Source organism: Nipponia nippon, unplaced genomic scaffold (genome assembly GCF_047370975.1).
Source record: "Nipponia nippon isolate SJK-2023a ecotype South Korea unplaced genomic scaffold, ASM4737097v1 scaffold_28, whole genome shotgun sequence".
Lineage (NCBI taxonomy): Eukaryota > Metazoa > Chordata > Aves > Pelecaniformes > Threskiornithidae > Nipponia > Nipponia nippon.
In genome coordinates, this window is record NW_028262345.1 from 2,101,057 (window position 1) to 3,154,196 (window position 1,053,140).

Sequence of the window (1,053,140 nt, forward strand, 5' to 3'; positions counted from 1 at the left end):
GGATATATTAGGCAGAAAAAACAAACACGGAGGAAAACGGACACTGAAAGATGGGGAGAACCTGGGCTGTGATTTTTTTTATCCCAAAGGCAAGAGGAAAAGGAGTGAGCAGGGAGAAAAGGAAACAAGAAGAAGAAAAACAAGGGAAACCTCAAGAGGGAGATGCTAATGCAAAGCAGCTGTTATCCCACCTGAATCCTGGGTTTTTTTGGCTTCTCTGCATCCCTGGAGCATCGTGGAGCAGCTGGAGACCCTCCGTGAATCTGTGCCTGCCGTGCTACGCCACTGGGGACAGGTAAAACACGGCTGCCGAAAGGTGATGGGGGAGGAAAGGAAAATCACTTTTATGTTGTTCACAGTGTGTTGTTCTTTTTTTGGGGGTGGTTGCATAAACCCATTTGAAATGTGTGTCTTTTTGAAAAGGAAATCTTTGGCTCATTCCCTTTTAAACTCTTTTTTTTCTGCTTTCGAGAAGGAGAAAGGGAAGCGAAAAGAGACAACATGTATCCTCCTTCCAGTCCTTAGGACCATCTCCTCAAGAACAAGGACCCGACATCTTGAAGAAACATAATTTTAAATCATTTAAGCTGCTCTTTATTTAAAAAAAAGTCCATCTCCAGTATAAATTATTGCATAATTCCTTGCATCCATCCTTCCTTCCTTCCTTCCTCCCATCCCTAATGCAGATGCAATTAGAAAGGCTTTAGGGATTTTATTTTCTGATGCAGCCAAAGGGTTGCTGGAAGTGTACAACCGAGGTGGTTTTCCGGCCACGGCCGATGTTTCCTATTTGGACCTGAAAAAAAAAGTCTGCTGTAATTACTGTGTCGCGTGCGTGTGCGGGGGAGTCAATGTTTTTGTTTCTTTTTAGGAAGGGAAAAAAAAAAAAGGCACAAAATTATCTCAGTTGCGAAGCCAACGAGTGGGTACAAAGTGATGGGCATCCAAGTGTTTTCTTCTGAGCCGCCCAGGGGACCGTGCAGGGGCTCCTCGGCCCCCGAGGCGATGCTGAGCATCCCACGCAGGCGAGCGCCCAGCCCCGGCACGTGCCACGCGCGAGTCCCTTCCCTCCACGCCCAGGCCTGGAAATTATTCACCAAATCCGGCTGGGATTCACTCCTTAAAATGCCATTTGGGGGGTATATATTTTTGGGGGGGAGGGGTGAATTTACACGGGAAAATGCTTTGCCCTTCGCTTTGCCCTGGGTACCAGACTGCACAGCTTTTCTCTCCCTGCGGCCTTGCATTTTATTTTTGCATTGTTTCTGCTGGTGGGAAGCCAAAAGCACCAGGGAACCTGTTTCTGATTCATCCTCTTTCTCCTCCCGGCTGCTGGGAGCTCTCAGCCCCCTCCATGGTGCGGGGACGCGGCTCCGGCAAGGGTTAACTCTTCCATCCGCCTTTTCACATTTTTCCTTTTTAATATTGCCTCTGAAGAAACAAACAGAGGCGAATCCCACCCTCTCCCTGGAGAGTCTTTCTTGGCTTGTTCCAGAGAACATGCAAATAATAATTATTTGTCCTATATTTTCTTTTTCAGTGCCTTGTTTCAGCAGCCTTGGGGATTGAGTAAACGAAATGACAAAACGAACAAGGAAAGCAATAAACCCAAATAAATAAATAAGTGATAAAACTGGAGTGGGAAGGAGATGAAAAAACCCGACAACATTCCCCTCACGGCGCAGAGCGTAGGGGCTGAAAATGTCGATAAACCAAACACCACGATGGGACAGACAGACAGGGGCTGCAGGGCTCTGCTGATGGATGCCAGCAGTGTGCTGCTGGGTGGGAGAGACGCAAGCACAGGCATCTAGGAAAAGGCCCTAAATCCTCCTTATTCTGGGTAGCGAGTCCAAATCTTTGGGGATAAATCCTTTACGGAGCAGTGGTGAGATATTTCAGTGCCTATGTTTGCTTGCATTAAGGTGAAAGTCCCTTGGGACGGGACCTTCTGGTTCTGCTTCCCACATTTCCGTTCCTCCATGCTTTCATGCACCTTTTGGTCTTCTCCGTATGGCTTTTTCATCCCTCAAACTGGTTCGCCTACATATATACCTTCTCTCCTCCCGTGGCTGCAAGGTTTTGTGTCAAGCGACCTCTGAAGCTAGAAGCAATCTTAAACTCTTGCTCAAATCCGGGCTGCAGAGGCTCAAGCCGTGCTCAAGCCGCGGCTGCCCCTGCGGGCCAGACTCCAAACCCATCGGAGCTGTGGTAGGGCTCGGGTTTGGACCGCCAGCCAAGGGCGAGGAGGAGATATGTAAAGCTCTTTGCACTAGACAAATGGGTATTTGCAAGAAATCACATTGCTTTGCTGGATAAGAGTCTGGCTGGCTGCAGGGGATACATAAAACTCCTCTCTTTACCCATTCACTCCTTCAGTCTGCTGCTTTGCCTCTTTTCCCGGGACCGACTTCAATTTCTATGGGTGCCTCCTTAAAAAAATAGATCCTGCCATACAAAAAAAAAGAACACTTTATTTTTCCTGAATGGAAAAAACTATCAAGTTGCTCTGTGCACCCCAAGATGCTGTGAAACTCCTGCAGTCTTGACACATTTTCCCCCCTTCCCCCAGCTGGGCTGCAGGTCCTGGTTGTGTCTGCAGCTGGAAACACTGTTGCCCTATGTTATATATACAAAGAGCCAATATTGTGCTTCTCCGAGTAGAAATATTTGGGGTTTGCTCAAAATATTGTGAAAAACAATGCAAAGAATGTGGCGAAATGAGGAAACGGGAGGAGCAGCGCTGTCACAGGTGCGGAGATCCTCCTTTCCCCACTTGCTGTTTGATTTTCTTTGCTCTAAAGCAACACTGGCAGCTGCTCATAGCCCACATCTGGTCACCCTCGTCACGGGTTTGGGCTACCTGAGTTCACATCTGGATGCAGCCAGTATTTCCAAGGCTTTTTCACATCTTACCGAAGAGAGATCCCGTATTTTTCTTTCCCGGAGCAGTGGATTTGTGTGCCTTTCCCCCTAATCTCTCATCTCCGAACTCCTTGGAGCCGATAATGAAAAACTTCCTGCCACGTTGGGACCGCTGCTTTTCTAGATTAAGAAATGCTCCTCAAGGAAGCCGACAACCATAACAAAACCATTTGCTAAGATAACATTATTTCAGGACTGTGGCTGCTTTCCTACACGTGCCGCAGCTCGGTTCCTACGGATACTAAATGGCTCTGACCGATAAACCCTCCTAAACCCCTGGAGCATGCCCTGCAAAGGTGATATCCATCCTGGCACATCCCATAGGTGATTTGAGTTGCATGCTGGGGCCAAACAGGAGGTACCAAGCACGTATGAGGGGTTTCAGGGGTGCTCCAGGCTGCACCGCTGCCTCCTGCATCCCACCACCCGCTGCAACAAGGGTCTCGCCCACCGAAAAGGGCCGGCTCCGGCAGCCACATCACCTTTCCCTCTTCGCCCACCGTGGAAAGAAACCTTTTACTTTACCCTCTTGGCACATCCCTGCCTGCTAAACATTAACATCTGCTGAGCATAAACCAGTTAGCTGGGAGTGTTTGTACAGCCTTTCCAATCTGCACTTCCATGTTTACTCACATCGGGCTTGTTTAAAGCTGATTTGACAGGAAAATGAATGTGTGCGGTTTTGTTATGACTCAGGGCAATCTGACATCTCCCTCCAAGCCCGACATCGCCTCGTTTCAGGGACAGCAGACCCAATCCACAGCCCACTGCTGTGCAAGGAGGGCTTTTGGCAGGGCTTAAATTGGGGGGTAAATAAAGCAGGGAGTGGCAAGAGGAAAAAGAATGGAGCAGGCAGATGATATATGTATTTTATTGTGAAGAGGGGAGAGGCACGTCATTCCCGGTTGGTGTCACCACCATTTATACCCATTGGTGATGAGACCTCTTCCATTGCAGGGTTGGGAAAATGGACAAGAGGGGAAACGATGCTCGAGGGCTCAGCTCTTGGCACTGAGTTACAAAATGCTCTCAGTATCCCTTTCCCTTTGGAAAGCAAAGTCCACAAATCCTCATAGGTGACACTATTCCCCTATAAAGGTGAAAGTGAGGGTGTGGGAGAGAAGCAAGAGGGAAAGAAATATTAATGGAGACCCTCTCGGCATGGAACCACAAATCAGGATGCTCCTGAGCTTTCAGCAACTGCTTAGGGAAGCTCAAAAAATGTGCCTTATCCTAAATTGTGCAAATCACATCCCAATGAATCCCATAAGTGCCTGGTGGAGGAATAAAGCAGGGATCTGATCGCACCTGATGACAACAGGATGGTTTCCCAGCAGGAGGCTTTTTGGGGCAGAAGGATGGTGGGAAGAGTTGCCACCATGGGCGGTTGAATGGGTTGGCCTTGGACTTGCATTGCTGCAGGGGGAAGGGAGGTTCCCCAGGGAGGAGGGAAACAGGAGGCTCGGAGTAGGGAAAAATTCCTCTTTGTTTGCTGCTTTCTTCAGAAATCCAAATACCGCAAATAGCCTGAGAAGGAGGCTGCTCAGCAGATGGGATTTGGGCCCTTTTGGGAAGCTTTCTGTCTCTGCCGCTGGGAATCCATCATGGGAATCTGATCTCAGGAGGCTGCAAAGCTGCAAACCCAGGAGACTTGGGTAGCTTGGGAAATTCAGAGTTATGCGTTGCCCTCAACCTTGGATGGGAGCCCAGCTCTGATCTCACTCCATTTAAGCTGTACCACTAAGCCCCTTCCCCAGCCCGCATCTCTAGACCTTGCCCTGGTAAGCCCAGCTCTGCAAGGCCACCCCGAGTCCCACAGACCGGAGCTGGACAGATTAAACAACACCAACCAGCCAGAGAAAGCCACTTTCTGTCCCAAAGCCATATCCTCAGCCCCTTGCTTCTTCAAAGGACTCTTGCATCCAAGCCAACGTCATATCTGCTCTCATCAAAGACTTTCCCAGTGTCCTTTCCTGGCACTGCTGCCTTCCTCCAGCCTTTTCTGGATGTCCCCTTTCCTGGGGACATCTTGCACTCATCAGTGCAGTGCAATCCCAGCCCTCCCGCTCATTGCACAACCTGGGTCAAATGCCGAGACCTGGGAACTGGACGGCGTTTCTCGCTGGACTGTTCCAAACAATCCTTGTGGGCAACTTATTTATCTCCTTTGTGGTCCCTTGTGCAATTTGTATAAAACCAGGGCGCTGGCCTCCAGCAAAAGACAGAGAAATGCTGTGGCTGCTCAGATTTCCCCAAATGCCAACATTTTGACCAGGGGAAAAAAAAAGGGGGGTGAATTTTCCATCAGTTTTAGGAAAATTTCGTGAAGACTGCAGGGATTCTGTGACCAAAGCTGCGATGGGACACTGGAGAGATGTACTTTGGTGCTAGCTCGGGCAGTGACAGCACAGGAAAGCTCATGGAGATGGGCGAGGCTGAATCAAAGGAGAACTCCACTTGGGTTTTGAGCTGGAGAATTTATAAATCTTTCTTTTTTTCTCCCTCTACTATCTAAACCAAAAGACAGCGCCTCATCAGCGCACGATCCAGGCACTGTGAGATCCAAGAAACAGCAAAGCATCCTTGTATACAGCATCTCCTGCACAGTATTCGGCAAAGGCTCGGGGCAATTAACCATAAGAATGAGAGTTTTCCAAGCGCTGTGACATTTGGGGATAGCTGCAAGCCACTGAGCTCTGGCCAGCTTGTTCCTTTGGGCTTACTTTGAAAAAATCCCAGTTTAGCACCTGCTTTGCAGAGCTTTGCCTCCTCCCAGCTCCCCGTGAAGCAGGGAAGCAGGGGTTGGGTCGAGCATTTGGTGAGTCCCAAACCCACGCCACGGGGTCCAGTCAGAGGTGCTAAAATAAGGATGTAGTTTTGGGTTGTGCTTTAAGCGTCTCTGGATGGAGAGGAACGTGGGTTGCCCTTATAGTGGTGCCTCCCCAGAGCATTGGTTTTCACTCTCGAGTGCTTAATGGCTTGTGTTTACGAGAGCTAAAAATATTTACTCAGGGCAGAGGGGACATCGCTTGAAGACTTTATAGGCCCTGTTTTGAAAAGAGGCTTATATAAAAATAACATGGTATTAAAGATAAAAAAAAAAAAAAGCGCAACCAAACAACAACCCAGCGCCGAGCAGAACAAAGTCTCTGCATGACCCCAAGGATGGGGCTGGACGATGGAGACCCCGACAGGAGCCAGTCCTTTGGAGCCCTTGCCCATGTTTCATGGCCAGGAGGGTTTATTTTGTTATTGAGCTCTCCTCAGCATTTCACCCAGCCTTTTACAAGGCCTGGGCCCTACCCTGCACGTTCGCTTTTACCGCCTGCTAACAACAGTTCCTGGGAGGAGGGAGATTTGGGGGTGATGCCGATGCCGGCGTCTCTCCAGGGAAAAGGGCTCAGATGAAACCCAAATGGGGCTGCTGGCGAAGAGCAGGAGGAATTTCGGCACGGGACAGCAGCAGCCTGGATGTCAGCCGGCCAGGCTCTTGCTCCCGATTTGCATGTTAGAAATATGAAGTGCTAATTCCCTTCTCCCTGGGGGCCTGGGCCAGCGCGAGCCGGGGTTATCGGCACGGGCAGGGCACCCTCCAGAAAAGGCCATGCAAAGGGGAACCAGCACTACTCAGAACGAAGGCATGGCCAGTTCAGCTCTTTTGCTTTATTTTTAAAGGGCGTTTTTATTCCGGCGATAAAAGGGAATAAATCAATGACATTCATCACCCTGAGAAAGGAATGCCTGTACCCCGCCACCATAAGACCCTTTTTGTGCCGCTGATCATCAGGCCTCCAATGACATTGTATCGGTGCTACGATGCTCCGACGTACACAGTCTGTGCATTGTGTGAGGCATTTCCAAGGGCGGATCAGGGCCTGGCGACACTGCAGAGCGTCAGCACGGCCCTCTCCGTTGGCATGAGCCCCTCGGGCAATCAATGGGATATTGTCTGCTAAGAGCGCCGGGCGGCATATAGCAGCTTGGAGCGGTGGCAGAGAGGTCAAGAACATAAAGATGACCCAAGAGTCTTTCACTTGCGCTTTTTAACACTACACACGTTGTTTCAGTTCCAGCACACCTTGCATTTATGAGCTGCTAAGCACCAATATTCAATAGTGAAGCCTGACAAGATCTAATGAAGGAGCCTGGCGTACAAGAGAGGTCATCTAGCACAGGAATGGCTCTGTCTCTGGGGTGGCAAATGGCAGCGGAGGCACAGGGCAGCCGGAGCTCCCATTGCTGCTCCGTCAGGGAGGCATGATGAGTGTGGTGGAAGAAACAACGTGGTGCTCAAGGACTCTGGGAGTGCTGCCAACCCCTTCTCTTCGGACCAGGACTCGTAGCTGGTTTGCAGGAAGGCACATTACTGGGAACAACTCTGCATCGCAGTTCAAGAGCCCAAATATAGGTCTGATCCAAATTATGCCACTTTGCCCTGGTTTCTGCCATGAGTTGAAACCAAACTTGGGACTGAGGCAGGCCCAAAGCACAGAGAGGTTAGAAACCTGGAGCTGTATTCACATCTGCCATTTCCAGCTCGCACCCAAGCCTTACAAGCCTCTTGCAGAATTGTTAGTGCTGGTAATGAAAGACCAAGAGTGAGCCCTGTGTGGTCGTCAGCTCCTGGCTGAGCCTGCAGGCTTGGAGCTGAAAAATAACCTCTCCACTTGTAAATGGAGCAAGTTTTCCTCTGGGGCAATGAGTACAGAGGGATGCCCCTTTTTTACAGCCAGAACCAGGAGAAATCGCTGCTGAAGTCCCACTCTAAAGCCAAACTTCAGCCTTGGTTTGCGACCATACTACACCCCATCTCTGCAGCTCGGGTTTGATCACGTAAACACCAATGTGGGGTTCGGTGGCTGGCTGGACTCTGCCAAATTACTCCCTTAATGTCAGTATTCATTCACCAGCGATGCTCGGATTTGCTGTTGCATGTTCGTGCACGAGCAGAAATGAGGAGTGGAGCGAGAGCAAGGTCCTTGCATGGGGTGACAACCTCCCTGGTTATTTAGGAGCCTTGTGCCAGCAGGTGTTGGGGTAATCGGTGACAGCAGCTACATTTGTTGAATCTTTTGGTGTTTTGCAAGCCAGGAGCGTGGTGAAGTCAATAGAAACCTCCTGCGAGTTTCAACGGGAATGGGGTTGGGGCCAGAAGGAATCTGCAATCTAAACACCCACAGACCCTGCGGACATCTGGACATGGACCTGACCTCCTCCCCGGTCCTCAGCCATGGTTGAGGTCACGTACTGCGGGAGGAATAAGCCTGAAATATCCTCGTGGCAGCTGAGGAGTGGGCTTGTTCAGCAAAACCCTCCCCGGTCGCAGGGTGCGATCACACCAGGAGAGCATCTGTCGTTGTGGGCACAGCTATGGGGAGCTGGCATGTCCCATTGCATCTGGTCACGTGCGGGGTGATGGCTTGATGCTTTGCTTGGCCTCCGAAAGAAGAAAGCCTGGGTTGCTGAGGTTGATGATATCCCCAGGTACCCCAACACGGAGCTCCGGGAGAGTCTGATTAAAGGATGGGGTTTTCAGTAGATAACCATGAGAAGAAGGAGGCAATGTTGGTACGGAGCGGCTCTACTCTCAAATTCCTGCTTTATGCACATAGTATGATTTTCCCCGCTTGAATTCCTCACATCTATTCAAACCACATCTGACTTCTATCGCCAGCACGTCTGGACAACTGGTTAGAGAAAACAAAAGTTGAGAGGATGGAGATAAGGTTTCTGATACTGGAAATCTGTTTATCCCCTCGGTCCTGGGGGGCTGCCTGCAGCACGTAAGAAATTCTCTATGAAAAATCACAGGTTTCTCCAAGACTCCCAGGAAAACCCTGCTTTCCTGCCTATCTCACAACGCATCGATGCTTTGCAGACAAAATCTCCCTCTGTGCCCAGCACAGATGATTTTTTTTGTATGTCTCGGCCCCACCAAACAGCCAAGAAACCCCGCCATAAACAATGAGTCAGCTAATCCAAACCACACGGCAGTAAAATGCTAGAGGTCAACCCAGTGCACGGTCCTGATATTGAAAAGCAGAATTACATCTCGAGCAAAACCAATAATAATCAGACATTGGTGGAGAAACACCCTCCTGCTTGCATGGCAGCAGAGTCGAGGCCCCGGGAGCGAGTAGAACAGCACCCGGTGTCACCGAGGATGGGTGGGTGCCACGTCTGGTGGCACCCACCTGGGAGATGGTCCCCGGGGAGGTGTTGGCTTCCCCCATCCCCCGGACTGCCTTGCTTTGCAGATGCTTCCCACTAGGCAGTCCCTGGATCAACTTCTCCACTCCCTTGCTGCTCCACCCCTCTTCCTTTGGGGGTTATTTCCATCCCCATTTTGCTGGGCTCCCCTTTCTTTTGTTTCCCCTTTCCTCACCTTTCTCTCTTCGAAAGGCCTGGCTTGGACACACTTGCACGGAGAAAAAAAACAACCTCCAGCCAGCTGCCAGCTCTGCCTTTGGCCCATTGCTCCGGTTTCGTGTTTGACTCTAATTCCACAATTTATACAGCGGAGAGCTCTGGGCCAAACCGAAAGTCTCAGGAACCTGCCAGAAACCTCAGCTTTTCCTAAGCCCTATAAACAGTTTTCTGCCTCCATCCCTGCACCTGCTGCCTGTGCCGCACTGCCGGCCGGGGATGCTGCTCCAGCCGGGGGGACCGGGATGCCACCGGGGTGCCCCACGCCGCCCTATCTCACCGCCTTCCCTGGCTGCTTGGCAGCTACTGCTGCAAACGCTTCGCTTGCATCGAAACCAGCTGCTCCCCGCACCGATGGGAAATGAGCTAATGACGCTGCTCCCCTGGGACAACACCGTTTTTCCTGGCAGGCTGGGCACCAGCCCTGTCCAAAGAGTGCATTCCTGCACTAAGTTGTTTGCATGTTGTTTTTATCACATGGCATTTCATGGGCTGGAGCATCCTTTGAGGGCTGGGTGCCCACATGGCCGGTACCCCGTCCCTGTGCCCAGACCCCAAGGAGGTCTGGGTCTAAAGGAGGAGGATTTGTTGTCACCAGTCCCTTCCTGCAACATCTGAGCATTGTGAAATGCTCGCTCGAGGCCAGAGCAGTGAAGAAATTCAACGTCACAGGTGGCTCCTGCGTGACCTTGGGGCAGTCCGGGAGGAGGGAACAGGGACGGGGACAGGCGTGCAGGTGTCCCAGGCAAAGGGACATCCAGGAAGGTGCCAGCATGTAAGCCACGGAAAGAGAAGAAAGGAAAACACTCAACTCCTGCCTCCGAGGCCACTTGCTCATCTGAACCACTGCGTTTCATACTTTTCCATTTGCACATGAGAAAAACCAAAGCACCCTCTGCAGCAGTTTAGCGATGGCAATGGAACATCCAAGGCAGATAAAGCGAATGATATGATTAGGAGTTTTATCTTCCTGCGGCACCAAGGGATTCTTTTGAAACTGCATTGCAATGTCTTTTTTCACGTTATTTTTCCCTCCCATATGTTTTCTCAACAAACAAAACCCCGGGGATGCAAATAAGCAGCAGGCTCAGGGTCCGAGGCACTTGTGTCCGACTGCAATAAAAAGCTGCTTTCCTTGCTAATGCTGCGATGTGTTTGTAATTAAGTCAGCACAATGCAAGAAACCATGCCTCAGCTTGCTCTATTTGCAGTGGTACATTTGGTGCAACAAATGCTTTTTGATTCTCTTTCTGAACAGCCTTTTGCTGGGGACGGACCACGTCGCCCCAGCAAGGATGCTGCAAATTATTGAGCACCATCTGCTGGCACCTTATTCATTCACTCACTACTTACTTGTGTGCGACACGGGACGTCCTTTTCCTAATTCACCCGACTCTGTTTTCCTGAACAGCCAAACACCCCCTCTCCATCTGGTCTTGCTCATCACTGCAACATCCGTGCACTGAGGCATTGCAGAGGCTTTTTGTGGCTGTTATACAAGGGCGGTATCTAAAATATACGTAAAAGGTGGGATAAGAAAAACTGATGGGCAGCACGTGCTGGGTAAAATGTTTCTCGGCAGAAGACTAAAGCAAATCTCTCACTGAGGGCAGGACTTCACCCATAAACCTAATCATATTGGTGAGCTCAGAGCCTAAATTCATTAAGTTGGAGGTGTCCCTTCCTGAGCGTGAGATTAAAACCAGGAGATTTTGCAGGTCTTCATTGGCAGGAGTCAGGATGCCAGTTGAAAAGGACATAAAGCCGTTTCCTCCTGTATAAATCACCTGAATATTTTAGCTCACTCTGAGGCCTAAAACAATGATTTCAGACTCAGGTTTGCTGCTTGGTAATTCCTCCTGGCAGCTGGCTCCATCAATCTCCGGCACAGGCACGTAACTCAAGCCTCTGACAAGTGCTGATTTATGGCTTTGGCTAGTAAATCACCAGAAAATCATCGTAGTGCTCGCTAATATTTTTCCAAGCGGAGCCTTCCCACGTGCAAGGCGAAAGGTCCTGGGACTCAGTGCGGCAGCCCTCGCACTCATTTTGGGAGACAAACTACAGGCTGTTCTCACCCGTGTCCTAGGTCCTACAGGCAAGGCTCCTGCTGCCCCGGTGTCACTGCAAAGGGGGTGTCTGAAACAAATCCCTGCGATGTGGGGGATAGAGATGCTGGGAAATGAATGCAAGGGTGTTTTCTGCTATGGAGGCAATTTGTGCATGCGTTAAGTTGGCATTGCACTGCTCTGGGAGAGCAGAGTGGATGGATGCAATATTATTAATAGGGATTTAAGCATGCGGTCTATGGTAGTGGCAGTCCTGAGGGCTCTCTCAAAGGCCAGGAGGGAATCCATGTAAATCCATGCAAGATCCAACTCTTATTGCAGAGGAAGCAGAGGGTAACGATGCCCTTTAGGGGAATTAAGTGAGTGTGTAATGTTATATGGGATGACGCTGGGCCAGGGTCTGTGTTTCCCAGTGTGTATGTCTCTCCTGTGCGCTGTTCTGCTGGCAGTACGGGAATGTGAAAGTTTCATGACTTCAAAGCCCCTCTTCCAGTCTGGGCTGTGAGATCCAAGCCAAAGTGCCGCCCTAATCCATCATCCAAAAAAGGGATGTTTGTATATTTGTGTAAAGTGACAGATTGGAGAGACCCAGAGCTGGAAACCAGATGCTTTCCCAAGAAATTAAAAGGGCTAAGGATTTAGAAATGCAGGAATGCAGAAAGAGCCTGTGAAGAAAACATCGTTGTGGCTACTGTCTTTAAAAATACTAATCCTTGGCTTTCCGTGGGGCCTTTGGGCTGGAAATGGCAGCATCTCCATGAGCATCACAGGCCGTCTTTTATGGAGGAGAGAAGGGAGATGAAACAACATGACCGAGGTCACGCAGTAAAGTCAGTGCTGGAGTGGAAAGCAGCAACCCGTCGTCCCTCTGGACTAGAGGAGGTTCTTTTTCAGTTCCCAACTGTTTCACCATAAATGAGTATTAACGGGGCCAGTTAAGCCAGCGAGTTCAAAGAAACTGCAGAAGTCAACATCCACCATCGTTTAGAGCTCACTCTTTTTCCAAACAAATATCCATCAGTCAGGGTAGATGTCTGGTGAAAAAGTTTGTTTCTGTAAACAGCGTCTTCGTCACACAGTCCCACCGGTTCCTCCCCGGTCGAAAGTAAAAGGCAAAGGACAGAAGGGCTGAAACCCATCCCAAAGCCCTACCAAGCTATGGTGATTTCGTTCCTGGCTTGGATTTCATTTCTTTCTTTCTTTTTTTTTTATTTAATTGTTTGGATTTGGTCATAAGCAGGAAAAGCTGATCTCATTACAGCTGAAAATCCCCTGTGAGAGCCAGAGCCATGAGGTCTGATGTCAGGCTTGGGCTGTGCAGGTGGAAAGGAAACCTCCTGTGTGAGCCCAAAAATATGGGCAGTTCCTGCCGCCCTCCGGCATCTCGTGGGCGCAAGCCAAAATCCTTCGTACCCTCTGTTGAAAGCTACCCGAGTTGGATTCAAATCCATCTGTGCATTTCTGCAGGGCCTCCATAGACCTCAAACAGCCCCTGGGAGGAGACGTGTCTCGCCAGTGCATGGGCATGTTAGGAAAAAGCATTGCCATCGCTGATTCAGCAAAGGACGCTGCTCCGGTCGTCGCTGGGGACACGGTCCCGGTGGGGTGGCGACTGAGAGCCAGGCAGGGTGTTAACAGTTTGACAAAGCTGCTAAAAATGCACACGGGAGGCTGGCGCACAGGCTGAGTCTATAAAAACAAAGATCAGTCCCCAGGTGCTATCCGGGAACAGGGGAAATTGCTTTTTTCAGGGTGTTTTGGAAGTGCTGGGAAGCTTCTCAGCCATCAAGATGGGATCAGCTGCCGGCTCCTGGGTCCTGCTGGTCCACGGGTGCTGGAAAACCAGCAGGATTTGTTGCACTGCCTTGTGCTGTGCACAAAAGAAGGGGTTTCTGCACTGACATGCCCAGTGGGGAAGCATTCCCTGTACAGCACAGGCGCTGGCTGCTGTTCCCAAAAGCCCATGCAAAGAATCCTGTTTCATTTTATATGCTGTGATTAGCCACGTGTACGATGGGGTTGACCACTGGTATGCGTGGCAATGCCAGAAGTAAATGAAACTCCTCCCTGGGGAAAAGGGTCAATTGCTTTTGGCTGCAAAATTTGCGAAATTTTCATTATTTTTTCCAAAATGTCTCCTTGGAAAATGCCTCTGCATTTTGATTCAAAGAAAAATAAGCCCACGCTTTTGATTGTGCAAGTTAAAAAAAAAAAAAATCATTTATATTTTTGAAAGCTGGATAATTTTAGCCAAAGATGGGGAACAGAATTTGAATAGGATCCATGGCCATTGGAAAGCCTTAAGAGAGTTTTGAAGACTCTGCTGACAAGGGAGTATTAGCCTGTTGACACCTTTCAGATACAATGAGTTGAGCTCACAGCTACAATACAAATAAGCAGTAGGGAGGATGACAGGCAAGCCCTTGCAGCGATAGGTGCTGTGAAAGCACGGATCCAGAAGACCATCAGACCATCCCTGCGTTAAACTGCTCGTGCGCTGGGATCTGGGGTGCTTCTGCCTTACCCTGAGCTTTTAGGCTGCCGAAAATAAAGGTTGGAAGAAAGCGATGGTGGGGAAAAAGAGCATAAAAGATAAAAGGACAGAGAGAAACACTGGTTTTTACAATTTAATTTCCTTCTTTGAGTGGAAGCTGCTTTAATAATATGCACAAGGAGTGAATAAGACTTTAAAATATTCCCAGAGAATGAATAATATGTAATAATATTCACAGGGCATTTATTTGACTAATTTCCCCCAGTGTTTTTGGACCAAGATCTAACAGCCCTGATTCTTAAAGGGGAGATCTGCGTTTGACTGGCTGGGGTCTGGATCAGGCCCCGAACACCTAACGAACCCGTGTTCAAGCAAGCATCACCAAAGGGTCAACCAATATACCTCCAGTAAATGGTTGGGTCGCTTTTCCCTGCTGATCTGCAAATAAATTATCTGCCAATAAATGGAACCAGAAGTGGCTTGGCCAGATGTTCCATGGGGGCCCCAGGGAGTCGTGGTGCAGAAAGGGTAAAATGGGGTGGGGGGGGAGGGAAGAAAAAAAAAGGCAATAAAAAATAAAATATTAACATCCCAACCTCGTTTGCTGCTTGGTGCCTGCATCGCACTCCCCTCCCCAGCTGCAGCAGCTGTGCCCACGTTACAGGGCGAGGTGCAATGCCCCAGCTAGGAGGACGTGCCAAAAGCAGGCTATGGGAAAAGACTGTTTTCAAAAACAGATGGATTAAACCTTTATTCCTTTTTAAATTACATTTTAATGCATTGGCTACTCTGGAGATGTTGGCAGGACATTCTGGGCTTGAATAGGTTTGGGGTGAGTGTCCCCAGGGCACCTTGCTAACCCCATCCAGAGTGACTCAGGTGGCCCTGGCAAATCTCTGTCCTCCCCAGCCCCCCATTCCCCGTCCTCCTGTTATTCGCAAACCCCTTTTGGCAGCTATCGCAGCACCCAGTCCTTGTGCCCTGCATCACCTCTAACTCCTCCAGGTCAGCTTCGTCCTGATTTCGGTGCTGTGGGTGTCACCAAAGCAGCTTGCCTTCCAGGCGGTCGGACGCCTCTTGGGGTTTGTCCCATGGGTACCTGCTCAGCTCCCATCTCCCATGGGAGAGGCACGCAGGTTGAATGTCTCTTCACATCCTGCAAGGCTGGGCTTGCTCCTCTTCCAAAACATGCAACCACCTCTTGGAGCATTTTGTGTCCTTAACAGAGCTTCTTGTGTTGAAGAATGACTGTGAATGAACCATGAATGAAAAGGCTTGGTTACTTTGACAGCATCAATCAGGGCTAAACACGTGCAATGCATACCTTGAGCCCCCTCTGCCCCGCTGGGGGTAGCACCCTGAAACCCCAGACCCAGCTGGTGACAGCTTGGTGCAAGATGCCACCCTGCAAATAAAAAGAAACGCGTAGATGTGTTGTTGAGCAGTATGGGTGGAAAGGGGTCTCAGCACGTTCACAGCCTGAAACTTCTTGGGTTTTCTGGTGGGCAGTTTGCCTGAGAAGATGTGGTAGATGGGCTGTTTGGGTACCTTGGTCGGCATTTTTGTACGGGTGGGAGAGCTGGCAGAGGGACTTAGCCCTGACCTGCAAACCTCAGCCTCTGTCTCAGAGGGCAATGGGTTCAAAGGCTCTGTAACCCACCAGAAAGTGGAGATTTACAGATAAAGCAGAAAGACTTTTCATTTTGTTTTGTTTTTCCAGCTGGAAAGAGAAAGAGAAGGGAATGTTAGGGAACATTCCCACAGAGGAAACACCGTATTTACTTTCATTTTTTTTCTTTTATATTGTAGTTGAGCTGAACTGTACCAAGTCACTTCAGCTCTCTCGAACGCAGGATTTTCTCACTTTCCGGTAAACTGCAGTTACCATGGAGAGGGCTGAGACAAGCCAAATGCAAAACATTGGAAACTACACCCAAACTCACCGCAGCCATATCAAACAGTTAATTAGAAAGACCGTCCATGTGTTTCCCATTCCCTGGAATGGTTTGAATCAATCGCCCCGTGATTTATCACCTGTTTTCTGTGCGAACGGTTCAGCTCTGCTCTCGTGCATGTGTTGGAAAGGGGATTTGTGCTGTACAGTGAAGGAGGAAAGGGAGATATTAAGGACTTTTTAAAAAAAAAACCAACCCAATCATCAAATAACCAATTCTGCCCCTTCCCCCAGTAGAAATCTCCCACTGGAATGATACACTTCGGATCTTGATGGGATTTCTAGCCCTTGGCAAGAGGGAAAAAGGAGAGACAGCTTTTGCCTTGCTTTGATTTTGGAGAGTGGAAGATCATAGCGTGCCTGGCCATTCCCGGGGCCGTGTTATACTGTGCCCAGATGGAAATTCAGCCCAGCGTGTTTCCCCGGGGCTGTTTCCTTTCCCACTGCACGTGAAGTTGGGCGGGTGGGTGGGAAGCGGGGAGGGGGTGGCTGGAGGGGAGAGGAGAGAGGGAGAAGAAGAAGAAATCCAAACTTCCCACAAGATCTCCTCTCGATGTGTGAGGCTGTCCACCCACTAAGCGGTAACACCTCGTTGCACAGCTCATCCGTGGCAGAGGTGCTCCAGTGACATGGCTTGCGGCTGGAAAGTCATTTGGAGATGGTCCTGCGCTGCCAGGTGGGAAGCAGAGTCTGTCTGTCTGTCCAGAGACATGGCTCTTCTCCAGCCTGCCCACGGCGAGCCGACGGCTGCGAATCCTCCTTCCCTGGGTGCCACCTCCTTTTGATGAATGCATTGGGGTGGCCCCTCAGCGGCCCACACGCGTCCCATCGCCACCATAGAAAGCGGGTGGTCGGCCAAGTGGGTAACGGCAACAGGTTGATGGGAAAGCACCCAGAAAGTTTCATTCCTGAGCCTGCTGCGTCCTCCCCGCGCAAGCTGGGGCTGCAGCCCTGCTGTACCTCCGCTCCCCCTTCACAAGCCAGGGGGGAAAAACCACATCTCGGTCTCGCCTTGCGTGCAAGTGCTTCGAAGCTGGGTTGGTTCCTCCCGCAGGGACAGCCCTAGCATCCAAAAGCAGCAAAAAATATCTTGGAGGAGATCCCTCTGTGTTTCAGCTCTTTCTAAAGCAATCTGACCTGGTTTTATCTCCGCCATCTCCTTTGCATCCTAAGCTGCCAAGCGGCACCTTTGCGGTGGATTCACGAGCCGGGATTACCCGAGATGAATGCGGCATTATCAGAGTCGGCCATTCCCCCACATCCATGCTCCGGTGAAGTCTTCTGGCTGGGATGTGTGGGGCTGATTGGAAATCCTGCACATTTATCTAACCCCATCCCCCAAAGCAGCTGTTGGCCTGAAAGGTGGCTGCTCCTCTCACGATCCACATTCCACCTTTCCTGCCAAGACCGGGGGAGAGAGAGAATAAAAGTTGCTTTCCTATCATTAGCAGATGATTGAAAAACCTTGCAGCTCCCCCAGCCAAGCGTGAGAGATACCAGCCCCTTTAAGAGAGACCCAAAAGAGTTTGACCGGGGGGGGGGGGGGGCTCGGGGGCTCGGGTCACACCTAAAAGGGCTGGAAATAGAGATTTGTGTAGGATCCCACAGATTCCTTCTCGGAAACAGAGAAAACCTCTATTCAAGGGGAAACTGAGGCAGTGACAAGCAAGTAGAAGCGGAGCAGAAGCGCATCAAAATTGTCATTTATCCACACCCCTCTGTTCCCACAGTGAACATATAATGCATGGGCTGGTTTAGATTGAACTAAATTTACCTCTTCATTGCTCTGATTGCAGCCAGTCTCACTTCTGCCCTGACCCTGGACACGTAAGTGCTGCAAAATCCCCGCCTGGCACATGGGGGTATTTGCCCCATCTCTTCAGGTCATGCAGCGGTCTGGAGAAGGTCTCCTTCAAAAGAAAAGGTTGGGTCTGTGCCTCAGTTTCCCCTCTCATTGCAAAGGAAATAGCTGGTGGCAGGGGATGCATGGTACTGCCTTGGGAAGCTGTGAAGCAGTGACCCCCGCCGTGAAACGGCTGAAAGACCTGGAGGGACAGTTAGTTCTAGCTGGCAAGCTGCTGTTTGTATTGCCTGGGATCCTGCTATCTGCAAGGAAGGAAACTGACCTCAGGCAGCTGGAAAAAAGAGAAATTTCCCAGGAATTTCCAAAGGTTTTTCCCACCCTGGGAAAAAATTGAAATGGTGTATGTGTGCCCTGAGATTGCTGCAACCCCTGGCACTGCCCTAACTGATGAGACCCCAGCCCCGGCGTGGCAGCCCTGGACCAGGGTTGGGATCCTTCAGGCAGCAGGGATGCTTTTGGTATAATCCTGCTGTATTTCGCCAACGCTCGTTGAGCTGGAGGTACTTCTTGTTGCCTCCTCCCAGTTTTGCTGGAGCTGCTCCCTGGGAAACTTCTGGGCTGGATTTCGTCTCAGCCTTGCAGCGGTGACCCTGCAAAGCCACAAAGAAACCACCGACGCCTCATTTCGGGGCTGCGGGATGCTCACCCCAGCCTCAGGCTGTCAGCAAGAGCGAGCTCCGCTCGTCGCTTCGGGCCCCTATGATGAAAGCAGACCTGGTTTTTATGGCTGCCGATGGGCAGAGATGCTCGTGGGAAGTTTCCCAGCAAAGCTGAGCAAAGAGCAGACGGTTTTGTTGGGGAAAAGGAGGAGAGGGGCTCTGCTGAAGGCCCTGAAACCTCCCAGCAGGAGGGAAGAAAATGGCAGAGAGATTTGCAAGGCAAGAGGGAATGAGGCTCGCAAAGAGGAATGACCTCTGCAAAGCGCCCTGAGGAGAAGCAGTTTGGAAAGGAAGATCACAGCTACAGATGTGTGAGTGACGGATCCAAGATAATTCAGCTGGGATCCAGCTCAAATGGGCGGCTTTTCATCGGCGCATACGCTCCCTTCCACGACAGCTCCTCTTCAAACGCTCTGCTCTGACAGATTAAAAACCATTCCTCCTATCTTTGTTATCCAAATCCAGAGTCAAGTCACTGTTTGGTCGTTTTCCTTTCAAAAACGTGGCCGTGAAGTGTTTCGGCATTCAGGCGACACTTTCCCCAACATGGGGGGGGTGAAGCTTTGCATCAGGTTGCATTAAATTCTTTTGGTCTTACCCGTTTCGGTGAGCAGGTCTCTTAGGACTCTGCCAGCGCTGCACAAATCGAAAATCAGGGCTGCCAAAACTAGAAGCCTACACACATCCCAGGGGCTCGCAGGGGTTGGCAACAGGGTGTTTGTCGCCCCTGCAACCTGCAAGAAATAATAAATATGGAGGAGCAGAGCCAGAATTTGCTCTGCAGGCATACATATGCCTTATACAAAGGCAAAAAAAAAACCCCAATATGCTTAAAAACATTAAGAGCTAAACCTGCTTGATCTGCAGGTCCTGGTGTGACACACGCAGGCTCTGCACAGGTGGGAGTGATGGTAGCGGGCGTTGCTGGCCAAAACGTGTGCGCTGTGGGATCCTGGACTCGAGCCTCGTGATCTCAGACTGTGAAATAGCTTGGGTTAAGGATAATCACCCAGGTAAGCGCAGGGCACGCTACATCCCTGCTCTGGGTGAATGGCAGGAGGCAAATTTCTGTGTTCGGAGTCTAGGTTACACTGCCTTTCCATTTATCAGGGAGATGCTGTGGTTTTTGCATTTTATTATATTTAATGGGGTATTATTTTTTTCTCACTGGCTGTTTGTTTGAGAAATTTCTCCCAGGGGAGCTTCTTTTGATCGCTCGGTTGCCAGACAGAATGACATCAGACAGACGCTCAGAGGAATGATAAAAAGGCAGAGCCTTATTTCTTAATAACAGTCTCTGGCAAAACACAGAGTGAAGTTAAACACACTGGAGAGCACCAGGCCCTGATGCTGCTTGGGGTACAGGGCAGGGGAGAGAGGAGGAGGCTGCTCTCCCCCAAATTGTGCACCGACATCCCCACGTTAGCCAAGAATACTACCAAGGTATCATATTCTTCATCAAGCAAAGGAGAAGGGACAGCAGAGGATGCTAAGCCAAGTAGGTTTTGCCCTCACCTAATTATCCCTTATCATTTCACACGGAAGCTGTGCAAATCTCCTCTACCCTGGTTTAGCCCAGATTTTCTCTTTAATCCTTGCACCCCATTGTAGCACTGTTACTGATTTCTCCAGCAGCCACAGGGACTGGCCCCCCAAAATGGTACCAGTTCAAGGAGATCTGAGCCCTTAGTTACAAAGGGGAAATCCTGTGCCTTGAGCATCTCTCAGCCTCATCCCTTACCCCTGTCCTGGTTGACAGAGGCTTAGCCAAGGATGTCCTCCCCAAAGGAGCACTTGACAGCTTGCTTGTGTTGCAGGAGCTCACTCCAGTTACTGGCGGGTGGTTTTCTGCTTTGCCCTCCTCCTCAAGAGTCACTTGCCCCCTCTGTGAGCATTGCACCTTTCCTCCCATAGCTATAGGTTTGCTTGTGTTTCCAGATCAGTTCATGCAAGAGTACGAGTATGTATTGAAGTATAACATGTGAGGCATTGCTTACCTGATTATTTTGAATAATTTTCTTCTCTGGAGCCAAGCCCCTGAGATGTGCCTTCAAGAGGAGCGGCTCTCTGCACTGCTTGGGGTGTTTCACAGCTCCCGAGTCCAGGATGTCACAGCATTTCTGTTGATTCCTGCTCCTCTCTCCCTCGTAGCAGCCTCTAAAAGCAAGAGGATAATAAGAAAGTCAGATACTCCCTTCTGGAGATGGGCAGAAGACCTCAGTCTTGGCGCCAGCTCATCAGTTAGGAAAAAAACTCATCCTAAACTCCCATAATCATGTCTAGTCCCCAATGCCCGTGTATTCCCCAACTAATACCCTGCTTCTTGACAACATGCAAAAGGTGGCATGTGAAAATGCTAAAACCCACTGTCCTCTACACATTCAGGGTGAGTTTGTGCTCTCACGACTGTAAGAGGTGGCTGAGATGGTTTCAGGTAAACACGAGTCTAGCACAAGCATCATCTGACAGCCTGGGTATACCAGTGAGCTTCCCTTAGTCTCTGTTTCCTTGCTATGCTCTTATAAGCAGGCTTCACGGGGCACTCCTGAAAAGTAACCAGTAAATAAGGCTTTAAAAGAATATTTTCCCTCTCCTCTTTTTTTTTTTTTTAATGTGCTGAATTATTCAGGAGCAGTAAGAAAATGCAATGCAGCCAGCAGGAAGATCAAAGCAGGGATTGCCTGGGGTGGGAGCGCTCCCTTTGCCCAGGAGCTGAGAATTTGCCAGGGGAACAGAGAGCCGGTTGTCAGCTCAACACAGGAGATCATTTTCCATTCATGCTCTGTGGCCATTGTCTGGACCACAATGGCCATCCCCGGCCTCGGGCAAGACGGTGGTACCACGCTCCGGTGGGTGTCCTGCCCTGGGGAGGATGGCTGTGCAGACAAGAGATGCAGTGTGGTCGCTCCTGGGTCGGGGAGGAAGGGGATGCACGCGTTAATTCAGACATACAGAGGGGGGTTTGTAGGAGTCTTCTATTTTCTGCTTTTATTTGTGCTGATGCTTTCATCCAGGCTCAATTCCCACTTTTCTGGTCAAGTCTGCAGAACATGGACATCCCAGTTTAACATGTAACACACAAATACAGAATTTGCGTAAGTAAATCCACCAAAACCTAGTCCTTATAGATTTACTGGATCAAATTTCTCTTCCAGTTTCTTCAACAGCACCTGAAGAATCAGGATATGAATCAGGATTTCTCAGACCGAGGGCAAGTTTGGGAAGGGTCTTTACATAATTTAGATGATTTTGCCTCACTTAAATGACTTTGCCTCATCTGCAGATGCCTTAAAGCAGCTTAAAAATTGTGGTTTTGTCTCCAAGCTTTGGAGACAGGGCAGGAAAAGCTTTACCCCCTCAAGGATGCTCTCAGAGTAGGGATCCTGTATCCACACCCAGAACTCTCCTGGCAGTTGAATTAAGGTCCTTAATACAGCACTTGTCTTCCTTGTCCCCTTCCAAGCCCTTTAACTCGAATGCAAACGCAGCTTTACCACCGTCACGAGCACACAGAGATACCTTGACCCTGTGGTGTTAATAAATCTGGATCCGAGAAAAAAAAAAAAAATCTAAGGGAGAAAAAAATCCCAATCAGACCCCAGTCCCAATGCCCAGTATCACATCCCCTGCTGCTAAAAACCATCCGGCTCCAGCCGAGATGGACACTGGGCTGCAGGTGACCGGCCTCATGTGAAACAGATGATCTTGAGAGGTCTTGGAAGAGCCGGCGGGGCTGGAAGCATCCCTGGAAGAAGCGCTCTGGGGCGGGGACGGGCAGCGAGAGGGTGGGACGGTAAAGGCTTCTTCCAGGAAAGAGCCAGCTGAGATTATTACATGCAGTTTGTTGTAATTTCCAACAAAAAAGGGCCTGGGAAGGCTGGGGTGAGAGACAGGCTTTCCTGGAAAGAGGGGGGGGCTGGATGGCTGTAATCTGGATGACACATCCCCCCTTTGCCTGTGTGAACCCCCTCTGCTTTCTCCCCCCCAACTCCCGATTTTCCAAAAAGGTGGAAAGTTTCCACCCATGCCTGCTCCAGTGCCTGTGGGCTTACGCTGCCCTCCAACTCAGCACCCCATGCGGAACAAAGTCACTGGCCAAACTGGAAGAAACAGGCGCCCAGGCGCTGGCAAGGAGAGCCCCTCAAAAGCAGACCTCGCACCCCCTGCCCCAAAAGAGCCAGGTGAGCAAACACATGCTCCCCAAAACCACAATTCCTGGATCCGGCGTTGCCCAGAAACATTGCCTGGGAGTTAGGCTATTAATAAAATGCAGCAATAATGCTTAACATGTGGACTGTGGCTTTTGCTGTCCAACTGCCTTTCCCGCATTAACCACCTAATTAACTGATAAGGGAAGGAAGCGGGCGACAGCTTTTCCAGTTGGAGCCACGATGCGAGATGAAGGATGCAGGATATATTTACCCAAACTTAAATTTGGCCCTTTTTCCTCTTGCCAAAACAAGCAAACAAACAAATATCTGAAAGCTCGGTGTGGCTTTTTGTGGGACTATAAGCGATGGGGACAATGCTAATTTTAAAACCCATCTGCAAGATCGCTTTGCTGGCAGCCTGCAGGGACAGAGATGGGAGGGTCGGCTCCAACGGAGGACCACTCGCTGATCCACGTACACGGCTGCCCCTGCCCTGGGGACAGCGTGGGTGACAGGACACAGAACAATGGCCTGGGACAGAGCTGAAAGGTTTTGATAGCAGCTTACATCGGGAATCAGCAATGCTCTTTCCCCTGGAGGTTACTGTGGCATAGATTAAAGGAGGACTAAAGTTCAAGGAAAACACAAGCCAGCATTGCACAATGCTGGCAAAAGGTCCCCTTTCGTGGAGAACACTTTGAAAGCTTTGAGGATGTGGGGAAGAAGAAACGCTACCCCTTTTTTAGCTTTTTCTCCTACCGCCGTGCCACCCAGATGACTTCCAGCAGGTCCAGGTGGATCTGCTGGCCTTTCCGACAGCAGCCCTGAGATTTGTCGGTGCGAAGGGATGAGGCAAGGTGATGGAGGGGTTAGCTTTCTCTGACAGCCCTGGCTGTCACACAACCTGTCCCGGGGACACGCAACTCAGGAAAAACCAAGGCAAGAGGCTGTCACCCACATCTCCTCTGTCAGACCACTTGGGATGCTGATATAGTTTTGGGCTCCTTGGCTTCAGATACAGAAAAGGGGCTTGCTTTCAGAGCAACATAGCACTCAACCAAAAACAGGGATCCAGAGCTCTTTGCAAATGGCTCTACATATCCACCTGCATCTTTGGGACCTAGCCACCCATGAGTGCTTGGCCCTGCATCCCTGTCCTGGACTCATGGCACCTAGTTTTCCATCAGAGACCATGATATCTATTTTCTGAACCAAAGCCATCTCAAACCCATCCTGCTGTTGCTAAGGGGGATTTGGGTTTCAGCTGCCAGAGAGATTACTGCCTGCACCTCCTCTGAGCTTTTGGTGCCTTACAGACCCTCGTAGTGGGATGTAAAGCCTGTGGTTCCCTGCTGTGAACCTCCTGGTTTGTGCTGGGTCACTTGATCCTATGAAAGGGGTTCGCAGCCCCGAGAGGGCAACGTGTCCTAGGTGGTTTAGGGGAAGAAGGACGTGGAGCCCAGACTAACCTCCTGGTGTCCACTGCAAGGAAACATTACAGGAAGGAGACTTTCTCGGGGGGGGTTACAGTTTCTTGCACGCAGCCCTCCATCCTGCCCTGCTGTCAGATCTGTGCAAGTCCCCAAGAGCACCCTACACCGACACACGTGCAGGCACGAGGAGGTGCCACAGATGAGGCCTCGGGTCTCAGCTCTTCCCCTCCCCTTGCTGCTGGAATCTGCAAGCTCAGCAGCAGCAGCCGCACAGCGCGCAAGCTGGGAGCTGCTGGCTCCGGAGGAGATGTGGAGCAACCCCAGCCCGGCACCATGGCCGGACAGAGCCAGGGATGCTCACGCCTGGGCATTGCATGCGATCCAAGCTGCAACGCACCCTGTCACATTTTCCTGCAGCAGCACGATGGCCTGGACCTGAAGCATGTCCAAAGATTGCAGCGGGGCTCTCCACACCATGAAAAAGTCATCCCTGGCAGAGCAGGCAAGGAAGAAAATAACATGCCCAGCATAGCTAGAATTAAGAAATTCCCTTCTCTCCCTGCAGACCAAGACACGAGCCTCTAACACGCAAGACTGCTTCGCTTGCGCCTGCAGTTTCACCACGGCCAGATGAAATCTAGGAGATAGGCTAGGAAAGCAGAGACCTGGCTTTGATGTACAACCACTGCCCGTCTTCTCTCTGTTATTCCTTCTCCCTCGTGCCAAGCTGCTATAATAGATGCTTCCCCTCTGCCCCCACGATTCGGGGGTCCCTGGGCAGATGAATTCATCACTCAGATAACTATCCACAGCCACAAAGCGGGGAAGGCCAAGGTAAACACGCATCCATCCATCAGCAGGGGCATGATGAAGCTCTCCCCCTCTTTGAGGGATTCACCCTGGGAGTTCAATCGCGAAGTGATGGCGGTAGCGAGGCAAGGCGGGAAGGAAGCCAGCGCTCACCAAGCCGGATCAGCCCTGCAAATCCCATGGAGCCACAGAGGATGCTGCCAGCATCCCTGCCAACATGATTCATTGCAGAGGAGCGCTGCCCACCTCTCAGGTGGTCCCAGCCTTTGCCAGCCAAACTGATCTTTTCCTACAAAAGTCACCGAGGGGAAGGTGTTGGTGCTGCATGTGCTGGTAGCTTTGGCAATCAGGCAGCAAGGACAGGACAGATGCCATCAGCTCATAGACATTGATGTTTCTGAACTGTAAAAGAACAAAAACGGCATCCTTGTGGTTTAAAATATCCCCCAAAAGGCAAAAAAAGAAAAGGAAAGCGAGACAAATTCCCATGAAGACAGCAAAGCCCTGAGTTGCGCCTTCACCATGTCTTCCCATCTTGCCTTCCCACGGAGGCACAGATGGACCCTGGCTGATCTCCAGACCCCAGCTGGGCGAGCAGCAAAAAATTTCCAATGCAACAAACTGGCTGATCCCCGTGACACAGGGATCTGCCTCCTGAGCAGAGGGGCACCGAGCAAGACGCTCCCTCCCTCGCCCACCCCCATCGCAAAGGAACAGGAATTTGTGGCCTGCTGGGCTAAGTGAGATAAAAGGTGTGCCATCACCATCAAGCACTGAGCGGCTTCTCTGGGGGATGCTGGAACTGAAGGGATGGGGGGTTTTTTTGGCTAAGCTGGGAGGATGAGCCAGGTTCGGGGGTCACAGCCAGCCCAAAGGCAGATCGGGGTGGAAGGGGCTGGCCTGCCCCATACCAGGCATTAGCAGAGGGAGAGGGGGGCTGTAACCACAACCCCACGCACGTGTCTCATGGCTCCTGACTGGCCCTCCCGGCTGCTCTCATCAGGATTACTTGATAAATCCATTTTTCCATAGGTTGTTAGCACATGACATGCCTCAAGGAGGACTCCTCCACCTCCCATCTCATACCAGTAAAGCCAGCTGGGTACGAACCCCTCAAAGAGCTGCTCTACCTAGAGCTGGGTTGGTCCCTCTTCTGAAAAGGGTGACCGATGCTGGGTGCTACATTGGTCTTGCAGGGTTAATCCTACAGGAGCACAACTTTAAGACCTCTGTCTCTGGGATGTGATGGGAGCTTGTCTGGGCTGTGAGGAGGAGGAGAGTTCAGCAGACAGGTCCACAGAGCAGCGCAACCATGGGAGCAGTTGGCCAAAGTCAACAGTGATACTGGGAGAGGAGCTCAGGCACTAGCTGGGAGAACAAGGATCAGACTATGATGGATCTGAAAATGTACCATGTTTACCTGGAGCTGTCAAGGAAAAGAAATTTATGTGCTGACAGGGTGGTGGCAAAGAAGAATAAGAGAAACAAGAGGGTGTAGCAGGTTCTCTGTAGGCTTTGGTCCACCCTTCACAGTCCCACCCTTGGGTGGATTTGGGTCTCTTTGGATGGAAGACAGCGCAAAAGTAGAAATTTGGAGCTACGTCAGGATCAAAGCCTTAAGAAGTTGTTTTCACTGATCCAGTGTAAAAAATAGTACTACAACATTTTCCTACCATTGATGTCCATTTTCCCCTTACCCTTTGCACATAACTTAGAGCTCTGCCCTACAATTCCGTTGAGTTGGCTCCGATAATAAACCTAATTTACATCTGGTGGGAGCCCTGACTCTTCCCTCCCACCAACTCTGCGAGATACAAGTGCTCTGCCTCTAAATGCTGATATAAGGGAAACGCGCTGCTTGCGGGGAGCGCTCGATGCTGTTCCCATTGGCATGTGATATATCATGATTAACAGTCTCTCCTTCGTCATATTACTGGCCCCAACCCGTGATCTTGGGAAGAATTCAAAGTCTGGTTTATCAGTAAAAAAATAAGCTAGTTAAACTTAAAACAGCAAGACTCAGCTCAGGCTAGAGGATGATTTATTAAGAATCATGGACTTTGGAGACGGAGAGAGGGAAAGGAAGCCACAAACCCCACATACAGCCTGTAAAAGTTCCAGTTTATAATCTAACACGAGTGACTGTACAGCTCAGGCTGAGGAGTCGTCTGGGATTCATCACAAGGTAGAGACAAGCAGCTGCAGTGAGTTCACGGACAGGAGCGTCGCTCCCGTGGGCGCGATGCAGAATCCGGCTCCTCCTTTTGAGCCGCTCCTGCACCCTCCCTGGGTACCCCTATCTCCTGTGCTTCCCAGGCTCGGGGTACCGAGGGGGACATAGCAAATCCCTGGGGGTGCTTGCCTGATTTGGGCACAGCCTGGCTCTAATGGGACTTCACAGCATCCTCTGTTTCAGTTACAAGCAGCTGCAGTTCCCCATTTGGGCAGCATCCAGTTGTTACCTGTTAACTAGGCAGAAATATTTCCTTTTGATATCTATTCATTTGTTAAAAGCAGGCATCTCCATTATGAATATGCATCTGAATATAAAGTCTCACCTAAAACCAGGCAAACGACCTGCAACAATACTTTACACTGGGAGGGTTTTTTTACAAGAGCAAAACAAAGCGTTGGAAATAAAGTGAAAAGAAAATATCAGAAACAAGGTGTCATTTTTGCAAAGTCTTTTGATTTGCAGGAAACTCGCTTTTTCCACTAGGAAGCCATTACATCCCAAACCCTCGGCTTGCACTTACAGAAAGCACTGCAGGCGTTATTAATGATCGCTAAAATCTGAGAACCAAAGCATCTAAGCCGACACCTCCCTTTCTGCAAAAGGATTACGTTCATTCATAAAACAGAAAGAAACCCACCGCCTACCAATCTGATGCCATCAGCAGAGATGAAAATCATTCAGGAAACAATGTAGTGAGGCCGGATTTCTTAGCTTCAAGCCCTACCGTTCTCATTGAGGCCTTACATTTTAATGCAGACCCTGGAAACAGGCAAAATCCTGAGGTTCCCTCACGGGCAAAATCACAGCTTGGCTTTCAGCTGGGTCCTGATGAGAAGGGGACAGGTCAAATGTATTAATCAAATCAGAAATTATTACGGGAGCATTGATCAGGGGAAACCTTCCCTTCCCTGCCGAGTGCCCGAAAGGTGTTTTGCTGTAAAGCAGGTTATAGGGATAGGTGAGCTGTTATGTGGGGATGGGAATGTGCTTGGTAGGGCTGTTAAAGGCTGGGCTTTAATTCCTACCAGGGCCAAAGCCTGGGAGAACAGCTGAGCACGGCTGCTGGCATTTAATACCCAACATCTGTGTCCTTACTGCTTTGCCACATGAGGACCACCGCCGTGGGATGGAGACAGATGCGGGTGGCAGCGGGTCCCATCAAGAAACCTCCCCTGTGTTGTTCTTGGATGAGGCAGCTGCTCTTTGCAAGAGCTCCTGGGACTTGTTTCACCTTTTTTTGGCAGCCAAGTGCCAATCTTGGGGGGGGAGTTACTTTTACCAGTGCTTCCTCCCAAAGCTGTGAAAGCAGATATTGCTCAGCTTATTAGAGACATCCTACCCGTGGGGTACCTCAAACCTGAAGTCAACAGGGATGGTGAGCACCTGCCCATCTGGAAGAGGGGGAGAGGATGGGGGGCTGTCCCTGAGGAAGCAAAATCCTTCCTCCCCACCAGATCTGCTGCCTTTCAAGCTGTGAACATCAGCAGAGACACAGTTTGCTATCTGCTTCCCAGGAGAGCGGCAATAGCCCAGACCCTTGGCTTCCTCGTGTTTGATCTGGAGCTGGCACCGGGGGAACCAGACGGGGCGAGCAGATAAGAGTCGAGTGCTGCGCTCCAGAGCCGTCATCTCCGGCCAGGAAGGCAACGCGTCAGGGACGAGCAGGAAAGGCTCAGGGACATTAAGGGCATAGGACAAACTCCTCTCTCCTCCTCCCTGCGCCTTAGGGGACAGCGAGGGCATCCTGCCTCTGCCTCGTGCCTCAATTTCTCCATCTCTGAACCAGGGATGGAGCAAAAACTTCTCCTAAAGGGCTTCTGAGGTTTATCTCAAAAACCAAACAACCCTTGGTGTGCAGGGATGGCAAAAGCCCTCTGCTCCCTGGCTTGGCCCCCTGCTTGCTGGAACCCCATGCAATGCCCCTTTCCTGTGACGGGGGCCCTGGGCTGAGCTGGCGAGGGCAGGGAAATGTTTGCTCTCTGCAGCAGAGGCAGAAAAGCCTCCCTGTGAAGGTCATTCCCCTCCGGCCCCCTAACCCGCTCCCTTAGCATGAGCCTGTGTTTGTGCATTCTTGTTTTATAGGGAGGGAAAAGCCAGCAAATATAAACTGAGCAAGCAGGGAAGCTAACAAGCTGCTCTCAGGCCTCGCTGCCCGTAAAAATGGAGCTGCAAAAGGCAGGGTTAGCCTGGGGCGAGGGACCGGTGCCTGCATGGGGCCGAGGGTCTGCTAACCAGGGTTACCGTGCTGAGCTCGCAAGATGGCAGGCCCCACGCACAGAGCATTTCTACACCCAAACAAAAGAGTCTACGTGGTCCTGTTTGGGTGCTTTCAGGCTTGGTGTCTGTACTGTGCCCGCTCTCCATCCCGGCCGTCATCTCAAGCAGCAGAGCTTTTGCTGGGAGGATAGCCCGTCCAAGCAGACACATGCAAACCAAGCAAGAGTTAGGGCTTTGAAGTATGGCTCGCTGCAGCAGCAAGCCGGCTTTTCCCACCCCCCCCAAATCAGCCTGCCCAGGACGCTGGAGGAGACTGTTTCCTCCAGGCTTCTAATTTCTACAGCCAGGAATCAGCAGAGTCATGGGGCACCATGAACACCAGACCTCGATGAGATCTTTCCTCCCTTGAAATTGTAGCCAGGGTGGCGGAGCACAGAGGGGTCAAAGCGTCCTGCTCACTCGCTTTCTGCTGGGGTAACTCCAGTTATTTCCACACGGCGTTTATGCAACGTTGCCTGGGGGTTACAAGTTTTGAGCCCTGAGCATCAGGACGGTGCCTCCCAGGACCTGCCCCCAAAAGCAGCAAGGACTGAGCTGGGAGGTCAAGGCACTTTACCCCGCCGCATCCCCAACATCTTCCCCAATTCAGCTGGCACCTAAATTATCACCTCCAGCCCCAAACACTTATCCTCCAAGCCAGTCAAATCCTTTTAGCTAAAACACCAAAACCACAGGAAATGTGCAGTTTTACAAAAATTTCAAGCCCGCTGTGTGGAAAGCAGCCTGGCACGGCAGTGACACCCCCACACACACCCCCCAGACCCTCTCCCTCCGACCACGGGTGGTGCGATGCAATTCTGCCAAAGAAATCTTTCCAGGGCTTTCGAAACAGGGAGCACTGGGTGCAGTGAGCTATGCTCATTCTCAGCTTCACAGTTTGGTCTGGTTATGGGTGCCCTGCTTTCAAACACCAAAGCCCTGCTCTTCCACCAATGGTTTTTATTGCTTTAGTAGGTGCCGACGGCATTTTGCTTCTGAGACAGTCCGGTCCCTAAGAGCAACGGTGCGAGCCGACCCCCGGCCGGCTGCCAGCCCGACCGACCATTTCATTTCCAAGTTATCCCCATCGGCCCCCATGGTTTATGTAAATTCACTTCATGTGAAGTGGATCCACTTCCTTCTCCCCGGAGGAAGAGATAAACAGTAAGGAGGCAGCTGCTGAGCGGCACGGCGCCAAACCAAGCCCAAACCCAGGGGGGCTCGCGCTGCACCCCAGGACCCTTTTTGGACATTTAGGCCAGCCTGGGGTTTTATTCCAAGCCCTCGTCTACCCTAAAGAAATATGCTTGCATCACTCTGATCCAGCCAGCACTCTAGTGTAGACAAGTAAATAAATGACCAAAGCTAAGTAAACCTGCTGAACAGGAGTTTAGCAAGTGCAGACGGAAAACCAGACTCCTTTTTTCTGCCTCCTCCTCTTTTAAAACTGGTCAGAGGACGCTGGCAAATGCTCTCACTGTGGCCTAAGAGCCGGACGACATTTCTCGGGGACTTTCCTAAGAGGAAGCAGAGAATAGGCTTCGCTCCCCGTCACCACGCACTTTAACTCAAGTGGTTTGCACGAGAAATCACTTACACCTAAAATTAACATTCAAACACCAGCCCGACAATCCTGAGCCGCAACCCCATCCGACGTTAGTCCCCGCTCTTGGAAAGACCCAGATCTGAAAGAAATCAGCATTGCAACAAGAAATGGAAAGCTGTTGCATATTGATTCACACTGACCCCAGATGATTTTTCCCTTCTTCTTCTTATCAGGTCAGGAAACCCAAGCTGAGTCTTGATAAAATTCTAGAAAAACAGAATCAGCTTCCCTTGGTTTAAGCCTTATGACCCAGTGGCAAGCAAAATACAATCCCTCCTTAGAACTGGGCCTCTTACATCCCAAAACGGTGATTTGGGATCTCTCCTCACCCCTTCAGTATTAATTTTTGCTTTTTTGATGGCTATTCATCTCACATTCATAGAACACCCACCGCCTGGGCTCACACAGGATTTGTATTTGGGGGTAAGGATTCAGGTCAGCTGAATCAACTGAGGAAAAAAAAAAAAGCCCACCCCAGCCCCTAAACCTCTTCTTTCTCCCGCATTTCCAAATACATGCCGGTGGGAAGCGTGAGGCCTCAGCACCGCTGACCCCAGGGGCTCAGTGCTGGGAGGAGAGGGCAGAGGCATCGGTCCCCGCATCCTGCACGGAGCTGACATCAGTTCCTCATGGTTTTATTGACACGGTCCCAGCTCTGGCCTGATTTTTTAATTGCCTCGTAATTCCTGCAGCACTTAAAGTTTTTATAAGCCTCCTGCTTTCCCCAAGGTCAAGAATGAGTGCCCCCAGCTCCCCCGTTTTCTTAATCACCAAATAGCAAGTGAGCAGTAAAAGAGGAACGCGGATGCCATTTCCTCGCACCCATGGGGTATGCGCGCTGTGCGGGGCACTGCAGTTTAAAGGAGGAAAAATTACTCACGATTTAAGCAGCTTTGTGGCCTTTCTTGCCCCCTTCCATCTCTCGGTGCCAGGAGGTACCCAGAAAAGCGGAGATGATGTTAGAAAATGACAGACGTCCTTCACGCCCCAAGCGCTCAAGGCTCCCACTTCAGGGAGGGTTTTGAATGTTTTTTTGTCGGACTCTTTGGAAATGTCTTACAGGAGCCGGTAGCAATAAGAGGTGAGTTTAAACCTGCGCAGTTCACCGGGAGAAGTGGGCCTGGTGGACTGCCCGTGGGTGGTAGGAAGCAGGTGGGGTTTGGCTTGCTTTATGGCAATTAGGAACAGATCGAAGCTATACGAGACTCTCTTAAGCAGGGTGTAAGGGCTGGTTTGAGTCGCAGCCAGGTGGGGTTTTCTAGGGAAGGTTTCTCATTAAAACAGCCACCACGCAACAAACCCAAGCGCCGCTGAGCACAGCCAGCGCTGATGGAAGACAATCCCATCTCACACCGGTGATGTTCACGTCACGCACCAAGAAGCAAAAGTCTGTGCTCTGTTATCTGGCCAAGACAGAGAGAAGATGTTTTCCTCCCCAAACAACCAGGAGGATCCCCCAGGGCCCGGAGCCACCCCCTGCTCAGGGCAAAGAAATTCCTCTGCAGCAGACATCCAGCAGGCAGCAGCCCCAGGGCCTGCATTTGTGAACGCGAGATATAATATATGTTACTGGGTCACTTGGTCCTGTTTATGTTGGCTGGGCAACGTGGAGTTTGCACATCTGCCAGGATCGCCCAGCTCACCACACGGTCACGCTCTGCAGCCCTGGGAAAACCAGCGCCTTCCCTGCAGAGCGCTGCGGCGGGGGAAGCCGCAGGTTTATCTGCTGCGAGCAGTGCAAGAGTTATTTTAGTGAATGGTTTTGCAATGCGACTCCTTAAAGGTCACACATGCCGTATTGCGCCCTCCACCCGAGGCTTTATAGAACAGGTCCCATAGGCAGGACAGGGGCTGGTTTTCAGAGACACATAGAGAAAAGCCAAAAGCGAGTGTGTTTGGAGAGAGGCATATGCCAGAGGTGTTATTACCTGGCGTGAGTTCAGCAGGGCGTAGCTGTCTCTGCAAGATACTGTCCATCAGCATCTCACCTCCGGGAGAGTCAGCAGCCAACATGCGAGCCTGCACAGAGATAGACACTAATCTGATATAAAGCCAACACAGCAAACTGCTGCAAATGGGTCTAAAAGGCAAAGCTTGTGCTGGTTGCAGCATTTTCACTCCAGCACCACGAGCTCTGACGTGTCAACTCCTCCCGCTTTGAGCTCCTGTTCTCCCATCCTTTGGGCAAGTGCAACCGCTCCTGCAGAAACCTTCCCTGTATCAGAGGTGAGCGGTGGTCCCTAAAGAAGGGCAATACTCAAGGGTGCCTGCATCAGCTCAGCTCCATCACCTGGATGGGAGCTGGAGGGAGAACAAGCAATGCAACATCCCCTGAAAATATCCACTAAAGACAGATGAGTCCTTCTGACCTGCCCATCAAACCAGTTACCCAGACCGGGATAATGGCTGGCCATGTGAATCCTCTGCTGGGGCACTGGAGCTGCTGGCAACAGCTGATTGTGTTTGTTCAGATGAGAACAATTTTCCTTTTGCTTTTCCTTTGCTTGTGTTCTCTTGACAGACCCAACCTGGAGGCCTCCGAGCCTGCTTGCCAACAACAACATGAGGGCGGGATGGGGACCATATCTATTTCCAATTGAGCTGTCAGCTGGCCCTGGGGGCTGTTGGGTTCACTGGACTGCTGATGGAACCCCAGCCTTGAAAGGGAAACGTGCAATCACACAGCCCCCAGGACGCTTTGCTGGACCCCCAGCCTAATAACCCACCTTAGAGTGCTGTCACCCCATCACCGTGGTACCCGAGGCCACAGGGATGGACAGCGGGGGCTCAGCCAGGGCCAGCATTTGCCATGGGGGAAGAGACATCAGGGAGATTGCACATGCACAAACACACACAGGCAGGGGGTAATTTGGAGGCCTGGGCCTATTCAGAGGGGCCAAGTCCGCTCTTCCCGTGAGAAAGTCAGACTGGAGCTTCAAGTGAGCCGCGTTAAATTCAGAAATACCTCTTTATTCCTCAGCAAGCCCTCTGGTAACACTGGAAAGGGACACGGCTCCTCCTGACCCCTGCTTTCCCTGAGTACCAGGATGAACAGAAATAGCACAGGAGACAGGGACTGAAGCAGAGAGGTCCCAAACGGCCGCCCCCGTGTCCCGGGACAGGAGGCAGGGAGCCGTTTTCCTGCACACGACTATCTCCATCATCCCTTTGCACGCTTCCCGGGAGCGCTTGTGCCGAAAGCACTACAGACCGCACACGTGCACCGTCTCAGGGCTGCTCCCCAAGTGCTGCTTTTACAGACACCCCCCGTACCCTTCCCAAACCGAAGGCATAGACAGATAGGATTGCTCATAAAACAGCCTGCACGCGCTCCGAGTGCCTTCAGAGCCCACAAGACTAAGCAGACAGCCAAAACAGAGCCCAAGCTCACATACCATATGGTTTTGGGGTAACACCAACTTCTTGCTGTTGTCCTCTCACCCTACGCATAGACAGCCCTATTGCAGTGCTGATAAATTCAAAGATATCTAATGGTTGCTTGATTTCACATGCTGGGGCTGAATAATTTCATTAGCATCTTAAGTGCCAATGAAGAAAACACATTTCTAGCTCCAAGACCTACTGAAAAGCTCACACATATCCAAGAGTGAATCAAAATACAGGAGGAACAGGAGCAACAAAAATGAAATTAAAAAGAAAGCCCTTCATGTTTTTTTAGCAAGTCCCGGACGCTAGAGAGGCAAAATCGTGATTTGTAGATGCCTAGAGATGGAGAAGTGGAGACCATCTGAAAAGGACGTGAATAAATAAGACTTTGTATGAGGTCTAGAGAGATAACTTGAAGGGAGAGAGCGCCAGACAGTGTTTTTCCAGCTGAATAGAGTTTTGCCAGACAGCATTTTGCAGGCATGTTTTAATTTGATGAAAACACCGATTCAGGATTATGAAAGCATTGCATTTCAGGAGGGTTAGTGCCTTGTGCTGTGCCCTTATACCTCTCTCATATTCGGCCTTATTTGTAAAGACAAAAGGAAATATTTCTTCTTGTGATTATTTCTTTTTAGCTGAAATTCCAAACTTCTAAATTTAAAGATGACCCCGACAGTCAGAAATTTTTGACTTTCTGACAGAATGGAAATACTTTATTTCTTTAAAACTTTCTGCTGGCGGATAGCCCTCAGGGGAGACCAAAGGATCGCGGTGCACCAACTCTGGGACTCTCTTGCCTCAGTTCCCCCACGCACAAAGCAAGGACGAGGCTGTGCGTTGGGAAAGGGCGAACTCATCTCTGGCACATGCGTTGCATCGGGGCTGCTGATCCCCTATGGTTCCCCTCCAGATGGCTGCGGAGATCCAGACGGAGCCTCAGGCTGCTCGCTCCTGGCTGTACGAATAGCGGCGAGAAGCTAGACCGAGCAGCGAGGGTCGGCGGAGGGCTTCCCCTTGGCGCTTGCAGACAGGCTCTTCCTTCTCACCAGACGTCTTGGCCGACGGCTCGCCGCTTTGCTGGCGGGAGAAGCGCCAGCTTTGTCTCCTGGCACATGCCGACGGCGGTGATGGAGGGCGAGACACGCGGCGATTGAAGGGAAGCCGGGTCGAGCCGGCAGCTCAGCCTCCCCTAAGTGCATCTCCAGCACGCGGCCGCCCAGACCGCGCCGCTGCCTCTGCCGACAGCTTTATTGCTGCTGTGGGCTGAGAGAGGTCCGTAGGGTGACCTGGCCCTGCACCGTCCCTGCTTGACAGCTGCTCAGACAGGGAGAAGAGTTTGGAAAAAATTGGGGAAAAGTCTCCCAGAAAGCAGCTATGGGAATTCGGCCAGCCTTGGGGAAGTTTCTGCTTGGCCTTCCTGCAGCGCAGAGGAAGGTTAGCAGGAAAACCTCCCCAGATGAGGTTTTTCCAACAGGAAAAGGGAAAAAAAACCCAGAGGTTTGCTAAGGCTGCCCGTCAGCTGCTCTTGCCCCTTCCTCCACGTTTCTTCCCAGCCCTGACCCAGGTCCTCACACAGACAGACTCTCACCCTCTCGCCCACAGCAGAGCCCAGCACTAGCCCAACGCAGTCTTTGATAGCCCCAGCTGACTGGAGGGCCATTGACCCCCCCAGCCTGAAGCTACTGGCACAGCCCTACTTCACTCAGCTCCCCCCTTCCCCCAGACCTTGTTCCTTCTGGGATTTTAGCCAGGCAAAATGCAGGTTTCATTTTTTAAAATTAAAGATAGTATTTCACTGAGGAAAAGGTCTGTGAGGATGGAGAGAACCACCATCCTTGACTGGGCTTAGTCAAAGCCCTGATTTTTTTCCCCCTTTTCTTTCCGCATTGCCCATAGCAACTCTTGGGCATCCTTGCTTGCTCCTGCGGGCGCCTGCATCCTCCTCAGGCTCCTGGTACCCATCAAAATCTGTGCTGTGACCACCGTGGAGCATTTCAGATGGAGCCCATCACTTTGCAGACGATATATGAAGCAATATGGGGAAACATCTCTCAGAAAGGGAGAGCCAGGGCTGCAATGGAAACAGCCGCATTGGATGGGATCACGGGGAGAGACTGGAAAGGGGTGGCAGGTCTCTCCAGCCCTGCAAGCATCCCACCCACGCACCGACATCTGCCGCCGTGGGGAGGTCAGGGACGGAAATAGCACCTGGCGATGAAAATATTTGGCCGTGCCAGCAACCCAGGTAGCTGCTGGGTGCGATGAGCGCCGAGGCTGGGAAAGTTTATAAGGTGGGCTGCGGAAAACTGGCCGGCAGCTCCGCAGACAAAGCCTGCCTCCTTCCAAAACAAACAGCACCCGCTCCAAGCACCAGCACATGGGGCTGCAGGGCTCCCAGCCGCCATGAGGTGCGAGGGGGACACTGCAAAGGGACCTGGAAATAACTCTGTCCCTTAACCCTCGCTGCCCTGGCTGCTTCTGGGCTTGCAGTGCTGCTGGAGAAGGGTCCAGGGGGATGTTTCATTTGCACTCTCAGCAGCAAGCCACCAGCCCAGAGCACCCACACCCCTTCCCCCCATAGAAACATGCAAATGAACCAGTTTTAGGAAAACGTGTTAAAAACTCCATATCTGGCACCGGTTGTGCTCAAGCACTGAGCCCAGGACCCCTCTGCAGACACGGGGGCTGCCTCCCGAGCGCTGACCCCGTCTCCCCATCCTCCCTCTGTGTGCAATTCACTCGTGGTGTCCGACGCAGCCCGGTCCCGATAAATGCCAGTGCCCAGACGTGACCTAGGTGTGGAGGACGGTGGTAGGCGATGGCCGAGGGCCAGCCACCCCGTTATGAGATCGCCCACTGTTCTCCGCAAAGAATAGTCCCTTGTCCAGCCCCGACAGCTCCCCCTTGGCCAAGGGGGCCGGGGGTAGCGGGGCAGCATGGTGTTGGGGACAAAAAGCATTAGTTCGGAGACCCAGAGACAAAAGAGCTGCAAAAGGGGGTCAGACAGGGCTGCCCCAGTCCTTGGCCCGTACCCAGCGGTACCGCAGCGACAGCTTCACGCCAGGGCAAAAGGCAAAGGGCTGCTGCCCCTTCCCCATGAAGCTTTGCTTATTCGGCAGCGAGGGACACATCGCATGAGTGGCACACTGGGGGATAGTGCCGGGGGGACGTCGGGGGAGTGAGGGGGGTCTCACACACATCTGCCTTCCCTTGGCTCGGCATGGAGCAGTTTGGATGGGAACAAAGTCCTCCTGCTGCATGGCAGCATCTCACGCTAAGCAGGGGAGGCACCAGGCAGGCATTTGCTTCAAGCTGCAGCGAGGGTTTATTTTTCCAGCTAAAATAATTTAATTTAGTGGAAATTTTTCCCTGTCTCAACCTGCTTTTGCCTGTAACCAGCCCATCCTCAGGAATGGCTGGTCAGCTGGATGGGAACCAAGCTGGATGGCACATCAAGTCAGAAGGCACATGAAAAGCCAGCCCGGGTTATGTCATTTATTTTCCAACCGAGTATAGCTGGGGGGTGCTTGTTTTCTTCTCACCACCAGAAACGTAAGGCCCAAAATGTCATTGCCAATGGAATTTACTATTCCTGATGTCAGAGCAGATACACGGGAGGGGGTATGCACCGTGCTATGAGCTATGCAGTAGTATGTGTGCATGCGCTTTGTGCAAAGCTCCCGCTCTGCAGATGGAAATACTGCTTTTGCTGCCACACTGCATGCACGCACCAGAATAAGATATAATAGGTTTGTTTTAGCAGAGCTCGCCCAGCTACTGAAGTTGTAAGCACTGACATAGCTTTATACATGTTGTTTTGCTGCTCTTACGACCTGAACAGATAGCGTGGCAAAGGTGGAACAAGATGCACTGAGCAACGTTAAAAACAAACAGGTAGCAAGTCCCTGGCTGGAGCAAAAGCCCCTCACCTGCTAGGGTCTCAGCAAACCCCTCTCCTGGTGAAGGTCCTCGTACAGCAAGCGAAAGCACCAGCTGGGATCCTCGTGGGGCATGGTAGGGTCGGATATCTGAGCTGAGCCATCCACTTGTGGTTTTGCTAATATCTCCTGAGCAGCAGAAGTTAATGAGCCTGTAGGAAAAAAAAAAAAAATAGCTAGCAATTCTTTATAACACGGCTGCCAGCTATACATTACATTTAATAGGACAGTTATCATATGTTAAATACTGACATGATTAAAAACATATTTATAAAGGATTAACAGCTCTGTAAGGGCTATATGTCTGTTCCGAGGCCGTTAAATCTTCCACAATATGTTTCTAATCATCTATACAATAACTATCTTAATAAATCAGAATTAGAGGCGTATTTGGGTGAGCGTGGATTCCAGACTGCACCTGGTGGGTTTTTGTAGAGGGGAAAGGGGCAGGGGGGAACAACCAACACGCAGAAGAGGTTTGCAGCGAAAACCACTGCTGTTTGTGGAAATCCAGCAGTGCGTGAACACGGAGAGCGTTTGATGGAGACACAGCGATTACATCTGCAAGTGCCACCTCCCTAGATCGCTGCTGACCACAGGTTTGTGGGACCAAGGTGGAGAGGCATCCTGCCCGCAAGCTCAACCACGCTGCATCGCTGCTGCATTTCCCACCTGCTAAAAAACCAAGCACTGCAAAGACAGAAACCCTTTAGCTCCAAGCCCCAAAGCACCCAGGACAGACTACTACTCTGGCTGCTCCAAAATTTTTCTTGCACTTCTATCTACTGCGTTTCTCACCCGGCATCACAAGCTCGCGCTCCAGCCGCGCTCCTGGGGGTGGATTTGGGGCAGCTGTACCCTGCTGCTAGCAAAACGCCCAGGCGCAGCGAAGGCATTTAGCAAAAATAAACGCCGAGGCAGAGTTTGAAATGTTTATTTTCCAACTCCAGGCCATTCATCCAGTGACACTGCTCTGTTCCAGTGAGTCCCCCTCTGTTTATACCAGATGATTAATGAGACACAGATTGTCTTTAGCCCTGACGGATGTTGCAGTCGCCAGGGGTAAGTATGAATTTGGGCTTGATCTCCCCCTTTCTCCTCCCACCTCCAACTGCAGCCACCACGCCATCCTGATTGGCCTAGAGAACAGATTTTCTTTCCTTTCCATGCAATCAAACCCAAGATTTTATTACTTTCTTTTTTATGGTCTCTCCATCTACCCTCTGCAATCAGCCCTCTTTTAGCTGGAACCTCTGATAACACGGGAAAGGGGTCTGAGCTGCAATTAACTCAGAGAAAGCAAAGGGACAGATCAAACAACAAATAAAGGAGGGAGCCGGAGAGGTGAGGCAGAAGACAACTTGGGTTTAGCCTGCCCAAAGCACACTGCTGAATTAGGGGAGAGGGATCTGCCAGGACGCATATGGTGATGCTCGAGAGTGCAGCAACCACCGGACACTATAACCGATTATAACAAACCAGCCTAAACCCAGTGTGACACGTGGATGCCATTTCCAGAGGACACAGGGCTGTCCCTGCTCCTGAAAATGCTACTTACAACTCCAGCATCACCCACACACATTTTTCTGCTGGGCTACTGACCTGCTCAACCAGCAGCTTTCCTATCTGGCACCCATTACTGCATCTCCCGTTTTCCTACAGAGGGAAGAATTGGAAAGCAGCTCAGCTTTTCCCCCATCAAGAAACTACTGTGAAACACTCCCAACAGTTTATTTCTACCAGGCTTGCCACAGTGCAATGGAGAGGGACAGGTGAGCCAGGGCTGAAACCAGAGGCACAGGGTCTAAACCAGAGGTGCAGTGGCTAATTGGCCCCACTAATCAAACATCACGAGGGAATCATGCTGCACAGAGACAGGGAGGCTGTAAGAAAGCACAGAACATAAATTAATGAGCCCAATTAATAACAATAATAGCAAAGACATCTTTGCAATGGCTAAATAGGGCTGGATTGAAACCAGCTTGAATGTATCATCGCAACAATGCTTTTGCATCCCCCCAAAGTATGGCTCGGGGCAGGAACAGTTGACACATTTCTCCAGCACTCAAAGCCCAAATTGAAAAGCTGCCATTAACATTAAAAGGAAAAAATAGCTTTTTAAAAACTCCATACGTTTCTATTTTTTTCCCCCCTTCCCTTCCTTCTTTCTGATTCACCCTTCTGATATTTTGCTTGGACTCCAATCCTAACACATTCGTCCTTCTTAGCACATTTTTGGGCTGCTTCCACCATTGTTCTTGGAAACTTTTTTTTTTTTAAGGACATATATTTAGATATACAACCTGGTGTCCCATGTTAAAAAATCCTACCTCAGGCTGGAAAGGGAAGAGCATGTAGAAAAAGGGAATCAGGCCCCAGGCCAAGGCTGCTGCCCGAGGCGCACACGGCGCGCGCGGCAGGAGGCACGTGCTGCAGGGCTGCGCGAGCCCGTGCGAGGTGCGCGTGCAGCTGGGTGTGCCTTCGTGCACACGTGTGTGTGCGCAAGGGGTGGGCGGTAGCTGGGCCACAAGCACATGCTGGTGGCTACCTGGCTGTGGGTGACAGGGACCTCTTGGCATCAGCAGTGGAAGTGGCATTGCTGGTGGGACATTTGTCTGTGTGCGGCAGCTGAGGACTCCGTGTCCAGCACAGAAACATCTCCCAAAAGCTTTGCCGGCACAGATGGAGGGCTGGTCGCTGCAGATGTCCCCATGTCTTCCCCATAGTCCCTGTCGGGGCTTCAACACAACACCGCAGCTCCTAATCATCCCTCGCTCCAGCCTGGGTCAAGGGGACAGGAGCATTTCCTTAAATCAGGCACCACACTCAAATGTATTTGCAGCAAGGTTTTGAGGAATGGCTAGGGGTTGCACCAGCTGCCATCACCCCACACCGGTCCCCCCACACCAGTCCCCAGCCGGAGGGGGCTCAGGCCATCCAGGTTGCTGCAGATATCACGCTTTGCCAATGGAGAGGGTGGGTTTGGACAGGCTGGTTTTAATAACTCACGAGCGCTCAGCCCGCACCCAAACATCTCATTTGGAAAAGGCAGGTTGGAGTCCAAGAAGCACTCGCAGGCTTTTCATAAACACACTTTAATAATCTTCATCAAGAATTTTAATACAAAGCGAGCTGCCTGCCAGGAAATGCATTTACACTGTCAGCTGCCGAGAGAAATAGCACTGCACCACTGCTCAATACCAGAAACACCCTCTCTCCCTCCCTCCGAGCTTTTCCTCTCTTCCTTTTTGTACGAAATGCAGTGCTTAGGATATCGGAGGGGCTAAAAACCCTGGTGGGGAGCCAGGCAGCTCCCTGTAGCATCCCCTCAATCGGGGTGCAGCCCCATCACCTTGCCCTGCCGTGTGCCCACCACCATTCTGCTCCTATCCATCTCTTGCCAAGCTGGACCTTGGCTGGCCTCATGCTTCAGCTATTTATCTTTTTATTTTGGGGGGTTTAAAGGTTGCAGACAGCATCTTTCCTTCTCTCCTGTTAACCTGGCAACGGTGCCATCGCAGGCTCTGCATGGGGCAATGCATAGAGAAAGGCTAGGAAAAGACTATGGGAATAACAGGGGAGTTTGCTAGCTACAGATACAGTTACAAAAGCTTTTCTTTCCCAGCAAAGATTAACGGCATCAGAAAACATTTCCTTGCCGGCTGTGGCATTAAACAATTAAAGGGATTAGTCGAGGGCTTTACTATCCTCTGGCACATCAGGTTTTGGTTTCTGCCAGAGGCAAAATACCCAATTTGATGTACTCTGAACCCAGAGGGCTGCTTATGGTGGGAATCATATTTTACAGCCTTTTTCCCAACAGCTGAAAACGCTCCGGCTGTAACCACCCTCCATATGCTGCTCCAAGACACACGCACACCCAGCTAAGCCAGCTCTCCCCAGGTATGGATGGATGTCACCCCTCCGTGTCCCTGCACAGCTGCCCCAAAGCAAAGCGCCACCTGCATGGAAGGGCTCAGAGACCAGAGCGGGGTCAGGGGGAGGTTGGAGAAATACCCCAAGGTGACTTCAGCATCGGTAACTCCTTCCACACACTTCTTATCAAGTCTTATACTTCTCTCAGGGAGGATTTTTGAACACCAATTCCTGGCACGCTGGACAGTTCGTCTATTTATAAGTCTGTTCCCAAGTGACTTGACAAAAAGAAAGAATGAAAAACAACCCTCGATCCAGTGAAATAAAATGATGAGATTAGAAATACACGTACCAGATGGCCTCTCTGAACCTCATTTAGCAAAGGTGGGGAATGCCAGCTTTCCAACAGGAACGGCAGCATCACATCCGCTGCTTTCCCTGCCCTTGTGAAGTTCTTACCTTATTTATTTGCTTGAGATCAGAAAAGCTGGGGGAAGCCGCCCAGCAGAAATACCAGCTTTTTGCCAAGCATTTTGAAGTTTCAGCACAAATTGCTTTTTACAGGCAGGGGTGCGGGGCGAAGAGGTACAGAAAAGTTCATTTGTTCTTGAGGAAACCCCCAAAATGCTTCAGGGAGCTGAAGGGGCCTTTTCATCGTGCAGGCAGCTGGTTGGAGGGGGGAAGGTGCCGGATGAGTTTGGGGAAGCGGCGGTGGGAAGGATGGGTGGGAGAAAAGTGCCTGCACGGTTATGGCATGCACAGGCTCCAGCTCTTAGTGCCAGGGCAATACAGGCTGCAAGATATCTTAATAATACACAAACCTTAAAATCAGTAAGAACTTAAAAGATGCTGCCCCAGAAAACCTCTCCAGAGCAGATGGAAATCTCCCATGGACTTTCTGAGTGGCGGGATGTGCCTCAGCTTATAGATACTCATTATTCTCATTAATGCCCTCTTTCAGCTCTTTAAGGCATCCACAAAAGTCACTTCCACCTCCCCCAGGGCTCACTCCTTTCCCATGCCCGAGGGATGCTGCAGCTTTGGGTCAGTGCCCATCTACCTCCGTGTGCTCACACACCGCTGAGAGCAAACTCGAGGCCACAGCACAGAGGCAGCAAGATCCTGCAGTAGCTCATGCTTACAGGGAATGATAACCCCAGAGGTTTTTCCTGGGAGGAAAATAAATTTATAAAAACCTTCACCAGTGCCACAGGACTCTCCAGGCAATTGCATAGCAAGGAGCTTCCTTGGCTATAGGCACAGTATTTGTCCAGGCACACCCTTGCAGTGGCTCCTCCCGGCACCAGAAGCATCCTAAAGAAATCAAGCCCCGGAGCAATGTTACGAGCCGCAATCATGCACTGAGTGGCCATGGAGAAAATCCAGGTATCCCGGTGCCTCCTGTCAAGCTTGAAGCAGCGGGCTGCACCGCCGTGGAGCCGCTGCTCTCCGGGGGCTCAGCTTTCCACCAGCCGGTAGAGCGAGATGTTGTACCTTGTTTATGTTTCTATGGTATTACCCTGCCTGCTGGCTCCCATCCTACAGCCCCCACCGGCTAAATCTCTGCGAGGTTAATTTCGAACATGAAAAACGGCCTCCCAAGAGCAAGTGTGGTTGATTTAAAATAATAAAAATGGAAATCTCAGATTTGATGACTAGTCCCAGGAGACCAGCTTAAATTAGTGCTAACCAATCGGCCGCAAAAGACCAGAGGAAAATTCCTGCTGGACTTCTCTCCTCAGTCCACTCCCTGGCTTCATTTTCCATCCCCAGCTCCTTCCAGCCTGCAAACATATACAGCGTTGCCTCGGCAACTCGGAGACGAGATATATGTACATGAAAAAATGAGACAATCTCCTTCCTCGCTGATTGCCTGGAAGGTGGAAAATGTAAACCTATTCTAGTCTTAAAGCAACGTCAGCTTGTACCAGACACACTCACACCCCAACCTGCTCCTAAATGTGGCACCTCCAGCTCCCGCGTGAACATAAATAACCATCCTCTCACGGGCAGCCGTCCCCAGATGTACCTGCTCTCTCATCCCAAGGGAGGATGCTCAGGACACGCAGACTCACCAAAACACACAGGTCGCCCAAAGGGGTTTTCTCTCTTGCACGCACAAACCGGCTTATTCCTTCGGCTTCCAGGAGCTCGGGTTCATTTGTGAACCCTAGTTTAGAAGTAAGCATGCTTTCAGTCTAGCCTGGACCAGATGGACTCTACTCAGCACAGCTATCGCAGGCACCATCCATCAGTGCCCCATCTGCGCTACACTTGGTCTTTGAAAAGGTCCTGCATCTCAGGGCTTGCATGAAAAATAAACATGAATTACACCAGGAGCTTAAAGCAGAGTATCTATATTCTATCCTTAGCCATCCCGTTCTCATATCACCTTTAAATCCTGCTCTGAGTCCCTGCTGCTCTGCGCAGCGTCACCCTCGGCAGCCCACGGCCCCCTTGGAAGGGCGGCACGGCCAGCCGGGACGAGGCTGTCCTGCAATAACGCAGGAGCGCAGGGATGTGCCTGTAGATCTCCTGTAGGCTGCTGCAGCCATCGCCACCAGCCCCACCTGCCCGTGCAACCCCTTTTTGGTGCAGCACCCACTCTCTCACCGGTTAGTCCTCCTTAGCCTTGTGCTGAATGAATCCCGATACTGGAATTTTCATCTGCATTATCAGCATTTTTTCCTCTCCAACCCCATACCCTAAGGACCTGCCTGACCTGCAAGCAATTAAAACACTGGGTCTCATGAACTCCCTGCAATGTCTTGGCTGCAAAAGGATATGATGAAAAGACCAATTCCCCCCACTCCACCTCGGCATCAGTCTCCGCTTCCCTACGAGCTTTGTTGTGGACCGTGGCTATCGCAGCACTCCTTACTCAGACGTTTCCCATCTGGAGTCAATCGGTCCCCTCAACCGGCAGGATTCCTGCGGCATGTGCCTGATTGATTAAAGCATGAACAACTTATTACAAATAACAGGAGAGCTCCAAAACAAGGAAAACCGCTAGATGAAGAGGGCCGCTTGCGCATGCCATGGATACAATTGCCTTCCCTCCAGACATTTATGGCATCCTTCCCCAAGCCTACCCAGTCAGGGCTGGGTCCATGCAGTGCTATTTCTTTTCTGCCCAGCCATACAGCACCTTGACTGGTGTAATTCAGTGATAGCGGTGCTTTGGGAAAGCCTGGGCAGGCACTGCCCACTACCTGCTGATGCCCCAGCTGCAAAATGAGTTCATGAGTCTGTACCCAGGAGATATCCTTCTGCAGGGCTATGAGGAGGATGGGAAACACCTTTTTCCTACTGCAAGTGAGAAGTAGGATAGACTAGCCAGGGACAGAGATTCAGGGGCTGCTGTCACGATGGAGCAATAAAGATAAGACCCCCTTCACTGTCCTACTACAGCTGAGCATGAGTCGAGCTGGAGGCTCCTGGGGAGCCCTTCCCTCAGCTCAGCCACTAAGTCCTATGCCTGGGATGCTGTGAAAAGCTTGAAGTGAAATTCTGGCTTTCTCCAAAGCACAGCAGGCTTTGCTACTGGTCTCAGCGGAGCCAAGAAATCACCCCTTGCTCCCAGTCCCACCACCATCTTTTCCAATAAAGTTCCTCTTCTGACATTTGCCCCACCAAACAAAGGATGCGCCTGTTAAAACCCACCGCCCCGCCGCGCCAGGGGCATAACCAGATCCGCTCCCCAGCTGCTCCATCACTGAACCACCTGATATTAAATAACCTCATCTCACATTGAGACTGTCATTTGCAAAACCAGGATGGCAGCGTTACCACCCGCTGCTGAGGCGTCCGGGAAACTTCCTTCGAGGGTGACTTTGAAATGCAAAACTGAGATAGCAGAGGACGGCACATCATTATTCATAAAGACAAGGCGAAGCGTGCTTTGCCAAAGTGTGAAAAATATTTATATCCAAATACAAAGCGCCTCTCAAATTTGCAATTCCCTGCACACTCAGGAACCTGAGCCATATTTGTGGAAATGGCTGTGAAGGTAAGCTGATTTCTTCCATTAAAGTATGCCAGTGCTGGGGTGCAGAGACGACGAAGCGGAAAAAAAAAAAAAACAAACAAAAAAACAAGGGTGGGAAGATGTGATTTGATCTGCTTTTTAAAGCAATAACAGTTTCACTCAAAAGCCTCACAAACTGTAATGTGTAGGGTGGAGCAGGATTAAGATCATAAATAACTCCCAGAGAAGAAAAATGATGCCCTTTCACATGCTGGTAGCGTGTTATCTTTAAAGCCAAAGAAAGATAAAATAACTGTCTTCAAATATCACCACCTTTCATCCAGAAAGATTGTTTTTAACTTGTTTTACAGGGATCACTTTTTCTGCAGCTGCAGCGTGGCCACCTTTGGGCTGGAATGCAGCAGCGGCTTCCCCACGCAGGACCGTGCTGCAGCAGGGATAGGATATGTATCCCATTAAAATGATAAGCTGGCCTTGCAGCAGTTGTTAATAACAGCTTCTCTGGAAGGGTAATTAAACACAGTATTGCAATGCTGGCTGTAAGGCCAGTCTCTAATCAGCAGGGATAAAGGTGAGGCCTGATCCAGGGGCAGAGCATCTTCTATGTTAGAAACCAGCCCAAGGCATGACTGGAGTACGGATGCTGGACCAGACACAAGCTGGATCCCCCCAGCCCTGCTAGTCCTTTTTCCCCCTCCATATTTTTGCTAACTAAGCATCCTGGGTTTCCACCACAAGACCTGTTCCACCTCTGAACAAGCCTTTTCCCTTTAAAGATAAAGGCTTGAGATGCAAACCATACACCCTACCCCAAAAGCGAGGCTTTTGCTTCCCCCGAAGGGGATGAAAGCCAGACTCCCAGCTGAATCAGCTGCATCACTAAAGCAGTAGCTATTTTCTCACTGGTAGCGCTGATGAAGGGCAGAGGTACTATTCAGACCTATTGATCGATGGTTGGGAATACACATCCAGTACCAAGTTAAAATGCAGGTGGAATTTTAGATAGTTGGGATGCATTTCCTTAAACTGGAATTTAGGCAGAAGTCCAAGACTAACACCCCTCCGCCTCCTCTCTCGAAAATAGTGCCGAGGGCTCTTTAACAACCACGAGTGGTCTAGGGCGGGTTAATGTCTTATCCATAAGTTATTCAGTATTTCCTTTTAAAGGCAAAATAGTTGGAATACTTCTCTTTCTCTCTTCAAATTGCAGTTGCGGGGGCTACAAAAAAACCCCCACAGCCTCTGCACTATTTCCATATGCAGCACCGGCACTGGGAAGTGTCCATTTCATGGGAGTCCCACCTCTTGAATTTTTATGGGAACTCCAGCGTTATCACGCTTATAGTGGCGCTAATACCCCCAGAGATAAAAGCAGCCTCCTTGTTAGCATCAGAGCTTGGCAGGGCTGGGAAAAGAGGCTCCCCGGACTGCTGGTCACGTCTCAGTGTATCCCGAGTAGGTTTTTGGGGTAGGCGCAACTCCTGGTCCTTCCACCAAGGTGACATCAGGGGGGATGATGGCCGGGGGGGCTCCCCAGGGAGCGTGAGCTGCACCCGCTGTCTCCAACCAAAGCCTGCGGTAATCAGATTTTGCACCGAAACAGTGTCCCATATACAATCAGTGACCTGACTATATCCTGGTCCTGAACACCTTGAAAAACTGGGAAAAGACTCACTGCAGGTCTGGATGCATCCAACATCTCCAGCCTGCTCAGGAAATTACGTTTTCTTCCCATGGCAAAGTCTGATTAACATTCCCCCCCCCACCCCGCCCCTTCAAGTTTTTCAGGCCTTTGTTGAAAAAAATCAACACAGAAAAGCCAGAAACATTTGTTTGCTGGCACCAGAACTCCTCTTGGGATGCTAATTCCCACGTAATGCTTCTCATTGCTGGGGAGATACAGCTTTCGATACAGACAAATCGAACACGCAGACTGAGCACTGCAACGCCCTTCGTGGCACAGAGCAGACAGGGTTTGGCCGGGATGATTATGAAGCGAACCCTCTGCTAAGGTTTGAGGGCACAGCCTAAAAACGTGGCTTTTTTGGCTCCCAAAGGGTAATGTTTTCCCAAATGCCAAAGAGCCTTTAATCCTAACGGGATTTAGGGCTTAGTTTCTTCAGCAATTTGGAAACACGTCCCAGGAATGATTCTCACATATCAACTGCAGGGCTCCGTGCCTGAACTGGTGCGGATTTAGGGAACACCACCGTCCATCTCCTCTCTCGCAAGAATTATTTCACATGGATGCTTGCAGGTAACAGGGATCGGGTGTTTGCTTAGATGGTCCCAGAGCTACAGGGCCCCCCGCTTTGATATGAGCTGCTAATGGCTACTGTAACGTTACAGCCGCTACCGAGGAGCTGGAAAGGCCATTGACAGGAGAAGCTTTCCATCCATCCAGAGCAGAGACATCAACTACATTTTTTGAATAGCTCAAGCAATCGGGACTCCAGAGATATGTCATTAGGAGGGGAAAAATATGACATGAGGTTTGACGTCCTGCGCTGCACTCAGTGCTATAAAAACTATATATATCCATACATGCGCATACACATACAACAAAGGAGATTCCATACTTCTGGAAAAAGTGCTCAGTAAGCCCAGCTCCCCTTTAAGCACTTGGTAAAAACATCAGGCAGAAGGTTAGGCAAATTATAGCAAATAAGACTTCACACGAATTCCTGACAGTGTTTTTTTTCCCCCCACCCTAAAAAGGAGAGCCATTTTCTGGTCTTTCTAACCTCATCATTGTTAAGAGGAAAAAAAAGAACAAGCAGATTAAAAAAAAAAAAAAAAGGGTGCTCTGAAATGTCAGCCTCCGTGATTTACAGAGAAAACCTCTGCCTAATCCCTGCCTGTGCTGCCAGGCACAGCTGAACGTACAAGTGGCACACGGCAAAGGTGCTTTGGCACCAGCCTGGAGCTCAGCTTAACTGGAATGGGACAAACGTGGTTGAGTTTAAGACACTGCAGAAGACAACCCCTGGTAAGGTAACAGGGATCTTTTAATGCTGATGGTTTCTCTACAGGCGTGCTGAGAGGGGGTTTGCAGGCTGCTAGGTGCTATGAGTGCACACGTTAAGCAACCATTCCTGTACCAAGGGGCACAAACGTAAACCCAGCCTTCCTCATTTACAGATGGGGAGCTAAAACGGGAGGGAGATGCTTGCAGCACTCCCTGGAGGAACCCCCAGTTCTAAATGCCAGGCTTCGTATTTTTGTTGCACTCAGCATTGGCAATAAACCTTCCCAGTTACAGCTTCAGGTGCATTCGGAGTGCCTCAGAAAATAAAGCCGCATACAGTGCTTTAAGCCTCCGCTCTGGTTATTTACAAGTCATAACATCCCTCCGACTAATGGTGGGGGGCACCAAGGGCTAAGAGGAAAAAAAGTTGTCCGAGAGCACAGTATTTTAATAAATTTTCATGAAAGATGAATAAATGTTCATGTTGCTGCCCATTGCCTTCTTGCCTGCCCTACATGTTTCTAATCTGCAGCAATACATGAGGATGGCACATGGCAGCCTGGGTGGGGCTCCTCCATCTCCCCCTCCTACACAGCGTTCCTGCAGTCGTCCCCATTTGGCAGCACAGTTCACCGATGCCCAGGGACATATTGGTGTCGCTCCGCTTGTACCTCCCCAGCCTGCGCTGGTCTTGCCCTGTTTTCCTGGGATAGGGCTGCCCATGGTGTAACACAAACCTGCTGGGGCTCGGCACGAAGTAAACACGCTTCTGCAACCCCTTTGTGTGGGGACCAGCAAGGCCTTCATGCACAGTAGTGCTTCAGCTTATTAGATGGAGGATTATTGCTGATAGCCTGGGGAAAAAAGCCTCAAGTCTGGGGGAAGGAAAGGACTCACTCCAAAAGATGCTGGGGCAGAGTTCTTTGCAAAAGCCACATCCAGTCCACAAAATCCCATTTATTCCCCAACTTTGTCTTTTCTCAGGTTTTACTGCCGATCACAGTTACCCCATCTTCTACAGCACCCTCAAAGAGAATTTTTCAAAAGGACCTAAAAGAAACAGCGCTTAAATCACGGCCAAAATCTTTACCACCACAAGCCCTCCCATTCCAGCTAGCAAATACGCCCAGGGAGAGGGATGTGGAACAGCTCTTCTGAGGCATTCACACCAAAAACACACACAAGGAGGTATTTTCCCTACCCTGTTTTCACATTTCTTGACAGGAATGGCAGCAACTGCAATGAAAGGAAAGGCCTGGCCTAGAGCTCTTTGATATGTTGGTAAGCTCTCCTAAATGCCCGTTTGCATTTGGATTGAGGATCTGGGTCACTTCATAGTCTGTCAAGAAATATATTTTGGTTTTGTGAAAAAATGTCAGTGAAAGAAAAAAAATATTCCTTTGATATTTCTCTTTAAAAGGTTTTGGGCTTCCTTTGAAAAGAATATGCCAGAACCTTGCAAGAGGAGAAATACCAGTGTGGACATTTCTAACGGAAAACTTTTATTTGAAAATAGTATTCCCCCCCCAGGATCCCTCTCATCTTGTTTTCCCCCATCCCTCTGCTTGAACAGCAAATTGTTTCCATCCACTGATTAACATGTACTCCGTCCAGATTAATTCCTTCATTCCTGCCAGGTGCAGCTTTAGCTTCACTGCAGAAGCCCGTGGATCTTCAGGAAGATCCCACAGTTCACTGAAGACATTTCACCGTTCTAATCTGGTGCTGAGCATTTATCAGCACCAAAGGTACCTGTTGCTTTACCAAGTCACCCTCCTCTTTTCTAGTCTGGTAAAGAGGCAGATAATTACAAATTGATGACGGCACATCCTAGGATAGGGTCAGGATCCCTGCTTCAAGGATGCAATGTGCTTCTGAGCAAGTTTTAGTCCCAGCTTTACTATCATAAGGGATAGTAAAATCCCAGATTTACCATCATACTGGCTTAATCCATAAAGGCAGGTCTGGAGAGGTGTAATACTTTCTGTGGTTCACAGAGTCGGTCCAGGTTTAAGCTTGAGCTGCTTTCCTTCTGGCCCAGGGACTCCTCTGCCCCCTCCCTGGACACCTTGCAGATGCGCAGCCCCCCGAGGCTCCAAATCCTGCACCTTCCCTGGAATTTGCTGAGGTTTCTGCAGCCACCTTGGCACTAAACCCCTGGGGGAGCTGTCAGCGCCCAAAGGAAAACAGGTACAGGGTAGGGAGCTCTGTCCTAAGCGTCTCCCTGGTTTTCTATCCCACAACACGATGCCATGAGTCTCCAGGTTTTTTTTCTTGCTTGTGCTCACTGCCTCCTTTTCTCCTACCTAAAAGTCACAGTCCTGCCTTATTTTAGCAATTACAATTAATAATCATTGCTGTTATTGGTATAACACAACAATATATTGGTGCATAATAGCTTCTATAACCATTATAATGCTTTGGCAGAGCTTCGATGCTTTAGACCAAAGCAGAGTCTGGCCCAATCTACCCACATCCAGGCTGCTCCAGAGTGGAAGGGACAGAGATAAAGCAGCGGGTGAGACAAGGGGACAGCGGCTGTGGGCTGCTCCTTGGCCATGTCACCTCTGCATCCCCACCGAGAAACGAGGAACCCTCCCCTGTGAAGGGCTTTGGGCTCCCAGATGAATGGCACTATTGAGAAGCCTGTTACTAAACAGACCTCTGGCTCCAAATCACTACACCAATGATTTTTTTTGGATGTCTCAAGTCACCAGTAAAAGTTTCCCTTGTTTTCATCTTCCCAGCAGCTCCTAGCCCCAGCAGAATGCTCTTCTCCTGCCAGCTTAGCCAGAAAAACAGGAAAGGCCAGAAAAATCACCCAAAAAGTAGGTGTCACACTGCTCACAGCCACACTCCACCGGCACACGCAGGGTTTGCTGTACCCACCGGTTATCCTGCAGGCAAATCACGGATATTGGGAGACTGAAAAGGAGAAATCAGGGCAGGAGGAAGGCTGGACTTGTCATCTTGAGTACACCTGTACACCATTTTTTCCTGAAATGTTTTCAGAGATCTGCAAATAGCACAACACACCGCAAGTTCACGCTGGTTTTGCAAAGTGTTCCAAAAGGAAACAATTTTGAGGGAGTAAAAATAGTCCCTTTGACTTTTTCAGATGACCTAGGCACAGGTTTCATTTCTCTCACACCTACAATTTTCTGATTCAAAATAGATTGCCACTTCTAAATTTTCACCTTTTAAATTTAGCTGAAAGAATCAGAATGGAAACGGAAAAATAATTCCCTACTGACTGAAGCAAGTCTTGATTCGATAAGAAACCCTTCAGATTTTTTTACTAGCTGAGAAAAATCAACAGAATTATTTGGACTGAGCCACAAGGCACTTTCTTAATTATTAAGCTTTTAGGAACTGCCCATAAACCACAGAAACCATTATTCACACAGGTCAGGCTTTGTATTCCTGACCTGGGAACCTCGCAGAAAGCAGAATTTAAGACTTCCTGAAAATTTAATCGAGCCAAACTTTTCAGATGGGTCCTCGCAGTCACCGGGCGCTTGGGAAAGAGCTTTAAGCTCAGCCTAAAAAGCTGCGGATGCCACGAGGGGGTTTGGTCTGGGATTCACTTGTACAAGAGCTTGATGTTTAATGAGATGACAGTATTAGCTCAAGTTTATAAGGCAGTTTTTAAGCTGTTTTCACATAAAGTTTGCAAGTGTGGGAAGAGCAGATGGGCTGGGGACGGAGGTTCGGTCATCCTTGCTACGCGTGATTTGGATGCAGGCGAAGCGATTGCTCGCCCTTCGCATCCAAGCCCGGGGTGTGGGAATTGGCAGCGGTGGAGGTCGAGAGGGGAAATTTGGGTGGACCCCGCGCTAAAAAGGTGGACGGGCAGCCACCACAGGGCTGACATCACCCCCACTTACGTGGGTTGCGGATGATTTAAAGCAGGCGTGGGGCTGGGTGGGCCTGGGTGCTAATTCGGTGGGCTGCTGCCTAGAGGAAGCCTGCCCGAAATTACGCCCCGGGGGTTTGGGGCTGAAATACCACAGCAGCCTCCAAAACAGCCCCGGAGCAAGCAGCGAGCCAGGGAGGTAAATAAAGCAAGGGGCTACTTATTCCAGCCATCGATCGCAGGCTCTTCCCCAAAATATTTGGGAAATACCTAGCACTACAATAACTCAAGGTAGTGCCCATAACCAGGAGGTTTTTTGTTTGTTTTGGTTTTGTTGTTTTTTTAAACCATTAATGCCCTCAAAGTGGGTTTGCCCAAGCAGAAAAGAAGCTAAAACATAGGTGTGAGCAAGCTGGCTTCCCCTGAAGAAATAAAAGAGCAAACACAGAGCTCAAGGCTATAATTTGAGGGGAGCTTTTTTGCTGAACATAATAGGTTTGTGGCCTCAGTGGTTAAAATAGGGGAAGGAAAAAAATAACAAAGCAGAAGAAATTTGCAGTTTGGGTCAAAAGTAACCGCCACTTTGGAGAGTTTTCAGAAAAAAAGCCAAAATAAACAAAACAACTGCTTTGGGCCAACTTAATATTTTCTCTGATTTAAAACAGTATTCAGTTTCACTTTGATTCATTCTCTTAATTTGGCAGTTTATTCTTTTAGTTCAGTAGAACATTTTATTCTCTTAGTTTGGTCAATTTTTGAAAACCCCCTATACAGAAAGAAGGGTCAAAAGGGTTTATTTTGAAAAATGTCAAAGTAAAACATTTCTCCATCAAAAAAAAAAAAAAAAATCCCTTTCTGGCCAAAACGTACTTGCCAAATTAGACTGGTATTTGTGAGTAATTTCTCCACATTTTTTAGTGAATTTACTATTTGTCAAAAGGAAAAAAAAAAAGGTTAACCTTACTCTGATCAGAGCACTTAAAGACTGGGTTCACATAAATATACTTTATGAAGAAGAAAAGGTATTGGAAAGATCTTGCACTTACTTTGTATTTGTTTCAGCATTTGTCCCTGCACAAACTGGGTGTAAAATAGAAGCGCACAGATAAAATACAGACATAGACACCCCCCACCTCCCTTCATATACCTATTTCTCCAGCAAGACCTGACGAACCACAAGCTGGCCCTGTGCAACAAAGCGATGCAGGTAACATATTTCAGCAGATATGCTTTTAGGTTTACTTAAACTTCAAAGTGGGGCACAGTGAATAGAATCGTTCAGGAAAACAACACTGGTAGTGCTGGCATCTCTCTTCCAAAGGAAAGACAGTCTGGCCATTAGCAGGATCTTAATAAATTTTTTTTTTCCCCTCCCTTCCTGCACATTGGCCCAGAAGGTTCTTCTACTTTAGGGAGACTTTCTCCTCCCTCAGATGATTTTTTCAAGACATTGATTTAAATAAAACCTTCCGATTGCCTAAGATTAGAAGAAGAAATAGTGAGTCCTTACATGTGAGCTGTCAAGTGCCATACCTTAGTCCCTCTCACTAAAAAAAACAAAAAACAAACCAAACTCAAAACCGAAACAAAAAAACAAACAAACATTTTCACTCCAAAGTCTCTGCTTCTGAAGGGAAAAATAATGGTGAAAACAACAACCAAGAGCATCAAAAATCTAAGCATGTCCAGCTTCCAGACTTCATAAGCCACAAGTTTGCAGGCTTGTCATCTCCAAATAACTCTGCGCAGCTGCAGAGGATGAGATCAGCCCACGCTCCCTTGCGCAGGAGAGCTGCAGACCCACGCTCGGGGGTGTAAAAACGGACCTTTTGGTCCATTCCCATTCCCTGTACACCCGTCCAACTGAAAAGCATTTCTGGGGAGACTCTGCTAGCATTCACGGCCCAGGAACCTCTTCAAACCAGCCCAAAGCTGCACGGGATGGCACATGGCAAAGCCTCCAGCTCACCAGGCTAGGATTTGCCCCTGGGATTTACATGTGCCAATCTGAACAGTCTAGAAAAAAACCCAATGTGGGGACAATTTGACATCCAGTGAAGGTGTTAAATGCAAGAGCTGTAATTAGTGTCTTTGATAATTCCCCACTGTCCTGGAGTCCCCAAGCTCTGCTTTGCTCCATGTTTCTTCCACAGAGCTTCCTCCCTTCAGGCTGAACTACAAAAATCCCTGCTAGGACAGCTTGAAAAATGTCCATAAAATCATTTTTCCAAGGGAAGATTGTGCTTTCATTTAAATGGAAAAAGCTCACAGAATGCATCTGATTTCCTTGAAAGTGTTTGACTTGTTTTATTGGAAAATAAAAAGATCAAAACCTGAAAATTGAGAAATTCCATTTTGAACAGAGCACGATCAAGTTTTGGTCACTAATACCTGATTTCTTTTCCAACAAAAGTCAACATTTTCCTTCCCCCCCCCGCCCCCCGGACACATCACGAATTTTTCCTGGGCAGCACATGGACCTTAACTTTGCATTCAGGCATCTACATAAGACCAGAGACACCCAGGACTATGGTTTTCAACTGCCTGGACAAGGATCTGACAGCAATGCTTGAGCATGGCCATGTTCACAAGACCGCTGGAGCACATCACAAGGACAGTTTGTCCCCACAGAGATGCAATCTGCCCCAGGAGAAGATTTTAGCAGTTGTGCTAGGCAGTAACAAGAGGGACCACCAGGACCAGGTAGGCTGACACCAACATCGACCCCCAAAACAGGCAGCTCTTTAAAGCTTTTATGGGCGAAGGAGGAAGGACGAGACCTCGGTGCGTACAGCGATGCTGTGGACACAAACAGACCCTGTGCTGCTCTCCAACTCCCTTTCTTTCTCATCGACTAGCCCACCATATAATGCAAACCCACAGCCTTTCTCCAAATCCTTCTTCCTAGGACTCTTGTTACAGGACTGGAGGCTATCTTCACTAAGATTGATTAAACACCTCACATTTGCAGGGTTAATGGCATAAAAACTTTAGATTCAGCTGTTATGAAAACAAATTTCCATCTCCCCCACCCCCTGAAGCTCCCTCTGCTCAACCAGTACTTTGATCTCCCCTGAATAATTCATGTCATTTTCCAAGGTTGTTGTTTTTCTTCTTTCCATGAAGGCAGCCTATGAATACACCTGCTTGTTCTTGATTTTGTTAATGAATAATCCTGAATTATCCATGAAATGCTAAATGGCACCATGATCTCATCAGGCATTAACCATGCATGAGACAAGCTTAGCAACCAGGCAAAACACAGCAGCCCAAGCTGGAGACCACTTCAGACAAAGATGGACTTTCTGAGTATTCAGCAAGGCAGGAAACAAAAATATCTTTCCTGGCGATAAGGACATCAGCCCCAAAAGAGATGAAAGAGGCTCAGATGGGACTGGGGCTGCATGTATAGCACTTGGGGATTTCACTCCCACCCTGACAAGCTTCAGACTTGGTTAAATCCCATTTTTCTCTTCCATTCTTTTTTTTCCTTCTCCTTCCTGCTGCTTGTCCTATCTTCCCCATTTCTGGGCTGTCTGCTGCAGCAGAAGCATCTGCAGGACGAGACTAACCCTTTCAGTCAATGTTTTTTCAAGGGCATCATGGGTGGAACAGTCTCAACGCAGGGAAATTTTTTACTTAGAGTCAAGCAGCAGAAAAATTCTGATCACTGGAGGGGGGAAAAAAAAAAAAATCAATTAAACACCATTCTGGTCACAGAGCGAGTCAGTACCAGAGCCAGGATTAGGATTTAGGAGGTCGTGGCACCCACAGCAGGGCTCAGCCCACCCAGCCTCCTGCAGCAGGCTTGGGTTTCCTCTCTCAAGGCTCTGGGGTCCGAAAGGACCTCTCCCCCTCCTGTGGGGCATTAACCTCCCCCAGCCCTTCATCCAAGGAGGTCCAACAATGTGCAACGTGAACCGCTGCAGCCCTGGACCGTATCAGCCAAGAAATGGCATGTTATGGGCTCTCTAAATCCCTTACAAATACAGACACCAAATCTAAATGAAGTCGCAACAGCCCTGGAGGCTCCCACTGCCTCCATTCAGAGCAAGGTGCATCCGAGATGCTCTTCAAATTACTCTTTGCACCGATACACCACAGCAAAGAGATGGCGCTGGGGAAACTGAGGCACTGAGGGAGTCAGAGACTTGCCCAAGACCAGAAGCCAACCCTGCGGGAGGGTCGGGCGCTTCAGCTGCAATAATCCGAGACTTCATTTAGTCACACCACCATTTCTCCTCTCCGCCCCAGGAGCCTGGTGTGCTTCATTCCCATTCTGATCAAAGCCAGCATGAGCTGTAAAATAAGGATAGTTTACAGTTATCTAATCACCAGCTTTTCAGTCCCTAGACACACTGGAGCCAAGGGTTTGAGTCCCACCAGGATTCACAACCTTGTTTTGTTTTAGGAGGTTCTCTTCTGATGAGAGCTTTAAACTCCAGGTCTGCACTGCGGAGATGTTTCCTAAGAGGAAACAGACAGGTAGGTAATTGCAGCCTGGCCCCAAATTATCTCCTTCTGTACTGTTTTGAGGTCTATGATCTCCATCCTCTGCTCAACAGACATCCTGGCACTCCAGGTCCAGGGAAGAGGCTGCTAATTTCATATTTAAACGGGTCCCAATCCTGATATCCCATGCCCCGCACGCTGACCCAATGGCTTGCACAATACTTCTTGATCTGGAGGAAATGGAGTGATTAATGCTAAACAAAACTCTTTTGCAAGCTGTCATGAGAAAGTGATTTTGTGAAGGAGAAGAGCTTAACTAGTAACTTATAAAGCTCAGTCTTACTTGTGTTAACCCCACTCTACCAGTAAACCCTTGAACACAACCTGCTCTTTCTGGGCTGGGTATTAAGTCTGGTTTACAGCTGTGATAGCAAAGCCCAAGCAAAATGCAGAAAGCTGCAGCAGCTTTCCTACTTTAGGCCCAGCCCTAAAGACAAGCATGCACATGGGTGCACAAAAAGACGCACTCACAAACCAGTTATCCTCCCTCTACATCATTTTGGTGCCTGGGCTTACTGAGATACCTAGAGACAGGCTCTGGGGGGGTTTTCACACTCCAGGACTCTGTCACACAGCATCTCTGCCCAGAGCTGGTGGCATACAAGCCAGCCCCTGCCCCGGCACCCTTGGGACGAGCAGTCAGCAGGGCGGCAGCAGCGACTCTTTGCACAGACCTAGTCTCCTCCTAACACCAAAATGGGATTTGCAGGCTCGGCAAAACGGAATGAGAAAGTGGCTGTAAAACCCCCCGTCTCTTACCTTCTCCCTCTTCAGTGCAGGGAGGTCTTTTATTGTATTTGAACATCAGCCTGCACAGAGGGCTTTGATCTCTTTGAAGCCTTCAGCTGATACTTTAGAGCCTCACTAAACTCTCGTTGATCAAGAACACAATCAGAAGGGGGGGAAAAACCCCACCCATCAGGATGTTGTTTTTACAAAATATTTATTTTGTTATCCCCTTGATTTTCTGGATGGCTCAGAAGAGCAGGAGTGAGATCAGAGTCTAATGCCATGTCTACTTAGCAAAACTCTTCTGTCTGCTATTTAGGGATGCCATTCCACGCTTGGGCTTTTCTGCTGGAGCCAAATATTTATCGTGTCTGGAGTAACTAGTTTATAAAATACAGAGGTGGGAGGTTTGTTTTGTCTGTTGAATAGGCTTTGAAAGCAAAAGTCTACAAGTCCACCAGAGGTAAACAGCATTGGTGATTACAGCAGGATCTGAAAACATCCACATTTTAGCTGGCGCTGAAGGGGCAAACATACAGACCCAACACATCTTAGACTACAGCAGCAAAACTTAGCCCAGTTTCAAGCAAGGGAACTCATGCAAATAAACTCCATCTCACTATAACACTACAAATATCCTCAAAGTCCAGCCCAAAAGAGCAATACAAATAGCTTCAGTCAAAAATTATGGGGTTTTTTTTGTTGTTTTCAAGCCCTCCCCAAAAAGAAAATCACAGCTGATTTTTTTTTCCATTGAACACTGAAATATTCTGCAGAAACATCTCACATTTTCCAGCCAATTCAGACCAACGCTTGGTGCTAAAATGTACACAACCCCTTTCACCATAAAGTGGAATATTCAGGGAGCCAACTCCACCACGAAATCCTTATTGCTGGATCCTGTTCATCCCTGGCAAGGAGTCAATGAATCCAGGGATGAATCCGGTTCATTTTGTCCGGTCTAAGACAGAGACGTCAGAAGGCACAGACACAGCAACTTCACAGCCCAGTTCTCATCAGAGAGCATCATTTCACTGATTTCTGAGCTAGCAGAGAAATTGGGATCAGACCCTGTACTCGTACACGCTCGTGTGCAACACATTCGGGCTGACTTCGCTCAACGCATTTCTTAATTATATTCTTAAGTACAATCTGTATTTAAAACCCTGGAGATGCAGTCATCCACTTCAAGTGGAAGTAGAGAGAACTGGGAATGATGTTGATTCTCAAAAGTAAATTAAAAAAAAAAATAGCTGGAGAGTCAATGAAGCAACAAGACACAGGCAGGTCAGCCCAGACGGTAAGGGAAGCTGGAAAAGGGCAGTGAGGGCTGGCTGGGGACGCAGCTGGGGCTGGGAGGATTACAAGGCAGTGGGAAAGGAGCAGAGGGAGTTCAAGGGGTCCAGGTCAGAGGGACATGTTAAGTGGATTTAAGGGAACAGAGTTGATGCAAGTCCCATGCTTTGGGCTTGGAGGAAGGTCTGATTCATACCAACGCCGAGTCATTTTTCCAGGTCAGCCTAAGGTCTTTCAAAGCAGGCTGACTGGCAATCCCGACGTGCCTTTTACCAACTGTCCTTTGGTGCAGGGACACCGGGTACGATGCAGATACAGGAGAGGTCTGAGCTTCCCTGCGTTGGACCATCTCCAAAGTCAGCTCCATCCATGCAAACAGAGCCTTGGAGACACAACCGAAACACTGCACAGCCAGGGAGGTGCAAGCTGCTGCATTTTTGGGCTGGGTATTCCCGGGAAGGACTGGAGCTGATCGTTACAGGCTTGAAAGCCAGTTTGCAAGAGCACGCTGTGCGAGGAAGACAGTGCAAAACGGAAACAAACCCATCTAAGAAAGCAAATTGCAGAGCTCAGCAGTCACCAGGCGGCCACGAGGATGTAGGGGTGGTAAAACAGCAATGGGATAGGCTACGGTAATAGCTTTCCAACGGCTTGGGATTTTGTCGTAGGTTGTCCTGAGATTTTTCCAGCCAAACCCCTGCACTTAATGTACTTCGGATATTTGTGCCCAGGTGTTATTGTTATTTTACCATGGTTTTATCATCATCTAATAAAGAGTGGGATTCCTTTTTGGCATCCTTCGCTCCTGCCTGCTTGCCTGAGTCCCAAAGCGACGCATGGTCTCTGGCTTGCTTTCCGTACTCACTGCTTGCTAAATGCAAGGACAACCGAGAGGTACCCGAGCCCAGACTCGCAGGCCGATCCTGCAAAGACACACACAGCTCTGGGCACAGGAGCCACCCCCATGATTTTGGTAGGCAGGGGTTAAGCAGCAGCAGAAAAGCCTTTATCTGACTATTCAAGGAGCTGCAGCCCCCACAAGGAATCAGAGCAGTGTGGAAAAGGCCGGCTCAGTGCAATGCCCACCCATGGAGATAGGACTGCAAGGTCGGGACCTAACACCATGTTGTGACAAGCTGCAATTGCTAGAGGCAGGAGAGAGGGAGCCTCCCTCCTTCGGATGCTGCAGGGCGAATGGAGGAGAGGCTCCATGTCACTCAGTGGGCAGGATAGCAGGGCTAAAGCAGCCTCTCCCTCCTCCCAAATTCCTACCGCAAGCAAGCCTCAGACGATATTGCAGCAACCTCAGCCAATTTTTCTTCTTACCCTGCACCAACTACCCTCATCATGAAACAGGGGCCATTTCCACACATCCCTCCTCCAAAGGATGCTCAGGTGCCCCTGAAATAACTCCACTCAAATGCAGGAAGATCCCAGGGCAGGATCAGACCTGCAGGGAACGCATCTTTTTCCCCACAATGGCTTGCAAATACTTGCTTGTAAGAAGTCTTAACAAAAAAAAAGCTGAATTCCAGTCTATTCCATTACACCATATAGTCTCAGATTAAGGTTCCCAAGCATGCCTTTAATTTAAGCTTAATAAAGCTGTTATTGTCCAGTCATTAATGACTGCTTATTAAAAACATTTATTGCATATGGTGCTGAGAGATCTCACAGAGAGAGCCCGAGGCAACAATCCCTCCCTCCACCCCGTAGCGTTTAATGAGAGATACATGTGTATGGGGCCGTTGATTCACAGCAAGTATGTTTCTAATAAGCACTCGTGTCTCAGCTGAGGTAGCGTGCACACATACCTGTATGTGCACCGACACAAGATGGAAATGAAATGCAGATTTGGAAACCGTGTTTTGACAGCATTAGCAGTCGCTTTGGGACAGGATGAAAACACATCACAGCATGACACCTAGCAAAAGTCAGGTTCTGCCCTGTGTTAACAACAGTTTCTAAGATGTTCAGTTCAGTGCAGGTGATGGTCGGGGCAGTGTCCGGGGAGGGTCCAGACCCCACTGCATCCCCCCTGCTTCCCAGCATTGGTCCCTAATTAGACACTAGGACTACAGACCTGAAAATGGACTTCATCCTAAGAGGCTGACAGACTCGCTGAGATCCAAAGATAGTATCAATATCAGGGAAAAAGTCCTGCGCAAGCACCAGGCCTTTTGCTTTGTATAGACCAGGGATAAGAAACAATCTGATATTAATGTGAGATAGGCTGGCATCACTGAATTTTAGGAATAGGACTTGCAGAAAGCAAAAGCCTCCTGCATCCCAGAAATTGCATTTTCAATTCCATGTCTCTCAAAACACAGAGACTGCTGATTTTGCTACCATAATCCCAGTTATTCAAATATCAAGATCCTTAGCCACACCGCAGATAAGAAAAGTACACGAAGACGAAGAGGGAGGTGGGGTTACAAGCAATCTGCCAGAATAGCACCTTACCTTGGCACCCACCCCTCTGCTCTGTGCACCCAAAAGACCATGCAAAACCTGTGTCCTGAGGCACCAAAGGGGATGGGCCCAAACCAGAAGAACTATTTGGGATGAGGATTTATTGTGAATTTTATGGGTCCTCTGTGCCCAATGCTCTGCTGAACACCTTGGGATCCACCACCCAGGCTAGTCACCAGCTTATTTTGCGAGGCGACATTTGTCCCTCTTTGGGACTATTTACCCTACCAAATAATGATGTCTTGGATGCACAAGACACCGACCCCCATCTGCACCACTTCACCCCCCTCCCCAGGGCCACCCAGCCCACTTGTCCAGGTTTATTTGCTCAGCTCAATGAGCCTCGCTGTGTCTGTCAGTGGTTTTTTGGGGTTTTTTTTTGGTTTTTGGTTTTTTTGTTTTTTTTGTTTTTTTTTTTTTTTGAGGTCTGACTTTTGGAGCATTCAAAAGTGCTACCCCTCCCTCCGCCCCTTTCCCTTTCTGTTTTCCCTCAAAGCAGCTTAGCCAGAGGTTGGGGGTAGGAGGGGAAATGCTGCCAGAAAACCTCCTAACAACCCTCTTTGGAGACAGGGTTTATACGCTCAGCTGTCCCTTGTAAACTAAGCCCTGTGTGAGATTTTTTTTTCCCAAACCTTTCAATTCCCCCCCTCCTTGCCCTCACCCCTCCTGCTTCGCTCACGCTGCAAGTATGCAGAAAAAAATACTTTGGTACAAGAATGTCCTTTTGTGCTGCAGGAGAGAGGGGGCAAGAGGAAAAATAAAACAACCCAGGCTGCAAAAAGGCGGGGGGACCATCAATATCACCTTGGCCATCCTTTCCCAGAGGGTTTTGCTGGAAAGGGAGAGGTCCCTCTTCCAGATCCAGGTCCCCCAGACTGCAGTGCAGCCAAAAACCTGTTGCTCACCACCATGGCAACATCACCGTCACCATCTGTAAGCAGCAGTGACAGCACAGGGGGTTTCTGCTGGGGTCGTTTTCCTGCAACCTGTGCACTGGGGAGGGTTCAAATAATGCCTGAGCATGGACAAGGTCAAGGTCTACAAGAGGAGCAGCCCTTGGTGGGCACTACTGATCCTGAGATGGAGCAGGAAAGGGGAGTCCTGTGCAGGTTGGGGAGATATTGCTTCTCCCTGGAAGCGGGGATGTTTTTGGGTGCAATCTCACTTGTTTTAGCTGCAGAGGGAACCTGTCCCACTTGCATCTCTCTCCAAGGCTCTTGCTGCACATGGAGAGGAGAGAAGATAGCCACTGCCCCTGCAGGACCTGACATGGCCCAAACCCTTTGGAAAAGGGAAACACTAAGCACTTTCTGGCTTGGAGCTGGATTTCAAAAAAAACCAAACAAAAAAAACAAAAGAGAATTTGCTCTGTTGTGGCCAGAGCGGATGTGTCAGCACAGCAAGTCTCCAGGGTGAAGGATTTCTGGCTCTGGCTGGGACAGACTCGCAGTGCAGAAGAGAGGGTCCTTGGAAACATGTGTCCCTGCTGACCAGATGTGCATTCTCCACACACCCAGGAGAATAAACTCCAGCTAATTCGACCGAGCCAGGGAGCTGCTGTCACCTCCCCGCCTTGCCAGCCCCAGGCGGGATGAAGCACAGGGGATGGCAGCAGGTGCCCCGCAGCGGCGGGGCCATTCTGGGAAGCTGGCAGCACCAAGCATTACTCAGAGCATCCTTAGCACAGCCAACATCCCCCTGCCCCACAATGAGCTCAGGAAAAGCTCAGGGCTTGGTGGTGCTGTCCCAGGAGCCGTCACATCATGGGAAGGCATTGCCACTATCAAAGCAGGTGTGAGCCTCCACGCTGGGGTCTCGCTGTCCTCCCGGCCGCTCGTTGACACCGGGGTGATAGACGAGCACCATTACTGCAGCTACGCTGCCTCTCCAGCACAGCCTGGGCCCTGAGCCCGAGAGTTTCGCTCCCTGCGTTAATGGAAATATTATACACATGGATCTGGCCCCTTCCCAAAGACACTCCTGCCTCGCAGAGGGAGCCACTCCTCACAGCGCTCTGCTCTGCAGATGGATGCATTGGAGGGGACGGAGGGAAGAAGGAGCCAAGAGCCATTCGACAGGCAGCAGGACACGGCAAAGAGCACTTGTCCGTCCTCCTCGGTGCAGGCTGCATCTGTAAGGTAGGGGCAGGAAAACAACCGGCCATCTCCTGAATCCCAGAAAGGCTCTTTCCAAGCTGTTTGGGCAAGGAGAACCCCAGGGCTCACCCATCCCTTCAGGCATGAGGTGCAAAAGCAGTGAGACTCATCCCTTCCCAGGTTGTCACACACTGAGGTGCCAATCAAGAGAGATAAAACCCTCTAACATCCCATGAGTCCAAGCTTTACGTGGTACGACAAGCCAAAATTCAAGACAGAAGAGGTCAGAAGGATTTCTGCCATCACAGCATCCCTGACAGCTCCACGATGCCTGCAGCTGGTTTTAAACCACGTGCAATGCACTGGCCTTCCATCCCAGCTATGGAGTCCAAACCCGAGGAGGGTCTTTTTTTTATTAAAATGTTTTACATCTTTTATCATCTCTTTGCCAGCTGGACGGCTGCACTCTTAGGGCAATTATATGCATCATCTAAACATCATCTAAAATGAAAGGACTTCATTTAATTATGTTATTTAAATGACACGTTTGATGGAAAAAGCCAAGCAGACTTAACAGGATATTTAATGCTCACGTTAGTTTGCATGCATACAGAGCATTATCTGAAAGCCTCGGAAATTAATAGCAAGACTTCTGTTGACTTCAGGGGCTGTGAACCAGATGTCGGCAAAGAAATGATCAGAGTGATACCGGGAGCTGCCACCTGGAGAGCACGGGCACCGCTGACGCACGGGAGGTTGCCAAAGGGGAATTTTCACTTTGCTCAGAAATCTGCGGTTTTTCTCCCTTACAGAAATAGTACTGCCGCGAGTTTCACCAAATTGTTTTTTCCTCCTGTTTTTCTCCCAATTTCCTCTGTGTGGAAAAGAAATCGGAAAGAGACTTTATAAAGGGAAAATTCCTTCCCTTCAGCAAAACAAAACCTGAAAGCGTTTCTGTTGTTGAAAAATAAGAAATCTGGTATTTTATACCAAAACAAACAGAGGTGTAGTTCCGATTCTTTCAACTCCTTACTCCCAAATCTGAAAAGCTTAAACCAAAGCACAGATTTTAAGCTAATTTTAGAAGTGTGACAGAAAATATTTCCAATTTCATTACCCTCTAAAAACCTGCCTTTTGCACCTGCAGAGCATGAAGATGCACAGGGCATCTGCCGATAGGAAGATACAATCCCAGGCGTCACGCCGATGAGCATGGCATTAAAAATCTCTTTGCACAGACAAACTGCATTTAACCTTTTCAGACTACGATATCCATTCCGCTAGAATATAGCTAGCCGAAACAGCTTCTCTTTCGGCATACACAAACATAATCTATGCTGAGAGTTAAGAGCCAATTCCTCTATGCCGTGTTCAATATTACCCCTCAAACACAGAACAGCAACTGCAACAGAGAAAGAGAAAAGAGAGAATTGTCCTATATGGATCTTGAGAACCAGATAGGAAAGACACATCTGTAACACTTAAAAGGGGAATTATTGGAAAATTTTCAGATTTCATGAGCTGCGTAAAGTTTTAAAACATCTTTTTACTTTTTCCTAGCAGACGTTGCTTCTAACAATTCCCAGTTTCTCATGGAGAATGAGAAACTAAGCTTTCATCTTTTTCCTAGATGCAACCCAAAGTTATTACCATCAGTAACGCAGCACCTAGACATCCTAGTGATGGACCAAGACCCTTTCTGCCAGGCAGCAGAAGGCAGCTGGCATCCCTCCACGATGCCCTTCTCCCGCAGCCCCTTTGCCCAGGGCAGTGAGCTTTACACGGTGAGCAGCTCCTTTGCTTTTCCCTCAGCCCCTTCCAGCCCAGGAGGGAAGCCAAAAAAGTCAGCAAGTGAGTCACCAGCAATGGAAAGACTTGTGCCGCTAAGCCCAGCTCCTGGCCCTGGCTCTTACAAGTGACACAACCATTTTGGCACTTGGCCCTTGCTCTCTCTTTAATCTATAGATCTGTAGCCCCCGTCGCTTTGCTCCAGAGGTCTCTCGTAATGTCGTGTACACACACACTCCTTGGTCCCCTTCTCTCCCCACCGCTGCAGGACAAAATATGGGGCTGAAGGAAGAAAACCAGAGGTGCCTCTTGAAGCTGCAGGAGCTGGTCTTAAATCCTGACACTTTTTGCGACATGAAAAGCTTTGGGGGGGAAGAACCAAGTTAAGGAAAGTAGTAAAAGCCTCACGCTTGTCAGGAAGGTAGCAGGGAATGTAATGCCAGCCCTGGCAATTTCCTGGCCATGGGCAGCCTACAGCTGTGGGACTGCCCTTTAAAATAGGTACGAAAGGCACTGTGCTGGAGGCAGCCAAGAGCAAATGAAATGGGAAATGTTACACACTCATCGTTAGCAGGTAATCTGTGCAGGCAGGGAGGGCTGGGCAGGGGAGGGAAAGGGTATGGGCACAGCAGCAGTGCTGGAGCTGGGGCTTGTGGGGTGCGAATCCCCCCACGAGTAGCCTGGAGTGGGGTGCATTCGGCACCTGACGGCTGCCATGGGGTTTGGACTGGAAGCACAGCTCAACACTAACGGCAATGACATTAAGACTCCTGGCATGCCACACACTCCCTGTATGAAGACATTTAGACCCAGATGCTTACCAGTGCATCCTTTATAAAAGATAATTTCATTATCTTTCAGCATGCAGACCTGATTTGATGCACTACCCCACCTCATGCTGTCTACTTTCCTGCAGTTTATGACCCCCCCCGTCCCTGCCGAGGCAGCTATTCCCTAACTCTGGTTGCGCTGGCTTTAACTTCCAGCACTGGCTCTCCCTAGTCCATCTGTGAAAGCTCAGCATAATCTGTAAGGCCTGTGCATTTACACACAGCAGAGGTTTAAGCAAGGAGAATGTGTTTCCAGCAGGTTTGGGAGAATTCAACACGCCATCTCCAAAGCCAGCAGAATCCCGGGGAAACCTGTCCATGGCGCTTTGGGAGGTCTGCGGGGAGGAAAACAGCCCTGGAAAAAATAAAAGTCTGAGAAATTTACTGAGCTTGGCTTGGTACATGGTTGTGCATCAGAGCTGGGTAAATGAAGATCTCGGGAAAAGCTTGGTTTGGCTCAAGCCAAAACAAACTTTTTCCAAAAATGAATAAAGAAACCAAAAACCAGATCCACGAATAGCCTCAGTCCCTTCCCTGCTGTTTCCAAAACTGCACTTCTTTTGGTGAATTAACTTTTTGGACCTCCTACAATGAAACAGCCACTGCCGAATACGAACAGAGGAACCAAGAGCACATTCAAATAAACACTCTCCTTGTGTATATTTGAATCTTTCATCATGTACTAAGTTTCTGTGTAGGACTTATTTGTGTTTGTAAACTTTGAGATAAAGGTACTCAGAGGGTTTACTTCTTTCTAACATCACACAGCCAAATAACCAGGGAGCACAAATCCCATACAGACCTGTTTACCTTTTCCCATATTTCTTATTTCAATATCCTCCTGCCCAAAACCACCACCACCAAAGCAAACGAAGGAAATTGAACACAAACAACCTTGTTAGCGTGATGCCGGTCTGCAAAGTTCAAGGATTCAATTTACAAATCCAGCCATAAGACTCCAGAAACGATTGCAGGATTGGCAGCAGCAAGAGATTAATCATGTTTAATGATTCTTAACTTCCCCCCCCTCAAATTAATTTTGGTCTTCACGAACCATTTATTTCAAAATTGGTGAAGAAACCTGGCAGCAAGATATACCACAAATGGGACTGTTGGGTTCAGCGTAAGCCCACGGTCGTCGAGTGTTAGATCCCTGTTTCCTCACATGGTGCAAAACACACCAGCAGCCTAATGGGACATGGTTTTGAGACAGAAGAAATCCCAAGCAATCAGCAAATCGAGATGAGAGAAGGCAAAATATGTCCATCTACCTTTGCACCATGAAACACAAACTCAGAAAAGACAGTCTGCATATGCACATCTGTCTCTCCAAATTTTTCAGCCCAGCCTCCTCTGAAATGCAGACATTACCAAAAGCATCCCAAGAATTGTATCCAGTTATAATTTTACCTGTCAGCAGTGAAATAGGGCACTTTTTTTTTGTCCTGACAAATACTTAATGTAGAGAACAACGTCTGACAGCTGGTCCAAAAGGCAGAATATGTGCAGACCTATGTCAAGTGCTTCTCACCAGGGAGAAGTGATTTCCACCATTTACACCTCACCCAGGCTCCTACCGGATGGTTTTTAGGGGAAACCTATAGGGTGTAGGCTATGCACAATCTCCCTGAGCAAAGGGGATGCTTCTCCCATGATTGACTCCTTTTCTGTTTAATAGTGGAACAAGAAAAAAGAACACAGGGAAAAATAATAACCACATTCCTTCAAAAAACTCCTCAAAGAGTTTCCTTGTGAATTATACGCACAGAAAATCATTTGTGTGGGCTCTTATTTTATCAAAACCATCCCACTTCCTATGTCAATAAAGGGCCATTACCGGTTACATGATATTTCTGGCTTGTAACTTGATGTCTTGCCCATATTTCTTTGCACTGGAATCAAAAATGTCTTGTCTGTGAAGCGCGGGTCAAATAATCTGGGTTTTACAGTTGTTGGCAGCTCAGAGATTGGTTTTTTTTCCCCTTCACAATTGCTCGCTTTCTTAAACCAGTCAACATCTCTGCCCTTGGTTATCTCTTCTCTCCAGTAAAGCAAACCCCGCTAATGAAAACCCTGATATTACACACCACACAACCAGGACAGGTCTCCATTGATTGCAGCAGGAGCCATGGGCATGGAAACCCACCCAGCCCTAAGCACTTGCAGGCATTTTGGGGGACTGTCAGCAAGGAATACAACCAGGGACTTGGCAGGTTCCAAGTGGTTTGCAAACACCTTGTATCAGGCTGAATCCAGGGTCTGATCCTGCCTCAAGGGACCACTCCCTTCCTCTTGGATACACAAATCGAGAGTAATTTCCCCCAAACTGATGGGGTTACACTAGTGCAGGACCAAATGAGAAGGGGAAGAGATGCCCTGCTGCATCCCTGCTCCGGGATTAATTTTCTGACAGCTGACAGCTTTGCGATAGCTTCAGATCCTAGATGGCAGCTCTGCAATAGCAGAGCTTTGCTGGCTCGCAGCAACAAATGGGTCTTTGTCAAGTTTTATTAATTGCCCTGTAACTACCTCCGCATTGATGTTTCTCTTTCTAGTGATTTCTTGGTCTCTGGGAGCTGCTGATATCATGTCTCTCCTCTCAGGCTATTTGATATCATGATATATCTGATTCTCCTCAGTGCCTTTCTGTGCTTTTCCTGCTGATTGTGGTCCCTCCTATTGCCTTTGTAATTCTTTACCTCTGTGCATCAGCAGCACAAAGGCTTCCTCCGACTTTCAACCGAAGCCAAAATTGTCCTTGTCCAGCTGGGTCTGCCATTAGTTTTATTTTCGTTTCACGTCCATCTCACTCCACTGGACGGGGATGAGGCAGATGCTTTGCTCTGGGGTTGCAGTCAGGCTTCCCACTCCTCTCCTTAGCTTTGGAAGCACCGTAAGCAGGACCAGGTTATAAATTTCTCCAGATTGTTTTGAATCCAGAGCGGGGGGGAAGTGCAGAGTACCTGGGATCCTAGCTTTGCTGCTTCAGTTTACAGTTTAAGGGAGAAATAAGGACCCTTGTGTTTATTTCACAGCTCTCCAGGGGCTCTTCCAGTGCTACATTAAGTGAAAGCAGATGAGCTGAATACACTAACTCTTTTGGGACTGTCTCCAAACCTCTTGGAAGTCAACATCCTTGAAGGAGCATCCGATTCCCTGAAAGGTGAGGTTATTCCTAACAAATCTCTCCAGGGGAGCAAGAAAAGGGAGGTGGAATTTTTGCACATGCAACTCAAAATCCTGGAGATGGCTTTTGGCTGGGCTGTGCTAATAAATAAGGACTAATTTTTGAGAGTATAACTCATGCTGGTGGGAGATAAGAGAGGAATGCAAGTTCCCTCCGAGACCAGCCTAGGAGAGAGTTATCCTCTGAGATCAGAGCAAAAAACCTTTGAGTGAACAGCAGAGGCCAGTCACCAATAATAAATCCAGCCTCGGCAGAGCAGACCCCGAATCGGTGGAGCGAGGCACCGTCCCACCCGGCAGGCAGCGGGAAAGCAGGAGGCATGCCAAACTCTTGTCCCAGAGCAAGAGTTTGGTGTTTGCAACACAAACTCCATTTAAACAACAGGACGTTTATCTCAGTTATGAAGCAAATGCATTCCTCCTAGGTGAGGCAAGGGCCCCGCAGACGGGAAACGGTGCTAGTCCTTCCCGTAGTGGTTTCAGGGGCACTCCTGTTGGGGAACTGTCAGGGAGTCAGGTCCAAGTGGTTTAGAGCTGGAGAGGTTCCCAAGAAGCCCAGCACTTCTCTGCACCCTTAAGAGAAGCAAGCCTCCTGGTTACCCTGCTCTTGCACCACTTCTGCTCTGCCTGCTTCTCATTTATCAAGTGATGGAGGTTCAATCAGCATTTTGAGAAAGCACACCACTGCTTAGAGACCCTCATATTTCCCCTGAAAAACTACATCTTCCTTTGCTCTTAGTTAAGCTTTTGGATTGACTCAAATTATCGTCCACCTTGGATCTTGGAGATGTCAGATAACCTTTATCCCACCACCTCCAGGCTTTCCTACACCATGCCATTGATGTACAATCCCCATCCCTGATCACTCAGTTATTCAGAAACCCTGGATAATGTGAATTAAACTTCTTGCCGTTTCCTTCGTGCTCTGGCTGCCTAAATCTTCCCCTCTTTCACCAGAGGAAGGTTTTCACCGCTACTCGTCCTAACTAATACTGCAGTTCTGGACTGCACAGCCAGTTTACCCCACCCTATTCACTTAAAACAAGGCAGTTCTCAAATATGTGGCTAAAGTATGTCCTGACTCGTATCCATGTGCCCAGCATTCATTCTGTCATGGAGAAATTAATTTTTAGTTGGGAATCCTGACCCAAATTCTATAGTCTGAACAGCCTAAAACTTGGGAAATTCTTAGTGTCTGTCCTGACCCTTCCAAACCCAAATCTGGGTTTTAAAGGAATTAAGGTCTTCTAATCCTAGGTACACACTCAAAAGCCAGAAGCCTGCCAAATACAAAACCGCATCCAATCCATGGGTGTAAAAGCCATTCTGCAGGATGTTTCCCCATTCCTTGTGCTTTTCCACAGAACCCCTGTTCCCAGTCTCCGTGGGCTGCGTATGCATCTCCCTCTCCTCATCTGTTGTGACATTTTTTTGGCAGCCAAGCCTTCCCTGCGGCCAGAGAAACGGGCTGACAAAACTCCTAGCGCAGCCTGGTCCCTTCCTGGCGTTTTGGGACGCTCACTGGTTTCACTCCTGCTGCTCTGTGCCTCGTAATGTCGCTGCAGCCAGGTGACATCATGGTCAGGGATTATGAAATACTCTTCCCTGCTGGCCAGGCAGAGCATGACAGCAAAGAAACACATATTAGGTGGATAGAAATAAATGACAACTACACTTCACGGCAGCAGTCCTGCTGCTGGTACCACTATAATCCCACCAGCTACAGCAGAGCATCCTCACTCGACTGATGTATACATCCAGCCTCTGGGTATGCCACCTTGGTACGATATCTTAGAAAACAGCTCGTTCTTGTCTCTTGTCTTTGCTGTCAAGTGTGGTCTGGACTAAAGGGAGCTGCAGCAAAGCAGTGGCTTGTCTTGTTGGATGCCTCTTTCTTGCTCTACATGGAAGATGTTTGTCTCAACTGCTTGTAGGATCCTGCCCAACATCTAATAAGGGCTTGTTGACATGGGACACTAAGGAATAGTCATCTGAATCCTCCTGGATTGTATTAGCTTAATGGTATCAAACTCCTGTGTGGGGTTATGTTCAAATCTTCATCTGTTTTGCAAAGCCTGGGGTCTACACAGTCATCCCACATGCTCCGACTCTCTCACTTGGATTAACACCTTCAGTTAACTCAGGAAAAACTTTCTGAAAGTTTTGGCACAGTCAGGCCAAGATCTTTGCTTCCTTTACACAGTGTCAGAGACAGCAGGACACACGAGGACAGCATTAATTGAGCATTAGTCCTTGTGCCAGGTGAGACTCCCTCCCCAGCCAGATCTTCTCTCTGATGGGAGCAGGACCGAGCTGCAGTGAAGCCAAAGAGACAAGAAGTCTCGATTTAAAATTGGACACCTGCCTACTAAGGAAGACAGCAGAAAGACAGTGCTGCTCCACAGGACTCAGTTGTGCGGGGAGAAGAGGACTGGGGCTGAGTTTTCCTTCTGCTCCTCTACCCTAGCTGTACCGGGACAGAGGGAAAACGAGATCACAGATTTTGAAAACGGGGAGCTGAAAAACCCAACTCTTCCCCATGGATCAGACTGATGTTGGAGCGCTCGCTGCACCTGCTCTGTATTTATAGCTCACTCTAGTGGGAAAAAGTCAAGGCAATGGGACTGTGGAGGAAACAGGGTGGGAAAAATCAGATCTCAGCTATGCAACACTGCATTTTTCGACAAGCATATTAAAGAAAGTCTTCTATATTAAACCAAAGCCACATGAGTGAAATCCTAAGGGGCTAATCCAGTTTCCTATCTAATCCCCCATCTCCCCAGTGCATCTCCCAACAGGCTCTCAGAGATGTGCTTTAAGCAAATGGAAAAACATGAAAAAAAATGCAGAGCACTCCTTTAGCCCACACGTCTTAAGAATTATAAAGGAAAGCTTCCTTGAAAGTGAGATATTTGGGGCTTTGCTGGAGCTTTTTACACATCAGAAAACATGCTGTTGTAAGACAGTTACCCAGTGCATTGTCAAATTGGCGAAGACAGGCAGTTCTGCCACAGCCAGCACTGTGAAGTCTGTTTCTGCAATAGGGACGCGTGTATTAATGAAAGTCACAGCACCTATGAAGCTAACGAATTGAGTTTCAGCATCAGCTTTCCCATTTACTGGTGACCGTACCCTCTGCTCAACACCCAGTACTTGCTATCGGCTCAGTAACATACTTGCAGGAATGGCTCATTTCAGTAGAAACTCCAATGTCAGAGCAATGGGCTCTTCTTGGGACCTCAGCTCCCCGCAGTGATTCTCCGTGGCCAGATCTTGCAAGCCATCAGTCAGCACATCCCAACCGACAAGAAAGTCACCTGCATCTTTTACTGCGAGAGCCATGGCTCACAATAAGACCAAATAAGAGGAATAACCTCATGCAAGAAGGGAAGGAGGACATCTTGGGACACACATCACTTAAAGCATACCTTAGGCTCAATGAACTGTCTTCCCAGTTTCAAATCCACCTTGTTAATTCCAGCAGGACCGTGCCAACACAACTGAGGACCCAACTCAGCCCGCTACCCAGACTCCAATGCCTCCAAAGTCACTTTTTCCAAAGCCCATTTTCCCCATTCACCACCCTGCCATACAAAGCCTGCAAACACCCAACATTAAAAACCTGCTGGGAACACACTGGGATTTGAAGCAGCGAACACAAGCCAATGTGACAGAGACATCACCAAAAAGCTATGCAAAGAGCTCTATTTTTAAACCTTCGCCTTGGCTACCTGTTAACTCCTTTTCTCCTGGGACGAGGCGCAGAGATTCCTCTAAGTGTGCAGAAAGCAACAGCCCCAATTCCTGCCTTTTAACCTTTATGATTTGTTTTCATCTCCAGGAGGGAGAACTGCACCCCCAGGACTCCATTTCAAGGCCCGGCTGTGTTAGTTTTGGACAGGTCCTGAGCTGTTTCATACTTTATGCTGGCACGGACTTGTTATACCAGCTGCTTAATAACAACACACCTGTATGCAAGCTGGGGCTGGGGGCTGCAAAGTAACCAAGCAGCGGTCTTAATTATTGCAGGGTGACACAGTGATGTCGGCATGACCTCATGGTTTACTTTAGCCAGATGATCTGATGCAATGAAGAGCATATGTTTTCTCAGCTGTCCACAGCCCCTCCAAGAGACTGGACTGACCTGTGGGCTAAACCTCTGGTCTGGAGGTGGACACCTGTACATAGGAACCAGAGCCGTTCACCCATCCTTAATGAAGTTGCATCTCTTCCCTGTTGATGTATAATCAATTTTCCTCTTGGAAAGATTTCTTGGAAGTGGTTTTGGGTTTGGTTTGGCTTTCAAAACTGATGAAAAGACTCTAATTCTCTCTTTTGGAAATCTGTGCCTTACTACGGCTGCCTACGACGGGCCAGGAAGCTACAAACCCAATGGCATCCACATAAAGGCTGGGAAAACATCTCTGCGGCAAGCGGAAGGCTTGTGCAGGAAAATATGAGACATTTACGTAATAATTATAACTCACACTCGCACAGAACCTTTCAGCAGGGGATTAAAAAGCACTTTGCGAACATTATCAACCACAACTCTTCTACGAGGTAGGTATGATGCCTCCCTTCTCTACAGGAGAAGCCAAGGCAGAGAGAGGTGTTTTTCCAGCCCATATTTTCAGAAGGCAGCCTGCACACTTGGAGGCCTTGGTGTTTGGATGCTAAAAATGAAATCACAGGAGGCCTGACTTCCCCACTGGATTCAGCATGGGTGACAGCTTGGGTTGTGATTGATTGGTATCCTCATGAACAGCTCTGAAGTGTTTTGAGAAAGGCAACTAAGCACCAAAGAGCAGTGGCCGCTTTTGCAAATAAGAACATAAGAGACTTTAAAATTAGGACTAGAGTCCAGGAGCCGTCATTACCAAAGCTTGGGTATAAATGCATTATTTCAGCATTATTATTGTGCTAGCTAGGAGAAAAATAACATGGTTTTTCAGTTCTTCATGCTTTAGGGAACAGCCAGATGCACTGTGGAGCACGGTTCACCCCCACTTCATTAATATTCAGATTAATAGATTTTTGCTCTTCCTGCAAAAGCTAACTACTGAAGCGGAAGATACCAAACCACAATAGACAAAAAAATATTTGGAATGAACCCACTTCTAATGCTCTGTAAGATCATCTCCTTCCTCTTCCCTTGCAAACAAGATTTAGACTGGAGAGCACAGAAACCAAGAGCTGCCAACAGCAGAGGAAGGAGTCACAACCCCTCTCCCAAGCCACCTCCTAGAGCCACAGCCATATCACGGCACAGGGGTCTTAAAAAGGCCCGACACAGGCCCTGGAGAAGGAGTGTTTATTTACAGACTGCTCTTGGAAACCCTGAAAGGCCATGGGAAATCTGACATTTAGACATGTTACGGCCAAGAGAAAAGGTGGCCCAGAGCTCGCTGCAAGGGTTAATTCACTAACCCTGCTCCTAATAGAAACACGTACAGACCTCAATTATGCTACCCACGTTTTAAGAGGGCCATAAAACATATATTGCATTGGCAAGATACTCAAAAGCACCCCTGGGACTTGTGCTCTGACCTCCTTAAAGGGGTTTTACTTGATTCGATTTTTATTTTTTGGTTGGGTTTGTTTTTTTATTTTACTTATCCAATACATCTGCATTATTATGAGGTATGCGCATAAGCTCTGGGAGATTAAATAACTTCTATCTGTAAGTACTCTACCTATATAAATAGATCACACTGGACCAGAGGTATCATTTTCAAAATATCTGAGTACCTGCCATCCATCCCCGCTGACTGCCAGCACAGCATAAGCTCCCACGTCCCTAAAGCCGTGCTGAAATGAAAGCGGGGGCTCCCAGCTCACCGGGTGCTTTTGAAAGCTTTGCTCTAAACCACTGCAGTCTCAGTTTTTGCCCCAATTTCAGCACAACTGCTCCTCAGGCATGCAAAGTAGCCTTAAAATGTGGCTGTATTCAGAAAAGTAACTGTATAAAAATGACACCTCATTACCACAAACATCTGCCCCGCATGTTTCTGGTGAGTCATATTCGCTCCATTTACGGAGCAGAAACACAAACACATGTTTTTACTCCTCTGACCAACGCGGTGCCAGTGCAACTCGGGAAAAGCCCGCGAGGGTCTCCGCTGACTCGTGTTGTCATCACAAAACGGCCAGCTCCGCAGTCCGCATGGTAACAAAACAGCCTCCTTCCCCACACAACACCCTTTGCTCTGACAAACGCTCTTATTTCTTTTACAGGTAGGGAGACAGAGGAACTGGGATCCAGAAGGGTTTTCTTAAGATCAAGAACAGACTGATGGAAGACCTTTTCATGATATTCAAATGCCGATGTCTGCAGCAACAGGGGGTGCAAAACTTCAGGTACTCTTGATATGACCCTCCCCTTCATAAATTCACAAGCTCAAGGCATCACTGCTCTAGGCTTAATAGTGTGTTATTGCATTAGGCTAAGCATGAATAATATGCAAAGAGGCCTGCTGATTAGCTTTGGGAGCAGCTATTACTATTCCCATCTATTGAGTGGGGAAACTGAGGCACAGCACCATGATGAGGCCCACTGATTTAAGACAAGTTCGGAGCTCAATATACAGAAGTATCGAGTAACGTTAAACTGCGTAATTAAACCTATACACAGGCACTTCTGCTTGAGCAGAAGATGCAACCTTTTAAATTTAGGTGAAATAGAAATGCAAGGAGTCTCATAATCTGAACTGCCTGACAAAACCATGCTTTCCCACACTGCGATGCAATTGAACAAGCTCTGACCCCTTCCCAAATTGTGGAATGAATGATTAATGGTATCAGAAACCAAACTGAGCTCCCCATCCGCACCCCAGCAACTTCCAGAGGACTCTGGATAAAACACAGCAGCGTAACCCAGAGTTTTTGTAACAAAATGCCTTCTCCAACCTTAATCTACACCATGGAGAGACCAAGGAGACCAGACTCGCCAGCATGCATTGCCTTTAGCGAAGCTGGGAGATCTGCAAGGGAAACGGACACTCAAATTATGATTAGATTAATCCAGGCTGTTTCTAAACCTCTGCACAACACAAAACTGCGGGCTGGACCCAGACCTGCAGCAATTTAAGTATTACAGGTTGGGCCCACCTTGCTACGATGCCTCAGCAGTTGCCTGCTGATAGCATTCACGCTGCAGGGTTGCAGTCAAGCAGATAAGATACCCTCTGCTCGAGTTGAACTGAGTAACATGAGATTATCCATCACTAAAACGCATCCAAAGTGTCTGCTTCGCTCCTAAGATTGTTTTGTCTCACGGTGCCAGGAACTACAACATCCTGGAAAAAGCTTTGAGAAATAAGCTTTGTTTCAACAAAATATTTGGGACCCGCAAAACAAGCCCTGTTCAGCAACAAGCACATCCTCAAACGCTCTGCTGAAAACAAACCTGGAGGTCATTTAGTAGAGCACCAGCACTGCAGCATTTTGTCACAGCTTAACACATCAGGTCAGCTATTTGTTATCTGTTAGAGGAGCAAAACAGCCCTGGTCCCCCTCAAACTCTGTGCCAAGGCTCCAGTGCAGCTCCTGCCTTCCAGCTGCAATCGGACACAGCATCACCGAAGGGCAAGTTAGAGCCAGGACAAGGCAGTTTTTCAGGCTGGAAAGGACTGTAGTTGAAACTCAGAGGTTCTTCAGACCTGCACTTCATCATGTTTCTCATTTTGACCCTTCCTAATTTGGTACCCCCCTCCACTTGCCATGGAGGGTGGTCACACAACCTCTGAGCTTTGATGGTATCCAGAGCCCATCCGAGATCGTGCTTTGGCATCTACGTACAGTCTATCCCAGCCAAAAATGGCATGCAGGGCACAAGCTCTGATTAGGAAAAGCTGTTTCACAATGAAATGCAATTACAGGACAACTGGTGGATTCTGCCAGGAAGAGTTTGTTTTGGGTTTTTTTCAAAACAAAACTAAATGAGAAAAATGTGTGATTTTTATTGCTGGTGAAAGGTGCTGGATTTGCACTCACAAGGGAAGCGCAGGATTGTGAAATGAGCTGGGGAGAACTGATTTCCCTATCTGATGAAGTTTTGCAGTATCCTGAATTTCTTCACATCCACATCACAGGAGCAAGAACTCAGAATTACCTTTTCTTCTTTTAAGGATTTTTACATTAGCTTTGATAACAAAGTTATCAGCTTCCAACTGTAAATCAGAATAACCAACTTAAGAATTGTCAAAATAAACGTGTTCGTTTTTTCCTCCTGAGATTTTTCAGTAGAAAAACACATTTCCTACAGGAATTTTCAGAGACTGAGAAACAGTTAACCGAAATCCCTCAAGAGGAGGCTCGTAACCAGCATGGTAAGCAAGCCTCATGTGGGTTTGGATCCTAATTTTGCATCTGCAGAGGAGTACTGTTGATGAAGACCTCACCCTTGGCTTATATTGTCTTCCCACCTCTGGCGGGGTAATGGCTTGTGGTATTATCCCATAAACTGTTAAATAAGCCATCAGGGTTTTAAACACCCACCACCCTACTAGTAAAAGGGCATCAGCTAATAAATCATTTTGGGAAAACTGGAAGAAGGAAGCAAACTTCTGCACTGATAGTGGTGGTGAAGGTGATGGCTGAGAGGGAGGCAGGGTAAAGACAACCTCCAAGCCCAACTCCCCTTTAGCTAAAGCATCTCTGACTTCAACCTAAGAGCCTGCACCAGCAGCTTCAGCTGACAGCTCTAACAAATCATGGTATACACGTGCATTTTGACTTCCTCTTCCGTTACAGAGGCAAAAGAGCATGTAAGCAAATCCTGTTTTATGGGAAAGAAACCCAACATGTTCTGCTGGGCTTTCATCAAATTCTGCAAGTCAGGGAAGCATCCCCATTGCACGGTCTCTGCTGTCCCTTCGCCAACACCCATTGTGTTAGTCAACACGTGAGCACAGACCAAGCTCAGGGATCTATGGTTTCAAAGCAAACACACAAAGCTGGGGTTGCTTTACACCATCGGACATTGTTCTCTCCATCATTTATCTTGGCCAGTGAAGAACTTGCACTCTTGATTAATTTTGTTTAGGGGAGAGGCAGCGAATTCCAAGCCACAGTGCTCTGATGCAACACGTGGATGGAAACCATCATTGCTGAGCACGCAAGCGCTGCTAGGAGGTCTTCTTCAGAGAAGTCCCTAGAACTGCTGAACCCTTTCCAGGGCACAGCCGGTTGACCAAAGCTTCAGCATCACCCAACAAAAGCCGTGCTGCAAAGAATAGGGCTGGGAAAGAGTTTAGGCAGTGCCAGGATGCAATCGTTCCAAAGAACTCAGGAACCACAAAATAACTTCCCCAGTCATGTACAAAAACAATCATTTTGGAAGAGCCTCCTGTGAGTACATATACTCATTTACACTCTGTTGTTATTATTATACATGTTATCCTCCGCTGGTGATGAAATCCATATGTCTGCTTTTCCCCTTCTTTCTTTCTACATTACTATCTGAGGCTTTGATTTATTTCCTGGCTTTCTAAATTGATTATTCAGAGCCATATAGGAGGGAAAACATGATACTAGAGACACAGAGACAAAGTCATAAGCAAAAACAAAGGTCAAAGAAAAAAAAAAAGGCTACAGTGCCAAATATCACACATCTGTAGTGTCTCTCGACAGAGGTGGGGAAAAACATCGAGCTGTTCTCCGAAATGAAACAGACAGGGATTTATTGCAAGAACTACGGTAAACTAAACTTATTGGGCAAGGGTTAAGAAACTAAGGACCCAATCTTATAAACACTAAAGCACATACTTAACTTGATTTCAACATCAAAGGCGACTCACGTGAGTAAAGTTATTGAGCATGTGTTTGCAGGGCATGAGGGGTTAGCATTAGAGTCATAAAAGTCTGAAAAGGCTGGGATAGCGAGCGCAAATAAGCAAGGATTAAAAATAACCAAAATAGAGAAAGCTGGCAAGGAAATCTTGGCAGCTAAAATAGTAATAGTAAAAACTCCACATAAATTAAAACATTGTTAACGTTATATATGCAAGGGATCTTCAATCTGTTTGTTTGCCAGACTGAGCAATGAGATGGTCTTGCTGTTGGGACCTTTGTTCTTCATCATCCCTCTCGTTGCACGTCTAATATTGGAGCCTTGTATATGAGAAAACAGCTTTATTTGCTTAAACCTTCTCACCCAAATAAGACAGCCGGCAGAGCAGGATGACTGCAGGCTCAGCACTGATGGTTAAATCTTCCCAGCAGGACCAGCTCTTCCTTGTTGTGTTGTTTCTGCTCTAACAGTGCCCGATGCCAGTACGTAGATGGAGCAAAAGGTTGTTTAAAAAGCTACAACAACTTATCTACGTAGCAAAAGCCAAGCTGACCACCAGTCCTCTTACTTTTGCATCACTGGTAGACCATCTACAAGTTCTCATCATATATGAGGACCACACATCAGCCCGTCCCCAGTAACCTCAGCCTCAGGGTACACATTCACCGCATTAAGAGCGGTACAGAGCAGATCTAACCAAGCAAGCCTTAAATGTTCCTGCAGGTACCACAACACAGCCACCATGGGCCACCTTACCCTTTGAGGGGCCAGTTATCTTTTAGAAAACCTCAGAAATACAATACATTGCAAAAAGTTTATTATTGTTCAAAAATGCACTTTCAAATGGCGAACTCCTGCCTACTTCCAAATGGCTCTCTCCAGCAGCAAGGAAAAGCCTCACCCGTGACTGCCCTTGTCCAACTTCTGCCAACTCAGAACAAGAGTAACGCTTTGAAATGTCAAAGCTCGAGCTGGAAAGAGTTAGAGACAGCAAGAAAGCGAGGAAAAACCCACTTACCCGCAACTTGAAAGTTTCCTGTGGGAAAATTAGAAATTTTTTTTTTTTGTGGAAGGCTGTCAAAAAAGGGATTTTTCCCATAGCTTACTTTCTTTCAGGGGAAATGCTGGAGTTGCAGCCAGCTCTATTCTAAAGCTCTTAGGTTTCCAGTATTAGTGGGAATATAATAAAAATCAGCTTCTTTGGAAGAGTGCTGGTATTTCTAACTCCTACAAATAGACCTGATTTTAGGACCAGCATGAGAAGTGATTAGTAGTTTTTAGAAAACTGTCCATGGGAGATACAGCAGCACAGATTAAAAATGTCACTAGGAGCTTTGGAGTACAGTTTAGCTCCCGTTCCCTTCTCCAAGCTATTTCCTCCACCTTATTTCTCAGAGACAAATTACTAATGATTCTCAGAGAGATGAGAAAGCTTTTGCTGGTGTCTGTCTGCTGTTCAATGTCCACTTCAAGCATGGTCTACCAAACTTTGGCCAAGAAGCTTGATCACTTTGCTTCTTCAGCCACCTATTCCTCCGCACTGCTCCCTTTGCTCAGCTATAAACACCAACCCCAAACCACTCAGCAGCCAGACATCCAAAAAGCCAACCCTGACATACAAGTCCCCTCTTGAGAAGCAGTGGGAGCTGCTCACTGTTCTGGCTGCCGGCAGCAACCGCTCTCGTTAAGTCATCCCCCCTCCTTATTTCTTTACCCTATTTCAGATTGGTATGAGGTCCCACCAACTCGACATTGGGCTGGGAGAGGTCTGCTGCTGACCCCTTGGAAGCAAATGTGCAAAAGAGGCAGATTCTGCTGGTTATTGCACGTCAGTAATTGCCATTTCTGGGCCCTGCTCCTTCACCAAATCATCCTTAACAAGGCAGCAAGTCCCATTTTAAGTATTTAAGGCAGTTAAGGGATGAAGCGCTCCAGCTCAGATACTAGAGGACAATCCTTTCCGTTACTCCCACTGAAAATGAGCAGCACACTAACAGAGCAGGGGTTGACAAGAGATCCCCATTTCCTATATCTTAAGGAAAGTCACATCACCATGCTAGGAAATTAATCGAGACACTTGTTTAGAGGGTCCTTGCCACATTTATTCACTGGAAAAAGCTAGCAAAAGTAAGTGCAAAAAGCAGAGCTGGTCACAAAAAGAAATTAGCATTTGTTAAAGTCAAAACCTTGCTTTCCAGCAATAGTTGAAATACCAATCCCATAGCACTGCACTCCAGTAAAACCCAAGGCATGTTTGCTAGAGCAGTCGATCTCAGACAGTCAATATCTAGGGACTAGATCAGCACAAACTACATGCAACGAGGAACGTGGTGCATTTTTATCCCCAACTTCTTCCAGTAACCATTAACTTCCTTCCTCTACTCTTGAACTGTCTGGGTTTTCAGCGTTTGGTACCATATCCCATACTCGGAATTGGCAGGAAGATTAAAGAAGTCTGCAGCTCTTGTCTTCACGAAGCATTGCTAAGGGATCATGTCATGGCTAATCCCTACCCCCCCACCTATCACTTATTATTACAAGAAAACTAAATCGCCTTGGAACCAGGAAAGTCCTTTTTTTTCATCTTAAGATTGTCTCCACTTACAATCTACAGCGTAACGTTAAACCTCTCTCTCCAGTAACGCTAGCCCCACTGGGCATCTGATCTCACCAGCGAAGAGCCATCCCACCAGAGCCGCGGAAGTGCCGGCAGACAGAAATACAGGATCCAGACTTCGGCTCCATGGGACAGGGAGACTACCTCGCGCTCTGATAAGACACAGCAGAAGGAGGAAAGAGCCTTAGGGATTTTCAAGAGCCCGTGAAGCCTTACAGCTGGATGAGACAGAGCAAACATGAGGCTCAGTAGTTAGAGCTGAAGAGATATTGCAAGAGAATACATCTTTTCCCTTGGAGATACCATCTGGGTCAATAAACAGTAACCTGAGAGGGCTGTGGTTACTGAACTGTGCTAGATAACACCCTTGTACTGTCACCAAGACCTAGACCCACCCTTCTCTAATTGCTTTCCCAGAAGTCTAACCTTTTTCCAGGCATTGCTTTATTTTTTGCAGAAAAGTCTGCTTGCCATTGCCCTGCAGACAGTTTGTTGCAATCTACTTTTGTACCCGCAGCAAGGAGGGCATCCTCTCTGCTCCTAGTCACGGCCACTTGCAGACACCCTGAATAAAACCCTGCAGCATCCCTTTGCTTCTATAACCACTACGGGTATAAAGCAGTGGTACCAGCAGCGTTGAAGCTTACCAACACTTACCAAGGGAAGAACCATGACTAGATACAAGGTTGGGGTAAATAGAGGCAACCTATTTGCCCCCCTGTTACAATGCAGAGACATGAGCAAACACCAGGGACTCTCAAGCCCTATGGTCTGTCCAGCCTGGCAATACCAGTAATTTTGCCTGCTCTGAGGCTTCTTGCCACAAATAAAAGCGATCGTGCTTCAGGGGCTGCACTCCCTTCCCATAGACGAGCTGCCTCTGCACATTCCCAAACAAAGCATTACACGATGTGAAAAGAAGGTACAAGCCCTGCAAAGCCCATCCCGCTGGCTAAGACAGGAAATATCTCCCATCATCTCAGCTAATCCTCCACCAATACAATGAGAAATGATGTCCAACAGCCGCCAAAAGATTATTAAGTGAAGAACAAAAATACTGCACCGCCCATTGCAACGGAGCCAAAGGCAATAAAAGGGGAAATACAAACTGCAGCCAATGGCTGGAAAGAGGAGGGGGCGAGGAGAAGCAGCAAACAGCAGGCAATGCCTTCAGCAAAGCCCCAGCATTGGAGTACAGGTGGTTCGAGGACATAACAGCTTAACCCCAGCTCCCCAGGAGGCCGTATCATCCTTTTCGCTGGACCAATGCATCCGTTTTGCTGGAAAAACAGGCTTACGTTCTGACAAGTTGACAAATACACAGGAGAGGGCGAGAGGACTAAAGCAAGGCCAATGCACTGATGTTAGAATGGAGCAGACCTGAGCACGCTAAGCTGCCAGATACAAGCCAGGTAACCAGAAAGGTCTCCCTGGCCACGCAAGCTCAGGTAATACCACGTCTCATTGCAGCATGCCAGCTTGACATTGCACTTTCTGTATGCTTGAAAGCTTCTCCCCTTAGGTTTGGCTATAATAAAAGGACACACAGGCCATGGCTTGAGTCTATCATACATCCCGAGACCTGCCTCCAGCTAACGCAGAGCTGCTAGCAACAGGAGACATCACTAGCAGGGTCCCACCAGTGCATCCTACCACAGAAACACTACTTTTCCCCTTTTATCAGCACACTTGACTAACAGATTGGCTTTAGCCGCAAAGATGCGACTAGAACAGCCATTTGCAAATACTTTGCTAACTACATTCAGCAAGCTGACGCTGCTTACATATTTCAGCATCAGGATATTAAGAGCTCTGGGTTACCTGGGGTAATCGCGCACAGCCCAGCATTAGCACGCCAGCTACTTTTAGGAGTATGGCATTTGGATGCTCGGGACAAAATTCTTGCAATATCTCCCTACTGCTCCTCTCCCCGGTGCTCGAGAAGGTTTGTGAAATTAAACAAGGCATTTGGACAGACAGCACTGAGGGAAACTTGGCATCTGCTTCAATACCAGTCTCCAAAAAGCATTTCCCAGGTTGAATAACTTGTTTTTAAAGGCAGTATTCCTTGAGATTTTTGTTTTGTTTTCTGACAAGTGCATTTAAGGCAAATAGGTTTAACTCTTGCAGAAGCAGCACAGATAAGCTCCTTTCCCTTTGCTTCTTCCTGGAGAAAATCTTCCACACTTCTAGTGTTTTTACAGAGTTCACATACACAGTCCCATCATACAGCTGCCACGGGAAATCTTACTTTGGGGAATTTATCAGGAAAACACACTTATCCCACCAAGAAGGTTTAGACTCAATTTATTTTTTCTTTCCATGTGACAAGAAGAACAAAAACCTCTAATTGCGTGCTTGAATTCACATTTCCGGCTGAAAGTGGTGTGTTGAAGTTTCATGTTTCATCTCAGTAGAAAATATCCCTATTGTAAAGTCCACCCTTACCATTCAGATCTTCCATTTGACCTTCTCAACATACCAGAATGTTGTTCGCACCCTGGATAGCAAACCCTACCCACCACCAACTGCTCTGCCATCCTCGCAGCCAAGGCGACTGTGCCAAGTGATGCCAGAGGGTGCGGTGCTTTAGTCTCAATCACCTGCAAAGCTCTTGGTGACAGGGAACGTAAAAAAACATTTTATTTTTTCAACCTACAGCTTGCAGACACCCCCAGATACCCTTGCACACCTAATATTTCATCAGCATTTCTACATCTATGCACTTTTCCTTTAGCCAGCAATTCTACCACTGCCACAGAGCAGACCCCAGATTCGGAGGAGAGCTGTGCTCTGCAGTCGTTTGCAGTGACAGAGCAGTGCCGCTTGCCAATCCCCAGCAGCTGAAGCCAGACTTAATCCCCTGTATAGACAAAGGCCTGGGAAACAAACATAATCAGTTTTAATTTGTTGTTTGCTTGCATTTTTGATAATGAACACGGAGATCTTGGCACCCTGCAGAGCACAATCTCTCCTTGGTGAGCTTTTCATTGCTGTCTCATTTCCATGCAGGAATATTAACTGATCCCCTCGCTTCAGGGAAACATTTCTTTTGTGTGCTTTAGAGCATGCTGGCTCATATCCCGCTTCACCACACCACCGAGTACTCACTTTCCTTCAAATCATTTGGGAACACCTATGGATAACTTTGAGCTCAGAGACACAGGGTGAGATAGCATCAAGAAGTTAAGATGAATGGAGTTTGCATAAATCACACGCTCCTGCCCTTAAAGTAGTGCCTTAAACTCCCCAGGCGATTTTCACCCATCCAGATTTGAGGGCAACCAGGCATATTGCATTCTGTTTTGCAGTCAGATGCTTGCAGAAGCATTTGGGGAGACCCAGGGACCGATTGTCTTTGAGCACAATAAATGCCTGGGTCTCATTTTCAGCAAGGCAGAGCTCCCATTGATTCTGGTTAGAGTTGCACATTACTGAAAATTGGGCCGTTTCATTACGGTTCAGCAAAACACATGAATATGTGATAAAGTCTGTGACTGGGCCCCCTCGGTGGCACCACAATTATGCTAATAACGATAATAAAAAGAGGATGTTCCCCTCCCAGAAACTTTATAGTCTGAAGAGAGAGCCAGACAAGACCGGAGCAAAGGATTATCATTATCACTAGTTTCTGTGACTCAGAGGGGCTTACCCAGAAGTCACACACAGACTGCAACAGTGCTGGGAAGGAGTTCAGCATCCTAATTCCCACACCCATACCTCCCACGTGCTGTGCTTCAGCAGCCCTTCTCCCTACACCTTCCCCACTAGTGGGACCATCCAGGTTTAGAGACTAAAGCTATCTTCTAGAGGGAAGAGTCCTGCTCTTACTCAAGTTATCACCAAATCCTCCAGTTTCATAAATATCCAGGACACTTGACACCACCCAGCTCAGACATCTTAATTTCTGCACACAGGACACTGCAAATAGTTCTATAACACATCATTAAAATCCTATGGGAACACTAACGTGATTACACCAAAACTGAAACACCCAACACCTTCCAGGAAATCTTAAAGGTGTTTTCCTTAAACACACTCAACAAATCCTTTGCAACAGAGAGTGACCTATTCCACATTTGGGTATTATATTCCCACTGTGGACCTATTGCCAAATTTTCCACATGAGTAATACTGAGTAGGTGGCACAGAGGGAATGCACATCCTTGCTTCTCATCAGGTTTGAGATCTGCCACAGGCTCCATACTGGCAGAGTGGGGTAGGCAGACCCAATTCCCACCTCCGCTGTGCCATTGGAAGTCATCTGCCCTCCAACAAGACCCCGAGCAAACTGGAGTGCATCCTAGTGCTGATGCTTTGGGTGCTAGTGGATAACTTCATTGCTTGGGACTGGTCTGAGTTCAAATCCCACATAACTGTATCCTCACCTAAAAGCTGCTGTAACTGTTAAGCAGAATCATTTTCTCCTGGCGGTCTTAAAAAGAGGGTGGTTTCCAGTGGAGGTTGCTCCTATTAAACTGCCAGAGTTGTTCCAGGGCTTGCAGCAGTGAAATTGAGTTTGCTATGTGGGGATGGCTTTTATTCAAAAGCCTGATGACTAGGCTCCTCATGCAGAAGCTTCACCAGTTCAAAGCTCCCAGAGGACTCAATGGAGAGGTAAGGTGCCGCCAGGCAGCGTACACCATTGTTATTCTCCATCACTCCCTGAAGGCACTTGTACGTCTATAGAGAGCCTAAGATGCATGTATTCCTGACTTAGACACCGAAGCGCGTATGTACATGTAGCACACAAAGATAATCCCCCCCGCCATCCATCCCAGCCTACACAGGCAACTCCTACAAGTGACAGCTGACGGCATGCTAATGCCGAGTTTGAAGGCTTGCGAGAGCCCTGTTTGTACATCCCGGCACGATACTTGGCTGCTTTTATTTGCAATAGAAAACCACATGCAACCCAGGACTAGGTCAACTCCAAACCCTCCCAGGCAGAGCTGTTAGCTGGCCAGTCCTTCTTCCTCCTCTATTTATGCACCTGGTGATTTATGTGCAAACCTTGTCCATGACAAGTTATATCCAGGGCCTGTTCCCCACCCAGAAGGGAGGGTGTTTCTCTCCATTGCGACAGTCGCCTTAAATGCTAATCTCATCCTCCGGCAGGCTCGCAGCACCTCCCTGACTGGCAGCACTGACACACGTATTCCCCCTTCTATCATCCAGAACCTCAGGGATTATGAAACACTTTGGGTTTGAGTGGTTTTTTTCAGGCCTGGCAAAAATCTCACTTAATAAAGCTTGCTGTTTTGGCAGCGAACCATTAACAACTGTTCTGTGTCTGGTTTTCTCCTGCTTACATCTACCTTTTAGCAGCGGCCTCCAGACCGTGTTTCCCAAGTTCGAGAAAGGTTGTTGGCACTATGTTGGGGACCTTTGAGTCGAAGATACACAAGTTTACTCTTCCCTCACCTCATATCTGGTTACCCATCAGGAAAGGCAATTAAATTACCTGGTTGAAAATAAATCACCAGTAACAGCCATTATTCCTTGGCATTTACTTGTTTTCTTCTGTGTCACAGCAAGCACTTATGTAAGTAAATATCAGGCAAGCTACCCAATTCAAACATTCAATTTCAAAAGAGTTTCTGGAGTCATTGCAAGTAACACAGGTCACAGGGGTAGAGTTTCTCTGCATTAATACTGCCACATGTTTATTTGCAAGATGCTCCCAGGGCAGATTTATGTGAATTGGGCTCTATTTATGTTGAACTTGCCCAAAATTTATAACTCCGGATCTACTAAATGGGCTAAACCCTGAGGCAGCAGGTATTCAATTAATGTGGAATCAGAAAAGCCAACAGAAGCATGCATGGAAGCTCTTGGCATTTTTTATTCCCAAACCCAAGCAGCCCACCTGTTGCACTATAAAGCTTATATAGTCTCTGCGTATGCCTGCAGGAACATGCAAACAATTGGCACACAGGCTACTTTTAAACTGTCTGAAGCAGAGAGAAAAGCGTCATTATAGGAACCTGGAAGCCACCTCTGCTTATTATTGAGCAGTTATTGAGCTCCCATTCTGCACACAGTTGCTTTTCACCTACCAAGACTGGCAGAAAAAGATCTCCCACATAGGATACAGTACTCTATGTCAAGAGATTCAGAAAACGACTGTGATAAAGCGTAAGAAGTAGCAACAGAAGTGATCCAGCAGATGTTTCTCCGACACTTTTCCAAAATGATGCTCGTCTTTAACAACCACTTAACGTACATACGGAGCAGTCACACTGCTCACCAGTTTGGCCAGACAGTATCAGACACCAGTTAATATCCTACTTCCTATTTCAGGCAGGAATCACCGGGTTTTCCATGACCTAAACACCCACATCGTACCATTTTGCCTGCTTGCTCCCACTCCCTGTCTGTGGCCAACGACTTTCTGCATTCCACTTCTGCAAATCTTCCCAGCATGTTGCAGTAACAGCTAGGTCAAGCTCATACTCAGATGTGCAATGCCAGTTCCTCCACTGGTTAGCCAAGCTCTTCCCATCCATGTGGTAGCAATTAAAGGACGACTTCCATTCTGCCTCTGTTTTGCTGTTGCTTCCCTGGCGTACTGCTAAATCACTGTCCCTTTTCTCCCCTTCTCACCCTTTTATTTCCATGTTAGTAGCATCTCTCCTAGGAGAGTCTCCGCAAGACTTGCTGGAGTACTCTGGGTTAGGCTGGTCTTCTCTTTGCCTACCCCTTCTACGTGTGCAGATGCTTTCTTTTGTGCCAGCAATGCACATAGATCTCACCTCAGTGGCATCCCAGCTAGCCTTTTTACACCTCCTGCCTCCACCCGATCATCCTCTTGCTGTGATCTGAAAGCCCCTTCTGCTAGAGCCATGCACAGCCCACATCCCACCCCAACATCTCGCAGAGGTTTCCCCCGAGTCTGGCGATGAACATACCCTCCATCTTCCCACTACACTGTATTCTCCCCTGCAGAAAAGCTTCCTTGCCCCTCTTCCTTTTCTCTCCGGACCTGTGCTCCGTGCTATGTACAGTGCCTCACCTCACAACACTGATTATTTCCCTGCCTGGAAACAGGGACAATTTCTGCATCATTCTCTTCGGGATAGACACCTCAAGGAACTCTAAAGGAAAAAAACACCCCTAACAACAGTAGTGGCTCAATGAAGTAAGTACAACCGCAATTAGCCAAGCAGAAAAGGGGTATATCCACAGCTCCAAGGTATTGTAACCATACGAGCAGCCATTCTATATTCGAGAGAAAGCCATGGGATTTATTTGTATCATGCGATGATGAAATAGCCTCTAATCCAACAGTAACTAAGAAGGATGTTGAGCCACAGCTAGTAAATGAGGTATTTTGAAATCAGCAAGCCCAGAGAACTTGTATTCGAGATTTAAAAGGGACCTGGCCAAAGACTGCTCTGGATCATTAATGTTGACTTTTAATAAGGCCTCGGAACACTGAGGGCTGGAAGAAAGCTTATGTTGTACCAGAGTTTTAAGAGGATAGAAACAGGATGACCCACATAATTATCCACCTGTGACCCTGACTCCTATCCCAGGTGAAATAATGGAACAGCTGTAAAAGAACTTCATTAATACAGCATTAAAGGAGGGTAACAGCAAATGCCAACAGCTTGGGTTTATAGGAAGCAGATTTGTCACTGAGTTGAGAAATTTTTTTGGAGTTGAATATGTTCCTTAAGCTTGCAGGCTGGATGTAAGAAGAGTACAAGGTTTATACAATTTAAAGCCAGCTGAGGCCTTACAAAAACCTCTGCCTTCCTCTCCCTGTAGAAGGGCTACCAAAACAGTTACAGAAACCCTGACAGAAGCCAGGAAATTGTGGGCTAAGATGGGCAAGCGATCCTTGAGTCACCGCGTGCTGCAGAAAGGCACAATTGCATGAGCAAAGGGAAAGGAGCAGCCATCACAGGTATTTCCCTGGTGTGAAGCGCAGAACATCGTCACTCCCTGCTCTGGATTTCCTTGGCTCAATGCTTCCGCTGCCGAGAAGGCCATTGGCTTCTAATTAGTTTTGTCTTCAGTGCAACATCAACATGACATTCATAAAACCTTCATTTATTTGAAACCAAATCCATAAACCGAAGCACAAGCATGAATACCAGAGATGCTTCCAGGTACACAACAAAAGATGTGCCTCTGACACTCAAATGGCAGCAAGAGCCAGAACAGAACAGTATCCTACTGGTAAGGGACTAGTAAATTCATTACACATCATGAAGGCTTTGGGTCCTTGCCCAAGGGTAAGAAGAGAAATGTGGGGAAAAAAAGTGAAGTTGCTGTTCGTGTCATCTTCCAGTATGAAGCAACGGGCGAGGAACAGCCAAACTGCCTAATGCTTTTGGGTCCGATATTACACAAAGGATCCGCTTCATCTCCAGCAACATCTCTGCCCTGCCTGAGGCTTAGCAGCAGCCCTCCTCCCTCGCCCCTTCCTGGGAGGTCAGCTATGGTGTGACCTTTACGAAAAGGCCAGTTTTCCAACCCAGGAGCCAAAAATCTTCAGCCACAACCCTGTCATCTTCCCCTTGATTTATGCCTGCATGGGAGTCACTGCCAGCTCCAGGTGGAGCAGTGGTGAGTTGGGGAGGAAAGCCATTCTTCACTCTAAAATTTTTAGCACACAGCTATGCACATCAGACATCACTCCCGCTCTGCCAAACAGCTGGGCTACCCTGGGCATCTCAGGGACAGAGAGAGGGTCTGTGAACAATTTCAAAATCCCCCTGATGGTCATTGCTGAGCCTATATGACTTCATCCCAGTTACTGTTATGTTTTTGAGAGTCAAGAATAACATTCATTTTCCATATCTTGTGGTTTTTGGAGGGTGTGAATAAATTCTCTTGCTGTGAGTTACGTAGGTATCAGTAAACCCAACCCAGCAGTGGTGAAGCCATTGAGCAACACAGAAAGCCCACGGCGGAGATGTGGCAGGTCAAGACTCACCAGTATGACACATCATGAGGTCCTAAGTGTCAAGTCAGAACCATCAAGAAGAATTGCGCATACTTCTTAGGGTCACGATAGGTCTACTCAGGGGAGTTACCTAAATTCAAAGCTTGTGAAAAATGAATTTACCTTCCTTTCCTATGTTTGGTTTCATACCTTATACACGTGCGTGAATACAAAATGCCAAAAGACAACAGACTTGTGCCCTTTCAGACCACCAGGAATCAAGTAACCCCCCAAATCCTTCAGAAAAAAAGCTTGTTGGCTTATCAACAAGAAAAGCTATGCCTTGTGATCTCCCACCACCGTGCTGTCTTTTCTTAAAGATGTAACCCAGCAGGGGTTTTGAACTGAAGTGTCATTTGGTCCAATGGTCACTGAAAGTTAGGCACAGCCCAGAAGGAGTTAGAGCTATTATCTCACAGCCTTATTTGCCTGATGTTGCCTGCTTGAACTACAGAGCAGCTAGAAGCTAGTACTACCTGTTAGGCCACGTCAGAGGACTACAAAGCATACTCTGGAGAGCCAAAAATCAAACCTGGTTTTGGTCTCAGGTTTCATTCTGCTCATCTTCACGTTTGGGACTCCAGTTGCACGTATTCTCACCAACTGATCCTTGTGAATTCTCAGCGTTGCAAGAAGCAGGGAGAGCACAATGAATGCTGTACCCCAAAGCCTGAATGCAAACTTGTTCCCATGGCAGTTAGGGCTATTTCCTTCTCCCTCAGCTCCGAGTTTCCCTTCCTTCCCCCCAAACCATCTTTTTTTTTTTTAAATGTGTGCTCCTCAGTTGAGCTAAAGCCCACAAAAACACATGGAAAGCCTCCATTTTACTCAATGGATTTTTGAATCCAGCTCAAGAGGAGCAAGCCTCCTACATGAACAAGTGCAGGAACAACAGGAGGAGAAGGAGGGACCTCATTTAAGACTATACAAGGGGAAATTGCAAAAAATTACCTAAACCTTTAGGAACATATTTATATTTTGATTTCATGTAATATTACTTCCTGGTTTCCAGCACTTATTCCCTGGGCGTCCCCTATCAAATATCAGGCAGTATTAAATCACTGATCCCTGATCCCCGTAGCTCTCAGAAAAACATCTGTACTAATTTGTTGGTTTTCCTTAACACGAGGGCCAGATGAACTCCTCCAGGGCTCAGCCAAGTGAGATCGCTGACAGATGCAGAATAGAAGTGCAAAGATTTTTCCTTTATTAAAAATAAGGTTCCACACTCCAAGCCCTGAGCTTGTCGTTTGCCAGAGTGATGAAATGACACGCGGCAACCTTGATCCAACACTGTTGTGGATACAAAAACAGGGTTCTTACCTAATGCTACTCCACTAGCAAATGACTTCTGACAGCACATCCAAATTGGCACGGGCCAGCAAGGTGAGGGGTCTGGCAACTGGATACAGCCCTTTTTTACTAGGGGTCTCTGAAATGTCTCAGAGGCATACAGTTATTTCAGTTCACTGACCTGTGAATGCAGCAAATCTGGCACCCTGCTCACCACTTTCAGGACCCCGACTCCATTTCTGACAAACTTTGCTGCGGCAGTTCAACACAAAGCTGCCTTCTTAACAGGGGCAGCAGATGTGAAGGTAAGCCAGCGCTTTGTCCTTGCTGTTCACGACAAAGGCACCTCAGCTCAAATCACCACCAAAAGCTGCTGGACCACAAGGCCCCAGGGGGATGAGCTAGCACCATCTTTGGCGGGCAGTCCCTGGCACCTTCCAACTCTTTCTTTCTGTGCACATACAGTAAGTCACACTCATGCTAAAGGTGTACCAGGTAGCTTGCAGAAGCAAGCGGTCAGGAATTAAGAAGCACAAGCTGCAGTTTACTCCAATCACCTTAGCCATGATGTTTTGCATCCCAGCACTCCAGCAAGGTGTTCACACAATAGCATTTATTAACAATCATGTAGATATTCAGCTTAGCTACTTCAATTTTCAACCACCACAATAAGCAGATCTAGCCATATTCCTACGTTGCAGATGATGCTGCGATCTCTGCTACTTTTGCCCTGGCTTGGGAAAGGCACTGTACTCCAAAAACAGTTAATTGCAACTCAGCGGACTAACCAGCCTTCCCTTGAAACAAAGAGTAATTTTCATAGGAAAAGCTCCCTTCCAAGTTCAAAAGACTCCCAAGGGAAGGTGCTGTCTGCACACAAGTAACAGTACAAGACCTTGATTTTCTCCCAGTCTGGTGGGCTTTGTGATATGGATGCTTCTTTTGCAGAAGAACTTGGACACTTCATACGGGATGCTGAAGGGGTATCAGAGGCTGGCCTTGCACTAATAGGGATATTAATCTAAGTGCTAGCTAGCTGCCAGGGAAAGACTTACTTGCATGTATAACCTCATGCATGTGTTCAGCCCCAAAAGACTCACCACAAAACTTGTCAGCACCACATATCTCTGCACAGGAATGACTCACTCCCCTTTGCCAATGCTGGTGCTTCACGGTGGGCATTCCCCCTTCAGGAAATTCTCCCTGGCGATGACCCAGTCAAAAGTCAGAACAAAACCCACAAAAACAGATCCTTCCACCAGAAGCCTGAGGATGCATCCCAGCCAGGGGCATTGGTCAGCCCATTGACAGGCTGTATCTGCTTTCAATAAACTTTTATAGCCTGTCAATGCGCCGAATCCTACGCAATAAAATTTGTGTCATAAAAAAAGTCTTGCAGTGCCAGTGTCTTTTTTTCCTCTTTTTAATTTGAGGACAGCTGGGAGGGACTGATTCAGGGGCCAAGTTCATAAGATGTTTTTTTGAAGAAAAAAAAATCACTTTAAATTACAATGGGAATTTTCAGAGCCTCCTTCTGCAGAGAGCAGCCATTTTCAAAAGTGACTTCATTTCCAGAGCTGGCTTACCTCCCAGTATTTGAACAAGCAAGGAAAGAAAAGTTCAGAAAGTAGATAGGTTTCAAGTTTGGCTTGATTGGCTTCAAGTTTAACAGTCCTAAACCAGCCTTTAAAGTTCCAGGCAAATTCTAGAATGGTTCAGCTCATCAGGCTGCCAGTCCTGAACTTGAACTCACCAGAAGAGATGATCATGCACAGCATTGCCTTCAGTAGACATTTTAATGCATAAACCTGGCACAGACAAGGAACCCAAAAACCTGGCAGATCTGTAGATTTAACCCTGCCTGGCTTTCGCATGGACTTCTACAAGGTGCCAAGGTCTGAATCCCTTGGTTTGCATCCCTTCCCTGGGAAGCACTCTTGTGGCAATCGTTAAGGGCCATATTTAGCCAGCTTAAATCCCTTCCAAGTCCCTTCACCTAGTGATATGGGGAGCAAGGGACATTTAAGAGCCATTCAGAGACCCCAGTAAAGCACCAATTGGAGACACAGGGACCAAAGAGACTTTAGGGCAGCTAACAGTCTCTTTATGGCCTACCTTTAAGATGCAGATAACATTGTTTTCTTAACGAGCATGTTAGGAAGATAAATACACTGCCAGCAGTTAACAGGCTCCATAGCTCTCAGGATATGCAGCCCAATTCCCAGTCCCACTGATGGCTGTTTAGGGTAGCTTTCACCCCAGCTGATGGTTGTTTGTAATGCCTGGTTATCAGGCAGAGTTTTCCCTGGGAGGAGCAGGGCTTTGATAAAGCTCCTGCAAAAACCTATGAGTAAGCAAGAGGAATTTTCCCTGCTTGCATTGTTTGGACTGTCAGTCACCCCTAGCTTTGCTAGGAGTAATACATGAGCCTACGAGCGAGCCGTAAATACCATGTCCCAGCATGTGTCTAAGGGAGGGGGAATCACACATGTAGGGTGCAAACAGCTGGAGCTATAGACAGCTGTTCTCCACCACAGCACATTGACTGATGGGGTCTCTCGCCGAGATGTCAGCTTTCGCTAGTGTTTTAGGAAAGATAAGTCGCTAATGACCACTGTTTAAATGATTCTTGGCAGGAAGAAAAACACAGAGGTCCTTTATGAAGAGTTGCTCTTTATCTGTCAGAATAGCAGCGCCAGTTAACTTTTTTTTGTTTCCATGCTATATGTTGCCTCTGGGGTGGGTTGGGGGATGCACGTGGGGGAAGAACTGCTTTCCAAGTCTTCTAGAGTAGATGTTAATGTCTAAGACATGACGGACTGCCTGCTAGAGTCCCATGGCTGTATGTCCTAATATCACCTCTTCAATTTTTAAGTGCTTTTGTTTCTGGTGAAAGGTGAGGGATTGACAGCAATCAGTTTGAACAGCCACAGGAGAGGTGAGGAAAGCTGCTCTGGTCTGCTCTGACACAGAGGGACCAGCTCAGGCTGACAACGCTGCCTGGCAATCCATCCCAGAAGGGTGATTTATACTGATGGGTGGCTGCTGGTCAGACTGGTTTCCCAAAGGATCCCAAGCAGCAGCTCTTTGGGGAGTTCTGCTAGCAGCCTGGCTGGTCAGAAAGCAAATTAAATAACATAATCAATACCTATTCTCCAGGTGGCATCACAAGAAGAAAAAGCAAATACAACAAGCCATACCTTGGTGAGAGAAAGCTTACTCCAAACTTGCATGACTTCAGAAGTCACTTGGTCTTGCTTTCCTGTTTACCCTGTATGTCTCATACCGCTTTGGACTTCAGCCTCCATAGTGCACAAGCTTTTGCATGGCAGCAAATCCAAGTTGCATCCTTCTTGATCCAAAATAAGTGCATAGGAGTTACATTTGCCACATTCCCTCATAAGGAGGGGGGGAGGTGGCTACGAGGTCAGTGGCACAGTCGCAGTGAAAGGGCACTGTGTAACTGCAATGGGGAGAGCAGGTTCTGGAGAATCTGGGTCTAATCCCCTCCTGTGTCACCTCAAAAAGGTCACACTTTTCCTCCTCAGCCTCCGCATCTGCACAGAGATGGATAGCCAGACTGCCCTACCAAGTGGCGAGAATTAACTAGGGCCTGTAAAGCACGTTGAGAGACTCAGATGACAGGTACTATATAACTGCAAACTCTATTGTATCATTCCACCAACCCCTTTGCCAAAAATCTGCCTTTGCAGAAAAGATCCAGACACCAAATACATTATTAAGTGAGGATATCTGACAGTAGTTCAGCTACGTAGAGATGTTAAATAGTAATAATAATGAAACAATACTCAGCATTTGAGGATGCTGTACATCTTCAAAGCACTTCACCAAAACATTAACTGATTATACCCAAAATAAATTGCTCGCAGCTGTTAGAGATCCATGAGGTATTCAAAAGAAATGGATGGAACTTCATCCATCCTGGATCATAGAGGGGATGCATGTGTTATAGCGTAATCAAGAGCTCAAAGGAAATAACTCGCAGGGAGTTCAGCTTTTAGTGCTCTTCTCTACACCTCAAAGCACGGTTTATTGTTAGAAAAAAAAAAAGCATGAAGGCCAGAGCTACCTCCTCTTGACTGCAGAAGAAAGTTGTGACAGAGCCAAAGCTTTATTCAAAGTTCAATGTCATGCCATTAAAACTCCTATTTCAACGTAATCTTTGCAGGAATAGCTGCATGCCAGACAGCTTAAGGCATCTATGCTGTTTATAGCCACAACCAAGAGAACATAGATCTGGCCCCCTTGTAGTAAACACTGCAAGCTCATCCAACAACCCCTTTTGCACTCATCTGACTTAATTTAAGTGTAGACCTCACTACTGCAACTCCACATTATGCTGAAGAATTAAGACTACCTCGCCCCAATCAGTTCAGCTCCATGGCTTATAAAAGCATCACATCCCACACCTCTGCCCACCTCTCCCAGCCCCAAAGCAAGCAGCTGGGGAAAAGCAATGTCAGGTGCATACCAAAAAGCTTGTTGCTGTAACTGCCTGGTAGCACACATGCACTCAGAAGAGCACCGGGGCACTTGCATCTAGATAAACCCAGGAGAAGTATTATTTCCACATACAATTATTGGCTAGCTTTCCAACACTGGAGCTAGTTCCTGGCCTGTTCCCTGCCAGAGCACAGCATCTGCCTGGGTAGATGCCTGGAAAGACACGAGCAGGGACCTGGCATCTGCAATAACCATTAAGGTATAAAAGGTTGTTTGTTCACAGAGCTGCAGACTTGCTCATTTACAGCGCACGGCTGAACGCTGCCACGGCCCGGTGTTTGCTACTGACCCACTTTGCGGTTTGCCTACGTTCTCTCGCCGTCCCAAAGGGCAGAGCTTAGAAGAAAACAAGCCCTGAGAAGCCCAAAAGCAACCACCAATTTAACACCACTTTACTACGCATTAGGCTTGGCTTGTTTACTCTATCCCTTCCAAAAGAAAGGCAACCTGCTCAGTGCGGCATGAACATCTGATCTCTCATCTCACAGCAGGAGTGCAGCACATCAGGGCAGATGTGCTGTAGCACAGCAGTAGAGAAACTGGATGTAGCATGCCCCAAGTCCAGGCTGGAGTGCACACAGAGCACCATCCTTGATCAAACCTGCAGCAACCAGCACAAATCAAAACTGAGAGGTCCAGCAGAACTTCATTTTGGGGGATGAGGCTAGCAAAGGACAGAAGAACAGCGTCACCGTGGAAAGAGCATGCAAGATGCAGGTCGGGATTAACACACACAGGTCCAAGCCAGGAGCTTTCCAGATGCCAACGGCTAAGATGAAAGCAGAGCAGCCGTCCTCGTGTCTGCACAGGATTGCAGCATGCTGCAAGGAGCTTGTATCAGAAACCAGGGAAGTCAAGGCTTGCTAGGAAAGGGGAACAGCAGAGCAATAGTGAAGACACCTTGACACAGCCTGCATCTAGAGGAAAGAAAAGCAGCTCCTCATTTTCTTCAGCATTAAAGCTCACGGCATGCACAGTCTCAGAGGAGTTTCAGTTTCAGCCTTTTCTACCATTCGCACGCCGTGTACTGGAGATCATCCTGCCACACATCATCAACATCTCTGAAGAATCCCAAGGTGACTGCATTTAAAATGAAACCTCCAGTACCCTCCAGGAAAGCCGACATGCCCTCGGTAATGGAGACAACAACCTATTTAAAGATGAGCTATTTAAAAGCAGTACCCTGTGGTATTTTGCCAAACTCTTTGCACTTGAGGAGAACACCATAACACATTTCTCTGGTTTGCCCCCAGTTCACAACACACCAACTCAGAAGTGGCAGTCCAGCAGTTTGTTTTGTAAACCACGTTTTAGCAAGGGGTCACTGTCTATTGAGTGCTTTAGGCTCTGCAAGACAGGAATCACACCCTCGCACTGTGCTACAACTTAACTGGGCCTATACCGATTAATTGAAGGAAACTGTTTAAACACATACCCCATGCACCACATCAGCTTGAGATACACGCTCAAGGACACGAGCGTGGAACAGACGCCAAAAAGCTCCCCCCTGCCTTGTGCATGTAGAAAATATCCTCATAATATCACACAGCACGTCAACTCAAGATACTAGGTGTGGTCTGATATCAAGGGACAGTGCTGCTCTGGACAGAAGGATGCTGCAAGCGGCACTGTGGATCTTGGTCAAAAGAAACATCTTTAGATGCAGCTCTGTCATTTAGGATCTGTAGCATAAAACATAAGGCAGGCCGTCAGCAGGTTGCGTTGCTGAAGTCTGAAAGTACCGCTTAAAACATATCTTTGTGTGGGGCATCGGCGTGGAAAGAGCCAAGACCTGCTGCAAATCAGCACTGGAGTACATTGGCAGAGCTATGTGTGAGTTCCCAGGGCAGGTGTGAGTCGTGCCCAGAGCCACGTGCTGCAGCGATGGGTCAGACACAGGCTGGACTTAAAGTGTTTCTTGTGACCATCCCTCACCAAGCGCTGCAGGAGGGTCTGTGCACCCACCCACGGTCAAGGGAGGAGAAAAGTGGAAGGGCAAAGCACACACAGCACCTGCTCGGGCTGTGCCTGGATCCAGTCAACACTGTCAGCCTTTCACTTCAGGAAAAAAAAAAACCACCACAAATACAGTTTCTCCCATCCAAGCCTCTCTCCTTCCCCCTCTGAGCTCATTCATGGCTCAGGCTCCGGGACAGCTGCCGGGTTGCCAAGTCCCCCCAGCTCACTGAAGCACAGAGCAACACGATCGGGATGATAGCTGGGCCAGCTGTTAGAAATCACTGCAGGACTCAAAACAACTACAGAAAAGACCAAGCAGGGGGAAAAAATAAACCAGCAGAAAGCCCCTCACTCCTTCTCCTCTGCCTGGACATTGTGGTCTCGTTGTTACCGCCATCCTTAAATCGCCAAGTGAGCCCTGGCCAAAATGACAGCTCATTAAGAATATTTAAAAAATACACTGGGTGGGGACTAGGGAGCCCAGGGAAGGGGGACCAGGCAGTGGATTTTTTCACACCTAGGTGATTGTTTTGAATGCAGCTCAGGTCAACACAAGTGACCTTGATCCTGACTGGGACCAGTGCCAGCGGACTCCAGTGTGAAGTCCCCCCTGCTCCAGGCACCAGCAGAGCCAGGCTGAAGTTCACAGTACTGTGGGAAGGCAAGCTGCATGCCTGCAGGACCTGCTGGTACAGGAGTGCTCATATACATTTCTATAGAGGCTCCGCTTCTAAGAGTTGCCCAGCTCAGCAACCTGCAAGCTTAACTCAAAGCCAGACTCCTCTCTCTACAAAAAAAAAGCTCTTTCTAACCACAGGGAGTTACTGTCTCCTGCAACGAAATCCACCAAACTCACTTGAAAACACCATTTTGTTTAAATTAGAGCGCATTAAAGCAGGCAACAATGGCCTTGTCTATGTTTATGGGAAGCATGTTGCCTTCCCATGGTGACTTGCACAGTGGGCTACCAAACGTCCTCAACTGACACTAAACATCAGCAAAGGGACATTGAGAGGATGGAGAAGAGCAGGATCTCTGCTCCCAGAACATGCCAGGGCCAGGAACAGCATGAGCTCAATAGCTCAGCAAGGAAGATGGGATTTTGAGGTGCAAATACCCACAGGACCCCCACTGACAGCAGTTGGGCAGCAGCTCTGGCTTGTTCTCCCCAAGAGAACAAGGGGGTGGGGGGCAGCTGGTCAAAAATGTTCACGCCCAAGTGCCCGGCCCTGCATGGGATACCCCTCGCCAAGGGGGGACAGAGGTCTGTCCCTGCACATCAGGGTGGGATGGGGCTTGGATGCCATAAACACTGGCGATGGCGGCAGAGGACTGCGCGGGAAGCTGAGGAAGAGCAGCAGCACTCAGGCAGTTAAAAACATAATATTTTCTCAGCATATCACCTTACTGCTGCTCCACAGCCTTCAAGGCAGCTCTTCGCAGCCCCTCTGTTTTCAAGCAGGCAGGATGGGGCCTTGCAGCTGATTTCAATTTGAAGCCATCACCAGGGGATAATGTTATTGTTCCACTTTCCCTCTGCTGTCTGGCTGGCAGGGGCTGTCTCAGTGGCAGTGCTAGGCCACTCTCCCTCTACATCCCACTGCTTGCACGGGACCCAAGCCAAGACACAGAAGCCTGGCAATTTCCCTCAAGATTTTAGGTGCCTCTCTGCCTCTGGGGTGGGAAGGGGACCAGGCTAACAGGCTGCTCCATCTGCACTACCATTGCCAGCCCCACAGGTGACCAGATTTATCCTGAGCATCAGGACTCTTAAAACATGTCTCCAGACCTCCTTCATGCTGTGCTAGCTCCAGAGAAATAGCAGAGCCCCAGTCTGTCAGCTCTATTTAGCTTTGCTGCAGGCACATCTGATGAAGCAAAGCCAGAGGTTACGCTCCCCATTACAAAGCTGGAAATAAGGCTACAAGAAAAAAATCCCAGAGCGGACACAGTTCTAGGCTGTGCCTGTCATCAAGATGCCTCCTGAGCCGTTTCCACCATCATCTCCCTAACGCACAGCAGTGTTTCTGTGCGGAGCGTTTCTCCAGCACTAAACCCTCCCCACCATTACTCCCCTCTTCAGGGCAGCATATTAACCCTGGTGTGTGGCCATCCAAAACACCCTGCCCCTCCTGGCTGTAAGTTAAGCACAGTGATTCATGGGGGAAAGGAAGGGGACTGCACCTCCGCTGTTCAAGAGACTCTTGGCTCTTCAGAAGGAGCAATCATTGCACATGCATTTCAGCAAACCCATGGGCTCCCACATCCTCTCAGCACATTAAGAAACAGCTGACTAGTTAGTTATTAGAGCATCTGGTCCAGATGAACTCCTCCCTTCCTGTCCACTGCCTTCCAGAAAGCTGGTCTCTCCCTTTGGAGAAGTCTCTCACCTACAGCAAAGGCTCCGGCTAGAGAGCCCAAGGGTTTGTCATTGTTGGTGAGAACAGGAGCCACTACAACCTCTCTCCTGCGATTGCTTTTCTTCACCAAGCCTCCAGCAGAAGCATCCTGACAGCTTGCTACCCTCATTTCAGCCCCAGCTCCCTGCACCACTTCTTCCCATACCACACGCTCTCCCCCGCTGTCTCCAGGTGCATGATACGAGCATGTTTCTGCCTAAACACTGCTCCTGGGCAACTGGCTTCTTTCTCTTCTATTCCTGTATCCTCCGAGGCTTTGCTGCATGCACAGGACAGATGTACAGGCTGCTGCAGCCCAGGGTGCCCTGTGGGACAGTAATTGCAGGATGAGGTAAGGCAGAAGGACGTGGGTGCTCTAGGCTGCAGGGAAGGACAGCTGTGGCTGTTCCCAGGATCTGGAGCAAGTTAATTGATAAATACCAGAGTTGGACCTGAAGGAAAGCTGGGCATTCACAGCCAAGAAAGCCGAACTTCTTTGGAAGAAGCCCTGGCCTTTGTTGCACAATCTCTATGCAAGGCACTCACTGTACTCGGAGAGCAAGAGGCGAACTAGGGATAAGCAAACGTACACCCCCTCACTCAATCCTGCACAGCCCAAAACACAGCTCAGCACAGGCCTCCGGCTTCCCATCTACCAAAAACCACAGCCTCCAAAAGCCAGCACAGCAGCTTATCCTGTGCAGCTGCCCCTGGAGAGCTCAGGGTAAGAAGCAGCAAGATTTCAGCCTCCCTCAGGGCTTGGAAAAGTCAAAGGCACACACCATCCTGTAAAGCCAGTTTCTGTAACTCTCCGTGCTTGATGACCTTTGAAACCTCAGGGGAAACCCAGCAGCAACGAGGACCTCAAACATTCTTTCCAAAACAACATTAAGTATGCAACCAACTGCTAGGTACATAAAAACTGCAAACCCTTTCGTTCAAAGCTTCACAACATTCAGCAACACAACCTCTGGACACTTGCAGCTGACAATTCATTAAAAGAAAACTCCAGCTAGTTCCCACCATCCCGTCAGTTCACTCAAATCCTACCTTACCACACAAGCAGCTACTCAGATCCAGCCAGGACTTTCTCCACTGCACCAAGCTGCCACATACTAGCTCAGGACACTCTGACTGTTACAGAAAGGACCTAGAAAGAGGGGAAAAAGAAAGGTTTAAGTCTTCAGAAAAATTAGGGTATAACACACTCACAGCCTCCTTGCTACTCCTCAAGTCTTTAATCTCCTAGGTCACTGCAAGCTTCTTACCACAAAGAGGACATCAAACACGCCAAGAGAGCTGCTTCTCTCATCCTTTCCCTGAAAGCCTTAGCCTCAACTGAGCCTGATTTATATAAACTCCTTGCCCTCACACCCCTGCGAGGACAGGTTAATTGGAGCCACAAGGCTGACCTCCTTCTCTTCTGCAGGTGGGACAGTTTACCTCGTTAGCCCTCTTCCTCCTCCTTGTTTCCCAAACAGCCACAGATGGCCCAGGGAACTGCCTTTTAGATGCACTTTAAAGCCTCTGTAGCTGACCCATACTGACTTGGGAAGCCCTGTATTTTTCCACTTTATCTAAAAAGCTTCATAAAGCTTAGAGAAAGCACAGGGAATTACTGTGCAAGAGATCTTATCTGAATCACAGTCCTGCACCTGGAAGCACACACCTAAACCACCTGTACAACATGTATACATTAGGCTTCCCTTGTATGTGCCAACAGAGCCACAAGATTACACGTTCGTTTCAAACAAAAATCACCGACATGCGCTTCCAGCCGCAGCAGCGGGACATAAACAAAGCCTGCGTGTGTACACACACGCACATGTACGCACACACACGCAAAATACACGTGCACAGCCTTGTGTGCAAATTATCTGTCTTCCGTTTGTATTTGGCTTGGCTGCACAGCCGGCTCTCCGTGGGCTCGGCCAGTAGATATCCAGGCTAAGATAAACACCAGACAGCTGCTGGGAGCCAGAGATATTTTGGTGATTAACAGCTGTGTGGGGCTATACAACAGAGACCCCCCCCCGACCCCCGCGATCCCTCCAGAACAGGCTGTTTCATTTCAGATTTCTGTTTGTCAAGGCGAAGGCTGGAAGCGATCAGAGGAGATTCTCTGCTAAAGGCGCAGGTGGGAAACCTGGCGAGGAGAAGCCATTGCCCGAAATCCCATCCCTTTCCCGGCACGCCGGCCGTGGCAGCCTGCGTTGGCTTTGCCCAGCGCCTCTTGTGCAGCACTTGCAGCCACAACTGCAAAAAGGCGATTGCTTATTTCAAGGTTTCTTGAATCCAAGCAAAAAACTCACAGGGAAGCCTGCTCTCATGGCATTTATGGTTTGACATAACCGAGTACTTCAGAAGATGGTCTTGCAAGCGTTTCACTTTGCACCTTTTGCTAGTGGGCTCTTCTCCACTCATACAGGCATGCAGCAAGTGACAGTCTTCTCCTGGAAGAGGAGAAGCTGGGAAAAGGAGACAGACCTGCGCTTTGGAATAAGAATGGGGCCGATACACAGAGATATATTATTACCCTTTCGTACCAAGACGGAATAGGATGCATAGCAGTTGTAGCTGATCATTTCCAAAGAGCACAAGGAAATTCCCAGTCTGACTTTCCCAGTTTGAAAGGGGAGCCGCAGCCGCGGCAGTACTGCCGCATGGAAATCCATCCCGAGCAGCAGCAGTCTAGGACGCCTTATACACAACCATGGAGCTAAAGACGTTTTGACGGAGGAAAGGGGCGAAAAGTGGGAAGTTGCTCACAATGCGACTATAAAAACAAAGTCTAGGGATTAGTTAATAATGTGTGGTCTGAGAAAACAAACACATCTCCCTATAAAGACCCTACTTCAAATAAACTGGTGCTGTTGTCATTAAAAACCACCATCCGCATCTCTGTTTTCCACTGGGTCTAGTGTGAAATTTAAAGGGACTGCTGCGTGGAGAAGTAGTCCCCCAACACCATCCTTTGGGGCACTTCAAAATCCATATGTGGCTGAAAGACACTGTGACTTGGACTCATCCTTGCATAGCATTTGTATTGAAGCTAAACGTATATAGCTTAAAGTTCTAAAGCTTTTATGCAGGAAGCCAAAGTTGGAGGTGCTGCGTTACAGCAACGGCTTCTTGTCTTCAAAACGATGAAGCCCACAGACCCTAAAAAGCCAGCAAATGTAGGTGCATGGAAAGATGGCTGGTTGTGCCTAAGGGCATCGCATGCCCCGTGGAGCTCTCCTCCTCCTCCTCCTCCTTTCCCTCTCTGCTGCCAGCTCCCTCCCTGCAGTGCAATAGGTAAAGCCCCAGACCCGAGAAACCAGGTCTAGTCCTAAAGTCCCCCGAGCTCGGTGGGGGAGTGGAGGCCTCCCTGGCTCTGCTCAGATCGCACTTCCATGCCCAATTGCAGCTCATCAAGGCCCAAAGTCTAATAATGAAACAACCGAGGCCGAGAGCTCCCTCTGATAGCTTAACTGATGGTTGTAATTAGGGACTAGCCCACACAGCTTTTCATTAGTGCGCCGCACGGCACAAGACTTATTATGACTGCTGTGGAGAGACAGCGCTTCACGTCTGGGAAAAAGGCATCAAGGCCCTCAGCCTTCGGGGAAAAGGGGAGCAGAAAGGCTTGGTGAGCAGAAAGGCTTGCTGCAAATAGGGAGCTCTCTGTGCTCTTATGGATTCACAAATGGCCATCAGTGTGCATTTTCGGTGCAGAGCGAAGAGTTTGCATTCTGGGTACATCCAAGAACATTTTTATTTCATTGCACGTGGCACATTCATCATTTTTTAAACTTCTGCAGCACCCTGATTATTCCCCAGACATTCGTGACTGCAGGCAGTCTCTTGAGTCTCTGCTTCTTTCGCTCCAGACAATCTACGTATCCCTCAATGGGCCTGACCATCTCTTTCCTTAGTCATGGGTCACTGGCTTTGGCTACGATTCACTTACCAGCCTCCTCTGAGTACTGGCTCAGACCTCCCGCCGCAGTGGTGGTGATGCTGGGTAGCTGGGGTGTCTACATCACTCCCTCTGTTTTGCTTCCTGAAAAATTAAAACTATTTTCTTACATAGTAAAACACTAACCATACTAAGAAACACGCTCATTTTCTAGATGATAGGTAGAACAGAGTCTTCTGGGGTCCCTACTTTCTTCCCCGCTTCTGTCTTTCCAAGCAGAACCTGCTTCTCTCTCCGACACTGCAAACAAGATTTTGGGTTTTGTCAGTTTGATTCTGCAGCTTCAAGTTTTCTTACTCCTGGGCAATGTCTGCTCTTCTCAGAGCTGTTTTATAGAAGAACTTGCGATTGTAAATGGCAAAGTAAGTGAAGCAAAAGGAAGTAAACCGGTTATTGTGCCAGAATCACTCCTGGCACTCCTCACATTTCTGTTTTCTCTTACATTATAAAGCTGGAATAAATCAGAAGCGAGCAGTACACCGGTAAACTGATGAAAGGGGAGCAGAATCAGCACTCTGGTCCCTTGCACTGGTATAAAAAGGTCTAGTCCCATGCAGGCAACAGTTATCCTGAATTACAAGTGGTGGGGAAGGAGAATAGGCTCAGAGTGTTTATTAGCAGTCATAACCTTAATCAAATAACACTCAAGGATATGTAAAGAAATCTGTTCCACTGCAGCCTCCCAAGCCAAATAAAGGAGTAAATGGGACTTCTATCAAAAATCCCTTTTAAAACTCATGCATGTTGGGTTCTAAACAAAATATCCCAATTTCTTGGGGAACAGCCAAAGCTCCAGAGGAGCTGCCCTAGATCAAACCAGTGGCCCATCGCGCCAAGCTTTCAGCCTCCTGCTGTAACCAGCTCCAACGCACTGGAGAAAGGTGATGCCTCAGGATAAAGCTGGCTGCTTGGGCAACAGTGTCCGTGTGTGGACGGAAGAGGATGCTCTCCCCAAAGCATCGGCCCTACAGGCATCTCCCAGCTCAGAGATCTCGATCTACCCATTTCACCCTGCATACCAGGAGCCTCATTCGCTCCCTCTCCCCCATCTATGGGACTGCTTCAGTCAACGTTTACATATTATGTAGAATTACATGGGAAAAAAAAAAAGAAAAGAAGCAGACTCTGTGTAATAGAGGTGCATGTAAGTAATCACTGGCCTAATCCCCTTTGACAATGAAAGATATCCAACCAGAAAATGTTCACGTCTGTAACTCAACCTGAAATTTAAGCACAAGGAAGTCGTGTCAAAAGGGGACTTGGGTTCCCATAAAAGCCTCTCTGCTTCCAGACCCTGGGCCCCCTAGCTGAAAAACCAGAGCAAACTTCCAGACATAACATCTGAGAAGCGCAGGCCTCACAAAGGGACTTGCTAACCTCTGCCGGAGAGACAACCACCAGGAAAACAAGCAGAGCGGAGGAAGCCTTCAAGCCCAGATGAAGTGCCTGCCATGGAAGAGAGGCACGCTTTCCATCAGAGATCTAGCAGGCTGTGGTACATTATCCCACGAGGGCTGGTGAAAGCCCTCTCAGGGGAGTCATTTGAAACCAGACTGGACAAAGCCCTGGAGAAGATTCGTGGCTGGAGTCTGTTCTCCTCTGCTCTTGTGCAACTCCCCTGAAGTTGATGCATGACAGAAGAATCTAGCTCGGTGTAGGAAGAGGAGTCCCTGGGCAACGAGAGGCAGATTAAATAACCTAATTGTGCTTTCAAGTGTCTTGCTTGATCACTGCTATCTCACTAAGGACACACAATGCGTGAGGTCCACCAGCATCGCATGGGCAGGACTGAAAATCTTCCTGAAAGCAGCACGCATCAGCTGGGGAGTGGAGGGCACCTCCAAAGGAGCGGGTACTCATCTTTGTGGGAGGATGCCTGAGGTGAATGCCTCCTTTGCAGTCAGTGATGATAATAAAGAAAAGAAGCAATAAGAGCCAAATTTTGGGCTACTTTTAAGAGCAGAGGGCCAGGTCAGGACCTGCCTTCTGTTTTTTTCGTGAAGGAAGAGAACCCCTAAGATGGCAGCGTCTTTTCCAGGGCAAGCAGCTAGTCTGCTATATTCCCTGCCTCCACTACCCCTGCCTTGCCTGCCCACACCTCAGCAGCTCCTCATGGACTGCCAGAGCAGCACACTGCCAGAAACCCAGATCATATTCTTCCAGCCACGAAGCACCCAGGCAGGCACCTGCCAAGGGTGGGTCAGAGTCCGTGTCCCATGGCCCATCAGAAAGAGCCCTCGCGGGGGCAAGAGCCTGCCCTGTTGTCGCTCTGGAGGAATCCCAAACTTAAACAAGAAGAGCTGTCTCCATAGCACGTACAAATATTTCCTCCAGCCTGGTTAAGCCACCGGACTAAGGACCGGCTGGGGATATGTGATCACCGTACTCAACAAGCAGGACTGTTGGAGAGCAGGTAACTTTTCATCTCAGTTTCTCCCGTTATCTCGAACTGCATGGGCCCCCTGTGGCTCAAGACCCCTACCCAAGGCAGGGGGAACCACTGGAGCTTCAGCTTGTGCTCCCATTGCCTCCATGCCCCTAACAGGTCCTGCCTGTGCTGCCTCCGGTCTGCAGCGCTTGCGTGCTGCACCCTCTGCCTGCACAGAAAGCAGCAACACCCTGATAAATGAGAAATATTAAGAGGAAAGTGTTGGGAAAACGGGCAGCAGGCTGCAGAGAGCAAAGCTGCTCAATTGGAGGACTTCACGGTTTCCCCTCTCGCCGTGAGTGGTGCTGGCTGCATTTCGTCTTTCTTTACCCAGAGCCTCCAGACACAAGACTCCACTGGTATTAAATTCCCGCTGCGTGCGACAGTATCCCTCCCCTGATACACTGGGGAGTTTCTCTTTGCTGGTTGGGAATTTTCCGATGAGATGGTTTCTCATCGGAAAATGCCGATACACTGAAATCAAAGCCTTTTGTGGGAATGTACCAGTTTCAGGGAATTTTTCATGGGAAAATTTTCTTCAAACCCAGGCTGGAGCTTTCTGCCTGAGAAGCGTGAGCAAGGATGCTCCGCATCCAACATCCCCATCACCTAGCAGAGCCGGCGTTCCCCCGGGATGGGGACACCAACACCCCCCTCTGTATTTTCTTCTCCCCATCTCCCTAGGACCTCTCACCGTGAGGTTCGTGTTTCTGCAGAACAGAGTCATGAGATTTATTTCACCTCTTACAAATGCTGTAACCCTCAGGGACACGGACGCTGCAGCCCTGTGGGCAGGACATCATCTCAGGCCATGGGGAAGGGCAGATCTGGGTGTGAAGCCGCGCTCGCCAGCACATGTCTTTTCTAGATCACTTGTCAGCCGGCTTTTCCTGGGAAAAAAACAGGCAGAGCCTTGGGTTCACCCTGAAGGAGGGCTGGAAATGGGCTCAAATTTGGGAGAAGTTCCCACCCGGGAGCTGGGCCCTGTCCTGCACAGAGCTCTGTCCTGCAGGGCAGCGCGGTGGGATTCACCAGTGTCCCCCCTGCCCACGGTGGCTTTCCCATGTCCCTCGCAGGCTCTGCGATGGCTGAGCCGACAGCACCATCTTGTGCCTTAGCCTGGCCTGGGGAAAAAAAATTAAGGGACAGCCCCAAAGCTCCCTCTCGCGGCTCCTGCCTGGAGCAGGTCACACCAGCCAGGAGGAGAGGTTTTCTCTGCACGTCCCTTGATGTGCAGGCTTGAGAGTAGGTGTGAGTGCAAACCAGACCTTGCAGCTTGCCTGCTTCCCAAACCAAAGCGTTTCAGAGAAACCACTTCTGGGCATGGCAGGACACGGCATGTTCGTGCCCCGTCCGCCCCTAACTCCATCCACAGCAGCTGGGGTCCACGCGAGGACGTCGTGCGGGCAACGGTTTATTCTCTGGGCAGGCAAGTCTGGATTTGGCAGCTCAGACCTGCTGCTGCAAAACCTGGCGCATTACTTCAGGAGCTAACAGGTTTCGCTAAATTTGTTCCTAAAGAAACGTCTGAAGGGCTGCGGTCCTTCGAGAGATGTTCAAAGCCAAGGGAGGTGTCTCCATCTGTGACCTGCTGCCGCAGCGCTGGGGCCCGTAAGCCCTAACCTTACAGGCAGTAGAACTTAAACTGCCAACTTCTTTGGCAGTTCAAGGTTGTTTCAGGAGGATGCTCGCTGCAAACACGCTGTCGCAACATTGACAGTGGTTGCAAGGCTTTCAAGACCTGCGGTTTCAAAGCTGGCACTTTTAACCGATTCGGCGCAGAGCCGGGGGGCGATTTACTCATATGAAATTGTCCCTATTCTTTCCCAAGTGATTTCTTCCCCTGCTGCAACCACTTTCTCATTTCACATCGTGATGAAATCGGGTCCTTCTGAAGTTTTTCCCCCAGAATGATCCAGAAGGCTGACAGATTGCAAAACCTCTTAGTGCTGTCTTATCTGCCCATGCTTGTGCCGCACTCCAGGCTAAATACAGCTGCTGCCAAGTAGAAAAGATGAACTTTTTCTTAAGGACAATACGATCCACAGACCAAGCATAAGGAGCTTTTTAAAGGGTATTAGTAGCTTTAGATGTAGCTTTAGCTCCATCTTTGCCACCCAAGAAAGGCAATGACAGTAGTCCTGTTCCCTCATGCTAATCTTATATCTGGACGGTTCAGGGTGCCTCATCTGCACTCCTCTCTCTCACCCACATCATTTTCCACTCAAGCCACAATAAAGACGTGCAGTTTTCAGCCCCGTTCCCCTCCTTCCCTCCATGCAACGCCACTTTTTCATTCCTAACCACTGCTCTGCGCAACCATCCGCAGCCCTTCTGCCTCCCCTGCCTCCCACAGCACGGGGTCCTTGCCTACGCTGCTCTCCAACTTGACGGAGATCCTTCGCTGAGGCTGCCAGCCAGGATCTTACCACGCTTGACTAGCGCAGGCTTAGCATTGCGAGTTAAGCCTGCCTTCCCATGTCCCTCACCACGCACGCTGAACTTTCCAGGGAATATCGTGTCTGACGGCGTGCCAACCTTGTTGTTCGCTATCGATGAGATAATGTCTCTTAAATCTGGATCCCTGACATGAGGGCGTTGAACCCCCTTTTGCCTGTGGCTGCATTCCAGTTTCAGGACAGAAATGACCAGGAGAAATATGAGAGGTTAGTGACATTCTTGGCTTGGAAATCGTCAGCCTGTCGTGGAAAGGAATGTGATCAAAAAGAGACATCACTGGTGTTTATTTTCAAGCCCTTGATGTGTGATGCACTTTAATACACGCTGTTCTAATGCAGTTTTTGGGCTTCAGGTGAACCTTGCCGAAGGGGGTGAAACAGGTTATTTTTGTTGGTGGAGCATATTGGGTCAAGAACAGCCCTTAAAAAGGACCGCAGCGCATCGTGCCTATTTATACCCCGCACGTTGTCTTCCTTGAGACAGGAGAGCCGAGGGATGGACAGGCCCTGCATCCTGCTTTTCCACGCAGGTGGTGGTGGGAACGTTGCCAAATGCCATTTTGAGTGCCTGCCTCGAGGGATGGGGAGGGGGTCAGAGAGTCCATAGGGGCTGCTTTGGAGACGCACGTGAATCTGGGATAAAGCTCGCAAAACGTGCAAGGATGTGTTTGCTGAAGTGTGTTCACTAGTTTATTAGAATTTGCTTGCGTGGATAAAAATGAAAGCTTAATACAGCTTGATGGAGTGTACAGAGCCCAGAGCAGACTTGGTTCAATAAAAGCACATTGCCTTTTGAGATAGCAATAAAGTACAGTGCTGGGAAAGGCTCTTTACCAGTCAGTCATGCTGGGAAAGCTCCAGTTGCTTCGTCTTCATTACTTTGTCACAAAAGGAGCAACACGAAGCAATCTCCATCCTCTCAAAGTTATTCACTTGTTCCAACAGCCCTTTTTCTAGAGGAGCAACTTACTCTCCCCAGGCCACATCCAGAGGGGCATGGGAGGTAATCTGGGTGAGAAGCACAGCATGCTGTTTGTGTGCTGGTGTTTGCAGCACGTGCATGCTGGAGACGAGGGAGGAATCTAAGAATTTTTATTGGCCTAATGGGACAAAAATGTTGACGAGATCCCTACCGGCGCAGGAGCACGCTCCCGTCGCAGAAATGAACTCCTCCAGTGGCCCCGACTGTACGGGCAGCAGATAGCATCAGAGCATCTGTCGAGAACAGGAGATTACGGAGTGCTAATGCTTTAAAAGGCCGCAGCTCTCCCAGCAGCTGCAAAGGTGAGCAAACCAGAGAATAGGTTGCGGACAGACCATCCGACAGCGTTTTTGCCATAAACCAGTCACAAGCGCTATCAGCCATCAGATGGAGGGCACTAGCTGTCAGCGGGCAGAAAGCTCAGCTCGGTTAGCTGCGTCGCGAGCAGGGCGTCCTGCACCCTGTGCCAGCCAGACACAGAAACGATGAGCCACCAACCTGACAACCTGATCTTAAGTAATACAAGCTCAGCTCACGTGGCTCTTTCTCCCCATCCTATATTGCGATAGGCACCCAGAAATGGCATCGATTCTCCAGGGGACACGGCTCACAGCTGCCCTTACGGCGCTGCGCACGTCACCGCCTTGCAGCCGTCAAGTGAAGCTATTAAATATCAAGTACTTCCCATGAAGCTGACATTTCTAATCCCCGCGCTGCCTTCCCTTTTCACACACTGGTGGCTGGGGCCTTTCCCCACTGCGAGGGGCTTTTTCCCCCCGCCACCATTTCTCCAGCCTTATTGCTCCCTCCTGCTCGCAGCTGAGAATTAAAAGACATAATAAAGAGCCCTTGAACCGGAGGGGGAGCGTCTGGGGCGGGGGGGGGCGGGGGGGAAAGCAGGTCCCTTGTTTGAGCCCGGGATTCATCTGCCTCTCCCCGCGGAGATAAAGAGGCCCTTTCACCCCAGCAACCAGAAGGTTGAAGCTGGATATGTGCTTACCAGCGCGGCCGTGGCTGGGAGCTGCCAGCCTGGGGTCTGACGGCGGTGACATTTCTACCTCAGATTAGACGGTACGGTGCAAAAACGCATTAGAGTTGCTGGGGAGACTGCCCCTTCATAAGGCTGCACGCTTGGGAGCAAGCCGCTGTAGCTATGAAACCGGGCCACGGCGTGGCTTCAGCCCCTTTCTGCAGATTAAGGTTAATAAGAGCCTCCCCAGCCCGCCGTGCCCACCGCGCTCTCCCAGCGGAGAGCAGACCGGACGGAGGTGGGAGCCCAGCGCCTCTAATATCCCCACCGGCGAGCGCGCTGTGCCCCCGCTTTTGTTCTCCGCTTCTGCCCAGTGATTTTCATTACAAATATCCTCTTATCATGCACGCATGGGGGGAGAGGAGGGGGGGACTGGGCCCACACAAAGAGAAAGAAAAGGCTGCTTGCTGGAAAACCAGTAATTACAGCGCTTGGGCTTTCCTCGCGAAGGATTCATACGGATTCGACATGGCAGTGTTTCACACGTACGGCCCCTCCAGGGGTGAGCTCCTGTTTTGATTTCATTATCGGCAAGCTGGGCTGCTAGGGGAACTTTTGCCCCGAAACGAGTTCCCAAAAGGGGACAGTTGCACTTTTATTATTTACTTTGAAAGCAATTTCGCTGCTGCCCCCAGAAGCCTCCGTGTTCGCTCGGGCGCACGATGGGAGAGCACAAATGCCATGAGCTGGCTTGTCATCGCAAGGCTGCTGCAGCCGGTAAGTATGGGAAATCTTCTTAGATGTGGTCACCACCTATTTCAGCAAAATCTGGAGGAGCTGAATCAACCCTTCAAACATCTTCTAACCCCACGCATGACTTGTGAAGGTTGTACTCTCAAGGTGCTTATAAAAGATAAGCAAATTCTCTGTTTGCCCTTTTAGAAGGGAGGTAAAACATAACCCACGTATAAATGGATGCAAGTAAAGCCTTGCAGGACCGAAACTTGACCTTTTGTACTCACTTGCCGTAGGTATTGCGTGATTTTCTTCAGTTCAAGCTGAATGGGTTAGCACAGCACCCAGAGCTTCGCAGCGTTAGGACGTCAGGTTATCGACCCTCTTTTACAGCTGGCTGAAACAGTGGCTCCGAACAACCGGGCCAAGTTCATGCTGGAGGTCCAAAAGAAGAGGAAACCAAACTGCCTCCTCCCTGCTCAAAGAGCAGGCAACAGACACCTCCTCTTCACCAACACATCCTTGTTTATTGTACACAAACCCGAAAGGGGGCCTGTTTGGGGTAATTTTGCACTATTTCTCTGGGGAATGTACCTTGGGGCTGGTTTTTCACCTCCCTCGGTGCTTCGCCAAAAACTCTGGGACATTTGTGGGAGACCTCGCAGTGGCAGGACTGATGACGAGAGCCAGAAAACGCTGCAGGAAAGATGTTTCTGCCATTAGCACGCACAGTTTTAGGCAAGCTACCCTGATCCTTTGTGTTTTTACGACGTGTACAAGACAAGGACCAGCACGTGGACCTACTCTGCAATCTCAGAGGTGAGGTACAAGCATTTCATGACAAATACTAAGAAATCCCCAGTTGTGGGCAGAGCCCTGTAGTACTAGAAGTCACTCCTCTCCCTGAAAGCTCACAAACTCAACATCTACCTGCGTCCTTCTAGGTGCCTGGATCCATGACTCTCGGGCCAAATGCAAAGTGCAGAGTTGGACAGCAGCTTAGGTTTCAGGTAACCCCAACCTGCTACTAAAAAGGAGTCCCAGGTTTATGTGCTCCTCATAAAGACAGGACCAATTGCAAAACTCAGACCCAAGCATTTGGTTTCCAAAGACGCTGAATTTTGCTTTGGATCCGTCTCTTAAATTCCCATCGTCTTTTCTTTCTCTCCTTATTTACTTGTTCATTTCCATGGGTCTTAATTTCCTGCACCCCGAGCCCCGCTGAGTCCAGCCTCTGCCTACATGGGATTGCACGCTACAGCCCTTCCCTCTTCAGGGAAAGGTCAGGAACGGAGGTTTAGTGTGCTGAGAAGAAAGGCAGCAGCAGACAGACAGAGAGCACTCATAAAGATCCGGCTGTGAGCCTCTCTGAGAAAATGTCAGGTTGGGGAGGCTATAATAGCTTTAATCTGCAGTACAAGGGGATTAAAAGACTCGTTCTCACAGGACAAAAAAGAAAGGAGCGGAGCGGAAGGAGCGGAACAAGGGGAGAATGAAGGCTGCAAGGGGAGGAAGGGGGAAAGTTAAAGAGCTCAACTATAAAGAGCATCGGGATTTAAAGAGCTCCGTCTTCTAGCGTAATAAATGTGAAGTGGCCTGCATGGAAAAGGGGCTTTAGCCAATGGCTTTGCTTTTGCTTTTTCACACTAAGCACACGCACTTCAGCCTTCTTCAATCAAGGCAACTTGTTATGTTTGGCTTTGTTGATTTTCAGGGGCAAAGGAGTAGGAGGGGGAAACAGAAGGTTAATGAGGCTCTGCCAGATGCGACACTCTAGAGAAGCGGTGGGCATTATATTTTTTAAACAGTGGTTTATGGTCTTTGATCCTCACCCCTGCTGTCCCTCCTCCAGCACGTCCCTCAAACCCCCCCTTGTCCTCGAGGGCCATGGAAGAGCGAAGGGGCCTGGGAACAGGAAGGAAGTATGGAGAATTGCGGGATGCTCTCCTCAAGTGCTGCTTCAGCAGCCTTTTCAGCTGCTTGGCGAGGCCAGGAGATGAAGAGAGCATAATTGAAAGGGTAAGGAAAGAAGGCGACTTTAAATACTTTTCAAAGGGGAAAAAACAACCCAATGCATCAATTGCAGGAGATGTAAGGGCCAGCGAGCCACCAACACGGACGAGCAAGCTGCGCTGCAAAAGGGAAGCCAGGTACTCAAAGCCAGCTTTTCGCATTGCTCACGCACTGCAGGAAACAGGGCTTCTTAGGGCTGGATGCTAGCCTCAAATCAAGGCAGGACTGCTCCGCTAGATTAGCAGGGAGGCTTGGACATATTTACGTTAGGACACTGCCAATATTCTCCTCAAGGACAAGAGGACTCTTACCCCACCTGACTTAGTCTTCAAAAATTTTTGAAGAAATGGCGACATGGTTGGTAAGCCAACCACGCAGGAGTCCTGAGTTTCCCCCCATTAACAGACTCACCAGCCTAAGGCACTCTGAGAACAGAGAAGCGGGTTTCTAGCAGTGCACTGTGTTAAACAGGACTGCAACATTTGCTGCGATCTTTTATGTGATCCACCTTCCCAGCTCCGCAGGCTTACGAGTCAGGAGAGATGCTCCAGGACACCACCAGGCACAGTCAAATGTCTAAGGCAGGTTTGCTCGACTATTTTAGCAGCTCAGCAAAGCGCTGGGGGCTGGATAGCGCTCTGTGCACAAGTTGTACTCAGAGGGAAAAAAATAAAAAGACTTGGTAACATAATAAGCAAGTTCCAGACAGGAATCAGAGCATAGCATATCCAGTGGAGACAGGGGGCTGGAGTGGCATTAAGGTAGGAAGAATATAATTACCTGAACTGGACCGTGGCCAGGATAATGGTATTGATTTATTTCAAGAAACTCAGAAGTGCCAAAACCTGGATTTTACATTTAAATCCAGAAGATGGCAAATCACAGCACCCCAGTTCTATTCTTCCAGCGTTCAGCGGGAAGGAAAGGTCTCCTGATAGGTTTTTACCCCTAATGCCTACCGCCTGTGGCCACGATGAGAAAGCTCACCCATCCCAAATGAAAGCTTCATCTGGGAAGCCCGATGCCATCCCAGCGCACGGCCCTGTAGCTACCGATGCTCTGCTACAAGGCACACATCACTGAGGCAATGCCTGCACCTTGCAGGACAGAGAAAACTTTATCCCGCTCCCCATACCTTGCCCGCAGGCAATAAAGCCACACTCAGTCCCAGCTACAGGCACAAGCAAGGTCTCTCGAGCATAGCCCCTAGTTCGATCTGGTATTAATTATCCACTGATCTGCAGAGATAAATGCTTAATCCCCTGGCTGTTGACACTGGAAATGGACCAGTGTACCCTGGGGTGGCTATTATACAGGGGAACTTGGCTTCAGCTATGATCCCTGCCTCATGTGCTGTACAAATGTTCACCGGCTTGTAGGTAATGGATTTCATAGGGTGTACGGGCTCTTTCCGTGGCAGAGCTAATCCAGAATAATACATGACTTAAGCACTCATTGTATCACGTTTTTCTTCCTCCCTCTATTTTTTTTTCTTTGACAATTTCACATTTTCAAACATTCTCTATTTCCTTATAGCTTACCTCCTCCAGGACCGATATCAAGGTGAGTTTCCTAAGCAGCAGTGCCCAAGGGATGTGGAGATGGGTCTGCACAACCCCTGCTTCTCTGGGTGTCTTTCACGTTCTTCCAGGAGAAAGGCCAAAGATCTCCACATTGCTTCTCTGATTTCACACTCCCTGGAAAGCCTAAATCAAGAAGTTCCCTTACCAGGGAGAAAGAAGCAATGCTGATGGGAAAACCGTTCCCAGTTCTGACCAAGCTGCTAAGGACTTTGGTCTTTCCCGTGTCTGAGCAGTCCCACTAATGCCACTGCGTGCCAGGAGGGCAAATGACTGTCCCAGACCTATTGCCACCAGCCCTGCTGCCATTTCGGGACACTCGGGGAGATCCCTGCTCCCCCCTTCCCACTCCTACCTGGGCTTTCTTGCCTCTCCCCTACTTGCTCTTCCCTTCCCAAGGGCTGTCTTACAGGCAGTTTCTTGGCAAAGGCGAATTTTAAATCCAAATGCAGAAACAAGTTTGAAACGGAGTATTATTGTACACAGAGACAGAACATAAATCACAAGCACTTGGGAGCACCAGTTTGCTCCCCATTTAACAACAAAATAGGTTTTCAAGACAGCGCTCTTCTACACAGACTTGAACGGCTGCACCCACAGATGACCAATACAGGGTTTTGAACACAGGTAATATGACAGGGAGTCAGTACACAGTGGCAGCACTTGTTTTTCCTGAAAACATAATCTAAAAAGAAGCTCTGGCTCAACACAAAAACTACTGTTCAGCTTACAGTGCTGCTTTGAAGCTCTGCACCACTGTGCTCCAGGTTGTACATGCACACAAGCAGCCCCTGCTTCCAGTGAGCTTGCAGTTTAACTAGCCAGTGCTGGGGGAAACTGAGGCAGGGGGAAATGAAGGGCTTTCCTCAGCGCCACAGAGTCAGCAAGTGGTGGGCTGGAAGCAAATCTAAGAGCCGAGCACCCACCTGAACCGTGTGCTGCTCTGTACCTAACATGATGACAGAAGCCTGTAACTTTTTCTTGAGCTCAAATCTGGCTGCTCTCACCACCTTCCCTTTAGTAAGAGGTGGCTAAAGCCTTCTGTACAAATTCCTGCAGAAAAAGGGAGCTTGCTGGGAGTATTACACACACAGAGAGAGTTAACGTTTTTTTGTTGGCTTTGTTTGTTTTACCAAAGCAGTATTTCTAGTCTTAATCCAATGGAAATAAACTTTCAGCCCACCTGGATGCAGAAGTTTGCCTTTGCCTCCGTCGTGCTCAATTTAATCCCAAAATTACAGTGAGGCAAAGAACTGGCATTAGAAAAAAGGTGAACTTTTTATTGGATTTTGGATTCGTTAACAACAAGATACAGAGACAGGCTACTTGTTCCTACGCTGCTCCTGGGCAGCTTCACCTCGGCTGTGAGAATGGACTAAGATCTATGAAGGAGAGAATGGGAGTTTGAAGCCCAGCCAGTAAGAGCCTGAGAAAGGGCTCTGGCAGCCCTGGCTTCTGTTTTCCTCGCTCTAAGAAAAGAAAGGGGGTTCTGCAGATTAAAACAATCCAGACTCCCGGGGTCTGTTCCCAACTCTGCCGCTGACTTAAGAGCGCATGCAAGTAAACCTACTTCATTTCTCTGCCCCAGCTCCTCCCGTGTAAACACAGAGGAGATGCTGCTACTTCGCCACGTGAGCAAGTCTGCAAAGTGCAGGCTTCGAGGGCCCTGCCTGAAAGGAGCAGAGGATGGACAGACCAAGCAGTTGTCTGGTACAACCGCAAATCATTGTCGCACCATCCCAGCGAAGCACCGGCTCTCAAGCTATGCTCCTCGGAGCCTGCCAGTGGAAAAGGCAAATTATTTCCATCAGGCAAAAATGAATATTGAGTCATTCACATAATGTCACAAGTCAGGGCTAAAGGCAGGGATGCTAGGGCTTCCCAGCAAAGGAGAAGTGTAAGCTCATCCTTCCAATGCCACATCCAGTGTCTGTAATGACTCTGCTAGACCTCTGCGCTCAGGTGGAACTGGCAGCGTGTAGTTTGCTGTCCATCTCTGAATGATCTTTTTCAGCAAACAGTCTCTTAATGAGATCCCTAATCAGTGACAGATTACAGTCTTGCCGCTCCAAACCCATAAAATCAATGAGGAAGCAATAGCAAGCAAGCACACCAAGAGCATCTGGGAAGGCACCAAGCACGACGGGGCTACGACACATCATCCCTGGCTGACGGCTCCTGCTCCCACTCCTCAAGACAGCTGGTGTAGTAAATGGAAGTAGTAGGAAAAAGAAGGGAAACAGGAGCCTGGCAGTGAAGGAGAGGGTAAAGCGGCTACTCCAAGCAGATATTGTGCTTGAGGATATATGGGAGTCCTGCTTCCCAACTTGCTGCTTGGCCATTTGGGATTATCCCATATGGAGCATCCTCCACTGCTTTGCCTAATCTACTCTTAAGCTACTTAGTATACATGCTCCCTTCTTTTCCAAGCAGGTGGCAAGTCTTCCACCTCAAAAGCATCACTGCTGAGAAATGCTTCTGATAAGCGATGCAAAACTGCTTTGCTTCATTACGCTGGATTCTGCCTAGTCTTGGGATGTCCTTGGAGCTCCCTAAAAATATACTTGCTGGCAGCAAGCTAATCCTTCCCTGTATTTTCACACAACACACACACACCCCCACCCAGACACACCCATCCACCCACCCCAGAAACACAAAGCAGCACATGCTGCCGTGTGTCCATTATTAAGCGGCTGCCTCTGGAAAGAGCAGCATACGCTTCCAGTAGTACGCATGTTGGAGTTACATGACCTTCTCTCCAAACACGTCACAGAGCATCCAGCTCCAAGAAACAGCAGGCTGTATGAAATGCACCATTTGGTACTGTAACAGGGAATTAGCTGTGATCCTGCACGCTTCCCTCTGGTGAAGTCTCCTCTCCTGAGCGCTTTGATCAGTAGAGAATGCCAGGAGCAGCATTCCCTTGATCAGCAAAGTCCAGCGCTGGTTAGTTCGTATTTCTCCCAGGAAATACACCAAAACGGGTCACCAAACTGGTCTGTCGGTGCATATTCTCCGTGTCCGTATTCTCCATGTCCATCTGCCCTGTCACAAACCTGACAGCTGGGCAACATAAACTTGCAAAATCACTCGAATCTTGGATGACTTGGAAAAGCAGCTGCCAAATCGACATGCCGTTCTGTGCGACACTGGACATCGTGCCCCGACAAGCTTTCTAGAGCCCTCTGCACACAGCTGTTGCAATAGCAGGCACCGTAAACCAAAGCACGGTGACATAGCAATCAACAACAGAGCTAAGGTGGTGCTCTCAAGCCCATCGCTGTGGTCTAACTCGCTGGCTGTCCATGATGTGTGTCCAGTATTCCGCCTGGGCTCAGCGGTGCTCACTCCTCTTCCAGGGCTTACTGTGACAAGCACTTTTCTGTGGGAGCTGATTTACTTGCTGTGTGTCATACATCGGCCAGCTCCTTTTCTCCTGTGCCTTCCAGGTGACAGCCTCTGGGATTAAAATGTGACTCAGCAGGCAAAATACAAGGTAATCCTGAAGTCCAGCTCAGCTACCATTCCTCTTTAGCCTGGGGACAGTTCTCTTTTCCAGGACCACAGTCTACCTTACTTGCACCCTACTGCTCAGGCAGCAAAAGGTGCCAGAACAAGACCATGTCTAAGCAGTGGCAGCGGGAGGCAGCTTATCTTTGTCCCTAAGGCAGGACAGCAGCTTTGATTTCTGCACTGCTTTCGACCTCCCAGTTGTTTGGGCAGTGGGGATGGGTCCCTGATGCTGGCTTCAGGGATATTGCCACATCTTCACACTCCATTCTCTCCCCATCTTCCTTCTGGTAAAATGGCTGGTGTGGTGTAGGCACAGGGCTGGCTGCTTAGAGAGCAGGGACAGCATTTGGTCCTTCCTTCACCTGTCCTGAAGAAACAAGATACCATCACATCAAATCTCTGCATGCCAGTGTCAGGTGGAGCCTGAGGCCACCAAAGCAAATCTTGTGTGCTGGCTGCCTTTAGACGTTACAGATGTTCAGAAACGTGGGGCAAGACAACAGGGCTTGCATGCAGCCTGTATATGCTTCTCAGAATGTCCAGCTCAGCAAAGGTCAGGCATCTTCATTCCAGGCTCTCCATCAGGTCAGCAACGGAACAGACGCTACACAGTAGAAAAGCATCTTCAGCCCCTGACACTGGGTTTAATCCATCACCCAGCCAAAACAGAGAAGCCTGGAAGCAGCCTCATTTAGCACTGGCTGGAAAAATTCTTTACAAGAAGCTCCCAGACATGTTCAGTAAACACTGAAAAATCAAATCATCCCATGCCTGCGGCTGCTTCTCTCCTCCACTGCTGGCTACACCAGCCCTGGTTAATGTGCTGAAATGCCTGCTTTGTCCAGGCCACTAGAGGCAGACGGCGCGACAGCTGTGGTTTCAAGCTCATCACTGGAGCCCTTCAGAACCAAGAACTCCAGCAGAATGTCCAAGAGGCAGAAAACCAGGTGCCTGAAACAGAGAGAAGACAAAGTTTAGGCTGGTCAGGTCACAGTGGAGCTGGGAGATCAGCTCCAGACACACAGAAACCAAATCTCATGCAAGGAAGAAGTATTCTGACTGCCATCAGGGGAAAGATAAAAGCTCTCGTACCCTAGAAGAAATGTTTTAAGGGATGGTTCAGGTTTTTTCCCCACCCCCCAAACCAGTGGGTGTTTGAAGCTGCCGAGAAGCACAGAAAACACAAATGCATCACCTGGAGTGAGGTGGCACATGCATTTCTCTGCACTTCAGCACAAAAACAGTGCTTTCCAAATGCACAGTGATGGGTACACAGAAAAACACTATCTATACACATATGCAGCTCTCTAAGCTCTTCTGAAAACAACAAACTAAACCAGGATTTGGTCTTATTTCCTCTGACAGTCCCCTGACATCCACAAACTAAGCAGGCCCAACAACATAATTAACAAGACTGACTCAATAATCTCCAGCCAGACTGAGGTCCTAAACATGCACCTTCATAATAAGCAAGCCAGATGCCCTTTGATAGTATAAGTCTAGGAAAATTATCCAGATAGGTTCTGTGCCAAGAAGCTGGCAGTGTGAATCTCATGGCGAAGCCCTGAGCATAGCTTACAGGCCCCATCGCAAAGGCTATCAGGGTAAAGAGACTATAATCCACATACCTGTTTATCACAGGCTGGCTCAGGGACTCCAGTACCAGGTTCCAGCTCATCCGACATTTACTGGTTCCAAGGATTTCTTGGATCACATCTGTCAACGTCAGAGACAAAGCGTTACGAACTGCACATTTCCACAGTAGTAAAACAGGGTCAGTCTTCTGCTGGTGGGTACTAAATCAACATTTGTGATGGTGCTCTGAGCCGGAGGCATCTCATGCCCAACATTACCACAAAAGAAAACAGCCAGGGACAGGACTGAATGCCAGGAAAGCGTTCCAGCCTGGAAAGGCATATACCAGCAGCGCTTCTTCATCCCCAAAGGACAGTAAGGGGCCCTTACTCTGCAGCAAGGAGTTAAAAATTCAGACTGCGCTCACATGGATTAGACAGCAGCTGCTTTAATGTCAAAGGCCCCCCTGTCAAACTTGGAGAGGGAAATCCAGTGCAGCTGGGCTCACGATTTCAGTCCAGTGGAAAAGCCACTCTTCAGAGCGAGAAGCCAAAGGCTTTGCCTTATGACTCTTCTCAGCAATGGCCCCCTTTGGCAGCAGGTGGGAGCACAGCGTGGCACCGGCCCTACCTCGTCTGAGGTGGCTCAGTGGGAACTGCACCACCAGCACTAAGCACACAGTATGTGGCCGGTCTGCATCTGGGAATCACCAAGACACATGTCCTTTCTCTCTGAGCTGTGCTGCTTCCCAAATGCAAACTATCTACAACTGGGAAACGGTGGTTTTTGCTTGCAGGAAACCATTCAAACCTCAAAGGTCACGAACGTTTCCCATTGCCTTGGCACGAGCAGGCTCCATCTCTGTGTTTAACCACATTTCCAGAGATGCCAATGCGCTGGAGGGTTCCCCAGCCTCCCCCACTGCTCCTTTCTCAAGGGCGGCTGACACATCTCTGGGACACACTTACTAGGCAAGATCCCCATCAGGCTCTGCAGGGCCTGCTCTGCTGCTGCTTTCTTCTGTTCCTCTGTCCTGGCTGGTTTAGGCACTGCTGGTAAAACTCCTCCAGGCCAGATGGATTCCTGCAGCAACTGGAGGTACTGGACCCAACGCTGGGTGCAGGTCAGGTTAACCACCTGGACTTCCAGCCACCTGTGGGCATAGGGAAAGAGAGAGGGAGAAAGGTCAGGAAAAGTCAGGCTTGGTACCAACTCAGGAGCTTTCTGCCGATCAGAGGCCCTGGAGGAGAAGATCAGCCTGCTGGGTAAGCTAACATACAGTTTCCAAGTCTATACCTTCAACATTTTCACAAGTATTAATTAGCTGAGTTTCCCCATGCACCAGAAACAGGTATGTGTTCCCTATCTTATACACAGAAACATATATGTAAACTGACAGGGGAAAAGCAAAAGCCGTGAAAAGCTCCATCGCCCTGCTGCCCACAGGAAACCACGTGAGTAACTGGTCCCTAAAGGGAGCTCAGCTAAGGGATATGACTGGCCTTAACCTCCTAAGTTACGTCCGCGCACAAGCCGAGACAGAGCTGGAAAAAACACCAAAACTGGTGTTTTAACTCTAAAACAACCCCCATGACTGACTGGAAGGACAGGAGCATGTTCTGGCAACCACCTCTCCTCTCATCAGTCCCTCTGCTACCAAAAGAGTCAAGGGTGTCTCGCCTGGAGGCCAAAACGCACGTTCCCAGGATGGCAAGGCACAAATATCCTGCTGCTTTGCACTCCTCTCACACCCCTGCTTCCCTGCTGTCCAGCCTTGCTCCGTCGACCAGTGGCAAGCAATGAAATCATCGCCACTCCCATCCAAAACCCCGCGCTGCACATCTATTAAAAGGAAAGTTAGGTACCTGCCAACAAAACTGCTGGTCAGCCCTCCTGCTGGGCCAAGACTGCGCCCTTTATACGGTAACAACCTGCAAATCCCGAGGCCACGGGAATGCTGCTCCACAAAAGGGCTCGGAGGCGCTTGCAGTCTGCACGGGGGAGATGTGTCCATACCACCCAGGTGCTGGCCAGGGAAAGCTTCTAAATCAATCATGCGGACTTTCTTTCCCAGACGTGAAATCACTTCCCCGTGTAATAGCAAAAGCCACAGCCGTCAGTCAAACTTGCCACTGCCTAAAATCTTTCCCCCCAGAATAAGGAGAGGCCAGCGGACGAATCCCTGACGCCACAGAGGCCAACAGGAGGGTCTCCATCAATTTAGCAAGACCAGGACCCAGCAGTGCGGCACTGACGGTGATGGCCTGCTGCCACCGTCCTCATCAGCGGGAGGCTCTGGAGGAAACAGAGGAGCGTCGGGACAGGGTTGGGGTAGGGAGAAGCCTTGCGATTTTGCCAGTACTTCAAGAGTCCCAGAGGAGAGGAGTCCACAAGCAGGGCCAGGAGACCCATTCCTCTTGGCAGCTGGTGTTCGTGCTTGCAATTCTGTCACCACTACGCCCCGGCAGCTCATAGTACATCCAAGAGCATGGGCCCTGCCAAGGCAAACTTTATTTAACCTGCGCTCTGCCAGACTGTCTGCATTCTTCTCAGGCGAGGCATTTGGGCCAAGGGCGTCTTTCCCCACGCAAGCGGGACAACGTGAGCAGAGAGTCAGGAATAGCAACACCTAAAGGTAACCAGCGGCAAAGGAAAGGCAGGTAGCCATCATCGGGGCCAGGGCTGCAATGTGATGCTCCCTTCTTCAGCACGAAACAAGGTGCCTAGCTGCAGGTCTTTAAGAATGCACACCTAGGAAATGCCAGCTGCAAAAGCAAAGACCATTAAAAAAACTGAAAACGAGCCTTGGTACAGCAGTAAGGCCTGTTATTTCTCAGGGCAAGGTCTTATGGGAGTGCGGGCAACGGTCCTGGTGATCCCGGTAACAGCTCTGGAACCGGGAGACACAGCCTTTATGCTCAGCCTCGCCAGGGACCCCGAATACTGATGTTGCTACAAGATAGTGCCAGAGATCCAAAGCATAGCTTCTACCTGTCTTAGAGGACAAAATGTCACAGCAGTCTTGCCTGGGAAAAGGCCTTGTTTGAAATACAATTGCTTAAAAGGGTTTTTATCTCCAGCCATCAGTAGAGTTTAACACCCTGGATCACGTTAAACCCTCCAGCCATCCCCAACCAAATTAAAGTGTTAAACTGTGGCTCCTCTAGGGGCAAGAGCTTTCATTAACATGGTTTTTCATTAACATGTTTTCTTATACAACCTGCTTTCCTAATTGAGAAAACATTTGACAAGCAACAGAAGTTCAGAGACTTGGGGACAGAGCTGCAAACAGTACAACCCTGCATCTAGGGAGATCAGATTGAACACTGACTTGAAATTCATCTCAGCAATAGTCACTTACCATCTTTTAAAAGGTTGTAGAAAGCAAAGAACAAGCTTTCTTTTTCTTAGGAACGTTCCTAAAATAGCAAAAAATCAAGCAAATAGTGGGCAGAGTGAAAGCTGAACTTAGAGAAGACAGCACACGTTTCCAGACAGCTCAAGAGCGGACCGAAAACTGACGAATGCTGGAAGGCCCCGTACAAACAACTTACCATTTCTAGCTCATTTATTTCCATAAAGCCACCAGAACTAGGCAACGAGGCCTAGAAGTAACACCTATAAATCTGATGACATGTGCACGCATTGCGATTATGCAAGTGCTTACAGGTCTTAGTTGCAAAATATCGTTAATGGATTTTTTTTTTTTTTTTTTTACTTCGTCTGGCAGCTCGCTGCCTTCCACTTTGGGAAGTAAAAGGGCAGGATCTGAGAACAGCTCCGTCGGTTTTGCCACACCTGCGCTGATGCCTGCTACAGCTCCATGCAAGCTCCTGAGAAGAGGCCAGCTTGCCCCATCGCACGGTGCTCAGACAGCAGGACGCTCACTGCTAGGAAAGGGGGAAGAGACAGCCAAAACCACAGAGCATAAAAAAAAGAAGAAACTAGGCAGGAAAACGGGACAAGAAAGAAGAAAGAGAAACCAAAGCTGGGTGCAAATGGAAGGAAGACTAAAGTCACTGTGCTCTGGGTTCCCTTTTGCCAGTCTATCAGTGTGTGGACCCATCCCAAAAGCACCGGGAAGAGAGGAACTCTCAGACTGGTCCACCTGGCTCAGCATCCTCCCTGGGAGAGCGGCTGATGCTCACAGATGCTGCAAAAGAAAACATCAAAACAGAGTAACCTGCCATGAAGAGTTTTCCTCCCTACTCTCAACCTGCACCTGTTAAAGTCACCACCAACACTCACTTTGGGGGATGCACGCTGTGTTTGCACAACACACACAGGGGCATGCATGAGCAACAGTTATTAAATGGTGAGGAGAAAAGCAACTCCTCAGCTCTCACAACCGTAGTTGCAATTCACGGAGGGTCACACCAAGTTTTTTTGAAAAATCCTACCTGAGTAAACCCCAGATTTCTACGGCAAACTGACCTTTCCATCAGGCAGACTTGCTGCACCAGGATCAGGATTAGCAGCTCACACTTTTCAAACAGGAACTCCAAATATGTGCTGGTCCAAAGCTGACCTTTGCCAGCAGATCGCAGATGATTATTCGTACTATTAAAGGACTAAGCATTTGAGATCCACGTGCCACATCAAAAGCACACATACGCCTTGTCCCAGGTAGAAATAAATCCAGCAAGAAACACAAATAGACCTTTTTTTTTTTTTTTTTTTGGATGGCTGATGAGTTACTATTTCCATTCTGCTATTTCATGAAGAAATAGCCTTAATAAGAAAGAAAGAAAAACAAACCCATCACTGAACCATCTCCTTACACTTCAGCTGAGACCAGAAATAGACAGAAAGTGACCTCCTGGGCTCAGACGTTCAAATGCTTTGATAATGCCCAACGCAAAGAGACAGACTGCAAAGGCTACGAAGTCCTGGACGTTAGTCTGGAGGTGCATAACTTGCCCATGCTGTAAGGGTCCTCTGTTTGAAATAGCTGCTGATGGAGGAATGAAATGGCTGCTAAAAAAGAGCTGATTTAATGCCATGGCTTAAGCTGGAACTCCAAGGTCAGCTGAAGGGGTCCATTAAGACAGGAACGGCAGAAATGCCCTGGGAATGAAAAACAAGCCTGGGGGGTACATACCTTGGCCCTCCTCTGGCACCTAGAAGCAACAAGGGCTGCTAAGACGGAGCAGCCGATGGTAAAGGCAGACAGAGTCAGGAACAGGCAAAACACAGTGTACGGACCTGGGTTTACCTGCCTCCTGTGAGCTGGATGCACTCACTTAAGTGGACTACCCAGAGGGTTCACCTGCAGACAGAGAGAGCTCAGCTTAGCAAGTAAAGGTTGGACGGGTTGGATTTGCTTAGTCTGGAAAATAAAGATCGACCAGGAATGGACAAAAAGATACAGCACTCTCTTAATTTACAAACAGCTGCTAGAAGCTGGTAAACCTCTGCTTTTCATATCCATCAACGTTAGGATAAGAACTGCTAAGTTCACTTCAGCTGAGGAATGGTTGAGTTAAATACACTGACTGTAATTACAACCTGAAGCAACAGCAATTGTGATTCCCCCAAAATTGTGGATTTTAAGGATTTAGACAAACATAAACTGGAGACCACGTTAGGAAGACGACAAAGATGAGAAAGCCTCTACTAGTCTGCTTGAGCTTTATAAATACAAATAGCTCTATACATATACATGAGCTGTACATAACAGTAGCAAGTCCAGCTCAACATCTACTACTTTCCACCCCAGAACAAGGCCTCTGTTTCCCTGAGGTCAGTTAACACGGCATGGCTAACCAGAAGCTCAAAAAAGGCCCGTGAGACCAAGGTAGTGAAAAAGATTTAAGAGAAAAGCAACATCTGGAAACACGCAAGGCATTCAAGCATTTGACTTATGAAATCAAGAAAGGCTGGTACTTAAATCACCAGACCATCCCTCCCTTTGCAGTACTTGTCCCCCAAATTCCTCTCCAAATTGTACCTCAAACCACAAGAATATCCTTAACTCAAGGGCTCAGAAAGAGCAACATTTCAATGCTTTGACTGTAAAACATTTCTGAGCAAAGCTTGTAAAACCAAAGAAACAGCTGCAGCGGGCACAGTTAGAAGAATGGAAAAACCACAACTGGAGAGCTTTCGCCCCCAGGCTCGGCTTTTAGCACCTGCTACTTGAGCCCACGTCCACCTTCTCTGCACAGCCGCCAGCAGAAACACGTGCAGCCGACTGCTGGCACGCTCGGCTCAAACACCTTCAAAGCAAACCCACACTTGTACAGGCCATCGGTAAACCCTTCGCAGAGGAAGGAAACAGGAAAGAAAAGAAAAAAGCCCTCCATAAATCAAAGAATACAAAGCATCCTGAGTCCTTTTAAACTTCTGGCCAAAGACACACACGCAAAAAGTAAACTATCCTTCTCGCCTTACTGGAAATGTTCCTCTCCTGCTGCCCTATAAAACGTTTATGATTGTATATGCTATGAACAATACGTCCTGTACCCCTGCCCGAGCACACGGTAATGAAGTGTTTGACCAGCGAGGCAGCGGCCCCGTGGCAGAGTGCCTTCTCCTCGAACAGAGTGTCTTGCCAGCCTCGCGCCTCCCAAGCACAGCTCCACTGAAGGCAGCTGCACCGAAGGAAGCAAGAAACAAATCAAGCTGCAAGGAGTTCACGCCGGTAGCATTTGCATCTGATGTGCCTTGATTAGACTTACCCACACCAGCGCAGGGCAGTGGGATTTTTCTACCTGCTTGACCCAGGCAGTGAGAGGTGGAGCTGGCAGAAGCCCTGCAAGAAGTGGGTATGCAGGACATTTTACTGTGGGGCAGAGAGAAGGAGAAGGAAAACCAGATCATGCCCTACGGCCTGGAGGCATGAAACCACACCTCGGTGTTCAGATTTGGGGCACTGCTCTGTGCTGCTCCCTCCAAAACATACCTGCTGCAAAAAGAAATCACGTAAACACAAAGGGCTCCAGCTCTAACATCTTCTCCCCCTGGTGAATTAATCGAGCTGCTCTGCTGCGGTTTTTGCTTTTCTCAAGTTATATCTCCCTGAGACGCCACGGGGTTCAGAAAAGGGGAAGAAAGCTATGTGATTAAAAGAAACCATCCCAAAACCCCCTTGATTTTTAACAAAGCATCTCGGCTTTCGATAACATCTTCATCAAGTATTTATTGAGCCAATTAAGCTCTCAGCGGTGCCCCAGGGAGAGGCCAGGCTGTCTCAGCCAGGTCCTGCTCAGAGCAGATTGCTTCATTAGCCCACTTCAGAATCAAAATACATAAAAACACTATTAACCCTTCACAAGCCAAGGAAAACTAAAACCAACAAGGAGACATTATTTCCTCTCAATCCTTTACTTCTTTGTCTCTTCTATTTGAAATAGGAAGTTGTTGGGTTTTTGTTTTGTTTTGTTTTTTTAAATCTGGGAAAAATGTTGGCACATATTTAATTGCTGAAACAGAGTCAAAAGAAAAGAGAGATGCAGTTAAAATAATGTTGCAATTGTTATCAAAGCACAGAGTGCTTGCTTCATTCTAGCGGCTGTTTTTGGAAGAATGCTGCTTCTAGAAGATGAAAAAAATTTTGTTTGGGACAGAGATTCAAAGCTGGATCCAAAATTTCCAGGTGCTTGGAGACAACTGAATCGAGGCCCATTTCCAAGTTGATTTTTATTTACTTTACATACACACAAGAAGACACACACAGTCCCGAAGATCGCTTTTGCTGGCATACCACAGGCCCGCGATTTCTACTGCTCCTTGCAGCTACAATACAAATAGCCAAATCCAGAGATGAGGAGGAAGATGCCATAAGGTTGGTTCCTCTATATACAAACTCTGTTGCTGGCTTTCAGGCTGGGGTGCACACTTGCACCGCCGCGGGGGGACAGGACCTTTGCTGCCATGTACCTGGGCCTGCGACCACAGCCCCTCGATGCGCGGTTGCAAAGGTCCTTAGTAAATGTGCCCAAATCAACTCCCCCAGGTAACAAACCAGAACAGCAAATGGATTTAGTTGCTCCAGCTGCACTGACGTTGCAGTTTTGGCAGCTCGCTTCTGCCAGCAAAACACGGAGGTGCTGCCCAAGCCCAGAGTGGTGAGCTACCTGCCAGCTACAAAGCCAAAGGAAAGTGGGAGCAGCCACGCTGGGAACAGCTTTAGCATAAACCTTCCCGGCTTCTTCTGGTGCCTGAAAAGCTCCAGCCAACCCTCAGCTTTAATGTCTTTTTCAGAGATAACGCAGGGAGGGAACGAGGAGCCTCCACAGCAAATGCCTGCCCATGCACAGCCATGTCCCACCCCAGGATACCCCCTATGCTGGGTGACACACGTACAGTCCAGCTTTGTGCCAACCCCCAGTGCAACCCAGCACCGAGATGAGGTCTGGCTCACCATTTCGGCTGTCGGACATGGCCCCTGCGGGGCTCCAGACAGCCAGGGCTAGGCAGAATTGCTTGCCCAGGGGCCGCACATTCCCAGCACGCCCAGGGCTGCAGGTGCTTGGCTGCCCGAGAGGGCAGGTTTACTCAGGGACATTTAAGAGGGTCAGGCAACACTACATGCCGGTGGCACTTTCAAGTCAAAAGGATCAAGGAAGCTGCCAAAGGTCTTTGTTTTTGCCAGTTCTGTTGGCACAGAGATCAAGGAACAAAGAAGAGAAAAACCAGAAGAAAAAACACCCAGCAAGCAACTCCCTCAAGCTACGAGCTCCTTGACTCACACCAGCAGTTGCACAAGTGCCCGTGACACCTGGCCTGACATCGACAGGCTCCAGCACAGAACCCCAAAGCCAAGATGACAGCAAGAAGGCAAGGGCAGCCTGGGGTTGTGCACGGGGGTAACCCCCAGCAACAGCCCACCCGAACCCATCCCGTGCAATGGTCGGGCACCGCGGGGCATCCCTGCCGAAGGAGGGACGGGGACGTGCCGCAAGAGCAAGCTGCAGCACCCTTTGGACGGGCGCAGATGTCCGGACTGCCAAAAGGACCCCAGGCTTGGCTGCAAGGACCCTTTGTTACCCCATTACATCGACAACCCAGGACCTTTGTCAATCACAGGCCATGAATATCGGTCCGAGAAGTTTTCACTCGGTGGGGCTGGAAGCTGAGCGAGCCCCCGGCGTGAGGGCTAATGAAACCAGCCACACTGCTGAACATACACAGTGAAACAGGGATGGGGGGACATGAAACCTGATGGCATTGAGAGCCGGGAAAGGACAGAGGGGAGGCCGCAGCAATGCGGCAGTCGCCCTGGAGACCGCAGGCCCCATTGCTGGTGGTGGTTTTTACCTCTGCAGAGAGCAACCTCCATAGCAGCCAGCTCTGAGACCGCTTCAGGGACCAGGGAGACACATCCTGCTCCCCCCAGCCCTGCATCTCCCATCAAAGGCGCACGGAATTGCAGGACAGCATTGGAAAGGAGAAATTCTGGAATAACCCACAGCCCTACAGGCTCCATCTGCCTGCATAGGATGCAGCACCGTTCACATCAACCGCGTCCTCCCTGTACCCACCCTGGAGCGTGGCATCAGCTTCCTCCACATACCATTGCCACACCTTGCCCAGATCATTTCCATAGGCAAGCAGGGCCGCCTGTGTCAAGGCATTTGCTCTTTAGACCGGGACCTAGCCAAACGGTTTATCCAAACCCTAAGACTGACCCCCCTGCCAAAATCCAGGCTGCAACAAGAATTCAGATGCTGCAGACCTACTGCTGACAGGAGGAAGACGACCATGCCTCTGTGGCCTTGCCCAGCTCTTGACCCCCAGCAACGCTTGGCAAGATCTAGCGCCTCAGATCAAAGACAACCCCTTGCTGCCTCAGCCTTCCCAGGACCACTCAGCCCCATTTGAGTGTACATATTCAAAACCTGTCCTGTGCACTGCCCAAGTGCCCCTTCCCTCCTCTGCTCCCACCCCAGGGCTCAGTGTCCCTCATCGCAGCACCCAAGAGCCAGGCTCCCTGCAAGACCACAGCCCAAGACTCAGCTCGGGGGTGGATCTGAGCTCAGACAGACTTTTCTTTCCCATGATAGTTCAGCAGTGGCTGAAACCTTGGGAGAACCAGCTCAAGAGAGGAAACCCTACAAGGAAAACAAGCCAAAGCTAGCCAGACTTGCAAAGGGAACCAGAGCTAGAAGAACTTGCAAGAAACCGCTCTCATAAAAGCCTGATGATTATCTGTAATCAGTCTCAAAAGCATCCCTGGCTCGCCATCACGTCTCACACAGACTGGAACACCACTCAAGGAATGACGGGACAGGGGACAAAGCCTGGAGGAGCACCAGAGTGACCCAAAGAGAACGGCAAGCCAAGCGGTGCTGAGCTCCTGGGTAAGGCAGGGATGCTTTGCATTTATTTTAACTCGTGCTCGGCGGAACATGACACCATCAAAGCTGCCTGCGTAGGTCCACACACTCCCTTATATACACAGAGGCTCTTTCGAGCCCCGGCACGGACTCTGCGCCCCAGAGCCGCTCAGGTTACAGGGTGCAGACAGCCGGGGTGTGCCGAGACACCTTCCCTCCGCTCGGTGGTTTGCATTGCCACAGCTTTCTGTTGTGATGCACAGGAAGGAGCTAGGAAAAGCATACAGACCTGGATCTGCATCTAAAATCCTCCCAGGTCCATCCCTGGGATGCTAGAACTCTGCTGGGACTCCCCTCCCAGAAGGGGAAGCAGATGTGGGCCTGGGAGAACCCCAGCAGCAGCTGAAGGGCACAGCAAACCGGTACCCAGCGGCTGTCGCCCCGGCTCCACGGCTGCCCCCGGCTCGTCGCGTCACTGGCAGACTCCTGACCTAGTGACCATCGTGCCGTCGGGGACAGACCGAGGGCAGGGAGCGGGGTCACAGCCACGGCGCGGTTCGCGTGCTTGCCGTGTATTTTTAACACCGCTTTGACTCACAAGGCTCTAAAAAGCACACGGATTCTCCAAATGCTTTTTAGCCCTTCCACCAAACACCCCCAGAGCCCAGAATAGCCCCATCTACTCCCCTTTGCAAACAGGTCTCTGTTGCAGCCTCCCCAGGCAAGAGAGGAGGTGTGCGCTTCCAGCCCGTGGGAGGGAAGCGAGAGCCGGACAGAGGAGGGGTGCGGAGCTGGAGCAGGGCAGCGGGTTTGTTTACAGGCATGGACCCAGCGTGTGGAGAGGCTGCTGGAAGCAATCCTCGGCCCTGGGGTCGTACTCGCTCCCAGTGAGCCTCCCGGCCTCTCCGCCTCCCCTCCCGGCTCCAAAAAAGGATCACTCCCTGTTACATAATGGGATGAGCGCCGCATGGATGCAGGCTTGCACACGCGGCCTCCCTTTTACTTAACAATACCTTTTTCGGTCATACAGCCTTCCTCTCCCCGGCTGCCGTTAAACTGACAGTCAGGGGAGACGAATAGCGCCTGGCTCCAGCTATTTCAGCTATGGAGAAGAGGGGAAAGAGGAGTGTGGTGGGATGCTCTGTGCAGAGAATGGCAAACGGAGAAGGGCAGGGAGCTCCCATAATCAGCAATGCTGCAGTCACCAGCGGTCACTCGATGTCACCGCAGGGGATGCTGTGGGCACCGCAAGCCCAAGGGAGAAAGTCCCCAAAGGAGAAGGGGATTGGCTCTCCAGAGAAGCTGCACCTTGTTCTTGGTGTTTTTCTGTTGATTCTTCTGCTCTGGGATGAGGCATACTCGGTGCAGAGTGGTAGCAATGCCCATGAAGGCAGCTGCGAGCAGGCTGCGGGAGCAGCACGCTCCTCACCAAATACAAGCCAGCACAGAGGTATCCATCCAGCAGCGGCCCGCTTCCTAACACCCAAAACACTGCTAGGACACCTCCTTTCCACCACCCACCACCTAACCCAGCCACTGATGGGAACAGGGAAGGAATCATCTCATGGACGGATGATTCCTACTCGTATGTTGTCACCAGCAACAGTTAAGAGACAGGATGCGTGCGCATCTGCTGCCCCATCTTTGTCTGCCTGTTCTCAGAGGCGGGAGCAACGATGCCTTGTATAGCACATGCTCCCAGAACAGCTTCTGGTATTTTCTCCACCTGTAAAGGGTACCCAGAACGCAGTGCCAGCCAGAATGCCAGTGCCAGGGCTGTGCCAGGTCTGGCCGAGCAGCGATCGAGTTGCAAATACTTAAATGGAAGAGAAATGTCACCAAATCCACGCTGTGTCCCTGGATAGGCAGCTGGCAGCAGGTCTGAGCTAGAGGCTCAGGTTCTTGATCTGCTCAGGGCAGCAGTGGCCACCTGGGCCAGCCATGAGTACAAGTCTCAGCCACCTTTCTGTGCGGCTCAGGGACAGGGCACAATGGCAAGCCAGCATGGAGCGCCCCCCATTCCCAATTCTCCGCCACAGTGGAGGTAACTACATGCCTCATCTTGAATGTCTGTCTCGGGCACTGTCTGAACTCTGCTTTCACACCAGATCACAGCTTTCACGACAGGCAGACACTGACTGCTCTCAGGGCAGCTCCTGCACCCACTGCAGTATCCTGCTGAGCCCCAGCCCTCCACATGGGCTTCCAGGACCACTAAAAACCCACCACCCTTGATTTGAGATAGGAGAACCTCCACCCTAACACTCCTTCCTTTCAGGAGACTGAAGCGCTGTCCCAAGCATGGCTTTCTGGGTTGGGGTGGCAACTACAGCAGCAGAAACAGGGGAGGAAAGTGTTCCCTGCAGCAATCCATGAGCAACACCATCCTCCTGGCAACGGGTCAGTTCACGCTGTGCAACTCCTTCTCCTGTCCCCTTCACACCAGACCTGGGGACTCCTGACTGTCCCAGAACAAGAGCAGAGCCAGTGTCAAGATGTGGATTTCAGCACAGACATATACAGTCCCAGGGACACAGGGTTAGCTCGAAAGGTTGTATTTGCACCCTGTCCTGATCACGACCCTAAAGAGTCACAGGACTTCCCAACATTACCTCCAGCCAAAGGTTTGCCTGCAGCACACGTGGGTTCACCCAGGCCCGTTGAAGCGGAGCAGCTACAAACACATTCACCCTCACGCTGCTCCACTAACACAACTTACGGAGCTCCTCCACCTTCCAGAGCCAGGCATGTGCTGTGCGTATGACAGCTTCTCTAGTGGAAAATACCAATGCCACGTGTCAGTGCTGCAGGCTCCCCGGCCGACCGGGACACAGCTTATTAGAAGGTGATGACGCGCATATTCAAGCCCTCATACCTCTGTGCTAACACACAAGGATTGGGTTCCAGCTCATTCCCCAACAGACCAGAGCCCATTTTGGAGAAATGGGAGCAACACCCCCCACCTCCCACTCAAGGAAACAGACTCGGGAGTGATGGCCAGCAGCCCCTGACCTCAAAGCGCTCCAGCAACCTCTGCTGAGGGCAGCTTGAGTTACCAGCTCAGTTATAACGTGCAGCCCTGCACATTCTGACACTGGCTTTGAATGCCTGTGAGAGAAGAAGGGGTGCAGGAGTGGGAAAAGCACTGCTCCAAGGCTCCCCCTAGCTAAAGTCCTTCCAGGAAGGCTTTCCTTTTACTCTTAAGGACCATCTCCTCAGCTAGCGATAGTCACCGACCTACACAAGAAAACAGAAATGCTCTCTGTTTGTGTGTCTTGGCCTGGCGCCTTACCACACAGAGGCACTGGCTTCAGAAAAGCTTGGCAAGTACATACCAGCTGGAAAGGAACTCTCTCCCCGATACATCTGTGGGTCACTGCCCAAGGCACAGGCACTACTGGCCCACCACAGATCAGAGAGGGGTGCATCAGTGAGAGGAGAGGCCCTGGGAGGCCACATTCCGAGCTGTTACTTGACAAGTCCCTGTTCCCTGTGCCTGTTTATTCTCCTTTTGCAGAAAGAACAAGCTGTGCCCCTGGGTAGCGAGAGACCGGGAGGCCAGCAGAGGCCAGTTTCGCCCTGGAGAGCCACCAAACTGGGCACTCTTGCCCTTTCATGAGGCAAGAAGCCTCCCTTTCTCAGGGCTGGATCCTTCCTTTCCCTTGCTGTTAAAGGACAGGAGGCTGCCTGCTAGAGTTACGTTGCTGCTCACGGGGAAAACAGCTCCTACTGTAAATCTCCGAGATGTTTACTCTACATACGTGCGACATCTTTACAGAACCTTGTTGTTTCATGTGACGGAAAGCATTTATCTGCGTTCAGGCAAGAGCTCCATTTTAGACTGTAACTCCAAAGGCAATGCCCCCTCACAAAGCTGTGAGGTTGGTCGCTGAGGCCTTACCTTTGAATGAGGGTCCCGAAGAGCAGGTGGAAGACCTTCTGGATGTTCTCCGTGCACAGCCAGCTCCAGTGATCCATCAGCAGCAGACGAAGCACGTCCAGGGCCAGGTCAGCCAAAGCTGTCTCAGAATCTGCCAGGAGGAAGAGGAGGGTCAGATGAAGAAGCCAACTCAGCACCTAAACAAATCTGGTGGAAAGCATTATCTGAAACTCACTCTTTTCCCCAACGGCCTGCTTGACGCTCTTTTCCCCAGCCTAACACCTTGTGCCACACACAGATGACCTGCTCCGGCACAGCCAGCCTGGGGAGCCTGCCCTCCCAGGCTCCTGCCCCGATCATGCTCTTTCATTTCCACTTTCATCCAAGCAACCCCAACCTCCCTGCCAAGTGGCGCACCAGACCAGAACATGGCTGCTCCGCGTGCTCGGTTCCTTCTCAGTTAAACCAAGGGATTATCAAACTCCAGTACATGTGTGGGGATGGCAGTGTACCCAAAACAGGTGAGAAAGAAGGCAGTGACTGTAGCCAGGAGACAGGTACGTTGCTGAGGACTATTCTCCTAGTCTTCACCAACACTTTCCCCTCTTCCAACGTGCAGTTTTCCAGGCCTAAGACTCCGGTCAGTGTCTGTAGGCTGCCATCGTGTGGCAGGTCCAAGTCTCAGCAGGAAGACGGATGAACCACATCTGGATAAACCAGATGCATCAGTTCAGACAAAAACCCACACACATGTCCACATATCCCTGGCGACACAGGCCTGGGACAGTAAAACTTCTCTCATCCTCAGGAGGATGTCAAAGCCTACAGCGCAAACACATCCTACCTGCTAGAGAATTACTTTTATGTTGCTTGGCCCCAAAGTATCATAGGTGTTACGCAGAACAAGCTTATTAATGTACCACAAACCTGCCCGAGACAACCACTCCTAGGCCAGAGCCTAAACCTGAGGCTACTGTGTCCGCTCTGTTGGCAGAGCGAGCTCCTGTACAGCAGCTTTCCCTACTCTGGCCTTCCCTGATGCCTGATCTTTCAACCACTTTCTGCCAACGAGACTGTTCACACACGATTTACTGCTGGAGTTAAAAGAGGAGAGGGATTCTGGACCCCAGCATGTCTCCTTCCCTCCTCTTCCTCTCCCTGCTGCATACGAGCTGGACTAATTAACTCCAGGCCATTTCACTTGGAAAAGTCAGGGCACACGAGTGCATTTGCTGCCTCTTGCTCTGGGCCATGCATAAGTTACTCCTCGCTTGCTTTGCCCTTTGAAACTTGACTTCCCTGTGCAAAAACTGGAGCAGGCTGATTAGCTTCACCATAACCCCATACAAAGAGCATCGTCAGCAAGCTCTGTTTATTCTTGTAGCATCCAAGTCCCCTTCATCAGAGAGCTGCTGGCCAACCTCTTCCAAGAAGTCACCCAGTGAGCAGATATGGACACAGGTTGCCTTTTTAGCCAGCCGCTCCCCAGACATTCATTTCCTTTACCCTGGCAGACCAGCCTGCCCTGCCTCGGCTCTGAAGCATCGCAGACCTGCAGGCATTTGACATCATTTACTTTAAACTTCCTTAAGAGTGCAGCTAATTTGGTTTGCCTGTATCTTGTGCTCTGTGCAGAGCACTGGCCTCCAATTCCAGTCCTGCTCCCCAGCAGCCCCAAAACAACCCCCAAAGCAACCACAGGCGTGTTACAGGGAAAGCTGGTAGTACAGGCTAGGTTTCAGAATACCAGACCCATCCTGTCACAAGCACATGCTTTCAGTCAGAGCTTGCCAAACTTGAACCACTGGAGTGAAATTTTTGGAAAGCTCCAGCTGATACAGCTCAACTATTCCAAGACAAAGATTAGAGAACATATTTTCGCTAGCTTTCAGAATAATCTTGTAACTGCTCTGAGAGGCCACAGCACCCCTGCGCTTCAGAGGAGGGATCTACAATCAGAAAGGGAACATCATTCCTTGAACTGGGATTATACATTTGCTATTTCCACCAAATCTATCCAAACGTAACTGAATCTCAAAAGTTCCTTTTACAGAGCAAGGACATATCAAGGCTAATTTGAGACTACCAAGAAACCATAATTTGGCCATTTCTCAGTTTCTAAGAGCTTGATTTTATAACATTGGCAGTTTAAGCAGCGTGTCTTTAAGAAACTTATTTCTGCAGTAACTGTACTAAGGGGAAGGTCTACAGTGCCACAACCAAGCCAAGACCCAATTTGCTTCCAATAGCAATAAAGACCAGAGCAATCACTTCATAGGACTGGAAAAATCTCTGTTTGCCTTCCCTTTAATCAAGGTGCAACAGGCAGGAGACCAGATCCTCATACTGAAGACCTTGCAAGCTGATCCTGCAGACGTTGGAGCTGTTGCAGTACCAAGGGAGATACGGTGAAGCAGTAACAGAGGGGCTGAGCTCACCAGACTCTGTGTCCAGATGTGTCCCCTGCTCCAATGTGCTCAGCCCATCCATATCCTCCTGCATGGAGCTTTCTCTGCCTCCCTCGCCTTCGGGAGCTTTGCTGGGGACTGCCTCCAGCAGCTTCTCCTGCTTCTGGATGAAGGACTCCATAGCAGCCAGTGACAGGGTGCCAGAGACCTACAAAAGCACCAGTGTATTAGTACCACAGCAGTGAGCTGCACACAGCCAGAGTTGAACAGATATAAGAGATCTCCGCTACCCAGACAGCCTCCCACCACCTTGCTGCAGCCAACAGCACAACTAGGGCTGTTTATTGGCTTTCTGCAAAGACCTGGCATGCAGGAACAAGGCTGCAGCAGCCACAACCCCTGTGCACCTGGATTATTCCAAGCCAGCACCCAAACAGGGCAACGATTAGGATCATGAAAGGATTGCAAGAGGGATCTGAACTTACTGAACTGCCCTCCCTGATAGAGTACACAATCCTGTCATGCGCTTCACTCACACTCAGCACTGGAGCAATTTTACTGGATGAGAACCTCAGCCTAGACCTGAAGAGGAGAGACACGGTACAGTCAGGGTTTTCTCCGCAAGCTGTGAGCGATGAGTTTCCCGGCCTCAGCCAAGAATCTGGACCAACTGTCTTTGTCCAGTGCCATATCCAAGCTAAGAAGTCTGATTAGACCTAAAGTGGTTCAAAAAAAAGCATCTGCCCCCAGGATAACAGAGAAGTGGCAGTAAAACCACGCAACAAAAGCCTTAAAGCACTTTTCCTCAACTACGCATAGGCCTAGCCAAGGCTGTCCAACATCCATCACATACATATACCTTCTTCAGCACCCATGTTACATATAACCTTACATGCAGATGTAGGCATTTCTGTTCAGCGAGGCATGAGCATTGCAGCCTACACAGGCAAGTGTTCAGAAAAGCCTCTGAGAAGAAACATACTCAGCAGGATTGTGAAATCCAATTATAAACATGCATACACAGAAAGAAGGATATGAAAGGGCATTTGGGATTGTGGGACAAATTGTAAAGTAGCCTGTTTATCATTAAGGAATGTCCTTTTCAGCCAAGACGCTTCAAAACTTGTACTACTTTGGTTTGTCTTTTTGTCCAAAGCAGCTTTTTCTAGCAAAACATCACTTTTCCAGAAAAAAAGCCATACTCTTACAGAACTCTTACATACTCTTACTCTTCCCTTCTTCTGTAAAGGAAGAACCACTGATGGGGCTGACAATGGGGCTCGTCACTGCCAGCAACACCAAATAAACACTCAGTGAGCAACATACATGCAATGACCTTAAACACTACTCCTAAATAAAAATGCAAACATTTGCTGGGCAAGGCAGCACGCCACTGTGTGAAACACATGGGAGAGGCAGGAGTGAACCTCCAGGTAGACAACTTATAGCTGTATTTTGCAGTGACTCACCACATATATAAGTCATGCACATGTTTAAGGGTAAAAGGCAATTCTCCAGGAGCATCAACATCTTTGCCGGCAAATGCCACCATCTCACAGCTCCCTCAGGAGGAAGCCCACCTTCTGCAAAAACCTGAGCATTCTTAGAAAATCCTTTATCCAAACAGGAACTCAAATACCCTTGCTCAGTATGTGAAAGAGAAAGCAATTCAGCTACAGTATAATAGCAATGTGTTTCCCACAAAAGGTAAAGCACCAAGTCAGTACTTCCCCACGATGGAGTCAGTTTACGCATGAAATCTATGTTCCGCATAAAGCACAAGAAGGAGCCCTTACTTGTTAGCCTTCTTCCCGTCCGTCTGAGATTTCCCATCCACTTCAGACTCGCTAAGATCCTCCGTGGGGCTCTGGGGCTCTGATCTGGGGAATGCCGTCTTCAAAGTGTCCACAATGGCATTGACAACGATCTGCAAAAGCCCGCAGTGCCGTCAGTTATTGAATACATTCCTGTTCCTTGAATATGAATTAAGAGTTTTCAGATGTGCGCTCTGTCTATTTTCCATTATAACCCCCAGGCTCTTGGAGATGGGCTCTGACTCTTCCTAGCTTTATGGCTTTCTGGGCAAGCTGTGCCCAGCTACACAGAGAACATTCGAGTTTTTTTGGCTGCTACTGCAGCAGCCATATATGTAGGCATTGAAGCCCAAGAGGCATGTCTAGGTGCAGCTGTAAGTGGTTCAGATAACCAGTTTCCCACTCGTTTACCTTGTCTATCCTGGAGACAACAAAAGGCTTCTTGACGAACGCAATTCTGGCATCAGTGTTCAGGGCAAGGAACTCCTGCACCTCCTCGCTGTTTGCAATCTCAGGGACCGCACACAATTGCTGCAAGGAAAGATGCCACTTTGTCTTTTTCGAGTCAATTTCCCAGCTTGGTCATGTAAAGTGCAAGTGGAAGAGAGCTGATGTGCTCCACTCAGAGCTGTCCTGAGCACTGCTTTCTAGCTCCCAGGGGCACACAAGAAAGCATCTCACCTTCAAGAAAGATTCTAGCAGACTTTTTCTGGCTTCCACTTTATCACTGTCCATGTTTCCAAATGGGAGATCAGGGAACAGTTTCTTTGGGCCTTTGATATCTGCAAAGGAAACAAACACATTAGCAAGCTTGAGAAAATTGGAACAGTTGTTTTAAAATGTTAATGCTCTCATGCTTTAGACTACCACTACGCACTGCCCAGCATCAGCCCAAGATAATACACCCTTCAAACCAGGGCGGCTGAATCAGACCTTAAATCCATACAGAACTTGCGTTCTGCTGCTATTGTATCGCCTGTGCCTTTAACGTTGAAGAACCAAGAACACCAGTTTAGCCCAAGGACTCTAGATCACTCAAGGAGCCCAAAAATTCTCAACAAAGCAGTTTTCCAGTCAAAACCCCAGATCGGACAAAACCAAAGGATTACGGGGGAACAGGCTAAATTCAATGACGTTTTATACATAAGTAGCATAAGAAGAAACATAGTTTTCTTTTTAAAAAAGCTTAGTTCAACACATATTACTCTACTTTCTTTTATGCAAAAAAGACGCTTGCAGATACCAGTGTTTCTACTCATGGCTAAGGTGCAAAATTACAAAAGCAAACGTGATCTGTATGGCAACAAGGATGTTCTGAAACACTGGAATTTACTGCCAAAAGAAATAAGTTTCTCCTCTAGCCAGCTCTGCACAGAACAAGGACATGGGCATCACAAACAGCCCAGCATCCAGAGCTGCACAGGCAAGACAGGATACCCTCAGAGCACAGAAGCATGGACTGGGGTCAGAGGGAGAAGTATTTTCTCAGGAAGCTAATGCAGGCACTGACTTTTCAGGAACTTGCGGAGCTCGGGTTTCTCCTCCAGTCTGGTCTGGAGGTTGAGGAACTCCCGGTAACGGCGGTTCACGGTGTGGTAAGCCATTTGCTGAAGGCTGCCTGCGCTCTCACCCTCCAGGGCTGTCTCATACTGAGGAGTAAGGCAACAGTCAATAACCCTTACAGACCCCAAACCAATCCTGATGTGCTGTGGTCCCTGTTGGCCCCCCAGTCCCCAGACCCCACAGAGGTCCCATCCAGTAATTCCTCAGATCGACCCTTCCTGAGGAACAGGGGCTTCACAGCACGTGAATCCCTCACGATGAAGGGAAAGGTGAAAACAGGATACAAAAGACTCAACCAGCCCCACACAACTCTTGGCCAAGAGTGGCAACCCCTATCCCACACCCAAATGGCTACAGGGAAAATGCTGTGCCTGATATTCCCCCGCTGCCAGACAAAATTTGTTGTTGAGCCACACACAACACAAATCCTCATCTCCAAATACCAGCCCACGCTCCCCTGGCAGGGCAAGGGATCTTGGAAAAGGGGTGACCGCTGGGGGAGCCTTTACCTTGACGGTGTACAGGGTGTAGGGGTGGAAACCAGTCCCACTGTGCTCTCGGGCAGTGATGGTCCCGGTTATCCGCAGGTTCTGGATGACAACTGGCCCATCGGGGCTGCTGAGGGGCTCAAAGCTGAAGGTGCTGATGGAAGCCGTTGGGGAAGATGAGAGCACGGGCAGAGGCTGCCCCACATCTGGGGAGATTTGTTGTGGGCCCTCTGCTGCCCCCAGATCTTTCCCCAAGCTGGAGGGCCTCTGCGAAGAGGCCTTTTTGAGAACAGCCAGACTTTCCTCTTCCTTCTCAACTGCCAGGTCAATATGGATGTCAGGGCAGGAGCTCAGGGCAAAAGTAGAGGTGGGAAGCAGGCCACCATCCAAGCTGGTGGCAATGCCCTCCTCCAGGTCCCCCACACCATCCTCCGAGGTCGCTGGTCCCTCCAGCACAGTGGAGGTCTCCTGGAGGGGTTCACTGAGGAACTCAGCCGCAGGCGATGGTGCCAGCAAGTCCATATCCTGGCCTGCATCAGGTGCGGGGGACTCCAGCTCCAACCCCTCGCAGGGGAAGAGGGAACCCAGGGCTTGCGGGCAGAGGAAGGGCTCCTCTGTGTGGCACAGCCTGCTCACTGCGTCCTCTCCCTCCTCACCAGCAGCCCCTGCTTCTCGCCCAGGCACCTCCGTGGCCCTCGGGGAGGTGGGCAGCCCAGCAGGGGCGGCGTCTGTCTGCACTGTGAAGGGCAAGAAATCAGGCACTGGGGGTGCAGGGGGTGGCTCCTCACCCCGGGGCTTCTTAGAGAAAGCCCCAATGAGCAGCAAGTTGATCCAGTCAGGATCACCCATCTTCCTGATGGCTGGCAGCAGGACGTTGCAGGCAACCAGCTCCACCACCACGAAGCGTCCCGTCCGTGTCTCCAGGTGGGGCCAGGGCACGAGCGCCTGCAGCAGTGTCTCCACAGCAGCCCGGGCGTAGCCCACCTCAGCTGCTGGGCTGCAGAGGGCAGGGTGTGGCCCTACCAGCCGGCTGTACTCCTGCCACAGGGTCCGGCCGCCCTCTGGATCGCCCCTCAGGGCCTCACGGGCCTGCAGGTAGCTCTGCAAGTGATGGCCGCAGAGAAGGAGGAGGCGGTGGGCCAGGGCTTGGCGGTCCACTCGCCCCATCCGCCGCCTCAGCTCAGCAGCCAGGCCCATCATGGCCTTCTCCACCTCAGCCTCAAAGGCCGCCTCACTGCTGACTGTGCAATACCAGGAGGCGACAAAATCCCGCACCACTTTGTGGACAGTACCGGCGATCTCCCTCTCCAGCTGCCCCTCAGCTGCTGGACAGTGAGGCGGGGGCTGCAGGGAGCTGATAAAATGCTCCAGCCGGAGCCTCCGGCCAGGAGGGCTGAGGGCCCGGGGGCCCAGCCAGCCGCCCAGCACTGCCAGGGCCCCACAGAGCAGCCCCAGAGCCCTCAAGTCGAGCAGTAGCTGCAGGGCCAGCAGCCAGCCCAGCATGGCCACCAGTGCCACCAGTGCCCGACGGGCCCCTGACGGCCCCTGGCCTGGCATGACAGGGCTGGGCAGGGGGAGCCACCCTGGGGCTCTGCCGGCTTCTGCCTCAATGACCCGACAGCTGGGTTTGTCGAGGCTCAACCAACTGAGCTGCTCACCGAGCACCGGAGCATGGCAGAGCTCGACGGACCAGCGTCCTTACCGGGCACCAGGGCCCAGCCCACCGGACTCTAGGGCTCACCAGGGCCCAGCCCACCGGGCTCCTTTACTGGGCACCGGGGCTCAACTGACCAGACCCCTCACCGGGCACAGGGGGTCACGAGGGCCCAACCGACCGGACACCAAGGCCCAACCGACCGGGCTCCTCACCAGAGTCGCTCTAGAGGCTGCAGGCCTCACACTGCTGCGGAGCACCGTGCCGTAGCCAGCCAGTACCGACACAAACAGACCCACCGTGACAGACTCCACCATCGCAACGCGGCTTTTCCGGCACCAGCCGCCATTTCCGGCGCCACTTCCGGTACCCGCCCTCCCCGCCGAGCAGTAGCGCGACGTCCCACAGCGCCCCCTTGCGGGCCGGAGGTCTCGCGGCAGCCCTCGCGCCGCGTGCGCGGCGTGACCGTTAGGATTTCAAAAATCTCCAGAACGTTTGCAGCCGCGCGCGAGGCAGGGAAAAAAGTCGGTGTATGAAAAAAGAGAAAAAGTTTGCACCTCACCACGATTTATAATAAAAAGAGGCCGGTGGTGGTGTAAACAGGCAGCTGCGCTGCATTGGAGGTGCTGGATAACCTGGAGAACACCTGGGCCACGTTACCTCATCAAGCATTGCCAAAAAAGGAAGAAAAGCAATAAAAAAAAAAGGTGCTATGGAGTCAAATAAGGATGATTGCCTACAGCCAGTAATTAATTAGGAGCAAAGCACGGTGACGCTGCTCATCTGTGGTGGGGCTGGGGGTACAAAAGGGGCTGAGCGATCAGCAGCTATTTCGTGTTTCTCTATGGATGTGGGGGTGCTCCCTGTTTGCAACCTTGGTATTGGTGCTGTGCTCAGAGAAATATAGTCTGAAACGTTTTGTAGAGGTAGAAAATACACCTGAATTTCTATCCCTTGTGACTAAGGAGGTGTAGCCTACCTAGGGACCCCATTTTCCCTGTGTGAGGGGTTCCCCAAAAACACTTACGGAGCTGCTGGGGACGGCCCACGCAAGAGGACACACGGGATGGCAGCAGGAACGAGCCCTCTATGCAAAAAGGTCAGAGCAATTTTAAAAACCCTCTCAAAGCTGTGTCTGGAATGGGGGTGCAAATAGGGGCTTGGAGGGGTCCCCACTCTGTTGTTGGGGACCTTGCTGGGCCCATCGAGATTCTCGTGTTTGGAGCGATGGTGTTGCTACAATGTTTGTTTGTCCTGAGTGATAATATTTGTGTTGTCTGGTTAAATGTTGACGGGTTGTTTGGGGTTGATAAATATCCTGGCTGCAATGTACAAAATCTGACCAGGTTTTTCTGTTTCTGCTTCGTGTGTGGTTGCAGCTCTTGGGCACATGTGAAAAGGGAAACAAAACAAAAACAAAGAGGCATGGGATGTTCCTGTGTGTAGCAGCTGGTGTTGGGTGTGATTTTGGTGCTTCAGAGGGCTGCGATGGGGAGCATGGGGTGAAATTGCTCCTCCTGGGTGGAGAATTTTGCAGTATTGTAGAACTTACCTAAAATATGCCAGTTCTGAGAATGTCTTTTAGCTGTGTTGGGGGTACTGTGGGAAGATAGAGCAGTAAAGAAAATTTGGTTTAATCAAAGCTTCCCTCTTTTAGAAAAGTATCCTTTTTAAAGAAAAGACTCTTAAAGACTTTTAAGACTTTTAAAGAAAAGACTCTTAAAGGGGATATTTGCAGCCTGAATTCCCTGGGAAGTCGAGGTGTGATGCTGGTCTCTGTACTGGCTCGGTGCATCCGGGGCATCACTGCTCATTCTGGGGTGCTTCTGGTGTCAGAACTGCTTGTGTGCAGGGTTGTGCTGTGCCCCTCATTGCCTGGGTGCTCCTACCCTTGTTTTGGTGTGTGATGGTGTAAATACTTATGTTAAACAAGCCCCGGTACCTGGTACCATATGTTGGATGGGTATGAATAAACGATGAAGCAGGCCTGATTTTTTTGCAAGTGAGACAAAATCTGGGTCTTGCAAATTGCTGCCTCCTAGTCGTGCTCCAAAATACATGTATGCAAGAGAGAGCTCGAGCTCTTGGGGTTAACAGAGTTGAACAGCAAAGCCTGACTTCTGCTCCAGCATCAAACTCCAAGTGGTTTACAACCTCCTCCTCTCCTCTGCTGGAGCACACCACGCTTGCCACATTGTAGTTAAAGCTTTGTGCCTTGGTTTCCCCCTTGCCTCCAGCCTTCCCTGTCTGCTCTGGTTCCCCTTCCTTCTTGAAGAGAGATTTTGGGGAGAGGAGTTTCTGCAAGTTGTTGCATAGGCTGAGCAGCCTGCCCTTATGTTAGGGTACTGGAGCTGGAGGATGCTGAGCTGCCAGAGCGATGCCAAAGCATTTTAATCGTGATGCTGCTGGTGACAAACATCCCTGTTCCCCCATTGGCTTTTTTTTTTGTGGGTGGGAGAGGGGTGGCAGCATCCATTGGCAGGTACTAACTCTTTGGTGACACATAACTGTGTGGTGTAAGGGACCTGTGGGGAACTATTGTTCCCGAGTTGGGCTGGGAAGCATGGCCAATTAAAAGAGATTAATTTATAATGGGTAAGAACCAGGAATCTGACAGCTTATTATTAATGGATAAATGCAGAACAGAACACACAGCACAAGGAGCAAAGCACAGGAGGTGAGATGCTGTGTACAAACTAGCTCCTGCCTGCCCTTGGGGTTGAGGGTCCTCCTAAATAGCTGTATTTGGGGTTAAATTCACCTGCCTGAGATGCTCAGCCTTTCTCAAGCATGTGGCTTCATTCAGATCCCAAATTTTCCTGCTTGTGAGCATGGGGGTGGGATGGGGAAGAATTTCCGGGCTCCTTAAATATTTATGCCTATCTTAGTTAAGTAGTGCTTTGCTTAACAGGCCACTCTGAGGAAGGGCAATGCCTTTGAGATGCTTTATGAAAGTTAGAGCTGCCTGGAAGTTTTAATGGGGGTAGATGTAAATGATGCAGGAGAAAATGAACTGGCTCGAGTGTGCCATCTCCTAGAGCTCCTCCCAGGACAGTAAAACTCGCTCCTTCATCTCTAGTGATGGCTTTGATGCCACGGCTCTCTTGTTACAGAGCTGGGATGAGGAGAAAGATTTGCAGTTCCCTGTTTTGACAACAGTTTTCTATGTGGGAAATAAGGTGTGATTCCTCTTCTTCCAATTTGGATGCAAAAGAGGTGATGGCATGGCAAGGTACTGTCAGAGCAAGTAGCTTCATCCCCAGGCTGATTTCCACTCCCTTTCCCTCCCAAAAAATAGGCATGAACAGCTTGCTTGGATGGATGGGGAAGGCGGGTCGTGTAAATCCTGTCCTTGATCATTCCCCACAGCGAAACTGGGGCTGTTGCCTGTGTTGCTGTGCTGCTTGGAGGACGAGTATCTTATGAGTAGCGCTTCAGTGGTCTGGTCTGCCTAAGTAACTGCCAATAAATGGACTTGTTCATGAAAGTAGGAACTTGGAGGTCAATTATGGAAGACTTAGGCACCCAACTCTTCTTCTGTGGACTTAGAAGAAGGGTGTGTGAAGCTGTTGGGATGATTTTCACGACTTGAACTCTGACATGAGCTGCAAAGCATCCCCAGCACAGCTCTGGAAGGCTGGTTCTAAGGTTCTTTAGGTGCCTACATGGAATACTGGTGTTTTGTAAGCCATTGCAGAGCCTTCCCCTAGCTGCATCCCTCCTTGCTTAGGTATTAGAGCAGACTGGCTCCTTACATTTGACTTTGTGGGTGTTTTTTTTTTCTTTCCTGCCTTTTTGGGAAGCAGGGTTATTAATATGGAGACAGTCTGTACAGTGTCTGGAACAAAAAGACTATGGTGGGACCGTAGTTGCTATAGAAATGTTGTAATTTGGAAGGTCCTTTGCCTCCTATGTGAGCCTTTAAATGAACAAACAAGTGTGGTGTTGCTTTTCTGTGATGCTCCGCTGACTTTGAGCTTGGCTTTGTGCTTGCTGTCCTGTGATGTCAATTTTGAAGAGGCTCTTGGGCACTGGAAGTTATTCTTCACATAAATATCCTGAAGCTGGGAGTCTTTCTGCTAAGGATGATAGCTCTGATCTACCTGGTTGATTTAGCAGTGCAGCTCTCTGTCTGCCAGGGAGTGCAAGGCAATAAAAGAGCTGTTGTCATGCTGAGATGCTCAAGAGTTGGCCAGCCCTTTCCAGTGCCAGTTGGGGACTGTACAGGCTGGAGATGTCCCTGTGCACCGCTTGTACCTCCTGGGAGGGTCTGTGCTGATAGATGAGTTTGCTGTGCAAATGCATCAGGGCAAGAGGGGAAGAGTCTCTTTGTAGCCAGTCCTGACTGTGGTGGGATCTTGAGGTGTGATCAAGTTGTCTGGGTTTGAGAAGAATCCTGTGCTGGAGAGGTGGGAAGGGGCAGGATGAGCGTTCCTGTCCAGGTATATGAGTCCCCCTTAGAGGATTTCTTGTGCTCTGTGGTTTGATGAGCATGGATCACCATTACATCCAAGCATGTCCGCTGGACTGTGGCTTGGAAACCTTGCAGACATGAACCACACAGGGACTGCACTTTATCATATCGTATATCCCCACTTAAACCCTCCACCTGCTGGGAGGAAGCATCCCGGCTGAATCCTGCACTCGGGTTGATTAACATACTCCTAGCTCATAAATCTAAGAAAGTGGATTTGGGAAAGAATTTTCCTGCCTCCAGTAAAACTTGCCTTTAAATTATTTAACAAGCTTCTTAAGCAACTAAGCCATTTTGCATGGAATTTGTCAAGGTTCCATCAGCTATACACAGTGCAATGTGACAGCCATACTTTTATTATGAGCAGCGTATTAATCTTGGAATAGTGCTATTTGTTTTCCTCTCTTGCTTTTATGGTGCTTAAAAGCATGTATCTTCTCCTGAAAATCAATAACTAAAGCTATGAATAATAAAAAACACTGCAGTGAATGGCTCATAGAGATCCTATGGATGTAAGTTGCAGCAGTAATGACTCTGTTTGCTATCCATTAAGTATGTGAACTCAGAAGAATTATGCAGATTATAATAGCTGTATCAACATAAGTATGTTTTGCTGATAGACTTTCCTGATTGGATCCACGGGATATAAGCCTGCTAATCCCCTGTGCAGAGTACCTGATTATATTAGAGTGCTCTGCAGATCTGCAGATAGAAAGTTAAGAAACAATTAAAACAAAGAATGTTGGCCGGTGTGTGGGGTTTCTCAAAAGCACTAGGGTTGCTGCTGTATTTGGGTTTTTCTTGAAGCAGATGTGCATTTTCTCTGCACCTCTGGTGGAAGCCAAGAGCCCAGCTCCAAGCCTCGGTGAAAATGCGGACATGGATGGTTTATGTACAATAAGTGAAATTTGCCCCGCGCTGAGCCTTAAATGTCACAGCAGCTTTGCGCTGCAACCGCTCAGCCTGAGGCTTGAGCAGCAATTTGGTGCTGGGAGGGGACCTCAATCAGTGCACGTGTAGTGTAGCCTTGGTAATTGCTCATTTAAGTGGCCAACTACCATCGTGCACGCTGCTGGTGTGTGTAGCTGCTAATTGCACGTGGATGTTAGATGCATGCCTATGGACCCTTTTTTGCTCACCTCCTTGCCTGAAGCCTTCCAGTGATTTGTTGGCTGAACTAATGATGGAGCTGCAGTGAAAAAAAAAAAACCACACACCACCCTGTAATTAAAAAAATCATCTTGCTGTGCACTTGACACAAGGTTAAATGTCATGCAATTTTGTATGTAAAATTTTGTATGTAAGATCTGCTTATTAATATCACCTTGCTAATATAACATGTCACCTCAGTAGGTGACAGTATGCTCTCAGTAGATGACATTATGCTCTACAAAGTCTGCTCCGCTCTTTTTTTTACAATGCTTCAGCTTTCTTAAAGTTGGGGAAACTGAGGCTGTGCCGCAGGGAAGTGATGCATCCTGCTTGCATGGCTCATCCTTCAAAGCTATGCCGCTTCCTTGATGCTATATAATGACCTGAACCATTTCCATGGTATATGGGATGCACAGCCATGTGTAATGTGTCTAAATCCCCCATCCATGTGTCCACTGAGTCTCTTTGGTCCCGTCATTTCTTGTGCTGCGGTGGGCTATTTGGTTGCAAGCTCCTGGTGCCTGACAAACACCTTAGCTTCCCTCTGCCTTTTGCATCAATGTTTGGAGAGACTCTGGCAGTTGCTGAAAGGAGCGGTAAGGAGGTCGCTGTGTATTAGGACTCAGCAGAAAAAGACCCCCCCAGTCAGTAGAGATGCATACAAAATTTGAAACATGCTTTTTTTATTTTATTTTTTTGAGAAAAGGTGAAAGCACTTTTCCACCAGAATATCTTCCATCATCTGTGCTCCATGCTGAATGATTGCCTGTGAGGTAGGGGAGAGCGGCATTGCAGCTCTGCGGAGCTTTGGGTACTGCAGCGGGGACTTGTTTGCTCTGTGAGCTGAATGAGCCTGGGCCAGCGTTTGCAGAAAAACTCCTTAGGTTGTTGGGAGAAATCAGACCTGGTATGGATGGCTTCAGCTGTCCCTCGGTGTGGGTGAGGCTTGCAGCCAGCAGAAGTAGTAACTGGAGTAAAATTTTTGCCCTTGCGTCTGTCTCTTGGCCAGCACTTGACTTGAACTTTTTCCTAAAGTATGGCCAAAAAAATGAAGTTTAGGGGTTGATGGTGCATGAGGTTCCATAGGACAAACGTTTATAGCTTGCATCCCATCTGGGATGTGAATGCACTTAATTTTGGTTTCCAGGCTGTTGGGGGAGCTATAATGAAGGGTCCTGCATCTATATTATAACATCAGCCATAGGGTTAGCCTCAGCTTCCCCATACAGAGAAACTGGAAGAGCAATGGTATGGTTTGGGTTAGCATGAGGAATTTATTATCAGTGCTGGTTATTCTGTGGTTGAGGAACCCATTCTGCTTTATGCCATCCAGACCGGGAAGCCATTGCCTCATGCAGCAGCAGCAGCCTACCCTACATCGGCTAGCATCTCATTAGTAAATAAAATTGTTATTTTCGGGATAATGCTGCGAGTTAATGTGATGTGCGCATCACAAAACCCCAAACGTGCTGCATGCAGAATCGGGCGAGTTGCAGTGATGAATGTCATGCAAAACTCAGAGGCACTAATTGAAGGTGGTTTCAACAGAATATTCAATTAATGCTCTCTGTGTCGCAGACAGTCTGGAAAAAGGCGCTGTTTTCTCCCGAGGATCTGTGTTACTGTGCAACAAACAGATGAAAATGAACTGTTTTACAGCCTTCTAATTGAAAGTCGATGCACCGGTTTTATTAAAATTTTCATGGTGGGGGAACTGGATGCCTCAAGGGCCCAGCAATGGGATGAATAAGCTCCCTCTTCTCTGCTGCCTCGCATCCAGCCCCGGGCAGAAGCGACTGAAAATAAATGCCTGAGAGATCCCTAGTGGGATCTGTGGCCTCGGCATCTCTTCTTCTGCGCGTAGATCCATTTTATCTGTGTCCACTGCACCTTCAGCACACCCTCGAGAGGAGCGAGGATCCCTGGGAAAAATTGCTTTTATAGACTGTTGGATGAGGAGAGTGGAAATGATTTTTCCCATCCCTCTGTGTGGGCAGAAGGTTAGGTTTCTTCTGGCTTTGAGTCTTTTGCCCTCTTTCTTGGTGCCATGATGACACATGCTGGGGAGCTGAAACTTATTAGTAGGAGGATGGAGCAGAAGGAGCTTCTCCACTCTGCCCCGTCATCTCTCCAGGGCAGGCTGTCCCTTAGGGTGGGGAATGAAATAATTTAATGAATTTTTTTCCTAGTCTGGCCTCCTGTCATCCTGCAGCAAACCCTGCTTCTCTGCCTTTTCCAGCTGGTGTTGGCTGCCTGGCTACATGCATCTCTTGCCAGCCTGCCTGCGGAGTCATGGCATCTCTTGGGGGCATGGCTGGAAGCGATTTGTTTCCTCCCTCCATCGTTTTACCAGCTCCTCTGTTGCCTGACCTATCAATTCCCAAAGGTTATTGGTGTGAAGTTGCTAATATATTAAGCAAAATGCCCAGACTAGTGTGGCTGTCATTTCTGCTGTCTGGGTGCTAGGAAGCAGCAAAGGAAGATGCTCTCCGTGCAACTTGCAAAAAATCTGTGTGTTTGCTGGCTGATGCATGGAAGCTGTTAGCTGAGGCCTTCCATGGTGTTGCATATGGGTACTAATGTATGCTCTTGCATCCAATGATGATTTAGCTATTTTAAAGCATTATTTACAATGAGTTCCTACACCCATTTTGCCATGGTGATAGTGTTGTGATAATGGGAATTTACAGTTCTTTCCGACAAGAGACCGTAAACCAACTGGCTGGATATTTTTTTGTATTCCTACAGGCCTAATTTGTAACATAAAGCACTTAATAATTGTTATTAATGAACCTGCTGTGGTTGGTCTATAGACCCAGCTGGAAATCACATCTGCTATCAGATTTGCAGCAAACCCTTGTGAGTTGAGGGAGGTGTGAGCAGCCAATGTGGCCAGGAGGAGACGGCTTCAGCTGGCCAAAAGAAGTGCCTGCAGATCAATGGGAGCCATGCTCAGGCAGTACGGTTTTGGGGGAGGATCATGGAAATCTTAAAATCTGAATGGCTGCTGAGTGAGGTAGGAGCATTATAATAAAGAGGGGAAAAAAGAAACTGCAGGTTTCTTAGGGACAGGGTATCTGGGACAATTAAATGCTTGTTGATAAACAATTGCCAGAGACTTTAGTAAACATCCTTAGGGAATTTCATACCCATTCCTCACTTGAACGGAAAGCAGCGAAGATTTTTACAGCCAGTTAGTGATTTCTGACTGGTTCCAGTTTCAGATATCCAGCTTGGAATGGAAAGATAAAGGATTTTTCCCCACCTCTCCCACTGGGTTCTGTGTGACCTTGAGAAAGGTGTTTAATCTTCCTGTGCCTCGGTTCCTGGCTGAAATAAGGCTATGTTGCAGTCCTCTGGGATGCAGCCAAAATGGTGTAAAGATACAGGCAGTGCAAGCTTTATTGGCAATATCTTTTATTAAACCTTGCAAATCTCACTCCTGGTAGTTCCTCCTGTTTATTTAGATTTCAGGATATTCACTGACTTGGGATAATGGGCTCGGATCTGGGTGGAGGCATCTTCATTACCGGCATAGAAATGACAAATTAGAATATTTTTTGGAAAGCGTACAGATGCTTTCAAGTGATGATGTCAGTAATTAGATGACTTCAGAGGGTTTAATCATCCAAACATCCCCCAGCTAAGCCCTCATCTCCTGATTCACAGCCCCATGCCTTGTCCATGGTGGTTGAAATGAGGTAATGCTTTGAAGTATCATGAGCAGATCTTTGCAAGGAGGATATTTTGCATAATTGGTTTCTGACAAGGCCTAAAATACTATTTAGAGTTACATGGCTGAGTGTTAATTTATGCCTGCACTCCTAAGTGTAACTTTGTTACATGAAAGTGTTATTTACGATGCGAGCTCAGATCTATTGTGTTGGTGATAGCGCCGTGATAATGGAGATATATAGCTCGTTGTGGCAAGAAGCTATAAAAGAAATGGGTAGATGTTTCTCTGCAGTTATGGACTTAATTTTTTAATGTGAGATATGGTAGCGATTGTAAGTGATGTGATCTGATAGTCAATAGGAAGCAGGATGGCAGAGGGCTTTTTTTTTTTTGAGAAATAACTTTCTTCTGGAAGATGCTTTTTAGCTCATGCTGAGTCTGATCACTTCTACCAGCATTTTAAGTGACTTGAAATCAAAATAGTGTGTATTGACTTGTCGCTTCTCTTTGTTTCTCTTAAATATGATTCTCACATTTAATTAAAGCTTAAATCATATAAAAAATTAATCCTGTATATTTAATACGATAAAACTTAGCCTAGAAGAAGTGAAAAAAATGTGGTTTTCTGTAGTCATTTTGATGCTTCTTGACTATTTTAAGCATTTTCAGTTGGTGGAAAGGGTGACTCCCCTATCCTCATCCAAAGCATGAATTTTGAAATACATAGATACTTTTATGCCCTTCCACCAGTGAAATTCTGTCTTCAGTCGTGAGTTTCGGTGACGGTGGATTTGTTTTGAATGGGAGTGAAACGCTGGGTTTCCAAACTCCTTCAAAACATTACAGGCAGGAACATATCTTGGTTTTGCATTAGCTTATTTATGTCTTACTTGACAAAGCACAACGGGAAACAATTGAGGGAAAACAACTCTGAGGTTAAAGTTGTTTCGAAACAAAGAATGCAAATACCAGATTTTGAGGCGTATCAAAGCAGGATGACTCAAAGTTGTCGGATGTTATTTTTTCCCCCTCTTCTGTGAAATGAAATTTCTGCAGAAAAAGACCTGACTCTGCAGAGTGTTTCACTTCCAACAAATCTCATTTCTCTGACGGTAAGCTGTTCCATCCCAGCTTTTTCCAGTCAAACCTGCAACTTACCCTTTTCTGGGCCAGATTTATTCCTTTGCTCAACATGTTTCCTTGTAATCGAGACAGCCCCAAAGCTCTGGGAAGGGAATCAAAACAGCTTTGGGTACTTCAAAGGGTGGAAGTCACTCTAGCATGTCATGTTAGATGTCCTGCGACAACTAATCCAGTGTGTGATGTGACCCCTTTCCAGGTGTCCCTGCCTTTCTCAAAGACCTTGAAAAGAGCCCTGATAGACTGAACTCAACTTCTGCTTAAATTGCCTGCCTATGATACTTTCCCTGTGAAAATGCAGGGGACTGGGGAGTATGAAAGATGCACGAGCCAGATGAAATGAGAAACAAGGGGAAAGCAAGCAACATGCACGGGCAGGCAAGGTGTTAGTAAGATGGAAAGAGTAAAGGCTTTACTGCAAACAGTAAAAGCCGATATGAAGCTATCATGCTGGACATAAAGCTAACAATTTACCAACAGCCCTGTGGCAGTAAATCATGGTTGAGCTCAATCTGAATATAAGGAGCGCTGATGTGTGGACTGCATAGGCAGCTGGGGATGGGGGAGAAAAGATGTTTACGTAAGCAAGAAGGTTCATGTGCTGTTAGAGGAGAGTGTATGGGCCAAATGTGTGCAAAACTGAGGCTCATCTCGGATGGGTCCATAAAAGGCAAATCACTGACTTCATGGGACAGCCTGGGGAACACAGTGAAACTGCTTGTTCTTGACTTCCCCACAGGCTTTTCTGCATATTCATAATGTCCTGGGAGCTACTCGTGGGAGTAAAAACTACATCTGTGCTTTAGTGTATTGCGGATCAGAGTAATGCCCATGAGAAATGGAAGAAATCTATTGTTTAGTGTTGAAATCTCATCCCTAAGTGATGCAGAGGATGCTTGTTAATATTCTCTCTAAAGGCTGTTCGTGATGATTTTTCACTTTTCACATCGCATTTAAAAAATTTTCTTTAAACTGCTATCACTTAAAATCTTCTTAGCAATTATAGTTGTTTAAAAAAAAACTTAAAGAAAATCCCCAAGGTCAAAGCAGTCTCATCTTTATATGGATTGCAATAAATTACTTCAAGTCTATTCATAGGATAGGGAAGACCTTTTTATGTAGAAAGGATCATTATAGAGTTGCCAGGTCGTTAATTACATTGGGTTCTTCTACTTGCTATGTGAGTCATTTCCATGAAGCAGCTAAGATCGTGGTGAGAGATAATGCAGTAAAAAGTGCATTAAAATGCTTCAAATGTCCTTTTGCTCATATCTGTACATCAGTCAGAACGACAACTGATTCAAAAAGGGCACTGCCAATTTAAATCAATAAATTTTTACTGGTGTGGCTGTGGCCCGTATAGATATTTCGAGTCAAGGCAGGGGGCTGGTAGCATGCTCGTTGTTGATGCTCAGAAGTATTAAAGTTTAATAGACTCTCCAGTCCCATTCTGGCTGTCTGTCATGTTGGTGCAAATCCAGAGTTGCTCCATGGCAGTCAATGGAGGGATGCAGGTGCGAGAGCAGAATCTGGCCCTCTGTGCCTTATTTACCACTCCAACCACCTGCTTTAGGAGATAAAGCAGCTGCTATCTTTCTAGCTTTAAATGTGACATTCAGCCAGTTATATGCCTGGTCCCCTCATCACTTTAGATGCTTGTTGATTTTTCTTAAATGTCAGAAGAGTTTTTAAACTTCATTTGAATTTGGCTGCCAAGCTTCGGTGGCAGTGCTGTCACCTCTAGCACAGCTCTCCCACGAGGACTGTCTGCTGTGTGCGGGACGCCTGTTGGCATGCGGTTGTCTATTAAAATGTTGAGGTGAGGGGAAATTAGCCCTCTCCTTTACTTACGGGGAGAGATTTTTGCTGCAATTTACCTCTGTTAACGCCATCCCTTTTTGTAGGCATTGGCGTGTGTCTGGGGATGGGCTCTTTTCACCCTGTTCTCCTTCCATCCCATGACGGCCAGAGAGGGGACCAGTACATAAATGCAGCTTGGCTTTTTCTAAGGTGTTTGTTCTTTAAAATAGTTGCCAAAATAAGTGTTTTGCAAGGGAAAACTCAGCCACTTTTGTCTACATTTTTCTTCTCGAGCTCCATCAGACTAACTCCATGGTGGGGAACTGCCTTCACTTTCAAGTTGAGGCATGCTCTCCTGGTCCCTCTGCTCACCTCGGTGGTGATGGCTTCAGGAGGAAGAGGAGGCTTCATCTTCCCATCTTGCTTTCCAGAGGGATCCCTCGTGGTGCGTATGGGGGGGAAAAGAGTCAAGGGAAAGCTCTCTGAAGCTCTCAGCTCTGTCTCTGCCCGCTCTCTGTTCAAGTTAGGTGTCTCTTGAGAAGCCTGTGTAGGAATGCAGGCTGTCAGGAGGAGACTATTTAATTCTGGTTGGTATAAGAAAGAAACAGCAGCTTGTCCAAGCAGATCCAAAAGGCAGCATCGAACCATGGAGCTGCAAGGCAAACCCATTCTGGATCTAGCTCCCATGGGAAGGGTTACATAAGGTGGCTACCAGTGAACCCAGGCAGATCTCCTTCTGCCTTCATCAGCCCTGAGCAAGGTGAGATGTGGCTGGGAAGGCAATCCATCCCATGCCATGCTCTCCCAAGGTCTCTAAGCACTAGTGGCTTGTCAAACCCTCATTAATAGGTCTATGAACCTAGAGGAGAAGTTTCCTCTGCATGGAAAGGACCATTATCTTCATTAACATGGCTATCTAGAACAGTTGACACTTAAGATTATTGAGGTCTTCAAAACATGGAGCTGATCAGTAGCTGCTCTAAATCAGCATTGCTTTGTAGGCTTAAAGCTTTGTATCAGCTGGAGATCATCTCAAAGCTGGAAAAGGGTGGTTTTTCTAGGGCTGTGAAGACGGATGTGTGGGTTGTGAGTAAGGGGAGAAGGAAGCAGCACAGTGTATGGCCGTGGCATACCGGGCACTGCTCTTGCGCAGGTCGAGCAGTGTTTGCAGCAGCACCCAGGTGCCTCACCTGAGCTCTGCTCTTGAAAGGGGCAGAGTGGCTGTAGGGCAGGCACAAAGGTGCTGTGTCTAATCACGAGCTCAAAGCCTTCGCTATCAAACCTTCAGCTCTTCACAGTCTAATTACAACTTGCCTGGTGCATTGGTTACGATGAGCAATGAAGATATAATCACTGCTGTTATTTGTCCTTCCCGGCTCCAGCTGTTAAAACAATTCCTCCTTCATAGCCCAGCCAATTTCATGGCTTTAATGTGTCCCCACCGCTCCCGAATCCCGTGCATGAGGAGCGATGCACCAGAATCTCCATGAAAGCAGCCTATTTCCTGCATGAAGCCCGTGAAATTGGGGAAGATAATATTTTCAGAGCTGCTGGTACCCTGATTGCATGTTTGTTTGAAATGACAGTTTATGTTGTCTCTCTCTTTCATTAGGGAGGTTCAGTGATCGCGATGTTATTAACTAACAACAGCACTCACTGCATATAAACATGATTCCGCAGAGACACTCCAAGGAGCACTTGAAGGCAGAGGGGAGGGAGATGGAGAAGGAAGAGAGATGTGATGTTTCTTGCCTTTTTTTTTCCCCTTCCAGTGGAGAGAAGGTTTGGAAGAGGTTTTTAACTAGATTAGAAGCTCAGAAGGGTTTCATTTGGTACTGAATGCCCTGACAGTGAATGGGAAGCGTAGCACTGACTCTCCAGTGTAAGATGCATGACAGTTCCTGCAGCGCTGGGCTCTGCCAGGGCTCGAGGACTTCTAGCATGCCAGGAAGCTGCTTTCTGCATAGGCTGGTGTGTTAAAGATGGGTCTGAAACAAATCCTTACATCTCCAAATGCTTGCTGCTGGCAGGGTGCAGGCTTGATTAGCCACTTATGCCCCAAGAGTGGGGAGATGAGGGTCCTTCTGTTCCCCTAGCAGATCCTTTCCAGTCTAAATCATCCTACAAAGGGGGCTGAGCTGCACCTAGTGAGATCCAATGTGCCTTGCTGCAGTGGTATCTACCTTCCAGTGTCCGTAGCATCTCCTGAAGCAGGCCCTGCTTCCACCTAATACCCCCTCACAGCTCCACCTCTGCACAAGGCAAATGCTGTCACTTAATTAACAGACCATGACTACATCCCAGGCAGTCGCTAGCTGAAGCCTCATCACCAGCCCTGTGAAATCCCCTGTGACAGGGCTGCTTTGCATGGCATCTGTGAGGAAAGCCAGGGCTACAGGCTTGTCTTGATGCAATTTAGAGATGGGAATCAGTGTGGACTAATGGAACTATTGCTTAGTGGGGAGAGGAAAAGAGGAGGGACCTTTCAGATTTTTTAAGTTAAGGACATTCTTGGATGCTGAGTTGCTGGAGTTTTCATGGACATAGGCTTCTGCGTCTAAAATAGCCCTCTCAAAACACCAGCTAAATCTAGAAGCTGTAGCTTTCTGGGGTGCCTCAAAAGCTCCCTGCCCCCAAGTCTTGCTGTGCAACCTATGGGCAATTGGGCTGCGAGAAGAGCATCTTCCCTGGGGTCTGCTGGCACCATGGGCTCTGATAAAAAATAACCATGTCTGGGGACTGGAGGCTGATAGTGAGGGTGAAATGAAGGTGTTCGGCTATGGCAATTGCCTTGGGAAATACCCAAGAGGCAGCCCTAACAGTGGCGGCAGAGCGGTAGGAGCTGTGTCTGTTGCACCCCTTGCTGGGGTTGCTGAGAAAATAGGAGATGGTTATACTGTCAGGACTGGGGTTTTTTGGAGGGTTTTGTCCTTATCTTTTCTGTCTGTGTGATGGAGGAATAAGATGAATTGGTTTGGTGTGTGCATCAGCACCCAACCTGTGTTGTGGATGTGCTGCTGATTTCCCATGCTGCTGATGCTGTCTCTTATTAAACATAAATAGCTGTGAAATGGACTGGAGGGGGGGTTATCTATCTTGAGGTATGGAGCTTGCTTTAAATGGAGCCAGCAAAGTTGCTTATAGCCAAGACTGCCCATTATAAGATCCTGTTTGCAGCAAGTTAACTCTCTGCCAAACGATAATTGTTCAGGCTAAAAATTTCCATGCTGTAAGTCTGCCTCAGGCTATATGAAATTGTGGGAGAGGGGGTGGTTTTCTGTCTGGTTTGTTTTTTTTTTTAAAGTAACTTCACAATGGAGCTGAAGAGATCCAGTCTCTCCATGAGATGGAGGCAGAGACTCGGAGTTTAGCAAGGGGATGCGCAGGCTGTGCAGAAGCTGAGATTCAGTGGTGGGTAAGAGCCAGGGAGAGGAGCAATGGGTCTAGTGAGAGATAACTGTCTATTTTCATTACTACGGAGTCGTAAACAGGAGACTCCACTGTGGGTCTAATAGCTGCTGTCTTGTTCATCCCCATATGGGCTGGTTGGTTAATGTGGTTCTCCTGGCTAGATAGAGAAAATGTTCATGAGAGATTGTTAAAGGAGCTTGATTAAAGGTATAGCAATTTAGGAAATAGCAGAAGGCTTCTCATTCTGCCTTAATTTGGCCATTTGCATGGGTTTGCTCATTGTGATTGTTTTGAATGATGTAATTGGGTGTTATTTTCTCTATGGGAGCGCTTTATCTTTGCGAGGAAGTGCTAGCTACAGTGCAAACATCCCTCCCTGGGTTCTGGTTTGTCTCTGTCCTGCCTTCAGGAATAATCATCAACAAAAAGACAGGAGAGGCTGGAGATGTCCTTGGATGCTGGTTTCCAGCAGCCCGTGGGTTAGGGACTCCCCAAGCTAGATGTGAGATTCAGCTCCTGTTCCAAAACCCTTTTCTCCCTGAATTTGATATCTTACTGACCTTGCCCATACTTCTGCCTTTAACAGCACCTGGTTGCAACAAGTTTGAGCCAGTTGTGTACGTGCATGTGCACAGAGAGAACGCTTGCTTTGGTTTTGCACTGAAGCCTGCAAAAATCAGTGTCTGAACTTCAGACCTGCTCGTCCCACGTGGTGCTAGTGGAGAAAGCCAGTGAGCTGCATCCTTTCTCCTCTCCCCTGGGAGGGATGCTGGGGTGTGGTGGTACCCGAGGCTCCCTCCCCAAAGGTGAGGCGGTGGACTGGCGCTGCTGCAGTGGAGCTGGGTGGTGTGAATGCCTCCCTGCATGTGCCAGCTGATTAGAAAGCAGAAGAATGGCAAGAGAAAATGAAAATGGGAAGGAGCTTGACAGCCCATGGAGAGGTATTTCAGCTGCAACACAAAACATTTGGTGGTAATTATAGAATAACCTTCATTTAAATGCAAATAAGCCTGTAATTAAGATAAGGGCTCTGTCATTTGCCAGTATTCCTCCTTCCCTCCCTTGCCAGCCATGGGTTTCGAGATGCTCCCCATCTCACTGTGGCGCTGCCTGTTTGTCTGAGGGCTCCTGTGGTGAGGGACGGTGAGATGAGCAATAAAGGAAACAACTTCTGCTGCGCTTTGAGCCCATCCCAGCCAAGCAGAGGAGTCTGAGATGGGACTGCACGTCCTACTTAGCTGAAGCTGTCAGCCACAGGGTCCAAAACCCTCATTCTAAATGCTTCTCAACTCTCTAAGGCTTGAAAGCTGCATTTGGGCTGTGCCTGGATATTGCTGAGATGCAGATCTCTGTGGGCCACGCTGCAGTCTGTGCTGGGGTTGCAATGCTTGGCAGAGCATCCTCTGCCATGTCCTGTGGTGTATGGGAAGAGCTTGGGGGACGAGCTTGGAGCCCAGTTCAAATCAAGGCCAGGGCAGTCCACAGTTCCCATTGCAAAGGTGAGGCGCAAGCAGTGTTGTGGAGAGTACTTCCAGCCTTGCTTGTAGCCAGGACTTTCAAGAGACTGGTCTTCACTGGGAGAAAAAGATGTTACCCTTGGCCTCAGCCAAGGCACTAAGAACATGATAAAGACAAGTTGGTAGGTTGAGTTGGAGTGAACTGCACATGCACGTCCGCACAGAGCTGGTGGACAGGGTGTAATAACATAATGACAACATTTTGGCGCTTCATCCTGGAAGTATCAGTGTCACAGCACTGAAAAACACACAAGATGACTTGTAATGCTGGCAAAAATCGTGAGGCTGCATCCTGCCATTGCTTGCTGGGAGCACTTGCACGGGCAGCAGCTGGGCTTGCACCGGGTCTCCTTGCTGGGGAGGGAAACCAGAGTGCTGGAAACAGCCATTGCTGGAAAGGTTAGCCAGCAACCTTTGCTTAAACTGTCTCAATCTGTATGAAATGTTATCTCTCTGCTTGACTAAAGATATGTGAGCCGAGGGAGCGGAGATGCTCCCAGATTGTATTTATCTAGCCCTTTGAAAGGGCGTTTGAGGAATTAACTTGGCAGCTTAGGAGAACTTTAATGTTTCGATAAGTGGCTGGTGCCGTGTCTCCGCCTGCTGCAGCGTGACACCCACGATGGAGTGTCTCTGTGGAGACGTGGCCCGGTTAAGAGGAGGCAAACTCCTCATCCCAGTTGTGCAAAAGCTGCCAAACTCCCCAGTACCACTGGTGCCCCTTCCTTCCCAGCCTCTTCCCCTCCAGTCCTGCTGGGAGCAGGCGCTGCTGTCTGGATCCATCCCTTGGAGCTCTGGCTGAACTGTCTTCCCCAAGCCCATCTGCATTGCAGATTCCCATGAAAGTGATGCCTGGTATATTCATATATTCCCTTTTTCTTCTCCTTCCTCTCCAGAGGCTTGTGCAGGTGTCAGGGGAGGAGGAAAGACAGGCTCGACCCTATTGCGGTGGAAGTGGCGGCGACTCCAGCCTGTTCCAGGAGCAGGATCTGGGGTGCTTTCTTGGGATGATAGTGGGATTTGGGAATTACAGAGCTGAGACCTTGCAGCAGCAAGGTCCTGTTCAGTGGTTCCTGGGGATGGAGGCAAAAAGGGAACTGGAAGCAGTTGAAATAGATGGTGGTGTAGATGCTTTCCTCTGGACTTCTTCAGCCACACATCTGTAGGGGCAGAGCAGAAGAACTTGTCATATCTGAGATGCAATGCTAAAGAGGCCACATTGTTTTAAATACTGGCAGTGGGATTTGCTCCTGAGACTGCTGAGCTGAGCAAGGGAGGTGGGAGAGGCTGGAGTGTGCAGGTTTTCCTGGCTGGAGAGGACCAGAAATTTATAGCCTGCTGGCCTGGATGATTTCTGTGCTCCCAGCAAGGTCCAACCAGTCTCCATCTGTAGAGAGCGTGGGGGAGTGTAAAGGTGCAATTAAACAGCAAGACACATCAGCAGGCCCTCGGGCTGCTCAGGAAACAGTCCAAAGGAGGAAAAAAGGAAAGAGCAATTTACTGGTGCAAGTGTTCTTGAATATACAAAGAATATGTCAATATAACTCTGCTTTTAATATTTGATACTGGCCTATGAATAATTCACCTAAATGCACAGCCAATGTGGTGACCTCTGAAGTGATGGTGCCTGCACCGGGGGAGCAGAGAGTGTGTGGACTTGGGATAAATGCTTTATAATAATAAAAGGGACAAAGAAGCCCAGGGGGAACCCACTGGGGAAGAGTCCCCATGCTCTCTTCCCGCTGCCCACGAGATGGCAGACGGTGCCCACGCGGGCACCCGCACCTGAGCACCCACCGGCCGGGTAGGTGGGAGCTGGGGTGGTGGTGGTGACACCTCACCTTGGTCCAAGCTGCCTGACTTGCCAAAAACTCAGCACTTCGGGCTCTTTTAGGACATCTGAAGTCGTGCATTGCTGTTGCATCCCAAAAGGTGTGAGAAGCTGAAGAAGCTCAGCGCTTTGGTCCCCTGTAGGTGGGAAGGAGGGGATAGGATTACTTCTAGAAGGTAGACTTGCTGCTTAGCGAGGCCAAGCTCCTCAGAGCCACTCCTCAGCTGACACCTATGCTTGGAATCCTCCCAGGGACAGAAAGAACCCTCCATCAGTTGATTTTCTGTAAGATGGAGCTAATGCTCATTCCCTTGTGTAGGCTGGCAGATGGACCCGCTTATGAACGCTGGCAAGGAGCCTGTAGCATGGTGATGGACATGGGAAGGGAGCCCTGTTCCCCTGGGGAGGCACTGCCAGCAATGCTGGGGAGGAGGTTCTCACCATTAGCTGTCTAATTGCACTCCCAGGCTGAGCGGAGGTCTCAGTGTTGGGCTCCTGATGCTTTATTGATTACTGCCACTTTTAACACTTCATTTTCTTCATTTCCTCCAAATCCAAGCAGCTGATGGATTTCTTTTCTCCTGCCTCCTGTCCCCTCTGAAATCACTTTGAAGGTTTATTTGTGATTTCCTATGCGTTAAGTCTGTATTGAAGTTGAAAAAAGAGTGGTGAAAGGAACTCAACCCAATACCTGCCTGCAGAGGGGATGTGGGCAGGCTCTGCCTGTGCTGTGGGGGGTCCGCAGCTGCCTTACCTGGGGTGGGCAGGGGGAAAATTTGGCTCTGCAAAGTTTGCAGCAGGAGGAGTGTGGGTTAGTGCTCCCTGTTAGTGCCTTGGGAGTGCAACCCCATCCCCACCTCCCTCACCCATGCCAAAACTAGCAAAGGAGGCCACTGTCCCTTGTGCTGCCGCAGCACGGCAGAGGGCAGCAAGCCCCTGCCAAGCCAGCCTGTCCTGGTCCCCCTCCTGCATTGCCCCTGTTGCTACAATAGTTCATGTGCTACAAACAGGCCCAATTACAGTATTGATCTCCTACATGCTGGGAGCTGATGGTAGGTCCCTCCCCAGCTGGCTTGGTAAACAGAGCTCTCCATCAGCAGGTACTTCATGAATGTCACAGAGGAACTTTCTCATCATCCCCCTGCAGCCATAGCGGGCAGACTGCTGTACGGAAAAGGCAAACCACCTTGTGAGGAGTAGGAAGAAATTGGGTCACCCCTTCCCCAGCCACCATGTGTTTTCTGTGGTCCTAAAGCTGGATTTGTTTGCCAGAAAAATGCACATGGGGGGCTGCAAGCAGCAGGTGGACAATGATATCCTATTTATGCTGTGGGTTGCTTGACTTGTCAGTTGTACTTTATGGGGCTTCCCATTTTCTATGGGTTACTTAAATGCGTTGCTAAGAAAAGTGAATGCTGCCCACCAGTGAAACCCTTCCTGGAGAGGTGGGAGAGCTGGTCCTTGCTCTGGTTTAGGAGGAAACGTGCCCAGGTTTTCCTGTAATGCAGTCAGTGTGCGTTGCTGGGGGTGCGAAAAGGGGATGTGGCCCATGGTCCAAGTTGGGGGATCCAGCATTTTTTTGCCTTGCATCATGTACTCAAAAATGAAATGACTTGCTCTGGCCTAAAAGGATTTAATCACCATGAAACTTGTGTTTGTTTTTGTTTTGGTGAAGGAAGGGAGGAAAAGGAAAGTTTGTTTGGTTTTGTGTATGCCAGCCTTTATTGCTTTCATGGCGGAGCCAAAATAATCCATGACTTGTAAAGCCCTGGCTGCAGGGCAGGTCCTTGAGGATGGAGGAAATTAATATCCTTCCTGGAGTGCTCCGAGTTCAGAGTATATGTGACTAGACAAGTGTGATATGTAGTGATGGGCCATGGGTGGATGAGAGCTGCATTTTTTTTTTCTGGCTGGTAATGCAGTGTACTATATGGGAGGCCCTTACTGTGCAAAACCCCTGCCGCATACGGGGCATATTAATTTGCCAAGCCTCTAACTGGAAAGCCCTCATGCACTTGGGAGCTGGACCGCAGCTCAGGAGGGTACTGTTGTCTCTGCAAGCCCAGGGCGAGTGATTTTTCTTACTTTACCAATCTGGTCACCCTGTGTTGCTGATATGGGCAAAAATTATGAAAGTGCAATGTTTGCCTTAAAGCAGTTTCCTTGTACAGGTAGTCCCGTGGGAAAGCTGCCTCTCTGCTCTGTCCCTATGCAAGGGACACTGTGCTGAACCAGTGAAGGTTTCAGAGGTGTAGTGTCCAAGCACCAGTGGAGCTGATCACATCGCATTGACTGTGCATCATAGCCAACAAAAGCCATGTCCATTAAGAAATGGAGTACAGAGTATTGTTTTCACTGACTCCAATTTGAAATACTGTGGAAGGGTCCGGGGCATCATCATCTCCTTGGGGTGAGATGCTCAAAGAATGGAGAGGAGGATGCCCCTGGATGTACCTGCTGGTGGAAGCAGCCTCATGTCCCTGAGCTGTTAATACCCATTATCTGAGTGTTTGCGCACAAGGTGATAAGGACAAACGGGGAAAGGGACAGGAAAGCCCTTCGTTTTGGCTCCTGGGTGTGCTCTTGCATCGGCTGAATTAAGTGGTCCCCAGCTGGGCTGTGCAGTCCTGCTTGAACATGGCATCCTCATCTGGAATGGGTTGAGCTGACCTTAACTTGACTCCTGGTATGTGTCTGGCTTAAATTATTACTAAGCAACTGTAGGAAAACTGTCACAGTAGATGTGAGATGAAGTGGGTGACATTGTATATTCATGTCTGCTTAGTAATGAGGTCCTGCTTCAAGCTCCTTTGGGGTGGGAGTGTGCTGGCGGTCTTACTTAGTGTATCGTTTCCTACCTACCGCGGGGTGCAGAAGACTCTGCTCTGGCTTGCAGGCTCTGTGAGTAACGACAATAAGAGCAAGCCAACGGGACAGCTCGTTTTTTGTGGGGGGATTTACCAGGAAGGCTAGCAAGCTAGAAGGATTTAAAACCCTATCTGTGTTCGTCCAGTGTTGCAATTTGCAGCCAAATCATGGGAGTTGGATGCCGAGAGAAATCCATGGTTGCCATAACAACCAACAAACTATAATTAGTCAAAGAGTTGAGGAGAGGGGTCCAAAGAACAAATGGAAAAAGGAGCTGCTCTTCGAGGGATGCTGATAGAGATCAGAAAGCCTGGTCACAAGCGTGTTACAGGAGAACTAATCTCTCCAGAAGCTGTTTGGTCTTTAGGCCCCCAGTGGAGTTGTTGGAAGCTGTATAAACTCTGGATTTTCTGATGTTTTCACTTCTAGAGGATAGAAGGATTAGAAACACCCCATGTGTTGAGGCTGTTGCTTTTGAGGTGTGATTGGGTTGCACTGGCGGAGCCATGTAGGCTGATAAAGGGGTTGCAGAGCTTTTTCTTGACCTAGAGAGGTGGGTTGTAGGATGTGAGGAAGAGCAGAGCTTGAGGAACTGGGCTGAGCTGCGGAAAGTACTCCTTTAGCTTGGCAGACAGATGAAGAGTGAAGGTTTGACACTACCAAGTAACCAAAATGCATGTTCCTGCACTGCGAGACGGACAAAACTCACTGTAGCACGAGCAGCAAAGCTTTATCCACATTATTTCAAGCAGTTGGTTGAATGCATGCTGGAATACTTGAAATGAAGTGTGCGTGGGTAGGGAGGAAGGCACAGCCCATCCTCTGCCTGTTGAGCCTGCAGCTGTGCATGCAGCAAAATGCATCCCACCCTTTTATACAGGGCTGAGTTTGCAAGACGGACATGGCTGTAGCCCTTTTCTTTGCTTCCCATGGGCAGCATATGTGGCTGCTGGCTTGCCTGGGGAGGCTGGAGGTCCTGGGGTCATTGGTGCTTGTGTTTGCTGTTAGCCCTTCTCTGACACTCAGCTCAGTCCTTCTCAGTGTCGTCAGGGTGATGGGGACCCCCTTCTCGCTGGCTCCTGCAGTCTCGTGAGCCTCTTGCCAAAACTGGGTCTAGTATCCTGGTTTATCTGGGAAGGCGAACTGGGGTCTGGAAGGGCTGGTGGGCTTCCTCGGCTCTGCTCCGCTCTCCTACCGCAGGCTCCTGGAGCCTAAAACCCATTTTGTTCCTAGAAACCGCTGCTCCTCTTCAGTTATGCTCATTTGGGACTTTGCTGCTGTTAAGACTGAAAATTATTACAAGAAGCAGTAGCAGAAACTGCATTTAGCAAGGGAAAACAATCCCATGGCAATTTAGGTCAGGATTAGCAGAAAAGTCCTTTCACAGATCCTGGGACAGAAATCCCTGGTTGCCTTTTTTTCTGGTCTTATTTGCAGCCTGGCCCAGTATGAGCTGTTCTGCTATTTGGTGTCCCAGTTCTGCAAAGGGAGTGCTGGTGATAAAACCACATGTAGTGTGGGGAGAGAGAATTAGTTCAATCGTGATCGCGAGCAGTGCTGCCCCAGCTCCCTGCCCTCTTACCCCTTTGCATGCTCATTTCTGAGGAGGCTGTTCTCATGCACACAGGGGCAAGAGCAAGGCAGGCAGCATCCACGTGGGAAAAGTCATGCTGGCATGAAAAAAATACCCATGGAACACCTCACAGACAATATAGAACAAAAAAAAAATTATAATATGTCTGGAATACAATAGAAGCAAAATCTTCTGGCAGCAAACATTCATGCACTTGACTGCCAAGAAAAAAGGACCTTACAGAAGATGAGACATGAAAGGGATCCCTGCACAAAAACTAAAAGTCGGAACACAATAGTATATATTTCAGGCATATGAAAAGGAAGTGCGACAGTAATACTAAGGAGACAAGATACTCTAACAGAACTGAGAGCCAAGGAGAGAAGAAACTCAATCAGCAGTGACACAGGAGGCTTGGAGAAGGCAGCTTTTTGAATGGATCGGAGTCTTTTTTTAAAAAAAAAGGCATTCCTGCTTTTATTTTATTTTTTTTTCCCTGGGAATTAATCTTTCTCCATTTTTCTCTGCTTGTACAGCAACAAGGGAGCACATGAATAATACATTGCCAAGACCGAAAAGATACCAGGTGCTGTATGCACGGGAACTCACAGCATTGATAAAAAATTACACCGTACAAGGATGACGCTGCTGGCTTTTGGCAGTGGGAAGGGGTGTGCAGGGGAAATAAGAGCTGGGGTGAGATGAGGAGTGGGTCTGCTGCGGGGTGGGCTCCTCAGGGGAGACTGGAGGATGTGGAGAAGGAGCAGAGCAAGATGGGGCTGGGTCCCGGAAAGTGCAGGAGCTCACGCTTGCTTATCGCCTGGTCTGGTGCCTATCAAAAATAGGCTTATTTCTGTCAATAAAGGTTTGCAGTGACTTTTATTGCAGTCCCAAGGATTTTGCATCTGTGTGGGGCTTGCCATGATGCCTGCAGGAGCCTTTCTGATGCAAAAGGTGCCAGCACTGCTTCTGTTGGTGCTGGGGGGACTGCCGATGGCGCTGTGAGGGAGGGATGCTCAGAGAGAAATCCCTGAGCTGCTTCCTCGCTGTCATCCTGGTGACAAGGAGGGAATTCCCAGCTGGGCGTCTTGCACATCTCTCCCTTGTCAAACCCTAGTAAGACTTGCTGCCTAGCCTTAGAAGTTTTTTTTTTGGTGTGTGTATATTTAACAAAAGAGATTATTTTTGTCTCACTAGAGTGACTTAAGCTGGTGCTTCAAGGGGAAGAACCTATTGCTGAGCTAAAACTGCAGGAGTTGTCACTGCCTTGACTCTCCTGGTCAAATGAGTTGGTACAAGAGCTGATTTTTTAAAAAAAATTAAATATTCAAATACAGTTGAAGGGCTGAAGCCTAGAGTTTTTCTGTCCTTGAAAGGTATGAGAGCCCAGAGGCAGAGACCAGGGCTTTCCAACAGTTTGATGGCTCTATGAGAGGCTAAATTGCTTTTTAATAGGTTGTTCTCTATCCAAGATCAGAGAGCTCGCCTTTCCCCTCGCTCATCCCTGGCAAGGCCCTGCTGACTGCAGTTCAAGCATGTACAATATTTTTAATGATGTCCTGTAACAAGAAGCCTCCTGCAATCATCCCGTTTAGATCTAGAGCCTCTAAAGGATGGCTTGGAAAATCTGAAGTGCTGAAGCATCTTGGGAAGAAACAAAAACCTCTGCCAGGCATTTCCATGCTATGGCGGTGCTGGTCCTGCAGCCATGAGATTGCAGCCCTGATGCCACAGCTGAAGGCTGGGGAGGGAGCATCGATTTGATTACCTGCGACTGCCCCAATCAAGCATCATTTTAGAGCCCAGAGAACAGCGAGGGAGATTTTTTTGGTCTGACCCAGCGTGGCTCTGGTGCTGCTACTTGCCCTAAAGCAGGTGTTTGGCTGCAAACTTGTAGGCTGACTGGCCTTCAGAAACAAAATACTCAGTTCAAGGTAGCATCTTGTTATTCTTCATTTGTTTTGCAAGGAGTGAGTCTTGAAAAAAGAAAACTCTGGTGCTATTTTAGTTGAATTTACCCTACAGGGCAGGAGAGGGGTAAGTAAGGATGAAAGGATCATGTTCCCAGGCCAGAAATTCCCAATATCTAGAACTAAATTCAGCTCGTCTCTCTAGCAATAGGCTGGCCGGGGGTATAATCTTACACAGCTCACGCTGAAGATGAGTCTGCAGAAATGTGAGAGACTGGCAAAGGCGAGCGCAGCTTGCATGAGCATCCCGTCCCTGGGGACGCGTGGGGACGGTCCCCGTCTGCCAGCTGGTAGCGGGCTCTTCCCACGCCGGAGGGGAGCAGGGAGATGAGGGGCTTGAGGAGGACGGGACCTTGCTGATTTGCCTGGCTGTTACTTTGTTTACCTGTCCTAATGTTTTTTATGGGGCTGCCATAAAAAACACTCATTAGACAGTGTTGATTTTCATTAATGTTGATTCACCAAAAGCTTAATCAATCTTCTGTGACCAACGACCCGGTTCCCAAGGGAGAACAAAGCTGTTGAACAAATTAGCCTTACAGATTGGAGGCAGAGCTTGCAGATGCGACAGCCTGGGTACCAAAGCGGGCGGTGTGTGGATTCATGTAACATGCCCAGGAACAATGGCACTCAGCTGCCTTTTTTCTTTTCATTTCTTCCTTTTTTTTTTTTTTGTAATTTACATCTTGACTGAAGTGTGCTGGCAAGGCAGCTCAGCCCTTCTCTTGTTTTGCCTTCCCTGTTCTGAGCCCCGCTGTCTGCAGGCGCGGGGAGACGGAGCACGGAGAAGAGTTGTTAATGGACTCAGCTGAAATGCAGACGCTCTCCGTTTGCTACCTGGCTCTGCTGCAAAGTCCTGGTGTGGCTGTCAAGTCCCTCGTCTCTCGGTGCCATGGTGCCTTGCCCTTAATGATGAGTGCAATGCTTTTCCACCTCCTGGGAGGCTGTGAGGGTATAACCACATCAATTGGAGAGGGGTTGGTTTTGCAGTGAGAGGTTATTAAAAACAGCCGGCATCAAAGTGTTCTACTCAGCTCTGCTAGACCAAACTGCTTGCAGTGTGCTCACTGGGAGAGGAGTGTAAAGTTTTCGAGTGTTTTCCATAAACGAGGGGGGGATATCCTCAAGCTGTACCCAAGGAGGGGATGAGATGATGCTAAACATGTCTAGGAGCACTGATCTGGACCCCATGCTCTGGGAGCGAGGGTCTGCAGCATCCCTCCTGGCAGAAAGTGATGGGACTTGGTTGTGGGGAGCTGGGGAGGATGCTCTGTCCTGCTTTGACATCAAAGTGGTGTTGCTTTGAGGCTCTGCAGCCCATTCCTCAGGGCTTGCAGACCCACCAACTCATTTCACACCAGCCGCCGCCTGGCTGTCAGGTTAGTAATGACTTTCCTTCTCCCTCCTGGGCTGGATTTGAATGGCTGGTCCGGAGGTGAAAGGCCCCCGTTCCCATTACTGATCCAATTTCCTGGACTTTTACCGGCTAGATAGGAATTGCCAGAGCGGAACAGCCTGATGGGCCATCGAGCCTGGTGTCTCCTCTCTGACAGCAGCTTGTGTTTGGTGTGTAATTAAAAGCCTTTGTACTATTTGACTTGTAATTTAATATCACGCTGCCACATATGTATCTCATTCAAGTAAAAATAGGTCCTGACATGTGCAATGACAGAGACAAGACCCCTTCCTGGCATGCTGCATCTGGGGGGTTGCTTCTGCATCCATGCTGTGCATCAGTTGGTGTGAGTGACTCTGCCCTGAGCATGTTTCATGTGAGGTTCACACTAACAGGGATGCTTCCCTCTGGCTTAGGGGAAAAACTTTGGGAAGAGTGGAGTTTGCAGGGAGCAGTGTTGTGGCTGCTGCTGGGGGAGTTGCTCTGTGATTTATTGGATTCTGCTACAAACACTGAGATTAAGGAAAGTGACTTAAATGGTCCTTAAAAGCTGGCTTTGGTAGAAGAGATGAGCCTGCATGATTACACCCTGTCTGCCTCAGCACAGGCTTGCTTAAGCCCCTCTCGGCTGACATTGCTGCCTGACTTTGCGCTGGAGCAGATAAGGAGAGTGCACAGCCCTATCCATCAGCTCTGCAGCAAGGGCAGGACCGGGAGCGGGAAGCAGCACCGCATCAAGCCATGCTCAGAGGGTTTGCTGGCAGATGTGTGCCTATTCCCTTAGCCTTAACAGAGGAGTTGGGTTGCTCTGCCGTGCAGCGATAACCACGTGGGAGATGGGAATCTGTGCTGTGCGTAATGAGAAGCGATGCTGCTCCATATGTATGTGCTCTACGTGGTGCTTTTCTTCTAGCTTGCCCTTTGTTCTGCTGACGGGCTGGTGGCCATCCTCCCTGGAGCAGCTGTTGGTCATAGGAGTTGCACATCCAAAAATGCACGGGGGTATGGGGCCAAGGAGGTGCTGCTTGAGTCAGAATGAGGCCAGTTGGGTACAGAGGACTGGATGTGAAAGCCTCTGAAAGAAAGCTTTGCGCAGGTCTCAAATCACTCTGCTTTTGATCAGAAGCAGAGAGAGCCTCTGAAACTCCATTTTAGTGGGACTGAGATGATGCTGAAAACCTTGCACTGGCCATTTTGCAGAGATAAAGCTCACCTCAGTAGGGGTTCCTCAGTGAGGGTTAGCATCAGCACCAGGGCTTGCCAAGCCCCTCTCTACAGGGGGGCTCTACTTAAGGCTGATTAATTTGCCTACCTGAGTGCTAGTCCCTCTAATTGACTGAACCTACAAGAAAACAAACCTGGGCTGATCAATAGAGAAATAATTTTGCAAATTGTGGGCATAAATCATTGCCGATTGGCGTGTGCTCACGTTTGTTAATGAATAAACCAAACTGAATCAATTTTCTTTATTAAAATGCAATCGTTTCATCTATTATTACTTTAGGCAGGCGGTGTGAGGAGGGGAACAGTGGCTGCTCGCCTACAGCATGCTTGCTGTGCTAAGATATGATCAAGGAACCACTGGTTCTGGTGTGAGCATCGCACAAGTGGGTGCACCATACCTGTGGTCTGTGGCAGGCAAGTACAGTGGGGAGCATCTTCTTTTGGGAAGCTGTATGCCCAGCCAGCCAAGTGTTGTGGGGTACTAATTAGCCTCGTTACTGGGGTATTTCTACCTGCAAGGAGGAGCTCAAGGAACGAGGTGCCTGTGTCGGTGTTTTGTGTTGCTGCAGTTGCTCAGCCGCTGGGATGGGAGCCCCACAAGCTTTTCCAGCCCTGATCTCGGGTGCTGGGTATTTCAGGTGGCTTGTCCCACTGTTCGCTTCCTTCCAGGAGATCTCCCTTCTTGGTCTGTGTGTTTTGTGGCTGTCAGAGCTGGAATGGGCCAGCCAGGCAATCAGTGCCTTGCTCTGTCCTGGGCCTTTCCCATCATCAAACAGTGCTGATTTTCTCCCCATAAAGTGCTTTCAGGTCTCGAGGGACTCTGACCTGCATCTGGGCATCCAAACTGCTGCCCTACTCAGAGGTGAAAAGCAATTTTCTATTCCTTCAACAACAGGAGAAGGATCGGGGCTGCTTTGTGTCCTGATTTACAGCCTTCCTGGCCAGGAGGAGAGTTGCTCTGGGTCATTTGCCTCTTGTAGTATGTGATAACTGCCTTCGAGAGCCGTGCGGGTGCCCTAAGTGTCTGTTTAGGGAGCCCCATCTTTGTATCGATTTTTGAATAGTACAAATGAACGAATAACAGTGCAACAATAAAAATGGGGGGATAAATAATCTGGTACTTGGCACGCTCAGCTGAATGGGGCAGAGTGAAATGCAATGCAGACGCGCACCCAGAGAAGGTCAAGTTTTTAAATCTAAACTGGAGCTAAGTAAAATATTGGCTAACTAACTGGATTCCAAAGCTCATAAAATGTTTGTAGTGCTGAATGTCAGCTGGAATATATCTCCTCATCTTTTAGATAGGGAGCCGGTGCTTTCCTTGATCTCCTCTCCCTGGGGAAATTCTCCTCAGGAGCAGAATGGAGCCTGTCAAGTGGCTTGTTTTCCTCCATGTTGGCAGGGCAGAGCTGGAAAGGTCGCTTGGGTTAAGAGCAGCAGTGAAAGCTAAGCTACAAACGGTGCTTCAGGATGCCGTGCTTTGATTTCTTAAGCTGAGCTGCAGGCTAGGATGGTTGCGGAGGATGCCTGGGAGAGGAGCTCTGGGCTCAGACCCTGGCTGAGCATTTCCCTGCTGGTGTTGAGCATAAGGAGAGAGGGTTTGGGTGCAGGCGGTGGGAAGGTGTCTCTAGCGATGCGATGCAGGAGAGGACCCTTGTAGTTCACGTCTTGGACTTTGTCTGGCATGGACTTACCGTGAGGATGGATGTTGTTCCAGATGAGACCTTCCACTAGATCATCTATAATGGTTTAATAAACCAGAGACTTCAGGTTGGTGAAGAAACCACTTGTGCTGCCCTTTCTCTACCCTGGTAGAGCCTACCAGCTCCCAGGGAAAGGCAGGTTGGTACCGGGGGAACCCGCTGCTCACTTGGCTGCTGAAGCAGCGTTGCATGCACGAGCTTCAAAGCATGGAGCCTGCAAAGCTTCGGGCTGGGGCCTGAACCGAGCTGCTCCTGCAGTACAGAAAATAATAGTGCCTATCACAAAGGGGTGTTGGGAAGACAAGTCAGTTAATGTTTGTGCAATGCTTTGAAACGAGGAAGCTTTTGAAGTTGGGATTTGGTTCTTTGCTTTCTTCTTTGTTCCCTTCAATGCTCTCGAAGGAGTGTGGCTCAGTGGTGTGCCAGTATCAAGGTTTGATGGCCTCTTGCTCCCCGGGAGAATTACGTTCTCCCTCAATGGCTTCACTTCAAGGCAGCACGTTCAATTGGTATTCTCTGTATGGCATTTGCTCTTGCACATAGTGCATTTTTATTCAAATAATGGTATTGATCGTTGAAAATGTAATGGAGAAAGTAAATGAAAACAAATAAACACAGAAGATTTGTACAAAACTTTTTCAAGGTCTGGTTCTGAAAGTCAAGGAACTGTCTGTGTCCTCTGTAGGAGTGGTGACTGGTGATGCAGCTGGTATCTCATTAGCCTGTAGTTGCAGGATGCCTATGGCAGGAAAGGGGTGTAAGTATGCGACTGGTTGGGGTAGGCACCTGCCTGTAAATACTGATCACAACCATATGTGGTCTACCCCAGTTATGAAGATATGCTGGCAAATACACCTAGCAAATGGGGTATTGCACCAGCTCAGCTCATGGGAGAGGAGATGGGCTGCTGCATCTCCTTGCCAGGGTACTTTGTATGGCCTGCTCGGCTTGGTTTGGCCAGGCTTTTAGCTTGCAATAGCCTTGAAAGATCTAGACTTGTGTGTTAGGTCATGGTCTGTCTTCTGTCATTTATTGACTTGGAAGCTGGCATAACAGCCCTGCTTTTGCCTTTGATGCCAGGAATGTCATCGATAGCTTGAAGCATCGGAACCATCATACTCATCTCATACAACTTGATGAAGATGACTTCAGTGTAGAGCAGAACTACAGCTTCAAAAATTCCTCTTTCTTCCTTTGAATAGATGTCTCACTGATATTTCTTGCTCCTTTGAGAGTTTTGTGGCAGGGAGAGACTCATTTTTTGTTAGAAATATTTCCAAGCCTCATGGTTGATTTGAAGGCAAAAGGCATTGTCTGAAACAATTGGAAGTACTATAATTTTAAACTTGTGGGTTTTTTAAAACTAGCCCATCGTTAGAAGGGTGTTTAAAGGTGAGCTGCTTCAGCAATACTATATTTTTGCACCCAAAGGATAGGACTTCCTTCCTTGTTCATATTGGACTAAATATTTTTAGGTAAAAAAAAGGCAACCAAAGAAACAAAAGTGGAGTCTCTACTCGAAAGCACCGGCTGGGTTTAGGGATGCCCTTTCCCATTTTGGTGCAGAAAGGCTGCCAGGGTGCAGAGGTGGCACAGCACAGCCAGCAAGGAGCAAATGGCCCAAAATGGCACTCCAGCCCTTCATCTAACTCATTCCCCAGCCACAGGGAGCCATCCTCTCCCTGATCAAGTGTGGCCTTCAGGTGGTCCACGTGGGCTTTTTAGCAGGGTCTTGTGCGTGGCTCCCACAAGGGCTTGCGTGGCAGCATGTGAGTGATGGAGTGTGCCGGGGGAGCTGGCTGGTTCCAGCTGACAAGATAATGAACTGCCAGTAAGGCATGGGAGAAAGGGAAATCCATGATAAATCCACCTCTCATGCGCTGCGGAGGAGACGAATAAACTCCCTCTTTCCTCCTGACAGTGGGATTTTTCTCTCCCATGCCCACTGCAAGCAGCGTGGTGAGGATGCTTCTCCCACTGCCACCCCTTGCCGCCCTCCTGCGGCACCAGCAGACAGACAGACACATGGGGGTGTGTGCACATCATTACACCATGTTTCATCATGTTCTCCTGGAGGGCTGTGCATGGTTGGGGACAGCAGAGCCATCCCTAGCAGTGCCATGTCCCTTCATAAGGCTGTCTCTCCCTTCAGTGTTGTGAAGGGACTGTCAAACCCCTGTGCTTGAGGGGTGACAATTAATTTTGAGGCTGTTGGGCTCTTGTTCCCCTCCTTTGGAGTAGGGAGGTCCTTCCCCCTCTCCTCTCCCTGCGCAGTGGCCGAAGGTGCTTCCCCGCTGGATGCCACAAGGTACAAATCTAATCCAGCTCCCAAATCCAGACTCTGCTGCTACTGTTTCTTCCATTGCTCTCTTCATGGGGATGTGATGTAGTCTTAAATTTTCTCTGAAATCAGTGAAACGCATGTGCTGGTGAGATAAATTGGGGTCAGTGGAGCATTTGGAGGTGGAGAGCTGGGTGATTTTGGGTGCGGATCGCTCACTTCATAGGCTGTGCTGGCAGTGCATTAGCAGAGAAGCAGGGCAGGAGATGAGGTGCATCAGAAAAGCAATTTAGCACGTGGGCCACGGACTGGAATAACGAGGGCAGTGGCAGGTCAGCGTTGGGGTGCGTCGCTGGAGCCGAGCAGCCCCCAGCACAGTGCCATTAGGGATGTCCTGCAAAGCGTGATGGAGCTGTGCCGCCTGTGCAGGCTGGGGTCAGGCCGGCTCTCAGCTCTCCCCAGCTTTGCCCAGCAGCTCAGAAGAGGTCGGCCTCCTATTTTCAGTGCACTCACTCTCCCAACTCTTTTTTCCATGTATGATTAATAAATCATGAAGTTTGCCCAAGAATCCCTCCGTCCCCACCCAAATACAAACATTCCCCATCACCGCCACCTTGCAACTAGCAAAGCTGCTCCCTCTGACAATCAATTACCCTCTGGAGATGAAATTATTGTTTAATAGCTTTTGGAACAGGCTCCTGCTCTGACATTCATCACAATCAATAATGCATCAGCGGGGACAAAAGAAATTACTTGCCTCCTGCTAAGTGAAAGAGTCCATTCGTATTCTGCACAGCCCCTTCACGCCCACTGAGCCGGCAGCCACGGGTGGATCACGCCAGCGGCACGAAGGGCAGCTGCCTCCCGGCTGAACTCCACTGGAGTTTGCTAAAACTTCATTGTCGGTGCTTTTATTAGCAGGGCTGGGTGTGATCCAGATTGGAGGATGCCTAGGGAGGGGGGGTGCGGGTGAGGGTATGGTTTGGGACAGGCTTTCCTTAGGATAAGATTAAGATTTCGGCTGTGCCTTGCTGAAAATACAGCTGGGATAGAAAGACTTGCTGCGGGACTAATGAGGGCGTCCATGGTGTGGGATTAATGCATTGGGCAGGGTGAGGGGTGGGTGCTGGGGTGGCAGGGCTGTGGAGGCACTGGGAGGGCTGGAGGGGGTGCTAGGACCATGGCAGCGGAGCTGAGGAGGCAGCAGGTATCCCTGAACACGTGTGAAGCAATATGAAGTCTGGCCCAGTCGCCTTGCAGGCATCCTCTCCCTGCAGGGATCACTGCTCACTGTGGCTGTATTTGGTCCTTGTCTCCAATAAGGCAGGAAGCTGCTTTGGTCTGTGCTCAAAGCTAAGAGGGCAAAGCGTCCTCCGAGGGTTAGCTCTGATCTATCTAACTCATCTCCTGAGATGTAGTATGATATCAGTGTTGTCCCTGCAAAGGGATCGGCGTGATCGATGCATCTGCAATGTGAGCAGCGTGTCTCTTAATGTGTCTGCAACATGGTGTGTCTGCAGCCAGGCATCCAGGTTATTCAAGGTCCTCAGCAGGGGGGACCACCGGGTCCAGTGTGTGTTGCTGCAGCATTAGGGAGCAGTGCTGCATCCCAGCAATTTCAAAGAAACTAGTTGTTACAGCAGGCTGGGTGTCTGCAGAGAAAGTTTTGCTTTTTCTGCCTATAAATTTTCAGCTAAAAAGCACAAATACGCAATAGACAAGTGCTGCTTCCCTTAATGTGACTTTTAAGGTACCAGATCTCCAGTAGCATCAGTCTCCCAGCGTATGCCATGGCCCGTGCCCTGGAAGGTATCACGGTGATTAGGTAGCATTATTTTATTTTAAGTGGCTGTCCCAATTAGCGATGAAGTGGGGAGCCTCATCAGCTCAGGGCCTTGAACACTGCTTGCGTTAGAGCTACTTGATTGCTATTGTTTGTTTTTCCCACCTTAGCTGCTGCTTTACCCTAAGTGTAACTGTGGGAGCCGGGATCAAGGCGGTGACGGATCAGGCGGGACCAAGTGTGCCAGGCAGGCTGCCAAGGGCCCATGTTCCCGCGGTGCTCTGAGCAAGGCGAGTCCCTGCTGTTGGACTCTGGGGGGCAAAAAACCCCCCAATTCCCTAATTCTTTCTTTTATTGCTTGAAAAAGAGCATCTTTGATAGAGAGCCTGTTTCCACAAGAGTTTGAGAATTTGGCAGCCTCTAGGGCTTCCCAGGACATAAGCTGGATCCCACTGGGAGATGGTGTATGAGCAAAAGCAGATAACTTCTCAATTTCCCCAGTCTGGCTCTAGTGTTAGCTCATTTTGGGGCTCTTTGCTGCTGGGTTTGGCACATGGGCACCTTTTCTTGCACCAAGGGGTATAAGCCCCAAAGAGCATCGTGTGCAGCATCAGTGCTGCAGGGTCCCGAGTAATGCCACCCTTCTGCAAGAGGAGGATTGCACAGCAAATTGGGCTGAAGAGAAGCCTCCTGTGATTTTGGGGGGGTTTTTTTGGGACCCTGAATTGGCTCCTTGCTGAAGGGGGGTTGAGCCAAGAGGCTTGCCTCCCCGTTCGGCTCCAAACGCATTGCTTCAAGGGATACCTTGTGGTTTTGGGGCTTGCTGGTGCTCAGCCCTTGCTCTGTGATTCCCGGGCGGCAGCAAGAAGATGTCGAGTGAGGAGTGAGCAAACACCGAGGCCGTAAAAGGGGAGAGAAGGCAATAAGAGAGGCAAACGGCATTCACATCGGCACCGTGTTTAGCTGTAATCTAACATGACTTTCTCCTCTGTTGGCAAAGGGGTGCACATGATGTTAACATTCATTATCATGTCATATTCGATTGACTGCCAGAAAGCATTACGCTTTCTCCCATAATGTGCTGAACACTGACAAGCCCCATTCGCTCGCTCTGCAAAGGTCTGTGCCTCTGAATCGTCGCGGCGTGCCGGGGAGGTGGAAGGCCATCGATACAAATGTAATGAGTGTTGTTCCCAGGCGGAGGGTTCCCCTCCACTGCTGCTTATGGTGGGAATTACCGCTCCGTTGGGATGCAGCTGTGTGAGATAACTCCTTTGCAAAAATAAATTAATAATAAAAAAAATAATGAAAAGATAAGCAGGGTGCAGCAGGAGAGAGAACACTCTGTGTGTGTGTGTGTGCATGAGTGTGCTACCGGACTGTGGCTAGTGTGGTGCAAGGCAGGAGGGCGATGCAGCAGTCTGATTCCCGAGGCTCACGAATAGGGGATGTCAACTGCTGCCCAGCTGTGAAATGCTGCCTGCAATCCTGGAGGAGACCCTGTGTTTCGGAGCAAGCTCAGCTCAATATTCCCCCAATGCAGCCCTATAAAATAACCCCCTTATCCCTGTTTTCTCCTAGGCTGAGGTTTCTGCAACTCTACAAACTTCACCCAAACTTCCTATTGATTGACTCTGTGATTAAGCTATTGAATCAGCGCTGCCATATTTGTAGTGTCTAACTGTCGTTTTTCTCCCAAGATCTTAAAAGGATTTTTAACTGTCAGCTATATCCTGCATATTTGCTCCTAATAATCAATATTGATTTTCTCATAATACCGTCTATCTAGATGCCATGCCTTATTTGTTGTAAGATTAGAATCTCGATGAGCTTATAAAATAAAGCACATATTCTCCTCATGCATCTGCACACGTGCATATGCAGAAATACCCTGTTAAGGTAATTATCTTGCTCTGCTGGCAAAAAAGTTGAGTCACACCCTGCAGTTGCAAAAATATATCCAGCTCTGGCCACTTTGCTCTTGTTTTAAGGTGACCTGTCACTAACACAGGGAGAGAGAGACCCTGTCCAGGGGTTGCTGCTGCCTGTAGGCAGGGAACCTGTCGGGGATGAAAGTCCTGGCTGCTGTCCGTCTTGTATGTGTGATCCCATCTGGGGAAGATGTTGGCTGTTACACTGCAAGTCCAGGGTTTGTAAAGGCTTTTAAGTCAAGGTTTTCCTTCCATGAAGGGACTGGTTTGCATAATGATCATCTCTGACATTGAAGCCTGCTGGAAGTTAGGGTTTCTAAGTGTGTGTTTTGGTTTGGGTTGGTGGTTTTTTGTGTTGTTGTTTTTGTTTTTTTTTTTCCAATGGACACTGATGTGGTGTTAGAAACCATAAAACTGGATTTACTGGTCATGTTTAATCCCCCGGTGCCTTGGGGCTGGCCAAGAATCAAACTGTTCTGCTAAGCAATGAATACAAGACAGTAACGCTATCCCAAATATGTGGCTAATATGTTCCGCATGGCATTACCTGCTTAAGCAATAAATGGTATTCTTATGTTGGGTGGGTTTTTTGAGGATCTTAAAGCTTATTAGTGATTTTGGTCAGAGTATGGTAGGATTTGACTGGAGACAAGCTCCCGTTTCCTAGGCAGGAAAAGATTTTCTATAAGGAGACGCAGCAGAGATAACATTAAAACAAAATGTGATCGAATGCGACTAAAAATGTGCCTAGGAAAATACAGGTTTTTACCCAAACTGTTGGAAGAAAAAGTCGATTTTCCCATTTTTGACAGAGGACTGCCAGATAAGATGCTTCAAATCGGCTTATTGAATTATAAGATGCCGACATTTCGAAGCAGAACACTTTGCTTTGAAGTGAAATGCTGAGGTTTTTCATTCTGACATTTCCCAATTGATATTTTTGGTAACTTTCTGCACACCTGGTAAAAGTGAGATTGGGGGGAAAAAATGCAAAGCATTAAAATAACTGAATTGCTGAATGGGTAAAAAATGCCATTCTCTAGATAATTCTCATTAAAACCAAGCTGTTTGGTTTCTGCTTCATCTCTCCATCACTATTCATAATCATGGCTTGATGTACCCATCAGCCTGATCTTTTTTTACCAAGTGTGGTGAAGGTCCCATTGAGTTTTACATCTCTGAACTGTTGGAGGGGCTTTCTTGAATATGAAGATTTTTCTCTTCTTTTCCACTCAAAACTTCCTGATTATTGAAATTAACTCCTGGGGGGGGGGGGGGGGGGGAATATCTTCTGCTTTGTGATGATTTCATATTCCTTTTTTTTTTGGTTGGTATAAAAATATTGTTTCCCTTTAGGTTTGCTGCGAGGGGGATTTCTGGGAGAAAACTTGATAAATATTCTCTGTTCTGCACAATTCAATTTGGAGTTAAGCAGGATAATAAAGCTGTTGCTCTTGCCAGAAATAGCTGTTGCAGTTGAGGCAGAGTTGAATTGCTTTAGTTCATGTTGAGTTTTTCTAGTTCCCTGATGTTTGTCTAGGATGGAGGGAGCAGAGCACAAAATGGGGGTCACCACTGAGCCTGGAAAGTGTTTGGGGGAGAAAAACAGATTGGAGATCTCTGTGATTCCTCCAAGTAGTCCATTTGTGTGTGTTGGTTTCAAAATCTCTTCTGGCAGAGGATATGCAGCTGTTTTCCTCACTTCTCATCATCCCCTCTATGGGCTCTTGGCCATGGGATGGGATTTGACTCCCCCCCATTCCGCTACAGGGATGCTTTATGCGGCGACCTAAAGAGGAGAATATGCATGGAGAGAAGGCTGGAGGGTTGTAATATGCACCAAAAAGTGCCTTAAAAAAAAAGAATAAATAAAGCTAAGGAGAGAAGGAAAATCATCAAAAGAAATGGAAAGGCAGTGAAAGACAAAGTGAAGTTCTGCTTCTCAAGCGTCTTTTGTGGCGTGCTCTGCACATCCCGCTTAGATTTCCTCTCGGTTTGGGGGCCGGAGGAGGGGGGCAGAAAGCTGCAGCTGAGCAAAGCTGAGCCAAGGATGCTTCGTATGGTAATAACCCCTCCTGAGAGTCCCCGAGCACTGTGCACATGAAAGCTCTGCCCCTGGCACTGCTGATTATACAGCTTCTAATTGTCTCCCATGTCTGCTCACAACATAAATACTGGAGAAGAGAGAAACCTAGATACTGTTTGCTGAGCTGGCCAAGCCAGCCAAGTTGCTAAAATAAACGCCTGTTGCACTTGGGAAGGAAGAGTTGGGTAGAAGCGAGCCACAGGTCTGTCGGGGGGGGGGGGGGGGGGGGGAGACGACACGGGAGGGCTGAGCACAGCTCTGGGCTGTTGGTCGTGATGCCAAAGATCTTCCCAGCCCAGCGCCTGCGGGGAGAGGGATACGTGTTTGGGTTAGTTTTGGGTAAAGCTTCAGCTTAGCCGCGTGTGCTCAATAAAGCTTTTAGTTCAATACCTCTTAATGCTAAGCCTCAGTGTATTAACTCAAGACTTCCCCACAATCAGGGCATAAACATATATGAGTTCTTACTGCAAAGAAAACATTGCAAGCTTCCCTCAATATAAGATAAAAGCGGGAGGTATCTTCTCTCCTGCATATTGTCATATAGCCGAAGCTGCCCATTTGCTCTGACTCATGTCTGGGACCTTTTTTGGTCCCAGGAGGACTGGCATGGTCCCGAGGGTGATGAGGAGGGGGATATCCCCGTTGCTGTGTTGCCCTCCCTTGCTCTCAGGGCCTGTTTGCAAACTCCTAGCCAGACGCTCAGCTCCATGACAAATATTTCAGGCAAGTGTTGCTCTCGCATCGTGTGCGTTTGCAAAGGAGCAATTTATCAGAGCGATTTTTATCCTCATTAAGGCAAATTAAGCCCACAAAGCTGGCAACAGAAGGGGAGAGGAAAAAAAATTAAAAAAAATTGGTGTTCATGAAATATTTATTAAAAACAGCCATTGTAATAAATATTTGAAACCTGGTTATTAACGTTAAATCATATCAATGTCAAGTGCGTGTTTCACATCGTCTGTTCTGCTAATTGGGTGCAGGGGTCGGCGGACCCGTCGTGCCATGGGGTCAGCCGACGCTGGGTGCCTGGTGCCGATGGCAATGCTTTGCTTTCAGAGGGTGAGGGTGAAGCCTAAAAGGCAGTAGATGACAGAAATAAGTGGAAAGAGAGCAAACCCAAGGGCTTGCTGCAAGAGGTGTGGTTCCTTTGCACCCGTGTCCCTGCGTGCGTGCCCAGATCGTAACACAAACGCCTCTGAGAGCTGATGATTATTTTCCAATATGGTATAAGCACTGTGGTTTGCCAGTGGGGCAAGATAATTATCCCGAGGAGGTGTAAAATAAGAGTTTGTGCTGTAAACCACCCGTCTCCACACAGTGCAAAATAAGAAAATAAATCTCCAAACTGGGTTAATAACACAGGCAGTGAAATCAGTACTGATTATTAGAAGAGGGGGCAGGAAGCAGTAAAACTTGCTGCGGGGCAAGGGTAAGATTATTATGGATAGCCGCTGTTTAATTGATGAGCTGTAAGGTAGGAAGAGGGCTTTTCCCAGGGCACGCGCATGCGGTTTGGCTCTTTATCGGGACTTTTGAGAGACGAGTCTGTAAAGGATGATGGGGTAGAGGAGGGGGCTGTGTTTGACCTGGGAGGCTCACAGTGGGTCTGGGGTATCTCCCCCTGTACGGTGGGATGTGCCAGCATCGACCCTCGGATGGGGCTGGCAGGAACTAAGTGAGACTTTTCAGAGGGAGCCCTGCAGAGGGGAAAACCCAAAAGTTTTTGGCTGTTTTGTATGGGTTTCCCCAAGCTTTCGATGTCTGGGGAAAAAAATAATTTAAAAAAATGCATAAAAGTGTCAATTATTAACAGAAGCAGGCTTTGGTTCAATTGGCCTTTTGTTTGAAACATCCTTTATATTTATTAGAAAACTGAAAAGCAATAAAAGCTTGAAATGGAAGCAAAATGCTTCATTAAATCCCAAATCCAATTCCCATCTTTCTCCCCTTTCTTGTGATAGCTGCTGGAGATCGAGGTGCCTCATACCCGGTGCTCATGGATGTGACTAGGTAGAATAGAGAAATGGGCATCCTTTGCTTTTCTTGCAAACCTACAGCCTTACTAATGGCCTTTGGCAAGTAATGCTTTTCTGTGCCTCAATTTCCCTGCCTTGGATGTGGTTATTTAATGCATAATTATTCAGAGGCTAGTGGTAATTATTTAATGCCTAATTATTCAGAGACTAGTGGGAACATAAAGCATGCTAGGCAGCCGGACAGGCACCCAGGATCTGCAGGCATGAAGCTGCTGGCTCCACATCAGCCTGGTTCTACTCATCCCTTGCGGGCACTGTGTTGGGAAAGGAGGATCCCGCTGCTGTATTGGCTCAGCTCAGCCTCCTGCCGGTGTGGGTGGACTCATGGTGGCTCTGCTCCATCCAGTCCCCTTTGCAAAACACATTTTAGTGATGCCAGCCCTCCAATCTGAGCGGTAGCAGATTTTTTTTTTAAATATTTGAAGCAAGCAAATAAATAAATGGTAATTTAGTCGCGGACCCAACCCAGCCTACCATAAAAGCTGATGTAGACCAGATTTACAGCACTGTGCTGAGATGCTTTTATGTGAAACAGAGCTTCAGAGGGGAAGCCATCTATCAGGCAAGGAGCTGGAGTGAATGAGATTTAAAAGGCAGCTTCCTTTTGTTCCCTAATAGGTTGGACACTTTGGTGTGAAAGTGGGGGAGGCGGGAAGGGGGAAATCGGGAGGTGTTAGGAGTGACATTTATAATGGCAACACTGCGTACCTATTTTGATAATAGGCTTTAAACATTTAAGAAGGTGAATCCTCTTATTTCCTGTGTTTATTTTCTCCATTGCTGTAAATTTATCAGTCAGGGTTGACTCTGCTGCAAGCTGTGAGGAACCTGATGTGAAATGAGAGACCCTGGGTCCTCGTTAGTGTGGGGAACCTGTGATTTCCCAGGCTGTAAATCTCCTGTGTTAATTTGAGCTTGCTTTTTAAACTTAGCAATCACTGCCTAGTGACCATGGGCAGGTCTTCTCCTCTCCAGCATCCTGCTCTCCTCTTGGTACTTGGCTGGGGCTGGGAGGTGAGATCCCTTGGCTGAGTGCATCTGGAACTGGCACCAGCACCTTGCAGGACCTCTGATGCTCTTGCCATCTGTATATCTGGAGGTAGGGGCTAGCCAGTGGCCACTTCCCTCACCTCTCGGGTAGCCAGCCTTGGGCTGAAATCTCCATGCCGGCAAGCCGAGGCTGGGCTAGGCATCCCCCAAACCCCCAAATTTACCAGTAAAGCTCCTTCTCCTGCCTTTTAGCTGGAAAGCAGGGAGCTATAGCCTCGTTTTCCTAAGAACTAATCTTGCTCTGGGAAAACCAGGCCATTGCCCTGTCTCATTTTTGGGCTGAAGTTGGGGCAATGCTCATCCCCCGCTTCCTGAAGCCGCTGCTGCTCCTCTCCATGGTGCAAAGGTGATTTGCAATGTTATTTGCACTTGCTATGGGCTTTTTCTTTCAGAGGAGTACAGGCCAGTAATTCCAGTCTGCCGAAGAGAAGGGAAAAAAAAAAAATCATTAGCTTTAATCTTTGTGAAAGGAAGAGCAGGTGAGGGAACAAAGAAATGGGGAAAGCAGAAAAAGAAAAGGGTGGATGAGAGGGTGTGGAAGGAAAGTCGGCACGCGGAGAGATCAGACGGGAGAGATGGCTTTCAAGGGCGCAGACGTGAGGAAGAGGACAAAGGGCTGAAGGCAGGGGCTGACGGTGTGCGGGGAGGCAGAGCGCTGAGCGGGAGCCCCCTGGGACCTCTCATTTTGGGGGAGCTCACTACCACCCACATGGGTGCCACCTCCCTGCAGGGTCCACCCCTGGCTCCTTCTCCCCTGTCTGCGTGCACAAGTCTTTTCCTTGCTGTGGCATGTCCCCTCCTGGGTGGTAGAGCAATGGGGACACATCCCCCCCTCCTCACCCCTAGGCAGCCCTTGCTCTGTGCTCCCGCTGGCTCCTTCCCAGCACCAACAGGATCCAAACCCAGTGGTCACAGGCATTGCTGGTGACTCAGACCTGTTATAAAGCTGTCTGTAGGCTGTAATTCTCTAAAAAGCCTGGGCTCAAGCTGGGGCTATTTATCTCTCATCCCCTGGTAGAGCCAGAGGTTGGGGAGGAAAAAAGGAGCTGGCATTGTGGGAAACTGAGATCTTGCAGGAATTGGAGGCTGCAGCTGTTGCTGATGGGGGTTTTGCACTCTTTCCAGCAGCGATACGCTGCAAACAGACCATGTTGCTTTGCTGTCAGCCCTTGGGATGGTCTAGCAGAGCTAGGTCCCTCTGGTCCCTCCCTCCACAGAGCCGGGGTTCAAACAAAAGCAAAGTCTGCTTAAGCATGAGCATGGTGCCTGTGCGCCCCTCCCCAGGGAGGGCATGGGAAAACCAAGGTTTATCGGCTGTCATGTAACATCTAAGGCATGGCTGGAAGGTGCTCGGGTGCTTCAGCGATAAGCATGTTACAAGGGACTCTATTAAGGGGAAGGTGTACAAGATCTGCTGGGAAAATAAGTTGTCCCTACAATGCAATATCCAGGTGATTCAGATTGACACAAATCAGCCCCCTGAATGAGAAAACAGTTTCTAAAAGACAAAAAGCATTGGCTCTTTATTTTAGATTTGAAATGACTCAGCGGCGCAGGTGGCTGGTTTTTCCGTGCTGGCTAACAGATAAAAAGAGAAAACAAAAAGGTGGTGGAAATGCAACATTTTGGGGTGATCAGAGGCTATTCCTTGCTGCCCTTTGGTTTTCCCTTTCTCTCTGCTTAGACATAGGCCAGAAAATATTATTTTTGCAGGATGACTAGAAGAGTTGTGTGGTTTGGGATATCTCTGCCCTGATCTCAGGGTATCTGATGGAGAAGCAATTCCCCATTCAGCTCAGAGGCACAGGCTGGAGCAGTGTCTGGAGCGAGCGCTGGCTGAACGTTTATAGGATATGATTTCAACTATTATTATAACTATCCTGTATTGCATCGTCTAATAAAGACATCAATTTAAGCCCCTTACAAGTGGCAATTACCTAATAAAATGCAGTAAGGATCTTCCAACTTGGCAGTAAAATTAGCATTACTGGGTTTTAATTAATAGCCCAAGCTTGAATGGCTCTTCTATGTCCTATGTAAGAGGAATGGCTGCATGATCATGCATGCAGATGGGACAAGATTAGGAAAAAGTCAATTAGCCCTGAAGGGCTCCGTGCCCAGGAGACAGATGGGTGCTGGAGGTGTTGAGCAGCGGAGGGGATGTGTGGGGTCCAGCTTGCGGTACTGGAGCGAGCGATGGGACTGCTGTGCTGTCTCTGTGGGTCACTGGCTCCTGCTGCCGCTTCCCTGCGGACTGAGCAGCAATGCCGTCGGCATCGCAGCCCCGTTGCACGAGAAATCCATGCAAGAGCCCAAAAGCTCCTTGCAACCGAGCCAGTGGCTCAGGACTCTTTGCAAAACACTTGTTTGGAGAGCTGCATAGCTTTGCCATCACCCCTCCTCATCCCTGAGCGTGATGTTGTGCTTTTCCAGTATTTTTTTTTTCCCAGATCTGTTCAATATCATGCAGCCCCCACCCAGGCTGGATGCCAGCGGGGTCCCTTCCCTGCCGAAGCAGAGCTCTGCCGTGGCGGCGATGCCGTCTCTGGGGAGCTGGGTGAGATCTCCCTTGCTGTTAACAGCAGCACGCACAGGCAATATTTGATCCAGTGTAAAACAGGCTGCTACAAAGTCAACCTGTCAAAAACTGCTGAACAAATTTGAAATGGCAGGGTGACTCTATACCTCACCGGTGCTTTGTAATGTGTAACCGCAGGATTTTTGATGCGGTACAAGAAGCCCTAGAGCTAGGCTGACTTGTGCTGTTAAACCCCCACTCCTCCCTGTCCTTTTTCCTTGCTCCCCCTCCCGTTTTCCTCTCTAAATTGGGAGCTCACGGCTAGCCGGCAAGCTGCCTGGTGGAAGCAAATGGCAGGGGACGCTGTGCTGATGGAGGGAAAGACCCCCAGTGCGTTTCTCAGGAGGGTGGCTCCATCAGATGGAGAAATCGCAACGCTCTGGCAAGATTGCTTTTCTGGGGCGGGAGGAGAGAGAGCGCAATCTGCCTGCAAATGTGCATGTTGGAGATGGGGAAAATCAAGCTGCTGTGTTTAGCAAAGCCAATTTCCTCTCCGGACCAGGAGGCGGCAGGGCGAGGGAAGCGGAGGCTCAGATTGGTGCTTCCCGAGCTAATTGTATTGACAAAATAATGAAAGTATTTGTATGCACTTGTTCTTGTATATAAACTATAGCAAATAGAAATTCACAGGATTTTTTTTTTTTGGTATTGCTGTTCTCAGGCAATTTGGAGCTGGGAAATGATGGGAATTCACTGCACTGGCAGGTCAGCAGGAGACTTCATCTCCCACCATGCTCCTGCCCTCATTGCTCAGGGATGAGCAGGGGGACGGAGGGATGTGGTTTAGTCCTGCCTGTGCCACCAACAAGCCTCGTGGCCCTGCGAAAGTCGCACATCATATGTTGTCTCCCCCGATGCTCCTCAATTTAAAGGGTGGCTTTTGATTAAGGAGCATGAGCTGGGTTGATGCGTTGGCTCTGAGGCAGAGCCCTGGTGTGGCAGCAAGCAGCTTCCCAAGCCCTTGGGATCTGTACGAGCTCAGGGCTGGCTTCTAGCAGAGCTGAACGAAATGCCATCCCCAAACACATGGCTTCCATACCCACAGCAGCTGCGTGCCTACCCTCTGTCAGAAAACCTGGTCGCTTCTGCTGAGTGCATACTGCCGTGTGATTTTGGGGGGGGTGATCTTTCTTTTCTTGGCAAATCTGCTCTTTTAGCCTGTTTCTAGTGCAGTGTGGGAATCCCTTCCCTTCGGCTTCCCCTGTTTTATGGGGTGGTTTATCACATGCCTGTGTGTGAGCATGACAATGGAGAATGGTGCTGCATGAAGAGTAATTGCTTAAGGTGCTTGCTGATCCCAGATCCTGGGATCAAGCTGCCAATATTCGGGCAGTTTGGAGCCGGGGACAGATCCTGAATCTATTTGTGGCTGGTTCGGGGCTGTGCATCGCTTGGAATGTGGTACCGGAGCTGCAGGTGTAGCTCTGTGGGGCAGAGCCTGGCATCATCTGCTCATTCAGGGTTGTGGAGCCCAGACCTGAGACTTCTGGGTGCTGTTGCAGGATGCGACGAGATCTGCTCTGGGAAAGCCTTGCAGCCGCTTGAGCAAAGGGGTTACTGTGAATGTCTCCGCTTTGCTGATAGAGGGATGCAGAAGAGGAACTAAATGACCTGTGCTGCTTCTTTGCAGGCACCTTTGTGGTCTTCTTTCCAAGTGCTCAGCTCCCTCATCCTCTGCTAGTGCTAAGCAGGAGGGAGCCCTGCTGCTGAACAGCCCTTTCAGCATTTCCAGCTGCCCTCGCTGCCCGGCTTCTCCGGGGCAGTGCTGGCAGAGGAGGGACTGGTAACTTTGGAGACAGTAAAGAGAAGCCAGGAGCCCTTCATAAAGTGTCACTGATGTGGAAATACAGGATCAAATGAGTAGCAATTCGTGTGTCATCGCATGACAGAACAAAACCCTCTACCGAGGAATTAAAGCCATAAATATCCTACAGGGCCCCTTCCTGCTAACATGTTCCTGACATCTGGAGTGGCAGCCCACTGGAACCTATCTGCTGTCAAAGAGCTGTTACAATTAAGTCGTGAATGCAGAGGGGAGAAGGGGGAAAACAATTTTTTAAATGACTTGGCAGGTGATGGAAAACCAAAATACCCTTTTCCATTAACGTGAGCAAATTTACCTTAAAAGGAACTGGTTTAGAGACTAAGTGAGTTAATTGCTGGAGTCATTCAGTCAGTTTTTGGTCTCCTTGGGGCCGGCGCAGGAGCGATGGAGGGTCTATGGTTGAGTTCCCACCTAGGTCTATGCTGCTGCAATATTTAACACTTTCTCAGGCTTCTGTGCTCTGTCATGGCTTGATGGGCACCCAACGATGTGGAAATGCGGCTGTGGGCAGCAACGGGGAGCCAGGCAAGGGTTTTAGCAAGGCGCTGCTGGGGTTTGCTGTGCCAGGCAGGAGCTGTTGGGGTTTTTGTTGTGTGTGGGGGTACTGCCTCGTGCTCCCATTGTGTGGCAAGGGTTGGGGGGACTAAGATGATCTCCTGGGTCAGGATGTTGTTAGCTGGGACTAGGGGGGAAGTGGTATCAGGGTGGTGACTTGTGGTGCAGCTAGCTCGAGTTGTGCATTTAAGAAGCTGAAGGAGCATGACCATGTGTCTTGGGCCCTCCAGGAGCCTGGTGGGTGCCGAAAAAAAACCCACAACCCAGGGACCCTCTCTGGGTGAGCATTGCCCTGGTCCTTGCTCCAGGGTGAAGCTGAGGCTTAGTGATGGGAAGGACCACGTGGGGGTCACTGTGCTGGAGTACCTGCTCCAAAATTGCTGTTCTCCTCAAAGTCGGCAGGGTTTTCGTTTCTCTGCCAGCCTAAGGAGGTGCTATGCAGTCCCTTGCAGGTGGTCCCCATCCTGCTGTCCCTCCTGCACTGCAGGATTTCAGATGCCTCAACCAGGCATTAGCCACAGCATCCGTTCCACCCTGCAGAGCATCACAAACAAGGTCCTGTGCAAGCGGGGCATGCAAGGCTGCCCGACCTGTCCATCTGCCCCGGCCATTGGCAAACACTGCAGCAATGGTGCCTGCAAAGCCTCATTTGAATTCTGCGTGGCTGCTCGGTGCCATCCTGCTCGCTCGCCTTTCGGTGCTCTTCGCAGAGGTGGGACTGCGCTCGATGCAATTTGCATTTCTGGAGTTTACAGGAGGTGTCACGAAGCAGATATACTGGCAAGCTGTGTCTCGCAGAGAATTTATTTTGTCGGGGTTTCGCTCCCTCCTTTCCAATCTGGCCGGCTTGATTTCGATTAAAGCATCTAGCTGCTCTGCTAGATTATAAGACACCAAACCCAACAGCAGGCTTTGTGTTGGGTTCATTTTTTCCTCTTCCTTGCCCCGCCATTTGGCTCATCTCCAAAGGGCCAGCTGTTGTGAGACTGCCGTGTACATGTCTTCACTGGAAATTTTTCTCACTGGCCATCTAAAAATCAGGGAGCAGAATTGATCCTGTATGCCTCGGATGACCAAGCTGAGCTCAGAAATAATGAATTGCTATTAATCAGAGGCTGAGAAGTTCAAAAGTGCTCTGGTGATTTTGTGCAGTTCTCTTCGTCTTATTTAAGATACCTGTTTTTCAGAAGGAAAGTGCCCAGCCCTGTCTGAAGATTGGTCCTTTTAAGATACTGAAGAGGCTGTTTGAAAATTGCCAATAGCTTTTGGCTGCTGTTTGCTAAACATTAAATTATTCCACCCGCAGCTCGGTCTTGATCAAACTGTTTTCTGTAATGTTTTCCCCACATAATTTGCATGAATGGGGAGGGGGGAAAGACCCAAGCTGAATAACCTACAGCAACCCGTCAGAGCTGCTCTTGTGTTCGCTCCCTTTTGCTTTAAAAGCAGTGATATCTTCCCAGCCCCATCTGCTTCAGCATGTGCTCTCAAGGGCTCTTTGGGAGTGCTGGGGTTTCTTGTATCCCAAATCAGCACAAGGGCTGCGGCATCGCCTGGAGAGGAGGGTGGTTCTTGCTCTCCTCCTGGGGTTGGGTCTGTCTCTCAAAGGCCGGGGAGAAGCCCATCCTTTCTCCTTGAAGGAGCTCCTAGGATTCCTTGCCTCTCCTTCCCTGCTGCCCTGCAGGCAGCTGCTGAGGGCTGATGCACGTTGGACATTTCCATTTGCTTTAAAGATGGGCAAATTGTGGCCTCAAAGAAGTTTCTCGGTGGTTTTATAGGAGGAAAGGGGCTAGAGCAGCTCTGACTGAGCCCTGCCATGCATGCACATGGCATGGCAGGGCTGAGCGATGAGCAGGGATGGGGAGAAGAGAAGCAGCGCACTTACTTGCCAGCTCTAACGAGCAAGGCAATTGCGGGCTCGCTGCAGCGGTTTCAAGGGTAATGCCTCCATTACACACCATCCAAGCTGTTCCTTGCAGCGTGCACCTGACACAGGGTCCATCTCTAAGCTCAAAACACCCACTAAAGTCAGGCAAGACTTTGCCTTCTCTTCAAACCTCACCTTGCAGAGCCTGTGCTGGAGCATCAGCCAGGTTGCCCGGACTACCTGGCCATCCTTTCGTATTATGCTGGGTAAATAATGTTTAGTTTCTCACTCGGAGCGAGTGGCCTCTGAGTCCATGTGGTAATTTCGGGCCAGCTTGCAGTGTCTGGGAGTTTAACTCTCCAATTTGGCCTGCAGCGGCACTGGGCAAATTGCTCGCAGCAACTAGTTTATTCACCCCCGAACACGGTTTTGTGCTGACCCAAGTGGTCTACTCAGCGTGTGTTTTCAGCCAGGAAAAAAGAAATTAGAAAAAAGAGGCAAATTGTTTCCAAATGGTGCGTGTTTTCTATAAAGCCAGCTATACAGAATTTTTTTTTAAGGGATGGTGAAAGAAAAAAGCCATCTGAAAGCAATGTATTTCAGCTGGCTCAACTGTTCTGGTAATGTTTTCAGCCCTAGAAACACATGTACATGTTTTTAATTGACCCGTTGTGTTGGTGGCTTGTTCTTTTGAGTTTTATCAGGAGGCCAAACATCCTGTATATCTTCCCTGTATGGGAAAATTGAGGGGAAAGCACTAAAATAGGAATTATCTTATTTTGCACATGCTATTTGAGAACCCTTTAGACCAATTTTAGATTTAGACCTGGGTGATGCAGGGTCCCTACGCATCATCTTGATGCTTTCTTTCAATGTGAAGAACCACTGGCTTTTAAGGAATAGCTTAACCCTTTCCTTCAGCCCCAGAGACTGAGGTCCATTCCTGCTCCAGCTGTTTACCAGCTGTTTTCTGGAGAAGAACCTGCTTTGACTCTCTCAGGGTCGCTGCAGCAATAGTATTGAATGTTTTGCTTCCCCAGGAGCCAGCTTTGGATGGCTGTTTTGCTACATAAAGCTGAAGGGCATCTCTGTTCCCCCCCAAGCCCTCCTGGCTCATATCACACACCCCTTAAGCTGCTCGGGAGATTGGGAACTGGCAGCTCCCTAACAAGAAAGGACCTGGAGATGCACAGCGTGGGGACTGCGGTGTCTTGGCAGAGTTGTCTGGGCATGTTTATTGCACAGAGTCTGATTATTTATAGACAGCTCTGTAAGTCTTTCGCCATGTCTTACTAAGCAGACCTGATGTTTCCTCTGAGAAGGGCTGCTCAGATGCGTGCCGGAGCCGGCCACGCGCCGCTGCCCAGGGCACCTGCCTGCAAAATCCCACCTCTGGGCATGTGCTCTTGGTGCTGGGATGCAACTGCTCTGCAAGGGGCAGCTGACATGTCTGGTCACCCCCTAAAACATCTCATGGCCACAGCAGCTGGCACTGGGGGCCCTTCCCATGCCAAGGCATCAAAAATGCATGCCCGAAGGCTGTGACCCCAGCTCCTAGGCATCGCTCTCCATCCTGGGCCATGCTTCGGCTTCAAACACCGATCCATGGATTTATCTATGGGAACCTGAGTCTTCGGGGCTGCAGCTTAGCATGAGGGGGGCTGCCTGAGCAGCGTCTGCTCCCAAAAGTTGATGGGTGTCCTACAGCAGACAAGCTCCCAGGAGAGAGGTGGCTGCAGAGATGAGGCACTTTGTTTGAAATGGGTGAAACACTGGGACAACAGTTATGATTAAAAAAGGAGAGCCTCGTTGATGGTTTTGTCTTATTTAATGCTGACATCCTGAGGTCAAACTGTTCCTCTCCAAGGAAAGCACAGCAACATTAGTCAAACACAGAAATCTCTAGCTTTGTAGTTTTGCTGCATGATTTATAAGCCACGGGGGTAAAAAGAAGTTTTTCTCTGAAAATACGAGGGAATATTTCGATCCTTTAGTTTCCTTGTTGCGTTCCCTTGCTCATTTTAACTTTGCTTTTATGACATCAAAGCGCTGGAGTTGAGCTCTCCTGGTACTTGTTTGCAGGATTTGGTATCCTACCACGTCTGGCTGCTAGCTCTTGCCAATTGTACAGCAGTAATATATCGTATAGGCACTGTCCCATGTCCCTCTAGATTTCTTTAATGAGCACCTCCTGTTCAAAAATAGATGGTAAAATACTAGTAATGTTTATAATGTGTTGTGTCATCTGGCTCAGGAGCTAGAAATCCATCTTCCAGCCATTTGGCAATGAGTGGCATGAGCTGTGTCGGTGCTCAGAGCATGGGGTAGTTGAAATCCAGGTCTCTGCCAGCGCTGGGACAGAGGACTACTTTTCCAGCCCTGAGCCCCTCTGTGGTGTTAGGGAAATGTCAGGTTTCCCTCGCCTTCCCTGTGACCGTGAAATGGGTGTTGAAGGGACTAGGTAGTTATTGCTGCTCTCGACCAGTCCTTGCATTTCAGTTTGGAAACCAAATGGCACCATGTGAACTGCTGATCAGATCAAAAAGTAAAACTCCCTTTTAGTGAAGATTTCAAAATGATGGAGGGCTTTGTTTCATTTTGCATTTGCAACTCTAATGTATTCTTCCCCTGCACTCCCACCCACTCCTCACACTCAACCCCAGACTTTCTACTCACTTGGCTATCAGTGTCACTTCTGAAACATGTCTTTCCTTGGAAATCCAGCTTTTCATCAATTAAACATTTTTGACAGCTTTTCTGAAACAAATCCTCTTTAAAAAAAAAAAAAAAGGAAAAAAAAACCCACACTCTTTGCTTTCCTGCAAAGTTTTGGTGGTTTTACCTTAAAAGACTGCAGCAGCCCTACTGCGAAGGGGGGTGCTTTGGGCTGCTCCCATGGGTGCTGTGGGGCACAGCCCCATGCCTGGAGCTTGTCACCATTGCTGTTAATCGAGTGCCACTTAGTGCTTGTGCAAGTCACTGGCAGGACGGGTTGGAGAGGGTTGGGATGGAGGCACGTGTGCTGGGTGTTTTTGTGCAGTGCGTTGCTGATGTGTCCTCAGGTCCCCAGCTGGCTCGTTTGCAGGATGTTTTATTTTCCTGCTTTTGCATCTCTTTCTTTCCTCCCCTAAAAGCCCCCCAAGTAACCCACCCATCCTCCCCACATAGCCAAACCCTCTCTCCCCATCCCCTGCTGTGCACGTCTGCCAGTGCATTTGCATCACTGGTCTGACTGGTTGGTGTCTGGTCTTCTCCCAGTCCAGCCCAGCTCACCACTGGCTGCTTCTTGCAGCGACTTCCAAGCACAGACAGATAAAATGTGACTGCATCGTTTATAACGAGGGGCAGATTTCTAGATCCATGCTCCTGTGGCATGAACCTTGTGCAGCACAGGCTGCAGGCGTGAGGCTTGCACAAGGTGTTCCTTGCCTTGGCTCTAATCTGCTGGTGAGCTGTTTTTCTTGGAACAGCAGGTAAACCTCTTGCTTACTTAATCACCTGTATCCTCTTCTGCTGCCCGATTCGAGTCCTTCAATGTGACAAAAGAGTTCATGATCTGAAATCGGTCTTTCTCTTGAGTACATTCCACCCCCCCCGCCCCACCCCCCCGCTGGTTCCCTTTCTTGCTTGTATTTGCAGCATCCTCTATTTAGGGAGCAGGGCATTTAGGGAGCATCACAACCCGAACACACCAACTGCCTTATAAACCATAAATACAACAATTGCATCCTTTTGGTAAAAAGCAGAAAAGCTAGTAATAGATTTGCAAATCTAACCTCTGTGGCCAGCTTTGCCCAGACCTTGCCCTTTTGCCTCAGAATAGGTCCCATATGTTATATCTTCTATAAATGCAGTTTAAGACAGTCTACTCCCTTTCCCTTTACTGAAAATACTTCTCTTTCATATATCCTTCTCCTCCCATCTGTATCGAATTTAATTTTCTTGCCTAGTGGCACTTTGAAGCCCCTAATGAACAGAAGGTCCCATCCCTTAGTGCCACTCATACAAAATTGGTTTTGTGGGCATACAAATGCTTAAATGATAAGATTGAACTGGCAGGACATGATGGCTCTGCAATGACTTGCAGAATCCTTTAATTAAGGTGAACATGTTTAGCTGGAAAAAAGCACAGTCCATGGAAGTATGCTAAGCATGTTGATTTAATTGGCAATTGCTGAATTTAAAGTAAGCATTCAACTGTAGCCAAACCCCTTGTAAGACAAAGTCTTAGCCCAAAGTCCTCCGTGGCAAGCACCAAGAAAATCAGGCAGAGAAAGATTAAATGCCTTGCCCAAGGTCATGTGAAAAGATGTGCCAGAGCTGGAAACTGAGCTGGTTTTTGCTGGAGCAGGCTGTCCTGTGGCTGGCTGTCCTCCGCAGCATCGCTCACAACCAGGGAGCTTTGTCCTCTCTGCCCATCGAACCATGCTGCTCCAGCAGCATCGTAGAGCTTGAGGAGGCTTTTTTAACATAAACTTTTGTTAAGTTGGCTTTAATGACTTGGTGTTATTCCCTTTCCCCTTTCCAGGGGCGCTGGGAGTGTCATCAAGCAGCTGGCATGAGGCTTGCGGTCCGTCTGAATCTCTCTTTTGTGCTACTGGCCCAAAATGGTCTCCTGCCATCTTTCCCCTCCGAATGCATCAGTGTTTCGGTTCTGCAGCTCTTTGCAACAGCCGCAAACCAGCATACCAAATCTCGGCCCCCTTAACCTTGGAGGAGCTTGTGTTTTTTCATTAGCGGTGGGTGCAGAATTCTAATTACGCTCATTAGGGGTGTTTATGCTCCCCTCTATTTTTTGAGCATCCTTCTGCATTAAACATCCTTTACAAAGTGGGCGGGGAGAGCTGACAGTCACTTCCATTCCCTATAACAATCATCTGCCTCCTTCCCGCAGCGTGGGGAGCCCGGGCGCAGATGCGATGCTGTGGCACCAAGCGCGTTTGGAGGGACAGCACGTAAGGAGAGAGGCTGTGCGCAGCCAAGCTGGGACAGTAAGCCCCAGCCAAGGACTGACAGAGCTCGGCGGCGCTGGCCAGAAAGTGGCATTTGTGCTTTTTATTCAAATAAGGACATTTTTGCTCTAAAACGGACTTATTTGTGAGTTTTCTTGAGGTTTTCCCACAAGCTCACTCCAAGCTCCCCTTTGGGGAGGAAATGTTTCAGTAGGAAGATTTTGGGGAACCCCAGAGCTGTTATGCTGAACCCTTTTTTTGCTGCAAAGGATCATTTAAATTATGCTTTTCTAGCAGGGGAATGTGCACCTTGCAGCCAAGCATCTGAAACAGCCGGTGTCTCCCTGAGCGTTGCAAAGGAGGAAAACTCCCTCCTGCAACAGGTGCCCTTTACTTTGAACCACAGCGATGGTTTCTGGGGCTGCCTTAATGCTTGCTAAAGTAAATGTAAAGCGTTGCTAGTGTGCCAAGGCACGGATCAGCCCCTGCACGGCTGCTCCCCTGCACTTCTGACCTTCCCCACTGAACTTCCATTGAGGAAACGCAGAGAAATCAATTAAATCCAGCACCGTTTAAATTTGCTTTCTTGCACCTCCAAACAGTGATAAGTTGCGGCGCAGCTGGGGAAAGCTTTTTGCATTTTGAAGCTTTGCATCCTGTATCTGGACAGCGTGGGACTTGCAGATAGTAGCAAGCAGTGAACATAGGTGTTGCAGAGGTGTGGAGCAGGCTCATGCAGGGACAGGGATGATAGAAAAGGCTTCTACGATGTAGCTGCTTCTGCAATGAGCTACTTGGGACCTAAAGGAGCGAGGGATTTCTGTGCAAAGTGCTGAACTATAGAGGAGATGTTGCCATGCATGTGAAAACTGGCTGGAAGCCAGGCAGGTGTGCAAGGAGGGAGAAGGGGCTTTGGGCAGAGCCAGAGGGACTTCCACCTGGCCAGGAGGCGTGCCAGGGAAAGGGGCCAGAAATCCAGGGAATGGGGCCAGGGCAGGGTGGTTATAATTCCTTGGAGGACTGATTTGCCAGCTACTAAAGCAAAAGAAAGCAGCACCCTGAAATGGAGACTAGCTATTTTCCAGCGATTAGCTGTCGCTGTTGGCTGCTGCTGTTGGAGGGGAGTCAAGGGCAAGGCAAGGGGCAGGGGAGGCCAGTGCCTGTGTTGGTTTGGGGTGGGCTGCTTGCACCCCTTGCTGCCATGTTGGGATATCTATCAGCCCCTCGTGCTGTGAAGCTGGATGCATGCATCGTTTGGAGATAAGGGGGTTGTTGCTGTTGTCCAAAGTGCCTTGTGGCCGGGAGCTGCTGTAGGATGCTGGATGACATGATTTTGGGTCCTTGTGGGCCTATAAAGGCACAACAGTTAGTTATGGCGGTCCTCAAATTAATAAATCAGACCCTGCTTGGTGAGGCTGTGGGCATCATGGTGTGGGAAGGGACAGTGTTCCCTGCCAGCCTGGAGGGCAGCCTGCAAGGGTTCAGCCCTCTCCAAAGCCCCTAAAGCTAGGAACTCCAGCAAGCGAGGAGTTAAATGGACACATGCATTGCTATGAGTGCCTGTACCAATTGCATGGTGTATTTATATATGGGCCACTTATGTTTTCACACGATGACTGTGCATATAGCACGTGCAGGAAGGTGCACACGCTTTGCAAATATCTGCTGGGGATGCCGGCGCTGTGCTGTGGGAGAGGGAAGTGTGGGACGAGTCACTTGATGGGGGCGGGAGATGATGGCAGGAGTCTCTTCTTTTTACAGAAAGTGAAAAATCAATCCTTGACCTTTAAAGGAGTTTATGAATTCCTGGCTTAGGGATCGATGCACATTGATTTTTGTGTGTCTGCGTGGGCTCGCCATGTACACTATCAGGTGATGAAAGCTGAGTTTTGCTGAGTCTGGAGCGGGCAGAAGCAGGTGCTGTCTCTGCCGAGCTGCCAGGAGTGAAAACATTATTTTTTCCTCTTTCCTCCCTGTCTTTTTCTCCGTGGCAGCCGGGAGTCTGGGGGTCGAGGTCACTTGGAGATACTGCGTTTGGTATTTTGGTGACATAGCACCTCCCTGCCTCCTGCCCTGCTGCACGGAGGCTCTCCATCACACCCCAGAGCATCCAGCAATGCTCTTTTCACCTCCTGCGTCCCACAGACCTGCCCAGGGATGTTGCAGGCTGTCTCACCTTGTTATTTAAAGGGTCTTGCAAGAGGGGGAAGCTGCTGGCTTGTCCTGGGGGGCAGCACCACTGTCTGTCCTCAATCATTCAGGATGTGGCCGTGCCTGCTTGCTCGGGGGCTTGATTCTTGGCAGCGTGCAGGCATGGCTGTGTTGTGGTGGTGGAGGAGAGGACAGAAAGCTGGTCCTGTGGGTGCCTTGGCATTGCAGAGACTTAATGTTGTCACTCTTGCGCTAACCCTTGGATGACATGCCTTGAGCCCAGGCTAGCAGAGGAGGTGCTGGTGCAACCCAAATTCTGGTGACGACTGCCTGGGTAGCAGCAAGCAAAGCTTTCACATTTCTACCCCAATAAAATAGCACTGTTCTCCAAGACTGCAGACTCAGCCAGCACTGAAGTTAGCTTAATGAATTAAATCTGTGTGGCTTGGCCTCGGAGGTGTGACGTTCCTCCTTGTGAATGAGGATTTAAGGGAGGAGATGCGCTGGCAACCCATTTCCCGACCTGCTCCCATGAGACGTGTGAGCAGAAGCAAGGTCCTCCTGTGCACATTTCTATATATATTTGGTGTATATTCATGTCCACCCACTGATCTCCCGAGATGAAGCTGTGCGAGCTGACAGCTGCAGAGGAGCCGAGAGGTGCTGGGAGTGGGATGGGAACAGAAGGCTCTGAAGCCTGCTCAGCTGCTACGGGCTGGGGAGGGGAGCAAGGAAACAGAAAGGCTGACGTGCCTCAACTTAAAAATGTTGAAGAAGGCATGGCATGAAATATCAGCACCCAACAGCACAGGCCTGAGTCAAGACTCTGGCATAGCATAAGGATAATAGCTGTTTTCTGCAGCAAGCCCTACTTCTTAATGGGTCAAAAGCACCAGCTGATATTTAAGAGGACTATGCTGGGGTTTGGCACAAATGGGTTTGAAGAGCTATTTCTCCATCCCATGAAGTGGGGGAAAGTGAGGTGATGAGGCTTGCTCTTGTAATGGGGAAACTGAGGCACAGAGAAAGAAGTAACCCAGGGAGTTTGCAGCAGAGCCAGGAAGCAAATTCAGGTCCGTGTCAAGACATTTTTCAGAAGATCCATCTTTTTTTCCCCCTTTAGCATCATCTCTCTCGGGGCTTTTTCCAAATCTTTGATCTACAGTGAAATTTGGTAGGAAGTATACTTGCCTCCGCTGTTGTAAGATCTACCTTTATTAATTGGTAGCATAATGGGGTGCCAGAAATGTCCTGAAATGTTGCAGCTTTTCTTGGTTTTAGCCATCTTCGATACCTGTGGTGGATCCATAATGAAAGGCAGAGGCTCCCCAGCCTTGTCTCTGACATTTTCCTCTACTGTGGCATGTATAACGAGAGGAAGATATTTTCTTCTGGTGGTTTTCTCACCGCATCCGCAGATCCTGGCTAATGCCTGCTCCAGGGCTTGGTGTTGGCAGTGTCATGCCTGATCTTCTCTTGCAAAAACCCACTGATTTCCCTGCATCCTAGAGCTACCAGACCTGATGTGGTGGGAAAGGGGTGGAAGGAGCAAATGGATCAGGAGATGGGAGGTGGGTCCTGCTGACACTGAGGGCTTTATTCCCCACCCTGCTGGTCTCTCCCTGGTCGGGCAGGGCTTTGGGGTCCGCAGGGTGGGAGCTGCAAGGAAAAACAACCTGCCTGGTTGGCGCCGATTCTGATGCCACTTTATTTAATCCAACAATTTCTCCAGCCTCTCCTACTGTCTCTTCTAATGTATTCGTATTTGTTTGATCTCCTACAAACTTCCCCTCTCTGATCTTCTGATGAAATAAGAAATCTGGGGCCCTTGAAGACACTTCGCTGCAGGAGAGTCTAAATGAAAACCCTTTTAAGCATTTAGAGTTTTTTAATGTGACAATCCCCTCCTGCAAGGGTACCGTATATACTGGATTGCTCGTGGCTGCTCCCTGTGAAATACAGGGCCCTAAAACCTTGTTATTTCCAAGGCTGGATCGGCTTCCCTGTCTGTGGAAACACAAGGATGTGGAATATCCTCCTGCCACATGGCTTAACAGCTGATGAGCAGATGCAGAGGATGCTTGTACTTACCTTTGGAAAGATGCGCATCTGCATCCAGGGTGTGCTAGGTATAAGGCAGGCTTGCTGTACATACAGCATGATGGGGAGGAAAGAGATGCTTGAGGGAAGGCATTGCTTATTTTTGTTCCTTCGACTGCTTTAAATGATTAAAAAAAACCAACAAAATGGGGAGGAATGGTTTCTCTGGTACCTGGCTGGTGAATTAAAGGAATGGGGTAATTATGGGCAGCTCTAATCATTACAAATAGTGATAACAGCGTATGTACAAGCTGTGGTCTGATCTGTTTGCAATCCTTGTGATTCCAGTTGTAAGGCAGGAATTAATTAAAACCAACAGCCTGGGAAATGCAGACAAGTTGGATCCAGGTCCTGAGTTTTACTGGGAGCTTCTTAATGGCATGAAAGCTCTCTGAGTGCCCACAGATGACACTAAAGTCTCCTTTTATTTGACTTGACGCATTAGAAAGTGCCTGAGTATAAACTGATCAGGCTGCCGCAAGCATGCCGAGCGCTCGGTGTCCTGCCGCAGAGCTCCCTCCTGCCCGCGGTGTGACAGAGAGCACCTCTGCCCTGGATTGAAATGGAGTTTAAATGATGCTGTTAGAGAGACGGCTCTGCGCTGCTCTGCCGAGGCTGCCGGAGCCGTGATCATTAGAGCTGCTGAGCGGTGACCCCAGCTCGAGCATTTTCCAGCACTCGGGCACAGATGCTCTGCAAAGCCTCTCCTGAGTCCTCTGCACTGAGCCTGCAGCGGTTTGTGGGGTCTTTGCAACTTCCCTGCAAAACCTGAGCCTTTCTTTCCAGCTGTTCCTATAGGCACAGCCTGGGAATGGCTGTCTTTTGGTTTAATGTTAATATTTCAGGAGTGTTATGCCATGCTGTCCTTGCACTTTTCTCCTTATGCCAACTCTGGGAAGCAAAGCAGCCTTCCCCCTTGCTATTGCAATGGTAAAAGCCGTGTTGCGTCTTGCACAGCCAGGCACCACTGGCTGAAATCAGAGGGCTCTGGAAAACACAGGGCTATTGTGTGGCTTTGCTCCTGGCACCTGCTTGCAAGGCAGGGATAGAGGCTTGGCGTCCCCATGCAACTCTGCAGACCTAGCCCTGGGATGTATTCCCTGCTTCTTATGTCTTTACAGTGTGTAATGACGTTTTGTCTGTTTAGTGGTTTCGGACGCTGCTGCTCTTCATTGCATTGGATCCCTCAATCTGCACTATCTGATTACATCAGTGTCTGGGAGCCCCCTAATCATGTTTGCTAGTGTTTAGGTTTTGCTGAGGAGGAGGGCAGGTTTGGGGAAGCCAGCAGCAAAAGTGCATCTAGTGCTGGGAAATGAAGCGGCTCTGATCCAGGTTGCGTATTTTTGCAGGGCAGAACCATGTTTAGGGAGTCTCTAGAGTATGAAGCTGTGTGTGATGGCAGCCCACAGGAGGTCCTGGGTCTGTGATGCTCCAGTACTGTGGAGTTTTGAACTGCTGGGTGCTCGGAGGCTGGTAGACTTTCAGAGCACATCCTAGCTCTGAAATAGCAAGTTTACCATGCCCAGAGCTAGTGCCGTTGGGTAACTGACCCACTAGGTCTGCACCCAGAAGCCATACCCCAAATGTCTTCAGCTGTACCTGCGATGCCGTGCAAAATAATAATAATGTGCTGCAAAGGCATCTGCAAAGCCCTCCGAGCCGTAGGGAGACGTCCTGTTGCCCTCCCTGCTGTAAAGTCGGTCCCAGTGACGTGGTCATACAGGTAGAAATGCCACCAAATGGCTTTGGGAAATCTGCCACGTGCCAGCTCTAGACCATCAGCCACGCAGGACTCACGCTAACCTCTGCGAGCCCCTGCGAGGGGCTGTCCTCTTGCTGGAAGGTGGTACAGCCCAAAGATGCATTAAAAATTACAAATCCTTCATTTCTAGCCAAGGGGACGTACCTTTCCCTCCTCCTGCCTTGGGGTGGAGAGGATAATTCCCTTTCTCGTGTGCTAATGGATGTCACTAAGTGCTTTGCAAAAGCATGCATGGCTGCAGAAGCACCAAGCGCTGTCATTATTCACGTCCCGGTGGCATTGCGAAACTTCGGTCAAGAGCAAGACCAATACTTTGTGCCGGATTTTGTACGCCGGCTGGCCGCAGCTCTGCATAGAGAAAAAGGGGGAGGCAACAGAGATGGAGACAATGCCTTATCCAAGGTCGCTGAAGGAGAGAATAGTCCAGGTATTTTATTTCCAGGACCAATAGTCTTTCCTTCTGCTTTTTATTATCATAGTTGTCCTTTTTCTTCCCTTTTTCAATGTTGGCACCTGCTGTTTTGATCCCATCCGCTGCAAGTGTTTGGGTAGTCAAACACCCGAATTGGCTAAACATCCTTAAGTGATTTTAAAACGAGGGGAAAAACACGAGCTAGGAAGAAAATAATTAAGTTGGTGGCTCTGAATCTTAAGCAGTCGCTTTGGTCGGGGCTGTGTGGTGCACACGCATGAACTCACCCCTTTGCAAAGCTTGCCAGCCAATTGGCGGTTCCCTCAAGCCAAGCTGCTTTATAATTAAGTGATAATTGTTTTTGCTGGGGAGCACACAAGAAAGATAAACAGCTTGAGGAATCAATAAGCATCAAGGTCATAGGCTGAGTTATTTACTGAATCATCTGCAATTTATCTCCCAACTTTGCTGTACAAAAGAAAACAGTGACTATTTCACAGAGGGTTTAGAAGTACTGGGTAAGTATTGTTACTTTAAAACAAAACATTGCAAGTTTGGTGGCTTTGAAAAACCTTCAGAAATAACCAAGGAAAATTTGGGGGCAAACTGCCAAGGTGCAATAGAGTTATCCACGCACGTGCATACACCTGTCCACATGTGCACTTGCTCTCTTACATTGGTTTAACTAAATCGATGTAAAGCCCTGTCTGGACACTTACTTCTCATTAGCTTAAATTTGTCCTTAATTGACATAGACCAAACCATGGTGAACTTGGTTTAAACTGAGCTGTGAGCAGCCCCTCACATCTGTGGATTTGAAGTGCTTTGAAGCTGAACTCCGGCTTGGCGGAGGCCAGTGTGCTGTGTCGGGCGGTCGATGAGCATGGCAGAGGGGTGGAGGGAGTGGGAGGACCTGCAGCGATTGACAGCAACAGGTCCTTTTTTGCTAGCAACAGCCAAAAGTGGCCTCTCTGTGCGAGGGCTGCGTGGTGTTCCCACAACCCTTGGCTTGATCTCATTGGAAACGGGTGGTTATATGTGTGCTACGCGAAACTGAGAGGCTGCTACTTCAGGGTAGTTAATGCATTGATGCCTGCAGGTGACAGGTTTCTTGTCTCTTTCTTTGTGGTATCTCATGCAGGCTTTTCTGGAGAACCCTCTATGTTCTCCAGTCCCTGAAATAACAATTACGGAGCGCTTTCCACTGGGGGACCTCAAATCTGTTTATTATCCCTGTTTTACTTATGAGCCAGTAGAGAGGACCCAATGGTGGATTTAACTTGCTCAAGGTTATCTACTGAGCCAGCAGCAGAGTGGGGACCCCAGGTCCCAGCCTGGTGCGTTATCCACTGGGCAGCACCATCCCCTTGCATTGTGGTCCAAAGGGGATGTTCAATTTATACAGCCTCAAGTGCAGGAAAGGCTTTTCCCTGGGTAGTGACACGTATTATCCTCACTACCTTACGTGAAATCCAGATAATAGTGAGCTGCAGGATTGATAAATGAATAAACAGACCAGATATAGGACCCCCATTTCCAGCACTCTGGTACCTTGAGTGCTCCGGGTGGTAGTAAATCTCTATTTAAAATATTTCCCCTTTGCAGAGGGTTCAGAGGAAGGCGTCGCATGGTGCTTCGCGCACGGCAGCACCATGCTGCCGGCTGGCCCCAAAACAGATTAATGAGATCAAAATCAATCTGGCAGCTCGCTTGCTGGTGTGGGAAGGCTTTTGCCAGTGCCACGGCTGCGAGCGGCTCTCCTGCCATGGTAATCTCTTCGTGTCGGATTCCACCTCCCTGTGTCTCGCTGTATTGATTTAAGTAATGTCGCTGCTAGGTTTGTTTTAAATAAAGTAGCTTTGTTGATGGCAAAGGGCTGGGTAGATACAGGTGCTCCTGGTTGTTGTTGTGGCAGGGGGTTTCTGGAAGAGCTTGAGCCCAACCTGCTCTTCTCTGATCACTGAGCTTTGGTCTGCTGCAGGACCGTGCTCTGTGGCTTCCCCACTCTCCTTTGCATGGGCTCCCTGCAATGCCCTCGGAGACACTGCTGGACCCTCTAAACCCTCCAGCTTTTAGCATCCCTCCCCTTTTCCAGTATCCTGCTTTGTAATACCCTGATGGTCTCCATTGCTTTGCTCCCCCTCTGAGCTGCAGCGTACATTAGTCTCCCTTATGTGGCTGCCAAAGCATCCTCCTATTTCTCCGTCCTGTTTTTCTGTGAGCAAAAGCGCCGCAGCAGGTACTCGGAGCCTGCCCTGCTCGTTTGTCCGTGGCATTGGAGCTGAGTTTAAAAGAAGGCTGGAGAGGGCCAGCTCAGTGAGCTACCGGGTCCCCAGTGCTTGGCGACGGAAGTGGCAGGAGCTGGCACATTAGCAGGGATCATACAGCCCGTAGCTGTGTCCAGTCCTCTGCATCCAGCCTGGACAGCAGAGCAGATTTCTGGCATCAATTTTGTACGTGTCTACTAGCTGCCCTGTGGAGTAGCGTTTCAGACAAGGTCCATGGTCCTCTCGGACTTAAGGGAATGATATTTCATTTTTCTTGTAGTCTGCCTTGTCCGTGTTCCGAGATGCTTCCCATACATGGGTTCAAGTAGCCATCAGAACGATATTACGTGGCTATCTGGGACGGGAAAAAGTAGGGCTGCTTGGCCCAGAGGTCCCTTTCAGTCCCCTGTACAACTCTCTTCTGTTCAGTTCTTTACTCTCATGTAAGCCTGGCGAGCCATGCCACAACCCCCCTTTCCTGCGCATCTGCATTTCGTGTCACCAGATGCTTTCTAAGTACCATGCCTGTTATCTGGGGTTCCTTTATCTAATGAATTTATCATATCAAGGAAGCAATTCACACACCTCCTTCACTCTCCGTAAAGGCTGAAGTGCATTACCCATCATGCTAGCGTCCAAAATTACAACTTGGCATAGATCAATCCCGGTTTTTGAAATCCATTTAAATGGATGTAGCGATCTCTAGCAAGTGAGACTTGAGAGAAGAGATGCTGTGTTGATCTGTAATGAAACAAGAACTAACCCTGAAGGGAAAGACAAGCCAGGGTGAATGGGGCTCTTGTTGGAATGAGCATTTCCCGTGATGTTCTCATTCTCTTTCCATTTTTGCTATATACGCTCTATTTTCTCTATCCTTTCTTTCTATGCGTAGCCTTTTTGCTTCAGAGATGCTCTATATAATGATGCCATCACTTGAGTTTTCCTGAACAGAAATGAGCTCTTTTATTTCATTTGCTCACGACCCTAAGAAATTTTAAATGGAGATGGTGTTAGTGAAAAGCAAGCTGTAAGCATGAAAATGACAACCTTATATTATATTTATAAAGTCTGCCTTTAGACGAGTTTGAATATACTTTCTGTACTTCAGGAAAGAAACTTTTGAATTACTCTCCCACATTACGATTAAGTTAATTTCTTGAAGTGTTTTCAAAGACAAAAAGTGCTTCCATTCACTGTATGTCTGTGTCATAAACTTCTCTGCTTTACAGCACAAATTAAATTGTTTTGAAGCTCGAGACTGAAATTTTCAAAAATGCCTAAAGCACTTTGATTAGAGCTGGTTGAAAAAATTTTCTAATGAATCAGTTTTCAAAATGAAAACAAAGATTCACTGAAATCAAATAATTTCATGGGGCCTTCACCACTTTCTCATTTAAAATTTCATCAAAATGTTTTATTTCAATGAAGCCAAATCCCCTTGGTTCAGCTGATCATTTTGCGTGTAGGCTATGTTGCGGTTTGTAGTAGGAAACGGTATTATAAGAAAACAACAAAGCCTTTGAGATTGTTGTGATATTGCTGAGGTCAACTTTTTTTTTAAATTGTTTTGGGAAGGTGGGAAAGTTCCTTTTTATGGTTAATGAAGAAAACAATGCAAGCTGGAATTTCCCAAGGATAAAAATGTGGTATTTGCTCCACCTGTGGTCCGGGTGCCTGTTTCTGTTGTGGTTTCTCCTAGCACTGGCCCCATCCACCCAACGCTTTCCCATCTCCCATGTCAGAGGAGCTCAGCTGTCGCCACAACTCATAAATCAAAATTTTGTCTGCAGTGTAGCTGGGCCGCGATTGCTTTGAAGATTAATTCCTTTGAAAGATTAGGGCTGAGGGCAAGATGAGGACCTTTCTCACCCCTTGAAATGGCAGTGGTGATGTGAAATGTCTCGAGGTCTGAAAGAAATGGCAGGGCTGGGTGTTTGCGGACGTGGTTGTGATTGTCTGGGAAGGGCTCGCCTGGAGTGGAGAGGCAGCGGGTCTCCAACAAGCAGAGATTGTGTTGAGTGGTAGGTCACCATAAGCTGTGCATGCATCTCCAGCATCCTGGTCTCCATCTGCTCTTGGAGAACGTTCTGCCATTGGAAATTTGGGAATTGCATCCTGGAGGCTGTGGTCTCCCAGATGCTATCCCAGTACTGAGCCATGGGCACCTGCGGTTCTCAATGCTGTCACAAGCGTCCCTGTAGTGCTTCTCCATGTCTCTTTGGTTGAAGCCTATAAATGTGGTGCCACCGTTTGTGCACCACAGTCTCTTCCTATGCAACAGCAATTGCTAATCCTCTTTAAACTAAGAATATTATCTTCTGGGGTATGGTCTGCATGATGGGACTCCATCTGAGGTCAAACCTTCCTGTGCGAGTTGTTGAAAAAATGAAGGAATCATCCACGTCTTGAGGAGTTTCTTGTCTAGTAGGTGATCAAAGCATGGAGGGAGGAGTGGGAGGTCTTACAACTGTATATCATATGCCGCAAAACAGTGCTGAGCTGACTCAGAGAGAGGCCACCATCCTAATAAGACTTTCTCAGTCTTTTCAGAGCTCCGCCTTGCTGCCAAGCTCCCACTTTTTGCAAAACCAGCTCTGGTACACCTCTCATGCCCATGCCATTGGTGTTTGCTAGTTTTTCCTGTTTTTTGCGTGATACAGGGATGGCAGAGTTGGGATGAGAGCCCTGTCCTTGAGGTCCTTTCCTGGTACTACTTCCAGTGGACCTTGACAGCCCTGTGCTGCAAAATCCCATGAGTGCGCCAGGCTGGCCGACCGGGAGGCTTTTCAATTTTCCGGTGCTGGCAGGTGCAGCACGAGGGTTGGGATTTAGGGCTTGGCCCAGCCATTTCTCCTGCCTGCTTGCCAATTAATCCCCTTCTGAGTAAATACATTCCCCATGCTTTATCATCCTGCAAAGAGTCTTAAAGACAAACAGAAAAGCAAGAAGAAAACAAAACAAGCCGCCCGCCAGTAAATTAAATGCACCAAGGAAAACACAGAAAACACCAAGCGTACTCCAAGCAGCCCCTTCCTCTGAGCTAATTAATTGGAGCCCTGTTTGAGGACAAGCACCCTCTTAAATCCCCCATTGCCGAATGCAATTTTCTCAGTACAATCACTCAGTGTCTCTGACGGACAGGAGCCCAATCACTTCTCAACAGAAGGCAAGCGGTGCTGCAGCACTGGAGTGAAAACAATAGATTTTTAACACTACTGCAAGGCTTGTAAATACCCAAACAATTCCCCCCTCTAACACCTCTCTCTTCCTCCGAAGAGGCCACCACTGACAGGAGATGTTGCTGGGCTTCAGCTGGTGTTCCCTATGACAGGAGACAAGGTGGTGGTTGACTTTTCCCGCTGGTGTTTGCAATGAGTGCGGGAACCTGGAAATGGTTGGGCTGCAGGATGCATTGTATTATTTTTCGTGAAGGCAAAGACCATGCTGCTACCCCCTGCCCATCCCTGGGTGTGGAGGACAACATCTTGGGGTGTGCAACCACCATGCAAAAAGGCTGGGAAGGAGAAAGGCTGGATGGGAATAGTGTATGTGCAAGCAAATGGTTGGAGTAAAACTCCGTTACGTGTTTTGCGTAGCTCCAAGCAGCTTTTAGCTGTTAAATTGCCGGCTGCATCCTTGACTATGAACCAGCCTTGAAGATTTTGGTGGCTGTATATGCAGCACTGGCCAGCCGGCATGGGTCACGGAGGTCAGCGCTATTAAAGGCCTAATTCTTGGGCACAAGGCTAAAGACTTAACTATGTTTATAATATCAGCGAGAAACCATGTCAAATCCATTGTTGCATGATGTGACCAAATCCATTACTGCTCACATGGAAATCAATTACTGCACATTAGGGAACATTTAACACTTGAGCCTTTTCTGCCGCGTTGTTTGCACGGCGTGGCTGGAGGAATCGTTATCTGCCACTCTGGAAATGGATTTTCTTTTTTTTTTTTTAACATCTGTAACAAACGCACACAGGTATGAAGCGAAACACATGTGCAAAAGCACTTGGTTTATGGTGAGGGGCTGAAGCAGAGCCCGTGCGGGACAGGGACGGCGCACGAGCTGGCATTACTGCTGACAGCGCTTACCCCAAATGAGTGGGAATAAATGTTTTTCTCTGCCGTGTTCACACGTACTCCTCTGTCTGATGTTTCTGTCTCTCGGAGCCACCTCTCCCACGCAGGCAGCAGACGTCTCCGTGCTCATTGGCCCACACTTCGGTGTTTCGTTTCTCTTCTGAGTATGTAACCAAAAAAACCCTGACAAACAGACAATCCTGCATGTTCATGCTGGTGTTGTGGTGGATCAAGCAAGAAAACCGTGTGTTGGGATGTGTTTTTGTGGCAGTAGGTGGGGGAGAGCCTGTGCTTGCTGGTGCTCGGAGAGCTTTGGCTTCGCCTTCCTCCTTAAACGCACTCGTCTCCTGATGTTTGCAAGGGCTGAGAAGGGATTTGAGGACACGGATAGACGAAAGCAATGCGTAACAGCGGGAAAAGAGAATCCCCCTCCTGTATAATGGGATTGAATGGAGCTCTTTCCCACCCTGGAACATCCCTTCCCATCATTGGGGGTGGGGGTGGGGTGCGTGCCCTGATGCATCTCTCCTTTTGCAGCAGCCCCATGCACCCCTCTCCTTGCACCCTCTCCCAAGCAGCCAGCCCCACACCAGGTTTTTCCTTTCTGCACCTGCTTGCATGTCCCACCTTTCTCCTGGCGCTAATGCACTCACTTAGCAGGCGCTCGCCACCTCTCTTCTCCTGCGCACACCCTCGCACATGCACAGAGATGAAGGAAATGGATGAAGGTTAATTTTTTTGGTCCCTCTCATAATGACTCATCCATAACGATTTCTATTGGTTATATTTCCTTGTGTGACAGAAACAATTTACTGCATTCCTGCAAAGCCTATTTTCTCTGCATGATCTGCTTGTGTGGAGGTTTGGGGAAGTAATTTACAGATATTTTGCTTCAAAATAGCTTACAAAGACAAAAGAGTCCTGTTGACACCAAGGTGCACTCCTCGTGAGCTAGGAAAACGGGATAAAACAGCTTAAAAATAAAAACACTTTATTATAGTCACTCAAAGTCAAATTCTACATCACACACCACGGTCAAAAGCTCCTTTTGCCAGTGGGGACTCGGGGAGGCGCAGGGCTTCTCCGAGGATCGCTTTGATTTGGGCTTGGGTTGTAGGAGGATCCTTGGTGACATAAATCAGCAGGAGCTGATTTATGGGGTTTGGGATGCTCCTTATGGATCTGGTCCTATATATTCTGCTATAGGGGAATGCTAGCCACAGGGCTGCCGTGGATTGTGAGAGCACAGTGCTCCCCAGCCTCTGTCGGGTATGATTTTGGAGCATCTTGCTGTAGGATCGGGGCCAGAAGCCCAGGAGGAAGCAGGAGGTCATGAAATGATGCATTTTGGCAGAGCCCAGGTTCTCTTTCTGTGTTAGTGCCCACCAGCCCCTCCGTAACCTGCCCGCCTAGCCAGGCTGCTGCCTGTGCTTGCAGCTCTCTCCCCGCTCCGTGAGCAATAAGCTCCGAGATAATGACTATTCAAGGTAATTTGTTCAGGCAAATGCTTCTGCTAATGTGCTCGATGCTCTGTGATGGATAGCTTTGTTATTTCTTGGGTGTCCACTACTTCAGGACCTAATCCCCCTTCCTTGCTTGTTTCCGTTGCCCCACGAGCTCAGCATCTCCTGTACCTAGCAGGGTACGGGACTCACCTGTGGCTGACTCAAATGGAAGCAGTGGGGGGGCATTTCATGTTTGCTTCTCCATCTGCCTGTGCAGTTGGCCTTGAATTTAGTTAGCAGGCATGGTGGCAGAAAGGTGAGCATTGCCATCCGCTATGAAAGCAGGCAGGGTTTTGCCTTCTCCTGCAGTCACTGATGTGGATAACAACCCCACGGGCTGGGAGCAAAGGCCACTGTCACTGTCATGCCAGAAGCTCCACAGGGGTGGAGGCAGGTCGATGTGCCAGGCGCTGGGTGCCTCGGCCAGGCCTGGAGGATAAATTAGAAAGGGCGAGAGGAGGGGGAAAGGTTTCTGTGCCTCAGAGCTGGGATGTGCTGACAGTCATGGCTGGAGTCAAAGGGATGCGGTGCATGAGATGCATTTGAAACCTGGAATACGTAGCAAGAGCATTTGGTGTGAGCCCATGCTAGTTTAACCTGAGATGGGGAGCACAAAAAGATACCAACTGGCCTCAACTTTGTGCCTTGCACCCAGACTGAATCCAATCCAGGTGCTGCAACTGGTCTGTCAATGGTACCTGCCTCCTAATTGTTTGGGATTTATTGGGAACTCTTAATTGCCTTATTGCTTTCCCTCATTTCCATGCTCCATTGTTTTTTGCGGAAAGGAAATGCTAGTTTTGTGACTTGGTGCTGTGAAACCTAAACTGACCAGAAGTTTCTTAACACGTGCTGCTTTAACACATGATGTTCTGAGGAGCATTGCAAGCTAATTGCAGGTGTCAAGGTCAGGACAAGCATTGACCATGTCTCTATATGCCACTTAAAATGATCTGCTACTCTTCAGCCTAACCTAGGGGTGCATTTTGGAGGCAGAAGGATAAAGGGGCTGTGTGGCAGCAAGGTGGTAGGGGCTGGCACAGCTCCTCTTGGTCCCACTGCATCCCACAGGGCTCCCCATCAAATATCGTGTCTGGAGGTGGATGGAAACCAAAGTTTGGCTTGTGCTTGGACCCCCCTGTATTTTTGCATAAGGTGTTAGTGTTGTGCTCCCAAAAAATGGATGAAGGTGAACGGTAGAGCTGTGATGCTGGAGGGAAGTGCTTGTGCTGCTGGCACTGCTCTCCCTGCGCCCTGGAGAGCCCAAGTCAGGGTCTTGTACATGGTACCTGCCTCCTTCCAGCATCTGAGTGCCCCTCGCTGTGCCCTTGCAGGGCAGCAGCGTGATGCTGGGCTGTTGGAGGGGGTCAGGGGAGTCATGGATCCGGGAGCGGGGAAAGGCAGGCACTTGTTTGTGGGAGCAGGTCAGCCGGTAACGCCGGCGGCAGCAAACACTGGCTCTTTATCTGCCTCCTGCTCTGCGAAACATAAGCCCTCTTGTTGCTGCGCATCGCGCTCGCAGCAGCGCCCGAGGAGCGAGTTCGAGTGCTGCTGCAGGCTTGGGCCAAAGGCTATCGTTAACAGAGCCATCAATGAGTCCTTTGTGTGGGGAGCAAAGGCAGAAGGCTGCGACATGAAGCCCGTTGCCCCTCCATGTGCTGTGGGAGACTAAATACGATGTGGCTTTGTCACATCAGTCCCCACTGCAGAGCAGGGTTTGGAGGGACTGCGTTGTGCCTAATACCTGCAGTCCTGGTTGTGTTCGGTGCTGAGCAAAGCCAGGAAGAGCAAGAAGCAGCATCCTCATTCTCCATCTTTCCCAAATACCACGTTTCTCTTTCTTTTGCTCGCTTGCCCAGCTCCCTGCGTGATCCCAGGGAGCTGCCTTGGGGAAGGCTCAGGGCTGCTTTTGCAGCTCTGTGGATGTTGCCCTCCCTGCCTGAGGGCTGCAGAGCTGGGTTTGACCATCTCCAGGAGTCTCCTGGAGATGAGAAAAGATGGTGCTTCTCCTCCTGAGAGCAATGGAGGAAACTGCATCAAGATCTGCCACCAGACCTCCAGGTTGAGGTCTGAAAGCAAGACCAGTTTGGGCTTAAGGATAATGTCTAATGCCAAGGGCTGGTTGCTATGCTACTTTCTAATTTTTTGAGGGAAACTTATTTGAGGTGCTGTATATTGGCCCAGCCCAATTAAATCCGTGCTAGGCAATTAGGGAGCATAATTGGCTGATTGGATTTGGGAGGCATAAGGCCATGAGTCGCCTTTCTGCTGGTGTATTCTGCATCTGATGGATCTGAAAGTGGGGCTCCTGGTGTAAAGCTGCTGATCTGGGGTCTGTTCCCAAATTCAAAAGAACTGTCTGATCCCTGACACTGGGTGTCCGATGTAACTCCCTTCTCCCCTTCCCCACCCAAATGACAAACTCTGAAAAGTCATTATCAGAGCTGTTTGGACCCAGCTTTTCTTGTGAAATATCAGGGGGTGATTGCCAATAATTTTGCTGATTTTGAATTTTTACACCATCCTTCCAGCACCAATGTGAAATTCTCACCTGAAATTTTAGCTATTGAAAATGCCCCTTTTGAAAATATATAAAACGAGTTCCTTTGATGCTCAACATGTTTGTTGCAAATGTGGTTCAAGCACATTTTCATTCAGGGTCCTTTTAAAAAAAATCACAAACAAATCTGGAGGATCTCTTCTTCTCGGAGCTATCCTGACCTACTGTGAATATTCAGTTTGGTCCCAAATGACACCAGACTTAGACCAGGTATAAACTTCACCTCTACCCACAGGTCTGCTTTTGGGCTCATTCATGAAGTGTTCAGGGAAGGATTTAAGGGATATACACACCTTTTCCAGGTTTGTTGGCAAAAGGATGAATTTCTCCCCAATTTAGGCAGCTTTGATCATGTTTGAGGGTCTGCATTTAATCTCCTTTTTTCCCCCCCATGCCTGTTGCAACAGGACAAAACCCCGAACTTCTGGCATGCAGAGCAGGTAGCAGAGATCTTGTGTAACCGAGCCCCAAAAGAGCAGCCTCAGCCGGCGAGGCTTCTTTCTGTGCTAATTTGAAATGAGGTGAGCGATGGCAAATTGAGTTTCAAGGGCAGCAGAGACAACTTGTCAATTTAGCCTCAGCTCTTCTCTGTCGGTGCAATCCTTAGGAGCTGGATCTGAAGCTTGTTTATGGCAGTGGATATAATAGCTGCAATCCCCCAGGTAGATTAAGCAATTTCTTCATTTAGGACTCTCAAAACTCTATGACATTTTGAGGGATTTTTCTTGACCTTGCGAAGAGTGAGCACCGCCTTTCCCTTGCCACCCTTGTGGCTTTTTCTAATGACTCCAGGGGGAAAAAATAGAGTTTGTCAGGATGGAAATTGCCATGGGATTGGGTTTGTCAGGGAGGTGTGGGTCTGAGCTGTGCTGGAGCGTAAGGAAGTCTTCCCATCACCTTATTTGTTGGGTTTTAGTGATCGTAGCCCCAGCTGGGGGTGTGGCTCTTTGCTCAGGGATGGGTGAGCAAGTCCTGTCCTCTTTGCAGCCTCAGTTTCCCTGTCTTAAACTGCCCTTTGTTTAAAAAAACAAAGTAGAACTACTTAGAGATTTACTGGCAACATGTGTTGGGCAAAAGGAAGGAAAGATTATTTACTCCCATGATCCGAAATCAAACAAGTGCTTTGTGAATACAAGAGTAGCCCCAGTCTTAGCAGTGACGCTCTTGAAATAAAACATCAGACGATGAAGTGCCGGGGGAGACGTCGAGGCAGCGGCAGTGTCTGGGAGAAAAGGCGTGAGGCAGCTGCGAAGACCGTTCCCCCAGACGCGGTTTCACAAAGCACTCAACCTGTGACTTCAATCTAAAGCCCGGGTTTGTACTTGTTGAGCAGAAGGTCTTGCCTGACCCCCCTGGTGCTAAAGCTTGCTCTGCAGAGGGGAGAAGCAGCTAAAGCTGGAAGCAGCTGCTCATGTACTAATTTCTTGCAAGGTCCGTGCTGTTGAGGGCTGGAGCCTGGTTGCGAAGTGAGCTGCAGGTGGTGTTGTCTTAGCTCCTCCTGGGTGAAGAGGCAGCTGAGAGGTGCTGTGGGGTTTTGCGGGGGGCCAGTGGAGCAGAGACATGCAGAAATCTCAGCAGCGCTTCAGCAAGCGATGCATTTAGCTCCTGCAGCGTTCAATGGGGAATAGGCACCTCTGGCTTGTGCCATGTGACAATCCCACCAAGCAACTGATCTGCATCTTTAGGTACCTAAATGCCTTTGCAAATCTGTCTCTCAGTAGCTGCCAGATTGGATCAGAGCGATAGTGCATCCAGCCTAGGACCCTCTCCGCAGTTGCAGGCACTCTGGGGGTGCCCAGGGAAAGGTGGAAGGAGAGTTTGCCCTGGAGCAGGCAGAAGAGGTCAGGGTAAGGGGTGAATTTCTGTGGGCAGTGGCATTAGTGGGGAAAATGGACAATGAGGAGTCTCTGCTTGGATGCTGAAACTCCTCAAGCAGAAAAAAAGCAAATGGAACTTTTTAAATTTTAAGAAAAAAAAAAACCAATAGCAACCTGAGAGCTTTCAAGGCAGGGGACCGGTTGGTGACATCTCTGCTTACCTCCCCGCTCTGCTTGCAGCTGATACGCTGTCTGATTAAGTCTCACTAGCATGAATGTTCACAGCTGCATGTAGGACATGGAAAGTGCCTAATGACTGCTCGAGCTGGTGTAATTCCTAAGTAGGTATGGCATGTGGTTGCTCTGTAAAGGATTTCGGGACTGACAGTCTGTGAAAAGTGATAGAGGAGAGAAATGCCAGAGCGGGGAATTAAACACATGCACAGATTAAATGAACTCAGTACTGACAAAGCAGGACTGCTCTGGTATTGCCTGAGCCTGGCTCGGGCTCGTGTGGCCGGGGAGCAGCGAGTGTTTTGGGGTGCATGCATGGAAAGCGGGTGAGGACGGTGCATGGATGGGAGGGGACATGCAGAGCGAGTGCTGGGTCCACCCGGTCTTCATCTTTTGGTGATGCTTCTTGGGGTTTCTTGGATGCTCTGGACCTTTCCATGTGGAGCAGGGACCCACCAGCTGCTTGCTGCAGGTGCCAAGCAGCAGCTTGCCTCCTAACAGCTTTCGGTGCCTTCTGAGCGAATATTTAGGGGAGAAATGTGCAGGATCCATCCCCTGGCCATACAGACGCTTGCCTGGGGGAACTGTGCCCTATAAATCCCGTTCTCTGCCCATCTTTGCCTCTCTTGCTGTCCCACCAGCTCTCCTATGCATCTTCTCCCCAGGTTTTCATTATGATAATTAAAGAATTAAAATAATTTTCAATATTTTTAAACCAAATGATGAACTCATGGGCTGCTTTTGCTACTGCCATATTGCTAAGTGTCTTAATAGGCCTATTTCCTACTTAAATATACTTCATATGTCATTGCTCAGATGGTCAATGTGCAACAGCCATTATAACCATTCCGGGTTATGCAGTGAGAGTAAGTGACCAGTTTGCAGAAGCCTAATAAAAGAAACTATCAGCATTTTGGAACAGAAATAAATACTTGGCAAGGGCTGTGTAGCTTAGGAGGACAGTGTGTGGATGCAGTGAGATTTTAGCATCAGAATGCTGGTTGAAATGCAAATGAAAGTGGGGTCCTCTGGGCTGTGCGTGCTCTTGCGGGGACTGGCTGGGGTCACTTGTTTATATTCCTTGTAGCCCTGTTGGCAATGTAGGTTGCCAGCAGCAAACAGGAGATTAGCAGGGAGAAGCTTGCGCACTCCAAAGATGGGATCTTAAATTCATATTTTGGGGCAGGATACTGCTCTGGGCTCTTGGGCTTGATCCCCAACGTTGGAAAAATCTCTCGCTGGCTCCAACGAGCTGCTAAAGCTTGCTGAAAAGCAGCAGGTTGGTTTGCTCCGGGACTCCTGGGCACTCCAAAAGGCGAGCAGGAGCCCAGCCTGGCTCTTAACCTGCATGAAAGGGGCGCGGGTAGGTTTGCTCTCAGCTGGAGCAGGCTTTCTTCCATCCTTCCCTTTGGGGCTGTCAGGGCTATGATGAAGCAAATGAAATCAATAGTCCAGGGGAAAAAAAAAAAAAAAAAAAAAACAGACCCAAAAAGAAGTCAAAAGTATCACAATAAAGCGTAAAGTGTTGGAATAAATATTATTAGAGCATCTTCAGCAGCAATAAAAAGATTAATTCGCTATTGCGGGAAAGAAAAAAGCCCAACAATGTGTTTATGCTAAAATTGCTGCCAAGAATTGCTTTTCATCTAGTGCATTCTGTTTTATTGGTTTTTGCCTTTTCGCCCTCCCCTTCTTCCCCCATCTCAGAGATATCTGTATTGCTTAGGTGATTGTGAAGGTCTGATCTATTGGTAGGATATCCCTCAAACATCTCACACGCATCTCCCCAGGGCTCTGCAACTTGGGATTTTACTTTTTTTTTCTTTTTTTTTCTATTTTTTTCTTCCAGCCTGAAGAAACTGATTTGCCACCGGCTGCTCTAAGAGGGTTATGCATACTAGACTGGCAACATCTGATGTATGGCCACATTTGGAGCCACAGACTACACCAGCCTTAATAACATTCTTCTTTACAAAGTGCTTACTGTTAAATATTTATGAGACGATGCAAGAACCACCACTGCCATCGTCCACGTGTGCGCGAGCATCCCTCCTCCCTGTGGTTTAATGGGCCTGTGCTTTGGAAGGCAGGTGGGCAGCCTCCCCTTTATTATTGCTATATAGCTCTGGGCTTGCCAAGCCTCGACCTGCCCTTACTAATCATGTTTTCAGTGGCTGAATATTGGGCATTACAGATTTACTCAGGGCAAGGGACTGTGTGTGGAGTCAGAGGGCTGTGTTTTTTAAGTCCTCTTAACTACTCCAGCCTGGCTTGGGTCCAGGGGATATGATTTTTGTCAATGTGCAGAGGATGGAGGCTCGTGGTGAGCACTTGGCTGCGGAGTGGGCAGAGTTGGAGTGAGATGAGGTCCTATTAGGAGATGCTTTTTTTTTTTTCTTTTTTTAAATATAACTCTCAATTTAGGGTCAAACTCTTTCTCTTATTTTACCCCCCACCAGCCCCTGGGAGGTCTCTGAGGCTTTTTACACCTCCAGTTTGGCTCTTGTTCCACCCGTAAGTCTTTTTAACAGCTCTGTGTGCCGGTTAGGTGCTGCCAACGAGTGGCTGAAGGGGACAGAGGTGGCTTTTTTCCGCCCACGGGGAGGATAAAAGCGCCACTGCCGCTAGCTAATGATGCCTTTCCTTTGGTTTGCAAGGGTTTCTTTTGACAGTCGCAGATCCTAGCTCTGTTCTCTGCAGTGGGAATGTATCACTGCTGGCAATTCTAGCATTACTTACACACAGCATCATTAAAGCATATATTATATCCCAAGGGGAGATGGTCCAAACTCAACATTTCCAATTGTTTTAAAGTTATCCGATTTTTATCCAAGCGATAATGATCTACAAATCGCGCTAGTCATCTCCGAAAGCGGGCTTTCCTGTAAGGTCCTCTTTGTGTCGGCTGCTGGGGAATTGCTTTAATAAGCATAACTAGCTCTTATTAGCATTTCCACCTGTAGGTTTGGATTTTTTTTTATGGAGGAGGTGGCTTCACCCATCGCCTTGCAAAGAGGGAAAGGGAGGCGCAGCCGGTGAAGCCCGCCGTCCGGGATGCTGCCGGAGCACCAGGCCGCCTCCAGGCGCGTTGGCGCTTCTGCTGGAGGTGCCAGCCAGTCTCCTGAAAACCCGCACGGGCGTGTGAAAACGCACAGAGCGGCTTTAACTCCTTCAAATGTTGCTTGTTTAATTTTTAACCTTGGGAAGGGGGTTTTGGTTCGGCGCCAGGCTGAGTTTCCAGTTGGCTCTCCCTTATTTTTTTATTATCTGAACACAGAGGGGATGGCAAATGTGTTTATAGCCTCCAATTCAGCATAAAGTGATAACGCTGTGCGACTGAAATGCTCTTTACTCTGGTAACTTCCACTCAATGATAGGGAAGGAGCTCTAAAACCCGGTCACAGTGGCGGAGCAGTGTTTCTGTTCAGCCTGGAACTGCAAGCCAAGGTGCTTTTATTAAAGAAATGAGATTATGGCAAGGAGGCTTTTAGAGTAGACAAATTGGGGTGATTCTCTAGCTTGCTGCTTGCTAGCTATTTATTCAGGCAATGGGCTGGGTCATAACAATTTACGGGGAATGCTGGATGCAGGGTTTCGCTGCCACCCGCTTATCTCTCCCTCGTGGTGAGCAGAAGTGGTCCCTTAGGATTGCCCGTGCTCAGAGGAGACGCACAGTCAGGGCTGTGCAGTCCCAGCTCCTAGAATATTTAATATGAATAATAATATGAAATTGTGGCTTTAATCTTCCAAGAGGAAGTTTTTAACCCTTATAAGAGAGAATAAGGTGACTGCCGTCAAAGGCCAACGCACCAGGGCCATGCATTTATGTACTCTCATGATTTTTATGATTATCTGAGGACGTTTAGGGCACAAAAGACTTAGTGCGTATTTATTTATTTTGGTGTATCTATGGATGGCACATACACAACATACCTGTGTGTGATGTGTAGGCAACTCAGTGCCGTGGGGCTGACTGTACTAGAAGCCTCCTTCACGTCCCAACATTTATATTACTGAGCCAGAGGGGCAGTGAGTGACAACCGGGGGACATCTGGGTGGGTGAAGAGGGGGAAAGGGATGAAGGACCAAGCCCTGAGATTGAACAATTTGGCAGGACGCTGGTGCTGGAAACGTCATCTGGCTTGACAGTCACTGCTGTAGGCTTGAAACCATCACAGCCATTAGATTGCTTGTTGCTGCCGGGTGCGCCCCCAGGACGTGCGCGTTGAGCTGTAAATGGGACACATAATATTACTAATAATTTCACAGACAGCTCTGTTCATTTCTGAAGTGAGAGGAGACACTTGTGCTATTCCGCCTAGCTCTCTTTATGGTATAATCTCCCATTGAGATTCAAGGCACAGCTCCGCTAATTAAAATGATGAATGCCGGAGGAAGGCTTTGGGTTTGGGTTTGGATTTTTTTTCCCCTTCTTCTGGTAGGTCTAGCTGGTATCTGCACGCACAGAGGCTGCTTCAGGCGGAGGATATTTGCTCGCTGGATGAGTACCTAGGATAGATAGAAACGCTCCTGTACCCACACACAAATACTGGCTGAGATACCTGAGCCCCACTGAAACCTTGTGCAAGCCTGGGTTTTGTGTCTGTGCACGCAGCCGTCGTGGCATCTTGCACTGCGCTTTTCGGAGCCGGCCTTGTGCAACGTGAGAGCTGCTGAACTGCAGCGATGATCTCGCCTGCCTGTAAGGAAGGCGCTGAGCTGCGCTTCCACGGGGCCGGGGTGGCTTCGTAGGTTTGAGCATCCTTCCCATGGCGCGATGCAGCTCTCCTGGGGATAGCAGCCTCGGGACGGGGGGGGAGGTTTAGGGCCACTGCTGCGCTGGGGTAGCTGTGGGGCTGCTGGCACGATGCGCTGGAGCTCCTGCAGAGACAAGGACACTTCTCCACTGCTGTCCCGTGTTCCCCCGAGTGTTTTAAAGAGCTGCCGTGCTGCTCCCTACTGGCAGCCACATATTGGTGATGTGATTTTTTTTTTTTTTCCAAATGAAGCTAGAGCTGTAACTTGCCTGGTCCCTGCCCCGGGACAGAAAGCAAAGAGCATGGGAAGCAGTTGCTTGTGCATCGCTTACCATCCCAAAGCGCTGCCGGGGGCTTTGCTTTCAGTTGCCCACCAACACTTTTCTACTTTAAATGTCTTGTGTTTTAATTAATAAAAAGGCAGACTAAATTAAGAGATCTGATGGGCTCTCTTATCCTGTAATTAAAGCCTTTTTTTGGAGTACAGCCTTGAGTACGGGCATGGAGGCACTCGAGAACAGTGTTTCCATGCGGTGGGAAGATCTGGGAGCAGATGTGTACTCCGGCGGGTTGCGAGCGAAGGGAATGAATGAGCAGAAATACATCAGGATGGTTTGTGCGGGGGATTGAAATGCCTGTGTCATGTGCTGTCACCAAAGCAGAGCTTTAAATAGGAGCTCTCTATAAGGTGCTTGCATAACTGGTGTGCTAACATTAGCTCCTGCATGGGGCAGGGAGGCTATATGGGGAAAAGGGGCTAATCTAGAGAAAACAGGATTATTTTTCTTGGTGTGTGTTCACCCCACCCCCACCCCCACCCCCCCGCTGTTACATCCCTGTTGCTCTCCCTGTGTTTCTGAACCAGAGGATGGAAATGATGGTCAGGTTGGACATGCCCCTGAGGGTTACGCATATGAAGGATGGCAGGAGGCTGCCACATCGCTGTGGTGCTGTACGGGCTTGAGGCTTGCCGAGACAGCCCCGGGCATTCACTATTGTTTCTCCTCGTGACAAGGTGGCTCTTGTCCGAGTGCTGGCTCTCAGCTGGAGCATCTCACAGCTCACGTCAGGGCTATCCCAGGGCCGTGTCACTCTCCCTCCATCCCCAAGGGATGGACAGAGCTGCCTCTGGCTCCCTGGCTGGCTTTGCCTGCTCTGGGAGAGGTTTGCAGGACAGCGAGGGCTGGAATTGTTTGCTGATTTAAAAGTAAAGCACAAAGAAAATAGTACCTGGACCAGAGGGAAAAGATCTCACTTGGGATCACTTGATCAGTGACTCCTTACCAGCATGTCCTCTGAGCCTGCAAGGGACAAGTGACAGCCTCGGGAAGGGGGTGACATGCATTGCCCCAGGGTCCCAGCCCATTCTCTGGGCCCAGGGAGCAGAGGGGATGAGTGTATTGCCCTGCTGAAGCTGGCTTTCTGCTCTGGAGTTCCTCCCCTGCATCTTCTGAATTGCGTCCGAGCAGGTAGCAACCCCGCATGTGCTTTTTCTGCTCCTCTTAAGTCCTGCAAAATCCTGGAAATGGTGAACTTGGGTCATCTGTGTGCTGTCACCCAAGTGTCTCCTTGGGGCGCAGCTCAGCAGGGTGAGATCTCATCCCTATGCACTTGGGAACGTGCAAGCAGATAGTTTCCAGCTTAGGTCTAATTTCCATCAGTCTGGCGATTTTTGCAGCTAGCTCCTCCGCCTCTGATCCAAACAGCTGTGCTTGTGGGGGCACAGAAAGGCATGAAAATCTTCAGGCAGATGCTGACTTGAACTGCTTTTTAATTCGGATGATTTAAATGGAAATCATGAGAGCTTACTGCGGGACGAGTCCAGCCACTCCGCAGCAGTTGAGCGTTGTGCATTTTACGATCTGAGCTTTTGCAGGACTGGATTAGTTTGTTTTCATTTCTCCTCTTGCCTGCTGATCATCCAACTGTCTCAGTGCTTGGGTGAGATGCAAAAATGCTTAGAAACACCAATAATAATTAAAAATAACAGGCAGTGGAACCAAAACTGCAGCCTGCAGTTTGGCTCGCGGCCATTGGAAACAGCTGAGTCCTGAGGCACAGAGACAGGACCTGCGCGAAAACCTCCTGTCTTGGAGGCTCTGGGCGATGGCAGTGGGGTTTCAATGGATAGCAGCCCCCAGCCCCTTCTCTAACTCTCCCTGGAGTGTGTGTTTTAAGATGTGTAAGATGTATTTCCTATCTACATCGAGTCACTTGGCTCCAGCGTCCCACCCTCCGAATCCATCTGGCTTTCTGCCCACAAGATTATGTTATATGAACCACCCCTAAATGCAGTGTCTGGGAAAGTGCCTTTATGTTTTAATTTCCAAATAGGCAGGCAAAATTGAGTGCTCTGATTGGCATCTGCAATCAGAGCCCCATTCAGTGGGAGCTGTGAAGGGAGCTGATTGCAACCAGCGCTGCTCTGACCTTCTGGGGCCTCTGCTGCTGCCTCTGCTTCATTAACAGGATAAATATTTTTCCAGAAACAACATTTCTGAGCTGCCAGAAGTCATGACAGGGATGGGGGACTATACTGTGGCATGGTCTGCGTCAAGGCAGTTCTCACGCACTCCTCAGCTTAAGATTTGGGGAATAAATAGGTATTTTTAGCAGCCTGGTGATGCTGCCTGGGACATGGCTGGGGACACCTGGGCTCCGTTCCCGCAGTGCCACCGAGTGGCACAGTGCGATCCTCCCTCCTTCCACGCTTGCCTTTCCTCAGCAGCTTTCCTCCCTCCTTTTATACTGAGCTCGTGAGCGATGCAGAGCAAGGGCCCTGTTTTGGGATATTTTGTCTAATGGAGTCTTGATATGGTCCCAGTGCCTTGGGATAATGTCCCGGCACTTACAGTGGCAATGATGGTAATGGGACAGTAAAGAGCAACTGGAGATCTGTGTCCCAGGAGCACTCCTGAGGCACCTCAGGGACCTGGGCATGGCTGATAACCCCCCATCCTGTGCTGTGACCGTGCTGCAGTGCCCACGACTTGGTACAGCATCCAACGCCACGGAGTGCCAGAGCCTGGTGCTCGGATACCAGCATCTGCGGCATCAGCTGAGCCCCTCCAGTGAGTTACAGCCTGGTCTGTGCTCCAGGGGCCTCTTAGCATCCTGCAGCCAGTAATAGATGTTTTTAATTCTCAGGGAATTATTGAACAAACATCAGGGAAATATGTTTTACAGTCCAGAGCCAGCTCTGAGCATCGTTAACATTGTTATTGGAGATGAGGCAGATGATTTAAGCAGGGACCTCTGACAAAGACACACACCTGTCCATGAATAAAAGGCTGCAATTTAATACCCGCGCTGTTAATTAAGAAGAGGATGAGGGTCAAGTGTAGTGCCCGTTTCAAAGGTCTCCTGAGCCTGGCAGGCAAGGTCATAGTGCTAATGCCTCCTTTGCTGTTCCTTGGCATGCTGAGCAGGCATCGGCTGCGAGAGGGGGTCTCGTAAGGGCACGCAAGTGTCGGGCACCTCGTGTCAGCTGTGGGCTGATGCCACGTAATCTCAGCACAGAGCCAGGCGGTGCGGTGGTAGAAATGAGCAGATGCTGCCGGCTTAAAGAGCGGGAGCGCATCCGTCCCCTATCAGAGCAGAGCAAACTGCCCTTCTGGCCAGGCGCTGACAGCCGTCAGCATCCGCAGCTCCGGCTGCAGCAGGGAAAGGCTGGCGCATCCCTTCATCGCACACCAGTGCCTCGGCGGCAACAGCTTCCCCCCAGCCTGTCAGCCTGCCCCCGTGCTGGGGCTTTGGGGTTTCATCAGTTTGTATTGCATTGAGCAAAAGGCATCCTGTTGCCCTGCAGCAGCGAGCTCCTGCGTCGCCAGAGACGACTCAGGGCATCTCACCAGTGCTGGTGTAAGTGGATTTAGCTTTGCCCAAGTGAGGAGCAAATGCAGCCAGCTCCAACTAAGGCACCCACGTCTCTGTGCAGAGATCCTAAACCTGAGCGGTTGCATCCATGTTGGCGATACAGCACCGTGCAAGTGCTCAGGCCAGTGTGTACTCTGACTGTTAAGAAGACACTACTTGCTTTAAGGGTGGCATTGCACAGTTGCACAACATTGCTCCTTGCTCTGGAGCTGGTCGGGGCTTTGCTAGGCATGAGCGCAACGAGGTGATCACATCTCCCACGTGATGTATCCCTGCTGACCACCACTGCTGTTGCAGATGCAGCAGCACCAGAAGTGGTGTGCTCATATCGGTTTGGCATATTCGGTATAAATTGTCATAACCCATGTGCCAGGGCACTCTGCAGTGATGCCAGAGCGATGTCCCTGTGAGCTGAATTCAGAGGGAACAGTGAAGCAGGGAATCGCATCTTCTCGCTGTTGTGGGCTGAGATGGTAAAGGGAGAACATGTGCAACAGACCCAGGGCCGTGGCTGGGAAAAAGCTCCATTTCCACTCCCTTTACATCCTCCCTTGGTCTGCTGAGGTTCCTCCTGTTGTATTAAGGATTGCAAAGACTCTTGAACACACCTCCCTTGGTCACAGCGGGCACACACCAAGGTATAGTCCGTCCTGCCCTCCCTGGTCCCGCTCATCTCTAGACTTCCCTGGTTAACATCTTTGTCTAGTGACTGTAAAGGTTGATTAAAAAGCCAGTGCTAGAAACACGATAATCCTAAGAGGGCCTCAGAAGCTGAAATCTTGTATTTTGGCTGTCAGTGAGCTCTAGAAATGCTGGTAAACAGTGATTTTGCTTCATTTGGATGCAGAGATGAGCCTATGGGAGATTTTGGAGAAGCAGAGCTTGTTTGCATGCATGTTTAAGCGCACAGGCATAGTCGTACACATGTTGGCGCACAGTTTGGTTCACTTCACTTGCATCCTGTGTAGGCAGCCATGCAAGGAAATTACTTCTGCATCGGTTGTGTTCCTCTATGACAATAAAGCACCAGCAGCTGGTGATCTCCTACTGCTGCTCGCCTGCCTCCCTCTGGACCAAACAACATCTCTTCTCCACCCACACATCTCATATAATTTTCAGTGTCCTACTCTATAGCTTTCCCACTGCCCCAGCTCCTAGGAGAGAAGGGGGCTGATGAAAATGCTGTACCTGCAGTGGCGAGATGCTGGTATTTGATTAGGAGAAGGGTTCTGTCCTGCTGCCTTCAACATCTATGTTTCCTTCTTGTGCGAACGACTCAAGCGCCCATCTTGTGTGCAGCAGCGTGGGCTGGAAAGTCTCTGGCAAGCTCTTTGTAGCTGGATTTCTGGGGAAGCAGCTCTCTGGGGCTCTCCATGAGTCTGTGATAATTTTGAGCCTTTTCAACCAAATTGTGCCCAAAGGTAGTGGGTTTGGTGTAGGCAGCTTGGTGGGGAGGGGAGAAACCACCCAGTGAAAGCTGATGCGGGAGGAGAGGCAGCGGCGCGAGCTCATCCTTTGCTAGAGCCTTGGAGGATCCCCAGATGAGCGTATTGTTATGAATTCCCCGACGGTGGGGAAAAACTTTGATCAGAGCTTGCACCTCATTAGACATCAGAGAATTGAGCCGTGAGACACCGATCCATAGGCAGCCAGGCTTCATTAGTTTTACTGCTCATGGGACTGCCTGTTTAAGGAACACGTAGATGCTACAAAATTGACTTTTGTTTTTAATTATTTTTGAGGATGTGGTCTTCCCCCCATGTTATTTTGCTCGGAGGGCTCTAGCGAGATCTTTGCAGCAGGTTTTGGGCAGCTGAAATCAGTATGTTTTGCTTCATCAAAGCAAGCCAAAAGTTTTCTTTTAGTTGAATATTAATGCGCATATCCATCTGCTGTGTCCAAGGGATCACATGTTGGATCATGGGCCCCATGGGCCAGGTTCCCAGCTCGGGCTCCCGATCTCTCACCACGTGTCCGTGTTTCTCCTGCTAGTGCATTGCAGGAACTGAATGCCGAGCTGATGTTTTGATTCAACCCAAAAAGCCCAAGTTAAACACTGTAGTTCAAGAATGCCAGGCAGCAGAAATGTCAAAAAGAAAACATGTCAACATTTCCCAACCAAACGTTTTCAGAACTTGCTGAAAACAAATAGATGGAAAAGGCAGTGGGACTTGTCAGTACTGGTTCGGGGGCAAGCAAGCAGATCTCGGAGCAGCAGAAGTTCCCGTGGGATGGAAGTCTGAGCTGGCTTTAGCCATTAAGGCAGAACCTGTTGCAGTTTGGGGCTGGGTCTGGAGAGCATTGCGTGAGCTGAGCTGCCTGGTTTCTGTGCTCAGGTCTGCCTCTGCCCTGCCCGTGGCTTCAGAGGAGGCTCCACCTGAGCATCCCTTCTCGCAGAGAGAGGCAGAGAACAGCCCCGAACCTGGAAGGCACCAGCAGTGCGTCTATAAGCGTAATTCCTGTAAAACTCCTCGGTTGAAAGATGTGGAGGAAGATAAATGGGGCTCTGAAAAGCCCGATTTGCGCCATTCTCCTTCTCAGCTGTGCTCTGAGAAGAGAAGTGGCAAAACACAGAAGCCCCACGTGCTACAGACGGACCCCACAGCTGAGGGGAAGGAATTACTTGCTCGCGGACGGCGTTCCAGTCGAGATCACAGCTCAGTGAGAAAATAGAAGCAGACAAGGTAGTCCTGCTATTGCCTCCAACCTACTTGATACAGAAATGGAGAAGAAAAGCTGAGTACAGAGCAGATGAGAGAGACATTTGCCTCCTTGTGTGCAGGCTGACAAGAGCTAGGGATGGACGAATTCATCGCAGGTTCTCTGTCGAGTGGAGGGGGGGAATAGGAAGCCATCCAAGCTGATTAGTGAGAGGTCTCTCAAAGAGACAGGCTGGCTGGATTTAATTCCCTAGTCAGCATTCCCAGCACATTGATCTCCTCTTAAGTAGGAGGGAGGGGGAGTGGAGAGAGGGATGGTGGGGAGGGGGGAGAGGAGAGAAAAATAGGTTAGGAGGTGGTGAGAGAATGAAGGCAGAGGGAGAAAAATGAGGAGTGGAAGAAGAGAGGAGGAAAATGGCAGGGATGGAGAGGTGGAAGGGATGCAGAGGTGGCAGGGATGCAGAACAAGCCTTGGTTATGCTCCAGCTGTGCCATCAGTCAGCACCAGAGCTGCCATGTGTGATGGAGGCATTACTGGTGAATAATGAGGGAATCCAGCTTGGTTGTCCTTAGCTTGGTCCTCCTTGCCCATGGTAGGGATGCAGCAGCCCTCTGCTGTGCTGCCAGCCATAACCGAGGAAAGGCAGGGGATGCAGGGGCAGTTGGACATACCCCTGAACTGTCTGGATGGGGAAGGAGGATGATCAGATCTTAGAGATGTGCTCCAGAGCATGGAGCAAATGTGAGTAGCTTTATCACCCGATACCTCCTGCAATGCCAGGGCTGGAGATGGGAGAGATTAAGTCTTTGCAAGACAGGATCCCCCACTTGCAACAAGCATGAAGCTTTAATTTCTAGCCCCAGCTGGTTGTGAGATATTGGGCATTAAAAGCACATTATTCTGATTACTGTCTTACTTCTTTTTCCACTTTTATTCCTCACTTGGATTCCAGCTTGATTTTAGTGTGTACTCCCTCAAGATCCACCAGTGCCAGAAGTCAGTGCTGTATACCATTCGAAAGCTCAGCCTCCCAGCTTTCAGATGGTATAATTAAAGCATTAATCTCTTACTCCAGCAGTCTGTAAGACAGCAGCTGCTAAAATAACATGGAAGGACTGCTACAAAAAGGTGCTTTGCTTCCAAAATAACTGCAACAACTTTTAGGGTCAGCAAGCATCCTCTTGTGCTGGGGAGGGTCCAGGGGCAAAAACAGTACTGGCCTTTGAAACTAGAGGCTGCTGTTGAGTCTCAAATCTGCTCCTCTCTGAACAGTTGCAGCCTGCCATAGGGCAAAATATATTTGAATCTCTTCATGCTTTGTTGAGCTTGGGTTGGGCTGGTGGCTTCTCGCAGCTTCACTGTAGCTGAAAGACCTTTGGGAAATGCAGCCTTGAGCTTGGCGTTGCTGAGAGAGATGGTGCCCTGCGAGTCGAGGACCCGTAGCGATGCTGTTGGATGCGGTCTCAAAAATTGTTGGGCTTTTTCTTGATGTGGGAACATTGATTATTTTTATTTTATTATCTTTGTGGGAACCCTGTCTTGTTTGGGGGCTGCTTTGTTGTGGTTTTGTTTTTTTTTTAAGATGCCGTTGCAAGTAGCTGGACTTAATCTCTGTGAAGAATATTAATCTCGGGCGATATTGAGCCTTAGGAGAGAGAGGGCTCTGATATCCTGTGTGGGAGCTCTGCAATAAAGGACGGCTCCCTGCTGTTTGGCTGCAGCAGGACTAAAGAGTAGGTACTGGAGTGTGACTTTATTGAGATTACTGCTCACTTGTAAGGCTGGAGATGTTTGTTGCCACTTGATAGAAGGGTGACGGTGTTTAGCCTTGATTAAACGCAGAGTATTGGCTTCAGAAGTTCCCCAGCCCCACAAGAGCCCCAAGGGAGCCTGAATCCCTTCTCTCCTGTTGCTTTGGCATCTACTGCACAGGGCAAGACATCTGCAAGGAACAAGGGGAGGTTTGGAATCCTGCCCCGCCTTTGCGAAGGTCCAGTTTTGGGCTTGTGTAAATATAGAAAGCTGAGTAACCCGTGGAGAAAGGACACCCTGGAGCTTGTGGACATGCTGCGCTCGCTTGCAGGCTGGGATGGCACCATGCCCCAGGTAGCAGGAGCCGTGGCTCTCCGTAGCAGTCCTTGGAGAGGAGCGAAGCCTTCGTTCATCTCAAAATACAAGTGATGAGCTCTGGTAGAGGGGGAACAGACTCCTCCCGAGGCACTGTGGCCTCTGAACCCAAGCAGGGTTTCTCTTCATCAAGGCGTGAGCCGCCAATGATTTTCATAGCTTGATTAACGCTCTTCAGACCGATTTCCATTGGCTGCTGCAAAGGAGCAGGAGAAGATGGATGTTTTCCATTACTTGATGTAATGACTGTAAGGCAGCCTAATGAAACCTCTACAACCTAAGTTTACAGAGAACCTGCAGTGATCAATAGCAGAGCTGAAGCTCCAGTGCATAGATTAGTGGCGGCCATGCTGCAGGAGACCAGCAGGGAGGGATGGCGGATGGAGTCAGGAGCACTGGAGCAGGGAAAAGGTGGAGGAGGAGTGATGTCTTTGGCTATGAGATGGGATATGTACAGAGGGGAGGTGAGAGTTGGTGGGTTTTGTTGCTCCCGTAACACGTGCCTACTTTGTTCAGCTCTCCAGTGCAATGTCTCTGGCTTTTCCATACCCTCTGGGGGAAAATCATTGCATCTCCAGGCTCTAAATTGCCTGCAGATCTCTCTTGCTACCTTCCTTCAGCTGCAGTACCCCCAAGGAAGAAGCAAGGAGCACAGAATCCTTGGGAATTGGTAAAAATTTCTCCCAGAAGAATCAAGCTGGGTCTGCACTGAAAGAAAGCAAAATAAACTTCTTGGCCACATCCAGGAACCACTTTAAGCTCCATGCTGCCCATCCAGCCCAGAGGAACTGTGGCCAAAAGCGATCCCTGACCCAGGCTTCTCTGTGGCTTGGATGAGCCATTGCATGTCTCCTCTATGTACTGGCTTAACAAGTACCGCTGAGTGAAAAATTAGTGCAGCACAGCCAATTTTAATTGACTGGCCTGTTGGCAGAGGGAAAACAACCCTGGGAAAGTGATCTAAGTGTACACTTAGGGCCATCTCTGCATACATGGCTGCAACATGATGCTGGAAACTTGCTTTACGAACCTGGACTTTATTACACTGAGAGCAGGAAAGCGTCTTCCCAGCAGAAGAGAGGTTGGTCTGTAATTTTCAGCTGAGCGAACAGGTCGGGCAGGGTGTCAGCAAGATAGCATCTGTGTTAAGCAGGAGATGTTCTAGCTTTTGCTTGTTACAGAAGACAACTTCAGGCTCCTATCTCCTCCCTTGCAGCTGGTGGCTCCCACCTGTGGGAGCTGTGGTGTTGGGAGGGCAGGGATGTGGTGCTGTTAGCATCGCCAGGCACAGGCAGTAATGGGATCCACCTGCTAGCACACAATACAGGAGAAATAAAAAATGCTCCATTGTGCCTCTGGAATAGCTGCAATTAACAAAAACTGAGCAGCCAAGGGCTGGATTCATCTCACGGAGGCTGTGGGAGACAGCTTGAAGTGTACCCGCAAGCACTGATTGGGGTCTCAAGCCTAATTAGCCCCCAGGAGGCACCCAGTTAGGATGCAAGACTGATGTGGTGTGGGCTCCAGGCAGGTCTTTCCCACACAGGAGTGTGGTGAGCTGCTGCGAGGAAGGGCTGAACACCATCCTCGAGATGCTGTCAACCTGCAGCTACAGCAAAACGGGCACGTGGGCAGTATCAGAGCCTCTGCCGTGCTGGGCAAAGTCATTGCCCTGCTACCTGTGGCTGAAATGCTGCAAGAAGCCATCTCCAGCCCTGAAGATGGGCTTGGGCTCTCCAGGCTAGATCACTAAGCTCTGTCGAGTGTGATTATCTGCAGTTTTGCTGGCAGGTTGCAAGCAGAGAGGCTCACATCCACACCCCAGGACGTGACTGCTCTGAGCCTCCCTCCCCGCAACGGAGGAGACTCCTCCAGACCATGGGCACTTTCATCCCTCTTGGTTAATACCAGCCAAGTCTATGAAGCCAGATGTGGCACAGCTGTACCCAGCCAGGTCCTCATTCTCCTGGGAAATGGTGCTGGTGTCAGGCAGAACCCCTGGGATTGTACTGAGGAATGCTGTGGGTTATATATATTTCATAGGGACGGAGCTGTAGATTATGGCTCCAGACCTGTGTTTTATTCACGACTCGGCCATTTCCCCATCTACAAAATGAGGATAATGATACATTATTCCTTTAGAAAGAGCTTGTTGTCTCCAAGTGTGTTTAAAAACTCTGGCAACAATGCACGTTAATTGAACATTTTCACTTTTTCGAGTTCCAAGAGAAAGTTTTCAGAGAGGATAATCCTTATTTTATCTGTACTTAATACTGTGAGGTGTGTGGCAGAGTAAAGACGGTCGCATCCAAGGCGGGAGGAGAAGGGAAGAGGCGAAAGGATTCTTTGGGTCCACACTCTGTTGTGGCATTGGGGCTCAGTGTGCTGAGCAAGCACTTGTAAATCAAGCCAGCAAAAATTAAAGGCCACAGTAACGGGTTGGATTAATCTGCTCTGACTTCCATGTCTAAAAGTTAGATGTCAACGTCAGGGTTGGTTGCCTCGGGCTCCCTCCTAGTCGGTGGAGAGAAATAGGCATCTCCAGAGGCCATTTATCTCCTCCCAGACAGGCTGGTTGGATGAATTGCCCTCTGGAGGTGCTGGTCTCTCTCCATTGACAAAGGGAGCTCCGGGTACTTTTTATATATTTGTATTAAAAATATAGCGGAGGGATGAAGGTGAATCCTGCCTGTTGGGATTGAAAGAAGACAGGTCTGCAGCTGTGCAGGGACTTTGGGTGCAGAACTGCAGGGATGCTCAGCAGCTGGTGCAAGGCTATACCTAAAGCAAGGGGATAACTAGCCTTTTAGGAGTTGCCCCCTCCCATGTGTCTTGCATCCCAAGGAGCACTTCCCCACTGAAGCTGGAGTTTCTTTTGGTATTATAGTCACGTATACTTCATGGTTTGGTATAAAAACTGGACAGATGCCCTGCATGCGTTTGCTGCATAGCTGCATCTCACACATATAAGCACAGGACACTTAAGTTACTGGTCTTCATAAATATCAGCAAACAAATAACGCAGGTTCAACTAACAAAGATTTGCATGTAGACCCTGGAGTGATGGGCAACATTATAAAATCATAAAACAGAGGAAATGGAAATACCAGGATCCTAACTACCAAACCCCTAAGCACTGTGCATTTTGTCTTCCTAAAAGCTGTTCCAGAGATGTCGGAAACAAACTACGCACTTCCACAGTCTCTCGTGTCCTCCTTCTGTATTTCAAATGAATAATAGAGAAAGGAATCATTTTATTTAAAGAGAATGAGTTGAATGGAGTTTGCTTTAAAAAAAAAAAAAAAGAAATCCCCACAAAAAAGCGTTGCGGCAGTTGTCCCTGATTGCTATTATAAAAGAAAACTTCCCTTTTTCATTTATTATTGAAGTAAATTAGGTTGATTGTCAGAAACTTGCGTGTCGGGTAAAAACGTTGCCATTGTGAGTTGCGGTGAGATGAATGCGTTTAATTTACCCCTTCGGTACATTCAGCAGGCGGCCGTGAGCGGCTCTGGCTCTCGGCTCCCCTGCCTCCTCCTGGCAAGGCGATCGCCAAGTTTCCTGGGGGATTTTCCACGGTGGGATTTTGTCTCCTTGCAGGGGCATCTTGTCCCCCAGCCCTAGGGCTGGGTACGGAAAAAGAGGACAAGGAGACGTATTGGTTTCTTCCCTCCTCCCTCTGACAGTGTGCCATAGCAGCCAAGTCCTCGCCTGTTTTTTTCAGAGCCAGAAAACTGCCTGAAAGCTGCTCAAAACAGGCAGGAGTCAGGTGTCGCTTCCAGATTGCCTTGGCCTGCGGTTGCCTCCATCGGAGCCATGGCCCGTGGGGAGGCAAGGCTGCATCCCCGGGCAAAGGATGAATCGGCAGCCGAAGGGGGATGCAGGTTGGCTGGTTTTTGGGAGGCTTGCTGGGGCTTTACTGGGTACTGCGGGTGCGTAACGGAGTTGTATCGGAGAGACGAAAGTATTTCGGTGCCGCTGTGGGCTGCCTGTGACTTCGTTGGAAGTCAAGCTGTGGATAAACAATTTTCAGCTCGGGACAAGGCATGACAGATCTGTTGGTAGCCCTCCAAAAGCACCGTTTCTGATCTTGCTTGGATCAGAGGGATGCTGCTGACTTCAGGCCCACATCCAGCTCTTCCATGGATAAATGTAGCCCCCTCCCAGCTCATGATGGAGAAGACATCACTCCTGTTTTCCTACGGTGCTTCCAGGTGCCAGGAACAAGTCAAGAGAGTGTTTGCCTCTTGGAAATCAGAGCGGTGGGATCCTATTTAAATGCGCTGCAGGAGTGCGGAGGGTGTGAGCGGAGCTTCTGGCAGAGGCAGTGCAAGCAGAAGTGTGCCCGAGGCAGGGAAAGGCGTTCATCAGCCAGGGTTAATGGGACTGATGGAGAGGGAAGATGCTGCCGTTGAGATTTCAGCCCCAGTGCACGGTGAAGGAGCCATTGAATCTCAGGTTATTGCTTGTTCACTGCTCGCACTGTGCGGGCCAGCCAGGCAAAGGCTAAATCTCTGCATTTCCACTTACTGCGCGCCTTGAGTGTGTGCAAATCCACGTCTGGGTCAATGGTAGCAGAGGCTGAGATAGGTAGAAAATTCCTGGGGGAAGCCCAGCTCGGGAGAAGACATTGGTTGAACCGTGTGCTTTGCTGCTAAATACTGGTGGTGCAGGGAAACCCTTTGCTGGAGGAGTAAATGAACCCAGAACAAATGAAGGGCAACATCTTGAAGCAGAAAGGGAGAAAAAGGGAGGTTGCAACCAGGTCCGTGCTAGAAGCTGTTGCTGATATAAGTCAGCAGTGAAGGGACATCTTAAGAGGAGCATGATGCTGGGCTATACTCCGTATGTGTTACCTTAACGTGCAGGGAAGAACCATGCGTTCCTATGCGTTTGTGCTTAATTTGAGTGTTTGGACCTCGCCTCTCCCAGTGCTGTGACCATGCAATGTGTCCTGGGTACTGTCCTCCACCCCATCATTATGTCTTTAGGCTGTGCAGGAGCCCTGGGTGTTTTTCAGGTGGTGCACAGCGCGGTAACCATGACGTGAGCTACATAAAGCTCCAGTGACTTCTGGTAATCACTGAGCATGAGAGCTCAGGGCAAGAGCAAATGAAGGACATCATCTTGGAGAGGAACGGCAGAGAGAAGGAGCCACAACAGACCTTGGCACTCAAAATGTTTGCCGCTATAATATTGTTGGCTGGAAGCATGATTTCTCCCTCTGCCAGTAGGTCTATGTACACAAAACTTCCACAGCAGTTGCAATTACACCGCTCTAAAGTGTTTTTCTGTCAGTGCTTGTTCTGCCCAAGGAACAGGACAACCTGTCCCTGTAACCTGTCCACACCATATAGCACGGAGCCACTTGTATGCAAACAGTATTTGAGTGCCTGGCAAAGACAGGGCACCTGCTTGGGTAGATTTGTTTCTTGTTTGGATTTGCAGAATTGGAGCCAGAAGCAACTGCTTGAGAATAATCTCTCCAGCTGCCCTTTTTTGCTTTATTCTCACCAAAAGTCAACTGCAAAGGGGCAGGAGGAGAAGGCAAAGAAGGGAGAAGGGTTGGTTGAAACTTCCCCCCATTTCATCATGTTTTGGTTTAGCTTGAATTTTGGGCAACACGTGGGCGGGAGATTGTGATAGCAGAAACATAGTGAGCAGCTTCAATGACAAACTTTGGGTTTTGATTTCAGGGTTGGCCGTGCAGGATTGTGCTTCCCAAGATCTATTGAGGATCAGCTGCAGCGGTGCAATGAATTTAGGGCCAGAAGGGACTTTTAGATCACATAAACAGGCCCCGGAAAGTCATTAGATACCTCTTTCCTGAGCCTAGGATTTTGTATTTGTCGAACATAAATCTTCCAAAAAGGTGTTCAGGGTTGATTTAAGGATCTCTGGAGATGCCGAATCCAGGACTGCCATTGGCAGTGGATTTTAAAGGTTAATCACCCTTGCTGCTAAACATTTGTGCTGTATTTAATTTGTCTGTCTTTAACTTTTGGTTGTTGGTTATTGCTGTGTCTTTCCCTGCTAGGGGAAATCACCTGGCATTTTCTCCTTTGATCAGACCGGACCTCCCTCTTCCCTCCCACCCCAAACTAAAGAGTTTCTCAATGTCCTTCAGCTCAGCTGTTTTTTACCACCTCATAGCTCTTCTCCGTTCCAGTTTTCTCCAACTTCCCTTTTTTAGTTATTTTTTAACATGCGTATTAGCAGAAAAAAATATCAGAAGGGCTCTGCAAAACTGAGGGGAGATTTTAAAAGCCAGCAGGATTCAGGGGATGGGAGAGGTTAAGGTCTGTGTCGTGCTCCTCCACGGCAGAAAGAGCCCTGCTGAGCAAAGGGGGAGCCTGGCTACTGCAGGGCTTGGGCCAGAAACAGGGGGCGAAAAAACCTTTGTCTTTTAAAAAATGTAATAGATTTTAAATTGCATTTCCTTTAATGAATGAGTCACCCAATTACCACAGCCTGAACACCTGTGCCTGAGATTTGAAGTCTCCAGAGAGACCTTCACTTTTAACAATATTTATTATGATGAGTGTTATTGCATTAGATGGAATGGGCAAAGGAGGGAGGCTGCGGTTGCGGGCAGCATCAGGGCAGCAGTGGGTTATCTTCCCCGCAGATGCTCAACGCTGCAGCGGTGCCACCAGCATGTGTCCCGTGAATTTCCAAGTGTGCATCTCCCGGTCATGTCCCCAAAGCACTTCGTCCCCATCCATCCTGCTAACCCCTTGCTCTTGCCTAACTCTTAAAGGAGGACAGGAGCATGCTTTGCCCAAAACTCTGCGTGTTGTGGGTAGGCTGATTCCCTGGGTGGCCCAGGACCATCCAGGTGGGGAGAATTTGCCTTGAGCTGCTACCTGGAGACACCAAGAGCTCTGGGTTTTTTTGGCTTAACAGGTGGGAGTAACTCAAGGAGCAACTGCCATGCAGCTGCATCTGGTTTAATGCCTGCAAAGTTGTGCAGTCACTGGGGAAAGGAGTAGAAGAAACCTGTATCTGCAGCAGAAACTCAGAGAAAGCAGGGGCTTGTCTGCTCGGCCGTTGGAGCTGCTGCTCCCTCATGGCTGAAAAAGCCTGTGGAGTTTATCAATAACCACAAACCGCCTGAGCCTGATGTGGCTTGTTGTGCTGTGAGCTGCAATGCCTGTGATGCTGCTCAGAGGAACTGGGTTTTGCCCTGCCTGGGAGTGATTAATTGCCTCCCAGGTGGTAGGTGGTGGTGGGCCACCTCCTCCTTGGATAAAAGGCAGGCAGGAGGGTGGTTTGGGCAGACATACAGCTTTTTGAGAGGAACGGGTGCTGCCTGGGCGGAGAAATAACTTTATTTTTGGTGTCACAGCTGTGCTCAGGAGCTCTGCCAGGGGGTGAGTTGGCCTCTCCTATTTACTGTCTAGAGACCTGGTTCTTGCAAAATTGGGAGAGGGTTTTTAGGCGTTAATCCCCCTCCTCGTGGCAGGTTGCTTTTGAAGCTTCAGGCAGACCTGGTGGTGTTGGTAGCATGCACTGCAGCACTTTACAGTGGTTATCATCCATCTGCTCTACCTCCTCAGGTCAAGCCATAGCTCAAGAGATGCTTTTGATCCTGCTCGTGTCCAGGCTGCTAGCCCGGGAGGTAACAGGATCTCTGGCTTGAGCTATCGGGTGTGTGGCTGGGGGAGGGTCTAGGGTGAAGTGAGAAAGGAGGGGGAAGGTGGATGTGCAAGATGCAGTAAGAGGCAAATGCTCTTTGCTCCCCATCTTCTGCTAATTTTGCAGCACGTCCGAGGCTGTGCTTTCTCCTGGGGTACCCATGCAAAGCACAGAGGCTTGGCTGTGCGTGTTGTGGGAGAAATGCCAGTAAAGCCGGTGCTCGGGGGAGGAACCTGCCCTCCTGGTGTGTATGTGCTACCTGTGTTCTCTGTCTACACGCCATGCAGGTGAGCCTTCCCTGGAGCAATTTAATGTTGCATCCATTAGGATAGCAGGGAAGGAAGGGGCCACCCTCTCCTGTCTGGTCCCTCCCATCTCAGGCAGCAAAAGAAGGCAAAGACCAGTCCCAGCTGGAAATATTGGCTGTTTCTTGCTTAGATGTAAAGCTTCTGGGGGTGTTGGTGGGGAAGTTGTGCTTTTGCAGCAGCCGGTGCAAGGAAGCCGGGTGCCTGTTGGGGTTAGAAAACCCACACCTTGGGGGCGTGGGGGCCAAGATAGCTCAATTTTGACCCCTCTTGCAAGCCAGGGAATGATTTGAGAAGGGGATTAAATAGCATCTTGCCCAGTAATTTCGCATCCCTCCCACTCCAGCATCGACAGGGTCAGGGCTGAAAGCTGTTGTGTGGGGATGGGCGAGCTGTTGTGGAGCGTAACCCAGGCAGTGGGCTGCGGCCGTGATGGCTGTACGGAGACAGAGGTATAATTATTCCAGCTCCCGTCGCTCTTTGTGCTCTGCCAACGCTTCTGCAGGCCAGAGGGCTGAACTGATGTATTTATGCACCTTTCCCTGTCTGTGTTTAAACAGCACCTTGGAAAATGCAGTAAAAGAAGCCACAACTCTTCTCAGTGTCCTCTAGGGGTTTTAATTTATTTTTATTGTGTTGGATGCTTGCTTCATTGTGTTTTTCTAGTTGGTTTTTTTTTCAATGCTGGAAGTTGGCTTTACTGCAGAGCAGAAGTGGTGCAAAGAAAGAGGCTACTGAATTGCAGAGTGTTAATGGGTATGATAAGTGAAGTTAGCACGGGGGGGGTGTGGTAGAGCTGTCAATAAGCCATGGGGTTCCTTTAGCTCCATGTTTAATAGCGAATCTGTATTTTTCCCCATAGTCTTATGGGTTTGGGCCCCTGTTTGCACTGGGGCACAGCCTGAATTCCCTGCTCTGTTTGTTTGCGCAATCAGGTGCTTCTCCTGCATCCTTATGTACAGATCCTAGGGCAGGTTGATGCTCGGTGCTAGAGGACAGTGTTACCCCCCAAAAAGCCCAACCCGAATCATTACCATGGAGTTTCTTATATCTTCCAGCTCAGGATTGGACTGTGCAATGGGGAAGGTCTCTATGTGTCTCCTTAGGCCATGTTTTTTACGCTCATAAAAAATTGTTAGAAATATTTTTAATTGCTTCCCCTGTAACTAAACTAGCAAAAAACAGTTGAGTTCTCTGCACCTTGTATGAATGAGCATCATCTTCTTGTTGCAGGCAGGGCCAACCTGACTTGCAGACACGTCGAGTCCCCTGGCTGTGCTGGACTGCTGCATCACCTCGAGGAGAAGACATCTCCAAGGTACCGTAAACTGGTTTTTGTTTGTTTTGTTTGGTGGTTTTTTTTCCTGATTACAAGATGATGCATGTCTGAAAGGCATGCATCTGTTTTCAAAGCATTGAATGTGTTTTATACTGTGTCTGTGAGGTGCGAAGTTACCCACACGGTGAGTTTTTGGGAGCGTGGTTTCATCTGACTGGCATTAGGTAACCCTGCTTAATCCAGAACTGGAAGTTTTTGAAAGTGATTTTGCAAACCTGGAGATGTTTCAAGCTTATGAGGCTTTTGACCCGTCTCATTTACGCTCGCCTCTTGCATTGCTAAGGGAGAAGCTTAGATATGTGAATTATGTGAAATACGGTGTGAAATCTTTTGAGATATCTAAATCGTGTGCATATAAACATAGGCGCTTCCATCTCCTTAAAACTTCATCTCTCCTTCCTCAGTCAATCTGCGTCTGGTTACGTTATGCTACAGCAGCTGGGGGCAGAGTGGGTAGGAGCAGGTGAAGGATGTGGACTTAGGCTCCCCATCTCCCTTCCCCAGTGGCATCCTGCCCCTCTTTCTGCTTTTGTCTCCACGCTCCATCAGGATCCAAACGCAACATTCAAATCCTGACTCAGACGTGGGGATGGTGGGAACAACCTCCAGCAGGCTGGGGGCTGTGCATTTCGGAGGCTTATGTGGCTTTTTGATCTTTTTTTTTTTTCTGTCCTATTTTGCAAAGCTGAGAACCGTGTCAGAAAATGTCTGTTAGGCTGAGAAATTAATATTTCTTCCTAAGTATAAGTTTCCAGAATCTACCTGTTTTTCATACATGGGTTGTGTGCTCTTGCTGCTACTTTTCCTAGCAGATGCTTTGCTGCTGCAAGGCTCAAATCTGTTCGTTGTGCTCTGGATCTCTCCTGTGCTGCACAGCCATTTGACGTGGCCTTTGGTCTTGTTGAAGAAAGATAAGTGTATGCCAGGTTGGAGGCGTGGGGGTGCAGGGTGGGCTGTGCGTCATCTTTCTGAGGATAATGTTGAAAAAACCCAGAACTTCAAAGCTTTTGAAAGTTGCAGCTGATAAAGGGTGACCCTCTAGTTGCTGGCTCTCCAAGTCCCATCCCACCTTGGTGTCTGTAATCCCAGCCGGCTGCTCCGGTCCAGTGCCGGCATCCCGCAGCACTGCTGCAGTGCCCGTGGTGCAGTGGTGAGATCTGAGGGCAGAGATCATCTTTGTTCCTCCTGTGGCATCAGAGCTGTGCGAGAGCCCCTTCCTGAGGCTGCTGCAGTTGGAAGGGAAGGAGGAAGGAAACAGCAAGGAAAGGCAGAAAGAGGGAGAGAAAGGGAGGGCACGAACAAGGCGGCTTGAACAACCTTAATGATCCCAGGCTTTTCCAGTCATTCAGTGATGCTGCGTATTTGCCACCTAATTTCATCCCAAACACCCTAAACTGAAAATAAAGCGCTGTTTAATAAACAGCAGTCGGCATTTAATTTCCCTGAATGTTCTGGTAGCAACTGCTAATTATTCCAATGATTTCCCCCCACTGTAATTATTTGGAACCGACTATTCACAGATTTCTCCATTGACTTCTATATCTGTACACGCGCACGCTGAAATATGTATATATTTTGGTGTCCTATTGAAAATTCAATAGGATCCAATTTCTATTGCTATTGCCTTCCCCCCCTGCCTCCTCTCTCCAATTTGCCGATGCTACAGCTGCACGATGGAGAAGAAAGGATGCAGCGTCTAGCGCGGACGTAAACAGCAACGTCCAACTGAAATGGGGAGAGAAAAATTACTTCCTTGTACTACCATGCTCTTGACAAGAGCTGGCTCTTTTTCTTTTTTTTCTTTTTTTTTTTCTTCCCCCCCTTCCCCTCTTTTTCTACCACGTTCAATTTTCTGACTCTGCTGGGCAGGTTACAGAACTAATCTTGAACGTGCTTTGAGCTTACTGTATAACACCACAAGCCTTTAAAGATTGGGTGGGGGGAGAAGGAAAAGGAGCATGTAGGGAATGCAATTAGTTTGGGGTAGCAGGATGAGCGGGAGAAGCTAAAATTGCAAATGTGGGTTATTTGTGGAAAACGAATCTTGTTCCTCCCAGGGCTGGCTTACCTTGGGTTTCTTTTTTGGCAGCTGGAGAGTGGGAGACATGAATTAAATGGGGGAAAAAAATCCCTAGACAGTCTGCAGGGTCTCAAATGGCACCTTCATCACAGAAAGTGTTTTGTAACGTGCACATTTATTTTTCTCTCTGCCTTCGTCTGGAGTACAAAGGCTCTCATGTTTGAGGCCTGCCAAGGATCGACTGGTAATTAGAGGCTGGGCTGGATTCAGAGGTGTCACATCGGCTCTCGAAAGCAAAATAGGTACTGGGTGTGTTTGAGCATTGCAGCAAAGGCATCTCCTCTGCTGTGCTGAGAATGGCCCTTCCAGAATTTGAGAATATTGGTCAATAAATAGCATCTGGTGGCTTTCCGTGTGTTCCCAGGTCCTGATCAGTTTGCTCAAGGTGAGGTCACCTGGGACACGAAGGTGGCTGCAGGCTCCTTTATTGCCTGCAAGCCAAACTGGTGCGCTGGGTCACTGCTGAGCCCTGGCCCTCTCGCTGTGACCACGAGCTTCAGAGGGGCTGGGGAAGAGCTGTGCAAGTGTTTTTGCCCCCCAATGAATATCCCATTGTCAGTTTTCACAAGATGGTTAGAAATGTAAAAATCTGAGAGCTCCGAGGGCAGGTATTTTAAAACCAGTGTGTCTTGCAACATCTTCTAGGGCAGACCCAGGCAGCTGGCTGAGTCTTTGTTTTCACTCTCCAAGTCCCGGAGAGGGTGGTAGAGAGCTTGTTGAGGAAAAAAATGAAGAGAAATGTAGGGATGTGCCAGGGCTGTGTCACCCTCAAGCCCAGAAGCATGCACAAGGTAGTAAACATCCTCTATCTCCTCGAGCCATCTGTTTGCAGAGTCTTTGCCCATGCAACAGTGCCTCTTCCCCGGGCGGACTTGTTGCCTCCTTGTAATCCGTAGGTAAATAGACATCTAATCAACTGGAAAGCAGGGAGCAGAGGCGGTGAGCTGTGATAAGAGTCCGGTTGGGACGGGGGTAACGGCAGCATGTGCTCTGGCAGGTAGGATGCTGGAAAACATTCCTGCAAAAATCTTTGGAGTAAGGAGGAATTTGGTTTGTTTGGGGGAAAGGAATAAATTAAGGGGATAGTGGGACCAAGCAGACTGTGGCTGTTGAGCCACCTCTCCGGTGGCTCTTAGCACCTTGTCAGGTCAAACCCTGTTGTTACCTTTCTGTGTTGCAACATGCTTGAAATTGGGAAAACTTTATTTTCCAGGTAACGCAGGTGACTAGTCCTTGCGCTCTAAGTGCGGTCATGGTTTGCAAGCACAGCGCTGCGTGCATCCCCTCCCTGCAGGCGTGCCAGTCACTGCTCCCTCGGAGTTTGCAGCTTTGAGTTCAAGGAGTTTGGGGGCTCAGGGAGTGCCTCGTACTCGGGCATAGAGACAGCTGCTTCTCCGTCTACCCTTTCTTTGTGCTTCTGTTGCTGTGAAGATCATGTTGTCTCTCAGCATGTCCTTTGCCATCGATTCAATTTTAATGGGAAACAAGGTGTGCTCAGCACTGGAGCTGCTGGTTGCTGGGGTTTTTATCTCCAAAGGGTTCCTTGCCGTGTGCTCCACTGGGGCTGCTGCTCAGGAGAGGCATTAGGCATTGCAGACTTGAGCTAAAAGCTGGCCCAGCAAGAGGCACCGGTTTTGGGAAAGTGTTACTGGGCATTTGGAGCTGGGGTGGTGACCCAGTGCCCTTCAGTACATGGCATTACCGTGTTTAATGTACTCGGCGCTAATCTTTCTCTAAACAGAAGCGATCTTGCTGAGTTCAGCACTGAAGGAGCAATAACCAATGAAGGAGATGAGATTAAGAAAACTCACAAGAATCAAATGTGCTAGAAAGGGCTGGGGAAGTGCCAGGGGCACTGCAGTAAATGACCTCCCTGGGAATCGAGGACAAATAAAATCCATGCCCTGTCTCTCTTCTCCCAGTCGCCTTATGCCGATGCCTTAGCCCTCCCCTCTCTGGTGTGACCATAGATGTTGCTTTCAGGGTTATTTTTGCACTGGAGTACAACAAATCCTCTGTGCTATGGGGCTGAGACGAGGATCCATGTCGCTGCATTCAGAAAAACTAACCTCTCAAGCTCAAGGAGAGCTGCTTCAGTTGGCAGTAGCATTAGGTGCTTTACTCTGTCTGGAACAGCCTTGAGAGGGCAAATAAAACCTCTGTGCTGTGGCTCTTGTTTCCAAAGGTTTTCTGCAGGCAGGGCTGCTGGCGATTGCGGCTTTGGTGTTTTTTTTTTTTTTTTTTTTTTTTTCCTGCAAGCCAGAAATGGGGCCCAAAATTTGCCCAAATGCCATCAGACTGGGATGAAAATGCAGTGCAGCAACCCAAGGGAATCAGCTGTCCCAAACCGAGCTCTGCCAGGCTCGGTGGGAATGTAGGAAAGTCTTTTGCTCACCTTGCTGTGGAGCTGTTTGCAAATGCTCAATGGGGATTCTGGTGCTTTCATCTGCAATGGGGTGGAGGTGATGGGAGCGGTAGGGTTTGATTTTTGCCACCTGAAAGTGTTGGGGGTGGTAAATGTCACGGTGATGGGCTGGATGGAGGTTTTCCCCCAGAGGGTTTGCTCGCCACCAGCGTGGTCCCCACGGCAGCGTGAAGATGTCCTTCACGGAGCCTGGGCTTCCCAAAACGTCTCGAGAGCGGCTGCTGCCTCGGATGCCTACCCCTAGCGCCATGCAGGCTCGGAAGCTGCGAGGATGACTTGGCAGTGATATATTTACTGCAATTACCATCTCTCTTCCCAGAGGAGGAAAAAATAGATGAATAATATGTTTTGAAGGTGTCATGGAGTGAAAGCAAGAGAGGAGCTTGAGCCTGAACTTATGAATAACTTATAGGCTTCCTCCCTTCATGAAGTCACTCCATTTGGGCTTATCTTTCTCACCCGTAGGAGGTGTAATTAAAGGAGCAAAGCCGGGCATCCACGTGCGTGGCGGCTGCCTGTGGGCACTCGTCTGTCTGGCTCCATGTGTCCTGTGCACACAAGGGCACGGGAGTGCTGAAATGCTTTTGTATGCAGACGTGGGCTGGGGTACGCGTTGAGCTGAAGCTTTACGAATTCCCGCCTCAGCTCCTATCTCTCAGAAAAAGTGTTTTTTTGCACATAATTCATCTTTGATATTTTGGTATAGCTGGTAGAAGCGTTCCTTTAACTCTCTCCTTGCGCTGGTGAAACTAGAAGCAGAAGTAACCTAGAATGGGGAAACGCTGCAAGAGGCAGCAGGCAAGTCCTGCAACCCTTGCTTAAGATTTGGGAGATTTCTGTTCAGTTCCTGACACAGCTGGAAATTCCCTTCCTGACCTCATGCGGTGACTTAGCCTTTCCAAGTCTTATTTTTCTAGCCATAAAATGAGAAGTAATTTGCTCTTGTCTCAACACCTTTCTCTGCTTTCTCTATTTTGACTTTAAGAGCTCAAGGGAGGGACTGTTTTTTATCGGGTGTATATACAGAGTCTAACATAATGGAACCAGGATCTTATCAAAGGCTTGTGAATGCTATTGTAATGCATATAGTAATTATAGGTATGTATATGTAAGGATGATGAAAAAAATCCAATGAAACATGGCATCTCCTTCTGGAAAAATGTTAGTGGAATAAAACCACGCCTCGGAGTATGTCAGTTCCAGCAAAAAATGTCTATTAAAAATTATGCAGTGCTGTTCAGCAAGATCACAATGCTCCCTTTAGAGCCAGAGGTTTCCTTTCAAAGCATGTCACTGGTTTGTGGTGGTGGTGTTTTTTTTTTCCCCTGCACACTTTTAGCTAAAGTGGTGTATTCTGGTCTTCTATTCAGATCTGGGGGAAAAAAAAAAACCCTCATCTAAAATTTTGTGGAAACTTCTGCCAAAAGGGGCCTTCCGCAACTCGGTACGCGTGGAGGCATGGTATCCCTGTTTAACACCATATATATGTGTGATTTCCAATGAATAACTTCTTCCCCCCGTTCCCCTATCTCAGGAGTGCAGCCCTGCTATCTGTATGTTGATATCAGCCCAGCACATAGATATGTATGAGCGTAATGGATATTAGGCATTTATTGCAAGGCATTCTGTTGAACATCACCTGCTGTTCAACATGAAAAGTTGATGTTCCACAAAGCCACAAGCCAAAGGCTCCTTAAGAGCTGTTCTGGTGCATCGAGTAAATATACGTGTTCGGAACAAGCGCTGTGTGAATTAATAATGCATAGAGCAAATCCGTAAGAAGAGCAGCTACTGCATAGGGCCTTCTTATGAACTGCTCTCTCTGCTTAGGCAAATAGACAGGGAAGTTGTGTTTTTTAAAGCATAATGGGTTAGGTAATAAACCAAACTAACCTAATCAACTGCTTCCAGCTGCTGCGAGTACAGTAGCTGGCTCGGCAGCTGGGGTCAAATTCAAAGCGTTGTGAAAGGTGATGAAAACTGCTATGTGGCATCCTGTGTTATCATAGGTAACTTGTGATGATGGAGTAGTGGGGAGGATGCAGAGAGGATGAGACGATGTGATGGTGGTAGGAATCCTATAGAATCGTAGAATCATTTAGGTTGGAAAAGACCTTTAAGATCATCAAGTCCAGCCGTAATCCTTACCCCTTACCAAGCATCTCCCCGTCCAAAACGTATCGGCTGGAGGTCGCTGGGGCGGTGACAGATGTGCACATTGCTCTGTTGAGCTGGAGGAACAGCTCAAGCCCAAACATCACTGGGGCGGGTAGGACCAGGTATTAAATACTCCAGAGCCTTTAGTTGCTTCCCAAGAAATATCCTGCTGAACTGCATGCGTGCAGCTCAGGGCTGGGTCATTAGTGCTAGTGTTGCTGCTAGCTCTTCCCATCCTAATGAGCTGGGAGGTTGTGCAGGCACTAGCAGGCTGTAGACTGCTCCTGGTGGTACCATTAAATGGTGCTAGAGAGCTCTGGATCAATTGAACCTCCTTGAGGTCTATGGTTTGAACCAAGCCTTGGGAGAGGAAGAGGAAGGAGAGCTGAAAGCTTAGTGCATCAGGCTGCAGCTTTACACCAGCTGTTGTTTTGGCAAGACCCCCATGAAAATTGATGGATGATGGCAATGGAGGTCTTGGGGAAAACCTGAGGATGGTGAGATGCATCTCCCTGGTTAGGGACAGTGTGACCCTTTGGCTGGCCGGTGGCAGGGACGTGTGGGCACCAAACAGGGCTGTTAGGGACATCCGACGGGAGCTGCCGATCCCTCCCCGGCTGCCAACTTTTAACGTGCAGATCTTTATTGTCAGACCTGTCGATGGGATTTCAGGACAGGGGCCGACGCCTGTGGTTTGTCACCTTTTTTCGGCAGAACGGCTGGCCCGGATCTGACTCGGAGAGTCTCTCTGAGCGGCTGCGATAGAGAGGAGAGAGAGAAATGCAGCTGGATCTTCCAAGAGTTTGCAGCCAAATCTTCTGAATTGCCAAGTGAACAGCTCAGATTTTGGAAGCCTCTGAGGAGGAGTAAATACAAAAAGCCAAGATATCTCCCCCTCCCTCCCCCCCATCGTTTTTCTGACTATAATGTTGTTTTAAGGGGCTGTGAGTCACCTCAAGCAAGAAAATGAGGCATCCTTACCACCAACGAAAATAATGAATATTTAGCAAGATATTATTTATTTGGGTTGTGTCAAATGGGAGTCTCGGGGTTCAGTGCCTCCAATGTTCTCTATTGGACAAAGGCTGAAAAAAATAAGGTCTTCAGGACCTTGTGTGCACAGGCACGGTGGTGTCATGCTCTTGACATTGGGTTGTGGTATGGACAGAAGTGGTGGTTTTGAGGTATCTTGAGTTGGAGAAGGGTCTAGCTTGTTTCTGTTGTGAAATAGGCACCAGAAGTTGGCACAGAATCATGGAATGGTTTGGGTTGGAAGGGACCTTAAAGATCATCTGTTTCCAACCCCCTGCCATGGCAGGGTCCCACCAGACCAGGTTGCTCCAAGCCCCATCCAACCTGGCCTTGAACACTTCTAGGGATGGGGCATCCACAGCTTCTTTGGGCACAGCATGTGGCAAGGAGTTTAAGAAACAGGAGCGTGTTTGAACCTAAGCAGCGTGCAAGCAGCCCAGATGCTGCTCAGAGCAGGAGATGGCCTTGGTGTGAGGAATCTGATGTGTGGTTACAGCATAGAAAACAAACAAACAACTTGATTTGGAATAAAAGTAGATTGATGCTACAAATTGAAGAGTTATTCCCCATCAAATTTGCTTTTAGAGCAATGTCCATGTGAGAGTGAGCCCTATAGGAGGAAGAGGTTTGTTGGGACAGAGCTGGGGGTCTCCCTATTGGACACCAGCCCCCCGAAAGCAGAGGCAGGGTGCACCTCTTCATTTCGGGCGAGGTGGGGGGGTCTCCCTCCCATCATCACCACGCAGGTGGTGAAACCCCCCGGGGTGGGGGTGTTGGGGGGGTACCCCCATTTTCCCCAGCGGGGAAGGGCAGTGCCGGGCTGGGGGCGGCGGGGGAGCCCCCCGCTGAGGACGCTGAGGACAGGGGGGGTGCGGATGCCGGGGAAGGGGGGGGGGGCGCAGCCAATGAGTGCGTTGCGGGGGAGGGCTGCCTGCGCGGCCGGCGGCGGGTTGCAGCCGGGCGGCGTGTGCGGGGCCGGAGCGGCGGGCACGGCAGCGCCTGTCCCTCGCACCTTGCCACCCCTTCCGACCCCCCTTCCCCCCCCCCCCTTTTTTTTTTATTTTTAGGTTTTTTTCCCTCCCCCACCCTGCGGTGCATTTTTTTTTTTTCCTTCCTTCCTCCCCCCCCTCCCCCTTTTTTTTTCCTGCGCTTTGCTCCGGGAAACGCTGGATTTTAAACCCGCCAGGCAGTGAGTGGGGAAGGAGGGGGGAGAGGGAAACGCAGCCGGCGGTGAAACATGGCCCAGGCGAAAATGCACCATCCCGTCTCTTGGGTTATCTTCGCCGGGATGGCCGCGCTCCTCCTCTCCCAAGGTAGGGCCGGGCGGGGGATGCTGCGGGGGATGCAGCCGAGGCGGGCGGAGGGTGCGCGGCCCCACGGCAGCACCCTCCGGGGAGGGCTGGGGGGGAACGGGGACCCCCCAGAGCGGGGACAGGGCTGGGAGAGGGTCCCCAGCCCGCTGCTAAGTTGCGGGGGGGGCGCAGATGCGGCTACAGCACGGCGGCATCTCCCAATTTCGTGCTCCTTCCGGGCTGGGGGGGAACTTCTCCCCGTGCTGATATTATTTTTTTTGCGGGGGGGAGCTGGTGCCGAACGACTCTGCCATCTCAACTTAGTTCCCTCAGCAGCAATGCATCCAACAGGCTGGGGGCAGAGGGAGGATCGGGGCCCCTCTGTGCTGGCCCCCCCTTTTTTTTTTTGCCTTGCCGGACCCAAGGTCGTCCCAAAAACTCGGTGCAGCCCCGGCTCCTGCCAGCCCCCGCCGGGCTGGGGAGTTGGGAAGTCCTTGTCCAGCTTGTCCCGGGCGAGCACGGCTTCGTCCCCTTCCCGGGGGATGGTGCTTTGTTTTGGGGGGGCTGTGCAAGAAAGAAAAAAAAAAAAGGCAAAAAGCAAGGGGAGAAGGGGGGGAAAGGAGGAGGCAGGAGCCAGCCCCATCTGGCCGGGAGCGCTGAGCCTGTCAGCTTGCGTTAGTCTCCTCGCAGCCATCTGGAGGGGCTGTGGGAGTGGGGTTACCTCCGTGGGAGGAGAGGATGGGGCCGCATCCTGCACCGGGTCGCCTGCGGAGCTCGGGTTGCGGCGGGTCGGGCTGGGATGCGGGGAGAGGCGCCCCGGGGCTGCATTGCACCGTGCTCCAGATGCACCCAGCCCCGTAGCGGGTGGTACCCGGGGCTTTGCAGGGGATGCAGGCACCCCTGGGGGGATGGATGCACCTTCCTTCTGCACAGGGAAAGGGAGAACTGGAGGCAGCTACCTCTGCGCTGCCCTGGTGCCCACCAAGGGCTGGGGACAGGGTTTGGGTATCTGCATGCCCAAATCAGCCCTGCCTGGTCCCCCCTCCAGCCGAGGGGCTCTGCAGCAGGACTCCGGTGGGGTGTGAAATCCTTGCCTGCATGGGGCAGGGGGCTGCCTGAGCTGGGCTGGGGGCTGGCGTGTGCCAGCGGAGCAGGGGGAGATGGCCAGGCGCCATCTCCGCTCAAACTTCTCTCTCCTGGGCAGGCTGGGCCCGCTCTTGCGGAGAGCCACCCCTGCCATATCGACCGGCACGGGCTGCTTAGCATGCACATCACACGCCAAGGCATTTCTCCTCTTCGCCTTCTTCCCTCTCTCCTTCTCCCAGGGTTGCTGCTTCCCGCTCGCACTGCTTGGGATGCTGGCATCCCTGCACCCCCGGCTCCTGAGGGGGTTTCCTGGGGATGGGAGCCCTGGCCCCCTTGGCTGCTGCCTCTGCGGGGAGCCCAGGTGGGGTGGTGGTGGGCTGGGGCTCCCCAGGAGGGGGGCAAAGCTGCCCTTCCCCTTCTCATTTTTCCTGCCTAGAATTTGTGCTATTTATTTATTTATTTAGTTATTAACGCTTGCTTTCGGCTCCTGACTTGGCTTCCTTGCAGTCTTACTCCCTGCCTCTGGTCATCTCTCATGCGTCCTCTCCCTGCTCCCATCAAAGCTTACAGAGCAGAAAGTAGTTGGTTTATTTTCTTTTTTTTTTTTCTTTTTTTTTTTTAATTGTCCTCAGCAGCAGAACAGTGGGGAGGAATGTGCTGCCTCGCAACGCAAAAATCCCCTGAGTCCCTTGCCTTGCAGGAGTCTGATGTGGGTGCCAGAAGTCCCTGAGTCACTGCTGGGGTGGGGGAAAGCGGGGAGCCACGCTGCACCCTGGTCCGGGGGGACCCAGGGCAGAGCTGTGAGGTGCTGGGCAAAGTGTTGCACAGGACAGCATTCGGCAGCAAAAAGTTTGGGCCTTTTTTGGGCTGGGAGATGTTGGGGATGCAGGGTTGTTGGAGGGAAGGAGGTCTCCCAGAAGGTTTTCTTGCATAATTGTATTTAAAAGAGCCTTTAAAACAAACAAACAAACAAAAAAAACACCAAACAAACAAAAAACACTCAGCAAAAATAATTTTGCTTTTTAGCAAAAACTTTCTAAGGGGGTTTTGAAAAATCGGGGGTCATTCAACCCCAAAGGTAATATATAGGTATGCATGCATTGCCAAATATCAGCAGTATGGTGCTGCTGCTTTATGAACTCCTCTGATATTCACAGTCTTTTTTGAATTTCTAACTTTTTTCTCTCACATGGTATACAAAAGTGGAGCTGGCTTGTGGTTGAAAATGCGGAAATTATTGTCATGCAGGAAAACTGTGTTTTGCACAAATGTACTACAAATAGCTCAAGAGATCTGTACTGCCCTCTGCAGCAGTTTATCAATACTCCAGGTCATTTACCTATTTACAGCCAAACAAACAATAAGAAAAGTGGTTTGTGAGTATGCTTGAGAGTAAAGTGGAACGTGAAGTGGGATAATTCGTAAGTGCTTGACCATCTGCGTTTGTGCAAACATCCACAGGTCCTCCAAGTTTTGTAGATTCACTGTTGGTTTTTTGGAAACGTGCCCCCGAAACGGGAGCTGTTGAGTGTCGCGTCCATTAGGAAGGAGCCCTCTGAGCCCTGAAACGTCCAGCGTGGTTTTGTGCACGGCAATGCTGCCGTTCCCAAGGGAGCTGTTGACTCTGCTGGGTGTTGGTACTAGAGAGCGAGGCCGGGGCGCTTGCTTGGATGCTGCATCTCTATGGGAATGAGATGCAAGTGCCCATTGCATCGGCACGCGGGGAGGGCAGAGCCCGGCCAAAGGTCCAGCCCCGGCTTGGGGAGAGGAGCTGGGAAGAGGGAAGCTACAGAGAGCTGGAATAGCCCCGGGCATTGGGAAATGAGTGGCTATTTGGCAACACAGCTCTCATTGTGTTTGCTGTATTTTTTTTCTGCATGATATTTAAATAGCAGCAATGAATATTTAGAGCATATTTAAGGACCCAGCAGCAGCGTTTTCTCTTCCCTTTTTCCGTGTTTCAAAGTGGAGAGATGGTCTCGCGTGTGCCCGGTGTCCCTGACTCGCACCCACCTGGATTTCTTGAGGGAGAAGAGCAAAAATCCCACCCCAGCACTTGGGAGCAGAAGAGAGAAGAAAACTCTTCACTCAACCATGCATAAAAGGATTAACCAGGCTAAAAGGTCATAGAAGATTTAGCTGGGCCTTTAGCATCAGTAAGCCAAGAATTATGGGAATTTGATTTACAAATTAGCATAAAGACCTTATTCTAATAAGCATACAAGCTGAAATAGGTATGTAAAATAATAGCATCTGTCAACATCGTACGCGGAGCGTTCCTCATCCAAAAGAATTACTCGCTCCGTCGATGTGGCTGGGTTGCAGATAACTCCCAAACCAAAGCACGGGCTACGCTCACGTGCGAGGAAAAGGCTGGATCTGGCCCGGAGACACATCTATGGGGGGAACAGCAGGCTGCTTCTGCTCGGGAAGGGCAGGATTTGGGAGCATGGGTCGGGGCTGAGCATCCTGGGAGACCTCTTTCTTGGCAGAGGCGGGACGGGAAACCTTCTGGCAGTTCATGCAAGAAGGTAATTGCGCTAATGAATGTGTATAAGAAAAATTATGTGTATCGACATCTTTCTGTGAATACCCGGATTTATTGTTCCCCGGGGAAAATATTAGATGTGGCTTCGTGGTGCTTAATAGTTACCGTGCAGGTCAATAAAATGTGATATTCACCCCAACAGCAGAAAATAGCTATTTAATAGGTAATAACAGTAATAATCAATACCTACATGATTAGATAACCCAGTTATATGTAGTACATAAAAGGAGGGGAATGCGCTCTGGTTCCTCAATGGCCTGATTTGGAGTGTTGCTGAACATTTGTCATTCTTGTTGAATTTAACCGAAGCTGTAAGCAGGTATCCAGCACCTCTGGAAATCAGGCCACCGCATGGGATTAATTGGCACATTTATAAGACTCAGCAGAGTAAACAGGAACCCAAGCAGACCTTTGCCATGGGAAAGATGCTTTTGAAAGCAGGGTGCATTGCGCAAAAGGGTGGGATGGCACCTAAAATGCTGGGCTGGTGCTTGGGATCTCGGTTTGGTCGGTGGCTTTGCTGTGGGTGCTCTGCGCGACGTTGCACGTGGGGTTTTCCATGCGTGGGGGATCGCTGTTTCCCTGGGAGCATCCCTCCGTTGATCATGCGGTGATGGGCTGGCGGAATATAGCGAGGAGTAAACTTGTTGTGGTTGCTCTACGCTGCATATATGGAGAGATCGCTATCAAAGCAGTTGTAATTCGTAATGAGATGTGTTATAGTGCGGTGTGATGGGGAACACATGCTAGAGTTGGTTCATACTGTAGCTACGGTAGCTTTAGAAGCCCCAGTTGTGGAATGGAGATGTGCAAGGTCCCATACACACTGCCACATGTTTTGGGACATGCAGTTGCTTACTGTTCTTAAAATGCAGGAATGAAGGTGGCGGCTGTGGTTATCTACAGTGGGATGCATGAGGAGGCAATGAAGCAGACCTGGGCTGCGTGGCCAAGGAGGTATGGGAGTGGCCGGCCGTCCCCACATTTGGGATGGGACTTGCTGACCGGTCAAGAGGAGATGAATGTGACTTTGACAAGCAGAGAAGGTCAGGTGGTAGCTATGAGCTTGGAAAAAGCCGCCTCTGGTAAAAATCAACTTCTGAAGCATCATAGGGACCATCCCTGCTTACAAGACTTGGTGGTTCTGGGTGCTCTGGAGGTTGCAAGCAGTTTTGGGATGTCCTAGCGCTTAACAAAACCTACTTTTTCTTCATCCATGTAGGCGTACTGACCACCATAGTAACGCTGGCTTATGGTTTTTCTCTTGTCTTCTTGTGCCAACCCTGACTTGTGCAGGAGACGAGTGCATTCAATATTGGAAGTGTCTGTTTCATGTATCTTCCTTGCTGCTTTTTACTTAAAAATATCCATATTTGTGATTTCCCCCCCCATTTTATTTTTTCCCTATGGGGAAAAAAATTGATCAGTTGACAGATCTAGGTCAAGTTAGCAAGCAGGGCTTGCTGTTTTCTGTGATGAACTGGGGTGGAGGGGGAGAGCTCACCAGCTTGCTTCCCAGGCAACTCGCAGTCAGACAGCGGAGGTGGGCTCCAGCCTTCCTCCGCAGCCTGCGAAGCACCACGTGGGGAGTTATCTTTCTGGCCATGGAGATCAGAAAAAAAACCCCACAACCTCTTTTGCATCTGTCTTTCCTTCCCAAACTTCAACAGTGACAGGAAAGGGCAAAATTTTCTTTGCTTGTTCCCCAGTTGAAGGGATGCCTTACTAGTGCAAAGCTTTAAAGAGGGTAAATACGATTTTTTTTTTTCAGTGTTACCAGTAGTGGTCCTTTGATGCGCAGTGGCAAATCTCCCATTAGACTCAGTGGGACCCAAACATGATCCGTCTCAGATGTTCATGGCAAAGGCTTGGAGCTGCAACTTGGACTTGGAATTGAGCTCTTGGTTTCAAATAGGGGCCAAAATGAGCAAGGTGCCAGATTTGGGGATTCTGTAGTGGAAGTCCAAGCCATACTGCTGTCTCCCATCTTCAGCCAGCATCCTGTGCCTCCGCACATGGGTCTTTCCATGCTTTTAGCAGCTTTTTTAGGAAAAAAAAAAAAAAAAAAAAAAAATTTGCAAAGGATGAGCTCTTTGTCACTGCATCCCCTGGGCCACCCTAATCCCGGGGGCCTCCAGCCCTTTTGCGGGTGCTGCTGCATCCTCCAGGCATCGCCCACCCCGTGATCTCAGCACGTTTGGAGCTGTGGCTGCTAGCCTGGAGGAGCTAGCTACCTCCCTCCTCCTTCCCGAAGCACGCACCTTGCTCTGGGTTAATAATAAATCAGAGGTGCTGCCTTCGCCGTGCTCTGTTATCTCCCGCCAAGAAGGATATCATGGATTTTTGATGCGCTTACAGTTAAATATGTCCAATGCTGAAAGCTGTTGTAAATTAATTGACCCCTTGTCCCCCTTGTCCCATTGACTGTTCCCACTAAAGACAGTGTTCGGTTCTTGGCATCCTCCCCCCATGCTTTCCCTTCCTCTGACTCCTCCACCTCCCGCATGCTTCGCTTACTAATCAGGGGGAACCGAAAAAGGCCCTCTGAGCAGGCCTTCATGCAGCCAAGGAGCCGCGGCTCCAAAATGCTTTGTAGCAGCCGTATGGGGAAGCCAGGATCCCGGGGACCCAACGTGCATAAATTACTGGTGGTTGGAGTATTTCCTTTCAAGCACTGGGGAGGCGGTGATGGAAGCTGGCATGGCATCGTCTGCCTTCCCATGGGGACGGGGACAGAGTGATGTAGCTGCTGCCAGGCTAAAAAGTCACGGTGCAGCACTGAGGACCTTCTGGAGGTGGGTGGACCCCGGCATCAGTGCGGTGCAAGGGTGCTCAGCACCTTTTGTGAGGGCACCTCTATCTATCTAGCAAGCTACGGCTCATGCCAAGCATTTACTTTTGCAGCTGGCATGGGTCTGGCTCGCAGGGAGGACGGGAGTGGTGCTCGGCAGGGGTTTGGTGGGAAGGAGCAGAAAAAAAGCTGTGAGCGTGGAGGTCCTGGATTGCGACGTGGGTCCTGAGTTGACATCCTTTGCTTGTCCTGCAGCGATTTGGCCTCATTGCATGGTCCTTCCCCTTCATCACTTGGCCACACATTCCGTAAAGATACCAGCTGTCTTTCCCCTCTTGTGTCTGGGCTAGCTAACCTGGATTTGCCTTGAAAATGTTGGTTCCCCCCCTCCCCCCCAATGTAATTGTACATCACTGAGCGCAGGGAAACCCTGATTTAGCTGGGAAAGGAGCTTGTGATACTCGGCTCGCGTGGCCGGTTCGCATCCTCCCGGTACTCGTGATGGGAGACAGCAGCTGCTTAGAAGTAGGAAATTGTGTAATATTAGAAATGAAGCAGAGGGGGTTTTTTATTTATTCCTAAGCGGAATAAAATAGAATAATTGCAAATTCCCAGTGCAAGTAAATTCTGGGAAAAATAGGGATTGATTTTGAAGTATTTTTGTTCTGATTCGGAGCTTGCAGAAGCGTTATGTACAAAGTAGTGAAGTGATTTCAAACAAAAAAAGAGATCCGAAGGATGCGTTCCAGCAGTATCAAAAGAGCCTGCAGTCTCGAGCCTTGTTACATTTTTTTATTGTTATTTCTTCAAAACAGATCCTCTGCTAATGTTTTGATTTTGCCAGAAACGACATACTTGATTTATAGAACCGATTTGAAAGCCAAATCTGACCCACCTCATTGGAAGCGTGACAAGCACTTGAAGTGAAGCAAGGTTCATTAATACTGTAATATTATCTCGCTGTTTAAGTGGGGTTTTTTCCCCTCTTTTGTAGGCGTTATCTAGTGAATAGCACTAAGTTCCTGGGCTGGTTTGGTTGTTTTCTAGCTTTATTCCCTTTCTGCAGGACAGATGGTATTTATAGATCAGAGGGTGCCTGCATTAGACTATTTTTTTTTTGTGAAGTCAATCCCCAAAGCCAGCACTGGGGTTTTTGATAGCGGGCCAAGGAGAAGGAGAGTGGCAGGGCTGGTTGGCAAGAGGTGAATTTGGATTTAGCGTGAGTGACATCTCTCTTAATGAAGCCCCTTCTGGAACAAGGCTGGCGGGGAGCGGGATCCATTAGAGGCCGGGGTAGCGGCGAAGCCAAAGCCGCCTTGTCATTGAAGACAACATTTAAAAATTTGTATTATTTATTGTTTACCTTTTGTGCTGCCTTGCTGCACGTCAGTGCTTCCCATTGTACGTTTTGGGCTTCAAAACCTGACATCACATTAGCAGTCGGCTCCAAAGCCTCCAAATAATGCATAAACTATGATTATTCCTTCTGATCCAGTTGTGTTTATGTAAATGGCTGGAAAAGCGGTTTTCAGCTTATTTCAGAAGCTTAAGGGATTCACACCAAGCCTATTATTGAAAAATCAGAAAGTGAAAAGCAACTTCTGAGACAAGGAATTAGCAACTCAATGGCAGTGTGTGTACCGCTGGCTGTACGGGATCCGGCTGCATCACAGACGGGAATTCCCCCGGGATTCAAAAATCCAACACGTGGCAACAGGTGGTCGGGCTTTGCGGGGAGGGGGGACTGGAAGGAGGTTTGCAGTTAATCCAGAGGGGCGAGGGTCCGGGGTAGGAGGCTGGAGAAGGAGCCGGGGTGCAAAACCATCAATGGTGCTGGTGGTCAGGTTTTTTGGCCGATGGCATGCAAGGAGCATCACTGGCTGCAAAAGCCACCAGCCGCTTGGCTGGTAACCCTGGCTCTATCCCTTGCACGCATGGGTGCACCCCGGGAAGGGGCTGGCAGGGCTCGGGAGCACCTCTGTGTCCCCAGTGTGCCTGTCCCCACCACGTACAAGCCTTTTTCCTCTGTCCCAGGAGAGGTGGGAACAGATGCCAATCCTCTTTGGGGCACCAGCCCCTTCCAGCCAGCCCCGCAGCATCTCAGCCCTCCTCTCCTGCTGCTTTTTTTTCTTTCCCTGGTTCGGTCCCTTTCCCCCTTCCTTATGTTAATTTCCCACCTGAGCACCAAGTACTTTATAAATAGCAAATCTGAAATGAATTTCCTAGCAGCAATCATTATCTCCCTCGACAGCCATTAAACATTCACACAAGCAGAGCAAAATGACAAAGGGGATTGATTTTTACAGTATGTTGGGGGGAGGAAGGAGAAAGGAAATATGTTGACAAGGCTTTTTTTTTTTTTTTTTTTCCCCTCTCCACTCTCCCCACCCTTCCAGATCTTCTATCTTGAGGAATTTAAAATCGCCCAGCGACTTTTTGAGATCAGGTTGGAAGGGGGTGGGAGAGAGTGAAGTTGGAAATAAATAAAAATAAATTAAAAAAAAAGCCCTATTCGCTGCTTCTTCAGCCCCTGCAAGCCTCGCTCCGATCTGTCGGCTGCGTGTGACTGGTAAACGTGAAGTTAGTTACACGGCCCCGGCTGTTGAGATGAATATGTCAGAGTTAATGCCTCCGAAGATGGAGGGGTGGGCTGGAGAGGGTGGGGGGGCCCAATCTCCGCAGCCTTCTCAGCAGAATAAATGTGTTGATGCAATAGTTGGGAGCCGGCGAGCTGCTGCCTTATGAGGCACTGTAGCTGAAAATTTAACTTTGATTTCAATTTTCATATTTGTCAGCAATAATTAGATTCAAGAAATGTTTTTGCCGCTGTTCTAAAATACTAATAAGTAGGAGCCTTTGTAGTATGGCTAATGGAGTCTTTTTTTTCCTAGTGGGCTAGAAAAATTCCATTAAAGGGAAAAGTCATACTATATTACCGTGCTTCAACATGCATTGACTTAGCTGCCACGGGAATATCTGCGCTGGGAGACAGCAGTCCTTGCTTCGAACTGCAGGAATGGGGCGGGTGTCCCACGGTGGTGATCTGATGGGGCTGCCAGGGGAGGGCTGGGGCAGGGGGTGATGCTCTTCGGGGCGGCTGGAGGCTTTCAAAGCGCTCGTGAGATGGTATTGCAGTGGTAGCCTGGCTCTCGGCCAGCCTGCTCGCTTGGGCGGGTGGTTTTGGTATTGCAAATCCCCGTGGGGTTTAAAGCCTTAGATCAATTAGGGGTCTCCCCTTGCTGGCTCTGCCAAAGGCAGAAAGCCCCTTCTCCCCCTCCCCACCCTGCTGTGTGGATTTCCCTGATGGCACGTGCCAGGTTTTATCCCAGAGCAATGCCAGAAAGGAAGGGAAAGTGATACTAAATTTGCTGGCGATATGCACAGCAAATGGGGGAAGCTCTAAGTTGTGTCATTCTCAAGTTACTTCAGCCTATTAAGCAAACAAAAGCACTTGTGGAGTGAGAAATGGAAATGACCAACGCGGCCCGATTAATCCTGGATGTCCAATTCTGTTAACAAGCCAGCTTTTAATAGGTGGCTCTTTCCAGGAGCTGCTGGGACTAAGAATTGATGTATTCACTGTAATTGTATTGCAACTAATAGGATATGAAGAAAATTGTATGGAGAACCTGTTCCTTCACCACTGTTTTCCAATCAGTTGAAATAATGCTTCCCGCTGGAAGAGCCCAGCAAGGTAATGATACTTAAATCTAAATAGAAACAGGAATATTTTTAATTTTGGTGGAGGTGATTTTGGCTTGTGCTTTTGCTTCCCCAATAGAGCAGGCAGAAGCCGAAACAGCAGTTTGCAGATGTGCCAGAGAAAATAGGGATCCCAATCGTAATGGAAACACCCCATGGCTGGATACTGGGGCTGCTGTCCCAGGCTGGGTGATGGAATGTGGCTGCCGATGCAGAGAGCTGTGTCGGGTCTGGGAGCCTCCAGACTCCCTCTTGAGAGCTAAGTGGGGGGCTTTCTGGGTGCCCAGGCATGGGGCTGCCCCTCTGGCATCTCACCCAGAGCCTTTTGTTCTCTCCGTTGGCAGCGAGAGGGGCCTTCACCCTCTGCAGTCGATGCCATTCATGGGGAGAGCTCATTAATGAGCCCAAGGTCCTCACTCCATTCATCCCCTGTATTTATTCACACCCACGGTCCCAGGGCTCTGGCAGTTTGCTGATACTCTTTGCAATGAACTCCTGTTTTCATACCCCTGCAAAAACTCCCCTCCTGCTTTGTGGAGCAAACTTACATTTATGGCTGCGGCTCTGGGTCCCCGTGGTATTCAGAGAGGGATTTGGGCTTTTATCGGTGAGCGTCTCTCCAAGGGCTCTTGCAAGAGCAGCATAGCTGCTGGGAGCACAGCGATGCCGTTGGTCTGGTGCTGCAAATCCCAGGCGGATCAGCGCATCCAAGGTAATGCACAGAAGTGCCCCAGGATGCAGATCTCCATAATATCAATGCAATTGTGGAATAATGCACATTAAAGCGAAAGAAACATTAACTGTAAGAGCTGACTGATTCAAAATCCAGACGGCCTCTGATTATTGCAGCCATTGCTTTGCTAATGGGCTGGGGAATTTGGAGAAGTTTGCAGCTACTTTTTGTCTGTTCATCACCGCTGGCCACTGGTTCAGGGTTGTTTGTTTTTCACTCCTCCCTATTTGTATGCATGCTCTGACCCTTCTTTGGTAGCAGGCTAGAGAGTAAATATAAAGGGGAGGGGAAAAAAAAAAAAAAGCCAAGGCACAGTTCAGCTGAAATCCCTGAGGAAACAGATGTGATTGCCTTACAGAAATGGCTCCAATAAGGCCAGAAAGGAATATTGCTTTTATAGCTTTTGGGATATAAAACATTTAGAAAATGTGATTGACTGGCAGGGCCTAATTTATCATTTACCCATTTCCCTCTCTCTCTCCATCCTCGTATCCACCCAAACACAGACGCATGCTTGGAGGGACTCGTTTCCACTTTTTTGCTTTCTGTCTCTCCTGCACAGAACGCGTGCAAAGCCGTATTTCCTTGCACGCCGAGCTGTGTGCGTGCACACGCAGGCACGTGTTCCCCTGTGCTCCTGACTCCTTGTCCCTCTGCCTGTGTCATGGATTTATCATCATTCTGCTAAGCACTCCAACTCCTGTGGCTATTTATAATTAATGCTCAGAAACCTGCCAATCCATTTAATGACACTAGGAGGTCATGGCCTCCCTTATAGCTTCCCATTAATCATCATTAGAACAGTTCTGGGTTTTTTACATTCTTTTTAAATGTTAATTCACCTTTATAATGCTCCTTTCAGCTCTGACTGTAAAGGGAGACTCTGTAGTGACTCCAGACTGTCTTGCAAGTGTGTGCAGGTGAAAGGCGCAGTGGGACAATTGCACTTGATAAAGTCTCTTGGATGTCTCCCGCTGGAATGAATTACACTCACAAACTCTGCGAGATGGGATTTCTTCACTGCCCTCTGCTGCCTGCTCCTCGCAGTGATGCTGGCACGGCTCCCTCCCTCCTGGCTCCATCTCTCGGGTACTGCCGAGCCCCTCCTGCTCCCAGAGACCCATGTGCCACTGGGAACCATGCAGCCAGCAGTTCCCGGAGGGGACTAAAGTCATGGATGCTGGTGCAGAGCTTGAGAGGGCCGTGTGTGCTCTGCCAGGTTGTGCTCGGGCACGTCTTTGCTGGGCAAACTTGCTTTGGCATAAGGCGCATAGCTTGGTTTTACAGGGTTGTGGTTGTTGCGTTCCCTCGGCATTCTTGGTTTGAGTGTGAAACTCATCCCTTGTGAAGGTTATCAAAAATCTCAGTTCCCAGAGAGCAGGGCTGCTTGCAGTGGTGGGTCCTTCTCCTCCTCTTTCCTGCTGCCGTCCTGGAGGCAGAAAACTCCAAGCCCTATCCCTGTGTCCCAAAGCACCCGCTGTCGTTGTCACAGCCCCGTGTCCTCTGGGAGCCGATGCGACGGCACAGCAGAGGGGGCTTAGCAGAGATGTCAGGCAGCAGCTTGGAGGAAGGAAAGCTCCGGGTGCAATCTGGTAGCTTTTGGCAAGCAACAGCTCTTCTTAAATAGCCCTCTCTTGCCTTGCTGTCGGAAGTAATCGTGCCCTCTCTGAAGTCAATCTGTGCTCACCATTAATGGGAAGGGGTCCGAAGTGGTGCGTGTCCAATCCAGATTCTGGTTTTGATCCTTTTGGGAGAGGCGCACGGCTTTGCAGCGGAGGTTTGCTGCAGTGCATGGAGCCATGTGAGCTGCTTCTCTGACGGAGCTCCCGGAGACTTTTCATGGCCCTGGGTAATAAACCTGCAAAGCATCCCATGCCTCTTGCTTCATGATCCACCCATTGCTCAGCAAGATGGGGTGAGGCAGCTCCAACATCCAGCCCCTTCAGTGGGAGGCAGCCGCATGTGGGCTTGGGGTGGGCGAAGGTTCGTGCTAGCCTCTCTTTTCAGGTGAAACAGGATCACTCCTGCTCCTTTGGGGAGTTCTGGTCTTGGTGAGAGCTGAGCCCAGCCCCATTTCTCTGAGTAAATATGCCAGCAGCATTTGGCTTAATGAACTGTGGCTTTTAATAAATGGCTCTTATCTTGCTGAAGTGCTGCTAAATTGTCAGGATTTAAAATTAGCCTAATAGATTTGCGGGCGATGTTTTATTCACTGGTTAGTTGGAAAGAGACAGAGAGAGGGGGGGAGAGATGGCTCCACCCCGTTCTCCCTGAATTATACAAGAGTTATTTATTTGTTTGGGCCGAAGGGGAAATGTTCTGGATTAATGTGCGATGCCTCAGCACCTGACTTAATGAGAATTTAGAGACCTATCCCAAACTGATAGTCTCCAATTAATCACTTGGTGGCCCCTCTGCTTTGCTGTCTCTGGAATATATTTTTCAAAGTGATAGTTGGGTTGTGGTGCCCACTGCTGCCTGCCTGGAGAGGGGGATGAGGATGGACTAGGGAGGTTTTTGAGTGCTGTGGTGGCTTACAGGACCGCTTCTTGCAGCTTTGCTCCATGCCGATGTTGAAGTAGAGCCCGTGTATCTTTATACCGTTGTATACCTGTGCACCTTGTGTTCCTGAGCACAAAGTTGAGCTGATCCTTGCTCAGCTTCTGATACATCCTGTGAACTTGCATGAGGCACTTTGTGCCTTTACGGCTTTTGGCAACGCAGAGCCAGTTATGATCCTGTTGACAGTTTGGAGACATATGGAGAATCAAGGCAGAACAGTGTTTTATAATAGAGTAATATGGGATCTGGTTGGGATGAAAGATGCCAGAGAAATGTCAATCACTATCATTATGCTAACAAACTGCTGTACCTGCAGAGATAATAATAATATTTAGCAATTATATAGCACCTAACAAGCTCAAACAGCAGCTAATTAAATCTCCCAAGACTTCCTTTGGGTGGGTGTTTTCCTCAGAGTGTGGACTGGCTTCTGCCCAGCGTGTTTTGTGCGACGTTAAATGCGCTTCTCCCCCATTTCTCAGGTAGGGAAAGGCTGCGATCGTGCTGAAGATCCTCAGTGAGGGTGAGCCTGAGCTTGGGAGCAGGCTTGCAGCGAGGGCACTGCATTGTGCTGTTGGCTCCGTTTGCAAGAGCGTTGTGTGGCCTTGACCAAATGACCCAGATGGCCAAAGGTGCTCAGATGCTGAATGCCTCGATGTGCTCGTTGCTTATCCTTTCTGGGCACCCGAATGAGGACCCTGCCAGCATCCCTCGGAGAAGCAGAGGGTGGTGGTGCAGAAGGTTTGCAGTGCTGTATGGTCAGAGATGTGTTTTCTCCCTTTTCCTCTGGCTTGCTGCGCTGCTGCTGTTTCCCCGCCGGTTCATCGTTCCCCTGCCCAACCTGCGTCCCTCTTGTCTGAGCTGCATCCTGAGAAACCTTTCTGGAAGGTGATACTTCTCAACCAACATCCCAGGTTTGGCCAGGGCATCCAAGATCACAACGATTGAAAGCAAGACTTTCAGTTTTTCCCCATTTGTGTTCTCTTCACCTTGCCTTTTCTGGAAAGCAGCAGGTGAAATGATATGTGGCTGCTTGGATCCAGCTGGGAGCCTCGACCCCTGCCCAGAAGCGTGCTAGTCCAGCCTGGTGAGGCAGTGGTTTCCCTGTGACTTTGTGAAGGTCAGCGTTCATGTCTGAAGTGGGGCTGGTAGTAGCAATGCATGATGCACAGTGTCAGCCATAAAGGAAATATTGTATATAAAAGATAAGTTTTTTCCTTTCTTGTGGCAGAGGAACAAGGCGCCGGGTTCATTTAGCATTCATAAAGTCTTGCTTTGGAAACGCCTTTAAGTACTGCTGAGGGAGACTTGAAGGAGCGTGTTTGAGAGTCAAATGCACATCTCCTTGGGCTCTCCTTTCATCTGCTTTAAAAAACACAATCTTTTTTTTTTTTAATCTTTTTTCCCCCTCTGTAAAAATACTAATCTTCTCCAACAGCAGCAGACACCCAGGGTGCGGGCGCTCAGCAATTAGTTCAGTGAACAGAATAAGCGAGGAGCAGAGGGAAGGGGAGACTCAGCCAAGTACCGGGAGGACAGCGAAATGCAGCCTGCTAATTAGGAGGTAGCACAGCATGGCGCGGGGGGACGGCGCCTGGTTAATTCAGGTGCAAAGTCACTAAGTCGCAATCCGTGTCGTCTGCCCGGGTGGCAACGTGCTCGCCGGGATGCCCAAGTCCTTAGGGATGCTGGGTTGACCTTTGGCAGAGAGCAGCATTTAGCAGGGAATTTGGGTCTTGGTCTGGGTCCAAAACCAAGTGGTGAAAGAGCCCAGGGAGGATGAGGCAAGGATGAAGCATGCAGTTTGGCTGGATTTACAACCTAGCAAGCATATTCCCAACTCCAAGCTGGCCACACGTCTCTGTTGGGACAAACACATGGAGCTTTTGGCTTGAGTCCTCTCTGGACTTTTGGCCAACATGGAGAGAGGAGTGGCCATCCTCCAGAGGCTGGGCTTTCCCAGCAGAGAGTCGTCATGTTGGACTTCATGTCGGTGTGGAAATTCAATGGGTGATTCCCGTTATCATTGGAGGAGTTGAGACAGAAGGAGCAAGCGTGGAGAGAGAAGAAAGCAACAAGCGGTGTTATCATCCAACCTTCTTCAGATTGTGAAGAGCCAGCTTCGTGAGAAGTGTCAGATGGGCAGAAGTTCAGCTCAGCCCCTTCTTTTGGCTGAAACTTTTCTCGTCCTTGAAATCTCTCTCCTCTGCTCTTCACTTGAGGGAAGGGAATTTATTGCAATGAAATATGTTGTCTTGTGGCTTTTTATGAAAACAGCACATGTCACTGCCCCTATTTCCTGGAGCCAAAGGATGTGGCTGGATTTCAAAAAGAAAAGGACTGGATGATTTCATTATTGCTAACAACTGTTCCCACCAAGATAAGGACAGTCTAATCACATTCCCTGTGCAGAAGTACCAAGGGAACCAAAAGGGAATGTTTCCATTTGATTTTCTGTGTTGTCTTCTGTGTTTTGGTCGCCTCCGGTACCGTGCAGTGCCAGAAGCGGGCTGTGAGGCTGAATGGGCTTGGGAGGGAGTCAAGGCAGCGATACGTGGGGGAGTGTTATGGTTATCAGGGTCCTGGTGTCCCAGATGGGAGATGCTCTGCCAGCAGCAGCCTTTGTCCAACCTGATGCATGGATTTATTTCCATTGACCGCCTGCGGTCAGGGCTTGAGCTCCACTGTCCCAAACTCCTTGAGTGAAGTCTGAACCAATGATGGGGGCTCAGCACTGAGCAGAGAGGTAGTTTTTCAGCCTTTTTTTTTATTTCTACATGCCCCAGAAGAAAAGTGCCACCCCCCCGCATAAAAAAATAAAATAAAATCAGAACTTGCTGCCAATAGGTTTGCTTTTCTTAATTACGTTTTGCAGACTCCCTCTGCAGATACCCCTGAGAACCGATCCGTAGCTGAAAATTACCTCCACAGTGAGCACGCTCCATCTTGTACTGCCAAGAGGCGATGCTGACCATAGCGCAACCCAGGTAGAGCCAGTTTGGCTCATAACTGCCTGCCCAAGAGAAGGCGAGGACTGGGGAAGAGTAGAGCCAAGAGGTGAAGGGGGGGCAAGTTTTGGCTGAGCGTGTTCCTCTAACACGCTGCTCTTCTGCCTGCACGGAGTCGAGCTGCCACATGTCCCCGCTGAAAAGCTTCATGTCGCAGGGAGGGAGCTCTCTAGGCTTTGATTTGCCTTGTAGCAAGAGATAACATTATCGTCTTGTCCTTTAATGATTTGAGGACAGAACAGTTTTCACATCAATTTATCTATCTCGGTAGCCCTGATTCTGTTCTCGCACTGCTGGCGGGTGGATGGTGTAAAAATTGGTGCAAGTGAAGGGGATGAAGTAACTCAGTCTTCTTCCTTGCCCTCTCCCTGTTTGCATGCCCTTGGCACTTAGGAGCTCCGTAAAGGCACTAATTGATCGGTCCCGTTAGCACAGTCGGCAAGTTGTTGTCGTTTGGTGAGCAAAGTGGGGTGCTCTCTTCTGGAGCAGAAGGTCACCGATTCAGGTCCCAGCAGCGACCACCCAAAGAGAAAAGATGACTTATAATTACATTCATAATTGAAAGTGATTAATGGTAGCAAAAGAACTTCGAGCGATTTCTTGTAATTAAATACTAATTTTAATTCCTTTGCAGTGCCGAGCACCATATTTGTTTTACTGGTGATATTTATGGCTGTGCCTTAGCACAGCTTAATATCTTAAAAATACATGCAAAGTGATTAACATTTTTTGTAACTGGGTAAACAAGTAAATATCAATTGATTTGTTTACTTTGTGTCTGTAATTAGCAATTATTATTTCATATTTTTGAGGATCTCTATTCTGGAGGATTTGTGGCTTTGAGTGGAAGCAGAGGAATCTGTGATTGCTCCCAAGCCAGGGGAGTCCTGGTCTGTGTTCCAGGCTGCTCTAGCTGCAAAAAAAAAAAGAGCAAGGAGAAGGAGGCAATGATCACATCTTGCAGTGGTTTAGGCTCAGAGGACATCATGGCCAAGTTTTGAGCCTGCTGGCAGCGAAGCCTCTTCTGAGGGCTTGGTGCAAGAGGAAGGGAGTTGTCTGTGCGCAGCAGATGCTCGCTGGCTGTTGCTTGGTCTCGAAGAACAGAAGTGTCACAAAATCAGCTGCTTCTGCCAGGTTTTTGCTGTCTGTAAGCGACACCTTTCAAACTCAGCTGCTGCTTGCGATGCTGTTCGTTAAGGGTTGCTCGGGGCTGCCCTCCCTCTCCCCTTGTTCCAGCCGCCAACCTCATCTCCTCCCCACCGCTCTTTGGAGAAGGCATTTCCCCTGCCGATGCATGCCGTAGCCTTGGCTGGACATTCGGGGATATATTTGCAGAATTTAATATTTCGTCCGTAATACTATCATCGTATTTATTTGGGTTTGAATTTTGACATGACAAACAGGGCATGCCAGCGTGGTTTGGGGTTTGACCGTGGACAGGGAGCTGATGGATGCTGTTTTGGGTGGCTTTACCTGGGTGCAAGCGTGGGGAGCCACTGAACTCCCCAGGATTCCTGTCCTGAGGAGCGTGGGGTACGGCAGAGACCTGCGAGTGCTCAGGGAGAGCTGCCGTGATCTGCTCTAACTGAAAATATCATTAAGCCTGGGTTTGTTCATTGCCCATGCCAGCTGTATGGCTCTTTTTCAAGCACTATAGGATGGGTTGTTATATGCCTAGATGTGCTCATGTCCTTCCTGCGCCTTGACAAAGTTGTTTTTCGGATGAGCCAGGCTGGGAATCTGTTTCCCAAAAACTTGGTGCTGCTCACATAGCAACACACTGGGCCAGAAAGCACTTGATGGAAATCGTGTCTCTTCCTCACCAGTTCCTTGATTCCTTGCTAATGCTTTTCATTCCCTCTTGCTGCTTGAGAGAGCTGATCGTCTGATTAAATTAAGACAGACACAAAAGCAGCTGGCCTGCCAAAGCCTAGGATTTTATTAAAAATAATATTGTTTACAGAGTTCTCTCCTTTTATGGCGCATATAAAACAGTGTGTTCCACCCGAGCAGCCGGCAGGCTCGCTGCAATTTACCCGGGAAGAGGGAAGAGATGGAAAGACATTAAACCTTGTCTTGATGGGGAGTAGGGAGGGCATGGAGGAGAGGGAGGTTGGGGATAAGAGACAGAGCATAGCTGTGACAGCAAATGAGAGGGAAGGAAATGCAAGGAAAAAAAAGCAGAGAAAAGGAAGGATGGTTCCCTGTTCCCTACCTCCCCTTCTCCCCTTGCATACCTGTGCTGAAATGAAGTATTCAAAAAGGAGAGAGATCATGGAAGAGAGGAGATAAACTAGGCCAAAGAGCTTCAGCTGGGGACCCAGCCTCCACCCGAGCGAGGAGGAGAGCTGCTTGCCCTCCTTGCAATATTCAGGAGCCCTTCCCGGGCTATCCATATGGGTGGAAAGGCTCCTCCGCTCTGTTCTCAGCTGCTTTGAGGTTTTGCAGATGCTTTTGCAAGCCCTCGGGCAGCAGGGCAAGTCAGTGCTGGAAAGTGCTGCTGGGAGAACTAGCTCCTGCCCACCCAAGTGCCCCAGCCTACCAAGACCTCACCAAAGAGTCCTCATGGTTTGTAAATAATTTATTTGTAGTTTATTTGCACTTCAAGGGTCTGCCAGGGGCAAAAGGAGGGTGTGCTGGGTACGGCGTGCAGCAGTGGGTCATGGCATGAGGGCTGGCAGTGAAGTGAGGAGAGACGAAGAGGTTTTTCCAAGGTCACAGAAGCAGCTTGACTTAGCACCCAAACTTGAACCGGGGCCCCCACCTCTAACACATCCTTGTGCTGGCTAAAATGGGTTTGTGGCTTGCTTTGGGAGGCACCGAGGAGCCTTGATAATGCCCTGCCGCAGGAGTGCCCTGTCTCTGCTTTGCTTTCTCTCTTTCTGTGTTGTCTTCTGTTTGTTTGATTTGGTTCCAAATAATTAATTGTAAAAACCCATGGCTAATGGTTTGAATGAAGGATGGATGGGTACTTTAATTAACTTGTGAAAGGATTATACACTTATGTTTTCAGTCTCCCTGACCCCAGCCGAAGTAACAAGGCTTGAATATCGCTGCGTTTCGGGGGAGCCAAGCGCCGCCTGAACATGAAAGTGTGCGCTGGGGAGGGGGGATCAGCTGGAGGTCCCTGGGGCAAAGCCACTCAGACTCAACTGGGAAAATGCAGCTGGGATCTTCATTGTAGTTAGTACATGGGGGTCACTGTTCTTCCCTTTGTGGATGGGACCCTGGGAGAAAAACACCTCCCACCCCATTTCCTTGGACTACTGAGCCCCAGCATGCTTGTCATGGTGAGCACCTTCTCGTGGCTGTTCACATGCTGGTTTTGACACCTTAAAGAGGTTCAGTGCAGGTGAGGGAAGGGTCCCATGAGTTGTACAGAGACTTTAGGGATTGAATAAACTTGAGCCATATTTTGGGCTACTACAGGTGAAATTTGGACTGAACATGAGCCATCTGCCCCTTCTTTATAAGATGGTTATCATACAAGCTTACGAGGTCTAGCACAAGAACAGATGCCATCTTACTTTCTACCCTAAACCAGGCAAAATTCAGTCATTGAGTCAGGTTGGGAGCAAGCTCAGCCCACCAGTCTTGGGGAACTGAAACTGCCGAGCTCCCCTGTGCAGGAGGATTTCTGCAAAGCCAGGAGGTGAGGGGATTGCTAGACAGAAGAGGGGTCTTGGCAGAGGTGGCCCTGGGTCGCTCCTTGCTAGCCTGTAGGCATGCTGAAGGTTGATGGGTGTCAAAACCTGTATTGATTCCTCAGTCTGGAGACAGTGAGAGGTTTGGGGCTATAGCAACAGGCGCTCCAGCCTTTGCAGCTCAACACATTGCCGCCTCGTTAGTTATTTGTGTCTCAGGAATCGCTGAGTAAGACACTGAGAAAATCTTTGAAGAAAAGCGCTGAGCTCCTGCTGTCCTCCCAGCCCTTCCACACACTGTCCCTCCCAGCCCATCCCCAAAGCTAACTCCTCCCGATGACTTCTCTGCTTTTTAGGACAGTGCTAAGAGATGAAAGGTGTCTCCTACATGGATATTTTAGCGAGCAAATAAAATCGAGACCCGATTCCAGCAGGACTGGTGAGGGAGCAGGACTTTTGCAGCCCCTCTGCTGCATGGTTCAGAAAGTTGGGACCAGGCTGGGTCAAATAATTTTCTGAATGAGTCAAAAATGCTTTGAATATCTACGAGAGGTAGGGGGCCGTAGCTTGAATCATGCCACTGAGTCACCAGGCAATTTCCCATCCCTCCTGGTGCAAAACACTCCAGGTGGGAGCTTCAGCCTTGCTGCTTAAAACAAGGCTGATTGGGCTGTTTCTGTCATGGAAAATGCATGAGAAAAAATGAATTTCCATGCTGTATTTTGGATCAAAAGCCATTTTTACTTTAAACAAGGTCTTTTTGGCCTTCTTTCAGTAGTGGTATCTGCCCCTGGAATCCTCCTCACTTATCAGTCCCCCAGCAAGCTGCTCTGTTTGATTGCTAATCTGCCTTATTATGTTTTTAAATGCACTTTAATATTTTAGTTTTAGTGACTTTTTTTTAAAGGCCAAATTCCAACTTCTGAAGTGCGTACCTCTCTTTTACTTCAATGGCAGCCTTTCACGTTTATCCCAAGGCATAACATGGTCCTTACAGTGTTTGAAATTAAAGGCACTGATTAGAGCATCTCTCAGCCACTGCCGCTGTTCTGTACCTCAAAGGATGGCTCAGAGAAGAGGCTGGAAGTTGGAGTTTGGAGTATTTATGCGCTCAGCATGTGATTTCTTGGGACTTCACCCTTGTTGTAGCTCTCTTCAAGTGACCTGGAAAGAGATGTCTGCTTGTAGGTCATGAAATGCCTTGTTGGTGGTGTTGATGTGTTTGGTAGGAGGTCTGTGATGTGCATGGGTCATGCCCGGGAGGATATGTATGATTAAGCCAGAGAGGAGAGATGAACACACAGGGTCAATTGGAGTTCTTGCTTTTGCCCTGTTTTTGTTAGCAAGAATGATGAAATACTGAGCAAGTCACTAAAAATAGTTGCACCTGATTTTCTAGGTTGAGTGTGCTTCTGGCTTAGGTATTTAGTATTTTCAGTTCTTGCTGAAGCCAGCAGCAACCTGAAATTTGCTATGCGTGCTCAGAGGTGCTCAGCACCCGTTGCAATAGGGTGCAAACCTTGCAGAGTGCTGTCTGACAGTCAGAAATATGTGCCTGGAGTGCTGTCTGATGCCTAGTTAGGCTGCTGCTCTGATTGTAATCGCTCCTTGCAGAAACCTCCCTTTGTTTAACAAGAGTTAAGCATTTTGTTAAGGGAATTCATTCAGTTGTTTTGATTTTTTTTTTTTTTTTTTTTATTCCTTCCACCTCAATGTGGTCCTGGGGCAATCGTATGTGCCATAGGGAGGAGGCGTGATGGAGAGGATGGATGTTGCAGATGTGCGTTTGAGCTGCTGCTGATGGTACCTGGAGGTGCAGGATCCGCATGCAGCTTGGCAGAGGAGCAATCAGAAGTTCTAGCAATGACATGTTTTGTTCTTAGAAATACTTTTCCTTCTCTAAATGCTTTCTCACGGGGGTGAAACTTTAATATGTCAGCATTTCAGATAGGGAAACTGAGCCCCGCAGGGGAAGGAGGACATGTTTCATGGAGCTGGCTGCTTCAGGAGCCACCAGTCCTGTTCAGCTTGGGTGATGGGGGCTTGTCTGGGAGGTAGGGCTGTGCCCAGAGGTCTGACTTGGGGTCTCGCTCGCCTCAGGGCAAATGGTGTGATCTAAGTCAGCTTGGAGACAGGTACTGACCCACCATGATAACCTTTCAGCCTTCAAATCTTTGCCAAACGGATAAAAGTCCCTCTGCGCTCCAAGGTGCAGCCTTGAAATGAGGGTGATTAAAACACTGTGGTGCTGGGGGATATGGAAATGTGTTCGATATCTCTGTTGAATTCAAGCCAGCAGCCACCCTGTTCTTAATGACCAGCCCTTGCTGTCTCTCTAGGTAGGAGTAATATTTGTCTGAACTGGTTTAGCTTCTTCAGTTTCTAAAGATGGACAGAAGACCTGGTCTGATTGAGTTGCCTCAGGAAATTTTTAGTGCTTCTGTCAATCAGTGTCTGAGATTTAGCTGTCATTTTTGGCTGAGCTTTTTCAATCCTTCTCTTGTCAGAATGTTGTGTGGTGTGAGAGAGGGGGCAAATGAGTAATGGGATGGTCACCCGTGATGGGCTGAGACAGATGGGATGCCTCTCTAGTCAAAGCCAACATTATTACATGAACAGTGGTAGCACCATGTCCGAATACCATGTAAAGGGGCACAAGAGCTGGGGGTGAGTAGAGAGGAGAGACTATGACAACTCTATACAGCGAAACAGGTTGTCCCTGGAAATAGAACATGAATAAGTAATCTAGATAAATAATGGAGCTGTCTGAACTGTAACAATAAAGAATAAAAGTGCTGAGTGTGGCTTGCTGTGATTTGTGGGGTCACACTGTCTGGACGGTGGAGCCCTTGCTCCCACTGGTGAGCAGGTGCTTGCAGATGGATCTCATTGACGTTGCAGAGATTACTTGTACGGCAGTCGCTTGCCAGCGCGCGGAAAGGATTTCGTGGTCCAGTCCGTTGTTACGCTGCTGCAACACGTTTGTGAAACCTGAAAGCTTGCTGTGTCTTAGTCTGCTGCTGAATAACCTCTGTAGCATTACAAAACTGTAGGGCTAGGTGGGATCCCAGCTGTTGTCACCCTGGAGCGGAGCTGGGCCCACGTGGGACATCCTTCATGGGCAACTGAGCTGCTCGTTGGTGATGGAGGTGGTGTAGCTTGCTGGAGGCCTGCCTGGGTGAAAGTTATTCGAAGTACCCAACCAAAATCTTCTCTGCAGCAAATTAGGCTGTTTTCTTCTTCTGCCTCTTCGAAGGGATATGGCAAATAATTATTCACCGCTTCCTTCTTATGATATTTATGTATGGGAAGAGTGCTGTCATGTCTTACTCAATCTTTTCTTTTAGTGACAAAGCAAACCCCAGCGTCTTTCATCTTTCCCTAGAGTTGTCTGCATCTCTCGCCAATTTCATTGCTATTCCGTGGACTCACCCCCACTCGTCCATGGCTCGGACGTGCAATCAATTGCATTGCGTCAGTTAGAGATGTTATGTCTTGCACTGTGGCAAATGCAGTTCAGATTGATCTGAAAAGAAAGGGAACCTCCACCTGCGGGTTTGGCGGAGCTGGATGTGCTGTGGAAGAAGACGACGCGGTTAGTGCAGGTCAGCGGGTGGGTGCTAACGTGTTAAGCCACAGTGACTTAACCTTTAGCTTTCTGAAAGCGTGATGTCCACGTCGGCATGAAGTACTGCAGCTGAGGCTTTGAATTAAACAAAGTGGAGCAAAATAATTCTCCTTTGTCCATCTTACAACGCTCACGTTAACGTAAGATTTGCTGTCTTTTGTAGCTTGGTCGATTCCTTTGTAGTTTGTGGTCTGCTGTAACACCCTGGTCATCTTCTGCACATGGTTTCCTAGCTGGTCTTTCTCATTTTTATACGTGTGTTTGATTTTTCCTTCCTAAGTGTATCACATTATGCTTGTCCATATTGGATTTCCTATTGCTCGTTCTGGAGGTGATTTGAGATTCTGGTCCTACCCTCGGAGCCCTTCCAGCCCCTCTCTTCCTAGTTTGGCATCACCCGCAAATTTTAATAAGCGTGCTTCTGGGTCGGTAATGCAGGCTGTTAAATGCAAATGTTGGAGAGAGCAGGGCTCGGGACAGGCCTCAGAGGAATCCCACTGTAGGTTGCCCTCTTAGCTTGGTTGTAAATAATAGATAAGCGCTCTTTGAGAGCGCTTTGTCAACAGGCTGTTATCCCTCCTCCCCTCTGCCCCCAGCCTCAGCGATTACATCCAGACCGTGTTTCCTCAACTTTCCTCGGAGGGTGCCGTGTGGGACTGGCATCAGAAACCTTATTAAAGTCAAGGTATATCATGTCTACAGCTTTCCTCTTATCCACCAAGTCTAGTTATCCTGTCAAGGTGGAAATTAGGTTGGTTTGACATGATCTGTTCTTGACAAACTCATGTTGGTGGTGGTTGTGTGTTGTTTTTTTGTTTTTTTTTCTCTCTCACTTTATTAAATTCCCAGGACTTACAAGCTGTGATAGTTTCATCGTTTGTGTTAGTATCTTCCTGGTGATTGAAGTTGAACTGATTTGCCTACAGCTTCCGGCTTTTTTCTTAAAGATATGAAGATTTCTTGCCCTTTCTGCTGGCCACCACGAGCTCCCAAAGAGCAGTGCTGGTGGCTCAGGGACGATTCTGCCTGATTTTTCAGCACTCTCGGGAGACCTTCCTCAGTCTCTGCCAGCTTATTTTTTTTTTTTTTTTTTAACCCTTCTCTTTCCCTCTCTGCTCTGGTGTGAATGCCCAGCTCCCTGTTAACATGAATTTTGGAGCTGTCTGCTGACTATATACCTTCCTTTATGCAGATACAATCGAACACAGCAGTGAAGGTCTCTGCTGCATGCTTTCCTCTCCTGCTTGGAAATGGACCTAACCTTCCTTTTCCTCTTCCTTTGAACACATCCAAGAGCCTTGTTGTTCTCCTCTTGTGTCCCTCATTAATTGAATCTTGTTTTCCATGTTAGTGCTGCAGACTTTATCCCTGTATGCTATTGCAATTCTGTTATACCCATCCCTAGTTATGAGCCCTTGTTTCTGTATTTTTTTTTTCTCCTCTGGTTCCTTCTTTATTTCTAGGTCATTGAATGGCTCCTGATTCAGCCATAGCAGTCTCTTACTATGCTTCCTATCTTCCCTTTGCATGGGGATAGCCTGCTATTGTGCATGTAATATAGTCTCTTTCAGTAACTGCCAGCTCTCCCCTTCTTTGTACCTTAGATTATTTTCCCAGGAGACCCCATCTACCAGCTTCCTGAATTTGTTGAAGTCTGGCTTTTGAAGTCCGTTATCCTTATTCCGCGGCTTGCTTTCCATCGGGTTGTGAACTCTATCATTTCATCAGAACTCTCACCCAAATTACCTTCCCCCTTAAAGCCTGCAGTCTGTCTTTACTAGGCACACCCCAGTCTCAGGCTTATCCCTTCACCTTCCCAAACACTGAGCTCCCTTGAACATAATAGGGGCTCAGTGGACCATGTCCTGCCATGGTGTGTTTGTCCTTTAAGTACTGTGCGTCCTTCTGTCTGTCCCTTGGTTCTTGGTTTGGTAAGGGCTTGCCAGGGATGGAGCACCCATGCCCTTGGCTCTCATGCTGTCCATGTTCTCCCTGTCTCATGCTTGCACGTGGTCATTTTGGGCTGGGGGCTCTACTGGTTGTGTCCTGCTCCAGCTGAGGACACGAGGCAGTTTGCAGCCATCACCTTAGCTGCTTGTCCAAACCATGTGGCACATCTCTGCATGTGTCCAGCTCCTTGTAGGAAGGACTGGCTATACTTCTCTGCTGCTGCTTGTGCTGGCAGAGCCTCCTGCATCAGTGCCCCATGCACGGCAGCTGTAAGGCTTTGGTGGCCGTGGCAGACCCCACGGGGCTGTGCTGGGGCCCCAGGCATGCTTTTTGTCACTGAGCCGGTGACCGTCATAGCAGCTGAGAAGGCAAAAATAGCTTAGACTTGACTCTGAGCTTTAAGGCAGCAGACTTGGGTGAAGCGAATCCCATCCTCCATAACTAAGATATGTGGGGCCAGGTTGGCCAAGACCTTTAAATGTCAACAAAGCAATTCTGCACAGCCCACAAATCTTGGTGAGGAGCTGACAGGGACTGCAGTGCTGGGCAAACTGTCTGACTCCGGAGCAACGGGTCTGTCTCGGAGCATCCTCTGGCAGGGAGAGGACCTGCGAAGTAGACATGGTTGCAGGCCAAGGGGTCGCAGCAGGGAGTGCTGATGGTTGCTAGAGCAGCTCTGTCTGCTTCAGTGGTTTCTGTGGAGATAGGGGGAGGGAGTCCCCTTTCCCATGGGCTTTGTGGTAGCTTTTTTAAAGCAGGCAACGTCAGGCTGTGGCAGCTCAAGCGTGGTTTGTGCAGGGCTTGGATGCACACATGGTTATGGTGCGGAGTGGCCGGATGGTGTTGAGAGACGCCCAGCAAACTCTGGGATTGCAACAACAGACTCAGCAGACCCAGTCTGAAATATCTCAGGAAAGCAGTCCTATTGCCTTCAAGGGTAGGGTGAGAATAAGGGCAGGATTTGCCCCTCCAGCAGTGCCTGAGAAACCACAACTGCGTATACTTTGCTGGCACCAACCATGGCAGAGTTAAACCCCTTGCTGGCTCATGCATTGGGTTGGTGTTAAACATGGGGATTTCAGCGCTGAGCCTCCCCCCAGCTGCTTTCTGTCCGGATGGAGCACGGGAGGCTAACGCCCGGTTAGCCACGCACAATGGATGCAATTTGGCATCTCCTCGGAGGTCTCAGCAGGGCTGTGTGTGCCGCAGCAGCATCCCAGCGTGCTGACACGGTGGCAGGGATGCCTGCGGGCACGATGACAGACGCCTTCCCAAAACAGGCTGTTGTGTCCTCAGCCCACGCTCGGGGACGTGTCACTGGCGCCCAGCCGCTGACAGCTGGATGTGCTACTGCAGAGGAGGCACAAATTCACAGGCTTGGAGCTATGCTGCAGTAGAAAGCACATCCCCTGTGCACATGAGAGCTCAGGCAGCTCTGCCATGGGGTGGGTTGGCGGTGCCTGCGTCCTGCAAAGCTAGCCGGGACCTCTCCTCTCTGTGCATAGGCTCGGAGAGATGCAGTCCTTCCCAGTAGCCCATGAGGATATTAACTTTAATGTGTTGACATCCAGAAATTATCATATTTGGGAAACACTCATTAATCTCTGTCTGCCTCCCCGGGTTTTATTGTCTTCCCTTCTTGCGAGCCCTCCTCTGCTGTGACTCTTGCTCTCAATTCATGTCATCTTCTTTTCACCCAAGTTTTGCCTCCCACCCCTTCTCCCCTCCTGCTCGGCCCCTGCCGAAGGGGCACCCAGGGAAGCTCTCTGCAAAGTTTGCATCCCAGAGCCCATCAACTGTAAACTGAGAGGCAGGGGTAGAGCTTTTTAAATATATATGGATTTTATTTGTGGTTATTTTTATTGCTTTGTAAGGCTGCAAGAGCAGAAGGGGAGATGGTTGATAGCTTGTTGGTTTTGGCTACGGACAGGTGACAGGCAGGGGGTTGGCGAGCATCTCTGCCCCTCAGCCTGGCCTCGAGCATTGCACACCGCTTTTGGCATAGGGATGCTCTTCCACACCACTGGCTGTGCCTCGTTGATGGCACCTTGTCCCCAGCCTACACCACGGGGAAGGGTCCCTCCTGGGCACTGCTGCTCGGTTGCTAAAGCTGCAGCCCTCCACCATAGCTCCAACCCGCCGTGCACGCTCTACTGCAAGTACACAGCGTCTCCTGTCCTTTCATCTATCCAAGCCCTAAATGAGCCTGGATTTCTTACTATCCCATCAGATATTCGGTGAATTTTCCCTGCTCCAACGGACAGGATGGTGAAGGAGAGAAGGCTTATTCTTGCACGGCTGTGGCAATAGCCAGGGCTCCTGCCGGCTTGCAGCCACACTAGGCACAACCCTTCCCTGGAAGTTTCCCGACTGCTAAGCACGCTGATTTGTAGAAGTTGAGCAAAATAGGCTTCTTAACTTAATGAGTAAACTAATTTGTCAGGCGGGCGCTGTTCTGTTTCCCTCCGCAGTGCAGGTCCTCTCTGCCAGCATTGCACATCTTGACACGCTGGTTACTGTACAGTTGGGAATAGCTCGGCCCCATCAGCAGGGCTGTAATTTGGCACCAAGGCTCTTTCCACACAAAGATTTTTGTTTAATAAAGCATAAGACTGAACAGTTTGCTCTCACTCGTAGGTTCTGAAATATGCATTTAATTTAGGCTTAATGAGGAAATTATTGTATATAAAATGAAATGCCTTGCAGTGACTCTCCAGGATGGAGCTTCTGTGGGATGAGAGCTGCTGGGACAAGTTAAGCTGGAAGGTGTCGGGGATGGGTGATGCTGAGGACTAGGCCTGGAGTGATGAGGATGGACCTGCAAGGCAGGAGGGAAAGATGCTTGTGGTGAAACCTTAGGATGGGAACAGCCGCAGCAAAGGAGAGCAAAGAGCTGTATAGAGAAATTACTTGAATCTTCCGAGTACTTTTACATATAGGCAAGTTTCTTCATGTAAGTGAGCCTCACCAGCACTGGTCTCCCTAGCGTATATGGTCCGTGGGTCGCAAAGGAGGAGGTCTGGGCTGAGCTGCACTGGAGAAGCTCTGACGGTGCTTGTTGGATGTGCAGAGCTGGGACAGGGAGTCCACGCAGGGCCATGTGGTGCAGAAGGTAAATGCCTATTTTCAGGTATGCATGGGAGGAATAGCAGGCAAAGAATTTGGAGATCTTTAGCTGAAGGTGAGCGCTAATAGCCAGGCGTGTTGTTCCCCAGTACCTTGACTTGGAGCACGTCATACCTATGGATAGGCACAAAAGATCTCAGTGGCTGCTTGTGATTCTAAACAGGACTGGATTATTTCAGGTATTTAGGTATTTATTTTGATAATTCTGCAAATACAGCAACATGCACAGGGCTGCAGTTGTCTGTAAGGAAAGACTCTGGCTAGCTGAGGAATCGCTTTCAATGAAAGGGCCTGAAGATGCCAGCTCCATCCATCCCCTCCAGTTACACGGTTGGAGCAGTGAGGACGAGTTCAAAGCCACTGCACAAATAAACTCTAATAGCTTTCCTCTTGCATTTATGTTATTAGGGGGTTCGTTTGACTGGCATTATGATGATAAATGAAAAATGCTTTGCACCATTACGTTGGGCGCTAATGCGTAGTGGGAAGAATTTCTACTCGTTTAAAAAAAAAAAAAAAAGGCAGTGGCAGAGGGGAATGTGTTGGGTTTGTGCAGCGGCACTGAGCTATTTGCATGCAGCACAAACCTTGCACGTGAACCCCCTCGCCCCTCTGCTCTTGCTGGCTTGGGGCAGGGGGAACTGTAAGGAGGGCCACTGCGTGAAAGTAATCCTCTGAAGGGTTGCTGCCACTTCGTAATGAATAAATACACGTATCCACGGCCCAGGGCTCAGCATTGCTCCCATCTGGTAGGCTGCACTCCCTTTTGCACCGCATCCTGCCTAACCTCATCCCTGCAGGCTTTGGGATGCCACCTCCATCCTCAGGTAGGAACCAGGAGCAATAGCTTTAGCATGAGGAGTGCGCTGGGCCCCCAAAAGCTCCTGCCGGAGTCTGCAGTCACCCTTGGAAGCCAGAGGAGGAGTTTGACAGTCCAAAGGCTTTCCTTCGTTTTAAAACTGTGGAGCAAATTGAGTTCAGAGGGTCACTGTTACTCCCAGCTGCTGCGACAGAAATCCCTAATGCACCGTATGCCAGCTTTCTCCAAAGCTTCGGCTGCTTTTTTATGAGGCACTGTCACTCTATTATCTCTCTCTGAGTTGGTCTTTAGCTCTTTAACCTCATGAGAAGGGAGGGAAAAGGAACCTTGAAAAGGAGGGGGGAAAGACAGAAAACAGGATGCTCTTGAGAGCAGCTTTTCACCCTTGGCCACAGAGCCATAATTGGGTGCTTGGTGAGAGCCTTGCTTGAAAGGGGCAGGTTTGAAAGGGTCCCGGGGCTGCAGGGAGAAGGGGCTCGCCATGTCCTTTGGGGGGGAGATGGATATAGGGGGTCGGAGCTGATCAGAGGTACTGGCGTCAAATGGGGACTGGCTGCCCGCAGTGGCGGTGTGCTGCCACCCGCTTTGGTCCCCTCCCCAGTGTGGCCTTGGAGGCAGGTAAAGCTTGGAGGGGATGAGCCCCAACCTGCAGCAGAGGAGGAGAGCTAATGCTGGGGCTGGGGGCCATGGCATGGGGTGGGTGCTGGCCAGGATGCATCACCTGTGGGTGCTTGGGTGCTGCCACTGTCATTAGGGGTTGTGGGTCCCTAGTGCAAGCTGGTAGGAGCTGCAATTGGGGAGGAAAGGATGGAGCAAAGAGATGATGCTCCTGGAGCAAAGCAGCGAGTTCCTCGATGCTCCTGCCTGACAGTTTGGGGCTGTAGCAAGAGGGGTGGTGGGATCCCAGCATCGCCCCACTGCTCTGAGCTGTCACTGCTGCTTTGCAGAGGGAAACTGAGGCAGGGAGGTTAGGCGCCAAACCCAAGCCCTGCTTTGCAACCATGAGCTAAATGAGAAGGGGAGCGGCAGAGAGGCTAGAAATTCACTTGCCCCCCCATTCCTTCCAGCAGCATTTTGCTGTTCTTGGCTGGCTGCTCGGCAGGCCCCGTGCACTGTGGCACGAGACAGGGCTTTTGCTCGGCACTCTCTCCTGCATGCTAAACATGCCGTCTCCCTGCAGGATCCTGCAGCCTTCTGCACTGCTCTGCTGCAGAGGGGGTGGGGAGACGGCTTTCGTCTTCTAGCACAGCAGCAGGCGGACGGCGGGGAGGTGGAAAGCAGCAGGACGGAGCCCTCCTCCCTTGGACATGTTCCTGCGGGTCCGTTCTCCCCCAAAATGATCCCAGCTTACGTGCAGCAAGCGCCCAACCCAAGTTGCTCTGTGCCAGCGTGCTGCTGCTGCGTGTTAACAGCAGCTGCTTTCCCTCTTGCACGCTCGCTCTGCAGGGATGTGCAGCCCTGAGCATCGTCTTGCTGCCCACCCCGTGGGCTTCTGTCTGCCTTTCTGCTCCCCAGTGGGTCTGCAGGTGATGATGTTCTGGATTGGGGTTTGCAGATGCCAGTTCCCTACTTTACCTACAGCAGCACTTGCCAGCGCTGCGAGATAAGGTGGCGCTGGTGTTGCATCCTGACCAGGGTGCTGAGGCCACCGATGGCATCTAACCGTGGGTGCACAGGGTTGTCTCTGCATATGCAAGTTGCGGGTGGTCCTGTATCAGTGCAGAGACTTTCCAGGAGAAGTTTGGAAGGAGACAAAGCAGCCCCTGTGTTTCTTAGGGGACACGTTTTTATTTATTGAGTGAGGCCTTCTGTTGAGCTTGTTGGGAATCTGTTGGGTTTGGTGTCGTCTCCAGGAGCACGTTCCCCTTTTTTGCCTTGTGCTCACATCGATTTTTTTTCAAAATCCAAAAGCAGGCTCTTGGACTGGGTCTCGTTTCTCCGACACTTCTAAACCAACTCCTGGGCTGAGCTTTGGGGCTGTGGTGGTCTTTGCTCTGCAGAGAGGTTCCTGTTAGCTGAATGGCGAGGGAAATGAGCTGCTGAAAGGATGCATGGCTGGGGGAGGAAAAGCATGAAGGCTTTTGTCTTGCAATAAGCCTTGAGGAGAGCAAGCTGTGGCAGGCGTGGGGAGAGCTGGGAAGGAGGGGAGCAATGGGGTGGTGTGTTTGGGAGGAGATTAAGACTCTTAGCTGATTTACAGGGTAGAAAGAAATGGGCAGTTGCATGAGGAATAGCCGAGGCAAGGTGCTGGGGAGCGGTCTGCAAGACTGGAGGGCTGCAAGGACCCTTGAGCAGTGGGACACACTGGTGTCCGCTCGGGGTCAGATCTCCACGTCCCCAAATAAACTCCCGTGCCACAGCCATTGCCTCGGCTTAGGTTACTGGCAAAGGTGGCGTTGCACAGGGGTCTGCAGGGCAAGAGCACACGAGGCAGCTTGTGGTCTTCAGCAGCATGTCTCTGGTATTTCCAAAATGCTCCATATTTTTAAGCCAGATCCAGAAAAGGTGTAATTGTGCTTTTTCCTCCTTTCTAATAATTCCTTCTTTTCAGAGCTAAAATAAAGCACTGAAAGAGAGGTAGAGGACACCAAAAATGGAATTTTTTTTTTTAAAGTTTTTCTTCAGGCGTAACAAAGAAACCACCATGGAAATATGTCTCCTCTTTGGGGAAAAAAGACATTTTGAATGGAGTGAGGGTAGGGAAGGAAAGAGAGATCACATTAAAAACTTCCACCAGCTCCAGTAACGAGATTAAGGGCGCTGCCAGATGAAACCATCTGCCTAATCTTTTACCCAGAGCCGCTCTGTTCCCAGCTTCCATCCAAGGATGGGACCGAAGCCACCTTCTGCCATGGACTGGCCTGACAGAAGATGCTCCGGTGCCTGCTTCCCCACAGGCAGGGAAGGACCGCTCTCTCCGGACCGAGCTCTTTTCTGCCAGCCACGGCGATGAGCGCCTGAGGAGGAGGGGGGAAAGAAAAAGGAAAAAAAAAAAAAAAAGGCACTCATAAAAAAGACAGTTTGACATTTTCTTGACTGTTTTGAAATTTTCCTAGCACAACAAGCTGTTTATCCGCCACTCCAGCTCTTATTGAATTAAAGTGTGGAGGGGGTGTTAGGAAGAAATCAATTCGTGCTCCATATGCTGCTCTGCTGAGGAACGTGGCTCTCTACACACTATGGAATATGTAGGGAAGGGTGGGGGAAGGAGAGATAAATCCATCAGCTAACAAGATAAGTGCCTTGTTCCTCCATCTGTTACTGCTGTGTCCTTATCTGGGATTGCAGTGTGGCAGCAGCGATACATCTTGTGTCAGGTATTATATTCCAAATTCATATGAATGAATTTTCATGCTCGCAACAGTCCATGATCCAGCCGCAAGCCCTGCCGTGGGTGTGGGGTTTGCTGCGGAGCGGCCGTGTCTTGCAGGCTCGTCCTCGCCCAGCTTCTCTTTTGCTGTTGTAATTTGTGATTTGAGAGGGATCAAGTAGGCACAGCGCTGACTCGGCAAGGGGATGGCACAGCCGGGAGGAGGACCTGGAGGCTGTCCAGCCTCGGGATGCCGACAGCGCGGACACGTGCTTCACAGACAGGAAAATCAGCCTGGGAATTAAGTGCATGTTTAGAGGTGGGAGGAGGAACAAGAACTTCTTTAGGTCTTTGCTTTTCTGCTAAGTCTCTTTAGGTGGAGTATCGTAATTAGCTACAGCAGCTCTGGGGTGTGGAGGCTGCGGTCCAGCCCGCGTTAGGGTGGTTAGCAGGGAGAGAGGCAATGCCAAAGCGCAGTTTGCATCATCCTTAGATAGGGGTGTTTTTAGACCCATCAACCTCTGCTCCTGATGGAGGAGCCAGATTTCTGCATTGGACCAGATAGCCAGGATTTTGGGAGCGGAAGCTGGATGAGATGAATCCCTGCCCTGCTGAGCAGCCTTGGGAAGCTCGTTTAGCTGTACATGCCTGAACTCCTAATGGCCTTCCCTGCCCAGCTGCAAACCAACTTCAAATGCATCTGGCTGCGAAAGCACTGAATTTCTAGATGGTGCCTGTGTTTAAAATCAATTTAGTTCTGGACCGGCCTCAAGATCTGTGCTGGATTCAGTGGCTCAATACACGATGAGCCAGGCTCTTGAGACCTGGGAGCTGCTCTCAAAGTCTAGTCTTAAGGCTAATCCAAAGCTGTCCTCGCCGGATCGCTGGTGCACTTGTAATTGACTGTACAAACGAAAGCTACTGAGGAATTTTATGGGCGGTCTTCAAAACTCTGGTCTCTGTATAACCAGATTCCTGCCTGAAATCTTGGTCCTTACAACCGTCTAGTCAGCTTGGTGTCTGCAAAGCTTTCTGCAGCTTGAAGGTATAAATCAAAGCTTGGCCAGAATGCAAGGAGGCTCGTAAAATCCACAGCATCATCGCGCAGCGATGCAGCTGGGGTGAACAGCAATATCAGCATTTGCTGCTGTGTTTTTTTTGAATGCACTCATGTTTGCTGTCGTGCCAGCTTTTCCTGGAGAGAACACTGTAGAGATACCAAAAGTTTAGACGGGGAATTGGAATGCATCTAAGTCATCTCTAACCGGCCATACTTGACTGAGTCTCTCTTGACCTGCAACCCCTTGGGTTGCCCTGGAGGACCTGCCGCTGCTGAGCAAATGAATTAAGTCTGCAGAGGCTCACAGGCAGCTTTGCAGAGGGTTTTCCCTCTGCGTCTCAGCTCTGGAAATGTGATTTTCCTGGCTGGGCGTTTTGCACAACTGAGCTAGGGGCAGGGGAAGCTGGAGCAACGCTGGTGAAGGTCAGAGCCAAATCCCAGCTGTTGCTGGGACTAGGGACTCTTTGGAGCTGGCCGATTTATTTTTTTGGGCCTGTTTCTAGTCTAGGTTTGTGTTTGCTAGTGGAAGGCACAGGCTGTGGCACCATTCCCAAGCCAAGAATTTAGAAACCTGTTTTTAGAAGTAAAGTCTAATTTGGAGTTAAAGCACAGGAATTGCTAATAGGCTCATGGAACTAAACCGTAGCCGGGTCCTTATTTTCTGTTTCTCATGTGTGTGACTCTCCTTTGAGTAACATCCACTCAGGGTGACACTTAGGGCTGGGAGAGAGAAGGTAAGAGGAGTCGGTCCATCACCAAGACCTTTGGAAAGAGAGGAAGTTGAGGTGCTGCCATTAAGTACCTGGTTCCTAAGCATCCCTCTTGCCTGGGACTGGGATTTAGGAAGACTTCAGCCCCTCTGAGTAAATGGCAGATGTTCAGACGTGCTTAGCTTGGGGGCTGCTTGTTGGGGTGAGCCAGGAGGAGACGAAGTTGTGTTTCTGCTGCTTAGGATATCAGTCCCAGGGCACAGAGGGATGTGAGAGTTGAAGCAGCAGTAAAAGCAGTTGTGCCTTTTTTTCTGGTGGTCTGTCCCCCGCCTTTTGTGCCTGCACGCCTCGGCTGCAGAATAAAAGGAATAAAAGCGAGGGCACTTGTCTTTGCTGGCGTGAGCATCACGGTAAAGAGCATGTTACACTTGCAGTGTGGTAAAAAGTTTCAGGAAAGGGTAGGGAACGGGACCCCGAGCTCAGCTCGCCCCGGGTTTCATCGGAGCGCGGGAGGCACGGTTTGATCTTGAAATATCCTTTCTGAACCCGCGCTCGAGCTGAAAAGGGAGAGAGGTGCCTGCGTGAGAAGCGGAGCGCATCATCTCCGCCCTGCCTGCGGGAATCGGTGCTGGGACAAAACGCAGCCTCAAAAGCGAGGGCTGTGAAAACCAGGTGTGCTGAAGCCAGAGAGGATCTTTTTTTTCTCATTGCCCACCTTCTTGTTCTCGAATAAAGATGCTATTTTTATTTTCCCTTCTGTTTAGCCCCGATGGGCTTAACCCATCTCTGCAGAGGCACAGAAATCCCAGCTCTAATTTCAATTAAGTGCGCTCCTTTTGATTGCAGCCCAGGCTGGGGTTTGGGATCTATTCCTAATCCCTATATTAGCACTGATTCATCTCTTCCATGAGTATTATCATCAGCGGCCCTTAGGGAAGGGAGGGGAGGGATCTTTCGGGAGGATAAATACCATTTGTTTGTGTTTGTATCAGCTTCCACGCCGCATCCTGATTACATCCCGCATTTTGACACAACAATTATTATTAATTTCCCGGCGTCTGCATTTGGATTCTCGCCGACACAAAGGGAAGATGACGGATATTGTCAGGCTCGGTAATTGGGTGGGGGAGGGATGGGGGGGGCAGATGGGATATTATTAGATTGCAATTCTCTGTACGGAGCGGCAAAGGTATTTCTCAGCAGATGTCGGCACCGGCTATTTATCCGCACGTTAGCAGCGGTGGAGCGATTGTCTGGGACACACTCATCTCCCTCACCCCTGCCTCTCTCTGCCCCCTTGCACATAGAAATCCCATCAGCTCTTTAGTGCGGGAATTGGCTTTTCCGGAGAGCCCTGCCGGTTGCCTTCTGCTCAGGCGCTGCCGTCTTTGCAATTAACTTTGCAAAGGTGAGCCCCGGCCGGTGAAGAAGTGAGGCGTGGTGCTGCGGGAGGGCTTTTCTCTGCAGGCAAGGGTTTTGAAGAAACCCCGGTGGTTATGAGTCCCGTTGGTGCTCGTTGCAGAAACAGGAGCTCCTGTGACTTGCCCAGCGTCGCTGCAGGCAGAGCCAAGGTGGGAACCTGCCAGTCCTGCCTTCTCATTTCAAAGACGTGGTCCTTGACCCAAAGCATCGGATGCTTGGCTGGGGCAAAGGCGGCAGCTAATGCGTGGCAAGGTTGACGGAGAGACATTGCCAGTGAAGAAATCAGAGCAGGACATGTGCCCCAGTGCTCCTCTGTCCTTGATGCTGGGGATTTTTGATAACTGCCTGCTTTTTTTTTCCTTTAACTGGTTATCACAGGAGAACTGTAGCAGGGCCGGTGCATTGAGCACAGCCCAGGTGATGCAAAATCTAGAAAAATACCCAGGAAATCCCTTGTTCAGCAGCCAGTGTGCAGAGGCCCTCTTCTTCTCCCAGATCTTCTATCCATCGCCCAAGGCTGTGTTGTACCTGGTGGCACCCGAAGCAACGTGCTGGAAGGGAAGGTCTTCTGCCCTTGCCGTGTCTCGGCGTTGCCTCACCCCTCCTGCAGTGTTTGTGCTTGTGAAGCGCTGGGTGGTTCTTTCCCCCGCTCTCCCCATGCGGAAGGAGGTTTGAGTTCAAGCTGGGAAAATAATAAATAAACCAAAGGAACTAACTGTGATTCAGTGAGCATCGATTTCTGAGGCTGCTCGTGAAACATGGAGAGATGCTTGCAATGGAGGAGAGGAGGAACAAATGGGTCTTGGAACCTTCCTCGTCTTCATTATAAATCTGTGCAGGGTGGGTGATTTGCCGGAATATCTTTTCCTCCTCAGCACAGATACCAAAGGTGGTGATGGAGTTGCGCTGGTGGCTCGTGCATGGGGTTGGCAGGGGAGGAGGGGGGGCCACAGCCTTGTGGGGCTTCAGCAGTGAGATTCCCTGGTTCCGGCCGGAGTACAGCAGGGATCCGGGAGATGAGCAAAAATTCTGCTGGCGCCTGACCCTTGCTGCAGTGAAAAGTACCTTCACAGGCATGCTTAGAGCATGCCCCAGAGCTGAGCCCCAGCTCCCCTTCATCTCTCTGGCCAGGCTGGTGGCCACGCAGGTTTTCCCTATAGGGCAGGATGACAGGATCATGGCGTACCTCCAAGTCGGTCAGGATTTCTCATGCTGATGAGCTGGGCCTTCCCAGTCATCCTGCAAAGTGTTTAACACCTGAGGCGCTGCTCCCAGGGCTGGCAGGAGGGATGTCTGGTCCATCACAGCAATGTCAAGGCAGCTGGATGCCAAGAGCTGTGTTGCTGGGAGGTTGTATCTGACCACTGGAAAGGGTTACATGCATACATCTATATGTTGATATGTCATGCTTCGAGCAGTGGCTCAGTTGTAGGGCTCCTGGCCTTGGTGGGGGCAGAGCTGGGGTTGCAGGGGGAGACCCTGGTCCTGGCTCCGAGTCCTGCCTGTGGATAGAAGCAGAGGGTGCTTTTGAAAGCTTTTTATGGAAATAGAGCTGTTTTCCCCGCCACACGGCGGCTGCTCTGGCTGATGCACAAAGCTGAGCTTGCCGGAGCAGGCGGCTTTGTCTCTACCAGCGATGCAGAAGGTGCTTTGCGGTGAGCCAAGCAGCTGGGCTTGGCTCGTGGAAGCAGGGCGAAGCCGTGCCGGGGAAGGGAGCCTGGTCTGCAGCAACTGCAAAAAGAATTAGGAGATTTTGTTCGGATTTCGCCCCTTGCAGCTTGCTGTGCGAGCAAGGGAGAGCGAGCTGGGCTGCGAGAGGGACTGGAAGCCTCTCCTGGTGTAGTTGTGAAGTAGTCAGCTGTGGACTGGAATGAGCGTGGCCTGACCCTGCTACAGAAAGCGATCGGTTTGATGCTTTGCTCTGAAATTGGGCCAAATAGCAATCTCTGGAACTGTTGAAATTAAAGATGATGTATGCATCGTGATATTTAGTCTTTTTGGAAGCAAGATAAGCTGGAAGGGCAAGAACGGCTGAGTTAGGGGTGATGCAGCGTGGTCCCACACCAGCCCGACTGCGCGCTAGGACCTGGGGGATGAGGAGCATCTTGGTCCCTGCTGCAGACCAGCCCTGTGATCCTGGCCAAGCCCCTTCTCCTTGTTCTCCCCTTCAAACTTTGATCTTTTCTCTTCAGCCTTTAAGCACTTCCAGCTGTGGATTTGTATGTTCAATACCCAGCACAACTCCTGTGGTGTTGCTAGGGGTTAGCATAATGGCAATAGTAATGCAGGGAATTATCAGAGATGTTATCAGCACAGACAAACGCAAACTTTACAGCTTTTCCCGTTTGCCCCTGAAGCAGGGACCGGCTTTCTGTGTGACATGACCTGTAGGTGCTGGGGCCAGGCCATTGGGTCATCTCATCTAATAGCAAATCTTTTGTCCTTAGAACAATAAATCTGACATTTCATTCCCCCTCTTGCATCTTTTAATGTCCATTTGCACATTGAAATCTCTTCAGCTGACTCCTGCCAGTCTTTACAAAAAGCTTTTGCTGCTTCAGATGTTTCAAAGAGTGAAGGGTTGCCCATCAACTGGAGAGCTTTCCTTGTAAGCAGCTCTGGCTCTGCAGAAGGCAGTGGGAGGGAGGTGAACGTATTTGGAAGAAACGGGAAAGGGAGGCAAAAAGAGAAGGGGTTTTGTACCCTGTTCTCCTGGGGGAAGCATTTTTATCTCTAAATCTGTGTAATTGATGCCCAGATACTATGGTGATGAGTGCCTTAGAAATGCATTTGCAGTAATAATCTAATACCTATTTGTTAGGGCTCCAAGGAAATCTAATAGTACTGATGCGTTGCCTAATAGAGCTCCTTTCATCCCAGGATAAAATGCAAGGAGTTTGAGATGGAAAAGACCAATTTTAGGTCGTGCAGTTCCTCTCCCTTCCAATGCAAAGTCTCGAGGTATTTTACAGACATTAAATAATTAAAGAGCAGTTATGATCAAGGATGCAACTAGGTGAAGAAAGTAGCAGCTGGTGAGCACACAGTCCAGCTCCCTGGGTGTACTGCCAGCGCTGCTTGCTGCGAGGAGGAGAGCCGGGAGCTCGCTGGGATTGCACGCTCTGATCCTGCTCCCGCAGTCAGGTGTGAGCTGGGAGTGCTGGGTTTTGCTGGGGCCTTGTTGGTTGTGTGCTGGTCTGGACCCCGAGCCATGCTGAGGGTGGAGGTGATGCCAGACTCATCCGATCCTGCCCAGCCCAGCTGGGTGCTGCTGCTGCCATGCTGGTTTGTGACAATGACTATTCTTGGGACATCATCCCTGCTAGATGGGGATTTATCAATGGCATCAGGATTGTCGTCTGGGGCAGAGGGGCAGCTTGGTGGGTATAGGAGCGACCTCATCTCTTTACTGACCATCCACATGAGCAATGGAGGGTGGTGATGGCTGACGGAGCTTGTCTGAGCTGGAAGCCAAGGTGTCCCTTCTGCAGGAGCAGCTCCAAAGAGGAGCTGCGACCCGGGTTTCCAGTTCACCAGCAGCTCCTGGCAGTAATTGTAGCAGAATAATCTCCTTTGGTTTCTGGTGGTTGCAATCACTTCATGTCAGTTAGTTATTTTTTGAAAGAAAGTGTGTAAAGGCCTGGGTTTATGTTTGTAAGTGCTGCTCTTCAGCTTTGCTCCACGCAGGAGTGGGACCTGCCCCGGCTTCGGGTCCCTCCATTGCCGGACCCAAAGCAGGGGTGACCCCTGCTCTTCCCTGTCTTGGTTGCTCACCGCTGGGAAGCAATGCTGTGGAGGGTCTTAATCCCTCCTTGTGCAGTGCTTCCCCTAATTGCCTGTGGACAAGGCAGGATCTGGTCACTGGGACTCCCCTGCCCCTGGGGCTCGGGGGGGAAGAGCGGCTCCTGCTCCAGCCAGACTCGGAGGCAGGGGCAGCAAGGGCTCCCGCAGGGCCGCTGCTGCTGTCAGTTTTAGCGTTTTTTGTCTCCAGGTTCCCCAGGATGGGGGTGGCAGGAGGGTGGGATTTGGGGATTTGCAGAATTAATGATATCTGCAGTGAGGTATCTGGCCCCTGCGGCTCTGTGCAGAGCAGAGCTGGCAGTGAGGGGAAATCACCTGTGACCGCTTCCTCAGATCTGCCCTCCTGTAAATAATCGTAGATGAAAATGTCAAGCCCAGAGCTCCTAATGCCAGGCTAAAGGAGGGGATAAGTGGAGGGAAATGTGTGCGTTGGAGTGGGAGGGCGAGAGATGGAGGGAGGCGGTTGGTCCGTGACGGAGATGCAAACCCTGGGCAGGGAGGGCTGGAGCCGACCACCTCCGCAGGCGATGGGCTGGGGGAGATCCCAGGAAGATGCTTGTGATCCAGTGTGGGACTCTGCGGGGACGGGAAGGTGTGTGCTGTGGCGTGGCCGGGTTGTGCGGTACCTCCGCCTTGGGATGCTCTCCCTGGGACTGTGGTCCCAGCTTCAGGCCAGCTCCCACTCCCAAGAGTTAGCCTTGGGGAGGGGATTTTCATAGTTAAACGTGCAGATGTGCCCTTTCACTGTGCAGAAACACACAGTGTAGAGGGATGGCTGCTCCTCTTCCCCCAGCCAAGGCTCTGCCACCTCTTCTGAAAAGACAGCCTCCTCCTGGTCCTCTGCTTCTCTGCTGAGAGTGCTAATTAGAGGGCCAATTAGTGTTCAAGGTCAATTCGATTTGCACACTCACTCCACTAGGAATTGGAGGGAGCCCGTCTCCTCATTTTGCACAGCAGACGTTGCGGTGACTGGGGGTCACCGCCGAGCCAGGCTGTAATCGGAGCAGGGGAGAGGGATGTGAGACGTCTGCTCCCTCTCCATCACCACCCTGGCGATGTGCCATGCACATCTGGGCTGCTGCTGTGCACATCTGTGCAGCACTTGCGTGGCTGACGGGAAGCGGCAGGCATTGGCGTGCTGCAAGGGGCAGGGGATGGACCTCTGCCACTGTGCATCCAGGGTTTGCTAATGGAGAGTGGAGCTCAGAAGCACTCAGATAGTGAGGAGAAAAAAAAAAATTGGGAAGCTCAGAGAGGTGATAGTGAAATGAAGGAGGAGTGGAGAAATGAAGGGTTTGGAATTGTTTAATTTACGTCCAAACACCGGAGGTGGTGGTTTTGCTGCAGAGGACAGCAGTAGGTTGAGGAGCGGGCAGGTGCCTGTGCATGCAGTCCTCAGCCAGGGTCATCATCCTTGTCCTCGGTTCGCCATGCAGAATCCTGCTCCAGCCCCCGGCAGGAATCCCAACAGGAGCCCTTTGCCTTGTGATGGCACTCAGGAGATGCAACGTCCCCTCCAGGAATTTGTGTGTGCAGGGATAAGCCTGGCCGCTCCTGTGCAGCACGGCTGGGTGTTGCACCATCCCAGCTGGCTTGCAAATTTGGCTTTTTCAGGTATGGGACAGGGAGCAGCACCTGCTTTTCATGGCTGCCCCAAATGCAAGGACACAGCAAAGGCACAGGAAAACACCTTTATGTGCTTCTCCCCCAGACGTGAGTTTTCTGTCTGGGTTTGACAGCAGATAAGGTGCATAGACTGCCCTGCGGCACCGATGTCGGTGCATGGAAAATATTCATCCCAGCTTGCCCCATCCCCGCATCCCCCCCAAAACTCTCTGGGTGCAGAAGTACCCATACGGGATGCAGACAGGTCCAGGCACGTGCCCCGAGAGATGAAGGCACGTCTGCCGTCTCCTCTGCCAGTGCCTGCCTTCCCCACAGCCAAAGCTGGCTGTGTGAAATCTGTGCTGGGGGCATCCGCTTGATACCAGCTCCAGTCCAAAGCCGATGAGAAATGCACAGACTGGCAGTACCGGACTGCATACTAATGGTGTGAGAGCTCGCAGGGAGCAGGAAAGAGAAAGGGAAGGAGCCAGACTGCAGCTCCTGGCTACCCACAATTGATTTATTACCAGGTTTGCTGATGAATGTGTGAGAAACGCTATTGGTGATAAAGCAGAAAGCCCGTAATTAAAGTAACAGCTTTCAGTTTTTAAGCACTGCTTGTGTGTTTTCTTCTCTCTGGCAAATTTTGAGTCTCTGTGCTGCTCGGCAGCATCACCCCCACCCGCCATCCCGCACCGAAGCTGCCTTTTGGCTCCAGCGTGGAGGTGTGGCACCCGGCCTGGCAGTCGGCATGGGGCAGGTTACAGCCTGATTTGGTCAGCGGCTGATTTGGAGAGGGAATATGGGATTCTGGGGACCTGAGCTCTGCCATGGTGGCGTACGCATCTGCGCTGTGCACCGGGGAAATTCCCCCAGCTGCCCTTGCACTTGGCGAGTCATGATCTGGGGGGGATACGGGGCACTGATGCTCTTCCCCAGCATGGGGATTGGGATTTTACTTTAAGTGCTGCACACTGGCAGAAGGTGCTCAGCACCTTCGTTATAAGTGGTTGCCCGTGTTTTATGTGTTGCCATGGTTTGCTCCTGCCCAGACCAGGAGCTTGCTCCGTTCTCCTGCCTGTGCATGCATGTGTCATGGCATGTGCGGGTCCAGCACAGCCCAGCGGGCTCGGCGGTGTGAGCACTCCTCATCCGCTCCAGCGACGAGTCGCTGTGGCTGGCTCAGAGCACCTTTCCTGGCACTAACCCACTCAGTCCCCTCCCCGGGGCTGCCAGGGCTTGGGAAAAGGAGACCCACCGCTTGATAGGGTATGGATCCAATGCTCCACGGCAAAATAGCTGGTGTTCTCGGGTAGTAAATTGAGCAGAGAGGCACCCCAGCCCCTGCGAGTGAGCGGCTGTGATGGATGGGCTGGCAGATAGAAGGATACGTGCCGTGAGGGATGGGGGGGTGGAAGGGGAGCGGAGGGGAGCACTCGGCTGATGACAGATGGACAGACAGGGAGGTGTGTGTGTAGATGTATATGTGTATACATATGAAGGTAGATAGGGAAAGGGTCTCTCTGATGAGAGATAGATTGGGAGAGATGGATGGATGGGATATTTATAGTGATGGCTAGGTAGATAGAGCTGGATGTGTGTTGATGAATAGGTGGATGATGGATAGAGGGCAAGGACTGTGAGAGCTGGTGAGCTAAAGGGTATATACGGTGCTAGATAGATTAGATAGAAGGATATATGTGATGATAGAGAGATAGTATAAGCAGCAGCCTCCGAGTCCTCAGCAATGCTGCTGCTTTTAGCTACTCTGAGCTCCGGTGTAATCTCATTTTGCCCTGGTAAATTCCTTATCAAGGCAGCTTTTTTAAATGAAATCCCCTTAAAAGAAATGAAAAAAAATGAACAGATCACAACCGGCAGCACTCCCCTGCTCCTCCGCTGACAGCCGCTGACCCAGGCTGGCCGTTTCCATGATTACAAATTAACTGATGCTCTGCAGCAGCCCCAAGTTTTTCCCAGCAGCTGCGGCGGGGTCTGCCCGGGTGCCAGCAGGGAGGTGCCGTCCCTTGGCTGCCACCTCCCTCGCCAGTTCGGGGAAGCCTTTCTGTCCTCGGGCAACCTCGCCATGTCCCCACGGTGGTGTAGGCACATAAGGCATCGGTGTATGTGACTCTGGTGCTGGCTCGCGGGGAATGTGGGTGTCTCTTTGAGCTCAGCTCCGGCGTTCGCATGTTTTGGCAAGCCCCGGTGCGATTCCCGGCGTTCGCCAAGAGGAGGGCTGGGAGATGAGTGTTGGCTCCGTTCCCTCTCCCTGCCTCCTCCTGCAAACATCTGAGGAGCCCCGGGGACAGATTGTGAACGGAGGAGACCGAACTTCCAGCCTGCAGGATTCGGGGCTGCGCGCCGGTGGTTTTTCCTTATCCCTGAGCAGGCAGACAGACTCGGCAGACGTGCGAAAGTCTGTCGTTCCTCTGTGCCGATAGCAATTAAGATGTGCTAATGGGTTCAGACGAGCCCCTAAAAAATGTGGATGTTTCGCTGAGCCTTCTGGAAGCTTTCGCTCATCTGCAAACATTTCTGCTGGTGGGAGACGAAAGCTTTCTGCGGCAAGTCCTAGCACAAACATGCCTTCTGCGGTGGCATCAGGGGTGACCCTCTTCATCCCACACACAATATGGAAGGTCAGGGAGCCCTTGAGATCTGAGCATCCCCATGAAGGTTTGACCTCAGCCTGCCTGATGCTATTTTACCCATCACTTTGTGTCTCTGCTTGGTTTTCTGCTGGGCAGGGGCACGGGAGAGAGATGGGAGTCCCGGACCTACCACAGGCTTTGCCTCTGCTTTGCTGCAGTGAAGTGATTCCCATGGCAGCTGGGCACTATTTTTAAAGAGTTTGGTGGAAAATACAGCTCAGTCCTGGCTGGCTTTGCTGTCTCAGGTTGCTGATGAGGAGGAAGGTCATCAGACTCTCCCTGGCTCTTGGCTTCACCCAGGAGCAGGTTGAAGGGGTGGTTTTGTCTGGTGATGCTCAGCACAGCAGCTGGGGAGTCCTGGCAAATAGAGCAGGATCTGGAGCCATGGGTGCCCTGATGCTTTGCAAGGAAAGGCTGTAGTTGATGTTTTCTGGCTGATGGTCACCAATGCTGCATGCAGGCTCCATGGTTCCACTATTTCCATTGGAACTGAAAACATTTTCTGCTATTTTTCATTATTTTCCACTATTTCACATGAGCAGTGTAGTTGGCTTCCTGGACTGGGAGCTGGCAAAGCTGCAAGTGAATTGTATCCCACCTTTCTGGTGAATACCCTGCTCAAAAAACAAAAAAAAGCTGGTACACTTGCTTGTTTTATTTTGTGTGCTGGAGGGGTGGGGGAAACGCTGAGCAGAACTAAAGTGAGCACGCTGGAATTTCCTCTACTCTTCTTCCGTACAAGGAGCCTTACAAACTAAACCGGCTTGGCCAGGTGCGTGTGAGTCGGAGCATGAAGGCTTTATGTAGCATCGGCTGCAACTCTCGGCTAGAATCTTGCATTTTATTTTGGTGGAGGGGCTCAGCTCTCCAGCACCCACAGCCACGCACTGGGGAGAGGAAGGAGAAATGAGAAGTCAGTGTTACTGATGGGGAGCTGGGGTGTAGGGGTGTAGCATCACCCACAGCCCCTTGCCGGGCTGTTATGTGCTTCTCAGTGCTCCATGGAGGGGTTTTGAGCTGGCACGGAGGTTTCTGCACGAGGACTCGCTCATAGCCAAGGAAATGAATCAAAACTTGCCATGCCTTCATGCAAGTGTTCTTGTGCCGCCCCCCCCCCCCCCCCCCCCCCCCCCCCCGTAGTGTCACCAGTGGAAATAAATGGGTCCAAGGGAGCGAGCTTGGCGCTGGCTGAGGGTGCGTGGTGCTCCCGGGACCCCCATCCTGCATGGGCTGTGCCTGGGGGTGCTGGCCTGAATCCAGCCCCTCTCCCAGCAGGGCAGGCGAGGCCTCCGGCTTCATCCATACACAGTAATGATGCTTGAAGAGGCAATGCCAAGAAGGTGAGACTGGGTGGGAATGTAGATCCAGATAGCCCAGAGCCTTTCTTTGATGCTCCATCGATTGGAAACATCAGGGGATGCTTGAAGAACTCAATGGGAGGCAAATATCAGGTCGAAACAGAGGCAGGATTGCTTTGGAGGGGAAACTTTCTGTGCCAGTGGGCAGGTGGTAGGATGTCCTTTGTACTAAGTTTTCAGCCCCTGACAGTAAACGCTTAGCTAACGTTATTATTTTTATACGCCTATAGTTTGCTTCAGTGATCTGAAACAAAGCTGTGGTTTTCAGCTACACTTAATGGGAGCTGTTTGAATTTCTTTGAATTTTTTCCCTTCCACTTTGCAAAACATTCATGCTCCTTATGGAGGGGCAGGCTTTGCTCCAGGCAGCCCCCTCTGGAGTGCTGCCTGCCTGCTGCCTGCCTGCCCGCCGTGGCGCGTCCCCTTCCAGCCGGCTCCTCGCCGCCTTTTGATTGATTGATCGGCGTGGCAGTCTAATAAGCGATAACAGCACATATGACAAACTAAACAACCATCTAATGAATTGATTGACATCCGAAGGATTTGACTTGATGCACAACCCCAGTCACAGATAAGGTTAATGAGGGAGAAATTAAAATGTAGCTCAATGGGTAATGAATACAGCATGTGCCTTGTTGTAACACATGCCAGATCCATCACTCTGAATCAAGTGATGGTAGCAATTTCTAAATTATTTATTGCGCCCCTCATCCTCCTGTCTCAAGGGAAGAGGCACTTGGACTGGCTTTTGTATTTTTTTTTATATATATATATAACTGTATCTAGCTATCTGTGCATTGTGAGGATCCATAGCCAAAGAAAATTGCTTTGAATTTTGCAATATTCATGTTGGTTTTTTTGTAAACTCAATAGCAAAAAATACAACAATCCAGAACCTGTCATGCCATTTGAATCATAATAGCTACAAATTCACTCCCCTGAATAAATGGAGAGGCTTATTTATCAAATACATACAAGATGTCTGTCTAGTTGTTAACACACAGAGGTATGAGTAGGCAGAGGAAATTGAGAAAGTTTACATATTCGCTGCTATCTCCAGGGACTTCTCCTTTCCTCCTACTTCTTATTCCCTTTCTCCTCCCCCAGTCGCATCTCCAACTTGCTTTGACTTGCTCTGTTTTTCTTTTTTCTTTTTTTTTTTTTTTTTTTTATTTCTTAAATGCATCTGGCTGACAAAATTTGGGCTGTCAGAAATGATCAAGAGATGAAGTTGCCAAGGAAGGGGAGGGAGATTTGCATGGAGCTTGCATCTCCCCATGTCTAGCTGCCTTCACGGGGAGGGTATCTCCTCCGCTAGCCAGGACTGTCAGTCTGCTTGAGATACCGATTATCCTGATTGTCACGTGCATTTATTTCCCCTTTGGGAAAGGGGAGGTGAGATTCACTAGAAGTGGGTCTATACTGGTTTTCAAAGGTCATCAGATGGAGAGAGAAGAAGCCAACGAGCATCATATTGGCTCCCTATATTATTATTTATTCCTGGGCTGGGGTATTTGGAGTCAGGACTAGGTGATGTGTTGCACCAAACGGGGCTGAGGAGTAGACAGGGACTAGGCAAATACTTGTTTGGGTTCATGCTTTCTTGTGAAGCTGCTGGTGATGAGAAGGTATTTGCTGCCCACATCAGCAGCATTGGATGCTGCATGCCTAGGAAGCTACCCCCACTGTGCCTTGATCCGGGCAAGCTGTGAAGTCCTTGGCACCGAGCCGAGCTCTTCCCACAAGCCTGGCAAAGCCCACCCTACTCTGGGAGGGCAAAGCCACTTCTCCTCCAACTTTGTGCCCCAGCAGCAGCTAATGAGTTCATTTTCGACCTCAGCATCCTTTCCCTAATAGCGAGACAGGGACAGAAAGGACTCGGGTAGCATGATTTCATCACAGATGGAGCGAGACTGGGCAGCTAGAGGGGAAAAAAAAAAAAAATATTCATTTCTCCGCTTATAAAGTGCACCTGGGTCTGAAGCCATTCAGAGGAAATGGCTGTGGATCCCCCCCGTGCCATTCTTCAAAAATAGAGCCATTCTCCTCCAAGCACTCTTCCAGGATTCATTTGAAACCCCTCATTGTACCTCGGCGGCTATTGGGTTTGGAACGCAGGAGTTGGCGGCTATTAAGAGGTCTGCTGCTGCCACAGGTGTCCTTTGGAGACAGTGCCTCTCTATTACGGTGCAGCAGGTAGATGCCACCACCCGGCGTCGGGGAGGCCAGGAGAAGCAATCTTAGCAAGGCGCCGGCGTTTCAATTAACTGGCAAGACAGCCAACATTTCAGCACCTGTACATCTCTCTCCCTAGCAGCCGGGATGTATTGTATTATAAATAACAATAAGCAGGCCCAGTCAAAGGCTGTAATTGAATCTCTTCATTTTGCTGACTCGGGTGAAAAAGCCCCTTTGAGTGAATTACAATGTGTGTGTGTGTATATAATTTGGGCAGCACGTAAAGGTACACGTAAAGGTAACACGCTTGGTGTAATTAAAATGAGCATCCCTCCCTGTCGGTGTCACTGCCCTCGAGGCGCCCGGGAGCTGCTTTGATGGTCTTGTCGTGGGAAGCATGGCTCAGCTCTCCAAAACTTTCCCTTCCTCTGAAAGGCGGTCACCGATGATCGAGCTTGTGATACCTGTTGACAATGAAAAGCAAATTCCCTCCTCTTCTTGCAGCATAGGACGCAAACCCCAGCTCCTTTCCCTCCTGTCCCCAGCGGCTTTGCCTCCCTTGTGAGGGGAGGTGAGATGGCAGCCTGCCTGGGCCAGCGGTGGGAGCAGCAAAAGCTGCAAAGCCGTGGGATTGCTCCGTGCAAAGGTGTCAGGAGCGGTGCCCTGCAGATGCATCTCAGCAGTACAGATGTCTAAAGGTGTCACAGGTGCATCACCCTGGTATGGGTGTCTCTGTAGTGGTCCCTTTGGGTCCAAATGTCTCCAGCTGATGTACATCAACCCACCTCATGGGCTCTTACCAGGGTTGCCCGATGGCAAGAGGCTGAGCCCTCACTTTGATGGCGTGGGAGCATTGCAGAGAGCAAGCTGTCCAGCGGGGACTCGCTGCTCCTCTGTCCTCTTACAGCTTTTCCTTGTGGTGGTACTGCAGCCTCCTTCCCGTGTTGCCCAGCTGTTCCTCAGTCTCCAAAATCCTCCTTTTTGTGATCACAGAGACCTCCTGCCTGCTCATGAGCTCCTGGGAGGTGCCCATCACATGCGCCCCAGCTGCGAGCCCAGCGTTAAGAAAGTTTTAAGGATTTAGGTGAATACTAGATTCCTTTTGCGGCTGAAATCGAGTCACACAGATGATGTTGCTGTACAGGAATGAGCAGTTCAGTCGTCCTTTGCTTTGAGTAGTAGCCAAGGATGTCTTTTGGCTAACGGAGAGAGACAAAAGCTGATGCCTTCCAGATTTTCGGTTCCCTTCCATCTCTTGAGCCCAACTGCAATGCTCGCACTTGGCACGCACCCTCCTCCTCTTGCCTTTCCGATCCAATCCAGACATCTCCCGAAGGCCGGCACATTTTTCAGCCCAAATTTTGCACTGACAGAATATATTACATCTGCATCGAGGCAGAATATAAAGTGAAGAGGAGCTGGGGGGGGGGGGGAGGGCGGGGAGGAGCACGGCGAAATGATGTTCGCTCGGCTGCAAGAGCACGGGGTTAAATCGGCAGCTGCAGCCAGTCGTTCGTGGTTCCCGCTTGCTCCCTCTGCGCTGGTTCAGGTTTTCTTGGAGGTTCACATTGAGACCACGCTCCACCTTCCCCCCCCCCCCCCCCCGAATCCGCTTTGTATGTCACTTCTTTTTATTATTATTATCTTAAACATCCATTATTTAGAAACTGCTGGAGCCTGGAAACCAATTTCCGTGCTTATTTCAAAGAGTTTGCAGCATTTAGGCGGTTATGTACAGGCTATTACATGAACTGACCATGGGAAAACAGAGCCTGGCAGGGCTGGGTGCCCCACGGGGTGTGAGTGACGGACCCCCAGCGGGCAGGCGTGGGGGTAAATATGGGATAATTCCTGCTTGATGGACATCTGTACCTCGGGCTGACTGGAAGATGAAAATCAGTGTTGCTTTTAGCACAGAGTCCTGTGCTGGGGGAGGGATGGGAGCCCAGGTTCCCCCCCCTGAAAATGGGGTTTGTGGTGGGCAGCGATGCCTCTGGGCATCCTCGCTTGTGGGATGCTGGGCTCCTTCCCCGGCTGGGGACATGGTTGCAGCGAGTGTCCTTTGCTGTTCTTGGCTTTGCAGTGCTCAGTGTGTAAAGCAGCAGATCCCTGAGGATGCTTTAAGCTACTCAAGGGATTAGGCAGGGTTATGAGCAATCCCAGGACGCAGGAAACGTTGAGGCAGCTTGCAGCCAACCTCCTCTTCCTCTCCTCCAGCCAAGTAAAGGAGTGGAGGGACCTTTTCATCTTGGTTTTGCCATTTGTGGGTGGGTGGATGGATGGATGGTTGCGGAAGCCCCAGGTGCCAGGAGGATTCCCTCTTCCCAACAAACCGTGCTGATCACATTTAGGGCCAGGGAGGTGGTGGGAGGGAAATCCAGGATTGAGGGATTGAGTTCATCCCTCTTGTAAGCCCGTCAAAGTCAGCGGAGTCGTGGCAAGAGCAGGGCTGGCCCGGCGCATCCGTGGCGCGAGAGCAATCCTTAAATGCTATTGACTTAGCATAACCCTCTGCTGAGCTGGCTGGCAGTCGGGCCGAGCCCCCGCGTGGGAGCCTGAGTCGCAGGGATCCCTCGGCAAACGCCAGTGCAGGCGGGGGACCCCGGGCCATTTCGGTGCCCCGGTTTGGAGGCGAGGGAACACTGCAGAAATCACCATCCCGAGGGCGTGCAGACAAAGGGAAGAGCTGTTCCAGCGGGGCACAATCCTTTTTCCCTGTGTTAAGCCCCGAGTCTTTCATCCTGAGACTTCAAAAGGGCTGAAAAAGATCAGTCAGTGGCATTATCTCTGCTTTTTCCAAATAGGGAAACCGAGGTAGCAGAGCAGAGCTGGGCAGAAACAGCCCCTGCCCTCCCTGGGTGCTCCCACCCCTCTCAAAACTTCCCAGGGTGCCGGCGCATGCAACCAGGGGTTTGCAAGGGGTTGCATCCGCGGGGCACCTCTCCCTCCCTGTGCCCTTAAGAAAACCAAGATGTAATTATTGAACTCATGAGCAAATCTGGGGAGCACAGCAGGGCATTGCACCGATTTCTCCTCAGTGCCCATGCTCGGATCTCCCTGTGGGATGCCAGTTGAGCATCCCTGCCCTAAATTTAATGAGTAGCTTGACATGAGTGTGTTGGCTTTGCATGGCATGTGCTGCAGCCCAAATCTGGAGGCTCTACAAGCATCCACGCAGCAAATCCATCCCCGTTGGAGCTCCCAGAGCTATAGCAGGCAGCCCTTTTTACAGGCAGCAAGACTGAGCCCTAGTAAGTGCCTTCTCCAAGCTGCTGCCATCCTCCTCATCCTCACAAAACAAAGTTAAGGCTAAAATCTGAGCCGTGCTATCAATGGGTGCCACTGGTGGGAGGCAGGCAGCAGTGGTGTTGGAATTTTCTCCGCGTCGCTGCGAGTTAATTCATTCCAGTAAATCATCCAAAATAATTTGCAGCGAATATCAATTTTCTGTGTGAACTTCTCGCTGGCTGCACAGAAGTATCTTCTGCCGACACGGCTCCCTGATTCTGCTGATCTGAGACAACAAAGCAGCTGGGGAATAAACAGGAGGCAAGCTGGAGTCCCCAGGGCTGTCGGCGCGAGGGAGGTGCCAGGGCTGAGACGCGCTCGCAGATAAAACCCAGCACACGCAGGCGATGATTAAAGGCTAATTTGCTGTCTGTGTAGTGTTAAGTGCCCCCCTTTCCTAACGAGCAGAAGGCACTGCCAGCCACATTCTCCTTTGCCACCTCTCTTTTATTTACCTTTTCAATTATTTTAATGCTTTTCTGGTCTTCGGTAACGAATGCATCTCCTGGGCTGGGATTGCCGAGCCCACCTCTGCGCCGGGCTGGTGGCAGAGGATGTGCTTTCTCTCCTAGGAAAGACTTTTATGGGCAAATAAAAAAAAAAAAAAACAAAAACAAAAAAAACCACAAAAGGCCCAGGCTGCTCCACCTGTGTTGTGATGGATTTCAGCCTGCAAGTGCTGGTGCTGGCTGTCACTTGGTTGACCTTTCTCCCCACCAGCTGGTAGAGCAGAGCTGTCCCGGAGCCAAAGGCACGGCTGTATGGGAGCCGTGTCACCCCAGGATGGTGGCTGCAGGGTGAGGGAGACTGCTCGTTAGCATCTGAACCGCTATCTGTCCCCCCCCAAAAGAAATCTCAGGGAAGGGTTTTGGGTTGGTTTGCTTGGTTTTAAGGATGATATTTCATAGTCTCTCCTTCCAAGGAGAAACACGAGTGGTGTGGGATCCTGGGTGTGCGCGCACAGGGTGATCCTGGGTGCAGGATGCTCTGAAGGAGTCACCCAAGGGGCACGTGTCCTGCTGCTGCACCCTAATGCCAGCCTTTTGGAAGCACAGTTGTTTCTGCAGCTTCCCCGTGCCTGGGTGCTCCTGTCACCTAGAGCACAGGTGTAAGCTGAGGATGGTGTCCAGGAGCAAGGAATCCGGGGGACACCAAATATCCCGTAATGCCGTGTCGCTGACCTGCATTGCTGACGATCAGCACGGCATCGTGGCAGCTGGTGCCGCTGGTTTACCAGCACTGATGCACAGGGCTTTGCCTGAGCACGGCAGCGCTTGCGAGGCTATGAAGGCTTAGTCCCTGGCTACACTATGGCTGTGTTCAAGCCGGGGACTGGAAAACCCGTTTGAGTGTTTTGGCTTTTGTTTCCATTGAGATGGGAGCAGGTTTGGGGAGAGTTGGGATGAAGGGAGCCCCTTCTCCCACCTGTTACGGAGAGGATTTGCTAGGCAGGGATTTACCAAGAGGAGCTGGAAAGGAGAGAAAGGAGGAGTCATTTCCCCACTAGCAGGGTCCGATGCAACTTATCCCCATGGTACATATTGCAAATGTCTTCAGCATCGCTTCTCAGCCACTCTCTAGCCCTGGTTCATCTCCTGAGGATACGAGCGCCTTCGGCTCCTCACCTGCAGGAACCAGCGGCGTTGCGGTTTCCATCCCAGGGGAAGGAAAATTGCTCCTTGTTGATGGTCCCTGTGGATCAGGCACCTCGACCACCCTCTCCTGCCCCGACCAGGTGAGCCAGCTTGCACAACCGATGCGCACCGATGATGGGGGCCTGCCGGAGGCACAGCGCCCCGAGGAGCTCGGCTCCCTGCCACAGCCCGAAATAGATCTGGGGCACCCATTTGCAACCGGTGCTAGGATTGCACACGGACTCCCGGTGGGGGAAGCGGCCCTGATTAAAAGAACTATTTATAAAGAGCCTGGATGTGGGAGAGGAAGAGGTGATAATTAGCTGGTGGCGGCGGCGGCTGCGCTGCAAGCCGGGGCTCAGGGTGGGTACCTGTGCAAACAGGCAGATCCATATTCCTGGGGCCAACGCCCTGGGATGGGGAAAGGAATAACTCCCTTCTCCTTTGCCTCTCTCCAAGAGGCCCTGCTGATTAATGCTATTTTATTATCGCTGTTTTATTTTCATAGTTGTATTATCCACTCCTTGTTCCTGGTGGTGGGAGCAATAAGGGCGTCGAGGGCTGGTTGGAAGTTTGTGTCTGTTTGTGTGGTGAAGAGGATTCATCAGCAGTGGTTTGGGTGATGTTTTCCACCAAGAAAGGTTTATTTGTTTGTTTGCTTATTTGCTTTTTAGATGGCTGTGAGACAGAATGAATTTTTCATGCAGAAAAAATTCAAGTGTGTTATTGTTTGAAAAATTGGCTTTAAGTACATATGTGTATATGTGCATATAGGAAAAAAAGTGGAGCTCTTCAGTCATCTCTGCTTATTTATTTATTTCTTTGATGGATTGTGGAGATTTATTTAATTGATGGCAGCACCTAGAGTGTGTTAGGCACTTCATAAGCTCTCCCAAAGGCTGGGGTTTGGGTTTGCTTCAGCGGCGTGCAGCCTAAGGACAGACAGACGCGGCGGTAGAGGTCAGCAGAAGGGGAAGAGCCGTAGACAATTTATGTACGAGCTAAATCTCTTTCCTCTGAGCTGCCGAGAGCCAATACCTGCAGCCTCTGGGGGGGTGCTGGATTAGCTCCCTGTCACCTCCCCAGAGTGGATTTGGTTTATATATATATGTGTCTGTGTGTGTGTATTTCTCTTTCATTTGGCTGGGATAAAAATTGCTGAGTCAAAGATTCATTTTCTTAGCGAGCCCCTTGGAAGGCAGATAAAGGGGACAGTGGTGCTAGGCAGGGCTATAAATAATGCATAGAGCACAGGAGCAGCCCGAGCAGCCCTCTGCTTACAAATAGAAGATTTTTCAATAACATATTACCCTGTTTATTGTCCCCAATACTGGCACTTCTTCGCTCACCTGAGGCTAACACCTACTGCTGATCGAAATAAATAAATAAATGAGCCTAATAAAGACTCTAGTTATCACTAGTCCTGCCTGATCCTATCATTGCAGCCCTTGTAACGCTCTGCTTGGCATAGTATCCTGGGTTTAACGCTTCTGAAAGTCACTGTGCTCAAGGTGATGTGAGGGCAGGGGGGAAAACGTGCCTAGTTATCCTTCTGCCTGTCTCTCTGCCTGTCCCCCAAGGTTTGACACACTGCCTTCCCACCATCTCTCTTTGTCTCTGGGATAAGTCCATCTAAATACAAAATACGCCCCTGTGTGTGCATGGCTATACCAAGGTGGAACGCCAAATCCAAGGATGCAGAGGAGGTTCAGATGTAGCTGAAGTTGGGTCTTCAGCCCCAAGGGTTGTGATGCACAGAAATGCATCTTAGGATCCACTCTTGCTCCATATCATTGATCAAATTGCTTCCAACCACTCGTTTCAAGGTCCAACTGTTCGTGCCCTGAGCCACTCTGATGTTGAAGATGACTTGGAAAGGCTCGTTGGTGGGGAGGGTGAAAGCCCAAGGTTTCCCGGTGGCTCAGCAACCTGTGGTTCAGTCTCGGCTGCTCTGCACGAAGCACTCGCCTGCTTGGGGTTGTAACTGGCTCCGGCAACCCTGTGGAGCAACGAGGACTTGTGTGGGCTCAGTCCTGAGCTCTCAGCGATGCTCTGTAGAAGTGTGTGAGCGAGCCCCGGCACAAAGGGAACAAGGGTGTTACCAAGCTGGCGAGGTCTCATGGGGGCTTTTTCATGCAGTCCCAAGCCGCGGGGGGCTTCAAAGGCCCTTTTGCTTCCCTTTGAGCTGCTCGTTCAAACAAGCCTCAGCCCTCAAAGCAAAACGCTGAGCAAAACTGTCACATTTCATCCAGTTCCCGTTGAGTCTCGATGCTGAGGCATAAATCAGTCCCAGGTTGGTACAGGGGATCCAGACGAATAAACAGAGCCGCTGACCCACCTGTCTCATGGTGTACGGACAGGAGATGCTGCTGAGTAAAACCGAAAAGCAGCAAATGTCAAATGATGAAATCTCCTCCCTTTTTTCTGCCTTGTTACAAAACGTGGTTACTCCTGAAGTTTCTCACTCTTTTTTTTTTTTTTTTTTTTTTTTTTTGTCTTCAGCCTCAAATTCCTTGTCATGAGCCACCTTTGAAACCAAAAGCCTAGCTGTGGGAGGGAAGGACACATTTTATGGCCAACCTGGACAACCTTGGAGAGTTTGGAGGAGCTCTGAATCATCCCACTTCAGGGTGCTGGGCAACCTCTCATTAGGGAGGGTCAGGAAGAGAGGTTGGCTTGGGAAGGGTAGCCCATGAGTGCCATCTTCAGGATTCTCGTTACCTTTTTTTCCAAAGTTATAACGAGCAGGTTGGGTGCTGCTACCGCAATTGGCTGCTGATTTGAGCACACTAAAAATCCAGCGTGGCTAAGTTCTCGGTGTTTTACCCCAGCCCTCCGTCCCAGCGCTCGCTGTGGCCGTGCATGCTGTGGGTAATACCTCTTTGGCAACGTTTCTTTGGGTATCATTGCGCTACACTGCACTTAATTGCCTGATTCAACATTTTCAAGGGTATTTGGAGGAAATGTGGATGGTTCATTGACTGGTATTTGAAAGAAGCGGAGAATTTAATTAAAAAACATGAGGGAAAATTAGTAGTAAAGGAGACTGATTGCAAGGCTTGACATAGGGAGGATTTAGGTACGGCAGCCTGGCCGGCACAGGCAGGAGGACCGGGAAGTGCTGGCTCCCCGCTCCGTCCCGGTCCTCTGCCCTTGGGGAAAATAATAACAAGGGGAAGCAGAAGGGAAAAAAAATAGCTGTATTTTATTGTTGCTTGTGATTTTTACATAAATTGTGCAGATTGCACAGCCTGGTGTGTTTTGTGGTTTTTTTTTTGTTTTTTTTTTTTTTCCCTGTCTGTTCTGTTTAATGCAAACGGCACCTTCCCACTGATTGCAATCACACACTGATTGAGAGAGGCTTGCTCTGCCTGGGCTGGGGAGGGAAGGGAAGGGGGGAGCTTTAACCCTTTCTCTTGCCTCCCCTCATCCGTTTTTGCTAGCTCACTCCTTCCTCACTTTCTACCCTTCCTCTGTGACTCAAAACCCCACTCCCAAAAGGCCTTCTGCTTATATATGCGCGAGACGGTCCGCAGCTCTAATAGTGAATTTATTTTAATAAGCGAAGGCTTTGAAATAGATACAAACCTGCCCGCTTCAGGGCACGGACCCAGCTCTAGCTAATGTGATTAGAAAGAAACTTTTCTTGCAGAGAAATCATCGCCTATCTGCCTGCTGCAGACCGGTGCCTCGGGAGGCAGGGAGCAGTGGTCACCACGGGAGGCGGATGCTTTTGCTCGGCGGATCATTGTCTATTCTGTCCCGGTTCTTGTATCCTCCTCATCAGCTCAGCGTCGCGGCTCCTTCCTATGGCGCGTTAAACAACACCCGGCCCGTACGGCCCCCTTGCTCTTACCCGCTCCTTGCGGGCAGATTGATGGGCGCCGTGGGAAGTTGTGTTGCAACTAATGCACGTGCTTTGCGTCGGTGCGTGTGTGCACTGGCGCGCCTCTGTGCTGCCGGGGGACTGGGGCTGGATTCGGGAACCAGGGTTACATATATAAAGAGCATCATGGAGAGCAGTCGTTTCGGCAGTGGCTTTGCACAGCCGCTGCTGGAGCCGTTTGGGCTTTTTGCAAAGTCCCATCCTGTGAAAACTTGTTGTAAAGGCTCTTAAACCTCTGTAATCCTTAACACAGCAGACACGAACCTTTTCACGGCAGAGACGCGCAGGCTGTGGGCATGGCCCAGAAGTTAGATGAGCACGATTGCTGCTTGCTCAGGTTTATGCCTGTCAGCCGTGTGATCTCAGATCTAGATCCCACGTGTTGCCTTGGGGCTTGCATCGCAGCACGCCGAGATCTGGCAGGCACCCGGTGCAGTGAATCTCCTCCAAAAAAAATACACTCCCCCAGGGAACAGGGATGCGGTGATTGCTCCCATTTTGCTGCAGATTGCCTGTGCTTCAGGTGGGGGAGCTGGGAAGCTGCGAGGACACGCTGCACGGGGCTGATAACTGCAGTTCTTAAGGGTTAATAGCTTAATGCCAAGCGATGTTGTCTGGTTTTTGTGCATCATGCAAAAATAAGAGCAAAGGCGGTCCTGGTCCCCTCTTGCAGGCATCTGGGGCTGCAGTGCTGCTTAGTGGGAGCTCAGCGAGGCCAGGCACATGCATCCCAAAATTTGGCTAAGCTGGTTCCCCCGCCTCTTGATCTGTGATAAAGGCACCGTAAGAGAGAGGGAGTCGAGCGCTTTGCAGGCGCAGCGATTCCTGAGCCGAGGTCGGGAGTGAATGTGGTCCGCGGGCTGATAAGTTACCTGTGAAGGCAATGACTTCGGGGATTGGATTGCATTGCCCAACTCGGTTACGTCTAGATAACATCGTGGTTTAAGACATCGATCATTTCAAAGGAACCTGCAGAGGGATTTTAATGCCTCGCAAATTGCTTTTCCTTCTATTCAATTTACATTCACGATTGCACAGAGCATATTTAGGAGCTTTCCAAACCGCCACAAACAATGACAAATCTCTCCTGAAACGTTCTCCTGTTGCAGTAAATTTGACCTGACAAAAGAGAGGGAGAAACTTCAGCCTCTTTCTGTGCCAAAAGGGCCTCTTAACCCTGCAGCAAGCTGGGGCTTGGGCTCGCCAGCTCCCTACCTGCCGCTCTCTGTAGCGAGCGCAGGGAAATGCTTTGCTGCGATGCAACAGCATCCTAGGGCTGTGTCGGGATGCGCTGCCAAGAGACGTGCATGAGGAAAGTCACTGATCCTGAAATCACATCCCTGTAGAAAGCCTTATTGATGGAGCTGGAGTCTCTCAAATTAAAGGGCTGCTGGCTTGGATTTGTAGCAGAGGGGCTCTTTTACGTGTAATAGTGAGTCTTTAAGCAGGTTTTTCCTGGGTTGGTGGCTATGGCATGGGGTGCCTCTGGATTGAAATGCATTTTTTCACTGTTAGGCTGGCTCGATAGCACTGCCAGCCCTGTTGCTGCCTCTCCAGTCCTGCCCGGCCCACTGCCCAGATGGGATTCTCGCTAATTGAAATGTAATCAATACGGCGGTGATTGGTTTGCTGGCGAGAGAGGATCCCTTTCTGCTGCCGGAGGGACAGGCTGCCTGGTATCTGGGGAAACACACAAATCTATGGCCTCACCTGGGGATCTCGACCATGCTATTTTGGAATTCCCAAGCTGCCCCAGCATGGCTGGGTCTGATCCTCATGGTTTAGGAGATACAATGCACTTGAAATCTTTGGTCCTTATGCGCCCAGTGACCTCTTTGCTCCCATGGATTTGGAATAGGTGACTTTCCTGTGGCTCTTGATGGGATTGGTGGTGGGGAGAGGGCTGGAAGAGGAGTGCAAATGCCAGGAGGAGGGAGGGATGTTTATGCCAGTCAGCCTCCAGGACTCACTTCACCCTGGCATGGCTTTTTCCCATGCTTCCCCAGCTATCAAACCATGGTCAGGCAAACAAGTCTCGCCTCTGTTATTATTTCATTAAAGATGTTAATGGACAGCTATCTTCCTGCCCTGCCTCTGCGTATTCACGAGCCTGTGGTGTCCTCCCGCTGCCGTGGACAGCCAGGAGGAGCTGCTGTCAGGGCACGCAGCGGGTGCACGGTCCCATGAACGGGAGCGTGCTGTGCTCAGTTCAGCCTAATTCCCCTCCAGCTCTTGTCTGGTTACTGGGGACTTTGAGAGCCGGTGCAAAGATGCAATGGGTTTGCTTCAAAACTCTCCTTGGGTTTTTCCTGGAGCATTTGTTGCCCCAAAGGACATCTGCAAGCCCACACGGCTCCTGCTTGCTCAGATGCACCTGGGTGACCCCACAAAGCACCCCTAAGCTTCTGCAATTAATTTCCCAAATGGAAATCGAAAGATCGCAAAGAGGCCAGCTGAGCTCCTTGTTTGTCATGGCCAAGACATCCAAGTGAGGCATCTCGCTGTGTCAGTGTCCTCTGATTTGCTATCTGGTGCCTGCCAGAGCATCGCCTGCTCTGATAGAGCCAGAGATTTCAACTGGAAAATGTCAGCTAGCCTTGGATGGATTAAGCCCAGGAGTTTTGGCGTCGTTCCTGGCACCTTTTTATCTCGTTCCTCCATGAAGCTATGATCCCAGGAATGACCATGCTCGAGGGGAAAAAAGCAATCAAATGCGGCAAGGAGTAAAGCTCCTACAACAGAACAAAACGTATTGCCAAGGCCCCAAGTGTGGACAGGCTTCCCAAGTCCTTTCATTTAGCTGGTGCTTCTGTTTGGGGATTGTGTGCTTGGCTCCTTCTCTGATTTTCCTGCGCTTTGGGGGTCTGAGATAAAGCCTTTCAGTATTACTCATCCGTCCCAGGAGCCTGGGAAGGGCTCTGAGGAGCTGGAGGCTGTGGTGGTGTTTGTGCTTTCCAGCTAGAGGTGGATGCGGTGCTGCAGGCTCTCTGCATGGGGCTTTTAAGCTGCTATATAAATAACATTGCTGCATGCATCTGTGTCCCAGCTCTCTGCACCTCATTCCCCCTTTCTGGAGCAATGCAATAGATGAGCACAAAGCTAGTCTGTCCCGTGGGCCCTCTTGTCCTAAGATGGCTCCAGAAGGCTGCAGCCCCATTACCGTTCTTGATTTAAATCCTGGCTTTTGTGTTACAGTCTGAAAATCCTCACGGCTATTAGGGCACATCACATTAGGGATCTGGAGACGCATGTTCAAGCCTTGCTCTGAGCTCATGCTGAAGTACTCCCACAGCTGTCACAACCGCGGAGGTGTGCCTGGATGCTCAGGCGTCGGGAGAGGACTTGGTGCATCGCTCGCTCCTGTGCTATCAGCTGCAGAAGCTGACGGGCTCCAGGGCTTTGGCTGAGGAGCGAGATGACGGAGGTTGGGGTGGCTGGGAGAGTTGCTGCTGTCAGCTGTGTGTATGCTGAGCTGTGGTGCGGGGCTGGCTGGGATGCTCTGGAAGGAGCTGCTGAACTGCCAGAAGTCACAAAGCAACAAGTGAAAGGAAACATCAGTGGGTTTTGGTCAGATGCCGGGCCTCAATTCGTGGTGGTTTGGAAGCTGCTGCACAAGCAGCTTGGCCGTATCCCAAAGCAGGAGCATTGGGATGGCTGGGATGGGCGTGCAAGGGCAGGAGCCCATCTCCAGCAGTGCAACATGTCACTGCTCATGTGTCGTGCTCGATTAGACTGACCTCTGAAGCTCATCTTTCCCAGGTGATTGGGATACCCAGAGAAAATGAAACTGTTTCATGCCTGGATCTTCTCCCAAGTGCTGTGGTTAGACTGGGAAGTAAATTTGAGGCTCTTTAGTCTGGAGAAACGTGACCCATGAGCATGGGAGCACCAAGGTCCTCTCCTGGCTGGGCAGGCTGCTGCCTCCAGCACCTTTTTTGGACATTTTTGATCTGCTCCTAACGCTTGCAGCTTTTAGGGGCTCAACCGCTTTCCCTTGGGTAGCCCTAAAAGGCGCAGAGGAATTCTGATTTTTTTCAAGTCTCTGCTGCCCTGTTTGCTGCCTTGTCCATCCAAATCCAAGTTGGTACCATGAAAAATACCATGAATATATTCCCTTCCTCTGCCTTGCCCCTTCAGAGCCAGCCCTCTCGTTGAATTAGTGGATGCACCACGGCTGATTATTAGTCTTTTGTGGCTCTTGAGCACTGCTGGTAAATCTTGGGGGGTAAAGCTGTGGAGTCCTCTCTGCAAAGGGCTCTGACCCTGCTCAGGCCTTGAGAGGGTCCCCAGGGTGTCACCCAGCTGGTGGCGGCAGTGACACGGTGTTGCTGTGCCGGCTGGCAGGGAGAACAAGCGCTGGGCTCTCTCCATCTCTCTCTCTCCTCCTGCCTGGAGCTTGCCAGTTTGCATTGCATAGGAGGAAATGGGAAAGTCATAAATCAATCTCGAGTGTTTCTCTTCTCTTTAGGGGAAAAATAATAACCCCAAACAAAACAAGCTTGCAGTCGGGAGAAAGGAATTCCTAATGACAAACTTACTTCAGCTAGGACACCAGGGGCTTCAGCAATATGAGATTAAACCTGCTGTGCTGAGACACTATTACTCCATATATTACTGTGTGCTGCTGGACTGATGGTTCTCGCAGGCGGAAATATAACCCTTTGAAATGTCAAGGCACATAATAAAGAGACCTAGCAGGGGAGGCTGGATGGCTCCGGGGATTGATAAAGCCTTTACAGCGCTGGCTCTGCTGCGAGGAGGGGTGGGTGCCTGGTGGAGCTCACACGCTTTGCTGGCCCTTTTGTTAGATGGCTCAAAGAAAGAGGTGGCATGGGAGAAATTCTCCTGGAACAACTCTGTCTGGCCAAGTTTGCTTTGGAAATAAAGCAGGGACCTCAAAAAGAAAGCTTGGATGAATAGTTGACTCCTTCTGCAGTCCTCAGCTGTAAGCGTTTGTCCCTGGGGTGGCTGTTGCATTTATACCTCTTAATTAACTCTTAATACCTCCCGCATCCTCCTTGCATTGCAAATCTCTTGTGGATGGACTTTTTCCCTGGGAGCCTGACTGGGTCTCCTGAGTTTGTATAAGACCACACTGTAAATCTCTCGAGAAGGTGGTAGATACAGCCTTTTCAAAATGAAAGTAGGTAGCAAATGGGATCATCATCAAGGATCTCTTAGCAAATCCTTAAGGGTTAGGAAAAGCATTTGCTCATCGGCTGGTGGATCTATAATTCGTATTTTTGGGAATGGGCACAAGTGCGAGCTGCTGGATGAGCCAATGCCGGTGGGTCTGTGCCTGTTGTTCCCATGAGTCCCACTTGCCTCTGCCATGCGGCACAGGGCTCCCTGTTCCCCCCGAAAAATGCTGGTCGGCGGTCGTAAACTATGAACCTTCTCATCTCTCCACGGCTGCTGTGGGCTCGTTAAGGCGAGAAGAGGGGGAATAAATCTCCTGGAACTCATGAACTATTTACGGCTGTGCTGAGCAAGCAGTCCGCAATTATTTATTTATTCTCTTGAGCCGGGCTGTGCTTGCGAGCCCAGGGAGCAGGGAAGGCTGCCAGAGCTGTCCGTGTCCAGCCCCACGCCGTCTCCTCTGCCCTGGGTAGGCACGGGGCTCCCCATGAGCAGACAAGTCCCCGGAGACCGTGAAAGGCAGCACGCGTGCCCTGGGAGCATCTGTGTGCAGTGCTAGCTCCCGTTTGTGTGTTGGGAAGGGGAAAAAAAAAACCCCAACCCTTCCTTGTGCTGAGTGTATGTTCAGCCCTGCTCTGGCTGGGCATTCTTGTGCCCAAGGCCACAAAAAGGAGGAAAATAATATTACAGAAGTGGAGAGCATTTTGCATGGCAAGGAGATGTGTTGGAGGAGCCTGTTGCATGTGAAATGTATCTGCAACTGGTTTGGGGTGTAAGGGAGGGTGCTGGTGTGAGCGCACATGAGTACACGCAAGTAATTCTGCTCAGGCATGTGGGTAAGAGCTGGAAGACAAATTATTTCAGCTTGCGTGACAGTTGCTTCCTCTCTTTGGACTCCACCTTCCTGTCTGTAAAATGGGCACATGGGCTTTCAGCTTAGGAGAGCATGTGGTGAGCAAAGATGATGAAGGCTTGTTGCGCGCCCTCTCTATGAGCTCCTGGTTGCTCGTGCAGATGATGAAGACATGCAGTGTCTCTAGGGAATGGAGTCAATCCTTTAGCTTTAAAGTCAAAGCCTGTCCTTGAAGGGCTGAAAGTTTGATGTTCGACCCCTGCTCTGAGCCTTCTGGGTGGGGATTGCCCATTGGTGCTGCTCTGTCTGCTTACTTTTATTAAATAGCCTTTTTTCCCTGCAGCATCCTCAGACAATCGATAGGTATTTATGAGTGATCATTACAATAATTAAGCAGCTGCCTGTGTTTTGTGAAAACCGGTCTTTAAAACAGCCAGGAGGCGAGACAGGGTTCGTTAGGTCATACCCACAGCACCCTGCGTTGCACGTGGATGTGTATGGGAGGCAGCACCAGCGCTTGCGCTGTTGTCCTTCCTGCCATGTCTCTGTGGTGCTGCACCAGCCGTGCATCTATCCCCCCAAAATTTGAGCTGAAGGAGAGGATGCTGCAAGGAAGCAGAAATGGCCCTTTTCACTCCCCTGGCAGTGCTGGCGCCTGCTTACCGGCACTTGTGTTGCTTCAAAGGTTTTTTTTTCTATCATGGGGCTTATGGGCCAAGGACACTTCTTGCCTGCAGCTTTATGTCTGCCAGTTTGATCAGCAAATGGGGGAGAGGGCCATAAAACTGCAGAGGCTGAGTCCTAGTCCCTTTAATCCCGCCAGGAGGGCCGGCGTTATTTCTCCACCGGGAGCGCTAATAGGATTCTAATACGCTGGCAAATGGGATTTTTTACAACTGCCATTCTGCAGTTACTGAGACGGTGTGTCACCGGGACAGCCCTATAAATTCTCCCGGAGATGGAGGGGGCTGGTGGCTTGGGAGGGGGAATGGTGCCCACCACCGCCTGTGGCAGCCCTGGCTGATGATGCCCGTGTGGAGGTCTGCCGGATCCCCCATTGCTGCTTGCCGTGCTCTTGGGGCATCACCGCGGCTTGGCTGGGTGCAGTATTGCCGGGCAATATGTGCTGGTGGGGCAGAGGCAGTTCGGCTGTTTCTAGTAGGCTTGTAGGGTTGGTATCTGGCACTGTGGACTTGCCCTCCTCGCACATGTATGTGCCAGGACCAAGCATCTCTGTGACTGCTCTCAGCAAGCAAAGCAATGAGTTGGGTGCCCGGTGGCCTCCATGTGGCCGTGAGGGAATTAATAAGCCCTAGTAAACCTGGGGAGGCTCTGGCAGGACCCATTTGTTCCTCCCCTCCATCGCTAGCCCCTGGATGGGTCTCCTCTGTCACCGTGGCTCTGCATTGCTGCCGTCAGCCTTGGCTAGGGCGGCTGAACCAGGTGCCAGTGGGGAGGGCGCTTCCAGCTCCTGGCTGCCTTTCCCACCCAGCTCCAGTGCTGGGACCCACGGCAGTGGGACCATCAAGTCTGTGGCATCGCAGGATGGGGGTTTCTTGGCAGCGCCAGCGCCCTGCGTGGTCGCTGCAGGGTGGCCGTGCACAGAGCGCCCACCCTGGGCAGGGAAACCCCCTGGGAAACTCAGGGTATAACAGAGCTTGTCTTGGAGACCCTATTCCTTCCCTTGCTTTCATGAACATGGCAATGTTGATGAAGTTGTAAGACTTGTTGCATAGGAGGGTGATGGATTTATGGCCTTGTTATAAATCCCTCTGCTAGCAGAGCAGTCAGTACCCACGGCTGCAAACGAATCTGATCCCAATTGAGCATCACCTGGGCACCCACGGGACGCACAAGCAACTGCACTTTATCCCCCTCCTCAGCAGGCAGCTCCCAACTCGAGTGCCAGCACCATAAATGTTGTATTATTGTATCCAATCTCAGCTCCGGATTGATTTTTCTCCAACCTTGATCGCAGAAAGCCAGGAAGATGGGATTATTTTCCAGGGCAATCACAGGTTGATGGGTCCTTGCAGCTGCTTCCACACTTTTTGACATCAGTAAATAAGCAGCTCCTCACACAGTCCTCTGAGTAGCACCTATTTCCCCGGGACGTCCACTGGGGTTTTGTTGTACTTGGCTGCAAATTGGTACAGGAGACTGTCCCGACCCTTCTTGTTTTACAACTGCATAAGCATGTATGCTTTATCTTATCTATTATCACCGCTGCCCGATAGCTAACAAGGTCCCATCTAGCTCTCTTGCAAATCCTATTTGTCATCACATTTCTACAGCTGCCCAGAAGTCCCAGCCTGCCGTCAGGCATCCTGGTGCTAGGTGCTGTACAAGCAGATTGCAAGAGACAGACCTGCCCCACAGAAAATAAAGCAGCTATCGTTATTCCCAGTTTACAGGCAGCTGAGCCGAGGGGAAGCGCACGGTCCAAGTTAATAAAAGCTCGTGGAATAACCCCCCGTGATTTATCCAAGGTTATAAAGGAAGTCTGAGGTTTGAAAAGAGATCTTGAGAGCGCTAAACGGAAATTTGCCTATCTGTAAGCAGCTCGCTCCAGGTTTTTAAATTGCCGCTTTAGGAATGCAACCAAAATAAGAGTTTCTTCCCCAATTAAAAAAAAAAAAAAAAAAAAAAAAAAAGTTCTGCATATAAATTGGCACCAATAAATAGATGAAGGCAGGAAAATGGCACATTTTATTGCGGCAAAATTTGTGACAGTAGAGAATATCTTCTCTTAGACTAACTGATATGTTTGGAGAAAAATAAAATAACAGCAAACTAGCTTTTGCACAGTCGCAGCTGCAAGAGGAGGCGGGTGTCCCTGGTAGGGACATCACAGGCACCTCTGCAGCAAGGACATGGGAACAATGTGGGGAAGGGCTCCTGAGCTGCCACCAGATACAGCAGAGAGTTAATGCAAAATTGGTACCATCTGCTGCACTTCAGGATTTTCTTCCCATGCTGTTCAGTCCTGCCCGCACACATCTGTGCAAGGAGGAGGTGTCGAGAGGGCCGCTGGGGACAGAAACCCTTGCACTTGCCAGGCAGCATTTTACCTCAGGCTGCTCCAAATTCTGAAAATCCCAAGCTTTTCTCTGCTCAGACCAGTGGCTGCAGCTCTCCATGCTCCCAAAGTGCTGGAGCTGGGCTCGAACCAATGCAAAGTCTTGCAGGCTTTGATGGGGATGGGTGGGATGTCCTCTCCTGGACCAAGGGGCTCTTCAAAGCTGCTTCCCAGGCTCCATCTCCCCCTGCTCCCCTCTTCCCAATGGAGATACTTCCTTTGGACAAATTAATCCCATTCTGTCACTCTTCTTTTTATTCTTCAGAGTGAGACTTTCTAGGAAATTGTCCGGTATTGTGGCTCTTGGCTTCCTGATTGTCATCAGCTAAATAACACCCTTTCCCAAGGTGCTGAATTAAAAACAAACAAACAAACAAGCAAAACAGCACCTGAGCTATGCCGGCAGCTCGGCGTAAACAACCCGGCACTTGCCGCATTAACAGTGCGGAGGAGAAGCGATGCTGGGGGCTTCAAATGCTGCAGAGGTATTTGGAGAGCTTCGACTGCTGGTTGTTCATGCAGATTCCCAGGTTGGCCACGTTTTGCAGAGCGGCAGTGCTCCCCACGCACCCCTTGTTCCTTCTTGTCCCACACTGATGTGGTGGGTACGAGGCGTTGGGATGCTCGGGTTGAATTTTGGGCTCTTGCAGGTAATTCTGTCTGAAGCCCGGTGCAAGCTTTAAATGATATGTGTCTGTGTTTTGGTAGGTCCTACTCTCCATGTGCTTTCAGGAGATATATCCCACTCGGTGCCTTGGGGCCACGTGATGGGCACAAGTCACTCCATCTCCACGTGCTTTGATTTCTCTCTCGGTAAAGCAGAAATACCAAAATGGAGGTATTCACATGTTTTCCATATCCAGCATCCTTTCCTAGCAGCTGTCTGCTAGGACAGTGTCTTTGAACAGCACCTAGCATAGCAGGGTCCTGCCTGCGGGGAGAGCTGTGGTTTCTGCCATCATAGAAATTAAATAGTAATATCAGTATCACAGGAGCTGTTCTGTTCACTAAATTAATTCTTCTTCTCTTGCATATATGACCAAGTGGAAGGTCTCCTTATGACAGGTCTGGAGAGGGGAGTTTTCTCTCTTGTGGTCAAGACAAGACAGTACCTCCCTGTTGGGGAGTCCCCACATTCAGCTCGTGTGCGGAGGATTTCCACATTTCTCTCTCCAACCCCCAGATTATCTCCATCCCCCTGCCCAAATCTGCCAGGGCGATGCATTTGCATGTGCTCTGCATTTGCAATGCTACAGCAATGCGCTTGCAGCCCTGTTTTCCCCTGAGGACTATGGCTGCAAGGGGCAGGCAGGGATCAGGGTGATGGAGCCCGGCTGTCGCAGGCTCTCCCGGGGGCTTAGTTTTATTTCTCTCATCCCCCTTTTCCCTCGAGCTCTGGGGGGAAGCGTTTCCCCTCGCAGGGTCACCCGTGTCGCGGTGATGCTGTGTGGCACAAGGACCGATGCCTATTTCATTGCCAGTCCCCGAGGGAACTGACTGCAAGAGAAACAGGGAAGGGGAAAAAAAGCGCGAGAGGCAGCAGCACGGAGAAGGGAGGTGAGGTTTTTTCCCTGCCTTGCCCCCTGAGCTTGGCTGTGGCCAAATCCTTTGGCTCGCCAAGGAGTTGGGAGATGGAGGATTAGGGCTTTGGCAAGGAAGAAACACATCTCCCAGAGCGGCAGCGCCCACCGGGGTGGGCCCTGGGGGGGGTGTCCATCTCCTGAAGCATCTGGCGCTGGGTGCGGCTGGCAATGGATCCCAAACCGATGGGATTTCAACAGAGCCATCCGTTTCTGCAGCTAGGAAACAAATAACAACAACAAACAGCTCAGCGATGAGGGCAAGCAAATCAGAAGAAACATGAATATTTTGCTTTGAGAGGACTGTTTCGTTCTGGTCCGTAGCAAAATAGGATGCTCCTTTCCCACCCAGAAGGAAAATTAGGTTGTAGTGATGATCTTTGGGTTTTATTTGTAGAAGAGTTTATATGGAAGGAGGAGAAGCAAGGAGGAGAGGGAAAACATAGACCTGCCTATGCTCTCTTTGAACCTTAATGTGATTTTTCATTAAATAATTTTATATTGAATAATTTTAAATGATTTTTTTTATGCACGCTGGATAGTTGAGCTTGGAAGAGTCTGAAGCTTTGTACCCCGTACTGAGGATACGGTGGGTCTGAAAGCTGTGCGTGGCCAAGCCTTGTTAGGAGCTGAAAACTGTCTACTTGACGGGAAATGGAGAATAAGATGAATAGACCAATTTTCATTGCAGCAAAAGCTTAACAGTAGAGGGCCTCAAATTTCCTCTGGGGTCTAATGTTGTTTAACTTATTTCATAATGGTCTGAAACACGGGGTGACCGGGGCTGTGGCCTTTGACTACAAGAGAAATATAAAGTTGCCCTAATAACGGAGCATTGGGAGTTATGAAAAGGAACTGGATAAATTAGATTTCTGTCTTGTGTGTGGCAATGGCCGTGCTCTACCAGAGAGGTAAATATCATTATTAAATAAGGGGAAGGAAAGAACGGGGCAAAATTGCTGTATATGGAGAGTTTATTCTAGGGAGAGCAATACTGGGATGGGCGATGCTCTATCCACGTGTCCGCGCCGAAGCGGAGCGGTGGGATTTCACGGTGAGCTGCGCATCCTCGGAGCTTGCAGAGGGACAGCTCCGAAACACGCTGCTGGCAAAAGACGGGCAAGTTTTTGAGCTCAGCAGAGACGCGAGGAAATTCAAAGGCTGAGGAGATGGGTTCTGTGTGCAATTTTATGGCAAGGAAAAGCTCTCGGTTAGTCGCTGGCAGGAAATAGCAAATATCTGCCTGCGAACCAACGGTGCTGATGTCCTTAGTCACGCTGGGTGGAAGTGACCCGATGCAAAATAGAGTTATAGATTTCTTGTGCTGCTGGACATATGGCTAGAGTGGTATTTAAGCGCTGCTTTTGCAGCCTGTGGGCTGCAGCTATAAATGGAAGGAAATGCTGATACAAAGACGTTTCTGGAGACTCCCCACCATTTCCAAGAAAATAAAAATGGAGAAAAAAAAAAACAAACAAAAAACAACAAACAAACAAAACAACCAAAAACCCAAAACCAAACCAAACAAAAAAAACCACAAAAAAAACCCCAACAACCCCAAACTTTTGCAATGCAACATTATAAAAAAGAACCCCAAACTCAATTTAAATACTTAATAAGAATAATTTTTTTTACTTAAAAGTGACTTTTTCCTCCCCACAATCATTTAATGAAGGCAGCAGAGGCTCAAGCCAGACCCACTGGGGCATTTCTTGGTGCACAGCCCCACTTCACCCTGCCTGAGGCTTGTCCAGGCTTGGTGCTGCCGTGGTTCAGGTCTCATCTACTGTCCCCAGGGCTGGCATGAGCCCTTGGCATATCACAGTCTGCTCGCTGGCCCTTAGGGGAAGCAACAGCATCCCCAAACCTTGCAAACTGCCTGTGTCCCAGACTGTGGTGCTGCTTGAAATTCTCCTTGCTCCTTGGGCTTGCTCCGTGGAAAGGAGCTGTAGGGGACTGTGATTTATGTTCCCTGCAGCCAGCGTTTGGGCTGGTGTCCTCCTTGATGTGTGGGTGATTTGTGACATTTCATCTGCCATTTAAACTTCTGAAGTTGTTGCACTTCGGCAAACTTCAATGAACAGTGAAGAAAAAAAAATTAAATCCAGTATGTTCGTGTTTTTCTTTCCCTGTCTACAGCTTGTTGAATATTCTCCTTCCTCGTCGGGAAGCGGGAATAAAGTTCACAGCGTCGGGAGCATAATAGAGCAAATGGCCTTTGCGCTTATCAAGTGCCTCTGTTCTGCTTGGGCATTTAATCACCCGCAAAAGCCATTTATTGCCTCGTATACTCCTCTTCTATGAACATTAGCCCTTAAATACGTGGCATAATTAAAGGTGAAGCTGAGACGCTGCGCTCCGTCTCCTGCCCGTGGAAGGGTAACAGATGAGGTGGGAGTTCTGGCGGAGTTCAAGGTGAGAGCCGTAAAGCCCATTTTCTGCATGTGTCAGGGACATTATTTTAGGAATGTCTAATTCTGCTGGCGAAAATTGAGGCTGGCTCAAATAATAATTCACGCTTAATGAACTTAGAGTTATAGCCCCAGCTCTGCGATTCCCTCTGTGCCTGGCGCGGTCGATTGGCCTTGTCAGATGTTTAAAGGATGGTGAAGAAATGACAAAAAGGATTTGATGGAATTAGGCGGAATTCCCCCCAAAACCTATTTCTTTGTGTTTAGATCCCTGTCTGGAAAGAAAGAGAAATTCGCCGCAGCTTTGGCTGTAATCCAGTCGGCTCCTTGATCAGGACTTTTCAGGGCTTTAACCTTGTGCGTTCTTCTTGCAGCTCAGCTCTTCAAAAGGCTCGTGCCCTTTCTTTATGTGAGGGGAAAATAAAGTATTGATGAAGGGTTAATACCCGACGCCGTGTGTAGGTAGCAAATTTAAGTACCTGTCTGTCACGTTCCTTGACACATCCTCGGCTACCCAACAATCAGATGTTCAAAGACTTGATCATTAATGCAGTTATCCTTGTAACACCCCTTTGATAGTAAATTAATGGGCTGTGGTATGTAGAACATCAGACTATTGCTACTGCTGGGTTTATACACTAGCACGCTGTATCACAGGGAAATATTTACCCTCTGATGAGGGTGGGAATGGAGGCAGTCGACCCAAAGCCATGCATCAAATTATTGCAAGGAGGGAGATAAATATGAGTCTACCCTGTACTCAAACTATCTGTCCTGGCTGCTGGTTCAGTATGGACGAGGTGACTGTCTTGCTTCGTGCACAAGGGGTTGAGGCATCATCTGCTGATGGTAGAGGTGTGTGTCCGTATGGGTTGTCCCATGATGGGTGGAACCTTGGTGCTAAGGTAGCTGCAGATCTCCTCGGCAAGGCGGTGAAGCAGCTGGTGTGGTATTTCATGTGAAGTAAAGAAAATACGATTTTGTTGTTGGTGGTGGCGGTACGTTAGCTGAATACCACTGGCTCTTTCATCGGCCCTTGTTCCTGGCCCCGAAAGCTCTCCTGTGGAGCTAGTGACCTGCTGAGGAGAAATGGCTGCAGCACTGGGCTGCTGGCGCTTCTCGGGAAGGCAGGTAGACCCGCCACAGATTGCACGTCAGGCTTGGCCGGCAATGCGGGCAAGCGTGACTTGGGTGCAGCTGGCAGCCGGGCGCTGCTGCCCCGGCGTCACGGGAGGCTCTTCCCAAGGTTGCTGCAGACCTTGGGTGAAGGAGGCATTCATCAAGTGGGGATCATCAAGATCCCCCCAAGTCACAGCCCCATTATCCACCCCTCTGCTTCCCAATCGCACCTCTGGCACAGGATTGCTGAGCCCTGCATCGCTTCCTAGAAAGATGGGGACTTTTCTCACTCTTGAAAACACTAGACTTCTGTATAAACAATTGTATTAAGCCGCTGTTGTAGTAATTGTGTTTGTACAGTGAAGCAAAAAGGCTCAGTTTACCCCTCTGCTGTCTGGAAATGATTCCTCCAGGTTATATGCGAAGCATTTTTTCAGCGTACTGATTTCATTCGGGGGGGAAAAAAAAAAAGAAAGATACTATTACAATGACATATTCTTCCCCAATGGTAACTTTATGCCTGCTTCTGGCTCAGTGCAGAATCATAATTCATTTTGTCACAAGGATAGCAAATAAATAATAAGAATAAATTGAGCAGATTATCTCATCTTTAAGCCATGCCCAGCATTCATCAAATCCATGCCAAGAAGCAAGACTTAGCTGCAGTCAAATTGATCCTGCAAGAACACCTACCTTAAGCTCCATTAGTGTACCTCAGAGTCGCTCACCCATCTCCCCGGTCCTCGGTTGCTTAAAATGACGAGTCGTTAAAGTGACACACATTCCCAAAGTGTCTTTCTTATAAAAGGTCTAGTGAAAACATATGTGTTGCTATTTCTCGCCATTGATTTTTACTGAAAGGACCAAAATGTACAAAGGCTAAATTCAACTTGGTAGAAGTTTGCTACTCACGCTGCAGATGCAAAAACATCCATTTATTCTCTCACTTCAAGGAAGTTTTAATAACAGATGCTGCAGGGAGTTTCCACAGGACTAAGGTCTCATTACTCTTAGAGGAGATGCTACTGTACATTTGCTAGTGTACCACAAAGTGTTATAAATAATTAACGTGGAACTGCACCGAATAAACCTACTGCAGTCCTACTAATTGGTAAACAGACGTGTATTTCACTTGAAGTATATGAGAAGTATTGCCACTTTCAGTGGGATGATTCACTTGTATAAATTTAAGCTTATAAATAATGGTTTAAAGGGCTGAGGCTTGCTTTTATTTATTTCACAGGGCTCAAAAAAATGGTAGGTGCGTCATACGAATACGAATAAAGGTGAGGTTTGTTTGCCCCAGAAAATATTGACTCTAAAGCCTCATCTAAACTAAAACTGGAACTGAAGGAACTAACTTTGTTAGCAAGTAACAATTATTTCACTGGAAGCCTGTGTGTTGAATTGAAATAATGTTCACCGAACCTACTCTAAGCCCCCTCCCAAGTTATTGCAAAAAGCACATACTGAATGCAAAATAAGGTTGTTAATTTGCAGTTGTGCTCTCAAGGTGTGTGTAACGAAGGTCTTGCAGACAGCACAAGACTTGTCTCCCTGTACGGTTTAATATGAATTTAACCTGATATATTTAAGCTGGAAAACATGCAAGGGTGAATGGCTCCGCGTCAGTTCAGCTTGATTGGGAACGTATTTAAGATTAAGCTGGAACAAGCCCTTTTTAAACTGAAATAGGTACGTGCTCACAAGAGTGTTTGCCCCCGTTTAGGTGGGTTGGTTTAATAACTGGCTCTTGTTAAAAGGCGCAGGCTCTTGCTTACTACACACCCTCTATTATTTCCTCCGGGTGGATGCCAGGAGCAATTTTCTGCTGCAGGTTTGAGTTACCCTTGTGCAAAGGGAGCGCAAACTGGATGTGAAATCGTTACCAGGTCAGGGGAGAAACGTGTTGGCGTGAGTTTTGCGCAGCAGAAGCGACAAGCCGGGGTGAAAGCTAACATGGCAGTGGTGCCAAGGTGGGAAATGTTAGAGATGGGCTTGCAAAATACTCAGGTTTGCAGCAGGGACGGCAAAAAGTTACGCTGCGACTCAAAAAGGCAAGCTGCCAGCATGGTGGCACACAACATTTCAAGACTATATATAAATATCTGACCTATTTCTTATGGATGGCACAATAAGGACTCGATCAAAACCCCATTGAATTCTGCAGGAGTCTTTCCATTGACTTCAATGGCTTTTGGATTGGCCCCTATAAATGGCTCTTGAGGAGAAGATAGTGGTGCATTTGCCTGACTATTTTTATAATGTGTTTGATCACTCACTTGGTGATTTTTCAAACTTCAGCCATTCGCAATGGGGAGCTAGTGCAAATTACAACGTTCGATGTCCAAAGAAATGTCTCTTGAAATTGAACTGAGACTCATAAAACAGATAAATGTGTTGGCATCCCATGGCCGCTGAAATGAAAGGAGAGCATTAACACTCATTAAAAGGGACAAGTCAGTGCCATGCTGCCAGTGACCCTGTCACAGAACCACGAGGGTTTTGTCATTTTATTTTTCACATCTCCCAGCTTTCGGACTAGCGTGAGGCTTGTGGGATCAGTGGGCCAGCTTGTCCCCATCCTCTTTCTGAAAAATGAGAGTCTGGGGAAGGCCCAAGAAGCTTCCCAGAATCTGGCTGCAGAGTAACATCCCACTTGGAGAAGTTTCTTTCTGACCCTGAAGCACAAGGGCTTGTTTTATTCTGCTATGGAGCTATGCAAGTTCTCATTGCTCATATAAGTCCTCTATCCTTTTGGTTCCCCTTTAAGGTCTTCTTTTTAACGATGCCTGGTGATAGGGAGGTTAATTATGCCTTGCAGAAAGAGGGGTCTCATCTCATACCTTTGCATGGTGTTGCCTGTTGAATTTTGTGGAGGGGCTCCTCTGTTTCTCCTCTTTGAGGAGTGGGAGGTACTAGGCAGCAGGTTTGCGGTGGAAGACTTTTTCCATCACTGGTTATGGTGAAATCAAAATATCTGGTAAGGTCGCTTCCACTGCAGCTTTTGCAGAGCGTCACCAATGGGTATCGTTTTCTTAGGCTGGAGTATTATGTTCCAGCCTTGTCTTTTTGTCTTATTTTATATAATAAAAAAAATTGGAATCAAAATGAAAGCGTTCAGTGAGGTCAGAAGACTGTTGCTGGGAATATTCTGTGATGTGAAGGAAATTCAGCGTTTCAGAGTTTTGCCCCAGGTTTTGCCCCAGATTTCAAAGTCTCAGAATTTTGTATAAAAGAGAATTTACATGTTTTCACTTTTTTCCTAGGGAATAAAGATGTCTGGTTTTTTACCCTATTGTATCATGCTCATCTAGACAGTAATATTCAATCTTTGTCAAACCTAGAAATTTTCGACTGAAGGCACAGAGCATTTGAGAAATATTATGTGCATAGATTGCTTTATACGATAATAATGGAGTTGTGTTTGGTTTTTTTTTTTTTTTTTTAAAAGCCTTTTGTGGACGTCTTAAAAGCAGTCAGTGGATTAGGTATCGAAAACCGGCTTGAGGGTTACTCATCTCAGCCAAATTGCTGGGTTTTGCAAGGACGCCTGCTTGCTCTGTCATCCTCGCTGTTTTCGGATGGATACAGCACTGGCTGTCAGTCTCGGTGTTTGGTCCAGCAGTTGGTTTCAAGGAAGGGATGATAAGTTTTAGTTGGAATATGGTGGCTGAGGCTCCCGCACAACCTGTGGCTGGAGGTCACCTTCTCAATGTCACCACCTGTCCCAGGGCTTGTCATTTAGTTCTTTGCTTCCCGCTCCGATCCTGCCAACGATAATCCCCCCTCAATATGCAGAAGGGGTGAGTCTGGGACAGCTGTCTCCCCCATGCCTGCTGTGGTGAAGATGACCAAGGAATTTATTTAATTTATCCTCTGTGTCCTTACGCTCTAATTGCTGCCCAGTCGACCAGCTTCCGTTGGAAAGCTTTCTGCTGTCAATATTCAGGGATTCAGCTCAAGAGACGGTTTGTGGAGGTTGTGGGTTGGATGGGAAAATCCCAGTTGCTCTCTGTGGTCAGACCTTGCTCGCCAGCCAACAGGGAGACCTCCTGGATGTGGGAGTGGTGCTTGTCCTCACCCCCTTTTCCTTCCAAATACGCTGTTTTTCCTGGGTCACGGTGTACTTCTCTGCTATTTACTGAGCTTTAAAGCCTTGATTTTCTCAGCAAATCCAGCCTTTCTCTTGCCTAAGACAAACAGGGAAAACTTCTCCATCAGACCTATGTGAGTTTGTGTCCCTATTTGTCTTCTAAAAATCACACTGATGAACCCAAAAAGCAGTGCCTGACCCAACGAGCAGGTTTGGTTGAAACCTCCCCATTTTTAGGCTGCTTTAGGTAAAGGCATTCAAATTATGTTTCTAGGTCTCGTGAAAGGCCAGGATTATTTTGACCATGAGGAATTTCAGTGACTGTGCTCATGTATTTTATGCAGTGGATGGTTGCCCAGATGCTCTTTGGAAAGAGTTTCTCCTTTCCAGGACTCAAGATTACTCTGTTTTGCCATTTGATGCTGGAACGGGCCGTGAGAATGGACTGACCAGAGAGTTGGGGTTTTTTTTGTTTTTTAACCCCAAAAAACCCAAAACAAAACCAAAACAAAAATTAAGTAATTAAGAATAATATACTTAACTCAGTTTGTCAAAGATCTGGTCCATAAAGCTGAATGGGGAATTAAACTGGTTTTATACCCTTTTTAAAGTAGATGAGAGAATTATGTCCTACGCTTAACTTTTAAGTCCCTCTGACCTGTTTAAGTGCAGGATCTCATATTTCTGCGTGATGGACTTGTCTGTCGGCGCTGTCCTGGAGGGCCATTAAGTGCTGCTGAGCCTGGTCCTTGCGCATCCTCAGGAAACGTCCCCGTCTGGCCCCCAGTCCCTCCTGCGCAGGGTCTCGGGGTCTGGTCTGGCGCAGATCCTCCTCCATTAGCCACAGCAGGACTTTCTCACGATTGAAATGTGCTATTTTTTGCCTAAAGGAGAACTGAAAATTAAGCGGACTGATCTGTTTAAACCTTTATAAATACATGTTTGATATCTGCTTAATGTGAGATGGAATTTATGAGCCGTTAAGTGATGCTAGATCGTTTTTATAAGAATAGAGAAGTCTAGTGGGAAAACTTCCTCCTGGGACATAATCTCATATTATTATTTTTTTAAGAGGGAGAGATTGAATATGTTATAGTTGACATTTTCAGTGACACTGGAATATTTCCTATCCGGGAGTTTTCACAAGTGCTTTATAAATCTTTAAGGGTTTAAGTTAGTGAAATCCTTATGGCAATGGTAAGAGTTACGCCTCCTCTGCAGGTGAGTAAACTGAGGCATGGATACAGAGACGGGCAGGCCAGAAATGGGACCCGTGAGTCCTGCTCTTGGTTTCTGGTAGTCCAGCCACTTAATGGCTTTCCCCCAAACGATGAGACAACGCTGTGCTTTACATCTCCCCGTTTTTGTGGGTTTTTTGCCTTCAGTGCGGTTTTGCAGGCATCTGGTGCAAGCAGGGCATGTGCTGTATCTCCTTGGCAGCCCTCCGGTCCCTGTCCTCTGCCCCCACTTTCCTGTCATCAGTTTTTTTCCTTTTTTTTCTTTTTTTTTTCCTTTTTTCCTTTTCTTTCTTTCCCCCCCCTTTTTCCCCTTCCCTCCCTTTTTCTCCCCCCATCTTTTTTCTTTTTTTTTTTCTCCTTTTTTTTTTTATGTGCATGTCTGAAAGAAGCCATTGATCTGTCCGCTCCCATCTCCTGCTCCCTTTACTGGGGAGATTCACGATTCAGATGCTCTCGTGGCCTTTCCATGCTGACGGTGCTGCAGTAACTGATTGCCTTGAAGCCGTACAGTGGAGCACTGTTGCTGCAAGGGCAGAGATTCGCCACGTCGCAGGGCTCCGCAGGGGGGACAAGAGGCGGTGGGGACACGGGCCAGCCCAGGGAATGACTCAGATATTGTATATGACATAGAGATTTTAGTCTTGGCGACTTTGGGGGTGGCACTGCTGATTTGGGGAATAAAGAGCTTTCTGCTTCCTGCAGCTGGTGCTGAAATGAGATTTTTTTTTTTTCTTTTATGTGAAAAACATCAGTGAAATCCCTCTGTTGCTGTTGCAGTTTGCTTCTCACATTTTGAGTGCTTCTGAAAGATCCCCAAACATTTTTGATATGAAACTTTAATATTTTTTCTTCTTTCCTAAACCTGCATTTTTGAGGAGAGTATGGATTGATGGGTAGGGGATGGATGGACAGACAGAGGAGATGCTACAGTTTGCATCTCATCAGGTAGCTCCTTCCTATCAAAAGGCCTAACTCGATGCTGAGTTATTTTTCCAGCTCCAGCCCCATTTTCTCCCATTCCTGGGAATGCCTCGGAGACCGTTAGCTGGCTGATGCAGGGAGGTAAATCCCGGAGCAGGGGTTGCATTTTCACTGAGCAGATGCAGGTCCAAGGCGGAGGCTCCCACGCACTGCTGACAAAGCGTGCACCGTGCCAGCAGTGTCCCTGTCCCCGTCCCCAGTTGTATTTATCATTCAGCCCCTGTTCTGGGTTCATATTTGGTCCAATGCCCTGCTTCAGCTGCAGGCCAGGAGGCTTGCATCCCAGCTTCCTCCTGCCTGCAGCTAATTAGGTTCAGCAGAGCCTCATTAGGATCTGCTCCAGACCAGGCGTTTGACCCTTTCCCGGGGAGGAAGACTTGGATGAGAAGTCAGGATGTGGCCCACGGGGATTGAGTTTTGCAGCCGTGAGGTCTCTTTGCCTCCTGCCCCCCCATTTTTAGGGGTACGGGGATCACAGCATCCTGGCAGGATGCTCATGCCAGCACCCGTCCCGGCTGGAACTGAGAATTGCTAATAACCCCGTGGCGGAGCAGGGCTATCTCAGACTATCGGCAACTGATTGTCAGGTTTCTTATGAATAATTAAAAAAAAAAAAAGGAGAGAGGCAGAGAGACTGAAGAAATAATCTTTTTACATTTTAATCTGAGCAGTTTTCAAGCGGTTTGATAAGGCGGGTTGTAGAAATGTCAGCTTCCCCTTATCTCTAATTGACTTAAAGTAGAAGCAGGCTTTAATCCTTGCATGCAGAGGAGCTTCTGATGGGGAGATGAGGGCAATTGATTTCTGCCTTTTTAATTAACAGTCTGGCTGCTTTTAAAAACAATAGGGAGGAGGGAAGGAAAGGGGCAAAGCATGTGGTGACGTTTGGAGCTGCCGGCATGGGCTGCGTGATGGGCAGGCGCTTGGTGGGCTGTCAGGGAAGCTCGAGGTGCTGCCCAGTTTGCAGAGAGATAGGTCGGACTGGTCCCAGTTTAAGAGGGGAATTGCTTCCTGGCATTTCTGAGCAGAGGAGGTTGCTGGGGCCCGGGGATTCCCGCAGGGCTGTTGGATGAAGCAGACTGTGAGGATTAGGGTTATCAGCCCGGCTGTGCCACGCTTCCCTGAGCCAGGGGATTGGGCGTGCGGGCTCGGCTTGGGCTGCGGGAAACGATGGAGGGTGCCAGGCTGTCCTGGGGCACATCCGTCACCCACCGCATCGGGGCAAACCCGGAGGAGGATGGAGAGGGGGCTGTGGTCCTCGCCATCCTCTCCTGCCTCCATGCAAAGAAACTCCCTGTGCACGAAACCTGCGTCCTGGAGGTGCTGTGATGAGCAGGACCCTGTTTTCGGTAGGGATGGAGCAAAACTGACCCCTTGGGTGCCATTCCTTTGCAAGGCTTTCTTCTTGCCTCCTGACCCTTGCTCTGCTCACCTCCAGCCTGTGCACAGACAAGTGAATGCACACATGTGTGAGACACATGGTTAATCATGGCGTAAGGATATATGGAAAGTGCTTTCTGCACAGATACGTGCTGGATCCCTAACATCACACGAGTGAGCTCCACAGAGTCGTCAACCTCCTGCAAATCCCAAATTTTGCTTGACCCCACTGGGCAGGACGTCAGCGGCGCGAAGGATGGGAGTTTTCTGCTGATGTGGCTCTTCCAGCTGATTTCTGGGTGGGCAAGCGGCACAGATGTGCTGACGATAATGGCTTTCGCAGTGGGGAGAGCTCGCTGCTGTGACTGTTATGGCTCCATTTGCTGTCCTGCTGCAATACACTTACACTTGTCCGCTTAAGTGTCAGCCACGCAGCGGAGAGGGTTGTTTATGCAGCACTTAGAAACATCTACGGGGTAATGGGCTGTGCAGAAGACCCTGGGATAATTGGTAAAATGTCTGGAAGTGGATTAGCTGTGTGTCTGGGTGGCAGATATTTGGAAATATATACATACGTCCAATCTTTAAATATATATTAGGCTAAGCTCTTGCTTCTCCCAGGAATTGCAGAGGTGGGGTTAATGTTGTGTGAATGAAGTGGGTTAAAATCTTGTATCTCTGGGCAGTGCTGGACACCTGGCTGGGTACCCGGAGGAGCTGTGTGCCCATGACGTGCCTGTGCACGGTGGGATGATGGGGACTGACCTCTCCTGGGATGACCCCCCCCGTGTCACTGTGGCTGAAGAGCTGCTGAGAGGAGGTGATTTGGGGATTGTGGCTGAAAGAGAGCAGGGAGATGCGGGAGGCAGCCGCGGGAGCATCCCGGGAACGGGCAGCTCTGTGCTTGCCTGTAGCTTGTTTGCACTTTGCTCAGGCTCTTAGTGGACGAGGTCAGTCTGTTATCTGGCTGCAGTGCCCCAGCTCCCCTGGGCTTCATCCTGCTCTTTTGCATTCCTCAAGCTTTTTTTTTTTTTTTTTTTTAATTATTATTTTCTTCCAAGCAACCTGCTCTTTACCAGCAGGAGATAGCGAAATAAGTAAACTTGCCTGCCCAGGGATGCAAGCTGCTCCGTACCTCCTGGAGCAGGAGATGGCCGCTTCCAGGTGTGGGTTTCTGGGCCATCCCGAGCACCCTGGCTCTGCACAGACCCCAGGTATGCACAGCCCTGTCTGCTTGCTGGATCCAGCCTGCCAAACCCTCCCACTGTTCATTATATTCCAGGCACTTTCAGTGAATTGTTTAATGAGCTGCCTGTGAGGCTGAGCAGATGAGGAGCGTGGAGTTTGGAGAGGAGATGAAGAAATGGGGAATGCTTTTGATTTGTGAAGAGCCGTCATGAGCGGGAGGGGAATCGGAGCTTGGAGCATCCCTCTTGAAGGTCTGGCATGGAAACAGGGCTTAAAAATGGAGACTGGCGTCATTCTCCTTGGGGTTTTTAGCCCAGGACACAGCATTGCAGGACCCGTGTTGTAGCACTGTGCAAAGGCATTGCAAATCCCAAAGGGTTTGACTTCTTGTCCTAGCAATATGTTTTCACCATGGTTTATAGGTATCAATTTTCCCACTTTTAAAGCTCCCTAATAATTCATAATTTCTTAATACCGTGTGCTGTCTCTCTCCTTCTGACAAATCAATTTGTTACGGGTTATATCTGCTGCTGAACCGTGATGGGAGGAGAAGGAAGAGCAATGTTTTCTCTCTGCTTTTCACATTCCCTTTCATATCCTAAGGGTTATCAAGTCAGCCACCAAAATGCCACAACCTACCGTGACGGGTATTTAAAGAAAAAAAAAAAAACAAAAAAAACCAAAACAACCCAACAACAAAGTAATTCAGTAGCAGAAACTCTAAAACACATCTGAAATGATGAAGCGAGGTGCAAGTCCTGCTTCCCCATGTACAGATGTAATAGAAAAGCATTATCCTTGTGTGAGCCGCTAATACGCCCTGATGGAAAGAGCCTGTAATTCAATTTATATCATGCGGTTCCAAATAAATATGAAAATGCTGCCAAATCTGCCCAGATAAATCTTTGCCAACTCCAGCATCCTCATCATCTGCAAGGAAAAATGAATGGGGGAACAAGCGTAAGGGCAAAGGTATAGACTCCCAGGGTACAACAGCCGGATGGGTTGGAGGCTTCCCTCCAAATTTCCAAAGAGATTTGGCAGACCACAAGGTTTCATTAAAAGTTAGTGGAGCTTAGACTGGGAATTGTATGGAAAAATGGGAATTAGACCTCTAAAATCATCTAGGTCCTTTGGGAAGCGTTGTCCTCGTGGTGCTGTAGATAGGCATGCGGTTCCCATGCCCGAAGCTCGGCGCGGGTGTAAATTGATACAGCTCCGGCGGCGGCTTCATCGATTTCACGTCAGGATCCGGCCAGAGGGGCTTTTTCTTCAGCCAGCCTGAGATTTTTGCAGCTTTGTGGTTCAGTATAATTAACATCTGGGAGGAATTAAAGGGGTCTTGGGGGAGAAAAGCGAGATCTGAAGTTTAAATAACAATTTAGTTTCAGCACAATTAAAAATAAGCTGCTTTGTGATTACCAGGGTGGTTGCTTACATGGAGAGGAGGGGAAGGTGGTTTGGGGTGCGTTTACCCAGTGTAAGCGGGAGCTCTGGGAGGAGGAGATAAAGGTAGCGATGAGCAAGGAAAGGGCAGGAGGCTGAGTAAGGACCAAACCTGATCCTCGAGCTCCAAGGAATAAATCTGAGTTACATGAATAAGAAAAGTAGTTACACATAGAACTCAGCTATGCAACTGCTTGCTGCTTCTGAGGATCTCAAGAGCATCGTTGTCACTCTTTGTATGCAAATTTGGACAGATCCAGGCTCCAACTCCTTACAAAAAAAAAAAAAAAATCCAAACCCATAACCCACTCTAGAAAATGAGATATTGTGCAGGTTGGGTGCCAAGACCCTCTTGAAACTGATTGGTATCAATGTCCGTCTGCGAATCCCATGCAGTTTCTTTAATTGCTTTATTTTCACTCCTCTGATTGCATCTTGCAATATAGAATTTAAAGGCAGGGAAAACTGAAGCAAACAAAGTATTTTGTGCAAATGAAATGCTCCAGTTGCCCAGCAGTGAAACGTTCGGAGAAAACTTCAAACTGCTTCGGGTTTGATTTTGAAATACAGCCAAATTTTTTACAAACTTGCAGCAAATTAAGCTTTTTATCCCATCTTTGGATGGGGTGAGGCTTTGCTGTTATATATGCACTAAGGAACAGCCCTGAAATAGCTTTGTGGGGTTTTCACCATCTCCACCCCAGCAGGAGGGAATCGCAGAGTTCTTGGGGAAGTGACAAAGTGAGAAATACGTATTTTAAAGGAAATATCATTTTAATCAGGGTTTAGCTGGCCCGTGGAATTCACTGGTGGAAAATATCACTGGCACAGTTGAACAGGAGAGTTGAATGAGGCTTCAAATCTACGAGGTAGCGATGGGGTGGGTTTGTGGAGGTGAGGATGCTTCACCATGTCCCCCGGTGCACCCACCTGCCTCCTCCCTCCTCCCCGCGTCCTTGCCAGTGATGGACCGGCAATAACATGAAACCGTAAGCAATTCATCAAAGCGCAGTGAAGGAACAAACCTGCTCATTTCCTTACGAAGCCGCACTGTACTTTGTTGGCGTGAGACAGCGGAGTCCCTGTTTTCGCTGGCTTTATGGATTTCCATATTTATTACTTGTTTCGTGCCGCAGGGGGGAAGAATGTTTTGCAATTGGAAATTTCAGCGGAGGATGCGACGGTTTGGAGATGCCTGAGCTATTCCTGCATCTTTAGGGTGGTGGCAGCGTTTGTCGCTCAGTAATTAAATAGAATCTGCTAAGGTGGTGGTGTTTTGGGTTTTTGTTTTGTTTTGTTTTGTTTTTGTGGTTGTGTATTCTCTGTGGTTTTATGTAATGGCTTTATTAAGATCCTTGCTTGGGCATAAAACCCTGAAGCACAAACGCAGCCTCTGCTTTGTTTTGGGGAGATGTGCACGTGGGAATAGAGTGGTTTGGAAATTTTTAGGTTCCATGCATTTGAAGGGCGGGTGGTAAGCAGACGTCAATAGAAAAGGCATTTTGAAGAAGAGGAGAAGCAAAAGTGACCCTAGACTTTGTTAGCTAAATTCTCAAGGGTTCTCGTAAATATGACTAAATGCTTTTAGCCCTGTGAGCTCTGTGCAGAAGGTCTGTGGCATGCTCCCTGCCGCTGCTGCTTCGGTTCCTGGGTTGGTGGGGACCTTTGCAAGAAATAAACATGCTGGATTTATGGGAAGCTTGAAAATTTCAGTTTTGAAGACCAGAAGACAAGTAGAGAATGAGGCAGGAGAGATCTCCAGGCCAGGCTCTCTCTAAACATATATGAAACTAGAAATCTGATTTTCTTTTTCTTTCTTTCTTTTTTTTTTTTCCCTTCTTTCTCCCAGGGGCCATGTACATTAACCACTGCTCTGTCACGGGGAGGTGGCAGCTCCGGGGAAACTTTCATGGTCCCTTTAAGCCTCTCCTCAGAAATTATCAGCAAGGACTGATGCAGATCAGAAATGAAAATTATTTTTTTTATTTTGAAAGACATTGAGACATGCTGTAATTTCCCTGCTATCTTCCCTCTCTTTTTTCACTGCAAGACATAAAGAACAGAGCAAACCAACCCCCTGGAACTGCTTCAGGTGGAAATTAGAAAGAATGTTTTAATCCCTTCTATTTTTTTTTTCCCTTTGTAAGGAGAATTCGATCCAAATAATTTCCACAGAAGTAGTTATTTGGTACAGAAACCCAGTTTGCATTTCCAAAATACACTCAGAAGAAATGTCACCAGCTTCTACCAGTTATTGCTGACTTTTGTTTCATATGGGAATGAGTATCTCATTTGTCTTTTAATTTCTCAGAACTGACTTAGTGGTTATTTTTGGACCTGGACTTATTGCAATGATCATTTCCACAGCAGCTTGTACCCGTTTCTACACAATATAGTTGGTGGTCTGCCTTGCAGGCCGTTTGGGTAATGGTGGTAGTTCCGTTCCTTGTACAGAGCTTTGCATCCAAAGCTGAGATTGTCTTCTGGGCATTGCAGTTGCCCAAATAAATGATATTAGCAGAAGTCAAGAGTACTGGATAATTGGTCAGTGACATACTTTGCGTTTGAAATTCTTGTGCCGCTGCAATAGACTTGTTCCTTTCCTTTATTGACCCTTGATTAAATTTTTGTAACAATTACAGGCCAATAATAGGCAGCTATTGATTTCTGTGGAGGTGAGTATCAAGATTTACTGACGTGAGAGTGGAAGCTATTGACCGCGATGAGAATAATAGCCGGTATTGAGTAGGGGGGTTGCTCATCGAGGCATGCTTATTTGCATGCCCGATTGGGCTGGTTTAATGTCTCTCCAGCCTCAGGATTGACAGAATATAGAAATACAGTGGCTTGGTGTGTCTACCTGCCCAGTGACAGCTGTTTCCTCCTGGTGTGTCATCAAATGTGTTTTGAGACTGGAAATTTAATGTATATCTACACCAGAACCACTTTTGTGGGAACTGAACCTTTTATTGGCAAAATCCTGTTCTGATGAGTTGCCAAATTGACGGAGAAGTTGGGACCTGCCAAAAATCCCTGAAATGGTTTCTTTTGGCATTTCCAATTCAACTCTTCCATTGAATTCAGCTCTTCTGTTTCGGAAGTGGTTTGTGCTTTTCTTCAAGATCTTTCACTTTCCGTTGCATTTGGGAGGAAAAAGTGCTTGTGAGCTTGCTTTTCATCTCAAAAACTCTTGTAAGATCCTACTCTTGTGCTTATCACCTTTTCAAATTGAGGCTGTGTGTGTCATCCCGGGCACTTGAAATTAAAAGGTACTTTGAAATAGTGCCTTTAAACAGCATCGTAAGGATAACAGGCAACTTGAAATCTGCTGCTTCATCTCCAAAATGACAAGAACCTGCTGCTTGAACTGCTGATCTGGATCTGCAGATGATGCTGTCTCCTCCATCGCCCGTGTGGATGTGCCAATAGGTGGCAATGTCTCCACGCACACGGACGTGGCGTGTGGCACCTCTCCTCGCACATTTAATCCCTGGTTTGCCAGGCGTTGTGCAATGGGTGCGGGCGAACGTGGGAATTGTGCGTACGCTGATGTGCTGGTCTCACGTGGAGGGAAAGAGGAGAAAGAAAAGGATTTAATCCTTTTTATGATACTGCTTTAGGACTCCTTGTAAAGTTTGGTGGCTTCGCTGGGACGGTGGGATGGAGAAGGGAGACAAACCAACTTCCCTGTCCCTTTAAGAGCCTTTGTTGGCATAATGGGATCCTTGATCTTGCGACTGCATAAATCACAGGCAGCCAGTTCAAGTCAATTCATATTTTTGCAGTTCGTTAGCAGCTCGGGAGGAAATTGCATTTATTATAATTGCCTCTAATTGCACCAGATTAGTGATTACAATTATTGATGGTGGCTGATTATTCATCAGGCTTCAAATCAATTCCCCTGCTTCATCATTACCCAAAACAGTAACTCTGATGAAGAGAGAGAGAGGTCTGGAGGAGTCTATGTCCACGCTCCTGCCAGGGAGCCTGCCTGCCTCCAGAAGTCGTGTGAAATCAGCACTCGAAGCTGATTAATGCTTTGATGCGATGGGAGAGGTCGTTAGCCAGGACTTGGGATGCTTTTGGTGGCCGGGAGCTGAATTCAGTCAGTTCTTCTCCGCATGGCCAGTTCTTGTCCTGTCTTGGGTGGCTTCCTTAGCAGGGCTGGCTCTCTTTTGCACCGCGATTGAGATTTGTGGAAAAGAGTTGGAATAAGTCACGCAGCATCTCGAAGCGATTTGCGATCCTGATACCGCCCTCCGAGGCAGGAGGGCAGTTGGAAAAAGCGAGACGAGGGGAGCAGCTCCCCCAAGCCAGTATCCCATGGTGGCAGCCCTGCGCGCAGCACTGCGCGCAGCCCCAGGTGCAGGCAGGCAGCCACCTGCGTCGCCTCTGAGAGATGCCTAATTGTCACGAAAGCTGCATGACTCGCATAATAACCGGAGCTTCGGGTCGAGCGCATCCCCGAGCAGCGCTGCGCCAGCCTGCTTGGATATTCAGCTAAGATGCTGCGTGATGCAGAAGTCCGGGTTTGCAAGTGCATTGCAATCATTCCTCGTGCTGCCCTCTCTTCAAGCAGGCACCCGAGCTGCAGATGGGGTGGTTGCTTATCTTGGGGGGGGAGGTGCGCTGCCTTCCCACCTGGATAGGCATGGCTCTGAGAAGCTGAAGGCACTCAGGATAAGTCCAAGGAGCTTGTTCTAGGTTGGTAGCTGTGCAATTGCTTTGGCTGGCATGGGTGGTGTTGGCTCTGGCTGGAGATGCTGCTGCTCGCAGGTCTGACCTATCGGACTGTGCTCTTCCTCTCATCCCTGGTCTGCAGCTGAAGGTTGCTTCAAAACCCCAGGCTGTCCCAGTGGCAATGGCAACTGGCTCCTCTGCAAATCTTCATTATATTTATATTGCGCTGACTGGTGGGTGCTAATATTGGCTATGATATTGCAGAGCATGAATGTTTTCCCAGAAGTGATGGATGCATCGGGGACCTTACATGTGCTGGGGTCAGCTGCCAGCCATCCCTCCTGCTGCCCCATAAAGCCAAGATCCTTGTTTCCTTCCTGATGGGGGGACCAAGGGACGACCTCATTCCCTGAAGCAACACCAGTCATTGGGCCTCTCTCTCCAGTGATGGAGCTGCTTTGCAGGGGTCAAGGGGACTGTGTGCCAAATTACGCCCGTCAGGCAGGATTGGGATCTGTAGTTGAGCAGGACGTGCAGGTCCCAGATGTCTTCTTAAAGGCCAGTTATTATCTACATTTTCCCCCCATTGATCCTAGTTCTGCTGCTGTGTTCAAACATCGCTAGGAAAAAAGCATTGTTAAAAAAAGGGAAGGGGGGAAAAAAAAAAGGTTGGTTCTGTTCATTAATCTCACCCGTTCCCGTCATCAGGAGGAGCGAGGCCTGAAGGCTCAATTAGCCTTGGTGGCTGCGGCTCGGTGACACATGACAGCTTCCATCGCTTTCTTCCCAGAGACTTTCCCTCCTCACGTCCGTCTCCAGCTGTTTATCCCTCACAGCTGGGCACTGCTGGCCCTGTCAAGGCTTTGCAGAGGGAATCGAGGTGGGAGGCACTGGTGCAATAAGGGCATTGCCTCCTGCACCCAGACGGGTGAGGACGGGGACATGGTTGGAGGTGGTGGGCAGGAGCCAGCTCAGATAGGGTCAGCGGTGCCTGTCCTCTTCAAATGCAGAGTTTGGGACTGCTGCGAGGTCTGTAGGGGTGTTCCTTTTTGAAATCTGGGGGTTTTATCTGCAAGTGCCTCAGGGATCAGGACTCCTGGCGCCCCGTCCTGCCCTTGCAAAGCGAGTGCTTGATGCAGGTGGGTGGGAGCCTGGTGTCACGCTGTCACCATCACAAGTGTGTCTGTCACCCACCAAGGCAGGGAGGGTTTTACGTAGGGTGAGATGGACATCTCGCCTCTCACTCTAAATGTCCCAGTTGGAGAGATGTAAATCTGGGTCCTCTGGACTTCCTGCAGCGCTAGCAATTGCGTTTGTCCTGGGGGAGATAAAATTCAGATTGTGGTGCTAATGCAGCTAATATCTCCTGCTGGGGTTGACACACAGCTTTCTATGTTTTATGCATGTCCCAGTAGCATTGCCAAAATGTTTGAGCATGCCAGAAATGATATGAACAGGCGCCAGTGCCTCCACCACCTCTCCTGCTACCCGCTTGCAGCGGGTGGGTGAGCAGCAGGAGAGGGCTGGATGTGCACCGTGAGCTCGTCGTGGCTCATGATTCCTTCCCCGAATGCCTCGACTCCCACCTCCTCGGTTCCCCTCTGCCCATCTCCTGGGCTCGGCAGGGCTGAGCAGCATCTATTCATTTTGGAAGTTTCTACCTCTTGCATTGCATCTGATGTGGCTGGCCTATTTGTGCGTCTCTCTGGTTTCCCTCCTAATTTGCCTGAGCATATGCTCAGGAGCGATTTGTTTTGGTGATTGTTCACAGAAAAGAGTTATTCTTTGGTCCTGCTATTTCAAATAGCTACGAGTGTCTCAAGTCCCCCAATTATTATGCAGTTTATATTCAGCAGGTATTGCCACAGCAAAATTCAGACGCTCGGATTCCTCTCCCGGGCTCTCTAAGCATCCAGCCTGTGCAGCGCCCTTATGTAGTACTTTGCAATCGTCTGTAGGATTTTGGTAATGCTGTAGAGAGATCTCCCTTCCACCGAGGTGGAAACAACTCAAAAGCATGGACCTAAAGCAGTTTTTAAGGTTAGAAAGGTGTTATTAAAGGGAAAAGACACCCCAGTATTTTCAAATCTCCTGATTTTTGAGGACTAGGCTCCTGCTGTATGTGTGGGATCAACAATACTGTGAGCATCTTCCATAGGTTTGCACAGAATTAGTTACCATTAATACGGATTTACAGAAAGTGAGTTTTGAGTACGTCTCTTGGAAAACTTTAACTTGCAAAAGTAAAGAAAAAATCAGATACCAGTAGGGAATAAAAATGGCACCATCAGAGCCTTTCTAGTAGAGCAACGCAGCTTGAACTTGACTAATGAGCCCGAGAGTTTAAAAATAGTGAGAGAGAGAGAGATCTCGCACCTTTGTAACACTGAAGTATTGGCAGTTTGAACCAAAAATCTTCAGTTTTTGGATGGTCTGCAAACACACGTAGTTTGGCATGATGTTTGATGTCCATTATTTATTCCACATTTTCTCCATCTTGCTGCTCATAGCTTCGTTGCTCAAAGTTTCTCTCCATCTTCTGATGCTGTCCAGTGCTCAGAAGTGGTGCCAAGTTCTTCCCGGGAGTACCTGCCCCCTCGGTGATGGGAGAGGGATTGCCCCCCCTCCCCGTAATGCTGAGTCAGCACTATTTAGGAAGTTGAATAAGGAGATCTGCAGGCTTTTAGGGAACCGGGTTTCTTATTTTGGAGTGGAGAGATCTTTACCTGCAGATAAAAGAAATACCTTTACTCTCTTGCCTAAATGCTCCAAGGGAGTTTTCAGGCGATTTACAGCTGGCATAGGAGATCAATCTCTCCTGGCAGATGGGAGGGAACTCATTTTGGGGTTTGGAAGCAAACACAGTTAAATCTTCTTTTCCCAGCTGAGCCACTTGTCTTGGGAATGACAAGAGGGCTCCTGTCTGGGAGCTCTTCCCTGCTTCTGCCATGGGACCCGTGGAGTCACCTTTGCTGCAGGTCTCCAAGCTGTGCCTGGCTTTGCTGGGGGAGACAGGTTTTATTAGGGACCAGGTATGGGAAGGGGCTCCTGCAGCCCCATCGCCACGTGCATTATTGCCTGTTTTTAGGGCAAAAGCACAAAATGCAGTGACTTATCTGGGCGTGCACAGCAGAGCCCAGAGAGGAACCTGCTCAGGAGGGTCCAAGCCCAATGGCTTACTCCTAAGCCATTGCTTCTCCCTCTCTTTCGTACAGCTTTCCCTCCCATTTCTTTGATGGTTGGGAGTAAAGTTACCTGCAATTGTCACGGAAACGAGCTCTGATGCAGGGCCAGGTTGTAACATGCAAGGCAAAGCTATCTGACCCTCGCCTGACTCTGATTTCCCCTATTTGCCCCAATATCCTCAGCCCGAAACCACCCCAGTGCCACTACCATGCTCTTGCAAACTGGTTTTCCGAGGAAGGATGCTCAGTGCGGGGTGAAAAGCAGTGGATTGCTTGTACCTGCTGCGGGAGGCTCCAGCTTTCTGATGGCCTTGGTGTTGGCTGAATTCATAGTAGGTGATTCCCCCACCCCAAATTCCCTCTGTCCCAGGCCCGAGAGAAATTTCTGAATAAGTGGAAGTTGTTGGAAAAATATCCTGTGTCAGAGAAATATCCATATCAAATTGCATCTGAGGCAGAAATGCTCTGTTTTGACTAATGCTGCAGGAGGAAAATTGAAATGAAACGCTTGGAGTTTATTGAAGAGATGAGAATTGACAATTTTACCTTTTTATTTTTGATGCCATCACTCAGGTTTTGGGAAACACTTCTATTTAATAGCAAGAGCATTTTCCATGCGTGTGCGTGTGTTTAGTTTGGGGTTGTGTTTTATTGTTTTGGGGGCAGTGAAGGGGGTCTTGAGGGTGCTTTTGTCTGGAGGCAAGGTTTCCGGTAAGCTGTGGGGTCACAGCTGCTTTCTGGCTGTGCTGGGAGATGGTTATCGAAGCGGTGCTGGCTTTGTGCAGGGTGAAAAGGCAGGATCTGTGGATATTTATTCCCGGCTCTGCCACCAACACAGTCAGACCTCACGGGAGTCAAGGTAGGTGCTCCCTGCCTCAGTTTCCCCTTTCAACATCACTTCTCCTTAGCGTTAACACTGCCGGAGCTGTGCAGCATGTTCCTGGGGCACAGCCCAAGAGGGAGGGAGCAATTTAGAGGAAGAAAGAGTTCGGAAATAACTTTTGCTCAGTGCCCAAATCCCTGATATAACCGAAAGCACTTTGGAAAGGTCCCAGATGCTTGCGGGGAAGCGGGCTGCTCAGCCAAGCGGGACGGAGAGGCGCATGATACAGCGATGCGGTGCCGGAGAACGACAGCCTTGTCATGCTGACTTATGATGGATGAGGAAAAAACCTATTTCTCTTCAGCGGTGGGAAGACGTGAAGTGTAAAGAAGGATGCACCGGGAGTCTCTGGGCGATTCATCTTGTGTCGGGCATGCTCCTGGAGTCGGCAGAGTTGAGAGAGAGTGTGCGCCAGCAAAGCCAAAAGGCACAAAAAAAAGGAGGGGCTGGGGAAAAAATTCATTATGTGAAGGATAATCTCACTGGGAAATATCAAAATGTCAGCAGCACCCCAGATAGGGGTAGAGGAGAAAAATTAACTGGGGGCATTTGTCAGCTGTTAAACCAGGCGTGGATTGGAGCAGAGCCGGCTGGATGCCGAGGCGACGACCGCCGGAGCGGTGCAGGATGGGAGGCGTTACGGAGCGGGGCAGAAGGGGAGCCTGCCCCTGCGGAGCAGGGGGATTTTGGCACCGGGGCTGGGCTCCGCCACAGCAGGCAGCCTTGTACGGGGCAGTATCTGCTTGGTGCCGCGGGGTGCAGCTTTGAGCTTGGGGTTTTTGTGAAGGGAAAAAAAATGTCACATCCCTACTCCCCAAGAGCTACTTTTCACCCCTTGGGAGTTACTGTAAGTCTGAGGGTTTGGTTTTTGTTTTTTTTTGGTTTTTGGGTTGGTTTGTTTGTTTGTTTGTTTGTTTGTTTGTTTGTTTTAATTGCAAAAGATGGTGCCTCTCTGCTCGCAGAGCAAGGGCCGGCGACCTCCTGGTTTGGCCGCTGGTTCTGGCCCCATTAAAGCAGTGTGGAGCCCCGTTAGCCGTGGCGGAGAGCTGAGGGGGCAAGCAGGTGGGCTGCCAGATCCATGCCGTTATTTGCACAACTGGAAACGGCCTGACCGCAGCCTGCGCAAGGGCCTCATTTCATCTCTGGCACAGCAATTTCTAGCAAAGGAGCCAAGCTCCTATCTGGACTGCAATAGCAGCTTGAAAGAAAGTCCAGACTGAGCCCTGCCAGAAGAGGAAAACCTCGATATTCTTCCTGGCCAGGATACATAGGGGTTTTTAGTGTTTTAGCTCATCCTGGAGTGTATTTGCATGCTGCATGGTCGGAGAGCAGCACCGAGCTGCCCTCAGCATCCCTGCGGGAGCTGGGGAAGGGTCTGCACCCAGGGAGGCTCCCGATGCCTTGTTTTCCATTTGGTAAATCTAAAATGCAGTTTTGCCTCGAGAAATCTCCTGGGTCAGGTGGCAGCAGTAAATAGCCGAGGCGTTTAGAAATGATTGAGTCATTATTTCAAAGTGTCACCAAGCCTGCTGCCCCAGCAGCGTGTCTGGCAGCGCTTTCTGCTCGGTATGCACATAGCACAGAGAGAAAGTTTAATAGCTGGAGTCCCAGGGCACAGTATTTGGTATAACAGTTGGGGCTTGACACCAAATAAAAATCCCCTATTAAAGAAATCAGGTTAATTTACTGTGTGAAATGAACCAACTTAAACTGCTCCCAAATAGACAATATATTGTACTTTTTGAGTGGGAGCGAAAAATTATTGGAAGCCTCTGCAGCAGCCTGTGTCTCCTCCCCGTGCCGCTCCCGGGGTTGCGACGGCTGCTCTCTGTAAAACCCTTCCTTGTGCAGGGGCTGGGCGATGCAGAAACCTTGTAGACGGGAGCACTCAGCTTCTCCGAGCTGCTCTCTAACGGGCTCTGCAGCACCCCGGGAGCTGCGAAGTCTGCCCCGGGAGCTTTTAGAGAGGAGTCTGCATGTGCCTAAAACCAAATCCGTGCTGAGGTCTAGGAAGAGGTTGCAAAGCTCTGTATTATTGTTCTTGTATGCGTTATTTTTTTGTCAGGAGCATGCAAAGCTCAGGGCCCTGGGAGGAGATCCCTGCACCGAGCCGCTTGCAAACTGAGCGGGGAACCAGCATGAAGCAAGGGAGACGTAGGGAAAGCTCTGGGTGAAGACACATCAGCGCGTCTGCTGAAAAATGCCTGGGTACCACTTAGGGCCCCACTCAGCTCTCAAAAATGGACTTGCAATGCTGGTTGGGCTTGCAACAGGCTGCCTGTGGGCGGGCAGCTCTCTGGGGGGGAGTGCCAAGCACAGCTCCGAAAAAGCCCGAGGCCCAGGGCTGCTTGCCGTGACCACTGAGGGAGCCCTGGGACCTCAGCTCTGCTGCCCTTCGAGGGGGGCTGCAGCCCGGGGACCCATAGAGCAAAGCCCTTGGTCCATGCGTGGGCCTTGCAGGAGCGGGTGGGAGATGAGCAGCGTTAACAGCCGGCACAGCCCGCTCTGCATTGGGATGTCTGGCTCCGTGCCTCATTTTCCCCATCTTCCCACCGGACAACGATGCTATTTCCACCTGCATTGGCTGAAACCTCTTCTCCAGCTTGGGGCTGGAAGAGCCTGCCTGCATTTGTGTCCTTTGGCAGAGATAAGCCCCAAATGACTTTTCATATCGATCCGCACCATGAGCAACGCGGGGAACCAGAGGTGTAAGTGCCACTCTCTTTCTCCGCTGCTCTGTTAAGTGAGACTTTTCTTGCCGAATCCTGAAAGGAAAAGACAGTCTCCTCCGCAACCGGAGACCCCCTTCTTCTTCCCGCCCCAGGAAACCGTGGTACAACTTGAAACCGATTAATAATACACAAAGGGATGATGTGGTTGGGCAAAGTGCGGCGGTTTCCTCAGCTACCTTGTGTTATGCTTTTATTAAGCTGCGATCTAAAGCAAAAGAGAGGGAGTGATTTTATAGCCTGCAGCGTCTTGTTTGCAGTTTATTTTCCAAAGATGCTCGGTAGAATATCAATTGCCTGCCATGAGAAATCCCGGCAGGTGCTGCCTTGAACAGAGGAGGCTGCACAAGTCAGCGCAGTCCCTCCTGGCATCGATGTGCTGGTGCAAGCAGGGCTCAAGCTGCTGCTTGGTTCCACGCTCTGACTCGGTGTAATATGGGCTGCCACGGGATGGAGATGGACCCTGGGGCTGGGGAGAGGCTGCCGGGGTGGGCAGAGGGCTGGAAGGGCAGGGGGTGCTGGGGGACTGAGGCAAAGCCCCCCTGCCTGTGCTGTTCCCGTGCCTGCAGACCCCTAAATCCAGAGGTTTTAGTGGAAGCACAGATGTTCAGCCCTGCATGTCCAGGTTTCAATGGCATCGCTCATTAGCACTTGCAGGGAGCGATGCAGCGGCTGGGGTTTGGACAGCGGACAAGGAAACAGCCCGTGCATCAGATGGCAGAGAAGGGCAAAAGGAAAGGAAAACCAAAAGGGGAACCGGAGACGCGCAGTGACTTGCCCAAAGTCACGCCGCAGCGCGTGAGGAGGGAGCCAGGCGCCTGGCTGCTCTCTCAGCCTGGTCACCTGTCTGCTAGATTGCGCTACTCAAAGTAAAAGCATTTTTTCCCCTCTCTCGTGGAGATGTATCGAGAACAGCTCGTGGTTATTGGTGTGTTTCCTAGCCACTGTGGCGAAAGCAGCTGAATTCCTGAATGTACGGCAGGAAAAAAGGGGTAAAAAGAAGCTAGACAGGAGTTTTGATTTAAGAAAATAATACTCTCTGGTTCTTTGCAATGCTCTGAGCCCTCCATGATCCCTTCGAGCCCCCTTAAATGCCAGACGACGGAGGGTGCAGACAGACTCCTGCCATCAAGCAGACCCTCTCCGAGAGCCACAAAGCCCAATCAGCAGGAGAGGAACAATCGAGGCGCAGGCGGTCTCGGCGCTCTTCTGCTGATGAAGAGCAGGGTCTGGACAAATTTGGAATAAGAAATCAGCTGCTGAGGAGGAACACCTAGTGACCTAGCTGGGGAGAGGAGGCAAAAAGTTCTCGTCTACTACTTCTGTGTCTTTTCAGGGCATCTTTAATCATATCCCGCATCATCTTCATCAGAGGGAAGGTGGTAATCAAGGCAGCTGGCTGGGGATGATGCTGTTTCTATATGCTGCCAAGGCTGTTCTTTTTGGGGTAGTCATGAGAATAGCTCTGAAGTGTGGGGAATGCATTTTGGATGTTTGGCTTTTTTCTTTTTTTTTTTTTTTTGTAGCCACTTAGGAGTTGGCTCATATTGTGCTAAGGACAGGGATTGAGACACTCTTGCACAGGGAGCTAACGAAAGACAAATGCATTGTAGCCTCTTATTTATTTTTTTCTCCTGCCTTCTTTCTTTATAGTGGTAAAATGATAGAATTTCATGCAGTCAATTGAGGCTATTGAGTTGTTTTGCCACTAAAGTGCTGGAGCATTGACTGTATAGATTCACGGTGTCCCCTCGGAATAACATCCCTTTTAACAATGTGCCATCAAGGGAGAGCTGTGCAGGCTTTAAAAGGTTTTCCAGGGTTGTATTTCTCTCTCTCTTTCTCTCCACTCGATGCACTGAAATCAGACCTGAAGCAAGTTTCAAGGGAAGCGTGAGGCCCTGAGCTGTGGCCGGGAGAGAATTGGTTGTGCCTGTGCCCTGCTTTATGGCAAGACACCAAATCCCCGATTTGCTCAGGGCTGGGGCCACCTGGGATGCTCTGTCTCTTCCTTGCTGGGTCTGTCACACCAGCTTGCTTGGCTCCTCCAGGAGTTTTGGGGAGATAGCTAATGCTTGGTACTTAGGCTAAAAGTAAGGGATAAAAGGAATGCAAACGCAAGGTTTGGAGGGAAAGCACGCAGCTGAAGAAACCTTATTTTCTCTGAATTCCTGTGATTTCCTCCCCTCTGTGTGTGCTTGCCCTCATTTTCTCTTAGCTCTTGTCTGCTGCCCCTCTAGGAGAGGGCTTGAACTGAGCAGCAAAGGAATGTGCCAGGTCCTTAATTCATGAGCTGAAGTCTCATCATGGTCCTTATCTCCTGTGATTCAGTGGTGGCATTGGTCTTTGCTCTCCATAGGCAATTAAAATGAGATTTTCTCCAGAAGAGAAGAGTAGCTTTCGCGTGCATCACCTGGTGTAGTCCCCATGCCTGTCGCTGCTCTTGGGCACGCGTGGTCACCTGGAGGGTTTCAGGTGGGGCTGGCTCAGCTGGGCAGGCCCCCGTTGGGTTCAATGCCTTGGGGTATCATCCGTGCCTCTGTGTGAGATGAGCTGCAGCCCAAAAAGGTCTCAGGAGGTGTCATCCAGGGTGAGCATCAGCCTCCTGGGTGCCTGCCGGGCTGCCTGCCTTATTCAGTGGGGCAGATCTCCTGGAGAAGCACTGTGCCTATCGCCCCCCGCCTGTTATCGAAGCATCTCCCCACTGTGCCGTGCCTCCTACCAGCCCATCTGTAATGCAGATCTCTCCGTGTGTCCTTGCTGCATTAGCCCTGCTGCTGATCAGGCTGTGGCTGTGATATTTATGAAACCTAGCTTTCCAAATTTCAGCTTGTTTTAACCTTCAGTCCTCGGTTTCCTGGCTCTTCGGTGTGTGCTCTTTTAATAACTGTAACCCATCTGATAATGTTGTTATAAATTAATGATCTGTTTACAACCTTAACTCTGTTTTAATGAAGACTTTTTTTTGTTGAGGAAAATAAAAGCTGCTGTAATTATACCTTGTAACTGCAGGGTTTTATAGCCGGTGAACTCATCCAACAAGCAATTTCGATTAGTTTATCCAGGCAAATATTCTGGTGTTGATTTCATATACATAAAAAACACACAGCTACTTCCGTGAGCAGCAGAAATAATTATTCCTGGATCCCTGTGTGTCTGTGTCTCAAGAGCGAACTCGTGCTAGATTTTCTGGTGTCTAAGAAAAGTTGAATTCACAGTCCTGCCTTTCTGTCAGTAAGAGCATTAATAGTATCTTTCATCTGACTAGCTTCCTATTTTCCCCAAACTTGTATCTTGGAGATAAATGTATCCTTCTATCAGATTTTATTGAAATGGGTTATAAGGTTTAGAAATCACTAGAGATGGAGAAAGGAAACAGCCAGGCAGGCACTGCCGGTGTGTAAGCCTCATTTCCTCAGGAAACCAGGCTGAAAATGCTTTGGGTGCCATTAAAAAGTTGGAGCTGCCAGTGACTGTCATTTAAGGGTAAAGCTTCAGAGGTACTTGGAAGCTGTTTTCCAAGTGCTTAGTTCAGTCTGTGTTTTCCAAAGCGCTCAGCTTGGACAGTTGGACAAATTCCTGCATTTCTGAGGAACTCAACAGCCAACTTCTTGAGCACACTGGAAAATTTAACTATTTCTTTTGGTACCTATACGGAGCCAGATCCACCAGATACCTCTGAAGACATTGGCCATCACGGACCCCGGTACCTTCATTGCTGGGGACTCACGGTAGTCCTGAGGTTCACCAGCGAGCCTTTGCTTTCCATTAGCTGAGGTTGAACCCAATTGTCCGAACGTGTATGGCAAGGAAAAAGATGGAGAGGAAAGGCAAAGGGTTGGGATTTGGGAGACCTCAGTTTTGGGTGGCCCTCAATGCTGTGCAGAGCTGCAGGTGGCTGCAGTTGAGTGTGGGAGCTTGGGAGCATCTGTTGCTAGGTGTCCAGAAATGCCTGTGGGATTGGGAAAACCACATTAGACTTCCATGCTGATGCTGATACAGAGTGATGCACAAGGATGGTGATCTGAGGAGGCTTCCTTCTCCCATCTCTGAGCCACCCCTTCCTCTGTCTGCCTGGAAATCCTCCCCTAAGCAATCACTCCCTTCTCCCAGCCCTGCTGAGGGTGGATGCTGGGAGGCTGCGAGGTTCCTGGCTGTCCTGGGCAGGTCTGCTGCTCACCAATGTCATTGACACTGGGGATTGCATTTGCCCTTGTTTACAGCCCTCCCGTCCTGCCCCAGCCCTCCTCGTGCCCCGCTCTCCTGTTGCTTCACCCCCCGTGCTGCCGTTGGCCATGGACCTTGCTTTCTCCCTGTCCTGGCCGGAGCCGCTCATCTTCTCAGCTTTCTGCTCACGTTAGATTTGCAAGTTTAAAAATAACAAGCGCTGGGCATGAAATATGAATTCTACTGAATTAGAGCGTTGGGGAATCGGTGCCACTCTGCACCCACAGTCACTCCATTTCACACCTGGCATAAAATATGCAGGGTTTCTGCCCCAGCAGCAGGCTTTGCAGTCCTAGTGATGGCACCTACCTGGTGGTTCTTTGTGGACCCCCTCCTTATCTGCAAGGTATAGAAAGCAATGAGTTTCCTGGAGTTTTTCCTTGGTTTAGTTGGGTTTTTTTGGGCCGTAGGACGCTGGCTCTGCCTTGTGGGTTTTCCATGTTACCATGATATCAGTAACAATAGTAGAAGAATGATTTATTTATTTATTTATTTATTTATTTATTTATTTTCTCTCTCCTCCTCCCCCCGGGGTCTGTCTAGAGAGGACCCTGGTGTGGGGACGTGCTCTCCCAGCTGGTACGGTGGCCTTGGCACATCGAGCCGCTTCCTTGCCCTGCAATCAGTTCCCCCAATTCCAGCCCACTGTTGCAACAACAAAAAGTTGGGCAAAAGCATTTCCCGCCCCTGAAAATCCATTACTGTCACTGTCCTTTTCTCATGGTTGCTTTTTAATTTTTTTTTTTTTTTTTTTTTTTTGCTGGGTTCAGTGGGGCTGTTTCCCCATACTGATTACAAGAAATTATCAGAGAAATATTTTGCCAAGAGTCAGCCTGCAGCCAGCTGAGGCTGCGGGACTAAGAGTTATCAGTATTTGAACAGGTATGAAATAGGCTCCTGGCCACAACCGGGGCGACATCCTTCCTTGTGTCCTTGCGACGGGCAGGAGAGATAATCTAATTAAAGATACTGAATGTGGATGGAGGAATCGGGGTTCAGATCTGAGTTTGGCCAGCCCTTGGTGGCTTGCCCCATGAACTTGATTTCTCCATGTGTAGGATAAGGTCCCCAGATGCTCAACCAGGACCACGCACAGGGATGGCCTGGCTGCTGTGACCCGCTTTGAGCTGCACTGCCAAAGCTGCTTTTAGATCCATCATCACATTTTTAAATTTGTTCTCCCTAAGTGCAGAGCTTCAGGCAGCGTTTTTCTATCATTTTATTTTACTTATTTATTTATTTGTTAATTCCCAAATGGTGCTGGTATCTGAACCTTGGGGATGGGAGCAGGAACATCATGGGAAATCTATGCTTTAATTTTCTCTCTCTTTTTTTTTTTTTTTTCCTTCGTATCTCTGCCAAGAATCTGCATAAAGCGGCTCCTCCACGTATCATTTATTCATACGTATTTTAGCAAGAGAGGCTCTGCCTTGCGATGGAGATGTCATTTGCAAAATAATAAGGCCCCGGTTGCTGCAAAAAGAGCACCCCCGCTCTTCCCCAAGAGGTCATTCCCCCTAAATTATAAATCTTTTTAACCATTACCTTGTTGGGTATACATGAGCACAGCACTTAGATTAATTCCAGGTCTTCTTCCTTGTCGCCTCCTTTGCTTTTTTTTTTTTTAACGTACACATAAACCATTCAGCTCTCTTGAATGTCGGATCTGTATTCCTAATTGGTTTGCATCAAAGGATCTCTTTGCCTTCAGCTGCCGAGGTCTCTGCATTGTGAAGGGACGTAAGTCACAGATATCATCAGATAATTAAGCCGGTATTAGGTGTCGGGAAGCGGTGCTTCCCTTTCTGATCCCCTCCTGTGCCGTACACGGCATCGCAAACACCCGGCAAAGCCCCAGCACACGCTCGTCCCCTCTGCTGTGGAGGGAGGGAGGGAGGGAGGAGGCGAAGGCATCAGTGCTACCAAGGAGGTGAAAAAGGGCGTTATTTTTCTTTGAGGTCTTTCCTGCAGCAGGTCACCGTGCAAACACTGGGGGAGAGCGAGGCACTGGCGTTTCGGTGTGCAAAAGGCTTCGTTTTGGCCGCTGGCCGTCCTACCCAGCAGGACACGGTGCAGACCCTCGTGGAGGGCACCCATGGGAACCAGGGATGCACACCTGGCTTTACATCCCTTCTCCCAAACGCAAGACCACGGACCCAGCCCTTAGCTCTCATTTGGCTCAGCCCTGCCAGAGACAAGGGAGCTGCGCTGGCTTACGCCGGCGGTGAATCCCTCCCTACATTTACGGCACATCGAGGAATGATGCTTTTATGGGACATCTCCCTTGAGCCCACCCCATTACCCTCTTCCCGCTCCCTAAACTTTGGACTTTATTCCCTGCATCTGCCCTGTAAACCACCTGAGGCTGAGCCAGCTGCATCCCAGGAGCTGCTCACGTGGCCGCTCTTACAGAGGGGAAATTCTTAATAACCAAGGTGTAATTATGTATGTCTTAAGCCTTGCTCAGGCTCCGCCGACATCTTTCCAGAGGAGGAAGGGGGGGTTTCAGGGAGACACCTTGCTGTTTAATAAATAAAAGAAGGGATTCATAAATTGTCTGGCAAGCACATTCCTCACATAGAAATGTTACGGAATAACACAGGATGAATAATAGAAAAGGTTATTGAAAAATTCATAATTTCCAAGCGCCAGTGAAGGCCAGGCTTCCATGCCGTTTATTTGCCTGTAGAAAAGTGATTAAAATATATATTATTGTCCTGTCTATAGGAAAATCTATTATTAAGTGGATACTAGCACGACATTTGAAAAATCCATTTCATTCCATTTAGTGGCGGGCAGTGGGAGGGGAAGGGGGGCTCTTTCTCCCGCTTTTGTGGAAGAAGGTTTTACAGGCGTTTTAGTCAGGCCTTCAGAAAAACAGCAAAAAAATAAAAAGGGGGAGGGTTTAATTATGGCCCCTTGCCTCAGCAGTGCCATTTGTTCTCCATTTTCATGCCTTTTGCATTAAAAATGAAATGAGATTCTTTCACCTTTATTTATTACTTTAATTGCCAAGAAGCGGCACTGAGGATGGATGGCAGGTTTGCTCTGGGTGGGGGGACGGGGGATTTTCTCCGTGGACTGCAGGGCTGATGGGTGGGTTTCTGCCAAGGTTTTGGGTGCTTTTCAGAGGTTCTTGTTATCTCACTGGACATCAGGTCAATCTCGGAGGCCTGGAAGCAGATGGGACTTTCCTGCCTACAGATTGTGCAGATGGAGCTGGTGGGGCTGGTGACATTCAGGTTGTCACCCTGGGCTCATCCCTCTTGTTTTTGGGTGCTTTGCAATAGCTTCTTAAACAGTGAGTCCATGCACAAGCTATGCCTGTAGACCTGTGCTGGGTGTTGGCTTGGATAGCTGGAGGATTTGGGTTTTTTGGGGGGATGCTGGGTGCATTTCTGGGGCTTGATCCCTCTCCTAATCCATCCAGGCAGCCCAGTTGTGCAAAGCTGGGTGGGAAATAGTGCCAAGAAGTTTCCTGACAAAATGCCAGGATTTTGATCAAAATGCCAAAATGCTCAGGACCAAAAGTAGCTCTGAGTTATCCTCTCAATCTTGTCCTCTTGGACAAGTCGGTGGGTGTCTCTACCCCGAGCCAGATGCATCCCTGCTGCGTGACCAGGAAAGTTGTGCCATGCATAGCCTGAAGCCCCTAACCCCCAGGGAGTACATTTTATACTGCCTGTGTACACTGAATTTATCTGGGGATTAAAAAGGAAAGAACCAGACCCTCTGCCCTGTTAATGTCGGTGGGGATGCATCATTTCACATCAGCCTGGATCCATCCCTGAGAAGGGAGGTGGAAGCTTTTCTTCCCCCTCCCTCCATGCCTTAGATCTTGAGCAGTGTCTATATTTGCTGCGTTAATGACTTGGAGCCTATCTCCAGCTCCTCTTTGGTTTTATTCATAGATCCCATCTGGGACTGTCGGAAATAGAAAGGCAAAACCTGCAAAGAAGCCATGTGGCAGGAGAGGACATGAGGCAAATAGCTGTTTCTAAAAAGAAAACAAGGGTTGGGATTGACTTAAACTATTCATCAATCTGGAAAGGTTTGTGACCTATCTTCAATTAAAACAACTTAAAAGCCAGGGCCCCTTTTTTTGTGGTTTTTAATGAAATGTTTTGATTTTGAGGGAGTGTCCAGAATTCAGTAGGGCCTCCAGCAACTCCGAAAAGCAGCTCACAAAGCGCTGACGTCGGTCATCTCTGGAGGTACCTCCATCCATCCATCCATCCATGCATCCATCCATCCATCCATCCTTCCCTTGCGTGGAAATCCTCAGACTCTGCCTCTCAAATTAGGTACCTGAAAGTACGTAAAACCGAGTGCTCCTGCCTGTGTCACAGCAGCGGCATGCCTGAACGGTAGCGGTGTTCTTTGTGTAGAGCTCTTTAAATCTGCATGGAAAATCAGGTTGGGAGGACAGGAATATAGAGATCTCACTGCAAAGGAGAACTTAATGTACCCAGAAGCCGTTGATAGACTGCCTGATAGCCGGCAGTCGCAGCCGGATGGGCAGCCTCTCCCTCTCCTGCCTAGAAAATATATCTCTGAGCAGGAAAAGAGGCTGTGCCCAGGAGAAATGGCAATATTTGGTGGCGGGGGGCTGCAGCTCAGCGTTTACCCTGGAATTGTGAAGGATGGGGGGGATTCGGTGGGCAAGGAGTGCGGGCAGGCGTCCAGACAGAGGGACGGCAGCACGGCTGCCGTGTGTGCGAGGCTCCGTGGTCAGCATGGCAAAATGCTGGACACAACTTTTGCGATCAGCTATCTCTCCTTTTTTATTTATTTTTCTTTCCCCCTCCTCCTACAATCTGGAGCTAAGCTAGCCTCTTTCTCTAGCTCTCCCTCCCCAGCCCCAGTACCCATCTTGGATGATCTAAATTAAAATCTGTTATCATTTCCTGGATAATCCCCTTTGATGCCCTGAATACAGCAGAATCTGTCCTGCTTCAACCTTGCATGTAAGTGCTGATAGCTTTTGAACAGCTAAATGGCTTTGTATATCTCATACAAATGTCTGTCTCATCCAGGAGCTGGCAAGCACGGTGCAGTCGGCTGGGGAAGCTTTATGAGTTACAAGTGGAATTACTTCGAAGAGATGCTAAGGAGGCCAAACCTTTCAGTACACGTTCCCTTGGCATCTTCTGTCTGGCAGGGATGGGGCTTGCATTGTCTTAACCTCTCGGAGCGGCTAATTGGCATTGCGGTACTGATGCAATTTGTCATTGGGGCTTTCCTGCGTGCAGCCCGCTGCACCGGCCCAAATCTACCGCTCGGTGCTTGCCTGGGGTACCAGTTTGCCCCAAACCAAGCTCCTGGTGAGCTCTGCATTGAGAAGAGTTCGGGCACGAACTTTGTTTATGAGCTTTGTGCAGAGCTGAGGCTGGAAAGCGTGTTTGTGCATCTCTGCCAGTCTCTGCCCGACCCGGCTCCCGGTGCCGTCAACGTCCCCGGCTCAGGCAGCGGCGCTTGTTCTCCCAGCAGAGGTGATGTTTGGGCTGGGGCTCCTGAGTTGCATCCCCAGTGTGTTTGGCTCTGGTGGTGCCACTTGTCCTTTTCCATGCTGGCTTTTCTCATTCGAAATGGGGTTGTGGCAGCTCTGCCAAACCCTCGCTCCTCTGCCTGCCTTCCCGGGGGAGCTGGTTTGTGCTCAGTTGAGGTGAGGGATGTCTTTATCATTAAACCTGCCCATCTCACCACCATCTCTCGGGCTGCCTTCCTCACAGGGGAGGCAGGAGGAGACGGAGCCTTGCAGAGGGGAGCTTTCCCTGATGGGAGTGCGTTGCAAATGGCAGAGCAGGGCTGATGTCGGGAGGTGAGCGGGCTGCCAGCCCTCCCGGCACATCCCAGGTCTGCGAGCGTGCCGGTCGTCTGCTGCAGAACGCAAAGTGCAGTACAAAAGCTAATTGCCTGTCTAAAATATGAGCCTCTGGGAGAGTGGTCTGAGGAGCAGCTGAGAATTGCTGTAGCTGGTGACGTCTTCGGGCCCCCTCTGAGGACCCGGCAAGATCTATCGGCATCTGGGGAAAGCAGGGGGAAAAAATCCGTGAGAAGCTGGTAATAGTTTAGTAATGGCCTGATGACTTGAGCTGATGTGGCAGGGTACAGCTGTGACTGAGAAGCATCTTTACAGCTCTTAGCCCCAGGTGACGGGATATGAAAACGCAGCCCCCTGCTTGGGGAGCTGCGTTTAGCAGAAAGGCCAGAGGAGAGAAGATTAAGGGGGAAGGAGCCAAAGGAAAAGAAAGGCAGGGCTTTATTTAAAAAACAAAACAAACAAAACCCCCCCCCCAACAAACCCAAAACAAAACAAAAAACGTTTTTAATTGCATTCACTTCTCTCCCCTCTCCACCTTGCTGGCCCTCCCGCGGTAGAGCTGTGCTGGATAGAATCATAGAATTGTTTAGGTTGGAAAAGACCTTAAGGATCATCAAGTCCAACTGTTAACCTAGCACTGCCATGCTAGCATGTGCCTAAGCACCACGTCTACCCGTCTTTTAAATAACCTCCGGGGATGGGGACTCAGCCACTGCCCTGGGCAGCCTGTTCAGGCCTGACAGCCCTTTTGGTGAAGAATTTTTCCTAATATCCAATTTAAATCTCCCCTGGCGCAGCTTGAGGCCATTTCCCCTTGTCCTATTGCTCGTTCCCTGGGAGAAGAGACCGACCCCCCCGGCTCCAGCCTCCTTTCAGGCCTTTGCAGAGAGCGATGAGGGCTCCCCTCAGCCTCCTCTTCTCCAGGCTGAGCCCCCCCAGCTCCCCCAGCCGCTCCTCCCCAGCCTTGGGCTCCAGCCCCTGCCCCAGCCTCGCTGCCCTGCTCTGGCCACGCTTCAGCACCTCAATGTCCTCCTTGGAGTGAGGGGCCCAAACCTGAACACAGGATTCAAGGTGCAGCCCCACCAGTGCCGAGCACAGGGGGATGATTGCTTCCCTAGTCCTGTTGGCCACACTATTCCTGATACAAGCCAGGATGCTATTGGCCGCCTTGGCCACCTGGGCACACTGCTGGCTCATATTCATCCCCCAGGTCCCTTCCCACCAGGCAGCTCTCCAGCCACTCTTCCCCAAGCCTCTAGTGTTGCCTGGGGTTGTTGCGACCCAAGTGCAGGACCCGGCATTGAGCCTTATTGAACCTCATACAGTTGGCCTTGGCCATCGATCCAGCCTGGCCAGATCCCTCTGTAGAGCCTTCCTTCCCTCCAGCAGATCAACACGTAGCAAATGGGTCTGCATCTCTCGGTTAGATTGTGGGAGGATCAGTGGTGGGTGCTGGGTCGGGCAGGGGGGCTGCCGGGGGGTGTGAGTTGGCTGCGGTGTGGATGGGAGCGGGTGTTTCTGCAGATGGACAGGCTTGTGTTTCGCTCGGCGGGGAGAGGACAGGGACGCACCGACACAGCCAGCGTTAGCTGCATTCATTTCTCAAAGCTGCCTGCTGTGCAGGAACTCATCTGCCAAACTGGCCCGAGAGCCTGCAGAGAGCAGCTAAGTGGACTTAACCTTCCACCTCCACTTGTGCTTCCTCAACAAAAAAAACCTAAACAAACTGATCTTGCTGAGCAGGGGCTTTATCTGAACTAAGGGCTGGGGGAAAGCAGGCAGCTGGGCTGCGGTGTGCTTCTGGCACAGACCAGGCAGCCCTGGCTCCTCCAAGCATCCAGTGACCCCTGGAAAAGGGGAATCATCCCTGCCTACTCCTTCTTTCTCTCCAAAGGCTCTGAAATCTCCCAGCTGTGCCAGAGGGAGCTTCCCCTGGGAAGGAAATGCAGAAGCTGTAAGAGAGGTGCCACAGCCGGTGGGGAGCTCCCAAAGCCGGGGCAGGAGGCAGGATCTGACCTTGCAGCGTCAGACCAGAGTTATTCCCTGAGCTTGGCTGGATCATGGCACAGGTCTGTCACAGGATCTGGCTCTGGCACTGCTCTGCTTCCCTTCTAAGGGATGATGATTTTCACCTTTGGACAGATGCTCGTGGCCGAGGACAGCAGCTGGTGCCGTGCGCGCCCGCGGGAAGAGCAGGGCTGGATGCAGCCCATCCTGCAGCATCCCTCTGCAGAGGCGGGCTGGGATGGCAGAGCCGTGGGTGCGGTGCGCGCATCGCCCCACTGCCAAGAGGCAGGTGTGCATGTCCTTGTGGCTCGTGACTCTGCTCCAATGGTGGCTTCTGCCAGTGATGCTCTAGGTGCCCGTGGGCAAGGTCAACGCTTTCCAGGGCTCTGCCTTGGTTCCTCTCTGCTGCAGAGCTGGGATCTTGCTGGCAAACACAGTGGTTGATTATTTTCAGGCTTAGGGATCAAAGGTGGTCACTGTTGTGATGGTGGCAGGGGATGAAGGAGGGCAATTCCTTGCTTGGGGCGTGAGGATGCTGGGGCCAGAGACTGAAGCTCGAACCCGAAAATGGGCAGCATCCTGAGGCCGCTGCGTTTCAGGGGCTGATGTCAATGGGTTGGGTTGGACACTGGTGCGCTGAGCTGCTTCTGTCCTCTGCGTCCTCTGGTGCAGCCTTCCCACTGATGCAGCAGATTTGCTCCCCGCCTTCCCCCCTGCCCCTTTCCCTGTGCTGAATCCAGAAGAAAAGAAAAAGCACTCACACCCCACACCCCCCCCTTAATGAACTGAGCATTAATCGCTTGTGTCAAATCCTTGTGCTAACAAGCTAACAAAATCAAACAGGCCTCCCCGGGGAGAGCCAGGGAGTCAACACTCATCCATTAAAATGGTAATTTTGTATTTTTCACTGAGGCATTTGTCACCTCTTGCCCTTGTGCACTCGTTAGTGCTTTGGCCTTTAAATTATAGGGGTGGGTTTTTTTTTCCTAAAAAAAACCAAAAAAACAACACAAGACCAAATAAAAACCCACACAAAACCAACCTCCCTCAGCCTTCTTCCCTTCTTCCTCCTCATTCTGGGAGAACGCTGAGCTGCGTGCAGGGGAGTGTGGCTGCGCGTGGGCCATTATTTTGGCTTCAGTAATGGAAAGAAAGCGCCTGTTGCTTCAGAGACAACTGCTTTTCTCCTGGGGGGATCAGAAAACTGATCCTACCCCCTCCAAAAAAAGTCACTTGTGAGCATTTTGCTTGAACCCAAGTGGTAATTCCAGGTCACCCCGTCATTTGTGGGCTTGTAGCAGTTTCTTGCTTGTGAGGGCCACTGGGAAATCATAGAAATATTTGCAAATCCCAGGGGTTTTTGCAAATGTTGTCTGCTGTGTGCTGAATGCAGGAGGTAGGGGCTGGCTGCTGTTTGCTGCTCCCCTGTTATAAAAAGTTAGTTAGCAGGGAAGTGTGCTGCAGGAGCAAGCTTTTATTAGGCAGCCAGAGAAGGTGGACAAATGCAGCATTCCTTCATCAGGGCACCATCAGATCTGGCTTTTCAGCATAAAAGCTGTTTTTTCCAACTGCCTCAGCTGCTCTAATGAAAGATATCACCTCTCCCCTCAAACCTTGCTGCTTCATCACCGCTACGGTGAGAAGGCTGTTAAAATTACCATGCATGCAGCAGAAATAAGGAGTTATTGAAACGCAGCATCTCCAGAGCAGCCCGGGAGAGGAGGTGCTGCCCTGACAGGCAGGAGCCAAAACGCTGCTGCTTGGGCGTTGCACGTGTTGGGAAAGCCAGTTTGCTGCCCAAGTGCCTCAGTTTCCCCATCGGTAAAATAAGAACAAGGAAATATCCTTCCCGGTGAGATCTGCATATGGAAAATGCCACAGGAGGGCTGCAGCTCGCTGTTGTGTCAGCGATGCTGAGAGCAGACGTGGTTTAAATCAAGATTGCGCTTGCTTGCTGGGAGATAGGTTCTAGGTAGGGCATGGGTTTGGTACGGGGGGTCTCCTTCGCCTTTTCCACTCTGCAGCTAAAGTCGCTCAGTGCCCGGCCTCTGTTGAAGCGGGGAGGGTTTTGTGTTGAACTCGCAGCTCCGTGAGACGGGGGCTCTCTCATCTCTCAATCGCGAGCGCAATTAAATACACCCTAACGACGTGTCAGGCGGCACAGGGATGTGAGCGCGACGGCAGCGTTTCCCCGCAGCGCCTGCCATGTAGAATACAATGAATAATCATGCCTGTCCTCTTCTCCCCACACGGAAATATTCCGATAAATAAATAAAATAAATGACATTTTTTCATTTCATTAAATTTTTCCTCCTTTTTTTTTTTTTTTCCCCTTTTCTATTTTTCATCAAAGCTCTCCCTCTGGTGAGCAATTTCCAGGCAGCATGGCACTTAGCGGTTCAGAGGAGAGCATCTGCCGTAGTTGATGCGTTTCTCATCTTCTCGTTGTCCCATTTTCCGGGACGAAGGAGACTGGTAGTTCTCCTCCCCGGACTGGTTTCTGCTTGCCATGATCCAGCTGCCTGCCACGCTCTCCTGGAGCTGGTCCCATCTGCACCCACGAGCTTCTACCTGGCTGATAGGGAGGGGAGGAAACCATGCGTGGTCAGGACGGGCTTGATTTTACTCATTTGGTGTTAAAATGGGGCCAGGCGGTGGGTTTTGGTGCAGGGATGGCTGTAAGAGAGCAGGAGCCAAGGAGGGTTACGTGTGTGTGCACAGCGGCGATGCCACGGGCATTCTGCAGGGCTGTGGAATCAGGATTAATGGCTCCAGCATCCTTCAAGCAAACTGTATCTCAGAGCGCTTTCTAGAGTTAAATGACACAAGACGGTGGGTAATATATGGTGTAAATCGCAAGAAAACAACAGCACAAAGATATGGCAGGGGGAATAAATTAAAGCCTTCCGTCACAAAGCCAATAACGGGAAAGGGGGGAGTGGAGAGGTGGAAACAAGGGAGAGGATATTTATTTTCAGATGAGGTATGAAAGCAGTGGAGAATCAATGAGTAGAACATATAGCATCTCATGCGTATCACCAATATATACACGGCCCTTGCTGCCAGCCCCGGCCAGATGCTGGGGGGGGCTGAGGGTGCCCAGTTTCTTCAGCCGCTGTTAAAAGCGGTGCAGTGTGTGCCTGGCTCATGGCACCGGCCTCCTGTGCTGAGGTTTCTCCCCTTGCAGGTGGGGTTTTTGTTTTGGTTTGGGTTTTTTTTTGTTTTGTTTTGTTTTGTTTTGTTTTGTTTTTTGCAATAGGTCTTCTTAAGGTGTCTCAAGCTGGGTCCATCTTCCCACCTCTTAGCTGGTCCTTCAAGGCTAGTCGTGCCTGATCTCATCCAGCAGATGCTGTGAACCTCATGTAGAAAACTGGATTTAGCCTCACACCTCCCCCAGACCTCCCGAAAGAGGAAAGTATCATGCCTCAGGCTGGTAATGGGATGCTAAAGGTGAATTTTTACAACATAATCGCGATAGTAGTGTAGTTGCTTTGACTCTTTGGAGCCTAAATCACTTGGGGAAAGCAAGGCACGAGCACCCCACTCCCTGCAAGGGTGTCAGCAGTTTTAATTTATATGATCTATTCAAGGTCGTATAGTGGAGCAGGATGAGTTCCTGGCGAGGAAGCAGCATCTTTGCCGGGCCTGCTTTTATCGGGGAGGGGGCGAGAGATAGAAAAAGGAGGGGGCAGTGAGGGGAGGAAGATCCCTCGTGCACCTTGTTCGACAAGTTTGCAAACCAGGGAGCGGGTTTGCAGGCGTCCTCACGTCCCTGGCTGCGCCGGGGAATCTGTCTGCTGCTCCCCGGCTCCCCGCTCGCCCCCTCTGATAAGGTAATGAGATGCAAGTCTTTGGTGTGTTTGACAAGCTGCTGTCCTACAGCGCGAGAGCCGAGAGTGCTCAGAGGCTGGGAGAGGAGATTAATTAATGCTAAAAGACACAGTTTGATGTGGCAATGAAATTTCGATTATAATAATCTCTAATTATCTTGTAGCACAAGTGCCTCGGCTCTCCCAGGTGTCTTCCCCAGTTTGAAATTGTTATTTGTCGGCATCAAAGAGAGAGAGGAGACGGTGCAGGGGGTGCGCGTGTGGTCCCTGGGGATGGGGAGCCTGTCTTCTGCCGGGGCTGTCCCTTCGTGGGGACATCTGTCTCTTTCCAGGGACCCTGTCAGTGCCCACTGTCCCAAATCAGGGAAAAACGGGGTATTTTTGGGTCGTCAATGCACTTTCCAGAGGGTGTCATTTTCGGAGCACAGGGAGCCAATCTAGAGGTCTGTGCAGCTGTTTTGTGGCACTTCTACTTTGCCTTTCCAAAGCGTGTCCTTCAAACAGCTGGTCCCTCGTGCTTTTTTTTTTCCTGATGCTTTTTACTCAAAATCAAATCGTTCCCAGGAAGAAGTTTGGTCTTGACAAAATGACACTTTGCCCAGGAAAGCCATTTCCTTCAGCAGGCTTCTAGGTGCTTTATTGCCTGTCCTCCAGGCTCAGCGAGCTTTAAAGTCCTCCTCCTCCTCTCCCATCAACCTGAGCCCTTCCATCCCAACGTCTTCACCGTGAAATTGTGACCTGGCCCTTCCCGGAGGGACCCGGTGGCCTTTTGCAGAGGGCCCCGTGAGCGGGGCTGGACAGTCGTGCTCCGTGCGCTGAATAGCAGATGGGCACGTTAGCATCTCTAGGAGCAGGAATAATTGGCTGCTCTGCTCGGTGAGGGTTGTAAGGGGGTCTGTGCTGCTCCGAATATTTATCTACTTAAAATGCTCTCAGGAGAGGAAACATTTTGTTTTTGAAGCTGTTGCCCCCGTGGCGTGCTCGCCATACAGAGGCTCGGTTTACCCAGTGTGTCTTGGGGCTGCAGAGGCAGGAGGCATACTTTAGCCACCATCCTCCTCCAGCCCTGCAAAACCTGGGTGGGTTCCCCTTCTCCCCAGGGGCTGCAGCAGGGGGAAGGCAGGGTGCATCACCGAGCCCAGGGTGGGGAAGGGGTACGGCTGTCACGACCTGTTGCGTGTTGTCGATGGGAGCATCGTCAAACTTGCTAAGATGCAAAAGGGTGGGGGGAAGCAGCCAGCTGCAAGTGAAGCAGCTTTCCCGAAGCCCTCCCCATGCCTTCACCCTTATGGGTGATAGTAAGTCTTCTTCCAATGCATTTCTGCTGTGAGGGGGCAGCTCCGAGCCCCCCAAAGCTGCAAACAGCAAACGTGCTGTGTCCCACCCTTGCACTTCTGCATCTAAGGAGAGAGGGGGAGGAAAAACAACACAAACCAAAAAAAAAAATAAATCCCTGCGTGGGTTGTTTTGAGTCGCAGATCTGTTTGCAAATGAGCTTGGAGGCTCATCGGGTAAAAAAGAGGATGCTTGGTACATCCTATTTCACTTCACCAATGAGCTGAGAAACTCTTGGATAATGGGTTATGAGTTGTAGATCTGTTTGATTGCATTGTTGCAAAGTGGGAATTGTTTTGCAACATAGATTCTTAATCACTGAGGCATCTATGATTGAATGCGTCGAAAATTGGTTGAAATTGAAAGTTAACTATACTGCAGACGGCTTATTCTTGTGTATAATTGAAAATAAATTCTAATAACTCTTCTTGAAAAGGGCTGCCAGGAGGGAATTTCCAACCTTGTCCTCTCCTCAGCCACCACCTCCAAAACCACAAGTCCTCTCCCCTCCCCTCTGATCCTTCTCCATCCTGTAGAGCTGGGAAATAAAATCCAATCTCTGCGTGTCACTCCCTGCATCATCAGCTGTAAAATATATAACTTGCAAATAGTTCCTGTCATAACACCCAGGGATGGGAGCGGTAGAAGAAACTGGAGGAGGTGGCTGGTTGTGCAATGTATAATTGCCCTGTGGGGTAAGGTGCAAGAATAAAACGTCAGCAAAGGGAGCATCAAACCTTCTGCAGTCTCTTGCATGGGGAGCTGTAAATTTGCAGGAGCTGAGGGCATAGCTGCTCGTAGCCTAAAATTACTTCCTTTGGTCTGCAACCAAGCACGGTGGTGCTTGGCCATCACCAAGGCATCTGCTCTGGGTGCAAATGAATTGCTCCTCTGTTTGCCCATGGAGGCGATGGAGAGATCAGGGTCTTGTTTGCCAAATATTTCATTTATTCTTCGGAGCATTTTGCAGCGTTCATGGGATGGTTAATGACGGAGAGGAGGTCAGCTGCACCTCCTACTTGCCCTCTCGTAATTCAAGATCCAAGGGATGTCCTACGGAATTGAAAATTAACAAAATTAAGCCTGATACAGGGGAATTTTATATCCGTAATAAAATTCTAGTAGGGATGCAATCGCCATGTTAGACCTCCTGCCCCCAAGTTATTATGGAGGCTGAGAGTTTAGCCGACCTCAGGAAGAACTGACTGCTTCAGAGAATAACGTCATCTGGCGTGGTACGGTGCAGGGAGGAATCTTTGACAACGTGGTTCCTGCAGTACTCAAGGGATAGGAATGGGTAATTCAGGTCTCACTGCGCTATATGGTCTTTTGGGACATCTTTCTACATCGACTAGACCTCTACTACCCCAATTCTAGGTGACTCCTCCATCCTCATCCCACTTGCATGCGTCTTGCCCCTTAGGACTGTAATGCAAGCCCTTGGCTTGCCATTTCCCCTCCAGCCACGTCCATGGCTGGGCTCCTTGTGCTCTGGGAATTTTGGGGTTTGAGAGAAGAAGATGCACACAAAAGGTCCTGCCTCACCATTTTATGCAGGCCACAGAGGTGAAAATCAAATGGTACCTTGCTTTTTGTGAGCTTGCGGCATTCTACTTGGGGGTTATTCTTCATGGGACGAGAGGTCAGTTTTGCTTGACAAAGAGAAGGTACTTTTTTTTTTTTTCTTGCAGCGCTCTGCACTGTGCTCAAGCTATTTTTATTCCTTTTTCCACCCTTGTGATGGGATGAGGAAGTCAATAGGGTGCTTTTATGGCCTCGTTTCAGAGAGGGCTTTGCAGAAGTTGAAGAGATGGGTTATTATTAAGTCCTCATCATGCTGAAGATGCTTTGAAGCCACACTTGGACCGGCTCATGATCTAAGCCTGGACCACCAAAGGAGAGAGGGCAGGGCAGTACCTAGTGATGGGGAACAAAAAAGAAAAGCTTTTTTTGTGTATTGACTCTCCTTTGGTTGCTTGGGAAAAGCAGGTTGGACTCTGTGTTGTCCAGAAAACTTTGGGCAATGCTTAGCTCCTTTTGGAAGAGTACCATGACTTTCATAGGAAATGATATCTGTTTAAAGCTGAGTTAACTATGGAGTCTTTCATCGTTACTTAAAGTTATCATCCAAATTTGGCATTTGACATCTTTTGGGAAAGTGCCAGCAACGAAATAAAGCAAGCAGTGGACCGAAACTCAACCTGAGCTTAGCAACGTCTTTGCTTGTATTAGAAAAGTTGCACGAAATCAAGTAAATTGATTTTAAATCAATTTATTTAAAATGGTGCAAACTCCTAATACAGACAGAACTAGTTTAACCTTTGCTTAAATTGATTTTGCTTGCAACAGTAAATTACCGAGTGAGACTGAACTGATTTAATGGAGGGTTAAGCCTGTTTAAGTGTGTCCATTTTCGGGGTTTTCATTGGTTTGGAGGGTGAGGATGGCTCAGTGATCGGGAGCTCATGGGGGACTCAGGACACCTGATTTTTCTCTCTTGCTCTGCCATAGACGTTGGCAAGTTCCCCTCTCTAGGACTCAGTTTCCTACGTGTGGTGCGGGATTATAAAATTTTCCTGTTTTGTAGGAGCGTTGTTCCTTGGTACCTTCATGGTAAGAAGTGGACACCTTAGGGGTTGTCCTGAAAAAAATAGCTACTTATTTACCAACTCAAGTTAAAATAGTACTAAATCAGCTGCTAACAGTTTTAATTTGAGTTGTTCAAGCTGAGCCAGGGCCATATTTTGGTTTGCAGGATGGAAAAATATGCATTTTTCTAACATTGAGGTCTAAAACCCAGCCCTGCATGCTGCCAGCATCTTTCCTCCATCCATCGAACGCTGTATTTGAGCATGTGTTGGAGCATCTCCTCCAGGACGGGGAGGGCTGCGCGCTCCGCAGTCGTACGTGCTTTTTGTTTTGACATTTGTCTTTCGGGGCTTGTTCGAAGAGATGGAGGGAGGCTGCTGGGGATGCACCAGCTTAGGCTGGCTCCTCCAAGGCTTGCCAGCGCTGAGCCTTGGTGGAGACTTTAAAGTTAAGGTGGTTTTGCTGTATGCCAGAGCGGCTTTGGGAGCGGAGGAGCCTCTGTCCACCTGAACAAGTGTTTTTCAGTGGATAGTAAATTCGCCGTGTTGCTTGTCTGGGAGTGATGTGATTTGAATTAATCAAAATGCTCAATTGCAGGAGGAAAAAAAAAACCAGGGTCTAGATTGATGGAAGAAATGGAGTGGTGATAACTGTGTTTTAATCCAGTAGCTGAGGGCTTAGAGCAGCTGCCTGGGAATCAATCCTCCTTTTTGCCTGGGGAATTTGGACCCGCAGCTCGCTGGGAAGCACTGAAGGACGTTGGCGGATGGGAGGTGCTGGGCTGTCCTCCTGCTTGGAGCTCTCTGCTTTGTATACCAATAGGTATTTATTAATTAGGAATCCGAGTGGCTCCCTCGTTCAGAGGTTAGGCTACTCGCTAGGGAAGCTCTGGTCCCTATTCTCATTAAGGTTTAATTATACAAAGTAAAATATCATCAACAGGAGGGAGCGAGCCCACCTGAATGCTATATGAGGGGGTGGCTGGCCGTGTGCCGGCAAGTGGGAGATGGACACATGGCTTTGGAACCCTACGGATGGGGGAAGCTGAGTGGCTCCCATCTGGGGCAGAAGGTCTTGGGCAAAGGGGAGGGGGCCTTTTGATTTCTTCCTCTTGAAGAGCTGCGGTGTGAATTTTGGGATATCCAGCCTGCAGCAGTGGTAGGTGTAGGAGAGTGTTAATGGTACAGAGGTCGGTCGGCACCTGAGCAAATCCAGGTATCGCCGTGGAATGAATGACAGATGATCCGAGGCTGCTGTTAACTTAAATACCCATCTGCGTGCGTCCCGGGAGCCTATAAATTTCAAGAGATAATTAGTAGCTGCCATACAGAAAGCAGCAGGGCACTAACCATTTTCACTCGAGTTTTGGAGCATCTTCTGCCCAGGCGGTGGGGAGGAAGAACAGTGTTGTCCCTCCTCCTCAGACCAGAGGGTCCAACACCAGTACAGCCCCTTGCACAGGGGGCTCCTCCCTGGGGGGGGATTTAGAGCATGGCAGGGCTCGGGGAATGGGGCATCTGCATGGGTGGCTTCATTTTGAATTGGAGAAATGGTGCTCGGGGAGTGAAAGCATCTCACCTCCCTGACCATAGTCACCCCAAGCTCTTGCATCTCCAAGTCTTTTACTGTGGCAGGCACCTTGATCCTGGTTTTCACAGTGTGGAAACGGAGGCAAGGAGACAGTGGTTTTACTGCCAAGATAAAGACAAGTTTCTTAAATCCTCACTGCCCCAGTCACCAGACTGCAGGTTTTGTTCCTGGGGCGGCTGTGGACAGAGCAGAGCCAGACGGGCATCGCAGGCTCGGCCTCGCCGGGAGAAAGGGAGGCTTTAATGAGTTCACGTTTTGGAAGTGCTCTCGACTCTCCAGGTGAAAGTTGCTCTCCAGGAGAAGTGCAAAGAGCGCTGATTTGCATTCTTATTGCTGGCAATATCCATAGGGAGAGAATGTCAGAACAGCTGTTATGTCAAATTACCTTCTTCCAGTAACAGGGGATTTTATCTGTCATCTCGTGGAGGGCAGAGGCACTTGCACCCCTTGGGGGAAGCCTGGTTTTGCATATTTTCTGCATCTGGTGCTTCGTGAAATGACTTAGCCTAGCCCGGCGTGGTGAAGGAGAGGCACCGGGAGAGCAGCTGAGTGAGGTAGGCGGCAGGTTGAGGGATGGAGCAGAGCAAAGGGGAAGGGGAGAGGGCTGGGGGCAGCCCTGGTGCTGCTTTTCCCCTGTCGCTTGCCCAGGACGATGCCCAGGTCCTTCCCCGTCCTGGGCTGTCATAGCAGCTTGGTCTGTCCTGTGTTGTGAAGCCTTTTTACAGGCTTTCGATATAATCACTTCTTAATTAACTCAAGCGATGGCTTTATTTCTTGGAGCCCGTTTCCAAGGGCTTAATTTTATTTCTACACAAAATTAATATTTTACGTTTTTCTGCTCGGAAGAAGCGCCCGCGTCCGTGCAAGAGGGGAGAGGAGGAAGCTGAGCCAGCGCGGCTCCTCGCACCGAAACATTTCTGCTGCCGTCTGTGCTTTCCCAAGCAGCTATCAAGTTCTAGTGATCATTTGCAGGGAGGAAAAAATAAAAATAAAACCAAGCCTGGATCAAGATCATTAAAAGGCTCCATCTGGACTTGAATTAAGGATGGGTGATGGCAGCAGGACTTGGCCCTGCCTGGTCTCTGCTGTGCCCATCGCAGCCAGGGGACAGCCAGCCAGACTATTTTTACATTTGGGCAAGATTTGGGGGCTCACAGGAGTCTCCAAATGTCCTTTGTGCCTCTTGCTCTTTGAGCAGTAAAGCCTTGCAGGGGGAGGGGGATGCTGAGCACGGGTTCTGTGCATCTGGACTCTGTGTCCGCATGTGCAGGGCTGGATCTGGGGCAGGGACTGCCCTTTGGTTTCATGCTGCTACAATGCAAGGGCTGTGATCCAGCGCAGGGCTGCTGGGGCTGCTGAATAGCAAAACGTGCTGCTGATGCTCTCTCTCCCCACCTTATCCTGCCGCAAGCCCCCCAGGCAGCCCTGCCCTCCCCTCCCACGAATGGGGCATGCATAGCTCAGGTTGATTTTGTGTGTGGGGACCCCACCGTAAAGCTCCAGGCTGGGAGTGGAGGTTCGGTCCCAACAGCAATGCATTGTGCCTCAGTTTCCCCTTCCATGAAGTCGTGCTGATGCCTTTTCTTGAGGTGCTTTGAAACATATCGGGGCCCTTAGGAGAGCAAGGTACTTCTGCTGATGTCCACGTGAATGGCTCCAGCTTGTCCATGATTTTTGCTCAGACAGCAGCTCGGAGCAGGTCTAAGCCAAGTCGCATCTGACAGGGAATCTCTCCTTTCCCCTGCCGCTAATCCCGTGTGCCCATCCAGCCCTAAGCTGCTCAGTGGCATTAGGTTTCTATATAAGGTTCGGATGGGACAGGGCACCCCAGGGAGAGGGCCACGAATAGAGCTGGGTGTCCTCAGCCAGGTAAGCCAGAGAGCCCCGAAATAGCCACAGGCTGGGTCAGATGGGTTGGATGTCCACAGCCTCTGTTTCAAGCACTTTGGGATTAAATCACCTCCCTCGAGTCCCAGCCTGTGGCCGAGCCTGGGAGCTGGGACTCAGTCCTGCAAGGGGCAGGACATCCAGGCTCTGGTCTCCATCTCCTGATGGATGTGGCCCCCATTCCTGCTGGTGGTACTCCAGGGATGTGACTGTGCCCTGCGCCCCCGGGTCAGGCGGTGTTAAATGTTATGTGTTGTTAATTGTAGCGGCTGAATCACACTTGCAAGCTTTGATGCGCAATTCCTTTGCTGTGCTATCCCATGCTCCAAACATGAAGAGTCTAGAGCGAGTTAAGCGCTGCAAGTGAGGCAGGGGGACGCTGGGAGTTATTAAATCTCTGTAGTCTTTCAGAGGCTCCATAATTCATAATCCTGAAACGCACAGGCTGATAATTGCCCTAATCACTGGAGAAACATGGCCAAAATGTACTGAAATAAGCCATAAAACTCATTACAAGATAACAAGATTCTATCTATTCTCGGAGGTCGCGTTAAAGCTCGGCAGGTCAGGGAGTTAATCACCTCCTCCAGCAGAAGCAACGCCGATAAGCGGCGGCGCGAGGCGCGTGCTCGCAGCCTGCTCTGCCCGGGTCTCGCCTGCCCCTCGCCCCGTGGTACCCGCCCTGGTTTGGGGAGGGATGTGAAAAGGGATGGGGTGCAAGTGGGTTGGGGAAGCTGGCGTGTGGTTGCGGGCATTTGGCTCAGCAGGGAAGAAGCACTTTCCCTGGGGAGACCGGAGACAGGACTGAGAAGGCTGAGTTTTCCCTTCTTATCCAGAGAAGCAGCAGCCTTTCCAGAGCGACGATGGTTCCCTCGCCGTCTGCTGCAGCCCAGTGCTCCTGTAGGACCCATGTTGCATTTTCTGCTACTTTGCACAAGCAACTGAGCCTTGGGTAAAACACAATTTCATCACACCTCTGCAAAATGTTTCGCAGGGTGTGATGCTGTGTGCCTTGTTTTTCAGGGGATGGATAGTTCAGTTGCCTTCTTCCGTCGCTCCTGGTGCGTATCAGATTTGCTCCAACCCAGGTCCGTGCTGCGTTATGTCTTGGGGGAGACTTCAAGTACCTCAGCTTAACGGTGCTGAAACATTGCCTGGGGGGACCCACTTCAGCTCCTGTTTGGGAAATGTCCCTGTAAGGGATCTCTTTGAGCCAGAGGATGGACTCTGGGCTCATGCCCCTCAGAAGCGGCTGCAGGTGCTCCCCGTGCCAGGGGACGGCCACGTGCTGGCACCGCCGGCAGCCGCCTCCCCGCTGGATTTGTAGTGATGGATACCAGGCACACGGCTAATCCATAATCCTCGGTAAATGCTGATGATGAGTCAGTGCTCATTTAACATGAAATAGCCCTCCTGTGAAATCCATCTCCTTGGATTTAGCAGAGCTGCTTGTTGACTAAATATTAATTGGTTATTAAAAGTATCAGTGAGGGGGAAGAAATTATAAGTTTCCCCAGGGCTGTGGCCTATTCTGCCTCCCGTGCACATGCCCTTTCGTGCCCCCTGTACGCAGGGACCCCTGTCCTTTGGTGCCAGAGCCCTACTTGCTCAGATTTGTTATCATTCTTTTATTTACTGCCCTCAGCCTTGAAGAAACTGCGGGGAAGGGAACCGAGGTCTCCTGGTGCTGGTACTAGCAACACCTCCACACATCCCTCCTTCTCTGACCTGATCCTCCTTCCTTTTTCCTTCATTTTTTCATGAACTTTTAAAAAATGCTTAGTTTTTCCCTCTCCCCTGCCTTGGGGGAGATAAATGCAATGAGAGCAAGGGCTAGTACCTGTGATAGCGGGGAGCAAGAGGGGCTGGGAGGAGGGAGAAGGGTGGTGGGATAGTAAAGTGTCTTCTGATGTCTTCCAAATCACGCCAAATCCTGCGGTAGCTGTGGATGGGGCTGCTGGAAGGAGCTGGGGGTTTGATGGGAAGGTGCGAGCATGGGAACTGTGCTATAGCTGCAGGACTGTGGGAGATTTTCAAGCCTAGAAGAGAGACTGAGGACCAAAGCATCTCCTCTCCTGATGTAGCGTGGAGGGAGTTGAAGTGAAGGAGACCCTAGGCCCTGGGGTTTATTTACAGATGTTGGGAAAGAGGGTTGTTGCTTGAAGATTAGCAATAGTACTCCATAAGGGATGCAGCATCCCTCCGTGTGGCTGCTTGGGGAGGATCCATTTGCTTTGCTGCGGCTGGAATTGGGCATTTTAAGCAGAGAATTGGGAATAATATGTGCACCCAACGTGACCTTCAGTTGTTCGTAGGGAGGGTGGTCAGCGGCAGTCTGGCTCCGTGCTTGGTGCCAGTCTGAGCGGACCCACCACAGCATCCTGGGGTGATTAGCAGTGATTTTCTTGTGGACGAGCTGTAGGGTAGGATTTTAAACAGGAAAATCATGTCAGTTGGAGAAACGCATCATTTTTTCAGTAAGAAATGAATAAAAGGAATGCTTTTTGTGTGCTTGCATGGACCCGTGTCCTGCTGGGTGACAGGAGCAACAGTTTAAAGCTGTCATGCATTTTTCTGTCCCTAATCCTCCCTCCTGTTTCGTGAGGGATGGCAGAGAGCCCCGTGGGTCCTGCAAATGAAGATCCCCACAGGTGCAGAACGTGTTGCTTTGCCCAGTGTGAAAAATCAATAAATATGCTTGCTGCAAAAAAACCCGCTATACACAGGAAAACTTGCTACAAAGCGGGGAGGAGGGAGAGCAACAGCTCCTCTCAAAGGAATAGTTGTTTGAGAGGGAGACCCTAGAAAACCAATAACAAAGCAAAGCACTTTGCTGGGGAAGTAGAATAGCATCAAACCGGGGATGCTGCGGGCACCCGGAGGGAGGACACATGCCTGGTGAAAAGGTTTTGACTCTCGCCCTGCGTTTTCCAGATGTTGTTTTCTCACATTCCCACTCGAGCTTTGCAGCCATGAGGGGAGCCGGTCAAAGAAAAGGGCCTGCGGTCCCTCTCCGCATTCCTTGGAGCATCCCTGCGGGCTGGACTGTGGGGATGCTGGGCGCCTTCCCCAGCTTCGGCAGGGCTCTGTCCCCATCTAGCGATGGCTGTGCTGTGGCTGGCACTGCTGCAGCCTCAGCTAATGCATGAGGGCTTTGGGCTTTTGTGCTTGATTGCTCCCACACGATGGGAAGAAGCTGAACTTGACCCCTGCCTGCTCAGGGCTGCCTTCACCTCCCTGCCCGGCAGCACCAAACCCTCGCCAGGCAGTGGGAGGGAGGAGAGTTGAAACCACTGCCAGGACTTCTGTTAAAGCTAAAAGTGAGAGAAACCCCGTGAGTTGAAAGAGGTGAGGAGCAGCCAGGCTGTCACCTCTCCTGGTTTTATGATGGTGTTAGAAAGAGCAACTGGTAATTCATTAGCACAGACTTCGTTTGCCCCGCTCTGCGTTGGGGCTGCAGAGCAATTAGGGCATGCTTCAAGCAGTCGGGTCTTTGCAGGCGAGAAAGCGAGAGGGGTTTGTGTCTCATGTACCCGCAAAAGAGAGGTGCAGGTACAAGAGGCAGGGTTGGGGTGTCGGGCGTTTGTGGGTCCCGCGAGGGGAGGAGGAGAAAGGAGGTGAGGACGGAGCGCCAGCAGCCAACCGTGGCATTGCGACCGCAGGGGATGGAGTGATGGAGCGCTCGGTGCTCCAGCCTCCCATTACGAATGGGGACCGCTGGACCGTCTCAGTCTGGCAGTTTGCAATAAAACCCCACCGCCCATCACAAGTGCAACGAATTGAACCGGTCTCAAGCAGAAGGATTTCTTTTGTGCATGTGCTACTCTCAGTAGCAACCATTAACTCTGCTCAGGAGCAGGCAGGTACCAGGGACAGTGTGTTTGCAAACAGCAGACAGGAGCCCGGGGTGGGTTCTTGCATCAGGACGTGCTCTCTTCCCACCAGAGCATCCTGCATATCCCATCTGGCGTGCTGCTGCTTCAGCATGCGCCCTGCCTGCGTGCAGGCAATCGCTGTCACCGCTGTCAGCGCCGGCAGCCTGCGCCCCTGCCTGCTGAACTGCGGGGCAGGCAGGCAGCAGCAGGCTCGGAGAGGCATATGGATGGGTGCAGGCGGTCCTACATCTGTTCCTCCCATCAGCTCTCTGCGGGAATCTGCGCTGCCACGTTAGCACGATGCTCAGCCTGAACGAATAACCCTCGCGTCTTCAGCAGGTCTTAAATATACCCACAGTCTCCCCGTTCAGGCAGCACATGTGGCTGCAGATGCTTTGCAAAGGGATGAAGAGGGATGAGACCAAATTTCTCCCCCCTCCTAGTTGGAAGAAGCGAGACCGCGCATCGCATTTCTACACATTTGAGTTTTTCAACACGTAGCTCGTATACCAGCAAACGAGCGTGTTGTAAAGGTGGGCAGGTGGATGGATGGAGATGATAAAACTTCTCTTTAATAATAAAAATCTCTTTTGGTACTAAGCTTTCCTTAGCGTTAGGGCCTGTTAGGCTGCAGACAGCGTTGTAAAAGATGGGGTAGGAGCCTTTTGCTTACATCGTTCAGGGATGAGCTGGAGAAAACCCTGTGTGGGTCGATCCTGAGCCGCAGGAGGAGCGGAAAGGCTTCCCGGACTCGCCTTCTCCTTGCATTTCCCATCCCTTAAATGCGAACAATCTGGGAATATTAATTGGGAAGTGCTGAGGCATGTGAAGACTCAGCTTAGGTGCATTGAGATGAACTCCTCCATGCCATCTCCCCACCACCATTTCTCCCCCTTTATTTGTTATTTTGCTTTTCTCCAGCTCTTTCCTTTGCCCCCTTAGAGGGGAAGCAGCAATGTGTGTGTGTATGCACGCGTGTGCCTGCATGTGGCAGGAGGAGGTGGGCATTGACGTGGCGTGGAGCGAAAAAAGCCATAATGGAGAGAAAACTGGACTCAGGAAAACACTTTGAAAGTAGATAGTCCTTTAAAAGAGGCAAAAAAAGAGTGGGAGGAAAATATCTTTCAATTTTTGGCATTTCAAAGCTTTAGGCTGACCTGATTTCAAAGAATGCGTGTGTAATACTTTCACTCTTTCTTCTCTCTCTCTCTTTTTTTTCCTAATAGGTAAGTGACATTTTATTCTACTTGTCCTTAAGGCAAAGTTAGATTTTTTTTTTTTTTTTTTTTTTTTAAGTCGGGGGGATAAGATATGCAGTGAAAGACAGGCAGAGTGGCCAGTGGCACCGGCAGAGAGGGAGCGGAAAGCTGTGCAGGTAGGTGGCTCTAAGCGGGGACCACCGCCGACCTGGGGAACGGTTACAACCCTCAGGGGACACGCAGCTACTGTGGCCATCACAAAATCCTCTGTTCCATCCGGTTTTGAGAAAATAATTGGGAAGAGCCTCAGGAGGGGCCTTCCCGGCAGCCCTTGGGAAGCAGAGGGAGACGCTGGTGGGCAGGAGAAGCACGTGCCTGGGGGTGGGAGCTCCCCTTTTTTGAGTGGTGCCGTGGGTTTTTGTGGGCTGGATGTGCTAATGGTCAAGTGTACGGATGTGGTGGCTCGCTGACGTTTTTGCAGCCCGCTGCTTGTTCATCTCTTTGATTAACGATGTTGGGTGTAGCAATGATTTTGGTGCTTTGGTGTAGGGGAAAAACACGATAGATACGGAAATGAATCCAGTTAGCACGTGGAAGTACTGTCATAGCTCCTGGAGTATGTACGGCAATGAAACCAGGCATCTCCTTGCCTCTCTCATCCCCAAAAGCTCCTAGGGCAGGGCTGGTGGGGCGAACCTTGCTCTTGCATTTCTGGGCTGCGGCGCAACGTGGGAACCGCATCGTGTGAATATCTGGGTTGGTTTAGCGGGAGCTGGTTTTGCTGATGGTTTGCGGTAGGAATGAGGTAATTTCTCGGCGGCCTTTCCAAACTGATCTTCTGCAAGTGTGCTGACTTCTCCTGAAAATTTGGCCTTGCAAGCCAAACCTAAATTACAGCAGCAAATGCCCTGGGCACTGTCCAGAAACAAGCGGGAAAGAATTATTATTTCCTGCCTTGTTTTGCTCTGCGGCAAGATATCTTTATAACCACGTGTATGTGAGCAGGACAGAGTATTGCCAAGCAGGCGTGTGGCTGCAGGGCTTATCTGGAAGTCTAGCAAGAGAAAAAAGTAGCTGTAAACAACAGCGAAAAAACCTACCTAAGCAAACAGCAGCGCATCCTTTCTCTCCTGGAATCCCCGTGGAGCCCAGGCGAGTGTGGAGCAGCATGTTGTAACCCTTGTTGTCAGCTCTTTCTTTATTTTTCATCTCCCTTTCTGCTCCTCGTCAACAGAGTTGACCACCACGTTGCGATCCCTCCCTGCTTGTGCTCATGCTGATGCTCCAAGCAACCGGCTCTGCAGCTGGGTTATTCCACAGCCCAGCTCCCGCTGAGCTGCTGGCAGGGGAAATGTGGGAAAATCTGCATTTTTTTGACTTGAAATTGAAGGCAGGACTGGGAAAAAGAGGCTGGTAGAGAAGAAATATGGGCTGTGGAGACTTCAGGTCTCTATGAAGTTGTTTTGCTGTCCATGCAATCCCGCCCCAGGTCTGCACGGATGCGCAACTCCCTGGGACCCTCTGAGATAGCTGGTCTTCATTAGCAGCTTGCTGTGGGGGGAATATTTTTTAAGCCATATCCTTGTTTCTCAGCTGCTTATTTTCTTTACTGAAAAGAAGCGTCAAACCCTTCTCCAGGCGCGTAGCATTTCGCTGCTCTAGCGTGGGGGTGTAAGGAGGAGCAGGGATGGAGGCGTGGGGAGATCTTCGAGGAGACAAGGTGTGCGTGGCGGGGGGGTCAAGCATGTTCCTGTGAACAGATAATTGATTTGTATTAGAAGTACAAATTGAACCTTTTTTTGGGGCTAGGAGGAAAAGAAAGGTCTGAAAAAAGTCAATGTTTCGATTTCCATTTTGAACTTTAGTGTTCTTTTTTCCCCCGGCCGCATTTGCAGAATAAAAGGGAAAATAGAAAGTAAACGGCTTAAAACCTACTTTGCTCCAAGAAGATAATTTTCCCTTTGCTTTGATGATTTGTTTCAGGGAGGGGGAGGGAGCCGATGTGTAGGCTCAAGGTTTGTTTTGTTGGGCAATGCTTGAGATCTCATCCCTGCGCTCCCGGTGAGTCCCGAGCATCGTAGCGGCAGCGGTACCCGGGCTGCGGCGGTGGCCTGGGGGACCCGAGATAGATGGAAAGTTGGAGAAAAACACCCCCGAGGGGAGCTGAGCTGAGAGGCAAAACACAAAGTGTGTTTGAGGCAAATATTTGGACAATCTCAGGGCTTTGTTTAAACGAAGCATCAACTGTTAATAGCCGATCCCGCAGGGAAAAGCGGATCCTCCTGCCGTGCGCAGATTAGAGCGGGAGAGCATCGCCGACGGGGGGACCGCAAAGCCGTCCCAAGCTCTTGAGTTTCTGCTCGGATCCCGCTTGGAAAAGCAACAAATTGAGCAATTTCTGCCCCAAAAGGGTGAGCTTGTGCATCCCCTCACCGTGGTTTGGCGTCAGGAATAGAACACATGTCCTGCAGCGCTGGGGCAGGGGCTGCGAGGGATGGGTTTGGGGCAGTGCTGGATGGAGGTTTTCTTGTACGGTTTAACAAGGGAGCTTAATGAGATCGTGGGGATGTATGGGCCGGGAGACGAATGCAGCGCTGAGGCTGTTCCCTCGCCCCTCCAGCCCCGTTATCAGACTTCACAGGAATTAGGAAGCAGCACTATATAGATTTTAATAATTTTTCCTTTGATCTTGCTTGTCCTCATGCCTCTCCCGTTCACACCCCCATTTTTGATCTCTCTTGTAAAATGTTTACAGCCCACAATTATTGTAATTACCTGTAGGAAACCCAGGAATATGCTGCCAAAACTGCATAAATCAAAGGGCTTTTAACCCTTTCTGGGCTGAGCAGTCCTGACAGCAGATGCCTCTGAGCGTGCTCCCTGTCACACACTGGTCCTGGCTTTGCTGTATTAAATGTGTTAAATACTGTAGGTGTTAAACTCATTGCTCAGGTTTTAGCGCACGTGAGGAGGGACTAAAATAGTTTTTTCTCCCTCTTTTCCCTTAATTCCCCCTGCCTGTTCCTGCACCTCTGCCTTATGCCCCAGAAGCAAAGGCTGAAAGCAGTTCCTCCTTGGCCGGGCGCTTGGGGCTGTATAAATGTAAGAAAAAAGCCTGCGCCGTGCTGTGGAGACTGCAGCTGCTAAGAAAAGGGCCTTGATCAAGAGCCAAGGAGAAAATAAACGGACCTGCTGCTTTTAGTACCTGCCCATCCCACGCGCTGGTGCCGCTGAGTGTGTGCGGGTTTTTGCTGGTTGCTGCTGGCAGCTTGGCCGTGGTGGGACCAGGGTCCAGGCGGTGCCCATCGATCCCATCGGTTCCCGTCAGCCCCAGTTGGCAACTGTTATCTTTTCTCATTTGGGATTGATTTCTCCTCGTCCTTGGCCATCTATTTATTTATTTATTTGCTGCTCCAGGCCAGCTGCTTGTGACTTTTTGGGGATGCCCAGCTGGAAATGCCACTGGGAGCAAGACAGTGAGTGATAGCTGCAATGTAGAAAGGGATAATCCTGAAACACGGAGCTGTAACTCTGTCACACCGAGGTGGTAAATCCCCAATAGGGAAGTGTATTATAGGTATGGGTGGGAAGGGGATGCGCTCAGCGGGATCTGGTGGAGGTCTGCTTTGCTCCAGCTCAGTCGGGGTAGCTGGTTCCCTGCCTCCCTTGTGTGCGCCCAATGCGAGAAATTCAACTGCAACCTGCTTCAGGGAGCCTTGTGCTCACAAGCCAACATTGCCCAGGCCGTGAAAAAGCTTGAAGGCTAAAGCCCGAGCAGATGAGCCATCCCTGTATGTGTCTGTCACTGCAGAGAAGCGATGGGCTCAGCGATGCACGATGCTGTCTCCCCCGAGCGAGATGGAAAGCATGGGGGAAGCACTGATCATCGCAACAGGTCGTGTTACCTCCCTCTCCTTTTAATCCCTGATTTCGGACAAACGCCGACCCAGAAAGGGAGAGAAGAGGAATTAAATTAACGAACACAATTTCTCCCTGTCATTGAACTCTGACTAATGAGTCTATTTCTGGGTAATAAGAAGGAGCAGGAAGTGACAAGGCACTGTAATGAATTAGTGGCCCAGAACCTCGTTAGTCAGAATAATCTTTCCATGAAAGATAAACGATGCAAACATTAATTATGAAGCTGCTGCGGAAATGCATTTTGTTATTTGGCATCCCAAGACATCTCTCCAAGTTATTACTGGAGTGAGGTGCTTTAGGAAAAAAAAAAAGATTACAAAAAGAAGTGGTGATAGTATGTCGGTCTCCAAGCAGGATCACCTTTGCGAGGTGACGCATAAGCCGAGCAGCAGGGTGATTTCCAGGGGACATCACAGATTTCCAGGGGTGTCCCTCTCTGCTTGTATTCATCATCAGTCTTGCAGTGATGCCTGCGGGAGCCTGCCAGCCCAGAGCCCCGTGCCAGGCGCTGGGCAAACCCGTGGGCATGAAGAAATGCCAATTCAGAGAAATGCATCCTAGGGGCTTTTAAAAAAATAACAGTAATAAAAAAAAGTTGGGAGGTAGGATTTGGATTATTCATCTATGTCACTCTGCAAATGGGGGTTGCAGAGTTTTGGCTGCAAGGGTTTTGGCGAGCGAGCTCTGTCCATAGCTTGGTCATTACTGCTTTCTGAAAAAGGTGGCTTAAAACTGGGGCAGGTACATCCCTGTGAGCCACAATCATGCCTCAGATTGCCCTGGAGGTAATGGCACAGCAGCAGCTGAAACCCGGCTGGATTTTAGGGGGGGGAAAGAAGTGGGAACATCTTTAAAAAAAAAAAAAAAAATATATATATATAGATAGATGTATGTATGTCTGTATATCTCATGAGGGAATAAGGAAGAATCATTCCACCCCCACTCTGCTTTCCAGCTACTGACTGCTCCCACCTCCACTGTATTAGCGTGGCTTGTCCCAGTTTTCTTCTTTGTTGTTTTTATTCCCGATGTATTCCGGCTCTTCTTGCAAATTTCAAAGAGGCAGCGCCCGGTGTTTGGTCGCAGCAGCGGCTCTGCCTTCCAGGTGCAATTACTTTGCAACACAACTTTATTTTGCACAGTGTCTTTCATACCAAGCAGCTGGGGAAAACGCTTTGTGGGGTCTAGCAGGGCTGGGGAGAGGCAAAGGAGCGGTGCCCGGGGGAGGGATGGAAGGAGATGCCTGTGCTATATCAGTATTTGCATCGTGTTTTAATTCGGCAGCCATAGTAATGACACCTTGTCACCCTCCGATGCAGATGCCAGGGAGGGTGGGATGGATGTGGTGGACATGAGGTTCTTCTGGGACTCTGCTTCCCTCTGATGCCCTAAGGTCCCTTGGAGGACCTGTGCCACTTGTGGCCAGATTTAGTGTTGATGCTCTGGGCGGGTTTTATCCAAGAAGCAGAACAAGTCAGATACTCACACAGATGCTTTTGCAAATCCTGCTGAGCATTTCCAGGATTATGTAAGTGTTATTTTGCAAACCCTTCTCCTCGCCTCCCTGGATCGGAGATCACTGTCTGTTAATGGGAAGTAATAGTGGTACATTGCCTTTGTAGAGGGTTGCGAGGATACAGGCATCTGTAATTACAAGGTGCTCAGAAAGTGCTGTAATGGGGCCAGCTATGTATTGTGGCAATGCAAATACTTCATAATAATATCTGTGCTGCTTCTAAGAGTCTGTCTCTGAACACATCCGTACCACTCCAGCTGCAGTGCTCTGAGATGGATCTTGTTAACGCAATACAAATCTAATAGCCTGTGTGTAGCTGCACCGCTGAGAGGGTATTTCTGGGTCTGGATGAGAGTCTGTCACACCAGTTTAAGATGTCTTTATGCTGGTCCCCATCCCTGGGGTCCACGTCCAACCTGCTTAACTCGTGGGGGCCAGGCATGTGGTGGGGAAGGAGAGGTGAAAGCCCTCTCCGGTTAATGAGCTCAACGGCAGTCCCGGTTAGCTGGCCCTGCCCGAGCACATCGCCCGCAGCAAATCTAAAAGCAAGTGCGTTAGCATGCTCCTTTCCCCGGAGGCATAAGCAAACGTGTTTGACTTAAGATTGTGAAAGGTTAAGAGCAGTCAGTTATTGCAACTCTGCCTTGTCCACTGACCCTGTGTCCAAGCTCTTAAATCTCTTCTGAATCCCAACCTGGGATCCGTTTCCTTCAAGATATCGTAGTGCTAGGTTTCCACTGATGGCAGTGCGTGGTAGTTGCCTAAATGCTTTGCAAAAGCTTCTTTGGTGGAGTCTTAGCCCGTAAGGTCATAAAGGGAAAGCAATGAGGGAGAGGAGGGATGAGGATGCTGTGACATCAGCTGCAATGCTGAGCTGGGACCTGCTGGGTACCCATATAGGGAGGGATATTTGTTCCCCTGGTAGCTGGGAGAGGTGCTCGCCATGCCTGCTAACACTTGCTCCATGTTTCTGCCCTGCCCTGGCACCTCCTTGCTCCCAAGAGGCCAAGGGAAGGGGAAAAAGGATCAAGGAGTGATCCCGGCTCATAGTGAGCCCTCAATCACAGCATGAAATTACCCTAGGCTCCCAGTAATCATCACCATCCTCATCGCTATTGTCTCAAGAAGGGGAGAGAGAAAAGAAATAACCCCGACCTTGTCTTTCTAAAATGTTATTATTGTCTTCTGTCAATTGTTAGCTAGTTGTGCCAGTACTTGAGTTAAAGGAAGAGAGAAACAAGCTGGAAATAAGCTGAGAAATAGCCGTGCTAAACCACTTCTAGCCAGAACTAAAGGACTCTGGTGCCTGGATAATTAAGGAGCCCAGCAAGCCCCTTATGCACCGAGTTATTGTGTTTCTGCCTCAGGTGCTCTTCTGCATTTTCAAAGTGCACAGGAACGGATCAAACAGGATTTACTCCTTTCTGCAAGGGCTGGCTGACAAGGCAGGATTATGCTCTGTGAAAGCATCTGATGAGGAATGAAATTAGATATTGCAAAAAGCGGTCTTTAGAAAATACAGCGAAGCAGGTGGGAGGGGAAGGGAAGGGCGGCGGCAAACGGGGATGTCACCCTGGCGTCGTGGCTGGGTGGCTCCTTGGGTGGCACGGGGACGGGAACGGTGACCCACGATCCCACCCGTTAGGGCTGGCTGGGATGTTGCATGAAGGAACATTGAGGTTTTGGTTGTGCTTGATTTTGAGAGGGGGCTTGAACCTGGATTTCCCAGAAGGGGTCCTAACCTGCTGGGTGGGCTGGTGTCTTCTCCTATAATACTCCTGCCATGACTTTCTGCCTCTTTGAGACCTTCTCCAAAGCCCTTTGAGTTCAATAAAGCAATCTTTCATTTCAGTGAGTTGAGGACACAGCCCATAGAAAAAGGGGAGCCCTTATCCTAACAAAATGTGCTGAATCCCTGGGCACAGGGGGATGCCACAACTGGCAGGGGCATTTCTGCAAGGAGCACTGTTAGGGCCAAACAGTCCTGCCGTCTTCTAATGAAGAGCATAACCACAACACCCTGGGGAAGCTTGCATCCCATTTCCCCACCTGCTGCCTACCGAAGGGTGACAGTTTAATCTCTGGATAGGGCTGGAGATGAGCTCCTCGCCGTGGTGGGACTCAGTGTTGGGAACGAGACCTGGAAGGGAGCTGCATCCCTCCCAGCTGGGCTTTCCATGCCAGCGCAGGCTCTCGAAGCGCTCGTGTGCTGCCGATTGTCTTTTGCAAGCGATTGTCATTTTGGAGACTTGACATCCCCATCAGGGATTGTGTTTTCCCCCCTTCCCATCTCTCCTTCATCCCCTATCCCGGTTTCTGGCCCCCCCCCCGCACAGCGATGTCAGACGGCTGATGTGCCGAGCAGGCGTATGTGTGTGGGGAGCACAGCCTCTGGGAGATAATTGACTTCGGAAGCGCTTCGTATGAGATCTGGGAAGAAAACAAGTGAAAATATGTTATTTTACAACCTTGATACTCCTGACCTCATTGGAAATAAATATACGCGTAACAGCCTAGCGAAATCAGATGCTGCATTTAATGGCGAGGCAGGGATGGGAGCGCGGGGCTGTGGTGGCCTCGCACGGCTCCGCCGGGTACTACAAGGCTCTGCTACCGAGCAGAGATGCCTGGGAGGATGTGCAAGGTGCTGGGTTATCCCAGGGCAGAAGGGGAGCAGCCCCCTTTTCCCCATCTTCCTCCCCAGCCGCTGCTCGGGGCTCTGGTGCGGTGCTAGACAGGCCGTGCTGTGGGTGCTGGTGCAGAGCTGGATGTGGCCCGCTGTGCTCAGCGGGGTTTCGGAGGGAGCTCGGCCCTGGGTGGGCTGCAGGACCTGAAGCAAAGCCCCCCAGTGTGCTATGGTCCAGCTGCAGTTGCACCCCCAGAATGTGGAATTTTGGCATTGGCACCCTTGTGTACCCACATCCCAGGTGGGTGTCGAGGGTGCTGGGGGGGTGATGCTGTGCCCCCACCATGACCACAGCTTTTCGGGGGGCCAGGGCACCTTGGCTGCCCCTGCCTTTCCTGGGTCCCTCTCTGCCATCTGTGCCAGTGTCGTTAAAGGTGTGAATTAATGCTTGTCGTGCGGTGCTACTTAAAGGTAATGAAGTTTACTTGGCTGGGTAAATTACCAGCTCTCTTTAAATGGCCTTTTTTTCCCTTCATTGCTATGCAGATGTATGCTAATGCAATGGTCTCCAAACACAACTTTGATGACCTTCTAATTTTTATTTATTTATTTACTTGACGAAGCAGTTTCGGCTGGCAGTATAATTTAATTAACATCCCTATTTGAGAGCTGGCCTGGCAGGCAGGGGAGAGGAGCCGGCACTGCTGCAGGGCTCCGGCAAAGGAGATGGAGGGGCTCCCCACCCAGGGGATGTATTTGGGGAGCAACTGCACACTGGTGGGGTTTATCGCATTGAACGGGGTGAACCTTGCGTTTCTGGAGTCGTGCAAAAGGAGGGCGCTGAAAATATGCTTAATGGGGGAAATATTTGCATCTAGGCTGAATGAGGGCACTGCAGGGAGCATCTTCTGCAGGCAGAGACAGCCTGTGCTGCGCTGCCAGCCGTCCCCCGGCCGAGCAGCCGCATGTGCGGAGCAGCTCGGGGGACAGGCCAGCCCCAGGGACAGGGACCGCGAATGAAGCGGTATCGCCGCCTCCTGCAAAGTGTCTGCCTTGCTGTAATGAATCGCAGCCCAGGAGGAGCGCCTCCGACATCTCCGGTGATATATCTGGAATTTCTCTCCTGCAAGGGAACGTGTGGCACAGCAGTAATCAGGGGCTGTCTTGGGAAATCAGGTGCTCGGACACGCAGGTGGCGACCGAGTGCCCATCAATAGGTTTGAGAAGGGGCAGCTCCCCAAATCCCCCCCTCTTGTACTGGACATCCCCTCCTTTTCCCCCATCAGTCCTTGGCTCTCGTGATGCTTTGCCCCTTCCCATTCCCAAAACTCCTGCAGCCCTCTCCCAGCCGCAGAGCATCCCTCCTCCTTCCCTCCGTCCCCGCGCCGGCGTTGTATCGGCGGCAGGCAGCCTGCCACCGGTGCCCTGGGGCGCGCAGGCACGCCAGCTCCAGCTGCCGCTGTTTAGGTATAAGTGTTTACATTTGTTTATCGCAAAGACGCCCCTGAGATTTCCCTGCTCATCCGCAAGCAGGGCCGGAGAGCTTAGCAAGGAAACGCGTGAAAGGCGTTCGTCAGCAAAAACGCCCCCAGAACCAGCACCCGGCTGTGTCCTCTGCTTGTAGGTGCAGGGCTGGGTGCCCGGGTGGGGGCTGTGGGAGATGCTGGGACCCCCTAGCCGGGGCCGGGCGGGATCTGTCCCCTCTCCACACTTTTTGAGTGCCTTCGGGGTGGGACCAGGCACTGCCAGCAATCCTCTCCTCCCCCAGCCCCGTGGTTTGCTTGAGGTGCTCATCTTGCAACTGTCACTCCCTGCGCCTGGCATAGAGAGAATAATAATAATAGTAATAATATTAATAACAAGAATAATGGACTGGCAGAGGGATTGCAGCCTCTCCTGCCCATTCGTTTCGCCTGGTTAGAGGCCAATGTGAAACTGAGGGGAGGGGACTGCAGCTTTGAAGGAGCTTTCCACTGCTGTCCTCTGCCCTCGCAGATCCACAGGGAGCCGAGCAGCTCTGCGCACGCAGGCGCATATCCCAGGCGGCCGAGGTGTCATTTGTGGCCAGGGAGGAGCCTCGAAGCCCGCGAGAGGTGGGAAGCGTTGCCGCTGTCCCTCGTGCGGGTGCAAAGCGTGATGACCATGGAGCATAGAGCCGTGGGGTTGGGGCTGGGGGGTCCATCGATGTCCATGTGGACCTACTGAACTTCTCCAGCTCCAAAGAGGATGAGCTACCCAAGCCCCTCTCGCTAGATGCCGTTCAAACCCTCCATCCTCTGCCCCGTAAATGCGAGCCAGGCAGGCAGAGAGCACTGGAGAGGAGGCTGCTTGCCTCTCCCCAGCCTGTCACCTCCCTGTTTTGTCCTTGGCCAGGAGCTGAGAAGCACAAAGCCATTTTGGTGAGCGTCTGGTCCCCCTCCAGCCCTGGGCTGGGCCAGAGCCGGGATGCTGGCAGCAAGGAGGTAGTTCAAACTTTTATTGGCGTATTCATGTCCTCCGATTGACTGATAAACTGGCTCCTCATTATGTTTTTGTGTTCTACTCGTCTTTTTAATTAGCCTAAGGGCCTCATTAGCAGCAGCAGCAATGACTCTGTGATCAGCCTTGCCTGGCATCCAACCTGCATAATGTCGCACAGGCTCCATGCAGAGGGGTTACCTGCGAACAGGGCAGAGCCGCGGCCGAAAGCCGCCCTCCTCCTCCCCGGACCCCTGTCCCCAAGGGAAGGGGCATGGGGACAGTCCTGGAGGTGGATGGGGAATGGTGGAGTTGGTTTCATAGTGTGATGATGCAAAAAAAAGAAGGGGCGAGTGTAGAAATGCTGCCCAGAGCTTGTGTGTCCTCTGCTTTGCTTTGCTCTGGTTCATATGGGATGGCTGTTTTATGCCTCAGTTTCCCTGCCCTTGTATTGAGCCTCTTCCCCTCTTCCTGCCCTCAGACAAGTGGAGGTTGGGGGTCCCTCTGGCAGGAGGCTGAAAGGCTGCAAGCTCTCCTGGTCCTGGGGACTGGGGACCTCAGCTTCTGCATCCGACTTTGCTGGAGGAAGCCAAAGCCTCCGGCACCGTGTAGCAGCCAGGGAAGGCACTGCTCCGGCAGCCAGCTGGTGCCCCCTTGCTCTGCCTGTGCCATCAGGCAGCCAATTAGCAAGAAATTAATATTGTGATTAGCAAATATTATGATTTTCTATCTGAATCGGTAATAAGCTGATTATTCACTCGTGAGTAGCAATCGCTGCCGATAGATGCCGCTGCCTTTCCCCCGCTGTGCTGGTACTGGGCAGCATCCCGGGCCAGGGGCCTCATCCTGCCCAGGATGCGGGAAGCCATCCCGTAGCTCGCTGGGCTCCAGGGAGCCGCGGAGAGCAGGGTGCAGCCATGAGCTCCATCCTCCCGCGCCCGGAGGGAAGCAGGCAGCCCCTGCTTGCCCAGCAGCCCTTGCAGGCAGGAGCACGCAGGCCGGGCTTGCTGCAGGAGCATGCAGGGCTGCGGCTTGTCAGCAGATGGCAATCCCCTCCTGCAGCACTGCAAAGCAGCCTTGGTGGCACTTTGGGGACCGCAGGAGCTGCCGGAGACCACTCTTTCCAGGCAGGCCTGCTCTGCCAGCAACTCTGCAGCAGCTGAGCATCCCGCGGCGCTTCACTCCAGAGAGAAACGGGCTCAGCACGGCGGGCTGAGCTCCAACGCATCATTTTCTGGCTTACGTGGTTTCTGCTGCAGCTCTGCGTGGGGCTGGGGCTGTGCTTTCCTGCTTGCTTTGGAGCATCTGTTGTGCTCCTCCCTAGAAGGGGTCATAGGAAGGGCTCGCTGTGCTTTCCCTAGCAATTAAAATGCTTTATCATTTTTGAGTTAGCGAATGTCCCGATGTGGGGCTGGATGTCAAAATCTGCTTTTCCCTTGCACGGTCTGTTGGGGAGGAGTGTACGTTTTGGGCCTTATGGAAAGCATTGTATATTCAGGCATTTGTCCTTCGAGAAGGCATTGGCAAACTTTCCTCCCTTAAGATTCCCAGCATACTGACGAAGTATGAAAATAGCTAATTTTCTCTGCGTTGTTAAAGAGAGAAGTTGTCCTCTATCCTCCCCTTTTCTGCTTGGGGAAACTGAGGCACTCACAGTGATTTCTTAAAGCCAAGGAGAGGGGGACAGCACTGTGGGTATGGGCAGCAGGAGCCAAAAGCGAGGTTTTGGGTACCAAAACCAGTGTATCCTCCCTATACCTTTCCTGTGCCCATCTGGGACTGCTCAGTTCTGTTCTCTGCGTCCACGTGCAAAAAAATACTCCTTAAAAATGGCTCAAACATAAGCATTTATGACCATCTCCTGCTCTGGGGCTTCAGATGCACAGGGACCAGGTCTGAACTGCCTTCACAAGCCAGGTTTCTATTCTGGGCAGTTCCGTATATGTGAAATAATCCGTATTTTTGCCTGTTTCTCGGTGGAAAAGGGTGCGGGATCTGTTTAGGTAGCGTCTCGGTGGAGAGCTGAGCACTAGATGGCGAAAACGAGCCGTGGAAAAGCCGCGTGGTCCTCCCGCTGCCATCCTCCCGGCTCTCACCCCTATCATCTCTGCTGAAGACTTGGGAAAAAAAAGAGATAAGTTGGGGGAAACGCGATTTTTCTGAGCGTGGCTGCGGCGTGGAGCTGCAACTCTTCCCTGACCTTGAGCGTCCTCAGTCTGGGACATGATGCTTGTGCAGGTGGTTCGGCTTGGCCCTCCTGCTCTCCTCCTCCCTCCTTTGCGATACCACCAGACCGGTAGCTTGCAGCAAAGCCCCACCGTCCCCGCTTGCACAGGTTGCAGCAGATGGGTGCAGGCGTGGCACGGTGCAGGGCTCTGAGGCTGGACAGAACTCGTTGCTGCAGTGGGAAGTGCTAAGAGGAGTCAGAGCTGGGACCAGTGAGTGGCTGGTCCAAGAAGGGGGGGGTGGGGTGGTCTCTAGGGCTCAGAAAATTTAGTGCTTAAACTCTGCAAAAGAGATGGAAGGCTTGGGGGGGGAAACAGGAGGAGAAGGTCCTGCAGTGAGCTGGGCACAGAGCTGGGCATGCTCCGTGGGGGAAATCACTGCATCTCTCATGGGGATCGTCCCTTCCCAGGGCATCTCCACCATGCCTCCAGGCTGGACCCTCAGAGATTTCCCTTATGGGCGTGGGTCACTTCTTCTGCTAGCGCCACATCATCTCTGTCCCTGTGCAAACGCACCGAGCATCCTTGTAGAAACAGCAAGGCAGCAGCATCTCCTCTCCTCCCTCCTTCTCCTCTCCCACCCGCCACTTGTGTCGCAGGGTTTTGGGGCTCCTGAGCCCAGATGGACCCTTCGCTGCCTCGGGGGGCTCTCCCCTCCGTTTCGGGGAGCGGCTGGCTGCCTGTGCTGGGCAGAGCCCTTCCCGGCTCCCGCATGCCGTGGGCAGAGCAGGCTCCCGCTGGTCAGCCATTTGTTTGCTTTCCTGCCATCAGGCTATGCCGAGCCGAAATTACTTCTCATCCGAGCAGCTTCGCCGCACGTGTGTTTACGACCTGTGCCTAAGGCATGTTCCCTCCCGTCGAGAGTTGGCTGGGGCTCTTGCAGCTGCTTTTCCTCCCGATGCCAAGTCTGTAAGGAGTTTGTTGCATGCTAAACCACGACAATCCATCCCAGCAGGGAGCAGAGGCAGAAGCACTGGCTCAGGGAGGGCCGTATGGCCGTCTGTTTGTCTGTCCACACACGTAGCCATCCTTATCCGCAGTCTCTTGCTAATGCCAGTAGCCCTGATGCTCCTATCTACCCTGGGACCATGGATAGAAAGGGGTGAAGTCATTGCATGCCGGGGAGCCGAGAGGCATCCATGGCTTTGTGGAGGTGAGCTCAGGGGAGCCAACATCGTCTCCAGAGCAAGAAATGGGACTGCTGCCTGAGTTTTAGGGGGGAAGAGATGGGAGTGGATGCAGTGAGGGGTCCTGGGGTACATGCAAGTGGGATACGAGAGGTGCTGTGGTGCTGCAGAGCAAATGCATCCTCTCTTTGAAGCATGCATTTATCCAGGGAATTTTTTTTCTGCTGTGGATTTGCCTCAGTCTGGAATTTAGAATTGAGAATTCCAACTTTCTTCCCTTTTTTTTTTTTAAATTAAAATTTTCTTGTCTGGTGGTTTTAGTGAAAATCTTGAAAGTACGGATCTAAGCTACCCCAAAGGCTGAGCAGTTTGTAAATGCATTGAACCCCGCTCCCATACCATAGCAGGGCAGGCGACTGTGGGTTGGCGATGCTGCAGCAGCGACACGGAGCAGCCAAGCAAACAAAAGGCAACCCAGTGGGGACATGGGGACTCTTATTCAGGCTGAGTTAGAGACACCAGCTCTGTAATCACTGGCAAAAAAGGAGATTAAGAAGGGGCTTCGTTGAGGGCTTACACGTTTCTGAAGGGAATTGAGCGGATTGATGCCACGAGGCTCTTTGAGCTAGTGTCAGATTAGAGGAACAAGTGGGCATCAATTTAAGCCAAGATGCTGCAGAGCAGGACACTAAAGGAATTTAGGTGAATATACGTATATTTAAAATATTTTCCTATGTGCTGTGATTAGTTAATCTAAGTCATTGACTACCCAAGGCGGCAGTCGGAGTAATCAGTGCAAATGACTTTAAAATGAAGCCAAGCTGGTAATTCGGGATAACAAATGTCATGTCAGGAAAGCAGTGGCTTGGCTCAATGGCGCTGGAGCTTTGCAAAGGTTGTCTGGGCCCCGCGTCCACCCAGCGAGTGGGGAGGAGGAGCAGGAGATAACGGTGGGCTGTTTTGTGACTGCGGGGAGCTGACGATGCAAAGGGTGTTGGGCCATGGTGGTAGTATGCTACCCAGCTCTGCGTGGCTGCTGCCTTGGGGTTAATGCTCTCCGACTGCCCTTTTTGGGTTAGTTTATGGTTGGTTTTGGTCTAAGGGACCTTTACTTGGAGAAGCAAAAGGCTGTGCACACAGCCAAAGAGTAGCTGAGCAAGTCGACTGAAACACCAAGATGACTTTTAGCTCTCCATCAGTATGCTCCAGAGTTAATATCTGCCAGCGTGAATGCGTGATAAGACATCCAACTTGTTTGCAGTGCTTGGCGCCAAATCTCCACCGTCTGTACTGTAATTCAGAGCAAGTGCAGACCTTTTCTGAAGGGAGGGACCATTTTTGCATGTTTGTGAAGTGCACAGCAGGGCCCTGATTTCAGCTGTTATCTCCGGGGCTCACTAGAACAATAACAATATCTGAAAGCGTGGAGTTTTGTAATGACTATTTTTACAAAGTCTTTTCTAGTTGCGTTTGAATTTTTTTTTTTTTTTGAAGTTGCTCTGTGAATAAATTTAACACAGACAAAAAACCATAGCCAGCCCCCTGGAAAGTGTCACCTTCACAGTGACGCCGACCGTGGCACTGACAAAATCGCCTGTCGGGGTGACGCACTGGCAGATGGCAACCTCCGCTGGGACGGAGCAAACGAGCAACTAGAAATCCTGCAAAGAAACAGCCAAAATAACCCCTAATCCACCCAGTAATGAGTGCCAGGGCTGGGTCTGCTGGGAGAAATGGGCAAGGGACTGCTGCCGTAGGAGGGTCTGGGTGTAACAGGCTGCCTTGCACCCTCCCAGCCGGTGTTTGCGGAATCTCCGCTAAGCCCAAGCACCTTCCAGGCAAAGACAAAGCTAGAAGTAGCCTGGGAGTGTTTTTTCTTCCTTTTCTTCCCCTTCTTTTTCTTTCCCCCCCTCCCCGCTCTTTCCTGCCTGTGACTCCAGCAGACATCTGTCTAATGAATGTGAAGGCATTCATACTGGCCAAAGTGAAATGTATGAGGCTGATCGCCTTCATCTTATTACCGCTAATGGGAGCCCGCACAGATAAATCCTCATGGATCCTGATGGAAACTTACCTTTAAATATCTGGCGTTCAGTGTGAAATATGGTAATGCCGAGTCCAGGGGAAGGGGGAGACAGACGCGTTGCCTGCTGCAAACCACGGGACTTAATTTGATCCTGTGGGGATTTTAAGAGTGTTCCCAGTGCGATGCAGTCGCAGAGGAGGAGACGGCAGCTCCGGGCTTGGTTTTTGGGAGATGGGGGTTCAGCAGTTGCCTTTGTGGGTGATCAGGGCTTGGGCGTCCCTTGGCTTGAGCCTGCAGCCGTGTGGGGCTGGTGTCCCCATGGATGGTGGCATGGGGCTTGGTCACAATAAGCCCTGAAATCACTGGCTGGCTAAATAGCAAGTGGCTATTAAGCACATGCCTAGGACTAAGGTTTAATAAGGCAGTAATAGGTACTGTGTATTTTTACATGTGTACCCAGCCTTAGGTGGTAAACCTCAACCTGGGTGCTCTTTAAATAATCAATAGTTATTTATTAAACATGGAGCAGCAGCTATCTAGCTAAATTTAAATTAAAGGCCTAGCTGAGAGATGAGCTTGGATTTAAACTATTTAAAGAGTTCACGGTCTAGCACAGCATGCACTGGAATCCTAAAACTGCTTCTCTGAACCCAACCCCATCCCTGCACACCTTCCCGCACCGTGCCCGGCTGCCTGCTCGGGCAGCCCAGAGGTGTCACAGGGTGGAGGTGACCGGAGGGCTGGGATGCCCATCCCCATGACCTCCCGGCTCCCCAGGGGTGGCTCGGTGCCTCGGCCTCTGGAAAACCAAGCAGCTGCCGGGGGAATAGCAGAGGGAAGCAAAACATTGCCATTTAATTTGAGCGAGCTCCCCGTTTGCTCTCTAAATACCATTAGAGGATAATGTTTTTTAAAGTTTGGGGCTGGCTTATTTCCCTCTGCTGGCAATTTGGGCGCATAAAAGCCCAAATCAGAGCTCTCGGGGTGCTGCTGCTTCTCACCTTGCCTCCTCAGTGCAGGGCTTGCTGGCACGACCTGGAGTGTGTAAGCTACATGCAAGAGCCCTCTTACCTCTTTGGGCTTTGCCAAATGGATGGTGCCCAACGACCTGCAGAGCGGTGGGGCAAAATACCCCAATTAGGGCAGCAAATTGCGTCCATGGGGTGGATGATAAATACTCAGGTCATGCAATGTTGGTATAAAGTTAATGCAACTCTCAGCATCACCTTTCCGTACCTTGTCTTCACATTCCAGCCTTGAAGATGTTCACTTATTTTTTTATTATATATATTTTTTAAGGGGATGGGATGGCTCTGTCCTGCTGGCACTTGAACCAGATGCTTTCTGGCATCTGGGGACTTGCAGACCTCTCCCCCCAGAGCAGCTCTCCTCTGGGTTTTGTCTTCACTGCTTACATGGCCGGCAGCCCCAGGCTGTGAGCTGGTTCCCAGCGAGTTGTCTGCACCTAGAAGCAGCTTGCTGTGCGTCAATGACTTTGCTGCAATTGGTTCAGCATTCCTCTAGGAAAAAAAAAAAAGGAGAAAAAATAAGGGCCTTAACTGCTGCTGTTTATCCCTCTTATTTTCGGTTCATTTTATGCAGCTTCAAACACAGCCGACACTCACCCGGGTCCATTAATGGAAAATAAAGGTCAGGGCTGGAGGCACCGAGCGCTGCTGTCCCCAGCTCCCGCACGGTGTGCGGCGTGCGTGCGAGGGCCGCAATCTTTTCAATTTTCTTTCTGATCTGGTGGAAGCGATCGGGACTGAATTGGCCCCAAGCATTAGCAGCAGCACTCCCTCCATGAGAGCACCCGGCGCAGCGGCTCCCACCAGCAGCCCAGCCCAGGGATGGGGACAGGACCAGGCAGGATGGCTCCTTGTCACCCCTCGGTCCAGGCTGGATGTTTAGCAGCGTTATCTCCTGGGATGAATAGTGCAGGTAAATTTAAGAGCCAGTTGCAGCTCATGGCACTGTTTCAGGGATTTGGGATGATGTTGGGCCAGCTGCTGCCCCAAAACCTCACTTGTCCTGAAATAATGCTATTAACCTTCTCCTTAAGGGAGATTTACTGATGTTAAGGGCCCCTCTCATGCATAGTTGCCATGTGATGTCTCTATCAGGCAGCGGCTTGTGCCGAGCATCCTTCTCCAGCATGGCAGCCGGCTCTGACCAGTGTTCCCCCCACTTCCCAGCTCTCTCAGTCACTTCGTGATGTTGCTACGTGACAAAGTCCTCCTTGCCACTGCCCTCAGGCTCTGCCTTACAGCTGTAACAGAGGGGTGGGGGACAGGGGAGCTTCGTTTCAAGGTCAGATACAAACTCCATCGCGCTTTATTCCTTCCGAGGCACCCACCCATCGAGGCTTCCCTGCGGTCCGGTTGCTGCTTCTGCTTTCTTGCATCTCCCTGTCACCGTATCTCCCAGCTGCTCCTTGCACGATGACCACCCCTGCTTGGGGACCCAGCTCCACGGAGCATCTCCAGGACCTCCCTGCGGGTGGCGAGCCCCGGGGCAGTGGGAAACGCGCTTTAGGACCAGCAGATCCTCTTGTTTGTATTTCAAAGCACCAGTGGAGTGGGACTGGGATTTTTGCCAGAGTCTTGCTAGAGGGAAAGTTTTCTCTGGCTCACTTCACACGATGAAGGATTCCCCCCCCCCCCGCTTTATTCTGATACCTTTTTAACAGGATCAGCTAAATAAGCAGATAGAGTATACCAGTTCACAAGCCCCTAGAGGTGAAAAGCCACCACAGATTAAAGTATTTTTTGTGATCTCTAAAGCAGCTATATTTTATATGCTGACCCTGTTTTGCTGATCCTATTAAGGGGTATCGTGAAACACAGCACCTCATGGCTATATGTGTACAGCTTTCTGTAAGCAGGAGGTTTTTGGTTGTTTCATTTTGGTGGATCTCGTGCCTTGCCTCAGTCCCTGACTAACCAGACTCCCAGGCATAAGGTCTCTCCTTGAGCTGGAAGGGGATTTCCATTAACCCGGGACTGAATTCCCGTAAGGTCCCTTGAGAAACCTCATCCCCCACATCTTGAAGGTCACCCTCTGCTCTTCTGGAGCGGCTGATGGTCTCTTTGGAGGGAGGGAGCTGTGACAGTTCAGGGGCCAGGCTGGCAATTTCTTACTTCTATTAATCCCTGTATGGGATGCAGAAGCTGTGGGCAAGACTCATTTCTGGGGGGGCTGTACCTTCATTACACCCTACCAGTGACCCCCAGGAGCATTACCGCTCCTCCCAGTGCATCCCCATCCCTCCCCTGTTTGCATTGCAGCCCTTGGCCCAGGGACTGTGCAGCGATTTTGGGAGTCAGCGTGACCCAACGATGAGAGTCACAGGCTTCCTTCCTCCCCCCATCTTGCAGTGCTGAAAAACCCAGCTACTGATCTGAATATTTAAACCCAGCCCTCCTGCAAAGCCCTGAACCCAAGCACCCCGAGCTACCTGTCAGATCCACAGGAGCCTGTCCAGGGACCCCTCTCATGCTAATGAATAAGGACAGTAATTAATGATCATCATTATTTGTGTTGAGGGCTATGAGCGCGGTCACCGCTGACTGCGCTGGCAATTACAAAGGCTGCTCCCGTGTCGTACTGGCCAGCGGGAGAGGAGGAGGAGGAGGAGTGACCGCGATGCTCGGGGCCAGCCAGCCCAAAAGTCCCCCTCGGCATCACCTTGCCGAGCACGGGAGCGACCAGCAGCAGGTCCCTGTGGTGCTCCAGCCACCCCACCCTCCTCCTCCTCCCGGTACCACTCAGCCTGGCGGAGCCCGCTTCCCCAGGTGGGTCTCACTTTCTGTTCCATCTCATTTGACACTTCATCAGCTGTAGACGGCAGAGAGACATGTCAGCTTCCGAGATCCATCCCCTACCTGCCAAAAGGCTTGTGCTCCTTGGCAAGAAATGTGATTAGTCTGGTTCATGGCAGAGATTTCTCTCAGCGTTATCTTGGGGGAGGCAATCGCAGCCCCCATCCCATTTCCTTCCCTTTCCCCAGCCCAGTAAAGGCTTGCTGCTTATTCTGGCCCGATGCAGAGGTGACGCAGAGCTCCCCTTGCTAAGCCGATTCGTGCACACACGTTGGGACGCTTGTGCCGTTCCTGTACAAAGAGGCTGTGTGTCTGGTGCAGGATGCAGACACGAAGGGCTGTGCTCCTTATTCGCTGGGTTAAGCACAAGCTGCTACCCGCTGTGTGAAAATACCAGCAGCATATGTGAGCTCATGGTCAAGAGAGGGGGGGAAAATCCTTTTATTCCTCTATGAAAGCGTCCTGAGCGTGGAGATCCCTCCTGGAAACTCCTGCTCAGTGTGGAGGGAGAGGCTGGGCAGCAGGCAGCTGCCAGCAGATGCAGCTGTACCATGCCAGCAGCCTCAGACCTTCCCATTTTGTCCTTCCAAATTCTCTAGCAGCCGGGAAGATGCTGAGCCACCCCCCAAACTCCCCCGAGATCCTGCTGCTCGTCCCTCTCCGTGTCCCTGCTCGGTGGCACGGTGGGTGGGACGGTCCCTCTGTATTTCTCTGTGTTTCCGAGGCTTTCTGCATGCGTGTCAGTGTCCCATAAACGGTAATGATGGGCATTATGTTTTGAGGCCATTTGAAGGGAGAATGTAAAACCTAATAGGCAAAAATATGCTTCCCCATGCAAGTTCCTTAGGAAATCAAACACAGCCTGGCTTTCAGCGGTGCCTGCACGGGTTTTTCAACTCACCTTTCCATGGGGCCGGTGCTCTGGGGGGCTCGACTCTTCCCCATGAGCTGGGGTGCGATTCCTGAGCCCCATTGCAATCAGCTCAAACCAGGGGAAAGATGCTGTCTCTGAAGTCATTGGCAGGTGGAGAAGCTAAAGGAGGTGAGGATTTAAGAGCCTCGATTCCTCCTGTTGCTCACTGGGGCTGTGACTTGTGATAATGCCCCTAGGCACTGACTGTAATGCACGTAATAAATTAAAACCAAAAATGTGATTACTTTGTTGCTTGGAAGACAAATGTGTGTGCCTGGGGAGTAACAAAGCATGTTTGATTTGTTGTTGTTTTTACTACATTTACTATTATTATAACTTATTCCAAATTATTCCAGCCTGAAACGGAGAGGAGGCTGTAGCTTGCAAACCTCCTTGGAGAAGAGGGTTTGGGGAAGGGACTTAAAGGAGGCAAATCCTATAAAGCCAAGTGATGTGGCACGGAAAGGTCTTGATTGCCTGGATGCCGGTGGGGGAATTGGGAAGGTCTGGCTAACGGAGGGAGCTGAATGGAGCTGGTACACAGCAGCTGGATTATTTACGTTAGCACGGTGCTGGGGGCTGGTGTGGGGAACAAAGACGTGATAGGGGCGAATCCTTTGCAATTAAAATAGGTCAGACAGAGGCATTACCCCCCTTTTTGGGACAGAAAGCTGAGGCGGAGCCTTGCTGGATGCTTGCTCACCCTGGGTAACCTTCAGCTTGGGCATGAGTCCTTGACTTTAGGTCCAGCTTGCTTCTCCATCCCTCCCGCCGAGCAGCATCGCCTGGGGAGCAACACGCTCCTGAGACCCTACAAGGCACCCATGGGGACGACTAAAGCAGGATCCGCTCTTATTTTCTCCCCCGTAGGAGCAGAAATCTCCATCTCCCATCATTCCTGACTAGGGAAAAAAGAAATGGAGCTTCTAATACCCATCTCCACAGGAGTCTCTAATGCTAAAGAGCTTAGAGGGAGCACTCGTGACTTTGAGAAGAGTAAAAGCCTCCCTTGTCCCCTAAGCGGTGTCCGGCTCAGTGAGCCAATACGCTCTGATAACATGGCAGATGGGTATTTCTAGCATTTGTTTTGATGATGAAAGTGTACATTGTGCTCAAAGATGCCCCCAGGACACATTGTTCTCTGGATAAAGTGATGAAAATTAAAACTAAGTTTCCTAGGTCAAAAGGACGCTCGTTAAACCGTTCAGGCCTAAGAGGAAAAAGGGGGGGGGGGGGGGGGGAAACAGCTACCAAAACCCAATCCTTTCCTTAAAGGAAAGTGCCTCTGGGGGAGCCGTGCGGGATGCAGGATCTGTTTGTTGTTTGCCTGCGCTGAAAAAGCTGGGTTTGGATGATGTTCTTGGTGCATCAGGTACCGTGCACGTGGTCCCCTGGTAGGGAGCGGGTTTGGGGCTGGGATGCTGGAGGGGCAGAAAACTCTGGGGTAACTCTTGTTTTAGGGTTGCATCCAGTGCACTCGTGCCAGCCAGGAAAATGCAAAACCGTGGGGTTTAATCTAGGGAGAATATGTCAGGGCTCGGTTTGCTGCATCAACAGGCAGTGGGAAGGTGGGGATGTGCGGGGCGGTAGAGCTAATGGTGGGAGAAGTATTGCAGGAATGGGATCACAAACTATCCCGCTGTAATGCTGCAAGATGTGTGCTGCTCTCTGCTTTGCAAAAAAACAACAAAAAAAGGGACAACTGGAGGAAAATGCAGATTTCGTATAGGTTTGGGTCCAAGCAGGGACCACGCGTGCTCCCTGCACCCGCCATGGCTGCTGGGCTTTTTTCTACTGGTTTGTAAATCCCTCGCTGTTTAAGAACAAGCCAGGAACCCCTAAAGAACCACGTTTCCCTTGGTGAATGGAAAAACACGACGTTGCCGTGATGGAAATGCCAATCAGCAGGAGCGAGGGGAAGAGAGGAGCAGCGTGTGGCCTCTGCAAATTGCAGGAAAAGTGACACAGTTATTCAGAGCCGCTCGGGTGGCTCGAGGAGGGAGGGAGGTTTAGCGGTTGGATGGGAAAAGTGGTCTTGAATTCCTTTTATAACCACATTATTGAGACAGCATGGGCAAATTGTTTCCTCTCTTTGTTGCCCCCGTTTCTCCAGTTCTTCAAAACGGGGACTGATTTTTGCCTGCTGCCTGACAGAGGTGTGAGCGAAGCTTGGTTTGTTCTTGCCAAGTGCTTGGGCACTCCTGGAAAAGCGATGGCACGGAAAGGCAGGAGGCTTTTTGGAATCAATAGCAGAGTACCAGACACTTCAGCTCTTGTATTTAGGCTCTACACAGTTGTTACTCCATTTAAGAATATGCAAAAGCCAGCCACGCCACCCATCAAATAATCAGATCTCTTCATTCACAATGTTTAAGAGATCAATTAAGAAGAAAAATTCAGTTTTGGAATGCAACTTCTTCCTTCCCTTCCTCCCAGAAGCAACCCCCAAACCAACAATCCTCATGCTTATTTTTCTGTGTGTCGATTTTTATGCGATATAAACGGTGCTGTATCTCTCTGACTGCTTTTCCCCTTATTTGTTATTTGATTTGCCCTCCAGAGATCAGCAAAGAGCGTCAAACGTCATTTTAGCTCTACCCTCTAGATCAAGGGAGAAGATTAATAGATGAGGGCTTTTATTGTGTGGGTATGTGTGTGTCAGGATGTAGAGCTCTCTTCTCCTTAAACGTTTTCTGCCTGGAATCCAATTTGGGACTCTCTGCCCCAGAGTTGAACACCAAATTCCTCCTCTCGCCCCCCAAAACCCCATCAGAAATATTAATCCCCTCGGTAGCAAGAAATACCCTGGGGCTGCGGGGGTTTTTCATCCTTTTCTCCATCCTCCACCACTCCCCATTTATTTTCTGTTGCTAAACAGTCTCCTTTTTGATCTGGCGATTGATTCCCAGACAAACCCAGAAGTACGGAAGCGGGCACGGGTGCGCACATCCGCGAGCAGGAGACAGCTTGGTGGCACGGGCTGTAATTACGCTGCGGATCAAGCCGACTTCTGCTACATCCCTGAACCACAGCAAGCACCAAATGCAACAGGTGTTTGTAGGATTAAGCTGTTCTATGGAAAAATATATATAGATATATGAATGTGTGTATGTATGTATTTATTTTTTCCCCTCATTCTTCGCAAGCTTTTTCCTTTGAGGAGTGGCAGGGCTTTTGTTTAGCAGCTGCACACCTTTCTCCGTGAGCAATGTTTTCAGTGCACAGAGCTTGCTCCCGCCCGTTTCCAAAGCCAAGCCGGTTTTCCTGACGCTGATAGGGAGTCCCGCTGTAATCCCAACTTTCCTTTTTGCTTTGAAGTAAGTCTCTATTCAGGGTGGTTAAGCACAAAAGCTCAAAAAGGAAGATGCTGAGGGCTTAAAAACCAGGAGAAAAGAAAAAAGAAATAGGAAAAAGGCTGAGAGGGTGTCTTTTTTTAATCCCTTCATATTTTAAGGGCTGTGCTCACCTAATGAGAAATGCCTGGGGGCAGGGCAGCCCTTCGGACCAGCAGTGAGACATGTGTGATGGGATGAGGTGGGAACTTGAGTTCATTCATGGATCTCCTGAATGGCAGGTCGTGCCTCAGTTTCCCTTTTTCTGCTGTCACCTGTGCTGAACTGGGCAGTGGGGGCGAGCGCTGGGGAAGGGTCCGGGGACCGAGCGCAGCCTTGGGCGATGCTGGGGGCACAAAGAGGCATCGGGATGGGGGATGCACCCTGAATCCAGATCTAAAAGGTGCTTAAAAAAATCCTCTCCACTTGACTTTAAAGTAGATTTATTCGTAATTCACTCTCCATGTATGTACTATTAAGGATTTGGGCTCTCAGAGGTTTGTTTTGTGGGTTTTTTTTTTTTAAGATGTATTACTTTTTTTTTTTTTTAAAGGGAGCACGTTAGGGGAAAAAGCAGCTAAGTTCACCTTTAAGGATTTATTATCGTTTCTCTAGAGCAGGTATTTACTGGGGGTATTTCTCTGAGGAAATGACTGTCGATTATAAAAAATAAAATAAAATAATAAAAAAACCCACCCTCTCTCCTGAAGCCAGTAACCTTGCAGAGTGATGGATTGTCTTGCTGAAAGTGGAGTTAGGGAGAAATGGAGAAGGAGAGGAAGAAATGTAGATACTGTAGTATACTCCAGGGGGTCGGGAAAGGGATATGAATTATTAAGTAAAATTAATAATTGAAATAATTAACAGCTGCAAGAGATTTTTGTCCATCCTCCACATAATAGGGTAGCAATGTTTAGTATCAAGCTGTAGTAACCACTAGTAATTTGATGTTAATTAATTCGTTGGCTCAGCATTCCAAGCATTTATGGGTGTTTTCTTTCCTTATAAATATATTAATAAGTTTAAGTAATTCTACAAAGTAATTTCGAAAATAGAAAAAAAAGTCCTAGCAAATGGCAAGTCATTTATTTTTGATCAGTAATTAAAATGGCTTTTCCCCCCCATGAATGTACATCAGAGGAAAATGGCTTTGTTCCGAGGAGCTTCTAATTTTTATTCTTCTTCCTCTGATAGGAATCGATAACGTTTGCTGTTTGGAGCCAGACCGCTGCACTCTTGGCATTGTGGTTTTTTTTTCCTCGCGGGCTTTTGGAGTTTGTTGCTGGGTCTCCTAAAGACCAGAGTTTTTCCTTCCCCCGGCCCCACAGCTCTGACCCCCTTGGATAATTTAGGAGGGGCTGGAGAGAAGAGATGTAGCTTAGCGATGGTGGCTTGTACTCAGGGCAGATGAATTTGGAGGTGCTGGATAGATGGGTGATGGCTGCGGTTAGGAGGAGCCGAGCCCCTCCGAAAGCCCTGCCGGGAAGTCGATCCATCTCCCCGCGATATAGAAGCAGATAAGTGGGGGGCAGCGGAGTTTATTGCAAACCCCAGTGCTCTGCAACAGGGTCGGAGGTGCAGGATGCAAACGGCTGTGGGGATGCTCTAAAGCCCGCATGCGTCTGGGAGGGTGCAGCACTCCTCTGCTGACCTTCAGCTCTCTCTTTGGTGGGGGCAAGACCCCAAATGTCCCTATTTTGAACAGCGAAGGTGTCAGACCCCAGGTTCTGGTGTCTCCTGCTCACATGCATCTGACATTATTTGGTGTGGTGGCATTGTGGCTGATGGCTCAGGAAAGGTTGGTCTGGATGAAGTCCTCTTGGGTTGTTGCAGCTCTACGACTTCTCAGGAGGACCAGGGAGCCCTCCCGGGGGTAAAAGTGACCCCAGCAATGCTGAGCCCGTGGTCCAAGTGATGGCAAGCACTGCAGCTGGTTATCTCCGTGGGTGAGGCTTTGCTAGATCAGCTGCAGGTTTTAAGGACCTTCCCACGGGACCAAACACTGCCGTACCTCACTGAGCTGAGAGGAAAAATTGGGGTGTGTGGGGGAAGGAGGGGAACAGGGAGAGGTGGGTAACAGGAGGTGGAAAAAGAGCAGTGGTACGGGGATTTTTTTGCTGGGCCAGGCTCACAGGCATCATCGCCTTTCTGAGTTTGTGTGGGGCTATGGACTAAACAAGGCATTTCCCACATGACAGCAGAGAAGGGGTTTTCCATGGGCTGACAGTCCCAAATTCAGTCCCAGGCCACGCTGCTGGACACAAATTCCCTTTCAGAGCTGAGGCAGTAGAGACTGCGCCCTCTGTGCCATGCTTTGCTTTCCACCTGGGGAAATTGCGGCCACGCCGACACACGGGAGAACAAGGCTCAGGGCTCCAGGCAGCATTATTTCAGCTCTGGATTGGGGTTTGGGATGCTCGGTGGGGTTTGGGATGCTCGGTGGGGTTTGGGATGCTCGGCGTTAAGGACGCTTGGCGTTCGGGCTGTGTGCTCGCTGCGGTGGCAGACGGGGGCTCTTGGATGGGAAACGGCATCGCTCTCCTCAGGGAGCAGCAGTATCTTATCTGCAGGCAGCAGCGGCTGTGCCTCCCTTTGCAAAGCTTAGCACAAAATAGCGGAGCAGGGAAGGCACTAATTCCCATCGTCGTCAGCAGATGGGGGTGAGATGTATTTCTCACTCCTGACTGGTGGGAGAGGAGGTTGCAGGGCGTTATGGTTATCCAGGTTGGTTTTGTGTTGGGTAGCAGGGGCAATTTAGGCGCTGAGCTGAGGGGATGGAGGAGAGAGTCTCAGGAGATGGAGCAAAAGGTGGGAAATACTTTTTATTTTCCCTTGCTCCAAATGCTGTGGGAGCTGCGAGGTGCCTGGCAGCAGGGACTGACTCTGCTCCCGCCCCAAGGAGTGAAGGAGCCTTAAAAGTTTGAAGTTAAACTAATGGGGCTCAGCTATAGCAGCAGACTTCTGTGCATTTCTCCCACTCAGGGATTTACCCTATATTTAATTTTTTTCCTGACTGCTTTAGTGACTCTGTAAACGTTGAGGAGTTTTTGTGTATTTTTTTTCCCTTCCTGCTAGATGAAGTGGGTTTAGTTTTTATTGAATCAGTTTCCTCCGAGGATAGAGGTTGCGAGTGGATAAAACCTCTTTCAATCCCATAAAAATGCCGTCAGGGGATTCACTTAAATTTATTTAATCCTGTGCACTTTATCGCGGTCACTTCATCATGGCAGGTAAGTGGATGCTAATGGATCCCTTCTTTTTATGGCCTGCAGCCTCCTGGAATTAGATCCCCCAGCTGCAAATCTCTTGTTTGTGGTTGGCGTTTTATCTTCTTTCTTTTATTTGATTAGCGGGGGGGAGCGAGAGGCAGGGCACCTGTTTCAGGGTATTAAGGCCCGGAGACTTCATTGCTCTAATCTAGTCCGACCTTCTGGGTAGCACCAGCCCAAACTTCACCTGGAGGAGATGCTCTGTGAATGTCAGGACATGAAATCCTCCCTCCATCCCTCCCATCCGATCCTGGCAATCTGGGGTCGTATTGCCAAAAATACAGAAAGCTTTTGCTCTTCCCTGCCTTGGCAATGAGTCAGAGTTGATGTGAATATGCCTTTTCTGATGGCCTGATTCACTCTCCTCCAAACCTGACAGGCCCTTTTCATTGAAACGTTGAACTTCATTGTCACTAAACTATTTTCTTTTATAAAGTCGAAGTGTTTGGATGCTTTCAGGTGAAGGTTGTTGAATTGCCTGCTCCATTAATGCTTTTAAAACTGGGAGATTTTTTCCTTTGCTGTCACAATTCTGCTTTTTTTTTCCCGTGACCTGCTTCAGTATTTAGTTTCGGCTGCTAAATCTGAAGCACTTGTCCTGTCTGACCTCTGAACTTCAGCCTGTTTGCCTGTTCAGGCTCAAGGCTGTGGGCCGCTGCGCCCGTAACCGTGTGGTCCAGGCCCCCCCTGGAGCTCCACCACCTTGGCTTAGAGAGGGAGAGCTGCATGGGCTGTCCCTCCCGATGCTCTTGAATCCTTTCCCGCTGAAAAATATATCTGTCCAGGTTTATCGTAATGCCAGCAATGACATGTGGAGCTCGGATGGAAATTCAGACCGACTTAAGCTTTGGTGAACCAAAGGGCTGCAAGCAGCAGGAGGCACTTTTGCCCTCGCAAAGCTGTCCCAGAGCGCTGAAAGGCAACCTCAGGCAGTAGTTGAATGTGTTGCAAGTCTTTTCTCTAGCAAAGCCTTAGCTGGGGGCTATAATGGAGAATTTCCTGATAGCAAATTGTCCTTTTACAGTACCAAGCGCCAAAATTGGTCCTAACTCCAGAATACTCTGGAAAGGAGAAAGCAAAGCCTGGTGTGGGGAAAATTAATCTAGCAAGATACTGGTCATTGGTAATGTGGGAGGAGCGGTGTGCGCTGATCCCCGAAGGGATTTACTGCCTCTTGGAAGGGATCCCCCGCACGCCAGAGCATCCCTTGGCACACGCTCCCCTCCCGGTGCCTCCCCGGGCAGGGGAAGGCGGGTGTCAGAGTGTTAATGAAAAAACTAAATAACTCTTGAAATGCAAAGCCATCGGTTGAAAAAACAGAGGCTGATTTTGAATTATTAAGGAGCCCTATTGCTGCTTGCTGCGGAGGGAGAGAGGGGAAGGGAGGGGATATTGGTGTTTGGGAAGTCCAATTATTTCTAAACTGCAGACAGTCTTATTAACTTGGGCAGAAAATTAATTAGTCTAATTAGAAAACCTCATTGGAATTTGGTAAGGAGTTACTGGGGGAGATGATAGTGGGGGGGGGAGTTGCGGAGTGACAACAGCCGTGGGAGGGAGAGAGGACAGAGGGAAACGCAAGCGATGGGGGAGCTGGTCAGATTAATGGGAGCAAAGGAAGCCCGGGAAGAGGTGGGAGAGAGGCAGGAAGATATTTTTTTTTCAGTCATAATGGTCTAAATTTGGCAATTTTATTTTTTTTTAAACATGAGTATTCCTATATGCGCACACTCTCTCTCTATATATATATTTTTATATATACACACACACTCCACACTCATATATATATATTATATATAGAATATAATGTGGAGGAGATTTATCGGAAGGTTTCTGTGGGTGGCTGTATTTATTTCTGATATGCCACTCCGTCAGCATGGGGTTTTGTTAGAAAGTGCTGGGTGGGTGTTTTTTTTATCTTCACGGATTTATGAAGTCCTTAAAACATCTGTTCCGTCCTGATTCCACAGTCCTTTAGCGGCTCGAGAAGAGAGAGAAATGTTCCTCGGCGGAGCTGTCTGGCTGCACGCGGTTTGGATAGAGACACGTTTGCCGAGTGTTAATAGCGGTGATGGAGGAAGGGGAAGGGAGCAGGATCCCTCCTTAGAAGGGATGGGGCGAAGAAAGTTCATCCCAGCGGTCCCGGCTTGATGCTGGTGGGGTGAGGGATGCTGCAGCACAGGAGGGGAAGGTCGGGATTTGGGATTGGGCTTTTTGAAGGAGTCCTGCAGGAGTTCAGTAAGAAATCAGCTTTTTACTCCTTTCCTCCTGTGAGCTGTTGGTTACAAAAGCGAGCGTGCTTTCACCGTGCACCACGTGGGCTGGAGATAAACACTTGGTTCTTGACCTTCTTGACTCAGTATTAAGGCCAGAGATGAGCAAAGACCAAGATCTAGTAGGCAGTCTCCCCAAGCCGTCACAAAAACCAGCAGCCCAACCTTACAGTATTAAAATAGCTCCAAAAAATACGATAAAACACAGATTTGCATGAACCTGAGTGCTACGGTATTTGGGATCTCGGTCTGATCTTTGTGTTGCTGCTTTTCCAAGCTGAACCGATGCGCAGGTTTAACATCCATCCTATTGACAGCAGGGGCTATGCCTACATTTGCAGCGAAACTGCCTGCACATTTACCCCTGCACGGACCACGCTGCATCCCCCCCAGCCCGTGGCCGAAAGCATCTGCCCGTCGGTGACATTGTGGGGTTTTGCAGCGGCTGAGCCAACTCTCCCGCCTCGCAGGCTGCACGGCCCCTGGGTCTTCCCCAGTGCCTTTGCTCTGATGGCTTTTCTGCCTGTTACTGAAATAACCTGTCAAGCTCAAGCTAATAATGAGCCATAAGTCAGATTCTCTCTGGTAGGTTGCCCTGGGTGTCTATCACAATCTTTAGGGGTGACCCAATTATGATAATTGGCCAATCTTGCTACTGGTGTTCGAAAAGAATTGCCAAACAAAGGAGGAGAAAGAAAAGCTCTCTGGAAATTCGCAGAAAACCCAAATGTAGCTTTTTCAGGGCCCCTTTTGGCATGAGGTGCCTTTAATATTGCCCTGCTCTGATACCTGCTGAGAACGGCAAAATAAAGCCCCAAACGCACGGGATCACGCAGGTGATGCTCCACTCGCTTGGAGCATCAGTTACCCCATCCCCGGCATTGCTAGCGACCGAGAGACACAGCCGTTTGCTCAGCTTCGTGCCGAAGACTACATGTTTAGAGCAATAGTTTCACTCCCACTCGGTCATAAGACCCTGATTTTGCAAGAATATCTCAGATTATTCAGAGACAGACCCAGGGAGAGAGGGAAGAGGAGTGATTTCTTTTCTGCCCGGCTGTGTATGACATGTACCTTCAGTTAGTCACAGCAAGATAAAGGGAATAAAGACAATTTTAGCCCCGTTCTTGCTCCTTTTTATCCCCCACCCACCCACCTTCTCTTCCCCCACGCACCGGCCTTGTGTAGTGCACCGGTATTATTTCTGCATCAGAATAATAATAATACAGAGAGAACATACTGTTATGACTGCTGTGACCTCCTGCCCAGCATGTTCCGCTGAAACGCTGCTGGAATTGCAACGTGGCACCGATCTTTTTAGTGAAGGATCCCTTCTGGCTAATCTATAATTTACAAAACACACTCAGGTTCATTTTTATGGGGTGTTTTGATATGATGCCATTTAAAAATCAGAAAGAAACAATGCACCTTTTGAAAGGTTGCTCCTGATTCCTCTTGCTCTTTTTTTTTTTTGGGGGGGGGGGGAGGGCATGTTATTTTTCTTGCTGTTACCATCTGATCAGAGAAAGGGAAGTTCTTACTATCACAGCTTTCCAGGCTATTCCCCGCGGTGCCGGGGACAGAGCCTCGTGTCGCACCTACACCTTCAGTGTCCAAGCTGGCTGTGCTCACTGCGACCCTCTGTGTATGGCTTCCCCCCCCTCTTGCCTTGTGAATACCTATTTAGAAGCAGGAAAACGATGCGTTTATTCCACCCTCTGCTTTTGTTCAGGAAGGCGGGGAGGGAGGGAGAGGAGAACCCCCGTGATGCCCCGCGGGTGATGCTTGGACTTCCCAGCCGTATCATCCTCGGGTACCCGCTGCAGCCCCTTAGGACTGGAGCCCTGAAATGTCCTCGCTGAGCAGGGGATATAAAACTCCTGATTATACCAAGCATAAGAGAGTTTCTGCTGGCGGTAGGCTGGCTTGCACGGAGGACAGAGCCTTTATTAGGGGGACTAAGGCTTGCTTTTTGGGTGGCAGTGCTTCTCCTAGGTGTTTTATTACCTGCAGGCTCCTCTGCTCTTCTGTATACCGTTTTATGGTGCCCCTTTCTGACTGATGTGAATCCCACCCAGCATATATTAGCAGGAAGGGCATCGTTAGCAGGAAGAGCAGCGCTCTAAGAAACCAACCATGAATCTTCTCGGGTTCGCAGGGCTCTGCGAATAGCACAGGAGGGATTAAATATGTTCGTCTTTATAGTCCAAAGGGAAGGAAAGAGGTTTCTCATCAGACCCCGGCTGCAGCGTGTCCGTGGTATGATGATGTAGCTATAATTAACCTCCTCCCCGACGGAGACTGAGCTGCTTTTCAGTCACCCACGAGTTGCCCGGCATGGGAAGGCAGCGTCTTGAGCAGGAAAAGCTTCATATCTGTTGATAAATAGAGGCCATGATCTTCAGCAACCAGGTACTTGAATGCAGGGAGCGTCGGCAGACCTTGTGCTCATTTATATCAGTGCGCAGGCTGAAGTAGGTAGTGTTTTATGCCTGCCTTCATCCATGCAAATGGGGAACGCCAGCCCGCTGGCAAGGAGATCTGCGCTCTTTGAGAGATGTATGGGAAATAGCTTAACTTTTCTGACATTTCCATGCAGTCCCAAAGAGCCTTAGCTGTTATTTTATTAAACCCATGAGGATAGAGTTGGACAAACCACTTTCTGCCCCCCAAAAATATTTGGTAATGCAGCTGGGTGGATGCTCTTCCATTGGGTGGGTTGCAGGGAGATGCGTGATGGTGAGACGAGCAAGGCTTTGCAGCTCAACAGAGGGTTCACGTATACAGCTGATTGATGACCATCGGTCACCTACAGTGGGATAGATGGACGCAGCAGGGTGCTGATGCTAAAAAATGGGGTGAGGTGCCCCAAACCCCTTGAGGAAGGTGGATTGTGGAGCGAGAAGGTGGTCTGGAAGGCAAGACGGAGTGACATGCTGGCTGATGGGGGCTGGCAGGACGGGACGTTGGGCTCCGCGTCCTTGGGGATGCCGTGATCCCGATTACTGGGTTAAGAGGCATCAAACTCAGTGCGATGTCTGAGGAGGAGTAAACCAGGCTCTGGGGAGGAGCACGTGAGTGAGGAGCATTAAACAGAACAAAACTGATAATGAATGCTGCTGTTATAGCACCTGTCACAACTGCTCCGGAGTTTAATACTGTGCAATTTCAAAAGAGAGAAACATCTTTCTGTGATGGTTGTGGTTTTGGTTTTTTTTTTTTTTTTAAGAGGAAAAATATTCTGCGCTCTCAATGCTTATCTTCCATTTTAGCCTTTTTTATCCCTTTTGTAATGGTGGGGAAACTGAGGCAGCATATTGCAGATCTGGGGGCGAGGGCTGGTGTGGGTTACTGCAGCGTTGCTCCATCTCCTACCCCATGCGCCTATAAATCCTCAGTAAGGAACTGTGCAATCGTATTTTAAGAAGTCCACATAGCTACGACTTGCTGCACGGTTAATATTTAGGTCAGCAGAATCTAATTCCTTTTAAAATTGTAATATTATCATTGTAATTGCAAATGTTTTCATTAGGCATTTGCACTTGGGAGCCTGGCACATGCCCGCAAAGGGTTTTTGTTTCTTGCTTGGGTGTCCCGGCTGCTAAGCAATAGCAAGAAATACTTTATCCCCCTTTACACCCTCTACCACCAAAACCCAACTGCTCTTCCCTGGGGAAACCAGCTACGCGTCATCCTCCGGAGAGTCCTACAGCCCTGTACGATGACCAGGAGTTACAAAGCGCCTTGGTAAATACCACCACAGCACTCAGTCCCAATGCAATATGGATTATTTTCTCTTTTTTTGGTGCTACCTGCCTTCAAACAGGCCTTGCACCAAAGCCTGAGTGAGCACCTGGGGAGCTGGGGATTTGCATCCATACCCTGCAAGCATCCGAGTATGGGTAAGGAGAGACACGAGAGGTGTTGCCAGGCTGTCGTTTTACTGTCGCCTTTCTGCCGTGCTTTAAATTCACCGGCAGAGCGAATTAGCTTTCCTTAAGTGAGTTATTGTGTCTCAAAGTCAGGGCTCTGCTTCTGGAGAATAAAACAAAACTCTCTGGAGATCCAGTCTTAATACCACCTGCCTGGAAGTCCTGATAGGGGACTTAATGCTGAAATGAATATTCATCCTTTGCGGTGGGAATTCTGATCCTGCTCCCCATCGCGTGGGGGATTACAGCCCTCTCCCAGAGGTGACAGCTTGCTTTGGGATGGGGAGCAGAGGAGGGGCCGTCTGTCCCCAAATATCCATGTCCCAGGGCTGTAATGCAGCAAGCTGTAGTCCTGATTTTCAGGCAGGGCTGCTGAGATGCTGACTTCACTTTTTCTGACCTGTCCCAAGCTATGCCAGCTTCCCCCGTGCGCTTGCTTCTTTCAAGTCTAAAGACCCAGGACTGAAAGATCATGCCGTGCTGCTGCTTGCAGTCATCCATCTGTCTGTCTGCAATACCTGTATGCGCTGCCAATCCCTGCCGCAGCCCGTAGGAGATAGCTGGACTTTGTTATGCCTTGTTTAAATAACATTTTTGTTTTTGCAGCAGCTAATCTCTCCAATTCCCTTAACGTGTTGCCGCTGGGTGATATCCGCCGGGGATAATTGGGATGGTGCCGGGATGCGGGGCATCTCCCGCCCCCTCGCCAGCGCCGGAGGATTTTGAGTGCAATTTTTTCTCTCTCGTCAAACAGCAGTTTTCCTCGCCAAAATCACAACCTGTGCAAACTCTGCCCTAATCAAATCTATCAAGCCCCAATTTAGGAACCTAGCTGCTGTCTGTTTATCAGGGAAATGGACTCAAAATTGGCCCCTTTAATGGAAACCCAGCTCTCGCACAAGTGTTTGAATTAATGGCAGTGCCTGCTGCGAGCCGGCAAGTTGGGCATTTGATTCCAGTTACAGGAAATTGCCATAATTTCTGCTCCACGCTCCTCTCAAGTGACACTAAGCATCTATCTTTTTTTTTTTCCCCCCTTATTTATTTATTTTGGGAGAGGAGGATGGCATTGTATGTGGGTGCTTTTCCCCACCCGAAGGGTTGTCTTGTTATCATGGCAACCCCCGCTTAGCAGCAGACCTTTTGTATACTGAAAAAGGGAGAGAGAAGGGAGGTCTGGAGGAAGAAAAGGATGCAAATAAGATTTTAAGGGCTGGTTTCAAAAATGGGACCGTTGATGCATGGCTGTTGGGTACTGCCTGTAGCTGCCGTGCTTTTCTGGTATAATCAAGCTAGGAGAACCAAGGGGTAGCCCAGGAGATGCCCGTTTGCTGGGGCTGGACCTCTGAGGAGCGGTGTGGTCTTTGGGGTGCCATCCCCCCAGAGCATCCCTCCTCCTGGTCCCTCGGAGCCGTCCTGCAAAGCAGCGAGGGTGGCTTGTCCTGGCAGAGCTCCTCATCCCGCAGCAGGCAGGCATCTCCTTGGATGACCTCCCGCAGAAGCAGCTCTCTTGCGTGCATCTTTGCTGAGAGAGACCGGCTTCTTAATTTAGATGCCTGAATACAAGTATGTAAGTATCCCACCCCGCGCTTCAGATGCTGCGGGTCTGCACTGTTTACTTTATCCGTGCCTGAAGGTCATCCTCATCCCCCCGGATGCTCAATTGGGTTTGGTGCTCTTTTTTTTGCCTCCCCTCCTCCTTTCCTGCTGGCAAAGGTTACTCGGGGAGACTGAACCGCCGGGGGCCCAGGGCTCTGCTCCCGGCTGTAAAACAGGGAATATATTGAAACCGAGGGAGGGATGCGAAGATGAATGCGCGGATGTTTGCGAAGCATTTAACACTGTCATGAGAAGCACCGGAGAAAGGCTGAGAAGGAGTTGAATAATTTTGTCTTCGGAGCGGGTCTGAACGGTGTAAAATAAATAAGGCCTGGAGCCACCCAAGCGATGAGGACCCGTGCCGAAGCCTGCTTTGGGATGGGGATGTGCCCAGAGCTGTAACTGATGCCTGCCCTAATGCTCGAGCATTCAACTCATTGACCCTCGTGCTGGTCGCTCAGCGTGACCTGGGGTTTCTCTGTAATGCGAAGCAGAGGGATGAGCTGAAATCTCGGGGCATGGGATGTGTCTTTGGGTGTTCAATGACAGCAATGCCAGAAGACAGAGGGGGGTCCCGCATCTCCTGGCGTGGTGGCAGCAGGGCTGCTGGCTTTTTCCTTTTTGCCCTTGGGTGCCTCTCTCCATAGCAGGCTCTATCTGTAAGACCCAAACAAGAGAAGTGAGTTTCTTTCTCCACCCTTTTAAAATTATTTATGTAGCTATTGCTTTGTCTGGGTTCAGCACGGCGTAGGATGACTTACATCTGCTCAAGTTAGGATCTTTTTATTTTTAACCAGACCTGGCCCTAAGTCATGCAGCGCTCCTCGGCAGAGCCATAAATTTTCAGAGGCAGCCTGGCAGCCAGCGAGCGGGGTGCGGACACCGGGAGAAATGAGTTTTTGGGTGTACAGAGGGGATGAGGAGCTGTTGGCATCCCCTTCCAGGGAGGGAAGGGGCTGTGGGCAATCGTGGCGGTGGCCCAAAGACCCCAAAGCACTTGCTCGGGCTGTTTGTGTAGGAAAACTGGATGAGGTGGTGCTCTTTTCTCTCCCTGAAGGAATATTGTTTTGAGAAATGATGGCAGGATGGCAGTATAGGACAGCAAGTAAAATGCGGAGGAGTATAGTCTACAGGTGTGTGTTGTGAAATCTGTAAATAAGGCTTAAAAAAAAAAAAAAAAAGGCGTGATATGCAGCTGCAAAGTTCCTAAATCAGCTAAAGCAGTGCATATGTTGGTGTTAGCTGCGTGCCAGCGCTATCAGGTCCCAGTGCCTCAGAGTGCCTTCCCCAGGCAGAGGTGGCTCAGGAAGGAGGAAAGTGGGACCTGATCCTGTTTTCCCCATGGAAAAACAGGGAAAAACCCACCACTGTGGTTTCGGTGGTGCTTTAATAGAGTTGGTAGCTGAGCGGGAAGAGGTGGTTTGTGGGTTTGGGGCATCTGCTTTGTTTTTCTGCTGGTATCTAAGTACTGGAGAGCCCTTTTGGTGCATAGCTACCCCTTTTTGCTGGAATAATGTGTCCCCTCTTTGCTCCGGGGGATCTGCCAGCAATTCTGCACGAGGTCTTCACCCTTGTGCGGGTGTGTGCGTCTGTAAGGGTGTGTTGCCCCACTGTTTTGCACCACTAAACCTCTCGTTTAAGCAGCAAACGACGCTGGGGCTGAACGCCGCTGTGCGCTTGGGAGGAGAAACCCAAGGGTATTGTCAATGCCTCAGCATCCATCGCCAGCAAGCAGCCTAATTCGGGCCATGCTCCCCAGGAGGAAGGTTGCAGCACTCTCTTTCTGCCCCCCCTTTGCCAGCCAGCGCTGTCCTATGATCCCGACTGACCTTCTTAAAAGGGATCAACTGGGTAAAATGAAGAGATGAAGAGTAAAGGGAGGAGCCGGGGAGGTGGAAGAGGAGGAATGAAATTAGGAGCAGATATTAATAACCATGTTAAATATTTATCTGACCTCCTTTCACATGATCCTTTTTAATGGTGACCCAAAAAGCTGATGTGCTAATATTCGCTCTGGCTCTCCTTTTTGCCTCTCTGTCAAAGGCTTCGGGATTGAGCAGGGAAAAAAATTCCTTCTCCCCCACCCTGGGAGGAGATGTTGGGCTATGGGAGAGATCGGGGTCACAAAGGAGCCTCGAGTAAAAAGTGACGCTGCTGATGAAGGGGATTGTGATGGGAGCAAATGTCCTTTGGGGAAAGACAAATAAAATTCAGAAATACGGGGTGATGGATCGAAGGGGTGGGACAAGAGTGAAAATATCTCCTGGGAATTGTGGTGGATTTGTCTGGCAGTCACCGGCACTGCTGCATACCTCCCCAGCCCGTTTCTGGCACTGGGCTTCGAAGGTGGGACCCTGAGCCGAACCACAGGAGCTCTGGAGTCTTCTATGGACCTGGGGCTTCTCCATCTGTCCGGGCAATGCTGCCGGGGCATTTTTGTGCTCCAAACCCTATCCTGCAGTTGGGAGTTCCTCAGGTCTCTCCTATCCCACTTAAAAAGACAAAACCAGTAAAATTTCTTTGGAGAGACAGCCTCTAATTAGACATTTGCTGCAGACACAGATGCTAATCGTGTAGTTCTCCTGCCTTAGTATTGCCCATTCCCATCTGACTGAAGGTTTTGTGGTTTTTGTTTAAATTTAATTTATTTATTTTTTAGTAGTCCTGTTCTGAATGGCTCCAGGCATTTTGAGCTATTGCTCCAGGAAACATTGCTACCTTTAAAACTCGGGCTCAGACCTCAGGGGCTGGGAAGCGTTACCAACCCAGTGAATTACGGGTGATGTATAAGTCATTAGTGAAGGTCTGTGAATTCCTGACTGCTTTTCCTTCCCTGTGCCTGAAAATGTATTGTGTTTGAGTGCAGAAATTTGTGCTGTGGTCTGACCCGTAGCTGAAGATGAGAGTGGGAAAGTGCACGAGAGCGGCGGGGTTTCGGTCATGGCTGTGGTTAAGTTCTCCGAGGCAGGTCTGAGCTGGGGTGCAGGGGAAGATCTGCAACAACTTAGGGCAATTTTAATGCAGGAAGCTCCTTTGTGTCTTTCTGATCACATATTTGCTGCTTTTCCATTTATCCCTTTGGTTTCCTCCTTCCGTCAGCTCCTGAATTGCAGGAGCATCGACTGTGCATCCGAACTGGTCCGTGTTTTCCATCAACTCGTCAGCTTGCCTTTTGCTGCTGAAGTGCCTGCTGTGCTTTCTCTCTTGTTTTGGTGGCTCAAAGCCTGTAAAAAGCCCTTGAGAGCCAATGTGAAATATCCTCTCATATTATAGCATTTGTGTTTTTAAAAGAAACTGAATTCATTAGAAGCGGGACTGAATACAGTACTGGGATTTGTCTAATCTCACCAACTTTGGCCCCCTGGAATGACACCCTTTCAGCTGGCTTGGCTAGATCCTCTGAGATGTAATTTGTGTTTTCAATTTAAACATCAATTGAGCAGTAGCATTGCCTCGCTTGGCCTCAGTTTCCCCTTTGCAGGATGGAGCTGATGGCACTTACCCAGCTCTGTACAGTGCATCTGAGATCTAAACCTGGTGAGTCTTTCCCTTGCTCCAGCAGCCTGCAAGCTGGGGAACCAACAAGCGTTTTAGGAGGACAACACCTATTTTTTGGGTTAAATTAATGGAATTAGGGATAAAAAGAGGCATTTGAGTCCAATTTTGAGTCCAGAGCACTATATTTTTTTAGTCCAATTTTGAGTCCAGGACTATATTTTTCCAGCAGAACAGCTGTTTCCAGGACCTGCTACAGGAGTGTACCTTTTAAAATTAATTGCATTTATTTTTAGGGGGGAAAAAAAAACCAACCCTATTTTTTTTGCATTCCTGGGCTTGTCCTGGATGGAGATTGCTGCCGAGTCTTTCGCGAAGTCCCTATCACCACCGCTGCCAGCAAAACAGAAACGCGTTTAATCTTACTAAATGTAATCTTGTTGTAGAACAGGAAATTCTCTGCTGGTCAGGGAGGATATTAAGATGCCTGCTCTGAAAAGTGTTTGAAATTATCATCATTAATCTGGAAATGATTATTGCTTAGTTCAAGCTGAGTAACGTGAAAAATAAAGTTAACCTGAAGTGTATATGGTGAAAAGTAAATTGGATTTTTAAAAAGCTCTCGTTTTCCTAATGGAAGATAAGATTAATAGCACGGCTCAGGAATTTAGAAAAAGTGCAGATTGCCAAAATTTAAAAGCAACTGGTGTTTAAGATGTTCAGAAACCTCCTAGTCAGGGACGTTTCTGTCTGGTGCTCTCCCGCTCTGTGAAAAATCAGATCTCTGTAAAAGAGCACCCCAAATCACTGATCACCCAGAAAGTAACCGTGGCCACCCAGATAAAATGGTTCTTGCCTTTCCTTAAAGTGAGTTTTCTTAGTGTGGGTAATAAGCCCGTTCTTCAGTTCCAGTAAACGTAGTAATGTTTTAATCCACGGGAGCCAAGGGAAGGCACTGTTGCAAGATGTTGTGTGCAATTACCCGCTGTCCTTTTTGCAACCACCGAGCTCTTTGCAATGCGGAAACATCAATGTTAAGAGTCTCTTGTTTTTTGCATCGCAGGTTCAGCGTGATGCAAGGCTGACAGAATGCAACACAGCTGGCTAGCGGGCTCAAGCAAGGGGGTGGTGGGTGCAGATATGTGAAATGGGCTGCAGGCACCTGATTTCATCTGCAGTCAGTGTAAGAGGGGACCTGAGCCTCTGTGATGAGGAAAGCCAAGTTTTCCAGGTCTGACCTCCAACAGAGGTGTGCTAATGAAGAGTAGCTGGGAATCTGCGGGCCTGGGGCTTCCTCTGCAGCCTCTCTCTGAATGTTTCTGGCATGAATACAGTCTCCCTTGCCGTCGTCTTTGACCAGGTTTGGGTTGTGGATGTGTCCTCGTGTCTAAGCTAGAGCTGCACTGTTGTCCTCGCAATGGGAGCCACAATTGACTTCTGTTTCAGAGCCGAGCCAGTGCTTAGCAGACGGAGAAAGCCATATGATGAAAAGGAGGGCTTTGGGGGGAAGTTTTTTCCCTTGTGTTTCGAGCAGAGAGATTTGAGATAATCTCTGATATTCCCCTCTTGCTGTCAGTCCTGTCTCAAGTTTGTTGCTGTGAACTCTCCCTGGTCTATTTTTCTTTTTCTTCGCTTTCTCTCTGATTTGGATCTGAGAGAACTGTCTCCTACTGATACCCACTGATCTCTGATAGCACCACAGTAATAAATCCTGGGTTTCTTTTGCCTCCTTGATCCCTGTTGATGCTCCCGTCTTGCATGGCCCTGATACCCAGGTCCATGGGGCCAGCAAACTCTTGTCCCCACATGTGCCCCAGAGCCTGTGTTTGCATGGATAGAAGGTTAACGCCGATGGGGTTTCACAACTTTTTGATTTATTGTCTTTTGGCATTCATCACTCTTTTCTTTAAATTAAAACTCCCTCCAGATGGGGTCTCTGACACAGATTTATTGATCTGCAATAAAACCTCCCTCATAACCTGTACAGCTGCCCATTCATCTTTCAGTGAAGGAGGGATCATTTCTCTGTGGATGTCCCAAGAATGAAAGCGAGCTGCTAACTTTTTCCTTCTTCTGCCTGTCTAGTTTCCCCCACAATTCCCATGCCTCATCTGAGGTTGTTTACAAGGCACTAGATGGGAACAACGTAATCTCTGAGCCAGCCCTCGTGCCTCTTGTATCTTCAGGTGCCCAGAAGGTGACATGGTGGCAGAAAGGCCAGCTGGAAAGGTCCCAAGTGATGCTACAAGCCATAGGAGTCTATTTGAGATACTGAAAGTCCTAATGAAGCTTCTATCCCTGACTTTTGTGGGGATGTGCAGAGGGGAGGGCATGATAGCAATAAGTTGTGGCTTCCCTGGTGCAAGAAACAGCTGTAATTAGATGCTGAGAGAAATTGTAGCAAGATAAGTTGGCTGGAAACTGTAATGATCTCCTCATTTGTGACTTCTTGCATTCGCTTGTGAGGTGGTTTGTTTTTTTCACAAATGGCTCAATTTCCTCACCTAGGAGGAACCAATCTGAAAATGTTGCCTTTGGTGGTGATGCGATTTTGCTCAGGTTTTTTGTTTTTGTTTTTTTTTTTTAAGTGATGCAATCACACCTTCCAAAATGGTTTCAATCTTGGGCTGGAGTTACTAGCAAAATCAGTTGTTCTGCAAAGCGTCGTATTCCAATGACAGAAGAACAAGTGTGTGTGCATGATGCAATATATGATGTGGAAATATTGGGTTTCTGCACTTTCAAGCAGATTGATGGAAAATAAATCCCCAGAACAGATACTGAAGTCTAGACTTGCCCAACTAAACTCTTCTTCCCGAGTTGCCTACCGCAGAAAGATGAAAATGAAGTAGAAGGCCAAAATTTCAGTAGCCTGAAGCTAACCCCTTTAACTTGCATTTATGATGTGTAGCCTGGTCTCTGGCTTGATAGACCTTATACTTAATGTCGTCAGGAATCACGCAGTGTCACTCACTCTTCGGGAAGCAAATGGGTTTAGGGAAGGATCAGTTGTTCTGATAATTGAGACATGGGGTTTTTTTAGGTGCCTCAAAGCACAATGCTGCATGAAGCAGGATTATGGTATGTCTGACCAAAACCACTTGACGTATTGAATGTACATAAAGATGACTACATGTGTAAGTCTGTTAGATGTTGGCTGTGCACATGAAGGATGACTTTGGGTGACCGTGTTGACCCACCTACATCCATCCAGATCACGGTCATTCCCAAGAATGTCTCTTCTGATGCTTTACCTAAACTCCAGAGGTGGTCAAAGCTGCGCCAGCGGCTGCTTTGAAGGATGTGGGGGCAGATGAAGCTGCAGGAGAAATGTACCTGCTGGTAGAAAGGTGAATGAATGGATGAGGTGGCCCAGAAACGGTAGATGGGAAAGACCTTGAGAGCTGGATTGAGGGGAGCGAGCAGTGCCCGTGGATAAGTTGGGATGAGTGCCGGCCTGGGTGTGAGTGATCAGGGGAGGATGGGCGAGCGTTGAGTCAGAAGGGAAGGCATCATCATTTATCACCGTAATCAGGAAGCCAGGCTGAGAAGGTTTTAATCACTGTGCACGGAGCTGGAATGCAGAGCAAGTTTATGGTTTGCAGTGAGCGGACTGACACAGCTGATTGATGTCAAATATGTCATGATGTATATTGTAAAGCCAGGAGATTTAATGGTGTAACTCCATGGTAGTCTTGGAAGTGAGGCGCTGCAGAGCAGGGAGTGATGGATGGGCTCATTTACATGTAAAATTGCCGATGGCATTGACAGCACTGGTATGCAGAGGGAAGATAAGAGGGAGACAGTGAGATTCACTCTGACCCTGGTATTGAAATATTAAAATACAGCTGTAGGATCATCTGGACTTTGCAAATTGAATGTATGTCTGTGTGTATTTGAGCGTATATATATACTTGTGCTTATGGTTATAATTATGCGTACAGTATGCCTTTGCAAAGTAGACAGCTCCATGTAGTATTATCAACTCTTGGCTCAGGCGAAAATAGTTTGTGCTACTCCTACATCTTGGGGAGATGAACTCCTGGCGAATCCAGTTATTGCTTAGCTTCGGAGGAGCCTTGGTGCTGATGCTACTGAGGGTAGCGTTGCAGAGCAGAGGCAGCTGGGTTCATGCTGGCAACCAGGCTCAGAAGAGCTTGCTCCAGGAAAGCCCAGGCTGGTAGCCTGGGGCTCAGCACGTCCCACGGCACAAGGCTGGGCTGCCAGCTCCAATGCACCATTAACCCAGATTTCAGCATACTCCCGTCATCACTGCTACGTGTCAGGAACAGGACTGCCGTAGAAGTCGCCCTTGTAGCTCAGGATCTCCCTTCTAATTTTGGTTGACTCAAGGCGGGGGGACGGGGGGGACAAAGGAAAATTTTGGCTGCTGAGGTGATACAAACTGAATGTGGCAGAGCAGAGTGCCTAGCCTAAATAAACTGTCAAAGGATGTTTTGTTTTCATTATGCCTGCTGCAAGGCCTTAAAATTCCTGGTTGTGCTTTGTAACGCGATCCTCGACTTATTTCTCCAGGATAATGTCGCTAAGATTTGGTGAGCTGCTTGCAAAGAGCCTGGGGAAGGTCATTAGGAGAAGCAAGCCTCTTGCTTCAGGGTACAAATGCACCGCTGCCGGAAAGCCTGGGAGGTGTGCAGGAGTCCAAGAGGTTGAAGACCCATGTTTAGGATGGTTTTATAAGGATTTAACTCTCCTGCAAAGCTCTCCAGCTAAAAGCCTGTCTGCTGTCCCCCAGCTCAGGCAGCATATCTGGCTCTGGTGCAAATGACTCCATTGAAGCTGATGGACTCACCCCTGGGCTAAGTCATCCCAGTTATCTCTTGCAGAAACTTTGAGGGCTGAGAAGTAAGGGAAGAGAAAAAAATCTCTCTGCAGCTGCTCAGGCTGGCATGGGGAAGGATCCGCAGCCCAGGGAGGGGATGGGTGGGAAAAGAGGAGGTTATAAAAGGCCCTTGCTCCATAACGAGGGTTACTTACGCGGCATTTACCTTCATCCACTTGGTCCCTGTTGCCTTTGATCCTGTCCCTCATTTCAGCCTATTTGACAGTCAGCGGAAGGGCCTAAATTGGGATATTTTTCAGAGGCATGTTGACTAAGCACCAACTGAGCTGACCCTGATATAAACTCTTAAGAGGCTTTGCGGGGGATTAAGTGACTGTATTTTAATCTTGCCTTCTTTGTGGGGATGTGTCGCGGGTCCCAGCACGCTGCCCGGGGCTGCAGGTTTGCTGTCTCCCTCCCTGTCCCTGGCCGCTGATGCTCCCGGGACAGATGGACCGAGTATTTCCAGAAATTAACTTGAATTGCTCTTTCCATAAATGAAAAGCCTAATATTAAAACCATTCTTGCAAAGGACTTTTTTTTTTTTTTTTTTAAATTTATGAGCTGCTCTGTCATCTTTGGAGACAATGTATAAATTATAGAATAGCCATATATCTGAGCCAGGGTTGGAGGCAAAAGGGTGCTCTGTTAGGGAGGGCAGTCGTGGGGGTGAGGGCAAAAGGATTTAGACTTTTTCTGACTTCCTGAGCTTATTTTGGTTCTGATCCTAAATCCTTGGAAGATGGTGTGAGTCCCATTTTCCATTAACTCTCACAGGCTCCAGAGGAGAGAGCCCTTTTCTGAGCAGAAATAGGAATTGCAATACCAGATCAGCAAAGTGTCCTATCTCCAAAAGCTGCTGGTGGCAGATGCTCAGGAAAAAAGTAATAGAGAGTTACGCCGGAGTAATAAATTTTATCTGGGAAGCTGTGATGGGGGCTGCACAAACAATTATGCCAAACCAGCCCTTGCCCAGATGGGTTCCTGAGATAAAATAGAGGGTCACCAGTATTTGAAATGTTGTCACCTGTGGGAGAACTGAAAGGGTCATCTCTGTCCCCGTGTAGCCCCAAGTATTAAGAAATGACAAGGGAATAGAGAAGTGTTGATGCTGCTTTGTTGTTTTCTTGCAGTTCCTCTGAGTGGCTCTTGAATCTGTCTTCAGGGCAAGAGCATTGGCAAAATCTCTGGAAGTGCCTCATACAGCATCAGTCCTGAAAAATGGAGATTTTTGTGGACTTAGGGTCTACGGGGGGGGTCTCTCGAGCGCGGTTGCTTGCAGGAGCTCCATAGCCAACCCCTCACTCTCTCCTGCCTGAACCCCTATGGATGCTCTGGGATTGCAGCTGCAATTTGCTCGGTTTTAGAGGGTCTAATTGTCTCAAAACCACTTTGAGTCTAACTGCCCCATATGGGAGAGATGCATTTGTAGCAAGGGCCACCGGAGCACGCAGCCATGTCCCGGAGAGCCACGCGTCCCCTCTCTGCAGCCCGCACCCCAGCTTATGGTGGGCAGAGATCTTCCCAGCTGGCTCAGCTACTCCGCGGTGGTCTCCTGATGCCCACCAGGAAGGGCTGTGTTTCTCCACCGTGTCTTCGGTTTGTGCCACGTTAGCTGCCAGAGCAGCCCTTGTAAGAAAAAGAGACTGGTGGGTTTTAAATTGTGTTTCAGTGCAAGCCAGTAAGGCTGCCTCAATTTATCCCGATAGAAAATAGTGAGAGATGGAGTTTGAAGTTTTTCAGTGAATCAGCCAAGAGAGCAGGGACATTTAGGGGAGACCTGGCACAGCCTGTTGATGGCTCTCTGTTTGCCAGGCTACCAGCCCAGCATCTCTTCTCCTGCAGAGCGGGATGGGGAAGATGCCAGGGGCTGGTCCGTGCTGTGGGGAGCACCAGCCCATCCCGAGAGCATGCTCATCCCTCCTTGGGGTTTGCTCCAGCCTTGCGACGTTGCGTTTCGGCAGGCTGCATTAAAGATGTCAAGATTTAACCATCCTTCAGGTGCCGCTGCCCTTCGGCAGCATCTGGCGACAGGGAAGGGTGGTTTTCCCAAGCATGCAGCAACCTCCCCCACCGCTCCCCTAGGAAATGTCCCCCCCGCAGGGTCCCGATCCCCCCAGCTTCATCTCAGCTCCCCCTTTTGCCCTCCGCCACGTCCCAGTGGCAGCCAGCCGCCCCGCCATCCCTTACCCGTGAAGTCGAGGCTACTTTTTGTTTGTTTATTTTAATTATCATCTTTCTCCCTGGCTCGGCGCTCCCGCAAGGGAGACGGCGTCTGTGTTAATGGGATTATGCGTGCTGTTTGCTGATGTGTACATGTTTGCCACTTCCTCTCCCTTTGAATTTCACCCAGATAATTGATTTCTGTCTCTTCCTTGGCACTTGCTTTTGCGGCGCGGGGTGTTATTAGTCCCCTTTTGTTTCATTGCTGAGCGATGAAGCCTTTACAAGGCAGCCCGAGCAAAAACAATTGTTGAATCTTTTGCTTTCTTTATTAACTAACAGGGGATTGAAGCATCTTGGAGCCCTCGGAGTGACGCGATAACATCAGCGATGCCTTGGGAGCAACATGGCTCCTTCCCACCACACGAGGTTGGGTGGATTATCCAGGTCTCTGTTGCTGGTCATCCACCTAAGTTGACTCTGGGTGTCTCCCATCCATCCTTTTATCCCAAGATGCTGGGAGCTGAGGGACCGAATCTTTCCCCATTTTACACATGGGGAGCCAAGGGTAGGCTGAGATTCATGGCACTGGCATGGACCCTTTGCTGGCGTGGACTCCCCTTCTGCCATGGAGGTGATGAGGGAAGGTGGTTGGTTCTTCTTAAGCTGGGACATGCCGATTTAGGGAGACCAGGCTTTCCAGAACAAGCCAGTTTCAAAGGAGTGCTTGGGCAGAACTAACAAATACAGGGAAAACTAAAGCATTTTGCAAGGTTTTAAAATATAATTGATGTGTTTTTAAGGAAAAAAATGTGATTTTCTGGCTCAAAATGAAAAATTGAGGCATAGCTGAATTTTTCTTTTAGTTAATAAGCAAAAACTGTTGAAATTTAAAGATCATGTTGACTTTTGCTCGGTTTTTACTTGAGTTTAAATAATTTGAGAACTTTGGTTTGTGAATTTTTAGGGCTTCTTCCCCCCTCCTTCCCTTCACAGGAAAGGGCAAAATTTTTATAGAGCAGGAACAGTTATTTTCTACCCAGCTTTTTTCAGACTGCGGAGATTTCCAGAAGAACATCCTGTCTAATGTCACACAAGCTCTCTGAGCATGGAGAAGAAATTCAGTTGTTGAGCTAAAGAGTAGCTTAACTCCATGGAAAATAAATACAAATTAGTCTTAACTAGCTAGATTCCCCTTTGCTCCAGTGTCTGGGCAGAAGGAGGGTGTGCTCCCCAAAAACACAGGGAACTGGCTCCCCTCTCTGCCCTTCTGGCTCTTGGCTTCGTTTTCTTCTATTTGCATAATTTCTCATCTTATTTTTTCTTCTTATTGTCTTTTCTGCTTTCCCTACTTTTCATTTATTTTCTCTTCTCTCGCTGCCTGTTTTCTGTTTGATTTCTGCTTTTTTCTTCCCTCCTTTGCTAGCCTGGAATGTGGCTAGCATGAATGAGTGATTTCTAGAAAGAATAAAATTGTTTAAGGAGGAAAAAAAAGCAACAACATTTTCTGTGCATCGCTGTGTAAAATGTACAATAATAAAGCAGAACCACACTAAATGAATTATGGTAAAAAACCCAAATTACCAACATGTCAAATACTATTAGCACTCAGATTTGTAGAAAGAATGTGCGCACAGAGGAAGGTTTTCTTAATCTATTTTTTTTCCCCTGCTCCCTGTATAAAGCAAATGCCAGCCACTCATAACAGCTGGTTTTGGTGCCTTGAATGAATAACTGATAAAAAGAAGAAAAGCAAGACACGTTCCCCAGAACCATTTTTCATGATGTCAGGGTATCAAGGTAATGTGTTACGTCTTGCAGGAACTTCAGATGTGTTCCTATATGTGAGCGAAAGTCTCATTTCCTTTGACGGGATTAATGATCGCTTATTCCACTGGAGAAGGGAGGTGGAAGAGAATCAAAACTAAGAGGGCTGAGAAAGAGAAATTCTGTCTAGGAATTGATTTGCTGGCATGGACTAGCAAATCAAGGAAGGACAGCTTTAATAAGAGGGCTTCCTAAAGGACCAGGTATCTTGTAGCATCCTCAAGGACTGTGCTTATTGCTGGTGGAGTTTGCAATTAGTTGGGTGGCCCTGACTATCATTGGAGACCACCGTGGCTGTTTGTGTTCAATAGTCCAAACAGCTGAGTTAGAGCACCTTAGATAGGGGGGATATTTTCCTCATCCAAAGCATTATTTTATTAATAAAAATTGCTCTTGCGATTATTACAGTTATTTTCACTTGTATGGTTGAGTTTGGAAGGATGACGACTTCAGCCAAGAGATGAAAACATTTTGAGTTTGGCCAACAAAACCACATGTCCACGTTGTCAGTGTTTGCTCTTGGGTGAGTTCTCTGAAGAGCAAAAGGATAGAGCATGACTCCATCTCTCTTTCATCGAAGCTGCTCCATTTTGCATGAATAAATATTTGTTGGGCCAGCAGAGATTTTATAGCCCATCAGCTAGGGCACTCAGCCGGGATGGAGGAGACGTGTGTTCAGGTCCCTGTTCCAATGAGTATTTAATTATTTATCTGCAGCAGAATGGCTCGGAGAAGAGACCGAGAGAAAGAGCCGGAGGCCAAGTCTGTAGCCTGATAGCTGAGAGATTTAGTTGCCAAGAGAGGCTGTGATTTTTTATTACTGCAGATGACTGACTTTTTGAGAGTTCAAGTGGGTTTTCTGCTCTAGGTCTGAGCAGAAAGGCTATACTGGATTTTAGAGATGGCTCCTGATAAATTGGGCTGGTTCGGGGACAACGACAGTGGGGTGTTTGTATTTCTCTGTATGGAAATTTTCCAAGGTCTAGGAAAGGTGGTGGTTCTTTGAAATGTCCAGCTTTTTCCAGGGTGGGATAACTCTTTCCCTTCACGTGTTATCTATTGGACCTCTGTACTCTCTTGCTCCTCAGATATCTTCCCCCAGTTTCCCTTCTCAAAGAACAACTTGCACAACCCATATTATGTCTGTCCAGGCTAACGTACGCCCAGTCTCCCAACCAACACTGCAGAAGAGGGCATCCTTAGTGCAGGGATACTGGGGCTTTTCTTTGAAAAGCTTCCCTCCTAGCTCAGCTGCTACAGCTGCCACAAAGTTCAGCTGAGGTAGCTGCCAAGGCACTCATGTCCTGGACCAAAGGTCTGCAAAGAGTTTGTTTTATTCTAGATATAGGCATTTAGCTTAAAGTGAGTTGATTAGCAGCTGAATTAAAATGAAAGAAGTTCTAGTCTAATAGACCCATGACTTGCAGAGGTTTCTTCCATCCGTCCTTTCCCTGAAGGGCTAGACTTCAGAGATGTTGCATAGCTTATAATGAAAACACACTCTGAAGTCTGCGTGTGTCCAGCAGACACACTCTCATCCTCTGCTATTAAGTGGGAAGAAAAAGGTCACCCTCTTGGACTTCCACTGGGCAGATCTTACACCAAAGGAAAGCTGAAGCTCCTTGACAGAAAGGCTGTGAAGCAAATTAAACAATACAAATTATTTGTCGTTCCTTTCAGGCTTATTCATTACTTATTTGCAAAATTATGCTGCTCCCCCCAAAAACGTCTGGGATACTTTTAAATAATTACCCAAACCAAAACAATTGACTAAATTAGAAAATGTTTTAGCAAACACATTAGTTAGGCATCTTCTTATTAGACAGTGGTTAATAAGAAATAATGCATTAATTATGCAGTTAGTAATGGTAGGTTCCAGCCTTCCCAAATATTTGAGTGGATTCAGTACGTGAATGGAAATAGCTTCAAGATGTAGGCTTAATCTAAATTTGGAGGAAGTTTAGGCTCAACTTCAGGTTGAAACCTCCCCCTGCTTAGAGTGGGAGACTAGATCCATTGATCTCCAGAGGGCTCTTCTGATCTAAATGATGCCCCTGTGAAAGACGCTTTTTGTGTCCTCGTCGTGTTGCTTGGGTTTTTTTCTTCAGAGTCAGTGGAAGGAAGTCTCTGAGCAGCTGTGAAAAGTTGATCTTTCTTATTAGCATGCTTTGGTTTTTTCCCTGTAAGTGCTGGACTCCTGAGGAGTGCCAGAACGAAAGCATTGAGATGGTCAACGAGAGCTAGAGAGGCATCTTAGCCAAGGCATGGGTACCACTTCCCAGTGACAATGTCCTTGATGGCTGGGGAGCCCCAGAGGTGACGATGACTTTATCCAGCGACCTTTGTCTTGTTGTAGCAGCCCACCCCCACGTATGAACAGGTATTCCAGCTGGGGTGCTTACCCTGGAGGAAGCTTGAGGAAGGCCATGTGTATAGTGCCGCCTTTTATATAAAACAAAAATAAATTCCCTCTAACGTGAGTTTTTCAGACAGGTTGTCCTAATATATTAACTTCTGTCTGTGTTTTGAATAGTCAATTTCACGGTGAAATGAGTTCTTAATAATATATTTACCACCTGGGAGAAATCTCCCAGCCATCTGGAAAGGAGTGGGGATTTAGTGCCTCCAAATGGAGATTGGTTTTTTATTTATTTATTTTGCCCATGTTTCCTCCCCTCCCAGGCGGGACCCAGAGGATGCTTTGGGTCCGAGCTGAGCCTTGCAGCAGGTTTTTGGGCCTTTTGCCCTGTCTCTTGCTGGCGTGGAGGTATCAAGAAGCACGTGGAGGTTCTCTGCAGCTTCCCAGGCTGGAGGCTGGTGTTAGGGGCAGCACAGGGACATGTCCCCTTCACCAGCCCCAGGCTAGGACAGCTTCTGAGGGGCTAGTTTGGAGAAAGTGGAGTTTTGCTTGTAGATACTGGCAAAGCCTTACTCTTTCAATGGAGATGTCAGTGATGCATGACCTAAATCCAGGCAGGTTTGTGTAATACATCTTTTGAACTCCAGTAAAATGGAAGCCAGATGCAAACCAAGCTATCCCTTGATTACATGGGGAAAATGGTAAATTCATCATCACTTGAAGTCTTTTAAGCAAGACTGATTGTCCCGCTAAAACCTATACGTTGCATCAGCAAGAAGTTATCGGGTGTGATAGCATTTGCCCGAGCACAAGGGAATAATCCTTCTGTTTGCTACAGGGCTTACAGAGTGAAATTGTGTGGCATGGCATCTTCAGGCTGTCAGATGTGATTGTCTCTTTTGGCCTTTGACATTGTGGATTGATGGAAACTCATCATGGCCTTGTGTCCTTATGTAGCTTTCCTACGTGATAAAACCTCATCTTTTATATCGCTGGAGTATGAAATTCCCACGTGCCTCAGTGTTCACCCAACACAAGTCCTTGCAGGAGAAGAGGAATCTGGTGGCTCCAGGGCTTGAAAAGCATTAATTTTGTTTGCAAAAGTGATATCATTAGCATATCCTGATCCTCTGTTTTAATACTCTGCACAGGTCATTCATGGGACATTAAATGAAACTCTTTGCTGTGGGGTTTTGCCCAACCCATGTGTTGTGCTATCAGAATTTCTCTGGACGTGTTTGCACGTGTCATTGCAGGGGGGAAGCTCAGCAGCTCTGCTGTCCGAATAATCTCTTTGCTGTCTAAATAATCTGTGCTGTGGAAATGTGTGTAATCCGGTGAATTTTAACTGCCAAAATCTTCTCGTGGGGAATGGTGGGAAAGCCCAGACTATAAGGCTCTAAAGTGATGGGGGCAGCAGGGTTAGCACGCATCCGTCTCTCTGTAGTACCCACTCACATAGTCTCCAACGGCGGTGTAGGTTGCCCTCCCCAAAGATGTCGTAAATCTCCTTTGCATTTTTCCTGGGATAAGTGAGTACAGGCAGGAAAGCAGGTCTCAGCCTACCATTTTCTGCTGCTCAACTCGCCCCTTTGCAGGCTGTGAAAGGTTGGGGGGGAAGGGTTGAAGGTCCCCTTTGACTGAGGTTGAAAGTAATAAGGTTTTGTTTATCCGTACCGTTTATCCCATCTATTTTAGCTGTACGTGGCAGGGGATGCCTCTAGCAACGCACCCCTTTGAACTCTGCAGTCTCTAATTCGGTGCAGACACCTGGCTGCTCCTGAAATATGTATGGGGGGGAAAAAAAGGGAGCCCTGTTAGGAGCTACATTTTACAACAGGTTGCACCAAACCCCTGGATTTAGCTCTCCTTGAACTTGAAGTTGGCAATAATTGAAGACCAGATTTTGCAGCTGCTGTTCTGACATGATATTGCTGCCGGGTGTTATGAAAACCACTAGAGCTAGAAACCAGCGCTATATACTCTTCTTGGAGTTTTAGCTTTCAAACATATGAAGCATCAATCTCCAGCTAGCGGCTCATGAGCTATCAGCTCCTACAATCAAGTGGAAAAGAGTATTTCAAAAGTGCTTAGTTACTGGAACAGTACAAATGCTTTCTGGACCAGTAAATGCTTCCATGTATTGGTCCTGGACCATGATTAGAAAGATAAAAATCTGGTCCCTGAGAAAGTACATTGCCTGGCTGCTCCTGTTGCAGAAATGTCAAAATAAAAAGGAGGCTGAGGAAGGATGCAGGGCCTCTGGGATCAGGTAGCTCGTCCTGTGTGTTGGGGCATGTTGATTTTATTTTTATTCTCCCTAGTGGCAAATAAGTAATTTTTCTCTCTTGATCTTTTAACACGGAATCTTTATTCTTGAATCTATGAATAGGCTGATTCCAATAGTTCTCATCATAAGGTTTTATTTTCAAGGCTTAGGATAACTCAAACTGTACCTGAAATTTTTAGACATGGAGGAGCTTTTGGGGGCGGGGGTGTCAGACAAACTCTTGGGTCTGGCTAAAAAGCATAGAAAGTTTATTACTCCCTATTTGATGTTGCCAGCACCATAACTGGACTGTCTTAATTGACTGAGTGAGCATGACCTACATGCTTGAGTGCAAAGATGGCATCGGCCTGGCTTGAGCTATAGCCCAGCTCTACCTGCCCAGCCTCTCGAAATCCACCACACAGTCCTACACTGAGCAAGCATTGCTGCAAGCATTGCTTTTATAGACTTAAGCGCACCTTGTGCACTTTGTTTGTGCTGTTGCTATTGAAACTACCAATTACACCATGCAACTGCTGTGATTTTACCTATTATAATGAGAATCGTGGGCTTGAACCCCCCCAGGCTGATGCTTTGGGGAGTGAGGATTGTTGCTGTCTGTTTTAATGAGAGCTGGGTAGCGCGTGTGCTTTTGAACGTCGTATTCAGTATGTATGGTGAAGAACCACATTTTATTGCGTTGCTGGCTGTTTGGGGGCTGTGCTATTTCCTTGCATAACCGTGGTGTTCAAGGGCAAGTAAACTTTGTAGCCTTGTGCTTTTAGAAGTTTAGCAGCTGCAGCTCGGGCGAAGAGAGCCTTTGCTTGCTGGCGGGTGAACGATGGTGTAGGGCTGGATTCAGTGGCGGGAGCAAGCAAAACTCCTCAGGGGACTCGTTTCCTACCAGCAGTTTGGGATCCACAGCGAGATTGTCTCAACCTTGCCCCTAAAATGACCCCCCAGTCGCCGGCACCGTCGGGGTTGAATTTCCACGTGTGACGTCACTGCGCATTAGCTTGATTTATCTTTAAATGATGTAAAAGGTCGGGATGTTTTAAATTGAAACCATCTCCATTCACAGTCCATTTTCCATAAGCTGCTTTGCTGGTGATGTGACATGATATCAATAACAATGAGGTTTCTTGCTGCCTGCTATAGTTGTTTATGGAAAGGAGTTTCAGAAAACATATTATTATAGAGAATAATGGATGGGCTGTAGGGAGACAAGGAAATAATTGCATTGAGGGGGCTTGAAAACATCATAAAGCCAAGAATGGAGTTTGGTTGGACTCTCATGTCACAAGGTCCCTAGGACTAAACTAATTCTCCATAAATCTGTGCAGCCCATTTAGGCTTACGGGTTTTCTTCTCTTCTCTACTAGATTTTTTTTTTGTCCCCCCTGTTTTCTTTTGAAGAAACACCACAGAGGAGATTGAAGTGAATAAAAACCACCGAATCCACAATTATGGTGATTAATTATCCATTTGTATTTTGTTAGCACCTCTGGATTCTCTGTCAGGGGGCTGAGAATCATCCAAGCACAGAATAGAAAAACACGCATCCTTTTTCTAAGGATCTTGAAGCTTTGTTTAAAAAGAATAAGTAAATATTAAAAAAAAAAAAGAAACAACTAAAGAATTAAAAAAAAAAAAAAAGAAAAAGAAAAGGAGCTGCTACAGAGTTGACATCCAGATCAGAAATGCTGCCAGCACTCTGGCTGCTAAAACCACCTGCCTTTTGCTCCGATTTGAATTTTTGCTGTTGTTGGGAAGAGCCGAGGCTGTTAAAGCATGATTTATATTTATATAATTTATAATTTATAAGCAGAGCCTGTTTGAAGTAGGTTGTAAAAAATAAGTTTCTTCCCCTCGGGTACTGGGGTAGGAGGGTGATGAGAAGGCAAAGATGAAATCCTCGGTGTGCCCCTTCCAGGCGATGGTGAGATCCAACCATGCATCAAGTTGGAAGGAGCTGAGCATCTCGGTCCTTCCCCGGCCGCCCCTGCCTGCCAGTGCTGCCGGCGGGGGGAACCGCTTGCTCAGGGGGTGCCCGGAGAAACTCAGGGGAGGGCAACCATCTTCCTAAAGTTGGCCTCAATATTTCCCCTCCAGTGGTCCTATTGTTGGAAATTTCAAATTGATATATCACAAAAGACCCATTGACTGGCTATTTCACAGAGAAATTTTCCCTCTATTTTCCAGTCAATCATTCCCCCCGGCCCTGTAATTTTTAGTTGCATTACATCAGCACGGGGGGAAATTCAGAAAAATCAGGACTTGGCCCAGTTCTTGCAGAGGTTGGATGAAAGGGCCATTTCTGCCTCAGGGAGGGGGGATTGTTTGTTCAGATTTCCAGGGTCTGGGAATAAAACACTAGCCTGGAAGCATGGTGTTATAATTATCATAGGATTAAATCGCAGCATTAAATCAGTGGGAGCTAGTGGTTACAATTCCATGGGCTTCCCGGGATCCGGAGTCAAAGTCAGGAGGGATGGGACAATTTCTGTTCCCTGGTGGTGCTGGTTGCGTCATGTTTCAGCCCTGTTTTTGTCGTGTTCGTGGGGTTTAGCACCCTCCATTAGGGCAATAAGGACTCCCGCTGGTTTTGCTCTGAGATGACTTTGCAGGGGGGTCTGCACACCTACGCTGCTCCGAAAGATTCCCTCCGGTGGGAATCGCTCCACGTGCTCATCTAACCTCGGCGGTGCTCTGCGCTAATGCTGGGTGAATAATGGCTTTTTAAATTATTTTTCACAGCTTGGTTGGTCGCCAGAGCAAAGAAATACCATTGGCTCGGGGTCACCTCGGAGAAAAGTGGGGAGGGTGGTGGTTTTTTTTTTAATGGCGTAAAACCAGTGTTTCTGTCAAATCATAATGAAACAGTTTATGCAAACCTGAAAATAAACCCATATGCTTCACTTACATAGCCTTTTTTTAACCTTTATATAAATGTCAATTTTTTGGAATGACAATGACATTTCAAGTGAGAGATTGAAATGTAACACACAAGAAACATCACCGTGAGATGTTTTGACTTCTCTTCAGCTCCCTCCTCTCTCCATTCTATTTATTTTCTGCAAAAACTGTTCTCTAAACCTGACTTGAATCCACAGATAGTTTCAGTTCTTGAAAATGACATTTTCTAGCAAACACGCCGTCAGTCGAAAACAAAAAAAAAAGTAAATCCTACAGGCCTTGCTCACTCCCTGGTGCCAGCCCCAGCCCCGTGGTTTTCGGCATGTCTTACGGCTGAGAAGCATTTGGGCTGGGAAAATCCTGTCTGAGGGACATGAGGGTCTTTTGACCCCTCTCTGGCACGCAGACTTTTTGCTTTTCCCTCTTTGCAGCCCACGAATTTTGCATTTTTGACCAAATACTGTGTTTTGGTGGAGGAGAGCGTTTCGGGGCTTGGTCGCCATCCTAACTGACGCAATGCATCGACCGGGCTCCTCTGCAATCGAAAGCAAGATCCGAAGCCAGAAAGCGGAGTGTATTTATTGCGTCTCGGTGGCACCAAAGCAGAACTATGCGTTAGCATCGTTTTTGCTGGTCTCCCCGTGGATTAACGGAGGCGCGGGTCAGCCAAGTGACATCCGCAGCCTTATGCGAATGAGTTGGTAGCAGGAGCAAGATGCAGGCTCTGACTCAGGAGAGCGATGAAGTGCAAACCTTGAGTACTTCATCAGTCAGGCTATTGCTTAACTGCTGGCTTACGCATCAGTCCGTGCCCACGTGCTTTCCTGAGTCACAGTCTAGGAGGGGAAAAACGCTGCTCCTCAGTGTCTCCATCCAAAGTGTCCTCCTTCACCCCCTTTTTTCTGCCACTGATGGTGTTGTGAAATAAAAGCTTCACTTTGGTTTCAGTCGTTGGAAGGAGGAGATAAATGAAGTCTTTGCAGTGCTGGTTTTCTTCTGTTTCACCCCAAATAGTGCACGGTTTTTCTGCCAACCTGGGGAACTCGCTGCTGTGGGAGGGTTGGGGGAGCAAGGATGCCCCTGTAACGGGGCAGGGTGAAACCGCGCCGCTCGCTGTGTCCGGTGCGAGCGCTCAACCTTATTTACAGCAGGAGAAAATTAATGGGAGTCAGCTTTTGAAGGCAGATTATTTCATTATCATCGTAATTGGTACTTATAATTAGTTGTTACTCTGGCGTGTGATGTGCCCTGAGCACTGGGGCCACAAAGTGCGGGAGCAAAAAGGAAAGGCTATTTTTTTTTTTTTTTAGTTAATTATGACTGTTGTTTATTTTGCTGGATATTTATGCACTTGCTATTTCAATCAAGTAACTTCAGCTTGTTTTGCTTTGCAGTAGGCAGATGGTAGGGCTTTGCCTGGCCTGGCTCTGGTTCAGGTTGGGCTCTGCCTCCTGCCCTTCGGTCAGTCGTGCCTCCGTTCACCCACAAGGAAACTGGGAATACCCTGCCTGCTTTGCTCCGTGCTCAGGCCAGGCATTGCGGGAAAACTCGGTGGTGGTATTAGTAAATTGCTGCAAAGCATTAGGTGGGGATTCGAAGATGCACCCAGCGGGGACAGGTGAGGGGGGACCCTGGCACCGCCGTGAGCCCAGGCATCTCGCTAGAGGACAGAAGCCTCTTGTCAAAGCCAAATCACCCTGGAAAGCCCCCAGATATTTGCAGGCTGCCTGCTCTGAGCCAGGCAAAGGGCCTTCTTTGTGGTGCGTCAGCCTTTCTACTGCTGAAACAATAAATGGCCTTATCCTCGTTAGCTGACGCAACCTAACAAAGAGCCATTGATTTTGGTAGGTGCTTCATCAGTGACAGGGACGCGAGGAATGGGGTTTATGACCCCACCGGCTTTTCCAGGCGTCCGCATACATGCGGTTGGGTTTTAATGAGCGCTTTGGGCCGCGAAGTGGGTCAGCGCTTTCATCTGCTCTGGCTTGGCCCCCCCTTGCTCCCTCCGGCAGCAGAGACCCGAGGAACTCGCCGCACGGTGGCACGAGCCGCTGCATCCCCGGGCTGGTCCTGGCTGCGGGTGGAGGGGGGGGCGGCCGTGCGGGAGGGGTCCTGCCGGGACGCGGGGCTGTAACCTGCTGATGCGGCTCCCCACGGATCCATGAGCTTTGTGCAAATGGCAGTCGTGGTGCGCTTTGAAGCCGGAAACCTTGAGCACTTCAAACAGGCAGAGGACAGGCAGATGATGTACGGGAAATTAATATCTAACAGGGCTAAAAATTGTTCTCAATGTCGCCCGAACTCCCCTGCCCAGCTGAGCTCTATTTACTTTCATCCCATCCAGAGCATTTAGCACAAAGAGACCCCTTGCACCCTTAATTTTCTAAAACACAAAGCCTTCCATTTCACTGCATCCAGCTGAAACGTTCCCCTTTTCTCTCTCATTTTCCGGCTCTCTTTTGAAACCCTCCTCTCCCTCGCTGCAGCCTCTCAGGGGAGGAACAGAAACCAGCAAAGTTTGGAAAGGAGAGCAGGTTGGTAACCCTTTTGTGGCCGGTTTGGTGCGGGGAGGGCAGCAAGAGGCATCTTGCGCCCTTGCTTGTGCATCAGCGTTTGCGTGAGCAAAGACCTGCCGGCACAACAGGCACGTTTAGCACCAGTCAGTGCACAGCGGAGGATTTGTAACTGGAAATCGGGATGCTTGAAATCTCATTTATGGCGCAGTAGGGGGAAAAAATACTTCTTTTTTCTTTTTTATGCCATGGCAGAGAGGCAGCTGTCGCTTGCATAGAGCAGAGCATCCTGATGGAGCCCTCCATAAGGGGAGGGCTGCAGGGCTGGGGAGAGAGGATGGTTTCAACATCGAGGCACCAGCCCCAGCCCAGGGGTAGCTGGGTTCAGCGCTGCCCTGCCCCGGGCTCTCGGCAGCACGTTGCTCACCCGTCTCTGGGGTTTGCACCCTGTCATCTCATCGGCGGCGAGGGGAAGAGTTCAGGGAGGATTGCTGCACGCCGGGTGGGAATGGTGTGGGCTGGAGCCAGCCTGGCATTTCATACCCCACCCCCGTGTGCACAGGGTGTGCCTGAGATTATCAGGGCTGGGTGGGAAAAAAAAACACCAGAAAACAAGTGATGTTTCAAAATACCGCCAAGCAGATTTTCCCAGGCTGATTTGCTGGCCCTTGTTTCTGGGCTGGTGCAAAAACACCAAAGGAAAAATACTTCTTTAGCGCTAACAGGTCAGAGCTGGGTGTTTCTGGATGCTCTCCTGGGGAAGCCCCTGTGTCGAGCTGTGACCAGGGCTGTGATAAACAGGCTGCCTCCGGCGGGGCTGAGAGCCGCCCGGGTGGGCTTCGAGAAGCGGCTACAAAGCAGGATGGTGCTGGGAGGCAGAGCCCTTGCCAGGGCGTCGGGCCCCCATACCATGGCGTGATCCTTGGGAGAGCTGGGTCCCATCGGACACCTTCTCTGTAAACACATGTAATGCTCCTGAGACTGTGAAACAGGGAAGGGTGGGATCGTCTGCGCCGCGCCGGCTTCCTGGAATCCAGCTTTGCCCTGGGCCTTTGATTGCTGCAATTTTATTAATGCAAAGCTAAGAGAGTTTGCAGAGGTGTATGGGTGCACAGCACGCATGTGCCGTTCCCCCTCCCCGGTGCCGCAGAGCCCGGCTGCTGCTGCTGCAGATGGGGCTTGGGTTGGGGGTGCTGACCCTGAAAGGGGACCTCCTCTCTGCAGCTGCTAGAAGGATGGAAAGTTGTCGCTGGTGCAAGGGCTGGGTGTTTTCTAAACACCTCTGGAGTATATACAGGGCTGTTGGGGTGCTTGGAGCCTCCATGTGCCATATGGGGTAGCAGCACATTATGTTTAGGTCCCGAGCATGCTCTGAGAGCACAAGACCAGAGTCGCAGGGGTGTGCAGGACATGACTTTGTAGGGCGGTGCTCACTTGTGGTGCTGTTCCTCTCTACTGGAGTGAAATTCGGTGGTTTTCACCTTTTGCTGCTTCTCAGCAGCGCCTGGAGAGCCCCTGTTAGCAATACTGGAGGTCTGATGTCCTCCTGGATGCGAGCTGGGATGTGTTGCTGACCTGCCTCCCCTGGCATCCATAGGGAGAGCTTATATCTGACCCAACAGGGTGTCTTTAAGCAGGTGCAGATGGTGGGCTCGTGTCCCTGGCCATGGCATCCAGAGCAAGGCAGCACCAAGCCTGACATCTGTCAGCCGTTGCAGATCCGTATTTCCCTATGAGACAGCAGGAACCAGCGGCTCGCGAGCTGCTCCCGCAAAGCTGGGATGTCTTCCATCGCCGGAGGGCCTGATCCTCAGCTGGTGTAAGCTGGCACCATGTCACCGAGCTAAACGGGCCAGCTGCTCGGTCGGTGGATGTTGATGCCTGTCCCCAAGCAGCCAAGCCTGCTGCACCGCTCTGCAGCCGAGGGCCAGTTTGAACTGCTCTCCTCTCTCTCCCTCCTACTCTCTTCCTCACTTCTGCCTTTTAATTCTCTCCCGTCTGTTCATCCCTCTCCCCTTCTGTTCATCCCTCTCTATTCTCGAGCCATCCTTCTTTTTCTCCATGAAGAAAGCTAGGGGGAGGAAAGGAGAAAAGCGGTCCAAGTCAATAGGTTTTTCCAATAACCTTTCCTAAAATCTCACCAGGTTATATTACGCTCTAATAGACTTTAAGCCAATCTGCCTAATGCCACTGCAAAGGTCAATTAAATTCACCCTAAAAAAATTTACTCCTGGCTCATTATACATTTGGAAAATGAATTAGAAGCACAAGCTGCCCCAGAGGTTTCTGATATTTTGCTAATGAACATGTCTCCTAATGGAAGAAAACGAGAGAAAACCACCACCAGGAAAAAAAAAAACCACACAACTTTACAGGAATGTTTTGCTGGTCTATTGGAGAGAGTAGTGTAGGGCTAAGCATCTCCTGATAGAGAAGATGAGGAGGAGGGGTGGGTAATGCGATGTCTCGGCGAGGTCATTTACACCCAGCAGAGGAATTTGTTAAGCCTGACTCTTGACCAAGCATTTGGGCAAGATCTTTGACTTTGCGTCCGTGCCTGGCCCTGTTTGCAGGGTGCTGTGGGTGGCTTGGCTTCACGCTCCCGTCTAGGCAGCATCGACATTGATTACTGGCTCTGCGACTTGCCGGGCCGGTTGCGACCGTGCAGCACAGGCTCGGCATGCTCACAGCCCACCCGCGGAGTAATTGCACCGGCAGCGTGCCGTGCCTGTAGGGACTGGCAGGCTGCACGCCGGCAAAAAAGGAGGCAAAATTAATCAAGTGAATGATTAATTGCAAATTGCGATCCAGGTTGCTGTAAGTGACAAGTTTTGAGGGATTTTCAGGCTGAAGACGCTCAATGTGAAATGCCTTTAAGGAGCCCAAGAGGTTTTTGTTTTGGGTTTTTCTTGAAAGAGTGGTTGAGAGGGCTCTTTAAGCCCCTGTGCCTTTGAGCACTCGGAGTCACTTACTGCTCATCAGATTTTCATCGTCTTTTCTAATGTGTAGATCCAGCCAGGTGCAGGACAGAAAAATAACTGCAAATGTGCTTACTAGTCCTTTGAGCACCCGGCTGCGGTGGCATGAGAAGCTGCTATCAATAGTGCCCAGGAATGTGTTGATTTTGAATCGATGTCAGTATTGCCTAGGTTTGTGCTACTTTTGAATGGGGTTTTGAATTTTGAATTGGATTTCCTGCCCTGGAAATGGAGTTTCGTGGTGGGGAGAAGGAGGGGGGTCAGCTCCCGTTCGCAGCACGCCTCTCCGAAAGGTTTGCTAGGTGAGAATATAAACCTCTAAGAACCAGGAAAGGTGCCTGGAAATGAAAAAGTGTGAATCAGGGCCAAAAAAAGCACAAGTGTGATTTTGTCAAGATCAAGACTTCCCATCTGGATGGAGACTTCCCAGTTTAAATTTCATCAAAACAGCGTTTCTGACCAAACATCTCACAGCCCTCCCATTTGTGCAGGGGTTAAACGGCCTGGGATGGTTAGCTGAACATCTCCTAGGACTGGATGTACTACTTCCACTGGTGTAAAGATGCCAATACTGAGAAATACGTAGGCTGGGGTTTACCGCACCCAGGCTTATGTGCTTAAATTGTAGGTGTAGGTCTAACCTGGTCCCCTGTGCTCCTCCCAGAGAGCACGGTTCATCCCCTCCTGAAGCAGGTGGCTAAAGGATGTGGGATACCTGGACACCAGCTCTCTCTTGGGGCTGGACGGCAAGCCTGGTCTAACTACCGTAATCCGAAACAGGTTGCAACTCCACTCTGAGCTGTTGCCTTTTTCCAAGAAGCTGCTGGGAGTTTTCTTGCAGAGATATTTTTTTGGCATGGGGAAAAGCTTCAGGGAAACGAAGAGACTGGGCATTAACTCCCTTCAGTTTGTCTTTAATTACAGCTAGGGAAGAGGTGGTAATTACAACACACCCTCTCTTTGCAAAGATCCTCAGGTGAAATCAGTGCTCGGAAATATGCATACTAATCAGGAGAGTGGTTTTTGCCAGGGTTGCTGTTGTGTTGGTTGGGATTGAGCGGAGCGAGGCTGCCCAGATGGCAAACAGGATCGTGTCTGGCAGAGGAGGCTTTGCGGAGCAGCTAGGACAGGGAAAGCTGTTCTCTCCCTCTTGCTACGGGTATTAGGAGGGAGCTGGGGACAGCGGTATGGTGCTTGCAATGTCAATTATTAGCGTGTTTAGTAAATTACCTAGTAAATTGGCCCTTAAAATTTCCAACTGCGTGTCCTCTCTTGCACTCCAAGCCTGCAGCTGAGTTGTTTACACTCTTTCAGCAGGGAAGATGGATCAGCTCTGTCTCAGCTTCTGGATGTCTTGCAGAGAGGAGCCTGAGCTGATCCTGCATGCCGCTGCCGGGCTGGGAGATGGAGGGAGGGTCACGCCAAGAGCGCAGGAGTCCTCGCCTTGGCCCAAGTTAAAGCCAAAAGAACCGTGACGGGAAAGGGTGGACCCCAGGAGCCGTGTCCTTGCCATACGCACATGTCCGCAGGTTCCCAGCAGGTTCGCTGCTGTTTGCGTGTGCGAGTGCATCTCCCGCAGTTTGCCTGATTGCCTTCCCTCTGTGTGCTTTTTCTTGGCGAGGGCTGTGCCTGGTGCGGCGAAGAACCGCTGGCACGGGAGGGATGCGCTTCTCCTCCTTTTCTCACAACAGCAGGATGGGGGAGTGACTGGTAAAACAGAAAGGCAGGTATCCATGTGGCGGGGAGGGAGAAGGATGCTCTGCCCGTTGCATGAAATGGGCAAGCCAGTGCTGGAGAGACTTGGCCGTGGTCTACTGGCCACCGTCTGCTCCATAAGCCAGCCCGGGGACTTGACCTCCCTCAATATTTTTACCTGTGACTGACTAAATAGCTGAGAGGTCATTGCAAATGAGCCTTAGCGATGCTTCCCAGCAAGAGAGGCCCTTCTGATGGGGCTTGATGCTTTGCCCCTTGCTAGACTCGTTTCAAAGCTCTGGGGGTTGTGCGATGAGGGTGGTAGCAGGTCTGCTCAGCAGAAAAGCGGGTGCAACAGGCTTTTGGGCTAAAGCCACTCAGGCTCTGCCCTTGGGACTTGCCCTTTGGGGTCAGGAGGGCATTGAAATGAAGATTTGGTTTTGGTGAGGACTGATCCTCGAGATCAGTCCCATCTCCCCGCTTCTGCTAGCTGGGATGTGCATGGTCTGCTTTCCATTGCAAGGCCTATTTTCCCTTCCGTGCATTTCCAACTCTCCTTTTGCCTTTTCATGTGTACTGTAAAGGTCAGCCCATATCTTGAACACGCTTTGAATTTGCACAGAGAGCAGGGGGCAGGAGGAGAAGGGAGGGTAGTGCTGCAGCAGCTCCAGCCCTTGCAGAGGCAGGTTTGCTGGTTTTTTTGCTGTTTCTATGGAGGGATGGGATACGGGACCGCACGAAGGCCCCCAGACCCACCCGGAACCTGAGGAAATAGCCTTTTCTTAGCAGAAATCCCCCAAAGCACAGAGGGATCGCATTGTAACCCTGCCGGCTGTCACAAGCCGCTGTCCCTCCGCCAGCTTCAGCTGTTGGGGCTACATCAGCCTCGTCCTTCCTCTCTCCCTGGGAAGGATGCTCACCTCCGCCAGCCCGCTGCTGTCAGCTGAACCGCGTGCCCTCTCCTCCTCCGAGCCCCGCTGCGCCGGGCAGCACGCATCCGACCGACTCCCGCTGCCCGCCCGCCGCATCCTGCATCCCTTGCACTTTTCCTGGGAGCGCAGGTTGGCAGGCCCAGCACCGTGCCCCCTCTTGTCTCCGCGTCAGGCCCTTACCTTGCCTGTCAGCCACTGCCTCCTCTCGCCAGGACCTAATGCTGCTCCATTTCTGTTTTAATTTTGCTGCGGTTTCGCGACAGCCACTGCTAGGTCAGGAGTTACAGAAAGGTTATTGGTGAGTGATGGGTATTGACATCCTTACCAGTGCCCTGACCCCATCAGTCTCGCTCTGTTCTTCTTTTTCCTCACACTTGCCCTGTGTTTTTTTTTTTTTTTTTTAAATTGGCCTTTTTCATGCATAAAGCTTGCTTCATCAGGTTTTTACCGAAAGCTGCGGCTGGCAAAGCAGGGAGGGAAGCATTGACTTGCCCTGGCTGAGTATAGGCATTGAGGGAGGTTTTCATCCTGATTATTTTTCTGTCCCAGAAACCTCTTGTGCTACTTTTCCCCACCTTGTTTCCCTGATCTGCTAGTACATCTTTCCAAATGCCCACCTGAATTGTCTTGCCCGTGCCCGGGGCTGCCATAGCACCAGGGGCTCTCACAAACAACCAGCTCCCTGTCGTGCAGGGACTAGGCTGGAGGCTCAGCATCAGGAATAAACATCCCTGCTCCCGTCCCTCAGCCCAGCTCCTTGCCCGGTGGGTGCCCTCTGCAAGCAGCTGCTCTGCGCAGCGGAGAGCTTGCCCAGCAACGTGCACTGGGCTGTAAAGCCCCAGCACAGAGGTTCAGGTGCAGCCTGCGATGCTTAGGGGGAGTTTGGGAGGGGGAGGCAGCATTTCTACCCAGTAATTACAAAAAAATAAAAATAAATCCTTATTTAATAGGTGTTGATGATATTTCCTGGTGTTTTCCCCCGGTCGAGGCACGGTGCAGAGCCCAGCTCAGTGGGGTCCCCTCCGTGGTGCATCTCGTAAACCCCAGCCACTTCAGCGCCGGGGCTGCGGTGAATCGCTGCTCCCCGATGGGCAGATAAATACAGGCCGGCGGCTCCCAGGCCTGGCAGCCCATCATCGCTTCATCTGGAAGGATATAAACCTTCACACAGGCTATTTGGAAATATGGCAAGCTTGTTTTAAGCGTGTCTTATCTGCCCGTTGAGAAGCTTCTGTGGCTTAGCAAGGCTGGGTTTGCCTCCCTCCTGCAGCTTGTCTGAGTCTGCTCCCCATCCCAGCGCTCCCCTTCCCTCGATCCCGCGATAAGCTGGCGTGACGTTATCAGATGCTTCAGCAGTAAAACTCTCGGCACGCAAACTTTTTTTGCTTTATTGTTGCATCCATAAAACCGGCTGGGAAAACTGCTGAAGCAGTAACCCTGCTCGGTTTTAAAGGCAGCTGCAAATCAGCCCCACTCTCTGGTGCAGTACTGAGCTGTTTTTACGAGCCCTAATTAAACAGGATCTGCCCTGTGGTCTACCTTCCACCCAGCCTATCTGAAGGATGGGATTTAACTGCCGGGGTTATGGTTCTGCGTCCGTGGGCTTTGGTCCCTGTGCAAATGAACTGCAGTAGGATGGCGAACGGATTAAGGGGAACGGAAACAGCCCATGCAAAACTGCATCACGCGTCTGGATCTGCAAGGATCTTAGCTGAAAAGTGCAGGTTGGCGACCAAGTCAACCAATTTTAGGGTTGGAGAAGGAACGTCTACTGCTGTTTTATGACTCTCAAAAATGGGAAGGGGGGGTGAATATAGGAAATACTCATTTAGGAGTGAGCATCTCTAGGATGCAGCAGGGCTATCGAGGCTCCTGGGTACTGCTGCCTGTAAAATATCAGGGCAGAGTGGTTTTTCAGTAGTCTTGGGCTGCCTTAGCCAAGGCTATAGGCACAGGCTGTCCATTTGCTTGTTCTCCCACAGGAAACTTTCCAAGGTTTCCTTCTCCTGACATTTCTTCGTGGTGTCAGGAGGTGCAGCTTGGTCCCTCTGCCCCAGGGGCTGAGCGGGAAGGGGAAATTCTGGCTGTGAGAGAAGCATCACCGTCCTGCCGGGGCGGAGAGGGGAAGCGCTGGCGACTGACGCTTGACAATTTATTTGAACCCTTGAGTCTTTCCAAGAAAGCAATTTCTTTGATGTTTCTCTTGGCATTTGAAGGGGGGGGGAAGGTAGTATTTCCCATATACGCTCACCATTTTTGTCCTTTCCTTCCCCGAAGTGATGTTGATTTCTCGCTCTGCAAAAGTCAGCCGCGTCTTGTAACCCCTAAACAGGGTGCGGAGAGGAGAAGTGGTGCCTGGGCGGGTGCAAATCTCTGGTGCACATGGGGAAGGCAGCGTGGGGACCCTGTCACCATGTTTGCATGGGCAGGAGCATCTGTAGGTGGTGTCTGTAAGGACACTGGGGAGTTTCCTGGCACGGCAAGCTGCCGAGCAAGAGGCTCCTTCCAGACAACCCTGTGCACCCAATGCTGGGCTCCCACAGACGTGACAGCCACAAGCAACAGTGAAATATCAGCAGCATCATGGCTGGGCTTAAATCTTTACTGAGTCTCCATTTTTCTTTCTTTAAACGCTTACAGAATAAATGGAATTTATAATCAGAAACCATAAAATCTCTGATTTATGGTTCATCTTGATGACAATATTTAATAACTCGTGTATATTTTATTACATCTTTTTAATGCCCTGTTGTGGAATTTTACTTAGGCATTTTGCCCTCTATATCAACCTGTCGCAGCACAGATGGGCTGACTTTTTTTGCTTTGGACTGACGACGGAGCCAAGCGTGCTCCAGGCTGAGCTCTTCCCAGGGCTGCCGTCAGTCTGTCCAAGTGGGCTCCAAAAGCGGGGCTGGATGTCCAGCCGTGGCCCGGCTTCTTCCAAGAGCTCCTTCCCAGATTGCAGATCCAATGCATTTCCCTGCCCTGGCAGCTCCTTTCCAACATCCCCAGCCAAGCTTTGGTGCAAGTGGGGAGAGAAATTCAACTGTAGGGCCTCTCTTCCCTCCTCAAGGACTTTTTCTTGGAAATGCGTATCTATTTAGGTTATTGCTCAAGTACATTCTGCTCTGGAGAGCACTCCCTGCCTTTCTGGGACCATTAGTGCGAATTAGCTGATGCATCCGATCAGCCTGCTGCACCCGGGGTACCAATCTTCTTAGTGCTTGCGTGGGGAGGGGAAGCTCATAGCATCGTAGCTGCATTCTGGCTTTGTCAAAAAGCAGCAGCTCCCTCCCTCCCAGCTGGCTTTTATAACCGGCTGCTTCCCAGCCCTGTGCTCCTGGATACGGAGAAAGGAGAGGGGGGCTGGAGGGGATGGGCAGCAGCTCGGAGTGGATGTGTTTTGAGAGTTTGGACGCGACAGTGGGTCGTGTGCTGCTTTGGGCACCTGCAGCCCGTTTTGCACACACGTGCCGGCGTGGGGAACAGGTCACATTGTTCTCGGTCTGCTCTGGGTTGGCTCTAGGGGGGACCACAGGCTCGGGGCCACATCGCCCTGATCGAACCTGGCAAGTGAGCCAGGAGCATGCGGTAACATCCATATTCCTTCTGCTGAGCGTGGTCCAGTGGTTTGATTTTCTTGCTCCTCAAGAAGGATGATGCCACAGCCATAGCACGCTGCCCAAGCAAGGCAGGGGTCGGAGGAAGAGCTGTGAGCACAGCGGGTCCGGAGCTGGCAGGCACCCCTAGGAACTTGTTCGGCGCGTCTGTGCGACACTAGCTGTGCTGACAGTTGCTGCCCATCCATCCGGCACTCCCCCCTGCTCCCCTCGCCTCGCTGCTCTTGGCAGGAGCCGGGCCGGCAGAGCAGCCAGGTGGAGAGGAGGAAACGGGGCGAGACGGCTCGCTGGCGTGCCCGGCCGAGCACAGGCAGGGCTGCCCGCCTCGCTGCCTGCACACAGCCCCCGTGTGCCGCAGGGGCGGCCGGCAAAGCCTCCCCCAGGCTCCCGGCAGCCATCTGCACCGCTGGGCAGTGACCGAGGGGTCCAGGCTGGCTGGGAGGGATCAGGGGGACCTGGGGACAGCAGGGGAGGCTGCAGTCGTGAGCGTGAAGGGGGAGAGGGTGGAAAGCAGCCAAGCAGGGAGGAGAAAGCAGCATGGCATCAGGCTCATCGTATTTGGGTGCAGCAGGGTCCGGCTCTTTTTTGGGTGCAACAGCATCAGGCGCTTTTTGAGTGCAGCGGGGTCGGGTGCTCCATGTTGGGGCTGTGGGTGAGGACAGGGGCTGTCCCCCTTGAACGCTGTCCTCCTTGAATGCTGTCCGCCTTTCTGGAGCAAGCAATCTTAAGATAAGCCAATCCCCGGGTGAGGGTAGTTTCTTCCTGAGTCCCCAAAAAATTAATGGCCGGAGAGAAGCTGGCTGTCAACCAAGTGATGCCAGCTGAGCTGGACGGAATTGCACCTGCAGGCTTTCTCCCCCGGTTGCGACAGCAATGGGCTCTGTAGGACCGTGACCATCTTAAGCGAAGGAGTGCTTGCAGAGCGATGCCGCTGCTGGGGACGTTGTTCCCTGCCCGGGACAGGTGACACTGTGCTGTCCCTCGAGCAAGGAGCACTGCAGCTGCTTGGCTCTTGCATGGAGAAGGCAGAAACACCAACCACCTGATTTACATGCACTTCTGTGCATCCACCAGGCTGCTGGACAAGCACGTGCTGATGATTTCTTTTTAAACAACCAGAAAATTTCAGCCTCCTTCACAATGTTTTGACAGGGATTTTTGGGGTTTTTTTTTTTGTTTTGTTTTTAGTTTTTTTCTTGTGGGGCTCAAACTGTTTTGCAGAGAACTCGCAGGGCTAGATGAAATGTTTGCACTGGGAAATCATCCATCTTCAAAAGGGCTCCTGTTCCCTTGCAAAACATTTGCAGAGTTTTCATCTGCGCATTTTGGCTCCTCTGATACGAGGCAGGAATCGTCCTGGGAATTGTCTTCCCATTGGTTATTCTGCTGTCTCTGCTCCTGCCTTGCCTCTGCTAGGGAAGAGAAAAAGGCAGCAATGTGAATAACTCCAACCAGCCACCACCAGGCAAACATCCTCTACACTGCCAGTCTTGCTGGGCTTGGTTCTGGTCTAAACAAGGTCATCGATCCCAAATAAAAACCTGCCTGATATTAGTTGAACGGCCGAGATCTCAGATCACAGGGGTTTGGAGGAATTTTTGCCATCCCTCGCTGCAAAGCAATTGCCCCAAATTTCGCTTTCTGGCTGCATGTGATTTTTTAAAATTTATTTATTTAAAACCATGACCAAAGAGGACCTTAAACCTGTGTCGCTGCTTGGGAGGAGCAGGATGATTCCTGCACAGATTTAAGTAAAAAAAAAAAAAACAAAAACAAAAAAAAACATTGGCAGGACAAAACTCTTTCCCTGGTAGTTAATAGAGAAGCCGGGCACGTGCGTCGCAGGGCTGGGCTGCCTGGCTCTGATGCTACGTACAGTCTAGCAAAGGAGAAGACTCCTGAGGAGGTGGGAAGTGATCACAGCCTATAACTACATTCCAGATGATGTTGGAAATGAAGAAAGGGAGTTATTCATGGTCTCCAAAGGTGGTAGGATAAGGAGCAGTGGCCTGGAGCTGAGGAAGCGAAATTTTTTCTGCCTGGCCATTAAGAAAGTGCACCGCTGTCGAGCAAGCGGGGAGAGTGCTCGGGAAGGGAGCGCAGGCACCGGCCGGCAGCGCGGGAGATGAAATGTTAATGGGGATGATGAAGGGAAGGATCTTCAGACAACACGAGAGGTCAACCTGTTGACCCAAGCCGTCTCTCTCCTGGCCCTACGGTCTATATGGTGCCATGATAAATTCCACTTACCCTACTTTACTGTGGGCACTTTATAGCTCGACTTAATGGCTAGGAAATCTCTTCACTTGACTGCTCCCCTTAAGATGAGAAGGCTGTCTGTGATCCTCGGGTTTAAGCAACAATTCACTGTCTGCAAAGGGATGATGCCTTTTTATTAGCTTCCCTCTTGGAGCATGGACTCTTGAGGTCCTGGCTCTTCTTTGCCACCGATTTTTCCCTTTCTGACATTGCTCCGGCCCCGCTGCCTTGCAGATTTGCACAAAAGGGATGCCGTGACCCCTTTTGATAGCAGCCTGGAGAGCAGGAATCAGCCGCTGAAGGTGCGGAGGATGTTGCTGGCAGCAGATGCGCGCAGTGCTACCAGCCCTCCTGTTTTTACTGCAGGTCTCGTAGGCCTCATCAGACTTGATGCTTTTCTTAATGTTACTGGCATCATGCGATTGTGCAGGAATCTGGGTTTTTCATTTAGCAGCAGTTTTGAGATGCCAGGGTTGCAAAAAAAGCATGGAAATACGACTGGAACCTGTAGGCTAATAAAACCAGCCCATCTTAATGATGACCGTTTTTATTTTAGATGTCAGAATGAAGGTTTGGGGGCTCTAACTTGGAGCGGTGGAGGTACGGAGGTGCTCTGAGGGAGGGTTTTTAAGGGGTTTGGTGCTGCACCGGCTTGGGTTGTGGTGATGGGCGGATGGCCCTGCATAGCAGGGCTGGGAAGGAGCTGGGAGGTGCGAAGCATAGGGAGCTTCGACTCATCCCTGGAGGGGAGCCGGCCATGCTGGATGCTTTTATTTAAAAAAATGGACGATAGGCAAGGGAGGGACAGCATTTGAAGTGGTGCCAAGGCTGGATGGCTGCGTCCCCATGCTGGCGGGCTGGGACGAGCAGCATGTCCAGGAGTGATGCCCCAGTGTGGGAGCGAGTGGGTGCTGGCAGCATCCTTCCAGCTTGCCTCAAGGCTGCACTCCCCAAGGAGCCTCCACCTTTCCTTGGACTGAGTAGCACATAAACGCCAAAGGAATGCGTGTCCCTTTTCAGAGGCTGTTACAGTAAATTGTTAGCAGGCGGCAGCGCAGCAGAGGAACTGTTGCCATCGGCGGCTTTTTGTTAATCTGATCTGAAGGGTCCCCTTGTGAATGCATCTGGAGCGGTCCCCGCTCTCCCTGCGAATGCAAATTGCAACGTGCAAGCTCCTGGTGCTTTTGTCAGGTTGGAGGTAGACAAGGGAGGCTGATGCATGAGAGATTTTCGTGTCTCCACCCAGGCAGTGTGCTCCCCGCTTTCGCATCTGTATCTTTTTGCTTTTCCCCCATTTACCCATTTCCAAATGCAGATCAGGGCACGGCGAGTAAAGATGGAGTAAGGCACCTTTGAAACTCTTCCATCAAAGCACGTTTCCCCCCAGAAAGTTCCTTTATTGCGAAAACCACACGGTTTCCTGGGACAGTTTCCATTTTTTCCAGAGAAATTGATTTTCCATTGGGAAAGTCCAAATCTAGATGATGGCTGGTTGCCTGGAAGGAGCTCAGCAATTTGGCTGTCTGACAGCTAAGCCAGGAGGAGTTGTCCTTGCTGGCCAGGGAGACCTGGAAAGCAACTTGCCATGTTGTGCCCCATCTAACAGGAGTTTGTGAAACCCAGGGACTATGCCAGGAGCTGGGAGCTAGCTGAAATGTCCTTCTTGCATTAGCTGAAATGGTACTTCCAAGGAGGGGGAAAAAAGAAATCCAGTCCATGGAAATTTTACTTTTTGGGAATTTCTGCTGAGATGGGGAAGTTAGGGGATTTTTTTTTTTTTTTTTTTTCATTTAAAAAATACATATATTTGAGTTTCGGTGGATTTCCATTTTCTAGCCAGCTCTCTGTGAGGTGCCGTTTCTGCAGGCAGTGTATGACTTTTTTCCCCTCAGGAAATTTTCTAGTATCAGTTTAATTTTGACTCTCACAACTGCATCTGTTCCGCGGGGAACCTACTCTACAGCCTCACCAAGAAAGTGTTTCCTCTTAGCTGCGAGTTCGTTTTCCCCTTTAAAAACATCATTCAGTCATTCTTAATGAAAGATACAATCAACTTGCGGGCTCCATGGCTTAGCTGAGCCCCTAACGGAGATGGGCAAGCCATTCCTGCAATAGCTCGGCCCTTATTTCCCACGGCAGGCGTGCTTGCACCTTGCAAATGATGGGTTTCACTGGGTGAAACTGCACTCGGAGGGACTAGAGCTGGTCCACGTGGATGCAACTCCTGGAGTTGATCCCCAGGGATGTGGTCTCACATCCCTCAGGGATTTGCCCTCCTCTGTAATTGTGGTGATGCTGTGCTCCACAAATTCTGCGTGGCTTCTGCAGATGAATAAGATGATAAAGAATTTAGCCCAGCTAGACTTAAAACAAAGAAAAAGAAGGAGGAAAAAAAACAAAAACAAAAACCAGCAAAAGCACAGTTTGTGTTCCATCTGATTGTATTTTCATGCCCACACGTCTGCTCTGCATAAATGTTTTTGGAGCACTGGGGGGAATAGTCTCTCATTGCAGTGACGTGCTGTGCAACAGAAAGGGTTTGGTTTATTCGGAGACCTTGCTGAATTACGCCACGGCTACCGTACCGCACGTCCCCTCCTGTGCCTGCATCTTCCCATCCGCCGCCTCGTGAGCAAGTGGAAATACGAATGCAAATAGCACCAGGCAAATAAGATCAGGTGGAGATACGGAGCAGTGGGAGACTGTAAGTCACATCAGGTCTGTCTGCCCGGCTAGGACTGGGCTGCATCGAGTAACTGGAGTTTTAAATAAGCTTGTGCAGCACCGGAGGTCCAAATGGGACCTGATGGAGCCAGATGGAAGTTAATAATCTGAATATTTACGCAGCCTTGTGGCAGAGGAGGCCCTTGCTGGTCTGGGTGTAGGCAAACCCTGGAAATGTGCAGGTTGAGCTCAATGGGCAAAAACCCCTTTGACTTGAAAGGCAGAAAGCCATGGCAGCGTCCAGAAAATTCTGTTGGTTTCTGGAAGGGTGGCTCAGGGTTGGGATGCTGGGGGGCTGCTCCTCCCGAGCGGGGTACCCAAGCCTGTCCCCTGTTTGGGGTGGCCTTGTGTGTGAGCAGATAGCTTGTCCCTCCATCGCCGTGTCGGATGGAGGAGACCAGCACATTGCTACCGCACAGGGGTGCTGCCAGAAGAAAATACCCTAAGGACCACTATGTGCTCAGATGTGACACGGGGCAGGGGAAGGGGCTGCAGGGGCGAACTCGTCCCTTTAGCTGGGGCTGGATGCTCGCTCTCTGTGATGGGCTTTTAGGTTTCCCTTCCACCCGTTCAGCCCCGGAGTATGAAGAATCAAAATTTCAGAAACTGAGAAATAAACAAAAGCTCCAAATCCTCCTCCCCAAAAAACAGATGAACCAACAGAAAATTTTAATTTAAATGTTTGGGTACAAATTACCTGACAATCCAAGCGGAGAGGCATTTTGAACCAGCACTCAAGCTTTTCGCTCAGAAAATATTGAAGCATCTCGACCTGACAGTTTCAGAACTCACCCATAAAGCTTCTGAAGTGAAAAATTAATCCGAAGTAACCTCTTTTTCTGCTTTTCAAAAGCAGATTGGCTTTTGATGAATGCTTATACCTCCTCGATAGATCCCAGTCAACCGAGCCCAGCTCTTCCCCCTTGCCCGGTCTGAATCCCCGGAGCATCGGAGGGTCGGCGTGCCCGTGGGGCTGGTCTGGGCATTCGCAATGTCTCCGAGCGCCTGGAGCATTTCCATTCCTACCTCCTCTCCTTTTGCCTGTCAATCTGTGTCTGTCCTTCCTTCTTGGAACAGTCAGGTGTCTTTTGCTGCTGCCTTTTATCCCTCTGAATCTACCTTATGGGATTAGGCATGAAATGGAGGGTAGTAGCATATAATAGCGGGGCTGTAATTACCTTACGAATACAGTGTAATTACACCGTGGTAAGGCTTTTGAATAACCTCACCACCACCCACTAGTCCCTATAACTGGAATTTCTCTACATTTCAGCTGTAAAGTTACCTACACCTCCACAATTGTGGCTTTGGCTTCCTGGCCACCGTGGCTGGGTGTTTTTAGCATTCAGTGGCACCACTGATACTGCACTTACACTAATTAATTTGCAACCGTGGAGCTAGCCTTGGAGTTGTATGAGTGTGGTGGAAATTACAGGTGTGGAAAGCGTAGCTACCGTGTAATCATACCGCAGTTGCTGGGTAATTGCGCTTCTTGTGCTGTTAGTGTATAACCACGTTAAAGTTTTGGTGGGACCTCCTCTGGGTTTGTTGGCACGGGTTCGGTTGGGCAGACGGAGCCGAGCTGTAGCAGATCCCTGCGGCCAGGCACAAACCTCCTTCGATTAAAAGCTGTAAAACAGCAGCTTGCCCAATCCATCCCGCCTGCAGCTTTGAGCCCATCAGCCCAGCCTGGACACGGCTTAGTGCCACCGCTCAGCAAACTTCGGGTCTGGCTTGGTGAGCGACCTGAAGCTAATTACTGACCCCCTCACACATCTCCATCCCCCCCACTCCATTAAACCAAGCATAGCCATTTCCCTGCCTTTTTGGAGCTAGCTGAGATACACAGATGACGAGCTCTGTAACATAATGGATTTTTATTATTATTAAGCTCCCAGTGACTCTTTCCCTGTCAGTGTAATAGAGCTAATGAAATGTCCCCACTGCACATGGGAGTTGGGAGGACAATTTGGTCCGGTTCTCTGTAGCATTTGGAAGAGGCGAAACGCTGGTTGTTGTTATTTATTACGGATCTGGTTTACTTAACGCTGTGTTTATTGAGTCTGTCTCCCACTCGCAAATGCCGAATACAGTTCCCAGCGCTGCTCCCGGTGCCAGGGATCCTTCCTGCTGCTGCTGAGCTGCCTGCGAGTTGCCAGCTGGACTTGTCGTGGACTCCGGCTCAGGACAGTGGGCCAGGTTCCTCCCTGGTGTAACATCATTGACTTTAATTAAGCTACGCCAGGGAGAAATTTGGCCCGCTTCGTTTGCTAGCTGTGCACCGATGCCAGTCGAAAGGCACGGCAGGTGCCAGCAAGGGCTTTGACAGCCCAATTTCAGCGTGGGACAAAAGTCCCTGAATCTTTCGGGGATTTTGGTTTGGGGCACCAGTGTCCACTGACAGGGAGAGAAGGGGGAGTCAAATGACGTACACGTTGTAGGGCTTCACATCTCGTGGTATTCCAGGTTTCGTCTCCCTGTCCTCTTCCCTCACTGCCTGGAGGTATACAGAAAAAAAACAAGAGGGGAAAAATTGGGCAGCGGATCCTTAAATAATGAGGAATGTCTCAAAGCTGAAGAGCTGCTGCTCTCAGGCCCTCTGGATCAGACCCAATTTGCTCATTACATGCTTGTAACTGGCATCAGACGCATGTGCTTAGAAGCAAAGCCTTGTTTCCTGATGGCAAAGTTTACCCGGTGACGGCACCGGGCTCACTGCCACATCCCCACGCAGGGCAATTTTGGGAAAGCCCCTCTCTCCTTAACCCATCCCTTGCAGGGTCCTGAGCACGGCAGCCCCAGCATCGCCCGGCTCGGTGGCAGTCACTCCTGCGGCATCGCCTCGGCCACCGCCCGCCGGGCAGCCGCTGGACCCCCCCACCGTCCGCACTAGCGAGGGCCGGGCTGCGCTTCCCCATCGCCTTCCGAACGCTGCCCGGAGGCGGCCGCTTCCCGGGGAGATAACTCAGTTGCCTGGTTCAAAGCAGAGTTAAAGTTTCTGTGCTGGCAGATCTGGGGCAGAGTTTTCAGAGCCTCTGTATTTTCTCCCGCGCCCTCTGAAGTGAGGCACATCCAAGGCTTGCAGCCCTTGGCTTTCATCCGCCTCACCGCAGGCATTTGTGAACCGCTGTCCTCTGAATCGGCTCTCCCATTTAATATTTCCTGGGGTGGTTTAGAGAGTGGCTCTCGCGCTCTAAATGCAGGGGCATTTCTTAAAATATATATATATATATAATTAAGTCTAAATGCTGTGATGGGATGAGGTGGGTGCTGTTGGGTGCAGAGGGATATATCTGAGGCTCAGACACATGGAGCTTTGCATCTCCCACCATCTCTTCTGCAGGGCTCTGAGAGCTGCCACCCTGCTTGCTTCCCTGCTGGCACTGGGGCCTCCTCCCCGGAGGCTGCGAGGTCCTTTTGTACCCGTGTCTGCACATCTCGGGCTATCTGAGGACACGGGGCGCAGAGAGCAGCAGGTTTGATGAGAGCGAGGACGCACAGGGAAAAGCTGTGGTGCAAACAGTTGGAAAGTGATAACTTGCAGTGATGGCTTTGCCAGGAGGTAAAAAAAAAAAAAGAAAACCAACCAAAAAACCCTGTAAATTCACTTTGTTTTGATATTCAAATACTCCTTTCCATGTGGCATGTGTGCTAATGTGTATGATGGTGTTATGGCATTATCAGAACAAAATATTCAGATGATTCCTAACAGAATTTGTGTTTCACAAGCTACTTGGAAATGTTGGCTTGGAAACAGAAGTGTAGCGTTAGGAGCCTGTTTCTCCTGGGATCTAATAGCTGGCCCCGAGCTGCTCTGCAGGGTTGGGTTTTGGAGCATGGGATCTGGGTGACTTCTCCCAGCAGGCAGGGACGGGGTCCCAGAAATCCCTGCTAGAAAGGGGGGAACAGTGCAAATCCCCCTCCCCGCCATGGAATGAGCTCCCTAAATAAAGATCAGGAGGAGCCCCCAGCCCCTCCTGCCCTTGGTCCCTCTTCCACACATACTAACCGGTTGCAGAAAAGATGCAGCGGGATGTGCAAGGCTGTTTTGAAATGGCAGCCGTGCTTCTCCTCTGCTAACGCCGCGGCTGAACCCATGTCAGTATCCCAGCCCATCTCTCCCCTCTGCTTTCCTACCAGCACCATTGGCTCCACGCCTGAATTCCTCAGCTGAGACCAGGTCAAGGCTCTTAGGCCTTCATTCCCACCGAAATGAGCAGCAAATCAATGCAGGCCTAATAAAAGATGATTGGAAGTTGCTAATAGGAGTGTGGGAGGGCAGCCCTGCTTCCCGGAGCCAGGATGAGTATAGATTTTCTAGTGCCAGGGACTGTAAACACTTCTGAATTCCCTGGGGAGCCCCGGATGCTCACCTTCTCCCTTTGCCCTCATCGTTCTCCTGCAGCCTTCAAAAATGAGCCCGGTAATGTAATTAGCTGGGTGAATTAGCTGGTGGTGGCAGGGAGGGCTCAGCCTGCCTGCAGGGGTGCGAAGGGGTGAGCTGGGGCAGGGTGCGCAGCAGGGGCAAGGATGCAAGATCTCTGCTCCTGCCCTGGCCAGAGCTCGGTCCCCATCCCACAGTACGTGTGGAGAGGGGATGAATTAGGTCAGGGAGTGGGGGCACAGACGGGAAAGGTTTTCGTTGCTTTGGGTGCCGGGCTTCAATTTCAGCTCCCGATAACTGCTCGTGCCAGGCACGCCTTATTTATGGACTCACATCTCCCCTGCTCCTCTCCCTCCGGCAGCGTCGTGCCAGCAGCCACGGTCCCAGCGCCCTGCAGCCTCCCGATCACTAATAGATCACCGCCGATAAACACGCTCCTCTGCTCTGTATTCGGCAGCCGAACCCCCTCCTGCCCTTCATGTTGGTGGTGCTAGGGAATGATGTATGAAATCCAGGTCGGTTTGATTCATACGAGTTGTGTTCACCTTGCAGAACAGGCTGTCACAAAAAATAATAAACCTCCTTGTTTTAATGCCCAGAGAGGCTGTTGGACGGGTGGCAGGACGGGTTTAGATCCTCTTCCAAGGAAAGAGGTGCTTTTGAGAAAGACTGATTGCAAGCCACAGGATGGCTGCACAAACGCTAAATAATAATTAGAGCCGTGTCTGGAGGCTGCGGTGGGGAGCAGGGTCCCGTCTCGCTACGTGCAGCACTGATGCTCTGAAAGGGATGATCCCTGACCCGCCGTCCGTCAGGTCTAAATGGATGTTGCAAAGAGCAGGGGCTTGCCAGCGAGCGGTGAAGCAACCTGTCCCTTGTCACCCAGGAGGAAAGGTGGCACGGTCCTAGATGCTGCCGCTTGCTAGCTAGATCATGCAAGGACGCTGACCGGGATGGCTGCAGTTTATCATCGCTTACCTTCAAGGGAGCTTTGCCAGGAGATGCAAAACCCTGCCGAGCAACTGCTCACCCCTTGATGTATAGAGTCCATGGCTTGGTCCCTTTGAATTTTTGTCATGCCATGGTATAGCCCTTCCTTGGGCTCAAGCCAGCTTTCAGGAGGTATTTTCTTTGGAGTTAACTCTGTAGCCTCATTTCTCTCCTTTTTGGGCAGCAGCTCGGGTAACGATGCCCATCTGTGCTTGGCATCAGACCTGCCTGGTGCCCCCAGCCTCTTGCTCCTTCTCCCCTGGGACACTGTGCTGTGTCCTGTTGCGGGGTGGGATGCCCAAAGCCCCGTCCTCCTCCATGCCCTGCAGCAGCCCGCACATGTGCACGGCGCTGAGGCAAAAAGTATTAATGGGGGGAAAAGTTAACCACGTTTATTGAACTGCAAAAAAGGTTGTTTTCATATCGCTTTATTGGAATATAAAGACAGCTTTTATAACCTTTTAAAGGGGCATAAAAGCAGCTTGGAGACTAGAAAGCTTGCTCCAGTTGAAGGCAGGCAAAAAGAGAGAGGGAAGGGAGGAGAGCAAACATTGGCCATGTCCTGAGGTCAGAAGTAACCGGGATGGTGGTGGATGAGGCCACTGGGACCCCAGGTCCCAGCCGGTTGTGGTGTCGCCCACCTCGGGGAGGTTTGAGCCCTCGCTGCCATTAGCAGCCCTGGGCTCTGGCAAGTGTTCCTCCTCTTGGTGACTGCAAAGTTCCTCAGACCTCTCTTGGGAGGGGTAGGTGTCATACTTAATGAGCTAACCTCTTTTATTTCATTTTTCTCCCGGTCCTCTGTGAATAAATACTGCTTTGGCTTCGTTCCTCCTGGAACAAGGGAGGAAGGAGTCTGTAAAGGTCTTGCTTTGAGGCTGGAGGGAAAGTTTGCTCTGCAGACTGCTCCAGCCTCTCCCGTGACACCTAGCCTCTCCGGTGGGACCGTGGGACTCCGAGGTGGACCAGCTCACAAACTCGGTGGCCTGGGTAATGTCAATTAATTTAGGATGCATTTGCAGAGTGATGGGGAGGTGCGATTCCAGCTGCGGCATCCTGGGGCAAGTGCCGGGATGTGCTGCAATCCCTCTCCTCCCTGGCATGGGATTTGCTGCCTCCTTGCTCATCCCAGCGGGCGGATCCATCTGCTGGTTGGGATGCAGTTGAAAGTAGCATCTTCAAAGCCAGGAGGAAGCTCCTCCCGCCTCTTCCAGGGCTCCTGGACAGTGGTCCGAAAGCGTCTAGTGTTGCAGGTGGTTACAGCCCAGCCACCATGCTGACACACTCCTCCCAAGACGGAGATGAGTTTTCTCGATCCGGCGAGGGAGATGTGCCTTTTTCCTTTCCTTGTTCACGCAGTGGTCGGTCTGACGCGACATTAAAGGAGGAGAGCGACCTTTACACAGGTCTCCAGCTCAGGGGAGGGGAGAGCTGAGCCCCTGTCTGCAGCAAGGCACATTTTGAATGTGGATAGGTCATGAGTCTCGGTTATCCCCACGCCATCTCCCAGATAATAAGCTTCCAGAGATAATGGTGTAGGGCCGTAAAGAGGATGGGAATGGGAGCAGCTGCTTCTAATTTCACTTCATGGGGAGGGAGGTGATGCTGAGAGCACCCCGCATTCTCTGCACATATTTTTCATCATTATAGGCAGAAATGCCAGAGTGGTGACAGATATTAATGCAGTTCACGCCGGGAGAAAATCTTCTTTCCATCAGACTCAATGTGCAGCAAGAGGGCAGTGCTATTTGCAACCCTAGGGAGGATATGTTTGAAAGGTGATGTGTTTTTTACCCAGGAAGTTTTATTCCAAGACGAAGATCAGTTTGGAGAAAGGGCACTTGAAACCATCTCACTGCGGGCGACAGGATTGCTCCCTGCCTGCACCACAGACCTGGGTGAAGGTGCATTTGCAGCGGTGCTGGAAATTAATTTGGATTTTGGTGCAACCCAGATAACCCTCCACTGGCTCTGCAGTGGCTGCATGTCACCGTGGGGGTGTCGTTGTCCTGGGTGTCAGATTTGTGACCCGGGGTCCCAGCCTGGCCCCAGCCCCGACCCGCAGCGCTGCTGTGAGGTTTGCAGACCTACTCTGCCGAGGGCTGCGCTTCCTTGCGCCCCTCGGCCTCCTTTTATTTGCTTATCCCACTAAATATTCATCAGTAACATTTAAGACAAAGGAAAGAGATAATTACAAGGGGAGAGTTTTTTTGCAGTATTAAAGGTTAACAGAATTCTTGGCATTTGTGCCTTGTCGATCTCCATGTAATTATGCTCATTTCCCAGAATTCAGAGGCGACTGTGCCTGTTAACGCTCAAAGATGGTACCCCGGGAATTAAATTTATGAGATCATTTCTCAAAATCTTCAGATTCAAACCAAGCATCTTGCTTAATGGCATGGCTATTATTAATATTATTCTTGGATGCGTAGCGCCGCGAGGGTCAGAGGACCAGTGGCAAAACTAAAATTGATACAGGCAGACAGCAGCGCGCCCAGCTTTTGTTCCCGAGGAGCGCTCCTGCAATTTGGCAACCTCGGCGCCTTGGGAAATGAGACTTCAGGCTGGCAAAAGATGGGCCCTGCAAAGGTGCAGGTGTTCAGGTTTGAGGTACATCTGAAGGAAGCTGCTTTTTGGCTGTAGCTGGTCGGGAGTCGGAAAGCAAAGCTTGCATCTCACCACCCTGCTTTTGAAGGTGCAAAATCCAGGTCCAAAGCCAGCTGCGGGCAAAAGGCAAATTAGTGTCTCCAGGAGAGTCTCGTTTTCAAAGATGCCGAACACCTGGCAGTGGGCTGGGGTTTTGCTGAGAGCTGCTGAGCATGCTCGGTGGTTTCAAAAGAGGGATTTCAGGGGCTCTGCTCTTAAGATCTCCTTTTTATTGAACACTGTGGTCTTAATCAAGATACCTACTCCTCTTCTGGTGCCTGCTCTGCCTGGTTTGCGTGGACCGAGCAGCTTTCTGGTAGGAAAGGGCTTGGCTGGGGCAAATGAGGTGAAGGGGAGGTGGATGGGGCCAGTGTAAGCCAGGGAGATTTACCTTCTTGCTTCCCCCAGGGTTTAGGATGCATGTGTCGATATCTAGATGGTCTGTCCTGTTTGGGGCCATCCTCGCTGCCCAGGAAAGGGTGCAGCAGCTCTTGGAGCTGCTCCTCCAAAGGGTTTTTCCAACACAGAGCTCACAAATGCCCCCAAACTGTGGGCAGAAGTCCAGGGGGGAGAAGCTCGTGTCTTCACGTTTAAGATGGTCGTGCTGGAGCTCCCAAATGTCCGCAGTGGGACCCGAGGTGGGGCTGGCTTTGCTTTTCAGCCTATTCAGCTTTTTCACTCTTCCCGTGGGCACTTACTCCTGTTAAAACGCAGAGTGGATTGAGTTGTGGAGCACTGGGTTAATGTTATACGCTTATAAAATGCTGTTAGTTGGCTAATGGCATGGTTTTATCCCATGTCGTCAGCTGTGTCTGGCACCTGATTCATTCCAATCAAACTCTGCTGTGGATGTAGAGCGAGTGTGTAGGATGCCTTTTGGGGTGTTAATATAGCGACATAACCTCACAACAATGCAACGAGAAACAGATTTATATAAAATCAATATTGATTTGTACCAAGGATCAATCTCTGTTCATAACTTTCACTGTGCCAGCGTGGATCAGTATTTCCTTGATAGTTTTTTTCCTACTCCCTGTATAGATGTTTAATACTAAGGCTGCACATATGGAGGTGTAGCTTCATAAATACGCGTGTTGTGTTGGCTGGGCTGTTGTAAAAGGCTCAAACACTGAGAGCCGTGGGAGAAAGGAGTAATCCCAAAGGAAAAGCCAGGCCTTGGGGACTGCTGTGCATCCCGAGCTCGTGTCCAAGCCGCAGCGCTGCCTGGCCCATCTGTAATGTACATCGGAGCATCCTCAAGGATGCTGTTGTGTATCTCTGCGTGTATGACAGATGGCAGGGGTGTTTTGGCAGCTAGTGACGAGGCCTTCCTCCTGCCCAGGCCACCTTCCTCTTCCTCCGGTGGTACCTTCTGGGTTACCTCTTGAGGTGTTGCAGGGAGGTGAATCCTTTGCTGGCTTTGGCTTTGAACTGTGGACTCGGGGCAGGCTTTTGCAGCCTTTCCCGGGGTGGCTGGTCCTCCAGCCCCTCGGCTGCAGCGAGCACGAGGCAGTGCAGCTCTGCCGGGGGGCCCTGGAAGGAGTTAACTCCTGCTGGAAAATCCCCAGCCTCTGAGAACCGAGTGACAAACCCAAGCCCAGCAGTTTTTTTAAAGGGCAAACAAAATGTTCTTTTTTACGGCGAGGCGCCTGGTGCAAAGTGCAGGCAGAGCAGGCAGCGGATCCCGGCGTGGCTTTAGGGGAAGGCTCCCAAAAGCACACTTCATTCGAGTTTAATAGGACGGTTACTGTAAGTTTATATAAAAGCTAGTTAAATATTAACGGCATCTTTAGTGGGGATTAATGGGGTCTCCTGTGTTGTTTTTAAACACCACGAAGAGGGTGCTGGTAGTCACTGCCTGCCTTCAATGTAAGGGATTGAGGGCTGAGTCCCATGAGGATGCTTCTTGCATTCAGAAAACTGGCCTAGAAACGTCCCCAGTCGGGCAATTTTTCCAGCTCAGTGCAGGAATGCCTTTGGGGCGAGAAGGGCTCAAAATGGCTCCAGCCAAGTAAGGCTCTCAATCATTGTTTCTTAATTGGGGCCACCATTAACGAGGGGATAAATGAGTCAGCGTGGTGAGCGGTGCGGGAGCCCATGTCCTTTGTGTCTGCAGTGAATGGTTGTAGACATTGAGGGCTCAGTAGTTATTCACAAAAAGCTCCCCTGGACTCGTGTGTCATTCACCTGACTCATGCCAAGAAAATTAAGCACTTTTTTGCAACTCTGGGCTTATTGGAGAATAATGTGGTATGCGATAGCACGAATGGGGTTATGAAATCGTGTTTTCATTTTGAAGGAGCGAGAATGGCTCGAGCATAAATTATGTTTCTGATCATATTTGGCAATTTCAGATTAAAAATAAATTTCCACTTTGGGGTTATAGATTGCCATCTATCAGCTTCCTGAAAAGGAAAAAAGGAATTAAAAGAAAAATCTGGCTGTACAAATTGCCTTGCTATGACCTACTTATTGAAAGTAATTTTTTTTTTTTTCAGGAATGAAATCTTTCAGTGTGGGGAGGTGTAGTATTGTATGTATATGGGTTTGCAGGCAGGTATATCGGCACGGGTTGTATGGGAGGATCTATCAGCCATCCCTGCAAGCAGCCTCAAGCAAAATAGATGCTAGAATTGTGCTATATAGTTCTGAGAAAGCCAAAAAAAAAAAAGCGTCAGTCATGTTGTTTTACTTGCTAGAGGGAACTTAGCTGCAATTTTGCATTTGATTATCAGCCTTCGGGACCACTCGAATCTGTAGATTAGATGCTTAGGCTTGGTTTTGCTCAAAAAGCCTGAGACTGGGGCAGCGTTTGCTGGAAGGCTCCCAGGCCTTGCAGACGGAGCCGGGGTCCCTTGCAGCCGGCTGTGGCAAACGCTGGCCCGGGCCAAACGCTGCGGTTCTTCCCTGGGGGCATTTTTGGGGACTGATTTGCTTGAAATCTTAAAATGAAAATCCCAGCTGGCTGGCAGGAAGGCCCACGTGAGCCAAGGACAGAAAGATGTTTACGAGAGTCGCGGTGAACTGGCACTGCCGCCTTTCACCCTGTCCAATCTCTTTCTAGAAAATTGAGTAAATATCTGCTGAAAACGGTTTTGCCTGGCTGACAAACTGCCGGGCTTGCAGGCGCTGCCCTCTGCTCTGCCTGCAAGACTCCCTCTCCCCAGCTATCATCTCTGATCGCTCCCATAGAGACGCTGCTCTGCAAAGCAAACCCACGGGCTCTTGCTCCTTCTAACCCCTTCCCTGTCCGTGGTTTCGGCATCCTCCCTGCCGGTTGCCATCTCCCCAGGGGAAATCCTTCCTCTATCTCCATCCCTGCGGCTGCTCCTCTTCCCACTGCAGTCCCGAGCGATGCCAGCCCTTGCTTCCCTACCCGCGCTGCTTGTGCTACCCTGTTTGTGGTCTCTGCCAGGAGAGGGGGGCCTTTAGCCTTGCTGGAAAGAAGGAGGTTGAGGAGATAGATACGGAGATAAATATACACCTAGAGTATGCCTGTGCTTTGCTCGGTCTGTTTGTCTCCTGCCTGTTGCTTGCAAGGGGAAAAAAAAGACTTTTACCCAAGTAGGAAGAAAGGGAAGAAGCTGAAGCAAGAGGCTGCGTTTCGTGCTCGGATAGGTGCCGCTTTGCAAGCGGCTTAGCCCGTGTACGGCAGACTCTTCTGCTGCTGTGGTCAAAAACCAACGAAGGAAAAAAGACTCTCTCATCCCCAGAGGAAGCTACAAAGCTCTCTTTCTCTTGCTGCTGAACCTTCACAGCTGGACTCAGTTGCTGGCTCCTCTGCTGCTGGAGCAACTGAATTATTTAAAGGAATCTTGATTTCATTTTCTCTTTGCTGTTTTCATGCGTTGTGTTTATTGTCTATAGATATTTTTATAGTCTGAAGCAATTACAGCTGTCAGAAAAGAGACGAGCTGTGACAGGCTGATTTATATGTACATTGTATGTATGCAAGAGAGGGAGAGCCGGGGACGGGGAGATAGACCGGGAATTCTGCTGGCCTTTAGTATGCGGGAGACGGCGATATTGGATTTAAATTCCTTGGGATTTTCAAACAATGCTGCTGATCTCTTAACAGTGGGCCAAATTCAGCCCTCGCAAGGGCTGAAGGTGCTCAGCAGGTCACGTTCTGCCCCAACCTCGCACGCTTTCAGCGTAGGCAGGTGCTTTCTCTCGTGATTTAAGATGCTCCTGGCAATCTGGGCTGTGTTAAAAGGTTAACTGGCTGTGCTTATTGGAATCCCTTTGGTTTTGCTGACTCAGGAGATGATCTCTGTCCATCCAAAGGAGCAGCCTCGCGAAGAGAGCGAGCTCTTGCATGATGAGCATGGCAATGGCTTGTAGGTCCTGCACCCGAGGGTGTTCCCCAGCAGCGAATAGGTAGCACGGCGGGGTCCCCATCCTGCCAGGGGTGCTTGGATGCCGCAGCAATCAGCAAAAGCAGCACGTTTTTTTTTTTTTCTTCACTGACTTGTGCACCTCAGTGCAATGCCACAACCCTGTACAAGGAGTTTCACCCTACCGCTGCTGCTCTTGCTTTTTGCAGTTAGGCTTCAGAGACCCCTCCCGTGTAATTTGTGGGCCCGAAGGGGGTCTGCTAAAGGCAGGCGTTTACGCCTGACCGGCCAGGAGCAGAGTGAGCTGCGGAGATTAAACTCCTCCTGCCAAGAGCTGGCAAAAGCTGCCGTCTCCTCCGGGGAAAAGTAGGACTTGAGGCAGCACGTCACGCCAGCGCTAAATTCAAGGAGCAGAGCCTTCGGAAGAGGAAGGAGCAGAGTGACTTGCAAAGCAATCCCCTTCTCATATGACCTATCGGCACGCACAATAATAATAAAGCTTTATTTGATTGAGTGTTTCCTCTGCCCGGCACAGCTCATAATGTTTTAGAGATTAAATAGCACAGTTAGTGAATTAAGCAGTAGTTTACAGGGGATTCGGAGACTCCGGGGATTAGTAACGGGCTATGGATCCTTTCACATCTAGGTCACCAGTCTGAATCCCGCTCAGGTTGGCAGCGATTTCAGAGAAAAAAAAATTGGTGCCGTGTAATAGCTGCAGAGCATGTGGTGGGGAACGGAGGGAGGGAGGACTTTTGGATAAGGTCCCGTGTCACGGAGAAGTCATTGGGGACAGCGGGTGGAGGAGGCCTGGTTTCCCCTAACGCTGGGCTGCCGCAGCTCTGGGGGGGGTCTTCCAGGGGCACAGCGCCCCAAAAGCCGTGGCTCGGCTGCTCGCTCTGCATTTGCTCAGTGGCTCCAGGACTTCATGCTCCGAGGATGGCTCCCCGGCACCTTTTACCAGCATAAAACTGTGCCTGGAAATATTAATGTGTTTAGCCGCTAGCGGAGGGAAGGAGGAATTACTAGGCATAAGCAAATGCGATATTTGTTAAATTATGAGCTGATAAAAAGTACGTGGGGACCGTGCTCGCGGCTGGGGAGGAATTTGCCACTTAAGCTCATGCTGCGTGTCTGTGAGGTGCAGAGGACCAGGAGAGCATGCTCCTGCCTCTCCTTGTCACCACCTGCCTGACTTTGAGGGGGGGTATTGTCCCGTGCCTCAGTTTCCCCTCCTGCATAGTGGCTTTGCCGCTTGGGGAGGGGATAGTGCAGAGGTAGAGGAGGGCAAAATGTTATAGGTGGTCCGGTGCTGGCTGCTGGGCGCAGGTAAGCGCGCTGGGGAAGTGAGGGGAAGGGGGGGGGTCCTGACATGCCGTCCCTGGAGGAGCGTGGAGCGGCGGGGGTTAAAGTCTGGCGTGCAAGTGCGTGCCGCCGCTCCGCTGCTCCCCGCCTGCGGGTGTGCGGGTTGCTCGGTGTCGTGCGGGTGTGCGGGAGCCAAAGTACCGGTCAGGGATGGAGCCGCTGCCATGACAACCCCGGGAAGTCAGCCTCCGCGCCGCCCAGGGATGCTGCCGGCCAGCCGCGCCGGCGGGGCTGGGATGCTGCCGCCGCCTCGCCCGCTCCCCCGCGGCCCCTTCTCCCACCGCTGAGGGCAGCTGGGGGGCTCCGGCATCCTGACATCCCTGCGTTCTGCATCCCGGCATCCTGACATCCCCCCCATCCTGCATCCCGCCTGGACCAGCCCGCCTTTGGGACCCGACAGCGAAGCTGGAGGAGAGGAGGGGCTGCTGGGCACCTCGGAGGCCTTTGCCCGCTGTGCCTTTTTGCATCTGGACCCGTTTGCTAGCTTGCTTCGGGGGTGTTTTTTTTGGTTTTGACTGGTTTTTTGGACTGCCCTCGCTCCGCGCTGCGGAGGGGAGCTGCCAACTCGGGACAAGTGCGCGGGGCGGGAGCGGGGCGCAGCCGGGCGGCTCCCCCGGCACCTCCTCGCCCAAGTGAGCCTCGGACTGCTTCCCGGGAAGAGCCGGCTCGCCCAACGTCCAGCACCTTTGCCACTTCTCCTCCTCCTCTTCCTCCTCCCCCCCGGCCCTCCCGTCCTCCTCCCTCACCCAAGGATACTGGGGACTCCCTCCGGATGCCGCTCGGCAGGCTCAGTGCTCGCAGGCTGCCTTGCCGGGGGCTCTCCTGATCTCCGTGGAGCTCCGCATCGCTCGCCCCGGTGGTTTTGCTCCCCTCCATCCCCACACACGCACCCCTTCTCTCCTCTTCCCCCCCCCTTTTCGCTCCTGGTGGCCTTGTCGGGTGTGTTTTTTGCCTGTTGGAAAAGTCCCTGCTGCCCAGGATGGGGGTCGGTGGGTGCTTAGCCCTGCCCTGGAGGTGCCTAGTCGTCCTCTGTCTCAGGCTGCTCTTCCTTGTGCCCGCAGGAGTGCCCGTGCGCAGCGGAGATGCCACCTTCCCCAAAGCTATGGACAACGTGACTGTGCGGCAAGGGGAGAGTGCCACGCTCAGGTAGGAGCAGCTGGATTTCTGCCTTGGGGGGCATGGGGGGGTCCTGCTGCACGGGGAGGGCGGCCGGTGCCTTCGGGGACGTGACTCAGTTTCCCCACCGGGGATGCATCATGTCGATTGGTGGTGCAGGACGGGCACCAGGCAGCAAGCCGAGAGGGCGGTTTGGGTGCCAGGGGACCGGGCTTTGGCTTGGCCCCCCGAGTTGTCTCTGGGAAAGTTACTGGGGGATGAAAAAAGGGGAGTGCGATTCCCTCTTGGCCCCCTGCCCTACGCCGGTGCGAGGCACGGGCTTGGCTCCTGCTGTCGGTAGCCATGGCTCGGGCACTCTGGCAGCGTTTGGTGGGGGTAAACACTTCTCTGCTCCTGGGGTGCAGTGCCAGGGGTGCCTTCGTGCCTGTCAAACCAACCCAGCCCGGGGAAGGGGGGAGTTGTCGACCCCCAGTGGGGTTTTGTGCCTTTTCCCCATGCTCAGAGCTGCTGGGATGAGGGGGGTGCAGGATAGGGCTGGCTCCGGGTGATGGGTGGATGCTGCCCTCCTTAAAAATCCCCTTGCTCAGGAGGCAGGGGGTTGCTGCTACCTGCCAGCATTAACTCCTTGGGGTGGGGGGAAAATGTGGGGCTGGGTGTTGTGCCGGGGTCCTGTCACCTGCAGCAGTAACCGGAGGGGTGCAGGGGCTGCCAAGAAAACCGTGATTTCGATCGGCGTAACTTCTGGGACGTCTTATGCCCAGATACCCGTCCCTGTCCTCGCAGCAGATGGGCGCAGTCATCCCAGAAGAGATCCTGGCAAGGATGTTTGATAGGGACGTTAAAAATAAAAAGCCAGGTTTTAATTGCAGCGCTGGGAAGCGGTGCTTGCAACTCCGGCGTGCTCAGGAGTGACTTTCCTCCACCGGCGCGTTGCATAGGTGACACTAACATCTGCGGGACCGGCTGGGTGTGTGCGGTGAGAGCCGCACTCCTGCTTTACGCCAGCGAGTGGAGCAGGGCCAAGGCAGGGCAAAAAAACCTAAGGAGGAATTTCAGCCAGGTCTCTTTTCAAGCGCTGGGAGGACTTAAACCACGGGCTCGGTCTGGCCCCTGGAAACGTGAATCCCCTCCCTATGTATTTCCTTGCAACTCAGCTGTTTGCATCCAAGCTGCTCTCCCCCCAAAGCCCTTGCGTGTTCCTGGGAGGAAGGGAGGGAGCTGTGTTGTGGCCGTCCCTCCGGATTTGTCTTGCGTCATGGCACGACTGGGCGAAGAGGCTTGAAAATGGGTGGAGGGATGGGGTGTCTCGCTTAGGAATTTGCCCCGCTGAGCTGAGCTTAAAAAAAAAAAAACAACCAAGTAGTTCCTTTCCTCTCCTGAATCGCTGGGCTCTCCCAAGCACCAGAAATCCTACAGATCTTGCCGTGGGGGTGTCAAAGAGGGAGGGGTTTGGCTTACTGGAGGTCTGGGCAGCAAAATACACAGGAGGGTGGCAGCAGCAGGGTGGTACGGGCAGGGGTGCTCTGCAAACTTACTGGAAGGAGGCGAATTGCTCATGCTGTAGCAGGGGCCTGCAAAGGGTTTCTGGCATAGGGTTTGTGGTACAGACGGTGCTGGTGCTCTGCCCCGGTGTTGGTGGAGAACAAAGGAAAGCTGGGGTGAGTCAGCAGGAGGGACGCTTTCCTTCTGTCCGTGAGGCCTGAAGGGAAGGGGGACAAATCCTGCCCCTGGGGAGGGAGGGCAGCAGCTTCTTATCTCCCCAGAGCCACCGTATGCACATCCCAGTTCAGCTGGGGAGCCTGTCTGGTGGCAGGGGATGTCCGTGTCCTGATGCAGGTGGCTGGTCCATACAAGCACGCCCCAGGAGGCAGGCACGTGAGCTTTGGGGTGGCAAGCTGTGCTGCTGATATTCCTGCTGTGCTGATGATATTCCTGCTGTCCTGCCCCTAGAGTGAATATTGCTCTTGGAAATTAATGACTGGCTCGGTAGCCGGAGAGGTGGAGGACTGTGTTTTGAACTGGCATTTTGGGGCATTTTCCTTCTGGTTCGAGGTGGGAGCAGTTAGTCCGGCAGCTAGTGGTACATTGCTGCATCCCCCGGTAGGTCCCGGTCCCTGCAGCCGTGCTGCGCTGTGGCAGGAGCAGAGAGGAGAAGAGCACGTGAAAATCACAGAGAAAGAAATCAAGGAAGCGTGAATCTTCCTGCCCACTCCCCTCCCAGCCCCAGCCCGGCTCCCGGCGTAACCATCGATCTGTTGTGGAGGAGTTAACTTGTTCAGAATAGCGATGCCGCTCAGAAAGGCTTCGGTGGACCCCGCTGCGGCTCCCGGCCACCTTCTGCCCAACACGCAGGCAGCAGCCCTGCCAGGGTGGCAGTCAGGGAAGGGTGCATGGGAAAGAGAAAAAAAAAAAAATAGCATTTCCTCTTTTCCCACTCTTTTCCATGTGAGGTGGGAGGACGGTGAGTCGCAGCCAAGGATTTGGGAGGAAAGAGATGTTGCTAGAGGTCCCTTCTTGGTTTTTCACAGCCGACAGAAGGGAGAGCAAGCTGAGAACTTAGCAGCAGAAGTTGCTGCTTCTCTGAAGCGCTCGGAAAGTCCTCTCCCCTCCAAGGGAGAGGGCTTGCTGTTGGAAATAGGTGATTTTATCCGGGGTGCCGAGGACCCCAAGCTGCTGTCAAGCAGTGGTGCCCTGCCAAGGACGCTCTTTTCAGCTCCATCGCCGCCACCCCTCCAAGCAGAGTTAATTCAGCACCGGAGAAAGAAGCTGGACTGATGGCCGTGAGGAGACTCCCCCCGTTGTAAAGGGCACAGGCTTTGCTCCGTGCAAGCCTGGCTACCGTAAATCTACTGTTAGGAGCCAGTTTAGGACCAGAGTCACCAGAGATGTTTGGATATATCCTTCTGTCTCGTGATGTCTGCTGGAGGGTACAGTCATGTGTCTTGCTTTGGTACCAGCACTTTAGATCACTGTATTAAATTTAAATCTAGGGTTAGACCTTGAGACAGAGCTACCATCTGGGATACGAGGGGCAGGATTCACTCCTGGATGCAGCAAAACCTGCAGGAATAGGAAAAGGGTTTGTGGGTGTTGGGTCCAGCTGCTCGACGTTTTTATTGGTGCGTGCATTGGTCCCTGAGCTGGGGCTGCTCCTGCTCTTAGGTTACACCTAGGACTCGCGTGTATGACAAGATGGGTCAGGGCTGTCCTTCTTGCTGCCTCTTGCAAGGCCACGTCGTGAGGATGAGGCTGGTCTGCATCCCCTCCCACCATGTCCAGATAGCATCTGCCCTCACCAGTAGCGAGTGCTTCACGCTGGAGAAGACCCGCACTGAACTTTCATCCAGCGCTTGAACCACATCCAGGCGTTGCCGAGACCTTTGGAGCAGTTCTCTCAGCACCAAAACAAATGGCTTGATTATGATTTCACTTTAATTGGCATCAGTCAGCGCTTTCCACGGCGAGGCTCTGACGATCCGATCAGCATGCACAGGCACTTGCGTGGTATCCCCCCGAATTTGCCAGTGCCCCAGGCAGATGGCGTGCAGATCTGGCTGTAGGACGAGGGCCACTTCTCCTCCGTACATCTCTGGGTTTTTTTTGGCAGGGTGATGCAATGCCTTTATTTGTTCCCCTTTTGATTCAAATGCTAAAATTCAAATATGAGTTTAACATGAGTCAAAGCTTTTTTTTTTTTTTTAACCCTGATGTTTCCCGCAGTTTCCACTCAGGTTTTGAAAAGGGCCACGCACTTTGCCACTAAGCCCTGCCATGGTTTACCTAAGCCTGTGTTGCAAATTTATTTTGCCCCTGTTGTGCTCTTGAAATAATTTTGGAGAAATTATATCTTGGCTGTGAAACAAAACAAAATCAAGCATGTTTGTTTGACGAATGCAAACAGAAAGTACTTGTTTGCTAAGCAGAAAAGAATCTTTCTCAGAAATGGGTCTGTTTTCTGTGACTCTTTGCTGCCCCATCTTTCCCCCTTTATCCACAGGAATTTCCCTTTTTGTGGTGTTCTTGTGTCATACAAAAAATAGGGCCGGTCTCTGATGGATGACAGCGTGATGTGTTCCAGCACCTGTGTGTCTCCCCCCGTGCCGAGGCAGGGCTGCTCCTGCCGGGGCTTGAGCGATGGTGATTCTTCGCTGAGGTTTTGGGCAGCTGCCTTTGTGGTTTGCAGTCAATGAGTGCAGAAAGCCTGCCAGGGCGCAGGGGAACCCGCTCCGGGCTCTCTGTCCCCAAGAAAGTGGTGCTTGCCATCCCCGTAGCCTCTGGGCTGAGCGATGGGGGGCTCACAGGGCCCTGCCAGGCGCTTGGCACGGGGCTAGGCTCCTAGTGCAAATAAGGAAAGCAAGGTAGGGCAGAGGTTGTTCATGCAAGGGTTCAGCTCTGGTTGCTAAAGCTTGTTTGGTAGCTGTACAGCTCTGTGTCCGTTTTGCTGGAGGCTCCCCACTCCCACCGCGCCCATCGCTGGTGGTGGGAGCTGCAATAACCCCAGCGAGGGGTGTTGCTTGTCCAGCCCTTTCCCACATGCTGGCAACCCCATGGACACCCTGAGTCACACGCTGGTCATCACAGCACTCCCATCGCCTGCCCTGCTTGGCCACCTCCCCTCATCCTTGCACAACCACCAAGCTCCTTATCACCAGATCCGCATGCGTCTCCCTCCCCAGGGCTCGCCTATGGCACGCTGCTCCCGTGAAATATTCAGCCCATTCTGATGGTCTCCAAGCTCGGTACCTGGTATTTTTTGAGCCTCACCTGGCAGAGACTGAAGCTCCTGGTTGCTTCCCAAGCCCAGACCAGGGGGACATAGCCTGGAGTCCAAGGTGTAATTACTTTGCTGGTTACCGAGCAGCGAAGGACTTCTGAGCACATGGGCTTGGATGCGACCAGCCCCAGCAGCCCTGTGGGCGTGGGGTGAGGATGGAAGTAAGCTGCCAACTCATACATTAACAACCAAAGTTTATTCTCCTGACTCCAGCACGCTCGCCTTCTCCTTCAGACCTCTCTCCTTTTTGTTCCTGAGGGTTAGGGCATAAATTCGGGGCTGTGGTGACCCCTCTTGTAGTAAGGTGAAGGAGGGGGAGAGCATGTTTTCCTGCCCCTGTGCCCTTGCTCAGGAAATCAGTGCAAATGTGAGGGTTAGGACTTGAGTTTCTGCTCCCATCGGAGCATGGTGCCACTTCACCCCTGCCTTCTCCTTCTCCCATCATTGCTGTGTCCTCCTTTCTGGCCAGGGTTTCCTTTCCGTGTTCCTGGAGATCCTCCATCAGAGGGGCTGCAGAAGCCCCGAGCGGTGCCCACGTACGATGCTTGCGGCTGTTTGTAGCTCGTGAGTCGATTGCTTTGCTTGCGATGGCATGTTTTTGAAAGAGGAGTTTATTGCTAAAGTGACATGTCAGCAAATCTTCGCCACCTCTCTCCCATCTCGGAGATGGAATCAGCTTAAAGTGGGGAAAAAAATTGTCATATGCATGTGTGTGTGTTGTGGTTTTTTTTTTCCTGAGTGCAATTTCCATCTGAGATGAGACAAGCTCCTGATTGCTGTGCCAGAGGAGGGTTTCCCTTTATAGCTCTCCTGGTAGGGCTGCTGCCTGTAGTTCACTGGAGCTGTCTGGACTGGGGTCTCGTAGGGGATAAGCGTGCTTTCTGGAGCTGTCGTCTCCATTGTAGGGTTAAGCATCTCTGATCTACGAGCTCTGGAAAGATTTAAGTCAAACAGACTTGTACCCTGCTCCTCTGGGATGGGAAGGGCTGATGAGGAGGAAGAAAGGCGAGGAGGAAGGGAGGTCAGAGCAGCCTCGCATGTGACACAGCTGGCCAGTGGAGGGTTGCAGGGGTGGCATTTCTAATCGCTAAGAAACAGAGGTTCAGTTCTTAGCCCTGCTATCGACTCCTGATGTGACATTAAGGTGCCCTCCTAGGTCCTATAAATGTATATATTCATGTGCAGCAATCGCAACGCTTCCTTTCTCTGGCTCCGTGAGTCATCTGCTTGCATTGCAGTCTTTTTGTGGCAGGATGCATCCCTCTGGAAGGAGAACGCTACGAGTGTCCTACTGGAGGGCACCACAGATGTCGACTGGTGTCCTGCCCTTGCTTGGAGTTTGTAGAGGCTACTGTGAGCATTTTTCAGTTGGAGGTGCCAGGGAATCGTCATTCCAGGGGTATATGGCGTATGGTTGTGGTACTGCAGAGCTGCTTGGTGGGTGGATGATTGTTAGGTAGGAGCTGAAGCAAAATTGGGGATTGGGGCCAGCGAAAGCAGTGCCATCCCCGACTATGGGACTACCCATAGCCCCAAACTCTGCTGAGAAGCTGCTCTCATCCTGACCATGAGCTAACCTAAGCCTCGGACCTAAGTGCTTGTGGGTGACAGCCAAGAGATGGCAACTGGCCTCATCTCTAGCTCTTGGCCATCCTGATGTGCCGTCCCTGCACTGCGCTGCTCCGCCTTGGCAGAATCCTTTGTGGCAACGAGCACAGCGCTGCTTGGCGTTGCATGTTGTGAACTGGCAGCTCCGTGCGTAAACAAGAGGTGGGTTGGGGATGCAGGTCATCTTCAGCTTGCTTAAATTATTGTCTCTTCTGGTGGCTTCACGGGAGTTGCTCCAACTTATGCTGTTGGAAAAATCCTCCTCTTGGTCTAGCAGAGTTGTTCTTTCCTCCTCCCAGACCCACCCAAACCTGCCAGTTTGAGCTCAGACACCCTTATTTTCCTTTAGGAGGAAAGGGGAAAATCGGGAAGGAACTAATCTACAACCACGTCAGTGGGAGAATGGGCTAATAGAAATTGTAATGAGAATACAGAGCCAAACAAACAAGCAAATGGGAAAAAGCAATCCCACCAATGCAATAGAGAGATTTATGCTGACAAAGGGGCTGATCCAGTGCTCATTAATGTCACCCCAAGTCGTTATCCTAACTGTAATGGACTGTGGATCAGGTTGGAAGACAGCGTTTTAGTCTTGCTACAATACGCAAACTGTTAACGGGTTGTGCGTGGAATAGCAATGCAGAAAGCCCTCGCCTGACAGAGAGAGTTTGCTCGTTGTTGCATGCAGCACCTTTGCAAAGCAAATGCGAAATACCTTCTGCTCTCCTTAGGTTTAGTTTTCAGAGGTGCAAGGCTGTGAAGGAGCCAAGTCTGAGACTTGGGCTTAGCTGTCTGGATGCTGCAGCGTCTGTTGAAATGCCAAATGCGTCTTAATCATTAGTATATTAAAAATCTTGTTTTAAATTAAGGATTCTTCAGCTGGCGGTGAGTGGTGTTGGCTCTCGCCACCAGCAGTCATGCTGGGAAGCAGTCGTCAGGTTATATGCAAAGTGAGGAGGCAGAAGAGCAGATGGGTGGGTACGGAAAGGCTGAAGGCAAACTTGACTTTGCAGCTGGATTCTCCCCTGGAAAAGCCAGTGTCAGCGAGACGGAGACAAGGTCTGGAGAGCTGAGCCTGGTCTGAAGGTGGGGGCACTTTTGGGGAGAGTGCTGAATAGGAAAGGACACCAAGGGTCAAACAGGAGACGTGCGAGTCCAGCTCTGCATGTCAATGAGGACAGAGTAAATAAGGAATAAAACCACCTTCCAACATGAGCAGCTGGTGAAATATCACAGTTTTTTTTTTTCCCAGAGATGGGAGATTTTGACCGGCTCTGCGCCTGCAACCATAAATGGCTCTGACACCTGCGTCTGTTTTATCAGACACATGCAGAGCCCCGGCCATGGTCCAAACATTCATTACTTTGGATTTTTGAGTCTGATTTGGGTTTTTTCTTTTTCCTTTTTTTTTTTTTTTTTTCTCCATGATGGGATCATTATTTTCCCAGCTTCACATCCTCTGTTCAGCAAAACCGATGTGTTTTTCAGACTTATATTTCTTACACATCTCTAATAAGAAGCACGATAGAAAGCTGTCAAGAAAATCAAATTTTCAAAGGTAAGAAAGAGGAGCAGGGCAGCTCTGGGTTCAGAGCCACTTCCAAATCTCAAGATGGTTTGGACCTACAGATAGGCAGAGCACTGATATATGAAGGTATATTTGAGTTCTTACACTTAATTCCTCCAAATTCAGTAAATGATAGGTGTAGGGCTTTATTCCAGGATAATCTTTATTATCTTACATCCCTGTTCTGCTCTTATAGTCCAGTACAAAGCTCGTGATGAGTTCAAGGGAAGAGTGACCTAGGTGAAAACTTGAGCAAGTATTTTCCAAGTCTCTGAAGGTTCGGTGCTTTTCTTGCATTGCAATTCAGTGGGAGCTAGGTGAGCACCTGCTTCTCCTGCTTTTATTCAAAAATTTCAGACTTGTACCCTTTGTTACATAAGAAAATACTTTTTTTTTATTTTTTTATTTCTGAAACAGATCTTTTTACTAAGCAATCCATTTCTTTCTTGCATATCTTGACTGGAAAATATTTAGTTTAGAATTTCCTTGTTGGGGAAAGGGCAGGTTTGGGTTTGGCTGGAAAAATAATATTTCTTTCTTTTAATCTGAGTTTATGAGTTCATGGAATAATCCTGTCAAATTTTACAGGAAATGCTCTGACTAAGCTAAAGCGAGATTTTGGGTTTAAAATGTCTTATAGGAAATAGTGCAATTTTGATTTCATTCCGTCTCAGAAGAGAAGGATTTCTGGATACCCAGAGTCTCCCTTTAGCTGGAAAAAAAAAAAAAAAAAAATCTTTCCTTGCTCACCTCTGAACTGCTTTACATTTTGGAGTCAATTTTTCCGTCATACTTCATCCCTTCTATTGCTTCCTTCTAGTTGGAGGAGCTGTTCTGCTTTGAATCAGACAAAGTGGATGTTGAATATGTGTTTTCCAAGGCCGAATTTCAGGCTGGCCAATGCACGTCATGACCCTGTTTGCTCAGCAAACTTGCACAGTGTGAGAGTCAGGGCAAAACGTGGCAGCGTTGGGAGGGAGCAGTTTGGAGATGCTCTGATGGGGTGTGTGTGTTAAGTGATGTGATTTAGTCCTCTACAAACACGAGGATCAAAAGGTATTCGTTAGCCTTGACTTGTGTACTCGTGAAATTAAAGAAAGCCTCTCCCCTCTCTAGATGCTTGTACTCTGTGGCAGGGTAAGACATGGTCAGGAGGTCAAAAATCCCATCTTGGGTTGTTATTGCTTCATCATGGAGGTGGTTGGTTGAGGGAGATGCCTTCACTGGTGCATGTCAGCTGGGTCTCCTAAATTTCTCTGGTTGTCCTTGGCTCGTGGAGGACAGCTGCTGCAATTTCCTCGCTGGTTTAAAGCCAGCAGCATGCAGACTGTTGACATTGTTTAGAGAGACATGGGGCCCTTCACTTCAGACACCTCGATGAGTCTGAAACCAGCGTGCTAGGCATTTTTGGCCATTCAGAGGTCCATTTGGTGACCTCCATCCATTCAAGTGGCACTGCCCTAAGTAGTCTCAACTGATGGCCAAGGTCTGAAGAGATCACAGGGTGATAAATATCCTCTTGGTTCTTCTAGAAAGGACTGAAGGCATGATGGCAATGCTTTGCATAGGAAAAACTTCACCCACCCTGCTGGGACTGACCCTCCAGGGTCGGTGGGAGTTGCAGCACGAACCCCTTATGGGTTTGGTGGGAAGGGAAGGTGCAGAGCGATGTCCTGAGCACAAGGGGTTTACAGCCTGCAGTGGAGAGGGAGGCTGAAACCCCACGGCGTGCGGAGAGGCACCGCGGGGCTGCCGAATTCGTGCGATGGGGAGATGTCAGCTCTTCCTCTCAGCTTCCCTTCGCAGCGCCAACTGTCAGTAATTTAACTAACGTTTTGTAAATAAATGTGGCATTCGGACAGCTGTCACCGCGCCTGTTATAAACACTTCTTTTGTCACTAAAAGCTGGCAGTACCGCTCCGTTTCCCCTGCAAATGCAGCCACCACTGCCAGTTAGCTCCTGAAGCCAGGGCTGTCAAGGAATCGCATGCCGGCCGGTGGCTGGGAGACTGTGGCTTGGCGCAGGGAGCCCAGCGAGGCATTGCCAGGGCCTGGTGCGAAGGCAGCTTTTGCGGCTTGAAAATAAATAAATGGCCTGATCAGCGAGCAAGAAAACCCATTTGAATGTGGCTGTAGGGGTGGTAGGTTCCCAGCCAGGATCCCGGGCGGTCCAGCTGCAGTACCGGTGGTGGCACCGGTTACTCTGCCATCTCGTCCCAGCCCCGTGGGAAGCACAGGTAGGATGAGGTGGGGAGCCTAGCCAGAGCTGGGCTTTGATGCGCCAAGGGAGCAATTTGGCACTGGCACCGCAAATGCTTTTCGCTTTGGAGCGTGGGCTCATCACGCATAAGGCTTCAGTTTCGGTAAATTCGGTCTCTCTGGGACTGGGTTGGATTTGAGCGGAGAGATCTGTCCTTTGAGCCCATCAGTCTCGCTCAGCACGCTTGTCCTATTAGGAGCTTATTCAAAACCTTCAGGCAGTCTGGATGCTTCTCCTCCTAACAAACCCGACTGGAAGAGAGGATGCTGTTGTCTTTCTCCTTGGTGGGAAGTCTCGATCCCGTACTGCTTTGTTCCTTCCATCTTTCAGGGAGCCTTGCAGCTCCAAACAGCCCTCCCTTGGCCCACGGTGTTTCTCTCCCAGTATCAGGTGACATAACTTTCAGCAGTCAGCACCTATAGCCTTGCCGTGCTGCATTGATGTGTGAGGTAGGCAGTATAGGCATCAGCACATGACATCGCTCTCTCTAAGCTGCTGTAAAATTAGCCTCATCTCAAGTGGCAGAAAATGATCATATCCTCGCTTGAGGGCGATGAAGAATATTCCTGAGTCACTGCTAGTGATGAAACAGGCAGAAAATCCAGAGTGATACACAACTGCCCACTCAGTTTTAATCGCCGAGGCCATTTGCTGCTGCAGAGCCTTAAGACGCAGCTTCCTCCTCCTCCTCTCCCTCCCTTTCATCCATCACTCCCCTTGGCGGCCCGGGCTGCGGATCCCAGCAGGGGCAGAGCAATTTCCCGTCCCACCGGCGAGACTGCAGGCTATGAGCATCTCGTGCTTCTTCACCGTTCCCCTGGAGGGAGAGGAGGGGGTCAAAGCTCCCTTTTCTTAAAGCAATCGGAGGAAAAAGATGGAGCCTGCCCTTCTCAGTTCCTCTCCTTCCAGGCTGTGATCCTGCAGCCTGGGCAAAACTCTCCTCCAGGCTCACCCTCATCTCCACCAATTTTCCCTGCTGCCTCCGAAGCAGCTGCTGTGTCCACGAGGACTTTGCCTTGCGCGTTTCTCCCCCGTCAGCTTTAGTTCAAAGCCATCTCCCCGGATTTTTATGTCTTGGATAAAGCCACCCTCTTTCCTACAACTGCCAGCTCAGTGCTTGGGAAACTCTTGCCAAATTTGCCGGTGACTAAGGCCAAGAAAACCCTTCAAAACACTGATGATCAGAAGCAAAGAGCTGCAATGCTTCCCTTCCTTGCATATGCTCCCTGGCAGCATGTTAGTGCTAAGGACACCTCGAAGGAGGCTTCCTGCAAGTCCTGCCCTGCCAGCTTTCCCCCCAAATTCAGAAGGAAGCCCCCCATGCTCTGGGTGCAGGTTGAAGGGTCTGTAAAACCCTGGCAAGGTTCACCTGAGTCCTTCAGCTTGGGAATTGCCTCCTTCTTCTGGTCTTCCATGTGGCTCAATCACCGCCGATTGATTCAGCATCGTTTTGGGAGAAAACTGTAGCAATCCTCCAGTTTGTGCAGGCATTTGAATGAACACTCTCTTTTCTCCAGTCAGGGCTTGTCAGTATTTATCCCTTAACCTGATTTTTAGATGTTCTTTATCCTGCAGATTTGCTGGGATATGCTATTCACACAAAACTCTCCTGGTGTCAGACTTCTGCTAGGATAGCTTAATAGCTCCTACCAAGCCTGCGAGGGGAATAAGCAGGACTGGCAACAGTACAGACGCGCAGGCATAAATGTGTCAAAGCAGGGGTTTTGCCAGCATAAAAAATATTGCAGAAGCTCACTTCCCCCCGATGGAGATTGCTGTACCAGCGAAAGTTTTTTCCGCACCGGTCGGCCAAATCTGGGCAAGTTTCCGTGAATCCCGCTCTCCTCTCCGTAATCCCCGTCAGCTTTGCACGCCGTGCATTTATTTGTCAGCGCAAGCAGGTGCAGAGCTGCAGGACATGGGCTGAGCATCTCGCTTTGGTGGTTATTCCAGCGCATAGCCGCTTTATTCTCGCGTCAGGCAGCGCGATCAGCACTCCTCCTCGGCTTAATTTCCTTTTTCCTCATCTCTTCCCCAAAAAGCGGAGTCTGGATGGGGCGGTTTGGGTTCGATTCAGCAGGAACCCAGGAGACAAGTAACAAAATGAATAGATGGGTGGTAATTTGGTGAGTCTGAGTGTTATAACTAACCACCCGCGAGCACACTTGCATTCTGCACACGCCAGCCGTCGTCACACACAGAGACCAAATTTGTGTGTGAATGTATATTTATATACCTTGTGCACAGCTAATGAACGAAGATAGATACAGTACAGGGGGAGAGTAATTTGTGCAGATATGTGTTGAGAGAGGCAGGACACAGGGATAAAGCCAGAGGGAGCCGGCACAGATACCGCAGCCGTACCCGGGAAAAGCGGTACCTTGGCAAAGCAGTGGCGGGGGCTGCTTTGGGGAGAGGTGGGGGAACAAGGCCGTGAGTAAATGCTCTAATCTTTTCTCTGGGTGGTGCCAACTGCTGCTTGTTTCTCTTGCTGTGTGTCTGAAACAGCCCCGCTAACCTCTGGCAAAATCAGGAAGATAACAGGGGAGGGAAGGCTGACTTTGCGGCATTTATTTATTTTTTTTCCCTGGCTTGGGAAGGAAGAAATAAAGTTAGATTTCAAGTGGGGTTGTTGCAGTAATGGAGGGAAATGAGAAATGCTCTTCAGCTGCCTTCTCCTTCCTTGTGTTCCCATAAATAACCCTTCTTGCTCGGAGACGGCTCGGCTCTTACTTAGAGGAGAGAGCTGGGTTTTGGCTGTTATTTTTTTGCCGCAGCTCAAGGGCCCCTTGCCTTTCCTGCCTGCAGCGCGCCTCCTCGGAGCCTGCTCCTGCCCTGGGCTGCTCCCCGGCAGCCCTGGCTCTTGGGCACGGCCATGGCTGCTGGCACCTTCCCCTCCCTACTGCCATGTTGCTGATGCCAAGGAGGTCCCAAGCAGTGGTGCTGCCTTGGTGTCAGTCCCGGCTTCCTTAAACCAAATGCCAAGGACGAGTAAAGCGTGAGCCTTGGGGGGATGGACAGCAGCAATCCCAGACGCCTGCTCCTGGGGAGATAGCCAAAAACTGCTTAAAATGCCCTTGATACTCCATTATCCTTCCATGTCCACCCTCTTTTAAGAAAACCAGGTCCAGCCATGTGAAAGCTTTACCCAGCAACGAAGCGTTGTCCTTCTGTGGGCAAAGCAGAGCTTGCAAGCTGTGTCTGGGGACCAAGGGACAAAAAGTGTCACTGTAGAGATGTTTTTTGATATCTATGGGACCTTCCTCTGAGGATTTTTGGCCAGGTTTTGCCTGCAGTTTAGCCACCCTCTCTTGAGCTCACTTGCCTAGGAGTTGTTCAGAGCGTTTTTGTGAATTCGCGGAAGCAAAATGCAGGTGGTCTCTCTTCCTCTTCGTGTCCTTTTTCCCCTTCACCATTTCTGCTAACTTTTGTGAATCAGCTGGCTGATTTCGGGCAGGTTTTACAGAGGGACGGGTGTTACGTTTCTACAGCTTCCATGAAAATGGAAGTGGTTGAGAGACCTTGTTAGTTCTCTGAAATAATGACAGAATGAGCTCAATTCTTGTATGAGACACCCGAGAATCCACGTGGGCACTGGCTGTATGCAAGACTCAAGGGAAGAGGGAGCACCAGCCTGAGCTTGCGTCCTTTAAGACTAAAATGCGTAGGAAACCACGCGTCCTCCGTGGTATGTGTGGAGCTACTCATTAAACCCAAGGAAGGAGTCCAGGTGGGGAGGGATTGAGCGCTCCAGATTGCATGTAAGGAAAACCGTGAAGATGCTGTTGTGTTGATGGAGACAGCCTGCCAGTCCTGGTGTCAAGGAGAAGAGACAAAGCTCGGGGTTTAGTTCGTAATGCAGCTGATATCAAATGAGGGATGCTGCACTTCGCTTGCCTGAATCGGAAGACTGCAACAGCTGGTCGCTGTGGCATTGCTGAAACTGGCTGGCTCACCCTTCCCTTCAGTTAAAAAAAAAAATAAAGGCAAAAAAAAAAAAGCACAACAGCAATGACAAAAGAAAAAAACCCAAACCAACAGTAACTCGCTTTCCAGAAGTTCCTAATGCTGCAACAGGCAAAGCACTGGAGATAAAAGAAATAAAAAAGCGGGGGAAAGAGGGAGAAAATGCATTTATGAGCTCTCAAACTAACAGCATGCAACTCTCATATTATTTTTCCTCCTTAGCCTTTGAAACAGAACAACGGCCCGGAGCCTTCTCGGCAGATGGACAATGTGCGTGCCTTAACCACTTAACAGCCATTAGCCTAATTTCACGTACTGGAGCCAAATTAAATAATAAGTAAGAGGCTATGAAAAGCTGGTTTGGAGGCTGCGTTACTGCCTTTCACTTGATAACCTTCTCATAAACAGATGCTTTCTCTCTACCCTATTAACCTTGTCTGAGAGCGGGGAGGGGGGCTTTGGTGAAGCAAATAAGCCAGACCTTGGTGGGGAGGGGGAGGCGAGCTGGAGGTGCCAGATGTGGGGGTCCTCCGTGTTTCGGAGGCTCCTCTTGTTTTTCTCCCCCGATGCCCTGGCTGTGGAGGAGTTGCTGAGCAAGAACCCATTCTGCGGTTGCATCCAGGTCATTTTAACGTGCCAAATGATTCATCTTGATCAGCGAGCCCATCTGTACCTGCTGGGCGAGGCTGCGCCACCCGGAGCTGATTTTGTGGACAAATCTGTTTTACTTGGAGGAAAGGGGAGATGGTGCTGATAGACACGAAAGGGGAGGTGGCCCTGTGGCTTGGTGCCTAATCCCTCCCCGTTGTTGGCTCAGGCAGGGCATGGGGGGCTGCTGCATCCTCCATCCTGGTTGTACCACTACCTTGCCCTTTCAGCTGCAGTCATTTTGCTGCTCTTTGCTTCTTTCCCCCCTATGTTGAAATAGGAACAATAGTACTTGCCTAAGCTTTGGGAATTTCTGAGTATTAATTAGTTTGCAAAATGCTTTTGACACTATTTCGGTGATGGGAGGGTGAGGCATTTGCAGGTGTGTGCAGGTTGCGCATATTTATTTATTTATTTATTTCTGCCAAAGATTTGGAGGTGGCTGCCTTCTTTCGGCATCAACACCCTCAACACTAACTATTGCTCTGTGCTTTGCATCTCGACTTTGGGCCTTTTTAAGTTTTCAGGGGATTATAGATGACCGTGCAGCTATTTTTGGTGAAAGGTTTTATTTATTAAAAAGCCATCTTCCTTCATTAAAAAGATACATTGATGGGAAATAGATGAGCAGCTCTATTGCTGGCGTGTAGCGTGCCACGCAAGCCTGGTGCAGCCGAAATGATGTGCTACATGCCTTCCCTTGCTGCAAGAAATGTCTTTCTATGGAGCCATCCAAAATCTGGTGCATGAACCATCCCCTTGCCCTGGCTGCAGGGTCCAAAGCCCTGGGGTAGATGTGAGAAGGTTTGCTTTCGGTGCCAGATTTCCAGCAGTTCCTTGGTGCCAGCAGCAATTTCACTTTCCTTCCTCGTTGGTTTTCCTCCTTTGTGTAAGTTGTCACGCAGGCGTTGCTTTCACAAGCAAAACCCGTCCTCTGACTGGCACGGAAGCCGATAAAGCTGGGTTTCTTACAAGTTTGCTTCATTTTGGTTCAGGTAGGAGTAAATGACTTGCCGCCTGCAGCGGGGATGTTTGGAAAGGCTTTGTGCTGTGTGGCTTCTCTGAGGTTCAGATGAGGATGAATCTCATTTTTATGTGGCCTTTTCCTCTGTGGGGCACTTGCAGAGTCCCTCTCCTGTACCTGGCTGCCTGTCTGTACTAGACTTGCAGGTACATAATGTCTTTGAGCCATCTGTTCCTCTGTCAAATTTAGTTAAAATTGGCCAAAGGCTTCACGAATTATTGGGGAAGATTGCTAGACAGAGGCACACAGGCAAAGAGCACGATTGCATAAGCTCATTCTGGTAGGAGTCAAAGCTAAAAATACATCAGGGCATGTTATTTGGAGACAAGGCAGCTGGGGAGATGGGATCCACATCCAACCTTTCCCCAGTAAGAGAGCGATTAGATTTGGATCTATTTTTTGGTATTGTAGAAAGCTCCTCCGTGGCGATGGACCTTGCTTTGGGTAGGATGTGCCGCCTTATCTTTTCTTTCTTGTATCATGTGGCTTTTTGTCCAAAATGAGCCCCGTTCCCCATCTCCTGTTCCGAGGCACTGACCCTTACGCCGAGATGCTGCAGCTGTACTTTCAGGCATCTGTTTGCTGAAGAACTCCTCCGACAAGGGCTGGGATGTGGTGTTGGCTTGGCGATGGCATGCAGCATCGCTGGCACCGCAGCGGCTGCCGAGGCAAGCGTGCAGCTTGGCCAGTTAATAGCGAGCTTCCCTGCTGGAGGAAAGGAAAGGGGAGGGTTGTATGTGGGTAAGAAGGTCAAGCGAGCAGGATGAGTGCCAGGTCACCATCTCCCCAGGCCGGTCTGAACAGGCTGAGCTATCTGCTCGACGTGCTGGGATGTGCCTCCTGCAGACCTTCTCAAGTGCCTGTCTCTGGTTTTGTGTCTCTCAGTGTAGTATTTCTTAGCCCAAGTAAGATGTTAGCTCTGGGAGCGCTGGCACTTTCTTCCAAGAGCTCTCCTCCAGGTTTTGGCTGTATGCGGTCCTCCTGAGTGCAAAATCCTGAGCGGGCGCTGGACGGGATTGCCTGTGTGGAATGGCTGGGGAGACCTTGCTGGGGACCGCGGGTAGCGAGAAACCTGCAGAGAGGCTTCGTGCCATGCTGTTCGGATGGATGGAGTTATCAGCTCCTCCTGCGCGTGTTCCCACCGTGAGCGCTGGCTAATGCGATGCCTGCATAGCATCGTCAGGCATTTGCCAGTGGAGCTCAATGTGCTCGTGTTGCTGACTGCTTCACCCGGGAGCACGTTTTAAAACCAGAATGTTCCCAGTCAGATAAATCAGTCTTAGCTTTGGGCATCCAAAAATTAGGTGCCTGATGTAAGTGGGTCTTGGAAAGAGAGAGGGGACCAGTCCCTCTCCCAGCGTCCTGTCTCTTGGCACTGGCTACAGGGGGACACAGATGACCAGCATGGGCTAAGGTGAGATGAAACGCATCTGTTAGAAGAGAGAAAAAGCAAAGGAACTGGCAAAACCCCCCTCAAAGGCTGGGTTGCTCTCGATCCATTAGCATTTCTGTAGGAGCCCAGAAAAGCACGCGCAATCTGGGATACTTGCTCCTGTAACTGCAGGTGTCTGAGATGATGGATGTCTGCATCTGAGCGTGTTGTCTAGTCCCCCTTTGTAGTCGCTGGAGAGCAATGGGTCTTTTTAGGGTGCAATTCATCCCAGTCTAAGGCAGATGTCTAAAATAGGTCAGACAGATTGTGTCCTAGCAGTGCCTTTTTCTCTCCATTTGCTATAAAATGGGGTCCAAATGGCTAGCTTGGATGTCGAGGTGATAAATCCCAACCCAAGCGTTTAGAAGGAGCCATAGGATCAAAATAGGAAATATCTAACATTGATCCGGGTGTGGTACCAGAGCCAGGCGAGGGTGTTAAGCAGCAGGAATGCACCTGATCCTTCCCCAAGCAGAAATGGGGGAAGAAACAGGGGGTTTTGGTGACTTTTTTTGGATCCTGAGTCCATTTGCGACTCATCCCTCTAAATTCCAGGAGACTCAGCTAAGCAATTCTGCACATGGCTTGTCATTAGATACTTCACCCAGTAACCTGCAAGTTCATTAGTATTCTTTTTAGTGCTAACGAAATGTCCAAGCTGCATCTTTTCTGCATGAGAAGCTGAAACGCCTTAGCAGTAAGGGAAAAATCAGGCTCCAGCGCTATGGAGACCACCGAGAGCAGGCCCCTTCTGCCAGCAAAGCGCTGTTTGTGCCAGTGTGGCAAAACCACAGGAGCAAAAAAACCCAAAAGTGGTCGGAAGAGAATTTTATCTTTATAATTGCATCTGCAACGGGGCCTCTGCCAACGTGGCAGTTTGAGCTGAGAATCTTCCTACCCCAGCACAGCTGTCGCTGCAGAAATCCATAGGAGTAAACATCTGCAGGTAAAGAGGCAGCGTTGAGGGTTAGGTTAGGGATGCTCCCCTTTCTCCTGTCCCTATAGGAACCTATAGGGCTGCTTGGCTCTGCTTCGTGTGTTGGGTAACGTGGGTGCAAACTCATTTTCTGGCTGGGGTGGTGAGTGCCAAAAAGGCAAGGCAGCACAAGGGCTGTGGCTGTGCCCTGCCTGCCTAAGAGGCTTTCATTGATTTTTATTTTCTTCAATGGAAACAGAACTGACATCCATTAACCAGCCTCCCGGCCTCTCCAGAGCAAGGGATGGAGGCAGCAAAGGCTTTATTGCTAATTTTTTCTTAGGCTTGTGCGCTTCTCTCCCACTGCTCTTTGCTAATGCTCAGCAGCTCTGGCTGCAGCCTGGGAGATGTAGAGGGGTTTGAGAGCGGAGCAGAAGAAATATGAGGTGGAAATGAAGCTCCCCTAATCTGACTGATCCCCAGTGCGTATCTGTGTTTTGGGAAGCCCCCTATTTATTTAACCAGCTTAGATGTCCACAGATAGCTCTGTGAAATAGCCATGGGGGAAGATGGATGGGAGAAGCTGTCTCTTCTGGCTTTATTTGGCAGCTCTGATGCTTTTGCTGCTGGTCTGAGAAGCTTTCCCTTAGGGATGGAGCACGGCCAGGCTGTGAATAGCGGGTACGGAGTGAGCTCTTAGGGGTGTTAGCAGGCGCTGGGAAATGGGATGCTGCTCTGCTAAGGGGTTTTTCCCCCTCTCTGTCTTGGTTTTGTTTAAGGGAGAGGCTGCCAGGGCTGGAGGGGGGGGGGATGAGAGGGGCTTGCGGCTGGGGGGCAGCAAGAGGCAGGATCTCGCTGCAGAGGTGCCCGAGATGCTGGTGGCTTCATCACCAGCTTTGTCTGCATCTTTCCCGTCCCCCACTCACCTGCCCATCCCCTGGGAATTATCCCAGCTCTCTCTGTAGTTCTTCAGGAAAAAAAACTTCTCCCTTTCTCAGGATCTGTGGGAGGTAGAAGAGAGCAAAAAGCATTTATGGTTGAAACTGGACTTTTTAAATGAAAGTTTTGCAAAATAAATAATATATATTTAACGCTGTATATCTATATATGATGTAGATTTATGAATCTTATGTATATTTTATATATATACATTTGATGTTAGGTATTTAATGTCTCCTGAATTCTCAGCAGAGTATTTTTCTCAGTGTTTTGTTTATTTACTTTTCCCCCCCTTACTTTTGGTGTTCTTGTTTCTCATCGCTAGCTGTCACTGTGCAGCTCTTCAATAACTGTGTTTTGTACTCAGTTGCAGAGTTTTCTTTGGGGGGTTGGTTTTTAATATACTGTTTATGAAGAAGCCTGATTTGGGGAACGTTTGCAGCAGAACATTTCTGCAGCGAAAGGGAAGGTCTCAGAAAAACAAAAGAATGCACAAACAAGAGGGGAAAAAAAAAAAGATTATTGGGCCTTTCTGGACAGTGAATACTGCAAAAATACCTTTGACGTTTTCCCAGACTTATTAGACAGGTCCCGAGCTGCATCTGGTACCCAGTTTCCAAATGTCTCTGCCTGGGCTGGACCTCAGCTGCTGATTTAATGGCAAACCTCTTGTTGCTAGCCCAGCCATGCTGCACCGTTCCCTACTGGAAAAGCAGCCGAGGCTCTGGTGTTTAATGAAGGAGTTGTTAATGCTGTGGTGGGTGTACAGGCTCCTGCCTTTATTAGGGAAGGACAGGAGCTTGCTCGCTCCCTCACCCATCCCCATGCGCTTGGAAGATGCTCACAGTCCCCGTGCACGCCATGCATCGATCCCACTCCGGTTGTGGATGCTGGTACAGTAAAGTTAATTAACTCGATCAAAGTATCTCTCCTGTAGATCAGGATCCTTGTCAGGATGCTGTGTCCTTGGCTTTCTGGGTGGTGAGTTTTGTTGTTCATCTTGCCCTCACAGCTGCTCTAGCAACTTGGTGGGACACGCTGGTGTAGCCAGCACAGGACCGAGGGGAGCACTGGGATCGTATGTCCTGAGCTGGGAAAAATTCAGATGCTGGAAATGGAAGCACTGGGAGCTGTGGGCTTCATGCTTGATTGCTTTCCTGATTGGTACTATAAAAAAAAAATAATGCATTAGAGAAAGAATGTTTGATTTAAAGAGAGCCTGGATGCCGACACCATCTCTGTTTGTTTTCCTTCCTTTAGCAGAAACCTTTTAAAATTTTTATGAAGCCTTAATGGATCAGAATTTTTTTTTTCTCAAGCAAATTTTGTGAGGTGAAGATACCCTACCTCCCCCCCCCCCCCCAACTCCAGCCCGGTTTAGCACTCTTGAGAAATGTAGGACAAGGAGTGTTTTAGGGTAGTCCCCTGAGCCATGGCTTGTGGGAAGGGAGGGAAGGGCTAATTCCCATCCGCGGTTCATGCAGTGGCGGGGTGGTGGTTGGCCCTGGAAGGGGAAAAGCCGCTGGGAAGGTGGGCAGGAGGTGCAGGATGTGTTGAAGAAGTGGAGTGGATGCAAACGTGGATATTCAGCTCAGTATCGTAAACTAGCCCTGAAGCCGAGAGCACTTGAGATTCACCTCTCTGTTCACGGTGAAGGATGTTTGAAGGCTTGCAAATGTCAGGGGGGAAAAAGAGTGAAACGTAGCATCCCGGCCATCCTCACCTGTCTCTCCTTTCAGCACGCTGGCAATGCTCTTGCAACCGCTAACTTGGTCAGAAGTGATGGATAAGAGGTTTTTTTCTTTTCTTTTTTTTGTTTAAATCTTCTGCATTGAGTGCTGCCATCCTCTGTTGGAGGAAGAAGGCTAACCTGGCATCGGGAGTGAAGACTCAGAGGTTGTGGTTTCTCTGTCCAGCTCTGCCAAGGATTTCCAGGCAGGGCTGGTGGTAGAGAGCTTATTTTACAACAGTGCCTCAAGCCATATCCCTTCAAGAGTTAGCTGGGTAAGGGGAGCAAACAAGCCCTGGCAGCAGCCCTGCAGAAAAGCATGGAAAACATCCAGCTCCGAGGAGCTTAATGGGAAGTTATTAGCCTGAATATCCTCCTTATTGTGGAGGCTGGGCTGCCTTATCATCCTGACAGCCCTGAGTAATTGATCTCCCTTCAGAAGGAAACTGAGCTGAGGTTTTGTGGTTGGGTGGGAGCCTTTGCTCTGCTTGACCCTTCTGTTGAAGAGCGGCTGGGCACGGGGCACCGGCCGGGAGTGAAGAGACATGGGCAGGGAGGGATAGCAGAGGATGGACAGAGGGCAGCTGAGGACACTGACGGCTCGTGGTGGCATTCAGAGCTGGGGTTGCCATTTGGTCCTGTGCTGAAGCCTGTGCTCAAGTCCCGTGGCAGGGCAAGGGGGAGCATTTCAGCATCACTAGTGATTGCTCGGGCTGGTGGGGCCGGCCCGTGGGGCTTGCTTACTTTACTAAATCAATACTCCGATGGAGCTCACTGCCTCGGGAAATTTAAAGCCTGGCCAAGGATGAGTCGATTACGGGTTAAAGAATATCTGCCGTTACCGTAGGTAATGGGATGTAAACCTGCTGCTACTACCATGATGCCGAGAACATCTGTAGAGGGCTGGCAGGGGGCTGTTTCAGCTGCTTCTTAGGGCTTTTTTTTCAAAGAAAGTTTCATGGGCTGCGACAGAAATGGTCAAGATTTGTGTCTGCGGTTCTGCTAGGGCTTTCACACGCATAGGGCTTACTTCGGTGGCAGGAATGAAAAATAAATCAAATGCCTCAAATATTAACTCTTTCTGTGCTGGTCCTCATATGGCTCCTCGTTAGACTATCCTGTCTCGTATTTCTTTCTGAACTTTCTTGAAATACGCAATAGCAATCAAGGCAATTAACTGTAATTGCAGAGAGACTACTTTGTGAAGGCGGGACGCAGAAATAGGCAGGTAATTACAATGAGTTATAAATGGATGGTTATTTACATCAGGAGTGATGCACAGGGATTTAGTTATCGGAAGTGTGAACTGGTGGTTGCAGCAAAGGACAGTTGTCTGGGGTCATTCCTCCAAGACCCTTGCGTGCCTACGCACCTCTCTGGTGCTCACCTTCTTCCTCTGTAACACAGGGAATATGTACTCGCCATCTCGGGATCATCAGCAAGCTGTTAGGGGTCTTTAAGAGCGCTCCGCTATCTTCAAATAAAATGGAAAAGATGATTTAATTAGGCATATATCTGAGGGGACACGGACTTTTCAGGGAAAGCTGCTAGATCGAATTTCTGACTCAAGCGATGCCTTGCTGGCATCGTGCTGGCTGTCGGCCGTAGCCGGCTGCTGAGCGGCTCAGGGTGGGCTGATGGTGAGTAGCTGCGCTCTCGTGAGTGAACCAGACCCAAACTTGACCCGTGCTGCTGATCTGACCAGTGGCTTTCTCCTCGTTGCGATGTCCTGACACCATGTAGTTATAAAAGAGTTGCCCTCCTTCCTGATATATGGGGAGAAAATATACCTTTTAGGTCTTCTTTTCTCTTGGGTAATTCATGGGGCAGAAAGATGTAAACTATCTCTCTGTTGCTGTGCCTGATCTAGGCAGGGTAACGCATCTGTATAAGGGCCAGCCCCGTATAGCTATGTGCTGTGCTTTTCTAGGGTTGACAGGAACCTCAAGGTACCCTGCTGCCACTGCTCTCTGGAGGAGCACTTTGTAGACATTGTGCTCTACTCTGAAATGATTTTTTAAACTAGATTTGAAAACGCTGTTATGAGTAAAGGAGGACGCCTTTCCCGTAGTAGCAACAAGCATCCGGAGAGAGCAGCCGTTAAGGCAAGCAGCTCGGAGGAGCGGCGTGGTTGGTCTCGTTTCAGGAGACAAGGTACTTTGGTGGCAGGACATCTTGTGAGTTGTGTAGATTTCCTGGCCCTGGCCTCCCCAGAGAGGCTTAAAACTTTTAGTGTCCTCTTGCTTGGATGTACTTAGCAACAAAGAGATTTCAATTATTTAAAGATACAGGAAGACATGAAAGCCATTAGGAAGGGACCTGGTGCCCCCCCGGAGATATTGCAGTCTTCTCCATGCTTCCCCTAGGCAGCTTGCAGGGCTATCTGCAAACACCAGCACTGACACAGGGGAGGTGTGTGGGATGAAGCGAAGATGATAATTCCCTTGGCCTAAAGTTGGAGTTGGTTTTCAAGTGGCCCCAAAATTTTGTTTTGGAATTGGTTGGCTGGGTGCAATGAGGGGCAGCTTGCAGCTTGGCATGGACCCCAAAAAGAGGAGGATAGCAAAGCCTATGCAAGGCAGGTCGATCCCAAAAGAGAAGACTGGGCAGAGGGATGTAAGCCAGCTCTGCTGCTCCAAATCTAGGTTATGTGCAGAGGGTCGAGATGGGGTATCCCTTGTGTTCATCGCTCCTCCACTAGACATAGGATTTGGTTCCCGAGGACAGTCAGTTCAGCACCTTTAGGGATGCGATGCACAGTGAAGGTCTTCCTTTCAGCTTTTCCTTGAGAGAGGATTGAGCCTGTGTGATACGTACACATGCACCAGAAGGAGATAGTCTCAGCTGAACGCATTCCTTGTGCTTCATTGAGACGTCACCCTAGTAAGAGCCTGAATTTGTGTGATGCCTGTTAAACTACAGAAGAATCTCAAACCTCGTGCAAAGCGAGGCGTTGGATACTGTCAGATTTGTATAGGCAAATGCGGAGCTGTGGTGTGCTCAGAAATGACTCGTGCTCTGTCTTACACATTGAAATCCATTTTAACAAGACAGACAGCAGGTCAGGACAACGCGAACCTTTCCTGTTGCTTCTCCAGGTCTTGTGGAGTTTGTTTCTACTCCTGCAGCTCCTAGTTATGATCGGACAGGACTACAGCCTAGGCTTGGCATGCCTTGCCCTCTGGTTGCCTGGTGATTCACACTGGGGAAACAAGATCTAAACCTAGCACCCTCTTCGTCACCAGGTCCTGCTGACAAAAAGGGCTTCATTGCCTGTGACACAGCTCCATCTGTGATGCTTGTCACCATTTTGCATTTTACCGTGATTAAAGCTAGCCGGGGAGATTTCAACTAAATGGCTTCTTTTTTTTTCTTTTTTTTTTTTTTTTTTCCTTTTACAAGGGAGAGCTGTCTTAAAGGAAGGTCTTTTAGGAAGCTGTTTCATACACAGAAGGGAATTTCTGATCAGAGAGAGATCTTGGTGGTTTATGATGAGATTAATCTCACCTACTTCAGCACTATAAAACCTAGTCATGTAATCAGCCTCTGCAGGGATTGTAGAGGAGCAAGCGGCTCGTCTTTCAAAAGGCATCTGTGGCAGCTTAGAGATGCCCTCCTTGGACAGTAAAGGAAGCGTAGGCTGCTAGCGTGGGTACAGATGACTAGGCACCTAGGGCTAGGTGAGACGGAGTCCTTCCCAGCCCTTCTGTATAGCACGGATTTAAGGGGGATCTGAGCACAAGGAAATGCTAGCTCAGATGGCCAGGGGAGTTTTGGGCAGGCTGCCTTCCAGCCTGACCGCAGGAAAGCCTGGCTGCTGCGGCAGAGCTTTGCTGTATCTTGCGCCGAAGCTGGAATTAGCTCAATCACCAAGCTGGCGGCTGTGATTTAAAACTCTACGTTAATACGTGTTCTCCACGGAGCCCGTCGGGTTTGTTGTTCTCCTGAGCATGGTGGCAGGTCACACTGCTGCAATAAGCCCCATTGTTTAGACAAGATTAAAACCAAAGTTTTTGACTGCTTACCACGTTCCGGATAGTTGTTTTTTATTTCTGCTGGCAAAGGCAGCACTTCTAGTGTCTTCCAGATTTCACCATTGTTCATTTCTAAATTGTTCCTTCGTGTCTTTCTGTTGGCTGTCCTAAATTGCCATGCAGTTGGCATCAGGTTGTTAAATACAGTGACTTTCACCCCAGAAGTGACTGTGTTTCATAGGGAAAGCAACTCACTTGTTTGTTGCCTTGTGTTGTTGGATCCGTCATGATGCACAAATAGCAAATGGGTTTAATTACGATTTTAACTGAAATTAAGGTATCGTGGTCAGGATAGTAGAGAGCAGGGAGCTCCCTGGCTGGGCTGAGGACACGTGAAGTGGGTACGGTGGGTGACCAGCAGGTCTTCTCCAAATGCAGAGTCTCTTCTTCACGCAGAGCAAGTACGTTTGATTTATTACAACTGTGACTGAAAATAGTACTGGAGCAGTAGGAGAATTAAAAACATGCATGGCATGTATATGATACAGAATAACTAATCTTTCCTGACATTTACTGTCAATCATGGGTAAGGAGAAGATAACTAACTCTGCCTCTCATGTTCTGTGGTCTACAGTCTTCAGTCATGAAGATAAATGTCAGGCATCAGCTGTCCTTTAGTACAGCCATATTCTGGCAGGCAGCAATGTTTCAACGAATTCTTATGCTGGAAGGTGAATCTTTGTGGGGCCCAGATAACACATCCGAAATCCCGTGGACTTTGTGTGAAAAGGTCTTGGTCCCAAAAGAGAGGGACACGAAGTGTCCCCTGCACCAAGAGCTGCCACGTTGGCCTTGGTGGCTGCAGTGCTGTCCCCGTGAGCCAGATGGAGTCTGGAGGAAGCCCTTGTGCTGCTCTAATTTCTGTGAAGTGTTTATGTCCCACATAGATCAGCCTTTGTAGTCAGGTGGATGTGGGATCTCTCTTCTCGTGGCAGCCGCATCAAATTCCACATGCATTTTTATTGAAGAAGTAATAATGCCCTTTTAGGCCATCTGAAATCATTTTCCCATTCATACCAGAGCTCTCAAGTTATTTGGGGGAAAGGGAAAGCATGGAAAGCGATTAAGACAGAAATGGCTTTTTATTTTTGAGTGTGTCATTTGAAATGAGGGGGGGCAAACACACGGTTCTTGTCGTTTTACATTGAGCTGCTTAACTCGGAGTTATTTTGGAAGGGGTGTTAAGTGAAGGAGGTTCAAGTTCAGTCACCAAAGTGGGAAAAATATTTTGGGGCTAGTCCGAAGGGATTTGGTTTTCTTCTGTGGGGAGTGGAGGAAGCATCTACCCAACTATATCCTCCATGCAAAAAGAGGCAGAGAAAGGACGTTGAGGACTAGAGGGGACAGAAACGGGGTTGTGCCCCCATTTAATGGCACAGGGAAGGAGCACGGCTGCTTTACACACCTGGGCATTTTGGAAAACTGCTTATTGACATTTACAAACACTGTTTCCCTCATAGAGGTGCCTAGAAGGGCAGAGTTAGCATTACTATTATTAATAATAAATAACAGTAGTACGGTAAAATGTGTACTTATATATCCTGTGTCGTTCAGTGCATCTCCCCGTACTTCACAGAGAAAAAATTGTAAGCACGTGTGAGGAGGGTAAATATGAGGCAGGGACTCGTAGGGAGATGAGATAAAGATCAGGAGGTTCATCTTTTTCCTCTTCTTGTCCTTTTTCTTCTTGGCTGATCTATTATAATCATATAATACCCAGTTAACCGGGATCCGGGTGCTATTTAGGACTCAGTGAGGTTGGTCATTTCTGCATGCAGAATAAGTCCAGGGCGGGTGAAAAAGTGGAAGAAAAGGTCATGTAACGTTCCTGTCATACAAAATCTGCTGGCAAGGGGGGAGAGAGCGGGGCTATCGCATTGCGAGCAACAAATAGAGCCGTTAGCGTGCCATCAGATAGCTGCCGGACATCGATAGCGCTTTATCAATGGGATAAAGATAAATGTGAAGATAAGAGAGTCGGTTGTGCCTTGAAATCCACTTGCAGTTACCAAAAGGGTTTGTCTTCACGTTGATTTCTTCATTCTGCTTCTGTGGTAAATGCCAAGTCTTGAAATCTTATTTATGGTGAGGCTAATGAAAAAACGTCCAACAGAGCCAATGCTTCACCCAAAGGATATGAAGATCTTCTGTGCTGTCTTAATTAAGTGAGGTAACAGGGAGACTTTTGAAGCCACCTGACAGTGTTTGGATGGCTAATTCTCTCCAGCGTCGAATTAAAAATTAGGAGCATTTAATACGCAGGGTTAGGTGCCCTGAGTTACGGTTTCAGCAAGACGCCCTTAAGCTCAGTCTTTCTGCGTGTTTTTGAAAGTCTGACTCATATTTCCCAGCACTTCTTGGCAGCTGTGAGGGCATGAAACTTTTTTAGATGGGAGATAAGATTCTTGCTGTTATCACATGATTCAAGGAGCTGGTGCTTTAAGGGAAAGAGTGCTAAAAATAATCAGGATTGGTGACAAGATAGTAGCAATTTTGGCTTTTTGTACCGTGAAGGGCTGGTTGCCAGCCCTACGGAAAGGAGTCAAGGGCTTAATTCTGCAGCATGGCTCTGAAATGTCATTACCCCCATGACAATTTTGGGGTAAAAAAAAAAAAAAAGAGGGGAAAGGATAAGGAGGAGAAAATGAAAGTGAGAGGAAATAATGAGAAGAATGGGAAAGGGTAAATATTGCAAAATACTAAAGAAAGGGGCAAGGGAAGCAGGGCACAGCAGGTCTTGGACTAGTGCTGCGTGAACTAGGATGGTGCTAGAGGAAGACAAAAGGAGCGAGACAGAGCGAGAAGCACAATGGCTTTAATTTGTAGGCAGAGACTGTTAAGAGAGGAGAGGAAAAAAAAGAAAAAAAAAAAAGTGATTTGGGTTCTTTTATTCATTACTAACCATAAAAGGCCCAGACTGTGTTGCCAGTGGCTTTAAAATCCAGGACCCTATTAAACCTTTCTTGATAGTAACTCAGCACTTGGAAACAGAGTTAAAGAAGGAGCGAGCGTGTGCTGGTGGGAGGGAGGAGGGATGGGGGAGCCGGCTGAATCGAGGGGAGACTTAGGGCGAAGATCTCGCATTTCTTTTGCCAACGCTTTTGGGGGATCAAGCGGCTCAGGCTGCCTGTTTGCCTGGAGGAGCCTGATGGGACTGGCAGCATCCCGGTACCCCCTGCGAGGGAATCGCCCCAGCTGCTGCTCCCCAGAAAAGGGTGCTGCCCCCCATTCCCAGGTATTAAATCAGGATTTATGCCTGCTGCTCACAAACCAGCTGAAGCTCAGGGGAGGCTGTGCTGAATGCAAGATGAGATGGGAGAGATCAGCAGATAAATGCGATGGATAAAACCAGCAGCAAAAGTTTCTTTGGATTAAGTCACTTTATGATAAATAGCGGGTGTGTTGCTGTCTAGTTTGAGGTTCACACCAGGGTAAGGCAAGCACTGGCTGCGCTGGCCGGCCACTTTGCAGTGAAGCAAGATCGGATCTGGGCAGTCCCCAGGTGGGACCGGGAGAGCACTGGGGGAAACGGGTAATTTCCCACCCTTCTGCCTCCAGCATCACCGATGGTCCCCCTGGCCTCCATACATCCCCAGGGACTGTCCTTCCCCGTGTGCCACTTCAGGCACCTCATTGCCAGCCTGCAAACCCTGCCCCGCGTCCAGCTCGGGGGAGAGTTGTAATTAAAAGAGCTGTTCCCTGCGCCCCAACGACTTATTGATTTTGTGTGTGTGTGTCTGTGCGGGTGTGCGCTCCTTCCTCCTCAGGGGAAATAGAAGAAACCATTCATTTTTAAGCGAGACTCGGACATGCCATGCCACATCCTTTGCTCCCTTTGACACGTGCAGAGCAGTGCAGCAGGATGAGGAATCACTCCCTCGGGAGATGCTCGCCATGTAGCCAAGGGTGATCTCAACCCCCCGTGGATTTTCCTTCCCTGCTGGGGTGTTTTGGTTCGGAAAGGCAGTGGTTGAAATACAGAGATAGCTGCTCGACACCTTGTACCTAAGATCTCCAGGCAGGGAGCTGTGGGTTTGGGGAGCCTCTGCAGCCCTAATAGAGATGTCGCTTGGCTGGGAAAGGGGGAGAAAGAAACGGGGGTGCTCTCTGCCTGTTTGAGCATCCCTCCTCCAAGCCGACCTGGGAAAAACGGAGAGGCGCAGGGAGCTGCCGCGGTTTGCTGCGGTTCGTGAAGTGGGTAATCAGCCCTTTTTATGAAGTCCTACTCCAACCTCTTTGAATTTCACCCCGTGTTCTCCCTGTTGCAGAATAGAAGCGGCTGATAAAAGTCTTATCTGGTTGCTGTGCTTGAGGGAATCGGTGCTGCTGGAGGAGCGTGGCTGTGACCAAAGCCTCGTTGGGGATGCAGCGTGCTGAGCATGGCAGGGGGATGGAGGCCAGAGCAGGGGCAGAGGGTGAGGGGACAACCAGAGAGGCATTGCCGAAGTAGCCAAGAGGGATGGTGCAAGGAAATGCGTTTTGGGGCGAGCCGCTTTCCCTATGGAGTTTGGGAATTGCCTCCTGTAGATGCATGCCTCTGCCTTTCCCAGAAGGATGCGGTGTGTTTGCAGATTGTTTCTTTGTTTGCTTTAAAAGATAGATGACAAAACGCAAGATTAACCCGAGGAAATACGTGCTTCTGTCGTCGCTTTTCCTTCCTAATGGAAATACAGAGGATCCTGCGTAGTAACTAATCAGTCAGTGGAGGAGTAAGATGGTTAATGTGGCAAAAATACTCATCTCGGTGACTTGTCTGGGAGAGACTAGACAGCTTCACGCTTAGTTATCGGTATGAGAAGTGGAAGGAGATACTGGCAGCTTTGCCATTTCTGTGGTGAGGAGAACATGAGAGTGGGCGAATTTGGGCATTTGGATCCCTGAAAAAAAACCCTGTAGCAGAATAAAGAGAGCCTCGGGACCTCTCCCTCCTTGTAACTGTAAGGAGAACCAAAAGAAATGCTCCAGTCCACAAGGTCTCGCCCTAAATCAGATGTTTCTGAAAGGGCTGAAAGGAGAGGAAGGAATCTCGTTAGCCGCTGTTTGAAAGCTTAATTTCAGGCGAGCCTGCCAAAGCGCCGGTTGCCCCTCGGATAGGAAGCATTACCAAGCTCCGACGACAGCTTTCCGTGTTCAGAGCCGAACAGCCTCGGAGAATATCTTTAAGTATTATTTGAGGATTTGGCCTGCTGGAACTGGGCAAGCTACAAAATCCAGATATTGTTGTACTTGGCAAGAGCATCGCGCTCCTTGCGGAGGGGAAGGCTTTGCCCTTTGCTAAAGCTTGAACAAACTTCCATTAAGAATTAAGCGGAGTCCCCTGCATTTCAGCAGTCCCTCGCAGCAATCTCGGATGGCTTCCTTTGCGTTTGCCCTGCTTAGCTCACGGACATCTGCAGAGCATCCATTTTCCTAGAAAGCTTTGCATCCATCTGCTCTGTCGACTTTGGTAATGGAGTTAAGACCCCCCCTGCTTCCTGAGCCAGGGTGCGGAGATTATCCCTCTAATATAATTCAAGGAAACCCCTCAGCTCCCAGCTGGCTCAGGCAGTTGCTGGGTGATAGACTTCACTCCAGAAACAAAAAACCGGTCAATCTGGCTCGAGATGTAGCGCCTGCAAGTTGGAGATGAATCTGGAACAGTGATTTAAATGGCTCCTCCAAAGTTTTTCTCATTTTCTCTTGGTTTTGAGGCTGAATGAGCTTTTTTCACTGTGGATACTGGTGTTTTGCAGAGAGGTTTGGGGAGGTAAAGTGTCTTTTTCCAGTTCATGGAGTTGGTCCTCCAACTGGACCAACGTGTAGAGGCTCTCTATGCCTCGCTTTAGGCACGAAACCTTTTCTACTTTTCCGTCACCTGTCTTGTACTTTCACACGTTGTGGGGATGGGACTCGGGAAAATCCCGGGTATTGAGCAGTGAGGGGGATGCAAACAATGGCATCCCCTTTCCAAAGCCTGTCCTGCAGCTCCAAGTGATGCTGGCTGAAAGCTTCTCATCATGTGTTTGGCACAGAAAATTTTCCATGGGAGCATCTTTTTTTTTTTGTTTGTTTAAGGGCAAATTCTGCTCTTAAAGAATGCCCTCAAAAAAACAAAACCAAGAAAGAAATACAAAACCATGGAGACAAAAGAAAAAGATATTGATTTTTAGTTTGGATCCTTCCAGAGACGAGACTATGCAATCATGCAGTCCCTGTCTGTCTGCCATACTCGCTCCTTCCCCTCTGTAGTTTTTGAGCCCTTTGGCCAATTTCTGCCCACTTTGACAGAAGGAAAGAGGTCTCAGAGATATTAAATTTCATTAAAATAGGTGGCTGAGTAGAAAGGACCGGCTATTACAGCAGCCCCATGAGACTGGGGCTCCAGCATATGCAGAGCCTTTGTTAAACATCAAACAGTATCTAAGGAGAAAGATTTTTCTCTATAAGCAATTTGAGGGGAAAAAAACCATCTTTGACTGGCCCTTGCACCTTAACAGCCGCCAGGGAACCTGGCTGGAGAGCCCTCGAAGGCCATGTTACATTTGTTCCACTGACTGTGGATGGCTTGTTCATTCAGCAATGAACTTGTAAGCCCTCGAAATAGGTCACGAGCGGGATGGAAGAAGCTTACGGGCCTTGTTCGGTCGTCTCTGCACCAGAATAAATTTCAGCTGTCGAGATCTGGCCGATTTCTCCCCACCCCGGCATGCTCCGCTTTCTTGCTTGGCTAAAAATGCTGAGCTCCAAATTGGGAATTGGTTCCGAGCCGATCCCCGTGCGCCTGGCGGGGAGAGGGATGCGGAGGGGTGGGAGGAGGCAGCCGGGAAGGCCAACCAAAACCTCTGTATTATTAAGATTTTTAGATATACAGTTTTGATAAAAGCTTGCAAGTAGCAAATTTGCTATCAAGCCTAATGTAGCATGGCAGATTTTGTCTGAGCTAGCAAAGGATCACATTTGCAGCTCCTCTGAGGCGGGGAAGTGGGCTCAATAGGCTATTTTCCACATCCATGCTCTGTTCCTAAAAAAAAGGGAGAGGGGGGAGAGGGGAGAAGGAAGGGAAAATAAAGACAATTTCTCTTTTTTCACTTTACCCTGATTTTGCATGTGTTGGCTATGAATGTTAATAGCCAATAACTTGGACGTTAAATGCAGGCTTTACCACGGGATTTGTTTTTTTGCTGGGTGTGCAAAATTGCTTACGAACACTTACGGACGGATATCAGCGTTTTGGCAAGTCTGGCATGTTACCGATCTGTTGGCATTTTCATTTGAACCCTTGTTTAGTGGAATTAATACCTCCCTGAATCCTTCTGCACCGTGCTAAAGCTGCAAGGCTGCTGCAGCAGTGGAGAAAGGCAGAAACAGTGTGTTCTGAAATATCTGTCAGCAGTTGGTTTTGTTCTTTGTTAGTGATAGTAATCAGGAACTGATTTCTGCTATCTGAGCTTGAATTAAAAACTATTTATTCAAAAAGCAAAGTTTTGGGAGAGATGGTTCAGCAGTCACACTGGTCTCGCCATCACCCAGGGGAGAAGCTGAGATAGAGATTGTCGCTGGAGTCCCATGAAAAAATTCCTACTGGATTACAAAGTCACCCAGTTTCAGCTCAGTGAGTCTGAGCAGGTTGTTCGCACGCTGGTCATAGTTTTCCCAAATCCATTTTGTATTCAGCCAATCTCGCTAGGTAGTCATTTTTGGTTTGCAGTTCACTGAGAAATGCTGCAAAGCCACCGCCTGGGCACCAGCTCAGGCTGTGCGTTGCTGAATGTGTGACCCAGCCGGGGATGGGTCTCCTCACTTACCTTCTCAGAGCAATAAAACAGATATTTAGACGTGGCGTGTAGGAGATGGGAAGTTTTCCTCTGCTGATGTACTAGCGTTTTTCTCGTGCATGAGGCAACACTTTTTATTTTAGGAGACTGTGGTGTATTTTCTTGCTCAGGAGAGCATAGGGAGATGGCTTATTTTTTGATGGGATCAGGCATGTGTTTTGTTAATGCCCTTTGCAGTGCGCTACCGGTTTTATTTGCACCATTTGCTGCAATTCCGTGGCTTAGGGACCCAACGTGCTTCTGCCCTGGCTTGCAGCACCAAACCCGAGCATCCTGCAACCTCTGACTGTGTCCCTAGATCTTGTATTATCCTTTTTGCTCTTCGTTCCTTTCCCCCATTTCTGTTTGGCATTTCGTACCTTGTACAGTTTATTAATGCTCCTTTGTCACTGCCTGCCTGATGGGTTTTCTTTCTGCTTTCCTGCAGCATCCCTAATCTTACAGTCTTGGCTTCGTTTAAAGGGGGGGTGAAACAAAACCTTGCTGCTTCTGCTGAATCGAGTGGTGTTTGTGTTGGGAAATGAGAGTGTGAAGCCATCAAACTCACTTATTCTGGAGATTGGCTAGGTTCGCATCCCGGCTGCTTGCAAATCGCATTTTGCGGAGCTAGGGAGCTCATTGCTTGGCAGCACGTCTCCTGTGGCCCGCGCCCTGCCCCTGACGGGAGGGCAGCTGCTTATTTTTCCCCAATATTTTAGGAAAACCGTGGGTTTTGTCCTTTCGAGGGAGATGATAGGCCTCTGCGGTGCTGCCCCTCGTCGCGCACCCTCCTCAGCAGCACCCAGCACCAGCCGCAGCAGAGCTGAGCCGGGGCGAGGTCCCCCGGGGCTTCCCTGCATTGTACCAACAGGTCTTGTAAATGTACAGGACCATTTAGGCTTTTAAGACATCTGAGGCCACTTTTCATCGTAGGCTAGGCTGCTGCACAGTTTTACAGGGTCATAAAAGCCCTGACAGGAGTCATAAAAGCCTCCAATTGCACTGCACAAACCCATGGAGTATATTTTAAGGGCCCCTGAGTTTTCATTTTGCTGCTTTTATGGGAACTCATAAAAGCCTCGATGAGCACAGCCCCTGATTGGCTCCTCAGCACGGAGGTAGTTAAAATTACAGCCACCGACAAATTGTTCCAGTCTAAATAAATCAGGGCTTTGCATGTAGTATGAGAGAGGAGCCCTGCTCCCCCTTGCAAGCCAGGCTGCGTGCAGGCAGGGACATGCGTGTGCTCCTCCTGCATTTGTCCCTGGTGCCCGTGTGCGACCGGTGCAAACTCCCCCCTGCCCCCGGTGACTTGAGTGCTCTGCCGTCCTTATGGGCACGTCTCGGTTGTCCTGCTACAAGACATGATGCATCTTGCAGAGCTTTCTGCTGGGCTGTACGTACTGCTGCCTACACGCTCGCTTCCCATGGGCATGGTTTTCTGCTGCATCACTCATCTCGCGTTACGCGCGCACGCACGCTGTCCGTGCTCCCACCAAATAAATGCACACGTAGGTAGCCAGTCGCTCCAGCACCACGCTGTCCTGTAACCCTTTGGGATCACTCGTGTCCTCCATGCCCCAGGCTGAAACCCCAGGGGCGTTACGGGGCTGTCTCTGCTTTCTCTGCACAAGTAGATGCTAGTCTGGCTGTCACCGAGGCAGGGGCAGACCCCAGTGCACGGTCGTGGTTGCAATGAGAGCTGCTGGGGTTTGGCAGGGTTTTTTGGCTGAATTGTATTTCTATTGAGCAACGTCAGTTTGTCAAAAGGGAAATATTTAATAGAAATAGCTTGTGGCTTTTTTTTTTTTTTTTTAACATTACCTAGCAGGACTGAAATAAATAACAGTGGTTGAAATTCAGATGTGATGTTTGGAAACTATAGAATCAGACTTCTTGGTGTGGTGCGACCTGGAAATGGGAACGCTTGGGGTGGGTCCTGCCTTCCCTCGCTACCTGGGGCAGGGAGATGTTTCTCGGTGCTGGGAGTCTCGTCTGCCCGGCTGCCGTGCTGAAGCAGTTGCAAGAGAGAGGGACGTGGTGGAGGTCAGTGTAGCAGAAGGAAGGAGGCGAAGCACGTGTGGTTGGAGCCACGGAGCGGTCGTGGGCAGCAAGTCGAGGGTCTGGGTTTGCAGTGGAAAATTCCTCAGCTGTTGTCCTCCTCTCTGCACCATGCAAGGTGATGGCGAGGTCAGGTCTTGGTTGCTGTCTGTGCATGGTGCCGCTCACCCCGAGCACTTCCCTGTCTCTCATTTCCATGGGCATCTGCTTCTCAGCAGCCAGAGTTTTCAGCTGGGATGTTTCTACCCTTCCCCTGAGCCAGTCTTCACCAGAGAGAGGAAAACTCAATACCAGTGGCTTCCTCCCTTGCCATGACCGCCTCCTTTCCCCGGCTGCGTGCCCAGGGCATCGCCCATCGTGCTAGACCGTTGCTTGGTGTGGTCTCCAGGAGCCGTGGTGGCTCCCAAGGGCCACACAAGCAAAGCCAAGCCCAAGGGGTCAGGCTGGGGTCCCATGTCCCCACGGAGAGGGACCAGCAAAATGTCAGCTGTGTGACCTTCCAGCCTGGAGCCTGTTTGTCACAGCTTGGGAAAGAAAGGAAGCGATCAGAAAGGTTCTCTTTGCTCTGCAAAGATAAGTGTATCTTATTTCTGTCTTACTGTAGCTTTATATAGTAATTATATCAACTACAGCTGATCAAAGCATTTGTTAAAGAGAAAACTATCTCTCCTTTGCTTTTGTTACTGTTTGCAGCCAATTTGACAGGCTTTATCTCTCTGACTACATTTTCTTTTATTTTCCACGCTTGATTTCTCTTTTTCTCTTCCTTCCCCCTTGTTGGCACCTGGCACATAGACGTATTCCCTCCTCTCCCCCCTCCTCTTCCCCTTCCCCCTCTCTCCATCTGGCTTAATAAAAATGTTTTTTAAGCCATCCCAGGGACTCGGGAGCAAATAGCAGCCGTCGTGTGAGTGATTGGTCTACCTGTGCCTGCTGCTCCAGCCGAGCGGGGAGGTGTGAGCGGCGAGCGGGGCGGCTCAGGCCAGCAGGAGGGCAAGCGGAGCAGCTCCCCTCCCTCCTCTGATCCCCAGGTTTTCTATTTTCCGCTGTTATTGTTTCTTCAGGTGTTTATAAGGGTTTAACCTCTCAACTCTGAGCGCTTTTTGTGAGACTGGCACAAATGGGCTGCCCTTTTGTTCGAGCCGTATCCACAAATCCCAGAAAGCACATCCTTGCTGCTGCTTTAATAATTTTTTTTTTTAGGTTTCCTTTTTTCCCCCGTTGACTTTCCATCTTTCTTTAATCTCATTTAAAAACCACTCGCTCCTCCAATGTCTGTGCTGCTTTCTCTCTGTCTCTCTGTTATTGGCTTTATGGCCAAATGCTTTAATTTATTTGCCATACAATATCTCTTTACCACCGTTCTGGGGATACAAATTGTTTGAAAGACGTTACAATAATATCAATGCCTGGCACATCTGTTTGTCAGCGCGCAGCGTTTCCAGCTCAGCCGCTCAGGGACGGGTGGGAGGAAGGTATCTTCCTCTGCTTGAGCATCTGGGGAGATTGACTGTAATTCCCTAACCTAAAACTTAGCGAAAATCTGGGATTCCTAAGACAAAATGTCCTGGGCAGCTCCTCCTTTCCCAGTATTAGCACTGTGGTATTTGTATCAGCCAAACTGAATTGCGCCCTGATGCTGGTTAGTAATTAATTCACTCCTTGCACAGGAAAAGGTTGGAACCAACATCTGGAGGAAGAGTTCTGGACTCATTTTTCTGGTCAAAATCATGGAATTCAGGTCCCAGCTGTTGGGGATGGTTGTGAATTTGTTTGTCGCAGGGGTGGTTTGGCTCTAGCCCTGTTGACGAGGGTGCTGCAGCTCCATGGATAGCGGTAGGAAGTCATTGCTTTGCATGAAGAACACACCAGCCCTGGGGATGAGAGCTATCATTGTACCCATTGCTCAGCTGGGAACAGAGCAGCAGAGGGGTGAAATGTCATGGCTGGGGCTGCAGAGGGTCTGCAGCAGTCTCGAAGCTGCTTTCTTTCTGGTGATGCCTTTTAGCAGAGAGAAACCAGCTGCCTTGGGCTAGGCTGGGGGTGAGACACCAGCTTGCCTTGGGATAGGCTGGGTGTAGCGCTGTTAAAATCACCTCCGCGGTTCTGCCAGCCAGCAATTGCCTCCCCCGTGGTGTTTTTAGCTTTCCTTATCAATGCACTTCATAACTTCTAATGTACATTGATTGCTGTCTCTTTCTCCTTTTATTTTTGTATTATGCTTGATTGCTGCTTTAGCAATAAGAATAGGGCTTTTAGCCAAAATTGTCTTTTTTGGATTGTGGAGTCCTGACTTTTTGGCTCTCTAATAAGTTTTGTGTTACGAGCCCACATTTCTCTGTTGACATTTTTCCTTCCAGCCAATTTCTCCCATAATTTTCCCCAGCGTTGGAAATGAGTCCTTTTGAAGCACTGAGTGTATATATATTACTGATTGGGGCAAGCCTTTATTATCCGTTGTGAATGTAATCAGGTCCTCATCACTAGTTTCTTGATAATCACTGAGCACCAGTTCAGTCATTAATTTCATCTTTATCCATCATGTCTTCTTTCCACGTTATTTGCTAAATAGGCTGGACGTGATTGCGACACTCAGCATCTGAGCTTGTAACTCTTTGCTTTCTTAATGTGTTTACATTGTCAGTGTAATGCTGTCCCCAGTACTCAGGTCTGCGGTATTTTACTATGAAGGATGCTCAGCCAAGTACAGTTAGCCTGCATGGAGGAGATGAATACTCCTTTGTTAGACGATCACCATTGACAGTCTTTAGACCCTGATGTTTCAATACCGCCTGCCTGTGAGCTCTAATTTATTATCTCCCCAAATCAAGCTCTTCAGGACTGAGCTGTTTATCTTTCCCCTCGTTTGCAGTGTGGCGCTTGTGTAGAAATTCATCCTGATTTGTAGCTTCCCTTGATGGTCTGTGCCTGCTTGGACCAGCACCGCTCCTGTTGGTAGCAGTCCATATGTATCCAATGAGTCTAAGACATCAACAGCTCTAAAAGCGGGAAACTCAATGGATTATAGCAATGGCTTCGACAGGCCAGTCGTTCCGATCACTCAGTAATGCCAATAATATCACCTCTCTTCTTGTCAAAGAGATTTTCCAGTTCCTGCTGCCTCTTAGGAAGTCCTGCGGCACGGATGGGTGGAGAAGCAGCAGGTAAATGGCTCCTTTGGGCCGTATTTGCCGAGAAGGGTTGCATGTGCTCACTGAACAGCCTTTGAGTTTGTGCCCTGCTTGCATTTTTTAAGCCTTCCCCTTGCATCAGCTGCGTAACACCGCTCTGGGGTGCTCAGATCTGTGATATTTTATTACGAAAGGTGCTGCCCAGCCCTGAGCCGCATCATGTCTGCAGGGTCGCAAGGCAGCTGTGGAAACCCTGGGGTCTCAGCTCACTCCTCTCAGGCGGGGCGGGCAGGGGCAGCCCTGGCCCTGACGCATCGTGGGGTGTCGCGTGGTGGTCTGTGTGCATCTCATCCCCATTAGCAGGGATACAGGGAAACTGGTTTAGTGGGGCACCCTCAACAAATTAACACACCCTATTGATTGCAGGGGCTAATTAGCCAGGACAGGGCTTAGTGTTGCCATGCTCTTAACTTCTGGTACCCAAACCAGCTTTCTTACACCTGCTCTGGACCTCTCTCTTCTAGTACTGCAGTGCGCCAATTAGAGAGACCTTCAGTGTCTTTCAACAAGGGTTTTCAGAGCTCCTCTGGATTCTGCCAGGAGAAAGTTAAGGCTGCAGGCATTAAAAAACCCAGCCTTCCAATTGCTGCTGATCCTCGCGCCAGTCTAAAATGAGCCGAGGGATGACAGGGGCCTCAGGGTGGAAGACATAGTGACTTGCAGGATTGAGCTGCGTCCTGGCGACGCTTCTGCTGTCCTGCTCCTCCTCCGGCGATGTGCTGCTGCTAACTTTCTTTACCTGACAAGCCGCCGTGCTCCCTCCTGGCCACTTCTGTCTCGAGCCGTGACTCAGTCTGGGGGGATTAGGCACTTAACATAGGGAATGAGACTATCTGCAATTACATTAGGATTATAAAAATGTAAAAAAAACAAATGCAAAAGGGCTGTGAAATCTGTTTCAAGCACAGACTGGTTTTTCAGTGATGGGGGTTTGGAACAAACTTCCCCCAATGTTGGTTATTTGGTGCTTCTTGCAGTGTCCTGCCCAGCTGGTGGTGGTTGTCCATGGGCAAAGGCAGGCACACGCTGTGATAATCACCCTGCTTTGGGGGGGGGGGGGGGCAATTTTGTGTCTCCTTGTTCTTCTTTGGTGCATTGGATTTTGGTTTCAGGGGAGGTAGCTGAGGGTGTTGTCATTGTACAAGTGATAAAAGCACACAAGATGAAGCACCAGCTGTGGTGCTTGCTGCTTTTCTGAACTGGGCTGCTGCTGGAGACCATGGAGGATGCCCTGTGAATTTTGGAAAAATGTTGTTCCATTGCCACCGGACCAACTGTGTGCTCAGGACAAAATTCATTTGACCAAAATGTGGGTTGTTGGTGGGTAAGGAGGTCCTCTGAGCCCCGGCAGGGATCAGCAGAGGGCATCTCCAAGAGGAGCTCATCCCAACCTGTGTCAGACGTTCAAGAGAATTAGCAGGATGCGTGCTATGGGAAGACCTTAGACCACTGCCATCGATATAAACAACATGCTGTTAGAAATCTCGGTCGGAAAGACAAATCCCACCTTTTAGGAGGCAATGCCACTGGACAGCGGTGTTGCAGCATAGGTAAAAAGCCCGATGCCCTGCCTGCTAAAGCAGCAGGTTGCCATGTTGTCAGTCCATCCAAAACCAAGCAACAAATCTCCAAATGGATTTTAAAATTCTTGATCGTGTGCTTCTGTCTTTTAATGCACATCTCGTTTGGCGGTCATCTCTCCTCATTCTCACTCATAGTTTCAACTTTCCTTTCTCCAGAGGCATCAGCCCCTCTGGATAATGTGCGCTGACAGCTTCTTTTACCAGAGCTTTCAGCATTGGTATGCAGGGCTTTGTGGAAATGGAAGAAAATCCACCTTGTAAGTGCTTTTATGGGCTGAAAACAAACTGCATTGAACAACCAGCCCTAGCGCCTTCTGCTGTCCCCAAAGCCGAGCAAAACGTCGAGAGGCTGAAAAACATACGGTGGCTGAGCTTTGGGATTTTTCTTCTCTTCTCCCTCCTTCTCTTTTCCCCCACAGTTGTGAAAAATGAAGGGTGCGGGAGATATTTTACTGAGAGAAAATTGGGTAGTCTCCCGGGAAAGTGGTGAGAAGCGGGGAAGTGCGATAGCATCTGCTTTGTCTCATTTCTCAGCCCGCCCCCAAGGCCCTCAGCCCTCCTGGGGCAGAGCAATGGGCTGGAGAGCTGGGAGACCCTCGTGCTCCCCACGCGGGTCCTGCGCCGGGACCAGGCACCTGTGTTAAAAGCAGGCTGTGCCTCCAGGATGCCTGGCGTGCATCTCAGCTTTGCCAAATCCCCATCTTTTCTGAAAAGATTAAAGCCGCGTTTTCGAAAATCCCCAGGTTTTCTGCTGGTTTCTTTTCTTTTTTATCCCCTTCTTCCTCCCGCTTTCTCTCCCTACCTCCCCGCGCACCCGACGCTCCTCGCTCTCATCCATCTCTTTGCTGTACGCATGCGGAGAGGGTCCTTTCTGTTGTCCAAGCCTCGGGAGCTTCTTTTGGTTTTAATTAAGAGCGAGTGAAGGCAACAAAGTGATTTGTAAGGGGCAGCATCCAGCAGTGGAGTGCTGGGGCAGGGGTGCAGAGCTGGGTTGTGCCTGTGCCGCCGGGGAAGGAGATGGGTATGTTCCATTTCTTTTTATGCTTTGTAATTTCATCTATTGTTTTAGGATAATATAATTTACTTTGTTTTTAATACAAGGGCTGCATAAGCTACCATCTATAATATTTTGTGGACCCTGACATAAGTTTCCATTACGGCGCTTATTAAGAACTCTCTTTATTGCTGTGAACATGCACAGTGCTCTGCAAATTTGGGGGTTTTTCCCCACCGCCTTGTGAATTTGCTAGATTTATACCTGCCAGGAGTCTTTTGGAGGGTGATGCTTGGAGGCAGGGAGCATCTTTTTTATCTCGGCCTGTACAGTGGAGCTCATGTCCCTCGTAGGGGCTCCCAGGCCACCTTGGCCTGAGGAAGCAGAGGAGAGCGGCCAGTCCTGCTGGGACTATGCAGCCAGGAAACATCCAGGATTAAAAGCTGGAAGCTTTTATGAAATGTGTGTGTGTTTGTCTGTCTGTCTCTCCTTACTCTGCCCCCAAAATCAAAATATTTCCTGTAAGTGCAGCTGTTTTATCAGAACAAGGCTTTTCCTAAAAGGGACCTTGTTATTCTGCTCAGTGTTTGTGCAGCGTCTAGCCTTGCAAGATCCTGTTCTCCATGTGTTCGTAGGCATCCTTCTAATAACCATGATTAATAATGAATGACAACCATTAAATCACTTTAAATATCTACGAGCAGCACGATGGAGACTCCTTGCTTCCCGGCAGTGGTAATGCCATCCAGGTGCTGCTAAGCACGTCGCTCTCTCTTGTGCCACGGCCACAAAAGGGGGGACCCTGTAGAGGACCGGAGTAATTTGTCTGCTTGTTGCTTTATTTAGCAGTAATGCCTGGAAATGTGGGATGTGAATCGGGAAAGGGAATCCCCGTGTTGGCTTTATGGGTTAGTTAGTTCACCCTGGCACCACCGGAGATTATGTGAGGCAGCAGCTGCTCTGCCTTTGCAGTCTTCAGCCGGGTAAAGCTCACTTTATGGCAGCTTTATGCCGGAGAGCGGGTTTCCTGCTGGCAGAAGTAATCCAGATTATAGGGACCTGCTGTGCTTGTGTAAGATGGTGAACCGCTGTCCAGGAAAACCTCTGTGCCCATGACCTTCGTATTTGGTTAGGGGATGTGCTATATCAGGGCTAGAGTATGTCCCTTTCCATAGTCCCCGTCTCCTGCTCCGATGATGGATCATCTCTCTATGGCAGGATCCAAGTGATGCTTGAGCCTGTATCACCTCTGCCTCTGCTCCAACAAAGTTGGGCCATGCTTTCTGGCTTTATCCCATAAATCTGCCCATATCGATGGCAACAGGATGAAGGACAGCCGTTGGCAGAGCTGTTAGGACCACTCAAAGGTCAGAGCAGCCGAGGGGGACGCGCGTCCCGTTTATCCTCGCCCAGGGTGGTGAGGCTGCTGTCCCCGTGAGGTGGGACAAGGTGCCCCCCAGCCCTCTCCAAGCTCCCTGCACCCCTCGTAAAAGCCAGTGCAAAATTAAGCAAACACTCCCCTGTTGTACCCATGCCAACCCTGCATTAGCAAAGCACAAACAAGAGGAGAATTTGTTCCCGCTGCCGGGAAGCCAGTGCTGCACGCTCACGTGGCTGCAGACAAGGGCCGGGATTTTCCACTGCCCTGCACCTTGTCTTTCTCACTCCTGTCATCACACTCATTTGGTCTTAGCATCCCGCTGAAGTTCAAAAGAGGCTTTCAGAGACGGTGGCCTTCGGAGGTGTCTCGGTGCCACGTGTGCCCGGGGGAATAGCAGAATGACTGCATGGGGCAGGAGACAGTAAAAATAAGAAGCTGTTGTTTCTAGATGCTCAGTGGAGTAGAATGAAATGAAAAGCCTGTCCCGCTGTGATGAATTCCCCTGGTCATCATTTCTGACCACAAGCAGTAGCTGAAGTGGGGCAGAAGGAGAAACGCTGAAGCATACTTAGGTAATGGTGAGTGAAGGGCAGGAGTGTAGAAGAGGAGTAGATAAATTATTTAAGGTACGATCATTAGAGCAATGGGGAGGGGCGGGGGAGCGATTTTTTTTGCTTTTTGCTTTGCTTGCAATATTGAAAATCGGAAAAAAATCATTTTGGATCAAGCTGGAATGCAACCTTAATACTGACAGCTGAAGGAAAATAAGGGAATTGATGCTAGGTTGGCTGTTCCTCATTCAGTGAGAACTGAGAAAAGCTTTGCTCGAGTGTTTTCGTAGCCAGACAGGCCAGAAGGCCAAGAAAGCAGCAAAGTCCTTTGAGATCGTGCCTGTAGCAGTCTGTTCCTGGCAATGCTCTTGGTCTGGAAAACAGGGAGAAGAGCAAACTCCTATTGCCTCTCCTTCGGGTGGCACCTCATGCTTTGCACAGACAAATCCCCAGGTTTTGGGCAGCACCCGGAGGCAGAGGACACACCTGGGATGCGGCTTGGCAGGGAGAGCATTGCTTGCATCCCTGCTCCATTGGTGGTGAGCTCCCTTTCCTTGTGCTGTGTAGCCGGGCTGTCTGTATCTGGCTTTCTCCTTCCTTCTTCCCTGCCACGGTGGGAGACTTCCGAGTGACAACTTGTCCCCCTTTCTGGACTTCTCTTTTGAGGGATGAAGCTGCTACGGTCTCCTGAAAAGCACGTGATGCTTCTTCCCGTGCCCTGGCAAAGGCGATACTGCAGGCTCTGGACAAGTGCTTTTATAGTCTTTTAAGATTTCCAGAGCCACTCTTGGAGGGCTGTTAAGACCTTCGGCTGGTGATAATTGGATTTGTAAGACAGTGCAACATGTGATAAAGTGCTCTTGTTGGACAGGATCCCAGTTTTCTTCTATCATTCCTATTAATGTGATAAATGTCGCTGTCTCAGCTGATAGGGCCGTGTTGGATAATAAGATTGGTATCAGCTTTGATTTCTCCAGCTCAGTTCTGCATCACGGCTCAGCAAGAGCAGGCAGGGAGGGACCCGGCAGAGGTGCCTGTTGGTGGGGCAGTGGGATATATGCCTTCACGCTGTGCCATTTCCTAGCTGGCAGGGCAGGAGATGAGGAGATGGGTCCAAGGCAGTGGCTGCAAGCTTTCAAGCTGCTCAGCGTGGAGCGGGTGAGGAAGGTGGCCTTGGAGGAGTTGGAGCAGTGTGTTGGATGTGTCAGGCAATGAAACCCCTCCTAATTAAAGCTGATGGCAAACAAATGCGGGAATCTGAGTACAGCTGGGAAGCACAAGTCCAATTTGGAACTGAGCAGCTGTGAAATTAGACCCATCGACCACAGCTGGGGCTGGAGGAGGAGGAACAGGGAGTATGGCTGGGTGAGGGGGGAAATCAGGGCTGGGAGGAAGCTGTTATGGCTATAGGTATTATTATTGTTCCCCATATGTCCTGACCTCCTATAATCTATAGGAGGTCCTGGTTATTCTGCTCCTTGGGGGTTATGTAGCTAACCAGGTCCTGGACTATGGATGAGTAGATGGAGAGGAGGCACCTTGGTAGCCCAAAGGTCTCCATTTCCTCTGCAATGGTGGTGGTAGCCAAAATGGGCAAAAGCTGTCCTGACATGTAGGCTGTGCTCCAAGGCATCATGCTGAGGCCAAAAAAGGAGGACAGGGTGGGGTTTTTTTTCCCATGTCAAACCTTGAATCTGTCTGAGAAGTAATGGTTACTCTTGTTCTTTGTGTGAATATATGAGAGTGTCCTGGTTTCTGCTGGGATAGCACTGCAGCTACTCAAACCCCAGCAACAGGCACTGCGGCTGAACCAGAGAACCAACCCGTGCTGGTGTCGGTTGTCCCTATACACAATAAGAAATACATAGGAATATCAGCTTGTTTAGTAAGGGATGAAGATGAACCAGGGCCATCACGAGAACAGGAGGAGGAAGAGGCAGAACCCATAAATGAGATGGTAACCACCCGATCCCTGTCCCCGAGTGAGCTGTGAGATACGCGAAAAGATTTCAGTCATTGTCCAGGCAAGAACATCGTCACCTGGCTGCTCCGATGCTGCGATAATGGGGCCAGTAGCCTGGAGTTAGAGGGTAGGGAAGCCAAGCAGCTGGGATCCCTTTCTAGGGAAGGGGGCCATTGGCAAAGCAATTGGAAAAGGGATACAAACCCTCAGTCTCTGGAGGCAACTCATCAGGCGTGAAGGAAAGGTATCCCTTCAAGGAAGATGTTATATGTCACCCAGGCAAGTGGACCACTATGGAGAGAGGTAACCAGTACCTGAGGGAATTAGCTGTGCTGGAAGTGATTTGTGGTGACCTGGACAAGGTCACCATATTATCCAGAGATCCAGATTAAATCAGGTGCACACGAGGCATTTACAAGAAGTGGGTAACAAATGCTATGACCAGGACTAGAGGGGCCCCGCTTCCAGCCAGGTGGAGGAAAGGGTCAACGGGTTTTACTAAACTGTGTGGATTCAATGGCCTGGCACATCAGCCCCACAGGAGTATAAGGCTCTAGTGGACACTGATGCACAGTGCACCGTAATGCCGTCAAGCTATACAGGGGCAGAACCCATCTGTATTTCTGGAGTGAGAGGGGGATCCCAACAGCTGACTGTATTGGAGGCCAAAGTGAGCCTAACTGGGAATGAGTGGCAAAAGCACCCATTGTGACTGGCCCAGAGGCTCCGTGCATCCTTGGCATAGGAGGTGGAAGGCTGCTGTATGGAGTCCTACACGACAAGTGGCAGAAACTGCTGAAGGAGAAGGTGAATCGAGTCAGTTTGCAGAGGTGAAACCATCCAGCTGGCTTTAGATATTGCTGAACGAGAAAAGTGGCCAGTGCTCTGTCTCTATACGGATTCATGGGTGGTGGCAAATACCCAGTGGGGTTGGTTGCAGCAATGGAAGCAGAGCAACTGGCAGCGCAGAGGTAAACACATCTGGGCTGCTGTGTTGTGGCAAGATATTGCTGCCTGGGTGGAGAACCTGGTTGTAAAAGTACGTCATGTAGGTGCTCACGTACCCAGGAGTCAGGACACTGAAGAACATCAAAGCAACGAGCAGGTGGATCAGGCCGCTAAGATTGAAGCAGCTCAGGTGTATCTGGACTGGCAACGTAAGGGTTGAATTACTTCTAGCTCCGTGGGCCCATGACACCTCAGGCCATCAGGGAAGAGATGCAACATATAGGTGGGCTCGTGATCGAGGGGTGGACTTGACCATGGGCACTATCGCACAGGTTATCCATGAATGTGAAACATGTTCTGCAATCAAGCAAGCCAAGTGGTTCAAGCCTCTCTGGTATGGAGGACGATGGCTGAAATATAAACATGGGAAGGCCTGACAGATTGATTATATCATGCTCCCACAAACCCAAGGCAAGCGCCATGTGCTCACCGTGGTGGAAGCAACCACTGGAAGGCTGGAAACATATCCCGTGCCACTGCCCGGCACACTATTTTGGGCCTTGAAAAGCAAGTCCTATGGCAACATGGCACCCCAGAAAGAATTGAGTCAGATAATGCACTCATTTCCGAAACAACCTCATAGACCCCTGGGCCAAAGAGCATGGCACTGAGTGGGTATATCACATCCCCTATCACGCACCAGCCTCCAGGAAAATCAAATGATACAATGGATTGTTAAAGACTACACTGAGAGCAATGGGTGGTGGGACATTCCAACATTGGGATGCACATTTAGCAAAAGCCACCTGGTTAATCAACACTCGGGGATCTGCCAATCGAGCTGGCCCTGCCCAGTCAAAATTTCATGTACTATAGAAGGGGATAAAGTCCCCGTAGTGCACGTAAAAAATATGCTGGGAAAGACAGTCTGGGTTATTCCTGCCTTGGGCAAAGGCAAACCCATCCGTGGGATTGCTTTTTCTCAAGGACCTGGGTGCACTTGGTGGGTGATGCGGGAGGATGGGGAAGTCCGATGCGTACCTCAAGGGGATTTGATTTTGGGTGAGAATAGGCAATGAATTAAATTGTATGATGTTAATTGCTATACAGTACTGTATATCATCACTTTTGTGCTGGCTATGTGCCATATCAATGGTTTTACAGTAAGAATCACCTAGATTAATGAAGAATGAACTTTGATGAAACCAAGCAAAGTGCAGCAATGATAGAACCGGACAAGCGCAGCGATAACGGAACCAGAACTGGCTTCAGCATGCAACAATCCAACACCGCACACCAGCTCTCCTGCCCTGAAGGACTGCTATGACAGATGAAGCCCAAAGTCATGGACTGAATGAACTCAATGAACATCTTATAGGGATGGCCCATAGGCTAAGGGAATGATATCTGTGTGTATATATCAAAAGACAGGCAAGGTGGTGGTGATTAATTGGGATGTATTGGAAAGTGTGGGATCCTGGCATGACGTAGATGGTATCGAATAAGGGGTGGATATTGTCCTGGTTTTGGCTGAGATAGAGTTAATTTTCTTCCTAGTAGCTGGTATAGTGCTGTGTTTTGGGTTTAGTATGAGAATAATGTTGATAACACCTTGATGTTTTAGTTGTTGCTAAGTAGTGCTTATACCAGTCAAGGACTTTTCAGCTTCTCGTGCCTTGCCAGTGAGAAGCTGGGAGGGGGCACAGCCAGGCCAGCTGACCCCGACTGGACCAAGGGCTATTCCATACCATATGACGTCATGCCCAGTATATAAACTGGGGGAGTTGGCCGGGGAGCAGTGATCGCTGCTCGGGAACTGGCTGAGCATCGGTCGGCGGGTGGTGAGCAACTGCATTGTGCATCACTTGTTTTGTATATTCTTTTACCGTTATGATTTTCCCTTCCTTTTCTGTCCTATTAAACTGTCTTTATCTCAACCGACGAATTTTGCTTTTTTTTCCCCGATTCTCTCCCCCATCCCACCTGGGGTGAGGGAGTGAGCAAGCGGCTGTGTGGTGTTTAGCTGTCTGCTGGGTTAAACAGAGAGATTTCTTTTTAAATCAGATAGTCTTCTAGTTGGAGATGGTTTTTTTCCCTGTCCTTGTCTTTGTGTGTCTCCCATTCATTCTTCTGAAAATGTGTTGTGCTTTACTGTGGCTATACCTTGGGGATGGGATGTGTGTACTGGGGAGGATGCTTAATAATGCTGCAGTAACAATCCAGCGGGCATCGTGCTGTGGGTGAGCAGTAAATAGTTATGACATTTTGCTCATGATTTTTTGTAGGACCCATGCTTTTCTTGCTAAACAAATGCCAAATTAAGCCTCCTTCCTCTACAGGGGTGGTTTGAAGAGGCAGCTGGAGGGACCAGCCTTTGAAATTAGGTGGCAAACTGAGCCACCGTCCATTTCTCCTTAGTAGTTTGTGCAAAGTGAGGGCAGTGGGAGGCGAGTGCAATGAGGGTGCTGTGGCCAGCCTCCTGCCTGCCCCTTGCAGAGCCATTAGCCCTGCTGCAAGCCACGTATGGGGACAGAATGCGGCTCGAGGTCCTTATAACATTGCTGGGGTTTGGCATGGAGGTAGCTAGCAGACAGAGGCAAATTATTGAATATCCCACCATGTACAAAGTCAGCTGCACGGATTTTGCTAGCCATGCAAGCAGAAATCACAGTCGAAGCACAGGGAGGCTACTGAAGTGATCATCACCAGCATTATTATCCTCAGGTACCCTTACTTAGAGACCAGCTGTTTGCTGCACTCAAAGGGAAAGAGGAGCACACACTGTTCAAACAGCCAGGCAAAGTACCCTGGGCCTGCTGAGTCCCAGTTTTGTAAACGTTATTTCCAATCTTCATTGACTTCCCGGCGTGTCCTTTCCACTAGCTCTGATTGCCTGCCTCTCCCGCTTTGGGAAGCTGGGGTTTTGTCCTTTCGTTGATTGCTCCGATCTATGTAAAAAAGGGGAGGCCAGCAGGTAGCAACAAAGAAAATAAAAATAATAATAAATAAAAAAAAAATCCCAAGCCCTAAATGGTCTGCCCTGTTTGTACCGTCCACAGCTCGGAAGTGATGTACTTGAGCACTTGAACCGAAGCTGAGCGGGCTTGGGCAGGGCCGCAGAGAGCAAGAATTGCAGCAAACTGCTCCTGTTCTGGGGCTTTGGAGGCAAACTGTGGCTTGTGGGTTTGTGTTAGTGCTGGGAGAAACCTGGCGAGTCTTGTGAAGGCCACAAGAGCTCCTAGAGAGAACTGAGATGTTTGGGGTTTGACAGCGTCAGCATGGCCTGATGTGCGTTGTGGCAGGAGATAAAAAGACTGAGAGGAGGAAGCTTTGCCTCTTCCTCCCTTATCTTGTTGAAGGTGCACCCCTTAGATAACATCTCACAGATGGGCTTTAGCTGTCCCATGTTAGCGGTCCTGCGCCGTCACGACAGGGCAACCAGCGGGATTTGGAGTTCGGGTGTGTGCTGGGTTTTGCTTGGTTGCGTTTGGACCCGGCTGCGAGCGGGCAGGGCAGGCAGCAGCAGCCCCAGGGACTGCCTCGTGCTGCGGCCAAGCAGAACCGACCCTGGGTCTCTTATTGCTGCAGGGCCTTATCTCCGCCGTACGTGCTCCGCTCATTCCTCACTGTCAGCTGTGGTAGTTTTTGCTTGGGGAACAAGTGTCAAGTATACCCCAGAAATGTGCTCTGCAAGGACGAGAGATCCCAGAGCACAATCGAAAAGCAGCTGCTTTCTTATTACACCTGGCCTTGTACCCAGCGAGTCCATCATCACGTTGTCGGGATTCTGACACTTCGTGTAGCACAGAAATCCTGCCGGGTATAATCAGTGTTAGACAAGCAAAGGGATGCTGCCCTGCTTTGCTTAAGAGATGGTATCGCAGGGTAACCGTTTCCAGCTGCTAGGTAAAGGCCAGGCAGAGCAGAGATGCTCAGGGGCTGTAAAACCCCTCTGCCGCTCGCCAGATCTTTGCAAGCGTTGCTCCCACCCGTCGCTATTTGCACCGACTTCCACTCGCCACCTGCATTGACTTGCTGTGTTTTGCAAGGCTGCAAACGCCCAGCGTCCTCTCGGGGAGCTGCGTGTCTGTGCACCCGGCTTGGTGGCCTGGCTGCTAGGCACCGACCCTCGGTCATTCTCTGGTTTAAGTTTTCTGTGGTCTACGGTGTTTTATTGCAGCCCTGGAGCAGAGTACTCCTTCATGTAGCACTTTATGTGCCACAGTGCCGTCTTTTTTATTATTATTATTATTATCATTAAACGTAGGATTTTTAATCTTGAGAGAACGGATATTTATAATTTACCACCTAGGGCTTGGTAATTAATATTTGTGTAGAGCTCTCAGCGATGTCTTGGATGTGAAATGTATTATATAAATAAAGAGCGTCTTGCAAGCAGCAGGGGAAGAGGGGAATTAAAAAAAAAAAAAAACACACAAGGCTTCTGTGACGTTCATGGGAATAGGTGAAGCTCTGAAGTGATTCAAAGTCCCCGGCACCCAAGGGGGCCGCGGGGAAAAGCTGTCCGGGATGCTGCGTGCGTAGGTCAGAGGCTCCCATCGCTCCGGGCCGGCAGGCTTTTCAATCTGGAGGCTGTTCACTGCACGTGAAATGAATTTGTGTTCTTACACCGGTTCCTAGCAGACCATAAAATATGATGCACTCGCGGGGTCTTTGGCTGCTTGTATGGAAAGACCGGTGATTAAATGGGCCGTGGAGATTGAGCTGCGGTGCAGGTGCTGCAGCAAGGGTACCGTCACCGCTGCTGTCGGGATGCTCCCGTGGTTGATGGGTCCCTTCTCCCCATCCCCTCGTCCCTTCTCACTGCGGAGGGGCAGTGCTCACGGCCAAAACTTGCCCTGCCAAATTTGTAGGGGGAGATGGGGTACCGCGGAGGAGCAAAGCAGGAGAGCATCCTTCAGACACGGTCTCTGCACCTTTGGGGTCCTCTGGGAAGTCAGGGATGTTGAAACCTGCTGTCCCTACTGAATTTCCACGCTTTTCAGGTCAAGTTGTCCTGGTGGCACCAGGAATTAGCGTGGATGGGAAAGCCCAGCCTCCCCTTGCGAGGTCACCAGCACCAGGCAGCTTTTGGGGGAGGCATTAGGGATCCCTGATGTCTAGACGTGGCTAAAATACTTTTCAGCATAAAATGTGCCTGTTGAGAGTTTGACTTTAAAAGAAACCTGCCAAAAACCCTGAAAAAATGTGGGAAATAGTTGCAAACCCCACCCCAATACCCTCCCTGTCTTTGCATGCAGGAGCCACTCACCGGAGTGGTTAAAAACTTCCCTCCAGTAGATCCCATTACAGGTTTTCATGATAATGTTCATTTTCCTGGAAAAGAGAGGTCTGGGTCCACTGGAAGTATTACTGAGCTAAGCTCAGGCCAGCAATTTTGGGTTGGGGAAAGGAAAAAACAATCTAGGAAAACTTGTTTCATTTTCCAGAAAGACATTTGGATTTTTGTTTCCATTACATTTTTTTGCTTAAAAAAAAGTAACAAACTTGTTATTAAGGTTAAAGAAGCACGCTAACCAAAAGGAGAGAACCTGACAATGAAACAAAACCTTTATTTTCTGGTTGAACAAAATATTTAATTTGACTCAAACAATTTTTCACCTGATTTTTCACTTCTGTCATAAAATCAATTTCCTGCATAGCTCTGTTCTCCCACGCTGCCGGCGTGATGGAGTCGGGGAATCCTTGTTGCCTTTCCTTTCTTTGTGTTATTTTTTCCATTCTCTTCCTTTTTTTCCTTTTCCTTTTTTTATCCCCCCCCCCCTTTTTTTGCCTTTCCACCCTTTTTTCTTTTTTTTTTTCCTTTTCTACTTTTCCTTTTTGTTTGGCTTTTTTCCCCCTTTTCTCCTTTCCTTTCCTTCTCTCTTTGAACCTCTTTGAACCGCACTAATTATAACGTAGCTCTTATGTAACTAATATGTGCAGGTAATATTGTGATTATATATAGAGAGCCATATGGTCCTGTGCAGTCACTTTCAGCGTTGTTAAACCGCTGAAGCGGATAAACTCCATGTCCATGCACAAAGTAATTGCACAAAACTAATTTGTGTTTGCAAACAGAGCTGAAATTAAGTATGTAAATAAGCAGAGCTGCAGACTAAATATTATAGTAGGGAAGGAGGGGGTGGGGAGGAGAAAGTGGAAACAACTTCATAACTGCAAAGTACAATCAGTGCCTGAGATGGAATTGTAAGTGTTTATAATGTGCAGAGAGCTAATGCTGCGAACAACTGTTAGCGGGTTTCAGGCTATAAATCCTGCGTGTCTCTCCTTCCCTAGCCCTGCCTCCAGCTGCAGCACCAGCTCCGTCATTCGGAGGGGAATATGTATATGTTATAATGTAATGTTTTTGCTGGGAAATAGGCATAGTTTAACCCTGTGTCATTCGTTTAGAGACTCTGTTTTATGTAAAAACTTTTAAAAAGGAACATTTTATAGCCTAGGGTGAGCAGTGTGAATAATGGATGCAGGCACATGCTCCTGCCACACACAAATTGGGTTTCGGCGTGCTACGTTTGGGGTCAGGCAGCAGCTCTCTCACACCCAACGGGCAGAGACCCGCTGCCCACGGGGCTGTGAGCTGTCCGCTCCCCCCAGCCTTGGGAAGAGGCTGCTTTTTATTTCAGGGAGTCTTGGGTAGCAGCTGCTGTGTTGAGCAATAGCCAGGTAGCGTGGGCTCTGCGGGGAGGTGTCCCAGGGGGACGCAAATGGCTTTTTGCAATGCTATCAGTGGGGAGATTGATGCACTGGGCTGCGTTCATCGCCCGTGCACATCCCAGCAGGCAGAATAGGCACTTTGCAGCGACTCAAAATGCATTGGGGTGCTGGAGCGGGTCCCAAGCCATCCTTGTGCGTGTCATGGCCCCGAAGCCAGCAGAAGCAATGCTGGCTGCTGCAGAGAAGCTCTGCTGGGTCCCTCAGTCTCCCAACCGGCAATGGGAAGGTTCCCTCTGCTGGCAAACGCCAGGCTCTGGCCCCTGAAAAGCTCTCGGTAATTATACTGAGCCGGTGTAAAGCCAGAGAAAGGGTTTAATTGCAGAAGTGCTTGGGAAAATGTCACCGAGCGCACACACACGTGATATCCTGTATTTACCAGGAGAAAAGGTGCTGGCAATCCTGGCTCCTATTTATAACCCTGGTAAAGACTTGTCTTGGGACTGGAGGAAGAGCTTGGCTTCTCTCTGCAAGTTTTTGCTTCTTCTAAAATTAGCATCACGTTTGGCTGCCTCGGATGGGTGCTTGCAGGTGATTGTGAAATGGGTTGAAATCTGCCGGCGGAGGCACGCTGCGCGAGTGCAATGTCGTTATTACTGCTATCATCATTAATGGTGATGTCCTTGTCATGAAGTTGGTGGATTTCAGGTCTGTTAGGAACCAGAGAGCTTAAAAAAAGCTACCAAGAAAACAGAGAGGAATGGCTGTTTACCAGATGGATAAGGGGCAGAATTGCTTGAGGGATATTATGACTCTCTGTTTTCAAGATGGTGCAAAAGCACAAGGTAAAATAGATACATTAATTGATAAATAAATAAATACTTCTTGAAAACAGATGGGTCCCCTTGAGCCCAAAGCCATCTCTCTTTGTTTCTTTTCCAAGCTCGTACTTCAGAACAGCATACGAGTTGTGCAGGGCACGCACACGTGCTCTCCTCTGCCGCAGTGTGTTGTCAGCACGTGGTCTGTACCGGGTGGTTCTGCCACAGGTAATACGTCTGAACTGGCTACAAGTCGCCAAATTTCTCGTCGTCATATGGGGAAGATACCCCTGCAGCAGCCTGCGTGCCTGCTTCTACTTGGGTTTCCTTGCCCTGCTGCAAACTCTGCTCTTCCCTGCAAACAGGATGCGATTCCGCAGCTTGGGGGGAACCACGGTGCTGTTCCCCAAAGCTCCGCTGTGCATCTGTAATGGGCTTTTGCAGAACTTCTGCAGTGTGATCTGTTACTGGGAACAGCCCGTTTGATGTTTCATTTCTAGGATGTATGGCTCGCCGCTCGGGGTCATCTCTCAAGCTCCCGGCTCCTTGCGGTGAATCAGGCAGGGCTGGGATGGGGGCCGGGGCACCCGCAGGAGCTTTTCTGAGCTCTCCGAGTGGGAACGCTGAATGTTTCCCAGCAGCAAATATGAGGGATAAACTCAAATATGATTCCCTATGCATGCTTTAGCTCAGGAAGGTTTATCTTTCAGCAGGTGTGAGGCTGGGTGGCTCTCCAGTGTGGTTGCTCTGGTAGAAACCAGAGGAGGGTCTGGTCCTGTGGAAACTTGTGGAGCATCCTCAGGTTTAGCTGCTAAGCGGGAGCTCTTGTGCAAGAGCCGCAAAGGCAAAGCTAACACCTGACCTTTGGTGTCACTCTGAATTGCTGCACGTCGCCCAGGTTGAAATTTGGCTTTGACTTGGCTGAATTCAGGGAACTCGTTGCAGATTTGCTGCTGTAGGACAGGGATTGGACTCGCCTTGACCTAAGCTGAACCCCAGCCTGCAGTAGGCAAGGCTTTGGGTTCAGTAAATGGGAAGGTAAAATTTCTAGAGCTGCTGGGAGAGGCTGCTGTGAGGCTGATTTCTACCCTTAGCCGTGATCATTTTGTTCTGTTGTTGTGCAAATGTTTTAAAAATAACTAGGGAGAAAAAAAAATGCAAGTGCAGGGGGAAAGCACTGATAAACACAGCCTGAAGTGCTGTTACAGGCAGGCTTTAGAGCCTGAAATCACCTCAAATGTATTCTGAATTACCTTGAGCATATTTAGACAGATCTATTTTTCATTGCAGGACATTAATGTACTGACTTGGGGGATTTTTTTTTCTCTGCACAAACATTTCTGTCGCATACTGTGAGGAAGGAGTAATAACCCTTCTCAGCACCGGGACAAGAAGAAAGACTTTGCGAGGGGATGGCTGGGGAGATAGTTGTTGGGGGCACGGCTGCAAGTCTGGCCTCCGGGGGGTTGTTTTTTGCAGTGCAAACCAAGGCAGGCTGGAGCTTCGGAGCTGACTTGAGCTCCGGAGCCTTCTCTAATGAGGCTGAGAGTCGATTTTCTTACCTATCTCGTACAGTTTGCGAGGCTGTCGTGCTCTGTGCAATATTTGTATCCCTAAAGGTTTGTGAATTCCTGCGATCTCCTTTCCACGGGTTAGGATTCGAGGCACAGATTGTATGAATTAATATTAATAGTGACAAATTAGCTTTTTCTCCCAGGTTCTGTGCTGTTAGGGCACCCTTCCTCTGCCAGGCATGGACTCTATGCAGATCTCTGGATGAATTAAATAGGAGCTTGAGCATCGCGTCTCCCACATCCTTGTTTTGCAGCTGAATAAGCAGGTTGAGGTTGCAGCCCCTCCAGCTCTCGCTGTGTCCGGCAGCAGGAGGATGTGGGAATGGAGATGCTCTGCAGGGTTGGATGGAGGAGGAGGAGGTTGCTGGAAAAAAACAGTGCGGCTGGTGGCCTGGAGACGGGTGGGAAGGTCTGTCTGAACAGCAGGTGAGGGGCAAGAGGAGCAGCACGGCAGATGTTGAGGGCTGGCCCAGGCAGGTTTTCAGGCGAGACGAGCTTCTCTGTGGAGCAGCTCCTCCCTGCGCCGCCTCCTGCCAGGCTGGCTTTGCCATGCCGGGAGGAGCTTTGCAGGGGGGGAGAAAGGAGGAAGATTTCTCCCATTTCGTTTGGTAGCTGCAGCTCCCAGGCTTTGCTGGAGCAGCTCGAGGGAGGGGATGGAGCCAAAGACTTCTCCTGGCTTCTGGCATTTCCAGAAGTAGCCCTGAAGGAGACAAGCCGAAAGGGATATCTCCCTCCTCCTCTATGACTGGCTCGCTGCCTGCTTGGAGTAACTGTAAACCTTCCCTGTATCCTTATGATTAATGACTGAGGCAGAGAAACACCACGGCTGCTGCTCAGCCCTGTGGTCAGCAGCCTCCCACCCACGCTGTGCCCGACCCTGGGGAGAGCGGCCGTTCCTCAGATACAGGACCTGGGGTTATCCTTGGATATTATCCTCGGATAATATCCTTGGAAACCCAGCAGCATACCTCGGGGCGAATACCCCTCTGGATAGCTGGGAATTAGATGTTGCCCTTTCCAGCAAGGATTTAGGTGTGAAATCAGAGCAGCTCCTGCAGGTGCCCTCTGGGCAAAGGCTGTAGCTGGGGGTGAATGCCGTGGGAAAGGGCTTGGTGCATCCGTGCTGTCCCCGGCACCGGGCAGATGTCCAAGCAGATGACTTTACAGCAGTGATGGGCTGGTACCTAGATGAAATGGGGCAGAAAAAACATGAAATGTCTCCTACTTTTTCCTAATCCGCTGTTGCTACTCCCCCTCCTGTTCCCGAGGTTATACTGCATTTCCATACTCTCGTTGCCTATGGCACGGCTGTGTCCTGTAGTCCGTCGTGTAAACGCTTGGTTTCTGTTTGTGGAGAGTTAGAAGGAACAGTATTGATGAGAAAAGTGTGAGATTTTCCCCTTATCTAGATAATTTCTCAATTAGAAAGGAAGGTGGAGATGTAGAGCAATAGGTAGGTTTAGTATTCTGCTAAAAAAACCTCCTAAATGTAGAGACTTCCTGCAAGTATAATTTAAAGAATGAATGGCAAGTAAAAGGTTCTGCCATCTTTTAATCAGTTGTGCTGTTTGTTGGCCAAAAGTTGGGTTGGTGGTTGAGCCCAAAACAAGGTCTGCCAGCCTTGCATTGCTCTTAGCTCCAGCATTGCCATGCGGGAACCTCCAAGGCTGCAGCCGCTGAGCTCTGCCCAACTCTCATCTCCTCCGTGGAGCCACATCCATTGCAGGGCTAACGGGGTCCTCTGAACACGATAGCAGTTGGCTAAAGAGGCGGTTGGATGGGGATCTCCCTCCTTGGCTTTGGGACCGCAAATAAGTTTGTGGATGAACTCCAAAAATAAAAAAATAGAGATTTCTTTTTTTTTTTTTTTTTTAAGTCAATAAAGCCTTGGTTGTCAGAGAGGAGCATGCCCTTAAGCTGGTGACCTTGGCGGTTATCAGTGCTGTCGGAGATCTTTATTGCTTCCATCACGTTTTACTTGTGTTGGTGGCGTGACTGCTCGCGACGTGACTCGTCTGGGCGCTGGGGGGGACGGGCCGCCGAGCAAGGCAGCAGGTTTGCGGCTATTTCACATGTCCTAGTGCCGCAGCAGCATCCTTGCTGCATCCCCCAGCCTCTTGGTCCCCCGTGCAACCTGGGGATGGCTCTGTGCCTCACAGACCCTCTTCTCTTCACCCATGGTGGCAAACTGAGGTCAACTGGACCAGCAAAGCCTTAAGTATTGAGTGGTCCAGCTTGCCTGGAGCAGGAGGATGGAGAACTTGAAGGCGTAGGATGGAAGGAGACTGATAGTTGAAGGAATTTGTCTCGACCATGTGTTTTCCCCAGCCCCCCCTGGTTTCCCGTGTGGGAACTGGCCTCGAGTTGTTCCTGCCTAAAGAAGGCAACGATTTGCAAAGTAAAAGGCAAAGAAAGCAGCAGTGTCAGGAAGACAAAAGGGAACATTAAAAACCAACCAGCTCCTCCAGAAGAAAGCAGCGCGGTCTAAAGAAGGATCCTTGAAATATATAAGGCATGAGTCCGCAGGAAGGAAAAAGGGAGCATGCCAAATTCCCCTCTAATCCCCTCGACAACAGCCAGATATAATGGGTTGCCAGACTTTGCCTGAGCTTGTTTTGCTTTGGTCTGGAGATTTTTGCAAACTCTGCCATGCTGGGAATTTTAATCAGGGTTAAGGCCTTGTTCATGGTGGTGTTTATAAATCTGAGTGGAGGAGAAAGTCCAGATTTTGCCCTTAAAAAAAAAAAAAAAACAAACCACAAAAAACCCCCCCAAAAAAACCCCAAACACACCAAAAAAACCAAAAAACCCAAAAAACTCAACAAAAAAAAAGAAAACCAGAAAAAAAAAAACAAACCTGCTGCTCCAGAGAGGAAGCTTACAAGCTGTTCCCATCCTCATTCTGTCCCGGCTGATGGAAAATCACCAGCGCTTGCCTCGTGTAAATGGCACTTTATCCACTGGAAATGTGAATGCTGTCACCAGTGCCCAGGTCTGTCAAGCTTATCAGCTGAGCTAGTGAGACAGAGAGATGCACCCAGTCCTGTTCACGCCAGGAGAGTGATAGATAATAACATTTCGAGGGGAGAGAAGGCAGCGAGGCTGACGGACGGGAATTAAGGCGCCCTGTGGAAGTCCATCGCTTATTCACTCCTAGTTTCATATTCAGGGGAAATGGCGTTTGCTTTCCGGTTAGCTTTCTTTCTTCCTTTCAAGCTTTTTAAAAGTCAACCCGGCAGAATTAATTCTCTTCTCTCCTTGCTCCCATCTCTGCATGTGTCACTCCTCATTTGCACCTCTAATAGGGTCTGGCAGATTTACATTTGGGGCTTTGGGTGCGGAGAAAAAGAGGGATATTTTTGCAGACAAAGCAAGTGGTGGTGTGGGAGCAGGGGATGCCCAAGGAGGCATCTGCAATGGGCGGCGTGAATCCTCCTCCAGAAGTGCTGCTCAGGTGGAGGTGTTTGTGCTTGAAGATACCTGGGTATGAGGGATTGCCGCCGTGGCCGTACCGCACTGGCAGACAGAAATTTGGTGATGGAGCTACTGCTCAGGTCTTTGAAGGCAACACCATGGAGGTGGGCTGGAAAGAAGCTTTGAGGGTCTTAAGGAGATGTTTTCTTGGCCCTAAAAGAGGGTATATGGGAGGAAAGGGAGCCTGGAGGTGGCTCGTTGCAGAAGAGGGCGGCTGAGCAATGATACCCAGAAAGAGAGAGGTGCAAAAGTTGGGTTTATGGGAACTAATCGTTAACTTGGTGTCAATGCGTGGATAGAAAGGTTTCCAGTCTGCTGGGGAAAGGACCACCAGGAGGAAGGGTCTGTTCCCATGCAGCTTGCAGGGAGAGCCGAGGGATCTCGCCTTAATTAGCGCCGTGCCCCAGCCCTCTGAGGGGTTATTAATGCAGATCAGAGCTGTTTTCCATATGTATGATCCTGAAATATCTTCTTCCAGAGTGAACCTTAAGCACGAGCGCCATAATGTAATGAGTTAAACTGCTTGTTCGCAGTTCCACTAAAAGCAAATGGACTGGGAATTTGTTTTAAAAACTGGACAGAGCTTTATCGGGCAATTAATCAGAATGTATAATGGATAAATTAAAGGGCAGAGTCAAGCGAGGCTGCCAAATAAAAACCAATAAAGTGCAATCTGCAAATGGACATGACATTATGGGATGCCGCACAACAGAAGCAGAGAGGGGAAGACGGCGCACGGCCTCGGGCCTGATGTGTGTCTCGGGCTCCCCAGCCCAAATCTTGGAGGGCAGCCCATCTTGTGCGGGTTCTTATCGTCCAAGGTGTGAGAAGTGTTGCTGCTTAAGGGGTATCACCACGCCCCTTGTAAACTGGAAGTTGAGCGAGGCACCGGCTGAGTCCAAGGCTGCTGGAGATTTGGGAGTCTTTGCAGAAATTCAGTTTCCTTTAAGACCAGGCACCTTTTTGGGTAGCCCCGTGGGGCCAAGGGGTGAATTTTGCAGTGCCCACAGGACGAGCTTTTTGCCTTTTTATTATTGACAGTGCTGGAAATAGCAGCATTTGGGGTCCCTGGACATTACAATAACTGCTCCAATGCTTTTATGGGCAAAGCTGATTCTTCCAAGGAGCTCAGGCAGGGGGCTAAAAGGAAGAGCTGGCAATCGCAGAAATGAGTTGGAAGAGCTAATTTCCTCCCAAGCTGTGCAAACTCTCCACAGTTGATCAGACACTCGAACGACCGCGCAGAGCTGCGTGCGGCTCCCTCGGCAGCGCAGACCCCCTCCGGCTGCGGCCGGCCCCGGGGAGGCGTCGGGAGCAGCAGCTGGTAGATTTACGATCCTCCTCCCTACACGCCTCCACGGATGGGGAATTTTCTCCCCGACAAATAAACCCAAGCAGTAAATTGACTTTGCATGTAGGGTCGGGGGCTCGGCTGCGGGACTGGGGGTGCTTTCCTTCCAGGCTGAGCTCCCCGCCTGTGCTCATGCTGCACAGCTAAGATGTGTCTGTCCTCTAGGTTTAAAAAATAAAAAAAAAAAAAAAAAAAGACTTTGCTTGCTAGCTGCCATGCGGTACTTCTCAAGAGCATAAAAATCATCCTACTTCCTTGGGCTTTGCGTCGTGCTAGTCATAAAATCAGGCTGCTGGTGCTCGCTGGGAGCCCTCCCCTCCAGGTGAATGCGGCTCCGTTGTGCTTCCTGGGAAAATGAAGCTGCGTCTGCTTCTCGTGCGCCGGGTATCATCTCGCAGCACAAGCTGGGGCCGCTTCCAGGTCACTTGGCACATCACAAGTGTTTGATGCATCCTCTGAAGGGACAACAAAGGTGTGAACCTGTCAGGAAGCAAAAACACAAATAACCAGAAATAGATTTTTAGTTGATTTTTTTTTTCTTTTTTTAAGTGCAAGTGTAAAAAAACATCAAAGCACTTCTTTTGGGCCCTCGCTAGCTCAATACCAGCAGGGTAATAGCAGCATCAGGGCACTGCGGGCAAGGAGGGAATAATATTTAAATGATTTGAAGCGATATTTAGTTTACCGAGAGACAGATCTGATGGAGAGGAGGTGGCTAGAGCACTGGCCGTGCCTTTTCTTTGGGAGCTTTGGATGCCAGACTGATCCCGCCGTGCATCTTCTGTGGCATTGCTCCCTGCAGAGAAACTTCCATAAGGAAATCTTCTAGTTGAGAGACGAGGCCAAATCCTGACGAACATATTGTTTGTGAGCAAACACCGACAGCTAGCTTCTCAGCTGCTGCAAATGACATAGCCATGTGGTGACTTCCACCGAGCTATATCAAATCCTCGCTTGTCTTTATATGCATCAGCTATTAACGTGTTGCTCCTGACAGTGCTGTTATGGGTTGAGCCAGTGCTGTATCTGTGGATAAACTGATGGAGCCTAGGGTCAGATTGGTAAAGACTTTCTTTCCCTAGCCCCCTAACTCTCATGTCGTCTTTTGAAAATCCCCCTGGGTGCCAGTCTGCTTCTCCAGGGCCTTAAATACTTGCACCAACTCTCTTTTCTCTGTCTTGCCCCTAAAACTGCAGGAAATCCAAGCTAAGCAGGGATTTCAGCATGCATTTGTAGGATTCAGACTTCCCATCACAGGCATGGATAAGCCCTCCTCGGTTCCCTAGTCGGGGATCAGGGGCTGAGCGTTATCTCAGTAAGGAGATCAGGGTTAGGTCTGGTGGGGGTTTTGTCCAGCACGTGGTGCTGGTCTTCTGCCTGCACACAGGCAGAGCAGCAGTGCTTTCTGCTCTCCTTTCCTGCCGTGGGCTGCAAAGAGGTTCCGAAGTGGTGTTAAAAAGCATCTCCCAGCTCTCCTGGAGGTGCTCAGAGAGCAGGGCAAGCTTGTGGGCTGCATCCTGATGGATGCTGAGCACCCACATCTCCCCGAGCATCGACCCCTGCAGACAGCATCAGTGCTGAGCTTGCCTGAATAGGGGCTCTTGGGATTAGTCTCCTCAACTGGCTCCGCTTCCAGAGGATCAGAATCAAAGAGGATTTGCCCAGCGATAGAGCAAATCTTAAACAGCACATTTGTTTACTTGCGAATCACGACCGTTTCTGTGTGCCCAGGCCAAACTTCGCATCACGTTTGCGGGCAGCAGCGACCAAGGGAACTTGCTCAGCAAGCAAACGGCGCTGTTGGGTGCAAATGTCCTTCCTCATTCAGCACAGGGAGAAGCAAAGTGCAGAAGGGCATTGGGAGCCGTTGCATCTTCCACCACTCACGACAGAAGATGCTCTTTGCAAGAGATGCTCATTGCCCGTCTGCATCCATCTGCTGATGAAGGAGTAGCTCCGCGCCTGCTCTAAAGGAGCTTCCCTCCACGCAGTCTCCTGCTGGAGCCTCTGCCGCGGGGTGGGCGAGCCGACGGCTGCAGCGGCAGGGAGAGCAGCGTGGGAGAGGGTTGGAGCCTAGCAAATCTGGGCATGTTTTCTTCTTTTGGACAAATAGCTTATTCTCTGAAAATTCAGTTGTGGGTCGGCCAGCGCCATCTGTGAAGCCCTGCCAAATCTGGTGAAGAGTTTCAGCCAAGAAAGAAAGAAAGAAAAGGAAAAATTAAAAAGCCTGGAAAACATCCATTTTCAAAACCACTTTTCAAAACAAACATTTCAGTTCTTTCTTTCCAAATTACACTTTCTGTTGACATTTGCCTGTTTAATAATATATATATTTAAAGGGTTTGGAGAAGATGACCTCAAGTACTTAGGTTATTTGATTTATTGCTTCCGTGTGGGAAATATTTTTGCTCCCTGGACAGAAAGCTATGGGGAAAGCAGATCCAGTCTGATCAGGGACCTGAAAATTGAAATTGGGAGCCGTGGGTTGCAAAAGTGACTGGGTTTGCTCTTTCAAAAGGAACTGGCTTTTGTGGAAGAGCTGAGCTACACCTGCTTGTGTTTCCACTCACCCCTTCAATACCGCCTCTCTTCCCTGGTATCTCCTCTTCCTCGACAGTCTTGGTTTCCCATCTGCTTTTCTGCAAGAGCCGTGAGCCCCAGTACAGTGTCGCTAATCCTTTCTCACCATCAGATTTTAATGGGGAAGAGAGAATAACTGGGAGTGGGTGCCAATATCTGGGGCCACGTTCTCCTGACTGTAAGCGGGGGCAGAACCATGTAATAATTGAAGCTGGATGAGACTTCTTGGACATCATCTGGCTGAACCCCCGACTGATGTGGAAGTCAGGTCCGTAGCTCTGGCGTTAGTTTGCCTCATGCTTTTAAAACTGCTCTGCCTGCAAACCGCAGGGCGTTCCAGTAAAACATGCCTCCAGACCAGTGAATACAAGGAGACCTTGGAGTCACCAGCTTGCTAGAGTAGTTTATTTGGCTAAATATGCCACTGATTTGTTTGGGCTGCATTCCGACTGTGTGGGCTTTGTAAGTCAATACAACTCCAGTCCTACTCTCTACGCTTGGTAATTGCTAGGTAGTGGATTATATTTAGAAAGTGCAATGCTGAGCGTGTGTGTGCTTGAACAACGGGCAATGGGAGGGTTGTCACCAGGAGGAGAGCGGGGTGAGGTCTTGATGCCGTGTGGCATGGGTTGGAGAGCAGAGGGAGAAGCATGCAACAGAGGGTACCGTGTTTCTAAGTTGCTCGAGGAAGGTGAGGGAGAGATGTGGTTGTGTCCACTTTGCTCCTGCTGGTCATGTCTGCGAGTCTGTGCTTTCTGCGTATTACAACACTCCATCACTGCAAGTCTGTCCCACCTTGGTTGGGTCCCACCGCCTATCCCTCTGATAGTTTTAGGCGTCGACAGGAGAGGCAGCGGTGTTTGGTGGAGGAGACCCTGCCTGGGAACGAAGAGCTCTGGGCTCCGCCTCCACTTGCTTTCCCTTCCCTCTGTCGTGCCGTGCCGAGCGTGATGGGGTTTCATCCCCGATCTGGGTGTTGTCCTGCTTCCCAGCGCAAATCCGTTCCCAGCATCGTGGTTAACAGCACTATAGTTGACGTAATACATGACTGTACACTTACAAGCAACTATACGCACCCCCCAGTAAAACATTATGGGTGACAAATAACAGCAGCCTGCTGGAGCCAAGGGCATGGTCAAGTGGGATTTGTTTTTCTTTTCTCTTTCTCTTAAGAAAATGTCTCTGAAAGCAGACAATTGGAAATACTTATATTTTTCCCATAGAAATGCAGGGTTTTCATCAGACACCTGCAAGTCCTCCTGGCCAGCACAACATAGAGCTCCCCAAACCTGTTCAAAACTGAGGCAGAAGTATTTAAGAGGTCCGTTTCTCAGTGAGAAATCAAATATTGCTTCAAAAATAATTCTTTACATAACCTCACTGAACAACAGGCACATAGGCAGGTTATACGTGCACTCCCTCCACTTAAGTCTTTCTCAGCTAATCACGAGAGTAACCTTGGGGTCCCTGATGGCGGGCAAGGTTGGCGCTGATTTCCCAGGGAGGCTGCGTGCTCCTAGCCCGCCCCCCAAAGCCAACCCGGCGGCTGCCCGTCGGCAGACACGCCGCACGCTTGTTAGGACGCAGCACAGCGGAGCCTTCGGCGTCAATCAAGGCGCATTCGTTCGGCCGCGCACGCGGCAGTGCAGGGGCTCCTTGCTCTCTCCGGCAATGTGCAGTTAGTAGATATTTAGAATACCAAATTCCCGTCTCACAGGAGGGGTGGATTCGAGGCCACTTCTGCCGCTTGCAGGAAGGAGGGGTTTGCATGGGTGCTTTCTGGGGGGAAAGGGCCACCTGAGCAGGCAGGTTATTCCTTTCGTGCTCATCGCCCGCTGTGTTCACGTGGATTTGCAAGTCCAGCTGCTGATCTGGGAGCTTTACCTCTGCCCTCAACACGCAGGGGCGGGAGGTAATCTTTGCATTTGAAATGCCTTCCCCGGTCCATTAACACTGTGTGCGGAGAGCTTCGCGATGGGACGTTGGCAGACAAGGCTCTTGTCCCGCACAGACACCGATTTACAGCGCTCTGCGTCCGCCCACCGGGTTTTTTTTAAAGGCCGGTACTTAGGAGCTGCCTTCCATCTAGTGTCGCTGTCACTTCCACGTCTGCCGCCGATTGCCGAGGAATAAATACAATTAAAAAATGAAATGAATCAGCATCTCCCTAGGATGGAGAGAAAGAAAAAGCAGTGTGTGTGCTGTTTCTCCCCTCCCTTGCTGGGCCTGCTGCATCCCTTCGCCATCTGAATCTATTCCCCCAGCAGCTTTTAGTCTATCTTCACTGACGCTGGAGCACAAATAAAGTATGTAACAAGAGTCTTTCAGGTCCATTAGAAACACAGAGGGAAGCAGTCAATGTTAGCCAAAGGAAGCCAGCAAAGGATGAAAACCGTCAGGGTTGAAGAAAAGCCATTTCCAGGCAGGGAGGAGGTGCTAATTAAATTAAATTTGAGATTTCTGCCACTCATTCCTGAGCAAATCTGAAAAAAACCCACACTTCAAAAATAAAAATAATTAAAAAAATAAAACAGCAAAACAAAAAAAAAATCCCAAAAAGCAGGTGGGGGGGTTGCTGACTACGTGATTTGCTGCAGTTACCCGGCGCCTCTACGCGAGCACGTGCGTTTCTGCATCTGCCGGAGCCTTTGGAGATGCCTTCCCTTTGATGCTGTGATTGATTCCCCTGAGGGGCAGGCGAGCGCTACCTGGGGAAGCAATTTATGATTATTTTTAGCTTTTTGAGCACTGAGGGGGATTCCACGGCCCTCAGCCCTGCCCGCCTTAACCCCTCGCAGCCCACCCCGTCCTCGGCGCCGCGGGTGTAGTGGGACAATGTCGAAACGAGGAAAACGGGATAGTTTTTATAAAGTTAGGGATCCTTATAGCTCGCCCTCCTGGTGCTAAGCAGCCGTGATCCATGAGGAATCGCAGCGTATTTGCAGGCAGCGGTGCTGCCCTGAGAGAGCACTTAGAGGCACTGATGCAAAGTAGGATGGAGGAAATGTGCTCTTGTAGAAGGCAAATTGTTTAGAAAAACCAGGAGTTGAGGTTGGAAGTGGTGCTTGTGTTGATGGCAGCATCCAAAAAAAAAAAAAAATTGGGTCCGGCTCACAAACAAAACGTTTCAAAATGTCACTGGATTTAAAATCCGGAAAAATATTCTGACTGGATTTCACTCTTTTGCCTCGACAAAATCCAAGTAGTCTTCTGTTTGCTTTTGAGCTTTCAGATTTACGGCTGATATAAAGCAAATGTAAAGGAAAGGTTGCAGCAAAAGACTGTTTTAAACATGAGAGTTTTGAATTAAAGACCAGAACAAAAAAGCGGGTGAATTGGTGTGTTCATGAAAATACGTTGGTGCTTCTCCATTTGCAAAACCAGGACTGAATTACAAAAATAGCGCTTTCTGCAGAGCATCTCATCCATCCCTAATGATGAAATGGGGAGAGAGGGAGCCAGAGCTCCTGGGTGCTTTTCCAAACTCTGGGAAACCTTGGGCTTGGGCCAGAGCTTTTGGATGGGCTTTTTGAGCTCTCAGCAGCCAGCGGACACGATTCCCCATCGCCTGGTGTGATGCAGGAGCGGGGACCAGGCTGGCAGGGGCGATGCCCGGCTCCAGACCCCCTGCACTGCTTTGTTGCCCTCTCCCAAAGCAATGCCAGTGCTCCGTCTTGCCTCCGGATGGATTTTCCCATCCTCCGGGGTTGGCCTTTGTCGTGGCAAGCCCGCTTATGGTGTGAGCGAGGGTGCTGTAATTGGCAGGGAATTGGTCCTGAAATGTCACGGGAAGATTTATATCGCAGCGCCGCCTCTCCGGGTACTAATTGTGCTATAGGCCCTTGGATAATGGCTCCTGGAGGAGATAATCCCAGGCTCTCCTGTGCTCTCTTCCCTCCTTCCCTTGCCTTCTCTTTCCCTTTTTATTCTTGGTGGATCCCGGAGGGCTGGGAGGCTTCAGGAGGGGTGAGGTGTAGCGATGTCCGCTGCCCGCCCTGCAGGGAGAAGTAATTCTGTAAAGTGGGAGCGGGTTTAGTGGGAGTGGGGAATAATAGAAAATGTCATTGCGGATGTGCTTTAGTGATGGGATGCAGCTTTTCAGTATTGCTGGCACAGGGAAACTTCTGGATGGATTAGAAACGCATCTGTGTGGCTGCTGGGGGACTTCTCAGCAAGCGCCCTGCCGTGGGGCACAGAGCTTTGCAGCCCTGGCAAGGGGAGAAACCCCAAATTTCCTCCCCCCAAGAAAGAAAAAACCCTCAGTTAGCCCCTAGAGTGGCAGCAGGTTACGGGAACAAGCCACCCCTGGTGGTTTTGATCTAGCGAGTCCCACCTAGCCAGCCTCATTTCGGTAGTCCCGAGCAAGGTAGCCCTGATGGAGGTCGCTGTATGTAATCAATGATATGTTTTTGTCAAACAAGACAAGTTTTTTCCTTCCCCAACTGAAACAACAATATTGATCTTCTTGGTCAGTTACATAAAGACCATCTGCATTAATCTGATTTAATGGGGATTTAGCTGGCATGGGAGTGAACCTGTTACTGTTCTAATCTCATTTCAGCAATGCACTGCTGCTTTTTTTAATACTGTTTTTCTTTCCCCCCATCTCTGCTGTCCCAGTCTATTTGGATCAGACTTTTCCTGGCCAGTTCTTTACTTGGTTTTGCAGCTTTTCCGTGTTTTTTTTTTCCATGCTGGGTGTGCTCCCCAGTGGCTCAGCCATCCAAGCCGCCCGCAGTGCTCCCAGCAGCCCCCAAGCCCTTCTGCTTTTAGGCTTGCATCCCAAAATTTGGACCACGTCCACTTACTTCTCCCTTATTTACACAAGGTCTGGTGGCATCCCTGGGTGCTCCTGCACAAAGAAGAGATGCCGGCAACTGCTGTGGCCACATAAGCCCTGTGCTGCTGACTTCTCCTGTCCCCAGCCCTTTCTTAGAAGCTGCTGGGCCACGTGTTGAGGTCCCCAAATTCGATCTCTGCTGCTGCACCCCCAGAGGCGAGGGTGGGCTGGGAGAGCCAGGGCTTGCGCTGGGACTGCACCACCAGATTGCCTGATTATCGGTGCTGCAGCAAAGCTGGGAGACCTGATGGGTTTTCTCACCTCCAGATGGTGAATCCTATGAAAAGTACATGAGTGTCAGGGGAGGGAAGATCAAACACCATATTTTTGGCGCTTCTGCCGGAGGCTGGGGAGTTGCTAGGACCGAGCAGCAAGAGGCAAATTAAAACCTTGCATTAATTCCATTAACTATGATCATCTTCTCACCAGGGATGAATTTAACCACTTACCATTAGTATTATTATAGACAAAAAGTTGCATCGAGTTGCCCCTGCAACATTAACTTGACCCCATAGCCGAGATGCGTTGTGATCCAGCCTGTGTGCGCGCTTTCCCTCTCGAGCCTTCCCCGCGTTGCTTTGACTGCGTGGTGAACGCGCAGACCCTTCTTCCCTTCCCCTGCTGCCTCCCTGGGTGGGTGAGCGAGGAAGGTGTTAAAAGGCAACGTAAGGCACCAGTTTAATTTGCCAAGCGACTGGCTTTGCCGTCACTGCGGCGCGCGGAGCCAGCTGTGCCATTAGTGCCTGCACAGCTGGACTGCTGTGCTTGCGGCAGGCAGGGCTGCTCTCCTTGATCTTGCTGTTGAACCAAGTGCAAATACATCATAAGCACACGGTTGCCATTTGAGGCTCAACTTTCTGTTTCAAAGTTGGCGGCGGGTGGGAACTTTGGGGGTTTTAGTGTTTGCTGAGCTCAGTTTTTTTGCTAGGGGAGGCTGGTGTCTTTTATACATTCTGATTCCTGCTTTCTGCTGTGGTCTTAGCTCTCCATTCAGTCCTTTTCTTCTGCTGTGGTCTTAGCTTTTCGTTCAGTCTTTTTCCTCTGGAGGGGTGGGTAGGACTACTGGTTATTTCAAAATTCATCTGTAAGGTAGACCCAGGCTTTTCCCACCTTGCAAAGACACCAAGGAGCTGGTCCAGAGGGTGCATCCACCCCGTGGTTGCAGAGGTCCTCATGCCTGCTCTGGGAACCACGTAGTGTGAGATCTTCTCCAAGCCAGGAGGCACCACGTAGCTGTGGTTTTTGATGCCTGTCAGGGCTGATCCATGCTCAAAACGTGGTGCGGTACTGTGCTTGGTGCTCACCTGCCCTCTGGCATTTGCCTGATCTCCCGTGGCAGGTCTTTGGACCAAGCAGATCCCTCTGCTCAGTCAGGAGCTGGTAGATTTGGGATCTTCTTCTCCTTTGGTTCGGTCTTAATCCTTGTTTTCCCCATTGTCCTGGAGGCACTGCAGAGGAGAGTGACGGGAGGAGAGAGAGCTGGGCGACCTGGTGGTTCCCGTGCATAGGGCAGCTGTAGGAGCATCAGCCGATGGGTAGAAGAGGAGACAGAGAGGTGCAAAATCAACCAGACAAATGCCAGTGAAGGAGAAAAAGCTCAGAAGGAGCTTCCTCCTGGTTTTACTGCAGGGAAGCTGTGTTTCTCTTGTTGAACGAGCAGAAATTGCTGCCTTTTTTTCCCCTCTGGCCATCTCCAACGTCCCCCTTGTCCGTCCACCTTGCCCACGCGTTCTCCTTGTGCCATCGGGGCTTGTTTTGGGTTCCTGTTTCTCGTTGCAGCCAGCTGCAGGGGGCTGGGGCTGGTGGAGCAGGTTTCTGGTCCATCCCACCCCAGGTTGGATGGAAACCTGCTCAGATGCACCCGGGGTCTTTCCTGTCCCCTCTGGGGTGTCTGAGAGCTGTCCTTGGAAGGTCAAAAGCCTCGGGGCCATTCTGGGGCACATCTGTCACCAGCCAGGTCCCCTTCTTTGGCTTTATATCCATCCTTTGTGCTCTGTGGACATCTGCGGCTCAGGGTTTGCAGGCAAAAAAAGTGTTATCCTGGACAAGCCCAGGGCTCTGAGATGGCACGGGCGACAGCAGAGGAGTGGGATGAGGCTGGTAGCACAAAGATCAGCAGCTTTTTTTGCTCCGTGCCTGATGGCTTTGGGGTCAGAGGGAGCTTGTCGCTGCTGGGCGAGGCAGCTCTTTGCAGCGGGGCGCATAACTTGTCAGAGAGCACCAGAGAGTTACAAGTCTGCAGCGGGTAATTTTTCCTTCTCTTTTGCATGGATTACACTTGTTCTTTGCTTGGCCTTTTCAGCAGGGAGAGCAGTTCGGATACACATTACCTACACAGCAAACTGTGCTCTAATTGGCCAAGAATTGGTCCCAAAATGTCAGGGAAAGATTTATTTCCCAGTGCAGCCTCTCCAGGTACTAATTTTTCTATGGGCTGCCAGATAATGGCTCCAGTGCACAATAGCTCAGAGTCCCTAATCAGGATACAGAGCTGTAATTGGGTTGAAGGGATTTGAAATCATTAAAGCCACATTCTAGGGGAATAAAAAAAGGACCCCCACCTTTCTTCCCCCCCCCCACCCCCTAAGACAGAGTGATTGTGTTTAATGAGCAGCTCCTGGCATACGATATTCTGGTAATTGTGTCGGCAGCAGAGCAGCCCAAGAGGAGGTTACTGAGTATCCAGAAGTGTGAAAGTCTCAGATCCAGCCATTTTGGTGATTTTGCTGGTCCGGCACCCAGCCCTGCATTGCCAGCGGGTGCGATGAGTCCAGCTCTGTGCATCTCCAGGTCTCTCACTACTGCTGGATCGGAGCGTCCTCCGGCCTTGGCAGTAGCTATCCTTGAGTAGAGTGAGGTCAAGGTTGTTATCCCCATTTTATGGATGGTTCTGGGTCCATACTGGTGTTTTTGTGTTGTCCTGTTGGTATAATCAGTAAGAACTGGTAAAAAGCAGTGGATCTGCAGTGGGTGAAGAATAGCACATAGGAAACTGAGCAAAGGTCTCCCACGCTGGACAGAATAAAATTGTTTGGTTTTGCTTTAATTTGCTTTGATTTTTTCTCTGCTTCATGCTTTTACTTGTTGAATTTCCTCCCTTTTCACATCAGGCCATTTCTCCAGTGTTCTGAAACCTTTTGAATCCCAGATCTGTCCCTCCAAAGCCCTTACAAACCCACCAGCTCGGTGTCACCCAGCCCTTGTAAAACGTGCGTCGTCTCTGATGGTGGGTGAAAACGGGGACGGCTGCTGGTGCCAGCCAAGCCCTGGCAGAGCCCAGCTTGACGTGTCCCGCTTTGACAGCGCGCTGCCGAGAGCTGCCTTTGCTCGCGGCTGAGATGGTGTCAGAATATAAATGCAAAAACGAGGAGGGTTTTTTGGGTCAAATGAAACATTTTGCTTGACCCTGCAGGATTTTTGTTTTGATCCCTGGGACTTTTTTTTTTCCTGGTGACTCGGAGCAAGGGGGCCAGCATCCTCGGCTTTTGTCTTTTAAGCAGCACAGCCGCACCGCCGATGAATTAACGCAGTTATCTGGCGTACTACAACTCCAGGTATTAATTTCTCCTAAGCCGCACAGTACACGGCTGCACCCTCGACTCCTCTGGAAGGATCATGGGGAAGGTGACGTCAAGAGACTCACCGATGGTGGGGAAAATATGATGTCCAGGTTTAATTGGCAATGATTGCTTTGTCTTCTGTACAAAAGCAGCAAATCCCCAGAAGCTGGTCAGGAGCACAGCTGTTTATGGCGAACAGAAGCTGCTGCTTATCTCCTTGTAGCAACCTGTCTCCAGGAGATCACGGCTTAATTAACTCGCGTGTTATCGAGAGTGAAATTGTACAGGCATTGTTAAAAAAAAAAAAAAAAAATAAGAAGAGATAAAGTGGGAAGGAAGGAGGTGACCTGGGAGCCAAGTGGAGTGAACTCTATAGAGAGCCAAGGCACGTGGCTGATGGTGGCAGCGGGTGAATTTGCATGTGATGGATGAGCCGGGCTGCTCGGGCAGGGGAGAGCGATTCCCCGGACCCAGGCGTGGTGCGAGGGTGCAGAGCAGCGATGGGCTTGCCCAAAAACCCATGCGAGGGTTTCCACTGGAGGGGGTTTGCATCTGAGCTCTGCTCCCTGGTTAAGGGACCGCAGTGCATGGCTGGGAGCTGGAGCCTCCCGGGCAGCCTGCGCATCAGCACGGGGGCTGTCCCACCTCGTCCAGGCTGTGTGAAGGACAAGCGTGCTATGCTGCTGGTCCTGGTCTTTCTACCCCATTGATTTGGAGATGGGCAGCACCCCTCAGCCTCAAGTTTCCTAGAATAGGAATATTTTCTGTCTGACTTGTGTGCGTAGACCGAGCGGCCGCTTGCAATCAGCGGGAGGGACAAGCCGAGTCCTTCCTGAAGATGCTTTGCACTGGGCAAAGCTTAGTCCTGGCTCTTAGATCCACAGCTTGTTTAAAAAGCTGGGTCAGACAGCCTTATCCCTGGCTTCAGCAAGCTTTCTATCAGTCCCAAGCGTAGGGGCATTTGGCCATACAGGTCCCTGCTTTCTCCCAAGCAGTTCACCCCAGCACTGGCCTTGCACCTTGCTGCAGACCGCAGGGCAGGCAGGGCAGGCAGGGCAGGCAGGAGAGGAGCTTGGCCCTAAGCCTGGCCCTAAGCCTGGCCCCAGGGCTGCTTGCACACAGCAGACTGTGCCCGTGCAATCGAGCCAGCAGCACCCTGCGGGCGAGGGCTGGGGAGCAAACCCCGCTCCTCCCCGGTGCCGCAGGGCATGGCCGCGGCGTGCAGCCCTTCCCGGGGGTGTAATGAGAGGTGTTGCTGAAGGAAATGGCAAAGCAGCGTTTCGGCGAGGGATGCGGAGTCGCTTAGAGCGCGTGCAGAAGGAAATCTGACAACCTTTCCCGTTCATCGCTCAAAGTGCTCCGCAGATCAAAGCCAGAGAGACAATACATTTTGAACTAAGAACATTAATTTGTATCCAGAGCATTTTAATAAATAATTTTTTAAAATCCAGTTCAGCCTTGTCATCTAAAGCCAGTTCCATTTAATATCCAGCCCTTCGACTGACAGATTTTTAACACCGTAATTAGCATGTATGGCTCTTAAAAGCCTTCACCGGTATCTCAGGCCTTCTCTGCATTACAGCATCTTCTCTCCCCTCCTCCCGGCCCCCTTTTTCGCTATTGTTATTCCATTTGTAGTTGTTTATTGTGCCCGCTGAGACAGATTAAAGACGGGAAGGAGCCTGAGAGTTGTTCTTAGGGGCTCCTGTGCGGTACGGAGTTAGCACGGCCGAGCTCACGGATTCAAAACCCGGAGCCTCGCTTTTAAAACCATGTGTCTGAAGAGTGGAGGTGGTTTCTGAAGCGCATCATTGTTGCTTTGTTGGGTCTTTTTTGTTTGATTTGGGTTTTTTTGGTGGTTTTTTGGTGGTTTTTTTTTGGAAGCGGAAGAGGGAGGAGTGCGAAGGGTTTCTTTTTGCTTAATGAAAGCCGAGGTTCTTGTATAACTGCATACGACTGAGAGTTGGGACTTAAAAGGAAAATAAGAGAGGTTATGAAATACTTGGTCATATCGTAAGGTTTGGCAGCGCGGAGAAATATCCTCGTGTGTTATTGCACAGAACAAAGCTTTGCGTGCTCCATCCGAGGATGAAAGCGGGTCCAGCAGAAGGCAAACACAGCGCAGGCCCCTTATTTCTTCTTCTAAGTCTTTAAGTGGGATGTAAATTGTGTATACCGCAGGCGTGCTTAGATCTGAGTCTCCTTCCTCCAGCAGAAATTGCCGGTGAGCGGCGGAGACGTTTGCCAGGTCCCATTTGTGTGCGTGATCTGATACACAGGAGGAACGCAATTTTGTTTTCCTAAGCCACCGGAGTGTGAGCGAGGGGGAACCAGACCTTGTCCAGACAAACGGAGAAGCCAAATGCTTTTCTTCTAGTGATTTTGTTCCACTTCGCTGTTGGCTAAGGATGGGCCCAAAGCAAAATCCCAGCTCTGAAGAAAAGCCTGAAAGCTGAACCCGCTCCCAGACTGCAGTTGCTGCGATAGGAATCAAATCTGGAAACCTGTGTCTCTCCTCTGTTGCGGCACCCGACCTTTGGAGCGTAATTGCCCTGTCCTGCAGAGGTGCAAGCCTCGGGGGCATTCGTCTGTCTCTCAAATTTGTGAGCGCTTCTGTGCTGGAAGGCTGACACTTAATGCTTTGCAGCGAGCACTGTATAACTAACAATCTTTCCGGGTACCTGGCGTTATCCTTTCTGTTCTGCCACGGGATGAAAATCAAAGCAAGGAGAGCCAGTGTCTGGCTTTCAGGCAAAGCAGCGCCAAGCCCCATTTTGCCATTCAAGACATGCTCGTGCAAACCCGCGTTGTGCAAGGAGCTGGTGGGGACGGCGTTGAAGCCAGCATGCTGCCCGCCTGCACCGATTCGGGATGCCCCCCTGCATCCCACAGGCGTGCCTCGTGCTACCCAGCACATGGGGGTCAGGGGTGCTCAGGCTCCCAAAACCCCTGGTAGACACCCAGCCCCTCCAGGTGCTCACGATGTAAAGCAGGTCGACGCATTAAAGCACAGCTCCGGCTTCTCGCCGCTCCTAAGCACAGCGGAGCCAATTTGGACCACAAACACCTGGCACCCCGCTCGGTTCCGGGGAGCCCGTAGCTTATGCAATGCAAATTTGCAGAAGACCGGAGCAAAGCGCTTGCTCCGACTTGTTATTCCTGCCATGGCACCTCGGTGGCAGATGCTTTGCGGGGGGACGCTGCCCGTCCCCCGGCCGCGGCGCGGGGCCACCCGCCCCGGCATGCCGCAGCAGCCCTGCCAGCTGACGGCTTTGACAGGATGATGGGCTTTGGCACCTTCCCTTCGCCAGCTTGGAGCTGGCCCACGGCGTGCCTGCCGGGTCCGCGGGGGCTTGCAATAAAGTTTAGGGCTTGCGCCTGGCTTATTGTTGGCACTTGCCGCTTCTTCTCGCGGCTCCGGCGGTGTTTCTTGTCTTTGGCTCGTGGCTGGCTTGCAGCTGCAGCGTGCTAACCTTCACCCTGATGGGGGTAATTATTCTGCGAGCCCCAGAAGTTGGTATAGAGTTAAAGCTGTGCTGCAACTTGCTTCCCTCCTCTCTGCTTTTCATGTTAAAGATTGCATTTAGTTGCTGGGTTTGGCGTGGGCTTTGCAGGAGACAGCTGCGGTTCCTTGTAGTCTTTGTTTTCAGATTGCCTTTTCGGAGATAAATACTAACATCCACCGAGGAATGATGGGTGAGCTCTTCTTTGTAAAGCCTTGCTTTCCTTTCTTTCGGAGTCCCTGCAAAATGTCAAGCGCTCTTTTCCTGCGTCCTAAGTGCACCCACTTACCCAGGTTCTTGGTATTTTGGGAGTAAATCCATTTGCTGGCAGTTACGCTGAGAAAGAGGCTGGATGCCTGTTTCTCACTGTTTGCTCTGTGCTGGTCTGGAGCCCTCGGAAAACTGGACCCTTAGACCTACAAGGAGTTATCTGCAATTGCAGGTTGCAAAAACTGGCAATTTTTGATGCGGTAACCCAACAACCAGTTATGAAAGTTGAGCAGGACAAGGGAAGTTCAGGCTGTTCTGTAACATCAAGGTGAGCAAGGCGATGGCATTTACGTTGCAGATATCCGGGATTCAGGATCTGGGATTAGTGTCAGCTCTCATGTCGCAAGCTAAATTAGGAATGCAGAGGCTGTCTCTGTTTATGATACAGGGTTGTTAGGCGCTTCAGGTACTGTCATTCTTATTTAAGGATATATTTAAGGATTAACAGTAAGAAGTCCAGCATTAGCAGGAGAGAAGTGAATGTTAGTGAGCTTAGGCTTGGAGGGCTTATTTTTGATCATCATCATGTGAGCTGCTTTAGGAGAGATGAGCTCCAAGATGGGGGGGGAGATTCTTGTATTTTTGCAGGGAAAGAAAACCTTTTGCAAGTTTAAATAGAGATCAGAACTTAGCAACAATGACGGCTGCATGGGTAAAGCCGCCGTAACTCCCCGAAGCTGGTGTCTTTGCCGGGCTGAGGATCTGGCTCACAGCATCCAGCCTCTTTTTAGCCTCTTTTTTTTATTTTTTTTTCTCTTTTGCAGAATATGCGCAATCAAACAATGTCCACAGATTTCTTTGTTCTTTGAAATCATTCAGTGTTTTTAATTGGCAACCTTTCTGTTTCGCCTTGATCACAGTTGACTGCAAGTAGGTTACATTTGCTATGCGTGCTATCTCAGGCACTTGGGCTGGCTTGGAGAAGTTATCTCCTGATGCTGCTCTTTTTTTTTTTTTTTTTGACTGGGTGCAGGCACAAAGATTTTCTTGCTGCAAAACATTTTCTTACATGTAAACTCCACGCTTCATTTTCCCTGGCTTTGCCTTTGATATCTGCTGCCCACAAGCACTGGCACTGGTGAAAAGCTGTTGAAGATTCACAGCACTTCACATCCCAAGGTTAGAAAAGCTCCTCTTAAAACAGAAATGGGCACAAAGAGCGTTTCTTCTGTGTGGTGAGTTTAGTCGGTTCTGATGGCTGAGGGGCAGAAAGAGGGAGGTCTCACCATGCTTTCACCTCTGTTTTAAGGAGTAGCTTCAAATGTGCATCCCGTGCTCCTGTCTTTGAAGTCTCCACAATTCCTGTCTGTTTGCATTTTTTTTTAATTATAATTTCTAAATATCGTAATTGTCAGGTCCAGCTTGTCCTTCGGGGTGAGTTTGGGTGTGCTGCGGGGTGTGCCTCAACCCTCTGTGTCTGAGCCCTTTGCAAAACCCTTGCTGGCTGCTGGGGTGGGGACCACGCAGCTCTGGTCCCGCACTCCTCGGGTGCAAGAGAAGAGGGTGGCTGGGCTGATGGCAGGGGACAGAAGCCAAAAGGGTGCCAAATTTTGTGTTAAGAGCCAGTGCCGGAGCTCACAGCCTGCTGGGTGGATGTGTCTGCTGCTTGACCAAGCTGGACACTAGTGAGTCTCCATTACTTATGCGCTTCCTGAAGCTGAGACAATTGCTATTATTCCGCATAATATTGCATGACCTACATTTTTACTTGAAAGCCTCCAGCTAATAATTAGTTTGAATTTCGATTTATAAATAAACACATTTATATTCTAGTTTGTAAAACAGGGGAAGAAAGCAAGCCCCTCGATAGATGAAATCCCCACCTCTCCCTGCCAGTCCCTACTTTCCCGCTGTTCCTCTGACTTTCGGGGCAGGCAGGGAGGAAGGAGCGGGTTTGCTGGGCTGGGTGAAGGAGGAGGATTTGGATGTAATGAGACCACTGGGTGTTTTCCTGGAAAACTGCAGGAGCCGCAGTGCTTGGGAGATTTGGGCCATCTGGATAAATAGGGTCAAGCTCCACGTTGGCAGCGATGAGGCGGGGCAGCTTGGCCTCGCCGGAGGAGCTGCGGAGAGCAGCAGATCGGTGCATAAAAGCGCCTAGCAGAAGGCATGCCCCATCCCTTCCCTTCCCTGGCTCTCCCGGCACGGTCGGCATTGCTGCTGCTTCTCCTCCTCCTCGCCGTCCATCTGCCTGCCCGTCCGCTTGGCGCAGCCACATCCGAAGGCACTGGAGGCAGCGTTGGCCTTGGGTCAACGCCTGGGACTTGGCATGTGTGCACAGGAAGGGGATCGTTAGTCATGAAACGGGTCGGGTGTTAATGAGCCGTCATGGGGAAGAGAGGACTGTGGCTTGCAGAGATGTGATCTTTCCCAGAGAGGAGAGATCTAGCTGGGCTGCATCCCGCTCTCGGCTCGGGGAGATGGATGCGTGTTCCTGGTGGAGAGCTCAGATCCCATCCGTAGCGGTGGGTGCACACGATGCAGCCGATGGCAGCTTTCCCCGTAAGGTCTGCAGTGGTTGTGGCACTGGAAACACCTCGTGATCTGCCTTTCTCCACGGACCTCGGGGCTTTCTGTTGCTAGAGGTAGAAAATGCAGAAAGCTGTCATGGTGATAATGCTTATACAAAATCCCGATGTCCTCATTCAGTCATTCGTTGTCCGAGCTTTCTCCTGTATTTCGACTTGGCCTCCAGTCTCCTTTTTACATGGTGTGATACCGTGTGTGCAGGTCTGATGGGTTTTTTGGGTGGTTTGGGGGGGCTTTTCTTTGCTTTTAAGAGAAAGAGTGAATGGTAAAGCTGCCAGAGCTGTGTCTCTGGGAGATGCAGCCTTTGCCTGGCCAAGGCGGTCCCTTCCTGCCCAGTGCCTGTCCGCACCCATCCCTCCCGCTCTTGCATTCGGCAGCGGTAGCCCGGTGCGGCCGTGGGTTGGATCATTGGAGTGTGTTTTTATAAGCAGATCTCGTGACACAAGTGGCTGCACCTGGCATTTGATCCAAAGCTGCTGGGAAAAAAAAAAACCAACAAAAAACCTGCCCTTCTGCTTAATACAAAAATCCCCTACCACACCTAGCTGTACAGTATGGCACCGTGTGGGTAATTGTCATTCCGCTCCGAGCTGATGATGTGTGTATGCCTCGAAGCAAGACAATTGCTAGCCTTTGTAATTTCCTTTATGGCAAAAAAAAAAATCCAATCAAACTTAATAGGGACGAGACCAACAGAGTTCTGTGGAAATTAGTGTGAAATCCTATAGAAAAGGGTACACAGTGAGGCGTCTCCAGTGGGATCCCACGGGTGAGTTTCACCATGCCGTGGGAAGGTTTTCATTCTCCGGTCGCTTTGGTAGCACTTGCCCATAAGGTGTTATCCTAAGCGATGCCACTTCAGGTGCTATTTTTATTCAGGAAAATGTCAAATCCTTTCTCGGAACTTAGTGACTTGTTGTCTTGGTAATTTCTTGCAGAAACAAGATCTATAAAAATCCCCTTTTTTCTTGGCACTAGGCTTTTCTTGCCTATTTTGGATGTAAATATTTTTTAGAATCAGAAAAAAATAAATGGGAGCAGCTTTAATAGGACACGAGTGGTTTAATTTCTCCCCCAGAATGGCTCTTGTAAGGCTTCTTCAGGCACAGATGTAAGTGGGGAAGTAGCTGTGTGCGCTTATATTTATGATACTGGCCCAGTGTCCTTTGAATAGGAGTCCTTGTATGCTGAGATCATATCTGGCCCCGTTCTTTCTTCCTGCACTGTTTCCTAAACTGAAGCCCCGCTCTCTGGGAGCTGGAAATCCAGCGATGAGTGGGGTTATATATTGAGGGTGGTGGCGGGGGGGGGATGACCTATAAGCTATGCTCCCCCCTCCCCCCCCCTTGAAATTTCTGGCAAAGTTGACATTTTCAACAACAAATAATCGCTTTGGGAATAACTCCTTTCCAAACCAAAGCCATTGCGAGTCGTTTGCAAATGAAAAAGAAAAAAAGTTGTATGGTGCCTCTGATAACGCTGAGATACTCCACTCTTGCTTCTGTGCTTGGGGGAGGTTGGGGTTGGTTTGTGCAATACCTCGGCCAGCTCCAGAGAGGAGATTTCTGCTCCTGCCCGGTGGGTTCCCGCCGAGGGTGGCAGGCTCTGCCCTGTCCTAGCGCGGTTGGAAGCTCCGGGCAGTCGTGGCGGCCGCTTTGGTGGCGATGGAGGAGGAAGAGCAGAGCCCCGCTCTCGCCGTGATCGGTGTTGACATCTGTGTCCATGCGTTGGGTCTCCCTGCAAGGTGCAAGAGGAGCAGGGGCTGGTCTTGGGGTGCTCAGTGCCATCATTTAGGCTACTGGGCTCTTGCATTTTAAGCGTGATGCAAGGGAAAAGCAAGGCAAGAGCTACACAGCCCTTCTTGGGAGAGAGGGAGATGATGAGTGGTGTCTCTCCAATCACAACAAGATCCCTGGAGTCCAAAAGGAGCAAGGCTTGGGCACGAAAGCCAGAGCTGCCCTAATAAAACATTTACTGGGGTTTGGAGACCTGTTCGCTCCGACACGGCGCATACATATTAAATGATCAAAGTTTCCATGCCTTCGGAGGAGCCGGCTGCTAATCTAATGCAACCCTTGGGCTTCGCTCACCACTGACTCTGCATGAAAGCAAACGATGGCTCTGTTTTCCTATTTAAAAGATTTCCGAGCTAAGCCGGGTGGGTCACAGTTCAGGAAGCAATAGGATCTGGCATCGTAAATGCTTTGGCAAGGAGGGGCTTGGGAAGGTGGGTTAGGGGGTGAGGACGGATTGATCTCCCTCTCTCAAGTCCTGTCCACCTCTGACTCTGCTGCAGGCTATCTCAGTGCTGTCGTGGTCTCTCTGCCTCCTCCTCCTCTTATTCTTGCTCATCCCCTCCCTAAATCGCTCTGTCCCGCATCCCATTGCCCGACCCGCAAAGGGCTCCACTGGCTTTTCAGATCCCAGCTTGAGTTGCAAAGTGCTGCCAGTGGATTAAAACCAAAGCAAAGGGGGGAAAAAAAATAAAGCAATCCCACCCTCTTCGGATTTATAAACTGAGCACACTCAAGCTGGAAGGTGCCGAGGAGGAAAAGGAAAACACAAAGCCCCCGGGGTGCCGTTTTTCAAAGCAATGCAGCCCTTTATTTGACTGCCTACACTTGTTTTAGCTATGCAGGGAAGCGAGCAGGTAAAAAGCCTGCTGGGGCTGCTCTTGCAGAGGCACTGGGCTCCCTCAGGCAGCCGCCGGTGCTGAGCCGGCTCAGCACCTCTGCAAACCACCAGCTATCCCATCATCTGCCGCTTTTGCAGAGCAAATACTTCACCTACTGATTCTCACTGCTCCAGTGGTTTGGGACTGATGGGTTTGGCTTTCCACTTGGTTACAGCATCTTTTCTGCTTCTCGAGTGTCTCCCATGTCTTTATGTAATTCCTTAACTAGTTTCCATTTACTGACGGTCCCTTTCTTTTAAGGTACTTGAATCTGTTTGATCATCAACAAGTTTCTCTTTCTGTTCCTCTGATAAAAAATTAAATCTGTGCACTTTCTGAAGGCTTCCTCCCCACCTCCCTTTCTCTTTCTCCTTCTGTGCTTGGTGGGGAGTCAGCCCTTTTCTAGGAAAATAAATAAAAATTAGAGTTCAAAGTGTGACATCTCCTCTTAAAAAGAAGAAGAGGTTGAGGAGAAGGGGAAAAAAAAAAAAGACCCACCATATATTCTTACAGATGTGACATCAAAATTGAAAACTACAAAGGCCGCGTTTTTCAAAGACTCGTACAGGGACTGAGTTGGTTCAGTGGGAAACGGGCAACCAAAGTCTCTCCTGGCGCTTTGAAAGCGTGTCCCCAAGCCACCGCAAGCCTGTTGTTTTAGCTGGAGCGCGGGTGCTTCTCCGCCTGCCAAACACGTACTGCAGTCTGGGGAGCGGAGGATGCTGCGGTCCCCGCCTCACCGCGGAGGGGTGGGTTGCTGGTGATGGGAATGGTCTTGGGAGATGAGGGTGAAACGGTGGAAGAGGTTGGGGCTGTGGGAGCCCTCTCAGTGACGACTGTTCACCAGCACCCGCCGTGTCCTTGCGTCACCTTGGTATCTGCATCCATGTCTCCCAGCACAGAGGCATCTCCTTCCTTGCTCGCTGCAGAGGAGCTGTTGGGAAGCAAGTGCGATGGGAGACGGAGTAGGAAAAAAAAACGTGGCGAGCCGGTTAGGAAGGGATGCTGCCCAAGGCAGGACAGCAGAGCTGTGGGATGTCAGCTCCTTCTGTGTAATGCCCACCGTCATTTGGGGTGCGGAGATGGAGAGCTGCTGGCCCTGCCGAAAGCTGCCCATGGCCAGGGGCTGTGTTGGCAGGGCTCAGGCATGGGGCGGCCTCTGGTTTCCCACCCAGCCTGGAAGCGTGTTGGGGAAAAAAGCCGTGTGTTTGTCCTCATGATGCCGCAGGGCTGCTGGAGCAGCAGTCGGGTCTGTGGGTCTGCTCTTGCAGCCAAGCAGCATCTGGGAAGTCCTGCGGGGTGGCAGATGTGTTAGCGGCACACTGTTACCCAGGTAACTGCCTTTCCTTCCCTGAATCCTGATTATCTGGTTCCTCACCATACCCCATGGGGCCCCGCGACTTATTTCATCCTGTCCAAACTCACCGGCGCCTGGGCAGAGACCGGGCTCCCCTTTTGCAAGTGCAGCCTCCCAGCGCAGGGTTGTGGGTCAGTACCTGGGCACAGCTGAAGCTGAGACATCGTGTTTGTGGGGAGGTGGAGATCTCGCCCACCGTGCTGGGACCCGTCAAACAAGCTACCATGGGGCTTGGAGCAGCCGTGGTGTTCCCCAGGGGTCTCATCCAGCCAGGCGACTGTGCATCAAGGGTCCAGTGTGCCGGCGGTAGTGCCGTAGCTTCAGGTTAACACCTGCTTGGTGTTTCAGCTGGCTTCCCGGAGGCGAAGGTTGTTGGACTCAGGCAGCAGCAGTTGTATTGCATTAATTGAAATAAAGGGAGTTCCCAAATGTGTGTGAAACCTCTCGGCTGGCCCAGTACAAAGGGAGCAGCGTCTCGGTGAGGCAGTCGTGTACAAAGCGAGCTCATCTCCAGGTTTGCCTGTGTTCAGGGTCAGCAGGGCATCTCTGCTGCAGGCAGAATACCCGTGGGCGCAGACACCAGCTCCACGCTATCCAAGCCCGGATTTCACGCCTCTGTTTTCAGGGGAACTTGTATCAGGCAAAAAATGATCAGCGCTAAGTCCCACAGCTCTTAGCACGCAAAAGCCTTCCCCCAGCTCTAGGCAGGTCACTTGCACGGGCGCAGGAGGCTTTAGGAAATTGAATAATGTTTCAGACAATAGTTTTTCCTCTATCACTTCATCAGCTTCTGCACCTTTCCTGAGTTATCCTCAGCGCAAACTCCTTCCCCAAAGGTTTTCTCCAATATCTGTCTTACCAGCCTCATGCTGTCACTTCCATCAGTGTTCACGGAGCATCCTACCATCTGATGTGGGACACGAATGTCTGGGGACCCCCGGCTGTGATGTCCGAGTGCTTTCAGCACTGGTATAGATAACTGCCTGATGCAATCGATTATTTCTTTTGGGGAGGGAGAGCTGCAATTAATCTCTTCTTGTCTTTATTGCTTTTTGGTGGAAACCTTTTGCTTCTGAGATGCTCATCCAAATGCCTGTTGTCCAACATGTCTCTGGTGGTAGTCCTGCACTTGGTGGGTGGCACAGAGAGGGAGCTTTCTTGGTTTGCAACTGATGGAGCTTGGGCTGCAGGGTGGGCTTGGGCTTGCGACGTGCTGAAGTCTGGGGGCTGGTTGTCTCACTGTGAATCGGTCCCGCGCTCCTGCTCCGTCTGCCTCTGCGTCACCTTGGATTAATTACAGTACAATGCAATATACATTTATATGGTGTCTGCACAAGTGTCTCAGGGCCCTTTGCAATCTGAAAAATCTAATTAAGGTGCAGCCTCCAACATGAATGCTTATCACCGAAATGTGTACAGCGAGACAGAGGCGGCATGCCTCCACGGCTCAACCAGGAGCTGAATCCACACTCGTGGCGTTATTAATTACTCAAAGCTTGGTGTCCGAGACACCAATCGATACCGTGGGCCTGGCTAGATAGTGAGCATGAGGGAGCAGAAGATAACCATCAGCTAGAAACCTGGTGGAGGCTGTTCTTGGCCTGGGAGGAGGATTTGCTTTGCAGAGACATGTGTAGTACCAGCACGTGTTCACCAGCGACTTTGATGCTGGAAGGTTATTTACTTCATGCAGAAAGCCGTCGGCAATATTGAATTTTGGCCTGGGGAAGGTCCTGCCTTGGGGACCAGGCTGGTGATGGGCGCAGCATCGTTCTGCAAGGTTTGCTGCAAAACTTATTTGGCCTTTTTAGTTGGTCTCATGAGTGGCACCAGCTGTTGGGAACGTCGGGAAGGGAGGGAGGGAGCACCACAAGTGCAACGAAAGCGTAAATAACCAGGGGAGAAGGGAAAGGAAATGTGAAGTGGCCCTTTAAATATGAGCCTCCAGAGCCCGGAGCCCAACTAGTGTTCCCTCAAGTATTCAAATGAGATTGCAGCATCAGATTGGTATGCATTAGGCTGGTCTCAATGAAAATTAACATGTAATTGCTTCAAATGAAGTAAGTGAGGAGGTAATCTGTTCTTAAATTGGATTCGCAGGATTTTGTGGTACCATAATGCAGCTGTGAAATGAAATATATTTTAAGGATGATGTCCTCAAGGGGAGAGGGGAGGAAAGGGGGGGGTCTGTACTGGGAAGGGTCCTTTCCCTCCCTCCTTCTCTTGTTTTCGCTCTCATTAGTGCCATTTTATAAATGGGGAGAGGGTATTGGTGCAAGTGGCATGGCTGGAGAAGGACCCATTGCTTTTTGGCTCCGTCATTTTTCTTTCCTTGACATCCCTCCTGTTCCTTCCCTTCCCCTCTCCTGGTTCTCCACTTTCCTTGCTGCACCAGTCCCCCTCTGGCACCTTCTCTCAGGGATAAGTCCCTATCCCATCGTGGTGGGATGTCATGAGATGGGGCACCTGAACTGTGTTCATGTGGCAAACAACCTTCTGGGTTGTGATGGGGAAGATCTGGTGGGTTTTGAGTGTCTGTAAGAAGCTGTGTAGGTTCTTGCTAGGGAGCTGGTTTCTATGAGGAGGTAGATGTCAGAGCAAGAGGCACAGCTTACCTTCTTACCTTGGCCTCTTATGACCTTGGATGTGGGAAGCCTCTTCTTCTGCCAAAGGAGAAGGTCCTCTCCCCATCACCCTGGGACCCAGAGCAGCGCTGCAAGGCTTGGGGATTCATCCCCAAAGGCCTGGGACGCTCTGCTCCTCCCATGCAGTCTCGTGTTGCCTGGACCACCTCTCTCTCTCAGTTTTAAGGGTTTGCTCATTGTCCTCTTTCTGTCCATCTCTGCCCATCTGCCAGTAGAAGCAATATGAGCTTGGGTGTTGTGATGAAATTGCAATCAGGAGAACTGGTGTAGGAAGGTGATGTGGCAACCTGCAATTATTCTCAGACTGCAAATATACAGATAATGTGTAGCAGAATATGTTTGCCTCAGGTAGACCCACTTGGTCAGCCACAGCCGGTACCAGTGCAAGCTCCCCCCGTCTCCCCATCGCAGCCCTGTGTTGCAGTGTCCTGGGCTACTGGAGAGCTCTGCCAGTGCCTTGAAACCCTGGTACCCGATCTTGTGCTCTTCCCTGGGTTGGTTTCCCTGGGTTGTCCCCATCAGTGCCCTTCAGCCCTCTGTTTGCAGCACTTCTCACTCCCGCTTGCTCCCGCTCCTCCTGTCCCGCTGCCTCCTGACCCACAGCATTCTTTAGCGACCGGCTCCTGCTCGCTCCTCGCTCCTCTCCGCAGTCCTGGCAGAGAGCGCTCACCCCTCGCCGTTCCTATTTTGTGCCTCAACCTCTAAAGAAAAGCCACTTTAGTGATAATTTCCCACTTGTAATAAGTTAAGTGCATCGCTTCCCTTCGAATACATTTTCAGTGCAGTTAAGCTCAGCAGTCCCTTGCCTGTGTGCTTAGTTAAACGTGCTCCTTTGCAGACCGTTGGGGTGGATGGCATCGCTTTATTCCTGGGCCATTAGTGTCAATTGTGCAAAGCAGAACCAGGATTTATTCAGGGGGCACAGCTCGTAATTGAGCGAGTTCAGTGCCAGGGATCGGCGCTAACTGCTGGGAGTGCAGCCGGGAGGAGCTTCCCCGTTGGGCTGGAGGAGGAGAGCGGGAGCTGCCAGGGGAGGCGAGAAGGATGGGGAGTTGGGGTGTCTTGAGTGGCTCAACCCGGGGCTTGCAGGTGGCAAAGGAGCGTTTTTCTAAAGAAAAGTGCATAGCAAGGAGAGATCTCTCCAGGTTTTTGGAGGCAGAGAGAGGAGACTTCTTCTCCACACCTCCTCAGATGAAGAGACCTTATTTTACAGGGTTTAAACTGCTCTGTAACACTTGAGGGGAGAGGATGAGATCATTACAGAGTTATTTTCTTCTTGTGGCATTTCCCACGCCTTCTTTTGAAGCCTCTCAAGATGGCGTGCAGGCAGCTGCCAGAGCCTGGACCAGGTCTGAAGTGATGCCCTCCCTGCAGAAGGGAGGACCCTTTCGTAGGCAACCCCAGAAGACCGCCAGGCGAGGGGTGACTTTCACCCAGGGTTGTTTGCCTGCTGGCATCCAGAAGCGCCCCAAGCAGTTACGTGGGCTGAGAGAATGCAAAAAAGGAGAACATCAGGAGGAACAGAACATCCCTCGAGCTCAGCACAGGATCCCGGCGCTGCAGGAGCTCCCCAGCAGGGTGTCATTTCATTAGTAAACCGGCCGTGTCCCTGCACAGCTGCCTACAGGCATTTTGGTGCTGGCGTCACCCCCATTCCCCGGTGCCATTAGCACTTTTGGAGGGCACCCAAGCAGATGGGCCAGGAGCACGCTCCGGTGCCGCTCGGCAGGGTCAGCCGCAGGCGTGGGAGCCCAGGTTAGGAACAGGTTTCCTCGGCGCGCAGTCTTGGCACGGCTGCCCTCATTGATGTTTTGTGGCACGCTCTGCGAGATGCTGGGGCGGAAGATGCTGTAGATGTGCAGAGCCCCGTTGTTAGCAGAGACAATAGGAGGATAAACAGAAAGGCTGGATGAGCCGAGGACCGGAGCAGGGGACTTGGAAAGGTGCTAGTGCACTGCTGCATTGCAGAGAGATAAAGACTTTTCCAGACAAGCCATCCCCGCTTGCTGCATTGTGACCTGCCTGCTTTGCACCAGCGCCAGCACGGGGGTCTCCCGGGACCGATGGGGTCTTGGGTGCATGCAGAGGTGTTTGCATGACTCGTGGCTGCTCCGTACCCTGCCTTGTGCTCCCTCAGCAGGCTGCAAAGTGGGAGCTCCGGCTTTTTGCAGCTCTTCCTTCCTCCCCAGTCCGGTTTCCTCCTGTTTCCTTGGCATTTGCCAATAAGCATGTCTAAGGCAGCGTGCTGGGAGTTGTTTGCAGCTCTGCGAATCCCGGGCAATGAACCAAGGCAGATCTTTTCGAGCCCGGTATATTATTATTAATGTAATTAGTGTGAATCGTTTGCATGTATAAACTTTCAATCGAGGAGATCAGGTACTTTACAAACATGTGTTAACTCGCCCTCCCTTGCAAGGAGGTGCCAAATATTTTTAAAGCCTTGCAGAGGGCAGAAAGAAGGGCAGGGACTTGCAAGGAACTTGCTGCAGGTTGCAGCCTGAGTCGGTGGGAAAGGCAGGACCTCCCGGTCCAGAGCCCTGACTCCCTCTGCCACAACCGAGATGAAACTCTGTCTGGGCAGGGAAGAGAGGGGGAAGCACAAAGGGTTTTTATTTTCCACTTCTGAGCGCTGCTTTTGACCAGCTCAGCGTGATTTTGAAGAGGCACCGGGGCGGCAGCTGATCTGAGGGCACCTCCTCACCCCGCAGCCTTTGGAGATGCTCTGGCTGCTGCAGGGGGGGACTGGAGGCAGGCGCCAGCCCCAGCAGGGCCCCCCCTTTCCTGCCGGACCCCGCTGCCGAGTTAATCATTCGGTCAGCTCCTGCCTGGCGGGCGGCCGGCTCCCCGTGCAGGGAAGCGGTTTCTCAGCCCTGACAGCCACGCTGTGCTGTGAAAAAAGTCCTCGGGCTGCATCTTTGGTGGTGTCACATCAGGGTGAGCTTAAGGGATGCTCTCCAGCTGATCTTGTGGTTGAGGGCGAGGATGGCTGGGGTGGTCCCAGGGCGCAGGGGAGGATGGACGTGCCAAGAACCCTGCCACTGTGTCAGCCACACAGGCATGCAGTCCCCAGTGGGGATGAGCCTTCAGTCCCTGTTAGAGCCACCTGGGCGAGCAGTTGGGGCTTTCAGCAAGCCAGGACCAAACTTATGGACCATTTTAATCCCATAATCCATCTGCCACTGTGAATGTCCCCTGCTTAGCCCTGCACGGAGCCTGTTACCACCGCAGGTTCGGACATCAAGCCTAGTCATCCAAGCTCGATGGACTGAGATGGGTGTCCCTGCTGCTGCCCCGCTTGCAGCCTGCGGAGGGGTGAGCGGGACGGGATTATTGCTGGAGGTGCACAGGCCATTTGCCACATGTGTCAGTGAGCACGCCTGCTCACGGTATGTGCTGCACGTGTCGCATGCACACAACACCCGCAAAAAACGCAGTATATCTGCGCCAGCCTTGTCTGTCGGGTTGGGGCTTGGTGTGCAGGGCAGCATTGCGTGCTGGTGCCTACGTGAGCATACGGTGCTGCAGTGAGTGTGTGTAAGCGTACGCAGTCTGTGTGTGCACGGAAAGCGAGCAGATGCTGTAAATCCTGCTGAAGAAGGGCTGGATCGGTAGAAATTGCTAGTGCATGACTTAACCCAATACAGCAAAGAGTAAGGAGAGGTAAACCAGACTGGGTTGTGACAACGAGGATTTTGGCTTAATATTTATTAGTAAAAAAGCTTCCAGACCACCTTTTCCATAATAACCTTACCTCAGACTGTCCATGTTGGGTGTGTGTGTGCATGCCAGCCTTACGGGGTGGTGGGCAGCATGTGTCCCAGGGAGCATGGGACAATCTGACCCTGGCTTTCCCTCAGGAATCGATGGCCAAATGTCTGTTGCCACCAGAGCATAAACATCGTAGGAAAGTGTATGAGAGCGGTGGGACCGTGCTTGAATGGGATTGAGTTGTTCACAGCCCGGCCTTTAATTAATCCTAATAAATAACAATAAAATGTGATAATCACAGAAATAAATCTGAGATGTGAAGCTCCTGCCTCCGGCGGCGGTCTAGTTTAGTCGATCATTTATAGCGTGGCTGATGGTGCAGAGGCTGGAAGGTGCTGCCTGGCACATGAGATGCTGGGGACAAGGCAGGGCTGGAGCAGCTTGTCGCCTTGCCCAGCCTCAGTGGGAGGCTTTTGCACCCGGTTTTAAACTAAGCCCCAAGCCTAGTTCCTGCAAACTGATTTCCAGCTTCGTCTAGCCCATAGCAGAGACAAAACACCGCTGGTGCGGAAGGGATTGCTTCAAAATTCAGAGGTGACTGGGAAGAAAAAGACAAGACATCTAGGGGTGCTTGATGGTGGGTTGGTGCTGTGGCACAACGCATGTGAAACTCCATCAGGTGGCCTGGATTTGGGAAGGAGGGTTCTCTAGGACGGGCACACAGTGAAAATTAGGTGGGGGGAAGGAGAAGCGAGCCCGGGGGGTGTCGAGTGCAGGGGGGGTCAGCCTGGTCATGGCCCCAGGTTGGGCCACCAGCTTTGCTGAGGTAAGCCCAGCTTTGCCCCATCCCTGCCTCCCTGCGATGGAGCTTGTACCCTGATAATTGTAACGAAAGCGGCGATCAGGTTGGTAATTTCGCTGAGCTCTTTTCAGTTCTAATTAACATTATTCATTTCTTGTGTGTCCTGCTGGGTTGAGACAATCTGTGCTCTCCAGCCCAGCCCTCTGGAACACCAGCGATCTGCATAAGAGGCAACAAAAAAGTGTTGTGTGCCAATTACTACACTTCAGTAATTAAAAACCTCCTTCCCCCCACTGCCAGGCCACCTCCTCTCCCGTCATTTTCTGTGTGCAACCTCGTGAAAGCAAAGAGAGAAATTCAGGAGGGCATGTCATTGCTGGCGTATGCCATCTCTGTCTGCGCCGAAAATGCAGGGAGGTACCGGGGGCTGTATGAAGCACGGGTGGGATCAGCGGTCAGGGTGCTCAGCTTTGGCACCCTGTTGCTTATTTATTCCTGATACTGGATTGTGGCAGCTGCAGTTTGGTTGTGGGCTCTTTGGTAGCAGGTCTATGCCTGCTCCCTCTGGCCAGGGCTGTTGTGTCCCCACTGAGGGCTTTGTTGGCGTTTTCAGCCCCACTCATCTTTGTGCTTGTGTTACCTAGGGTGGCAGAAAGCTGATGGCGATGCTTTCCCTCTTCCAATTTCCATCTCCGACTGCTGTTCCTGCAGCTGGGCTGGCTGTCGGCTGCCCCCTTGGACCCCTTGCGTGGGGTGTGGAGGGTGCAGGCGTGAGGACTTTGGCTGTACGAGCTCAGCCCCTCAGGCTGCGGGGATGCTGGCTGCTTTGGGGGAGAGTGGCCAGCCCTAATGCACCGGCTTGCTTGTAGAGTGCAGACAGCAAAGCCAAGGAGCTTTGGCTGCAGGGATGCTAACGGGTCTGGAAAGGGCAGCACCAGCCTGCGCCTGTATCCCCTTTACACCCGCCGTGCATCATTGCCCAGGGAGCATGGGACAAGGGCATGAACAAGCAGGCTGGAACGAGTGGGGAAGGTGCATGCATGCAGTTCTTGTCTTTGGTCGGTACGTGCAGCTGTCTTAAAATGCCCAATCTCCCTTGCTCGTGGTCATTTTGAGGTGCGCTCAGTGGTAGCAGGGAGCAGAGGGTCTGGTGCAGCGTGAGGAGCTACATCTCTCTGCAAACCATCACTGCCTACCCCCAGGATGGTGCAGCAGTGGTGTATTAGCAGCGTTTCCACCTCCCAGAGGAGAAACCCTGGGGCTTGGGACTCTGGGTTTGGAGGGAAAGAAAGAGCAGAGAGAGGGAGCAGTATCATCTCCTTCTTGTGCTGACAGACAGCAGTTTTTCATCTTCCTGGAGGAGAAGGCCTTGCCTTCCAAGCAGGAATGTAACAAGGATTAAGGATCTTGAGAAAGAAAATTATCTCATCTGTGCTTAATTATTTTTACATCTTTTTGGAGGCAAGTGCCGTTTTCCAGCACCCTGGGGACCTCTCTCTCCCCTCCCTCCCTGGCACGTTGCGGGGCGAGAGGGAGGATGAGAGCCTCCAGTGCGGTGGAGGAAGCATCTCTGGGCTTTGCACCTTGCCAGGAGCGGCTGCAGGCTCGGCGGTGGCTTTGCTTTCCGCTTGTGCTCAGAGCCTGGCTTCCCGGCCAAAGCCAAAGGCTTTCTGCTCGGCTGCCTGCCTGCGGGGAGAGGAGGGCTTCCCATCCCTGCGCCAGGCTTGTGGAGAGAGGAGATGCTGGAGGAGCAGCAGATGGAGGGGCTGGAAGAGCATCGGGTCGCTGCGGCGAGCCCCGGCCGTGGGGACCCCAACCGGCGCTTGTGCGAGGAGGAGTGGGGTTGGCACAGCGGTTGGTAGGAGCTCGGGTAGGAGCACAACCTGCCGTCCCCTCAATAGCACACCGTATCCAGAGGTCAAAGTGCGTCTTTCCCGGGAGCTGTTTCTGCACTTTATTATATATATATTGGCTTGGGAGCTTTAAGAGGCAGGGAAGAAAATAAAATAACAACTTTAAGCTTGCCGATCCCAGGGACAGAGAAGCATGTCTAGGTGATAAGAAGAGATTGTGACCGGGTGCTGTGAAGGGCGAAAGCACTTATTTCACTGTTGCCTCATGCGTTACCTGAGCCCCGTTGCTTTTCAAAGGCACTTAAATGCCCATGTGATAGAGGGAATGCTTGGATTACACACTGTCTGGCTCCATTATTATCCAGGGATCTCCAAGCTGATGCATTTCACAAAAAGACTGGTGTGGAGGAGGAGAGAGGAAATATATATTTTTAGTTCAGCCTGCTTACAGGTCCTCAGGGATAATCTCTGCAGAAGGGACCGGTCCGAGAAATTCAAGCCATGTCTGGCTTCTCATCACCCAGGCCTTTTTCACGATACGGCTTTGGCAGTGAGGGTGGACACCCCTGTGTTTGTGCAGAAGTGCTGCTCGCTGCAATTGCAGGAGCCTATTCCATGGCATTGGGATGGGCGGGCCAGAGCCAAGCATCAAATATCCACCTGCAGTTTATTCAGACCTCGTAGGTCTAAGCTACCAGCATAGTTGAGGTCCAGAGTACAATATACTAAAACCATCCTCTGGGAAGAAATCTCAAGTTTTGTTCAACTTGACCAACTAAACTCTCAGGTTTTGCTCAAGTTGTAATGCAGCTGAGAGCAAGAGCCGAGTTCTTGGTGTTCAGCCCAGGCTGAATCTATTGCTTTTTTTATGTAGATAATAAAAATCTGCTCACATTTAATTTATTATTATCGTAATATCATTATGGAACAGCAGTAAAATTGTTTAATTTATCGGATGTTTTTCACACCAGAAAGGGAGGATGGTGCAGTAGCTTGGGTACTTGCCTAGGAAATCAGCAGGGGAGTCCTGGGCTGCAGACTGCCCGTCTCGCCTTGGGCACGTCACCTCATGGGGATCCGTCATCCCTAACCTCCAAGTGTTGTGTATTAAGGCTGAGAGGGTTATTTAGGTTTCTCCTGTAGTCACTGGGGCCAAAGAGATACCTCCAAAAAGAGGCTAGATGAGACGAGACAGCTTGTCCCCCGGTGGGCACCTGTGTCTTTGCTGGCACCAGTAGCGGGCGCGGGAAGGGAAGCAGCCCACCAGCGAGGAGACAGATGGGCAGATGCAGGGAGGGAGGCTGTAGACGGCTGCATGAAGCTCAGCGAGGACTCGAGCTGTCTTGCAGGTTGCTTTTATTATCACTACTTACTCGGTGACTCTGCCCAAGTGTGCTCACCCTGAGAAACAACCCCTAAAGTGTCAGGATAAGTCCCTGATGGACCACATGCCACAGATACGTTCATCCTGGCTGTTAACTCCCCTGCTACCGCGGTCTGGCCTGTATAGCCCATTAAGCCCCTTCCATTCATTGAGGTTACCCCGTGCGAGACCTCCCAGAGGCTGCCGTGCTCTTTTTCGGTGCCTCCGAAGTTAATTTGCATCCCAGCCACTGCAGAAGTAATGAAGTAGATTGGGGAGAATATAAACAGTGGATCTTAGGCTGACTGCTTTTATGCAGGGACATTATCCTCCGTCGCTGGCATCTAGCAAAGCGCAGCTAAGTCCTAATGGCTCCGTAATCCCAAACTTGCTCAGAGAGAAGCGGGGTTTTAGCTGGCTTGGGGAGCTGCAGGTTTCTTGGCTTGTCTGGAGACGATTCGTGGAAACGGAGGATTCAAACCTTGCTTGAGGACATGGGGATGAAGGGTTTACAGAGCTGGCGGAGACCTTCGGAAGGAGCAAGACTGGTCCCTGCTAACATGGACAGGAAAATAATCTCCTTCAGGGGCAAAGTCTTTCCTAGGTTTGCACTGGTTTGTCTTCTGGGGGGGCTCATTTTCCTAATGAGGCTGGAAATAGAAGATTTCTGCCTCCAAAACATCACTTGATAGGTGAAATGCTTAGCTGGCATAAGTGAGGGAGATGCAGCGATGCAGATGATGGGTAGGGAAGGAAGAGCTGACAGAAGGGACAAATGGCAGGAAGCTCACGGTTTCTCTTTAGAGGTGTGTCAGAGCTGGCTTTCTCCTGAGATAAATTTTCCTCGCTCCTTTGTGAAGCAGTGCGAGCTGCTTTCCCGGCTCCGCTTTGTGTTGCTTTGCCTGGCTGCAGGGATATGACGGTCTGCAGAGAGAATGACAAGTGAAGGGTTTGGGCAGGAGGTAGCAACCTCCATCCCCCCCAGAAAAGTGTGGTTTGGACTCAGGATGGAGGTTTTGGCTCAGCTCTGGTTGTCCCCAAGTTTGCAAAGAAGCAAATGGGAACGGAGGAACAAAAGGTCCTTTGGTGACTGGTGCCAGGTGGCTCTGACCTCTCTGCGTCTGAAATCATTGTGAAGCTCTTGGGCAAATCTCTGGAGCTACCAGTTTAGATGGATATTGGTGCCCTGAGCACTGCAGGTAAAGTGCTGACATTGTCCTCTTTGGACACTGAAAGCACTTGGTCTCTGAAACTGCTGCTGGCAGCAAAGCTAAAAATAGTGCCAGGAGGACCAGGAGGGACTGGGAAGGGAGGGCAGAGTACCCAAGAGCAGCACTGATGGGTCACCTCTCTGCCTCTCCCCAGGTGCTCCGTGGATAACCGAGTCACCCGAGTGGCCTGGCTGAACCGCAGCAGCATCCTCTATGCCGGCAATGACAAGTGGTGCTTGGACCCTCGGGTGGTGCTCCTGGCCAACACCAAAACCCAGTACAGCATCCAGATCCAAGATGTGGACGTGTACGATGAGGGCCCCTACACCTGCTCCGTGCAGACAGACAATCACCCCAAGACATCTCGTGTCCATCTCATCGTGCAAGGTAAGAGGAAGGGAATTTGTAGAGGGGTTGGGCTTGGTGCTTTGATTTCTGTTCCTCCCTTTTGCCCTGGTGTCTTCTCCTCCCATTGGTCCTACGTTGAGCATGTAAGACAACTTGGTGCAAACATAGAGGCTGATCAACAGGCTTAGTGAGTCCCAGTGAAGCTGGGCAATGCATTTATCCAGCTTTCCTGGAGTAGTCATGGGGCTCTGATACAGGCAGCTCTGCCTCCAAAAGTAGTCGCTGGCAAACCCACGTTGCTGTTTGTTGTTACTGCTATTGTATTTTGATGGGGTTTTTTTGTTTTCCATGCTGGAGGCAACGCTTGAAGTAAAACTTGTATTGGGGGAAAAGAGAGATCTGGCAGATTTGTGTACTTTGCGGGGGTGTGTGTATGCCTAGCAACAATATGTGTTTGTGCGTTGAAACTCTGTACTTCTGTGAGGAGGAGGAGGAGGAAGACCAGTATGGGGTGGTGGAGCGCTTGCGGTGGCCAGGCGTGCGCTCGCTGGCACATGAGCGCGCCTCGCCAAGGCTGCGCAGTCCGCGGGGTGCGTACGTGCGCTCTTCAGCAAGCGTGCAAGCACACACAGGCTCTCAAGAGGAGACGTACAAGTGTGGCCGCACACGATGGTCAAGCAGATGGATGTTCATGCAAGATAGCTCCTGCGTCCGCGCTGCGGGACTTGGTGGGGACATGTGCTGGGCAAGGGAGAGCCTGCGTGGTGGGAAGCCTGCGCTGCGCTTTTAGGGAGGCAGCCTCGGGAAAGATTAATGGAAAATTTCTAATCCCTTGCTAGCAACCCTTTTCCTCCTTCTTCTTCTGTGATTTGGCCAGGAGCCCTCTTAGCATGACACACCAGCCTGAGTATTGGAATCTCATCTTGGGCTAATTTTCGAATGCTGATGGGTGTATTGATTTGGAAACAAGCTGGGTTAAAAAGGCATTGGTCTTGTACACAGAGTCGGGTTGAGCTAGTTCACCGTCAATATGCCAGGCCTGAGCATTATTGACAGCCTAATGAATAGAAGGGGGGAAAAAAACCCAAACCCAGGGCCTTTATTTTCCCCCCTCCCTCCCTTTCCTTTTCTCTTTCCTATTCGAGCAATCAAGCAAGCTAAACAGAGCTGGACTTTCTCCATCTCCATTAACCACAGAGAGAAAGCGGATGCATTGCCAGCCTGGGTCCTTGCTGTTTATCTTGCAATCTGTTAATACTTGCCTGAGTTTTTTTAAGCCAAAGTCGATCACCCGCAAGTTCTGAAGTCGCTATCAGGCATTGGGGTGATGCAGGACAATTTCTATCAGCTCTCTTCTGATTCCTGTTTCCTGACCTAAATTTCGCATATCACCAGACATCCAGGTCCATCCCTCCTGTGTCTTGCTAAATCATTAGGAAGAGATGTTTGGAGGAAAAGGTCATACTTTAACTCCTTGCAGCGGTACAGTTAAGTACTGGAAGATTCAGTGATGGGCTCAGTCCTATAACATGCTGAACATCCTCGCTGCTGCCGACAGAAATACCGGCTCTCAGGAGCAGGCACCCTAATTTCAAGAGCTATTGCTTGGCTCACCCAGCCCTTTCTCGGGTGGAAGGTGGCAAGAGTATAATGTGCAGCAACGCGCTGGAGCAGGGCATGAAAGTGAATATCGTGTCTAATTAAAGGGAAGCCTGCCTTAATGACCCCGATTAAAATTTGGCTAGGGTGCCAGGATTAACTCTCCTGCCTTGGAAAATGGGCCCAATAAATACTTAAGCTGGTATAATCCTGTCCTGAAAGACATTCAGCTTGCGGGAAGCAGTGCTTACCCTCCCTCCCAGGAAAGCAGGGTGTCTGAGCGCCAGATTTCAGGGCTGTGCCAAGTTCAGCGCGTGGCCGTGGGACGTCTTACCCCTTCCCGCAGCCTGATAGGAAAGGAGAAGTGGTGAGAGGAGGTGGGAAAGGGGGTCTCCCCTTTTAAACAGGGTTAGTCCAGGTGCAGCCAGAAAGAGGGAGGTGTGCAGGTTGCTCTAAGCAGGTCCTGACTTTCCCCTTGCTGCACCAGGAAAGAGCCTGGGGGCACAGCTCTGGAGGCAGGAGCACTCCAGCCTCTCAGGATGCAATTAAATCATGCCCTGGGGGAGGCTGCACTCTCCAAAGGGACTGGCCGTGGGGGCAAGGAGCTCTTCCCCTTCCAGCTGGAATTTCAGCAGCCTGCGGCTTCCCCAGACAGGCATGATGGGTGCGTCTAGGCCAGGGTCCAAACACCCTCCGCCCACGCCATGCATCCCTTCTCCCCAAGTTTAGGGGATATCACTGGGACCCGGCCATGGATGGAGGGAGTGAGGAGCTGGGGCATCCCTGGTGTCTGCCAAGGGCTGCGGGAGGAAGCGGTGCTGTGGGGGGAAAGAGCAAAAACCAGGAGAGGGATAGGGGTGGCAGAAGGAGCTTCCCTTAGGGTATGAAGGTTGGGGATGGTCCGACAAGGCAGTGGGAGAGAATCCGCTAGAAACCACCAGGAACCAAGGATGTCCACGCTGCAGCAAGGGAAGTGCTGCACATTTATTTCTAGGTTGACTGTATTGGTGGCTGAGATCCCAAAATAGGTGGGTAGAAGGCACCTCAAGAGCTAATTTAGCCCGTTCCCCTGCAACAAGGCAGAGACATCGCTGGCAAACACGTGTGAAAGCTATTCTTGAAAATCTTTAACAAAGCAGGTTCTTCAGTCTCCCTAGATGATCTATTCTACTGCTTTGCTACCTTTATAATTAGAAAATGTATAGCTAATATCTAACTTAAACCTTCTTTGTTGCAAATGAAGTGGAGTTTTTCTCAGCCTATCCCCAGCGGACGTGGGGAACAATTGATCAGCGTCCTCTTTGTAACAACCTCTAGCTTTTGGGAAGGTTGTTATCGTGTTGCCCCTTAGCCACCTTCTTTCTGAAATGATGCAAGCCCTGTTTCTCCCACCTTTCCTCATCGGTCAGGCTTTCAGAAACACTTGTCAGTCTTGAAATCCTGCTACAAAAGGCAAAAGGTGATTGCTGTGGATCCAGGAATAGCAGGTTGGTGCACCTCTCCTTCCCGCTGCTGGTGAGATCTCTGCACTAATGTGGGACAAATGAGCCCAGGAACGAGACAACAGACCCTTGGCATTGAATGCTTCAAAGTTCAGACCTGCTATTTCGGGGACTGCTTTAAATAGGGTCAGGCTCAGCGCTGGCAATGCCAAGTTGATGTGAGCCAACAACATAGCTGCAAGAGGTACGAGGAGGTTCTTTGTACCTGGATCTCCCCAGGAAAGAAGATCCCAGACTACAGCTGGACCTAAAATGAACAGCTCAGGGAGCACCCATGTCATCTGCAGTGTCTGGAAGGTGGTCCCTGCCTGTCCTGCTCACTCAGCCCTCATTTCTTCTTAGGAGGAGTTGCCATAAGACCAGACAAAGCATAGGGAAGCAGCACTGCCCATGCTTGCAGCAGTTTGCTTCGGATCCTTGGGAAGAGAGAGGCTTTTCTGGATGAAAATCTCAAAGAGACAGAATCCAGGGAAGCCCTACTTGCTCTGAACTTGGAGGGAGGCAGAAACCCAGAGCGAGAAAGAGAACTTGAGCTCCATTGACCTCTGAGGAGGGATGCTTTCCCTTCCTCTCCTCTCCTGTATCCCGCTCTGGTTTCCTTAGCAAGTCCCACTTCTTGCCCCTGCAGCAGCATCTCAGGCGCAGCCTGTCCTTCTCCCCGCTCCCGGTAGGACACTTCAGCTATTTAAGCTGTTCTTTGGGTTCCTGGGTTTAAAAGAGAGAGAGGAGGGAGGAGGAGGACAGTGTCTGGAAAGCTCTTATTCGTATTGATAATAAGCCGTCTCCAATGCGTGCCTGCAAAACACTCCCACTGCCTTGTAAGATGCATTAAGGAAAGTTGGCCTTATCTCAGCGCGGGAAATGGACTTGGGGAAGGAGGCACGGTGCCTGCCGGAGTTTAATCTCACTTAGGCACACAAATTTGCATGATAGAAAATGGTGGAATTTTAGTGCTTAGAAAGAAAGAAAGAAGGGGGAAAAAAAAGGCAGGCAACTGGGGGATATTAGGCTTTCTCGCTTCTTTATCAGTTTCCCTGGCCCTATCTGGCTCTTTCTGTTGTCACTGGAGCAACTAATCACCCCTCCCCTTTTGTTTGGTGTAAATGAGTTTTCCCACTCCTTCCTGGGCCCCGGTTAATCTGCAAATCCCTGCCTTTGTTTGGGAGTTAATTACCTGCTCACGGAGTCGGGGGGCTGCGGGCGCAGGTGGCGCAGGGCTGTCCCGGTGGCGGGGGCACACGTTGCGTGCCGGTGGCACCTCGCCCCGTGCCGGGGCCGCCCCGCGAACATTGATGCCAAGGTGTGTGCCAGTGAGATAAAGCTGCTGGTGGGGCTGCGGCACCCGAGCCGGCTTTGTTTCAAGTGCTGAACTCTGCCCAATTAATTTTCTTTTGATGCCATAAGCCCCTTTCGCTCGTGGGAGAATAAGGATAACTTTTTGCGGCTGCTTTTCTGCCTTGCACCGGGGTGCGTGGGAAACGCCTGCCCTGCCGTGGCAGCGTAGGCTGGGAGGAAGGATCAGTCCCTGCAGTCATCATCTCTCTTTTCCAAAGGCCTCAAGATGGCTTGCAGGGAAAACAGAGTAGCATTGCTTGTGTCTGGGTTTTTTTGCTGGAGATGTTCAAAGCCTTCCTGACCACCCAGGAGCTTTGGCACCGCTGCCGGGGGTCCGGCCGGGTGCCCATGGGGCTGAGCCCGTCCCCGGTGCCACCAAAGCCACCGGTGCTGGGGGTGAGGAAAGGCAGAGGGATTTGCCCAGGGCTGTTTGATAACTCAGTAGCAGTGAGGGTGTGTAGACGTTGGCCATGTATGAAGCCATGGGCTGGAGTTCCATGCTGGATAGGATGCTTCCCAGCAGAAACCACAGGTGCTGCTTCTGGTATGGGTTTTTCTGGTGTGTCCACACCCTTCCCCTATGAAAGCAGCTGTCCCTTCTAGAAGCAAAAGCAGATTTGGATAATGCCTTCCAAAAGGTACGCGGACAGCTGGGAGAGCCTCCCCAAAGTGGTGGAGGGGAGGAAACCAGCGGCACAAAATTGAAATCCGCCTGCACTCTCGCTCTCGGCTCCTTTGACTGATGCGTTCCTTCCTCATCTCTCTTTTGTTGCTAATCACCGTCTGCCCATCAAAGCATCTTTTCCTTTTGTATCAGGGCTGTTGTTGAGGACTGAAGGTCTCCCACGCGCTCTCGCATGCTGTCCTAGTTGTTGGCTTTGTATCCCCGTTTTGCGGGGGATCTCCTCCTCTCTGCTGCTCCCGCATCCGTCGCTGCCCCCGGATCTCTCCATCTCCCTCCCAAGGTTACCGGCCCTCGCTTCTCTGCGGGGGCCCATCAGTGGGTGGGTTTAACCCGCAGATGTGCCTATCCGTGCTCCCTCACGGCGTGGCCGCATACCCGGCGTGCAGCTGGGCAGGCTCCCTCCGGCCTCCCCCAAGTCACTTGACCTCTTTGCAAATCAATTTAACATCTGTGAGGCAGAGATAATAATTGTCACCTACTTCACAAGGGGGTTGATGAGGATTAATTCGTTAATGTCGACAGAGGTCTTTGAAGATGGAACACGCTATCTGAGAGCTAAACGTTATTATTAATTAGCAATTATATCATGGGGCGGGAGAGGGGAAAAGCAGAGACTCCAGAGCCCATACTGGAAGCGCTTGCTCCGGGCTCACACGCCTGCCCTCGCTCCAGCTTCGGGCTGCCCCAGTTATGTGCCCGTTGTGCTGCTGGAGGAGCGTCCTCCTTCCCGCAGCGCGTGGGTGAGCCCCGCCGGTGCAGGGGGAGTAAAGAGTGGGAGGGATGGGGAGGTGAACAGTGCTTGAGTGTGTTAACCGCTGTCCTCGTTACAAAGAGAGAACGGTAACGGAGAAGTAGTGGTGAAGGGAAGGCATCCTCCATGCTTGCCTGGCATCCCAGCGATGCTAGCGGGCCAGGGACCACCAGATCCATGGGAGGATGTATCCTGTTCCCAAGGAGAAGTAATTGGCAGGAGAACGGAGCGAGGGGAAGCAAGAACCAGTGATTCATAGGACACACAGACCATTTTCATTTCCTTTGTGTTTTTCTTTTTCGCGTACACCAAGGCTGTGGCTAGTTTCTCTGTTTTTCTCCCCTGTTGAACTACTCACACTGTAATCCGATTTGTTGTGGGGTTCCCCTAAGGAGCACCAACACGAACCCTTTGCGGTCCCTGCAGGCTGTGCTGTGCACTGGTGCTGGGACAGCACAGCGATGCCCGCTGGGGCCTTTTCCACTTCCCACACCCCCGTGGTGCTGCTATTTCCCTCCTCCCCAGCTCCAGCTATGTGTGCTTTTGTGGCGGCAAGGCGAGCTCAGCGTACCTCTCTTTGCTACTCCCTCGGAGATGCGCAGAGCCGAGGAGGTCACCCTGCGATCACCCCTCTTCTAGCAAACAAGAGGCTACTCCTCTCTGAGCCTTTCTGAGCGTGCGAGCTACCAGCGGCCCCCTTCACCCATCCTCTCCAAACGCTTTCAGGGAGAGGTCGCCCGCCTCACCCGGAGCCGTTCAACAGCGACTCCGCTAATCCTTCCTGCGGAGCGGGTGAAACCGGCAGGCCGGCGGCCCGCTGTGCCGACAGCTCTCCAAGCAGGGCTGGAGGAGGACTCGACTTGTCTGCAGGTCTCGTGCTCGCCCCCTGCACGGCGGGTTCCCCTCCTTCCCCAAGGACTTTGCCAGCCAAAGGGGTGGCACGGCAGCACCCGCGCCTCCGGGACGCACGTTGGGCATCTCCCCACCGCTGCCTACGGTTTCCAAAGTACCGTCATTTGGCGTGATAAAGCCGGTGGTGGTTTAATGAGGTCACTGCAGTTTAATGTTACTGCAGTAATCTCTTTTGTTTTACTACATTAAAATATTTGTGGTGGAACGGTCGGACCACTGTAATGCGATATTGCTACCTTAATGTTATTGTTACCATGGTGACGCTAATGGCGGCTCAATAACATTATTGCAATTTAATCTTACGACAATAAAATTAAGGGTAGAACAGTGAGACCTCAACAATGTAATGTTACTACAGTAACAGCATTGTTATCGTAATCGTGGGAGCAGAGTCAACTCGTTTTAGTGTAACATTGGTACCAGCGCTTTATTGTTACTATAGTAACACGGAGCATCCGCCGAAAGTCGCGGCAGGGGATGAATGGGAGGAGATGTCGCTGGCACACCGGTACTACAGCTACCCCCGGGTTGTCAGTACAGGAAGGTCACGCCGTATAAAGTCACCTTATTCACCTAATTCCACAATTGTGGTGGTTTTGTCAGGGCCTTTCTTCTTCTCCCTCTGTTGCCGGAGCTCTTCGGAGTGGGTCTGTTGTTTTAGTGGCAGTAACTCTGCAGGGAAGGATTTAAAGCACTGCCTCCATCTAGTTCCAGATCCTTCTGCCCGGCGTTTTATAGCATGTGGCTGTTACGGAGCGATAACGTTTTATATTTATATGTCATCTTTCATCGTGAAGGATCCCGGCACAAGCTACAAATTATTGCCATGCTGCAGGGCCAGGCAGGCAACCCGGTGCACGCTGCGTGCAAGAGGAGGGGGTTGCATCCAAGGGCACAGGAGCTCGCATTGCTGCCCTGGAGAGAGCTGAGCACCGATACCTGCGCAAGGGAGAGTCTCCTTTGTTTGGAGGACTTATCCAGAGTCCCTAAACTTTGGAGATGGGGCAGGGGTCTTTGTGCATCCCTTTGTGCTGGTCGTTGCATGGTTCGCTCTGCAGCTCAGCATCGGGCATCGGTGTTTTGTGCAGCCCCAGATGTGGCAGAGGTGGGGTCGGGTATGGCTCAAGCAAGCGCTGTCCTGGCTGGGGCTGTGAGATTGAACATCTTGGAGCATCTGTTCCTTGGGCTCGCTTGTTCAGCCCGGTTTTATGGGGCTCACCCCAAACCTGACAAATGCTGTGAGGCAACTCAGTAAAGGCGCAGGTGACATCTCTGTGCCATGCATGGGCTCGCTGCAGTTTTCTCCAGCCTCCAGGGGAGGGAGTCAGAGCTGCCGATCTGTCCCCAGCATCGCGACTGCATCCTTGCCGCATCCCTCGTCCTGCCCGGGGCCCAGCACGCCTAGGGATGCACACTTGTGCCACCGCGCCTGCCAGCCAGGTTTGATGCCCTGGTTGCTCACTTGCACCCCTGAGTTACCTACACCACCTCCTCTCCTGCTTGGCAGACAGGGATTTGAGCCCCTTGAGCTTGACAGCTCTTCTCGGTGCCTTTGAAACCTGTATTTGGGTGCGCTGCTGCCTGCCTGCCTGCATTTCAGAAGCCCAGCCTCCAGCCCTAGCACAAATCTGGGCCTCTTCAGCCAGGCAGCTGCTCGGCTCCCCTTGTGCATCAGCGTTTGATCTCCCTCCATAGGTATTTGGACTCTGACCACTGCAGTAATTCCTTGTTTGTCCTTTAATAAAAGACCCGTGAGCCCCCTTGACACCCGAGCTGGAATCGGTGGGACCTGGGGCGTCCTGCATGCCAGCTCTTTGTGGCAATCTGGTATTGCATCCATCCTGCCAAACCGGCTCCTCCGGGAGTTACATGTTTGAAAACACGAGCAGCAGCTCATCTCCCATTCAGTGTTTTTCTCCATCATTTGCTTTATTAAATATTGATTTTCTGTTGCATTATTAAACCTTAAGTCCCGAACATAAATTCAGAGTTGATACTTTAATCTGGCTCTTCTTTTTGGCCTTTGGAGCTGGTTTTTCTGGCCAGTCCCCCCGGACGCAAATCCAGAAGCAAAAGCCTGTTGCAGAGGCTTGGGGAGTCAGAGAGCAGGAGCAGGCAGCTCTGCCCAAGGGAGTTTGGCCTGTTTGGTGCAGCCTTTGCCATCGAAGGTGGCATCCACGGGGATTCTGGCTTGTAATCCTGCACAGACCACAGGTGAAAGGATTTTGGAGAGGCATCAGCCAAGCTTTTCAGGGAAGTTTGTATGTTATTGGCTGGGGGAAGGATATAGCCCTCTCTTTTTTTGGTAGTGTGGAGAGATTGCAGTCTGAAAGGGGAATTTAGTCTGGAGCCACTGCGTGGGCAGAGTGGCAGTGAGGCATCCCGCCACGTGCCTGGTTCTGTTTGCTCCCTGGGGTTTTTGCTGCCTTGTTCTGCCAAGATTGCCATGCTCAGGAGCAGTGCTCTCTGCTGGGGAAGGAAGCCGCAGATGGCGATGTCTTGTCCTAAATGCGTCTCTTAAAACCCAGCTCCTGGGCGATGCTGTACAAAGCTGTGCTTTTCTACCGTGCAAATCCCCAGCAAAACCAGAAGTTGGCCTCGGCCAAAACTCCAGGCAAAGCCAGAGAGATGTGGGTGGTGGGATTGCCGCCAGCACCAGGCTCGAGAAAGCCACCGGCCAGGCAGGAGCGGTGCAGGCGGCCACCGGCACGTCCCTGATAGCCAAGGTGGGTCGCGTTGACCCGCACCGGCTGGGCCCCGCTCGCCTCCCCTTCCCTATCGGAGAGCTGCATGCAGCCAGCCGCTGCCAAAGCCCCGCGCTGCCAGCAACCAGGTGTCTGAACATGTTTCCAGAGCCAAGATAACTCCACAGCCAAAAGGGAGGAGGGGAGAGCAGTGTGGCAGCGCTGGCAGGTTCAGGAGGATAAAAAAAAGGAGAAAAAAAGAAAAAAAAAGCAGGCTTGCAAACGGCTTTTGGATACCCATCCAAACCGGGCATGCTGGGCAGCATGAAACCCGTGCCTGGCAGCCAGCACGCTGAGCAGTGATTTAAAACCAGGCTCCCAGCGTCAGGGAAAGAGGCAGAGGGGGAAGCAGATGTGAACACAATGCTGGAGATAAAGGAGAGGCCAAGGGAACAGCTGCCGAAGAGCTGGCCTGGCCCTGCTGCCTCCCGCCGTGGGCACCGAGTGCTAGAAAACCTCCAGCAAATAGCCACGGGCTTAAGAACGGGCTGGAGGGCATCGCTGAGCCTGTGGGAGCATGAACGGGAGGGTCAAGGGGAAAGCGTGGTGGTTTCTGCACTGGTTTTGCTTTGGTCTTGAAGGAGAGGTTGAAGCTTGTAAAAGGGGAGTTGCACTGAAACATTGGCAGAGTTGTGATCTCGTTTTACCCTTCTTTTCCTGTCTGTTCTGGTGCTGCAATGGAGGAGAAAGAGATTTAGAAAAAGAAAAAAGGGAGGAAAAGTGGGAAGTGGAGAACAAAAAGGTAAGGACCTTCAGAAAAGTCGTGGAATTGTGGTCCTTCAGACAAGACATGGAAATGTCGTCTTGAAATATTTCTGCTTTGGGTTTTCCAGGTCTGGCTGGTTGTCTGTTTGAGAAGCTGGTGGTGTGGGATAGCAGTGAGTCCCCTCTGCCCCATCCTTCAGAATCGAGCTGTCTTTGTTCATTAGTGCAGGGCCAGATCCCTGGACAAGCCCTGCAGCACGGCCCCATTGGGTGCAGGGAAGAGGACAGGGAGGTCTCGTTGCTCTAGGTGGACCCATGTGCTTATTTTTCATGTCTGGGTTGTGGTCCCATCACACCAGCAGCAGAGACTCCCAGATTTCAGCTCTGGGTTCCTCTCCTTTCTCTCGGTAACATATAGTAGAAGACTGGGATGAGGCGGTGGAGGTAGCAGTCCCCGTCCCGGCTTGCTGTCCTACGTGAGATGAGATGAACAGGTCTCAATCCACCCCCCTCGCCGCCAAAGCCTCCCCATCACTGAGCCCTTGCAGCAGACAGGCTCCCTGATTTGTACCCAGGGCTGTCCTTGCCCACACCCGCTTTGAGACAGGGGGTCGACAGAGATGTCTTCTCCATGGTTTGCCCTCCTTGTAATCCCTCCTCCCAGCCAGCCCGAGAGCTTCAGCCTTTGATCCTCCTCCTCCTCCTCTTTTGCAAACACTTCTCTCTGCTGGTGGAATTAAATCTCTCTCGCAGTGTTTTCCTTCCCTATCTTTTCTTTTTGGCCAAGTCTGAAATATTATTTTTTTTCGCTCCTTCAGCAGCAGGGCTATATAATTGATGGCCTCGCCAAGCTTTCCGAGCTGAACATTAAACCCTTCCTGCCTTGGCTCCAACCAGAGTTCATTACTTTCTGAAAAGCTTCATTGTCTGTTTGTGCTCAGATGATTGTTGTTGTGGAGGGGAGGATGTTGTCAGCAGAGAGAGGGGAGGAGGGGCTGGATTTGGCCGGGACTGCTTTGTAATCAAATCCTGCTCTCTTTCTTTTTAGCAAATTTTCAAGTGGAAAAAGGCCTCTTTTAGCAAAATTGAAATACCGGCACCCTCCTGAAGGCAGGAGTACAAAACTCAGGCCCCTAATTAACATGCAGCAAAAAGCTGTCTCGCTCTTGGGGGTGTTAGGAAAATGCTGCTTTGCAAATTGCCTGTGAGAGCGATGCTCAGCCCCAGGCAGGCGGGAGCAGGGGGCTGCTCCCATCGCCACGGGCTTAATACCTGGGGTTCTTGGTCGTCCCTCCCAAGCTTTTGCATCCCAGGAGCTGCCCCGGGAAGGGCGAGCCCTGTGTGGTGCTGGCAGAGTCCCTGCGGCACCGATTTCCCTGTTGTGGTGCAGGTGATTGCTGGACGGGTGTGTGTTTGCATGATGCAAATTGCTGTCTGCATCTTCTGGCCTTTGCTGGCAAGGCGAAGCAGAAGTGCTTTCTCTGGTTTGCCCTGCGCCGATGCTTCTGGCTCCCCGTCTACCTCCGTGGTCTTTCAGCACTTAAAACACAGCAAGGCTGAGGTGATTACAAGGATTGGAGATGCAGTGACACTTCCCTGCCAACAAGTAATTGATTTATTAAAGACATTACAATACATTCATGGTTGAGCGTAAGAGTTTCCTTTGAACTCGCTCGAAAATCCAAAGGGATTGTGCCTGTTTGCGAGTACCGCGGGCAGAATAAATCTGAGCTCCCCCATCACCTCCTCCCCCCGCACCACCGCAATTTCATTTCCCTTTGACTGGCGCGAGTAAATATCACAGCTCGACAACTCCAGTCCAGTGACTGGTGTGATCCAATTTAATAGCATTTAAAAATTCAAAGTGATTGTTAGCCAAATGGAAATGTAAGATTTCATACCCAGCCTGCCTTGGGGAGGAAAGGAAGAATGAGGGAGGGTGCAGGGGATGTAGACAAATGGACTAGATAAAAAATAATGGAAAGTAACTTAATTAAAGAGGCTCGAGCCAAGTTAAAAACAGTCATGATTTTGAATCTGAGAACCACAGGTTTTAAAAATGAAAGGGAAAGAGGAAAGAAAGGAAAGGAAACTGTGGATAAAGAGCCTCCAAAATGATTAAATGAGGAGAAGGAGGCATAGGAAGGAAGGGGTAAAAATAGTCTGTCCATGAAAAGCAGGAGCACATGGGGAATAGATGGTGCCGTTGATGAGGCTGGGCATTAGAAAGACAAATAGGGAAATTAAAGGATGCTCTGGGGGGAGATAACTCCCTGTGGCTTCTCTGGTGTTCTCGGAGGCGCGAGGGTGGCCAAGAAGAAGGCTCGAGGGCTTCGTTTAGGAGGAACGGGAAATGTAGGAGCAGTCCTAACGGAAGAGGAGAACAGCCCTCGCGTACTCCAGGCATGCCGATACCCCTGCCTTGCGGTAGCGTCGCTCCCTCCTTTCCCTTTGCTTTTAACTCTGTCAAACATTGCCTGTTCGGGTTGAAATTTGGTAATGAAATTTTAATTGCCCCTCTGTGTACACAGATATCCTGCTGTACTCTCGACCGCCTGGTGACTAATTTTTAACCGCAGTGCTCTCGTCTCGTGCGGCCCATTGGAAATACTTGCGGGAAAGTGTTATCCTCAGGGAGCATGAGCTGGGAGGGTGAATTAAGGCAGCAGAGACCAACCCTACCTCTACCCTTGCTGAACTTTGAGAGCTAAACCTTGCAGTGCTAAGACTGCTCTTTTAAGGATATTTTAAGGTGTGGGAAGGATGGTGCGCGTTGTCACATGGAGTCTGGCTTGTTGGTGTTTGCTCTCCTGCCTGTTTCTGGCAGTTTTTTCTGGCCAAACCTTGGGTTGATTCCCTGGGTTTGGGACAGTTGGCATGTTGGATGCTAACAAGGTGCTTCATGACCCTTGGCTGCGCAGTAGGGTGCAGGACCAGAAGTACTCCACGGGAGGAGCGAGGAAGGCTGGGGGAGCTCCTGGAGCCCAGGGAGGAGAGCCTGAAAGAGCAGGGTTGAGTAAAGAAATGACTAAGAGGAGGAAGGAGTGGACCCAGGGCAGCTTTGGGAAGGTAAACCTGCCTCTGCCGGAGCAATGGATGGGTTCACAAGTCTTGTGTGCAGAGATGTGTTCCCATGGGGACAGGAGGAGCGGCAGCATCCGGAGGCATAAATCACCTGCGGTTCATTTTGAACTGCTGGGCCTTGCCAACCTCCTGCTTTATGAGCAGATGAACAAAGGGTCTGGTCAAAAGGAGCAGCCTCCAGACCACCTAATCAGAGAATAATAGGGCTGTGCTCCCCCACCTGATCCATTCATTTTTCACCAGAGTCAAAGGCGATCATGGGAAGAAGCCCAAGCAGAAGTAAAGGGTCTGGCTAGAGCACGAGGAGGGACGTGCAAGGGCTGGAGCCCGGCGTGCAGAGGGCTTTGGGAGGAACGGGCCTGTCTGGGGATAAGCAGTGATGGCAACGGCACCTGTGTTGTTAGAGATTGTTTGCATCCAACCCTGTTGCCTGTACCAATGAGGGCAACTCTGCACATCCACCTCTTGCTCCCCATTGCATCCCTTCCCTAAGCTGGATGCCGGCGCAGTGCCTAAAGGTAGTTTGCAAGTGGTGATGGCCAGGAGGACTGAGGATGCAGCCTACATCCATCTGCTGTCCCCTTTTTCATGTGTTCATCAAGAGCCCCGTGGGGCAAAGGCTGTATTTTTGTGTCTTGACGGTACAGCACCTAGTGCAGTGGGGTCTGAGGGTGTCGAAGATGTTGTAGGGGAGCTTGGGAGGGGAGGAGGGATGTAAGTAGCTGGATAAATAGAAATAAAAGGGACACAGATAGACCTAGAAGATACAAATAGACTTCAGTTGCAATTCAATCAAAACTTGGGGCTTTTACTCACTTCCACATTAACACCATGAATCTCGATGGTTTTTGAAGTAAAACCGTCAGGCACCCGGCGTCCGTCGCAGCGTTTTGGGAAGCGCCGCTCATCCTCCTGCAAGGGCGGGCAAGCTGCCGCGCTCTCCCTGGGCACGGGCTGCGCGGGTCCTCGAATTAGATTAGTGTCAGTGTGGAAAGTGTAATCATAAACACTTACTTTGTGCTCAAGTCGGGGGAGAGGGAGCACGAGTGCGAGAGCGCGGAGATAAGAACAAATATGCAAGAGCGTAGTGTGTTTTTAATGGAAGGGAGATTTATTTCTCTCTGTGTCTTTTTAAGCCTCTAGATAGATCATAAAAAAACCCAACCCAACCCACACACAACCTGTCTGCCTGAAATAGCCGAAATGTAATTTAAAGAGCATCATTTTAACTAATACTTCACTTCAGAGACACCTGCCCTATATTCATTGGAGATGCGGGCTGCATTAGAGCATCTGATTTATCTTTGGAAAGGATGTTTGAGCTCCTTTGTTCCTGCCGGGTCCCTTTTGACGAGTGAAGTGGCGCAGGGCCGGTTTGGCATGCTCGGCCCTCCACGTGATGCTTGCTCCTTGTGCATGGAGAGCTGGGGGGGCACGGGGACAGCCCCCCACTCTCTGGGAGCAGGACTGGGAGCAGGAGCTGCACTGCCAGTGGCCCCTTGCCCTCTGGCTGGTTTTGGGGAAAGGAGCTGAGGTTTCATGCTGAGTTTAGCAGGGCAGTGTGCACTGATGGACCAGATGAGGAATATCGTGTAAACTTGCTGTTTGTTGGTACAGGAGACTCCAGGTTGACTGGGAAGCGCTATTTGCAGGAGCATCTGCTTGGGATGCATGCCCTAAACTAGATCTGTGCATCTTGGCTTACGTGAGCCCTAGCTACACAAAGGACGTGGCTAGTAGGACTGTCCCTATGCAGAAATCTCCCCACCTTCAGTTCCTGTGACCATAGGCTCCAGGTATCTTATCATCTCTTATGCTGTTGTCTTCGTAATGAGCATGTGAGGAAGAGAAACACTTGTCATTGCGTTGATAGATGAGACCCAAAGAGATGGAGTGCTTTGCCCAGGACTCCTCTGGAGCAGGGAGTGGTGCAGGCATCAAGCCATTCTTCTCTGCAGCTTATTGACCTGCAGCAAGGAGGCTTTTCTAACATTAAAAAAAAAAGGAAATTCCACAAATCATTATTTTCTCCTGGAATGTGACTCAGTACAGGAGAGGATCCAGCATCATCCTGCATCCCTCAGGAGATGGCAGTGCAGGGGCTGGTCCCAGACAGCCTCGAGGTCCCGGGCAGCTTGCTTCTGCTGGGGGACAGCTAGTGAGAACGAGGGAGCGTGGGGACGAGCGGGAGGAAAGATGGGGAGAGGAAAGCTATTGTCAAATCCCTAGCTCGCCCTTTCTGATCTGAAGTTCACTTGTAATATTTTTCTCAACTCGGGTTGCTAATGCGTTTTGTTCTCCAGAGTGCGCGTGGCCCGACTTCCCGCGCAGCCTTTAATTAGTTTCTGGATGATGACATCTCCGCTGAGAATCATCTCGTCGTGTCCCTCCGATCTCAGGGGGAGATAAAGGAATCTAATAAAGACATTCAGCATTTCTAGGTGATGGGTTTGACAAGCTTTGTATTAACAAGAAGTCGCGTTGAAACTTTCTCGGGTGCCCTCGGCATGCTGCGGCTCGTCCCCACGCGGGGACTTTTCCCAGGGGGTCTGAGGGAGCCTCCACCAGCGCCTGGTGGGACGAGAGGGGCAGAACTGCGGACCCTGCATCCCCGAGCAGGGTGAGACGGAGTCGCTGTCGGTTTGATGGTCACCGTGGAGGTAGCTGTGAGAGAGGCTGTCGTGCTTTGAGGAGAGGTGTCAGTAATGCTGGAAAGATGATGCAGGTGTCTTAAGGTTTCGAGATCCTTCAATTTTCTGCCTTTTATGAGGCGTTGCTTGACTTGCAGGGGGAACTCCCAGGTGGCTCCGGGTGCAAAAACTGGAAACGAGATCCTTGCTCTGTGCGGCATGTGTGGAGCTGAAAATGAGATCTGTCTAGACAGGGAGCTGAACCGTCCAGCAGTCCTTGTTTGTCTTCATTTCTTCATGGTTAGCAATGCAAAAACTTTATTCTTACATCTTTATGGAGTTCTTTGGGGTTTTGGGTGTTGTGGGTTTTGGGGTTTTTTTTGAAAGAGGAATATGAAGTAGTTTATAAAGGAGATTAGCATCATTAGACTTGTTTTAAAGAAGGCAACAAAGTCCAGAGTAGTGCCATGACTTCCTTCAGGCATTGTTAACGTGAAAGCAGAACTCAGGTCTCCCAAACCTGAATGAAGGATTCTGCCTGCTCTATAAAGCTGCTTATCAATAGTCATGCTAAGCAAACTGTTGCTTGATTCCCCAAAGGTGTGGGGCTTGGTGTCAGGTGTTTCTTCCTTTTTGTGGTAGGAAAAAAGATGTGGATCCCTTCAGAGCCTTGAAAGCAAGGGACCAAATCTAGCCAGGCAGCACCCCGGCTCCTTAGGGTCTGCATCCAGGTTGGTGACCTGGACCCATCCAAAAGTCAGAAAAAAGTCCTTGTGCTGGAGACCTGAATCTCCTTCCGTGCCATGTTTATTCTGGTGTATCCCTTGTTGACTGCGGTAGGAGTATTGCTGATTTATGCTGTCGCAAGTGGAATCAGATTGGGCTCCCTTTTGGCACTTAGCTATAAAGTTCGTCTGCAGAAACCCTGCTGCTTATGCGGTGAATTATACCCGCGTTCACAAATACTTTACTAATGAATGATTGGAAACGTCTTGTTTCCCTCCTCCTCCTCTGACTTATTACGATGCCGTGCTGTATAACCTGCTGCAGAGACGGGCGTAAAAAATTCTGTGTCCTCCAAGCTCGGGAGAGCTTTGCTGCAACAGGAGCCGTTATCTACTTGGGAAATCATTTAGACACATCTCGGTACTGTATGACACATCTCATTACGCCTTGCTTTAAAACGAGCAATTGCCATTAGTTATTTATTAATTGCTTATTAAAGTCATTACGTATGTCCTCTTCATTTCCAGGCTGCTTTTTTCATGTCTTTGGCTGCTGCCAGGTTTGCGCAGAGGGGGCTCGGTCCCTCAGCAAAGCCGAGCCGAATTGGGCACGCCGACAGGGAATGGGGTAATTGTGCAAACCCAGGGCAGAGGCAGCCCCGGGGGGCAGGATCGGCTCCTGTAATTGTAAGGTTTTTGTATACAGGCCAACGTGACTGAGGAATGTAGCTGGAAGCAGGCTTTAAGGCTGTGTTTGCCCTTCCTCGCACCCCATGGACTTCAATATGGCTCCTGAACTGTGTTGATATGATGGAAGGATGAAGTGTGCTCTGCTTTTCTCTTAATTACAGTTGTGTTAGAGTGGCACAAACTGATTTAAAAGCCCATTATAATACACCTGTAATTGAAGGCGTAGGTCTCTCTATTTGCTCTCTGCCTTAAAAAGCAGAAAGGTTTTGAACACAAAAGAGTGAGAAGGCACAATGGAGGTGCCTGGCACTGCGGCAGCCAGAGCGCCGTACCTTCTCCTGACCCAGCGGCTGCTGCCGGAGAAGTGGAAACTGCTCTGGCTGCAACCTGGAGGAGTTGGATGGGGAGCCCGACATTGGGGTCCCTACCCAGAACCCAGTCCCAACTGGCCTTGGTGGACCCCTCCGTTGTTGGCATGGGAGCGTGGACTCAGTCCGACTCGTAGCATCGCCGCGAGCAGGGATGGGCACCCAGGGCTCTCGCTCGCCAAGTCCCAGAGGCAGCTACCCATGGTAGCAGTGCTCTGTAAAACACGGGGAAGTCTGTGGGTGACAGCAGTAAGAGGCTGTTATTAAAAGCAGGAGCAGCAGCAGTCTGATGTTCAGGAAGCTGCCAGTGCACATCACAGATCGCCTGCAGAATGCAAGTCCTGAATCTCCCTCTTTTTCTTTCTTCGAGATGCTTTTATAGTTGTTCTTTGTTGTTCCCTTTGATCTGGAGCAGATGTTGCTCGTGCTGGAAGATGGAGGTTTGCATGTTTTATGAGGGGGAAGCAAGGCGCTGCTAGGCTTACCGGGAGAGCCCACTCGCTCGCAAGCTGCTGCTGGGGGCTGCGAGTCCTGCGCAGTGCAGGGTGCTTCGCTGGAGCAAGCACCCAGCTCCCGCACGAGAAGGGATTTGCAGGTCTGGAAAGGTCACACGTGTATTTCTGCGCTACTTGCTTGGCTCCCAAAACTGTGTAGAAAGGAGGTGGTTAAGGCAAGAAAATGCAATTACTCCTTGAAGGCACCCAACTTGGTGAGGCTCATCTGAGGTCTCCTTCCCTGTCTCCGGTGGAGAGGTTGCTGCAGATCCACGCACCCCTAATATTCAGGGATCTCCTTGTCTCTCGCCTGATGTGTGGCTGAAATTTGGGGTGCCCGGGGAGCCCAGCCACGACAAGGGGTGCGTCAGGAGACAGTGTCGGGGACACAGAGTTGGGGAGAGGAAAGCACGGGCAGCAGCATGGCCATTGCGTGCAAGGAAGATGGATGGGGAAGTAATGAAGATAGGAGACGGCAGGGCCAAGGGGTATGTGCATGGGATGCGTGAGCTTTTGCACCTGTGGTGGCTCTGGGACAGGTGTTTGGAGGTGAAAACATAGCGGGGACATAGTCAGTACCAGTGGCAGGAGGGTGTCTGTGCGCCAGGGAATATATCTGTGTAGGCAAGTGCATATGCTTGGATCCGTAAAGACATATATCACCTGACTGAACACCCTCGAACGTGTAACGCGCCATATGGTTTGGTTAAATATTTAAGCAAGCTGCTTTCTGTCCCGGGGACTTCATGTATGCAAGCAGGCGCCAAGTCCAGGCAAACCGGGGGCATGCCCTGGGCCCCTGCGGAGGGCTGCAGCGGCTGAGAGCAGCCCAGAGACCTTTCCCATCATCATGGCAAGGATAGGGAAAAAAAGAAGTCAGATCGATAAAACACCAGCCCGTCTCTGGGGAAATCTGTACTGTGTAACTGGAGCAGCTTGGCCAACACTGCCATGTTTAATCACTTCTGAGCAAGAGAGATGCTGAACACAAAAGGACTGCCCGCAAGGAGAGGGTTCCCGCCTGGGAAGCCTGCATTTATTTAGCTTTATTTATTTATTCATTCCCATAGGGGCACAGCTCCATCTGCGTCCCGCGTTCAGCATAAGAAATTTCTCCTCTGCCCCATTGCTGCAGAAATGCCAGCTGACGGTGAAAGCGTTTTAATGCAGAGGGAGCGGGAGCACCGGTGACCGTTAAATAATATTAAATATATACTTGCGATCACTTATTTATTAAGGTTTCTCTCCCTAGTGTGGTAAAAGCCTTACAACATACCTGTTCAGTCTCCAGAAAGGCATTTTAAACAGTTCGTGTGGTTAATTATTCAAACGTTTAATTAGCATACAATAACTGTCGTGCTAAATCCTACCACTGCACATTTAATTTAAGGGTTAGCTAACGACTTCGCTGACGTTGTCGCTCTGGTTTACTTCCCAGCCATTCCTGCCTCATCTCATCCCAGATGGGCCGCAGTAAATTGTCTCTCCCCGAGCGTGTCCCGAGCTCGCCGGGGCATGCTGGGCTTTTTCCCCGGCGCACGAGTGGCTCGAGCTGCTTTTGCACTTGTTGGAGAGAGTTGCAAAGTCTCCCATTGCCCGGCGAAGCAGCAACGCAATCATCTCTCCTCCTCTGCCTGGTCTGAGCAAAATTTAAATCTCCTGCTGTATTGCTGAGGAGGAGGATGTAATGCTCGTGTGTCGGGAAATCCAAGTTTAATTTGTTTTAATTATGTTTTAGAATCTGGTCAGTTGATTTTTGTCTCTCGGCTGGGCGGGTGCAAATCCATGTGTGCAGTACCAGAGTCGCCGTGCAAAGTCCGACTTGATTCTTTTTTTAAGTCTCGGTGAGCTCTGCAAAACGAGCTGAATGGGTTGATGTGGGTTCAGTAGTTAAAAATATCAGAAAGGTTCCTGTGTGATTTAGTGAGCATCGCATTGAAGATGATAGATATTGCTCTAGTTTTGTCAGGACTTACAGTTGGAAGCTATTGCTTCTTCCCGGGCGATGGCGGGCAATTCACTGTGCCTCCACTTGTCTCTTTCCACTTCTCCGAAATGGCCACGGTGATACCTCCTTGGCCTATTTTTGTTGTCCAGACCGTAAGCTCGGTCTTTTTAAAGCACACATGGGTTTCCTGGCTAGCGGTCCCAGCCTCGCCAGGAACATGGCAGGGCAATCGTAGCACTGTTGTAATTAATTGCATCTCCTCAATGGACTACCTGGCTGTTGGAAGAGCATCTCCCAGCTCTGTGTGGGCAGGTGGTCCCAGAAGGCATGTGCTGTCCTCTTAATGCTGGGCTTAATGATACTGATGCATATTAATATTTCTTTCGGTGTTGTCTTCATGCCCTCCACTGTCCTGCCCCACAGCCCCCACTGTTTTGGGAGCGTCTGATCCATAGTTGTCCTCTGGTGCATGGTTAGCAGATTAGCCGTCATGCCCAGAGCAGCAAAAAAATGAACTCCCAGCAGCCCTTCAAAACAGAGAATAATTCATTACCCACCTTGATTTCCACTTAAAATGTACTTTAACTACACTTCCAACTACAAACCCTAAATCACCCTCATGTTCACAAAAAATCCATCATTTTTTATTTTATTGCACGGCACTGGCATGACATAATCCCTTCCAGAGCGTCTTGGAGTGCTTTACGGATCAATAAATTACTTACCTGCACAGCAGAGGCAATGCGTGCAAGGCCATTGCAGTCATTCCAGCTCGGTGCAGCCCCGGGCAGGTGGGGAGAGGCAGGGAAGGGGTGCTCAGGAGTGGGGGTCCAAGTCAGGAATAGGGGTGTTGCAATGATCTGGGCTGCAGCTTCAAGCAGGTCGATGGATGGGGCTCGCCCAGGGAGGGTGGAAGGAGCAGGATGCTTTGCAAGTGATTTGTGACTCTCCTGCAAAGCGCCGCAGCGGGATGCCAATCCGCTGCTAGGCTCTGGAGAATGGCCTGAAAAAAAATAAACCAAGGAAGGTGATGGTCTTTATTATGTTCTGCAGGTGCAGGCTGATAACAGCAGCCGATCGTTTTTCTCGTACAGTCTTGCTGTAGAGCTTGTAGAAACCCCAGCCCTCCCTGGCAGCCGCATCGCATCCTCCGCTCACGCGGCAGCAGGGACTGAGCGCTCCCTGCTTGCTCCGCATCCCTTCCCCTTCTCAGCCCGCCTTCTCATCACCCCGTGTCCTCTATGTGTGTCCCCTCTTTGGGTCTGGGCCCCTTGTATCTCACCTGCTCCTGAGTGTTCATGATGGCAGTGCCAATGCAGTGGGATGGCTTTCATCCCAGTTGAATTTCCCTTCCTTTGCATGGTGGTAGACCTTAGAGGCTCCTCAGTAGACTTCTTGTCTTCATGCCCAGCTCCTCTTGGTGCTTTTTCTGGTTGCAAGGGCACGACAGAGAGCCTGCATGGCTGCAGAAAGATCTGCAAGCCACGTGCATGCTTTGGATGCTCTTGTTGTGCCAGGAGCGACTGCTGCTTTTAGGGGAGTTTGAAGGGGGTGGGATGGTGTTTTCTTGGTAGGATGCAGCTCTGCTGGAAAGGGTTCATCATGGCTCGGAGGGCAGGATGAGTACTGGAAGCGGGGTGGGGAAGAAGTACAGTCTTGCACACCACGGAGGTGCTGAGGAGGAGCTATCTTGAGCCTCCCTAAAATGACTGAATCCCCTCTGGCTACAATTTCTTCCCACTTCAACCCTGTCTTCTCTGCCCCCCCTTTCCCCCTGTGTGTTCCTGTCAAGTCACATGAGACTGATGGGCTACTGAATAGCTCGTCGAGGTGGAGGGAGGAAGGCAGTTCAGCCTCCTTCACCCACATTTTGAGATGTGAGTCGGAGCAGAACCGATTGCATTTTCATTTCCCTCTTTGTGTCATCGCAGTGTCTCCGAAAATCACTGAGATCTCTTCTGACATCTCCATCAACGAGGGCGGCAACGTCAGCCTCACCTGCATAGCCACAGGCAGGCCAGATCCAACGATCACCTGGAGACACATCTCGCCCAAAGGTAAGAGCCAAATGTTACCAGAAATATTCTGGGAAGGGCACAGCGCCATTTGCGAGCAGCTGGGGAGGTGTCGTCAGCTGGTTCACATGGCACTTTGGTTGCAAAGAGAAGATGATGTGCACCGAAAAGATATGACTTAATGCAGGAGTTGATGACTGGTGGAGAAACATCCATCTTGGTGGTCTGGGAGAGGAGCTTATGGTTTTGCTTGTGTGGAGGACTGGCAGTGGGTACCAGCTTGGGGTTGTCATGCGTAGGGATTGAATGTGCTTGTCCGGCCCTATTTTGAAAAGTTTTCGGGGAATTCTCGCACGTTGCTTCAAAGGAGGACTATAAATAGTGCAAATGAGCAAGAAAACACACGAAGCATTAATTGGTGGCCTTGTTAATTGGTAAGCAAAACCTGAGCAGAACTGTGTGGGTGTGACTGCTGGGAAGCAAATTTCCATACGTGCCCATTCGGGAGCATATTATTTCAAAACCATTTCCCAGCTGCTTTTTAGCATTTGCTTTGCATTTTGCTGCCCTGTTATTCCCGTGTGGCTGCGAGGTTCTCGCCAGTGAGCTGGGGGTGAGATCTGGGGGCTTTGGGTGGGATGACCCATTAGGCCAAGGGGCAGTGCCTGGCTCTGATCCTCTGATCCCGTCTAAGCGCTTTAGTTCAACCTCAGTCATTTTTCCCCTGAGGTTTTACCAACGTGGGCTGTTGTCCCTGCCTCAAGTTTTCCTCGGGGACGCCCCGGCCAGGCTGTCCAGCAGCCGAAGCAGACGATGCAGCGGCAGCAGTGATGGATGGCGCCGCGTCTGCTCCCTCTATTCAGCTGCCTGCCGATGGCTGCGGTGTCTCGGTGCAGCTCCATTGATTTTTTGCTATTTGTCTGCGCTGTAGCAAACTGCTGGGCCAGATCCATCACTCTCCATAGCCCAGGCAGAGGGCGAGCTGAGTCGGCGGCATCTCAGCCCCTTCCCTTGACAGGAGCCTCTGTAAAAACCATTCCCCCCCGGTGCACGTGTTGGCTTATCCGCCTTAGGTGGTCGTGCCTCCGAGACGGTGGCCTTCGGTCGGGATCTGTGCGTGGATGAATGATGAAATGCAGGGCGCAGATCCGTGTGCTCCTCTCTGGCCCCGAGCGTCTATCCATGGCATGGAAGTAGCTGTCACTGTATCTGCCACCATCAGGCAGCATTTATGGTTGCGGCAGTCCATGTGCTCCCACCTTGAAGCCTTTTCTTTCTTCTCTTCCCGTTGTCTACCCTGACAATGTCTTTTTGTCTCACTTGAGCTCCTCGCCGCCTGTTTTTCACACACATCTTGTTTTCCCTATAGCCCCGCTCTCCCACCCGCATCCCCTCCTGCTCCCCCAGGACCTTCCTCTCCCACTCCTGTGCCCCTCGCTGCCTTCTCCCACACGCCATCCATCCTCTCCTAACCATGCTCCTGGTTTATGATGCCTCTGTCTTTTGCGAGGGCTATTTTCTGTGTTTGCTGCCATCCAGCAGGTTTCTTTCCCCAGGGAATCTTTACCTGCGCTTGAACCAGATGTTTCCATTTTACTTAGGACTTAGCTGCTATGGAAACTGAGGATGCACCAGGAGAGGAAGAGTGAGCTAATCAGAAATTACCCGTGGCGCTGTGTAATTTGCAGCAGCAGCTCTTACCTGATTTTGGCCATGATTAGGCATTCTGCTTTCAAAACTCAAAGGGAACAAATGATCACAGAGATTTACTTGAGTCTGGCCTCCTGCTGATGGAGGGTGCTGAGCCCAGAGGTGGCCCGAGACAACTTCTGCCCATCTCCGTCAGCAGCTCCTCTGCTTCTCTCTCTGGGTCTGCCAAGCCCCTGAGGGGGACCTCTACTTCTCCATTTTGCATTCAGCGCACATAGGAGAGATGAGGTTTGGAAGCGTGGGGACTGAAATAAAAGCCAGGGCAGGTGCACAGAGGTGCTACAGCAGATGCCGAGACGGTAGCCCTTTCCCTAGCAGGCTATACTCTAATTTGGAGAGCCAGGAGTGAGCACGGGCCCAAAACTAGCTGCCAGCCCCTCTCTCGGTTGTAGGTCTGTCTCGCCACTCATCCCCGGGGAAGTCTCGAGCGAGCTGCCTCCTGTTCCTTCTCGCCGTCTTTCTCCATCTCGCTTGGAGTGGTGGAGAAAAGGGACCAGGGAGAATTGGTTAAGGGAAAGCTGGTGCATAATTTAAGGGTTTACAGAGCGGATGGGTAAGGGGCTCTCACCGATGTCGCTGGGGAGAGGCTTTGATAGCGCTGTCTCTGCCAGGCACGGGCAGAGCGGTAGCTGAAGAAGCCGGTCCCCATGCTTACACCGGCGAGTGCTCCTCTGTGCAAAGGCACTTCACGGGCTTTATTATTTTCTTGGCAGCTGTAAGCCTACTGTGTGGGAAATGGAGCAAGTAAGAGTGTTTGCTCACCGGGGGAGCGTGCGGCCGGGTCCTTCAGAGGATTTACACCGAGAGCAGCCCGGCTCCCCGGTGACTGATCTCATTTGAGACCCTTTTCCAGCCACTCCCAGCTCCCTTGACTGCTCGGCTGTTTTCTCTCCCATGCATTGCTCTGGTCCGGTGCAATATGCGTTTAGCCGCTTGGTCTGGTAAGCTCTGCTGAATTTTCACATCTGCAGTTGTTGCCACATTATAGGAGCCGTTAAGCCTGTTTTTGAGGCTCTGTTTGGTTTGGGGGCTGGCAGAGTTCCCCGCAGCTGGGAGGAGGAGAGTATTTTCGCTGTATAACTCCAGAGCCGAGTGAACCTGAGCAAGAGAGTTTTCTGCTAGTGAATCGCACGATTCACGGTGTTGTGCGTGCCCACGTTGTGTGTGCCCAGGCACATTCGTGTTTGCACCCACAGGTGCTGAGCATCTGTTTGTTTCGAAGGCTTCAAATGTATTATGGTCCCCAGCCTCGCGGTGCCGATGCCATCTGTAAACTGCGGAGAGGTTTTCTAGCTAATACTCTGGTTTTGGTCACTCAGGTGTTTCCATAGTTACTGGGCTCTTTATTTATTTTTTGGGGTAACTCTGATGTTGTCATGGCGATCGCCATATTGTCAGGCTGGTTTTCGTCTCTCGGCGGATGAAGGCTGGAATTTCTTGGCTAGGAAAAAGTGCAGCGTCCCGAGCTGCCGGGCACAGGGCGACGCTGAAGTGCGCAGAGCCGCTTGCTAGCAGAGCGAGCGGCACCGTGTTGAGCTAACCGGGGGATATTTATCCGTGCTGCAGACACAAGACCCGTCATGCCTCCTGTTAAGCTCGGGAAATGTGCTGAGGAATTGCAGTGAGGGCTCTCCCAGGAGGGATGAGGGCTTGGCAGCCTCTGTCCAAGAGAAGCAGGCATGGCTTCGCAGTGATGGTAATGAGGGCTCTGTGGTCAGACAGCAGGCATGGTTATCCTGCTGTGACAGGGCCAGGGACACAAGGAAATGGTGTAAAAACTGGGTGTGTGCATACAGATACCTTCGCTAGCACATCTGCCTGGCCGGCACCGGTCTGCCATGCGCGGATGTCCTGAGCCAGAGGCTGCATCCAAGTTGTCATCCTTAACGATCCTTGATGGACTTTTCTGACATGGTTTTGTCTAATTGCTTTTTGATTATTGCTGTAGTATGATGGATTCCAATGTAAGGCTTAAGACGGCGGCTGCCAGCGTAGGAAAACATTACAGTTTGGCTTGAAGGTGTATTTACTCGTAAGAGGTCTGATCGAGAGGTCTTTATAGCGGGAATCCCTCATTAATCTCAGGATTAGGCTCGGCGCTGAAAGCTAGATCCTGTGCGGAGCCAGAGTCCTGAGCTGAGTCCGAGCTGTGATTTGTGGGGTAGGTGCTGCCTGGGTGCTTCGCAAGGCAGAGGGACAAGACAGGGGAGATGCTCACAGGGTCCCGACATTGCCGTGGCCCAGATATCCTCGGTGATCAGTCCATTTAACCTCCATGGCCCTCCGCGTCCCCCCTGGAAGAGGTGCAATAGCAGTCCCTTGTCTTGCAGGACCGATGGGAGGATAAACGCATTCAAGACGTGACGTGCTCAGATGCAGTAGTAATCACAGCTCGGATATGCACTTAAGATAGATGAGACATGGTGGTCTAATGTGGCAGAGGTCTCATGAGATCATCTGTCTATACATCAGCAGCAAACCAGCAAAGGGACTCTGGGAGAAGTCTGGTATATTTGGATATATTGATTTTCTCTGGCTCTTGGCGGGGCTTAAAACAAGAGGACAAGCGACTGCAAAAAAATCCAGCTTGAAGAGTTGCTTGTCCCTGGGAAGGGAACACATCCTCCTTCCCTTCCTCCCAGAGGTTTGTCCATTAAGCACATCGCTTGCTGTCCTTCGTCTTTCCAGGACCCTATCTGGACAGGAGGCAGGGGATCTTTGTCAGACATCAGATTTGCAGCCCAGCTGGGAGGCACCGAGAGAAGGGGGATCCACTTGGGTGGGAAAATCTTCACTTGCTTCTGTGCTGCCTTGTCCCTCACAGTGATCAGCTCAGTGCCCCACAACATTGCTCCCTTTAACCCTGCCTCAAGGCACCTAATTAACTTTAGACCAGAGTCGTGCTCTCTGCTGGTCCTTTTAACAGGGAAATCTCTCTTGGAGTGAGCAGATGGTTTGTGTATGGCTGCTTCTGGGTTCATCCCAGGTCTCATGTTTCTGCACCGTCTCTTGTCTCCTGTTGAGGGTTCAGGTGGTTTTGGAGGAGGCCAAGCACCTGCTTCACCTCTATTCTCGGTGTTTAGGCAGCAGAGAGAGTTTGTCTGCATTGCGTCAGCCTGCACATATACCAAAGAGCCAACCAAAGCCTGTAGTGCCTTGCAGAAACGAGGAGTGTGAGCCCCTCTTGAGGGAGAAGGATTGGGGGACATGTTGTGTGAGCCAACACAAGTGGTGTCTCAAAGAAGGGACGTGAGTCCTCCTACTGCGGCTGCCAGCCCCAAGCTGCAGCGTTGGGTTGGGTTGGGTTGGTCAGAGTGCCATACGTGACGTCCCACCTCACTTCATTGCATGCATCTCCCCAGTCTTGTGGTGGCCAAGTGTCTCACAGAGGCTCATTCAATGCATTTGGTGGCCGAGCACCTCGTCCTCTTTCTGGGAGGCAGTTGCAGGCCTGGGCTCCAGCTAAATTAACTGAAGCATTTCAACCGGCTCCAATCCTGTCGGCAGCTCAACCGTCCCCTTGTTTACTGTTGAAATAATTACTGCTTTGCCATAATATTAGCTCTGAGCCGTGACTCCATTACCATTATCGCCGGAATATTACCCATTTATTATCTCCCAGCAACCCTGGAAGATGAACACTAGGCTTCAGAGACCAATTGTTTTACAACAGACAGGATCTTGGTGTGCATTGTTTAATGAGGTAAACTACATTATAGTCGGCATTAATTTGGCTGCGGTGCACTCCACTAAATCATTGTTAACCTGTAAATCTGCCACTGGTTTTGATGTGCGCTTAATCAGCGCGCGCCGGACGGATCGGCCAGGAAAAGGGTCACCGGTGGCCTGGCTCCGTTTGCACTGTGCGGGATGCAAATAAATAGGTTGCAGTGCTCTTGGAGAAGCAGGACTTTGAGATGGACACTAGTTTTGTGCATGGTTGTGGTGAAGGAGAAGCTGGCAGCCAGCATTGCCAGGAGTTGCTTGCAAAGCCTGTGGGCATGTGCTGCGACCAGCAACGGGATCCTGCCAGGAGCAGGGTGAATATTTAGCCCCTTGAGTGCCAGGAGCTTCCCCATCGGCTCTCATGATGGGAGCAGGATCTGGTCCCGCGGGAGCCAGGATCTGACAGCATTGCGTCATGGGCTCCAGGGTTTGCTTTCCTCAAGGAGTGACTTAAACACGGTTAGCGTGCCACGTGCTAAGCGCTTGGTTGTGGGTAGCTCGTTTCAGCATTTCCCTTCCACTGATGTGCCCTGGTTCCTCCTGCTTTTTGAAGCAATAAGAGATTATGTACTTGTACGTGTATATATATAAAAGTAATATTTTTGATTCCCCGCATGGTGGAAATGAACTCTCTGAGCTGATTTGTTTGCATATTTGGCATAGCCGCCTTTAAAATATGCATCTTGGTACAAAAATAACAAGACCCCTACCAGCTACAAATGAGGCAATGTCTTTCCCTTAAGAAAAGGAGGAAAAAAAAACAACCCTCTCTGCTTCAGCATATTCCCTGAACATAGCTTTGCAATGTCACGCTTTCCCTCCTCGCCAGAGGCAGAACGTGCTCAACTCCTTATCTCAGCCTGGGGAAGCAGGTGGGCCAGTCGCTCTCGTGGAGCAGCAGTGCTGCCGATTGCTGTCCTACTGGGGGACAAAAGCAGGCAGCCCTGCCTGCACCCCCACATTTTATCCGTCAGCTCATCCCACCGGTTGCTGGCTACCTTTCCTGCAAGGGCGAGAGCCGTCATGGTGTTACAAACATTCCCGATCAGTGCTGCCGCCATGCCCGGTGCAAGGGAGCTGGCAGCCTGTACAAAGTGATATTAATAAGAATATCAGAGATATTTCTTTTTCTCGCTGCCAAGCCGACATTTGCATGACAATCTCATCGGCCCTGCATGCGCGAAGCGGCGGTGGGACCGGGTTAGGGCAGCGGGGAAGTTTCTATTCGCTCCCGCTGCCCAGGATAACGCCCTCGCCACCCCCTGCCCGAGCATCCCACGCTCCGGCTTTGTGCGGAGACGGAGATTTTCACACCACTGGCAGCATTGCCCTGCGCCAGTGGCTTTTCTCCATCCCCAGCGGTGCCTCGGCTAACCATGGGAAGAAGGGGGTATGTTAGTTATTTCTTTGGTGGTGGGACGAGGCAGACAAAACCCTACATGCCGCCGGTGTCAGCTTGCCGGATTTTCTGTCTCTTCTTCAGCGGTGAGGGCGGCTCCCTCCCTCCCCAGTAAATGTGTGGCTTTGTGTCCGCAGCTCGCTCCCTGCCTGGGACTCGCCTTTCATTCAGCTGGCGTGGGGAAGAGCAAGGGACGGGAGTGTCTGAGATTTGAGAGATCTCCACACAAATTAAAACCTTTTATCAGCTCCTAATAGCTGTGCAAACTAATTATATTTGGGCCAAACTTTGCCAGAGACTCCCCCGAGGTATTATTATAAAAATCTGAGCTGTGGAAACGCGTCCCCATTCTGTCAACACCGGGTCGCTTCAGCTATAGAAAACTCGGCTCTGGCTCGTTTTAGCTCCCGTGATGTGCTTTGCATAAGCTGCCGCAGTTGTTTTCAGGGAGGAGAGAGCCCGGCTGGGCTGCCTCACATGCGGCCCAGGTCTGCCGAGCTAAGGGCAGGGCTGGGTGTCGGGGAATAACACCGAAATATTTATTCACCCAAGCCCCGCTAGCACGGCTCGGTCTGCTGCTGCTCTCCTGCAGCCATCAGCGTGGCATCAGGGCTACAGGTGCAAAAGTGGGGTACCTCCATCCCTGGAGGGATGGGGTGTCGTGACGAGGGCTGAGAAGGATGCCCGGAGAGGTGGTGGAGATGCTCAAACCCCAGCAGGCAGGCGATAGGAATGAGCAGAGGGAGCGGCTCTGCCACAAGGCTGAGCATGGATGGTTTTGCTGGTGCCAGCATCTTGCTGGGGTGTTGGAGCTGATTTCCCCCCCAGATTTGTGCCTTATTGTTTCCTGGCATCACCATTTGCTCCCTTCCTTCCCTTGTAATATCTGTTCCGCTCACCGAGCTTGCACGGGGCAGGGCACCGAGGCCGAAGGCATCCCCTGCGTTTGCCTGCGCGCACCGTGCGTCGGCAGAGGCAGTGCAAAGCAATGTTTTGAGCCAAACCCCTGCCCTTGTGATGTTTGCCCCGGTGGGAGGGAGGTTTTTACCCCCGCCACTGTTCCCCTGCCATCCTTGCACTCTTCCTCCTCGCAGATTGCCGGCTAATGGGGTGGAGCTAGCACGAGCGCTCTCTATTAATGGAGCAGAATATAAACAGAATAAAGCCTTCATTTCCCGGGCTGTGATTTCATTATTAATATACTTTACAGTTCACAGGTTGTTCATTTGCTTCCATGTTTTCTCAGCTGGTGTAATCTGCGGCGCAGAGTGAGAAGAGTCATAAAATTTCCATTTCCAGTTGAATGTGCGTCCAATTCGCCGTGAAATGTTTCTCTCTGTCGTGAATATTAAGTGCCCGAGGAGTCAGTAGCCACAGGATTAGGCAGGGCAGGTTGCCAGCCCCTCTCCGCGTCCTGGGGGCATGGGAGAAACATGGGTGCAGAGAAGGAAAGGTGGCAAGGTGAGGTCTAGGGAGCGAGGGACGGACCGCGTGGCGGAGGGAGGAAGAGGGAATGGGAGAAAAGAGAAAGGAACCATGCAAAATATGCTGGAGGGAAAGGGAGAAAAGTTGGAGAGCGGCAGAGTGCAAGGAGGGATGTGGTGAGTGAAGGATGCTCCAACGGAGCAGACCTGCGCTCCATCTCCTCGTTTCCCTGTCCCATGACCTTGAAACTTGGCAGGGAAGATGATGTACCAGTGTCTGCTCCAGTTTGTAAATCAGTTGTTGGTGTCTGTGCTTGGCCAGTGCCACGGGCTTTGGGGCTGTGCCCTTCCCCTAGCCTGAACATGGGTAGAAAGAGAGTTTCCTTGTCCGGTGAGGCTGAGAAATGCTGATGCGCTTGTATGGGCAAGGAGCTGAAATATGCTCGCGAGCCGGAGGGAGCTGCTTGGCTGCCCCGTCCCAAGCTAAAGAACAGCAGTGAATAGCTCCGGCGTTGCAGGCCCTGTTGCACATGCAGAAAAGGGCCTTGTCACATGAATTGGAGGGGAAAAAAATCACGTTCTGCTCATGGTTACATGGCCAGCAGGAAAAGTGGGGAGATTTGTTGTGTATTTAGTGTATTCTTTAATGGTTTGTAGCAAACTGAACGGTTGCTCTGGGGCAGGGCAGCAGGAGTTTGGGTAGTTGGGGCAGGTGGTCCTGCCACGAGGCCGGGCAGGCAGCCTGTGCCGGGGCCGGTGGTGCCACGGAGGGGTGCCCGCAGCTGCAGCGCCACTGGCAGCGGGTACATCTGGCGGCACAGATGGCACGTTGCCGCAGCTGGAGGCGGTGAGGGATGTGCGCCCCGGTCACCCCTCCCCTGCCCGCTGCCCCCTCCTTGCAATAGCGGTGCGTGATGCGGCATCACTGCCGGGGGAAGAGGACAAAAAGCCAAATCCCAGCGGTGTGCCCAGGCCGTGGGGATAACTTGGGCGCTGCCCAGAGCTGATGGTACCGTTTCCTTCTGACTCTTTGCTGAAATTACTTCTGCCACAGCATTCCTTACTGCAGGGGAAAAAAATGCCTCTTCCTTTCCCATCTTCTCTCGGTTGAGTCAAGATAATAATAGTCTTTTTCTGATCCCCTGAACTTTCCCATCTGCTTGGTAAAACAATGGCAATTCTTTTTCCTCCTGGTCTCTCTCTCTGTCTTCCTCTCTTTTATTTTTATCCTCCTACAGTATAATTTAAAGCCAGAGCAATGCCGTAGCCCATGGGCTTTTCCCCTTCCTGTGATACACTGCTGTTATTTAAAATGGATTTTCCCTTGCAGAGCAATGCCTCTCGCTGCCCTCCCAGCACGCACAGTGGGGCCAATACCTTGACAGGAGGCTTGGAGAGGGGACGATGGGCTCGAGCGAGGGGGCTTAGCCCGGTCCCCAGTCTCCCTGTTCCCAGGCCAGTGTCACCCATCCCTGCAATTTCTGGCACAGCCCCCCGCTCCCCATCTCCCCTCCCCAGCCTCACGACATCCTCACCAGCCCCCCACAGCCCCCCGTGCCCCCTGGCCGTGCCAAGCACATGGGTCTCACCGCCCGTGCGTTTCCCTAGCTTCTCTCAATAAGCCGCAATACTGCGAATGATCCTCCAGAAATGGAGACATCAGTGCCATAAAACACGAGGGACAGAGCAAGGCCACTGGGCTGGAAAATAGCGTGTCTGAAAAAATAAAGACGGGCTAAAGATGATGGAGAGGAGACAGCGAGCTTCACCCTGCCGTGATTCGGATGGCTCCGGGGGGTGAAGAGGGGTCGGGGGGTCCCAGGGGAAGAGGAGGGAAGGAAAATATGCCCTGTCTGCAGAAAGCCACATCTGGGCTTGCCGGGAGCTGCGTGCAGGGATATGCAGGGAGAAGGGAAAGTTTCGCAGATCCCTATGACTTCTTGCCAGCGCTGGGGATGGATTTAACCGGCACTTGATGCTTATTTTTTCACTCTAATGCCATTATGCCACTTACTTCCCATCCTAGGGATATTTTCTTAATGCGGCTGAAATACAGCTTAACTGAGGTTACAGCCATTTAACGCTTTGGATTGCAATTGCTTCTTAAGAGCTTGTCCTACGGAGAAAGCCTTTGGGTTTAAATTTGCAGCCAGAGGGACCCTACGGTCCTGGCTGCCAGCAGCTGTTTTTCAGACAAATCCGGAGGAAAGCAGGGCTCCTAGAGTTTGGCAGGGGACGGGGATGCTCTCACCTGCAGAGCAATGCCTGTTGCACGCAGGGGAGTGTTGCTGGGAGGCGAGCCGGTGGATCTCGACACCGGTATCCCAGCTGGGTATTTTTGGAGGGTTGCTTTGCAAAAGTCCTGCAAATAAGAGGCAAGAGCACCTCATTTCTTGGTGTTATCTCTCCTCGCCAAGCCTTGTGCACCACAGCTTCTCCTGGAGACAGCGAGAAAGCTGCCAGAAATGGGATGGACTCCAGGAAAGCCAAGTTGCAACAGGATTTAATCGAGGAGCAGGGCTCCCACGAACAGGATGTGTGTGTTTGTCTGAGCGATTTTCTCTGGCAGCATCTGTCACTCTCCAACATCTTGGTATCGTTGCAGCAAATTATTTAAACACTACCCACTGTACCCCATCTGTCAGGCAGCCCCTCCGCGTGTATGGGGCCCTACCTTGCCGCCTTCTCCAAAGGAACTCACCGGCAAAGGCTGAGAGCCAAACAACAGGACAAATTAAATCAAAAGCACAGCTTCGGCACCCAGGGGGAAAATGCACATCAGCTTTGACTTATTGCATGGCGCACGCTTACAAGAGAGAAGCAGCGGCTTTTGTCACTGCAAGGGGCCATGAAAAATGAATTAGGGCCGCTGCTGGGAGAGGGCACGCAGGAGAATCTTTCATTCTGGCGACGCTGTCCTCTCTCACCTTGCAAGCAGCAACAGGGAAAAAGTCACGGGGAGGAAGAAAGAGTAAGGAAAGAAAGGAGAGAGGACTTCTTGTTGGGCGGCTCGGTAGGGTCTGGCTCTAGGCTGTGGGAGAGAGCATGGGAGAAAGAGCGGCTTGGGTGCCCCGCGAGCAGCATCGGTGCTCGAGCGGGAGCACGGAGCTGCCGGCAGATGCTGTCTCATCAGTAACTCTGGAGAGGGCTTGGCTCCGTGGGAGCCTCGGTATTTGGTTTTCATGTGCCTTTTGTGTGCAAGGAGGCAGAAAAGCTGCGTGGGAAGTGTCTCAGTGCTGGTTGCAGCCTCTGCCGAACCTTTCCTCCAGGAGCATCCGTCCCTCCCGGTTCCAGCCTGAGGGCCACCACCTCGTCCTCCGAGCAGGTGGACCCCAGGGGCTGAGGAGGATGATGTCTGGCTCTATGCTTGCAAATAATGTCTGAGTATCATTAAGAAAAGCAGCCCTCTAATGAGCCCTACACCCATCTTTGCTACAGAGCTGACACCACTTAGGTGCTTTGTGAACTGCAACCGTTGCTAATTTGCTCTAACGGGGTGGCACGTGCTGTCCGGGCCTTTTCCTGGGGCTCGGCGTCCTTACCAGCACCTCGGGAGGAGGCAGGGGCTGGGAGAGGCCGAGGACGGCTGCTGCCAGTTTGCTGAACTCAGAGCTGCCTCCAAGCTAGCCCAGCTCTCCCGCTTGCCGAAACAAAAGGGCTCATTCTTTATTCGACTCATTTGCTCCTGAGTTAGAGCCTCGTTCAAGGGTGGTTGGTCCCCGAGTTGTTTTGTTTTGTTTCTTTAAATATTAATTTCCATAAACTACTTCTTGCAAACAAAAGGTTTAATGCTCCTCTTTTATTCCCAGTAACAAATAAGTTGTCTGAGGCGTGCAAACATCCCAGCAGCAGCCGCCTGACGGCGACGAACAGCATTTAAGTATGAATTGCGGTGCGCAGGGGATGGGGGAGAAGCATCCCCGAGGGATCACGGGTACCGCGGCAGCATCTCCCCAGAGATGCTCGCCCAGAGAGGGAGGGCAGCGAGCCCGGCCGGTGCCGGGAAGCCCCCGTGCAGCCCGGGATTCCAATCTTTTGCGTGGAGGCGTCTCTGACATGCCTTTTTGAGATGGAGGATTTGAGAGCCGAAGGCCGGGAAGCACAATAGAAGATAGACTGCTTGTACCTCATTGTCTGGAGAATAGATGGGCTGCGGGCTCCCGGAGAATAGGAGCTGCCACTCAGGCGGCTTTAATAGAACAGGCGGCAGGTAGATTTCAATAAAAGAAATGAGTATAAATATTGTTAGCAGAGAAGAGAGGAAAAGTGAAAAAGATCTCGTTCAACGAGTCATAGTGGGAAACTTTCAAGGACTTATAAGCTAAAAACTCTTCACAATGGTGCAATAATGGGCGGCTCGACCGACTCGGCTGTGCTGCAGAGCGCTGGTGAGGCGAGCAGACTGGGCAGGCATCCCCGGCACGCCGCAGCACGGCTTTGCGCGGGAGGTCTGGCCCTGGATGCAGTGCATGGTGGCGAGGTGGCCATGCCGGGGAAGCCCACTCACGTTTTGCCTCCCAGTGCCTTGCTTTGGCTGTCCGTGGTGTGGATGGTGAATACAGGCTATAGGCTGTGAATGTAGGCTGAGCGACCAGGAGCAGGCGATGTGGTGGCATCTGGAGGGTCTCTGCAAGTTGCATGTGACTAGTGAGATGTGTTGCATGCGCCCACTTAATAGTTAAATATTTGAGTTGTGGTAGGACGTGTGAGCCCCAAGTGTGGTCTTGGGGCTGACTGTAGATGCACTGAGCAAATGCAGCCACAAAAGTGGGTCCTGTCTCAGATCTAGGTCTGAGTAGCACAAGAAGTCGAAGAAAATGTCTTCCCTGGCAGCCAAGAGCAGAGGTTTGGCAGCGGGCTGCAGAGCTGCAGCCTTCATGATGGCTCCCGGTTGGCGGTTGCGTTCGGAGAGCACCTGTGGAAATCCCCGTGTCCTGTCCCATGCATGAGGAGCAGCTCCTGCAGCCCAGGGCAGAGGGGACACTGATACCAGTGCAGGAGAAGGACTTCATGGCAAGCATGGATCTATCACTCAGCTTGCACCTGCCTGGGGTGCGTTGGGAGCCCTCGGCGTGGCGGTCGGCACTGGCCACCCCTCTCCCTTGCAGCCTGTGCCGCTGTGCACGAGGGCACGGAGCAAAATTGGCTGTGAGAGTTCCGCGGAATCCAATTTAATGAAGGGTACGAGTAGGGAAAACACGGTTTCCCCTCTCTTTGGTGACACTGGGCCCAATTGGTCACCCTGGGGGGTGAGGATGAGGAGAGACCCCAGGCTGCAGGAGCGGAGGGAGCTACTGCAAAGCTCCTGTAGCCCTGAGCGCTGCTCAAAAGCCAGGCAGCAAGAGCATCATCCCCTGGGGCTTCGCAGAACATCAGGCCACGGAAACATGCTAATTAACATGGAAAAACATGTAAGAGGAGAGATTTCTTTCCTTGTCGTCGGGAAACTTCAAAAAGAGAGAGACTTGGCCCCGTGTAAGCACAATGCAGTCTTTGATACACTGCGTGCCGGTTTCGCGGGTTACGGTCTTTTTTCAAAAGGCTTGCGAAAAAAGAAGGGGAGGTTCATACCCCATAGCTGCCGTACGCTGGTCGTATAGGTGCGCTTTCTAAAGGGATCACTCCTCTTAGGGGGGTCGCAGATGGAAATGGGCTGGAGCTTGTGACAGGGGGATATAATATTTGCAAGAGGAGGAGAAGAGCATGCCGTGCTTGCCTGGGTCGATAGGGTAATCTTAAAAAAATCATTTTTTTAATGATTGCTCTGGATGATTTCCAGCAGGTTAATTACCCCCAATCTTTCTCCGCCGGAGCGTGGCGGCGTTAAGCCGGCACCGGGGAGTAGGAAAGAGGGGGTGTGCGGAGGGGAATCTGCCCTAACCGGTGTCATTTGCCTGATCAAAAGAAAAAGGGAAAGGGAATTTTTGAACTGCCTGAACTTCGTCCTGTGTGTGTTATTGAGCAGTCAAGAGTGGGTAATACTGATTAACAAGAGGTGAAGCAGATGCTTTCCCCGTTTTCGGCCAGGGCATGTGCTGGAGGCAGCCTTAGCTCTTCTTTACCCATGTCACCAGGGCTGTCCTACCTGCTTTGAGAGCCGGGGTTTGGGGTGATTCCTTCCCCCACCTCCTCCTCTGCACACTGGGAGCTGAGCTGCCCGTGCAATGCTACTTAATCACCTGCCCTGCACTTGTCCACCCGCTGCCACAGCGGAGGAGAGGTGAAGCGGGTCTCGGGTGCCGACAATTTGCTCTTATTACCTTTGTGTGTTTTATTTATTTACTATGAACTGTTATGGGATGGCCATCACTACCGCATCGGAGTGACATTTGAAATATATGGCTCTCGGTTTTAGCACGTCACTTGGAGCCGGGAGTCTGCGCGATGTTAATTTTTATTGCCAGAAGTAGCCATAAATTGATAGTTCAGAATCGCTGTAGGGACTGTAATTAACTAGTTACTATTTCACCTCCAAAAGGAGCAATGTTTCACGCTCTTACTTTTACTTATCTGGAATCAGCTGCTGTCAACATCCGCTGAAGCCCGTATAAAGATTTATAGACCTTGGAGGTAAATATTGACTAATGGGCAGCTTGGCTTAATGTTCACCTTGAAGGACAATAAATTGTGCTATTGATTGAAGTGAGATGTCAATATCTGCATTGTTGTAAACATTTTAATAAAATTATCTCCATAAAATATTCTTCTTCTCCGGCCGATCCTGGCTAGTAGGATCAGTGCCCAGCAAATGCAGCGGCACGGCGTAGCGAGCAGGGTAGCACCTCGGGACCGGCCCTGGGACTTTGGGCATCCAGAGGTCAAACCCACTGCGGGACGATTGGTGAGGTTGTGCCTTTGAGCTTTAGAGGTGGAAATATCACAGCTGTGGAGGGCTGGGCTGGTTCGCCTTGATCTGAGGTGCAGGGAGTTGGCAAGGGCACATGGCAGCATGAAAGATATGCCATTGCTGCCGGGCGCTGCGTGCCGTGCGGTTGGCATGGGGCAGGGAGTGCTTCGTTAGGGTTGTGGTCCTCAGGGAGGTAGTGTGGTGCACAGAAGCAACCACGGGTCGCTGGCAGGACACAGCGGCAGAGAGCAGCGCCTCGCTCCCAGTTCAGCAAAGCTTTTTTAATGGCATCGCAGGCAGCGTTCAGCCAGGGAAAGCCGTAAGCGATGTGTCCTAGAGACCTGAACATGGCTGCAATGGCGAGCCAGGGGACAGTGTCACGTAATTAATTTGGGAACATGTGTTCGCTTTCCGGTGAGTTATTATCTTGTCAGAGGCTCAGTGGAAGCAAATGGGTAGGAGGAGGCAGAAGGGGGGGGACAAGTCAGGCTGGGAAAACGAGGAGAAGCAAGGGAAGGAGAAAGGCAAGGAGGGAGGAATATGGATGTACGAGACATCTGCCCGCACCGTGTGGGACCCCAAGCGCAGCTTTGCCGTCTGTTGGGCCTGCCTCGGTGCTCCGTGCCAGACCAGGATCTCGCCTCCACGGCTCCCCCACCGCCGTGACGGCCAAGCTCCCTTGTGCCGGGAGCCTTGCAATGTGCAGCACCGATGCTCCCTTGTCGGTGTAATGTACCTACAGTGTGCCCACTAATGTACCCACAGTGGCTTATCTGCGCCACGCGAGAGACATCGTTCAGTTATCTGTACCTCTGTATTTCGGGCTGCTCGCTGCTGGGGCACTCGGCCCTCTCTGGCTGGAGGCTGCCGAATGCCACGCCGAATGCTGCCGAGCTCCCCAGCTCTGCTCATGATGTCGACTGTTCATTGTACATCGAGTCTGTCTTGGCTATTTTGCAGCTCCGGGCTAAGTTTTCCCCCTTGCTCCTTTGTGCTTCTCCTTTCCTGAGTGTTTTTATGGAGATCTGCAGAGTTGCAGGTCTGGCAGAGCAAGTCTTAAATAGTGTGTGGCCGTCTGTGCACAGGCTCCCGCTCGCCGAGCAGGTGGATTCAAGCTCTGGTTTTCCATCTCCCCAGCTTGCACCGGGTTAGTTAATCATCCTTGGCTGATGAGCAAGGATTACGCTTTTGCCTAGTCTGTGGCTGTTCCATTTCTGGCCTGTATTATATTATTAGTATTAATAATAATAATGGTGGGTGCTGGCTGTGCTGGTTTTCTAGCTCCTGAGGAGACAAGAGCTCTCCCATTAATTCCTGCAATATTTCAGCTCCTAATTGTGCTCAAGCAGGGACAGCCTTGAAAAATTCCTACCATCAATTCAGGCGGAGCAGGGCTGGTACCCCTGGGACCCTGGGACCCTGGGCCCTGGGACCCTGGGCCAGCCCTGCCCCAAGCATCCCCGAGCTCCGGGTGCTTTCAGAGGCAGGGATCGTGGCAGTTGAGTGCCCATTGCATTGCTCTAGCTCCAGCCTTGGGCAAGCAGTGGGGGCAATCCAAAGGGGCTGATATATGTGAGACTGATGGGACAAATAACCCCCATCCAAAACCTGGGCTGGGGCTTGCCTGGGGAGCTGAGCTTCACCCAAAGCAGCATCTGTGTCCCCGTGCAACCCGGCAAGCAGATAAATGTCCCTCCTGCGCCCCGCTGGCCCTGAGGGGACCCCAGCAGCCACAGTGACATGGGCACCCTGTTGCTTTCTATAAAGCAAGGTCTGCACTTACAGATTGTGTTTGCTTAACCCCAGCCCTGCTCCCTCGGTCCCATCTATTTGTTTTTCCATTCCTGGCAGTCACTCATGAATGAGATTGTCCAACTATCAACAAGACTTCCTATTATAAATAGGCAAAAATGCAGAGGCCAGGGAGCTGAGCAGTTCGGCAATTACTCTCGGGCCACGCCTTCGCCCCTTGGTCAACACGGGTGCCGGCATGATCCGGCAGCACGGGCAGCAGCGAAGCGGCTTTGCGGACCCGGTTTTCCTGCAGGAGGGGACGGGGGACACGGCGGGTGTCCTGGTCACCTGGCATTGCCCCCTTCACCAGCGGGAAGCAGTGCCCTTGGGGCAGGGATCCCTTGTGTTGCCTTATTCCTTGAGGTGTAGTAGCTGGCACTGGCAAGGCAGGGTCTGGCCAGGGCCTCTAGCAGGGACGGTATTCCTAATGCTATCGTCATCGTTATCTAAGCATGAGTAATACCAGATTGTGCTTGGGGCAAAAGCAGGCATCAGCTCCGGTGCAAAACACCCCATTTCGGTCCGGGGTGGGCTCTGCACGTCAGGGTCGATGGGCTGTAGCCGAAATCCAGCTGACACGAATTGTGCCAGACCCTGAAACCCTGAACTCTTTGCGCTCTGCTTCTCCATCGGCCGATTACCACGCACGTATCTTCAGTGCTACGCCGGCACAGAGAACACCTTCATCTCTCAATTTCCTGAGCTTTTGCAGGTGGAAAGCTGACCCTCGCAGTTACTTTAATGAAGTCTTTTGCTGGGTAATGAAATGCACTCGAGCTGCTTTGCTCCCAGATCAAACTGGGGACGCACGCTACAGCTCGGCTACGGCGAGAGCTAATTCTTGCCGTGTGCTAGCTGGCTCCGGCACGCTTGGGGAAGGGCCTTTGGTTAGTTGGGAAGCAGAATGTTATCTGAGCCTTTGCACAAACTGGAGTCAGATTTGCGCGCAGAGCATCTGAAGGACACCGGCTGTGTCGTTATTTTATCAGCAGGCAGCGCTGTGCTACAGAGAAGCTGATTCTAGGTCAGTCATAAAAGGGATTTTTTTTTTTTTCCCTTCTCTCCTTTTTTTGCAGCACATAGTGCTGCAGGCCCGCTGGATGTAACGCTGCAATTTGTGTGTCTCCAAAGGATATTGATTTTGGGGTAACACCTTCATATCTTGCCCTTCAGTTGTGCTAAGTACTGATGAGCTGAGCGGTTTTGACTGTGAGCTGCTGGGGTGGGAATTTCAGCACGGGTGGACGTCAGCAGTTCACGATGGTGAGTTGCACAGCAAAACTCACTTCAACCCTTTCCGAAGCTCGCAGGGCAGCGCGGGGCTGCCTTTCCAGCTGGGTCAGCCCGGGATGGTGGGATGTGCGCCCACAGGGTCCTTGGTTCAGCTGCCGAGTGTGCGAGAGCGCAGCGGCCGTGCAAAGTCCCAGGGCTGCCGTGTGGAGGTGGCTGACATGAGGTCTGGTGCAGGGGAGAGCCAAGGTGTGATTTCATTACAGCTGAGCATATTTGCAGTAGTTTGAGCTGACAACAGCAACACCTGGGATTGCAGCAGCAGGATCCCAGCGGGTGCCCACCGCAGGAGCTCGCCGTGTCGAGCTGTGCGGGGATGTGACAGAAATTGCCTCGGTGCTGGCTCCAGGCCCCACGTGCAAACCCCCACGTACGCGTGCTTTCAAGACAGCCACCGTGGCAGGCGGTGGCATGTGACCGTGCTCACTATTTTTATGTACCGCGGGAAGAGATGCTATAAAAGTACCAGCCGGTGGGATGCAGACGGTGTGTGCCCCAATGGGAGCCTCCCACGTGTATACTTTGTGTGCATTTGTTAGGAGCGAGATGCATGCGGTTGACCGGTCAAGCGTGGCGAGCCGTGGCCCATCGGGTCACGCTAGCGCAGAGACCGTGGTAGCCGGATGGGAGGCGAGGGCGAGCGCGGGATCACCCGGCTCCGCCGGCTGAGCTCGCCACATCCCCCGGGGACCAGGGACCTGCGCTCGGCCTCTCTGCCATTGGCACTCACTCCCAGAAACAGCTGTCCAGAGCTAATTTATTTCCTAATGCTGCAGCAATGTTAATTTATAAATTACACTGGTAATTCGAGCTATTATTAATTTCAGATGGTGTAGGGCAAGCCTAATTAAAATATGACACCAATTGCCACACATATGTACCAAGGACTACCGTTTAAAATTTATAGGAATATTAAGTGTGACACTGGTCTCGGAGATGCTTCGCACAGTAATTACAGCATCTCGGCTGCGGGAGATCCGATGGGGAGATGTAAACGAAAGGAAGGGAGAAGTTGTCCCCATTTGGGGGCTGTTGAAAACCCGCGCGTGCTGTTTATTCAGTGTTTCTCCGGGATGTTTAGCGGACGTGTCCTAATTGCCGGGTTTCTTTATTTAACTCTGCATTTGTTGTAACACTGCGATCTCTGTCAACCTGGAGACTATCGCGGCCCAACACCTGCGCCTCGCCAGCCGAGCACCGTAGGTTTCCAGGAGCGCTTCAAAGCGAAGCGGGCTCTGGAAAGGAAGGGGGAGGCTGTAAGATGCCAGACAAAAGGAAAGGCTGTCGAATTGCATCTGCCCGGCTTTGAGCAAAACCAGGAGCTGTGCTGCAGCCCTGGCAGGGGAGAGGGGGGCGAGCACGGCCCCCCACGGTACCGCAGAGATGAGCCTGGAGTGGCACAGGGACAAAGCGGTTCAGCTGAAGGGAGATGTTGGCGTCACAGCTAATGGGGATAAACTGGCTGTGAGTTAACTGAAACTGGAAAATTAGAGGGGTGTCTGTGTAGAGCTGGGTGAGCCCGGCGGTGCCAGATGCCAAGGAGAGAGGATTTCAGGTTATTCTAGCAGGGTGCAGGTTTGGCGAGGACCATTTTGCCCATCCTGTGCACGTTGGGGACGTTATCTCCAGCAAGTGATGTGCTTGGCTGGGCTGGGGCCACCGCAGAGGTCCAGCGCTTGCAGACACATTTCTGGCAGGGTTTTTGTTGGGGCGGTGGGGCACAGGCGCGTGGGCATGCCAGGAGCCGGGACTTGCGGGGTGGGTGTCCTAGGTGTGACACGGTCGCAGATGGTGACCGGCCAGTGAGCACAGGTTTGCCGTGCCTCCCCATCACTCACAGCCCTCTCCCTCTTCCCCTGCAGCTGTGGGCTTCATCAGTGAGGACGAGTACCTGGAGATCACGGGCATCACCCGGGAGCAGTCGGGCGAGTACGAGTGCAGCGCCTCCAACGACGTGGCAGCGCCTGTCGTCCAGCGAGTCAAAGTCACCGTCAACTGTGAGTAGCCTGGGGGCTGTCGGGGACCGGGGATGGAGCGGGTCACCGTGCCACCCCACAAGGCGATGGGACTTCGGTGGTGTGAAGCGGGGCAAACCCATCCTGTGGGCCCCAGAGCTGAGACAGGCAGCGGCAGTTTTCTGAGCAGGTGGTGTTTTGCCCTTTTTTCCCCTTCTTTTCAAGCTCCATTTTTTTCCACCACCTCCTCCTCAGCTGTCTCCATCAACCTGGGTTTTCCGCCCATGGTGAGATGCTGTACCGATAACCTCCAGGGAGAGGAGAGAAGTGAGCAGTAAATAGGAATTTTTTTCCTTTAGAAAAAAAGCAAGAGAGAAAGAAAGGGAGCAAGGAAGAAAGCAGCACGATTTGTGCTCGGAGACAGAGGTGAAGACCCTCCTAAACTCCTCTCTGGCCAGCTCTTCAGCTTCATGGGGGTGGCACAGGGTCCCACGTGGTTCCCGAAAGTCGTGGGGCTCCGGTCCTCGGAGAAGCCCGCAGCGTGGGGTCCCCCATCTGCCCAAAACCCCCTGGACAGCAGTGCCAGAGCAGCAGGAGCTAGGCACAGGCTCAGAGATGATTTTGACTCTTTCCTAAATGCGGGGAAAGAAAGGGGAGCTTGAGGAGCAAGGGGAGCGGGTGGGAGGCGCGGGGCTGCCAGGCACTGAGCCCAGACTCCCATCTTCCCCGCAGACCCGCCGTACATCTCGGACGCGAAGAGCACCGGGGTGCCGGTGGGGCAGAAGGGCATCCTGCTGTGCGAAGCCTCCGCCGTCCCCTCCGCCGACTTCCAGTGGTACAAAGACGACAAGCGGTAAGAGCCCGGGGGGCAAACGGGAGGGATGCACCGACCCCATGCAAGCTGTGCCCAGTGCCAGCAGCTTCGGTGTTCACTAACCGAGCCCGTCTCGGCAATGGGGCTGCGGTGGCCGGTCAAATCCCTGATAACCCTTGGCTCAACCTGGGTTTGGACACGGAGGCAGGTTCCCTCTGACAGCAGCAGGTTGTGCTTATCAGGGGCTAATCCGAGCGTCTCGGCAGGCGGCTGCTTGGTATCTATTAAAAGCAGACCAGGGCTTTATATTTAACTCAGCGCTGTCTGCGTGGTAAAAAATAGATGAGGGGCATTTGAGGGGGGATTTTTGCAGGAGCCTCTGTCAGACGGGTTTTGGCCTCCATCTGTGTAGGCAGCGCAGGCAGGATTGCTGCTGCCTGTGCCTCCGGTTTACGGTCTCACGGTGAAGCATAATGGCCAAGAGCGATATTGGCAGTGCAAATCCAAGTACTTAGGAGCGGATGAAATCCCTGTCATCTTTTTAAACGCTTTGGCCAGAAGGCAGCATCAGCCTCTTGCTCTTGGAAAGGCAGAAGAAATGTGGTGTCAGTCGAGAGACAGGGTTTGTTATGCCGAAAAGACAGCATACCCAGCGCTGGGGTGAAAGTCACCCTTTTAGGTCAACCGGCAGCTCCTGTTGTCCCGCCAAAGCAGCAGCACAGGGCCATGGCCGGGGAGCGAGGAGGGGAGCAGCGCAGCTAGGTGTAGGGTCCCACTCTGCAGCAAATGTCTCTGACCCAAGGCAAAGCTTTTTTAACCCATTTTTGCATTGCTTCTCCCTGGGAAGCCCTGAGGGGTTGTGGTGCATCCAAATACAGGACGAGCAACGCAGGTCACTAATAAAGAGGCATGTTTTAGCTGAAAAAGATGCTACAGTAGCTACAGGGGAGGCTGGGGCCGCCTGCCTTGGCTGTTTTGGGAGGAAGGGAGCAGGCGGAGCGTACAAAGTGGCGGATGTTTGCGTGGCAGATGAAAGGCTTCGCTCAGAAGTAGGTCAGATCACGAGGGCCTGTGAAGCAGTGGCAGGAGCGGGCTCAGCCCGCCCGGATCGGCAGTCAGAGCCGGCAGGGGTGATAATGGGGACCCAGCACCTCCTGGGAGGAATTAGCAATTAAAAGTGCCGCAGGAGCGAAGCGGGAGGGCGACAGCAGTTCAGGGAAGTCAAAGCAGTTAGTTAAGGCTTCACCATTTGCGATGGCTGGGAAGTGCCTGCCCGCTCCACAGTGCAGAGCCCGCCGCGGTGCCGCCATTTGGGTCCACCAAAGGGGTTTGCAGCAGCATCTGCTGCCTGAGCGTGCTGCCAGCCCCGTCAGGGGCATGCGGGGAGCTGACGGGGGTCAGGGAAGGGGAAGGTGCGGGAAGGCGTCCCGCAGAGCCAGGAGGACTGAGGAGCCCTTGAGGCCAACATGAGAGGGAAGCCAGGCTCTTCTGGGTGGGAAGGAGCCTTTCCCAGGCACCCTCCGTGGGCGTGTGAGCATCCCTCCCTCTGCACAGCATTTGGCAAGCCCCAAAGCCATCCCCTTCAGCAGTGACTCTGCATCTGTGAGGATGCCTGTAGACATCATGGGGGCTGACAGCTAAGGGGCAAGACCCAATAGGGCAGCATCCATCTCCCATATCTCTCCCAATACCTCCCCTTCATGCCTGCTCTTTCCCCCAAGCTTGATGTCCCCACTCTCAGGCAGGACCAGGGTCACGGAAGATAGCGGGTATTTCTCCTCCCAGTGCTGTCCCCATGACCCTCTCCCCTTCTGCCTTTCCCCCAGGCTGGCTGAAGGACAGAAAGGACTGAAAGTGGAGAACAAAGCCTTCTTCTCCAGACTGACTTTCTTCAACGTCTCCGAGCAGGACTACGGCAACTACACCTGCGTAGCCTCCAACCAGCTAGGAAACACCAACGCCAGCATGATCCTTTACGGTGAGTAACGCTGAGGGAGCTGGCCGGGGAGGGGGCACGGCTTAGTGGTGAGACCGCCGACGTGTGAAACATGGGAAGGGTCTCTCTTGTCTTTTGGGGGAGAGGTGCGTTTGCTGCTGATCCTTTCTGCCCCGGCACCTGGGTTGGAGGTTGTGGCGAGCCCAGGGAAAACGTGAAAGCTTCCAAACCTAACTCCTGACTCGGGTCCCATGTCTGCCGCTGCTCTGAGGTGTTTGGCACTGTGTTCAGGGTCTGCTGTCGATGCAAAATTAGGACTTTGCTGTGGGTTTTCATCTTCTCAGTCTGATGAATACCTAGGAGAGTCTCTGTTTCAAGGCATCCTCCTGCCTTGAGGAGAGATGGCACTAGGGCCATTGCGGCAAACCTGCGGGACCACGCCACGGGCTGCCGTGTGGTGCACCCCGTGCCCGCCCAAGAATAAGCAGTCCCGGTAGCTCCGCCACCTTCCAGGTCATGTTTGCTGCTCCTGCCAAGCAGATATATTCTTACTGATGGTGCCAGAGAGAGGCGGGAAGGTGCAGCGGGTGGGAGCAGGAGCAGCTTTGTACCCTCATCCAGATGCTGTTTTCTCTGCTTGCCAGAGCTGTCATGAGAGGGGTACATCCATCTGACACTGTCTGGGAAGGTCTGTAATGGCTCGATACATTTGTCAAGCCTCTTCAGGTGGCAGCAGAGCCAAAGCAGAGGGCCGCACTCCCCAGATCCCTCTCACGGCCACCAAGAGCTGGAGATGGACGGCAGACCTCGTCCCCAGCTGCTGCTGTGGGGATATTTCCCTGCCCGGGATACAAGGCGGGCAGTTCTCACCACTGAACCATACGGGAGAAACAGGGCTTGGGGACCTCTGGCCTCTCCTGATGTCACCCCGACTTTGTTGTCCTCCTTGCTGCCCACCCTCCCCCTGCCAGTCCCACCCCATGGCGAGCGCTGACCGTGGGTGACATTAATACCGGCCCGTGGTAAGCGAACCATGGAGCAGTCTGGACATTAGCATTAATCACTGCTAAGAGCGTTTGATGGAAAGTGCCGGTTTCCTACGGCCTCAAGCTGTCCTGGTATTGCAAACCCTTTCCTAGCATGTACAAAGGATTTAATTAAACCCACAGAGACCACGCAGGAGACCTCTTCTGTAGGAGAGATGGGGCTGGAGCACAGCAGGGTGCCAGTGGGTCCAAATGTGGGGGCTCGGCCAGCTTGTAGGCATGTGATGATTGCAAGAAGTGGAAGGAAAACCCAGTAAAAGGAAGGAAGCATTGCAGGGTAGGAGGAAGGGTGTCCCCAGAAAGCTGGCCTCTTTGCCGCTGTCCTCCTGCACATCTTTGCAGAAGGCAATGTCAATCTCGTGTCTTCCTTCTGTCATCGTGTATGTGCGTGGGAAGCTTTCCTGGTTCAGCGTGAGTGGGTGTGGTGACCAGCTTGGCCGGGGCTTGGTAGGTGCTTCGGTGGTGTTTGTCACCCTTTTGCAAGAGGGACGATGTATTGGCAACCAGCTGCCATCATCCCGGGCATCTCCCATGCCGGTGTCTTTGCAAAGTCATAAATAATCCATCGTCATGTAATTTTTCTCTTCCATTGTTTTCTCTGAGTGCACAAGCTCAAGCAGCGTGTGCCGAGTGACTTGCAAGGCTCTGTGCTGCAAAGCATTGTGTCCCTGGCTCTTCTGCCTTGTCTTTTCCTCACCTGTCTGGAGGGGAGCAGAGGGGGAGACGAGCTTTCCTCATCCCCAGGTCCCTCGGTGGGGCGGCTCAGGGCTGGGAGGCTGGGTGCTTAGCGGTGCAGAGCACACCAGGATAGCGGGCAGTCCCCAAGCGTGTGTCGTACACACGTCGTTGCAGCATGCTGAGCAAGGTGTGTTGAGACCCTGGGAAGCGATGTCTGCTTCTTGCTGTCCTCAGGACGTGGTTCAGGGGAGCCGCAGGCCAGGGAAGGGGCTTCTCTGGAGAGTGCGGAGGATGCCGGGAGCGGCATCGCAGGAAGGGCTTGTCCTCACCTGCTCTCGGTATCAGCAGTTGCATCAAGTTCCCCTGAGCTGTGGCAGAGGAGTTAGTCCCATGTCGGATCTTGAGCTAACCTTGGATGTCAATGAGCCTAATTTGTCCCCCAAAAAAGTCCCTGCTGTAAGTGATGAACATTAGCGTCTTTACCTGCCTGTTAAGCCATCATTAGCGTTGCCTAGGAACTACCTCGGCTCTCTTCCCCACAGGGCTTCCTGGTAATCGGTGTCCCCAATAACCCCATTTTTCAGGGAGACGGGACACCTGTGGCATCGCAGAGCTGCCCTGGCCTGGGTCCATCCTCAGGGTGGCTGTGCCAAGCAGCCGGCGTAGCCTGGTCTATGCGTACATCGTTAGACTCGATGTCGTAGGCTCCCTACGGGTTTATGGGATTAAAATCTTAAGTAGCGGGGGACCTCAGTCTGGCATCCACAGATGCAGCCTGGATGAAAAGCCCCCCAAGTTAAAGACAACTTCTCCCTGCTGATGGCTTTGAGAGCTGTCAGGTATTTGGTTTCTGACCCATGAGCGATGTTTTGTATGACTCGTGCCGTCATGGCAGCGTCGGGCAGGACACAGTGAAGCATCCTGCCAAAGTCTAAGCCTATATCATGATCCCCCTTTGTCGGTCTGACAGCGACTCCCATCAGGGAATGAAATCAGAGTCCTTTGACCGGCCGTAATTTCCATAAAGCCACATTGATTGAATGATCCTTTCAGTCTTTATTAATTGAGTCCCCTTGGTGGGGGAAATGGTTCCCCAGGCCACCCAAAACCACGGTGGACCCGAGGGGACCGTGATGTGCAGGGGTCCCCCGTCTCCTCGCACAGGGCTCCCCAGCACTGCCAGGAACAACTCCCCCGTAATTAGCAGCAAAGCGGGTGGCCCTGCGCACCGCTATTGAGCGTCATCAGGCCGAGTTTGCCGGTCCCTAAGCAACCAGATCCTTCAGTCCGGCAATTAATGTGTCTGTATTTATTGTAATGAAAGATGAGAGGGAAGTGGCATGCGATGGCTGTGCTACCTGTGGCATGAGAGACGTCTCACCGGTGTGGTTTTGGGGGACGAATTTTGTGTGTATCCCCTTTTCCTGAGGCCAAGCAAGTGTTTTGGGCTCTTCCCCCCCCAAATGGAGGTTTAATCCCTGTGGGTACCGAGACACGAGCCTTTCCAGCGCTGTGCGACAGAGGCTAATGCAGCGTACATCTTTTAATCCTTTTTCTAATCTAATTTTTCAGGGAGGTCAACTTTTGCTTTATTTAACATGTAGCACTTGTTATTATAGGCCTGCCGCCTCATTCAGCGGCTCATTTGGTGCTGTCTGTGATGTGATGGAGTGCTGGGTGAAACTACATCAGTTTGTGGAGTTGGGGGAAAAAAAGCCCTCCACTTCTTCCCCGTTGTGTGGTCTGCATCGCTTCCCAGAGGCTACTGTCAGGCAATAAATCCGTTTGGGATGTTGCAGGGTTATTGAGAGGGCTGGGCAGCGAATCCGCGGTGGAGGGGAACAGGAGGAGCACGGGGGAGAGGCAAACCCCCAAAATCCCCCAAATCCCAGCCCCGGCACTTTGCTTTTTGTTCGGGGTGCAACTGCAGACTCTGCCAGGCCCCCCCCAGTTCTGGGGTCCCGCAGGCAGCTCGTCTCAGCCCGTGTAGTACTCTTCCCGGACAGGGGGACTGTGGTCCCAGAGGACCAGGGCACAATTCGGGCAGCAGCATCACACTTGCTACCCCATCTGCTTATTTTCCCCAGCCCCAGGTTGAGGGCAGGCCGAGCAAAGCGTCTTGAGCCTGCACTTTCCATTGCCCTTTTGCCTTAACTTTCGCTTGTTCTTTAATTTTTAGAAGAGACAACTACCGCTCTGACACCCTGGAAAGGTCAGTAATTTGGGGCCCCTGCAATGCCAGCACTCCCCCCATTCCGTTTCCTCGTGGGCCCCTCCAGCTCCCACTCCAAGTATTCCCGGTGGGAGCCGTGGCACCCGCCGCCTCGACCTCCCACCCCACCGCTCCTGCTGGTATAGCGATGAATTAGGGCTTTCTCGCTGTTGTCTAGCTGCCCTCCCATCCTGCCTCCTCCCCGCCAGCCTGCTGTGCCCGTCTGGTGGTGGTCTGTGCCCTCTGCATGCCTTGTTCCCCCGCCGCGGTCCCTCGCTCCCTCCCCATCACCACTGTGCTCTCCTCCCTGTCGCCGGGGCAAAAGCAGGGATGTCTCTGTGGTCCGCTTTCCTCGTGTTGCTGCGTAAATGGGTCTTGTGGCAGGTTCTTCCTCCTCTGGGATGCTCCTAGTGCCTTTTTTCCGGGATGCAGTAGGGGTGGAGAGGCGTCTGGTCCTCTTCCCAGTGTTATTCATGGCCAGGGTGGCCGGCGCTCTGCCATGCAATCTTATCAGCCGGCCAGCTGTCTTCGTGTCATCTTGATTTTGGGGTTCCATAGCCAGGCAGCTTCATTTGTGATGCATTGAGTGGTCAGCCCTCGGGCTACAGAGGTAGTGTCTCCAGATCCGCCCTTGCACACGGCTTCCCAGCCATGCCAGGATTTGGGGCTAAGCGGGAAGCGTTGTGAGGTGTCTGTGAGTGTGTTGGAAGAGTGCTACTAGCAGCAGACCAAAGGGTTAATGGTTCTCAGTGCCCCGGTCGGGCTTTGAAGCGAGGGGATGTGTCAAGTCAAGGGTTTCAAAAGCACGGGTCGATCAGACCTTGTGAGCAGCCCTGCTCTGGCAGCCTCGATGCCTTCTTGAGATCTTTTCCCAGCCTCGTGTTCCCCTGGGCCAACTATTTGGGGTGTTTTGGTGAAAGCCATTGGGTCAGGTACCCTCCACATCCTTTCCCATGGTGAGCTATGAGCTCCTCACCCACCGTGATCCCCAAAGGCGTGGATAGGCTTGGCTCTTCTTGACCACCCTCCTTGTCCCATCTTGTTCTTCTTGAGATGGTCCACGCCCGTGAGCAGAGCACATTGTCAGTAGGACACAGGGGAGATACAAAACACCGAGTCCCAAGTGTAGTGCTGCTGGCAGTGTCCCTGCTGGGTGGGCAGGTGGTGATTGTGGCCCCCCAAGGGAGACAAGTGGGGAACAACGGGGTGGTAGCCCCTGTGCCCGGCTCGCCGGGGCTGGCAGAGTGCGGGCAGTGTTGAGCAAAAGCTATCCCTCCCCTACAAGTGTGGTTGGGAACTTGGACAAATTTTGGAGAAGGGGCAAAGGGCATTGGAAGCGGTCGGTTGGTGGCAATGGTCTTGGGATGGGGACTCAGGGCTGAAGCGGGACCACGGGGGGATTGTGTCCCAAAGACTGGGGTCGGCGGGGACGGGGATGGCTGGAGCCACACTCTTGAGGACAGCACGTGCCCAGGTTGCTCTTGCACTGGGCAATGCCACCACGTGCAACAGCACCAGAGGCCCAAATGGTGTCGTTTCATTGGTTTTGTTTGTTTGTTTGTTTTATGGGTTTTGTTGGCTTTGTGGCTAACCACGCGGCTGTTTCTCTTCCTTCCCGCAGGCCCCGGCGCAGTGCACGATGGGAACAACGGCGCGTGGCGGCGAGGCAGCTGCGCGTGGTTGCTGGCCCTCCCGTTCGCCCAGCTTGCCCGCCAGTTTTGACCCGAGAGCCGGCCCGCGGAGCAGCGGCGGCGACGACCATGGCCAGCGAGCACAAGCAGAAAGGAGAGGAAGAAGAAGAAGTGTTCACCGTTTCTGAAAATAATCATAAGAATTGAGAGAGTATCCGGCCAGGCCACCTGGGGGAGGGGGAGAGAGGAAAAACATGCAAAAAAACGCAACGGGAATTTGGAAAGGAGAGAGGAAAAAAAAAAAAAAATCCAAGGCTTCCTGCTGAAGATGCAACGCGATTGAGTCTTTTTCTTTCCCCCCTTTTTTTTTTTTTGTCTCCCACCCCTTTCCCCACCCTGGTTTCGCCGTTCTCTGCCACGGGCCAGCGCGGAGGATGGGCAGGGCCATTGGGGCGTGGCGCTCCCCCCACCCCGGTCCCCTTCGCCGCCCGCTCCCTCCCGTGGGGACCCCTCCGTCCGGACATGCCGGTTTTCTTCTTTGCTGAGATTTCCCCGTCTTCTCATGGACCGTGCCGCCATTTGTGTTCCAGAATATATATATATATATATATATATCCACGTATACATATATATATATATGTATAGATATATAGATCTTCAACAGTTACCACGCCACCACAAACGGAAAGGGAGGAAGGAGACTGGCGTCGAGCCATGCGTTCATCGTACCACCCGCGGACATCGTGAATGATAAGAGATTCTGAGTCATGGTTAATTTTATTAATTATATTTTCTGATACGAGCCTAGAACTCTTAGTTCCTAAAAAACAGAAATGCAAAAAAGAGGGGAAAATTAAAAAAAGAGAAAGAAACAAATCAAGAAAGGAGAGGGGGAGCGAGCGGAGAGAAGAAGTTGGTTCGCCGAGCGCTGTGCACCCAAGGAGGCGACCGGCCGAGGAGGTTTGCAAGCCTGGCGAGTCAGCACGGAGGAGGAGGAGTTGTCCTGCGCCGAAACCCCCCAAAACCGGCCCAAAAAGCGGTTGTCCGAACAGTTCCTGCCGAGGGCACGGGCGACGCTCACCGCGCGTCGAGGCGGAGGGAGACGCTGAATCTTTTTATGGGATATATATATACAGTATATATAAATATACATATATATATATAATTTTTTTTTTGTTAGCGTTCTAGCCACGGTTCCCAGCAGGGTCCTTCCGCTGCCATTACTGCATGCTGTATATGGAGTTAGGTGTGTATCGGTCCTCAACGAGACAAGCGTCTCGGTCCACGCGTCCCCGAAACCCCTCGCCTTTCTGCCCTCGGGTCGCCAGCGCGCTGGGGGCGAAGGGCCGCGGGGGACCGGGGCCCCTCTCCGTCGCCTTTTGCCACGTGGCCCCAGCCCCTTGGCGGCGGAATAAAGCGAACCAAGGGACAGAGGGAGATCTATATAGCTCAGTTTTATATTTTTTTATATATATATATGTACGTATATGTGTGTGTGCGTGCGCGTGCGTGTGTGTGTGTGTGTATATATATATATATAAAAAAAAAGGAAAAGAAGGCGAAGCGATCGGCACCCGGCCGCCACCGTGGGCCGAAACGCGGGACCAGTCAACTCGCGGTACGTTTAGGCGGGGGTCTCCCCCGTGGTCGGTTCTCCTCCTTCGGTTTCCTTTCCTTCCCCATGGCCAACGGCGGGGGGCAAGTGGGGGGCCCGGGCGCGGGCGGGCGGCGAGGGGGCTCTCTCTGCCTATCCATTAAAACGATTGTTCCATGTGGCCGCTCCGTCTGGTTGTGGTGCTCATTGCCGCGGGGGCCGGGGCTGCCCCGCGCTCTCCCCCCGCGCCGCCGGGGACGGGGAGGGACGCGGGGAGGAACACCAGGGGGGAGGGATGCCGGGTGGGAGCACCAAATCATTGCAACGGGCCAGGAGAGCATCGGAGAGATGGCACCTGGACCTTGCCGGCAAGCCCAGCGCGGATGCCGTCACAAGGTAAGGCTTTGGTGAGTAGATGAGGAGTGCGTGGGGCACAGCTCTGCCCTATTTCCCCCACGCAGGATCCCACCCATCTGCTCGGGGCCCCAAAAGGTTTCCGTGTAGCCCTCGGCCTCGACGGCGCAACGTTGCAGGGAAAGCTCGTGGAGCGGCCGAAGCGAGTCCCGCAGGAAGGAGAGACGCAGCGATATGAGGTGGGTGTAGGAAACGGGGTGCCCCTGTGCAAAGCTGCGTACGGGTGAAGCACAGTGGGACAGAGGCACACATTTGGGTGTAGGTGCAACTCACACGGGCCGGGGTGCGTCGGGGCTTGTCTGGGCCGGTGTTTTGGTTTTTTGCTGAGTTGCAGAAGGTTTCTGTGTGCGTTTGGTCCTCCTCGGTGTGTACGGTCCTCGACCGTAGCCTCCAGGCTCTGTGCTTCCCCAAGGCACCCGGGATGTTTTTGTAGGATCAGAAGCCGGTCAGTAGCGATGGCAGAACTGGTTGTTGGTGTTTTGTTCTTAACTGTATGATGAGTTTGTGCAAGAAATGGGCACAGAGAATGGGGAGAGATCAAAAGGGATGGCAAGGTGTTGCTTTGTGATGTGACATATGTGCTCAAGGACATGGTTTAGTGGTGGACGTGGCAGTGCTGGGTTAACGGTTGGACTTGATGATCTTAAAGGTCTTTTGCAACCTAAACGATTCTATGATTCTCTATGGCAGCTGAGAGTTACCGGTGCTGGGGAAGGGGAAAGCCATGCCAGTGCCGTTAAGGCTTCATGGCACATCCCAAGTGAGAGACAGGGTAGTGAAGAGATGGGGACAGGATGGCCGGGCGCAGGCAGCTTTCTGCCTCCCACGGTCAGGATGGCACAGGAGGAGGTGGCCAGCCAGCCCAGCCCCACAGGGGTATGCTGGAGGCAGCCCTCCCAGCGCCCATGCTTTATAGGAGAGTGCGTTGCGGCCAGTTTTGTCCTTTGCAGCAGATATGTCTCTCCCAGGGGAAAAGATGGGGGGGGTCTTTGTGCAGGTCTTAAGACTGCCAGGCAGGGGTGGTCATCCGTGGTAGAGCAAGTCTGGCAGGGATGCGACCCAGCACCCAAAGATGCGTATGGAGGTACCGGGGCCGTCTCCCTCACCTCCTCCCTTTAATGTCAAATTTTTTGGTGCTCTAGGTGTCTGGTGGCAGGGTTTGAGGGACGAAGAGCAAGTTAAAGAGGGAGAGGCTGTTTGACGGATGCATTTATGTATTCATTTATTGACATGTGTCTTGGTGGGAAAGGGAGGGATGGATGTCATGGCCTGAAATATGCTCTCTGTCCCTCTGGATGTCACAGCTGTGGTCCTTGTCCACAGACACAAGTCAGGTGTTGCTGAGGCCCTCCTTGACCTGGAAAGGGAGCCGGTGGGCACCCCGCGGCGAGGCTCACGGCGGGAAGGGTCTGCGTCGTGTCCCCCAACGCTTGGCAATCATATAAAAGGGGGAGATGTAGATGAGGCGTCGGGACGTGCCATGAGCCGGGATGTTCGGGTGTCCGTAGGGGTTTCTCTCCAGTGGAGATGTTAGCGAGGCCGCGTCGGCAGTGGGACACGTAGGGGCTGCGCGCAAGAGGCGAGTGTTCCTTCGTGGCACCTGTAGTTATATTGCACAGAGGGGCAGCGGGGTTTAGGGCGCCCGGGCCAGTGTTGGGCAGGCTCTCCCCTCCCGGACCCCTGTCCTGGGGAGGCCAGTGGGTTTTGGGAAGCACTTACCTTTCTGCCAGGGTCAGCAGAGATGTTCCTGATGTATGGAGTTGCTGTAGTTTGTGCTGGGATGGAGCCATTTGCTTGGCTGGTTGCTGCGCACAAGCGCCGGCTGTCAGTGGAAGGGCTGTTTGCTGCACGGTTTGGCGATAAACTCTCAGGACCAGGCTTTTCATCTGTGTTTCAGGGAAGGCGAAGAGAGGCCTGCTCCTGCCAAGGAGATTGCACAAAGCAGGCAACCCCCCTGATGCGTACAGCATCGTCCCGCAGCCCCTCACTCCCCCACGGTCGCTGCAGGTGCCCCCAGCAGCATTCCCATCATGGGACGGGACATACGGCTGAGGGACGTCAGCTTTGTGATTTCCCTAGGGAAACGGGGACTCTCATCCGCTCGGTGGCCACGCAAGCTCTGTTGGTGGCACACAGCAGCAAGAGGACCAGGCACCCAGAGGTGATCAGGCAACAGCTGTCCTCTGGCTCGTGCCCGAGATAGTTGGCGAGACGTGGGTCTTAACGCTTGGCAGCCACCAGCCCCACATTAGGGGAGCTTGTTGAATGTTTTTTCCCGGTTGATGGGGTAGAAAGGTGCGGCGTCACCAGGGGAGCAGGGGGTGCAGCCTGCCACCTCAGCCCCGCATTTTTAGGGTGAGATGGTAGCTGTGCCGGGGAGACACCGAAGGTCACAGCTCCTTCTCCCGGTCTTTGCTGTCTTTGTCCTTTGAGGAAGACATTTTGTCCGTGTCATGCGCCATCAGATCGCAATAGGAGCAAACGACCCTTAGGAGCATGTTGTCTGCAGAGGTGTCCCTTGCCGTGGCGGTAGGTTTAGTTGTCAGAGCAGGCGTTGTTACAAGACAGCAGAGAAGATGCTGGGAACGGCTCAGTCGCCAGAAGGAGGCCCCCGATCACGCCGCTTCTGCCGAATGTAGGTGAACGATGAGAGAAAAGCCGGTCCTTACCCTGCAGGGGCTCCATCAACAGGTACGTGCTCATCGGCGGCCGGGGGACGGAGGCAGGTGGGACCTGGGACCCATTGGCAGAGCCCTGAGGCCAGTTCCCAGGGCAGGCGTTGAGACAGGGCAAGGGATGGCCTGAATGGCAGTGGACCCCCAGTCGGGGAGCTCGAAGCATTGCCATTGCAGGGGGAGATCAAAAAAGGCTCCACCTAAGCCTCGGGCGAGGCTACGGGAGCAACAGAGGTCCTCCTGGCTCAGCGTGGCGGGCGCCGCGGGGTCCGCAAAGCAAAGCCCCGAAGGTACAAAGTTCGTCAAACTTTATTGATACACTGCACAATCACAACCATCTCTTATTCTTGCCGAATTAGAAAAGGTTACAACTACAATGTAACATGCACAAATCTCAGGTAGTATAGCCACCCTTGGAATACAATGATCGACGGAAACTCAAGACTGGACGTCGTGGCCGTCGGCAGGAGAGACCCGGGAGCCGCGCTCCCCCAAGCACCCAGCCGCCCCCCAAGCGTCCGAACGCGGAGAGCGGCGGTCACGAAGGGGTCCGTTGCCCAGCCAAGCCGCGGCAGGGCCGGCCTCAGACAGCCAACACGTTCCTCACAATGGCACGTTACACGGCACGAGAAAGTCGAACGCCGTCCCAGCAGAGGAGGACAGGGGAGCCGACCTGGCCCGGGAAGGAGAACAGAGGGGTGCGGGGGGATGGCCCTGGCTGCCAGCCTCGGTGTGCGTCGTGGCATGTCGTCGTCACCGCCAATATGCCACGGCCTCTGGCCCTGCACATCTGGGGCTAGTTCAGCACTTCTGCCGCGAGGAGAGAGAAATTTGGGGCTGGTGCGGGGAGGCACCAGGGCGGCGGGGGGGACTATCGTGGGGAGAGCACTGGGGCGAGGCGTCTCCTGCGCCCCAAGGGTACTTTTGGAGGGGGCACGCAGGGAAGGACGTGCGTGCCACCATGCTGGCTGAAGACACCAGCGGAGAAGCAGAGCAGCACCGCAGGGACCGCAGGACGTGGACTCGCCGGGTCAGCGCCGTGCCGTGCCGGATTCCCCACCCATCAGGTAAGCCAGCGCCGGAGCAGCCCCCGCCTCGGGCCACGTATTTTTTTGCCAATCAGCCGTGGTACATGTTGAACGTGCAGGGTGTAGGGGCAGGAGCATCCATTGAGATTTTTGTAGCTGTTGCTTTTTCTTTTTTGCAACAGCCTTGCGCCACGTGCTGGTCAGCACGGGTCCCGGGCAGCCCACTGAGAGTGGGGACAAGAAAGGGTCACAGCCACATAAAGGATGGGGTGGTGGCACGTCGCAGCCTGGAGGTCAGGGGGTTTTTCCTATCTTGCGCGCCTAGGACTGTCAGCCCCAGCTTCCTAGCAGCCACAGAAAGTGGAATGGTGGAGCAGGAGGTTTCAGTAGCAGCAGAGTTTGCATGGGAAAGACGGTGTGTGCGGGGCCATTGCTCTTAAGCCATCTTGTTTATGGAGGGAGAAGCAAGAGGCAAGGCACGGGGAGGCGTCGGGTCAGGACAGGGGGATGCTTTGTGTGCTTGCTCAGCGTGTCGCTGTAGAGTTGTGTCCCTGTGGCAGGCATAGGGTCTGGTGCTGCACGTGACTTTTCAGGAGCAGGACAGGAGGGTCCGTCCCCGGACCGTGGTCCCGAAGTGTTCCTGGGCAACCATGGAGCCACGCCGAGGGGACCGCCACACAGGGTGCTCTTGGGCGCACGAGCCTGAATGCGGGGAGCCCACACAGCCGCTGTTGTGGGCGGCGGGGGAGGGGGCAGAGGCTCCCAGGGTGGCTGGAGGAAGCAGAAGGCGCATCCATTTTGTCGTCAAAGGTCTGTAGCAGCAGGGAGGACTGGCAAGCAGCAGGCTAGGAGCATAGGAGCCATCCTTGTCCCTGCCATGCCAGTGCAGCGAATTGACGGAGCCCGAGCCTCCTCCGCAGGGTGAAATGCATCAGACTCTCCTTGGGCAGGGGCACGCGGCGGGCGTGAGAAAAAGCAGAGTGCGGATGTTGCAGTTCAGGGGTGCTCCCGTGTTTCTTCCATCCCTCAGGGAGGCAGAGATGCTCAGCTGAATGGTACAGGGAGGCCATGCCCGGAGACGGACCGGGGAGGCATGGAGCGGCCGATGTGCAGACCTCGAGGCCGGGACCGTGCAGTCCCATCCCCTCCAGGCGCGTGCAGACAGGTGGGAGCATCGGAGCTGTAGGAAAAGGGGCTTGTTTTGCTGTGTGGCTTACTGCCTCTGCCCAGTGTCGGTAGTGCTGTGCTTTTGATGTGCAGGTTGGAAAGCGCAGAGGAACCTCCCCGACAAGTGCTGGCAGTGCAAGAACCACGGGGCAGGTCCTGCCATGAGGGGAGAGAGCAGCAGAGCAGGCAGGGGGTCCGGAGTGAGGAGGGCTCACATTCCTGGGAGAGCAGCCTCGTGCCCTCAGGACGGGTGGTAGTTATGATGTTAGCTCAGAGAAAGAGTAGCGTGACCCTTGAAAGCTAACTGGTTGTGTCGGGTGACCCCCTTGGAAGGGGCTGGTGAGCATCATGGTTGGGCCACCCTGTGGGGCCATGCCACGGCCTCGGGGAGCGGGAAGGGCCTGAGAGCAGAGGTGAGGCCAGGCAGTGGGGGGCCAGCGATGTCGGGGGTGCTTAGGGAGGAGCTTTGGCGGTGAGAACTGACATTCGGGACCAAGAGGGCTGAAGGCAGAGCCAGGGGCTTCAACCTTGGGGTCTTTTGGGCATAGGCGGCTTAGCAAGATGACGAGACGGACATCTCCGGTGACGGCTCTGGGCAACGCCCACCCCGACGGCTCCGCGTCCCTCCACATCGGGGACAAGGCGGCCACGGGGAGCCCTGTCCGCGCCGGACCACATCCCTGGGGTGATGGTGGCGGGTGACAGTCTGGTGGCACGTGGTGGGATCTGTACAGCGTAACCGGCGGCGAGAACAATCCCGGCACGCGGGAGACGCGGCCATCCTCGGACGCTCGGCGCCGCCGCCCGTCCTCCGGCGCATCGCCCGTCCGACGGAGACGAGTCCCCGGGCGGCGCGGCGGGCCAAGCCCGCGGCGGGGGAGAGGCGCGGTGGGGCCTCCCGGGACCCTCCGCTCCCTTATCAAAAGTCGAGGAGGAGGCGAGCGAGAAGGGTGGCCCAGAGGCAGAGGCCAGCGGCCGCCCGGGATGCCGCATTGCCGCCGTCATGCACCGCTCCGGGCCCTGTGCAGGAGAGAAAAGGGACAGCGTTAGGGCTGGCAGTGAGCTTAAGCGGTCGCGTTCTTGCATGAAGGGCACTGCCCTCCCTGTTGTCCCTGCGTGTCCCCATCCGCTTCACCATGCCACCCCTCCACGGTGCTGGTGCCGGGTGTTTGTCCATTGTTTGGAAAGTGTTGCCAGTGTAGTTGTTGGTGTGGGGTCTCGAGGAGGTAGGCAAGGAGCTCAAAGCACATTTAGGGGTGACATGGTCCTTGTTTGAGGAGGAAGATGCCCTGGGCAGGTGCCAGTCTGTCCCCACCACGCTCGGAGGTCGCCCTCCTCTGAGGATGCTGTGCAGCAGCAGGACCAGCCGTGCTGCATCCCTGCTGGGAAATGAGTCCAGGAGGCAAGTGGGCGCTCCGGGCAGCGACGTGGTTTTGTCGGGAGCAGAACATGATTGTGCAGGCAGGTTCTTAGCAGGGGCATGAGGGAGAGGATGGCATGGAGGGCGGGTGAGGCAGGGGATGCCCAGGAGGGCGTGGGTAGTGAGAGTTGAGGAGGGCTGGGAGACGGGCAGCCGTGCAGCAGGGGTGAGGAGTGTGCTCCGGGATGACCCCGGCATCTTGCGCCTTGAGGTTTTTTAGCCCCGGGTAGCAGAGTTAGTTGGCAAGGCAGCGTGCTTGCATGCCGTTTGCTGCAGGCCGGCCCTCGGCACGGCACAGAAAGGGCCAGCGCGGGAGCAAGCCTTGCCAAGACCCGCTGGCCCACTCTGGAGAGAGGAGGTGGCACCACTGCATGCGTCTGTCAGTCATGTCAGTCACCCCGTGCCATGCATCTGGTGGGGACAGAGCCTGGGGTGGCCATGACAGCAGCTCTCTGGGGAAGACCCCATGGGCTCTTGGGACCATGGGGTTTAGGGTGCCAGGAGGAGTATGGCCGGTGCAATTGCAGAGGGCCAATGTGGGGCTTGTTCCTGTCAGGCAGGTTTCTAGGACGGCCAGGGGAACGGTGGCAGAGCGGAGCAGCCGGATCCCCTTTCCCAGAGCAGAGAAGACGATCGGCGAGGGAGGCTGCCGAGACGCCCATCATGCAGAGGAAGCTTGCATTTTGGCCAGCACGTCTAGGGCTGCGGACAAGACATAAGCAACAGAGACATGCCATAGAGCAACAAAGACATGCCACGGGGAGAGGCTGGGTGTGCATGCAGGTGGTGGGTCACGGTGTGGGGTGCAAATACAACTTCATGATCAGCAAGATACAAACGGCCACAAGAGAGCCGCCTGGGACGGCTGGGACCGGAGACCTCAGTGCTCGGGAGCCGTGTGACTCGTGGCCAGCAACAAAGGCTTGCCAACGCGGGAGACAGCATCGTCTGGACGCGTGGAGTCTCAGGTATGTGGGGACGTTTTGGGGTTGCAGCACGGGGGGCTCCTTGGCAGGCAGACCAGGCGAGGAGGACATGGGCGGGTGGCTGTCGGGGTACGCGTCTGGACTGGAGGTTTGTTGCATCTTGTCGGATGAGGGCTGTTGGGTGCATGGGCGTGCCAGTCAGGATCAGAGACAGCCAGGCAGAGTGAGGGAAGCCGAGACAGTCGCCTGGCAGTTCGCTGAGGGCCAGGTGCGGGGCCCGGAGGACAGACAGGGCGTGGGTCTGCCTGCACTCCCTATGCCTGCGGAGAGGCAGGAGGAGATGACATGGGACGGACGGGTAGGGACAGAGAAGGGTGCAGAGAGGGTAGTGGGGAGAGGTGGCTTGCCCAACAAATGGCTGGCTGGGCAGGGCTAGCATCCTCTGGACGGCGAGGCAGCAGAAGAGCTCAGTTGGTGAGGGTCCATCCGGAGAGCCGGCCAGCATGGTGGGCCAGTGGGGGTGCAGCCACCTGGCAGGGCGGGTAGCAGGGTAGGTCATTGGGTAGGAAGAATGAGAGACCAAGTCGTGGCAGGCAAGGAGCACACACGTGAGGGCCGGACGTTGTGCCGGGGAGGCAGCAGGACAGCCCATCATACAATGGGACGGGCAGAGGGAAGCCTAGGAGGGTAGGTGCCGGTCATTGCCGAGAGGCAGACGGCCGTAGCGACAGCCGGCTGGGTACACCGGCTAAGTAAGGGAAAATAGAGAGGGAGGGAGGGAAGACCGTGGGCGCAAACTGGCGGGCGGGCGTAGATTGAGTGCGAGATGAGGACTGTTGCTGTCTCCCTGCTTGCCTCTGTGTCTGATTCTGTCCCTGGTTTTCCCTCTTGATCCCTGTTTGTCTCTCTCTGTCTTTGCATCCCAGTTGGCCCTGTTCTGCATCACCCCGTCTCTGTATGTGTCCCTGTGCGTCCGTGTCTGCCTGTGTCTCCATCTGTCCCTCTCCTTCCACCCCTGTGTATCTCTGTCTCCTTCTGTCTCCCCTTCTCTTCTTCTGCCTGTGTTTTGCGGCATCTTCCTCTGTCCCCGCCTCTGTCTCCCCATCTGTCCTTCCCTCCCCACCTCCATCACCCCATCCTTCTCCCTCCCCAGGTCTCTTGTGCTCTCTCTGCCCCTCTCCCTCTGTCCATGCAGCCTCTCTCGCCCCGCCTCCCCTCGTGGGCATCAGTCTCCCTCGATGATCCTCTGTCGATCGTCTCTCCTGCTGCCTGTATGTCTGGGTCAGTCTCCCAGCGTTGGCCCAGGCATCCCCCTGGCTGCCGCATCCCAGGGCCTCGGCGTCCCTCCATCGCTCCTTCTGTATCTTGGACTTTCAGGGCATCTCCTTCTGTCCACCTTGGCGCCGGGCTCCCTTTGTTGGTCTTGGCCCTCTGCCTGTCCCCTTTCTCGGTGTCCAGGTCCGTCCTCATCTGTGCCTCCACCTCTCCCTCCCTCTCAGTGCCTGCCTGTCTGTTCTTGCCCTCCTTACTTTTTTTGCATCTCCCTTATTTTTGCTCTGTGTCTCCCTGTCTCGTCGTTTCTGTCTGTGTTTGTCCCTGGGTCCCTCTCTTGCCGAGTCTTCTCTCTCTGTGTGGGTCTCACGGTCCCTCTCCATCCCTGTCTGCCCCCCCCTCCATTTCTGCCCTCTGTCCATCCCTCCTTGCTCGTGGTCTTCCTTTCCCCATCTGTCTGTCTCTCCCCTCCCTACTACCATTGTTGCATCTCCCTTGCTCCCCCGTCTCTGCCACCCTCTGTCTGTGCGTGTCACCCCCGCCTTTGTCTCTGTCGGTGGCTGGTTTATGTGCTCTCTGTGCGCGTCTGTCTAGGTGGCCGGCCTGCACGCACTCTCTGCATCTCTCCCTCTTTGTACCAATCCCTTGTTGTCCCTCCCCTCATCTCTCTCTCTCTGTTTCCCTGCCTCTGTCTCCATCTCCCTCTTTGCATCCTGCTCTCTGCCTCTCTGTGTTCACCTCCCTTTTTTTCCTATGCCGGTGTGCCTCATTGTCCATCTCCCCCCACCTCCCCATGTCTGTCCCTCTCTCTGTGTCTCACTTTCTGTCTCCCCATCTCCTGCTGCCTTCCTGTGTCTCCGTCCCCCCTCTTTCTCTAAGTCCTTATCTCTGTCCCTGTGTTTTGCCCTTTTTCTCTGTATCTGTTTCTCTCCCTCTTTTGGTCTGCCTGTACCTTTCTGTTGCTGTGTTCCCCCTGCCTCCTCCTGGGTCTCTCTCCCTCTCCTGCCCCTTGTCTTGTGTATCTGTCTCTCAATTCCTACTCCCCCTTTGTGTCTCCCTCCATTTTCCATTCTGTGTCTGTCCATTGCCTGTGGTCCTTCCTCCTGTCTGTGTCATGGTGTGCCTGTCCTCCCTTTCTGTAACTACCCGTCTGCCCCTCTCATGGCTTCTCTTTCTGTCCGGTTGCCCGCCCTCCATCTCTCTCTCGCCTTGGTATTTCCTTTTTCTCTGTTATGCCTCCCCTCGCTGTCTCTCCTCTTTTCTGTGTCTGTGTTGTTTTGTCCTCCCCCTCGCTGTCTCTCCCCGAGTGTCTCTGTTGGTCCTTCCTTGTCTTAGTCTCTCTCTCTGGTCCACCACCCCTTGCCCCTCTGTCCGTCCTCTGCGTCTCCCCTTCCTTTGTCATTCCCCCACATCCCGTGCCACATCTCCCTCTGTTTCTGTCTGCCCCCCTTCCTCTGTTCGATGTCACCTTCTCCCCATCTCTCCCTCCCCTTTGGTGCCACCTCCTTATTTTTGTTTCTGGCTGCTTTGGGTTCTCCATCCAGATCTCCCTCTTTCTATTGGTGTCCTGTCCCACCCCCTTGTCCGTGTGTCCCTCTGCCCCCCCGGTGTATGTCTCTGTCTTTCTTGCTCTGTCTCTCGAATGTGTCCCTTGTGGGACCGCCCCTCTTTCCCTCTGCACGCCACCCCAGTCCGTGTCTCCTCTCCGTCCACCATTGTCTTCCTAATGGGTCTCCCTCTTTTCTCCCCTGCAGCCCGGCCACAGGACAACAAGCCCCTGACAGGCACGTTCTTGGCAACGCCTGCGCACACCAACTCACCCCACTTTGGGTGCTACTGAGGACAACAGCACCCCTGCATGCGGACACACTACTGTTTGTTCACTGCAATAAAGTTGTTTTCCTGCAATAAGTTATCTTTCCTCCTGTGGTGCCCAAACCCCCTCTGTCCTGCCACAGGAGGGGGGGGACAATAGGGCTTTTTATTCAAGCCCCCAAGTGCACGGCTGTAGCACACACCAGACCACAACGGGGACAGGCTAGCCTGGTGCCAACAACCAGACATGGGGTTACAATGTGACAGGCCAGCCCGCATCAGGTATTGGGCCTGATCAATAAAAACACAGCAGATCTGAGTGATCAGCGCCTGATAGAGTGTGGTGGACTGCACCTAGGCACAACTGTACAGAAGACAATAGAACAGAAAAAAAAATCCATCCTGTATAATATATAAAATACAATATGTGTAATTAGTACTATATCCTATCAGCTATTTAATACATACTTTTCCTACAATATGTATAATACCCTATCCTATCTATATAATAATGTCCATTGTATCTATTAAATATAATTATACAATATATTGTAAATATTAATTGTGATTATTATATAATATAATATCGTGTCATATATTATATCACATCCTACTCTATCCTATCTAAATAATAATGTCCATTGTATCTATTAAATATAAATGTCCATCCTATCATGTATTAAATATAATTATACAATATATTGTAAATATTAATTATGATTATTATATCCTATCTATATAATAATGTCCATCATATCTATTAAATATAATTATACAATATATTCTAATGTATTATGATTATTATATCCTATAATATATTATATTATATCATATCATATATTATATCACATCCTATCTATATAATAATGTCCATCGTATCTATTAAATATAATATCCTATCTATTAAATATAATTATATAATACACAATATATTCTAATGTATTCTAATATATTATGATAATTTATATTATGATAATTATATCCTATAATATAATATCATATCCTATCTATTAAATATAATTATACAATATATTCTAATATATTAATATATTCTAATATATTATGATTATTATATCCTATAATATAATATCGTGTCATATATTATATTATATCATATCATATATTATATCATATCCTACTCTATCCTATCTATTAAATATAATTATATAATACACAATATATTCTAATATATTCTAATATATTAATATATTCTAATGTATTCTAATATATTATGATAATTATGATATCCTATAATATAATATCATGTCATATATTATATTATATGATATCATATAATATCCTATAATATAATATCCTATCATAGAATATAATGAATATAATCCTATCATATATAATATGATGAATATATATAATATATTATAATTATATATAATTATATATAATAATGAATATATATAATATATATATAATATAATATAATGAATATAATCCTATCATAGAATATAATACAATATATCATATCCTACTCTATCCTAATTTACCAGGACACAACAAATTAGAATACACCACAATCGAACAGACCTGGCCAACCCAGAATAGCGGCGAGTAGAACGCAACACAACAGACCGGAGGAGACTAGAATGCCATAGACCAGAACGGATTGGAATGGACCGGCACAACAGAACGCAACAGGTTAGCCACAAGGAGAGCAGCATAGAATAGACCTGAGCAGGCCAGACCCAAACACCAGAGAGCGCAACAGTACACGAGACCAGCGCGCGCAGAACAGAGCAGATCCAAACTGCCCAGGACAAAACACAGGACTGTTGTTACAACATAGAACAGACCTGAGTCCATTAGACCCTCAGACCCTCCGCAGAGCAGAGCAGGATAGACCTGAACTTGGCACAAATGGGACAAAACTCCAACCAAGCAGCCCACTAGAGAACAAAATAGACCAGACCTGAGCAGACCAGATCAGCCCTCTACAAACTAGAGAGCAGAAACAAATACATGAGAACAGAGCAGATTGGCACAGAATACACTAGATCAGGAAAGAACAAACTTGGGGGGGCACACCAGAACACATTAGCTCCTGTGGAAGGGACCTACACCAATCATCACTTGCAGCTGACTGAGCCCTTCAGGCCTGACCTAACCATCAAAGCAGGTCACTAAGGGTCTCGGTGCCAACAGGCATGGGACAACGGCCGCCCCTCTAGGAAGCCCCCCTCTCCCAGTCTGCACAGCCCCTTTGTCCCCCACGTCACCACAGGACAATGCCTTGACCTCCCACCGTTCCACCCCACCCCACCCCAACTCTCCCCTCCATCTATCCTGTGCCTCCCTGCCCTGAAACACACATGCGTCCCCTCCTCCCTGGGGACAAGGAATGACACTGGGCACTGCCCGATGACAAGTGACGGACCATTCCCCCTACTGCTCCACACTCCATCACTACCCATCTAGCACCCTCCCACCCCAACAGCTACAATGACCCACAAACACCACAATCCCTAGAAGCCACCTCCCCCTTGCCGAGCCCCTACAACGCACCCGTGCCGAAGCGAGGCACCCCACGTGCCACGCTCTCCAATGCACGGCAACTAAAGCCAAAGCCGTGCACCACTCCACCTCAAATCACCAAGCACTCTCCACAGCCCACAAGGCTGCACACCTCCAGGAAGGCCAAGGGGCTATGCCTTGGCCCCTTGAGAGGTGCCCACCGGGTCCACCACTTCCCTATTGCCACCACACGCTACAGTCCTAGACAGCCAGGGGACAGTGTTAGCCCCTGTCTCATCCAAGACACTGGCCCCTGCCACGGCGCAATGCTTTGCCCGCCCCCCCCCCCCCCCCCCCCATTCCGCCCTGATGCTGCCAAAATCCACGCCGGCACAGACACTCTGCTCACTCTCCACGCCTCCTCGAGCCTGCCGCCTGACTCCATCCTCTCCCTTGTGCCAGAGTCCTGCCAGGGGAAGGCCGGCTCCTGCCGGCCACCCTTGGCCCATGACAGCCCCCTCAGCTTACCAAATTGCCATGGGGACACACCACAGCTACACATCACCGTCCTCCATTCCTCAAACCCCTTCCCGACGCAAACCACCCCTCCATGCCGGCACTGCCGGTACAACGTGACAACTGCCAGTAGTCTTGCCAGTACAACACCCAGGAAAAACCCCACACCGTGCACCCGAAGCGCGTGCTCACCTGGCCCGGGCCCCCTCCTCAGCCCTGCGCTCCAGCGACGGCTTGGCCGGGACCCTCTTCTGCACCCACGGCCCTGACTCCACGAAGACGAACGGCTGCTGACTCTGCTGCGCACCCCTAAACACCCGTGAGCCCACGAACGCTGTGCCCACCACCGACCACCACCCGGCTGTGCGTGCCCGCTCGGGCCAATGGGATCTCATCATCTGACGCTTCCTCTCCATGGTATGTCGCCGCTCCAATCTCGGGCCATTGTGCACCTTGACAGCCCGGCACTATTAAATATGGCTGGTTCTGCTCTGTCGATCTCTCGCAGGCCAGCCGCCCACCTCGCCGACGCCTCTGCCTCTTCTTCTTCCTCCCCCTCCTCGCTGTACCTTGCTGCAAAAAAACAGGGCACCTACCATACAGGATGATGCTGGCATTGGTGTTGCCCAGCTTGTTCGTGGCCACACACGTGTAGTTGCCATAGTCCTTCTCTGAGACGTTGAAGAAGGTCAGCGTCGACAGGCGGCCCTTGCTCTCGATCCGCACGCCCTCCAGCCCGTTCGCTAACCTGCGGGAAAATGCAGAAAACAGTGCTCAGAGCACTGCGCCAGCGCTCTGCAACACATCGTGCCCCCTCCCTGGAACCCACACGTTCCCCCACCGGACTCCATGCATCCCCCTAAGATGAGCCTTTTGCCCCATCACGCTGCCCAAAAGCATGCCGCGCTCTCCATCCTGAAACCTATCTCCCAGCCTGACCCACACGGCCCATGTTACCATGAGCCATGGCCACCATCCCCAGGAGGAACGACCCTGGGACCCCCTTGGCCCTTACCCTCTGGCGCTTGGACCCTCTGACGTGGGTGGACCCCAGCCTTCTTCCATGCAAGGCCCTCGGCTGCCTCGCCACCCTTCGGCCCTGGGGCTGGCGTGGTGTCCCCCGCCATGCCACTCCCCAAGCTCCCCCTCTGCAGCCCCTCACCTGGTGTCCTCCTTGAACCACTGAAACTCCGCGACGGGGACGGCCGAGGCCTCGCACTGCAGGATGCCCTTCTGGCCCACCGAGGCACCTGTGTTCTTGGCGTTCGAGATGTACGGTGGATCTGCGGAGACACCACGCAGCGTCACGCTGGGCTCCGCACACGCCTGCCCCGCCACAATTCCCCCCATCCCTTGCACTCACAGTTGACGGTGACTTTGACTTTCCGCACGTCTGGGACGGCCACATCGTTGACGGCGCTGCACTCGTACTCCCCGGACTGCTCCCGCGTGATGCCTGTGATCTCCAGGTACTCGTCCTCGCTCACAAAGCCCTGCCCTAGGAGACATCCCGAACACATGGCATCATCAGCCTTCACCCAGGGAACTTGGAACATCACTTAACATGCATCCTCACCCTCATACACACCAAAAGGCCAGCACCTCCACCCTCCGTAATAGACACCAGCAAACCATGGACAGCCTTTGTGCCACCCCAGCCACCTCTACGGGGACATCTGTCTGTCCCACACAGGCTGAGCGAGACCCCTCCTTGGACCCAGGTGGCTTGTCCACCGAGCCCCGAGCGTAGTCTCACCTTTCCCGGAGAGATGCCGCCACGTGACGGTGGGCTCCGGTCTCCCGAAGGCCAGGCACATAAGGGTCACGCTGCTGCCCTCGTTCACGGTGATGTCCGACGAGATGTTGACAATCTGGGGGGGAACTGCAAGACACAAAGAGCAGAGGCACTGTCAATCCATCAGCTCACCAGGCCTCATCAGCACACCACCCACGTGCCGCCGGGAAGCCCTGGCTGCAAGACCTGCCCCGGTGCTGGACATCAGCATCTGCCCCACCACCCTGTTTGGTTGCCGACCCCACGTCTCCAAACTGGCATCTCAGACCGGAGCCGAGCGTGACCCTAGGGTCTGCTCACCCACTCCCTCCACTGGGAAGGGGCTGGAAACACTGGCCCCCCCGCCACGGCCGAGACCCCGATAACCAGCTCTCGTTATGGCCCGCGACAAGGCTCATATTTTAGCATATTTATTAAAGCTGTTTAAATTACTGAGCGTCTGCTCCATTCAATACCGGCCACGGTGATTTATATTACTCCATCCCCAGATACTCCATCTAATAAATAACTTGGCAATCTCTGCACCCATAAATATCTCCAGCCCTGGCAAAAAGCAATTAAAGCCCGCTCGCCGACGCCGCTTCCCAGTGCTCCAGGCCGCCGGACACAGCCCCCAAAAGGGTCCGTGGCCCGGGGAGCAAACGAGGCTGTATGAAACAACCCCCCCCCCAAACTAACCACCACTCCTACAATGCCAGAAAGGATGCCCCATGCCCCCTTCCCAAGCACACAACATGCTGAGAGCCCCAGTTCATGTGTTGCACACCCAACCCTCATGCCAAGGGCTCTCCCACAGTGCTGGGATGCTGGGATGATCGCCTGAAAACCACTGTGGCTGACACTGGCACTGCCTGGAAGGGGACATGAGGGCTGCCCAGCTCTTCTCTCGCCCCCAGGGACCATCCCTGCCCTGCTGGGGCTGCCGCATCATTGTCCAAACCGACCGAGCTGGGTAAGGACAGAGGGGGACACTGAGGAGATCAGTCTAAGCTGCCTATAGCCACCGGGCTCTGAGCCAGGGTTACAAAACCCCCAAGCAAGCCTTTTGCTCCCAGGCAGCCTCCCAGGTGCAGGAAAAGGACAGGCCTTCCCACGCCTGCTCTCCCAACCGCCTCCCTCCCCGGCACAGAAGAGGCGGCAGCGGGACAAGCCGTGGCAAAGACGTGGCGCGGTCTCCACGGCCCAATGGGCCCTGCAAGGTACTAAATTTCCCAGCAACTTGACACATTAATATAGAAGTACAGTCTGTTACAGCAGAGGGAGATTGTCTGAGTCCTTCAGGGGAAAGCGGCAATCTGAAAATGAAAAGCGTGCGTCGGCGACCGCTGGAAAATGTAGTTAACTCTCGGAGCAGAGCCGGCTGGCTCCGACAGCACAGCCACGATGAGCTCCACTGCGGGAAGGCTGCCGACGGCCCTTCCTCATTCAGACAAGGAGATGATCTTATCCCCTATTACCAGCAGCTTTGCACCTCTCCCCTCCACTAACACCACCTCCAACAGCTACCAGGAGAACCTAAGAACAACAACAGTGTCCAAGACAAGCCTTCACACAATGGGGCATTTGCTGCCCCCTCACAAGCCTGCAAGCCAACCCTCCCTGCGAGCAGTTTTGGTCCGAGATGACAACGGCACCATTAGCAGATGCTGAGACCGCGGGAGGCCTCCGGAAGGTGGCAGGGGACACTGGGCAACAGCTACGGGAGATGCCTGTCTCTCCCTCGGTTGCTCTTACCTACAAAAGCCATGGAGTGGGACGAGAACGACAGAACACGATGCAGACTGCCCGCAAAATCACGGCCGTCGCGCTATCCCTGCCATGCACGAGGCACTGATCTCCCTGCCCGCACCCCTCCCAGCACTTCTCCAGGATGACCCTCTGCTCGATGCTTCACGCTACCTGAGGGGCTATGCGAGCCACGGATTATAGGGGGGAAAAAAAAAGCTAAACATTGTGCAGACACTATCTGCTTCTCACAGACTTACTACATACACATGCTCCCGGTACAGACTAATGCTTGCAGGCAAGCACGCTGCCAGAGGAAGGTGGGCACCTCCGGGGCAGCTAACACCAACTCCAAATGCTTGCTCGAGAGGCCCCGCATGCTCGGAGCTCCTCTTCCTCCCTGAGCAGGTGCTGCAGTGCTCGGCTCCACACCCCAACAAAGAGTTAAAACTAAATAAAAAGAGAACAGTGTATGTCCAAGGAAGCCGAGGTGATCCGCATCCCCCATCAGATATATCATCTGCTGCACGGGAGGCAAAATTAGCTCCATACACCTTTCCTTGCACAGCACCCGCTCCGTGCGTGTATTTCTTGCATCGCCTTCCCACCCCGCCTCCTGCAGGCAGCCCTGCTGGGGCCGGACCCTGGACAGAGGCAGCCCGACAGGCGGCACTGATCAGACAGACAGACAGGCTGGACAGCGCCCCAGCTGTAGACCTGCATGGCGCCAGCCTAAGGATGCTGACACAGCCTCAGCCGCGGCTCTGTCAAGGCTGTCCCCCAGGTCTGTCCTCCAGCAACACACCCCGAGGACAAGGCCACGCTCTCCCGACCTGACATGCATGCAGGGAGTAAGCCGGAGCTTGCCGGAGCATCCTTGCCCTCCCGGCCCTCTCCTGGCTTACGGTCGACATCCCGTTCCCATCCCCTGAGTCCCAAACCACAAGTACAAAGTGACATGCAGAAACCGGTGCTCTGGACACAGATGTGAGCCTGTCCCAGGCACAGAAATACTTTCACTTCTGCACAGAAAATACCACTACCAATAACCACTACGGCCCCAGTGCTCCCATTCGGCAAATGCCAAGCCACACGAATACACGCATCAACCCTAAAGCCCTTCCCTTAGCGAAGGATGCCGATGCAGCGGGCAGATGTGCTGGCAAGGGGAGAACGGCACCTCCCGAACCCCCCAGCTGCGGCCCCGAAGCCGCGGGGGCCGGGGAAGCACCACCGCACTGCCGTGCTGCGCCGCTGCCCGCCCTAATCCGATCAGAAACACCCCCGAGAGCCAGCAGGGACATGCAGCAGAGGGACACCCGTGGAGAGCGCGGGAACCCCGCCGGACGGCTCGATACCCTGCCGCGATGGCGATCGTTGTCTACGAGGTTACTGGGACTTGGAGAAGGACATCTAAGGACATTGATTACATTTCTATAGATCCCACTGGCCAGGCTGTCGAGGACAGCGTCTCAAGGGCACGCCGGCTTTGCCTTGGGGGGACTTAATCCCACGGGAGGAGCGGGCGGGAGCTGGGCCCGCGCGGGGACATGGCCGGCAGTGGACGGGACCCAAGCGCTGGCAGGCGGGATGAGTCTGGCGGCAAACACAACCGTGCAGATAAAACCCAGCTGCGGCCATTCCCTGTAAATGCCACGAGGCAGGTACGGCCAAGGCACACGCACGGCTGCCGTGACAAACACGTCCCACCAGAGATGCCGTGTCTCAAGATGGGGACGTTTTAGGATCATCCCCAGTCACAGAGGCTAAAGGCTCTCCCATCTGCCCCCAAGAGCCCTCCCAGTCCCTGAAGCGACTGCGGATGCTATTTCTGTTCATTTACATGTTGACAGCAACCTTTCCCTGGATTACCTGTGATTTTTCTACATTTTCTGCATTTACCAAAGGGGGGGAACCTCCCCTATGCAGCCCACATCCAGTAGTTACAACATATAGAAGATAAGAAATGATCACCAGGTGAACATACTAACCACTGGAGAAGCGGTGAGAGCGGGGCTGTCGCTCGGCCGGGAAGACAGAGCACCGTTGCCTGCTCTGCCTTTTGCTGGGTTAACACTTCCTTGTGTGCATAATATATTTCCTAAGAGCTTGCTTCTCCGAGCAGCTCCCGCTAGCCCTCACACACGTCACTACATGCCTGATCATACAATAGCTAAGGAAAAAGGGTGAGATGCTCCTGGATTGCTCGAGAGCAATAACGCCGTGATGGGGAGAGGCCCCCACGTGTGGGATGCCCACCCAAATTAAGCAGCTCTCGGCAGCTGTTGGGACAGGACATTGATTCCCAGGGGGCTGCCGGGGTTGCACCGTGGATGGATGTGGCCATCGGTCCCTGTGGGGGTCCTCCCCGGCCCCCCAGCCCCAAGACTGCTCGCTGGATATGGGAGCAAGATGCTCACCTTCCGGAGCTGCGGGGGGAAAAGCGATACAGCAGTGCACGGTCCCTATCCCCCCTTAATCATAGTCCTACATTCCTTGTAAAAGACTACGACTACAAGCAAATTGACTACAGAATAAATCCCGAGGAAGCGAGGAGCAGCGCGGTCTCGCCAGAGCGGCGAGCGGCCCGCAGAGGATTTCATCGACCCTGCGTAATATTAATCACGGGTAAGTTAATGCATAATGTTTGGTAGGCCAAAAAATACATTTGCACTGTAATTTCTTGTTTGTTCGGAAAGCCGGCGAGAGAAATTGAATGTGAAAGCGATGCCACTAAATTCAATAACAATAAGGCCATGATTTATCTCCTTCCTTTACTGCTCGAGACCCGAACCGCCCGATGCGTCGATTCATGGTCTCCGTCGGGCCCGGGCACGTGCCGGTTTCTGCCACCGCTCACGGGGACTGTGAGACGCTGTGCCTCCCCTCCCTCCCGAACTGGGGGCTGCAAATAGCCCTATGGGGTTGGCCATGGCATCACACCTCGGTGACACTGCCACGTCCTGTGATGCTGCGTGCCATACTCGGGATATCCCTCCCAAACACCACCGGCCCCAGCGCCTCCTCCGGGCACCGGCCTCGCCCACGCCGCTGCTCCACGGCTGTCTGGACTGGGGACAAAAGGGACTGGAGAGCTCAGATCTTGCGAGCCACTACCAGACACCCAAGTGTGAGGAGGGATGGACACCACCTTGCCCGGGTAGGCACGGGTCCTGCTCGCGTCGGCGAGGACGCCTCTTCCCTGCTAAACTGCGGGAAGAGACAGCACGTCGGTAATCACTGCATGATCATTGACTACACGTGACGCTGACACACACGACCGCATGCAGGCTGACTCATCTCCCCGCCGCTCCTTAGCACCGATCCCTACCGGAGGCGCTCGCCGTCGTGGCCCCGGACTATTTTTAGCTGCCAGATCATTACTGCTGCATGCCTCGGAGCGGAGAGCCTGTGCAAGCGCCACAGCTGACACAGGCGACTGATGTCCCTCCTCCACATCGTTAGCTCCTAATCCATTAAAAGAGACCTCTTCCTACACTTTTGATAAAGTGAGATGACAGATGGATACCTATGGGCTCTTGAAATCGCTGGACAACAGCCACTTGCCCACCTCTGCTTGCAGGATGGGTCCCCGTAGGGACAGCCCTGCCCGCAGAGGGGGACATCTCATCTTCAGTGCTCTGCGGGGTGACGATAGCCTCCATGGGCACCATCCCACCTACAGCGGGCCATGCTCCTGCCCTGGCACCTCAGCACCCCCTCTCAGACACCTCCTATTTTGAGGAGACACAGCATTCACGCTGCTCCTTCACTTCTCCGGCTACAGCAGGGGCCCATGCCCTCCGACGGGTGATGCTGTCACCGCCGGGGAGCGGGACTGCCGCCCTAGCAGGGGTCGGACGCCTGCCGGAGCTTGCGCCGCCTTCCTCCACAGCACCTCTGGCTCTGCGTGAGCCTCCCTGCCACAGGCAGGATGGAGCTGTCAGAGGTGTCACCGCACAAGGACTCATTAGTGTACGGAAAGTCAGCACAAAGAAGGCAAATATGCTGAAAGCTCACATTTTGCCTGTGCGGATGAGAAGCGCGGCAGGGTGGCACCGGCAGCCTCCGGTCTGTCCCTATGCATCTGCTGAAGGCACCACCGATACAAGATCTTCCCAGGAACAGCTCCTCTTTGGGGCTGATGCCCTTAAAGATGCAGGCATGCACCCGCGAGCCATGTCTCAGCTGGGGAGCACCTGCTGCCAGATAGAAATTGACGTGTTTCCCGGTCTCCAACTCATCTTTGGGTGCGGGGTGTGGGGGATGGCCACAAAGACACATGCAGTAACCCTGTGCAAACGCACCTCGACGTCCCATCGCGCCTGCGGGGGAAGCGACTGGGGGCAAGGAGGTGACATCAGGAGTTTTAACAAAGATTATCATCTCTGATCAAACCCATTCTGATGACAGACCAATCCGAGAGGCTCGTCAGAGTTTACTCTATCGAGATAATGGATTAAGCACATCCGACAGCTACGGTTTGGTCAACAGAATGATTTTTTGTCAAATTTCCCAGCCGAGCAAGCGGCGTGCCACACCACCACCTCGTGCGCCCTACAGGCACTTCATTTCAGAGGAGATCTTCCCTTTCCCTTCTCTGGGTCTTAAACGCTCCCTTTTCACAGACTTCCCCCGGTAAAACACCCTTTGTGTGATTCTTTTATGGGAAAGGATCATAACGCCTGTATTTCAAACGCATCCTCTCTGCTGCGGAGACGAGATTTTCCATCCTGGCTGATATTCCCCAGCGATCGCATCTCTCCCCCTGCCTGCCTGCCTTTCTGCACACCATTTCAGCACAGCTGAAGGAGGAGGAAAGAAAAAAAAAAAAAAACCACACTAAAAACGACCTCCCTACAGATGCATTCGGAGCCCAGGACCATCGCATAGGACCAAATAGTTCGTCCTCCTCCCACAGGACCAGACCACGATGACGTAAGACCCATTGGCATTAAAAGCAAAGGGATTGACAAGCCAGCATGGACCCCTCTGTCCAAGCGAAGGCAAAATCTGGCCGTGCCAGGGACTGACCACTATCGAGACACCACACAAACAAAACGGTGTCTCCCGACTGCTCGCCACGCACCCTTTTTCTCCAGGTTTTTGCCTTGAGACAGGGAAAGCAATAAAACCAAAACTCAGAGTGTTATACCTACTGTGTAACCACCTGTCAGTAAATTTATGAACAATTAGGAAGTGAGAGTGCTTCCCAGGGAGCTATTTGTGCGCGTGCTAAAACGTTCTTTCTGTTCGGAAATATAACGGGGAAACAACTTCTCCAGTTCTCCCCCCTTTTCGCTTTTTGCCGTAATTAATCAGCTGCCGCCATGCTTTTGTTCCATCAGCTCCTGGTCCCCACAGCACATCCCGACGTCTCCAACGGTTCTGCTCCCGTTGGCTCCTTTTCACCAAGTTCAAGAAGCCTCGAGAACGGGAGCCTGAGGACGCTCTCTGGGTGCTCCCCATCCCATCCCTCCTCCGTACTCCCGTCCAGATTTCGGGTTAGCCACTTTAAGGACAGTGGCTGTTCCCGCCTCGGCGGTGCACGCTGTTTTCTTCCTGCCAGTCGGGCTGTTCCTCTTTCCAGACTTTCCCCCTCTCCGTGCCCTCACTCCTTCATTACTCTTTCATTTTTCCCCTTTGCTGCCTCCCGCTCTTTTGATGCTCGGTGCTTTTCTGTGTGCGCACGTTTCCTTCTCTCTTCCCTTTGTTCTACAAGTCTCTGGGCTTTTCTTCTCTTTTTTTATTGTTTTTCATTCCCCCTCCGGTTGCTTCTTTCTTCAATCATTGCTATTTCTTCCAGATTTTCTCTGAGAATGCCTCAGTTTTTAATTCGCTGCCACACCACTGCTGGTCATTGCTGCATCTCCCTTTGCTCTCTTGCTCATCCTCAGTTTCTTCAGGGAGGGAGGAAGGGCGAGGTGGGGGTCTGGTTGCTCCTTTTGAGCCTTTTCCCACCCCAGGACACTGGTCTATGTTGCTTTTCATGGGCGCTCCTTTCCCTCCATGGCAACACAACTCTCTATGCTCAGTGGACATCAGCCACCATCTTTGACGACACCGGTGTCACTCTCCAAAACCTGATGTGCTCTTCAGGGAGACCTGGAAACCACGCTGGGGCAGCGGGGCTCCTTCCCATCGAGCCACCTCCTGAGTCCATCACCGACCCAACTCCTGGCCAAACAGCTGCGACCTCAATCTGTGCCACACTGGTCCAGCCGAGGCACGGCAGGCCACCGCATCCCCGCATCCTCTGGGACCGGCCACACTCCTCTCTGCAACGGGCTGGAGGTGGCTCTGCGGGAGCATGAAGGAGAGGCCACGAGTGCAGCGATTGCTGCCACATTCCTGGATGGCCCTGATCGGCGCCAGCTACACCGTCCCTGTCCAGCGTCACAACTTACCCGCCCTCAAGCATCCTGCCATGGCCCTTAGAGGCTCACGATAGCGGAACAGGGGGGCATACTAATGAAAATGCATCAAGACCCCTGGGCGAGCCTGCGGTGCAGTTCCAGACAGCAGAACAGCACGGCACCTTGATGGACAATGCCTCCATGCTCCCACTCCCACGAGATACTGTCAGCTCCAGGGCAGAAGCAAGCTCTGCTCCTGGTCCTGCAAGCACATGCCAGGTCCGAATGCTGCATCCCAACCTGTTTCTGCCTCAGAGGAAAAAAAAGCATTTCTCCGCAACCTGCTGCTGCAATGACACCTGGCATAGCATCGCCGCACGGGCCAGGGTCTCCTCTCCTGTTTGCAGGTGCTACGAGCACATTTGTTTCCCAGATGCCTGACGGGGAGTCTCGCATGAGACCTGCAGGCATGGAGAGGAGAGGCACCGGGTGGCAGTGCCGATGCAAGGCCCTGGCTAAGTGACGCTTATAAATCGCTCGAGGTTTTGACCGCTTGCCGAGGCTTTTGCTTCCCGAAGTGGCGGCTTTCAAAGGCCCCCTGGCTCAGAATGAAAAAAACCCTGCTCCTCCCCAACATCTCCCCACGACTCTTCCCAACGGAGCTTGTGCTAATTGATTTTTCCTCTGCACTTGCTTGCGGTTGCTTTTTGTCCCTCTTGTGCCATCCAGCATCCAGCTAAATAAACTGCTCTGTACAGGTTGGGGCCCTTTCCTTCCCCACCCGCTCACATAACCCCAGAGAAGGAAACGTGAAACATTACTTTAAACGCCGTGGACATTATGTGTTTTGGGCTCTCACCCCTGCTGGGAAGATGTCTTTCCAGTCTAAGTGATTTTTTTCCATTTCCTCTTAACAGCCCTTTGATTTCCTTTTTATTTCCCTGCACTGCATCCCCACTGCTATGAGCCCGACCTCCGGGAGAGTTTCCTCCTTCAACTAACCATTTCGCTCGTCCCCGCCGGGATGATTTACCCGGGGCGGTGAGGGCTAGCCAGAGCTGAGCTTCCAAACAAAGTCATCGACAAAACACTTGATTAGACCCAGAGGCGTGGCAAAGGGGAAGACGTGCCCGGATACAGCACCCATCCAAATGTCACCGGCCTCTTTGCTGCCCAACCTTATGAGCAGCTTCAACGCCAAGAGGGGAGAAACACATGCGAGGGAGTCTCCTCCACCTGCAGCCGTGCCACCCCAGCTGGAGATTTCAGCCACCGCCCAGCAATATTTGTTCACTTGTTCCAAAAATGCCAAGAGACAAGCTCGGGCAGGTACGGAGGACCTGGACTGAGCCCTCAGCCTTTCAAGACCTCAGTGCGAGGAGCTGCATTCCTCCTGGGACACCCTCTCCCTGCTGCCAGCAGGAGGGAGGGCAGCTGACCCCCCGGGGACCATACCAGTGGCACATACAGGACGGGCAGGTGATGAACACTTTGCTTTGGACACCACGTGTCACCCGGCAAGACAGAGATGTGCCTCAGGCCCTTCCTTCACCATTCCTGCAAACCCTCAACCCAAATCCAAATGTCAAATCTTGCCAGTCCAGCATGCAACATGAAGAAACGGGAACCTCTGCCAGCATTTTGTATTGGACATTTTGCATCGCATTTGCTGCACACCATCTCTTTTCCTCACTATCACCTTGTTTCTTAGGAAGACAAAAAAACCGCAAACCACCCGGTAAGGGGTAAGTATCCCAAGTGCAGATGCGCCTCCCGAGCAGGGAGGCGAGCCTGCTCTGGAGGTCACAGCCTGCATTGCTGCCTCTCGCCCTTTCCCTTCTCCAGGCTGAGCTGCATCTGCTTCTGTACACCACGTACATGCCCCTTATGCCAGACTCTCCAGCATCTAAATACTAAGTACTTAATATATAAGCACTTTCTATGTTTAGAGCCTATTATCAGGTCTTTCCTACAACAACCGAAGAAGGCTGAGCCACTCGCCTTGCCTCACCGTACACTGTGCAGCCTCCTGGTAAGGTTTTAATAAGTATCGCAGTCTCAGCTCCTGCCTGGATATCAAAGGTAGCAAAAAAAAAAAAAAAAAAGCAAGCTTAACTGCGACCGTCATGAAATCTGTGGCGCCGAGGGGAGCACGGAGCACGGTCTGTGTCGGGGAAGCTCAGCGGGGCTGGCACAGGTTGCCCTTTCAGAGACTCCAAGAACCAGTTGTTATTGGGAAGAAGGAAAAAATAAAGACTCAATTTGCTGAAGATACGGCTGCGTGGGTGCCGCTTTGAGAGGCGGTGGATGCGACAAGGGACACAGGACAGGCTCCAGGAGAGCATCCGTACATGCATTTAGAATACCAACTGCACGACCACAACCTCACTACTGCGAACGAAGGCCACGGTCCTTTGAAACCCGCCCTGGCTCCCTGGGCGAGGAAAGAGGCACGACACCGAGACGGGAAAATGGATTGGGCCGACCAGAAACTAACAGTAACAATGCCGACAGCCGGGAGAGGTTTTAATGAAAAATCTATGGCGAGTAGGATTAAGGCAGTACAGAGGAGGGTTCTGTAAATAAATCAGAAACAGAGGACATCTGAGGAATACCAAAGCCCACTATTAGGGAGCGACGGCCAGTATTGACGTTCACCGCCAAGATCTCTGCCAGACAGGGTGCTGTGCTGGATCCCAAAGCGACGCTGCTTCAGCACCTACGCCCTCCTCTCTACAGCCGCTGCTACAAGGAGGACGCTAGGCTTGCTCTTTCCCAGCGCACTGACTGCAAAAGCCACAGCCTCGACCAAAACACTGATCCTGAGCTCCGCTTTTCAGTACTGAAATATACCCCATGTCCTGAAATGGCCCACGCCAAGGAGGCACGGCTGAGCCCTAACTACCGCGCTCCTTACACCGAAACCATTTTGCGGCGCGATGCAGTAAGGTCTCCCGGCTCATCCCTGAAGGCTTGCATCTCCCCGGGAGCTGAGGTGGGCTTCACGGGGGGTCATATCTGGAAGCAGGAGGGCTGACCTGAGGTCCAGCCCCGTGGCATCCTGCGCTCAAGCTGTTTATGGCAAGAGGAAGATGTGGTGGCTCATCTTCTACTTATATGAGATTAAATGACAGTTCTCTCTACGTTCGTAACTCTCACCAGCTTGTCACGACCACTGCGCATGTCCCTGAAAGCATCCATCCCATCGTCACGAGGTAGCCCCGAAAAAAAGAGGAAAATGGAGACAAAAAAAACCCCCTCTGGCTTCCTGCCATCTACGCTCTTATAAACCCTTGTTAACGGCTGTTGCAATGAACCAATCCAAGAGACATATTAATAACGACACTAAGAGACACATTTACTGTTGACTGTGACTCCCTGGCAGATTTATCACTGGGTTGCTAGGAGGGAAGGCCAGGCCCCGCAGTAGCACAATTAAAACCCAATTGAATACAGGGACAAAGAATCAATACGCTATCCGGCCAACTTTTAGTTTTGCAAAATACAAATATAAATTAATTGACCTGAACACGGTTGCTAACTGCTCATTACTGCCTGTTCGCTGGCCAGCTGGCACGGGCGAGGTGTGATGCCAGGGCGTGCGTGGCCATCCCCTGTGGTCCTCATGGCCTTGCTGCCGGGATGGCTGCCTCCTTGATGAAGGAGGACCCCAAACCTCATTTTTAAGCCAATATTTAAGGCAAGGAGAGCTACAACAGAAACTGGGCTTCACTCCTTCCCTCTGCTCTGCTTACAGGGACCGAAAGCATCCTTGGAAAACCGCTCCCTTCCTCCCAGCACAGAACAAAGGGCTACGTGTTATTCACCCTTGTAGAAAGCTGGCTCTTCCCTGGCATGCAAGCAGGGAGGCTAACAGCCCTTGGCTGCACCAGCTGTGCCGGTGGGCAATGCCACTCTGTCTGAGCCACTGGAAAACACAATTTAGCCACCAGGCAACTGCACTGGAGATGAAGTGAGAACAGAGCAAGGAAGGATTTACTTTTCTGGACACCACCATCAATGGGACAGCAAGGTGGCATCTATGGATGGATTTTCTCGGGCTAACAACCGAGGCAAAACCTGCAGCTTGAGCTTAGCGCATTAACAGAGAAATACAGAAACTTCTGAGCATGGTCTACTTGAGCTCAGCCTGCATAACCATACATCCCCAGCTCCTCTCAGGCTTCCCTGCAGCTGCAGAGATGCAACACAGATGACAACCACAGTCATTGCTGCAGCGGGAGCAATTCAACACGGCTTGCTCACACCAGAGGAAAACTTTTCCCAGCACATTTAGGAACACCTCACCACGCGACCATCGCTCCAGGTGCAAACTATCCCTTGCCTTCGCCCACCTGAGCACAGCAAGCACCTGCTTTGCAGGTCCCACTCCAAAAAAGGGGTGAGGGGAGCGCGCACTGAGCACTGCTGCCAGTTCGCCTGATTTCGTTAGGTGAAAAGCCCTTGGATACTTCACTGGTGTTGACTGGATGGATTAGCATGATTAGAGAGCAGACAGGATAAACAGATTAAACTTCGCAGACGGACGGCTTGCACGCAACTCAAAAAGGGGGAGAGGGACCGCAAAAGGGGACGTAGGGGATGATCCCGGTGGTCCTCTGCTCCCCTCTTCCCAAGGGGCTCCCTGACATGCTCCCACCAAGACCTGGCAGGGAAACTGCTTGGATGGGTGGCCGCAATCAAACCCTGCCTCCTCTGAATGAGAAGGATACATGAATACATACATATCTCTGCTGGGGGCTTCTCGGATATGTGTCGAGGCCGAGAAATTTTTCAGATTCGCTCATTGCAAAATCAATACCCATCAGCTGTTTGAAATTAAAGGAAAGATTAGGTCCTGGTTTTATACATGCTTTATTGTATTCTGAGAGCTTTTTACTCAGCCGGATAAATCTTCTTTAAGAGGATTAGGAAACTTTCATTATCTTTATCTAACCTGAACTAACACTAACTCTGAAAAATTAATCTAGAGACCGGACAAAAGCCGGTAGCTGGTGCAAAGCCACAAGGATCCAGAGGCGGCATCCACCGGAGCACCACAGGCAGCTCTGATTTGCCGGCACCCAGATCCCCCCGTCAGAGCAGCCTCAGGAGCGCTGCTTTGCAACCCAACAGCATCTGCTACGCCAACACGCTCGCCTATGAAGCCCTGTGCCAACAGCCCTTCGTGGCCCCACAGTGACTTCGACACGCTCACGTGCTCTGCCCTCTCTGCCAAAACCAGGGAGCCTCATGCTGTTGGAGCCCACTCCTCCACCATGCCTGGCAGCGCTTTGCTTTCTGCTCTCCCGAAGCATCTTTGGACTCGTGCACCCAAGCACCTTACTATCAACTCCCCGACGCAGCGAATCAAGCAACATGGGTCCCGAGCAGCAGGGATGGGTCAAATTCACAGCAGGGACAGGCAAGGAGGACGCCAGCCCCAGTTTCAGGTCCCTGGTGTCCTCTGCCCTACATGACGACCATACAACACAGCGAGGCTGAGACGATACAAGTCCATCATGGCAGGCAGTTGTCAACACCCCTGTCCCCAGGCAGTTCAACCCCCAAAGCAACAGGTATTGGTCTGATCCCTACATCTCCATCACCAGGAAGGCCTCCAAACTCTTCACAAATCCAGACATCCTTCCATATCAAATGGTTGGTTTGGCAATAGTGTGTTAACACCTACCTTGCACGATGAGATGGACACGCGAAGTCTTGGGGTGATTGTCTGTCTGCACGGAGCAGGTGTAGGGGCCCTCATCGTAGACATCTACGTTGTGTATCTTGATGCTGTACTGGGTCTTGGTGTTGGAGAGGATGACCACGCGGTTGTCTATAGACCACTTGTCATTGCCGGCATACAGAATAGTGCTGCGGTTCAACCACGCTACCCGCGTCACCCTGTCATCCACGGTACACCTGCAAAAGAAGAGACAGAGGGTGATAAGTGTGGAGGCACAACATACGGCAAGTATCCCAGCTCCCGAAACGAAACACGAGCAGGATGAGAGCTGCGGCGCTGGCTCTCCATCACACACAGCCGGACCGCTGGCACGGAGAGGGCGTGTGCCACGTCCGGGCTACCCTGCTGCCACATCCTACGCCCCGCCATACCTGACATTTCACAGAAATGGCAGGTTCATCAGAAAAAAGCCATGCTTTTTTCTTTTATACAGAGCTGGGGAGCCACAGACGTAAATCCCATTACGTTTCACCTTCACAAGCCGCACAGACTTTCCGCGCCCCCCCCCGCTCGCCCACCTCCGCCGCTCCCCCCTTGCCCTTACTGCGCACAGAGAATTTTGGATGAAGCTGTAAAATTTGCTGACAGTTCGGCTTGTCAGCACCACCCTCGAGCCATCCCCGGGGCGATATACGCACCCGCTGCCGGGGGAGAGGGGCCGCAGCACACGCATGGGGAGAGGGGAAGAAGAGAAATAGCTGGAGACGGTGAAGCCAGCGCGCGAGGAAGAGAAAGGAACATTTGGATAAGCAGCTGTAAATCCTACAAGTGCCTTGAAAACACAAGGCGGTTGTTCCCATTATTTATTTCCTGCCTGGCTCCCACCCTCCCCGCTCCGAGACACGCGGGGGCTCGGCAGCTCCGGTCCGTGGCGCTGACTTACGCTTGGCAAAGAACAGAGCGGGGAGCAGGGGGAGGAAGGGAATTAAAATGTTCCCGGAGAACACAGCTTTTTCATTCCATTTGATAGATTTTTCTCGATCTATTTACTTGTGGCCTTCGCTGCTGCCACTGCAGTGTGCACAGTCAAAACACCAAGCATTTGGCTAAATTAAGAGCCCAGCATTTCTCAGGAGCTTCGCCTTCCCCACCCGAGGACCACGGCAGGGGAGCTTTCTCTCAGTGTGAAAGCAAACCGGGAAAGCAAACCTAGGTACAAGCCTGTGCCGCCAGCGGCAGCACTGACGCAGCCTTGTGCAACTAAGATCTTAGGGAAAAGGCACCTACAGTCAATCAAGAAACCCGTGCAAGTCCCTCTCCGCATGCCTGTAAATTCAGAGACGGGCTGGCAGGCTGTCCCTGTCCTCGTCCCCGCCACGCTGCCTCTCCTGCAGAGGCTTCGGGGGTGTTATATGCCTCCCTTGCTGGGATTGCAAAGCGTCACCTCGATCGAGATTATTAATCGGGCGGAGGGAAGGGGCGATACTTGGCATGTTTGAGGGTCCCCCCGGGCACTCGGTTCAGAGGAATGAGCCATATATCCTCCCGCAAACAAGTAATTTTCCCCTTGCAGAAGCTGTACGTCTCCGCCAGCCACATCGCATACAGACGCTGGGAAAGACGGATGGCCCTCCGTGCCTGCCGCGGCACTGCCGACATGCCGGGAGCCTGCCTGGATGTCGGATGCGCCCCGGTGCCCGCAGCGGCACTGGCTCTGCTCTGCTGGACCGAGGAGCCCTCGTGCCGGCAGACAGCATCGTCCTTGCCGGGAAGCCGAGTCCTCCCTTCGTTCAAATTAACTGGGGGAGAGCTAAGCGCAGCCGAGTTAAGTTTGGCCCTGGGGGATTCCAGTCTAGTGGACTATTACTGCTGTCTCACTTCTTTATAATGAATAATAAAGAGATACTTACACACGGCTTCTGTAAATTATTCATTGCATGCACTGAAAAATCAGGGCAGCAATATGTAAAACAGACAACTTGCATGTCTGCGCTCATATAAATATCCAGACTACAGCCCTGCGAGGTACTCTTGGGTCTCCTCATTAGGGGTGAAGCACAAGGACTAGGGTTTGAAGTGACAGGGATGAGGAGCTTGTGGCGTCGCCGGGCACGTTCGACTGCTGCTGCGCAGCTTTGGCTGGTGCATACTGGCTGCACTTCCCGGGGAGATTTGGGGCCGGTCCGGGACCCCTGAGAACTGGGATCACTCATTCTGCGTTTGCAGCTTGCATTTATGGCTCAGAGCCGCACCTGCACAAGTGCACAGGGATGCTCAGGGCAGACATGCCCATGCAAGGAAGGGCAAGGACAGCATCGCCCTCCCTTGCCCGTAGCACCTGCTGACCGGTACCACCCTCAAAACCACTCGGAGCGAATGGGCAGGAGCAACTTGGAGACTCCTTCTCCTAACAAAGTCATGCCAAGAGCAAGGAGGCAAAGGCTCCTTCTCCCCATCCCTCGAGCTGCCTCATTCACTGCCACTCAATAGCTAATTTGGGACCAAGTCCCTTCGGCTCTGCTTGCTTAGCATCGTGATCCTTCCCACCAGAGCCCGGGCTGTCCCCTGTAGCTGCAGGCAGGGAGGGACCAGACAAACCACCCTCCTTCAAAAAGCCAGCCCTCCTGCACCTCCTAGCAATGTGTCAGAGCAACCACCAGCAGAAAAGCCACCGTCCATCAGCTGCCACGGAAAGTACAGCATTTCCAGAGGCACCTTCTCGCTCGGCCTCACCTCCCCACTGCGAGTTTTCCCACACCCTGGGAACTGGTACTTCAGAGGCAAATACTGACCGACCCCCTGACGTGAGGAGCACCCCTCCAGCTTCTTTACCTGGCTCGGAAAGCCATCTCCATTAGCTGCTAAGCCGCCAGCGCTCCCTCGTCTGCCGAGCCATCTTTGCTACCTATCTCCAATTGACCAGGATTATGATAATGTCTCCAGTAAGCAAACAGGTAAAGAGACTTCTGCAAAGTGTTTAGATAAAGCAGAGCAGCTCTGACAAAGCTGCATAACAAAGCGGGCCAGGAAGTTTTGCCTTGAAGGGATCTAATTAAGAACAAAGACAAACCCCTATTAACAGTCTCCTGAAGGCACAGTATCCATCTCCAGAAGAAACCCTGCCATACGAGTCCAGAAGGGACAAAAGACAATAAAGCGCCTGTCAGGAGGAAAATAAACCCATCCTGGCTCCGCGGTTCACCTGGAGAAAACCCATCAGCGAAGCAGGGGGAGTATCTTGGGACTGATAGTCAGCCCAAACCCGAGGCCCCGGCACCCGCCTTGTCCCGGCTGCCCCACACAGCCCTTCTTTGTGCAACACGACCTGTCCCATCTGCTCCTCCATCTCTCATCCCACTTAGACCCTCGCTGCCTTCAAGCAGAGACTTTGCACCATCTGCAGCCCTTTGGCTGCCTCCCACCGCGACCGCTCTCCACCAGAGCGGCTTGCTGGGGAGCCTTGGATGCTGGGCTTCACCCGAGCCCCGGCCCCCCCAGTGCCCACACTGATACGCGTGGCCTCTCGGGCGATGAACCCAAATGCGGCAGCGTGAGAAGATGCATGAGGGAGGGAGTTGGGGGCAGCGGCGCTGTGCCGATTCCCCTCTAATTGCCCCTATTCCTCATCCTTAAATGCTAATTTTGAAGTTTGCAAAGGAATTATTTCACTTAGTGTCAACAATACAGATAACTCCGCCGATGCACTCTTTGTGTTCAGTGGCACAAAGTGACCGTCTCCCTCCTCCCAGACCTATTAGGAGGGACCCCCGCGTCGCTCCCGCGGCAGGCTCCTGCCCGGCCCCATCAATGACACTGACAGCGCTTCTCCTACGTTGTCCCCCGCCTTTCCCAATCCACGTCTTGGACCTGTCCTGCACTGCTGACTCGGCCAAGCACGAGGGCCAAGCCTAGGGTTGCACATGCAGCGTGAAGCTGGGGCTGCCCTCGATGCCTGCCCCGTGGTGAGGGAAATACCATATCCAGAGTCAGCACAAGGGATAAATGGCACTCGAAGAGTTGGAGGAATAAAGCAAGTCTTGCAAACCCCTCTCCGTGGGTGCAAAGTATCCCAAGGGATGGGATGCTGGGGACCCCAAAATGCTGATGCGCATCCCAAGCAGTCTGGGTGACCGGTTCACGCCCGCAGAACTGGGACCACTCCTCCCTGGCTGAGCCAAGAGGCTCAGGAGAGATGCTCGTCTTTGGATCGACCCCAAACCCTCCCGTTCCCTTATGCAAACCGACAATGCTCTACTTTTAAATACTTCTACAGCCCTTCAACACCAAAATGCTTTTCTCTCCTGTAGGCAACGCATCTCATCAAAATGACAAATGGAGATGCCAAAACCAGTCGCAAACTGGCTGGCTGACCCAGTTTTCAGCGGCTAAAATAGCTCACCTGGATCGGGAGCAAAGACCCTCAACAGCAACAGGGTGGTGCTTCGCCCTGGGAAGCTTCCAAGCAAAAGCACCTGTCACAGGGGCAGAGCAAACGCCCCGGCACCCTTGTCTTTGAGAAGAAATTGTTAATTACATTTGCCGGGGTTTCCTAATGGGATTTCTCCTTTGGTTCCGGTACTCGCCCCGGCTACAGAGTTAACGGGCTCCGAACGCCTTTTATTCCAGGCAGCCGGAGCAAAGGCAGAGGAGATTTATTTGTAATCATCAGAAATAAACACACTTCCTCAGAAGTAAACACAAAAGAACAGAACCTGGCTGGGCTCCCACTTCGTTAAAGATGCAAATTAGAAGCAGGCCATCAAAACGCGGCGGCTCCTCTAATCCTCTCCCAACAATGTAAACCGTCAAATTAGCGGCGGGTACAATGGCATCTGCGGCGTGTGACAGCGGGTCTCGCACAATAGCTCCCCGAGGGCAGGACTGCGCCGCCTGGGTTTCCGTCACTGTCATCCCTGATATTTATTCTCGGTGCGGAGGGCGGGAGGCACTTTGTCTTCATTCCCGATCCCTTCCGCTGGCACCCTGTCTCCCCTCTGAGGCACCCGCGGTATCCCTTCTCCCACCTCTCCCATCCATCCTGGTGCCTGGATGCGGGGTGCGCGGCCCCACAGCATCCCCACGCCATCTCAGCGCCCCGAGGACGGAGGGGACCCGGGATGTGCCGTTTGGCATCACCCAGCCAACCACCTCCCATCCAGCCCTCGCCACCCACTCGGCACATCCCAACCTGTCACCACACCCGTGTTCCCCACGGGAAAACAAAGAGTGTGGGATGCACAGGGGAGCTTGGCCAGCTTAAACTGTTCTCTTTTTGCCCATAAGCTCCCTCTCTCCGCACCATACGCCAGTCACCCCAAATACCTCCCACAAAGCCACGCACCATCAGCTCTCACTCTCTGCAAGCTTAATTAATTGCCTGGCCCACCGCTACCGTGCCGTTTGGATTCCCCAAGCGCTCCCAGCGCTGTTCAAACAAGCTCCGGACCACCGGCAAACCCTTCCCCGCCAACCACCCCCTCCCCAGAGCCCTCCGAGGGCTACGGGACCCTCCTGCCCTCCCCAGAGGCTCGGGGCTGGTCAGGGAGGGTTTCTCCCTGCTGGTTCCCCTGCGGTGGAAGTTCGCCCGCCTGCTACCAAGCACCAGAATAGAAGCTGCTCCTCGTGAAAAATCAAAGCCCAAATTGATACATTAGAGGTTGCTAAATATAAAATATCCATCTGCAAAGATAATAAGCCTGTGAGGGCAGGGGCTGTCGAGTTGCTCCATTTCAGATAGTTTAATGGTGTTTTGGTCCATGACTGCAGTTCCCAGACATTAGAATAATAACACGATGATGAGGAGGGCGGGAGCTGTCTGTATGAGTCATCAGAAGTCAAGACTTAACACTCACCGTGCAGCCCCTGAGGGGGCCAAGCCGCACAAACCACCACCGGCTGGTTTGCACCCAGCATCCGCAGGGCTTTGCGTGGCCTCTGCGACAACTCAGGGGATGCAAAGTTTGAGCCCAAGGCCGGGTCGGCGCCAAGCTCGAGCCAACATTGACTTGGGGAGGGGGTCTGTGCCCGCCTTTGGCCTCAAAGGGCTTGCCCTTTGCCTGCACCCCACAGGCAACCACAGACCCAGGCATTGCCATGAGAAGCACAGCACGATGCTAATGCTGATGCAGGCAGAGCTGCAGATGGCTTAGAAACAGGTCCTGGTTTGCATGGGGAAGGGACGAGCAACGAGGTGAGCAGCTGCAGTGTCCCTGCTGCCATCAAGCAACCACATCTTCTTCCCAAAGCCATTCACAGGATTTTCTAAATTAATGCTCCATATCGAGCAAATCCAGAGACTGCAGTCGGCTCTGTTAAAGTGAGCTAGACTTTCCCTTTCGTTCCTAAAGCCCTTCTTTCACTGCTCATTGCTTTCACTTCCAGCTTGCGGGGTCACGCGACACCCTGACATCATTGGCAAGGGGAAGGGTGGTGTGACAGGGTTGGGCGCTCGGGCATGCTCTGCTCCCGGCTCCCACTTGATTTTCCCACCATGAGTCCCTCGTTTCTGACACAATGCATCCATATCCTGATGAGGATGCTCAGAAACCCTCTGCAGCCCCTGGGAAGGTTGGCACTGCCTTCAGCAAGCTCTGGATCAGGGCTCTATCTGAGCCCTTTCCTGCAGGGAGCCATCACGTCCCTGCCCTGCACAAAGCTCCTGGTTGCTCTCCCTGCCCCACGCAAGTCATGGCCATTGCAATCTGCTCTGAAATGCATCACCGATCAGAAAATAACAGCAATGCTCTCTGCCCTCAGGACCATACTGGGTTTGCAAACAGCCTGTGGCTACAGCCTAGCAGCCCCCAATTCCCCACGCAGCTGCGGTCTGGCTCTGTCCACGTGCTGGGATGCTCCCCCAGCACAGCGGGGAAGGTCAGAAGGCATCTGCCCAAGTCCCGATGGCCGACAGCTGTTATTAGCTTAAGAGAAATCTTCATAAGGAAATATGAGACGGCAGCAAAAGAAATAAAGCGGGAGGCCTTTGAATAGAGCAAATCAATGGGGATGTTTATAGAGCAGGTGGCACTTAAATGATAACATCAGAGTCGGTCAATGCTGCAGCTCCTGAACAGAGAGGAAAATGAAGGCACCGAGCAGGGGCAGCCAGTCCAGGAAAGCCGCGGACACTGGAAGAAGTGCAGTGAGGCATCTTTCCTTGCCCGAAACGGTGGGCACTCTCTCCCCAAAGTCAGGTCCCTGAAACAGCCGGGCACCGATTTCCAACTTGCTCATGGCCACCAGGCCATCCTGTGCTTTGAAGAAGGCTGGGACATCTTTCCAGCTCCTCTCCAAAGAGACAACCAACATCCACCAGTATTTACCATCAAGGCATCACTACCCATCCTAGGAAACATTGGCAGAGGGCTGTCTTCTCACCAGGGAAGCCAAATTCCCCTCTACCCTACACCAGGGCTCTGCCCTACGTCCCAGCAGGGAAGAAAAGACCCAACGAGAGACACCCACCAACACCATCGCCACATTTGAGGGTGCTGATTAAGGGACACGATCCAGCAAACCCCCCCTGCTCACGGCACACCGGCATCGGCAGAGCCCTGTGCCTCAATCAGCGCCCGTGTACGAATTCAATCAGCACTAATCTAACACAATGCAGCACCTGCGCCCCGGCTGATTTCTAGTGTTCTTCAATCAAAAGGAAGAGAAGAAACGCGGAGTTTATTGCTGGCGGTGCTAGCAGACCTGAACAGTCAAGAACCTGGAGCCTTCTACGCCTGCAGTGGGGTTTTGGGGTTGGGTTTTTCCCTTGCTATTGCTTTTTTCTATTTTTTTTTTTTTTCATCCACCCTCCCAGGCAGGGAGAGACAGAAATAACTGTTTCGCTGTCACAGTTAGCCATGTAGTTAAGTACTGGTAATTAACGTGCGGCAATACAAGACTCCAGCCGCTATGATTCAGCTGTCCTGATGGGACTGGCGACCATCTCCATCTCGGCCGGGCAAGGGGGCAGCTTTCAACCCGGGAGAGAGCGGCCACGGCTCTGGTAGCACCCCGCAGTTGCAAAAGAAGAAAGAATGTTGGCAGCCTGATTAAAACACAGGCCAGGGCGCGTCTGCGACAGAATGAGCTTCTGTACAACGGCAACAAACCCATTGTACATCTTGCATGGAGGGAAAATTGGTCTGGAGCAGCCACAGCGCAGGACAGAGTGGTAACGCAGCGAGGGGGATGGCAGAAGGGCATGCGGGTGACAACCCTGAAACGGGTCCCCGGGGGAAACAGCGGCACGTAGGGTGCTTTGGATGGAAACCTGGACAGGTCTCCATTGGACGTGGTCCTCACGCTCTCGGTCGGTCTGTCCGGCCACACCACCCTCCCCAATAGGAGTCGGGGGGAAGCAAACCTCTTCTCCCAGCCCCCCATTAATTACCACCAAAAATTTATTTGTCACGAGACGCCCGCTCCTATATCTGCAGCTCTTAAGGGTAATGGAGAGGTTTCAGTCTTTGGAGGATAAGTCTCAGGCTCTTGGCTGCCTGCCCGGAAGGATTATTTTACATCAGGTTGAGTTCTGTAGTAATTATCTTCAAAACAGCTGGACTGCTGGATAAACTCGCTGTATCTTAATGCACAATACAAGAGCAAATACGGAGAATTAAACTGCAATTTCAGACGGGCCTGACAGATAGGTGGAAAAACCACTCGCCAGTGTTTCGGAGGCCGAGGCTCGGGGCTCCTCGCACGTCAGGGGTGGGGAGGCATTTTCTCATTTGAAATCAATTCAAACTTCCCCAGAGACAGAGTGGAGGGGGAAAGGAGATTCCAGATGAAGATGTTTCATCCCCAAGCTCTCAGTGGAGAAAAAAGCGCACCATTTTCCTGACCCTCATGGCCGAAAAATTAAGCAATATTCAATCCCGGCTGGAAAGCTTGGCATTTTGCACAGCCCTGAACCTTCAATAAAAGCCCAAACTTTCTAGGGACTCAGCTCCACGCTGCGCCCCTCGCTGCCCCGGGAAGGGTGAGGGGGAAATCAGTGCCCTCCATCCGCACCCCTCGCGCCTGGACATCACTTCCAGCAGGACGCAGGGGCCAACAGACGGACAAACCTACTCCCAAACAGCTGTCCCGGAGACAAGCACCCTCACCCCAGTCACCGTGGGGAATTAAAAGGAAAAAAAAATCAGCCTCCTTTAGGATGGAGCCGCCACAAATGTTAGCGTGTGAAATCCCCACAGGCAGAACTAAAACCCTCTAAAAAGAGGGAAATTCTGCTGGTGGAGGGTGAAGTCATATTTCACAGCGAACACCGTGAAGCGCTCCTGCCAAACGCACGATCTATAAACGACCTGGGTAAGCCATCAGCCCAAGAATATAATTGCCAATTTGCAGAAATTTCACCAGCAATTAGGCAAAATAAAATAACCCACCAGAGGAAATCCTCTGCTCGCTGCTCCTGCACCTCCGCTGACCCCTCTGCTTTCCACCCGCTGTCTCACCGCTGGGATGAGGTCTGGATGCTTCATGCAACGGGCACTAAGGAGCCAGACCACAGCCAGAGGAAGAAGTCATCACCAGCGCAAGATGACAACAGCCACCCCTGTGCAGAAGCCAGCTGAAGACCTCTCCTTCCCCGGCCGGTACACCCTCTCCGAGCATCATCGAGGACCGGGTCCGCGTGAAACCGGCTGGCGCCGGGTGCCTGATCCCGGCAACCCCGTGTGGCGTCCGTGCGGCCGAACGACTTTGTGCAATTAGGGGGTTTATTTGTTTGAGTTGTACGTGAATATACCAAATTACATTATCAGATCATAGTCCTGCTTCTGATTTATTCCTTCTTTGTTCTTCGAGTCTTCGTACATCTAAGCAATTAACCTCTCAAAGAGCTGGAGAACACATAATTATCCTCATTTGTCTAAACGTCACCAAGATGGCTGCCTTTCAATTAACCTTCTGGGAATGGAGGGAAGTTGGAGTGATACAGTGATCATTTCCAACTTCAGCGTAGGCTTTTTTTTTTTCCCTTAAAGTAATTTAATTGAAATATTCAGATGATAAAATATAGCCAGATAACTGTTACTGCAGGTAACGGGATCAAGAGGGGGCTTGCAATCGAAAAAGAAGTCAAATGTGGTACAGTAATATTATATCAATACGTGGCACTTCCATCTAAAAATATCAAAGCACTTTGCGCTTATTAATGAAGGCAGCCTTTCGCACTCCCCTGCCAGCCTGCGGGCTAAGACTTACGTCACTTCTATACGTCCCTGCTACCGATGGGGAAACTGAGGCAGGGGATGAGCTCTGGCGCCTGGGGGGCCAGGAGCTCGCAGAGCCGGTCCCTGCGTGGCCAGGAGCTTCCCGAGAGCATCTCCTCTGCCTCCGGTCCCCCCTCCTGCCCCGGGAGAAGGTGGCTCCATAACGAAGTTAGCATGGGAGATGCAGTCACGGTCGAGCTGCTTTTGCTTTTGTTTATTTTAATAATAGCCCCCGTTTTGCTGAGATAGCGTCTGCCACGCCGAGCGAGTGAGGGATTCATTCCCACCCATTGCCTTGCTAATAAATATGCATTGCTTCCACCGGAAAGTGCCAGGTCAAACTTTGCACCCGCACTAAGCAAGACACCAGTGTCGTCTGGCGCACACAAATAATATTTATATACACCCCCGCACACAAATATATACGGAAAATAAACAAGCAAACTCCGAAGTTCATCGCATCTCCTCCCTGACAAGCGTGGCTTCTCAATTCCTCACGGTGCCATGGCTTGGCTCCCAGCGTGAAATCGAGCCCTCCAAAAAGCAATTTCGGCTCCGGCACCTCGCTGAGCCCTGCTTTCTGCCTCCTGCCCCGGCAGAGCGGAGGTGGCCATGGCAGGGCAAGCGCTTGCCCTCCCTGCAAACCCAGTGGGTTGGGAGATGCCAAGAAGGAGCTCCTCCAGCAAGGGAAACTAAGGCACGGAGAGATGGGGATGCACAGCACTCATTCCCCGCATCCTTCCCTCCCAGCCTCATGTGCAGATCAGCATCAGTATTTCAGCGGCAAGCGGCCGCTTTGCTGATCCGTGCAGATGAGCAAGGGAGGAAAGGACGTGGGAAAGGGAGAGGGTCCCTGTTAGGGACTCCATAAAACCGCGTCTCTCCCGGTGCATTCATCTGGAGAGATGAAGTGAGGATAACACAATAGCTACCGAGTTTATTCTCGGCACAGGCTGACGGCGACATAATTAAAATGCAAGCCAGAGTCAAGGTACCTATCGATAAATCTTTGCTTTTGGCTCTTAGGCTTGACAGGAAGCCTATACCTGGCGCAGGGAGTTCAGACCGAGGGGGAGGCACGGAAAAAGGCTCTGCTTTATGGACGGCCATTTTAATGTTTCGTTTGAGTAATGGGCCTTGCAAATTAGCACCTCAGCGGCCTGAAATACATATTTTTCCAAGGACACGCAGGCTCCCGATCCGACAGGTGATGTGGGCAAAGACTCCCCGAGGGGAGCTGCGATCTCGGCGCTTCGCGGCTGCAGTCATATTTTATCCCAGCTGGGATGACGAAAAAGAAAGCAGAGAGCTCGGGGGGGGATCCAAAGGCTGGGGGAGGAAATGGAGCAGAAAACGACCCTGTGCGAGACCAGCGAGGGGCTGATGAGCAGTGGTGGCGGTGGCAGGGAACCGACGCTGCACCGGCACGGCACGGCACGTCTCAGCCTCTGCCCCTCCGGGGAGCCTGGCGGCCACCTGAGCAGCACCCGTGCAGACACACTGGGGCACGTCTGCAGCACATGCCTCTCCTCGCATGATCCAAACTATGGATTTCTGGCTCTCACCGGAGCTCGTCTGAGCATCTGGCTCTGGCCTGAATATTCAGAAAGGCCAGAGGTGCCTCCGATGCTGCAATTTCACTGTGGAGAAGGGGGGATGCCTCGGTTGCGTGCAAAGCAAACCTGCAGCCAGCGGGCTGCCCAACAGGGGTCCAGTTCCTCCAGCGTAAACGCAGCAGGAAAGATTGAACATCCCTGCATTAACTCGGAGAGGACCATCGGGAAAGCAACGGAGAAATACGTGAGGCTGAACACGAGGGGGAGCTCAGTCCAGAGCACGCAGGGGAACGGGGAGCAGAAAGTGGAGCCTACCTGCTCGCCCTCTCTCCCCATCCCTCCCTTTCTGCCTCCACCTGTCCCCCTCCTTGCCCCATTCCTTCCCCGTCCACCCTCACCCACACTGCCGTGCACATAATCCGCCTGGTCATTGCCTCTCTTCACCAGCACGGGCTGTGCTGCATCTCCGTAAAAGAGTACAGAGGGAGAAGATGCTCAAGTACCAGGAGGATGCGTTCAAGCTGCCCCCAGCCCCATGTAACGCCACACAGCATCTTCCCCCCCTCGCACCAATGCCGCTGCACGGGCATGGCTCCATGGCAGAGCTGAACATGTGCTTGAAATTGCTCTGAACCTCTAACGATGAGCCGGACACCTGTAATTCTCCTCCTCATTGCCCCCACAGCCTGCTGCAAGAGGCACGGGGTGACATCTCCCCCCAGCACACATCCCTCTGCCTGGCCCATGGATGGCCATGGCACAGGGAGACAAGCACAGCCTCCGCAGAGCCAAAACGCAGCAGGTTCAGGGCACATGAGCCTGCCGGGCTCCCAGGAACCTGCTGCCACCTCCCCATCCCTGACCTGCCACCTTAGGGATGTTATCTGGATTTCACTGTAAGGCAGCCCCAAAATCAGGCTCAGAGCCTGGAGCAGGAGCTTGCATTCACACTGCCAGCTCTCAGGGCCATTAGCTCAGGTCCAAAGTGTCCGAACGGGGTTTGACTGAGCTGGTAGGACCTCACCAAGACCCAAGCTCTGCCAAAGCCTCCCGCATAGCATCATGCCGTGCCGCAGGACCAGGAGACCAACTCCTGCTCTCGGTGGGGCACAAACCAGAGCCCTGAACGACCCCATGCCCGCAGCACGACCTGCTGCACTCCTGGATGATGGGCAAGCTGCACTTTGGGAGCGGGCGGCTCTGCCTGCTGCTCCTGCTCGCCCTGCCAAGTTCCAGCCATCCAGGACGTGATGCGGAGAGACAGCTATGAACTCCCTGGGAGAGGCAGGAGTTTCGGAGCAGTATATACAGCACTCCCAAGGCACTCCGGAGGCACGGCAGAAAGCCTGCATGCCAGCTACCGGTGCATGCTTTTCCAGCTGGCAAGATGCTTTGGGGCAAAGGGGAAGGAGCAGCTTTTCGGAGGTACCACATTTTATCATTTTATACACCAGCATCTCCTTCCAGACCCACGAGGATTTGACCGCAGCTCCCCGGGGCGAACGCAACGACTTCCACCTTTCTCTGGAGGCGCAGGGCTTAGCTCTTGGCAATCTCAGCCACGCAGGGGCATTACATTTCATTTACAGCTACACAAAAGCTACAAAGAGTGGCCAAAGCCACCCCGGACAGTTAATCTGCAGTCCTGTTGCCATCCTAAGGACCTGAGTAAGGGAAGCTGAGAGCTGTTCTGGGGAATTCCTGCGGCTTTTTTACCCGTAATGCCGAAAAAAGGGGATGGTGATGCCAGCTATTTCTGCCACCCGCCTGTGCACACCCACGCACACCTACGGCGTGGGGAGACAGAGAACTGGGCCAAGGCGCGCAGAAATCATTTTCTCCTGGCAAAGCTGCCGACTCAAGGAGAAACATAAAACCCTCGATGAAGGGCTTGTCTAGTTTATTATAACATCGGCTTTAATTTATGCGCCTGCCTTTTATGATTGTTCTCTATCACTGTTCCTGGGGCTTATTTATAGAGGGCCATTAGCACAGAGAGCAAGCCCTGATGAGTGAGCATTTGCAGCGTCTGCCAGGGGACCGGGGATATAAACCGAGATGAAGAGGAGGCGGCGAGCTCTCGCATGGGGCTGCGGCGAGTCCTCTCCCCGAAAGCCGAGAAGGATAATTTGATCTCAGAGCGTGATACAACTTCATTTCACGTGGCTCTCTTTGGGCAGGCTGCAGCCTCCTTCACATGCACTTTGCTAAATTCCCTAGCCCCAGACAAACTCGGTGCTATGCCGCTGCAGCTTGAACGGGGGGGAAGCAGAGAGCTTCAGATCTGACTGTCCGTATCAAGACAGAGGTTAGGGATGCGGGGAAAAGCAAGAGGAGAGCTGCCAGGGCGAGGAGGGGGAAGGCAACCTCGACTGCACGCCGGCCAAGTAGCACATCACAGGCTGACAACACCAGCGCTCATCCCCGCCTGCATCCCTGCCCGGGCATCCCAGCCCCGTGCCCATCTCATCCCCTTCCACCTAAAAGCCAAATGCTTTGAGGGCTGTGCAGACACCCCACGATACACAGAGGACAGGGGGTACCAAAAACTTCATGCCACAAAATTATTCCCATTTACAAACATGGCTCTCCAAACTCCAGTGCAACCCAGACAGGCGATCCTGTGCCGGTGATTAAAACCACAGCCACCGAAATGACAGGTTAATTACAGGCACAGGCAGGGTCCAGCCCACCTCCAAAACACACCGATGTGCACGGAAGAATGCATTCGTTAAAACCACAGCTAAGGTAGGTCTGTTAGCAGACAGAGACGATGTAAAATGAATTTGTATGATCAAAGCCTTCCCATACAGTTTGCAGGTAATTTGTGACGAGAACAAAAGCTTTAAATTCATCCACTAAATTATTCATTACAAATCGTCCTCTCGGCTCCCGCGCTTGTGTCCTTCAAGCCGTTCTAGGTGGTGATTACATCCCCTCGGCACACGGGGAGGCCGCGGTGATGCGGGGAAGCGGCCGCGGGAAAGACGGAGCTGCCGATGTGACACCGGCGGTTTGATTTACGGAGAGAACTGTAGAGAGGAGACAGCCACCCTCAGGAAAAAAGAAACTTCAAGCTCTAACCATCCCATCAAGGGGCTTTCTGGGTTCTTTATGTGTTTTGTTTTTTTTTTCTTTCTTTCTTTCTTTTTCTGCAACAAGCTCCCACTGCAGGCAGAATAGATGATGCTAAATTATTTTGGAATATGCTGACAATGCCCTGCTTGGCCAACCGAAGCCTCATAAATCATTCCTCTTCCCCCACCCCTTTTCCCATTCTTGATCTCTCTCTCAAGCAGGATAATGCCAGCTCACCGGGGAGCCCATTGCCCTGGCACCGCGAGGCACGCTTCGGGTGGGCACTGCCGAGACACGTCGCCGGAGCCAGACCTGCTGCTGAGGGGACGAGACCAGGCAACTGGGAGAGACAAATGGCACCAAAAAGGAGCCATCCAGGCTGCTAACGAGGTCGCTGCCTCCCAGCGACCAGTTTCTGAGCCCACCTCTGTGCAAGGCAGCCCTACGGCAGCCCATAGCTGAGTGGTGCCAAGGAGCTCACCACTTGTTGCTCTGCTGCCCTTCCTCCTGAGTCCCTCCGTATGGGTACCGCACATCCTCCGGAATTAAGGTTCATCAATGGCTTCTGGAAAAGCCGGGCTCACATCAGGCATGGGACAACCTATTTTTTCTAGCTCTAGGGTCAGCTGGAGCACAACCAGCTACCCTCGCTCTACAATCAACAGGCTTTGGCTGGAGAAAGCAACTCCATGCACAGCTCGGAAGGGATGGGAGATGCGGTTGCATCCAGGTGCCAGATGCTCAAACATCCCTCCTGATGGAGCTGGTGATGAGGACCAAGCTTCCCTCTTCTCGCTAGCACAGGTTCCCTCCAAAGCAAGGGGAGATGGTCATGCAGGACCTGGCAGGGCAGAGTGTGCCAGCAACGGTCCGGAGCAGAGGGAGGAGAGCGGGCTGGGGAGAGGAAAGCCCTGCCCAGAGGAGACATGGCGCTCGTCTGGCATTTGTGCCGTAGCTGGAGGGGCTGCGTGGCCCAGGGCTGTCAGGCTGGCTCCTTGCACCATGACTAAAATCACACTTTTCTCTAAAAACCCCAAAGCTGAAACCCCATATTCAAAGGCAGAGCCCCCCCCCAGGTCGGGACTGATGGGGAGAAGAGCACTTTGGCCCACGAACCACAGCGCGGCAGAAGCACAGTCATTTTCTAATACCTGAAGTGACATTTCACGAGTCCCTCACACTCAGCTGGTGACACTGACAATGTCATAATAGGGATATGAGCGCTGCGCATCTCTGCGCTGGCCCGGTACCCATCACTCAGGATTGATGGATAGGCGGCAGGCTTGGGAAGCCTCTGACAAGAAGGATCAGCGAGCAGCTCTATTTGTGGCTCCGGGCAAAGACTAAACCCTGTTCCTTTCCCGCTCACAACAGCTCAGAAAAAGGCAGGTTGCCGTCTTCCACAGCCCAGCTGCGAGCTGGGCTGGGAGATCTCAGCCAGGCATTTCGAGGGGGGGGGCAGGGTGAGGGTGGAGTCCCCTGAGGTTGTCCTGGAAAGCCCCAAGTAGGAGAGAGCCCTGTCATCCATCAGTGCTCAGAGGCAATGGGCATGCACGGGGCTGCAGGACGGGGCTCAGGGTACCAGGGGCAGAGCTGGGGTCCCCCAGCCCTCAGCATCACACCGTCACTCCTCTCCACCTTCACACCTACAAACACAAGTGGGGTTTTGCTTGGTTTTCTAATCGATACCCTTCTGCCCTCCCCAGGAAAGCACTAAAAAACCAAAAAGCAATAAAAGCCTCACCAGCCACCCTTGCCTCTCCAGAGCCTGAGCTTTACGACACTGTAGCTATTTATTGCTCGCTGTGTTTTGCAAATACCAGATGTGATGCTCATCCTGAACAGACTAGTTTAAGGCCCCTTGGTTATTCTGTGGATGAAGCTGCTATTTTAGACAAGGCAGACGCGAAACAAAAACAAAACCTAAAGTGGAAGCGGGGAAAAAAGCCCTTTGGGTGCTGCAACAGTGACAAAAATCCATAGTGAGGCATTCATCTGTGTTTTTTAACATGGAGGAAGGTGAAAAAGCCCAGTGGGACTGCAAGTGCCCAGGGACCATGGGTCCCAGCAGCCCTGCGGGGCTGGATGGGAGCTGCCGGTGGGCAGGGAGCCACCAGGAGCTCTGCCAACACGGCCACCGGCACCGGGCTGGGGATGATGACCCAGCGGACACGGGGATGCGCTAACTGGATTTGCGCATCACCATCCCTGCCATGCCAGTCCCCTTGCTGGAAGAAACAGCCGGCGATGTGCACACGCGGCTCCCTCCGGCACTTCTCCCCAGCATGTTGGCATAGCGCGTTTGGGCCGCCCAGCTGCAGTTCCCACGTTTTCCATCGGGATCTCTGCTGGCGTCAAACTGCCTTCGAGCCAGACCACCCGTACCAGCGGGGCCCAACATACCCAATATTTCATCCCCAGTGTCCCGGAAGGGCTAAGGAACATGCGGACGCGCTCCATAAACCCACCATTAGAGATCCCCTGATGGAGATGGATTATAATTTGCAAATGATTAAAACACAATTAACGGCGGCAGGGAGGTACTCGAGGCTCTGCAAAGGAGCTGTGCAAATGAGGAGTCACCAGGACCTTCGGTGTCCTAAGCACCTGTCAATTCTTGGTTGAAACAAGTGCATTAGCCTCGTCCAATATCCATCTAACCTTTCCACTCTCCCTTGCTCTGTTTCCCTGGCAACCATTTAAAAGTGCTGGAAAAAGGCACAGCTGCTTTCAGAAAAAAAGAAAAGGAAGGGGAAAAAAAAGGCAATATGTTCTTTTAAGGCGTGCGTGTGCTCGTTCGCTCTTTTCCCCCCTTCTCTTGGTCTCTCCTTTAGGTGACTGTGTTTTCCCACCCAGCTTGGCTCCGACTCCGAGCGGTCTGCATGAGCTGCTGCACTTGGAGGGCAACGAGCAGGGTGGGGATGGCCATGCCACCCTGCTTTGCCCGGGGACGGCTGGATGCACCACAAGACGTTACAGAAAACCACTCTGGACTACATAGAGATGAAGGGGAGCAAACCCAGGAGCTGGCTCAAGCATAGGATGCTGCTGAAAGGGGAGATGCTGCCCCAAAATGGCCCAGCTCGAGCCGGGGGAGCTCAGTGTGCCCCGTGCTCCCTGCCTGGCACGTCGCGGCAGAGAGCCGTGCACAACCTGCACAGCTCTCTGGAGCCGTACAAGCACAAAACTCGTGGTGCTCCCTGTCATTCTCTGAGCAAAACAGCAGTTAACAAAGGTCAAAACTTGAGGCTGTCACTAAACCCTCTGCCGTCGCCTGCTAAAGAGGGTTATTTTTCCCCCCTTGCCTTTTCTCCCTGCTCCTGCCTGCCTGGACATCATCTCCCAGCACATTCACACCGATGAGAGTGGCATTTGTCCTGACACCTTTGGGAGCTCAGCTCCAAAGGGTAGAAGGAAAATGGCAACGAGAGCAGCCGTCATAAGAGCCGGAGGGGGGAGGACGGCTCCCGAAGCCTGTCACCACCGTGCTCTTCCGTCTCCGCAAGCAAATGCCAGAGCAGGGCTGGAAACGCATCCTCTTCCCCAGGGACGACCCAGCACCCGGAGCAGCCTTCTTTGGGCAAGGAGGATGGGGTGAAGAGGGAGAGATGGGTTTTCCAGGCACTTCAGGAGCCATCACAAAGGATGGAGCTGGGGAAGCAGCCAGAGGGAAGAGCAGTGAGGTGGGACGGGGACACCCAGCACCCCCCGACGAACCCTTTGGTGCTTCACGGCACACTACCTTGGTGGGGAAGGTGCAACGCCAAAGCTGTTCAGTCCTGGAAAGTGCTGGGAATCTCCTTAGAGGGGAAGGAGCCTCGTGGTGCTGCATTTGCAGGACTGAACACAAACCTTCCTCTGCACTGGAGAGGCCCCGGGGGGGCGCAGCCCCAGGGGACGGCTCCATAGGCAATCAAGCCTCATTAGCTCCGCTGCTCATCAAGCGGCTCAGTCTACACACCAATTTGCTGCTCCCTGTACCGGCCCGGCTACTGGCAAGCAGAGGAATTGCTAATAACCCTGTATCCCCCATGCTTCACGGCATGTCCCTCCTCGGCATCACATGCACACGTGGCTGCCCTGATCACCTGTGGATATGACCTCAAGCAGCACTGAAACCAGTGACAGGGGCTGAGGACCACCTCGCAGCAAGGTGGAGGGCAGCAGCATCCCTCTTACATGGGGGGTGAGGAGCAGAAACGGGTTGTAACAGTGTGGGGAAGAGCTTGGTTGCATTAATTAATTGTGCGGTTTGAAGCGCACCACTGCTACTTCACGCTTGGCGTCTTAAACAGAGGGAGGGGGAAAAGAAACAATCCATTAAACAACACACACCGGGGAAAAAAAACCCCAAAACAAAGGAAAAAAACACGCTAATCTAATGTTCCACAAACACTGGGCACCCAAACAGCCGATCTTTGTCAGGAACCTTAGTTCCAAGAACCACTTACAGGCTTTCATCAACACATTATAATATTAATCAAGACTCATAATGCAGAGTGATTTGCATGCCAACAAATATATTTACACTGTAAATTGTTTGTTGAGAAGCCTCAGAGAAATATGCAATTCACTGCTATTGAACTTGGGTAGTGGGGAAAAAAAAATAAAAAATACAAACTCCCTGCAGAGTTGGTTCCTTCTGGTTTTGGCAACACGACTCATTAGCATGCATTCTCATTTCCACGTGGGCTTTTGCTCGCAGCCATTTAGCTGGATCACAGCAGCCGGAGATGGAAAGGTTTATTAAGGTCCTCGTAGCTAAATCCAGGCCACCATTTTCCCAATGGAGGAGACACAGCCTCTGGTACCTAGCCAACAAGCCAAAGCATGACGACTGTCACCCATGGGGGACTCTCTCTGACCCCTGGAGTGATGCCGGGCTATTTATGCAGCCTCAGGGTTTCTACTTCCCCAGCGCCGCATGGGGCTGCCGGGATGAATCAAAGCTGAGTGATCCCGGAGAAGTCCCGCTCCCATGGAACGGAGGATGGCCATGGCACAGGGAGCCAAGCGGCCGGGGAGGCGATGGGCAGAGCTCCCAATGCCCACAGCCCTCAGCTGAAGTCAACCAAAAAGCCTGAGGACGAGGACCATGGCAGCACGTGGGAGGTGACTGCACGTTCCTGGGTCCTGCATCTCCCTGCCAATAGGGAAGACCTCTCGGAGAGACAGCTTGGTTCAGACCCCAGGATTTGGGGGTTTGACCCACACCGACAAGCCCTTACAGTCTCCCAGGCACTGTGTAGAGAGGCCAAGAGGAGCATCTATTGCCTGTGTTATTACCAGCACAGTTTCACAACACAATCTGTATCTCCAGCCGCTGAAGGAAAGGACAAGATGGGAGGCAATGCGACCGGGGAAGCAGCAAGACCATTCAGAGCTAGGGCTTTCGCCCCTCTCACATGGTTTGCACACTCATGCCATGTTACTCAGCCCGAGGGATCTTCCCCTCCTTTCTCTCCCACTGTTTTGCCCCCTCCCACTCCTGCTCTTTCCACCACAGCATTCAGGTCCTGACGGATCTCCAAGCCGGGTGTAAACGAGCGTCTGCTGCGCTCCCCGTCCAGCCTCTCCCCTCGCCACCTGCCTGGGGCTCTGGGGCTGGAAAGGATGATTAGCAAAGGTGTTAGACGAGAATTAAATGGAGTATTCTGTGGTGCCTCTCTAAGCTGCTGAAGAGCCGATTAGCAGGAGGCATTGATCTCCTGATTCAGAGATCTTCTAAAGAGTGAGGTGGAAAAATAATGGGAGGGAGGAGGGGGAAAGCTAATTAACACTTCCAGGGTAGCAAGCTCTCCATGTGGAGCTGATATTAATAGACTTGATAGAAGGTGCCCTGGTCAGCAGCGTAAGCGGTGCTTGTTCACCCAGTGGGTGTCCTTGTGTGGCGAGGGGGGAGCTGAGCGGGAAGGAGCTGGGGGACAGGACCAGCACGGAGGGAGGGGAGATGACAGATGGCAGCAGGGCACCCCGTCTCAGGTCACCGCTGTCCCCATCGGGTCAGGACCGCGCCGCTGGCTGCTCTTGCACAGGTGCCTCTGGCCACAGCTCCCGCCTTTGCTCCGGCTTTGTGAGATCGAAACACGAAGGGAAGTAGGAAGCTGCAGACACGCTCCCCCCATCCCAGCTAGTTATCCTGCCTCCCGGCTAGTGGCTATTTCGGGATGACACTAATATTATGTTGGCTTACACACACACCGCTCTTTATAAACCTGCCGTGGGGCCAGGGCTTCATCCCCGGGAAGAACAGGGAAATGATCTGAAAGCACAGGAAGCATTTTGGCAGAGCAGTGAAAATCACAGGAATAAACTTTCAGGGTCCATCAGGTAGTTTGATCTGTTTACATTTAATACTCCATTTCTCTACGCGTGCAAAGTGCAAGCCCCTAATCCCTGCTCAGTAATTACCAACATTAGAGGAACAGAGCAAGTCTTAACTATTCGCGCTGGCTAATGCATACACAACCATTTCCCTAACCCTCTCCGCGCCACAACATTAAGGTCTCTGTTCGTGATGACTGCCCTACAAAAACACCAGGGAAGGAGAAAGAGGTTGGTTGGGGGTGAGGGGGCATTTTATTTGATAAAATCATAAAGAGCAGTGCATCCTGCAGAGGAAGAATCTCCGAGACATAAATGTCAGGTTTATGAACAATTGAGCTGCTCTATACTTGCCCGAAATTGCTCTTTAAGGTCAGCACTGTAAGTGTTCCCTTGGGCAAATGGACTGCGGGACGAGTGCTGAGCGGAGAACGGCAGCTCTCCCGTCACCAAAGCGGGACCGAGACATGGCGCTGGGGTGAGGAGCCACGGCCCCGAGGTGTGGCTGCCCACACGATCCCAGACATGCACCCATACCGCCTTTTGGGGAAAAGCCTTGGGAACAGAAAGAGCATCGCTGCCTCCAGCCCGCTGCCTGCCCAGCCCTGCGCTGGCACTCTGGGAAAGCAACAACTCCGCTCTCAGAAACACGGATTCATTTACACTCAGGCAGCTTGTGCCAAGATACTTCACCTAGGTCTCAAAGTGCATGGGATGCAGACATACCCTTCTCCTGACTGAGGGCTGGGGTCCCTCGTTGCCCTGAGTGCGCACCCTCCGTGGAAACGAGTCTTATTTTGGCAACTGATGGACAGAAGGCCAGGAGCCCAGAGGGGAGCCAAGGGAGAGCCCCAGACTCTTTGGAGAAGACAACGGGCTGAGCGCACTCTGAGGACACATAAATCTCAAGGAAAGACCAGCCAGATTTGGCTTGTCCAGCTTAGCAAACGGGCTGGCTGAGGGCAGAGGGGCGAGCCATCAATAACACCAAGAGGCCGCTTCAGACTGATTTGAGAATGAGAAATCCCGGCAGGAGCCGTAAATCCTCCGGTGCACCCTCGGGTGCCAACAGGGTTCCTTTCCGACACCCAGCTTCTCAGTGACACACACAGGGTCAACTGGCTTGCCCTAAACCAGGCGTGGTGACAGGAGGACTGAGCCACAGACCCTGGGATGCCTCTGCTCCTCCTGCCTGCCCTCCAGGGAGGGGGTCTGCCCCCCCTCCCCTCAAGGGGACCCATAGGGCGCTGCAAAGCAGCTCAGGGCATAAATCAGAGCAAGAAGGAGCTGGGGAACTGATCTTGCAAAGGTTACAGCAAACAGCCTTGATAGGAAGCAGGAAGGATGAGCGCTAACGCAAGTTGTTTTATATTCCTCTGGGTTGTTACGACGGGGCCTTGATGGGCCATATGGTCTTGTCTTGACCCTTAAATCATCTTATGCCCTTCTAACAGCAGCTATCACTGTTGCTGGCTTCCATTCCTTGTTATTCTTGGCACTGGGAAGCTGGGATTGCGAGGCAGCTCAACCCCGTAATGAGATGCATCAGATGGAGACCATCTGGAAGGAGCATCCAACTTTAACCTTGAGGGCTACTTGGAAAAGGACCTTCAGCCAGCAAAAGCCTCTTTCCCACCAACAAACAGCCCTCTCTCGAATGCTCCCTGCAACATGCTGGGGTCTTGGGAGCCGTCAACCTCCAAAGAGCTCAGCACTAAGCCTCCCACGCTTGATGTCTACAGGACGGGTTGTCCATCTGCTCCCTGCCAAGCCACCGTGTCCTCGCGTGGTGGGAAAGCGGTCGAGCGGGGCCAGAAAAGTGACTGCAGGCACTCAGGGGAAGCGGGGCAGCAGCCAGCCAGGCGGGTCGCAGCCGGAATAAATCAATTATCCAACATTTCTCATCTGGAAAGGCAGGCGGGAACTTGGAGGAAGGTCCAGCTCCAATCGGGGAGCTGCAGGGGACAGCTCTGCCCACTGGCATTTTGGACCTTCCTTGCCTTTCCCCTCAACTCTTGCTCCCACTTTCATTCACTAATAGCCAATCCTTTGCATTTCCATATTCCCATCTATTTAAGGACTCTCTGTGCATCTGACAGATATTGCTGACAAATCTTGCCCGGCCACCCCAAAGGAGATAAACTTTGCCGTTAGCAGAAAACTCATTTTCCAAACGACTCCGAGGCTTCTGTCTTTGTTTCCATCCCAATTAGGAAATAAACCCATAAAAATGGAAAAAATCTTCACACTGCAGGTTTCTGAGATGAGAACCTGCTCCAGGTGGATCAAAATATTTCCCGTTAACGTGGTCTTGCTTCTGGGGGTGAAAAAGCAGGAGGGATTTGCGCCACTAGCCTTAGGACCCCAATTTCATGGAGCAAAGCACCTCTAAGCCTGCACTGAAAGCCTAGGAAAATCTGTTACTTCAACCGTTTGCTTAAGTGCTTTTCTCAATTGTGCCTTTGTTCTTTCCATTTTTTAATTAAGACCGAAAGGCCAAGGCTGTAAAAAGAGGAATTGGGAAGCTGCGTGCACAGGAAGAGAGAAAGTTCATTTGAATGGAAATTGAGAAGCCAAATCCTCGGAAAGGCTTTCAAAAGCCCACCTTAAACGATTTTCTTTGTTGTCCAGCGGGTTAAACACCTCATCGGAGCTGGGATATCTACCTTGAAATGCCTCTGCAGGTCTCCCCAAAGGCCATTCCCTATAGTGGGTGGGTTTTTTTAGCAAAGAGCTTGTGCCAGGACCAAACAGGAGTGGGACGCAAGAGGAGAGCACAAGGGAGAGCCGTACACGCCGCCAACGCATCCCCGACGCCTTCGCTGCTTCTCAAAAAGCCAGGGCTTTGCTGACAAAGAAATCCTAACCAGCCTAAGTACATCCCTGTGGCCTGTCCCCAGAGGCTGCTTGAAATTATTCAAGAAGGATCAGGCAAATTGTTTCATATAAAACATCCCCCTGAGACATGCCGAGAAAAAAGATTCATTAAAAAAAAATAATAAAAAGGAGCAACACTTAGGCACAGAGAGGCCGTGATAGAAATAGCAACCTGAAAGGGCTTCGGGAGGGCAAGCGTTTCTTCCCATGGAGGATGACCAGAGGGCACAGCATGAGCTGTGCGAGCTGCGCAGCCAGCTCTGCCGATGACAAACGTCACCGTCTCCAGGTGGAAGGATTTATTCCCAGCCACAGACCTCTGCTGTCCAGCCGGGCTGGTTAGCATGAATCATCCATGCACCTGATCTTAATTTAACGTCTGTCCGTCCATCTCGCCGAAGCGGATGCCAACAGATACGGAGGCCCCGGGGCAGTCTCGGGTTCGCCGTCCACACAACATCTCCAGGAGAAACCCAGCAGAGAAGATCCTGAGAGGCAACAATTCCCAGATCCTTCTCAAAACATCTACAAAATCTTAACTTCCCTGGCCGGGGCTGGACAGCAAACAAGATGAGGGTGCTGTCAGATGGCTTTGCTCCCACCCCTGGGGCTCACAGAACTATAATTTCCTATTTTGCCCTATATAAATCTATCAGACGCTGTGCCTGACGACCCAAGTCAGCTTCCTGGGGAAGGCAAAGCCTCTCCCTGTACAGCTGGCCAGCTCAGAATTGTCCTCTAAAGAAGATTTAAACCTTTCTCCAAAGCACCTAGTGCCGGTCAAGACCTCAAAAGAGGACACTGCACCCTCCACCATGGACACATGGGAGAGAAGCAATTTTGGCAAGAAGGGTTGATAGCACTTGCTAAGAGAAGGGCAAACTGGGGGGGGGGGGGGGGGGGGGGGGGGAACGGACACATGAGACAGGGACAAAAGCCGCAGCTTCGGAGCAAACCCCAACTCCTGACCCAGATTCTCCACTGCACAAAGTCACCTCCCGATGCTCTTCAGGCCAAAAACAGGTCAAGAACAGTTGCAAAGCTCCTCACACCTGCTCTCTGGCCCCAAGAAGGCTCCCGGGGCAGTGCAAAGGGGCTAGGACTTCACAACCTTTGCTGTTTGTGTTTCCCTTCCCGCTGTCAGCATCCCCGTCCCCACGAGCCCCACGCGGGATGAAGGTGCCTTCGACGAACGCGGGACGCAGTGCTGATAACGCCGAGCCACACAAGGAGTGTGCGAGCCACCCCGCTGTGTTATTAATACATGAACTTTGCCACCGCCCTCCCACGCTGCCTGCTGATTTTTATTCCATATTGCATAATTAATCTGTCAACATTCTGTGACGAGGTATAAATATTAATAATACGATCACACAGTTGGCTGTTCCTTTTAAAATTCAAACTCTGCGAAGATAAATCGCGCACTTAATCTTAGCAAGCTTTGAAGAGTGTATTAAAAAGGGAGAAAAAAATAATTTAAAAAAAAAAAAAGAGGATACATTTGATTTTGCAACAGGATTGCCTGCTTTTACCTGGAGTTGCCCTCCCTCTCCCGCACAAATGCGAGTGCGATAGTAGCATTTGCTCAAATGTTTGGCTGCACCGATATTGTGGGAGCGATAGCGGGGAGAGGTGGTGGATGAAATGCAACCGGTGTGCAAGGTCACCCTCCCCCGCCAAAGTTAGGACGAAACCATGGGGTCGTGTGGTGGGACACCAGCTGCACCCAGGGGAAAGGATCCTTTACTGGGCTAGGTCCTCCCAATAGCCCTGCAGAGATTCAGCTAGGAAAAAAGCCAGAAAGGGCTTTAAAAATCCCATCAAGCAATATCTGAAGGGTAAAGAATAAGGGGAAGAGCGCATCCCCACAGAGTTTTGCAGCTGCTTTCAGTGCCACCCCGAAGACCAGAGCTGGACGTTAAGGCTGCTGAGCCTACAGGAATGGGAAGCTCAAAGCACCACCAACTTCACAAATGGTTTTAAAAACACAACTCGAGAGGCCCCGATGCAGCTCGGCACTTCGGAAAGTACCAGTCTTGAAACACACAAGATGTCCAAGGTACCACGCGCAGTTTCTGAGCACTTTGCCATGCGTGCATCCTCACAGACCCTTCCTTAGACAGAAGGATGCTGAGTCTCCTGCCTGAAGAAAGCCTGCAGTACAGTTTGCAACCGAGGCCTCTGAACGAGCATCTACCAGTGCCTCCGTGGCTCCCCAGCCCCAGCTCTGACTGGTAAGCTCAGAAAGCTCCCCTAAGCCTTTGCAGGAGAAACTTTCCTGTTCATTCTGGGCTGCAAGACCTCAGTAGTGCTCGCTGCCCACCCTGACCCAGACTCGCGACCCCAAGACTTCTGCTCCACACTACTTTCTGCATATTAGTCATCTCCAGTTGAGATGATGTCTCTTCCTGAGCTTTTTCTTTTCCTTGAGACAAAAAAAAGTATTCTGCCCGTAATGTATGTAACACCTTGTAAGCCACAGGGGCTCCTTTCTTGTCCATACCCATTTTGTCCCAGCTCAGTTGTTCTGTCTAACCCCGCTTTTGCTTCTGAAAGAGGAGGACAGGGAGGAAAAATCATAGTACCCGCCTGCCTCTGTAATACAAATAAGACGAAGTGATGGCAAACTCTTCCCTCAACACTCCAGTCACTTTGTTTTACGGAGTACTGAAATGAAAGGGATACTTCAGATTAGAAGATTTGTTTAATGGTCTGATTAATTCATTCCAAACAGACAGAGACTGTTCTGAGGATCTCTGTTAGCTCTTAACCTTTCCAGCTTGGGTTTTTTTTTTGTGTATAAGCGAGGATGTGTTTTAATTTAATATTCAGCGCCTGCTGCGCTCTCTCTGGGTTGGATCACATGGCTTTTCTTCTTCACACGGAGAGGGGACCAAATGCTTCTTAAAATAAATGGAGAGAAGCTGGTAAACAAGGAGGGCGAAAGCAGGAGGGCTCACCTGACGGCCCGCACACGCCACGGGCAATTACCCCATTCACCCTGGTTCAGTTCACAAAATTAATTAGCACTGAACGCTGCTGGTCCATATTATTTATGAGCTAATGAGCAGGAGAAGCTGCAATTCCAAAGGCAAGCGTGCCAGGTGGCCAGAGGCAAGTTTCCAGCCCCCTGGGAGGGAGAGGACCCCAACCTTGTGATGCCAGCATGACACCTCGCAGAGCCAGGAATGGGGCTGGGACTTTGAGGTTTTGGGGAGCGGAGCTCACCTGCAGGGACGGCAGCACACAAGAAGGAACTGCTCCTAGGTTTTTGGAGACCTGGATTAAAGAGCAAGGGGTCTGGTCAGCGCCCCATGCCTGGTCTTCACGGGCTCTGTATAGCAGCTACACCTGCACGCTGTGGGACACATGGTCCTCGGGCCACCGTGGTGCCCGTGTGCCCTTGGGTGTGCGCAGGGCAGCACGGCCAGGATGCTATCGTTCATAAAAGCAATAGGATCCTGCTGCCCTCAGCTGCACTAACGCCCCTGGTGCCTTCTGCTCCTCCAAAGAGACCTGAGGAACAACCAACATCAGGCGTGGGCACACACTGTGACAAGATGGATGGTTTCCAGGATCGGCACACAGGCTAGACGTGATGGAGGTTCAGCCACCCGTTGGCAAAGGCCATCTCTCTAATAGCTGTCACTGTCATGCTGAAATTCAGGGAGGCCTATCACGTCATACCTGCCTCCTGCAGGTTTTGAGCTGTTTCCCTTTCCCTCTCTTCTCTCAAGCTACGAAGACAGATTCCTCCTCCAATTGAAACATAAGGCCACTTTGTCAGGAGGAGAAGGCACAGTGACAAACAGGTACATTAGCACGGCGAGCGAGCGAGCAGCGCTCGCACCAAGCCCTGGATCAGACAAGCACAACCTCTTGCCTTCGCTGCTGTGGCTCCCACCCCCGGCTGGCCGATCACCCCGCAGCCCCGGGTACCCACAGCACAGCCCCAGGGAAAAGCAAGCTCAGCAGAGCGATGGGGCGATGATCCCCAAGCACTGCTCAAGCAGCAGGCTGGGAGAAGACGAAGAGGCATTTAATTTCCGCCTGACGTGCTATCACTTATGCGAGATCACAGCTTCTGCTCTTGCTTTCACTCATCCCCCTCCTCTAGGACTGCGGAAAAATATCACCGCTCGCTTCAAGTGAGGCAGAAAGTTCAGCCATGGCATCTGCTAAGAGTACTCCATGTCTAGTGCTCATCTCTTACGCGAGCCTCTAACCGCAGGCAGACCCGTGCCTCACCACCTCCCCAGCCGGAGAGGCGGCTCTCTGCTCCGGTACGACGGGACTGTAACGCGTTCACGCACAGGGGACAGTGAGCGAAGGGTAATTAGAGGCTCCGTTAACGCAAAGGGGGCTGATTTCGGGTTGCATGGACAACCTTCGACCCGGCAGGTCGGGAGTGCTCAGCTCGACAATGCTGCCGCTCTTTCAGCCCAGGCATTTGCTCAGAGCTCCCCTGAACGCAGTGTTATTTCCATGTCCAGCCTACTACGTGTGCTGCAATTAACGTCATCTAATTGGTCTATCTTTGCCTGTTTTATTGACAGTCCACCAGTCCAGATGCTACGTTATCCCCCCCATACCAATTCCGACATCCACAAATGAAACAAGAGCCAAAAAATCAGCTTCCCAGTCAGAAAATCATTTTACTTTATTCGTCTGTTTATTATTTTTCACCCCATACGCTCACAATTTTTTTTTTTCCTGGATAACAAGCAGGGGGGAGGGGGAAATCATATTCTAGAGTTTTTGCTTCTATACGCCTTTTTCCCTTTTTTTAGCACAGAACAGATGTTTCACACGTCAGTGTCTCTCTTGACAAAGGCGGCCTTTTTCTGTTGGGGAAAAGATGCTCTGAAGGAAATTTTCCTCTGAGCTCTAGTCCCAAATTTCTTCAGCTTTTCCGCAGCTCCTCCTGTGCCTCCAGCTAGAGCACAAGAGAGAGCGTGTCCTCCGGGCTATCCCAGCACACCGGTCTGTCTCGAGTGGTCACCCAGCCTTGCACATTGCCGTCAGGGTGGTTTCTACAAGAATGGCACAATAATGGAAATTGCCATTAACCGGAGTAAATAACTTTAATTAGCTTCACTTGTAACTGTCATATAAGGTAAAAGGAGTCCACAATTAAAGACATAGCATTAGACCTATAGGAGGGTATAACTCCACTAAAATCCTACAGACAAAACCGCATTTAGACTCTGCTGAAGGCACAAAACCGCAAGTGCCAGCTAGTGATTGCAGTCACTAGCTGGCCATTACGGCCTTGACACAGGGCAAGGAGAAAGAAGGTCCCTTCGGTCATCACTTCGAAGAGGCATCGCAGTCAAAATGGTACAAGCCCAGGACTCGGCACCAGGACATTTGGCTATTTTTTGGCTTGCCGTATCTACCGTGCTTGTTTTTTCCCTGTGCCTCAATTGACTCGTATGAAAAATGGGGATGATAATAGCCAGCTAACAGTGGCAATGTTTGAAATATTAGCTCTGCTAAAACAGGTGAGCTGTCTCAGCTTACAGGAGCGACCCTGCTAGCATTGCCAGAGACAGATTTTTTTTTTTTTTTCTGGCGTTAACAATAAATCACCAGCTCATCTCTGCTCTGTGATAGTCAGGGAATCAGGGTAGTGGTCAACTAGCTGTGCTTCGGTAAATCCCCCTGCAAGCATGAATTACTGAATGTTGCAGCACTGGGAGAGGGAAGAGAGAACTGGGGCTCGCCCTGCCTCTTCCTCCAGCTTCCCTATATAAGGAGGACCATATGCTTGAAAAGAAAAGCAAATAAACCTCTTGCTACAGATAAAGACCAAAGCAGCACACCTTCCATGTATGAGGGCGCTTCAAAACTCCAGAGTCTCTTCTTGCTCGAGCCAGTAGCACAAACTGGTTTCACAAGTATGAAAGTACGGCTAGGACTACGTGTTTGGCCAAGAGTTGCAGGCATGAAACCCCAGGAGCATTTTCACACCATTGCCTCGAACGGAGCAATCCCTGGCTCCCCAGCACATCCCCGCCTCACTCTGTGCCCAAAACCCAACACTTCGGAGCTGTGTCTCCTCCGGAGCTGCTGCGATTGGTGCTGGCACCAACCCCTTCCGCAGGACGAGATAATGTGCATTATTTGCTAAAATAAGTTTGACATTAATTAGCAGGAATCTCTCTGGCGAAGACTCACACTGTGCAGCAGATGTGATGCGGGCTCACAGCTCCTTCCCTCCCTGCCGGGTGGATGGGGGGAAGAGCTGGAGTCGCCGAGTTTGTGTAACGCGTCCAGGAAGACTGTGTCAAGAGGGACTGTCACCACTGGTGCCAAGCCGAGATGTCCTCCCAGCAGAGCAGGCTGGATGCGTTTTAAAAGAGACAGGCTGGGAAAGAGACAGATGTCACCCGTGATAGACAAGGCAAAGGCAGGGGACGGCCAGCACCAAGGCTCTCCACTCTCCCTGGGAAATGCCGGCTTGGGACACGGTCATTTGCCTTCCTCCAGAAAGTGGGTAGTGAATGATCGAAGCAGTCATCTGAAAGCGCTTGTTCTCTCCAGAACATCAGCTTCAGATTCAAGCCAGGCAGCTCAATTCCTCATCCTCTGTGCTCGATAAACCCTGGTCCATAAAATTTATTGCATGCTTCTAGATGACAACTGCAGGAAAAAAAACCCCAATGCTGGAGTCGCGTCTTGTGTAGACAGCCTTTACAGATGGCGTTGCCACGGCTGATTTACATGAGACAAGAGGCAGGCCAAACCTGAGCGCCGTGAAAAATCCCATACCTGAGCGTGAAAATTCCATACCTTCCTCTCCATGGCCCCATCTTGCTTGCACGCTTGTTTGTGACAAGGGCCTATTCCACAGGTCAGCTACAGCATTCTGGTGAAAGCTACAGCATGTCTAGGGACTTCGGAGAACGGGAGCTTGCTCGCAGCCACCCACACCAGGCTGTACATTACTATGTAACCCACGTCCATTCGTCCATATGCGTGAATTGTATGTAACGGACACGGCACAGGGCAGCTGGAGCACAGCGATGGCAGGAAACCTCTCTCTGAGCCCAGGAATGCTGCTGTAGGACCTGCTGCTACCTTTCCTATATTGACCATGAAAAGGAGTTCGGTCCTCCTGTATTACACACTGAGCAAAGCCAAAATAGAGGATGGTCAGCCCTGGGGAAAGTGTATGGTCTCTTCACGGCCGAGGAAGGGGAGATAAGAGAGATGCTGCTGATGGTACAAGACAGAATAAAACCGAGCATCCACCAACCCTGAGAAAAGGGCACAGGCTCAAGACGATCGAGATGTCTGCAGCACAGGACGAGGCACGGACAGGTCTAGAGTGCCTGGGGGAGCAGGGAGCAAAAGCATAAGGGTTGTGGAAGGTCAGCACTGAAGGATGCAGGACCGATGTACTGGGAGATGCAGTCCCTTCCCTCTCATCTGCACCAAACTCGCCACTGCCACAGAAGCGAGGGTCCGTGCAAGCAGAGCAACATTTCTGCCGTGCTCTGTCCTCTCCTGAAAGCTTATTAACTAACAACAGGGGAGAAACACTGCAGCATCCCAGTTCAAAGCAGATAAGGACCCAAATCACGCAGCGTCCCTCCGTGAGGTGAGCTGACCACAAAGCGGTCTCTGGCAGGCTGCGTGGGAGTCAAGGTGGTGGTGGCCTCCCAAATCCATCCTCACCCTTTCCTTCTCCATGGCCGGGGGGCTCAGAGGCTGGGAGAGCGGGCAGGCAGAAGGACGAGGGGAAAAAAAAAGGAAAAAACCCAGAACAAGCCACACCATGGTGAATGGAGTGGAAAGATTTCTGAAGGAGCCACGTTTGTCACATTAAAGTGAGTGAAAGGCAGGCGCGGGCGCTTCCCTGCCTGTCAAGTGCGTTTGTCTCTGGTCCCGGGAATTTTCATTATTCATTATTCGTCTGACGTGGACAGCAACAGGAGCGCGAGGCTCTGTCTAATCCCCACCTGATAATGTATTTCTGATAAGCATGACGGAGCCGACACTACCGACCGGATTCACATTTCCAGCAGATAAAGTGCCATTTACAGCAGGCAGGTGCCGCAAATTTAGATTGGGGAGATAAGGGGAGGTGCGGGCTGACAGGTCCCAAGGGCACGAGAGAAGAGCAGTGACGTGGGTCTGGGGACAGAGGTGACATCCACGGCGCTGCCTTGGCATCCAGTGGCAAGGATGCACGCATGTCATTAATGCTACACGCGACCCAACTGAGAACAAATCAGCGGCAAAGACATAGAAGAGTCTTGGGTTGACTCCTGTCTCATCCAGCCTGGGTCTCCCCTCTACGGCACACAGTTCAAAACAGCAGAGGCCAAAAAAACCACCGCCAAGACACAATTCAGAGCTCCAGAAGTGCATCGCGCTTGGAAAGAGCGCTAATTCAGCGGCTGCCTAGGGTCCATGTCCACTAGCAATTATCGTGCCTCGGATCAACCTCATTGACTCCAATACTACCGCGGCACAAAGCTACAGCAATGGGCCATTAATATTTATCAGGCTTCATACGAGGAAAAATGGCTTGTATGATATGTTCTGTGTAATTTATGTCATGTATTTTAACAGTGGGTCATGGCAGAAGCCAGATAACAATAACCTTGTCAACTAGCAGGATTTATAGCCTGGTTAAGATACATATAAAGGTACCCACTTTATTGCAACCTGTAAGTATTTCAAGTGTGGAAACTCTAAAGAAGAGGTATAGATGCTAGAGGGCTAGAACTATGGCTATCTGAGAGAGAGAGAGAGAATTTAGGTCAAGTATAAATATGGGAAAAGTTCTTGATGCAAAGATCTACAGGGCTGTGCAACCATCTCCCAGGAGGAAGGAGGAGATGCTCCATTGTTTCCGACATTTCAAACTAGACTGGACGGAGAACTAAATATTACATACGGTAGAGAGGAGCTTACACGCTAGCAAGGGGATAGACTAAAATACAACGCCGCTATGAAAAGCGGCAATGGGAAGATGACACTGCCTTTGCATGCTATTCCACAAAGCAGCTCCCCATACATATTCTGAGCCAGATCTGCTGATTTTGGGTGACACACACAAGCTTGTAATGCTTTCTGCTCCTGTCAGCCCCGCAGAGCCGATGCAGCCAGGAAGGGGGGAGCTGGAGCCTCCCGACTGCCGCATGATGGACAGCGGTATTGTCATCCGGAATACCGGCTCTGTGATCCCGCGAGAGACAAGGAGGCTGCGTGGGCATGGATGAGGACAGTATTTCAGCTGGAAGAGCCCAGCTTGACTTTTAGACCCCAGCTTGGGCCGGTAGAAAATCTTTTTTTCCTCATCAAGAGTCGAAACGCAAACCTGCTAAGGCTCTGGGAAGACGGCGCGTGAATATTGGACTCGGTCTCCCTGGCAGATGGGGAACACGCCTAAAGAGCCCAAGATTCAGTTGCTAACAGCGTCAGTCATTACAACAAGACACGTCAGCACATCAGGTCTCAGCCTGAAGCCAAAAGATGTACATGGATTTACCCACACTGAGGCTCTAGCCTTTCCGCACCCATCGCCTAACAAGCTCTTTGGATTGGGGATCTCCGTGCAAATGCCAAGGACCAGCTCCTCCAGGAAAAGGGGAGATGAAGACTAGCCGGTCCCAGAAGACACGAGCATCCCTGCCGTCTCGCAGAGCTCACGGCAGCTGCAGGGCAGTGGGAGAAGCACAACGTAACTCCCTCCGCGCAGCGATCATAACTTTGCAACAGCAGCTCTTTAACAGCTTCCCTCACTAACAAGCTGCTCTTGTTTTCATGTTTTGGAATGGCTTAATCCTGTATATGATAACATCCCCAACAAGCAAGTGCATTAAACTGTGACAGCTTTTCACTGACCTAAGCAATTGCATTGCGAAAACGCCATTAGCGTCTCTCTCTTCTTCATCTAATCCCCCCATCCCCTCCCTCCGCTTTTTCCCTGGCCAGTAAGAGCTATGCTCAATACCACTATTAAATTACCCTTAGAAATACGCTCCTCAAAGAAAATCAATGCACATGTGTTTTAACACTTGTCACAAATAGATCAACTGGGCAATCAAACATATATTATTCTACCCAAGGTTTAAATAAATAAAAGGGCCACATGTTGATGGCATGCTCCCATGGCTAGTGCACCTCCTGGGCTGCTGCCGTGCCCAGTGCTTGCTCTCTGCTCCATCTAGATCTGTTCTGACAGCAATGTTGCATGTACAGGGCTGCCATGAAAAAGGCACGAGGGGGAAGGGTCAAGCTCCAGTGCACCAATGCTCATTGCACCTGGTTTTGCAGCGACGATAACGTACTCCCTGTGAAGTCTGGGAGCGCGCAATGGCCTGGCACTGGCACAGGCAGCGCTCCCCGGTTGCAGCGTCAGGCTGTTGCACGGCCTCGCTTGCCTTGTTTTTCAAACCCCTCTCCCTGTTCCCTTCCTGACACTATTACTTACTCCTCCTGGTGCCAGTGGGATGATTCTCCCCAGGAGCACATCTCGGCATCCCTACATAAAGGGCCATCACTGATGGTTTGTATGGGGAACATGCACACAGGTCTAAAGCGCCTGATAAATACATCGTGAGCCTTGAAATCTGTTCCTACTGTGAAGATGTTTGCTGCGACTATTTTTACTTCAATATCATTTTCTCTCTTCCCCCCGCCCCCTTCCTCTTTTTTCCTTGGTCAAATCAGGACAGAGAGGGATTTCTTGCCGACTAATTAAAGCCCCACATGTTAATGAACTCCCAACACTTTACTGCCTCAGAGTGTCTGCAGCCCCACAGGAAATTAATAAGAGCTTTAATCACGAAGAAACTTAAAAGGTCAGTGCCTGCTATGGGTCTCCAAACACAGAAGGCAACAGAATCATATCATATTTTAAAAACACCCTGCTGAGAAGCCATGGGACTGAGGACAGAGACAAAATAACAGGCAGAAAATGAGAGGTGCGGCTGCCGTCACGGGGCGAGGGAAAAGCGGGACGGGGAGGCTGTAATCACACGCTCTGCCTTTGTCTTCTATTTAATCTGCCCTACCGTTGTTATTTCTTTTTTTCCCAGTGCAAGGCCAGATTACACGTGATCGATCTGCTTGAGAGTAACCCTTTACCAACCCACCTGACAGCTCATCTCGTGACCTTCCTCTCCATCTCCTTGCTAAACGAGCTCTCCCCAGTTTTCCCTTCCCGGCTATTTGCATGCATCTTCCTAAAGCTCCTTTCAAGATATTAGGAGGTACATAGATAAATTGATATTGTAACTAGATGCTCCAGATGGACCAATTACTGAATTAATCCATAATACCTACCTGGCTACAGCAGCGAGTTATTTACAGCAGTCACCAAAGCACACACATAAGCTATGCATTCCTCAGCACAGTATCAAAGCACAGCATTGCAAGCACCAGCTCTGCAATGGTTTTTTTACCCCAGCCTGGGTGAAACTCCAGTGCTCAGGCTTCAGCTCAAGGAGCATCTCCAAGGGGAGGCACAAACGCAGAAGGATAGCTTGGAGCGAGTGCTTCTGGGGCCAGACAGCACGGCCCCAGTTAGCAAATGGACTGGGGTGATGTTTCCACATGCCTATTCCTGGTACAACCCGCAGCCCATCAAGAGTTTTACTATCCACTCCAACAGGAGCACGTGGGGAAACTATCTGTAGGTCACAGCTATGAATCCAGACCTGGTCTGGACACAGAAAGTTGTCCATAGTACAGAAGACAACAGATTGATGTTCAACGCACAAGTCAGGAAAGCTTCAACCTTCCCAACCCGGCCAGCCAAACCAAGCTGAACTCCTTGGCCATTCGCTTGAGGACCCTCAAAGGGGACACGCACGAGAAACATTACTGTGGCTGAGCTTCGCATCCGCATGCAGCTCCTCCTCGCCTTTCCAAACCCCTCCGAGAGGCTCTAGCAGCTCTTTTTTCCTCTCCTCCCCAATTTTTTTGACCTCTGAACCTCCAATGATGTGACTTCCTACCTGATTGAGTGTAAAAGCTTTCAGCTACTCTAATCACAGATCAATGGCCCATTCCATGGAGAGAAAATTATCCTCAGTGGTGTTTATCATCCCTGCAAACTTCTGCCGTCCTCCTCTCGCTCCTATACCTCTTTAACCCCTTGCTGCCCACAGTCTCCTGTTGCTCTCGCATTGGGGCTGAGGAGGGAAGCAATTCCCCCAGGACGTACAAGCGACTGCTCCCAGCACCCTCACCAGAACATTTTCTCCAGAAACCTCTGGTCCTGCCTTGACCAGAAGTCTTTTGCCCCTTGTCTTGCCCGACCTCCACAAGCTGGCTGCAATCCCAATACCAAGAAGGAACGAGGCCAGAAATGAGTCGGAGCAGAAACCAAACTGCCCTGCAAGTTGGAAGGAGGCCCGGAGGAGCCAGAAATTTGGCCACCCAAAGCGAGCATCCAGATGTAAGGGCCGAGTCCAGCTCAGCCACAGGCCAAAACGAGCCCCTGCAAGGCTCATACCCGAAAGCGAGGGATCAGACCTAACACATTGCTGCTCCAGCCCATCTCCAGAGCACATTCAAAGAGCTCCAGAGGCTTTTCCATCTTTAGGTTTACAAGCTAAATCCCAAGAGGGAAGGAGCCCCCAGCACTACTGCCAAGGCTCAAACAAAGACTTGGCAATGCATAGCCCAGGAGAAAACCCAGCGTTGCAACGGCATCAGATACACACTTCAGACGCCCTCCTGCTTGCAGGCACACAGCAAGCGCTCCCTCCCTCGAGTTCAAAGACTCTTCCCTTTGGGCAGGTTATAATTGAACACCGTGACATTACCCACACTGGCCGCTCTCGGAGACGCGGCGCCGGACAAGACCCATCATCGCTCCCGTTTCTCTCCGGCAATTCCTCGGCCTCATTTTGACTTGCGGTTCTTTATCCCCTCTTGGGATTTGGCCCCATCTACAGAGATAATTGGATACACACCCTCCGCGTCCTCCTCCTGTCAGGAGCCAGCCGTCTGACGTTTTAAAGGCAATCTCCCTGTTTCCCCCACTCCCCACAAAAGCCTCTGCTGAGATCCTGACGAGACGAGCACCATGGGGAGCAGGAGACAGCCCCACTCCCTTCCCAAATAACTCGTCCTCTGCAGGCCAGCCTCAGCTTCCCCTTTAATTTCCAGACAGATTTCATCCGACAGTGCTTTAGAAAGCAGTACGAGAAATCACCATCAGAGCAATAATACGATTATAGTCCCTCAATGGCCATAGCTGAGGATGCAATAACTGCACCCGTCGCTCACCTCTGGCTTTGGCCTCGCTACTACCCTTCCTCCTCTGAGCGACCTCCTGCCCCGCAATCCCCACTCTGGCTATCATTTTATTATATTTTTTTTCTATGCCAGCTGCACCAGGAGAGGGAAGGAGCACCCAAACTCATGGGAGACGCAGACAGTAAACTTTCCTCGCAAAAGCTGGTCCCCCCGTAGCGAGCATCCCTCCCTCCCTGCGACAGGGGATGTCTTCCCTTTGCCGCTGCCACCGATGTCTGCCTCCTGAAGAACTGGGTTATATATATATGTATATACACACACACACAGATACATATATATATATAAAGAAGAACAACCCACTTAATGAGCTCTGATACCTTCCTTGTAAAGAGTGGGAAATTATCTGCGGGTCTAGGAATATCTTCATTAAAAATGCATTTAGCTGTGGAGCGCTCCGAAAGAGAGACCTGTAATACATGAAAGATTAGCCCCAGATTGCTGATTGGGCTCTTTCACATCGTTATGGTAATTAGGCTCGCACAGGCTGTTGTGCTGACTCCGACACTTTGCCCGGCTTGCCTTTGTCTGGGATTTAAGGTGGATTTTCCCCCTACTCCTCACCCCTTCTCCCTCCCCACCAATTCCTCCCTCTCCGCTTGTCTCGGTCCCCGGCCGAGGAGCGGGCACTACCTCGGCTCATCAACATGCAAAGTGCCGTGCTCCGATTCACCTGCGCTCCCCGGCTGCCTCTGCCAACCCCGGCCCTGCCTCGCACGGAGGAGAGAGAAGAAATTAATGGTAATTACGAGGCGTGAGTGGATATTACAGCTCTCAATCTGATTGCCACTGAAACCAAATAAAAATGCAACTTAATCAGCCGATTATTAAAGTGGGGAATAAACAAACAGCGATGCGTCCTCGTCCTTCCTAACGCGCTGCCGTGCTCCCCTGCCTATGGACCCGGGGGAGCCCGGCTGGGTCATGCCTCCGGCAGACAAACCTTGCTCCAGTCTGGTTGGGGTTGAGGGTTTTTTTGCCCCCTCCGTGTCACTTGAAAGGGAAATCTTGCTCAGCCCACCAGCCTGCAAAGATGGAGTGAGAAAGGCGTGCTTCAGACGAGGTGTGAGGGGAAAGGAAAATACTCAGAAGGTTTCCAGGGAGGACCACGGCTAATGATTGCGGTTTTCAACAAGTCTCACGGCTCACTCCTTGTTGTGAAGTACTGCTTTAGCTTTCTTGAGCTGCTGAACCCCCTCCGCAGAGCAGACGGCTGCAGACCTCCTCTGAACCGCAGCAGAAATGCTCGGGGAAGGCATGCAGCTGCCTGCGAGCCACTTGCTTAACCTCAACAAGGAGAAAGGGCCATTTCGTGGCACGTAGCCTGCGAGGCAGCGAAGCCGGGAGCGTGCCAGATAGCTGCTCGGGCACCACTGTGTCTTATTCCGCTGAGCTACAGCAAACAGCAAAAAAAACCTCTCCCTTTGGTCTCAACTCAGGATCCACATGCAACAAGGTCCTTCAGCGCTCCCCAGCTCCTGAGACTCAACCAAGACCTTTATTATAAAAGATCCAAAGCAGGACATCAGCAGCTCCTGGGCAGCAGAGGTTTCCAAAACCCCTACTTGCCACCGACTGCTGAAGCACCTCTGGGGCAGAGAGCGATTTTAGGTGCAGCGGCCAAATTCAGCCAAACTAGAAAGTGGGGAGCGCAACCAACTAAAAGCCCACCCCATCCAGCGACACAAATAACAAGGTGCTGCTTCCTCCCTCCTGAAACAGGTCTGGGCTTCTCCGCTGCTGCCATCCTGGATGATAACACTTCTCTGATGACCCCGAGCCGGTGCCAGCCCATATCATCACTCGCTAATCCCAGCCACGAAGCCCTCTAACCCCGCTGCTCACCCTCTTATCTCTCGCTCCCCTATCTGCCCACCTTAGATTTCAGCTGGCGTTTGCCTAATCCGTCTCCGAGCCCAGGGGACCTCGGCGGAGCCACTGGCCTTGTATTAACCTTATGGCACTGGGGCAGGTTTGGAGACTTTCCAGATGTGATCTGAGCCTCTGACTCAGAATAATAATAGACAGGAACGATCATAAATTAATCTTCTCATCCATCTCTCCCTTCCTCATACATGTATTGATGTGTTTCTATAGCCCCTCCGCATCCTCCCTCCGCTCTATTCATCCATCTATCCCCTGGCATGTCCTTTAATTACCTGCCCATTAGGTTTCCTCTTTCCTGGCTCCACATTTTATCCCCTCTCTGACTGCAGCAGGGAATATGCTTTAACCCTGCAACAGACCACAGGGGAAGAGAGTAGGCAAGTGTCCACGCACAGGAGAGGGCCAAGCTCCATGCTCCCTGGGGAGGTCTCAAGAAATTCCCTCTCGGAGACAAAAAAGCTTCTGATTAAGTGGAGGAGCTGTTGTCACAGCTGTAAGCTGGACACCTACCCTAGAGGACACTGCTGGGTTGCCCATCTGCTCCAAACCATCACCGGGCACAGGAGAAAGCCAAGCTACAGCTACCATGAGAAGGACTGAAGCTTTGGAAACCCACCTTGTCCCCTCCTCATCCCCTGCCCCCTTCAAATCTTTCTGCAAGGCCCCCATCTTCTCCAAGGCCTTGTAAATAAGGCACAGCAAGCAAGGAAGATGCAATGGAGATTGCTGCTTTTGCTAGGTAGCAGGGGCTTGCAGAGAGGGGACGGGGCTGCCCGGAGCTGCACTAGCCCGGCACGGTTTCGGGAAACCATGGTGGGTGCTGACAGCATCTGCCTTCGGAGCAGATGAAACTTTTTTCAGATCCCAACCCCCAGAACCAGCATTCATGTCCAAAAAGCACAGCAAAGGCTCTCTGCGAACACCACCACAAATAAACCCAAGCACCAGCACGATGACAGCTGTAATGAACCAGTGCATACCGTCCCACTTGGAGGTTTCAGAGAGGCTGTTCAGCTGCTGATGACTGATGACATTTGGATTTCAGCAAGACAGTTTTCACAGGAAATGTGCAGAGCAGCCAGTTTGAAGACACCCCCTCCGCTTCCCCTAGTAATTGCTTAATAAGCATTGTATCGCAGCAGCCTCGTTTGCTGCACGCACGCGTCTAGCGGTGAGGGACAACACCACGCCGGGAATCCGACACATACAAACTCATGAAAGGACCTCGTGAAACCGCCTGCCCAGACTCCATCGCCGAGGCAGCACCAGCTGTACCCATCCCATCCCCACCACGTATTTGCCTACGTTGCTCTTAAAAGCCCCCAGCAGTGAGACACACCGATCTCTCACGCTTATCCTCTCCCAGCACTTTCCGATGCTTGCTATCAGAAAGATTGCTATTCCCAAATATCTAACCTTGATCTTCCCTACTGCAAATTAATCCAATTCCTTCCTGTTCTGTCTCACAGTGGACACAGAAAGCGATCGATCGGCCTCTTTTCTATAACAACTTCTGACATATTGGAAAAAACAAGATCGCATCTCCATCTTCTGCCTTTGGGTCCTGCAGACGGCACTCGGAGGCTTGCCGGGAGCTCTGCTTGGCCCCCCCCAAAATTCCCAGCCCTGCTCAGCTGGGAGAGGAGCTGGTCTGCAGGTCTGCTCCCTCACTCTCCTGCTTCTCTGAGAGTTATATCAGGGGGCTGAAGTCCCCGAGGCTGAAGCATACAGGGTGGGGAAGGATATAGGAACTAATATCCGACAGACCAGTGGTCATTTCTAGCTCAGGCAATAGAAAGACTTCCACAAGTAGCATTCAAGCCTTGCATGCACAGCTGCATCTCCTTCCACCCTTGCATTTCTCCCACCAAACGCCCCACAAGTGGGTGCCCCAGTCCCGGGCTGCTGCCTCCTCCCGGGAGGGTCCATGCTGGTTCCTCAGGCTGCGTGCAAGCCGGGTATCTGTGCCACCGCAGCTCGGCACCAACCGCAGCAATGGGGATGTCAAAACAAGAGGGAGCGGCTCCGTCAGGAGTGCTGCTATTTATACCCCGTGGGACTGACGAGCACCAGCAGCAAGGGAGAACACAAAGGCAAGCGGCAGGAGCTTGATTACCGAGGGGTATTTTTAGAGCGTGCGGGGGGTGCGTGTGAATCCTCTACCCCTCCGGCGGAGGGTTTCCATTCCCCCCTTTCCCTTCCAAAACCCCGACGGCAGCGCTGGCTAACGACACGCTGATGCTGCTCGGCGCCTCGTGCATGCAGCCGGCATTAGACCCCTGCCTGACAACTCACTTGTGTTCACAACAACAAATGGGTAAATCGCTGCAATTACACTCAAAAAGCCATGTCCCTGTCTCTTCCTCCCACCCCTCTGTACATATGCCCGTATCCTGCAAAACAAAGTAATGGGTGGCAATTGAAATGCTTACACAGTTAACGGTACCTCGCTCTCGACTGGCAGAGCTGGAGCCAACGTACCGCACCGGTGGGTGCTGCTCCTTTAGCTGGCAGCAGGAGCCGCAGCTGGGTGCATGCGTGGGAACCCAGCTAGAAACCATCTCCAGTCAAAGGGGAGGCATCAGCTTTTATAAACCCACAGGTGACAGGCCGGCCTTCCATCGCGGCTTAATCACAGGCAGACAGGAGCTGCTATTTGCAGGCACATTAACACAGCTGTGTCAACTTCTAGGTGAATCAGCTTTGCTTCATCAGACACATCAACAGACTCAGCACTGCCATCTCCTCTCCTGTTCAGATTTATTTTAATTGCAAGCTGCAAATAGCATTCTCTCTCATTTTCCTACCCACATCCATCTGGAAATATCTCTCAGATCTTCTACTCTTGCGTTCCTGACTTTTTTAGCACTCCCTTCTCCTCTTTCCCACCTCGCCCTGTTCCAGATCTGGGCTCAGGTTTGCAGAAGGGACCAGTGAGTCAGAAACAAGAAGGGTCTGGGTCGCAGTGGCCACTTTTTCAAAGACCAGAGCATCTAAAAGCTGGGCCCTTTCTCACCAAGACCTCAAAAAATTGCTCCTTCAAAGATGCCAGCATCCAAGCCTCATCCTGCCCATCACCTGTGCTGGACCCAAGGGATGTCAGCATCCCTGCAATTTCAGAGCCTATCTCATTTCCCCCACATATTTCAGCCCCACATTGAAGATGCTGGACACCCAATAGTTTCTATCTATAGGGAAAAATGCTAGCCCAGCATCTCTGAAAACCAGGCTGTCCTGAGGGACCTAAAGTGGGTACAGGCACGGAGGAGCTAAGGGGAGAGAATAACTCCACAGCTACCCAGGTACAACCAGCCAGGTCAAAACCTTCCCAAAGAGGTTCGTGTACCTCAGCCACCCTAGGGAAGAAGTCTGACGGCACTCAGCTCCCCTTGAATCCGTCTTCCCAACTCCCCTTGTATGTGCAAGAGCCATTTCAGACGTGTCCTTGGACACCTCTTACATGCAGCAAATTAATACCAGCAATCAATCATTAATCAGAGCTCTCCTCCAGCTACCAGGGAAGGGGGCTGAAGCAGGCCAGGCTCTGCTCCCATTTATGTCAGACAAATGCAAGCCCATGGAGCGACTCCAGATCTACACAGCGCAACAGACAGCAAAACAGGGCTCAGCACTCAATCACGCGGCACCCGAAGCCAAGCACAGCAGTCAGCGGCCCAGCATCTGGGCTATATTTGACTGGCTCCAGCAAAAACGCTATTAGCAAAGAGAAAAGGGAAGAAAAAGTACACCAGTGGTTAGTCACCTGCCCGGCCTGGCTAAGAGAATGTAATCGTTAGATACGGCTTTTCCCATTATAGTTCGTTAATGACTTGCCATTGTCCTCTGAACATGCGAGGAGGGAAGCATGGGGGACAGAATCTCTCCGGCTGATTGCAGAGGTGTCCTGGACTCGCCACACAAAACCCTCAGCCATAATTAAAAGCTGCTATTTCCCATTTCTTACAAAGGCAGGTTGGCAATTAAATCCACTCTGTCAAGAATTGCATTTTCCCTTGCATATATATACATATAGACATAGGTAGATTTTAAATGCAGTTATTTGCAAAATAAGAAATGGCTTCACTCTGCAGGCATTATAAAGGACTCCCATCATTCCAGAGTGCGTAAATATTTTTTAATGTCCTTAATGCAGCCATCTAGCCTCGTCCAGCTGCTGCAGGGCTATTTCTTCCGTGCTTAGAGCCATGGCTGGACTGACACCCATGCCCACCCTGAATTACGGGAGCTGTAATGCATGCGCCCAACCGAGGCTACTAACCCACTTATTTTAATTATCTGTGACACCAGCTATAGATATGTACTGTGAAACTCATGATCTTGTGATTTCTACCAGCTCTCTTCAGGGACCACGCAACACATTACTGCCACAGACAACAGACCTGCTCATAAACTGCTCTGCCTGCATGTGCTGAGAGGAGAGCGTTGGCTTTTATGGGCGATGCCGCCTCCCAACTATTTGTAGCTACTGTAAAAACCATGCGGCAGCCGCCTGGAAATGGGTAGAAGAGCAATTTGGGGCAGATTTGAGAGCCAACATCTCTGATCTCCTAGAAGGATGCATCCTGCTGGGGAATGCAGGAGGAATCGCCAGCAAGGCTCTGCTCCGGCCATGGAGCAAATGCGAGGCAGGCGAGGCACACACAGACACTCGGCTGATCCCACCCTTGCACATCTCCAACAAGAAAGCAGGGTTTTGCCCATTTGCCCCTGCCGTGAAGAGCTCCAGCAGCACCAACACACTGCATAACCCCCGTGCCTTAGCGCGCCTCAGTCCCTGCAGACTCCTAGAAGCAGCCTGCCATGGCTGCCTTTAATAACTTTGCAATCAGGTTTAAATTGCCACTGCAAAAGGTTTATAAAAGTTTGTGTTGCCTGCTAATTAAATCCATACAAATGCCGGCTCGGCATTAATTTACTGTAAAATTAGCGTGAGGCTACAGTGGGTTATTTGCAAGAAACTTGCCCACGCTGAACTACCAGCGAGGAGCAGCTGACCTTGGGAATTATCTCCCCAAACCCTCCCTGCTACAGATCAGACGCAGCTATTCTTCGAGGCGCCACATGCAAATATTGTTGCTTTTCAATTATTTGGCGACTGATCCAACAGCTCAGAGACAGCAGCTAATTAAAATCTAATTGAAATAAAATCGTTTCCAATTCTGCTGCTTTTCATCACCTCTTGGAGCAAAGGTTTCTTGTCTCGCAGACTGGCTGTCCTCGGTCACGTTTGTCCCTTAGCTCTGCAAACAGCCTGCGTGCCATCCTGCTCTCTGCCGGGGTGTTTGCAACGGGGCCGCCGTGGATGCGGGGCCAGGATACGTCCCCATGGGGTGAAGGAGGGAAGGTGATGGGGGGACAAGGAAGGGGGGAATAAGTATGAAGCAAAATGAGGAAAAGAAAGAGGATGGGAAGGAGGGGGATGGAGAAGGCAGGGGAAGGAGAAGAGAGGAGACATCCAGGGCAGAAGAGGGAAGCCAGCCCCAGCCCTGCCCATCTCCATACGGACATGAATGAGGTGCCCCTTCTCCCGGAGCAGCCCTCAGCCTGCTCCAGCTCAGCAGCACCCAGACCAAACCACGGCTCAGCACGGAGGACAAATATACCCTCCTCAGGTCCACTCTGGAGGCTCAACCACACTGGTTGTGCTCGATCTGCTTCCATGGGAAGGTATCACGGTGCCAGCAGGGATGGAGCAGAAATTCGCATGACAGCAATGCTGGCACAGCCTAATCCTACAAGGCTGAGCCAAGGGACCCCCCTCCAGCCACACAGAGGGGTGGGCAAGGAGCAAGCCGGCTGCACGAACCGCCTGCGTTTCACCCTTAAAAGCGAGGAAAAAAATCATCTGCATAATTCAAGCAGAGGTGGCAGAAATGGCTTCCCGATATAGCTGCGCCTCAGCCACCAAATATAGAACTGGACACACTGTATAAAACCCAATTACTACTGTGAAAACCTCTCTCAGACATACACACTTGAGACTGTATTAACTCCAGCGACACAGTATATCTTGTCATGCCAATACAGTTCTTGACACAGAAATAGAGAGGAGGGAGAGCATCTATATGTACATGGGGACCAGGGACAGAGAGCCACAGAAAGCAAAGGATACAGGAGAAGCAGCTAATTGTAACAAGCCAGTTTAATTTGCCTGACACATCTGCCCTAATATTTTTTTTCTTTTTTTCCTCAACAACTTTACAGCTCAGCAGGAGTAATCATAATGATAAAAAAAAGCCAACCAGGGTTATAAATAAAATGAGAGACAAAGAAAGAAAGAAGCGCACGCGGTGTTTAGAGGCAGCTAAGCCACCATGCCGAGGTCTTTGGAGAGAAGCCCTCCCGTGCGCCCTCTCAGCTCTCCTGCATTTATCCCTTTGTGGCCAGATCGGATGCTCTATCTCAAGCCGGTCACTCAGCACCACGGCCACATGTGACCGGCAGCACAAGAGCATCCCATGGTGATGCCCAAAAGCGTGAGGATGGGGAGGCACTGCGGCCAACCCCCCCTTTTTGGGGTGCAGAGGTGATGGAGAGGCACAGGGGGGCTCAGGGGGCTGTTGCAACCCTTTGTTCAGGTGGAAGGAAAGCTGCCAGCGTGCCTTACCCTTCCCTCCCCGTGTGTGCCCACATTTGCTGCATCCTCCCCATCCTCGGGCAGCATCTCGGGGGCACAGCTCCCCACCGCAAGTCCCTTTCCCCAGTGGTACTGCTTGCAGCCGGCTCCCACCTGAAGCGTTCGGCTAACAAAGTCGGCTGCTCCTCGGGTTTCACTCAAGCAAAGTGTTCTTCATTATTAATCCTCGCAAGAGGTTGCAGAGGATCACATTGATCAAATGATATCTGCATTAGCAGGAACACAGCAGAGCTGTCACTACATTACGCAGCTCTTTCTCCCTCTCAATATTCACAGTAGCTTAAGGGCTAAACAAACTTAGTTTGAGGAAGGAAGGGAGAGTGGAAACCTTTTGCCTCCACCACGCAATTAACAGCGGGCTGTGGGAAACGGCAGCGATGTCTGGCAGCTTGAGGAAGCCGTGCGGGGTTGGGAACCCAGGGAGGCAGAGGCACCAGCTCAGACCCAGCCCTAGCCAGGAGGATGCTGCCCAGCATCAATGATGGACCTGCTCCTGCTCCTGGTGGACGCAAGTCCACAGCAGCAACTTGCCCCCCTTCCTAACGAGGAGACCAGAGATAGCTCCTGGAAGAGAAATTTCCCTCTCCAAGCTTGGGGGAGTCCCCAGTGGTCAGGGGAGAGATGTTACAGGAGGGGATGAGGACTACGGATACCACCTCTGCTGTGCTTCTGCAAGGGATGCACAGTACCAGGAGGAAAGTTCACAGCTGCCTCCAGATGTGGGGAGACTCAAATTGCTAAATATATGGGGAAAAAAAAAAAATATCTCAGCTTTGATCTCATTCATTCCTGCACAGCCTTTTTTCTAGCACCCATCAGCTGCACATCAACACGCCACAACCTGGGGCCAGCTGGAGCAAAGGTCCCCTCGCATTGCCGAGGTGGCTTGGCATTCGGGACAGAGATCTGCACGGGTTTCTCCTTGTGCAAACTGGTCCACGACCAAGTGGGGAGCAAGGGGCAGGGAGAGAGGAGGATAGCACCCGGCTGCACACCTCGCACAGAAACTTCTGTAGCAAGTTTAATTAAAAAACAAAGAAAAAACCATGGGGGTACGTAAGGATTTGCACCGAGGCAAGAAGAGGTCCTGCTCTGCCCCTCGGAGCATTGGCAAAATCCTTCCCTTCCCCTCGTGCTCTTGGGGGAAGATGATGGTTCTTCATATTAATGGTAAGTGTCAGCGTATCAATTTCAGACTCTCTGAGAGTTGAGATGAAACATGTGCCAAGGTCAGGGCTGGAAGGCTTAAGTGTATCTATTGTCATCCGCATAATAGCATACGGATTCATTTCTATCATTTTTATCTCTCTTCTTTTTTAATAATCCTATAGCGAGGATATAATTCTCTATTAATACATTATAGAAGAAGCTTAATGGAAAAAAGCGGGGTGCTGCCTTTTTTTTTCTGACTTACAAGTGGTGCATACAGAAAGCCGGGGTTTGAGGTTGCCTGTTCTATTTTTTTAACTGAAAAAATGTTTTCGATAGTTGACTTGCCTCTTCTTTTTTCACATTACCTCAGACAAAATAGGAATATAGAGTGCTGTCTCCTGGGGAGGCTTATTAGAGGTCCCCAAAAATCTGAGGTTTTCTGAGCCTTTATTTCACCGTGCAGGGTTTAACAAGGACATCTCTCTCATGAGGTTTTCTCCATAAAAATCATTAAAAAAAGAGGTGACAATAAAATCACCCCCAAAAGTGGGGTTTCAAACAGTCAGCTATCCCTCATCCTCCAAAGAAATCATGTCTCAAACAACATAATCCTAACAAGTTCTCCAGATGTCCTCTGAGCCTTCCAGAAAATAGAAGACAGACATATCTTGAATTTTTAATGTGAAAAACAGTCAGAAAAGTAAGAAAGCAAACAAACAGGAACAAAAACAAACAAAAATGAAGCTTTTTAGTCCTTCTATATATGTAAATCTCATTTTCCATAGATTCCAGCATGTTTTTTCCTACTCTTTTAAATCTCAGTGTAGCTACTGTAACAGAAACTACAGCAAACAAGTCTGGAGCTGGCGTTATAAGGTCTGCTTTGGGAGAAGACGAGCTCGCTCCCTATGCATGCCATACCCACCATCACACACAGCTACCACCACACAGAGAAACGCTTGTGCAGTCCTTGGGAGGGTGAGCCTGGGCTTTGCCTGGACAAGCCAACCGCTGCCTGCAAAACACCCGACGTGCCACGGTCAATGCTGGCTTCTTGGTGTCAACTCAACTGGTTGACTGTGGTCAACCATCACCTTGCCAAAGATGACTGATCTTATGGCATCCTGAGATGCAAGTGTAGCAACATGGAAGAGAAAGCAAGGGTGCAACTGCTGGACAACTAAAAAGCACTGACCAAGACTGGCAATGCTGTTCGCTCCTCCCAGCATGGCTAAGGAGCAGTCCACACACATGGCATGGTGCTGGCTGGACCTGTCATCTCTAACTGGGAGCCCAGCTTCCCGCCAGTCACTGCCATCAAGCAGGCTGTCACCTGCCAGTCACATTGCACGCAGCCCTAAAATAGGCAGCCCTAAAATACCGCATTGTTTTAACCGAGCGCTGGCAGCTAGAAATGCCTCCTGGAGGAGGGGAGGTGGGAAGGGGAAGACACAGCAATGAGAGACAAAAAGAGCAACAGTAGTGTCCTTGCACGCATGCCAAGCCTGACGTGGGGGAGCGTTGTCCCCCATCGCCATCACCATGCCGCAAGGCATTTCTTATACACTTGTATGGAGGCAGCAGGGACACCCACCTCCCCCCCATGAAGACCGCCTTCCACAAGGGCTTCTCCTACAACTTATAGCTACTCCAGTGGAAAAGCCTTGCAGCTATATTCCCACCAACACAGCCTTTATTCCAGTCCTATCTCCTCTTGTTTAAAATATGATGATCAGGGTAAACGGCTTCCAATTCCCTGACGTCTAAAGCCCAGAGCAAGGAGATAAACGTTAACACATCCAGAAAGCTGTAGCGATAGAGAAATTACGGCCAGCTCCTCTGTGGCTCCAAAGACCTGGCTGAAATAATTCTGGGGCCCCTTGCTTTTATTCCCAGCAGAGCACAGCACAAGAGCTGGATGAGGCCCAGAGGTCCACGCTCTTACCCCATTTACTAAGAAGCCAAGGATATCCAGAAACTCAATATTTTTAGCATAGTTAAAAAAAAAAAAAAAAAAAAGCCACCCTTCTATTCATAGCATGGCTCAAGAGGATACAAGTTGTAATGCTGAGTGAAAGCATCCTTGGACAACAGCCCCTGGACCCCTGCTGTGCACAGCAGGGCTGAGGCTCAGGGAAGCTGCTGCAGAGAAACAGGATTCAACCTCTGCCCAAACCACACGCTGAATCCAAATGCCAAAACATCCCGGGGTTCACAAGCAGGGGTATGGTGAACACACGCTCATCTAAAATGCTTTTAATCTTTGCTCCCGAAAGAGCAGCCTCCTCCCGTGGGATTTCTACGGGAAGAGAAAGAGCTGCAGGTATGCGAAGGGGCGAAAAGAAGAGAATGATGAAAAAACATATTTTTCCATCCTTGGAAACAAAGTTTTTGGCAAAGGTCTGCCCCAGAGCTGTTGCTTCACCATGGCCAGGCAGGGTGGCGAGCGTTCGCCAGCTCCCTCGGAAGGGACACTGATCTCATCATCGCATTAAATGCCATACCAGCGCTCACCGTGTTGAATTAGTGCCGGTAGATTTCTCTGACTAGAACATGTTAGAAATCACAGTTGGGTTACAAGAATCAATTAGGGCCAGATGGGGGTGCAGAGAAGTTAAACAATTTGCCTTATTGTAGGATTCTGCGCTACGGCAAAGGGTTCTTTACATTTTCATTTAGATTTAAAAATCACTCGAGTGCACCCTCTGTATAATTCAATTGAGGAATGGAAAGGAAACTACCAAGCGAGTAAGAGATATATTGTTCTCCTCTGGAAGATAAAAGTGGGGGGGGGCAGGGGGGGGAAGAGAGGATTACAGCACAGATCCTCAGCAGGGGGAAATCTGCATAGGGGCACTGACAGGGATGCGGCACCATCAGTTTACAGCAGCGTCACTGGAATCCAGAGGCGGTAAGAGCATGTCCTCTCCCATCAACCGTGGCTCTGTTTGGTCATCGGTGGGAATTCAAGCTAGACATTTTGCAGGACAAGGTTTATGGGGACCGATGTTGAGTCACCACCCCATCCCCAACCAGTACGGGAAGCCAGTCACCTTCCCATTGACGGGACAAGGACCCACGCGGACTGACTCCCAGCGGAGCCAGGAACTGGTAATGAAACCTAGCCAAGGTTAGTCAGGGGAAAAAAATACTCACTAATATGCAGCACACCTCCACCGCTGCAATAAAGATGAGATTGAATTGCAGAACGTGGCTGCGAGTCTTGTTTCTATACGTTTCAATGTTGTGCTCCAACAGGTCGGAATATTGTTAGCAATTCCGTCTGCAGAGGAGACATTGCTGAGCTGGGTAAAACATGTGGCAAATTTCTTTCTGCACTCATCGTGGATCAGGTGAAGGCATTTGATGATATAGGCTTGGGGGTTATTTGCATTATGGGATTCCCAACACTCCTCCTGAAATGGTTAGGAGCATTATGTAAATCAGCCAGAGGGGAAGCTTTCAACAAACGTCTCAGCTGATGGAACAACTTTAATCTCAAACCTGGCTACTTTTCCAATTACCTTGTACGTCTTTTGCCACCAACTGCTTTGCAAGGGAAATCCAGCCTTTACGGGGGATCCCTGAGTCGTTACGTTAGAAGAAGGAAAAGGGCAAAGATCCTCTTCAATTTTGCATCTGCATGCATGGGCTAATGTGATGTGCTTTCTTCAGACAAGAGGAAAGGTTAAACAGACCCCTCATTGGAGAGGAAAGCCAGAAGGCTTAAAGCCGAGATCTGCAAAGGAATCTGAGAGCCAGGTATCCAAAGCCCACTGAAAGTCAAAGGACGATGAACATCTAAGCCCACAAGGCTGTTCTGAACTGTCTGAATGGAAATAAGCCCAAGTGCTTTCGTGCCTGGGCTTGCCTGCTCCAAAAGAGCACCAAATGCAGAGGCAGAAGCAACTGGGATCCTTCCCACTCCTCTCGCCTTCACCCTACACGCGATGTGAAGGCAATACAAGGCTGGCAGGGATCAGCAGAAGAGACAGCAGCGCTGGAGGGTAGGAAAGGGATGAAAAAGGGGGCAGAGAAAGGAAGCTCCATGCCTCAGACAGCTCCGCTTTTGCAGAGCCCAGCTCGAATCTGCACCTACTCAGCATCACTCAAGACGCTTGACTCCGTTACACTTTCCTTTCCACCTTTCCTCACCTCTTCCAGACACCACACAAGATTGGGACTTAGAAGAAGTCTAAGACTTTTGTTGGTCACGGACAACCCTTCCTGGGAAGCAGTGGATCATTTAACACACAATCTCAAAACAAATGACACTGTTTAAAGGAAGAGGAACACCATCTGAAGACTCCTCTCCAGCTGGTTTTTAGAAACAACTTCATTTCTGTTGCATGTTGACAGTTGCTGAGCTGCTCCCGAGCTTGCTGCACCGGAACGTCCATATCTCCCCTCAGATATACCTTGATTAATTTTGCTTCATTTATTATTTAAGCCCGGTACCTTCGTGTAAAATATTGAAGATCTGACTCATTCTTTATTATTAAGCCCTGCCATGCACCCTATGAGGCTCTGTGATCTCCATAGCCTTCAATCCGCAAGAAGAGAACAAACTCATCTCAATCCCTTGGCAAATATGAGGGATTGCTGGAGGGATGCTGTCAGCATCATGCTCCCTCTTACCTCGGCTGCCGTACCGCCTCGCCGCGGAAAACACTCTTAAAGGCTAATTCACTTTCCAACATCTGCACGGCTCATTTGCTCCTCTCCCCTCTCCCCCTCCATTTCTCCGCAGCTGGCATTGAAGTCGGTCGGCTCCCAGTAATCCCCGTTTGCGGATATAAATGGAGCGAGCCAGGAGCTGCAACTACGGCCAATTAGCCACCGGCCGAGGGCGGCTCTGCCGGCAAGGCCACGTGGAAATCCCGCTCACCCACAGGGGCTGAGCCAAAATACAATGTGGGGAATGCAATGGGGACAAAGTCTCTCATTTTGGATGCTTTCAGGGTGGTGATGGGGCATCGTATGGGTTTTTTTTCCCCCACCAGAGCCCCAGTTGGCTCCCATCATTTTCAGCCTAACCTTGCATTTCTTTTATATCACTGACTCATTTTGGAGGCAGAGGTAGCAACAGCCTTTTTAAGCCTAGCCTTGGGAAGCCGGAGATGGGAAGACTGTGGCTTCACACCAATCCCACTCCCAGCCTGTTTTCTGGATGCAGAGGGACTGCAGTCAGTGGTCACTCCTATCTCTAAGGCAGGCATCCCCGAGCTTCCCTTCCCAGGCATTGGTGCTCGCCAGCTTAAAAGCCGGGCGATCAAACCACACCCGGTGGTGGCTAGGCTTAGGAGGAATTTACATCTGAATTTCACAGCTTGGGTCCAACTCTGTAAGAGGCTGAACAGAAATAGAAAATGTAGTGAACGCTTCCTTCCTTTGAGCGTAGATCTACACCCCGAGATGAAACTCCGTGGCTAAAATTCATCCCTACTTCAAAGTCACCAGCACAACTCAAAGGCAATAAACCCAGAAAGGGGAAAAGCGTGAAAATATTTCAATGGCAAAAGACAAGGCCTCGCATTTCTATGGCTCTCAGACTACTTTGAAACATAACAGAGTGCACAGTCAACTACAGGTCACAAGAAAAGTCAAGTTCACGTCTTGAAATCAATCCCAGCTGATGGAAAGGGAATTTCGAAGCGATAAAACACTACTACTTGTAGCTGCACTTATGCAAAACCCCAGCCGAGCGCCTTGCATTGGACACTCGGGGTAGCGCTGAGCTCAGCTAACTACAGCCGTTTCCAAGTCAGGTACCTCGTGCAGGTTCACATTCAAAGCTCCACCGCAGCTGACAAAGAGCAATGGCCAACCCCAATCATAGAATGGTTTGGGTTGGAAGGGACCTTTAAAGCACCCTTTAAATGAGCAGCCTTGCTTTAGACAACTTTTTAGGGTGCAATGAATCACCCTCTTCAGAGACCCAATGACCACACCAAGACATTCAACAGCTCCCACTAGATTTTCAGCTGACAAATATAAGCCGACCTTGCCTCCCAGTTTGGGGAGGGGAGTCTCACCACTGGAGCCCGGCCTCGCCGCTGACGAGTTCACACCAAATGCGACAAGGAGCAAATTACACATTTGTAAATATCAAAGGCAAGTTGTTTTGCAAGAAGTTCAGCATCTTGGGCTTGGGTTTTCTTTTTTCTCCCCCCCACCCTCTTTTTAAGCTTTGTCAATACCAACTGTGCTTTTCTTCCTGGAAACTGTATAATGATGAGTGAAACTGTTTATTTTTCTCTTTAAAGGGATGAAATATTTTTCACCGATATTTTACATGTCCATAAAAACGATTTACAGGATTGAGTGGATGGGTCACACAATGCCCTTTGCCTGCTCAAGGGAAGGGGGAAAAAAGGTCACTTCAGGGTGAGATTTCAAGAGCTTCTTTGCCTCTCAAAGGCTTTTATGTGAAATACTATTCCCCTGTGTTTTTGGCAGTGGAAAAGAGAATGGGATCTAAGCACTTGTCAGCATGGGCTCATCTCAAGAAAAAAGATGGTGCAAGACAAATATAATTGTGTTTGTTAAGGGACTAAGGCAGGCAGACAGAAGGAAGGCAGTGGATGTGTGGTTTGCTTCGGTGTCAGCTAATCCTCTGGAACAGAGGATGTGTGCAGGCGAGGCAGCCCCAGCAAGGAGAGCAGGGGGCAATAACAAATATACCTGTCATGCCTCTAACGTGCTGTTACAACTCAAAACCAACGGAGATAATAAGACGCGCACACCCCCAATAAAAGCCAGATCAGATCTCATAACAAGTATCAAGTACGGGGTTTTTTCCACCCTGTGATAGAAAAGCAGCCAAGTTGTAGACAGCATCCAAAGGAAGCGATGAGCCTCATGACAGGGGAAGGCTGGAAGATATCACGTGAGGGTCCACAGCTCACCCCCGTGACTGAGGAGCATCAATGCACCTCTCTTCCTCCACCACTTTTGCTTCACCTCCTGCCTACACCAAAAGAAACCACCGTATCTGATTGGCCACGTAAGCCAGAGACGGCTGGAAGGAATAGATTTCCTCCCTTCTTTCTCTCTCCTTTTTCTTTTTTGGATTTATGACAGAGCGCTGAAAACCAAGAGCCTCTATTCCTGGAAGAGCGGCGCTGGCTGGGAAGCCCTGCGGCTGGCAGATGCACGAGGCAATTAACCCGCGCGCAGGCAGAAAGGGAAGGAAAGGGACTGCCTGCAAAATGCACAGCAAGGGGAAGCGGAACCCAGGCCCCCCGCATCCCCTGCTCGCTGCCTTGGGGCACAGCCAGCCGTGGGACCGGGGATGTTACCTCCTCAGGAGACTAAACCAGGGGCTGTAGGAGCTGCCATACGAGCTGGGGCTTGGATACTCCAAAGTATTTAGGCAGTCAAATATCTTGCAGGTCCTGAGCCCCTCAGAGCCTTCTCATGCCTGAATACCACAATGCGAACCAAAGCCCCACAGCACCTAGCAAGATCAGCCACTAATTAAACCATTCCCTTGACAGCTTGCAAGTTAGTTATGGCTCATTATCCCCACTTAACCGACTGGAGAAACTGAGGAAGGAGAGAGATTAAAGGATTTGCTAAATCTCCAGCAGCAGTCAGTGGCAGAGGCAAACCCGGAGCTCATAAACATTATAAATCCCTCACCTCGGGGCTCCCAACCCCGCACATCCCTCCACTTGCTGTTTTACTACTCACTATTGCTTATTAAGTGCTGAGTGCATGCAAGAAGCAAAGCCTGGAGAGCACCTTGCTCGAGAGCTCACGTCTAGAGGGCAAGTATAAAAGGGAGAGGAAGCTGAAAGCCATAAGACCATAAAACCTGCCTCTGCAAACACACAGCCCACAGGAGAGGTTACCCAGCCCAAACTACTCCACTTGACCGCGATGCTTAAAATGAACCCGGTGCCCTTTTAGTGCCCCTCCGGCTGCCGGCACATCTTGGAGGAGCCAAAAACGGCCCTGATTTTCTCCAAGCGAGCCAATAAATCAGCTGCAGGAAGGGCTGGTGAAGCGGAGGGCCCTGGGGAGAGGCTGCAAAACCTGGCGGTGGCGAGGCAGAGGATGCTGAGAGGGAAGGATAGGGCCTGGGAGGGAGAAGCAGTGACAAATTTAAAGGGAATAAAGGAGACGAGAAAGCAGAGGAGGGAAAGGGAGCTTTAGAAAAGAGGAAGAGATTGACAGAGCGAAACAAAGATGGAGGAGAGGCACAGAGAGGAGAAAGAGGGAGACAAAAAGGAGAAAAGCAGAAGGAGGAGGGAGTGGAGAGAGAGAGGAGCTAGCGAGCTGGGGAGAATTAAAACAATGACAGCAATTTAGCAGCAGAGTTTTATCTTCGAGTTTAACAGGGAAAACCAACCCCCGGCTTAAGGAAGGTGCGTTTCTCTCTCCAGCTCTCTCTGCAGCACGGCCACCGAGGAAGGAAACAGCAGAATCGGGTCCATCCCCTCCTACCAGCAGCATTACTGTTCATTAAAGACGGGATATTGCCTGCTCCCCCTCCTTGTTCCTCTGCTGCGCCGGATTATATCATTACCCCCTCAACGACAGTTTGCCAGTCATCATGTGGTTGTTATTATTATTCTTGATGACAAACTCTGGCAGCTCCCACTCCCTTGACGGAAAATCCCTGCCTCTCGTATCCTGCCCTGCCACAGGGAAGGATCTTTTTTTCCAAGGGGGGGGAAAAAAAGACCATTTCAAGTGCAGCTTTTTTTTTTTCTTCTCTGCTTATCTGTTTCCTTGGGTTCTGTTTGTTATTTCACCACAGATGGGCTTGGTTTAGAAACAAACAGGATTTGCTGTGATGCCAGTAACTTCCACCTCCCAAGGAGAAACAAAAACCCAGCAGAGCAGGTGGGAAGACGCTCCGCGCCTCCGCCCATCCCATCCCTCCACACATCACGTCCTGAGGTCTGCAAATTGGGCAGCCGGGAAAGCAAAGCGGGCAAGTGGAAAGAATGCATTAGACCTTCGGTCTGAGACTCCCTTCGCCCCTGTGTTTTTAGCCAGGAAGAGAAAGCATGCCTCTGCTTGCCATGGAGAGCACATCTGCTGAAAAACAGGGGGTTCCAGTAAAACCCGGTTTATGGACCCCAGAGAGTAAAAGCCCAAGGAGATGCTATGAAGGGATGGAAGGAAACATTCATTTCCAGCTCTGCTGGGCTCCCTGGTGACATCTCCGAGGCCTCGGCAAAGCACTGCTGACACTAAGATGCGCTGCTGGGGAAGAGGAACGCTGTGCCAGCGGGCACGGCTGCCCAAGGACGCCTGGCTTTGGGGCTCACGGTGGGATGCTGACCCACACAGAGACCTAGCAGACAGGTTTTTGGGGGGTTTCAGCCCTGGATGTGGCAGCACACAGCTGTGAGATCTGCCCAAGCTGAAACCGAGAGGGTATTTATGGGTGCACAAGCGCTGTCAGGATCACAGACATCCCAACTGCAAGAGAGCTCACCTGGACAGAGATACGGAGCCACGGAAAGACAAACTAGCACCAAGAAAAAAAACCCAACAGGATCAATATCTCCTGATAAGGGCTTCCTTCCTATAAGCCTTAAACCCCACGGCCCTCCCTAAGGCAGCATCTCACCACAGACACGAAGCAGTGATTTGAGGGCAGACGTAGCGTCTTTCATCACTTGACCTCCCCAGTATCTCGGCAAGGCTGCCGAGCCAGACTGCAAAGCAAAAAGATCCCTCCGGAGATGGAAAATCAGGGGCATCCAGTTTGTCTCCGTAACGGTATCGGGCAGGGCTGGCGCTGGAAGCGCCATTCCTCAGAGCTTCACCTTGCAAATAAATAGCTCTGAATTGCAGCCAGAAGCAACGGGATCTTTCAAAGACATTATCTGGAAGCAGTCAGTAGAATGCACCTAAAGTCTCATTAATCATCCCGCCGCTTACAGTACTTCTTAATGGCTTTTATGGTTTATCCTTTGAACGCCAACAAAGAGTGTGATTTCTCCTGGCTTATTCTATTAAACAGAAATCAATATCTAATACAAATGTGCCGACGGTGGGATATTTGGAAAGGCCAAGGAGGCACCTGTCGGGCCTTTTCTCCTCTCCTCTTTGATGTGGGCAGCACGAGCCACAGGCTCTCTAAGGAGCAGGGATCTGCTAATCGCAGCTCCTCGCTTTGCAAAGCCAGTCCTAATGAGGAGAGAGGCTGCGGGCTGCAATGCCCCTGGGGGGGGGCTGGGGGCTTGCATGGCGGCTCTGAAATCACGTACGGTGACAACATCTTTTCCCCAGTGCTCAAAACCAAGGAGACAAGTGCTGCGAGTGTGCGGGAGAGAGAAAATAAAAAAGAAAGAGGGGCAGGAGCAGGGTAGGGCGCTTTTCATCTCTCTATTCTATAAGGGCTCTTGTGAATTTGAGCAATGGTTGCAAGGCAGCTGAATCAACACTAGGCACAGGTATAAATAAGCTTCTAGGAGGACGGTCTCGGGAGCTGAAGCTTGTTATTAATTTTTGCAGCTCGAGAGGCAGGCAGGTAGAGGAGGCTTCAAGTCTTCCGCTCCCTCTTGGTCCCCTGGAAATGGGACTAGAGGGTGGAAAGGAGAGGGGCGAGAGGGGATTTGCTTTGCTGAATTAGCTGGGAAATGCATGCAGCTTTAGGACAGAGACGATCCTTTACCAGCGATGCTTTCCAGCCTAGGCTCATGCCTAACCGGGGCCCCAACCCACCACCCCAAAGGTACCACCGCAGGAGGCAGGAGAGGAAAAGCAGCCAGGCAAACGAATCAGCTTTGGGGTTTAGCCTGCATTACACAGGGCCGGCTCCTACGCTTGCAGGAAACAGGACCCGAAACAGCTACAAAGAACGGCATTAAGCACCTCAGAAACCAATTCCAAGATCCTAATAGAAAATGAAATTTGTATTTGTTAAAAACCACTTAAAAGGTTTGGAGCCTTCTTTTTATACCTCGCTCGGAAACACGCTGTTAAGTAATTTGCAATTTACCAGGTTTAAACAGTTAAGAAAATCCTTCCTGAAAACACCAGAGGCAAATTACATCACTCCAGAAATGAGCTCCTTCATCCAGCGTCTTCAACGGTACCAACCAGCTCACGGTGCCAGAGAAGGGACGAGGCTCAGCCCACCCCACCGCCACTTCCACAGACACCCAATACCCCAGAGCACGTGGGAATAACAGAGAGGGGCTGGGTGTACGTCTCTTTGGGGCCACTGCCCTCTGAAGCTGACACCCGGAGCTCTCCACCCTTGCACATCCCAACCCCGACCCATCCGTGCACCGCCGTGACAAGCGGACTCAGAGCCCAGAAGCATCTCAGAGGCACCAAAGTCCCCTCGCCGCACTCGCTGCCTTTCCAAGGGTCCACCGAGACCCAGCTCCAAACGCTTCCCTACTTGAAAGACGCCAGCGAGAGGATCCAGAGGAGATCAGAGACGGAGGGGACAGAAGATGGGGAAACAGCCAGCCCAGGTGGCACAGACGTCCGTCAGCCCCCACATGTCAGTATTGGTGGCACCCTTCTGCAGCACCCTATGGTATTATTTAGCACGGCTGATTGCGCTCGCTTCCTTCTTCCCTTTTGGAAACTTTCTCTTTGGGGGGGGGGGGGGGGGAAGGAGCCGAATAGTTACGGATGCTCGAGGCACTTAGCTACACTTAGCAACCCTGAGCCTGCCAGAAACATCCTCACACAAGTGACGCTTCCAGAATTAACTCCCAGCTCTCAGCATGCTTGAAAAGAAAAAAGGAGAGAAGCACGCTAAGCCCCTTAAATGGCAGCACTTGGTTCTGCTTCAGCACTGGTTCACACTCAGCTGCCATTATCCGAAAGCAGACAGCAACCGAACGCTGAATGCAGACCGGCCGGGGCACGGCTTCCTACCTGCCGTGCATCACCCTCGCAAGCTGCTGCCGAAAGCAGCCAGGAATTTTGGTGTTTGGTGAGCATCCTGGCCTGGGTTCGAGGCTGTAGCTGCTGGCTGGGCTTGCCTCTAGCGCCTGGTACCTAATCCGAGGGGAAATCACACCGCAGCACAAAGATGCATGCAAAAGAGCATCAGTGGAAAAAACAGGGGGTGGAAGCGTGTGCGGGAACATCCCTGGCTGCGACGCTGGTGAGTAAAGTCCTCCTGGTGCCAACCGCCCTGACGCAAACCAGAATAAGGGGCGTTTGCACAGAGCTGCCGCTGCACACTGGGCCTGAGCCCGAGCATCCCTGGGCCGGGCTGGGCAGGGGGCTGCCCCGCGCTAGCTCCCGGGAGAGGAGAGAGGAATCGCCTGCTCGTTGCCTCCCAACGAATAAAGGGAGGCGATGAAAAGAAAACGTCATTTCTCTGGCAATGCAACAAAAAGGTCATTTTTTTTTTTTTCCCCTCTTTCCCACGGAAGGGCGTCTCCAGTTTAAATAATGAAAGCTGTCGGGATTGTTCTTGTGCCTATCTGGATCTTTTTATTTATTTATTTTGTTGGCTCCCACTCTGCCAGCCCATACATTACGGCAAGCCTATCTGCGGCATCAGAGTCCTTCCAGAGACACTTCTGCTCCTGTCATCCCAACTCCGAGGCAGAGCCTGCAGCCAAAGCAAACATCTCCGACATCTCTCCTCCGAACTGAAATGTATTTTAATAATTTAAAGCTTTATGGGTCCTTTTGGTTGCATGGTAAATTATTCACAAATTTCACAATGACAACACCGCCGCCGCCCACCTGCGCGCACGCGGAGCAGGTGCACCTACACAGAGAGAGACGCTCTTTACAACTTCTGAGATGCTAAATCATGTCAAAGAGAAGGGATGAAAGACGGAGGGAGGACGCCAGCCTCAAAATCGCATCCTCCGCTATTTCTCTCGAACAGATAAACGCTCCGGGAGAGCTTCACGGGGCATATGATGATAGGAGACATTTTTGTGGTACACAGGTGTGAAAAAGGGAGACGGGAGGGAGAATAAAACCTGATAACACTTCACTCGGGCAGCGGCAGCAAAGGCAGGTGCTTTTTTATCCCCAGCTGCACGGAGCCGAGAGCAGCAGAAGGGAATTGCCGAGCAGCCGAGCCGGCTCAGATCCCAACCAGTATCTCACCCTATAATGCGAGAAAGCCTCCAGCAGCGAGTCAGCTCTGTTCTTCCACCAGACAGGTATTACACTCGCATCAGCTCATCACTTGGTTTTCAAAACTTGGGTGCGCGATGCCTGGCTTCTGCTGACAGCCTACAATGGGGCTGATCGTAAGCAGCCAGATTCATTCGCACCAAAGATGTGTGGGTTTTTTTTTTCAGAGAAACTGAAAGCAGGAGACGATCGGAGCACCTACGAGACATGTTTGTTTGCTGTCGGAAACGTGGAGAAAAAGACCGTCTCCTAAAGTAAAGAGCTGTCTGATAAGCTGAGGGCAAAACCTGCCCCCTTGAGCCCAGCCTAAGCAAATCCGGAGCAATGCAGTACAGAGGGGAGCAATCCCTAATGACTTGAAAATTAGAGGGATTATTATTAACTCCAAGATCAGGAGTTACAACGTTGTGGCTTATCTGGGAACCACCTATGTATGCATTCATATCCACACACACGGTTGATATTTGTAGGAACCACCTCCAGCTCTCATGCTCTCTCCCAAGACACGTGCACCCTGTTTTCATGTCCCATGGTGCGCCCTTAATTTCTTCGCACCGAAGATCTGCTCAAAAGCCAGCAGCTCCTGTCGTGATTTTGAACCCCTCGAGCTCTGAGGCTTCTCTGAACAGCATATGCTGAAAAGGTGTTTCATAAACAAAATTGGAAGAATACTAAGCCACCGATGAATACATCCCCTTGCTTGATGCTGGTGAGGATTTATTGACAGCTTGCCGAAGGAGCTCTTACACACCTTCTCCAGCATTTTATTCCTTCTGAGCTCATGATATTTCATCTCATGGAGCCTGTCTACAGGAGGACCTCTCCAGTGACCTGCTAACAGGGAGTCTGGGGGCTTATTTTGCTGGTCAGATTCCGCTGGAGTTCCTTGGGATGCCCTGGGAAAGGGAACGGCAACGACAGCGCAACACCAGGGCCCCGTGGGGCTTTTCAGACATCCCTGGGGGATAGTGCTGCCCCACACCCCACGCTCACAGGGGAATATTCTCCAGCTTTGCCACGAGGACAGCAGGGGAGAGACGATTCTCATAGATGAGGTGACAGCAAGTGGGATTTATCACCCGACACATTGGGAAGAAAAGCCAGTCCAAACTCAGCTGAGCACAGAGGTTTTTGCCTCCGCCTGGGCTTGCAAGGGACATGACCTTTCTGAAAACTCTGGTTATTTATTTGGATAATCCTTTTGTTGGGATAAATGCTTTGCTCTCACCATGGCCCCAAGGTCATTGGAGTTAATGAGGAGAGGAGAAAGGCCAAATGAATGGGATTTGTCCTTTGCAACCAAACGCATTAGTGGAGGAGAGGTGAAATGAGGGGGCTGGACTCTTTCTCCTCTGCTTTTTACTTGAAAAAAGCCAACAGCAGCAACACACAGCTGCAAAACAAGTCTCTCTTTCTACCTCTTCCTTACTCTTTTATTCCCATTACTCTCCTCATTGCTCTCCTTCACTCTTCCCTAGCTAACAAAATCACCTCCATCCTCCAACCCTTTATTCGCAACCCACAACCTGATGGGAAGAGGAGAGAAGCTCATATCCGCGCACTGGATCCTCATGTGAAACATCCCCAAGGTAGCACCGTCCTGCCTCGTCCAAGGACCCCACACCCTTTCACAGACCCTAACACCGAGGCTCACAACTGCCCTTTGAGCAGAGCAAAGGGGTGGAGGGGAAGCTGCCTACACCTCCCTGCTCAGGTGCAGCCATTTTGGTGCAGAGATCTGCAAGAAGAATATTAAGCTTGGTCTGAATGCAGCAGCCTCGCTCAAGATTTATGAAGGATGAAGGAAAGAAGATTCTGAGGCAAAGCATCATCTCAAAAATAACTGCCGAGTCCTAGCGGGTATAAAAGATCTGTCCATAAACCAGTTTGTCATCACCAGTCAATAAAAACGCAAGCAATGGGAGGAGGAGGCGGTAGCTGGTGTCCCTTGCCCTGCACGTCGCACCCAAGAGATGCCAGCTGGACCGCCCGCAGACGCAGGTGGGCAAAGGTGAACGCATTTTCAGCCTTGCTCTGAATACGCATCCTCTGCCCCTAAGTCTCAAGGTGAGTACAGTTACACCCATTTCAGTGTGTGGAACAGCGGTCCAGGAGCTACACAGCACTGATGCCCAGGCAGGACCAGGGCGTTTAGGGGAGAAGGATGGAGTCACACCCACAAAAACCAGCTGGGGCATGGGGTCAGCACCAAACCAGCATGCTGGTACCTACTAGATGTCCAGGAGGACCTTGTTTTTCTCTGCCGTCTAATGCTAATGCTTCAGCCACCTTCTGAGACAGAGAGGAGAGGAGGATTCAGTGCCGCATTGGGCGAACCAGCCCCCCGACCCGCTGGGACCCTCCCAGCCACAGGCAGAGCTGCCCAAGGCATGGGAAGAGCATCTTTGATGAGGTGCACCAAGCTGAAGGCAGTTGGGAAGCAGATCAGTACGTTGCTGTGATAAAGTCTGTCTTTAAAGGAGGTTGGTGGCTTTTCTTTCTTTTCCGCTTTTTTTTTAAGGCTGCCCGATACAAAGAAAAATACCCCAGCTGGTAAAAGATGAAGGAAACTTCTCTCATCACCTTTCCTATCACAGGCAGCCCAGACACTCCTAGCAACTTCTACCTGCCAGCCCTGGGAAACCTTCACATTTGATTTTGCCGTATCGTACGTTCAAAGAGGGGGCATCCCTGGGAGAGCGGGGAGGCGACGCCAGTTCAGCCGCCAAGGGCTGACAGCAGCAGAGAGGGAAGCGCCAAAGCTGGAAAGGATCTGTCAGAGTTATCCAGGCTCGCATCCAGCTGGGGCAGGCCTGTTTCTTTGCTGTATTCTCCAGCGCTTGATCAAGTCAAGTTTTAAATAGCTCAGATGATGGAGTGGACTGTGTCAGCTTCAAGACCTCTCCAACAGGAGGATTTCTTCCCCTGCAAAATCATTTATTCCCTAACGGTACATCTCATCTCAGCTTTTGCCCGCTTCAGCCTTTCAACCCAATGGACAAACAGACCTGTCCTCCTGTAGCACCCTTCAGCAAACACCTTTACTCATCGAGGCGTGGGGACCACCCCCAGCACCACCAAGCCAGCCTGAGCCAGGAGACCCAGGGAGGCAGGAGCAGCGGCGACGTGGGGAGACGAAACCCTTTCCTCCCAAAACCCAGCCATGAGGTAAATTATTTGGGTACCTTCTCCACTATAACCTGAGAACGAAGGGGAACACGCCCAGATATTAGTCAGGTTGATTTAGAGCCACCAAGAAAAGCACCTGACCAAGCACACCGGCCATGCACTTGCTTACTTGTTCTCTTTTTTTTTCTTTCCTTAACCTTCTGCCTGAAAAAAGCCTCGCCATCCCTTCTCATTACTAATCATTCATATCAACCTCCCAGGAAGCACTCTGGGGCCACTTGACTATTAACAGGGCACTAAATGCAAGGCAGAGGAGGATGTATTAATATCTAATAAGATTGATAGATGATGTGAACCGCGCAGGCACTCCAACTCAGGTACTCATGTCAGGTACTGGAGCTAATTTAAAATAATAATAATAACAACAATAATAACAACAACAGCAGCAGCTGCCTTCATTTTCCAAGTCAATTGATTCCTCAGCAGGAATGCCATCTTGACAGATTTATTTTGATCGAATCGTCTAATTGAATACAGTTCTTGTTTCCCTTCACTTTGTGACCTTTCACGCCTGTGAAATAAATGCAATTTGCAGAATTATTCCTCAGCAGCAAACTCGGCTCCTCCAGGGCTGGGGTGGCTGCCTTGTCTCTCCAACTTGCCAACAAAACACTATCAAAAGAGGCACCCAGTCCTGGGTGCTGTGCCAGTATTTCTTTTCCACTTCCCTGCTAAAAAACGTTAAATAAAGAAAAAAAAAATATGGGAGGTTTGCAAGAAGCACAATCAAAAGTACTTGCTCTTGGGCAGATTTTACCTTCTGCCTCTTCAGGTCCTCAGTGTTTGCCGCACTGAAGCTTATTCCAGTTTAATGGAAGAAGTTTTGCTGCTAGTGCTGTGATGCTATTGGAATAAGATGTGCCATTCCCTTCATCCAGCAGACACAGGCTTCATCCACCACCAGCCCTTCCTTCAGCTTCACCTCCTCCCCAGGGCCTCCCAAGCGCGTCCCAGGCTCCCGCTCGGGATGCTCTGGTGTGCCAGACACGAGGCAACGTTTCCCATAAATTTCACAAGAATGAGTCTCAAAGATTAAAAATAACTAAGCCGTGTCCCTCGCAGACAAACGTGCTGTCTGTGCGCCAAGAGAGGTCCTGGTGAGAAGAGTTGCAGCTGAATCTTTTATAATAATATCAATCAATATTAAAAATGTATGGCCTGCTCAATTTTTAAAGCATCTTAAATTAATCTTTAAACACAACTATTTTGCTTAAACCAAAGTCTTCTGGTAGCCTGAGAATGGTATTTCCATCTGTTCCCCCGGGTTCATGCCAGGTATCTGGAAGAGGTCTAATAAGTAAGTAAATAATATACATCCAGCACAATTCCCTAGAACCACAAAGGGGGGAAAAAGCAGAATTTACTACTAAATTTGTTATTGACTTAGCAGCAAAAACATCTTTATCTGTGCAGTATGATAGGCCCTATCAACAATATTAAAATAGCTAAACCTACTGGGTTTAGGCTGGATAGCAAATACAGCTGCTACCCACAGAGAGTACAGAAGAGAGGGACAGGGGTAAAGGGAAGCTATGGGGTCGTAGTAAAATTGGACTGAAGCCGTCTGATCCTCACCAACACATGCCCATGCCTAAACCAACACAGCAAAATTTGGGCGATACCCCTACGCTCCATGGGCTGCCCCATGGCTGGCAGCATCACCAGAGCTTCTTGGGCATGGGAAATGCCACTCAGCCAAGCAGCGAGCTTCCCGGTGACGGTGTCTCTAATATATTCAGGGGAATGTGGAGTTTCTGACGGCAAGACTTCTGCCTCACTTGCCGTTTAATGTTAAGAGGCTTGTACAGTCAGCAGCATTTTAAAGAGTAATGACTGTTTTCATGGTAAATGCTCTGTTAAATAACCCAGGATTATTGTGTTGTGTTATTGCATATATAAAATAGCATTTCAAAAAATAATAATTGTTTTAGAGCTAATTAATGTTTTTAACCGGCTCTGTGCATGGAATTTTTATTTGGTGGAGGGACGGGCTGCTGTCAGGAAGACAGCAATAAAGGCAGGGAGGCTTCGACCTGGCAAATTCACTTGCAGGGTCTGCTTGGTTTTTGTCTGGTTCAGGTGCTACTTGTAGCTAAGCAATGGAGAAAGTTCAAGCCACCTGCTCTAAAACGCAAAAGAAAGGGAGCCAGGCCAGGGCAAAATCCCATTGCAGCCACTGGCAGGCACCCCTGCACCCCAAGCCATGCGTCCACCCACTGCTGCCCAGCATGGGGAGCATCCCTTGGCCACGCACGGTCAACGAGACACCGGAGAGTGATCGGGCCAGCAGCACTCCCACCTCCGCCCTTGGCATCTGCTCTGCAAACTTCTTCCTCTCAACCCCCCAGCTTTCGTCGGTTATCCACGCGGTGGCACTTCAGAGCCACCGAAAACTCCCCGGGGGATGACAGGTCCCCCTCCCCTGTCCCCAAGTGTTATTTCTGCAGATAGCAAAGGAAAACCGCCCTAGCGCTAGCAGCAGATGAATCACCAGTGAGCAATCCTGCCGCGGGAGTTTAACCATGATTCTTCCAGAAGGGATTTAGGTGGTCCAGCTCCTTCCCCTCACCCACCTCCCACAAGGCCACCCTCCTCACCACATCCCCAGGGACACAGCCTCAAGGGCCAGATGCAGCCACCACCATCACCTCTGGGAACCTCCCGTTCATCGCACGATTATTTTGGCATCTACCAGCATCCCACTGCAGCACTCCCCTGCCGAGCTCTGCACAGAGGAAGCTTGAGCACAAAAATTTAGCAACTCTAAGGCTGCCAAGAGCCCGAACTCCCTGTTTACGCCCCTTGCAGTCTGCAGGCATTTCAGTCTGCAATCAAAGAGCAGAGAAGTACTCTTGGCTTTCAAACCTGGAGCCTTTGAGCTCCTCTGACAGCAGCAGCCTCGCTGACCCTTGTCTGGAGGCTTGCGGGGCACTCAAGCAGTCAGAAGCATTGGCAGAGTCCTGAAGCTTTACAGAGGCAGTGACTTTTGGGATGTGAAGTTAATCACACAAGCGAGCATCTCAGAGTTGCCGGAAGGGAGAGTGGGGCCATCAGAGACCGCAGTTAAAAGTCTCAACCATCTCCTAAGATCTCCGTGTCCAGACACGAGCCCAGTGCCAGCGTGCTCGGATCACAGGACGAGAGCGGAGGGCTGTTACGCAGCTCCCAGAGGGGACCCGCTGGGTCACTGGGTCTCATCCCTCGCGGTCAGGCAGCCGATTAATCCAAAAGGGTCCGCAGCATCTCTCCTCCATGTACCAGCGCACCACAAACCACCTCACAACAGCTTATAACAAACTGGAGACCTGTAGCGCAGAGGCCAAAAGCCACCAGCTCTGAATCATCACAAGAAAGGAGAGGAGATGAAAGCTATCACGGTGCCCTGGACCCTCGCAACAGCAGGGAATGGGTAAAAGGAAAATGTTTAAGCGAAGCGTGCGACGAGGTTTGCAGATGGGCAGGGAGGAAAGCTCCCTGCTCCTCCAGCACGGGAAGGACGGCACAAAAATAATTGGACTGTGAAATCTAAGGGAAGACTGCCAGACCAGGAGAGTTGAAGACCACAAGACTGCTGGTTTGAGGTTGCTCCTCACCCTTTAAAAGTCACTCCCGCACCTGCCTTTGCCAAGACAACTGCCTCACATTGTCGCTCGGGGTGGACCCCACGGTCTGTCCCAGACCCAGCAGCTTCAGGGCTGGCCAAACTCACCCACTGCTGCCCTGCAATAAGAGTCGCCACCTTCTGCTGCAGCCTTTCCCAGTCCCCAAAGACAAGTTTGACCCAATAGTCTAGGAGACCGCACCTCGTGTAGTCTCCTTTCTTAGCATCACCCCATGCACCGTACACATCCCATGATGTTACAGCGGCTGCACAGCCCACAAGATGATGGCTAAATCCAGCTCTGTGTGCTCTAACAGTATAAGCAATATCGCTGGCTGCACACACAGACTCTATAAAACAAGATACAGAAGTGAGATCCTGAGGTCAAAATCCTCTCATCCTCATTTTCTCCCAACCCCATCCTCTGCAAAAGCCAGAGCAACCTGTCGCCAGCTCCTCTCAAAGACAGGGCAACTCTCCAGTTCACTCTTTTCCTCTTCAGAGGGAGCCTTTTCCAGGCCCTGAGGCTCTGTCTCAACCCTCTCCCCTCCTTGGAGGCATCTGGACCCCAGGAGGACGCTGCCCTAATGGGTTACATCTCATTACTGCAACCGCAATGTCAAACCCCGTCTCTCTGTCCCTTCAGCATCTGTCTCCACCGTATCTAAGTGCCTCAGATGAGTAGAAAAGTCCCTTTGTGTGTTTTCCCAACCCTTCGCTGTACAAGTACCATTTAATCAAGCTCAGTAATGAAGCCAGAAACGAGCCAGAACAGGCTGTGCAGCCACAGGCGGGATCAGCACAGCCTTTGAACGGGAGGTGGGGGTCGACCCCACTACCCACAGGTGACAAAGGGGACAGGAGCAGCAAGGGGGCTGGGCACCTCTGCGGTGCTCCGAAAGGTCCAAGCAGCCTCAAAGCTCCAAATAGCCCACGGGCACTTCAGCTATACCGTAAGTACATGTGGTAAATCCCAAAGCTGTCCCCTACACATTAATGCTGTGGGGTATTTATTTCTCCAAGGTTCCCAGGCTCTAGTTTGACCCTCAGTAAAAGCAGCACGCTCCACCTCAGGACCCTGAAAACACCTTTAGGGCACAAAGTCTGCGCTTTTGGGCATACCCCTGCCTGGCACCACAAGCCCAAACGCTGCTGCCAGCTCCCAAGCTCACTTCCAAACGTGACGCCTGCTCTCCAGGCTTGGGTTTCTCCCTCTCCCCAGGATCTTCCTCGCATGGATGCTATTACCATGTGCTTTAATTAGCACCTTCCCTCCAGTCTGGCCAGCTTCTCTTGCTTACAGCATTTTTAAGATGACTACCACGTTTTGTAAGTCACGCATCAGGAGACGTATCTCCCTCACACACCATCCCTGCCAGGGATCCTGCACCCCCGGGCATCCCTTGGATGCTTCAAGGGGAGTCGCACACCCACCAGCACAGCCCGATGGAACGCGTTTGGGACACACAGCTTTCCTAAAATCAACTCTTCTGCTCAGAGCTCTCTCCATGTCTGGTGTCATATCGCCAGCTCCCACCCCCAGCATTTAATCAGTCGCAGCTTTTCCCTCCTCAAATCTGCAAGTCCTGGAAATGTGATTATATGAAGATCTCATCTTGTAAAGAGCTAACATGCATGTGGATAGCTGTAGGAGCACCATTAAAAGTTTGCAACCACGATCTGAGACCGTCTTAGCAAAACTGCAAAGCAAATAACAGGCACCTCAAATCCGAAACTTAAGTAAACTAATCAAAAGGCAGGACCTTTGTTCACCACCTCACGGTCCAGGGCTTGACTCTCCTCTTTCGAGTCATTAACTATTACTAGTAGGGAATTACTATTTCCCACTAATTAAGAGGAAAGAGAAACATGTTGCAGCCAAGCTGCTGCTTGCAGCCCATGCTGCACTGCTGCAAATGACTGCAAATGACCTTTATTTCTTGGAAAAGCATGCTCAGGAGCCTGCTGCAGAGACCTGAGGCATAAAAATCACTGTAAGCTATTCTGGGCAGGGACTCTCTCTTGCTATACGCTTGCACAGTGCCTGTCCCAGCCTCTAGGCCCTACTACAGTATAAATAATGATAATCCCTCACTCAGCAATACAATGAAACGCTTGCTTGGTACTAAAAATTATTTAAAATTCATACCTACATTGGGAAATTATTCAGTAAACTCTAATTACTTATCAAAAGCAACGACGATATTTTTAAGGAGAGGGAGTGCCCATAAATACAGAGCCATAAATAAACTGCTACTCAGTAGCACGAATTAATTTGTATTTAATTGCTAGAAATTGCTATCAATTACAAAACATTCCTTGCAGAATAGGCAAATTCTTTTAAGAACAATTTCAATTGCTAATTGGAATTCTTCCCCCCGCCCTTCCTTCTTTCTCATCCCAGCTCCTGCTGAGTGCAGGAGACATCCATCCCAGCTGGCGGGGCTCTGCACTTTGCAGGACCTGGGCTTCTGGGGGGCAGAGGAAGACCCATAAGGAACCGAGGAGCTGCTCAGGCTTCAAGAGGTTTCACCACCTTTGGTAAAACCCTGAAGGCAGCAGGAAAACTGGTGGCGAGAAACCTCCCCTGACATAGCAAGGATAGCCATTCCTTGCAAAGGATTGAAAGGAGGGCACTAGGAGCTGGAAGTTACATATCCATCATGCACCCAGGGAGAGAAACACCTCCCAGGGACCATCCATCTCCCCTGTGCGTGGGACAAAACTGCTCAGCTACAGCAAAGCCATCCCGGACCCTGCAAAGAGCCCCCCTGCACTGCATTCCTCCTCTCCGGAGCGCTGACCCTGCCCTCCGTCAGAGGCTGCAGCGATGCTCCTGCATAGGCCGTGCGGCGGGAGGCGAGCCAGGCAGCACGCCTGGCTGCTGCTTCCCCACACCTCCATGCCGAACAGCCCCCGTATCTCTTCTGACTCATTTTCTGGTGTTTTCTGCTTTGCTGTCGGCGTAACATCCTATCAGCACAATTAATTACATCCACGCTGAGTGTGAAGGACAGGCTGATTCTTGCAAAGAGCCGGCGGCTGTGCAATCCATCCCGCTGCTCTCGCAAAACAACTTCCACGTTTGCTGACAAACTGCAGCAAGGCGCTTCCCCGCGCAAGACGGCAGCGCCCGGCTGCTCCGAGGGAGCTCTTCCACGCCTCGCCGGGCTTCGGGGCTGCTCTCATCCCTCCCACCTCCCCCCAGCATCCCTGATGCAAGGTTACACTGATGGCCGCAAACAGCTCCCCGATCCTCATTGCCCAAACAGAGACTACAGAGACTCCCCAAAAAGTTAGCTGGTAGCATAAGATGCAGAAGAAATGTTTGCCCGTGGCGGCTGGGCAGACCTCTGCTTGCACAGAAAGCGCCCTGCTCCCCCCCGAAGCCCATCCTCCTAGGTGGAAGCACAAGTATATCCGTGGGTGCGAGGGGATGGCAAGCAGGGGAGGGTGCTGGGAAGAGCTGCTTGTGTCTACAGCTTGAGTAAGGAGAGACCCGGGGTCTCCTGGACTGTCAATCCAACCTCGAGGCATCACTCCATCACCGGTCCCCCCAGGACCGGGCTGACAGTCACAGGGAGGCATGTGCCAGCCATGACAAGCAAAGCAAATGACACGCACATCTCCTGCTTACAATAACAGCCCTTCCGTGTCTAATCCATCATATTTGATGCAGATCTCTTACCCTGAAGTGTTGTCAATGAGGATTTAATTTAGTGCTAATTAGACAAATATTGCATGTTAAACACCCATTGATTATTAAGAGACAGTAAGCGCGGTTTAGCTCTGCAGTGTGCATGGACACGCTGTATTATATCTGGGATGAGGCTGGTAAATGTCTTGCTGTTTCTAATCATCAGCTAGTAATTAACGTCCAATAACTTGTAACTTGGTCTATCATTATAGATTTAGGAAGACAGTAATAGTACTGTATGCTAATTAAATATCAATTGATTATTTAAGGCATATAAAGATTTAGCAGCTAGGTAATAGATATACACAGTTGTTAAACTTTAATAACCATCGCACAGCATTCCTTTGTACTATTAAGTTAGTGTTTAATGAAAAGAGTGTTGCTCCTGAAGAGAACTTTTGGATGGGATTTTCAAAAGTGCTCGGCAGCAGGCAAGCCCCTACCCAAGGATCAGAGTCCTCCGACTGCGGGGAACAGGAACAAAAGTCGGGGAATTCGGCACCCCTGCTTTTCAATTGAGGCAATGCAAGTCCCAAGGTAAGTGAGATGCCCAAGGCCATAGCGAGAGGCAGTGGCAGAACCCGAGGTGCTCCTGAACTTCCCATGTGATGTTTTGCATCTCAGCTTCTCTCTCACTCCATGCAAACCCCCCAGAAATGGAGACAAATTACTAATTCCCTGCCAGAAAAAAACTTTCAAAACCAAGCCTGGCACTCACTGGCATCCCACCAGCCCGCAGCAGGGCAGCCTCATCCGAAAACCTCATCAGAAAAGACATGCACAAGAAGCTGAAGTCTGGAGCAATCTTGCTCTAAATAATAACTGGAAAGGAATCGATAGATGTCAATTGACATTGCAGAAGCCCACCAAGCCCTGCCATCCCCCTCGCCCACGGTGCCCACTCCCCATAGCTGCCTCTCCTCCCCAGGATGTCCCCGTGCTCCTCGGATGGGGTCTGACCCCATGCCCAGCACCAGTGATTTGGAAGGGTTGGGAGGAGCGGGCTCCTTCCCGCGTGGGAGGAAAAGAAAGATGAGAGACAGAAGCCCCGTGTCTGAAAGCGAAAAGATAAATGGCTTCTGAAGGGAAATAACCTGCTGGACTCAGTGGGTTTGGCAGCACCCCGCTAAGTGCAGCATCAGTCTTGAAAACCAGTTGCAAGCTCAGCAACTGCAGGACAAAGCACGGGTTTCAGAGCACGAGGCTGAGCAGATGTCAGAGCTCCTTCCCAGAGGGAGCCCGCGGCCAGGACCACGCTGTCTCGGCCACCCTCGATGACTCCTGGCTTGGGGCGGCGGGCCAGGAGAGGGACAGCGAAGGGAGCCAGCATCACGGGGACCTGGCCTCAGGGCATCACCAAGAGGGATGCAGCTGCAGCGTAATCCCCGCTCCAGGACCAAATGAAAATGGCCAGCTGGAAAGCTGGCAAAGGTGAAAATGCACCACACCCCCTCACAGCCCATGCACATCGCGGGATGTGGCCAACGAGGAGAGCCAGCACCTTTTAGAAAAGAGAGCAGCTTCCCACAGACGGGCTTGGCCCCATCACTGATTTACCAGGCAATAAAAGCAAAATCAAGGAAAACACTCCAAGTGCACCTCTGAGAGTCTGCAGCCTCACTTAGAGAATCTGGGCAGGCCCCAGCTGCCTCTTAAAACCTTCTCTTGTGCATAACGGGTCTGCACGGTGAGCGGGGAAGGGGTCGGTGCGCTCTGCCGGGGTTTGGCTGGCTCTGCAGCAGGTGCTGGAGCATGAAATCCTCCGCAAGAAGGGGAGGAGGAGTACTGCTGCTCGGGACCACTGTACAAAAAGGCAGCAGAAGGCAGCAGGATGAGGCCAGCAGCCATCCTGCAGCAAGCTGGCGATCCCCATTGCCTGGAAGGAAAACCAACCCCGACCTTACAGACCAGCAAATATGCTCCACTCTGGACCTTCTCACATGGGGCACCATCAGATGGAGTATATAACGAGACATCAGCGACTGCACATTGCTACTTCAGAAGCATTCAAAATCCTTGATGGCATCCCAAAACACCAGCCCAGCAGCACAGCTTTGATACAGACACACCTGCACATCAGGAATCCTGCACAAGGAGATTTAGGACATAAAGATGGTCCCCAAGCCCTTCATGCAAATCCAGCAGGACATTATCAACCAGCTGCAGCCTGAAACTACTGCAAAGGTAGCTTTTCCTGCCAGTTGGGCAAAGAGCTCATATTGGGCTGGGTCTCAAAAGCAGGGAAGCCCCTTACAGCAGCCGGCCTGTTTCCTTACAGCCTGCTCCAGACAGTCGTTCCCACCTTAGGTTTCCCATCAGCTCACAGGGCAGTAGCTACAGCCTTGCTTGGGTCACCATCAGAGGCATCTCCTGCTTCCCCCCTACCCACGAGGCTTGTTACACTGTCATACAGAGGGTATTAGACGGGTCTGACACAATTTCTCCTTGACAAATCTCTGCTGGCTGTGGTACAGCTTCTTGTCCTTTCCTAGCTGATCACAAAAATTTTCCTTGATGTTTGCTCCAGAGCTTTCTCAGGATGGAAGGTGAGCAATCTCCTAGGACCGTTTCTCCTCCCTTTTCCACAGCAGACACTATATTTGCCCTTCCCCGGTGGTCTGGAGCATCCCCTGCCCTCTCGGATGAGCAGCAGTGATCCTGACAGAGCTCCAGCCAGTTCCCTGCAGAGCCAAGTGGGAACGGCATCGGCTCAGGCAATTTATACAGCAACTCCAGCAAGAGAGTAGAGCAGACCAGAGGAGGAGCAGAGAGCGAGAGAAACCCCTCTTAAATAGTTTTGCAGCGGAGTTTACCCGTGCTGCAGCAGGCAACAAAGAGAAACGTCAAGAGCAATGAGACAAGGCAGGGGAGGCGTCGCAGCAGATAAAGGATTCTTCAGGTATAAGACAAAACCAGCTTTGGAAAACTCGCAGAAGTGAGTTTAAAGTCTCCAGAGGATATCAATTGAGAGTCTGTCACTTGGTGTCAGGATAACTTTCTGGACAGCTCTCGGAGCTTGTTAAGCTCTCGCTTGGGCTGCATTTGAGCTCTGGTGGCAGTGCTGTCTGCTAGCACGAGCAATGAAATGAGAGATGAAAAAGACCCGCCGAGTCCATGCAGCTTCTCTGTTATCCCTCCAACATCCCCTGCCACGACCTGCAACAGCAGCGGTGGGCTCGGAGAGCTCTCCTGGTGTGGCTCAAAGACACACTCCCTTCGGGAGGGGATGTCTCTAAGCAGGGGCAACGCACTGAAACTGGGCTCTCCTCTTGCCCCAAAACAGGGGCTGTCGTGTTTGGGAGTTTGCGGGCACAGGACGGGTAATGCAGGACGAGATGCAATGGCCTGTGTAATGCAGGTGGTCAAACCAGAGGGTTGTAACGGCGTCTTGGCATTGTGATCTATGGCTCCGGGAAGAAACTAGCTGCTTCCCCCACAGCAATCATTTCATCAAAAGCCCTGCAAGACTCCCGCCGTTCCCGCTAGCCCTGGATCCCTAACTTTAATTAAGTCCAAACAGCCTTCTCGCAAGAACAAGGGAGGAGAGGGTGACTTAGACAGTGATGGGACCAGCCGGCGTAATTATCACAGAGTTAAGAATATTAATTAAAAACAGCCCTCCCCCCTGTTAAAAAAAAAAAAGGCCAAACTAATCAATTCCACGTAAAGGAATATATGGGGATAAGGAGCAAGAGCAGGGAGGGTGATGGAAAGAGAGACGGGATGCAACGTGAATGCTAACAGCTTCCCACCGTAGCCACTGCCGCAGTAAGCCCCAGGCCTGGCTGCTTCCAACAGTTACTTCGAGTCTCCTTGGAAATGGGCTCAATCTTCTCTTTTACCTGCTGCCGCATCGGAGCAACTCCTGTGATCGCACAAAGGATCTTAAATCTCTGCTTTAACTGCCCTGATTGAATTAAATGCAACAACACAGTAAAGCAGCCTCTTCATTTAAGGTATAAGCATAGAGGCTTTCTCCTCTGCTAACGGCGCTCTCCCTCTTTCTGAAATGATGAGTTGCTCATGGGCTATGCTCTTTAAGAAAGAAAAAAAAAAAAAGTCATCTGATAAAGTGGGTTATAAAACTGGTGGTGGTAATAAACGGAGAGCAAGGAGCCTGATGCAAAGCCAGCAGAGAAGGCAGAAACCGCTGTAGGGATGCAATATCTGAACCGTGATTAATACATGACCGCGGGTGACGGTGGAAGGAGCAGCACGGGATGCCACTCGCTGCGCTGAACCCGCGACGCAAGGGACACAGAGAGCAGCGCTGTGCCCAAGAGGGGAGGGTATCGATGAAGAATGATGAGCGGCTGCCTCCCAAGTGTCAAAGCCGAGGGAGGAGAGGTGCCTGGCAGCACAGCACCCTCTCGACTGCGGTCACCACGCGGGACAGACCGCAGGCTGCGACTGAGGAGCAGAAGGGGACGAAGGCAAGCACTGACGTGATGCGATGGATACAGCCTTGCAGTGACTGCTTATCCTCTGACCAGACTGCTGCCCCCTGACCAAGAGCTGCAGGAAAAAGGCATCTCATGTGCCCGGGTTCATGTTGGGGAAAGGAAAGACTTAGCGAAAACTTGGCATGCAGAGACACTGCAGAAAAGGGCTCAGAGCAGAGGAAAAAATTATGAGATGTTGTTCTCTGCCAGAGCACAACTCCGGTACTCCCAACTCCTACCCACTGTCCGGAAAAACTCCGGGCCATGCCACTCCAAGCCAGATTTGCAAGGATCAACACAACCACAGACTCATCACGGAGGGTGAAGAGCTTAGCTCCCATCTCTCCTTCCAAAAAAACCTCACGCACATCCTCCTTTCTTGGGACTTGCTCGCCTCTCTGCAAAACAGGGATAACAGCAGCATGCTCCCGTAGCTCTTACAAGCCACAACACAGAGCAGGATGTGTTATGAGAAGGTGCCCTGGGCGCATAAACCATTTCTTTTTATCAACCTCCATTATTATCACATTAATGTCATCTCCACTCGCAGGATGAATGCTCAGGTGCCCAGGAAGCACTCCTGGCTCTTTCCTGCCCCTCCACGGGAGCAGGGCGGCCTGTCAGCAAATGCCCACGAGAATTACGGCCGGGTTCCCGGGCGCAGACACGGCTATCGGTTCCTTTTTATGAGTCTTCATTGTTATTACCACCTATTTCTTTTTACATTCCTGCCAAAATACCTAACATTAATCTCCCTCGCTCCCTGCAGGCAAAACATGGGTAATTGGATTTATATGGGTTAGAAATTTGTTAGATTTTTTTTTTAATATATATATATATATACACGCACACACACAGAGAAAATACAAACAAATAGGAGGTGGAGGGATGGACTTTTCCCAGGTCTTGGGTACCAGTAAGCTGGCTCAGGCCAAAGCCCCCTGCATCTCAGCTCCCTGCAGCCGGCACATCCCCACGGCGCGGCCAGCCACGCTGGCTGCTGGGCTCTGACTGAGGAACTCATCCCACAGCGCTGAACTTCACGTGATGGGAGTTAGGAGTTGTGGCTTTTTCCTTGGTTCATCCTTTCAACCGCTCTGTTTTTCCCTTTACTCATTCCCTTCTTGCACCTGCTATTTTTTTTTTTCCCCTCCCAAATTTTCTGTCTCTTCTTCCACTTTCTCCATCCCGGCCTCCCATTCCTCTTCTCTCCAGCTCCAGCCAGGAGCTGGCACCACACACAAGTCCTGGCACACCAAGAGAAGGAAAAGCAAGACGCTCTGTGCGACGGCTCCTCGCGTTTCCCCACCTGAACCCCACCTGCACTGGAGAGGGCACAAAGCCCCGTATCGGAGTCAGCCCAATTTACTGACCTGATCCGACTCCACAACAGTTGTTGTTCTCGTTATCCTCCCCCTCCGCGGAGAAGCAGACTTTGAGACCCATTTGTATCCCGAGGAACAAGTCCATCAAGTGGGGATAGTCATGGAAACAACTCATTTTAAGCATATCTTGGGAAATATTCATAGGAAAACAGAAGTGCAATATGCGAGTATTTTTGCACTAAAGATCCGACTTTGAAAGGTTCTGTCTGTCAGGGAAGACAAGACCTACGCATCAAATCAAACCTGCAGTAAACAACCCATTACAGGCTAAGAATTGTTGACAGGGGCTGTGGAGGAATTATTTTTCTCATTAAAAAATAAAGGGGGGGGGGGGGCGGAGAAAAACCAGAACAGCCTAACCCTGACAGGCTGCTTGCAAGGACAGAAGAAGTGATAGTCACTGAATCAGATATTCCTTATGAACTGTCTGCTCGGCTGCAGTATCTAAAGATTATCACTTAAAACAATATGTCCAGCTGTTGTAAAAAGCATCCACGGTTTAAGGCTGAGAAACGCAAGGAGGAGGCAAACTGTGAGAGCAGTCAAGGGAACAGAGAAACTCTTCAGAAACCGGGAACGTGAAAGACAGCCACTGTGCCCCGGTTTCGTTTTGCAGCGTTAACACCTAATCCTTTTCTAGAAACAAAGACCCGAGCTCCTGGAGCAGCGTGCGTGATCCAGGGGAAGGACAGCTATTACCGCTTGCAATCCCAGGGAGTTTATTACGCTTGCAAAAAGATCTTGTGTACCCTATAGTGAAAGGATTACTAACAGTTCAGTCTCATCCCCTGGAGCTGAATATCACCACTTGTAACTATTTCTGGCTAATAGAGCTCAAAAACTTAGCGCGGGGGTTGGCTTTTTGCTAGGCAGAGGGACCTTCCCAGGGCTTGCATCCTGGCCCTGGGCGAGGTGACGGCGAGTGACTCCTCCTCCCGCTGCAGAGCCGGACCAGCTCACCGCGCTCTCAAAAGCAGGCTTTTCTGAAGCAAAACCCCCGTGCTCCGGTTACAATCTCTGTGTCAGCGAGGCTCTAGCTCTCCGCCGGTCAAGTCCAGTCCTACACCCATGGCAGAGCCTCTCTTGCCTTACCGGCACCGGCTCAGCAGGAGAGGTGTTGGCACAAGCAGCAGCGAAAGCCTCGCCGGCTGAGGGTGAACTCCCCAAAGCCAGCCCCGAATCCCCCCCTCGCACAGCAGGACAGGGCTCCCGAGCAGGGGACAACCAACCCAAACAGGCAGCCCACACCAACCAGCAAGCCCTACCCTGACCCGAGACGGAGACCGAGATGCAACACGCAGCAAGGACACCAGGACTTGCAACTCCCTCCAGCATCTCTGATGCTAGCAAGGGCAATGGTGTGGCGGGGGGCTGCAAGGCTGCTCCAGCCCCACCAAGGTGGGAAGGGGACACGACTGGGGAGACTGGGAACCAGCTGCATGGTCTCAGCATCTGCACTTGCCTTTGTGGAGGGGGGAGGGAGCCCTCCTGCAACCCCCTGACCTTTCTCCAACCACCCTTCCAAGGGCTGCGGTATTACAGGGAAATTAGCGGGCACTGTAATTATAACTATCAGGAGCAGATAAGACAAGTTAAATACCAGCTACCTAGGGAGAAATTATTATGCCAGCCAGGAGGATCCAAATGCCAGAATCCGTGGCTGTAATTTCACTGAGTTGCCAATTACAGCTCCGCCACGCAGCGAGCTCTACCTTGGAAACGGCAGGTATATATTTAGCTGCTTCAGAAAACTTTTTGGGTAGGAGGGGGAGGGAGGGGGCAGCAATGGAGCAAGTCCTCGCTAATCTGCTCTTCACTAATCCCCACGCTTTTAGCATTTGAACACAAAAAGCGGCAACTCTCTTCCCACTTCTCAGCAAGGATTTAACAGCAGAGATGTGGCTGCATTAACACTTCTTTTCTCTGCCGGGTACCACGGTTGCACGGTGGCGGGTCAGTGTCACAACCCCCATTAACAGGTAGGTAAACTGAGGGCCGGCGGTTTGACCGAGAAAGAGGCAAAAAAATCTGATTTCCCAGCCTCCCAAACCTACGCCCAGAGACTATGGTCCTGCCACCGGCTCCTGCTGGTCGTATTTTACTGAGGCCTCATCGTGTGCTAGGAAATAGACTGCGGTAGGTTGTTATACCAAAAAAAAAAAAAAAAAAAGCAGCAGCATTGTCAGAAATAATTAAAACTATAATGGCAAAAATAAATGGAAGAACGGCATCTCATGATGTTTTATTCTGGCTTTTTATTTTTAATTAGGATTGTTCTCATACTCGCTAATTGGCAAAATACAGCCAGTCGGCGAGTCTTGGATGCGAATGAGCAAAGCTACCCTGGTCTTTTGGTCTCCTTCGTGGACAGGCAATGAGGGAGGCCACTGGCAAAGCGAACGGAAAGGTGGAGGGGGATGTGACTTGAAAATCTGCCTTTAAATACGGAGAAAAAGCATCTGTGTCTTATTTAGTTTAGAGAAAAGCCTAGATATACATGCCGAAGGTTTCTTGTACAATCCTAGCACCACCTACGAACGCTCATTTCTTCTAATCCTTACTGACAAACAACTGCTGTTGGCTTCATTTTACAGATGGGGAAACTGAGGCAGAGAGCAACAGGGGGGCCTCCTCGAGTCCTGGTGTCCCTGCGGCGACAGCCAAGGAGAAAACCCAGTGCAGCTTGTCTCCCAGCTACTCCCTCCAGCCACTGAAACACACTGCCTTAAAAAAAAAAAAAAAGCCAATATTTCTTAAATACAGATAAAACTATAAAGCCTTGAAATTTTGAGCAGCTGTTGTTTTATGTCTTTATGAACTGTACTGATGCCTGTTATAAAAGGTCGGTTTGCTGGCGGCACAAGCAATATGATCCCATTTACTATACATCCCCATTTTAACACCGCTTAAATATTTGCCACAGCAGCGGCGTTACCTGCGGTTCAGCCGCTGCCTGCATCGCCTCTGCACTCTGGCAGCCCTCTGCGATGGTGAAGATGCTTCCACCGCTGCGATGCAGCTGGGATACAACACAGCCTAAGGTTTCTAGCTGGGGTCAGGCCACTGGGATTGCTAACCGTGCTGGGAACCTGCCAGCAATGCCCCCAGAGCAACCTGGGCAATGGATGCCCGTGCCCCGCGGCTCGCAGGGCATGCATCCAAGAAGCATCGTGCGTAGAAAGCTGAGACTCGGTGGCACTCTTCCCAAAAGCAGAGACTTAATCCTTGTTTCCACATCAAATCCCAGCTGGGAAATTAAAAAGTGACCTTCTTCAACTTCCCTGTCCACTACCAGTGTGCTCCTTGTTCCGTTTCGTGTCCCAAACTGGTGCCTAACACGGGTTACTGCTGCCATCTAAACACCTGCTCTGCTTCACGGCAGAAGGTTTTATATTTCAGAGTCAGGTAAGAGGCAGCTTTATTTTCTTTAATAGTGCACAGAGAATTTGCAAACTGCCTTGAGTTCCCCGGGGAGGAAAGGTGCATGACTATTACAGGAATTGTTTGTTCTTACAATAAAAAATAGTGAATTATCAACAATCTCTGCTTAAAACAGGGGAATCTTTTGCTGCTGATCTAAGATGACCTAGAAGTTGCCTGTAGATGGAGCCTTGGTTTCTGCAAGGATTACGCTGAGCCTCCCTCGGAAAAAGGGCGGAGAGATGGAAATGGAAGCACCCAAAATCCAATACAGGAAAACCACAACCAGCCTGAAAAGCCTCCAGGTTTCCTCCACCACTGGCATGCGGTTCTGCTCTCTCACATTCCTCCTTTCTGCAACGCAATGTGTGGTTAAGGAGCTGATCTTGGAAAGCAAAGAGCTTCCATCAGCCCTGCCGAAGCCAGGGAGACTCGCAGGCTCAGCCCAACTCGTGACCAGAACGCAGCCCCGTACGAAGCAGGATGGGAGGGGACCTGGCCCCTCCAGACCTAGCAGGACTGCGGCTGATTCTGCAAGTGCAATGAGCTGCAATTACGGGTCTCAGTTTCTCAAGGCCCAACTCCTCCGCTCTCTTCGGTTTGAGCCGCAAGACAAGTGCCGTTTTGCAGGGAGGACAGCAGAGGACACCACATCTGCTCCTACTATGGGTGCACAGACTATTTGCCGGGAGAAAACCCCATCCGGGCCCTGTGCTAGCCATCTACCACAAGCCATCACCCATGGGGAAAGACTGTCGAGGGCAGTCTCCCCTTCCTAGCTCTCCACAGGGTATTGCAGCCTGCAAAGAAATACCAGCCGCATCCTCGAGACGCTCTGCCTTTGGGCTGCTGTGTGTAATGCCTTGCCCACCTCCAGACCCCAAGGGAAGACAGCAAGCTGCTCGCTACCCAGAGGCTGCAGAGGGGCAGGAGCAGGGAAACAGGGGTGGGAGAGAAGAGGGGGAACGCTGGGGAACCGCAATGCAAGAAGAGATGGGGCAGACTGAGGGCAAATAGGAGCTGGAGGCCAGAAATCTGACTGCAGCAAGGAAAAGCTAAACTTCAGGAGAAGAAGGGAGGGGGTGAGAGCATGGAGAAGATGCACCGGAGAGCCTGGGCAGGAGCAGATGCCAAGGGGGGAAATGGGTAGAGAACAAGTGCTTTTGGGGCAGAGCCTTCCTCTGTGTGCCAGCACTCGGAGTCCCACCAGGGGATGCAGTTTCTTACAGGAAGGCTAAAATACCCCCCACTGCTCCGGGGCCAGATGCTTCACAAACATCGCCTCTCACAAACAGCACAGAAAAGAGGCCAGAAGCTGGAAAGAAAAAAAAAAAAAAAAAAAAAAAAAAAAAAGAGATCCAAGTCAGCCCTCTGCTGGCAGCAGGCTCGGCCGGCACCGGAGCTGCGGGGCTCCCCGGGGAAGGGGCTCAGCCCCCCGCACAGCCCACCCACAGCAGGCACCCATCCTGCTCTGACCTCCACAAGCATTGCCTTGGAGAGCCCCAAACCCCACGCTTCACCGGGGAGACAAATTCAGAAAGCAAGGAAAAGAGCACCGAGGCCAAAGGAATCTCTCTGGGGGATTGTCTTCTCTTCTTTAACTGCCTTGCTCACTCCAGCTCAGGTTAATCATTGTCGCAGTTCAATTATGAAGAGCACAAGGAAACGTGCCCTCTGCTCCCCTGCTGTGCCACGGCCCCCAGGGACACGGGGTGATGACAAGCGGGTCCCTGCCTGGGACCGAGGAATAAGGATGCACCTGGTACAGGCAACATGGCAAAGTCCAGCAGGCGCCGTGGCGGGAGGCAGGCAGACAAGCGACCAACGCCTCTCAGCAGCACACACCTCGAGCCAGAGCCTGTTTCCCACCACCACGTTACGCACCGAACATTTCCCCTCTACAAAGACCGTGCCAGCCGCGGAAAGCCTGCCTGACCCCCCATGCCTCCGTCATCCCGGCAAGCAGAGCACCCTCTGCTCGAACCGGCACAAGCTCATCATCCCTGCGACGGCTCAGCTGCTAACAGAGAGCATGACACACTCGGCTTGCTTATGCCAAGCCTTATGCCTAGCTTTGGGAAGAGCAGCTGCTCTCTGCTGCAGCCCTGTTACTCCGGGTCTGACCGAGGGAGCAGCCAGCCTCGCGCGGGGACACACACTGCTCGCTATTGCAGAGAAAGCAGCAGACTAACTCCTCCCGACTCACGTCCCACCATCCCCATGCTTCTTCCTCAAGTCCCAGGGCTGCTTGTCCAGCCGGATTAACCAGCTGAGGTCCTCCCTGGGCTGCCTGAAGCACGCACAGCACGACCCAAAGCCCTGGACGTGAGCTGACTCCCCACTGCCTTCCGAAAAAGGCTGGGCTGCTATCTGCTCATCTGGCCACGCTGCTGCGATGCCTATTGAGAGCTGCTGTCCTACACGGGTAATGCACCATGTACACCTGTAACTCATTCAGGGAATGAAAAGGGATGCTCTGCTGTATCGTGCAGCATAGAAGTAGCCCATCTGCATATAAGCTGCCTGCATTTCTCCTACAGCAAACAGCGTAAGGTAAAAGCATCCATCAGAATTCATAAGACGCACCCCTGGAGTAAAAGATTGATTTGATATTAACAGATGCGTGCAGAGACTATAAAGTGATCAAGGCGAAACACTGACACCTCGGAGGCATCGCAGCCCTGGAAACCCGCTGGCAATGCAGGCTGGCATCGGCGCAGGCAGTGCGGACCCCCCCTCCCCTCCCACACAGGCACACGCACGGAGACAACTTTGGGAGCGCCAGGCAGCGCTAACTCACTGTCTGCCACCTAAGCCCCTTTGTCAGCTCCTCGTCTGGCACCCGCAGCCCCCCGCCAGCACCGACGGGAGGTTGCCAGCCCCGCGCTGCAGCCCGCTCCCCGCCACACAGCGCCGGCACATCGGTCCCCCCAAACCGCTCTGACGGGGTGTCCCCTGCCACGATGGGGACAAGCCCCTGGGACGCATGCGAAGTCTCCAGCCGGCCCCACGACCCTCCGGCAGCCTCGCTCGGCACGCAGCATCCCCCGAGAACCGCAGCCAGGACCCCCCCATGCCCCCCAAGGCAGAAATCCAGCTGCTCCTACCTGAGCGTGGCACTCTCCCCTTGCCGCACAGTCACGTTGTCCATAGCTTTGGGGAAGGTGGCATCTCCGCTGCGCACGGGCACTCCTGCGGGCACAAGGAAGAGCAGCCTGAGACAGAGGACGACTAGGCACCTCCAGGGCAGGGCTAAGCACCCACCGACCCCCATCCTGGGCAGCAGGGACTTTTCCAACAGGCAAAAAACACACCCGACAAGGCCACCAGGAGCGAAAAGGGGGGGGGAAGAGGAGAGAAGGGGTGCGTGTGTGGGGATGGAGGGGAGCAAAACCACCGGGGCGAGCGATGCGGAGCTCCACGGAGATCAGGAGAGCCCCCGGCAAGGCAGCCTGCGAGCACTGAGCCTGCCGAGCGGCATCCGGAGGGAGTCCCCAGTATCCTTGGGTGAGGGAGGAGGACGGGAGGGCCGGGGGGGGGAGGAGGAAGAGGAGGAGAGAAGGTGCAGAGCAAGAGATGAAGGTCACAGATGTGTGTCTGCTCGAGACGCTACTTTAAGATTCAGTTGGGCACGCGCTGCGGAGATCTGGCATCAAAAGTTTATAACCCAAGGAGGAAACGTAAGTGTCTCTGGCAGGCAAGGGAGGGTGGCCATAAAAACAGGCTGGGGGAGCAAAACGGGCTTGGAGTTGGGCTGTTTCCCTGTCGTTTAAATAATAGAGGGAAAAGGAAAACGGAGACTGAAGAAAAAAAAAAAACCACAAAAAAAACCACAAAAGCTCCCCAAAATGCCGATTCTGTCGCAAGATCGAAACTTCCCCGCGGAGCTGCAGGCGATGTCCCGGGTCTCCGGAGCCCCCCCGCCGGGGGCTCGGGGTGGGAGGCTGCTCTCCCAGCCCCGGCTCAGCCCAAAAGCGGGGAGAAGGGGCCGCGGGGGAGCGGGCGAGGCGGCGGCAGCATCCCAGCCCCGCCGGCGCGGCTGGCCGGCAGCATCCCTGGGCGGCGCGGAGGCTGACTTCCCGGGGTTGTCATGGCAGCGGCTCCATCCCTGACCGGTACTTTGGCTCCCGCACACCCGCACGACACCGAGCAACCCGCACACCCGCAGGCGGGGAGCAGCGGAGCGCACTTCGCACGCCAGCCTTTAACCCCCGCCGCTCCACGCTCTGAGGCTCCCACCAACTAAGGAGGCCCCCCCCCGCCTTTAACCATTTCAACCCCGGCTGCAGACGGGACTTTTCTCACCCAGCGCACGCTGCACAGCCTCCCGCTCGCCATACAGCCCCTGAAGAGCAGCAGGATGCTGGCTCCCTTGCCCACCCTTTGGTGGGCTGCATCTCAAACCCCCTCGCTGCATCTTTCTCTGCATCCACTTGTTGATGCAGCTCCCACCCCGCCGCGTGCAGGGCCAGGACCGCTTTCTCCCCTGTGCCTGGGCAGCAGGGAGCAGAGAAGGGCTGGGAGCCTGCCTGCAGGCAGGGCAGTGAGAAACGGTGTCCTGCCGCCACACTTCTGCCCCGCAGGACGGTGTGGGATCCTCCAGAGGATCTCCCTGCCCTGTCCCTGCTGCCCCGGCTCCCTGACACAGACATCTTTGCAGCAGGAAGCCCAAGGGCTTTCCATCCCACTGGTCACAACAGGGCAGTGCCTGAGATCAGCAACAAATTTCCTCCTTTGGAGACACCCAGAGACCACCATTTACCTCCTCAAAGAGCAAGTGAGGGCACCAAGACCTCAGTGACCATCCAGACACATCTGTCTCCATGCCTACGAAAGAAAACCAACCTCGCGCTGCCATCTCCCCGCAGTGTGCTGTACAGTGCCTCATGCCCAAGCCAAGACAGGCTGGCTGCCTTCCTCCAAAGGGCATCTGCCTCTTCTACTGAATATATCATGGGGAACCTGCCCCTTCCAGGGGCTAAAGGAGGAGCATAACGACCAGTGAAAAAGCTTTAGCTATTTTGGGATCCAGAGACCCAAACACAGCTGCTAAAACTGATAGAGGTGTTGCAAGGGCTTTTCAGTGATCCCAAGCCCAGCTATCAGCATAGCAGGTCCATTGTATATGGCAGTGACCCTAAATACGTGGCTAGCCATGGGCTAGCACTGCAGAGATGCGTGCTGGCTCCCGGCACCAGCTATGGCTGCAGGCACCAGAGGGATGCTCATTGCAGCTTGGATAAATAGGACAGCCTGGGAGCTGAGGGAAGCACCGAGAAAAGCAGGGCTGAGTTTTCCATCAGAAAGCTCTTCAGCTGCTGAAAAGTTGGCTTAACCCCGAAGGCGCAGCTGCTTCAATGCCAGGCATCCTTTGTGGGGAAGGATGGAGAGGAAGGACACTCCATCTTCCTTCCCGATCTGCTCCCACCCTGGCACCGAGGAACCCTGTCTGCTGGCAGGGAGGGAGCAGCAGCAGAAAGGAGTCTGCACAAACCCACTGCAGCTCCCCACCAGCGAGACAGCCCGACCCTGGCCGCTGCTGAGCCTCGTCCAGCAGCAGGATGAGCCCCAGGGAGGAGGATGCTGCAGGGACCAGAAGCTCTGCTGGGTAAAATGGTGTTTACCCCTTGGGATAGGAAGCTGTAGACATAGAGTGCGCATAGCAGAAAGCCTGCCAGAGCTGGTGCAATTCAGGAAAGGGGAGATTTAAAGGGGAAAAAAGCCTGTCTGCCTCAGAACGAGCCTCTGAGGAGGCTGGAGAGACATGGCTACATGAACAGATGTAAAGGCAGGGCATAAACGGATAGGCAGATAGCTAAACTGGCTGCCACAGACCTCTGGGCACAGGTAAGCATATATGGGGCATCGGAGAGGGGAAAGAGGGGGCTGGAAGGGGAATGTTATACATATCTACATAACAGAAACCTGCCTAACTGGGTACAGACCCACAGCCTGGAAGAGCTATGCAGGAGCCTGCAGGCAATATGTCTCAACCACACTCACCTCAGAGGCCACTTTGGGCATCCGACAGCGGGAGCAGGTAGCCAGAGCAACCTCTCCTGCCCCGCTCTTCTGGGCCACCTCATCACAAATATCTCCCAGTCCCACCACTCTGGTGAACGCGACCTCCTGAGTGAGAGCGCTAGCATCAAACAAAGGGAGCAAGCTGGGACGTGGCGGAGAAAAGGGCAAGGGAAAAAGAACTCGAAATCCAGGAGGCTACAAAATCCGGATGCAAACACAAAGCCAGCAGACATGAAAGCAGAGCCACTTTTGTACCTAGACAAGTTTGCAGACCTGAGGTTGCATGGGGTAGTCATGCGGGTGGCTTCAGTTCAGGTCCATGTCTAAAAATATCGCCTATCTGAGAGGGACTCGGAGGCTGGCACTGGCCCTGGGGGCACCAGGCATACGGCAGTGGCAGATCCTGCTCCTCACGGTGACGTTAACAAGCCCTGACCTTCTCTCATCATCCCAGAGGCTCAGAAAGAAACCGAGACTGCAAGGACGAGTCCCTCCACCTTCCCGTCTCTCGCCTCCCAGCCGATTGTCAATCTCGGCTTTTATTAGTGGTGCAGTTTGGCCTCCACCTCCCTCGGAGATTTCTCCCTCGTTGCTCTAATCAGGAGCTTGCAAATGTCAAGAGTACAGGCCTGGAAGTAATTAGTGAGGGACCAGAGCCTGGCGGCCATGGAGCGGCTCAGCAGCAGTGCTGCTCCGACAGCGTGCTGGGGAGCAGCCTGCAGCCACTGGGACCTACGGACAGCCGCCCTGGATTTTATTCTTCGGCCTCACTGCTGCTCCTGGATTATTTTCCCCTTCTCCACACAGCTCAGGGCATGCCGAGATGCTCTCTGTACAGCAGGGAGCAAGTCCAGCTCCCTTGAGATTAATGCAGTGAGGGATGGCGAGACTGCACCCACAGCAGGACCCTACGCACTTGGCCAGCAAGTGTCACCTGCCTGCTCACGAGCAGCCTTCGGGACACTGACTCTTCCAAAAGAGCTCCAAAGAGTACTTCTAACTCCTTTTAAACAAGACACAGCTATTCACAGCCTATGGCCTTCCCACAAGCAGCCTGCCTGGGTAGGGGAACGCTATGAAGCACAGACACAGCTGCACCGGCGAGGTGCACTTCACCCTGGGACAGCAGCTTCTGCCGTGGCGGGCACAACAAACCACCATGTCCTTGTGAAAGGGGAAAGCACAGTCCTTAGCAGCCAAAGAAAACTAAATCTTAAGGCAAAGATAATGGGAAATAGCTTTCTTTTTTTTCCCCCCGAGATGAACTTTGGTGTCTACACCATTCAGTCTTGTTCGCAACTGAAGGGGTTAATGGTGCACCCAGGAAAGCGAAAACCCAGCAGAGTTGTAGGGGAGAGCAGTCCTTGGAGGACCTGGGCTTGCTTAATCAAAGAGCTAATCCTTGCTCCCAGGCATTCGCCCTCCAGCCCTGATGGAAGTGGAAGTTCTCCAGATCTCCCTCTGGAAACCCCAGACAAGCTTTTTCAAAGACGTCGGCTCCTCTCCAGTCCCCGGCTTGCAGACAGCTGCTCGGTGCTTTCCGAAAATGGGGCTCTTTTAAGGCATCTCTCTCCTGGGACATGTGAAATTTCTAATCCTGAACATCTTGGCCACACTATCTGGCCAAGATGTATGTAACACCTCCACGGCAAACAGAGAGAGCTGTGCCTCGCTGGTATCCTGCTACGTACAGATGGCGTCTGGGCTCGGGGCTATAAGATTTTTAACTAATATCTTTCTCCACTATTATCCCCTCCTCCCTTTTCTTCCACCTCCTCTTTCTCTCCCTCCTTCTCTCCATCTGTCCCTACCCCCTTCTCTTCTCCACCTTTCCTCTTGCACACTTGCAGCTGCTAATTTTTACCCAGCATATTTGGCAATCCATCCCGACACCTCTTCCCCCACACCCCGCCGCCCTGCTTCTTGCTTTTCCCGTTGGCTGCCAAATATTCCCATTTCTTCATCCGAAAGCAAGAGCGTGCAGAGAGAGCACCGTGCGCGGGCAGGAGGAGCACCAACACCCCATGCAAAGCAGCACAGCAGGGAGAATCACATCTCACAGTCCCGGAATAAAGCTGAGCAGCCGCCGGCACATGGAAGGAGGGAGGACAGCACAGCATCACCCCCTTCCCAGGAGGAAAGCCTTAGGAAAACCATTCACAGCTGGATTGACCGCTGCCCAGCCAACAGCACACACTCAGCTCTCCCCCTCTGTCACCTCCGCCTCTCTCCAGCAGAATTTATTTATCCCACTTAATTTTTCCAGTTGTTTTATCTTGTTTTATCTTCACACTAAATCAGGCTCTCTCTGCAAACTGAACTTTTATTTTCCGTGCTGTTACATTTAATGCATTTTATCGCATGAATTTAGCAAAAAAAACCTGCTGAGGTAATTGTGAAAAAAATGCAGCCTATTCTTCAAATTGATCGCGGTGCTTGGGCTCGCCTGGGCAGAAAATGCAAGCTCGAGACTCATGCTCCTCGCTAACACCTGGCTGCTGGACTGGCTTAGCAGTCAATGCCCAGGTAGCCCCTCCGACACCATCCTCATGCCCTAAAAACAAGCACAAATCCTCCCCCCTTCCATAAAATCCTTCCAAGAACATGCAAACCCAGCCCGGGGTCACGCCGACAGCGTGGCGAGGCAGGTCAGGGTTCAGGAGGACCTGCAACACCCGCTCGGTGATGGCTGTGGATTTTAACAGGATTACTTTACACTTAATGTTCAGCATGCAGCTAAAATCCCCGGCTGAACCAGAGACATATGGCATGCTTAAACGGCATGTAAACCTGAAAGCTGAAATTCAAAAAGGACGCAGCTCTGAAGACACCCACCTTGAGGAGTTAAAAGCAGCCTCCCTCATTACACCAATATTTAAGGAAAAAAAAAAAAAACACTCTGAAAACACCCTGCACTGCTCAATCAAACCTCGAAGGGGCTGGGACACCCGGGTACAGCAGAACCACGCAGAGCCGTCACAACATTGCCCGAAAAGCTTGAAAGGCAAGGATTTCATTTTCCAGCAGTATTTCTGACAATGATCCTTTTTTTTTTTTTTTCTACGGAAAGCAAAATGTTAAGATTTTCTTTGCGATGCCAAGATTTTTTTGTTGCCATTCCTGGTGGTATTTAGTGCATTTGGGCAAGTTTTCAACTCCCATGTGGTCTTTCCCTTAAAACCCGACTCTGGAGGGAAGGGGCAGGGGGGCGATTACAGACGTGCGACATTTTGCTTTCTTGCCAAAACATTTCCATATCAAAACACACCAAAGTTCAGCCTGCTTCACAGAGGACATTGTCTTGTAAAAAAAATTGCCAGCTGATTGCCAAACAGCACAACAAAAAACCCCACTGCACTGCACAGTCCCTGCCGGCATCTGCCAGAGAGATGCTTCCAGGAGCCCATTCCCAAATTTCTCACAACCCTGGGAAGCAAAGGGGGAAGCAAAAGGAGGGAATTGGAGCATTAGAGAAGAGAAAGAAAGTGCAGGGTGGAGGAGTACCTTCAAGTTGGGCTTCCTCGGGATGGATGGAGCCCTGGTCCGAGGGGGGGTGCCTGCAGTCACCCCACTGCAGGCAGTGGATGCTGGGGGGGACCAGAGGGGACCTACAGCCTGTGCTGACCCACAGGGACAAGCGAAGGGGGCTGAAGGCTATGCACCTGCAAGCACACCCCATTAAGGCAAATTTATTTGGGGGCGGGGAGAGGTCTTCTCCTTAATTGTAAGGTGCAGGCGGAAAATTTGCAGCACATGGGAGGCTCCAGGCCCCACAGCACCTGTGGGACAGGGGATGGAGGCAGCCTGTCTCCACCTCTGCATGGCTTTCCACCTGTGCAGGATGAGGCCTAACCCCCTTTAGACAGCGAGCAGCAATTAAAAGCCTCCCTGCATCAATATCACCCCAAAGGAGATGGGTTTTCCATAGCGGGGCTGCTTAGGGGAACCTGAATGTGTTACAGGTACCTGTGCGTGCATTACAGGCACACTGCAGCTCGAGGGCTGCTGGGGACAGCTACTGTGCATGGGGACAGGGCTGTAGGGCAGGCTGCTGCTGGGGACAGAGCCCGTGTGTGTCCCCCCAGGCAAGGGCAAGCAGGTTTGAGGTTGCAAAATGCCCCTTCTTGCTTTGAACGCTGCAGGGGACAGGGGAAGAGGATAGGGGAAGAGCTGCTCCATCCACCTGTGGCCCAAAGTCCTATTTAGAGGGAAGGAGGGGAAAGTAGGTTATGAACAGCAGAGGCAGATGAGCTGCCATAAACAGGGCAGCAGCACTGCACATTCCCACAGGCCCTTGTCTGCTCAGAGCATGGCCAAGCACGGGGCAGCGCGATAGCCCCCCACTGCCACCTCGAAGAGCCCCCCGTAGCCCCAAAGTGAGCGCAGGGGATGGGAGCCGACATGGGTGCTGCTGTTGGAGAGTGGGTGCTGATGGAGCCATGGCACAGCATGCTGCACGCACCCCATCTTCCCAGCCCCAGGGACTGGGGAGTGCCCCAAAAAACCTACATAGCTTTTCTGCAGAGCCACAGACACAGCCACTTTGCCTAGCTGCACGCACCCACCACATCCAAGGAAGCAGAAGCGCAAGTATCACATGCTCTCGCCTTTGCAAAATGATCTGCCAGCCTAGAGAAAGCTAGGTCACAAACGCACTTGGGTCCTCACCACACATGGTCATCTCAGATTCACCCCAAACCCTACGAATGAGCCTGACTCAATGCTGAGAGGCAGAGGTCCGAGTTTGGCAAAAGCCACAGCAAATGTTCAAGTGCCACAAGCTGAACCTGAACTACAGATGAAGAGGGAAGAGGGGGAGCGACCAGGAGGCGGCCATGCACAGGATGGTGGTCTCCAACGGAGGACATCGGCCACCCGAGGGTCCAAGGAGCCAGGAGCATGGACAGGCCTGAAGGCATCTGAGATGGAGGAATTAAAGAAAGATGTGCACATGGGAATGAGCTCTGACAGCAGAGGAGCCAGGCTCGGTTTGACGTGGTTTCTCCATCATTAGTACCATACTCATGTACCATCTAATGACTTCTCACTGGGACAAGGTGTGGAGGCACAGTCATGTTCCCAAATTAGTCCAGGAGCAGGAGAAACACCAGAAAAGAGGATCCTGATCACAAATGGCTCGGCATTGCTGAGCCTGGGCATGTAATGTGCATTTGAGTCTTAGAAGCCATTACAGACTAGAAATGGAAAACGGGACCTGGGATTTACTCCTGCGTCTACCACAGTCTCGCCCTGACCGCAGAAAAGGCAGCGAGCCTCTCGGAGCCCCTCAGCTTCCCCCGCCTGCCAAGTGGAGCAGGAACATTTCTTCCCTCTCCTGGGAGCATTACAAGGCTCATTTCATAGACGTTTGCAAAGTGTTTTGCAAGCTCTTAACTGAATGAATAAAAGAACAAATAAATAGATAGCACATAGCCCTGTTTATCCTATTTCTAAATATGAAGCCATTGCATAGCCTCTGGGCTTATTTACAAAATACAGAGATGTAGAAATGATCAGAGCGCAGTTGTGCCACCTACGCTAGATGCTGGAAGAGGGAAACACCACGCTCTTGGCTGCCCTGGGAGGCTCAGAAATGGTGCCCCAGCACACATTCAGAAGTGAAAGAAAGGAAAGTCATATCTAGCCATTCTCCTCGGTATGTGCTGGTATTTTTCACACCTGGATGACACAAGAGCCACCCACCTCGGGGCTGGCTGGGCCAACACAACCGGCTCCCGTGCTCTGAGGCAGGAGGACCAGCGCTGGGCTGAGCAGCAAACCCAGCCCCGTGCAATGCCGGCGCAACTCACTGCAAGCCCTGGTGCCCTGCACAGCCCCGCTCTGATGCAGGGCAGCAGGGTTTGCCAGCCCAATCCAATCCTCAGACCTGCCTCGGTGTCAGCAGAGTGGCCAAGACGGCAAAATTTAAAGATAAAGAGGAAGGGAGAGAAAGAAAAATATGCCTGACTAATTACATAGAGATGAATGGGAGCTTGAAAACCTGTATTCCCCTGCAAGCAATAGCTTGTGCCCCACAGCATGAGAGCTGACTGCACTTCGTGCTCCACCTGCCCACCGTGCACCCCTCATCCCCTCCAACCTGGTCCTCCTTCTCTCGGGCGAGACGGTCCCCAACGGCCCCGTGGCCTCACCACGGAGCAATGCACCCCTCGCCCCATCTACCATCATCCCAGGCGAGCCCAGGAGCCTTGACACGCTCATTTACACACCTACACACGCCCCCATGCTCCCAAGGCAACCAGCCAACACGCACGAGCCTTCAAAACCTCTCGCTGATGGGGCAGCTGGCTTGCAGGAGCTCTCAGCTCCTGCCTGCGCTGCCTGGTGGAAGAGGCAGAGGCAGGAGGGCTGGGAGCAGAGGGGAGCCAAGTGGGGTCTAAGCAGAACTGGGGAGGAAAATGCTCTCATTCCCCCTCCTTGCCCGTGCATGCTCACCGCCGCAGTGCTGCTGGGCAGGTTTGGCAGTCATGTTAAGCAGGGAAGGGTCTAAATGCTTATTCTCAGCCTGTCTGAACTACCCAGGCTTCACGGGCTGCAAGTCCCCGGAGAAATAAAAATTCTCAGTATTTTCAGTCTTTCCGCACTGTGGCCAGTGCAGATGATGTTTTTTCACCTTTGAAATTCTCACTTCTAGGGCTGAAGCGAGGGAAAAAATATTAGGCGAGGGAAGGATCTCGGTGCCTGCAAGCTTTGGAAAACTTCCCTGGGAGTTTGATTTGAGCTGTGGGTAAACACCAGCGCAGGTCCCATGCTATCTGAACCAGCAGATCTGCTCCGTGCACGTCTCACTGCTGATTTCTTCCCAGTGTTATTGGGCACAATGAGATAAATATGCAAGTTGCAAAGCTGGGGTGGGGATGTGAACATCTGCATCTTCCTCGGTCAGTTTTAATTCATCTTTTAGAGTCAGCCTGGTCTGAGCCATTCACTTCTGACTCCAACCCAATTCTCTTCAAAGCCTGGGTCTGCCTGGATTCTGGGATTAAAATCTAGGTTTGCAGCAAAGAAAACTAAGCACGCTTTACGAGCAAGAGTAACCTTGGGGGAGGGTTTGACTGTAGTTTCAAAGGCTGAGCAAGGTTTCTGTACACAGCACTGACTCAGTTCTGCTCGCTGTCAGCAATCCCTGCTATGTACAGGCTGCTGACAACCTGACAATCTCCGATACCACCACAAGGAAACAACCTGCAAGCTGCAAAGCCCGTTATCCCATTTTGCAGAGAGAATAACAAGATATGAAAAGACAAAGGAACCCAAATACCTTTGAGGAAACAAGAGACCTGCCCAAGGCCACCCTGGAAGGCCAGGGTCCCTCCAATGTGCACTGTTCTCCACGGACACATGGCCTTGGAGCATCCTAGCTTGCCACCGGGAGCTGGCTGCTCCACCAACAAATAGCCCTGAGGCTCCTTCTACCATATTCAGAGCAAAGCCCCTTTTACCCCACCAATTCAAGCAAGGACACATCGCTGCAAAACCACGACCGTTCCCAAACCAGCGGGCACCAGTTCCAAAATGATCTCCCCAGGCTCGACGTGGTCAGTGCAAGACACCAGGGTCACCCTGCCCAGGGCTAGGCATCCCCAGGTAAGAGCGTCAGACGGCACGATGAGCTGGAGAGCTCCATCACTCGCTCGCCCAGCCTGCATCTCCTCACGTACGTCGTTATTAAAGCCGGCATTTGTCATGTTAAGCAGCTGTTCTAACATAAAGCAAAACTGTCAAGAAAAATATGAGCATTGCAGATAGGCGGCATTTTCTTCCTAACTGCTTTATTTTTATTTATTTGTGTTTTTTCCCTCCCATCTCCTTCACCCTTTAAAACTAACCCTGCTATTGCGGCTGGCTCTGCAAGCCACCATCCTGATAAGCAGCCGCTTGCTCGCTTCTTCTGGACCTCGCAGGCTCTCCTATTCATTGTCGTTTCTCTGTCGCTACAAATTGGCACTTCTAAAGAGATTTCCAGGCCAAGTATTAACCCCCTTCGGAGCCCAGCCACATAAACACACACGTTATTTGTCAAACGAGAGGAAGGCAGTCAAGCTGTAGGGAAATTTAAGTGACTTGTCTGAAACAGCACCAAGGAGCGAAGGCGGAGGAGCCGGGACAGACGTCCCTAGCTGCCACAAGACCTCCTCTCTTCCTTCCAGCCCCGTCTGCAGCCGAAACCCTGAAATCCTCGTCTGCCCAATAAATCAGCAAACGCAGGCTCCCTTTCAGAGCTAGAAATAGGACCCAGGAGTCCTGACATCACACGGCCATATTTAAGCACAAAACAAGGTTTCCTCTCGTTGCAAATTCCAGTCCAAACTCCTTTTAGAAAAAGGTTTATAGAGGTTTTATTTATTGTCAACTCCTGGATGATAAAATGAGGCCACTACAAGTCCTATTTATTTCCCACCCTCGCAGGAATCGGAGGGGCTGAGATGTGAAACAAATGAAGGGCTCCAGCACTGACCCTGGGCTCGTGCTGGTTTGCAGACCGCTGGGTGATTATTTTATAATAGCTGATAGCATCTGTGATTTAATGCAGCTGTTAGAAATTAGCAAGGACTCCATCGAAAGCGTCCCAGTCACTCACGATAACAGGCTAATAAATCATTCCCCCAGTGCTCCGTGGCATTTATGGTTCTATTTTAGAGATGCAAAGCATAGATCCGGCTGCTCTCCTGGATTTATTTTTATTTATACTTTTAATAATGCAATTAAATAAATAAATTTAGGATGTTGTGACTCTGTTGCCAAAAACAGCACCGATGAGAACTTCCCCTGCATGACTTCCCTTCGTTATTTTCTCCCCACTAGCCAATTAAACGGAAAACAAATGGCTCCAAGGCTCCTCCAAGATATTGTTTGCAACACATGGGGCGAAGATCTCACACCACTGAAATCCAGGGGAGGCAAGAAGGGAGAGGAAGGGAGAGAGGGGAAAGCTGGGGTGGCTTTCGCTCTCCTCTCCATCCAAATTTCCTCCTGCCTCACCACAATCCTGAATATCTCGATGCTATATTTCACGGAGGCATGTTCAAATGCACTCACAGTTGCCCTGTCTTCAATCAGCCACCCAACCCAGCTTTATTATTTTCTTATGGGGCAATGATTTGGGGCGTTCCCTATGATCCTGAAAAGAGCAGAAAAGCAGCAACTTCTCCTGTGTCTATCTATTGTGGCTGCAACCCAAGCACTTAAAAACCTCCCCTGAAAGAAGATGCCTGATGGCAGAGCAGAAGGAGGGTCTCATGAGGCCGGCTGGCCAGCCTGGCACGTCTTTCTCCACTGAACCACATCATGATGGAGCGTGCCCTGCCCTGTCTGTGTCCCTTCAAAGAAAACCAAAGAAAACATGTGCTGGCCGGGATGATACGCCTGCTCCAGACATCCCGCTTCAGAGAGGATGGCCGAGGGAGGCGGGAGCACCACCATGGAGAGGGAGCTAATCATGCAGGGACGGACGTCAGCTCCAAAACCTTCCTTCTCCCTTCCTTGTGCCTTGCAGCACAAGAGAAGCACCGCACTTTGCAGTATCAAAAATGGCTCCCCAAACCTCACAAGAGATGCACCGAGAAGCAACACAGCCCTCACTCCATCCACCATCACCCCGGTGAGCCCAGGAGCCTGCCTCTGCCTTGACACACTCATTTTTGCACCTACACACGTGCCCGCTCTCCTGAGGCAACCAGCCAACACACACAAGCCTTCAAAACATCTCGTGGATCGGACAGCTCTCAGCTCCTGTCTGCACTGCCTGCTGGAAGAGGCAGGAGGCTGGGAGCAGAGGGGAGCCGAGCGGGGTCTTTGCAGAATTGGGGAGGAAAACACAGCCCTTCCCCGTCCTTGCGTGCCAGGGAGAGGTCATGACGCATCTCTCCTGCTTTTTCCCCTGAAATGAACTCCCCCCACCTGGCATGTCCTGGAATACAAGGAGCCACAGATTGACAGCTTCAGGGTCACAGCTGATTTCAACGGGCTTTTCACAAGGCTCGCTTTGCACGCTGCCCGGGAGAAGCCGGGCGCACCCAGCTCAGCCACTTCAAAGCAAGAGAGGCAAAGACTGGGGAGCAGAACTGGGACTGGAGCTGTCTGGATTTACTCCCAAGAGAGGTTCACGTTGGGCTACGTTTTGAGCTTTTGTGAAGTTCCTGTTCTTTTTTTCTTAATCTCCTTAAAATGAACCTTATCCTGTAATCTCTCACATGGCCAGTTTGCGCTCTCGCAGGGAGCCTGACACGCACAGACAGCCTTGGACACCTTTCAAGGTCAGCTTCGCCTCTGGGGGGTTTCCATCACTTGGAGACCTGACCCACCCAGAGTCTGGTGTGGAGCCCACCTGCACCCTGGATCAAGGTGGGGAGCAAGCACCCCAGTGTCTCACCTCAACCTCCTCGCTCTCCTGCACTGCAACCCAGCAAAATAAAATAAATTTAAAAAAAAAAAAAAAGACTACTGCTTTTCCTTCATCTTAGAATATTTTCAGTTAATAAGGAGAAGGAACCAATTTATTTCTCAGCCATGCACTAAACTCTCATGTTAGCGAGTTTAGAGTAAGCCAACACCCAATAAAGTCTGTACAGACTTCACTGGAGCTGAATCAGATCTCTGCTGGGTCCATTTAAAATGCTCTAAGCATTTTCATCATATCCTTACTTTTAAGTAGAGTTACAGTCAGAAAAATTACTCTGCATATGCGACCCCAGAGGTTTCATATTTCTTCTCCTGCAGTGACAGTTCCCGACCAGATCTGCTTAATTTACAAGTTGGGAGATAGGGTTGCTTCCCCCCCCACTCCCTTAAAACTGCCAGCCCTGCAAATTCCTCTGGAATGGAAATACTCGGCCGCCCCTCGCCGGCTCTGCCACCTCAGCGCAGGATATACGGCCCTGGGCATGGCTCCCGAGACACGAGCGGATAGGAGAGGGAAACCCGTCTGGCTCCCGACCCCAGAGCTGCAGCAGCGGCTCTCCGGAGGTGAAGCGCTGGGTGCTCTTGCCACCCACATGTGACACAGAAGCAGGGAGGACGCAAGGATCCCCGGTGATAAGATGGAGATTACATATAAAGCACCAGTAGAAAGCCACCATGTCTAGCTGTGGAGTCTTTCTTAATTATAGAAACTGATTTTTTGCAATTACCGGTTAATATAATGGAATCTATCATTAAAGCAGTGGGTTCAACTGCTCTGATCTTCTCCCATTTAAATAAAGACGCATGGAGAAGGCTCTGGGAATTGGCACCACCCACCAGATCGGCATCTCTAACTAGGGAGCGCGAATGCAATCAGGTCAGCCAGGAGAGAGCTGTTACCGGCATAGTCACAGCTCCCTGCGGAGCGAAAACAAACAGAGCTGCTCCCCGGTGCCCCGAGCAGGGAGATGCTAGGTGTGCCATGGAGGAAAGGCACAGAGCACACAGCTTGGGACCTCAGAGCACCTTTTCTTTGCTCCCCCGGTAAGTTTTTTTTCGGTGCACACATCTCCCATGGATGGAGAAGGAGTTGCAAGTCCAATACCCCATCCAGGGTCTTTCCCATCGTTCACCATCACTGCCAGCAGCCTGCTGCCATCCTTCGCCATCCTCAGGGTAAAGCACAGTCCCCGGCCCAACACTGAACCTCTCCTGATGTCCCTCCTAGCCAGCAAAGAAGTGCTTCGATGACTGCAAAACCCCATTAATGCCTTCTTACAAGAATCAAGTCTAGCCAGGTATTCCCATGGGTACAGCCAGGTCTAATCCTGCACCTAAGATCCATGGCAAAAGTCCCATTGCCCTCTGCAGAAGCCAACCGGTACCAATTATTCCCTTCCTTACCCCAAATCCTCTTTTTAGCATGCAAGAAACTGAAAAAGCCTTGATCTCAAAAGAAAGCAGAGGGCTTCAGTAAGCACTTTTAGCAATATTTTAATAATAAAAATTCTAATTAAATTTTTACATGTTTAAATACATTTGTCATGTATTTTCATTAAGAACATTCTGTGCCTTCTTTAATTTGATAATCTCCTCACCCTCTGCAAATAACCTCCCCCAAATACTCCAGCATATCTGGCACGCCAGTGGCACAGCGAGCTGAACAACTCTCCCAAGGCCACGCTGCGCATCGGTGGCAGTGGTCCGCAGTCCTCTGCTGTGACCGAAACGAGAGGGAATGGAAACGCAACTGAGAGGGCAACCTGGAAATGGGTCTCCATGGCAGACCCAGGAACCACATTACACCAAGCCTCTGGCAAGCAGGGATGTGGGAATATTTGTCTTGGTAGGAGAACTACAGACAAAGCAGGTGAAGAAGCAGGACAACAGGCATCAGAGGCAGTTCTCGGAAAACATCCAATTTTCAAGACCATTGGCACACTAAAGACAAGCCACTAAACTTTCCAATGTCTTAAGGAATTGCTGAACTTCGGCTCTTCTCTCTAACGGGGAAGACAAAAGTGGGAAACAAGAAATTACCCCAGATATGCCTCAATCTGTGCTGACTTCTGTGATGCCATCTTTAGAGAGGGCAAAAACCTCTCTCTGAAGACCAATTCAAGCTACTGGTTGATCACTGCCTGGAGCAGACTGGTATGTAGTAGCTGGGCAGAGCTCTTCTGCAGTTTTGTATTTATTTTATTAATATTATTATTATTATTTTTAACCGTGGAATCATTTTATTAATATTAATAAACCCGCAGAAAGTGCTAATTTCCTCCATCATTCTCCTAATTACCTCTATTGAATTGTGAGGATCATCTGCATGAATAATGACTCCCCATGCATTTGCTTCGCTGTTCCGCCTCTGTTCAGCAAAGAAATCAGCAAGGGCTGGATCCTGCACCCGCAGATGGCAAGGAAGGATCTTTCGAACCACCACCAGATGCCTCCTACGTTGGCAGCAGTAGCTAATGGACTTTCCTCCAGCCTCAGAAGCCTGGCAGGGGTCACTGGATTCATTCTGCATGAATAGAAGGGACGGGACAGGTCTGCTAAGGGGAAGGCAGCTGCTCTCATGCTACTTCTCAGCGCACAAAGCCTCTCTCTGCTCCCCTGGAGCTCCAACGCCCTCACAAGCACTTTCAAGCAAAGATTGCATGGGCAGCCTGTTGCACAGTGTCCAGACCTCCCGGCCACCCCAGAGTCAACAGCAGTTTTGCTACAGGTTTTTGGCCGAGGCAGAATCTCACCCTGGATTTTGGTCCCAAGAGCAAGGAGCTAGCAGCATCACCAAGGGCCATCTCCCTTAGCCACACCCTGACTGGGACCAGAAGGTCCTAGATCGGGTGGAGGAGGTTATGCCACAGTGACAGCTATTCCCAAAGCAGGGTCTGCAAGACAGTCTTTGCAGGAAAGACCAAGAACAGAGAGGTCTTATTTATTTCCTTTTTTTGTTGCTGATGCCAAGATATTTTTCTTTCCTAAGTCATCTATAACGTCTTGAAACCACACGCAACATGGGAATGCTTTCCAGCTCCGGAAAGATCCCAAGTGCTGGTGTTTAGCACAAAACCTAGGAAGACTCATCAATGTCACCTCCGCGGCTCCTTCATGGGAGTCCCTGCTGCGCCGGCGCTGCAAGGTGAGCCAGGAGGAAAAGGGACGCCAGCACATCTCTGCAGCGTGCAACTCCAGCACGGCCTGGCAGTAACAGCTGCACAACACCCTCTGGCATGCTAGGGGACCGTAAGTCGTGAAAAGATGTATGATGTTCTTGGATGGGATCCATTCCCCTGCAGCTACCACACGCCAACAGGCTTGCAGGAACGCAGAGGTCTGCCAGCACATGGCAGTCTGACACTGAATCTCTGTGATGGACCTTTTGCAGGACCTGGCATCCTCTGCTACCAGAGCTGACCGCTGTAGGACATCTGGCTAGGGAGAAAATTCGAAGCACGAAGGACATCTCCATAACCATCACTACTCTTATGGAAAAGCAGCTCCGACCAGCTGCTTGCTCAGGCAGAGGGAAAAGATGGGACATTTCTGACTCCCCCACCCCATTTCACTTGCTGTGAGCATACTCAACTTATGTGACACCCAGGCTTGCTGCCCTTCAACCACAACCCTAAGCTGCAAGGTGGCCACAGGCTGCCTTTCTGCCTCCAGAAAGTCCTCTTCAGGCAAGGCGATAGGACACACATTGCTGTTTTCCTTCGCTGGCAGCAGCGTGGCGGGGAGAGGGAGGGTAGGTTAGCAAGGCTCTCACTTCACAGGAGATGCTGCCTGGATCATATTTGTATTCATTTTCATGAACTCCCCATAAAAGTCACTAATAGAACACAATCTGCTAATTAAATTTCACTCAGTAAGGCATTTTCACCTTAGATTAGCAGTGTCCTTGCACATTTTTTGCTACTAATGTACTAATAACATCTTATTTATCTTATAAATGAATTCCGTTAGACTTATCATTAAATTTGAGATATTAACGCACTCAAATGAACCCAACGTGAAAGGGGGGGAATAATTCCAAAGGGATGGAAACCACGAGTCCATTTTCCTTCCTTTTTACTGCTAGGAAAGAAAGGCAGTGGGCTGACAGCTCAGGGGGGCAATGTCCTGCCTTTAACTGCTGCAGAGGTGCAAGGGCAAGAAGCCCTCACCAGCCCCCGGGTCTCGCTGCCAGGGATGTGCTACCCAAGCAAAGGGCATGCCCAGCTTCTGCAACCCCAGGTCTTCTTTGTGGGGAGGTCTATATTAAGTGGTTTCACGCCACAGAGCACATAGGAGAGGACCGAGACGCATCTCACCCCATCCTTGCTCATCCCATTGGGGTTCATACCTATAGAGTTGCCCCAAAACTCAGGGGACCTGGTTTCCCAAGGACTTGTGCTCCTCCCCAGAGATGCCCCATCTGGGCTTGCAAATAGGCTGGAGAGGCCAGCTGCCGCACCTGCTTCCCAAAACGGGGCCTGGATTTAAAATATTTGTCCAAGGGAGGGAGGAGGTGGGGGAGAGGCGTTCTTGATCATGAATCTTGGCAGGATGCAGCTGCTGTCTGTGCTTCCCCGTGACTGGCTAGAAGATGGATAATGGAGAGGACGCCAGGCTGCACCGTTTAAATCCAGATCTGCTTTCGCATGCTGCTGAAAATCCTCCCCTTCTAGAGCTGTTATTTTCTGACTACATGTCCTCAAACCTTCCTTGCACCCAGCTCCAGAGGAGATGCATCACCATCCTCCTCAACGTCACTTAAGGGCCTGATGCCAACGACCAAGAACTCAGCACACACCAAGCTGCACCTCAAAGGGGACACGTTTTTGCATCCAGCTTTTTATCCCAAATCAGGGTTTAGTCTTTATGCAGACTGGATCAAATCCCTCTCTGGCTGAGCAAAACAAGAGCAATGACTGTTTCCTCCTCAGTACCTTCCTACATGGCCCTACGGTGCTTAACAGCCAACTTTGCAGAAGAAAACAACATCCAACCTCCTCTACTCTGACAGCAGCATTTTCTCCCCCTTTCTGAAGATTCAGTAGTTTCCCACTTGTAATTGGACGAGGCAACATTGACATCCAGTGGCCGATTAGATTAATCGCAGCGGAGCCGGCGGATTTTCTCTGGGGATGGAACAAGGGCTGGCAGCACAGTCTGAGCTGCAACAGGCAGAAAAGACGCCAGCATCCCACCGCTGTCCCTCCTCTGCATCTCCCTGCCAGGGCCACCACCACAAACCAGGGGAAACTGCATTTCAGGGCTTCGTTATTCCCAAATCCTCCTCCATGCTGGAAGATACTATGGCCCCACTGGCATAAATCAGCAACTCCGCTCCAACTGGAGACGCAGTAATTTATACCGGTTGGCTCCCTTATTTTGTGTCCCAGTCTCTTGGGAAGCCCAAACACTCTGCAGGGTGCAAGCTGGCATGCACAGGCTGCCAGGGAGCTGCCCTGCTCTATTTTATCCCTAGATGCAGGCTTTGAGTCCCTTATAAACCCGATGGGCACCAGCCATGGCTGCTTGTCCATCCCTCCCTACCTACATGCACATTTCTTGCAGGACACCCGCTGCCCCAGCAACAGCACTGCTCCCTGGGCAGGACAGCCCCTAGATTCCTTTGCACGCTGGATTTTTCCCCATGGCCACCAGCACCTCGTGTGACACTTCAGAGACTGGGACACGTTGCCTTACTAGACACGGATCCATCCTGCAATGGACCAGCCATTCTCAGGCATTTACACCATTGCCTACTCCCGCATGCAGCCAAAACCTCCCAGTTCAGCACCAGGCCCTGCCCAAGAGCCTCTCTGCTACCTCAAGCTCGACCTGGATCTACCTGCCCCTCCGTTTGCCCCCCACACCTTCTGCCCATCACCCAATCCCACCAGCTCTCGGTTGTCTTTTCGCCATACAGCACCATGGCACAGGGCTGGTTAGGGGTAACTTCACTTCTTTTCATTCTCAAAATGCTTTCCAGATGCAAGCTATAGCTGGACACCTGTGAAGTCCAGGGGAATTTCTGTATTCCCCGCTTACAGACAAGGAAACTGAGGCACCAGGAGAGGAGGAAGACCACGGTGGAAGGGGGAAGGCTGTAAATCCATGCCATCAAAGCCTGCATTCAGACCATTTTGCCAACTACAGAACAATTTGCATGCCTACAGGGGCAGTTTGATGCTGTTCCCTCCCCAGACAGCTGTAAAAAAAGACGCTCCCCCTCCTCAAATCTGCTTTAAAGGTTCTCTAGTTTCTGCGGGATTTTCATTTTATTTTAAAAAATACTACGGCAGATTACATGCTACGCAATTAAATATTGATTGGGAATTCTCCCCAAGTATGTTTCCCCTCCATCTCTCTGCCTCCGCCGGGAGATGTCAAGTTCTGTTTCCTAAGCTGTCCCCATCCAGTGATTACGTTCATTAGGACACCAGCCTTGTGGTTAAAAGTACTTTCTTTGCTGCTGTACGTTTAATTAGACAACTCTTTCCTAGAAATTATTTATAGCCAAGCTTGGGAGCTATTGTTAGTCCGAATGTAAATAAGATTCAAAAGGGAAATCCCAGGGCACCCCTGTGGCTGGTGAGCCGCTCACTTCAATCCATTAGCACTGGTCCCAGTGCCCCTGCTTAGCACAGGCTTCCAGGGGCTTTATGGCTGCAACTTGTGCTATTTAGCAAAATAATAAAGCAAGCCAGGCTAGGCATGGGTTTCCAATTCAACTTTTGATGCACAAGGAGTATTTTCCCTCCCATCAGTGCAGGGAGCTGGGAAACCCCCCAGCTTGCAGAAAGAAAGGGATGTGGCTGGAGGCAGCCTTTGCGTTCAGTGGGAAAAATATCAACGTTATTTAGAGCAATATACATCTTTGCAAAACCATCTGAGAACACCTGAGCAGGGTTATATGTTTGTTCGAAAAGCCTGGGTTTGGAAATGTGCCTAGGAAGGACACAGACCGAGCCCAGCGGTCTCAAAGCCCTTTGCAGCAAGTCCATGACAAGCTACAGCGCTGTAGCTTCTGGAGGAAACGCAAGCACATCGGTCTGATCCTCACCAAAATGACCTGACCAGCTCATAAACACAACCACCACCTCCAGGTAAGGTGTTCATCCAAGCCTCAGTCCTCTTCCTGAGTCCCTTTTGCAAGCAGCATGGTTGAATGACCAAATATCTTTGTTTTCAACCCAAATTAAGTACCAGGCTGGACAGGCACTCTCTTCCTACTGCTCCATGAGAGATTTGCTGAAAGCGTTTGCCAACCACCGCATCCAACACGCAGCAACGGGGCAGTCGAGTCTGGATGCTTCCCCCTCCTGCCAGCCCTGCGCTTGCAAACCAACCGCACATCATTTGATGGATGATTCACGGGGTTAATCTTGCATTTTCACACCTTCGGCTGTCCTCCTGGCATTTGAGGGAGGGGAAACACACTCAAGTGGCATCATTTAGCAGAACAGCACTCAGCGGCTCGGAAATAGCTGCTCCACACAGGGAGCAGCAGCAAAGCCACATGTGTGAAGCGGCCGATAATGCAAGAAAAATGGTAAATCTCTAAAATCTACAAATAGTGAGGAATAGCGGGCTGGAGGTCACTGCACCAGGCTTGCCCACCGCCAGCACCGCAGAAGCCAGCAGCATCCACGTGCTGCATGGCTCTGCTGGGACCGGGAGAAAATACAAAATTAAACGCCAAAATCTCGGCTGCCAGTTTTGATTTCGGCTGCCACCATGCCGAGCTCCCCCGCGCTGCAAAGCCGCCTGCGCGAGATGTCCCAGCCCCGGTGGTGACAGTGCCAGCAAGCCTGCCATCACCGCTGCCAAGCCCAGGCAGAAGCCATCACCGTTCTGGAGGGTAACACCATGGGGAGGTCTATTATTTTAAACATATAATTGATTCTAATTCATCACTTATCGCACGGTGACAGATTTTTATATAGTTTATTATCTCAGTCGCAGCACGGGGGCCCGGCGGGGCTGGCTCCTATTGTTCAGCGTTTCCTGCTCCTGCCTCATCTCTAGCTGCTCCCGTTATCTGTCTGATTAAGTTAGGGATTCTGGTATCTCAGGGTCCCCAGGTAACTGTCAGCGCTCATATCCTCCCCTTGCAGGATTAAAGCAGCCTTTATGCACCTCTCCTCCTTGACCCGTCTGTCGCACGCGGTCTCCGTGCTCAGCTGACGATTTGGGGAGTGCAGAGATGGCCATCGCTCCCCCTGCTCCCAGATGCTCGGCAGCAACACCGGGGAAGACCCTGAGGAGCAGGGTACCACCGCACCAAGCCCTTTGGACCTCACAGGATGCAAACACGAACCTGTTGCCTCCATCCCTCCATGACGGCATCTCTCCCCTCCCAGCACCTCCACCCCGGGATGGGAATTTGCAAAGGTGGCAAAAAAGTGAAGGTACCCAAAAGTGCCGGGTTTAGCACAGGGATGCGCAAACACCACGTCGCTTCCCAACCCCATCCAAAAACAGATCAGCCCAGATCCGCAGGGGCTGGGTGCTGCCGCAGCCCAGAGAGCCCCTCTCCTCCTCCCTAGCAGTACAGGATAGTAGCTAAAATGGGTCAATTTAGAGAATTTCCATTTCACAAGGTGCTTTCAACTTCCCTGCGCTTTCTTTTTGTTCAGTTTCGGAGTGAAAAAATACAAAAGCGCCCATACGCTTTCTTCCAACGAGCTCAGCGACTCCAAAAATGCCAGAAACTAGAATTTGCTTTTGACACTTTAAAGGGTCACTTTGCAATTTCAGGATTTCATTTCAGCATTTTAGATTATTTTGAATTATTTCTACAACATTTCACGATGCTAAATGCAACGCTGAGCATCACACAGCACAGCTACAAGGATGTCATTATGTGACATAACATAATGATTGAAACATTTTACAATTTGATCCTATTTTAAAATCATTAAGGGCTGCTGCTTCTTCGTTCTGATTGAAACATCTCGGGTTTTTTTTCCTAGATCAAAGCGTGTCTTGTTCAAAATGTAAGGAAACAGTTTGACATTGTTCAAAAATGGCGTCAAAACCAGTTTTTACAACACAAACAGCAGAGACTTTCATCTCCATGTCAAACTGCTTCATTACAACAACAAACACGAAGCACTTTTATCTGCAAAGTAGGATGTTTTAGTTGACTTTAAGTAGCAGCTGCCCTTAATTATTTTAAAAACAAAAGGAAACATTGCAAAGATTAATCTGTTTCTGGGCGGGTGACGTCTCATAGAAATGTACGAACAACAAAAACAAACCTCCAAACACAGTCAGATTCAAACAAAACTTTGAAACAGTGAAATTCTTTGCCATTTTTCTGCCAAGGAGGCCGGCGCAAGGGAGGTCTGTGCAGCTACAGCACGCAGTGGGGATGCTGGCAGCGATGCCTGCGCGCTGCAAACCCTTTATCAGCCATCGCCAGTCCAGTAAGTAATTGCAGACCAGGCCTGGCATAAAAACCAACAGCCCTGACCCAAACAGCCGGTCTTCCCCGGCAAACCCACCCGGGAGGCTCGGGAAGGGCTTTTTGCTGGGGGGAAATGAAAAGCTCACTTCTGGCTTGGACTTGATGGGACAATGGCATCTCTGATGTCCCCTTACTGCCTCGAAAACGAGGCAAGGGATGCTCTGAACAGCTCAGGAATGAGCAACCACCTAGACAGACCTTGATAGGCTTACATTTGCTAAGAAATACTGGCAAAATCTGATTTAAGCCCAGCTTGGCAAGCTGTGGTTACGACGACTCTGCTCTCTGGACTAGGCACCCTACCACTCTCTTGTTTTGAGGGCAAAAGAGCCAGAAGAGGTATTTTCTCTTGCCTGGCTTTCCATCCTGAAGGGACACTGGTTCTGCAGAATTTGGGACCACCACAGGTTTTTTCACACAGTACCTAGCGCCAAGGGAGCTGAATTGGTCGACCCCTTGAAACTGTAGGAAGTAAACAAATAGCAACAGCAACTATGTATATGATTTAGACTAAACAAAATGATATTTCCCAAACACACAGGGATGCTTCCCAGACACACACACGGATGTTTCCCAAACACACACACACACGGATGTTTCCCAAACACACGTATCTTGCAAATACGCTCGGAGAGCGGATGCTGCAATCTGCCTGGGCTGCATCAGACAGTATTGATTCAGATGGGATCAGAGACCTGGAGAGGACCACTCCAAAACGGAGCAAGTTAAAAGCTCTGCCCGACCAGATTAATTCCCATTAGCAGCACTGGCTTGGGGGGAACATGACTTTTTCCCAACCTTTGGGTGCCCATTTGCAGCAGCGGGGTCCCACCATGGCAGTGGCAGGCGACCAGCGGCACGCTGCCCGGCACGATGCTGCCGTTCCCCCGAGACCTGCATCCATGCCGCATCCTTGGAAACCAAAACCCTCCGCTCTTAGAAGTGCAGGAGAGGCCCTTGAGGTGCTATCGGCTGCTCCCCGAGTGGCTGAATATTCCTGAGGTGGGCTAGGGCTGGGCTCTCGGTTGCAAAAAAGGAGAGCACTCGTTTCCCCGCCAGCTATTGCCTTTGCTGCTGACATTTTGCTTGGTGCATGATGAGCTTCCTCCCCCACTTCCCCGAGGAATGACACCGCTGTTATCTCCACTGCATCTAAAGCACACACAGACTCAGTTTAGGGACAGTTAATTTCCAATTCTTTCCAGATGGGTTGGAATAATATCCCCAGGTGGTAAATACATTATTAAGAAGGCAGTTTGGTGTGAAATTGGCTATTAAAATATAGATAAAGTTTAATATATTGAGCTCCTTGTCAGAAAAATCACTTTAGAGGGAGCTTATTATTTGTTTGATATTAAAAGAGTCACAGCTCCGCTCCAAGTGACAAATGGGGAGGGGGAGGAAATGCCACCAGTAATGAACAAAAGCTTTTTAACATTTAAATTTAGGTTTCCGCTCACCGCCCCATGCTGTTCTGGGCATGCCCGCCCAGTGGATCCACCCGCCACTCCTCAAAGGCCAGCGGCCGGGGATGCCGGCATCCTGCGCCCATCCCAAACCCTGGCCACGATGCCGATGGAGGACCACACTTTTTCTTCCCCTTTGGGGAAGTTCAAAGCAAGCAGCCTCCCCTCCTTGCTCCGCGTTTCCTTACACTCTGGGGCATTTAGGAGCAGAAATCAAAAAGGAATAATTCAGAGGAAAAACCAACTTCATAACCTCCCCAGCGGTATGGCAAACCCCAAGGGGCAGTGTGGGATGCTCTAACTGCACGTCGCGGGCAAGCCTCCCCTCTTTGCTGGAGCTCCGTCCCATCGCTACGCCTCAAAAAGCACAAAGTTTTACAGCAAGTCCAGACCGAAGCTTTGGGATCCGCTTCCCACGCGACCGGCACGTGCGGAGCAGCAGCATCCCCGCCTGGGCAGGATCCACAAAGAATAATGATGCGAAACGTCACCGGTCCGATACGGCGCTAACCAGAAGGCGAGAGACAAGCTGCATCTTCCCGCTGCTCCATGCGGGGCTCGAGTTAGGTCTCCTATTACTAAGACTTCATTAGTTTTACAAAATATACTACAGAACATTTACTAGCAGGCTATGAAGAATCATAAATAATTAAAATTAAATTACACTTGTCAAGGAAATGAACGAACCGCTTCTTCGCAATGCATTATCCTCCAGCACTTATTTATTTATTTTTAAATCGCTTGCTTATGAACTTAGCAGGTTTTTACAGACAGGGGTTAGAACAATATTCTCTTTGGACACAAACGAAAATACCACCGACCTGATTTTTACCCCACTTAGCCACAAAGCAGAAGAAATGACAATTTAAATCAATGGTGCTGCTGTGCATGTACCCACATTTGAAATTAACAGTGGTGTTAAAAGCGCTATTAATCAGCATTATTATTATCTAGCAATTAGCAAACTTCAATAATTGGCACTTATTAGATCTTCCACTTGATGAGAATTTACTGTCTTTGAGGGGAGGCACAATAACAGTGGAAAACATCTTAACTAATTAATTAAACCTCCCAACAGCCTCAGAACCCTTATGAAAATTAAAAAAAAAAAAAAAAAAAAAAAAGAGAGAGAGAAAAAAACAAAAGGGCAGTTTGTTACTACCCGAGGTCGTGTTAAGGCTCTGTACCCCCGAACTAAGCTTGCTCTGGGCTAGCAGATTGCACCTTCGCACCACCAGCCCATGCAGAAACTGGGCTCCTCAACGACATCCTTCGGCCTTTTATTTCTACATATTTATTCCTTTTTTTTCTCCCGCTTGCCAGCACCTCCTAAAAGTCCCTTCCACAAGTTAACACCCCCCTGGGGTGCAAGCATCTCTCTGGGGACCGAAGGAGCCGAGGCATGCAATTGCCTTTTATCTCCCATTTCTGTTCACTCCTTAGATTCTAATGGTTTTGATGGTTTTGATGTTTTATTAACAGTCCTGCTCTGTTCGAGGCAGCTGGAGGCCTCCTGTCATTTGGGATTGACAGCAGAAGAGCGGGGAGCGAGGAGGAGGAGCGGGCAGAGCCGCAGGCAGAGCTCTGCGAGCCCAGCTCCGCCGCTGAGCTTGGACCGATGCCTCAGTTTACCCCTTTGCCACGCAAATCGCTTTCAAAGCTTCATTAATATTTGTACTGGGATTGGAGGTTTCTGGCATGAAAGGTGGGATAGGAATGCATGGTATTAATTAGTTAATCAATAGCTAATTCCTTCAATATTTGCAAAACCAAAAAAAAAAATCCCTGAAAAACCAGATGGTTTAGCCAAGAAGGTTTACACATAGATTTACATTCCCAGGGTTGCACACACCGGTCCTGGCACTTCATTGCACCAGAAGTTGCTTTTATTTGGGGGGCTTTTTTTGCCTTTCCCCTATAACACAAGGAGATGGCCCAGCAAAGGATGCAAAAAGCTCCTTAAATAACTCCATGTTTCATCACAGCGCTGAAGAAGATAGCAAACGTGTGGCAGGCAGCATACGGTGGATATGCAAGGGGAGAGCCAACCACACCGCATGCTTTCCTTTGGAGAAAGGCGCTGTACGAGCAATAGTAGTTAAATCTATTTAACTTGCACGCTGCAGAGAGGATAGCAGGGAGACCCCAGGGAGCATCGAAACCCCTCAAAGACAGACAGAGCCTGGCACCAGGGCTAGGACAAGCTGATGGCAATGGCATACTGGGGTTCGCTATCTTCTTCCATCCAAAGGATGCTGGAAGAGAGGAGACCCCAGTCTGCAATCACATCCTCTGACCACCAGCCCCTAAGCCTTGGATAGCAGAAGAGCCAGGTCTCATCTGCAGTCTCCTCCACGCCGCACTGATTAGCCAAGCGCCAGCCCCAAGCTGCAGCTGCTCCTCCAAAGAAAACTCCCACCCCTCCGTGCCATCTCCTCCTCGTTTCTCTTCCCTGGCAGCCAGACGCGTGCAATTATCCGTCGATCCCGGCTCCCCGGCCCTCCCGCTCTGCCCAGCACCTCCGCCTCTGGCTCCCCGCGCCGGAGAAGTTTGCGGCGAGTGCCTCCGCTAGTGGAGGAGGAGGATCAAGGTTGCTGATGCTCCTTTCAAAGGAGACCTGGAGAGGTATGGAGGAGAGGCGGGGCTGCCTGCAGGCTTCCCCAGAACATCTTATTAGAGTCACTTTCACACATCAGTTGAAAGCCGCCTGACAATGTCCTTTCTTTAACAAAGCAAATATTGTATAAATTAATAGCCCTTCAGGGAAAGACAGAGCTTCCCTTTGCAGCCCCAACGGCCACTCTCCGCAACCTGCTCTTGCAGCCTACCAAGAGCAAACTGCTGGGGAGGTGACGCAAGGACAAACCCTCCACCTTCGGCATGACACCAAGCAGAGGGCCCTGGACACCAGATGCACCCCAAAACCTCCATGGAGCAGGCTGCAGAAAGCAAAACAAGCCTTGAATCCTGATTGCTCTCCACTGCTGCATTCCTGAGGCAAGCCCAAGGATCTCTCTTACATCGCCATCAATATTTCAGCGCACACGTTTGTAAATTTATGAAGGTAAAACGACGCTTCTGCGAAAGCCATCACGTATGCGGCTCTCCTACTTGCAAATTTGAGGGCTGCTCCCAGTTGCAGCAAGTCGCAGGTGCAGGAGGCCTGCAGAGAGGAGATAGGCTGTGGTCTTTGTCCAGAAAGACCAGGAGGCACCTGGATTTGAAAGGGCTGGGAAGCGCTACCCAGCCTGGCTGCCTCTGCCTGCCACTCACTCCCGTTGTGTTTGGCCCCCAGGGTGCAGCGGTGGGGATGCTGGGCTGGGATATGCCCAGCGGGAGAGCTGCTAAGCACAGCCAGGAGTAATTTGGTTTCTAACCTTCTGATTTGTGTTAAGGTGGAGCTTGAAATCCTCATAAAGAGGCTCACGCCTGGCTCTGCACGAACTTTTGGTGGTGGGGCCACTGAAGTGCCATGAAGTGCCTTGGCTTTGCTGTACCAGCCTGGGAACCTGCGTGCAGCCCAGCCCACCTCTTCCCTGCCGGACGCCTAAGAAACACGTCCCTCGCTGTGCCCAGTTACTTATCATAAAGAGAAGATGCTGGCAACCACTTTCTTCTTTGTCCAAACCGCCACGGAAAGGCCTGAGAGCAGACGGAGCTCCCTACAGCCCAACCAGCCACTTTTTAACTGCATCAGCCTCCCAGAGGTGCAGCCCTTGCGGGCTTCGCACAGTGCTCCTAAAAATATTCACGGAGCTGGCGTTTGCTTCTCTCCCTTCCCTTCCCTCACTTTGCTGCCTATTCCCTTTTATCATTTTTTAAAAACCTGAGCTCCCTCCTCCATCCATCCCCACAAAGCAGCTCCCTCTGTGAGTACCCGCACCAGAGCCCCGCAGTTGATTTAACCTCCGTTATCTCTGCGATTAGCCCCGCCATGGAGCAGATAGTTGGCTCTTATCAGCCCATTAAAGAGCCAAAGAATGCTGTTACCAGTTTTTTATCTGCAAAACGCACACAAAGCCCCGCTGATTATTCTATTAATTTGTTAATGAACCTGTCTTGCCAGACAGACTCTCAGTGCCTTTGCAAAGTAGGGGTAGGGAATTTTAATCTTCCTAGGGGTTCAGGCCCTGGGCTCACAAGGTTTTTCAGCTCCAAACTTCTATAGGATCTGAAACAAAAAGTTCACCCCCATTAGCAGCTGCCAAACACGTCTGCAAGCGTTTCAGAAACCACTCCTGCGCGGTGTTGCTGCTAAATACGGACAGGGAGCAGGCCTGAAAGCGTGCACCAAGGCATGGCTTGCTGCACGAGTCCCTTCCACGAGTAGCCCCAGGCCCACAGCTCTGCAGCCACCCACCGCACTGCCAAGCTGAACAGTGAGTGGTCTGAGATGTTGGTGGCTACCAGCGCTTTGAGCCCTATGGGCCAGGCTTCGAGGAGCGCCAAGCACCCAGACTAACTCAAAACACCCTAAATTACCTGGACAAGAGCGCCAGAGAGAGCCCGCGCTGCCAGCACCATGAGCGTTGGATCCACCTCAGGCTGGAGATACTCCGACGGGTCCTGCTTCTAATGAAGACAGAGCTGGGACCCAACGGCACGAAGGGAGTGAAGTCAAAGCAGCTGCCTTGGCCCTGACAAGGCAGGTCTCTCTCCCTGCCAAGGTCGGCTCAAAATCTTCCAATTGACTCAGAAACAATGAGATATTAAAAATAATAAATTTGAGGTTGCGTTCATCAACCCTCTGAGCCACTGAGATTTGCAAGTGCACACTCTCTTGCTATGCAGAAGCCTTACCACAGTACCTTAATGCCGCCCAATCTTTAATATATTTACTCTTGCAACACCCCTGTGCAGAAGTGGTATTATTATGACTGCGGAGAGGCACAGAGAGCCTGGGATGACACAGAAAGTCAGCAGCAAAATGAGTGATTCAGCCCAAATCTTCTAAATCCTGGGCTGGTGCTCTAACCACCTACTCTTCCTCTCCCTTCCCTTGTATTTGCTTGTGGCCAGAGCTGCTTCTAACTGGGGAAGGGAAGAAGAAAAGACCAAAATAACCAGAAAAGCACGGTGGACCTGTCAGGATTGTGCGCTGCATTCCTGGCTTGCAGAATACATTTGTCTCCTTGGCGTACCTCTCTTCCCCTCACCCTGAAAAAAAACCCACTTGCTATTCAGTTATTTTTAGGCAAGGATAGCTGGATGCTTAAGTACTTCTAAAGCTGCCAATTGCACAACAAATTAAATGCATAACCCTGGAGCACTCAGAGGATGAATACATTACGGACAAAAGAAACATGTAATCACACCCACAGACAGCTTTGTTTACTTTGCATTCATACATGACTCTGTTGTCACCTCCATCCCTGACTCCTAATGATAAAAGACAAAAGGCAGAGAATTCCTGCTCAAACCCCCAAAGTCTCCATCTGATATGCACAAATGCAATTTGTCTCAAAGCCTCCCGAGGCCCCTGATCGCAGGGAGATGCATACAGAAAGAGCTGCAGGTAGGACCTAGCTCGTGGAAGGGAAAGGGCCACCGAGTCCAGAGCAGCAGCTGAGCCCAGGCATCACTCTGTCTCATCGCAGCCCTGTTCAAAAATTTGGGACCGGGCTTCCTTGATGCTCAGGCATTCACATGTCTGGAAGCAAACGACATCCCGCGGGCATTCAAGAGCTGCCACAGTTCTTACATAGGAACCCTTCCTATTTATTGTGCCAGACAACGCAAGGTATTTGTATTCGTGCTTCTGGGTTTCAGCCATACTGTCCAAACCAGCCATCCTGTTTTAATGCTGAACCAGAGTTTGATCTGAAAATCATAACTGCTACTACACAAGAGTTTCAAAGCCACGTTGCCTTCATTAGATCAACCACTCGGAGCCTCCTCATCATTCATCCTTGTCTCCTCTGAAATGAGTAACCTCATTTATAGTCTCCATTTTGACGCCTCACCCCAAGTTTCCTCTGATACATCCCCAATTCCACGGCAGACTCACAGTTTCTTTAAACCAAAGCATTTAAAACCAAAGCAACCACAGCACCTGGCAAGGCATGGAGCAGCTGGCCCGCAGGTCTACTCCATCTGCTGCTGGCAATGGCTTTCCAGGTCAAAGTACATTTTCATTGCACAGAGCAGAGACAACTCATGCTGTAAGGAGGCCAGAGGATCTCTACATTAAACATCACGAGCATGAAAGCACAGGGTCCAAGGCTGAAAGGAAAAGGTGACATGTGGGAGACAGGCAGGCCTCTAAACAGACAAAAATAGCCATTTTGCACCCAAGAACACTCTCCCACAGATCCTCAGGGGAACGAAAGTCTGCCTAGAAGACAACACTATGGGAATACCAAGCTCCACACGGCCCAATGTCAGGACCTTTATTCTTGACTCTCTCAGATTCTCATCCCCAACAATGTATTCTGAACCCTTCCCTACGGGAAGGGCCACAGTAAATCCCCATTTGCCACGTGCTCTTGGTTCAAATCTGGAGACTGATTTAGCAGGAGACACGCCAGGATCATAGAATCATAGAATTGTTTGGGTTGGAAGAGACCTTTAAAAGTCATCTAGTCCAACCCCATTGGATGTTGCCGACGGTCAACTGTAATCACCCCGAGCAAGGCAATCCTGCAAGCATCTTAACCATTAGATTCAGCGCTGACCTCTCTGAGCCTGCCACACTGCTGGAAAAACAGGCACCCCACAAACAACAGCTTTTTACTACCACTGAGTCCATTTATAGCTCTCCTTGCCAGACATTTTGTCATTTTTTTTTTTCCACCACTACAAGGTAACGCTCATAGCACGAAGACAAACCCACCGGTGCATAGTTTGTCAGCTCAATGGCTTCCTACAGCACTGAGCACAACTTGGCGTCAGCTCCTGACTACGGTCCTAAGCACAACGACAGCAATAAATATCAGTAACAGCACGCGAAATGGAGCCGAGCTGGAACACGCTGGGGGGAAAAAAAAATCTGGAAAGGAGTTATTCTGCCTTCTGCAGTCTGGCAAAGGGAAACAAACCTTCAGCCCCCAAGCGTTGCGTTATCAGGTAACCTGCTCTTCCCCAGAGCATCCCAGCGTCGTCCACGCATCTTCACCCCGAAGGACTTCTTATAGCCCAGGATCCTCCCAACAGGCACTGTCTCCTTCTTCCCTGCCTACACCTTTCTGTCTAACCAGTGCTTGGTATTTGAGTCTAAAGGTTAATTAAGTGTGGCTGCAAGAATGAAAGGCCACAATCAATTACTGTGCCTGCTTGTCCATTTGAGTCAATTTTTAATCATGGCGATTTGGTATTTTGGGAGGCATGGGGTGAGGAGAAGGGCGAAATTCTCTTTCTTCCTCTCTTTTTGAAAGATATTTATTCGAGCTGGATAATTCCCCTGTCTCCAGGCAGATAACACACCTTCCCCTGGCACCCGCCACCTTCTCTCGCCTTCCCTTTGTTTCTGCACAGCAATCCAGAAGAAGGAAGCCAGCAGATATGGGGGAACGCAAGAAAAAATGGCTTCGATATATTCCCACCGAAGCTTTCCAGACCTGCTGTCTGCCCCGAGTCCTCCAGGTTTTACCTGACCTGAGGCTGGAGGGACTGGAAATGGACTCTGCACACTCAGGTGAAGCAGCACATACGCACGTATCCCCAGAGCCTCATCTCCAGCAACTCTTTCAATCCCTGCCCCAAACTTGTTTGCTCCAAGATATATACCTCCAAATCCCCCAAAAGGCATGGGGGTGCCCACCTACCTCCTCACGCAGATAAAAGCCCCCCCGGTACTCTCCAGGCAGCATCGCCGATGTACCCCGCTCACACATACGCCGTGTGTACACAAGCCCTCCGAACATGACCCATCCACATCCCCCTGCAACCGCTCATTGCAACCACACCAACTCTTATCCCTTGACATACACCCGCCACCCCGAAGGCAACACTCTCGCCCACCCCCCAACAAGCTCCCCTATTCTGTTGTAATAATTAACTATTTAAAATTCAACCAGTGCTAATCGCAGCAGTCCGGGCTGTGTTCTCATTACCCAGGATCAATTCCTGTTTAATATTCACCTCCAGGGGCGGATGTGGCTGGAATGAGTTGCTGATTTCTCTCTCGCTATGCCAAAGCTAATGAGTGGCTCCTGCTATTGTAGTACAGTCACTCTCCTGTAATCAGTCAAAATAACAAGCAACAGCACCTTCCAGGGACGCAAAGTATCCTACATAAATATACATAGACAGTCAGCCACGCCAATGGACTTCACATCTCAATGAGCCATGGCCAAGGCGCAGCCCTTCCCCGGCTATGGGCGTGGGGACAAGCCCACGGACCAGGAATTAGCTCTCATCTTTACGGGGCGTCACAGCCATTTATAAGGGCTTGTCCACATCTGGAAGCTCCTCTGGATTCAGAGCGTGGACAGCTATCCCTGCATTCATGTACACACACCTAGCACAAAGATGCTCCTTGTCCCTTGCTAGCTTCAACAGATGCATTAGCCCACCATAAGAATGATCTGCAAAGTCATTCCCAAATAACTCCACATGTGCAGTACCTGCCACGTGGTAACTCACAGCCCTGAGAGTCAATCTTCCCTTCAAACCTCTCTCCATGGAAGAACACAGAGCTTTTGCAAAATAACAACCGGGAAAAACCACCCTGCCTGCTCCCTCCGAGGCATTTGCTAACAGATCTTGCATGGGATGTGATTAATTTCCCTCCTTCACCACCCGAGCAAAAAATGGAGATGCGTACTATTCCCTTGGCTTTTGTGAGCACTGGGGGAAAGCTAAAACCCATTCCTCTGGGGAAAGCAGCCTAACACATTGAGCTGGTGGGACCATCATCAAATAACAGCATGAGCAGGGTAACTGGCCTCCCTCCTGGGGATGTGCATTTGAATTAGCACGCAAAAAAGTCCCCCTAAGGCTGGCCCCGATTAAAGGGATGAATTGGTGAGACACAGAGAGTGCGGAGGAAGAGAGTGGGTCTTCTTAATAGGGCTGTAAACGTGTCACCCGCACGTCGGGCAGCTCATCCATGTGGAGATGCCAGTGGCATATCATCCAGGGACACGCAGGGAGAAGCCAGTGTCATTTCTCATCAGCCTTCACGTGGACAGGTCACAGGACAGCAGGAAAACAGGAGCTGGCAGGAATCTTCATCAAATGACCAAAGGAGCCTATTTTTATTCTGTAGCAGCAATTAAGGGCAGAAAATTAAACTAGCATCTTCACAGCAGGCAGTTGTCACCTCAGTGGGTGCAGCACGCTCCTCGCTCAGCTGCACCACGGTGGTTAATGGCAAGGAGCAGGCTAGGCAATACCTGTCCCCTGCCAGTACCACGGGGACGGCAGTGGCCTTGCCCTTGGGGAAACCTCCAAAGGGAGACGGAGAAATGCCTACTAGCTCTGCCCATCACTAGCGATGGCACTATTGATGGAGCGAAGGGACATCGTCTACCTGGTGCATGTCTGTCACCTCCCAACAGCTCACAGGGGAGGAGAAAAACCACAGATGCCTCAAGGCAGTTTGCTTGCCGAAAATCAATAACTAGTATTAAAAAATGGATCCAGTTCCCATTGGAACAGACTGCTCAGGGCTCTGCCATAATTCTGCAGAACAGTCAATATTTACTATAAGTGTCTCAAATAAAGATTGAGATTCGATTTAGTAAGATCGTTATTGTGCGTTAATAATATGCCAATTGATTATTAAACATATTTACCGAGGGTATGAAAAATAGGCTAGGAGATGAAAGGGCATCTGACGCAGGAACATGATGTTAACTAGGAAACCTAATTGCGCAGAGCTGCATTAGCCAAATTATCTTTCTGTCGTTAGGAAACATTTCATAAAGGCATTAAAATGCTACAGATAGAGGAACGATACATGAACATTCAAAGGAGTTGGGCAAGAGGACAAATTGCATCCTGACGATGCATTGCCCGTGTCTGCTTCTCTCTCTGCACACCAGCAGCACTGGAGGACCCACTGCTTCGTGCCGGTGCTAACGGCTCTCCCTGCCCCAAAAACCAGAGGTGAAAGGATGAAAAAGCAAAGAACCTTTATGGATCGCCTCAATGCCATCTGCTCCAAGCCCCTGGATCCCACGGTGCGTTTCTGCCATCAGAGCGCTCACGAGATGGTCACGGGGTTCAAAGTGACATTTGGCTGGGTGCTGAACAAGGCTTTCTGCTGTCTGAGGATTTTCACGACGCATTCACAAATGTCATTTCAAGTAACACTTGTGGCTCAGCAGTCAATTCTCACTTTGAAAATACAGGGAAACGTCAATTTGTGCGTGTTTTCCTCCTAGTCTAAATTGTACTCCTTGCCAAAAAACCAGCATAACTGACGGATTTTTTTTTCCTCTTGTCCTTTTTCCACAAGTTCTTGATGAAATGTAAATGATTTTCAACTTTGATCTTTATGCTTCCTGGCTCTTTCTGACTATGTTTCTTTCTTAACAATTTGACTCGAGCTTTCTCCTGAAATAAGGCTCTGGCCTTCCACACAAATTACTGAGCAGTCCAGTGCAATAGCTCAGAACAGGCCACTCTCTTCCCTAGCAATAGAAATTATTTCCATTTGGAGTAATATATCCCCCCTGCTCCTGCTCGATGGATTGCTGCTCACCAGGCATTCAAATTTTGCTCATCGTATGCCGCAGGGCAATTTTGAATGCACCAAAGCCCAGGCTGCTCAGCCACGGGATGCTGCTCAGATTTGTGTTAGAAACAGGGGCCTCCCAAGCAAAAGGAGGGCTGGGATATACAGTCTCCCATTTTCCCTGAAGCCTGCAGAGGTTTACGTGGAAGGACTTCATTCGCAGCTACCCAGCACGTGTGGTGCAAACCGGCGGCACTGGGAACCTGCAGAGCTGGGCTCTGCACTCTCTGCACATACACTACTTCGGCTCCACACTGAGTAAACTCATTAAGTTTGGGCTACTGGGCACATTTTACATACAGCTGATTAAAAAAAAAAAAAAAGGAGTAGAGAGATCTAAAGCATGACTATTTAGCAAAAAAAAAAAAAAAATTAAGGGGGAATTAAAATTAAAATTCAATTCAGACCCAAAGCACATGACGCTTCAAAGCACATGACGCTTTCCAAGAGGGAGCGCTGGGTTTCATGCCTGCATGCCCCATACCATGCCTGCTCGTAGCGCATCCCCTGTCTGCCCAGCCTCGGCAGCAAAGCCAGCGCTCTCCACGTCTGGGTTTGATCTTAGCCTCCGGGCAGCGAAGGCTGGATAATTCATGTGTTCTTAGAAGCAGCAACAGAAGAAAGGTATAACTTGCCTTCAGGCTTCCCACTCCTCCTCCCGAGACGCTCCTGCCTGGCGCCGGTGCAAGACTTTCTGCTCTAAAATATGGGTTTCTCCATGTCCTTTGTACTAGGCACCTCGCAGGGACCCCGCTGCCGGTCCACTCCGGCACACCAAGCCCTGCCGGAGCAGGATGCAGTGCGGCGGCACGTCTGATAAAACTACCTCCTCAGCCCCCAGTGCTTTCCCACCAATTGTCCAACTATCTATTTATCTAAATCCGGGTATCCTGGAAATCCTTGGTGCTCTGTCAGCACCTTTCATCGGAGGATTTCAGAGCATTTGCCAGACATGAACAGAACAAGCCTCCCCGCTCCCCTAGGAGGAGGGTAAGCAAGATTAAGATTAATCCCAGTTCAGGAAACTAAGGCTTGAGAAGTGAGGGGGAAAAAAAAAAAAAGCAATGCAAGAAATCGCACTGGGTCCCCAGTGCCTTCGATTTACCTTCCACTGGCTGAACTACCATGCCCAGACCTTGAAACACAGCCGAGAGTCCTGCACTGCCCTGATCACCCTCCTGGTTGAACAGAGACCTGAACCCTAACTCCACTCCCCTGAGACCACAGTTATTGGCTCCTCTCCAGCATCTTCTTGTCCAGGGAGGCTTGGGAGAGACACAGCCATGACAAGCTCTCCAGAGATGCACAGACCCATTTGCAGAATATGACTTTTTTTGCGGTGTTTGATGGAGAGGGAAAGTTCCCCTCGGAAGAGATAGCTCTGCAGCAGCCACTGCCGGAGGGAAGGTGACGGATAGGGTGGTGGATAGCTCTCCTTTTACCTCTCCTGTCTGCCTGACTGCTGCTGGAATGAAGATAATCTATGAGCAGTAGCGTGTATCAGCACCGCTCTCTCCCCTGTATAAATCAGGAGGGCGAAGCCGTATTGAAGGCAGCGCTCCCCAAGCCTTCCTCCTGCCTGCCCGCAGCATTATCCATCTGGTGCTGAAGGTCAAAGAAGCCTCCGAGGACAGGATAATCACTACAGAGGGTTGCGCTCCATCACTTGCAGGGTGGAGACAAGACGAGTCATGGAAAGGGTGCAGATATCCCTTCTTCCCACCTGCAGATGAAGCCGTCCCTGCTTCTACCTGGGCTGAGCTTGGCTGCCAGCCATCCCGGTGGGACTGGGCATCAAGAGGTTCTTGGCAGTGTGGCTTGCAAGAGTTCGGTGGGTTTGTCAGCTCTCCTGCTCTCTACTGTGCCCCGTCTTGATGTGCAGCCCTTGACCCAGAGGAATAGAAATGGTTTCTTGCCTCCTTTCAAGAGAAAGGAGCCTCCAGGAGTGAGACTACTCATCAGTGAATACAGGCAGCTGCCCATCTGGGAAACAAAGCCCAGGCAAGAGGAGGTGAGGAGAAAGGCATAAGGAGAAACACTTCTGAGGCCCTAAGGAAGACCTTCAGGCACGTGAAGCATCACTACTGATGTCTCTCTAGGACCACTGTCTCCACACTCATGGAGGGACCCTCAGAGCTGGGCAGAGGAGATGAAACCCAACCCAAGCGGACTGAGGACATCCTGTGATGCCCGGCTCAGAGACTGTGATTTATCAGCCCTGTTGACACAGTCAATAACCTCATCCCTCTTTTTGACATGGCCGTGATGGAAGAGGAGGTTAGAGGGTGTTTAACAGGCCCTGAGGTGTGACCGACTGCCGAGGTGGGGGAGAACATCCCAGCAGCCCATCAGACAGCCTCCCCCCGACTCCCCAGCCCAACGCGAGCCTGGCCCTCATCCACTCTAAAGCTCCTTCCCGCATCCCTCCTAGGAACTTGGCAATGGCCTTAATTTATCTGCTGCACAACTTAATTAAAGTCAGTGCCAGAAACGAGCTGATAGAATCATCGAATTCGCCCTGGATCCTTCTCTCCTCACTCCAGCACAGCCACTGCCCAAAGCACCCAGCTCCTTCACCAGCCCTGCGCTCAGGGTTTCCCTTGATTCATGTTTTTCCTAGATGAGAGTGACTTATTCCTTGCTTATTTCCCTCCATGCCATTTTGCAAGCCAAGGTGCAGAGCTGCTCTGGCACAACTGGCTGAGGAGTGCAGGCAAAAGCAGCCCTGTCCCCCTTCTCGGGACATAATTTCCTTCTTCCAGCCAGTAAAAGGGGTGCATGCTCATTTTAACACTGGGTGTTTGCAACCCCACCATAAAGAGAAGCAGGTTGGCCCTAGGAAATCCAGGCTTGGTACTTCTGGCATTTGTCCCTGCCAGTCAAAAGCCATAATTGGGCCCCGCTTTAGGGAGGAAAAACAAATAACCTACCTCCAAAAACACCTCTCCAATCAATAAGCATTTGTCCTTTGCATCTGTGGCACAGTGGCTGCGGGCTCCCTGAGGCTGCTGCCAGCCTATTTTTCTTCTCCTTTCTCTGGCCCATCGCTTAAGCTAGGTGCTGAGCTTCACCTCTGGACCCTCTCTCTCCCCCAAGCCGATCAATAACTAACCCTCTGCTAACGACCTTTCCATCCCTCTGGAGCAGCAGATCCGTCAGAGAGCAGGGATGAGCCAGGAGCTTGCTCATCCCTTCTCAGACAGTGACTAATTGCTGCCATTAGATGCAGAATTACAGACAAAGAATGAAGGCAGGGAAATGACTGACCCTATGTTTAATGCAACCGATGTCCGAGTGTCCATCGTTGCTGCAATGCCGGGGGAATTATAATGCAGCAGGGAGGAGAAAGTCCTCTCGTGGCCATCACTGGGCCAGCCAGACTTCCCAACTGCATGCCCAAGCTGGGCGAGTTATTCCTTACTGGAGAGAAAGATGTTGCTGGTAGCAGCAAAGTTTTCCCCTTGCAAAACATGACCTCTCTCACTCGGACTGAATATCTAAGACTAGTTAAAAATCTCCTGCAGAGCAATGGTGTGCATTCCTCTCCTCCTCAGATTCATTTTGAAGATCTCCAGCACAGTTCAGAGCATGACCAATACCTTCCCCCTGTAGCTCAACTGCTCGTTTAATCACCAAGAGGCTCATTGCAGGGAATGAGGAGAAACGCATGAAATAACCATTCTGCATCAAAGAAAATAAATAAATACCCACAACCTGCTTCAGCCAACCCCTTTCCACAACACGGCCGCTCTCCAGGAGTCTCTGAGCCCAAACGCATCCCCAGCCCGGCTCTCGCACCGGTGATGCAGCCGGGCTGGGCACACAGCTTCACCGCCACTGGTGACGTTGGTGGCAGACACCCTCCCCGATGGGCTCCTGAAGCTCGTGACACACCAAGGGCAAACGGGCAGATGCTTTTGACTTGTAAATGGAGAAAGCTGGCTCAGAAAGCCACTGGAAGAGAAAAAACAAGCAATTCCCATCAGTGTGGAAAGCAGGGGGAGCTTTTTGTTGCTGCTACCGTCATTGCTGTTGTTTTCCTCCCTGCAAAGCCCAGGCCAGACTATCCCTTTTTGTAAAGCATCTCTCTGATATGGAAAATTTCAGCAGCTTTCTGTGCCCAGCTTAAGCAACATATTCCCGTCTCAGCTTTGCCTGCCTGTCTTCATGCATCTGATTGAGCCTGAAGATCTGCACGTCTGCCAGTTGCAGCTTTGCTTTGGACTCTGAGTCAAGTTTCTATATGCGGGTCTCTTTTGGGGAGGGATTTTGAAGCTCTGAACTGTCAGGCACAGAGTGAAACAGCCACTGCAGTTATTCTGCGCTGGATCAAGCCCAGCTGAAAAGCAGCAGGCACCTCTCCACCCTCTCCTGTTGGTTTTAGACTATAAGTTTACTGAGAAATCAGTGTGGATTGCATAGCTGAGCATCAGGATCCTACTTAGCTCAAAGGGGTTTGGTAACATCCTGATGGCAGTACCCCTGCCTTGCCTTTCTATACCCTGGTCATCACAGGCAGCAGGAGCGGAGGTGGCCGGACTGATGCCTTGCTCCAGCAAAATCCCTCTGGGCTTGTCAGGCTCAGTCCCCCACGGGACCATAACCCCCAGACCAGCCACCACTATGTCCCAACACCAGCTGCACCCTGGGACTGGCAGGCACAAGGCAGTTTGGGTCTGTGACGGAGCAAGAAGAGGAGCTACCTTTGGATTTGCTTTGCAATCAGGACCGGATGGCTATCATGTCTTTGTTAGGATAAGAAATGACTGGTCATTGGAGTCAAAGCAATTAAGAAGAGCGATTACCATAACACACCACATCCTTCTTTCCTGTCTGCTGTCTTGCTTAATTTCCTGACTCCATGCCTTTCTGAGGAAAGCTTGCATGGAGCTTCTCACACGGAGCTTTTAACGCCGCTGAGTTTGTTGCCCCGTCTCATCAGAAGGGGCTGGCTCTGCAGCCACCAGCCTTCACTCCCCTCCCTGGCGCCCGTCCTCCTCCGGCCGTGGCACTTTAACCGTGCCACGAGATCATTTACCGAATTACAAAGAAAAAAAGTCCTTCGCACTGAATCTTTTCTCCAGGTGCGGTAAATATTCATCAGCGTATTGCCTCCTCCACCACGAGCCCGGCTACCGCACGCGGCTCCGTGGCATCACTCCTGCCTAGTGCCCTGTTCTAATAAAGCAGCAGCAAAGAAGTGAAGGGCCATATTTTTGGGCTTTTTTTTTTTTTTTCCAAAGCCATTTCAAGTGTCCCTTGTGGGAGAGGAATGCAGGAGACATTTTGTAAATATACACACCTGTATCTTTCTTGGGAGCAGTATCATCGGCTACAGACAGAGACAGAAGGTACAATTGCCCAGACAAATAGAGATTAGACAGACAGACCGACCAAGAGCAGGAGAAAAATGTGGATTTAAAGGGTAATTCATCTAGAAAGACTTCCAAGTGCCTTGTGAATAGAGCAAAACTTTGCAGAATCATGCTCTGAAGTGCACCCACTCCGTGCTCACGTTTATCAGCGTGCCCAGCAGAATACTAAACCCGACTAAAAAGCCAAGCTAAAATCACCTCGGGCAGAGGGAAGCGAAGTGCCAGACCTCTTTGCAGTCACTTGCCTTGCACCAGCAGCTGAACAGCCACAAAGAGCAGGGGTTTGCATCCATCGCAAACCTTCGTCCCATCCATACTGGGAAAAGGATGAGCATCACCGTCCTGCATCCTCCGTGATGGACCATCCGGCTCAGGAGCCGTTTTCCCAGAGACAGAGCAAATATGCCCAGCAAACCCAGGTCCTGGGGACTTCTTTCCCGTGGCCTGAGCTGTAGTCACAGCTCCATGGGTATAAACCAGCAATTTAAGCTCAAAGGCAGATATAGCCTTGTTTGGGTGCTATTTTGGCACACAGCACAAGACAGGGTGGCAGAGGTGGATGGAAACATGCCCATTGATAGCGCTGCGCTCTGCCCTGGATCTCCTTCTACCAGGAGCTAATCCTGGTGATGACTGATCTGAAGATATACGAGCCAGTGAAGGATGCTGAAGCAAAACAGTTGCTATCTATCCCAGGAAGACTGAGCTGCCTCTCTCCCACTACCCTATTGCTATTCACCAACAAATTCGCACAGAGTGAGGTTTATTCTCTGCTTGATTGGCACACACTTAATTAATGTTAATGGAGCACTCGCGTCACGATCAAGGAGAGACTCTGAACCCCAAAGTATACTAAATCTAAAGAATTACAGCAGAATTCATGGCCTAATTACAGTGTATTGTTGAAATACCACTTAAATATAGTGATTATTAAAAGCATATTATTGATTGGGGTTTAACTGCTATGTAAATAAATCTAGTCGAGGCAAACTGAGCTACAAATTCATTACCCAGCCGTAAATCCTCAATAAATATTTTTTCATGAATCAGTTGTTGTTTATTATACAATAAATGTCTTGTTAAGTCAAAATTAATTGCATATTTGGGGAAACTTCATCGAATGCTCCCTCCCTCAGCCGCCACACGGGCGTTTTGCCAGACGTCCTTTTAATATCCCCCTTCCCAGCTACCTGTGCCCCCCGGGACCGGCGGGGAGCAGGTGCTGCGTCTGCCTCGTGCCAAAGCAAATCCAACCGGCGCAGCATCGGAAAGATGCGGTCCTGCCACCGCCGCCTGGGGCTTGGCTGCCTGCAAACCTTGGCAATTAGCAAAGCTCATCAGCTGCCTCCCCCTCCTCCAGCCTGAGCACCCCAGTTCCCACGGGGGACCCCCCTTTTTCCCCACGCTCCCACCTGCCATGTGCCAAGAGCACGTATGAAGTGGCAGACCCTGGCAAAGCAAAGTCCACCGGGTCTTCAGGAGCCAGAAGACGTCCCTCAGCAGAGACGGTCAAATAAAGTAAACACTTTAAGCCAGAAACGATGAAATTTTAATGAATTTCCCATTTCTTCCACAACTACGAGCATTCAGGCTCCATAGCTGGGTGATTTTCATAGGTCCCAGCAGCTAAGAAAGAAAGAATATGAATTCCTCTTTGGGCATGAACTATCATGATGAATAATAAATAAAATAAAAAGCAGCAATATTTTGCATCTACCAAGAGCTTTTCATCTGTAGAGCTCAAAATGATTTACAACAAAAAGTAAGTGTTAGAGGTGTTAGGAAAGCAGAGTTTCCTTCCTCTGGGAAATCTCAGTAGTTCAACATTTGTTTTCATCTTGAGATAGGGTGAGAAGTTGAAAGGTTTTTCTGGAATCATCAGTTCCACAACGCTGAAATTCAGAAACAGGGACTTTTTTCCTTTGTTTCATCAGACTGGCGCGTTGTACCAAACTGCATTTGCAATGTTTTGATGTGCCAATTTCAAACAAGATATCTTAGTTTGGATTTTCCCCAGGAAAGAAAAAAAGGTGGTGCATAATAGATGTTCCTGTTTCCAGTCCCTTCCTACCACCACAAAGGTAAATCTCAGTGAAGCCCAGATTGCTTTCGGAAAATACTTCTTTCAACAAAATCCACCCAGCTCCAGGATCCCTAATGTCCCTTTTACAGATGAGGAAACCGGAGGGTCGCAAAGGCAGGACCAAACTCCCGTGGAGAAGGAGTACATTAAATATAATTGTTCCCATCCTCTTCTGGCTTGTCCATCACAGGAGGCAAGAGGAGGAGTTGCCACTCATGCTGTGTTTTGTCCTGAGCAACAAAGGCAGATGGAAAATCGCGTTCGGTTTAGACACAACAACGTCAGGACAGGAAAGGCTGAATCCATCCACCGGAGAAAAACTAACGCTCTCATTAGAAAGCTTAATTTTTAACATCAGCCTCCAGTTATTTTCCCTGAAATACATTTCATTTCTGACTTCAGAGCAATTGCTCTTTGCAAACCTACAGTGTGCTCGGCGCACGCTTCCCATCTCTGCAGCCTCGCAGGTGACCAGCGGCCTCACCAGTGACTCTGTTGCATGAATTTCCTCTCCACCATCCCTCCTATCCCAGGGGAATCGATATCCCCTCCTCCTAACGCTCGATGCCTCAAACAAACAACAAGTCTCTGTTTCTGCCTCCTGGAGACGTTTGCAAAAGGTGGGTGCGGTGCAGAAGGAAACGAGATGGGGACAGGACAGGGTAACATATATTTTCTTTGACATACCATGTATCGGAAACACATCAGTAGCCACTCCCGAGCTCCTGATGGAGAATTGATCGCTAGGTCATAAAACTAAATCGTGGTGCTCGTAAGAAGAGTAAACACAGGAGCTGGTGGAGGGAGACTGCAGCTGGGGACAGGCACAGAGGCAGAACCGTCTGACTGTATATCTGCTGACGGTCCCCAGGGATTTCGGAGTCAACGGGATAAATTGCATCAATGTTGAGCTTCCGGAGATCCCATAAATCCCTAAATAACCAAGCGCATAGCCCTTTTTTGACACTGTCAAAATGGAAACGGCCAAGACGTCTACCAAAGGTGCCCATCGCACGAGGGCAGGACCCCCCATCACTCTCCTCACCAGCAGCAACACGCGGAGCTGAAAACATGAAAGCCGAGGAGGAAACCACTTTTTGCCTCCGCTCCCCTGGCTGCCCGAGGGGTTGCGCACATTTTGCCCTATCCTCCGTGAGACGCGCGGCCCAATTACACAGCAATCAATTTTGGGAGCACTGAGGAGATAATGGAGTGATAAGAAACAGCCACTGCGGATTTGTCAATAGCAAATCATGTCAAACCAACTTAATTTCCTTTTTTGACGGTGTAATTGGTCTCATGGATTGGAAGGGGGGGAGCAGCAGATGTGATATACCTTGACTTCATTAAAGCGCCTGACACCATCCCACGTGACATCCTTAGGAGTGAAGCTGGGAAGAAAGCTCGGGCAGCGCCGGGGTGGAAATGTCATCGGCTGAACCAACGTAGGGAGTAGCTGCCAAGCATTTCCCCATCACTGGGGAGGGCATTTCAAAGGGGTTCCCCTTGTCTGCCCTGGGCCAGAGTCTATTTGCTTTCTATTTCAGCAATGATGGGGATAATAAAGCAGAAAGCGTCTGAGATCTTGCAGAGAGGAGCCCGGCTTGGGAGGAGCCAGGGGCGCTCCAGAAGTGAGGCTCAGAATTCAAAACACTCATGATAAATTAGATAAACAGCCAAAAAAAAAAACCCAGCAAGATGAAATTCGATAAAGACAACTGCAAAGTAATACACTTAGGATGAAGAAATCAAACGCCGGATAGACAGCAGCAGTGCGGCGCAGGGTGTGCAAATAGACAGTCAATCACCAGGTAAATACGAGCTGACCATCGCACGGCTGCAAGGGAGCCGGGGGGGCAGGAGCAGCAGGGAGGGTCCAGTTCGCGATGCCAGCTCCCAGGGAAGACCATATCACTAGCTGGAACGAGTTACCTCAGGAGAATATGGATTATTCTCTTCTTGGAGGTTTTTAGAATAAATTAAAGACATTCTTGACCCTATATTAGTGAGATGGTGGCCAATCTCTTGATCATCAGAAAAAACAAGAGGCTTTCTCTCTGCTGCCTCACAGCAGGTCTGAAACCTGAAAAAGCTGTGGTCTCCTTTTAACGAGGTCTCTGTAAATCCACCACAGCAGCCGGTTAGGAAGCACCCGCATGTTTAAAAGCTACTTTTATAGCTAAATGCCATCAAAGCATTGTTACAAGATAGCAACAGGTGGAGGAAGAACTAAGGGTTAGACAAAGTTTGAGCTGATATTTTCAAAGTCAGCTATGAGACAGATGTCCTGTTCTTATTAAAATTAATGGGAAGTGAGCATCCCAATCTCCCAGGTGACTTTGAAAATCTCATCCTTGCTTCCCGTTCGCTGCCCAGCGCCTTCACCACTGCCTCCTTCTTTCCACCCCAGGGCCGCTGAGAGAAACAGGGTTACAAAAAACATTTGCACCAGAATAAATTAATATTTTTATGGTTGTTTTTTTTTTTTTTAAACCTCACACTCACCTCCCTCTCTCCTGCTCCCCCTGTAATTCACATACATATAACTAATTGCACAATAGGAAACAAAGAAGGGGCTAAGAGATGAGAGCTCCGATCTCGCACACAGGAGCACTCCCAGGTAGGATGGGGCACCCTCTCCTGCCCCGCCAGCCCCCCGTGCACGGCAGCGATCGGCAGGACTAAACTCTGCTAAGGGCATTCGTCCTCCGCCTGCAAAGCAAATCACACTTGCCGGCCCTGACAGCCCCAGCCCTGGGGAATCGCATCAACTGCAAGCCCAGGAAATGTGCACAGATTACAGCCAATGTTATTCAAGAGCAAGTGAGATCCTCACCATCCAGACGGGCTAATATACTGGTAAAAAATGCACTAGGCGGGAGGGATTTCTGACACAGCTCTTCATAACCAGCAGGAAAGTGCATTGAGAAAAAGAAGAGTAAACAAAATGATACACTCCTGCTGCACCACGTGCCCGGAGGCACTAAAATATTCTCCAGCTTGGCTAAGCTGGACACTAAGAGACTCCTGGCCCAGCTGTGCTGCCATGGATGCTCAGGGCTTCACATACAGCTGTGGGGCGATGCCAGGCATCCCGCACAGCCAGGCTGTCCCATGTCACCTAAGGTGTGATGGGTACCCACATGGTCTGGAGGAAACATTCAGGCAAGCTCTCTAGGATCCTTTGCCTAAAGGTACCTGCTTCTGTCCACCTAGCCATTAAAAGTTACGTTGGGCACCCACTGCTAATAAAAGCTTATTAAATGCACCTAGCGGGACTGCAGACCTTCACGTCTGCTGCATCTGGAGCAGAAGAGGCAGGTCGTTTGGGGGCACGTCTGAAAACACTGCCTTCCCCGTCCCCATCGCATCAGGGCAGCTGGAGGATGCTGAGCGATCAGTCTTGCACACCGTTGGGCTCCCCAGCCCTCCCCTTCACACGGTGCAATATTAAGCTGTCTGGAGACTGGCAAACGAAGCCCATTGGTGATCTGCTCAAGTCTAGGCTCAGCAAAGAGGTGTGAAGCTCCCAGCAGAGCTGAGAGCAGGAGTAAACCTCTCGCATCCATTAATCATAGCTATACTGGGTGCCGGCTCGGGTTTGAAAGCAGCAGAACAGAGAGGAGGGACTGATGGCCTGAAAACCAGCTCTCCACTTCTCCAGAGATTTCTTCCTTCTGCAATTCCTCTGCATCCCCTCATCTCCTAACACATCTCTCCAGGGTCAAGACATCCCTAGCCAACGCCAGCCCTTAAGAAACAGCAAAGCTGCCAAAAGCCGATGATTTCCTCCCCTTCCCTTCCCAGCCATCCCGAGATTGCAGCAAGAGGGAGAGAATGAATCACCCAGCGGGGACAGCAGCGCCCAGGTACGGCGAGGGGGAGGAGGTGGGGAGCGAGCCTGCGTGTCACCCGCAGAAGAAACATCCTTGTGGGACTAAATTGCATTCGATATAATAAACTATCATCTTGAAACGAGTGCTCCAATTGAGTTTTGATGTAAACACTAATATTTTCTCCACTCCGCTATTCTCTTCCAGGAAGATCTCATGTATATTTCACTATGTGTCCTACCTACTATTGCTCTCATACATCAAAGGGTTCGAGGACAAGGAGCCTGATTTTGAAAACATTATTCTTTTAAAGATTTATTTGCTCGTCTTGACCACCTCCTCTGCTGAAAGGGAGAAGCTCTCCATAAATTATTTTAGCGGCCTATGTAAAACACGCACGTGCACGCCATCCTCAGCTTAGCAAGCTTAGCAAGAAGAGAGACCCTCCGGCCCTTCTCCCTCCTGGTTCACGCTCTTCTGAGATCCTCCCCTGCCCTCTCTGTGCCGGACTACTCCAGTTACCATCCCAATGCCACCCCATCGTGACCCCAAACAGCGAGAAGCTGAGGGACAGGTATCCTAAGTGACTTGCCCAAGGCCATATGGAGAACGTGTGGCAGAGAAGGGGTCTCCAGACACCTTGATGTCCCACACCTTGCACTTCTGCCCAGGTAAAACCAGTCCTAGGGCTCAGCCTAACACAGGCAGGGCTCAAACACCTCTAAACCCCACTCAGAGCTCTGCGTGACAGCAGCGTGCACCAGAACCCATATACCTGCCCTGGAAACTGTCAGCTCTAACCAGTGCAGACAGACGTATGTTGGGAGAGATGAAATATTCATTATCTGCGTTTTGTAGCCCCAGAGCCCGACTTGCACAGGGTCACAAAGGACAGCTGCAAGAAACATTAAAAACTTTCAGAAGTCCGAATAATACATAGCTCTTTAAGGAACGGCACATGCAAAATTAACCGCGCGTTCCCTCTGCCCCCTTCCGTGGCAGATGCTAGGAGGCACTCAAAGGAAGCTGTTTATTTAAAATTAAATAAAAGCAGCTAATTTTGGCATGCAAGAACTAATGCACCTGGGGGACCCCTTGCTTCAGGGCACTGCCAACAGAAGAGGAGTAACAAAGTTAAGAAAGCAATTAAGAAACTGCTTCAGACACTCGGTGGGAGGCTGGCTCTTGAGCGAAGCCACAGCATACAATTGTGAGAGGAGATTCCACCCCTGCTTCTGCCACCCCACAAATTTGGGAGATGACTGTTTCCAAGCCCCTCCAAGCTTGCAGCATGTAAGCAGTCCTCGGGCTGTGCCCTGCACCTCGGAGCCTGGACATGCCCTTTCAGCCTCAGCTTTTGATGTGAAAATGGGAGGAAACAGTCACTGCCTTGTCCACCCTGACTCCATGGCTTGGAGAGCAGCTGGTGCAAGGGGAGCAGGATGTCCCCAGGGTCTCCAGATCCCGCAGCAATCGGAGAGCTGAGAGCTCCAGCCTAAACATCCAACCGAGCAGCTCCTTCTCTTTACTGCATCCCGGGGGTCAAGTTTAATACTGCCCTGGTCGCAGGGTATGCACCGCCAGCCTTTCGCCAACGTATGGGATGGGGGAAACTACAGCAGCACTACGAAGGGTGGTGGGGACAACGTGGACCTGTGGAAACGAGTGATGATCCGGCGGCTTCTCTGTCTGCCATGGAGTTTTGTCAGCACCGTGTGGAAGAGCTGCAGCATTGCACGCTGCTCCCAGCTCCTCGCCACGCAGCCTACCCGCACGCATCCCCACGCTCCCCGGGTCTGGCGTCTTGCTGTGGTACACCCTTTGGTCCCTGCTTAGTGCGAAGCAACACTTGGCATCCCCACCACACACACGCCAGCATGCAAGGATGTGCAAGGATGCACATGGTGCACAAGGATGCCAGTGTGCAAGGACGCACATGGTGCACGAGGATGCACGGCTGCCTGCGAGGCGCAGGCATGAGGCTGGAGCATATCAGAGGGGCTGAGCAGGGGCCATACAAGCAAATTAGGGGCTGGAAGTAAAGCCCAGCCCCCAAGGCTACTCTCTGCCTTTACCCACTGCAGGCTGCAAACGGTGTTCTGGCTCTGCACCCCTTTGCTCCTCAGTGATTCATCAATATTTGGAGGCTGGAAGGGATTATTCTGACCATCGTAGTCCAGCCTTGGAAAAAATTGCAAGACACTGACTCAGAGCAAACACCAGGTTATCTAGTGACCATCCCTCTGTGCACCTGGTCCACGCGGGGAGACCAGGGAGGGGAGCAGGGCTACAGAGCATTTCTGAGTCCCTTTCAAAAGTCTCTCCCCCTCTCCTCAGCCCGGCTGGTTTCTCGCAGCGCAGAAGCCAAAATGCAAATGGCAGCAAAGTAAAAACGTTCAAAGGCTTGAAAAACCTCTGCAGTTGATTCAGGCAGGCCTGGAGGCACTCCTGCTTCTGTCTCCACTCACGCACTCGCTCAAGGTCTCACCCCAGAGCAGCCTCCCCGGTCCCTCGTGCTATTCTAACGTGGATGCACACTCTGACCCCAGACTGGAGCAAACCCAGGGAAGGAAACGCATCGTCTGCAAGTGTTGCACGACCTACATGCAGCATGTGCAATGGCTCCCTCCCCAAATAATCACCCCAGGAGCCAGAAGCAGGGAGTATTCCCCAAAAAGCCAGTTTTCAAGGTGTCGCCAATTCGTCCATACTGAGGCAAAGGATTTGGAGAGCCACGAATATTCCCAAGCTTTGGAGCTGTCTCTTCTGCAGCAAGGTAAAAAGAAAATGAAAATAAACCTCAGAGTAAGCAAAAAGCCAGGACCAGCCAGATCTGAGCCCACACCAGGCTTAAATCCACTGGGATGTAACTGTGTCCCTTACCATTCCCCTCTGCTCAGCGAGAGCAGAGCAATACCCTGAAACGGTCCCTGCTCCTCCGGCAGGGTTTTCCTAGGGAAAACTATGAAAGCTCTAAAGCCAGAAAACCCAAAACCCACAAAAATCAAAAGTAATACAAATTATTTTTTTTCTTTTGGTACTGTTCCCCCTTTGCTCCAAATGAAAGCCAAACACCAGCAAGGAGCAGGACCTCTTCTTTCACCCCAAACGGAGCGAGGGTGGCAGTTGTTTACCACCGGTTGCCTACAGTGCAATGCAGGAATGGGTTTTGCTTTTCATTCCCTGTCAGATGGCCTCAAATCGGGATTTTCTGATCACCAGTTCATGGCTCCAGAAAGAAACCTGCGCTTACATTTTTGCTACACAAGACACTGAGTAACAGAAGGGTATTTCTGGCTCAGAAGCGGCCCAGTGGTAGCTGAAACGTCAAGCACAGCTGACTTGCATGATTTTCCATTGATTAAGATGACAAAGTTGGGCCAAAATCTTACAGAGACAGATTACAGAGGGCTGATGCCATCTAATCTAAGCCTCAGTTCACTAGCTTGAGGCCTAAATCCTAGCTCAGTCTGGAAATGATCTGTGCTTCCTTGGTTATCTCTACCAACTCAGGGAATAAGCAGTCATGTAAAACCACAGGCTGAAAGATGCTAAGGAATTAATGATTAAAAAAAAAAAAAAAATCATACGCCCTCCCAACTTCGGAGCTGTTCCTTGATGCTGGCCAGGTAAAACCACATGGCAGCGCCGGGGGAGCTGTTTAGCTGAGGGTCTCACCCCTGTATCAACAATAAATACATCTGCAATAAATATGCAAAGTTGTAACTGATTTGCATTGACATTTGGACGGGGAGGGGAGCCGAGGGGAGAAAGAAATAAAGTCCATTATAGCACAGAGTAATTTAGGATATTACCACCGGCATCTGAATTACAAATCTACCTCTCATTACTGGTATGTTAACCGGGAAAGGCAGCTTCTCAACAACATGCAAGGCAGAGTTTATTAGCATGAATTTGCATAATAATTAGCTCTGCAGCAAGCAAAGGCTGTTGTGCCTTTCAAAAAGCCAACTTTCAATGTCAATACCCAGCCCCAATTTGGCTCCCGCCCTAGGGCCCAGCAGCGAAACACCGCCGCAGGTGTTGGGCAGCCGGCTGCCGTCTCCCTGCTGCCATCGCCTGATCGGGGACCCACGGAGGTCCTGCCTCTCCCCTGAGCAGGTCTCAGGCGCTGGGAGACAGAGGAGAGCTCCTGGGAAGGGTCTTTGGCAAGTCAACTTCATTGTACAGGAGTTTCTGCGTGGCACGGAGAGTTTCTTTCCCCGGTGCATTAGCTGAGTTGGCTGCTGGTGGCTCCAAAGAGCCCCCAAAGCCCCCGCGCCGTTCAGAGCCACTCCCTGTCCCACCCCAAAATGCTAAATCTGCTACAAACTCCTCATCGCTCCCTCTCCCGCACGCCCACTGCCAATTAAGCCTTTAGACAACATGATTCACATCACTCAATTTAGAGAGGACACAGGAGAACGGTATTTTTTACCTAACAATGCCACGATGAAGAAAAGAGTGTGGTAATATAGGGAATTATATTTATTCTCCATCTACCTAAGCCGACCCCCACAAATATGATGCTGGACTGTACTGATCGATGCTCTCCAGCCTGGCATTTTCCAGGTAGCTTTGTGCCAATAACAGACCCTTCACTAGCCAGAATGGGAAAATAAAGGCGAAACCACGAGGTTATTTTAGTCTTTTTGCTGAAACTACAAGTTTCACCTTCTAGGGCTCTATCTGTAAATATATATCTATATATATATATTTGCAGGTGCATTTCAAATGCAAATATCTCAATTTGAACAAGACAAACCAAACACACTTGCTGGTTGGAAGGAGGCTGTATTTTGTTTCTCCAAATGTTTTCTTTGATTTTGTTTTCACAGCTTTCCAGCAAAAAGTCTTGCCTGGAAAAACTCACTGTCTCCAATCCCCTGTGCTGCAGGCAGCTTCCCTTACCTTGCATCCTCCAAGGCTTCTGTTTCAAGAACTTTTTGGGGCACCCCAAACACACCCCTGGCTTAGAGGAGACGCTCAATAGGATTTCTGTGCAGGGAGTCACGCGTCTGTTTGCAAGGCAGCTGCAAACAGCAGCAAAGCCGCCTGCACCCGGGCAGCAAGTGACAACTGGCGCGTGCCCCGTGTCACAGCGAGAGCTGCTCGAGAGGAACCGGAGCCTCTTAGCGTGAAGTGCTAATTGCGACGTGCGTAGCTACCCCAGCCCTCTGCTTCCTTGCACGTGAGCGCGGGAGGCTCCTGCCGAACCCCTCGGCATGACCTGCAGGGCTCCCAGAGACGGGGCGCGAGGTTTCCTAACAGAAACCCACCCCAGCTCGCACGCACCGTGCCCAGAGCTGCTTTACAAGGGATATAGCTGCTGTTACTGCTTTTTTAAAGACAATGTGCCTAAATTTCCCCTAAGAGGACATTATTCCCAAGCAGGGACCGAGCTGATCATTTCCAGACAGCATCGTCTCAGCGTCGGCTTGAACTCAGCTGTTTCCAACACAGGAAAAACCTTACGCATCTCTCAAAAGAAATGCATTACCCAGCTAAGTCTCAGACCTGCCATCTCCAGGCCTCCGGCTGCAAGTCCCGCTCTTTGCAGTCTCTCCCCACCACAACGCACGCAACTCCTGGCCAGCAAGAGCTACTACGCACTGGCTTTTCCTTTCAGCATCTCGCAGCGCTAGAAATACTGCTCTCAAAGAAGCTGATCAAAACAAGCTTCTTTGGACCTTATGCTGTCCCCAGTCCTGGTTTCATCAGAAACCCTTTTAACCCACCAGTTAACCCAGTGCTGACCACAACCCTTCGGGTGTTGTGGTCTCCAGTAGCAGCGGCCTCATAGAGAATAAAACTCCCTTAGGGAGTGCAGTAACAACTTGTTCTTTAGTGCTGTAAACTCTGGGTCCTACATACCCCTGAAAACCATACCTCAAAAGGGAACAAGCCTCCTAATTATATTATTTGCAGTTATTATTTCAGACAGGTATAAAATAGGCTGGTATAAAAGGAGTCCGAGCAACAGCAAACAAACCTCGGCACTTCTGCATGTCCTGAACCAGACCCACCCCTACCTCCCCGGGAAATAAGATGCACTTTTGAACCATTCAACATCATCTCAGTTAGCAGAAGGCTTCAGAGGTCCCTGCCCTTGAAAAACAAGAGAAGGGGGGAAGGAGGAAAGTGTGGTCCAGGTGGTGGTCCAGCTTCCTGAGAGGGAAGCTGGGAAAGGGCTGGTGTTGGGGATTGCCAGCATTCCCCTGGGTTCCCTGGGAGGTGCGATGAGCGCAGGTACCGGCTGTGCCAGCTCCAGACCGACGCGAGATGGTGCTGCTTCCCCAGGCACGGGCAGGGATGCTGCGGGGCCCGGGATGCTGCGGGGCCCGGGATGCTGCGGGGGCCCGGGATGCTGCGGGGGCCGCCCTCTTTGCTGTCCCTCATACTCTTGCACTGCACAAAGCGAGGGGCAGATGCGGGAAAGGCAAAGGGGTGGCCCAGCCAAAAAGCTGGCAGGAGCGGGTGCAAGCGTAGCCCCTGGTTTTCAGCTCATTTGAAGTCTGTTCGTAGAAGTAGAGAGCGCTGGGTAAATAACTCTATTCCAAAGCACTCTCCATCTCAAGTAGGAAATTTGCAGTCAAAGAATGAAACGCTTAAGTTCAGAGAAAAGAAAAAGTTTGCTTAAAAGTTGAAAAAGTGAAAAGATATCGTAAACCAGCCAAACACTATTTTTTGTGCAAGCAGATATTTGTTCCCAATTTGAGCTTTTAAAGAAAAGTTGGAGAAGCTTTTCCTAATTTTATGATAAAATTCTATTTAAAAGACATTTCCATGCACTTCCCATGCACGTTTTTCCTTTTGGAAAAACACGGAGCTGAGGATCCTGCAGAGCTCATCAGTGATCTGGCGCCCGCATGTGCCACCCCATGATAACAAACCCAGGCAGGGACATGGGGGAGAAGGAGGGAATAAGCATTTGGAAGATGATTCTGCAGTGAATTTAAAAGGAGTTATCAGCTGCTGCTGCTGGGTAAATCAGCTTGGCTAAGATAAGAACCAGAACAAATATTTATTCCAAATTTACACTGACCCAAACCTGAGCGCTTGAGGGTTGAATAATTTCGGTGAACTATATATTTTTGTCAAATGATTTCCTGGGCTTCTTGCATGGGTTGAAAGAGATTTAGCTGGGAAGGATAAATCCTGGCTGCTCATATACTGTTGTCAAAAGGATGGGATGGAAACACAGATAGAAACACTGATAGATGGCAATAAGAACGATCTTTATAGTGCGTCGGTCTGTGCTGTTTCACGATGGCAAAACTAGACCGAGATTTCTCCGAGTGATTTTGAATGCCACCTTGTTCAAAGGGCTCATCTGGCAAAAAAGGGTCCCAAAATTTTCAGGAAGCTCTTTATGACTGGTCATAGGCAGGCCCCTGCTCAGACAAGCACCCCAAATCACCACCCCTTATCAGAAGTCTCAGCTCAACTCCTCAGCACCAGGTCACCTGGGAAATTTGGCTGAGTTTTGTACCACACGGGCTAATTTAGAGACGCTTAAAGACGTTCCTCAGACCTTTCCTGGCTTGCCTGCCCTGCCTAAAGAGAGAATCAGACTTGTCGCTGGCAAATCTGGCTAACTGGGGTCCACATCTGTCCCTGCAGCTGCAGGCTATGCTATTCAGCCCCAGGTGCTGGCCTGCAGCAGGTACCTAGCCAAGGCTGGAGGCTGCATCTGAAGGAGAGCACCTTCCCCCAGCACCATGCCAGTCACCATTCCCCAGGACAGGCATGCCGGTGCAGGCAGGGCCCTCTTCTGCCTGCAAGGATCCAGCCGCTGACACAGCCCTTGTCATTGCAGACACTGATTTGCAAGCTGTACCTGACACAAGGCACAGAAACATCCAGCTCTCGGCTCCTGTCCTACTAGCGTTGCTCTTTTCCCTTACGCAGCCCACGTGGGAGACACTTTTTCGCTGGGAAATTTTACCTGCTCTACCTACCACTCCATCCTCGCAGGAATAAGAGCACAAGCACGGCACGACAGGAACAAGCAGAAGCCAAGTTTACATAAACAGTGGAGAGCACGACGTAAAGGTTATTCATGCCTGCGGGCTGCTTTGGGATCCTGTGAAACACGGAGGTCTCGGGCTGACTCACAATAGAGAGAAAGTTCCTGTAACACTAAAGACTGAAGCTTTTAAAAGTCCCTGAGCAGTGCAGGGGCTCAAGGTGCTACCGAAAACAAGTGCAAGGAGCTAGGGCTAGCGGTGCAATGTTATTCAGCATCTCCCATCCCTTCCTTGTGCCGATCGCAACCTCTGCTCAAGCAAACATCCACCCACTTTGCTGAGATTTCTGGTTGCAGTAAACACTGGGCAAAAGTGGGTAAAGACAGGAAAAATGGCATTAATGTGATGTTCTGTGCTTGAAGTTCTTTATAAGCACTAATTCAAACACCACCATAAGAGTTACACACATTTTATGGCTACGAGCCATTCAAAGCCACAGACGGAGCAAACAGCAGAGCCAGGATTAGCAGTAAGGAAGCGGCAGAGATGTCCTCCTCCCATCCCCACAGATAACAGCAGGAAACCTGCTGGTCCCACCAGCACAAAGCAAAAATAACACAGCAACAGGCAAACCTCCCAGGGAAGAAGTAAAGTTGTGCAGGGTCTGGTTTGTGGGACAGGAGAACAAGTGGAAAACATGGGACTGGGATCCGTGAGGAGCATGTTCAACTCAGCTCTGACATGATCTCCTCCAGGTGACCTTGGGCAAGTCACCTTCATCCCTCTGCAGCTGAGCATCAGAGGGATGGGGAGAAACATCTCTCCTTCAATAATTTTCTTTAGCCTCACCTCTCTTATAGGCAGAAACTACCTCTTATCACTTGCTCACGGACAACCCAGATTAATTAGGCAATCCTGGAATCTACCAGAATACCCCACAAGAAAGAGCAAAAAAGCATTGCAATTTCTTTACATGTTCAACCCACTGTTAGATTTCAGGGAGGAACTAACAATGTTCCTTTAATACCAGAAGGTCTTGCTAAAGGGAAGGCAACTGAGAAAGAGGCAAGGAGTTACAATTGGACTCACAAAGCTGGCACAAAGCAGCAGCCGGAGCGTACGTTTGCATGTATATAAATACATCTCTCCATGTGCGTATACATGCATATGGACTTCGGAGGAGTGGGGGGACCGGGGTGGAGCACATAAACTTGGGGAGAGATAAAAATCAAATAAAACCCCACAAAAATTAACATGGGGAGAAAGCGTTTTACTCAAACAAAGAAAGTTATCTTGCAGCAACTGATATTTTTTCCCCTCTTCTCCCCTCTCTTTTTTTTTTTTTTTTTTTTGAAGTCAGCATTGTGCGGAGCCACGTTCCTTTTCAAGATTTCAGATGTTGTTGTGTTCAAACGAAACCCATTTTGTCACAATCAATGACTCTCCCCGCTCGTTATTACCTCCAGCCCTTCGGAGCAGGCAGCGCCGCTGGCAGCCCTCCAAGCCCCAGGCAGGCAGGCAGGCAAGGCGGCAGAGCCCGCGCCCCTCCAAAATGGGCAGCGGAGGTAAGCTGCAGAATGTCACCTACACCTGGGTAATTTTTAATTTTCTTTCTTTTCCCTATACTGTTAAATTACCTCCAGCTTATTTGTCTGGCTAGAGGTTAATGAAACACTAATGATGTTAATGAGCCTTTCATGCTGCAAGTTTTTTCAAGAAAGAGATATAATAGCTGTTTTCCTTCCCTTTTAATCTTTTTCATCATTCGGGAGTTGCAGGGCCAAAGCAATTAGCGACTCACGCGGCTCTGTCTCCCCTCCTGGTCACAGCCCAGTGGGGCAAAAAGAAGAAACCTATTAAACCCCCTTCACATGTCCACAGGTGAGGAGCTCACGGGCTGATGCAACACGCTGCTTTAGCCAGAAGGCAAAACACTATTCGGGGAAAAAACAGGGGGAATTAACAATCTGGAGCTGTCTGGAATGGTGAAGTGTCGCCATTAGCCGTGCGCTGTTCGTTAGAGAAGGTGACAAGATAGGTGAACTTCAGAAGGTCAGAGGAGGTTTGGGGAGGGCTCCAGCAGCCAAAGGGTTGCCGGACACCTTCCCCCATGAAACCACTCAGCAGAGAAACCCACCCCATTTTGGTTTTTGTCCTGGTGAGCTCTGATTTCACGTTCATGACATCCCTCTGGACCACAGCCAGCCAAAATTCAGCCCTTCCTTCCCAGCTCATTTTGTTTAAATACAATAAGCAGAGGGGGGAAAAAGACTCAGCAAGAGAAAAATTAAAAGATTCAGAGAAATAGCTGCTCAGGAAATCGCTCTACACCCTGCTCACCTCCACCCTGCTGCCTCAGATACCAGAAAGGATTTCTTTATCATTCCCTAATCCCCTCGACACAACCACATGGTACAAAACCCCACTGGTGTGAGCCCATTTTACAGATGGCTCGTCCCGCATTGAGCAAGGAGGATGCGAGCCGGGGGTGCCCCTCGCCACGGCCGAGCCCCCCGCTGCCAGCATGCTCCTTGGCATGCCGGGAGGTGATGCTGCCGCTGCTGCTCTTGATGGATGCACCAGTGCCAAAGGGCACACAACTAAATTACGAGCTGGCACTTACAAGGAGTGCGGGCTCTGGCTTGTGCTTCCATTAGAGGGTATCTATCTGCATTTAAAGCTGTGGCGCTCTGATAAGGAGCAGGGAGGAAGCTAGAGAGACCTCAAAAAATTGCCTGGACGAACTCTGAGATAAGACTTTTCAGACAGACAAAAAAGCCTGTCCTGATTTATAGAGCTTCGTCCGTCCTTGACAGTACCTCTGGAGCTCCTGATCTCGGCTGTAAAAAAGAAAGTTCCATCAGAAATGTATGTTCTGCCCCCAAACTATTTATCCAGACAACCTGTCAACCTACCGCAGCCAGATCCTCTCTTGACACAGACAAGGCAGCAACACAATCGGCCGCCTTTTATTTTTACCCTCTCCTCTCCCCTGTTCTTACTAATCACAGATGCTTTGTCTGCTCAATAATAAAGATCCTGGCTGCCTCAGTTTCCATTTTTTTGTTATCGTGCCTTTCAGCCGGCATGTTTATTTATGACTGCTACAAAGCGCTTTCACGGAAAGATGCCATTAGGCTGGAATGATGCTCCCTTGACATTGAGATCAGAATCTGCACAGACGCCACGCAACAACTCATCTTTATGTTTGCCTACTTGTCTTAATTCCTTTGCTTTTATTATTATTATTATTATTTCCGTTGCAAGGGCTGCCAGGGAGGGAGAGGCAGAGGGGTACTTGCAGCACAAAGACATGAAGCAGCTCTGACTGAGGCCACAGATGGTATGGGCTGGCTTGGCTAATTCTGCCCTCTTTCAGGGCAGCTGTTGGCACGCACGCTCTTAACAAGCCCATTAAGAAAATAGGACCCCAGACTGACAAGGGCGCGGTAATGGATTTATTCTCGCTGACGACATGGAGACAGCTCTCCTGCATACCACAGCAGGAGCTTCCACAGCAGAGATGGAGACCCGGGGAAAGACTGATTTGGGGGGGGCAAGGTGCGTGGCGGTGCCCGCTTGCCCCCCGTCGAGGCCGGGGAGGGCATCGCTGGGGAGCAGTGCGTGATAGCTGCGGGTTAACACCTCAAATCCAGCAAAACCCACATGGACCCTGTGCTCAGTCTGCACTGATGGGTTCACCAGGTCTCTCTGCTTACAAAGCCCGGCTTCTCACCGAAAAAGAGTAGCCACCACTCACTGCGATATCATTAGGGTGACAGCCACATGATGGTAACTTTAACGCGCTCTCCAGAGCCCCTGCGACGCCGGCAAGCGCTGCTCCTTCTCCCTTCCTCTGGAAACTCCTCGCAGACCTCATGCATGAGCACAGGGCACGGCATAGCTCTCCAAAGGCATGCAAACACCGACGACGTCTTCTCAATCAGCTTAGCAGATGATAAGGGGGAAAAATCCCACCTCCTGCATAGGAGCCAGCTGGCCCCTCTACTTCCCAGCCCTCATCCACGTTGGAAGGTGGGCCTGGGACACAGGACATGCTCCCTTTTCCAGCACCATCCCCCAAATGACAGCGTGCCCTGCCTGCCACGCTCACGCGAGATGCTGGAGCAGACAAAGGGAGGTTTTTGTATGATCTGGCATCTCTTTCAGCTGCTAGCCAAGGCGCGTCCTTCCTGGGCATCGGCTCTCTAATTAGTTCTATTGGTTTCAACAGTTCGGCGGGCTCGGTGAATGTAATATTTAACACCCTAGAGGGAAGCCTTTCACGCCGATGCCTCTTTCATCATCTCTGCCCATCTGGTGCTCACTTTAAGCTCACAGAGCACCACCTGCTTGGAAAACAATGAACTTCTGTGGTTCCCCAGCTCCTCCGGACCAGCCGGACCCTCCGGGAAAGGCACATGGGAGCAAGCCTTCCCATGGCAGCAAGCCTTCACACCCATCGTGTGTGTCATGTTCATTCAAAAAGCAATTATTATTGCTTGTTTATACCACTACCCATCAAGGATGCCAATTCAAAGGGAGCAATGCAATTTTTCCCCTCTATGACTTGCTCCAGAAGAGCTCATGAAATGCATACCACGTCCACAGGGACGGGGAGGCGGATGAGCAGACGCTCTTGTGCTCCCCCCTTTCTCAATGGCTACAGCCTCACCAACCCCATCTTTCTCAGGTTAATCAAGGATGAAGGATGGATAACCAGGTAAGGGCAGTTAGCAGAGCAAGGTACGAAACGATCAGTGGTGCAACTTCACAACAGCAACAGGTAGCGGGTGTTGTATGGGTGTTACGGTGACACCCAGGAGCAGGGTGTCGGGACCCCCGCTGCAGCAAGTGATGCGATGTGGTCACAGACATCTGCACCGTTACAGCCTCTCTAACAGGTCTGAGCAGAAATGGGAATCGAGCCCATACAAACCATTTGCTTTCTGCAGCCACAGCACCACGGCTGATGTTCGGAGACATCATTGCGTCTGGAGATGATTAGATTCCTTCCAGTGACTGACACCTGCTAATAACCTGGAAGATGGGTAGAGGATACTCACATTGTCATCTCCAGCTATCTACAACTTCATTTTCCATCATCTTTGTCACTCAAGGACAGCAGCAAAGGATATTATTGCTACTGGTATTGTTATTGTTATTATTTAAGCCATGCAGCCACAAATCTGCAGGTATCTGGGCTGGGCGGACGCATTACACCGGTAGATTCTCCTTCAGATCAGAGGGAAATTTATTGTGAGGATTATGTATAATGTATTTTTCTATTAAATTAAAATAAGCTTCCCTTTATAAAGTTCAGCATGTTAACCGACAGCTGGAAGGACAGTGGTTTTAACCTCATGCTTAGCCACAGAGTCAGCCACACAAGGAAGATGGATGGATGGATGCTCACTCTCAGGGAAATACAATAATCTCCTCTGTTCACAATGCTGAGCTGTATTTCTGGGCCTCCTGCCTCTCTGCATAAAGCCTATTAGCCACTCATCAGTACTAAAAAAGAAAATAAATACGCCAGTGCACAACAGTGCCAAGGGCAGAGAAGTTAAAGAACATTATAACTCTTTAATTGCATCAGTCTTGGAAAGAAGAGAGCTGTCATTGCCTCCTTCTTCCCTCCAGGGAACACTTGGTATCTACCTTGGCCAGAACCCCCTTAGGAAGGTTGTCACAACATATGTCTTCCCTGTGATTCGTGCCAGGGATGGGTTTAGTCCTGTACTAATATTCCCCACCCACTATTTACTGCGCCTGCATACACACACAGATACATGCAAACATGCTTTTCATCTCCTGCCTTGAAAGGATGGGGGGGAACCTTAGTTAAGCTTTCAAGATAAGAGAGTCACATGCAAGTCACTGGCTTTAGCCTGCAGGGAGGATTTTCTTCTGAGCGCGCCTTAAGGAGGGTTGCAACGTGTGATTGCAAAGAAACAAGTCCTCGAGGGGCTGAGGACCCTGCCCTGGGGACAGCCACCGAGATCGACGCCGGCTAAATACAAGCACTCATCACACCACGCACAGCCCGTCGTGTACTGCCCTGAGATGCCAAGGATGCAGAGAGCCATCAAAGAGCATCCCAAGAGCTCAAAGTGTTTTTTCAAATAAGCATGTTTTTAAATATATTTCTCCCTGACAAAAACGTCCTTTGTAGAAATGGAAACGGTTGTCAAAAACCCATCGCCCACCTCCTAGAAGATCCCATTACATTTCTGTATTGAACTTCTTTTTTTATCAAGAAAGTTATTGAAATAGTGATGGAAACAGCCAATAGCGCTTTCGATTAAAAATGTATCACAGCGTTTTGTGATTTAAAAGCAAACAAACAAGAAAGGCAACATGAAATGTTAATGCACACGTGAGCGGGTTTGATTTCTGTTTGCTGTTTGTTTGTCAAACATTTTCGACTATCAATTAATTATGAAAACGGGGCCAGAAAGCTGGAGCCTGATCCGCACGCCTGGCGATGCCAACCAGGGGAGGCTCAAGCGAGCATCGCCCTTCCCACGAGAAGGACGCACAACTCGGGTTGCAGAGCGTTTCCCCACCAAGCGCCAGGCTACGGGATGGTTTCTGCAAGGTCTAATTTGGCTGCGTGGAAGAGCAGTGAGCGATCGCCCTTTCACTCCTTTGAACCGACGCCAGAGACCGATGGGGCTGCTACCCATCAACAGCTCCCTGGTCACCTTGGAGGCCAGGCCATCGCTCTGTGTTGTCAGAACCACGTCACGAAGCCCGAGACGTCTTTTGCAGCAGTCTCTGACACTGAAGGACACACCACTGGAGATGGGGCACCTCCCATTAGGGCTCTGCAAAGGGAAAGGATTGGGAGGTGCCTGGGTTGGCCCCACATCTTTCGCTTCTGCTGCATTTTTCAAAGCCCATGCAAGCACCAATATTTACTCCAAAATAAAGGGGGGGAGGGGGGAAAAAAGAAACCGTACAAGCTGAGGTGGGTGAATAAGGAGATATGGCAGTGTCAGGAGGCAATGGCCCAAGGGACCCATTAACAAGATTCCTCCCACACAACCTCCAGGAGCCCAGACCATCAATAAAACCTGCTCTCCTCCCCAGCCAGCCTTGCGTGGCTTTGAACTTGCCGGCTACAGGCTGCAGATTGGATTCTTCCGTCGATACCATAAAACGAGATGAATTGTCCATGGCTGAGGGACCTGTGATAAGACAGGACCCTTTAAGCAAGAAGGCAGACTTCGTAATACCTGCGCTGCCTTTCAGCAAGGGCTGGCCTCGTGCTGCTGGGGTGGGCGCCTGGTCCCACACGCTGCAGCAAGCTCCCCTCCCCATGCTTTTCCTACCCAAAAAAGAGGGGCTGGAGATCACATGTGCTCTTGCAACCCAGCAGCTCAAGGTGGCTATCTACAGACACAGCACATCCCAGGGCGATGCCTGCATCGCATGCTGCCGCCATCCCTCCCTTGCCAGGGTGTGCGAGGGGTCTCCTCACCCCAAATCTCTTGGGAACAGCTACAGACCCTGCCCTGCTCTTTGCTGCAGGAGCCCAAAGCCATTTCACCACTGGCTCTTCCACTTCAGCAGCAGACAGCTAGTCCTGCGTGGGCTGGGAAGGGTGCACAACCCACCCTGGTCATGGGTAATGTGTCTCCTGCTGTGAGCTCCAGTCCCAGGAGGTGCAATGAAGCATCGCCCTGCTCACACCCACACTGCGATGGTGGGGCACCCCTCCCAAACTGGGGTTGGTGCCAGCGAGGCCCCAAACGGGACGTTTCTCTCTTCCTACAACTCTGGAACAAATAGGGGACCCCAGTAGCATTGCTGGAAACCACAGTCCCAAGCAGGATAGCCACGAATAAAGTCTTTGAAAACCAGCAAGAAGCTAGAGCAGATAGAGCCCGGGCTCTGCAACGAACGCATTTCTTCCTGTTTTGTTTTGCTTTGCATTCTCATTGCCAGGTTCATTATCAGGGCCCTTATTCCTGCACACGCTTCCCATTTTTCTCCCTCGTATCTCTCTGCGTCCAACGCAGCAGCCTGTATTAGTTTATGTTAACAAGCTGTGGCAGCAGTAATCCTGGCCCTCTCCGGCTCCACCGCCTGTTTTGCTGACCAGGCACATTGTTTATCACCGCTGCCTGAGAGCTCCCACCTCGGGGTGGTTCCTGGTCCCCTGAGCCTTCCTCCACCTCAAATCCAAGCATCCCTGCAGGAATTACACTGGGATATCTCCTGTGCCAAACGCTGTGACCACGCTGTAGCTGGTCGGTGATGGAGTGCAAGTTGCAAAAACATTTTGTCTGCCCCGGTGCCGCCCCTGCAGAGTGGAAATGAATGGCAATGCTTTTCTCCCCAAAATAGAGACTTTTCTCCTCTGCTGCTGTGCTGCAGAAACAAGCATCACCCCCGTGGCCCCAGCGCGATGGGGGCTCCCGTGTGTCGTGCAACACCTCCTCCCGCTGCCGGCAGGGCCCGAGGACTCGCTGCCCCCTCCTTCCCACCCCACCCCTGCAATCTGACAGCCTGCATTTGTCTTTTCAGCTTTGACTTCCTCCTCGGCCCAGGTTGACAGCAAACAACACTTGGAAAAAGACGAAGAGGAGGGAGAAGAAAAAAAATAAATAAATAAAAGGCAGGCACAAGACAGTTGCTGTGGCGGAGGGGGCGACAAACAAAGAGAGATTTCAATCACTGCTCTGCTCCAAGGGCATGGCAGCACTATCGAGCCGCCCAATGTGTCCGGGAGGAAAAGGGAAGGCAAAATGCAGGAGAGCTTGGCCAGCGCCCCGAAAGCACGGCTCCTAGGCTCAGCCCTTCTGCCGAGGCACCTCTCGCCGATGGCATGAGTTTGCTCTTCATCACATCAAAGCCCATCTTCCCACACAAGCTCAGCTAGCAGGGGCTGGCTGCTGGACCCTCTTTACCTCCCCTCGCTTCCCAAGCATGAGCAATCAGGCAGACTGAGGCAATAAAATAAACCTCCCTGCTACCGCTCCAGCCCAGCGCCGCACAAAGCCTCGTGCCACCGCACCAAGACACTGTGCAGAGCCCCGCTGGGCTAATGGCGGGTCTGGTTTGAGTGCAAGCGTTTAACGAGCGGCACGTGTGCCGCTGATTAACAGTGTGGCTCTCCGAAGCCAAAGAAGAAAAGAAATTCAGTGTAAGATTGCAAACAATTACTCCTTTTAGATAATCACTGTTTTACAGTCCAGACACATGCATAAATATTGCATAACACTGGGGCTCAGCACATAATTGTCAGATATTATTCAAACCAAGTCACTACTTTATTGGCAAGAGCTGTGCGCTTGTCACATCTCAGGGTCAGCGACTGGATGGCTGAAGGATTTTCAGGGAAAGATCAGGTAATGCAAGCAGCAGATCAGCCGTTCCCTATACTGCTCAGCACCGACCTTTGCAAGGCGATCTCACATTCACAAGGATGACGAGGCACAAGCCTGTGCGGAGCAGCGTTCATGTGTGCATACAGGGATGGGGAAGCGGGGACGAGCAGCACACAGCCAGCCCTCCGGGGCAGTATTTGCGACCGAAGCCCTCGCAGTGCAGTCGTGAGGCGGTTTGCAGGGGCACAAACACACGCAAGAGCCGCTGGAGCCTGGTTGCCTGCAGATGGACGCTTGCACATCACAAGGAAGAGGCTCCTGCAGGAGCAAGGGGGGCTGAGCTCCAGCCACACGCCACTTTGGACAGGTCTCCTTCCCTTTCTCAGCCGAAGCTGTTTTGTTTGCAAACCATCTGCTCGGCGCCCCGCCGCACCGGCAGCGGCGAGGGGGCCCAGATGGACGAGTTCTTTGATAATTCTTTAAAACGAAGCACCCAAGCACAACGGCACCATATGCCGAAGGGCCGGCCAGCTCGAAGAGCTGTCGCACGACCCTCCCTCCTTGGCTCGGCCGCGCAGGCAGCGTGCCGTGCATGCAGCATCCCGCCCGGACCCCGGCACGCTCCCTCACCTGCCGAGGGCTTGCAAGCATTTCCAGGGGCTGCTTTGTTTCTGCCGAAGGCAAAGCGGCCAGAAGGAGCTTGAAGCTCCTGGGCAGCCTTCAGCCTGCACACCTTGCACACCAGGTCCCCATCTCCTTGAGCTTTCCAAGACAGAATATGGGGTAAGAGGAGGTAGGTGGAGAAGATGAGGCTGCTTCCTTTGCGAAGTCACTTTTTGTTTAAATGCAGACACCTATACAATTACTCTGCACAACAACCAGGGCTGGACTTGGCTTAGAGCACCTCGTGGACAAGCTCAGTGGCACAGGAGAAGCCAGCTGCTTACGGGCAATAAACCCCTGCCTGGAAGGGCAGCTTCCTCCCTACAAAAGCTCAGCTTCACCTCCAAAGGCTCACGTCTCCCAGTTTTGCTCTGGCACTCTGAGAAACGTTCTCATCAGAAGGAAAAGGCAGCCTGAGACTCCCGCGCCATCACAGGAATTGGGGCTTTAAGGAAAAAAAACACCTTGCAAAACCCAGGCCACAATCAGATGAATTTTGATACAAGCTGCAGTGAAGGATGGCTCTGTGGGATTTCAGATAAATAAAGGCACAAAGGCCGGTGAAATTGGACTGACACCTTTCAGGCTATGCTTTCGTGCCCCTACGCCTTGAATATCAAATCCTCCCCATCACCAGCAGCTCTGAACCCCAAGCTCTGGCGACCTGGGTGGAAAGGACTGATTCCCAGGGGGGAGATGGAGCTCCCCAAAGCCTCTGCTGTTTATAGAGCGGGGATGCCAGAGCAAGGGAAACCCCTTACCAAGCAATTTGCATTACCGAGGATCCCTGCTGTGGTCCCATGCCGTGGTCTTAGCACAGGACACCGCTCTCACCCAGCTCCTGAGCAGGCAGGAATTGCAATATCAAATAATGGGGCTTCAGTAACCCGACGGCCCAGCTCCTGAGCTGCCAGCATCACCCCGGACATTATTCTCAATACAGATCTGCAGAGAGTGTCAATAAGGAAAGAGATTACATCGGCTTCTAGAGAGAGAGTGTGGAAAAAAATGAGTCGGAGCAAAGAAAAGCTGCTTTAGAGTATGAACAACCAGCAGGCACCTGCGTGCAGCTAAGCAGGGTCTGCGGGAGCATGCTGCTTCCCCGGAGGCCCTGGGGATCGCGCAAGCCAGAGGACGGCACAGGATGAGCGAGGGATTTGGGGGGGTTCAGGGCATCCTTCCTCTGCCTTTAGCCCTCTTCCCCTGAAAGGGGCCAGAGATGGAGCACAGGGTGATGGAGAGAGGACCTCCCATGCCAATGCCTCCTAAACTCCTCTTCTCAAGACACCAGACTCGCATGTCATCCGGCATGCGGTAGATGAGGGCTTTTGTTAACACAAATCGCACGTGCTGCCTCCGACAAAGCCTGAACCAGGGCCCACAACCGAAGCAAAGTAACTGTGAATGTTGCTAACTTTATCGTCTGACAAGACACACATGAAATGCTTCTCTCTTGCTAACGATACGCTGGAGAGGCGCTGAGCTGAGGCGGGACAAAGCACCCGGCCGGCTGGTAACGAAGAACAATAAATAGTGCACAAAATCAGCCCCGAGTTCCTTTCAGCAGCCCTTGATCAAGCAGCGCCCCACCAAATAATGAAAATCTTGCTCTATTGTATCCATGCAAATCACACGCGCCGCTTGAAAGCGCGTGCATTAATAACTTATCTGTTGGGCCAATAAGAAAAAAAAAAGTATCGCATTATCTTGTCCACTTAACCATTAGAGCAGCTCTGAAGTGCATTCATTCGCCTCCTACGATGCTCGCAGCTTCCAGCTCTACTCCCAAGTACTGCATTTGCTGCCATCCCCGACGGCTGCCCTCCTGGACAGATGGATGCCAGACCCATCCCGGAGCCAAGCAGAAAGTGAACAGGCATTGGACTGGGTATGAAGCCTTTAGGGCTACCACGACTGCCCTGCTGCTGCCTTGGGAGAGCTCTGAGCACCAAGAAACCCACATTTACACGCTGAAGGCAGAGGGGTCCAGCAGCCGCCTGTGTTTCTTTAAGGCCAGCTAGCAAAGGATACCATTATCCAGCCAGAATTGCACGGGGGAATTCAGGTAAGCAGACTGTAATTAACCGAGCTGGCACGTCGCCGCATCCGACAGATGTAGAAATGCACCTTGGGAGGAGGAAAAGGAGGAGGGAGAGAAGAGCAGAAGAGGAGCGATGGCTACCCGGGGCGCTCTGCTGCTCCCTGCCCACACGCCCCGGGGAGATGCGGCGGGCACAAAGGAGCCCTCCTCCTCCTCCCAGCTGGTGGGCATGAGCAAAATCCCCTAGGAAATGCAGGCAGAGAGTTTCAAAAGCGCAGATACTGGGTAGGAGCTGGCGTTTGGTCGTCCAGCATCCTCAGGCAGAGATGGCCAACAGCTCAGGTGCTTGGAGTAGGAAACGGGGAAATTCGTGCTCCTTAGCTCAGGAGGCTCAAGCCACGGCTTTGCTGTCAGGCGCATCATGCCTGGCTTTTGGTAAGCAACCAGAAAGCAGGATTTGTATGACTGACCGGGAGCCAAGCAGCAGTAATCTCCTTCCAGCCCAACTAACTCCCATGTCAGCCCCACTCCTCCAGAAACAGCTTATAAGAAATTCGCCCAGGCAAATGCCCACAAACGCACGTCCTTGATTTGTTCTGCTTTGGCCTGTCTCACACCGGCACCCACACCTCCAAATCCTGCAGAGATGCACCTCTCCATCCCACCACGCCCAAGGTGACAGACCTTCAAACCTGAGCCCGGACAACATGCCTTGAGCGCAGCAAGGGCACAGAGCAGCACTGCCTCCCGTCCTGCCCCGGCAGGCAACCCGACCTCGAACGGCGAGGCACGACTTTTCCCTTTCTCTTTTTGCTTTGTTTGATAATTTGACTTTTCCCTGCTCTGCCTTGTAATCAGAGTGGCAATGAATTACAGCAAGGGTGGCTCCGCTCGTTTCAGATGTCAGAGCCTGCAGTAATTGCGGCACCCACTTAAATTTATGTCAACGGGAGGAAGGCTTTGTATGGAAGAGAGCTCACCCTGCCAGTGCTGAGCCTGGGAGAGCCTTCGCTCATCATCTCTGGGGTCTTGCTCCTGCCTTCCCACCAGGCATACGGGCAGCACGCTGCCGAGCGAAGCTCCCCTTCGAAGGGGAACATGTTCCCAGCTTGGTCCTGCTCTGGGAGCCCACCCGAAAAGCATAGCAGCCCTGGCCACCCCATCCTGCTGCCTGCAGAGGCTCTCCACACCCTGCATGCCCTAAACTGAAAAAGCAGATGCTTGCTCTGCACAGACTCCAGAAATCTTCCCGAGTGACTTCAGCACACGCTTCTCCTGCCCTCTCCTCTCCTAGTGACAGCCTCAGCTCAGCATTTCAAGACACATGAACATTTGCTTCTGCAGGGATGTGCCAGGAGAGGGAAGGAAGCCGGCAGGGGAGCAGAAGTCATCCCGACTGCAGGAAATTTTGCTCTCCAGGTGGGAGCTTTGCCCATCTGCAGCAGCAACGGGTATGGCAGGGGCTGGGCGTGGGAGCACCGCGTCCCGCAGGTGGGACTTCTGCGCCAGCGCCTTGCCACAGCTGCCGCACCGAGCCCAAGGGCACCCAGCTGCTGGAAACGCTCCGACAGAGCTGCCAGCAGCTCATTATCCTGCAGGAGCCGGGCCCGGGATGGGAAAAAGGGGTCTGAAGCAAGATAGTCCAAGAGTTTCCCAGGAGATCACCTCCCCTCTGCCACCCCCCTCTTCGAGCAGAGTGACACAGGAGGGGACCGGGTGCAGGAGGAGGATGAAAAGCCTTATTAGCATCCTGGCCACGCAAGAGGTTTTACAAGTACCAGTCTCTGAGTGGCAACATCCCTGATGCCAGCTCTGCCCGGGAGCCACCAAAAGCTTTGCAGTGTCACGCTGCACGCTGTCACCTGGCCAGAGGCTCCTTGTACAACAGCAAAACACCCATCTCCTCCCCTGTGAGGACAGGTCCAAGGGGACTCACGGGGCAGCCGGACCCTTCCCCAGCACCGGAGCCCGTTTGGCCCCTGCGTTTCCCCGGGATGGACATGGAGGGGTGGGCACACACGGGTGGGAGCCCCACGGGCATCGGCAGGACAGGGCTCACCTGCATGCTGGCATGGTGGCACAGGGGCAGGGGTGGTCCCTTGCCTCCTCTTGCACATGGGAAGGATGCAACCACCTAACTCCAGCTGGAAGGGTGGATGGAGGAGGATGGGGAGAAGCAGCAGAAACCTCACAGGTCAGGCAGAGTTTCCAGCCACTCGAGAGTCACATTTGCCTCCCTTTCCTCTCCAGAGAGCTCCCATCCACATTGCAAATGGGAAGCTGTTTCTGAGCAGCAGCATAGGTTAAAAAAAAAAAGGAAGAAAAAAAGCCAAAACCCACAACGCCAAAAAACAAACATTGCAAAAGACAGGACACATCAAATATTAAAGGAATCAAACTCCTCCTGTCAGCAAGGAGGACACAGAAACTGTTCCCAGATGTGGCAGAGCTGTCACCTTCTCTGATCAACTCTGCTTCAAACAGCTTGTCAGAGGGATGTTCGTGCTTTTGGGGTCCCTAACCCCTGTGCCTCTCCCACCCTCGGCTCCCTTGGAGGGCCAGATCCTTCACTGGTGTAAATCAGCCTGGAGCTGCTGCAGAGAGAGCGCTCCTGACTGCTTGTACAGGCTCGCAGCAGGTTTCACTGGCAGCAGCAAGTGCTGGTCACTGAAGGGGAATGGGGTGACATTCCCGGAGGGAGCAATCCCCGAAACGTTTGGCCAAGACAGCTCACAGGGGAGGGCACAGCATCCTTCACACCCCAGGCACCCCTTATGGCACGCAGTGGAGAGCACCTCCTGGAGGTGGTGCTCGCACCCACAGGGTGCACCCGAGGGACTGCAGCCCACGGGCAACCCACGCTGGGACAGGGACACTGAGGGATGGCAGACACGAACCATTTTGCTCATGACCTCAATCTCCTGCACTGCCCTTCCTCTCACTGGAGGAATGGGGACGGACCGTGCGTAACCCACGGTGAAAACAAGGATTAGGAAAATAGGGGAGGAAAGGCGTTCGGCTTAAGAAGCCCCTTTTTGTGGTAGTACCCCACGGGTGAAGGGTACGTGGGTATTCTGCTCGCTCTAGGTGCAGGGTTGTCTTCTGAGGAGCAGAATTTAGGCTCCTACTGGAGAAGCAGGAGATGCCACAGCTGGATCACACTTGAAAAGCACACCCTTGCCCCGTGTATCCATCCCAGGCAGCTCCTGCCTCCCCAGCCTGCGCGGCTCCAGGAACAGCAGCAGCTCAGAGGCTGGATCGTGCCCACCACCACCCCGGGAACAGGGACACGGGGAGCAAGAGAGCAGCCCTGGGCTCTCCCTCCCCTCCCACACCGTCCCTGGCACCTTGCGCCACAGCTGCAATGCCCTTGATAAGAGGTGGCACACCCTGGCCATAAAGCAGCCCTCATTCTGCAAGGGAGGGAAAAAATGAGCTGTCTGGGACCAGTCCCAGTAGTTGGGACCATTTCTCCAAGCACCCGATCTCACCTTCCCAGGGCAAATATTAAATATCCCTGTCCCAGCTGCTTGGAAACAGGCACTTTCACATAGGGCACTCTTCTGTCTGGACATAAACCAGCCATGCAAGCCCTGTAGGCACGCTGCCCTTGCCTCCCAGGGATGCTAACTCTGCATCTCAGGGTGATCTCCAGCCACACATAATTACATTCAGTCCGGATTCAGCACTTCGGTATTTTGCATCGCTGCCTGAGGTTTGACCTCCAAATCTGGGCTTTCCGAGCCTATGAACTTCATATTCGCTTGCGGTTGATGCCAGGAATATTAAAAAAAAACCAAAACAAAACACAACAGGCTTTGCAAGGTGGCCACGTGCCAGGTTCATCTGTTCCCAAACTTACTCAAAGTTTCGTGAAATTCCCCCTCTCCCTGCAGCACACAATCTGCCTCCCCTCTCTCCCAGACCCCACCAAAGATCTCCCTGACCTTCCCCCTCCGCAGCCACTGCCTCCATGGCACGAAGCTGCCCGAGGGTGCAAAATAAAGCGATATTGGATTGAACCATCGTCGGCAGGGCACCGTCTGTGCCTCGCCTCGCCCCATGGCCTCTGCCCGTGCTGCAACCTTTTATTGCAGCAGCAAATTGCTAATGGCCCTGCGGTTAGGCGCAGAGATGATATTGGCTTTCCCATCGAAAAGCAGCTTTGCAGCCATTTCCCCAGGTCTCTGCTGAGCGGCGGCGGGTCCCATTTAGCAGCTACGTGAGCAGACACCAGGGGAACCACAGCCCAGGAGCTCCTTCCAGCACTAATTTAGGTGCATTAAATATTCAATAACCCCCAGAATAAACAGAGAGAAGATCTCATGGCCCTCTGGGACTCCCTGGCATCACGGGTTCAAGCAGGGATCTCATCAGCCCAGGGATGCAGCGCCGGGATGGGGTGAGAGGTGCTGACAAGGACAAGGAGAACCAGCTTTTCCCTGCCCCAGCGTTGGCAATACCCCAACCGCAAGCCATGGGCTTCATCAAGGTCTAATGAACAATTTGCAGAGCATCCAGCACTCCCATGCCCAACTCAGTGCTTCAAAAGAGCTTTTCTGAGGGCAACACCAACCCGCCCACAGAGCCAGCCCCAGGACCGACCGACCTCCCTCTACACCCCTTATTTTAACTTTTTCCACAGCACAGAGCGATCTGCTCTCTAATCAAGGGAGTGCTAACTTGGTAATGCTGGTAAATTGTAATTAATTTTCCCCCTAATTGATGCGTGGGAATATCCAGGACCCTCATTCTCCTGCCTTCAATTCCTTTATAAATATATGATTTGACAGGTTAATTTGAAAGTAAAAGTTCGGTTCTTTACAGCAATCCAAGCAGAAGCCCCAGAACACAGCCTGCTGTCTCGCTACGTGAGGCGTAATGAAAAGGGTTGAAGTTAGGTTACAGTCGTCATCATCATCATCTTTTTAATTTCACTAATTTAATTTCTGTCCCCCCCTTCTCGGAAGATTATAAAAGCTTCATTTCACAGTCCAGGAAATTTGGCAGCAAAAGGTGATAGACAGCCAAGGAAAGATGGGAAAGACATATAAGAAGGGTGCGCTTCCTTCAAAGTTAAAACACGGTGCTCAGCAGCCTGGAGAAGGGCAGAGGAGGGCACGCAGGACACGGCAGCATTAAGAAACATCTTTCCCAAGGTGGCAAAGTGAAATCAAGCAACACTAACGATGGTGCTCGGTGCCAGAGGGTGCAAAAGAACCCTGCACCGGCAGGTAAACACACCGACAGCTCTCTTCATTGCAATCTGCTGCAGAAGTGCCGAGTCACCTTCCAGGAGCTTTAATGAGTTTGTGGGTGCCGTCTTGCCGATATTAAGCTTTTTTGGGTTGAAACTCATCGAATCCAAGGCTATTTTTTCTACCGGCCACAGCACCAAGCGAGCGCACGGCACTGCTCCCACCCAGCACTGCCCCTCGCAGAGCCCCGGGGTCCTTGCACGCAAACACAAACTGCTCCTGAGGTCAGCGGGGGAAACATCTCAAATGCGATCACATGAAAGATTTCAAAATCTTTCTCAACTTGTTCCTAATTAGAAAGGAAGCATCAAAAACGACCCTTTTAATACAAAGCAGCAACCCATTTTGATATATTTAACCTTTCTAATGAGAAGTTGCGTTGAAACATCCCCTTTCCCACTTCTTGCATGAGCTTCAGCGCTGTTTACCATTTGACAGCCCGCTCCCTGCAAAACCCACGGGGCTCCAGCCTGCAGCTTCAGGTCCAGCATCGAGTCTGGAAATGCCATCCCCATCCCCTGCATCCCTCAGCACCAGGGGACAGGGGCTCCTCACCTCGCTGCTCCCGTGAGGGTTACGATAAAAGCTCAAGGAGCCGGGGAAAGAAAGGACTAAAGTCACCCTGGACGTTCGCCAGGGGAATTGCAAAGGATAAATAAATGCGAGTCTCCGATGAGGATGACTGGCAGAGAGTCGAACTTCAACACCGGCTGCCGGGGATATTTACTGGAAGCAGATCTGGACTAAGCAAAGCATATGGGAATACTGTTCCTCCAGAATCAACACCAGTGCTGTCTCTTGCCAAGCTGCATTTTGGGGCTTAGGGGACGTTTTTTGGTGGAAATCTGCAGGAAAATGTGATGGGGAATGTAAAAAACATGCCCAGATTTATGTCCCTATCCTGCCAAAATCATGTTCAAGCAGTCCATTTTGCAAAATCCCTGCTCCCGTTTGCTGTTTTCTAACTGTCTCTCTCCCTCCTGGTCACAAACTGCCCTTTTCATCCATGTAGCCAACTGCAGCGGCAAAACACCAACAAAATCAACCAACAATAAAGGCAGGCAGGCAGAAAGAGGCCTTTCTTGTCCTTTTTGAAATAATTCAGAGATTTGGTGGAGTTCCAGGAAACGAGACAAAAATATCAATTTTCAGTTCCAAGGGCAGCTGATCTGATCCCTGTCCATGCCTACCCCCAAAAAAATACTTGCACAAACTGGTGCTGATTGCCTAAATTCAGGGTGGAGGAACTGCTCAGCCCCACCGCACCGGTGAGGAGGGGGGAAGCTTCCTGAGCCCCGGCAAGATGCAGCAGGACCTGGTTTTCCTATCACATGCATCTCCCTTTCCCTCCTGCCGTCTCTCATAAAGAGGAGAGATGTCAACTGACAATTTCTCAGCGAGCAAAAATAAGAAAAAGAGAAGAAAAAGAGGGTTTGTATCTACTTTAGGTTATATTTTTATTGCCAGCCATTACTGTAACATTTGCTCTGATTACCAGATTAATCACCAGATTGCAGAGCCCATTAAATAAAATCAAGTCGGACAGTTGAGGTGTTCCAAGAGCGATGTCTCCCGGTGCATGTCCCAGCCTGCTTCTCCCTTGTCCTTTCCTTCCCTGTCACTCAGCTCAAGAGAAAGACCTTTCCCCAGGAACAGAAGGAGAAACACAACATTTCCCTCTCTCTTGGGGACGTGAACCATTGGGAAATACCAGAGGGGCTCTACCCCAGCCCTCCCAGCACCATCCCAGCCCCTGTCCAAGCTCTATTTCCCAACCCCACACATCAATTAGGGTGATGGACAGCACAAACAAGGGAAGATATGTTTCGCAACCCTTGGCTCAGGTCTCTGCAAATGAGCGCTGTAGATCTCCCCTTCTCCTAATGTCACCTGTCAAAGCCTCCACTCTTCCCGGGAACAGGATCCTGCATCACAGCACAGTTAAATGGGGTGTAAATGCCTCTTTCATGCACAGAAAATGGGCTGGTTGGCACTAATAGGGGGAACTGTAAATGCTGTCAGTGGCTACGTTTTGTTTATTGATTTACACCGTGTAATGGGATGACTCGATTTGAATCATATACGCAGGTGTCATGTCCCATTCATCGCTATCGGATTTAATAAGAGGAACATTGCACCGCTGAGCTCGGCTGTGCAGCGGGGCAGAGAAACTCCCAAGGGCTCACGTGGATCCTAAACTCCTCGGGTTTGTGAGCCTGCCAGTAAAGCCGCAGTTAGGAGGCTGGTAGCCTGGGGCTGGAGCCAGCCATCCCATACGTACAGCCCTTGTGATGCTTGCTACGGCACAGGGGCAGTTTTTGTGCTTGCTCTAATTGTGGGCTGTGTAATTCCTTGCTAGGCATGCACAGATTAACCCATCTACTGCCCTGAAACACCTCCCAGAATGACCCATCTCTGCTGGTACAACCCAAGCACACCAACTGCGTGGCTCCTCCAGCCCTCCGCCTTTGCACAGCCTTCCCAAAGCCCAGGAGCCCGCAGCACCGAGGGAGAATGGAAAGGATGAAGCTCCCTCATGCCTAACCTCTGCCTGAACCATCCAAATCCCAGGCTGAGTTTGTCCTAACATGGAAAACCCAAGGGATTTCTTGTTTCTGCATCAGCTCTCTCTCAAACGACACAGAGGAATTAAATCCCATTGCTTAATTTCTGCAGCATCTGCCAGGTCCCCCCCCCCCCCCCCCCCCCCCCCCCCCCCAAAATAAGGAATCCAATCAAGAACCTCTGAGCGTATCACCCCAGTGGTTACAATGCCAATTAGGAGAGAGTCAACCATTCAAATGGCCAAGCAAAACAAGGCAAATGACAAGTAATTTAAACCCTGCTGGGCACTCTCCGACCGAAGGCAGGCTGCCGCGTTGCAGCGAGCTGCGGCAGTCGCTAATTAGTAACCACTCAGAAGCCTGCAAATAGCCTTAAAATCATGCTCCAGGTATGGCAGTGCAAGATATCCAGCAACAGGGCGTTAGGTTTATCCCTGCTCCCATCACCCAAGGGTCCCAGAGCCACCTTCATTTCTCAGATGGGGACACAGGGGCACGGCAAGATGACGTGTCCCATGCAAACGTGTGGCAGGGACAAGAATAGCACATCCCGTGTCCTAGGACTGCAGACATCCCTTCCCATTCCCAAACCTGCGAAGCAACTCAGAGATGCCTCTGCAGAAGGAGCAGGGTCACTCCCGAGCACGGCAGTGACGTGACTCAGCACCCCAGCCCTGAGCCCCCTTGCTTTCACCGCTCCTTTCCTTGCCAAGCAAGCAGAGGCAGGCCAGGATAGCATCGTCTCCGTTTTTTCAGGTCACGCTTCCCCTTGAAATACCATCACTCGGCGCAATGAAGCTGTCACTTTTTGTATTTTTAGTTTTTCAAACCTTATATTTCATTCCACTGCCAGCTGCTGAAAAGGACGAGCAAAAGGCCAGAACAGGGAGCAAAAAATCAATACACTGCAGGAAGACAGAAGATCTGTTTCTATTCTTCATCTCTGACGCCAGGTACCCAGGGAACATCACTGCAAACAAGGCTGTGGGCTACTGCCCTCCTGCTGAAGCCGAGTCCTCCTCCGGTTCCCCACCCCAGCCACCACACAGAGGGACACTCGCTGCCAGGGAAGGGGCTGGCTCTCTGGAAGATGCTTCTCCTATGGGGAATTAAAGAAGCTGAACGAATCCTACACGGATGGTGGGCAAACAAGGTAGCCCTCAGGTAGGTAGCACCTTACTCGTTTCTCTCCAAAGCCCTGTCCTCACCTGCTCCGTGGACCCTCTCCACTTCTCCTCAGGTTCCTCCTCTAACTCATCGCACACAAACTACACATTTCTATTTTCCATGCTGTCCACAGTCCTTCCCTTCCCTGCTTATCAGTAATCACACACCAACTTTCTGCTCTGAGCTTGTCCATTGCCAAAGCGCTCAATTTTCACCTAATCCCTTTATCTTCTCTTGCTCCCTCCGCATGGGGAGTGAGGTCCCCATAAATATCTCCAAAGCCGCCTCCTTCAAGCTACCCTGGCTCCTCTGCGAGTGCAAAGGATGAGAAGTTGCTCGTGCTCAGCCCACTTCATGCTCTGATGACCTGCTGCCTTGTACAGCATGCGAACGTATTGGACACGTCCAGGCAAATCATGCTCTCCTCTACAGGCACGATAAGGAAGCCAATAGCTACAGGAGCTCTCAGGTTGAAATAGAAATTAAGGGATTTGGATCCCAGAGAGTAGAAACATCTCTCGGAAGGGAAACCAGACTGTCACACAAACCAGCCCAATCTGAAGGGGTTGGAAAGACCTTTCTGCAGCAGCCTGGGGGAAGCCGGTCATAGAAGGTGCTAGGAGGGGCTTTCTTGGTGGTGCTGGGGAGACAAAGGATGAACAAGATGCAGGACTAAAGGCGCTCTCCTGTTCTAGGCATCACTCTTTCAAGAGCTATGCAACACATCTAAAATGCCTAGAAATTAAGCTTATACAGCAGGTGAGTAGGTGAAGTCCTGAGGAACAACATGATGTGATGGCTGTTATTAGCCCAGCTGGTATCACCATCCATCCATCCACTCTTTCCGTAGGGGCCCCTTCTAGCAATAGCCTCCCCATAAATCAGGAGGTGAGGAATAAGCATGGAGCACAGGAACTGCAGAAGCAGCAGCACTGCAGTCATAAATCAGGATCTAATTCAATCTTGCGAGATGCCTCGTTTGATTAATTTATGTCAGCATTTTGCGTTCCACCAGCGGCTGCTGTCCCTCCCTGCATCACCTCTGCCTCCCGCTCGCCTCCGCAGTCCCACGGCGGACGAGCCGGCAGGCTCCGCGCGGGAGAGCTGGCCAAGAAGGGATGCAGTCAGGCTCTGCTGTCTGCCCTGCCCAGCTGGAGCAGGTCTTCGTGGGCTTGACCAAGCCTGACCTCATGCCCATAGCTGAAGCCCTCAGACCATGGATATGGTGGCTGCATCCATCTGCCACCCCCAGACAAGTGGACAGCAGGGCCACCAACTTCCTCGAGAGATGTACCTGTCTGATAGAAGAAGGATTTTCTAATGCCTTCACAAGATGGCAGAGACTGCCTCTCTGATCTTGGCTTTTTCCCATGTATCGCTCTCGCTGACAGCATCCAGCACCACCATACGAAGAAAAACTGTCCTTTAAAATGGGGGCAGGAGAGGGGGGTTTCACACCTGGAAAACCAAACGCCTGTTGCAACCATAAAACAAAGATGGACCTCATTGAAAACCCAGATACTGCATCTGAGCCTGAGCTTCCTGAGGGAAAGAAATTACCGAACTAAATGAACATGGAGCAGGAAAAAAAAAAAAAAAATCCATGCTAGCTGCCCCTGCTGAATCTCCCAATAATGAGAGTCTGATCAAGACCTGCATATATTAACTGGTACCTCAAGACAAGAGGGTATAAGAGTAACATCCACACTGAGCCCAGCAGCCTCGGACAGCCCAGCCTTGCCTAGAAAGCGCACATCCTGAGAGCGCATTACACATCCTGAATTTCTCCCTGCACCGCTCATTTATTTAGTAAGGAGGTAAGAGACAGTGAGATTGGTACTTGGGCCATCTGTTTGAGCTCTCCCTCCTCCCTCCCTGCACAAAAATCAGCGAGAGCCTGCAAGAAGCAACAGCACATGTTTAATTCAGCCCTGCAGATTGCTGGAGCCATCTTTTGGGCTTGGCTTATGGAGGGGTGAACTCTGTAACGAGGGTTTAAATAAATCATCGGGTCAGAGGTGCAGACAGTCCAGGCATCGGTGCGCGGGCACTGCATCCTTTTTGAGCAAGCGATGGATGCTGCTCTTGCTCTCCGTGAGCACTGCCCTCTGTCAAAGCCCGGAGTTAACACAGGCAATCAGATAGCTTAACCCGGTATGGCTTGGTTAGCATCAAAGGGAGCTCAGATAAAGCTGCCCGTGAGATGCAATGTCTTGTTTCAGAGCAGCCAAAACCTGGCAAAGATCAGTGCCAAGCCCCAGGTTGGGGGACTCGGGCTTAGCACTCCCCCAGGGCTGGCAGGAGTTTGCTGGGATGCTGAAAGATCAAGCTGCCCTGACACCACAGCGGCAGAAAGCAGACTGTTAAAAAAAACGCCTGCTGAACCCGAGGAGCTCTGGGCATCTCCGTCCAAGCACCAGAAGGCTGCAAACAGTGGGGGCTGCAGGTTGACATGCTGCCCAAGCAGCTCCTTGCTGGCACCTTGCAGCTCGTGCAATGGAGAAGGTGGTAGGATGGCTTGGTGGCCCAGGGACAGCTGTGCCTGCTGGGTCTTTGTGTTCAGGAAAAAAAAAAGTGGTTTCACCCGCGTGCTCCATCCTTCAACACAGCAACAGAGAGGCGCAGCTAGGGACAGGGTGTCAGGCTGCTACGCTCTGCTGTCAGCCCGAGAGCCAACACACGCTCGTGGACCTTCACTAAAGAGGCACCAACGCGATGGAGATGTTCTTACATCTCTCCTCCTCTGCTCCCAGAGAGCCAAGGCTGAGCGATACCCGGCTAAACACTGGCTCTATATTCAACTACCAGCCTGGGGACAAGGCTGTCTGAGCACGTAGCTAACATGCAGCTGTACCACCCCATCTGCCTTCCTCAGCCCTCACCCTGCTCCAGAAGATGTGGGTTATAAGGAGAGGGGCAATCCTAGGGGGAAAACGCCACCCTCTCTTTTCACCCCCCAGCTCAAGGCAAACAGCCGTCTCAGTTTTGCTGCTCCGGTCCCATGTTCTCCTGCTTCAACCTCTTCCCTCTTCGTCTCTGTTCTTGCCAACTTTAGCCCTCTCCTGCCGGCACATCGCCCTGGGACTCGGCTCCCACCGGCACCCCGCAGTGACCCGGCCCCATCACCCTTCGCCAGGCAGCGGAGAAGGTTCCCCACCAGCTCCTCTTCAGATGAAACTCCACTCCACCGATTTGTATTCATAACAGCAGCAACTTACAAGGTTTGGAGCGATTTCAGAACATCTTCACTGGCAATTTCCTCAAAGGTCGGTCTTCAAACGGTGACAAACCTGCCTTGATCTTCTCCGCTGAGCAGCAGGAGACAGGCTGAGCCTGTCCTCTTAATTGGTGTTACTCTCCCATTATTTCCAGGCTGGGAGAAATCCGTCAGACTCCCTTTCTGGCTGGTGGGCAGAATGGGATTTCCTTGGGACTTAGTGGAGAGCAGTACTCTGAGTCAGTGATATCTCAGTACATACCTCCCCGGGGAAGGAACCCGCAGCCAAAGGCTTACAGGCACTGTCATTTCACGCCTGCCTTCAAGTGCAGCAGAGATGCTCTCTGCCGCTCCGCAGCGAGCCAAAGGACGCAGCCGTCTTCATCAGCCTCCACTGTACAGATTGGGAATGCCACCCAATATTCAAGACTGAGACGGATCTATTGCACCCACACAGGGTCAGGGCATATTCTCAGACTAAGGTAATTTCTCAGAAACTCAACTGGCTTTCATATATATTATTCAAATGTCAGTCTCAGCTAAAAGCCGTTCAAGTTGCCAAGGCGGATAACTCCGCGCACGCTGCAGATCACAGCTGTAATGTCCCCATCACTTTCCAGGCTTGCACACAATATCAGCATCTAACAGCTACCATCAATAACTGTGAACATGCCTCGGCGCAACCGGTCACCGCGTGCTGGCACCGCTTTTTCCAGAAGCGAGGGAAACTGCTATAAGACGGCATCAGTAAGCTGGCTGCAGTAGTCAGGAGCCCAACGCACAGATCTGCTTTCCTCCCAGTCCAGCCCACTGGAAAGCAAAGCCCTCCAAGTCTGAGCAAAATTGTGGGCAAGGAAAATCCCTTCTGTTACCAAACCATCAGCGTTAAGCTAGAGTTATGTCTGCACCGGCAGCAAAGACAAAATGGAAGCAGGTTTCCAAAGGTTGCACTATTTATACCAAAAGCTCAGCCAAGTTTGAGACAGACCTCTTCATTTTAAATCAACATAATATTTATGACAGATCACAAAAGATTATGGGCCAGAACCGCAGCCAGCGAAATCAGCGCAGCTCTATACACTTGACCCAGCTGAGGACCCGGTTCTGGCTGTCAGCTTTTAAAAGTCTGTTTTTCTTCAGCAATGGTATATGCTACATAGCTTTTGCCAGCCAAGTAAAACCCAGATACTGGGAGAGACAGAGACCTATTCACATGGCTGTAAGACAGTCTCCATAAGTAAGGAGGAGGAGTATTTGAGAGGTCCTGACCTGGAAGGGTCTAGAAGCATGTGAACTGGCAAAAAAGAAGGTAAATTTAGAGAGCAGTTGATGCAACAGACCAAGAAATCTTCCCCTTGTGAACTCTGCCATCCCCACAGAGTTCAATGACAGGGGAGTGGGAGGGCAACTCCACCTGACGCTCCCTTCATTTCTGGTGGAGCCTGAGCACAAAAACACTCCATTTAAAGCAGCCTTGATTTCATAACTACATGTCAAGTATGCACAGATACTGCCTACAGGCAATGGGAAAACACAGCACCTGATTTTTTTTTTTTTTTTCTGGAGATGCCAAGGGCAGGAGGATTCGACAGCCCTCTGCCCATTCCCCAGTCACCCCATCTGCCCTGAGCTGCCTCCCTCCAGATTTAGGAGGCTAACTGCAAGGCACAGTATACATATCTCGGCCTCAAGAGTCTCTAGAGTTGTTTATGTTGTTCCTCTGTCTCCTGTTGCCTCCGTGCCCTTGAGACAAGGAATTTTGATGAGGTCCACCCAATCATCCTCACGTAACCCCAAGTACCACTAATCAAATACGTAGTGAAGAGCAATTAGAGCAGGATGCTTCACTTCAACAGGCCTGTTACTATGCATTACCCAACAGCTCACTACAAAAAGACAACGTGATGGATATCAACTACATATTACTTATTAAACACCTAATACGGCTTTAACGGTTCTGTTTACTGAAGAGTGTTAATCTTAATGAAAACAATATTTGAGGCAGACTGGCAGGATAATTCTCTACCTTTTTATCCAGGGATCTCAGAATACAGAAACAGTAATTGATCCTCACAGCATCTCTGCGGGTATTACACCTTTTTAAAAGGGTAAACAGAGGCACAGAGAGGATAAACGGTTTGTACAAAGTGCATTTGCTTCTCTGAGAGCATTGGTAGCGCAGTCCCCAAGCCCTCAGAAAACCCACAGAAGCATGTCTCTAACAAGATAGGTCTGCGGCTTTTTATCCCACTTGCCTCTGACAAGCCTGGTTTGAGCTCCGCGATGACGGAGGAGCAGAAATAGCGCTTCACAGAAATTAGAGATGGAGAAGACCCATAAGGAAGCTCATCGTTATATTAGAACAGATAAAAACACGCCAGGGATCTAAACCCTCATGCTTTGGTGCAGAAGTCAATCACTAACTGACTGAGATTTGCAGAGAAAATCCTTCCCAGGCAAATGATCATACTGGGCTCTGTGCACCTTTCTCTGAGGTATCTGGTACTGGGAGCCATCGGGTACACCTGACTGGACCAGTACCCCTGATGCTCAGGGCTGCCACAGCATCTAAGGCACTCGGGTACCCCAGAACATCAGCACCACTCATGCTACCTGGACCAAGGACCATGGGCATAGGCAGAGCTGATGGGGAAGGGAAGAAGGCGGGCTGGAGCTCCCTTAGCCCAGAAAAATAATTTTGCTGTCCTTTACAAACAGCCTTTTCAGCCCTGCCAAGCTAGCAGAGGGGATAAAAGAGGAGGCACAACAGGGCATAGGAAACACCACCCTGTAGCGTCTTCTCCAAGTAATTCTCCATCACTAAGACTTCAGAGCCTGCCTCCAGAGTAGGAAAGATGTCAAGGTTCATAATATTTTCCTATTCTTTGAGAGAAATACTTTTTACCATCCCCAAGCCTTCATTATTACTACTTGGGTCCATCTCATAAAATTCATACCTCTTTCCCAAAATATCCCCCAGCCAGAAAAGCACAGGTTAGTCTAAATTCTAAGCAATGCACAGACCCTTAATGACAAGCTCCCGACAACAAAGGCACTCAGGTGTCAATCTATCAGTCCATGGACTGGCAAAAAAAAAAAACCTTAAGAAAGGCGAGGAGACACACAGAGTCAGAGCTGAATCACCAATTTCATTACGATAATCACTGTCCAGATGCACTTGTATTTGCGTAAGACTATTTGATTTCCCCCAGCACTAAAAGGTCTTTTATTACACACCAACAGCACCACAATAACAGCGCTGGAGCGGGAAGGAAAGCCATCTAAATTAATACTGCTCTTGACTTCATCTCACCGTGTGAGCAGGGGCCCTCGGAGAGCCCCTTCGCACCCAACGGGCAGGTCTGATATGCCTGCACCATGTCACCAAGATGACACCTATACATCTATGCCCATATCTCTATATACCAGTATACATGCATACATACATACATTTATCCATGTGTATATACATGCACACGCCCAATTCTTCAGCAGGGGTTTAATTTCACCCAGGTATTCTCCTGGCCTCGGAAGGATTTATTCTTTTTAATCACACCTTAGCAGGTGCTTATGCATCCGCAGAGCAAACCTGCATATTTAAAAGCCCTTTATCTGCTTTAGTAGAACTCTTGTCCCTGAGGCCACAAGTATGCCCATGCAAAACAACAGAAAAAAAAAAAACAAATCAGCATTTAAAATGGGTGCATGGAGAGCAGGTCTGGCAAATCTGGACATTTCCAACATCAGTATCTCAGGAGATGGAGACTGAAACAAAGTGTTCTTACCCCAGAGTAATTTCACAAGATTTTATCCATACAGCAAAGTCACTTTCCACCACCGAAAATTATTTTCTGCCAAGCCTGCAGGTATCGCCAGAGCACTCACTCTCTCAGCCACCGCAAGTCTCGCAATGTAAGAGGGGAATTGCGGACACTGAAGTCACATCCATCTGGATTTAGCTACCACAGCCTGGGAAATGCATTCTCTTACAGCCACAGAGCTGACAACCTGTTAGCATCACTTATTAGCCTGATGCCGAGCGGGCTGCAATCTACCCTGCTGCAGCAAGGGTCTATCAGCTAGGAGAGACGAGGGGAAGCAGAGACAGCAGCTCGGGGACTGATACGCAGTAGGTACGCATGAAAGCAAGCGGCAGAGTATTTACATGTGCGCAGCCTTGTTAATGGCCTTGCAGCTTGCACTCTTCTGCTCCGGGTCCTGAGGATATATACCACCACCACCACTGGCTCAGCTAGCCTCATTGAGAAATGAATTCCCATCCCTTCACTAATGCAGTAGGAAGTCTAAATAAGTGCTTTCCACGCACTTTGGACTTGTTTACACGCAGTTCCTGTACTAGCTGTACTGGCTCAGCAAGAAACAGTACAGCCCAATCCAATGGATATAGTTATTCTGCCATAAAGGCGCTGCGTCAGGGATAGCTTGTTTGCACATGCATAGAGAAACACGCCAGGCAGCCCTGCCCGCCTGCGGGCAGCAGCGAGGGCTATCCATCATTAGGAAGTCCAGGAATGAGCCTGGACAGGCTCCAGTGGGGAAAAAAGCAGGTACGCATCGCCGAGGTTTGCAGCCCCAGGGGATACCCGAAAGACGGCACGGTCCCAGGGAGGAACCCTGCTTTTTCTCACCTCTTACTGCAATGCGAAGCTCCCAGCGCCTTCACAGTGCGACACTGGCAGCCACAGCCCTCTCCTGCCCACACCACTGCTCCCAGTACAAAGGCTGCGTCTCTCCCCTTCCCTCTGCACACGCTCCCCCGTCACTCAGCCTGCCGCAGAGAGGCAGACGGCAGCATCCCTCCTGTTGTATGTATTTTGCTGGGGAAGTTGTAGGGCTTGTCTTGGCTAATGAAAAGCTGCTTTGGATCCCCCTTTGGGCTTTTCAGGAAGGATTAGCAAGGTTTCTCCAAAGCAGACACGGCAAGACAGTGTGTTTCTCTAAATACATCAGGGACTTCTCCGGCGCTCGGCTTTGGCAGGGGCTAAGTGCGGTTGTCTCGCTAGTTGTCTCCTTGCTTGGGTATACAAATAGGAAGGTGCTGTCAGGCATCGATACAGGGCTGCTGGGCCTTTCCCTCTCTAGGGTGCCTGCACAAATCCAGCCCAGGCTAACAGCAAGTGAAAGCTGTTACCCGCTGACAGCTCTCCCGAGGTCTAGCCACGCACGCTCAAAACAACGTGGGCTGCGGAAAAGCTTCCCTGCAGAAGATGCTGACCCTTGCACGGCTGACAGCCAGGCTGGCAGCCCCCACAGGGAGGTCGGCAGAGCCCAAATAATTCATCGCACTCCACAGAGCCACTCTCTCATCCTCCTACATGTCCCTGTGCCGCAAGACTCGGGAAGAGCCACCCACCGTTAATGGCTAGGGAGCAGAAGCTCTGGCTTTACTTGCTGTGTTCTTGACCTGCTAGCCAGCGCCCACAGCCTTTTGCTCAAACCTTGCCAGAAAATAAGTGACTTGCCCGTGGTCAAGCAGCAAAGCCGTGGCAGAGCTGGGGCTGAAGCTGACCTCCAGCTCCGTGAGCTCCTCCAGACAGCAGGTCTTTAGGGGACAGCTGCAGGGTCCTAAAACTGGTGCTGGTCCCACTGATCCTCTCAGCCCCAGACAGGCTTGCAGCTGATTTGTATTTCTCATTTGCAGTAACTGGGGCAAGTGATTAGCGGTCTCAACAACTCTTACAGGAAGCTGCCGTTGGCAGGGGTAATTGAATGTTATCCCAGTAAAACAAGGGGAACAAGATGTGATAGCCGTATCATCTCAAAATAGGCTACACACAGGCCATTCATCCTTCCCTCTGGGGGCCTGGCTTTGTTTGAGCAAGATTATGAACTCCCCTTTGGAAGAGCTTCATCACTTCCACATATTTCCCATTGGCCGTGGGCAGGCAGGATCAATAAAGATATAATCCAAGAGACAGCTGCAAACACAAAAGTTCCTAATGAATTCCCGACCAGACAGCCAGCCCAAACACACGTCCCGTCAGCTGGGAATTTGTGCAAAGCCATCACTCCGACACGCTTAAAATTTCCCTGTGGAGGGCAGGACCAGAGGCAAGATAGTGTCAGATGGCTCCCAGTCCATCTCGGGGTCCGGCGTTATCCCCGGAGCAATTACTCCACCAGACATCACCACCTCCGACCGAGGGAGAGGTAGGAGGCAGAGGGAAGTATATTTGAAGAAAGGACTATGGAAATGACCTGGAAGTGTGGCCCTGGGGACCCGGTGGGGAAGGAAAGTTGATGTGTGTATAATAAGGATGAGTCAGTAGCCCAGATCATTTCCTCCAGCAAAGCTAATTCACAGGCTGTACCGCTGGTACCACCTTGGCTTTCCGTTTCTTCCTTTTCTTTTCCTAACTCTTCCTTCTAAATGCAATTTAGTTTCTCTAAAAGCACATATTGTCCCACCATCTCAACGGTTTTACTAGTCAGATATAGCAAGAAAAAAAGTACACGTGGATTTATGCATTCTTAAATTGTGGCGGACAAACCAACAACTCTATTGTAGGCAAAAGTTGCACTGAAGGGGACAGCTAGAGTTTTATTTCACGATTGCATCCTCTCTTAAGCCACAACGTTCCATAGCTGCTAATAAGCTAAAAGCCAGTCAGCCCAAATTCACTGTTATTCTGGCAAAACACATTTACTAGTGGTTTTCTAGGTTTTTGTAAAACCTTCTTTTGGAAAACACATAACAAACCTTTCTAAGCCATCTGGGGGAACTCGGGTATTAAATTCCCATTCAAAGGAGGCACACACCCACAACTCCTGGGTGGGTTTGTAAATCCCACTTAAACTGTCCTGACTTTGTATTAAGCCCGTCACTACCCCAGAGTACCCGGTGGATCTACTGCCACTATTCAGCTGAGAAACTCCTCCAAGCGATAGAGATCTGTCGTTTTCAAAAGCTAAAGGAACAAGATGCTTATCCCAGCTTCCCAGAAGTCGTTTTTGTGCACATGCAGAACTGCAGACGCTTCCATCTGTGAAGAGCCCCAAATATTCATGTCCCTCACCTACGTCCACAACAGCCAAAGAGGGGAAACTCTTCCCTGATAGGACAGTGGTGCTACATCTGGTCAAAGCAATGTGCTTAATGGACTACCAAATAGCGGCTTTATTCAATAAAGGGGTCCACTCAGTGGCAGATTGCTATACAATATATATGCATAAATAGAGAGAGAGACAATTACAGGGGTCTGCCGGGAGCAAGAATAAGTACAGGGGAATTTGAGCAAAACCCTGCAGCTAAAGGTCCAAAGATCTTTAATTTTACTTATCGTGAGCACAAGAGAGCATCTCCAGACAGCATTCGTTCAAGGCAGGGCAGATAGAAATGTAAGAGTCTCGCATTTTCCCATGTAACGCAGAGGTTAAGCAGTACACGCGTGGCCTCCAGCCCGACAGCGAACCCGCGTGGCTGGGGCTGCGGGCAATGACAGGGTTTGCAGGCTCTGTGCTTGCCAGGCCCTTCCTAACCCGCCAGCAAAGCCTGGAGTCAAGTCTCGGAGAGTAAATATTCTGCTTGGTAAAGGTAATTTGAATGCCCAAGCGACTCGGATCATACAGCAGGCTTTGCTACCACTCCCGCTTCCCCAAAAGTTTACAAATGATGTTACTGATGGCAATGGATCACTGAAATCAATAAGCGCTCTGCTGCAGTTTGTATTGAGCTAATAAAAACACTCAGCACAAGGCTTCGGCCCTGCTTGCAAACACTTCGCTCTGATTGACTTCAGTGGCTCCTTGGTTAAACGGTGCGAGGATTAGGAGAGCAGGAGGTCACGTTAGCACAGGCGCTGAGGTCCTGAGGCTGGTACGCCAGCTTCAAACCAAAGGGCCAGGGAGAAGATCAATTCTAAAATAACACAAATTATCTGCCATTTCCTAGTACCATCCCTCCCTGGCTCCCTGCGAACTTCATTAATGCTTATTTGCCAAGGCAGGTGAAGGATTTCCCAGCTCTGGCCAGTGGGCATCACTCCTCCCTGCAGTAAGGAAGCAGAGCTGTTCAGAGACCTGCCGCAGGCCCTTTATAGGGATGTGATGGGAAGGATTCAAGTGGCAGGACAGGGCTCTTTGAAATCAAACACCTTCTCTTCTATTATAGGTGTTGCTGTGATTTTTTTGAATGGCCACGGTGTGCCTGCAGTGAGAGCTCGTGTACCTAGCAGTACTCAATTTAGCTGTATGAATAGGATTAATTACTGAGCGATTAAATGACTTGCTCAAAGTCAAAATGAATCAGTGGCAGTGCCAGAAAAATAGCCCAGCAGTCCTGGCTCCTGGTCCTTCACACCTGACATCAGATCACACCACTCCAGTCACCTGCTTGGTTGATATTTATTGACCTAATTGCATAGGACCATCAGTCTCCCTGGGTCGCAAGGCTCAAGCAAAGCGAATCACCGAGTAGCCGACGCAAAAGGAGGCTCACCCGGTTGAAAAGCCTGCTTTGTCATTTGCTCCTCTCCAAAGTTAGCTGTCAAGAGCATCTGGGCATTTGGCTGGATCGCTCCCTGATATATGAGGAGCATGTTGAACATGTGCTGCCTGCAGTTGGTACAAGGTTCTTTGTCAACCCAAGCATTGCCTAAGTGCCCATAATAGGGAACAGGTTGCCCAACAGTTCCTCCTCCCTCATATTGATTATGGGGATATAATACTCCATAGAGCAGCAGCAGCTGTCTTTCACCGGCTGGATATTACGCATAATAAAGCACTGCAAGTTCCTTCTCTCGTGCAGTTATTACTCGATGCACCACAACGACTCCTGCAAATGAGCTGTGTTGGCTCAGACTTGCGGCAGGCATCTCTACCTTAAAACAAGCACACAGCAGGGACCAGGTATGTGCCGCAGGGACTCGAAGGGCGATAGCCCGTCAAGTCCAGTATCCTAGATCATCCCTAAAGATTTGGAGGAACATTCGGGAAGCTGTATAAAAGAGTCTACACATCCAAAAAGGCAAAGGGAACTGGAAAGATCCTCCACTCGTCCTCATCATATTTATGTGACAACATATACAATCAACTCTGCAGTCACCAGCATCGCAGCAATCAAATCGACACTCATGTGTTACAGGAGATTGGCACCCCATCCACTCCCCTCCGGTTTTGAAACCTATGAAACTCTTAATACCCACGTACGCTCACGCTTCAATTTGACTTAAGCAAGCTCTTGGTTTTAGCCTTACAAACACGGACCGCTGCGTGTGCGCACACAGAACGAAAAAACAAGCAGAGGGTTTCAGCGTGGCTTCTCTCCTGGCTTATTCCAGCACGCTCCTTTTCCTTACAAAGCACGCCACACGTATTACAGCAACAGCTGGAATGAGAGGCTTTTGTGCAAAGTTCAATACACACACAGAGGAACAAAATCTTTTACCAAACCTGCCTGCAATCAGAGAAGAAGAGTGAGCAAAATGACGCACTGCTGGGGAAGAGAGAAGCAGACGGTAAAACGATTTGCTGAAGGTCACGCAGTCAGGGCTGCGACAGAGCAGGGATGAATCCCGCGTCCCAGGTCAATTCCTTAGCCACACCACTTTCTAGCTCCCATATACATTTGTTTTTAGAGCTTTTTGTATTCCTTCCCGTAGGCTGCAAGGCAGGTCCTCCCAAACCTCCCTCCTCACAGGGGATGGCTCAGTCTGCACAGCACCAGCCTGGAAGCCAAGACTTTCAAGCAAACGAAACCAGGAGAGTATGAACAGAAACACTTGGGCACCTTTAACCATCTCTGCTGCTCCAATTTCTATTACAAAAACTATTTGTTAATAAACATGACATGTCTCAGGGCTGGCCAACGAGGCCACACATGCTGCCACGAGCTGGAGTATCCCATCGGAAGACCTTGCATCCCTGCATCTCCATCCACAAGGACATAACCCTTCCTAACTACTCCACATCCCCATGTTTGCCCCTGGATGACACGAGCTCTGAGCCACGGCTCGTTTTGCCAGGCTGTCACTCACCGCGTTGTTCATTACAGGGAAATGAACTCTGTTCCCAAGCGTCCAGGGGACAGAGAGTAATTGGGTTCTGTGCAGCCTTTTCACTTAATTTACTCAAGTTGTATTTATTTCTTACAGAATTAGGTTTTAGCGGCTGATGGACAAGACATCAGAAAAAGATACAGGCAAATGGATGGGATAATAAACTTGGATAGAGAAAAATGATGTCTCTCCATCCATCCTTTTTTCTTTCCCTCGCTGTCTCAGTCGCCTCCACCACTCTTTCATCCTTTTACTAAGGAACGTGGAGGGCTGCTGCTAAAAAGCTCTACTTCATCACCATGTGGCTTTGTGAAAGGTAACCTTGTTATCTAAGTTCATCCCAATATGGAAAAAAGGATATTTAGTGTGGGTTAAAACATGCCAGCAGAACAATCTGCTGAATTTAATGAAATCAAAACATTTGCAAGAACCTATTGATTGTGTTGACATTTTCAGTGAAAAATTATCAAAATGTTATTTTTGATAAGGTTGAAGTACTTCATTTCGACATATTATAATTATATCTGATATCCTTATGGAGAGAAATTCTGAATATAATATAAAAGTCAGAAGAAATTGCCTCAACTTGCCAAAATGAACCGTGCTAACTAACATCAGGACTTCAGAAGACTTTCTCATGCTGACACTCGGGGCAAAACAAGACCCCAAAACCGAGAAGCCTACCCCTGCCACCCGATTTTAAAACCTCTTCCAGAAGCACAATCCTGCTTCAGAAAGGCAGGAGGGGAATGTCATGGGCTAATTAATCCTTGTTATCTCTGCCCCAGCAGGCAGGGACCAGCTTTGATGGGCTGAACATCAGCATCTCCGATGGTCACAACACCTCGTTGTGCGTGATCTTGCAACGTTAAATCCCTTCTCTGAGTTAATACAGGATCTAAAGAGCGGCCACCAGCAAGCCTGGTGCTACCACCTCCCTGGTTTGCTCGGAGAAAGGGCACAGGATGGCACAGAGGGCAGAAAGCAGAGGAAGAGCACACATGGCTTCTCCTCACCCTGTGGCACCATAAATTATGCAGCTGTCTTCATCCATTATTCAGCATAATTTATTTTGAACATTTAGATCAGCAGTTTGTGTGAGGGGAAAAAAAAAAATAGAAGTGGAGGGGAAAAGGAAAAAAAAGGGAATTAAGTGAAGGAGAGAGGGAAGCGCTGGAACGGATGGTCTGGTCATTAATCAAAGATGGACAGCGAGATGACAGGATGAGAAGGAGCAGCTGGAAAGCCACTTAAATAATAACAGGAGCTTCAATTCCCCCAGCCTTTGAGGAGCGGAGGGTGAATGAAAAGCCATGTGCATATGCTGTTTTAAGGCTATAAACAGCTTTAGCCCCTCTTCCTCCCAAAGCCCAGAGCCCCTCGCACGCTCAACAGAGAGCAGGGCTGCAAAAGCAGGGTTGATCAGCAAACAGCTTCCCCCCATTTGCAACACCTCCAGCGCCCACCTCCTGCAAACACCTGGGTAAATAAAGCCTGCAGATAGCCAGCATGCATGCATCTGAAGGATGCTTTCCCCAAAAACTCAGGGCAGCCCACGGCTGCCATCCCGAGCTTGCCAGTCAGCCCAGCTTTCTGAATTACAAATGCTTTCTAATACATAAGTTTCAATGTGTATTAGCATATTACTTCACGACTAATAAATGGAAGGAAATAGCAACTTGCCCAGCAGACATACCCCAAGCTTGAGACTAGTGAATTCAATGAATAAATTGCTTACATGAATTATTCGCTCAAATCTAACATGGACAGCACCGCTCAAGAGCAGCTGCCCCAAAGCCACAGCGTTATCGGCAGCTCCGAGGTCCTCAGGGGCAAGAGGGAAAATCATGACCAAGATAAGCTAGGCCAAGTTATCGCCATGAAATATCACTCATTGCAAAGAGGAGGTGCCCTTGGTTTGCAAAAGTCTCCCTCTGCCAAGGAACTGGCAGGTTCCCTTGCAGACACCTTCGCCTGCATCTCGAGGGGCTTCTCAGACACTCATTCCCAGTCCTTCGGTGAGCAAGGGGTTACCAGACCCTGGTGGTGTAAGATCCTCGTGCAGGGGCAAGTGGTGGACTTGGGTTAGGGGTGTTTCAAAAAATCACAGGGTGTTGCGGGAGCATTTACAGGGGAAATGCAAGCTATTCTCTGGAAGAAATCAATAAAAGTTTTGTTTTGTGCCTTTCAAATCTGCAGGGGACTGTCAGATCCAGCTAAGAAGAGCAAGTTTTGTTTGCAGCTGAAAGAAAAATGTTTCTATTGTCGAATTATCATACCACCCGAGGTGCTCGCTAAAAACCAAAATACCCACAAACTCCTTTCCCATCACCACACACGTTGGGAACACACTGAAAAGCAGATGATTCTCATGGTAACCGCTGGCATCCCAGGTTGGCACAGTGGGACCGTGTCCCAACCAAACACACCGGCAGCAGGACCGCCACCGAAGCTCCATGTGAGCCAGGCCAGCTCCGGGAAAGTCACCAGCGCTGTTGAGCAGAAGGCAATTTAGTCCACGCACGCCCCTCCGCTCCCATTTTTCTGGGCCATAGCCCTGGAAAGGCAACGTGCAAGATGGGGAAGGGATTGGCAGGCTCCAAGAGCCTCGCCCAAGCAAGCAAACACCGAAACAAGAAGGGGAAAGTTCCAAGTTTTGATAACTCTGCAGCTGCTCTGCTGTCAGGGCTGGCACCGCCGGCATCGCCAGAGCACAAGAGCAACGACCCAAGCAGCAAGCCTGTCCGCGCTAGGGCTGAAGCTCCTCTCCTGACGGCAGCTTTGCAAAAACGGATGAGAGAGGGGAGGGCAGGAGAAGGCAAGTTGGGAAATGAGGTAGCCGGACTGCTTCGAGCACCCCACCGGGATGGGGCCATCAATGGGACCCGGCTGGAGACATTAATGTCCTGGAGCAACTCATTACAGCGCCTGCCTGGAAAGGGCACTCGCCTTCTGGTTTAGCCATTTTTCAAGCTGTCACTGCTGCTTTCACAAAGAGTTACCAAGGTTTCCTTCTCTCTGAGTAACCCCAGAGGAGAAGATGCTGATGGTGTTGCACCGGACAGGCACATTACAGCTAGAAAACCAGTTACCTTCAGGGGAGACACAGCACGGAGTCCCATTACCACTCAGGATTTAAATGCTGCACTCAAAATCTCTATCATTCCTCTTGCCCCTGACAGTCTGTCGAGTTTATCAGTGCTCAATTTGCAATGAGACATGCTTCATCCCCACACCTCACCTACTCTTGCTCCTTCTCAGTTCCTGCGAAACTCAATACAACCCAAGCCGACTTTCAAAGCTTTAATGGGACCAGATGGTTCCATAAAATATAAATGCAGCGATAAAAATACCAACATACCTCCTAGCGATTAATTTTGGATCTACCCTGACTAGGAAGGATTCAATTGAGCTTCGTTGAACCGGCAAGCTTGCCACCTTCCTCCTGCAGATGGGTCCATAAACTCTCTCTGTGCCTTTCATCTGCCTCAAGAGCAATGCCAGAGGTCTCTCCACCTCTTTATGGCCCTCCAGCCCCTTCTGAAGGTCTGGGCTGCCAACCAGCTAACGTGCCATCCAGTTCCTCCTCAAAGAGGTGCTACAAAGGGAGAAAAGCTATACCAGGTTTCTCATAAATGCCACATTACCAAATGGTTTCATTTGCTGCAGTAGAAAATTTTGGGCAACACAGAATAGAGTAGATCCTTTCATGTCACACTTAATACCAGGAAACTTTCATAGATTGAAAACTAAATTAAGACTAAAATTACCACACAATTTCACTTGGTAATTTTTGCTGGCATGGAAATGATCGCTCCTTGCTTTGGTAGTGAACAGATAATTCCAGACTTCAAAGGCTTATTTCAGCATTAAGTAAACTTGTTAAATTAGTGATCTGAAAGTTATAATAAACTACCTAGATGAACACGACATGGCAAACAGCATGGCTTTTAGGAAATAAAGTCACACCTCTCTAATCTATTAGAGTTCTTTGAGGAAGGCAACAATACCTTCAAGAAAAGCAGGTATAATTTATTGGGCCTTCAAAAATGTCTTAATTAATAATAACCAATACCCCTGAAGAAGCAGCAGGCTATGAAGATGAAAACCATCTTCCTGCAGTTGCCTTGTGAAGGGGTGTCATTTGAACAAGGAATTTGGAGCGTAAAGTACACAAATCAGACAGCAGCTGGAGAAGAGAAGCAGCTTGTCAAAAGCCATACAAAGCAGGGATGTGGGAGAGTGAAAAATAAAAGCCAGACCTCCTGAGTCATGGCTCTCCCACCCCTGTATCAGGCGGATCCCAGGCACGACATCGACATTGCAAGGAGGACGTAAGACAACATGCACGTTGGCTGGATTCAACCCAAACCCATGCCCCAGGGCTCCTGCAGGGTTTGCATCGCCTGGGCTACATCTTCACCCTTGCACCTTCAGGAAACCGGAGCTTTCCTTACCCATCCCGGATAAATCCAAGGTGTGCACACCACCTCCTACCGTGGCAAAAACACCCCCCGAGGCTGTCGGGCAGCCGTGAGATGGCAACGACAGCGGAGCAGTAAATGGACAGAGAGAGGGAAAGGAAAGAAAGCAATAACAGGAAAGATGAGAAATTGATAGCAGATTAAATCAGCCAAGCTGGGGTGAAGTTTTAAATGGCATGGGGGAAAAAAGGTGTCAAGTTTGAAGCATTTGTGATACAAATGCTATTCATTTTAGTCAGGAGGAGAGGACTGTGGGAAATTCAACATTATCTAACACAGGCAATTAAGAAAACAATGACAGCTGAAATTTAATACAGACAAGTACAAGGTAATGCCTATCAAAAGCAACATTTCCAACAACTCATACACATTGATGGATTCTAACTTAATTGTAACCACTCAGGGAAAGAAAAAAAAACTACACATCACTCTGGACAACTTAACAAAAACATCTGATCAACAGACAACGGTGACCAAGAAAGCAAGACATAGTGAGAAAGGGAGAGAGAACAATAACTGAAAATATTGTGATGCTATCACAGAAGAAAACAACATTGTCAACTTCCAGCATCTTCTTCAGCATCAGATAGACAGGTATACATACAAGGGATAGGAAGAAAAGACGAAAAAGTCTGATCCTAAACACATTTCCATACCAAATGAAAAAATTGGGGGTGTATCATTCAAGACGAGGATAAGAAAGGAGAAAAACAGATTGCAGAACAAAAAAACAAGGTTAAGTGGTGCCTTTTATTCATCCTCCTGTAATGAAAAGCGCATATTCGCTGACACTGAAAGCCAAAAAATTTGAAAACGATAGACAACGTCTCAGCAGAAACACCCAAGCCACTCCAGGAGCCTTTGCCACGAGCTACCAGCAATGCACAGAGATTATCAGGTTTTGCAGTAGCGAGAGACACGAGCACAAATATTAAAGCCCAAAGACCTGCTTGTAGAATAAAAATCTATTAGGATCCAAATGGAGGCCAAAGCAAAACCCCCTGGGAGTCTTTCCCATTTGTGATTTTGGGCAGCCTGGTATTTAATGACAGCTCCCTGTAGAGGTCCGAGGCCAATTACCAATGGCCTGGAGTTAGGAAAGAAAATTTTCCCTTAGTTGTCTTTTGGGAGGATTTTTCCCCTTAGCTCACGAGGAAGCCAAGCATCAGAGGCATCCCCGCAATGACTGCTGCTGGAAGCAAGGCAAGCGATGCTGACAACGACACAGGCGCTTCGCACGGCGGATTTACTTGGGAAGGCTGTAAATCTGAGCGAACAACGTGGCCTTTCGCAGGGAAGCACGTTCCTTGTGGCATGCGGGAGAGGAAGAGCCGGCGGAGGCAATAGCAAGGCTCAGCAGCATGAGGCACTATTGATTCAGCTTTGACGGACAGCAAAAAAAAAAAGCACCGCTGGCCTGATCTGACCCGGAGGGAGACATGACACAGCTTAAAAGGGACTGGGTTATTCAGTGCCATTTATAGGATGGCTGCACAGGCAGATTAATAAGGTCAGCATCTCGGCTGCAGAGTCCAAAGAGCCGCCAGGAGGATGAGGAGGACCCATGGGAAGAGGGCATTACGGGAACCCACCCATCCATCCCTCTAACACACCAGACAGGGGGAAGAAAACACTTTTTTCCAGTAGGACACTTTATTAATTCCTAAAGTGTTGACAACACCAGGCGGGAGGCGGGGAGAAGGGGAGGCAGCTCGGTGCGTGTTTATGGGGACCTGCGATTCGCAGCCACGGTCTGCCACCGCTCATAACCAGGGGTGGATGTGAAGGGCGATCTGAGCACATTTGCAAACAGATTTAATAATAAGGGGCTGTCTGCCTCAATGTGTCAAGCTATCTGCAAGTACTGCAAAAGAATATCATCGAGTGTGACATAATGCAAAGCAGGATAAGGTCATTTGCTTTGCTTTCCTCTGTTTTAAAGCATCAGAAAAATTCTTTTCAAAATACAGCTTTCACAGAAACATGACCGGCTGCCTGCGGAACGGCTGGAGATCAAGCGTTTGATATTCAAAATTAATCCCAGGAGGACGAGGCGCGATACGTTCCCTTTCCCTTCATCCATTTCCAGGCTGGAGATCTCTCTCTTCCATTAACTCAGCTCTCCCCCTCCTCCCTTATCCCCCGACCAGGTTTTCGTCACAGGCTCAGAGTTCATCTCTCTCTCTCTTTTTTTTTTTTTTCCCTGAACCATTGATCTAAATGAGGGGTCTGATCCCACGCTCCTCATTCAACAGGGATTTTCAGCTGAGTGAAACCTTCACGAGTGAAATCTTAGATTTTATCATCTCTGCAAAGCCAAACACCACAAGTTTGCAGCCAGAACTACTCAAGGTGAAATTAAGATAAACTAGGAACTCCCGCAGCTTTCACCTTCAGGAAGAAACAGAAACAAACCCAAGAAGGGGGCCTTTAATGACAACTCCAAAAATCATTTAACTCAGATCTGTTTAGGATTTAAATTGTTCTGAAAACACAGTGTCTTGGTTTTTTTCTTTCGCACCGCAGTGACTTTCCAAGCTGTCCTTTCCCGGCAAAGCACGCAGCCTCTCCCCACCTGGGCACTGCCCGTCCTGCCCAGTGCTGTCACTACAGACCCGCTTCCCCACGGAGCTCATCTCGGGGGGAAGCCACCAGAGGGGATGGGAGCCCTGTAACGTGCCTCCCTCTGACACGCTCCGGTCCTAAACCGTCACTCAGGTGCCCAAAACAGGGTCACTGAGTGTGGATGGATGCTCCTAGCACAGCTGGATGCTCCTGGCACATCCCGATGCCCCACCGTGGGAATACATGAACACATGCCACAGCGAAGCCCCAGGGAAGAGCCAAATTTAGGGAGGGAAGTTAACTTGGCAAAACACAAATGCTCCTTATCAAATGAGGCATAAGAAATGGAGCCCTGGCGACGACATCTCAAGACATACAAACATCTGGTAACGGTTATCACTAGGGACACCCAGTAACTCACCCAGTGTCGACGGCAGTCGAGATGCTCGGGGAAGCGTCGAGGAGGGGGTAACGCATAGCTAAGAGGCAAGGCTGTCTACCAGTTGCAGAAGTGGGCATGGGAAGTCACGACACGTAAATCCCAGCTTTCTCACCACCACAGTGCGGCGGTGGGGAAGCCCTGCTGGGAACACGCCGGGGTCTCTCGCAGGCTGTACGCGAGGCATGGTGTAGAAGCACAGCTGCGCTGCAGCAGCAGAACCAGGAAGGGAAAGGGCGGACTGGTCCCAGGTAAAGACTCACCAAGTTTCCCTTGGCTATCTATCCCTTGACTAGTAGCTCCTAACGTTATCAATAACTGCTGTGCAAAGCTGAACTAAAAAGAAAGAAAAAAACAAACAAAAAAACCCAAGCAAGCTGATATCCCAGGAAAAAAAACAGTCCCTTCCTGCTCCCAAGACATCAGCAATGCTGCTGAGCTTTCAGCTGAAATCTGCCTATGGTGGCTGACTTAAAATGCTTCCAGCATTTAAAAAGGCCCCAAGCCACCAGCATAGTGCTTGGCCCAGCAGCATCCAGCAGGATGTTTGCACCATCCTGGTCAGGCTGCAGAACAACATCACAGCTCTTGGGTTTCAGCCCACAGGGCCAGTAAGCTCACAAAAAGCACCTGGATGGGCTGCATCCTGACCCACCGACAGCAAAACTCTCAGGAGGCTTTGGGAAGCACACGCCATCAGCGTGGCTCCTGCCCTCGGGTCAGTGCAACCCAAGGGTTCATAGCAGCTGGCACTACAGCCATGCCCACGGCCACCAAACTGAACAGCTGAACTCAATTCAGGTAGAGGAACACAGACCCATGCCCAGGCTGACTTAAACCATTAATGATATAGGAAGGTTTGCTGTGCATATGGCCCGACGGCTCAGGACAACCAGAAATGGAGAGACAGGACATTCAGCATCCACCAGCTCCCCCCAAATTCAGTGCCAGCCACGAAGGCGAGTCACCCCGCAAGATGACAAGGGGGAAAGGCATACCCACAGGCTGTCTGTGGCCACCCGAGCTCACTGTTCACACCCAAAGCAAAGGACCCTGACCTCCCCTCCTTCTTTTGCTTGCTCAGCACCGGCAAATACCTGCAGTCCCTCCCGCACGCCCAAATCCACCCCACGCCTGTGCTTCCCAAAGATCCTCCAACGTTACAGCTGTCCCAGCTGGTGTCTGGGCTCTGTTTAGCTCTGCCGAGGAGACCTATCCTTTTTAACAAGCGTGTTAACATAACATACAAAACCCTCCAGCTCTCAAATTTCTCAGGAGCCCCAGAGGAGTACAGGAAATTCTTCTTAATTACAATGTGCGTGTTAAATAAGGACACCAGAAAGCAGTGTTTTAAGCTACCTGGAAAAGGTTGTGAAGACATCACCACTGCTCCTGTTTGGGTTTAAAGGGTGGCCACCACATCTAAGGGCCGTGTAATCCCCAGGGCTTCAAAGGGGTCGATGCTACAGCAAGGCCACCAAAACTCCCATCTGAGGGGGCTTCAAACACAGTGGGAAATTTTAAGCTGTGGCTGAAGAGAGATGGGTGATGCTGCAGAAAAAGCAGCCCCTGACACAAAGTTTAAACTAAATAATTACAAGCAAGTCACTATTTCTTTAACAACAGACCAAGCCCTTGAAAAACTAGTTGCAATGCCACTGCAGCCCTCGGCTCATTTGTCATCTGGTGAGTAATCACTCACCGTCACAGGAGTTTAACCCTGTCACAGGAGACAGCGGCTCTGTCACTCCCGGCAGTGACACGGCGCCGAGCGGGACGGCCGCACGGGGCTGTGTCTGTGCAGATCCACACCTAATTCCTGCAAAAGTGGCTTTTTCCAGAAGACACGGGTGTGTGCACGTCCCTGGATGCACATCCCTACCTTACACCCTTCCGGCTGGTAGGATGCTCACCGTGACCTGGATGGGTCCAGCCCTGCTCCTCCCCGGAGCGCTGCCACATAGAATTTGCTAATTAAGTCCTGTTAATGAATTCCCTCTGATGCCTATTCAGAGCACATTTGTGCTCGCCCTCTGCCAGCGCTCTCGCCAATCAGTTGGCTGGTGGGAGCTTGTCTGAAATCTGGGGAATCATGCCAAGAAAGCCCATTTCGGCTTCACGGTCACGAACGCTCAAGCCAGGAGCACAGCTTAACGTTGCATTCATCCAAGGAGGGAGCAATCACAGCCTGCCTGGGACTCTGTCTGCGGCAGGAGAACAAGAATATGACACATCATCCATTTTTTATCAGGTCATTTTATGGCTACAAGAAGTCTCTACTCCCAAGCAACTACCTACAAACAAGCTACAGATCAAGTCCCACTAGCAAAAATGACCCAGCTACTGCAACTGGCTCTGAAGAAACCACGGTCCATCCACTAGAAGAAGAAAAAGAAGCAGGGAAGGTGAATTATTTGTGCAGGCGACCACCCAGCCTTTCTCACGTTCTCCACCACTGATACCCAAGTACAGCTAACACGCAAGCAAACAAGGGTAATTCAGATATACGCTCAGTTGACATTAAATATGCTTGTTCCTTAGACACTTCTTTTCATCCCCAGGATGTCTCAACATCTGAGCATGGTAATTCCCTAGTGATTAACTTCTTTATTTATTTAAAAAGAGTAGAGAGGTTTTCACAAGCACGACTGTCACTCGGCATCTCTCACCGACAGCGAGATGGGGATGATGTGTGACAAACGCTCTGCGCCAGTGGTGGGTATCTCCTCCGAAGGGAGGCATCCCCTGGCTGTGGCACCGTCGGGGGGGGTTACAACCACTGACTGCAGAGACAGCTCCCAGTTAAATGACACTCAGTGTCTGGGCTCTTCCCCTCCCTCCAAATACATGCCAGAAAATGCATTAGACGTAGCCCATGTGCATGCAGGAAGGATAGGACACAAGCCCGTGGTGGTGATACGCAGCAAACCCAGAGAGCACCCCTCTGAGACAGCCCTCCACAGACTCCCGGGGAAAGCACCCGCTGGCAGGCAACGTGAGAGGCAGCTCAGCGCAGAAGAGAAAAAAAAAAAATAAAAAATCTTTAAACACTGATAGAAATGCCACAGAGGCAACGGTAAAGCTTTGCAGCTGGTTTCCCTGCCTTCCCAGAGGGTGGCCAGGGCTTCTCCTAGAGAGAAAGAGGAGAAATGAGAAACACTCCTGCTTAAAATGAATAAAATATGTCACTCCTGATCTTGTAGCTATTAAATCACTGGCTATACAATTACTTAATTATGTAGCAGCAAAAAGGGGGGGGGGGGGGCAGGGGGAGAAGATGGTATTTTTCCTCCTGAAAACTTCAATTTGCTACCTCAAGAAAATAATTACTCGATTCAAACATTAAATAATTGAGACATTCATTAGTAGTCCTATTGTACGATTAGCACAAGGAAGGTACCATTTAAAGACTGAGAAATTGATTCTCCAGGGAAAACGAAAGCCAGTCTTAATGGGCTAAATGAGAGCACGGCTTCGAGGGCCAGCCGGCTCAGTGGAGGACAGACGCAGGTTGTCACCACGGCTGCACCCACCAGGACCTTCCCACGCGGTGGCCCACGGAGCACAGCTGGGGCTGGCAGTGCCTCCAACCTGAAACATCCCCAAAACTCCCAGCGCTGGATTCGGGCAGGGTGTTGCACCCCAGGGGTGGAGTGGGTGTTCGCAGCCCGATGCAAAGCCCAGCCGGCTTCTGTCTCTGAGTAGGTACACGTGGTCTCCTTGTCCGCACACAAATACTCTCCATGGCACGACCAGAGTCAGGATTTGCGTGCTGACTTGCAACGCGTGAACATACAGGACCCTTCCCTTCGCATGCTACCGCTGCATAGGTTGCACAGGTCTGTCCGGAAAGCCCTGACCTCCCCTCAGACACCATCGCTTAGCACCTTCATTCACTGCCTGGATTAAAAAAGCTGCTGGTTCCAGCAACTCCAACCCGAGCTACACCTAAACATGAACCTTGTGCGAATTTACTGCTGCAGCAATAACCAGCTGCCAAATAAGTTGATGCAGGAGACGGGAAGCAGGAACCCTTTATACCTCTAGATGCAATTGAGCAATTTACAGTGTCTGGAAAAAAAAAAAACAAAAACAAAAACAAAAAAAACCCACCCTGTTGCAAACATGCTCCTGCTCAGCACGAGGTGGGGAGAAAGCCAGGCAGGGTGGACAGGGGACAGCAGCTCTCATAAAAGAGAGAGGGCAAAGGCAGCACCGAAGGGAAAGCAATTACAAGCAATTATTGGCAGAGGCTGCCATGTGGAAACACTCTCATTGTTTGAAATTTGACCCACTGCGAATATCTTAAAATGGTTCTTGCCTTATCCTCTCAGATCTAAATAGCACTCTCCACACTTTGCTGCTCTGAGGAAGACAGAGCAGCTTTGAGCAGCGGCTGCTGAAGGCAGAGGATTTTTGGTCCGTCGCTATTTCCCTCCTGCCCCATCTCACGGGGTTCCAAGGCTAATTGGAGGCACATCACTGCCTGAAACCCAGGCAAAACATTCCTGCTCCATCCCACCCACTCCCTTAGCGGGTTCACGTTCGCACCACGCAGCACAGCTTTCCTCCAGGCAGCACTTTTGGGGAAAAGGCCACGGATAGGACAAGCATCCCTCAGCTCTTCCTACGGAGGAGACACGTGGGAAGGGGAGAGCACAGAGCAAGCAGAGCTGCTGCAAAAGCCCCTGACTGTATTACAGTCAGCTGCGATCCTTCAGCCCTGTTTATTCCCCTTTAACAAGCAGGGAAACCGGGGAGTTTGAAGTCCTAGACAAATTATTTATCCCCAATTTAAGTCTGGAGTTGAAAACTGCAAAGAGACAGCTTAGAGCTGAGTGTTTTTATAACTTAGATCATGAGATTGCTACTTTTATGAGCTGACACCTTGCAACTACATTTTTTTTTTCTTGGGAAATGCCATTACACATACAAAGACAGGCTTTCCTAGTGAGGGAAAGGAGAGACTTGTCTTCCTCTCACTTTGAGGAGTTCAAACCCCCACCTTTCACCAAAGATTCGGGTTCTTCCCAAGAGCATATAAGGCAGCTCAGAGACTCTTTAGGTGGAGCACGAGCTCCTGCGGCTGCCTTAGCAACCCTTCCCAAAGCTGCATCAATGTCATCTCCAAGCGATGCCACCGGCACGAGAGCAGCGAGATCTCAGCACAATAAGGCGCCGTGTTGAACCAAAACGGTTGAGGAACAAAAGCAGCCATGTTAATCTCGTCCCCATTAAAAAATAATAATGGATCAAAGTTTGCCAAACAGAAAAGGACAAAATCAGCAGAGAATTACTTTAATTATTATCTTCAAGCTTGCAAAAAAAAAAAAAAAAAAAAGGGTATTACAACCGAGCACACACGAAAGAAAAACTATAAAGGAAGTACTTGACAGTACCCCTTTAATTAAGCTGCTTGGAATATCATTAGCAATGGACCTTTGGAATTTAAAGCCAATTACAGTCTAAATACTAAAGTTACTTGCTCGCCAAGAAGCTTACGCGACATCTTTCAGAAGTGGGCTTGGTACACAGGGAAGAGTTTTTCCTCTGCGAAGCACTTTTATGCAAGCTGGACAAGCCAGCACAGAGAGATGCAAAAAAGAGGAGCGAGAGGATCCCCCGTTCGGCTGCAGCTACGGGTCCAAACATGCCCACTGTACCCTGCGATCCACAAAGGGGTCATCAGCCAACAGACAACAGACCTTTAACACAAGCTGGTAGAGCTTTTGACCTGCAGGGAAGTCACGTGGGGCTGCTGAACACTTAAATATTTGGATTATAGAGGCAGCATCTCAGTTCGTGTCTAGCGGAGACTCGTGCCGTGCCCAAGCGTTCAACACCAGCTCAGGAGAAACTCAAGCCTGCGGAACAAGCTTCCCATCGCAGCGTTTCCAAATGAGACGCTCCACTGCTCACCAGCCCAAAAAGGTACAGGGAATCCTTGCTTTTAGCAATTGCAACGCAAGCTGGGGAGCTGTGGCATCTCCAGGGATGCAACTCTACCTACAGTAAGACCTGGGACAGCGCAAAATAGCAGGACGTGCCCTAGCTCCTGCGCATCCCTCCCATGCTCTCTCAACAGCCAAAAGTACGTAGTTACCGACAGGGTAACAGAGAAAAAGACGCAGCCCTGCACCCTGGGGCCAAAGGCAGGCAGCCTGCCTGCTGTCACTGCTTTTTGCCTTTGAAGGATCCTTCGGTTTCCATAAGGTTTAGATCAGATCCCGATTACGGTGCAGCAAAACTCTGCAGTTTATCTTCTGGACAAAAGAATATGACTGCAATGACAGGAGACAGCGGCTGTTCGCATGGAAACAGCTCTCCCCGTGCTGCACCGGCACAACAGGGCAAATCCTGCTGCGCTGGTGTTTCTGCTCTGCGATGGGGTTTGGAGGAAAAGAGTAAACAGACAGCACGTGGAACCGTTCACCCCCAAAAGTCACAGACACAGGAGGGCCAAAACCCTACCCTGGATAATCTGTGATGTGCGTAGGGCTCATGGCAGCTCTGAAAATGAGAGAGAGGACCCCAAGTTCATGTATTAAGGGGTAGGGGGGGACCAGGAGGCAAAGACTTTGTTCTTTAGTGCCCAGGGCTATTTGTCATTAAAGCAAAACAATAATTAAGGATCAACAATCCTTCTTTTCTCTCACACCTTTCATCTTTATGGAAAAATCCTACAGACACATTACAGACCGCGCGAGTGTTTGACTTTCAAAGCAAAACGGGGAAACATCTCCCTGTCACAGCATTCGGTGGGACAACGACAATGAACCCAACAGAAATATTCATTGCCATATGTTCCAGGAGCGATTTCCACAGACGTTCATTAGTATCATCGCCATGAAACTCTACAGGACTTTCCTGCCAGGGAAGAGGCAGTTGCTAATTAAACTGCAGACGTCACCCTGAGCGAGGAAGGTGACGCTCAGTATCTCCAGCTGAAAGACCAAGAAAGGGGAGAGCGATGGAGGATGCTGCAGATAGCCAGCTCTGTCCCTAGCTGTAACCCCAGCTCTTGCTACCCTTTTGAAAAACAGGCTTTCTAGAGGAGAATAATGATTTCTACAAGCTCCACACATTTACAGTTTTTGGTAAACAAACCTTGCTCTCTTGCACAACTTTTGCTCACGCAGAGTTACTCAAATAGAACTCAAACAGAAAAAAAAAAAACCAAACAACAAAGCACCAACCCTATAATTAAAATAAAACTACCCAGAGGTTGGGGAAGCCAAGGCTGATACTTTCCTCATGATATTCAATATTAACATTTCCATTTGATTTGTTTATTACCTAATTGCATGGCAGCTGAATGTCTTGAGGGGCTTGTGTGTAGCGGAGCTGAGGAGCATCGCTCCTCTCTGTCACCTGGTTTATGCTTCACCTCAGCTCTGGTCTCCAGCAGAGGAAGCTGCTGCCAGCCAGGAGCTGCTCCAGGGAAGTAACAGGAAAGCAGAGGCAGCCAGCAGTGGGCAATCCCAGGTCTCAAGGCTTGAAAAACCTTCTCCAGGCAACCTGAATGGGAAATTAAGCCCAAACCTAGGAGATGGCTGGACCTGGGGGTGCCACACGAGCCTCTGGAGCTGCAAGAACCAACTCATGATGGAAAACAGAATTGTTATTCCAAAGTTGCAGGCTTAATACAAACTCTCGGAGCCTGAAACAGCAATTCAGAAGGGAATTAGAAGTGGGCTGATGGCTTTTCCAGGCAATTTCTTCCATCCTTAGCTGGACTCCCAGAGGGGCAGCACAAACAAGAGAAACGCAGCGAGAGGAGGAGGATGGAGCCAACATCCTCCCTCCAGGGCCCACCACACGCCTCTTCTACCTACTCTGAAGCACGCTTTGCTCAGTCCTAGAAAGGAGCACAGCCCCCGGATGGGAGAACTGTTGGGCTCCATTTCCAAATTGATCCTGACTTGCTGCACAATTTCAAGCTCTGCCTTGCTTTCCCCATGTGTAAAGGGGGTAGAGGAGACCTCAGCAAATTGCTCTGAGACCCTCAGGAGGAAAGAACGTCACAAATGCCGCTTTTAATCATTTAATCCTTGCAGTCCCACAGCTATCCCACTCAAGGATCTCCCCACGGAGCCAGCCAAACACGTGTGCAAGAGGACTGCAGAACACAGTTATTTTGAGAAGATGGATAGACAGGCAAAAAGACAGGGCTTGACAGCAAGCAGAACATTTCAAAGAATCTCAGCTGTTCAGTAGTCATCCATCATCCGCTGCAAACACCAGCAAGCCAGGGCTGTATAATGACAAGAAAGTTTTCAACATCTGTGTTCACCTATATAGAGTCCTAAATCGCATCTCTTGGGCTGGGGCCCCAAATCTGGCTCATTGCCACGGTAACGTCACCAGGGACATCACCTTGAATTTGATATGCAGAGAGGGAAATGATGTTGTTCTCTAATACACATATATGTACCTATTATGCATTTCAGGGGCATTTCTATATACATATTCATCCCCAGGTACAAAGCATTGCACACAAAATAAGGTAAGGGCTGGAATGAACACGTCAAGCTTTGCTGATGGGGAAACTGAGGTAGGCTAAGAGCGAAGTGACCTGCCCGGTGTCCTGAGACTGAAAACCATGTCTTATCTCCACAGTCTGGCCACCTAGTCAGTAGATCACACTACTTTTTTTTCCCCCTCTGACCCCAGCCAAGAAAGTAATTTATTTTTTTTTAACACAGGCTGAGCAGACGCCCTTTTTGGTGGACCCCACTGGTGGCAGTGATTAAGTGCTCTTCCCTCCCGGCACCGCAGGCAGCACAGAGCAAAGCCACACGATGCTGATGAGCAAACAAAGACCTGCGTTTTGTTCTCTCCCTCCACCTAACGAAGCACAGGATCACTCGAGGATGTTTGTTGGTTTTAATCAATACAGAAAGAAAATGGTCATGTCTGTTCCCTTCCAAAAGAGAAAAACATCCCCTGTCTGCTAAGTCAAAGGAGCAAGCCGGAGAGCGAACTCCTCAAGGGAAGAACCGCATTTCCAAATTCCTGAGTCTACCTCCAAAATAAAGGGGAAAGTAATGAAAACTACTCTTTTTTTTTTTTTTTTTTTTCTTTTTATCTCACTGCAGCAGCACTTACGGTCTCCCAACCTGCACTTTCCCAAGTCACATCCAAGAGAAATCAGTAGTGGGGTCATCCTCACCCCAGCCCTGACGGGACCCCGTGTGCCGGGGGGTCCAGACAGCCTCTGCTCCGGGCAGCTCATCATCCGTACAGACACAGGGACATTAAGTGACTTTGGCAGCGATGAGCTGGGGATCCCTTTGCTCCTTCAGTCCCTTCCCTTTCTACCTTTACAAACACTGTCCAAAGCCAGCTTGTTGCCTAAAGCTCTCCAAAAAGATCGTCAGCATGGGGAAAGAAAGCTCGGGGAAGGCAGGGAGCCAGAAACACCCCTGGGGTGCCCCCGCCAAGGGCATGCCAGGAGGGTGAGCATGCCTGGGGGAGAAGCCCCAAGACTGTGCTGGGGGAAGCAGCAGTCCCTGCATGAAGCATCCCTCCTGGGGAGGGAGCGAGGCAAGAAGCCACCTGCAAAACCACCCCAGTGGCTCCTGCAAAGCCCCGGCTTCTTTCTGCAACCAAACAAGCCCTCACCTACCGGCAGAGCCTTTGGTGGGACAAACCGATGTCCAACAGGTGACCCACAGCCCCGACACCCACGCTACCTGGATGCATAGAGCTGTTTCTGCACCCATGCAAACCCTCCGGCCCCGCTCCGTGAAAAGAGGGGGCTGCAACATTGGCTTTAGGGAATGAAGTGGAAGGGAACAGAAGGGCCTGGCAGGCAGGCGAGGGTTTGGGCTTTGCAGTCTGGATAATCCATCTGAAACTCAGAGAGCAACTAGGAGAATGGAAGGAAGGGAGAAAAAGTAATGAATAAAATAAAAAGGAGCACAAATCTGCCTGCAGCCTTTCCAAGCAGCAGTTTTACCTCCAGTGATCCAACAGGCCTGGGAGCTTCCCTCCTAACTAGTTATACATTCCTGGGAGCCAGGGGATAGTTAAGCTATTTGGGTAATCATATCCAAACACACAACCTGTCCACGGGCACCGGGATGGGGTCAGGCCAAGGGAAACCTGCCCAGGATTTTAATCCTGCTTTGGTTACTCCCTTTCAGGGCAGGAGTCTCCAGAAGACTGACCAACCCCACTAACCTGTGATCCCCCAGCTCCTGCACACCCCAAAACCCCTGCTTTCAATACCAGCCCTCCCTTGCTGGCCAAGCAGGGAAGGGAGGGGAAGGGAATGGGCATGTCTGGAAGGAGAGACGGACAGCAAGGAGACGCAGCAGGAGACCTGCTAACAGATCCCCACGTCTCATTTAAAGAGGATGAATCTGCAGCGCAGGCATGGCATGAAAATAGAGAAAAAGCACATCAGCACAAGAAATCTCTAACAGATGGGACTGTGAGCGTACAAGAGAAGAGAGAGATGGAAGCTGGTAAATGCACGTACAGCAAAACCTTGGCTTTTGCTCTTCTTGCTGGTACAAGAAGCTTAGAACAAATATTAGATGCATTGCTTTTCTAAACACCTTTCCCAGGAGTTAAACACAGTGGAGGCTGAAGGAATTCAGAGCAATTTCCCACGCACATGCCACTGTCAAGGCTCCAAACAGCGCACTTAAAATGGACACCCCGGCTGGAATTTACTGTCTGCAGAGACAGCACAATTACCTGTCTTTGTCTTCCTCCTCTGCTGCAGAGAGGAGGAGGAGGAAGAAGACGAAGCAGCCAGCTCCTCAGGATGCCTGAGTGCCTCCGAGGTGGGATCTCCTCGAGATGCCAAGGGGGAAGCCGGGGCAAAGGCTGCTTTAGCCAACACCGTTCAGCTTGAAAACAGGGGCCACCCGAGTCATCGGGATACGTGATCCCAACAGCACTGGAAGCTTTCCATCAATGCAAAACGCGTACTTTTTACGGGCATTATTAAATTGGCAAAAGCCATTGCCTCCCTGCGTGCCTTACACACACAGATGCTCCGGCTCCACCCCAATTTCAGGATAAAAAGCCCAGCGCTGTTTTGCAGCTCAAGAGGAGGGTGGCAGAGGGTTCCAAGACTTCCAGATACACTCGTGTGCAAGTTAGTTGGTCGCTCCCTCCCTTTCCCATTAGCGCAGCAGCACGGCAAGCCCCTCTGTCTGCGTGTACTAAAACTGCGGCGAAAGCTGCTAAGCTGCATTCATCCAAAATTAGGGCTCAGAGCAGCACTTGGTATCCACCCCGGCAGGTATAACCCATCCAACGCAAGCCAAAGGACGGGCTCTGTGCTCCACGGGGGGCCGCAGCTATTAAAAGAGAAGATGCCTTGAACCAGGTGATAGCAATAACTCAGCCGAGGCTTAAAAGCCAGTCTGGTGGCAGAGCTGGGGCTGGAAAGGCAGAGTTTCTCCTCCCAGCCCACCAAGCTAGCAAGGCACGACACGCTCCCTTTGTACTTTTAAAGGAGGAGGTGATAGCAGAGCCGAGACTTAAGAGGGGAAAGCTCTGCGGTGCAATACAGCATTTAAAACGCGATAATTAAGTGAGCATCTTTTGAAGACGCCTGCGAGGGGTGCTTCCCAACACACCAAGGTTAGGTAGCTATTAGAAGTGGTTTTGTTTTCCCTGCGAGATGGGCCTGTTAAGCTGTTGGCGTCTCCTCTACGGAAAAGATAACTGATCTCCTCAGATCACAGTATATTCAAGTTCACAATTAATTTAGATAACTCCAGACAAGCTGGGTTATTAGAAAAAAAAAAAATTAAGAGAAATCTGGAGATTAAGACTTATAAATCTGCAGGCATTAGGGAGAATTGAATTCTTTCTTATACGGATGTAAAATCAAGTCTTTTTTATATGATTCAATTATAGATTGATGGGAAGGCTCAGAAACATGGATTAATGATCTTTTCTTAAAGGAAAAATTATATAAGAAAAAATAAAAAGAGAGTCATATAACAGAAAGAATTACTACTCCCCAAACCATGATTAAAGTTTAGTAGGTTATGTTCAGAACAGCGTAAAAGGGAATTTGTGGATTCCCAACCACATTAAGCAAGTATAAAAGGAGATAAAGGAAGCAGCATGGTACAGTAAATTATCGGCCCTGCAACATGGCAAAGGTGGGGGAAGCACATCTCCAGGTGCACGGGACCAACAACGAGCCGGTGATTTCACATCAGGAAGGAAGACATGGTTTAAAGGACCCTGGAGCCTTCCGAAACATTTAAGAGAGCTTTACAGACGTGGGGCGATTGCATCGATGGCAATGGAGCTGGGCTCCATCGATTTTTGCCAGCTGGGGAGGGGGACGTCAGCTTTTCCTAGTAAAGGGAAAATTGTTCGGCCTAGGTCTGACTGGTAGGGGCACAGCAGAAAATGGTCCTGACATTAACACCCCACAGCATCTCGCTCAGCCCAGCCACCTTCATACTTCATCCCAGCGTAACTATTTAAAAATGAATGCAATGCTCTTCCTACCAAAAAAGCCACTCCAGCCCCTGTGCCTAGAGCTTTCCTCGCACTCCTGATACTTCAGTCCCCAGCCTTTAGGGAAAAAAAAAAAAAAGGGTAACACCACAGGGTTAACACGAAAACAAGCATCTTCAAAAGCTGCAAGGCACTCAGATACTATGGTAATAGGGGGCATGCGAGTACCTTAGATAATCTGGCTCCAAGTGAATATTTCTCTAATGCTAAGTCCAAACCCTACTCAGCATGAATTAGCAGCCAAGCACATTGTTAGCGAAGCTATTGTTTATTGCTTTGTCCAAAAAGAAAGCACTATCTAGGTCACTTATTACAAGGGAGAGCTGTGTATAAGAATGCAGGCTGGGTGCCCTACCTGCTATGGAAATGAGGGCAATAAATGCGAGAAGAATAGCGGCGAAGGAGGTGAGATGCGCTAGCGAGCAGCTCCGGGAGGATTGCATTGAAGGGGGAAGGCGGCGTAGCTGGAGCTCCTGCGCCGCAACACTGAAATCTAATTCACACCTCTTTGCTGACTGCCCTTTCGGCTCACAAGCATGGGGAAAAAAAGCAGAGAGGACACCGGGGTTTATTTTTAAAGCTCGCCTCCGAGGCTGAAAAAAAAAAAAATCATCGTCAGCCGGGAAATGGGAATTTGCAATAAAATAAATAAATGTATAGTTAAATAAATAAAAGGCCTGTGGCCGATTGTCATGTTTGGCATGGAGCCGGGGCTCTGCGCAAAACAATTAAAAGGAAAATGGATTCCAGCGGGAAAAGGAACAACTTCCCCCTCTTCAGAAAGATGTCTTTCTGATGAGACAAAACCTTTACTTCACTCAGTACAGAGCAGAGTTAAAGGCCAAGGCAGTATTTAAGCTCGCAATTAATTTCCAGTCATTTTGGAAGGCTGTGATCGGTTAACATTTAGACGGCAGCGATTTAACACAACATGTGCCTTGAGGACCAGGCAGGGACAGAGGTGCTACCAGGGCACCCAGGAACACAGAGTTAAATCCAGACCTCGGCAAAGGTGGAGGAGCAGAGCTATGAAACCCGGCTCACCGGGGCTGGGAGGAACTTCAGCAGGGTTTTCTATCGAGTTCTGGAGTTTTGTCTTTTCTTTTTCCCTTCCTATACTGTTATTCACAGACATTGCTAATGGCAACTCTTTTGTCTTTAATCCCAGGGAGTTTGCTCTGGCACTCTCCCCCCCAAACACACATGCAGCCTACTGCTCTCCACCCCTACTTCCATTAATTGATTTGTATGGATCCTCTTGTCAAAGAAAATTGCCTGAGAAGTCCGAACCCTGAAGATGGTCACAAGTTTTAGAAGCCAAAGATTTTGTGAAATGGTAACAGCCAGTGGGAGTCGGGAAACATTATTGCTTCGCCTCCTTGTTTGAAAATTAAGGGTCTTGGGTTAAATCAAAGTTTCTCTCTCCCTCTAATAAGATGACAGCCCAGACCATTCGACTGACTGCTGAGACACCGACTTCTCGCTGGCTTTAGATTACTCAAGTGCTCAGAATTTAATCTCAAATGCCTGTTATTGGATTTTCGCTTGGACTAGCTGGCTGACGGGCACAGTAAGAGAAGCCAGCCCCTGTGCACCCGTGCAGCCTCCCAGCTTCTGGAGTTTGAAAACCTGTTGCTATGTGATGGTTTTGGAGGAGCTTTTGCTCCAGCGCCTTCTAGGAGGGAACAAGCATGGCTCAGGAGGAAAGAAAACACTAGTTATAATTTGTTCAAGACAGGGCTGCTTCTCCATGCACTGCTTCTTCCACACAAAGGTATTAATTGTAAGCAACAGCAAGGAACTGTGCAAGAAGTGATCCCTCCAGATGTGTTTAAGCTCACGGCAAGGCAAGGCAATTCTCCAATGTACACACATATCTCGGAAGGGTAAATGTTTCCCAGCTTCTACCGGCGTCTTCATGTCATTTACACAGCGCCGTCAATCACTGCTCTCCCAAGAAGGGGAGCAGTGTAAACTCATGTTTAATGCCAGATTTACACACATTTCTATTCGCCAGTAAATGAGACCATTACATATGTTGTGTCAATTGATTTTTATAGTCTTCGCTTTGCGCACATTTGCACAGGGGAAGTGCAAAGGAATGCAGGCACTTAAAATTGGTCCTGGCTCCTGGTCTCTATGCATCACCCCATCAAAAGGCACATCCTGACCTTTACCTTGTGGCATTAAATTTCTCCTGGCCATGGACCTTCTCAACTTTATCAGCTGATCCCATCTCTGCTTTGCAAACCTTTCTCCCTGACCTGTTTCCCACCACAGAAGGGAATACGTCTGTGTCCCGTGTTTCACAGACAGACCAAAGCCCAGAATCCGCCCCAAACTTTTCCTACGTGCAGACTGGGTGTAAGCCCTCACTCAGGCTCAGGCACGTGTCAGGCCGCGTCAGGATAAAACTCAGACCCGCACCACCCCGTAGCACAGGGCTAGCTGCGCTTTGCTGAACGCAGATGCCGCCTGGCCAGCACAACCACGGTGCGGGATGCTGTCCCCCCATGCAATGCCACCAACGTCGCTGGCATTCAGCTGACAAGTTGATTCGCCATCCTTTTAAGAAAGTCCTTCTCATTGCGTCTTGCCAAAATAAAGTAACCTTCCTCACTGAAATTATCCTTTGTAAATACCCCCCAAGGAGTTAGCAATTCCTTTCTCCAAGATGACTCATCCTCCTACACAACGGACCATGAAAAGAGCAATCACGCTGGCGTTGTCAGTCTGCTGCAGAGACCTCTCTGAATCAGCTCCCCTCCCTGAATCAGCCCCCGAGAGCGGTGATGGGCATACCTGCTCCCCATAGCACCATCCACACACCGTGCCCATGCCCACGCTGCTCGTGTCCCCACCTTTCAGCAAGCTCCCTCGTGAGGTTGCCTCTTTGTACGGCGTGGGGCTCAAGCGATGCCCTGAGATGCCACACACACACAGCAGATGATCTGCAGGAAGCATTTTGCTAATGCTCCCATGACTTTTGGGTGCTTTGCCTTCATCAAAATGCACAGCAGCACCTTCCAAGGCTGGAGAAAAGGAAGATGATCCTTTCAGGGGTAGCTTTTCACACCCCCCTCCGCAGCCAAGCAGAGCCTTCTCTCCATAATTAACTGCTCCAGCCCGCGTGTTGGCTGAGCTCCACCAGCAACGAGGCAGAGGCAAGGACCTCCAAGAGCAAAGCCCTGGATTTCGGCAGAGCCAATGCTCCGCACCCCCCAGGCCACACCATAAAAAGCCAGACTTGCGGATGCAAGAGGCAGCAGAGCCATTCAAACCAGCCACGGGCAGTTTAACAGAAACAGAGCTTCAATCCAACATTAATTTGCAGCATCCCGGGCTGAACACTTCAGATAAGCAGCGCCAGAGCCAGAGAGATGACAGAGAAAAGCTTGCGTCCGTGGCACATCCGTGTGTGCACACAACACCCTGCCTGTGGTCTGCTGTTCGGCTGCTGACGACCTGTATAACATAATAGCAGCACGCCGAGGTGTCTTCGCAGGCAGACCCCTTCTCCAAATCCCCAGCAAAATTTTTTTCCTCCCTGCAGGGCTTAAAGCCTCATCCTGCTCCAGTTATTCTGAAAGGGAATTTAGTGCCTTGCCATAAATTATATGAGCATTGGACATAAGCATCATTTATGCACAAATCACTGTTCCCTAGAACAAAGCAAGTATCAGCCTCCTGACAAAACACTTTTTAGTAGGATTGGCAAATGAATAAAACCTCCCAATGAATACCGACGCATTGACGAAAAAGTCCTACTGATTTTAATAGAAAATGATCATTTTCCTATAGGATTTTGTGAACCATCTTGTTGAATTTAATGGAGATTTTCTATTCTGGTCCACAATTATGCAAGAGTTAAAACACCTCCAGAGACGAGGAGATTATCTATTACATTCTATAGGATTGTAGAGTAATTTCCATAGAATCCTGTTATGTTTCTATAGAGCCTGACAAATTTAATCCCTATTGAACTTTACAGGGACTTTTCCGTAAGGGACAAATAGACACTGACATCTGTTAGCTGCAAAATCAGTAATACTCAGAAAATAGAGGCCTTACACACCACTGCTGTACTCAAAATGGTCGAAAGATGTCTTGAACAAGCAGCTTAATGGGGAAAATGCATTAAATTGGTGTCACATGGCTGCATTAGTACGGTTGTGTTGCAACATTTCTTTTATTCACAATGTCATTTATACAACCAACGCTTTACAAATTGCATTTGCTACCAAAGTGCACTTGATCTCCTCATCCCATGCTGGGACTTTCCTGTATCAGCACAGAAAGAGTGAGAGCAATCTAAATCGAGGAAAAAAAATGCCAGTTTAAAGCGTGGAGCTGGCGATGTATCTGTGCACATTCCTCTGCCCTAATGTTACTAATAAATGCATCGACTCCAAATCTCTCTCTCATTGAACTCTACTGCGGAGCTAGAAGAAGGGCTGCACTTCTCTTTCATGCACAGTACTAAAGAAAAAAACATTCAGCTGAGCTATCTAGAGAGTGAAGTCTTTTAAATTTAACCATAAGGTAGTTATAACAAGGAACAAAACAAGCGGGGACAGCCTAAGGTTTCCTACGCCAATACACCAATTTGTCCTAGACTGGTTCAGGGAACAAATTAAAAGACATGACAGCCCCCCATGGGTCCTTTCCTACCTTTCCTTGGGCAAGCTGGCGTCAAACACGATGTATGCTTGCAATACAGCTGTATCAGTATCACCCACTCATCCCTTATAGCTAGTTATTCCTCAAGAGCCCAAGACTCACTTCAAGAGGTCCTTCAGGAGGTCTCAATTTTGGATGCATCACCTCTGCAGAGTTGCTCTGGTTCTTGCCTAGCCGCTCCCACACCCCCCAAACACCTTTTTGGAGGTTGTGGGTGCTTTAAGCTCACCCTGGATAAAACAGAGCTTGAGTGCCCCTAAGCCAGCCTGAAACTCCTGCTTTGTGACAAAGATGTACTTAAAGAAATATCAATCACTGCAGTGATTGTAGTAAGCCCTTGTAATAACATCGTAGCAATAGTGATAGTGTAGTAATAGCCAAATTAACCTTCAAATTATACAGCTGACAGGGGAAAAAATATCCTAAAACAGTATAAGAGGCCTCTTAGAGAGGGAAGGCACCAGCAATACAGACCTAACACACCTGGTAAGTGCACGACAGCAGTGGAGCTGAGGGGACCAAGCCAAAACTGGGCACCCAGAGCCGCATGTTTGAGGACACTGCAGACATACCCATGGCAACAAGAAGAACAAGCACCTCCATATGTCTCCCCAACTGCATTTCCTTCCCAAAGAAAAGGACAACGTGGGAACTGAGTACAGCAGTAAAAAATATGGCTTTAGTATTTTATCATTTGCCAAATGCCAGCAGGGTGTGGACGGTGGGTGCAGGGAAGGCTGTGGGTTGGTTTAGCTTTTTTCCTTCTGAGCTATCTGCAGAGGAATAAAGTCCTTAGTGATGGCAGGACAACTCTTTTTGCTAGTTAATGCCCAGAGACCATGCAAGCAGAGACCATGAAGGAGATGCATGGCATTTCTGGCATGGAAAAAAAATCAATATAGACGTGTGTCGGGGTACATCTCACACCCACGCCGCTGCCCTTGCCCCTTCACACACGCACTTTAATCGACCGACGTTTCTGGAAACCAAACCCAGTTTCAACAAACACAAACTAATAAAGATGCCTGATGTCCCTTTTCAGACCACATTACAGAGTATGCCACTATCCACGAAAAGAAAGCCTTGTTGACTCTTCAAGCCTAAGCGTTATAAGATTGAAAAGTGGGAGAAATGAGGTAGGCTCATATTTCTAATATCCAAAAGGAAGCAATATAATATAGCCTTTGATCCAAGCAGGCAGCTGTGGGTTTTCACACACACAGAGCTCATGGGGAGAAGTAAAAAGGCAGTTATGGAGAACGAAGAACAAGCCAAGCAGATACCAGACCTCTGCACTTAAGAGAGACCCAAAGGCAACTCTCTAAAGAAGCATTTAGGAGTAAAACAGCAGGGTGGGATCTTCAAAAGGGCTCCACTTGTGTCTGAGCCAGTTCCCATCACGGGTAAAACCCCCACTGACACCATGGTCAGAGACAGGTCATCGAGAAGCCCTTCTGCAGATCCCATCATGTCGCACAGCCCATAGACCCAAATCTGCACACAAACACTACCTGCATCAAACACAGGCAGCTAAAATGCTTTCAAGGCTGGATAATAGGTACATGGGCCAGAGAGAGGATTTGTCCAGAGATGGACTCTAGAAAAGGCGGGGAACTACATTCATCTGGTGAGGCTGGACCAAGCCTTCTCAGACACCCTGTCACCAACTGGTCACATCTCTCCTAAAGAAGAGGGTGGAGATAACCCACCAGGCAACAGCTTTCTATGCAAAGCATGGAAGAAACGCTCATGGCTCTGAAAGGTGGGGAATATCTCCTGGGACGTGAGCCATCCAAAGTTAATAGAAACGGATGGTTACACAAAAGAACACGCTTATTCCCTACTAACCCGCCAGAAAGCCAGGCTTAGCCTACTGACCTCCTTCCAACCTACTGATCTCCTTCCAGCCACACATAAAATTAGGCAGCCATGCCTAAAATTTCATGGTATAAAATAAAGGCGATAAAAATGATCACTACTGTTATAACTGCATACCCAAGTGCTAGGTGGATAGCGCAGTACCCAGTGCAGCTCAGGAAAGGCAGAAGCAATGGTAAGAGGGATGGGTGCCCATTAACTCCTGCACCGGAGTTTGTTGACAGCCAAGCTGTCGTCCATCTTTCACTTCTCATGTCCTTAACACCACAAAACCTGGTCGTGGCAGCTGGCATGTCACAGGGGAGGGGGCATCTTCTCTCATGAGCTGACGTGCCACCAGCAGCGCAGCGGATGGCACAACGACACCAAGAGATGCAGCTTCTCAGGGCTGGCAGTGTTTTAATGAGGGCCCCGTGCTGGGCAAGATCCTGACACCCCACAAACAGGAGTCCCACGGCACACTCCCAACAACCCCACATTCATACCTGTAAGAAACTCCTTGCAATATTTCATCCAACACAAAATCAAGTATGGAGACTTTGCAGCACAGGGCAAGGGACGTCTTGCCCCTAGCACCACACTTCAAATACCCATTGCTCAGTGCAATTTCATCCCAAGGATTAGGAAGGTCCTTACAAGAGAGAAGGTGCTGTCAGCAGAATTTGGCTCTGTTAATAATATCGTGACACTGATGTGATAGGCTCTAGGTAGCCTAAGAAAAAGCTTTCCAAAGCGATGGCATCCCCACAGAGCCCGCAGACAGGGCTGAGAGCAGGCGTGCTCCTCCAGTGGCCAGTTAGAGAAGGTCAGCCTTCTCTAACCCAACACCGAGCTGGCCGCTCCACAATCCACTGCTGGGGCAAAACGTCACCGTAACGGGAAGTGCAGCACAAGCTTCAGCAAGAGAAAGCTTTGCTTTGCTTTAATTCCTCCCTTCCCCATGGCGTGCCATGGGTCTGCCCAGGGCCGTGGTGGCACGGAGGCACAGCATCACCGGGGCGGTGATTTGCAGTCTGCTCAGACGCAGCTGTAGATCACTTGGGAGAATGAACCTACAGTTTTATAAACTATTTATTAGCCCTGTCCTGTAGCGCTACATCAATATGGCCATCGGTGAAGCAAGGCAGGAGCTATAAAAATACCATCTATCCAAAATAAGCTTCATAAAATCAAACAGAGGCCAGTATCGCCTAGGATGGGATTGTGGCTTGACATATAAAGGGCCTCTCAATCTTTGAGATAGACCATTAAAATCCTCAAGCCCTTTTGGTTCACAGAAGTCTAAAACAAAAGGGGAAAAATAATGACACCTTTTCTGGCGGAGCAAGAGAAGGCAGCGCAGTAGTCGTGCAGTATCTTTTGTTTCCACAGAAGTCAGATTACCCCCTTTTCCCAGCAGGACAACTACCAGGTCCAGAAAACAAAGTAAAATAAAAAATAAATAAAGTAAAAGCTCCTTTTCCTCTGCCTTCCCCACCCACAAGCTGCTTTTCTGCAGGCAAAAAGTTTCTCCTCCCTCTGCCAGCAGTGATGTATTCTGCTCCAGGCAGGAGAGGTGATGCAGAGGGTGGCAGGCGGGGAAGGCACGGCTGAAGCACACCAATATCCCGGCCGGCGCTCCCCTCCAGCTCCCTGAGGCAGTGGGGCAAGGCAGAAGGCAGGTCAATACACTGTCGGCAATGATGATTAACATTTCCAGCCAGTGCTCCCTCAAACCGCCTCTAAAACATGTCTTAATAAACTGCATTGCAAATAGCCTTGTATTTCTACCTCGCTGCATCTGCCAGGGCGAGATAATACGCCGACCTGAGAAAAAGTGACATGCCGCCGAGAGTTATACGACACGGTGAAACCTTGCTCAGCATGTCGCTCCCGGCCCTGGGCAGCTCGTGCCGCCGACCGGCAGCAGCCGGGATGCGGGCGTCTCGCCCAGGCTGTTCGAGGCTCTGTACGAAACAAGGGGTGTGCCTCCAGCAAAGAAACTATCAGCTCACGTGGGGTTTGGGGCTAAAAGGGCTCGAGGGAGAAAACAGCTCTGAACTGCTAGTGACTGAAAATCACTGTACAATGGAAATATTTGAAAGCTACGCACGTGATAGTTGGTTTTGTAGAGGCAGGCACCATGCTTTAAAAGGTCAGAGGGAGGTGAGGGCGAGTTTAAGCATCATTTTCCTGGAAACAGCTCCGAAGCTTTGCAAAACTTCACTCAGTGCCTCTGCCGGGGAACCCACCCAGCCCAGCGCAATCGCAACCAACCCAGCGCAATCGCAACCAACCCAGCGCAATCGCACCCACCCCAGCTTTGGTGTGCACAAATCCCCTGCGTGTACGTGATAGCAACAGGTTCCACGACAGTTTGCAGGCATTGCTGAAAAACTTGGCTGGATCAAGCACAGCGCATCTCCGCATCACCCTTCTGGGGGATTTTGAACCTCAGCTTTCCCGCATCGCGGTGCTCAACCCCGCACAGAAGATGGACAGCGCTGCCAATCCAAACTGCAACTCAACTCCTCAAAGCACTGAACTGTAAATGAAGCTCGCACACCTTCACGCCCTTACCCTGCAGTATCAGCCTGCTTCAGTAACATCAGAAGAGAGAGAAAACAGCTTGGGTTGGACATGGGGGGGGAAAAAAAAGAAATAAAAAGATTTGCGTTTACCTGCCAAGGAACCTCCAACCAGTCAAGGATGTTTTACATCCCCCACTGTGGACCTTCAAGTACTTCAACATTAAGTAAATGCCACTTACCTAGGAAGAAAAAGAAGAAATAAAAATAAAAGTTAAAGTTCACCAAGTATTACAACACTATGCATTTTAAAAGCAGTGGAATTTGTATTTCATTTTTAGACCGGAGGAAACGCAAAGGGGAAAAACTCAAGTTTTAAATACAGTTTGGTAAAGGTCAGCTTGAGCGGCACATGGTTACAGAGGCCACCCTGTGGACTGTTTGTTTTCTTATTTATTTCTCATAGTCTCATTTAGCTGCTTTTTCCACCCCCCCCATCCAGCCCTGCAGAACAGGTGGATGCAATTTCAGAGGCAAGAGCCACCTCTTCCCATCACAAAACTTAAATCAACACAGAGAGCTGCTTCCTGCTTTTTCTTACATCATTTTTTTCCAAACAGCACTATTGCACATCCTAGGCCAAGGTGTAACAGGCTTTTCATCTCTGCAGTCCCAAAGAGACAGCTCTGTCAAGAATTTCCAACATCAGCCCTGGTGCCCCACTCCCTGAGAAGCAACTGCTCAACCTGCCCCGCCGTCTGCGGAGAAGCGCCTGCACCCACAGCCACGAGCGGGATCCGTGTTTCCCAAGCTCCAGCTGCAGCAATTCCTCCTCCAGATGGGGATGTCCTACCTGAGCTCTGGCCCACCAGCTGAGACCACAGCCATGGGACAAACCCAACAAGCTGTTCATCCTTTGCTTTCAGAAAGACCAGTTTGACCTTCTCTAGGACAAAGAGAAATTCCACCCTTGCCAATCCCCATCAAAAAATCTGTTTCATAGATATTAAGATATGATGAATATTAGAATATTATATATATATAAAAATAGATATTGGTATCCCTTCTCACTAGGTGGGAAGCCCTTCCATTTTTTCCCCAGGCATTTGGGAACATGGAAAACTGAGCGAGACGGTGGCTGTACCCATCCGGCTGTTGTAGGAATTGAGGATGACGTGACAGGGCATGTCTCGCTAATACACGACCGTGTGTACTCTAAATTACTTAAAGGGTGCCTGGGGCTACGGACAGATGCTGCTAAAACATACAATTGAATAAATAAATGGAAGGTAACGGAGAGGGGAGGGGAGGGATGCAATGGGAGAGCGATTGGCAGAGTTGTGTGCCAAGGTGTTAAAAAAACTCCCACAGAGCTGCCTAAACCTCTTCTGCGACTCCACTGCTACGTGTTTCAGATGCTGAGAAGATTGAACTAATAAAAAAGAAATGAGAGAACTGTCACTGCAGATTACATGGTATTTATTCCAAAATCTGCTCATTATAGAAATTTGCAAGACAAATGGGTTTTTAGCAGGAAATGGCAGCTTTTCCTTAAGTGCATAACAAGGAGCAGAATTGGTCGGGAGCTGAATCTTTCTCTCCCTTTTTAGCTACTCCGGCTCCAAGCCTTACCAACCACACAAGAAATACTCGTGAGGCTGAAAAAAACCCATTTTTTTTTTTAACATTCTTCACCAGCCTCTTCATAATCCTATAAGAAACTATGATTAAGAAATATTTGAAGCAAGAAAAGCTCATTTGGCCTAGAGAGTTTCTAGGCAGCGAGAGCTTCTCTTGCTCCTCAACAGCATGCAAGCAGTATTGCTAACTCTATGGATCCTTCCTTCCTCGCAGGGAAAGCCCTTCACGAAGAAGGGTATTTGTGGTCAGGCTTTAATCCCCCTGCCTTGATAAATGTTTAATTCCTGGGCCTGCCTTCGTATCTGAATATAGACTGGAGGTGGTTTGCATTCTGCCGTATCCGAGTGCTTCTAATGACATTTTGGCTTCTTTCCCAGTTAATTCCAAGTGCCTGAAACCCAAGCATCTCCCCTCTCCCCCTCCCCATCATGGATGCACATGCGGATATTTGACTGATAATATACAAAGCCATAATATGTGGTTTTAAAACAAGTCTCTGCAGCGGAGTCTCAAGAAGGAAGAAGAAGAAGAAGAAGAAGGGGGAAAAATATGCCTTGAAATATTACAGAGTAGGAGCTGTCAAGTTGAAAAAGCTTCTACAAGGTTTTCAATGCCATAACTGTGTTATTTAGCTGGGGATGAGAATTTTCAGACAGACATCAACAGGAAAAAAAGGGGTTTCGGGAGGGGAAAAAAAAAATTAAAGAGAGGCGGCCTGTCTTATTTGCAGCTCTCCTTTGTTGGAAAGCAATTACAGCCTTACTCAATTTATGACCCAGAATGCACCCTAATCTACTTGTAAATGCGTCTTATTCACCACACAGCACTTTCAGATACAGCCAGGGTAAATAAACGGGAGATTGTTCCTACCTACGTTGCGGCACAACTGTTAATTGTAACGCCCCATGAAACTTAATTATGCAAAGCAGAGTGGCGACACTGCAGCCATTAATGAGATGTTTGATTCAAGAATAATTTGTTGTTTGGAGCCTCGGACTTGTTTTGCCTGTCCCTTCCACTGTGCTGCACTAATTCTCAATTCGTGCTTATTTTAATAGGGTGGCAGTGGGACACAAAATGGCTCAGCTGAGGAGGCAATGGGAGAGCTCCCGGCTGGGATCACATTTTGCAAGCGTGCAGCAAGGTCCCACCATACAGGTTTCTTGCACTGCAAAGGTCCCACGTTCAGCCTGCCTGCCCTAGGAAAGCAGGGGCAAGCCAACGATGGGACATACAACATTCAGCCAGGTAAAATGCTGGGGATGCTACTGAGCACTTTTAGACGCAGGAGTGTCTAAAAAAGAGAAGGACTTGGCAATATCTAGACCCCAGAAACTCCTATAGCCACGCTGGGACGTACGCAGGCATGGATCCCGTTCATCCTCTACATGCACAAACACCCATACTTTGCTTCCAGCTCCTTTGCAATGGTTGAATCCGAGCAATGGTCTGGGCTGAGCCATCATGTTGCCTGCCTGTAAGTAGCATTATAGAAACCACAAATTACAGTACAGAAGAGGATGAAGAGACAAAGAAAAAGATGATGACTTGGTACAAGAACTTGTAGTACACCCACTGATAAGGTGCGTGATAGATAGAGGCACAAGCCGTTGCGTGGAGGCTTTCCCTGCTGCTCTTAAAGACTTTCTCCCTAAATGGGGAAAAGAGATTGGTAGTCAGACCAAAGACTATTATTTAAGCCTCCGGTTATTGATAGAAACACACTATCTTTTTAAATTTACAAGCAAGCAAGCAATTCAATTTCACCCATTTACAACAGCACAAGATGTTTGCTCATATCTGCCGTGGAGATACCAGAGCCTTTCTCCTCTCACCTCTCTTCCCAAGCCTCTGACTGCAGAAATCCCCCTCCCCCGCCCATCATCTCTGAGCTTTCCACTCATTTTTCTTTCTAGTGACACCCACTCCTTCTAACTCAGCCCGAGCGCTGACCCACTTCTCCAGTTGGCTCTGTTAATACCTGCGATTAGTAGGCTTGGAAACAACAGCCACCCCCGGCCCAACAGGATTTCTTCCCTCGCACGTGTGCTGGTTTTGGCTGGGGTAGAGTTAATTTTCCTCATAGTAGCTAGGATGGGGCTATGTTTTGGATTTGTGCTGGAAACAGTGTTGCCAATACAGAGATGTTTTTGTTATTGCTGAGCAGTGCTTACACAGAGTCAAGGCCTTTTCTGCTTCTCACCCCACCCGTGAGGAGGCTGGGGGGCACAAGAGGCTGGGAGGGGACAGGGCTGGGACAGCTGACCCCAACTGACCCCAGGGATATCCCACACCGTATGAGGTCATGCTCAGCATAGAAAGCTGGGGGAAGAAGAAGGAAGAGGGGGACATTCGGAGTGATGGCGTTTGTCTTCCCAAGCAACCGTTACGCATGATGGAGCCCTGCTTTCCTGGGGATGACTGAACACCTGCCTGCCGAGGGGAAGGAGTGAATGAATTCCTTGTTTTGCTTCGCTTGTGTGCACGGCTTTTGCTTTACCTATTAAACTGTCTTTACCTCAACCCACGAGTTTCCTCATTTTTACTCTGCCGATTCTCTCCCCCATCCCACCAGGAGGGAGGGAGCGAGCGGCTGTGTGGGGCTTAGCTGCCGGCTGGGCTTAAACCACGACAGCATGGCACCAGCAAAAGGAGGGAGAAAGGGTACTTTATTTCTGATATATCTGCTGTTGATAGGAAAGACATTGTTGGACTACTGCAACTGTATTTTTTTTTTTTTCTTATAAATGCGACTCTCAAAATAGCAAGTCACGAAGAGGGTTTTAGACACATTCAAGGCCCTTGGGAACAAGCCCATCATGACTACACGATTGCAGCACGCGATATTGATGGCAACCGAGATAAGAGTAACTCGCAATCCGGCACACTGAATCCCACCGATGCCTCTAATAAGATCAGGACAGATGACAAGGCACTCAACTGTGCCCCGGCAAGGTCATTACAGAGCATTAATAAAGGAGTCTTATTATGAACATATCACTCAGCAATATTGCATTTCCCACCTTCGCTGTTAAGAGACAAAAGCGGTAGTCCCTCACGTCCCAGCCTGTGGGGTTTGGGTTTTGCTGCCACAGCCAGCCAGGCTAAATACGGCCAGGAGAATCACGCTGCCCTATGCAAAACCCCCGAGGCAAGCCAGTCTTCATCAGAAATGCTAATCTTACTTAAAAGTCATGACCAGCTATGTGCATCAAACCAACTTCTAATATTCTCCTTCCCCTTGCCTTGTCTGAGCACCTTACAGCCCAAACCAGCTTTTCATCTGAAGACACTGCTCCCACCAAAGCAGCAGCCAGCCCTGCTCTCCTCTGCCACAGCATCCAGCAACTCCGCTCCCTCTCTTTTCCCATTACACAGAGGAGAAGGTTTAGGTTCGTCTGATCCTCCATCCATCACCCTTTTCCCAATGTATTTTGGAGTCCGAGCCAGTGAGAACTGGCTCCACCAGAAATGCGCACCTGGCTCCACGGAAACTCAATGAATTTATGCCAATCCCACTGAATGTTTTTAGGCTTCCAGAAAAATAAAAACCAAGCCTGGAGAAGGGCGTGATTTTTTTCAAAACATTTTGGTTTTTTTCCACTGTCTGATATTTCATTTCAGGTGTTACTTTGATTTTATAGAAAAAATCAAAAACAATCTGACCTCAATTGTTCAGAAGTGCTATGAAAAAAAAAAAATCTGATATTCACAGAGCTCTGGTCCTGTTGCCCTAATTCTCACCTTCTCTTATTCTGTAATTTCCTTCTTTGTAACACGGTGACTAGAACTGTGTACAGTGTCTCAGACGTGCACTCAGCAAGGGTTGAGATATTATTGTTGATTTATACGGGCTGGCTCTGCTTAGGGAGCAGTGATTTACTTTGCTGTGTTTTCACAACGCTGCTATCTCTTTGGAGACAGATATCGCCGTCATCGTCCCCATATCCAAGCGCCTGGTGCTAAGCACTCAGTCACAGATTGCTAAGACACTTCCACATCTTTCCTCTTCTCTCCAGCTTTGTTTCAAGGAAGGTCATTACCACGTTTTTGCTCCCCAACGCTTTAACAGCCCAATTAGGAGACACAGCAGCACTTCAGTAGGCGCTGGCCAGAGCATGCCCTTATCCCTGGAAAGCAATTCTCCCTCAGACTTAAATATGGACCCAATTTTATACCTCGCTTATCTCCACAATGGAACAGCTCAGGAATTTTTCTTCCCGGCCTTATCTCCTATTGCAACTCTGTCTTTTGTTGGTCTCCCCATCTTGATGCTGCAAAACAAGCAGACCTTGCACATAGAGGTCTACAGGTCTCCAAAAGTATTTCTTCTTCTCCGATGTAAGCAGGCAAGCCCTAGTCTCAGGCAAACCCATAGCGAGCAACCCCACACCTGAAGTCCAGCTAAGAGACCGTGCCAAGATGAACCATGCTGTTCCCCGGCTTGTTTTTGCAAGGACAGCTTGCTGGAGAACTGTGTCTGCAAAATGCTCCTCAGGGACAGAAGGAGGAATGGGAACGATGATACAGCAGAACCCGACCACAAATACCTGCTAAAGGGACCTGTTACGGCTTTGCCTTCTGCAGTAGTTTTTTCTCTCTCTCTCTCAATCATTAAATACTTCTATAGAGTGAGTTTTCTGTACAACACCTTTTGCCCACTGTTTTGCAACCACAGATACATCAGTGTAATATCAGGCTTTTAAAAATGCTCAGAAAAAGTTGCTTGCTGGTCAAAGCCTGGTTTCCAGCAGCTGGAGAACAACAGAGCAAGTTATGCAGGCCACTTTGTCACCATGAAAAAAGCCATCTCTGCCCAGCTGCCGTATACCGTAACACACCAGCACTTATCAGACTAACGTTTCTGCAGCAGTTCTCCAAAAGAGGGGAATCGAGACGCTTTCCACACCAGAGCTATGGACCAAGTCTCCCACACCCTGCTCAGATGCAGAAATCAGAGGATTGCCGCTTTATTTTGCATCTCCCTTTTCATCCTCCCTTTGCCTCCATTTCCCCTGCTGCAGGACATCTTGAACGCCAGCTCCCCAACAGAGACACTGAGAAGCTCAACAACTGAGCAGCGTTTTAAGAGCCTTTGAATGAGCAGTGTTATGTCGGTACAATGGTTCACGCCGAACAATAACGTGTTCTCGCTCTTGGTGCCAGCTCCCGCGATGACTGTCCTCAGCACAACTGTCAACTCGACTCCCATTGAAGGATCTTTATTATTAGCGATGAGCTAAGAAGCAGGGTGAATGCAGCTTGATTTTGCAGCTCCAGCAGTCAGGGAAAAGAATAAATCTTGTAAACCCGTAATCAGTGTTGAAACCACGGAGTAAGGATAAATGTGGAATCCCGTCAGGTGAAATCTTGCTTTAAAGTCCGTGTTTCCCCTTGCTGCTCCCTACGTATCTCCTGCGAGAGGAGCACAGGCTAGACACCAGCTTGCCTCCTCTCCCACAGCCCTTACTCTATCATTTGTACCATTTATATCCCCAAACAACTTCCTACACACTTTGTAAACTCTAATATGCTCTTAAGGAGTTTTACACAGTTCCTCTCTGATGCTCATAAGCACAAAATCTTTCAGTGATGGTCGCAAAAGGCGAGATCAAATGACAGGTTGATTTAGCGTAGCTCTTACTAACAGCTTGCAGGAATTAGAAGTAAATAGGAGGTCAAACCACTCGCGAGCAATTTGACATTGGCAAATGCGGCTTAGTTAGGCTCCTCCAGTAATAAAGAACAACTGCGTCTTTTCTTCACCTGAGTGCTCGGCAGAAGTAAAAAGGTCATTACCAGCTGAAGATACTCCAAGAATAACACTTTAAACCTTTATTATTTTTAACAAGACACGGGTATTTTAAATAGTGCCTGTGCAATAAACTGGCGGCATGTTACGGCGACTGGAAATGGCTCAAAATAATAAAAAAAAAAAAACAACTGAAATTGGAAACACAATATGTAACCATCCATGGTTCTTAAAGCTATGTCAGTCAGTTAAGCAAAAACTACGCCTGGGCACAAGCGAACATGACATTCAATATAAACATCCCTGCCCATTCCAGACACCAGTGGTAGAGAAATAGACAAAATATATACAGAATGCTAAAGTAAAATATACAAAATGCTCAAGTAAAATATACAATGAGCTCTGTATAAATAAACAATAAAGAAACAAGATTAAGGAAAAAAAAGCTGTCCTCATGATATATAGTATTGGTAGGAATGAACCCATTCTGCAATTGTCTGACTTCAGATACTTTGGGGATGTTGATTACGCCTTAATTCTCTTTCATCAAAAATAGAGGTAATTAGGGACAAAATAATTCCAGTAAATGTCAACTGCCTAAGACTTCGGAAAACACAAAAGAGAAAGTCATACACAAACGTTTTGAAGTGAATAATAAATGAATTCCAGGCTCCAAACAATTATTTGTTAAAGTATCCCTAATGTAAACTAACCAGATGCCCTGGCTGAGGAGGGTGAGAAATTGCCTTGACAGGCCACTAATTCCCTAGCTGCAGATCCCTTCTGTGAAGTGGGGATTATCAAAATAAATAAATAAACAAATGAAAGTAAATGCAAGAGGCACAACAGGGCTCAAAAAGCCAGAGGAGGCCATTGCGATTATTACAAATGAGTGCAACCATAAAAATATTTCCAAAATCGTTCCTATTTGAACAACGGTAAATATTTCAGCTGGGAAGAGCATGTCCCTGGATTTTAAGATCCCCACCAGCACCCCACTGCAAAGCACCCAGCTCTCCCAAGCTCCTCGTTTAGAGCTGCAGTTTCCACTCGGGGTCCGTGTCCCCAAAATCCTGACAGTATCAGTAAGCCCAAGTCAGTTCCCGGGTTCTCCGCACCTTAGTTTCCCATCTGCCTAATGGGAATAACAACACCAACCCATTTCACCGAGACCTGAGCGTTGCAGAAACACTTAGATGCTATGGTAACAGGCGACATTACACCTACCCACGTTCCCCCATGCTGGCTCCATTATTCAGCAGAAATACAGAAGACAGACCAGCAGCCAGGCCAGAGGAAACCTCCTCTCACGCTGGATGACGGATGGGCAACAGCACTTGGCAAACCTCGGTTCTGCTCCTGACTCCATTTTACAAGGTGCTGGGGTGTCAGCAGCCACTGCCCTGGCTTTTCTCCCCAGGGAAAACTCCCCAGCCCATGCCATCCCACCAGGACACATCACTGGACACCCTATGTGGGCTCTCCTCCAGGTCCTCTCCTCTGCTGGGACCTAAAAGTCCTGCACACAGGTGCAAAGTAGCGCATCTCCAAGGTGCAAAAAGACAACCACGTTGCACGCAGATGCTAAAAACCCCAAGTAAGATTACCAAAATGGCTGTGAAATGAAGATGTTCCTCACCTGGAAGCTGAGTTCAAGCCCAATGTGGGCTTCCCCATGCACCTTCTTCTCTGCTGCCCTCCTCTACCTCCATGAGGTGGGAAGGAGAGAGGCTGACCTGCAACTACTCTCACTTTCACTATGCTGCAAGCAACTCATCATCACACCAACCTCATAATTTCCCAAACGCATCCCAACCAGCCACAGCGCAGGTAATTAAAGCTCACAGTCATCAGTGATTGCGGAGGGTCGGCAGCGAGCCGCAGCACTGGCTCCAGACGTGCCCTGGGAAATTATGGGACCACGTGGGTCATGCCAGCTCATCTCCAGATGAATGGCTTAATCAAAGGTAGGACTGACAATAGAGCAGACATTTTAGCTAGAGACTGGGCCATGCAGGCCAGCTCGGTAGGAGACAAAGAAAACCAGAAATGTCAGTACTAGGTCTATACATTCGTGAGCCATCCAGGTAATAATTTTACAGCAGAGTTTTTCCCTGGCTTCCTACCCTGTTGCAAACCCCAAAGCAAGGCTAAACCAAGGTGTTCAAATGCTTAAAGACCTTCCACAACGCAAAAGAAAACCAGTGAGGGACACTCCTATGCCAACCTCCAGCTAGGGTGGAGGAAGAGGGCCACTGAAGAGCCAGAGGCAACCAGAGAAAGGCAGAAACTCCTCCCTGGCTAAGTGAAGGATGCGGCTCCACACCACTTTTGTCATCTTTCCCCGTTCAGCACCGACAGACGAGCTCCTTGGTCTCAGCAGAAGACCGGGGCTGCGGAGAGCAATTCTGAGCCATCTCTGCCAGCAACCCGTATTTGTTGCTCCCTTGAGTAGCTGCTTCAGACAGGCTTTGCTGTATTTTAGACCTGACATTACCCAGCAGGCAGTGAAAACTGGATACTCATTAACTTCGCCGAGATGGGAGCAGCTCCTGAAACCGTTCTAGCATTCGGTGTGTGTCATTTAGCAAGACACAGGGCTGTGATGTGTCCCTCTCGCTGTTTGGCTTTTCCCCTTCCCTCCAGTTTTATTTTTACGCAGTGACATTTGGAAGAGAAAGCTGTTGAAAGCGACGGTATTGGACACTCAATTCATTCCTGCTCCCTCACTGTCACTTAGCAGAAAACATTCAGAAATTTAATATTTGATCTCGCTCCATCCTCCTTCTTCCCTTTGATCACCTCCTTTTTGCGCCTCTATCACTCTTAGGACAAAGATGCTTAATAAATGGGAGAGATGAGCTGAGGAGGGAGCTCTGAGCAGGATCCAAGGCAAAGGCATGAATCAGATTTACAAATTACTTGCTACCCAAGATTTTGGCAGAGATGTTGGGAGATTTGCGTACTTTGTGTTATTTCAGGCCAAACTTCCCAGAGAGAGACTCTCGGCTGGTTAACAGGGAGTTAAACAAGGCGTAATAGAGACAAATAGTTAACAGTTAATGGATTGCCGAATACTTGGCCAATGAGTCAGTGCTCAGCTTATAACCATGGCGTGTAGCCACCAGTAGCATCATCTACTGATGGATTTATAGCAATCTACTACTAATATCTGCAATATGTTTCCAACATCTGCTAACCACTTATTAACTCTATACAGACTCCTGAAGAGCCATCAATAAATGTAACTTTAGTAAGAAGGATGACCCCGTTGCTCGCATCAGAACAGAAGTAGAGATCTCATTCAGTCAACCTCTCTAGCTGGGCTGCTTCTCTCTGCCAGAAATCTCATGAGAGCATCAGGCAGGATCGGAGCAGCGCGTTCAAGGTCAGAGAGTCCCTAAGCAGCCTTGTTCCTGGGACTGCAAAGTCCCTGCCCCAAACTTCAAGGCAGTAATGTGCATCAGGCTGCACATTCCTCTTACCTCCTCCATGGCTGCTACACAGCATCCAACCATAAAAAAAAAAAGTTCATAACGAGACCAAGTGCAGTGACCTCCTTCTGCATGCGGCAGCTTCATGCGTTATCATAGATATGTTACTGTTTCTATATGAGAGGTGAAAAGCGTATATTTAGGGGAGGCACCACAGTGAGAGCCATCGGGAAGGACGGCACAGGGGTCAGATTCCTTTTCCCTGAAGGAAGCCATCCTCCTCCTCCAGAGCCTGCTCACCTGCACGCCCTGCTGCCGCTCCACCCGAGAGCACGCAGGGGGAGGAGGACACAGGGTAGAACCCTGCTGCCTTCTCCTCGGCCTTGCTGGGGGTCCCTCCCTGGCACCCTGGATGTTAGCACGTCACAATGCCCTAACATCTCGCGTCATGATGTGCTAGCATCACATGTCACAACACGCTAGCGTTGCATGTGGCTCCCCTTGCATGCTTGCAGAAGGACGCTCCCCATTGTACAGACGGGTAAACCGAGGCAGGCCAGTCTGCAGCGGCCAGGTTTCCACTGCCTTTGGTAGCTGCGCTCGGTTTCCAGCTCAGCTCTCAAGGTCAGACCGTGTGCGTCAGCAGCATTCGCACATCCTGCAGGGCCGGAGCCAGATCGCAAGCCAAAGTCCAACTCCTCCACCCGCTGCAGCTCCACCAACTTCAGTCTCACACGCAATCTGCAAGCCAATGGATTTGGGTTCAAGCAGAAGTTTGAGTCCCAAACTAACACAACTGTGCTCCAACATCACATCCAGAGGGGACCCTATGCCAGCTTACCAAGAGAGAACACCCCATTTGCCCATCACTGCTCCTTCCAAAATAAATAGGTTTATGGTCACGCAGTTGTTTAATCGGTCCAAGACGAGCTACTCTTATGGAAAAAACCAACCTGTGCTGTGGCCAGTGCCACTGTCCCACACTCCACAGAGAGGCTGTGGGTCTGGTGCTGTTTCAAGAGTGACTTTTTGCATCCCAGCCATTCAACCTGACTCTGCCAACCTCTACCACCTGTTCTGCTTTCCCTGCTTTGGCCTCTGCTGCTACGGCCCTCGGTAGTCAAAAAATGCCCTGGCATCGCATGGATCCTTCCAGCGAGCAACGGGGTTTACAGCCTCTGCCGCGGCACCATCAGGCACGGCTGGCTGCAATGCTAATGCATCGCCATACCGCCGTGTGAAGTAATGGACATTGCAGCACAAAATTAACGGTGCATCTGCTCCTCGCTGCAGACGCCGGAGAGAGTGGGCTGTAATTTCGTCTCCGATCCCCCAAATAATGTTTGTTGTCGTGCTGTAATCTTGGCAATCAATGTAACAGCTGAACAGATCGTTTCGGCTGAAATATTTGCTAAACACACTAAGACCTTGAAACCACACCTCAGCGTGTGCGTATTGTGTATGGAATTACATACTGAACTAAATAAGGACTGGATGGGGGGAGAAATGCTGAGAGTTGCCAGCCAATTAAAATGCAAAAACAACAACAAGGAAAAAAAAAACCCTGCCGTGTTTATCTCCAGCACCTTTCACCAGCAACATCTTATTGCCTCTAAACCAGGAAAAACAAAGCTTTGAGCACTGTTTTGAGCACACCGCCATCCAAGATGCATCAACTAAAATGTGTATGCAAGGCTTTCAGAAGGGGAATTTAATGGTCACAGAAATCAACTGGCCAAACCAGCTGTATACATATTAACCTCCCAATGTCCCTCTGACCGAGTGCTGCCTTCACTCATCTAGCTATAAATAGGCTAAGCCACAAAATGTTTTTATTTGGGGAATTTAGTGAGAATTGCTTTTTTATTTCTGTTTTTAACCTGCTTGAAATGCCAGCTGGGGAAATGAAAGCAGCAGATCTAGTGAAGACAAAGCCGCAGGAGACCAGGTTATACTCATGGCCATGCTACCAACCAGCTGCATGCCCTTCTGCAAGTCATGGCATGATAGTATTTCCCTTCTTCCCCTCCAAAAGTTGTGTTTATTTGAACTAAGCTTTCTGAAAGAAAGACCGTGTCTTCCGATGCATGCATACAACAGACACGCTGCAGGACCCTGACTTTGGCGGGGGTCTCTACGCATTAACGTAACGTTTACAAGCATACGAGGTTCGATCATGCTGACTGGTTAAAAACCACGCTGCATTTCACAACCAGTCAACGCCATGATCATTGCAATGTCCAAGCGTACCACTGAAATAATACAAGGTCTTTGGGGACAAGAGAGAAAAGTTGGTCCTTTTTGGTCAAACTCTTGTGCTTCCAAGGTTTTGATTTCTTCAAGCACTGCAAAGCATTTGTATAAATTAGTTCAGACATTTGATATACATCAAATTTGACAGGCCCAGGGTAAGTTCAAACTTCTGATCACAACATCCATCACAGCGCTGAGCTATTTATCAACAATTGATTGAAACAAAGAGGGAGAACAAAACCTTTCACATCAGTAATTGATACCTGAGGACTTACAAAATCAGGCCCACCACCACCTCCTAAAAACTGCAGGTTGCTCAGTTGTCCCCCAGGACTTCACCCCGTTAAAGCACCTTGCCAAATGTGGATCTTCAGGAGATCCTGACACCAAAGAAAGAGTAAAACCATCTCATGGACCCGCTCAAGAAATGACCCTTTATCCCCCAGCCCAGCCATAACCCTGTGATACTCTCATGCAAAACCCTTGATCACCTTAATATAACAGGTAAATGGGCGAAGCTGGAAGATCAGACATGTTACTGATAGAAATGGAGTCTGGGACTCTGGATAAGAGGGGTCACTCTCCTGCTCTGCCACAGCCTCCCAGTGAGACCTTGAGCACATCACACAGTCTCCTTGGTCTCAGCTCCCAGCAGGGTCTGGATCTCCTTCAGGGGTGCTTCGGGGAAAGCATGTTTGCAAGTCTGGGGGGCCAAGATATGGCAGCAAAAGGGATAAAATCCTTTCAGCAAGACCCAAGCAGCCTTTTAATCCTCCCAGCCCTGCCAGATCACAGCTGCTGAATCACAGCACTCTTTACTTGGACTCAAAAGAGAGAGTTTGGGGTCACTGGGCACCTCTGTGGCGACCTGTCAGGCTCGATTCCTTGGCTGTAACATCCCATCCATTTCTAAACATCTCATTCAATGGGGTTTCAACCATCTGCACTGCACAGGGACTAGTATCTTGCCCGGGCTTCAAATTTGGCTTGGATAAAACTGGCAGTAGCCAACAAGTGAAGCCAAGAGGGCACGGCTCAAATCCAGGAGAGCCACATCAGCACAAACACCACCTCCACCAGTGCAGTTATCCCGGCACCCGTGAGACCATGAGCTTCCCTCACGAAGGGAGACAAGGGAACCACTTTGCACGTCTTTATCACGCCGCAGACTCTAATCCGGCAGCAAGAGCCAACCTGGCTCGCCTGGATCCCTCATGAAGATGCAAGCCTGCCAACCTGCTGAGAAGCGAGCGGCTGCCAGCGCTCCCAGCCTTGGCAGCTCTCCCAAGGTGGAGAAGCAATGGGCTTTCCCTGGAGGCATGAGGCAGACAAAGGAAGCACCACGCTTCCTACAAGGCACGCGTGGCCCTTGCCAAGGGACACGCGTCCCCAACAATTCCCCCGTCTCGGCACACAACTCCAAGGGAGCCGGTACACAACCTCATTGCAGCAGGGCTCATGGAAGCCACATGTGCCGAACATGGAAAGAAACAACGTTTTCCTTTTTTAAAAAAAAAAAATTAATTTAGTTATTTTCCGCACATTTGCTAATTACTCATCAGCTTTTCTAATGAAGGTGCTGTGCTGGGCACGGGGAGACCAAGGGAGTTTCTGCTAAAATCAAACGTTGAGTAAGTGCTGCGTTTACCAAGGGATAGGCAGCTTCAAAGCTTTCCCTTCCACTTAGATTTTAAGCACTTCTACAAAAGACCATTGATTTTGGGTTAAATTGACTGATTTTATTCATAGCTGGTTCATATGGTGTATTCAAAAGACAAATTGTACGAGACTGCAAGCTATGGATCAGCTCTGATAATTCAGATTCCTCTTTTTCTTTTTTTTTGTTCTAAATATTTTCCATGCTTATAATTTGCTATTATTTGGCCCCTGCCTGGACAGAAAAGGCATTTTCACAGTATGGGAGCCTCTCTTTGAAGGGAGGGTATTATATTTTAATGCCAATTACAACAGAAGTAAGAATCAGACATCCCTGAAACTCTTTAGAGCTCCTGCATAGGAAATAGCCTATTTGGGGAGGGGATGTGTGTTTTGTTCATATACATCATATTTATGCAGATAGTTTATTGACTCCAATTTAGTTGAAATATATAATAAACATGTGTATCAAGCACTAAACACTTGTGACAAAGATCAGCTCTAATCCCTCAGGTGCACTGCTGTAGCTGTTAAGAGAAGTGCTATATGAATACTCTGCAAATATATAACATGCCAGGAATGTTTAAGGCTATTGCACGTTAGGCACAAGGCAGCAAGCCCAGGACAGCCAGCGATGCTGCCAGGTGCCTTTGGACACGGAGGAGGGAGGATCAGCTTCTGCCACCCCAGCACAGGTCACCCTAAAGGTCCCAAAACATACTCCCAGGCTGACTTCAGCACATCCCCTCCCCTGCCACGGCTGGCCAGCTGCAAACAGCTGGATGCAAACCAAAGCACAGACACAGCACCTTACCCCAAACAAACTGTGGCGTGAGGCTGCCCAACCACCATGACTCAGTTTCCCCACACTGAAAAAGGGGGATGCTAAAAGCCACCAGTGAGAGGAATTCAAGGGGGAATTGTTTGCAAAATGCATCTGAGGTTATAAGATATAAGCTGCTAAATTAACGTCTGCGTCATCGCTTATAACCCCATTAACTTTGGTTAGGTTGCACGTTTCCTTGCAGCAGCAATGTAAACCTAAAATGGCAGCATCCCTCCATCCCACGTCATGAAAGGCTGCAAGACCCATTTTTTTAACTAGGGGGAAAAGAAACCTAAACTATCAAACTTCCTTCTCTAAAAAAACCCAAAGGTTTGGTGACCCCAGAACATTTCCTGCGTTGAGCCCACTGGATTGTTTCGAGGAAGGAGAAGAAATGAACAACTTCAAAAGATGCTGAAGCACAAAAACATGCCGAGCATAGGGTTCGAAGGCCCATCACAGAGTTTCCTTCTGTTTTATTTAAACCCTTTGGGACTGTATTTAAATGGATGAAATCAAAACAAAACAGTGGGCTTTGCAGAGGGAGGAACTGAGCTCCCCCCCCCCCTTTTTAAAGGAATTTTGCCATCCAGCGAGTAGAAAAATGCGCTATTCATCGAGCTCTGTTCAATGTGCAGAATAATAATAATAATAAATAAATAAAAGGAGAAAGAGCATATGAATCTGAACACATAATGAGAGCCTGGTGGTGATGAACTAAGGGGTGATGCAGGACAAACCACCACTGAGAACTGGTGTAGGGAACAGGACCCGGCGCCGTGCCAGCACACGCGCTCCCCGACGGGTGCCAAGGAATTGGGAACAGCTCCCGCAGCGGCGGGAAATCCAGATTAGCATTTCCAATGAACCTATTCATGTCACACCCCAAACACGGAGAAAAGAAGGGGGAAAAGGGCACAGACTGCAGAGCGTGAGGTCAGGAATGTTGTTCCTTTAGCTGATTTTTATACTGATCTGATATTACAGAAGTAGATACCTTAAAAAAAGAAAAAAGCATCCCAAATCTCTCAGCACCCCAAGTACAACCAGATTCTCAGCAGCCAACCACTATAACTAGCTACCTTACACAAGAGCTACAACACTTGAACAGGAGACGGGATTTGGACCAACCTAAGAGCACCTACGCTTTCTTTTTCCCATGAAGTCAAACTCTCAAGCATCTTCTCTTCCCCAAATCCCACAACCACTTTTCGACACATCTTGGCACCTGCTGCCGCAGTTTGCAGACAGAGAAAGCGCAGATGCCAGGCACGTCTCAAAAGCAGGCTCTTCTGTTATCATTTCAGGGCATCCGATGCTACTAATTGATACACGCTAATACTCTCATTTACTCAGCAGCAAGCTGAAGCGTTGATAATTGATGGATTGGTTTGCCTTTGATGATCTGCAAAATTAAAAGCCCCAACCCTGCAAGATACAGAGTACCCCACATGAGAGCCTGCAAACTCTCAAGTCCCCACTGCAGTTGAGCAGAAAGGAAAGGCACTCAGGACCGAGCAGGATTGGACCTTAATTCAACAGCCCCCATGACTGTGTGTAACTGCATCTATTAATATGGATTTAATTGTGGTTTTATATTTTATTATTGTCAAATGAAATGAAATTAGGAGGAAGGAGCTGCTGGTCCTTCCGGGAGCATCTACTTTTCCAGCCCCAGAGGGCTTTTACTTCTGGGAGAGGGCAACAACAATTTCAACATGACAGCCCTCTCTGCCCATTTTTTATACAAAAGTTTGCTGCAAAAAACCCACAAAACCAAGAGGACTGCAGGCATTGCATTGTACCATGCCAGTCTTTGCAACGCCTTCCTCTCCTACCCAATTTTCCTACATTTTTCTGAGAGAAGATGCTTTATTCCAGCCCAGCCTCCCTAGGACGCGGCTTGGAGAACATCAAGTGAAGCGCACACAAAGCTGTCTCACAAGCCAGTCGCCAAGTATTTTTCTCCCAGCGCATTCACCAAGCTGAATGGTTAGTTACGGAGAAAGGGAGAATATCTGGCCACACTGACATTAATCAAGACAGGATTCCTCTTATGATTTTTACAGATTTCTGACCCAATGTTGCCCACACGTCAGCAACATCAGATTCACGAGGTCAAGGAGACGTATGCTTGAAGGATGACAGTTGTATGGCTCCTCTCAGACTTGCACTGTCAGTCAAGCCATACTTTCTCTCAATATATTATTGCTTCTTCAGAAATTACTCCCCCATTTCCAAGTGATGATTAGCACTCTAATCTTGGCATAATTACTCCTGCCTTTCAATTCATACACAAAAAAAAAAAAAAGAAAGAAAGAGAAAGGGGAAGAGCAATGAGGAGTCCATATCCCACCGTCACGCCACCGCTTCAGAGCCAGCTGCCTATGAGACAAGTCACGACGGCAGTCCTGTCCAACTGCTCGTGAACGATGTCACGAGGAACTGAAGAGGACACTGCCATCTGCATATATTCACCTCATTACTGTCTCACCAGCTCAAGTCACCGTGGTTTATCGGGTTTTAAGACATGGCAAGGTCATTGCTACCAAAGTTCTCTTATTCACGTCCCAGCATTTGTTCTAGCTTATTTCTATCTAGATTCTCATATTATTGCCATTAAATTATGATAATTTAAGCATCCTGCATCCTGGGCAAAGCAGACAGAGATACCCAGTCATAACGCCTGCCAGAAACATGGGCTGGCTGCATCTTCCGAGTATCTCTTAATTATCTCTTTCTAATGGGGAAAGGTCTGAGCTCAGGTGAGTGCTCCCTGCTCTCTTCTACTTGATTCAATTCTACGGCTCATGAAATATGTTCCCACTTCCTTCGAAGGACAAATGAAATGAAACAGCATCTTGGAAGGAGACAAACGACAGAGGATACGGGTGAAGACATAATTCAAGAGACTTTGGGAAAGTCAGATGGCGATTTTGAATGGAAGTAACAGGGAAAAAAGTCAATTAATTCACTGAAGCACTGCATGGACCTGTGACTGGAAGTCTGCTGCAAGGAGTGCCCAGGGGAGGCTGAATGGGACTATGGAGCAGAGGGGCCCCACATTTTTAAGAAAGGGCTGAAAGGTGGATTTGCCATGCATACAGTGAGGATGTGGAACTGGAACGGCACTGAGGTGACAGGCACAAGCCACCAGGATTCACCCCCTCTTCTCCTTTTGGTGAGCCTTCATCTTGGGTCTGAAGGGAGATGCCTTGGATGGTGGTAGCTACTGGCACTACATTCACTTGCCTAACAGCAACTGCAAAGGACTATGACGTGTCTTCAGTGCCCTACGGGCAGCTGATGCAGGAAAAAGGGGATCTCTATGGGGTAGGAAAAGACAGCCGGGACACGTAGCAGCATGGGTGCTGCAAGGCTGATGGGAGAAATCAAAAGAAATTTGGCAGAGAGGCGGGTGGACAGGTAGAGTGTCTTCAGGGCAGCTGCTGTGAGCAACCATCACCCCTAGAAAAGTCCTCCACAAGCATTAAGTGAAGATGATCATTGAGGGGAGGAAAAAACAACACCTGGGGTCAACATTGGCCAACTCTTGCCCCTAGAGACACCTGGAGATACTGGATTCTCCCCGGGGCCAGAAGTGGGCCATCTCCACCAGCACAGAGCAGCAGCCCTTGTGAAACATTTTAGTGGAGACCACTTTAACTACCCTTTGTTTGTTCTTCGAGGTTATCCCCGGCCCCAGCAGGGACCGCAGAGGATGTCTATCTAAAGCACCGACTGAAGCCAGAGGTAATTAAATACGAGGGGCCTCCCATTGTCAGCGTTGTGACTCTGTTTTGGCAGCAAGCTCCAGCAGAGCAGAAGAGGGAAGATTTGATTTTAATCACACAGATTTCAGGTTTTATTTTGCTCATTAAAATTTCTGATAAGGATTTAGTCTGACATTATGCAGTATTTTGGAAGAGGATGTGTGGCGGTGGGGGGGATGGAGAGGACTGCGTTTCCTCGTGATGAGAAGATCATTCTGCCTCCCCATGACAGACACAAGGATATGAGCAGGTGGTATTTCAAAGGGAAAGGATTTGGGGGAAAGAGGGGAGCAGGAGGGAATCATCCACACCAAATCAAAGATCTAAGCCTCGGATTACAGAGAAAAAAAGGTCCAAAGTCTGAGATTACATACCCCGTTTCAGAGCCACCTCCCAGAAGTCACAGATCAGATACTCTCCTAATGCACTTTCAGGCCCCGTCAGAGGGAAGAGAGCATTTTACCTGGCAGAACAAAAGCAGAGAATTCCAGAGCCTCCTGACCACCCCACGTCCCTTAAGACGTTGCTCCAGAAACAGGCTGGCACTCACCACACGGCTGCCTCCTGGCGAGGGGAAAAATGACGGAGCATGGGAAATGAAATCATCACGATTTCACTCCCCTCTGGAGCATCCTCAGATACTTTGTTGAAGAGGAAGAGCAAGAGCTTGGACAGGGGAGGGAGCAATTCGCCATTGCCCAGAAGTCCCTTGTTTGCTTGTTGACTGGGAACCAGCAAAAGCAGGCAATTTGCCTCCTATTTCTTCAGCTAGCTTTACACAAATACTGCTTTAACACCTACTAAGCGTTCTTCATAAAGAAGTCTGCATGAACCCAACATCACCTGAGCAAGAGAATAAATTAGCAAATGCTGAACCTGGGCTAGCTATTGCCAAGCATTTGAATTTGTACCCATAAACAGGGAAGCATTTTGAAACAAGATGGATTTCTTTGTCCCTAGAGGATGTGCTGTTCTTCTTTTAAAAAGCCTTAAACCAACCAAGTTCTGCAGTGTGAACTGCGCAGAAGATGAGATGAGCTTTTAACTGCAGTTCCCTGCGCGCTCTCAGTCTGTGTACCCACCATCTAGAAGCTAGGCAGGAGATCTGGGGAAGGAGCAGAAATCTGTGAAACAGATTGAAACAAAATCTATGAAATACCCCGTAATTCCCACCAAACCAAGGGCAGCCAGAACAACAACGGCAACAGGTACTCAGCCAAACATTTCAAGCATATCTGAAGGGCTTGTGCCAGCAAAGGATCACAAGGGTTGCTGGTGCATTTACACCAGCACCCAGAGAAATAAAATACCACCGCAAAAGGGTTTGGCACTGCCAACCACCCCACAGAAGCATCATTTTGGAATCAGTCCCTGCCTGGACCTCCCCTCGGTAGCGACTGCGCCACAGTCGCATGCAAGGCACTGCAATTGCCGTGTTCAGAAGACAAAGAAAATAATGCAAGGGAAATCATTCATGTATTTTTAACTGCTTTGAATGGAAATCAGTAGCTGGGAATGAGCATGCATCCTGAGTGCAGCCAGCTCTCAGCGGCCCAGAAATTCATCCTGGGTGCCAGTATGGGAACCGCTTCATTTAATGTGCTAGCTAAAACGCACAACTGCCCAGCCCTGGATCCGTCCTTCCCACTGCGCACCATGCTGCTGGCAGCAAGTCCCCAGATCCTACCTCAGCGGTTGCTGTAATGCCCCAAGCAGCACCAAGGCCCTCATGCTCATCATTCTTCATGGCCCCATCCATCAGGTGGCCCCTAGGGTGCTTCAAGACCCCCCAGTACACATTTAAGGGAATCAGTTCCAAGTGAAAAAGCAATGACAAGGCTTGGGCTGAGACCCAGCCTGCCCCAGCAGGCATGGCACATCATGGGGGGACGCAGACACAGGAGAAAAAAAAAAAAGCAATCTGCATCCCACGCATGGAGTCCTGAGCAGGACCCCAGAGCCACCTCCCCCAGCAGCGAGGGCACCTCCTCTTAGGTGTTACAACTCATTTATTAGATCTCTCCTCTCTTTTCTCCCCCACCTTCCACTTTATTATCTTTTTTTTTCGCCAACCAAAGGGAAAAGAAAGAAAAGGAAATCTTGCCACCACAATACTGTGTCAGGCTCCTATCATTTTCAAACCCTCCTCTCCCCTCCCTTTCAACTCTCCTTACTTAGCGGAGAATTTTCCTTCATTAAAATTAAGCCTCATTTCAGGCTTATCTTCTTTTCTCTCTCTCCTTTTCTCCAAATTGAATGGAACGTGATCTCCATCAACCTGGCCTCCCCTCCCTCTCCTCTCGCTTTCATAACCAAGCCTTCCTCACCATGAAAAAAATTACCCTATCAGCCATCCTCCCCATCCTCTCTTCTCGCTACTCCGCTGCAGGCAAATCAGCCCCACTGAAGGCGACAGTCTTTCTCCCAGGAGCCTGCACAATTCCTCCCTTCCCTCTCCCCCCACACCTACCACTTTCAGCTCATTCTCTTTAATTGGGAGGTATTTTCTCCCCCATAATGGAATGAGACCTTCTCCCCTCCTTATTTTCTCGCCACCGTTTTTACCTGCCTTAATACACCTGCTTTCTTTCCCGGAAAATAGCAGGAGTGGATCTGGGGGGACCCCTTCCATTAATCCGTACCCTGCCAGAGTCACTAAGAGACCCAGCCCACGCGAGCCTTGGCGTCCCCTTGTAGGAAAAGCAACCAGATGGTGTTAACGGGGCTTGCTTCTCCCCTCCACATTCCCAAAAACGCGTGGCACCACTGGATGGTTAACAACTGCTTGCAACTGCCTTCAAAGGTATCTTGAAGAGGATGCCTGACACGATCTGCATGTCCAGCCTGGCCAGACAGACAAACTGCCCCTTTGCTCCGTGGCTGATGCTCAGTGGGGACGATCCCATCCCACTTGCCGATTTCTCCTGCCTTTGCTCTTCTTCTCTCCCTCCCTCTTCCCAACACCGCTTTCTCTTCTTCACTTGAGCTTTTTCTCTACCAAAAAGCATATTTAACATTCTCTGATGCTCAAGGCCAGCCGGCTCATTAGCTCTGCTACACCTGGATCAGGATCTGGAGACAAATTGCTGCTTCATTATAGGAGCTGAGGCTCTAATCCATTTTTTTTCAGGCTGTTTAACTTGTAAGGACAACAGATGGATACAGGGCTGCATAATGCAGACTCTTTAAGATCCATCACACAGTCTTGGAAGTGCAAAAACACAAGACTGAGGAATGTGAAACTAGAGCAGATCTTACAGCGGTCACCTTAAATTAGGCACAAGGAGAAAATGTGCCAAGACTAGAACTGGACCGAAACTGCCAACTTGTTTTGCTGAAGATTAGAGGAAAAACAAACTTTTTTCCTCCACATCCCACAGTCATTTAAGTTTTTTGCTTCTCTCTCTTCAGTGAAAAAGAACAAGCAAAAAGTCCAGTAAAAAATTAGCTAAGAAATGAGCATAACTATTTTATTTTAGTTACGAGGGGACGACGTGTAACAGCCACAGCCTGAAAAACATCAGGTTTTGCTTTCCGATTTTTCACAAGGACAACTGAAAACCCTGAACTATGCAAAAACTTCTGGCAAATATGTTCATTTTGGTCACAAAAAGACTTTCTGGCAGTGGAAAAAAAAATTAAAGACCTGTTCTAGCTTAGAAAACACCCAGCACAATCTTCCTTTCAGCATTTCAGACAAGAACTGAACTCAGCTGCAAAGATCTCAGGCGGTGGGGGAGGCTCCTGCTCCCTGTACCCCCCAGCTGTGCAGAGCAGCACATCTGCTGACCCTGCCATGCCAGCCGCTTGCTTTCATCCGTGAAGAGCCCCAGAGACCTGGAGGCAACTATCCCTATGCTTTGATCCACCAGAAGCACCTGTAGATACCTATAGGGTGAGTCCGGTACAGGGAGCCGTGCTCCTTGCCCATACCTACACCCTCGCCAAAACCCAGCACTCCCCAGTCTCCGCTAAGCCAGAGCGCAGCAGCCAGCGGCAGCACACGCTGCAAACACCCTCTCCTTACAAGACTGGGGAAAGGTGCCACGTAGGTTGACTGAATTTCTGAATCATCAGCTGTGGAGAGGCGTTTTCACTCCTCCATCAGTTTAACTGCTACCTACCAGCAGCAGAAGGTGACTGCTGACGACCCCGGAGCGCTCATTTTCCCCCACTGAACGCAATTGTTTAGATGACAAGCCTGCGAATGCTGCAATTTCTCAGGTCTTCAAACACTTAATTCATCTCGGAGGTGATACTGAAACTGCGAGGCTGGCATTTACCCTGGTACTACCAGCTCCTCCTGAAGGAGCCTTTGCTCCAACCAAGCCCAAAGCAAATCAGTGCCTGGCCAGCAAGTGCCCTGCCTTGCGGCAATGCCTTCGTCTTGCTGGCGCACATACTGGGGACATTTGCACCCTTGGGGGACGGGTCCTGGGCTACCAGTAAGCCTCAGAAACAACGCTGCTCATGCAGGGACAGGCAACCGTCCTTCCCAAAGCCAGGAAAGCCCCCAGGACCACCCCACCTTTGCAGAGGAAACCTTGGACGCCCTCCCCAACACACTTCCCGCTGGTTTAGGGATTTGCCCGGACAATGGCAGGCCAGCAGCTCCTACCCAGGGGCAGGCAGATGAATAGGCACAAGGCTCGCTATTTATCACACACAATAAAGCATCCCGGCTGCCGGCATGTACGTTCACTCGGCATTTGTTCACGTTTCCCACTTCTTGGACTCTCTCCTGGTCCCTCTCACAGCTTGGAGGCAATAACTTGCCTTCTTATCTGACCCAGAAGGACAGCCAGCTGTCAGCACACAAACATGGCCTTTGTTTATCCTTAAATGAAAGCTCAGTTAATTAAAACCAGAAATCACTTTCTCTTATCTGCAGCCTCTGGCCTATGCGCGGCGGGCAGGAGGCTCCCCGACCACGCTCGCACCCCCGGGCTGCAGACAAGAGCTCCGACACATGCTGTCCCGATAACCCTGCCGGCACCTGTTGCAGCCTCCTCCAGGATGTGTTCCTGGGAGATGGGAATTTGTAGGGCAGCCAAGAGCATCTCCATGCTCCTGGGCACGTTAACACCGCTCGGTGCTTCCCCATTCCCTGACTGCAGAGATGCAGAGCCTTTGGCTTATGTGCAATGAGTTTAACAGTCTCACGGCTCTGGATTTGCAATCTGGGGGTGATAAAGCTGACACCAGGAGACGACATTGCCACAAATGTCCCCTTGCAGCCTGCCACAGCATTTTGCTCAGCCCTATGCAAAGATCTCGCCCTCTTCTTCCCAGCAGCCTGCCCCTCACAGCCACCGGAGCTGGCTGTCGCCCTGGCGGGCAGCAAACAGGCAAGAGCCCCCCTCACCGAGGCAGGGGGGCTGCTGCCCACGGCCAGTCCCCCTGCCGCCACGGCTCCGGGTGTGCTGGAAGCCCTCGCCAGCAGCAATCATGGTTATGCAAGGCAACAGCTTGATAGAGTGCCGTTTCTGCATGCTGAAAATTGAAAGTGATCGACTTCCACCTTGCGCGTAAGGCAGAGAAAATCACATTCAAGTCATTGAGAGGCTTCAACAGCAGAAAGATTGATCAACTTGATGAGAAGTGACTCTCTCTGCCGTCCTCCTTCCCCCCCGCCCTCCTCTCCTGTTGATACCAGTTTCGGTACAAACAAGGCAGCTGAGGGCCAGGAAAGGAGCCCACTTGTTGCTAGCTGGGGAGTACGGGGGATGCGGGTCTGAGATGCTGCTGGTACCTGGTCCCCTGCCTGGGGACAGCACTTCTCCCAGCTCCACTGGGAGCCTCTTCCAGAGCCCACCCATGAGTCTTGGCAAAGCCTCTCTGATGGGTGGAACACTGGTTTGGGCGACACACAGCTCTTGCCTTGGCGGCACAAACAACTCAGCAATGCAGCAGTCCAGATGGGTCACCACAGCATACTGGTGCATCCCACCGTGTGCATAGACGGTACCAAACCACCCATGCCTTAAACCAGTAGAGTTATTCCCATCCCTAATACAGAGCTACCCTCATGCCATCACACATCAGCCCTGCCAATCTCACCACAAGGATTCAGTAAAAGCAGCAGAAAGGCATATTATCCATCCCAGGATCAATTCTCTGCCAGACAGGGAGGGTGCAACAGGTTCAAGCTATCCTGAACTGCAAAGCACATTTGGTGACCAACACTAATGGACCTGGGTATCACAGAAGATAGAGCTAGGGGCTGCATCTCGCTCTGGGGAGATGAAGAGGATGCCCAGGGTGGGGAGACCGGCATCGCCTGCCCCCACACAGGCTGCTCCCTCCCTTCCCTCTCGCCTGGCACTCGTCACTTTGCCATTTACACGTGTCACACCAAAATATTTCTCATTAAGTGGAAATTGAATTTCGTTAATTAAAGCAAAAGAAATCAATTAACCTTATCAACAAACAGGAGCCATTTGAAACGGAGTAAGGAAAAGGCTTCTCTCCCTCTCACCCCAAGCCTTCCCTCGATGCTCAGAGCCGTGCACGGGCAGCACACCATGGGCTGCAAACAAGCGAGATGAGGGACTGCGTGAAAGGTGGGGAACCGCTGACGACAGGAATCAGCAAGGAAAGGGATTTCAAAGCAATTAACACCCCAAAGATTTACCATCAGGTTGACAAGCTCTCAGAGTAGCCATCACTCAAACATAAGGATTCAATTATTTTTTTTTCCCCTCTCCCCCCAACTCCCTCGATAGCTTTGCACCGAGCAGCAGAATGAATCTGGCGAGGATGGAAGATTTAAAATCAAACAGAGCAGGGTTATTTTCAAGGAGATAAAAGCATAGTTTGGGCGTGTCCCCCAACCACCAACATTTGTTTTTTCTTCCTTTTCCGAGCTCTGCAGCAACGCAGCCATTTTATAACTACCCCTGGATATTTGTACATGCTCGTTTTCTTCTACATCTTGCAGAACCTTAATCCCAGACTCAAGTCTCATAGGGAAAGGCCTGCTAGTCTGTGATGCTCAGTCCATGCTAATCGACAGAGCGGCCCCAGCAAAGGAACTGGCACTGACTCTGCCAGAAGACCTGTCCCTAGTAGATGTGGTGATGTGAGACAGGGGATCCCAGGACACCCTGGCTTGGGCACACTTTTAACCTAATTAGGACCATTAGTCAACATATCACATGGGTTTTTTTCCAGCCACTTGGGACAGGCTTTATTTCTCTGCCACAGTAAGTTGAGTTTGTGGGACCTTGCGTTTTACAACACAACCCTCTGCAAAGGGCTATGTGGGAACGAGGGAAGCTTATCACTGCTTCCCGTGGGCAAGGATGCTCCAGGGAAAAGCTGACATTCAGCCTGCTGGTGGAAATCTGCAGTCTGAGCATGGGCTTCTCTTCTAACCCAGGCAGATGATCTCAGCTCTTCGCTGCTTCAGGTTGTCTCTTGGGATGGATGTTTCCACCCAAATCTGTTCTGGCCAATCTTCTCTACCTCTAAAAGCCCAAGCTGAAGGAGTCCTTTAATATCTCTATGCAATAAAAACATCACAATAATAATAGCTCCTGCTGAGCACCGTTAATCTATAGAGATCCAGGCACTTTAGAAAGGAGCAAAGCAATTATATTGAGGGGACAGAGGAGAAAAGAACAGGGACGCAGGAAAACATAGGGATTTGCACAAGAAAATCAGCAACCCAGGCAGCATACGCCCCCCAATCTCTCAAACCTCCCTCCAAAGCTGAGCTTACAGCCTGGAAAGCACAGGTACAGCACCCAAAAAGCAGCCAGGCTGCAGAGGCGAGGGAGTCAGAGCAGTGCTCATGGAGGGCAGGTGCTGAGAGCAGGGAAGGGGTTTCAGTAAGCAGGTGAAATGCTCCCCGCTTTTTCCTGTGACCCTGGGGACAGCACTCTCCTCTTTCAGGTAGGAAAAGGAGGCAGAGGTGAGCCCCCCCCCAATTTCACAGCCCCCAGGAGAGTAGGGAATTGTCCCTCTCCACCACCTCCCAGAGCCCCTCATCCTCCCCAAACCCAACCTCCTCCAGGCACCAGCCCTCGCACGCACCCCAAACCACTGACTTCCAGGGGAGGTCCCCCAAAGATACCCAGCTCACAGAAACCTTTCAGTTATTCTTTGTCCCCCCACCCCAAAGTGCCAGCTGGCTGCAGAGACACTCAGGTATCTGGGGAGCAGGTTAGAAAGACCTACCACTGCGGCAAGGAGTCAGAAAACACCCACACCATCCCAAAACTTGCCTTACTGCAGGCTCTCCACACTACTATCTGTTCTGTTCTCACCTGCACCCATTAAATACCCAGCAGCCACCTCTCAAACCACTCCCTCCTGTATGCAAATAATTAACTAACTACATGCAGCTGGGTAAATTAGCACTACCCCAGGGAACACACACTCAAGGAAGGTCAGTCATTTGAGAGGATACACCTACTTTCTCCCAGCTGGGAGCCAAATACCCCCTTGTGCTCTCTGTCCGTCAGGCAAAGCCCATACCCATTCCCTGCAGCTATCAATTTTGGCAGCAAACTCCAGCAAATCTCTGCCTAATGAAGCAAGCGGGTCTGTGCAAACCCTGAGCCCAAGGATGAAAGGAGGAGATGGAGATCTCCCCCAGCGGTTCAGTTTTTTCCATGCACCAGGATGCTCACGTCTAGCAGGCGAGGTGCTCCCCTTTTGGGACCAGGAGGACCAGCAGACCAGGAAAGCCCAGGAGTTAGCAGAGAGGCTTTCCTGCAGGCGTCTCATCAGTATGAGGAATGCTGCTTTGGGTGCAGGGCCAAAACAGCATGTGTTTTCAGCAGCACAGACAAAAGTAGGGAAGAAAAAGATGCAAATATCTCAGGAATGTGCCTGGCAGCCTTTTGTGCGAGCACATTAGAATACAATACAAATGTGACTAAAAAAGACTCAACAGAATAAATACTGCACTTATAATAGGCCTCAGAGAGAAAAAGAGATTTAATGGCAACATATTAAATGTAAATCAACACAAAAGGTAACTGGGAAGGGAAGAGATATACCAACTTAGGGATTATAGCACAAAGCTGTAATATTTACTCACGAGATTAAGGCACTTACAGGAAATGAAATATTGTCCTTTTGTAATAATTCAATCCCTCGCCTTTATCCAGGAGGATTGGACATATCAAGTTATTTTAGAGATGCAGGCATAAATTCACACCCATTATTAGCGGAGGGATGTGGGCCTGACGCCTTCATCTGTCATGGCTGCTGTAGAAGACCTCAATGTTTTCCAGGGGAAACTCATCTTAGAGCAACCAAAGACTTCAGAGCTGCCAGCAGCCGCTGCCTACACATCCGTACTGACACCCAGCAGCACCAGAACTGCAGTGACCGGAGATTTTGGACTGCTTGGACAAACCAGAAGATGATTGCTGACCATTCTGGGGAGATCTTTCCTCCCCACAACTCCCATGCATCCAACACATCCTGGGGTCTATGGGCCTGCTGGTCCACCGGCTGCTCTCCTGGGCAGCTGGGTCTGGAGGATGCTAAGGGCTAAAAGTAAGGCTGCTCCCACGTCCTCGTGGGGTAGGTGAACACCATCACCTCAATTCTCAGTGCCTCAGTTTCCACGTCTGCAGCTTGGGCATGTTTCCCTGCTGCATAAGCAGCTTTGGGGCTATTAGCCGAAACATGCTTGAGGAATGGAATACATCATCACCACACATATGTTATCTCCCACTTTACTGTATTTTTTTTCAGGCAAAAATAAATTTTAACAACTCAATTTGATTTCCAGGTGCCAGGCAGAGCTGGCAGGCAATAAAAAAGACAATCTTTTGATTTCTCAACCGCTAACCTTTTCCTAAACTAGATACCTCAGCTACTTGTATGGCCCCAATCAGTAAAGCATCTTTAGCACCTCACAATCTTAAATAGACTTGTCCTCTGCAAACCCCTCGTGAGGTAGGGAAGTGCTATTATCTCCTTTATACAGGCAGAGAACAACTGCTAGAAATAGTCTGCCCACGGCGTTGTCTCACTGCATTGGAGACCTGCCCACAAAAACCTTAAATTGAGCAGGACGCTGGCAGGCAGCTAGCCCGAGCTGCTGCGGCCAGGCTGAGCTGCTCCTTGCCTGGCTTTTGCAGCCTGCAGAGAACTTAGTGCTGCCAAACCTAAAGACTTCCTGATGGCTGAAATAGCTAGTTTAAAGTTAAAAAAAAAAACAAACAAAACCCCACCAAATAAACAAACAAGCAAAAAACAAACAAACAAAACCCAGGGGAAAAAAAAAACAGAAATAGAAGAAGGGAAAAAAGAAAAGAAGGAGGAAAAAATAAAAAAAGATTGCCTAAATCAAGTCTTCACCATCCTTTAAGCCAGAAGCCAGGGAGGCAGGAAAGGCAGACCTCCCCACCGGGCTGGCTCCTAGATGTGCTGGAGAACCTGGTCAGCACAGCACAGCCCGTGGCTTGGAGAAACGTCCCTTTTCCTGCATTATTTTTTTAATAACCAGCTCCTGGTGGAGAAAAGTATATTGGCATTAAAGTGCTGCTGCTGCATGCTCAGGGGAGCAAGCCCAGCCAGGGTAATGGGAGCATTAGGAATGCTGCTGGTATAGCAGCACTGTACGCACTAAAATCAGCCTCCAGTTAAAAGCTCCCAGGTTAATTCTGGCTAACGATCAACACGCCACCGCAACAGCCTCTTCAGATGCCACGGCCCTGGGTGTCCCCCCCCGGTGCAGCCAACCCAGAGCATCACACAGCACTGAAGTGGTTAATGCCATTTCAAGCGCACGGAGAAGCTGATAGACACAGTCCCACTCTGCTCTTTATTTAATAATAATTATCCGGATAGTAAACGCGACCCTGCTGTTTTGCTCACTTAAATTTTTCTGTTTCCCCAGCTATGCCAGTGTCACTTCTCCCAAGGCAGCCTCCCCCACTTGGCAGAGTTAAATTGCATTCTGATTCTATTAAATGGTATTAAATGTCTTCGGAATCAAAGAGCAAATATAATTTAAGTGCCATTTGGGTCTTCCCACAGGTTCTCAGCTGTTCACTCAGCAACCAACCTGTAGAAAGCTGCCTGGTGACAGGGGTATAGTTTAAAAGGAAGCACACAGCTAGTATATACAATACAATTCCCTTCCACAACACGTCCTTTATGCAAACTCACAAAGCACCGTGGTTACAGCTTAAAACAATACGAGTGCTATAATAAGAAGAGAGGAGGAGGAGGAGGGGAGAGTTAAGCCAACCAATGCAGCCAGGGCAGGAGGGCTGGTAACAGCGGCGTACATCGCGGCACCAGGCTGGGGTGGGAAAGGGAGGCTGAAGAAAAGTAGAAACCCTGCAAATCTCACCTGGATCCAGATCTCAGCACGACACCAACCACAGCCCAAAGATGCTGCGCACACCAAAGCCCCTGGAGCCCGCAGAAAAACACCACCCTGTTTTTACAACCAATGCGGCAGGACCCAGGGGCGGAAAGCTTTCAGCAGGGATGGGATGCATGCAGCCCTTCTGGGGAGATCCCAGGGAGAACCCAGGGGAAGCAGTGGTTGGCAGGCAGGGAAGAAAGGGGGGAGAAGCGGCTGCTCTAGCAAGGAAGAAACTGTAAGCAGAAAGTTAAGGTGATAAAGAAACCTTAAGGTGTCGGTAATGTCTTGCAATTTCAAGGCCCTTTTTTAAGGGCAGGGGGTCAACTGAAGCAAAAAGCGCTTAATTAAGGTTTTCAGAAACACCAATTGACTTGAGGTACTTTCATACTCCCAGCAACTAACAACCAGGCATGCTTAAAGGCAAAGTGCAGTGCAGAGAGAGGAAGGCTCCTTTAAGGCACCCGACATTGGGTACCAAACCAGGAAAAATCTCACCCAAACAACTTCTTGGCACGGTGCATCACTCCGCTGGCTCCAGCCGAGCCAGAGCTCACCTACAAACGAGCAAAGCTGCAGCCAGCGTGCCTCTGCGAAGCGGGAAGGCAGCCTGCCAGCCGACAAAGTTGCTCCTTAGCTCCCGCCGAGGAGAGAAATGGTCCTGGGTGCGGAGCTGGCAACGGCACAGAGGGCAGGGCTGAGCCCAAACCATCACATCCCCACCAGTCAGAGGGAAGGGAAGAACTACGACTGCGTATGGCCTTTCTCCAGTCTAGTGAACAACAAAAATAACAGCCTCTCCGTGCTGGATTCTGGCAAGTGGTTTCTCTCTCCCCATTCCCCACTGCTGCTATATCGTTAACAGACCCCGTTGGCTCCACCAGTGCCCATCCTCTGCCTCCACCCGACACCCAGGGCACAACTGCAAACATCAGGGTGCTAAAAAGGTAGATGCACAACACGGAGCATGATCCGAGCACCAGCAACAAAAGCCACCGGGAGGCGAAGCTCGTCCGGAGTTGCCCAGCCCAGGGGCAGATGTGCAGGAGGACTCGCTCTTCAGCTTCCTCAGCTTGAAGCCACAAATAGTTCAGGGCCCTTGCTCTCCCTTGCGCTGGTGGAAGTGACTAATTGTATTTTGAGAGAGAAGCAAATCATCACTCGAATCATCTGCACCAACTCCAATAATAGCTGATCTTCCTGCAAGGATCTGCCACGCAGCACTAAAGCAGCCGCCTAAGCCTCATTAGGCAGCAAGTGTTGTGCAAAGACGCTGTAAGGTCAGAGTCCAAGGTTGTGCCCTGCCAGGCCACAGCTCCCTCCTCGAGCCACATAAGCGTCCCCCAAAACCACTCCAAGCTGCCAGCAAACAGTGCCTATTTGCAGCAAGAAAAGCGCTTACGCAGAGAAGGCATTAGACAAACATCTCGGCAGCTCAAATGCCATTTGGTGTATACAGGAGCAGGCAGATAACAGCTCTCCAAAAAATACTCCTTGCTGCTGAAGAGGTAGCTCCAATGTGCAGCTTTGGAGACTAGAAATGAAGTTTTTTGCGGTGGCTCTAAGGACACGGCATCAGGTGCCAGACTCTCCCCCCATGAGCTTTCTTCTCCAGGGTTCGGGGAGAGCCACGGAGCAAGCAGCACAATTTGGGGGGGGTGCAGCCAAGCGGGCTGCCTCTCCCCGCAAGCCCCAGAAAAACAGCCAGCACCTCGCCAGCATTGCCAGCGCCTCGAGGACAGCAGTTCCTTTCCTGATCCTCAGTGGTTTTTCGAAGCCTTTATCCCCACACTCGGAGCCACTCAGGTGCCGCTGGCCAGCTTGAGGAGCAGGCAGGGATTTCCTAAGGAAACTAAGGGGTCATCAGGGATGCATGCCCTACCGCGGGAGAGCAGCCCCAAGCCCCAGGGATGCTGCTCTAGCCTGAGGCACTGCTCTGAGAAACAGCACAAGAACAACCTTCAGATATTAGACTGCTAACTGGCACCCAAGGCGTTTGGCAGGTGTCATTGTCCTCCCCTCCTTCCCCGACGCAACCCAGGCACGGGAGGAACCACAGACCTGTTTTTAAGCCTGCGTCGCTCCCCTGTAGCGAGAGCAGCCGAGGGTTTTTAAACATTCAACACCGCCTGGCCAGACTGGGCTGCACTACAGAGCTGCTCAGATCAAAAGATCTTCAGCTCAGAAGATTAAAAGGCTCTGGGGATGGGTAATAGGATGCAGAGCTTTTCACCTCTAGGTGGCTGGCCCGATTTCTAAGCCAGGAACAAGCAAAAACCCCGTTTCTGCCGCAGCGGAGGAAGCAGCCGGCTTCGCTTCAGCTCCCGGCTGTCAGCTGTCCCCTTCTGGGGGAGAAACAGCAAAACCCCAGCTAGGCTGGCACTGCTTCATCACATTAACCATCTTCAGAGACCCAAGATGGGCTGAGGCCATGGGTCCCACCCCACTGCATGGCCACGGAGGAGAGGGTATTTGCAGAACAGGGGACATTTCGGAGGGGAAGGCTGCCCCGAAGTCCATGCCTGGGGCAAGCAGGGATGTCCTCTGCATGGTGAAGGAGGACTTGTCTATCGAGGGATGCTCCAACCCTCTCCGTGCAGCCAGGAGGTCCCCGCACACCGCGCACACCTCTGGGGAAAAGCGCGGCACGCTGAATTCACGCCTCGGCTCCCTCCCCGACAATTCACAAGCCCGAAATTCTTGGCTGGGCTGGCAATCTGGCACTTTCTGCCGGTGCCGACTGCACGTTCAGGGAACGGCGTTAAAAATATCTCGCATGCCCGCACCCTCACCGTCAAGACTCCCACGGGCACGCTTTCAGCTGTGCCCCCTTTGCTCTGCCTGCTGCAGGGAGGGGTGCCGCAATGCAGGCAGTCGCTGTGCCGCCTTCCCATCTGATTTGCAAGGAGAGGTGGGCAACAGATGGGAAGAGCTCTTCATCTCTTTCTCCATTTTTAACCCCGCTGCATGCGGCTGGGAAGCCGTTGTTGAGGAAGAAGGCGGCGCTTTCAAGAAACCCACCTTCATCATTGCAGCGCTTGGGGATATCTTTAACTCGCAGAACAGAGGGGAAGAGCAGCGGGACGGTGTCTGTAGGCTGGATCCAACAGGCTGGGCTCAACGGTGTGGATGAGAGAGGACTTTTAAGTCTCTCATCATCTTGTGGATGATCATCTGTTGTCATAAGTATGATATCATAGTTACTATATCCTGTACCAAATGCTTCTGTCATGCTGAGGTTAAGCCATCATCTCTATTCCCTGGAGTATACCAAGGATGGGACGATTCCTCAGGAGCTGACTAAAGCCAGTTTCAAAGTTTAAGGGTGGGAAGCCAAAGAGAGCTCTCAGTTGGTCCCTCCATTCAGATTTCACTCAAATGGGAAGAAGATCCCCTCCCAAAACCCCACCAAGGGTCACCTCATCCAGCTTTTGCCTTCTACATGTTAGGTGCCCAGTCAAGCAAATCCTCCAGGTTTCCTCTACTGCCCACAGAGATGCAAAAAGTGAGCAGTAACTCTTGGGTCACCCATGTCTCTCTAGTGACTACGGAGGAACCTGGGCACCTACCATGGACTGGACTTTTAGGGGGCTAAATCCAGGTGCCATGAAGCTAACCCTAAGCCCCTAGAGAAACCATGTTTGCAAAGAGGTCTTCCAAAATGATGCATTTATAACCGATATGACTACACCTGCCAGAATTTGCAAGCAACGATTTACGAGGTGGGGGGGGAAAAAACCAGTTTGACTGGGCTAAAGCCTGCTGAGCTGCAGCAGATGGCTTGCTGCAAGAGTGGGGAAGGAGGAGAGATCTCTACGCAGTTACAAAAGGTTGCCTCCTCTTCTTAGTCTGCTCCTTCCCCACCTCCTTCCCCACACTCCTCCTCTCCGAGACAGAGAGAAATATGCGGGAAATATGCCGGTGAAATCCCACACAAGGCGCTACTTGACTGACTTCTCTAAGTTACTTCATTCCCATCCAATTTATCCTAACTTTGCAAGCAAACCGTGGCCCACTGAGAGCAAACTTGGCCGGCTTGTCAGCATTCAAATCACGTAAGACTTGCCCTGCTGCACCTCGGCAAGGGCTCACCGAGTTCTTCGAGGAGACCTCACGCAGCTCAGCAGTGCAAGGTGAAACCAAGTGGCTACAAAGCAGCATGGATCAAACCCAACAGAAATATTTGTACCAAGCTCTGTGAAGTGAAACCGCCAAGCTTCTCACAGCTTTAATTATGACTGGCAACCTTCCATGGTATTAATAAAACTCATGTTTCTATGGCACCTTTCATCCCACAGGTCCCTGAACTCAAAGCTCTTTGCAGACGTGGTGGGAGCACACGCCGAGGGCGCTGGGATGCAGCCACCTGCGGAGCACAACGCTCCAACCTCTAAGGCAGCGAGCAATGCCGGCCGGGCTCCATCCTCCTCCTGCATTGCAGGGGCACACAATGGGACTGGCTCCGCTATCGCCAGGCTGACGTACGCAGCATCAAGCCTGTTTTATCTAGCCCAAGGCAGAAGGTAACAGCTGAAATTGGAAGATGAGCGGCATACTCCAAATCCGATCTCCTGACTTGGGTCTTTCTACTGACTTGTTTCTCATGCGGTTTATCTTCTCATTTAAATACATACTGCTTTTCAATTTCTCTTTTTTAATGTCCCTGAACTTTCTCCCTTTTGGGGAGAAACCTGCCCCCCCCCGCCCTGGCTTGTTCTCCGTGCCGCCCTGCCTGCTATCAGGAGGCGATACGTATGGAGGGCAGCCCCCCAAGGGACAACTTCAATAACCCACACATCTGCCTCCTTCCCCCTGCACTGAAGCTCTTCTCAGTCGCAACAAGCTGCAAAAGGGGACCGTGAAAAAATATAAGGAAGCCATGCCCTCAACAATCCCATCCATGCCTTTTCTCAAGGTCACCTGCAGCCATTTGACATATTTTCTCCAGTCGACTCACTGGCAGCCAAAGCTTCGTTTAAGAGACAGAGCAGTCTTTCCAGGAAGGAAACAATTTCCTTGATGGCGAAGGAACAGAATTATCCATTTGGAAAAACGGCGCCTCGTCAAGCTTGACACGTACAACAAAGGCAGCCGTCCTCTGAGACTGACGGAGGCACAGCAGGCGAGACGAGCGGAATCCCACAAAACATCATTTGGAGGTATAAAATATTCACCATAAGTTGCAATGCCGCTCGGGACCCAGAATTCAAAGAGCAGAGAAGAAAGCGGAGCCTCGGCAATGACATTCCGCTCCCGAGCTCAACTTTCTCCCAAAGCCCCGAGGAGGGATGGGAGGCCGGACGCAACGCTCCAGCAGTGATGATCTACCTCCCATCCAGTGCTTTTAATCAGCATCTCCCCCAGTATTTCACCAAGAATATTAATATCTTTAACCCTGTTTTACTAGGCAGAGAGAAAGAGAAATAAAAGATGTTTTAGGGAACAGCTGCCTCTCAGACATCCGAGTCCAGATCTCTACCCATTAGGCAACACTTCCAAGCAATAAGGATAAAGCATTAGATGAGGAGGCAGAAGAATTCCACAAAGTCCCAAAGGAAAGAAGCAAGGAAACATCCTCTTACAGGTGGGGAAATTGCTGTGTATTTAACTCAAGATGAAGTTGCCTCAACGGGGAGATCAGACTGGTGTTTTGATACCAGGGATGGAGCCAGCTACCAGCATCCCCTGAGCTGAAGGTCAGATCAGCTACTCCTCGCCACAGGTTGAGTGACCAACCACCCGGTTACCCATGAGTTACCTCTCCAGTCTGTATTTGCCCACCACCCTGCACTAGTGACGGGGAGGGACTTCATCCGCATATAAATTCCACAGCTGCTTTCTGACTTCTTTTTTGGCTTTTTTATTTCTTTCTTTGTCTCCTACCAGATGCCCAAGTTTCCCACAGAAGGTGAACGCTTCCCATGGAAATTTCACTTTTGATGAAAACCCAATTTTCTGTCAAAGAAACTCTTCCCCTGTAAAATTTTCCAGCAACTCTAATAAGTAACACTAACACTTGGATCTGAACCGCCCCTGGCTTGGTTTTGTTGTTTGCAAACCCTGCTGGAGGCTTTGCCCACCTGTAGTCATTATTTCATTGCTTTGTTCCTGGCTGTCAAACTTCATCTCTTTTTTTTTTAACCTTAACACCATATGTTTCCTAATGAAAAACGTCTCCATATTCACACCTGAAATTAGAGTCTTGCGTGAGTGCTCTTTCACAGAGCCCTTATGGAATTCCACTCCAAGGCTCAAGGAAAAAGAAAAGGCAAGAGAGGGGCCTTAAAGAAGAGAGAGAAGACCCTTTTCTTCTCATCTCCCTACGACTGCTCAGCAGAAGCTGCCCTTCACCAGAGGGCCAGGGTTAGCTTTACGAAAAATGCAAATTTCAAAAGGGGGAGAGGAAAAGGGCTTGGGCATCACTCACCGCAGCCGCGAGAGCCGCCTGGGCTTTTCCCCTCTGAGAGCGGGGTGGGGAAGGTCAGCAAGGCTGCCTTTGCTAAGCCGAGGAACTCTAGCTGTAAAAAGGTGCCCAAGAGCCTCTTCATCTTGCCTCTTTTCAGAGGTGACCTTGCTGTTGGAGAAGATTCCCCTACGATATTTGATTTACTGACTCCCCTTGCCTTTCTGAAGGGCTGAAAAACAGGTACCATCACGCAGCCTTGGCAGAGCCCCACGCCCGGGTAAACCTCTTGCAATGGCGATGATGCCCCCGCAGGCAGCTCTCCCTGGGGATCCCTTGGTGGTGGGTATCACACAGGCAGCATCTCTGCAAAAAGCCTTTCCAAACAACACCCAGATCCAGAGAGGGCAACGCCACAGCTTGCTGGCAACGAGCCTGCTCTGTGGCACGCGATGTCCTCAATAACACTGAGGATTCACGCCAAGGACGGGAAGTTTCAGAAGTTTCCAAGGAAATCTGACAATCTTTTGCAGGAGAACTTGGAAAAGCAAACAGCATATTGCTTGCAATCAGAGCTTAAGGAGCCTGCACATGAGCGCATGGGTGTAAAATGGATGTTTATTTTATTTCTTGTCTGGACAGCCGAGTGGGATGTGGCACCAAGCACGGGCTGGGGAGAGGGGCTGCGGATGCCTCTGCATCCCTGCTCGGCACACGTGGCGAGGAAGGAGCCCGTCGCGGTGTCGGAAACATGCTCGCCATCAGGCTGTGCTCGGCCGTGAGTCACCTCCTCGGCCCCTGCTCCTGCCAGCGACGCTGCAGAGGCCAGGCTGACGGGGCTGTCAGCAAGGCTTTCTCTTTACTCCGAGCAACCACTTAATGAGCCAGTGCATTGTGTGTTTAATTAAACTGTGCTTTGCATATGTGTCATTCTTGAGTCTCGGGAAACTGAGCGGAGCTGGAAGGGGCTGGCGTGACACCTGCGGGCACCCAGGGCTCCAGCGATCCCCTGCGGCATGGGGTGCACCCAGCCCTAGCACCAAAATCATTCACAGCACCAAATACTTTGCAAAGAACCCAGGGGTCTAGGGCCTCCCCTGTCCTATGCCAACAGTGGGGCCAGTTACTGAACCTACCCCACAGCATTCCCCGCCAGGAACGTGCAATCCCAGGGCTTGACAGAAAACATCATCAGGGCAATCAGGATTGCATCCTCCCATTTCCTCAAAACCAGCGGGCAGTAATGAGAAAGCGATGCTGAGAAGGAAGAAAAGCAGCTTAACAGCAGTGCTCCTGGATGTAAAACAGAAAAGCGAGTTGCTGCAGAGGCATTTCTGGAGGTATTTGAGTCCTGGATGAGGTCCTGCAAGAAATGTTTCTGTTTTGACAAGGAGGATGCACACGGTGGGAAACTATTATGTTTTTATCACACTGATTTCAAAGCCTCAAGCAGAGGTCAGTGAGCGGCACCCAGAGCGATTCCCACAGCCCCCGCGGGGCACAGGGACCCTTCGCTTCCCACCGCTACGTTTGCACCACCAGCCCACGAGGACTTCTCACAAAAACTGCCGCTACGTCAAGGATAGAGAAAGAACAGGTTGAAAATGCATTTTGTTTACGTGTGGGCAGCAAGACTAGGGAAAAGATTTATTTAAGACGTTAGGAGATGTTTTGAGCCCCTTTCCCCTCCTCCATCCACTTAGAAGCAATCAGGCATTTTCCTTCTCAGCTTATCCCTTGACAAGAAGTCAGATTGCTTTTTTTGCCTCCCCCTCAACACCTAAAAACTTGAAAGCTGGGGGGAGACCCAAGTAAAAGACCAGGGCACCCTCAGTTTGGGTGCAGGGCTCTCCAGCCCTGCTGAGGCTGCACCAGCCTGAGCTGCTCTCCTGTCACACTGGAAAAAAGGACGGTGCAATAAAAAAAAAAAAAAAGAAAAAATAAAAGAAGGACTGAAAATTGGATCCATTTATTTTACTTCAACCTTCACCAATAGCTGCTGGTTATTTACCATTATCTCTCCTTGCAGCGCTGGTGTTGAGCCGGACTACCCTCCGCAGCCTGCTAACAGCCTATGATTACCAAGCAGTGCAGCACTTGCTGCAAAACCAGGCAGCGGCCAGCCCGAGAGAGATCCTCCCTGCCCGAGACAGACAAACAGCCTCCCACAATGAGGAAGGGGGAGCGGAGGGGAACAAGAGAGCTGTGCAACCTGCTGAGATCACGCTGGGCGCGCAGAGGGATGAATTCTCCTCCCAGGGACCCCAATCATGCCGCCGCAGCCTGGCAAGGATACCCCGAGCACCCCTGCGCCCACCTCGCGCCCACCGCTATACATTCGGAAATGCCAAGCATATATATTTCCCCCTCAGAAGGACTCTGGCCAAGGCAGAGCTGCTTCTCTGCTGCACACCACAGGGACAAGGACACGTAGTTCAGGTAAAGGGTATTGCTGCATATGTCAACTAGCTCGTATGTTTTATTTGCCCAAGATAGTGTTTGTTTGGCCAGGGCAGGAGGGGGCATAGAGAGCATCTTCTGTTTTATAAGAATATATTGCCCCTTGGGAAGAGCTTTAACTAGCTTGTACCATCAACCGTGGATGAAGGAGCACTGGAAACGACCCGCTGCACTGCATTTCACAATTAATCTACGATTTCCTAGTTAGCTTTCAACAGCAGGGCAATGCACTTCACTATTAACCCCAAGTTCCCAGAGACAGGTAGAATGCTTCCAAACCCATTCCCATGAAAACACCCCTCCTGCCGAGAAGTGGAGAGAAATGAGAGAAAGCTTGGATGGGTCCCCCTGCAGAAATGTGCCCATCACTTCCACTCGTCTATGCCAAAGGCAGGCAATGCTGTTCAGCACAAATAAATTAGACTGGGAGTAACGTATGCCCCCAAAGCTGTAAGCTCAGGCGCTGTGAAAGCAAATCCGACCAGATGAGTTAAGGGGGAGCAAAGACAAGGGACTGCTATTCAGGTCTGCCTTGGCTTGGTCTTGTTTTTCAAGTAATCCCCAGCCTCTGCCTCCAAATTAGCATAACAATCCTAAAGCCAGGCTCTTCCCCTGGTGAGTAGCCAGCTGGGGATGTCCTATATCTTAAACCAGATGCAAAACATACATGCTGTGTCCCTTCACCACTGCAAATCCCCCATCGAGCCCCATTTGCTGCAGCCTTGGAGGGCACGCTGACTGCTCCAGCACCGACCCGTCGTCCTCCCATCCGTCTCGAGCAGGTCAATGTTCTGTCACCTTTCCTACCCATCCCCACAAAGCAGAGGGCTCCAGAGGGAGCTGCGGGTGTCTTCCTAGATTTATGGCCTCTTTATTTATTTATATTGATTTTTAAAAACTCTTTTTAAAGGAAAAAAAAAAAAAGCACAATGACTCTCCTGATCCCTGGAGGCCTGGCAGTGATTAGTCCTTAATGCATCCGCTATTGCTCCGTGCACCTGGGGACCCCCAAGCACCGTGCAGACATCCAGACTGGGGTGAACCCCCCACCCGAGCAAGCCCCGGCTTTCTGAAGGCGAGCAGCCAGCATGGGACCACACTGTCCCCATCCCCACGGATGCCAGTGTCCTCCAGCCAGCGGGTCCTGCACGGGCTCCTAACTTTCCTTGTAGCTCCTGAAAGCCCCTGAGAAACCCTCTTCTTTAAGCTTAAAGCTTACCGGTTACGGCAGCCTTGCTGTGGTTCAGAGTAAGTCGTTGCAATGATTAATTACCCTCTCTTCAAAAACTGGACGCCACTTCTATTGTAAATGAGTCCAGCTTCACCTTCCAACACTGGATCCTGATACACTCTTTGCTACTAGATTAAAGACCTGTCTATTTTCAGCAACTTCTCCCCCACAGAGAAACACGTAGACCACAACCAAATCACCTCTTAACCTCCCTTTGATAAACTAACCAGGCAGAGACGCTTCCCTTGCACTCCAAGACCAGACTTACATGCCTCAATTTACCCACACGTTTTGTTTTAAACTTTCTGTGGGTTTTTTTTCCTCCCATCCTCCTTTGAAAAATGCTCTGCGGAGCTGCACGCAGCCCCTCTACGAAGGTCCCACTCATATTTGTAATACCACCTCCAAACACTCGCTATTCCTCATGTGTTCCCAGAGACACTTCTTGCCCAAAGGAGTTCCTATTTATATTGAAAGAGCGACACAGGCTGAGAGAAAATAAGGATTATTATTCTTGTTGTCTAGATGAAGGAACTGAAGCACAGAGATGAAGTGATTTGCCTAAGGTCATGTGGAGTTTGAGGAGCTGCTTGTGCCTTTCCATGCCAATAGTTATTTAGCAATAAGAGTATCAATAGACAGGAATGAAGAACACAGTTCAGCTCCTGGATCTCGCTGCTCTGATGATACTCCAGGCAGCTATCTAGCCTTCATTCCCTGACAGCAGGATTTCACTGCATGGGTATACAAGCTCCCCAGGATGGGAGGCTGCTCGTGGGGTTTCCCATTGCAGGGAAGAAAAGGAAAGGCCCTGCTTGAGCACCCAAACCCAGGAAAAAGCCAGATTTCCCACCGGCCCCAGAGCCAGCTGTCCCAACAGTCCCGTCACCTGGAAACACTCGGACCGAGGTCCAACAGCCACCTGAATCCTCGCTCCAAATGGGCTGGCTGCAAATCCTTGCCTGCAGCCTGTCTGACCCCCAAAGGCAGGCATACCTTGGCATACCACAAGCCTTTGAAAAGCAGGTTGTGATTCTTCCTGCGCTCTTCAAAACGGAGACAGTCTTATTTCCCTCCCTGGGTTTGCAAAGCTCGTTACATGACTTTGGACGGAAAGTCTCCTGCAATCCTCCCTGACCACCCTGTCTCCAACAGAAACACCCGTGTTTTCGTTTGCCATCTTCCTGGTGACTCAGGGAAGTTTGAAAAGGTTTGGGTTTGGTTTTTTTTTTATTCCTACCCAACATCTGGCTCCCCCCCAAAGCTTCCAGTGGCCAAACATGACGGAACGGCGTGACAGCCAGCGGAGATGGCAGCCTCCTCCAGCTGGGTGCTGAATTAGCAGTACTACATTCAACTCCTGGCAGGATGCTTCCGATAGCCTTGGAGATTAACGCAGCCATCGTAAGCAATTTTTTTTCATGCTGCCAAGTACCCATGGCCAATATGGTTCTCCTCACTTCTTTTGACACAGTCCCACTTCATTCTCCTAAGCCGTCGATTAGGCAGTCAAAGGAGATGAAGAGAGATCCCAAGAAGCAGCATCGCTTTGCTTACTCCTCTCTGGCAAGCTGACATGAAGAGATCCCACTTGCTAACAGTTAAAAAGAAAATGGTCCAGCACAGCACATCAAAATTGCACTTTAATTAACTTTGGATTGTTTTTTCTCTCCCCCTCTTGCCTTTTTTTTTCCTTCTCTATTTTCTCTCCTGGCATCAAGAACCAAATTGAGATGCAGGTGAATTCATTTTCATAAACTATCAGTTTCCATCAAATCTATCTAATCCATCTCTCTCTACAAAATCCCTTAAGCAGAAGATCTCGCTCCCACTCTGCCTTCCACAGCTGTGTAAGCCTCGCAGAGCTAGCAGAAATACCAAGCGTGGGTGGCACTACAAGTTCCCAGCTCTCTCTAGATGTGAATATCACTGAGCTTACACGTCCTCACCGTTCCATCTAAAACATATGGCTTTAATGTATCACCAGTCACTTCCCATCAAGATCAAAGTTTAAATATATCCACGGACTAGGACAGGAACAGCAGGTGCTGCTCGTGGGTCCGGACTGAGGGACCCGGCTCAGCAGCGTGAAGGGGCTGAGCTGGGATGGAGAGGAGATGCTCCACGGCTGGAGCACAGCTGCAGGGAGAAGCTAGGGATGGACAGAGGGACTGGCGTTTGGGAAAGGGGTTGAGCCCGCTGCTGCCCCAGGAACAAGCACCCCTCAGTCTCCATCCCTCCACAGATACGGTGCAACACCCCAAAGATGCCTGCGTCCGACTGGGAGCATCTGAAGCAGCACAGCAAGCTGATGCAGGCAACATCCCACAGCTCTGCACCTGAGCTAAAAACTCACAGACCGCATCGTTGAGCAGGGCAGTAAGTCAACCAGCCCTGCCTCGACTTTCACACTGGCTTTTCTACAACCCCCAGTTTGCACCAGTCCAAAGGACTCAGCCTGCCAGGCAAGGTATCGGGAGTGAGTAGGATTAGGGCTGGGGAGGGACGTGAAGAGGGAGAAAGAGTCATGTCAGTTATTAAAGCATCACCCAAGTTTATTTATCAGGACCACACACAAAGGTATTGGCTGCAGATTGAATGCATTTTGTGGCAAGTGTTTCCCAAAGCCACTGGGAGCTGGAGGGCCCATCAGAGAATCTTAATTGGTTTCCTCTTAAAAAAAACCCAAATGTGTAAAGCAAAGCAAAATAATAATCTCCTGACTGTTTTTAATTATTAATGACATTAACACAGCAAGACAACACTGCAAAGCAACTTTCTGCAAATCGTCTCCCCCAAGATGAAGCAGCCAGGAGCAGGGAAGCCACGGCAGCCAGGGAGCTCCCACATCCCAGGGCTGGGGCGAGCGGGGCAAAGAGGGACCCGGAGGAAGGCGGGGAGCCCAAATGCAAGGAGGATGTACAGGGGGATAAAACTGGGTCTGCTACAACCTCCATTTTGTTCGCATTCATGGCTTACTCCTCCCAGACAAGCCTCCTTACGCTCATCTTTCATCTCCTCCTTCTCCTTTTATCTCCTTCCCCCTACAGGCATATGCTTGCTCTCAGTAACTTGGTTTCTCTCCACGTTGTAGACGGCTCTGCCCTTTCATCATGGCCTCCAGAGGCTCGAGCAAACGTCAGTCTCGCCCATGGCTACCCTGGACCAGGCAATGCCAGCAAGGCAACAATCAAAGCACGGAGATGATGCTTGGGCTGCAGTTCTAATGCCCATCCCAAGCCACAGCCTGACATCTCCCAGGCTGTCCCAGGGCCCTGCCAGCCCTTGGTGGGTGATGAACGTCAGTGGGATCAACCAGATCGAAGGTGGACAATGGACCTCTCACACCTGGCATTCAACTGACAGCCAAAACTACAACAGCAACTCCAGTTTCCCTACTTCAAATGAAGTTTCCCCTGCTCCCCAATGTATTTCAGTTTCGGCTTGACAATCTTACCAAAGTCTCCAGTGAATTAAATCTCCCTTTTAAGAGCTCAGTGATACTATTTTCTAAGTTACGTGGCAAGAATTGGATGGGTGAACTGAGAATAGGAGCCAGTCCCAGTCTCTGCCCATATCGCGAGATTTAATAAAGAAAACACAAAGCAAAACAGACCTTGCTCCTTCTACTCTTGCTTTTTTTCCCTTCCCAAAACTAGATTATTTATATTTTAATTAAAGTGAACACAATGTAACTCTGTAAGCGAGTTTGGCCACAGAGCGTTGTCTCAGCTTGGGTTGGAAGATAAACACGCTCAAACACTCTCCGTGTGGCCCTTCTGCGAGAAACAGAAGGATCACGCTCACAATTCATCTTAAACCATCGCAAGATGATGCCCATTAGAGGGGAGAGAACGGGTGTTAATGAGATGAAGTGCAAGAATAGGGGGAAAATGAATAAAAGCAACAGCATGAATAGCACGAGAGGCAAATGAAATAATTACTCTGCTCACCATTGTTACAACAACGCAATAAATTTAATGTAATTCCTAAAGGCCAAACAGTTTTCTTTCCTACTTGCTGCTTCTTTCTTTCTCCCCCCCCCCCCTTTTTTAAGTTCCTTTTTACAATTTCAGAATTATGCTTTAATTAGCATAACATTTAAATTAGTGAATGGAATCTTAATTAGCTGAGGAAATAGACTTTTGTTGGAGTGGTTGCTAAAACAAATAAATCCTCTTCCTCTTTCAAGAGCCATTTGCTTATGGCACATTTAATAGCCTAGTGTACCATAAACAATTTGAGACAAGGATAAGTAATTAAATTAGAAAACATGCCGGCAGAAGTACCCCAGTCTGGCCTTCTCGGAGCTACAAGAGGATAATGCAAACCTTCCTTCATGGGAGGAAAGCGTCCGCTCCGGGTCTGTTCAATTACTGTTTGCAGAACTCCAGTTGCCCAATGTTTCAGTTTCAACATTGGAGTCCCAGGGGTGGTTGATCCCTGACCCAACGCACTCAAGCTTGAAGAAGGGCTCTCACAGGAACACAAGGAAAGGGTTGCAGAAAGTTCAGCCAAAAAGAAAAATCCAGAAATGGTGTTTTCTCTTGTAGAAGCGCCTTGCTGGAGAGAAAGCCCACGGTGAGGAAGGTCTGGGTGCAGTGGGGCAGAGTGAGACAAGAGCTACAGGTTGCAATGCCAAGACAAGTTCCTACCAAAAACTTTTTCAGCTGCTGCGTTTGAGGGACAGTAGCTAAGACACAAGAGACCCAGGTCAGGGACCCCCTTCTTAGTTTGATCTAGCTCTGCTCCTAGCCTGGTCCATCTCTCCTGGGTAGGAACCATCTCCCCTGGGTTTAGCCACCTACATCTAGCCTCAGTGCTGCTGGAGAAGGACCAATACCTGAACAAGGCACTCACCCATCTCATGATGAGAAAAATGCCCTCCCCAGGAGGCTTTTATCTCTCCCTGTGCCAAAAGAGTCTCAAGTCAGGTAGCTCAGGCTACAGCATCCATGTTTTGCCTTCCCCACGCTATAAAACACAATATACTCTTCCCACCTCTACAAAGGTAGGCTCCTTTTGTTAATATTTAGATATGAGGCTTGTGGATGAAACGGGCAAGACAGACAGTGCTGTGCAACACCCCCACAAGAACACCCAGCAGCGGTTCTGGGCACCCTTTGGAGGACGGGCTCCAAGGCAAGGCGCACAGCGTGAGTCAGTCTGCACCAGGTACTTCATAAGCTAGATAGTCCAAGGATGCAACAATAATAATAGTCTTAATCTCCTGCATTCCCAGCTTTTAAAGATGAGCAGCGATATTCTCAGTCAAAAGAGGTGGGAAATAGCAAGACCTATGGGAGGACACACTCCTATGTCTTCCTCTGCCTTGCAGAGGACTGGAAGACCATTACACCCAAAGCATCTTACAGCTAACGAGCAAAGCCCTGGGTGGCCCTGTGCATGCGAATGCCTCTCCCCAGCGTCCTTCTCCCACCCCTTCTCCAACACAACCCTGGCAGCCGAAGACGGAGTGTTTCCAGCAGCAGGGACGCTCTATCCCACTCCGGCCAGGCAACTGCAGAGAGCAATAAAAGTTTAATGGCTCCCAGCGGGTCGATTCAGAAAGAATGAAAACGCTATAAATCCAGCATAGTGCTTATGTGGAGCTTAAAAACAAACTGCTCCAATCACACTTAGCGAAGTCGTCCAGTCTTCACAGAAGACAGGGATGAAAAGGAAAGATTTAACCTTAGCCATGCCTTGGGCAGCATTCAGGTTGGGCACAAAAAATAGAGTTTGGGCTCACTGGGAAGATTTTCTTGGCTTTGCTTTTGCTTAGCATGATGTGTAAACCTTTGTATGTGCATCCCTCACACAAGGGCTCACATTCAAAGGCATCACCAGGACTCACCAAGCAGGTACGCTGTGTGAAACAGGGAAAATCACCAGGGATCAGGCAAAACACACCTCCTTGCCTTCCAGGCAAATCAGCCACGCTGAGAAGCCCCTATTAAAAGCTTTACTACATGAAAGTTTCCACATGCAAACCTATGCCATACCCACTGCCTCATTTCTCCTCTCAGTGGATTTTCAGTAACAGCCTCTTTCAAGGAAGATGCTCTAATACAGGTCTAACTCATTCCCAGACGCCACTCTCTCTCCATCTTATCTCTCTTTCTTCCTTGCTTCACTACACAGCTACGGACTATGGTGCCAGCTTCTTGGGAGGATGGGAAAAGCAAAACTCCTTGTATAATCACCATTTCTCACAGCAAAAATGCCTTCAGAGCCGTGCCTCTCCAAGCGAGGCAAAGGTGAACCACAGACCTATCCATCTTGTGTCCACTTGCTCTTTTGTGCTAATAAAGCAAGGGATGTAGATGGCTACAAATAACAATTAGCTTCTGCTCTCCGGTGGGGAAAAAAGTCAATCGGCAGAGAGGAGCCAAAAAACCAGCTTTTTCCACCCACATTCTCCTTCTCCAGCAGCAGTGGCAGTGCTGTCCTCTGGGTTCACGAGTTATTTCTCACTCCTTAGCAAGCTGCTCTGTCCTCAGCAGAAAGAGCTGTTAGGTGGCAAGGGGAGGCCAAGAAGAGCAGCATTTCACAAGTACACCGACATGTATCTTCACCTGACCTCGATGCCAGGGTGTCTGCAGATCCTCCAGATGGCTTGGAAAACCCATGCCCCAGGCTACACAACCCGCTACCCGACCCAAGACGAATTATCCAGGGAATTCAGACTCTTTCCCATTTGAAAACTGGTCATAACCTGATCTTCCTTTTCCCTTTCGTATGCATCCATCATCAGCATTCACAGCAGGGTCCAGCCAAACCATCCCACGCAGCCAGCTCCCATGAAATATTTGTTCTACCTGCAGTAGAGGGTTGATAAGTCAAGTGATCTTTGTTTCTAATCTCTGAGAGGGTATCTTAAATATAAAGAGGGTGTTTTGAGACTGCTGGGATAAGGGCATCCAGACTAAGGGCAGGCCACCCTCCAGCATCTCCCATCCACAGCTTCTCTTTGGGGACCCAAGCACCCACAGACCAACAACACTTCATTTTTAACAGAAAACCCTATTTAATATTTTGACCTACCACTTCTAAAGCCCAGACAGCTCCTGAGGTACCATGCACGTCGCTGCAACATTGCACCATGTGAACATCCCTCTGCCAGATTAATGGTTCATATAGCAGTGACTCTAATTACCAAAATTCCGTCTACACTGCAGTCACAGAAGCCAAGCTGGCTTAAAACTAGCTATGCCCTCATCCCAAATAACACTTTTCATAGATATATACATACACAAAAACCCCAGCAAAACCAACCAACCAACCAGAAAAAGATACTCCCTTCTGGTAAAATAGCCAAATTACATATTGCAACCACTAAACCTTTCTCCTTAGGGTACTCCTTGCCCTCCGCTGCTTTGTTGGGGGCAGAGGATGCTCAGGACACAAGACGGGATGCAGAAACCAGCTAGGATGCTGCAGCAGAGCAAAACAAGCTGGAGCTGGAGGGACAAGGTCTCTGATGCAGACCGAGGCAAAACGCTGCCCAGCACCTTCATTCCTTTCACAGCATCAAACCAGCTCAGTTGTTTTTTGTTTTGTTTTTTTTTTAATTAGGTTTCAGCCCCCTGGAACCCAGACACCCAAAAAAGGCCCAGCTTCATCCTCTAAGCCATTACTTCAGCAATATTTATAGCTTTCCAAGAACAAACAAACCTATCACACCGAAGCATGCGCGTTAATGGCACAGCCTCGGGATAGATGACTTTGGGGAAATCACTGCGGCAAGCGCTGAATGATGATGGATGGCGGAGGACAGGGGGGAAAAGGAAAGAAAAACCAGCAGTCTGCAGAAACAGGGGGACAATTTGCCAACTTGAGTAGAGTCACACCTCCTTGCTCCAGTGACAAATTTGCTCCATTAGATCTATAAACCATACTTTGCCATCACCGCACTGCAAAGCATGGGCTCACACTCAGTAATGGGCCTCTCAAGGCAAATGCATGCCCAAAACAAACACTTTCCAAAACGCCTAATAACTTTTTTTTTCCCCGTCGCATGTACAAAGCACCTGACTGCAGTCAAACCCGAACTCAGACCTTTGTGTTTCTTACACCTGCTGCAAACTTCCACTAAAAAAAGCCCCATAAAACCATCTCCCTCTGTCACGTCCCTGGGCTGCACCAACGCTTCTGGGCTTCCCACCGCACAGCGCAGCCCTTTAATGCTCAGCACAGAGTGTTTTCTTTACTATACTGCGTTTATTTAATGAAAAGCAAAGGGCTGGCACAGAGCTGACGAGAGTCAGGGCTCCTCTCCGACCACCCATCTTCAGAGAAGTGATTTATCCCCTTGTGCCTAATTTCCCCCAGCTGCAGCCCGAGGATCCCAACACCGCTGTGCCCCGCAGGCGAGCGGCAAGGCTTAACACGCCTTGAGATCCACGGTGCTGCGGGTAAGGGAAAATGCGATTCCCTCGGACACAAACTCTGACGTTCTATCTTAATCCTCGGCCGCAACACGAGCGTTACCTTGGGATCTCACCCCGTGTTATTAAAGCACTCCAGATGGTTTTGATGGGGAAGAGACATTCATTGCGATACCCCAGACACCGAGCTGACATCTCAGCGGCTGCGGGAACATCACAGAGAAAATCAGTTCCCCACCAGAGTGTTTGTGCAGCAAGGGGGAACTCGTGAACTGAAGCAGAAAATCCTCCACGACTGCTCTAGACTAATAATTGCCCAAACACTGGGTGGTAGCAAAAAAAAAAAAAACAAAACACCAAACCACAAAGCGATGCCTGGCTTTGAAACCCTCCCTGCTCCGAGCCACGGGACACAGTGTCCAGCAACAAATTAAATGCCAACAGAGCCGTCTTGCTCAGCCCAGGCACCCTGCGGGCAAGCGAGATGAGCTTGCTCTGGCTCTCCGGTGCTTGCTCCTCTCCAGTCTCCTCCCATGCATCCACCCACACCGCTTCTCCTCCCGTCCCTACCCCCCTTTCCTTCACCTCCCTTCCTCCAGGCTTTCGATTCTCCCCCTTTCCACGGGCTCTGCCTCCCTCTCCTCCCCTCGCAGCGGTTGCCCAGAGGGACAGAGCCCGTGTGTGCATGGTGGTTATTTACAGGTGCTTCTCCCTCTCTCTCCAGCTCGCTATCAGCACACCAGAGGGAGCGAAGCCAGCCAGAGCCTGCCTCGGACTGGAAAGCCAAGCAGGTTGCTCATGTCACTGAGATGCCTTTGCATCAGTCAGAGGCAAGAGAGCTGGGCGAGGAAAACAAAACGTGCAGCCTCTAAGGAGGTGCTGCAAGATGCTCCCTACCTCAAGCTGAGGCTGGATGCCGGGAAGCATCCCACTTCCCAACGTGCAGCCCAGTTCAGATTGGAAGGAGGGGCTGCCACCCTCCATCCACGCCCTGCGCAGACCTGGGAAGAGAGATGTCACCGTGGTGGCCCCGGTAACATCGCATCACGAGTGAGCAGAGAGCCCGTCCGTGAGCAAGGGATGCAGGGAAAGCTCCCAGCAGAGACCAGAAGAAGAGGAAAGCCGGGCACCGGCACCAGGGAGCGGGCAGGCTGCCCTCAAGGCAGGGAGCAGGCGGTCACAGCAGCCTAACCTTCAGTCACCGCAAGGCAGCAGTGCTTGGCTGCAAGCAAAATAAGAGAGATCACTGCGGCCTTTTAAAGAGCAATATAATCTCCTGTTATTACCATACAGAGCAGCACACGGAGAGGCTCGGCACAGCGGGAGAGTTATGAGGAGTTTGGCTGCTCTGGAAAGCACAGGCCGGTATTTTCTGAACCGTGCTGGCAGAGCATCCGTCCGTGGTATTGCTGCCCGGCACCCGTGCCCTCGCCGGGCATGGGAAGCCCCTGCAAGGCAGGGAAGGGTTTTCCATAGGTGACACTAATGAGGCAGATCATCCGCTGATGTTCCTTGGCAAAACGCTGTGGAGCTTTCGCTGATTTACACCACCGGAGAGTCTTACCCCAGACATTAATTATCATTCTGTTTTTGGGCACGCTTGATGACTTTGGTTTCCCCTCCTCCGTGCGCTGGATGGCTTCCCCCTCCGCATCAGCGAGGCTGGAGCTGGTCCCTCCTGCCAGCTCCTGCCAGCACAGATGATGGCACAAGCTCCGCAAAGGGAGAAAAATAATAACCGGGACTGAACGGCTTGGCAGAGCGGTGCCAGAGCCACATTCTCTCTCTCCTTCATACGGGAGATGAACAAGGACTTTTTAGGGGATCACTAGAGTGTGGGACAGATAGATGCTTTGCTAGCTAAGAAACCCTGGCTGGAGGGCTGCAGATGGAAGGGGGAGGCAAGAACATCACTTGAAAAGGCATCAAAGAGTTAGAAGGCACTATTAAATGAAGCTCATCTCCAGCCAAGAGCTCCTGTTCGAGCCAAGCAAGGTGCCCACCAGCTGTGAACCCTTCTCAGCCACTTGTTTTTTGCCATACTGAAGGCCATCAGAAATAATGCTACCTTGTGATGCTTTCCCAACTACAATAATGCAAGTCACAACACTTCTGGAAAATATTTGCCCTTGTTCCCATGAGACACTTTTCCCTTTGAGAAGACCTGGGGCTTGGAGGGCTCCATGCTCGAACAGACAGCTCTGAACATGACAATCCCCTTGGGCGAGGGACCATCCCACTGCCTGGCAGTCAGGTATCCAGCACCAAGGAGGCCAAATCCTCATTTTTGGGGTCCTCTACCTTTCACGGCAGCCCAAATGAAGACTAATGATGATGGTCCCACCCCTCCACAGCATACAAGAGCATCTTCTCCTTGAAGGGCAATGATAGGAAGATGCAGACAAGAGAGGGCAATACCATTTAAAACTTGGCTTCCTCTGCAAGTCAAGCCCACGTCTGACCCGGTGGCGAGAGAACAGCTCAACTTATGATAAGGAAAATAGCAGACCAGGCAAATTTAGTTAGACTGGATTATGGGAGACCAGCGCTCCCCAGGTTCTCCATAGAAGAAGTATAGTCAGGAGTCTGCAGTGAGCTGTTCCAATGAGAGGCAATAATTGAATTTGTTTTCATTTAATTTGAAGGGCCTTTAATTAAAAGCCAAGCCTGTGTGTGCAGAGAGATAAAGCTGAGCATGTGGAGACCGGGGGTAATTTGGGTGCTGAATGCAATAATTAATTGTAAACGTGGAGGTCAGGAGATGGGCTCTATCTCCCTGCAATCAGCACGCCGTGCTGGCCAGCCGAACGGAATGGCCTCGCAAGCGCCGGAAACGCTTAAGTGATTTTTGAAGCCTTAATAGCAATTATAGAGCAGCGTGGAGGTTAATTTGCAGAGTTCATTAATCAGAGAAATAAACACGTCAGCGATCGCCACGGAGAGGGGAAGCGGAGGAGCCTGCCTCTGAGATGGAGCAGGCTGACCTCGGCACCGATGCTAACCAGGGAACTGGTGACAGTGGTTTACACCCTCAACTCAGGGTGAACCCTGGCTTTTCACACCAAACTGCTAGCTGTAAAACCCTCGGCCACTCACCCTGGGGCTCCTGCTAGCCAGAGCTAAACATTCTCCAGCTCCACGAGGTGTTAACTGGATAACAAGACCGCATCACTCTCCAGCTGGTAACTCTGGTCCTCTTGAAAAATGGCTTGAATCCTATTAGGGATTAATGAAGTTAACAGACATGGGGCTTCCTGGCCATGCATCATGAGAAAGAGTGGTGCTTCGTGGCAGAAATATCTCAGGAATGAGGTGAGGATAGCCCCAACCTGCAGCAGGACAGAAAGGGGCAGAGAGGTATTGTTGCTGCTTCACATAGCTTAGACAACATGGAGTTCTGCAGCAGGAGGAAAACCACCGCAAGGAGCCAAGGGGGCTGGCATCACCCCGTGCCGAGCAGCGAGAGAGCGGGCATCAGGAGAGCTTCGGCAGGAAGGAGAAAAAAAAAGGAGAGCGCTTGCAAGATGAGGCTGGAGACCTCCAACAGCTCCCCGCGTTCACTGGGCTCTCCTGACTTGCCCTTCCCTTTCAGCCTAAGGAGAGGTGACAGAATGGGGTAAGGCTGCGGGGAGGCGCGGCCGTGCTCCGCGCCGCCGGCCCCGCTCTCGGGGGGGTTCTGAGGAGCTGGGTGGCCCCTTCCCAGGCTGGCGGCTCCTCCTGTACCCACTGCTGGGGGACCAGCGGGAAGGGAGCTTCAGAGGATGCACACACATGGAAAGGCGTTTAAGGGAGAAGAGCATTAATAGGTTTTTCTCGGGCTGGTAATTGCTCCCTGGAGAAAGGCTGTACATTGCACTGATTTTTTTTCCCTCCTTCCTTCCCCACAGTCTATTTCAGGAACTGGTTTCTGACGCTTTTTTTAAAGCCTTGGATGTACTTGCATGGAATACCTGTGCTTCCAAGGCAATGGGCAAAAAAAGTCCAAACGCAGCACAGTCAGGTCTTGTCTTGCTGATCTTCTTTTCGTCCTAGTACAATTAACAGTAGCCAATTAGCCCAGCCATTGCCTTGGCTCTCCTGCCACTTCAGGCACCGTTATCCCTGGAACCTCCACAAGGGAAATGAGTTTTACAAACCTCAACACACTTCAGGGATTTGTTTTTAGAGGAGCAGCTGTGTTCTTCAAAATATTGAAGAGTATCTATGACATTAAGCAAGGAAAAGTGCCAGGCTCAGCACCTGGGACAGAATAATCCTACACACTGGTACAGGCTGGGAAGGGATTAGCTGAGCAGGAGAGCTGCTGAGAAGGACCTGGGGGTTGCACACATCTCAGGTTGAAGAAGCTGAGCCACTGCTATAGAAAATGCAAACAAAGTACCAGCCTACGATGGCAGGAACATGGCCAGCTGATTCAAGAAAGCCACCATTCCTCTCTAAGTCAGGAGCAGAAATGCACACATCTACATTTGAGTAAGCAGGGAGAGAACACACTTTTTTGAAACTTTTTGATTCTCCCACCAGAGAGAAATCAATAACCAGCACACACACGTGTCACTGGGACCGCCGTCATCTCCTGCCCTTCCTGCACGGTCTTAAAGGGAGTCCTGTAACGCTACCGACGGGCAGCTTAATGCATCTCCTCTGAGTCGATCTCCTCCTCTCCCCCGCGTCCACTAACTCTAAGTCTGGGGACTCGGCCAGGATCAGTGTTAACTTTTCTGCCTGCTAGAACTGTGCTTAATTAAACATTTTAATTAAAATCCACAAGAGTGATTGCCCCTGTCATCCTCTGAAGGGAAGGCTAATAAAGTCCCTTTTATCCAGTCCAACGAGCGGCCCAAGGACGTGCTGCTGGGCAGCAGTCTTGGGTGGCAGCAGGAGAAAGTGTCTGTAAGGAACCGGGTCCTTACCTGCACCCGAGCAGCAAAAGCCAGAGCAGAGCCAGAGCCTGGCACAGACACGAAACCTGGACGCTTGGAAGCTAGGGCATGGAGACAAGAGGATGCAAACCGCCCAGTAAGGTGGCATCACTTGCTGGATCTCATTTCTTCAAAGGATCTAGACCTCAGACCTTAGCAAAGACCTTCAAGAAACTGCTTTCACACCACAAGCAACCTCGGTTAGCATTGGGGCTGGTGGTACACATCAAGCCCACCTTGCACCAGCTCCATCCATCATCTCTTTTCCTCTACAACCCTTTCCCCACTGCCTCCTCCCGCTCCACATCCAAGTGCCAGAGGGTCTGCGGTGGCACAGAGCATCCTCTTAGCGCTCACCCTGATTGCAAGTGAAGTGTTTGAGCAGGATTTCAAAAGTTTTCTCCCTCAGTGCCCGTCAAGAACAAACAAAGTATTTGTTGTTGGCGGAGTAAAAAATTCATCAAAATAAAATAAAATAAAATCAGGAGCAGAAATGCACACATCTACATTTGAGTAAGCGGGGAGAGAACACACTTGGAAACTTTTTGATCAGAGCACAGAGTCTCAAATCCTGACAGAGAAAATGTATTCATAATTTATTAAAAAAATAATTTATTATTTATTTTAAAATTCACCAGACTCCTCTTTTTTTTTGCCTCCCTTCTGACAAACAAGATTTTATGTAATTCCCGAGAACGGCGACCAACAGAACAATATTGCTGAAGGCTTCTCTCTGCTTTCAGAGCTTGGAAACGTGAAAAGACGCAGCATCGGTGCCAGAGACGCCCTCCGCCGTGTCCCTGCTGCCCTAAACCCTCCCAGAGATGCTTCTGCATCCCAGAGCCCCCCTCCCCTCCACAGGGGCTTTACAGACCCAAAGTAGGACCCCCCTGCCTCCACAGCGTGACCTGGCCGGTGGCCCCGACCCGGCGGGCAGGAGCATCGCAGCCGCCTCCCCGGCTGCCGGTGGGTACCACCGCCTCGCTGTGCCCCATCCCGCATTGAACCCTGGCTCTGGCAGGTGAAGAAGAGAAGCCAGGGCAGAAAGCTGCAGCTCTGAACCCTCCTGCTGCACTCTTTATCCAGGAAGATTATGAGGTTTACTGCTGCTTCTCCATTATCCTAAATAAAGCAGCCTTTCAAAATTGCTTCAGACATATTAGATCATGTACTTTTTACACTTCCAGAGACACTGGTTATAATATCTTTTTAACAACACTGGGCAGAATCTATTTTCTTCTTCCACTGAGCTGAAAAATACCGTTTTCTCAAGGAAGAAGAAAAAAGAGGAGGAAAAAAAAGCTATTGATTTTGTTTAGGGTCAGAATAAAATATCATTGGAGTGGGTGTTGAAATCCTCAGCCACGAATTATTTCCAAAGTGACAGTTTGGGCTGTGAAGATTTTTCTTGTGAGATAAAACAAAATAAATGAAACATTATGTTCTTCTTCTATAGGTATATGTTTGAGGTTTCCACCGGCTCCAGCTGGTTCCTGCTGGGTATATTTAGCGCTTCAATCTATTCCCTTCCCATTCCCATCCCTGCTGGAGTTGATGCACGGCCAGGACTAAACCCCGCTGCCCACTCAGCGTCATGCCACGCCACACCACGGGGCAAAGAGAAACGTTGCGGGTGGGATCCGGAGGCACAAGTCTCAAAACCACAAGTACCAACAGAAGTCGCCCCCTCCGATGCCCGAGGGATGCTGTCGGCTCTCCGTTCGACCCTGCCCCTCTGCCACGCAGAAGAGAGGATGGTACCGGGCACACCGCGATGCAGCATCCCTCTGGCCAGGACAGGCTCCTCTCACGCTGCTTTTGAAGGCAAAATACCACCAGGAACCCCCAACCCTGCAGCTCTCAGCTAGGTTTCACTTCTCCAAAGAGTCAGCAAATTAACTCCCATTTATATGCACAACCCACTTCCCTCTAATCTATCCACCTATCTCTGCTCTTCTGCTGGTACAAGAGATGACTATTGGCTTTAAATACAATAATTTCTTTATAAATAAAGAACAGGCAACACTTTTGAAAGGGAAACCAGATGTCTCCCTCCCTCTTCTGTGCTTTCCACTCCTCAGCATTGTGTGCGGGAGATAGAAACACGCCGCTAGAACGAGGAGAGCCGCAAGTCCCTGCCTTCCTCTCTCAATTTTATTTTATTTATTTAGATTTATGCAAATGCCAAAAGAGGTCACCTATCCATATGCTCTCAATGCCCTTGATGGAACTTTAAAATGCATCATAAAAATGTCCTGTGCACCACAGTATAATTCAGTATCACACACCACCAGGAAGGCAGGTAACAGAAAAGCCAAAATCCTCCCCTACTGCCAGCAGATACGCTCCCTCCCCTGGCAAGCACCCGCACACACATGTATGTTTGAGCTTCCATCAGCTCTTTCCCTTCCCCATCACCTTCTGTTCAGGGAAGCTGCAGCCTTTTTCCCCACACATCTGCTACTCGGCTTAAGATCTGTCCCCTACCAGTCACTCCATGTCCCCCGTCTGCGGCTTTGGGCAAAGCATCATCCAGGAGCCGCTCCTGCCACAACCTGCCAGCCCGTGCAGCAGCCAGAGGGACCATCCAAACCCTGCCATCAGATCGGGACCCCTTGCTCTTCTCCACGCTTCTGAGCATGGTGGGTTTAGAAACTTCTTGGTTTCGTGAAGCCAGCATCAGGTAGAAATAACAAAAGTGATGCAAAAGCATAAGAAAAATTCACCCCAAAGTCTGACCTCATGGGACTGTCAAACTGGCCTCATGGTGCTGCCACGTTCAAAGCAGGTCAAAGTATCCCCAAGGCTGTTGTGACGCCAGGGGATGGTCTGGACCACGCTCCTGCTTGGGACACTGCACCCACCAACACGGCCACACCTGAGCCACCAGCCAGCTCAAAATCCAGCAGCATTTTGGGCAGCAAAGACCTGCCCACGACTGAAGCCACCACAAGGATGTGAATTTTTAACTCCTGAACCTCCTGGAGCTCAAGCTTCAACCAGGAGCAGAGCTCCCCACTGCCAGTGCCTGCCTTCAAGATGCCACAGGATTTCTCTGCAGCAACTCTTCACGGTTCCCGGCCATCGCTCCCTTGGGAATGTGCGCAAAGAGTGAACTAATGAGTCTATTAGACTTAATTAAGCTAATGCGAAATTATTTACTTAATCTGGGAAGATCTTATGATGGCGAGAAATCCCCATGGAAAAAAGCATACAGCTGCCTCGCATGGTCTAGCGAAAAGCTCACAAGCAACCAGTTGCTGAGATGCTCGACTGCATGGCACAGGGGCGGCGCGGACCAGGGGGCTCAGCTGAGGCCCTCCTGCAACCAGCTCTGGACCACACCACCGGCTCAAGGCACCTGGCTGCGTGCCAACATCGCCAGGAAAACCAGCCAGGAAGCCCCAGCTGGTTTCACCTTCATTTTCCAAATGCGCATCTATCGCCGACCAGCAAATCCATCCAAGTCTGGCACCTGGGAAGGAAAAGTTTTCAGAAGCAGCTGGCTCCTCTCTCTCCCACGGACAGCGAGCATCCCTCATCCCCCAGCACCACACCCAGGCTGCACCTCAACGCAGCGGGCAGGAGCGGAGGGGGAGCGCACAGAGCAAAGGCTGCAGAGAGGAAAGGGGATTTTGCCTCACGCATTTTGCTTGCTTTTTTTTTTCTTAATGTAAAAAAGCTTAATGCTTGCTTTGAATTCTTAATACGACTGAGTTCTTTTTGCCACTTATTTTGTTTTGTCATGCACTACATACAATTACACATCTTTAATCCGCAAATCCTCCCCCGACACCAGAACACGTGCCAAGCCTTTACTTTCCGCAGCCGCCGCATTAAAGGCCTTTTGAGATTAGCTCACATCACGGAGCAGCGGGATGCCCTTGCATCACCCACAGCCGCGATGCTCCGGTCCAGGAACAGCCAGGCAGAGCGGCTCACCTGGAAGCCCCCATCCTTGATGGTGATGTCCCATCTCTTGCCCTGTGTAGAGGAGGGGTCTCCAGCCCCAGCATCACAGCCAGGAGCCCTCGCTGGGATTAAGTCCTAGAGAAGGAGCCTCCCTCCATCCTGGCTGCAAGGAGCTCAGCTCAGCATCTTTCAGACGGAAATCACATTTCACAAATCTCCCACAGTGAATCAACTCACCAGATATTAGCTCAGCAAAAACTGGCAGGCAAATGATCTAATTAATAATCAGCACTATCAGTAGTTCCTGCTTTTCTCTGGCAGCCAAATAGGCGAGAGCTGCTCTGCAAATGAGAGGCACGGCTACCTGGGAAGAAGATGTACTTATTGCCACAAGGCTGGACAGTGGCAGCGGCAGTGCCGGCAATCAGCACCCCGCTCACAAGTCACAGAATCGTAGAATCACAGGATGGTTTGGGTTGGAAGGGACCTTAAAGATCATCTGGTTCCAACCCCCTGCCATGGGCAGGGACACCTTCCACCAGACCAGGCTGCTCCAAGCCCCATCCAGCCTGGCCTTCAACACTTCTAGGGATGGGGCATCCCCAACTTCTCTGGACAACCTGTTCCAGTGCCTCACCATCCTGAAGTCACTTCTTCAGGCCACCTGCAAGGGGACACTGAAGGCTTGGTGGCCCCTTGTGACGCCCAGGCAGGCAGTGGCTCCCCAGGGACAGCAGAGCTGGCTCAGCCCTTGGTTTCCCAACCACAAAACCTTTGGTTTTCCACCAAACGCAGCGAAAGTGGAGCTAAAGGCTACCCCATCGCTTGCAGGCTCTTGTCTGCAAGCACCAACCCTTCATCCAAGCCTCGGAGAGTCCCAGGGTCCTTCTCACACCAAAGGGCTGCTGTTCCCATGGGACAGGGGTCATCGGGAATATTTCGTATAGAGATATAAATGGCCAGGGAAGGTGCAAGCCAGGGCAAGAGTTTCCCTCAAGGCACAAGGTTTCACCGCAGCCTCGGAGCCTCTCCCAACCCCACTCAGAAAAATAAGAAGGAAATAAGAGAGACATCAATTTCCAGAGCTCAGCGCCAAAATCCGGCCTTCGCCTTTGAAAGCGTAATTTATTCAAGCTGCTTTATTATTGCAGAGCCCAGCATAGACAGGGGATTATGGAGAGGTCACAGCTGGAGCAATGACAATAATAATAAAAAATAGTTAAGTCGGGAGAGTATCTTGTGCGAGTTCATCATGCATCAGGGAGATGCCTTTTTTCGAGCCGAGGTGTTTTAAAGCAAATGAAGAGGAGCATCCCGCCCCGCCACCAACTTCACACAGAAGTGGCATTAAATGAACCTTTGGGGGAGCAATGGGGATGGGGGCTTCACACCCCCTCTGTTTGTGAACCCAATTAGGCATATGTTGAGGAAAGGGGGTATGTATATTAGATTTTAATTAAGCAGTGTTAATTATAATCTATGAGATGTGCTTACTGCTTATCTGATAATTATGAGAAAGCCAATTTGGCTGCTGGCTTGTGACTAATTAAGTGGAATTAGTAATGATAATTATAGATTTAATTTTTGTTTGCCTTTATTGGCAATGGGGGGAAACCGGCTTTGAGGGCTGGGCGGGGCAGGCGGGAAAGGGATGGGAAAAGCTGTGGGAAAAGGTCACCACACCACGGATTTGGCCCAAAGGACGAGGACCCGCCTGGGATTTCCCAGCAAAAGAGGATTTTTGGTGGAAAAAAACAATTTGGGGTTAAAAAAGAAAGTTTTGTGGAAATTGCTTGACGCAAACAAACTTCTGCTAGAAGGCAGCAGTTTCGTGGAGAGATTAGGCTGGTTTTTTGCCAACCCATTGCACGGGCTGCCAGGGTCTTGAAAAAAAAAAAACTTGAAAATTTGGGCAATTTGGGGAGTTTGGCTTTTCCAACCCACAGAGGGAAAGTCCCCGGAGGTATCTCCCCTTCCTCCCATACCTGCCACGACCCCAACTCCTGCTCACAACCTGCCAGGAAGAAAAAGGCAATTTTTGAACGCTTCTGACTTATTTTTTCCCCAGTGTAACTGATAGGCTATAAAGTAAACACCAAATACTGCAAAAACTCCTCAAGCCCTGGGAACGGGACTTGCATATTTTTCAACATGCCCACAGGTTCCTACTGCTGCCTGGCTGCAAGTCTCCTTGAAATACGCATCTTCCTCCCCCTTCGAGTATGCACCGTGGTCACAGGCTGCCAAAGTGGCCCAAAACATTATAGGATAGCAAAGCTTTTGTCAGAGGTAAAGAAAAAAAACACAAGGAAAGGGAAAAAAACAAAATATACTGCAGCTGGATTTTTAAAAGGCCCAGATAAACTCGCAGCTGCACGACGCCACGTGGAGCTATGCAAGCTAAGCTAATGATAATTAAGTCTCCTGCTGCAGGGGTGAACAGCAATTTCGCGCTAGGCCTGATGCCTGGGATGAGAGCTATCCCGGCAAAAGCCGTGGCAGTGGTGCGGGGCCGGAGGGTCAGACTGCGGAGACGCTCCGTTCACTTCCCAGGCAAAATCCAGGTGGAGCACCGGAGCTGGGGATGCTCTGCTCAGCTGCTTCCCGCAAACTGCATTTCTGATCTCCAACGCCGAGCTAAATAATACGTGGCAATCTCAGGTATAAATTACAGGCAGCAGCGGAGGGGAGACAATGCAGGCTGAATGCATTAAGGCGACAGCCCTGTTGCTGCCTGACTCATTTGCAAGACCCCGCTGCACGAGGGGGGTCCCCGCCGAGGCACCCCCAGGTCACGGCGGGGCGAGCTCTGCAAGGACGGCTTGGTGCAGGGCTCAGCTCCAGGGAAAGCACCTGACCTGACTGCAAAGTTGCTTTTTGCATCCAAAGCCAGGGCATTCCTGGGAAGCAGCCTCGGGAAGCGGGGCCAAAGCGCTCCTCTTTGCACGTCGGACGAGTCCCCGTCGCTGACCAAAACAGACACTTCGCCCAGCTACTGCACAGCTAAATTTGGTCCCCAGCCCCCCGGAGTAAATGAACGCAGCACAAGGCCATCAGCCAGATCTCATGTCACAACAGAAAACCTTCACCATGGCAGGCAGGGACGCAGCCCTGCCAGGAGCCCACCCGCACGCCTCCCGAGGAAGAGGATGGTACAGAGGTGATGCTGCCAGGCTGCTGGAGAAAGCAGACGTGAGACAAAACCCAAGTCCTGGCCACTTGTGAGCATTAAAGATTATTTGCCAGACAGGCTAGCGCAGCGAGCTCCGTGGCGGCTGGTTAGTAGGAGCAGCACAAGAGATTAAATGATAGCAAACTCATAATTTCTTTTCTTTTCCTTTTTTCATTTCAGCACCAACTCAAAAATAGGTCTGTTTGTAATGGGAAAAATTCCCCATGAGTCACGCAGTTTTGAGACAAAAAAAAATAGCCAGCATCAGCCTGAAGTGACCAAAACACATGCTCAGATGGACAAAATGTGACGTCATTCCTAATGATGGTCGGGGTTTGCGCGGCCACGTGCCCTCCTGCAAACTCCCCCTGCGGTTTCCACCTGGAGCTGCGACCCAGCAGCGCATCAGGATCCATCATAACAGAGCACCACATACAAGTGCGTTTGCTGAATCATTCATTCAGGTTCCTGTACTTAATTTCTCCGCGATACATTTAATACCTTTGCTTCCTGTCCTAAAGAGCTGTGGGATTCGTTGGGAGGAGAGTGCAAATGGCTTCGACTCTGACCTCGTGCTCAGCTCTGCAAGGAAATGGTTCGTTTGGATTTCCCTGATGAGCACCAAGGTAAGAGAGGTCAGTGTCCGGCCCTAGAGAGATAAAGAGTAGTTTAGAGATGACCCAGCTCCACGCCAGGATCTCTTGTTGAACATTTCTACCCGTGGCTGACAAAGGACGAGTTGGTGGGTGCTCACCTATCCCTTTGAAAAGAGGAGAAAAGGGGTTTTAAGAGAATAATGCTTCATAATACTAGGCATGCTGTTGGATAAGAAAAGACAAGGCAGAAGCCAGGAGCTGGTAAAAGCTACAGCTTGTAATTTCATTGCACCTTCTCCACTCAATAAATGAGTTTCAGTCAGAGCATCTCTTCCATCCAACCCAAAAAGGACCTGAAGGGCAAGTTGATTGCATTGATCGTGCATGCATTTTCCCGGCAGGGAAAGCGGCCCAGTCCCTCGCTGCTCCCGTCCAAAGTACTCCACTTACTTATTACGGGAATATCGCCAGAGACTCCAGGGCCAGGGAGCGGGATGCTACAGGGAATTCATTGCTCTCTGAGTGCTAGGAACATTAAGAGAGAAGGCAGAGCGGCAGGGTATGGCAGTGGCTCAGCTCAGCCTTTTCCCCATCACAGCCGCTGGCAGCCTATCACTCCTGCTACGAGTTTTGACAGCCCTGTGGCATCATTCTCACCGGGCTGTCGTTAACCCTTACAGGAACGGCTCCTGCCTGCCGCCCAGCCGATGCTCAGCCCTGCCACCCGCTCCCTTACACCACTTACACCTTACATCTGCACCCTTCTTTTCCTCCCCAAGCAAGAAACTCCCTCTCCATCCCACCTCGATCCCTCCACCCAGCTATGACAACGCTCAGGCATCCAGCCCCTGAGCCAAACCATCTCCCTCACTGCTCCCAGGGTCCCCACCACTGCAGAGTCTCCTGGCGGACCCATCCCCATCCCTAAAAGCCCACCTCCCCTCCCCGAGGGGTAAGGGAAGAGTGTAAATCACTGGGGGAAGCACTGCCAGGCTTGGTAAGAAACAGAAACTCGTTTCAGTAAGGTCGGCACTGCCATAGGGATGCACTGGCCCGACAGCACTGCTGCCATCGCCTAGCCTAAACCAGCCACAGCACGGGGCTAGCTGCAGAAACGATGGGTCTGAGCCCAAACTCAGCATCAAACCCCAAACCAGGAACAAAAGGCTGAGTGCAAGGCCTGTGCACAGCTGTCATGCTCTTCACCTTCAGCTGCCCAGTCGTCCCCCCACCCCAGGGATGGCAGACGTGTCTGGGAGGTGGGACGGGAAGGGGACATCCCGGAGCAGCGCCAGCCTCCCTGCTCTGCTGCCATCTCCGGAGGCAGCAATGACAGGCAGGAGACGGGGCGGGCTGGCAGCCTCGCAGCAGCGCTGCCCGTGCCCAGGCAGATGGGGTCGGGGGTACCTGGCTTTGCTAATTGACCCCCAAGGAAATCACCTGCCGACACAGCAGCGTGCTCCTTTAAGCAAGCCACCTCTGCTGCTCCCCACAAGAGGCTGAGCCGTGCCTTGCCATAGTGTCTTCGAAGGAGAAGGCTATCAGCTCAAAACAGCCGAGACCTTTAGCTCAAATCCATTAATCCTCTTTATTAAACCCAGGTCACCTCTGAGTCCTGGCAAATTAACCAGCATCTCCCCACTGCAAGTACATCAAGAGGAAACGCGCTGTACAGCGCCTGTAATTTTCATGGACCAGGGCTCTGGGGTCAGAGGGCTTCCCGGGCTCCATTCTCTGCCTTTGTCAATTTAAAAGGGAACATCGGCTTGCTCTTGTATAAATTACGAGAGAGGCAGAGCGGGGGCCCAAGGCGGCCGCAGGGCGCTCTGCCGGCTGCAGCCGTGCCAGTGGCTCCTCTCCTGCCCGAGGATGGGAGCAGGGGACAGCGAGGCCACAAGCACTGAGTCCCCCGAGGGGAAAATCGGGGTTGGGGACATCCTCCAAGCACACCCTCCAAACAGCTGGGCAGCTGGGGTACCGCACTTGGCATCCTCCGAGGCTACCTTGGCCAGATGCCTTCTTGCTGCTTCTAATAAATGGCACATCCCCGGTGCCAGCCCAGCTGGGGAGCGAGAGAAAGAGAGACTGGAAGGGCTTCGCTCCAGCTCAAAAGTGGGTGGAAAATTGTTCCCTTGTTGCCTGAAATTTCACCATTTGAAACGTCTCCCCCTTTCTGCGCTATCCTGTTGGAGCCACTCTACTCTGAATACTCACCAAGCCAGCACCAAAGCGAGAGCGGCTCTATTTCTGAAGAGCCAAGGACATTTAGCCGGGCTGGGGAAGACCCAGGGCCAAATCCCTTATAAACACTAATTATACACCCAGTAGAAGAGCTCCAAAAGAGAAAGCCAACCCAGCCTGGCCTGGGGAAGAGAGACTGGGTGTGGGCTGAGGGATACGGGCAGAGCAGGGGCTGGAGGTCACAGCACTCCCTTCCTGGGATGGGTCTCCTCCTGCTCCTAGAAACAGCATCCTCAAGACAAGCAAACTTTCCAGAGCCAAGCAAAGAGTGCTCATACATTCTGTGAGTGAAGAAATAGGCATTTTTCAAGGGAGGGGGGAAATGTGGGAAAATTTCCAAGCGGCGCTGTAAGAGCTATAAGCATCACATCTATTTCCCTAAGACAACTCCACACCATGGCACTTCCCAGCACACTCTCCAGCCATCGCTCTACCACAGGGCTATAAATCCACCAGCTTTGGCTGAAGTTGCTCCAGTTTTACACCAGCTTAAGCCAGCAGAGACTGAGCTGGGGAACCGTAATCCAAACGCCAGGATGCTCACCCTTAACTCAGTCCGACAGCACTGGGGTTTTTCCACCTGGGTTTAAGTTACAGGTAGGATTAGTGCACGACATCTTAAATCTCCTAGCTATCAGCTTGTATCACAGCTTTATTTTTTTATTAAAAACATCATTTCTTGCTGTATTTAATCACCGCAAGGTCATTTCAGTGACAGTTGTCAGCATCCTAGCTAAGGAACCAGAGGAGCAGAGCCCCGTCCCGCTGACCAGATGAAAGGAGGAGATGCTGGGTTTCATTTCCTTGTTTTCAATTGAGAGGTGCCCACCTTGGTGTGCAGATTAAGGCGTGGGTGGGCCGATGTCAGCCCCCCGCGGGCTGAGATGGGAAGCTGCCGCTCCTCTGCTCATCAGGAGCCCCGAGGAGAGAAATTGCATAGTTCTCCCCACGGCCCTCTGCCCACCTCGAACCAATTTCTGCTCCTTTTAATTCAATTCAGCTCCTCCTGACCTTGGCTGGCTGGAGTTGCAGAGTTTCTCTCAACAGATAGCACCAATTACAGAGGTGTGAAAATGGAAGGCTTTCAATTCGGAGAACAAACCCAAGAAACTGGGACTTTATTGAACTAAGAAACAGGGGGTGGGAAAGGGGGAGCAGACGGGGGCACGGGCTCAGAAATATTGCCTGTGCTCGCTCTAGAAACCAAATGCTTTGGCTGTTCCCTCCGCGGGGGAAGGCGAAGGCTTTGCCTGGGAAGCAGGGCTGCCCGAGGCGCTGGGGTGGTGAATGCCGCGAGAGGTGCAGGCGCAGGTGCGCAGAGCCGATGGCACCTGGGGACCAGGGATGCAAAACCCATCCACTGCATCCCTAGCATCACGCCTCACTTGTTAGCGGCTGCAAGCCGGTGCTTTCACGTGCATTCCCCAACGGGCTGATTTCAGACCCCCAAAATCAGATCCGACAGATCTGACACAAACTGAGTTTGCTTCCCTACAGCAGATCCGGGCTGGATTGAATCCGCAGCATCTGCAGTCCGATCCGTGCCATTAAGCACAGCGGCACCTCCATCCATACCACCTCTTTAGAGTAATGCCGCTTTTTGTCCACCCATGAAGCTATCGCCAGCCAGGGACGGCTGGGCCAAGCCTCTGGAAACCTGCGCTCCGAGCGCCAGCGTGAGCCCGGTTAGATCTGGGTAGGAGGGCTCTGGCAGCATCGCTTAGCTGACTGCCTCGGCAGAGAGATCAACACGCGGGCAGTCTTTATAAAAACTGCCTTCCTACTGCACAGTACAACCTGTGCTGATCAGAGAGTCTCCAGACAAAAGCAGGGGATATTCAGTTCACGGGAAGGAGGCAGAGACAAGCACCTCCCTGGGCTGAGCTCACTGAAGCTCTTTGCCCAACATTCCCCAATGCTAAAAAAAATTACAAACAAAGCAAGAAGTCCTGGATGCCTGGGATAGAAAATGTCGCATGGCAAAAGGAGTTACTCTCACGCAAAGCAGCACCACCGAGTATGGTCCCCCATCAGCTCCGGATACTTCCATGTATTTCATGGGCTGGAAGGATGCAGAAAAGCCTTCCCAAGACCTGAAAACTCCCCTCTCCAGCCCTCTCGCACCATCTCCATCAGCTCAACACCCATGTACCAACCAAGCCCAGAGTCTCCCTTCGATCCAGATGCAACCCTTCCCCAATGAGGACAACCTCACGCTGCAAAGCTCTGCCTTCCAGGCCAATGCACAAAGAGCAAAGAGGTCCTCCCCACCTGAATTTTGGGCAACTGCCCAGATGGCTGGCACATCTGAGCAGGCTCAGCATCCCCTTTCGGAGGCACCCTCCCAAGCCTCAGAGCTGGGGGGCCACCAAAATGAAGCAGTGGCTCGTTTGAGCCTCTCTCAAGTTGCCACAACTCAGCAGGACTCTCAACAGCTCAGAGGCGCATGGTTTTAAAGCCAGAGCACAGCACCTCCCCTATCTCCAGCCAAGCTGCGACCGCGGCTCCCCCCAGCGCCTGCCCATAAATCCTCCAACTCGGTAAACAGTCGAATTACGGCTCCCCACCATTGCTTAGCTGCTTTTGACACTAATTGCTCTGCGGAGTGTGTGCAACTGGCAACACCTTATTAAAAGTGAAATATATTATACTGTCCATTTATTGCTACTTTATAAAGATAAAGTATCCCAAGGATACAGAAAGGCTGGCAAAGGCATCGACTCTCGGCCTCGGAGCGGCCAGCGGATGCTGCAGCGCACAAAGCAGGCATCGCCGGGATAAATGTGCGCTCTCCGTTAAATTGCAAAGAGCGTTTCCATTTGGAGCCCAAGAGTAGAGTGAAGAGCATGCTTGAGAATTTCTTCTCCGCTCACCTCCTGGTTTCACCTTGGAGATCGTCGCTGTCAGACCTTAGGGGAAGGCAGGGAGAGACGAGACGTGAAAGGGCAGAGGGCTCAAGCACACGCTGCTCTCCTACCAACTTTGAGAGGAGCAGAGGGTGCTCCTCGACTCAAAGCCAGACTAAATCTCTTGCTAATTGTGAATTCATGTTTTCCTACCTCCAGACATTGCTGCTTTAAGCATGGTTCAGCCTCTCCTGCCAGCGACACTAACCAGGACATCAGCTGCTCTGACAGTCGCAGAAGTGCAAGCCCAGAGCCCTGTCATGCTCCAGCTCCACAGCAGCACACCACAGGGATTTTAGGACCCAATGTATTGATCTCACAGTCTTTCTCCTGTGTTTCTCAAAGGAGGAAGCCAAAACTCACTGTTTCACAAGGAAAAACGTGCAGAAACCTCCACTTCAGATTTGGAGCTACACTGAGGACACATCTTTTAACACATGTCTCTGCACATGCCTCAGGCAAGTCATTTTCCCTCTTTATTCCTTGGCTTCCCTGTCTGCAAAAACAGGCACAACGAAATTTCTCTTCTTCGTGAAGTGTTTTAAGATCTACTGGAAACAACCACTACGCAAGAGCAAGACCTGATACCGCCGAGTTTCAGTAATAAATGTTTCTATCCAGTCCCTCAGGCCTCATCTCACCACGTAATTTTGGGAGAATTTTTGTTTTTATTTTGAATTGATAGGCTATTTCTGGTTGGGAACATGACACACAGCAGAAGACAGGTGGAAGGCAGGCACAGGGGATGCTATCGAAGGCGCTTCTGCAGCCTGTGCTGCTCACGAAGAGATGGTGTGCGGGGAGGGCGTAGAAAACCACCCATGTGTGGGAAAAAAATCAGCTTCTGGGGACTCATTTTCAGTAAAATGGAGATGTTCCTTATGCACATCACAAAAGTCATTACTCCTGCACCCCCCTCCTGTACTGTGGAGAGTACAGATGCTTTTATTTATCACTTATTGGTCATTTCCCACACGACAGAGACAACAGACCCACCTCCCATCAGCTCCGAGGACCATGGGGCACAGAAACGCAGCCTGCATCGCACTTTGATTCCTGAAGGAAATGGCACGTCCTAAGCAACAAATCTGAAATATCCAGACTCTTTGGCTCAACAAGTTCAAATCCAAGCAGGATCAATACCTTCTCACTCCTGAGGTATCAGCAGGTAATTGGGTATCATGCATTGATGAGCAACCTAGTTTGCTCAGAAGCTGCAAACTTTAATCTTCATCCATTGCTGGTACATAGAATGGAGAGGGAGGAACAGATCAAAGGAGAACAGATCAAATTCAGCTGCATTTGGACCCAGATTGCAGAAAAAAGGACTCATTCTTAAGCAAAAAGGCTCGGGCTTCTAAGGTTCAACATCTTGAGAGGACTCAAGTACAACACAACACAGAGAAGTTGCCATCTCTCCAGTGCGGCCACCTGCAACCCCAGCGCCGTCTCCCTTGGGTTTTAGGGTGCTCCTGACACCCCGACTTTGCACCAGAGCCCTCTCCAATTTCACATGGCAGCATCTGATCACCTCGACCTCTGCAAATGCCTACTTTCAGCTCATGGACCCCCTCCCTGCTGTGTCCCATTTCCAACCCCATGGCATTTCAGCAAAGGGGCTCACGAGTGCCCTCATCGCTTTGTCCCATGGCACCAGCCCTGCCGCCGGCTCCGGCGAGGAGATGCTGGTCCATGCTTTGCAAGCTGGAAGGTCCCACCTGGCTACAGGAGGTTGCCACCCCAGCCATGGCAAGGAGAGGTAGCAAGGTAGACGGATGGACAGAGAGCGAGAAAAGCACCACAGGCAGCAGAACAACCTATTTGACAGATTTCCCTGCCGATCAAAGCTAACTTTGCTTACAGGTTTTGACATCTGATTAATTATGTCGCGCTGGCTTGCCTCAAAAGGTTGCGTTTCCGGCAGCCCTCGCCTTTCATCCTCGCAGCGTTTGGCGGCCGAGCCCGCTCCCCTGGTGCCAGCAGAGGCGGGGACGGCGGGAGGGTGGCTTTGCCAAATGTCCTGGCCCGTCCCTGGGAGGCAGGAGATAAGGAGGGCGAGGGACGGCAGGGGACAGAGCCCCTTTGTTTGCAGAGCCTTTTGTCGCGGACAGATAGGAGGAGGCTGCCTCGCGCTGACATTTCGGTGACCAAATTAAAATGCGCCGCCATGGAGACTAAATGTCATTAGCCTCATTAGAAGTGATCGCATTAAAATAAACAAAAAAAAAATTTTAAAGTGGAAATTAGCCAACGCCATTAAATAAAATAAATAAACGGGCAGATCCGACAGGGCCCATGCAGCCGATGCCACTGGCGATCATCTGGACTGCTGAGCTGGGAAGGGGCACGGTGGGAGCAGCTATGGTGTCCACAGGCTCTGCTGCCACCCAGGAACGTGCCGAGACAAGTCCAGCCGTGATGTGGCCCCAAATGTAGCTGCCTGTTTGGGATAAGTCTATGGGATCTTTCGGGCTTCATTTCCAGACAGTTTCGGGATGCTCTGCACAGGCTGGCTTTAAGGACCCTAATGCCCATGTGCCCTGGGGCTGGTGCTGCAGGCGGCACTCCACCAGGACCTCTGCCGGCAGCTGCACCACGAAGGACGCACCCCATGCACACTGCTCTAACAGGGATGAGGCTTTTTTTACCAGCATCCAGGTTTCTCTCGGATCCTTCCCATTCGATTACTGGGCAACACCAACCACGTTTCGCTTATGCACTGTGACAGGACTGCCGCACAAGGTGGAAGGCTTGGTGAAAGAAGCGCTGGTTTGTCCTTGCAAAGAGAGGAATTTTTCCTCTAGCCCCTCTTGCTATGCTAACGCCATTTCCTTTGGGGCGGGAGAAGTCATCAGAAGGCCCTTGCAAGATCCTGCTTATGACAGAGCAGATTTGAAAGCCCAGAGATCTCCTTCCCCCTCCTTCCCTTCTGTCAAAAATTATAATCATCATTTTCCAGCTTGCTGAACAATCAAAGTGTGGCCTACATTCGCTGGAGCTCCTTCCACACGCCGCATGCATAGCAACAAGTCCAGGAAACAAAAGCCAGAAGTAAACAGTTGGGCAAGAGGAGGCGATGGGCTGGCAGGTGGACAGCAGAGGAACGCTGCTCGGAGAGCACGCCGTGGGACGCAGGCAGCCTGGCTCCCCCCCAGTGCCACCAGTTCAGAGCTGCTCTGAGGGTCCGAAGCCCCATGTGAAGACCTCTTCTTCCATGCTCTGCAAGGAGCCTGGGGAAGAAACGTGCCTGGGCAATCTGGTTAGTGGAAAGGGTAACGTTCCTGCTGTACCAGAAGGAAGGCCAAGCCCTCCTGTTGCAGGTTCAGCCAGTCCTCACGTGGCTAAGGAGCTGCGAGGAGCTCACCACGGGGTAAGCCACGAAGGACAAAGCCACAGGTAAACCCAGCTTGTTCCCTAGGAAGCTTGTATCTCTACATAAAACCCCTCCAGTGCATCAGCCCTGGCCAACACAACGGACACCCCTCCATGATTTTGCTGCCCAGACAGCCTGAGCCGATGAGGTCTGGTCCCAGCATCCCATCCCGAAGCACAGAGCTCGCAGGGCGGTTTGCCGGGCTACCCCTTCTCCGTGGTTTGCAGCCCGCTTCAGTCTCCAGAGCTGTCAATCCAGCACTTTTCACTAGCGCTGAATTCACAGAAAAGTAAATCTAAAAATAACTCTTCTTTTTCCCCCTTCCTTGCCTCATCTCTCATGTGTTCAGTGCGCACATGACTCTGCCGCACAGGCAACAGGTCCAACGTCCCCAAAACAGCTCCTCCCAAGGAGGCTGCTCGCGACAGTGATGCACCGATGGGTCTCTGCAGCTAGATGAGCCTTGGTGCCCAAGGCTGATGTGTCCATCTGGGAAATTCAGCCCATGGAGACAGATCCAGGACATGAGAACCATGAGAAGCATCAAGTCCCCTTTCCAGAAAGCTTCTGAAACCACAGTCTCTGCTTTCTGCAACCGTGCAACCACTCCCTGCTTCAGATGATCTTGAAGAGACACCTCCTCTGCAAAACACTCTTCCCTGGCCCTGCCAGGAGAAGCCCACCACCTCCACGCAACTCAAACCAATGCCCCAAACCACTGCCCTCTGCCACCCCACGCTCTCTGAGCCTAAGCCGGGACTACAGGCAGAGCCCACCAGCTCCAAGGTCCCGCTCAGCCGGACCCACAATACCTGGGCTCATGCTACCATCAGTTCACAAGGGCAACGCATCCCCTGCCATTCCTACCTCTCTAGACCTAGCAAGCCACCTTGCTTGGTCAGCCTTCAAGGGTGATAATGCAGTTCCAGAGCTTTTGAGAAGCAGGCAGGAAAGCATTTCTTTCCTCCAAGCATGAAATGAAGAGGAGTTCCCTGGAAAAACCCACCCACTGAGCAGCAAGTGTCAAAGCCACCTCTGTATGTGCTGTTGCCGCATTGGTAATTATAAGTACCATGCCTTCATTAGGGAAAGGGAAAGATGACTGGGAGGCAAGGAGATTTGCAGCAGAGCTGTTATTATTTTTAAGTTTAAACAAAAAGGAGAAGTGTGACAGCTAAGATCATTCCCCATCCTGCACACGCCAGCAGCCAAGAGCATCTCAGGGGATGCTCAGGCCAGAAGGTAAGAAGGGAGAGGGACCAGTGTCCAGCTCTGCCTAACTGGGGATGGGTAAAGGACAGGGCTGCAAAGCCCAGGCTGACCACAGGGTCACAGAGGATGTTACAGGAAAAAAAACCCGCAAGTTTTCCTCCATCCCTGCCTGACTGCAGCAACGGGACCCTCCCGGGTGCCCTGCTTCCCCCCGCGAACGTGCCGGGGTTCGTCGCAGCACCCCAGCAGCCTCCTTACCTGCTCCTCGCCCAGCGACTTTGGTTTCTAACCAAGCAGAGCGCAAACTTCAAATTGCATATTCAAGTGTAAAATACGAACACAGCTGTTTATGCAGCTTGAAATTTGCCATAACCAAATATTCAAGCCTTTGGGGAAGATTTTCAAAGGCACCGGTTAAGGTACCCAGCTCCCATCGGTGCCTTTGAAACATTTCTCCTTTTTCAGGTTTTCACAGGGATTCGCACCAGCAAAAGCTCCTCCACCCGGCCGTCTGCAACTAGTGAATGCACAAAGGAGACACTGTCAAAGAGAAGCTGCTGGAAAACACAAAGCAATGTTTGCCACTTTGGGGCATCCTGGAAGGCAGCCGCCGGAGCCACCGGCCCCGAAACCCACAGCCCCCAGAGCAAATTGTTCTGGAAACTTGTGTCACAGGGATTTGCACGAAGCAAAAGCTGCATATGCCCGTTCTCCCATTGTGCTCCCTCCCCACATCATTTGGAAATGAGAGCAAGCGCTGCTTCTCCCCAGCAGAAAAAAAACATCCTCCAGAAGGCTGACACCAGCTTTCTCCCTGTCCCGGGAGCCAGGAGATGGAGGAATCGACCTCCGACAGGGAAACTACAGCCCAAGCCTCAGGCAGAAGAAGACCAGGCAGTGTTTTTGGGCTGACACCCATCGGTGCACGCTCCCCGTCCTGCTGGGACCTCTTTCTTCCCCAGCATCTCCAACTGATGGAGGATTGATGGCTACAGTGCCTTACCCACTACTATCCTCAGCCTTTGGGAGGGCACAGAAAATCCCTTTAAGTCCCTCTCACTCATATTGAAATGACACTAAAGCAGAACTAATGTGCTCCAGGTACTTATTCTTGGGCTTAGTCGCAGGGATCAGCAGCCCTCCACCAGTCCAGCATCCCTTGCCGGAGAGAGGCAATGGCCATGCCACAGGCAGTGGTGGCAGCAGGAAAAGCATGGTGCCATAGCAGGGACTCCGTCCTAGGAAGGGATCAAAAGGTGTTTTTAACTCCTGCAATGTCTGTTTCTTAACTTTAGACCGGATTTACAACCACCACCAAAGCCATGCTGCACAAGCGAGGATGAGGCAGGAAGGTACGGGGTTGCACAGCCAGAGTCCCTGGCGGGACACAGAAAGCAGGTCCCAGGTGCAAGGGCGATGGCAGAGCACTGGGGGACTCTCCAAGCTCTGCAAGCTTTATCCTGACCCCGATGCCCAGGAGCAGTGAAAAACGGGATCAGCCGTCTCACCCTGCACTGCCAGATTTCTGACGGCTGAAAGGAGCCGCTGCCATGACAAGTCATTTCGCCAAACCAGCAAAGGCAGCAATATAAATGTCTGAAGAAGCTGATGTGCATTGATTTTTGCCACCTGTAGAGCCATGATGTCACACCGCAACTGCAGATTAGCCAAATATTCTCCCCCCCTGCTCCAGATTCATTCTCCAGTGCATCACAGCCCACACTGGTGCATCTCAAAACAACAGCACCCAAAATGCCCAGCAGTTCAAAGCATTTGCCAATGGCTTGGCAATTAAATTACCCACTCCACCTCCCCGTCCTGCAGTGCTGGGCTCATTAAAAATCCTCAGCATCCTTCCCATCAGAAAGAGCCCACCTCAGAGAGCAACTGACGTCCAGGAACCCGCCTCCCCCAAGGCACCAGATGACAACAGCATTAAACCTTCAAAATTATTTTGGGTGGAAACTTGTCTTACAAAGAAATAAAAAGCTGCAGAGTAAGACGCTATCTATGACCAGAGGGGTCAGGGTTTCATTATTGCATTAACCTTTCGTGTCTTTAGATTCCACAAGAGTAAATTGGTAACGAGACAACATGAGCCCCGATGGGAAAAACGCATCTTTCCTAGCAAAAGTAAGAGGGGGGAGCACAGAGGCGGGAGTGAGAGAAAGAGGAAAAAACTGGCAAATAAGCTATTACAGCTAATAATAACTTTGCGATGCTATTTTCTGCAGGAGCCTTCAAGTTGTGATGTTTCCCTTCACTCTAATTACACCTTCTAAAAGCAGGTTCCCTTCTCATTTTAACCACCCCGTGCTAAACTCCCGCAGGATTCGGATAAAAATGGAGAAGGAAAGAGTTCGCACTTCACAAACAGCCTCTGCGTATCCCAGGGGAGCGTCACCTGCATAAAACATGCGGGATTAGGCTTGCAAATAATAAACAGCAAAAAAAAACCACTCCGGGAAGGTGCAGGCTCTGAGGATCGGTAGGGACCATTCAACTTCCCTCTGCACCGGCTGCCATCCAGGGAGACGTTGCCAACATGACTCGTGTTACAGCCCACGGCAGTGAAACCACGACTGAAATCAGTGCTGCGGCCAGGTTGGGCAGGGAGGGAAAACATCCAGCCCCTGCAAGCCATGCAAAAATAAAAAGGAGAAGAGATGTTGATAATCCCATGCTTCGAGGCAGAAAGTGGTCGGTGTGGTGGCAGGAAGGCAAAGCACCAAGCAGCCAGCCCGGTGCACTGGAATATTTCCTTTCCTCTAATCCAGGCAGCAGGTTTTAGCTTGATGGATTAACGGCTGAGCCCAGCTGAGCAAAGTCCTGGGCTGGTTTGGCTCAGGGGACATTCAGAACCAAAGCAGATATTGCTGCTTAATAGAAATAAGAAGGGAAAGCTACAGCCGCGTAAGCATGGATCAAGAAACCTCTCCCAAGTTACTGGGGGCTTAAATGCACAGGCCTTTTCCTTCCCCAGCACGCACAGATGTCAGAGCTAGCCCAGGCCTTGGGCCAAAGAACCACGTCCCGAGGAAACTGCAGCAGGGCACCAGCAAATGGCAAATGCTCTGTGCCAGGTCTCTGCCAGCTCCTACAGCTTAAGGACACCTTGATGACAGCCTGTCAAGTGTCACACGTCCTCCCACTTGACCTGCACGGCTGCCTTGCATCCATTTCTTTGCAATTTTGACCCAGAAGAACCTCGTCTAGGAAAATGGTGAAAGAGTCAATGCTCTGCTCAGCACAGCCTTGGTGAGGCAAGCCATCCCCACGCCAGGCACACCTGCCTTCTCTTGCTCAAGATAATATTTTCAATTAAAAAAACCCTTGCATTCGGCAAAGTCGGGCAGCTCACACAGCCGCGTCATCCTTCTCATGCTCACATGCTAAACTATAGGTGCACCATTTTGGTTTAAGGCATTGCTGAAGAGCTGGCACTGCCATCAGAGGTCCTCCATTGGTGCTCCTCAACCAGCCAACGCACGTCCCGGGGGACAGCACTGGCCCCCCAGGGCTAACGCACATCACATCTCCCTGCGATCCCACAGAGCATCAGTGGTACCCGGCCCCGTTCCAGGGGCTCTTGTACCCACTGACCGCTCGGGATGCAGCGTGGCACCGCTCCGCCACGGGAGCCCGGGAGGTGGATGGTCCCACGGTACGAGCCTCCACAAGCAAGTTTTAGCCCAAGCCCCCTCGTGTTCATCACAGCTGTGGAAAGAGCTGTTTTCCAGCTGTGACACAGCTAACCTCTCCCCTGCCAGCCTCATCCTCTTCCCACACACGCCAGCCCTGCACAGCAAAGCACTGTAACTAAACCATGGAAAGCGGCTGAAATTATAGCCGTGCCTCTTCCCTGCCCTCCCGAGTCCAACATAATTCTCGCTGACAGTCATGAAAAACACATGTTGGGTTAAGGTCAGATCTGAGCCTCGACACCCAGTCCCCATCTGCTTGCACAGGGACCGTAATCTTTGCAGCTGCTAAAAGTGCACATCATCGTCAAAAAAACGCCGGTGACTTTTCCCCTCGGCGCACAGCGCTGCTGTCCGCCCCCATCGCTCCCTCCCCGCGGATGCAATGCAGGGCTGCGCTCGCTGCCCTGCCACGACCCACCCGCCGAGCATCAGCACGGAGCCAGCGTTGGATCCAAACCCAGCATCTCCCCCCTCATCCTCCCCTGGCAAGCCATGGGGATGAGGCCAACCCACATTTCAGAAGCCACCTGCTTGGCTCACGGAGGTTGCGCCACCTTCGCCGCAGCCCGACGCGGTCCCCCCGGGTGCCTGGATCAGGGGGTTCGTTTTCACTTTGCAAAAGGGAATGAGGGGCAGGCACCTGAGTTTGCCTGGCAGGAATCAGGGAAGCAGGGATGAGGGGGAGCATGGGGAATAGTGTGACAGCTCAGGAGAGAGGGAGGGCACAGGAGGTGCCCAACTTTGAAGGGGATAAAGCTCCGTGACCCCATCATTTACAGCCAGAGGTTGCCTGAGGGGATGGACTGTGCCCAGCCGGGGGGCTGCTGTGCAATCCTGGCCACCCCCGCCGCAGGTGCCAGCGCCACTCGGGTGCGTGCGTCCGGCTCGGTGCCCGCCCGGGGGGCCAGCCCTGCCGCGGGGAACGGGCACGGCTTTTGAACCCCGCTCGCTGGAAGCACTCGGCAATTCCCTGCTGCAGAGCAACTCGCTGCCTGCCTGCATGTGTGCGTTCGTGCGCAATGTGCATGAAGTCCGGGTCCCCCACGCGCGCACCGCTTGGCTTTCCCACCCTGCGAGCCGATGCCATCCCATCCCCTGGAGAAAAAGCTTTTTGCGCTACCTGGGATGAAGAGCAGGGCAGTTGTGGCCGTGAAGACGATCCAGCAGGCAGGATTGTACATCTTGGAGCTGCGGTAGACTAGCGGCTGATTTGCTTGCTGCTTGCTGCTGCCGCCGCTGCTTTCGTCTGCGTTGAATTCTGAGCAGGTTTAAATCCAATGTTTGCAGAGGGAGGGAGACTGAGTTAGTGAGCTAGCGAGAGAGAAAGAGACGAGAGCAGGCAGTCAGTGTCTCTGAATTTTCCTTGCACACGCATGCATGCACGCACACACACACACACACACACACACAACTAGCAGAAGGAGCACCAGGCTCCGTGCGTGCACCAGGGAAAGCAGACCTCCTACCAGGCACCCATTGGTTCAAGATGCTGACTGACACACGCACACTCGCTCTTCTGCGGGTCTCACTCTGCAACCAGGGAGTTATATGCGGGCATCAACCCCCCGAGCATCCCTCTCAGCGCCGGCTGGCAGCGGTACCCGGGATGGAGGGAGCAGCCCGGCACAGGGATGGGCACTGTCCCACCGACTCCTCGTGCACCAGATGGGCTCAGAAATTTTTTGCCCCCAGGCTGGAGGCGGCTGGTGGGGCAGCCCCCAGCTTCAGCCCCTTAGCTCACCCCTGCCCCTCTGCGGGCTCTGCTCCCCTCCCTGGGAAGCCTCCAGCAGCTCTGCCTACTGCCAAGAGAGGCAAACCAGCGAGCAATCCAAGCTTTTTAGCATGAGTGGGTGTTTTTCGCACAAAATCTCTGAAACCGAGAAGCAATCTCCTCTGTGCATCCCAACCAGAGCCATATTTTTTCCCTTCAGAGGGCTCACAGAGCCCCAAAAGGACGCCAAGCCCAGGGCACCTGCTCCTGCAGCCCCCCTGCCCGACACCGTCCCGTTCCCACCGAGACCAAGCAGTGTTTCTGAGGCTCTCTAATGCAATCCTCTCCTTCCAGGCTGCCACAGTTCCCCCCCAGTCCCTGCTTTCCGCCCCAATCCCCCCCTTGGCACATTCCCACGCCCCTGCCAAGCCCCGAGCATCCCCAGCGCAGGGCATCAGACCTGGCTTTCCGCCTCTCTGCCGGCTGCCCCTGCCATGTCCCCCCTCCCACAGCCACCCCCAGATCGAAGCATTTGCCAGCTAGGGCTTGAATTTGCTATGTTGCAAAAAAAACAAACAAAACAAAACAAAAATTGCAAAGATAAGTTTAAAAAAAAAAAAGCACTTATTTTTGACATTTTCTAAACAAAAAAAAAGCTTCTCATTTCATATACATTGCAGTTTTGTTAAAAATAAATTGTAAGCATTTTTTAATGCTTAAAGACAAACTAAAATCTTTAGTTTTGCTCAAAACAATCTCTTTCCCCACTAACTCAGGGCTAAAGGCCTCTTTTTGAGTTCCAGGCCAGCCCAAGTGTACTTTTAGGCCAATACTTTGGACTTCCAGCTATCAACCCACCACAGCTTTTTGTGACCAGTGGTCACAAACTCCTCCACCCCCTCATCTCCTGTCCCAGGGTTTCACTGTGCTCCGCGCCTTAGTCTCTGTGCTCATCGGCCTGAGCATCCTCTCGCCGTCCCTGGTCCCCCAGGACACATCAGTTCCCTGGACTCTTCTCCCTCGAGACGCCTTTTTGCATTAAACTCATCATCTCAGAGAGTTTCTGGAAGAAAGACACTCCACACTGGGCATGCACGACACATGAATTCCCCCAAGCCGCTGCAGAGCCAGGGCTGGAGCCCTCCAGCTCCTCTCTGCCACCAAACCGGGACACAGAACCCCAATAATTTCCTCCCCTGCTGTCTTTCTTCCCCAGGTTTCTCCCACCCACTTGTTGCAGCTTGACGCAGACTAATCGCAGAGATGACAACCGCATCCCCTTCCATGCACACGCCTCTTATCTCGTATGATTTTCGTACAAAGCTGCATCAGGAGGAACAAGAATGGCACTTTCGGTGTGCAAAGCCGCATCCATCACGCTTTCGAGGGGGTACTCTCACCCAGCGAGGGATGGGAGCTGAGCACGCATCCCTGGGACAAACTTTCTCTGGCTTTTAGCCATTAATTTCTATTCATTTTCTACTCTGCATGAAGAAACCACAAGTTTTTAAACGCTTTTAACTCAACCATATTCCCACGTTATCTGCTGAAGGCATCCCATCTCCCGCATCTTTAGGACCATGCCGAAGGAAACACGCCCAAGGACTTTTCTCTTTTAATAAGAGTAAAGTTATGTTGTTCGCAATAACCTTGACCTCTGAAAGAGCTAAATCATCGCCCTGAGTAAAAAACAACGAGCCTAGTGTCTCGCTCAGCTTGAGACGAGGATGGCAATATTTCTGTCCCGAATTTCCCTTTAATTGACACCCAAACAGCTGATGTCAAGCAAATTTATCCTTTGCTTCACAAGCGCTTTGGGAAACAGGCTGCAAGGAGGCATTTGGGATTTCCCAGGGCTGCCTGCATCCTACACGGACAGCCCAGGACAGGGACGTCTGTCCCCGGAGGGGACCGCGCTGCTTCAGGGCTCAGCTGAATCCTCCGGCTGCAGCTCGCTCTCCAAAACCCACACAGCAAGCTCTGAATCCGCTCAAGGCGAAAAGAAATATTGTTATCCTCGAGGAACTGAAGGAAATGAACAAAGAAATCATTTCTAATTAACAGAAATGTTTGATGGGCTCAGAACAAACATGTTGCTCTGCTTTCAAAACCTGAGTTGAAAAACTATATTTGGGCAAATTTCAAAACAACACATTCCTACTTTTTTCCCCTCCCACCACATTTCTCCTGTATGCCTTTTTTTTTTTTTTCACCTGGCAATGACTATTCACCAAATCCAGCACACACTTAGCTGCTCTCCTTGCATCTATTTTGGCCAATTAGGCTGGTACCTGAATTGCCAAGCACAGCTCTACGCCTGACCTCGGAGCAGACCTTTAGTGCATCGATGCCTTTGTTTTCCCATCTGCAAAATGGGAACAAATGTGCTTTGGTCAGGCAAACAAATCTATCACGGCTCACTAGCTCTCCAGGACTGAACAGGGCACTGGCCTGTTTCATTTGTTTGATTTCCAAGACACACACCACCAAAAAAAAAAAAAAAAAGTATAAATATGCATTTATCTGGTGGGGCTTTTCGGGGATAGTTGGAATTGTTTGTTTTTTGGTATCAAGCAGAGAATCTAAAATGCATATTTAAATTTGACAGGCAGCACCCAATCTGTGAGGAGGCATTATGGTCCGCTGGGCACACTTAAACATGATTTTTTCGCGTATTTTCAGGTTTTTTTCCCCAAGCTGTCTCAATGCATATTCACATCTGAGACCACCCTAGTCTCTGGAGTAAATAACCCAGAAGTTTTCAATAAATAAGTGTTCACCCTCCCCTTGCACAGCTGGGAAAGTTCACAGGTGCTCCACCGCGCCGTCCAGCCACGCATCCCCAGGACCCGGGCATCAGCCCCTGAATGCAACCCGGGCCCATCGACGGAGCGAGCCAAAGCCAAGTCCTGTGCAACCAGAGGACCGCAGGCTGCAGAGCACCGGCTCTCTGCTGACCACCAGGTCCCAGGCCACCGGCCTCGCCGCAGCCGCCTGCCCGCTCTCCTTCCCCACCCCAGCACCCCCAGCCTTTGCACCCCCTTCCACGGATCACCTTTCCCAGTCCATTCCCAGGTAGCTCCCAGCTCCTCCAAGCCTCTCCGCAGGGCTGCTTCTTTGCAAAGACTCCCCTCCTTTACTGCGTTTCTGCTCTTCTCGGGGCTGGGAGCTGCTGGGGGAGCGAAGCAGGAGGGGTGGGGTGGGGAGGAAGGCTCCGGGGAAACAGAAAGTGTCCAAAACCCGGGTCCCTGTGGGCTGCAGCCCGCCCTCCCTCCTTCCTGTCCCCTCCTCTCCCTCCGTGTGTTTGTGTCTCTGCCTGAATGAAAGGCTACCCTTTTCTCCTTGACATCTTGTTAGAATGTGAATGCAACATCTATTGATTTGCATTTCATGCAAGGAAAGAAAAAAAAAATAGCTTTTTTTTTTAAAAAAAAAGCAAGCCTCTCTGAACTCGGAGCTACTACAGGAATAAACAGAAGATGCAGGCAAAGCATCTTTGCCCCCCGCACCCCCGGCTTTAGCCCTTCAGCTCAGACCTGTTAGTCAAGCCCCAGCTACCCCGACTGCGGGGAGCACAGAGACCTGCCCCGTCACCTTGAAGAACATAGGAACTTCATTCGTCCCCGGGTACCTGTCCTCATCAGGCAGATGGATCACGCTCCCCAAGTGCTGCTTCATCCCTCCGGCCCTTGCCAAGGGCAAACACAGCGAGTTACCCCAGGCTGGGTGAGCAGCACGCACCCAGCTCCGTGGTGGATGCAAACTGAGAACAATTAAGCTGGGCAAGGAGACTAAATTAGCAGCAAAAGCAACGGGAGAGGCAGGCTGGTGCTCGGGAGGAGATGCAGCAAGCAGCACTGCTCACCTCTTGAAGCTCGTGAGGTTTGCAGTAACCTGCAAGCACGCTCCTTTCACACAGGTCCCCAGCCACGGTGACACAGACACCAACTGTCCTGCTAGCCCTGCCTGGGGAAGAGCATCCCGCTCCTCCAAACCAGGGCAAGCAAACCCAGCAAGCGGGGATGCCCTGGGGAGAGAAACCCCGTGCCATGGCACAGGAGAGGGGTACCGGCACGAGTGGGTGAAGGCGAGCAGCTCTCCATCACCTACCGCAGCGGGGTGCTGGGAGGATTAATTAGTGTTTCTAAAGCACTTTGAAGATAAAGGCGGCCACGGGAGAGCTCATAACCGGGAGCGAGGTGGAGATGGGGATTGGGGAACCCAGTTACGGCAGGGTTTCTTATCTGGCGTGCAAGCTGCAGCCCTGACTGGGCAAGCACCAGGTGGGTTCAGATGAAAGGTAGAATGGGAAAATTTCCGCAGTGTGAAAAAAAGAAAAATCAAGCGTGCGCTGCTTGGGAAAAATGAGTGAGAGAGAGATGAAAAGATGGCATCTAAGTCTCTAAAAGCTGGAGAGACCTGCTATTGATTCTGGCTTGGGAAGAAGGGGCCTGAACAAGAGCTGGTGTATTGTTAAGTGCACTTATCTCCTCTTGTTAGATGGCAGAACAGGGCCAGATGGACAGGGTACTAATTCCCGTCAAGAGTCATTACCAGCCGCGTGTTGGATGAGGTACCTCCAAAGATGCGCTACGAGCAGCGGCGGATGCGGCAGCACCGTGAGGCCAGGAACCCCACAATGTCCCTGGGCAACATTTTCCAATGCTTGCCCACCTGCACCATAAAAAAAAAAAGCTATTTCTCATGTTTAAAGAGAATTTCTTGTACTTCCATTTGTGCCCATTGCCTCTTGCCCTCTCTGGGCCCCCCTGAGAAGAGCCTGGCCCCCGTGCACGCGTGCTCCCCTCTGCCCCCCTGAAACACCCAGCCTCCAGAGCACCCCATCTCCTGGGAGAAATCCCAGTGGGAAGGAGGATGGTGGGAAAAGCCGGCGATGGAATTTGCTCCCCTCCTCAGCCGTCAGGAGGATGGGCCCGCTCCAGAGACTGATGAAACGCAAGATACCCTCACACAAATCTTTGATCATAGTAATTATCCGTTGTCGGCGTGTACAAAACATTATCTCCACGCAGACATCAAGCTCCTTCTGTACCACCCCCCCTCTCCGCACGTCCCACCGCTCGCCCAGCCCATCAGCTCTGAACGCACGCTCGCCAGCGCCAGGGCAGGATTCCCCTTCTCCCATCGATGGGTTGAGAAAGGAGATCTTTGTTTCCCTAGCTTTGATTAAAATGACTGAACGTCAGGGAAAGAGAGGGAGGGAAAGAAAAGAAAACAGGGCAGAAACCATGCATCCTGATCCATAAGCAGGAGACGGTTCAAGGATAAATCAGGCATCACTTACTGGCTGTGTGCTTCTGGGGGTTGGGTTTTCTTTTTCTTTTTTTTTTTTTTTTTTTTAAAGAATGAGAGAGAAAGAAAACATTTTTTTAAGCTTTGTTCCCTTTCATTTCTCTCTGAGTTCAGTGGCTTTCCTCGTCAAGCCTCTGTAGCTCAGGTAAGAACAGAGGGCTCCAGATTAAAGAGAAACACGGCAGCAAGCAGAAAGCCGTCGAGATAACAGAGAGGACAAAGTCAGGAAAGACAAAGAAGGGAAGCCTGCTTTCTGCAACTTTTGGCTGTTATGTAGATCAGTGCAGAAACAGGGACCAAGCTGCACATTTCAGACTCCAATCCCAGCTCTCTTGGCCTGGACATGGGGAAACAGGACAACAAACTGCACCAGGAGCCCTTGTCTCAGCACCAGGGCACAGTGCGTCCAGGGCTCTCACAGGCATTTAATATACCCTGGATTTTTATAGATATCTAGGTGGTGGGACAGACAGACAGCATGCTAGACTGACAGCTCTAAATACCTCTCTGCACGAGCGTGGGTAGCAACCAAACGTAGTGCCTCCTGCCAGAGCATCTCACGTGCTGGCAAAAAACCCAGCCATGCATCTAGCCCCAGCCCTCGCTCCTCTCCCAAGGCACACAGGGAGCCGCGGTTTGGGGAGGAGGACTTGCTTTTATCACTCCCGATCCCAACAAGGGCCCACCAGCTGCTTCCCGCAGCGTTGCTCGCCACGGCAAGGCTCCTGCCGCCATCAGGAGATGCAGAGCTCCCTCTCCTCGCTAGGCTGTGAGGTGTTCAGCCCCAACTCTTCTCCCTGGGACCAAACTGACCTGCAAATTGGGAGGGGATTTGCCTGGAGCCAGCCCCCCCATTGCAAAGCCAGGCACCCTGCAGACCGAGGGCTCGGCAGGGTCCACGTCTCCTTTGCAAATGACTCTGGCAACGACATACTCCCAGGGTCCCGTCAGGCTCTGCTAAGAAACCTTACCTGCTGTCTTGTTTATAGATCTATTCTTAGCTCAACTTTGACTCATTGCAGAAACAGCAAGGAGCCTTTCATCCCGTGACCCCAAAGCACCTTAAAGAATATGAGCTGAGCCTCGCAGAGAGGAAATATTGTCCTCTCTGTTAGACAGGGGTCAACCAACGTATGAGGCCAGGAAGACAGGCAGCAGGCCAGCAAGCAGAGCAGGGAACAGCAAATACGCAGGAGAGGCTTTAGACGTGCACAAGGCGAAAGGCAGCCCAGAGACAGCATGGGCAAGGTGAGTGCATGAGGTACATTGGAAATTGGATGAACTGGGGGGCTCAAAGGGCTGAAAGCAGCAGCACAAAGTCCGGCTGGAGACTCACCACTTCTGCCGTAGCCCAGGGGATGAGGGAGGTGGTCCTTCCTCTCAACCAGGAACCTCCTCTGGGACCAGTCTGGTGGTCTGTCTGCTCCGGGTTAGCACCCAGGAACCCAGTCTTCTGCTTAAGGCACTGCGAGGTGGGAGATAAGTGACCAAGACCCCATTTTCAACCAGGAGCAGCAGAGGGGAGGCTGGGTTGTCCCTAACCCTGTGCAAATAGCCCCATCCTTGGGATGCTCCTGGGGAAGGGACCTCCTGGACATTGTGAAGAAGCCACCAAATCACCGTGTTCCCACTCTGCTCCTGGATGAAAACCACTTTGTTTCCTTTTTTTTTTTTTTTTTTTTTTTTAAATCGTTGTGAAATGGTGATCACCCAGCTGCAGAGGGACAGCCCTGCCCCAGGAGCATGACGAGGACACCTCCATTAAAGACGGGAGATGCTCATCACTGCGTCGCACCCCTAACTCAGGGAGGGAGAGCAGGTGCCGGGAGAGGGGGTACCGCACCCTCGCGCACCACAGAAAGTATTTTCCATATGCTGCCTGATCAGTTATACATTTCTTAAAATGCTATTGCACAGATATTTCAGAGGCATCATGTAGTACCATCTGTTATGTTATATATTGCACCGAGCCCGGCCAATTTTGAGATACTGTAATTTTATCTCCTCCATTTCATATGCGGCACAGGCATTTTGCAAGGCGAGTTGACGGGGAATGTGAATTTGCAGAGGGATGGAGCACAAGTAAATGAAAAGGCAAGGCCCAAAAATGAGTGGCAATGGAAGCTCCCACCCATCCCAGACACCGGAGAGGAGTTTTGGGGCTGAACCTGGACATTTTGGGTCAACCACCTTGCATCAACGCCTGCATTGCCCATGGCAGAGTGCGCCTGCCTCTGTCTCTCCCACTGCACCCCTGCCTCCGACAGCAACGCCGCAGGCTGGAGAGACGCCTCCGGCATCTCACAGATGTCCTTTTCCCTGCCTCCCCCAGCTTTTCCCGGCAGCACCATGGCCCCCCCACTCCCCATCGCACCGATGAGCCACACCGCGGCACGTCTCGCTGTGCAAACCCAACGTCCTCTCGGCACGGGATGCTGCAAGGAGGGCAGCTCCATGCCAGGGTTATCCCCTCCATTATTAGCTTTTTCCAGGCAGCAGCGGCAGCAAGAGGAGCTGTTGGCGGAGCCAATTATTCTACACCTTGGCCCCATTCGAGAGCCCATCAGCAAAAACCATCTCTGCCTTGCGGGGCGAGCAGCAACAGGCCCTGACAAGCGTCATTAAGGTGAAAATCTCCACCCGAGTTATCCACATGGATAACTCCGTGCTGTAAGAGCAAGGGAAAGACCAGAGGCCAAAAAAGCCCTGAGGTTATTGCAAAAGAATTAACTGAAGCACACGGGCAGAGCAGAGGGGGGGAAGACAAAATGTTGCGAACTTTTGATTTTTAAAGTGAGCACTCCCAACTCGTCGGTCGGACGCCGACGCCACTTTTATCAACTCTTTCACAAGTGCCAGCAAAGTTTGATGCCGCTCCGCTCAATTTATTCTGATTTCATTAGGAAAAGAGACATTAAAAAAGCAGAAACCTTCAGATTTCCTGTGTTTTGCTGGCTCCCTCCTCTGGCACTTGGAAATATTTTTATTTTGTAATGGGTTTGGCCATGAAGTAAACGGAAATACATCCAGCATCCTCCTTGGACCTGCTCTTCAAGACAAGCAAGTCTTGCTCTGACTCATCATACGCTGTCAGAGAATCTGTTTTTTAAAGTTTCTTTTTCTACCCGTGCTACAATAATTAAAAGGAAAAGGAGAATTCACCAGAAATATTACCTTTGCTACTGCCTAATATTAAAAAAGTAGTCATATAGACTTTAAGAAAAGCAACGGCAAGCAGAATTAGCAGCATCTGAGCACATCCACGGCGCATTGCTTACAACAACCAAAGAGGAAGATGCAAGAACCCTACAGCCAGCTCTTCGGGTGTTTCCTACCCACAAAGAGTTTCTCCCTTACCATCATTAATAAAGACATCACCTTACATCTGCAAGCCGTGGAGCTTATTTTTCCCAAAGGCAGAGGCACCCGCCCGGGGCCATGGCAAGGGCAGGAGGCTGCGGTGCCGTTCCCCCATCCCTCCTGCTCACCCTGTGGCCATGCAGCAAGCAGCGGAGTTTGGAGTGGGGTTAGATTTTGTGACTTTTTTTGGTTTTAAAGAAAGATATGACCATTTCCTATGGAGATCTGGCACCGTCTTCACAAAGGCTTTGGAGCCAGGCATAGATTTCTGCTTTCAGTTGCATTTTATTTTTTTCTTCATTCATTAGTAAGAATTTCTACCTCCGGTTTGTGTGCATTTAACATTCTTCCCAACACTTCAGTTTCGCGTTTGAAAAGGACACTTCAAGGGCTTTTTAAACATTATTTCGTTATTGTTCACAAAACACTTCTGATGAAAAAGAGCATTTCCATTCTGTTTTAAAACTTGTAAACAACCTTTCCCCTTTCTAAAGAAATAAAGTATGTTTATCCATCTACCAAATACTAGCAAGCAGGGAGCTACAGGGAGCCTGTTAACTTCGGGAGCTTGGGGTGGTAGGTGTTCAAAAATAATAAATAGTAATGCTTGCTTCTCCATCTTTCCTCTAAAGTTTCAAGGACTCTTGACACCACCACCCAACTCGAGCATGCAAAAACAGCCAGCCAGCCTCAAAACGCCATGCTGTCAAGACTGCCATTTTTCTTTGCAGTCAGAGAAGCCAAAAGACCTGGGACCTGGCTCACTTCACCCCCAGCTTTCCTGCTTACAGCAGAAAAAGCTGTGTGGATCAACCAGCACCAGCCAGCAGGACTGGGAAGGACCCTATTTCCATGCATTTCCATGCAATGCCAGGGGAAAGATCCATGCTTTGCAACTGAGAGCTTGAAAATTTGAGCCGCGGTTGGGGCACCCATATAAAAGCAGGTTCTTTATTAAAGCATGAGCTTAGTTTAAGGAGATGCATGCCTCTTCCCTCCAGGAGGATCTGCTCCATGATCTTGCCGAGCACAGAGGTGAGACCAAGTACCCTGTAGTTCCCCGGGTCTTTTTTTTCCCCTTTTTAAAATGGGGGTTATGTTTTCCTTTTTTCGGTCAGTGGGAACTTCACCGGACTGCCACGACTTCTCAAATATGACGGATAGTGTCTTAGCAACTTCGCCAGTTCTCTCAGGACCCATGGATGCATCTCATCAGGTCCCATGGACTTGTGCACCTTCAGGTTCCTTAGATGGTCTCAAACCTGATCTCCTACAGTGGGCGGTTCTTCGTTCTCCCAGTCCCTGCCTTTGCCTTCTGTGACTTGGGTGGTGTAGCTTGAGCACTTGCCGGTGAAGGCTGAGGCAAAAAAGCTGTTGAGTACCTCAGCCTTCTCCATATCCCGGGTAACCAGGTCTCCCATTTCCTTCCAGAGAGGCTGACATTTTCCCCAGTCTTCCTTTTATCACTGACATACATCCTTTTATCACCAACAGGTATTCATCTGGAATACCCAGCCAGCTACAAGCTACATAAATATTAACAGGGTACATTATTAAATAAATAGATCTGCCCAAGCATTCAATATTGACCACTTGGAGAAGGCAAAACAACAAGCCCTGGGGGACAGGGGATTTCATTCAGGCCCAAACTGGATAAGCACGTATGCAACTGATGCACTGGATATGGACCTTTGTTCATGTCCTGAACACCAGCTGGGAGATAAGGAAGGAAAGGAAAGCCCTGAAGAGACAAGGAGGTAAAATCCTTGCATGGGAATGATGCCTTGCATTTATTTTTCTGGTTCTGTTCCCTTCTGGTCAAGTAACTTGAAAATTCAATAGCGTGCACGGAGCACAGGGGCAAGAGGGGAGCAGAAAGGCAATGTATTCCTCTGGGGACGATCAGTCACAGAAGGAAGGCTGCCAAATCACCATCGAGCTGCCCAAGTGTGTTAATGGATGGGATTAGAGCTCCTTCTGGGGATCAAAGAAAAGCTCTCCCCCAGGAGCACGCTGCCTTCAACTCCCAAAGTCCCAGGAGACTCCTTTTGCAGCAGCTCCCGCAAATATTTTCTTGGGGGGGGGGGGTCACAATCCCCCGAGTCTCATTAAGGATCTTGAAAGGAAACAAAACTTAACTTGAGGGAACCACGCTTCATCTGGTTTCGAGTCAAAATTACTCACAGATGCCAACGTTGCATTATTTGGATATAAGCCTTGGGTCTCGATTTCTAACCACCCCCTCCCCAAAAGCTATGCACTGGTGCATCATCACCACCCCTGCGCTGTAATTAAACTGGAAATTATCATTCAGGGTTTCAGCTCTCCTGCGGCCAATAGCATTCATCTCTCTGATATCAACCCATAAAAAAATAATAACTACAACTGGAGCTTGCTGGAGAAAATCAGCTTTACGAGTCGTCTGGTTTGGATCACAAGAGATCAAAACCAAGACTGGCAGTAGCCTTGCAGCTCACGGCCCCCAGTAATAGGAACTTGCCTATTTCATGAGCTCAGAAAGCAATCCAAAGGAGAATCATTCTTTATAATTGTTTTTCAACTTCTCCTCCAGCTGGAGGAATAATGACTGCACAATTCTCCTAACAACATGATCATAATCTATCAGTTCTATGAACTATAGAATGAACCCAAAGAGATAATTGGTGCAGGCACTGAATGATAAACATGTCAAGATTATGATTTCTTTGCTTAAAAATGAAACGAAGATATGATTGGAAAGGCCATGCTTGGAGAGTATGAGCAATATTCCCATGCTCCATCATCTAAATTAGTTTATAATTTGCATACACTTGTATTTTTAGGCATTGTTTGAAGGCAAGGGAGCTGTAAAACATTAAGAGCCAAACATCATCAGACTTTGTCCTTCAACAGCACCTTCCCAGTCAAGATGTCGACGTGCATCAGAAAGTCCCATTAGCCCCACAAGCAGATGCGGAGGTGTAGCGCTGCCAGGGAGTCTCAGGAGGGTTTATCACCTCCTTTCCGCAGGGGTTTACAACCCCAGAGATTTGCTGTGAGTGCAAGGTTTGTACACGCGCCGGTGGCAAGCCCAGCAGCAATGAATTTTAGTGTTGCACCTTTCCATCTGCTGTATCCCGACGCTCTCAGAAGGATGACAAACCCACGCTGACATTCGACTCATAACAAAACCTAAACCACAGCAAAATTCACCTAATTTCCAGTTTTGTTACGAGCGCTGTTTTCGCAGCCCTTTGAGCTTAGCAGACCACGGTGCTTCATTGGGTTAAGCATGAGACAAAAATACCGACAAACTCAAACCGTATTCACATGCTAAACCTGTCTCTGCCTCCACTTCTTCAGCTGCACCCTCCTTCATTTTTCAGCAGCAATACAAATGAAAAAGGGAAGGGAAAAAAGGCAGAAATAACCCACTGCCCAAAAGCTGCTACAAAAACTCAAAGTGTGTTTTTTCTCCCGGTATCTGGGGGTATTTGGGAAGAGCCGGGGGCTCCAGGTCTGATGCACACCCTCATCCTGTGCAAAGATGCCCCATGTCGCATGAAAGCCCCCGTCTCCCCCTGCAGCCCACGGGGACTCCCTGGGGAGCACCAGGTGGAAACGGAGACCGCTGAACCATGAAAGAGCAAATAACAGGTCCCTCTGCCTGTGATTGCTCCTGTCACTGCTCGGAAACCCCTCGGGGCTCCCTGCGAGCGCAGGGAGTGGGAGACGCAGCCAGCCTCGCCGCTCGGCTCGCTCCATATGGCTCCCATTAGCCTGTTGCTCGGATGGCACCGACAGCACGCGGCAAAAGCCAGCTGCCGGCAAGCCGTGCTTAGAGGCAATGCTTCGCCCAGGCAGCTCTTGGTACGAGCAGGGCAAAGAGGATGGGGGGGAGGAAGAAAGGACCAAGGTCCTGCATCCTCCGCCAGCCCCAAAAGCACAGGTGGGCTTTGCTGCAGCCCCTCCAACGGGTCCTCCCAAGCCCTTTCAAACCACTGTGCAGGGGACAGAGCTGGGTGCAGCAGCACAAGGGATGGGGGGCACCGGGATGGGAATCACGGAAAGGGACATTTCTGCTCTCGTATGGACCTTGCAGGAGCCAGGAGCAAGGGGGGAATACCAGTAAAGGAAGCCAGAAAGATAAAAGCACCAATCCCATCCTTTCTCTGCTAAAACAGAAGTCCCTTAAAGCAAGTTTACTGAATTAAACAGGAAACCCTAGAGAGCCTCCATGCTCATGAACAAATTCAATTTACCATCTCATTTTGAACTTGTAAAACTCAAAGCTCTCTAAACAAGAGGCAAAGCCTCGCAGCCTGCTTCCAGCCACCTGGAGAGGAGCCCCGGACAGGGCATCAGGCTCCTCGGGACAAGCCAGGTACTTGCCCCATCTCACAGCCCCAGCTCTGGTGACCAAACGCCGTGTCGCAGGAGTTGCTCACCAAACACACAGCCAGGACAGGGAGGGAATTTGGATTAAGTCTTCCTACAGCATTATTTTTTATCACCTGTATTTACCCCCCTCCTTGCTTCGTGCTGCCTAATCGCAGCGACACAGCAGCTCCGGGGCAGGCCAGCGGCTGCACAGGCACTGCTCCCTCACCCACTGCTTGCCAACAGAACAAATCCACCTTTTAAATAAAAGCAAATTAAAATCCAGTTCGAACAGAAACCCTGAAGAGCAGCCCCCTGGCTGGAGTTACCCGCACCTTTGCTTTCTATACGAGATACAAACTGCCACCAGCATTACTTCTATGTGACCCTGTGGGCATGAATTTGGCCCGGCTCCTGCTTGCAGAAGCCCGAAACTCTGCACGCAGAGGGCTGCCTGTGGCCAGCGGGACCTGAGCGGGTTTCTAATGCGGCTGCAGCGCAGGGAAAAGGAGGTCCGGTGCATCTCAGGCACCAGAGCTGTGGGATGCTTGCTGGGACTTATCCCACATCGTGCCTGCCCTCGCTCCTCTTGCTGCTTTCAGTGCACTTGTGATTTTTCAGTTCACACTGGGAGCAGGTGAGAAGCAAATCCGGACCAACACTCATTTCGTTTTGCAGATCCCACCAAGCCAAGCCCCTGCAAAGCCCGGGGTTTCCAGCTCACACAGCAGACGCCGAGCAGAAGGAACAACCCTTGGGCAGCCAAGGCCAAACCCACCTGATTGCATCTCTCCCTCCCCTCCCCAAAACACCGTCACTCAAGCCCTAGGAGCGGTATTAAAGGCTCTGTGTTTTTTACTGCATTTTCATGCGTGCCGTGTCCCTCGCGTGTTGGGAACGCAGACAGCACAGCCCTGCCTCAGTGCTTGGGAACCAGCACTGAAGCGCACTAGAAACTCAAGCCAATTGAATTACGTGCTGCAAGTAATTTGTTCAAGAAACACTGACATTCTTGTCAAACTATTCACAATTCCTTTTTTTTTAAACTTCTGACTAGCTCTGTAGATCATTGGATAACATTCAGGAAATGATCGGGATGATTTTCTTTTCTTTCCCCATCATCGCCATCAAATGAAGTTATTTGTGAATACATCTGCTGGAAACCAAACCAAACCAAACATGACAAGTCTATTTTCACCGTCGGCGAGGCGAAGTTGCAGGCGCTGAGGTATGCACAGCCCTGTGCGTCATGCCTGCGTGCAATGCCAGCAAGGCACCTGCAAGAAGCATGGGGAGCGGGGTGGCCACAGGTGCAGTGACTGCAAGAGGAGCCGGGGTGGGTTTTTACACTGAGGAAGGCTGCGCAGGGATACGACAGGAGGCTAAGCCTGCCCACTGCAGGGCAAGCCATAATACGCAGGGAAAAGGCAGCCGCCTTGATAAGATACAGGGGGTTTTGGAGCTGCATTATCCCCGTGCAACCTATTACTAAGTCATTAGCAGCAAAGTAATATTCTAATAGTTAACAATTTGACTAAAAAGCCTCTGTGGCAAAGGCAAAGCTAAGACAAAAGGCACTCTGTGAACTGGCAATTTGTCCTGACAATAAACTCCTGAAGCAGAGGCACCCGCCTAGTGTTGCTGTGGGAAGCATCTCCTTCCAGGGGGCCACAGGAGCTCCCGCGATCTACCTGCTCCTTGGCAGCAACCATTTCTATCTGCACTGCAAACCTCCAGAGGTTACAAAAGATGAAATCCCTCGCTAAGTGCATCCCCAGAGCCCATGCACAGCCTCTACTGCTTTCTCCCAGCCAAGCTGCAAGAGTCCTTCCCTCTCCCAGCCGTGGCTGGAGGTCCTTGCTGGAGAGCTGGTCCAAGAGCCGGCAGAGGCTCCCAGACTTCAAACTTCAGAGCCAAAGCCTGAGGTTTTGCAGGGGGGGGGGGGGAATGACACACGACACACAAAGCCAGCAGCAAGGGACACAGCCCAGGATGGGAACTGGGAGCCAAATGCTCCGGCTCATGCAGCCACCGTGCTCATCATGGCCCTTTCTGGATTTAAAATCTTGATGCTTATGAAATCTCTTCCCAAGAGGACGCCTGGAATAAATTGTCATCTGATAATAGCTACCAGGTGGCGAGGGAAGAAGAAAGCAGACATGCACAGAATGTTTTGACTTCAAACTCATGTGGATTGTCAGAGAGGGAGTGTATTTTGTGTCCCTGCCTCCCCCTCACCATTTTCACCCCCTTCGTGGCTTTTTTCTTTTTTTTTTTTTTTTTGCTTTCTTCAAGTGGAAGGCAAACTCCCTGGGGCAGCAGCTGAGAGCCAGAGGCAGAGCCCAGAGCAAATCCCCACTGCCCTTCCAAGGGCCAGGGGCAGCCAAGTTGGGGTCATCATGCCAGCTCCCCATCTCCTCTCTAATTAAGCGAGCAGATGAAGAAAGCCTCCACAGACATCCCTGCTCCTCTCGCTTTCTCCCATCGTCCCTACCCCTGGCTTACCCATCTGCCCCTTCTCGCTCCAGTCCTCACTCCCCATCATACCTGTAACCTTTCCCATTAACACTCGCCCAGGCAGGGAAAAACCTTCCTGAGCTCAAAGCATCTGCATTTAATCAATTTGCCACGGAGCCTGCCTCAGCCTCGGGCAAGGAGCAGGCACAAAACTCCCTCCCCGGCCAGGATGACATTTCCAGGGCAGGGTAGTAAAGGGCATCCTTCTCAGGAGCTTCAGAGGACAGTAAAAGGCAACATCATACCTCCCTGCCTGCATTTGGGGAATGCACATTTCTTTCTTCCTATTCCAGGAACTTTACGCTCGCTCTGTGCAAGCCTGTGAACACACACACACACACAGATTACATCTTGTTCTTAGCAGGAAGGGATATTGGCTTGGAAAATATCAAAACCGCCTCTGAGCCCACAGCACCTCTTCTCACAAAACAAAAAAAAGACAGAGGTTGAATCAATGAAGAAAAGACATTTTACTACAGAGATGATCCAAGGAAATTAGCTTCTGTAATGAGGAGGTCAGCACGGAGAGCAAGAAGGAACTTTTAAATGGCATTTTGAAACTTTAGAGGTCTTTGCTGCAACACAGGTGACCTGGGGGGGACTGCGGCAGCAGCAGGAGCTGGCAGGAGAGCAGAGCCGCTTGGTCACCCCACGTGTGAGGGGACGTGCAGCTGAAGGTACCGAGAAGTGACAGCCAGGAGAGCATCAGCCGGTCACCTGCACAAGCGGCCAGACCTGCTCGGGTCCAGAAACCCTGCAGGCACATCCAGTGCGCACCGATAGCAACCCCCCCAGCATTTCTGGTGGGTGCTGCTGGACCAGGTCAGGATGGCTTTTCCAGGTACCCAAAGGTGGGTGTCACATCCCTACCTGCGCTCCCCTGCTGCTCCCGCTGCCCCGGGCAGCTCAGCGATGCCGGGCAAACACGGCATCCCAGAGCCAGCCTTGCCTCTGCTGCTCTGCCTCGACAGCTCAATTCCTGCTCCAGACATGACTCGAGGAAAAAGAAAGTGGCCACAGGCAAGCACTAAATGATGACTGCCAATATAATGACACACATAATACAGTCAGCTCCATTGCAAATGTAATTGCAATCATAATGCAATCAATACCGATGGAAACACCATATTTATACAGGGCCTTTCATCACTCACATGTAATGCAGTCAGTGCCAGTGCAAATATGCCAGCATCTGAAATAAAATATTTGCCATACATCTCATGTACGTGCAGACCAAACACTGCATTCGGGAGAACCCTGCAATGTTGAAGGCTTTGGGAGGTTTCTGAGCATCCTACAATCTCACTTAAAAAAAAAAAAACAACAAATCCCAAGTCTGGTTATGCTTTGGAAAATAAAACAACTGACATTCCCATTGAATTCTCCTAGCGTAAGTCACAGTTTCCACATTGCTCTCCCTGTCAGTTCTCCACCCCAGCATATTGCTGTGGTCAGGCAGTCATTAACCTCCTGATGGGGAGAAAACAGGGAGAAACGCTCCTGTCTGCTGGCCCGGGCAGCCTCCGAATTCTCCACCCAAGCGCCGCACCAGAGACATGGAGTCCTCCTTCTTCCAGCAATGCCAATGGGACGGAGCCTCACCATTAGCTGCCAGCATCCCGTAGATACCAGCATGGTTTGCCCCATTAAGGTGACAATGCCTGTGTGGCAGCGACCCACAGCGCTGAAGGACTTTGCCCTTACATTTCGGAAAGCGCAGCGCTCCCGAGGCTCATACAGCCGTACAGCCCAGCAGCACTGGGAGAGCAGAGAAAGCCTTCCTGCCCTCGCTCACCATCCCATCTGCCCTCTGAATCTGATCCAGACAGTCCATCACGGGTCTTGACACATTTAATGTCTCAGTAAAGAAAAACACGATGTGTTGATGCTCCTGTAAAGCTCTGACAACTGACAGCCTAATGGCTCCTTATTTTTTCCCAGCTGCAGTTTAGAAAATGAAATAAATTTAGCTCCTTAAGCAGGCTGGCTGCTCCATGAGTAACATGTTTGCTGTGCTCCCAGGCACCGGCGCTGAGCTGCGGGACCGGGGAGAAAGGATGGCCAAGGGAAAGGACAGCACGAGGGGTGGAAGCGGACCAAAGAGTTGTTCGCTTCAAATTTACCCATCCAAATCCACCCAGTGTGCCCCTTGCTCTCCTCCCTTCTTTGCTGGACCCGAGAGCCAGGACCCAAAACTCCAGCTATAGGTGACGCTGCTGTCCTGCCCTGGAAAGGGGTGGATGGGGCAACAGGACCACTCTCTGGTGACACCCACACCAGGGAGGACCTAGTGCTCCTCGGCACATCAGACCTCTCCGGTGGGCAGTAAAAACCAGGAGACACGGGCGAAGCTTCGAGGTCCCCTTCTGCTGGTGGCTGCAGTGTATTAAGCAGCGCTGCTGTAATTAGGCTAAAGCACTGTGTGGCCACGGGGCTGAGAAAGCATGATTGAAAGCCTTTCATGGGGAAACGGCCAGGTCCTTGTGGAGCACACACCAGCCATTACTCACCAGCAGCTCTCTGTTAGTGAGACGAGTTAGTGAGCCTCGAGCCAGCAGACTGGAAAGTCTTTCTCCGAAATATTTCTAAGGCCATGAGTGATGAAGGACAGACAGGGCTGGAGATGAGGCTCTCATCTCACCATGAAGCCTCTGGAGGGCAGGAAAGGAGGCTCGGGAACGGGGATAGCACGTGGGGTCCAGCACCCGCCTGTGCCGATGAAGGAACCCACCCGTTTCCCGGCAGCTGGGATACAACCCCATACCTGATGTGGAGGAGGAGGGACGGGGGTGGTGGGAGCCTGCTGCCTCTGTCCCCCCACCCGTGACAGTCAGCAAGGGACATGGCATCATCGCCAAAGCATCACACAGCTGGCAACCCCCGGCACGGAGCTGGATCCCAGCCACCCAGCTTTTGGGGGACTTCTGCAGCGCCTGGCATCATTTGGAGGGCACCACAGAGGTGAGAGCCTCCCTGATCATAATAATGTGGCGCTTTCAGAATCAGCTAAAAGCCTTTTCTCTCTCTTTTTTGTCCCCACTAACAAATTCCTCTTAGGTAATTTTTTCCCCCTGCCCATGAAGTCTTGCCACTTGCTGCTGGGTGGTGGTGAGCGGGTGCTGCTAGACCCCACCAGCCAATACCAGTGAGCAATAAGCACCAGTGAATGCCCCGTGGCTTGCAGGGTCACCACCACCATCCCCAGCCTGGAGGCTCAGGAAGCTCGCTCTTAAAATCGCAGCTTCCCACCAGAAGGGAAAGCCGAGCAAAGGGACAGGACGGTTGCAAAGCCAACGAAGATGGATGGGAGGGTACGGTGACAAAAGTACCCACTGGCACTGTCAGCTCCTGGCTCACCGGCTCAGAAACAAACTCATCTATACCAGCCTGGGCACAAACAGCCCCTCAGATAAACGCAGAGGACAGGTTTGCCCCTGCAAACACAGCCCCTGCATCAGCACCGGCAACCAGACCATCTCCTGCCACCACCCGAGCTCCGCTGCATCCCCGCACAGCCCAGCCCGAGCGCAGGGTGGGGGCTGCAGCCCCATTGCACACCCACAAAATGCTCGCACACCCACAAAATCCTCGCAGCGAGAGAGAAAGCTTGCACACAGCCGCTCCGAGCAGCCTCCCCGTGCTCGCACCCCAGCTGGAGCCTGGGGGGCCCGGCCCACCCGCATCCCCCCCGCACGCAGCCCTCCCCGGCAGAGCATGGCGCACAGACTGTTCCTTTCAGCACTTTTCTCGCCCCAAATTCCCTGCTCTCCCCCTCCCTTGCTGCCACAGGCTATTTTTCTCCTGATCCAGGCCAGGTTCAAAACCAGGGATACTGCAGCACCTCTTTGCAGGTGGCATCTCCATTTCTCCAGAGGAGCTAAACGCATTCCCACCAAGTAAATATCCATCCTCAGGATGATCCCATTTCTTTTTTGAAGCATGCAGGAGCCAGAAAAAGGATGAGAAGGGAAACATTGTGCAGGCCACTCTAAGACAAAAGACATTGGGATTTTCAAAGAGCACGTTGAAGGCCGGAAAGAAGAGCCAGTGCTAACTGCAGGAGGACTGGCATGGCCAAACGGAGCGAAGGCATGGGAAGCGGCAGAGGAGAAATGAGGGGAGCTCCAATGCATCGGGAGCATCAGGGCAAGGACATAAGCAACCTCATTTCCCTGGCTCTGCTACAGATGAGTTCATCTCGGCTTGAGAAATTTGTTTCGTTTCACTGCACCTCCTCTCTCCCCCCCAAAACACCTGTGGCTGCAGGAACGGCACATTCAGGAAAGCAGGAGAGGACAGGGAGAAGACAGAGAAGAGCAGAGCAGCAAACATGCTCGATAGCTGCTGAGAGCCAGCGAAGGGGCTGGTTTCCCTCGGAGCATGGCAAGACACATGGAGTGATGAAGCCGCCAAGAAGTTGTAATCAGGACTAATAGTTTGAGGTTCTTAATATTCCTGCAATCCAATAAATCAATGGCGCTAAATATGAGCACGGGAAGGCGAGCACCGGATTGACAGGACAAATTAGGCTCGGCTGCGGGGAGAGATTTCTCAAACAGGTCGTTCCGTCTGAGCTCACAGCGAGCTCGTAAACAAGGCGTATGGCGAGAGTGCTGCAGGAGACATCCCTCGGGCGAGCCATGTCCTCGCCGGACACCCCTCCCGGCATCCAGGCTGCCAGCCTGGGCCCAGGGTCCTGGTCGTGCTCTGGGAAGCAATAGCAGCCCCACCACCCCCCCTTGGCACTCCGGGTGTTGCACAAACATTAACTAGTTGTTCACCTTGCTGCTCCCAGGGTACCGGGAGGATTAGCTCAGTGTTTACCCTATTGCTGTACGGGTGCGTGTATACCACCATGCAAGTGCCAGGAATTATTATTAGAGATATCCAGACGCTGGGATTTACAATAGGATTAGTAGCCTAAAACAGAGCTGCTGCCACCCGGAGCGAAGACAGTGACTCCTCCTCTGATCCTCCTGAGTATCCTGAGGAAGACCATTGTATTCCGGGGAAAAATGGGGATGCATAACCTTCAGAATAAGATAAAAGGAATAAGGCAGTCTAGCTCTTCCAAATCCTCTAGAAGACACCTTGCAATTAGAGGAGATCTAGATCAGATCTTAAACAAATGCCAGAGCTACAATTTCAGTCAAGTTATAAATCATGCCTGTGGAGTAAATGACCCAAACATGTTCAGCATCCACTTCTAGGTTCAGGACCCAAGATGCCATACAGACAGCTCCTATCAAATTCATCTTATTCCATGCTCAAGTCAAACTTAATGCAGCCCAGAAATGTGTCAGCAGCTGAAAAAATTGGGTGGATGGATATGTATCCATGCACTTGTCCCTGTCCTAGCCGGCGGGACATCTGCAGAGAAACTGGCATACTCAGCCCAGCCATCTCCATCTTCTGTTCTCTCCTTCAGGAAATGAGATTACCAGACTAAATATACCAGTCTCTGTATCCCTTGTCAGATGGAACTTTTCCAGGTCCTTAAATCATTCTTGTCTCCATATGACAAGGGATTGGAAGGGCTGAGATTATTTGTCTTAAAAAGGAGACAAATAGGAAGCCTTATGATAAATGTATATGAATTAATGAATGAGAGAGACAAAGTACATCTGGTATTTCTGTCCTCCCTGTCTTGCAACACAAGAAGTCCCCTTTGATTCCACTGAAATAGTGACAAATTCAGAACTGATGAAAAGAAACATTTTCCCCAACCATCCTATGAAATCCATTGAAGCCAAAAGCTCGGAAGGTTTCGAAGACATTTATATCAATAACACAGCCATCCAGAGTTAACGGTTAATGCTAATGAAAAGGAGATAATGAGTTTAAGCCCCTCTCTAATGACTGCATTGGGCTGAATATAAGTCATGGAGTTTAGCCAGCAATTCCAACCTGAAAAAGCTCTAATTCACATGATATTTGCGAGTTAGGCTCAGCATGGATTTACTGGGGGAGATGGGGCTCTCCCCAACTCCTCTACCCTTGCCTGTGATTCGGGGCCCATCTCACAGCCCTAGCCTAGGCTGAGCTCTGCTGTAGTCACCATCCCTACGAATTCATGCAGATCTTCCTAGCAAATGTTTGCATTTCCCTTCCTCCCATTCCTCCCAAGAAAAAGAGCACAGGGAGGTCTGTAAATCTTGTTTCATCATATAACAGCTATTAGTCCACACTAGGACTTCACTCTGAAGCTCTCTAGTTCTTATTATTTCTTGTTAAAACTCATCTACATTCCTTACCCCTGAATTACCGATACAGGGGAGTACCACTGCTCTATTTTTCCTGGGAATCATTCCTTTGTTCTTTGGTCTCTCACTATCATGGTTGTTATCAATATCAAAAGCAGTGCCCAGAATCTTCAAATGAGAGGCAAATCTCGATTAAGTACACATTGTAAGAGACACTCCGTGCCCTAGAAAGCACAGTCTAAGCAGACTGCACAGATACAAGAGGAAAAGAAAGATTTGAGAACATCTCCAAGGTCACAGAAGGAGTCTGTAGCGCAACCAGGGGAAAAAAAAAAAAAAAAAAAAATCAGTGTGAGACATTCCCATCCATCAGGCCCGCCTGAAAGCCACCCCTCCTCCTATTTTCACGCCACCCACGGCTGAAAATTTGGTGTGCTGGTTCTGCATGTGCTGTGATGGCAACCAAGCCTGGCCCACGGCCTCTTCCTTCTTAAAACTCAGGGTCTGGACATGCGTGTTGCAAGGACCTCAGCTCCTGCATCACTGCAACATCCTCCTCCTTTTACTTCCCACCACGTTCTTCATGCCTGGCAAGGACCTTTGCATGTGACAGCATCTCTGGCTGACCAAGACATTAAGCCCATAATATTAAGGCCAGGTAATTAAGGCCAGATCTCCAGTGGGTCCTGATTGGGGAGGTCAACAGACCAAGACAACAGAGGGACAGACTCCTCCCAAGGGTAGCTCACAGCACCGAAGGCAGGAGCCTCCCCTTCTCCACTGACACAACTTGGGACTTTTTCAGATAACTAAACTCAGATAGTGTGAAAATCCTGCAGCACCTCTAAGCTCTAAATCACAAACCAAAAACTACTTGAGCAGAATAGCGTTTCCCTACACAAATATGTTGCAAAACACTGCACATCTGTCCTGGACATCAACAGTTGCAATGATCACCGTAAAAGGTTTGAACATAGCAGAATGTTCTTTACTAAGGAGTATAACCTGCTCATTACTAAGTGCTATATAACACCGAGCTCCTGCTGTAAAAGGCTCTTCAGAAATGACAACATAAAGAATAATGGTCTCCAAAGCAGGACTCAGGTGAAACTTGACAGTTAAAGCCAGGAGAATTTTATATCAAAATCCTGCAAGTTTCACAGGAACATAACACAAAGCTATAAATCACATTGGCTTTGCTTACAGGGTTGGTGGAACTCAGGAAATATAAAACCCCAAAACTTTTGATGAACATCCCAAGTCCTGAGCTTGTTACATGGTTCTGCGCAACTGTTTTTCAAACCTTGTTTACCAACACATCCTCAAATAATTCACTGACTTCTGCTGAGTACAAGGTAAATATTACTCAAAATAATAAAGACACACCCCCAAAAAAGGGGCAACATTTTGATAGCACGAAGAGGATACGTCTCGTGATGCCAAAGGAATGAGTCCTCCGACTTGTAGGAGTCCAACATTGCGGCGTCTGAGCTCAGGTGAGACAACTCCCACCCTCAGCCCCTGTGCCCCAAATCTCTCTGCCCAAAGCAGGGACAGAACCATTCCTCACAACCGCCTTATGGGCTTCAGCATGGAAATGTGCTCAAATGTTCTTCACCAAGTGCTCAAATGCTAAATAAAGGCCATTAAAAAAAACACCCAAAAAAGAACAGGGTCACCGCAAACACTCAGAGAAGACTAGTCCAACAAACCACCAGCACTTTCCTCCATCTTCTCCAGTTAATGTCTCCTACCTGGCCCTGAAGAACACAACACTGCCTGGCCCAGTGGTCTAGTCCAACCCTTGCTAGATGTTTTATGGGAACATGTATATTAGCAAACAAAATCTAATGCAAAAATAAAGTTGGAGAGGAGTTTTAGTGGTTTCATTTAGGCTGTGTTGCTTCCACTCACCATGGGTTATCGATCTCTCCGGAGAAGAGTCGGCAGCCATAGCTGATGTGCCGTCCCTCAGCCAGGGGTAATATACGACCCTGTTGGGAACCGCAGTTAACTGATGAACCCATCTGGCAGGGGAGCCGGAGAAATGATTGATTCACTCTCCATCCTGGTACTTAGACTTTTTACCCTCAACAGGCCACAAAGCCTCGTTCATCATCTTCATCAATCAAATGGGTAAATATCATTAAATCTGCAGGCCACAGGCAGCATCATTTATATTTTTTGCCTTTTTTTTTATTTTGTTTCAAAAGTTCACCACCTCCTCTCCCCACATCCCTTACTGAAAAAGGGTGCTTCCACCTGCCAGAGATCTGGGGAGGTGAGATGGAGAAGCTGAACACTGATAAGATGGGACAGTGCCGGGCTTTGGGTTCCTCTTCTCTCCCAGGTCACTGGGGATGCTCAGAGGAACAGAGTATTCCCAAATACTCCAGAGATGCCAGGCCCCATACAGCACCAGAGCTGTCTGGTTTGGTTCAGCTCACGATAGCTGCATGCTACTGAACGCACCAAGGGAGTTTTGCTCCAAGGTTGACCCAGGGCACAGCATTTGAACACACCAAAGCATCACCACACAGGATTTGGCATAAATCAGGGTAATTCCTCAGAATTCAGTGGACGTACCTATGCTGTTCATCTGGCCCGTAACTGCCCAAGGACAACGCTCTGCTGTACAGGAACTTCCAGTTTATCACAACTGTTTATTTAAGCATTGACTTGTCCCTTAATGCACTTTTTCAAAGTCTTTTTTTCAAAGCACAGAGCCTGTTTAACAGCATGCATCGACACCGCCAACCAGAGTATGTGCAGAAAGAGGACACAAACCCATTAAAAAGCACAGACAGGTTTGAGGCCATCCTCCAGCAAGCTGACATTTCATCCTGGCAGGCTCCCTCCCATCCCAGAGCCGTGCAAGCCCACCCTCTGCTTAGCTAAGCGCTCTGACAAGGCCGCAGTCAAGGATGGATGGATGGATGGATGGATGGACAGACAACAACTGCCAACAAGTTCGCCACTTTCTCTCCCAGCAAGACACTCCACTAGAAAAGTTTAAAAAAAAAAAAAACACCAAAAAAAACCCCTAAAAAACCACAGTGGAAAACACTAGACAAAATCATGACTCAGGGAAATTTCAGGTGAGTTCGGAAAAGCCTGGAATGAAAAATCCCTCTCTAACATGACTGAAAGAGCCACACGAAGGAACAGATGCAGCAGCCAGCCCGTAAATTAAATCACCGAAGAAAGGCTGGAAGAGCCAAATGAAATCTCCACCTGCCATTACTTCCAAGGCAGAGAAAGGGCTGGGCATGCCGAAGGAGGGCCAGCACCGCAGCGATGGATAGGCAGACAAATCATTTTATTAGCCTTAATTGCCATTTCAATACCATACCCATGTCTCCACATAAGCCTTCATTTTGTGCAAAGTTGTCAGTTCATGTCCTGAATGGGCCAGGCTTGTTATCAGCAAGCCGTTTACAGCCCCTGGGCTGTGCATTAATTAAAAAGGCTTTGTGCTGAGGCTCATTCATTAGCACACTGCTCCTTTAATCACTGCCTCTTCAGCCACTAGGACAATCTATAAATCTCCTCAAATATGAAATAATGAAGTGGAATGGTTCAATTTATTACAATGTAATAAGTCAGGATAATGTGGGGGTGGACAGGGTGGCACTGGAGCTGTCTCCTTGCCCAGTCTTCCCATCTCATTACTGACAGCAACCATGAATGAGAAGAGCAGAAGGGATGCAGGCGAGGACGGTGAATGCATGGGACAGGGATCTCCCCATCTCCTGCTGTCCCACCCACCTGAAACCCAGCTTTCCACAGGTGATTGAGGATAATGCTGAAAGCCAGACAATCTTTCTTGGCCTCGGGAGGAGAGAAGTAGGTTTTGCCCCGAAGAGGGTCCAAAGATTTTGCTCTTTGATGCAGACACCATCTGCGGGAGCAGCTACCAGCATCCACTCACTAGTGCAATGGAAGTCCACCTGGTTTGCATCCCCATTTTCCCATTTGCATCCCCATTTTCCCACTTCTCTTTCCTTAGACCTTTTTCCATCATTCCTGGAAAGATCCAGGTTGAGGTCCATAGGCAAGCGCCAAGGAGCAGATGCTCCAGGGAACATCAACAAGCAACAAAATCCATGTATTAACTCAACACAAAGCTTCTGTTTCTCCTTTCATGGCTCATCTCCCAGCAGCTGGGCTCTCAAGTCAAGCTGCCAAATAAAATATGACTGTACATATTGGGTTAATTAACAAAGGGAGAAGGGCAAAAACTAGCTTGGCTTTGCATTTCCTAAATAAATGCATCAAGGTCGCCTAACTAGTGAGGGGAGGCCAAACATGAGTTTTTCTCTCCGCAAAAATTTGGGACTAAAGATGCCGAGGGAAGAAACAGAACTTCCAGCTATTTTACAAAAGCAGCCACAGCTTCCAAAGAAAGTGCAAAATGAAAAATGCCCATACAAAAGTTAACAAAAGCTTATTACGCTCTTGCATAAAAGGGAAGCATTTAGAGAAAAGCAAGATTTGTAAAGAACATTGTGGTGTCTTTTGAAAAATTACTTTTTTCCTGTCAAAAGATACCTAATAAGAAATATCCAGTCCACGCTATAACAGCTTTACAATTTGTTACTTTATTTTCAATGCTCTCCCTATTCAGTCTTAGAAAGTCTTGAATTCTTACGCACTAACAGTTGTATAATTAATGTGTCTATTAATTTAATTAATACTATATGTTGATTTATCCAAGTCAAAATTCATTCATAGGCAAGTCAGTTGTGATAAATTGGCTATAAGAAAAAAACTAAGTCATCAAAATATCCCATTTCAACATTTTGTTTAAAATTAAAATCTGTCTTAAAGTCTTTCTTCATTTCCAAATCTAAGTTAGCATTGTTCAGGGTTTTTTCAGATGGAGTACGCAAGCAGATGCAAGCTATGAACGGGCACCGTTTTAAGCGACCCAGCCTAACTTTGGTGGGAGGGGGTGCCCTCCCATGAAAACACTCTAGGTTTTGATGTTTTGTTCCCATTCATTATCAGAATTGCCTTCAAAATGGTGTTACAGGACAGGAAAATTATTTCTTCTCCCGTGTTAGAAAGGACCGAATGTACACACTGTTCAAACCCACAGACCTTTAATACTAGCAATCTGCTAAGCGCTAATTTGTCAACGTGATACCTTTCATTTCCAAGGTTCCCAAAACACTTTGTTTGCTCGAGAGTCACTTGTCCCACCACAATAAGATTTCAGATCATCCATATGGCACCTCGAGCAGGAGGTTTGGGTTCCTCTTCCCCTCCAAGAAGGGCTCCTCCAGGAGATGGGTGACTAATTACTACTCAAGTCAACAAATTAACCCTGTCCCTAGCTACCCCATGAGTTTCGAGGTGCTTGTTAGTGGGAACAGCGCAGAAAACTCTATTATACGGATCTTCAAAAAAGCTCATTACTACAAAGCTATGAGCATTCAATTCCATTAATAAAACACATCAGTATATAATTATAATATTAGGCACTTAAATTGCAGTTTTCATCTGCAGCTCTCTAAGTGTTTTACCATAGTAAATTAAGTCCCCCCTAATTTGGGCTGGTCAGAGTTTTCCATTTGAAGCTTTTTCCTCAAGGAGAATTTGATTTTGTGTTTGAAAAGAAAATCACAAAAAGGATCTGTTCTTCCTCAAACTGTTCATTTCCTTCTGGGGAGGGGTATGTAGGGGAGAAAACTCACCCAAAATCTATAAAAATGCTATGGGGATGAAGAGTCAAAACGCTGCCAAGAGAGGCATTGCCATGAATCTATAAACTTTTTCAGTGGCAGCAAAATTGGTTTTACTGCAGACTGCTCAGGAGGTGTTTGCACATCACCCCTCACCACACCAGGGATCTCTGGCTCGCACCGTAATACTGGGGATAAGCAAGACAAAAATGCCTCATTATGGGAAAAAAAAAAAACAACACACTGAGACCCATTCTTCTTCTCCGAAAGACTCCCCAAACCTTCCTATCACCAGCTTTTGGGAGGGGTGTCAAGTCAGCATCTCCTTCCTAAGATCCGCACCCTGGTTTTGGACTGACGGGGACGAAGCCACGCTTATTGCAAGCTGACAGCAACACTGGGGCACGGCTGCCCTTGACTAGATGGAGGATGACAGCCGCTCCTCTGGAGTCACATCTTGGCCCACGCTGGAACAAATATGCTTCCAGCAGGCAATGAAGCTGAGTAAATCAGAGATGACAATAAAAGTATCGAGGAAATTCTCCGTCTGGGAGACGGAGCGCACCCGGCACACAAGGTTCAACTTTAATTTGTGAGGAGACCTGTGCGCTCGAGAGGTTATCACATGAATACCAGTGTAAATGATATCACCATGGGCACCAAACAGGCAGCTCGCTCGCAAACCTATTAACTGGTAAACACCAATCTTCGGTAATTCCAGCTATTAAAAACAACTTAAAGAGAAATCAGATCTCATTTCGCAGAGAGCGCGGGAGTCTCGATGACTATTTTTAAAGTTTTCCCGCATTCATTTGTGTTAACAGCCTATGACTTTTATATGTTCAGCTGCTGTGCTGCTTCCAGGTTTATTAAATTTACAACCAGAGAGACAAGATGGCTTGTTATTTTTCCCAAACACCCCCCAGAAGAAAGGCAAAGTTTCTCAGGCATCACTCCGAGCTGCAAGCTAGGAAACCATGGGGTTCCAGGAGAAGCGTTCCCCAAGACCACACAACAAACCAGACAGATGTTGCTCCATGCACATATTTATTCGAATTTCAAGGAGTTTATTATACATGCGGTACCCCCACAAACACACGCATCTTTAGACGCACACGCCTCTCCAGGCGTACTGACAACAGTGAACAGATTAAATAATTAAATGCAATATTCCAGTGCAGTGGGGAAGGGTTAACCTACCAGCTAGTGAGGGATAAATACCACAGCAGCATCCACCTTCAGCTGCTAGCAAATATCTTTGGCACTTGCATCCCCATTCCTCCTGCTGCCCAAATCCCTCTTTATTCACCAACTATTTATTCCCATTGCTGCCCTCTGAAGAAGGGGCTTGGTTTTGACATCTCAGAGGCGCAGGCTAAAAAGACTGCTGAAAACACAACGGAAAATATATATATTTCCCCCTATTGATGACCAAAAGCTCTTTTTCCCTGAAACCGCTTTTCAATCAGCTCTCATTAAAATTAAACCCTTTTTGTTGGATCTGGAGCGTTTTTACGGCCCGTTCTCACACGTGTTTGACAACCCGCCGGCTCACGGGATGATGACAGCTCCAGATTTTGCTTGGTGCTTATATGTTATATGGGAGGGGAGATTCTCCCTCATCACAGGTAAGAGGATTTAATGGTGTTCATCACAGACCGGCACAGATACTCCCTGCGATGTCTGGGTGAAACCCCATTAAATCCATCCTGTTTTTTACAAGGCACGAGAAAGGAGAAGAAAGGACACAGCCAGGCGCAAACCACCAGCATCTATTGTGCATCGCGATGGGAAAAGAGGCTAGCCTATGGGGAGATTTTTCTTTTGGCACTTATTGTCTTCTAAACTCCGCAATCTATACAATATCTATGTTTGTAATCACTTGAAAATTTTCAATTAAATGTAAAAAACCAGAAACAAGTAAATCTATTCTCCCTTTTGACTGTTTTATTGATTAAAATGGATGCCTGAGCTGCGACCACTGAACCATGAAAAGCAATCTGTCTTGGATGGGTAAGAGATCGTTAGGAAGTCATCGTGCTGAGGCAAGAATAACTGTGCATGTACACACACACACGTGCATGCACACGCGTGGTGCATGGGCAGGGATATGCACACACTACCATGGAATAAGCCATCTGCAATGAAAAAATAAAGTTGTGTGTATATATATATATTAATATCAAGTTTGAAGCAATCTGAGGTGTTAGCCTGTCACAAGACCTCTTCTCATTTTCTAAGTTTCATCATTTTCCTCAGCAGTAAAACTTTGTCATCTCTGTTGCTGTGGAGCAAAACCACAGGGGGTGGGAGAAGAAGAACCTCCAGGTCTGTCATTTGTTACTAGCTCCAAGAGCAAGGAAACCACTTCTTGGGTGATTAGGAGATTTTCAAGCTGATGACAAGGACATTGTCCAGCTGATGTTTCACCTTCCCCTTTTGGCCCTGTCCTTTCAGGGCGAAGTGGAGGACATTAAACAAGTACTAGACATCACCAGGAGCACTTAGTTTTGCAAAGCCTGGCTGGTTTGGGCATGAGTTAACCTCCAGCAAGGCAAAGGAGGGAAGAAACTTCCCACGTGAAGCTTTTGCCATGAGCACTCACTTAAGGATTCCCAGACTGCAGTGGAGATATCTAATATTGGCTCTTAACAGCTACAGGAACAGATGGAGAACGCTTCGGTCTGCGCTGACAATACTTTTCTTTTTGAGCAAGACTATCCTGATATCAACTCTATTTTATCTAAGCACCTCAAGTTGAAGCTTAAATTAACTGAACATTGTTTTTTTTTGTTGTAACCCATCACCATCCCACACACTAAAACCCTTGGGGAGTTCAGCTCTGCGAATTCTCAGCCTTCGCAAGAAAAAGATCTTACTTGCTGAAGCCAGCCCGTAGCCTGCTCATCTCTAGGTATCCTGGATCCACACATCCACCCAAGGGAAGAGCCCTAGAGAGAGGTCAGGTTTGACAAGCCCTGCTGCAAAGTGCAGCTTTGAGAAAACCTCTGCGAATAACCGCAATGCTCGCTCTCCCAAACAGGCGCAGCCTGAAACTCCTCTCAAAAATCCACTTTCTAAACAGGTTCTCACAGACTGGGACTGAGGCCCCAGCAGCGTTTTCCCACCAACACAGGTCTGGCAGAGAGGCATCCTTGTCTTAGCACTGGAAAGGCCGTCAGCAGCTGCCCCCCAGGCCGGGATCTCCGGGAGAGATGGGGATGCCAGGCGGCAGCACTCAGCGTTCGCTGAGCGAGACTGGAAGGCTGGGAGTATTTGTCAGAGCAGCATTACTAATGAATTTAGCACTGAAACAAGCTGTCATTTAGGAATGAGGGGATACCCACCTCCCCACACACTCATCCACAGTATTTGTTAATGGGGAAGAATGAGGCACAACAGCAGATTCAGCCTGACTCATCCAATATGCACTTTTATCGGGTGCCCTTTTTTCCCCCCCTCCTCTTAAAAGTGCAAACAACACGTATGAATGAGAGAGGGGTGTTTGGGAAATGCTGCTCCCCACCATTCCTATTCTATTTATTTGGGCGTGGTGAAAGCTATGAGACCATGACTACATCTCGTGCTCCAGGCAGCCGCTGCCAGCGGGTCAGGATGGGGATGCTCACACATGCCGCGCAGCAGCCAGGTGCTTGAGGAAGAACCCCCCAATAATAAAAATTTTATTATTGCTTTGATTAAAAAAAAAAAAAAAAAAACAACACAAAACACACCAAACAAACAAATAAAATTTTTTGGAAGAGAATATCAAGTCCCTGAACTGGCCGGGCCAAGAAAGGCATTGCCAGGCTTTACAGGGCAGATTAGTCCTGCCATTGCCACGGCCGCCTTCGCCGTGCAGCATCAGATAAAAGCAGCAGCAAACACAAACAAATTGGAGGTGATCTACAGAGCCCCAGACATTGCTCTGGGGTGGAGGACCATGCAGATGTACTCAAGAGGAGGCACTGAATGGGTTAGCATCTCTCAGATCCTTTAATATATTTTCCCTAATTAAGCTGTTCAATTCACCAGCTTAAATAGCTGCCAATAGCTGCTACAAATTGATTTATCTTTTGATGAAGGTAAAATTTGCTGGAAAAAATGAAAGGCAAACAACGTATGGGTTTTGGGGGATTAAATTACTTTGTCTTGTGTTAAGATTCAAACATATTCTGAAGGCAGGATGAGTCTTTTACACGTAAATTGTTTTTATACTATACATTCATTTTTATGTAAACAGAAGTATCCTAATTTACACATCCACCTACAATACCTGCTAGGTAACAGAAGTATATACTTAAAAGCCAGATGAGATCCCGAGCTCTCCGTGGGCACACACACACAAATAAAAAGCAATCATCCTGCAACCCACCCAGGGGAAAAAAAAAAAAAGCGCCTTCTGGAAACACAGGCAATCCATCCATAATAGATATGGCCTAAAGCAGTCTCTACGTGAAGGGTCACAAACGGCTCACACAGTGGAGGTCAAGTCTCAAAAACTGCATTTCAATTCCCAAACCATCACCGCCTGCGAGCTGCAGTCCCCTTGTATCGCACAAGCTTAGAGTTTACCACCTCCACTTCATTATTTTGCAGGGTTTTTTACTCATCAGTAAGAAATATAAGGTGAAGAGGGATAAATACTAAGAGTAAATCACAGCCAGCCTGACAAGACCAAGAAATAGCAGCAGCCAGCCCAGGATAATTTGCTTGATCTCAAATGAGAAGTTCCCCGGTGGGATGGGACATTATAACCCCGCTAAGTAAGAGAGGCGAGACAAGGAGTTGGCCTCTGCAGCTCCAGTATCACAATGCACGGGGCTACGAGCACCAATGTCCCCGCAAATACAGATCCTTCTCCTTTTCCCAGCAAAAGTCATGCTCGTCTCACCTCTACAGAAGAAATGAAATTTGTCTGTGCGCTTGCTCGCTCAAAACCAGCTTCTTCACTTCAGATCATCTCCGGCAACAGTTTCTCCGAAGAGGGAGTTAAAGAGAGTTCAGAGCGAGGGATGCAGCAACAGCCGTGGGGGGTTTGCATTTATTAACTGTTATTCTCTGCATCCACTTTATCAGCTATTTTGGACATACGCAGTTTCTACACAAGCACATGCCAGACATCTGAGAGTGGATAATTTGCCCAGACAGGCAGTAAATACATCCCATCTCATGCTTCCTCCTAGAATAATGTGCTTTCCAGTGTCACCTGCCATGTAAATCATCACCTTGCAATTTATCCTAAGCTACATTTCAACCTGTTCTGGACTGACCAGAAGAAAAAGAAGCCACCAAAAGGTCTAGTAACTCCTTCTGCCACAGCCAACCATGGATGCTTCTTCCCTGGCCAATATTTTGAATTTATTGCAGAAGACATCTACTGAATTTATGGCTTCCCAGCCAAATTTCCAACTCTTAGATTTAGAGGAGTCCTAGATTTTCTTTGAGCTATACAAAAGGCATTTACATAAGTTTTTGTGCAACATCAGAAGCTCATTCCTTCGGTCTATTTCTCTCTCACCATATGAGTATCCAACAACTACCCACCACATGGTTACTGCAACTCAACAAGTTAGAGGTGGACTAGAAAAAACTCACAAATCGCATGAGAAATTACATGCCTGCATTTTTTTCCCCACTTTGGCATTTTTTATTTAAATCTTCTCACAAAACCAGACTCAAGTAAAGAATTAGGGTTGATGGCGCTGTCTGGGCTGCAGCCTTCCAAACAAACCAGAGAAAAACGTTTTCTTTCCAAAAAGTGAGCCCAGAAGTAAACAGAAAAACCTCCATGGGAACTTTCCACCAGGAAAACAAGATCTTTTCCCCAGAAATCTTTTTAAAAAAAATTTATTTCCAACAGAAATTCCTTAAACCAGCCAGGCTTCTCGAAAAGGTTGGCTTTAAGCAGATATTTAGGCATCTTGCAGCCTGAGCTGGCTGGCGGGGAGCACGGTCCTGGAGGGACCCCTCTAATCTGTGTCCTCTCTGGCTGCAGAGAGAAAAAGCCTCCTGTGCATCTCTGTCTTCTCAATTTTGTGTTCAAAACACTTGAGAATCTCTCTTTTGTTCCTTGACTGTCTCCCTTAATCCTTTCCTCAGTCATTATTCAATATTTGGTTTTGTGACTACATTATTTAACTTGGCGGAGCGTTTTGGGACAAAGCTTGCATAAAAGGCTCTATTTTTAAGAATCGGAGGGGACTGTCGTGCAAGCAGGGAGGAGACAGCGCTGACAACAAAAAGGAGACCAAAGCTTCACCCATCAAAAAAACTCTCCGGGGAAAGTAGGCTGGCAGTCACAAAATCGTCATTCGAGGGAATAAATCACCAAAGCAAACTCCAATGTCAGTAATTTTGCGACGCAGAAAATTGATTCGTACTTTACAATCAAGGCGCGCCTTCCTCGATAATGTATGCTCGGCATTTTAACATAATTATTTGCGCAACAGTTTTAACATTTGCAGCTTTCTCTGACTGTCAACCTGGAAGTAGCGAAAAAATAAAATTTTAAAATACTCTTCTTCAGAGACAGGATTAAAGAAAAAAAAAAAAAAAAATCAATCTCCGAGCAACCTCCTTTGTATTTTGTTATGACAAGCCTGAATTTAAACAGCCTGTGAAGTCAAAACAACAGGAGAAATATCAATACACATTAATTTAATCAAGAAACACAATTCTGCCATGCCAGGCCAAACTCGGCTTTATTTCCGCCGTGGTTTCCGCAGGAGCTGCTAACACCCCGCTGCCTGCCCAAGCTGCCCGCGGTGGCCAAGGGTCTTCTCAAAGCCTCCGAGGCCCCTCTCCATTTGCATGCCTTCCCATGCACAAATCAAAATTCTTGGTGATGCAGAACCCCAGTATCACATCTCCATCTCTCCTCCCGAAAAAGGTTCATTTTGCTGGCAAACACGCCCCGGCTGGCCGTCCTGCTGCGTCCTTATTGTCTACCGAGGAGCTTTCAAAGGACAGGCAGATAAAAGGGTAAACATGTTAACGAAAACTATCTTCACCGCACTTGACTTCGTCAAATCCTGTGCGCGCAGCGCGACACTTTGAAACAAGAATCTCATTAAGAAAGGGAGAGTTGAAAGGATAAGCCCCGGCATACCAAATGCAGAAATCAGATGTACTTGACCTTTCAAATGAATGTACATTTTCTGACTGACTGTTCATGTCAGAGTAATTCAAACAGACACCTGGTAATCCTCTTAAAAGACTAAAATTTGGATACTGGATTGAGCACAATGCAGTGTGATCTGCGGGTGGTCTCGTCTCTCCGCTCAGTCCTGCCCTTGCCCCCAGTTTCCCAAGGCACCTTGAAGTCTTCTCCCCTCCCTGGACTTTCATGTCCCCCTGCACGCACAGAAGACGTTTCAAGTCCAGGATTCATTAACAAGGTAGTGTCTTCTGTGCTGGCACAGCTGGAAACCAAATTCTGATGCTCCTTAACACAAATTGGGTGATTAAACACTTTGGATGGAAAACATGTGCCCCGATAGCAACGTACTAGAGTGAGGCCCCTCCAGCCCCATCCATACAGGCTCCAGCCATGTTAACCCCGTGCACAAGTCAAAGGACCATGAACCTCACTTGGGTGCTGCACCTTGTATATCAACATACATCATGTACGCAGGGTTACTGAGAAAGAGAAACCCTACGATTAAGCCATGAGGATCCCCAGAAAGTCCAGTGGCTTCACAGGGAGACATTCGCATGGTGAATGGCTGCAAATGGAGACGTTCATCAAACTCAGAGGGTACTAATTACTGCCCAAAGGCAATGGTAAATGAACACAAAGAGCAACTACAGGATTTCTCCATGGACAATGTTGCTGGAGAGGTCACCACAACAAGACTGACACCTTGGGTGTCTGCTTGGACCACCTCCCCTTTACAGGCTTTGGACATCTCGGAGATCCTGGTGGGATCTAGCTGCCTGCCTTGCTCTACAGTTCAGTTTCCACCAACAACTTCTGGGCTTTGTTTACCACATCTATAAAAAAGAGGCACAGACACTGCTGAGCCTTTGAGATCACACACCCTGGGGAGTCCACATCCCTATAAACACTGGAGGAAAAGGGGGTTTTGGTGTCTATTTGTGGCCTGCATCTATGAACAACCACACAGAGCAACAGACCATGCAGTGACTAATAACAAGTTTCTTTTGAGGAACACTGAAAATGAACAGCTTAGCATTTCCAGTGGAGTCCAGTGGTGTTTTCTGACCAGTAAGGAAGCTGGAAATACACCAGCCTCTTCCTGACGTGTCAGTACCGTCAACCCCAGCCACACACGGTGTACACACTCGCATCTGCATGCACGCTGCTGGCTCCTCCTCGTGCCGCGTGGGGCTCGCGGCCATTGCCATGCAGGACAGGTATCGCATGGCTTTGCATCCTCTGGCGAGGCCTCCCCTTCCTCCTCCCTCTGAGCTCCCCAGCATGTAATATTAATTGGCTAATATTTGTTTAGATCGTTCCTGACACTTCGCCTTTCGATTCCCACTGCAGTGCATCAGCAGCTCCGGCGTTGCCGCAGGAGCGTTGCCTTTGCTGGGGAGGATGGAGGGCACAGTGGCCAGCCAGAGAGGAGAGTGGGATCGGGCGTCTGTGCTGCTCCCAAGTCAGCCCCCAAACCCACAGGAGAGTCTGCAAAGAAATCCCACAGAAAAGTCAAATGCAAGGGGATAAACCAGCTCATTTCACGAGGCGATGGGCTCAAGCACACCACCCATGCTGTCACTGCTCGGGGGAGCTGCGTCTCTCTGTCCCAGCCCTCCTGAGCTCCAGGTAATGGAACTCATTTTGTGGATTCCCAACCAAATCCCCAAAGAACCACAAATTCCTATTCTGAGCCAGCACCAGGGTCCCCCAGCAAGCTGAGCCCTCCTGTTTCCAAGCACTCATTACCGCAGCATCCGGGCTCCGTCCCTGAAAGGATTTCTGTTTAGCCGATGGCTCTCTGAAGGCCACTCGAGAAGAGCACGGGGCTCTGCAGACCTTCAGCCTGGTGAGCAGGTCAAAACACAGTGGGTATCACCAGGGGAAGCGAGCATCTCTTCTCCGCTGGGGACCCATCCCTCTGCCCCCCCTGCACAGGGCTCTCACGTGCCCGTCTCGTCTCCGAGCCCCACACCATCCCCAAAGCAGGCAGCCCCGTCCGGGTCTGGACCCACACCGGCACGTGCCGTCAGCATCCCCGCTGCCTGCTGACTCACAGGCATGTTTTTCTCACTTGGCGTCCCTCCTCTCAACACCTCCTAACAGCTCATGAATTTTATAAACTAAACTCATTGTAACCAAACCATGAAATTGCAAATTTAATTCTGTCAACAAACAAAGCCTTGGCAGGGAACTGGCGCTGCCTAAGGCAGGGCTGCTGTGCTGCCTGGCCACCCGGCGAGGGGGGGGACCTCCTCCGAGGGACACTGTGCCCTGCTCGGTCCCCTTTGGCCGTGGGACAATGACGCAGACTGGGTTGTGAAGGATGCTGGAGCATCACAACCCGTGCAGCATCGCAGCCCACACAACATCACAACCTACAACCAGCGCTCTCGGCAATGGTGGCCATTCCCATCATCCCTCCCCTTCGTGGCCATCCCCACCATGGAGCCAAGAGACAGTGCAAAGCCTCGGCAGCCCCAGAACCCCCGGGTGAAGTCCTCCCTGCCCGGCTGCAAGGGCTCTGCTGCAGCTCCCCAGTCCAGCCAAGCCTGGCTCCCGCCTCCCCTGGCAGCACTGCACACCATGTCCACGTCCAGGGTGGCTGGGAGAGCCCTCATTAAGCTAATGGAGTGCTAATTCACTGGCAGATTGAGAGGAGGGATCAGAGTTGCTGCCTCATTTGCTTGGTGGAAGTGGGTCATTAAAAGGAAGGGTGGGGGGGGTCTCGGGATGGGGTGGGTGGCGGAGGCTGCCACACTGCTTGAGGGATGGAGAAGCGTCTCCCCAGGGACAGCTGGGGCTGTGCAAACCATTTTAACAGCATGAAGCAGCCTTTGGCGCAGAGAGAGTGGGAACAAACTGCATCATTGGAACAAACTGCCTCGTTGCTGCCTGCACCGAGGAGGATGGCAGAGCACCACCAAAAGCAACCTTCTCCCCATTCCCCTCACCATCTTCAAGGTTCAGCTGTTGCAACCCTTCCAGTACAGCCACCCAAGCCAACCCTTCTTCCCGCACACACAACGCCTAGCAACCAAAAGCACTTGTACCAGGTCAGAAAAGTGCAGCAATACCTGCTAACACACGACATGTCCACACCAGGCTCCTGCCAACACAAAAATGCCACCTCCCTCCAAATAAGCACATTGCCACAGGGCGTTTCTATGGCAACAAGCATCTCTGATATAGCCAGCACCACAGCACCGAGACTCCAGCACCATTCTGCTGACATGGGAGGCCATGGTCCCACCAGCTCTCCTTGCTCCACAGCTCCAGGCAGGAGTCCCAGGGCAGAGTTCAGCCATCAAGAGGCTTCAAAACCAACTTACCGCTCCTCACCCAGGGTGGTCACAGCATCACGACCCACGCAGGTATCCCTCGGTCTCCAGACAAGAGCACGTGTGGGAAGGAGGCAGCATCCCTTCCAGGGATGTCACCCATCCCGCAGCACTGAGCCCCCAGCTTGCAGCCGGCACCGGCAGCCCTGCAAGCTCCCACCCCTGAGAACAGCAGCGGGGCCAGGGTCATCTGTCACGGAGCTATGCTATAGGCAGCCTTAAATCCCAGGCCTACCTTCCCATCGATCTCCTCAGCTCCGTGAAATTAAGAAAAACGCAAGACAAACACAAGCGAATGTCCCCGAGCAGGCTGTCTAAGAGGCAACCGAACGGGACCAATTCCCCCGAGCAAGGCTCAGGGAGCTGGCAGGCAGCACCTAGCTGAAAAAAACCAACCCGCAATTTCAGACAGAACACCGATCTCGGCTTAAACATTGCCCTTGGACCCCCAAGTTGGGGGGCCCGCAGCACCCAGCATTGCCAGCATCCACGACCATCTTCAGGTGCTACGCTGGAGGCTGCAGCAGGCAGGAGAGGGGATGGAGCTAGCAAAGACCTACACCATTTGAGCAAATTTGTCCTCAAAGGCAGCAAGAAACAACAGAGAAGGGCCTGAAAGGTCTCCCTCCCCCACAAAAAATCACTTCCCAGAGCAGACGTGCACTTTAAGGATTAAATGTGGCCGGACAACTCAACACAACACAACATTATTAATGTCTATTTTCGACAAGTGTCTCCATTCCACCCATCCTTCTCTCTCTCTCTGGCTTTTTTAACCATCACTTTAAAGTCCTTCCTGTCCAACCGTGCATTGTGAAAGAACCTCTTTAAAAAAAAAAAAAAAAAAAAAAGGGAATTTAAAAGCTTTAAATCCAGTTCTCCGGTCTCCGACCCCCCGAAGATTCCAGCACAGCAAATAAAGTGCTTAGCCGCCCTCCTTAAAAAGATTTAATCTACCATATTTCCAGAGCTTGTATGATTAAACCCTACCTCTAATTCTGTTTTCAGAGCCACAGCTGAATCTCTGCTTAAAGCACAGCGGCGCAGGCGCCTCGCCTCCCGACTCCCTTACGTGCAGGGGAGTGGAGCTGCATCCACGAGGATGTGGGGGAAGAGCTGGAGGTAGCAAGGCAGCTCTGGGCATCCCTGGCTCCTAGTGCTTCCTTACCAGAGGTGGAAATACCCATTTTAATGTAGCCTTCAAGCACGATTGAGCCTCCTTATAAGCAGCTCTGAAGGAATAAAGAGGGGAGGTAGTGCGGACACGCAGGGTATCTGCTGGACCAGCTTGCCAGCTCAGAAGCTCACACTCCCAAACATCACCAGCTCTATCACGCCCGTGGCAGCGGAGAGAGGGAGAGCCTCAACCTAGCAAGGAGAGGAGACCCAAAACTTCATCTGGGAGACACAGGGCAGGACAGAGCCAGCACCAGCCTGAAAACCTGGTAGGAGAGCACCCAAGCAAGAGGCTTGGGGGTCACAGCACGTATCTCCAAGATGAGACGCTCCCCATTGCAGCAGAGGACTCGATGCAAGTAGGGGCCATGCTGGAAGGAAGAAGTTGCTACTGGACCCTGGTGAATTCATTACATGCTAATCACTCGTTTACCCTCAGCTACAGATTATCAACCATTTATACCAGGCAGTGTCCTAGAGGAGAGAGCGACAACCCACCCTGCCCCAAGGGGCCTCATCCCAGGTCAAGAGGAGATAGAGCATTAGCAATGGGACTGCAAAACACCTCGCTGTTGCAGACAAAACTGGCTTCAGACAAACACAGGCAAGGTCCCTGCGTTTCTCTAGCTTATGATATGCCCAGAGTTCGTTAAGAACCTGCACTAATAAGGTGACGTGTTTATTGAAAGTCTGGAAGAAATCGACTTTCCAATGAGACACAGCGCAGCGACCTTCACCTGCTAATAATCCGGAGGGAGCTCAAGCGAGCTCTCCAACACACCCAGCAAGCAGCAAACATGTCCCAGGGCGAGATGGAGGTAAATCTCCAAGGAGCGAGGCACTGCAACAGCCAAGGAGAAGATAATTAACGTAAGAGTGTTGTGGCTCTCACCAGCATCAGGAGATTTGGGACTGGGATTGATGGGAAAACATCCCCTGATGCTTTTGGTGGTGAATTTTTGCTGAAATTCCATAGGCAAACTATACCAAAGCAAGTTTCAAACCTTCCCCATCTCCTTGTTCGACAGAGACTTTTATGCTGCCAAAACCTATTTATTTCTTGCAAATCTCTATGAGCTACCGCTCATGAATAGAAATGCTTTTATCAAAAACTGTTCGCGTTTTCCACTGAAAATTTTAAAACAAGTATTTTCAGGGGGAGGCAGGTTGCCTTCTGTGAAAAAACCACGTATCATGCCCCTTTGGAGTATTTTCGCTTCAAAAGCCAAAAGAAAATGTATTTTAGGTATGTCAGCCTATGAGATGGGAACAAAAAGCCAATACCAGTGTTTCTGAGCTTGGTTTCAAATACCTTCACCGCAGACACCCCCCTCAGACCAGCCACCTCTCCCAGGGGACCAGGCGTGTGCCTGCAGCGGGACCCCCGCAACCCACCCCGCGCCGGGGGGCTGCAGAGCACCCGCTGCCCGGCCAAGAAATGCCGTCAGGAGGAGCGAGCGTTCCCGGGAGCACGCAAAGCCAGCCACTGAGGAGCACCAGGTCATTTATCTTGATTTCTCTTAGCAATGCCGGCAAAGGCTAGAAAACATCGGCTTCGTTTTCTGGTTTTGAATTTAGTGCGAGGCGAAAGCGAGCAGCACCGCGAGGGCGATGAGAGGGGCTTCAGCAGCCCGGCCTTTCCCCAGGGACCACCCTGCACCCCAGTCCCACCAGGAAGGGGACCCTCAGCCCCGTCTCCCCCAGGACATTGCTGCTATGAGTTTCCCAAACCGGGTGACAACGCAAAGGGGCTTTGGGCTGGATCTCAGCCCAGGCAGTGCCTGCTCCCCCCAGGCTGCCATAATTACCGGGGCGAACTGCGGCATTCGCACCAGCATCTGAGGGCTGCTGTGCACGTATCAGCTTTGGATGGTTAATTACTGCCATCTCCTCTTGGGGTTAAACGCAACCCCGGAATTAGAGGCAAGCCCCCTGTCCTTTCTGAAAGCCTTAATGTACATGTCACTTTGCTTTGGAAATGGCTGCATCTGTTATATTTGGATTGCTCAGGGGAAAAAAGAACAAAAAACCAACAACTCCCTAATGCCAATCAATTTATTGTCTCCTCACCCCTGGTAAACATTTCCATGCAGAAGAGAAAAAGCATCTCCGGTCCCTACCACCAGAGATCCAAAGGGCAATGATGTGTCTGGATAAATGAACAGGTAGGTGTACTTTCATTAAAATCACCACATTTAAATTACTCACAGATGAGATTGAAGACATGAGGTTAAAAACTTAATTGACTAAATCAACTGAGACGCCGAGGGCTGATTATATCATTTAAAATAAATGTAATATTGGCCATCAAACTGCACAATATATTATTACATATCAAAAGCCATTATTCAAGAAGCACAAACAATATCCTCCCAAAGCCCCAGCGGATTTAAGAGCGTCGCCCTCCCCGGTTTTCTTTGATTGTTTTTCTTCCTCCACAAACCCGGCTGGAAGAGAAAAGCAGCCGCCTTCCTGCAACTCCCTGAAATCCCGCATCGGAATAAAGCTCTCCCTGGTTGCTTTCTCACCACAGACCGTACCCCCACGAGCAGTCACCAGGTTTTGAGGCTAAAGGGGGCCAGGCACAGCCACCCTGCCCGACCTCACGTGCAATTCGGGCTGTACCCTCATGTATCTGTATCACTAACAGTGCAATTCACCTAGATTTTTCCTGGGCAAATCTTAACGCCAGCACTCGGAGTGGTGGAAAGCCCTCTCCTCTCGCCATAAATCATCCCTTTCAAAATCCTTTGGGCTATTCAGGCTCTCTCCGCTTCCAGCTTCATGCTTGAGCTTTGTTTCTGCAAGCCACCAGCAGCCGCAGCGCTGGGGCTGGCAGCTGCCACCAGCCTCGTGCCCACAGGAGCTCAGTCCCCACTTCGGCATCTCGGGGAGGAGATACCCTAGCACATGGCGTCCACTCTCCACTTACTAAAACTCATCCCCACCATCCACCCAGAGGTATAAGCATTACCTTCTGCCTTAGCCCCTCACGCTCCGAATATTAACCGAAAGCCTGAAAACCCTTCAGAGAACAAGCCTGTTCCGTGGAAATCCAGATGAGCTTGCAAATGATTTCCTAGCCCGGACTGGGAGCTCATTACAGCCTGGGTGTTATCAATTATGGATGGCTCTGGTGGCCCTCAAACCCAGGCTGCAGTGCCACAAGGAGCCGTTTGCTCCCTGTCTGCAAACCTCGTCCCACTCATCTCCTCCGGCTCCCCACTGACGGGCAGGAGGAAGGACCCAGCCCCAGCCAACAGCAGCATCACTAAACCCCACACAAATGCAGGCAGGGGAAGGTGGGGGATAACCCCAGAAGCCTCGATATAACGTTAAGAACATGCAAATCAGCCCCTGGGCTCTCAATTACACCGATTACATTACAATTACAAGCAGTGCCATCAAGGGTTTCTCAAAACCCGCATCTGTTCTTAAAGGATCTGTCAGGGAAAGGCTCCTCTACCGCAGGAAGAGCACATTAGTATGCATGCACCATGCACATGGAGGAGCGTGCCGGCTCCCGGTGCAGGCAGGCCGGCTGGGAAGCAGTCTGGCAAAAAGCAGGGCTCCCCCGGCTGCTCGCTCTGCCGGGGCTGGCGGACAGCAACGCTGTCCCTCGCCACCCTTCCTGCATCCCTCTGTCCACAGAGGAACCAGGCGTGCCATTCAGTTAGCTGTTCCCGTAGGTCCCGGGTGGATGGGCTGCATCAACTGGGCTCTTGCCCAGAGATCCCGGGGTCCCAAGGGATCGCTCCATGCAACCCGGCACCTGCAGCGGCTCACCCAACTGCCAAGCCGAGCTTTTCCCAGGGACCTGCAGTGCAGAGGGAGGACGACACGGAGCAGTGGGATGTGTCATAGCAGGAAAGCTCCTCACCATACGTGCTCCCGTGCAATCTGTGTTAATCAAAGCGAGGACATGGTGCTCCCTTTCCCAGACCCCCTGGCAGCCCGGGCATCGGGGGCGAGGGCCCTGACGTGGTGCTGGGAGCTCCGGCGCAGCTGCAGCCCCTGAACTGCTCCCACGCAGCCAGCGGAACCGACCAGCTTTTAGGACATGAAGCATGTTGCCCGCCCCATGGAGCGTTCCCTGCAGGGGGGCTGCATTACAAAGCCATTTACTGAAAATAAAAAGCCAAAATACCCAACCAAATGTACCGTAATTGCAGGGTTTTCAGGCGCGAGGCGCTCTGACTCTGCGTACAAGTGCTGTGATAAACTAGGCTTCAGGAGCCCTAGCCAAAATCAGCCTGAAACACCTCCCAAACACAGACAGAGAGCTTCTTAAATCCTACCTGCTCCTCTCTTTCTCTGGAGGAGGGAGGCTGGTGGCAACAGGGAGCGGGAGGGAAGCCAGACCAGCTGGGATGCTGCACATCTGGCGGCTGCCAAACTCGGCCCACCGGGATCGCTCCGCTCCCCGCGTTTGGGGGTAAAACGGGCAGGAGGGCATCCTGCAGCATGCAAGCAAGGGTGCTGCCTCCCTGCCTGCTCCCCCACTGCCTCACAGGGGTTTTAAGCTGCTGGGTGCTTTACGAAGAGCAGCTGGGGACCAGGCACAGGCAGAAGAAGTGTTAAGATTCCCGGCACGGCCCAGGAGGAGACATCCCGAGAATCCTGCTGCAGAGAGAGCTAATCCTGCCAGGTTAATTCTCTTCCTCAGTTCATTCCAGCTTATTAAAGCCAGCAGGCACCCTGCAGAGGATTCATTACCTGTGTCACTTGAAGGCAAGGCTGGGCCTTAATGAGCCGAGAAACGGGGGGGAGCGATGCTCCCACCGTCCCCCCAGTCGGCTGGGTCCATCCTGGATGTGGGGAAACCCCCCATTCCCATGGGCAGTGCTAGAATAACCAAGAGGCACACACAGGACTTTTGCAAGGTCCCAAGCTCCATCCAGACATAATCTCGCTCCCGTTTCCTTGCCTGCTTTCCCCAGCTCTCACCCCAGCACAGCCGCACACAGTGCCCTGGCCTCGGAGCTCGTTTTGCTTTTATTTGCTGGGAATTACTGGCAGAGGGCAAAAGGAGATGAATTTTCAGCTAGGTGAGCGAGCACATTACCAGCCAGAGAGATGGCAGCTGCTGCAGTACATCTTCATCCCTTTAAATAGTTCCCAGCCTTCCCCCCACAGAGCCAGGCTGGCCGTGTAAAAGAGATCTCTCCTAATTAATCTAGTCCTCTTCATCGCCGGTGAAACAGAGCCCGAGCTGGCAGATGAAATATCGCGGGAGCTAACAGAGGATGGCAGGCTTGGGTTAGCGAGGCAGAAAGCAAGTGGTGGACTTCAGCTGAAGGGGCACAATTATTTTACCACCATGCTATGCCTCTATTCCCAGACCTGTCTGGCATCTTCCAGCGCCAGCCTGCCTTTTTTATCTGGGTTTTATCCCCCCCCTTCCCATTTTTCACTCCAATCTCTTTTTTCTCACCGGGTGTCTATTTAATTTGTTGTATTCCATGCTTTCCCTTTCATGAGCAAAAAACTTGCATCTGGGCTTTCTTTCTCTCTCTCTCTCTCTCTCTCACTTCATTTCCAAAAATTTTGCTTTTTATGGAAAAGAATAAAAAAAGAATGGGAGGGAGAATGCTAAAGGAGCCAGGAGATGAAAGCAGCTTTTACGTACAGTCACGAGAGGAAGGATGCAAAGAGGAGCGGAGGGAGCATCAGATGCCACTCACGCCACGGTTTCGGCCATACAGGGGTGAGATGAGTCGGGCAGCAGCTTCCAGGGGCTGCAGCAGAGCAAAAATCTGCCTGAAAGCACAGTACCATCCAAAAGAGCCAGGAGAAAAACATGCTGGGGATGCTTGGGAATCGCTCGCCTCCTGCATGGGGCTGGGCTGCCGTTACCACCTTACTCCACCGCATGCTGCCTTCCTCCCCATTGCTTTCCCTAAGTCATCATCTCCAACAGCAGCTCTGCTCCACCTCCTCACCTCCCCACACTGTCCCTGTGAATCCCCTCTTGCTCTCAGGAGCAGCATTTTGGGCCCCCCACACCTTTACCACAGAGCAGTTCAGCAAACTCTGCTCCCCCCCAACACCTCGCCTATTTAAGCCCAAGCAGGACTGCTCAAGGAGGAATATTATCTGCAAGAAACAGGATGTCTAAAAAACCATCTTTGCTGGTGACCAGAGAAATTGAGACAACAAACAGAGCACAGGAGGGATGCAGTCCCTCATTTAAACCTGAGCGAGGAATCTGGCTGCCAGATCAGGGCTCTGCTGATGAGAGTATTTAAAAACCAGTGGGAAGGTTTGCAAGGCACACAGGGCCAAATTCACCCCAGGGCAAATCCCCTGACTCCTCCAGGGGGTCACACCGCATCTGGCTGTAGCAGAGGATGCGGCACAGAGAATATTGCCAGAGCTTGCCTCAGATACAGGGGAAAAAACCCAACATACATGACCTAACGCACCCAAAGCACACGCAGCGGTCCTCACCGGCGCTGCTAGCAGGGCTGGCCGGCTTTCCCGGCCTCTGAACAGTTCAAGATGCCATCAGGAAACAAAAGTAGATGACAACTGGGTGTCAGCATCCTCCCACCTAGGAGGACCTGGAGGCTGCATGCCTGCCAGGATGCCCAAGGCAAACCTGCTCACTACTGAATGCTATTTTATCCTTGCTGGCTGGCCTTCATCACCGCTCTCTTTTACCCTCTCTCTTCCCCCATCAGGCTTTAAAGAGCATCCTGCAGCTGCAGTGATAGCTCTCAATTACTGCAGGGGCAGGAGATGTTTGCTTTTAATAAATTTTCCTAAAGAGTGCAGCAGCCATGTTTAAAGAGGGATGGATATCACAGCTCTGCCAGGCTGGGACCACCCGGAGACAGCAGCATCAGCTCCCGCCACTGCACCAGGACCCACGCACAGCCCCTCTGCTCCTGCACATCTCCTGGGTGGCTTGGACACCTTTCCCTGCTCACTCCCTTTGCTTTCTAGCCTGGGGCTCCCTCTGCCTGTCACCACGACATGCGTGCTGTCCCCTGTCCCCAGGGCTGCTCGCTGGGCCTCTCCAAACAGCGTTAGGCTCTATTCGGTGTTGGCCAGAACCACGTTTCAGCCACGCACCATTCATGCCATGGCAGAAGGATGAACCTTCGGCAAAGCTGAGGTCTCCCCCTGCCTGCCCATCGGCGCTGGCTGGGGAGGGAGCAGGACGAGCAGGGGGAAATTTGGGGCTGCTGACGACAACCTGTGGCCAGACCATACCTCCAAGCATCACCGGTACCTCTCCCTGGATCTATCAGGCTCCTTCACGGGACGGAAGAAAAAGCAGCAGTCTCCCTCTGGGGGCAATGTCACTAGTGGCAGGAGTGGGAAGATGATGTCAAATCGCTGCCGTGACCCCTGAGACCAACTAAGCGTTTTCTCTTGTCCTACCACCGCCGCTCGCCCCGTCAGTTGCCGCGCCGCCGCCAAGGCACATCTGCTCTGGAGGACAGCCGGGCCCGGCGAGCTTGTGATTACAGCTCACTCGCTGCCCTCGAGGGAGAGCCGCTGCTTCTGCCGCCACCCACAACTCCCAAATCCATCACCGGTACCCAGAGCACCGTGACACCCACATTATAAGGGGGCCGGGGGAAGGTTTCCCCCCAGCTCGCATCCAGCCGACCTCAGGTCTCACCTCCTCCTGCCTTCTCCTTGCCTGCACCGAGCTCCTGCAGCCACTGCGAGCCTCTGCCACAAGCCTCAGCCAGCTGAGAGCATCAGCGAGGCACTGGGCACAGATCTCCTCCTCCAGCGGCTCCCACCACTACAGGAATTTGTTGCCAGCTCAAGCCTGGTTTTAAAAACGCTGATGACTGTTATACACACCATACAAAAAAAATCAGTAGTAACTATCTGGGCTTAAGTACAAGCTAATTGCAACCACCAAGAGCTTGCAGCAGGAGCGCAGGCTCTGTGCAGATGACACATGCAGACATGTCAGCACTACCGAGCGTGGGGAAATGACAGCATCCACGTTACCATGGCTCTGGAGATTGTACAGTTTTTCCCACAGCAATGGAGAAAATAAACCCCAAAACCTTTCTGAGCTCAGATTTGCCTTCCCATGGAGTCAAGCGTGGAGTTTGTATCACCAAGCTGGGATATGCTCTTTAACAGCACCTCTTCCCAGGGAGACCACGCGTGTCCCAGCAATAGGGGCCAGCCAGGCTTCGAGACCCCAGAAAAAAGGGGAAAGCTGAGAAACCTCATCCACTGCCCTAGAAAGGGCTGCTATAACCTCGGCTAGGAAAGCCTACACAGGATGACAGACCCGCCGGCTGCTTAGGGGTGGGATGGCAGCAGCGTTGCCAGTGAGCTTTGACTCCAGGGTTACGTTCACGTGGGGCAGAGTGGGATGCAGCTGTACAGCTGCATGGCACACAAATGGCACAAAAGTGCCAGAAGTCTTTTGCAAAGCTTTGGCAATGCTAGGGGAGCCCTGCTGCCCCACAACACCTCCCAGGAGCCCTACAGCAAGCCACAGGAAAGGCACATTTTGCCTTCATACAGGTCCTGTGCTTCCCAGATGTGCAACTTAGCTACCTGGATCCTTCTGCCTCCACCTCCATGCTCACAGTGGAGCAAACCCTTTGCCCAGGTCCCAGGCTGCCCTCTCCAGCAGGAACCGATGTGCTCTGCTGGGCTGCATCAGCCCCTCATGCCTCGACCCCGAGCAGGCGGCTGGAGAGAGACCAAAATCTGGGAGAAGCCGAGAGCGTTCTCCTGCCCGGCCCGCACGTGCGGCAGGAGCAGCCATCTGCTCCCGTTGGAGCGGGGCAGGAGCCAGCCCTGCCATCTGCGGCCCTCTTTAGCAACGCTCGGCTCTGCAGAGTCAGCCCTGCCTGCTTCCCAGCCCAAAACGAAGCTCTGTGTTGCAGGCAGAGCAGCCCAGGCAGCAAATCGAGGATGCTGCCACATCCCTCACCTGGTCCCTCACCAGTGCGGGGCTGGGCAGGGGAAGCGCTGGCAGGGCTGGCGCCGAAGACCCTGCCGTAATTAGTTTGCAAATGCTGTTCGCCCAGTGCCATCATTTCCCTGTGCCCAGAAGGCTGCAGTGTTATCTCCGCTGCCGGCAGGCCGGCAGCTGCCCCTGCTCCGCACGCTGCCCCTCGGGAGGTGGTTTGGAGGATTTTGTACCCCCCGCTGCATTTCAGGTCTTCTCCCTCCTCCCTCTGCAAACCTGGGGCCACCATGGGCCAGCAAACCCAGAGGCACTGTGTTTCGGGCTCCCCCTTCTCCGCGTTCAGAGCCAGAGCACCCCCAGTGAGGCTGACACCCAGCCCTGCTGCCTGTCACACCGCAGAGAGATAAAGATGGGACGGGAATTTTAAACTGCCTATCAGCGGGATCTGAAGTCCTCCAAAAGGGAGAGCATGATAAATTCACCCAGAGAATCACAGGCACAGAGTGCAGGGTGACGGACTTATCCTTCACCATACATACAGATTTATTAAAAATTTAAAATTGCTACATAGATCTAAAGGGCCAGGTTATTTATTTTTGCAAGGGCTGATCAATCACACGTGTCCCCAAAGGATGCCAGACCTTTAACTACTCATCTGATTATGCCTGCTGTACCCACGCCGCTCCAGCCCCGGGGCTTAATATTTTATCCACACAGCTCCCAGGCAAAGCCGGAGTGGAGTCTGATCTCCTGGCAGAGCAGAGACCTGCCTTTGGCTTTTTATCAGCTCCTACTCAAGGGCAGAGGTGGAAGGAAAAAAAATAACTTTTTATTTTGCCCTCTGCCCCTCCTTTCAAAGCAACAGATTTACTTTCAGTCATCACCATCCTAAAAATACGGGGGTTTCGATCATGAATGGCAAAGCTGCCACGGTGTTTCAGCTGCCCTGGGAAGGGACAGCCAGGAGCTGCCTCCAGCGAGGCGCTGGCCCCGCTTTGGTCCCAGGACCGGCACGTGTGCTCAGCACCGGGCACCTGCCTCTCCAGCAAACCACGTTTTAACAGCAGAATCGAGGCTTTCGGCGGCGAAGGGAGGAATGTGTTGGAAAGGCAGGTTTTTGTAGTCTATAAACTGCAAGGAAAATCTCACGCCGCCTCCCCAAGCTGGCTCCAGCCATGTGTTTCATCTCACCCCCGTCTCGAGCAGCCCATCCGCAAATGCCGCAAAGGCAGGACGACGAGGGGCGAGTCTGCGACAGGGCTCGGGGCCCTCCCCGCACCTCAGCATCCTCCAGGGCACATAAAAGAGCTGAGGATGCAGCAGCAAATGCCAGGGCTTCTTCAGCCCCGACACGCTGGGGACCGCTGCTGCAGGTGGGCTGGTTTGTCCCCTGGGAGGATGAAGATGCCCAAAACAGCTGGGCTTGCGCTGCATCCACCCTGGATTTTGCAGAAGACACGTAACTATCCAGCTAAGCAACGCTGAAGCGCCTGTGCAGGAGCCAGCAGCACTGAACACCTAAATCCCCGCCTGTTGCATCTCTTGGCACGCTCAAACTGGACCCAACCTCCTGGACCTGGTCTCCATCACTATCCCAATGGATCCAGGCAGAGGATGAGCATCAAGGACCGGCACGTGCCACGCGGCTGGGAAAGCACCGGTGCTCCCTGCGGAGCGCTCCGCGCAGGACAGAGCAGCTTTTCATCTAAAGGCTGTATTATTCCGGCACATCTCTTTTGTGTGCTGGGGCTAATTGAATGGTGATGGCCGTACTAAGCATCCCTCGTGATCCGAGACCAGAGTCAGCTGAATCTCTGAAATCGTGTAATTTTTTGCATGACTGAGTGTGCAGATGTAATTAAAAAAAAAAAAAAAAAAAAAAAGGAAAGAAAAGAAAGAACAGGGGGAAATCAGACCCTTAAATGAATCCTCGATTGACAGCGATGAATGGTTGGAGGGAGCTGAGTTACAAAGCGGACAGCTGGGAACTGTCACCCTCCGACCACGCAGGGAACAAGCAGCATCCCCTGATCAAAGCTGTGCCCCCCTCGTAGCAGAGGTTCTCTGTTGGACCCCCTTTGCCAAGGAGCAATAGGCTCGTTAGCAGACCCAGAGCTCATTAGGGAAACGAAGAGTTGGCAATTACCCCTCCAACCATGCTATGGCAAGCATGGACGTGGTCCGACCGGGGCAGGGAAATGATGGGAAAGCAACTGGGAGAGAGGAAAGCCAAACCCAGCCAGCTGAGATTTTACTCCACCCATCGCACAGGAAAAACCCTCCGCAGCTATTACAGACCAAGACGCTGCTTCTGAGAGCTGGAGGAGAACGCACAAGCCCCGCTCCCTGCCTGCTTTGCCAGTCAACACTTCTCCACGCAACTTTTTTCCAGGGCTCCCGGTACAGCCACGGCCACCGCTCTCAGCCCCTGAGGTGCCTGGGGACACATCCCTTTGCCCCTCTGCATCTCAGGTGCTGCACAAGCGGAGGTGATGGCTCCCCCGAGCTAGGGGGCTTCTGGCGTCCTGTGCTCTATTTCTGCATCTGAACAAATAACACGGGCAGATATTCGCCCCCGCAGCTCAGGTCACCCAGCCAAAACCCGACACTTCAGCCTGCTGCTGAGCCTTTATACAACTGTGGGTGCAAAGCAAGCACGCAGGCATCGCAAGGGCACATCTAGGTAAGATTAATAAAGCCTGCGTAGGATTGACAAGGAAGAGGGCGAAGGGGAATAGCTGGCTATTATTATTATTCCAGGCACACCAGGTGCCCACATCGCCCGCATCAGGAGGAACAAAAAGAGTTTTCAGAAGAATCACAGTCAGTTAGCTAAAGATTTATGAATTTTATTCTTAGTGCACTTTAATTGCACCTATAAATTAAAAATGAACTAATTCTGTACTGTGTAAAGTGACTGCATTCACCTAAAAAAATTGCACTTCAGCTTTTAATTCCACTTCAATTGCACACACGCACCAAGGTAGCACCGCACTGCGTGGCAACCTCGGATCAGGCGCTCTGGAAATTGCCGTCGCAATTTCATTCCACCTTGGCTGCGCACATACATTTTTTAAAAGTTACTGCTGTGCTGTACAGAGCGACATTAATTGAGTGTTAACGAGCTGTCTGATCAGCTTCCCACTGTCCTTATTACTGGACGTCAGGGTCTCTGCAATGCCTCAATTAAACAAAATCAAAGAATACTTAATACACGGTAAACTGGTTCCCAGCCACTTGAACTGATTAACCAGCTGTTCCCTTTATTTGGGTCCCCATTAAGAGATGCTGCACAGCCTATATTGCCCAAGCAGCTCCTATGTTCTGGGAAGGAGCAGGGTTTAAACAGAGATTTCTAGGAGAGGCTGAGGGAAGCGCATCGGTTCAGGACGGCAGACTCGGCGCCTCGCATTTCATCCCAAAACAGAATGGTGCAGAGAGACAGAATAGGGTATTTTAGGTATAATTCAAACTGGGCACCAGAGCCACTAGTCATTTCACAGTCCTGTTTTATTTAACCATCCAGCGATAAATACAGAAAGAGAAGAAATAACTTGGATCACTGAAGAAGAAATCCTCCCGTCTTAATACCAACAGAAATAAAGGACCTGCAAAAACCCATTGGCAATATAAGATCAGCTCAAAACATAAGGAAGGACCAGCAAAACCTCCCTGCATATCTATCATGCTGCTTTGGCATAAAATAAAGTGCTTTCTGGTTTTGCATTCACCTTAGCTTGGATGGAAAGTAAAGTGCAAGAGATTCCCCGAGGAAAAGCACCCCGGGACCTGGCTGCACACTTTCTCTCCCAGATATGGAAATACCCAGGGATGCATCGGGTCTCCGAGCTTAGGCAGAGCTCTTTGTCTTTCCTCCTCATCGCCAGAAACAGGGGGACAGTGAATGGAGGTGGGTCCTGCCAAGCTTCAGCGCCCAGCAAAGAGGGCAGAAATGCCACTCTCCTCCCCAGCCCATGCCGAGCAGCTCTGGGCCCGGTGGTGACTCCTCAGGGCGAATGGCTCAACACTACCAGCTTTTCTCAGGAATCAGCCCTCCTTCCCACTCCCCCTGTTTTATTCTGGAGACAGCAAGCAATCAAAAAGATGCGCTTGACTTTCAAAAACTGGCCACAGTTTCAAGAAAAAATGAGTTTATTGGTTGGTGCAACCAAAACTGCCCAGCTTCCTGTTCAAACACAAAACAGAGAAACTTCTACCCCAGGTATGACTAAAAAGCTGCTTGTCATCTAGAAGCTCCCCCATATGATCCCTTCATGCTCCCCACAACAAAGTACCACATTTTTCCTCCCCTGAGATGCAGTGCTGCACCGATTCCCACTGTGCAAGGGATGCAAACCTCATCCTGGCCTTGGAGGGGGAAGGAAAGCTTCACATGGCACCCATCTGCCCCGTCGCATCATTTCCTTTGACCCAAGGCTCTCACGCCCAAAGCTGGGAGCACCCCTCCCACCGGGAGCATCCTTCCCTCCGGGAACACGCACAGCCACAAGGATGGCTGCAGAATGGAGGCACTCGCTTGCAATGAACCATCGCATCCTCCTTAACGCCAACCCTGGGCTAGTCCAGCCGGGCTGTGCGACAGTCCCGCATCCCGTGCAAAAGCCAGAGGATGGGGACGGAGCAGGGAGTCCCCACACACATTTTCCAGACGCAGGAGGAAAGATGCTCCAGCTGTCTGCAGGCTCGGCGGTGACACCAGTTGAGATAAAAGAGAATTTAAGGTGCAGAGGAGAACTAAGCAGATCCTTGTAGATTGGAGCCGAACAAGATAAGGGAGCAATGATGAATATAGACGCATTACGCTAGGACAATTCAAAGCACATGCAATTTTGGTGGATGGGAAAAAGTGATAGCGCAACGTACTTACAGTCCCCGAGCGACTCGCAAAGCCGGCGGCCAAGGTTTCCCCGTGTCAGCCTCAGCCAGGCTGGGGCAGCCACGCTCCAGGGGGCAAAGAAAACAGACTTTTAAAAATCATCAGCATGTAACCTCAGGAGAGAAAGCCCACACTTTACCAACAAGAGCACTCCTCAAAGCTCAGGCAATAACATTTTTACTCGCTGCTTATTTTACAAGACATCAGCGGAGCGTACAGCACAATTATCAAAGCCTTCAGCTCCCCCTGCTCCTAAATGGAACAGTCAAGGAAAATAGTCTAATTTGACAATTTTCAGCCAGTTGAAATGATACGTGGAAGAGACATGGAAGAAGGAAAGCATATTATTCACTATTTGATAAATTATCCCCATTATACGGAAGGCAAATCTGAGCCCAGGAGATGCGCAGGGCTGCTGGGGACAGCACGCATGTTTTCGGCAGCCACTGAAGGGCATCACCGCTGCACAGGGTGGAGAAACCCTCTTCTCCGCTCAGGCTTTGCCTGCAAAGCCGCAAGACAAAACCAAAGGAACAGGGGCAAACAGCTGGCAGAGTCAGGTCCAAAATTCACCACCTCTGGGTTCCCCACTGCTCCTGGGAACAGCCTCATCTCGACCACTTTTCCCCATTTTCCTCCTCTTTCCCCTGCTGCCCACTAATTCTCATCCTGGTGTGTTTTAACAGCGCCACACAAGCACCGGCCCAGGTATGGATGCCCCGCTCCTCCCAGCCCCAAATGATGCTGCAGATGGGCAGGGGATGGCAGGCACACCCCGAGGGGACACCCGTGCCACCGTCCCCCCAGAGACAGGGTCCGGGAGCCATGTGAACACAGACAACCCCTCCTTGCAGTCCTGCACCCCAAACCGCCATCCCCATTGCTCCCAATCCACGCAAATGTATTCATGAATTCCTTCAGAAAGTTCTCCCTGTGCTCGAGCGGGTGCTGCTTGTAATTGCTGGCGGCCAAAATCTGTTCTGTTTTTTCTGGCTGAGGTACCAGACAATCATCAGCTGTAATTATTTCGAGTCTTGTTACAGATGGATCTCCGAGCTTTCAGTCTTAAACAGAATTCATTATTCAAATGCCGGCTCCAGCCTTCTGCGACGGGGTGGGCACGGGCGCTGCCGGCCCCCCGCAGCCGCCGCCAGCAACAAATGGTTGCGGGGAAGGCGAGGACGACGGTGGGATCTGCTTGTCAAAGCCGCCCCGCTGCAGTTCCCCATCGTTCCCACCTGGCACGCGTTTTGGCTCGGGTTCAGCCCCGGGGGGGAATGTGGGAGCCAGAGGGGTGCAGGGCTGGGGGGCTGCGGGGAGCCGGGCGCCTGGGTCCTGGTGCTGGCTGGGGATGCGGTCAGCATCATCTGTGCCAGGTCCAGAAAACCTCCAAACACCAGCTCTGCCCATTGCTGAGCTCGCTTTGGATACACAACAGCACAAGAGAGGAGCCCCGAGGGCTCAGGAGTGACTCCAGGCACCAGGACAAGGTGTTACCGGACCAAATGGCACAAGTGAAATTGAAAAGCAAATCAATCTGAGCTTTTCCGTAGCCAAACCATCCATTTCAGCATGGTTTTCAATTAAAAAAAAAAAAAAAAAAAGAAATTCCAGTTTTGCTTACTGTACAATGACTTTCTGCTTTCAAAACAGACATCATTTATTATTTTAAAACGTAATGTAATAAAACACTTTTGAAACTTCAGAAGTCAAACATCCAGAGATCCTAAAAATATGCCAAGCGGAAAACATTCCCCTACGGAGGGGAAGCACTTGCAAGGACGGCGGCGGGCTCGGGGCAGGCAGACAGGCAGGGCCGCAGGCACGGCTCCCTGCCGGTGCGGTGCTGGTGATGCCCAGGCACAAGCTACCTGGGGACCTGGCACCGAAAAGCCCCACGGTGACACTCCAGGAATGACAATTTACGGACTGGCTTGGTGCGATTTCTGCACAGCACACAGATCATCCCCGTGGGAATCGGGGTCCTCCTGATGCCGGGCGCTCAGGGGATGCAAGGCATCACTGGGAGCCTGAAAACCACGGCCCAGGAGCATCATTTCGATTTTGCTGATTGAGGCCACCCAATTCACCCCATAATTTTTGGCTCCATGTATTAATGCCATGGAAACCCCCCCACGCTCGTCAGACCAAAGGGCTCCACTCAGCGAGGGTATGGAGCTCCTGCAGCCCCCCGGCACGGCTCCTTCTCCTCCCCTGGAGCCAGCAGCATCCACGCTCCCCCTTCTTCCCCAGCATCTTTCCCTTAAACACATACAGTTCATTTGTTGCCTTACAGACAAGCAAATGCATACCTCCTGGCCTTTGCCTATGCTGTTTGCACATTTGCTCTCTAAAAACATCCCTGAAATATTCACTGAAACAATCACTGCAAGCGTTTTAAACATTTTTGTGTTCAGATCCTGAGTGTGCACAAAGGAAAGGAGGGTTCTGAGTAAGGCACCGCTGTGGAAGTTGGCTGTGAAATGCAATTCCCAGCTTCTCCATCAGGTCCCTGGGGCATTAAAGCAAAGCTCCCCCTCCCCTGCCCCAAAAGAGGTGCATCCCTGCTTTTTAGGGTGCAATCTGGATAAACCCACGAATCCTCCACGGCACGTCCCCTGGCTACGGCAGTGAGCGGCACAGAGCCCTGACTCGGGGCTGTGCTTGGCCAGCACAGGAGCAGAAATCCTCCTGGAAACGCACAGGCCTGCAAATATCTCGTTGCATGTGTATTTTTGCGCACACGAGGAAACCGCGCCGCGCCGGCGGCAGGATGGGGCCGTGGGTTTGTTTGCAGACACGAGCACTGCACCGGGCTGCAGCAGAAACTGCTTAGCAAAACTTTTGCAAGAAAGAGCAAAGCTTCGCAGGGCAGAAGAAGAAATCCTGGTGCACGCATCGTGCAAGGAAAAGCCAAGAATCTGCGGTCCCACCTGCCGCAGCGATCCTGCACCCCTGATGCACAGGGGGAACACATGAAGCCGAGGAGCAGCAGCGTCTACCGTGGCTGCCCGGCGTCCATCCAGCTGCACGCCTCGCTCTCCTCTGGTTTGTAATTCTCTTCTACAGAGCTGGGCCGTCCCTCTCCTCCCTCCACGGCTGTATGGATATTGGATTTATGACAACGTCAAGATTTGCAGGGAAAGCATCTAATTTCCTTTCAAATTTTCAATTTTTGTGTCGGAAAAGTAAAAAGAGGTTGTTTCCTGGCTGCCTTCCAGGCCAGTGCCAGGGCAGTTTCCAATTTAAAAAGTCAATATTTTCTGCAGGAAAATTCAATCTTTTTTTTTTTTTTTTTTTCTTTCCAAAAAAGATCAGGTTTTGTCAAAGTTTTCCATGAGGAGGGGGAGAGGGACACTCGCAGCAGGCAGCAAAGTGTTGCTAATCTTATGCACATACAAAATGGAAACACTGCTTCCTGGTGGGATTTCTGGTATTTTGTTTTTATAAAAATTTTAATCTCTGTGTCCCTCCTGCTACTGTTTGTATTTTTTGTGTGTCTATTTGAAAAGCAAACAATATTGCCTGCTCCCGCGGTGCTCTGGGTTTGGTTTTGCTTTACACTTATTTATTTTGCTCAGCAGTTTAAATTATTAGTCCCTGACCCTGCAAATATCTTATTGCACGTGGATCTTTGTGCACACAAGCAAGACGTGGCACGGGTTTGTTTGCAGGTGCGAGCAGAGCCCTCGACCCTGGTGTAGCTAAATGCATTTTAACCCAAAAGAAGTGGACCCTGCTGATACCCCCGCCCCGGCACAAAGGCCAATTTCAGCTCCATCTGCACCAGCCCCGAAGGTATCAGCTCCCCTCGAGTTTGGTGGACAGGCTGGAAATGGGATGGCAAAGGGTTGGGAACAGCTTCAGCACCTCTGGGTGAAGCCGGGGGCTGTTTCTGTGTCCCGGGAATGCCAGGAAGGGAAAGACAGGGGATACTGACACCAGGGAAAGAGAAAGAAAAATCCCCTCCGGCTCCATCCCCCCTTCACCCCACCAGCCATCGCTGGCTCAGGGACCGGACACAGGGAAAATGGGGGAAAGAGCTGTTTTGTATCAAGCTGAAACACTAAAAAAAAAGTCTCATTTTCTTTCCTGAAATGAAAACCTAAATAAAACAAGTCATTCCAAGAGCACCAGAGCTAACGAACCCTGCTTTCCTCCAGATTTATGCCTGGTGGTCGAACGACTCCGGTGCCTCAGGTGGTCGGGGAGCAGAGCCCAAGGGAGGGCTGGGGGGGCAGCTTCCCCCGGGGGGGTCACTGGTCACCGGCTGCACTTTTTGGATGCCCTGAGCCTGGTTAAATTGGGGTCGGTCCACAAGCAACACACAGCAGCAGGCTAAACCTGGGTTCAAAACACACAGCTCATATTCCCCTTCAGTCCCTTTTTCTTTCTCCTTTTTAACCTTCCCCGCAGAAGCAGACGGGCCTGGCTCTTTCTTACCCCCCAAAACCCAGCGTGACACCCCCCCTCCCGCAGCCCTGCTCCCCCAGGGGCAGCTCCAGAGAGGCTTCTAGCCCCTGCCTGCTGCAGGACAGGCAACACACCTCCTACACTTTCCAACCAAACCACACTCACCAGGACCCCTGCCCAGGAATCCAGCCCCCACCTTGCACCCCACAAATATCTCAGTATCAGCCAAGCCAGCCAAAAACGGGGAGAACTTCCCCCCCCCCCCCCGGGCAAAACGGCAAACCCAGCCCCATTGCCGCCCCAGAGCAATGGGGTTTCACACTCAACGCACCCAAAACTGCGGGCAGGGCAGCCCAGGCTCAGAAGCATCGCGCACGTGTAGCCCGACTCCCTCCTTTACCTGCAGCTTGGGGGTACACAGGCAACGAGGGCATCCTCTCTCCCCCAAGACACAGCTCTGCTGCCTGCAGCCTCCATCCCAGGCTCCCTGCACAGCTGCCCCAAATCAAAGGACCCAGCTGTCCTGTGTTAGAGTAATTAGCCACTTCAGGGCCTGAACAGGGGGAAAGGGAGCCCACCAAACCAAATCCTGCTTATGCCAAACTCAGAAAGACTTTTATTACTCTGGGAATTTCGTATTAACTTGGTATTCCTGCAGCCCCCAGGCTGAGACGCACGGGGAGCTCCCCAAGGAGCTGGGCGATGCGTGGGTGTGCTTGGGGACGTTTAGTGACACTAAACACAAGCCTAACATTTGCAATGTATGGGGGGTGATTGTGGGGAATGTTTCTTGGTAACCCTAAACCCTAGCCAGCTCATTTTTGCATGGGGCACACACAGGGGTATCGAGGCACAGGGTGCTTATTTCACTGGAGCCTTGCAGCCGCTCTTGGGCACCCCACAGCAGTTTGGGGGCTCGTTTGCACAACATGGCTCCCTCTCAGACGGAGAAAAACACCAAAATCCCCTTTACCGAAACAGCACAGTCCAGAGAAGGCTGCAGTGCAGAGCAATAATTGCATTTACCTATTAAAAATAAAAAAACCTTTCTATTGTAGCTAAGAAATTAAACCCCAAAAGAAAGAAAAACACTACTTACCCCCAGCCTCCTCTGCAGCCTCAGGCTCTCCCACTCTGCAGTGCAAAGGCTCCCTGGGAGCCCCCAGCAGCACCCACCTGGGTGCGGAGGGCTGAGCTGGGCAGGGCGGGGGGGAACCACCCCAAACTCCCGGGCAGAGCCTCTGCACCCCTTGCTAGCAAGTAAAAAACGTGTTGGGGGAAAAAAGCATGGAAATACCACCCCCAAAACCGTTAGGGCTGCAAATGCAAAGAGCTTACCCTCGAGTTTATCGTGCTTTTGTTAGCGAGAGGCTCAGTCTTTCACAAAGTGATAAGGCTGGAGAGGGAGCACACGGGGCCTCCGTTTGTCCCTGCAACTGGGCTGCACCCCCTGCTAGCAAGAAAAAACTTGCATTACAGTTAAAAGCATGGGAGTATCACCCCAAAGGAACCCCAAAAACTATGTAAGGGGTTGAAAATGCGGAGTTTTCCTCTAATTTATTATGCATTAACTCCTGAGAGGCTCAGTTTATCACAAGCAAAGTGATAGGGCTGGGGAGAGGGTACACAGGGCTTGCGCTTATCCCTGCAACTGAGCTGCACCCCCTGCTAGCAAGAAAAAATTGCATTACAGTAAAAAGCATGGGGGTGTCACCCCAAAGGGACCCCAAAAGCTGAAAATGCAAAGAGCTTATCCCCGAGTTTCTCATCCATTTATTAGTGAGAGGCTCGGTTTTTCACAAGAAAATAGGGTTGGGGAGGGGGTTTCACTTTTTCCTGCAGCAATTCCCTGCCAGGCAGCCGACAAGGGGTGCAAGCCGACCATCCTGCCCAGCCCTGGGGGTTTGGGGTGCTGGGCGGGGGGATCCCATAGCCACAGGCTCAGCTATTGTAAAGATGCTGTAAAATTACACTGAGGACAGGGAAATGAGGGAACCCCTGCAACCAAAAGCCCTGTGGGAGGGAGGGGGGCTGGGGAGCAAAATTCCCCCCCTCATCCCCCCTGCACGCAGTGGGTGCCAGGGCTGGGGGTCAGCACCCCACCTGGCTCAGGGCTGGCCCCGAGGGGTGCTGCGGGTCCTGGGGAGCACATGCAGGACCCCCAGGCAGCCCCCCTGCTTGAAAGCTCACCCAAAACAACACCGGCAGGGATTTTTTTTTTTTTTTTTTGCCAGTTTGTAACGCAGCCTTTGTGTCTCTCAGAAAAACAAAAGCCCCGAAGAAATGCAATTAAAATATTATAATTATTGGTGGTGGAGTGTTTGCTTTTATCGGCTCCTATTTAAAAAGATGCAAATAGAGGTGATTTTAGCATTCCAGTCAGCCTGGCTCCCTCCTACAGGGATGGAAATATTTGGTTTAGTCAACTTTGTTGTGTTGATTTTCTATTTTCCCTCTTATTTTTCCTTTTTTTTTTTTTTTTCATTAATACACTCCTTCCCTGACAGCCAAGTCCCCTTCGTTTGCTGCATCTTCTCCCCATGCTCACCCCAGGCAGAGCCCCGGGCTGATTTTGGGGGGCGGCCCCAGGCGAACCCCCCCCCCCTTACCTGAAGCAGGACCCCACTGGGGGGGTGCAGGGCTCAAACGGGGAGCAGAGAGCTGGGCTGGGGGAGCCTGGCCCTGGCCCTGGGGGGTGTTTGCAGTTGAAGCCAGGGAAGGGCTGGGCTGGGGCAATTGTAAGCCGAGAGCACCCTCCTCTGGCCAAAGCACGGGAGAGCCCGGCACCCCACACCCCACGCGGGACCGGACCCCCCGGTGCACGGTGCATTGTGCTGTGTCCAGTGCACGCTGCTGGGCTGGCACCCACCGGGCATCCTCCTGCTTCTTTGCTTTTAATCAGTGTTAAAGATGATGAAGCAGGTGACCGAGAGGCCACCGAGAGCCCACGTCCCCGTGTGTCACCCCAGGCTCCCCAGCGGTCCGATATTTGCTGGCATGGAGTCACGGTGCCAGACTGGTGATGCCCAGACCCCCACGCCACGAAGCGCATCTCCCCCCTGCCAGGCAGCAGAGAGGTGGCTGTCGGCTGGGAGGCATCCCTGGGGACAGGACAGGGGGCACAGGAGGGGCACAGGAGGGGTAAGCACCCCTCAGCCTGCGGTCCAGCCAAAAGCAGCAGCGATGCTGCGCATAGCACCATGCTGGGGGTCCGGCTGCACGTCGCCATGGCCAGATGTGATTAAACCGGGTTATTTTGGCTACGAGAGGGCAGGGAGCGATGGCACACTGCTGTACAGCGTGGCCGGAGAGGGGACAGATGCTTGGAGCAGGGGGATGGTGGAGTGGCTCATTGCTGTTATTGCCGTGACTTTCAAAACTGAAATTATGGTGCTTTGTGGGACTGTTGTGGTATGGGCTGCATAGGCTCAAAGGAGGGCAATGTATGTGCTGTCTTTCTCACTGTTAGGGCTTGCTGTAGAGCCAAAACCTCTCCTTTCCCTTTTTCTTTCCCTTGCAGGGAGCATTCCTCTCCCTGCACCTCCTAACCCAGATGGGATGAGTCGCTCCCACCCCTGCGGGAATGCAGACCCATGCTGCCCACCTCCCTTCCCCACCCAGCACTACCAGAAGGGCCCTAGGAGATCCCAAACCGGGTATTCACAACCCCTCACTGGCACCACCCATGTAAATGAAGCAAATTTCTGCAAGATTCTGGTGTTTGGAGCTCAAGAAGAAGAAAAGAAAAAAAAAACAACAGCATCAGCAAAAAGAAAGGTCTTTGTCCTTTATTTCACTCACAAAGCAGCTTCATCCCATGTCCAACCACCCCCTCACAACACAGTACACAGCTACTGAGGCTAATTAACTCTCTAATTAAAGATTAGAGCACTGTTGTTGTTGTTTTTTCCCCACAGGGACAGTCTTAAATGCAAACTTGGTAAGTATTATACAAAGTCGTAGCGGTGGCTCTGGCCACCGGGTTTGGAAAGGCCATTGCAAGGTACAGAGGATGGGCAGAGCTCAGCAGGACACACTGCTTCCGATTCCTCGCCCTTTGTGCTTATTTTGGGAAAGCAGAGGGCAAAAGGAAGGTGAAAGGCAGGGAAAAGAATTGTGTGGATGGCAGAGGTCGATGGGGATACCCCCTGGCTGCTTCATTCCCACCCTCTCGCTCTGGGTGCTGGTGCCGAGGCCGGACAGCTGGGTGAGGAGGAGATACCGCAGGGAGATGTGATTAGGAATAACTTGTGAGATCAGCCCTTTTTTCTTTTTTTTTTTTCTTCCTCCTCCTCCTCTTCTCTCCAAGACCCAAAAAATTGTGAAAAGAAAAATAGTGTTTCATGAAGTTTCAGACAGTCAGGGGAGCTGACGTGGATAAAACCCTGCAGAAAAGCAAGGGGGGCATAAGGAGAAGTGCAGCCTGGCTGCTGGGGGTCCCGGGCCCCCCATGCCCCCGTGAGCTCTCCCTGGCCCCTTCCTCCTTGCTCTTGCTCCCTGCACAACCTCAGGGCAGTGCTGAGTAAGGCTCTTGTCTCGCGTTATTAAGTTTACCTTCACCATAAAACCCACAAGATTATAAAAATGCAAAAAAGGCCATTTGCTCTTCACCTCCCGCGTCCTTTATTTTGCACTTTCGATCAGATTCCAGAACAGCTGATTCATTTCCCTGTTTCTAACCCATTTTGCTGCTGGGCTCTCGTGCCAGAGTGGGAATCTGCAGGAACAGCCAGCCCTGACCCCCGAGGTGGGGGAGCCCGCTCAAACCCCACTTCTCTCCTAAAACTAGCCCCTATATTGGGGCAGAAATACTGGGTTGAGGCTGTTTTCCCAGCAGAAGCAGCCCAGCTCAAGCCCCTAACGGCCATCCTAAGCCTCAAAGCAACAGGCTGGTATAAATGAATCATATCAAGTCTTTCTTGTTTTTATTTCTCTACTGTTTGCCCTTGTTGTGGAGAAATCTATATTTTAACCCTAATTGTCTCCCTGTGGTAATGATTAAGGCATGGCTGGGTGATTTGCATTACAAATGCCATAGGGCTTTTGGTCCAGCCCTGATGAATCGAAGGCTCAGTGTCCAAAGCCCATTAACCTGCGCTTGTTTTTGCCATGGTTTGCAAATGCCTCGCTGGCGAAGAAAGCTTCTCGCTCCTCCAGTGGTCACCAGTTCACGTTCCCCATCAGAGCAGCATCAAAGAGCGGCAAGGCAGAGACTATCAGAGTTTGATTTTTCCCTTGGGGCAAGGGAATCAACCTGGAGCTGCTTTCCTATCTCCTCCTCTCATTGATACAGCACAAAAGCCTGGTGTTGGGAAAGGTGGTGGCTCAGACCACCCTCACTTGGCTTTGCTCATAGTTTCAAGTGCTTTTGCAGACTGGAATTAGCTGTAGTAATTCAGGAGCCGAATCTTGGGAAACAAATAGAGCTAACCCGGGGCGAGGTAATGTGCTTTTCAGTCATCCCCCTGAGTCATCCCTCACACATCCGAGGGGCTGCTCTGCCAGACAGACACCCCGAGCCCTGTCTGGCTTACACGTTTCCTTCCCCTGGCAGCTGTGAGCACACCCCTCCAGCTGCTATCTGCAGCTACTGGATGAACAGGCAAGCAGATCTGCTGCAGGCAACAGCCCCAAGGGTTTAATGCAACCTCTCCTAACACGTTAGGCACGGCTTTTGCTGTGCAAATCTTCCCACCACCTCTACACTGAGCAGGAGGCTCGTTTTCTACACCAGACTTGAGCTGAGGGAAGCCTGAACAGCCCTTGCTCATCTCCCGCTGAAACTGGACATCCGCAGGCACAGGGCTGGGTTTGTTTGCCCAGCACGGGGAGGTGGGGATGCATTCCCCATCAGCTTTCCCCCTGGTCCCCCAAACCAGTGCCTGCATGCAGGTCTCAGCCCCCATGCACACAGCTGTGGTTAATACAACCTCCACAGGAGGGGAAAACCCAAAATAGATTCTTTGTTTGGGGAATTTAGGTTATATTTGGAATTAAACACAATAGAACTAGATAATTACATAGCCAAAATACCTATATATAAAATATTTTATATGAAATCTGCATATTAAAAGAATTCCCATGAGAAATCATACAAAGCAGCAAAAATTTGAGTGGAAACAAGTTCGTAAATAATGAATATGTATTAGAAAAAATGAAATATATTCACTTAGAAAGTAGAGTAGTTGCTAGGCTGGTAAATATCAGTCTATAAAGAGCAAATTGCAGTGGAGCCTTAGTTTATTTAGTCTTATGTGAGGTTTTTGTGAAGGCTCAGTCCAACCCACTCGGCAGCTCCATAAATGGAGTTTTCCATTATTGTTTTGCAGATTAAAAAACACAGGCTGCTAGTTGAGGAAGGACTTTAACCTTCTTTTTTATTACTTTTTATGAAATGACATAACTGGTTTCATCATATTTTCAAACCACAACAAAATGAGCAGTTTTACTGGGATTTACACATTCCGCTGCAGCATGTGAAACTTAGCAGTGTTGTTACAGGTTATGAGACCCTAGCACCAAAAAAAGAGTCAAAGCAAGTGTAGCTCATATCTTTATTCATATTTGTCAAAAAACACGAAAACAGACACATGAAAAGGTTGGAAAACCAGCACGCACATATAAGAAAACATGTCTTGAGTTGGAATAAATTAAAGATGGTGATGTAAATCCTACTAGAAATCACCATTTGGAAAAGCAAAGAAAAAATTATGTCTCTTGACATTAAAAGCTGAAAACACATCCCCACCTCAAATTAATTTTGGATCAACTGCCTTCCCAACAGGCAGGGCTGTTTAAAGCCCGTACCCCTGAGTCACGCTGCATCCCCAGCAGCGTTGCCCACTGCAGCCCCGGGGCTGCTCTCCCACAACCACCCACAGGACAGCAAAACCCAGCTTTCACCAAAAACACCCAGTCCCACCCCATTCCCAGGAAGAAATATCTCCAGCATGCAACTCACGCAAGCCTTAAGGTTTGCTAAGAACAAGAAGGAAAAACAGATACATCATATATTTTAAATTACATGAGTTTCTCTCCAGCACAGGACACATCGCATCCCTCCCGCCTTCCCCAGCAGCCCCACCTGAGCCGAGCTCTGCCCAGCAAAGAAACACTTCCCAAAAAGCTCTTTCCTTACCAGATATGAGCCGAAGCATTGCAGATCTAGGCTGAAGCACCACAGCAGCAAGAAGCAGAACCCCACACTCACAGCCATACCTGAAGGCATCCCTCTGAGCGCGCCTAATAAAGGCAAGGAGGAATTGCCCCCCATCCTCCCCATCGAAGCTGATTAGTGTGACCCACTAACGAGCCTCTGCCAGCAGCTGGATTGGGTCCCTGCCTTTTGCTGCAATGGGAACAAATCCTGGTTGGGGGAAGGACAGTAAAAAAGCAGAGCCTCACCCCAAAAGCTGGAGGAGAGCAGTGGGGTGCAGGATTTGGGGAGATTTGCCCCCCTCCGTCAGCTCACCACACCTCCCACACTGCAAAGTTTGCCCAAGCCCTAATCCCACTCTTTTTTACACCAAAATTGTGAGCCTTTGGGGCCACAGAGAATAAAGAGACATGGTCTGGGGCATTGCCGCAGCACTGGGCTCGCAGTTCAAGGGTTTCATAAGGGGACAGAGAAGCAGTATTCATTTCCACAGGAGCGATCCCGGTGCAGCCTCTGGTCTCGGGTCCAAGCATTTGGACAGGGCTGCCAGCCCCACAGGGAGAGCGGTCAGAGCCTGGGCACATCCCACCAGGTCGCCCTGGCTGCAGGGATGGCACCATGTCTGCCGGGGGGGATTTGGGGCTGCGAGCTGGTGCCCAAAGCTTTCCTGACCCCAGGGCTTTGAAACAGTCCGGCGCTTGGTTTAATCAAAGCAAAGAGGTCTGAGCATCCAGAGCCCTAAAAGAGGGGAGGGGGAAGAGGGCTTAATGGGACTGGCACATATTTATTGATTGCATTTGAAACAAAATAATACAGTTAGCATGGAAGCAAACTTCAGTCCTGTCTGAGCCCAGGGAAGGGGGCCAGTTCCTCTTGCTGCCAGTAGCACCGTGCAGAAGAAGTGACAGCTCTGCGTACAAGCAGGCACGCGTACGCAGGCACATCTGGAAATTAAGCATGACTGGAGAAAGCCGGAGGCTGAGCCAAGCCTGTCTCGCGCAGCAGCGTTAGCAAACAGCCCGTCCTCGCTACCTCTGCGAAACGGGCGCTGCTGCATGGGCTTCGCGTGTTGCTGTTGGTGAACGTAAGGGCAGATCTGATATCCATAAATCAACATATTACTCATTTTCAAGCATTGCAGTCTGACAGCTGTTACATGAGCACATTGTTAGGAACTGTCAGGCAGTGATACATAGTGCCTTTTACAACATATGTTGACTTTTATCTAATGTTGTTCCATAATTAGCCCCAGGGAGCAGGAATCTGGGCAGCCGGCTGGCTGTGTGATCTCGGCTAACCTTTCCTGCCGGGGGGAGAAGGGCAGAGCCGGGAGGGCTGTGAGCCGGGGACGGTTTGACAGATGCAGGAGGAGGCAGGCGGAGTGTGGATGCGAGTGGTACCCACAGCCTGCCGCCCAGGGATGGAGCGGGTCCTGATCCCTTCCCAGGTCCCTCAGCATTTTGGAGCTATCCTAAGAGGTACAGTAAAGCCCCAAGGGACTTGGGAGATTCCCTCCTGGATGGAACCCTGAATTTCAAGCTCAAAATGGGGTCATGGCCCTGGGGGTCTGGGCTGAGGAGGGGACCTGGGGGTACTTCTCCCATGCATGGAGGGAGGGGAAAGGTGCAGGCAGGGGAGGATTTATTGATGGGGGTGGTAGATAAATGAAGGAGCAGATGGTGGAGTTAATGAGTGGAAAGGGTAGATGGATGGACAAGGAGACAACAGAGAAAATGCGGTAATGGATGGTTGAGCTTCTACCCGGATGAGGACAAACGTGCTGATGTCTCCTCACAGCCTGGCTCCTGTTTAGCAGCCAGCGATGCTTCCCATGGAGGAGCAGCTCTCACAGCAAGCTACTGGGAAAGTGGGGAGCGGGACCCCCTCCAGCCGAGCAGGAGAGGGCTCTGGTTCCTCTGCGGCAGCACAGCTGTGCCTGGCATCTCCCCTCGGTCCAAAGGCAGTGCGATGAGCCTGCCTGGGGCTGGCAAACCAGGGCAGACACCAGCTCCCCAAACTGGCTGCAGATCACTCTCCTGCGTCCTGCGGCTGTGATGCTCTCATGCACATGAAGACCCAGCAGCCCGCTGTCACCATCCCGCTCACCCCCCTGCGGTCCAGGGCACCCTTCACGAGCATCCTTGGTGTCACCAAAAATTATTACCCCCACTTTTTGAAATATTCCCAGGCTCCTGCTCAACTAAAACAAGCATCAGAGTACCCAGAAAGTGTTGGTCTCTATAAAACAGAGATCAGCTTTGTGGTTTCATCCTGCAAGTGGAGAAACCCAAAGGGACCACTTGGCTGGGGCGGGGACACTGTCCGACTGCAGCAGCCTCCCAGCCGCCTGGGCTGTTTTCCCTTCCTCACTGCAGCTGCCCGAGCTTGAAAAATGGGAGAGGAAAATAAATCAATAAGACATGAAGATAAATATACTTTTCAGCAGTTGCATGTTGCAGCCGATTCCTCTGGACGTGCTGTGGTGGCTGCATAATTCATAAACTCGCCAATAATATGCAAATGGTGCAGGTCCCGCCAGGCTAGCCCAGGCGGGCCTGGCTCCCTCCTCACCGGCAGCCGCCACGTCAGGCGCAGGAGGTGGCAAACACGGCTGTGCCGAAACGGTGAGCGGCAGCGAGCCCCCCGTGTGCAGAGACATCGCTCAGGCAATGGGCTGGTTTGCGGGTTCAGCTCCAGCAGCTGTGATCCGTGGCTTCCTGCTGAGCTGCGACGCACATCGTTTTGGGGGTCCCCTCACGCTGGATGAATGGAGGGTTCAGGGATGATCCAGCAAAAGATCTTCACAGGTGCTGCATGTTCATGAAACCAGGGGGATTTGTACCACCACATCAGGGACAAAACGACATCCCCCGTTAGACATCACACCTGGCCCAGGGAGCCCATCTCCTCCCCCCAGCTGCCACTGATGGGTTTGATCTGAGGATCTGGGTTTTTAAAAAGGAAGATTTGAGAGGCATTTCCTTCCCATCTTTCAGACAAACACAACAGTGAAAGAAAGCGCCAGGCTAAGACCTTGATGCAGCAGAAGGGCAAGAAAACCTGCATGCTTTTATGAGAGATTAGGGCAAATTTAGCTGTGTCTTAAGCTACTAAACGCTTATAAAAGCCTCGAAGAATAGACTGTGCACCTGGGGAAAACCTCCCAGGGCTTCGCTAAGAAAAGTCAATTTAAAGTTAGAGTGCAGCCTGCTTTGGTAGAGAGGCATGCTCTGCGAACAGCAAGCCTGGTCTGTCTGGAGAGGAGAGCTTGGGGGGAAAAAACAGGGTCTGGGTCCCCTACACAGGGTAGCACCGAGCTGTGGTCCAGCTCTGCTGGCCCGGGAGCAAATGCCATTCTTTGCTATGGCCCAGAGCGATGGGTGTTAATATAAAATGACACCAACTTCTCAGATGGAAAAGTACTTTATTAGTCATCTTAGCATCATGAAGGACTTGTTTCAGGCAGCGTGTGAGATGTTGGGGACAGTACCCACCTCACTCAGCCCCAGGGCTGCTCCCAGCTGAGATTTTTCCCCCTCCCAGGGGCTGCCGACAGCCTTCCCTTGCCCCTGCCTTCCCCGGTTTGTCGCTGCGCCCGTTCCTCCTTCATCCTGACAGCAGTGCTTACCAGGAGTGGCTGCTTTTCCCAGATGAATAGCTTAATTAGCTTTCTATTGACTCAGGCAAACACACTCCTCCGGCAGGCAGCGGCTGGGAGACGAGAAGCAATAGAGCCCCAGGGAGCAGATCCTGCCCCCCAGCAGCACAACAGGAAGGGCTGCAAGCTGCGAGACTGGGGGGTTAAAAAGGTCTTTGCCCCATCTTGCCCCATGGAATCGCAGGTTGGCTGAGAAGGGCAGATCCATCCCCAGGAGGGGTTTCTGGTCCCCATGTGAGCATCCATGCAAGCATCCCTCGAGCAAATTCCATCCTGTATTCCCTAGGAGAAACACGCAGCGGTGATACCGTGGCAGGGGACAAATCCAGGGTGGGGGAAGTAAAAATAAAATAATGATAAAAAGAAATCAAGCGTCTGCTGGACAGCGAGGCTGGAAATCAAAGCGCGAACACCAAATATGTCTGCAAGACACAGGGAAAATTTTTAATTTTTGAAATTGGCAAAAGATTTGAGATAGCTGGAGAACAATCAGCGCTTCCCTTCATGCCTGGAGGAACCGACAAACTTTGCATAAACAATTTTCCTTCCCTCTGATCTGGAAAGGCTGCCACCAAGCAGCGGGAGAGGCCAGCGCTGGTCCCCAGTGCCCTGCCCGGCAGCTGACTTGGAGAAAGCCAAGCCCAGAAGGACCCCTTGAGAAATGACATGAATGGCCCAAGAGCAGCGGGAAGGGGGCGATGCAATGGGAGAGGGTTCGGCAGCATCTGCCCTGAGCTCAGCTTCTGATTTCTGGTCCAGGGACCCTGGGCTGCTTCCTAATCAGCAGCCCTCAACCCGGCCACCCTGAACCCCATGGGCAACCGTATATCCCTGCCAGATTAAATGCCATCCACATGAAACAGGGTGGGGGGCGGAATTAAAAATAATAACCTCCCACGGGCAAGCCCCCGCAGACTGCACCGCCCCGAGATGTGCACCGGCTCCGGACAGCACCGGCATATTAATGCGATGGAGGATGCCGTCCGCCTCGGCCAGGAACCAGCTTCAGCGCGGGAGAGAGATACCAGGAGCTCAATTTGTGTTTGCCTGAGCCAAGGAGAAAATCTAATTAAACATGGCGTCGGGGCTTGGAGGAGCTGGGGATGGGGCTGGAATATAAAGCACGGCAGCTTTCCGCAGATCAGAGGGCAATATTAATAAACCCACGGAGGGGGACCGAAGGATCAGCTGGTAATATTGATAAATGTAAAGCAAAGACAAAGCAGCTGGGGACTATTGGATGGTAACGCTGATAAAAACGCAATGGGGACCGCCTTGACAGCAGGCTGCAGACAGCCCTGCCGTCCTGCTGGGGCGAGCACCGCAGCCGCCCGCCTGCTTCCTAGGCAGGGGATGGCATGGGGCGGCCCAAGGAGCTGCACAGCTTGGCATGGGGTGAATTTTGGCCTGACGGGCTGCTACCCCCATTGCTGTGCCTGCAAACCTGCAGCCCCAGAGCAGCAGCAGCTGCCCTGCACGTCCCAGAGCCAGGTCACAGCAGAGAGGAGCCATGGAGGCACGGGGCAAGGGCAGCATCTGGCACCTCCTGGGCCCGGAGCCCGGGATGCACAGGGGATGGGGAGCAGGGACAGCAATGGCCAGGGGCTGTGTAGGAGAGCAAAGCGGGGCAGGCTGGGGGCACACAGCACTGGAGATGCTCACTGCTTGTTCCATCAGCTGCAGGGATACAGGGCTGGAGCTGAAGGTGGAGAGGAGGGCAGGAGCTGTACGGAGGGGACAGCACAGCCTCCGCAGCTCTTTGCCTGCCCCAGTTACCTGCAGCCTTTCACCTGATCTTGAGCATGAAAGATGAAAGTTTGTTTTGGTGAAGGAGAGCCTCCTGCGTCCTGGTGGGGCTGGAGTGAGATGGAAGAGGGAAAGGGGCTGTGCCTCTTGCAGCAGGGATGGCGATCCTAGCAGACATCTTGCGCAACCTCTCTTGGAGCAAGGGAGCTGGCAGCGAAGGCGCAGCTAGCACCTGATGCAGAAATCCAGCACAAAGCTGCCTCTCCAGGCTGCAAGGGACCTCCCTCACCTGCTACCCAGCCTTGCCCTGTGCTGTCCTGGGTGCCACGCAACTCCCATTTCCCAGAGAGGAGAAGCAAGGCACAAGGAGACAGACCCACTGCTCCCTCCCCTGCTGCGCTGCTTCGAGCTACCCCTCCCCAGCCCCCCGCCAGCAGCACACCCGGCCCAGGGGATCAGAAAGAGCCACCGAGTGCATTTTAAATAAAAGATCGCATCTTTCAGAGCTATTGGAGTGATGATTTAAACATGAAGTCAAAGCCAGTAATGGTGTTGTCAGAGCCGTAGCGGTAACTCCAATCAATAATTCACTGATAGGCAGTAACTGCCTCCAGCCAGAGCAACCGGGGGTGGGCACGGTGCTTCCCCCCGGGGTGGGAGGTACATCTCCTCACTTTGCTGCCACCTCCTTTCTCCCTGCCAGCATCACCCACCCTGGCAGCAGAGGTTTGGCCCCCACCAGGGCTGGGAAAGAGGCAGGGGCCAGACCCAGAACCCCACAGGAGGAAGATACTGCCTGGCTCTGGGGAATGGGAGGTGAAACAAATTTGTTACCTGGGGATGTTCAAAATGCTGGAAACACGTTGGCTTGTTGGTGATTGCAGCCCAAGTCTTCCTCTCAGCTCCTGCACCCTTGGAGGGAGCCCAAACCACCTGCATGACCCCTGTCCCAGCCCCATCACACAGCTGAGCCAACCAGCTACACTGGGGATATTGGGGTACCAGGGGTTCACGGCTGCCGTGCACTCCAGCACTCTTCTCCCCCACCCCAGTGAGCATCCCTCATCCCCACAACACCCTGCGACCCACACACCCCTTTACGAGCTCCTGCAGCATGATTTAGCTACACAAATGCCCCCGTCACAGCCCAACAACCTCCTGTTTGCCCACTCATTTCCCTCTAATGCAGCACGAATCAGTTCCCCCTGTAACATAGGATCCGGCTGGGGAGGCTGGCCCCCCACCTCACCCCTCCTCCTTCCCGCAGGGCTTCATCAAACATGGAGCAAAGCTGGGTTGAAGCACCTTAAGGACTCCCGAGCAGGCTAGCGAGGGATGTGCAAGTGACCTTCCTTTGCATCCCTGCTCACGGAGGGGCTTTAACTGGGAAGCCCCAGAGCTGGTACCCAAAGATGCCGCACCACCCCAAGCTGCATCCCCAACACACCAAGGGGTGCGAGGGCAGCGCACCTTCCCGCAGAGCAGCCAGCCCCTAAAAGTCATCATCGCAGGGAGGCTGGGGGGGACCCAATAGGGATCCCGGCACCAGGGGTGGCTCAAGGGAAAGGGGGTGGACAGACAGACGGACAGAAGCAGCCCCTCCATCCCGGCCCCAGGGGGGGATATCCAAGGGCAGAGATGCTGGAGGTGGTCAAGGAGGCCTCTTCTCCCTGCCTCCTCGCCACCTTGCCTCCACCAGCGCCAGGAGCTGCCGAGCCGGCACCGCCACCTCGTGGCATGGCCACCGGCAAGGCTGGGGACGGTGCGGCACCGCACAGTCCTGGATGAGGCACATGCTCGGATGGTGTACACAGACTTTATTAGCAGGGATGCTGCCTCTGGATGAATCAGTGCTGAAAAGGTGGCAAAAAACTTCAAAGGCAGCAGGTGAAGGGGAGCAGAGAGCAGGTCAGCCTGGATAAAAGAGGAGCGTGAGAAAGGGAAGCTGCGGCAGTGGATGATGTGGGATCCCTGGCCTCAAAGGAGACAGCAAGGGACCTGGCTTGCTGCCCAGCCTTGCCCTGTCAGATGGGGTTGGGGTTCTCTTACCTCCTAGTCCTCTCTTGACAGCAGAACTTGGGCATCGGTGTCCAGCTCAGTGTCTGTCTCGGCTTGGAGCATCAGTTGGGACATGCTGCAGCAAGCCAAGGTTAGGGGGGTGCACGGGAACTCCTGCCCCGGATCCCTGCCAGGATCAACCAACCCTTTCTCCTTGCAGGGGATGGGGGTTCGAAGCCTGCAGGCTTTAATTCCCAGGAGCAGGGTGAACGGGAGCCTGGGCTTCAACTTGCCAAGGGCCAGCAAGCCAGAGCACACAGGGTGTCTGGGTGAGGGAAGCCCTGGGAATGTGGCAGCCCCCCAAAGGTTGTGCTGGCGGGGAACTCACCGTTTTTCCATTTGCTCCAGCTCTTCCTGTGCTGCCTCGTCCCCTGACACGCTCAGCACGCAGCAGACGCGGGTTTGGCTGCAAGAACCGTGCCGGCCCCCTCAGGCACTGCAGCCGCCACCGCCAAGCCCCCCAGCCCAGTGCGGTGGCACGTCCCACCCCATCCCCAGCTGGTCCCGGTGGGCACCACGGGGCTTTACCTCCTCCTCAAGAGCTGGATCGTGGTCCTGTTCTCCAGGAAGGAGTGGCTGAGTGACCGTCCCAGTGGGCGCGCAACAGGATCCACATCATCCTGCCAAAAGCAGAGGGGGACAAGGTGTTTAGGGCCTCGGCACGAGGAACCACGGGGTGGACAGACCTTGTTCATGGCACAGACACAGGGTGGCTGAAGCTGGGTGCTTCTGAGGGTGTGAATGGAAAGGTTTCTCATCCGAGAGTGTGTTTAATCCCAAAGGAGCCCCCAGGACCCCCTCCATCCCCAGCACCTCCCAGCTGCACCTTGCTGAGCTCCCAGACACTGCCATGGGGCATGGCCGTGCTCAGCCCATGGATCCCAACCTGTGGGTCCGGCCCGCTCGCCGCCAGGCACGCCGGAGGAGCCGATGTGGACTCTGCCCGCTGTGCCGCCGTGCCAGCCAGAGTCCACCTGAAGAACCTGGAGGTCTTGTCTTTGATCTGCAAAGGCAGCAAAGCCTCCCGGTGGGAGGACCATGCGTTGCATCCCAACTCTGCCTTGGCATGAAATCCCGGGGAAACCTCCCTGGATTTAAATCCCAGGCTCCCCTGGTTTGGAATCAGCATTTGCACGCCTCAGCCTCACCTCATGCAGCCACTGCTCCACCAGCGAGACCGTTCCCATCTCCACCGCAGGGATACCCTGGAAGAGAGGCACCCACTGACCCCCCCACCCTGGCCAGTGCCCTGGGGGGGAGAACCTGCCACAAAGCCCCCAGCTCTGCCAGCAAAGCCCCTTCCTCGTCCCACTGCTTACTGGGGTGCCAGCAGAGGGGAAGGGAGGGCCGATGCCTTTCCGTGCCATGATATATGCCAGCCACGTGGAAATGATCATCCCAGATGCCCGTCAGTGGCACCGCCAGTGCCCCACGCCCAGCACATTATTGGGTCAGAGCCGGAACGGGCACCACGGCACCCGTGTCCCAGCATGGGGCTGCCAGAGCAATGGGGACAAGGGAGCTACAGGGAGCAAATCCCAATTCAGGGCACCCACGGGAGCCAAGACCAAGTTTTTTTGTAAACCCTCCTGCAAGCGCAGCTGAATGAAACAGCAGAGAGCAAGACGTATTGCTGCAGGCTGGAGAGACCCTGCAAGAAGCCCCGTGTAGCTGCATAGCTTACGGAGATCCGATGGGAGGACATACCTTGGGGTACCCCAATGTAAGGGTGTTCCTCCCTACACCCCATGGCATGCTCAGGGCAAAGAAAAGCCCAGCATCTTCCTGCATCCCAAGGGAGAAGCATCCCCTCCGCAAACATCCCCAGAGCCCCCCAACCCAAATCGATGACACCCACAAGTCCTTTTTTTTTTTTTTTTTTTTAGCAAATGTTTATTTATATCAAAATACAAAACATTTCTGAAGCAGGGTAATGTTACATGAGGAGCAAGTTAATCAATTCCAAAACCCATCATTCTCCTACAGCATGGCTAGTTGTACGTAACATTGCAACACTGCCAGAATTTCTTATAGTGGGTACATTAAAATTAAAAAAAAACAACCAAAAAGTCAATCTATGAACATGCAATGTTACCGGCGATAAATTGTTAAGTACTCAGCAGGCCTTAAAATCCCAACAGGCAGAGACCAAGGGACCAGCTACTCCCAGTAAGGCAGGGCTTCAAACTCTCATTTCTTCCAATTTTTGTTGGCTTATTAGCATTTAACTCATTAACTGACAACAGTCCAAGAGCCAAAGGGACCCAACTTTCTTGGCAGAGTGGGATTATTGCTTAGAGCTATCAAAGCAAACCCAGCTCCCGGCTGTCCCCAGGGAGGATGAGGAAGGGCAGGGACAGGGCTCGCAGGGCAAGAGCCAGGAGAGGTCTGCCTTGGCCAAGCGCTGCGCAGGTTGGGCTGAGCTGGAAGATGTAAAACCCCCCCCAGCTGAGGGGGCTCAGCGGGTTGTTATCCCCTTAGAGACAAGCTCTGAGTTTGCCTGGCCGCTGGCTGCAGTGGTGAGGCCAGGAGGGCAGCCGGGAGGAGCGGGCAGCGCTCCCAGCGAGGTCTCGGTTACCTGCCAAGGGCAGGCTAGCACCCAGTCGGAAGAGAGTTTGGGGTGAGGGACCCCCACTTGTGCCCCTCATCGCACACCTGGGGAGCAATGCCAAAATTTGGCTTCCCCTCCCCGCGGTCCCAGACCAGCTCTGGGCAGGAGCCCGGCCGTTCCCAGAGATGCCGATGCCGAGCATGCCGTCACCGGTCCCTCCTGCTGGCATTTTACTGGCCTTCGGAGCACGGAGGCCGAGAGCAACAATACAGATACAGAGAGATTATATAGAGCACGGAATAAGTTTCGTATAAGGCTTTGGTACAGCACCATCATGTCAGATTTATTTGTAAATCGTTTACAGAAAAAAAAAGCTTACTGAAAAAATAGTGTTTTGTTTCTCTTTTTTTTTTTTTTTTTTATTTTCTTCTTTTGAGGAACATACCTGAAGTTCGAAAATTAACCCTCTAGTTGCCGTCTGGGCTCCCATCAAATGCTATTTTTGCTGTGTGCAATTTAAAAAACGAAGCAACTTGAACCCAACTCCCGCTAACCTGTTACACAACCCGCCCGGCTCGCGGCAGCCGCCCACGCTGCCCAGCCAGGCAGCGGCCAACGGCTTGCAGTGCACAAGTCAGTAAAATCAATACCACAGAGATTCGGCAGCTGATCGCTACTCACTTTTTAGTAAAAATTAAAATAAAATTAAAAAAAACAACAAAAAAGAAGAAAAAAGTCACGATGACAAACATTATGGAACCAGCGGTACTAAAGTTTCCTTTATTGTTATTGTTATTAAAAAAGTCAGTTCCACTGGTTACCATTGAAACAGCACCAAAGAGCACCCTAATGTGTGTTATACATTGTAATACTCAACATTCAAGAAATGGAAACGAGGTTGAATGGTCTAGTCTTTATATCCATAGGCAAGAAATTCTTCTTAAAAGGAGGAAAAAGTTGTCCCATGCAACCAGAGACCTACTGGGTCCAGAAGAAAATCCTGCCTTAAGGGAAAACACTACAGAGTTAGGAGGGAAGTAAATCAAGAGCTACCTATGGAGGTCTATGAGAGTTCAGAGACTCGACAAACTTACCAAAGGGGATTAAAAAAAGTCTGGGCTCCCCAGGAGAGCCAGGGATGCTCCCCCTGGGGATCCAGGGATGCTCGCTCCCCTTGGGGATCCAGGGATGCTCGCTCCCCTTGGGGATCCAGGGATGCTCCCCCAGGAGCTGACACGCAGGTGCGATCTCCGAATGCCCAAAGGATGGCTCGAGAAACCTATGGCAATGTAGGTGTTTCCAGGAGGATTTCTATAGGGCTTTCCCACGAGGGAAATGCAAAGGGACCGGAGCCTGCACAGCTGTAGGGAAGGTCCTGTGTCCTCTCAGGGCCACGGGAGCATCCCTTGCCTGCTCTCTGCCAGCCCCGTAGAGGAAAAAAAAAAAAAGAGAAGTTTGGCCTTAAAGTGCATGTGGGAGGGCAGGGAGCAGGTGCCGGCATCTCCCACAGAGCCAAAACCTCCCCGAGCAGAGACGGGCGCTTTCCCGTGCAGCTCTTCCCACCGATCCCAACAGCCGAGCGGGAAGAGCCTGGGGGAGCAGGAAGCAAATACCCCCTGAAAAGCACGCTCCCGCCAGATGCACGTGGCTGCGGCGATGGAGGAAGCAGGGTTGTGTGTACAAAAGAAAAATTAAATTAAATAAAACCAAGGGAAGCAGGACGATGCTGTCGGCACGGCCACCCCTTCGTCCCACGGCACCCGGGGAGGAGCGGCATTTTATGTGTCTGTTTGGCATCCAGAGGGTTAACGGTACTGTGGAAAGTGTGCTTTGTAAACATTTTTTTTTTTTCCTGTTTTTTTTCTGTAAGTGATTCCAGGGGAGATGGGGAAAGGAGAAAGCTGCCCGCCCCCCAGCCCACCCCCAGCAATACCCCAAAGCCCCGCCGGCTGGTGTGGGGGGCAACGCAGCCCCCCAAGCCCAGACACCAACCGGTGAGAAATCTCATCCCTTCTCTTTCTCCTCACATTTTTTGTTTTTTAAACATATAAAATACTCACTTATGTATTTACCGCTAATAAATGCAAGTTAGTCCCATCAAACATGCTTTGCTTTGATATCAAGAATTGGTGCTGAACAAATCTTGGCTTGATATTAGAAACATCCCCCCAACCCCCCCACCCCGCAACGAAGACGACAGAAATATCATGGAAAATACAGGTGATACCTACGGAGGACACTGTGCCGCTGCGAGGGGGACAGCTCCCGGGCATTACATTCGTGCCTCAGCCCGTTGGGGACGCAGCGTGGCAACGGTGAGGGACCTCTGCCCGGCCGCAGAAGGATGGGAGCACCTGGGGTCTGTGCCACTGCCCCCTGCCTCACTGCAGGGACATCTGAGCCCAAAAAACAGCATCCAGGTCCCCCACGGGGCCAAGGGCTGTGGGACCCAGCCCGAGGGGAGCAGCAGCCTCCCCTAGCACACCACTGCCCAAAGGCAATCCCCAAATCCTGCCCCAAGGAAGGCAGAGGGGATGGATTGCCACTCCCAGGCATCACTCAGCCCCAAAACTGGCTCTTCTCCCCCTCGCCACCTGCGTGTATGCGGGGAAAGGGGGCAGGGGGGCACGGCGGGTCCGTATTGCTTTGCAGGAAAAGCCCCGAGCATCCCCGGCACCTTCCCCACCGCACCTGCTGCCCACCGAGCCGGGGCTCGATGCCGCTTCACCCACCGGGGCAGGGAGAGCCCCAAATCCCACCCCAACACCCAGCCGGGGACCGGCAGCCTCCACGACACCAGTAAAACCCTGATGGTCGGAGATCTTTTGTTTGTTGTAGAGGTATCGATGTGCCTATGGAGAGGGTGCCCTGCTCCGACCGGGTGCGGGGGCGCAGGGGGACCCCACCACGGCCACCAAGGCGGCTCTGCAGGGCTCCATAAATCGTATGAGGGTTTCACAAACCCTAAGGATTTATGAAGGCGGTGAGGACAGGTGGTCGACAGCACCCGGCGAGGTAGCGGCGTGGGGAGCTTGTCCCCGCAGTGTCCCCCCATCCTGTGCCACTACCACCAGGCAATTGCAACCAGCCTCATCTTTCCTGCTGAAAATAGCACCCTTGGAGCTAAAATTCCTCTTGTTTCTCTGAAAAAAAACCAAGAAGACTCAGCCCCCAGTGGAAAGACCACCGCCTTGCCGTGGCACCGGGCAAGCTTGCAGCAAACGAGGTGCCCGGGCTTCCCCCATCCCTGGGCTTTTTCACTTTTCAATTCTTTTTCCCTATTGAAACAGCAACGCGACAGCAAACAGTGGCGACGCCGAGCCGGAGCCAGCGGATCCCCCTCGGAGCCCCGCCAGCCCCCCAGCCTTGCCCAGCCCTCCTCTCTCCCTCGCCACCATATTGCTCAAACAGCACTAGGCATGGATACAAAAATAAAACAGCTATGTGACTTAGATATATAATTTTTTTATATATATATTTGTATATATATTTTTGTCTATTTATAGGTGGATGGAGAAGCAGCGAAGCCAAAGCGCAATATAATGTAAAAATACTCGCTCTGCTCCCGCTGTTCAGACTCTCCCCACCTCTGACAGCCTCTCTCATGCTGCACAGAAGTTTGACACCTATTACTAAGGAATTATTTTAAATATTTATTCTTCCCCCCCTTCTAAAATAGAAAGTAAATATATATTTGTTTAATTTTATATACAATGCAGTTTTGATACACCAATATCATTTCTTTAGATAGAGATACTGGGGCTCATTTCTCAAGTCTTTTTTTTTTTTTTTTAATATAAGTGCTGGGGGGGAGTGGGTGGAAATCAGAGGAGCTTTCAGACCACAGGACTGCCTTGTCCCGAGAAGACGGGCACCCCCCTTTGCAGCCCTCTTGGTCCCCTGTAAGCTCAGGAGAACAAGAATAAAAGCCCCTCTGGGAGAGAAATTGTCATTTTGATGGTAAAGCAAAAATCTCCTCCCCAGGGGATGCCAGCCCCTCCATACCATGTGTCCTGCCCCACTGCAACCAGTATAAAAATCCTTAGCTACCACTACAGCGCATGCTTTCGACATCCGAACCCCCTCAGCCTGGACCAGCCCATCTGCCCCCCGTTTCTCTTGCCCACCCCCTCCCTAGACACGGTCCTTCATCCATCCATGCACGTATCAAAAGACAGCCAGAGCCCCGGGGATTGGGGATGCTCGTCGGCACATGTCCTGAGGTCACCCAGCATCGCTGGGCAAGACGCCTACTGCCACACAAATGACGAGGAACAGACAGCTTAGATGGCACAAACCTGCCAGGCCAAAACACACATAAATAGGGAAAAACGGGGAAACATGGCACCCGGGGAGGGGAACAGGCTCCCACCTCCAGCCCCTTCCCACAAACCAGCAGCTCCGCACTGGTCCTCACCACACCGGGATGTACAGACTGATGGAAATTAAGTTCAATGCTAAGTTTTTTCTTTCGCTGGCACAGGCAATGCCAAGTCAGAGATGCCATCTCTGCTTCCTCAGCCTCCGGTACTTGGCTCATGTGCTTCCCCACCAGATTTCAGCAGTCACCCCTAATAGGAACAAATTGCACTTCCCAGCCTCTCCTCCTCTGCAAACACAGGCAGAGAGGAGTAAAGATATTCAGCAAAAGAAAAAAAAAAAAACAACAAAATTAAGCTGAAGGGGCGGAATGGGAGTAAACATCCTGTTTTCTTTAAGGGTTACCGCGTGCCCAGGCAGCACAGGGATGGGCTCCCGGAGAGCATCCAGCCTGAATTCGGCCACCCCCATGTCAGGAACCGTCAGACACTTTGCCGGTACAGGCTCCAGCATCATAGGTGAACAAATCCCCTCCCTAAAAGTCCTGCTAATGAGGTTCAAAAAAAAAAAAAAAGACACTCTGAAGAACATCTCGTCCTGCCAAGGAGCCACTGCTGGGACCGCTGGCATGGCTGGCACCGTGTTCCTCAGCCCAAGGGACAAATTTAGCCATATCCCTCTCATCCCTTCTGACTCATGCTTTTCTGGGAAGAACAGATAGCGAAGCAAAATGCTTTCACATGAGTAACCGGAGAGCAGCATCTAGAGGGACTTCAGAGAAGGGTTTCTGCGCAGTGATGCGTTTTCTTTAAATGATTGCACCAGAGATGAGGCAATGTGACGTCTCTTTCCCATGTCATGCCCCACGTGCGTCGGGACACGCAGAGGAGAGGACCTGTCACTCCTGCTTCTCAGTATCACGGCCCAGCGGTGAGTCACATACAATGAACAAAGCAAAAAAAAAACAAAAAAGGGGGGGGGGAATAACAAAATAAGTGATCTGGTTGTGTGCAGCAGGGATGCAGTGCAGGTCACACCTGCCGTGGGGCAGCTGTGCCTCTCCATTCCCAAATCCCCCCCAGGCTCCAGCTGCTCCCAGCCCCTGCCCGGCTTTGCCCATCCCAATCCCCCCCTCCACTGCGGCTCTAAACATACCCCCGACATGCAAATCTACTGGACTTCTGCATACCTATCTATCTTTGTCCTACGCATCTCTAGGTATTTATATCTCATATATACATTGTGTTTTACTCCAGTTCCTTGAAAAGATTTCCTTCCACAAAAAGCATCGACTCTGCTAGCCTGGAGCTGCAGCAAGCCCACGTGTGGAAATCCCTGAAGGCAGCCGGTCCAGCCTCACCAAAAAATACCCCCAGCCAAGAACTACAGCTGAAACCAACCCAAAACTCAGAGAACTCCCAAATCTACATCACTACCTGAAGCAGGAGGAGAAACCGAAATGCCAGGCAGATTTTGTCCTAATGCAAACTGCAAGATATGAGCAGCAGTAAGTCTAAAATGCATTTATCGTGCCCGGATGCCATGAGACATGACTAAGCCCTGCTGGGACTGTGCCCGGGCTGCTGAGCACAAACCCTGAGCCCTCAACACCCCTGGAGGTAGGCAGAGCGAAGTTGTTATTCCCTTTATATTCCCTTTCTATTTATATATCCAAACATCATCACCACCAGCCTTCCCCCAAAGCGGATGGCACTGAACCAGCTGACAAGGAGACAAATGTCAGATCAACAGCCTGGAGCCCACTAGTGACCGAAACAGCCTCCAAGTCACAAGTGACCAACGCACGGCAGCAGCAGCGAGCATCCTGCCCTGGGAAAACCATCGCCTGCTCACACGGACACTCCCCACCGCCCTGGGAGCTCACGGGGACCACGCTGCTCCGGGGGCACCTACGCACGCACCCAGTGAGACCGCAAACCATGCCAGTGCCTCCCGCCGAGGGCTCCAGCCCAGGTTGGTACTACAGGTCTGTGGCAGAGAGACCCTGGGACCCTCCAGCTGCCCCCATCCTGCAAAGCCATCACTTCAAGTGCCCGCGGACGCAGTTAACGGCAGGGACAGAAATGGGGCGCCACAAGTGAGCCCTAAACGCTCCCTCTCTCCCCACTTACACTAACTTGCATTTTCCTTCACGTCAACACTGCAAAACCAAAACATCAGCGAGTTTGCACGGCAAAGTCACCTTAAAAATACGTGGCCGATTGCTCAGCAGCTCCTGCTGGAAAAGCAGGCAAAGTGCTTTCCCTGCCCCACTGCCTGCCTGCAACAGGATGGCATGGGTTGGATGGAGAGGGGGCGAGGGATGGCACCCCACGACCACCCCCTCATTCCGAGGGATCTCGGCGACGTCCCCGTACCTACCTCTCCGCGTTACCTCCCCCAGCTCGGGGTGGCTGAATCCTGCAACCCCCACGGCGGCGCAAAAACGGCGCTGGAGCATCCCCACCACAGCCACCTCGCAGGCAGAGGCACCAGCAAGGACCACCCAAAGCTGGGCTGGCACCCACCGCACTGATGCCTCGGCAGAGCCCGGGGACAAATATTCTTGTGATTCAGAGGTATTTTTTCACCTTGGTCCAGGATTTTCCAAGGGACCTAATGAAACACATCGCACTTGCACCATGCAAGGAGGAATCATATGCTTACTGGTAAAGCAAGAGCCTTCTATCTCAGACAAGCTTACAAAATAAGAGAGTTTGGCCCAGGAAGACAAAAATCAAGATATATTTTGCAGCATGAAAGAAAAAAAAAAAAAAAGAAGCAGCAGCAGCTGTGTTTGCAAACCACCAAAGCGAAACGGAGTTCAAACAGGGATGAAATGGCATCGTCTGACACAGCTTCGATGTCCCAGGTCCGCGGGAGAAGAGAGGAGTGACCCCCTGAAGGGCATGGAAACCAGAGGGCTGGGAGAAGCGAGGAGGTTGCCAAAGCAAGAGGCGAGCCCGTCTGCCAAAGCACGGCCCGAGTCTATCGGAAGGTAACTCGGTCTAGCGGGGAAAGGAGTTAAGGATGGTGTTAGGGAAGAGCCGCTTCCACGAGGCGCCCGGGCGGGATTTCCCACTCCAGCAGCGTGGCAGGTACACGGCTGAAAGAGAGAGGGCTGCAGCTCCAGCCTCTAAAGGTCGAAGACCATGAAAAGCAGGGGGCCCAGCGGCTCAAAACACCTGCAAAAGGAAAACAACTCTCAAAAGACTGACCCCAGCAAGCCGGCGCGCTCCGTCAACCGTCCCTGCACTCCAAGTCCTCTAGAGCTCCTTAAGACAGGGGGCACAGTCCTGAGGTAGCAACCTCAAGAGCCTGAAGACACTGCCTTGCCCGCACAAACGGGCATCATAAATAGTTTGGAAAGCACTCAAATGAAAAAACAACCGTCTGTTAGAGAGGTCGAGGCAACGAGAGCAAAAGGAAGAGCAAGTCAGCCGTGGCACGGCCAGCGCGAAGCCTCTGCGTCTCCCCCCAACCGGGGCATCCCCCGGCCCCAATCGTCACCTGTCCGTCGGGAGCAGCCCGGCTCGCCTCCGTGTGGCGAGAGCCGCGGCCGCCGGCGCGCCGCACTGCTGAAGTTACCGGCGAGCTGAAGTTAGCCAGGCAGAGTTTTCCCCGCTGCCGAGCGGGCGAATGGCATTAAATCAATTCAGATCCGAGCGGATTCTAGGGAAATCCCTAAAACACACTCAAATAAAAGAAATTCGCAGTCATACTGTTAGCGAAGTTGAATTCTCACTCTGATAGTTGAGGGTCTTACATCAGGTCACTCGTCACGTACTCAATAAAAAGCCCTGGTGCAGGCTGGAAAGAAAGGGGTATTTCTACGAGACCCTCCCTCCTTCCTGAGATAAACCTGCTCACGGTTTGAAGACCACCTACACGAAGTTGTTAAAGCTCAGAAATATCTCGTTATCGATTTACAGGATTCATTGTCAAGTGGTTCAAACCTAAGTCAGGGCTTGGAGATTGGAAAAGACACGGTGCTCTGCTTTTCGGGGTTGCAGGTTTCCAAGCGTCCTGCTGGAAGAGGAAGCACAACCTCTAAAATCAGGTATTTCTAGGCAGAGCGATAAACACGCTCCGACCTAAAAGCCCCTGGGGAGCATGGCGTGGTCGGAGTGCCGTATCCCGACCACCTGGCTGAGAGCTCACGTCTTTCTCCAAACATCTAAGCCCTTCGAGGTTCAACCAGCAGCAAGAGCAATAACCAAGGCAAAGCAGAATTAAAGGCGAGATTGCAGAGAATCTCTTGGCAATTCTACCTGGGAATAAACAAAAGTTTCGTACGCAAATGGAGAGCCTGGGGCAAAAAACATGCCTACAGGCTCTTCGATTCTCCTGACACTTCTTCTACAGCCTGAATCCACTCAAAGCAAGAATATCCACATGAAACACTTGGTATTTTATTCCCAGGCAGGCTGGAGGGTTTAGCACTTAACCGCAGAGGAAGAAGTGTGCAAACCTGGATGCAGTGGTTGATTTTACCACTTCAAAAAAAAAAATCTCTAAATATTTCAAAGGTAGGGATCACTTGGTATTAGCACTCAGCATTTACATAGCACTTGCAGTCTGTAGGTGACCAAGTGCTTGTCCGAAGTGCTGAAATATGACTTATCCCCATTTTACAGATGGGAGAACTGAGGCACAGAGAGGTTGAGTGACTTGCCCAAGGCCACACAGTCAGAGAGTGGAGGCAGAGCAGGAAACCGAGCCCAGCTGTTCTCAGAGTGGGCTACACCTTTCCTGCTAAAAAGAAGGCCTATGCAATCCAGAAAACCACCAGCCGCCAAATCTACCCTAAGTATTTTGAAGAGGAAATACATTCTGGTGAAGAGTTAGAACAGCATTACCGAGAGGGGAACAGCAGGTCTCCTCGGATGGGGCAAAGGGAGGGACACAACCCCGGCGAGTGTCACAGCCTACACGGCCGGGCTGGAGCAGGAGAAAGAAGGAGGAAAACAGTGAAACCAGCAGCAACGCATTTTTAAGCTGACGCGAAACGCTGGGCTTAGCTTTGTGCGGTCGCTCCGAGAAGCCATCCATCTCCATCCGCAGAGCTGGGGATTTTTCCAGCTGCTCTCGCCTGGGCTCAGCATCTACCGACGGAGGCTTTTGGGACCACACAGCCAAACCCCCTTTGCTCGCACGCCTGTGGCGGCGTCTCCCCACTTTGCAGTTATGAATAAAGATTACAAATGTTACTGCAGTAAAAAAATCACATTACTACACAGCACTGAAGAACATTTGCCAGCGATACACAGAGTGTCAGGAAGAATTAATCAAAACCACCCTCATCAAAGGTGACACGTACCATACTTTGGGGGAAAACACCCTTGGATGAAAACAGTCCCATACCTGCGTGCTCGCAGTTTTGAGTACATGTTAACAAGGTTCAAATGCATTTGCACAGACAAATGGTGATTTCTCATATCTCAGGCCGATTCGAAGGCTTGGGGTCTTTCTGGTTTTCCCTTTCAGAGATAGGTAAGGAAAGATGTCATGGATGGTTTTGTTGCTGTTATCTTCACATGAAAGGAGGCTGGGAAGGGGGAGGCAGGTAGATTTTCACAATTACAGCTTTCCTGGGATTATTTGGTCGTGTTTTTATCATAATCAGATTCATGGGATTACCAGTTCCCGTCTGGGTTGTTAGTTTCTTGTCAATTAATTGCACCCTGTGTCATTTAATTTCTTCCGGCGATTGAGGGCCAGCTGCTCAATTCCACACTTTCTCCCTAAACGCGTGCTGCAGAAGCAGATGTCAAAAGCTCCGTCTATGCCTTTTAAGCCTAGAGATCTTTACCGAAACCGAGGTGCGACGCCCCCCCTTCCCACCCCACCGAAGCCATCCGGGGTGGGGGGAGAAGCAGATCCGAGGAGCGCCCAGCCCCAGGCATCCTTCTCTTCCCCCCCTACCTGCCCCAGGGTCCCCCCAGCTCGTCCCCGCCATGAGCTGCCGAACCCCCCGGCAGAGGCAGCAGCGTAGGGGCATCCCCCCTCCTCTCCCACTGCCTCCGTCCCCCCACGGCGCGATGTTGGCTCCCTCCACCCCCTCCTGTTTAACCTTCTCGGGCCGGTGCTAGGCTAAAGCAACGTGGCGTGCCCGCCGGTGTCATCGTGGTCCACGCTGTTGAGAATGGCTGTCTGGTCTTCGGGGAGCTGCCGGTGGCAGAGGTCGTCCTTCAGCGCCGAGAGGCGGGCGAAGGGGTCCTGACGAGGGTGTCTCTTCTTCTTGCGGAGGCAGACAGCTTCGTCAGGCCACAGTACCTGAGAGCTGGGAAGGTGCTGAACCTGGGAGGCAGAGCCGTCTGGGGAAGGGAGAGAAGGCAGATGGAACCAGAGCCGGCAGCTATTAGCAGCACCGGCAGCCAGCTTTGCGTGCCGTAAGAGGGAGGTTACGGCAAGCCTGGCCCCAAACCTGGCTGCTGGGCGAGGAGGGAGCATCAGGACAAATAATTAACACTCAAAAAAATCCAAAAGAAATCACTAAAGATGGGAGACGCATGGAAGGGGAACTTGGTTTGGAGGCAGGGGAGGAGCAGGGGAGGGACAGCAGCCCGAGGAACCACCCCTTTGGGGGGCATGGGCTCAGAGACCCCCAGTGCTGGAGCCCACAGGGACCTGCCCGAGCTCTGCCCACGGGGGCACAGAGGGGAATGCTGTTGGGGACCGCGAGGTCCTCACACTCACTGGATTGTTTTCTGGATTTCGAAGAGCCCTTGGATGACTTTTTGGGCTTCTTTATCCGCTGGTATTTCAGAGCTTCGAGCCTCTCAGGTGCAGCAGCATCCCCGGACGGAGATGGACGTTTTCTAGGAAGGAAAAACAGACAGGCACTGTCAGCGACTCTCAGCCACGCTCGGGCCTCCGGATGTCCCCGGTGGGGGATCGGTCGACCCCAGCCAGCTCTGCCATGGAAAAGGAAAAGGTGAGAAACCCGGGGCTGAGGGAGCAGGGCCAGCCAGGCGTGCCGGAGCGCAGGGCGGGAGGAAGCGAGGCGCCTGTGAGTGCCGCTCCACTGAGTCCCCGCCGTCCCCCTAAGTCTCCTCTGCCTTGCCGAGCGGTGCTGCGAGCCTGGCCAGTCCCACCGGCAACGTCCAACACCGGCCCCGCAAGGGAGCTGCCAGCACCCCAGCTCACCTGCCTGCCATGCCAGCACTGCTCAACAAAAAAGGACGGGGCAGATCCTATGTCCGATAAGGCATTTTTGGGAAGTGGCGGGAAACCCCTTGGGATGGAGAGAGAGGAAGAGACAGGCAGAAGCGGCACAGCAGCACCGAGACGGGCACCACGAGCCACCCGGGGCAGACGACACCAGTGCCACAAACAGCAGGGAAGCAGGATCCTGCCCGGCCCTGCTCCCACAGCCAAAAAACCAGGGGCCACACGACAGACAGGGACACGAAGGGCACACGCCGACACAGCCGGGAGCGGTACCTCGTTCCCGGGTCCCTGCTATAAGCCACAACAGAAACGCAACAGCACAGGAGCATCTACTCCTTAACACCGAGAGGCTGGGAGCTGGGTTTTCTTCCCCTGCGGGACAGGATGTTGAAATGGAAACACTGACGAGGTTTTATTGCGAGGGACAAGGAGGGGATTTGCAAAGGGGTGTTTACCGCAGGAGAGCCAGAAGTTGTGGCAGTTTTCCAGCTTTAGTCCCCGAGTAACTCTTCTACAGGAACCAGCTCAAGGTTAAGCAGTCTCCCCTTTGCAAAGGCTTTTTTTTCTCTAGTTTCTTTACTGTACCTGTTTTTCCTGTCCAAGGACTGGACAGCATGACTGCTGTGGAGAGCAGAGGGGTAGAGGAAAACCTTTTCCTTAGGAGAGCATCGGTCTAGCTCTCATCTATAACACATCACAGCATCCCCCCCTCTTGTTGCTTTCTCATTTTATTCCCCCTCTCCATTTTACTTTCACGTCCCTCCAAGTTGCACCAACACCTAACGCCGCAGAAGAAGTCTGAGTCAAGGCAACAGAGGCCACCCGTAACGACCTGGGATCAACCCGAGTCATCACATAGCAACCTGCACACAAGGTGCCCAGAGATGACAGGGGAAGCATCCACAAAGCGCCTTTCATTGCGATAAAGCCAATGCTTGAAGCCGGGCTCTGGAGAAAAAAGCCTGGAGATTTAAACCAGCGTGCCTCTAACAAGCCTGTCCTACCCTTCAAAGGAGGAGATGACATTCTTCTGCTCTCACAACTCAGTCACCGGAGGTCAGCGAAGAAACCTTTTCATAACAGCCACACGGAAGACAGCGCTGAGGTCAACTCCTGCATCTTCAGGTGACTGTGACCGGGGCAGGGTTCAGCAAACCCCACAAGCCACAGGCTCTTCACAAGGAAGCATGGATGGGCAGGTGGAAGAGCCACCTTGACTGGCTGCAAGGACACAGCATCAGTGCATTCAGACTCCTGCTTTGTCGCCAAAAAGATGTGGCTGAACTCATCCACCTTGCTCCTGGTCTGTCAGTAAGTGAGACCCATCCAGTGTTGCAAAAACACTGTCGGTGCTGGCAGAAGCCACAGGGAATGGGCAAGCACATAGGCTCAAGCCCAGAGCCCCAATGCACCCAGGCTGCGGTACAAGAGCACATCCACCTATGGTGAGTTTGGAGCTTCCCATCTCCCTCAGGTTTCAGGTGGAGCCTCTCCGACACCGAAGACACCCCGCAGGCTTTCCTCTGTGAGTCCCCACGCGTGCCACCGCTGCAGAGATCACGGTGTGATAGCAACACTTCACGTCTGAGATCCCGAGCAGCTGCTGGAGCCGTGATACTTCAGCTGGAGTGACACAGGCAAAGAGCTCCCAAAGGATTTTTTTCCCTGTGGGGGAGCAGAAGATGTTGTTTTTGAAGATGTGCGTGACTGCAGAGCTGCTCAGTTCTGCTAGCAGCATTGGAGAGCGCCAAGAAAAGTGCAGTGTGAATTGATGAAGCAGCTGGAGCACAGCAGATGCAGTGGAAACTCAAGGAGTGGGGTACAGAAAAGTCCCTTTTCATGTTTCCCATCACAACAGAGACATCAAGGCGTGGATGCTCCTGGAGAGCCTCTATTCCAGCTCCCAGCAGAGCAGCACGTCAGCTGAAGACGAAGCACCTCATTAGACAAGCTGGTAGTCCTGCTGGCTGGATCCAAGCGAGAGCCTTCCCTCGTAGGAAAGACGATGTTTACAAGCCTGTACAGTTGCTGTGCTTAAACACCTTCTTCCCAAGTGCAACCAGCCTCTCGTGAGAGAGGCAGCAAGCAGCAGCTCCGAGCTCTGTTGGGGCACTACCCGCTGAGCTGCACCAATGCCGACAGCCGACGGGCTGCACCCCATGCACACACTGGGTCAGAGTAAGACCACAGTGACCCAAAGGGCCAACAGCATGGGACTTCCCTGCAGTAATTCCTGCCTGAATGGTCAATAGTAGGCTTTTTCCATCTTACATCCACCAAACACAAATATTTGCACAATAGTTACAGTCACATAGGTACTTGGCTAATTGCAACCTTGACTACGCCAATCCCAGTCCATCCCTCAGGGAGCTCACGTGTGCCAAGCCCTGGATGCCTGCAAGCTCAGCGATCCTGTCACCATTCTGCCCATCTGTCTTCCACTGCCTTTCCCACCACCCAGACAACTTTGCTAATATTAGTAAAGCTCAACTTGTAAAAGGCTCTTGCTCTTTCCATTCTTTTTTCCTTCTAAGAAGATGCTACTGTGTCATGTTGACAAAATTAGACAGATTTACGCGAGGGATTATGAGGAAATTGCCTGAAGCTCATTTCCACTAGTTCTCCGTAATTGGACTTGTATTTATACACACAAATATAAACAGCGAGCACGCTGAACCCATGTGTCACCATAAATACTGTCTGACCTCTGGCAAGGAAGAGATCCAGCGGAGGATGAAACAATGCTACTCACCAGCCAAATTTTATCTGCTCTACCCACCCTTTATTTCTTCAAAAGGACTCTGAATCTTTCAAATTAATTTTCATTTTAAGCTCAGCCAAAAGCCTCTTCCTGCCCCCAGAGTTAGTGTTTTGGGCAGCTGCCCATGCAGGAGAGCTATCTTGAACACCAACAGACAAGGGGTTTAGGGAGGCGGGCGAACTTCTTTTAAGGACTTCAGTGTAGAGCCAAGCAAAGGAGCTTCAATAAGCACACGTGAATTCCTGACACAAGCCTTTTGCAAGATGCCACAAACACCTGGCACAGCAGTTTTCCTCGAGTCTTCAAAGGTCAACCCTTTTGAATGAGCAAGGGTCTGAACTGCACAGACAGAGAGGTACTGGAGAGGCCACAAACATACCGAGGGACCTCAGAGAGCCCCAGGACAGGAAGAGGTAGCCAGGGGAGAAGAGCTATCCAACCCAACACACATCTCGGCTGCTCTTCTTCAAATGTCTTTCCACATATGAAGCGAAGATGTAAGGGTGAAGGCCCATTGAAAGCATCTCTAACCTTTTTCCACCATAAAGGAGGAACCCATGTAAAGGAAAGGACCAGGAGATTCAAGGGCACAATACATGTATTTCACCTCATGGAGGTCTCACAGCACACGTTCCCTGTCTCTTTCTCTCCTTAAGTCAAGACAGTGACATGCAGGAACAGTTTGGACATGATACAGCATCCACTTGGACCAGAGCCCACTGTGTCTTGGCCACCGTGTCCTTCAACACTTCATCCTACTCAGATGGAGAGCTCAATTCGCCTACACGAGGCTCCGTTTCAAGCTCAAGTCCTGCACGATCCCATGAGATGTCCTGCAAGTCAGAATTCTCCCTCTGCTCTGAGGCAGTGCTGGCTGCTGCCTCCATCCCGGGATGCCATCATGCATCGTTTGAGATCCTTCAGCACGAGAGATGCTAGAGAAACACGGCGGTGACGGCCCCTTGTCCCAGAGCTGTTGCTGCTGCCAGGGCACCGCAATGAGGGAGGAAGGGGCTGGTCACAGCGGGGAGCACACCGGAGAAGGGGGTCCCTTCTACAGGTCTGCAGACACCACAACTCATCTACAGAACGGACTTCACCATGCTGACGAGAGAGGAGCAGAGAGGAGAGAGGGCGAGGGAAAAGGGGCCGGACTGGAGAGGAAGAGGGGGATACAGTCACGGGGAAGGGGGGGAGAGAGTAAGATAAATGAAAAACAGGAGTGAGAAAATATATAAGTAAATTAAAGAGACTGAAAAGAAAAAAATCATAATAATTAAGAAAGAAAAGAAAAACGCACTCAGACAAGCAGACTCACAACTTCTCCAAGCGGGAGGAGGCATGAAACACATGCAGAGGATCAGCACATGGACAGTCTTTAAAGGGGAACCTGTTTTCTTTCAAGCGGGGAGCGAGGGGTGCTCCTCCCGCACGCCTGGCGCTGACGTCCCTTCGTCACTCAACGCTATGCCGCGGCCAAGCCCCCGGTGTCAGCAGCGCTGTCCCGGCAAGAGGGGGCCGGGACGCCTGCCTAGGGCAGGCTGCGGTGCCGAGGGGCACGGGGGCTTGGTGCCTTGTCTGTGGTTTTTGGGTTTCCCTCTGCGGGGAGACGACAGCCCCCTCTTCCCCGTTAGGAGATGCATCACCGTGCTCTGCATCCAAAGAGAAGAAGATGGGAAAACTGCTCGTGCCGACTCAGTAACAGCATTATTTATCCCTGCCCATCAGTAAAAACCACCCAACCTTCACCAAGTGAAAGCCACTGTGCAACAGCCACGCCACACCTGCTCCCAGCTCCGGGGGCTCAGCTGCAGCCGCCACCGAGCCCACAAACTGCCTCTCCCTCTCCTCCTCTCAGCTTTATTACTGCAGTACAGAAGTCTGGCTGGTCTGGTATAAAATCCCTGTGCTCCGCATGCACTGACAATTTTATGACCCCAAATCATCAAGAAATTACTTGGCTGGGCTCTTTACAGGATTCCTCGCTTATTAAAGTGAGATTTATTCTTCTGGCTTCCCCTTTTTGGGCATAATGACTCTGGAGTCGCTCCTGCGACTCCAACCCCCCGGCAGCGTCTCTGAGTAGGATGCACGGCTGCTCCTCAGCAAAGGTCCTGCTGGACAATGTGACCCTGTTCCTGAAACCCCATCAGCCTGCAGCACCCAGCACTGGAGACAGGAGCCAGCCAGGATCTGTGCAAGAGCCACACTGAACTCAGACATGAGCCTGGACTCACCTCTGCTGCACTAAAGCCATGTTCACTCATGTCCCTAATGCTCCCGGAGCAGGGAAGCACCATGGAAAAAGAATAGAGAAAACAGCCATGTCCTCACTGAGGGCTTCCCCATTTCTCAAGAAGTCTGGCACAGTCCAGATCTCACCAAGGCTTGGTGCTAGCTTTGCTCCTCATGGGACACCCTGCTCTGGGATCAGCAGGGGAAAACAGAAGAAGGTGGCCAAGCCCTAAGAGCTTTGGAGGCTGCAGGGCTCCAATCAGAGGGGGTTTTGCCATGCCAAGAGGATGGCTCCTCCATCCCGCACCTGCTCCCATCACCAAGACCCGACACTCCTTCCTCCCCTCTCCTCCCACCCGAGGAGAACCCTCCACATCAGCTGGAGGAATTCCCCTCTTCTGGAAACAACTACCTGATTTCTCTAGGCATGTCATTTCTCTCTCGTGAGGCTTTTTCCAGTCCAACAAGGCTCCTCAGGCTGTTAGGAAAGCATCTGCCAGGACCTTGACTCTTCCTATCCAAGGCAGCAAAGCTTAAATTTCTGTAAGACCTGTCCTAAGGAAGCTTGGACATGGCCAGGCCCTAGGAAACGGTCCCATCTGCAATCCCACCTCTCCCCACATAACCAGCCTGGCTGACAGCCAAATGGGTCAGCATTCCCACTCCTTGGGGTCAGGAATGACTATTATCCCACCTGGCTTTAGCAGTTTTAGTGACATTCTCTGCTCGTAAGGTCTGAAAACCACCTCCCAAATACTCCGTCCCAGTTCCAGGAATGCCCATGGCCATATAGGACACTGGCCCCATGAAGGCAGCCTGAGAGGTATTTTTCTTGGGAGAGTCTTTCAAGATCTGCTTAGGGCTGTTTAATTACAGCTGGGTCAGAAAAAGTCTTAAAGATTTCTCCAAGGAGTATTTCAAAGAGGGAGGGCTTTTACTATGACTACACTTGTGATGGGAACGATAAAACACCTCACCGGTACTCTGAAACTATAATTACACTGCTGCCAACCATACAGTCCATCTTGAAAGAAAGACTTTTCCCATTTTCCATGATTGAGAAGACGAAAACAGATCCAGGTACTGACGGGAACAAATTTCTCCACGTCCTGGACTGGAACTGGAGACTGATTTTTGGAGCCCTGCTCCAAGAGCGCTATCTGCAGCTGGTTGCTCCAGAGGTGGCTGTTTTAACAGCCTCCAGGAGGTGGCCATGAGCTCCTCCTGGTTTGGATCGGCTGGGACAACCCCACCTCAACACGCACCTTCCTAAGACCACACAACCCTCGCGCCGCGTAAGCCCTGCCAGGGCCAAGGGTGCCACGTGTCACCGTCCTCCAAGGAAGGAAGGGCGGCCATGGGGAGACAGCAGCTTGGCTCATCCCAAACCCCAACATGAAGACACAGCTGCCACCACCGGGCTCTCCAGCCCCGCCGCCACCCCAAAAGCAGGGGAGCAGCGGCGTGCTGCTGGAAGGGGAAACCCAAAAGCCACAGAGACTGTGCGTCCAGAGGTGTTTCCTAGTGTTTTAGGATTCCTTATTCCCCTTTAAAGGAAGAGATGGTATTGGAAAAGCCCCTTCCGTGTCCCCTCTCATGCCCCGCTCCCGGCCACCCTCCACAGCGCCCACACCATCCTTTCGGACATGGATCACCCTTACCTATTGAGCTGAGGAGAAGCTTGTCTCGACAACACTGCCCAGATAGCTGAGATTAATCAAAAACAAAGCAGTTATCAACACCCGCAAGGAGCCGAGCTCCGCAACACATCAGCACGTCAACAACTCCAAAGGAAAAGGAGGGAAAGAAACCAAACTGAAACACAAACAAAACGAGGCTGGAGAAGAAAGGGGGAAAGAAACAGAAGAGAAAGGAAAAGAAGAAAAGAAAACAATAATCAACAAAGCGAATGGATACACTGCATAAAAGCACGGACAACAGTGCTGCTCTAACACGGATCTCTCCTGGAGCTGCGTCTCCTTGGGGTGCCCTGGCTAGAAGACATGGACCTACTTCTATGTGCTTAATTGTATCACTCCGTAGCTGTTTTCCAGAGGCACAAAGAAGTCATTTCAGGCTCGTTCAGCTCCTCTCCCTCCCCATCCTCTCTCCCCTGAGCCCTCCTTCCTTCCCCCTGTGCACCCCAGCCGTGCCATGCCGGAGGGGTTTTCTAAGGCCATAACGCTTCCAGGTACCAGAGGGCGGGAGTGAAATGTGGAGGGCGCTGCGGGGTGAAACACTGCCTCCCCCCTCCCCAAAACACACGCCTCTTCTCCATATGCCTCCGACCGCGCCGGCTCCACGGGGCTGGGCGCCCCGGCCCCCCAACGCCTCTCTGCTGCAAGCCAGAGGGTGGGGGGGGTTCAACCCCACCAGACAACAAGCCAAAATGAAGCGAGACGAAAGGATGGGACGAAAGCACAGCTACGGGGTCTAAGGTGCTGTGAAAGACTGAGGGAAAGAGGAGAAATAGAGAGAGAGAGAGAGAGAAAGAGAAAGACGCTTTTTGCCTGGAGCAACCCTGGTACCTGGAAAACCAGCCGCTACTGTCTAGTGCAGCCACATCTCTCTTTAGGGCAGGATCTGAGCGTGCCGGCAGCCTCCCGATCTCCGCTGGGGTTAGTTTATTTTTATTTTTCCTCCTCTCCTGACATGCTGCTGGTGTGGCTAAGTCCTTGATCTCTCCCTGCCCGCGTCCTGGGGCTGCAGCATCCCTTTTGCAGGTGGGGCGGTGACCGTGATAGCTGTTTCTGTCATGCATTAAAGCTCTCTAGACTCCGCGGGAAGGAAGAGGAGGAAGACAGAGGCGCGGCAGTGGCGGCCCTAACGTTCGAAGAAAGCCAAGAGCCAGCAGCTAGAAGAGGAAACAACCGCCAGTGACACCAGGACACTTACCTACGCGAGCCAGGAGCCAGGTCTTTGCACACCTGGCAGACAGCCCGTAGCCCGAGTCACGGCGCTCCCGGGTTCCCAAAGGAGCAGCCGGGGAGGAGGCAAGCGCGCTGCCGGGAAGGTTGCCTGCCTAAAACCCAGCTCTGTCGGGCAGTGGCCATGCAACCTGCACCCACGGCACCAGCCTCTTCCTAGCAAAGCCCGCGGGACACCGTCTCCAAAAGGGATGCTGCAGCACGCCCAGAGAGACCCTATGAGTTGGGATGGCGATGGCGGGGAGGGAGTCAGAGGGAGCAGGTGAGGCAGGGTGGGGGAAGCCAGGAGGGGGCCGGGGGGGCACCGCGGGGGCTCATGCACTTACCCCGTGGTGGCTACCGTGGTGGTGGATGTCGGCTCCGGTTGGAGAATCTCCTCATCGGCCCTCCCTGGAGACGGGATGTCTCCGAAAACATCCATGGTGTCCACAGGCAGGGAGGAGCCCTGGGAGCCAGGATAGCCGGTGGCCAGGGAGGTGAAGGCGGTGGTAGGTCGGTAGCTGGGGCTGCCTCCCCGGCTGCTCGGCGCGGGGGATCCTGTCGATGGCGTGGACTTGCGGGAGAAGCTGACCGCCGCAGGGGGCTGCAGGGTGATCTCCGACACCTCCGCCTGCTGGATGAGGCCCGGCCGGGGCCGGGCACGGGCGGTCAACTCCGGGGAGCTGTTGCGGGAGCTGAGGGGGCTTTGGGTCAGAGGAGAAAGCCTCGAAGGTTGTAGCACCACCTGATGTAAACTGGGCTCAGCCCTCCTGACCTGCCGAGGGCTGGGCCGAGGTCGGGGTTGGGGCTCGTACCACCTGGTGTCCAGGCTGAATGTGCTTGTGCCGCTGGGGCCGACGGGCTCGGACGGTTCGTGGTAAGGCAACACGGGTATGCCCATACCTTGGCTGGTATGTCTTAGCTGCCCTTGACATCCCATGGGTTGCATAGGTTTGTCCTGCCACTTGGTGGTGGTGGGCACAGAGGGTTGGCCCCTGCCGGGTGACTTGCCGGTCCAGCTCTTTGGTGCCTCCAGGGGCAGGATGCCCGGGTAGGATGCGGGGACCACCTGGAGAGAGGAGGGGGGCGGCCCCCGAGGAAGGCAGCCGGTGGGCTGGGTGCCCTCGGCTGCCTCACAGGGCTGGAGCTGATGGGGGAACGGCGCGGGGGCTGGCTCCAGACCACCGAAGGGGAACTCTGCCCTGCCCCAGGGCTCGGGGGACCGGCCCCCCGTGGGGGTCTGGGCCAGGGGCAGCGTGCTGTTGGAGGCATTCTCCCCGTTCTCCTCGGGGATGGTGGGGTGTCCGAAGGGCCCCTCGGGGGGCAGCGGCGGGGAGGACATGACCGAGCTCAGCGGGCTGACTTCTGGCATGTAGAAGGGCGGTGGGTCCACCTCCCCGGGGCTGCTGCTGCTGAGGTAACCGTAAAACTGGTGGTGGAAAGCCCGGGGGGCCGGCGGGCGGGCCTGGCCGGTGGCCTGCAGGGCGCCAGGACCCTCCAGCGCCCGGTGGAACCGGGGGCTGTATGCTGGTGGCTGAAGGTAAGACTCCTGGCTGGAGGAGAGAGGGGTGAGCTGGGCTTTCAGGGCGGTGACGGAAGCGGGGACGACAGGGTCGTCGTTCTCCTCATCCGACTGCCTGAACTCGGGGTACATGTCCGTCTCCTCCACGAAGGGGAAGCCCTCGATCCGCCGCGTCTTCAGGGAGGGCTCCATCTCCGCCGGGTCCATGACGAAGCGGCCGTCCGGCCCGCGGCTGATGAGCTCGATGGGGGTGGTGGCCTCGGCTTCAGCCTCCGCCTTGGAGACGCTGTACTTCTTGCTGCTGATGGCTCGCTTGGTCTTCTTGTAAAGAGAGAGCTCTTTCTCCTTGGTGGGGCTCAGCATCCGCTTGGCCTGCGGGCCCTGGTCGTCAGAGGACTCCGAGGGGGGACGGAGCGTGCGGATGCTCTCAGGACTCACCTTGCCGGAAGACAACCTGGACCACAGGAGAGAAAAACCAAGAGAGGGGACGGTCACCTGGAGGGGAAATGAGGTCTTCTCGCCCAGAACCACCACCGGCCATAACTGGAAAACAAAGCCCTGCCAGCTCTCAAAAGAGGAACCACTGGGAGAAATTGGGGGGGGCTAATCAGGACAGCAGAGCCTTGCCCTGCGGCCATGGCACAGGCCAGAGGACCAGTAGCAGCACACATCATCCCCACTCCTCAGGAGCAGAGCTCGGCACGCTTTGCATCCCCCCAGGGCAGGCAACTCATGCTAATGCCTTGGAGCATTGCAACAACCTCCATGGCCCCAGCAGGACAAGAGACAAGATCCAGAGCTCACAACTCCTTCAAAAGTTTCCTATGTTCACCTGAGCTATCCACACCTGGGAAAGCCCCCGAGAGGAGGGACATCAGGCAAACATCCCCTCCCGCAGAACATGCCATCTCACTTGCAGATGCTGACGGATCATTCCAAACCAACTTTTCCCCTGCTCTCAACACTCAAATTTAAGGCTGAGTGCCTCAAAAGGCAGAAAGCATCAGAATAATCCACTCATCCCCATCCAGAAAGCCTCAAACAAACAGGATTGCAGGGCAAAAGGTAGCAGATCCAACAGAGATTGTGCAGGCACAGTTATTTCAGTGCAGTGGATGAACCAAAAAAAGCAAGATTAAGATCCACCAGCACTGGGACATTTTGCAACAGTCCAGGAGCCAAAGCATGAGGCATCCACATCTTAGACTCCTGTGCTCCCACTGGGAAGATGCTCCCGCTGATTAGCAGCTATATGTGCTTTTGATGGGCTCTGCAAGGAGCTGTGGCTAGTGCAGCACCACAATCCACCACCTTGGGGCACATGTGGAAAGAGGCTTCAGCGAGGCACTCTTCATGGGAAAAGAAGAGATACAGGTGTGAGATTCTCAGAATTTCCCAAGAAAAAAAAACAGAGCCAACAGAGAAAGGCTCAAAAACTACACCGAGCTTGCGCAAAGGACTCCATAGGCAGCAGGCTAGCCCTTCTCCTAAGGGGCCCCTTCAAGCTGGGTGTGTAATTGAGTTCCACCAGTCAACTCCAGCTTTGGTCAATGTCCACAGATCCAACGGGGTCGTCTCTTAGCTTAAAGTTTGCTGCATTTGTCCCTGCTGCTTTCTGCTCCATAGCCCACTTGTCTCTTATGAACCATTGTGTTCCCACAAGTTCAGGGAACACCCGAAACAACTCGTCAGAAGCAACCAAACAAGGTCAGACATTTCCATGTGAGCCTTGCGACAACTGTAGGAAGGAGGCACCTTGAAGACCCACAGCCTGGTGCCACATCTAAGACAGATACTTACGGGGACTCCAAACTCTTCCTGCAGTGGGTTATCGAGAGAGGAGGGTCTGGAAGAGAACAAAAAGGGGAAAGAAGAGAGAACGCTAAGGAGGCGCAACACGACAGAGATAAGACAAACTCAGTATCAAGACAACAAAAGACACTCAACAAGAGGCCAAGGTTTCATTGCTCCAGTGCTTTAATGGTTGCTGACAACAAACAGCTCCCGTCACAGGGTCCTGCCCATCCTGCTGCCGCAGTCTCACAGGCTAGAGGAGAAGGAGCCGATTCCCCTGCCCTCTCCAGCTCCCCAGCCACCCTTTTCCCTACCGGCCGCTCCTGCATGGCGACTGCAGTCCCAGCTTTCGGGAAGCAGAGCGGCAGGGTCTCCTTTGCGGGGGTCTTCTCTAGCCTAGTGCGGCCGTCGGGCACTGCCCGCTCCAGGCTGGGCAGAGCTGGGCAGGAAACAGCTGGAGAGCCCAGCTCCGGGGGGACCTCGAGGAGGTGAGCGGTCCCCCCCATCTCTGGCCCAGAGGACACCCCAGCCCTAAACCCCCGGTTCTAGGAGTTATCACCACACGAGAGCGCTCCCTGGGAAATCCCAGGCTAGTTTCTCTGTCGCCTCTTCACCCACCCTGCCTCTCCCGCTCCCGACCACGGGCGCTTTCAGGCACAGCCGAGGGATGAAGTCAGGGCTTCACCTGAGGACGCGCACAGACGGAAGAAGAGACAGACAGGGAAGAAGGTTACCACCACAACACAACCAGGGAGGAGAAATGAGGAGGAGGCGGGAGGGAGGAAGGAAGCACACCGGGGACGGGCTCACCTTTCTTGCGCTTGAGCTTGCGTTTGCGTTGCTTGTTGACGAAGCAGGCGGCGAGTGTGCTGAAGAGGATGGCAGCAGCCAGGAAGCAGATGGTGGCAACGATGCCAGCCAGCACTGGGCGGGCTAGACCCTCATCCGTCACGTCAGGCGGAGGGAATACGTCTGGGGGAAAAACACGATAATTAGGTGTTATGCACACACCCCTGCCTGCTGCCTTCCCCAGGGACCTACCACAGCGTGAAGGCAACTGGTACCAGGAATGATAATCTCTAAGTAAAGACCCTGCTGCTGCCAGCCCAGCCCACCTGGCTGCTGCAGGCCACTGCCAAGGGATTTAGCGACCTTGCACCAGATAAACCTTTTTGCCTTAGCTGATGGACCCCCAGGGAAGAAGCCTCCATGCCACACAAATACACATTCATGTACACGCGCACACAACTGCACCAAACCTGCAGTTATCTCCCAGCCCAATAACCCGCTGCAGCTCAGGCTGTAGCAGCATAAGGTATTTTCCCCGTGCATCAGTGCAACATACTTCAGCTCTTCAATGAAAACTGGGCTCCGAACCCTCATCACACCCCTTCGCTAACCACAAATGCATCTGAACCATAAGCAGACCTCAGCTGCAGCTACCTGCAGATGCAAACCCTGCACACACCAGCGCTCCTGCCGTGCACTCACACGCGGGGTCAGCGCTCATTCGCCTGCTGGGAGCACCGGCTTTCAGCCTGGGAGGGCAGCCGCCTGGGGCTGGGGTGCACACAAACCCTGCGGGCCTTGCCAAATCCCATCAGAAAAATTGTGCGAGAGGAGCAAGGGCAGGCAAGCAGGCTGCCTGCAGCAAAAGCAGGCTCTCCGCACCGCGCCGGCACCACTTGGGGGCAGAGAGAGACCGCTGCATTCCTGCGTGCAGCAGAGCTGGGTGGCTCCTCGGCTTTTCCATAAAAGCCATAAAAGCAGGGTTTGCTGCATCCCCATCTTCTCCTGCTGCCCTTACCCTCCCTATTGCAATCACATACCCTCACCTGTCCCTTGCTCGGAGAGCATCCTCCGAGCTGGACCGGGGTGCAGGGTACGTGCGCAAGCTGCAGCATGTTGCAGTCTCCTGTTGCAAAGCTTTTTTCCCCTTGGACTCTGCACTGCAGTGCTACGTTTCCCTCTCTGCACCTTTCATTCCCATTTCCATGCTGCGCAGCGCCTGGTCGGAGCTTTGTTCTCCGGGCACCCCACAGAGCCGAGATGTGCTGCCACTCTGCACCAACGGATGCCCGACAATACCGCGCTCCGCGGTAAGGACTAAATGGGGCGGTTTGTCCTTGCCCGCTCCGAGTGCCTCTGGTCCGTTTGCATCGGGAGGCAGCACGGGGACAGCAGCGTGCCCAGGACACTGATCATAACCGTGTGCCCATCAGCCCAGCTCGCAGCCCGAGCATCTCGGGCAAAAGCACAAAACCAGCCATTGCTGTTGTAAGCAAGTACTGATGTACGACCTGAGCGCTAGCTCAGGTACCTGCAGAAGCAGAGATGCTCCCACATGCTGGGGGTAGAAGAAGGAGCCACCCCTTACCTGTACTGGACACGCCAGCAACGTTGCTGGGTTCGCTGATGAGATCCTGCATGACCGCCAGGACCCGGAACTCATACCAGGTGTCCTGAAACACCAAGCACATCCGTCAGGTCCCCCACCACAGCCTCCAACCTTGCCCAGCTGCTTGAAGACCCCAGCACGGGGACCGAGCCACCCCAAAAGCTTCTCCAGAGCTGCAGCAGACAGTGCAACACCAGAGGTATAGTGTGGGCAGCCCCTGCTTACCTGGGACAAGTCCTTGGCAAAAAACTCGTTCTCGGTCCCCGGGATGCCATCGTCCAAGATCTCCCACCTCTCTGCGATGCGGAACTCCATGATGTAGCGGTCAATGGGGAAGCTGTGGTTAGCGGGAGGAAGCCACGACAAGAGGACTCCTTGCTGTGTCCGGTTGGCTGTTAGGCACCTCGGTGGGGTAACCAACACCAGAGGCTCTGGAGTTGTTACAGGGAATGCTGGAGACAGAGCAGACGGGACAGGGACACCTTTGAGATGGGAAGCACAGAGGATGCTCTCCCACATGTGCCCCATCGGTGGCCGACGGGCCACCACAGCAGCAGCAGTTCCCACCTTCCAGGAGTTTAGGGCACGTCTCGGGCATGTGCTCTCTTATCTCAGAGATACAAAAGTGGCTTTCCAAAAAGCAGGGGACTAATGATGCAGTGACTCCAAGAAAAGGGGCACAGCATTAGAAAACCTCCTGCTTCCTCCCAGCCCTGCCTGAGACAGCCCCAAAGCTGGGTACCCCAAGGTACCAGCGCAAGGCCCCTTGCGTTAGCCCTGCTCTGAGCTGTACCCAAGTGAGTACCGTTCTCCCATGCTATCTCCTAGGACAAGCTTTCAGGGGCCTCATGCATCCTGCAAAGTCTACAAGCTTCATCCAGGACCCTCCACAAACTGTCTTCTACGCAGCTGGAAACTATCGCTGCTGATTGCCATCTCCATCCCCAGCAGACAGGACACATGGACCAAGGCAAAAGGCCACTTCTCCCCACGGACCTCCTGAATCCCTTCCCCCTCCTCCCCCTGTGCCCATGGAGGACCTACCTAGAGTGTTCACAGTGACCACCTCACTGAAGGAGCTAGTACCCAGCTTGTTTTGAGCCAAGACACTGAACTGGTATGCAGTCTCTGGTTCCAAGGTATCCACCAGTAGCCAACTGGAACCAGCTGGCACAGGGAGAGATAGCCAGTCGTGGGGGCCAAACTGGGCTCTCTTCATCCTGCCAAGAGAAAAGGGAGCATTCTCAGGGAAGGTGCCTTCGACAGGGAGGACAAAGAGGCAGCATTAACGTCTCGAGCGAAAATGGAGCTTTCCTGAGCAATGGTTTGGTTTGACAGCAGCGATGTGTATGGACATGGGGCAGCCACTCGCCACCCAAGAGCTGGCTGGGGGATGGCGCACACGAGGACTGCCAGGCACAGGGCACCATCCCGTTGTGCCACACCAGCATCCACTGGCTCATACGGACACTGCCACCGGCCCTCCCCTCTGCCGTGCACCACCGGCGCTCCCTGAGCAGGTCAGGGACAAAAGCAGTGCCAACAGCCCTGCTCTGAGGTTATCTCCGTCAGATTCCCATGGGCAAAAGTGGAAGCTGGCACATTTTTACTCCGGTGAGTGCTGCAAAGGGGACGGCTGGAGCAGGACATGGGCCCTGTTCCCATTTATACCTTGACAGCTCCTGAGCCAGAGCCAAGTCTTCCCTCAGCTGTAGCCCTGTACATGCAATCCCACAAGAGACATTTAACTAAATCACCATTCTTGCCATATTTGTACAAGTTGGGGGCTGCCAGCACAGCCCAGGGCATAACTCGGGGTTTGGCAGTGCAGCAAAGGCACTTGCAGGGAGTGCAGGACACAGCCTTTCTGCTGCGGTCTAACCCACAAACCCAGGGTGAAAAAAGCTCCCAGAGCTCTCCCAGTGCGACCCCAGCACACACGAGCGTGCGGCCACCTCCACCAGCCATAACCTTGCCGAGAGGCACCACGGTGAAAGAGCCTCATGTCCCAAAGCAGCATCACCGTGCTGCAATGATATTGCAAGGATCGGTGCTCATGTTAGAGAGACACTCTAGGGAGTCCCAGCCCTTGGCTGCAGGTTTCGGTGGTGTCCGCAGAGGATTTGGGAGGGATTACTGCAGACTGTCTGTTCTGCATAGGTAAGTGAGCATATCTGTAGCCGCTGGCATACAGCCAGGTAAATCCACCGAGTAGGAAGTAAAAGATGGAGCAAAGACAAATAATGCCGCTGGAAAGGGAGCAAAAGGTGAGGCAGGAGAAGCAGCAGCAAGCTATGGCAACAAGCAAGTCGGCGGAGAGCCATGCATGTGCAGCGTGCCTCCACCAAACCGAGCGGCTGTGGGCAGGAAAACCTCTGTATCACCACGGCTCCGGCTGGGACTACAGCTCCCAGGATCCCCTGCCGCCGCAGCAGAGGCACGGAGGGCAGTGGAGCAGCCCTTCGCCTGGTGCGGGTTCCCTGCAGCATTTAACCCCACCACCTTCGCATCCCTTCTCCGCAGCGCTGCTACAGGCAGGCACGCAACGGCAAGGGGCTGAGGATGGGGAGAGCAAAGGGTAAATGCGGCACTAATTGCTCCCGGGGACAGGAGACCACCCTTGCCAAGGGACAGCCCATACGCAGGCGGGATGCTGCGGTGGCCCTCACCGTCCCTGGGGAGCGGGGTTTGCATTTCCAGCATCAACAACCGCAGAAGCGGGAGGAGAGCATGAACTCCATGGGAGGCGAAGCCATGTTTTGCTTGAGCATCTCATAGCCACAGCAGGGAGGAAAACGCACGGATGGCCAGCTCTCCAGACGGCACTAGATAGCCCAGTACCATCCCAGATCCCTGGTCCCAGGGAGCAGCGCAGCCCCAGGACTCACACCCTACAGACAGGGCAAGACAGGTCTCTGCCTCCCTACTCCCAGGTCCCCACAGCACCCTGTAAATTCCCTAAGGCAAGCTTGGTGCAAACACCCTTCCCTGCCGCTAGCTGCTGGTGTGGGGTCTGGAAAAGCCTTGGGGAGGCAGGAACCCAGCAGCAGGTTGCAGAGCAAGAGCAGCAGCTCCCTCCAAGGTCAGCCACGTCTCCAGAGCAGAGAGGTTTAACCACTCCTTCCCAAGGACATTTTCATCAGAGCAAGGTCTGCACCGCTCCACTCGCTCCCTCCTTTCTCCCCTCTGCTCACTCCATTCTTTCTTCTTTCCATCTCCCGACAGACTGTCCAGCCCCACCCCGCGAGCATCCAGCCTCGGGCTGGAGCAGAGCAGAAATCATTACAGGCAGCGTCTACCCTGTCTCCGCTCTATCAGCAGCCTCCATCGGGGCAAATTAAAGCAAGGAAGAAAAGAGAGCGAGAAGAAAGGCCGAAGAACGCCAGCCCTAGAACTGCGAACAGAAGGCCACGTTTGCAAGGACGGCTCTTCAGAAGAGGAAGATAAGTGCAGAGCCCAAAGAAAATCTCGACCTCGCTGCAGCTCCATTTCACCCTCCCTTACCCCAGGGAAAGCCGGCAGGGCCGAGCCCGGCCCCATTGCAGGAAGGTGGGATGCGCCCACTGGCTTTGGGTGCCAGGTAGCACAGGAGCAATGGGAGCAGAGCCCCACGAGGCTCAGCCCCGGCCAACATCTCACAGTGCCTGGCCGTGAACTCAGCTGGGATTTAACCACCAGCAGGGAGCTACAGAGCAAGGAGAGATAATTTCTGCTTAGTCACAGCTCTTCCAGGACGCACTCTATAAAGGTTGCATTTTCCATCCTCTCCCTGGCTGTTAAGCTTCATAAACAGTTTATCTTGAAATTAGATGCTAGAGGCAAAGTTACATGAGTGCAAAGCATCTCCCTTGCACCATAAGCAGAACAAAACCCACTGGGGCAGACGGAGATACTGGCTAGCACAGAAGGGAGAAGAAACACGGGAACTACATGATCCCACCACCACCCGTCTCTCCAAGGTACCGAACGGGAGCTCAGCCCCGCAATGCCCATAGGCACCGAGCTGGGCACGCTGCCCTCACCACCCTCCTCCCCCCCGCTGCTCGAAGCTCGGGTCGGCTAGGAAGGAAAAGAAGCAGAGAGCAAAGCATGCCGGGATGACTCACAGAGGGCCGTACCAAACTGAGAAAGTCTGCTCATATCCACCGTCGTAGCCGGGCTCCCAGGAGACGTTGGCTGAGGTCATGGCGACCACAACGTGCACGCTGGTTGGGGCGTGAGGGCTTGTGCCTGCGGACAGAGATGGAGGGGATGAAGGGGAGCAAGACCACGTGCCAGACGGCAAAGGCAAGGGGGGCTGGAAGGGGTCTGCTTCCAGCCGTGATTTGAGGGGACTCCTCTTTCACCAAGCAAAGGCCACCTGCAATTTCTGCTAGAAATAGCAGCAGGACAGCTGTGTCCACAGGCGGCCAAAATAACAGAGCAGAAAAAGGCAGCACCACTGGTAAATACGATTTAAAGGAGACACTGCTTTTCATGGGAAACATCCCCATCTCCTGCCTTGCCAACACGCTGCCTTGGGGACCCTACCCAGGGACCCGCCACCGTCCGTCCCCGAGGACCCGTCCCCTGCCCTGCCCGTACCTACGACGGTAAGGTGGGTGCTGGCAGTAATGCTTGCGACGACGTTGGTGGCGACGCACTCCCACTCGCCGTGGTCGTCCTTGCCGAGGGAGCGGATCTGCAGGGTGCCGCCTGGCAGCGTGTTGTGCTTGCTCCTGCTGGGCTTCCCTACCTTGGGCAAGGAGCGGGGGGAGCCGGGCAAGGAGAGAAAAAACACAACTCAGAAGCAGGTTGTAGGGAAGGGCGAGGCGGCAGCGGGGTCACTAAGCTACCTGCACGGCCCAGGGGACACCGCCGGCCACCGGCAAGGGATCTGGTCTCTCCGGTCGTGGCAAGGCAGCCGGTTCCCCCGTTTTCGAGAGGACCTGGCGGGGCAACGCGAGAGGCATGCGTCAGGGAGGCTGATGCTCAGCACTCACACACAAGCGGAAAACCCCACAGCACTCACATGGACACTGAGCCCTGCGCCAGGGCTCAACCTCCAGCATCCAAAGCTGAAACCGCTGTGAGGAAGGTGCACCGGCCACCCCCGGCAAACACCCGCCTGCCCCAGGAGATGCCCAAACCGCCCCTCAGCCTCAGCCAGCGGCAGAGGAGAGGCAGGACCCTTCACATCAGAGGTCTGGGCAGCAAGGGCCCCATGGGGACGCAGGAGGATGGCGTGCGTGGAGGTGCCCGGGAGCTCTCAAGTCAAGCAGAAAGATGGATCTTGTAACAACTCATGTCTACGTCCAGCCGCCAAAGTAGTGCAAATCCCACGTTGTCCTGAGTCCTCTTCAGCTGTTCTGCACGCAGAGGTCTCTGCCGATCAACACCAGGACCCACAGTTCAATGCCATGCAGGATGAGCAGAGGAGCGGACGGGCACATGGGGTTACCAGTGCCAAGCCCAAGTCTTCAGGAGTCCTTCAAGAGACTGGTCAGCACTGGTGGGCTGATGGGGAGCGAGGGAGCTTGCTTTTGCCACTGGGAAACTGAGCCCAGCCCAAGCCAACCCTGACTGGAGTTGGGGGGGATAAGGCCAGAGTCATGACATGAGGAGGACCGCCAGAAGGCACAAGAGGGGTTGGAAAGAAACCTGAATAAGAATGGTGAGGGCAGGGGAAAGAAAAATAAGATGGAGAAAAAGACTAAAAGGCCAACAAGTTTTAGGCAGGTCACTTGCAATCTGTGCAAGTCATGGTCCTCCTTGTGCTGCTAAAAGGAACTCAAAAAGATTCAGCATCTCACACCGCAAGGACTGAGGACAGTGCCCACTGGACGACACAGGGACCCCGCTGACTCTCAGGCGCCCCAAGAAGGGGACGAGAGGCTTGGAGATAAGATCCTGACAGGGGGACAAAGAGCCCAGGACGTCCCCTGCACAGTGGCTTTCCTACGGGAGGGAGCAGTGAAGGTGGGAAGCGAAGGGAAGGCTGGAGGAGGACTGGCAAGCCCTGGTTGCTCCCAGGCTGTGCCATCATGCCAGATCCTACCCTGCTGTGCACAGAGGGGCATCCTGAAATCATTGTGTCCAGTCCGGCATCATTAAAACAGCTTCTTCCCAGGGTCTTCAAAGTCATGGGGCAGCAAAGCAGCTGCTGACTGGTCCAGCCCCTCGCCAAAATGCAGCCGAGACACCCCCGGACATGCTCTGGTGGCACGTCCCCTCCCGCCATAGGAGGTCCGTGCCACAAGAACGGCATCGCCGGGGCTGCCACGTCCTGCCAGTGACCACCTCGCAGGCGGGCAAGGAGGAGGCTGTCCTGCGGGCAGTGCCGGCGAGGAAGAGGAGGGGGCCAGGGCGGGGGCAGCGCTCAGCTTTGCAGATGCTGCCGTGACAGTTTCACGGGATTAAGGCACTCGGTGGCCACAAGCCGGGCTTCCCCCACCCACCTGCGGGACAGGACAGCAGTGGCTCAGCCCAAAGCGAAGCAGCTGTACCTGCAGTTTGTTCTTACCGGGACAGAGTGTGGCTTCTCTGTCTGCAATATTCACCAAAAGCCAAAGGCACTGCAGATTTGTCTGGCAGGCCGGGTACCTTTCTCCAGGCGATGATGGGAAAGGGGTCTCCGGCAGCAGCGCAAGGAATCAACAGCTCCCTCCCTGCCTCCTGTCTGTACTCCCAGCCTGGTAGCACCGTGAAATAGGGGGGGTCCTGCCAAGGCAAAAGGCAAGGAGCATCAACCCACGCCAAGTCCCACCACACGCAAGCGGCTCCCCACACCCAAACCCAGCCCTTTTCCAAAACAAATGAATCACCAGTTTGGGTAAGGTTGAGGCATTGCAAGGAAAGCTGCGGCAGAGAGCGTGCGCTAAGGAGGCTCTATGGTACACCAAATTATACACTCGGAGGGAAGTTTTTTCGAAAGAGCTGCTGCACTAGGGCATCTTGTTTAAGTTTTAAGGAGGTAAACAGGAAAAAAACCCACCCACATCGCATCAGACACCAACCTGCATCGACTCTGCAGCCGTCTTAGCGGATGCATGTGTCTGAGACACAAAGCGTTATCATGTGAACCTCGGCGAGACACCATGAATCACCGCCGCTCACAGGCACAGGACTTTTTGTTCAGGGAAGGAAGAAGCAGCAGCTCCCACCCCAGCCACGATGATAACTGCGCTGGGAGCCCAGCGCGCCTCAGGCTTCACACATGGCAAGAGCACGCAGAGCGTCTCTAGAGCTCAAATCACCCGTTTATTAACATCCTCTGTGAACCCAAGCCCAGGTCAGCAGGGCTAAGTGTTTTGTTGGCAAAAAGGCCATCCCAGGGACGTGTTTCCTCAAACTACCCTGGTGCAGCACTACCAAAGCCTTATACTCATCATACAGCGGCTGTGGCCCAGTCTGTGCCAAAACCCATGCCACCGCTCCGGTGGGGCATTTCCAGCTGCGCCAGGCAGGGTGCACTCAGGGTTTGCCTGTCCCGGGGGGGAAGCACGCCTCCGATCGCAGCACAGACGCACCTTCGCGCTCAAGCCTCTGCTGTTCCCCTTCCAGGATGCTTGCAAGGGCCCGCGTTTGCCTTTCTCAGCACAAGTAAGAGACAAGGCTCAGAGCAAGAGGCAATAGGTTTTTGCTAAGGAAAGTCATGTAGGTGGAAAAGCGGACTAGTTTGGGGGCACAGAGCCCTTCCTCAGGTCACTTCCTAAAGAAGCACTCAGAAAAGCAATGCAAAACCTCAATTTCTGCACAGAATTAACCAACAAATAAGCAGCACGGGAGAAAAAAAAAAACCACTACCTCATCTTCCCTTGCAGCACTGGGCTGAAGAGGAAGGCAGAACAAGTGGCATGCACATTGCAAAATCCATATTCAAAAAGCTTAACTACAGCGTAAGATGCCTCCACAGAGCTCCCACACGTTCGCACCCCCTGGCCTGGGACTCCAGCACCCCGCACAACCCCAGGAGCTCCTCTCGGCATGGGACCAGCCCATGGGAAGACAAACCTGCGGCACAGATCTGCCAGCTGCAGAGCGAGGATTTTAGCAGGCAAATTACCTTCAGTACCAGTCGGGCAGGGGGAGACTGGCCCATCGTACCCAGGGCGTTATAAGGCACACAGGTGTAAGTGCCGAGAGCATCTTCGGTTGCCTCCTCTATCCGGATCGACCCGTCTTCCAGCAGGTTCCAGCCAGTATACTGCAGCGGTGAGAAAGAGGGAGCTGACTTATCCTACACCCACCACAGCTTATTATTTTGCCTTCAGCCAAGCCCCACTCCTAAGCTCAGGGCAGCTGTCACGTCCCCGAGAGATGCCCAGTTCAATTCCCAGCACCCAAGCCATCTCCTCAACTGCAGAGAGAGGAAACGTGGGCAAGATCAGCCCATCCAAATGCAGCCCTCCCGGGAAGGGATGCCCTGCTCTGTACGCACCCAACGACAGGCAGGTTTATCCTGCAGCTGCTCTCCTCCATACACACAGCCAGGCTTCTTCAAGTAGCCCAAAAGATTTAACATCAGAATCTATCATACCCTAAGTAAAACTTGTCCTGGTGGCACCAAGGAGACAACTCCACCCAAGGGGCTGAGTGCACCAAGGGCCAGGAACCCACAGCAGCAACAGGCTTAAATGGAATTAAAACTGTGGATCGTTAATATTTAAGCAAAAAAATTTAAAATACTGAGCGTTCTCTTTAAATATTTAATGGCTAATATCCTTGCTCAGACTATCAAACCGCGATTATAGGAAGACAGAGACTTGTTAAAAGGGTCTTTTAACCATCAGTTGCCATTGGGAAAAAAAAAAAAAAACAGGGCCATCAGGAGGTCACATTAGAGGGCTGCAGGCATTGGGTCTGGGAGACACGGCAGCGTGTCTACAGGCACCCTGGGCTCCACGCAAGAACCTGAATTAACTCTGCCCGCAGCAGCTAAGGAAAAGCAGAGTCATCCCACCCACAGGGCTGCTCCTCTCCTGACGGCGGGCTGGACCCGCAGGGTGCCCAGCGATGCCCACTGGCGCTTGCAGAGGATGCAAGGGTCCGAACCTCTCCACGCCCCCACGCATCCCTCCCTGGGCACTTCGTTACCTTCTCGATTCGCAGGGGACGTCCATCTTTGTTCCACTTGACCAGAGTGACCGGGGGCTCTGCCTCAACTGGGCAGCGGATGTATCCGTGTATCCCGATGGGAACGTAGATGACGGGGGGCATGTTCACCACACGGGCAGGATCTGGGAGAGCAGCACCACCACATTAGCACAGGGAAGGAGCCCATCTCTACCCCACCGCCTGGCTTCAGAGGATCTACATCACTTTTGTAATGAGTTCCAAACTGAAACACCACCTTGGCTCCCACAGGCTGTTATCTCCAGGCTTGCTACACACAGATCTGCTGTAATACTTGGCATCTCTGGGAGGCTTTACTCATGCCCAGGGTGTTCCTACCTGGGGCTCATTAAAAGCTGCAGTTAGGAAGAAACATTACATACGGCTGCTCTCACATCCACACCGACTTGTGTCCTGCTGAAGCGCAAGCTGCTCCATCACGCTCAGCCTGCGGGACACGTGCATGGTGTGGCGCACGCCCAGCAAGCCACCCGCCTGCCCTGCAGCCTGGTTCTGTGCACCAGCAATGAAAACTACTTCAACTCCCGAGCCTTAAAACACACCAACCAAGATGGGAGAAGGGATCCGTGGCCGGGCTGCCGTGAGCCCTTTACCTCCTATCTGTTTGTACTCGCAGCCCATGCCTCATCGAGGCTGGGTCGCATCGAGCATCAGCCACCTCCACCCTTTCCAACGGGATGCAAAAGCTTAAAAATACATACCTAACCCCCCTGCGCTGCACCACCCACGCAGCGAGGCGTCTCGCAATCCTCCAGTCTAGAATGTGTCATTAACAGTGCTTCTAAGAGCTTTTTAATTAAGTGCGAGTGGGTTGGAGAGAATCTAGACTTTCTTTAATAAGAAGCTTTTTTAAAAAAAGTTACCTTTAATAAGAAGAGAGAGTATTTCTACAATCTCGTCTAGACACCGGCAGCGTGAGGTTACGGGAAAATCCTGATGGGGCTTACACTGCATTAAGGGATGAATGCATTTTTTTGGGGTGCAGCATCCCTGCGCTGCTGACGCAAAAACGCAAAGCTGGGAGTAAAGATAAGGTGTTTAGGAGGAAGGGATGGAGGACAGCAAAAGCTACCCAGTTTGGGAGCTCTGCTCCCTCCCTGCAGAAACACGTAACCCCAACCGCTCCCCGAAACCTCGCACCCCCGGCAGCGGCACCGTAACCCAGATTGCCAAGCGCTGCATATGGAGTGGGCTTTACCCCCCCCCGCTTGACTCCACCTCTTAGGAAATGTAATCAAGGGCTTTGGCAGCGTGGGAGAGGGTAATGGGATGGAGCCTTTCACTACTAGGTCACTGGCTGGGGGCCAGCCTGGCTCACTAACAACCCAGAGCCGTGTCCCCATCCAACGGCTGCTTCGGTGGGTGGGAAGCCGCCCTCCCCGAGGCATCAACCCCCGTACAAATGAGAAGGTTTGCTCCGGAGGAAAGGGGTTTGCAGCACAGAAAGCCAAGCACACCTCCTTACACCAAAGCCTTGCAGGGTCCAGCAGATTGTCCAAACGCCATTTTTCCTGCCATTAGAACTATTTTTAACAGCTATCAGCCTTGACGAGTGGTCCTGGATTAGCGGCAGGGCAGATTTAATGGCCTGAGGCTGCACTCTTTCCCAAGAGCTGCCCAGCCAGGCACATCCAAGCCCCGAATCACGCCTCTGCCTGGGCACGGCACCGCTCACACCGTCCCCTTGCCCCTTCATCCATTCCCATAGGGGAAGCGATCGGACCTACCAGCCCTTCTCATAGCGGCTCCCTGCCAGCGTGGGGCTTCCCACTAACCAGCACTGGGTCTACAGGCAGCAGCTCTAAGGCAGCCTTCAAAACCCGAGTCGCGAGCCCACTTTGCTCAAGCCTGCCTTTCATTATAAAACAAAACAAAACCGCTGCAGTCTTTTACAGCAGAGCTATATTGCAATTGCGAGCGGCAGCAATTGAGGCCATTACTGTCGAATGCCACAGGCCGCCGGTGGCACACTACCCATTACCGCCTGGGGAACCCGAGAGAACAAGCGTGGGAAGCAACGCTCCTGCTACAGCCCCTTCTCCTCCGCTTGTTTAGATCAGTTACCGCCCGAAAAATATGACATGCAAAGCTACCGAGCTCACAGAAAAACCACGCCATGGGAACAAGCCCCCATAATAAATACCAAAAAAACACAAGCAGGTAGTTGAGACTGAGAGCCCTGACCCAGTGTTTCCCGGCCTGACACGACACAGCCGATGAGGACAGCATGCCAGTAGCAGCGGTGGGAAGATGCCCACCTAGTCAAAAACCACTCGTATCAAAGGTGGACACTGGTCCCAGCTGAGTGGTGCTACCCAGGATGCTCAGGCTATTTGCTTTCTTGGTGCCCACACCCTGCAAGCACACGTGGGATGCTCTCAGCCTTTTGCCGAGGATGACTGCATGCTCATCCAAGGCTGCCGTCACATCAACCCGAGCCTCCTAGTATCATACTGGGACGACAGAGCCTCTGGGGCTGCCTCAGAGATGGGTATTATCAATCCCAGCCCCATCCCTCAGGATCGGTCCCACTGCCAGCACTCACACTGCACTGTCAGGTAGGCAGAGGCTGATGGCGAGCGGCCCAGGCTGTTGCTGGGGATACAGGTGTATTTTCCAGCATCCTCTGGCTTGACACGGAAAATGATCAGTGTTCCGTCGATCAGGATCCGCACCCTCAACTTCAGGTCGCTGTGAGAGAAGAGAGGAGGAGGATCGCAGGGAGACCCAGGGGCAATGCCCACCCCATCGGTGGCCCCAGCACGATTTAGGTTGCAGGAGGAGGACGACACATCACCCTGCCAGCTGCAAACTCACTTCTTGAAGTAGACGTTCTCCTCCTCCCAGTACCACAGGTAGGTGAGGTTCCCGGGGTACGCCTCGGCCTGGCAGGTGAAGAGCGCATCCTGGGAGATGTTGACTGTGATGTTCTCCGGAGGGGAAACGATGAAGGGAGGTCCTGGAGGCAGGGAGAGAAAAGTGTCACCCCCACCAGTACAGGTGTCCCCACAAAGGTTGCTCAGGCTCAGTTCCATCACAGCATCGTTGGCTGGGAGCTGCTGGAGGGCTCCGGGGCAGAGCTGGCCCCAGTCCCCCGGGATTACAGGGCGCAGGGGCTGACCTCAAGGAGCACGGTGGCCCTGTTATTCCCAACCCTTTCCCCTAATCTGCAGCTTTGGGGAGGCAGCCCCGCGCCCATGGCATATGGCTCTGCTTCTCCCAGGGCACACGAGCTCATGCCTCTCTTCATCCCGAGCACGCTTCCAGGATCGCATCACCCGCGGGAAAAATCCAGGGGGAAAAGAGCAAACTGCTGGGAGCCGGCAGCAAGCGTCCACAGCTCACTGACACGGTGAAAGCGGAGCAGAGGACACCCCGCGCTCCTCTCTCCGCTGGTAGCTGTTGACCTAATTAAAGATTTATTTAATAAAAGAGGGAGCGAGGAGCAGGAGGCCTGCCATGCATCACCGCTATCTGACAAGGCGCTTTGTGACAGCCTCAATCTTTTCTCCGCTTCCCGAACAAAGACAAGCCGCCATTGGGGCCCAGCTGTTCATCGGCACGGCCGCTTCGGCACGGCCACTGCGGTGCCCCAATTAAGTGGATTCCTCCGTCCTACAAATGGGATGTGGAGCCACAAGGCAGCCAGCACGACGCGGCCCATGGAGTTGGGTCCACAGAGTTCCGTCCACGGAGCCCCCTCCCAGCCCCCTGGGGATGCCAGCAGCCAAGGACAAGGCGGAGAGGCTCGGGTGGAAGATCTCACCTTGAACAAGCAGGCGCGTGGTGTGCACAGCCTCCCCCTGGATGCTGTACGCCCGGCAGGTGTAGGCACCCCTGTCCTCCCGGCTGACGGAGAGCACCGTCAGGCTCCCGTCGCTCACCTGGGGACAACAAGGGGAGACCCTGGAGCGTGGGCAGGGACCCCCAGGGGGAAGCACCCTAGCCCCAGCTCAGCACCCTCCCCTCCCCGCTTCCCACAGCAGAGAGCCGCCGGCGCCTTTAGGGCCGGATGAGAAACGGGTTTCCCCGCTCTGCAAGACTTCGGATATTAATAAACCAACACACGCATTTCTGCTCGACGCCAAGGGGAAGGAAAAAAAAATAAAATAAATAAATAACCCTCACAACGTATTCATCTCCCGCAGAAATGACTGGCAGGCGGCAGACTCCAAACCACACCTGCCAAGCGCCCCAACACCATCAGTGCTTTACAAGGAGTGGGATGCCTCGCCGGAGCATCCCCTGCTCCCGCGGGACCAGCTCCACTGCTGGGGTGGGATATGAGGGGGAGACCCTGGCTCGGCCACCATCCTCCCCGTGGGGCCACCTCACAGCTGCGAGAGGAGCAGCTGAATTCCTCCCTGGGGACACAGCCGAGGAAGGACAGGCAATGGACCATCGCCCCTGGGGCAGCAGCTCCCCCATGCACAGGGAGTCCTGCTCCCAGTCAGGCTCCCCCCTCCCTGCCTCATTCTGCCTCATCCTTCTATTTCAATTAGTAACAAATGATTCCTAATTACTCTCATTAGTGCCTGCACTGATTCCAATGCCTGATTTACCAATTACAGCTCAAGGGGGAATCTCTGCTTGGGAGCCTCCAGGATGCAAAAAGGGTCCTGGGAGGGGTGTAAAGCCCTCCCTGCCCAAACCCTCCACTGCATCCATCCCTGCTCGGGGACACCACGTCCCCAGGCTGCAGCCCCCACCCCATCTCCGGGACCTGGCATAGCAACTGGCTCCCAGACAAAATTCCCCAGGGAGCAGCAGGGAATGAGGCTGCCCTAAATGCCCAGGGGGTCTCTAGCCTGTACCCAAGGGCAGGCAGCGTTAGAGGCTGCTGTTCAGCAGAGATGAGGAGGAGGGAAATGAGCATCTCGGCAAGAAGTGCTGAGAAAGCAGACCAGGCTCCAGGCACAGCAGAGCTGCCGCCACCGCGGTCCCGTCGATACCATCCCCGCCGGCGGGGTGCCCAGGAGCCCCCCGCAGCAGCCCCCGCCACCCACCTACCTGGTACTTGCCGTTGGCACCCAAAAGGTCTCCCTCTTTCAGCCAGGTGACGATGGGCTTGGGGTTGCCGAACGCCATGCAGGTCAAGGTGACACTGCTGCCTTCCTTTGCCTCTACGTACTGCGGCGGCGTCTCCGTGAAGGTGGGGGGAGCTGCGGGGCAGGGGAGACCACCGTGACCCCCCTGTTTAACCCACTGTGGGTCTGGGGGGCACGGGGACAGAGGGGAGGGTGCCACCTGCAAACGGGGGACACACCACACATCCCCACGGTGGGGCTGGGATCACCCCGGAGGTGAATGGGGCTCCAGGGACAACAGTGGCTGTCACAGGGGCTGTCCCCGGGGACACCCATGGACGGCACGTCTCCCCCGCCACACTGCACCCCAGCCCCGTCCCCGCTAGCTCCAGGGCATGGCACCACGTACCCCCTATTGCACATTAACTTGCTATTGTCAAAACATGGGAAAACACCGCAGTGCAGATCGAAAGGCTCCTTCCTGATTAAAGAGGCTGGCAGGATTACAGCCCGCCCCTAATTACCAGCGGTTGTTAAAGCCCACTTTCAAGGAAGACAGGTTGGCAATTTAATCTGCTCGGGAAAAAAAAAAAAGAACTGTATTTTGTTTCTCCCCAAATGATTTTTATTTTCTCCTAAAAAAATTAAGCATTGTAATGCACTGGGGAAAAGGCCCAGCCTTCCCCCAAAAGCAATTGCTCAGGCCGGGAGACTACGGTTATTATTTTGCTATTAAGCCCCTGCATGCTCCACACTGCATAAAACCCAAAAAGCACCCCATTTTGCAAAGGGGGTCGAGCCCAGGGAGGGACAGGGCCGCCGATGGCCACGTCCAGCCCCTCGGGCCGGCGGCTTGCAGGATCCGTGCACGTGGTGCAGGTGAAGCACGCGCCATCCTCCTCCTCTTGCTTCCCTCACCCCTTCCTTCCCAAGCCCTCCGAGCTCGTGAGCAGGCAGGAGGAGGGCAGCCTCGCCGGGAAGCGCGGCAGCATCTCACCCCCTTTATGCAGGCAGGGCAGCGGGCAGGGATGGGGCTGGTGCGCTGCACAGCCACGATTGCAAAGCTCCTGCTCGCTAATTGAACTCAATTAGGTGGCTCTGCTCTGTGCCGCAGCCCAGCCGTCCCCCTGAAAGGTTAAATTAATTGCTGAAGGTCAGGCAAGACCAGCGAGGAGCTGCTGGTGCCCACATCTCCTCTCCAGCCACCCCACTGCAGCAGAAGAGGCACAGCCCTGCTGCTGGGCTAAAAATAAAGACCTCTCCTGATGTGGAGAATGACAATTTGCTAATTAGTTTAATATACAGCCTTAATAAAATGAAAAAGTAATTTAAGTAAATCTGAATTTCAAGAAAACAAAGATTTGATTTTCTGATCTGTTTGTTAAGAGGAGATTCATTCCCACCCCCATTTCTTGATGTCTCTCCCTTAAACAAGCTCCACATAATTAAACTGTGGAATCCCTAATAAAAGTTTGTCCTTTTTTAAGTCATGCCCTGGCTGGAGCAATCCGCCTGGATGGCTTCAGGCTCGCTTGTTTGCAAGGCGCAGATACCATCGAGGTCCAGCGTCCATCAGAAATCAAAGGGAAACCCGTCTCGACACTGCACGCAGCCCCACGGCGATGCCGCAGCCGCCCGCCCTGCCCGGCTCACCGTTGACCGTGAGGTGGACCCAGCTGCCGTTGTGGAAGGTGTCGTACTGCTGGTCCAGCATGAGCACTTTGCACTCGTACCAGCCCTGGTCCTCTGAACGGACCTGCTCAATGCGCAGGGAGGCTTTGTCATGCAGGCTGGCCCGCCCTGCGGGGAGAGCACAGCCGTCAGCTCGGTGGCCCCTGGCCTCACGCAATGGCCCCCCAGCACCGAACCAACCCCCCAGGGGCATTGCTGCAGGGGACAGCCTGGCCCAGTGCAGGCACTGAGCGGCTGCAGCAGCTTTGGGGCTGGGCAGAGCCCCACCATGCCCAGTTATGGGGCTGCTTGAGCCTCACAGCACGGTGCTGCCAGTTCCAGCCAGCCGGCAACACGCTCGCCCGTCTGGGAAGGGCAGAGCAAGCTGCCGCGGCCAGGCAAGGTGCCTCGAGCGGCGTCTGCCTGCAGCGACACCGGCCTTCTGCTCCCAGCCAGGGGCTGGCGGCAGTACAGCCGGCAAGCAGGCACACCCCAAAGCCTTTCCCCAGTCTGGGAGCTTCACAAAAAGCAGGGCAGCCCCAGACTGACACTGGGTGCAGCCCGGGAAACCAGACCGGCATCAAAGCAGCCCAAACCTCCACCCCGGCACAGCAGCCACTGGGCTCTGGCATTGCTCAAGCATGAGCTGAGTTTGGCTAGGCTCAGCCCAGGCTCAGGTGCTGGCACCCTCCCTGCACAGCAATCCCAGGGGAGCAATTTGGGCAGAGGAAGCCCTGCAGACCCTGGAAGCAGGGCAAGATTCATGGAATGGCATAGTAAAACGGGTCTGCCCCACCACATCAACCCCCTCGGGGCTGGTCCCCAGCTCATAGATGCTACCAGAGGCCACCGGCCATGTGGGGCTGGTGGCACATTGGCAAGCAGCCAACATGGGCTCTGCAGCTGCAACCTGCCACCTCCACTCAGCACATGGCCCTGGCCCTGGCCCCATCCCCATCGTCCCCCCAGCATCCCCCCCCAGGCTCACAGCTGCTCCGGGACGCAGCAGCAGCCACCGCCGCCACACGTCACCCTGGGTTTCTCTGCCTCGCTCGCTCCCGTCCCACACAGCCCAGCTGGCTTCCTAGCACTGCTGCTTAATTAAAACCAACTGGGTGGAAAGCGAGCAACGAGAGGCAGAGCCCGTGCGGTTTCCGACAGCGGAGCGGATGGAGCGGAGCTGTACATCCCCGCCTGCACCGCAGTCGGGACCTGACACATCCCCCTCATACCCCCCGGACTCACCGGCATACTCCGGGTCGACATGGGGAGGGTAAAACCCAAACTTGATGAAGATGGGGATGGGGACGCCGAACTTGAACCACTCCACGACATAGGGAGGGGGCTGTCCCGTGAGCGGATGGATCACATCGCATGGCAGGATCACACTCTCGCCAGCACGAGCGGTCACAAACTCGGGCTCCTCCCTCGAGCCGAGGGCACCTGCAAGGGGGCGAAGGAAGAAACTGTGGCTCATCCCATCACCGGACCCCAGCATGGGCATTAGCCGGAGGACCGGGACTCCTGGGAGAGCCACAGCAGAGACGATGCCCGTCCCCAGCCTCCTGGCTCCACCGAGGGCAGCCCCTGGGTCTCCCCTGCCCCAAAAACCAAGGGGGGGGTTCCCCAAGCCCCTCCACCCAGCTCCAGGGCCACCCCAAGACACCAAAGGACTCAGGACGGTGGCCATCAGCACCCGCTACTCCACGATGGCTTCCCATCCTCCATGCCAGGGCAAGGGTGGTGGCCAGTGACCCCATGAGGGTTTTGGGGACCCCCTGCTCTCAGCAGAGAGGTGCTTGGAGGATGCCCAGTGCTGCTCCTCACCTAGCAGCACCTTCAGGGCTGTCCTGCATCCCTGTGGCAGGGAAAAAGGCTGCTTTACAGCCCTGCTTGTGCCCCCGTGTCCTCTGGTGAGCAGGATCAAGCATGCAGGGACCACCGATCCGCAGCTCTGATGTGCCAACCCGGGGATCCAGCTTTCCCACAGGAGCCATCCCAGGGCAGGCTGAGCAGCAATGCTCCAGCCAAGCCTGTCCATCCTCGGGTGTCCCCGAGAGCCCCAGGCCTGAAACCCAGCTGCGACCTGTGTGTCGAGTCTGGCACCCTGCTCCTCCTGCCTGGCCCCCGGCTGGGGTAATTAAACAGGGCTTTGGTCTCAGCCTCAGACGAAGGCACTGCTCCACCCCGGCTGTGCCTCCCTACTCAGCTGCAGCCTGTCGTCATCCTGCTCTCGCCATCAGCAGCAAAGCTGCATTCTCAGCACAGCTTTCAGAAAGGGAGAAGGAAAACCCAGGGCTGGGGGAAGCCAAGGGGGGGTCCCCAAAACTGCAGGCAGAGGGTTCAGCCCAACGTCTCCCTTCCCACCAAGGAAGGGCCCCCCTTTTCCTGGCATACACAGCCGCCGCCTGCTCCAGGAGGGATGCTCGGGGAGGGATGCTCGGGGAAGCACGTTCCCACTCCTCCGCGCTGCTCCTCGGGGCCGCCGGTGATTGGCGGCGAGTGACATCACTGCTTCCCCGCCGCGGGAGCCGAGCATCACCGGCTATTTTTGGCTCCAGCACAAGCGTGTACCGGCAAAAGGCCCGTGCCGTGCCACCCCACCGGCTCACCGGCCGAGTGGCCCCATGGGAAAGGGAATCGGCAGAGCCAGCTCTGCTGGCAGCCCTGGCCACAGCCGAAACCCCCTCCCCACTGCAAGGTGCAACGCCGCAGAGGAGCACAGCCTTATGGCCAACCAGGCATCCCTGGTCCTCACAGCACCGGCAAGCTGGGCGCTGGGGCTAGATGGCGGCTGTTTAACTGGGAGGGCTGGCTGGTGGCAGCAGGGAGGGCGATGCCGGGGTGCAAAGATGTGAACCATCTGCAAGGAGCAGATGCTGCATTGCACGCCTGCTGCAGGCACCCAGCCCCACTACAGGAGTCCCACATGGCCACATACCTGCCTGGACCCCATCCAGGCCGGGGGAATGCTGTGAACGCACGTGCAATATGCATGCACACGCATGCACCCTGCTCCTGCACCCCCACTTTGCGCCGCCCTGACGACACTCTTGCACCTCTCCGTGCCTCGTTATCGCTGCATTGCCGATGAGCTCAAGCGTTCGCACCCTGTCAGCAGGGACAGTGTCAGCCCTCCCCTGCCACCCCGGCAAAGAGCTGCAAGGACCTGTCCCAACCCCACTGCGCCCATCCAGGGGGCTGCGCTGCGGGGCTGGGAACCCCCCTCCCTGCCCACGGCCCCCCTGCGCTGATCAGGGACAGCAGCTGTCACGTGCTGCTCAAGAGCATCCAAGGACGCGTGCTTCCCCAGCCGCCTTGCCTGAGCGAGCGGGTCCCCAGCACCTCGCCACCTTCAAAAGGACAGTCCTGCTTTCTACCGGCAGCAGGGGATGGAGGGGACAGCACCCCAGCCCGTCCCTGAGCCCCCTGCCTGCCCCAGCCCACCAGCTCCTTGGGTACCAAGGTGGGATCTTGGTTTTCAGCTCCTCAATGCCAAATGGAGCCTGGGATACTGATGCTTGCCCAGCTGGAGAAGCACACCATCCAAGAGGCCACCCAGATGCCCCAAGGATGGGTGCCGGGGAGTCGTACTCACAGCCCCTGCCAGGATGCCCTGACTTGCTCCCCAGCAAACCGGTGGGTGACATCCCCAGGGAGGGGACGAGCCAGCCGCTCTGCTGGACCCATGCCTGGCCAGGGCCGCCCGGGCAAAGGAAAATAGGTCAGCCCCAGCAGCTCGCAGCGCCGGTGTCTGATCGCAAGGCCGGTGGGGAATTGCACGCACGGCTGAGCATCGCCTCCCCACGCGCACGGCCGGCTGGCAGCCACGGCGGCTAACCAGCCCCTGGCTCTCCCCAGCTGCCACCCGCCCCACCATCGGCCCCTGTGCCCTCCTGCCCCTGCTTCCAGAGACAGCGGGAAAGCAGTGGGGAGATGTTTTACAGACCCTCCTTGGGTCTCCTCAAGTTCCCTGCCCACTAACCCTACGCTCCCAGCTCCAACCAGGTTTTCCTTCCAAGTCCTGGCTGCTGAAGGCACAGAAGAGATGGAGACTGCAGATCTCAATTCAAAGAGGTATTTCTCACCCCCACATTTGTGGGGAAACGCTTGAAAACAACCTGCAGACGCCAGAAGAAACAGAGCGCAAACAGACAGGGTATTTTTAAACTCACTTGATTTTTCCCAGCCAAGTTCAGAGGGGTTTCAAGGCTTAACCTGCAGTTTGGAAATAGGGTCAACATCAGGGAGCAGCAGCGGGGATGCAAACCCCAAATCCCCCCTCGGTGCGGGAGCTCGTGCAAAGCTGGGGGATGCCTCGTAAAGAAAAACAAGTAATCAACAGGCTTCGTCATCCAAGCAGATCCAGGAAAAATAAAAGCACGCCGCGTGCCAGGAGGCAAGAATACAAGATGCGGAGGTGGAGTTGAACAGCATCCCAAAGGGAGAGGAGGGAAGGCTGCTGCCGCGTAGAGACGGTGCCACCGCGGGGCTCCCCAGGACGGTGATGCGAAGGCTGGGAAGACCCTTGCCCAGGTCCGGGGATCCAGCTCCTCCCATCCCGAGAGCAGAGACGTAAGGCAACACGGGACTTAGTGAAGCTGGGGGTATCCAGCATCTTGGGTGCACTTGCTGAAGTGGGACCCTTCCTGCAGACGCTTCGCGAGAAGGACGCAGCCGTGGCAGAGCAGGTTTCCAAATGAAATAGCCCTGCACCTCGGCTCGCAGCAGGGATAAACACTGATCCCACGGCCAAGGGACGATGGCAAAGAGCCCGGGAAGGCTGCCCTCCCCAGCAGACACTCATGCCCTGGAGTCAGAGAGGGGATCCCATCCTGATCCCCCACCCCAGGCGCTCATCCCCATCCCTGTCCCCCCATGGGGATGGCCAAGGGAGCAGGCACACGGCCCCGAGCCCCTGGATCTCTCCTCCTTGCTGAGCAGAGACAAGATCTGCTCTGACACATCCTGCTCACATTGGTGGAGGCGGGATACGGCAGGGATCTCTGAGGACAAGGCCACCAGCACGGCATATGGAGACCGGCAGGGAAGGAGAGCAGGCAGCCAGCGTCACAAAACAAGCAGGGCAGCAACCACAGCCTGGGGAGGGGGACAGGGACCACCCACTGCAGGGAGCCGAGTGCTGAGCCAGTGCATGGGATGGGGGGACAGCCGCCTGCCCCTCACCTCCCTACCCCCCCAACAGCTCAGTGGGGGCTGCACCCCTCACCGCAAGCTTGGTCCCCCCCTGCCTGCCCAGGGGTACCCACAGCCCCCTGAGAGCATCCTCCTGTCCCCTGGCAGGGGCAGCCCTGCGGGCTGGGAGCACAGCCCTCACCCCCTCCCCCAGCTGGAAAGCAGCATCTGGGCTTTCAGCGCGATTCCTGCGTTTTAAACCCGATTTTCCAGATGGATGGAGGGCGACGCGCAGGTCAAGTGACATGCCTCAAGGTCATGCGGGGCCAGCGAAGGAGCAGGATTAGCTGCGAGGGGTGGCTCGGCACCCTGTTCACGGCAAGACTGTGACTTCAAACCCTGTCCCCAGGGACAAGGGGTATCCTGCGGGACTGCCAACACCATCCCCACACAGGCAGGCAGCTGCCCTGGCACCCCCAGGGGAGCGTGCATGCCCAGGGTGATGCCCCACGGCAGCCCCCCGCCCACCACGGTGGGTCCCCACTCCCGAGGATGACACTGGTGGGATCATGCCCAGTTGGGTGGCAGCTCAGCAAGCACATGTGCTAGCACAGGTCAGTGCTCAGAGATGGAGCGTGCAAGAAAATTACTTCCTCGTGGTCACCCCGGTGTCCCCACTCCCGCCTGGGGGTCCTCAGCATCCCCTCCCTCTAAACGCCACTGGCCCGGAGTAGAGCATCCCCACGTGCCGCACAGCAGGCGCCTCGCGGGAGCCATCATCTCCCAGCAACGACCAGCAGCTACCTGCGTGCTCCCTGCCAGCTCCCTCCGCGTGCCGCAGGGCCAAGCAAGCAGCTGCAGCGGCAGGAGGCTGGAGCCGAAATCGCTCCTGGGGGAGACCTGCTCCTGCACCCGGAGAGCACTGCCAGGGCACTGTGCCCCCCAACCCAGCACATCCAGACCCACATCGCACCGGTACCCATGTGCAGGCTGCCCACGTCGCCCCTACAGAGCAGCGCGTACAACCCTGATGCCATCACAGTCCTCTGACTGGTAACTGGGATGCAGGCAGCGCTCCCAGCTGCCCGTCAGCAGCTCCTGAATCACGCTGTTCCTGGCTCAGGCAGCCCTCCCACCAACGCCAGCCTCTCCATCATCAAGCGGGAGGAAGGGAGTTGTTTTTCCAAAGGCCAGCTGGTCGCTCAGGGCTCCCAGCTCGAGAGATGCCTACCACAGGGGAAAGGAGAGGGAAGGACTCCTCCATCAGCATGGCATGGGGCTGGACCCGCTGCTCGCCCATCTCCAGGGCTTCTCCTCCAGCCTGAAGCCACAACCTTCAAGAGAGAGGACTGGAGGTGAATGGGAGCTAACCCATCCTGCCACGGCTCCGGAGAGGAACTTACAGGGTCCACTTATCACCGGCGAAGCTGCAGCTTCCAAACCAAAAGGCAACCGAGCCAGGAAAGCATCACCGCAAAATCCCTCCGGCAAGCCAAGTCAACAACCAAGACGCGCACGTCCCTCCCTGCCCCACGCGCTCCCATCTAACAGGTCCAGAGGAGCAGAAATCCTCCAGGGAAGGATGGAAACCGGAGCTGGGTCAACCGCCTTGGCCGGTCCCGGTGCCAAACCATCCCCTTGCCAGCGGAGAGTGGGGCCAAAGCCGCATGTGCCAAAGCCGGCGGCTGCTGATGCAAACCCTTCCATGGCCGAAGAGGCACCAGCGCTTGCGTGCAACAGCTCTGTGCCAGGAACGAGTAAGGGATGCAGCGCTGGCACTGCCACGGTGAGCCGCTCCGACCGCCCAAGGTCAGTGCCGCGAGCATCACCTGCCACGGTGTCCGGGGGGACCTCTTCAACGGGAGCCCTCACCCGGGGCTGGTGAAGCCAAATCCTGCCTTCGCAAACCGCACCTGCTGGATCCACGACCATCCCCGCTTGCTGTGCGGCACCGCGTCACGCTCGTGGGAGAGCGAGGAAAAGCCCCTCGGCGTCACGGCACCGCCGGGAATGCTAGGAGGCCAGACCCCTCCTCCAACACCCACTCCCGGCACGGTCACACCCTGGCTCTCCTCCCCCATGCCGTAAGAGGGGATAACGCGTCCTCCTTCCCTCTCTGAGCCGATTAACGCCTGGAAAGCCCTTAGAGAGCCAGGCCAGGCAAGAGGGCTGCCCCAGGGCCAGCACCGCTGCATCGCAGCCTGGCTCTGCGAGGAGGAGGTGGCAGTACGGGGAGGAAGGCCACGGCCAGGGAAGAGCCCCAGCGAGGGCACCGGCACATGGTGAGCCCCAGCTCTGCTCCGAAGCCCTGTCCCCAGGCGATGTGGAGTGACAGCCCCCCACCAGGAGGGGACGGTGCTGGGGCCGAGAGGCTGCAGCGGCCGCGGGCTCCTGTCCCCACGCAGCCCTCCCGCGGGGGCCACGCCGGCCCGCAGCGCCCCCTCGCCCGCTACGCCCGTCGCCCACCCACGCATTACTCATTCATCACGTACGCGCCGCTCCGTACGCACAGCACCCCCACGCTTGGGGTCCCCGGCAGCCACCCACCCACCCTGGCAGCAGTTCAGGAGCCCCATCCAAGTGGTTCCAGGGTATTTCCAAGTTCCCAAGCACTGAACTCACTGCTCCGCTCCTCTCCCAGGCGGAGAATCCCTCTATAAACCGCTGCTGCAAACCACCCCCTCGCCACGCCGCAGGATGCATTTCAGACAGGCAGCAACTGGCCACGGCTCAGCAGCAAGAGGGACCCCGTCCCCCCAAAAAGGCAACCCCATCCTGACCCCCACCCCCCCCCGCCTCCGAGGAGCCGGCTGCCAGGCAGGGATGCCAAGGGACCATGGCGGGGTGCAGATGTGACCCCGCAGGCTCAAGGAGCGCCGTGATGCGGCGGGGGCTGCGGCATGTGCCAAGGTGCCCCCTCCCAGCCCACCCGCGCCCGGCATTCCTCCCCATGGGGAGGGGAGCGGCGGTGGCTGCCAGCCAGGCATCGCTTGCTGCTGGCAGCCACCGCATCCCCACGGGGAGGGCTTGGTGACACCCAGGGCGTAGCTCCCGGGGTCCCATCCTGGGTAGGGACCACCGGGGTGCAGGGCCCACCCCGTGCTCGGCGAGGCACCAGCGGCAGAGATGGGAGACGGTGCTGTAGCAGCAGCAGGCAGCTCCCCTTCTACCTGCAGGGAGGGCTGGGGGGAGGTAGGGGAATGGCAGCTGAATGAAAAGAAGCCAGAGCAGGAAAACCAGGGTTATTCCCCGCCGCCGTCTCCCTCCTGACCTTGGACAACCCTGTGCCTCAGTTTACCCCGGCGCAGCAGCCACCTGCAGTGGGGGGGGGAAAGGAGGGCAGCGTCCCCCAGGCAGGGGGGAGCAAAGTCACCCCCAAACCCGCAGCCAGGAGCACACGGGCAGAGCCAAGGCACTGCAGGGGAAGGCACGGAATCACTTTTGCATTTCTCCTTGCCCAGCAGGGAAGGGCAAACGCTGCCTGTGCCCCTTGGAGCTGCAAGAGACGCTCCGGTCCCGGCCGGAGGTCACACTGCTCACCTCTCCCCCCGCACCCAGCCAGGCGTGCCCCCCGCAAGGACTCGCACCCATTGCCTTCTCCCAAAGGGAATTTCCGAGACCCAGGCAGAGGCAGGACCTGCCGCACAGCAGCACCGGGAGCCCGGCCAGGCTCTGCTCCCGGCTCCTGCCTCCCAAACTTCCCGAGTTGCAGCCGCTGCCCTCTGGGAGGTCACTGCAAAAACCGCTGAGCGCCTGGGGAAGATGCACGGGCGCTCCCAGCTCCCCCCCCCCCCCCGATAGTGGGGAAGAAAGCAATAGCCAGCGTCTCGCTGCAGCACCGGCGCCCGGGGACACGGGCAGCGCTCACCCCCCCGCACAGGCACCGGGGGGGGGGACGCAAACCCCCTCCGGAGCCGCAGAGAGCCGCACCCCCGGGGCGGGCTCCCCCCCAAGCCCCCTCCCGGTGCAAGCTCCGGGACGTGCTGCCCCCCCGTGCATGCATCCCAGCCCGGTGCAAGCTCCCCAGTGCAAGCATCCTAGCCGGGTGCAAGCTCCCCGGTGCATGCACGTTCCCCCCCGCCCAGCCGGTACAGGGAGGGGGGGCATGCAGACGCGGCCCCGCCGCCGCCCCGGAGAGCCCGGCGGACCCCCCCGGGGGGCATCCCGGAGGAGGACGACCCGCGGCCCGACTCACCTTGGACGGGCAACCCGCGGGCGCCGAGCACACTTGCTACCAAAGCGGCCACATACCAAATCATAGTACTACCGGCCCCCGGTGCGCAGCATCTTCCGCCCGCCGGGCGGCCCGGCCGGGGCGGGGCAGGGCTGGCCGGGCCGGGGCAGGGCTCCCCGGGCCGCCGCGGGGCTGGCCGGGCCGGAGGGGCGGCTCAGGGCCGGCCGCCGGCCGCCGCCGCCGCCGCTGCGCCCATGCCCGCGCCCATGCCGCCGCCGCCGCGCTGCACCTGCCCTCCGCCGCACGGCGCGGGGCGCAGCCTAGCCTGCGCCCTTTAGCGGCTCGGTGCCGCCCCCGCCCGCCTCCCATTGGCCGCGCCCCGGCGGAGTGGGCGGTGATTGGCCGGCGGTGCGGCCCGGGCCCGTTTCAAGGTGGGTTGGCGCGCACGGGGCCCCGGCGCCGCAGTATCATGCGCACTGCCGGGAGCGGCGGGCGGTGCGCCGGCACGGCACGGCACGGCACGGCACCGCACCGCACCGCACCGCACCGCACCGCACCGCACGGCGGGGCTCGGCTCGGCTCGGCTCGGCTCGGCTCGGGGTCACCTCCGCCGGCCGGTCACCTCCCCACCGCCTCTGCCACCCGCCCCGGAGCAGCGTCTCCTCCCGGTCCCCAGATGTGTTCAGCGTCACCTCCCTGTTTCCAGATGTGCCCCTTGTACTGGCTCAGCATCACCTCCCTGTCCCCAGATGTGTCCCCTGCACTGGCACATCACCTCCCTGTCTCCAGATGTGCCCCCTGCACCAGCTCAGCATCACTTTCCCGCTCCCAGATGTGTCCCTTGCCCCGGCACAGCATCACCTTCTTGTTCCCAGATGTGCCCCCCGACTGGCTCAGTGTCACCTCCCTGTCCCCAGCTCTGCCACCTGCCCCTGCTGCCATGCACCACCTCTCTGACCCCCCAGTGCCACTTTGTGCCCACGCAAGGTCACCTCCCCACCACGGGCTGAGCCACGTGCCCCCTGCACCAGCTCCACATCACCCCGACCAACATCAGCTGTGCCATCTGTCCCTGCCACCCTGCACCAGCTTGGAGTCACATTCACCTGTCACCCCACACCCAGCACCAGGGCTCGGTGCCACTGCCACCCCTTGCACCTTGTACCACCTCCTCCTGCCACCCTGCACCACCTGTGTCTCCTCCCGTGCTCCTGCTCTATGCCACTTGCTCCCATCCCTAAGCCCCTGCTCTGTGTCACCCTGTGTCCCCCTGCCATGTCCCTGGCACACCTTTGTGCCCTGCTGAGCGCACCCCTCCGTTTGAAAAGAGAGAATTGGGGTCCACTCCAATGAAAATAGGTAGAAAATGTGAAGTCCCCTGTGTTCTCCCATCCCAGCCCACCTCTTCTCCCTGCAAAGACCTCTGGTGATGCCAGGTGGGCAAACAGCCAGGCTTGCTCCCCGAGGAGCGTGCCAGCAAGAGAAATGGGCCACTGAACTCCCCCTGAGATGACAGGCAGCCTGGGAGCGGACAGGCTCGCCTGGAGCGGGGGGCATGCCATTTTGTCCCCAGCACTCACCATCGTCCCATTGCCCACACCGTTGGGAGAGTATCTGGGGAGAGGTTTGAGCAGCTGCTGATCTTCCTACCTCTTCTTCCCATGCATGTCCTCGAAAGAGGCAAAAAAACCCAATCCTTGGAGAGGATGCAGGCATTTGAGGAGCACAAGGAGCATCCCACACTTTCTGCCTGCGATTATGCTCACAGAGGGTCAGGCATCAGCACGGCCCTGGGCAGGAGGCAAGTGCCTGTGGGCAGCACGAGGCCCAGCAGAGAGCATCCCCCAGCCCAGCCCGAGCTCACGCAAGCTCCTGGGCAGTTTGCTTCCCTAGCAAAATCCAAGACCTCGTAAAACCCTGACTCAGCTCTTAGTCCTGAGATCTGAAGTGAAAGCTTGCAAATCTGCAAGGTGGGTTGGCGAGGCTGGCAGAGCCAAGGATGACCCTTGCGTTGGGGCAGTTTTGCTCTTTAAGCTGCTTTCCGGATCGGTGCAGCCTGTTTCCCAAAAGCCAGGTTTGCAGCCACGGGAGGGCAGAGCCCCTTGGCCAGCACCCTCCGGCTCCAGGCCTGCTGGCTTCAAAGCACTCAAAAAATCCCAGCCATCATCCACTGCCTGCTCCATCCACCCTCACCCAGCCAGAGAGAGTCAACATATTCTGGTTCAGCTGGAGTCCATGCTACCAGGCAGATCATCTTCATGTCTTTAGCTGGGTTTTGTCACAATTTCAAAGAGAAAAAAAAAAAAAGAGCATTGATGAGACCTGTGCTAACACGGCCCAACCTGGGAGGCATCAGGAGCGCGTGGTAGATGGGGCGGACGCAGCCCCGCTCCCGGCGTGTACCTCTCCGAGCACAGGGGCCCCACCAGCGTCCCTCAAGAAACTGGAAATATGGGCTTGGGTTGGAGCACGGCTGCTGGTTCACACCCTTGTTTCTCCAGACTAATTTGCTGGTTTTATGAAATCCATTCCCCACTGTTTTCACACTTCTCTCCCTCTCTATTTATAGCTGGGTTTATTTACATGAACAGGGCACTCCGTGTACTTTCGCGTCAGCCTGCGGTGGCAGAGCCGAGAGCGGGCAAAGGCAGCAGGCAGCAAGGCAAGGCAAGGAGCACCCAGGTCCTCGGCCACGGCCACCTCCTGCCCGCCACGTGGGAGGCAGGCAGGCAGCCAGCCCTGCCGAGGAATGAGCCGGAGCCGAACAAGCCACGCATGCCCCAGACCCACACGTGCCCCAGACCCGTCCCCGCAGCCCCCAGCGACGCAGCCCCCGTGGGATGCAGGTGGCCCTGGAGCCACCCACAGGTGAATCCCTTCTCTTTCCAAGGGGGAGCAGCTCTGGCAGCAGCGTTTTGCTTCCCTGAGCCATATCCATCTTTCATGCTACCGACCTGGGGATCCCCGCAGCCTTCCCGGCTCGAAAGGCGACGGAAAGAGGAAAAAATTCATTGCAGACCAGAACTCAGTAAGGCTGCCCTTGCCCTCCGCCCTGCCGCACAGCCACGGAGAGCACAGCCTACCACGCACAGCTGAGTCACTTGACAACTGCCCAGCGATAAATTTACCACTTTGCCTAACAAGAAGGATAAAAATGTTGTTGCTTTTTGGGGTTTTGTGGAAAACTCTGACAGATGAGGCAGGAGGCCTCAGATTAGCACAAGGGTAAGAGACTTGGGGGATGCAGCTGTCCCTATCGCAGGATCATCTGGGAGAGATGCAGCCCCAGTTGAGCCCTGGTGCCAGCTCCCTGGGACTTGGCTGTCAGGATCAGGGGCAGAGGTTTAGGTTTGGGTATTGGCACAAGGAAAGCAGGAATGACCTGTGAGTCCAGGCTGGAAATTCAGAGATTTCCAGCCCTCAGAGCTGCGAGGTTCTGTTTCAGCAGGAAACATGGGGCAGCAAAAAATAACCAAAAAAGCTGACCTGGAGCTGGCTCCAGCTCTAGGGGATGGTTAGGGCACGGACCACAGGAGAAGAGGCATGGGCTTGCTTTATGCAAGCCATGGCCCTGATGAACCTGACTGCTGGAGAGGGGCTGACCTGAAAATGGAGCTTCCCAGGGTGTGGGTCTCCTCCTGGCCCCTCACCTTGCCCCAGCAGTGGCCAGCCCCGGAGCTGCCGGCGACCCAGCCGGGAGAGCAGGAGATGTGGGCTCAGCTTTCTCCCCACGCGGGGCTGAGTCTCCCTGCACAAGTACATGATTATTCACAGCCTCCAGCATTTGCATGGTGGAGTCACGAGTCTCACAACACCTGATCTCCCGGGAGAGCTGCCTCCTGCACTTCGGGAGGCAACGGCCCACATTCAGAAAGTGGGACTCGGTGTCTCACGGCATCCCACATGGCCCAGCTGTCACCTCCTCCCCACTCCACACGGGGACCGGGAGAAGGGAGCCCACCCTGTCCCTGCCACCGCGGCGAGGAAGATGGCTTCAGGGCAGGGACAGGCAGGAACCCTGAAAACGCGGGAGCTGAGCGTGGAAATGCTGAGCCAGCCTGCAGCGTCGCTGTGCGCGCAGTGAGCCTGCCACGGGAAAGACCAAAAAAGCCCCTCGACGGAGTCACTGAAGGACAAGCAGGCAGATGGGCTCGGCTCACGCCAAGCTGGGGTTAGGCTCGTTCCCTCCCCGTCCCCTCTCCCATCGCCGGTGGCTCATCGCCGGCGCGTGACTCCAGCTGGCAAGCAAGGAGGAATACTCTGCCATGCCTTCCCGGCTCCACATCCAAGTCGTGGAATAATCCACCTGTGGTATTTCAGAAAAGACACACTAACTTCTGTGGAGAGGGGTCAGTTGAGTCACATTAACAACTTTTTCCTCCTGTTAGCAGGTCTCCAACGTAGCTGATTACTCATCAGCCCACTAATAGACTCACTCACACAGCACTCCCTGGATCAAGCAGCGGCAATTGTCTGTCTTGTCTTATTAACCTGAAAGAAGGATCCGACGCTGGTAACGCGATACCCCATCCTTATCTCGTCACCTACTTCTCCAGCCAAAATACAACACTCTGTGGTGCAGAGCATCCCTGTCCCAGCGCTGGCCAGGGGAAGCCAACACCGTCAGGCTCAGCCTCGCGGTGCTGCTCTGTGGGACCTCGGCTGGGGCAGATACAGCCCAGGCGGGGTGGGAGACCCTGGGCCCACGGCAGCCACCTCCAGGCACTGTGGACCGGGCTTTGCTCCCCCAAGCAAGGGGCAGCAAGGCACCGCTGACCTCCCCGGGGACCTGTCTCACCCTTGGCACGAGGTGGACTGTCCCCACGCTCGTGCCATAGCTCCCTGTCCTACTGCCCCATGGTGGGACACGTCCCCCCCCAGCACTCCCGGGGCTGGCAGCGGTCCCCCCCCATCCTAAAAGGATGCCGGAGCGTGCTCTGCTCGGTGCCACCAACTGCAGTCCCCTCCAGCCCAGCAGCACCGCGCTGCTGCTCCCACCCCCCCCGCAGCACCCCGGCACTGCCGCCCACCCCATTACTCACTGGGCCTCTCTGGCACTGGGAACACACCTCCCCGCGTGGGGAGCATGGGCACAGCACGTGCTCCTGGGGGCTGGGGGACTTGTCATCGGCGCTGTCATCGCCATGAGTAACGACACTTTGTCTTGGCTTCCCCTAAAAAGCCGGGAGCGTGCATCTCTCCTTGGGGGGTGGCACAGCCCCACAGCAACTGCTCAGCTACCGCCTCCCCTGCACCGCAGGGAAACTGAGGCACAGGGCTTCGGCAGCATGCCTGCCCCGCCGGCGAGCTGAGCTCCTGGAGGGAGAGGGACAGGCTGGGCCACTTCAAATGTGCTATGGCAGGCTAGGGAGGAGAGGTGACTCACTGAAGGTCGGGCGGTGAGGCTGGCTCAGCGCTGCGAGGCAGACGCTGCCGTCCCGGTGCTCCAACCTCTCGCCCTGGCGTCCTTTCCAGCCCCTGCACATGCGGCGTGTCATCAGCTGTGACACACTCTGCTGACGTCCCTGAATCATGTGGCATCAACCTCGCCAGTAATTACCGGCGGCAGGAGCTCTTCCCCCTTGCCTGTTCCCTGCTGCAGCCGGCCGTGCTGGGCTCCCTGGTCGCCCCAGCCGGAGCGCAACCCAGCCCTGCGTGGATGCTGCCGGGGCAGCTCCTGCTGCATCCCCCGTGCTCCGGCACGCGAGGTGCAGCCAGCCAGCACCGCTCCTCAGTGCACCCTGAACCAGGGGGCATCGAGACTTCCTGGGGAGCAGCAGGCACCCCCTAAGTGGGGGGCTGGCTAGCACACCGAGTCAATCCCCCCATGCACATGGTGCTTTCCCAATCCTTCCTCCTCCAGGACCCTTGCCAGTGCCAGGTGGGGAGCACCAGGCTGCAGAACCCTCTGCCTTGCAAGCATTGCCCCCCCAAAATCCCAGCATCGAGGGCACGTGCTGGCCCAGGGCTGGCGGAGGGCAATGAAGGGGGTTGCAGCTCGCTTGGGGAGAGGGGGGCCAGGCTTGGAAAGGGCTTTTGCTGCCGGAGAGAAGGGCTCTCTTGTAACATGCCAAGAAGCAGGGGAGGCTCAGAGCCGCCTTTGTTCGGAGGGGAGCAGGCGGCGGCTGCAGGGGGCTGGAGCCACAGTCCTCCTGCCTCAAACTGAGCATCCCTGGTGGGGGCTCAGCGGGGGCTCAGGGTGGCCCCCAAGGACCGAGTAGCTGGAGACCATCCCCTGCAGGATCGCTTTCCCCACAGCCGTGCCAAGTAGCCCCTCAGAAACCGAGCCCCAGGGAGCAAACTGGGGGGCTGCATGGAGTGGGGAGCAGGCAGAGCCCAACCTGCTGGGGGACCAGCCATGCCCCTCCAGCCCCAGCCCCCCCCCCACCGCTCCCTGCCCCATGGCGGGTGGGCAAATCCTCGCCTCCCACAAACAACTGCCTGATGAGCAAAGAGCTACCTGTAACAGGATTACCAGAGGCCACAGCCCTCCGAGCTGTCTGCTCCTGCACGTGAGCCTAGACAGAGTGAAAAGAGGCCATGGCCCTTCCGTGGGTCCCCTCCAACTGCAGCCCAGATGCCACAATGAAGGGCTCAAGGAAACACAATGCGCCCATTTCCCACGCTGCCCCAGCAACACACAGCCCAGGACTGGTGGCTAGGTCCCACTGGAGGCTCCTGGCTCAGCATCCTGTGCCCCCAAGCTCAGGGCATCGCAACAACAGCCCAAAACCTTCCCGGGGTCAGGTGAGACCCAAGGGCTCAGGGGACAAAGGTGTGATGGCTGGAGGGGGGAAATCCCCAGCCAGAAATCACAAAGGCAGTGACAGCAGCCTGCAGGTCCAGGGACCCCTCCAGGTCACCCCTTTACAGCTCTGCCAGGGCACTCCCAGGGGACGTGAGGCTGTCAGCCATCGCAGGGAGAGGTGGCAGCCCCCCAGGGCTCTGCTGGGGACGTGGGGGTCCTGCACCACCAGGACACACAGCCCCCAAGACCGTCCCTTCAACTGAGACTGGCACAAACTAGACAGATGAGTTGACTAGTCCTCAGCTCGCTGCTGAAACCAGCCCAGTGAGCCAGCCCAGCCGGGGAGCAGCGCAGTGGCTGCCGGCGTCGCTTCCCAGCAGCTGGGCTTGGCCCCAAGTCGGCTTCCCCCGCCGTTCCCTCCCCGCCAGGCAGCAATCAGCCCTGCATTCAGAGGGCTGCCGGGGAAGATGATTAGGCATCGAGTCAGACCACTTTGGGGACAAATGTGCAATCAGTCTCGGGGAGCACGCCTCGCTCCCCCCCGGAAAGGCAGCACAGCCCCAGGGGATGCCCCGAAGTGGGGCGTGAGTGTGGGCAGCACCGCACCCTGCTTTGCTGACTCTCCCTCATCCCCAAAAGCAAACCCCCCGGGATGCTCACCCATTCCTGCATCATCCTCCTGACCCACGAGCTCCCAGCTCGGGCAGGAGGACCATGAAGAGGCACTCCCATCTACCCATCTTCACTGAGGACGGTCCTGGGAGCAGAGCAGCTGCAAATCCTGGGCTCCAGCCTGTTTTGCCCCCATCAGACAGCAGCAGGACAGCTTTTGGGGCCCAGAGAGCCTGGACTGCAGAGCGGTTTGGGACTGACGTGTGCCCAAATCCCTCCCGGCTGCAATAGCATCCCCAATAACAACCCGGGCAGCACGACAGCCATGCTTTGACCCACCACATTCAGGGAGAGCACCCTCCACTGCTGTCCTGGCCCCGATTCCCGCAGATTTTATCCCCCAGCTAACAACCACCTCACCCTTTCCCTCCCCATCTCGGGCACTGGTGTGTCGCTACTGCCGCACACTGACATTTCTTTCCCCGGATGCCACTTATTTATAGCATGCCTGACCTTTTCCCCAAGTTTACATCCTCCTTTCCCTTCCCTTCCACCCACCCAGCTCCAAAAAACACCCCCGGCTTTCTCCCAAGCCCAGCTGTGTGCAGACATCCCCGAGGCCCAGCCGGGATGCAGTTTTCCAGCATCCCCAAGGACAGCATGGGAGGACAAAGCTGCGGGTGTCCCTCGGGCACGAGCCCCCTCCTTCCTTCTGCAAGGAACAGCTTCCAATTAAACCAGCTGCCCGACTGCTCTTTGAAATCCAGATGGCCCCATAATTCTTGCTGGGGAAGAGCAGAAAGGCCATTTCACCGCAGCCCCCTGTGAAGGCAGAGCTGGGGAAAGCAGCAGGCTTGCTCTGTGTGGGTGGGATTTGCCAGCAAGCTGCAGGCAGGCTGGGAGGGCAAGGGAGAGCCGGGAAAGAGCATTGGAGTCCAGCTCAGGGCTTTTTGGTGCTGTTTCCTCAGGCTGCGGGGAAATTTTTCCCATTTCCCTGCCACCAGCAAGACCTGACTCCCTCCCGGATCCCCCATCACTTGCTCCTTGGGAAGTGCAGGGGGATCTCTGAGGTGCCCCAACTTGCAGGCACCTTCCAGCACCCAGCATCTGCCTGACTTGGGGAAAAAATCATTTCCTGGTGCAGGAGATGCTGCTCCAGCACGGAGATGGATGGGAAGCATGCTAGGAAAATGCCTTTCCTTGCCAAGCTTCGGGGGACCAGCCCTTAGCAGTGTAAACCACCTTGCTCCTGCCAGCCCAGGGGGGCTTTGGGTGCTGAAGGGCATCCCAGCTGCCGAGGAAGCCGGAGCCAGCCCCTCACCATCCCCGCCATCCGTCCATCCCTCCCCAGGCGATGGGCTCCAGCAGCCAGCCCCATGCCACCTCTGCTGCTCTAATTACTCTTCTCGCACCCAGCGCTGGGCCCTCTGACCAAATTACCATCGATTCTTCACTCCAGCCCAATCAATGCCGTTGACTGAGGCATCAGAATGACAAATCCAGGCTCCCCTCCCTGGGAAGGTGGTGGCAGCCTCGGGCGGGATGCCACCACACAAGGTAAGACGTAGGATGCACGGGGCTGCCCTCGTTTGATGCTCTCCATCCCTAGAGCCATATGGATAGGGCAAACGCCTTCAAGGACCTGAAAACACCAGCTCACTTGTTCTCTGGCTGCTGGATACAAGACAACCAGCAGCAGGGACCAAGCTCCTGGACCACACAGCCCCGACCAGCCAGAAACCCCCGGCACTGAAGGACTTCCTTCCCAAAACCTCCTCCCCATCTGCCCAGCTCCAGCTCCCATCTGCAAGGGAAAGGATTTTGTCTTAACCTGCTGAATCAGCGAATCCAGCCTGTAACCAGGACTGCATCCCAGCCGCCTGAATTAAGCAGCAATGGTATTTAATAGTATAGGCAGCTGATGAACCAGCTAACCTGGGAAGGGGGAGAGCTCACCCGGGCAGCGGTCCACCCTGCGTGGGATGGGGAGGCTGTTGTCCTCCCCTGCCCCAGCATGGGGATGAGCTGTCCTTCTCCATCACACCACGCGAGGAACCAAATCTCAGCCCAGGGCCGTGCTCCTCGATAGCGGCAGGCAAGGCTGCAGCAGGGAATAATTGAATTAGAGCCCCGACAAGGGATCGCTGGCTAAACCTCCCCCTGGCCAGCATTACACAAATGGGAAGCGGGGGGGGGCTACCCCTGCAGCCCCCTCCTCCCGTGCCTCCCAGGAGCAGATAATAGACCCCTGCATGAGGAAATTACAAGGAATTTGCAGCCATCCTATCTAATCCACAGGGGAGACATCTGAATCCTACAAGGAGCATTTGGCTTCTTGGTACAGAAGAGCTTAGAAACATGCAGAGGCATTAAAAACACACATGGGGATTAAGCTGGGAACTGGGAAGGGAGAGCACAGCTGGAGACCATGGGTGGCCGCGGGAGAAGACGCTTGGGGCTACCCAAGGGCTGTGGGTAAACAGGCTTTAGGCAAGTGTCCCTAGTGCCCTGATCCAGCCTGGGAGCCCAAAGCATCAGGGACGGAGGTGGCAACCCACAGGATGCTGCGGGCCAGGTGGGATTTGACCATGGTGTGCAAAAGTGAGGTGCCACGGGATTTCAATCTCCGACACCCAAGCAGGCACCAAGTGCTGCAGCCCGTGCCTGAGCCCGCAGCCAGGTCGGAGGACACAGCCTCGGGGCAGGGCAGAGCAAGCCCCGAGCATCCCCCACCGCCAGGTCCGTGCCAGTGGGGTCTTCCAAGGATAGACTTTGGCAACGTGCCTCATCATTTGGGATTTATTCTGATCATCTCTAATCCTCTGCCTTGATTGCTGAGACTCCCAATCTCATTAGCTGGGCTACGCTGGGTTGTTATTTATGTTGGGGGGCTGTTTAAAATTGATATTAATCCCATCTCGATAATCTGGCATTTATTGATTTTTATTTTTAACCTCTCATTTTATTAACATGAGCCGAGACAGCTCCCTGCTTGCAGGGGCAGCGCCAGCCCTGCGCCCCCAGCAAAGCCTCGGAGGTGTGACGTGCAATGCCCTGGTGACACCAAACGCTCCCAAAAAGCTAGCTGACACCAGCCCACGGAGGAGATGCTACCTCTGGCCTTTACAAGCTGCGAGCATCACCAGGGGCACGCGAGCTGCGGACATACCCAGCCACACCGACCCCCAGTTGCTCTTCTTTAAACACGTTATTATAATTTTTCTTAATTATCACAGAAAGAAGCAGCTTCCGCTCGGCGCGTTTGGGGACATCCGCGCTCGCAATTGCCTGATGAGGAAGGAGCCATCAGCACCCCGTCAAAACAGCTTCTCAAAAACGAGCTTTGACAAAATTGTCACAGGAGAGGCAGGGGGAGCGAGGGAGCCCAGCGCAATTGTACATCATTTTGACAGCTCGCATTAAGGCAACTTCAGGCACCTCTGGGAAATTACCTCCCCGTTAAACAGAGCTCACAGCAAGCACGGCACCTGGGGGGGCGAGCTCAGCAGCCCAGTTCCCTGGGCAAAGCCACCACTGGGTAGGATTTGGCCTCACTGGGGCAAATCAGGGCAGGAGGGTGCTCCTCGGGGTGCCCAATGCACACATTTGTGCATGGAAACCGAGGCCCCGTGCCTCAGTTTCCCCGAGCACGAAGTCCTCTTGGCTCCAAGGGCAAATGCAGCAGCCACAGCTGCTGGTGTTGCTGTAACCTGGATGCTCTGAGGGGGATTTCCTCCGGCCCCAAGCTCCCTCCTAACCCGCTTGCGCCCACAACACGGGAACAAGCCACCTCTTTGCTGCAGCTCAGAGTTAATGGCTGTTTACCCGCCTCCTCTCTAGACCCTTGGCAAAAAGCAAAATGCCAACAACTTCGGGAACAGCTCGTATTTAGCTTGGCAGGACGGCTATTGTTCCTATATTGCAAATGCATGTATCACACGGAAATGTTTTGAGCTGAAAGCAAACTGTTCCCCCCAGTCCCGCTACAGCAACGGCAAGCACCATCTACAGCTTGAGGCACGTCAAGACGGGCTTTTCAGAGTGAAGCCACCTCCAAAGGCTCCCCAAATTATGGGGTGGGAGAAAACCAGCTGCAGCATCCCAGCCTAGCCCCACAGCAAACCCATCCCTCCATCCCCATTGAGCTGCTCTGGACACATTTGAGCCCAAAGCTGGCGGGTTTTTTTGCACGAGGTAGGAGAAATCTTGATGGAGCAGAGCCAGAGAGTCAAGTGCCAGGATTGCACCGGCTCCATCAAGTGCCTCGAGATCCTCATGGGGAGAAAACCAACGCAGAACTGGTGGTCCGAGGGAGAGGTGTGGGGACGGGGAGGGCAGCTCGGTGGCCTTGCTGTATTTTTAGCTTCTGGTTTTATTTAAGAGCCGACAGTTTAATAAGGAGGTTGTTTTAATTGGAACTCCAGTCACTAAGGAAAACACAAGGAAGGGGAGTAAATATATAAAAATAGTCATGTTTCTAAAGGTTCTGTGGTACCTGCCTAATTAAATGGAGTGTTTTAATTACAAATCAAAGTTAGTGCCATTTAAAAAAAAATAACCCACAGGCATTTTCTTTGATTTGAAGAGCAGCTGACACAGACTTGGAAAAACAAGTTTGGACCCACTGGTTCGCAATGGCAGCAAAGCAGATTCAGAGAGACCCCCGGACAGGCCACGAGCACAGCGGGAACCGGGAGAGACGGGCACGCATCGGCACGGAGGGACAACACGGAAAAGCAGCTCTGTACAGAAAATGAAGAGCTGAAAGGCAGAAGCGATGCCAACCTCCCCTCTTAACCCACGGTACTGAGCAAGCCGGGAGGACAGGCATTGCTTGGAAAATCAATGGATACTTTATGGCAGTGCCTGGTTAACCTGGTGGGATGGCTTTCCAACAAGTGGCAATACTGTCTGAGCCAGCGTTCAAATAGAGCAGGTGGAATGTGGTAATTCCCAAAATGTTGGGTGCAGAGCTGCTGCATTCCCCCATCAGCCCCTCTTGTCGGGTGGGTGTTTAGAGGAGCTGACAGATACCAGGAGGTTTGGGGTCAAAATCCTCCTCCTGGGGGTCCCTCACCCCTTGTTCCTACCAGGGAAACCCATCGCTGGAGGTCCTGACTGTCCCCTGGGCTCAAAGGAGGTCGCTGTCCCCTAGTTCAGGGGTGAAGGAAGCTGGCGGTACCCAGAAGATGCTCCTCAAAGCCAGACACTCATAGCCCAGGGTCTAGGGCAGAGCTAAGCTGCAGTCAGTAAAACACTAGAGAGCTATAGACATGAAGACACGTGCATCAAGACGTCAGCCACCTGGGCACATCTGATGAGCAAAAAGCCCCTTTCCTGCGTTCTTCCAGACATCCCAGCTCCCACACTGCTGGTGTTGACCATCACCTCTCTGTGCATCAGGTCCCCAGAGCTGGATCCTTTTCAGGGCTTTTCAGCCTTCCTCCTCCTGTACCTGAGTGATGCAGAGCCATCACCGGCGGCTGTGTGACTGACAGCTCCCTGCCTAGCGCTTCAAAACATCTCCCCAGCAATTACCTCCACAAAAAGTTATTAAGAAACATCTTTGTCTGGAAGGGATTAGAATGGCACTCATTAAAAAAAAATTGGCATGAAGAACTATGTATATTGCAAAACAAAATGTGTTGCTTTTTAATATGTTTTTATAACCCAAACAAATTTGTTTCTCACACTCCCAGGCTGGAAAAAGGAGCCGTCCGACAGTTTAGGATTGCAGTTTGCAGTCAGCTCCGCCAAAGAATCTGTTGCAAAGCTGTCGCAGCAAATAAATGCCGTTTCCCTGCTGTGCTGCAGCTCTGCCGGCACTCTGGTCATCGCGCCGTGGCTTGCATGGCGGCCGCGGCTCCCAGCATCGCTGCAGGGTGGTGGGGAAGGCGAGCGGGAGCTCCGAGCCACAGGGAAAACAGCCGGGGAGAAGCAGCCGCATGTACCTGCGTCACCCCTGGCTGACAAGGACACGGTGGCCTTGCACAAGGCTTTGTGCAGACAGCACAGCTTCTGCAGGGGCATCGCTCCGTCCCCCGGTCCTGCCTGTTCTTGCTCTGCCGACTGCACCAAGCTCAACGTGCCACGGCCTTGCCGAGGCAGCCGGGTGCTGCCCATGCTGTGGGTCGGAGGAGAGAAACCCTCAGCTGATCTCCCCGTCCCCATGTGCTCATTCCTCCACCAGCATTTGCATTTTCCTCTCGCCACCTGGGCCTGACTCCTCATCAGCAAAAAGGGAGGAAAGAATCACAGCAGATGATTTTTTTTTTTCTGTAATGGAAACAAATGTACAGCCCCAGCTCCTTGAACCTTTGCAGAGATGCAAAGCCATTTGAATATACAAACGTCTCCCGTCGGTGCTGCAAAGCCAGAGGCGGACTGCGCGATGCAGCACCAGGCACGGCCGGAGCAGCCCTGCAACATAAAGCCAAGGCAGGCTGGGCTGCAGGAAAACACTCGTGGGGACCCACCAGCGCCTTTCTGATCCCCAGGGCCAGTCCCACCAGAGAGCAAGCCATGGCAGTGAAATGACCCCCATATCCTCGGTCGGCTGGGCAAAATCCCCAGAACTGAGCATCCTTTGGGAACAGGGAAAGGCAGTGCAATCCCCTCCCTGCAGCGGCACTGCCCTACACACCTTTCCTCCCCTAAAAAGTCCACGTGTTACCTGCATTTTATCACCCGAGCAGCAAGACATGAGATGGTACTCCCAAATTTCCTGGACAGGCATCACAACCAGAGGACCAGAGACTCCCGGCTGGTTGCCTGACGTGCTCCGAAGAAATTAACCCCCAGGTTAATTTAATATATATAATAACCCTGCAGGCAGCAGGAAAGCTGCCTGCAGCAGGCAGGGAGCCATCCCAGCCAGCCCACAGCAGGGGGGACTCCGGGAGCTCGCTCCGCTTTGTGCTCGGAGAATGGCTGATTCACGCTTTTTCCAGGCATCCCCTGCAAAACCTTGGATGAGGACAAAACTCAAAGCTGAGCGGGTGTCTTCCATAGCGCGCCACGCTGGGCTTCCCTTCGGGAGGGATGCTGTGAGCCAAAACCGTGTATTTTTTTTGTAATAACACAAGAGAAGGCCTTACAACTTAATTAAGGAGGACTGAGCCCCCCGGCGATAAATCAGCCCAGCCCCAGACACCTGCTGCTCCGACCCTCAGAGCCTGCTTATTTTTAGGCAGCACCAAAAAAGTCACATCTATTTTAACAATATATTTTTGCACTTCATTTTAAGTCCTTAATAGATGCAAACTGCTGGATCAAGAGTGGCGCAGACTCAGAAAAGGAGCAGGAATCCTCCAACATGAGCTGGGTTAGATGTTAGGGGACAGGGAAAGCAGAATAAAGGCAGTGAAAAAAAATGTCCTGAAGAGGGGAAAAAGTCAGGACAGTTTTCAGCCCTCTTTCTGCCTTAATAGGGATGCTGGGCAAGGAGCGGGCAGAGCAGCCAGGCATCCATGAGCCGTCCTTGGGGATAGTGCATTCACACGGAGGATGCCAAAATGAGAGAGGAGGGACTCAGACAGAACGGGATGCCCCCAAGGGACTGGCAGGGCAGGACAGACCTAACCAGGGCAACCAGCACCTCATCCTGCCTCTGACTGTGGCCGGGTCTGGGAAAACCACCTCCCCGTGCTGCCTGTCCTCTGGGCAGGGCGAGGGAGATGGGGACCTCAGCTGGCATCACACCCTGCCAGGAAACCCCTCAGGGCTGGGACAGGGCCACTGAGCCACTTTTATCTTTAGTTTATTTCATAAGCACGTAGGGCCGCGCTCTCAGCACAGCCACCCTCGGAAAGAGCAGCCAGAGCCTCGGCGAGGGACACGGCACAGGTTCCAGGGCTCCTTCCCGGGCGATGGCAATTGCATCTCAAGGCTGCCAGGTGGGAGCGGGAGCAAGGAGCTGAGGCAGAGCATGCATAATTTCAACCCCATTTGGCAGAGCTCAAAGAAGAAAATAATTCAAGCCCTCCAAAGCTGGCTGCAAGCTGAGCAGCCGAGCGCAGGAGGGGCAGGGGGCTGCAGCCTGCTGTGGGGCACAGCTGTGACCCACCAGAAACCCCTCGGGGAAGCCTCCCTGCACCCTGCAGACGCCCCATGCATGCAGACAGGCTCCAGGGGCAGCCCGTGCTCTTTGCTCCATGGCCCCCATTTCACATTGGGGTGGCACAGCCCCCTCTCCAGCCCTTCTCCCCCTCCCCATCACCCCCCACAACCCTTCCCAACCCCCTGCTCATCACTCAGGCCCCCTCAAATATTCTCAGGCCCCACCTGAAACCATGCATGCACATGCAGAGTTAAACAATAGCATTGATGCTTTATTAATTTCCAAGGATAGAGCCAATTAACAGCACTTCACTTCGAAAAGTCCTAATTGGTTTTCTGCTGAATCTCCTCCGGACACGGGTCTCTGCTCAGGTAACTCTTCTCACAAGCAGCACCGTGAGGGCATTAGAGCAGTGGGACACGCGGATGCCAGCGGGAATTTATGGCTGCTGCGAGATAAATAGCAAGGTGACGTGGGTGACGCTTATCCCCCAGCAGCGCTCCATCACCGCAGCCTCGCTGTACTGAAGGCACGATAATGGCTCCGAAACGTTTGGCGTGATGGATGCTGCGCAAGAGCGGCAGTTGCTGGGGCAACCGGCTGCAGAGGTACCCAGCCCTCCCCTCGGAGCGGCCCCAAAACGGACGGGGTGCCCCCCACCCAGGCCAGGCGGGGACAACCTCATCGGCGAGAGAGCGGCATCGCACGGCGCGCTGAATTTTTATGGGTAGCTGCAGTTTTAATTGCTTTGTAGGGGCTGTGGGTGCATTAACAGGAGAAATATTAGGGATGCGCCAAGGGCTGTAAGGACCCCCCCCACTGCTGTGGCAGGGTGCTGGGACCCGGCTCACCCAAATTCACTGCTTAATTCTCAGCAAAATCATCTCCCCAGCCACTGCTGTAACCCAGGGCACCGCAGCCAGGCGTCCAGACCTAGTGCCTGGCTCTGCCATGGGGCACCTGGGAACACGCCACCGCATCTCTCTAGATAACGAGGTTTTCCTCCCCAGGAGGGGGGAACACAGCACGGGTGCATTCGTTAGTGCCTGCAACACCACGTGGAGAGGCACGGCTGCAAGGGCGCTGCACGCTCCCTGCGGAGAGGCACTAGCAGGAACTGCAATGCCAAACCAGCCAGAGAAGGTCTGGTCCAGCCCAAAATTACCCTTCATGTTGCATACTGAGCAACACAAGCCTGTTTTTCTGCCCATAACCAATGCCATGAACAAACAGGACTCCCCTAAACAGACCTGAGCAGCCACCCCATGCCCAGAGCCCCCAAGCCACATCCCCTGGAGCTCAAGGCAGACTCCCCACCCGAACCACTTCACACCACGTCAGACACCTTGGAAAGCTGGGTGCTGCTGGGGGAAGGACCCGCTCTGCCAACTCTCCCTACCCCAAAGCACGCACTGAGGCTTGTTTCCAAGGGGAGGTGACAACCGCATTGCAGCCAGCACCCCCAAAACATAGCAAGTGCACCCCAGCCACGCTACCAGTACCTGGCCAGGAGAGCCACAGTGTCACTGCACCATGCAGAAGCTGGGGCAGAGCAGGAGAAAAGCTGGAAAGGGCCCCACTCCCCTATTTAAAGCTTCATGTTCCACAGCTGCGGCCCCCAAGGGGTTGGGGAGGCTCCAGGTTCTCCCCATCAGGGCTGTTGCCGCTCCTGCATCCTTCCCCACCCCACATCCCCCTCCTGCTGGTGGGCGTCCCCTCAGGAACGCTGTCCCCCTTCGTCCCCCTCATCCATGGGAGCCCCCGTGCCCCTGAATCGGGGCAGTGACATGCTACCCCACTTAAAACCCCCTTCCCCGCTTGAACATATATTGATTATTTTGCTCCATTAAGAAGCAGTGTCCATGGTGGCAAATCCACTGGAAGCTCATCCCTCGCCCCTGCCTCTCCTCTCCAGCGCCCTTCCATTAGCGCTTCCATCCATCCTGGCATCAGCCTCCCCAAAAGCTCCTTGAAAGACCTCTAAGCCAGGAGCAAACCTCAGGGGGGGAAGCGTGCATCCAGCCCACTGGAAAATCCCGCACCGGTGTGATGCTGGCGCCCGCACGGAGGCGTGCCTGTGCCCAATGGACTCCAACAAAACCCACAGCCCCAGTTGTGCTCTAACCACCGCCACGCAGTCTCGGGCACATCACGGGGAGGGGACCTTGGGGACGCCCTTTGAAGAGTCACCTGGAGATACCTGGGGCAGGGGAGGGGCGGGCAGGAGGCCGCACACACATCCCCAGGCGGCAGTGTCTGGCCACGGCTGCTCGCCCCACAGACCATTTTCCCAGGGACTCACCAAAGCTCATCAGCACCTCTGAAATCCCTCCCTGCAGGCTCGGACTTGCTGGGAAAGTGCACACCAGCAGCCCTGGGAGCGAGCAGGGGTAAAAGCCAGGTCCTGGCACTCGCTGTCCACCCCCAACATTGCCTGCCAACCCCAGGGGACAGTGCTGTGGAGCGGGGGGCCACGACCCATGGCCATGTGAGCCACCCCACCACAAGCTGGGCCTGCTGCATCCCCTCCTTGGATTAATCACCTCTAATTAGCCCCCGTGAAGTGGCACAGGGAGAACCAGAGGCATCAGCATCCCCCCCGGCCAGTGTCCCCCCATGGTGCCACTGACGCAGGGAGAAGGAGGAGGGGGCCGGAGAGGGGAGGTGGGCTGTCACCACTTGATAGGTACAATGAGCCTCCCCGTCCCCCTGCCCTCCTCCTCCTCCCCAGTCCCCCAGGTTGATGTGCGAAGAATAGACCCGTTAGCTGGCGGGGTAATGCGCTGAGTAATGCGCTGAGCCGCTCCTCCCCGGCAGTGAGTAATCACACTTTTGTCTCCCTCGCTGGCACGGTGCTAGCCAGGGACATGGCACTCCCAGTGTGACCCCGCGGCCGCCTCAGCCCCCTGCCCCGTATGGAACCTGGCAGGATGGGACCCGGAGCAGCATCCCGGAGGTGACACCTTGGGGGTGACATGCGGCAGTTTCACACCACACAGTGCCACCTCTGCCCATGGCACCGTGGCAAGCCGTGTCCATCTGGGGACATCTGGGTGACACCTGGGCAGCATCCTCTATCTGGGCTCCCTCCGGCTGTGGGTGCCCTGGCTCAGTGAGCCCATGGTGGAGGGGTACCCAGGCTCCCTGGTGGAGCTGGACCTACCACAAAGGGGTAGGTCCATGGAGAAGCACCTTCCTGCTGGGTGCCATGGAAACACAGCTCCTGTGGGAAAAAGTAGTCTCCTTTTCTACCTGTTTTTTCCTCCTTCCCAAGAAAACACCGCAGGTGTGAAGGGTTTGACCCCAGCCACGATGGGCTGCGCGGAGCTCCTGCCTGCAGCTGCCCCTGGGGTGGGTTTCTCCCCTGGCTGTCCTTCCCGGGGCATGTCTCGCAGTGCACAGGGCCAAGCGCCGAGGGATCCCAGAGCATCCCTCGCTCCCGGGTGCTGAGTCACTTGGCGGTACCCAGGCTGCAGTGGCAGTGCAGGGCTGGCGGGCGGCTCCTGCTCCAGCACCCACACAGCAGATGGCAAGCCTCTCGCCTTGTGATTTGATTTTTTTTTTTTATTTTTGGCTGTTATTTCGGTCCACGGCCCCCTCTCCCTCCCTTCTCCCTGCCATGTCCCCTTGCTACCTCCTCCCGGGAGGAGAGGGCGGCCGTGGTGAGCACCAGGTTTTTGCATGAGGGAGCAGAGCTTTCAGTGCCTTCCTGCAGCCCTTGGTGGCTTCCCTGTGGGACATCACAGCCTGGCAGTGTCCCACATGTGACAACACTGGCTGGTGCACTGGGATCTGGCCAGCCCCGGAGCTTCGCATGGCACCAACACCGGTGCCGGACGGGGCGGGTGATGCTGGTGTCCCCTGGTTGAGGTCTACACGCTCCTCCTCTGCACATCAGATGGTGGCCCTGGGCACGGGGACATCCTGCAGTGCCTCGGTGAGGGGACAGGTCTCGGGAGTGCTGGCAAAGAGACAAACGCCTGCCCCATCATTGCCCTGCACCTCCCTGAAGGGCCATCAGCGGCATGATTTTGCTGGGTCTCAGTCAGGTTCCCAGCAGGCAAGTGACTGGTGCCACCAAACTGATGTGACAAGGAGCACGGCCAGCCAGAGGGACATCCCTCCTCAGGGCACGGTCTGTCCTTCGCAGGGTCCCCGAGACCCAGCACCGTGGTGAGGACCGATGCCCCTCATGCCGATGGCACCTAACGAGGTCCCGAATGTGGGTCGCGGCCGCGAGCAGCGACCTGATGCACAGCCCTCCCAGCCACCCGCCGGGGTGATCAGTGCTAACGAAGAGCGTGGTGACAAGGCTCTGGGCCGCTCCTGCGGGGATCCAGTTTCTCTTCCAGTCCCTTTGCCACAGCCGCATGCAGCCGAGCTGAGGGAGAAGCCTCTCCACAGTGTTACAAGTTCAGCAGCTCAGCTGTGCCGGGGAAAGAAAAAGAAAGAAAAAAACCCAGCGCGAGCAAGACAGACTATAAATAAAAGCTGGAGAAGTGGGAGGCAGCAGCCACAAGGGCTTTCTGAAGCAGCAAGAAAAGCAGTTGCACATTGGCTCCGGCACTCGATGCCTTTGTGTTTCCCAAAGAAGCCTGGGTATCCCTAATAGCTGGGCTCCGGGTGGGAGCGCTGCGTCGATGGGGAGCAGGGCCGGGCTTTCCTCCCGTGCCGCTGGGAAGGCACAGACGTCTGAAGAGCAAATACTGCACAGAATGGATGGGAGCATCGCCGAGCCCAGGGAGCGGAGGGAGCTGAGGAAGAGGAAGGAATGGAGGGGAATTGAAGGCTGCAAGGGGCCTGCCAGTGCCAAGGCAGCCCCAGCAGCTTCAGGTTTAATGAGAGAAGGGGGATCCTCTGGCCAAAATTTGCTACCGGAGTTAATGGTGGATGGAGGGAACTGCCGGAGCTCAAGGCATTTCAGCCTCGGGTGCATCCAAACCAGGATCCCCACAAAAAAGTGCCCCGGCAAGCCCACAGCCATGCGGGAGCAGCAGAGGGAGGCAAAGCGCCTGCCACCCCCAAGGGTCACCTGGAGCCACGGGGACGGGGACCCTGTGCTCCACTGGCGCCTGCCGGCACGCAAGGAGGGGACGGAAGAGAGGAAGAGAAGGAGACAGATGGGCAGCGATGGAAACATAAGTTAACTCGAAGGAAGCGGATAAACAGCAGGCAGGGAGCAGATCCCAGCACATATGCTGTGCCGCAGCCAGCCAGGCGCAGGGAGGTTCCTTGCCGTCCCTGGTCCCCATCCCCACAGAGGGGCCCGAGCCATGGGAGGGGGGCAAAGGCTTGAGGCTTGGGGCGAAAACCCCGGTGGGGTTTGAAGACAGGGCTTGCAGCAGAGGAGCGGGAGTGCAGCCCAGAGCGGCCAGGGCAAGAAGCTTGGGTGCAGCTCATAGCCACGGGGCGTTGTGGAAGCCAAAAGCAAAAGCCAGCCAAACCCACAGAAGAAATGTGGACACAACTCCTGGCTGGGGAATCACAGACAAATTCCCTATGGCAGCTGGGGTGGCTTTGGCCAGGGAGAGACAGTTCCTCCCTTGCTGGCAGGGACAGGGCAGGGCGGGTGGCTGGATTGGGGCCAGGTGAGGTCTCCTGCCTCAGTTTCCCCTGCCAGGAGAGGGGAGAGGAGCAGCATCAGCTCATGCGAACGGCTGGCAGGGCCCTGGCCACATGGACTGAATGCCATTCCCGGTGCCAGCACAGCGGCAGCTGCAGGTCACTGCTGAGGATTCAAGCAGCTGATGGGAAAGAGAATAAAGTCAAGCTGAAGCTGAAACAGGGAGGCTGAGACCCTCAAAAGTCCTTGAGCCCTGCAGCACAGCGCTGCCTGCTGATTACCGGGTACACCGGTGCCAACACAGCATCACTGGCTGCTCCAGCCACGCTGCCACGGCAGGAGGGGACCCCGGCCACCCCGCATTGCCCCCACTGCCCACAGCAGTGCGGTGAGGGGACCCTCCCGCTGCTGCAGCCCCCAGCTCGCCCAGAATAACAAGCAGGCAGAGGCACGGAGCTGCCGAGAGCATCTCTCCAGCGACGTTTGGCTGGGTGCTAATGAGCCCCAGGCTCTCCGATCTGCTCGGCGAATGTCATGACCCAGATTAATTGCTCAAAAAGACACCCAAAGGCTGCTAATAAAAGAAAAAAAGGAGGGAAAAAAAAAAAAACTCAAACCCACAACAAGCCCCCCACAGTAGCCAGCACAGCCCCCCCTTGCATCCCAGTGCCGGCAGCCCGGAAAGCCCTGCCCGTTGCAGGAATGCGTGTCGGGGCGGTGGGCCAGCGAGCACGATGGGCGCACACAGCCACCCTTGTTCCCTGCTCCCCGGCGGAGGGTCAGAGCTGCCGGCCGGCCTCGCCGCACAAGGGGAAGCCTGTTCGGAGGCACCCGCGCTCCCCGGTGGGATGCTATCGCCTTCCCGGCCGTTGCCAGCACCACCGGATGCTGCTGCGGGACCCCACAGCTCAGCGCAGTCCCGTGCCTCTCGCTGCCTGGGGGCTGCACCTTTCAGGGGCATCGTTATCCCCTCGGGGGGGAAACTGAGGCATTGGGGGGTTCAAGTGCTTCGAGGGACACGGCTGCCTTGCTGAGAGCTTTTTCAATGTCACCCAGAGTCCTCGCTGGCAGGGGGCATTGCAAGCAGGTGGCCTTTGCATCTCCATCCCAGACCTTCCTCCTGAGAGCAGCATTTCTCCTCCAAGCCTGCAGGCATAAGCATCCTCCAAGCCTTTGGTTTCCAGGCCCTTCAGAAGCATGCGGCTGGCCCTCAGGCTCTTGTAGCTGTCACTCAGCCGCTCGCTACCTTCATGCCAATTCAGCGTCCCCCAACGCTGCTCCCGGAGCTTTGTTCGCAGCATCCTCCCGCTTGCTATGTCCTTTGCAGGCCACTGCCACCACCGTCTTTACACGCCCAGCAGTGTCCCGCCGGGTTCCGCCAGTACCACGTCGGTGCTGGGGTCAGGGAACCTCCACCGGAGAGGGCTGTGCCCAAGGGATGCTCATGCCAGGACAGGCTCCCTGCAGCCACTGGCTCAACCACGCACCGACAGCCCTGGATAATCCATTTACTGCATGGAAGTACCTCCCTGCGCAGAAAGCAGGTCCTGACCGTCCCGTGGACACAGCAGCTCCTGCCCCTCCACATCTCAGAGGAAGAGGAGGAGGCCAGAGGGTCTCCCTGTCCCACCAGCCAAAAAGGCAGGAGGAAAAGGAGAAAAGGGAGTGAAAGCAGATGGGAGATGATCACCCACAGGGCTGCTGCTCTCCGGTCTCCAGGACTCCTGACCTAGTTATTAGCTGAAGAGGTAAAGCACGAAGCAGAGATGGATGGGGGAAGAGCCCAGGC

The 1,053,140-nt window shown here is 51.0% G+C and overlaps 4 protein-coding genes, 1 long non-coding RNA gene and 1 other non-coding gene across 33 annotated transcripts; 1 reads left to right on the forward strand and 5 right to left on the reverse strand.

Moving 5' to 3' along the window:
- Positions 1 to 607: 607 nt before the first annotated feature.
- Positions 608 to 102,653, reverse strand: LOC148054980 (uncharacterized). The gene is made up of 10 exons (XR_015706026.1): positions 102,615 to 102,653; positions 102,397 to 102,496; positions 38,203 to 38,363; positions 32,812 to 32,902; positions 31,764 to 31,802; positions 20,389 to 20,548; positions 18,990 to 19,125; positions 14,905 to 15,162; positions 10,705 to 10,860; positions 608 to 796 (listed from the first exon to the last, which is right to left on the reverse strand). It is a non-coding gene; the product is annotated as an uncharacterized LOC148054980 (long non-coding RNA).
- Positions 102,654 to 110,875: 8,222 nt separating this feature from the next.
- Positions 110,876 to 143,997, reverse strand: SNX19 (sorting nexin 19). Of its 9 annotated transcripts, none has more exons than XR_015706021.1 (12): positions 142,017 to 143,997; positions 141,455 to 141,593; positions 140,626 to 140,726; positions 140,356 to 140,475; positions 139,927 to 140,057; positions 138,616 to 138,712; positions 138,161 to 138,338; positions 135,744 to 135,873; positions 122,531 to 122,715; positions 121,616 to 121,703; positions 119,226 to 120,938; positions 110,876 to 116,600 (listed from the first exon to the last, which is right to left on the reverse strand). XR_015706021.1 is itself a non-coding variant. In XM_087763302.1 (12 exons), the coding sequence occupies exons 1-12, from the start codon at positions 143,964 to 143,966 to the stop codon at positions 120,803 to 120,805; spliced, it is 2,403 nt and encodes an 800-aa protein (XP_087619428.1). In that variant the 5' UTR covers positions 143,967 to 143,997; the 3' UTR covers positions 116,930 to 120,802. The 9 variants fall into 9 exon arrangements, 4 of the variants coding, with proteins under 4 accessions (XP_087619428.1, XP_087619425.1, XP_009467864.1 ...); XM_087763302.1 differs by lacking the exon at positions 110,876 to 116,600 and having other exon boundaries at positions 116,930 to 120,938; positions 142,017 to 143,096; positions 143,949 to 143,997; XM_087763299.1 differs by lacking the exon at positions 110,876 to 116,600 and having other exon boundaries at positions 116,930 to 120,938; positions 142,017 to 143,096; positions 143,865 to 143,976.
- Positions 143,998 to 144,509: 512 nt separating this feature from the next.
- Positions 144,510 to 599,156, forward strand: LOC104016638 (protein CEPU-1). 9 transcript variants are annotated; one of them, XM_087763282.1, is made up of 10 exons: positions 144,510 to 144,748; positions 237,822 to 237,906; positions 454,178 to 454,262; positions 546,539 to 546,771; positions 568,836 to 568,961; positions 588,972 to 589,106; positions 589,797 to 589,917; positions 591,705 to 591,856; positions 595,718 to 595,750; positions 597,372 to 599,156. In XM_087763282.1, the coding sequence occupies exons 3-10, from the start codon at positions 454,219 to 454,221 to the stop codon at positions 597,470 to 597,472; spliced, it is 945 nt and encodes a 314-aa protein (XP_087619408.1). In that variant the 5' UTR covers positions 144,510 to 144,748; positions 237,822 to 237,906; positions 454,178 to 454,218; the 3' UTR covers positions 597,473 to 599,156. The 9 variants fall into 9 exon arrangements, with proteins under 9 accessions (XP_087619408.1, XP_087619406.1, XP_087619412.1 ...); XM_087763280.1 differs by lacking the exons at positions 144,510 to 144,748; positions 237,822 to 237,906 and adding an exon at positions 246,751 to 246,934; XM_087763286.1 differs by lacking the exons at positions 144,510 to 144,748; positions 237,822 to 237,906 and adding an exon at positions 449,118 to 449,163.
- A 3,199-nt stretch (positions 599,157 to 602,355) lies between these two features.
- Positions 602,356 to 905,749, reverse strand: LOC104016637 (opioid-binding protein/cell adhesion molecule homolog). 6 transcript variants are annotated; one of them, XM_009469552.2, is made up of 9 exons: positions 905,670 to 905,749; positions 905,049 to 905,239; positions 711,203 to 711,287; positions 628,243 to 628,475; positions 614,431 to 614,556; positions 614,038 to 614,172; positions 613,837 to 613,957; positions 613,271 to 613,422; positions 602,356 to 605,279 (listed from the first exon to the last, which is right to left on the reverse strand). In XM_009469552.2, the coding sequence occupies exons 2-9, from the start codon at positions 905,107 to 905,109 to the stop codon at positions 605,179 to 605,181; spliced, it is 1,014 nt and encodes a 337-aa protein (XP_009467827.1). In that variant the 5' UTR covers positions 905,110 to 905,239; positions 905,670 to 905,749; the 3' UTR covers positions 602,356 to 605,178. The 6 variants fall into 6 exon arrangements, with proteins under 6 accessions (XP_009467827.1, XP_087619415.1, XP_087619418.1 ...); XM_087763289.1 differs by lacking the exon at positions 905,670 to 905,749 and adding an exon at positions 905,395 to 905,516; XM_087763292.1 differs by lacking the exons at positions 905,049 to 905,239; positions 905,670 to 905,749 and adding an exon at positions 828,887 to 828,906.
- On the reverse strand, positions 660,711 to 660,777 carry LOC148054981 (U4 spliceosomal RNA). Its single transcript, XR_015706116.1, has one exon. It is a non-coding gene; the product is annotated as a U4 spliceosomal RNA (small nuclear RNA).
- Positions 905,750 to 987,184: 81,435 nt separating the features above from the next.
- IGSF9B (immunoglobulin superfamily member 9B) lies at positions 987,185 to 1,030,483 on the reverse strand. 7 transcript variants are annotated; one of them, XM_087763483.1, is made up of 23 exons: positions 1,030,391 to 1,030,483; positions 1,022,305 to 1,022,502; positions 1,021,042 to 1,021,188; positions 1,019,372 to 1,019,523; positions 1,018,128 to 1,018,245; positions 1,017,179 to 1,017,320; positions 1,016,907 to 1,017,052; positions 1,014,323 to 1,014,465; positions 1,013,292 to 1,013,432; positions 1,011,830 to 1,011,946; positions 1,010,083 to 1,010,175; positions 1,009,832 to 1,009,982; positions 1,009,354 to 1,009,477; positions 1,006,292 to 1,006,467; positions 1,005,473 to 1,005,699; positions 1,005,227 to 1,005,311; positions 1,003,660 to 1,003,821; positions 1,002,856 to 1,002,901; positions 1,001,494 to 1,001,509; positions 999,881 to 1,001,373; positions 991,158 to 991,279; positions 990,532 to 990,775; positions 987,185 to 990,213 (listed from the first exon to the last, which is right to left on the reverse strand). In XM_087763483.1, exons 1-22 carry the CDS (start codon positions 1,030,452 to 1,030,454, stop codon positions 990,552 to 990,554), a joined length of 4,287 nt encoding a protein of 1,428 aa, XP_087619609.1. In that variant the 5' UTR covers positions 1,030,455 to 1,030,483; the 3' UTR covers positions 987,185 to 990,213; positions 990,532 to 990,551. The 7 variants fall into 7 exon arrangements, 6 of the variants coding, with proteins under 6 accessions (XP_087619609.1, XP_087619608.1, XP_087619607.1 ...); XM_087763482.1 differs by having other exon boundaries at positions 999,881 to 1,001,376; XM_087763481.1 differs by having other exon boundaries at positions 999,881 to 1,001,509; positions 1,009,366 to 1,009,477.
- Between the last annotated feature and the right edge of the window lie 22,657 nt (positions 1,030,484 to 1,053,140).

Bases quoted from the DNA above. Each gene is read 5' to 3' on its own strand.
- SNX19 (XM_009469589.2), bottom strand. From the start codon at position 143,552: ATGCCAGGCCAGGGGCCGTCAGGGGCCCGTCGGGCACTGGTGGCACTG. The intron at 140,058-140,355 runs GTAAACGAGTGG...GGGCTTTTGCAG, and splicing joins TTGTCTCCAGGATAGACAAG to ATCGTTGTCAATGCCATTGT. The intron at 120,939-121,615 runs GTATGTGGATTA...TCTCTGTTTCAG, and splicing joins AGCCAGCCTGTGATAAACAG to GCACCTGGTTTTCTGCCTCT.
- LOC104016638 (XM_009469553.2), top strand. From the start codon at position 454,096: ATGGGGGTCGGTGGGTGCTTAGCCCTGCCCTGGAGGTGCCTAGTCGTC. The intron at 454,263-546,538 runs GTAGGAGCAGCT...GCCTCTCCCCAG, and splicing joins GGGGAGAGTGCCACGCTCAG to GTGCTCCGTGGATAACCGAG. The intron at 546,772-568,835 runs GTAAGAGGAAGG...GTGTCATCGCAG, and splicing joins TGTCCATCTCATCGTGCAAG to TGTCTCCGAAAATCACTGAG.
- LOC104016637 (XM_009469551.2), bottom strand. From the start codon at position 711,369: ATGGGGGTCGGTGGGTGCTTAGCCCTGCCCTGGAGGTGCCTAGTCGTC. The intron at 628,476-711,202 runs GTAGGAGCAGCT...CTTCTTTTGCAG, and splicing joins GGGGAGAGTGCCACGCTCAG to GTGTACCGTGGATGACAGGG. The intron at 605,280-613,270 runs GTAGGTGCCCTG...TCTCCTGCACAG, and splicing joins TGCCAGCATCATCCTGTATG to GGCCCGGAGCGGTGCATGAC.
- IGSF9B (XM_087763480.1), bottom strand. From the start codon at position 1,030,454: ATGATTTGGTATGTGGCCGCTTTGGTAGCAAGTGTGCTCGGCGCCCGC. The intron at 1,005,700-1,006,291 runs GTAGGTCCTCCA...CTCTGTCTCCAG, and splicing joins GGTCACTGTGAACACTCTAG to CATTCCCTGTAACAACTCCA. The intron at 991,280-999,880 runs GTAAGTGCATGA...TTTCCTTCCTAG, and splicing joins ACCACGGTAGCCACCACGGG to AAAACGTCCATCTCCGTCCG.